The 1136271-nt window shown below is 43.0% G+C and overlaps 13 protein-coding genes and 2 long non-coding RNA genes across 41 annotated transcripts; 7 read left to right on the top strand and 8 right to left on the bottom strand.

The window, feature by feature from the left end:
- Positions 1–4468: 4468 nt before the first annotated feature.
- Positions 4469–15113, bottom strand: LOC128147494 (lipase member M-like). The gene is made up of 10 exons (XM_052800109.1): positions 14985–15113; positions 11850–11939; positions 11113–11278; positions 9565–9763; positions 9198–9307; positions 8661–8797; positions 8079–8219; positions 6818–6889; positions 6004–6069; positions 4469–5661 (listed from the first exon to the last, which is right to left on the bottom strand). The coding sequence occupies exons 2-10, from the start codon at positions 11931–11933 to the stop codon at positions 5428–5430; spliced, it is 1209 nt and encodes a 402-aa protein (XP_052656069.1). The 5' UTR covers positions 11934–11939; positions 14985–15113; the 3' UTR covers positions 4469–5427.
- Positions 15114–29972: 14859 nt separating this feature from the next.
- LOC128147229 (lysosomal acid lipase/cholesteryl ester hydrolase-like) lies at positions 29973–33349 on the bottom strand. The gene is made up of 2 exons (XM_052799643.1): positions 32874–33349; positions 29973–30813 (listed from the first exon to the last, which is right to left on the bottom strand). The coding sequence occupies exons 1-2, from the start codon at positions 32901–32903 to the stop codon at positions 30592–30594; spliced, it is 252 nt and encodes an 83-aa protein (XP_052655603.1). The 5' UTR covers positions 32904–33349; the 3' UTR covers positions 29973–30591.
- A 2554-nt stretch (positions 33350–35903) lies between these two features.
- Positions 35904–117463, top strand: RNLS (renalase, FAD dependent amine oxidase). Of its 3 annotated transcripts, none has more exons than XM_052799502.1 (7): positions 35949–36083; positions 36177–36282; positions 37360–37502; positions 38725–38886; positions 94824–94997; positions 110982–111157; positions 117168–117463. In XM_052799502.1, exons 1-7 carry the CDS (start codon positions 35972–35974, stop codon positions 117318–117320), a joined length of 1026 nt encoding a protein of 341 aa, XP_052655462.1. In that variant the 5' UTR covers positions 35949–35971; the 3' UTR covers positions 117321–117463. The 3 variants fall into 3 exon arrangements, with proteins under 3 accessions (XP_052655464.1, XP_052655462.1, XP_052655463.1); XM_052799503.1 differs by having other exon boundaries at positions 35950–36083; positions 38728–38886; XM_052799504.1 differs by lacking the exons at positions 94824–94997; positions 110982–111157; positions 117168–117463 and adding an exon at positions 90396–92006 and having other exon boundaries at positions 35904–36083.
- Positions 117464–141591: 24128 nt separating this feature from the next.
- LOC128146846 (uncharacterized) lies at positions 141592–150582 on the bottom strand. The gene is made up of 4 exons (XR_008236858.1): positions 146196–150582; positions 144676–144789; positions 144431–144565; positions 141592–141829 (listed from the first exon to the last, which is right to left on the bottom strand). It is a non-coding gene; the product is annotated as an uncharacterized LOC128146846 (long non-coding RNA).
- Positions 150583–190451: 39869 nt separating this feature from the next.
- On the bottom strand, positions 190452–240033 carry PTEN (phosphatase and tensin homolog). Its single transcript, XM_052798698.1, has 9 exons — positions 239879–240033; positions 223829–223913; positions 220351–220395; positions 215177–215220; positions 211531–211769; positions 205979–206120; positions 203527–203693; positions 195078–195302; positions 190452–194061 (listed from the first exon to the last, which is right to left on the bottom strand). Exons 1-9 carry the CDS (start codon positions 239955–239957, stop codon positions 193876–193878), a joined length of 1212 nt encoding a protein of 403 aa, XP_052654658.1. The 5' UTR covers positions 239958–240033; the 3' UTR covers positions 190452–193875.
- A 625-nt stretch (positions 240034–240658) lies between these two features.
- Positions 240659–246552, top strand: LOC128147357 (basic proline-rich protein-like). The gene is made up of 3 exons (XM_052799836.1): positions 240659–241234; positions 243532–243588; positions 245365–246552. Exons 1-3 carry the CDS (start codon positions 240659–240661, stop codon positions 245416–245418), a joined length of 687 nt encoding a protein of 228 aa, XP_052655796.1. The 3' UTR covers positions 245419–246552.
- A 1040-nt stretch (positions 246553–247592) lies between these two features.
- ATAD1 (ATPase family AAA domain containing 1) lies at positions 247593–267387 on the top strand. 2 transcript variants are annotated; one of them, XM_052798700.1, is made up of 10 exons: positions 247593–247683; positions 250035–250210; positions 251884–251982; positions 252266–252386; positions 254031–254231; positions 255384–255490; positions 258432–258521; positions 260622–260672; positions 263665–263801; positions 264355–267387. In XM_052798700.1, the coding sequence occupies exons 2-10, from the start codon at positions 250049–250051 to the stop codon at positions 264473–264475; spliced, it is 1089 nt and encodes a 362-aa protein (XP_052654660.1). In that variant the 5' UTR covers positions 247593–247683; positions 250035–250048; the 3' UTR covers positions 264476–267387. The 2 variants fall into 2 exon arrangements, with proteins under 2 accessions (XP_052654660.1, XP_052654659.1); XM_052798699.1 differs by lacking the exon at positions 247593–247683 and adding an exon at positions 248289–248449.
- Positions 267388–270221: 2834 nt separating this feature from the next.
- PAPSS2 (3'-phosphoadenosine 5'-phosphosulfate synthase 2) lies at positions 270222–298543 on the bottom strand. Of its 4 annotated transcripts, XM_052798697.1 has the most exons (14): positions 298441–298461; positions 297983–298066; positions 288029–288163; positions 282502–282607; positions 280082–280317; positions 279212–279350; positions 278832–278950; positions 278601–278714; positions 278045–278156; positions 274433–274638; positions 273287–273422; positions 272205–272473; positions 271230–271459; positions 270222–270727 (listed from the first exon to the last, which is right to left on the bottom strand). In XM_052798697.1, exons 1-14 carry the CDS (start codon positions 298459–298461, stop codon positions 270586–270588), a joined length of 2049 nt encoding a protein of 682 aa, XP_052654657.1. In that variant the 3' UTR covers positions 270222–270585. The 4 variants fall into 4 exon arrangements, with proteins under 4 accessions (XP_052654657.1, XP_052654654.1, XP_052654653.1 ...); XM_052798694.1 differs by lacking the exon at positions 288029–288163; XM_052798693.1 differs by lacking the exon at positions 297983–298066.
- Positions 290772–297423, bottom strand: LOC128146843 (uncharacterized). Its single transcript, XR_008236857.1, has 2 exons — positions 296852–297423; positions 290772–296591 (listed from the first exon to the last, which is right to left on the bottom strand). It is a non-coding gene; the product is annotated as an uncharacterized LOC128146843 (long non-coding RNA).
- A 17770-nt stretch (positions 298544–316313) lies between the features above and the next one.
- Positions 316314–338391, bottom strand: MINPP1 (multiple inositol-polyphosphate phosphatase 1). Its single transcript, XM_052799433.1, has 5 exons — positions 337749–338391; positions 337308–337496; positions 336282–336379; positions 334384–334517; positions 316314–320204 (listed from the first exon to the last, which is right to left on the bottom strand). Exons 1-5 carry the CDS (start codon positions 338311–338313, stop codon positions 319805–319807), a joined length of 1386 nt encoding a protein of 461 aa, XP_052655393.1. The 5' UTR covers positions 338314–338391; the 3' UTR covers positions 316314–319804.
- Positions 338392–371283: 32892 nt separating this feature from the next.
- SGMS1 (sphingomyelin synthase 1) lies at positions 371284–480371 on the top strand. Of its 11 annotated transcripts, XM_052799380.1 has the most exons (9): positions 374773–374928; positions 410510–410626; positions 445508–445815; positions 452769–452900; positions 467428–468270; positions 473595–473712; positions 476990–477143; positions 477884–478050; positions 479978–480371. In XM_052799380.1, the coding sequence occupies exons 5-9, from the start codon at positions 467648–467650 to the stop codon at positions 480155–480157; spliced, it is 1242 nt and encodes a 413-aa protein (XP_052655340.1). In that variant the 5' UTR covers positions 374773–374928; positions 410510–410626; positions 445508–445815; positions 452769–452900; positions 467428–467647; the 3' UTR covers positions 480158–480371. The 11 variants fall into 11 exon arrangements, with proteins under 11 accessions (XP_052655339.1, XP_052655340.1, XP_052655337.1 ...); XM_052799379.1 differs by lacking the exons at positions 374773–374928; positions 452769–452900 and adding an exon at positions 371284–371370; XM_052799377.1 differs by lacking the exon at positions 452769–452900.
- Positions 480372–482590: 2219 nt separating this feature from the next.
- Positions 482591–516099, top strand: LOC128147112 (putative neutral ceramidase C). 2 transcript variants are annotated; one of them, XM_052799363.1, is made up of 24 exons: positions 482633–482717; positions 483537–484137; positions 493106–493301; positions 493403–493499; positions 495218–495354; positions 497183–497262; positions 497671–497820; positions 498405–498581; positions 498985–499112; positions 499731–499808; positions 500863–500983; positions 502450–502575; positions 502966–503052; positions 504508–504612; positions 504746–504827; positions 505325–505440; positions 507553–507647; positions 508313–508352; positions 509149–509244; positions 510107–510202; positions 510842–510991; positions 511761–511820; positions 512521–512609; positions 515910–516099. In XM_052799363.1, the coding sequence occupies exons 5-24, from the start codon at positions 495228–495230 to the stop codon at positions 516097–516099; spliced, it is 2193 nt and encodes a 730-aa protein (XP_052655323.1). In that variant the 5' UTR covers positions 482633–482717; positions 483537–484137; positions 493106–493301; positions 493403–493499; positions 495218–495227. The 2 variants fall into 2 exon arrangements, with proteins under 2 accessions (XP_052655324.1, XP_052655323.1); XM_052799364.1 differs by lacking the exon at positions 483537–484137 and having other exon boundaries at positions 482591–482717.
- A 5963-nt stretch (positions 516100–522062) lies between these two features.
- A1CF (APOBEC1 complementation factor) lies at positions 522063–551024 on the bottom strand. 3 transcript variants are annotated; one of them, XM_052799376.1, is made up of 12 exons: positions 550925–551024; positions 544283–544426; positions 541430–541564; positions 541123–541253; positions 539416–539654; positions 536070–536234; positions 532557–532654; positions 531395–531665; positions 529672–529880; positions 527225–527361; positions 526440–526583; positions 522063–524102 (listed from the first exon to the last, which is right to left on the bottom strand). In XM_052799376.1, exons 2-12 carry the CDS (start codon positions 544379–544381, stop codon positions 524087–524089), a joined length of 1644 nt encoding a protein of 547 aa, XP_052655336.1. In that variant the 5' UTR covers positions 544382–544426; positions 550925–551024; the 3' UTR covers positions 522063–524086. The 3 variants fall into 3 exon arrangements, with proteins under 3 accessions (XP_052655336.1, XP_052655334.1, XP_052655335.1); XM_052799374.1 differs by having other exon boundaries at positions 526450–526583; XM_052799375.1 differs by having other exon boundaries at positions 526450–526583; positions 529672–529856.
- A 33830-nt stretch (positions 551025–584854) lies between these two features.
- PRKG1 (protein kinase cGMP-dependent 1) lies at positions 584855–1119171 on the top strand. 8 transcript variants are annotated; one of them, XM_052799366.1, is made up of 18 exons: positions 584855–585581; positions 652165–652331; positions 783351–783464; positions 910478–910583; positions 949397–949460; positions 988788–988865; positions 993927–994021; positions 1036185–1036250; positions 1044618–1044692; positions 1084629–1084725; positions 1098986–1099125; positions 1103260–1103349; positions 1105653–1105794; positions 1108009–1108172; positions 1109107–1109229; positions 1109313–1109375; positions 1110379–1110445; positions 1114991–1119171. In XM_052799366.1, exons 1-18 carry the CDS (start codon positions 585316–585318, stop codon positions 1115087–1115089), a joined length of 2016 nt encoding a protein of 671 aa, XP_052655326.1. In that variant the 5' UTR covers positions 584855–585315; the 3' UTR covers positions 1115090–1119171. The 8 variants fall into 8 exon arrangements, with proteins under 8 accessions (XP_052655326.1, XP_052655325.1, XP_052655327.1 ...); XM_052799365.1 differs by lacking the exon at positions 584855–585581 and adding an exon at positions 619321–619828; XM_052799367.1 differs by lacking the exons at positions 584855–585581; positions 652165–652331; positions 783351–783464; ... (2 more) ...; positions 988788–988865; positions 993927–994021 and adding an exon at positions 1033339–1033456.
- A 2464-nt stretch (positions 1119172–1121635) lies between these two features.
- Positions 1121636–1123512, top strand: DKK1 (dickkopf WNT signaling pathway inhibitor 1). Its single transcript, XM_052799554.1, has 4 exons — positions 1121636–1121841; positions 1121944–1122100; positions 1122210–1122320; positions 1122556–1123512. The coding sequence occupies exons 1-4, from the start codon at positions 1121650–1121652 to the stop codon at positions 1122804–1122806; spliced, it is 711 nt and encodes a 236-aa protein (XP_052655514.1). The 5' UTR covers positions 1121636–1121649; the 3' UTR covers positions 1122807–1123512.
- Positions 1123513–1136271: the final 12759 nt, after the last annotated feature.

Raw genomic sequence — 1136271 nt, 5'->3', positions numbered from 1 at the left:
GCTGCATCCTACTGCTGTCCTTCTGTTAACAGGTGCAGGTCTTCTGCTGATGAGTCACCTTCTCTGTGGTGCATCAGGGTGCAAGCAACACATTCCTCAGCGCTCACCAGTTTGATTGGTGTTAATCATGTTCTTGGCTATCAATGCATACCATTCCTCTAACTCCTGCTCTAGCATTTCTCCTGGTGCTTTCACGCATGTACAATCTGCCAGACTGTATGCCCAGGATGCTGGTTGTTACCTTCTATCTGTTGCCTCTTGACAAGCACAAGGGTAAGCCAGTCACAAGCTGGGAGATGCTTAACTAGCTGTCATCTGGTCTTGGCATCCTGAACTGGGAAAGAGAGTATCGTTCTGATTTTAGCAATAAGAGAACATCAAGTCTTGTGTAATTCCTGCCAGATAAGCATGATTCTCTTGCAGTAACCTTGGAGAACCTTGCAAAAGTAAAGAACCTGATAAGGAAAGCAGTGCTTATCTGGTTGTACCTCTGCTAGTTTAAAGCCCCTCAGCTAGGCTGGGATATGTCCAGCATCTCTGATTACACATTTAGTAGGGATTTTGCTCACGCTAGAATTGCATAGTAAAGCCTGATGAAACAACAAATTCTTTTCACAACACCTTGCTAGAATTGTTCATGCAATCATTTTATTCACAGTGGTGAAACTGAATTAACAAAAGCGTAAATGTTCCTAAATGTTGACTGTGAAATAACTGAGATGTGGTCACCAGTGGTTTGTCTCAGCTAATTCTTCCCATTTCTTTGTTTAGAAGACCCCAGAACAACCCTGAACTTCTTGTATGTCTCTGATCTCTCTTCATTGTACAATAGGCTTTAAAGAGTATTTTAAAGCTAAAAGAGTTTGGTTTGTTCATGAGCAGACCTGGGCCAACTTCAGCAAACTTTCTCAATAAAGAAATACTAACAACTTTCAAATTTGGTATCATAGTGCTCTTGGGCTTTTTTCCAATATATTAGAGAAAAGCTGATTGGGCTCAGCTTAGCCGATGCCCTGGTCAAGTCTATCAGAGACCTTCAGGGAGCAGTAACATGTCCCACGTGACATAGTCCAGGAATGGAGACCAACACAGGCTTGTGAAGAGCGCTGGAGGTAGTTATATCTGATCATGATTTTGGCTAACAGTAACTTTCCATGGCCTTATAGCATTCCCATCAGCCTAAAGTACCAATATACGAAAATATAAGTCTCAAAGACCAGTTACTGGGTCTCTCTTCCAAGCATTCATCTAGAATTGCAAAAGAAAATTTGGAAATAACACAGAAATTGCTCATAGTTCCTGAAACAAGAAAGCCACATGTCCTCAGCTGAATAAAACTCTGGATCTACTCAGCAATGCCAGTGACTGCTGGAAACTGTTGTCAGGCTTGCTGTTAAGGATCAAAAAACCATGAAAAGGCAGTATACCATCTGACATCACTTGATGAAACCTTATCCTAGATTAACCCTGGTACAAATCAGTTTCTAAGTAACAGCATAGGCCAGTACGTTGCTTAAAGGAGACACCAAAGCAATCCTAGGATTACGTACAAAAACGCAACTTCACTTTAAGCATGTGCCTGTGCATAATCCTCAAGGGGGAAGAACACTGTAGAAGACATGCTCACCACCTCTCCAGTGTGGACACAGCCTGGAGCTGACCATACAATCCAGTGTTCATGCATGTGCTGCCTTTTTTTGCATTGATCCTGATGATGATAGAAAATTATAGGTCAGCAAATATGGTGCAACTACTGTATTTTGAACAGGATGTGACACAGTTTTAAGCCCTTCTGGCCTTCTGTGCCATATGCAAGCAGGTCAAGAATGGCTTTGCATAAGCGCATCTGGAAGAAAATGAAGTAGGTGGCTGAATGACCAACATGCTCCACACATGTAGGCATATGACTGAGGTTGGTTTGCTCATGCATGGAGAATAAAAAGGGAGCACTGCTGTGCCATGAGTACATTCACTGGGGTGGTGAAGGCCTCGTGAGGTGTTGTGAAGCCTAAGGGCAAGAGATTGAGTTGATCTGGACCCTGACATCATGGGCTGATGTCGCAGCCTGACCTTGGACCTGTGCCACCACCGTGGACCTGCCTGATGACTTTTTACTTGCCTGACAGAGTTGAAACATGCAAGTACTCCAGTCCTGGCAAGATTGACACAGTTTGACATGTAACTCAAACCGTTTATTGATCAAGGCAATCCCAGATGACAGAACATCAAAATATTTATGCTACAAGCACCTTGATTATTTACCATTCTGTTTGCTTCCAAAATGCATTGCTTGAACCGTTGTTGGTCCTTTAACAGGATGGGAAGCAAATACCAGTGCCACAGGTAGCAGAGCACTTCCAGAACCTGATTTAGAGAGAACTTCACCAAAACACTCCATCTTGGGAGACTGCCAGTGAATGAAGATAATGCAATACAAGCATTGCAGAAATGGCAGAGATGTTATAACCTGAACAGAAAGAGAAGAGACTAAACCCTGCAATTCTTATAAATTTTCAGATGTAAAAAGTTAGTACTTTTTAAGCAAACATAAAAAAGTTCTTGCAAGCTTTTCAGAAGTCTGTTGGGCAAACGTCTTGCCAACCTTTGTGTGTTTATTTGCAAAGACAGATAAGTCTTCCTCCATTGATATCTATGGCATGAACACAGTGCAGTCTGTGAGAATGCTGCTTCAGGGCAGAGCCCTGCAGTAAATAACTAAATGTATTGGGTTTGTGTGGCAAGGTTTTTGTAGCCGGGGGGGCTACAGGGATGGCTTCCATGAGAAGCTGCTGGAAGCTTCCCCTATGTCTGACAGAGCCAATACCAGCTGGCTCCAAGACGGACCCACTGCCGGCCAAGGCCGAGCCAATCAGCGATAGTGGTAGCGCCTTTATGATAACATATTTAAGAAGGAAAAAAGCTGCGGGGGCACACAGAAATGGCAGCCAGAGAGAGGAGTGAGAATACGTGAGAGCAACAACTCTGCAGACCCCCAGGTCAGTGAGGAAGGAGGGAAGGAGGTGCTCCAGGCACCGGAGAAGAGATTCCCCTGCAGCCCGTGGTGAAGACCATGGTGAGGCAGGCTGTCCCCCTGCAGTCCATGGAGGTCCACAGTGGAGCAGATATCCACCTGCAGCCCGTGGAGGACCCCACGCTGGAGCAGGTGGGTGCCCGGAGGACGCTGTGACCCCGTGGGAAGCCTGTGCTGGAGCAGGCTCCTGACAGGACCTGCAGATCTGTGGTGAGAGGAGCCCATGGAGCAGGTTTTCTGGCAGGACTTGTGACCCTGTGGGGGACCCACGCTGGAGCAGTGTGCTCCTGAAGGACTGCACGCCGTGGAAGGGACCCATGCTGGAGCAGTTCACGAAGAACTGCAGCCCGTGGGAAGGACCCACGTTGGAGAAGTTCGTGGATGATTGTCTCGCATGGGAGGGACCCCACGCTGGGGCAGGGGAAGAGTGTGAGGAGTCGTCCCCCTGAGAAGGATGAAGCGGCAGAAATAACGTGTGATGAACTGACCGTAAACCCCATTCCCCGTCTCCCTGTGCTGCTGGGGGGGTAGGTAGAGAATCCAGGAGCGAAGTTGTGCCCGGGAAGAAGGGAGGGGTGGAGGAAAGGTGCTTTGAGATTTGGTTTTATTTCTCATTACCCTACTCTGGTTGATTTGTAATAAATTGAGTTAATTTTCCCCAAGCTGAGTCTGTTTTGCCTGTGATGGTAATTGGTGAGTGATCTCTCCTGTCCTTATCTCGACTCACGAGCCCTTTGTTATATTTTCTCTCCCCTGTCCAGCTGAGGAGGGGGAGTGATGGAATGGCTTTGGTGGGCACCTGGCATCCACCCAGGGTCAACCCACCACACACACAGAAAAAGATGTAATTACAAATATACTGAGGTAGCTAATCACTGTTGCTCAAGATAGATTATATCTAACCTATAGCCTAATTCTTACACCCCGAGATTACCTCACCCAATCCTGTTTTCTTCTGTGCTTAATTCTAGCTGTAAGGATGGAAAGTGAAACACCTTTACAGCTGGTCCCCTTTGATGGTAACTCAAACAGAGCCCACTGCAGTTGTCCTACAAGGATGTGCACCAAAAGACACCTGGATGAAAGTGTGCTGCTAAGACCCACACTTTGCCTCTGGAGAGCAGCTGTGCTGGGCTCGGTACCCCTCCTCACCCCCCAACCTGCCCTCTTTGACCCACCTCTTCCCCGCAGGGCACAGGGTGGGGAATGCTAGTTGCATCGTGGGCAGTGGGCATCTGCCAGCTTTACAAGCTACTGAAAGTTATCGCTGAGCAGGGGGAGTGTTGGACAAGAAGCTCTCCCTCACCTGCAAGTGGCAAGAGGTCCGTGCTGAAAACCCCCATACTCCTCTGGAGGTTTAAGGCAGTCCAACCACACAGAGACCAGTGGACCCTATCTTACTTTATTATTATTATTACTATTACTATTACTATTACTATTATTATTATTATTACATCTTTGTGGAAACAGAGTCTTATCCTTTGCCCTGCTTGCTCCTAGGCATATTTTAAGAACATAGCTACACAAACAGGCAAATTCACCATTCCTCCCCTAATCAATATATTTTTAAGGAGTGTAATCCAGAAGCTGAAAACAGAGTTAGACTCCTTACTGGCTTCCACCAGACTCTTCTTCTCTCTCCCACATAAGGAAAACAAAAAGCATTTCCTGAGAGTCGGCAAAAGGTGACCTTTCCAGCTGGGTTTGTGCGTTGGGAATATTGCTTAAAATAGTGCAAAATGGTGTTTCCTGGTAGAACTTATTGAAAACCCTTTTGTGTACAAGCAAGGCTGGTGTTATCCAAATCAACATGAATTTGAGAAAAATGTTCCTTACATTAGGCTCCTTCTGTCTGTAAAGTAAAGCAATGAATGTCAGGATGTTGGGATTCTTGGCGTGGAAGAGTCACCAGAGGGTGGGTAAAGCTACACCGGCAGGATTCATTGCTCGACCCACCATGTGGTGCCATCCAAGCACATCTACTCTTGTGAAACACCAGCATCTAGGATGGAGCTGAGCTGCTATCCAGGTGTTTGCAGCTGGGAACCCAAGCATAAGGAGGCCAGAGCCCTCAACGGCGACCAGGAGCCAAATTCCACTGAAGTTGCTTGTTGGTGGAAACCCACGTGAGTGAGGCACCTGGGAGACTCAGGGTCCAAGGGCCATGCCCAACTTCTGCAAGGACCTTAACTTATTTAACTTAAATCCTACATGCTTTCCTGATCATTGGATTGGCTCGTTTTCCTCACTTGCCAGAGTAATAACAATCCCAATGAAGTGTAGCAGTTTAATGAGCCTTTTCCCCCTCTTCTTTTCTTCACTTTTTTTTTTTTTCCAAATAAAAGAAGGCCCAGAAGTCAAACGAGAAACCAACAATTACTGCCACTGGTCCAACTCTAGGCGCTCTTCTCCATCAGTTCAAGAATTTCTTTGTACACTTGTTCGTACGCTTGCATACCCCAAAGGAAATCAAAGTGGATGAATTCGGGAATGTACTTTTTGTATGCCACATTGGTTATACGAGAAAGTGTGATGTTTACATCTTCGGGGACTGAAATCCAGTCCTTGCCACCATACCATGCAGCAAGCGGGGCTTTCATATTTTCCAGCTCATAGAAGGGAGGTGTGGTCTGGAAGACAAATAGTGTGGCTTGAGGAAGGAAAGCCTGGGAGGTCACGGGCAAGTCAAATTTCAAAGTATTCCTGATTGCTGCTTGGAATTTCTTCCCTATCACCAGAGATCCTGACTATGTCTTGGGCTCCTGCGCTTTTCACTAGAGGGTCAAAAAGTCATCACTGAATGACACCACAGACCTCTTTTTTGTAAGGAAGGTACAAACCTATAAGGTAAATTCCACAAATCCCATAAAATTCAGTCTCAGTCACTGCTCAGTCACATATTTTCATTACCATTTTCTTTTTTCTTTTTTTTTCTTTTTTAAAACTGACAGATGAGAATGGATTTCTCTTACCTGGTTGTAATGAAGCATGTTGTCACTGCTGTAATCATAATATTTGAATTCCCCTGTTTGATAGAGCTGGAAAAGGAGAGCTGTGTTTATTATCCATGCATTAGAGGGGACCATAAGAAAGATAAAAGAGGTGACCACGGAACTGCACTGCTCCCTCCTACCACCAAGGCTCAGGGATGCTATTTGTAATGTGTGATATTGTCTTTTGGGAGGAGAGCTCAACCCCCAGGAAGGTCTCAGCATGGCCTGCAAGATCGCCTGACATTGCTCACATCTTTCATCCCTCCTCTCTTGGGTGGCTGGTGAGCTGCAGAACGTAGATGGCTGGAAGCTGAGGCCCCAGTAACCCACAGTGCACCTAGTGTACGACCAAGAGCTAGCCTCAAAGACGACACAAATCAGACCTTTGGGCAAGTTTCCTTTGTCTTTCATGGTCAATGTCTACAACAGAAGGATATGAGTCTGTGCATGTTTTCAGTGATTAGTTGTTGTATGATTAGTTGTCTCTACTAACCCTCAGCTCTTAACCTTTACTCTAGCAACTCCTGTGCTGGTTTATTACCAGTTTTTGCTTCCATCTCCATCTCCTACCAGCTCCAAAGACTCTTGGTCATCTTTTGTTGAAAGTCATGGCCAAAAGAACTGCATCTGCACCAGTGTTTCATGCCAATTTCCCCCTTTCTCTCTACTATAGCTCTGCAGGGAAAGCAACGGAGGATTATATCCAAACACTGAGAAGAGGTCCTCGGCAGCTGAGAGAAGAGAACATGGGTCCTGGTTGCACGTGATCTTATTCTGCAGCTGGAAATATTACCTGGCGCCAATGTAACAAGTTTTTTAGGGATGTTGAATCAGGGTAGCGGGACAGGTAGACATCTATGCGGCTCTGCAAGAAACCATTGGAGACATTTATTCTCTGCATGGAGGGAAATCCCATTAGAAATAAAACTGATCCTGTTCAGTAGCCACACAAGTCTTTCACTCACACAGGCTGGCTGGAGCTTGTATTTGTACAAGCTGCTTCGTCTTAACTCTGTGAAGGCACAGCTCAGCCATACACACTGCTGACTTCAACGGTGTGTGAACATGCACCGCAGACAGCAGCATGAAGGGTGCTGTAGAGCTCCCTTCAGTAAGCCAAGCAATTCCCATGGGATGCTGGGTCATGTTATGAATCTATGTAGTTTTCAAACCAAAGTAAAACTCCATATCTTGTGCTCAGGATCCTTTTGCAAAGACTATGTGCAACTCATCACAGTAGCTCTACATGTTGTTTCTAATGCATTTCCTCCTTGGAATATTAAGAAATTACACCAACACTTTCCTTGAGAAACAGTGGCCCAGCTCTAACTCCATCTATGATCAAGGACCTGTCTCCAATTTTACTCACGAGTGGTTTGTGGCAGGATCTGGACCTTGAAATCTTGGCCGTCCCCAGGAAAATAGTCCTTCCCTGTGAAAGCAGGGCATCCCTGGGACCACCCAGCTCACCTGGACATGTCCCCAAGCAACCTACTGTAGCTGTAGTGTTGGCCCTGGTGGCAGTTGGGTTGGGCTGGAAATCCCCATCTGGTGCCTCCAGCCTGACTTTTTCTATGACTGTGTTCAGTGCAGTGGAGCACAGGGAAAGGCTCTGATTTGGGGATAAATACATTCTAAGGGATAGTAGGCTGAAGAGTCTGAGGCCCCACCTCTCCTAGCAGCGGATTGAAGGCGAGTTCATTCCGTAAGAGCCCATCTTGTTATTAAAACACACGTGAAATTACAAATCACTTAGTGAAAGAGAAACCCTGGGAGCCCCTGGAGCACGGAATTAATTTCTTCGCTCTCCCTTTGATGTCATCCCTGCTGGGGAGACAACATGCCCAGTGGACGCGTGACCTTGTGTGCACTCTGGCCTTCCCTCTGGTGCCAATGCAAGAGCATTGTGATGGCCAACACAACAGCCAGATTGCAAAATGCTGACGCAATAGCCAGATTTTTCGATGAATCAAAGATGCAAAAGGCCAGGTGACAACTCGGGCTCAAACAATGAGAAACTGAATGACTTAAAAGGTAAGCTGGAATGTACATACCACATTTAAGCTGTTGGTAAACCCACCAGGCAAGCAAAGGGCCAAGGAACAAAAGCTTTTAAAGATGGGGTAGCTGCACAGACTGGAAATCACTTGCCGCAAGATACCCTTATCAAAGACCACTGTATGTCCTAAAATGAGCTGTGAAAGTCAAAGGCATTGATCAGTGTGGTTCACATTCCTCTTTTGCCTCCAGACGCTGCCTACCTCTCTGCTCACCCCTGAAAGTTGATGTCTTCCTTGCCACAGCTTTGCTGTGCTTTGTAATTTTGGCTTTTCAGAAATGCCCATGGCCCTGGAAGAGCCCTGATCTTCCTAGAAGAGGTTTCTCCTAGGAGGACAGTCCCCAAAACAATATCTAGAAATAGCTCTTCTCTGAATGGGCTGGACAGGAGGATGCTTTATACTGTTTAATGCCCCACAGACTCAAGAGTGTAGGCACAAACGTACCTGCTCAATGCAAAGGGCACACAGAGGGCAGGGAAATGGAAGTCATGTGCAAGCACTGCATGTCTCAGGTGATGATACCTTCCCATTCCCTCCTTCCCCTTCACACCAGATAAGCATGTGGTGAGGACGTACCTTAACCAGCGCCTCGGGAAGGTCAAACAGCCTTACCAAGGGTGACTTTATATTTGAGTTTGTGGTGACAGGAGCCAAGGCAAAAAACATCTTGATTTTACGATCCAGCTCCGGAATGGACGAAAACGCAATGAAACCTGCGGGAGGAAGAAGGAAGCTCCCAGGAGTGTGTGCCCATCCAAAGGACCCTTGGAGGTGGCTCTAGCAGGTTGGTGACTTGACCTGAAGCCTTTGCTGCTGATGCATTTCAGCTCCCAGACTGACTGCTCAGCCCAGCTGCAGCTCTCACAAGCCCTTATTGGGGCTCTGGCAGCAGTGGGAGCAGTACCAAAAGCCATTGCAGCAACTGGTTTTGGGCTGTCACTGCTCAAAACTGTTCTCTTAAAGTAAATGGGGATATTTACCTGCTCTTTTCCCTTCATTGTTTGGACGTGCCCACACGCTACTCTCCCTGTCCAGGCTCTCAGGAGAATACTCCCAAACCGGAGGTGCACAGCTAACATAACTCTGACAGTGGTCTGATCTCCTCCTAAGTACCTGTGGTGGTGCCTTGAGAGTAAGCCACATAGTATAACTGCTCCTGTCCAGTTTTCTGCAGAATATAGTTGATTGTTGCTGGAAGGTCATACATGGCCATCTCATGAAAGCTGCAATAGAGACGGGCACATGACAAAATTATTGTTGCTGACCTTGAGAGTGATGGGCAGGACACAGCAAGTAGTGCCACGACCATTTGGGGAGTGGGCAAGGGCTCTGGCAGGTATGGGCATCCCTATGGCGTCTTGGTGGTGTTGTTTATGCCCACTGGCAGATGGTGCGACTGTTAGCAGTGCTGCTCCTCCAGCCTATGGACACTGCTGAGGGTACCAGGTACCTGCCCACCCTTCAGTTTCACAGAAAATACCTGTAAGCTGAGTATTCCTGATGGTGAAACTCAAACTCTTTGTGTTTTCGTGACCAGCTGTTCCCCCGGCTGTTTCCAATCCAGACGTCATAGCCGGCATCGGCGAGGATGAAACCCAGGCTGCTGTTGGGCAAGTTGGTAACCCAGATGCTTCCCTCTAACACCAGGCCATGCTGCAGTAGGACCACAGACTTTGGAGCTGAAGAAAGAAGAAGATGAAAGAAGAGTTATTTTCTTTGACTACTAACAAAATTGACTGTTCACATCCAGGTATCACTTTGGCAGCAACCCCCTGGGTAAGTGACTCCAGTGCAGGGAGATAGTCACCTATGTCCTCAACCTCTTTGGAGAGGTTTTTTTGAAGTAAGCTCTTTGGTCATCCCAGGGCAGAGAAAATTAATACAGTGAAGCTGAAAAATAAGGTTAGACTCTGCACTGAATGGAGCTTGGTAAATCATGCTCCCAGGAAGAAAGAAACCAAGCCCATGTCTGTCTGGACAGTGACTGTGCCCTTTGCGTGGAGACTGCCCTCCTCACAGTGCCTTTTGTTTGGCTCAGGTACTCTGTGTCTGAAAACCCAGCGGTACCTCTAAGTACCTCCCATGGCACGGCAACACCATGCTGCCCCATTGCAAGAGACATGGGTACTGGAGGGGTCAATAGCATCTCCTCCACCCACTTTAAGCCATATGGGCAAGTCTTAGCTCCCCAGAACTTAAGATCTTTTTTACAAAGGACCAGGAAGCCTGAAGCACTGTAGGAAGAGAGTGGAAGAGAGGTTATGGAAAGGTTTAGTTTGGAAACGACCTCTGAAGGTCTCTGCTCCAATCCCCTGCTCAAAGCAGGTCCATCTTCACAGCCACAACAGGGTCATTGCAAGGATATCTGAATTCATATGGTAGGGTGACCACAGGTTGCAGCATGAAAAAGTTGAAATAAAAGTGACTTTCCTTTTTTTTTTTTTTTTCCCCTTTGTCTTTTCTTTTTTCTGTTGGTTTTTAGACCCTCAATATAAGACTCATATTTCCACCCTGGGCAGTTGAGGACAAAGTGTCCTGAATGGAAATCCGTCTTTTTACACTTATTTACCATGTTCATATGCCAGTCCTCCTGCTTCTCAGGAGAGGGACACCCTGCCAAGAATGGGGCATCACCCTCTCCGCTTTGAAACAGTGGTTCAAGTGAAGAACAGAAAGCAGCTGAAATGGTGAGATGGCATTGGATTGGATACAGGGGGGTTTTTTGCTGACAAATGGCTTTTCACTGCTCCACTGGCTGGCTTTGAGCTGGAGTAAAACCTGGGGCAAGATTTCTCTGTCCCATTCATTCTCCTTATCTTTTCCTTCCTCTTTGGAGCAGATCCTCTCAGAACAAGAATGTCAGCATGGTTGGCACCTGCATTTCTTCTGCTCCCGAGGCTAATCCTACAGGGAATGTTGTCTCCTTGAGGACCCAGCCCATGACGAGGCAGCCCTGGCCATGGCCGACTCCAGCCCAACAAAAGCTCTCTAGGTCCCTGGACCAGGTAGATCTTCTCATGGCACTTACAGGGGCAGAACATGCTGCAGCCCTGTGCCTCTGCTTCGTGGGAGGTGCTCATGCTTCTTGGGTTGTCTTTGCCATGAGGAATCCTCTGCATGGTGAGGTAATAGCCATCGTCTGTCACCACTTCATGCTCCTCGTAGGGGTACCCATGGTAGTGGATGATTTCACCCTGTGGGAAGGGAAGGACAGCGTGGGACAGGTCCCCAGGGAGGTGGGGGTCTCCATCCCGGTGGGTGTCAGAAAGACTAGCTAGGCAAAGCCAACAGTGGCTGCCCTGAGCAGGTGGTGGTGACTCCTGCTGTCAGTGGGAGGGTGGAGTAGGGACCTCCCAATGTCCCTTCCACCAATGCTGTGGTGATGTCATGACTTCAGCTAAAATTTTTGGCAGGTGTGAGTTTCCCTCACTCCCTGAGCAGGTCTGGTAAAGAAAGACCCATTGTCACTTTTCATGTTGCAATCAACGTTTGTGAAGAGTGGGGCAGCAATAACAGTAAAGCTCCAAGCCTGAGGCAGCTGCGTTGACCAAACCGGTCAATTTGGACTGAACTGCCCCATAAATGTCTGTCATAAATCTCTGTGTACCTAAGCACAGGGAGACGAAAGCTCTAATAAAACCCTGGTACCAAACCCTGGTGAAGATAAGATACACTCACAGAGACCATGGGTCCTGCCCAGACTATGGCAGCATAGGTAGCCTGCATGCCCAATCAGGAAAAGACAGGAGAGAAGTCAGGACTTACAACATCCATGGACACCTCAGGGCTCGCATCTGACTTTTCACTGAGGCACATTAAGTAAGCAATGGTTATGAACAGCCACATCATGGTGCCCTGCAAAACATTGTCAACATGATGAGTGTGAGAGACATTGATGGAACTGACAGAGAAGCCAGGGATTGCACACACTTCTCTTGGCCTGCATGACACTTCTGTTAGTACATCAATCTGACCACTCAACAGGTGAAATAATTATAAATTTGAAATCCTCTAATTGGTTCTAGAAATTGCTCATTTTCCTGATCTTGAACAATGCCACAGTCCAAACTCCATTAGATTTTAATCACACATTCTCCATTAGATCCTTGTATTCAGAAAAATACATGTGTATGTATACAGCTATACCCTCCCAGGCAAATCAGGTCTTCAAGGGGATGATTATTGTATTGGGTTTGTGTGGCCAGGTTTTGGTAGTGGGAGGGCTACAGGGGTGGCTTCTGTGAGAAGCTGCTAGAAGCTTCCCGTGTGTCCAACAGAGCCAGTGCCAGCCGGCTCCAAGACAGACCCACCGCTGGCCAACGCCGAGCCCATCGGCGATGGTGGTAGCACCTCTGGGATAACGCATTTAAGAAGGGAAAAAAAAGTTGCTGCAGCACAGAAACTGCAGCCAGAGAGAGGAGTGAGAACATGTAAGAGAAACAACCCTGCAGACACCCAGGTCAGTGAAGAAGGAGGGGAAGGAGGTGCTCCAGGCACCAGGACAGAGATTCCCCTGCGGCCCGTGGTGAAGACCATGGTGAGGCAGGCTGTCCCCCTGCAGCCCATGGAGGTCCATGGTGGAGCAGATATCCACCTGCAACCCGTGGAGGACCCCATGCCAGAGCAGGTGGGTGCCTGAAGGAGGCTGTGACCCCGTGGGAAGCCCGCACTGGAGCAGGCTCCTGGCACGACCTGCAGATCTGTGGAGAGAGGACCCCACGCTGGAGCAAGTTTTCTGGCAGGACTTGTGACCCTGTGGGGGACCCACGCTGGAGCAGTGTGCTCCTGAAGGACTGCACGCCGTGGAAGGGACCCATGCTGGAGCAGTTCACGAAGAACTGCAGCCCGTGGGAAGGACCCACGCTGGAGAAGTTTGTGGAGGAGGGGAGGAGTGTGAGGAGTCCTGCCCGTGAAGAGGAAGGAATGGCAGAGACAACGTGTCTGAGACAACTGACCCCAACCCCCATTCCCTGTCCCTGCCCCTGTGCGCCACTGGTGGGGAGGAGGTGGAGAAATCAGGAGTGCAGTTGAGCCTGGGAAGGAGGGAGGGGTGGGGGCAAGGTGTTTTAAGATTTGGTTTTTATTTCTCATCATCCTACTCTGATTTGATCAGTAACAAATTAAGTTCATTTTCCCTCAGTTGAGTCTGTTTTGCCCATGATGGTAATTGGTAAATGATCTGATCTCTCCCTGTCCTTAATCTCGACCCACAAGCTTTTTGTTATATTTTCTCTCCCCTGTCCAGCTGAGGTGGGGGAGTGATAGAGTGGCTTTGGTGGGCACCTGGCGTCCACCCACCACAATTATAGCATATTCATTTAAGACAGTGGCTTGGATGGTCAGAAGAATAGATTATTTGGTTGAACTGGTAACTGAACCAATCTGGAGTAAACCACCCAATTTTAAGTTGCAGGACCATGGAGGGTTTTGTTCTTAATATGAAATGAAATAATGTGATTTGGTTGGGCTCTCCTTATGGCTGAAAGAGACCCTGGGACACACCTGAGCTGTTTTTGCAAACCGGAGTGAAATACTGTCCCAGGAGACTCGCTGTTCTTCCTGGGAAGGATTTTGAAGTATCTGTTCTGGTGTGTTCCTACCACAAACCATCTTACTATCATTTTATTTGTTAGAGACAACAAATCTGCAACAGAAATACTGCCTCAGCTCTTGTGTGTCATGCTTAAATAGTTAAATTGTGTGGAGCCCACAGCAAGGAGCCCTGCCAAATCCTGCCGAATGCATGTGCCTGTGCTGGGCTGTGTGGGAAGCAGCGACCATGGCTGGATGCCAGCTCCAGGTATCTTGCATCCACCTCATTGCTTCCCTGCAAAATATCTTCCTGGGGAAAGGAGAACTGCAAGCATGTTTCTGTCATTTCCCAGCTAACCATCATCCTTTCTCTCTTGTGCTGGAGGAACCCGCTTCCCATGCTGCAGGAGGTGGTTTTGCAGCTGGGGAGAAGGCCATCTGCTCCCTCTGCTGTCCCTGGAGCAGATACGTGGAGTATCATACAGGCACAGCTGCTCTGCTGGAAGGGACCTTGGGACACCCTTTGTCCACCCTCCTGCTCACAGCATGAGGTCAGGGTGGCTGTGGCTTGGCTCAGCAGAACCCTGAGGCCTCCCCCCACCCAGAGCAGTGACACCCCACCTCCTGTGGCTGCTTCCCACTCTGGGGAAGGAAGGGTTTCCCACCTCCATCCTGACCCCCCCCGGGGCTACAATTCGGGGCTGAGACCCCTCCGTTGCATTGCCTGTCGTTGCTGACATCCCTGCTGTGCAGCAGGGCTCTCCTTCCCTAGGGGAAGGTGTTTGAGGGATCATTCCCGGGATGGTCCTGAGGAGCATGTGGGTCTCTGGGATGCATGGGCAGAGGTGGGAGACACAGCGAGGGTGGCAGCCACGTGCACTCACCACAGCCCTTCTGCAGCTGCCTGGCCCCAGGAGACTCTGGTCTCATTACTTTTAAGACAGCCTTTCAGAAAAGCAAGGAGAGACAGAAAGCATTTTTGAGGTGTAACGTCACGAGAATAGCATGCAAATTCAAGGGAAGAGCCTTGCCCGGGATGGCCCTTTCCTCCTAACAGCCAACCTGCTAAAATATTCCTTCTGTGAAGGATCCCTGAGCTCATCAGACCGTGAGAGCTCATGGTCACCTCCGAGAGGTGCAGCAGCGTGAAACCTCTTCCACCAGCAGCACGGTCCTGACCCCCGAGTGTTCCCACCGCCCCTCCTGTGAGCAGAAACAATTTCCTTCCGACCTGGGACTCCCAGGGAAGCTCCGCCGTCCTATCCATGGGGCTCTTCAACTACCTACGGCTCTCCTCTGCTGTCCCCAGAGACGGCCCCTTGCTGGCAGCCTGTGCAAAGGCAGAGGCACCCAAGGAGGAAGGATTACCTGTTGTGGTCCGGTGGCTGCAGCAGAAGAGGTGTGGGTGCCTTTCTTCCTGATGTCCACCAAGCAGGAGGTCCTCACTGCCTGAGCATGCTGCTCTCACTCACCACACATTGGGCTATTATTCCTTCTGCTCTGTGCATTTGGGAGCGTCACGGGTTGCCACTCCCTCTAATTCTTTCTCCTGTGAACAGGTGATTTACCCGAGGGCTCAAGTCTGCTCTGAAAGGAGACACCCATCCTACCCAGGCTCACTTGGGAATATTTTTGTGGCACTACGGAAGAGTTGAGAGCTGTAACAAATTGGTTATTTCCACTTGATATGGCACAGCTTCATCTGACGTCACCCATGGCCTCTGTGAACTGGAGGACATGCAGCCTCTGGACCAGTGTCCACCTGCCCTGGGGCTGGCATTGGTGCCCGGGGCTGGCGTGGGTACATGGAGCTCAGCAGGGTGCATGGGGCTGGTGTTGGTGCTCAGGGTGCTGCGGGGTGCCTGGGGCACAGCAGGGTGCATGGCGCCAGCCTAGCTCATCCCAGCAAGCTCCTGTGGGGAACCCACCCAGCTCTGTTTGGCTCTTCTTGTTGCCTCCCAGTGTGTAACAAGCCACTGCCCGGAAATGCAAAACCTCCCAGTCCCCATAATGACTGCTGGGGGTGCTCTTTAAAAAATAAGAAATCCATCCCCAGGGAGGGAAGAAGGTCTCAGCAGCCATTGCGTGCAGCTTTGGTGGGAGGACGTGTCTTTTCTTACTGAGCACAAAGGTTGCCCATCTGGACCACAGTTAAGAGGTGACTTTCTCTGCTGGGTGTCTGCACCCACTCAATTTTCAGTTACCTCCATCTGATCAATTATCTCTGTGCGCTTATCACAGACCTCGTTAGGTGTTTTTTGCCCATCCTGTACTTCTCCCAGGGAGAAGAGACTTCACCTCTTCCCAGCTGGCAATGCCTTTGGTCAGCCACTGCCCAGTGGCTGAGGAGATCCCTGCAGGGACGGCGAGAGGTGGTGTGGGCTGTGGGTGTTATTTTTGGCAGCGCTGCCTTCGAGGATGCCTCTCCACTCCTTGCCAATGTGCCCATGCGCTGGCATGCTGCAGTGACCCAATGCTGGCTCTGCACGCTGTGGGCACCTGTCGCCTCTCCTGGTGTCAATACTTGCCAGGTCTGGCCGAGCTGCTCTTGCTGAAATGCAAACATGCATTCTTTGGAAAGCCTAAATAATTCCACCTCGATTTGAAGCTGTAATGACTGGTCTTTACTGAAGACTAGCTGGAGGCAGTGCCAGACGGCCTTGCAGCCTGGCTCACCCTTGTGTGAGCAGTGACTCAGACCTGAGTCTGCTTTTTCCCCTGCAGGGAGAGGAGGAAAGGTGGAAAACCAGGATCAAATATGCCAAGGCAGGAAATCACTCCCCTTTCCTCCCAGCATATATTAACGCCAACATAACTTGCCTGCCTTTTGGGGACAGGACATCAGAGAGGCTCCTGGTGGAGCTACGGCCGCTCCTGGTTCTTGCATCAAGTCTGGGGCCACGTTATTTCCCCTATTGAGTCTGATGGCTAGAGAGCAGAGCAGGAAATGAGCCTTCAGCAAGGTGTTCCCAGAGATTTCCAGCACGCAGACCATGACACAGCTCTTGCTGTGGGATGGAGACTCTCCAGAGAGGACACAGCACATCTGCTGAGGCTTTGTGCACCACTGGGATGCAGATGTTTCTCCTCCCTCCCCCATCCCCTCACACCTCTCTCCACCAGTCCCAGCCAGCACCTCGCTATTGCCAGTGCTGCAGCCCCAGAGATAGTCCCCAGGTCTCCCACAGCACCGGGCTGGGAGGCCCCCGGAATGACTTCATTTCAGGGTGAATTACTACATGGTCTATTAAGGCATGAGCAAATCAGGAAAAACAGCCACAATCAGATCTTGAAGCATCAGCATTTTCTTGCTGGCAGGCTTATCTGCCATCTGCCAAAAGGAGATCTGTGCACACTGCAGCTGATGGGACATCTGGACCGCGTTGGCATCCCCAGCCAGGCAGAGGGTTGCAGAAGGGCTTTATGTCAGGCAGCTGCAAGCTCAGCCCAGCGTCTGGCCGTGAATGGGGAAGGGCCACAGCATGCAGTGCATACCAAGTATCAGCTAGCAAGGGAGATGTGGCTCAGCACCACAGCAGAATCGAGGCTTCCAGGCTTGAAAGTGAAGGTCATTACTGGAGAAACAATATATTTCTCTTATCTAAAAGCAATTAAAAAAATCCATCTACAAAATCGGGATAAAAATTAAGAATTCTGAGCTTAAAAGCCAAGCTTATTCCATAGGTTTTAAAAGTTATTTTATTTTCCTCTTGTAATGACGAACACCCACTGAAGGGGAGAGAGAGAGGAGGGGGTTACTCGAAAGCAACCACAAGGTGAACCATTGCATTGCTTTCTCATCAGTGCTGCTGTTAGTACTGGATCCCGACAGGACCAGTGTGACTACGGTGTGAGTCACAGGAGTCAATGTCCACCACATATGGGTTTTATCTGCCCATAGTGCCGGGGATGCAGTTTCTGTCTGGCTGTGAACCAATGAACCAGAGCACTCAGGGTTCAAGGAAACATCTGAAGATGTTGCTGACTACCAGCCTGCATGATAGCACAGGATAACGAGGGAGCTTTGGACTTGCTTGAGTTTTGAAATGGATTTTCGAGAGATTTAACATTTGTACATTTTTAATTTTCTTAGAGTTTTTCAAATTTTTGAAAGTTTTTGTTGCCTTTTGAAACTGGGTTGGAATGCAATTTTTTGAAAGACACATGACCTTCAGGGAAACACCTGTAGCCAGATGCAATTTGTTTTGGTTAAAGCCAGGTCACATCGGACGCCAGAGCAGTGCAATTGCAACAGATGCTGGAGCAGTGTGAGAAGCACCAGCAGCGGTGGCAGCATGGGGACCACCCGGGAAAAAGCAGTGTCCTCTGCTTCTCCTGAGCTTCTAGACCTGGTAGAAACAATGCAGCCACACAGACAGACCTCCTGTTCAAGCATGCGACCACTCAGGTTTCCAGCTGTGGCATGTATGAAGGGATATTCCTAGAGGTGGAAAGTGATTGCACGCAAGCCTGTGGGATGCGTGACCAGATTGAACTGCTCTGCTTGGTGGCCGAGCTGCAGGAGGAGGTGGGCAGACTGAGGTGTGTTCAAGAGTCTGAGAGGGAGACCGATCAATGGAGCCATACTCTGCCATTGCTGATGCATAGAAGACAGTGGCCGCTATGGAGGCAGGTCCAGGATCTGCTTTGTGCCACAAGGAAGGCAGCATCACAAGGGATAAGGAGGAGTGGAAGGAGGTTACAGCACAGAGTGGTAAGAGAAACCCTTCCTTAGCCTCCAAGATACCCTCACAGAACAGGTACAAGGCCCTGAGTATGGTAGATGAGATAGAGGAGGAACCTGCGCAAGCAGTCTTACCAGGGTCAGAGAGACCAACCCTTGTAACGAAATCTTCATTAAGACCAGCACCAAGAAGAAACAATGGCGAGTTATGGTCATTGGTGATTCCCTCCTGTGTGGAATGGAAGCACCCATTTGCAGGCCGGACCCTCTTTTCAGGGAAGTTTGCTGCCTTCCTGGGGCCTGAATTAGAGACATCACCACAAGACTGAAGACCCTAGTACAACCTTCGGACTACTATCTGTTCCTGCTCTTCATTCAATGCTAGTGGGAATACTTACACTGCTCCTGGGAGCACAGAGGGCTCAGGAGTGCATCTGAAATGCTTGCACACCAACACATGCAGTATGAGAAACAAACAGGATGAACTCAAAGCATTAGTCAGTTCCCAGATCTATGATACCATTGGTATTATTGAGACTTGGTGGAATGAGTCCCATGCCTGGAGTGCTGGGGTGGAGGGCTACAGGCTGTTCAGGAGAGGTGGGCAGCGCAGGTGAGGTGGAGGTGTTGCACTATATGTAAGGGAGAGGTTTGATGGTACAGCCCTTACCGTTAGCGATGATGTGGCTGAGACCCTTTGAGTGAGGATTAGGGGAATGGAAAACAAAGCTGATGTTGTAGTGGGTATCTACTACTGATCACCCAGCTGGTATGTAAGCACTGATGAGTTATTCTCTAGGCAATTAAGAGAAATTTCTGCATAGGTAGCCCTTGTCCTTATGGGAGATTTCAACTTCCCAGACATCAGCTGGGAATACCATACTGCTGTGACAAGCAGGTCTTGAAAATCATTGAAGTTTGTAGGAGATAAGTTCTTGTCACAAGTACTCAGGGAGCCAACTAGGAAAGGTACCCTCCTAGACTTGCTATTTGTGAATAGAGAAGGACTTGCGGGGCATGTGATGGTAGGTAGCTGTCTTGGCCACAGTGATTATGAAATGGTTGAGTATAAAATTGTCAGTGTAGTTAGAAAAAAGGACAGCAGAGTTGCTACCCTGGATTTTGAGAGAGCAAACATTAAGCTATTCAGGGAGGTACTTAGCAGCATCCCCTGGGAACTCTGCTTTTGAGGGCTCAGGAGTCCACAAGTGGTGGTCAGTTTTTAAGAAACAAGTGCTGGTCAGTTTTTAAGAAACACCTTTTAGAAGCACAGAGGCAGGCAATTCCACTGTGTCGAAAGTCAAGCAAGGGGGGGCAGAAGACCAGCCTGGCTGAATAGGGAACTCCTCTTGGGGCTCCAGAGGAAAAAGGAATTGTACAACCTCTGGAAGCGAGGTCAGGCTTCATAGGAAGATTACAGAGCTGTGGTTCATATATGCAGGGAGAAGACATGAGAGGCCAAAGCTCAATTAGAGTTGAAACTGGCCAGTGTTTTGTGAGACAACAAGGAGGGCTCTTTTAAGTACATTAATAGCAAGAAGAGGTCTAAAGAAAACATTGAACCGATACTTGTTGAAGATGGTCATCTGACTAATAGTGATGAAGAAAAAGCAGAGGTGCTCAATGCTTCTTTTGCCTCAGTCTTTAATAATACTGATAGTCCTTGGGCTGCCTGGTTCCCTGAGTTGAAGGACCATGAGTGTGGGAACAGTAATTTTCCATTTGTGAGCACTGAAATTGTCAGGGACCAGCTGCATCAGCTGAATGTTCACAAGTCCATGGGGTCTGATGGGATTAATCCCAGAGTACTGAAGGAGCTAGTGGATGTTATGGCAGGACCCCCTCTTGATCACCTATCAAAGGTCTTGGGAGTCTGGGGAGGTCCCTGCTGGCTGGAAGCTAGCCAACATTATTCCAGTCTACAAGAAGGGCATGAGGGAAGACTCAGGGAACTACATACCTGTGAGTCTAACCTCCTGGAAAAATTATGGAGAAGATTATAGTGGGTGCTATTGGAAGGCATTTAAATAATAATGCAATCATCAGGCACAGTCAACATGGGTTCACAAAGGGAAAGTCCTGTTCAACTAATTTGATATCCTTCTATGATAAGGTCACTTGCCTCGTGGATGAAGGGAAGGTGGTGGATGTATTTTTCTGGATTTTAGTAAGGCTTTCGATACTGTCCCTCATAGCATGCTTCTGGACAAGTTGTCCAACTGTGGGATGGGCAGGTTCACAGGGCACTGGGTGAAGAACTGGCTGAAGGGCAGAGCTCCAAGGGTTGTAGTGAATGGGGCTACATCTGGCTGGCGATCAGTCACCAGCAGTGCTCCTCAGGGCTCGATTCTAGGGCCAGTTCCATTCAATACATTTATCAGTGACCTGGATACAGGAGTTGAATGCACCATTAGCAAGTTTGCTGATGGTACCAAACGGGGAAGTGCTGTTGACTCCCTTGAGGGACAGGAGGCCTTGCAGAGGAATCTGGATAGATTGGAGTACTGGGCAATCATCAATGGGATGAAATTTAACAAGTCAAAATGCTGGATCCTGCACCTAGGACAGAGTAAGGCCAGGCACAAGTATAAGTGGGGAGAGGAGTGGCTGGAGGGCAAGCCCTGCAGAAGGGATCTGGGGTGCTGGTTGGCAGCAGGCTCAGCAGGAGCCAGCAGTGTGCCCTGGAAGCCAAGAGGGCAAACCGCATCCTGGGGTGCATCAAACACAGCATGACCAGCTGGTCAAGAGGGGATTATCCCACTGTATTCGGTGTTGGTGCAGCCTTATCTTGAGTACTGTGTGCAGTTCTGGGCCCCACCATTTAAGAAGGATGTGAAGGTCCTTGAAAGACTCCAGAGGAGGGCAACAAAACTGGTGGCAGGGCTGGAAGGCATGTCATGTCAGGAGTGGCTGAAGACACTGGGTTTGTCTAGTTTGGAGGAAAGGAGGCTGAGGCGCGACCTCATTGCTCTGTACAGCTTTCTGAGGAGGGGAAGTGGAGAGAGAGGTGCTGAGCTCTTCTCCTTGGGATCCAGGGACAGGATGAGTGGAAATGGCTCAAAGCTGCATCAGGGGAGGTTCAGACTTGACATGAGGAAGCATTTCTTTACTGAGAGGGTGGTCAAACACTGGAACAGGCTTCCTAGAGAGGTGGTTGACGCCCCAAGCCTGTCAGTGTTTAAGAGGCATTTGGACAATGCCCTTAATGGTATGCTTTAACTTTTGGTCAGCCCTGAAGTGGACATGTCATCAGTTGGACTAGATGGTTGTTGTAGGTCCCTTGCAACTGAAATTGTTTACATCAATTCAACAGCAATGTTTACAAAGCCTCCTGCTCCTGGAGGGGCTTCTTGTGGAGATGTCAGCACTTCTGGGAAGACCCTGGGGTGGGTGCACAGCCGCGGGGGGCCATGGTCACTGCATCCCAGTGACTCTGCCCTCCCCTCTCTGCAGTCCCCCATCCCCTTGGTGCCATGGCTCTCCTCTGAGGAGACTGCCTGCCCGAAGCCACTTTAATCTCGTGTACTCTTTCCTAAATTTCTTGGTGCTATCTGCTCTTCAGCTAGCTGCTCTCTGGTCATGTAAGCACAGATATCTTGGACTGATTGTTGTCCATGGGACGGTGCTCTCTGAAGGAAAAGGGAAAGCCTGGGCAGCAGAAGGTGCTGTGAAAGCACTGGTGAGGGAGATGACCTCCTGCCCAAACCCTCATGGAAAGTGTAGCGTTTGGGTATATTTAGAAAAACCTCCCATGGTCGTCCACCTCTCCTTGAGTATGAGGTGCCACCTCATGAAGGAGTTCTGCAGCCTGGATGCGGCCACGCAGGGCAGGAGCTCTGTTGGGATGGAGCCCTCTCTGCTGGGAAGATGGGAAAGCGCAGTCTGGCTGGGTCCAGCCCTCTCACCATCCGTGTTATGAACTGTAATGCTACCGGCTGTGTTTGTGCTGCTTCGGCTGGGCAAGAGGTGTGTTTTCATTGCATTCGTTATAATGCATTGATAAGTCATGCTGTTATTTCGGGCCCTCAACAACCTGCTGCAGCTGTGAAGTTGGCTCTGATGGGGGCCGAGGTTGGACCACTGACCCCAGAGGCTTCTGCCCTGGTTGACTTTGCATTTCTTTGCTCTGCAGTTGTGGAGGAGCAGGAAGGGGAGAAATAAGCCCCCTCCACAAGTCCTCCATGGTTTTCAGCTGGTTATAAAGCTTATTGGTATTCCTTCTGATGCAGAGCAGGTGAGGTGTTTCTTCTTGTGTGGGCATCTGTGCTGTTGAGTTTAATTTAGCAAAAAACTTGAGCCCAGGTTTTTCTGGTTTGTCAGTAGGACAGTGCAAAGACGGAAAAAAACCCCAACCCCCAAACCCCAGGGCACCTCTGTCTCCAGTTTGCTTTCCTCCTTTGTAACTAGGGGGAGAAGCATGGTTTTGTGCAGTCTGCGCTGAGCTCCATTGCTACCTTATCATTTTACTGCTTACATGACTAACCCGCTCCCTCCACCTGAAGCTATTTTGCAAACCACCGCAGGTCAGCAGGTCTCTCATTACTACTCATGTGCTCATGGACCCATTTTGGGCTTTTGCCCATATTGTGGTTTGACCTCTTTAATTATTTAGAATTAATGTCGTGGTTTAACCCCAGCCAGCAACTAAGCACCACGCAGCCGCTCACTCACTCCCCGCCCCGACCCAGTGGGATGGGGGAGAAAATCGGGAAAAGAAGTAAAACTCGTGGGTTGAGATAAGAACGGTTTAATAGAACAGAAAAGAAGAAACTGATAATGATAATGATAACACTAATAAAATGACAACAGTAATAATAAAAGGATTGGAATGTACAAATGATGTGCAGTGCAGTTGCTCACCACCCCGCCGATCGACACCCAGCTAGTCCCCGAGCGGCGATTCCCCCCACCCCACTCCCCCCAGTTTATATACTAGATGTGACATCACATGGTATGGAATACCCCTTTGGCCAGTTTGGGTCAGCTGCCCTGGCTGTGTCCTGGGCCAAGTTCTTGTGCCCCTCCAGCTTTCTTGCTGGCTGGGCTTGAGAAGCTGAAAAATCTTTGACTTTAGACTAAACACTACTGAGCAACAACTGAAAACATCAGTGTTATCAACATTCTTCGCATACTGAACTCAAAACATAGCACCATACCAGCTACTAGGAAGACAGTTAACTCTATCCCAGCTAAAACCAGGACAATTAAAAATACAGGGCAAGGGTGTATTTCTTCCCACATGGGTCCTAATCATCAAATGTATGGACAGCTGTCAAAAACAGTGGGCAGCTCATGATCCAGATGAAGAGGTAAAAATACCAGGGAATATATTGGCCTCACAACAGATTACTATAGATTCATGTGTGAGTTACTAGTTAGGAGACAGATCTAGGGGATTGAGGAGTTCTTAACCTGTGCACTAGCAGCCCTGCTCAACAGACCTTCCAGGCTGATTAATTTACTGCTGGAACGAGCAAACCCCAATCCATCATTAATACAGAGGAGACAAAACATTATCTACAGTCAATATTGATGGCAATTTCCCTCCAGTCCTCACCGTGCTTGACGACACAACCATTTTTGCTTTGGGAAAATATCTCCACAGCAGTCGTGGTTTTGTGGGATGTGCAGGGGAGTATGTATCCCTCAGGTGCTACTGAAGCTACCTCCATCTCAAGGGGAAGCTCTTCACCATCACTTGACATGTTATTGTGATGGACATCTCATTTGCCTGAACAAAGATTTCACTTATCTTTTAACTGGTGTGATTTTAAAGGGATTTACACTCAGGCTCTTGTCTGCAGATGGACCTGTCTTCAGACCACCACCTGTTTTACCCAGTTTTGCCCAAGCCCAGCTCTTCTTTTGTGGCAAAACGATTCTGTGGCACAAGACACATCTCATTATTTCAGAGTGCTGGGTGCTCATGAGAAGAGCAGTATCTTCCTCAGTTTCTCCATCAATCTACTTTGACCAATTACAAATACTGAAGCCTCTAAGGGCTCCTTGGGTGAACGTTCCAAAGCATGGTTCATTTCTTTTTCTTGCCCAAAATGTTTCCAGGGAAAGTTTATTGCATCTATATGCAATAAGGTACAGTAAGGAAATGCTGCCTCAGTCCATATACTTTAAATTAACTGGCAACCAAGACTTGCCCTAGTGGCTATATCTGAGAAGAGGTGATTTACCTGTGCACTCATATCTCTAAAGTACTTGCTGTTAAGGGAGGTAAGGAAAAAACATTGGCCATAAAGTCAGAGATTTCCAGGCCTTCCCAAAAAGGCTAGTTTTCCAGGCCATGAGAAATTTGGGGGGATATAGAAATCACAGCAGCAATGGGATGGATTACCAGTTTCCCTCCTCATTTCTCTCCTTCCTCCAGCTGTTGTCTGGTTCTTCCCAATATATCTTGTCAATACTGGGACATCATTTTCCAGACACTTTTTTTTTCCCCCAACTTCTTTGGTGTTTCTGAATAAGAAAGTGGAAATACAAATGTATTTAACACCTGCAAATATCTGCTTTCTCAAGTGCATGTTCTGTCTATGGTAAAAATGAATAAATCAAAAAATAGCCAGGTACCACTTCTGTTCACAGCTGTTAAAAAAAAATCAGAAGTGAAATCCTAGAGACTGGAACAATCCCTGGTGAAGGAGCAGAAGGCTGGGAACTGGTCAGAAGACTTAAGGGAAGACACAAGTAGAGGAGAAGTAAGAGGAAATATTAACTGTGAAATTCGTGTTGTGCCTGGCATGATCCCCTTGTCTGAATCGTGATACCCCTGACATCCTCCAGTGGCAGAAAGAAACCAAAAGGGCTGAGGTTTGACATCTCATAACACTCATGATTTTCTCTCTCCCCTGGCAGTCTTCAGACCTCAATGCTGCCTTTTGCCTTCTGGCTGTTTCATTCCTGACATGGATATATTTTCAGTGCACAAAAGGCGGAGTGGGCACAAGATCATCTTTGTTCCTCTTTAATTTCTGGTTTGGTTATGCCGTCACCTTTGGCTAAAACACATGTTTAGCACTAGGAATTTTGTTTCTGAAAATACGTGCCTCTATGTTGCCTTTTGCATGAAACCACTGAATTACCTGCTGCGTGCCCTCAGAGAGGGTGTGATGGCCTCACGCTGCCTGGCCCTGGGGCTCCTTCTCCATCCGTCACGGTGTCCTCATCTCAGCAATGACAGCACCCTGCCCCGTGGCCTGTGGCTGCGCCCTGGGAGGCACCATGCCTGCTGGTCCAGGTGCCACTCATCACCAAAACAGTTTAACGAAGAGGGTGTTGGCTGTTAAACCCGCTGGCGCGCGAACAAGATCAACTGGTTTGTGTAAGATTTCACAGCCTGTCTTAATCCCTGTGTGTGTCTTGGGTCAGAGCTGGTGGCTCCTGGGAGGAGGAGGACAGCAAGAGGTAGTTTTGCTTCTGCTCCCCGAGGAGATGCCAAGAGGACAACCTGGGCAGGCTCTGGGGACATGACACGGTGTTTAACATGGAAGCAGACTACTGTTTTCCCAAACCTTTGTTGGAGGCATTGCAGGGTGGAACAAGTGGCAGCACTTGTGGGTTAAGACCAAGATGGGTGTCCTTTGGTGATAGGGCTAGCGTGACCTGTCCTCCAGGATGACTGATGGGGAAGCAAGTGGCAAAGAGCAACCCAAGGACCCAAGCTCACCGGGCACCTCCAGGCACTGGAAAGCTGCCCCCGGCATCCATCCATTTTCTCCTTGTTGGGCAGAGAGAAAGGGAGACCTGTGGGGCCAGGACGATTGGGCCAGGACCACCCTGACCACCCCACCAGCTGGCATTGACAAGAGACCTGTGCTGAGACTGTCCCTCTGATAACACTCATGGCTCTCTCCCTCTGCCTTCGCAGCCCTTCACAACCCTCTACTGCTCCCCGGGGGACCTCAGGATTTCAGCTGGTGCTGCAGCAGCTCGGCTCCTCCTCAGGCTGGCCAGCTGGGACTTGCTCTTCCAGGAGCTTGCAAGCCCTGTGGCAAAAGCCTCTTTGACATCCTTTTATTTAGGGACACGTGTTCATCTGTCAGCCAAGAGACAATCTGCAGACTCAGCAGGTGGTGGAGTCTGGCATGCAGCCTTGTCAGCTTCAATTATCCTTTCCCACCAAACCAGCACGCAATAACAGAGGTCTTCTCTTCCCATAGAGTGATGGCCTCACGGCAGTGCTGATTTACACCAAGGACCAGGTTGCCATCCCAGTGGTCCCAGCAAGGGACAGCAGACCAGACTGGGCAGCTGGTGAGGAACAGGGTTGCAGCCTTCGGGGTGTCCTGAAGTCCATCACAGCAGCAGTGGTGAGAAGAGGTCCTGGGGTCTGTGGTCCAGCCATGGCCCCATCTAGCTGAGACGGGACTACCCAACTGCCAGGCAGCATCTGGGTAAAAGCACTGATGGAAAAACAGCATCAGTGTGTAGAAAAATCACCTCAGGCTGGTAATTAGCACATTCATGATTTCTGGTCTGTGCTGTGTTTCCCAGCTCCCTGGGTGTCCACCACGCACAGCCCACTGGGAGCAGAGGCAGGGGACACCACGGGCCCAGGCGAGCTGGGGCATCCCCGACTCCTGGCTGAGGGGCTGCGCCTGGGGGTCTCTGGTCCCCTCTGTAGAGCTGCTGCCCCCGGGGAAGGATTTGGGGTTTGTTCATTTACTTATTTATTTATATACACCTGCTGTGTCCAGCCACATGCCATGTGACTCATCTGCAAACATCTCCTGCTGCTGGGAGCTGATTTATTTTCATTTCAGTGAGGATTTGGGTCACGGCTTTGTTTCAGGGTTTTAAAAGAGAAAGAAAATGTTTAGGCACAACAAAGGAGACAAAGCAATCAGGGAAAAGCCCTTTAGTACCTATGGCAAAATACCAAGTGAAGCTGCATTTTTTTGCTTTGGGCAAATTGTTTCTGTAGAACTGGAGAGAGAATAAAAAAAAAAAAAAAGATGTGTTTAAACAGGATTAACTTAAGCAAGAATTTGTACTACAGAAAGATGCTTAGAGACTTTCTTAAAGTTAGAAAAGCAAACAATTGCCTAATCCGATAATCTGATCATCTGATAAAATTTACAAGTCTTTTTTTTAGAAGAGACAAAACTGTTTACTGGAAACAGACTGTCTTGAACAAACTGAAAAACCTGATTAGATAAAGAGCATTACCTCAAAAGACAATGTTACAGAAAGCTTCTTGGAATGAGGCAGAAGCAGAAGCAATGTATTTAGGAAGAAAATGGGGTGGGAGGTGTGTGTGAAGAATTAAATCATTAATTAATGATGACAACGTGGCTTCATGATATACCAGGAAACTGTAATGAATGCAAGCTTCTCTTCATAAATAACTTTCATTAAATTTTCCTTTCTGCTTGCTGACTTTGTTCTTCAAAGAAAGGCTTAGGACAGGACCTATGAAGAAAGCAGCAGAGGAACAAACACAGAGCATCACCACTGTGCCATGGTGAGCTCTTGTGTTTTCACTAGGAGTCGCTCCGTGAAGCTTCTCACTGAAGGATGCTGCAGATGCCAAAAGTTTACATGGATTGATAAAGCAAGTTGGCAAAGACTTGCAATACCCATCATGGAGCATTCAATAGTATCACGGCTGGCTTGGGAGGATGGGAGATTTTTTGCAGGAAGAGTCCTGACTGACTTGTTCTGCTCTACTGGAGGCACGCTATGGGGTAAGATGAGTGTTTCAGCTGGCCCAAGAGTAGCATCCTACAGTGGTCAGCAAGGACGTCCAGCATCAGAGAGGAATCACTGCCATTCAATTCTACCAAGCAAATTCTAGTAACAAATTCTGTTATAAAAAATAACCCACAACAGCATTTGGAAGGACTGTTCTCCACTCAAAATTGTTTCCCCCCATCTCTCATCAATCTACTTTGCCTTTCATGGCTACTTCTAGGTGATGCAGATCTTCCAGGAAATTTTAAAGGAAGCATGACAGACTGAAAATTTGGCAGTACCCCAGTGCACAACATTGAGTAATTTCTCCTTGAAACGTTGCTTCACCTCACAACTAGATTCTTCCTCCCTGAAACACGCTGATTCTTCTGATGATCACATCATTAACATCAAGTTTTTCTGATGAGACTCAGAATTTTGACTGGCAGAAACAAGGATGTTGTTATAAAATAACTGTTCTTCCTTCAGGCTAAAGAAAAAGTTGTCAACACACCATGGCATCTCTGAGATCACCGCTTTTTCTGTAAATGCCGTGGTGCAAGAGATGCTGAATGGTGCAGCACATGGGGCTTTCCACCCATTCAGTTGGTCTACAGACGCATGTTGAACTGAAGGAAGAAGTGAGACCTCCTAACCACTCAGGGTAAATGAAATGGCCAGATCTGCAAGTGCAACCAAAAATAATACAGCTCACATACATTCCAAAAGGAACTGGCTTGAACAAAAGTCAGAAAGAAATTTTCAAGTTCCCCTGAAAGGGAACTACAACCTTCCTCAAGGAGCTTTCCACACCATGACAGACCCTCTTCTCTCTCTTGTTCAGGTGAAATGCATGCAAAGACCTGCAATCTATCATAAGAGGTGCTGTACTGGGGGTGATCAGCTAGGTTGAAGAGTGATGTCTTTCTGCATTGAAGGTTTAAAAACATTTCCTATACTACAGCACAGAAAAAATAGCTATTTTTAAACAACAGCTAGTCAACATGCTACCGGCAGCTAGAGAGCATTCTGGTGCTGCATGGGATGAGCAGGCTTCTTTCTCATGGCAGAAAGCAGATGGGCCTGTTTAAGACAAGGAATAACTCTGTGACCTGTTTTCCTTTGGTCCACATGCCCTGGTTAGTCTAAAATATTGCTGAAAATGGGAAAAATAGTTGTCCCCATGTTTAACATTGAAATTCAAGCCAACTCTTCTTCTGTTTCTAACTAAAGGTCAATGTACAGAGTTGGGTTTTAGAGAGGATCTGCATATTTTGTTTCATGTGAACTCAGGTATAATGGTTCAGTCTCTATTTTCCTTGTATGTAGGAAGCCTGGGATGAAGAAACATCTTCTCATATGCTTGCCCATGCAAAGAAGTGCTGCTGTAGTTTTGTTCAGAGCAAATGCTCAGAACCTGGCAAGATGTAACACAATTTGTCCCAAACCTGTAAAGACACAAATATGTAGACGTCTTACTTCTTAAAGTAGCCAGACTTCATCTTATTTCTTTGTGAAGTACTGGTATTGATAATAATATTCAGCCAAACGTAGACTGAACCCTCTGTGGTTGGCAGCTACCTGCATACCTGGTCTGCTGCATAAATGATGCACTAACAGGGATGATGTTTGCAGCACTGCTTGGTCACGTGTATAAATATTGGATTTGAAGAAAGCACTTTATTCAGAAAACATGCAACACAAAATGAATGACTCAATCGTATTGCCAAAATGTCTCAGCTAAACCCTAAGACGTAGGCAGTTCATACATTCCCTGAGCCCCTTTTTTATTTGAATTTTGCACATTGCATATCAGACTCACATGCTAGACTCTCTTTCTTGTAATTCCTTTTCAGGATTTATTTCTTTCTCAATTCTTCCTTTTTGGTGTCTCAGTTGTTGAAAGAAAAAAGATGCATTAAAAATGTGATTAATTTCAATTTTTATTGAATTTCAAAACCACTAGTACTGTATTTCCCCTAAGGAGATGTATTTTTGCTGTGGTTTTTCACCACAGACCTGTTAGATCTCTTTCTGATCCACATTGGTAGTTTTAAAGGGCCACGGGTAACAGTGCCAGCTCTGAGACAGCAACAGTGAATTTTGTGTCCCTGATGAAGCTAGGAATCAACTGAGTTACAAGGGGATCCAGACCCCCAGGTCTCAGAGGAATTGCAGGCACTTTAAAGCTGACCACATGGGAAAGGTTACACAGGATCCATTGTGTCTCAGAGAACAGATCACTATGATATTAGTCTAAACAAAATGTCTGAAACCCCAGTTTCCTCATCTATGTTTCCTGTACTTTGCAAATAAACATAGCTGATATAAGAAAAAAGAGGGGAAAAAAACCCAAAACAAACCAGAAAAAAAAGATTAAAAAAAAGGAGGAAAAAAGGAAAAAGAAAGGAAATGAAGTGCCAGTCAGGAATAGCATAAAGACTCCTCTCCCCACCCCACCTATGCTCTAGTTAAAAGCAGAACATTTTAATCAACTACATTCAGATGACAAATTTCAAAATCCTTTAAAGATAGCATTAATCTTACATAATATTAAAAAACCGACCATATCAAAATAAAAAAACGTATCAGATCAAAACAGCAGCTTTACAGATGCTTCTTCACCATGTCGACGATTTCTTGGTACAAAACCTTGGTTGCATCGAGCCCTGGTAGGAAATCCAGGTGGTTCCACCGGGGAATCACCTTGTAGTGGACCTGGGTGAGCAGGAGGGCAATGTCCCAGGGACCAGCCAGGCAGTCCACTCCACCACTCCAGATGGCCATCGGCACTTTCATGTCCTTCATGCTGTAGAGTGGCAGACCGATCTGAAGGGATGGAAAACCAGGGGTTTACAAAGAAGAGCCATTGCTGCAATGCAATAAAATACATGTCGTGCGAGAGCAAGTGCTATTCTTTGGGAATTAAGAAAAAAACCCCAAACCTGGAAAGGTTTTCTTCTAGAAAGAAGTTTTATTAAAAGACGCTGTGTGGTTTGTGGTTACACTTCATGCAAGCACTAGCCTTTCCTTCAGCTTTGTAAGAGCATGAAAGTGTTTGGAAGCAAGTTCTTGAAAATAAGACACATCTGGAGGGTTGCTTTAGCTCAACACCATGAGGACTTGCCGTGAGGTGATTTGTCAGCATCATATCTCCTTACCTGCAGTGTAATTATTCCAGTAAAAAGCATGCCACTTTCTGAACAATTTGATTTTTCTTGCTTAAGGAAGAAAGAAGCTTTTCTTCTATGTCTCTGGTACTCTTCTTGCCATAGAACAAGAATTGCCCAAGCTCCCAAGGGATGTAAAGTTAACTGCTCACCATTCAGCTTGCGATGTTAGGTCTGGGTGGCAGAAGGGCTTAGCACCTTGCTTTCCATCATGGCTAGACAATTTACAACCAGCATGGAGACTTCAGTTTTATAGGTTTGTGGTGGGTTGACCCTGGCTGGATGCCAGGTGCCCACCAAAGCCGTTCTATCACTCCCCCTCCTCAGCTGGACAGGGGAGAAAAAATATAACAAAGAGCTTGTGGGTCGAGATAAGGACAGGAGAGATCACTCACCAATTACCGTCACGGGCAAAACAGACTCAGTTTGGGGAAAATTAACTCAATTTATTACCAATCAACCAGAGTAGGGTAATGAGAAATAAAACCAAATCTCAAAGCACCTTCCCTCCACCCCTCCCTTCTTCCCGGGCACAACTTCACTCCCGGATTCTCTACCAACCCCCCAGTGGCACAGGGGGACGGGGAATGGGGTTTACGGTCAGTTCATCACACGTTATTTTCTGCTGCTTCATCCTCCTCAGGGGCAGGACTCCTCACACTCTTCCCCTGCTCCAGCATGGGGTCCCACCCACGGGAGACAGTCCTCCACAAACTTCTCCAACGTGGGTCCAACCCATGGGCTGCAGTTCTTCACGAACTGCTCCAGCATGGGTCCCTTCCACAGGCTGCAGTCCTTCAGGCACAGACTGCTCCAGCGCAGGATCACAAGTCCTGCCAGAAAACCTGCTTCGTGGGCTCCTCTCTTCACAGGTCCACAGGTCCTGCCAGGAGCCTGCTCCAGCGCGGGGTTCCCACGGGGTCACAGCCTCCTTCGGGAACCCACCAGCTCCGGTGTGGGGTCCTCCCCGGGCTGGAGGTGGATATCTGCTCCACCGTGGACCTCCCTGGGCTGCAGGGGGACAGCCTGCCTCACCATGGTCTTCCCCATGGGCTGCAGGGGAATCTCTGCTCCGGCACCTGGAGCATCTCCTCCCGCTCCTTCTTCACTGACCTTGGTGTCCGCAGGGTTGTTTCTCTTACATGTTCTCTCTCCTCTCTCTGGCTGCTATTGCTGTGCCCCCTGCAACTTTTTTTCCTTCTTAAAAATGTTATCACAGAGGCGTTACCAGTATCGCTGATTGGCTCGGCCTTGGCTGGCGGCGGGTCCATCTTAGAGCCGGCTGGTATGGGCTCTCTCGAACACAGGGGAAGCTTCCAGCAGCTTCTTACAGAAGCCACCCCTGTAACCCCCCCCCCTGCCTGCTACCAAAACCTTGCCACACAAAGCCAGTACAAGGTTTCAGATAGTAACTGGTCACGCAGCCATTATTGTTGCTTTTCTGTGTCAGATTATGGACTCTAACAAAAACACTGGATAAATGGAAAGCCTCTAATACTTTATTCCATTTTGAAAGTATTTGTAAAATAGAGTTTAGAATAGAAAATACTGTTGTTCTAAGTGGAGGTCCTGCTGACTTGCTACTTGCATGCCCGATTTGTGAAGAGAGGACAATCAATTCAAAGGAATGACACCAGACTAATGCAAGCAAGCATGAATGGGAACAGAACATGTAAGTGAAAGGGGATACCACGACCGTGGCCATTAGAAGGAGCTTACCTGTCTATAGCGAAGACTCTTATACATCATAAGCTCTCAGTGCACCACTTAGAGCTCCCTGCAGCAAATTCAGAAACAAAATGGTCTAAATCAAATCATAGTTCTGTGGGAGTGCAATCAGTTTAAAAGAGGAAACTCAAGAGTTGGTTTTCATCATTGAACTGGCAAGATTTTTCAACTGTATCTCACAGATCTGCCATAGTCCCAGTATAACTAATAATTGTCATTAATTTGGATAAATGAACAGAGATTATGTTTGTATGGTTTGTGGTTAACACCAGGATGGGAGGAAATGAAAATGTTCTAGAAAATGGGATTAGAACTCAAAATATTCCTTGTAGACTGAAGAATTGGCCGGAAATTATACAATAAAAGATGTGTTGGTTGGAAGGAGCCTCTGAATATCTCTAGTCTAACTGAAGCGGGACTATCAGCAATACAAGGTCAGGGTGGCCATGGCTTGGCCCCACCAGGACCTGAACGCTCCCCCAGGATGGAGACCCCCCCAACTCCCTGGGGACCTGTCCCAGAGCTGCTCCCCACTCTGGGGGAAGAAGGATTGCCCACCTCCAACCTGATCACCCTGGGCTGTAATTTGATCTCATTACCCCTAGTTTTGCCCTTTGTCACTCACCAGATAACCTGAAGTCCAGTAAAGAATCTTATAAAAAATTATACATAGAAAAGAAAAACTGGTGGACATATACAGTACGAGGACTAACACTGCTGAGCAACAGCACTTCAAAAAATGGAGTGAGTGTTCTTGCTACAAAACCGAGAAAGTTGTTCTGGGGTCTCTGAGCAGGAGTGCCACACTAGGAAGAAGATGTGCTCTGCATACAGCCTGTGGCACACACTCCAGAGAAGATGCATGAACTGGTGAGGATCCAGGACAGATCAAGAAGAGGTTATTTCATAGAATCATAGAATAGTTTGGGGTGGAAGAGACCTTTAAAGCTCATGTAGTCCAACCCCCCTGCAATGATAAGGGACATCTTCAACTAGATCAGGTTGCTCAGAGCCCCATCCAACCTGACTTTGAACGTTTCCAGGGATGGGGCATCTACCACCTCTCTGGGCAGCCTGTGCCAGTGTTTCACCGCCCTCATTGTAAAAAATTTCTTCCTTATATCTAGCCTGAATCTACCCTCTTCTAGTTTAAAACTGTTACTCCTTGTCCTACCACTACATGGATTTGAATCCATGTTCTACAAAGAAACGCACATTTAGCCTAGGGAAGAGAGGACGAGGACAGCACAGCACAATTTCAGTGTCAGAGGGGCTCTGGTAGTGATTGTTCTCCATGCCCACAGTGGGAAGAAGGAGAAATAATCAGCTTAATTGGTAATAAGCTTCACTGGGTGCTGTCCAGGAGAATCTCTGCTGCAGCTTGACAGCTAATGGCACTTGGGCTGCAGGGCGAGACTGGACCTAGTCTGCAATAAGACCCCTGAAATGTGCCTGCTGTGGATGGAGGGTCCTCAGCTCCAAATGTTCCTCTTTGCAGATCCACTCCCTTGGGGCCACTCTACTTGATGATGTACTGGCAGCTTAAGAAGCTGCCGAGCATTTTATGAAGGGGTGAAGACAAAACCAATGAAGATACCACTGATGGGTTGCAGCAGCCAACACAAGAGACTGACCACAAAGGACCATTAAAATACTCCGTACTCTGTTTTGCAGAGGGAAGTAGCCGGGAAGGTTTACCTGCAACCAGTGGATTACATTTTGTACTGAGGTCCCCGCCAGGGACCGTGCCGCCTACGCATCTACTCGGTCCTGAAAGGAAACGAGCACATTGCACAACAGGTTTTACCTGACAAAACAGGGCAGCCAAGGCTTTGTCCTTCAGAAGGACACGGAGGGCCCTCTGCAGATTTATTCCTACATGCCGTATTTACGTTCTTCCAGTTCAATCCGAAGAGCATAGACAGGACGCTCTTGCAGGTCTTCAAGCAGGCACAAAATTTGGAAAGGACCAGCTCACCCAAGGCAGTGTGTGGAAGAACTCTTTGGTGCGAGACGTCTCCTCTCAAATTGCAAATTGCAGGCCAATACTCCACACTGGCCTTTCTGCACGGCGGTTCCTGTGCTGCTGTGCCCACATCCACCTCAGCTTCCCGCTCACCAGCCCTCCGGCACCTGCATCCCTCGGGGCTGGCGCTGACAGACGAGTGAGGGGCCACTGGGAGCCTCCTGCAATTTGGGGAGGAGGAGGAGAGCCAAGGGCAGCCCGGGGTGCTGCAGGCTGGGGACTGGCTGGCTGGGAGCCCTGGCTGTGGTGGGGCCATATGGGCCCCGAGCAGGAGGGACATGGGCAGAGTGGGGCGAGATGGGCAGAGGCCACTCAGGTGGCCACAGGCTGGGGGACCCCCTGACCCAGGGTGCCTGTGGGTGTGCGGGAGGGGGCGTGTGTGCGCATGGGTGTGCGAGCACAGGTGTGCATGCAGGGGTGGCTGCGCACACGTCTGTGTGTGCAGGGGTGGGTGCGCATGCGCGCATCTGTGTGTGCCAAGGGCGTGTGCGTGTACAGGTGACTGTGTAGGGGGGTGTGTGTCTGCAAGGGTGTGTGCGTGTGCACGGGTGTGCATGCAGGTGGGTGTGTGTGCAGGGGCGTGCGTGCACAGGTGTACATGCAGGGGTGTGTGTGTGCGTGCACGTGTGCATGCAGGGGGGTGTGCCCGCATGCATGCGCAAGGGTACGCGTGCGCAGGGGTACACGTGTGCAGGAGGGTGCGTGCACGAGGGTGTGCACAGGTGTACGTGCAGGGTTGCTTGCGTGCACGGGTGTCCATGCAGGGGGAGCACGTGCACGCACGCGCGTGCGCAGGGCTGCATGTGTGCGCGTGTCTGCGCATGCGTGCGTGTGCACAGGTCGGTGTGCGGGGGGCGGTGCGTGCGCGGGGGGTGCGTGCAGGGGAGGCGTGTGTGCACGCACGGGCGCGCAGGGCAGTGCGCGTGCACGCCCGCGTGGGTGTAGGCGTGGCTGCACGCCCGCCCCGCGTGTCCGCACCGCCCGGGGGCGGGGCGGAGCGCCGCCCCTCCGGGGGGGCGTGGCTGCGCGGGGGTGCCCGCCCCGGAGCGGGGCAGGGCGGGCCATGGCGCGGGTGCTGGTGGTGGGCGCGGGGCTGACGGGCAGCGTGTGCGCGGCGCTGCTGCGGGGGTCGGCGCTGGGCCGCATCGCCGTCTGGGACAAGGCGCGCGGCGCAGGTGGGCTCGGCGCGCGGGGCGGGGCGCGGCGCGGGGCGGGGCGGGGCGCGGCGCGGGGCGCGGCGCGCGGGTCTCTGACCGGCTGTCGCGCAGGTGGCCGTATGAGCACGAGCCGCAGCGCGCGGGACGCCGCCTGCATCGCCGACCTGGGCGCGCAGTACATCACCCTCGAGACGGAGGGCGCGGAGCCGCGCCGCAGGTAAGCCCCGCCCCGCCCCGCCCCACGCGCGGGCGGCCCGAGGGGAGGTGCCGCAGGGGGGAACGCCGTCGCTGCCGCCTGGGTGAGGGGCGGCCGGGCCGGTCGCGCCGTGCTGGGGCCGGTCTTTGGCCCCGGCCCTCCCGCGGCCTGCCCCACCACCGGCCCCTGCCTCGGTCTTCCCGCCCGTCTCTGCCGCCTCGGGTGGGAAGGGAGGGGCAAGGCAGGTGGTGGTCCGCGGGGTCGGGGCGGGTTCGGTGGCCAAGCGGCCTGCCCTGCCCTGCCCACAGGCGTCGCGGCTCGACGCTTTTCACCCGTGGTGCAAATCAGCCCACGGTAGGAAACGTGGGCAGGTGCGTCCCTGCTGCTTAAATCCACAGAGACCTCTTCTTTCAAGAGCTAACAGGCTTCAGAGTCGCCTAAATGCTATGCGGGTACCAGGAAAGCTAGGTATGAAGGAAAAAGTGTGAGGTGCCTTGTCTTTGTGGGGATGTGACGTCTGTGCCCTGAAGAATAGCGGTGGCTGACTGCAGGGACAGGGGTGGATCGCGTTGGTGGGGCCTGCTTGGTACGCAGGATGGTTTGCTGTAGTCTGGGGAGGGGGATGGTGATGTAACAGCGATGTAAAAATGCGAAATTTTTGTGGAAATCGGGGAAAAGGCAGGTGTGTTTCAGGCATCTGCATCCAGTTGCTGGAACTTTCCTGCACTGCATGATGGTAATGCTGTTTGTACTGATATTCAGAGCTTTAAGTAACTGTCATGTATGTTCCTGCCACAGTTAGTCCTGAAACCTTCAGGTCAAACTGCTAACAGTTTCTGTTATGGGCACGGTAGGTAGCCTTGGTCTCATGTAAAAGGCCAGCCCCCAATATAATAGCAAGGTAGTTTGTCATTTGATAGCTGTGGTTCCTGGTTGGGCATAGCCTGGCTTGAAACACAGGTTGTATGAGGTCGTTAAAAACTGTTCTCTAAATTCGAAAGTTAGGCCGGTCTTAACTTTAATTGTGAAAAATAATAACAGCTGCCGTTGGTTTTCTTGCAATGTATTTTCATCTCTGTGTCATTTGCTACTTTTAAGCTTCTATGAGGAACTTCTGTCTCATGGCATCTTGAAACCGCTGACTGCACCCATTGAAGGAATGGTAGTGAAAGAAGGCTCATGCAATTACGTGGCACCCCAGGGCATGTCCTCGGTTGTCAAGTATTACTTGAAACAGTCAGGTAATTTTTTAAATGCCTTTGTATGAAATGAAAAGTTTTAATGATTGTGTTTTTGATGGCATTCTTCAACTGTCTTTCAAATTTAAATCTCCAATGAGAATGTTCAAGTTCCTTGTTTGTTTATGTATGTCTTGAAGCTGCTTAGATGGATAAACATGTCTGCGAGCTCTATAAATTTCCAAGTCCTGCAAGCACTTCACTGACTTCAGCTGCACTGCTGGCGTATAAGAATCTGTATAAAATATAACATCTGTAGGATCAGGGGCCAAGCTTATATTTATGCTGTTGGCTTTAGCATATGAAAGTTGGACCTAACACAATTAGGACAGAGATAATTTAGTGGGAGTGAGATCATGGTTGAGAAGAGATTTGAGTTGCAACTTGAATGAAGTGAGTGTTCGGGTGTTTTTTCACAAGTGTGTATTTAAGTTAACTGTGCTGTTTAAATGAGCAACTGGGAACACAGTAGTGAGCTACATCCTGTGTTTCGAAGAAATGAGTGCTTATGCAGTATGTGAGCCTACTGTGTTGAAAGTGCTTTAGAAGAGACTGAAGGAGAAGATCATGTGCTAGCTTAAACTGTGTAACTACTGCATTAGATGTAATGTGGCAGAACCACTTGTACAGTTTAGTGACTAATTTAACTCTGGTTTGAAAAATGTTAGCTTTATGAACAGTCAAGCTTTGCTCCTTTCATGTGATTGGTTTTGTCTTTTTTTTTTTTTAATTAGCCTTTTTTTAGACCCTAATCTTGCAAATAACTAACTACATTCCTGTCTTCTGATATATGAGAGATGTTAACAGGGGCAACGCTCTCTTTTTCAGCTCCTGGGGGTGTGATTTGATTGCTTACCCTATGCTGCCTCCTGTGCTCATCAGATTTCACTCTGAATTGGTTCAGCTCACCAAAGCCACAATCAACTAACCTGACAAAGAGAGCAGCTGGTAGTTTTGCATCTGTTTACTGAGCCGAATCATGTCAGAGAGGAGTGAGATGAATACCAGCCCTAGCACATGGGAGTGATGGGATCTTTTCAGCTGATGAGGATCCCCTCTTTTAATGTCATATGCTGGCTGTTAAATTGATTTGACCTAATTTGTGAAGCTTTGCCCTAAGACTGTCTGTGTGCTTTGCTCGTTGCAAGTCATCCAGTTACTAAAGGAAACTACTCTGCATTTTTTCTGTGGAATTCACTTGCATGTATTAACTTCTTTTTCCAAGCAGGTGCAGATGTCTTCTATGAACAGCATGTAACTTGCATCTCTCTCCGAGATGGGAAATGGGAAGTCTCTGGGAAAATGGGACCGCCGGAACAGTTTGATGTAGTTGTTCTCACAATGCCTGTACCACAAATTCTTCAGCTGCAAGGTGACATTGTAAACAGTAAGTTCATACCTCAGAACTGCAGGTATCTAGGTTAAAATGGCAATTGAGCATCTTGTATAGCAAAGAAACACTCAACCATCTGAGCTGTCTGTTAATTTCCACCAGAATAGGGTGAATCTGAAAATGATAGGAGGTAGGTAATTTTGAGGCTGTATGTGTGGTGCATGAACAGTAATACCTTGATAGCAGAAATATCTAAATAGGTGAGTCAATTTTTAATCTGATCTTTAATTTTTTGCTGACTTCTAAAACAGGGCTTGTCTTTCTGTAACTTGAAAATAGTTATTGAATGGGACAAGAGCCTCAGCTGGTCCCCGCATGGTGGTTTCCTTGTTGCTATCTCTTTGTTGACACATCATGCTGATTTTCAGTGCTGCCCTTGGTATGTCTGCAGTAGGGATGACCCAGAGAGTATGACTTGAATAACAACTGTGCTGTGGGGAGAATCCCTAGGGCATTTCAGTGAGCCTCAAATCGTATGAAATGTAGGGGAGGAAAAAGTCCAGATAAGAACTCTTTGGTCTCTAGTTTATAAGATGAAAGTCTCTCAGACTCTCCAGCTTGTTTGCTGTTTCTAGCTGCCCCCTGGGGGTTGTATTGCCCAAACATGAGTAAATCTCAATTATCCTTTGGTGATTTATTGGGGTGAATGTGTTAACAGTGCCATGGAGGCTTAGAAAGAGCAGCTCAGTGCTGCGAAAGAAGTGTAAGTTCAGCTCTGGACAAGTTTACTAGCTTAGGTGCATTGTCTCAGGTGTGAAGCTTCCAGGGCCAGCTTTTCTCTGAAGTCAGGCCGATGAATCCTGCTCACCCATGCTAGTACTGTGCACAGCCAGTGTTTGTCCACAGTGGGCTCCCAGCAGCATTGTTTCTGGGAGGGCTGGTTAGCTGAGGTGCTGCCAAGCTTGTGAGCAGATTTGGTGTATTTGCCATGAGACTTGATCCTTGCGGAACAGCCACTGTGAGGATTTACAGGGCAGAGATCTTGATGCAGCTCTACAGGAGGTGGCTCTGAGGGCTGATGCTGAGCAGAAGCCAGGAAATCCAGCCAGGCCTGTGCTGACCCTGGCAGAGCCATTTGAATTGCGCTGGGCTGTGGATTTATCACCTCAGCTGCAGTGTTGTACCAAAGACATGCTGCATCTGGCTAATAACCTCTCTTTGAACGCAGCATGCTGGCAGCAGTGCAAGGGCATCCACGTGGCTCGAGTAATTTCTGGTCAGACAGGGCTTGTTGCCTCTCTGCTGCCAGCTCCTGAAGTAGACACTTTAAAATTTGTGGGTTTTCTGCTCTCTGGTTTGTACAAAAACCACCAGTGCTTGAAAGATGAAGAGCTGACTTTAACACTTGGCTCCTTGTGCTCTGCTGTATCTTGGATTTTAATATGTGTGTTTATGTGAGTGTGATTTGGAAGCTGTCTGTTAAAAGATATCAGAGCAATAGATGGAGGTGGTCAGAGTGGGCTGGGCTGCTAGGGTCTGTCTGAAGTTGCTTCATAGTACCCAGGACCTGTATGAGGGAAAAGAAGAGGATGCGGGGCAGGTGGAAGGATAGTTGGCAGCAGGATGTTGAACTATAGCACAGTGTCTTAGGGTAGGAAAGGGAAGGTTGATGTCTGGTCATGGTAGAGAAGAGAAATATTTTCATTACAACCTCTTATTTTAAGCTTTGTGCCTAAAGAGATAAATATCCTGTAAGAACAGGACTTCTCTGCTATTCATTTTTTTTAAAGCTCTCTCATTTCCCCTGTCCCTTTACCATGGAAAGTAACGGTATCCCCACTGAATTTTCTTGGTTAGTGAGTGTGCTCTTTCACTTCATACTCTGAATCATGTGGGCAGGGTAAACGTATAGACATCCTTTTCAGAATTACGTATTTTCCTTTTAATAGCCACATGTGTACTGTTCTGCTATATAAAGATGTGATAAACTAATGTTAAAAACAGTGACTGGTCACTAACTGAAGCATGGCTTTGCAAGCATTAGAAAGTAAGAGGAATGTGATGTATAACAACTACAATGGGTTGGGCTGTTCCCCTGTCTGCAAGGAGAGACATCATCTCGGTTTTTTGTTAGGCTTATTATGACAACATAACATGGAATATTGCTGGGAGATGTTTGCAGTCATGGATGACTCTCAAGCTACTTCAGTTCAGCTCAGCTCAGCTCACAGCAGATGGGAAGCCAGCCTTAACAGCCCAAACAGTACAAGCATGTGGGGACAGGCATAACGAGGTGACTGTTTGATTGCTCAGTGGTGTCATTACTGGGGTAAATGATTGTGGGGGTAGGCTTGGCCCATCCTGTCCTTTCTAATGGTGGTCGATAGTGAGTATCCTGGGAACAGAAGAAAAGTAGAGGTAGTGTGTAGTGCTGTTTTCTCAGAGTCTTCCCAAGGTTCCTGTAGTCTGCATCCTCAATCAGAGTTGATGTCTTTGCAAATTGTTTTTCTTGGGGTAGTTAAATCCTTTCATGTCCAAAAAGTGGGCAGGTCCCCTTCAGAAGATGTACTTAAGGTGAACGGTTCATTTCACTTGCTCTTGGAGTGCCAAAACTGTCAGATGCTTTCCATAACATCCTTTTCTTAATCTTCTGTAGAACTGCAGGATTAACTTTTACCTGAGGGAACCCAACAAGTTTTGTTTTCTCCTCCCCATTTTTCTTCCTCTCTCTGCCTGTATCCCATGTGAGACTGGCTTCTAGATTTCTAGCCAATTGTTAATTCTTCATCTCTGGCAACAGGGCTGACTCCTCATACCCTGGAGTTCCTTAGCATTGGAGCTGTTGGCTTCTTTACTACTGTTTCTTTAGGTTAAGAAGTGAGGGGAAAATTGGTGAGGAGAATGTAAGGAAGGTGTTTCAGAGCCTGAATAGGGTGTAGATTTCAGATCCTTTTTGACTTACAGAGAGGGTCAGGGTACGTCACTGTATCTCTAAATCTCAACCTTATATTGATTGCATGTCAAAGAGCTGAGTTTTGCAGACAGAGAATGGGGGTTTCCTGGATCCACCTCTCGGGATTTAAGATGCAATTTCGTGTTAAGCTTAAGGTAGTTAACTGTGGACAGCTGCTGAAGGGAATAGTCATCCCTTCCCTTCCACACTGACGCTGTCCTGCTTTTGCCCCCTCTGTCAGCCCTTGTGAGTGGCTACCACACTGGGAGTCATATCTGCTCCCCGTTTTGACCCAAAACTGACTCTGATGGTGCAAATGAACATGTTAGTTTTCACTTGGCTATGCAAGCTCGTCTGACTTGTTGAGTGACTGCCTGGTCACTGGTGTTAGCCTGCACGTATGCTGAGGCTGCTTCCTTACCTGTAAAGCAGTGCAGTCATCTGTATGCTCTGGTCTTCCAAATCCAGAGACAAAATTTGGTGATTCTAATGGAAAACATTCCTGGTGTACAAACTAGCAATTCCAGCTGCTCCTGGAAGGGGAGGTTCCTGCTCCTTGTTGCAAACTTCCCCCTCCTTGTGACTCAGGGTGGGAGGAATAATTTTGCTGCTGTGCTCATGCTGCAGCTGAAATGAGGGATGCGCAGAGCTGGAGGAAGGGGAGGGCTTTCTCCTTCTACCAACAGCAGCCTGTGTGGCCAGCTCAAAGGTCATATGTAACTACTCTGAGACTGCAAGCAAGGGGCTTGAAGTGGGGGGGGGCAGGATTTAGGGGTACAGCTACCTTAATTGCTGATCTTGAAGGCCTTTATTACATAGAAGACAGACATTGAACCTAAATGAAAGATGTGGCTTGGCGCCTTGTGGTAATATTAATCTCAGTCGCTGTTGTGATTTGTGATGAGCAGCATCAATGGAACGAGCTTTGGCCATTTCCCCAACAGCCCTGTTTTTGACTGTAACTAGCCTTTACTGCATGCCCTCCTTTGCTTCAGTGTATCATCCCTACTTTGACAGCTCCTTAATCAGAGACAGCTAGTTTAAAGTTCTTCCATATCCTCCATAATTTTCCTCCACTTTTCCTATCTGAGGTTGCTCTCTGAGATGCCTTTTCACATCAGTTTTACTGCACGCTGGAGATTGAACTGCTAACTGTGGACCCGTGCCACGTTCCATTTTAGCCACTTAGGTATAATTGGATCTATCAGTTCAAAGCCAAATGAAGTTTTAAAAGGATTTTGATGAGGGTTTGTTAGTGTTAATGTATAGATAAAGGCTGTAAAATAAGTGAAGGTGCAAAGGAACAGCTGTGTGGAGTAGGTGATGCTTTGATCCATTAGCAAATATTGGAATTAGTGTTTGATATTTGTGTGTAAAAGAACCTGAGTTGGAGAGTTCAAATGACTAGCCAGAAGTGGTAATTCACTCCTTGCAGGAATTCACCATTTTCTTCTTTGAGCCTCGTGATTGACTCTGTCACATCTGTACTTTCCCCTTGCTTGAGAATCTTTAACTGTCTGAATATTGTATTTTTAAGCAGTGGTCCCATAGATGATTGCTGTAAACATGCAGTATGTTTCTTTAATAACAAAACAGTTTGGACACCTATGCCCATGTTTTCAGAGACATCTCCTGAAATTTAGGCTTCTAGATTTGTAGTTTGGTTCTTCAACAAAAGCATCCTGCACATGGGTGTGGTGCGAGTTCCTTTTCATTGCAGAACTGGTGTGTGTGCCTACACTGGACTATGTGAATGGCCAGCACATGGCAATCGAGTTAGCTTAATGTGGGTGCCTTTGGGTCCAGTGGCTGATCTGCTCTTCGATTTGCAAATGTTAACTTGTATCTTTATTTCGATGTCTTTAGGACATCTTTATTTGGACACCTTTAATATCCTGTTGCAGAAAGCAAATGAGATGAGGCTTATCAATTTGAAACAGACCAAAATTTTACCTTCATGAGATGACTTACTAGTTCTTGGGTTTGTGTTTTGGCTTTAAGAATGAAGACTGCTGACAGGGGAAATCACAGCCTACTTGAGCAAGGTCTTCTTTGGCCTCCCAAGTCTTTTGAAATAATTTTCATTTATTTATATGATACTCAGAGAATTAAGGTTTTGAAATAATGACCCTCCCAAATTTTATGTTCAGTGGCAAAGTTTCTGTTTTAATACTTAAAGCTCTGCAGACTAAAGCTTTTGTTAGGCTGATTTATTAGTTTGTGTCTTTTTCCTGTTCTTCAACCTTTTAGATGAGCCAGAAGATGATGTCATTGTGAAGCTGTATACATTTATATGTATGTATATATACACACACATGTGTATGTCTGTATTTCCACATATAAAGTATTTTGTTCTGTTTACTTGTATTCTTTTGTTTGGTTTGTTTGTATTTGTTGAATTTGCCAGCATTTATCAATTCAAAGGGAGCAGGGAAGGAAGTGGCTTGCCTGTGGCCAATCTTTTTAGATTTATTCATCTTAATTTTCAACCTTTATTCATTCCTTCTGCAGCTATCATGCACAAATAGACTTATCAGTTGCATATTTAGCAACAGCAGAGACAGAAGTAGTAATAATGCTGCTGGAAGTCATAAGCTTTGAAATAAACTAGTAAAGTTGTTGAATTAGTAGTCTGTGAAGCAGGCATTCTTAGGGCTCTTTGATCCTAGTATCTGATGAAATTACTCTTTGCTGATTTGATTTGGTTGATTTCCATCCAGAAATTGTGCGTGTCCTGTGTTTACTTGAAGTTACAGTAGAATTACCAAACAGAATTAATCAAAAGAAAAAAAATCTTTTTGCAGTGTCTTCATTTTTCCCCTGCTTTCCTTTCTTTACATAACACACAGTATGTGAAGAGTTAGTAACTTTCTAAGCTTTTCAGGTAGCTGAGTAGTAGTATTGGTTTGAGGCACAAGGGGAAAAGGGTTGGCTCCTTGCAACATGTTTGTAACAGCAATAGGTGGCAGCAATCAAATGATGTTTAGGACATTCAGCTTGAATAACTAAATTAAATTTAGTGCACTTACTTATATTTGGGCTTTACATATTTTGGTAGTAAATATTGTGGCTGTGCAGAAGGTAGTAGGAAAATGAATAGATGTTTCTGAGTTTTGTAATGTAAATTCTGTGTCAGAAAAGGAATAAATTTGCTTAAAAGCAGGATCTTTGCAAATGAAAGGACTAGATTTTGCAAATGTTCATCATCTAATAGTATTTCAGACATGCTTGGACTGTTACATTGGCTGCTGATGTTAGAAAAATCCTAGATTTATATACCAGATTCCATATGATCCCTAAGCAACATAGTCCTTTTCTGTGCATTTTTAAATCAGATTGACAAACTCTTTTATCGGTTCTGTTTTTAGTAAGACATTTGGCAACATGGAAATTAAGGATTGCAACAATTTACATTAGTTTTTATCTGTGTGTTCAGAATGTTTTCATTAGGTTGCTTTACTTGGAATTTAAAATTACAGTTCCGCATGTTTAATCCGCTAATAAAACGCAATGGCTTGGCTTTTGTTTCAAGCCTGACCTATTTTTTTTTTTCCATCTGTGTGAATGTCCCACATGTTTTAAATAATACAAGCTCATGAGAAGATACAAGTAAAATATGACTGTATTTACATAGGGAGGCTTTATAATGTGAATTAGGAAAGCACAACTCTGACAATTTTTCATGAGTCCCAAGTTCTTGCTGAGTTTAGTTTTGGATAGCATGACTATAAACTCTGAATTTTGTAGTTGCAGTTCCAAGCAATCTTAGCAGGGCTTATCCAGGCTTTGAGTTTGCTCTCATTACCTAACATATCTAAAATGTCTCGTGTAAACACGTACACTGATTTGTTAGTTACTTATCAGACCTTAGACGCTGAGGTCACACCGTGCAAATATTTGTGCTTTCTGGAAGTACAAGTAGTTACTAGTTTTGCATGAGACTAGCTGTTGATATTAATGTGCTTTAAAAACCTGTCACTCCTTTGTCATGGAAGCATCCTAGTACTCAGTGAGGTTGTGATAGCAGAAGAATGTGTGTTAGTAAAATTGGGCCATACATTCTGATAGAAGTGCTAGAGGCTGTTGTCTGGATTATCAGTGCCGCAGCAGAAACGCGGGGTGTCTTACTCTGTAGTGAAACCCTCTGTCCTTGCCCGTGGGAGAGCTGTTTGCATGATGCAGCGGGACAGAATACAGCTCCCCTTAGCTGTCACCTAAGAGTTACGATGAGCTGTTCTCTCTTTCACTTCTGACTGTGAATTTCACCTGTGATTCAGTGAATGGCATCCTGTCCCTACCTCACTGCTAGTGTCAGCTCCACCTCTTACCTTCCACTGCAGCGTTTTTGTACCGTCCTATGGGGTTGTTTTCGCTTGGTCAAGGAGTTGGATTAGCTCGTGGAATGGTCTGACAAGCATGAGAAAGTAGGCAGAAAGGAGACTACACATCTGGGAGCAGAGGAGGGTCTAAGGAGGAGCAGCACACACTTGTCTGTTCAGCTACCACTGAAACCACTACGCCAGCCTTTAAAGCAGGCAAAGTTCTTCCGTGTTCTCTGCCTTCTGCAGCTCAGGTGCAGCCTCCCTTCTTAGGGATTACTTTTTAAAAAAAGGCTACTGGGGCTGGAATTGCACATCAAGAAAAAAAAATAAATCAAAGTAGGCCATGTGTATTCTTAAGGGTGTGTTTGACTTAGGTGTTTCTTTATATCCAGAGTGCTTATAATGGACTTGTTCTGCAGTTATTAGTTGAACACATTGAAAGCCTGTTAAAAGTCAAATAGGCTACCATACTGGTTCCAGTGACCCTGTTCATCTGAGAAGTGTGAGGATTAAAGCCGATGTGTGTGAGCATGAGAGGTTTGAAAAGGAGAATGAAATAGAATATATATTAGATAAAGGGCTGCTTTGCATTTTATTGTTGTCAGGCAACACTGCCTGCCTTTGGTAGAAAGCTGAAACTTTGATTTGACAGATCTCGGAGTAAAACAGAAGAAGAAAAGTAAGATACAGTGCTGGAAGAGGAAAGTATGTTGCCTTTTGTCTTCAGACTTGGAGGGAGTGGGGCAGCTGCTTCCCACTCCAGGGGAACTCGCATTAGATCCTTTGGCCAGATCAGGATGACAGCTCTTAAACAGAAACCCTCCAGAGGGGGTCTCACTCTCTCACAGCATCTCTTTTTAGTGCCTGGTAACGTTGCAGAAACATTTCTTCCAGCAGTCTCTATTACTTGTTCTACCCTACCTCCAGCAAGTCAGCACAACTGTCTGTGGGACCACAATAATGCAGTGTCGTTGTCCCCCCTGCCCCCCCAAAAGGCAGGGGAGTTATTTTTAGCAGGATCAGTGGTGTGATATTCGGTTCACCATGTGGCCCACAGACTTGCTGGCACATTATGCACTTTCAGCAAGGGTAGGAGAGCAGCACAGGGCCTGTGCAGGTGATTGAACTGTATGAGCAAAGAAATGCTCATGAATCTGTGGTTTGAATTCTAAGCTTAGGTTTCCTGTGTAGTCCCAGGAGAGATTCAGAGCACCTGCATGTTAAACTGGCAGCAGATTGTGCTGATTTAGCTAAACTGGTTTTAAAAAAAGTTACTTCTGACATGTAAGACAGTGGTGGTTTTGTGTGTTGACACATTTAATTCAGCCTGATCTAGCTATCTGTAGTTACTGTAGCCTGGACATGCTTCTCTTCCTGTCCCTACTGCCTATGCTGGTTGGCAGAGTGCTTCAATACCAGGGGGCTTGATCACAGAACTTTATTTAATGCTTATTTAGCCTCCTTATGTCATGCCAGTAGTGCATCTCAAAATAGAGAATGCGACCCCAGGAATATCAGGTCAGCTAAACATAAGCCCATGTGTGTATGCACATTAGGTTTTTTTCTAAATAATAAAGGTGATGGTATTTGAACACAGGACATACTTGGAACAGAACAAATAAATGCTCTAAAATTTGTTTATCTCAACAATAAACACAGATACCTCTCAGTTTTTCCCAACAGCAGACCGTCTTTGGTACTGTCCAGGGATTGTGTTTAGATAGAGAAATCTTTCCAAAGCTGCTCTTTGCCATGAGCCTAAAAGGGGGCGGGGGGGGGGGGGGAAGTTCCCTGCCAAAAAATGTGACCGAACTGAGCAATTCTGAAACTTCTTTATTTGTGTCTCGTGGGACATGTGTTTAACGAGCTGATGGTTTCTGTGTTGTAAGAAGCTTGGATGTGCTACTAAGAACTTATTCTTCAGTAAGTCTAGTTAAGGCATTTATATCAGACTTGAATTTTTAGATCCTGAATCTAAAATGGCTTTGATGGTTGAATTTGGGAAACAATAATAATGTACATCTCACTTCTTGCTTTGAGAAAAATCCTTTTTTTTTTTTTTTTTTTAAAGTTTTGCTCTTTTTTTTTTTGGGCGGGTGGGGGAAACGCATTTATAAAGCTTTCCCTCCTTTCCTGTTGCCACACCTGCTCAGCATACTTGGGAGAGAAATGTGTGAAGGTGACTATAGGCTGACTTTGACTTTATAGGCTTCGTTTTGATCTGAAATCTACAACTCAAACTATGGCTTTTATGGAGCTGAAAGCCTTTGAAAAGTCTGGTGCAGGTTTGCAAGCAGTCTTAACATTTAATTGCTTGCTTTGGGATTTTTTTTTTTCTTTAATTAGTGCTGCAATCAAATAGGCAGGCAGAAGTCTTCACTGGAGCACGTTTTTTTAATGCTGTGCGCATTTTAGTATGTTCTCGTAGGTTAGGCAGTGCCTTTAGACTGGATGGGTTTTCATGGATTTCTAGGGGTTTTTTAATAGTCACTGGCCACTCACACCACTGTAATTGATCATTCTTTATAAAGATTATCTTTACCTCCCATGGATACATCTGCAAACTTTTAAGTTATTTTTGCAGTCCACATCTGGATTAGAGCAGGAAAAAAATATTAATTTTAAACTTAATGAGATTTTGGCTCCATTGAGTCAAACATAAAATTTGCATTGAGGTTGCAGTCAGCTTTTCACACTTGACATCGTAATTTCTAAGAATGTATGGTATGCTCTTGTATTAAAAAACCCTCAGGAATAACTTACCATCAGACACTTTTTGTAGAAACTAAGTTCTGTTCCTTTTCCTGTGCCATCAGGTGAGATGATGTAGATGGTAGAGATTTTTATTTTGCAGAAGTGTTGCAATGCACATTGTCAGCCTTAAAGGTATCAGATGGGTCAGCTCACTGATGCGGCTGAAAACTAACACTAGGAGAAAAATCCCACAACTGAAGAGGTTTGTGTTTGTGTCAGCAGGTTGGTCTGGTTTAGTCTGTGGCTGTGTGGGCTCTAGAGCTGAGCAAACCTGAGAGAGATGTGAACCCCCTCTCTGTGTAGAAATTTGCAGATGGGTCAGTTGGAGCTGACTGTGAAACTTAGGATACAGGTAAGTTTCCTCTGTCTCCTCTCTTTCTGCCTGTTCTCTGTTCCTTACCAGATTAAAACCTGGCTCAGTTCTTTAATCCTCTTCCCTACATGGCCAGCAGGCAGCTGTGTCAACCCAACTGAAATTAGGTTGTGGGGGTGTAGCAATAGAAAAGACCAGACAGCACTGGCAGTGGCTTATGTGTCAGAGAAGGAGAGAACAGTGGCCTTTTTCTTCTGTAATTTCCATCTAGAATATTATCATATCCTGTTAACATTTTAGTTGTATGGTGTTTTGGATTTACCTGCATTGCCTTAGAAGCCTGCATTTACAGTTGGTTGCCTTGCTCTTCCTTAGGATTTGAATTCACTGCTAAATCCACCTTCCCAGAGATACTCAAAGCACTGTGTGGGTCTCCTGTGACTCTATTCTTTAAATAAAATAAAAAAAAAAAAAAAGCCCCTGATAAGCTTTGTCCTGTGACTAGTGTAGTTCTCGCCTCGTTTCAAGACAGAATCTGGCTTTGTAACCCAGTATTTCAGAAGTTACTGCTAACAGTGCTTTCTTCAGGTTTACTGTTATTTCCAGTATTTTGTAATATGAGTTGTCTTTAAGAGTTGGTTAATGTTGGTGGTATGTTTGATAGAATGAGCTGTTCCAAGACTTGTAATCATAAGACCCACTCTGCTGTTCTGACCCACACAAGTTTCCCCCAGAGCTAGCAGATGACCGTGGGTGCTCACCTGACTTGTGCCTAGATCAGATGACCGGGAGTGGAGGTTGAAGTCTGTGCAAATGAGTGTGCTCTGTCAAATAGCATGCCTGGAGGTAAGGTCCTGCGTTTGTCATGTACCGTAACAGTTTGTTTGAAAACCGTAAATATTGTCTGAGCTTTATAATAAGAGTCACATGTGAGACTTCCCAAAGATCTTTGGGTCTTGAGTTCATTTATCTGAATTTGTTTTCTTCGGCAGCTGTTTTAGTATCTGCTATCAGTTCTTCATCTAGTGATGTTTTGAGGGGTTGAGAATGTTTTCACATGTGGTTTGCAGAACAACTTTAAATACTGCTTCACTTTTTTTTTTAATATTTTTTAAATTCCTATCATTTGTAATGGCTGGACTACCTAATAAAAGTATAGCAGTTGAATGTAGTAAACTTCAGACATCTCCTCTTTGCCCCAAAGTTGTTTTGGGCTTTGCTTTTGCTCCTTATTTTATTGACCAAGTACTGAAATTTTATCTTTGAAATGATGTTATCTCGCTCCAGATGAGAAGTCCTCAAGTATGTAAAACTTGATGGACCGAAGATTTAAACACTAGTTAGTAGCTTATTAGCAGTTGTCAGGTGGGTGATTGTTAGTGTTTGGATCTCACTGGTCAGGATTTGCTGTTAGGGTGATCAGGGTGGGCTTGAATGTTGGCTATGTTTCAGGAAGTGCTATGTGCATAGTTGTTTTCCCATTGCAGTACTGTCCAACAGGGTAAGCAGGCAGTCTCACAGTCCCAAAGCGTATTTAATTTAGGAAATCAAATAGGCTAGGTCAGAAATGAAGGTGTGATTGGTTGACTTTGTCTTCGTTGACGAAGCACCCTATGTTAGAGCAATGGACTCAGTTGCTACAAATTAGTAAAAATGTAAAGAACGTCTTGCCTTATTTAAAGGGATTAAAGCTATCCTTTCACTTGATTTATTTGAAAGAACAAAGGACATGCAAATAAGGCTTTCCAGAGGCAGTCCTGTTGCACCAGTAGCCTCCAAGTCTATTCCCAAAAGTAACACTTTAAAAATACAACTGGACTGAAATGTGGCTGATTGGTGCTCCTCTGTAAAGGCAGGTATGAGAAGGTAAGTGTATACCTCTACATAAAGAAGGATTTATTGATCTCTTCTCATTGGATTTAGACTTTAGGGAGAACAGGGTAGCTGCCTACAGAAATTTAGGAAAGTAAACTTTATTAAATGAACTATGTGCAGACAGCAAGTGGTTTAAGTGTCTTGCAGACTGTTAAGTGACTGCAGAACAGGAAAGTGGTGTACGACTTTTGTAAAGCATAAAAGAAATAGATTTGCTGGCTGTTTGCATATACTTATCTCACCAGCACACGTTGGAACACTGATCAAAACCCCTTTCATCTATTCTGAATTAAGGCATGCTTGTTGCAAAAGTAAGCTTGAAACCAACATTTGCATTTTATAATGTATATTATGCTCAAAGACAACTTAGAAGCAGGCAAAAGAAATGAACTTTGAAATGATCACTTGTTTCCAAATACCTGAACCACTTTTAGAATTTATGCTCAACTTGATTGAAAAGTTGGTCATTTCCATAAGATTGAAGCTCTTGCTTAGACAATTCTATTTTCTACTCTGAAGAAAATGCCATGTAATTCCTACTGGAACAAGGAAAGTTGCCTCAAATTTGGGTTTTGAATATTTTTAGTTTATCTGCAAAGGATCATTGGAAGAATTAAATACTGACTGAAATGAAATTCCTAGGGCCTCAGTGTCCTTTCCCATACTTGAATTTCAGCTCGTGTAATTTACCAAGTAAATCCCTGCTTAAACTTTAGAAATACAAATTTCTGGTAACTTTTAATATTTTGTATGTCAGTATTCCTTTGCATTTACAGGAGGTTATCATCTCTTCGTGGTATAGTGTGGAATCTTAAACTTTTAAAAGTTTATCTCATGTTCAAGAGAGTGTGAGAATTTGTCTCCTGGGTATAAAAATTGACATTTCTTCATCTCTATATTGTTAGCAGTTTATAGGGTGCTAGCACTTCCCAAACATTTTCATAAGTCATCACATAAGAGATACCTTTAGATGTCAGTGTAAGTCTGTTTGCATCATGCTTGTGCTGCAGGACCCTGGCAAGATTAGCATCTGTAAGGTTGGAAGAAGGGAGACTGATAAATTACATATCTGTGACGCTGTCAAAACGCTTCCAGGAGGGCATTCTAGTCTTAATTTGTGTACTGCTTAAAATGCTGTGAAAGGTCATAATTTTGGCAAGTAAAAGAGGTAGCACTTTTTAAATGTCAACTCAAGGTTTTTGCCCCTTTGTTCTTTAGAAGTACGTGTGGTTTTTCTAGCTCTCTCCTGATGATAACAGTCACAATGCCATGTTTTCTGCTTCGGATACTGTGGAAGAAGTAGAAACACCATCAGATATTTGGAAAATAAATGTAATTGTAATATATCAGTTCTTTTTTTTTTTTTTTTTAAACCCTTAGGAGGTGGTAAAATTTGGTGGTAGTCCCATGAGGAAGAAGTCTGACAGTTCCTTGTGAACAGCTTCACTTCGAGGTTAGTTAGGGAAAATGGTTAGCTTTCACGTCTTGTAGGTGCTCAAAAACGTTGTGGTAGCCTGGGGTTTTGGAACCAATCTAAGTGAGATTTTTCGGATGGCTTGCTGGCCTGAATTGGGGTTTATATAGATACTAGTTTTAAGGGTTTGGGCTTTGTATTTTTTTAAGCCCTCATAAATCTTCTTGCAGTGAAACTGTGCTGCTGATATGTGTATGTTTATAGGCAATGAGATACATACTTACTTGGTTTCTTTTAAACTAGTGTTTGTTCTTTTCTGTCATGTTACCTTTAGCCATAAATGTTATCTCCTTACTTTTTTTTTTTTTTTGTGTCACTCTGGCGGTACTTGTATTTTGCTGTGAAGTCAAATGTCAAGATACTAGGTATTACAACAGTTTGTGGCGTTTAAGTTCAATTTTCAGTGAGTACCTGCATTTTCTTTTTTAATGGGATTTGCAAGGCAGATGAGTCTGGGCAGCATTTTATGAGATAAGTATTTCTGCCTCTTTTTTTTTTTTTGTCATATTTAGCTATTGGAGTTGATAGTCACCATTGATAGTTGAAAAAGGCATAAACAATTTCCCAAGAAACGGTTTGTTGTGGCAGGAGGGGAGAGTTTGGCTTTTGAATGCAGCATTTGGTATGATGTACTAATGGCAAGGAGTCTTTTTTCTTTTTTTTTTTTTTTCTATTCCATCTGGTATTTTTTTTCATCCTCTGGTAGGTTGCAGCTGATCTGTCAATAACTTTCAAGGAACCAATTTTTTTTTTTTTTTTCACTGTGTTACATTTTGAGCATTAATATTTTATAGCAGTGGCTTACCTTCTTACAAGTAAAAAAAGAGACTGGGGAACCAGGTTTTTAAGTTGTATACTTGACTATGTCTAAAATTGTGTGCATAATATGCATGCTCTAATTTATGAAAGTTGGATAAATTATGGCAGAGAGAAGCCATTTGCAATCAGGTACAGTTTTCTTAATTTATCTGTGCTTTCAGAACACGTGCTGTGCATACTTGGTTGCATGTCTAAATCCTTTGGAAAGTCTGAGATGAGAGACAGGATGCAAAATGAAAGAATGTGTGATAAAACAAAAGAAATAAAACAGATAAGACATCCAGAACATGTGATACAGTTGAAGCCACATGAAACAACGTACTGATTGTGGGTGAAGTGTTACAAATGTATGCAGCTTTCTTTTTTTGTGTTTTTTTTTTTTGTTTTAGCCATTTCATGCTCTTCTCTGTTAGTGATTATATTTTAGGTATATCTGAATACCAGGCAAGGAAGTTGCTTAAAAAACAAGCAAAAAACTCTATTATTAATGGAACAGTAGTCTAACAACAAGTGTTGTCGGAACACGGACCTGCAAACTCCATAGTGTGAATGTGGTTTGTATGCCAGTGCCGTTTTCAGCTTTGAGGAGAGCTTAACTTCTCTTTATCAGTATCTCAACCTGTGCAAATGGAGGTTAATGCTTACCACACAGATAAACACTGAGGATAAGAAGGTTTGATTAGGACTCGATTTTGAGACAAGAAGGCCTGTCTGGTGCTTTTCCGCTCTCTAGCTCTGCAAACAAGCTCAGTTATAGATGGTAAAGAACATGGAGATGTAGCATAACATTTAGGAAAGTATACAGCGTTTGCTAAATAATTTGTATTAATCTACAGAAGCACTTTCCCCTATATAATGCTGTGACTGTTGTCAGATTCTCTGAGGTATTTTCTGCTATCCTTCTCACACATTTGAATAAGCTAACTTTTTAGGCTTGCTGATTTGCTTTCCCAATGTTAATTTTTCCATCATTACAGAACTGCAGCATTTAGAAAGTGTTGCTTTTGTTGTTGCCCCTTTTATTAAGGTCAACCTTAATAGCAAGTGAGATACAAAAAGATAGGAGAAAAATACCATGATGGTAACACATAGTCAGCTTTCTATGTCTGCACTTTACCTAATACTAGCCAAGGAAAGAAAACTGCTCGTGGTAGAGATCACTGCATAAGTCAGAACTGGAAATAAAATAGATTCATATTACACTGAGAGGAGTTATGGCACTTCCCCTTTGGTATGTTTTAGATCACTAAAAGAAGTCATGAAACGAGAGAAATGAGGTATCTTTGTTCACCATGTTCTGTGTTAGTCTTCCTTTGTCACCAAAGCACATTATTTTAAAAGAAAATAAGGAAGGAAAAAGAAGAACATGGTTTCAGTAAAAGAAACTATTACCATGGCATGTCAGAGGCATATTTTACAAAATGTTACAGTGAGTTGACAAAATGGCTTGTTTGGTTTAGTAGCTTTTCTGAGGAGTGCTACACAGTGTGTCATTAAAGTTTTTACCCGGTAGGTCAAACTACAGAACTTTCTAACCAACTCTAGATTAAATCTGTTATTAATTCAGTTATTTTTGTTAGCACAGTGGATTGATGCTTTTTTTTCCTCATCATCATGAGGTATGTGCTCTGAAAATCGTTGAAGTATTAGACAAACACTAAAACATCAGACATCTATCGCAGGTACCAGTTAACACCAATTCACAACTGTTTAAAGTGAGAAGAGAAGAAACAGAATCATATCATTCTTGTTAAAATGAAGTGTCTTTTGCATTCACCCTGCAGAACAACTAGAGAAATTATTCTGTTATTTATCAGTTTCTCTGCAAATCTTAATGTACATGTGTGTGCAGGCTCTCACTCCTGCATTGAGGTCTACCCCAGCACTTCCTTCAGCGTGCAGCAAAAGCGGAGAGATGAAAATTTCTTCTAAGAGCATATGGTTGTATTTATAATGTGTTTCACAACTGTGACATTCATAGACAGGGCTTACTTGTGTACTACACTCCCACTCATTCACTCTGCAAGCAAGCAAAAACTTCTGATATGTGCACTCACGTTTTTAAGAAAGACAAAAAAAGTGCATGGAAGTAGGTGGAGCTTTATTTTATCAAACTGAGGATAAACATTACTTCACTAAGATAAAGAAAATTAACTTTTATACAGTAGAACAAACATATACTTCTTAACTGAAAGTATGCTTCTTTGCATGATAGCAGGTAATTTCTGTATGTAGAATAATGCTGTCTTTCCATCAGAAAATTCACTGATGATTGACGGTATGGGAATGCTTGGAGAAGAAGGGACAGTGACAGAAACTAGTCCAAACACAGATATTGTGGTGTGTGCATGAACAGAAAAATCTGTCCTTAAACGAACATATTGCTTGCTTGTTTTTTCAACTACACAATGTTTAACTTAAAAATGCTAATAAACTACAGCCTCTTGGTCTGATCACATCCAAGTGATTAACAGCATCTCTTGGTACTGTTAAAACAAGTTGTTTGTTTTTTTTTTTTTTTAAATTGATGATTTAAAAACTATTTGTTCATGTTCCCCTTTCAGCCTTCTTTAACATTTACGTCTGTGACAGATACGATATAAAAAGGGAAGTACAAATATTTCAAATATAGATGTTAGTCTTAAACCTGCTGGCATTTTCTTATGGTGACTGTTAAACAGTGTTGGATCATAGTGGTAGCACAGACTTTATCATGTACCCCTGTGCTTCTCAGAGTGTTCTTTGTATTTTAATTTATAAATACAGGTATTTGCAGATTCATTAAATGCAAATAAAAAATTGAATGCTATCAGCTATGACCATCTTGCTAATCTTTTTTTCTACAAATTTCTATTTTTCCATTGACTGCTTCTCCATGCTTACAGGAAAACTAGAGTCTTGTCCTGGTCTCGTCAGCTCATGTGGAACAGGGTCATGATTTACTGTCTCTATAAAGCTGAGGACTTTCTGTGGTATGTCCCCATGAAAACAAATGGAACTACGGTCACATTCCAGACAGCAGATTTTTGCCAATTCCTATGCAATATGGACTTTATTTCTAAAGGAAGACAAAAGCCTTTGTTCTGCTGAGTCACACTCCAGAACAATAGACAGCTACAGAAAAGTTGGTACACTTTGTTTCTAGTTCCAGTTTTGACTTTGAAGTTCTCCCCTGTTCTTGCTTCTCTCTTTTTTGTCTTTTTTTTTTTAATGCTAGAGTTGCAATATGATCTAGCATGCACGTTCCTGCACGTAGTTTCTGTGAGCTCTGTTATTATAGTTCTCCCTTTCAGTTGCAGCAATCCTATTGACTGTCACCAGTCTGCAGGTTTTGTCTACTTCACATAAAGCTGCTTTATGAAAGAGGGAAGTGGAAGACAATGATCAGCTTTCATGAGTCCAGAGCATATCATCTCCCAAGGTGATGAGTAATAATAAATTGTTATTTCTGAGGTGCCTAATTTACTGTTTGATTGCTTTGAAATGCAGCTGACAACTCGTTGAAACATATTTGAGGGATGCAGGTTTACAGCCAGTAGGGCGTTATGGTAATAACAGGATGTGATCCATGAAAAGGCTGTATAACATAGATGTTATAATATGCCTGGAGCCATCATGAGCAAATACCATTTGAATATTTTGCAATACTGCTAAAAATTAATTGTGATATTGCCTAGCATTAAAGCTAGTGAAAATGGCAGTAGATCAGAAAAGTGTATAAATGTGGTTTTGTGAAAAGGGACAGAAATGAAAGAAGGGGAAAAAGAAGGGCTCTGTGGGTGTCACCTTGCTTTTACACCAAATAACAGTGGGATAGGAGGACCTGCCATCTGTTAAAAGCTGTGGATTCCAAACTTTGGTTTTAGAGAGCATAGTGCTGACTGATGCTAGCAACAGGATCACAGGCTTATGTGAAATTTGTGTGGTGCTGTGATCAGTTAAATCCTTCTCCCTTACAGAGTAACAGGGCTGGTAGTGTGGAGAAAGTGCGCCTGCTGAATCTCTTGAAATGGGGGGAGGGAGGGGAAGGAAACCCATAGCAAAATAAAACCCTAGATTAAGTTTTACACTCAGATGCTTAATCGAATGTCTGCATGAAGTAGAGCAGATTGCAAATTATTCCCAGGGGAGATTTTAATGGGGTCTTGAAGGCTTTATCAATTTCTTTTTGAAACTTCTGGCACCTCACCTTTTGTTACAGTCACTGCTTGCAGCTTTATAATATTGTATGTGTAGCTCTAGGAAGATCTATACTTTGAGAGTTTTTTCCCCCCTTAACATCATTAGTGGGTTTAATAAGAATTATTGCTAGCTTTCCACAATACTGATGGGCTAAGCTGATTTAAGCTCTTTGAATCAAAAGACAAGGGGTGTTTTGGACTGCATTAAAGAATTGAGATGTATGTTCACGTGGGAAGGTATTGTGAGCCTCACCCTTATATTTCAAGGCCAGGTTGGAGGGGGCTTTGAGCAACCTGATCTGGAGGATGATGTCCCTGCCCATGTCAGGGGTGTTGGAACTAAATGATCGTTAAGGTCCCTTCCAACCCAAACCATTCTATGCTCTTTTTGTCACTTCTTCACACTTTATAATATGTCCTTCACTGAAAAGGTGCACTGCAAGGTTTGGTACCTGTTTAGCTGCAATTTAGGTATATGTATTTGTTTTACTCAAAAATTAATTTTAAGTTGAGTTGCCTTAATTGTACAGGGAATGTTTGAGATCAAGTAGGTAGGAGACAACACTGACTGGGTAACTATGAATTCCTGGGTTTAGGTAATTATCTTGGGAGCTTTTGTAAATGAAAAAAAAATAATACAAAATTCAGGAACTGTCCACACACAAAAAAAAAGTCCCAACAGAAAGAAAAAGAGGAAATAAAATGTGGAATCTCTGAACTCGGGAATAGAAGGAAGAAGTGAGAAGCAGTCAGCAGAAGAAATGCTGGTTATTAAAATGGATGGAAAATTTGAGCATCTGAAAAAACACAGAAAGATTCACCAGAATGTGCTGGATATTTACATGAACATGCAGTAATGCATGCCTTCTCAGAACCATGATAAAGCAGGAGTAAGAGACTCCTGGAAAAGTATATAGAAAAATTAAATTTACTTTTAAAATAGTACTGTTGCAAATTAATCATCAGCAAAGAAAGAGGATGCTGGATCCGACAGTTTGTTCAGCTCATCCTGGTCAAAGTTGATAGCAGAATTTCCACTGATGCTTTTATCATGACTAGATTTTGCCTTGGTTGCGTTCTTCAACCATATTGAGTATGGAAGGATGGCTTTGCCTCTCTATCCAAGAAAGCCAAAAAATGAAGGAAATTAGTTTTGCAGAGCTACTGAGAATAGTAAGGGGATAAATAAATCCAGCTGAAGATGAGGGATGAAAAAAGATGTTGATTTTTTCTTAGGAAACAAGTGGCTAAATTATAGTCCAGAGGCTGTGTCCTCCCATTCAGATTCAGATGTGATTGAGGCTCTCAGTGCTGTTTACAGGAGTCATACACCTCTCACTATGGAGAGTATGTCTGAAATCCCCAGGCTGCCTTGAAGAACTTGGTTGTGTTTGCTACAGGCAGAACACTAGCAAAATTGAAACCAAACCTGAATGTTGCCAGTGTAACATCCTGCCTATGGAGGCACAGCTGTATTTCAGTCAAACAATTTGAAAGAAAAGGTAGTGGATGCCCAGGTAGTAAAAGGATGTTAGCAAAGAGGAAGATGAGGCATCTTTTCTACATTAGTCTTGCAGAAGAGAAAAATAATTACTATCAACTGTCATCTCTTTTTTTTTTTCCCCCAAACTGTTACTTGATTAACATAATAAAGTTACAGTCAGAGCAATTGCTCTCAATTAGTACTTAGTTTGCCAATTACAGCTTCTATTTCAGACTTGATAAAGGCAGGCAAGGTTAGTGAGCCTGAAAGTATGTCTGTTTTTTCTATGCTGTATCTGCTGAACTAATAGAGGGTATAACTTCTCTCAACAGCGTGTGCCAAACTTATACCCTTAAATGATCAAAGGGACAGCGACACAGTTATTTAAGATACCTTCATGTCTAAGAAGATTTAGCACTTTCTATTTCTTGGCACAGTTTTAAATCTTCCCTAAAAAGACACTTCAGAGTAAATAAAAAAGCTAATTTAGTAGCCCTGACAAAACTGGTACAAAAGATGACACAGCTGTGAACTGATTTTGAAAAATCCCTTAAAAAAGAAAATGTACACACCGTAATTCTGAATATTTACTAGAAAGAGCAGGTCCCTTCTGTCTTTTTCCATATGAAAACTCCTAATGTGACAGCTGCTGCTGATTGGCCTTTTTGTTTTTCACATCAGTGAGGGAAGAACTCCCCATCCACTTTATAATCTCAGCCTCTGTCCTCAGTGCCTCCTAGATTTCCAGTGCAGCCTTACCCCAGGGAAGACTGACTAAAACACCCCAGCAGGATGTCCATCTTCTTGCTTTTATGGAGTACTATGGTTGACTGAGACCTCTCAGGCTCATGAAGCTACCCTGGGGACTCATCCAGATGTCAGTCTGTCTGTCTTGGGCACCGCTCTAGTCAGGTCTAAAGTAGAGCCCTGCAAAATTGAGCCACCTACATTTCCTCCAGGAGTAGTCTACCGCTGGGTGGTTGTGGTTGTTAAAGCACCCTCCTTTCCAGGGTTATTTTGATGCTGTCAGTGCTGAGCAACCATGACTTGATGTTTGCAAAATGGTCTGGGATTTTCACCTGCTCTTCTGTCTGCTCCTGGCAATGTTGGAAGCACTGTGTGGCACTTGACAGGTCTTGCCACCGTGTCATGACACTTGTTCTGCTGATCTTCCTTTCTGCCACCGTTGCCTTGCCACCAAGAGATGGGGTCCCCATGTACTCTAGGTTGTCTCTTGCAAAACAGAGTAAGAGAAGATGCATCTTCTGCACTTAGGTTTCCATCAAGATACAGAGAGATGACACTGTTCTTCCTTCAGCCTGGCCTTGGCATTTTCAGTCACAGGACTTGTTTTTTCTCTCCATGCAGAACCCATTTCACCTTACTTTCAGTAAAGCGTTTTGTGTCTCTGGCAGCTTTTACACCACCACCACCAGAGGAAGGCAAATAGTAATTCCATGGCTAGAAAGTTTAATCAACTTTTGCTACTAACGCTTTGTTGCTCAGTGTCAAAGTTAGGATTCTCTGTGCTGAATGTGTTTCTCCTAAATGCTAGCTTGTAGCAAAACTACTTTCTATTTCCAGTTAAGTAGTCTCCAGCACCAGTCTTTCAACTTGACCACGGTGCTTTTGCCTCTGTGCTAGGACTCCTTATGTGCCTCACTCAACCAGCCGTACTTCTGATTGTACACACTCTGTGACTTCCAGAAGTGGTATTCTTTGTCTCAGTTATTATTTGCCTTCACAGTACATGATTGGCAGAAACCTACAGGATTTAATCAGAATTTTAAAATACCTCATTTGACTGGGTTGACACTTTCTACAGAGGAAAGGTTTGTTGTTGTTCTATAAATAGTTGTTTTTCCAATGTGAACCTGGAACCAAGATCTTTCAGTCAAATAGGCCTGAAGTAAAATTCTGCAAAATCTGAGGGACTAAAATTTTTTACTAGTACAATACCTACTGTTTAGTGAAATGCTTCTGCCAAGATACTGCCAGTAGCACTTATCTGTCCCCAACAGCAAACAAAAAGTGGAGGCGGAAGAGTGAAATAAAAACATATATATTGTTCAGTCAAGATAGATTAATAGTGTTACACGCAAGCCACACTTCCTTGTTGGTTATATCAGTTCTTTGTATTTTTGTATGATCTAAAAATGTCTTTCCTTGCTTTTTTTCCGTTTGGGGAAATCAGAGTGAGTGTTCCCTTTCTGTGGGAACAGTTGGTACAAAAATGCTTCATTTTGATATGTAAAAATGTTCATTTCAGGGTGGTGCAAATACTGCTTTCTCTGGCTGTACTAAGTTTTAGCACTTTATGAGAATTTTTCAAATGTGGTGATATTTTATGCTGTAGAAAACAGTGATCTCTAAGGAAGCATTAAATCAAATGGCTCACTGAGGTTTGGAGTACCTGAAAAACTTTGCTGAATTTTGCACAGTGGCTGCTATAACAAGTACCTTTAGGAAATGAAAGGTTTTGCTCTTCACTTGTTACGTCTACTGTCTGCGTATAAAATGAAGCTGTGCATACAGGTGTCTGCAGGATGAGTCCCAGGTGGTTTACCAGATGTTTCTGCTTAAATAGGAGCTGCATTTCTGAAAGGGGCAGTGCTCTTGAAGGCTGTTGTGCTGACTAACAGCTTTTACTGCTCTCAGCTTCATAATTTTCATAGTTTGTTGAGAAAATGAACTGCATAGCCTCCAGACTGCTTCCTTAGACTCTCAGTTGCTGTTGTACAAGGATATTCTGTTTTCATCAACATGTGAAACAAAATATTAAGCATCACGTGAGTCAGTGATGGATTTGTGTATGGACATTAACATTACCAGAATTCAGGGAAGGAAAAAGCAGGTAGGTTGGTGAGCAGGGTACAATGAATATACTTTGGCTTTGTTACATCAGTTTCATCAACACTGCAGTAAAATGAAGAGGCGTGGCTATGGTATTACTCTTCATGAGAAATCTGAGATCCTTTCTCATCTTAAAATGTTGTCCAATGTGATTACACTCTTCTGCTACCTTTTGCACGTAAATGTACAGCAGGGGTTGGGGGGAGGGAGAACATCCAGTAAATGTAAACCTATATTGATCTATAGGGCCCGACAGCTCCAGTAGCCTTTGTAGGAGACATATAATGGTTGGAAAGAATCCCACATTTCTGACAACAGAAGCCCCACTCCTATAGCACAAGCAGTTTGGCTGTGCTGCTGGTGCTGAGAGACTCCTGGGGGGGGCTAAAACATGACCATTAATAGCCAAAAGCTCTTGGAGAATGTCAGTAATGCAGTACAAAGCCTAGCTGGAAGTGTGCTCCCTACATTTTAACTGTTGCCCAAGCTGGCTGCTGTCTCACTTTTGCGAGTCTGTGGTACATCACAGAACAACTCCAGAAAAGTGGGTTGGATCCTGTTGCACAAAAGAACTGTATGTTTCAGCTCTCTGGGTTGCTACTCTGTAGGTAGTTTGCTTTCTGGTGTGTCTGAGCGGCAGAGAAAGAAGTCATGTCCATGTGGAGGAGTGAAGCATTGATTCTCCTGTATGAAGCCAGACTTTGTTCTGCATCCCAGGCACTTGCCAAGCTTTCATGCCTCTCTTATTCCCAGTGCCATGCCTTGCTTCTGGGTGATGTTTGAAAGTCCTTTCACTGTATCCTACTTCTGCCATGAGAAATGTGATGGGAGAATTGACAGGAAGCAGGGAGAAGTTCAGTGAAATAAGCATGATGGGAATATGGGATATGGAGCATGGTAGCATCAGCAGTGTGGGAACATGGATGTGTGGAACAAGGAGACCATGGGAGGAGACCACAAAGAGAGGGACAAAAGCTCTGAGTTAGAAGGCCTTTGTCCTGCTTAGAGAGCACTATCTCATCTAGAGCACAAAGCTGAAGCTGGTATCCTTGATGATGTATCCCAGGCTGTGGCTCATCCTGGAGCATCCTGAGATGTTACAAAAATCAGTGAAAATGACAGCTGATACCCAGTCATTGTGAGCCCGTGTTAATTATTGGTCAAGTCAGAAAGGCAATAGCAGAAGGCATGTGGACTTTTGGAAACAGGAGCCATGGAGATGTAAGAAAATTAGGGAGATTAAATTCAGCGTCTTTAATGCAGAAGGCTCCAAAGCATAGATGCAAGATGAGATCCTTGCTGATGGAGTTAGTGTGGACTTGTGTTGACCTCCACGATGCAGCTAGATATGGGCTCTGATTTCACATACAATTCTGCACTTTCTCAGGATGCTTTCTAATAATGTAGGAAGTAAACCAGTACTGCACAGATGTGGTAAACGTGTTTTCATAATAAATAGTTATGTGTAATCTGACCAGCCCTAAACTTTAAATGTTTTTACAAATGCACACTAATTAATTGTTCATTACCCGTTGAGGTTTACACTGGATTGTACTTCAAAAACTCTAGTGCATTTTATAGCATGTATCTTCTCTTTACAGATGTCTGATGGTTGTGATCCTTTGTGAGATGTGCTTTAGTTGCAGTGCACCTAAAACATCTTCTCATAAAAACTAAAGAATTAGTTGTAAAACTTGCACTCTGAACACAGGACAAAACTGCCAGGTAGGAAGTTTTTCATGGGGCCAGTCATTAAATTGGAGTTTTAATACTCTGAACACTGTAGAGAGAATATTTTACTAGAATGCTTGTAGTGGATGAAACCTTCTGCTGAGTTCTCACCAATAACTTTTTTTTTTTTTTTTTTTAATATAGGAACCCTGGTAATTCAGACGCTTCTAATTAGGCCTCATATCTCTGGTTCTATTTTTGGAAGGCAGTTGGCTAGCTGACAGTAAGTGGGCATAATTATGCCAGGTGACCGTTGGCAATGATTTTGATGTCAGCAGTTTCAGTTACTGAGGCTACAAATCGTGAGTCATCAATTGTATTAGGATTAGAAATCTTGTGCAAGATTTGGAGATGTTCGCTAGGTGATTTGTAACTTCCTCTAAGTGTGTTTAGAACAATGAAGAGAATATTGCATGTTCTTCATATGCACAAGCATAATGGGGGGGATTAAGCATCCTGGAAGCGAGAGCAAAAACAAATTTCTGGTTCATTTTTTCTGGCTTATTCTTGTTTCAGGGATCATTTGCAGGTACTTGTGTCCAGGCAGTAGTATGTTTGGGTTTAATGTCCAGATCAGGTAGCTGATGTGACAGTTCTTACGCAGCACAGGAAGGGAGAAATACCCCAGCAGTCTTTATTTATGAGCATGGGAGTGGACACCTCTGGTGTCTGTCAACCTTTTCAGACATTCCTTGGTAAGAGTTGTGCAGTTCTGCAATCTAGATGGAAAGCTGCCCACAAAGGTTTGCTATTTAGCTGTTGGAAACCACAATAACAGAGCATTAGGAATGACGGCTGCAAAATGGAGCATACTGTCCATTTCAGAGAGAACCTCAGTTTCATATCTATCTGCTTTTGCACAAAGTGATCTGATCCAGTTTAGCAGACTCCTGTAAGCCGTTTCTCTCACAGCACCTAAGCCCTGATGACTGTATGTGCAAAGACTTGGAGAAAGTGGTTAAGCCTGGTTGATTTGTACTAGCTTCAGGGATGCTTTAGGTTTGCACAGTTTCAAAAGAGTATATATATTGAATGTGTGTGTCACGTATGTACATGTTGTATGTATGTACAGACATTGTGTGTGTGTGTATACACACGTACACAAATGCACATAATGCTTTGTGTATGATATTCTTAAAAAATGTAAGGTTCACTGGTTTTTGGTGAATTTCCCAAGGCCGCCTAGGTGTTCATGTGGTGTTTGAGAATTGCATGTTATCACAGGTTTACAGTTTTGAATGGAAACATCTGGAATGTCAATAGTTTCTCAGAGGCTGTCCCTGAAGTGATTCCTCACTAGTCATGGTACATAGCATACTTTCTTCTTTTTCCTTTCCTATTAAGCTAGAAGGTAACAAGGAGGAGTTCAGGTTTGTGGCAGCCAAATTAGAGCAAGTCAGGACTCTGCCTGATAAACCAAAATCTATTCTGCAGAGTTTTGTTATTTTAATTTGCATGGTGTTATTTTTCATAATTAATGAGGAATAGCAAGGGGAAATCCTATATACTCTCTGATAAATTGAGTTCTGCCAATCCCCAAACATGGAGCATGCTAGAAGTGATTTTTTTTTTTTTTAATTTTTTTTTTCCTTCATGTTTTGATGTGGGAACTAATGCTACTTTTTTGCAGTTGGGGCTTGGAATGTCTTTAGCCCTCAAATGAGATGAGCTGTTTTGGCTAGGGTGTTTTGATTTTTTCTGTTCAGCAGATCAGATAGATACCAAGTGGCTATTGCTTATCGCTTGCAGACCATTTTAAGTAAGTCCTGCCTTAAGATCCACCCTTATTACAATGAGCAACACTAGTGACTTTTGCTGTGTAGCACAAGAACAATGAGAGGGGAGAATCTGGCTCAGTATTTTGAAGGTGAGGTCTACCTGTGGCTTTAGTTTTCACTGGGGCTTTGTTTTCATTCTTTTAATCAATTTGGTAAGACACAGCTGTAGGCTAAACCATATGTGATTATAGCAAGCTTCAACTCAGGTAATTTTGAACAGACTGCCTGAAATTTTGGAGTGAATCCAGTGTGACTGGATAAACAATACCAGATCACATCAGATCAGATCACATCAGCATGGAGGTTTCATTTTAGAAGCAGCTAACCACAGTACATATATCAGCATCAGATTTATTCATGCAGCCTTTAAATATGGGCCTGTTTGGGCAAGTAATGAGAACTTTGAACTGCCTTACTGTTCCCTCCATCATGTGTACACAACTTGATATTAACTTGAAAATTGTCGGTGATGTACGTGATCTTTCAGATGAAACATTGCCAGCTGGAGCACTCAGTCTGATGGTGCCAAAGCTGAGGTGCAGCAATGTTATCTGTGAGTGCAGGCCTTAAACTTAATTTTCAGTTGATGATAGTACCATGGGTTGCATGCAAAGAACTGTTTAAGGGAAGCCTGTGGTATTTCACATAGCCTGAATCACCTTCCTAGTTGTCAGGTTTCGTGCTTTTGTAGTCTTGTTCACAGTCAGTTTGAAAACTGTCTTAAATCCCTCCCCTTTAAATGAAAAGGAATTCTGTAAGTCTTCATATTTGTCTTACTGGTTAGTATGAATGCATGAAATATTTGAGACTTTTTTCCCTCCTGATATCCTCCATGTGAATGTACAATTTACAAATCGGGGGGCAGATTGACTCCTTTCTCACGTTTAAGCCCAGTGCAAGTTTTTATAAAAACCTTAAAATCAGATTCTTAATGTAATTTACAGCTCTTGAAATGCTTTTAGATACCTTTTGTATTTCATAACAACTAGTAGAAGGTAACCTGCTTTAGTTTGGAGAGTTGTTGAATTAAAACTCTAGGCAGGTATTCTCTATAGTGTGAAAATAGGGGGGCATGTGAAAATACTTGATTGCCAGGACCATTCAAACCAATTAACTAGAAAACGCATGCATCCACCATGTTTTAAGTGAGTAGTAAAGTTGTGGCCTCCAGACGACAGTGAGGCTGGCAGTTTGACTTGACAGACAGCTTCTCTGTCTGGCAAACATCCTGGAGCTGCTGGAGGCTGGGGCTTGTTCAGACAGATCTTTGCAGGCTTGTCGGGCTGAAATGGCTGTTGGAGGGGACTGAGACATCCTTGAGCATCTGCGCAGGAGGCTAGTGGTGGCAGGGACTTGCCAGAATAAGTAGACACACTAGTTTCATGGCTGGCTCTGTGCTGCTCTGAGGGCTGTCACCAGCTAAAAGTTAAACAATAAAGTGGCAGAGAAGGCACATTTAGGTTCAGGTACAGATTAGGTGCCTTAGAAGTGATAATCCCTGTAACTTCAGCTGGTGAAATGAAGGATGCAACACAGAGTTTTAAGAGGTTCTCCTGCTGCCACAGGTAACTGTGTATCTTACAGAGGCAACACTGGGTATTTCTCTGAATGGTTTTATAAAATTCAGCAGTTATTTTGTTTTCTTTGTGGATTTAGTAACTTTGATTTGGAAGCTGGTAACTGTATCAGTTTAAAATTAGTGAGCTGTCTTTGTAACCTCATTCATTAGAGGTACTTAGTTCAACTAGGAGCATGTTCCCCCTGCTGTGGAGTTGGATTTTTTTTTTTTTTTTTTTTTTTGGCCTTTTCCATCTCAGTGACTCTGGTCATCCATAGAAGGTACTGCTGTAGCTGGATATGTGCCCAAGTCATAGAGCTGTGAGTGTGCTCCCGGAGATGGGACAAAAGTGTGCACCAGGGAAACTAAAATTAGCTTCTACTTTTTCTCGTTTGCTTCTGTGATGGAGGCCCGGATGAAGTGATGTGTTGTGTTTTGGTGGTCCTTTTCCTTTGCAAATGTAGGGGAAAGAGTTTTGTTAGGCTTCCTCCTCCAGTGAAAAATTCAGCCACCTACCTATAGGGAGGGCTTTAGTGGGTCAGCTTCTAGGGGCTACGCAAGAGATGCAGCTGCACAAGGTGGGTGAGGCCACCAGCAAGTTTGTGCTGTGGAGGTTTTCTCAAATATCCCAGAAACGTGAAGTCTGTGAGACAGAGGGACAAAATGAGCCCTGACCCGGTGACCAGCTGAGTTTCCCCTGGGAGGTTGTTCAACATTTTAGCATAGCCTGTTGGTGGAATCCCCCTCCAGAGCCTTTCCCTAGTCCTACAATCTGACAACAAAAAAATTCCCTTTCCAGTCGGGCTTCCAGGAAGCTGGGGATAGCAGGACCACCCCTGCATTGTGCACAGGGCCAGGCCCTCTCTGGCTGAGCTGAGTCCTGGGTTTCGGAGGTGCAAATAACCACACTTCTCTCCGTGGGCTGACGACACTGCATGGTTTTCATGTTGACATGCTCCCCACATACAGCACTCTGGAGGAAATGTGGTAGGGGTGATGCTGACATTTTTACTTCCTTTCCTTACTTAACGAACTGGATTTATTTTAAACAGGGTTTTAGGGTGGTTAAACAGCTACATTTGCACTTCTCCGTTTTGAGGAGTTATTAATTTTTTCAAAACTGTGGAATTTCTAATTTAACGTGAACAGAGCTGATGAGCCTTAAATCTACTGCAGGGACCATGGAAATTTGCTAAATGCATTGTGACTTAACCACAAAGCAGTCAGACTGTTTCTGTTTCTCTTGTGCTAACTGGAGTGAGAGAAAATAATTATGTAGAATTTAAGCTACAGTAGAGTAATTATTTTCATTTTCCTTTTCTGAGACACAGATACGTGTTTTGGGGAGTGATTTGCATAATTTTTGTTTTTAGTTTCTTTTGGTTATGGTGGAGGAAGTTAGTAGTTTATGGGAATCCCAGGCTGAGTGAGTAAAGGGTGGGAATTGTCTGGTTACAAAGCTGCATGGGGCTTAAATCTGTTGTGCAGAAAAAGACATGGGACATCATAAAATTCAACTTGGATTATTATTCCAGTCTGCTAAGCTATTGCTCTGAGGACTCAGCAGTAATAAACTCATAATGTGTGTTTTTGGTTAGTTAAAAATGTATGTGACTTTTTGAACTTTTAAATAACATGCACACATGCTAGACAAGTCTTTGCTGTCATATCACAATCTGACCTCATTGAGCTATTTATTGTTTGTCTGGCTGTGAATATGCTCTTTATGTGTGTATAGTTCTTTCATGTTAATTTTAAAGGAGCTCCCACTCATAAGTTCATGAAGTACAGACATTAACGGATTAAAAGAATGACTGTCTGTCCAGAATACTGCTGTGTTGCCTTCCAGAAAATCTTAAAGTAATTATACATATAACTCTTCTGGAATGAAAATTGGCCACTTGATATTTAATAAACAGAGATCTGCTTATCATATAAAAAGTGGGAGACTGCTGATTTCAGAGCAGTACTGAGTGTTTTCGTTTATACTCAAAAGATAAGTTGCCCAAGATTTGGGATTAGATTTTTTTCATACAGTTTTTATCTAGGCTGTGAAATGTACTCTTAAAATGTTCCTTAATAGTTCTTTTCTGGAGCCCCATTGGATAAACATAAGCAAATGTTTAGTTTTGTCTGTTTTTACAAATGACTTTGATCATTTCACTGTTCCTGCAGTTTTCCACTGAGCTAACTTCATATCAGTTAAATTTCTTTCTAATTACAGACATTGTTTTCAAAGAAACATGCACGATAAGAGCACCTTTTGTCTGTTGATCATGTGGAGAATTAGAGAGAGACTAGGGTGCTCCTGAAAAAATCCATTCTTGGGCCAGGTAGATTTATTATTTATTATAAAAAATCTACCCAAGCTTTTGGCAGACCTGGCCCCTGCTTTGCCCAGTGTGAAGTGTGTTGAAATCATGAACAGCACAGCAGTGTCAGGCAGGTAGAAGAGCCGCTTGACCACCTCCACTCTGGCAAATCCACAAAGAATTAAAAGTGATCAGAAGCAAGCTGGAGCCAGTTAAATGCTGAACATAGAGACCATGCTCAGACATGTTTATTTTTCAGTACTGTCCCCATTTTACATGCCAGAACTTGTAAGTGGGACAAAGAGACCTGGTATGATCTTAAATATGATGTCACTAAACCCAGGCATGAATAAATATGTATTTCACTCCCAGGCTTTGGGGAGGAAACCAATGAATGGAAAATGAAAATCTAGTGGCTGGCTGAGGAGCAGGCCATCTTTACTCATTCCAAACAAGCAGAATTACTGCATTTTCTCAGTAAATCTTAATTGTTTGATCCTTGTTATGTGCCTCTTGCTGTGTCATCTGATGAATGCCGTGAATTAAATATAGTACATTCATTTAAACCACCCACAAACAGTCTTTCCTCCCTATCTTGTCCCAGCCAGCTTTAAAAATAAGTGCTATGTGCTTTTATTTACCACATCCTGCACCACATGACACTTCCAAGGATGGAACCAAGGAGAGTACATAGCAGTGCCATTCCGTGATTCAAAATTAGATTACAGATTAGAAAGCCCAGAGGGACCACTATGACCAGATAAAACAGTCATCTGCAGGCCATAAGACTTTTTTAATTGGGGCCAATCTAGAAACATCCAATCTTAGTATAAACACTTTCAGTGATGGATGATCCAAATGGTGCTTGGTATGTTTTAGTGGGGTTTGCTCTGGCTTGTGATTTTTCAGCTTTTGGGAAGAGCAAGGGTCTTCATTCCTTTCCTTTGATTGATTTATTTCTCCCTTTATGTCATGCCTTGAAATGAGTTTAGATTTAGCTAGCCATTAGATCTTACTAGACGTGTGTCTGCCAAAGTGAAAAGTCCTCTATCAAATGTTTGTTTCCCATACTTACGCAATCCCAGTGGGATTAAGTTATTCCTTGGCCTTCTCTTTGTGGGCTGGATAGAGCATAGTCTGCGAGCTTTTCATTAGCAGACATGGTTTTCAGTCCTGTGCCTTCATATATTCCTAAACAGGGCTCCTTGCATGTGCTAGCACTGCATTTCTTTCACTGAATAAACCTGAATGTCAAGGCATACTTTATATGACTGGTTTTCTTGTCGCAAATTATCTGGTGTCATGCATACTCCTAACGCTTTGGGGGGAAGACTAAATACAGAATGAAGTTGGCAATGGGGACATTTGCTGATGCCCAGGTGGCATTTGCAAAAATTGAGGTGAGACCATGCCTGCATTTTACCCTGGAAAAACCACAAAAACCACTTAAAAACTGACTGTGTCCAGGGACACTGTCTATTAAGACAACCTTCAGCATCCTCCTCAAAGCAGTCTGCTTGCACAGTTGACGGTGTTAGTTAAACCTGGAGGCAAAAGCCCCTTTTTCTCAGTCTTCCCCTGCAGTTTTGTAGCAGCCTTGAGGATGTGGCCAGAATCACTGGTGTGGTGATGCAGTGATCTTCCCACAGTTTCCCTAGGGACAGACAAGTTCTTTTGCAATTAACATAATTGACTGGGAAAGAATCCTGTTTGCCTTAGGATAAGGAACTGTGGGATTAAACCGAGACACATGGTGCACATGCCGAAATGAAGGCTGTAGTAAGATGGGAGGCACTGTGCTCTGGGAACATTCCTGCTTGGGATGGGCACACTGAATGTGTTTTACATGAGGACTCTGAATTTCTTTGATAGAAGGATACTGAGGTTATTTTTGCATTTATCAGACTCTATCCATCTTGATCCATTTCATCAGTGTATCACAAATTCCTGTCATAAAACATCGTTTTTCTAAAAGCCTCGATTTTTCTAATGAGCAGATGATTCTCTGATTCACTTTGGGTAAAACTTGGGCTCTGAAGCCATTGGCAAAATCTCCCGTGACTTCAGTGAGGCCAGGACTTCACCCTTTATGAAAATTTAATAAGACAGAAATATTGTTGACATGGGAGCATAATTCTTTGTGATCTACGCAGCAGATTTGAGCCAAAGTTGAATTAAATCTCAGACCTGAAAGTCTGGTTTAAAGGTCCTTTTTCATTTCCCAGACAACAGCTATTCCTTGGTCTGTTGTATGAGATGTATGCACATTAGTGATTTCAAACCGCTGCTGGTGACATTAGCTGCTGTTTCATCTCTGTCGTTTCTGTCAAGTGCTCCATGGGCTGTGCAGCAGGATATACAAGTGATCTCATTCAGAGGACTTTATCGACAGTGCCATTTGAAACGGTGGGCTGAAATAAAAGCACTTAATGCAGAGGTCAGCGAGTGCCTGATGTTCTTTACAGAATCCATTTGTTGTATAAGCAGCTCTACTGTTGTGGCGCCTACTTTAATTAAGGCTCTGACAGTATTTCCATAATAAACCATATTTTAAAAGGGTTTATTACTCAACTGCAAAATCCACTGCAGGCTGAGACTTGGACTAGGAAAGCTTCAACCTTAGAGTGTTTTCTTAACTTAAAAAGCTTTTTTTTTTTTTTTTTTTTTTTTTTTGAAAGTATGGCTGCAAAGAAATCTTTCTTCAATCGTATAGGTAAAATCTTTATTTATAAAAAGAAGAGTTTTCAGTCTTATAAACAATGTGTATTTAAGTGGCTGGTATTGACTATGTTGCTTAGGATATTTTTAACCATGAGATATCCATTATGGTCATTCTGTAATTTGATGTAATTTGAATACTGAAGTATCTTTTATTGTTTGTGCAATGGCATAAGAAGCCTCATTTAGGACTGGGACCTTATGTGCTAGATTGATTTCAAACACCAGAAGAGAGAGTTCCTGCACTTTAATACCCTTCCCATAAATCACAACAGAACAAGGGTAGGAAGGGGCATGTGTTAATGCCAAGCAAATGAGCATGGAGGTAAATGGCAACTTTTACACATGTTTAGGATACACTTGCTCTGCTTTGTTTTTAGCCAAAGGTGTAAGTAGGAAAAGTAGAATAACATGTAATAAGGCAGGTGCATTATGTATGAACTAACAGAGCAGACCATCTGTTAAGGTCCAGGACATGATTTTTGGAAAGAATTGCTTCCAGATAACTGGACAGTTTTTCTTTGTTTTGTTGTGTTGTTTGGTTTTGGTTTTGGGTTTTTTTTCTGACTTCTGGTTACTCAAGTGAGAAAATACCGGATCAGTTTCCTGCAGAAGAGACTGAGCTGTAATTGATTTTTCCTTCAGCAACTCCTTGTTCAGAGATTCTTGTAGGACAAGAACCTGTGCCAGTAGGTTTTCAGCAGAATGCTCTGAAATATAACAAGGTTTTCCTGGGGTTTTTATTCCTCCAAAAGAAGTTTCCTATTTTGGGTTGTCTGTTTAAATTGAAAAGCACTGCTGTTATTTACTGTTAATGTGATAACATTTAGCTGCTTATTCTGGATTATATTTAAACATACATGAGTTGTGATCTCGGGAAGAGATGTAATACTCTGCGAAGCCTGGACCACTCACTTAAGGGGTTTCTGTTGCCTTTGTGACAAGTCCAAGTTCCACAGGAGGAAGGGATTTGTTGAAAATAAGTCGTTTCCAATCCTAGTGATTGAAAGTGAACCTTCTGAACAGTAGCCTGAAGATCTAGTGGCAATTTTATTCAGCTTTAAGTGTGTTAATTGAAGACCTTTTGAATCTTTGTTCCTTACTAAATATGAATTAATGATGATGCAACACATAACAAAAGGGCAGAGTTAAACATTGCCCAGGAAATGATCAGTGTCGTCTTTTCCAGTGAAGTGGTGCTTATTGCCACGGTTACTTTGCAACCTAGATGTTTTTTCAGTAAACAGTTCGGCCCAGATAGACTTCCCATGGGAATCGATGGGATTTTTTTCTGTGAATCAACAGAAAATCTGGTTTTGGTCCCAAATTCGTAGTGCTTGATCAAGACCTTGGTCTTTTTAAAAATGTAATTCTGCTTCACAGAAGATCTTTTTTTTTAATCTGCCAGCGTAATTCTACTATTATTCTTTACATTGGTTTTTTTTCCTGTCATGAGTTTGTTGGGGGCTCAGGGGGTCGTGCGGGCTGCAAAAGTTTTTTCTCTGGCAGTTTTTGGCAGAGAGCTTTGGTTATATCATACAGCTATTCAGAAATAGAAATACTGGTTTTGCAACTATCATGATAGTATTTTTCATGTGGTTACAGTGGTATCAGTGTTAGTCTGCCACATATGGTGGGTTTGGTTTGTTTTTTAAATCCAGAGTTAGAGAGTCGCCTTAAATTCTAAGCTGCTTTGACCATATCTAAAAAATTAATTTTATACTTTGTATAACTAGTGAAAGAAGTTTAAAATATGAAAAAAACAAATAACTCAGAAGGCAAACAGAGCCCTACGCTTACTTTCAAAGCCTGACCCGGGAGCTGGAGATGCTGAAGTCTGATGAAGCTTATATAGCAACATAATGCTTCACACAGCAGAGACAGTTGCCTTTACTACCTTTCTGCGTGAGCATTCGTGCCTAAGAATCGAAGGTAATTTGTACGGCTTTGTGTTTCACGGATGCCTTTGGCTGACATTCAGCTCTCCTGCAGCAGATGGCAGTGCTACCAGTGCTTTGTGTGCACGGCTGTACGCTGGTGGAGGGACAGATCCTGCGTCCTGCTTTCCGAGCTCAGATGCCTGGCTGCTTGTGGGCTCCCGTCTTGCCCTTAGCCACTCATCCAAGTCGCAAGTGGTAAGGCAGAAGGGCTGTGTGAATCAGTCCTGGGAGGAAGAGAGAAACGCGCTGTCTGGGGTACGTGGCTGCAGTAATGCCAGAGGGCCATGCTGAAGTAAGGAGCAGTGCCACAAGAGGTAGAGGCCAATTGCTGTTCACCTCTTTTCTTCACAGCCTGAGGCTTGTTCCTGGCACATTTTCCTACCAAGCAGGCAACCTGGGATACACTTGAGTCGGGATTTTTTGTGGGGGTTTTCTTTCAGATTAAAGGTATTTTATCCCCTATTCCCCTTGTCCCCCCATGAAGTTTGTATAAAACTCAAGATTTCTTTTTAAACTAAGGCTCCACTGCCAAAATGGGAAGTTTCCTTGGCCTGCCCATTCCTTAAGAATTATTCACTACTGCCAGACAGTTACTCTCTTGAAATGAGAGGCTGTTTGATAGCTGTTCTTGACAGCTGTTTTGTTAAATAACAGCAGCTATTTTATCTGTATGGCCTTGCGTCTAAGTTAGTAATTGAGTACTGTGTTTCCTCTGTCAGACTGCATACAAATGAAGAACCAGAATCACTGAGACATATAATAAAGTATCACTTTTCTATCTTAGATACAAGGTCACTTGTTATATGTGGGGAAGTCATGTTTTGATCTTGACTTACATGAGTCATATGGGCTGATGCAGTAGGGCGAGGGGGAGAGGGAGCATCACCCGTTCCTTCAGAGCTCCTGTTTAAGGTGTGGTTGTAAAGGCCAGTGCAGCAAGCTCATCTGTGCTCCTCATCTGAGTTCCTTTTCCTTACGAGAGCATAGCCTATATGCTCCCAGTGCATAAATCAACCAAGCCTTTGGAAGGAAAGCCAAACTTTGGATGCTTGCCCTCCCATAATTTATTCCCCGCTTTGCTGAGAAGTGGGTTATGCCTAGGTGAGCAAGCATGAAATTGTTTCAAACTCATTGAAATATGTGGATTGATATCAGAGGATAGAGTTTGCACAGGTCTCACGAATTGCTTAACTTTTGAAAAGATCGAGCAGATCATTCGATCAGTGTCTATTTGCTGGTATGTCACAGGCCATCACCTTTCATCCAGATACCTTCTGTAATAAGCCCAGTAACGTAGATGACAATTAAGCATACTTAGGTTTCCTTCTGGCACTTCAGTAGAGAAATTCATTCTAGGTTTGCAGAAACCATCAAAGATGAAGCACCTGTTAGTTAACCAACTGTGCTTTTGAAAACTTTTCTTTCTAGTTGCTGGCTCTTGAAGTGTTTTTCTGGGGCTGGCTGCAGATCCTCCTAGTGACGTGAATTCTCTGTCTAGAGAAGTGCTGAGCTTCTTTAATTATCCCAGCTCTCAGACATCTTTTTCTTCCAGATCCTTTTTAAGATCAAAATTGGACACAGCATTTCAGTGTGCATCTGATAAGTGTTGTACACAAATTTAAGCTTCCCTCTTACTTGCTACTCTAGCTTCCTGCATGGTGATACAGATCATGCATGACTGCCCACTCAGACAGACTTTGTGCCATTAGCAAATTTCATTGCCATTAATTTTTCAGCAATTAAATTGTTTGTATACTTTTAAGCTTCTTACCAGTCTCTGCAGAGACCCGCTAGAAATACCCACTGACAGCTGCTCCTTGAGACCTGTCAACCCACTAGTTCCTAACCCATTTAGCATGTGCTTTATCATGATAGTATGATGTTCTCTTTTAAGCATTATGCCATACAGGGCTAAGTTGTATACCTCAAAAAGATTCATGTATTGCCTGTATGTACTTACTTTAATCAACCAAATGGGCAGTCCCTCTGAAGAGACATTAGATTTGTTCAGGAAGACCTATTTTGGAGTCATATTGTCATTAATTCTGTCATTTTTAAGTGAGCTCCCCATCAGATTTCACTCACTAGGCTTGGGGACTGATAGCAGCTTTTTTCCCCTACCTGAGTCACTTCTGTTTGTCCTTTTGGCACAATATTCAAACCCTTCCACAACTCTGATTTCCCTAGAATTCCAGGATATGTTAAAAATGTCTATCAAAGAGGCCACAGGGAGATCAGCCAGCTGTTTTAGTACTTTTGAGTGGAAACTCTATTATTTGTTGCTAGTCAAGTCTTTATAAATAGTAACAGCTTTCTCAGTACTGTATTTCTGTATTTGAAGATGCTTTGTCATCCATCCTTATGTGATACAAGTTCTCTTCCTTTTGTTCTATATTCGGACAATAATACAAATGAACATTTCTGCATTCATTGTATTTTTAGTGTATTTTACCATTGCATCTACTGGTGGGCCTGAATCATTATTCAGGTTTATTTGTTTATTATCTTAGCCTTTCAGTTTGCTTTCTGAAAATGTAGAATGGACTCAAAACTTGTTTGGGACTGGTAGTGGTGCTGCACGTTCAATTATAGAATATAATAATTTTTTAAGGTACTTTATGGTAGAGATCTGTTCCGGCATGGTTTTGCAGTTCAGAAGAGTAAATCACAAATCACATAGCATATTTGGGAGAAGAAAAGCAGCTCCCTAGATTATTATTTTCAGCAGTTACAGTGGAAATCTTTAAAGAGTTTTTTAAGTTCTGACAATGTCTCCTAGAGCCTGAGGTATTCCCTGTTGGCGGGGTGGGGGGGTGGGTGGAAATTTTAATTTATATTTGGCAACCGAATGCTAAGTTAGTAATCTTTAAAAAATTTAAAAATACTTAAAAACTTAAACTGGAAACTGTCTTAGCTTTATTAAAGTGTTGGTAACTGCAGACTGCAGTTTTCCTATAAAGTTTACATCAGTAAGCAGAGACATTTAATTTGTTAAGAGTCATTAGTTTTAACCCTGAACTGTAAAGATGGTTGATAGGAGTCATCCAGCATAAAGCCCCATAAACTTATTTCCCATTTGAGCTCTAAAATGTGGAGCAACGCACGCAAAAGCTGTCTGTAGAACATAGCTGGGGAAGCAGAGCAATCCTCAACAGACATACTGGTGTTAGCAGTAGCAGCATGGGCTGCTGTGGTCCACTGAGAGCATGATGTCTAGTTTTCTGCAGTTGCAGGCAACCGTGCATTAAATGTTGAGTCCACTGTGGTCAGCTGAACTTGTCTGAGTTATGTGAGACATTTTAAAAGCAAAGATTGTGGTTTTTTAGACTAAGTTAACTGCAGAAGCAAAATAAATTCCAACCATCTTTTTTCTTAAGGAACCAGTGACATCCGTGAACCTCACTTAAATGTCTCCATTTGGATGGACTCCTGTTGGTAACAATCTCAGCAGCGTCCAACAAACGATTTATTCCACCAGCACATCTTTTGTGTTCCTTATTTCAACATTAAATATTTGCTTAAATTGTAGTGTGAAAACATCAGGAACTGAAGGGCCTGCCTATTTATGTGGCTAAGGTCTGGACCTGAAGAAAGTACACAGACCCTCAAACTGGCATGTGCTGCAAAACACTGGACAGCTGAAGGAGAAAATAGAAAAATTATTTTAGTATAAGCAATATCTCCAAAACCTACATTACCCATAGTGAAGGTACCAGAATATGGTCAAGGCTTTCAGACATTTAGCACCAGTCAAGGCAACTTTAATTCTTAAACCACATAATCGAAAATAAAGTACCCTGCCAATTCAGTAAAAGGATTCATCCCATTGTCTCTTCTAAATTTAGGGAGACAGAACATCTGCCATGGAAATGCACAAAAGTGGCTGTTAATCTCGGTTGTGAGCCTTCGTTCTGGTCTGCCTCTCTCTTAACTTCAGTTCTATGTTTTCCCCATTTAGTTCGCATTTCTCTTGATTCATCCTTCACTTTCTTTTTGAAAAATGGTTTTCCGTAAACTTCTTTGTAGATCTGTTACCTCTGCTATTTTCCATTGTCTTTTCCTCTTGCCCTATTGCCTTGTATTTCATGTTGTCTTTCTTCTGTACATACCGCTCGTACATTGATTCTCATCTGCCCTTCTGCTTATCTCCTTGCATTTCTTTATTCAGTCCTGGTTTCTTCCCTTTTCTCTCCTTCATATCCCTTTCTATCCACTGCATCAGATTCTTCCGTTTGCAGTGCTGGAATACATCGGAAATGATGTTTTCCCCTCTCCCCTGCCCTTTTAGTTACTGAAATATGCACATAAGAATTCAAATACGCTTCTAAAAATAGTAAAAGGATAAAATTGTTTGTTTCAGCTTTTCAGTCTTTGCTTTTTTAGAACTTCTGGGAGGAAAGCCCCATAAAGTCTGTAACTAATTCAGCTGCAGGGAAAAAAATAAAAGCAAAATAAAAACCAGAAAGAAATATAGCCACAACCTATTTGATTAAAAAAAAAAAAAAAAGGCAAATCTCATGTGTGCTTTACCTATGGACAGTGTCAGTATGGCATGTGTAATTCTAAGTGGCATTTTATATCCTGGGTCTTTTTGCTTATGTGAGGGGGATTATTATGTATTTCACAGTTTTGGTGGTTGATATTAAAGCTAATGTAACTTGGTGTGAGATTAAAAGAAAATGGTTTATCTGGGGCATATTTAGAGAAGATGAGAGTCATGTAAATTCTGAAAGATGTGGTGGATGAGAATTTCTTGCTGCAGGAAACGTCTGTCCAGGCAGGTAGTTGCGAAGTCCTGGCATTTCCCGTTATCCAATAGACTGTTCTTCCCCAGCCAGTGGATTTGCTTTATCTTTCAAGACTGCTTAGATATTTCTCAAAAGAAAATAAATTGATTTGAATTTTTTTTTTACATTTTATACATGATATTGTGAATATTAAACTTTAAATTCTATCCAAATTTGGATCTGTAGATGTTCATGACATGATTATAAAGATCATCAGCCCTGTGATGCTCCAGTATTATGTTGCTTTATCTCAGGATATGAATTCCTGAAACTGCATGTCCCAAATTCTGTTGAACTAATTATTACAGTGCAGACAGCTTCTAAAAATAAACTTTCCTATTAGATATTATGTTTTATAATAAATCTGCTCTGCAGAAAAGTTTTTATTTTCCTCTTGAAGTAATGAAGTTTATGGTTTTATTTCCTTCCCCACAACCCCCTGAAATACTGATAAGGCAGGCAGGTGCATTTACTGACTGCTTTTAGAAAGTATTTGGGGTGAATTAAAGGCTTCATGAAAATCCTGTGAAACAAGGAGCAATTAGATGTGATTAGGCAAAAGGCTGATAATCAGAAAGCTAGTAGTGCTAGGTAGTGTAGGCCCTGGTAGGAGCATTGTGTTTACACATGCCCATTTGTGGTGGATTGCATTTAGCAAGTATTTGTTTTCCCTGGTAATGAGGTGAGAAACAAGTGTCTTTGCCTTGTGTCATCTCTCTGAATGTCTCTCACTTTCTACCTTATGTCTTGCTGTCTTCCCTTGAAACCTATTGCATCTTCCTACTGCTTATCTTATAGGTAAGTGTATTGACAAACCAAGCACAGTTCTCTGTCTTGTCTTAGTGGAATACAAGCCCATCCTCTGAAATAATTTGTATGCCTTTGAAAACATCAACTTGAAAGCCTCATTGGGAGTTTAAATTACGTTTAAATGTATTCAGTGTTTAAGCTTGTGATGAGAAGCTTTCTCCCAACATTAGAAAATCACAGACTTCTTCCAAATATAATTTAGTACTTTTTCTGCAAATATTTGTGTGTATTTGTCATGAATTTTCTAGCACCTCGATACTGGCATGTGTCTGTGCCAGTGCCATGCCTCCACTTCTCACTGGTAGCTTTCAGATCATGATCCTTTTGCCTTTTAATTAGTGGACGCTTTCCTCAGCATAGGGTGACATGAACAGTAGGATTTGATATTTCTTGGGTTTTCAGCTCACCAATCCAAGGGAGAGGACAGAACTCTATCAAATGGGGAAAACCATCTCCTTGCAGCAGCTCTGCCTCTCCTGAGTGGTTTCAGGACTCATCATACTAAGACTGACTTCAGAATCCCTTTTCACTTTGGGATTTGTTCTATGCTGCTTTTTGTTTGCTGCTTTGCTTTAATGCTGGTCCCAGCTTTGCGATGGTGGAAGCAGAATAGATTAGGCAGCTGATTCCTATCCCCTCCATAAGGGAATCATTCTTTGCAGGTTTTAAAAAAAAACAAAAAAACCTAAATGATATTCATATCCATGTACGTGTTTGACTGTACCATCATGGCTTCCATCTCTTAGAGAAGCCAGGTGTCCAACTTACTTCAAGGTATTGCAAAATCAGTAAATACAGTGCAGTTCACATTTCTTCAGTGAAGTGACCACACAAGGTCAGTGTGATTGGAGATGTGCCTAGGCATGCGTCAGGAGAGTAATTTTGGGAGAACACCATTCTCGCTAGGTCCAGCACTCTCTAAGAGATGTATCAGTATGCAGTGAGGTCCTCATCAATAGGTCTGGGTTTACTGCAGTAGAAGAGAGTGGAAATTAGCAGAGCTGTTAGATGACCCATCTGAGGATGATAAAATACCAAGGCAACGTCAGGTCAAACTAATGAACTGAAGAGAAGCAGCTTGGAAACATTTAAGCTAAATTATGTGGCAGATAGAAATTCATGGTCATTAATAATGTTAAAAAAGGGAGACTGTTTATGATGAATTGAGAAAACAAAACTTAATATTGAGAATTAATGGTAGAATAGATGTCCAAAAATTCCCTACAGATGTGTAAGGTCATTTAGTTCCCCAGTAACCATTTTTCTTAAATAGTTAAAGCAGCAGACAGATCTTCCGGTATTCAACACAATCTTTCCTTACCAGTAAAAAATGTATGGAAACTATAGCTGTGCTATCACAGGAGGAGGGGATTAATTACTGTTTTAGCATTAGAAAGCCTGTATATAAAAAGGTTATGTGACTTGCCCAAGGCCATGTCGCAGGTCAGTGTCAAAGACAAGAAGGTAGACCAGAACTGGCCACTCGGGCTCCTGTTCAGATTTCATTAGGCCAAGCTCCTTCTATTTGTGTTTTTCTTACCTGGAAAATGCATGGAAATACAAGGTATTACTAAACTTGCAGTACCAAAGTAATGGCTGGCAAAAGTGCTAATGGTGGGCTGGGATGTGCTCAGAGCTGACATTGGGTCTTCCTTGTGACAGAAAGCCAGGTAAGTGTTAGCAGAAGGGATGGGGAGGGAGAGACTTCTCGTTCTCTAGTATTTTTCTCTTGATTGTGTGGTTGTGTAGTTGGCCTGCTCGAGTAAGATGCAAGTTGATTGGAACATCTTCTGTATGTATTCTTCTAGTCGTTTCCAAAATTCGTGTCAGCACGATGCTTCCAACGCTTGCCACCTCTACCATGATCCACCAGCTCCATTCAGATACTGTTTTAAGTGAATACAGACACCACTCCCTATAACATGTTCTATTTCTCTTCACAGAGGGCAGTTGTTTCTTCTGTCCCCCTTTCATTTTGTGGTTGGAAGCGTAAATATGCAAAGTGTTTGAATAAAACAATCCTAACTTCATATATCTGATGCAGAGACCTGATCTGACCAACTTTGGTGAGAGCTTGAGATCTGATGAAAATACAAGCTCATCTCTCCCTAGGACTGTGAAAGAAAACTGAATGTTAAACATTAAATAGAGAATAGAAAAGGGGGCTATCATGATGCTGCTAGATACATCCTTGGTGTGCCCGCAACTTCAATATTGCATGCAGATGTGTTTTCATCATTCAAAAAGCTTCAGATGCCCACAGGGCTGGATGGCCAAAGGCATGGAGTGGCTTCTCGGCAAGGGATGACTAAATAGCCTGGGATTCTTCAGCCTGGAAGAGACAGCTGCATTGTATTAGCAGTCTCTGGATGTATAAACTGCTCTTCCAGCACAAGAACTGGAAAGCCCAATAAAGCTGTTCAGACTGATTCAGAAAATGAAAAGAGGAGAGGTCTGAATAGAGGTAATACTGAAACTTACTAACAAGTCTGGCCTGAATGGGGGGGAAAAAATCCCCTAAAAATCACCCCAAGGGGGTTCTTGTAAAAGCTGAATACAATTCTTGCATCTTTTTGATGTTCACAGTTCTATCCTGTATTCTTTCCTTTTGTGTCCTCCTGGTAATGAGCTAGACAAGCTCGTCTACTTTAAAAGTAGAGGAAAATATGTTAATTTTTTTGTCTTAAGTGGAAATTTCCAGTGGCCAGCTGAATCCTTCCTCAATAATTGATGCCTGAAAGCATTTTCTCTAGTACTTACTTAAATTGAAATATCTTTGTTGTCCATTATTGTAAAGCTGCATTTTGATTCTGAGTGTGCATTACCACTGTCTGGTATTGCATTACAGGTATTGACTTGAGTTTAGTAATAGGGAAGTGTTGCAAGGAGTCAGTCTGTACTGAGACCGTGCAGATAAGCCTCCAGTTGCTGCGCTTTGGCTTTGCGTGCCATTAGGGTCTTCCACCATAGTCAGTGGGGAGCTGCAGCCCAGAAGCCAGAAACATCAGGCAGATCTAATTCAATTTATTTATGTGTTTATTCTGTCCAAGTCAAAACACAGAGCAGTAAGCCAACATCTATCTTTGTTGCCTTGAAAAGCTTTTAATGCTATTTCAGCACCTAGTGTCATACTTAAAGAAAATAAATCCTCTCAATTTTATTATTCAGCTCAACGCTGTGTACAGTAGATGCATAAGTTATTTGCTAAATGTTTTATGATGACGATTATGTAAGTAATGAGCTTTTAACATTTTGGCACCAGAGAGTAACAGAACTGTGTGTAGTACTTTATAACTTGGTGTAGGAAGGAAACCCTTCTACGTCCTCCGTAATGACATGGCACAGCAGGAAGATGAATCTGGATTAATTTGCAAATTAATCTAGAGGAAATGTGACAATGAGCTTTATTTATTTTTTAGCTAAACTTTTCCAAGTCTCTTAGCTCAAAGATGAGATCTTAAATCTCTACAGAGGTTTCTGAATAAAATCAGATTTTCTCAAAGATGTCTTCAGCTTCTGTTGACTTCAATGCCAGTCACAGAAACTAGCTGGCTTTGCAAGAATAAGACATAATAAATGTTGCTCTGCCTATAGTACGGAAACTATATTTGCAGTTGTGCTAGTTAGAGTTATATGATGGCATGTCATATATATATTCTATGTCATTACCTATAAATGACTACAAAGTAGAAACTGGAGTGTACATGTGTATTGTATTTTTTTTTTATTTGGACTTTATTGACTAATTTCTTGGGGTTCTTTGTAAGTGGCTCTGATTTCCAAGCATGTCCAAAATCTGGAAAATCCTGGGTATCTTTGTTCCCTGCTGGAAGGAGTCAGTCTGTCCTGGTGGCTCCACAGAGGTATTTATTTCTGCTACCTCCCTGGCAAAACTGGAAGAAATTTCCCAGCTAAAATATGGGCATTTTGAACCATTACAAGACTGGTTTTCTTTCCCCAGGTGGGTGGTGATGTAACTGTAGGAAGAGTTTGAATTGTGAAAAATCAGTTATTGTCTTCTCCTTTAGTTTTACTTGCTTATAAATGTCATATCCTGTTCTTCTCAGGGTGGAAGCTTAGCAGAGGTTCATATTTTAAACTAAGATGTCATTACTTTTGAATCAAAACCATAGATACAATAAACCACAGTGAGAGGCATTTCCATGGTGTGTTGTGTGTCAGCATCACATATGCTGCAGGTTCATGAGGCTAAAATGCTGTGTGCCATCATTGTACACATCTTCAGGTGCTGCATTGCTTCTGATAGCATCACTGAGGAAATGACTGGATTTTTGGTTAAGAGTCAGCTTCTGCACTCACAACCCAGTCTTCCAAATAATGAATTTGAAAAGTTGTTTTCCCCATTAATACAAATACAAAAATTGTGAAGCTAATATCAACATATGCATTAAATCCACCTGCAGATTGGACACTGAGCATAGAGGCTGAAGAGAACAGCATGGAGCTCCTCAGATGTGTGTAATACAGGATACAGGTTAAGAATAAGCTACAGAATTGGGGAAGGAGGATAGAGGTTTGTTAAATTTAAAAATTGAATTATATATGAAAAGTAACAAAAAAGATTATTGCTTTGGATCAGGGATTATTTTGGTTAAAAGTATGACCTGAGCATATAAGTGGGTATAACGGGGATCAATTTAAAGGGAGAGAAAGGAAAGATAATTTTGCAGCATGCTCCTATACCAATCTCCTACAACAAAACCACACGATCTATGCCAGTTTGGGCTGGAGGAGGCAGGCACCGGGCTTGGCCTTTGGGATGGTGCCAGGGTGCACGCACCCGAATGCATCAGCTCTCAGAGCAGTACAGTCTTTTCTGTACTGCTAAGTGAATGCTAGTGCAGCAGCTGCCACATGGTCCAGTGTTTGGCAAAGATCCCATGGAGCGTCTCCCCTGGTTCCTCATCCCTCCTCTTTTCTCACCTGCCGTTCTTCCAGGAGACAGAAGCTGGTGGTATTCTGCCCTTGTGCCAGCTTTGTCCCCAGTTCTAGAAATGGTGCAGTTTCATTTCTCTGTTGATAGCAAAAGTTGACCCGAATGCAACGTACAGTGCTGTAGAAGATTAATGTAAATGTTTCTTGTGAAAATTGATGGAGGTTTTAGTTTAATAGTGAGTGAATTGCTAATCACCTTATCGAGAGTAGCTAGTGGACAGGTATTCAAGCTTAGTTCTCAAAATCATAAACTTCATAAAAAAAATCACTTGTACTGTCTTTTTTTCCCAGCCTCTTTTTTTCCACTTCATCGTCTACATTTCTAAATGTGTTTTTCCTTCATGTGCCACAAACTTTAGATAAAGAAGCTTTATGTCAGTCAGGACCGCAGTGATTTGAAGTAATTATTTAAGCTGTTACAGACATTGCATACACGCAGCAGTGAGCATTGCGTTGGATCCAAAAAGGATTATTCAAACAAAAGCTGAGCATAATAAGAAAATGAGAAGTATATTGCAACACATAACTACATTTAGTGAGTATTTCAATGCAGATATAGGCATGGCTGCATTTAACTGTTATGCTGCCTTTTTAAAAAAATCTTAAGCTGTTTCATGAGGAAGCTGAAGTTAAAAATGAAGCCTTTCTCATAACCTCTGCTCCCTCCTACGCAAAGGCAGAAGCAGGAACAGCCTGCATCTTGAAACGGTCAGCACGGTGGCAGAGGGCCAGTGTCATGGCGCAGTGTCAGCCTTGATGACTGTGTAGAGGAGGATTGCCTGAAAAGTCTGTCCTTTGTCACAACTCAGCTAGAGAGTTCAGGGCAGTGGCTTCTTGCTCTGGGGAGCAGGAGGAACAGTCTCCTCAAGCCTCTCGAGGAAGAAGAGGTTTCCATCCAAGGAGGCTTTGCTGTGCGAAGGTTATGATAATGTGCCATCCTGAATAATTCATCTCCTGAACAGAGCTATGGCAGCACTCTGTCAGCTGTGACAATAAACTGTATCTCCAGGTACTTAGCTGAGCTGCCTATTCTGCTGGGTGAGCATCTTATTAAAATCTCTTAACTTGATACCTCTGCTAAAAATATCTCCGTTGCTGTTTAACCACAGAGTTTCCTTTTTAACTTTTAAAATACTGGTGATCACTAGCCACTGACAAATACTGTGTCACTGACAGCATCTGACTGACACATTTAGATTTGCTGTCAGCGTATCACTAAGATGCTGCAAATAAAATCTTAAGCAAAGCAGTCTAAGGAAATAAAACCTTTTGGGTGATAGCGTCAGTAGCAGGGTTATTGAGGGCATAGCTGTGAGAGAAACGTATGGTCACAGAAATAAAGTATGGAAAAAATGAAGAAGGTGGAGAGAAACCTACCTAGTCAAAGGCTGAGTTGAGTACTAGGGGATTACAGGGGCGCTTGTGCACCAGCTTATCCATGTGCTGGAAAATAAGCAACACCTCCTAACATCCTTCATAAATTTGTCAGGTTTTCTTACATCCATATGCCTGACAAAATTTTCTAGAAGGTGGGAGAATAAGAGGAAACAGGCAGAATGTTTTATTTCTCTTTGTGCCATCCCACGGCAGGTGGGGACGGGGAGTTGGGCAGGATGGGTTTTGTTTCCAGAAGAGGAAGCTACGGTCCTGAAAACTGGGGGGTGACTGGGCAGTGACAAAAGATAGCTGGCTTCCTCCTAGGATGCATGGGCATCTCGCTGTCCAGCCTTGATGCTGAGCCTTTCAATAGATGAAAGGGATATTTTCTTTCCAAATATGTCAAAGCAGGAGCTGGTACTGAGGCACTGGGTAAGCCACGGTCACCAGCAAAGCTTCAGCTGAAGTTTTTACTTGCTAAAACTCAAGCGGGGAGGAATAGAGGGTAACTGTAGAAGCACCTTTTCCCTCCTGTAGTCCTTGGGGATGGATATGGGGGACTGTTTCATCCCTTGATACAAACCACAGTATCCTTCAGAGTATTTTCATTTTTCCGGATTTCTTACAGCCCCAGCAGGACTGTTGTGCTTAGCAGAAACCACTAGTCCAATCAGATGCACTTGTGTCAGACCTGCTTGCTAGGAATGACTTAAGAAAGTGCTGAAAGCAGGCCCACAAGGAGCAGGAGTTACACTGAATTTGGGAGGATACTCTGGAAAAGTCAAAAAGCTCAAGCTAGGCTCTAATGCTATTCCCACCAAAGCTAAAGCTGTCAGATTATTAGAAGAATAAGGAGTTTCCAGTAAAAGAAGTTAAGATTAAAAAGAGCAATCTTTTCCAGAAGAAAAAACTGTAAGTCCAGCATCCTCATACGTTGCCGCTTTAATAGCACTATCATTCCTTAAAACTACTGCTGTAGGTTTTTTTCTTACTGCTTTGGTGGCTGGTAGTGTCTAGATGTCTCTAGATTTAGTTACCCTGGTTATACCTAGTAAGTGATTTTGAATATATCAGGCAATAGCTGTGTGCGATAAAACACAAGCTGTATCTGGCTGGCTGTTGTCTTCTCTGAAGCTGCTAGTTGTCAGGATGCAACATCCTCTGTGCTGCCCAGCAAGACTGGACGGTGAAACAAAATAAGAGTGTTTTCCCTCTCATCCCTGAAGTCTTTCAAACCAGCATCTCAATTTGTTTACCCAAGTTTGCCCACACATCCTTATGTGCATGCAAGAGCTGGATACAAGCATCCCAGCTGAGCTCTAAAATCACGTGGTGACTTGATAAGGGAGATAAGTATCCACAAGCTTTTAGAAGTACTGAATTAGGAATAGCAAAACTTTCCAAAACAAGTATTATTTTAAATGCATCTCACATTGCAGCATCTGCTTTTCCCTGCAGTTGTGAACATGCTTTCTCCCTGTCCCCAGCAGCTGTGACCTACAGTGACAGGTACATAGGACTTTGTGTGAAGTTACGGGTAACCTAACTACTGTTTCAGTTACCAGACTGACCTGAATCCTTTACTAACCCATCAGTTCTCTTGCCCATCTCTGCTTGCTCAAAACTGCAGTTGCAAGTCCAGTCCTTGCTGGAGCCTCTGACAACTGCCACAAGCTGGTGGTGAATGATCTGGGTGCTATCTAGCTCCTGCAGTGCCTTCCTGCAGGTAAAGGTGCATATTGCAATCCTCTCCCTTACTTGCTGGCAAATGACTAAACATCCAGGACTAAACCTTGATCGTCCTACTCGGTTCTTGGCCATCAGAGCAGCTGGGTTTATTTTTGCTTCCCTGGCCTCTGTGATGGTAGGCTGGGCTCAGTCCTGGACTCCTGAATGGTGTAGTGCCTGTGCTCCCAGCCTGCCAGCTGAAACCTTGGCTTTCCTCTCTCTTGCTGGCCCTAATGGGATCTCTGGGTCCTCTCCTTCCCACAACATGAGTGAGGCAGTGAGGTGACATTAAATACTGGAACAGCAGATAAAAGGCCGTTACTATATTTATTGAGTGTTACAGATAAGCAATCCACTCTGCTGTCAGTGTCTAGAGAAACAGCAAATAAAGTATACATGCCCCTTGCTTTGATGTGATGAAATCTCCAGAGGACATTTACTTCAGTGGCATTTGCAGTGCAGCTGTAGCTGAGTTTTTCAGTGGAAAATGTAAGATATTCATGTCTTTATGCACTGCTTTAAAAATATCGCTATGGCTGATTCTTGTATGCTGGATGATTCTGTGGTCTGAAAGCTGGTTTTTTTCCCAAAATGTTATTAAAATCATCTTAACCGTTTTTGTTGGAAGGGGAAAAATTAATAGTTATTTTGTGGTTTCATATACAACATTAAAACAACAGTCTGGTTTTCATTTAAACCAATAAAAGTATGGAAATTCAAAATGAAGCTTCTCTTCATGTCCTTAGATCAACTTGTTGGCCTTGCTAAAACGCATAATGGATGAAGCAGGGGAAAAACCTCAGTCTTACAACTCGCAGCATTGTTTTCGCATACAGTTCAGCTTTTTTGTTGCTGGATTTCAAACTTGACGTCACTTTATTGCCTGTCTTCTCAGGCTGTAAAAACTTCCTCAGTTTTGTAAATTTGCAGCAGTTTAGAATCCAATGAACCACAGACATTATTTTTAAAAAACATAAGCAATAATTAAGCAAATTGGTTAGCAAACATACATCAGTGATTGAATTAATACACTTTTTAATTTTGAACTATAAACCTGACTGTTTGGGACAATGAGTATTAGTCATTTCTTGTTTATGGTATGGTCAGAAAGAGACCAGAGGCACTGGCACAGCTGCAGCACGGGAAACCCCGTCCGGCCCCAAGGAAACAGCCCGTCCCTGTGCGAGCAGGGCGTCCTGGGACAGGGCCCTGAGCAGTGGGGGATCCCCATCCCTGGGGATGGCTCGACTCGCCGGGACTCGGCCCTCAGCTACCTGCTGCAGCTGCCTCAAGCCTGAACCTGTCCGTGAGTCCAATGCGCTTGCGTGTGGTGTGGCTAGCATCGCAGTGCTGCCCCTCTGTTTTCACCCTGCAGGTTCCTTTCCAGCTCTGCCCTCCCCCCAAGGACAGGGCAGGACTGAATCTGGAGAAACTCCTCAACGTTGCTGGGGTTCACTTCTCGCCGGTGAGCAGCCTGCCACTGTCCCCGAAACACCTGCAAGCACTGGGCAGTATAACCGGGTGTCCTTAGCCTATGTGTTATTCCATCTCCCCAAGGCTTTGAAAAGCGAAGCTGTTCCTTCCCTCGTTGCTGTGAACGAGCCATCCTAGGTGTTTACAGCTCTTTGATCTGTTAAGTCACAGCTCCGTCACTTCTGGCTGGTGCCCACACCCTCAAAGCTGCCTGCCCTCCCTCTTCTCCCCTCTCCTGGGAGGGAGGTTGCTCAGCTGGGCTCGTTGCCTGCCTTCATCTGCTTTCCCCAGCATCCCCTGGCCAAGCTCCATGTGTGTGTGTATACTTAAAGCTGATAAAATTGTAACTTATCTTTGATTACCACACTGCTGTTCAGCATCCGTCCCCAATGACCCCTAACACCTTCTGGAACTTTATAGCTTGTGAGGACAGGTCCATAAAGCGATGTTAAGTCTTAAACGAGGTACTTCAGAGCCAAGTGGCTGGCTCGGCTTTGGCAACACTTAACGTTGTGAAGGTTGTACCTGCTGAAGCACTCCATGGAATAAACCATTTGCCTGAGCAAATTTAAACCCCCTGGTCCCTTCCCTGCAGCAGACCACATGTGCTGCGAAGCAGAGGCAGGGTACGGGCTTAGGCGGCTTGGCGCCTACAGCCCCCAAGCTGGGCAGTTCATTTCTATCTCAGACACATTCCCACAGCACAGAGGTTTCTGCATGCTGAGCTTTGCCGGGGGAATTTGCTTCACAGGCTGGAGGAGGTCTTGTTTATTTTTTTTTTCCCAAGGGGAAATGAGTTGTCTAAGTAACCTGGACAAAGAGTAGTGTTTTAGATGAGACGTTACAGCTTCACATTTATTTTCTTGTTTATAGGACTTTTATATTCTTTCGAAGCACAGCAAGAATGTGTAAGAATTGTGATTATTTATCATAGCTGTAAGAAGCGGGCCTGCTGGTGATGGACATCTCAAAACCCAGCTGTACAGAGCCCTCACCTGAAAGGGGATGGGGGATTTCTGGACAAGATCTGTCCCCTCTGCCATGTGGCATGTGCTTAGCAGCAGCTCTGTTCCCTGTCTGGGCTCTTGCGGTCTGCCAGGAGGAACTGGGACAAGCACTGCTGAAATCGCTAACATCGCCATTCCGACTTGGCAGTAAAGAGCCCCCAAGACATTTCCCGGATGCTGGCACCATGTGCCTGCACTGTTAAATTCACGGCTTGAGCGGGAAGTTAGCACAGGCCAGGGAACATTTCCAGTGGGACGGGATGTGCGAGGTCCTCTCGTGCTGGCATTCTTTCCTCCGGGGCAGTCGTCCAGCCTGCTCTGCGTCCCTGCTTAATCCACTCCCTTCCCCTCCTCATCGCAGGCTTTGTCAAGCAGTGGTGCCACGCCATGAAATCTTCTGGTCCTGGGGGCTGCAGAAGCTGGAGAGAAGCTGTGGAAGAGGGGAAGAATGGAGGAGGAAGGAGATGGCAGCCTACAGGAGACTCGCGGAGCTGGGGTAGTCCTGCCAGTGCCCTGGTCAACGCAAAATCTTTGAATGGCATGAAAAGCTGGGATGAAAGCCAGCACCTCGCCACAGGCCGGGGTGGCCGCCCTGCCAGGCTGCTCTGGAGGTTTGGCATGGAGCCCTGTGCACCCAGGAGCCCTGGGCCCCAGGGGAGCAGCCTGGCCCGGAGGAAGGCAGAGCGAGCCTGGGCAGGGTGCTTTGCACACTGTGGCTTTCGGAACGGGCTGGCCGGGTGGCACACACACAGACAGGGGGTCTGTACCACGTCTGGAGTCCTGGGATGAGATGAGAGCCACCAGTTCCTCAGCTGGGACATGCTCAGGGTGAAGCAAGAAGAAATGACCTTGAAGAGCAGCTCTTGCAACCACCACTCTCTGGTTTTCTCTGGAGCATGTACGAGGTTGTTCTTCCATAGAGAGCATGTATGTGTGCTGCAGAAGCCCGTTCAAGGCAGTAGCATACCAACAGCATTCTCCATGCTAAACTGTTAATGGGTCTTGGTCACAGACCAGTGGTATAACAAATGGGAACCCTACCATCCCACAACTTACATGGAGGCAGCTTTGCCAAGGGAAGGTGACAGCAGAGGTTGAGGAGTCTTTGACCCAAGGCTTAGAGGAGTTCCTGAGGTCCATGGATCCTCCTTGGAAAGATCTAGGTGCAGGGGTGAGGTGAGAGGCAGCTTGGCCCCCTCAACACCTTCTCAGAGGGGACATGGGACTGGAGAGGGAAGGGGAGCTTCTTCAAACCCCATTGTGCTCAGCCAGTCCTACCCTCCTGGGCAGGCCTATCCTATGGCTTCCTCTGTCAGGCAGCTCCACCACTGCCACCCCTAGTGCCAGACACCTTATTTCTCTTCCTTTCCTCTCCCGAGCTTTCATGGTCGATCAGTGTTTCTTTCTGCCCCCTGCATTTCTCTGTTCCCCAGCATATTTATGTTAAAATTTGTACAGGTTTTTCTTCAGGGCTTTTCAAGGTTTATTTCTGATGGCATTTGAGATGGAATCTGACTTGTGATCCTCTGGTGTGCTGGTGATTAGGTAAGGCTGGTGTGGGTGTGGAGGTCATGGTGGAGTGGGGGAGACCAGCCAGGAACCTCGGTTAGGAGAGCACTCTGTACGTGAGGTCACTGTTTCAGGGGAGGAGACAGAAAGCAGCCTCTGAAATCAGTCGTCTTCATGACATGCAGAGTGTTGTGGTTTAACCCCAGCCAGCAACTAAGCACCACGCAGCTGCTCACTCACTCCCCGCCCCGACCCAGTGGGATGGGGGAGAAAATCGGGAAAAGAAGTAAAACTCGTGGGTTGAGATAAGAACGGTTTAATAGAACAGAAAAGAAGAAACTGATAATGATAATGATAACACTAATAAAATGACAACAGTAATAATAAAAGGATTGGAATGTACAAATGATGTGCAGTGCAGTTGCTCACCACCCCGCCGATCGACACCCAGCTAGTCCCCGAGCGGCGATTCCCCCCACCCCACTCCCCCCAGTTTATATACTAGATGTGACATCACATGGTATGGAATACCCCTTTGGCCAGTTTGGGTCAGCTGCCCTGGCTGTGTCCTGGGCCAAGTTCTTGTGCCCCTCCAGCTTTCTTGCTGGCTGGGCTTGAGAAGCTGAAAAATCTTTGACTTTAGACTAAACACTACTGAGCAACAACTGAAAACATCAGTGTTATCAACGTTCTTCGCATACTGAACTCAAAACATAGCACCATACCAGCTACTAGGAAGACAATTAACTCTATCCCAGCTGAAACCACGACAAGAGGAATAGAGTAGAGAGACATCATGGAAAAAATACGCAACTAGAGAAACAATGGGATGGGGCAGATACCTGTGAGTAGCATGGTGGGTTTTCAGGTGAGAGATTGTGACTGCAGACCATGCATCCTCCCGTAGAAGGCACCTGTCTGTGAAGAATGGAGTCGATATCTTTGGTGAACCTTCCCTGGTGGTTCACTAAGGCTTCTGAGATATAGTAGGCTTCATGGCTTTACTTATTGAGTCTCTCACAGGACACTGAATAGGGACATGAATTGTGCCCCTGTACATTTTGGGAGGCCGCATGGAAACGTTGCCAGAATGGACCAGTCATGTCAAGGAGTTTGGACTTGGCACCTGTAGACTTGCACAGCTGAAATGGTCACCCACAGGTTGGTAAGAGGTATGGTGACACCAGCCCTCCCCTTCACCAGGATTGGCTCAGGAATCACACTCTCCCCTGCTCAATGTCCTCTGCATGTAAATAGACTCCAAACACAGGCAGCCTTGATGCTGTTTGAGAAGGGAGTGTGCCAGTAGCTGTGGTGGGAATGGACATTGATGCAGACCAGTGGTATGTAGGCTTTACAGGTTTAGTGGCAGTTGTTGCAAGGACTTCTCAGCACAACCGAATGTGCTCTCAAGCATGCATCCTGCTGGAAAACACTCTGCCAGTGCTACTGGACTCCTGCCCCTGGCCAGCACTGTGTGACTCAGGAGTGCATGCATCTTGGCACCATGCACGGAGGTTTGATTTATAGCCCTGGTTCCTAGAGTTTAGCCTTGGCACAGCAGTGAATATCAGTTCCCAGGGAGAGAGTGTGTGTTGGTGGACTGATTGTGTGATGAAGCCATCCTGGTTGCAAGTTCTGAGGAGCAGCATTAGTCATGACAGCAAGGTCAGTCATGCCAACGTTCTTCTTTCAAGCACATTAATTGCAGTCACATGGAGGTGGCTTTGGCATGGTTAAGGTATGCAGAATCACCCAGTCCCACCAACTCCAGCTGGAGGCACCAGGATGGGGGTCTCCACCCTAACACTTCTTCCAGCAGGTCCAACACCGCAGCTGCAGCAAGTTGTTTGGGGCTGTGTCCAGGTGAGTCGGGGCAGTCCCCGGGAATGGAGTCCCCCTTTAGTGGACCACATTAGTGACCCTGCACAGGGGTTGTTGTCTCCCTTGTACTGGGGGGCACAACAAACTGCACAGTATGTCCAGACGTGGCCTCACTTGAGGGGGGCAATACCTTCCCTTGACGTGCTGGATGCTCTCACACCAGGCTGGTTGGCCTTCATTGCTGTGACTGCTGGCCAGCTTGGTACACACGAGTCTGCAGATGCCTCTCACCTACAAAGCCTTGCGTGGAGAGCTGCCCCCTCCAGCCCATCCCAGCCTGCCCCACACATGGGGCTGGTCTGTCCTGGTGCAGGACTTCTGCTGAAGTCCTTCTGAAGATACCACTCAGCACCTGGCCTGCTCCCTGTGGGAAGTGCCATGGTGGATAGCGACATCAGCTGCTCCTTTCTTCATACAAGATGTTCATCATGGCAGCTGAATTTTGCATAAAATGAAGCACTTTGGTTGGTGTTCTTTTACCTCTCAATATCAAATCTCCAAACAAGCCCAACAGAGTGTGCAGTTTCACATACAAGTGGGAGACTGCTGTGATTTTGTCTTTGCATGTCCTGCTCCAGCTCACAGAAGCATTGGCCGTCCATTCAGTAGTAGGAAGAGAGACGTGATGGCTAACTCCACAATTAGTCAGACTGTTGTATTTCTCTTTGGCATGAAATAAAATAGTATTTGAATGCACAGTGGGGCTAATGCTACTTTGTGCAGCTTTTTATGAAGATTATAAAATTGAGGCAAAAAGCAGATCTTACTGTAATTAGAAGATAGAAGAGTTGATCGTAGCGAGGAATGGATTAATACTTGCTCTGAAATTTTCTAAACTGCTTTAAAATACCTTCAGCTGAAGGAGCTGAACCCTTTTGTGTGCTGAAGTGCAGAGGTTTCTTCATCCATTTGAATTGCAACATGGAAGTTGCAGGGCTATTTTCCCCAGAGATTCAGGAGTCCCTGTGTTCGTTTTGTTGATATGTGAAGTCATTTGGGTTTTTGCAGAGTCATACAATCATTTACTTGATGTGCTAGAGGCAACCCAAACCTCTTATTCCCATTTATTCACCCTTTGAGAAAACATTTGGAAAAAAGTCACCTGTCATTGAAGTTCCAAGTCAGAGGCAACTAGCAGAAAACTGGGAGATAAACCACCAACAGATGGGGGAGGGTTACGTGTGAAGGATGTACTCTACATAATGTGCCATTAAAACTTCATGAAGAGGTGTCCCAGAAAAAATATTACAAAGCACTAGGCTTAATATTAAATTCTTAGGTTTAGCGGTCTGGTCATTTTCAGGAAGGAATAATCAGCTTAACCACAGCATTCACATATTTAATGTTCTGAGAGAAGAGGGATTGTCTGATTTTTCTTTTTTTTTTTTTTCCACAGTAATTAATGAAAGTCAAAAGCAGCAACTGGAATCTGCGAGTTACTCCTCCCGCTACGCTCTGGGACTTTTTTATGAAGCCGGTACACAGATTGATGTCCCTTGGGCTGCACAGTACATCACCGATAATCCCTGCATACGCTTCATCTCCATCGATAATAAGAAACGCAATATAGGTCAGTGCTCCCATTATTTCCCTTAAACACAGTGACAATAGAGGGTGTAGGTCATGAGAAATGCTGTTTAATTGAGTGTTGCTATTCTGAACAGAGCAAGTATTTAACTCCAAGCTGCAGCGGATAGCATTTAATGTCACATTTGGCCTGTAATAAAATACACAATGAAAGTGGGAAGGTCCTCAGAAAATCACCACCCAGCACATGGTTTACGTTACTGCATTTATGAAACCAGTGTCAGGGGATTTGAGACATCAAAATGTTGCTATTCCAAGAAAGAGCTGGAGTTCCTTTGTTTAATCATTGATTCATACACATGCCAATTTATCTCCCATCATCCATTACTTTACAACTCCTGTTCTTTCCACTAAGCATGCTTGGAAGTAGTAATGAGTTATATAATTGAGGCTGTTCTAGTCTAATTCAGAGTTAGCCAGTGTGCTTTTATAATCATGGAAAATTCTTTAAATGGCTGCACATAGTATGGCTGCTTGGTAAAGCCTGGAGAATGTCCCATAAGGCAGACGTTTCTCATCTGTTTCTGGAAGATGGCAGTCGAGTAAGTATATGTTTTATTTATTAAATTTATTTCATATACTAAGAGTGTGTTGGCGTAGAATAGCTCAAGAAAAACCGCTAGCATTTGAGTTTAATCAAGTTCATTAGGAGCTGAAAACACTTCCTAATTCTGTTACTTGCTCACATTGTGACGATGACCACGTTTAACCACATCTGTGAAGTGGGGGTAAAAACCTACCCACCTTTGTGGTGACCTACAAAGCACTGTGACTCACTGTCAGAGAATAAGGAAGGATTTTCATAAGCAGCTGCTGCCTAATACGTAATTATTAAGTATTACCAAATTTGCTGCACTAAAACATGTTCAGATTTAGACCTGGGAGACTTCTGTTTCTAGTCTTCCTTGTTCAGTCGGGATTCATTGCTTCCTGCCTGCAGTCTGCAGACATTAGTGACGTTAGTACCTGCTGGGCAGGGCATTGAAAACCTTGCCTGTCACCCTTACATCTACACACCACCACCATGCTAGAAAACAGCCGTAAGGTTGGGCATGTCTTCCCTCTCTTACACTGTAAACATGCAATTTAATGTAATAAGCTATCACAAGGGAGTGTCACAGTATAACAGTGGCAGTGGTGGCCACGACCTCTGAAGATCTCTGCTCCAGCTCCCACTCCCAGCAGGCTGTGCTAACATAAGGTCAGGGCAGCCGTGCCTTGTCTAGCTGAGGTTTTAAAAAAAACCAGGATGGAGATCCCCCACATCACTGGTGACCTGTCCCAGGGCTGCACCTCCACTGGGGTAAGAAGTGTTTCTTTATCTGCAGTCTGAACTTCCCGAGGCTCAGCCTGAGGATGTTGCCTCCTGTTCCATTGTCTGCCTCTACCAATAAAAGTCACGGTCATTCAGGTTGGAAGGGACCACTGGAGGCTGGCTGGTCCTACCCCACACAAGGTTTGAATTTAGATCCAGCTGCAAAGTTAGATCATGTTGCTCAAGGCCCTAATGTGGTGTGATTTGCCACCTTTGCACTTCTGGCTTATATTCAATAGTGGATCCACCATAACCAGCAGGATCTTTTCAGAAAGGTCTGTTGCTCAGCCAAAGTGATGCATGGGATTGTCCTGTGTCAGACACGGGACCTTGCACTCCTCATTGTTGTGGTGATAGTACAGTTCAAGTCAGCTCTTCCAAATATGCCCTTCTTTGCACCAAAGCCAACTGGGTAGCAATGGCTCTTGAAGTGCTTCCAGAAACAGCAGTTTATGCTGGGAGCAAAGGAGTTGGAGAGATGAATCAACTCACCACTGTAGAAGCCCAATTTTGTTATTTGTCCTAAGAATTTAGCCTGTTGGCCTGAAAATAGGGAAAATAAAACAAAAGAATGGCTGAACTGGCCAAAACAAAGATGCATCCACCCTGATATGCTTCCTCCAGCAGGGACCAATAATGAATATGTAAAAAAAAGAGTGTAAGGAAAGCCAAATACAGAGTGGTGGTTTTTTTTCTCTGGCATTGTCTCCTTGTTACTGACAATGTGCAGCTGGAGATTTTCTTGTATCTAAGATTATATCACCATCGTTGTGTTTAATGGTAAGTACTTGATAGTTAATAGCACCTACTGGTATTGTCCATCCCATTTGCCTGATCTAGCTGTGCAGAAGAGGACACAGCCCAAGGGAGAAGTTCACCCATCCTTTCCTCACCTGTTTGCATATGTGGTCTCAAAGCACCAGCACTGAGAACAACAAATATGGAATTATAATGGAATTATCAAATAGCTAAGTATAGTGTCTTTGCTGTCTCCAAATGCAATTTAACCAGATAGTAAGCATATTATTTGGGGCATATTATTAACAAATACATAGAAATTACCAGAACATCAGTGTTGACACATACCTTTCTCACTGAAATTTCCCTCGTATTGTGGAAGAGATCTCTTTATATGAGCAAATTTTTCCAAGAAGAACAAATTGTGTACCTTCATAGGGCTGGAACAAGCTGGGGGCCAGCAAGTGAAGATGATTTGTCTCTGGTAGGGCCCTCCTTGTGACATATAAACAATCAACCAGCCGCCTTGACTGTGCTGTCTTTCCTGGTGAACTTGCATTTTGCAGATTTGCACTTTGTTCCAGGAAAAGTAGTACTAGGGAGAGAGCAGTACGTGTTAGCTGGAGCAGTATTTGTGGCTGCAAGCGCTCAAGCTGAGCACAGGAGTGTTGGAAAGCATGCCTGCATCATGTTCAGTAATGCTGACGTACAGAAGCATAAAAATCAAAAGTGGTCACCAAGCGATTCACTTTTCTTCAAACACATGCACAGCTCTGCTGATAATAGAGACACACACACACATACATAAAGACAACATGGGCAAGGGGGGCTGAAATTTATTTATGTATAGGGAGTACTGCAGCCAAACCACTTGAATATAAAGTTCCTTTGTTTGTTTTAGCACATATGCAAGTATTTTGCACTTGTATTTTTCCTTCCGTGCTTCTGACTGACCTCCAGAACATTTCAATGGGAGGCACGGCAGCACCTCACTGTCCCTTGTTTGCTGTTTTTTTGTGGTGCCAATGCTGATGTTTTAACACCATGCTCCACTCACTCATCGTTCTTCCCATTTGTTATGGATTTGTGTGGTGTGGGGGTTTTTTGGTAGCAGGGGAGGGGCCGCAGGGGTGGCTCCTGTGAGAAGCTGCTAGAAACTTCCCCGGCTCCAAGTTGGACCCGCCGCTGGCCCAGGCCGACCCAGTCAGTGATGGCAGTAGCGCCTCTGGGAGAACAGATTTAAGAAGGGGAACCAGTAGTGAGTAGGGGAATTGGAATGTGAGAGGAACCCCTCTGCAGATACCAGGGTCAGTGAGGAAGGAGGGGGAGGAGGTGCGCCGGAGGAGGGGATGCCCTGCAGCCCGTGGTGAGACGGCAGGCTGTGTCCCCCCCCTGCATCCCATGGAGGGGAGCGGGGGAGTGGAGGCCCCCGAAGATGGCCGGGACTCCATGGGAAAGCCCGCACTGGAGCAGTTTGTGACTGAAGATCGGCCTGTGGAAAGGACCCACGCCAAGGAAGTTTGTGAGGACCTGCAGCCCACGGAAAGGACTCACGTTGGAGAAGTTCATGGAGGACTGTCTCCCGTGGGAGGGACCCCATGGGGGAGCAGGGGATGAGTGAGGAGTCCTCCCCCTGAGGAGGAAGGAGTGGCAGAGACCAGGTATGAGGGACTGACCCCATCCCCTGTTCCCCTGCGCTGCTGGGGGGAGGAGGTGGAGAGAACTAGGAGTGGAGTTGAGCTGGGAAGGAGGGAGGGGTGGGGGGAAGCTGTTCTAAGGTTTGGTTTTACTTCCTAATGTCGTTGTTTTGTTTTGATTTGTAGTAAATTAAATTGATTTTGTTTCTTCCCCAAGTTGAGGCTGTCTTTTGCCCGTGACCGTAAGTGGTGAGTGATCCCTCACTGTCCTTGTCTCAACCCATGAGCCTGCCTTTATATCTTCTCCTCATCCCACCGTGGCCAGGGGCGGGGAGTGAGCGAGTGGCTGCGTGATGCTTTGTTACCAGCTGGGCTGAAACCACAACACCATTCTTATATTCTTTAACCTTGATTGATCATGATTCATCTGAAGAAGATGCTGGTGGCAATGAAAAAGTAAGCGTTCAGAGAGAGAAAGCAGAAATGCTCAGGCTAAGATTTATATTGGGTCCCCTGGGTGAAGCAGCTGAGATCTTTCAGGACAGCCATCCTTCTGAAAAAGCCATCACCTTCCCCAGTTGATGCCTGAGTGGTCCCACTTCCACTGTTCCTCCTCTATGCCATCCATATACACTGTCTCCATATATTCAGTAGTGTGTTATTTCTCAAGTGCCTGCATGCATCCCTCCTTCTGTTGCATTAAACTTAAGAGGGAAAATTGCTTTGCTGCTCATCAGATGTGGCTGCAATGCTTATCAGAAGTACAGCCTCAACAGACAGAGGAGTATGGCTGCAGTTCTCTAGACATAAGTAAAAGTGACTAATGGATCAGACACGAACAGAAATTGGATTTTTCTGGTGTTTCTACACCTATTTTGATGTATCCACAATTAGTGTAGGTTTATCTAACCCTTGTTACCACCTCAAATGGTTTTAGTAAACAGCATTGAACTACAGAGATCCAAAGGAAATAACTAGCTTTCTGCTAAGGGACTCTTTGCTAAACACATTATTACACAAAAAATAGCTACATCTATATAACGTCTGCCTAAAAGCAAGTAGTCTAGCACTCACTATGAAAGTCCAAACTGTCTTTTTTGTTTGTATGAGATGTGGTAATCCCTGCTTTGACTCATTTAGTAAAGCAGAGATGTAAAACTCTCTTTCTTATGCAGGTTTCACATTTTAGCAGTGAAATACCTGAAACAGTCTCGTTGTTATAATTATACAATAGGATGGGTTTGTTAGCAGAGCTGGTGAGTTGCAGTCTGTAATTCTCCAGGAATCTCAACCTTTGCTTGCTCTCAGAGCCACTCACTTCCCTAAGGATCGCTTGTGCCTTGCTGTGTTGTGATGAGCTGCAGTGCTCTGAATTGCTGCTTGTTGCATGGCACTTGCAAACTCATGAAGCCTCTCCTTGCTAGGAGATACGGCAGCATCCCCTCTCTTTTTGTTTTCTCCTTAATTGCTTTATGCAGACTGCTCAAGTGTTGCTGGGTCTTCAAACATTTATAGTGTAATGATGTTCTTTAATTCATAAGTTTGCATTCAACATAACTTTCATCAGCATGTCCCCTGGACTTCTGTAATGGAGAACAAGCCAGGTGACCATGCCATCTTTCTGGCAGTCCAGGTGGGTGAGACAGAACAGCAGGACTTCTCAGAGTTTTGTCTTTGTTTACACTGCTAGAGAGGAATACAGTCTTCTGCGATGGGCTAACCCTCACTGCGATGGGGAGGAGGTAGCGAGCTTGACCCATGCATGGCTGAGCCTGCTGGGGAAGGCACCGGCACCCAGGGAGTCCCTGGCAGCTCTTCTCTGTAGCACAATGTGTTACCATTAGTTGGCTTCAGCCTAGACACAGCCTAGTTCCTTATCAATAACTACAGGTGACATCTGTTTTCTTCCCGATTTATGTGGAAGAATCAATAATAAAGCTGTTTGTGATACTGCCGTTACCAATGTAATCTGGAGCACAATGAGCCTCCGAGAAGGAAGGCTTTTTGCTGCAGCTGAGGATCTCAGCTGCTGTTCATAAAATCACATGTCTGTCCGCAGAGGTGATGCGCTTGAACATTACATAAGGAAGAGCCTACAAGAAGTGTATGTTGAATTCCCTGTGCGGTATGTGTGAATATTAAATATTTGTGTGATTGGCTGCCTTAAACACCCCATCAATATTTATAACTGGTCGGGGGGACAGTGGGAATTCTTCAGTATAAATTATTTTAAACCTCATTTCTGTAATACCGCAGTCTTTGCATCTCTTTGCATTCTGGAGGACTAAAGAGAGATGACATAAAAATGGAAGCGGTTCCATTCTTTTACTTCAGGATTGCGAGGTTATATAATCTAAAGGGAGGTGTCGTCTTACAGGTTTTCAGGATCAGTGTAATTCTTGAGTATCCTTTTTAATTTTAAAGTACAGATTTCTTTATCTTCTCAGTACCGAAATAAGAATTTTTAGGAAGATCGAAGAGTTAAAGAGTTATTTAGGTTTTTGCCTCATTACATGGCCAATTGCTTTGTAATCCCCTGCCTGCCCTGCCTGCCTTTTAGAAAACTAATCAGAAACTGTCTGTAAGGCTAATGAAATGCTGAATTTCTGAATATAAAAAAGTTAGCGCTGTTCTTTACATGGACTTTTCCAAAATGTGCCTTGTGAGGTAGAGAAGATTTTATTCCAGGGAGAATACGGGACCTTACAAACCACAGGAACTTCTGAGGATAAATCGGGAAGCTCGCTAACCCTTTTGCTAAATAGCAGCATGGTGCTTTGAAAGCGAACCTCCATCTCTCTTGCTCATTTGCTAGGTGTGGTGAGGTTAATCGCTGTTCTGTTTTTCATTTTAGATACAGTTTTATGAGGCCTGCATGTTGACTTCTCTTTTGGCAGCCTGCTGATCCCTCCCAGGGAGCAGAGATACTGTTCCAGCCTGTCTGGAGGTGTCCAGCTTCTCTGCTGCCCTCTGCACTGACCCAGCAGCATTTCCTTTACAGCCTAGCTGCAAGGGTTTGTGTGGTGTGGCAGCGATGAAGCCCTTTCCCTTCCCCTCATGCTACCCACGACCAGAATGGGTTTTGCTATGCAAAACCCATCTCCCCCGTAAGATTAAAAAATCCTGAGGGGCAGGAAGCAACTACGTGTTGTTTTTTATTGGTATCTGTTCTGACTCCAGGTTTTGGGCAGGAACACAAGAAAAATACTTGACACTGTTCCTCTAGGAAGGAAGAAAATGTTCCTGTGGAAGATGTGTGCCTATTACATCTGTATATAGGTCTCTTCGAGAGACTAGGTTGTAACCCTAGGATCAATCCCCTAGGAAGGAGAGACATGGTGTCCGTGCCCACGCTGGAAGGGTTCCCAGCCATTCAGCTGAGCACTCAAACAGGAGTACAATCTGCCTTTGAAGCTGGCCCCTGTTTTGAGCAGGAGGTTGGACTAGAGACCTACAGAGGTCCCTCCCTACATAAGTCCTGTGACTCTGAGGCAGACAATGTTCTGGTGAGTATTTACTGAACACACTAATAAATTAACTGGAAAGTGAGTCCAACCAAGCCCCCTTGGTGAAAACAGGCAATTCTTCAAGCTTTGTCCACTGTCCAGCAAGTTTTAAAGTCAGCCCAGCTGAACCAGTAAAAATTTTCAATCCTTTTTGTGGACCTTTTGTGGATGTATCTACGGAGCCTGCAAACTGATCTACAGGCCTTGGCTACTTACTTTTGTACCTTTTTTAAAGTAGATCTCATTCTCCCAAGGATCGGTGGCTTTGCAGAGCCTGTGAGCCACAGGGCACTTCCAGGGCATGCTGATTGCAGCCCGTGCTGCCTCATGCTTCTCCACAAATGTGTGTGTCTTAGACCAGCGCAACCACTTCTAAGGTCAAGGCTGATCAGCCTCTCTGAAACCCTGTCCTTGGCACCTCGGTGGACACTGTGTCCCTTGCAGTACGAGGTTTCATTTTTCAAAGCCTTTCAGCTGAGCAACTGGAAGACATGCTCCATGGTGGCCCTCAGACATGATTATGTCTCCTAGAATATTATTGTTTGGACAAATCCAGTTGGCTTCTGCTTTCTCAGGGATAGTAGGAGTAGCTATAGCTGCTTCTCTTCATTTTTGCCAAGTGTCCCCTGCTAGCCTCATGGGAAGTGTCAAAGGGCAGATGGGTCCTTCTTAGGGTACCTTCTCCTATTAGTATAGTCCTAAGAGCACTGTGCTCTGTCCCCTTCTGGCACCTTGAAATCCATGTTACCAGCCAGTTCCTCCCCTTCCACAGTACTTTTCAACCTGTCACATTCCCAGAACATGATAAGATACCATCCTGACCATTTGCCAAATAAATCCTATGACTTTCAGGCTCTGATGGTGTTCTTCCTGCTAAGGAAACTTCAGGCCCCTGTGCATCCCAGGGATCGTAGCTAATCTCTAAAATGTCTCTTGAATTTAGGGACTCTGAACCCTGACCTTGGCATAGATTCACCAGAGAAAATTAGCTTTTGCATTTTGCAAGGGAGAAGATTTTGGTGGACCGATAATCCACTGTGGGCTTTCTCTGAGAAGTTATGTTTTGTTTTATTGAAGTGTTTGTCCTTTAGTGATCTCTCTGTCCCCTTCCTTCCCTGAGACTGATGGTAAGGAGGATGTGGCCACCACAGGAGCTGACTTTACACCCTTAATATTTCTGAGAACTTCCCAGGGCAGAAGGAGGTCCCTGGGGGAGGACTTGGCACCACGGGCTGTTCATATTGTCACTGTCCTGCAGTAGAGAGTGCATGGAGGTATGCACCCATAAATCTTTTTATCCCACCGTAATAGTGACAGCTACACTTCTAGACCAAGCAGCTTTGCTGAGCAGCTTCACCCAGGACACCATGCTCTTCCGTCTTACCATTCCACACTAAATGTGTTATTCAAAGCTAGGAGCCACCTTTCTGATGCCAGATGCTCTTGAGCTGCAAGCCACTGTGCTGGGGAAGCGGCCCTGGGCTCTGTTCTCTGTGCTCTTCTCCAGAGCGTCTTTTATTAGGCCCATCCTTTTTCTGGAAGATAATACTCCTAACAGGCTTAATCCTGCATAAATTCTCACTGTCAGCAGTCTGTCCTTCTCTTTCTTTACACAGCCTGTGTGTGATTCCTCCAGCTGGGAATTAATGACGAGTGTTGAGACAGTCCTAAAACGTTAAGAAGCTGATGGCCGCCTTCTCCTGCTCACAATCCAAACACCTTTCCCCTCATTCCCAGGTTGTAGGTCAAGATCCAGTTTCCCCAGAGTGTTGTTCAACATGGGGAGACTTTGCTAGTCCTTAGTTTGGTTATCACTGGCTGAAGCGCAGTGTATGCTAAGCTCTAATTGCTTTCATGCTTTCTGTCCTTGACACCCCTTCTGGATAGCTGATGTGTCCTCTACCTGTGACAGCTTGTACTTCACGCTACTCAGTGTTGGAGGTCTTCCTCGTCTGTTTTCATGGTGTGATGGGTTAACCCTGGCTGGATACCATGTGTGTGTGGTATCACACACAGCCTGTGTGTGATTCCTCCAGCTGGGAATTAATGACGAGTGTTGAGACAGTCCTAAAACGTTAAGAAGCTGATGGCCGCCTTCTCCTGCTCACAATCCAAACACCTTTCCCCTCATTCCCAGGTTGTGGAATTGGATTTGGATACCATTTGGATACCACCCGCTACCAAAACCTTGCCACACAAAACCAATACACATGGGCTTATACAAACCTACCAGGTTCCAGCTGGAGGCAGTGGGGTGGGGGTCTCTGGTCTGACCCTGCTCCCAGCAGAGCAAACATCACAGCTACAGCAGGTATCCAGGCGAGTCAGGGCAGTCCCCAAGGATGGAGACCTCCCACCACTCAGGGCCCCATCCTGGGGATGCCCCACTCACACGGGAAGGGGCTGTAACCTCATGTCCAGTTGGGATTTTCTCTCATTGCAGTTGTGTCCATTGGCTCTTGTCCTGTTGCTTTGAACTTCTAAGAAAAGTCTGGCTCTGTCATCTCTGTCACCTTCCCTTTAGGATGTGGAAGATGCAGTTAGATCCTCACTTTTCAATTCTCCACTTAATTCTGCATTTATTTAATCTCCTGTCTTTTCAATTAATCCATTTTCCTTTTCCATGTACATGGTTTCAGACTTGCTAAGAGGGGAAGACACTGCTGATCAGACTGCCAGTGCAGCCAGACTTTGGTCTGAAGTGCTTCAGCACCTCCCATAAGGTCTTTGTGGACTAGACTTGTCTGTGGGGGACTGGTGGAACTTCATACTTTGACTTTGAGACAAAAAAACTGGGATTTGTTCATCTCTACTACTCTGCTGCTGAGCCTTGCAGGCTGCTCAGAATGGCTGCATGTAGACAGTGGTGGTGGCCAAGACATTCCAAGGAGGGTGGCCGTGTTAAATCTGGGACCCATATCAGAGTCTGGCTCTGTCCCTCTTCCCATCCCCATGAGCCAGCCGCTCCACAGTCTGCAGGGTCCACACAGCCCCAGCCGCTGCTGCCGGGCCAGGCAGGGAGGTAGCGGCTCCTGCAACACCTTCCCTGTCACAGACTGGACGCGGAGCTGGAGGGGGCAATATGCCAAAGATCACGCAGATCTTTTCTGTTTACATGTAAGCAAAATGAGTCTTGAAAGGAATGTGTTTATCCTCACATTCATCACTTTGCTTCTACTATCTGCCTGTGTCAGTCCTGTGCGATGCAGCAGAGCAAAGGAAATTAACAGTAAATGGAGGAAAACAATAGAGAAGTGTGATGGGTTAACCCTGGCTGGACGCCAGGTGCCCACCAGAGCTGTTCTATCACTCCCCCTCCTTCTCAACTGGATAGGGGAGAGAAAATATAACAAAGAGCTTGTGGGTCGAGATAAGGATAGGAGAGATCACTCACCAATTACCGTCATGGGCAAAACAGACTCAGTTTGGGGAAAAATTAACTTGATTTATTACAAATCAACCGGAGTAGGGTAATGAGAAATAAAACCAAATCTCAGAACACCTTCCCTCCACCCCTCCCTTCTTCCCGGGCACAACTTCACTCCCGGATTCTCTACCACCCCCCCCCAGCGGCACAGGGGGACGGGGATGGGGTTTACGGTCAGTTCATCACACGTTATTTTCTGCCGCTTCATCCTCCTCAGGGGGAGGACTCATCACACTCTTCCCCTGCTCCAGCGTGGGGTCCCACCCACGGGAGACAGTCCTCCACGAACTTCTCCAACGTGGGTCCTTCCCACGGGCTGCAGTTCTTCACGAACTGCTCCAGCATGGGTCCTTTCCACGGTGTGCAGTCCTTCAGGCACAGACTGCTCCAGCGTGAGCCCCCCACGGGGTCACAAGTCCTGCCAGAAAACCTGCTCCGTGGGCTCCTCTCTCCACAGATCCGCAGGTCCTGCCAGGAGCCTGCTCCAGCGCGGGGTTCCCACGGGGTCACAGCCTCCTTCGGGAACCCACCTGCTCCGGCGTGGGGTCCTCCACGGGCTGCAGGTGGATATCTGCTCCACCGTGGACCTCCATGGACTGCAGGGGGACAGCCTGCCTCACCATGGTCTTCACCACGGGCTGCAGGGGAATCTCTGCTCCGGCGCCTGGAGCATCTCCTCCCCCTCCTTCTTCACTGACCTTGGTGTCCGTAGGGTTGTTTCTCTTACATGTTCTCACTCCTCTCTCCGGCTGCCGAAATACCGCCGTCCCAACTTTTTTTCCTTCTTAAAAATGTTATCACAGAGGCGTTACCACTATCGCTGATTGGCTCGGCCTTGGCCGGCGGCGGGTCCGTCTTAGAGCCGGCTGGTATGGGCTCTCTCGAACACAGGGGAAGCTTCCAGCAGCTTCTTACAGAAGCCACCCCTGTAACCCCCCCCCGCCTCCAAAACCTTGCCACACAAAACCAATACAAGAAGCGAAGGAAACCTGTAGTTACAGTATTGCATCTTCCATATGCCGTGGGGAAGAGAAGAGTCTGAACCTCAGGCACAAACCGCATCTGCCAAGCCTCCATCACTGTACGAGATGATGCTGGCGCTTCCCTCCCTGGACACAGCCTCAACAGGGTCTCTGCACAAGCCACTTTCCTCCTGGTGCGAGTTAATGGAGTCACACTGGAGGGGACAGGGGGCAGGTACCCAGCCCCTGCAGCCAATGTTGCCACTGTGGCGATGCAGCATGGGCTGGATGGAGGAAGGGGAGGTGGGTGCAAGCTTGCTGCTCATAGGTGTTCAGTGGGGTCCCTCAGCAACTGTGGATGCCGAGGACACTGCCAATGCTGGCAGAGCGCCTTCTTGCTCATTAAGTAGGTATAAGCTGCAGCCAACTCTGCTGTCTCATTCTAGCTCTGATCTGACCAGTGTCTTATGCCTTCCACTGCATCAACTGATTGGATTAATTGCCATCCAGCTGGGATGGGGGGGGGAGAATTGGGAGCAGATGAAAGCTTTTATGCTGCTTCCATTCACCCTCAGATCATTACCCCTCGCATTGCCGAGTGTTCCCGGGCTTGCCACATCTCCCATGCTACTTTGTCATCTGCTAGCATGGCCACGGATGGCTTGCATCCTTGCCACAAATAAAGGAAATTAAAATCTCATGAGAAGCCCTGCCAGAAGCCTTCGTTTCTAAGCTAGCTGTTGCAGCCTGATCTAAACGTGTTGGGAGGAAAATGATGGTTTTACTCCTGCGACGGCTGAACAGTCGTTCATACCCAGTGCCTCAAGGCTGAGATACCCCCACTGCTTTCAGGGAAAAATCTATTTTAAACTCCTCTCTTAGGCAGTACTTTTGCAGAAGAAAGAAAAGGGCTTCAGGCTAAACTTGATCCTCGCAGGCTGCATATTGCAGTACTGGAAGGCTGTGACTCAGTGGCCTCTGGAAGCTCTCCAAGCTATCAGTAGCTCAAAGGAGGAATTAAAAACTCAACTAACTGCCTGTTTTCCTGAAACTTGTTTTGTACATGCTATGGAAGAGATGAGAGATTTGAAAGAAGGTGGCCCTGTCCAAGAATCATTGGCTATAAAAAGTCACAGCAAGCAATGGATATTTATTTTATTAAAATGCTTAGACATCCTTTAATGAGCCTTTTTGCCAAGTTTATGTGGAAGAATTTGCCAAAATACCATGTACACTATAATAAATCCCAAGGTACCTAATAGGCTTCCCCACTTGGTACTCTGTCCCTGACAGTCTCTCTGTAGGGACGTCAGAATACCTGTTTTCTCCCCCAAAATGGGAAGCAGAGACTGAATAGCATTTATGACGTTTTTCCAGACAGTTGGAAAAGCTGATGTGAGTAGAGTTATGTCCTGTGCTAGCCTGTAAAACCAGGCTTGGGGGTGGCAGGAGGAATCTCAGGAAGATGTGTCTGAGGCTGGATGTTAGACTCAGGCAATCAGTTCATCACAGCTCAGGGAAGAAGGTGGCCCCTTTGGCTGAGCCTCTGCTTCTAGACAAGAGTGGTCCTTGTTTCACTCTACAGTCTTAGTCCCCAGATCTGCCTTGCCCTCATCCCAAATCCATGTTGGGTGGATATCTTCGACCTGTCCATCCCTGATAGCTAAGGCTTACTTTCAAGCCCAAGACACAAAAAAGCAAAATGAGCACCTCAGATTAAAATAGGAAACAAACTCAAAGTTTCTGGACACTTCAGGAAATCACCCAGGAAAAGAGCTCTAGTATTTGCTGAAAACAGAGCTCGCGAGACCAGCACAGGGAGTGAAGTGAGTGATCTTCTGCTCTTAGGAGTGCCTTACTTGGAAAAGGAGAACTTTAAGAGAAGGCAGCACCATGGCTCGGTGCCTTCACATATGGCCTTTCGGGGTGTATTCCTGATCACAACCAGGAAACATTTTCCCACCCTTTTTGCCACATTTTCCCAGTTCTCAAGAGCAAGGCTTGACTGAGCTGGCCCATCCAAGAAAGAGACTCAACGGATCCTTCCAACTGACGTTAAAGCCATTGCTTTCATGCTTGCTCTGGGTGCTAGGACTTGGTACTGCTGCACCTCAGTAGTGTATTCTGAAGTGATCAGCCCAGGACAGAAAGCTTATATCAGAGAAAGACATTTTGTTTGCCTTTGGAAAGCTGGAATTTGTCATCTTCTTAAAGAGGATCTCGAGCTGGACATCTCTTCAGTGACACAGCAGAGATAAATATTTCTATCAAGCTTGGTACCTAACAGTCAGAAGTGGTCAGAAAGTGTTCAGCTGCCTCTTTGTGGTTTCGGTGGTCATAAAATGCTCATTTGCTGAAACGAAAATATTTTTCTAGGAATATGCTAATTCAAACAAAGGTTTAGCCAGAAGAGGCTTTCTGCTTCCAAAAGAGGGAATTTCTGGTTAATGCAGCGAGAGGGAATCGCTTAATTTAATGACCAGCTCGGTGAGTTTGAGCTCCCAGCTGAAATATAGCAGAACCCAGGTTGTGTCCTTGCTCCAGCAAATGCATCCTACTCATTCAAAGCAGAACAGCCCCAGCAGGAATGACTCACACAAGGATCTGCTGGGTCCTCATCGTGCCTTGGCACAGGGAAGTCACTGAGCCTGAAAAACCCCTATTCTAGGCAAATTCTCTGGCTGCTGGTTGTTGGCTGTCCAGACCAAGTCTGTAAGGTGACAGCTCAATATGCTGGCGGGGACGGAAGTCCCTTGCTGTAGAGAACCTACTACCAACCCCAGCCATAATGAAGCTTGGCCATTTCCAAGTCTGCTGGGATGAACATCAGCTCTTGAGCTGCCTTCAGTTCCTCCCCTGGCACTGCAGCCTGGTTGATTTTTAAGGGACAAACTCTTTTTTTGAGTTTTACTCACTTGCACGTATTTGCCCGAGGACAGAAGTTATATTGAAGGTTCACACTCCCCAAAACATGCATGTAGACAACTGCACATCGATTTCCTGGCAGTTGCTAGAGCAGCAAAATTTAAGTTGAGTTCTCTTGTGCAGGCCAAAAGAAAGTGCTGATTTCTCGAGGTAACCTGGCCTGGCTTCTGTTCCCCTTCTCCCCCTCCATAAATGTGAAGTATTGGTTTTATTCTAGCCTTTCAACTATGTAAATACTGTTGCATGGCTAATATGCAACAAATTATAGAGGGAGCAGAAGTTTTCCACAGTAATGCAACAAACACTCTTCTTTTTTTGTCCTTTGCCTTAAAAATAATTTTTATCTCGTGATGATTTCATGTTCAAGTCTTTCGTATTTCTGTGTTGCAGAGATTGTCCCCTTAAGGGGACATGCGTTTCAAACGCTCAGGGGAGGAATAATATAAATTAGCCTGATATAGGTGGGTAAGCAAATTGGCTGTGGTAACCCGGCTGCCTGCACTTCTCCAGCTGTTCAGACAGAGGAGGTGGCTTGCTGGCAGAGCCGTGCCGTTGGTGCAGTGGCTTGCGTATGTCGGGCTTGTGGTGGCTGCGACTGCGGTTTGTTTGGTTTACATCTGGTATGCACTGTTGCTCTCAGAAGGTCTTCATGTGCCTTCGGCCATAAGCGGAGTGCCGAGCCCCTGGAGACCGATCCCTGCGAGCAGCGGCAGAGTCATTCCATTTCCAACAATAACCTTCCATCAAAAAATAAAGGTGCATCATCCCATACCTTAATCTTACCACGTGGTTAGGTGAGCTTCAGCCTTTGGTAAAGGGTTTCCCCTTTACCGTTGCCAGTGATAACATGAGTCCCAGCTGCAAATGTAGCCCTTTGGGAAGCCTCACCTCCACAACCACCACCCAAGCAAGATCTTGCAGGTGGGTGGCTGTGACCACATGCTTCCGAGTGCCCTGCAGTTGTAGGGGCACTAATTGTTACTATTTGTAGACCTGGCTAGAAAAATTCTGCAAAGCAGTTTTACATGTTTCTTCTTGTTGTTCTCTTTTGCCAGTTTGTGGCAATTGGCAGGTGGTTGCCTTCCTTGCAGAGCCTGTCGAAATGTCTGGAAGGAAAAAGGGGAAGAGTTTGCTTCCAGTGTATTCCCTGCTCCTTCCAGCTGCTACTTATGGGATGTGGGAATGCCTTGAGGTTCCTCTAGAAGACGTATGTGGAGCTAGGGTTATTGCAATGCGAAAACCATCACAAATTTTGCAAAAAGACTGGACTTCTTCACTGTGCTTCTTGTAAACAACTTGTGTTGTTATTCCTTCTGTTTTTTTCCAGCTGGAAGAACAGGGTGGTGCCACAGATATTTTCATTCTTATTGACTCCTAGGCTAGAGGCACAATTGTCAGCATGCAGGGAAGGCAAGTATTAATGAGTAATGTTTCAAAAGCATCTCTCTCTATTTCAGAGTCTCCTGAAATTGGGCCCTCTGTTGTAGTTCACACAACTGTGACGTTTGGAAGTGAGCACCTGGATTCAGACCCTGCAGAGGTGCAGCAGTTAATTCTCAATCACCTGGAGAGAATTGTGCCATCCCTACCTAAACCAGCCAGCATCAAGTGTCAGAAGTGGAGATACTCTCAGGTACTCTGTGGTGGGATTAGTCAGCTGGGAGGATGCTGCTGGGGCAATGCCGTAGTACAGGCTTGCGGTGTATCGCAAGAAACAGGACATAATACGACCCAGTGGTTTTCATGCTCGGGGAGCAAGAGGAAAGGAGATAGTTGCTCAATATCCATAATATATTCCTCCACGTAGCCATGAGCAGCATCCAAGGCTGGCCAACAACAGTCAGATCATTTCTAGTCATCTTTTTACATAGTGGACCTGGCTCAGTGATAAGTTATGCAGCACTCCTGGTAAGTACAGACTGGAGCAGTGCACAGGAAGGAAGTAAATCCCACATACTTCAGTGGGTTTTTCACTGGTATTTAAAAATATGACTCAATCTATCTCTTCTATATCCAAAAGTATGTGATATTATTAGCAAAATTCCCACCTTACCACAGAGTAGCAGAAGTCCTTGCATTCAGACGTACTAATTGTTGTTATTTGATTTGGCCCAGTTCAATTTAACAGTATGTTATGCAAAAAATATTTTAAAGTAAACTACCTAAGGGTAATAATAGCAAAATGTGTATATTTTACAGACTTCTTTTAAAAATCCAAGGAAATTGTTGGCAATTTCCTAAAGTATTGGAGTGTATCTACATGTTTACCCAAAGCCTCTTAAGTTAAATTACATTGGTGAAATTGACTGTGGAAGTTGATGCAAAATATTTACTTAAAGCAGTCCCCTAAAAATTTTTCCTTTTATGAAGTCTGGAAAAGTTACGGTAGATGACTGTTGTGAAGTCTGCTCATACCCCTTGATCTGCATCCAATTTAGGAACCTGGTCTCATTAGCACAAAGTTTATTTTTCTGCGAGTTAGGTATTGGTAGTTTGCAAATCACTTCCCAGTGCATAGTATTTGTTCTCAGTTGTCATATAAAAATGACCTTAACATAGGTTTTAATGTTTCAGATGACTCATGCAAAAATTATGGTATGTTTTATATGTTCCTCTTTATCAGATTTTTTTTGATAGTAACAGTATCTCTATACAGTTGTCACTGTTAAGGCATCCTTTTCTGGTTGTGACTTCTGGTCTTTTCTTCTGCATTATCTGTTACCTTTCTGCTTCAAATTGCTTGCAAGCACAAGAGCTGCAGGTGGTAGGGAGGAGGATTGGATCTATCTGCAATAGACAGACACTTGGTAGACCAGCTCTGGAAAACGCTCCCAAAACAAAGTAAGAAGTATTTTTAAACAGAATTAATACACCCTAGAATCATAGAATCATGTAGGTTGGAAAAGACCTTTAAGATCATGGAGTCCAACCATTAACATAGCACTACCAAGTCCACCACTAAACCATGTCCCTAAGCACCACATCTACACGTCTTTTAAATACCTGCGGGAATGGTGACTCCACCACTTCCCTGGGCAGCCTGTTCCAATGCTTGACAACTCTTTAGGTGACAAAATTTTTCCTGATAGCCAATCTAAACCTCCCCTGGCACAACCTGAGGCCATTTCCTCTTGTCCTATTGCTTTTTACTTGGGAGAAGAGACCAACACTCACTTTTCAGGTAGTTGTAGAGAGCGATAAGGTCTCCCCTGAGCCTCCTTTTCTCCAAGCTAAACAACCCCACTTCCCTCAGCCGCTCCTTATAAGGCTTGTGCTCTAGACCCTTCATCAGCTTTGTTGCCCTTCTCTGGACACGCTCCAGCAGCTCAATGTCTTTCCTGTAGTGAGGGGCCCAAAACTGAACACAGTACTCAAGGCGCGGCCTCACCAGTGCCACGTACAGGGGGATGATCACTTCCCTAGTCCTGCTGGCCACGCTACTGCTGATACAAGCCAGGATGCTATTGGCCTTCTTGGCCACCTGGGCACACTGCTGGCCAATATTCAGCTGGCTGTCAACCAACAGCCCCAGCCCCTTTTCCACTGAGGCAGCTTTCCAGCCACTCTTCCCCAAGCCTGTAGTGTTGCATGGGGTTGTTGTGACCCAAGTGCAGGACCCAGCGCTTGGCCTTGTTGAATCTCATACAATTGGCCTCGGCCCATTGATCCAGCCTGTCCAGATCCGTCTGTAGAGCCTTCCTACCCTCCAGCAGATCAATACTCCCTCCCAACTTGGTGTCATCTGCAAACTTACTGAGGGTGCACTTGATCCCCTCGTCCAGATCATTGATAAAGATATTAAAGAGAACTGGCCCCAAAACTGAGCCCTGGGGAACACCACTTGTGACTGGCCGCCAACTGGATTTAACTCTATTCACCACAACTCTTTGGGCCCAGCCAGCCAGCCAGTTTTTTACCCAGCGAAGAGTACGCCCGTCCAAGCCAGGAGCAGCCAGTTTCTCCAGGAGAATGCTGTGGGAAACGGCGTCAAAGGCTTTACTAAAGTCCAGGTAGAAAACATCCACAGCCTTTCCCTCATCCACTAAGTGGGGTTCACCTTGTCATAGAAGGAGATCATGCATAGATACTACTGCTGTCACAGAGCTCTATCATAAAATTTGTCAAATTCAGCTACTTTGTTTATGTGTGCAAGGAAAGGGCTTAATATGCCTTTTCCTTGGACTACTCACACTTTTAGCATAGTGTCAAAGGTACATATAAGCATATGCATCATATATAGCCCATTCTGATTTATTTCACCATGAAAACATGGATAAAGGAAAAGACAAGAACGGCAGTTAATTTCTTACTGCTGAATACAAAAAAAAGTCTCAATTGCATTCTACCAAACAACTATGCTTTTTGAATCCTGGCAAAATTATGGCCACACAGGATTTATTATAACCTTGTACCTATTGCTTCATCTTTTAGAGGTAGCTGCAACAGTGACTGTAGGAATGAACTCTTACTTTCCCCAAATACGTTAAAATTGTTGTCTTCCTAAATCACTAGGTGTGTGTCCTGTTTCCCCTATTTAAAAATTACATGCAGACATCATACTGCTGGATGATGCTCTACTGTTTTCTCAAACCACTGTACAATTTACAGCTCTTCCCGCTTTCTTCCCCTGCCTCTGTTGCCTGCTATTGACCATGCTGCTACTAACCAAAACCACTGACTTCAGCAGCTGCTTGTGCTTTATGGCTGTGTCACAGGAGGAATTATGACCATTCTTTAATTCGGTGGATGAATGTCAGTATGTCATAGATTGCAAATAAGTCAGTGTAGGTCAGATCTGTTATCTCAATAAAGAAATCTTTATTGCCACCCTATAAAATAATCACTACCTAAATTAAATATCTGGGACAGAGCTCCCTCTTTCTCTTAAAGCTATCTTTACTTTCAATTATGGTAAGCTGTTGCCACAGAAGCAAAGGGAACTGATAAGATGGGTGCATCTTTCCCCTGACTCTTTTAGACAGGATTTATCCTACTTGTTAATTAAATCCGGCTGTAACGTCCTTCACATGGCCAAACACAATCCTGAGATTAAAATGCAGACATTACAATTATCCATGGCAGATGAGGGATTAGGACTTTCAAACTTCTACTGACACTGCTTAGCAGCACAGCTGCAATTCTGGATCCCCTGCTTTAATTACGATAAGACACTATTAGCATTCAGAGCCAACAGCTTCCCAACCTATCATGTCCCTTTGACAGAGTCACTTTATATGTATAAGGGATACTGGGAAAACACAGGATCATAGAAATTAGACCTCTTCAGAGGGAACCTCAGCAGGACCTATTCAGGTCTCTAGTCCAACCTGTTGCTCAAAGCAGAACTATCACCAGCACTAGGTGACCTTGACCATGGCTTTGTCTAGCTGAGTCTTGAAGTCTTCGAGGATGGAGATCTAACAGTCTGTGCCATACAGCCAAGGGTAATTTGGAATTTATGTTGGACAACACCTTCAGAAGAACATGAAAAAGGGGCAGGATCATTCCTTTCCCCAGTCGCTATGTCTAGAGTAAGAGCTGTTACTGCATTGAGCGCACAATCTTGCCACACAGGTGAAAAGATGCAGGCTGAGATGTGAAAATATTGATCCTGTGATCAGTATGATGACCTAGAAGCTGTTTGGTACAGCCAGCATGAAATAAGCACTAGGTAGTCAAGAAGGAAGGACACTCAAAAAGCCTTTTTCTGCTAAACCTTTTTTCATTGTTTATGCTCAGTGACCTCAATCTGTAAGAAAAATTTAAGAATAAATTAAGTACTGACCTAAAACTAGTCTGAGAAAGATGATCTCTGGCTGGATTTACCATACATGCCTAGACTCTTCTGTTAAGTTGAATGATGGAGAACGGGTCACAACCGGCTACAAATTCATTTCAGGTAATTACCTCCTGTAAAGAGATGCTAATATGCCAGTATCACAAAATGCAACCAGTAACATAAATGTGGGTGTTTTGCAGCTGATCTGTGCTTGGAAATGGCAGATAACGGCACAGCAGTGGCTAGCTAAGTGTACATTTGAATCAGTGGAAAAATCCCCTGAACTGAACTAGATGGTTTGGACTTTAGGTCTTGTTCACTGAAGCTGACAGTCGCATGATGGGATACAGTAATGGTTTACTGCACAGGAATTCAAAACATATCTTTGGACCAAAAGATATGTTTGAATCCAAGACATATCTTTGGACCGAAGGCAAAAAGTCAAGAAAGGATTGAAAGAAAGCTGTACTCTGTATCATGCTTTATCATCTCTATGGTTTGATCTCTGTTGCTGGTCTACTGCTGTGCTTCTGCTCTTTTTTTTTTCTCTCTCTCTCTGGCTTGCTAGATACTTTTTCCTCTTTTTCAACACTTCATCCTTATGGTTCTTGTTTTGTCATTCCTTTTCTCAGACTATTTCTTCCCACCTTCCTCCTCCAATCACTTCATCATCAAGCTGCCCTACATCTTCTTATCTTTTTTGTCCCTTCTGCCTGAGCCTGCCTTGCCCTCACATTTACCTTTTGGCCAGTGCTGCTGCTGCCTTATCTCCATTCTGAGATTCACTGATGCTGCTCTGGGATGCACTGATTTAGTACAACATGGACACTCAGCCTTTGTACGTAGGTTTGAAACAGTCAACGACATGTGACACAGCCAAGCATGGTAAAAACACAAATGCCATGTGCTTTTACTCTGCTGTTTGACACACTTTGGTGTTTGTCATAAAGTACAATACTGAAAAGAGGTCTTGTTCTCCCCGTGAGTTCCAGGTGGCTTCAGGTTAATAGGTACTGGCCAAAGCAAAGTCCATTCACTTTTAGAAATGTTACACAGAACTGCTCAAGAGCTGCCACTCCACAGATACAAGTTTAATTGAGGGTATAGTGCCAGGAAAATTATATTTAAAATGAATACAATGCATACATTGAGAATGACATTAAATATTTATCAAAGCAACCTTATTCAGAACTTGTCCCATGCTGCTTACAGAGAAAACATTGATTGTATCTCTAGCTGTGTCTAAAAATTGTTGTGCTACTCGGATGAAAAAGGAGACCAGCATAGCAGAGCTGGAGACAGGGTGGGTTGTGCCAAGGCTGTATGTACACTTGCACAGCAGCATGAAGCATGGGCAGGTCATCATGACAGTTGTTACTCTGAAGTCCACCTCACTTCCCATCCAGGAAGGTCACCTGGTCAACCCAGTCGTGTTGCAGGCTCTCTTGAAAACGGCAGGCTCCCTTTCCTTTGTTGAAGAGTTACATATCTGGGGTTTTTTGCAAGCCCACTTTTGCTGATGTGAGATCATGTATCTTCATACCTTTTGGCTTAGAATTCTCCATGCCTCATCTATCCAGGGTCAGGCAATTCATTTCTGCTGAGACGGATAGAGAATAAGACAGGATGGGGCTGTAAAGTTTCTAAACTTCCACATACAGGAAAGCTTTATTCTAATTGTATAACTCCATAAGATAAATATTTGCTATGGTACTTTGATCATTAATGCTTGGATGTATGATCTGGGACGGGAGGGGTGCTTCGTATGAAGGCATGTTTCTCAGGAATATGGACCTTTCTGGTGTGAAATTCAGGTAAATAAAATACTTTCTTTTCCATCTCCCTGTATGCTTTTCTTTTTCAGGTTACAAAAGCTGTGCCAAATTGTCTGGGGCAAATGATTCTTCATACTCAACCTCTCCTGATCTGTGGAGGCGATGGATTTACTTTTTCCAACTTCAGTGGCTGCATAGATTCTGCTATGAGTCTTGCAGAGGCTGTGAAGTCTCATTTATAGCAATTTCAAAGTCGGCTGCTAAACTTAGTCTAGATTTATGATGAATTTTACTATGATGGACTGAATTCTAGTTTAGTGTTAACATCACTGGCCTCTGTCTTGCAAAAATAAATAAAGAAAGACCTATTGGTGTGCTGTAATAATTATTGGGATGGAATTGAATTGAATTTTCAAGGATCTGTGCTGTGAGTGTTACTTTGCTTGAAGTAAAGCTTTTTCTGGCTCTAGTCAGAGGCGCACTGAGCTCCAGCAGTCTTGCCAGGTCTCCTGATACTTTTACAGCCCATGAAAATTATGTCAAGGAGAGGAGCCTGACTTGAAGCAGCACAAAACCCTGTGGAGCTGCAGAGTTTACTCCTTCTCTGAGCATTTGGAGCCCTGCAAGTAACAGAAGAAACACGGACAATTGATCCCAGAGCTTTCATACATACATGTGGTCATTTCTTCTGGTGCAGATCAGCCCTGGTCATGGTTATTGTGTTGGCCATGGGGAATCAGTGATGGGGCATACCTTGCTATGCTTCTCAAGTTGGACGGCCTATGAAGGGTCTAACCATATTGACTCAAGGTCTAACTGTGTCTTCAGGCATGGACAACTTTTAAGTGAGGGATAGTAGTTGTCTGCCGACCATCGTTCTTAGCCCACAGTTTTCTGGAGCCCCAGTTGCAGATTGCTGGAAGAGCTCATTTAAGAACTTGATGACATTACTGGCAATGATGTGCCACTGAAACATGGTATCTGTCCTGGCTGCGGTCTAAGCAGCATCAGCCCAGCTGTGCTCATAAAAGAAAGAATTGAGAGAAGGTGAAAGAGAAGGTGTGCGTGTTTCTAGCGCTCTCATAGCAATAGGGGTGCTATCCCAAAGTCATCTTGGGAATAAACATTGACATCTGGGCTGTAACATGAGTTTAACACAGTAAAGCGGACTGACCAGGAAAGTGGACGCACTTAAAATAGTTCACTATTTACCACATTAGTTCACATTTACAACATCACTGGTGCATCACGGCTCTCTGCTGGTCCAGGGTCCCCTGAACAAGGAGTAGTCCTTTTCTCCTTCCAGGTGGTGGAGGAATTGGGGTAGGAGCAGCCAATACGGAAGGTGGTTTAGCTGCTTTGCCTGGCAAATGCCAAGAGGAAGGAGGAAAGAGAATTTCACTAAGCGTGGTCTGTGGCAGTGTGTTAATAAGAAAACTGTGCTGACATTTCAGGTTTAGGGTTACATCACCACCACCATAAAAACTCATTTAAAGTAAACAGCCAGTCTGAAAGTTAGGTGAGTTCTAGACAGCTCTGTACTTTATTTTGGCAAAACAGGTGTAGAAATAGAGGGACAGGTCCAGGGAACGATATAAATACACGTGTGAGTGAATGAACAAGGAATTTGATTTGAAATACTAAAAAAACAAACAGCAAGTATAATTGTGTAGAAAATACTACCTGTCACAGTTTCAAGTAGTCCTAAGCTACTAAACTGTGTTTCTGTGAAGTCAATTTTGAAATTACTGAGAAATTAACTAAGAAATCATTTATTTATTCTAAATTTGATTTTAGCTTGCCCTTCCTCTTAAATCACGTATCACAAGTTTAGTACCTCTCTCTACTACAGCACTAAAAATAACAAAATGCTATTTTCAGCAGACAGAATTTTAACCATTAGAGAAGTACAATTCAGCCTTTTTTTCTTACAACCCTGTATTTCACAAAAATCCGACATCTTGTATTCACAGCAACTGAACACTGTAATTTATTGCTGCATTTGACTATTTTTAATGCAGTATTTTAAGTGATGCTAAGAACTTTAAAACTTAAGTTAATTTTAAAAACATCTTTGAAGGATATTTCATGATACCATGCGGTTTTATTGATTTTTTTCTTCTTTCCATGAAGTCCTCGAGTTTAAAACTAGATGTTGTTATTGTGTATGAACCAACCAGCTCCAAACCATCAGGTTTCAATCACTGTGTGTTGTGCAGAAACGGGGAAGATTGGTGGTCATGTATGTGCACAAATCTTTTACAAAGGCATGCGGTCTCCTATCTTCCACGGATCAAGGTAGCCATGAAGAGCCACATGGCCATGCAATAAATCTAATCTGGTGAGGCATTTAGTATTGGCTTGATTTAGCATGAGCTCAAAAGCAACCAAAGTCCCAGCTGAAATAAGGTTTTATGTTGCAGTGTTGGAAAACCTTAATCAAAGAGCCGTACCCTGTGGAGGATGGCATATGAAAGCAACCAAGCCCCATTTTTCATACATGCTCCTCAGCTTCCATCCAGGCCTGGCCATCCTGCGGGAGCCGGCCCTCAAGGGAGTAACATGCTAAACCATACAAGAGGATTTTCTGCTGGGTTATCGGTTCCTCTGGAACATGTCACCATGGCAGGCGGGTCAATCATTGCTGGACCTGTGGTGGGGGTTTCTGGGGGACACATCCCACCAGTCTGCCTTCATCCAAGCTCTGCCTTAGTGCACAGGGAAGGATGTGGGTCCTTTTAGTGCAGGGGTGAAGGAGTAGGCTGTAACTTCAAGGGATCTTTCCAGACTCTTCACTTGTGCTGTTTTCCTCATCTTCACTCTGCTTTCTGCTCCTTTCTTCAAAGATGGATTTTTGCATTAAAACATGCTAAAATTTGCACTTCTTTCCCTTTCTTTCAATTTTGAATGGGAGCAAGCCAAACCACTAAAAATCCAAATAGAGATCAATACTGAAAGCGTGTGACATGCAGAAAACTGAAAATGAGGCATCTTTGACTTAACGCTGTGTCGTTCCTTTCGCCACCTCTCAAGCAGGCGTGCTCCAAAGAGGAGTGATGCTCTCGCAGGGGCCTTGTATCAGCAGCAGCTTTCAGTACCACAAGTGACAGATAAGCAGAGATGTCTCTGACCCCATCCTTTCAGCAATCTTACAGCTTTGGTCATTATGAGACCTCAAAATACCCGATAATAAGCAAATCACAGATTCAGAGATTTTCGAATCATGAGATTTTTGATTCAGAGGTTTTCAAGCATGCATCACAGTGAGTCTCAAATTGCTCCCATCCTTCCCCATACCATGACATTCTATGAAAACCCCTCTTTCCTATAGCTTCCTTCCAAATTAAGACTTAAACAAAAAAACCTTGTTTTTTTAAGGTGGAGTAGGAAAGTTCATGGACACGTTCCTCTGGACGTGCTCCAGGCAGCAGGCACTTAAGGATCTCTGTGGTGATATCTCATTTTCTAGATGTGGGCAGGGAGACGATGGTATTAACTTTCCCACGCAAGGCGGGTAACGAGTGGTGATATTTCAAAGAGGCCACTGTATCCAAAAGGATGGCAACAGAAGAGACTTGTCTGGTTGATTTCCTGGGCTTTTCCCTGGATGGACGTAATTTTTGATTAACTCACAGATCCATCAATTACAGCCACTATCTCCTTGTTCCCAGACAAGGTTGAAAGCTGTGTCTAATCTCCTATATGTCACAAGCCACAGCTAATGCCCAAAGTTGAATTAAAGCATTTCAGCTCTCAGATGACAATGTTATTGTCTTCCTCATCACAAGGAAAGACGGAGCCATAAATGCTCAAAGCCTTTTAACTCACCGTTGTGTTAACTTCCACACAGTGAACTTCACTTTGCAGGGCTGGCCCAAAGCATCTAGTGCAGTCACTGCTTTTACAATATATGCAGCTGCACAAGATGCATTTTGCTGATCTCTGAGCGTTTGACTGTACCTTTAGGTCTCTAACAGCAATCCTTTTGTGTTAGTTACTGTCCCACCAGCAGCTGGCATCAGCTGCATGTTTCACCAGGAAAGATTTTATATTATTGGCCAAATAGCAGACTAGGTGTTGGCAGGAGGGCTTGTTAGACACAACTACACCTTGACATCTCCTGCTAACAGAAGCGTTGTGAGACCTGTGGCTCAGCCAGGTGTGATCCAGCCAACATTTGCCTCCGTAGCACCATGCAAGGCAATTTTCACATCACAACTGTCGCATGGTCCTCAATCAAATGCATCTGAGAAAGCCAAGCATGCTGTACTGAGCCGTCGGACCCCGTACTATGCCACCCCTTCCCCTCACAGACCGCCCTTGGTGACCTTTGCAGCCCTTTCTTCCTTCTTCTAGGAGGTGCCTGAACTGAGCACCATGTGCATCCACGTGCTGTTCTTGCAGAGGTGTTTTTGGAGGTAGTACCAACTGAAATCTTGGGCTTGGGCAAGGAGATGTTTGGTGCTTTTCCACCCAGCAAGTGGGACATGTGGCACACTGTCTGTGCTGTTGCCACCATGTCCTGGGTACTAAGCTGAACCTGTTCTATCCCAAGGCATGACAAATTTTGGAGGAGGCCCTGGCAGAGATGGGCTTGAAGTCATGGCACACCCTCTCCTCCTGAGGGACATCCCTCTGGCATGGCGTTAGGGCCCTGTAGGCTAGGATCTGAACCGGCTGGTTCTCTACCTGCTCCTGGCATCTGACCCTGCTTGCAGATCCCTGAGATGGAATAGAAGTGCTGTGAAGTGGATAAAAGCTTTTTAGACACCAAATGTCATAGGAAGGCACAGGACTCTGGGGGGGAGCCCATCAGAATCACAAAGCCTGACTCCCAAAAGTGCTATTAATGACGTTCTTAAAGAGCTCTCATTACCCCCAGTTTTACATCTACAGCCCCCAACAAGGGCAGATCTGCTTGTCTTGTGTCCCAAGGGCTTCAGAGACCTCTCCTTTCCCAAGATGAAGAAGATGTTGGGAGCAGATGCTCATCACCTGAGCTGCGGTGCTTTGGGGCAAAATGTTCAGCTCTAGGTGAGCTCCAGGGTGAGAAGCTGTGGCCATGTACGGTAGCCCAAGCCCATATGCACCTTCCCAGCTGAAAGCCAGGACTCTGCCGTGTCCAGCGGACATGTCCCCATGTCATGCTTGCTGCGGGGGGGCAACCCCTCCCCAACCCCTCCATCCACACCAGGGCTGCATCTGCCCCTATGCCAGGCTGCAGAGAGGATGTCTTGTTATGACCCTGCCTGCATGGAGCATATTGTGGCTGTTAGTTGGAATAACTCTCCCAGATCTGCACACCTCTTGGTGGGTTTAGTGCAGTAGGTAGGAATTTAGCCCATTTCTAAAAAGAGCTAGGAAGAGAAGACAGGCTCACATCGATTCACAAACCACAGGTCTCCAAGGATCTGGGCCGTATTTTTGTGCAAGCATATGAAAATAAATTAAGAGGTTATTTTAGTTTGTTTTGTTTTATTTTGTTTTGTTTTAATTTTTAAAAGGCAGCTGCAGATGGGAGGTGCTGCCCAGCTGAAAATACATGGTGGATTTCCATAGCTGTGAAACATCCCTGCAGCCAAAGCCACTGGAGCAAGACCTGGTGTCCCAGAGGCCAGGATTTGCAAGACATCTTGCTGCCCTTGGAGTGTGCCAGCATCGTCACATTTGGCTCTTCTAGAGGGCACGTGTGACTGAGAAGGAAGGTGTGGAGGTCTCTGGCCCGACCCTACTCCCAGCAGGACCAATGCCACAGCTACAGCAGGTTGCTCGGGGCTATGTCTGGGCAAGTTGGGCCATCCCCATCCTCCACTGTGACTGCACTTCTTAATGGAGGGAAAACATTGTGTACAGCACCACCTTAAAAGCAGACATCGCTGAGCAGCAGCACCAATGTGGCATACAATACTGACAGATGAGTTCCTCTTTGAAATAATGCACAGAAAAGGAACCTGACCCCGCGCCGCCCAAATTGTGCAGTACAGTCGTGTCTGGGTCATCGCTCCTGACCTCAGCTGCAGACCGAGCCCTGGCACTGAAGGGCTTTATGAATGCCTGGGCAAACGCAGCATTTGCTTGGCTGCTCCGTGCTGCAAAATTCAATGTAACGTACTCCAAATGGCTGGTGACATGCCATTATGAGGCTGGCACTGGGATCAGGCACCCGAGCACTCTCGGGGGGGACAAGGGCACTCTCTGTGCTGCCCAGCAAGCACCTTGAGCCGCTGCGCAGAGATTTCCCTGGGGCTGGAGCCGGTTTTGCCTCTAATCCACACTCTGGCTCGGATGTGCCGTCTGTAAGCCGCTTTGCGTGGCAGAGCTGAAGCCCTGAAACCCTGAAGCCTTCTGCTGCCACTCAGCCCATCTCACCACACCACCTCGCTCCATTAGCCTCCTTCAGACTTTTGCTTAATTCTCACATTCAGGTGGCACCTTCAAGATCAGCCAGCGACGACACCACCATGGTGCTGCAAAGCATGGCTGGCACTTGCAGCCGCTGTAGCAGAAGCAGCCCCACACACCAGTGAAACAGCCCTTGCCAAGGAGGAGTAAGAGTGACTGGCATTCTTTTCAGGAAGAGTCGAGCAAAGTTTCTTGTCTAGAGGTGAATGAATGGAAACAGGTGAGAAATAACCCCAGGAGAGCTATTGCTGAATTACAAGTGGAGAGATTTAGCGTTAAGCAAAGGGTGCAGGGCAGATTGCTGTTGTCTTGGAGGTTGTGGTGCTGAAACCCACACCTTGAAAAGCCTCGTGATTCTTGTAATTCCCCAATTTTCATCACATAACAGCTGAGCATCACTATAACCAGGTGCTTCAGGCATCATCCCAGCAGGGGAAAAAAAACCCCAGGTCCTTGTGCACCATGCCCAGCAGGGGAAAAAAATCCCCAGGTCCTTGTGCACCATGCTGTGTGTGGCTGTCACCCTTCTCTCTGATTGCTCCGAAAATCTGGGGAGGGGGTTTTAATGCAAGGGGGTTTAATGCAAGCCAGGGCCACATGGGTGAGCACAAAGCTGCCGCTTCACCCCAGCCAAGCCCTGACATGCCTGCGCGGTCCCCGGCTGTGGGAAAATGAGCCCATTCCCCACCGCCCCTGCCGCCTGACCGCTCAGCCGGTCACAAGGATGCTGCGGTAAACCACAGCTCAGCTTGAAATTATCTTTTCGGCACAGGGTTCCTGTCGAGCTGAATGGCACCTCCTCCCTCACCTGTGCCAGTGCCGAAATGTCCTTCCTTTCTCAGCACTATCATCTGCTCAGATCTCTCCTCCAGGATGATCACACATGTCAAGATCTTTAAAGCGAAGCACGCCCTGCTGCAAGGAACGAGGTCTCATTTCCCCTGGCTTTTTGCAGGGCATGGAAGCGATGTTCACACCGTGCACAGATTTGGCCATCCTCTGCCTTTTTCAGCCCAGACTGGAGGGGGGGGGAAGTGGTGGCCAGTAAGGCACCGCTCAATGCTGGAATATAGGTCAGCCTCTGTCCGGGCAGCTGCTTTCCTTGCCCAGAGCAGAGAGAAGGGGATGAGCTGGCAGGGGAGGAGGGGCTCAGCCACTCTCCTTTGCCACCTTTTCAGGGCACAGAAAATCTCAGCTCAGCACCTCAAAGCTTAATGAAACACAGCCGGCGTTCCGTTTGCAGCCCCTGAGCTGTGAGCATGCATGTGGCCATTCCCCATCAGGAGAGAAATGGAGTCTCGGAAACGCTCGGGTACAAAGAGATTTTTGTTCTCAAGCTGCTCACAAATGTGTTGTAGCAATAGCCGTTGGCTGTGCATGATTGTTGCTCTTTATAGGGCGATGCCGGAGCAATTCTGGTCTAAAACCCAGTCTATCAGCACCCTGCACCCTGGTCACTTTGGATTTGCTGTCTCCCTTAGTGTACCTGCGCAGTGCAAATCCCACTGTCCTTTCATTTAAAAGGCAGTTTTGGAGACCAGCTTGGGAATGTGAACCACAAACACAGTAGGATTGGAGCAAGTATAAATAAAATCCTTAACATATCACAGTCCAGTGTTTAAGGCAGTCCCCTGGCCCTTGCCAAAGGACTTGCCAAAGGATTTCTGAGCAGGACACAACAGCTCTGGGTTAGGGAGAAAACTGGGTTTTCCGCCCTAAACACGGCTGCAGATGGTTTCTGGCTGTTTTACCGTATGAAAGAGCTTGTCATATTTGTACCCCCAGAACCGTGTGCTGGAAATGGGAAGCGAAACAGCAAATGAAAGGGACCCATCTGCTCCTTTGGTGCTCTGCAAGGGGGAGCTGACCCCCTTTGCATGACAGATGCTCATGAGGAGGCTACAAGGGGTTGTTAGAGGTCAGCTCCCACCCCCAAGGACCATGTGCTCTGCTTCCCATGCGTCCCCACTACGGCAAGGGACACAGGTGCCATTTGCTGACTCCCTCCTTGGGTATCCACTGTCCCGATTTGAGGCAGAGCAACCTGACATCATCCTGGCAGAGCCACGCCAATGCCTCCAGCAGCCCAGGTCTTTTCTGGCATCAGTGACAGCACCTTGAGGAGGCTGTCCCCCCTCCTCCCTCTGCACCACCCAGAGCCACCGGGTCAGGACCGGGGATGCTCCCTCCCAGGGACAGGAGAGCAAGGCAGCTCCTCACAGAAAAGGAAAGGTGCCCATAAGAGGACACAGTTCTGCATTTGCAGAGCTGTGGGATCATTTTCCCACCACTGGTCGCCATCGGCACATCCAGTGTGCCCTGGAGGACTCCGATGGGCTGGGCAGGCTCAGAGCCCACAGGCTGATCTCCCCCCATGGAGAAGCCACGCAGCTCTCACTGGAGCAAGGGCTTGAGGAAGAGATCCATGGACTTTTCATGCCATGCTGGTGAAAGAAAAAACAGCAGGCAAGCTTCCCAGACACTGTGAAAGGCAGTATGTTTCAGTATGTGCAGGACATTTGGTGAGCGGAGCTATCCCAAAGAAAGATGCGGTTTCAGGCCACAGTGATGCGAGAGAAGGAAGCTGCAGAGAAGCCCCTGACACTTCATCCTCTCCTCTTGTGGCTGTCAGGAAGGGTCATGCACAAGGTGTTCATGGACCCAGCAGCAGTGCTCACCTTGCAGACCTGCTCAGCAAGAGCTGGTTGGCATCGCTGCGTGCTGGGAGCACTGCAGAGCTCAGAAAGGGGCCATGGAAAAGTCATGCTGCTCTGTGCACGTTTCGGATGTGTCGGCTTCCTCCAACATCCCTCCAGTACTGTTGAAATACCACCTCAGAGACCAAGACCCCATGGCACAAGCCGTCAGACCTCTCTGATGAGGAGATTAGAGGTCAGTCTGCTCCAAGCTCAGTGCTGCTGGGTAGGCAAAGGCTGCTAACCATTAGCTAGCTCAAAGCAAAGCTGGGTTGCTTTCCATCTGCTCACCAGGGGTGGCCAGTGCCTTGCCAGCCAGGTTCCGCTTGCAAACAAGGATGTTGCATGCCAGCAACTTGCAGAAGCTGTTGGAAAGCGTGGCAATGGACAGTGAGCATGAACAAGCAGCTGGACCAATGTCTCCTGTGGTGTGTTGGCAAGGAGAGGGCCTAGAAGCTCACTGTGTCTGAGATCATTTCAGGATGGGAATGGGAAACAAGGATAAGATGAGTTTAAAGGTGGTGTGTGGTAGAGACTTCCAGGGCCCTGGTGGTGGTGGGTGGGGGTCAGGGTGTACAAAGAGAGGCTGGGGGAGCTCAGCTTGCTTAGCCGGAGACAAGGAGGTGAAGGAGGATCCAACAACATCTCCCCCTGCCCAAAGGTGTCCCAAGGCTGGACTCTGCTCAAAGGGGCACAGCAAGGGCCCCAGAGGCACTGGCATGGCTGCAGCACGGGAAACCCTGTCCGGCCCCAAGGAACAGCCCGTCCCCATGCGAGCAGGGCATCCTGGGACTGCCCTGCTCACAGTTTCTTGGCCACCTGAGTTGACTTCACCCAGAGAAGAAGATATTTGGTGGGGGCTGGGATTAACTCTCTCTCCATGGAGGATCACTGCATGGAGCACATTTGTGAGAATAAAGGAAGCCTCTAGCAGGAGATGTAACCCCTTGCCCTGTTCATTGAGAAATTTGGACCAGGCAGCAGATTTCCATCAAATGCTTCCATGCATGTGCATCCTTGCAGACCCATGGGATAAAAGCTAGAGCTGGTCTTTGATAAACCCCCATTATTAACCTTCTGATCTGGGATGAATGTTTCTGTGGGTGTGAAATGCTCCTGAGTTTTTCCATTAGTGCTAAGCTCGCAGGTGGGACTCATGCTGAGCAAGCAGCTTAGCTCCAGAGAGAGGAATTGGTTGGGCAGGGAAAATTTCAGGAATAATCCAGGCACCAGCCACATGGACAAGCAGTGCATGGTCGTGTACAGAAGGAGACACAATTTGCTCTTGTTGTTGCTGGCATTGCATTACCATGACTAGAGAGCAAGGTGAAACCAGATGGGCCACGTCCTGCAAAGCCTGTGGAGGTGGATGCATGCTCCCTGGAAACACCAGGACCTGAACCTGCCTTTTCCCAGTCACTGGCATGTTGCTGGAGCATGGCTGCAGGAAAAGCAGAGACACAGGGTTTGTTACTGCAATTATTACAAATTACAAGGGCCAGGGTCAGCTTTTGGGCAGAATCTGGTCATGCTGAATTAGAGGGAACCACACCAGGCTAAAATCAATGTTGCAGTGAGGGACTGCATTCATCTCTTCCTCTGAACAAACAAATAGCATAGGCAAAGATCAACCAGTTAAAGTGGTTTTGCTGGCAATTGTAGGAATGTACTTTTCTTAGCTCAAATCTACCTCAAAATACCTAGGTGAAGTCTTCTCGTGGGACTTGTTCTTCTCCTTTTGCCCTTCTTGCCTGCAAGTATTTTTGAACTTGGTCAGTAAGGGGATGATCTATTTCTGTATGGATAATTTTTTAAAAAATACATGATTTGTTGCTTTTGATTTTCCCTGGAGGTCATAACTGTAGATGAAAATCCTGAGCCATATTCACTGATGCAATGTACACACAGAGGACTTCATGTGGGGCTGCTCTATTTGGCCTTGGTCCAACTAGTCATTTTTGAAGGAATGTGCTATACAACTCCTAAACTTGTGAGAAAAATGGAGACAGGACACTGTATGGCAGATTTTCTGCATGCATCTGTGAGCACAGGCGTTTAACTCGGTGTTAAAGAAATTCCTGCTTCCAGGGAGTGACCAGAGGATTAATTTTGGCTCTTACTCGCTCACTTACTTTATTCTTTGAATAATGAAATTAGTTGTTCCATAGTCTTTTGAAGGGCTGAGCTTAGCCTTCTTGCAGAACAATACACGCTGTGCTCTCAATGTGAGTGCACTTATGGTGAACTTTGAGCTACACATCTGCTATAAAGAAGTAACTCTCATTCCCAGTTGGCCATTGCTAGCAAAAGATTCAGGCTCCATCTACACTTCAACATAGTTTTGTTTGCTGCATGTAAGCCTGACATGCAGAGTAGATGGGTAGAAACTATTTGCAAACCTTGTTAAAACTGGGTGAATGAGAGCTGGAGATAAGCCCTGCAGAAGGTGAGCACACGACTAATCTGCAGCCCATTACCACCAAAGCCCCTTAAATCTGCGCATTAACTTCCCAGCTGTGCTGGGAGGCTGCATGAGGAATTTCCTCAGGATGCTTTTGGTTGGTGTTTCCGAACCAAAACGTGCACTCTGGGCTGATTATAGATGATTTATGGGAAAGCCAGTCCTGTAGGCTTCCCTTGGGATGCCAGACCTGCACACTTGCTTAACACTCTGCACTGCTGGGGATGAAGGATGCCCAGGATGGGGTGGGGGGAGGGTATTTTCACCTCCCTACAGTAACGTCTCCAAACACCAACAGAAGAGTGAGGACATGTAGGGCTGGGAAAGCCTGTAGGCATTTTGCTACATTGCAAAGAGCTGCAGAAGGGAAATTTGGGGTCTAATCCTGCTGCGTGTGAATTGTTCCTAATCTCACTCTTAGACCCAGGATCACAGGATGAAACCCTTTGCAGGGAGTGGTGCAATGAAAATAACCTCCCCAACACTCCCTGTAAGGATGCGACTATTGTAAAAATTAACCCACCCCTACACACTGCGGATGAGCCGGACCACTAGTTGCATCCATCGCTTTGACTCCCCTGTGCTCAGGCTGCGGTTTGGAGGGCTGCTCAGAGCATCCCGACCCACGGCACGGGTTCTGCCCCACTGGGTGCTGGCAGTGTGGGTGGTGGAGCCCCTGCAAAATCACACAACCTACAGCTGCATGTGGGATGGCCAGCCCAGAGCCAGAGGTGATGGAGGAGAGAGAGCTCTCCCCTTTGATTTCCTTTATTACAGCAGTTTGTCTAATCCCTCCTCAGTGGCAGTCACATTGACAGATGGCTGCACGGGCTGCTGAAGTAAAACCACGGGAGCAGTGTCACCTCTCAGGCACAGCTGAGGCTTCAGATGCTGCATTTCTTCCCTTCATTGGTGGTTAAAAAAGGAGGAAAAGACACTGACACCATGGAAAGGCACAATATGGCATCCGGATGCATTGGCCAATGTGTAAGGTGGGCAAGGTGGCTACAGGGGCAGTCCCACACTCAGCAAGGGCACCCTACTGGATGGGAGTCAGTCTCCTAAGCAGTAGAAAGGAGCTGTGTTGGTGGGGGGCAAAGTTGTATTTCCAGTAGTTTGTCTGTGCCCAAAGCCCCTTATCTTTATAAACCAGGAAAGGTAGGTCAAGGGTGTAGGAGGGAGAAACGGCAAAAGCAGAAGGCGATTTGTGTGGTGGCAACTCACTGGAGACCCTAGTTCCCAAATGGACATGCTGTTTGTTAATTATCATAGGCAGCATTGATGGCATCATTTAAAACCACCACCAATCTTGTACACCTGATGGCAAAGCCAGAGGAGTGGCACATTGTGGGTGCATAGTGCCATAGAAGGGTATGCATGGCAGAGCCAGTGCAACTTGTCCTCACACTAATTGGCGTGGCATTTTTTTGGCTTGTACATATATTCGGTAGCTCCCTTCCCCTCCTTCTGGAGAAATGAAATACCACCCAGTCTGGCAGGGTAAGGCCATCTGAAAATACACCAGAAAAGTGATTGTCATCAAGCAAGCAGATCCCACTTAACATGTTTCTGCAGGGCAATTCATGTAGACAGTGCACATAGGCATGGAGAGAAGACTACACAGCAAAAATCCTTCAACCTACAGATACCATGCCTGTGAGTTTAAAAACCTTTTTCCAGACATCTTGGTTGCTCATGTGTGTGGAGCTGAGGCTTTCCTTTTGGAAGCCAGGTGCATTATACTCTTCATGTTATCCATCGGTGGATGAAATTGAACGCCCTGCTCCAGCCCAGAGGTCTCTCAGGAGGCATATGTGCAACACTCACAAAGGTGCTATTACTAAATGCTGTGTGCTATTATTATTACTATTATTCCTACTACTAGTAGTAGTAATAATAGTGGAATAATCGCTATTAATAATAGCATCATGGCCTGTGCGTCAGTGTGGTTGACTCAAGAGATGGATGATCAACAGCCATCAAAACAGCTAACATTGGTGTGTCCTCTGATGGGTTTTCAGTGAGGGCCTTATGTACACACCTTTAGCATCACCAGGGAGATGTGTTTGTTTGGGATGATTCGGCTCACCTGAAGCAGCCCAGCTCATAACCCAGTAGGCTTCTACCATATGAAGCTTCACAAGATGTGCCTGGTGCTGCCCTAGGGCAGCCCAGCCCACGGTCTGGGCAGGTGCTGGAAGGGCCCCATCGTGGTGGTGGAACGACATCCTGGGCTGTGTGAGAGGGTGGGGGGGACCTTGCCAATGCCCCATAGAGTCTGCCTACAGCACCCATCCCAGGAAGAGACAAGAGGAACCTGAGATGAGGTGAAGCCTTCCCTGATGGCTTTGCTCGTCTAAGCCCACCATGGAGAAACAAGAAAGGTTGAAACCTTCCCTACCCTGCTGAACAAGGCTCCTGCTGGCCCATATGCCTGTCAGGTTACATGTGTTGCAGAGGTCCTTTGTTTGGAGCAGCGTGGTTGCACTTGGGTGGGATCTATCTGCAGGCTTAACCACAAGCTTTTCCATGGTAGCTGCACTGTCAGGTGAAATGTTTACAACCAAAAGAAAGGGAGCATCTTCAATAGCTAGGATAATAGAAAGCCCTCCAGTATCCTCAGTAGTCTGGGGGTAGTTCTTCAGAAAGAGCCAGTGACTCCTTCAGTGCCAAGCAGCACTCAGAAGTAAGTGCCACCCACATCCTCCAGCCACTAGGAGATCTGTGGTTTTTGCTTTGGTTTTAGGCAAGATCAGATGTTTATTTCAGTAAACTAATTCCTTAGAAGACAATGTTATTTGCTATCTTCTCCCTCTTGACTTGTGGTTCCCAGTCCTATGTGCTGCTCTGAGCTGATGACCAAACACTGCCCTACCTCTGAAACAAGTCACTTTGCTTCTCTCTGACCTCAAATCCACCAGCTGATGTGCATGCAGAGGGCACGTAGCCACAGTGACTTGGACACCCAGAGTGGTCCAGCTCTCAGAGTTTATACCTAAATGTGAATTTTGCCTTGAATGGCACTTCTCTGACCCAAGCCAGTTACTGTCAGCATATCAAGTGCTCTATAAATTAGCCATTTGGGGAGTGTGTTGAAATTACAGAGTTAGTTATGCTAAGCCATAGCCATGATAATTAGCTATGCTAAGGTAAGCTGAGATGTTTCAAGTCAAGCAGGACTATTAGATCATATGGTTTCTCACACCATCTCATTAAGTTTGACAAGAAAACAGACAAATTGTTTCTTTTCCTCCTTCTTTGCTTTTAGGGTTGCTGTTGGCTGTGGATCAGGCAGGCATTTTGTCCAGTATAGAGACTGTCTCATCAGAAATCTTTTTCTCTTCACAAGCCTCATTTTTTTACCCTCATCTCAATTGCTCTTCTTTGTGCGGGTGGCACCTCCATCCACATCAACATCCATCAACACCTGTGGTGGGAGGTATTGTGCACAAAACGAGGTCTTCTTTCCAAAACCGGTTCATGACCACGTACTTCTGATCCAAGGACCTAAATTTGACCTTGCTGAGTGGAAGTCACAGTGAAGAAAGCAGAAACATAGGGTTTGCTGCAGAGTGCCAGAAGGAGCCATCAGTTTAGTCCTCCAAAATCATGGGCCATTATATTTCCCCCAGTTATTGCAAGATGAGCAGCTTGCATTCATCCCAGAGAGGCTGCCAGGCTTGACCTGAGGATGTCAAGAAATGGTAAAACTAGGACTTCATTCAGTTACCTGCTTCAGTGCTTGATTCACTCCTTGGTCTTTTTTCTAACGTGACTGTGCAGCTTGAACCACCAGCACTTGACAGGCCTTTTTTCGTTGCCCTAAAGAGCCCATTGGTATACAATAATTCCCTCTTTAACACATGGCAAGGAAACTGCTTCATAATCTTCTTTTGAGAAGCAAAGTAGGCCAACCATCCTGACCCTTTCCTTTTCAGCCTGGATCATTACAGAGATGCTGGACATGGCAGCAGGGTCCTGTAATCCCCTGGGCGTTCATGAAGGCGTGCACCCCCTGCTCTGTGGGACTCGGTTCCATGCACAAAGTCAGGAGATGCAGCACAGGCCCCTAAGGGGAGAGACCTGAGTTTGAAGGTCAGGATCTGAAGGGGTCCAGGATCTGAGCTGCTCCAAGTTGAAGCAAAGCGACCAGGTGGGTCTTTTTCTCTAGTGGAAAAACCGCTGGAGATTGCTGCCATGGAAAAGCGGAGTTATCGCCAAACACAGAAATGTTTCCTGATCTGTTTACTAATATTTGGTGCTCCTTTCTGGATGGTGTTCAAACTGAAATCCAACCACACACATCAGAAACTTCCTGCCCTCCTTCCCACCCTCCAATCCTGCACCGGGGAGAAAATCAGGGGTGGGAAGAGCTGGTGAGAGGCGAAGAGGGAACAGGGTTGCTATTCTCATCTTGCAGGAGGGGGCCAGGGCCGGACTCTGCTCAGAGGGGCACAGCGAGAGTCCAGAGGCATTTCTCTGTGTGCAACAGTCCCTGGTGCTCTCATGGGTCCAAGGGCGAGCAGTGGCCGGGTTGTGGCAGGAGGGCATGAACAGGCTTTGCTTGCCCAACCCCTTGGGCCACCTAAGCCTGCGCTGGGCTGGTTCTTAATGGAAAATAAATAGGATATTACAATTGTCTCATTATTATAGGGATGTTTACAGCTGTCTCAGCCTGTGGGGGAGGGACGGGAGAGCCAGCCAGTTTGCAACTACTGAAAGGTCAGCGCGGCGCATGCGGCTACCATAACCCTTCGACTATATCGGGCATTGAATTGTCTACTTAATTAGTCATCCCCAGTTCAGATTTAAGAACATTAAACTGAGACATGCATATTATTCTTTGCTAATAGCAGTCATTGTACTGAAAACAGGGCTTTTTGCACAGTCTGCAAAGACATTCACTTTTGTTGCAGGTTCTTTGGTGTTTGAGGTTTCTTTGGACTAGTTGTGAATTATTAACATTATCCTATGTGGTTACAAAGCAATGGAATCCAGGGCTTTACTTCCCTGCTCTGTAAGAAATCACAGAAACAACCAGAAGCACCAACTGCTGCTCTGCATCCAGTGTGGCTGTATTTGATTGCACATCTGGAAGAAAACACATCTCCAACAAAACCATCAAGGTGAGATGAATTCTGCCCAGTCTCAGCTCAGGCATAATTAAATACCTACAAACAGCACCTCGAAACACATAGCTGGGCTTGTTGAGTCTGGCCATGGGGAGACTGGGGGGGGTGTCTGAGAGCAGCCCCTGGCTGTGATATGGGCAGGGCTGGAGGAGAGGCACCCCAAGGCAGAGCAGCCATGCTGTGGCCGCCCGGACCTAGTGCTGGTGCCCAGGGTTTGGACTAGAGACCCACCGAGGTCCTCTCCACCAAGAGAGAAATAGATGGTTGTCAGATAATCTCTCTGAGTTTGCACATGGGCTTTCTCTAAAAATAAACCAAATAATTGAAAAAAAAAAAATCCGTACTTTCCCCAGGAGCAAGGTGGGAAAGTTAATAGCAAAGCCAAATAGGACGCCAAGCTCCAGTTACATAAAACTTCTGACTTTCTGAACACACACTTGGCCCAAATTAGGCAGAAAAGACAAACCTGGTGATTTTCTTTGCTTTGCTTAATTCTTTATTTTTTTTTTTTTTAAAGTAGAAATCCTGCAATCTTTCCTTTCTGAAGCCCTGCAGCACAGTGTGAAATATACACCGCAAGACCCCTCAAGGCTGTTGCCTGCAGTGGTGGGTACCTTGACTGTCCACCCTGCAGAAGTCAAGACCTCATTTCCCAACCATTGCCCTAGCTCGTTCTCTGGCCTCTCTGATCACTGATTGCCTTGGTTTCTCTCCAAACCTGAGGAGTGGTATCCCTCTCACCCACTGGGATCCCAGGGGGTGGAGGGGATTTGGGGGTGTCTAGTGGAAACCTGCCTGCCTGGATTTCTGAGAAGCCACTCATTGCGCCAGTACAAGATCCATTGAGATCTTCTCCTCTCTGAAAATTGTTTCAAGTTAATCAGATTGCAATTTTAAAATTATTTTTTCATGGAAAAATCTTCCATTGGAAAATTTCTGATCAGTCCTAAATAACACCCTGAAACCGAACTGCACTAATACGGTCTCTGTTTGATCCGAAGGGAGAAAAGCAGGCCAGGGCATCCCGCCCCTGCCTTGTGACCTGCACCCCATGCTGTGACCTGCCTCTGGAGCAGTTGGGTCATTTTGGGGGATATCTTTATATCACCTCCGCTTTGGGTTTTTTCCTTTCTCATTGCCGATGACACTTCAGCAAATGCTTCCAGCTTAAACCAGAGCTTGTGTTGGATCAAAACAGTTTTGCATGTCAGAAATAGTCCCTTGCAGCCTGAAAAGGCAACTGTAAAAAATATGTGGAATAAACTTAAGGGGGCATCAACTCAGAAAGAGGTGCATGTGCAGCGGGGGAAAGAGTCAGCCTTCACAGTGACTCTTTAAAAGCCAATATTGATTATTTCATCTCAAAAAGAAAAAGAGCAGAGGGGGCTTGCTCTTCCAATGCCACGGGTGGAAATCAATGGCTTTGACTCAATCAAAACAAGGGCTTTTATCAGACAGCTTGCAGAGATCACAGGGCATCTCTGTATTTGGGGCACAGCCCTTGAGTGCTGCAGATACAGGTGGTGTATCAGATGCTAGGGCATCTCTCATTTCAGCCAAGGGAGGGGTGGATCACACAGGAGGTGACCATCGGGAGGAGCTTGCAGCATTGTGCATTGAAGATGTCCCTACTAGGAGATCTGTGTAATGCCACTTGGATGAGATGCTTTTGGAGAGGCCACTCTGAGGCTGGAGCAAGAACCCAAGTTGCTTCTTGTTCATCCCACTTCAGTTTTTTACCACTATACCCCCTTTTAGGACCAGTTAGTCTAGAGGATGAAGATTCATAGGGACTGGACTCTCCATGGGTGGTGCTGACAGATGAGCTCTCAGCTTCCAAACTTCACCTTCTGCAAACCTTTTTTCTCATTCCAGCATTAGAAGCGGCTGTTTATTGTAGGAAAACTGTGAAGTATTGCAAACATTGCTGTCTTGGGATGGCAGAAAATTAAACAAGTCCCACGGCACAGACTTAAACTGTAAACTGGGAAGTGCTGCCTGAGATCAAAAAGTGGACCACCACAACTGGCCAGCACAAGGACGGTGGCTTGCTCAGTGTTTTAACAAGCGCTTTGCACTTACTTACATGCTGAAGGATCTGAACTTAAAGCCAGGGTTTCTTCAGTGCAACTTCCAGAGACAGCTCTCTGCCCCATAAGATTTCTCATACAAGCTGAAAGCTGGCTTTGCAGAGAGCACTGTCTTTGTCTTGCAGATATAGTTGCCACTCTTGTGCGGACACCAGTAATTTGGGCTGTCATCTTGCAAACTTATGTACATGTGCAGTTTAGGTAAGTTTTTGAAGAGTAGCAGACATGTGAGTCTCTCAAGAATCCAGACCTTGGGGTTTTCTGTTTTGTTTTTAAGATTGAAATTTAAAATACTTTTTGATTAGGTCAAGAGTTAGCCTTCAGTCATGCCAAGAGCTTTCTAGTTTGGAGAAATACTTTACAGGTACGAGAACGTTCTAATTTGCCCCTCCTAACAAGGCATTCATAGACTCACTTTGATCTGGCAAGAAGGACATCCTTCTCTAAGACTTGGCTTGTTGCACAGATCTGCATTACAATCATCATTCAGCTACTATGACCAAAACACTCTGAGCTGGGCTTGGTGGGAGGGTTTGGTGGGTTGCAGAAATGCACAGCAAACACAGCAAGTTCAGATGGGAGGCCAAGAACCCACTCCTAGATTGAAGCTGAGCCCCTCCATGAAATTGAAATAAATAGCATAAGAGGCACCAAAACCCAATGGGGATCCTCCAGAATGAAGCTATTTGGAAAGCTCTCCTTGCACCTTCTGTTTTGCAGTGTTAGAGAGGCCCTCTGGTCATTAGCTAGGATGTGTCCTTGGTGTATCTGCCAGTGTTACCTTGCCTTAAGAGCTGGTAGGTGACAGCATCAGAAACATGAAGAGCTGCTGGGGCCTGGCCAAGTTTTCAGATGAAGACACCCAACTATGTAAGTACCTGCAAGGTACCTTCACAGGCTGCCCAGAAACTTCACTGCCCATTTACACGCCTAAAAGGAGCTGCTGGCTCCAGGGCTCATCTGAAAACCTGACCTGAATGATGGTCAGGAGGGAAGATGCCTGTCTCAAGTTCACTTTAGCTCAAGTCTATACCACTGGGCAGATCCGTGCTAATCAAACCCATCTCTGCCTGCAAGATGAGCAAAGAAAGAGCAACATTTTGCAAGGGAGAAGCATTGCTCCACTGGCATCAATACTTCTAGTGCAGCTGCCAGTTTCAACGGCTTTAGGTCTCTGGTTTAATAACTTACAGCTCACTGTGTGCATCTCATGTTCTTGTTTATTCCAGGCTGAAATCAGCATTAAGTTGCTACAGAATTTGTTTACTTTGCTGTTGTCAATAGAAACTAAAGGTCAAATAATCAGAACTGAGCCTGTGGATATAACTCAGTATCTGTTTATATTTTTGCTGACAAGTATTAATAAAAAATATTTGTTTGGCCAAGGAGGCTCCATGGAGCAAACAAAGGTGGCCATGTAGTTGAAAAATGGAGAAAAATAAGCCAAGCCTCCCCCCAGCAGAAAGCACAGGGACTAGGGAGGCTGTCACCAGTGGTCCTACATGGAACAAAACCAGGGCTCTTGGAGAAAACCATGATTCCTTGCAAGAGCCACTCTTCCTCCTCACTAACCTCCAAGAGATGGCTCCAATGCTGAGAGGAGCAACCTGTAGTGAAGATGAGCCTCGCACTGCCTTGGAGAGCTCTGGCTGGATCTGACCAGGAAGCACCATCCATGAAGATGGCATGAAGAGCAGCTGTAATGTCCATGCTGTGACCTGGAAGCTGTGCCCCATGGTAGCCCAGAGGTGGCAGGTGCAGATGGGGCAGCAGACTTGTTCAACCCACCCTTAAGCCTCATGTTCACTGCTGGTAAAGAACAAGTCAGTTGGAGGAGACCTGGATGTGCCTGCTTTCCTGTCACCACACCTCCCCACATCAGGAGAAAAGCACAAGGCTGGTGCTTCTGGGGCTCAGCCTGCACCCCTGGAAGCAGAATTTGGCTTGGCAGGGAAGCCTCGTGTGGCTTCATAGTCACAGTCACCTGGTAAATCCTTCTACAATGAACTAGAAGCCACTGTGTATTTTCTTCCACAGCTCCCAACGCTGCAAGGCTGAGGCATCTATTGCAACAGGATGGAATCATACAATCATAGAATGGGTTGGGTTGGAAGGGACCTTAAAGATCACCTAGTTCCACCCCCCCTTGCCATGGGCAGGGACACCTTCCACTAGACCAGGTTGCTCAAAGCCCCATCCAACCTGGTCTTGAACACTTCCAGGGATGGGGCAGCCTCAATTTCTGTGGGCAATGCATTCCAGTGCCTCACCACCCTCACAGTGAAGAACTTCTTCCTTACATCTAACCTAAAGCTACCCTCTTTCAGTTTAAAACCGTTACTCCTTGTCCTGACACTACACTCCCTGATAAAGAATCCTTCCCCGTCTTTCCTGTAGGCCCCCTTAAAGTACTGGGAGGTTGCTATAAGGTCTCCTCAGAGCCTTCTCTTCTCTATGCTGAATGACCCCAACTCTCTCAGCCTGTCTTCATAGCAGAAGTTCATCAGCCCTCTGAATCACCTCCCTCAACCTGCTGGCCACACTTCTTTTGATGCAGCCCAGGGTACAGTTGGCTTTCTGGACTGCAAATGCACATTGCCGGGTCACGTTGAGCTTTTCGTCAACCAACACCCCCAAGTCCTTCTCCGCAGAGCTGCTCTCAATCCATTCTCCACCCAGCCTGTATTTGTGCTTGGGGTTGCCCTGACCCATGTGCAGGACCTTGCACTTGGCCTTGCTGAACTTCATGATATTTGCTCGGGCCCACCTCTCAAGCCTGTCAAGGTCCCTCTGGATGGCAACCCTTCCCTCCACCATGTCGACCGCACCACACAGCTTGGTGTCGTTGGGGAACTTGCTGAGGGTGCACTTGATCCCACTGTCCGTGACACTGACAAAGAAGTTAAATAGCACCGGTCCCAGTACTGACCCCTGAGGAACACCACTTGTCACTGGTCTCCACCAGGACATGGAGCCATTGGCTGCAACTCTTTGAGTGCAACCATCCAGCCAATTCCTTATGCACCGAGTGGTCCATCCATCAAATCCATGTCTCTCCAACTTAGAGACAAGGATGTCATGCAGGACAGTGACAAATGCTTTGCACAAGTCCAGGTAGATGACTTCATTTGCTTTTCCCTTATCCACCAATGCTGTAACCTCATTGTAGAAGGCCACAAAATTAGTCAGGCACAATCATCAGCCATGTTGGCTGTCACCAATCACCTCCTTATTTTCCATGAGCTTGTGTTGGAAATGTGGAAGATCACACAAAACTAGCACTACTTAGAATGGCTCTAAGTATTTCAAGATGTATTGGCTTTGTGTGGCAAGGTTTTGGTAGCGGGGGGGATTACAGGGGTGGCTTCTGTAAGAAGCTGCTGGAAGCTTCCCCTGTGTTCAACAGAGCCAATACCAGCCGGCTCTGAGACGGACCCGCCCCTGGCCAAGGCCGAGCCAATCAGCAATAGTGGTAACGCCTCTGTGATAACATTTTTAAGAAGGAAAAAGTTGGGATGGACAAAAACGGCAGCCGGAGAGAGGAGTGAGAACATGTAAGAGAAACAACCCTGCGGACACCAAGGTCAGTGAAGAATGAGGGGGAGGAGATGCTCCAGGTGCCAGAGCAGAGATTCCCCTGCAGCCCGTGGTGAAGACCATGGTGAGGCAGGCTGTCCCCCTGCAGTCCATGGAGGTCCACGGTGGAGCAGATATCCACCTGCAGCCCGTGGAGGACCCCACGCCGGAGCAGGTGGGTTCCCGAAGGAGGCTGTGACCCCATGGGAACCCCGCGCTGGAGCAGGCTCCTGGCTGGACCTGTGGATCTGTGGAGAGAGGAGCCCACGAAGCAGGTTTTCTGGCAGGACTTGTGACCCCATGGGGGACCCACGCTGGAGCAGTGCGCTCCTGAAGGACTGCACGCCGTGGAAAGGACCCATGCTGGAGTAGTTCATGAAGAACTGCAGCCCGTGGGAAGGACCCACGTTGGAGAAGTTCGTGGAGGACTGTCTCCTGTGGGAGGGACCCCACGCTGGAGCAGGGGAAGAGTGTGATGAGTCCTCCCCCTGAGGAGGATGAAGCGGCAGAAATAACGTGTGATGAACTGACCGTAAACCCCATTCCCCGTCTCCCTGTGCCACTGGGGGGGTTGGTAGAGAATCCGGGAGTGAAGTTGTGCCCGGGAAGAAGGGAGGGGTGGAGGGAAGGTGTTCTGAGATTTGGTTTTATTTCTCATTACCCTACTCTGGTTGATTTGTAATAAATTGAGTTAATTTTCCCCAAACTGAGTCTGTTTTGCCCGTGACGGTAATTGGTGAGTGATCTCTCCTATCCTTATCTCGACCCACAAGCTCTTTGTTATATTTTCTCTCCCCTGTCCAGCTGAGAAGGAGGGGGAGTGATAGAACGGCTTTGGTGGGCACCTGGCGTCCAGCCAGGGTTAACCCATCACACAAGATTATAAGATTCCCAACTAGATAGGTACACAGGGAAAAGACAAGCTAAAAACACACTGAGGAAAAAATTTCTGTGCAATTAGAGCAATTTAAACTTAGTGGTTTTCCACTATTTTACCCCACTGGAACTGTACCTCATCGATGAGGTTGCAGTGCTGAGCTTTGGCTACTCAGGCACAGTGGAGAGCTGGATCTCACTTCTCTGGATCAAGGTTTCCTAGCCTTGCAGAGCTGAACAGACACCCCTGTGTATCCTCTGAGTGTAAGATCTCTTAGAGAGGTGTTTCTAATATTCTTGGGCTTGACCAGCAACCAATACTCTTGGGTTTGACCTTTGCAGTGAGGCAGTGAGAAGTTTCTAGCTGCAAGCGTTCACACCATTGGGGCAACAGCAGTCCAGTTCCTCCAGGACAGGACTATCACTTTTTCCCACCTCCCACCAACAAATACATGTCCTTTTCATTTATTACCCCTCTTCTTTGGGGAAGAAGTAGAGGCAGGAGAGGAAAAAGCATCTATAGAGTCAAAAGAGGATTTCACTTAGAAGTTTGAGCCCTCTCACTCTACCTTGTCCCATCTCTGCCAGACCATGCCCCATGCCCCAAACACTCTGCACCGAAGCCTCTTCCTTCCTTGGATGAGTTGGATTAGAAAAGAGAGGCTCTGTTGTTATGGAAGAGTCTTTGTAATGCTTGGGTAATAACTAACACCACTGTATCATCAATAACTAAAGCCCACTTGTCTCTTTACAGTGAAGCACCGAGATTGTTTTGTTGAGTCTTCATTAGTATCTGCCATGAGCAAACCAGTATGTCTAAAACAAGGAATCATGCAAAACTGGAATGAAACTTCCATCAAGTTGGGAAAAAAAGAGCAGCAAGGTTTCATTTTTAAGTTATCTGCTCAGTAGCTCTTGTGGGTTCAAAGGGGGCAAAGCTTCAAGATACTTCAATAGCATTACATGACTTCCGATTCGTTAGCATGGGGCTGTGAGTAATTCCGAAACCCTCACCTCTGAAATAGAGCCAAATGGCAGCAAGTGAATCACCCAGAAGACTGAGACCCTTTTCTGCTGGCAAAATAAGCCGCGAACACATTGCAAATTGCACACGTTTCTTTGCTTATTCAGCATTTTGGTGCAAGCAGCTTTTATCTTGTCAATATTGCTTACCAATTCAGTTCATGAATGATTGGATTGTGAGATATCCTGTAGTTCTTTTAGTCAGAAACCTAATAACACAAGCTTTCTGAAACAGAATGCATTTTTACACTTTCACACAAGTTTGGGGTTTTTATTTTTCCATCCTTCAATTTCTGAACTCCGGGCTTCATCATTAAATGTTTAGCTTGAATCAGGATGTAAAGCAGAAATCACTCATGCACGAAGCCTTGCTCATTACATCCGTCTTCACAAGGGAACGTCTCTTTGATTTCCTGTGTCAGAAGAACACAAAAATCGCTGTATTGGTGCAAATCCACTAAACCCAAGATCCTGTCTTGAACTCTGGCCAAAAACCTGGGGAAGAGAGTAAGAATAAGAAAAACATGCAGGGAAATTTCACCTGGGTGCTCTCACAGCTTCTGGTACTTTGCTGCTCAGGGATTTTATGAAATAGGTCATTTTGGAACCAATCAGTACCCTTGAATGAACTCATTCATGAACTTGTTCATCACCCTTTTAAACTCACAAAACCTCCTCACGTCCCCAAAACCATGCACCAGGGGACCACCCTGTGGGGGAAACGTGTCCTGAAAGCAACACTCCCCTCTTGTCCAACCTGAACCAACCTCCAGCTGAAGTTAGTGCCATCTGATACACTCTAATTTTTTATGGCAGGAGAGGCCATTCCTGATCTTTCATTCTCCCCAAAGCCTTTGCAGCTCTGTTGTATCCCTTCTGAGGTGGGAAGACTAAAACTGCACCCAGCATCCAAGACACAGGAGCATGGTGGATTTGTGCTGCAGCATCATGATGCTCTCTTTTCCTTTCCTAGTAATTCCCTATGGTCTTTTGGCTTTTTTGATGCTCCTGAGCAATGGACTGGTGCTTTTATGGGACCATCCATCAAAACATTGGGATCTTATTCTGGAGTGCTCATCATCAGCCAAAGCCCATCATCTCATATGTGGCATTTGGGTTATTTTCCCTTTGTGCATCACTTTGCACCCAGTTAGTGAATCTGCAGTTCTTCACTGTTGTCCCTCAGCTTTACGATTCTGCAAAACACAGCAGCATCAGCAAAATTCCTCTTTTCCAAGTTGCAAACAAATGTGTTGAAAAGCCTGGATTTCAGTAATGGGGAGTTTCCTATGCTGCAACTTGTGCTGATGCCTCTGGGCTCTCACTGTGTCCCTCTGAGCAGAGTCTGGCCCCAAATACCAAATCTCTTTAGCAATACCTACATCCTCACTGAGCTACATCCTCACTGACACCAGGGGCTTCTGGTGTCCCCAGGCACAGCATGGTCTTTCCACACCTAGGGGTGGAAATGGGAATGGGGCACCTCCAACTGTCTTTCGAACATTGCCTAAGTTTTGAGGAATGAGCCTGGAGCTCCAAAAATCTGCAATTACAAGGAAATCATTTAGTTTGCCTTTTCACAGAGGCAGCAAGCCAGGGTTCTACCCTAGTTAATGAGCTAAAATACAAATAAGGTAAATATCCTCATTTGTGTAGGATTCCTTCTATTTTACATCAGGGGCAGTTTGGTCTCCATCCCTCAGACAGCTATAAACCTGTTAAGACTAAAATAACTGAGGTAGCATCAATCCGGGGAGATTAAGCCAGTATTTTATAGCTAGTGTGCTGAAGCAGATATGTCCTTGTATCCAATATTGGACAGTGAGATATTTGTGGTAGCGTCTCTGGGTTTAACCACTCTATTATTGTGCTTTTCTGGAAGCATGCCTGGGAAGATGCTGAAGTTCAGCAAATGGAAACTGAAATCCTAGTACTTTTTCATTTATTAGCCACTGCTCCATGCTCAAGAAAAGGCATTTTTGCAAAGACCCTTTTTGAAAACCCAAGAAAAAGCAAACCAACACAGGAAAAACCTGTTCAGCTTGAGCTCTGCTCAAATCTTTGAGGTCCCAGGAGGTCCTGACATCTTCAGCAGCTTCATCATGGATTCACCTGCCTCTTCTGGCAAGAGGGCTGCCAGTCATGTGTGCCAGCCCAGGAAACCTTCTTCCCTTCAGTGGGGCTCCCATTCATTTTGTGACATCCTCTTTCCCCAGCCATGAAGTCTTGCCTCCAGTCCCACTTGCCCTGCCATGGGAGGAGGAGGAAGGATTCAGCCCAGCTGCCCCTACTTCAAAGGGCTGTTACAGGGAATTCTTAATTAACCTTACACCCCACTTAAATGTAAACCAACGTGAAAGCGCCAAGGCTGTTCCCTGTTGAGGGATAGCTGGTTTGCATAAGAAATTGTTTCTTTTTCATGTATGGACATATGGGTTGCGTTAACATTTTGGTACATGGCAAGAAGTGGATGAACGTTTCTTTCTAGTGCCTCCTTCAACTGGTGCCAACATTGAGGATCATTTCTATGGGTCTGCTGGCTTCAATGGGGACTAGTCATAGGTTTCATAGGGCAAGTCGGAGACATTGGGCCAGTGCACTTCACGGATGTGAATTTTGCACTCCCTTGCTGCCATGGGAGCACCCACCCAGGGACCGCTGGCTTGCCTGGGATTTAGCCATGGGGACGTGCTGGGAGGCCAGCCCTGGGGGGTGGGGGCATGCATCTGGAAATGGGCACAAGGCTGCAGCAGGACCTGACTCTTCTTCAGCCTGTGGATTGGACCTCCTCATCAGGACATTTTAATTACTTTCTTCCAAGTAATGTCACTTACCCTGATGCTTATGTTATTTATAAGTGAGCACTAATTCAATGATAACCATGGATTCCTACAGTGGGCACCACTCTGTGAAATGATTTAAAGAGAAGAAAGCATTGTCTGAAACACTGGCCTAAATAAATCTGCAAAGTTACATACATATATATTATTTCTTTAAAAGTTGCAGAAGCTGTTTTAGCTGTCCAGAAATTCTGATCTTATGGCAGATGTGGACTGAGTCTGAGATGAGAATTTACTGTCACACATGCTTTCTTACCAGGTCTTCGCTGGAAGATGCACAATACACTGCCTATCCTGCAGAGCGACTCCATCGTCTACATTGCGTATCAGAACAATTCAAGCATGACCATACTGTAGCTCAAGGTAAGGACGCTTCGTGCAGGGACCAATACTAGGTAAAATAAATTTAGAAAATGCATACAAGAATACTTTTTTAAATTTTAAAATGTAATTAAATTCACATTTAAAAAAAGAAAAAACAAAGGTTGTCTTCTTATTTACCTCTGGACTTTTGAGGGTCTATGGTTTGACCCGTTCCAAGTCTTTTGCAGCCAGCAGGAAGAGAGAGTCCATAAGCAGGATCCAAGAGGCTTTTATGTTTTACCAATTTTGTCACTGTATCAAACAACAAAGTGTTTGTAAGTTGCAATTTACAAGGAAGATGTTTCCAAGATGTCTGAAGGTGAAATGCATCAAGGGGAGTTATTGTTCCTATATCTCCCAACACTTGTTAATTCTCTCGTCTTCTGCTGTTTGAAATACTGTTATTTTGTTAAACAAACAAACCCCAAAACACACACATACACAAAAAAACCAACCCCTCCCCCAAACCTTTCCATCTCTCATATCTCTATGATCCAACACCCCAGCTGGTCCCATGCCATTGTCCTTAAGCACTACAGTGCTGCACAGTGTGGCTGTGTGGATGGGTGGGAGGATGTTCCTGCCCAGGAGGTAGGAGCTGACCCCTACCCAGACAGAGCTCACCTTGCCTGCCTACCTAAAAAAAAAAAAAAAAAAAACAAAAAAAAAACCACAAAGAAACCCAGTGCTGTGCCTAAGGGTGAGGGAAGAACAACACTGGAGCTAGAAAACTCTTCCCCTGTGCTGGAGCAACTCTGTCCTATGCCATCTTTCACTTGGGCTGGTTTCCACCCAGGTCTCCATGGACAGAAGCTACAGCAAAAGTCCTCACCACAATATACCTTGTGTGAGCAGCAAGAAGTTAGTTTGTAGCCCCAACCTGCATGTCCTTCTGTTTGTCTCTTGAGGAAAGTTTCTAGGAGAATTGCAAAGGAGTATAAAAAAAAGTGAAAGTTATCTTTGAAGAAATGTGCAGAAGAACAAATAGTCTTATTTTTCAGACTGCTTACCAAAACATTTCATAGGAAGTACAAAGGATGTGAATTTCAAGATTAAAGAAGAGAATAGAATTTGCTGAACAAACTGATTGAGGAAAGGACCTAAACTGATATTAGCTTACCTAAGACTAAACAGAAAACCTCCCTTTGTGTCCATAATACATCTCCCAAAGCTTGTATAAAAGCCATACAGGAATAAAAAAACTATTAAGCCAGTAACTTAACAAGATTTCTGTGTCAATCTACACCTAGGAAGATTATGACTATGCATCTTACATTTCCACTCCATCTTTCTGTGTCATAGGAAGGGATGTATTCATACCTGCATGATGTTTTCACACACACACTACAGGTTTTGGGGAATTAGCCCAGGAAATTTCTCACCATGTTGCCTTATGTCAAGTAAGCTTTAATGGGAGCACCAGGATTTGAGGACCTTTGAGAAACTGGTGTCTAGAGGATTTTCCTGAGGACAAGTAGACTTGGTCTCAATTTTAAGACATCAACGCCATTATCTCTCAGACGAAGAGTCATCCTTTCATGGGAACTGGTGATTGCTCCTGTGACCTCTTATCAATCTCACAAGAATGAGATGAAGAAGATAGTGAGCATTGCCCAGTTGCTCCAAATGCCTCAGTCTTGCATGGTCCTGCCACTCACCAGCCATCCAGGTAAGGAAGTGGTAGGATCCTGTATTCAAGATAGTTACAGCCTGTTGCCATCATCTCCAGGACACCCATGAGCCTGCAGGCAAGCCAGATGGGAACATGAACAGTCAGCAGGTCAAGAGCCAGCAATGACACTGATGGGCATAGCTGGTGGCCAGGCGTAAATCAGTCCTGCAAACTCAGGAGCACAAAACAGTCTCTCATGCACAAGCTGCACCTCAAGGACCACAGGGACAACACAAACTTGCAGATATTGAGTATGACCTGCAGCACTGCCACCATGAAAGGGAGGCAGGAGATCTGTGGCAAACAGCCGTAGAGGCAAAAAAACAGGGAAGGAAGGGTTAGAAACATTGCTTCCCTCTGTGGCATTACAGGAGATGCCAATTTTACACAGGCTGTCCTGAATGTCCCTTGAAGAACAGGAGATTTTGTTCACCCTTGATCCAAACAGACATGGAAGATGCCCCTTTTGCAGTAAGCAGATATCTGCATCTCCTTGGGAAGTCCATCAGACCACATCCATGGGAACTGACAAAGGTGGGCAGCCCTCAGGAACGAGGGCAAAATCCTCTCCACCAAAGTCAGGTACCAAAACCAGGTGGAAAAAAAACATGAAGGCAGTAACATACTTCACTCCCAGCCTTTGATGCCTGTGGTGGGTTGACCCTGGCTGGATGTCAGGTGCCTACCAAAGCTGCTCTATCACTCCCCCACTCAGCTGGACAGGGGAGAGAAAATATAACAAAAGGCTCATGGGTCGAGATAAGGACAGGAGAGATCATTCACCAGTTATGAATTTTGCCACTTCATGGGCAAAACAGACTCGACTTGGGGAAATTAGTTTAATTTATTGCCAATCAAATCAGAGTAGGATAATGAGAAAATAAAAACTAAATTGTAAAACACCTTCCCCCCCACCCTCCCTTCTTCCTGGGCTTAACTTTACTCCTGATTTTCTCCAACTCCTCCTCACCAGCAGTGCAGGGGAATGGGTAATGGGGGTTGTGGACAGTTCATCGCATGTTGTCTCTGCTGCTCCTTCCTCTTCAGGGGGAGGACTCCTCACACTCTTCCCCTGCTCCACCATGGGGTCCCTCCCACGGGAGACAGTCCTCCACGAACTTCTCCAATGTGGGTCCTTCCCACAGGCTGCAGTCCTTCAGGCACAGACTGCTCCAGCATGGGTCCCCTGTGGGGTCACAGGTCCTGCCAGCAAACCTGCTGCAGCATGGGCTCCTCTCTCCACGGGTCCACAGGTCCTGCCAGGAGCCTGCTCCAGTGTGGGCTTCCCATGGGGTCACAGCCTCCTTTGGGCATCCCTCTGCTCCAGCGTGGGGTCCTCCCCGGGCTGCAGGTGGATATCTGCTCCACCGTGGACCTCCCTGGGCTGCCGGGGGACAGCCTGCCTCACCATGGTCTTCACCACGGGCTGCAGGGGAATCTCTGCTCCGGTGCCTGGAGCATCTCCTCCCTCTCCTTCTTCACTGACCTGGGTGTCTGCAGGGCTGTTTCTCTTACATGTCCTCACTCCTCTCTCTGGCTGCAGTTTCTGTGCTGCAGCAACTTTTTTTTCCCTTCTTAAATACGTTATCTCAGAGGCACTACCACCGTCACTGATGGGCTCGGCCTTGGCCAGCAGCGGGTCTGTCTTAGAGCCGGCTGGTATTGGCTCTGTTGGACACAGGGGAAGCTTCCAGCAGCTTCTCACAGAAGCCACCCCTGTAGCCCCCCTGCTACCAAAACCTGGCCACGCAACCCAAGACAGTGCCCCACCAAGCAGCCTCACCAGTGCCAGAAGCAGAGACAGGGGAAGGTGAATGCCCTATTCCAACCCACCAGTGCAAATCAGGAGGGCAGTGCTGAGATAGTGCTGGAGGAGCTTGGCAGAGCTAACTCCATCATAACCCACACTCAAACAGAAACCCTAAGCCAACAGGTGCAGAAGGTGCCATCATCTTCCAGGACTTCACCGCAGGTTTGGACAGACAGATAGGTACCAAGGAGGACTTCTTTGTACTTAAAAAAAAATAGCCTGTGGTGAGACTCTATGGCAGGTCCTGGAGATTCTGGCTTTACAGGACCCTTCAGAGACAAATGCACCAATGCTGCAAGGTACAGCCACACCAGAAGTTTCCAGAAGGGGTCCAAGGCCCCATGGTCATAACCTGCTCGAGGGTAGGAGGACGCCTTCACCAGCTGCTTGAGCAAGAACACCCAAAGCTCAGGTCTTACGCTTCATCCAAAATTTGCAGAACAGGCAGCAGCAGGATCTCTCAAGTCCCCTGCAAGGCAGTAGCCAAGACAGGGTCAGAAGTTGATACATCATGCACAAGAACAGCACAAAGTCTTTGGGGAGGGCAGAAGAGTGAGCTCAGCAGAGAAAGGCACTGCTCAGCATGGAGGACCATGCGGCAGAGCATCCTGACTCAACAAGGGCAGAGAGGACCTGCAACCATGGAGATGGCTTTGTTGTCTTCACTCCACCCAGTAAGCAGGCAGAGAGGGGCTGACTGCAGCCATTGCCGATGGAGCAAGGGAAAAGAGTCCAGCTTTGCCTGGCTGTGCGCAAGGATGCTCTGGTGAGATCGCCCGTGAAGCATCTCTTTGGCAAGACTTCCTTGCTCTTTAAGTATGACAGACGGGGGCTGCTGTGAACTTCTATAATACAAAGTCTAAACAACATTTCAACCTTTCTGCTATTTAGCATGGCCCTTATTGCATAATAAACTAGAGGCAGGGATAATGCATGACCAACATAGGTCAATGAGGCAGGGAAATGTAGAAAAGTTTCTGGCACAGATGCTCAGCTGCTATGCATTGACATAAAACTATTGACTCCTGTTGAGCCCTGAAGATTCACACAGAGCAGTGCTTCAGCCTCCTACACGCAACCACTTGTTTTTTATTCTTTCAACAAGATTTTTTTTGCACAAAATGAAAACAGAGTTGGACCCACAACATTTGAAGTTCAATGACAGGAGTTCAGACATTACCTCCATGCAAAGAAACATCCCTTAATGCTTGTTTTAATGTCAAGGATCCCCCTGGCAGGTAGATGTTCCTTCCACTGCAGCCCAGAGGAAGGCACTCATTTAAAAATTAATAGTTTTGCTTCTATTATGCCATTATCCCACAAATTCTTGCATTTTATTGGCTGAGGGCTCTGCATCACACCTTGGGTTGCCTGCAGTGCTTTGCAGGTTGTGGTTTGTTCTGTTCCTGTGCTAACAGGGCTGAAAAGAGCAGAACCTCCCCATAGCTGCCTCTTTCTCTCTGTGAAAACTATTTCTTTAATCAGACTGATTATCAAAATCGAGGTCATGACGCAGGTATGTTTGAGAAACTATTTTGTGTGATTGGGGGTGGGGAAAAGAAAAATCAGGGCTTGCTAGATCAGCAAGCTGTGACCTTGCCTCCAAGGTGAGCAGGCCACAGAAAGAAATTAGGTCTATCGCACAATGTTAAGCAGAAGACTGCTCCATTTAGGCAAGAAAAATGACTATGTAAAACTAAAACAATGAGTAATGGAAACTAAACTTAAAGTTTATGGGTTCCCATGCTTCATGAAATACATATGTGGGGGGATAACAGTTTGCGAGAATGAAGAAAACTTTCTATCACCTGCTACTTACTGTAGTGGATTTTCAATATCAATTATTAATACACGACTTGAAGTCAGCAGGCTCAGGTCCAGTTTCCCCAGCAGCCTGCAGAGACTGGTGGAGCTCTCCACCCAGCTGACAGCTGCCTCCCAGCTGCCCCGCTGGCATTGCAGAAGCTGATGCCATTTTGCAGCCTGACACCATCAGTGGTGGGGTTTTTTTATAGTTTCGAGATGGATCTTACAGATTGGACCTCTCGCCAGTTTACTCTGCAGTCCATACATCCAATGTCAGTACCTGTTTTCTTCCCCTCAGTTTTCTTCAGCCGATGCTAAACAGGTCTCTGACGCATTAAAACAAGAACCCCCTTGGCTTATGGCCATGTAGTCTTCCTGACAGGGATTTTTGGCTTCCCTATATTCCCTTTAGATGTGGCATTTGTGCTTTGAGACATGCAAAGGATCAGGACAGGCACTGTGGTGTTGGTGGGGACAGTGCCCACATTCAGTTTCTATTAGGCCATTTTTAATGACAAAAAAAATTCCTTTTAAATGTTTCCAGAGTAGAAACCAGACCTATCACTACTGAAAACAGGATAATATTCAACACTTCACCAACTCAGATAAGCAATGTGAAAAAGAATTTAATGGATATTTTGAACTGGATCATTGAAATGGGCAAATGGACCACTTCCAACAGTGAAGGGAATAGGATAGTCTTGACAAAACCAGACTGTCCACCTTTACACCAAACAGCAGAAATGCAACATGGGTAAAAGAGTTGTTTTTACAACAGTGGCATCCCATCGTTGTATGCAGCAATAAGAGAGCAGAAATGACACAGAAGATGGGAATTTGTCATGGCTTTTGCTGGCTGGGCTGATGCACCTTGCTCTTCAATGATGGAGAAGGATAAAACAGGGGGTTGATCACCTCATGACATAATTTATCTGTAACCATAGCGATCACACCAGTCAAAGTCACACAGATACCTTGGACCTGACCCATTAGTAGATTTGCTGAGAAATGGTGAAGGTTGGCAACACCTAGGTCACAGGATTAAGACAACCCTGGTTTGTGCCATAAATCTCTCTCCCTGGGTGCAACTGGGCCTTTCCTTGGGAAAACAAAAGTGCCCTTCCTTTTAGCTGATGGCAATGGCATCTCCAGTTGTAGCTTAAATCCACTTTTGCAGGCAAAGTCTCAGTGCTCCCAGCAAGACAATTACCTAGCACGGACCTCCAGGATCTTCTTCCACCCTAAGCTGGAAGGGAGAATTAATACAGATACACCAACAAGATTCATCCTTTCATCCCTGTGCTTTTGCTTCCCTCCTGTCAGCAAAATGACACATTTTCCTGTGATTTCTAGAGCAGGTGAAACATGAGAAGACATATATGGACCTGGACACGTGTCCACACGCCTGATGCAGTGAGCTTCACTCCAGCCAGCAGAGTTGATGTTAACATTGATGACATGTTTCCAGCTGTTGGTCTGTTTTTATTCTTCTATCAGTCACTTTTAATAAAAAGCTGAGCCTTTTTTCTCTCTTACAGAATCTGTGAATGCCTCATATGGTCAAGAAACTGAGATTATTCATAACCATAAACACTATGTATAATTTTTGCTTGTTATAACTGCGTCCACACGCTGGTACTCTGTGTGCCCATGGAAATTAGGCACTCTCCTCTTTCCAGCCTCTCCAAGAACCTCAGCACTGTGACTCACAATGAAAAAAAAAAAAAAAAAGAATGGAAAGAATGCAAAGCAAATGCATACAGCTCCTAGTATTTTATTTGTCCTGGATCTCATGAAAGGGAATCAGAGCTTTGATACTGAAAACAACAGAGGTCTTATAATGATGCTGAAGTGTTATTTTTTGCTTGAGCAACATTGAGATTTTTCTGTTCCTCCTCTTCCTTCCAGCAAGCAGTAGTCTCTGCATTGGTCCAAGCAACAGTTGTCTCATGTGGGAGGAGCCCCGAAAGCCAAACAAGTGAAGGTAGAAATGAAGGCCAAAGATAAAGGCTTCTTTGGAAACAAAAGAAGTCTTTCTCCAGATTTCAGCGCTCAATATTTCGCAAGAGCTAAAACCACAAGAGGCAGGTTGGTTTCAGCAAGGGTGTGTTCACAAATAGTCCAAACACATACATCTCTGAAAGTATAGCTATTCCCATTGGCACCTCTCCATTGCTGTCAGGAAGCAGTGAGCTTAGCCTACACACACAAAAAGGGTCTCAAAGTTTAGCCCTAGCAGACAGCTTGTGCTCTCTTGCCAAAACTCTGGCAGGCAGCCCTTTCCTGCAAGCTAGAGCTAACTTCAAAACTGACATCACACCTACTGTGGGGAAGAGCTCCCTATGCAAACCCTCATCGCCGAGTTTGCACATGCAGCTGAACTCCAAGGGGATTATTGCCTGATTTATTGTGGTTACCCAACCCGTATGGTAAGTATCCACTGGGTGAGGGACAGAAGAGTCTATCTGGTCTTCCCCTGAATTCAGGGACGATTGCTCATGGTGATATAGAGTCAAACTTACAGCCATGCTCTGAGGAAGCTTTAGGAAGGTAGAAAGGATCAGTTTTCATTCACTGAAGTCAAAGCACACAAAGAGAGGAGGAGGAGGAGGAATCCTTAGTGGGGAAAGATGGTTGGAGGAAGGTGAGGAGATGTTCTCATTTTTTCCCAACTGAAAAAGTCTTCTTGTGTCTCTGTCAAGTTGAGTGCCTTCTTCCCACTACCCCTCCACTAAACCTTTCTACAAACTGGATGTTCAGCAGGATAAACAAGCAGTAAATGCAGTTAATGGGGAAGAAGGCTCTGACTGATATTCAGAGAACCAAACCGCAGCTGGTTCTCTTCTGCCAGGGAAAGCAAGCAGAGGTTGCTGTGTTTGGGATGTGAATTTTGCAGTAGTTGAGGTCTTTAGCTTTTGCCTTTTTCAAAGCACCATGTGAAATGCTTCCACTGTGATTTAAGATCCAGTACTCATGATGGCACTGGCAATTTTTTCTCCCAGCCCAGACTACTTAGTGTCAGGGTCCCACCTGTGCTCGCTTTGACTCAAGGCCACCTCCAATCCTTTCTCCTGTACCTCAGCATCTCCTACCCAGAAATCTGGAGACACTAGTGTGAAGGCCCCGGAAACATGAGAGAAAAAGCAAGTTGCAACAGTAGACCTCAAGCCCACAGTCTGTTCCTCTCTTTAATACCATCTCAGACTTACTTACACAGAGTAAATACTGAGCAAGGCACTCTCTGGGACTAAATCTGTAGTCAAATGAAAGGAACTAGCCTGCCTGATAACTGATAACATAGCATGCCATGCTTCCAAAGAAAGAGCAGTCAATGGCCACTTGGCTGAAGCACAGGTCAGGATCTTCTCTGTTCTTCAAAAGAGGGGGAAAAAAAGTTTTGAGACCTCAATGTAAACTACAAACCACACACTGGGCATAGCATGGGGACAAAACTGCTGGTCTGAAAAATCATATCAATCTCATTGCCTTGGATGTGTCCTTGGATGTCAAGCTGTGGCTCCCAAGTTTCACAAGGCCCTAGGAGAGGTCATACTCAAATGTTGCTTGTGAGTTTGGGGTGTTTTGGTTTTATTTTTAACCTCTTGGGCAGGAAAGAGGCAGTACCTGGAGACCAGCAGAGATATATGCATGATTCCTTCAAACCAGCTTGGAACTTGAGAAGCAAAACAGATGAACACCAGCTCCCCATTCAGGGAGGCCCAAAGAAAGGAGAGGGGCCAGGGGCTGGTCAGACGTAAGTGAAGCACCTGTAAGGATATGCTTAAGCTGGACATGCTTAAAACAAAAACAGAGAAAAGCAAACAAGTCCAGAAGCAATTATCAACTGCAACTCATGAAGCACGGCAGCTAACATTATGTCTGTTAGGCAGAGCAAAGGGAGGAATCAAAAGGGGTTTCTGAGAACCACAAATCAGAAGACAAGCAAGACTTAGCCCGTTTCAAAACACAGCGTCTTTCTCCACAACTTGATTGGCTGAAACACTAACTAGACAGGCAGAAACCACAATTATCTGGAAGTGCTTGAAATCTCACTTGTGATAAACGGTAAATTTGAGAGACAACACTAAGTTTCTGTGCAGCTAACCACATTTAGCGTGGCTGGCAAACACCAAAGCTCAGGCATGCACAAGTGAGATGCCAGCCTGAGAGCTCATCACAGCTGTTGCGCGGGGCATTGCTGAAAAAGTACAGAGAGATTTGCATGACTATAACCAGAAGCCTACCCTGCCCACAGGGTGAAAAAGATTTCACCTCCTGAGCTGCAGGCAGCGCTTGGGGAGCAAGGCTCCATTGCAGGAAGGGGAAATTCTCTTCTGCTTCCAAGAAAAATCAAGCAATCAAATGCACATGCATTTCATGGATGTCTTTTTGCTGGTAGGCCTGGAGCTAGTAAGTGGTGGCATAATGAAATGTGTATCTTTGCATTAGGTGAGTTGTGTATTGATTCTGTGGAGCAGGAATGGAGGTGGCAGAAAGATTGCTGAGGATAATCTTCTACCAAACTGCTGAGGGCTTGGAGCACCCAACCTGCAAGTTGATGAGAGGAAGGTGGGATTGTTGGGTATGGCCACAGGGAGTCTGGGGAGGTGTGAGAATAGCCCCCAACCATAGCATGGCCAGGAACAGAGAAGAGGCACCCAGAGAAGGGAGCAGGTCCTCAGGGAGGAGAGGGGGAGGATCCTCATTCCCCTTGCATGAACTTTGGTGCATGCACTGACAAACTAAAAAGCTAAACTGAATTTTGATTTTTGTTTTACAGCACAATGCTTTGAAACAAAGCAAGAGTAATGCCCTTATGTTTCAGGAAAGCAGTACTGTTGACCTGGAAATCTCTTTGCTAAGCTTTTCTCAACAACAGAGAGTATTTTCCCAGATTCAATTTTTCCACGGTTTCTGTGGTCTTTTATACCCACATCATTCATATCAAGATTCAAGATTCTGCCCTGTTTTTCTCAAGTCTTCCACATGTTCATTCTCAAGTGTGCTTACAATGAGAAACCTGACATTAAAAGTGAACTTGAAGACCTCCACCTGTGCATGCTCTCACTGGTTGGATATTCAGCACCCACCGTAAAAGAGAGCCTCCTCTCTAAGTCTTATGTACATGGAAGGACTGTGCACACTGGTGTGCTAAGGGACCAACGTAGGGCTTAGCATAAGTACATACGTTTTTGTCTCTTGGCATAATGGTACCTAGACTAACTTCTTCCCAGCTAATCAAAAATTACATGCACAGGTATTCAGACAACATGACATGATTTGCAAACGCCCCTGTTGTCTCCTACCAGGTAGGGACCCAGATTCTCTCATTACGGTGCCCTTTTGCTTCATGCAAAGATCACGATGGACTGCAAGTCACATCTGTTGTATCACTAGATTGTCACCTGTGAGTGAGTCTAGACTAGAACCAGTCTTATGCCAGACACAACCTCCATGGAAAAACATGTACTAGAAAAGTGGGATGCCATGTTAGGAAGCTGGAAGAAGTTCACCACCAAAATCTGAAGCCCATATGATCCTCCCCAACAGATGAGTGTGCTTTTCCTCTACTAGTACTGCCAGAGTTCAAGGCAAGGGTGGGCTTTGCTTTCCTGTCAAGAGCAACTCCCTTGGGAAAAAACAGATGTTGTGTGGTCTTTACTCCAGACATGCCAAACCATGAACTGCTGATTCTTCATTACAGGTGTAACATATTGGCACAAATCCCTGGTGCAGGTATGCTACTAATTCATCAGCTCCAGCAAAATTCCCAAGCATCAGCAGTCTGTTGATAGGGAATCTTGGATCAAATAGTCCAAATCTAGAAATTAAATGAAGGTTGGAAAAAAAAAAAAATCTCTGTGGATACAATACAGGCTAGTGCACAAGGGGAGTTTGGCACTGACATGGAGTTACTCAGCTCTTAGCATGTGCGTTGATTTGTCAAGCTGTGTTTGCTAATGGAAACTTGTGGCTCCATCCCTTACTTTCAGGTCCCAAACTTCCAAATATTTGATAACACAGACATTTGAAAGGCAGTACTTGTGGTTTGCTTTTTCTTCCCGTTCCTTTTCTTTTTTAAAACAAGAATTCTCTAAATAAGTAAGCTGCATTAATCTTTGAGAACCACCACCCGCTACCAAAAGGAAAAAAAAAAAAGGTTGATGGGCAGGAAAGCACCCAATGCTTTTTCTCTGTGACCTCCACCTGAGACCTGCAGACAAGCCCCTCCTGATATTCAGTCCTCTCACCACTGGTCACAGGATCAGCTCGCAGAGTCAGTGCCCACATCTCAGAAGCAAATTCGGATGGCTGGACGATCTGTGCAGCAAGACTGCAGTAACAGACTTCCCAGTAAAGTCAACATGCATTTCTCTTGTTGCTTTCAGCCAAATTGGGATGTCTCCCAAAATCTTTCCTCTGAGCATGCTAATTTAAGGGGCATTGGCCCTGCCACTGGTGGCAGGCCTCTTGCTCAGGTTAGGAAGCAAATTTTGTGAAGGAGGACTGGGTCTGTTTTGGAAAAGAAAAATATTACCCTGGCACATTTATGTTTTTGCCAGTGGTAGCAGATGTCATTGCAGAAAAGAAACATGAGGTATGGGGCAGGGCCAGGGGTGTGGGGAGCAAGTAGGAACCTGGCTCTGGCATCCAAAGAGAAAGGGATTCCCCAGGGAGAGGGTGATGCTTCATGAAGGCTGCTTGTACTTTTTGCACTCTGGCATCTTTGAGGCAAAAGCACTAAAGGCTGTAGGTTTAACCAACACAGGACCACAAGAGAATAGGCAATGAAGCCAACTCAAGGATGCCTACAGACATAAGGGCCATGCTGTTCTCTACTGAGCCAGGAGACCAGGAGGAAGAGATCACATTCACATACATCAAGTTAAAGTTTGACTTCCAAGGAGACCCAAGAAGATAGAGCTTGAGTTCTTCAAAGCAGCTCTTCTCCCAGCCCTGCCAAGTGTGAGATCTGGGCATGGGGCAAAAAGCCTCTATCCTGCTTTTCCTGCGCACTATCCCAAGCTCCACCTCCAACGGCTCCTCTGAGTTTTCTCCAAACCTGGGCACATTTCTACCCATCTGCCACCCTTCTCACTGAAAAAGAGCTCCCCAGGAAGATGCAGAAGAATAAAACAATAGCTGCAGTTCGAACCTGTATGCTTATCATGCCTTCAGCAGCAGTCACTACCAGGTACTTATTACTGAAGAACAGCGTAAGCACATAGCTATACATCCCCAGAAAGCTCTACCAGGCTCCAGCAGTTTGGAGCTCAGGTCCTTCACCAAATTAGAGGTGTTATCAATATAATTAGCCATTTTTCCATGCAGACTTCTCTTCCATGAATGTATTCCCAGCTGATCTGTCTTCTGTGGTTGCATCTCCTCTCTTTTTGAGCCCATGGGAACTGTCAGCACCTTCGGCATCTTCTGGCAGAGACCTCCACAGATTTACTCCAAGCACCATCTCCGTGGGTGATGCCCAAGACTGACTGGACATGGTATCCAGACATGACGTCCCTGGCACTGAATAGAGGGGATAACAACATCCTTTGATCTCCTGCCCCTGCTGCGCCTAAGGTAGCCCAGGGTGTGATTTGCCACCTTCGCAGTGAGAGCACACCTTGGGTCATATTCAACGCAGCATCTGCTGTAACCCTGGGTCCTTTCCAGGAGAGCTGCTCAGCCAGTTGGTTTCCAGCCTGGATCTATGCAATGGGGTTTTCCCACCCGCAGTGCAGGACTTTGCATGTCTTGCTGCTGAGCTTCAGGAAGTTTCTGTTGGCTGAATCCTCAAGTTTCTCGAGGTCCCTCTGGACCAACGCTCTGCTCTTCAGCACATCAGCCACTCCCCCTAGTTCTGCATTGTCCGCAAAGTTGCTGAGGGTGCACTCTGTGCAAGGGCATGCGTGGGAGGTAGGGGGAAAAGGCACAGGGAACAAGGAAGGGCCAGGGGATATTCAACAGCAAAATTTTACAGTAGAAAAAATGAGAAGTCTGGGTAATGTTCCCCAATGTGGCTGAAAGGGAAGGAAGCAGCATCAGGCATTGCAAACTGAACGGATGAAAGCAGAGTGGTGCACAGACAGGTCCAGAGCACCATGAAGGCTTGTAACAAGGGCTTGGGGATCCTGCTGGGCACCCCCCATCAGCTGTACATATGAGCAAAGCTACCAGCTCTGCATAAACGGCAGCAGACAAGACACATGTACCAACACACTCACCCCAGAGCAGGAGGCTGTGCATCTGAATCATCCCTCCTGCCATTTCTTAGGGGTTTCAACGGGAGAAATGCTTATGCTGGTCTTTGAATCTCAGTAGTTTACACCCATGATTCTGCCAGGTGGCATGCAACAGTGCTATACTGGAATGGTGTCTGCTGTATGCTGTGTACAAGGCTGTCAGCAGCCATAATCAGACACAGTGTACTCAAGAAAAGCTTCTGAACATCAGCCAAGCAGGATTTATTCCAAGCTCCTCATGCACCATTTGTAACCCTTCAATATACACCACTGCTAGAAAAAGTAGTTCGCTCGCTCTGAACCAAAAATGGAAAGGATTAACACATTTTTTATCCCCCAAAGGAAACACAAGACTGTTTTACCTTTGGAAAATGGGCTTCAGTCACTGGCTGCTTCCTAGGGGATTACATGGCATGCCTTGCCCAGTTTCAAGAAGTCCTTACAAGATTTTTTTGGTAGAAATCCCCATGCTAGCAGCAGAAGTTCTAATGGGAATCCAAGCAATCTAGGAGTTTCCCAAACCCAGAGAGATGGCATAGCAATCCTACCCCCCAGAGCTTTCAAGAGGTAACGCTCTTTCAGAAAAAGTAATGTTGGTATGCTTCTTATTTGGCTTGGCCCCTTCATGGCTCCCAAAAGAAGGGCTGCTAGCAAAGCAGCAGTGCAACAACTGGAGATCACTGTGAAGACCCTGGAGATGCAGCTGGCACAGGGCATTGGACCAATGTGGCCCCTGCTCCCAAGGGGGTTTCCAGGGCTCATTTCCTTGCTTCTTCTTCACCTGTGCTTTTTATGCCACTCCAGAACAGCAGCTCCCAAGGTTAGGGTGAGGTTGGGAGCCTGATCAAAGTTCAATGGCAGAAGTGACCTTTGCAACCAGAAGTGAGGTTGCAAGTCCAACAGCAAAACCAGGAATGGGGCAGGCAATTAATACTTTTTCCCTTTCCATAGCTTTCCATAGCTCTCTGTCCCACAGCTTTTGCTGGGTTTTTTTTTTAAAGATCAGCTGTTTCAAAACGTAACAAAGAAGAACTCTTCCCCTGTTTAAAAGCCATCTATGCACCACCTCGAGTGCAGAAAGTTGAAATTTGGCAGGGAAACTGAGAGAAGTTCCTTGGAGTAGCTTTCTGTGAAAGATTTGGGACCTCAAAGTTACATACCAAGGTTTCATAGCACATTTTGTACCTATTTTATTTTAATACTCCCATAAACAAACTGCTCAAGAAGACTTCTCGGCACATATCGGGCCAATTTAACCATGTGTTAAGAGACCTAAGGCTTGTGAATGTGGGCACCGTTCAGGCAGAGAAACTCGAGCTTGCCAAATCTCTCTGGAAAACATTGTGGCCATACACAAGTATCTGCTCCAAAAAAGCTTGCACCAACATTTTATGTCTCACATCCACGGTCATACCAACAGGAGCAGACACAACTTGTAATTCTCATAAGCAGAAAATACTCAGAAAAGAAGATCTAACCAATAGTCCTCAGAGATCCCAATGGCTCAGGTGTGCTTTCAACTATGAAGAAAAGAGGGTCTGGGGTCTTTTCTGCTTTGGGTTGTGTTTGGGGTTGGGGGTTTTTTTGCTGGTTTTATGGTTGCCTGTAGATCTTGCATAATCGAAAATAGAACTGTAAATTCATCATCTGCTTTGTTCTGTGCAAGTAATTCACTCGGCTCTATTCACAGCTCAACCTCATCCTGCAGTGAAACTCACATGCTTTGGTTTGTTACACCAGCATAGCCTAATTCCAGAGATCACAAAAATAATATTCCAAGTTTAATCCCAAAGAAAGGATTACTAGGGATCAAATCCATTATTTCACAATAAATCCCTTTTATGTCTTTTTTTTTTTTTCCCATCAGTGATCAAAGCAAGTGGATTTCAGCTCTAAAACACTGCTGCTATACAGCAGAAGAGATCCTTGCTGAAGGCAGAGGGCTCAACATTTACTTTCATTTTTTGCACAGTATCAAAGGAGATTTATTTTTTCCCCCTTGCCAAAAATAAAATCTGGTCTAGACTCTCAGCTGCAGCTGAGAGCACTGGGAGAGAAAGTAGCTGCAGCTCATTTTTGCAGCTTCCTAATCTTGTAGGACAGTTTCTAATGTTCTCAGTTGTCCGCAGCCCACCACCACTGTTTCTTCGTTTGAGAGTCTGAACCAAAGAGCCAAGCTCCAGCTTCAGCAAGGGGAGATTCAGATGCCACCAAAGGGGGTTTTTTCTTCTAAATACAAGGCCAGACTCAGCTCACCAATTCCAGCTTTTTTCTTCACTGATATTCCCGTAGTTTGCTGTATGAAGCTAAGCAGATGATACAAGAGTCTTTAGCATCCCACCATCCAGGGATAGGACATGGCAGCTCTAATCCCTTGCATGCATGTTTTCCATACAACATGGACAGAGTCACCAACCACAGAGTACTAGACCTGCTGGCCTTACTGGAGGGAACAACGATGCGAACGTGGACAGAGGCAGCCACCTGCTCCCTCTGAACCACATCTTATGGAAGACACAAATGGAAACAAAACTGGTGTCAGCCTTGACTGCGTGCTATGTATAAATAGTACCAACTGGACTGGCAAAACAGATTGTGCATCAGCATTACTGTGAAGTCAGTATGGTTTTTTTATGGTTCCTCTGCTAACCGGACCATATTTTTAGTCCTAATCTCAATCTGTTTGAATTAGCTCTGCTAAAGCGAACAGAATGATACAGGTCAGATCAATTATTATGAAAAATTCAATTATGATAGTGCCATATGTGGCACTATAAAAAGAATGCAGCTGTACATATGGCTGACGAAAGCAACAGCAGTTAACGGCACAAATGTCTATGAAACTGTGATGTCCTTTAGTCCTTCAACGCTTTCTACATGGGATACGTTGAGAGCAGGAAAAGTGCCTACACTTGTCCTTTTCAAAAAACTGCACCAGATTTCAAATGTCCCTCTCCACCACCCTCCAAAAAAACAAGAATCAACTCCTCATGGAGATTGCATGGAGCACTGAGAGTTTCTTTTAGGAGGTGGAGTTGATCTTGCTTGTGTCACAAAAATTTCCACCAAAAATGAACAAAAGTCAGATTTGCCCAACATTTCTTAAAACAAAAGATCTTCCTGGTTTCCCTGCAGATGCTTGTGACTATGAGCTCTAAGTCCTTATGCCTGAGCAGTCCTTTAATCATGAGTGACAGAGCACCTTGCATGGGCTAAGTCGAATGTGCAGGTCAAGTCAAATATGCATCATCATGTGCAGGGCTGTGACTTGAACATATGAGCACACAACCTAAGGAGAGGAATGCTGCACGTGTTGGAGATTCATCCCTTTTCCCAGGAATGGGGGCAAATTTCTGCTCATCTCAGAAGCAGCATTGAAGCAAAGCCTGCTGAGTAATGCATAAGTTCTGAAAAATCCAACAAAATTGAAAACTTCCCACTGCATTCTGTGGTGTCACAGGAAGCAGGCCTTTAAAAAAAAAAAACTGGGAAGAGGAGGAAGACCTTACTGTGCCCTGGTAAAGAGGAGATCTGGCCAAGCTTGTGCCACCAGCCTCCTGGCTCCCCTTTGTGCTTTCATCACCTACAGCAGCGATCTCCAAAGTGGAGATGCGCAAGATGATCCATTGGGTTGCAGGAAGAAATATTAGAATTTCAGTAGCACATGTATATCATTTATAAATAAGTATATACACATACATGGGAGGTGCGTGCTCAAAAATTTTTTGCAGATAGGGGTGCATGATCAAAAAAGTTTGGAGACCACAGACCCAGAGGAATCCCCACTCCTGGCAGCAGTTTCAGCCCAAAAGCTCAGGAAAAGCAGCTGCTACAGCAGTGCCCGCTGCCATCCCTGCAAAGCTGAGGGAAGGGAAGGCCAGGGTGAGACCGTCCATCACCTCCTGCATGAGAGAGGAAGCGCAACTAGGACTCATCACAACAGTGAAACCAGCTATGCAAAGCGCTGTCCTGGTTACAGAGGAAACCAGCCAGGGAAACAACACCAAAATAAAACCCCAAACCCAAGAGAAAATGCATTTTCTTCACCCTCCATTCTCCATGGAGATGGTTCTAGTCATAGTCATAGCAGGAGGAGGTAAGCTGCTTCTAGGAAGAAATACCGTGTCCCAGCGTTCCCTTTCAGCCTGTAATGAAATAGGAAGGAAGCAACCAGGACTAGAACATGAAGCAAAAGCCTCTGAGAAGTTGCCATCAACTCAACACAGAGAAAAAAAAAAGCCCTCAATGGATTGACCAGTGGTCAGAAATACATCCGAAGGATGCTCTTCCACGTCAAACTGCACTGGTACACTCCTTCTGCACAAGCTTCCAGATGGTCCGTCTTTTTAGCCCTTCCTTTATTTTAAGCAGACAGCCTGAGGCACAGCAGGACCGTATCATTGCTTTATTTTAGAGCAGAGAAAATAAAAGTTCTCCTAGCAAAAAGAAAATATTTTTCTAAAAATAAAAACCCCCCAAATTTCTCAGATTTCCTTTTATTCTTCTTATTCTTCCCCAGACAAACATATACTTTTTAGAGAGCACAGCTCAGCAGAGATTTAAAGGAGCCTCTTGATGGTTGATAGTCCCTGTATTGCAGTCCCTGATTCACAGATTAATTTTTTTTTTCAAGTCTAAATCATGCACTCCATGCTGGACAACTTCAAGTGCAACAGAACAAAGCCTATACATTATAAATCTATTTCTTAAACAGTTTTCAACGTTTTTCAAAAAGGAACCTGTTAAAATGATTTCACACTCTCTTTCGGTAAAAAAAAACATTAATTTGTCAGGGTCTGCTATGGAACCAATTGACTTCAGGAGGCAAACCTTAAATCTTGATAATTATGTACTGCTTATGTGTGATACTAGAGCAAGTCTTAATAGTAAGGGAAAAACCCAGCCTTACATCTCCAGGGGTTTCAGGGCTATGAATTGAACAAGTTGCTTTTTCTGACACCATGTTCTGAAAAAGGAGGGGAAAATAATCAAGAGCATGCACATGCAGTAGGAATCAAAATGCTTTTTACCCTTTCTCTTTTCCTCTTTTGAAAAGTTGCTTGACAGGACATCTGCAGAAGGGAGGGGAAGATCTCCCAAAGATTCCATGCTCCTGATCTTGGCCGTGACCATGGTGTGACTCTATCGTGTGCTAGGGCTCCAAGGCACATCTCCCACCAAAAATATATGGCTTAAGCAGATACCCAAGAAGTCCTTCTGCTCACATGATTAAAAAAGCTGTTGGTTTAGGAACCTGACAGCAGGCCTGTTCACATCTGATCACCCTTTGTGCTCGGCCTGTTGTTGAGAGCTCACCCCTGGAAGATGCTAAGGGAGCAATCTGAGTCAATCAGAAACAGAAAGCCACTCAGTCTCAAAAAAACGCTTGGATACGAGTCAAACAATACAAGTTTTGAAAATTATTTTAGATTAAATTCTTCCTCAGGACATGAGGAAGGGTGAAAGCTTGGCCCCTCTGAGGCCAAGACCAAAACTCCTGCAGACCTCAGCAGGACCTGGCTCCCACCCAAAGCAAACTTTTCAAGTCTCAGTCAAGCTCTTCAGCTGCAGACATTAATTTCTATTATTTTTGTAGCCTTTTCGTCTCACCAAAGGGATTCTTCCACAGTGGCCATCCAAGAGCCGTTGACAAGATGGAAGAAATTTAATTTGCAATTGAAAAAGAAGTCTATAAATTTTTTTCCAATTAAAAACAGTATGTCTGTAACACAGTCTCCAAGCGCATTGGTGTCAATCTGGCCAGTGGAGGAGTCCCACATAGCTCAAACCCTTCAGGGACTGGGATTATGCTCTGTTCTATTTCTGTGTAGCACCTAACCCTACAGGACCCTGCATCTGCAATGGGAGCCTTCCAGGGACCATGGTAAAAGCAATTATAAATACAAGCATTTTGATTTTAGCCTTATTAACTTTCCTTCTGCCAGCATTGTTTGTCATTCCCAGCAGACCGAAAACATTTTTTCCTCATGGGGAAGAGCACTGTGACAATGATGTTGAAGCACTCTCTGGTTTTACATTTGGAACAACAGTAACAAGTAAAACATGAACTCTCAGTTTTACAACAACTTTTGTAACTTCTGATGATTTGTTTTAAAGCCTCTGCTCCTGAAACCAGTAGTTAGACCAGCCTCAATTCTTGCTGTCAGAAGGAAACATCTCGTCCACATGGTCACAGGGTACGGCTCAAAAACACGACCCCGAGCATGTCAAAAAGCTGGAAAAGAACAGCCCATGCTGGACTAGTTTTGTTCTTTGATATCACTGTGGGCCAGCCAGGTCATCACGTGGCTGGCAGTGATGAACACCCATCACATACCAGCTCCATGGCACCCAACCACAAGAGCAGAAGTGACCACAGTGTCTGCCAGAGGAAAGGTTGGGACAAATTCACCCAAGAAATCAGCAACACCAATAACCATAACAAATGCCTATTCCCTTTGCTCCTTATGTTAAAACATCAAGAAACTTTGCCACAAGAAGATTTTCCCCCCTCAGTGGCACAGGTTCAGACCTCAACTCTCTACTGATACCCAGAAATTTTCACCATATGCCTGCAATTATGAAATCATTCTCACCAACAAGAAACACAATACACTTTGAAGGAAAGAAAATAAACTAGGTCTTGTTTCTACCTTCATCTACTCTCCACACGCTCTAACATTTTTATGCAACTGGAACAGGGACACGCCCTTCTCATTTCTATATGCCAAGTTGGTTAGCTGCCACGTTATTAGAGCCCACAAATCTCTGACTTCGTCCAAGGAAGGAAGTCAGGCTCCAGCTCCAAGCTGCATTGAACTTGCTCAAACATGCATATTTCAAGCGCTGCCTTCTCCCACAGCCCAAAGGACATTGCAACACCATCCAGATAGAGCCTTAGTGTAACATGCCAAAGCGGTTGCTTACATTAAGGTTAGGTCCAAGCCACTAAAGGCAAATGTGAATTTTAGACCTCAAGAAATGGAGGGCTACTTGAACCTCTGGCACCTCCAAAGCTTTGGCCCCAGGACTCAGGGGAACCTCGAGCTTTCGTGTAATTTTCTTCGCTCGTGTTTTTCAAGTGCACACATAGATTGCCCAGTATTCCTGACCCATCACATAAAGTAATTCCACCAATGTCTTAAGCCTTTGTCTCATCTGTTGTAGCACCCATGTGATTACAACCATGCTTATGTGTCTGGGCTGGTGGCAAGGAGTAAGGGCTGAAAATTGTATCTGATACCAAACGTGCATCATTTTGGCATTTCTTGAATCCATCCACCCTTTCCAATTGCACCAGGGCAGGAGAATGGGCAAACTGCACTTCTGAAACAAGATGGAAATAATACTAACAACTACAGGAACCACAGCCAGCTCTTCTGAAGCTCTTCCGGTCCTCCCAAAGAGATATGGGCAACAGAGGACAGGGCAAGCTTGAAGGTAGGGCTCCCATAGACCTAAATAAGTTCCTGTAGAAGCAGCTGTAGCACGGCCTGGATGCACAAGCTTAATTCTAGTTTTGGAGGAGTTTTCACAGCAGTCTGGCACATTAAATAAAGTCTTTGGTTGCATTCAAACACATATCAGGAAAAGTCCAGCTTGCTGGATGTGTTGGTCATCTTGGCTTTCACAAGTTTAGAAGAACTCCTGAGAATATTTTGCTGTAAGGCTAAGCTTTGCCAGAGGGAGAACTTCATAGGCAAATGACTCCTCCATCACCCTTGAAGAACCAGTCCACAGAGTCATGTAAGATTTCTCCTTCCTCTCTCTCTCTCTTCACCTCAGATCAACCCCTTGTAAGAAGTCTTAAATATCTGTACGTAATTTGTGGCACCTACGCCACACATGTAGCCACCTGAAGGGAGCACCACTGGAGCCAAGCTTTATGCTGCAGGAAGGACGCAGTGTTCCCTCAGCTGCACGTTTCGCTCCCTCAGCAGCTGCTGTAAAAGCTATTCTTTCTGCGATGGACACCAAAGGAAGTTGAAAAAAAAAATTTATCAAACAAAAAGAAAAGGGGGGGTGTTAAAAATTAATAAATGTACCAAATAAATATGGAGGTTTTGTAGAGCTGATTAGCTCAAAGCTGATTTCCCTGGGACCAAAGCCCAGCTTCTATCACCACCCAACCACATCCAGACCAAATCCTGAAAATTCCTATTCTTCACCCAGAAGGAAAATGGGCATCTCCCCCTGATCTCTAAGTAACACGCTTTCCTTTCTAGCTATTTAGGTCCTTTGCAATTTAAACACCTTCCTCAAGTTAGCAGCAGTTCAGAAGCAGGTGATATCTGTGATGTCCTAAAAGCCAGATGTCCTGATGCACACTTGCACAGGACCACAAAATGAGCTTGAGAAATGACAGCAATATGAAAACACTAGATAGCATCAGCAAGAGGTGGGTTTTCTTTGCAGGGAGCAGTCTTTTTCTCCCGCCCCCCAAAAAAGTTGAAAGTATGAGAACTGGGAGAATACATGGCTTATTTATGAAACCCTTGTGGTGAGGAGCAGTTCATAAATCTCCGTACTAGCCAGGAGACCAGCCTATCTGCAGGAATAAGGGCCCAGAAGACCTGTGTGGTTAGAGCATGGCCACAGGCTAACAAACTCTCACACCAAAACAACTCACTGAATTCTTGTAAGAAGTCCCACCATGCTGGAAATAATACACGCCTTTTCTTAGCAAGCCTACTATTTCAGGTTCTTTTGAAGATTTTTCACAACAAAATGTTGCTCCTGGAAAAGTTTAGGTTTATTAAAACTGAAGCTTTTCATGAAGCTTGTAGGAATAAGCAGTAGCCTGGTACTTAGAAGCCTTCTGGGAGGTTACATAGACTTAAATTCCCACTATAATTCAGCTCAGGAACTTGAACCTATATTTTCCATCTTTGGCTTACTACCTGATCTGGGATATAACTCTCTCCTCTTGTGTCCAGCCTGAGATCCCCCTTCCTGAGGCTTGTGGTTACATCTGGCAAGGTAACATGACCTGGTGGTTGAGACATTCCCTTTGAGAGATTTGCACGTTGTGAGGGCTCTGACCACCACCAACAACCGCAGAGCAGAAGTTCCCAAACCCTTTTCGCTGGTGATCCTACTTCCAGTTTCACTTCCAAGCTTGTGACCCCACTTCCACAATCCCTTAGGCTCTGCTATCATCTGCAAATTGCCATCAATCCCGCCAGGCTGTGAATCTTCTGCGTGGAAAACCACTTAACACCAAATTGTTTTCTCACTGGTCATCTTGCTGTTTCAGGGCACATTTTTCCCTGGTGTTGGAGAAGCTTTACCCACCACCAGTAATTTGTTCTCACCCAACCCAGGTTATAAATTGTGTTTCTGATTCCACCACTGAACCTTTGCGTTGTTTCTCATTGTGACATTTACTCATCATGCAGCAAACACAGCATTGCACCTTGAACATCCTAAGTGAAGGTCTGACGAGCTCTTATTTCCACATTTTTTGGCCAGGGCACAAATTTTGTTTCAGAGCTGTTCTGTTTTGTGGTTTCAGATAAGGTTTTCAGCATGCTACATACGCAGGCAACACTCACAATGTTCTCTAAGCAAAGTACTGATACTGAACCATCTTTGATGTATTATTGCAAATTTAGGATGACAATTCATCACAATTCAGTGTTCAGGGGTCATTCCAGAACATCACATGGTTTTCTAAAGATGAGGCAATGACAGCGTGTGTGACCGTATGGTAGATACAAGCCTGCTTGTAGCATTGCAAGACTTAGTTATAGCAGCTTTGCTTACTGAAAAGGACGACTCTTGCAAGTCAGTGCTTCTCTTTGAGGAAAGCTGTATCTGTACAACTATTAGATACAGAAGCCACTAAAGTCCCTGTAACTCTCTCATCACTGCACACAGTTTCAACACCTCACTAGATTGCAATCTTAACCCATCTCACCTCATATCTTTATATGCATCTATTCTTTTGAGATTGCAATAGCCAAAAAGCAATGAATTGCATGCTCTAAATAACACCTCAGATATGTGTGTTTAATCTGGAAATAATTTTGCTCTTACAGTGTGCAGGAACTGTAACTGTCTAAAAATGAGTTAGGTCCACAGTGGAGCATCTGCTCTGCTCCCTGGATTACAGAAGATTCAGTAGGAAACTACACTGTCAGCCTTGTAGCAGATGGTGACAGCATCGTTCAAATAGCCTCTCTCTCCATATGTTGCCCAAGACAATGCAACATCAGGTCTCCATAAGAAGAACAATTGATGCTCCTCCCCATGCTAACTCTGGAGTAGAGGCTGCCCTGCCTGGCGGCTCTCTGTAGTTCCCACCTTGCGTTCGTAGTGGCCTAGACAACAGGGCATTTCTTCTTCTCCTAAATCCACAGGCAAATGATATTTCCCCTACCATTTGCTAATCTCACTTGGACAGGCAACAGCAACTTCCAGCCTGGGAGCCCCGAGATGGACTCGGGTGACCTCCCCATCAGCAGGAGTCTGCTCCTGCCGAAGAACCAGGGCAGCCATGGCATTTTCTAGCCAGGCAGCGAAGGGGGACAAAGATCCCCCTTGGTCTCTGGATGACCTGTGCCAGGACTCTGAGGTCTGTGCCCACCTTTTTCCCTTCTCTGTGGACAACTCGAGGTCTCCAGGTGAGCTGAGCATCTGCTCGACTGGGTGCTGTGGCTCTGTAGCTGTTCGCCCTTTTCACCAAGAGGTGGAAGCAGAGCCCCCTTACCCTCCAGCATACGGGTCTTGCACTAAAACCCCACATTTATTAGCTCAAAATTAGGGTATCCCCACTTATATGCAATTACAAGTAATGTCTGTCTCAAGTCAAAATGCTCAGACAAGACTCTTCAGATCCTGATGTCTGCATAGACAATGCTGAGACAATCCCTTAGTGCTGGCGTATGTGATACTCCAACACATCAAAAAATAAGCAGTTCAGCACCATTGCTGCAGTCATCATCTCCCAAGACCCAACAGCTCAGCTGGTTGCATGGGGGAGATCACTTGTGCAAATGCATAACTTGGCCCTGTTGCAGAGCCTAGCCTTGAGATCTTGCAGCATGAGGAGCTGGGAGAGGCGGGAGCAATGCTGGGAGCTGGAGGACTAGATCCCTGCATAGGGAGTAGATCCCCGGGGGATTAGATCCCTGCTCCTGCACACAGGAGCAAGGACAGTCATGCCCTGGAAAATGCTAGCTGCAAATTAAAAATCAAAACCAGCAATGCTTTTACAGGATGCAACGCATTCTTTATTTGCACCCTCCAAACAATGAAACCCTTATACTGAAATCACGGGTACGCAGCAAGATTATTCCCTGAGTATTATTAAAAATATAAAGCTAATCATTACTTTTTTTCTAATACGGCATGTGATAAGTGATCTTGAAATGAGCACTTGGCTACCACAGGTATTTATCTTTGGTATTTAGACAATGCTGATCACCCAAATGAAACAAGTGAATTCAATAATCAAAAGCAGAGCAGACCTGGCTCTTATCTGTGCAGCCTGGCTTCTTGTCATTGCTTCACATTTTCTCTCGAAGTGCTTTGTTTAACCCCCTTCGACTCCCCCCCCCCAGCCAATTCCCACGCTATACAGTGCTGTTTTTCAGAGCTTTTATCATCTGTCAGAGGAAGAGTGTGGGTCTGTTTTACTCAGCCTAGGAATTAAAAGCACGCTATTACTATAGATCTGCACGCATGGTGGAGGCTGCAAAGCACAATTTAAAAGAAAAAAAACCTAGAAGCCAAAGTTACCACTGAACATTCAAGTTGCAAAAGTTTCAGTTATGCAAGCACACATTTCCTGGGTGTGAACATCTGACACACAGTAGATGAGGTGGAGAAGGAAGTTAATAAATGAGCACAACCAGCACAGTTGGAAAGTAAGTGGATTTGAAACTTTCTAAATAAAATCAGTCATTCAAACCTCTGTGCTTTGAGTCAGTCCGCACGCAGTACCTCGACTTTGCAGCTGTGCACAAACGCTTGCCATCACCTCTGGAAGACAGACCAAAAAAAAAGAGGCATATGCAGGTTTCCTGGGTTTTGTGGAAGAGAAATACGTATTGCAGGGAGGATTTCCTTACACCTATTTCAAAATACTGTGCCTGTTACCTTAAAAAGAAGAAAAAAAAAAATACCATTTACTCTTCCCTTGAAAGAAAACCCTGGGCTACTTTCTGTGCCCCAGTCTCCATGGGGCCCTACACTGGACTCACTCCAGTTTGTAGATGCCTCTCTTGTACTGTGGACACCAAACCATTCCCGGCATCCAGATTTGCATCCCCAGTGCTGAGCAGAGAGAATTATGCCTTCCTCAGACCTGCTGCCTGCGGTTTGGCCAGCGCAGCCCTGGACAGGACTGACCTTCACTGCTGCCTCTGCACCAGCTTACCACCCCTTGGGACCCCAGGTCCCCTTCAGCATCACTCTCCTTCCACCAGCTCCCCATCCCTTTTTTCCATTCAATACCCCCATATGGATCCCATGCCTCAAATTTGTCATATGAGCATATTCCATCTTTGCCATGTCTCCTCTAGGTTATCCAGATCATCACAGCGTGTCTTCATGAAGTGGCATCAGCTTTTCCTCTAAAGACAAAATCTTTTTGGAAGCATCTCAGTTGGGTTTAGACCTGCTAGCCTCCTGGACAGCAAGTCCAGTCTGCACCCTCCATGCCAAAACCAAACAAGAGGGCTGAGTCGCTCTAGATTTTAGCAAGCAAGGAAATAATTCTGCAGCCAGCCTATGATTTAGTAAAAATTTTCTGCATATTTTGGGTATTTTTCTGTATGCTTTCTGCTCTTCACTGCTTTTCATCCCGTCATGACTAAATTTGAAAGGCAAACCCTTACCTTCCCCCAAATTCCATCTGTGAGAAAATTTTTCAGAAGTCTGTTGAATCAAGTAGCAAACCACACTGATGTTTCAAGTGTCTCAATTTGGTCCCCGTTATCAAATCCAGAAGAAAACCCCACAGACCTCCATGGCCAAACTCACTCAAGAAAAACTGAAAACAAACCAAGCAATAGGAACTCCACCTCCAAAAATAACCACGTCTATCATTAGTGGTTTGGTTGCTCTTAGGGAATCACGGTTCAACAAGGTCATACTCTTGTCACTCTACAAGCAGGATTTGATTTTTCAAAGGGACACCAGGTTTAAGCAAGACTTTCAGACTCTTTATGGAATATAAACCACAAATTTAAGCAGTGACAGTTGTGCTTCTTGGTTTACTACCTCGGGGCCTTAAGCACTGCATAGGAAAGAGTGATCTTCCCTGTGTGAGTGTGGCATCCCTGGGACAGGTCCCCAAGCAGTGGGGGATCTCCATCCTCAGGGATGCCCCGACTCACCTGGACATGGCCACCAGCAACCTGCTGTAGCTACAGTGTTGGTCCAAGAGTGCCTCCCTACCCAAAGTTTTCCATCATTAAACTTTATCCAGGCAGATGTCATGGCAGATCCTGTTTTTTTTTTTCTCAGAACAGTCATCAAGGTCTTGATCTACCCAGAAAATACCTATTCAGCATCCATTTAAAGTTGATGTGCGAGTGGGACTTTAGCCTAAACAACCACCATTTGGAAGTTCAACTGAGGCCATCCATCCCACCACACGGGCTTTTTTGTTTTAAATCCCCATCATCAGTGCTGATTTACAGTCCCAGAAGCGATGGCCTAGCACGCCTCTGCCATCTACGACATCGCTCCCTCCGTAGGTGGCAAGGAGGCAGCTGGACACCAGGGTTTGTCATGCAAGAGGTTTCTCAAGGGGTTTTCAGCAGCTGAGGTGGTACCTGCAAGACAGCGGAGAGCTGCAGCCCCTGCTTTAGTCCCCACCATGCTGCAACCTCAGCCTGCAATGCCGAGGCCACTAGCAGATGTTTGATCCTGGCGTCCCTGCTTCCTTTTTTTCCCTTTTTTTTCTTTTCAAGAATAGCATTTGCTTGGCTTGGTCCCAAGGCTGTTATTCAGCTCCACAGCCAGCCTCAGCAGTGGCAGCAGACAAAACAGGCAGCTTCAGTAGGATTTACCCAAATTCTGCATAACTTGGCTTTTCTGAGCTCTATCTTAATTTTATTTATGTGCAACCTCTAATTTACATGACCACTTCCATAAAGTTGGGTTTTTTTTTTTTATTCGTCCTTCTAAAATAACCCTTTGTCAGAGCGAGGTAAAAAAGAAGCCATAACAACAACTACCGGTGCAAGGATGCGGGAACAAGTCATGTATTGGGACAGGGAGCCTGAGCAGCAGCTGAGGACCCGCAGCCATTGTGTGACGCAGGGCTGGACGCAGCCTGGCCAACCCCAGCACTGTGACCAAACGGCACTTCTGCTGCAGGACCAGGGCCAGTGCTGGAAAAAAGCTCATCAGCATGAAAATTCATAAACACATGACAACAACACTGGCAAAGGCTTTTCCCCCACAAAGCAGCACAGAAGTGTAACGCAAAAACCACCAAAATTTTTAATATAAAAAAAAAAAATAAAAAATAGCAAGTAACACATGGCAAAGAATCAACTCAGGCCAGAACCTTGCTATGGGAATCACAGCCTCTGGTTATTTTCAATTAGAGGGATGTCCAGCCTCACCAGCCAGTTTTAATCCCATTAATGCATTCCATGTACATGTTTAGATGTCTCCCATTCAGTCTGTCTTGCAGGACAGATATAATACCTTTATGGGAGCCAAACATCTCTCATCTGTGTGAGATTCAATGTTTAAAACTTGCCAGCTGTGAGCAGAAAAGGCTGGACTAGGTGTTTTCCCACGATTGCCCACCAAGCAGTATTAATTCCATTATCCCCCCTCACTGCTGCCAGGGCTTAGGTCAACCTGCATCTTTGCAATGGCTTGAGTTGTCTTCCTGCAGCCTCTCTGGAAGCTGCCACTATCTCAATAGCAGGGTTTGGTAGCTCTCAGAGCTCCTCAGGCTTCTTCAAAGCTGTCAGAAGCTACTTATCCAAAAGCCAAAGGCATTATTGTGGCTGGTTTTCATTCAAATAGTGACATGGGAGGGCATTAGTGTTTGCCCACCATGCCTCTCGCCTACTAGCACAGGGTCCCAAGGGAAATTTTTTTGACTTTGAGAACCTCTAACACCTTCTAAGGTCTAACCTAAACCATTTAACCTCATCCACTGTGAACTAACTCTACCCACCTGAGGGCTCAGGTCTCCTGATAGTGACATTGGCAGCAGGAAAGGGAGACAGTGGCATTCATCTTCTCCTTTTAATCCCACTAGCCCAAAATTTCTTATTTACTTTTACTTCCTTGCCAGTTTTGAACAACTCCTAACATCTCATTGGCATCCATGGGTGTCTGTTTGCCATTTCCATCTCTTGCAGACTGTTTCAAGGCTTGGTTTGGTTTCCATTTGGAATGGCAGTCAAGCTGCCTTGACTTCCCCTCTATGCCAACCTGGCTTTTTTGCCAATGCAGCGTTCCTTACCAGGTTACAGGCTTTGGAGCGTCTGGTAAAACATCCTCAAGCAATCCCCCATAAACTGGGACCAAACAGCAGCTAATTCCTACACTGATGCCCAGTTTCATTTTGTGTTGAGCTGACGTTTAATAAATTTCATTTGCACCGGGAGACTTTCCGAGGTGGAATTACCATCTATAATGTTTAGCAATTCCAAGAATATTTTATAATTCTGACAGCCTGCATCACCCTCAAGCCTGCCATGGTAAACACGCTCTTCCCTTTCCCTCTGTTGCACATGGCAATTTAGGCAGTCAGGGAGGTTTTGTGTTTGTTCTCTAGTGTGAGCCAAACACTATTATCCCTTTTTTTTTCCTGGAAAGACATTGACCTGCAGGCATTCAAGAGGATTTTTCCCCTCCCTCTCCACATTTTCAGCAGCTTGGTGACAGACACCATTTGCAGGAGGAAGGAACCTGGAGGCCAAGTGCCTTTCTAAGTAGGTCTTCGAAATCAGCAGTCTGACATCCCAGGACAGCCATCCTACCTGATTTCAGTAATGCCATTTGCAAGCAGAAGCTAGCAGCATTAGTACAAAGTAAGCTCACAGCTGGCATGGCATTAGGTAAGGGTTGGACTAGAGACCCCCAGATGGCTCTTCTGACATAAATTATTCTCTGATCCTAAGTCCCATCCTCTCTCCTCCATCAGATACTTCACCAGATTATTCCTCCATGTTCTTAGGTGCTTCAGGTTTGCCTCCACATCATGATGCTGTGCTACATGGAGGCATGGCTTCCTCTTATTCTCCTCTTTTGGAAATAGTCTAATGCAGCTGCATCCTGCATTAAACCAACCAAACATGTCCGTTCAATAAGAGAGCAGCTGAAGTCCCACAAACCCAGGCTCCCCTCGGTACATCACTTCCCTTCTTTGATGGGCTGTCTTCCCCATGAGACAGCGTATCCTCACCTACACATTCATCTTGTAGCAACGGACAATGTGCTGACATCTTGGTAGTGTTGGCACTCAAGGACAGGGAACTATAAGATGCTGATATAGCTGCTGCATCCCTCCCACCCCATGGGTCTCGCACAGGGCTCAGCTGTGGATGACGAGAAAAGCAGCAACGACTGACAGCATCTCTGCTTTAGGGAGAGTCAGGAGTTGATAGCCCCAAGCAGGAGAAAGGGGTACACCTCAGCCAGGGCTGCCCATGGGCAGTGTCCGTGAACCCACACCCCTCCAGCCCTCACAGGGAGCATGCGAGGGCTCCTTGCTAATTTAAAAAACATTTGAATACAACTGGTTTTCTAGAGATTTAAAGGGTCACAGATCTGCGACACCAGGTAAAAAAATATTTTTAAAGGTGCAAGAGATCATTTATGTAAAAAACACCACAGTTACACTTTAACAACTTCCCTTTCTTTCCAGAAAGACAAGTAAGTGTTTCACGAACTGTAACAGGCATTAGTTTTCCATGGCAGGAGAAACCAGTGAAGATTCCTGCAAAATACAAATAGCACAACAAATAGAATTAATAATTAATAGTAATAAATAGCAAGTTCAAAGATTGCAGAAGCAGCAGTGGTGACTTTTACCAAGTGATCAGCTACAAGGTATTTCATCTTCTTGCTCTTTTCCCACCATACCCTGTAGTGCATTGCCTGGAGCCCATCCAGCTGCAGTCATTCGTAGCAGGCTCCGTTGACTCTTGCAAGAAAAGCACTGATTTTCACCCCCAAAAGCAGCATCTGTTCCAAGAGTAGCCCTCTATCAGACAGCATAGAAAGATATCACATTCCTCCCCAAAACCTTGCCTAATCATCCATTTGGTTACTGCATCTAACCAAATAGATGGTTCACGAACACTTTATTTCCAAAATGTAATTAACACCAGCCCCACACCCTGGCTTCAGCACACTTTAGATTAGGTGCAAGTATTTATGGCTTCAGGAATAACTGCGGTCTGCATCCAGCAAACAGACAGGGAGATCTTCCAGGGGGCTTTGCACAGCAATGAGAGTGCTCCAGGAAAGCAAAAGTCACTGCTAAGTGACTTTTAGTGCTACGGCTGCTGAAGCAAAATGGGGGGAAATTAAGGAGAGAACTGGATTTACAGTCAGAGATGAAGGGGCATTAAGTTATATTCAAAGGGGCAGTGGCTGAAAGGCAATCCCAACTTCAGAGTGAGCAAAAGAGTTCCCAAGATGCCTAACAGGGCAATGAGTCCGTGCTGCTTACATGCCCGCACACCCCCACACAGCCCGATGCTTCGAGACGACAATCCCATTCAGTGCGCGCTTTCAGGTTGGGGAAGGAAATTGCTGTTAATCAATGGCAGCAAAGGCGCGGGCTGGAGGCCAGGAGAGGAGAGTCACTAATGGGCAAAGCAGATGTTGCTCGAGTCATTGCAGAAGGCAGGTGGGCCCGGGGCCAAGGGTTAGCAGAAGCGATGCTGATTCAAGCAGAGAAAGCAGAGGCACTCGGGAGGTGCAACGGGGCTTTGGTGGGACTTGTCCTCCAGCTTTGCCTTGGGACACACATCCAGAAGAAACACGCCGAGGCTGCTTGTCCTCCCCAGAGATGAACACACACTTGGGTCCTGTGCATCACTAGTTCGGCAAAGCCAGGTCCTCCCGCTGCTGTTAATTGGACTAACCAGCAGAGCCCCACAGATTTGCAGCCTCTGCTGACCTGCCCCTATGTTTACAGCTCAGCCCTGGCTGGACGTTTTCCTAAAAGCTCACACAAAGCCAAAAGAGGAAGAGCAAAGTGTAATGAAAAAGCCCAGATATCTCCCCCCCGCCATGATTAAGCTAGTCATCGCTTTCAGTCCTATTGTGTGACCAATATGTGTTTCCCCCTATTTTAGGTACGCATGCATTAAGCTAAGAGAGGTAGGTTGCAGGTATGCAAGCTGGAACATGCCCCCCACACACACCTTTTTCTTAGTTGTATTTATTTTACTCTCCACAGCCACCAAAATCACACTTTTTTTTTTTTAACTCTATACCTAGACATCGACCTCGCTTAAGATCAACCCAACATAGACAGAATATGACCAAGGGAACCGTGAGTAAGAGCAGTGCCAGAGCTTTGCTTGGGCTGGAGCTGCTCCGAGTCTGAACTCCCACACCAGGGTAAAACTCTACCTCCGAGCAATCGCTGTTCTAGGAAAAGGTGCAGCCCTTTCCATTATGTTTACAACAAAGACTGTCACGCTGCCCAGAAGGATGCAGTCATAGCGGGAAGCCGCCTTGTAGGGCAGAAGGGCTGCCCTGGCACTTTTTGCCTAAGGCTGCTTCTCCAGCCTTAACACTGCGTTCCCATTCCACCTTAAAACCATGGGAGGGGAAGAAGCACAACAGAGAGGCAATATGAGGATTTGCACATGCACATCAAATAATACACATGGTTTCTCCACTTCTTCCTTATTGTGTGACATGGAGATGGGCTTCAATGAATAAGACTAAGAGTAGGACTTGATGTGTAGCGTGCAACTGCAAAGCATCACTCATTCAATCGAAATTACAGCAAACGTAACAAAAATCAAGTCATAAGATTAAAGATCAGTCAAAACACAAGAAAGAAAGATAAAAGTTACAGCTACAGCAAGGAAAAACTTAAGAAGAGTCAATTTTTTTTTCCGTGACAGAGCATTTTGCTCAAATCCAACCATTAATCATTGCAGTAAAAGATTTCAATTCATGTTTGCCAGCAAGCATGAGGGTTCTCCTCCAAGAGGGTGGACCAACAGGGTAAAAACCTGTGCTTTTGGGCTATACAGAGGTTCTCCACCAAGAAGAGACAGCTCAAACTTCTTCACTGCAATAATTTAATTTTAAAATATCCAGGGAAGTCATTTAAATGCAAACAAGCCATGGAAAATGTTAGCCTGCTGGAGAACTTGGGAGAAAGACAACTGAAAACAGAAGTGAGAGGGAAATTTTAGACTGTGGCTGCAACGCCACAGCATCAAGGGTTTGGGGTTTTTTTATTATTATTACTTTTAAAAAAATTACAAAAAGCAGCAGTCCAATGAGGTTTGACCATTTTATTTTCCCAAGTCCCCATGCAAGCAAGTTTGGGCTCTTAGGAAAGAACCGGCTGCGGCTGTGACACACAGAGGCATTTTGGTAGGGCCAACACAGACTCTCAGGAGCATGCACTAAACCACACTAGCTCTTACTGTTTGAGCTGTCTCTGAAGCAGCTGTTAAAACACACTGTAAGATATCAAAGCAGCTCTAATTAACTTCCTGCTTTAGTACTACTTCAAAGTATTTCAGAGAGATCTCAAACCAGAGTTTTTGCAGGGCAGTTTCTAAAGGAAAGCAGTTTGGGGCTCATTCATCACTGACTCCAAACACATTTGAGATTCTCCAGTTGCTGTTTTTGTTTAAAAAGCAGGTAAAAAAGACAACATCCATAAAACACTTCTAACACATGTCATCACCTATCACAGGAGAAGGAACCAGCAAAAAGTCAAGTCAGTCAAATCCTACTCTAAGCCATCACCTAGAAGTGGACAAGCCAGTCTGGTCCTTCCTAGTAACGTTAACTTTGGTGTCTAACTCCATTTTACCTGCAAAGGTTAAAGCTGTGTAAGTGCACATGCAATTTAGGGTTTGCAATGTAAACAGGCTTCTTGGCTCTGGGTCTGGCCATGGGGATGCCACCGGCATCTGCGAGCAGCTCCCAAGCACAGCATGGGCAGGGATGGAGGGGATGGATGGGGCCAAACCCTTCCTGGAAGCAACAGGTGATATGAGGGGCTGCAGTCCCAGATCACCGTCCACAGGTCCAGGCTGGACATGAGGAAACACGTCTTCACCTAGAGACCACCACCCACAGAGCTGCACACAACCAACCTTTTGATCAATAACCCACAATAAGAACAAACTGTTGACCATTTTGGAAGCATGCAACACACCTCTGTCACTTCCAAGTGGGTCACCTCTCCCGGTGAAACCCCACAGGCTGGGTGGGAGGGCACAAGGAGCCCCACCACCAGCCAACACCACCAGGAACTGCAGCAATGGCTGGAGCCACCTCCAGCCTTGAGCTGCCACCCCAAAATGGCTTTTCTTGGTATAAGCCCCGTTGCTGGCCCTTTGCTTACCCAGGGCTTCCTCAAGGTCCTGAATGACACTGGGTTTTGATCTACCATGTACCTTATTTTTTTCAGCCTTAAGACATATGCTTCTGTGTTTATTTACCCATTTGTTTTGATCTTTTTTCTGGTCAAAGGGATATTTTCCCACATATCCAAGTCTGCCTCCACTCCAACACACCAGGATCTCCACAATCATCCACTTAATGACGCATTTTCTTAGCCTTAAACTGCAAGTAGAGCATTAATAGCTTCCTCATGTATCTGCCTGAAGCTTATTCGTGAAGCCTCGCTCCATCCCCATTACACACTATTAAGACCTACACACACATGAACCCTTGCCATGCTTTGTTTAAAACTTTTTTTTTCCCAGAAAAAAAAAAGTTGTCATGGCCAAAAATAGAACATTTTTCCGCTCTGAAGAACAAGCAGCATTCCTGGGAATTCAGACAAATAGTGTTGGTCAGAAGATGTTTAACAGACACCAGCACAGCCTGCAACATCCCAAAGCTGCTCCGATGTCCTCTGATGCAGGAAAGCGCTCAGTATCCCTCTTCCACCCACTATGCAGAATAAAACCAAAAGTGATGAGCCTGTTTCCACATCTTGCTCCATGAGAAAGTGTTGCTGCTCTCCAGAGGGACTTTTTAAAAAAATTTTTTTAAAAGAGGAAATGTCTCCTGAATAAAATCTGATGCCATTTAGATCACAAGCCTTACCCTGCCATCACTATGCACAATAATCAACACTGATATTTTTAGCGAGGTCTACATTTTTAATTTCCTATTAGAAAGCATGCAGTATTTCACATGACTGTATGCATAAAAGTTACGTATAATAGTGATTATATATATAATAGTGAATAAAATTATATATAATTGTGAAACCATGTTCAACTGAAGAAAAGTTTGTACAGAGGAGAAATTCAAGGAAATTTTCAGGGAGCTTAATACCTAATTTGATCATTGTAGATCCCTTCCAACTGAAAATACTCTAATTCTAATTAGTCACAAATCACCAAATTTTAATTTCACCAGGAGATGGTCTCAATTTAATTGATTCTGTTTAGCAACATGGGTTTTGGTTACACCAAGACAAACAGGGAGCTCCATTTTCAAAGACACCTGGAGTATTTGGGGAGCCTTCAGGCTCTTTTCTGAGAGTGAAAGGAATGGCAAATCCTGAGTTTCACTGACCTTCAGCTATGCTTAAATCCCCAATTACCTTGAAACAGACTTGGACACTTGGAAGTTTTACTGGTGACTTCATTTATCAAATACAGGTCAGAAAACCTGAGCCAGCAGCACATAGCATGCTGACAACTAAATGATTTGCATGCAGAGCTAAAACACTGAGGTCCTTCGACAGCGCATCACGAACAAATGGCACAAATAACATGTCTTTGAGAAAGCAAAAGCTTTCTTGACAGCTGGGTAGGTAAATGAACACAACCGTCTAACCGAGGCCAGGCAGGGCATATTTGAGAGGTCCCTGCTGCCCAGTTTTAATCGCTGTCACATCCCCAGAGAGCAATCAGGTATGGCAAACCAGCACCCTTTAACATGAGACCTTGATGTTGGTCAAGCAGACATGCATGGATAAGCCCCTGTGATTTCAAGCAGCATCAGCTCTCTTCTGGCCACTTTGTTCAGTTTAATTCCTGGATAATCTACCGCATCAGCTTCCAGCTCTTTGGCTGTGGAGACATTGCTCTGTCTGCCTGCACAGCCTGGTCCCTCCTCATATGAACAGAATTTGGAATAAAAACAGTATTAGTAGCCCTCTGTCCAGGGTTTTTTGGAGCTGAAAATACCCTCTTGATCTATTTACAGGGGGGGAAATAAAAATTTCCTATTCTACTAAATAGACTTATGGGCAGATTTTGCAGCACAACCTGGAAGCTCATTGCTATTAAATTGAATAGGTGAGAAGCCTTTCCAGCCCATGATGGGTTTTTTTGTTGTAAAAAAAATCACCAACTTGGCAACATTTTTCATGGGAAAACATCCTTTCAAACGGGTGACCTGCTGTGCAAGCAGTGGGACCTACGACAGCGTGTCATGGGGAGAGGAGGGCAGGAGTAGAGGAAGAGGTCTGCAGCAGTCAGAGCACTGCACCAGGCTACAAAGGAAAAACATCAGGTTTCAGTCTTGATTACACTCAACACAAGACCAAGAGCTGAACCCAAGGCACCAGCATCCCCATCCCACGGCACACAGGATACTCCACCCGTAGCATCCACAAGATGCCAAAACCCGAAAACACCTCATGTTTTCCTCTATTGTCCCAATATAGAAAAAGGCTGGGTATTTTTAGTCCTTTAATTTTTCATGGGAGTGGAAAAACATCAGATCTCAGCCCTGTGAGCAATTCTGACAGCCTGGAGGAAGAAGATCCCACCTAGATAAGGTGGCAACCATCTCCTGCTGTTTTGACCCATACCCAACCCCTGATGGAGCTGCGAGAAAGGTATTTCCATCTGTGGGGCATACAAGTGTTAGGTTATTCCACATTTAATTCAAAAAGCCAAAAAATCCCTGCGCAACCACGGGCAAAGCCCAAACACAAGTCTGGTGCAAAGCTGATGGGTTTTAGACTTTGCCATTCCCTGCGCTTCAGGTGAGTGCCAGGGATGTGATGGCAAAGACACTTGCCTGTCAGATGAAAAAAAAATTCAGTTCAGGCCCCTTATTTAGGATCTAACTCAATAAAATAATAATAATTATGTGTTACCAGGAATCTAGCTAAATCAGAAAGGAAGGAAAAGCTGCAAGGAGGAAGACAAGAAAGTCAAGAGGAAACCACCCCTTGGGAGATCAGCACCTCGTAGCAGCAGGAGTTGAAAGTGGTTTTGTTATTCAGCCTCTGCTGCCGCGCCAAGAAGGACAAACCCTGCGCTGAACAGCCATGTCCACAGAGGAGAAAGCAGGCTGTTGGCATTTACTCTGGATTTATGATTCACTATGGATCAGCACGTGGTTTACACTGGTTGAGATCCACAGGTGCTGGATACTGCCGCAAGCTTTGGTAGAGGCTCCTGCGATAAAAGCCCTTAGATGAAAGCCAGATGTCTGCCACCTCCAGGCTGAAATGGTCCAATATCAGCATATTTTGTATTGGAAAAAAAAAAACCCAAACCTTTAGAAAGATGCTATAGCTCAACCTGAGTATACAGCTCCAACTGAGGGAGTCTGAGACGGTCAGATCACAGGATTACACTTGTTTTTTCCAACACTAAAGAGGTAAGTATCAACATAAGGAAAGCAAGAGCAGCAGCTAGTGCATACATCGCACAAAGCGGCTCTACTTTTATTTATTTCTGCAATGAAGGAGGGAGAAAGGCTAAAGGAAAACAGACTTTCTGAGATCGCAGCTATTCTGCAGCAGGCCTGCAACCCGCGCCGAGCATGGTGGGTCTGATGCACCGCGCACTGCGGCAGAAATCAGAGCAGGGACCACATCAGCTTGCAGTGAAAGACCACAGATAAGATAAAAAGTCAACTTTCAGCAGCAAATGGAACAAAAAAACCAAGCTTGCAGCCCTGGCAAGACCGAAGTGCCCGGAGGCTGTAGCTGGGTGATGCTCGTGCACACCATGTCTGCAAGGGCGCCAGGCACCTGTAGGGACACGGAGCAGCCAAGAGGCTGCGAAATCCCCACTGGGGCTTTGATTGAGCCCTGACAGCTGAGAGCAGAGCACAACCACCACCCTTATTTAAGTGTGCATTGGGGAGACAACCCTGCAGGGGTGATTAACCCTTTCCCAGCTGCCTGCACAGTGCCGAAGCAGCACACTGGTAGGAGGGCAGCAACACCCAATGGCCCCAAGCAAGCAAGAGCTTACTGGGAATAAAAGCCTGGGTCATCTCACAAATGCAGCAAAGAGGGGGAAAACAGGTGAGGACCAACTCTCATGTGAGATAAAAAAGCAGTATTAGCCATAAGCACTGCTAAACCAGCTCATTAATTTAAAACGCTTATTCAAGAGCAACTGTCTCCTGATTAAACTACTTAATGGGTGTCAATTAAAAAAAAGGAAACACGTGCTTGAGATAAAAACTGCTGACTTTGATCTTACAATTTTAAATTCAACACTCAGACCAGACAGAAAAAGCATTTTAGCAATAATACCGCATCGCCTGCGTTGGTAAGCAGCCGGGACACATGCAACAGCCCACAGACCTATGGCAACTGCACACGCAGGACTTCTGCCACGTAAACCCCCCAGGGAAAGCCATCCACGCCCATCTCTCCACCAAACTGTCACTAGTCCATCACTAACTACACCCCCCACAAGTCACAAAGGGGATGATGCAAAACTGCATGATCTCTTGCAAAATGCAAACGCTGCACAGGTCCAGTGGTCACAGCTGCACGTTAAGTGACAAGGTGAAATACAGTCGCTGGGCAAATTGCTCCTAAAAGGATGCTTTTGCCATGGCATAAAACTTTGGAGATGTCTTTCTTCTGGAAGTATTGTGTGAAGTTCAGACTAGAAGTCTTCAGCCTGGAGAAGAGATGTCTTTGCCAAAGATGTACAAAATGGCAAGTAGCACAGAAAGGAGGAGGAAGGACTAGACTTCCACTGTCTCTTCCAACACAAGGACTAGGAGCGAGCAACTGAAGTTAAGCAGATGTTTCCTCACTTCACCCAAAAGGTCACAGGACCTGTGAAACCCCTTGCCCAAAGATGCAGTGGATGCAAAGACTTTATACATCAAGTTGAGGGGAAACCGGACCTGTGCTTTGAAGATGAATACATCAAAGGTTGCTAAATAGACAAAACCACTTCGGGCTCAGGAAGTCCCTGGCCACCAACTGTTTTTGGTTATGGGCCAGTCTCGTATGTGCATACCCTGTTCTTACTCATCCCTGAACAGTCATCTCCAGCCACAGAGGCAGGACACCCATTTTCAATAAGCCAGAAACCCAAATGGTTGTATGGTTACACAGATGTACATTCAAAACTGTTATTCTTATATTTTAAGGCTTTACAGCAAGATGCTGAGCTAAACAAAAACAAAACCCCAAACCAACCATCCAAAGCAAGTAGTGGGCAATGGGCCATTCGATTCTTGTATTTCAGGTTTTCCTTTAGATATTCAGTTATGTGGGCATTCAGCATCCTTTATCTCCCTTCCACCTCCTCGTCCAGACACCTCACCTTGCCTCTGCCACTCCTCTTGCCTTCCCATTGTCCCTGCAGTTAAACCAGGCTTGCTTTGTCTGAAGGAATTCAACTTTTTGGAAAAGTCAGAAGGCATTAATCAAACACGCTATTATGCAACTATTTCCATCATCAAGTTACATCTGGTCCCTAAGGTCTCTTAATTCTTCATTAAGAAAGTGCTCCATGTGGAAAGAGGCAAGAGAGGAACTGGACACCACTTCACAAGCTTTGCTGTACATGAATATGCACGATTTGAAATAAATCGCCCCAGCCCCACAAACAGATGTGCAAACGAGCCAAACACCAATGGTTTTGTCAAAAGGAAGCGACAAGTAGCAGCAGGTCCACTTCTGCCATGAGTCATCTTACTAGCAGTGTTATGGAGAGAAATCACCCAAAGCTACAGGTATCAAGCAAGAACGGAGCATCAAACCGAAAGCACCAGAGAAATAGCTGACCCGTTGACTACCGTTCTGGGTCTGAAACCGTGCAAGACCAAACCAGCTCCTACGCAACTGCTGCAGGAAACAGGCTGATTTATAAAAAGTTCAGCTATAGACATGCACCAGATGAACTGGGCACAGCGTTTCATCTGAAAAAAGGTCATGAACTTTGTTAGTAAAATGCACTCCTCAAAAGGTAGACAAGTATCGAAGTGAGAACACCAGGCTCAACCACTAATACGTCAAAACCATACCCTGAACTTCTTAACGCTAACAGGTAATTTGATTTTGGAAAATACTTCTTGGCCAGCTCATGCCACAGCATCTAGATGAAGGTGCAGTTACTGGTACAGGGTCCCAAACTGCTCTCAGAAGAATGTCTTATGCTTAATAGATCCCAAACTAATTTCCTTTCCCAGCCGTGTTGCTTTACACAGCCCCTCCTTGGCCAATGAAAGTGGGTCCAGTGCACACCCACCTCCTTGCACTGCACCTTCCCACCTCCTTGGCAAGACCCAGCTGTGAGCACCAAATGGAACAACCACCACAGGGAGCACGTATGCACAAGACTGCATCCACCCATCCATCTCCTGGTGTTGTGAAATGTGTCAAATCCTTAACAAACGAGCCCTACCTCCCCAGAGGTGCCGGAAGTCGTGCTCTTGCACTGCTCTGAACCAAAGTAATCAAAATTTCCTACTCCAAAGTTTTTTTGCTATGAGGACAGGGAATAAGAGGGACAAAGGTGAGCAAGGAGGGAAAATCTCTGCAAAGTACGCAACCAGCACAAGCAACCCCAGCTAAGCTCAAGACCACATGTTGGGACCTTCACCAAAGACACAAATGCACAGAACCCAACTTCTCACGGTGCTGCAATCTTGCTGTCATCCACAAGAACAGCAGAGGAGCCAGGCAAATTAACTGCAGAGAAGTTGATCTTGTTGACAGTGGCTGGCATCCCCAATTTCAGTCCTTCACAGCAAAGCAGTGAGATTCTGCCTCCCCCTGCTTGGTTAATGTAGCAACTGGGCACCATGGGGCAACATTAATAACAGGCTGGCATAAAGTAATTCATACTTCCACCACCAGCATCAAATCGCCTTCCAGATATTGGTCAAGAGACGCTCTGCCAAAGCTAAGATTTTTATCAAACAGGTATCCTATGTGAACATAAAAGTTTGGCAGATCTTATCTTATTCCCCTAAATAAGATCTCCAGATCTTACTCACCTGGAATTTAAGTTTGCCAGACAGAGCTTCAGAGATGAAGGCAGCAAAGCTTGCTCCTTGCAGCATCTTCCTTCTTTGCTTCAACCTGCAGGGGAAGGCAAGGGCAAACCCCTGGAGTGCTGCAGCACAGACCCAACCAGAAAAGGATACCTTGGGTGCCATCCCTTCACCTGCTTCAAGATAGTATGAGACAAGAAGCTGGCAACCAGCAAACAGCCTCTGATGGGCAGAGAGACCTCGGATGGACTCGAAGTGGGAGACTCTTCACAGAACTTAGGAAGAAAGCAGGAGTCAGAGGAATGGTTCACAGCACCTTATCTCCCAGTCCCAAAGCTTGCTGCCTCCAGCACAAGGAGCAGAAGTGAAGGAGAAGCAGCAATGTTGGAGGCAAAATCCCTGTGACAAAACCAGTACAGGGTGTGCCATTCTAAGGAGCAAGCCTTCATCAGGGAACTACAGAGCCACCTCAGGGACCCAAGATCTGCATCGCCAACTGCTAAACAAGAACAGCAGATACCTCCCAAGGAATGTGTTTGCACAAGGTGAACCAGCACAAGAGATGCTCAGGGTTGACCTGGCAGCACCAGTCACAGGGTATCTTTTCAGTGCACTCAAGCAACAAGATTCAGAGCTTAAGCTCTTGTTGAAGGCTTGGGAAATGGCCATCATTCTGGGCCGCGGAGGAGCCTCCAGAGCATGAAGAGATGTCGGAGTGCCACTGGTGAGAGTACGAAACTCTCGCAAGGAGCACACGGTTCAAAAGGAGGCCTTTGAAGAAGACATGAGAAGCCAAATGGTGAGAGAAAGCTAGCAGCACGTCAAGAAGTAATCAAGCAGCAAAATACTTTCCACTCAAGGAAAGCAACCTGTATGACACCAAGTGTCACCCCTCTGTACTCAACAGGAAGAGGTGAGGACATCATCCTGGAGACACTTGCAAGAAGCAGCTTTCCAGGTTCATAAAGCAGGGCACAAATACACAAGCTGTGAGCTTGGGTTCTCGTACAGAGCTTTTCCTTCCTTTATACACAAAAGAGCTAAGTTGAGAGCCAAGAGGATGGACAACCCTCTGGGGTTAAAATAATCCCAACCTGGTGGAAGCACCTCCATCCTCTTCTGCTTCTTATTATTACTCTGTATTTCTCGGTTTAGTGGTTCCCACCTGCTTCCAGCCCTTTCCTCTTCCAATGGGGCTACAGTTTATCCAAGATACCATCAGGCCCTCAGCCCCCTCCATCTCAGCTGCAAGCTGGTTTGCCCCAGTAGCCCATCAGTAAGTCAGATCTGAGCAATGCTGAACCTTCAGATGGTCAAAAGTCATGGACCAGAGCCACTTTACTGTGTATCTGGATTTCAAGAAGCCTTGTGAAAAAGCCACGTCCTTCCCAAGTGCTAATATTCACAGAAGGGAAATAACTCTCCTTTTCACTTGCGAGTGGATGTTATCAGTCTACTTTTACTGCTGCGTGATCTCTGCAGAGCTCTTTGCCATCCTCCCATGTGAATGCCAACATTTTTGTAAGCTGGTTGCAGTCCTACCTACACAGTCTATAGCTGTCAGCCATCCTGTTTCCATAGTTTCAAAGACCTTTAAAGCAAATGATCCCAAGTCAACCTCTCAAAGTCATTTCCCACCTAAACTCAGCCCTCCAGATGCCTGTCAGAGACCTCTCATCAGCTGTTTATACCATCTTTGCAAAACCTCAGCAAATTTGTCTAAACATGTGCCATCACACCTTTTCTCACAAGTTCCATGCCTCCACCCACGAGGTTTCTCTCTCTCATTACCAAATCCTGCTTCACATCAATGACTTTGCCTTCTTATCCTTGAAACTCATTAATTTCCATTTGAAACGTTCATTCATGCACATATTTCCATTACAGAATCCTTCCGATTTTCTTCTGCCATTTTCCTTCTACCACAAAAACATTATGGAGGATGGGCACCCCTGATATCTGCCCAGCCCACTTAAATTTCTTCATCCAGCATTTCCCATCTGCTTTCAGGCCTTTCATCTTCAAAACTCCACATAATCCCAATACTATCGCTAGTTTGTCAAAGGCCAAAAAAAGTAGAGTCTTAAGCAGACTGAATTATACAACAGGTATTTGAAAGTACAAACTTCAGCCTCTAAATATATCATCTTTTATCAACTTAATACTCTTACATGAACAGGCTCTGAAGCAGGAAAAGGATGCCGCATGAAGGTAAAGTGCCACCTATTTTCACCATGTAGAATTAGCTATGGGACACAAGGTAAGTTATCAAGCACAAGAGTCTTAAAAAAAAAAAAACCAAACCAAAACCCAAACAAAAAACCCCCACTAAAACTCTCTTCTACTTTGCCATAGCCAGTATAACCCATACAGAAACATTCGCAGCTGGAAAACATAGCCCAACAGTTAATTAACAAGTTTTTTTGTGCAGGTTGCTCATCACAAGTCAAGTACATGCGCTCATCGTTCCCATTAGGCTGAATAAACACATGCAGGTTCGTACAGCACATCAGCAGCTCAATGAGGCAAACACATTTGCTGAACTTGCACAACCCTAACATTTTTTGGAGCAATTCTTTTAAGAAAAGCAACTTAAAAACATTTCTCCTTGCCATGCCTTCAGACTAAAGCTTTGTATAAAAAAAAAAAAAAAAAAAGAAAAAAAGACAAAATAAGAAACAGGCAAAAAGAATTACCTGTCCTACATTGCGACAAAGATACCAGTGGCTAGAAAGTTCGAAGGCAGAGAAGAAAAGCAGAAAATGGGAAGAAACACACAGAAAAATAATGAAACACCATAAAAAAAGCCCAACCAGAAAAAGCCTCAAAGCACAGGGAGCGAGAGATACCACAAAGGCAAAAAAAACAAGTAGGGGTTTTTATTCTAGTAGACACATCAGTTCAAAATAAATGGATTTTCTCGTCTGCCCAGCACAAGACACTTTCAATTGTACGAAAAAAGGACTAGAACTACCAAGGATAGACATGGAAAGAGGGGGGTTTGAGAAGAATAAGGTTGAGAAGAAACCAAAGCAGCAGAAGTAGCAAGCAATTCATATTATGTTTTTGAGAAGACATCTTCCAAAAATGGAGCCAGCTCATTGACCTGCCCTCCCTTTTTATCAATAGTGTCAATCTGCAGGGCTGGTTTGTTGGGCTTTTTTTTTTTGGTGCACCCCTCGCAGGGGTCCAACTGCACCTGGCTGTGCCTCCCCGCTCCTGCTGCACCCAGAACACAGACACCGTCACCTCCCTGTGGCACCGGGCCAGTGATCACAGCAGCGCATCACCTTAGGGAATCTGGTTAGACTAATATAGAAGCATCGTCACTAGCGGATGTCATCACTCATTTCATAACCAAAATGCCAACCAACTGCAAAAAAAAAAAAAAAAAAAGTGTTTTAAAAGAGTCTGCTACCAGCATAACTCCTTCTTAAAAGAGCGTAATTTATAACTCTGGTTGCATTTTTAAAAAGATGCAATTAATTATTAACAATCACTCCATGGCTGTCTAAAAAGAGACCCGCATAAATTCAGTTGCTGTTTGCTGCCGACACCAGAGGTAGCAAAAGCTCACCAGGGCACCTGCACTGAAGCTTTCAGCAGGAGAGGTGGTCAGAGGAGGAGACAGAAACTGCAGGTGCAGGGATGGAGCACATGGGAGTGTCCCCCATACAGGCACCCAGCACGATCCTGGGAAGTGCAATTATCACGTTAGTCACCAGAGCAATCACATGCTTAGCTGTAAATGGAAAAAATGAACATTTTTTATGGAAGCAGCTTTTAGCTGCTAAGGACTGGAGCATGGGACTTTTAGTCAACAGGACAAGAATGTAAGTCAAATACAATACTCTATCCACATTGCAACAGCACTTTTCACCTGTCTTCAGACTAGAATCCCTTCGTATATACAGATCTCTATATTTATAGAAGCTACTCAACATATTGAACACCGTCCAGACTACTTTCCTTAAAGCTTCCCAGCCTTCCTTTCTACACCTTCCCACTCCACTTTCATTTTCTGGATGAAACAAGCTTACCCAAAAAAAAGAACATGTATTAACAGATTGGGTACTACAACCTGCTGTTTTATTAAAATGGTGGAAAGCCCTTAACTGTGTCATTCACCTGAAAGGGCCAGACACAGCTGGCAAACACTCCACCCCCATAAAGCACCAAAACTACTTTCTTCTCCTCTTACCACCAAAGAGCAGAACAGGCCACGGCACCCAACCTCTACTTGATACGCACACTCTTTGGAGATGCTCAGCCAGATGCGATATGGGGCTGACATTAACACCAGCAGGAAGGAAGGAGGAATAACAAGAGCTACCTAAAGTAACCCGGTTCAGCATCCCTGGGACTCACGGGGTGCAGAACAGCGCCCGGGTTCCTTGCCATCACTAGAAACACAGAGGCTATCAGTCTCTCTTTCCTAGAGGCTCGAAGGGTAACCCTATCACAAACTGAGACCACCACGTATGCTTCAAATAAAGTGCTGGTTTAAAGTCCAGTTTGAAAACAGATGAGCAACAAGAATAGAAGAAACCCCAAACCACATACTCAATACGCTTTCCCACTTTCCACTGGGGAAAAACACATCTCATTGCCGATTTAAAGCTACTTTAGGAAAAGACTTCCCAGGTTTGACTCGCGTCTCATTTTGCTGGAGATGTACTGGTCAACATTAAAAATTTTGCACTTTGCAAAGAGTTCTCTTACTTGGAGACTAAAAATGGTTTAGTTCCCCAGGAAAGCGGTCCTGCATCTCACCATGACAGTATCACGGTAAAAGGTTTGATCTCCCTGCAGACAATCTGCACTTCCAATGCCTACACCTGTTTAAAGCTTCTGAACATAAAAGGGTTTTAAGCTGCAGTTCCCTTAAAATCCCTTGACACAAAAGGAGCATCCTTTGCTCTAACGATCATGCTCAAAATTTCATGGCTTACAAGCAAAATATTTTAACTGACCGTTTCCATACTCAAAATACTTCAATAAAACACCCACACAGTGACAAGAATGAGACTTTAATCAGTTTTAAGTGGAGTTTTAACACTAAGAGATAAAGGGTTGTTAAACACAATAACAAACGGACATCTGATTTCTATGAGGCATTACCTGTACATGTCATACTTGGTTTTTGTGTATTCTCAGTGCATAGCATTACACACAGAGCCACTGTTGCACAGCACAATAGTATTTGAGAGGCTGAATCAGAGTAAGGCTGCTTAACAGACTGATTTTTTTTTTTTCTTTTAGTATCTATATATATATATGCTATATGAAAACAGACTGAAAATTTGAACTGGCAGAGAAAGGCAGCTCTGCCAAACACTGCAGTTGGAGCCCCTTTTAGTGCACAGTTCCACCCCATCCATCTGCATGCATGACACTTTCTAACAGTATTTAAAAGGTAAACGAGGCACTTCGTGGCAACCACAGGCATCGTTAACATATTGCACACATTTGCTATGACTAAACATGGAACTTGCACACTAGCATCCTATTTTTTTTAATTTTTTTTCTTTTTTTTTGAAAGCTGAAACATTTGATGCTGCATGTAAACTCCACTTCAGTTTACAATGTGTGCCACAGGAACGAATCCGGACGCTATTTATACAACTGCCGTTTAATAGCTGTGGCAAATATTTTGAGTGGGGCTACCAATGACTAGGGGATGCTTCAGGGCCTAACAGTAAGCTCTTACCGAAGTGATGCCTTCAAGTAGTTTCAGACATGTAAGCTGTTGCACATCCAAAAAGGTTTAAGCATACAGTCCAGAAACTCAAGGAAAGATTACCTACAGAATGCAGTTCAAGCTAATTATGAATACTGTCATAAATAAAGTTTTAATAAGGACTCAAAAACCTTTCAGTCATAGTAATTCTTGTCAACTTCTATGGGGGTCGTAACTGAAATAAAGTATAGGAGAGTATGTATAATATATATTTATATATATAATATATATATATATATATAATGCCATTTTTCCATTTCCAATGACTACACCATAAAATGTAAGCAAGGCTTCTCAAAGACATTGAAACATTCAAAAAAAATCAAAACCCTCATTCCAACCTTCACATTCCAAAGGAAAAATAACAGTGCAAAAGCCCATCGCATCATGATTTCCAATCCGGCCCTCAGCGTTACATACCAGAACCGCACCAATCCAATTTTTATTATCCAAAGTGGGACACGCAGCAGTGTCAATATCCGAATACTTTTAAAACATGAACATTTTTGTTTATTAGCCAACACAACTCTCAACTGTTAAAACACAGACAAGGTGAAACATGATTCGAAGGGTAAGAGTTAAACGTCACATCCCAAGGTAACCAACTCCTGCTCATCAATAACAGTGGAAATAATGAGCACTGGAACCAGCAATCTTGATCCATTAAGCTATTAAAGTCTAATTAAACCTATAAGTCAGAAAGTATTTATCAGCTTTGTTAGAAGTTAGAATCATGAATCTGATGAGCAAAACTGACCAACAGATACCGGGGGGAAAAAAAAAAAAAAAAAAAAAAGCACTTTATACCTTCGTTTACCAATAATAACTACTGGAAGTCCTGCCTTGTCTCATTCAAATTCTTACCATTAATGCTGCTGTACAGGGCCCTTACAGATTCCATACACAGCTGTTATCTAGGCAAGAACACAGCTAATGAACTTCAATGTCAGCACCAATAAGTTAATTAAAAGGGGGGAGGTGTATTACATCCTAAAAAAAGTATCAATTTGGGGACAGCTATTCATGGCATACTTTAGAGAGAACAATTTTGTCAGCTACTTCACATTTGTATGCAACAGTAGTTGTACTCTTAAGTCATCTGCAGTCTGGGCATGTCAATTATATACCAAAAGTGAATCTCAAGCCCAACTCCTGGCTATATCCCTACGAACAAATAATACAACACTGCCAGTTTAGAAATTTAATTTGTCGGGTGGTTTGGTTTTTTGGGTTTTTGGTTTTGTTTTGGTTTTTTTTTTTCAGTAGCAAACAATATATTTGGGACATGCTCTGCTTTTTAAAAGTACACATCTTCATATACACACAGCGTTGAGAATTTACTGCAACACTGGTTTCCTCTATATCATGGGTAATGTCTGTTTTTAAAACATCATAGGTACTGAGTATTCAAGTAAAACTCCCTAACAGTTAATGACATTTTTTAAAAAAGTGTGCAAAACTGCAAAACTCATTGTAATAGAATGTGTAAGGTCAAAGGGGTGGAACAGCTGACAGAGGTTTGATTGAATAAATGCATCATAAATCTTCAAAACAAACACTAACCTGGAGAATCTCCAATTGAAATTTCCTGTGCACCATTACAAAATATTTTTATATTAATGAGAAAAAAGCTTGCAAGGCAGCATATGAAGTATTCACAGCAGGAATATGATTGAAAAACTAATAATACAAATGTAAGATGTTGACTGATGTATGCACTAATAGCATCTGACTTTTAGCACTGGCCTTGATTACACAGGAGATGGAGCAGCCATTACAATTCAGAAAAAAAAATTAATATATCATTGTCAAATTTTGTAACAATTTGTTTCAAGCCCATATTTTAGTTGATAGCCTCCACATTTGTATGGTTAAGTCATTGTTGCTGTGTTTCCTTTCTGTGACCCCAGTAATTTTTCTCCCTTCATTTGCGGGTCTTTAGGATGTTGTGAAGGTTCATTCCTGTACCCCTATACAGAATCACTCCCTCTAGCTGCCTTTTCTAGCACCATTACACTTAAAAAAATAAAATGCACAAACAACAAGCAGTGACAGCGGCGACTCTTCAATTGTCCAGGATGAATTACAGTAGCATGCTAAAGAAAGGTGCATGTAAATAGCCGGATATGGTACACAGGCCAAGCTCCAGCAGACTATATATTCCTTTCTGAGCATTACTTTCCATCCCCCATTCAAAATACATGCATTAGAATGTAGTAAAACCTTCTAGAAACATCTCTTAGCCAACTGCAGACTTTTCTGTTGCCACACAAGTGCAAAAAAAGGGGCAGGATGTGAACCTGTATATTTCTGAAACTTCGTTTGGTGACAGAACACAAAAGGAAAAATTCCTACGTATACACATTAGGTCTGTCTCCACTTTTATAAAACTGGAATAAAATGGGAAAGTGCCATGTTTATAGTTCCTAATTGAAGTTTTAATGTCCTTTTGACACAAAAAGGTATATACATATCAGACCTACGTAACCTTTTTTTTTCCCAACTGGACAAGTGTCAAACCCTGTAGATTTATAGGGCAAAACAAGATTGGTCAGGAAAGAATTGTTCCTATAATTGGTAATCTGACACTATGTCTTTTTGCCATTTAAAAAGGTCCTTTTTTCAGTTTATTCAAGTTTGTCACTCTTCGTGGTTGTTTTTTTTTGTGTGGTTTTTTTATCTCCGATAAAAAAAATATTCAGACTTTTGTAATCTGCGTATGCTGATCTTCATCAAAAGGTTCATTCTCTGGATCAGAGTCAGTGGTGTCAGAGTATCTATAATGATCAGGTTCATTGTCACTAACATCTGGTGTTACAGAAGTTGAACTGCTAGCCTCTGGATTTGATGGCTCTTCTACTGTTTTTGTGAAAAATAGCTTCACCTGGGAAAGGAAAAAACAACATTTAAAAAGGGAACCTGGACTTTAACTGAGCACAGGTAACAACGCAATTTTTAACAGCATGGCTCCTTTCACTACACTGAATCACACGAGTGCTCCTCTCTCTACTCTGGAGAGAAGGAAATAAAAAGCGAGCTCTTCTGAGGTTAGCCAGCCTCTCCCTACCACCTCTGACAAAATGAAGAACTGGCAAAGCAGCAGGTTTTTCAAGCCCAGCTGAAGGAGTTCTGCATATCTGCACCAACCACTGGTACTCTTGAGTTACAGCAGCAGGATGCACCACTGTGGCAGGCCATGACACACTAAGCTTTTCAACCGTCTTACCTTCTAGACCTCTGCGAGCATAAAGAGAGATTGTAATAAGAGTGCACAGGAATGAACAAAAGACTATTACTGGTGACTCGTGTGTGTGTGTGTGTGTGTGTGTGTGTGTGTGTTAAAAGTCTGATCCAAGCAACATTCCAACAAGCAACTATGACCATTACCTTCAAACAAGCACTGCTGGGGTCTAACTGATACTTATGAGAAAATTAGAAAACAGTGAAATTCTCAAAAATGCCTTTTTCATTTTTAAAAACAGTACTGGCAATGGCTCATATTCCTCAAAGCTAAACCTACAGGTTAAGGTATTTCCGTCAAGCAGGCACCTCTGCACACCAATTCCAGAATTACTGTGTAAAGCTCAGAGCTCATGGCAATGCAGCTGGTAGAGGAAAGATGCTACCTGCGTCTCTGAGTCTCCTACTACACATCTCTAATGGCTTTGATAAATACCTATAACAACCCTAAGCCTTTACTCAGTCTCTCAACATCTATTGACTTCCCAAAAAGCAGATAAACTTACAAGGTTAGAAGCTATTGCTAAGTGGCAATACTAATACATTAATTCAATTTCTACATAGACAGCAGTTTCAAAAGGTTCCTCCATAAGGCAAGACAGACAAATCAGATAACGTCATGCAGCTTTTCAGCTTTGTTTACACATAATATATACTGACCTTGAAGTTTGGAGAGAAATATCTGTTGGCTTTGTCTTTATTTGCTTTGTCTAGATCGTTTTTTGTTAATGTAAGGATTAAATATTCCTTATCATTATCTGAGCGCTCTGTACTGAAAATACCATCAAGTTCCTGATCTGCAACTAGACTTCCGTTTTCTACTTTGTCTGAATTTTCATCCAGTCCTATGAAGAATGTATTTACCCAAAAGTGAAACATTTTGTCCTGGGGAAGGAAGAACACAAAGAACAAGCTTGCTTTAGTATTCACTAGTGGCACATTAATTAGACTAATATCATCATCTGGTCAAGACCAAATTGGTAATATCAGACAAAACTTGTTTGGATAACAGTACATCATTGATTACATTGCATGCAAAGTCATTTTCACCAATTGTCCTAGACAATACGCAAAAATCTGCATTAATCAAACTCATTTTTAACCAATTAAGCTTTCAGAAGTCACTCCTTATCAAAAGTTGGTTTTAAAACAATCTATCATACCTACAAATAAAGCAGATGACAATAAATTAAACAAGTGTTAAACTTGTAATCACAAGGCATAGAGATTTTTTTGCTCGTACCTTGCCAAGCAGTAGCCAAACCCAACAGACAACCTGTGCAAACCAGCTTAGCTAAGTAGTATTTATCAATAGAGAACATCCTCCCCCATAGCTTCCTGCATAACAGAATGCTTTGTTTTTATACAGAAATAGCTTTAATTGAACAAAACCACCCTACAAATACAGGACTCCTATTGCAGTGGATTCATTACTGCTTCATGGAGATGGTTTCTACCAGTCAGATGTTTGCTGGTACTAAGAGCAAGTCAGACTCTGAAAGTGTCTGCTGTCCTTCTACTCAACAGGAAGTTTTTAATGAGAAGATGAGGCACTGACAGTTTAAGTATATTCAACTTAAGCAGAACTTGACAGACGACCATCAACAGCTGCAAAGGTGCAAGTTAGATTATCCACTATAACACTGCAACAGGTATACCTGCATAAAGAGGCAAAATACAAATGTATCAGTGATTTTAAAAAGTCACTGGAAAACTAGCTGGTATCAGCCAGTATATTACATGCTTCTTATGACTAGCAGGGTCATTGTGAGTGTCTATTTCCATATGTGCTACTGAACAAGCAGCAACATTTTGCTCTTGGCCAGACAATCCCTGAAAATGGCATGCCCAGGAACTTCACCTTTAAGCTCTCAGCTAAACAGCTCCATACCATGTGCTGAATGCTCTTGTTTTAGTTTTCCATCACTTGCCACACTTTTATCAGTCAAGAGTTGATGTTTCTAAGATCAACTACCATTAGGAGGCTGGTCCTGACTAGCACATTAAGCAGTTCTCCATCTGAAACTGAGCTACATGTACTTCCTCTTTACAAATGAAACCTTCTGTTTTACTCTGATTTGAGTTCTCAGGCAAAAGATCCAAAGTGCAAATGGCCAGCCTTCCCACAATAGTTAGTATTTCTGCATTTTTGTTAAAGCTGCAAGGGTGACAAAGCTAGCACATACCAGAATCTAACATTCCTTGGTACTATACAGGACCAGTAAACAAACCAACTCCTTCTGAGCTAATTTACATATTTTGGTTTACCAGAGAGATCTAATTCCAATTTCTTATTGGAAAACCCAGGTCCTGCCCCATCTTCCTAGCTATTCACCTCTGCTGGTAAGTGAGGGAGGAATCAGAGGTGGAACAGAAGTGGTTCTAGTGTGTATCATATGAGCATGCCTCCCTGCTGCAGGCAATTTGGCACCAGCAAAATATCACAACATTTTCTGGGGCCAACAAGAAGGGGGCAGGGAAGAGCTGGACTACTGCTTAACTTACATTCTTCTTCCTCACAAATTAATAAAAACACATACACACACAAATACTTGGAATTCAGAAGTGTCTGATGAAAGAACTTCTACCTGCCTTCTCTACCAAAGGTCAGTAGATCCATTTTCAGTATTTTAGGTAAAGCATACAAAAATACTTCCAGCTTGTGTGCATTTCTGCAAGAACTTAAGAGACCTCTAGCCTGTAAGGAAGTGCAACGGCAAAGACAGAAGTTAAATAATTCAGTCAGAAACACTTCTGGTAGTTAAGAAGTTATCCACTTCAATGTATGCCTCTCCAGTACCTTTGGGAATCAAGTTAATCTACCAAATTAACATGCGGTAATTACAGTTGTCTTGGGAGACTAACAGATGTTTGCCACTGCCACCAAGTCCCTTCAAGCCATCACATCTATGAAGAAGCCTTGTTGGAGCCCATCCATGCAAGGCAGCAGTCAGCAGGTTCTTGCCAGGCCTAAACTGCTCAATACACTTAGCACCCTCTTCTTCTTCACTAAAACTACCTCAGAAACAGTCTTAAAAACACCCACCCCTGGATCTGGAAGTACAGGATGGACATCCTGGGCAAGAAGGTTTATTCTGCTGTAATGCTCCAACGAGTCATCAGTCTGCCTGCTGATGTCTCATGAAGAAAGTGGCAGTAGGCAAAATCCCCAAGAAGACATCTTCAGGGTCACCTGGTCCAGGCTCCTCCTATGCTCACATGATGAGTCCCTCAAAAGATACATAGTCCTCCAAGGAGATGAGACGGCTACTCCTGCTCAAACCAAAAGACCAGTTCAGGTCAAAACAGAAACAACCAATGGCATCAGCTTTCCAGCTGCAGAACAAGAGCGCTTTGGAGTCCAGGTGCCACCTGCAATAAAGAGCAGGAAAAGGCAAGCCTGAGCTGATGTTTCCAGCACCCAACAGCTCTGTAAGCAGGTGGATATACCACCTGCAGTCTCACAACTGGTGAAGAGGCCATCCTTCCAGTGAGGATTTAGAGAAGAAAGCGCCTTTCCACACCATGACCACAGTTAAGGGACATCCCACGTCTTGTAGTTGGGGTAATGGTACCACTACATTTCATCCTTCTTCAGGACCACAACGCAGAAGCAGCAATGCACTTTGGTGCTGGTCCTCAGTGCCACACATGACACCAGCAGTGAGGTCAGCAGAAGAGAGGACAAAGCTGTTGAACACGCTGCAGCAGATGGATGAAAAATAGCCTATATCAATAGTGCTGAAGCAGCTCTGGAGGAAAGCAGTGCCAAAGCAAACAAGGCCACTGGATGTAAACCAATGCCAGCAGAAGCAGGAGGCATGGTCTTGTCACGCCTCACCTTAAACTTCATCAGGTGGAGCAGAACCAGGAAGGATTTACTTGGCACTTAAGGGCCTGCCTGAACAAGCAACTGCGAGGACTCAGCTTTACTGATAGAATCTGGAGAAGACAAGACAGACAACAAACTTCTCACTAGACATCTTTTACTCTGTTTTCCTCGGGATAAATTTGCAGAGGTCTTCAGGGACTCAAACTAAACAATAAAACTTGGCTGAGCTGGTCATTTATCCTTTTATCTCCCTCCAGCTTTTCAAAGCATCAAGTTATTTTCCTTCCTTTCCCACTATACTAACTTAATTAGCTTAATAAACTAAGTTCATGGGTACTGGAACACGGCACGGCCACTCAAATTGAGGGAAGACTTGGTCATGTTTTTTGGAATTGGCTCTTAAGGTTGGTAACTGTGTCAGTGCTTTCACTGAAAAACAAAACTCATTATCTAAAGTGAGGATTCAGCCAGCTTCAGCTAAAGCATCAAGCTCCAAGATATTTCATGGGAGACAATGAAGAAAGTTGATGTAATATGGGCCAAAGACAGCAATTTTAAAAATCAAGGCATGAACTGAACTTGGGCTTTATATAGCAAATCAGAATACCAGATCAAGTGCTCACAGGAACACAATTTAATGAATAGGCTTCTGAAAACAAGTATTAGCTAGAGGCTTTTTTTGAATGTGTCTTGCTTCACTTCCAGTTACATCACAGGCATCTGCCTTAAAAAAAAAAAAAAAATCACAGATATATTTCTTCCCATAACCAAATCTGTATCATAAAATCTACGGTAGAGTATCAGACACTTGAGACAGAAGATGATTTAATCACACTATTTTGACATACAATACTTATCCCTACCTTGTGCAGTTTTTCAGTTCTCAGACTGACAGAAAAATATACCTCACTCTAGAGCCAATATCTGCCTCTAACTGCAAACTGAGATCCAAATCCAAGATCATTTAAGGCATCAGCTAGGAGCTCCCATATCCTCCTGAGAGTTTAATTTTGTGGAGAAATCTACAGGCGCTTATAATCACTTTGCAGCACCAGCTAAGGGTTTTGGAGATGCTATCCAGCAATCAGAAGATGGAGACCATGTTTCAACTTGTTCCATGCTGGCCTCACAGCCTTCCTGTAGTCACGGCTGACGGTACCTCTTGTACCATTTTCAAATCAACGATTAAAGTCTTTTGACACTTCCAGAGTTCATTCTTCAGTGTTTGCTAAACAGCGATCACCCAAAGTTCTCTTGAACTGTGTAGCAAAACTTATCTATACAGACTCAAAAGATGAAATGGCATACCCAACAGCTGAAACAGTGCTGTCAGCCCTGCCTACGCTACAGTCTGGGTATAGAACAGCAGTGACTTACAAAAAAACTCACACCACCATTTCCCTCTCGTCTGTACTGGGAGGACTCCTGAATAAGGTTTCCTTTACCCCCAGGCTCTGCAGGGAGAAGATTATGAGAGCTTCTGTATTATTTTTAAACAGACTCTCATTGAACCAAGGGATATAAGGATACTCTGTTTAAGATTATCATGTCAACATCAGTAACTGGAAGAAAAAGGCTTCACACAGATACATGGAAGTGCAAACCTAGAGAGACTACAGCAGCAGTCTGAGATGGAAGAATAACCAAGCTACAAGTCAGAGAAACAAAAAAACATGCTCAGCCCCGACCCACCCTCCCAACCAAATTACTAACTTCTATCCATCAAAAATTTATACATAATAACTGTACTCAAGCCTCAAACCATTTTGTTCTCATATCAGCATGCATTTCATTCTTGAAAGGAAGCAGCCACATCATACTGAAGAAACGGTCCAAGAATAAAATAAACAACTTTATTAGACAAGAAAAGACCAAAAGCTGTGGACTTACTAACTGATGCCAGGTGGAACAGATTATGGAAGAGCTGAAACAGGGTAACTTTCTCAAAGCAGTTACCCTCTTACCAACATCTTCTCACTAGCACCAATAATCCTTTGGCTGAGGCCAGCTCTCACTAGCCACCAAATTTGCTTAAATTAAGTTTTGCCATTAAAAACCCCATGACACTTGACTGCTTTAAATTTCACATTGACACTGCAATGCTACATGCTTAAAGTCATTTGGTCATTCAAGTTTGTTTTGTTTCATGCACAATAATTTTATCCAAGAAGAGCTTGATCAAAGTTAAGGAGGACCCTCCATACTAGAGAGCTCTGCTACTGTTCTTCAGAGAATTAAGAAATTTGAAAGCAAGTACAGGTGAGCAAATCTGGAGCACTTAGCTGAGATCAGTGGTATCAAACACCAAACCAGACCCAGGAGGAGGACACAGAAGTTTCCTTTATCTCCAGAGATGAGACATGGCCATTCTCCAGCCTGAGGCCCAGAATGGACAGAGAATTACACTTTTAATTAATGTTGTTAGTTTTCTGATTAGGTTTCTTATGGAAAGTTAAAATGCAGATTGGCAGATATATGACGCCTTTTAACTGTGTGCAAGAAAACTTGTTTAGCAGCTACCTATAAACCTGCTAACAGAAAACCTTGGAAGAGCAAGCAGCAGTGACAGGCAACAGACCTGTAATTCCAGCTTTCATAAACACACGTGAATAAACCAGAATCTCTGAAAGGTAAGATCCTGTTACTCCTAACTACGCTGTTCCTCATTAATTAGATGATCATTGCATAGAGGTGATCTTCTCCAAAATGCAACAAGTCTCCACAGTGGAAGGCCCTCTCTTTTGGGGTTTTGAGTAAAAACTGCATAGAGTCAGTTTATCTAGAAAAGGAACAGGCACAGATGTGAAACACTTGTACAGAGAAATGTGTTCAACTTTGTGCCAAGGTAGGTTTTCTGCCACAAATATTCACCTTTGCCCTATTCCCATCTTAGACACTTTACATAACAAGTTGTCAAAAGAACCACGTGGAAGGATCTCCTCTACTGCCAAAGCACACGTCAGAGATGGAATATTTCACTGATTCTCAATATGAAGACCTCAGCGGTGGTTTCGTAAAAGAGACTAACATACTTACATCTGAGAGGATCCATGGACCCAGTCCCATATGCCCTCCATTCATGTCTGCATTTACAGTAGAGCTAACAGAGGTGGTCTTACCACAACTGTGTAACACCATATACCTACTTTCTTTTGCCCTCCATTCTTACACAAGGCTGAGGGCAGTTAGATACCAGATTCAACAAATCTTTGAGGCAGATTATCAAGGTAGTTTCTTTACAAAAGACCTCCATCTCGTGAAGGGACAGCTTCTATCTCTCAGAAAAGCTTGCAGATGTGGAAAGAAGAGCTTTCACCATCTCAGCATTTCTTGGCCCTAGCAGTCCAAAAACACCAAGAAAAGGAGCATCTCTGCACTATCTGTAATCCACAGAACCTGAAGAGTTAAGGGTACTTCTTAAGAATAGACAAAAAAGAAAAAAAAAAAATCAACCAGCTACTCAGAAACTACAAAGAGATTCTTAAGAAATGAAACCATGGCTGATATGACACTCTGAAATGAAACCACAGCATAGTAACATGTTTGCTGTGTTTCTGTAGACAATTTTACACACTCCTGAAGACTGAATTTATGCTTCAGAAATTGTATGTGATAATGAGGAGCTCTAGTTTATGCTGTCACTGGATCTCAGTGCTCTCTATAGAGGTAAAACAAATACAGGAGTTCATTCCTGGTGCTACAGAGCCAAGATCCAGCATCTGAGCTGAGCACTAATGTTTCAGGGGCTTACTTGGGGAGGGACAGCGCAGCACAATGCTTCCTACAAAGTCCATTCACAATCCATGTGTTACTGAAGATGGTAAGGAAACAACAGATTCACAGTTAAGCTAGGACAGAGACCAGATAAAACAGGACCTTGTCTCAGATGTTTGGGTTTTCTTTCATCTCCTCCCTGCATCCCTCATGTCTAGTCCACAGTACTTATCTGTGTGCTCCTTTAAAAGTCTATTCGCAAAACTGGCTCCTGTGCATTGCAGTTTTAAACATCAGTAATTTTAATGTTGACTTAAAGCAGAATTTCTACTTTTAAAATGCTTTGTTTTGCAGTTCTCTGTATTGCATATAGCCACACTGACCAAGTAAAACATCTCATGACAAAAGGCAGAAGAAAATATTCCCATTAAGAATCCATTTAAAAATTTTGCAGACATCAGTGCATAGCAAACAACAGAACATGACATTTCCAGCTAGCGAAATTACACCATTAAACAATACCCTGTAACTGAACAAGCCCACAAAATAGCATGCATGTGTATTTAGACACATATCTAGTAGGTACAACCTGCATGCACAATTATAAGAGACTGTTATCTCATCATTTATGCTTGTCTCCCAGTCCACTCTTATTTTCATGCTTTGCCTGTACACAGGATTCACTCAGTGATGCTCTTAAGTTTTATAACATCCATTAAATAGTGAGCAACTATCCATAAAGAATTTTAAGTAGTAAATTCTTTACTCCAGAACATGGTTTAGTGGGCATGGATGATGGTTGGACTCGACGATCTTGAAGGTCTCTTCCAACCTAAATGATTCTATACAAAGGTAGCCTTTAATCAACATGGTCTCACCCTCACCTTTCACTTTGGTAGATGCAAACTAGCTCCACAAACACCAGAATTAATGAAACCCAGTGATGAGACATTCATCTTTAAGAACCTGTTGACTTTGGTGTCAAAACAAGTTCTAGATTAATTTTTTCCACAATTGAGACACTAATAAAATTCTCACTTCCGAGTGAATTCTCTAAATGTCTACTGTCAAGGCATTGCAGCTGGGAATCAAGAGATAGCTGAATAGATTGCAGAGATACTTTCAGAAAGTGCGTAGGAACTCAATTATCTCAGAAATTCAACCAAATTTGACAGATGGGTAGACATCGGCCAACAGCACACAGACAGGATCTTCTGTGCTTGCTCAAACCTTAGGAAAATTTAGTGAAGAAAACAGCTGGAGTTAACTTGCTCAGTATGCAAGGCTATTTTTAGCATAAGAATGTTTCTTCCTCAATTAGATTACTCACTACTACCCAAACAACTGCAATACATATCCAGTATAATTTTTATCCAACCTTTGTACCAATCTCACCAACTCTCAAAATATCCAGCTTTCATTTTGTGGTAGATTCTCTCCTTGGGAAAACTAGACATCAAAGAATTAAATACTGTGATTACACATCACTGAAGAATAACCAATATCGCAGCCCTGCATCAGCATTGGCTCAACAACATTTTCCAGAAAAGCGAGAAAACCAACCTTTTTCAACATCTTGTTCTGTTTGTGGAAAAATTCCACTTTGATATCACCGCATACCGGTAACGGTTGAGGGAATTCAAAGTACATATACTTGTCTTCACGTCTTGAGGGTCCTGAAGGGGAGGTGAATATCTTTACCTTTAGCTGGTACACCACAAACTGAGGATCTGCATGGCAAAACAGAGTGTCACTTCGTAAGAAATGCCTTGAAGTGTCAAAAAGCACAATATTAGTATCAGAATCACAATCATGAGCTATGATATTTTGAAAGTTAAATAAGTATCTATTAAAAGTTAAGTACAGCAGGGCATCAAACTTTGCTAGATTACTGGAAACAACCTAACAGATTTCTGTCCTTTGTAGCAATACTCTCAGGCAACCATAGGGTTCCTAGAAAGTTGCTGTTTCTCTTTAATATAATAAGAAACGACTGTATGAAGTGACAACTTCTTGACTTTTCCTTGCATATTGCCTCTCATCTCTATTATATGGACGTAACTGAGAAGTTTTATTCTCTCTCTTCTTTGAATTGCAGAGTGGGCAGTCATGTCAGCACAAACTGATTTCTACACTCACACAAACAGAACTGTTATACAAACAAAAACAAGGACAAAATTTAACATTAATACACAAACCAACCAGCACCGACAGACTATACAGACACAGACCGTAAGTATATCCTGTAAATCACCATCACCGAAAAACTGCCAGCTATGGCGTAACTTTCCAAATTAAATCTGCAGGGTTAACAACTGAAGTTATAAGGGTTTTTTGGTGCAGCCTAAGCAGATTTTCTTTGGAAATTGCCAGACACCAGCATGAAAGCCAGAAATATTAAATGAAACTTATTTGAAGAGGTCTTTCTGCAGTTGCTCCTGATTTCTGTTAGAATCAGATGCAGACTGCTCTCTAGACAATACACACTGAACCATACCTTGCCGTAGAGTCCGTAGCCACCCTGAAACCACCCCTGCAGAGTTCTGGAAGTCCCTGCAGGGCATACCCACACTATCTCGCTGAATGGCCTAGCTATAAAACTGCTACTTATCTCCCTCAAATCCTCAGAGCCATGAAATCCTGTCATCCCTTCGTTTTGCCCCAGAGGCATGACTCTGCTTGGTCAGTGACTTTAAAACAGAAGGAAGATAGCAAGGAAGTCAGATTTATCTGGCAAATTTGGTAAAATTACTACCATCGCAGTAGATAACACGACTAAGAAATAACACAGACCATTGGTTTCACACTCTGAATAATCACTGAAAACTCCAGAGAAACATAAAATATTGTGGTACACAAAGAAGCTGAAGTTGATAGTTACTCTATCTTCTCAGGTGCTTAGCAAATCTTTTGTTTATGCCAACATCCTATTGTGAAAATAGCATGCTAACAGCCTGGTACGGACAAACGAGTTAATGCTCACGTGAGCAATTCATACTTGCAGCTTGATTTCGCAAGTACAGCACAGTTTATCCAAAACATTAAATAAGTGGTAGTTGCAGAAATCTGTAACCTCCACACTTCTACCCTAGAGGCAGAGGTTTTTTGGCAGAGGCTCCTCCCTTCCTCCTCCTCCTGTAAATACAGCTAGCCTGACAAGTAGCTAGCCCGACAAGTTGCTTGGTTGCTTCTTATGTGCATTACATGTTCAGGTACTGTCTTACAACAATATTAATAGTGCAGTTTTAATCAAAGCCACAGGAGGCACTGGAATTAATTACACACTGCAGTAATCCCCATAGCAAAACCATTAGAAAGACTTTTTCCACTAACAAAAAATGAACACACCACACTAGGCAGTTACTGCCCTGTACCGCAGCCCACAGAAGGGCAGAAGTGAATTTGTATTTATACTTCAAAGTTTCAAGGAATCTGCTGTTCCTTACTAACACACTGTGTATCAGCAAACCAGATTAATCATTTACAGGTGTATTAATACTTTACAAGCCTTCATACAAAGAAAAGTTTATTCCAGAGTGAATTAGATATTTACCCAGTTGAACCGATTTTTTTTTTTTTAAACATCATGGGAAGAATGATGTTGCTGTATTTGAAGCCAACACGCCATTAAGCAAATGTTTTTCAGCAATTCATGTTTCCCAAGAGTTGCTATATTAAAAAAAAAAAAAAGGCTTTTTATAAAAGGAGCAAATATCCAAATATATATATATACGGCATCACTTATCTTCAAACCATCAAATACTTCCCAATTTAAAACTGTAGTGAAACAACCATATGAGTCCTTCACAGACCTCAAGTTACTACATCTGGGAGGATGCTAGCAAATAGACCACACTAACCCAGCGGATTTTGGAACGTGAAGTGTTTAAGTATGATCTCCTCAATCAAGGTGTGCATAACAGAACGGTAACCATCACATAACCAAACCACGTTCAAAGGCCGCTGTGTTTCTTTATGAGAGCTAACGGAGGTGAACGGGGTGCTGGGTACTTACTGCAAGTTCCGCTGCTGAACATGGGAATTGTTTCAAACATCATCTTGTGAAACAGCAGTGCCACTGGTCTGTAATCCAGGTGATTCTTTAACAGGTAGCTATAGTAGTACACGTAGCGTCTCTGACTGGGAATTGTCACTCCCTAAACAGAGGGAAAACAAATGTCAAAAATCAAGACCATTTATTAGCATCACTAAGAGAGCTCCTGCCCATTACCTCAGAATATAACTAAAGGCAAACAAACCACGAATGAAAAGGTAGCTAGAGCACCTGGAATAAACGATCGTGATTTATGCTGAGTATACCTCAGCAGCTACACTGGAGACCGGCACACAGAGTAAACCATCTAAGCTGGGTGTATCTAGAAAGCAGGGGATTGCTGCACTGCTTCCTACACTGTACAGAAACCCAGCCATGCAGGTTTTTGGTACAGTAACTTGTGACAACCCGCAACAATTTCTTCATTGTGGACCATCCTGGGCACCTTAAGGACTAGCAAAGACATAATCCACCTCCAAACCATTCCCAAAACAGCCTCTGTATGCATTCCCCTTTTCCCTAGACACGTGTCCACATCTCTTGTACTTGTCCTGCTGAGCGTTTAAGAGGAAGCTGTTTGCATGCGTTATCTAACACCAGGCAATTAACCGACCAGTCCCCAGCACGGAACAAGCAGGACACTGGTTTTCCATTACTTTAGTATGTATCTCCAAACATCCATCCCAAGCAATGAGGCAAAGAATGCAAATTTTTTCCATATCTTAAAAACAAACACCTCAGACACTCCGAGGGTCATGTAAAAGACGCTTTCGAGCTGCTGCTTTTTTTTGGGCTGGGGAGTTAAGCAGGTGGTGCCTTGAACTTACTCTAATTTTTAAGCACCAATACAAGAATTACATTTTGACAGCAGTTTTAAGTCAAAAGATTCTAATTTTGTTTGCCAATATCACTGTACTCAAGACTGACACTACCTTCTATTAAAAAATGCCCTTCTGAAATGTTTTCACAAAAACCAGAAGTGGAAAGCTTCATTAATACAGGCCAAAGAGCCCAAACTGTTAAATGAAGGACTCCTCACAGTCGAACTGCAACTCTGAAGTAAACACTTGCTTTGAGAACATATAACTAAAGAACATTATTATTACTGATTTTAAATCAACTTAAACTTCAAGTGAGGGAATAGTTTTAAAGCTCTTAGAGCTAACATTTTTAAGCAAAAGTGATAAAGATGAAAAATAATTTAATTTCCTAGAAAATGCATGACACAGTTTATAACAATCCATACGATATACTTGCAACAGCATCAGTATGTAAACTTTCATATTAAAACTATATGTGAAATTGCGATAAACAGGTTTTCACAGAAGAGTCTATGAGCATTTTGGTTACAAAACCTGGAACACAGTATTTTCTATAAACTGTTCTAATACCTGCTTCACCTTACAACAGCCATAAGCTAAGAGTGGCCACAGCACTTTTAATTTAGCAAGCACATGAAAATATTCACTTCCTGCCATTATTTTTGAAAAGTGTTGATAATTATGTCACCTTACCACTTCAGCTGTTTCTAAATTACACAAAAGACTTTTCCCTACAGCACTTCTACAATGATCTTCTTAAGCAGCCTTGTACACTGACCACGGTTTTGGTTCAGATGTCATCTCAGTAGTTAACACACCCACTCCTTAAGGGAGCTTTAAAGTTTGCTTTCCTGGGATCTGAGCTTCATGACTAAGAAAACACCAACCTCAGAGCAAACCATCAGTAATTTGCCAATGCTGCCAATCAGAAGAAAACCATGCAGGTAAGGAAAACACATCCTTCTCTGCTCATAGCTTTTTCATGCTGTAAAGGATGTGCCCCATGGAGAAACCCCAGCACACCTTATCAGGACAACCAGGGCTGGGACCAGAATGAAGGGAACACAGTCACTTTTGTGGCTATGTAAAGTGATACTCAATCTCAAAGCAAAACCAGTTCTCAGCCAAGGTGGCAGTTTTATCCCTCCAGCCAGAGATTTCTACTCCCCGGAGACACAGCCTTTACCCTGAGATCCTAAGAACCAGCCACACTGAAGCAGAACAGAAAGTCCTCCATTTTCCAAATGTCTGATTTCAAAGCAGAACACTTTCATAACAAGCTAATATACAGGGAGGTGCAATCAATCCCCACTTTTACTCAAGAAGAATAAAGAACAAGGAGGCAGTTTAAGTACTTTCTCCTCAAGAAGCTTACATTGCCCATCTATCACCATCATCGTTTTTTAAATGGACATTAGATAAGCTTCTCTAGTGTCTATGCCAGAGTTTCACAGGGCACTGTGAAGCTACTGAGCTGTGTAGACATCACAAAAACTGTCAGGTGCTGCTCCTGGTTCTCCTCTCAATATAGCACAGGCAGTATTATGAAGAACAAACATTTTTGGAAGCAATATTCCCACATTCACTTTAATAACATGCCCTACTGTGAGAGTGAAGCTAAGGCTGCAACCTCAGACTAGGCTTATGTCATCTGGTTTAGCAGAGGTTGTCACCTGAGTACATCGAAGAAACAGGCATCACAACTGATCAGCTCTGACACATAAGACATTGGATATCTACCCTGCTCAAAGAGTCATTCTGAGACTTCCTCACACAAAATAATTGGTTTCCATTTCCTGTTCAGTTACACCACTATTAGGAGCATTTCCTAAAAATACAACAGTATGACGGTCAAAGAATGTTCCTGAATGGATAATCTCCAGCTCAAGCACTTCAATAGCTGTTCCCAGCTGATACCTATCCACTGAGTAGACTATGCTTCCTTCCAAGTCTAATCCTCACCATAAAACCCTTCAAGGCAGAAACAGGAATCAATAAAGACCTTCTCCAGCTGTATGAAGGTAAGTTGTCAGTCTTCATCATCACAGTAGTATTTCAGTGTGCATCTTAAGGGAAAAGGGGGTGATAAGCTAACCATTTCAAACACTGGAAGCAGCAGCTTTTTTAGAAGACTTTTTTGGGGGGTTTACTTCTCCCCCAGCTCTGAAAACAGGCTGGACAATTACAGTTCTTTATCCAATTTCAGATAATTTCTGTTGGTTCAGAGAGAAAATAGAAATCAGTCCTGTTCTACTACAGTGGTGGTGACTGATAGACACAACCATTTAGCCAATACTTTCTAATCTTCATTTCCTTCTTCTGAAAAAGTTCCCACCACTAGGATGAGTTACGGAAGACAAAAGAGGGAGCATACAGAGGGGAAAAAAAACCCAGACCAACAGGTTTTGGTCAGAGAGAGACTTTTAGACTCAGTTCTGCAATGTCTTATTCCCCACTACCTTTTCCAGGATGACACTACATTAACAGACTATCTAGCAACTGTCAGCCTCATCTACAACTCTCACTTAATGTTGCAAAGGCCTCCATGAAGCTTCTTCTCCCAGCAGGCACTTGTGAAAAGCTTGCTACAGAAGTACTCAAAGTTGTTCTCTTGACCAATTGGTCATACTTCCTCTGGCAATTAGACTCACACTTCCTGCTGGCATGGACTAAACCCTCTGAAGAATCACTCTGCCATGCACATTAGTGGCAACAGCGATTTTAGCTATACTATTCTGAGCAGCTATATACAAAGTGCGCCCCTTGTGCTTACTTTAAAAGAAAAAACTTCGGTACCTAATTAAAACCAGTTTCCTTCATCATACACATGTTGGTCCAGCAACAAAAACAAAACAAAACAACAACAAAAAAAGGCATTTTCCCGTCTCTAGGTCCTAACAGCTCTTTGGATGCCTCAATTACTTTGAGTTCAGGAATTCAATTATATAAAGGTGTGGTGAAGGGTCAGATCAGAAAGCAGCACTTGACATATAACACTGAAATATGGGCCACAAGGAAAGAAAACACTCCTAGAACCTGCACTAGAATACCTGTTTATAAACACTACTTTAAGGATTATGTGAATCACATGCTGCCCACTGTCCACATAAAGATAACCATGCTCAAGTGGTGCTGGGGGAAAAAAAAAACCAAACCAAAACCAACTCTTCAGTAGAGACATCAAAAACCAAAACAAAGTTGCTGGTTACAGGCAATATTTACACTGAAGCTAAACAAGGCTCTCACTATTCCTGTTTATGAAGTTCTCCGTTACCTCAAACATGCCTGGGGTACCGATGAACACCTAACTGACCTTACCCTCAACACACTAACGTGCAGAAATACTACCCTCTTCTAACAGAAGGGAAACTCAGGTACAACATGCTTCACCCTCTATTTGTTAAGTTTTGTAGTTTTCATGATATTTTATCTGGCTCTTTAGATAATCTTTATCAGCAGGAATAATCTACACTGTTTATTCATCACACAGTTCATTCCTATTCACTATCATGCACTCTTACCAAAAGCCACAAAGTTTTGATGGGAAACCTTGACACTGTCTCCGCATTAGTATTATATCACAACTATCTTCTCAGCAGTTACATGGAATAACAGCTCCATCTTGTAAAGAGAGCGAACTGAGAAGTTATTTGCTCCTTCCAATGAATTAACAGCCAAATTCTAGAATTCCTTATGTGACACTTCTGCTCTCATGAGCCTTGAAACATGAAGCTCTGCTTATTAGAGGTGTACACACTGTGAAATTAATACTTCATGCAAATATTACAGGAACACAGAGAGCTCTGTAGTTGTGTAGGCTGAAACTGGCCTGCCAAGATGATCCCCCTGGGCTGCTCTACTAACATACACAAGGAAATGATGGAAGATGAGCAGGGAAGCCTGCTGAAGTGACCTTGCAAGTCATACCTTATTATATTTGGAGAAGATTTCAAATAAGGAGGTTAAATTCCCATTAATGAGGCATAACCATGCCAGAAAGGTCCAACATACAGTTACTGCTAAGTCTGTCTGTACCACTGACAAGGTCTTAACAGAAAGCTCTTGTAGCCATGAACATCATTTCTCTGAAATGAGATCCTCCCATTTCTCCTCAGGAGAAGTATAAGAAACTAAATGGCAGCACCTCATGAAGCAGGCTCCAAGGCAGCCAATGTCTGGGCTTAACTACCCTTTTATTGAAAAGGGGCATCCAACAACAGACTCTTCCAGTAGGGATATTCAACTGCAACATGCACTGTAATGACTATGCATCTCCAAACACCACCACAGAAGTTAAGAGAACCTGAGGAGATGAACAACTCATCCATTCAGGCAAAACAAGCTAGAATAATCCTCTTATTTGGGCTGAAAATGCTGAACTCATCAACCGCCTATTTGATGCAACACACAGCAGAATGCTATTTAAAAGGCTATTTAAAATAAACTGTCCAGATCTTCTTGAACAAGAGATGGAAAAACCAGATTGTTTTAGTGTTGTGACTAATTGCTAGTGCTGCTTAGGCAAGCTTTTTCATTTAGAACAACTGCACTGATCCAATAATGTTAAAGCAAAATCAAACCAGATATCACAACTGATGGAAAGTATTTCTTAAAGGGCTTGACTATTCAAATCGACCTCAAGCCGGAAAAGCATGTACAGGTAGGAGAACAGAAGAACAGAAAATAGCTCACCTTCTTGTCTCTGGTCCTTACTTCCCCATAGAAATCTAGGGCTTCTTGAGCCTTTAAAAACTTGCCTCGATGCAACAAATATGCACATATCATTACACCAGTTCGTCCCTTTCCAGCTTTACAGTGGATTGCTGCAACATGATTGTCATCTTCACTTAGCCATTGGTCAAGATCTTCACAAAAAGGTTTGATAAGCTCTAGCTGTGGTGGGTTATGGTCTTCAAAAGGGTACTGTGCAACTGCAATGAGAAGTAATTTATCAAAATCTCAAAAGGAAATCACAGCAAGCTCAACTAGACAGGTCAACTTTGTGACAAGCATGCAAAAAATTAACTTTCTAAATAAACCCCCCTGTGTTTCATATAGATAGGTAAATTTTTTATTCCAATACTATTCAGCAATGTACTGTATATTATATGCATTGCAGACATTTCTCTAGTAATACATAAGCAAGCATCCTGCTACATGAAGAGACTATTTCACACCGCTACTGAAATGAGTGGCACAGACTCTGTATCTTAAATCACAAATTTTCTAGAATTTAAGAGTGCATTGGCACAAAGAATAACCTTGTGAAAACCCATTAGTCTAGCAATAATTAGACTACCTGCTGAGAGAAAACAGGGCCAGACTGCAGTCACTGACCAGACAATAGGAATTTTGCTGAAAAATTCTGAGCACAGTTGGGTCTACATTGGGAACAAACTCTCAGAATTTGCTCAAAGGGGTTTTGAAATAAAACCCTGCGATTTCCATATTAAAAAATGGTAATCGAAAAAGAAATGTCATGTAAGGCACTTGCAATACTTCTAGGTTTTAAAGTCAAACCCCTGAACGAAGTTGTCCTTTTTCTTACATGAATATAAACACGCACACAAACACTTTTTTCCATCTAGAGATGGAAAGAATTTCAAGCGAGCATGCAGGAAATGAAAGAAAACTCAAGAGAGCAAAAAATACACAATAAGCAGAGACAAGCACCCAAACCTCTAACACCTCAGATAAGATGACAGACAATGCCATGCTAACTGGCAGAATTACATAGGGCTGTACTAGTTTCGTCAGGAGAACAGGACTTTATAAAGTGCACCCCAATTCTTGATCGACAGACTTTTTATCTTACAAATACAACTCTGCTTCACTTAAAAATTCTCAGCTAGAAACAAACACCATCTCCTTTTCTGGTCTAAAAATGAATACATTTCATTTTTTGGCAAGTGTTTGTATTCGTTTCGTAAGTACTACCCCCTTGTCACACACAAGACTCCTTTTGATGAATCCCCAAGGACTTAAAGAGCAGAAGTAAGGGATGAAGTTATGGAACAGCTAAATTACTGGAGCATAAGTCCAAAGCCTTTCAGAGGGACCTGCAAGGACAGTTTATTCACTCACAGGACAGACCGCCCACTTAATCTCCCAGAAGACCAAATAGGGAAGCCTGAAAAACTGAATAATCTTTGCTAAAGCAGCAGCAAAGGTTAACGAATATGAACACACACTAATAAATTCTTCCACATGGAAGATCCAAAGACTCCCCAAATGATCGTTTTATGTGAACTTAGAGATGTCACTGTTTGCAGCAGATGTAAATGAAAGGATTTATTTAGAAACCCCTAAGAAAAGAAGCTGTTAGGAGATGCTGCGAATTTGTCCATACAACTTTGAGTCTATCTTAACTACATCCAGTAAGGTTCCCCTGAAAAGGAGAGACAAAGTAGTCCTGAAAAATCCCAAGTAGCAACAGCATGCTGAAGATGCTCTCCAAGATTTGGGATCAAAGGTAAACCTTGGAGTATTTTCTTCAAAGATGGAATGAGGAGCAGATTAAATGGGTGCCCTGTGATGGTGCAAAGGGATTAAGAATCAGAAAGCAACCTTAGGAAACATTAAGCTGTATAATCTCGAGCAGGTCCATGGGAGCGTGCAGATCCTCCACAGATTTTGGTTCCTAACACTGGAGCACACAGCATGGAGAACTGTTCTGATTACTCTCTCCAAGCTCAGGGACATTACAAGAAAAATCTCTCAGCACACAAAGGAGGAGAAAAAAAAAAAAAAAGAAAAAAAAAAGAAAAAAAAAAAGGAAAGCCTGTGGCAAAGCAGAAGGCAATTTCCAGCATAGAAGTACTTCGGAAACTGCAAAAAACCCTAGACAGAAAGCTAGCGTCCAAAGAAGATGAAGAGTTTTCAACATTTGGTTTTGAATTTGATGCAAGAGCATCCAAGTTGAATAATGAACTACTACGGCGTTTCATGCTAAGTGTACAAATAAGAAGTTCCCTTTGAAATTAATTCACTTCAAAAGATTTTAGAGTAGAACTGTTGTTCCTCTGCTAAGGAAAGTCCTGAGTCACCAATTTGGTTATCTAAGGTAACTAATTTGGGGATGAAAAGAAAAAAATGCAACATGTAACTCCCTACAACAGTGTTGGTTTATGCAGAGGAGCTGTGAAAGGTGCTGTCACAAACAACATTTTGGATTAGGATTAACAGTGAAGGCACCTGAGCACCCCCGTTATGAAAAGCATAAATTAAAGCAAGCATATGTTCCGGACATATTAGAAGCACGTCCTTTTCATTTACGCCTTTTCTCCTCTTACCCAAAGTATAGCTCAAGCAGATCTTAAAATACTTTTTTTCTGGCTTGTATGTATTGAGTGAGGTTTCAGAACACTGTCATTCAACATCGTAAGAGGAAATCAGAAGTGAAGATGACTTCAACATGACAATTTCAGTCCTTCTATATTCACACATTAAAGCAGCCAATTACATTTTGGTCATGTTCTAAACACCCTCTTTATAACTAGAAGGATGGTTTAAGATAATAATAACAATAAAAAAAAAAAAGAAGTTGAGCCCTTGCTATGATGTAGTATTAGCCAGTAAGGTCAAAATGCATTCATCTCCTACAATTACGTACACACAAGGACTCCTTATCTACCCAGCATTCTGAAGCATTGCATGAAGAGGAACTACAAGCTCCACTACTGTGCACAGAGATGTTTCTCTGCACAAAGAATAAAGGTAAATCTGTATTTATTACCTGGCGAGTTAATACTGACAAAACAGGTACATCACTTTCCACTCACCAAGGATCTGATCAAAAGGAACCCCTAAAAGTTTCCCCATTAGTTCTGGTAGCTCTGCAAAGTGTCTAAGAACCAAATCATCTCAAAGAGGCACCACATGGGAATTAATTTTTTTTTTTTTAAAGCAACTGTAGGTTTGTTCCAAATCTTCAAAAACTTGTTTTATATGAATACTGACACTGGCTTAAGTGTTCTCCATTTTTATTCCAAGTGACACTTCTGCATAAAAATCAGACTTCTCTAAGTTTCACATCTAAATTCTACAATAAGTTTGCACACTGAATTGAACAGAAACTTTTATATAACCCATTCCGCAAAAATTTTTGCAACAGTAGACTTCTGATTGCCTTATTAAATCTTGATCTAGTTAACTATCAGGAACATACTTTATTGAAAGCAGCAAGAATATAGCAAGTTTCTCCAATGACTCGAAGCAATCTGACATTCATTCCCTGTGCCCAAATCTCCTACATTACTATTCATCAGCTCCTCCTTTATACCTTCATTCAGAAACACTGAAATTTAAAGAGAACACATACTAGGCAGTAAAAACATACCTCTGCAGTTAAATTTGGCGGTGTCATAATGTCTTTCAGCACATCTAAAAAAGAAAAATAGACAAGGGTTCAAGAAACATGGGAAAATCATGTATACCCATCATGTTTATGATTTAAAACTATAGCTAGAGCTTACATACTGAAAAACTGTTTTGTTGCAGATGTATAAAGCTGCTCACTAAAATATCAGTTATTTTACTGAAAAACAATGACTTACCCTATGGTAATTGTAGTCCATCAGCATGTTTTAGTCAGTGTGATTCTCAATGGAGACATTCACGCAAGTAATGCAATACACTATTACTTTTTAACACTGCAGTATTAACAGCTCCAGCCGCTTGAGCAGCTTTATGCTCCCACAGAAACACATAAAGAGCAGACAGCTATGACCTTCATCCAACTGACTCTGAACTCAAAACACATGTCAAGATGCCTCAACAACAACATGGGTGCTAGGGGTGATGGGGACCACAAGGACATTTCAAGGACCCTCAGCTAGCGCAACCGAAGCAAGCATTCTTCCTCCAATTACAGGACCACAAGACGACCACCACAGGCAACTGAAAGCACCACTGAATATTATAATGGAGAAGACTTGTATCAAGCAGAGATTGTGATACTGCTCTCCAACTTGGCATTTGTTCTTGAAATTAGGTGAACTCAAAAAACCCAAAAGGCCAGTCAGCCAATTTTCCCCTCACAGACTCTGGAAAATGACACATTTCTGAAGACTCTGGAGTTGCACCAATGTCCCTCTCGCCTCTCTGCAAGAGATCCACTCCAGCTAGCTAGTAGCACAGCAAACCACAGTGTATTAGTCTTGCAGGATGACTTGCCTAGGGACAAACATCAGTAACCAGATATAAACAATTCAATCAGTAGGGCTCCAATACAGCCAAAATGGCATGCTGTAAGGGAACAAGCTAGATGAGATGTTGGGGGTGAGGGGCAAGAAGGCAAGAAGTGGATGCCCTCCATAACTTTCCTTGGAGTTGCTCTCTGCAGGCAAAATGATGTGCCCCTACACAATGCAAGTGAAAATGCGGTTCAGAAAGGAAAATGAGAACAATCCTGCCCGAAACAACAGGACTCCAGGTTGAAACACAACAATTTGGAGTCATTTCAGTTGACAAAACACATCTAGATCTTGTGTTCTGATTATAACCTGTACTCTTCATAGGGTTCAAATACCCACACCAGTTTCAGGACTGGTATGAATTTACCTTTTCTTAATAGGTATGTTATGACTGCAGCCTTTGGAGCCAAATGGAGCTTACTTGACACTTTCAGACAAGCAAACTTTTAGGCTCCTATTTGTTATGACTGTTGCACGTAACTGGAGCCTCGCATGTGCTGCACTGACCTTTGTCCACGAGACTCATACACCAGGGACAGAGGCAGGTCTGCTGGGGCTGCACATGCACTCAGCACTTCCCTTTCTCTGAGTTCTAGAGCCTTCTCAACTCTAGCCTCTGCTAGGGAAAAGTCTGGCAGTTTTTACAGCTCTGATCACATTGCTGACACTTTCTCTGGGTCAGAAGTGATATGGCACAGGTTAACCTGCCAGATGGGACTCAAAAAACCATTATCTGCACTTGAGCCTTTGAGAAGAAAGGTTAGACACAGTAAGTCCACTCAAGATGGAGTCACCACACCTGGAGCAGCTGTCAGCCATGCCAGACAAAGCCTGTTACAAGCTAGTCGGCATCTGAACTTTGGAAGCTGAGCCTGCTAGGAACCAAAACAGCTAACACAAAGCATCTTATCCAAAAAAGTCTCCTTGTTCCTTTAAAGAAACATCTGGTTCAAAGGGGTAGTAAGAGATGAAAGTCTTTAAAAATTTTTTTTTTATGTTTTGAAAACCCACATATGGGAAAAAAAGCCCTCAAATTTTGAAGTTTGACAGAGTATCAAGTAGAACACCATAAGGGATAAAAAATAGTTTTGTTGATACCAAGGATAGAAACTGAGCACAGAACATAGCCATGTCACTCTTTATGCCCTCTAATGGGAGCTGTACACAACAAATGCAGAGCTCCAGACACGGCTGTACAAAATACACTGCCATTTCATTACACAAAACACATAGGTATCTGCAGCAGAGAACCCACCAACACAAACTTTGGGGGATGCTTCCATTGCTTAGCATTTCAAATGCATTTGGGGGTTTTTAAATACTATTAGACTTGTAATACAGTCAGATCTCCAGATGAAACCTGAACATTTTCTTGGATTTTGGGGGGTGGGGATTGGGTTGGCATGGTTCTTGCAGTCTTCCTTATGCTTAAAGCGAGTTTAAAGCAACCCAGATCCTACATGCTGCCAGCCTGGCACCTTTCTGATCATAACCGTGATCCCACTGAGGACAGGACTATAGGCTACCAAAAATATGGCAGCCCATACCAAAGCCCAACCCCATGTACACAGAGGTACAGAAAGTATGCACATAAAATCCACATTTATCATTACAGCTCCTTCCTTTAACTATCTGTCTGTATGACAGATAAAAGAAATATACTGGAGAAGATGGAGATTATTACAATAGGGGAGGTAACAATTTGAAGTTAGGAGATGAAAGTAGAAGAACATGTTAAAATAAAGAATACTGAAGAAATAGCAAAGGGTTAAAGGAACACATGAGAAAACCAACACAAACAAGAAACAAAATGAAACTGATTGCTCAAGCATTCACTGGCAAGTTAAAAGCCAAGATGCAAGGATGAGGCATAGCTGACATCATTTAACCATCAGTTCAGAAAATTCTCTCTAAATCCTTTTAAATAAAACTGCTCAATACACACATTATCACCAACTTCAAATAACAGCTACCTTAAGGAAACTCAAACCCCATGACAGTGTTTGAAGTAATTCTGAATATAATCACATAACTCCTCTGAACTCCCAACTCCTTCTTTGAAACACAGACAATAGGTTGATTATTTACAAAGGATCAGCTTAATCTAAAGAGACACTGTTCTCGGAAATACCTGAAGACTGCAATTTCTTCCCAGCTCATGACCAAACATTGCAACAATTCACCTAGTGGCATTTATGTACTTAACGTGTGTATAAATTTTGCCTGCATAGAGATAACCTGGGCTCTCTAGCCAGAGATGTACAGTTTAAAAGCTATGCTTTCCAAGCTGTGCAGTAATCACTTGAATCTTCATTTGCAATTGATCCATGTTTTGGGGAAGAAGAAAACCTGCACAATTTAAAAGGATGTTTTACTCTGCAGAAGTTTTCATCTGAGGGTGAATATAGTGATTTTAGGAAGTTTCACTTTCGGTTTTTTTGAAGTTGGCAACAAGGAAAATCGATGGGGGGTTCTTGCACCAAAAACTGAAAAGTTGAAATTTTTATGTGAAGAACTTAAAGACAAAAACCTTTGGCACACCTGGACAAGTTCTTTCTACAGTTGAAAACACGTGTATCAGCAACGTAAATGTCAAAAGCATTTGTCCCATCACAGCTCTTCTCACTTAAAAACTTTAAAGTTGTTCCTGCGTAGGGTTGGGGGATTGGTTTTTGCTTTTTTCTAAAGTAAAATGAGGTTGCTAGCACACAGCGAAGTGGAAACTTTTCAAGCACCACCTCCCTGAGGAGCTACTTGCTAAGATGCACAGAAGTCTTACTAAACTCTTACTGTCTGACCAACCCTATAAGTTTACACACAGCATTACACTATTGTTTTTACCTGTCACCTCTCAAGCCAATTTGAAACAAGTTCAGTATCAGGCGGCTCAGCAAACCCTGATCTTGTAAGTGATACCAGAGCCACACTTCACAGAAGCTGACAGCTGAACTCAGCCCAAAGAAGCAGGAAGAAATTAAGTTTTATCTGTCCTGTTCTGCTTTGCTCCCCAAACCAAGCAGAGGCTGTCAGGAGGCTTCGGGGAGGGTCTAATAAAACCACAGTAGTTAGATTTTACATGATACAAATCTCTGGCACTGAGCTCCCGACTTCAAAGGAAGATATCCAGAAAGTTACCCCTTAGGGAGCTGCACCTACATGCAGAAGGAGCTATCAGCTATTCTAGGAAGCACTGTCCTTTCCACCCATAATTATTAAAAGGCTAACGTTCTGGAGAGCTTCTACACTGGAGAAAATAATTTTGTTACTGAACTGTATGAAAAGTGTCCAATGAGTTTATTTTAATGCATATTTTATTTGCATATCTTTTTCTGTCCTATCCTACCCCAGGCTTTACAGACAACTTCAATAGCCAGTATACAACTTCTCAGCTTCTAATATCACTTTGCTCCAACATCAGGAAACAGAGTTGCTTGATGCACAATCCTTCAGCTAATTTAGAGGCATATTTAAATACTTACTTTTAATGACCAACAGATTACCATGTAATGCATTGCCTGGATTTCCATACTACAGTAATTTTTCCATTAATTGCAGATATTTATAAACTTATTCATTTTTTATAAAAATAAAGCCTTAACAGCTCAGAGAATCAATAAATATTCAACTTAGATTTCAGGGGAAAAAATGAGGGGTAGGAAAACCACGACCTACTCTTCAGCATCAGCTGACATCACCAAATCATTTATATAAATGAAATTAACCTAAGTTAACATATAAAGATGACCAAGGAACAACAACAACAACAAAAATCCCTTCTGTAACAAGAACAGCTTTCTGCATAACTAAATTTTCAGAGGAAAACATTACACTTACAAAAGGGAGAAACCATCACATTACCAATTGCTGCAATAGATTTTTCAAAGTAATAAACAGGGACAGTCAAGAAGAGTGAGGAAGCAAACAGAACCTGGGTACCTATACAGTTCAATTAAAAAAAAAAAGAAAAAAAACAGGAAAATACTCATTTGGCAAATTCTTCACTGCAGACATTAATACATTAGCAGAAAGCCTGCTGTGAATTAGTTTTCACTTTTTAATCACATGGTAGAAGCTCCAGATGGGCTAGATGCCAAGTCATTTAAAAGCATTCAAGTAATAGGAATACACACCAGCATTTCACTTAACCTCACTCAGCTCCACTAAATGAAGTAACAGTGCTCTCAATCAGGCTTAATTGTTGTAAGAAACATGCAAAACATCTCTAGCTCTGCTTCAGTACAGCAACAAACCACTTTCACTCATAAGCTATTTTTAGAACTCATTATTTTGGAAAATACATCTATAAGAGTATACTTACAGATTGTATATCTTGTAATGGTTTTTATGCTTTGAATCCAAAAACCTTAAGTAGAAAAAAAAAAAAGGCATGTATTAATACACATTGCAATAATGTTGACCTTAATTTGCAGCATCATTAAAGCACCATCCAGCATGTGCAGTTCTGCATTCCAAGTCCCAGCTGGCCCTGCAGTGCCTCAAAGTCAAAGAGGCAGCGTGTTGCAAACCTCACTCATACAAATAATCCAGTCATATGAGTAAGACTACTTATGCAACTGAGGAGACCAAGATCTGATCTGCAACTGAAATATTTATTGTATGGACCAATCTGCACTGATGTCTAAGATACCTGTACATCAATATATTAAGCTAAGGAAGGGTTGTTTCTTTTTAAAACAGAAAGCATTGATTACATAAGGTATCTGTAAACACTTACTTCCAATTTAATCATCTACACAAAATGTTTTGCCACAGTGGTAATTCCAATGAAAAAAAAGCAGTCAAAATAACTTCCATATTCCAGTTATAACAGCCAGAATAATTTATTTTAACTCCAGGTTTTTAAAATGGCCATTATTTGCCACTGAAGTCTGAGGACAGTGCCCAATGACATTCTGGGTTCAGAAAAGAAGAGGAAGACCACTATACTATTTCATTTTCATGCTCACTTTGTAACAAAAACTTCCCATACAAGCCTCAGAGAGCCAAACTGCAAACATGATTCATCAAAATTGCCATGATTATATATGATGTGTCACCTGGCAATGTTCAAGAAGAAATAACATACAAATGTTTACACTTAACATCATCAACAGTGTGTATCTGCACATCAGCCAGAAGGAATTTAATTAGCCATGACAGAACATGCTGTTCAAATTGAAAAGAAACACTAGCTGCTAAAATCCTGGAAAGCTCAAGCAAAAACAAGCTCTGGTTATCGGTCATAATATTCCAGAAGAACCTAGAAGAACTCTGTGGTTAAACCAATGTGTTAAAATAAGAACAGATGTGAACGCTCCTTGTGCAGCATTGAGTACAAGATTCCAATTTCATCGGCAAAAATATTTCATGACTCCCACTGGCGTCCCTGTTGGCAGACTTTGAGAGATTAAAGAAGATGGTGGACATGGCGATTTGTTTCAGGAGATGTCCCCGCTTATTTAAAACACACTGGAGAGCAAGGATAGCTGACTCCGCTTCTGCCAGTAATATCCACAAAGCTGAGTATAAGCTTTCACGGAAGTATTTTTCTAAGGACAAAATTCCATCCAAAACCTCTCAAAGCCTCAGTCGCAGGAGACAGCCAGCAGTCCAGGTCATACTTCTCATACAGTATTAGCATTAAATTTGTCAGGATACCAGATATTCAGAAAAAGCTCACTGGCGTATCCTGGCTCAATACCAATTGCTCCAGAGCTCAAACACATTGAACTTCTGCATAAAAGGCTCTTGGAAAAAAATTCCACAATAAAAAGACGACAGGAGCAGATGAGGACTTGCTGATTGCAACATGCAGAATGCTGCATGATCACATTTTGTGCATTATTCTCGTTTAAAAATAGGGGGCAACAAATATAACGCTACTTTAGCATCCAGTTCCCTACAGCCAGTTTATCTGCATCTGTCCATATCCTAATTTGGTTGATTACACTTTTAGGTGATCACTACTCCTTTTGATCAGAGTGTTTATGGACAACTTAATAATTATATAGTCACTCCCCTTCAAAAGCCTAATTTACACATATCTACATACTTAACCTATAAAATATATTTTCCTTCATACAGGAGCAACTGAAATCAATGCTGTGAATGGAAGAGGGCCTTCAAAGACTACTGCCTATTACTATTGATTTGGATTATTCCCATGTCATTTATTCCAAGTCCAGACTTTGCCCATTACAATTTCCAAAGGTGGAGTCCATCAGGGACCACATATTTCAAGTAGCAGATGTAATGCCCACATCAACTTAATGAAAAGGTGGCTCTGACTGCTGGTAAAGAAAGATTTGAGTTTGTGGGGGAGCCCGTAACTGTCCCAAAAGGACAGCAAAAGCTTTTTCTTGTGTGCAAGCTGTGTGCAATGATACGATTAGAAAACACAACTTCACGCCTCTGTTAATTCTAGCAGAGACATACACACTCTGCAAGAGTATTTACAGATTGGTATGCTGAACCTCACTGATAGGACCAGCTCTGGAAAAGTGATTTCTCACTACCACGTGACAGAACAAGGTCGCTTCAGCAAGCCTGGTCAAATCCAGCCTCTGACATTTTCAGTACTATTTGTGGATAGCGAGCTTCGTCACAATGGTTAAATATGCAAAAACAAAACCCCCTTGAACTCATCTGAAGCTAAGCACAGCTGTGCAGGGAAGTCGCTACCTCCAGACGACTGATTCTCAGTTGAGGGTTACAATTCCTCCCAGTGTGGGAACTGAGGAGCTGTCTCAACTCACTTCTGTACAAACCTGGATGCAAACAATTACCAGTGACATTCAAGCAGCGCTAATTCTGCCTGCCAGTGATTATGAGAAACTTCTGTGGCATCTCTAGCCTGGGAGCAGCACCTTCTTGTCCAGATATACCTACTTCTAACTTCACTGCATAACCATGCCCCTTACTGCATTATAGCCCCATCCCCAAACATCAAGTCTCTTGGAGAGCTACTGAACTTCTGACCTCAGATGCCCAAGATCTCAAAAGCACCATGCATGACTTAAAAAAATCAGAACTCGGGATCCTAAAAACATTAACATTTGGCAGCTTCTGCCAAGTATTCAGTTTTTAATGCAACCTCTCACACTACATTCTCCAGGCAGGGTTTTGACTAAACAAATTACAACGATGCTCCTGAAACACCAAGTACACCTCCCCCAGTTGTATCCAGCAGTTCAGAGTAGATAACTTTATTTGATGTTAAAAATGACAACCTGTAGGTTTTTTTACGAAATGTGCTATAAAGCATCACCAGCAATAATGAATTTTAGCTGATTTTTCTCCTCATCTGCAATTATTGAACACAGCCAGATGTAAAAGCCTTTTGATTTACTACTTTAAATCAAAATTAACTTATCAAGCACTTCATTTATTGATTGAAGAAAGGATATGGACAAACATATTCTGAAATGCCATCAGCTGAGGAAACTCTCAGCACTGTGAGTAGAGGCATGGACTGACATCTTTCTAAAAGCAAAGAACCTCCTTTTACTCCAACGCAATTTACTGAAGTCAATTTTTCACACTATAAAGCAGAATACATGCATTTGAGATCAACCCAGAACAGCAGTCTGGTCTAAAATTCCCGAAAATATCATTTTCGTTGTTTCCAACATTTTTCAGAAAAGCTAATACGGCAACATCCACAAGATGCAAAATCTTGCATCTTGAATTCTATGAGTCAGAACACGCATCCTTTCCTTAGCAGAACATAAATGAGTGCAGAAAAGGATACTTAAGATTTACAAGAATAAGTTAAGGAAAAGAAAATAAAGCCTTACCTTACTACATCATCAATGTTGTTCCGGTATACTCCTTCAAGCCTCTCCGCAGGAAAACCCATAGCAATTATGTTTGGATAAATATCTGAATATGCAAGTTATGGAAACATTTGTAAAGGATGCGAAGTTTCTACAATAGCATTAAATGGACATTAATCAAATGTTTAACTCTACCAAAGTCAGAGCAACAACTCCAACCGACTCCCATATGCTAACAATTCAGCTTTATATATGCAGTAATAAGGGATCTTTTCCAAAAAGAGCTGAGAAAAAGATGGGGGGGGGGGGGGGAGAAGGCAGGGAAATCCGGAGAGAAACTTTTGAAAACACAGTACTTTGACCACAGCCACTATAACAGAAATTTTCTTACATGTCAAACAGGTAACTTATTAGAAGTCTATGCTATTGGACAGCTGTTGGTTAACATCCATTAGGAAGGCAATCCACTAGAAAAGCAAGAGTCAAGTAATCCACTTCTATTGTACATCATCTCCCTAGTATCACATAGATGCTACATACTGGTCTTGTCTACAGTTTGAGTGGCATATTAAATTCAATGGGAAACTATTAAAATAGTCTTGTGTGACTAAGCTGCAAGATGTTCCAAATTAAAACCCATGTCCAAGTCCCCAGCGATGCCAGAATAGGTATACCATGCAAAACAGCAGAACAAACAAAAAAGTGCATTTCAGGCATGTAAGCCCTGGCAAGGCTACAGAAACACTAATGTTTTTATCACTTCCCATGATTTCTACATAACAGACCACTATAGCAGCTGCTACGGCAGCTTTGAATGCCTAAATGTAAGATATTGTAATAGATGGGAACATACAGATGTGAAAAGATTATGTATCTTGTTTATTAAAAAAACAATTCCCCACTTCTGGAAAAATATTCTAGTTTCTTATTCTGAACTACCTGTAATTCACTTGCCAAAAGCAACCTGAGATAAAGAACTTAGGAAAAATACCTCTTAGCAAAAACAAATTAGCACTAAGGAAAAAGGCCAAATAGGAAAATTGTAAGTTTACATCTAGAGCCGATGTAAAAAATTCACAACAAATTGCTAGAAAATTACTGGTATTTATTTTCCTGGTGGTGTAATGATATACGGATTATTTTTCTTTTTAAACAGAACTCAAGAAAAGAAAGTACTCCCAAGGTTTAAACATTATTAGAAATGATAATGTAGTGAAGAAGCTTCACTGAAAAGCAAAACAGAAATGAAACTAGCAGCTCGAAAACAGACCATACCCTACCACATTACCATACTCCTCCTCAAACTAATTTTAGAAGGAATAAGAACAAAGCATGGTATGGTTGAAGTGGGTCCTGCTTTAAACAAGGGGGCTGAAACATGTGGTTTCTAGACGTCCCTTTCAACCTAAATTATTCCACAATTGTAAGAATCACTTTTATTTTTATGGTTAAAATACAACAAAGCTCCAAAGAGTAATCATCAGAATGGAAGACATTGTAGCAGCTTCCAAGATACTAATATTCCAGTTACTTGTACACAAAGAAAAGCCTGAAGTAGGATACAAACTACTTTACTCCATCCTTGCAGGATTCCCACAAGCCTAAGTACTCACATGGAACCAGCATGGACAAAGTTCTGCATTTACACAGTTAACTAGAAGACTTAAGAAAAACATGAAGAACTGAATACACGGAAATAATGTTTTCTACTCTCAAAAAAAGTATTAGCATTTACTATGTTTAAATCCAAGTATTAATAGATATTGGTTTGCTTGGACTATCCAAAAGATGATTTATGCAGACAATGAGAAAAATATGAAAGCTTTTGAGAAATCCAAATAAATATCTATAGCTGCCTTAAATACAGACACTGAAAGGAGTTCGTGTCTGGTTTCCAATTTATTCTGCACTTGCACAAACCGTAAAAAAAGCTTATCTTGAAAAAAAAAAAAGTTGCCTAACTTTCAGAGCTTGTCATAACTTCAGATACTATCAAATCACATAAATCAAACTTTGAACTTCACTCAATGTATTTTACTCCGCAAGCAGTCCACACCTCTTTAACTAACAAAAGGCACTATATAATTAGCAATGTATTTACTATTTTATCAGTTACTACTTGCCATAAGCAAAAGAAACTGGTTATAAATCACGTGCACCTGCTGTAAGCCTGTTAATAGTGAATTTCCTTTCACCTAGCACAATCCATCACTCCATCCTTGTTCCTGATTTTAACCTGATTTCTACCTACTGCTAGTTCTAGCATTTATACTCAAAAGCACCTCCTTTTGTGTCCTGCTCTGAGCAGCAGGGCTATATGAATTACCATAGCAAAATAATCCAGTATATTAGCCTGCTTTCCACAGCATTTCTCCATAGAAGACAAGCATTCATGTTAGCAACAGGGGTAAAATAAATTCATTCTGACATATCACATCAAAATAAAACTCAGTTTCAACTACAGTATCACCCGTGAGACAGATGCCCAAACTTCACCAAATTACCACGTAACTTTGCAAATTTCTATTTGCAATCGTGAGCTTTACTACACATCTTTTTCACACGTTTCAGCCTGCAGTTTATGTTCAGATGCTTTTCTTCTGCTGTTGGCTTTTCCTCTCCAAGAGGCTAAGAAACAAGATACTTTCCAGGATTCCCAGCTGGTGCAAGATGGAAGCGAAGCAGACAGACACCCCAAGTGAAGGGAACAGAACATCTTAACAGCAGCGTTTCCAGTTTGCAGGCTCACAGACTTGTCCAAACACCAAAGCCTCAAAACACGCAGGCAGAGAGAGATAAAAATTTCCAAAATAATGGGGGCAGTCTCACGCTTTCGGAAAGTGCAATCCCCTTTTGGCTCCCGCATCTCATGTGACCGCTCTCCCCTCCCTTGCTCCTCAAGGGCAATGCATGAGCAGTACATGCACAGCTCGCATGCATTTCTTCTTTTAAATAGGAGCAAACCAGCAGAATTGAATGCTTAAGCTTAACCCGTGCATCATTACAGGTGCATTTTTAAACCCAGAGCTGGTATTGCAAAAAGTGTTCCACAATATGCCAGTAAGCAAAAAAATGGAAAAAGACTTCAAAGGGCTGGGGGGGGGGGGGGGGGGGGGAGCAGGGAGTATGAATCAATTTACTCATGCTGATTTAATAAAAGTGGTGTATGCTCTGGGGTTTTGCATCCTGATAGCACAAAAACTGAAGTGTTGCTGAAAAACAAATATTCAACAGTAAGCCTGGGAGGGGGGGAGGCTGTTTTCAGAAAAACATGATTGTTGTTTTAAACAGGCAAGACAATTTCTCCCCCACCTAAATATAATCGTCCTGAAGTACCTTACTTATTATCTCAAAGTACTAGACTGGAATGCAATTCACACGCCACTGCTGACTCACTCTCCTGTCTGCAACAGACCTGGTGTTAAAGGACACCAGCCCCAGCAAGCAAACGACACCCTTCCACAGCACCCGTGTGAGGCGGCAGGCTTCACCTGCTCCAAACGAAAGCAAGCAACAACTATGACAAACGCATTCATATTGCTGGTGAAGATTATTTATGTCTTTTTCATATATGCTCCTGACAAGCATGCTGAAGAAGCACATTGCTTTGAAACTTTTGTTGGTTCAAGCAACTGAAGAACGCCTTTTGCTTTAAGGAGCAACGTAAGATGGAAGAACAGAGTGGAAGTGCTGTTGCTGTTTGTACAGATGATCTAAATCTCTGAGCAGAAATAGCAGTTTCATCACTTAATTGAAAAAGCTGCCATGAAAACCAAGCTCTTTCACCCTTTCCTCTCCTGCAAAAAGATGTCCCAAGATCTGCAGCAAGTGAAGGGGATGGTTGTTACAGCATTGGTACTAGCTTGCTTTTTCCCTGATGCTGGGGAACGAAACAGTCCTCCTCAGGGACAGCCTGTGATCACTGCATGGAAGGGTACAGAGCCGAGCCAGTTAAGGGAGCAACTGTCCACTGAGCATCATCTTCAGCAAGTTCTTTTATCACCAGCCGTGCTCAACAGCTCAGACACCACTTTTCACACCTCAGTTAATTTAACAATGATTTCCAAAGCTGAAATTAAGATATTTGCTACCAAGACAAGATTTCTTACAAAGGAGCTTGGAAGCTGGGCTTACATTCAAAGCAAGAATTCTGAGTCATCATGAAATTGGTGATGATACTGATAATTTTAGAAATCTGGAAGAACTGATGACTTAAAACACGCAACCAGTTCATTATCGATTCCAAGCTTTTTTTTTTTTTAGACAGGCAAATGAAAATGGAAAAAGCCTCAGCCATTTATTGAGGCAGTTCTACAACACAGGTAAAACAAAGTTAACCAAACTGTCATAACTACCAAAATTTGAAATGGGCTTTCTAAAAAAACATAAAATAAACCCTGCCACGTTTTGCCAAGGTAGCTCTTCCCTAAGAAACCCATTCTCAGAAATGGTTTCAACAGTTTTTAAAGCACTCATTCCTTTCTCAATCTTGTAAACGTGGAGGCTGGGATTTTAGTTAGCAATTACAATACAAAAAAATACAAGACACTCGTGATACACAGCAGCAAAACTCTAAAATGCCATCCTCTACTCAAATTCATACTTCTTACTAACTACCAAACTTCAGCTTTCAAATGAACGAAGACAACACTACTCTATACCCAAGGAACCTTAAAATGAAAGCAACCAATCATTTGCTAAGTTACCAAATGCCACAATGAAAAAGCAATGCTTTGTCTGTACTGAAGACATACCAAAGCAAATAATCCATACGCCACTTCAGAAACACCTCTGCTCTAATGCTGTTCATAGACTTAACAAAACACTGTTCTTAAAGCCTGAAATCATTCCCACATGCTAAAGACGACAGTCTTTCCAGTTGCTATGAGAAAAATCCTGTATCATTATGCAAATCAGCAGTTATAATCATTTTCAAAAATAGCTGTCTATATATTTACATCATGCCAAGATCAAATTAAAGAATATGCAGTATACACTTTAAATTTTACATACATACAGATATAAACACAAATTACTCATGTTGGTCCTATAACTGATTCTGCTCACAAATTCAGCTTTTTTCCTAATAATGGAAGGTGGCCAAAAAAAGCATACCAAAATATTTACCAATTCTTAAGTTCTTAAACAGCCACAAGAAAGCTGCAAAAATATACAGCTTAGTCTTTCTTGCAATGATCAACATTCTCAATTAATATCTAGAACGTGAGTCACTAGAATTTCTAAGTAATTTTATGAAGTCCTGTTTCAAACAAAGTATTTAATCCCTTATCCTCGCTCTGCTCATGAAGGCAGCTATAACTGAAAAACAGAAAGCAAATGACCTAATCTTCCTATTTTATAAGCATGCTAGAGCATGCAGTGCTTAAGAATTTACATATAGCTTTACTTTTTAAACCCAATACTGACAACAGATTTTAAATCAAAATGCAAATAAAAAACAACTTTAAAACTATTAGCCCTTTACAACCAAAGGCTTCAGGAAGACCTACCAGGCATTAGACTTCATCTTTCTTTAAAAAGGAAATTTAAAACAAGCTGAGTGCGCCTGAAGCTGTGAATGATGGTCACTGTTCAAGTCATGCTTTGGAGCTAAAAAACTTACTGCAAATCCTGAACCTGACACCTTCAAACAAAAGGACAACAGTCCATTTTTCCTGACCCTCAGTTTCCAGCTTCCGAATATGAATCTTACTTAAAGAACAGATTTAAATTGGTGACTCTATTGCCTGAAAAAAGCTTCACAACTGCCAGGAATGCAAATTTTCACTTCCAGTTCAGGCAAGCAAGGCATGTACTTGCTTTAATCTGCTCCTAAACAGCCCACTCCTCATTCACGTGCAAGCTGCTGCCAGTTTTGCTCCACTATGCATCACCCATCACCCTCCCGGCTGCGGAGAGCCACAGTGCAAAGGAAACCAGCCTCTAGTATTGGGTGGCCAAGCTGTCAACTGCTAAGTCCCATTTGATAGTGACACTGAAGAGCAGAGAAACAACGTGACTTTGAAGTCTCCGAAAGTTGCTTTGTTGTCTCAATTTGTCTGCAATTTTGAGGAACTCTTGACTTCAGTAACCATGTAACGTGGTCTAGCAGCGCATCTGGCCCTACCAGCTATGAAATGTTAGCGTGCTAACCTCAAGCCCTTTAACTCCAGCTTAAACAAAACCATATAGCAACAGCAAGAAAAAAAGAACTCTTCTTGCTGTTCAACAGCTTGACAGCCTGAAGCTACAGGGGGAGTGTTACGAGAAGTGTCCACACTCCATCCTCAAACAGATTTAAGAGTCCTGACAAATGGCCAAGCTCTTATTAGTGCCATTTTCTTGACAGCATCCCTAAAAAAAAGACATAGGAAAATATACCCAGCCAAATCTAGAAAAGTTTCCTAGAATGTATACTGTTTAGCCTGTACACATGCATACCTTTTGTTGGGCTTTTTTTAAATAGGTGGCATTTTCATTAGCCAGCATGAAACGCAAAATAAGTTTACTATTTTTCTATGAGTCTGGATAATCAGGAAGTATAGAGGAAATGAACAGGAAGAAAGTTCTTCAGAGCAAAGGAGGATTCCTTGTAGCCAGCCAGCTGCACTTGCCAACTCTACCATCTGTGCCTTAAAGAACAAGAAAAGAGACCAACTCAGATGTGGCTGAAACATTTTATGATTTAGAAGAAATGCATTTAACCCCTTAATGCTCAGTATTTCAACTACAACCCTTTTTTTTCCTTCCCTTTTTTTTTTATTTTTTAATCTTTCAGCTTGTAATTTAAATGCAGCAACCTAGACAAGGAGCAACAAAACTGCAGCTCCTTCGTTTCCAGGAGGCAAACCTGTCCAGATGAGGTCATGGGGCTGACAACAGGTCTGGAGAGGAACTCAAATTCCAGCAGTGCCAAGAAATATATCAGAAGATGCTTGAAGATGATACTGCCAGGTTGTCTCGGGAACCAGCTATATCCTCAACTCACTTCCATCCCATAGCAGGGCTGTTGGACCTGCTTACTATATTGCACTTGGGAAGTATTCCCAAAGCAAGAGTCTCTCCCTTCAGCTGTGAGGTGTATGAAATGTGTCCTGCAGCTCTAAGCCATATGGAGGCTTTGCTGAACAGCTAATAGGGTCAAGAAGATTGGAAAAAACCCACACATAATCTACATAATAAGCAGGCAGCATTTTTTTTTTTTTTTTGCAAAACATGGTATCAACCTCATAAACCTCACAGCATAAATACAAAAAATGGTAAAAGAGAAGCATGAAAGAAGATGACATCTTCTCTATAGAAGAGCTTGTTCTGAGAAATACTGAGAAAAAGATGCCTTAAACTTCCATTTCAACATAGTTTGGAATCACAAATAAAGATAGGAAAGCATGCAGATAGTAAAGGAAACATGAGCTTGTTCTGAAGAGCTGCAAATCCCTCTAAAATAGCTGATGATACTATAGGACACAAAAAAAGCTACCCTTCCCATTAAGAAAAAGCCAAGACCAAACAGGAGCATAACAAATGATGCAACGGCACACTATATTATTCATATAAAATTTGATAGAAAGAACTCTTCAGCTTAGGAGTCAAAGATTGGGCCTCAACTCCTTACTCAACTTCAAGTCCAGGTCTACAACACTGAACAAAACCCTACAATCCCAACAAGTTACTAGATGTGAAAACGTGCAGAGGTCCCGTTAAGAAGGCTTTTTGTTTCTGCTCACGCTTTAGAAGTCACATCCCATCTTACCATGCCTACCCTGGCATCCCAACTAGTTGCAGCAACACACAGCAGCCCGAGGCCAAGAGTACGTGCAAGGCTGAGCAGCTGTCCTCAAGGTAATGTGTCTGCCGAGTGGATCTTCTCAGTAGGAGGCAACGTATATGAGAAGCTTGACTGTCACATCTCAGTCCGAGATCCCTGAAGTGACAAATTTACCTATTTTAACCCACAAACCAAATTCAACATGAATGCTTTCAAGGCAGAGTACAGGACCTCCCTGGTACGTGTTCTCAGCACACTACCACACTTTGCAGGATCTCCTTTAAAGAAGCACCAGTGTGTACTTAAGCATATCCTAACCTCAAACACCCACAGAAAAATACAAGAATTTTATTCATTAAAAAGAAGTCAGCACATAGAATCACTACTTTGATATTTACTGACAGGAAGTGAAAAATGGCTCAGTCTCAACTTTCTGCAAGTCTGAAAGGACATCCAAAACTTTCAGAGACAAGAGAATTTCAAATAGCTATCAGGCTGCAGGACAAATGTCACACTAAAAAGCTTTATAAAACTACTACTTTATAAGCTACAAAAACTAGGATTTGTATGAATTTATCAAACCTTAATTTGGGGGTGGGGGGTTGGTGATCCAAGAGAAGATAAAGGCAGCAAAACAAGACATCAGGCCATCCTAATAAACCATTTCTCAACAACAAGCCCGGACTAGATAATGTTAAATTTCATTCTAATGAGATCCAGCGTTTTCCTCCTCTAAATGTTAGTACAAAAAGAGGACACTACTTCTCTAACTCACCCACACAAGAAATTAAAGAATAGAAAATACACAACTACCTCAATTCTAGCCAGATATATATCCAGACAATGCAATGAATTAAGCAGAGGCTTCTTAAGAAAATTAATCATGCAATTATAAGCTATTATACTACAGCTCCACAAAGGCAAAATTAAGTTTATAAAGACATTTCTTAAGCTCTTCACTACAAAATACTGGATATTAAGCAGTTTTTATGCACTGGTGCATGTTGGGGCTGTGAAGCTGGGACTTCATCTTTAAAGGGAACAATGCCAGCTTTTGCAATAGTCATCATCCCAAACACAGACAAGTTGAGTTTAATTTTTTAGCTGCACAGTCAATTACCATTTGAATCACAGAGCCCACTACTTTAGCTATGTTGCCTAAAAATCATTATCAAGATAACCTAGATTTATGCAGCATGATACATGGCCTAACTGCACAATTATTTACCTCCATTCTACAAAACTTCCTTTTTTTCAGGGCCTCACAGGCGAGATGGTAAATGAGGCAGATGACAACAGGAGCAAAGAAGATGCGAACTTGAATTAGAAACTGGAACAAGGGTTTGTTTACATCTGAAATATCAGTCTGGGACTAAGACACATTCAAAAACCAACAGCAATCTCTGAACCCAAAGTAGAGTCAACCACCCACAAAGCATTCGTGTTTCAGGAGAGATCCTGCTCTACAAGGCCACTTATGAATGTTCCCATATTTTCAAATAAATTCCCTTCTTACTGTCCGGAAATCACCATGCCAATAACTCACACAAATGCACAAATGCGCACAGCTTTAATCCCAAAAACCTTCACGGAAGTGCCAAATCAAAGCAGCCTACAACTACCCTAGTGTTTTAAGATGAGGCATCAGAAATACCCAGCAATCACCACTCACAACTCCAGGCTATATCCCATTCACCCCCCTCTAAAAGCTATGCAATAATTAACCTTCAATATCTAACCTACATTAGGCACAGTAAATGAATACAAATCACATGTAGCTCCAAGTTCCAGATTACTTGCTGGGTACTCGCACTAGAAAGGAGGTGGGCTTTAAAAGGGAGTTAGCTATGACTAATGACAGCAACTTTGGTCTGTAACATAATAAAGGGATTTGACAGCTCAACTACCTATTCCCTCCCTTTTCTCCCAGTTTGTCTGAACACAACTATTGTCCCTTAAATCATTATACAAGAACCATTTTCTTGTTTAAACACGTTGTAAGGGAAGACTCTAGGCTAAGGTACCAGGGGTATAATTTGTCAGCTTATGCAGTATTAATGTGGCAACAACATTAATCCATTAAAAATATAATTTCATTTAAGAAACTATTCAGAGATTCACAACTGGCAAAAGCAAATTGGTAGACAAAAACTTTATAAATAAAATTTCAAGTTTGTAGTTATTAGATTCTGAAGTTTAGTTTTGGCATGGCTTTACCTTTTCTAACACAGGGGTTTTTAACATAATGTGTTAATAAAACACATTCTTTCAGTCACATTATTACTGAACAAATTATATCAATTGCTTCCACAACAAAGAGGATTTAGGTGTCCAAATCATCCTCCAAGGAAGAAAACAGAAAGTACAGTCACCTCTCTTCTGAGAGAAACTTAGAAAATTCTGTACTCCTCTACACAGTGTTTTAGCACATCATTTAGCAAATACTAGCTTTCTCTCCAGCAGCCACTGTACTTCAAAACATTTTGGTAATAAAAAAGAGAGTTCTTAAATGAGATGCTTTAAGTGTGGCGCTGGATAGCACAGGAAAACCTCAGTTTTGTCCCAAAGAAATCTGCTAATCACCAGTCTAGCAGCCATCAAGAGCCAACTAATCTTTCCGCATGTGTTATACTGCAGCAATAATAGCCATTTCAAGCGTTGCATAAGCTCCACACTCAAGGCCATATCCTTTCCCTAAATATGCCGTAACCGTGTGTCATGAAGTCAGTGGAAGTCACATGTAATTATCTTGAGGACAGAAAGGCCTTCCTGACTAGCACAAGTTCCTAGAAAGATGCACTTTCAGAATTCATCAACCTTCTTCAATACACAAGTTGGACCCAGTGTTGATGCATGGCCAACCAATTACACCAAGAGGTAAACAAAGAGCTTAACAGGTGGGATTTTCAGAAGTCCTCAAAACAGACCTAACCAACCTCACCAAAGTCACTGACCAGCCTCAACAAAGATAATTTCTCAAGGGCCTCAAGTGCCAACGCCTCATCAGTCTTATTGTAAGAGATAATGAAGATGAACTTGGATTTTTCCTTAAAAAAGAAATGCTCAAAACCAGACCTACTAAAGCTTACACTTTATTCAGCATTACCCTCTTAATGTTTAGTGGCAAAGCTTTGGATGTTCTGAAAATTACACACACTTAACCAAGCTTACAAAGAGATTTCAATGAAGATTAGCTTCAGTTTTGTTTTTTCCAAAAGGTCACCGCATAAGAAAATTTTATAAAGTGTCCACATTAGCTGTACTCCTTTCTTTCCCCACCTTGAAAAGAACACACAGCCATCACTTCAACAGCAGAGCGACATGAAACCAAGAATCGGTTTGCAGCTTTTGTCGATTTAAAAGTGTGCACAGGCAGTTATTTTTTAACTTCATGTTTAGCTTGTGCAAACAGTCTCCAGCAACACTGCACATTGATTAAAAATTTCTGATGATGCAAGATCAAGTAGTTCATTAGGAAGCCTGCACTACATTTAAGCAAGCACAAAGAGATGAGCTGTAATTTGTCAAGCATCTTTTAAGTCTCTTTCCGAGCAACTGCAGTCAAAAAGCAGGGCCGAAAGGAGCTGGGGTTACTTTGAATGGATGCAGCGAGGGTTGCACAACGGAACACTTGCTTGAATGGTGGGGATTTTGTGCGTAGGCTTCAGCTGTCAAACAACGCTATCCACAAATATGCACGTACTATGGCAATATGTCAAAGGGGTTTTTTTTAGGTTGTGTGGAAAAGTGAGTGATCCAGCATGTCTCTAACCCCAGAAGAGAAAATGCATGAACACACTTGCATCTATCACCACCTTGCTTTCTCCATCTGGACAATTCAAAAAGCTTTATCCTTGGTAAGTGCCTAAAGACCAATTTTCCCAGGATCAAATACATCCTACAGCAAGCAGGTTAACTGAATCAAACTCTGAGAAGTCCCCAGCCAGCACCGTTTTACTGCTGTCTATTCAAACAGACTTCTTAGATGAATTCAGAGCAAAACTGGCACTAATCTTCTTGTCCAAAGCCCAAGATCGTCCCAGGCTCCAGAAGCAAAACGAGTCTGTCAGGCTCTTAACGCTGCTAACATAGTTTACTCTGGAACAAAGAAATACTTTTCCACCAACAAAATGCATTGCCAGTCAGTTTCTCATAGTTTCTTCTAAACCCTTACTGCACTTGCATGCAAGAAAAACTTGTTACAAAACATCTAACAAACTTCAATTTTAAAATGAAACCAAATATTTTAAACAAATGGCATTTCCAACTCGGGCTGTATTTTTAAATGCGGTATGTACCTCATGCCACTAATTCATTTTTTTCCTGGAAGGTGAGCCATTTTGAGTGAAGTCACATAATTTAAAATTTCATTAAAAATGCAAAGAGCTTTAGGACTGCAAATAGCATAAAGCAGTATGATATTCTAAGAAGCTTCCACTCACAATTTTTGCGTTCTCTGCCTTTCACTACATGAGACAAACTACATGTGAAATGTGTAAATAAACTGCACCCAACATCTACTCTTTACTGAATATTGCTGCAGTTTATACGACTATGTAGGTCACAAACTACACACGCTTCAAGTAAGCATCAGGGTAGGCATGCTCTACCCTATGCCCAGGCTAGATGGCCATTTTCATGCATAACAGAAGGCCTGGAAATATGAGACAAAGTTTAAGCAAAGCTATAATGGGCACAAGAAGCAGTTACAAGATTTTTTTTCCACTTTAGTCTCAAATAGTTAAGCCACTTGCTAAACTCAGTTACGCGTGGATCTCTTAAGACACAGGCAATCAATGCAATGTACAAGACTTGAGTGCAAGCATTCGCTCTTCACTGTTCCCTGCAGTAAAATGGTCAACAACCAAGCCGCACCATTTCAGAAACACCAAAGACTACAGTGCCTCAGAAAATATACTGGTCATTGCATCATAAAGAAATGCAGCCATCTTAGAAGACAGCCATTAATCCAAACTTTCCTTCTCACCCATTTGCACCAAAAGGTATCCAGTATCACAGAAATGAAATAGCAACCCAAATAAATCAGGAATAAATACAATATCTGAAATAAAGTATCAAAAAGCTGATTTAATGTCTCCACCTTTAAAACTTTTTCCTCTTCTAATTTCAATTTTTTTTTCCAAGAGGTGCATAAAAAGACTGCTCAGAGAGAAAAGAACATTTGATTAGATAAGTAATGTCAGTATGTTTTTTAAAGACATTTGTTTTTTAATTAACACATAGGACTATTCTGTGTATGTAAAGCTACTGATTTTGAGAAGTCACTATTTCCCTTTCCTAAAACCCTACATTATCCACACAAGCAGAATTCTTAACCAACTCATCAGGAACTGGGAGTCCCAAGCACAATGTACCGTACCATACATACAACAGTGGCAGTTTTAAAAAGATTTGACAGAGCCCAACAGGAGAGGAAAAAAAAAAAAAAAAAAAAAAAAAAAGAGGTCCTCAAAGGGGACTTTGACACTCCAGCACCTAACCCAGCCTGCCTTTTGGCACTCAGGTGTTCCCTGCAGTGCCTTGGGAGAATCAGCCACAACCAAAATATAAAGACTGCAAGTCTTTGTCCACCTGGGACACTGAGACACAAACCCTCCCTCAAAGATGGGTAGAAGAAAAGACAGACCACAGAATATAGGCTGCAAATCAGGCACCTCACCTGGATTCACTGTAGATTCATTTTATTCCCACTGAGCTATCCAACTCGCGTCAGTCTTCCTCTTCTAGCTTGACAGAAGCAGCTACCCTGAAATAACCAGTAATCTGTAACAGAGGACACTCCTACAGATATGGGTGCGCAGGGAAGCAAAGCTAACCAACAGCAGAAATGCAGATGGTAGCTTGTTTCGTTTTTGAAATTTTAAGCTCCAGCACACGGTGAGAAGTACCTTTGAGAACTTAAACCCTGGTCCTGCTACCATGCACCACATGCCTTCCCAAACAGCTTGCTTAAGTTTCGAGTTTTCTCTTTCTTCATCTCACATCGCATGGTAGGAGAGCTAACTCCCAGCTCAGCCCTCTGTCTACGCGTGTAAGAAATACATAGGTCATTTTCCAGCTACAAGGTATGATGAGCAACAATTCCATGAAAGCCCTGCAAAAAGAACAACTCCAAGAAGCCTGCACAAAGTGATAAAAAAATTAAACTTTCACTTCTACAGCAATGTCAACCTTCAAGCAAAGCTATTATACTGTACAGGCAGCAGTCTTCATTCATTAATTACCTGTTCAAAATGTGCAGCTATGAAAAAAAGACTGAGTATAAGCTTCTTCCAAAGATATTTTTGCAATCATGAAAAAAAACACCTTTTCCATAAATTTCATTACAGAACTGCAGCTAGGTACTCCATTTAGAAAAACTAGCCTAAGCCCAGTGTTCAGTGGCCTACTTCTAATGCAAAATTCTAAGAATAAAATTAATGAGACAAAAAAGTAAAAAATAAGCAATAAACTCTATTTGGCATATCATTAGCAACCTTGAGCAGGAAAATCCAGGTTCAACATTCACCAATCTTCCTGCCTGGAGCTGGTGACTAGCTAAAAAGATCTGTTTGGGTCAAAAAAATCTCTCCCTACCACTGGCACATCTGGGCAAAGATATCCAAAATACCAACCTCTCCAACTGCGAAGCCAAAACCTCATTGTTTTGGCACCACTTAACACTTTTCACAACCCCAAAGTTCCCGACAAACCCATCACTCAGAGAATAAAAAAATCTAACTCAGATTTCTGTCATTAAGTCAGCAGTAAGTGCTGCGCTGGCCTATGTCAGCATTACAGCTGCCCTAGTTGTAGGCCAACAAAATGACCAAGCGCAATCATTTAAAAATGCAAGTCTAAAATTATATTTTCTCACTACCACGAGCAGAATGCAGGAATTATGTACTAGAGCTGCTGTTTTTTAACTAAAAGCTCAGCAGCCACCTGCTAAAGTCAAGAACCTTTCAGGCCATTTGAAAGCCACCAAAATTTTAGGCCAAGGCTCAGTGCAACAGGACAAGATCTGCGTAATTACAGCTGTAACCAGTTTTGATCCTGCCCAAGAACTGCATTTATTTGTAGCGCTTGCTATGACACAAGCATAATTGCTCTAAAACCCAATAAATTTCACCCTGGTCTTGTTGCAGAACAGAAAGCGCTCTCTCTATAGGAGTAAGTCTAGCTCTGAATACTACTGTCAATATCTATTTTTCCTAGGGCAGTTCCAACTTTTAAGTGAGGTTCTTGCTCCAAAACCTCTCAAACACAGTAATGGTCTTTCTCCACCACCAAGAAAGACCATGCCCACAGCACAGCCCCTACATACCATTAACTCTGCAAGGCTTTTGAAGCTAAACATCTGCCTGCTGCTGCTACAGCACATCTGTTCGAAAGGCCACCAAAACTATACACTAGCAATGCCTCTCTATGGTTTGAGTCCTTATTCATAATTGCATACTAATTCCATATTCCAGAATTACAATCCTCCTTGCCGAGATCCAATGCACTCCCGCCTGTAACACATCCTCGTGTTTACTGTATCCAAGATTATGCCTAAGCGCAGTTCCCGCATTGCATTCGGAAAAAAGAGGTGGTTTTTAATTTGGAAGAAGCGATTGCCACCTCTTGTCATCGAGACCCTTGCTGCATCGTACGGCAGCCAAGCACAAGCTCTGCCTTACTGACTGTATGACAATCAAGGCAGAGGACAGAGGCTTCGCCTCTCCTGCCGCGCAGACTGAAGCAACCCGGGTAAAGTGATGGGCCTGCTGTGATTATATTTGCTATTCAAGATGAGTTACTAAATCAGAAGGAAAAAAAAAAAAAAGAAGTGCTGTGGACGTGAGTCACGGCAGGACAGGCGTATTTGCTATGTGAGCCGAAAAATCAACACAGCCAGAGATAAGCAGCTGACCCACGTTGCTCCAGAGCGGGCAGGGGCTTCCCGGGTCGGGTTGGGGGTTGGGGGACACGGACGGACAGACACAGCACCTCCGCGACCCGGGGGTGGCAGCAGGCAGGCCCGCTGCAATCGCCGAGGAGCGCTAACGTTAATCCTCGCCATCGCGGAGCTCCCGTTAATCCGCCCGGCTGCCGGGTCCCGGCTCGGCGGCCGCCCGGACAAAAGGAGGCCGAGGTGGCGGCGGGGGAGGGCGCGGCGGCCCGGGCGAGTCCCGGCGGCAGCCGCCGGCCTCCCGGCGGAGCGGCACCGGGAAGCGCGTTAGGTAACCGCCGCGCAGGTCTGATGCAATAGCTGTACGTGCAGCGCCCGGTGCCGGGCCACGTCCCCGGCGGGAGGATACAGGTCAGGTCCAGGTCGAAGCCATCCTCTTGGTATCGCCTTTTGTTCCTGCTGACGATCTCTTTGATGATGGCGGTCATGTCTGGCAGCCGGGGGCCGCTCCGGGACAGCGCGCAGGGGCCGGGAGGCGGCGGCGGCGGCGGCGGGGCGCGGGGCCGGGAGGCGGCGGCGGGCCGGCGGCCGGCGGGCGGCCCCGGGCGCGGGGCCTGCTGCGCCGGCGGCTCAGCCCCAGGCGGGCCCACCTCCCCCCGCGGCGGCGGCGGCGGCTCCCGGCGGCGGCGGCGGCTGCCCCCTCCTCCTCCTCCTCCTGCCGCCGCTGCGCCGAGCGGGGCGGGAGCAGCGGCGGCGGCGGCCGAGCAGAGAGGGTCCGGAGCCGGGCCGAGTCCCTGAGGGTGCCGCCGCCGCCGCCGTCTTTGAGGCGAGCGAGGCGGAGGCGGAGAGAACAGCTCTCCGGCGCTCCGGGCCCCAGCAATGGTGACAGCGGCGCGGGGCACCCCCCCGGCCCGGCCCCGCTCCGCCCCGCTCCGCTCCGCTCCCCGCCCGGGGCGGCGGCGGCAGCGGCGGCGGTAGCGGCGGCGGGCCCGGAGCCGCGCGGTGGGGCCGCGGCGCCGGGCGGGCGGGCGGGCGGGCGGGCGGGCGCGCGCTCCGCGGCGGGGCGGCAGCAGCGGCGGCGGCGGCGGCGGCGGCTCCTCAGGGCGTGCGGGCCGGCGGCGCGGCCTGGCTCATCCCCCCCCGGCCTGCTCCGCGCCCAGCAGCGCCGCGCCAGCGCTAGACTCCCATCATGGCTGCAGCTTCCGAGAGGGGAGGCAGCGCCGCCCCGCCCCCTCCGCCACCTCCGCCGCCCCGAGAAAGTAGTCCCCCGCGAACCGGCGAGCTGCCGGCCCCTGCCGCCGACCCGCCGCCTCTCTCACCCCCGCCCGCCACCCCGCCCTCCTCTCGCCGCGCCGCACCCCCGCGCTCCCGCCGCCCCGCGGGGGCGAGGAGGCGGCGGGCGGAGGGATACGAGCGGCGCGGGGAGACGCCGCCGACCGCCGCCGCCGCGCCGAGCGGCGGTGCTGCGCCGATCACGTGGGCGGCCCGCTGCGCTCGCGGTGGCCCCTCCCCCCGCGGGCGGAAGTGGCCGGGCCGGGCCGGCCCGGGCGGTGAGGAGCGGAGCGGGGCCGGGCCCCGCCGCCACCGGGCCGGCCGGCCCGCCCGCATCGCCCGAGCCCCGAGGGGAACGGGAACGGAGCCCGTTCCTGCCCTTTGCCCTCCCGCGGCCTGCCGGCGCTCGGGGCCCGCGGCGGGCGGGAGGACGGGGCTTTCTTCAACCACCCCCCACCCCCCTCTTCCCCCGCCAGGTCGCCCTGTAGCGCGGGTGGGTGCCACAGCGGCTGCCCCCCGCCCCCGGTGAGGTTCCTGGGCCTGGCAGGGGCCCTGCGCTTATGTAACCGGTAGGGGGGTTGGGTACGTAAAGGACACGGTGTGGCTCCGAGCCCCGCAGGGAAGGGGCGGGGGGTGTCAGCCCATCGCCAGGGGCCTCATCCTCCCCCCTCCGCCCCGGCGCCACCGTTGTGCGGTTTAGCGTAAAGCTGAGTGAGTCGGGCTGGCTGGGAGCCGCTGCCCTCCCTTCGCCCGCCGCGGTACGTGAGCACCTACTGCCCCCTGCAGCCGCCCGGGCCCGGGGGGGGGGGGGACGCTACCTGCTGCCCTCGGTGCCTGCCGGGGCCACCGGCAACCGAGCACGGGGGTAGGGACGTGGAAGTGGGCCCCTGGGTCACGCCGGGCTGTCTCACCGGTCGTGGCCGTCCCGTTTTCGTGGAGTTTTCTGTCCCACTCCTTCCCCCATTGATCACGATTATCCTGATAGGGGGGAAAAGCCTTGTCTCTAGATCTCCAAATCAGCCTTTAAATTCCTTTAAAGCTTCAGCAAATAAATCCCATTGTACAAGGTTCTTCATGCTTTATGCTGAAAACTCCTGTAAGTCTTTGGGAATTGCCGGTGTTAATGATTTGCAGGAAAACGACCATCAGGTAGCCCATCGCAGCCTGAGCTTCTGAATATGAACTCTGGCTGCAGTCTCAGTTACCAGTTTCCATCTTTCTCATAGTTTGGTAGGGTATGTTTGGGGGCAGGGACGGGAGGGTTGTGTGATTTTTTCCTTTTGAGTGCAGATAGGTGAAATACTAGCCTATTGAGGTAACACAAAACAAAATTTTAAGGCAGCTTGGAATGTATGACTTCTTAAAGCATCAGGAATGGAATCTGCTGGAGATCAGCATCTGCCCCAACTGCTAAAGGATCAGGAGAGAGCTTGCTGGATAATACATTTGAAGAAACGGGGTTACCAGATAAAATAAATTGGTAAATCTGCCTTCCTCAAAAATAATACCTTCATGTCGTTCTGTTGTTGGGCAGTACGTAATGTGAGGAGTAGCCCATGGAGGTCAAAAATAACATACCTTCAAAGGAAGCCTATTTAAAGGGAGCGAGAAGGCCGTTGTTTGTTTTACAAAGGGGTGATGGACATCTCCAAAAATCCGCAAGGGACAGAAGCAAAAGGAAAATGAAACCACTTCCTATACAAGTAGAAAAGAGACACCATGGAAAGGACCAGCCTGACGGGAAGAGGAGAACCCGTGCACCCCTTTTTCCCTTCTCTCCATGAAAAGCAGATGACATAAACCAGGCAGGTGTCTCCCTAAAGAACAGATCCTGGGTTTAATTCCTAAGTCCACCTCAGATGTTTTTGAGGCTGGCAGGGAAAGACACCTTGCCAAAGAGACTTTGTATCTTGCTAGACCCATCAGACCACAGTAAAGATGGCCCTTGCAGGAACACGAGCAGGAAATCTCTCCATGGTTTGCTTAGTAATTGCATTACCCAGGGAATGGCTGTCAGGTACGTTTGAGCAGGGCAACTTGGAGAAAAGTAGCACTTGCTTATATATTGATTGGATGCTATGGGAAATTGGTTAAGTCTCGCAAGTAGGAAAAAATGGGTAAAACATAGTACTCTGTGTGTATGAGAAGATTTATTAAATATCAATTTTTGCATATATAAATTAGGCAATATTTCACAAAACTTTCCTTTTCCTTTCTGAGGAACAGCAAAAAGGAATTCAAAAGTGCTCGATAAAATCAGTGTCTTGTTCGATCTTTAAACAGCTTTTAAGAGAGGTGCTGAAGTCCGGCTGCAGATGGCTGGAGCAGGAAGAGGAATGGGAGGGTGAAATGCTACGCTTTGCCTTTAAGGGCTCAAAATAAACTAGAACATAAGGTGGAGGGATTTCCTGGGTTGCTGCAGCCTTCAGCCTTTGCAAATGCTATATTACATAATTCCTTTTATAAATGTATCAAGTTTCATCTTAAGATCTTTTGCCACCATTATTCCCACCGGGAAGCTGTTCCCAGAACCTTCTTCTGATTTTCCTGCTAAATATATTTGTGACTGGTTTGCCTCCATTTATTCTTGTGCCAGCATTGGCCTTAAATAGCTTCTACTCCATAACCTTTATCCTTTTTACCCTTTGTGGGCTTACAGGCAGAAATGTCCTTCTTAGCCGACGTCTGACTATGCTAAGCCAGCTGAGCTCCCCTAACTTTCCACTCTCCCTCGTCTCAGCAGTGACTTTCTGCTCCAGTTTCATTATTATTTATTTCTCTTTGATATAGGTGACCAGAATGGCATGCAGTGGTCCTAAGGGTATCTTGCCAGCACCAAGGATGATGGTATTAATCCCTTCCAAACTCTGCTAGGAACTTTGCTCCCAAGACCTCTCAGGGCCTTGTTTTCGTGATCACATTGGCAGCTCATAGTTGTTTTGGGACCAACTTGTGTGTGTGCAGTGAGATCATACTGTTACTTTCCCAAACTTCAAATGTGTGAAATGACGCCATGAAACCTACTTTTAGGTCCTGGGCTGGGAGGTTTTCCATACATGGATGGGCAGATGGGTTATCCAATACAGATATGGCTAGCAAATCAAGACCATCTTTGAAAACATTTCTGAAAGTCCTCAAGTCCCACGTCTGGCCCTTTCTTTCTAACATCCGACTACGTATATGTCACTAGGAAGTTGATACAGCTTAATTGAAAGTCCTTTTGCTAGATTCCCAATTCCAAGTCAGACCGAGGCTAAAAAGCAGTCTGAGCAATACATATCTATCCGTGAGCATTGCGTCAGCAAGGCCTGAGACAGATTTTCATCACACCATGCAGCGATGATCTTTGTAACAACAACCACTGCTGAAATCTCACAATCCAACCTCTGCGGGACTATGCCAGCAATTGGTAGGATAAGGAAAGAGAACGTAATTATGCCACCGTTAATATTCATGCTGTGCCTCCATCTTCAACTCTGCGTACAGTTGAGGGCCCACTTTAAAAAGTTAGCTAGAAGTCTATAAAATCTTAAGTTATGGAAGAGGTTGGACAGGGACTGTTCACTTTGTCATTTCTTCAATATAAAATGTTGGGGTTCCAGATGAAACTAGCTGGCGACAGGTTCAAAACAATAAAGAGGGGTAGGTAGTGTTGTGGCATGAAGTTAAATTGTGGGACTCAGCTACAAAGCGCCACAGGTGCCCAAAGTTTTTAAGGAGAGAGTAGACAAATTCATTTAAAAAATGGCTGTAAAATACAACACATTCTCTGACTCAGGAAGTCTTTGATCTGCGAGCTGGTGAAGCTTGGAAGAGTCTTCTGGGAAAAAAACACTACATGCTTTTGCCCAGTTATGAAGCTGTTCCTAGGCATCCCCTTTCCTCCAGCTTGTTCTTTACTTTCCCATCTCTCATTTTGTTCTTTCCATACACTTTGCCTTGCTTTCTATTTATCTCATTTCATCCCTATTCCCTTTCTTTGTGTTCTGTTGTTCCCTGTGTCTTGCAAACCCCCTTCCTACCTCCAACCACCACAGACCCTTCTGATTTTAATATACCACTCCTTTCCCGTCTTGCTCCTGTTCACATCACTGGCAAAGCTTGGGTCAGCCTGCACTGACTGGAGAATGAAGTTCACCAAAAGTAACATGTTTCATAGCAAACCACTCAGCAGTCAAAAGCAAAACAGTACATATGCCCTGCAGCTTGCATCTTGCCTTCTCTGATGAGTTTTCCAACTACACTAGGTCCTTTCAGTGACGTGCTAGTCCTGTATTTGAGAGCTACAGCCTCCTAGAGTCCAACCGAGTCATCCATACATTTGATTTGAAATTTTTCAATTGGGGGGAAAATTTGCAATCTCATTTTTCAATATTAATCAAAAAAAAAAAAAATCCCCCAAATGTTCTCTTTTTCCACAGCTGCAAAACCAAAATTGATAAACAAGTATGCCAAATGAGTTTTAACTCCCGTTACCACTTTCTAGATCTGTCCTTAAGCAGGAAGCACACTCCTTGATCCAAAGTAGCCAAGACACACCAAGCACTTGCGGACAGCAGCTGCCACAAAGACCTTTTTTCTTTCAAGTATAAACCCATGATTTCCGGTACCTTCCTCTTTCAGATGGATACTTTTACTAGAAGATACGAATGGAAAACTAAGGCCCGATTCACGTGAACACTGGAAAGGAACAGTCAGTCAGCAGTAGCCTGGTTGTGTCTCCTGGCTCCTGTGGCTCCTGATCAACCTGGTGCATGGACAGCACAAGCGACGGCAAAGCGACACCTCGCCATGGCCAGGTCTGTGCAAACGGGGAAAGCTCCAGCCGTACCAGTGGGATGGAGACTTCATGGAGACCTCTGTAGGATCAGCTTCTAGAAGGAGTTAAGTCCTACGTCAAGCCTTCGGCAACATAAAGGTTTTGAGACTCTGTATTTAGGAAAGCAGGATGAATTTGGTGTTTCTTACCACTTTTAAGAAATGTTTGTTCAAGAAATTAAAATCTTTTCATATTTTGAGAAATTAGGAACCAATCCAAGGTACGCATTCTGCACAACATAAACCGGAAGCTTCAACCTGACCCTGGTCGGCTTCTGAAAAATTGCATTGCTCAAAATTTTTTTAAGTGTTTTTCAGCAGAGGATTTCTTTCAAAGGTTACCGCCACAGGTGTCAAATAGCAGTGACAAAATGTACGTTTCGAGCTTTTATTACTTGTGTGTGTGCGTTTGCATTTCTCCTTAATTGCAGCAAACCAGATGTCACTTTTTTAAGATTGGGAAAAAAACCAGAAGGGTCCTAAATATTTTCCTACAGTAATGGTAACTGGAACACAATAGTGTTTTCCTAGTGCGCGAAACGCAGACAGTGAAAGGATTGATTATCCTTTTTCTGTTCAAAAGGAGTGATTGCAAGAATGAGTATAAGCCTCAAATTAATAGCAAAAGTTGTCAGCATCACTGATTAGTTTATTTTTAAAACATCAAAGGGAAACTTAATGTATTCTACATAGATTGGGGAAAAAAAATTCTCTAGAAGATTAGAATTTATTTATTGTCAAAGACTGGAGGAGGAGCAGAAAAGGAAGGCCTTCTGTAGATCAGTAGGTGCATTTAGACATTGATACCTTTATTTTCTGATTAAATACACTTTTCATTTGGAAGAGCTGTGACACACAGAAAAGGGAAATACTGATTCGTCTATACTGATGAAGAAGCAAAAGTTATTTCAAAACTTCTGGGTTTTTTTTAATGTTTTGGATCGGGGCGAGGGCGTGGTGTATATTAATCCAATAAATGGAACCGAACCAAAACTGCTGGAACAGTACTTTGGTAAAATCACAACCACTTTGAGAAGGTATTTTTTTGCATGTGGATTTGATGACGGAAACACCACGCACCACCGATGCGGTGACGGATGGATGACATCCCAGCCAGGTCACTGGAGAGCGTGCCTGGGTTTCGGCATGAGCCAGCTTAGCTGCGGGAAGGAAATTTGGCGTCACGTTCTCTACCTGAGGCGGCACTGGTGGAGAAATGGCGGAGCAGAAGCAGCGGATCTGCTCCGCAGGTTCTCGTCTGCATTAGCCACCAGGAGTTTCAGTAGACTCCTCAGCGGGTGAAGCACCTGCGTTCCTGTGTGAGGGATGACGTTTAAAAATAACCCGTAGTACGCGTTGTATAAAAAGCTAACTGCTCTTGACAAACGAGTTACGATCCCCAGTGAGCAGGCTGAATTTTGTTAGGGAGCCCGTGGACAATGTACGAACTGCAGGTAAGAACAAGATGACGTGACAAGGGACTCTCTCAGGAGCAAAGCTAGGTGTGAAGGGCTTCAGAACTTTGGTGGCATTGACCCCGGAGCAGAAAGGTTGAAGAGAAGTTGCACAAACTTTGGATTAATTGCACTTATGCTGGAGATCCCCTTATTTTAACCTTTTTCTGGCCATTTTTCTGTTACTGTACATGGGGAGAGCGAGTTTACTGTCTTCATTACAAGCTGCAATGGGAATACTATTGCGTCAGTATCTTTTGGTAAACTGCTGATAAATTCTTAAATTTCGATGATTTTCATTCCGGCAGACGCCTGTAGCAGCCCAAAGCTGCCACATTCTGCGTGTTCCACGCTTGAGCTATCAGGCTCTGAAACGCCGCTGCTTCCGAGAGGGGACGGAGCGTGTTCATTAGGAGGCGGGTGCCGAGGCAGGCTGGGCTCGGGGCAGGGCCAGGTCCGGGGCCGGCGGGGAGCGCGGCTCCTTCTCCGGCGGGCTGAGGGCCGGGGCCGGAACCTTGGTGCGGGGCGGCGGGAGCCGGCCGGAGCGGGGAAGCGCGGGACGCGCCGCCGCCGAGCCCGGGCCCGCGCTGCCGCCGCTTTCGCTTTCCTCCACTCGCCCGCCGCCGCGCCGCGACCCGCCGGCCGTGCGTCCGAGAGACCTGCCCGAGGGGTGAGTAACCCGGCGGGAAAGCGAGGGGCCGCCCGCCGGCCGCTTCCCGCCGCTGCGCCGGCACCTGCCGGGCAGCGGGAAGGTCACGGGCGGCGGGTCCGGCCCGGCCCTCTGCGGTGCCGCCTTCGCCTCACCGCGCCGCCATGGCCGGCCCCCGGGCGGCCGCCGCGTCCTCGGCGGGGCCGGGGACCCACGAGGCCTGCTCCTGCCTTCGCCGGGGCCCAGCGGGCGGCCCGGGAGGCCAAGCGGGACGGCGCGACCCGGTGCCGGCACGGCTGGGCTCAGCAGGCCGGCCCTGCCCCTTCCCTTCTGTCAGCTCCGGCCTCCCCCCCCCCCGCCCCGGACCGCGGCTGAGGCGGTCGGTCTCGGGGGCCCGGTCGGGAACCGGCCCCGTCCTCTGGGCCGCTGCGCCGGTCGGGGCGGGGGCGGGGGGTCGGGGGGGCGCAGAGCCGAGTCCTTGACCGGGAATCGTTCGCTCTTGCCCGAGGGCTCGGGGAAGGACGAGGGTTCCCCACCCGAAACTGAACTTTTTCTCTAGCCGCGCTGTGGGAGCAGAAGGGGAACCAGCACCGCTTCTCCTTTTGGTTTCTTTTTAATTGCTGGAAGCGTCGGGGTGCAGCCAGGCAGAGCTAAACCAAAACGCGCTGGTAGCCCCACGGACCCAGAATTTGCTGTTCAGTTACCTGTCCTTCTCCTTATCTCGGCGATCTGCCCAGAAAATAAATGCTAAAACTCGTGCGGGGGAAGCAGAACTTCATGTAGAAAGGTTGCGCTTAAAATTCTTCCCTGTTAAAGCTTCTTCTTACATTTGGTATTCAGGGCAAGGGTTGCATAAGAAGTGGGGTTTTTTCACTGGCTTTTGGGGCTTTTTTGGAAGCTTTTTTTCCTTGTTCGCTGAATATTTAGTGGGTGTCGTTGATGGTTGGACTTGATGATCTTGAAGGTCTTTTTCAACCTAAATGATTCTATGATTCTATGATACATAGCCCTTTTGTTTTAATAAATCAAGCTTAGGACAGCATGCAGAATCTTCGCGTGCTGTATTACTTGCTTAGATGCCTAAGCAGGCAAATTTTAGTTGATTTCCAAGCAGGTATGCACAGCAACAGCCTTGATTCTTAAATTTCTAAACAGAGAATGGAGAGTTAAAAAATCCAAAACTGTTTTAGTGATCCACACTGGAACATAGCAGTGAGCCGTTGATGTCTTTTGGTAAACGTATCACAGTACTTCTCCTAATTCCAGTCTGCCGAATCCTTGTAAACAGAATCTGTGGTATGGCGTTGCCTTGAGTTGAATAAGGGGTCGACAGAATGCGACCGGTAGCCAAGCGAGGGGGAATTCAAGGATATCTTGGCTGTAGGTAGTCTGGCTTTTCCCTGGCTGACAGCTCAGTTTGGAGACCAGCCAGGGAGCGTTGGAAGCTGCCAAAGGAATTGCCACTGATTTTGCCCTTGCAGCAGGAAAATCGGGCAGTGAACAAGGAGAGCTTTGGGGGTTCTCAAGCGGAAACCCCACCAGTTGAGGAGAAAGTAGATTGGGGAAGGAGGACCCCGATTTTATAAGTAATTTTTCAACGTTTTAGGAAGGGTTTTTTTCCTCTCTGCAGCACACTTCCTTAACTTGAAGGTGCTGTACTTTCTGGGTTTGGCTCGTATAGCAGCCAGCCTTTTCCCTTGGTAGCTGTGTGCCACATCCAGCATTTTCAGTTTTCCAGGGATATTAATAACTCAAAATATATTCTGCTAGGTGCAGGCTCCAGCTCTTAACCTCGTTTTATTCAAATACAAGTCGTTGAATGCTCCCTAATGTGGCAATTGGGTGCCTTTCCTTTAAACTTCCTCTTGGGGAGAAGAAATCCCTGTTTAAATAATGTAGTTAACTTTGTCTCCATGGCTTAGCATTCTTGGGTCAATAACAGTCACAAAACACCAGCCTTAATGGAAATGTAAACTTGGCACTGAAATAAAGTAGTCTTTATTACTTTGGCTATTCTATAGCTGAAAGGAATGCAGATTTCTCGAGGCAACAGTGAAATCAGGACCTTTTTGCATGCAGTCAATCAAGAAGGAAGGCCTCAAGTTATTGCTGCTGTTTTTTCTCTGTTTACTGAAACTGAAAATGAAACTGTCGTTATAGTCAGTGCCGTGCTTTTTAATCTTATGTGCTTTTATATGTTGGGGTCATGCTATTGTTGAGATATTTCATTATAACTTCATGGTAAGCTTTATGCCCACAGTGTGCATGGGAAATAGTTTTTATAAAATGGCGCTTAAATACAAGGCAGATATTTTGTCAGCTTTAATTTTCTTTCTTTCTTTCTGTTCCTCCCTGCACTTTTTTACACTTAGTGTTGAACGGCAAAATGGTCCATGCTGAAGCATTTTCACGTCCCCTGAGCCGGAATGAAGTGGTCGGATTAATTTTTCGTTTAACCATATTTGGTGCTGTAACATATTTTACCATTAAATGGATGGTTGATGCCATTGATCCGACCAGAAAGCAAAAAGTAGAAGCTCAGAAACAGGTAGGATTTTATTCATAAATATTTCTGTGAAATGCTGTCTGGTTCATTACTGTTCATATGGAGAAGTCTGCTAATTGAAAACTGGACTTGCAATAACCAACAAAAGAATCAACAAAAGCATGTGGAATAATCAAAAAAACTAGAATTATTTTTTAGTAAATCTCAGGATCTAGGCTGTTAGTGTTTTCAGTGCTTACATTTTATAACAAGTTAAAATCTCTACCTTGAAGTGGTGGAAAAACTGTTGAATTGGAGCACGATGTTGTCTCTAATTACCTGCAAGTATGTGGTCCTAGTGCCGTTTCTGCTTCTGACAATTTTGCTAAGCAGCAGTTGCATTAAATAATGCTCTCTTCAGTCTCTTTGTTGCTTTTTCATACCTTGAGCAGAAATAACGTAATTCTGTGCTGCTTTTTGGCAACTTAATGGCAGAGGCAGGGACTGTAGTTACTCATGACAGAGAGGAACACTGCTGTCCAGTTGCCTTTTTAAGAATAGCTTGCACTTTGTCCCTCTCCCTGTGTTCCCCTCCCCACCTCCAGTAGCAGTCAAAATGTCCTTGAAAGGGGAGAAGAAAAAGTGAAAAGCCTTATTGCTTAAGTTGAACTAGAATGATTCATGGCGGTTAATGCTCTGGGGAAAGATTTAGGTACGTTTCAGAACCAAGTGTTAAATGTTTCCTTTGGAAAGTATTGAAGGAAATGTTGCAACTTTTTTTTGTTTTCTGGCTGACGCAAATTTCATGGATTCAAACAGCAGTTTTGAGCAACCTAATTCTGTTTTGGGTGGGTTTTCTTTTTTAATGAAATCTTTAGTTAAAAAATTGGCTCCACTTTAAAAATCAGCTTTCACAATCTGTGCTAGTGCCAGCTATTATATAAGAGGTTGCAATATCCCAAAAGCATGTCAGACTTAACTGCAAGTTTGAGTATAAAGAGAAGCTGAATTGTGAAAGCATGTTGACACAACAAATGACTTTTCCTTTTAAATTGGAAAAAAGAAAACATTGAATACATAGAAAAAATTGACTCACTTCTGTGAATTATCTTTTTTCTTTTTTTTTTTTTTTACAAATATATTAATCTCTCCTTGATACAGTGCTGTGGAGGTTTGGGGGGGCATGCTTTTTATAATAACACAATTATATCTCCCATTAAAGTCCATGTGCAGTATTTGCAGGGTTGTGAGTGAAGATAATTAAGCATGTGAAAGAACTCTAGAGTTCTAGTTAATAACAAGTTTCGGGATTTTCATCTGAAAGTTTTTAAGTGTAACATACCTGTATTAGTTTAGAAAACTCCTGTAGACATTATGGAAATGATTTTGTACAGAGGTTACCTGTGTGTCTGCAAACCTGTACTGAGCAGCAAACTCCGTGTTTTAATGTTTATTTTGGTTGCTTTTCAGGTCATAATGTATGACTCGTGGATTTGGGGGTGGGAGGACTGGTGTGATGCTTATTTGTTGGGAACTGAGACATACGACTTTCACTCAAGTGACAACAAGTCATTAGGAAACAGCAGAACCTTCTACTTCAGAAAGATTTAACTTCTTTTCACATGTGACTTAAGGAGCAGCTTTTCAGACTCCAAATAGCAGTTCTTGAAAAACTAATTTTTGACTTAAGTATTCAATTTCTTTCTCTGATTTTCTTGGCATTTTATTTCCCCCAGGCTGAAAAACTAATGAAGCAAATTGGAGTGAAAAATGTCAAGCTTACTGAATACGAAATGAGTATTGCTGCACATCTTGTAGACCCACTTAGCATGCATGTAAGAAACTGTTTTCCACGTTACTCCGATAAAAGCACTTCAGACATGAAAGATCTTGATTTTTGGCTTTGGATTACATTATTTGTCATATATATGTATCTGTGGAAATACATAGAAAATATTTCTGTAATTTAAAACTAAAATTGCATCATTGAGAGCGGAGGTTTTTTTAATCACTTGTCTTTTTTTTTTTTTTGAGGCCTTGCGCTACTTTTAAACTTGTGGATATTTTTTGTTGGCAGGGACTATGGTGATCATTTCTAATAATGTGTTTCCATATTAGGTAACCTGGAGTGATATTGCAGGCTTAGATGATGTTATTACAGATTTGAAAGATACTGTCATTTTGCCCATCAAGAAGAAGTACTTGTTTGAGAATTCCAGGCTCTTACAGCCACCAAAAGGTAGGAAGGAAATGTTACAGATTTATGTGTTGGTATTTAAAAAAAAAAAAAAAGTTACCATTACCCAGAAAGGAAAGAGGAAGTCGGTTGCCAGTCCGAAGTGCAACCATTAGGACTGATGCCAGGGAAAACCCTCAGGTTTTTTCTCTTCTCTTGCCGTGAAATCAAGTTCTAGTGCATAAGTTTCGTCTTAATAATGAAGCGATAATTGCTTTTCAGTTATTGATGTTACATTTTGGTGCACTGATCCATGTAACCTGCATTTTTAACTGCCTACACTGTCAATTTTTTTTCTTTTTATACCCCATCTTGTCCTTTGGCAGAGGTGAGCTATAACTCTGCTGTACAGCTTTGTATGCAACCTTGGTTAATATTTCTACGGTGTCACAGAAACATAAGTCATAAACATGAGACGTCAATGTAAGCTAATCTTGCAGTCATCTCTCTGTTCTAGTCCTAGAAATTCTGGTGATTCAAAAAGACAGAGATCCCATTTTTATTCTGGAGATCTCTTGATTTTCTCTGGAGTCGAGTCGCACAGTGTTGAGGCAGTAAGGAAACCGGTGGGTGACAAATTAACTTTCCAGCAGTAAAGCAGAAGTTGGACTCTCTCTGCTGGAGTGCTTACAGCCATATTTGCTGTATGTTACTGCAGACAAGCAGAATTTGAACCTAAAATGTTGGACAAAATGCCAAAGTTTATCTTTACTGCTCTGATCCCTGGAATATTGTCTTCTGAAAGTTCTCTGAAAATTATTAATTACTGCCTGTATCTGTGACCATCTCAGTTTCGTGTCCTAAGTGATGGAAAATGAAGCGCTTTTGTAACTGGTCTAGTTTTTCCAGGCTACTTTCTGGTTAAGTCACAAATTGAAACTGTCTGGAAAATTACTTTAATGTCATGATCTAATAAGCTGAAGGAAAGAATTATTTTTTATTTATCTTTTGAAAGTGGACTTTCCATATAGGGCAAGCTCCCCAGTTTTATTAGTGGCTTGCATAATGTGTTAATAGGAAGTCATTGCTTCAGAGTAGTTATGTTTGCGGTTGTCAGTGACATAAACAGAAAAAAACCCCTAGTAATTCTCTGTGTTTCAGGCTTGTTTGACTTAATTTTTTTTCTTTAAATTGTTTTCTTTACAACTATGTTAGAAAAACACTACTGTGAATTCTTTCACTATGACAAGTTTAAAAATAATATGAAATGTCATATTTAATTGGGAGTAATTTGTTTAAAATGTTTGTGGGCTCTTTTTTTTTTTTTTTTTTTTTCTCTACCCCGTCTGTGCTAAGTTTTATTAGGAGGGCTGAAACTGGCCATAAACAAGGCCTGTCAAATACTTACAGGAAATAAAGGTTACATAAAAGTAAAACCCTTTTTATAGTCACAGTAATAGAAGTAATCTTTCAGACAAATGTCTCCCTTCAATTTCATCATACCTGGTTTTAGATATTCTTAGCTTTAATTTTATAATAAGGATATCTTACATAACTCTGTATTTGATTTGATGGAACACTGTGTAACTTGATTTCTTATCTTTTAAAACTTGGATAAAATACACGCCTGGACACTATCAGGTCTGTCATACCAAAGCATGTTTTCTGTACAGCGACCGGAGAGCATTAACACCATTACTTTTGCAGGAGTACTTCTCTATGGTCCTCCTGGTTGTGGCAAAACGCTGATCGCCAAAGCTACAGCAAAGGAAGCAGGTTGTCGATTTATCAATCTCCAGCCTTCAACACTGACGGACAAATGGTATGGAGAGTCTCAAAAACTGGCTGCTGCTGTCTTCTCCCTTGCTATAAAGCTCCAACCGTCCATCATTTTTATTGATGAAATAGGTAAAAATCTATCCTTTTTTGTAAGTAACTATAGCAGAGTGACATTAAACTGTAGGTTCAAGTTGATGGGTATATTGATCTACTGTCATCTTTTCCTTAAAAAGAGTGATAATGGAACAAGGTTTAGCAATATAAATAGTATTGTAAAGTAATGGTGGCAAACTAGGAAAACCAGTGTATTTCTTCCTCGTGTTAGTGGAGGAAATTACAAGTAGAACAAGTTGCTGCTTATTTTTGGTTGGGCTAAGGTGGTCCATGAGGAAAGCTTTTCTTCTGTCAAGGGAACTCCTTATTCAGGAAACCCATCACCAAATACACTTCCAACGCTTCTGCCGTGAGGGCGCATAATGGAAAAGAAAATACGGGTTTAGGAGAGCTCAGGAATAATAGTTTAATAAGGCTGAAGAAGTAGGAGGGGAGGTTCAGCTAGGAAGGCAGCAAAGGTGCCAGTTGTTCGGTGCATCTGGACTTGTCACATTAGTGTTTAAGTCCCTGTGAACTTGAGCAGGTCAGTTTAAACTTGCTTGTTGTCTTGTAGCACTGGTGCTTCTTAGAGCGAGTTGTATGTTTTGCAGAAACAGAGCTGACAAAGCTTTTGCTCTTTCCACAGTTTAGGTTTATGAATGGGCTACGTTCTCAAGATGCTTTTTATCCTTTTCTATGGGTGCAAAAAATGTGGTGTTTTTCTAGATGTTGGAAATTCTGTAGGCAATCACTAGCAGAGTTAGAGCTCTGCGTAACGAAGTGTATAGCCTACTTTACGTTAGTCCTGCAGCTTGCTGTTCTCCTGTGCTTTGGTGTCTTCTAGCTTGCCAGACTCTGAATGCTTCCATCTCTGCATGAGAAATTAAGGTGAAAGTTACACTTTCAATGAATTCAGGAAAGTGAAAAATTGGAGCATGAGATTTGGGACAGTCTCATGTGATAGGTACATATTCATGTAATGTAATTTAAAAGATGTGCTTAAAAGTATGGTGAGATTCTGCCTTCCTATTCTTCATTGTAAGAAATACTTTTCATCTGTTGAAAATGTTTATTAAAAAGAGTATTTACAAGATAGAGAATAGCACAAGTCTGCACGTGAGGAATCAAACAGCATAGTTTCTATGGCAGGCTTGAAAGTAAACTGCTATACTGAATCCCTTGATACAGATTCCTTCTTACGAAGTCGATCAAGTTCTGACCATGAAGCTACAGCTATGATGAAAGCTCAGTTCATGAGTCTGTGGGATGGACTGGACACCGATTATAACTGCCAAGTAAGTACAAAGGATGACAAGAAAAGTAATGTGATTCTTCCCTTGGTTATTGTGCATTGAGCCGTTTGGGAAGAGTAGCAGATTGCATGTAGTAATAATTGCCAAAAGAATTTCTTTACCTGTCAGTGATTACCAGTATATTATGGGAATGGGATGAGTTGTAATAATAGATCATTTTTCTTCTTGAGAAGACTGTTTTTGTAAGTATTTTGGTTTTAGTTAAGAGGTGTTATTTTCAGAAGCGTCTTAAGACTCAGTAATATAGCTGTATAGTTTGAGCTGCCAAAATTGGGAATTTTTAAACTGTTCTGAAAAATGTTTTGTCAGCAATGTTTTCTCCAGATGAAGTGAATCTCTGATTTCAGGAAAGATATTGAAAGATCTGAGTATTCATCCCAGTTGCAGGTTGGTTGGCTTGTTTCCAGAAAAGCATTGGACTAGCATAAGACAAACACTAGACTCTGGAGTTAATCTGAAAGGGTAGAGAAGTTGATGCTATCAAAAGACAAATTCTGTTAAATGGAGCCATGCTTTCATCCCATTATTCCTGTAAGCTTCTGTCCCCCTCCCATAATCTCAACAGAAATATTGTATTTTGGAGAGGAAAAAAAAATACAAAAGCTGCTGGTGCTGTAAAAACAAACAAACAAACAAAAATATTTATGAAATAAATTACTCAAATGTAGCATAGACAAAAGCCTGCTTGGCGTGTTTCTGAACTTTCACCTGGAGGAATCTTTTTAAGGCCTTCGAAAAGGATGGGTTTTTTTCTTCAATTTTAAAATTTTCAGCCTTTTTAATCTGTATTATTTTTGTGAATGAGTTCCAATGCTCTGACCTCCGTTAACTCTTTGTAAAATCTGCTTTTCCTCCTCTCTCAAGCTTGTGCTAAAGATTTTTTTCAGTTGATTTTTTTAAAAACTGATTAGAACACAGTGAATATATGTACTGAGGAGCTTTAAAGCAGAGCGTTTGCTTACCATTAATGAGAGGCCAATGTTATGAACACTTTAACTGGAAGCTAATGTGATCTTGCAAGCACACATTTCTTCTGGTGTTTGAATGTATTATCTTTTTTCCCAATATACTGACAACTTCTTGGAGCAAGTCAAATTGTTCATTCTCTGCAGTAAGACAACGCTCTTAGCCATCTCTCGCATTCAGCATGCAGTGCCTGAACACGTCACTCCTGTCCTTTACTCGTACGCCTCTGCAGGGTAGGGGGCCACTGAAGGAAAATGCAATGCAAACAATTGGCTGGGGACACTGCAGGGGTTGATTCAGGTTTCTGGGGAGTTTTTCAGCGGGAGTGTTTTGTTTCAATACCTTACTTCAGGCTCCTCCCTGAGATGTCATTGCAATTCAGGAAGTCTTCTTTAAGCAATGGTTTTGACATTTGCATTGTCTCAGTTTTTGACAGCCAGCTTGCTGGGCTCTTTCGTTAATTACAAATGTTTACTTGGGAGCTTTGGGTTGCTTGTCTGATTCTTGCCAAACAAATTTCCTTTGAATAAGGATTAAATTTGGCTTTTGTTACGGTAACAAAAATTCCAAACGCTAGGAGGAAATTGTAAGTAAGTGTTGTGATGAATGTTATTTGTTCCCGTGTTGACTGCACCTGAAAAGCATGTTCAGCTTTGGGCTAAACCTGCCAAGGATACAGTCTTGAATCTGGCAGGAACTTGGGGCACAGTGCCTGGAAAAGAGAGCTGTGCTGCTTGAAGGGACAGTTCAAGTCTGGAAGCCCCATACAGCCGCATTTGTGCCTTGTGGGGGTCCCACATTCACAGAACCTGCAGACAGAGCCAGTTTTAGGAAGGCTTCTCAGCTCCAGGGACGCAGAGGGGCAACGCTTTGGGTCCAACGTTGGGCCTTGATGCAGATCCTGGGGAAGTACAGCATGGGTACGGTGATGCCTCTTTGCAAGAGGCAGCTCAGCCAAACATTAGCTTGTGTTTGGCACGCAGGCAAGCGCAAAGCACTTGCATGCATAATGCTTTCTAGAAAGTGAAGACTGCTGGAGCCCTGGCGAAAAATGCACCTTTTGGCTTTTTCTGAGCGTAGCAATTTGCCACCGTGTAATTAAGCCTCTAGGTGGCAGGGTGACTCTGCTCCGGGACATGCAACCAGCCTGGCCAGGGGCTGCTGCAGAACAGGGACCCCAGCCAAAAGACCAGAAGCATGTCAGGAAACCTTATTGATATGAGATTAATTTCCCCGGCGTTTTCCACTTTCGTGACTGGGTATTTACAATGTACATAACTTACAATAACAAATGAGAAAACAAGGCTGATGTGAATGGGAAGTAAATTTGTTCTTAAACTAATAACTGGAATGCAGTCAAATGAGGTAAATACTCTCCTTGTATTGAACTTGGCTTGTACACATCTAATGCACTGCTGTTACAGTATGCCAGTGCGTATAGGTTCTTACTGACTTTTAATGCTTTTTTTTTAATGCTTAAAAAAAAGAAGCAACATTTTAGTGCATGCAAAAGCTGCCAGGTTGGTCATCCTGGTGAACTGATTGCCTTTCTTTTTTCAACACGGCACAGAACTGCCACATTTCTTAATACCTTATCAAAATGTCTCCTTTCAAGTTCCTTCCAGACCACCAAGAACTAAAGAGACATCGCCAGGACTTATAAGCAGAAGTTTTGGGCTACTGCTTAGAGTTTGAACTTTCAAATTGGGCTCAGAAGGCTTCAGACTAATGTAAAAATCTCCACCCAGCTGGTAATCTGTGGCACCAATGCTCTCTTAAGCTGCCTGTTTAAATCCAGTTGCTGAAATGGGTACCAAGAAACCTTATGTAACTTCTTTAAATGTCGATTTTCTTGATAAGTGTGGAAGAATCACATGTTTGGTTTTGAAACTCCAGTACGGCGATGTTTTCAAAAGCTGGTTTCAGGCTGACTGTTTTTTTCTGTTGGTGTATACAGGTAATAGTGATGGGAGCCACCAACCGTCCTCAGGATCTTGACTCTGCAATCATGAGAAGAATGCCAACCCGGTTTCACATCAACCAACCTGTAAGTTGCGCCAGGTTTGCCTGAACAGTGTGCCTAGTAGCTGAGCTGCAGGCAGGTGCCTTATCAGCCAGGAAATGTACGTTTCAGGGTTTGGTTTTGGTTGGTTGTTTTTTTTTTTCCCAAAGAAATACTGTATTATTTTGATCTGGGTTTAGTTTTTTAGAAGCACATATAGAACTTTGCTTTTTAAGGTGAAGTTGCTCACAGAAATCTTGATTCTTTGGGTCTTTTATCTGAAACAACTCCATGTGCTCTGAGAGCTTCCCACCCATTTTCTTCATCTGTAAGAATGGAGTGGCTTAGACACCACGCTCTGGAAAGAGCTTAGTTTTAACTTGAAAACAATCACAAAAAGCACAGAAGCAACTGCACACACTTGCCTACAGGGAGAGTGGCACACAGGTCAGATATATCAAGAAGCAGGTCTCGATACATGTTTTCAAGGAGAGAAGAGGGAATGAGATCTGCATACCAAAGCCCACATTCTTCTCAAGCCTTTACACAGTCAGGTGCTGCAAGCAATCTGGAAAACTGTTTTTATTCCACTTAAGATTTATGCCAAACATGCAGAGTTTGGTCTTTATCAGTTATGCTAGCCATCACAAGGTTACCCTTCCTATACATTTTGCTATTGCCGTCTTTTTCAAGGCATTTTAGTCACGTCTGAACACTTAGTGATATCACAAGACATTTTTGTATCAATATTATAAATAGTTCAGTTGTGGTTGTCAGTATTCCATTCTGGCTACGGAAATACCCTTCATTATTCATTTTTTGCAGAAACTTAGAGACAGAACTGGAGGAGTAAAACTCCTATTATTGTGCAAGAGAGTAGTTATGTTCCCAGACCCATCGTGTTTGAACTGGCTTTCACTCCTTGTGGGCGGATACTTTTTGAAACAAAGCATTTATAACCTAGTAACTGCTTTTCTGCAATGCCTGCTCATAGGGTTTCATACACCTCACTCATCTTCAAGTTTTCCTTGAATTAGTAAGGGGCAAGGATGTGTATTTTAGTACTTTATCATGTCTTTCTATCAAGAACTGTCGTTAGAAGGGTGAATTATCCGCAGGTAACAGCGCCTCAGGATATTACAGGGGTTGGCTCCCTCTCCCAGGATCAGAATTACAATAGGAGGTGTCATTTAGGGCACAGACACGTAATTTTCCTTATCCTGCTACAGCCATATCATCAACTTACTGCTTGTCTCTTGTTCTTGTCTGCGGTACTTTGCGATACAACCAAGATTGGCTACAACTCTTTTATTGAGGGCCAAGATAATTTTTGTGTGCTGTGGATTAGAAGTGTGCACAGGTAGTATCGCTGTAGAGTAGCTAAAGCCTTGCAGATTTTATAACTAAGTTTGAGATTAAGGTGCCCAAAATTGCTCATAAGAAATTATCTGCAAGGCAGGGGGAAATGGAAGTAGTATTTTTTGAGACAGAGTATGAACTGTTCAGAGTATCTATGGGGTAGCTTTTTCCCTTTTTAACAATGAAAGTGAGTTTAGGACAAATTTGGTTTTGGGAGACACAAAAAAGAGTCTCTGCTGCCTGTGTTTTACCATGCTATTAAGGATATGCTCACTACTTAACTGTTTCTTTCAGTAGCCTCATCACAGTATGTTATATTGCTTAACATTTCCCAAGCATCATCTGTAGAATTAAATTTTTTTTTTTTTTTTTTTTTTTAAGCAGAACAGTTTATCCTCTTCATCTGATTTAGCAAAGTGTTGAAAGCATCCCTTAGATCTAGAGAGTCTGCCCTCCGTTAAAGATGGTGGGAAATCTTTGGAGACAGCTGCTTTCACTTAGGGCAAAGTAAGACTAAATGTCAGTGCATTTTCCCTTTCCGTGTAGTTAGTGTAAATGTATATGCTCAAATGTTTAGTTTCATGTGCTCCTGTAGTCAGAGTAGATCTCATTTTGCCGAGTGATTTGCCGTCAGATAGGTTTCCTTAGCACGTTATCACACCTCATGTTTGAGGGATCAGCTTGTGTCACTGAATTGTGACTGAAAGCCCACACTGTGCAAAATCGAGATAGGTGTTACATATGTTTATTTTTGCACTCTAGTAACTTTAAACTCTTTTGTTTAAGGCTCTGAAACAACGAGAAGCAATCCTGAAGCTAATTTTGAAAAATGAAAATGTAAGTAGACTTCTTTTAATGGTTAATTTGCTCTATTACTGTTGTCATGAGTGCAAGCTCTGGAGTTGTAGAAAACATGTTTTATAATTGACTGTCTTGGAGTAAGGTAGAGATTATCTACCAGGGTGTTTCTGATTATAACTTAGGAATCTTTCGTGGTTTTAGGTGTGGCGTTAAATTAAAGCAGTAAGTTGCGTACTGCTTCAAGCATGAGCCTCAGTCAGGGCAGCAGTCTTGGCTTTTGTGGTGAATCACCACCTCCGAGGAAAATTACTTAATTTCTTTGTCTCCATTTTCTTGTTATATAACAAGATAATATATTTATCTCTAAAGATGCTGAAGTTGAATCATATTTGGAAATCACTTTGATCAGTGAAAAAAATTTCAAGACATCATGAAGCAGGGAGAAGAGATACTGATTTTTTTTAACTCTGTACAGTCTGTTGGCTCAAGCCAAGAAAGTAGGAATGATATTTTTTGACAGTGCTGCTTTTTGCACTTTGATCCCTACTTCGTATTTCCTTTAGAGGAAAGCTACTATCGATATTGTTACTAATATTATATGGTGTTTGTGCCACCATCTGCATTCCAAGATGAGGGGAAGGAGTAGCTGTGAGCACATCTGGTACTGTGTCTGTTAGCAGGATATGGGACCTGTGTTATCAGAGGTTCCTGCCAAATGTAGTCTGCAGCACTGTTTTGTCTTGAAGTTAATATTGCAAAGTGTCTCTTGATTGAGGTCTATCCTAATAAATATCATTTGTTAGTAAAACCAGCTTACATTTTTTAAGAGGCCTAAAAATCACAGCTCATCACTGCAAATGGCTGAGATATTGGGGAGGATACTTTGCAAATGGTCATTTGGGATTGTTTATATAGGATTAGGGTATAGGTTGGCTTTTTTGCAAAGTACTAGACATAGGTGTGAAAACAGAACTGATATGAAATGCCAAAGGAGCTGTGGAGGAAGAGCTGACCTATTTGCAGAAAATCTCAAACAAACTAAAACGTCTCTTGCGAGTGGTGATTTCAGACTTCAGACTTTCAGATTTCTTTTCAAGAGCTGTTAGGGAGATGTGCCAAATAATAGACCTTTATCCAGGCTCCCTGAATATCTGCAGCCACCCAGCCCTCACATGCAAGTGGACTCTGTCTCCTTTGCCTCGGCACCTGGGCCTGGGAGTTGCAGCACCTTGGCCTTAAGGCCTTCAGCAGAAACATAAATTGGCTCCTGATTATGGACCTGAAAGAACACAAGGTATATCAAGCATCTGGCAGTGAATCACAGCCACATAAATAACATTTTTCGGGGGGTGTGGGGTGGTGGGAAATCAGCCTGTATTGGTTATCCTGTAGGAGGAGGAATTGGATCTCTCAAGCCCAGCTTATTTCCAGCCAGGGTGACAAAATTCCTGGCAGTCCTTCACATGACAGGTGTAGTCATGCCCTCTGTTTTCCCTGCCTGTCTTAAAATCTTATTTCTTCTTTCTCACTTGAAGGGAAATCCTTGTTAATGCCTGCTATACAACATGCTCATTTTCTATTTGTTCAGCTGTGCTGCTCCATTCAATTCTTGATGGCCTTCAGCCCCACATTGAGCAAACACATTGCAGATCCACAGCTGACTGCTACTGGCTTTGGTATTTCTGTGCAGGATGATGCTTTAAAGCAAAGCACTTCAAGACAGCCAGGCTGTAGTGTCTGTAGGAGGCACTTTGGTGTAAGTCAGCAGCTACTTTTGCCTTAATTTCTGTGCCTGGGGAGCCAGATGGCTCGCTCCAAACCCAAACCAGAGCACTGCAAGCTGAGTCATAGGTCAGGAGCTGGGGCTCAAGTACAAGCTCAAGAGACAAGCCAACAGGACAGTATCACTGTAACCCTTGTCCTTCAAGAAAAGTGGGAGGAATGGTGGGAATTGGAAGGGTGCTCAGTGGATGTCAGTGCATTCTTGGGTTATCCTGGGGAGTGCACAGGTTGAAGGGGTAGCGGGAAGCAGCAAAGATTACACTTGGGGCTTTGCCTTCATCACCACAGAATAGTTTCCCTCTTAGAAGAAGTCATCCCATAATTCCAGCCTTTTACTAGACTAGTTTGGCTTTAACCTTTTGAAAAGGAAATACTGATGCATTGGAAAATATGCTGAAAGGGGCTATTATCAGAGATTCTGTAAACAGACTGAAAAAACATGGGGTCTCGGCTGGAAAGAGTTCAGTCTGATCCAGTGCACGGAGTTAGACATTTTATTTTGCCTCCAAGTTCCCCATTTTGTGGTTGTATAAAGTAGGAGCAGTTGTTCAGTAACTCCACAGACAACTGAGTTGCTGCGATAGTGAACGACTGTTTTTCAACTTCTTATTCTTATTCTGCACTGAAAGGTGGCAACAACAAAACATAAATGTGACAGGAACTTTTTCCAGCCTTGCTGTGTTACTGGTCAAAAGATATGGTCATGAAAACAAAATGCACTCTTTCAAATAATGTCAAAAAAGTGCTGTGGCTGTGAAAGGAGACCCGCTGGGTAGTGTTCATTGTCTATAGATAAGATAGCACGTAGGGTCTGATCGAGCCTTTTACCAAAAAATGCAGTGTTGTTGCAGGAAACATGTTTGGGCATTTGGGAAAACTGGTCATTATTTCTGTGATCCAGTTTTTGCCATCCAGTAGGCTTCCAAAATGGCGCAGGAGCTTCGTCAGTAACAGAATATACCAATATGATGGTGTGCTTTCGGTTGCCTGTTCTTTTTTCTTAATCAGCTACAGAGTTTTATGAGATGAAGCATCAGTTTTATTTAATTAAATGAACTACTTGGAGGGTTCGAAGTGTAAGTTAATAATTTTCTTTTAGTTCTCAAAAGAAGTTAAGGCTGAAAAAGATCTTCTTAGGGCAGGTAAAAATACTTGGAGGTGTCTGTTTCTTGTCCTTGGTGAACAAAGTAAATAACTTCAGAGTTTTCATGCGCTGACTTTTTTTTTTTTTTTTTTTTTTTGACAGGTGGACAGGCATGTAGATCTCCTAGAAGTTGCTAAAGAGACCGATGGCTTCTCGGGCAGTGATCTGAAAGAAATGTGCCGGGATGCAGCACTCCTCTGTGTCAGGGAATATGTTAATTCTGCCTGTGAAGAAGAGACGTATGTGTCTTTATTCTGTCTGTTACGATAGCTGAAGAGCAACTGTGAATGCTCCTGGTGCTACACACTGTCCCAATTATTAGTTTGAATTTTCTGATTTGAATTGCGAATTTATAGAGGTTTAAAAAACCTTGCTGTGATTAACAGAAAGCAGGAGGTTCTCTTTTTCTTGACAAGTTGCCACTATACAACAAAAAAAGCCAAACAAGTAAGTTATCTTTATTCATTTTGACTATGAAAATAAGACTGTTTGTTCCAAGGTGTCAAGCTTGAGGTGGCCTGTGCCAGCAAGTGGTATTACCGCACTGTATTTACCAGGCTTACATGCTGGTAACGCTCTTGCACGCATGTAACTCCACTTGCTGTGATGTTCCTCTGATGATATCCCATACTTGCTGGTAATATATGCACGGACAGGGGCGTGTTTCCAGTGTAATGCTGGATCCATGTCAGAGCTGCTATTGTCAGTGATTGCTTCTCGTTGTTTGAATAGCTGTTACACAGCACCTGAATCATTATCTTGCTTTTTTTCCTTTCTCTCTTTCTTTTAAAGCCGTGACGAAGATGAAATTCGGCCTGTGCAGCAACAGGATCTCCACAGGGCGATTGAGAAGATGAGAAAATCAAAGGATGCCACACTGCAGAATGTTTTGATGCATGTTAGTTTAGATTAAGACAAAAGAGTGTGTTTGCAGTTTCTGATGTGATTTAGTTTGACTTCTGTAATCAGTTAGCAAAAACAATGTCAGGGGGTGGGAGCGGGGATGTTCCTTGAATAAGGGAGTTCTGTTTCTGGAATTGTTTTTATACAACAAATTCTAAGTTATTGAAATTCTATCATGCACAACTAGAAGTGTAACAATAGATCATGAAGTGGAACAATTATAGCCCAGACCAAGAGCAACTGCCTGTGTTTTGTCCCATACTCGATACACTGTGTAGCCTTAAAGCAGGTTCTGAGGTGGTGTGTGGGTTCAGCGCGTCACCGGTGTGGAGGGAAGACGATCCATTACCAGTTTGTGTATATATGTATGAGCGTGTGTGTATGTATTAAATGTATATATCCACACCTTTTTTTTATATATAGACATAATCTGTAGATAACTTGAGTATGGAAAATCTTTTCTACTTACTGAATCAAACCAAATCAGAAGATGTATAGATTAAAGATTCGTCGATACTCAATTCACACTTGTTACTTCCTTTTAGCAGCAAATACGAAGATAGAAATTCTGCTTCTAGAATAACTTTCAGGCAAAATTTGAAATGTTACTGACTTTTCTTTCACATGACCACTTGAAATCTGGTGCCATTTAGTAAAGATAGTAAACTGCTGTAAAAATGTTTGAATACTTTTCATTTTGTATGAATTCTGCTTTTTGAGGCTTTTTAAACAAATGCTGGTTTTATTTTTATTTTTCCCTTGATGTGAGTAATTAGAGTAGAATCTTAACTGGTCTTTCATAAAGCCCCACATATTATAAGCTCTCTGAAATTGTGGCTTTCTGATCTATTATGCATTGTAACGAGGACTTGCTGCTATTTAACCTCCTCTGAAGACCCACTTCTGCACCGTGGCATTGTACCATGAAGTGTCATGCGCATAGCTCTGAGGTGCGGGGTGAGGGGGGTCGTTTTGTGATGTTTTGCTCTGTCATGTGCTCTGATCTGCAAAATTGAAGAGAAGAGAATGGGTTTTAGGTTTATAAATGTGACTTGGTAATGTTCTGCTGTACTTGCTGGTAACAGTTTTAGTAAATTCATGTAACGTTACGTGGTGATAAAGGCAAAGGGTTAAAAAATGTAAGTGGCAACAGTGTTTTGGTAAAGTTATTGTCAGTAGGTTTTCAAGAACTTGATTTTTCTTCATACAATATTATGAATTATGCACTAATTAAACACAAATACATAATCGGAATTGTTCAAACCCCTGGGGTGGTATGCTGTGTCACAGCTCTGCTAGCTATTGAGGGAAGGCAAGCACTGAAAATGAGATAACGATGTAAAATGAAATGCACTGCAAAGTAAACCAAAGAAGACAGCTGGAGGTGGCCATCAGAGAGTATCAGGTGCTGGTGCCAATTTCTGTTAAGCGCAGCTTTCTCATTGCTGTCCCTTTGTCTGGCATGCTGGTTGTGTAATGCAGCAGCTGGGTTTGACCTGATTTAATCTCCTTGGGTACCAAACATGGGGAGGTTTTTTAATAATTTAATAATTGCTTTGCTTTTTGATATGGGGGTAAAAGGTCTATGGTAAATTCATGTTGCTCTAACACAAGGATGTAGGACATTAGGCATGCCAGAAGTACTGGGCTGTGGAAATCTAAAAAGTCTGGGGTGTGTGGAATGCTAATCCCACTAGGCACGTTAGGAAGTGATGTAAGCCAGCGCTAGCTCTGGGAGAGCCCGAGTTCAAGCACTAGCCTTAAAATTAAACATGCAAATTGTGCTACTTTTATCGGAAGCTGGTTTCTCAGGAGGTTTGAATTATGTGTGTGCCTGATGCAGGTCTCCAGCTATTCAGTTTGTTTTCAGTGCCTGCTCTGACTCCAACGTTCTTCCAGCCCCTCACGGTAGCTGTTACACCTGAGAAAGGCCAGGCTGGTGCAATAATGCAGCTTGTCCTGCGCTGCCTCCTTTTTTTTCAAGGTGCTTCCTACTTAGTGAAGACCTCGTGTGGGCAGCCGAAGAATGCCATCTTAATAATTGGCTTTAATAGAGTGAGTGCAAAGTGTGTTCTCGAGCAAATTTAAATGTCAAACTGAGCACACAGGAATAGGAACAAACCCTTCACTGTTTGCAGATGCCGGGGGCATCCTCTAGTCACTCCGGTTTGGGTGTTTCTCCAAAAGCCTGGCTGTTTGCATGCTGGCTGGATCTTGCCTTTACCTTGTGCCTGTAATGCATTGCTGCGGGTTTCAGGGACTGATTTGCAGAGGTGCAAGAGGTTATTTGTAATTGCCCCTGAGGGCAGTTCCCACAGCTGGAGTGCGATTTCCACTTTTCCAAGGACTTTTCCATACTTGCCTGGTCCTGCTGCTGCTGCTTTGGGAGTCCTTGTCAAAGCGCAGATCCTCCTGGCAGCTTGCTCAAAAGGTGGGGAAGCGGCAGGGTTTGTCACGCAGGAACATGGCCGCTTTCATTCCACGGTCTCCAGGGGCTTGGTCCACGCTCCTCACCGTTTGATCCTGCCTCTCCTTAGAGCAGGGACAAGCCTAACCCCTGTCCTGCAGCTCGAGGGCCAGTTGCTCAAACCGAGCATTGTTTCACAGGCACGGGCTGAGGCTGATCTAGTCTCCAGCACGGAGCTCTGAGTTGTAATGCAAAGTGTCATGTGAAACAGGTCTTTCTTGGGGGTTTAAAGGTGGAATCCGCTGGCAGGAAGAGGTGTAGACATTCCCAGCAGGCAAATAATGTGCTCAGGACCTGTTCAGCTGTAGCGGTCAGCAGCAGACACTGTGTACAGTACAGACTGTACCTAAATTGTCCCTGGGCTGTATCTTGCCAGTCTGATACTGCAGTGCAAACAGAAATCTTTGGAGTAGTCTTAAGTAACAGGTAAATACATGTGGTGTTTGTTTGCTCTGTGTCTTTGTTGATTTGTTGTCTGTAACCTTTGCCAGTGTGTCCATGTTTGAATTCTGTAAATACAGCTTTTTTTTTTTTTTTTTTTTGGAGCCTGGCTTGGGCAAGGGCATCTTTTCCCTGCCTGGTGCTTGGGAAGCCCAGGATGTGGCAGCTAGGCAGCCGAGGGTGAAACCCAGGGTGCTGCGTGGGACGGCTCTGGGTGAGCAGGGTGCCTGGAGCCCCGGCAAGATGAGCAGAGGGCACAGCTAGGGCAGGCGCAGGCCAGTGGCCATGGGCCTTCGGCTCCATTGAACAGAGGCTGGCAGGGCTTGCAAGCTCTGCCTTTGTCAGTCCCAAAGCAAGGAAGCATAGGCTGTGGTGCTCTCCGAGACCCCCCCAGCCCCTTTCCAGCAGGTCTTGTGGGGAAGGGACTGAGTGATGCAGCATCATCCCTTATTTCTGCAGGGTTTTAGCAGCTAAAAGGTGCCCAGAAGACAGCGCAGTCACAATGTTTGAGTGTGACTTGTTCAACACTACACAGTCCAGATGGCAAAAAAGGTAAATTAGATGAGGTTTCTGAAAGGACACAGGCTCTGTGGTCAGCCTCGCTGCTCGCTGGCCCAGCCCTCGCCCCACCCCAGGCACTGAGGGTGCAAGGCTGGAACCGGGCAGGGGCTCCCACTGCTACAGACCTGTCACAGCACCAGATGAACCACGTGGTTGTAATTCCGCCCCCCCAAAAATTACAAAGTGAGAATTAGTTACATGTATAAATATTTATTTGTACTAAAAGTGAGTGTTTTGTAGCAGAGTATCAAGTTCAGAATATATTAAATCATGAGATGCATCAGCTGAGGTACAAATTCCAGTCTCATGTCTTTAATAAATACACTATAAAAAAACTAGTCCACATACTCTAGGTTTATCAGAGGTAATCAGTACACTACACTATTTGAAAAGGATAATAATACAAAACATTTGTGTTTTGCTGTAACCATTTGGATTTACTGCGGGGGGGTTTTTAGCCTTTTGATTATTTTAAGAGGAGCTGCGACAGCACTATTTCACTACTTAAAAATGACAAATATTGCAATTTGCAAAATTTGAGTATTGCTTTTGTCTTCCAGGTCCCTGCCAGAGGGCCTGAGTGTAAAAGGCACTGGTGCTACTTCCATGGGCGTTGCAGCATTTTTCTTGAGGTATAATACAGCTTTGGGCTCTTTGCTCGGGATACTTAAAAAAAAAAAAAAAATACAAAAAACCCCCTAAACCAGCTGACAAATGAAAAAACCTTTTTGCAAAAATATTCCCAATCGCACACGTAGTGTCGGACCCTGTACCATGGACACAGCAAAACAGGTTTTAGCTTGCGAATGTAGCTCACTATCCTAAGTTACAAGCGGAAGCACGATTGTTTTTACTGAGCGTAGATCCATCTGTAATTAAAACTGAAGTACAAGAAGAGGAGAATGCTATTTCCATTTCATTTGAAACACATTCTGACCGGTCCTCGGGCGTCTACTAAAAAAAGACGAGTACAAAAAGATCATCAGTTCAGGTTATTGCAATAACTAACAAGTGCATAGCTGTCTTCCCCCCCCCCCCCAAACCTCACACCAGCACAGTGGGGCCGCAGGATCAGCCCTTTCCTTGGGAAAGCCTCCTCTGACCACAGGCAGGATGCCGAGGCACAGGCAGGGGCAGGCAGGCAGCTGAGGGGCTCCCAGCCACACAGGGCATTGCGCTCAAACCTCAACCACCCCCGAGACATGCACTGGTCCCGGTGGGACGTGCTCCGGGTGAGACGCGGATGGGAACAGGGAGAGCTTCGGTGTTCAGTCACGCCACTCAGCCCCGTCAGAGGTCACCACAAGAGCTGCGAGTCAGCAGAAAAGCCTCACATCACGCACAGCGGCAAAGTCCACTTCAGGGAGGAAAAAAAAGAAGGCAAGGTCTGCAGTAACTTTCCACCAGCCAGAGCCGAGAGCAGCTCTTGGCTCGGCACCATCGCCCCTCACACAGCAGCACCCCACGTGGCTGGGGGGGGACCCAAGAACTTTTCTGTCATCCTCTGGCTGTCCCCCAGCTGGAGCCAGCATCACCATCCCGCAGATAAAAAGTAAAATCAGGTCACCTATACCCACACAGGGCTACGGGTATGGATGAAGGCAAGTGCTTGAGCCATCTCTCACCTGGTTTACCAGGTACAGCCGCTCAGATCCACCTCACACCATGATTTTGCTGTTTTGCCTTTAATTCACCTTTTGGATGGGAGGAGCGTGGGCAGAGGAAAGGGGGATCCGATCCTGGCAGGTGGAAGGATACCCACGAAAGCATGTAAACAGCATGCCCAGTTTTAGCTTGCTGCCCTGAGCTTTCTCAGAGATCTCCTGGACTTTACAGTGCCTCCCAGGACAGCTTCCCCGGCCCATGGGCCCACCAGGCTGGGAGCTCAGGGATCACCACAGCAGAGTCCCCACAGAAAGCTGAACTCAGAGCACCAATAATGCTCAGCCCAGGTTTTGTTTTGACCAGAGAGGTCAAGCAGGAGGAAGCAAGGAAGAACAGTAAGCAATTGTCTTGGCCACAAGGAACTGGTGATAGTCAAGGCTGATTAAAAAAAAAATCCTTTTAAAAAAAGGGCATTAAAAAAAATCCCGCTGTTAGCAAAAATTGTCAAAGGCACAACCTGGAGGGCAGTGACTGGATCCAAGCATTGAGTGCCCGTTTCCCCCTCCCACCTTGGCAGCAGCAACTGCTCCTCTCTTCAGCAGCTGCTCCTGCCTCTTTGGGCAGTGCTGGGCGAGGGGTAGTGGAAAGGCACTTCTTCATTTTTGCTCCACGCAGGGGACAGACATGTTTTTATTCTGGTGCTGAGGTCCCAGCTCTGCACTGGGGGCTGGTGCATGGCCCTGGTGGCACCAGAACGATGCAGCTGGCCCATCCAGGGGCTGTGCTCAGCTTCCTGCAGCCGCGCTCAGCTGGGAATGAAGGGCCCGCTGCCCTTCCCTTCCAGCTCCACTGGGACGCTTCCAGCAGCTTCAAGGGGAGAAGGACCAGGCTCAAAGTATTTCTGATTAGTAAAATACTCTCTGACCCAGGTAGGAAAATCCTACAGTCAGAGCATTGGAAATGCCACGCAACTGATCTGTGTCATAGGGAATCAATCAATCATTGCTCACTCTTAATACAAGTATTTCTAGGGAGGAGGAGTAGTGTTAATTATTTTTTTCCAGCGACTGGTAGTACTCGGTTAGGACTTTCCAAGCTTTGGGGGCCATGAAGCCGTCTGGTGGATTTTCACCTTCACGAGCAAGCTTCCTCATGCGTGTTCCCGAGATGAAGTCAAAATCGTTGTGCCTGCGCAAAACAGAGACAGGGGTGAAATCAGCACAACCGGCCCGAGTTGTCCCCAGCACAGCTGCTCTGCCGTGCCAAGTGTGTGGTTGGAAACCTCCCGGCACCGGTGGCACGCACCAGCAGCACCCGCCTGCGGCTTCACACCTGGGTTTACAGTCAGTAGCAATGGGGTTCCTCTTTCGAGAGGAGCTGGAGTTGTACATAACATGCTTCTCCAGCTGCCAGAGGCTGTATTTCTACTGCCACTTAGTCCCCAAACTGTTTCTCATCCTCCCTGGTGGCTACAAAGGCACATCTTTAGCTTCATGTGACCTATCCTTGACACGGTGTCAGCTTTTGGAGGGGGCAGTGGGTGGCTTTCACAGGTTCTTCCCCCATTTCTCTCCTCAAGAGGAACACCAACTGCTTTTCCCTCTCCCCTGGCAATCCGCAAGCCAGACACGATCGCAAACCGCATGAGCTGTGTAGGCTGAAGAAATGGTGACGCTGCTGCCTGTGTTACCTTCTTGGGTCATAAAAATCCATTGCCCTTTTCAATTTATTGTAAGCAGCCACCCGGAAGGGGATGATTTCCACCGAGGTCAGGCCCGGCGCCATGCTGAGGACCTTCCCTCCCTGCGTGGGCTCGTAGAGGTCCTTCTTGGTCTCGGGGTGAGGCATGCCTGCAGGGTCGCGCCCCACGATGTAGAAATTGGCCCCGGCAATCATGCGAGCTCGGCAGTGCCACTGCACCTGCAAAGGAGAGACACAAGGAGCACTGGCTGAGGGCTGAGCAGCAACTGAGCCGCCCACCCTAGGCTGCAAAACAGATCCTGGTGATCCACATGCAGGAAGGAAGGAAGGAAGGAAGGAGACACGTCAGCAGCCTTGCTGCAGTTTCTCACAGCAATCAGGCCGCTCAGACTCGTCTTCCACTGATGGACCTGATGCAACATCATGGTTCTCCTAAGGACATGTATTTCAAGGGAAACACTGGGGATGGGAACTGGTCTTGTTCCAATTTGGCAGCAGAGGTAGTGGTTTGCTTTTTGAACATGCAAAGACAGTGCCCACTAGCCATTGAGCCCCGCACAGGCAAAGGCTGCCCACGCATCCCTCTCCTTCCTCCTCCAGGGGAGGTTCAGTGTCTACCGCTTTCATCCCACCGATTTAGGGACAGAAGGGAAGCCACTGGGAGAAAACAAATGAGTGTTTCTGCCCAACAGAGAAAAAGGTCACAGCGGTGACGTTTGTTTCTAGCCCCCTTCTCCCCAGCTTTCCACACAGCCTGTGAAAGCACGGGAGCCCACGGAGCCGAGCTCTGCTGGGAGACAGCTGCTGTAGCAAGCTGCAGGCAAACCATGGTGGGAGCTAGTAGCGATGGAATGGCTACCAACTCCCCCGTGGCTTTCTGGAGCTGCGTGGGCAAGCTGGCAGCAGGCATCCCCACGGACAGGCTTCATGCCTTGTCGTGGTGAGCAGCTAACACCTACGTTACCTCTGTGGGGCCAGCATAGAGCATGGGAGAGGGGAAGATGGCAACGACGGTCGACTTGGGGTCCAGGACTTGCTCCTCCAGCACCGCTGCGTGCTGCTTCATCCGCCACTCCAGCGGGACATCGTCATCTTTGGTCCATCCTCCCAGGGGGTGCAGGAGAAGCACAGGGTTTTTGTAACCCCTCTCCAGAAGCTGGCGCCGCGTGTCCTGCATGAGCAGGGCGTGCCCGTTGTGGACGGGGTTGCGCAGCTGAAATGCAAAGACCGCATCTAAAAGGGAAAGATTCAGAGGGTCACAGGCTTGCGCTGACCATCAGACCCTGCAGCTTCATTTACACACTATACATTTCAGCACGGTCATAAGATATGTACTTTGTTAGATCTGTGTCCTATCTTCATGTGAGTGAGGCCTTAAATACCTTAGATGAGTGTTTCATACATGCACAGTGTCTCTTCATCACTCTGCCAAGTTTATTTGCACCGCACATCCTTCCTTTGGGGCCAATTTCAGTCCTATCAGTTCTCCTACAATGTTTTTACACGCCACTGGACACCTCCACCGAGTTCCCTGACTTCTTAAGTGACCTGCCACCTCTCCAAGCTACATGCCACCATCAGGAAGGCCAACGCTCTCTCCCCAAAGTGAAGGTAGGTGTCTGACGCCTGCCAGCCTGCAGGGATAGACACCTGGGAGAAGACACCTGAGCGTGAAGGTCAAGCACATCAGCGCAGGGCTTTAAATGCCTGGGGTGCAGAAAGAGAGGCTCTGACCTGCCAGGGAGGACACAAAAAGGACACTCAGACACTCAACACTTTCCAGTCCCATGCTTGGAGAGGCCTATTGAGGACGAAGCCCATCACAAGCACCGTCCTTAACCAAGGAGACCCTGCGCCACTTTTTGTGCCATGCCCTGTGCCCCTCTTACTGCTCACCCCACCTGAATAGTCCCATTTTGGGAGCACAGAGAAGCAGTTTGGCAAGTGCTGTGAGCTTGAAAGCAAGTAATCACAGATCACACAAATCTCCCAATGCCACGTAGGGCAAGAAGAGCCATGTCACTGGTGCTAACCCAGGGCACCCACCAGCATTCATTTCTCTGAACTTCTGCTTGAGAGCAAGCGGTGTCAGGCGGTACTGGTCCAGCCCGTCATTCCATTTGATCTTCTCCAGCACGAGGAGGTCTCCACCAACCAGCCAGTCTCCGCTCTCCATCACCATCTGTGAATTATGCACACATGCATTACAGAGGGGACAGCAAAATATCTCCTCTTCCCTCTCCCAGTCTCCTTTGAAAAGTGTTAGGCTTGACTCCCCTTGCAGCGTGATCTTCCCTTCTTGTTCAGCACACTGTAGGTGGACAACATTCTTACAGGGACCACGTGAACTGAACATTGTGAGCAGTGCAACCCCATAAGGTGAGGCATCAGTAACCAAGGCCCTACCACTGCACCCATCTGGGTGCTGGACTCCTCTCTCTGACAGCCAGGGGTCTGCAAGTTATGGCATAAGACCTTCCTCCACCTCACTCTTTGCTCTCTCCTCCTGGGAATATGCAGGAGGAATAAGCCTGTTGCAAGGTGAGCAACTGCTGCTGCACAATTAAAAGAGGTATTTTAAGGTAGGGGAAAAGAATTAACACAGCTTTAGCTTTTTTAAGCAGACAGCTCAAGTCACTCGGTGTAACCTGGAACTCTCCCTTTCTAAGGGATGATGTTCTTTGTACTGCCAGAGAGTAAATGGGAAGAGATAAGCTGTAAAAATATAACACCCTTGTTGGCTGCCTGTACAAAACAGCCAAATTGAGGAGTAAAACACAGCTAAAAGGAGCATGAGTCAGCGATCTGCAGCATTCATGTTTGGCAGCATCACTGAGACCGTTACACCCCAAGCGCCAGAAAACTTTGAGGGCTAAGTTGGTGGTCGTGTAGGCACACCGGTGAAGATGAGTGAATGAAAGGAGCAGCTCCTCAGCAGCATGCTCATTTTCCCTTTCACCTCGTGCTTGTTATCTGATGCTCCTGTTAAGCAGCAAGCGCAGCATTAACTCACAAGCCTAAAAATTCAGTCCTGCCTGCTTGGGACACAATGGTTCCCAGTGAGAAGCTGGCATTGGAGAGCAGATAGGACACCCACAGCCCTCGAAACCTTGGAAAGGTTCAGTTCTCCTGCCCCTGCCCGCATTTCCCATCCTGGCCAGGCTTCCCAGAGCAGCAAGCGGACAAACCTACTTTGACATGCGGGTGCTTCGCGCAGGTGGTGCCCCAGACACGGGCGCATCGCTCCTCCTTCCTGTGCTCGAAGTACTCGGGGCTCTTCAGGACTGCCACCCTCTGTCCCGCGTAGCTGAGTGCCAGCGCCTCGCAGCCCTCCAGCTGCTCCTTGTCCTCCGTGGAGATCGGCAGCACAATGGGGATGCTCAGGTTGACAACACCGTCTGGCAAGAGAGAGGGACGATTTTAACGTCCTCCAGCCTTGGGCGCTGGTCTTGGGCACCGAGTAAACAGAGGTTTTCAGAGGCACACATTCTCCCTTTGGAGAGCCAAATTTTGCAGGACTAGCTCAGGGATTCACCATCAGCCATGTAAATTTATTCACTGCCCCTTTTTTTTCTGCACTGTTAACAAATAGCGACATTAGTGGAATGCAAAAGCTCCTCATCTTTGGGCCAGAGATGTCTCAAAGACACCTGGAGCATTTCATTACTTTCTGGACTCTTTATCTCCCTGGAAAGATTGGTTCTTCTCCAGTTAGCTTGTAAAGTCTCTTCGAAAAATTTAAACATACTTGGAAAATGCAACCCTGGATATAACCCCTACCTGGCTCCCTGCCAGGAGAACAACCTCTACTAAGATGGCTCCAGCTTGGTGTTCCCTGGGACACGTCATTCCCTGCACATCTCCTGAACTGCCTCTTCCAACAGGGAAAACACTGTCACACTTTGCTTTGTTTTTTTCTAGATATCTCTATACTGTTACTCCTCCTCCTTTTTATCTCTGCAGAGTCCATTTTTAATCTATCTTCTCTGTGTATACAGCAAGCCTACATTTGCACATGTAGCTTCTAATTTCAGTGTTGTCCCTAAATACCTAGAAGTCACATTGGTTTTATCCCCACTCCCTCAGTTTCCCAGTCCTCCACTAAGGTCCTCCCATTTCTCCTTGGATATCCCGGTATTAATATAGAAGAATCAGTCTCTCCCATGAGTTTCCATTCACAAACATGAACGAACAAATCACTGATTCAATTTGTTCTGATCTGACTGAAATAATTTTGGATCCTTGAGAGTCTTAATTTGAGGATTTTGACTATGATGTAATTTTTTTAAAATCTTTATTAAAATGTTTACATTTACTTTTAATTCACAACTAGGTATCATTCATCTGCCAGATAGCAATTTTCAAGCACCTCCATGAATAATCATAGTCACATGGGATCCAATCAATATCAACTTCATACATTTAAATTACATTAACCAGTGATCAGTCAATAAAGTCAGCACGGAAAAAGCTGAATTATGAAAACAACAAATGATGCTGAAGCTGAGGATCTCCATGCTCCACTTCCAAATGCTAGATGCAGAGTTTAAAAAAAAAAAAAAATCACTCCAGCAAAGGTAATTACAAAATTACATGACTGGGATTTTTGTGAAGACTGGTCAGCAGGACATGGCCTGTGTCATGCCTCTTCGGAACCGGCTGAATCATAAACAGGCCGTGGTTGTGTCTAGTCTTAATAATTTTCTTTTTTTTGCTAAATCTCAAAAAATCACTTTACAGCAAAAAAATCTAAATTGAAGTAATTTCTGTACAATTGAAGAACAGTTATATACATACCAGCTACAGAGCAATTCCTTCCTGGGAGAATACAAAACACAATTAAGGTAATTAACACTCACGGGCACCAGTCACAGTAGCCATTTCAAGAACCAAAGCCACTCATTTAAAACCTCCAGCAAGCACTGCGTAACCACAAGCCTCCAACGGTGCTGCTCCAGCCCCTCTCCAGCGTCCACCCATCCAACATGGGTCTCACTGGCCAGGAGCGATGTCCAACACCTATGCTTTCACTGTCACCCAGTCCTGACAGAGGCACGCGTCGCTGGTGTGGAGGGAAGAGTGTTGGAGACTCTGCGGCACTCCTGCTGCCCTACAACATGCAGATCCACCTTTCTTCCTGGTGGCCATCATGCCCCCAAACAAAGCACCCCATTCACCCAACTGTTGGGAGCATCAAGGTGGGATTTACTGCTCAAAGTCTGAGCGAGAGGAGCACTAACTTGCACAAGTCCACCAAAACAGTTGCAGCCCTTTCAGGCACAGCTGGAGCTGCCAAAACCACCACCCCCACCCCAGGGCAAAAGGACTGGACCAATGACTCTGGAAAGACCAGCCTCAAACTTCTCTTTGGCAATGCGCACCCCAGCCTCGGCACCATGAGATGGAAACCCTGCACCGTTTCCTAAAGCTCAGCCAAGCAAACCAGGGATGTTCTCCTTCCTGCCCAGATGTCACCCTGCAGGCCTAACCATGGAGATGTTGAGTTTGGAGACCTCCGTGGAGACAAGGTGGACCGGGGACTGATGTTGATGCCCTCTACTACAAAGACCTTGCTCTGGAGAGTTCATCCTCCCCAAAAGCCAGTGTCCTGGGCTTTGTCCCTGACCCTGCGGAGCTCTACAAATCCTGAACATATGCCCATGGACCCCAGAGGAGCTGTGCTCAGTGATGCCAACAGGTTGGGGGGGGGGCACCCCAAAAACAGATGCCAAGACGAGCCTCTGGTGCAAAGTGCAGAGCTCTGGAGCAACACAGTCATTACAGGGCGCCTCTGTGACCTCATCAGGCACAACAGGCAGCTCAAAGACCACAGATCGGGGTCTGATAACAAGGACATGTGCTTTTGAACCCTGTTTGCAGACTAGGTGGGAGGTAAAAGGCTATGACATGTCTGAAAGCAGAAGTCCCCACACAGACACTCCTTCGGTCCAAAGCGAGCAGTCCCGAGCTTTGCATCTGCTGCACGGTGCCCAAAGCCTCGTAACAGCAGCAAGTCACTGCCCCGTGCAACCACTGGATCCTCTAGAAGGAGGGCAAGACTCAAAGGGACTCGCTCACCAAGATCCCAAATCCCTGAGGCCAGAGATCACTATCAGGTCTACAAAACCCAAAGTGAGTGCCCTGTCTGCCTGTAAAGTCACAGCGACAGCATCTACAGGTGGGAAACAGGACAGAAATATCTACTGCCCCAGTCTCAGCTGTAGACAATCACTGCCTGAACACTCTTTGCCTTTTCCAGGGTTGAAGCACCTCTAACATACTGCTAATTAATAGGTAAATCTGATTTATTTCAAGTTACGGTAATGGATAAGCAGGAAAACAGGGGAGAAAAAAAAAGTGAAATCAGGCACTGCTCCCGTTTCCAAGGAACAGCTGCCTTCTCCTCCCACCTCAAATTAAGCCTGGCAGCCTCCCTGCTTACTTGGCTTTGGGTTGCATCTTTATTTACCCTGGTATCACTGAACATGAAAAGAGCTACACAATGGCTCCCAAAATGTTTGATCGGCACTGTGCGAGATGTCAAAGCTGTGTGCCAGGGTGCCAGCCACAGCACAGTGAACTTTGTCACCTTTTGTACCCTTTGGTGTGTTTTGGAGGACAGCTTCCTGGCCTCTGCGGTCCTTTACGAGCCCTCGCATTTAACAGGCGAGAGTAAAGGAGGAGAACACCACAGCCAGGCATTAAGCTTTTCTGTACGGCTGCCTGCTGAGACACCGTGGGGTAAGCATCACATCCCACAGCGGCTTGCCAGCCAGCGTTGACACAAAGCGTGGGGATTCGTACCATTCAGCAGGGTGCCAAAATGGATCACTTGCAAGTACTCTGCCTCGCGCATGAAGCCGGTCAGCGGAGTGGCCCAGCCTTCACTCAGCACCTGCACCCACTGCAGATCCAGCTGCAAAACAAACCCAAACGGCACTCCTGTCACCAGGTCATGCTCAGAGGTTGCTTTTCCTTCCCTTCTGCTGCAAGAGCACTCTCATTTGTTTTGCTTCAAATATAGGACGTTCATAAAGCGGGAGAAAGCCATGGGGGGGGGGTGGTTTGGGTTTTTTTTTAAGTCAGACTCATGTACTTTCATAGCACAACTGCTTGCGGGGCTGTACTAACACAACGAAGGAGACTGACAGCCCTGGCTTGCTACAGCACAGGGTGGAGACACGGCAGAAAATGGCTGAGGATCAGGACCACACTTCAGCTCACCATAAACCACAGCCACAAAAGGACACAGCCATCTGAGGAACAAAGCCCCCTCTAGCAACACCCTTGTTGAAGCTTCTACCCTTCGAACAGCTAAATAATGATTGAATCACAGCACAGCATCCGTGCATGACGATACCTTAGTGATCTCGATGGATGGCAGCATCTCTGCTTCAGCTTGGACACTATTGAGTTTATTTTCAGGTACAAACAGCTCAAGAACATCCTTAATTGAGCCATGGGGCACGATGTTCTGAAAGACAGAGAGCAATTGTAAATAACACGCCATTTTTTAAGGGAACACCAAAAAGTCAATATCCGAAAGCAGATTTACAAAGCTGCCAGTGGCGGTAGTGTAAAAATGACCTACTTGTGTCTGGAGGAGCTCCACAACCTGCTGAATACATTCAGATACTGATGCAACATTCGTTTTCAACACTAGTTCAGGAGATTCGGGCTTCTCGTACTCTGAGTCAATCCCTGTGAATCCTACAGACAATTAAACCCAAACTAGATTTATTTAATGTAATACTTGGTGCTCTAGAGCCAACAACGCTGTACAAACAACCAGCAAGCATTCAACCATACTGGGTACAAGTGACACTTGTAACAGCAAGATTAGGAAAGCAGGATACTCTTGTGCACTACAAAGAGCCTCTAGTAACCTACCTCTACGTGCAGAGCTGCAACAACAGAGCTATCCAATGCTTTGGAAATCAAAACGCAAAATAAGAGCTCACTCTTCCATACCTTTGATCTCTCCAGCTCTTGCCTTTTTGTACAGGCCCTTCACATCTCTGCTTTCACAAATATTTAGAGGAGCATCTACAAAGATCTCAAAGAAAGGAAGTCCAGCTGCCTCGTGAATTTTCCGCGCATTTTGACGATCCTGTTAGAAGAAAGACGGGAAAAACATATGTGTCTGAATTGCAGCAAGCACTTTCCTCCTACATGATGTGTGCTGGAACTCGACACAGGTAAATTAGTCTCTGGTATAGATTTATTAAATTTACACTAATTCTAATAAGGGGTTTTCATCTCCCTTCCCCCTTTTTCTTTAAATATAATTTAAAAGATCTACAACTTTGACCTGTTTTCAGCTTTTTCTGTCTGAAACATCAAGAAGATCTCTTCGTTAAGCAGGACAGCAGAACTTTAGAATGTGAATAATTATCTGCCCTGTGTCAAAAAAAGGAACTGCTTGCATCGGCTTGATAACAGCAGCTACTTGGTATTCTCCGGAAGGATAAAAACACAATCAATACTTCTTCCAACAGAGCAGTGATAGCACTATGACAGGCTATTGTTTCTATACCTCTTTTCTGCCTCCTACCAAGTTAATAGTAGGAGCCTCTGTAGGGAGATTTTAAAATTCTCTTCGCTTTTAATCAATTTGTAACATTGAATATATTCGAAGAGGTCACGTCAAACTGCCCTCCAGAAATTTGTCCTGATCGCATGTAGTTCTGTGTATTGGTGGTGTCTTACAAAAGAACAGAGAAGTTAAAAGGAGCATCTGATGGCATATATAGGAAGTCCTCCACGTAAATCTCTTCCCTAAGAACAATCGTGAGATCAAGGCTGCCCAGAAAAGAGCAAAATATGGTGCAGTGAGTTTACCTTTGCGAAAGGAGAAATGAAACTAGTTATGCAGACGAGCCCAGCATCAGCAAACAGCCTGGCCACCTCTGCGATGCGGCGGATGTTCTCCTCGCGGTCCCCAGCCGAGAAACCCAGGTTTTTATTCAAGCCATGCCGAACATTATCACCGTCCAGGGAATAGCAAGGGATGCCATGAGAGACCAAGTACTCTTCCAGAGCAAAACCAATGGTTGTCTTGCCAGCTCCAGAAAGGCCTATTGCAGACAGAAAAGTGAGGTTCAGGATTGAGGTCAAAAGACTGAAAATGACAGTGTAATGCAATACCTCCTGGGACATGGGCAACGAAAATCCTTCTGTCTGAAGTTGCTTTAGGAAGGCATGAGGTAGGGAAGTTGGATTCATCTTTTTAGAGCCCTGGTGAACCCATCTTATTGAAGGGGTGGCATTAATGCCATGAGAAAAGCTGCTATATCCCAACATCTGGAGGGGTTCAACCCAGCAGTGTTGCAAAAGTACCTCTTGCTAGGCCATGGTGGGACAAACAGGTACCAGTCAGCAGGGGAAGCTTGAAAGGACGCTGTTGCCTGCAAGTCTCTCAGCATCTTCCTCTTCCTCCTCCTGTTCCCCCTATGAACAGCTGACAGCTCTCCCAGGCTGAACCCAAGGAGACATTCTTGCTGCAACTGTGTGGGGTGGGGACAGGCTCCAGCAGCTGCAATTGCCCCTCTGCATCCACGGACACCTCCTTCTGCAGGAGCAGCACCCACAGATCCGTGCGAGCAGGAGCAGGATGGTTGTGTAGACAAGCAGCACATCTTCAGCTGCCCACGTCTCCTGGAGTCATCAGCCAGAAAGACAACAATCCAAAACAAGGTGGCTACTTCCCATCCCAGCTCCATCCACTTGCACAAAAAGCACTCGCTATTGGCTCTGTCAGAAAGCAGCAAGTGCACATGGAGAACCAAACTCCTCCTTTCCCTTGGGTGGGGATCCATGCGTTGAAATCTCCTTGAGATGGAAGAGGACCTTGACTTAGGAGAGATAACACCTCCAAACACCACACCTGTCTCAAGAAACACCTAGGCTTGGAAAATCTCCTATGGAGATAGCATCATCTGCTCACCTGTTTTTATACCCTTTGCATAACATCTACTATTGAGCACCCATGGAGACAAGACCCTGGGCGAGGTGGACTTTTGGTCTGCTGCAGAACAGCCATGTTTGTGCTGGAGAGGAAACCTGGCTGGACAGAGATGAATCCTGCTGGCTGTGCCTTCGGTTTCTGTAGTACAACAGACTAACTGATAGCTCTCCTGAGCTGGCAATGTAGGGCATTCAAATGCCCTTCCATTTAATCCATATAGTCCATGCAATAACATGCCCTTCCATATAGTCTCTTAAAATTAAATTAAAAAAAGTTAGGAGACCACTGTCTATTTCAAAGAATAATCATCAGCCAGAGAAACTCAAACCTTTCAGATGCAAGATTTTTGAGTGATATTCAAAAAAAAAAGGAAATTGGATTTTTGGCTTCAGAAATTATATTAAAGCAGATCAGGTGTTGGCCACCTTTTTGAAATTGAAGAAGAGAACAAAACAGAAATGTGTTTTAATCCAACATCTAGCACGCAAGCTGTTATGAAGGCAAATCAGAAGGGCTTTACAAACCTTTCCAAGTACATCTTTCAACATCTTCTGCCAGTCACAGAAAATACCAATATTTAACAAGCAAAGAAACAACTGGACAAGTGGCAAAAGATAGAGTTGTGTAAATATTAGTGGAGCAAAATAAACGCAGTTGTCATTTCTAGCAGCCTCTAATCCCCAAACAATGAGTTTATCTTTCAAAGCAGAAGAGCAGGGCAACACATCAGAAAGCGTACGAAATGAGAAATAACACAAGAAACCCACAATGGCTATGCAAGGAATTGCTTCCAGTGCGACTCGCTTTCTGGGAGTATTTATTCTTCAGACAAGACGACTGCCTTGTTGTGCTGCTCATGAGGTCACTTTAAACACAGTAAACCTAGGTATCCCAATAAACTTCACACTGACCCAGAATGAACACATCCGCATGCCATTTTGGACAACCCTGGGCACGTTTCACTGGCAAGGACTGGCTGGATTTGAGCCAAGGCTTCTTCAGCCATGCACATGAGAACAAGCGTGACCCTCAGGGCTTCTGACCTGTTCAGGAGGCCGATAACAGCTGTGGAATTCATAAAAACATTAGTTATGGGTAGCAGCTGCCAGGAAGAATATCTTGCTGCGCCAGCACCGCATGTTGGTGTTTCCCACGTGTAAATGTTTTGCAATTCCCAGTTCACAAGGAACGCTGACATTTCCTGCAGATCCCAAATCCCCACCTCTGAGCCATACTTATGTATGCAAGTGGGTTTCACATGTGAAGCCACGCTTTCACACCCAGACGAAAATACCTGTTAGCCAAACCGTGCAGCCTCGAAATCCACCCCTGGTACCGACAACTTGTCCTCTCTTACTCCTGCTGACGTGATGGGCTTGGTAAACCACATTGGTTGATCCCTGATGAAAACAAAGCAAAACAAAATGCTCCTGTTACCTCATTGCTCTCCGTACAAAAGAAAATCTCTGCTGGGACTAATATAAGGGAGAGAAACGCAAATTCATTAAAAATCTGCATGAGCCATTGCAGCGGACTTGGTACAAAAGGGAAAACAGTGAAGAAAATAGTTGCCTTTGGCATAAGTTGGATTTCTGTCCGAGCAGCAGACTCATTTTTTGAAGACAGTATTTGCCTCTGCTCAAAGCCCTTCTGGTGGCAATGCCTTTGCATCCGCCGCTGCCGGCAGTGGCAGAAGGTGACTTGCTTTGCTGCAGGAGTGCTGCCGGGTGACTGATACACCCGCAGGCAGGCTGGGGAGGACACGGAGTCCACGTAGAGATACAGGCAGCACACTCCCTGCTTCTTTGGCATTTTAAAATACAGCCAGACACGCCTATTATTTTAATTACGCTTGCAAAACAAAAGCAACTTAAGGTGCTAATTTACTTGCCATGTTTAACATAACACGGCTGCTAAGAATTGCAGCTGGGGCAAGAAACGGCAATGTAGCAGGGCTGAGCTGAGCGAGACTGGGACCCAGCCAGGGAAGACGGTGGGATGGGAGGCAGAGAAAACAACACCCAATATGTATGCATGCACTTCCCAGTGCAAAGAAGGGACCAGTACGATGCCAAGCTGGAGGCCTGAATTTTAGTGCTTCCTAACATCGACCTGCTGCAGCAGGGCAGCCCCAGCATCTGGGATGCAGCCTAAACAGCCTGTCTGTGCCATGCAGCTCCGGCAATGGTACTTTGACAAAGACTTTTTGCACATAAAATATCTACAAGACCTTATTAATTATGAGGATTGTTTCCAATCAAGGCAGCCAAAGGAAAAGTCTCGAGAGGGAGAGAGGATATAAATATTTTCTCCCTAGCCGGATTCTTCATGACTGTAGGTTTATCCATTTCGTATCATCAGTACAAGAGCAGGTCTAGGCTTTCCCATGATTTACATCTCGCTATATAAATATTTCTACATTTGAAGTCACAGCAGGGAAGTGATTATCTTTCATGTGTCCAAGAAAAAAATTTTGACAAGAAAAAAAAAAAGAGGAATGGGAGAGACAATAAAGTAAAAGGTCACTCTTAAACATGTCAGCAAAATAGCCTGATTTTTTTTCCCCCCTCTGCTTGCTGGCCCATTAACACTTTAACATGATCCAGCAAAGGCATAAGCATTCATTGGAGACTTGGTATTTTGTATGCAACAGAGGGCTCTGCCTGCACAGAAATCTGAGTGAAAATTATTCCATAGCAGAAGAGAAAAAATACCCTCCTCTCCTCACTTGTTTTTATTATCTTTCAGAGGCCAGCATCCCAGCAGAGACCAATCTCCCACCACAGTGATTTATAACTATACTCGGAATTTCATGTCCATTTTCAATTCAATTTTAGTGAAAGGCTCCAAAATTAGCCTCTTTACACCTGCAAATTTGCCATCTGCAATTGCTTGTGGGCACACTGAACAGCTACCCCACTACAGAACATTTTAATTTACTGCTAAGAATAGCTGTGTACAAAATAGTCATAATAATGGTCACAGATCTCGCCTCCAAGGTTAACTCTCGGCAAGCCTCAACGTCGGCACCGTGGCTGTCAGACTGCACTGGAAGAAGCTCTGGGAGGGAGAAGCAATTGCTCCAGAGCTGGCCCAAGGTGACTGATTCCCACCCCGTGCCACCACCGTACGACTTGATGGGAAGTCCCAGGCTAAAAAGGTTTTCAGGGCTGTTGTCTCAACCACCTCCAGCGACGCACCTTCTTGCTCCAGGACTCTCACTTCCAATTTTCATTGCCACAGCCACCAGAGCAGGTCCCCAACATCGCTTCCCCCTTCCACATTTGTTTCAAAGGATAAAATCAACTATTTGGGGGTTGGAGTGTAGTGGACAGGCAAGACGCTGTCTGAAACACAGCCTGGGTACCACAGCAAAACAAAAACAAAAAACCAAAACCTCCTTAGACCTGACCCTGAAAAAGTGAGTGAGCCCAACACATCCTGGTGACTCAGAAAACAAAAGATAAGTAGATCAAGATTTGGTTTTTGTGGGTTTTGGGCTTTTTTTTTACAGGGGGTTGTCAAAAGTCTGTATGAACAGACAGCACCACCATGGTTTAATTTTCACCCATCCCCAGAGTTTCAGGCTTCAGCAGCGAGACTAAATGAGCACACACACAAGATCCAGCTGACAAAAATAATCCCTTCTCCCAAGACACACTGGTGTGTTTCTGCTGTGTTTACTCCTGGTTGAGCTCTGGCACTGCTCTGAAATTGTGTCGCGTGGCCAAGGACCCTCAGCAAAGCACAAGTGCCCAAACTCACCTTCCGAGCAGCTTGCCACCACTCAGCCCTGCAGCAAAACCTCCCCTGCTGCAGCATAGCGCCTGCCCAGTGATTAAACACTCCTCAAGTGTAGCATTCCAAAAAACATAAAGCAGGTATTTTGCAATTTGTTTGCAAACCACAACAGACAAGACCAATATTTCTGTGTGGAGAAATGAACCTGCATGCTTCAAATCTCTGTTTCATGCCCTCTGCATCAGTAGGAACTCCAGCCGCACACTTGCTTTTGCAAACTGTTGATCTGCTGGATCTGTCCTGTAGGAGATGAACTATGATAAAGTCCGTGCCTCGGGAAGATGCAGGAACTAACACATTCCTATGTGGCTGATGTAACGAGATTGTTATGTTAAAAGTACATGTTGCTGTGCTGTAAATCTGCAGTGTGCATGCATCTCAGAGCTTTTATTTTGCACGCTGCCATCTTTTGGAGCTTGGGAGAGCAGCACTGGGGGCATTTTTGCAAATCAGCAACACTCTCAGACCTCTCCTACCTGCCGCGAGGTCCAGACAGTACCAAATCCCTCTGATTTTTCTGCTATGTTAATAATCTTGCTGGTGAACTCTTTCTAACCCTGGGCAAGTGCCTGCCACACACTGACTCAAGTTCTTGTTGCCAGCTACACCAAAAGTAAAAAAAGACAGAGAGAAACACGAGCACGCAGCAGATGGCTGGGCTGGCAGCTTGCTTGGCCAGAAACGGGCTGTTCAGCAGGAAACACCGACTTCCCACCTAATCATCCGCTAGCTGGGTCATAGCTTGGGAAGCCAGAGCTGAAGCATGATCAAATGGAGCGAGGGCACCACCAAAAAGAAGCATCAGTGGCCCAAGAGCAAACCCTGGAGAGATTTCATCTACAAACATCAGCATCCTCTGCTCTGAGAGCTACCATTGCTCAATTCATGGTGTCTGAAAAAGTAACCTCAGCTCTTCCTTAAGTATTTGGCCCTGAAAGGGAACAGCTGTGCTTGCCCACATAAATCGAAGGTTGCATGTGACCACCCACAGGAGAGGTGTTATCAGGGAGCATCTTCTCTCATCTGATAGCTAAATGCACGATGTCTGGGGGACCTCTCCCAACCATTGCTGACATTTGTTAGGAGCAGAACCACTGCACGATTAATAGAAAATGCACTAGATGAACAACATTTAGGGTTGTCCCAATGACTTACATGGATGATTTGCCATCTTCCACTAGAAATTCAAGTATGTATAAACTCTGGTCCTTAGGATGCAAGGCAGCATCTCCTCCTGCCCCCACCTACCCATTTCTTTAGCCAGCATCTCCATGGCTGCATAACGAATGGGACCAGGGCGAGAACCAAGTGTGAGTGCCACGTGCCACAGCCAAGGAGTGGAAACAAAGGAGGAGAGACAGGAGCTGAGCTGGGAGCTGAGTGGGACATTCAAGAGATCCCCTAAGCGCATACAACATCCTCAGGCCAACCCCTGCTCAGCCATCCACAGAAGGGAGAGCTCTCCAATGTCGCAGGAGGAAAGATTTGAAAGATTTCATTAGAAAGCAGTGCTGGTCATTGCAAAGGCTGGTAAGGTCTAAACCAACATCCTTATTGCACCCTTAAATCCCCTCTGCCGCTGCAGGAGTACCTCTGCCTGCTGTAGCTGGCACAGGCAGGGCACTGGAAGCTGTCCAAGAGCCACAGCTCATGGCAGGCTGCAGCAACACCCGGCTCCAGAGAGGGACTCCCTCCTGAAAACACAGCTCAGATCAGCCCAAGAAAAAAGCCAGCGGACAAATGCTCTCGTAGCACAGTGCTGTTAAGGGCATGTTAGTCACAGGTCTGGCTCATTTAGCAGAAGGGTCAGCCTCACACGAACACAATTAGCATCCAGCTGGCAGCACTCACAGCCCTGGGGAAACCCTGACCCAGCAGCGAGGGTAGAGTCAGGACTCCCCCAGCTGCATTTTTATTTATAGGGCTATCTCACATAATTTGGAATATGATTCATTTTTTTTCCCAGTCAAGCATTTAATACACACCCTATTTTGGTACTGTAGCTTGGACATCTCTCCAGGAGAAAAAAAAAGAAAAAAAAAAAAAAAAAGAGGCTTTCAAAATGTTTTCAGCTGATCATATTTGCAAATGGTAAAACAGGCTTTTAAAATGATAAAATGATCAAGCAAGCTTTCCAGTTTGAAGTCAAACACTTGCTTAAGCCTTTGGAGACTGATGTAACTTATTTTTTAAAATCCCCTCCCAAATCCTGCCATCTTGCTGGAAAAAAACCCAAACAAACCAGATCTTTTGTCGTATCAGTTGAATTTGATGCATAAAAATTAAGTTTATGGGACTTTTCCTTAAAAAATTATTTTCTTCTACCAGGGCAACTCCCACAGCTGCTGTTGCAAATGGGCAAGCTGGCATAATGGAGAAGATAAAGTGTCCGTCACCAACAAGGGGGAAAAACCTTCTGTAAGAGTCATTTGCTGCAGAAAAGCAAAACTATTACACTCAAAAGAAAAGCAGGAAGAGAAGAAAGAGGGGGGTTTTGCTTGTGGAAGCAAAGATTCGATTACGATCATATTGAAGAACAATGGAGAAACCTCAGAGTCTCTGAAGTCCTCATGTGGCTCTTGTAACCCTAAACCTATAGCCTTTTCCCAAACTTGAGTTTGATTCATTTAAGGGACTAAGGTGGTAAATGCCTCAAAATCAGCTCCATTCTTTCCCAGGGAAAAACCCCACCAAGACGGAGTTACCCTGGAAATTTTGCCCATTTCGCCTCCCAGGATTCCACCGTCACGACGCAGAGCCTGGCTCGCAGGTCTAGACGGGGAAGTGGGACTTCTCAAGCACCCGACGCATTACTGCACCGCCTGCCTTCCTGCTTCCCGTACCATCATCCGCCCTCTTTCCTGCACGTGGGACTCGTCTCCTCTCCCACCACCCGTACATGAGAAGAAATAATGTTATGTTTTCTTTTTAGACTTAGCTGAGTAATACAGAATACAGTGATGTGTCACCAAAAACCCTGCAGAGGTTTCGGGGCTGGGGTTGCCAGCATTCCCTCGCACCAGGCACGATGCTGAACTGGACTCCCTTTCTTCATTCAGCGCTCTGAATAAACCACAGCAGACCTCAGTCGCTCCTTGGCACCCTCCGCCTTTGACGCTTGTTCCTTTTGGCACCGCTACCTTGGCCCCTGTCCCCTGCCAGGAACGCAACACAGAAGATCTTAAGAAGACCAGCAGAGACATCCCAGTTACCCAAAACAAGCAGTCTTTCAGCTTGGAGACAGACGGTTGGAGATGCCAAACATTGCTAACACATGAGGTTTTCAAACTGGTGTTAGCTAAAGTGTTTTTTTCTTAACCCGCAGGAATTTTTGAGGTCTTAGCAAGACCTTATTTTTGATTGCAGCTAAAATATTTTTCTCTTGGTATAAATTTGCATGTATTGGGTTGCCGCAATCAAATTTTATACAACTCTGGCAAAAAAAAAAAAATCAACAACAAAACCAGGCTCATGTTCCAGTCACCTTGCAAATCAGATGCTCATTTCTAGACTGTGTGACTTCAAATCAGCAGGTTGGGCATTAAAATCTACCTCTCTGAAGGCACCCAAATCAGGCGTTTCTTCATCTCTGAATTACATGATGTCACTGCTCTAATTTCCTCAACACAGGAAAACCAGCGAGTCATCCTGCGCTCCTACATTTGAGACAAATTTGCAATGCCAGGACAGATGTTATAAAAACAATCTTCCCATCTTCATTCCAGAAATCACAAGGGACAGCTGCATGGGCAACAAATATTTGACAAACACAGCATCTTGTCAGCCACTGACAAAAATAACAATTTAAACAAGAAATCCTTCCATGGTTGCCCTATTTTTTATATTCAGAGCAGTTCTGCTAAATTACCTCCCCTAAATGAAATCGTTTCAGCAGTTCAGCTCATGTTCATTTTGCAAACAATAGGTTTGACATTGCAAAAGGAGAACTGCTTTGCTCTGATGCCTGGGGTCTGTTACAAGGCTGCTCTGGATCACGCCAAGACCGCAGGACCACTGACAATGCAAAAACCGGTTATCTTGCAAAAAGAGGGAACAGAAATTATGTTATTGCTGCAGCACGGATAAGTTTTGGGATTGAACACCCACAGAAAGCGATCAAGCACGTCTATTTAGCCTCTGAGAAAACCAAAAAGAAGGGAATTATGCAATGAGAAGGTAGGTGACTAGTTAAAAAACAAAGAGATGGTGTAGGCCTGTGACCTCCACCAGTGCACAGAGCCGTGACTGACAGCCAGCTGAGCTGCTTTGCACAGTGCAATGGCACCTGCCTGAGAAATGCTGCACCAAAACAGAGCAGCACACCACTGCTCCCCTACCAGGAATGACTACCCAGTACACACAGCCATGCTTCTGTATCTTCTTTTGGAGAAAAATATCAGGTTACGGAAATGGTAAACTGAGTATCAGTCCTTCAGCTTCCAGGGACAAGAGGAAAGGAGGACAAGGGTACATATTTTGACTATGCATTAACTTCAGTATCAAAAAAGCTTCAAGGTAGGAATTGTATTTACATGTAATCATTTTTTTTTCTTGAATACAAGATTTAGGAATTTAATTAATAGGTTGTGGCTCTCTATCGTAAATAAGCCACTGTACATGTCCCATCTCTTACTGTGACAAGCTAAGACACCCTTAAAACAAGCAAGGCAGCCAGGACTCCTGCACCAAATACCATGCAAAGAAAAACTTGCAGTACAGTGTCAGGAGATTGTCAGCTGAGCTAATTTTGTTGGGTTGCAAGATACAATCAAAACCACAAGCTCTGCTGTTCAGAGATGCCACGTGGGACCAGCTTACCCAGAGGGTCCTCCAGCGAACGCCAGGAGCCAACGTGTCAGAGTGATATCCCACTTCATCAAAACCATTCCTTTTGAGAGCTCCAGAAATTAGTTCAACAAACCAGGACCATCATTAACTTACCTTTAAAAGCTGAACTAGCATTGCTCTAACACAAAACACAGTGAGCCACATTCAGCAGTTCTGTGTCCCTATTAACTCAGTTTGCAATAGGTTTTCAAACTTGGAGGCCAACATCTAACTATGGCCATGAGCATGCAGGTGGGACACCAGGTCCATCTTCTGCTAAGAAAGCTGAATCTCCTTCCACCCTCCAAGCTAGCACAGGTTGAACTGAGCCCATCTTGGCTCTAAACAATATGGAGACAAGATACCTGTTTTTAACATGCTGTCGTGGTTTCAGCCCAGCCCGTAACAAAGGACCACGCAGCCGCTCGCTCACTCCTCCCGCCGCCCTCCGGTGGGATAGGGAGGAGAATCAGAAAGGAGAAAAGAAAAAAAACGCGGAACCTCGAGGGTTGAGATAAGGGCAGTTTACTGGGACAACACAAAAAAAAGTTACAACAACAACAACGGTACTAATGAAAGAATATACAAAACGAGTGATGCACAGTGCAACTGCTCACCACCCGGAACCCGACGCTCCGCCACCGAAAGTCGAGAGAGCTCCCCCCGGCCCGCTCCCCATTTATATACTGAGCATGATGTCACATGGTATGGAATAGCTCCTTGGCTAGTTCAGGTCGGCTGTCCCGGCTGTGCCCCCCCTCCCAGGTTCCTGTGAAAATTAACTCTATCCCAGCTGAACCGAGGACACATGCCCATGATATCCCTCTCAGGAAAGAAATCCTTTACCTTTCGAGAAGCTCTAGCGGTTTCACAAACAGTGGGAGCTACAGAGGATCTGCATTTCAAGCAGCTTCATCAGGTTTTAAAATATATATATTTCTGTAAAAGAACTAATCCTCTTGTATCACTTCTCCTCTACAGGACATCGTGGCAGCCTGCTGAAAGAATAAAGCTGGACACAAGCCCAGGCTGGTGGGGGTTTAGCATCACAGCCTCTCCGTGCCTCACTTGGTATCCAGGATGGACACGCAGTCTTGAACCTGGCGTCTTGAACCCCATGCACTTGACTTTGCAATGGTCAATGGTTGCCAGCAGGCGACAGGAGATGTCTCTCCACCTCAGCGATTTTTTTTAAGGTTTGCAAAGTGCAAAAGCAGCAGCAGGAAGGACTGTGGGGGAAACTCGGCCAGAACCACCACAGAGGACACGGTTAAACAGGGGAACTCTGCTGAGCAGGCCAAAAGTTCACTTGGCTGGAAAAAATCATTAAGATGAATTCATGGAAGGAAAGTTTATCAGGGACTATCAGGAAGAAAGGCACAGCCTCTGGTATCTCAAGTTGTAAATAAATGGAAGCTCGGACAATGCCCTGTGGCATCCCAGCCATAGACTCTTCCCTAGCCCCCACTCTCGGCTGCTGCTGGAAATTACAGAGGGGGGCAAACAGACCTTCCCCTCACTCAGTACCTCCTCAGTCCCCTCGCTAATTCTGTTGGCTGAAGGCAGGGTTGTTTTCAGTCATACCGTTGAACATGCCACCCTACACAACAAGCTGCATGAGAAAAGTCTAAGTTGAGGACTCAAGTTCAGAGATGCCAGGATGAAGGTTTCCTGCCCCATCTACCTGCGCATCTGACCCTATAAGCTGCAGGACAGGCTTTTAATTACATGAGTGCACATGGGGCTACCTAGACCCTTGCCTAAGTCAGCACCAAGAATGTTGTACTCTTCTTGAACAAGTGACTATTCAGCATTTCCCTCACCCTTCCCCAAACCAGGTGTAAGCACAGGTCTTAATCATTACACACTACTCAAAGGCTGGTTGAAGGACAGTTACACATTTTCCTTGGGGATTATTATTACTTGGTCCCTCAAAAGTTCATGCAAACTCCCAGTATTTCTCTGAGAGGGTGGCATCATCCCCGATTTTACAGCCACAGAAGAGTAGCAGAGAGCAAGGCAAACAGCAGATGAAGACTTGAGCTCCCACAATATTTAAGCCTTATAAAAATGACGCGTTTGAAGAGCAGCTCCACTGGACTTCAGGCGGCACCTCCAAGAGCTTGATGCTCCTCACATCCATCCTCATGGCCTCAGACCAGTTTTGCAAAGATGGGGGCAGATGCAGTGAGTTGCCCCAGCCATGGTTGAGGTGACTCGTCCAGCATCATGCCCAGGGTCCCTGGCAGACGCAAGCACGCAACTCAGCACCCTGCAGCAGTAGTCACCTCCTCTAAAATGAAGGGTTTTTTCCCTCTTCCCACAGCCACTGGCAACACAAACAAATGATCTTCCCATCAGAAAGGCTGGGCAGGCCTAAAAAATGACCTCCCGCCCGACACATATTTTTGCACCACAATGGAGAGCTGAAAAACGGTTTGATATCAAAGAAAACGTTTTGTTCTGCCAGAGGCCGCAGAGACCTCAAGGTCAGAAAGTCTTGGAAATGTAGGTACAAATGGTGGTTTTCCAAAGATGCACAAAAAAGCTCATCTCAACAAACTACAGTGCTGCATCTAAAGAGAAGCCACATTGAAAAAAACAAAATTACGTAAACCGGCTCCTTTCTCAAGCTCTGCTCTCCAAACAGGCCAACACATTTTGGTACCCACTCAGTAGATAAAACTTTCGACACATACGCTTGTAACCGAGCCAAGCTGCAAGTAAATGAAAAAGGACAGCTCTGCGAGGGACGGGAGGCAGTGCTAGCAATGAGCTACCAGCCCTACAGGCAAGATCCTAAATTCCCAGCGTCCCATTTCGTGACGCACATCCACACCAAATGCCTTGACCAAGCTTTTTTTTGCATCCCTCCTGTTGTTAATGATACACTCCAAGTAAATTTTCACTTAGAAATTATTAAGCTGCGAGACCATTAGGGAACTATTTCTCACTTCCTACAGCTGTGATTCAGAGCCAGATCAGAGATAATCATTAGCCAGCCTGCTCACAATAATAGTAAATTAATAAACAGCAACCTGAATTACACGGCATTTCTCTTAATGGACTTTTAAGATACCAAAGTGTATGAGCACTGTGACCAAAGTACAAGTTCAAGGCAGGAGCATACCATTGGGAGCATTAATACAGGCCGTGCACACTGCTTATCTTTTGTGGGTGCGTACAGCTGCAAGTTTATCTAAAACACCTGGTTTCACATAGGCAAGGGCTTTTCATTTTTAAAGGCTATTTAAAGACACCCTCCAGGATCAACATCAGCCCAGCAAAAAAAAAAAAAAAAAAAAAAAAGCAAGTATGCCAGTACTTCTCTTGAAAGTACTTTCTTGAAGCCTTTAGAAAAACAAAATCCTCATGGCCTAAATCTAAGCTGCAGCTGCAGTGCACATGTCTTGGTAGCATGGGGTCTTCAAAACCATTCACTGTCTTGCCTAAAACCACTTGTAGGGGCTACCCAAGGAGAGCATGGATGGAAACCTATGCCTGAGTTATGGGTTTTGGCATGGATTTGTAGTTGGCCAAGACTTAATCAGTGCAACCTGAAAACCTGACAAGGCTGGAGTCTGTATTTATCCAGGAGTCCAGCAGCAGGACAGGAAACAACGTGCTGACTCAAAGCGCTTCAAATCAAGAGCTGGAGAAATTACAGTCAGGTTTAGGTGCCCTGGCCACCACCCCAGATGGCACCACCATGCTGACTGCCACCAGCAGCAGCAGTGCTCAGCTGCGCTCCTCCAAACGAGGCCGCTGGGAGATGAAGAGATATCCTGAAGAGCCACTAGTCCTGTTGGGAAAGCAAAAGATTAACCTCCAAGCACATCCGCAGGGATCAGGCCTGACCTACCTGCCTCTCCCCTTGGAGGCAAGGGGTGTTCAGGCAGCAACCACCCACCCCAGGAGAAAAACCCTTCCAGTTTTCCACTTGCATGCCCTTCTGCAGCCCTGGAAGATGCTCTGTCCATGCAGCCTCCTGGAGAACACACCCTGCTGCTCCTGCTGCCACGGCACTACCAGGGGACACCAGACAAGCCTTTCTGCACTTGGAGAAAGTCCACCAAGGTCCCCAGCTTGCAGCTTCTGGGGCTGGACCACACCAAGCTGATTATTTCATTCTCCATCCCCTGGAGCAGTCAGCCTGCCTGAACCACGGAAAGAAAGAGGCATTCATGTTTAGGAGCCTGCAACTTTTTCTGACTTTTCTTCCCTGAAAATCCCCAAATTGAATATCCCTGCTCTTACAGAGCAGAGTATGGTTAATAAACATGGGTCTGGCACACCGGCAGCCCTGTAAAACAGCACAAGTGAATGAAACAGCAAGGTGCGGGCAACAGACTGGAAAGGTAACTTTTTAATACCAAAGGACTTCAAAAGAAATAGGGAGAAGGGGAGAGAGCTAAAGGAAACAACAGAAGTTGAAGTAACAGTGTATTGAGATAGTTAATCTGCTGACCTTTCCGTGATCTTTGAAGAAAAGAAATAGAAAGCAAAAAAAGTGATAGAAAATAAGCCAAGAAATACTAAGCACACAATGAGCAACTAGAAAACAATCACTTTTTACTGTCAAGGTGCAATGAGTTAGGCACTGTGTTTCACAAAATAAATCACATCTGTAAACCCAAGACTTCTGAATCACTGGATGAAACATCAGAAACAGTCTTGAGTAATTCAACCCAGACCAAGCCACGCTAATTCCCTGAAATCAGGGCTCTGCTGCCTGCTGCACTGTCATCTGTGCAAGTTGTCACTGTGATAAGCTACCCAGAACTGCTTTGAACATCAACATCCTTAAAGATGTTTTGGTCTTTATGTTCAAGGCAATAATAAAGAATAAGCATGCGATGAGATGAATGCATGGTTTAGGGTTTTTTTTAATAAACTTTTTATTCTACATTGCTTTGCAATTAAACTGATGAAGCTATACATATGTTACTGCACAGCCTGTGATATCACTCAGTCCATCTGAACTCTGCCCTGTGGCTGCAGTTTTTTCAACATGATAATAGTTTTCAGGCAAAGAAACTTAGCTTCTTCATATTTTCCTCAGGGCTGTCATCTGATCTTCTGGGTTTTTTCCTTCTCTTTAAATAAATAATAAACCCCCCCCCTAAATTATTTTTACATGTTAATTTATCTTTAAATAAGACCACATAATTTGCAGCTGTGCATCTAAGCCCTACACAAGCAAAACTGAACTATCAGAAGTTAAGCTTTGTGATCCACTGGGCTATGGAAACAGCATCCTGGTGAAAGCGAGGGATGCCGCATGCCATGCCATTCAGCTTCCTGGAGACACTCTTAGAAGACCAGACAGATGACAAAGCTGTAACACACTGAAAAAGGCAGTTTCAGTACTGGGCTTTTGTTCTCCCCTAAGCACCTGTAAGGACATCCAAAGAGAAACTCACTGAAAGCAGCCAGTGAGAATGACACCCGCCCGCTGACAGGCGCAGGACTCTGGCAGCCGGCTCTGAACACCTCCCATGTTGAGCTGCATTTTCCACACACCCACAGGGACATGCAAGCCATGCCGCCAGTCACCCCGGCGAGGTGCCAGCCCTTCCAGGGCAGGGCCATGCCCGTGGGTTTGGGCTCCATGGCAAGCTGTTTCCCTGGAGCACACTGTGCCATCTGTATCCTCCTCATTATGAAAACACTGCTCGGCGGGGAGAGGTAACGAGGTGCGGAAATACCCGCAACACCGCAGGTGTAGGGAGAACAAGCTGCTATTTCGACGGCTAAAAGAACCACTCAGCCCTGAATGCTGCGCTGTGCAAGAGCCCACACAATAAACAAGGGCAGTCCCACAGCTCCATGCTACTCGCTGCAATTACTTTATGGTGTACTTCCTCCCGAGAGCAGGATTTCGCCACTGGGGCACACAGGAGGCCTGTGTAAGGAACATTAAGTCTTTAAGGTCATCATTAAAGACCGTTCTTCTCCCCCAAAAGTCAGTCCTGAAACTGGTCAGAAATAAATGCTTCCTGTCAATGAGGTCTGTGAACAGAAGGACACTGCCTGGCATGTAGAGGACTTCATGCCTCTTGCAATGTCATGAGCAGAAACGAAGAGAGCGTTTCCATACTAACCAGCCAAAGAGAGATTCCTGTGCACCAAGTCTTGGATCTTCAGCAGAATTAAGGTGCCTTGGTCATTTTTAAGGACAACATGTGCAGAAGTAAAAAAACTAAAGTTTTCTTCTTTGTACCTCACCGTAAGCTTCTATTAATAAATGGGTGTGCAATTAAAACATCTTCAAACTAGCCTCAAACTCCAGAGGGCATTCAGGCTGAATTTAGGTTTTAAATCCTGGGCTTATAATTAGTCAATTTCCAAAATGAGAAGCATAGTCAAATAACACAGCCAGTCCATCTCACAACAGCTAGCACTTACTGCCCCTTTCAAAAGCTGACAGCTAATCAACATCACCTGCAAAACCCATTTTTGACATACTCTCGGACAGTGAATAATGCTGGAAACATTCAGCCTCACAAAACCTTGTCAGTGGGAGAAAGATTATCACATCACCCACACTGTGAAGAAGTGGTAAAACCTGAGATTTTATTAGTAATAAGGATTTTTATGAGTAATAAGAAGTCGTGTTACCGGGAGAATGAAAAACAGGGATTAATTAAAGGGTAAAAGAAGGACGAGCTGCTGTACTAATAGGGATCTCAGTAGGACAAATTAGTCTGTGCATCCCATCTTCATTTTCTAATGGAACCGTCTCAGCTGTTGCAGCTATAAGAGATGTCGTGAAAAATTCACCACTATATTAAAAGTCCTCTGAGCTACAGCGTTTAGGCTGGTAGTTGCAGGAGCACATTGTGCTGTTGCCTGCTCCTTCATTAGGCAAAATTTCTGATACATTGCCGATGCCTCAACCCTCCTGAACCTCACTGTGTAATTCTGCTGAGACTGAACGCAATTGTCTGTGTGCATATGCAAATAACTGTGCTGATCAAGGGACTCCTATCAAAGTGAAATGCCTCATCCCGTACCTTTGATATCAACCTGAGATGGCTGGAACCGAGGAGCCGCTGAGACCGTATTAGGAGCAAGACCTTCATCTACGCTCTGTGCAACGCATCTCCCTGGCAATAGACCAGGAGGGTCATTAATGGGATATCATTGCTGTTTCATCATAATTACCAAAACCTGGTGTAATTAGTGAAATCATGCCTTTTCTCATTCTATCACATACCTGGCAGATAAGCACATGAAAATACGCCTACAACTGTCAAGCAGATAGCATCTGTTTTGACAGTCACGGTACAAAGGTCAGCCATAATCTTGCTATAAAGGTCATTTTTCCAGCCCAGGGTGGAGGCAAAGGAAAGGGATTATTCTGGAAGTTCAGTAATGCCTCTCTCCTGTCACAGCAATAAACAAAACTCCCATACATGGCTCACATCTTGCACCTCCCCTCCCTGAAATAATCCCTAAACCACACGTTTTCACGTTTCCAAGAGCACCCTGCTGCACAGGCGCCCTTTGTTACGCGTGGTTTTGGTTGCATTCCTATCCGGACAGATTACCAGTGTGTTCAAAATGCATTAAATCCATCTGAAAAATTTACGACAAGGTAAAAAAAAAATAATAATCAACCAGCAAAAGCAGCCCAAAAGACTTACATCAAGAGCTCTTATGGTTCTGATTTAAAACCTGGAAGACGTATGCGCAGCCAGAGGGACCCAGATCTCACATCCCAAATCCAAGAACTAAGGGAGGGCAGCTGGCAAGCGGAAAACAATTTCTGGCTGTGGCTGCGATTTGCAATTTTAATTTCTAACTGAATTATGCTCTGGCTATTTTTCCTTGCTGTGTGTTTTATTTTTTTAAAAAACTGGCTCTGCAGCAATGCTGAAAGCCAATGGCTGGTGGTGACAGCTGTGTCACCAGCTTCTCCCCCCCTTGGGGTGGGACCTGGGCAGAGGAAACCCGAAAAGCCGAAAAGAGTGAGGCAGTGGCTCAGCCTTCTCGCCGACTCGACCTTCGGCCTCGCCTGGGCAGCCGCTCTCTGTGAGGATCAGCGTGGCAAGCACCAAAGCCGGCAGCTTTCGGCACAGCCGTGCGGGGCACGTGCAGGACAGCATATTTGCCGAACGCCAGCAGAGGGATGCGTGACTAACCTGCGGGACAGCCGGGCCCTCGCCCAGGTGCCTTGCAGGGCGTGCGAGCTCGCCCACCACGCCTTTGCACCAACATGGACCGACCTGCAGCGAGAGCATTCATCCTCAGCACCCAGCCCCGTAACGTGACGGTTCTAATGTCCTTCTGCGAGGCGATGGGTGCACTCAAAAGGAAAACTCCGGGTCCCGTCCCGGCGTTGAGCAGAAGGCGCCCACCAGCCGCCGACGGGACCCGCGGGGCTCGATCCCCTGAGCCGAGGGAGCCCGGGGAGCCCACGTCCCCCCAGCGCCGCCCGCCTCGGAGCCAGCCCCGACGCCCCCGGGGAAAGCGGCGACGCCGGGGATTTAGGGAGAGGGTTTCCTCAGTAAGCTGGACGTGCCCCGCGGCCTCTCTCAGCCCCAGCCGGCCTCGGCGCTCCCCCCCCCCCCCGCCCGCCGGCCCCGCGGCGCGGCCCTACCGTCTGCTGCCGGCTCGACATGGTGACGGGCGGCGGGGCCGGGCCGAGCCGGGCCGGGGCTATAAAGGCTCCCGCGACACGTAGCGCGTCCCTGAGCCGGCCCCTCTCGCCCTGCGCCCGCCCCCGCCTCCTCCTCCTCCGCCCCGGCCCGCAGCGAGGGGAGGCCGGCAACCCCCGGGCGGGGAAGCGGGACCGGGGAGGGAGGGAGGGACGCCCCGGCCCGGCGAGGGGGCTCTGAGGTAAAGGGCCGCAGGGTGGGGGAGCGTCATGGGGATGCGGGGTCCGGCTCCCCCGAAGGACGAGTCACCGCTCGCCACCGAGGGGATAACACGCAACGACAAAGCCTCCCAGCGCGAGGATGCCAATCTGAAATTCCCTTAAAATTAACGACTTGGGGCTGAGGAGTTTGGGCTCAGCTATGGCACCCTGCCTGCGGCCACAGAGCCGAGAGGCAGGCTGGCTTCCTGCCGTCAGGGCAGGGAGGGGGGGAAAGGCCATCATCCAGGTAAGGATGGGTCCTGCTCCCGGCCAGGAACCGCACCTGCGTTCAAGGAGAGAGGTGGGAGGAACAGGATCCCACACAAAACAGGTCGAAAAAAAATCACCTCCCAAGGATAACAACGGTGCCTGAAAACAAGCAGCACTGTAGGCTGGCCCCCGGCCATTTGGCCAAAATGCCAAGAAGGCTAGAAAGAAACACAGAGGAGTCTACTGGTACATAAAGCTTAGCAGGTGAGGAGAACAGAAGCCCATGCCTGACAGCTTTGTCCAAAATTGTCAGTTTTCCACTGTTGGAAAAGCTCAAATCCCAGAACACTGCTGAACCAGAGGATGGGCAACATCCTGGTGGAGGGAAACCACGCTACATCCTTGGGATGGCCTGTGAGCCAGTGTCAAAGGAAGAAACATTCCCAATGGATGTATAATTCTGCACCTGGGGATGCATGGCCCAATCCAGCACGGCACTTGCCCTCTGACCACTTTCTCCTAATCCCTACCCATCCATGAGTCCAGCCCAGGACTGTGAGGAGAGCTAAGGACAACTATGGACAGTGCTGCCTCTCCTCTAGAAGGAGATAACTCACTTCTAATCATGCCCAGAAGAGCAAGCACTCTCTCTCGGTCCAACATGCAGAGCCTGCTTTGGGCATGGGAGTCACGGGCATCTCCTGATACCTGTTCACCACACAGTCACCAGCAGCCATGCATGTCCTTCACCGTAAAAATACTCCTGTTTCATCTCTATCCTTCATTCTGGCAGAGTTTAAAATGCTGGTGCTCTGCTGGTTCCTTTTGATGGAAAAGAAAAAAGATGGTGGGATTTTGCAAAGCTCCCTAAGTGGGAGAAGGACCCTTAAAACAGAAAATGGGAAACCCCAAGGGAGAGATGAAAGGAGAGACAGTGGAATAAGCGGGGTTCCTCAAATGAGGTCTTGCTGGAAGAGGACCAGGGCCCAGCATGGGGAAGGAGGAGCAGGGACAACTTGGAGGTGAAGGAGTGGGGCTGGAAGGAGGCAAGCAGCACCTGTTCAACCAACTCCTGAAGCCAGGCAGCTATCACAGTGCTATTAGTTCAGTGCTATTAGTTCAGCTATCAGATGAACCAATCCCCAGTGTAATTCCAGTTAAAGCCACGGTATTACATTTGGGATTAACTCAGCTGAATAATACCAGGGTAACTTTTTAGCATCTCTCATTTCGTGCCTTTCCTTAGATTGGTTTTTCGATTGTCCAGCTGCAGACATTAAGTTCCTGCTGTAAAAACAGTATAGCATGGTTGGAAGAACAGGCAAACAAGCCTGAACACATTATCCATTGGAAAAGCACATCCTGGTACACGGAACCTTTCCACAACCATTGCCTAGCCAGGACACAGGCTACACCTCGTCCCCTGGAGGACATCACGAAAAGGACACGTTAAATGACTGAAAGTCTGTGGGTGCGCAGCAAAATGGCATGAGCTGCTCAGCTTTCCCACAAGGAAGGTGGCATCCAAGTATTATCCAAGGCTGCTTAGCCTGTTTAGCTGCTGCTCAGAAGCGACTCTGGGTGCTCTGATTTGTGCACAGCATAGAGTCAGCATCTCATCTTTTATTTGCACACAGATTTGAGTAAATTTCTTAACATGAGAGCTTCAGAACTGATCAAACCAATATTGACCTGGCAGGAAAAGTATGTAAAATCTTGGGGAAAATACAGATGATTACAGATTAATCATAGTTGTCATTGTACTTGTGGCTCTGCTCTACAGGAGCATAGAAGAGCCTGTTATTATCTCTGATGAGTTAATTATGCATCTTAATTTCTGTAAGTATTATTTTTAGGTGGTTTTTTTATTTAATTGGATAAAAACATTTAATATTCTCCTTCTGCAGGGTGAATTTTAAATTCACATCTTTACACCTTTACCATGTATAACTTTCCTTTGTGTACCTTCAGTAAAGAAAAAGGGTTGAAAACATGCCCACCAGACCAAAGCAAGCAGGGAAATACATTTAGTGAAGAGGAGCAGCAAGAAGTGGTCTGTGTAAAACAAAAGGCAGAAAGAGGGGCTTCTGTAACCACAGACTACTATAAACCATTCTGGCCTGATACACAACTAGTTCCAGTGACGATATTTTTGAAGGAAAAATAGTTCCTTCTCATTAGAAGTGAACAGTAGAAAGGTCAGTGGAAAGAGAGAAAACTTGTGTTACTACGTAACAGAAGAAAATAGCACTGAGAGCATGTAACACCTCTGTGTTTCCCCTAGATATCTATCAGTGAGACGGAAAACGAGTCAACGTTATCTCCATTTGTTGCATCATTCTTCACATATTACTTCATCAAACTGATCTCCCTTCTAGGAATTAAATTGCTCATAACGTGCCTGAGAATTTGAAAAAATAAGAAACATTTTGTGTATAAAAGATCAAGGTTTATTTCTCCCCTATTTTCCCAAGAACAATGCAGAAAGTGCTATGAAATTCTGTAACATTAACTTCTAATAATTATATATATATGGCTATTGCCTCAAGTTTTAATTTGTGTGTGCTTTTCAAGGAAGTAATTGATGAAACAGAATCAGAAATTAAGCAAAAAATAAAAAAATCTAGTTGCTTACCTCAAGAGACACGCAAATCAGTGACACTCAATTAATTTTCATTAAAGAACTTCTCAGGCTATTTAACAAGCTGTAAGAGCTTCAGCCTACCGCAGCTGGAGAAAGCAGCAGCACTACAGCAAAGCAGGCAGGGGGTCAAAATCTCTCCAGATGGAAGAAAAGGGCACTTGAGCAGCCTCCCTGCTTGGTAAAAAGCAGCTTCAGGAATGATTTGGCAACTTTCTGGCCCTATTACATATGCTAAAGCATTACAGGAAATATTTTTATTTGCAGGTATTCTCACTCTGCTTACAGGATCAGTTCCTCTCCTTACTGGGAGGGCTGGAAGAAAGTTATGCCCCATGTGTCTGCCCTTGTGCACACAGAACGGGGATTATTCAGCACTCCCTTGGGAAGTCTGTATTGCCCTGACACCCCAATCTCAGAGAGGCAGTAAATCTCTAGACAAAAAGGTCTCTTAAGAGCCCATTGTGCAATGTACTGTTACAGTAACAGGACCCACAGAGAGCAAAATCTATACATAACTCCACCAAACAGGCCCGGTGAGCAGCTGCTCGTGAGACATTTGCTACAGCCATCTTCCCAGTTCAAAATCCACCACAGCACCTTCTTAATCAAAATTCCTATCCAAGCATAACTCAAGAAATTACCCCAAAGTGCCACGACTCACATGAATGCTTGCAAGCCAGGCACGACCACTGGTTTCCTCAATACCCACCTCGACATGCCTAGTGTAACAAGTTCCCCAACAATGAAATGTCACTTGCATCCCCCTGCCCACCTGCAAGGTGGCAGAGGTGGAAATTAAAACAGGCCACATCCTTTTTGCTCATCAGATGGTATCAACCCCAGAAGTACTACAGCCTTTGGGGAAGTGTCATGGAAGGAGAGGAGTGTCCCTTGCAGTGTTCTCCCACATGAAAGATATAAAGGGGTAAAGGTCACCGTTCCTGATTTTGCACAACTGTGTACTCTTAAATCCTTGCACAAATTCCCATACCTTGCTGACATCTAGCTGGAAAAGCATTGCCCAAATTAACATCACAGCCTCAGGAGAAGAGCCTAAAGATCAGCTGCAATGTTACTAGTGACACCATTCCCTCTGCAGCTCCTGCCTGCTCTGCATCGTATGTTTGGCAAAGCAGGAGCAAAGGGTGGAGGAAGCAGGAAGGATGGCCAAGCTTGAATCTGTGTGCCATGGAAGCCAAGCTCTTCCACGTGCCAGGGCTATGCTAGCCAGATGAGCAATCCTCCCTGCACTCAAACTACTCCACTACTAGACTGTCTCTGCTCTATTTGCTTTCCTAGCATCAGGGAACCTGCAGATAAAGGCTTCAGCTTCAGTGCCTTGCTTAGTTTTTGAAGTGACAAAGTTGTCATCTTCAGCACCGTTTCTTCTCAGCTTCTCCAGCTTTGCCGCCACAGCATTACTCTGCAAGTTCACTCACCACCTGCAAGCAGTGAGGAAGTGATCCTACAGAGGATAAACAGCCTAAAGACAGCTCTCAGGAGGGAGCCCACAGGGGAAATCAGTGGAGAAACACCTAAGACAGACAGACCCAGGCTGAGCAGCTTTTGGTCGTATGCAGACAACAAAGTCCCAGGAGAGGTTGTCACCCCAGTTAACGGAGCATCCTTCAGTCACCAGGAGTCTAACAAATTCTGCTCATCAAATACCGAATACATTAAGATTGGTACCTTTGAAAATTAATTATTCCACAAATTAACATATCTAATACCTTTGGCATCAGCCCACAAAGATACCAGCTCTGCTACTGAACTGCCCCAACAATCAGTTCCAGCTTATCTACCTCACCTTTCACCCATGGCTTTTCACAAAGTTTTCAATCCTATGTATAAGTCAACTCTGGATCTGCAGCCCTAAGACTTCACTCATGAGATATCAAATCAAAAATAAACTACAAAACCAAAGCAAAGCACAGCATATTGGAAGCACCAGAGATACAGGCTAGTAGGGCACTAGCTGCTGGCATAAGCAATTAGGCTTTTTAATGAGAGCAGGAAACATTATTTTTTCCTCTCCTTGTTCTATAATTCAAACACGTGGGATCATCCTCACAACTCTTAGAAAGCTGTTGGAGATAAACAAAAGCTCCAGAAGCATCAAAAATCAGCCACAGACCTCCAGCGTTGGCAATACCCTCTGCTGTTGGGGACTGCTACAGCCAGCCAGAAACTGTAAGTTCAAAACCAGTTTGCCAAGATTTCACAATGGGATAAACGAGTCCAAGCCAGGAACAAGTTTTGCACCTACATGGGTCTTTGCATCTTTAAAGCATCATTCAGAAGTCTGGAAAACAAAACACTGCTCTCATTTTAGAACAAAGAGGGGAGGGAGAAGAGAAGAATATCATAGCAATCAGTGTCTTCTAATCATTGAAGCAGGAGATATGTTAAACTTCAGCTTAAGCACTCAAACATCTTTGCATCCTTCCATAGCTCACCAGCAGATAGCAGAACAAGGGTGAAAAGAGAGCTTTAAACAAGCTGCTATCTTCACAACTATCTCCTCCTCTAAGGACAATTTAACAGCTGCCTTCTGTGCTTCGTGCAATTCCCACTGATGGGCACATGCACTGACCTCTATCCACCTACCCACTTCTCATATTGCTTCAGAGCTCCCTTTAAACAACCCAGATCTGGGATTTCCAGGTTGTTTTTTTTTAGTCACTGTGCCTCAGTGACACAGTCACTAATGCTCACCATCAGGCAATTACTTTCCTACACACCCTCCAGTCTGTAACTGACAGTTCTGAAGGTTCCCAGTGCAACTGGTCCAGCCATTGGGATGGCATCCCCACACAGCAAGCCGATATGTATCAAATCTCCATAATCATTAGGGAAATGGTAATAATGAAAAGTGTACAATCACACAGCTGCTTCTTTCACTCTCCTTTTTAGAGCAGGTACAGACATTTGCCTTGTCCTCCAAGCACCGCTCAACACCCAGATCTCTAAACTAAGTTCTGACAGGGGTCCTTAATTTTTCTCACTCACCTCTTCATTCTTATTTCTCTTTTTCCTTACTCATACTTCTCTTTTTTTTTTTTTTTTTTCCTTTCCCTGTCTTTAAAAACCTACAGTGTCTTAGAGATTTCTCTGCCAGCCCTGCAGAGGCCAGAGCAATCTCAGCTCCCTTTTGCAGACAGACCACACGCTCTCCTTGCATTTGTATGCCACAGCTACAAGAGCAACAATGGGTGATGCAACCAGGACAGCAAAGGATTTCACTCCAAGGAGCAGACAATTCAAAGTGCATTACAAACCCAAGCTATCACCCAGCCAGGGCAGATGTGAGGCTCCAAACAACAATCCAAATGGCTCAATGTCCCAGTGAGGACGCTGGGCTCTGTATGTGCAGCTTCACCTAGGGAGCTAGCACTGAGATGTTCAAGCAATGGCTGCTTTCACAGCAGAGGAGCTGGTGTTCATCTCCGGATGCAGACATGCAGGTTGAGGCTTTGAAGACACAACACTGAGATGGTGCAGGTGATGGAGCAAAGAGCTATTGGGCAAAAGCCCTTTCAGTTCTCATTCAGCATTTATCTGCTGGCACTGCCTCATCTTTAGGTTGGATCTCAGCAAGAAAAGTATAAAATATATATCTACCAGGGCTTGGACGATACTCTACGGGGAAAGGAGTATTTGTCAGGAAAATGGCAGCAGAAATAGCCAGCAATTTCTGTCTGACTTACCACAGCTAGTCAGGGCAGCCTGCAGATCCAAACACGGACGAGCTCAGCCAAGGCAAGCCTTTGATGCTACAGTTTGCTCTACTCATGAAAGTGTGCTGTTTTCTTTGCACTCACCTTGAACGATGAATGAGGAACAATCAACTTTACAAATCTCTTTGGAAGCAAGGCAAGGATTCTTATCATTTTCATACGATCATAGAATGGTTTGGGTTGGAAGGGACCTTAAAGATCACCTAGTTCCAACCTCCCTGCCATGGGCAGGGACACCTTCCACTAGACCAGGTTGCTCAAAGCCCCATCCAACCTGGCCTTGAACACTTCCAGGGATGGGGCAGCCACAACCTCTCTGGGCAACCTGTTCCAGTACCTCACCACCCTCACAGTGAAGAACTTCCTTACATCTAACCTAAAGCTACCCTCTTTCAGTTTAAACCCACTGCCCCTTGTCCTATCACTACATGCCCTTGTAAAAAGTCCCTCCCCATCTTTCCTGTAGGCTCCCCTTAGGTACTGGAAGGCTGCTATAAGGTCTCCTCAGAGCCTTCTCTTCTCTACGCTGAATGACCCCAACTCTCTCAGCCTGTCTTCATAGCAGAAGTTCATCAGCCCTCTGATCATCTTCATGGCCTTCCTCTGGACTTGCTTCAACAGGTCCATGTCCTTCTTATGCTGGGGGCCCCAGACCTGAATGCAGTACTCCAGGTGGGGTCTCATGAGAGCAGAGTAGAGGGGGACAATCGCCTCCCTCAACCTGCTGGCCACACTTCTTTTGATGCAGCCCAGGGTACAGTTGGCTTTCTGGACTGCAAATGCACATTGCCGGGTCATGTTGAGCTTTTCGTCAACCAACACCCCCAAGTCCTTCTCCGCAGAGCTGCTCTCAATCCATTCTCCACCCAGCCTGTATTTGTGCTTGGGGTTGCCCTGACCCATGTGCAGGACCTTGCACTTGGCCTTGCTGAACTTCATGATATTTGCTCGGGCCCACCTCTCAAGCCTGTCAAGGTCCCTCTGGATGGCAACCCTTCCCTCCACCATGTCGACCGCACCACACAGCTTGGTGTCGTTGGGGAACTTGCTGAGGGTGCACTTGATCCCACTGTCCGTGACACTGACAAAGAAGTTAAATAGCACCGGTCCCAGTACTGACCCCTGAGGAACACCACTTGTCACTGGTCTCCACTGGGACACGGAGCTGTTGGCCGCAACTCTTTGAGTGCGACCATCCAGCCAATTCCTTATGCACCGAGTGGTCCATCCATCAAATCCATGTCTCTCCAACTTAGAGACAAGGATGTCATGCAGGACAGTGTCAAACGCTTTGCACAAGTCCAGGTAGATGACATCATTTGCTCTTCCCTTATCCACCAACGCTGTAACCCCATCGTAGAAGGCCACAAAATTTGTCAGGCACAATTTGCCCTTACTGCAGCCATGTTGGCTGTCACCAATCACCTCCTTATTTTCCATGTGCCTTAGCATAGTTTCCAGGATGATCTGCTCTATGATCTTGCCAGGCACAGAGGTGAGACTGACTGTCCTGTGGTTCCCAGGTCTTCCTTTTTTTCCTTCTTAAAAATGGGGGTTATGTTTCCCCTTTTCCAGTCAGTGGGAACTTCCTCAGACTGCCACACTTCTCAGATATGATGGATAGCAGCTTAGCCACTTCATCCACCAGTTCCCTCAGGAACCACAGATGCATCTCATCAGGTCCCATGGACTTGTGCACCTTCAGGTTCCTTAGATGGTCTCAAACCCGATCTTCTCCTACAGTGGGCAGTTCTTCATTCTCCCAGTCCCCGCCTTTGCCTTCTGCAACTTGGGCCATGTGGCTGGAGCACTTGCCAGTGAAGACTGAGGCAAAAATGTCATTGAGTACCTCAGCCTTCTCTGTGTCCCGGGTAACCAGGTCTTCCACTTCCTTCCAGAGAGGGCCCACATTTTCCCTAGTCTTCCTTTTATCACTGACGTACCTATCAAAGCTTTTCTTGTTGCCCTTGACATCCCTGGCCAGATTTAATTCTATCGGGGCTTTAGCTTTCCTAACCCGATCCCTACTTGGACAATTTCTCTGTATTCCCCCCAGGCTACCTGTCCTTGCTTCCACCCTCTGTAGGCTTCCTTTTTGTGTTTGAGTTTGTCCAGGAGCTCCTTGTTCATCCATGCAGGCCTCCTGGTGTTTTTGCCCGACTTCCTCTTCGTTGGGATGCATCACTCCTGAACTTGGAGGAGGTGATCCTTGAATATTAACCAGCTTTCTTGGGCCCCTCTTCCCTCTGGGGCTTTATCCCATGGTACTCTATCAAGCAGATCCCTGAAAAGGCCAAAGTCTGCTCTCCTGAAGTCCAGGGCAGTGAGCTTGCTGTGCACCCTCCTTGCTGCCCTAAGGATCTCGAACTCCACCATTTCATGGTCACTGCAGCCACGGCTGCCCTTGAGCTTCACATTCCCCACCAGCCCCTCCTTGTTGGTGAGAACAAGGTCCAGCATAGCTCCTCTCCTCATTGGCTCCTCCATCACTTGGAGAAGGAAGCTGTCATCAACGCACTCCAGGAACCTCCTGGATTGCTTATGGCGTGCCATGTTGTCCCTCCAACAGATATCAGGGTGGCTGAAGTCCCCCATGAGGACCAGGGCTTGTGAACATGAGGCTGCTCCTATCTGTCTATAGAGGGTGCGTCATATTGCAGTAAAGATATGTATTTATTGTGTGTAATTTTCTGCTATAGATCCATTGCCTTTGCCCTATGTGATTTCTTTTCCCTATCACAGACTTTGGCCTGTATCCCTACCTTGTCCCCTTTACAATACTGGAATAAAGATCTCTGTTCCCAAAATTACCCAAAGGCTCATTTTCACAGACTCACTTTCCCTACAGACTGCTGTAATCTGGGAACTCGGGCGAGGAGATTAAGCACCACATATGTCTTCTTCCAAAAGCAGGTTAGCACAGAGAAAGGCATAAGATAGCCAGCCTGGTATCTTTGTAGATAAAACTCTCACCAAAGCAGTCACGATCGAAGGAGAGTCAACAGAGGTTAAGGAAGGGCCAAGGAAACCTAGCCTTTCTAGGGACAGGCAGTGTTACAGCTGGGCAAGCACAGGCAGGTAGCAAAGTCAGCTCCTATCACAGCATTTTGAAGTCTAAGTTCATCCTAATCCTTTTACAAAGACACCAGCACTGCACAAGAGCAGCTCCCACCCATCACTCCCTCCGTCTCCAGACTCCAGGCAGTTACGAACGTGAGGTCTCCAGCACCAAGCACTTTTTCAGCCAGCACAGTGAACAACCCCATGGTATTCACTGGCTTTGTTGTTTGCCCATTTTCATCTGTCTTTACTCCTGTGCAAGGACAGATGATTTAAGATCTACAATACACTACTGAATTTTAGCACTTTTTTTCCCGTGCCATTTCCTAGTGTAATTTGTTACACAGGTTACCAGGCAAGCTATCTAACTAAGACAGATGTATGCTGCCACCAACTAAGATAAATAGCCATTCCTACAGGGAACCATGTTAAGGAAAACTTTTGCGAGACTTCAGGTTTGGTGAACTTTATCTCAAGTTTGTAATTTTTAGAATAATGCAGAGAAGTCTTTTTAACATTCTCCTAGAACAGCCATCCTTAATTATAGGTGATAAGCTTTAAAACATCAGGGTGTCATTATTTAGTAGTTGTGAAATGTATCGGGTGCTTTATCCAAACACACTGAATTTCTACACAATAAGTAGTGTCCTTGAAAATGCATATTGCATATAAGGAAAAAACAGAAAATAATGTTTCTTTTCTCAGCCATTTCTTTCAAGTCACTAAGAAAATGCCCAAGCCCATGCTGCCAATTGTGTGCCAGGAGTCCCTTGGCAAAGGAACAGCAAGTGATACCTCCTCCCATGAGCGTGAAACATCAACTGAATCACTGGCACAAAGGAGAAACAAGCAAAAAGCAATGAGAACAAGCACATCTGGAGCACTTGTAACCCAGTGGAGTTGACCAAACAACCATGTTGCTCCTGGCAGCTGTCACTGGCAGTTGTCACGAGGGAGAAGAGACATACTGAACATCTTATTTTGTAGTGGCTGGGCCCAGAAGAACCAACATTCTGCCAGGACATTTCATAAAGGGCTGTGGGTACGTCTCGACACACGACTGTCCGTTAGCTCACCCCATGTCCAGCTGGAAGGCAGATGAGACTAGCAGTTCGGAGGTTCACATCAGCTCAATTCCCTAAACAGAGCATACTTGGGTAGTGGAAGGCCCTGCATTTATAAGTCTTGGATGGCATCAGACTGAGCATGTACCTCCTCAAGGTGTGCTTCAGTGATCTGCTCTCCCTCCCTCACAGTCCACCTTTAAAAAGCCATTAAAAGTTAGAAGGATACAGTGCACTGAACCAAAGCAACAACTATAAGGCATGTTCTGCTTGCTGAAAAGAAACCAAGAGACTTGACTGAACAGCAGCTTTCCTGCTTTGAGAGTCCAGTCCTACTCAGGCTTCAGCAGAGCACTTCACCTGGAGTTACTCTGCTGACCCAGACACTCAACCCGTTGTCAGTATAAAAAAGGGAGATGGAGAAAGACCAAAGTTTTGTTTATTTGTTCACCCTGCTTTGTTGCAATAATGTGACCTATACTGCTTTCCCCGTTTTTCCACCCAGGTTTCCACAGGCATCTGTGGAGACATTGGCTCAGACTTCAGCCCATCTCCATCTGAGGCAATGGGAAGTAGTGCAGAACACAGTGGATATTTCCATTCTCCTCCTACAAAAAAGCCATCCTCTGCTCAGCTTTTATGAAGCATCTACATCCATTTAGCCACCCTCGCATTATGCTTCCCCGACTTGAAGGAAAACCTTCTCTCCCACCCCCCCGCCTCCAGTAACCTTCTCTCACCCCAAGTCCAACATCATGCACAGCCACTGGACTTCCACAGCAAGCCAGCTGAGGTCTTTTTGTGCTGGCCTTGAGCTCCCGTTTTACGTCATCGTCAGAGAAAACTGAGTTTGGGGCACTGGGGGCACCTGGCAGCAAACAGGTAACCTAGTCAGTCAGACTGAGCTGCTTGGGAAGAACCTCAGGATGTAAAGAAAAGCCTCTTTCTCAAAATGGGTTAACAGCCCTTTAACTTTCAGCAGGATCAAATGTCAGTTGACATTCATGCTACAGCAAACTAAGTGGCCCCAATAACCATGACACAGTTAAAAACAACCTGAAAGCTCTCCATTGTCATATGGGATGGAAATGATTTCTCATTTACCATGAAAGCTGTCTCCTCCTGTTTAGCTTTCTGATCCAAAGGCTGCACGTGAGACCTAAAGAAGGAGGTCACATGAGCCTCTGCAGTTAATTTTGTCTTGCCTCATTCAGCTGGAAGCCTGTGGCTCAAAGCACCACCTCCAGATTTGGCTTTTACACCCATCACGAGCCCCATGCCGAAAGCTGGTTTGAATCAGCAGATGCAGCACCTTCTGGAAAAAAAAACAAAAAACCAACCAAAACCCAAACAAACTAAAAAGGACTTATCAAGAACCCATTTGATTTACCACCTTTCCTGTCTGACCAGGGACATAGGGCACATTGGCACAGAACAGTCAGGCCATGTCACACTGGGAGTGACATTCACCACCAATCTTGCATGGTGAGGTTTTACAAGAAGAAAGCACGGAGACGGAGAAAGGGGAGATCTGCTGCAGGGCAACACAGGAGTATCCATCTCACCTGACCTCAGCCCCAGAAGAAGAAAGGCAAAGGGGGAACCTTCTGATATTAGCTGTTGAGGCACTGGATAAGCAACCCCTGGAGAGCTTAGCTGTAAACCCAAACATCCAGAATCCTGGTGGATTCAGGGCAGAGCCTGCATTCCCTACAGAAGACAGACATGCCATTCTTTGCCACACAAAGGCCTAAGAGGGCTGAAGAACAGCCCAATAATTCTGGGTTATGTGAAATGAAATCTGAACCCCAAAGGCTTTCCTGCAAAGCCAAGCCACAGCAGGACTTTGCATATGCTTCATGCTTGAGAGGACTGGAAGCACGGGGCCCCAGGCATTGGCTTTTATACAGCAGTACTGGATCATAAGAGCAGTGGACGTGCAGGCAAAGAGAGAAATCCAGAATATAATTAGTAACACTCTTCATAATATAAACAAATTTGTTATATGCAAATCCAGGCACAAGAAATTACCTGTGACGCCTAGGGAAAACGTTCTGTAGCAGAAGATGGGAGCGAGAGCACAAAACCTCCACGGTGCCGCAGAAAACACCCCTCAACCAACCAAATATAAAAACCTCACTTGCATAATGATTAACCTTCCCAAGAGGGAAGGGAGGGGAAATCTCACTGCAAGCGAGCCATCTGTAAGACCTCATCTGGAAAACTAAGTATAATTGAGGTCATTTATGTTGAGAAGAACTGAAGTGAAACAAGAGCCAGTACACAGAAGAAATAAGTCAGGTGAGAAGGAGAATCATGAGGAGACATTAAAAGGGATCGACTTAGCAGATCTGGCAAAGTACAGACTGAAATGAGATGTAAGTGGCATCTCCAAATGTACCAGGAAGGTCGATGAGCATATGTTGGAAGACAGAACCAGGACACAAAGGCCAAGTATAAAGTTATAGGCTGGAAACCAAAAGACAAAGTTTTCGAATCTCTCTTTTGGCAGATACACCAGGAACTGGGTGGGTTAGGGTTTGGGGTTTTTTAAAATCAATAGGTGGATATGGTTGTGAAAGACATTCTGTAAAACAGTGGCTGCAGAGGACACGTGACAGCCTACGGTATCTCCTCCCCTGCAGCATCAGGACAATTGTGGGTTGTCCCTTAGAACAGCACATTGTCCATCTGACTAAAAGTCATCATTCATTTCTGTAAGTTGAGCAGTAATGCTTCACATGCATTAAATAAAATACACCTAATTACAAGCATTAAAATAAATAAGCACAATGGAGTGGTCAGAGAGGATTAAGAGCCATCTCCCTATGCTTTGGCCAGAACTATCTGGCCAAACTATCTCCTCTGTAAGAGGAGACAGTGACTACAGATACGCTGCTTGACTTTAATTTCCAGAAAAATACCAGAACAACGATCAAACTCTTTGTAGGCATGGAGAAGCCAGCACTGAGATGAGTAATAGCTTGCAACAGCTGCCCAGTTTTGCTCTACAGCAGAAGTGAAATCCAGGGATGCCAGACTATGACAAGGGCTAGAAAAGCCCTGGGCTGTTGTTTCAGATGACATGGCTAGTGATGCCTACACCCACAAAAGGCAAAGGAAGCACAGATAAAGAACTTGGAAAACCTGACATAGAGGATAGTTCACCATCCAGCTAGAAAAAGGTATCCAGCAGAGTCCTACCAAGGTCAGATCTGAGTCCAGCACTGTTCAATACCTGTTCAATATATGGAGAATGAGGGAAAAATAGGTGCATACTGAATTTGCAGCTGGCACCACATAGCAGATGCACTGAACAATAGATGAGAATAACAAATGCCCTTGACAAACCATCAGCAGGATAAAGGATGCCATAGAGGGCAGGAGAATGGAGTAGAGAACCTCTCAAAAACTCTTTTCTACCTTATTTTCCTATGCTGCCATGCTTTGAAGCTGTGCAACTGACTGTATAAAAATATTCCCTCTACCATTCACCTCTCATTAAATTTATTCTAGTGAACCAATTATTCATTAAAAATTACCATGATTACAAATGCAAGATATTGTAAATTCATAAACATTAGAAAACAAAATTGTTCCAATTTTTACAGGTATTTTTACACAACCACAATACTCCGAGAACAGTAAATAGCCTCTAATAGCAAGAAGGAGGAATACATTATGCATGGAGGACAGTGTTTTCTTTGAGAAACAACCATAGAACATTGGTTGCTGATAGTTTTAAATACTGTCAGGAGTGAGATGGAGGTACCAGTGAAGAGCTCCACACACAATGGCCTGATGCTCACCATCTATCAAGGGAAGAAATGGGATGCTATTCGGTGTGGGGGAGGCGTGAAATAAAAATCTAGAAAACTTAACAAGAATTATCATTTCACCCCTTTTCACATCAATGGTGCACCCTCACTTGAATACTGTGGGCAGGTCTGGTCCAGTAAATGTATTTATAGGCAGGGTAAAACCAACCCAGAGATAAAAGTAGCAATGATAACAATTAGAAGAACAGAATGATTTCAGCACAAGGAACAAATAAGCAAGATTGGTCTCTCCCATCTGGGGAAAAGAAAACACAAGCTGCAATAGTAGGATGAAAAGAGATCAAGTGTTTAACTCCTCTCCCAATAAAAACGCTCCAAGGAATCAAACCAACTGCTGGTGTTCAGGAAAACACAACACTGAAACAAGATCTCTATCACACAAAATGACTGAACTGCTCCAGAATACATGCCAAGCTTTAGCATTTGCATATGGTAACTAATTCTGCTAACTGAGTATGTCAGAAAGCTATTACTGTTTTTAATCACAGCTCCTAGAAACGTGGCTGAATTTCCAGTCTAGCAGGTGGGAACCTGAAACCCTAGAAGATTATACATGGTTTTGGTATCTTAATTTTAGATACATTTCACTCCTTCTCAAATGACACAAAAGGAGCTGGACCTTCATAAAGCCTACAGCTGTGCTCCAGCATCCACCACATCCCATTGCAAGGCAACATCTAAGGCTTTGGGTTTGGAAAGCAACAGAAAAGCCATGTAGGAGAGAAACTGATTAAGAGCTATATATAAAGCTAAACGCAAACCCATTTTCCTTAACTCAAGAAAATCCTGTAGCCACAAATGGCCGGTAATAAGGAGCGTGTGGGGAAATATTTGCTTTATCCCTACACATTTGCTTAGGTACCACATCCTACCAAAAGCCAGAGGTCACCAGGCTAAAGGACCTTCAGCCTGATCCAACCTGGTGGGTCTTTCTGGGGTGCATACTTTGCTTCCCAGGATCAGGTGGGCACCTTCTGTTTCTGTATCAGGTTCAGGATTTGTTATCCCATCCAGTGAAGCGTTTGAGAGCTACAGGTCAGTAGTGTGAAAAGTCTGCAGAGCTTTTCTGACTCCTAAATAATAATAATAATAATCATCATCATCATCATCATCAATTCAGCTAGCTCCTTCCATCCTAGTCCTTCAACAATAATCTCTTCCCTGAACACCAATTCTTTGTTTTTGTTAATTAAACACAGTAAGGTGTGCTCAAACCTTTCAACAGAATGTCAGAATAACAATGCTTGCTTTAAACCCTTTTTCAAAGGAATTGTTTAAAAAAACCCAAATCTACCAACATAAGACCACGTGCTGTCAGCCTGAACGTCCCTGCCTCCTCTGTCTTGATTTTAAGTAAAAATGTCTCTTTAAAGTATTGAACTAAGTTGGAAAAAAAGCCATAAATGCAGGTTAATCTACTTATAATCTTCATTTTCCACTTCTGGAAGCAAACAAGGGAGGGGAAAAAAAGCCTTTACAAACATCTACCTGTATCAGGTCTGGAAGCAGAACCTAGCTCTGGCCTGACATATACTTCACAGTCAATGAAAACCCTCTTCAAAAACTTTGTCAACATCAGAAACAAAGCCATTTAGAAAGAGTTTTCTATTTACTGGACCACAAATCCTGAGAAATCAGGCAGAAAAAACAGCACTCAAAAGCTGAACTGGATACACAGGAGTTGCTGAGTCTTCATGATGAAGATGAAGGTGGCAGCATATCAAAGACAAAACACACCCACACACCCATCGGTTGAAACAACACAAAACACAGACCAGGACTTTCAAAAACAAAGAAACCCACTACACCATGCACAAATCAAAGCATGGCCTCACCATCACATGACAACATGGGTGACAAGCGCAGCTGGCCTCAAGACAACAAATTCATAGGAGGAGGAAGGGTGGGGAAAAAAAAATATTCTCCCCAGAAACCTTAAAGTTATGAACTCTCCATGGATCACCCAGTCCTGGCACCATGCTTTGGTGGGCTTACCAATGTTTACTCTTTGCATTTGTATATAATTCTTCTTTTGATGGTCCCTAACTGTCTATCCTTCAAAGACTGTGGAGGACACTAGACACCTTCATTCCAGTCCAGTAAGGTCAGTTCTTAGGATGGACAGGTTTGAAATGACTGACAATCAGGAGAAATAGTCTGTAACTTAAAAGCCCAAGAAAGCAAGAATTTAACAATTCAAAGATAAACCATTACTTCTCCCATACCAGCAACTGCAAACTAACATCTGATAATACTAACTTCCTTTTGAAAAGTTAGACAACTAACAAAATGACCATTTAATATATTATACATCCAAAAAAGGAGAGGGGGAAGGGGAATGGTGGTGATCATGTTCTACCCCTAGAAGGTTATACAGTTTTGGTATCTTAATTTGAGACATTTCACTCCTTTTCCTATGACTATACAGTTCGGGGTTTTTTTGTTTGTTTTAAACAAAACAGCATCAATTGTTTTCTATTTCAAACTGTCTTAAATACTTCCAAAAATGAAGAGACAGCCCTTGATCAAAAATTATGCCATTCCAGCCACAGCACACTTACAAAAGCGCTGCATCCTCAGCACATGAGGATGCTGCAGGCAAGACTTAATTTTTATGTACAGGTAATCAGAGAATTAACAAACTAAGTAGCTAATGGATACTCAATAACAAGCATCTATTGCTAAATACCTACAAGAAATGACAGGTTAGAAAGTACTGCATGATGTATGTTTCTAATTCTTTATCAAATCAACAGTGTCAATCTCTTACTGAGAGAGTGATAATGTTTAGAAAAATAATACTGCAGCAGATTCCAGACTGCTCAAAAACATGTATGTAACCCTCAGTACACTTCAAAATGCAGGACGTTTCCAGACATTTTGCATACTATAGTTTTATCTGCAAAAACCTGGTCAGGAAGCTATCACTGTTTTTAAAACCAGGGCTGCTGGAAATGAGAGTAAATTTTTCCACATGAAAATGCATGTAAAAACCTAATTAAGGCATTTTGTATCAATCACCAAGCAATCTGACAACTTAAAATAATCAGAGACACCGGTGTAAGTAATAGTAACCTACCAAATGTATTTTGAAGCAGAACACAGCCATTATACTAAAGATCATGTCATTATTACTGCTTATAAAAACAGAGATGAGGAAAGTGCAGTTTTATTTCACAGCACTAAAAATCCAAAACAAGTTCTCAAAATTCATCCAGTTAGTACCATATTATTACAAATTCACATTGCTTCCAGCAATTTGACAGCTCGGTGCTCACCAGAATTACAGCAGCAGTACTTACTAGGAGGAAAAATGAATCTGCCAGAATGATGAGTTAAGCTTTAGGCATTTAACAAAATAGAACACATTTCAAACATATTTAAGGCTAGCATCCACAAACACTTTTGGTATTTTTCATCAGTGAAAGCTTCCAGTTTGAGAAAGGTTGCAAACAAAGTCCTCAACGGATGACTGAGATGAGGCGTTTTGTCCAAAGCCACATGAAGGAAGAGAAAGCATTATTTTTCTTGCAGGATTTTTTCAGGAGCTGGTAATCTGCAATGCCATGAGATATGGCAGCTTGTTCAAACACTGCTCACTGAGCTAGTGCCCAACTTTACGGAAATACTTTGATCCATTTTAGTTTTCCTTTTTAGTATATAAACAAATTTATATATTTACTAGATAAAAGGATCACACTGAAGTCACCTCTCTAATGGTAAGAATCAGTCACATGAACAAGTGCCTAGAATATTTACATGTTCAAACACTTCTATTGCTACAATTGTGCAAAGTTTCCACATCCAGCCTCTAATTCTGCCAAAGGAGTGAGTCAGCGTATCCTTTATATACAGATTAGAAACCAAATAGCACATTTTCCTTTTCAGTTAATTGCTGACAGCCATTGAAGATATATCTGTTATTCTGGAGGTATGATGGACCTGTACTCCAAGGCAAAATAGGAAACAGCCTCTGAATAGTCATCCTTGAAGCCCTTCACACAGAATTTAAGCATACAATCAACTTGGTAATGCAGAAGCAAACGATGCTTCACTGTAAAAGCAATTTTTTGGTTCCTCCACCTCATCTGACACAGGATCAAAAAAGCAGTCAAGTGCAACGTATTCCTCCTCTATACGGAAGAAGGATGTATCTTTTAACAAACACAGTGTCTTAAAATCAGTCTCACTGAACTGACAACAGAAATCCTCCATTCATCCCCAATAGTCAGGCTTTCATCCCTTCTGTTCAAATCATGAATCATCACAGGATTACTGACTCACAGAAAAAAAAATATTTGTTCAAAGGTACATTTTCTCACTCTTCTATCTGCTATTTACCAAACTTAACTGCCTTTAAACAAAGGTTCATTTCTTTGTAGCTTGCCTCAAATGTTGCAATAAAGTTCCTACCAGGCACCCGTCACAGTAATTATGATCAGTTGACTTAGTCTCAAGGTAGGATCATGTAAAAAAAGGAGAAATGCAAAGCTCATACAGCAGTAAAAGTCATATGCTGGGGCTGACAATTATCCTGACCTATATTCCTACATTTGTTTCAGCATCAATATTCCTCGCTAACAATTTCAGCAGTTTTAGAAAAAGAGCTGCAGAGCTAACACAGGCAAGTATTTCACCAGGATGTTAATGCTGAAATATCCACCAGTTTTAATTAGTATCTTCAGCGATCAGAACCTTTGTCAACACAGAAATCAGTGCACTAACAAAACAGGGCCTTATATCCCAACGTAGGGAAAAGCCCTTAACTTGGAGTACAACAGTAAAAACCAGGTTTTCAGTTGCTCCATAACTTAGATATGTAAACCTTAAGTGTTTGGTTTTTTTTTTAATACGCCTTGTATAAAAGTGACAGAAGCCTAAGTCCTCAAGAAAAATTTTAAAAATTATACACCAAGTTTAACTCCTCAACATTGAGCCAGTTTGGCTTTCTCTTTCCTGTTTTTGTTTTTGCAGCAGTTAAGTTCCCAGTTCTGAAGATGAGCCTACAAAAAGAAGACAGCCTGCAGCAAAGGAGGGTATAAATGTTTATAGCACACCTGATACCCTGTGGTACCCACTCAAACCAATTTTTCACCCCCTCCTCAGTAAACACAGCAAACTACGCCTCACTTTATGGGGTGAGCTCTGGAACACTCATTATAGGGTGTGAGTATACAGTTCAAGAGCTACCAGCACCATAAATCCACACCCTCATTTGCTTTGGGGCAACTTGTTCATACAGCCATTCCCTTCTTGGGGATGAAGGAATTTTTATCTGACTGCATTTCAGACATTTCTGGACAATTACCTTCATTTTTCCTTTTTCTGCCACACTGCAGAGCTCTAAAATATTTCCCAACATTCAGTAGCGAGTGAACCTACTTCAAGTGCAGCTGCTTTAAAAGATCATCAGTACTTGTATGCAATTAGTTTCTTTAAAAGCAGCTTCATTTCAAGAACAAGGTGGCACGTTGAATGTATAAGGCCTACATACGTGATACCACGTTTGGTGCGTAAAGCTGGCAGATGTCAAGTCTCAACCAGATACTTTTTATAGTCCAAAACCTGCCAGGATTTAGGATTAGCAACAATCACATTTCAAGCAGGAGGCTGGACTGGAGACCTCCAGAGGTCCCTTCCAACCAGAGCTGCTAGGAAAACTGTCAGCTCCCAGACAGGGCCAAGATGTTCAGAGCCACAGTAGAGCCTAACCTGAATGCCCCAGCCCAAACATTTAACACAAGAAATTGATGGTGTCAAGTGAAAGGACACACCAGATTACCTAGAGAACAACTGCTGCATCTCCCAGAGCACCTTAAAAGACTAACTACTTCCCACTCCCTCACTTTTTTTTTTTTTTTTTAAACTTCTTTTTAAAGGTAATTTACTTACCCTGGAGGCTAACTTGCTATGCAGGATGGATTGATGATGACTAAGACTTTTAAGTCCTGGACCCTTTTCAGGTAGATAATACATGCAGGAACACTACAACTCCTTCTGCTTTAAATGCCCAAGAAAAAGATGTTGCCATGCTGCTGTCCAGGAAGAAGTTGGGCAGCTGTGGAGAAGGACTATGTACCCTCTCCCTCCTAGAAGCTCAGGAAAAGGAACAAAAAAGCTCACAGGTTTGAATTATTTCATGCCTGCCACAGGAAAAAAGTAGCTAGCAAAACAGGCAGTGCAAAGCAATACTGAATCAGTCCAACCACCTTCAGCTCTGATAAAACAGGAGTTGCCCCAGCTCTTAAATCCATCTACAGCACATTTGTAAGACGAGTGACCAATGAAATTACTTATTCATACATATAAACAATACAGGTACGCTTCATCTTGTATCACGTATTTGTTACAAATGCTCAGCAATGTCCCTGTTACAGCATTTGTAATTCTCCTTATGTAATAAACAAACAGTGCATTGAGCTGAGACAACCCATCAAATCTGCAAGTTTAGAAAGTCAACACAGCAGCAGCAACCATCAAAAGTGCTTGTTCACAATATCTGTCAAATAGAACCGAGATCAATTTGCAGAACACCCACTCCACTTCATTCCCTCAAAGTTCATCAATACCAGTAATATTAACTTTCGGTAATTCACACTCTTCTCTGAAGTGGCAGTTTTCCAGGATGTCCTTGTAATAGTCCTTGAGGTCTGCATAAGTAGAGATAGTTTCATTCGAGTGATGAAACGGCATCAGTTTTTCATTCAGCAGCATCTGCACTTGATACTCTTCTTTAGAGGTTTTCACTTGATCACAGTGGTAAAGCACAAATACCAAGTTGGCTGCATAAGGCACAATCCGTCCACTGCGAAATTTCCGATGCGTTTGTCTGACATAGTTGTTTGCCTTGAGAGGCTCATCATCTTTGAAGAAACCCATAAGGGCAAGCAGTGGCTGAAGGGTCTCTGCATGTCCAACTTGTACAATCAAAGGTGAAGAAATGGGTTTTGAACTAAAAAAAGAAAAAAACACAAAGGATGAGCAAGAGCCTGTGCTTTAAAACAAACATACCAACATATTGCACAGCTGTCAGCAACGAAGGCTTAAGAAATAGACTTTGAACTTGTTTTACTCCAATACTCGATAAAAACCTGTTTGGAAATTTCAGTATATTACAGACTTTTTTTAAAGCACCCAAGCTTCCTAAATTTTGTCCCAACTGAAGGTATTGGCTCTTACATAAAATGTAAGAAGTTGTAATAAATGTAGTTAGGCTACAGCTAAAGTCTAATATAAATACGGTAAACAAAAGCAAGAGACAGATTAATAGTATGCATCCATATAGTCAGTACAACTCTCCAACTCTGTGTGAACCTAGTCACTTGTGCTCTTCCCAGGTATGGAAAGATCCAGTGACCATGCTACAGTTAATATACGGGTTTTGGATTAAATATAAGATCTTTCAACAGCACTGCGCCCTCCCATCAGGAATTTGAGAGAAGGGCAGCAAACCACCAAGCCAGCTGCAAGGCTTTGTTAACATACAAACCAAGTCAAGCCCTTCACCGGATGTGACAGAGTCCCCTTCCACTGTCAGCACATGGGAAGGCTCGAGGATGTCACAGTAACTCATCATTTCTGTTAACACAGATCTGTTGCAAATACATATAGCCATTCCCCCATCATGGGCTGTTTGGAAAAACTCCCTGAGACTTTTTTTTTTCCTTTTAACCAAATAAATTTTTACTACAAGTTTCACAAATTTGCTTTACTACAAACCTACGGCTATAATATAACAGCTTTTCCCAGGATGCTGAGCTGCATTTAAATAGGATTGATTAGAGTCATTAATTTTTTTTTTTTGGTTGTTCCCTGGCAGACACAAAAAGTACCTGAATGACAAAGCATAATGAACTATTAAGTGAGATCATCCAGGACACAATCCACTTCACAAAGACCAATGATTTATTATTAAAACGTACCCTTTTTCTTTAGCTATTCAAATGACAGATTTTTTTTTAAGTCTTCTTAATAAGCTTCTGCCTAAATTAATGCAAGGTGCAGTGAAGACATGCCCCCACATTATCATCATTTTAGACCTGGAAAGTTTTGAAGTTTTCAGCATTAGTTTTGCTAGATTCGAGGATCAAAAACCTTTTCTGACTACTGTAGTAAAGGATAAGTGACAATTCAGTTTCAAGATGAAAATTAAGTCTAAGTACAAACTTACTGGCACATTAAGAAACTACAGTAAACCTCTACTACCCTCTGACCTAGCTACAACCACATGATTGCCTACACAAGCAAATTGATTTAACTGCAAACTGCTTCCCTCCCTGGCACACCACCACCAGTGCAGGATTTCAAGGAGTGTTTCCTGCCTACCTCTACGACCACCAATGCTTTTAACTGCATGTCATGCCAGAATAAGAATCATAATTTGATAGCAAAATACTGCCTTCCCCCCCCATAATATGGTTCAGCTGTTTGGAAGGTACATCACATTTACCAAAGTTTAGTGTGAAGACAGCAATTCAGTCAGAGGAAAACAGTTGTCCCTCCACAATTTATTAGCCCAAATTATAAGCAGGACTACTGCTATTACTAATTCTTGAGAATACTAACTAGTCAAAAAGAAGATTACACTCCCTCAGCACACAGGCCAGCAAATTAAGCCACTGATTCATACCACAAAGCAAGCCTAAAATGAAGACAGTTTGTGCAACAAAAGGTTACACATTGGTCAACCAAAGGAAAGATAAGAGCTGGCTTGGTGCACGAGAAACCATCAGCCAAGGTGAAAACCTGCCCCTTGCTCCAGAGAAGGATGATGTCTTTTTGGGACCATCTCCAAGTGGCACTCAGAAGCCCAGGTCAATTGTTCTAGCAGATGTAAATACACATTTAGCTTTCATGAGACAAGAGGTGGTGTCTGGCCACACTCTAGCTGCCAGTAAAGTCCACCCACAGATAAGGCACATCTTGATTGGCCTGAAAAGGAGGCGTTTCTTCTGCTCCAACCTAAATTCTGAAGCAACTGAAAAATGGTTAACTGGGGGACTTGCCTGTAGATTCAAACTTTGATCAGATAAGCCTTGATCAGATAAGCCAGAATTCAGTACAGACACAGGATTGGCTCTGTACTACTGGCTCCATACAGCCATGGTGTTCGTGCAGTCTGAAACACACCTTGCACCGTCCTGCTCCCTGGTGAGCCTGCAGATCTTCTGACTATACTCCTTAGACATGTATGCACATACATGCACATACTCTCCCCTTAGCCAAAACATTGCTTTAAAAAAAAAAAAAAAAGTCAGAAACCTGCCTCCCTGTTTCCTGTTCCAAAGAAGCATTAAAACCCCAGGGGGGTTCTGTATGGAAGACAGTACGTTTTTTTCCACCCACGCCTTTGCTGCACCAAGAGGTATACATTCACTATAGACCCTCTTCCAGCTCCTCCAACATCAGTGGTTCTGCTTACATTTCTCCCCTTGTTATTTATGACCCCTTCCCCCATTTTAAAATTGTAAAGCTTTTGGATCCTTCGACTCCTTTCTCTTCCCTTTCCGTAAATCCATGCTGCACCTATGATGCTCTGTTTTCTTAATTCACGACATCTAATACCTTTTCTAGTTCGCTTACAGAAGTTGGAGATACTTCCAGACAACTATAACAACTTACTGTTCAGGAGTTGAGTTTTGAGGTTATCTCAGACCCTATCTGACATACGATTACAAGATCATTTTTACCATGCAGATTACTTCACATATCTGCAATTTCCAAGCCCAGTTAGTCTCACACGGTCCTTTTACAATCCTCATAGTAGAAACAATTTATCTTATTTATCTTGAATAAAAGTGCTGCATTTGCAATGCCACTTCACTTCTTACCTCTTCTTCCCTCGTCATTTACAACATGCTGAGAAGCCCTGATCCTTGCAGATCTATCTCCACTAGAGACCTGCCTCTGCTAGGAAAAATCAGTCAGCTAACCCTACCCTCCATTTACTGTACTTTTACTCTTTTTTTTTTTTTTTTTTTTTTTAACCTATGTAAGGACCTTCCCTCTTAACCCTGGCTGCTTGATTTCTTTTGATAAGGAAACCTGTTGAAAGATGTTTGGAAATCATGACTGTGTCTCCCAGATCACCCTATTTGTACGCTTGCTGATCTCTCCCAAGAGCTCCAAAAAGTATGTTTTCCTTTCAAAGAGCCATACTGACACTACTCTGGTATATCATATTCATCAAGGTGCTTATCAATGCTAGTCTCAATCATTATTTCTACTAGACTGGCCTGTAATTCTCATTCTCTCCTGGAGCTGCTTTTTTCATTTTTCCTTTATTTGATGATTTGTTTTAAAATCATCACACCTGCCAGCCCCCACAAGCTTCTTGGCTGAAACCAACATGTACCAGCTGTTATTTCAGCTATTTCATTCAAGTTCTTCTAGCACTCCTGGGGGAGTATCACCTAGCTGTCGCACATTTTCATTTTTTCCCAGCTGCATGCGCTTATACACATGCCTGCTTCCAAACATGGTGGTCTGTATTTTATAGTTCACTAAGCAAGGAAGCTAGTAATGTAAATATGCTGCTGGATCTTCCAAAACAAGTGTTACATAGTCATCATTCACTCCACAGGGAGGGATTTCACATATCTAGTCCACCCCCAAAAAAAGGTTTCAGAGCTGCTAAGAAAAAAAAAATTAACATTCTGGCGATCAGTGCTGGCTTTAAGCAAGGTTTGGCTTTAGTTTCCTGATGATGTTAGCAGGAATTTTAACATGGAAGTAAATCACAAAAAATATGGTTAACAACTTAGTTAAAAAAACCAGCAAGACATACATTTCCAAAACAGCAAACAAATTATAGCATATACACATATACACACACAGAAGATTTAAAGAACAAGGAAAGAAAATCTAATTAAAAGAAAAGAAGGAATAAACAAGGCACTCATTCACACTGTAACTTGAGTTATTTCACCTGCTTTAGTCTCATGAAATCCTCATGCTGACAGGCCAAACCACCTTGGGAGACAAAATAAACCTCTCCCCCTCACAGCTATCCCACCGTATTATTTTAATGAGGATTAAAATTGTTTCCTTATACAATACAATCCTGAGTTTTCAATAGCCTCTTTAACGCAGTATACTTGGTTTCTCACGGGTGCTGGATATCTGATTTCCAAGACTACTCAAGCACTCCCTGTTCAGTCTCTGGGGTCATGACTCCAGTTCACATGTGGTTTCATATCATCTAATAACGACAATAAAAATCACCAGCAAGGTTAAACAGCGACAGTAATATTTTTAATTATGGGGAAATCGCAAAAGATTGCCTCTTCAGACCGTGTACGCAGGCAAAGGTTACTACTGCCCCGATATTTCTGATAAAGACAGGAGCGCAAAGCACAATCAACAAAATACTGATAAATTCAGAACAGTAGCACAGGCTAATAAAATATTAAACAGAAGCCCTGAAGTTTCCACACTCAATCTTCTTTACAATCGATCAATGACTCAGAATCACATGGAAGCATCAAAGTTCTCAACATTGTACTCTGGCAACTGCTAATGATATTTCAATTCACTTTTTTCCTCCCTTTTATTTAGTAGTAAATGACTTGGGAAAGCACACTGAGTGGCGGTGGGAGGGAATCTCAATTCCAACTTTAAAGGGAGATGAAGAGACTGTGCATAGAACTTTGCCATAAAATATTAAGAGCTTGTCTGAAAGTGATTGCTGGCGATTGGTTTTGTATTCACTTTATGGGGCACTTACAAATGAGAAGAAGTGGCTGTCACTAGGCGGAACATGAGCAGGGTTCATTGAAGAGATGTGTCAGCTTCAGCTACTGAACTGCCCACGCTGTAACCTTCTAAGTAAATCTGACCACAAATGAAAATGAAGAAGTTACCGAACAATTCACTAGCATAACCCCAAAAGCTAAGTCTCACCATGGGGAAAAAAAGGCACTGTGGAGAAGCACAGACATGGGATTTATCATTCAGGCAAATTCTAGTTCTCCTTAATGTCAGTAGTTTCGAGTTAACCCTGAAACTTCTGCATCAGCTCACCCATCCTCAACAGCAGATAGTTCCTACTCTTCCTAGGACTACTGATATATCACTTTAGATATAGAAGAAATGAACTTTCTTTTAACCAAAGTTTATTTTCCTAAGCACCAACGTGGCTTTCAGCTAGAGATAACCCAAACCCCATGAAATAGTGGGATAAGAAGAAACATTTCCTACAGCAAAGCCTAACTGGCCAACCTTCAAACCTCATGTAAAAATCCTTCTAACAACTTCAAAGGTGGTAAGTTTTAATAACTGTTAAACAAGCAAGCTTAGACTATATTATTTCCTTTTTCTCCCCAATAAGAAAGCCAGGACAAAGGACTCAAAAACATCTGTTTTCAGCCATGGGATGAATTCTCCATCCCTCCCACCTCCCCCTGTGATTTATTTCTGGAAAAAACAGCTGTAGGAACCCTAAATCTACAGGGAAACAGCAGAGATCAGGGAATGCAGTGGCAGTGGTAGGACTCAGAGGGCAGCAGAAATACTTAACAGTCATGTTGCTCAGAGTGTTATCACCCATGGAAAGAAGGAAAAAAAAAAAAAATTCTGTCAAACAGTATTAAGTCCTCATGTGTCAAAACTTCCACCTTAAATAGTAGAACAGAAGACAGCTGTGCTCATTCATTTCCAGAATCAGTACGAACACAACAAAACGCCACCACAAATACTGACAAGATAAAAATTTTCTTCTTTTCCAACAAGGACATACATGAGCTCACTCATGATGAAGGCAAATTTGAAAAGCTGACACGATTACACAAAACTCATTTAAAACCCTGATTAAAAGGCAACAGGTCTTATCTAGTCCCGCAAAAGTTAATCACCCAAAGCTAACTAGGCTTCACCGCATTTCACTTCTGAGCTTCTGCAGTTTCAAAGGCTCTTTTCTGAATGATCCCACCTCTAACGTTCTTACGGACCTCAGAGATTAAATGCATTACCGCAGCAGCATCGTGCTCATGCTAAATGTTGAACCATCATGACGAGCCAAAACCAAATCAAGAGGGTCATGCCACTTGTCAAACCCTTCCTGCCTGAGGTGAATACTGGTTAGATCAGTTCACTTGTGTGTTAGTTGCCTAGGTATTGTTTTGCTTCTTTTTTTAATTCCTTAAATAAAAGGATATGACTATAAATGTTGCTGAGATACCTTTCAGAGCAATCAAGTATTAGGTAATTAATGTGAGATTAAGTACATTCTGGGAGGTTTGAAAGGCACAAGCAACACTTTAAAGATCTAGTTCTAGGCAGAGAGATGAAAAGACACATTCCCAGGGGAGGTCCCCTGGACTGCCCAGGTATCTGAGAGAAGTCAGCAAACACACACACTTCAGAAATTCAGACACAGGGATGCTGCTGAATGTGCTACAAGGATCTATGGAGAATTTCACGTCTCTACCTGGTTTCCCCAAAAGCACCCTTTAATCATTTCAGAAGCCCCACCTTTGAAAGATGGAGCTACCAAAACCAGCCATACAATATGATACAAAGCTGCTGTTTGAGACATTTACAGGTTATTAGCAAAAGTCATCCCATTTCTCTAATTTTCTGGAAATGAAATCAAGACCTGCATATTTTTCAGGTGTAAACTGTGTGGTCTATTGAACTGTACAGCTGGCAGGTTGTTCTGTGAAAACATGAACAGCTTATTACAGGGATCAGTTTACCCATCACACGCACACCACCTGTTCTCCTCTCTGAACAGATATACTGAAGTCAGGCAATTTTTTTTTTTTTGGTAACTTATACATCACTATGTATTTAGCAGATGAGGTGACAAGCACCTAGTCCAGAAGCTTTCATCACAGGCTCTCCCAGTACCCCAAAGAGCCAGGGGACACAGTGGGGACACCACTGAAGGAGCCCCATACAAAGCCACACAGAGTCACCCACACCTCCATACCATCTGAGAAAGGGACCCACTGGGGAGCACAGTACCAACACTACTGACCTGGCTCTGCAAGAGCCACTTCATACCTCAAACTAAGCCCATGTAGTATGCATCTGGCTACAAACTGCCCTGCACTTCAAATAATGTAAATTACATGTCTACATGTCATAGCCCTGGTTCTCCTTTGGAGCTGCTCTGCTACTGTGTGGGTGATCAGACACACTGATTTACAACTCCCACCAAGAGACACAGGACATCCTGAACCTGCTGACGCACCCAGAGAGCCAAGAACCTGCACTGTGCAAATGTTGGATCCCAGCAGCAAACAAGAAGTTTTATTAAAAGAAATGACTTAATTCAGATCTGAGCAAAAGGGGTTTTTTAAATCCAATTATGTAATTTCTACTGCATACGTGGAAGCTTTTTGCTCTGTTCCCTTTGTACATACAATAAAAAGATAGTTTTGAACAGTTATTTGGTTTTAGATCATATATTGAATTCTTTTGTACTGAGTCATGGGTTTGAAAGGAGTGATTGAGGCACAGTAGTAAATGACTACAGAAAGGTTATCAATTGCATTGTGAACTGACCTGCAAAGAGGAAGGCAAATGACATGAAACAATAAAAGCTACGAATACTTTGGCAAGTTAAGCTGTTTACCTTATGGCTTAGCCTGGTATAACTACAAAGATCACCTTCACTTGATCTTGAACTACATTCAAATTCAAGTAAGTCTTTTTTTTAAATACCTTGAACCTGCTTACTCTCAGAGGAAACTACCAAATATTTTGCAATGTGCATGTGCAGCTAGGTTAGCTTTTTCAATCATTAGCCACATACTTTAAATATTGAGATGGCTGCACAAAGCATACCTCCCAATTTCCAGAGCCTTATGGTAATCCAGTCGGACAGTACAAGTAATAACAGGTATTTCATATTCTCCTTCACAAGCAAGAAAGGCAGACTTGTTAAATATTTGAAGCTAGAAGCAAAAAAGTATAAGACAGCTTTAATGAACAGCTGATATCCTTAATGTGTGCCACAACCAATTTTCAAATCCACCCGTGCCCCAGTGTGTAGCTGTTAAGGTGGGGGTTTTTTAATAAGATTAGAGCTTCCTATTGCATTAACTACCAAAATACACGGATTTCTCACCCACATACAGAGCTCCTGTTAGCAGAACAGCACTCCCAGATCACAGATATAAGGCTTACCTGGGCATCTCACAGCTGAAAGGCAATGCACATCTTTATCCCTTCTACGTACAGTTTTCCTACAGATCCATACCCTACACTGCAGCACAGGGGCTTCCCCCTGCAACCATAGTGTTTCCCCTTTCTCCTCCCAAGTTCAGTGTGCCAAGTCTCCCAACAAGGCAAGAAGCCAGCGAGCAATGGGGTTGAGCTGGCAGTCCCAACAGTTCCATGCAACACACAGACCAGATACGCCTCTTGAGGAGTGATGGGGGCCCATCAAGTCTCAGGTTATTCCTACCATCAGCACCATGCTGGAGGCAGGGGGGGAGGAAAAAAAAAAAAAAATCATAATAGATTTTGGTCACTAGCTGTAGCCCACATATGAGCCCCAAAGAACTCAATGCTTCCTCTGAGGTAAGGTGATACTCATTGATTGCTCCTCTACATCCTGATGTAGAAGTGTCTCTAAATACCACAGCTTTGGGAAATTGGACACTTTCTAACTGTTTAAACAAATGCTGACTGGTAAGAGCAGCCTTTCAAGGATTTTTCCATTGCAGCACAACTGCAAGTGAACATGCATGCATGTATGACTACCTGGCAGTTTTACCAATATAATGAAGAGCAGGGGCACTTTCATTAAGGCCTAGGCTCCAGTGGGGGGAAAACCCAACAGTTTAGTGAAGAGTATTTCCCCATTAGCTTCTTTGCCACACAGCTGCATAGCCTGACTCTGTATTTTCTATCCCCAACAGGAACACCTGGCAAAAATGCAATTCTTGCATCTTCACAAAAATAAAGTGCTTTATGGACCAAGACAACTGCCCAAGTATGCCATTTCAGTACAACAAACCACCTGGTTTAATTTTACATTCAGCTCTTGTGATACAATTTGTTCTTGGTAATTAAGAAAATTGCTATGGAAGACAGAGTCCTGGCCCTCAACCTCTCCTTAGAAATGTGACCATGACATTTCCTTACAGACTGGTAAGAAGGTATGGAGGAATGTGGTCCTGAAAGGCCCACTGTGACTGTCGTAAGGTCTCAAGGAACAGATGCTTTCCACTGAAGAAATAACCTTTATTAGACACTTATACTTTATTGCTATCAAGGGTGCAAAAGAATAAGGTCCATGCACAGGTGTGCTAACAGTAGGTGGTCACTAATACAACTATCAATAGATTCAACATCAGACCCAAGTTCCTGAATAGATATTCCAACATGTTTCCACCAGCTGTCTGGATTGGGACAGTTGACAAGAGCAATCATATAGTGAAAATCCCTCTCACAGCCTTCAAAACCATCTTGCTGTACAGCAAGATCTACACAGAAGAGACTATTGCTAGTTTAAACAAAGAATTCTATTGGAATTCATATGATGAAAGATCCTAAAAATGCCTGAAACTTTTTCACTGCAAATTGAAGGTAGGACTAATTAGCAATAGGTATTTATTACCATCTTCATCATTTTCTTAAGGACAGACTGATCAGCGGAAGATATTTTCCCCAGAAGAAAGAAAAGTGAGATTTAACAAGGCAACTAATAAGGCAACTAAGTTCAGTGAGCAATCGGGTTGCAAGGTCAAGAATCACTTCATGGAAGAAACAGGGTTAAAAAGAGAAACCTTGCTTTTTATTGTAATTCAGCTGTAACTGGGAATGAAAACAGGACAAAGCTATTGAATATAAATACTTGAAGTATGCTACAAAAATGCAGCATTGCCAACACTGTTCTCCACTGCCAAGCCTGGAGCAGAACAGATAATCCAGATCCCTCAGCTTCTTGCTGGAATAGAAATGCTCCCCTTTCTACTTTTGGATAGCCCAATCTAAGCTTTCCAGAAAGAAAGGAGAACTTGAAGCAAAGAGAATGCCCTGGAATTAAATTTGTTGTTCTTAAATTTTTAAAGCAACCAGCCAGTTACAAATCAATGTTAAACATTGCTAAATTGAAACAACATTCCACTAAGAGACATTTCATCATCACAAAGGTTCATTTTCTGAGTAACGAACTGCTGCAAAACTATTTAACCTGTTGCCCTGAAGTTGCACAATACCATAAAAAAAAGACACTCGTGCACACATATGCACAACCAAACATTTTCTACTGTTATTAACACAGGCACTGGTTGGGGTTTTTTTTTGGTACGGTTTCTTGTTTTCATTTGTACTCTCATATTGCCATGGAATCTGGGGTAGGTCTCTCTCCCTAGATAAAAAAGCATTAGCTGCACCTCTACTTTCTAGATCAGCAGAGACACAAGCTGTTCCAATACATCGGCAGTGGCAGATTTCCACATATTCTTAAATGCACCGGGTTACCCGATTCAGATTACACTCAAGTCTTCAGTGCTTCAAGACTGCCACCTTACGTTGTGGGATGGAGTGACATGCTCCTTTTGTGCAAGGCAATGCACTTCGGAAGCTTCCAGTTCCCATTTAGGATGATGCAGACTAAACAGACTGCTCACCCAGCTTTGAATTTTGCAAGATTTTTAGGGTCCTGATCCTTTACACTCACTACCTGCTTCCCTCTATGGTGGCAATACAACGCAAGAACCCCAGAGACTGCAGCTGAACTTCTGCAGCCAAAGCTGAAAGACAGGATGAAGTTATCTCGGTCCTTCAGTGCTCTGCCTCGGGCGCCTGCTCTTCCCCAAGGAGCCTGCTCCACCTTGTAACTTAGTGACTGCTTGTCTAGCTCTCAGCAAATCAGAAGCAGAGATAAAGATTTTTTTCAACTACGGCTTTTTTTTTTAATTATTATTAAACTTACAGGGGTATCATACACAGTTGAGACACACAGCTGCAACTAGTGCATATAATTTAAGGACTGGAAGGCTGTCACTGTTCAAAGAGTAAATTACACTAAAAGGAAACAAAATTGATCACTCTCCTTACATGAGACAAGCTACATTTAGAAGTTATTTTTCAGATTTCAGAAGGACAGAAGGGTCTTAAGGGCCTTGCTTGTCTGTTTTTCTGTTAACCTGCACTTCTTCCTGATCTTCTCATTCCCAGTTCTTACTTTGTTCATAGAGACAGACACAGCACATGACAGAGGCAATCACAGCAGCATGCTTGGCAATCTGTTTACAGTCACATGTTAATGATCTGTGCCCTAATGTATTTTTCACTTAGCTCTCTAGTAAGATGAAGAAAGCATGGAGTGAAGAAGTTTATTTAAACTGTGATCTAGCATAACCACTGCTTTGACTCCACCACTACCAAAACCAGAGGTATCACCGACTCCCACACAAGCCTTAGATTTCCAGACACCAGAGCAATCATTTGACAGCACAATTTCTTAAGCCAGCTTGGCTGTAGAGGGGTCACTGTCACCAGTTTCCTTCAGCCCACATTTACATTCACAGCAGCTCCTCCCCAAAGTCAAACTTCTCATGTTTGCAACTGCCAAGTTTTAACCCGTTCATGGCAAAATGAACAGAGATGTCTCCTTTAAGCTGGCTGGTGCACAGCACAGGTATGATTCAGAAAGGCCCCTGACCACCACTGCCTTGCAAGGCGGCAGTCCTGTATGCTCCCATCCTCGGCTTTCACTTCCAATCCTGTACAGCCCCCTTCCCTGAGCTCACACAATCATTAGAGCAGGACCAAGGCACCAATCCGGGTGCAAGTGTTGGGAAAGTCTACATACATGTACATATCAAAGGCAAATTTTCAATGCATTTACCTTCTTGCATACTAAGCCGACACTCTTAAAAACAGACACATCAATCTGATTTTCCAGGTGAATCCCAAAAGTAATTAAGATAAATAGTACTTGTACTGTTTACCTAGCGATAACTCCCCTTCAGATGAAAGAAACCCTGTCATGTATTAAACATGACCTCAACATTCCTGTGTCACTCAGAGCTCCAGTAATGAGCACAGGGTCTCTACATCACACACTAAAGGACAGCAAAAAAGCCAACTGACTGTTTGAGAATTATGCTTCAACTGACTTAACGCACAGTTCTTCTACCACTGTTAATGTCCAGCTTGAATCCCCAGTCAGCATGCTCTTAAAGGAACAAAACTTCTTTGCTGTCTTCTCTAAACCAGTCAACTTTATGGATCATTCCTTCACCCAAAATGTGAATGCTACTTCTAATTTCAGTCTGCCAACTAGAAGGAAAAAAAGAAAAAAGGTCTTCCAACAGGTTATCATGTAAAAAATACATATAGCCAGCCTCACATATCCATGACTCAGGCTCTTCTTTCTGAAAGAGCAAAGCCATTATCATCATTCTGCTGGGTGTTAGGTAGATCTTTAATACATTGAATATAGAAATAAAAGTCCTGAGGATGCTAGGAATGCAAGAACATCCACCACATGTAACTAATGTTTACCTATCAACACCAAAGCTGAATTTGCTGGTTGTAAATTAAAGTTACTTATAAATTGGTTTCTATTAAGTATTTGACAGCACAATATTTATACAATCTTACAATCATATCCTTGATATTGTGTACTTTTACAAACATCTCCACACTCACCTGCTGAGGTATTAGTTCATGTGACTGATCACTAACTATGAATTTGTAATTCCTCAGTTTGCATGAGGAACATGGACACAGGTTGTAAATTCTAATATGAATATACTGCATTTAAGCCTAAAGCAGCCCTAAAAAAAAAAAAAAAAAAGGCATTACCAGCACATGAAAGCAAATGCAGGTAATTCTGTGACACAAACATCCCAACCTGTAACTGAAGCCTTTGTTTTCTCCACACCACAACAAATCCCAGTTTTGTTCCTATTTTATTTCTGTCCATCATACTGATCCACATGAGAGAAGATCAACACCAAACAGATACTGAATCACAACTGCTGACTGATTCCAGCTCATAGGCGTAACACACAAAAATAGCACAGGTGTCTCATCTCTAATTTTTAATGAAGTATAGGGATGGTTATACCCATGACACTACAAAAGCAGTTTTGAGGACTGCACGACTCAGCGGATGGAGTACCACTACTATTGTTCTTCCACTAACACAAAACGACTCTTATTAAATCATGGCAACAGACAGAAGACAAACCACTTTCAGACCACCATCCTTTGAAGACACCTGGTTATCGTATCTTCAAGTCTACTAACAGTTACTTGTAAGGCCTAATATCTTCCTACAGCTAGTGTTGTTCCCAAACTACAGCTTTGGTGTAAAAGAATAAGGATGGCAAACTAAATATCCTAGACAGAGTTCTCGGACTGGCCGGCTGAACTATGGACTTTGGATTCATGCAACACATCAAGGCATTTACAATGATTTCAGGACAGAAGTGTCTTTCTCCTGTTCTTGCAGGGCACCGAGTATATTGCCTGAAGTCTGCCCTTCCCTAGTTACAACGAAGTGGGTTTGTTACAAGGCTGGTTTTCTGTTACAGCTCCAGCCTCTTGGACCCTGCGACAGCCTGTTCTGGTCTAGAATCACTAAGTGTTTGGATTGATCTGTAATAATTATTTTTCCATAATTACATTTCAACACCTTTAATCTGAACAGAAAGCTTTAATAATGCAGGAGACTCAAATCAAACACATGCAGAAAGAAAGACTGCCTCACTGAAGTGCTTAAGTAACCAGATAACAAAACATATCATGGGGATGCTTTCAACCCACAGTCTTCCATTTTCACCACAAATGATTTTAACAAGGACATTTTAAACAAAAATCTCATTGTTTTAACTCAATGGCCTCTTCTCAAACTGCAGGAAGAGAACATCATTCTCAGACACAGCACCCTGGCTGTCCCTTGAAGGTCTGTGTGGATCAGTAAGTTAGAAGATGGAAATATATTAGCTGGGCACAAAAGCATCAACAGAATAAAAAAAAAAATTCTTTACATTAATACTACTCTATTAAAAATTTTATTCTCTCCATTAAAATTCTCCTAGCTCAAACTCCCCTAACATTGTTTTGTTTGGAAGTAAAGTACTTAACTGCTATTCACATTAAATCCAGCTCGGGATTGACCACAGAAAGCTTGTAGCCAAAGCACAAAAGCCTTTATTTACCTTTTGCTCTCTTCCACCGCTTTGTCCAAATGCTGGAAGATATCTTGGAATAAAATGCAGCTGGAGCGACTATTGATGTCATAGCCATATCCTCTCTTCCAGTATTGCTTCAGGTCATTCAGGTATTCCAGTACCTAAAGTTACAGAGTTCACAAGTTTTTATTATTGCACTAACGGAAAATAAAAACCCCATGACCTGGAGCAATGATGCTACCAGACACTGCATGAAATAAACAATTCTTTGACACACACACACAAAAAAAACCCAACCCCAAAAGTCAAGGCTCCAGTTGAAACCACTTCAGCATAAAACCAGACACAACAGATCAGACTAAAGGGCCGCCAAATTCAGCATCCTGTCTCTGATCACGCTCACAGTCAGGCCTAGGGAAGACAGCAGGCACGCTTCTCCAGACTCTAGTAGTTTTCAGCCCAGGGCTTTGAGCCCTAAGGTGGGTTTTCCACAATTTAATAGACTTCAGTGGATTCTCTCCCACAATAACCCAATTTCCCCTTTGAACATACCAAGTTTTAGCCTTAATAGTAGCTGGAGCTTGGCTACATACTGTGTTAAAAACCCAGTCTGTTGTGAACCTGCCTGCTGCTAGATTCATTTGGTAGCCATTAGGTACTGCACCTGACAAGACAATCACTATCCACCACTTTTTTTAGCATTTGTCATTTTGCTTTATGAAGGTCAAAGATCCTTAGCTTAGTTAATCATTCTTCAGATGGAAGCAATCCCGTATTCTTTAACTGAGTTTGTCTATTTCTACATTCTAGAGACATGCACACAGCTCAAAAACACAGAACTGTGCCTTGGATTAATGTAAGGTCACACGATGCTCTCCTTGTTCTCTGTTCCTTTGCTTACAATTCCTAGCATTAAAGTTGTTTTTTTAAATTTTTGTTCATTAATTTTACTGTAGCCGAGCCAACATTTTCACGGATCAATACCATCAAAATTTCATTTCACAGTGGCACAATGGATCTGAGAGGGCCACCTCATATGAAGTTTCAACTTCTTACCACATACACATCGCTTCACAGTGAACACCACTTGCTGCTGTACTGCTGTGTGATTCACCCTCACAGGGTCCCCCTGCAAAGCCTCTCAAACACCCCGTATGCTTACTATCCCAAGTAACTCCATATAATCAGGAAGCTTTCCCACCTCACTGCTAAGTTATTGACAAATATATTGAACAACACAGGTCTCAGAAGTCCATGATGATCCTACTCTTCTTTGAGAGGAGAGCATTTACTCCTAACTCCATTCCCTACCCTTTAGCGAACCAGCTATCTATGTAGAGGTCTCCCCTCTTTCCCAGGGGTGCTAAGTTTCCTTAAGAGCCTTGGGGGGGGCTTACTGAACATCAAAGGCTACATAAGGCACTTTTTGAAAGAAGAGGAACCAACATAAAACACATTTATCTGGGTGCTACTAGTTTTATTAACAGGCATTAGGTTTAGAGATCTGAGAGTCCCCAAAACCACCAAAGTCCCCCAAAAGACTCTTGGAGAACCTAGAAGACCTCATTTGACGTCCTCTGGAATCACAGCATTTTACCATATGATTACCATATGCAAAACAAAGCTGTCCAGAGCATTTCTGATGTTACAGAAATAAAAGCATTATATGAATTAAGCACAATAGGAAAAGACAATTTTAATCAGGACAAATCAAGACTGCACCAGTACTTAAGCCTGAATAAAGAAGGGTATTTCAGTCTTGCCGCTTGATTAATTCAGAGCTCTTTGGAGACCAAAGAAGTGCTTCATTACGTTGAAGAATAAGGGGCGCAGGGCTTACCACTTCTGACTGTGCAAAGAGTTATACCTGAACACTAAGGCATCTTTTGAAGGCTACTCAAATCTCTCTCCCATTTAGCACGTACCTTAGCATCTTCTTCACTGAAGAGTGAACACCATGGGGAGGTCACATTTTTTATAGCCAACTCGTATGAGCAGGTGAGAAAAGCCACTTGAACAAGATCTGCAATAAGTCCAACAAACAAGCAAAAGATAAACCACTGCTACACAAGTAGCAACTTTCTCTCAACTTGCCTCTAAAAAAGTGAAATGTAATTGCAATTTAGCAATGCAAGCAATGTAATCCAATAAATAATCACCAGCCCAAAGGCCAAGCACCAAAAAAAAGCAGTTTTCAACAGAACTATTTTGCAGAATCCAAATTTCTGACTGCACGCTTTTCACATTACATTGCCATGAGGGGGAAAACAAGAGCATTTCACATCAAACATTGCACGTCTTCTGATGTACATGCTATAGGTGTCAACTGCCAGTGCATCCTCATCACCACAAAGAACAGAAGAGTCAATGCAGGGAAGGTGTGTCTGTTCAACACAGACCATTCTTTGACTACCACTACTCACCCTCCACATTAGCGGCCGAGTTTGAACAGCAGCGTGCTGCAACTTTGGGATTGTGGCTTTAGGGACATGCTGGAAACAACAGCAACACCTATTGCGGGTGGCTCTCCCACCACTTGACCACACAGGGAAACCGAGCACTTCTATTCTGGACAAGTGAAGTTACAACACAGACATACAGGTCCACCTTTTCCTGAGGTTATTTGTACGTATGAATTGTAACAGGTTGTACAAAAGCTACACCTGCTCGACAAAGCAGAATTAAAAGAATAACACTGACATCCCTCTAAAGAAAGGTGAAGTTGATTTAATCTACAAGAAAGATATTTTCAAACGTCTTTTTCTTCTGACCACTAACAAGCATTTGTTACTGCAACACCAATGTAAGTTTACAGCCTCATACATTTAATTAGAGACTGTGTCTCCAATTTACAGCATATTTTAAATTACCTACTCTGCATAACTACACATCTTGGAAGTTGTTCTCAGCCAGGCTGGGAGCCGAAGCCACCTGCAACAGGCATTCATTACCTGCATTTAGCTCCTCCACCGGCAAACACAAGGCACTCGCCACCTTCTCCAAGACCTTCCTCATCTCTGGCCCCTCTTTGAAGGCATTCACCTGGCACATCGCCGTGTCGTTTTCTTCCACCAAGGCTACAAACTTGGCGCAGTAATCAAAAAACCGCATCAAGGAATCATTAACTTCAACCTCCACCTCTGAAAGCAAACGCAGGCTTCAAGGACACAGTCAGGGGAAGCGCCGCCGTCCCTAGGGGTACCGGGACCCGGTCACCCAGCCACCCTCCCGGGGACAGTGTGTGCGTCCCCCCCCAGCGGTGTCCCTACGGCGGCGGGGGGACGCGGAGTGCAGGGTCGCCCTCAGCCTGGGGATGGGGGATGCGGGACTGGCCTCACGGCTTCCCTCAGCCCCTCACGGAGGGCGGGGGCGGGTGAGTGGTCCGGGCTTACCGTCGCTGCCGAGGCTGAGGGAAGGCCCGAGTCCGCGGCGGAACGCAGCGCTGCTCTGCAGGCAGCGGTGCTTGGAGCTGCTAGCTAGCTCCAGGCGGCGGCGGGCGGCGAAGAGAGCGGGGAAGCGGGCGGCCAAGCGGCGGGCCAGGTGCTCCATGTCGCGCCGGCCCTGCGGCGCTAGCCGCCCGTCCAGGCTCTCCTCGTACCACATCTGCCAGGCGGCCAGGTCGGCGGCGGCGGGGCAGGCTGCTGCCGCGGCGGCAGGGCGGCGGAGGAGGCGGGCGTGCAGCTCGCCCAGGCGGCGGATCTGCCCGGCCGTGGGGTAGCGGGTGCCGTGGCGGAGCACGGCGCGGAGCTGCAGGGGCGCGCAGGCGGCGGGCAGCCGCGACCCGGCCGCGGCGGGACCCAGGGACAGCGGGTCCCCCACCAGGTGCGGGTTCACCTCCTCGTAGCGGGATTTGGTGCCGAAGTAGCCGTTCAACCCCGCGCTCGCCATCGCTAGCAGCAGCGGCAGGAGGAGGAAGGCGGCGGAGGGGAGTGCGGCGCCCGCCCGGCGCGACGCCATGGCGGCAGCTGCGCGGATCCCGCAGGAAGAGGCGGAGCGAAGCCGCTTCCTCTCGACTTCCACTCGCCTCGGGGGCCGTGTGTCAACCCGCGCGACTTGTAGCCAGACGAGGCGGCCGCCCCGGGGGAGGCGGAGGCCCTGAGGGGAGCCTGTGGGGCGGCTCCCCTCAGGGCCTCCGCCTCCCCCCCCCCCCCTCGGCTCCCCCGGGGCGGCAGCTCCCCTCAGGCCAGGCTACCCCTCTCAGGAAGGACTATCTCACCTCAGGGCTGCGCCCGTGTTTAAAAACCCCGCCTTTTTGACCCATTTACGCCTCCTCACGACAATAAAGCCCCCCCCCGATTCTTGTCCCCTCCTTGGGCCTGCCTCGGGTGGGCACCTGCCAGACGAGGGGGTAGCCCCGGGTGAGGCGGCAGCTCCCCTCAGCTTGGGCTCTCTCCCATCAGGACTAAACCCACGTGGGAAAAAAAAATGGCTTTTCAACCCAATTATGTCCCCTCACGATGCTGAGGACCCTGATCCTCATCCCTACCTTGTGCCTGCTCTGGCAGGGCTTGGCCTCCAACGTGGGCTGCATCGTCCATCACACCAGCCGATGCATTGGGCAAGTGAAGCTAAGAAGGGGCTTTCAAGGACATTTTTGGCTCTTTTTGCGCAAAAGCTGTTGAATTCCACTCAAAAGTACAGGCAGTGTTGCTGTGAGGGGGATTGTGGGTAGCTGCTGCTGGGGTTGGCACCGCAGGTCAGGGGCAGTGCGGGGCATCAGGGTTTTTTAACACGGCTTATGCATTCCCAGCAGGAGCAGGTTCAGGTGGAAATATGCAGCTATGGAAAAGTCGAACAAGTGGGACTGTGAAGTTTGCAGCCTGGGGCACATCCAGCCAGGAGCCGTGAACAGAGAGCCACCGGTACCAGTTATAATCCTCACATCCTGCTGGCATCACTGGCAGCACGGTGTGACAGCATTGTAATGACCTATCCAGAAAAGCTTAGAAAAGCTTAGAAAAGCAAAGTATAAAAAGAGGCATCCTGTGGAAAAGCCACTGACGCATTGGGTTATGAAACAGCTTGGGCAAAAGCATAAGCAAAACATCCGCCAAGTGCATAAGCCCAACATGCCCAGTGCTGATGATACCCCTTTTCAAGAAAACTCTTGCTACTAAATAGGTATCAGCTTGTAGCTAAGGAAACTGAGTTATTTGTAGGGAAGCAAGGCTTGAGGTTAACAAAAACATTTCACGTCTCAGGAAAAGGGCTTAGCTTTTGGCCCACAGCATGTCCTTGGGAGACCTATGTTTTACACACAGAAAGATCAGGTACTTTACTCCCTGCCTACACAGTCAGACTATTGCCTATACAGTTGAGAATTTTCACTGAATAAATACTTTTTCATGTTATATTTAGTCAACTAGTGAAATTCTGTTGGAAAGTATGTATCTCACCTCTCTCCCACCTCAACAATAACCAAAACAAAGTGTTAAGGCAATGATATGCTAAGGCTCAAACAGTTAGGGTAGGCAAAACCTTTAAAGCAGGAGAGAAAGGGGAAAGAAAAGTATAGCATTAAGTAAGTGTTTTACAGCTTCTGGGCGAAGTTATGGGCTCTCTGTGTTAAACCAGAGTGGTGTGACTTTTAGCTATCTCCCAGTGATACTGTGCAGGGCTACTTACCATGTTTCCTGGTAGCTTTGGGAAAGGAAATAGTACAGTATGCAAATTAAATTATCTTGTTGAAGGCTTTGGCTCAACCCTCTGTAGTGTGAAAGGTTACATCTTACCAAGCATAATAGAGACTTTTAGGGTATATAACAAAAATTGTTGACAGTGAGGATTTTGTTCTGTATGTTTCATAGAGATGCAACTAATCAGGGGTTGGATTTGTGACCTGTCATAAGTTTGGACAAAGGTCCAGGAGTCAACTGTGGTGAATAATTAGAAGTAATTTATTAAGCAAGCAGTAAATAGGCAAAAGAGCGCTGGGCGGCCGGGGAGCCACTGCTCTACCTACGGCTCGCAACCCCCCTTCCCGTAGCCACAGTTCTTATAGTCCTCTATTTCCGGTATCTGTGTCATTTTCGGTATACGTATCTTCCTTAGTGTACTCCGTGTCTGCGCCGATCTGTTGCTAGGGGGGTCTTTTTCTGCCTCCTGGTGATTGCTGGGATGAAGGCCCCCAAGGCTTCCTCCTGCGACTGCCCTGTGCCCCTCACTTGACACATGCGTGTTTTATTACCTTTTGTATAAACACAAGGCTTGCACAAACATTGTTTACATTACCAGTTATCTGTAGTTAATGCAAGACTCCCTCCTTCCTGTTTTAAGGCCGACATCTGGGGTTTTTTTTGTTTGTTTTTTTTTTACTAACATGAGCAAGATTTGATTAACAAACGCTTATCTATTATCACAATCCCCCCTCTTTCTTTTTCCCATTTTGTTCATCAAATCGTCTCACTGTTTCTTTTGCTCTTTCTAAAATAGGGGCTTCTTCAATTTGCAATTCGCCCTCTCTAAGTTGTTCATATTGACTTCTAATTAGCATCAACTGTGCTGCTTCCAACCTCCCCTTAACTATGGTGATTAATCTATTAAAAATGCATGGTCCAAAAGTAAGTCCTAAAACTAACAAAATGAGTGGCCCAGCTATCGTTGATAATAAGGTGGTGAGCCAAGGGGAGTGATTAAACCACGATTCATACCAACTTTGTTGCATTTCTCTTTCTTTTTTCCTTTTTTCTAATCCCTCCCGGAGTTTAGTCATGGTGTCGTGAACCACCCCTGTGTGATCTGCATACACACAACATTCTTCTCGAAGAGCAGCACACAACCCCCCTTGTTGTAAAAACATTAGGTCTAGTTCTCGTCTATTTTGTAGGACCACTTCAGATAATGACCTTAATGAGGACTCTAGAGCACTAATAGATTTTTCAGTCTTTACTAAGTCTTTGTCTACAGCTACCCTCAAGGCTCGGAATTTCTGATCTTGTTGGATCAGTGAGGCAATACCAGTTCCTGTTCCAGCTGCCCCTGCAGCCATTAACAGGCCTATAGTTAACGCCGTAAAAGGCTCTCTTTTTTGTAAGTGATGTTCCCGTACAGTGTGGTAATCGTATACAAAGCTCTCTGGATGGTAAATTATCTTGGGGACGATTATCACTTGTATGCAGTACTCATCTCTTTCATTAAACACTTTTAGAGATAAACAAGGGGTAATTCCAGTTTTAGAACAAATCCATTTAGTATTTCTTGCGGGTATCAGCCAGTCTGCTGGAGGTTTCCCTTTTAGTGAGGTTTTGACTCCACATAAGTGATCTTTTTCTAATGGGATTTTTCCCAGGCATCTACCCTTTCCGGAGACTTGGGATAAAGTTATTCCCTGCTTTTGTCCCATTTCTTTTCCCCATAGGCATTGGGCAGGGTTTGAACCATTGATTCTTTTAAATTTAAAGGTCACTCCCATGGTTTCATAAAATGGGGGTTTGATGCCATAGCAGAGCCAGCAATGTTCAGTTAGATTTGGATTAGTGGCATTGAGCACTTGGTAGCTTGCTTGAACAAGCTTCCACAATGAATTATCTTCAATTTTCTCTTGCGGTTCATTCTCCGGAATAGAGGCGACATTAATTACCCCTGTGGCAGCATTATCCTTTAATTCCTTTAATTCTTTTGTCTCCTTTTCTCCTGCAAGTACTGAGTTGGGGTCGACTCTTATGGGATCATTTGGTAAAACTTCTTTCCTGATTAAGATCAGACCCCCTTTATCAGTTCCTGTTTCCCAATATCGCATTCCCCAGGTTCTACCTACTATCCACCCAGGATCTGAAGGGTTGGATACATTTATATATATGTATTCACAACTCCCAAGCCAATAGCCGATTGTCGCACCAGCAGAGTCGCGTTGAGGTGGCGTGCATCCAGGGGGCCCCCAACCTACTGTTATATGAGGATCCTTGCCTCCCCCTGGTTGCCAATCTGAGGCGACAGTTTCACATCCCCAATAAGCACAGTAATATTCATTCGGATAGTTACAGTATCCTTTCCCAGGGTTTGAATTGGGACAAAAATAAAATCCCAGACTGGGGTGGCATGGTTTTCTGGGGACTAATTGACAGAGAGTGGGAGTAAAACTTGGGGCTCCTGGCGTAGTTATGATTTGGATATTTTGTTGGTCCTCCCACCTGCTTAGAGTCCATTTATAGGGTTGATGTGCGTATTTGTGTTCCCCTTGAGAATTTCCCAGATACAATAGCAGCAATAAAAATACCAAAATGCGTCGGGATTGTGGAGTATGCTTTTGGCCAATTGTATTCAATGGATTTGATATCTGTGGTGAAGTGTATGCCGTGTTGTTGCCATTTGGGTCGGAATAACGGCTGTAATCACCAGGGGATGTTAAGCTTTTAGCCTGAGAGTCTGGGCTAACATCGAGGCAATTCATCCAATGCTCTTGTACCATCCCATTCTTTGGGCTCTCGGTTTCTCTTCCCCACCTTTTTACTCCTCTGCCTCGCCCGTCTACTCGGTTGCTTCGAGCAACGGGGTGTGCCATCTTCTCTGCAGCAGGGGTATTCTTCAGGGGTTCTTGTACCGATTTTTTTTTTTTTTTTTTTTTTTAACTCCTGGTGAGTCGCACGTATTCCCTTTAAGGCTTCACGGCAACACACTTGAGTAATTTCAACTATATAAGGAATGGGTTCATTGGGATAGTAACAATATTTTTCAGGATTTATACCTAAGCTAAAGATTTCCCACCACTCTCTGGACCACTCTTTTAGTTGTCCTGTCGAGACTTTTACTTGTAAGGCCAATTCAGTTAAATTCCTCTCCTTTTCCCAGCACTCTCCATACACCTCTCTCGGGGGCTCCCCTTTATGGCAATGGGTCCACCACTGTTCCCGACACACTTTGTAAGCATAGTATACAAAAGGGTAACGGTTACAGTCAGGGTTCACACAAGTAATAACTATATCATCAGTGCATGTGTAGTCCAGACCGACTCACGGTCTCACTTATATTGTTTACCCATACAGCAGTTACGTTCTGGTTCATTTGTGTCCTTTTCTCAGGGTGATTTTTAAATCGCCAGGTTGACTTGTCACCTTCCAAGAGGGGTCTGTGATGGGTCCCTTCACTCGGCTAGCGTGGGTCCATCCTCGTTCAGCTGTTCGGACGGCAGTCTCTGTAGTAAGTAAAACAAGAAACGGACCCTCCCAGCGAGGAGTCAAGGATGATTCTTTCCAGGTTTTTATAAGTACTTTGTCTCCGGGTTTTATGGAGTGTATTGAAATGTCCAAAGGGGGTCTTTGAACCACCATTCCCTTTTTCCTAAGTTCTTCTCTCCTTCCCATTAATTGTACAATATACTCCTGTAAATAACCGTCTTCAATTCTAGGATGATCTATAGGGAATTCCAAGTCATAGGGCATCCCATATAGCATTTCGAAAGGAGAGATTCCGATACCTGTTCTAGGTTGGGTCCGTATGTTTAGTAATGCTAACGGTAGGCATTTAACCCAAGATGTTTTCGTTTCTAGCATGAGTTTGGTTAATTGTTTTTTTATTTCCCCATTCATTCTCTCAACCCTTCCAGAGCTTTGAGGGTGCCATGGAGTGTGGTATTCCCATTTAGTTCCCATTGGTGCTAACGCTTCTCTGACTACTCGCGAGACAAAATGTGGCCCTCTGTCTGAGTCTATTACTTCTACATTCCTGTACCGAGGGATAATATGTTCTAACAATATTTTTACTACATTGTGTGCTGTGGCTCGAGCAGTCAGGAAGGCCTCCACGTAGTGTGTTAAGTGATCAATTATTACCAACAAATACTTATATCTACCAACTTTGGGTAATTCTGTGAAATCTACTTGAATCTTTGCAAAGGGTCTCTGGGTCATCTTTCGACCCCCTGCAATTCTTTCATGGATTTGTTGTTTATTTACTCGTTGACATGTTAAACAGTCACCTACGATTCTTTTAGCTATATTATAGACTCCAATACATATGTATTTGGTGGCAAACTGATCCACTAAAGCTTGTACTCCCCAATGAGTCATTTGGTGAAATCCCTTCATCACCTTCCATGCCAGGAGCTTAGGTAGCACCTCCCTCCCATCAGGCAGTTCCCATTTGTCTTCCTTCTCATTAATCCCCATTTGGGTCAACTTTATCTTTTCCTGATCTGTAAACCTTAATTCTTGCTGGTTCTTAGGGTGGGGGTCACTCTGTTTACTAACTTTAACTGGCAACAAAGCTGCCCGCTTTGCCTCTTCATCTGCTAAATTATTCCCCCTTATCTTGGATGTTAATCCTCGTTGATGACCCTTCACATGTACTACAGCTATATTCTCAGGTCCCCTCAAGGCTTGGAGGGTCTGTATAATCAGAGATTCATGGATTAGTCCCTTTCCTTGAGAGTTTATAAGCCCCCTTTCTTCCCATATTTTTCCAAACGTATGTATTACTCCAAAGGCATACTTCGAGTCTGTGTATATTGTCCCTATTTTTCCTTTCAGGTACTTAAGGGCTCGCAAGACTGCATATAACTCGCAAGTCTGGGCTGACCAGCTGGGACTTAAGGATCCTGACTCCAGAACCCCCAAGGTTTTTCCATTAATTATTGCATACCCTGATTTTCGTTTTCCTTCCATTACCCGAGAGGATCCATCCACAAACAGTTTTTCTCCCTCCCCTAGTTCTTCTTCTTCCAGGTCAGGCTTGATTTTAGTCTGCTCTTCTATACTACGGAGGCAGTCGTGGCTTAATTCTTCGCTGGGTTCCCCATATAGGAATTGAGCAGGGTTTTGAAGGCTAGTTGTTTCAATTTCTAGTTTGGGCGAACAGATCAATATGCCTTCATATTTTAAAAGCTTAGCATCCATTATCCATTTGTCCGCCTTCTGCTGCAGTACCCCTCGAATATTATGGGGGGATGATACTTTTAATTCCCCTCCAAAGGTAACTTTGTTAGCTTCTTCCACTAAGAGAGCCACCGCCACTACTGCTTGGAGACACGTTGGCCATCCCCTGCTCACAGGATCTAATAGTTTGGAGATATATCCCACTGGTTTCTTTTTTCCCCGCCCATTCCTGAGTTAGCACCCCAAAGGCAGTTCCTTCTTCTGTACTGACAAACAAGTAGAAAGGTCTTTTTACATCAGGTAAACTTAATACTGGGGCATTTATCAAATCAGTTTTAAGAGCCTCTAACTTATTTTCATCCTCTTGAGTCCATTTTAAGAGGCCTTCTTTGGTTAATTTCTGGTATAAAAATTTAACCTTCTTACTAAAATTTTCGATCCATTGCCTGCAATAGCCCAATAGGCCCAGAAGTTGTCTGATTTGTCTTTTGCTTTTGGGGGCTCTTAAGGATAAAATACCATTTATTCGATCGGGGTCTAGTTTCTTGCTACCCTTACTAAGCCAATGCCCTAAGTACTTGACCTCTTCTTCCACAAACTGCAGTTTTGACTTGGATACTTTTAATCCCTGTAGACTAAGAAAGTTTAGTAACTTAATGCTTTCCTTCCTGACTATCTCCTCATCGTTTCCAGCTAACAACAGGTCATCTACATATTGTACCAAGGTTACCCCTTTGCCCAAGTCATAATTCTTTAAAATTTGCTCTAGGGCCTGACCAAACAAATTGGGAGATTCGGTAAAACCTTGGGGTAATATGGTCCAGCGTAATTGTTGTTTTCTAAAAGTATCAGGGTCTTCCCATTCAAAGGCGAAGTAATCTCTGCATTCCTCCTTAAGAGGACAGGCCCAAAAGGCATCCTTAAGGTCTATTACACTGTACCATTGATTTTCAGGATTCAGTTGACTAAGCAGGGTGTGGGGGTTTGCTACCACGGGAAATCTGGTGACTGTTCTTTTATTTATTTCCCGTAAGTCATGGACCAATCTGTAGCTCCCATCAGGCTTCTTTACAGGGAGAATTGGGGTATTAAAGGGAGACATACAAGGTTCTAGTAATCCTTTACTGATTAATCTCTCTATTTCAGATTTAAGTCCCCTTTTCCCTTCTTGTGACAATGGGTACTGTTTTATTCTCACAGGTACTTCAGGGTTCTGAATAGTAACCTCGAAGGGTTCAATATCTAATTTTCCCACCGTCTCTGGAGTGTACCAGACTTCGGGGTTAATCTTTTCTTCATCGGTCACAGTAAGGGGGCACAATCTTATTTTTATTTCTTTATCTTTTACTTCTAGGTTAATTCCCAATTCCACAATCATATCCCTCCCCAATAGATTATATTCTGCTTCGGGAACTAACAAAAATGATCCAACCCCATATTTGCATTTTGATTCAATCATTACATCTTGTATGACAGGAACCTTGAAGGGTTCACCTTTTGCTCCTATCACATTAACTCTTTCGGGAGATATTTTACATCCTCTAGGTAAAGTTTGTACCGTAGATCTTTCAGCTCCGGAATCCACTAGGAACTCCACTTCTTGTTGCTGAGGACCCACTTTTAAAGTTATCAAGGGCTCTGTTCCTTTTGGGGTCCTCAGCACATAGAGCCCCTGACCCCGCTAATCCTCATTAAAAATCTTTTCATCCTCTATCCTCCTTCTACAATCTCGCTTCATGTGTCCTCTCTTTTTACAATAGAAACATTCCACGTCCCTTGTGTCTTTCACGGTCTTTCTTTCAGATAGTTGCACAGGGGTCCTTTTAGATCTATCTCTTGGACCTCCCCCCTGGCTTCTCATGGCTGCAAAAGCTCCCTTTTGCCCTTCCCTCACTGCTGCTACCAAAATCCTTGTTTGTCTCTTTTGTGTTTCTTCCTCCCTTCTTACATAAACCTTCTGAGCTTCTCGGAGCAGCTCATCTAATCCCCTCTCTTGCCAATCTTCCATCTTTTCTAATTTCTTTCTAATGTCCATCCAAGATTTTGCCACAAACTGGGTCTTTAATAATGCTTGACCCACAGGAGTTGCAGGGTCCACTCCTGAATATAACTGGAGACTCCTTCTTAATCGCTCTAGCCAATCAGTAGGAGTCTCATCCTTCTTTTGTTGTTCACTAAAGGCTTTATTGATATTCTGACCTTTAGGGACCGATTCTTTAATTCCTTGAATAATAATTGCACGGAGATCAGCCATATTAGCTCGGTGCTCAGGATTCTGATTATCCCAATTGGGTCTTTGATTAGGCCACTTTTGGTCTGCTGCCGGGCCCGCCTGATGTTGCTGGTCCCATATTCTTGTCCCAGCTCTCCGAATCATGTCCCGCTCTTCTAATGTGAATAATATTCCTAAAATTGCCTGTATTTCATCCCAGGTATAAATGTTGGGCCCCAAAAATTGGTCTAATCTTTCGGCTACTCTGAGGGGATCTTCTAACAGATTTCCCATCTCTTTCTTAAATTCCCGGACATCTCCGGTGTTTAGTGGGACTGAAACGTAGCCGGCTCCCGGTACTCCAGCCTGACCCCCACCCCCAGGGACAAGGACTTCTCGGAGGGGAAATAACTTTTCTTCCCTAGCTTTACTCCTTGTGATCCTTGTGGAAGGGGCCTGAGGAGTCCGAGGGGCATGGGAAGAATTTCGGCTCCCCATGTCCGAATCGGAATCCCCTGGGTCGTCCTGACCCTCGGCAGCGAGAGGGTTGGGGGGTGAATCAGGCGGCTGAGGAGCATAAGGAGGGGGCCACCCGTAAGCATCATTTTCAGGGCATGACTTCCCTCGCTTCTTTTCCTTTAAGACAAGTATAGATACCGTCTCATCCCCTTGCGGTACCCATAAAGCGGCATATCTTCTTTCCTCAGGGTTAGGGGGTCCTTTATCATTTACCCATAAGTTCAGTTGTTGACATACCCAATCCTCAGAAGACCCAAAGACTGGCCATATTATATGGGGATCCTTAAGGGGTTTCCCTCCCCAAACTTCTATACAATAGTATACCATTTTCTCCTTACTTTTATTTCGCCTTCGTGGGGAATCATTCCAATATTCAAGCATTAACCCCAGCGGACTATCCGGGGGAATATCCGGCAGTTTCTTCTGGCTGCCACCCATGGGATTAGAGGGTTTGCTCTTCCTCTGTCCCATCTTCCGGAGTGTTTACTCACACACACACACACACCGCTCCCCTTGGTCGTGACTCGCTCCCTCGCGGGCTACGAGAACTGCACTACTGGAGGGTCCGCACTCACTTGGCCTCCCCGAGACCTCTCAGCCGTTACACTCCGGGATACCCAACCCCAACCAAGTGGATTACCGCAAAATACGAAAATACTTACTCACTCCAGAGTCTTCACTTGGTCTTCGTGCACAAAAATTATGGGGTTCTGCAGTTTCTTTTGCCTATTTACCGAATTTGGAGGGGTTCAGGCATCCAGGTCTCGACACGGGAGATTCTCACTCTGGGGCCATCCGGAGATGGGGCGCCTCCCCAGCGTGTGAGTCCCGAGTCGCAGTTGCCTGGATCCGAGTCACGGCACCAAAATTGTCATAAGTTTGGACAAAGGTCCAGGAGTCGACTGTGGTGAATAATTAGAAGTAATTTATTAAGCAAGCGGTAAATAGGCAAAAGAGCGCTGGGCGGCCGGGGAGCCACTGCTCTACCTACGGCTCGCAACCCCCCTTCCCGTAGCCACAGTTCTTATAGTCCTCTATTTCCGGTATCTGTGTCATTTTCGGTATACGTATCTTCCTTAGTGTACTCCGTGTCTGCGCCGATCTGTTGCTAGGGGGGTCTTTTTCTGCCTCCTGGCTTCCTTGGTGTACCCTGCATCTGTGCCGATCTGTTGCTAGGGGGGTCTTTTTCTGCCTCCTGGTGATTGCTGGGATGAAGGCCCCCAAGGCTTCCTCCTGCGACTGCCCTGTGCCCCTCACTTGACACATGCGTGTTTTATTACCTTTTATAGGCCCCAAGTCTTCCTCCTGTGACCACCCTGGGCCCCTCACTTGACACATACATGTTTTATTACCTTTTGTATAAACACAAGGCTTGCACAAACATTGTTTACATTACCAGTTATCTGTAGTTAATGCAAGACTCCCTCCTTCCTGTTTTAAGGCCGACATCTGGGGGTTTTTTTGTTTTTTTTTTTACTAACATGAGCAAGATTTGATTAACAAACGCTTATCTATTATCACAGACCTATTAATGCCTAGCAGCAAATATGTCAGCGGTCAACAACTTCATCTCACTTGAGAGGTAACGCACTCAGTTCTGTTGGGGCTTCTGTTTCAGCCATGTCTCGGTCACAGCACAAACTACTTGACTGTTTCTGTTGCCATTTGTGGCCTATTCATTGGAGCCTTGCACAGCATGCTGCTTTTCCTGCGCTGGGATCTCGAGGCAGTTTTAAGTAAGTAGCAAACAAGGACAGTGCTGAGAGGCAGACAGGTTTGGTACTTGTAACCTAAGTTAAATTTCTGTCTCCTGAGTTCAGAAGTATTTGAAATGGTAACTTCAGGAAAGAGGAGCAAAATCTGATTCTCTATCAGGACACAAAAGATCGTTTTGAACGAACACATAAAAATCTAACAGTATATTTCCAGTTCTGCACAGGATATGCCCAGTTTCTAGACTTTTATTTCGTATTTAAAATATTTGAAGGAGTGTTTTCATGCACAAGGTGATTTTACACCAGTATTCTTCATACCAGTTTCTATCATTGCATGTATCATCAAGACCCTACTGCTGTCTTTAAGCTACACTAAAGGATCTGAAAGAAGGGGGAACAATCTCATGGTGATTCAGAAGACGTCTCCCCAGTGGAGACATGGAACACCCACTGTGCCTCATTTTAATTGCTAGCACATTAAGCAGATAAACAAACTCTTAATGATTGCATATGCATTTCAGAGGTGGTGGAGCTGTGCTGGAAAGGGCTCAGGTTTAACATGGAAAATACAAGTTTGTGCAAGAAGGTGAGGCTAATAACTAGTTATTGTTTAAACAAAAGGATGCTGTCTACTATGAAACAGTGGTAATTCAGAATCAGTGAGACAAACAAAATTGTTTTGATCATTTGTCTAGTACAGCTTTTTTAGATGTAAATGGTTCCTCAAAAATGATTCCTGGGAGCTTTCCAATTTTACATAGCTGGACTAAATTTGTAAGTAAGCATTTCAAGACCAGTGCAGAGAAGTAATTTGGATTTCAGTTTGACAAGAAGTCCAGAGAGGAAAAATGCAAATGCTCCATCATCATTTCATATGATCTTTAGTTTATATTAGGCATATCTAACCACAAATCATTTCTAGCATATCATCTTAGAAAATCAGCATGAAACTACCTACAGTGCAGTTTTCAGAAAATACTGTCTTAGGTTGTTTTGAAACCTATTGAGGGTATTTTATAAAATACCAAGAAAAATATGAATTCCATCTTCCACATAATTAATCACTGTAACAAATCTGTAATTGGTTTTAGTAGGAAAATGCATATTACAGCAGTGTGCACATAAGCTTATGCATGTGAGACAGCAAAAGAGAACTCATAGAATTTTTCAATAGAGATTATAAATCTTCAGATTTTCAAAATGTGAATTTAAAAGGTAATTAAATAAAACTGATTTGTGATAGCAGTTTCCATTCCAGAAAGGGAATTCTATGTCCTGAATTGTCATGTGAAGACAGTTGCCCCCCACCGTGATCCCTTACTTGCTCCTATCACATCACATTAAATTGTCACATCCTATCATATCGCATTAGATTGTTCAGTTATGTATTTTGGGTGGCTTTCACAAGATTTTTTCTATGTATCTATAAAGACGGGGAAAAATGTTATCAGTAAAATTCTGTGAGGAGTCACCCCTAATTATTTCCTCTTCTTAGTATGTTTTTGAAAACATTAAGAGAAAGACCTGCTTTTATAACAAGTTTCATATTTGATGGGGTGTAAGTCCATAGAGGCCTTTGTGGCTTCTGGTCACATAGGGAATTTTGGAGTGCTGCTTTCTGCTGAAAATGTTGCATTATCCAAATGGTTGCACGTGAAGCTGGGCTCTTTTCAGGACTTCTGTGCAGGGTGTTTGTCACCTTCAGCAATAAAGAAAGACCACATGACTCAGATGCCTAGCGCCTACACAGCCTAAGTTGAGGTATGTGAACATCATTGCTCAGATAGCTCCATGATGTGTCAGAGACAAACAGGCCAAGTGAGTTAGAAATTGGGCAGGTACCAACCTGCCTGATGCCACTTCATCAAGTGCAGCCTCTGGGTCTGAAAATACCACTTTTCCTCCATCAAAGCTTGTCCTCACATAGAGCATTATCTTCTCTCTGGAGAACAGCTCCAGTTCATACCCCAAAACTCAGGACAAAGCATTTACATAGCAGCCAAGTTGCCATTTTCACCCTCCACAAGTATTGCGATGTCCTTTTTTAGTCCTTGTATCTTTTTTACATTTAAATCAGAAGCCCCCCAAAATTACAAACTTGCCTGCTTCAAATGCAACCATATCAAATTGTTCTCTCTTTTGTTTCCTTTATCTTTTTCATTTCTTTCCATCTTCAAGTATGGTGATGCTGGGGATGGTTAATTCATAAGTCACATTTACATTCTCTAGCATTTTTTTTGTTCTCTTACAGTGCAGTCAAACCAGTTTCAAACAACTGTCCTGAATATTTTCCTTATTTCTGCTTCTTCTATGGATTTTACTTAGACATGCATCAATTTCCAAACCAAGCTATATTCAAAATGCAACTGAGAAAGTCAGTGCGCTAACCTCTTCTGAAAACACCTTTTTTTCTTATAATGCCTTCCTGTTCCTCAGTGCTTTGATGGCCTGTAATTGCCATTAATGGCGATATATTTCTTTAGCAGTCAAAGGGCAGAGAAAACATATTTTAGTATGTCCCCAGCTGAGTCTATGTTATTAGCTGGTCTTTCCAGGAGCAAAGAAACGGCTCCCATTGCCAGTCTGAGCATTCAGATAATTCAAATACTACAGAATTCACTGCCTGCATCTGTAGAGGTAAGGAACAGTTCTAGGTTTCAGCTCTCCATATAGCACTTTGAAAACCAATGATATTAATTACATGGTCCAGGAAGGAAAAAGTGTTGGCCTCTAATTTTGTGTTCTGCTTGCTTTCTCATGCAACCTGTCCTTTCATTTTCTTTACTTTCAAGGAACAGATCTCCAAGCAAGGTTCTCTTCCTGCTGGCTGGTAGCCATTCCCTATTATCTGATGGCCAGCCATGGTTTTAGGAGAAGAAATATGAGAAGTTGTTGTCAGCCTTTGAGCTTCACAGTCTCAAAGTAACAGGGAAGTAAGAAACGGGGGAGTGGTGCTATTTGGACACCCTGGCCTCACCATTGGGCGTCATTTTCAGAATAAGGTTTGCATAGCTTCAGGAGAGGTAGCTCAGACCAGAAAGCTATCCTCTATTCATTTGGTATTTAGTTATTTTCCATAAGTAAGTGAATTTCAACTTTTGAAGGCAGAAAGCAAACCCAACAAGATCCAAAGGCAGTGCATGCTCCAGACCACCCAATTCTATCTTATTCAACCGGACGAACCCTGCAGAGATGCTGCCACTGGCTTTTGGCAGCAGTGGAGGGGCTGCAGGCTGGCACTGGGCTCTAGGCTGGCACTAGGCTTAGCCTAGCCAAGGCGCAGATTGCAGCCCAGGTATGAAGATCTACATGAGATGTGACACTGTTCTGGCTCTTGGCCTGGGCAGGAGGCATGGGGCAGGGTAGATGTGAGCTGATGGTGAGTTTGATCTGGCATAAGGAGGGTCAGAAAGGTGAGGTGGTGTGGTGGAGACTCAGAGGAGGTGGAGGGTGCAGGCTTGGAGCAACTCAGCTTGATTTTGGTCCATGCCTTCACACTTGGAGATGATGCACCAGTACATTAGCTTTGGGAGTTTCTTGTGCACTGTGTAACATCAATGATAACTGAGCTGGTTTTATTTCTCCCATGAGGAGGGTGACCCTCTTCCCTGTGAACTTCACTGGCTGACATGCAGCTGCTTCTGTTTGTGCTCAGCAAGAAAAGCTGAGTTTCTGCTGCTGCTCAGTGAGATGGTGGCATCCAGAAACCCAGGCTGTTGATCCTCTGTCAGTTGGCATCACGTCTCTGCTCTCCAGTGCAAAGCCATGTCAGCAGAGTGGTGCTCACTTTGGATGCATGTTTTTGTACCCTAGGTGCAAAATCGCTTTAATCTGGGGGCCCTGCCAGATCCTCCCTGCTTCCCTTTGAATTGTAGACTCTTCAGAGGCACTTTCTGTTCTTTTGGGGGGTCCTTTGTCTTCTGTGCATGTGAGCAGGGAGCAGAAACACATTTGTCGCTCATCTGGAAAGCGATGGTGTTTTCCTTAGCTGATGCCACATTTTGGTTAGCAATCGGAGAACTGGAAAAGGAATGACATATGTGCTGATAATTACTGCTTTCCACAGAAAGGGTTGAGTTCAGATCTCATCCATTCTATCCTAATGGAGAGAGAGACACCATCTTCTAGTACTTTTGGTTGCTATCTGACTTGCATGTCATTCCAGTTTGGGACTTGCAGCACTGTGACTTGTCAACAGTTGTCAGCGGGAGGTCTATGACTGGGCTGCTTGGTCTGGAGATCACCTTTCCAGTCCCTCCCTCCCATTGCGAAGGGTGGCTACTTCAAAGCTGCTCAATGTGATCTCCTTGAGGTTGGGGTCAAAGTCTTTTCCCAGCCTCCCTGGGCCTGCTTTTCCATCTGGCTAGTTTGTTTAAATGGCTTGTAATTAGGGCAGAGCCACTGCCTGCTTGCAGATGGGAAAGGCCATCCTTGACCTCAATTAACCCTAAGTACAACTACATCTCCATAACTGTGCTTGTATCTCTGTTCCTGTGGCCTTTCGCCACTCTGCTGCTTCAGTTAGCCACCCAGTGCTTGGGATATCAGTCCCGTTTGGTCACATATGGGGAACACAGCGCTCTCAGAAACGCTGAGTGCTATAATGTGCTCTCCCTTCTGGCATGATACTGTTTAAATGGCTTGATCAGCGTGGCTATGTCATAATGAGGCTGTGTGTCACATGGCTTGTTCTCCCAGAAAATGTAGAAACCTTTGAGGATCGTAAGTGGTTTGACCTCTCTGCAAGCAGAGTTTCTGGTCTTGCAGTGTGGCTTCACCCTGTGTGGGCAACTCCATCAGCATGACAACCCCATAATTAAGTGGCTTGTATTTCTGGAGCATGTCAAGCTCTTCCAGTTATTGAGTATCATGATCCCACACAGCAAATACACTCAGGCTGTGGAATGGCTTGGAGTTTGAAAAACTCAGAGATTAATTCAGAAACCCTCAAAATCCAGCCAAACTGGGTTTTCCAAGAGTAAAAATAAGTAATAACAGTTTCTTTTTCCACATAAGTAAGAGGAGGAGAGAAACTACCCAATGTGGATGTGTGCTCTATATATGGAAAAGGTAAATTTCTGGGTTGTATTTTCACCAAATAGAAGGCAGAAAAAAAGCTCAAAGATTGTAACATGCTCAAGCCAGGGGACTAATTAGAATAGTGAATCATGAAAGAATTGGCAAGTGTGATAATTAATCCCATGGCAACCTTTTTTTAATGGTCCTGTCAGACTGGGTTTGGGCTTGGATGGCCAAAAGAAGGCCATAATAATGAAGTTTGCTGACAGCACAAAGCTGGACAGTGACCAAGTACAGAGAACAACCAGTCAGAGATGGGCTGAAATTTAACAGTGAAAAATTGTGCTCTTGTAGCAAATGGCAGGGATTTCTACTGCAAACTCATCAGCTCAAAATAACAAAGGAAGAGAAAGGCTTGAACAGACCAGCTGATCTCCAGGCAACTGTGAGCTATGCATGTGGCATAGCCACGTAATGGCAGATATGAATTTAAGTCAGGTCAGAAGAGACATTATCTGTAGAGACAGGGAAAGATTAACACTACCCACCGTGGGTATTGCTGCAAGCGCATCTGGGAAGCTGCATACCAGTGCTGGCCATCCACAGTCACATTCGCCCAAGTGCAGCAGTTGCACAGAAGCACTGCTGGGGTGGTGCATGTCTTACCAGAGGACACGCAGATGTGTGCAAACTGGACACAAGTGAATGTGGGCTGGATGTTAGGAGGTTTCTAATCTGGAAAGGGCAGCTTTGGGAACAGCCTTCCAGCAGTAAAAGTAAATGACCTAGCTGACCTCAAGATAAATTTACCGAGCTCAGTGAGAGGAATGAGGTGGTTTACCTGCCTCTGATGGCAGATACTGAGTTCAGATGGATGGTGCCATCCATCCCTGCATGAAAAGACGGATGGAAAAGCTCTGAAAGAGCTTCAGAAAAATTCAGTGTCAGGAGTTGGTGTGAAATTAATCCAGCTGTACCATGCTGCATTCAAAGACACATTTTGTTAAATCATTCAGGATGAAGAACTGGAAATGGGGGCAGTTTGCCAATTTATTCAGCAGATGTACAGTCACAGCTGGTCAGCAGCTTTCTAAAATTACAAGACAGACTTTCTTCATGATCAAGCCACCTTTTTAATAGATTCAGTAAATAAAATGTTGTCCAGTAACATTTCTCCCAATCCTAAGGCAGTAAATTATCCTTATGATCCTGCTTTTGAATTCCTTCTGCATTTTCTATTGCTGTTCATAAATTTTCTTTTCTTTAAAAAAGTGTTTCTCACCCACATTATCATTAGAAAAACCTAGGCCACATTGACTTTTATCTGCCAAAAGATGTAAGAGGCTGTTTTACAGATATTTTTAGGGCCTCCAAGAAGTTTGGAGGCAATTTAAGTTCCATTCAAAATTTCTTTCTTATCTGGACCAGTTAAGTTTGTCACTTTTTTTTCCCATGGGAGGTAACAACTCACTTCTGGCTCAGTTTTATTCTCTGTGTGCTCTTCATTGCCCTATTTTGTGAAGCTTAGCTTTCTTCTCATCTAGATTTGAGAGATGGTGAGGCATTAGGAAGCCCGAGAGGGGATTGTACTTCCCAATATCCTCACACAAGAGGAGAAGCAAATATCAAGAATTAACTCCTAGATCCCTTCAGCACTAAAATGAAGACAGATGCTTGTTCTGTCCTCACCAAAGTCTGCAGCCATGTCAAAAGTACATCATGGTTAAGGTAGCAAGGGCAGTCCATACCAGTTGTCGATAAATCTCACACTCAGACTGACTGCAAATCTGTTTTCCACGTTCACAGTTTGTTTAGGTTTAGCTCTTGCGTATTTAGCCATTTTCATATTTTCCAGGCAGCGTGGGTTGCAAACAAACCATATAATCCATGTATGCTTTTGGAAACATTTTGCTCCACCCAAAACCAGGCTGAGACTGATGGCAAACAGAGCTTTGCAGAGGAAAGATGCTGATTTGCTTTGCAGCTTTGCCAAGAGCTCAGCTGATCCTGTCTGCATTTCAGAGCACAGATTTCAATAACGGGAATGAACCCGCGCGTCAGTCATCAGGGTCTTTCTTTTAGCACCGTTAGCAGTTGCAACACAAAATGAGAATGAACAGAAAGAGGCATTCAGCTGGGGTTAGCTGAGTCTTAATCTTTTGTCTAGAAAATCCTTAACTTCCCCATTGAAGTCTGTGGTAACAAATTAAAAACCTTTGTCTGCTTGCCCCTCGAAATCAGTTTGTGTCAGTAACGCTTTTTGCTTGGATAAAGGAAAAGGGAGTTGTAGGTTGGATTTACCATTCATTAACGTAAATTCATTTACTCTTCTTTATACAGGGTTGAAAAGTGCTGCACAGTACAATAGTGGTGCCCATGGCATGGGCCTAGAGAGAGGAAGGGTAGAGAAATGGTGCTAACATGTCCTGCTTCAGGAATGCCTTTTAAGTCTTGTGCTGAAAGCGAAGGGCTATGAAAATCATCTTATTTTCTTTATATGTGTGTGAAGAAACCACTCAAACTCAAAAGAAAAACAAGAATTAATCTAGAGTATGCTTGGGACATTTTACCCCTCTTCAGGTTCCTGGCTGTTTGCAGAGTCTGTTACACAGAGGTCAGAGCCAAACCTTTCTTGGCAGCAACAGGCGATGCAAGGGGCCTTGGCCCCAGATTGCAGCCCATGTGGTTCAGGCTGGATGCGGGGAAGCACACCTTCCCCTGGAGCAGGGAGCAGCCCTGGGACAGGTCCCCAGGAAGGCAGGGGGTCTCCATCCTGGGGGGGGGTGTCAGAGAAACTCCTGAAACAGCCCATGAAAGAGGGACCAGTGCAACCCCACCTGTAAGAGAAGGGAAAGCTTCTTTTGAAATGAAACAGAACAGGGTAAGTTTTTCTTTGTTGTTATTGACGTGGTTGAGGAAACAAATCTTTCTGAATGCTCTTGTACAGAAACCAGCTGTACGTGGGGGAGTGCTGCTTGATAACATGGTCAAACTTGAGCATTTTTCTTCTTGCTTTCTTTGGGGGATTATGAGGTCTGCTGTGGTTTTGTTGAAGGCAGTGAGCTGGTCCATTCAGGAGGCTTGAATTCAGGCTTCAGAGTTTCATAAGCAGCAGGGTCTCATTTTTAAATCACTGCTTTTATGACTGGGGAAATAGTGCTGTGCAGAGCGGGAGTTCTTACTTCTTTTGGCTTCCTTGACATTTACCTTGATTGAATGTCTGTGTTTCCTCCACTCATGTCAGGATAAAATCTTTTCTTTTTGGCAGATTTCCCTTGTTGGAATTCACTTTTGCATTTGATATGTCAATGGCGCATGGCTGCATATTGATTTTGTAAAACCTTTTACTTAAAATGTCAGGATAATAATTTACTTTGCTTCAATGCTTGTCATCGGATCCCCTTTTGCTCAGGCACTGACCTTTAGATGTGGATGTGAAATGAGCCTTATTGAAATCTGGCTAGATCTGATCTCTAGCACTAGTTGTATAAGGTGTTAGTACCAAACCCATCATTTGGGAAATTTCAGTACCTTTACTCCATAACATGATGTTACAGATGTTCACTACATTAACACATATGCCTTTGAGGGGCGGAAAATGTCCTTCAATAGACCCACAACCTGTGACTGTCAAATAAATTCTCTTGTGAACTGATTTAGTATAAAAGGGAGTCTTATAACCATTTATCATATTGAAAGGAATTCTTTAATTTTTAGGAAAAACAGTCACCTACAATCATCATTCAGTAATTTAAAATGCCAGTTGCTTTCCTTTCTGACACAGAAAATACATGTCTATGTGTGCGGTAAAGATACTTAATAATCACATGCTGCATTAACAGGATAGGAAAATTAATCCCATCCAATGTAAAAGTATAAATATCATTACCTGAATCAAGATGAACGTGACATTCCTGGTGAGTAAGTCTATTTTGGGGAAATCATGGGGTTGGAATAAGATTAAAATAAAAAAAAAGGTGACACTTGGATCTTGTTGCTAACTGTAATATATTCCCTCTTCCATGAAAAGGTTGCAGCTTGTTCCTTTCATAAATACTCTGGTTTAGCTTCCCTATAATTTTGGCCTGAGAAATTCCAGCTAAACTTTGAGGTTGAAGCAGACTGTCTCACTACAAACAGACATTGCCTGTTTTTGCAGAGCAAGTTTACAAAACACGCTCATTTGAAATGATGGCTTGTGCCATCCTTACATCACCCCTCAACTCCAAAACTACCTTTACACTTTTCACAAGGTAAAAATCAGTTGGTTGTACTTAGCCAAACCTGTTGTTTACCTCGTGGAAAATTTTAAAAGTCAATCTGCTCCCTCTGTTGTCAGTGTATTTTTACTCTGATTTAAGTAGACACAGAACAAAATACTTGTGGTCTGTGTGTTTAAAGATCCCACCCAGGGTTTTCTGGTCATACCAAAGCTGTTGATGGCAGCCTGAATATCCTTTTGTAGCTTCTGTAGCCATTATAAGTCTTCCTGCTAATGAACAAGTATTTTCTTATGAGTTGTTTATTTAATAAGGAGAAATGATGGTTGCATTTGAAACCATGACATTATTATGATTTTAAGCCCCTACGTATTTTGCACAAGAAAAACATGCTTTGCAAAAGCTTTCATTATGCCAGCCAGGGTTGCAGGTTTCCTCTTGGATAATTTGGCAATGTTGATAGGTTTTCTTTTCCCAGATGAAAGCACTCTGTGTTTGACTCCTGAGCGTATATTGGCATTTGGCTCCTGAAGCAGCCGTGAGCAAGGCAGGCAGAGTCAAGTACCCCATTAAAGTACCTGTGGTCTGAACAAGGGCTAATTCATTACCAAGAATAACTTTGAACTGACACAGAAAGTCAGTGCTTCTTCTTGGTGTAGGAAAGCCAACTAATTCTTCCAAGACCTTAGAGCACATTATTTTTAGCTGAAAATAATCACGGGCTGTTAAACACAAAGAGAACCTGTGAGAAGCCCTGCGGCACCGAGCATGGCACCGGGAAAGTCTCGCTGCAGCAGTTTTGTGCTCCGTATGCACTGGTGGAGATCTATGGGACTTCACATCTGACCCCATATGGCCATTCCTATATGAACTACTTGTGCTTGTGTCACCCAGAGAAGATGAATAGTCCTTTATAAATACCCCAATTTAGAAACAAACAAACAAAAAGAGGTATTTCTTGAGGCAGAAAGGAGACATTAGGAGTCAGCAAAATTGCTTCACTTTGCTCTCCATGGAGATGGCTGTTGTGCCTGTATCCAGCTCTAGTCTCTAAAGGGAGGAGGAAGGGATCTATTCTAAGCTGTTTTCTAAAGGTTATATAGGAGGTTTGTGTGAGAGCCCAGAAATAGCTGAGGGCAGCTAGATCCATGATGACAGCCGGTACTGAAGTTCTTGTACTCGAACTGAAGGCAAAGCAGACCAACCCTGAAAAATGTGTGGTCATCGCCAGAAGAAAGATCATAGTTATGGGCCACTTTTTTCAAGGAGATGAGCTAAGACTGAACTGGGTGAGTCAGCTGAGAGGGAGCATCGTGACTAGGAGACCTCGCAGGAGTGCCCTGCCAGACATGAACCCAATGATCTTCCTAAATCAACAATTTCAGGACAAATTACAGTTAAAGACATTTATCTCGAGGTGTCTTCAATCTCTCCAATGGTAAAGAGCAGCTCCAGGGCACAGAGGGCAACCAGCATGATGGGAGCTGTACCCTTGGAGCCTGGCTGTGATTGGAGCATCAGGCGGAGAAGGATACAGGGACCATCTCAGACAACATCCAAGAAAGGCTTCAAGTGGCAGCAAAAGGAAAGAAATGGCATGTCGAGCTCCCAGCGAGGCTTCCTATCCGGGGCAAAGAAGACATGCAGTTTTATTTGTACCTAGTTTGGAAGGAATTTTTTGCCATGGTGAACTTGGCTCTCTGAGTTACAGCCCTTTGCTGCTCTCAGCCACACTTCTTGCAGAACAGCTCCCAGGGCATGGAGATACTAAAGCTGTTGACATCTCAGGATCAGTGGGTTTTAAAATATGCCAGAGAAGTGCCTTTAAAAGGGAACAAACCCAGTGCATCATATATAAGCAGAAAGACGCAGTGTTCTCCAACAGAAAGGAATGTGTCCTTGGCTTCATTTGCTGATGCCAAGCAGGTCAGGGCCTGGAGCACCCAGCCCCCAGTGAGATGGGAGGTGACTCCTGCTGCAAGCAGGAGGTGGAGTAGGGACTTCAAGAGGTCCAGCACTGTGGTGACACTGTGATCCTATGAAAGAGACAGCTTCATGCATGATTCTGGTCCAAATCTTGAATAATCTAGAATGAACTGTTTGATCCTTGGATATTTTGCAGGGATATGAGCAATCCTGCCCTGACTGCAGCACATGGCCCGAAGTAATATATCTTTGCAGAGGATAAACACTAATGATACTGTTGCAAACATCAGATCAAGAATACTCTGTGGTAACAGCTGCTCAAGCAGGACTTGCTGCAAATTTAAGCTTGTGACATTGTGGATTGGGGATGGGGAAGGTTAGCAGGGACAGCAGTGTCCCTGGTCTCAGTTACAGCCCTGGGAGTGTTCCCTCCCTTGCCCTTGTGGCTGGTTTCTGTTGCCCTACGAGATGTCACTATTTCTACAGCTTGGTAAAAGAAGATGTGCACATGTTAATCTAGGCTGTCCCTGGGATTGGGCACAACCCTGTAACAGCATGGCCAAGCCCTCCTATTTCCCCAGCCGGAGTTTTGTCAAATTAGGCAGAAGACCCATGCATTTTCACCTGGGGCTTTAGCTTCTGGTCTCAGTGCAAAGATGCTTGCACTTCATCAAGCTCCATCGACAGGAGCAGGAAGCCAAGCAAGCGCAAAGGGCAGCCTGCGTTCCTCCCGTTGCGAGATCGGGGCAAAGATATGCAGCTCAGGGCCAGCCTTACAGGATGCAAACCCACCTTTTCTGTCCTTGACTTGGGGAGAAGGAGAAGGGTTCAACAAATCAGAGGCAGGATTTGGCCCACTGATGTTTTTGCATATAGTAGGTAGCAGGTCTTAGGTGGAGAAAAATGTTCTTTAATCAGCATCTTTTACTTTATTGCAATTAACTGTTATGCTAATACAGTCTTGCTGATTAAAGACCCTAAGCTTCCCTCTAATAGTCCTGAATTACTGCTAGGATAATGACATTTCCATTTCTAAAAGTCCTGTGCATGCCATCCAAATCACATCTGTATTCATGTACATACCCAATATGAATTATTCTCGCAACATTTACATCAAACATCCTTCCTGCATCAAAAATGCCATGCCACACTCAGTTAAAAACAGCTCTCCTGTGTTTTAGCACTCAACTTAATACTATTATTATTAGCCTTGTGTTATTACTGCTGTATATTTAAGTGGGCGTCAAAGGATGTTTGCAACACTTGGTGTACAAGGCTGAGCTCTGAGGGACGTGGGACAGTGGGTGATGCCAGATGAGCTATTCGCTGGTGCTTATTAATCGTGCCCAATACATCCTTATTGCACTAAGGGTGCACATACAGTAGTGATCATGCCCAATACATCCTTATTGCACTAAGGGTGCACATACAGTAGTGATATCACACCCAGTGACGGTGAAGAACGGAAATCAAATTACTGCTGTGGAGATAATTGCTTCTAGCCAGTGATGGAGGTGCGACTGGAGTGTGTCACGACAGCAATGTCACTGTAAAAGTGAGTGCAGCAAAGAAAATGATTGCCAGGAGGTCTGACAGTGAAGCCGCTGCACCGGTGTGGCATTTGGTGCAGCTGTGTGACAGTCCCCAGCTCCGAATCTGTCCCTCAGCCAGCGGTGTAGCACTGATGTGCACAGCCCATCTCACGAGAGGCGTTTAAGCCACTCACAGCTTGTTTTAGGACAGGGTTGATGTGTTGACCTGAGCTGTAGATGACCTCTCGTGATGCCATCCCCACGATCTGCATTTTTACCCAAAAACTCAGCGCAGCCTCTCACTGTGCTGGCTGCCAGGTTACCTGGGTGTTGCAGCACCTTTCAGGAGCAAGCCCATGCCTTGGCCAACTCGAGGGGCTTCAGACTTAATTTTGTTCCAGCTGTCTCATTCCAAATCAAGACCAAAAATTTTTTTCTATGATTTATGATGTATTAAATGTTAAAAAGATGGTGGCTGTTATTAATGAAATTGAAGTCTTTCCTAGCTGTAAGTTACCATAAAATTGGATCTGAGCTAATGTAATTTCAAGGAAACATAATATGCTGTGATCTTAGATACCAGCAAGAGGCCAAACATGTTACATATCCTCTTTTACGGTCTTCACAATATTAGTCCAATTTGCAGAACAAACACATTCAACCCTCAGCCCTTGTGCTGTGACCCATGAATAATACTGCTAATAGGATTGACATGTCTGACCGGCATGCCAGGACAAAACTCCTGTTGAATTTGATGGGAGGTCCTCCACTTCCCACGTTCCTCCCTCAAAACCTCTGCCATCGTCTCCTCTGGAAGGCACTCACAGCCCAAGTGACAGAGGTCCAAGCCTCAGTAATATCTGTAGGACAAATGTGCTTAGTGGTTGCCTTTTCTTTCTTTAGCAGAGGCATAAACAACATTTTTTTACACTGATAAATTTTGTAGCCACCCTGAACGGGTTAGTGTCTCTCCCACGGCAGTAGCAAGGCAGTTATATGATTCTGAGTTTTATATGGATTATATGATTTTTCCAGTCCTCTTCAAGTAATGTATGCTAGCTCCACCTGGATTTTGGTTGTAAATCAAGTTACCAAAATTTGCCATCAAAATGAGAATCTTAGCATCAGCTTCTCTCCTCACTTCCTCACTTCTCCCTTGCATAAAGGCAGCATCAGATCATTGTATCTTGAGGCAGTTACAGTAAAAACTATTAGCACTGAGGCTGGAATAATGTTTGATACTCATCCTCACATGGAGAACCTGGTGCCCTATAGATTTCTCTAACTTTATATATTTATTAGTTGGTAAGAGGACGTCCATCTGTCTTATGAGAAGATCCAGTGTTTCACTGAAAGGTATATAGGGAACCAGGCAGAGATTTATTCTGTTTAAATCGTGTCATTAATTTCCCTGGCCTGCGGCATGACAGCAGCAGTTCTGGGAAGGGAGCTCTGGAGATCCCCAGTCCAGAGCAAGACTATTGCCCACACTCGATCAGGACAATCATAATATCTTTATTATTATTCTTATTATAGTAAAGGGAGGCTTGATTTATAGACCTTATTCTTATTTGAGGAATAGAGCTCGCATGGTGACATAGGACACAAGTCACTAAGCAGCTTTAGGCAGCTAGTTGAACACTAAAATAAATGATAACTACTAAATCCACTTAGTACAGGCTTATGCTGACGTTAGTCCTGTTATCAGAGCTGCATTCACTAGGAACAGGAATTAGTTTTTAAAATACAGATCTTTTTCTTCCTTTAGACTAGCTTGAAAGGCAAGTGCTGCCCCTACAGGGAGAACTGAGAAAATCCAGTTTGAGAAAGAAACCTGTGCCCTCCCTGGGTGCCAGCACCACAGGAGGACAAAATCCCCAAACCATTTGGAAATTGCAATTCCCCAAATCATGTGAGGTGAAGGATTAATACAGGGTGCAACCAGAAAAAGCCTCCAGGATCTGATTCTGGGACTGAGCAGGAAGGAGAGCTGTCGCTATGTGACCGCAACATCTCTGGGCTCAGCAGAAAACCACACAAGAGCTTGACTAGGAGCCTCCAGATATCATTTTGCTCCTGCTCCCTGAACGCCATGGAGGTGACATGGTCCGGAGCTCAGTGGCCCAGCACAGGTGGACAGCCCTGTACCTGTGCACAGTTTCACTCCAGACAGGTTTTTCTGGGTTTCCAAATGAAGTGTCTTGAAGATGATCTGGAGGCATCATCCTGTTTTTCAACTCGACACAGGGTGGATGGCAGGTTAAGGGGGGGACCACGCCCTTCTGCTCCACACTGGGGAGGCCCCATCTGGGTACTGGGATCAGTTTGGGGTTCCAAGGGATCTCCAAAGCAGAGCAAGCCTGGGGACACCTTGGCAGTGGTGGGTGTGGGCCAGGACATACAAGGAGATGCTGGAGAAGCTGGGCTTACTCAGCTGGAGACAAGGAGGCAAAGATCCAACAGTATCTTCTCCTGCCCAAAGGGGTCCCGGAGATGCTGGGGCTGGTCTCTGCTTGGAGGGGCACAGCGAGGGCCCCAGAACCACCAGCACAGCTGCAGCACGGGAAACCCCATGCGGCCCCAAGGAAACAGCCTGTCCCTGTGCAAGAGGTGGGGGATCCCCATCCCTGGGGATGCCCTGACTGACTTGGACATGGAGGCCAGTGACCTGCTGCAGCTGTGGTGTTGGCCCTGCTGGGAGCGAGTTTGGGCCAGAGACCCCCACCCCAGGGTACCTCCAGCCTGTGATGGCACATCTGGCCCCATGGTGGGACATTAGTTTCAAGGTGACCATCTCCAGGACTTGCTGGAGAGCGCAGAGCTCCATGCTGGCTGGGAGCTACTCCTAGCAGATGGATCCAGGGAATTACTGAATGACTATAGTAGCATCTGTGAAGCTCCCAGTCCCCATTTGTCTTCCTTCAACATAACTGTTACACTGCTTTGCCCCCAGAAATCTGCCTCTTCCCAGCCTCTGCCATGCTGCAAATTCAGCCCTGAGCACTTGCAAAGCCATTTCCTCCTGTTCTCTCACAATTTTAGTATGCTGCTCTGAGAATAAACCTGCTGGCAAAGTGAATAGAAGGACCATCCACAAGGTGGATATCCAATCTTCTCCTCTTTTGAAAGCTGGGAGCTAATCAGGGCTCCCCAAGTCACTGCAAAGACACAGCTGTGCGACTGCCCCTGTGATATCCCACCTCGGTGCTGCTGATTTCACAGAGCAAGGTTTTCTTCTTCTTCTAACTCCTGCCCACAGCCTGGTTGAGGTAACTGAGTTTTAACCATTCTGTAATTAATGCCTCTTAGGCTACTACAGAGCCCTGTGCTGCCAGACCTGCCTGAGCACGCAGGCACCGTCTGCAGGGAGGAGGATGTGATGGTGCCGGCTTGGAATGGGTCGGCTCCAGTCCGGGCTCAGCTGAGCCCCACTAGTGTGTGTGTGTATGGAAAAGCACAATTCACCCTTTTGGGGATAAGCATAGGTTTTACAAGGAAATGAGCAAGCAGAGACATGCAGCACAGCAACGATTCAAATCCACTTTATTTACAGTTAAGAGTTTCAAAGCAAATCAGATCAAAACTCCTACCACAGCCTGCAAGAGCACAGAGATAATGTCCCTGTCAAGCTGCTGTCGTAACGCTGCTGTATCTGTCTCCTTGTATCGCTCGCTACCCTCCTACACAGAGAGGGTAGGACAGTTTTCTCCATCAGCCACACTCCTCCTTTTCAACTCAGCGAGAAGGATGAAAAGCACATGCCAGCACCAGCATTAAAATCTTCCCAGCGAAAAGCACGGCTAAAACAATTCGCTCCATAAACAGGCGCTGGGAACTGTTCTGGTGAGGAGTGACGCACAACGTGGGAAAGCATTGCGGGTTTCGACAAGCCTTGTTGGGAGCAGGTGCTTGCTCCTTGAAAGAGGAGTCAGCACAGAGCACTGGAGCCAAAGATGATGGAGAAAAGGAGGTGAGGGATATGAAAAGCCTGGGAGCTGCCATTCTCAGGAAAAACACCGCTGCCTGAAAAGAAAACACCTTCTTTTTTACCTAACAAAAGCAGCAAACCCTGTTAGCAGCAATGGAAATAGGGAGGAGAATAACCTCCTATGGTTGTCATGCTGTGGCATGGGGGGTCCCCTTGGGATGCCGGTGAGAAACGTGCCACTGGCTGAAGGGGCTGTGAGCGGCAATATCCACAGTGGGAGACATGGTACCATCAGCTTCATCCCACTCTCAGCCCCACGGCTACTCATGGTCTCCCACCTACGTCTGCGTGGCGGCAAGTCTGAGCTGCAGCTTTTATTCGCCAGCCATTTTTACGGGATCCCCTGTCACCCCTTTCATTATCCGATGGGAAATGCCTAGCATGGCACTAAAAGAAATGTACAGATCCACTACAGGGATGAAATGGTGGTGCCATGGGCTCTCCTATTTCTGCTCCTGAAGCCCATGGACACGTCCAGTCTCCAGGACCTGGGGAGAGCAGTGGCCCAGTCCAGCCGGGACACTTCACTTCCACATGGGATGCTCTAGGCAAGCCAATGACAGCCTGTGCCAAGCACAGCTGGCCTCTGGAAAACTCCACGGGTCCTCTCTTGGTAACTGTTGGCTTGTCATCTCATTTGAATTGTCTTTTCTTCCTTTTCCCGTCTTTCACGCCTCTTTCGTTTTTCTTTCTTCCTCTATTTAAATGGGGAAATGGTTGCTATTGCCCTGCCTCTGTTAAGCGTTTCTCCCTTTCTTTCAAATTTTGACGCATTTCCTCCCAAAGACACATGCTGTTTTAATCAGGAGCAATCAGCGATTAAAACCAGATTAATTAAAGAAATGAGTTTACATATTTTTCTAATGATCTGAAACAAACAGGAGGAAAACTCTATAATCTTGCATTTATAATGCTGTTTGTCTGCAACAGATCACCGGATAATATCGCTGATCTGAGAAGATGACGCCATCTCACCATTAATCACTTGCTTGAATAATAAAATAGCTGAATCGGAATCTACTGCATCCTTTGGAAATAGGTATTTTGGTCTCTTTTACCATTTATATAGCAGTTAAGAGCCCTGCTCTGCAGTTTCTTAAAACCATAGCATGTGAATGCAATGTGCCCTTTGCTTGACTCCATTAATGATGTATTTAATTCTTATTTTTCACTCTGCTGCCGCTACTGTTGTCCTTAACACCACTTGCCACCATCAGGGGACAGGGACAATGCCCTGTGGGGCCGCGATGCGCTGTACAAATTTAGAGCAACAACAGCTCCTGCCATTTCTATTTCTAATGCTTTTAAAAACATCATGGTCAGTGCAACCCCATCGAACTTCAGGGTTAGTATAAAGTCACTGAATAAATGATGTCATACGGTGTCAAAATGATACTAAAATGAGATCACAAAGGCACTGAGTTGCTGATGCCATTTAATGTTAAATGGTATCATGGATAAAGCCACTAAATAAATGATGCAACCTACGTGAATTCTGCAACTTACATAAGTGATGCCACCTGATGTGATGTCATAAATGCTGTCAGTGAGTAATTGACATCATATGGTATCAAGCGATGTTGTAAATGAAGTGGCTGGGTAAATGGTCATTGCTGTACTGAAAGACATACCTATGGTGAGTGCGGTAAGATGAAGAAGGTTATTGAAATTTTATTTAAGTTAGTTTAACATCAGTTCATTAATAAAGTATTAGTGTGCTAATAGTAAATGTATTACATCTAAATAAAAATATCTCTTCAAATTGAGTATCATTAACTTATTAATTATTGATCAATGCCTAATGATTATTAATGATTGTGATCTATTAGCATTTTACTGTTGATTCATTCATGTGTACATCGATTTTGATTAATCAATTTAATCTAAGCACCAGCAGGAGAAACCCCCAGCTGAGTGGAGCTGTGGGTCATCCCCTCCCACTCCCACAAGGGCATCTCTGTCCCACAGGGAGCCCCCTGAAATAATGTTATCTGGTGCCTGCACACGCTCTCAGTGTCTTCCCCACCCTCAGCAGTTGGGGACTGGTTGTAGCCCGGCAGGAAAGGTTGTTTTCAGGAACACAAGTGGCTCAGCAGGATTAAGCCCAGGCAGCAGCCTGGGACAGCTATTTCTAAGCCTCTCGGATGGCCCTTTGTCATTCCAACAGGGAGGTCAGGCTCCCTGGGAATCAATTTGCACAGCCTTCAGGTTCATATTATTTGCTGGAAAATGCCCATACTAGGGGAACAACCCCAGAAAGGGGGAATTTATTATACGATTACCCTGGGGGAAGTGTCAGCGACATTAATCCTATTATAGCATTAGTAGGATGGGGTTGCAAGAAATGATAGTCAGGGAGAAAACAGCGCCCTGCCAAAGAGCAGGAAGCCCCATTAGGAACATCCCTGTCTTGATAGCATTGCACAAGGGGAGAAAATATATATAATGTGACAGAGATTGTCAAGTACCCCACAGGCTCCACTGTCCCAAGGAGGACACACCGGCACTCCCAACAAGCCTTTTCGTTCCCTGGCGTGGCTGAGTGGGTGCTCGGCACTTGCTGCCATGGTGAAGCTTGGCATTGCTTCCAGCAAGTCCCCTCTACCATCAGCTTGCCTGTTTTCCAAGGAGAAAGGAGGCAGGGAGAAGTGAGCTGGCCCAATTCTCTATTCCTAAACCCTTCCTGGTGTAACCATGCTCATGCAAGCCAGCCTTCCAAAGCTTTGGTAAGAATCAGATTTTAAGCCTGGTCAACTTGGGGAAAAAACAGAACTGAGCAGCTGGTATTAAATCTACTTGCAAATAAATCCCTCCTCAGGGATCAGAGAATTGAAGCCATCAATGCCTGGGTTGTCTTCAGCAACAAAGCCCCCAAAAGATGAAGCGACTGAATTAAAAACAAGGTCGTGGCAACAAGAGTGAGGGGGAAGAAAGGAACTGCCTGGAAGGGGGCAGGGAGGGAGAGTCATTTGCAAGCTGTGCTGGTGATACCTGTGAGGTTTGGCCTCTCTGAAAACTCCTTGTTTAAGGCAGTATTTTGTTAGCTCAGAAGGTTTACAAGGTGCTTTCTTGCTCTACGGGAGAAGATCAAGGAGTTCTGGCTCAGCTCTGTCCTCAGATTCTGGTCCTGTCCATTCACCTGGAGAAAAACTCCTCTGCCTGCATGACTGGCCCAGCACTGCCAGAAAGTTGGGTGACTCAACACAGCACCTGCATTTCTCACTCATTTCCATGATGACTTCCAAGAGATGTCAAACAAAGAGTCGTAAAATAGTGGCCAATACAATGCTCAGACTCTGGCTTCCTATTCAGATGAAAAAGATGCATTTATATTTAGCCCATGAGTGCTGCACACAGACAACCAGGTAAAAAACAGATTGCAAATCATTTGCATGGGAGAAACGTCAAGTGAAATCTTGTGCTGGATTTCCCCAGCACCCTTCTCCTAAGCCACCCTCTTCCATCTGCATTTCCCCTCCTAACTACTAAGTGGTTTGCACAGGGCGAAAGCTGTTGCCTGGATCCTGAGGTCAAACAAAACTTGTTCCTTATTCATCAGCACTGATGAAAAAGTGTGAAGAGCTGCAGGTCATGGCAGATCTCAAAATGTAATTTTCACACTGGCCCTAAATTTGAGAGAATTTTCCCTCTGAATGGCTAAACTACATTTTAAGAAACTGCAGTATTTGGTAATCCTTTACAGAGGACTAGGACACTATTGTGTTTCACCTGTCCCAATGCATAAATTACTATTTATCCAAGCTTAATTTTGATTTTGCTTGGGTAATGTCTGCAATCACTCATTGATTAGGATAAGTCATGAGGGTTTTTTTTAGATTTCTATATGTTTACGTGCCAAGATCAGCAAAAACTGTCTCTTGCTTGATGTTACTGTGACATACTGGCACATTCAGTCCCTCCCATGTGTGTTTTCATCCTCCTACTGCCTGGGAGAGGCATAGCTGGATGCGGTGAGGCTCTGCTATCTCCACGATCTGCTGGCTAGCAACCACCTTGGAGAGATAACAAATGCCTGAAATACAGGAAAAGTTTTAATCAGACCTTTCAGATCTTCCCACGCTGGGGAACAGACCCGCAGGAAACCAGGCTCAGCACCCATGGGTATCCCCACTGCCTCTGCGGGCACTGCAAAATGCTTTTGACCTTTTTGGGTACAAAAAACCCCAACTTTTTTGTATTAGCAAGGCATGATTTGTGAAGTGCGAGGTTGGAAATAGGATGTGAGGTGTTTGTGTTCATGAAACTAAATGTTACCTTTTTTCTACCTGGAGAAGGTGACATCCAGATGTTGCTCCCAAGCTAAATTGTCCTGAGATTTCATTTTAACTAAGATTTTATTAATAACGGCTGACATCTCATGTCTCCAGAGCTCTTGATGTTACGACGAAGGTGAACAGAAGGCCAACGGCCAGGAACGGCCCCTGGAAAGTGAAATAAAAGCAGATGTCGGAGTTTGCTCCAACACCGCACCCTCTGGTCTTGCACCTCTCAGAGCAGGATCACATTTTCCCTGTGGAAAGGGGATGGTTTCCCATGCCGCCAGGGAGCGTGGCCTCACCTCCTGAAGATGAGGCTGTGCCTGGCCCAACTCTGTCAGGATGCCAGCCAGATTTAGTATTAGAACTTCTCACACCCTGCTACACCTCATCTGCTTGGAGTAAGTTATGCTGATGCCGGATTTTAATTTTTTTTTTTTGCTACATGTACTCAGAAAGCTCCAAGGCAGCTTGTTTTAAGGAAAAACAGTGGTTTTCACAGCGAGGAGTCCCAGACTTTAACAAGCAGCGGGGGGGGATAAATCCCCCTGGAAGTACGTTTTTTGGCAGCACCGTTCCCTGACAGACCACCGGCCCCAACCCCTGCCCGCCGCGCACAAGATGGCGGCGCGGGAATGACACGGCGCTCACGTGACGCACGGTGCCGCCCGCTCCGCCCGCCGCCGCCGCCGCACGGGATACGGGGCCGCCGCCGCCGCCGCCGCCGCCACCGCCCAGGGGATCCGCCCGCCCGGCGGCCGCGTCGACCCGACCCGCCGCGGGGCTCCGCGCCGCACGGTGAGCAGTGAGCCGCACCGCCGCCGCCGGGCGGTGGGGCCGGGCGCAGGCCCGGGGGTGGCGGCGGCGGCGGCGGCAGCGGCGGGACGGGGCGGTTGGTGACAGCGAAGACGGGGCCGCCGCCGCCCGAGGCGGGGCCGTGTAGCGGCGGGGCCGGGCCGCGGCTCGGGGATCCCGGCCCCTCAGCCAGGCGGCGGCCCCCGGACGATCCGCGGGGGGTGTCTGGGCCCCCTGGGGGAGCTCTGGTCCCCTCGGCTCGAGGGTATCTGGGCTCCTCGGCTCCGGGGGGACCGGGGAGGCTGCGGTCCCCTCAGCCCTGGGGAGCTCTGGTCCCCTCAGCTCCGGGGGCTGCAGTTCCCTCAGCCCCGGGACCCAGGAGGGGCTCCGGTCCCCTCAGCCCGGTGCCTGGTCGGGTCTGTTCCCCTCCTCCCCGGGGTGTCTGACTGGGGGGTCCATTCCCCCCTGCCCCAGGGTGTCTGGGGGGCGTGTGGTCCCCTCTGCTCAGGTGGGACCGTGGGAGTGAGCCCAGTCCCCTCAGCCCTGGTGGGGCCTTAGGACCCCCCTCAGGCCAGGCCTAGGCCCCCCCTCAGCCCAGGGGTTGCCTGGTCCCCTCAGCTGGCTGGGGTGTGAAGGCAGGCAGCTTGCCACTCTAAAAGAAGCTGGAGGTGTCTGCCGTGAGCGGGGAGGAGAGAAGATCTGTCCCATCCTGACGACTTCGAGGGCTGTAGCGTTGGCGTTAGGGCTGCGCCGCCTCCCTGGGTCTGAGGTTTGCTGGGTGACAGCAGCTGGAGGGTCTTGGAGATGAAGAGGCTGCAAGGCAGAACTGGGGATAAGAAGTAGAGGCCTCACCATCATCAGCACCCTGGCAGGCAGGTGTGCTCCCTGTTTGCTTGTGAGATTGCTTGCTGATTGACAGGCTGGATTATTTGGATTTTTTTGGGTGTATAGTGCATGTGCTGTCTTTTTACTGTGTTCCTGCTGGAGGCCCTGTTTTGATCAAGGTTTCTAATTTATTCTGTCTTGTGTGAAAACCTCATTAAAGAAGGCCTTGGTGCCTTGAGGCACTGTAAATATGCAAGGCAAGGATGGAAAGAGAGAGAAAAGAGTATTATTTGTAAAAAATGGGAGCTCTGCCATATTGACATGGTGCTGATGAAGCTTTCTGATGGAGGCAGCCTCTCTTAGCAGAGCTGGAAGTGGGATGTCGATGAACATCCTTGTGTCACTTTGGCTGATGGCAGCATTGGTGCATCGCGGTGTGACAACAGGTTTTGTAGCGATTCCTTCAGACTCCGTTCTGTCACGTCAGGTCTGTGTGGATGAAAATGATTTCTGTTGGTTTTCATGCCTGTTTGTGAACCAGTACAAAATACAGATGTGATGCCTGACAATTGAAGTCAGTGGAAGCTCTGCTGTTGATCTTGGTGGGTTTGGGCTTGGCTACGTTTATTTGTTTGGGGAGTGGATGTTGCATTGGAGTAATGTGCACTTCTGTTTTATTTCATGTAGTATTTTGGTGGGCATTGGAATTGATTCAGCTTTGTGAAGTTGTTTAGAGTTTGGAAAGGGAACGCAATCGGACTTGGTTGGTGGCAGACAAAAGATAAAGGCTACTTTTACAATAAAGGTAATAAACCCCCTTTAAATCCAGAGAGATTGCCTTGATTTTCTGGGTTTGTCGATGTGGAGCAGAATTAAATTTAGCTCAGATGCCTTTAAACTGTGTTTGTGATCTGTGCAACAGACTCTGATTCCCAGATCATTTATCGTGCTTATTCCGTCTTTCACATATCAACCTAGAGACAGCGTGTCTCCACATATTTAATTAGTTTTTAATGAAAACTTGCGACACTTCTAAATTTAATAAATCGAAGTATGCGGATCATTTTCAGGACTTGGAGGTATTAATGAATACTATTCGACTACTCAGAGGTAACGGTATCCTTAAAAGGCAGTGGCTTGTTAACAGCACCTTCTGTATACCTGTTCTCCATGTATATCATTGCTTCTCTCAACACTTGTCAAGCTTGAATAGGTGCTGCTTTTAATTAAATAATTATTGAGTTCTCTTGAACTGAACGTGTGGAGGAAGAGCACATGCGCTATGGGTGATGGCAACTTAAAAATTCTTCCTGTCTTCTGGTTGCTGCTGCTCTGCATTGTTCAGTGTTGGTTAATTGGTGTGCTAAATATGGGTGGCCTGGGACTTAGATTTAATAGCAATTTCAGTTTGGCCGTAAGGAATGGTTGCCGAATTTAAAGCTTTTTAATTGGGGCAACAGAACATCCCATAAAAAATGCTCACACAAAAATAATCCAGACCCTTCTCCAGCATGTCAGGAAGGGCCTGTTCAGAGTAAAAAAAAAAAAAAAAAAAAAAAAAAATCTGTATAGCACCATCAAAAAACAAAGTAGGAGACTTGCACATGACCATAAACGCTGGTTTTGTTGAATGTGACATGAGATCCTTCTGTCACGGTGTGGTTCACAGAGAATTGTGTTGGGCAGGAAGGATTTTTAAGGCTTCACAGCGAGGTAAGTCCAAACTGTTCTTTGCTGAAATAGAGCAGAGCACCTGAATGCTATTTCAGTCATAATTCAAGTGCAACACATCAAACTCAACTGTACCTGGAAGAAATGCTCTGAAGTAGAGGTGAGCTTAAAATGAGCTCAAAACCCTGAGTTTTGAGAGGTTTTTTAGAATCTGAGGGTCATGAACTGAGCTCCCGTTTACTGTCAGTGTTTTCTGAAGGATTTTGGTGTCATCAGAGGCTTTTTGCACCCAGGACAGCAGCACGCAGATAGGGGCAGGCAGCCCTCTGAAGGCTGATGTTCTGCACTACTCTTGTGCTGTGGATTGGAAACTTTGGCTTTTAATACAGCTTGAATTCCCAAAGTGTGTAGCATCATTCAAGTTAATTATTAAGTCTTTCCCTTGCCCAAAAGGCTGAGGGAAATGCAGAAGACTGAAGAAAGCATGAAACCTACTGGCTTTTGGAGACACTTTCATCCCAAATATATTTTATGCATTTGAAAATGTACTTAGCAGAGGCAGTGTTTGGTGTGGGTTACTTGGGCTTGTTTTTTGTTAATAAAAAGAACATTCATCCCAGTGAGCTACTAAGTGTAACCAGTTTCCCTGTGCTGCCTGTAGTTCATTAATGTAAGTGAGTATTTAAATATCTTTAAAATGTTTGTATTGTTTCTGGTCTTATCAAACATGTTAATGTAGTTGAGGGGAAAAAAAAAAAAAAATCCTTGAAAGTACCGCCCGAGCTTTGTTCTGATAGCTCTTGATCAAGAGCTGTTAAGAGAAAAGAAAGTCTAATTTAGGAGACTATAACATGTCTCTTAAAGAAATGCAGCTTTTAAAATGTAGTTATTGCTATTGCTGGTCTTTACGGTTCACTCATCCAAATCAGAGGAGCAAGACTTGTGTGGAGTAGAACATGTCCTGTTGATGCTTCCTTCATCAGCTTGTGCAGTGCTGCTCTGGTATCCAATTACACATCTGTATTCAAAGAAAAACACTTTATTGTGAAAGCATCTTCACTAACGGTAGGTTTTGCTTGTGCTAATTTGCTTAGATTTAAACAAACAAAAGAAATCTCCCTCTGCTTAACCATGATTCTAAAGCTTTTTTTCTCTCTCAGACTTCCCAGCATGGTCTGCCTTCTGTCTCCCTGATTTTGAAGCTCTTTGGAGGTAGCTTGCTTTATTTAAATGGAGTTAAGGTGAAGCATATTGCCACTTGGAAAAAAGACTTAAAGGAATCCCTGAAGTCCAGTAGCTTTGGGTTTTTCTAATGCAGGAAGCCTAGCTGTGTGAAAACTGGCAGCTTTCTTGCCAAGTTGGGTGAGGCGCAGGCATGCAACGGTGAGGTAGGGTAGCAGAATTCCTCAGGTGTGCTTGCTGGGCTGGCTTCTTGAGGTGCAGTGTTGCATCCTTATTAGCTGGCTGGGACAGGGCTTGGAAAATTTAGCGCTCCTGTGAGCATCAGTTGGTGTGGGTCTGGGAAATGGTGGTGAGTGGGGCTGCGTTGCCTAAGCCTTCCTCAGGAAAAGAGGTAGGAGGAAACAGAAGTAAAAACAGCAGAAGAGGTTGTAATTCCTGTCTTAAGAACTGAAACAACCTTACATTACATATATTGCCCCAAAACCCAGCAGTTTGGAAGGAGATCTTGCTGAATAGAGCAGCCGCTTTTCTTCTTTGCTCTCATATTATGTGCAGCTGTTAGCTGTGTGGTGTATCTGGAGAGGAGAACTTTTGCAGCCTTGGTTTAAGAAGGATTTTTAATAGCTGTCATCTCTTCCTGTCCGACACAGCCTACACCTTTAATTTCCTTGACTGAAAAAGAGCATCGCATTTTGGAGTGTCTTACAATTTTCCTTGCTGGTCCATTAGTGTATTGGCTTAGCTTCGTGTGTGTTGAATGCCATTAAATGTCACTTGCAGATTTAATGTTGGGAGCACTGAGATTTGTGCTAATTGAATTTGAAGTCTTATACTTGAATTTGTTAAAATGGCAAATTCAGACAACTGAAATGCTTTAATGGGAGAGAGTATAACCATTTGCAAATTTGCTCTTGCAAGTGAATCTAAGAGTGCATTTGTGTAGATGCAAGGGGAGACCGTGAGCGGACAGATCAGGCTTCAATGGGGCTTTACTATCTCTTTTTTTATTACTATGTCGTGACAGCTGGCAAAATCCAGTATTTTCAAAGTCTTCATGCTTGACATCTGTTCAGGATCATTGTTGACGCTAACTTAACCTTAAATAATTGTATAAGAATGGTAGTGAATATGGAGTGTTTCAGTTCAAATTAAATTTCTCCTTTTTCCTGCAGCCATTGTTTTAGGTACTAATGGAGAAGGGGTAATCATTTGGGCTGTTGGTTTCTAAACTGTATTATGCTTTCTTCAGTTGTCTGTAGGTCTGACTTGTGGGTTTTTTATGCATGAAATAATACCTTTTGCACCTGAAAGGTTTGTTGGTTTTGGGTGGGTTTTTGGCTGTTTTTGTTTTTTGTAGAGGACAGTCTGCACAAAACCTCTGGCATTTAACAATTAAGTTCAGCAAAATAACCAAGGATTAAATAGACACAGAAACAGCTCTCACCACCTACAGGAGACCCTACTGCTGTGCTTTTCGCAAGGTAGAGAGAAAGACATTACCCTTGATTGGAAAGCAGTCATAAAGATTGTTACTAGGCTTTCCTAGCAGTATAAATCTGTGCCTCCCTAGAGAGCACAATGCTTTTAAGAAGTTTTTCTTGAAACACTTCCATTAAATCTCTTGATACCACGCTTTGACCTTCTGCCACTGAGCTGGCGTTTCATATGGGCTTCTGGCATGAGCTCTCCTGCCACTTTCAAGTAAAAATTTACCAGGCATTGAAAAGTTTGACTCCACAGTCCTCAGCACAGTGCCAAGCTATAAAAGCCCTATTTGTACACAGAATGGATTTTTGCTTGCTAGGAACGCTTGGGTAGTGGTTCAATAACTGCATAGGAATGGCTTTGAATCTACATACTGATGAAACAGCTCCATCTAAATTGAGCTATAGTGTCTCTTCTGCTCTGAAGTCTGCATTTTGTCTTCCTTGTGCCCCTGCTCTTCTGCATAGAGTTTTATGTAGTCAGATTATATTGCTCTGGAAAACTTTGTCATGGAGGTTAATTTAAAACTATTTGAAAGGCTTAAAAATTATTCCTGCTGTTACGATGGTGAAAAAGACCTTGAAAGTGCCTTGAGGGCGATTGCTGCAAAAATACCTGCTTGGCTATGTGAATGGCATATGGTTCCCAGAGCGCGCTCACCATTCACTGATGAACTCCAAGGAGGCCACCTTCAGTGCAAGCACTGTTAGCCAGCTTGGCTAGTGATGGTGTGTCAGGGCTCAAGGTCCACTTGCTTTAAATGGGAGTGAAAATCTAGCGCCAACAGGTGAGTCAGGCAGTGGGGAGGTCGGGGTGAGCTTTGCTGCTTACAGAGGGTGGGCAAAGAATATAAAGTGCCAATGGGCTGTGGATTTTGAGTGTCTGGGTAATAAATTTTTAGGCTAATAGTTAAGTGAACAAGACTTAGAGGAAGGAAGAGGACCATACGTGTTCTTCTCAAAATGCTGAAGTTGGCTGTTTGGGGGGCAGGGTGCTGAGCAGAGGCAGCGTGGGGGTAGGTGATGTTCAAAGCAGCACTGTGAACAAAGCAAGAACGGAGAGAAAAGGGTGAATGCAAGCATATGAAGGTCCCTACTAAATGACTTAATAGAACATGTTGTTCTGTTTCCACCAGTACTTTTGGGATGCCAAGATAGGCATTTAATGGAAACAGGATTTTATGAAGACTCGCAGTGCTAGGAGAAGCTCGTGTTTGCCAAAAGCAATACTCAGTAATGGGCTACGGTTTCTTATCTACTCTTCATGCAACAGTGCAAAAGCCTTATTTCACAGTAATGAGCAATCATCTGCAAATTAACAAAATGACTTGTCAGATATTGCCTTTGTTTTATGTGTGTGCAATTTCCTATTTCAGTTTTTCTCCCTTTTGAAATGTAAAGAGATGGTCTATCAAAGGACATTTTAAAAACAAAAACAGGGCCCAAAGCACGTTTATCAGAAGTGGATTATTTGCATTCTGTTACTTTGTTCAGAATTTCTTTGGGAATTCTTGCAAGAAAATGGGTATCTATGCTGAGAAGACACACACTTGTCTCCAAGTATCTACAATGTTTTTGAGAGGGAATGCCAGAGTTCAACTGAGAGTTCAATATGTGTAAGTGGCTATGAGAATATTTGTAGAGATGACAATTACAGACAAATTTATATTACCTCCTGCTCGGAGCAAGACTAACCTCAAAGGTACGTCAGGTTTTTCAGGACGCAGTTGGGTTTTGAAAATCTCTAAGGAAGGAGATCTGTTGAGATCTGTTGCTGTAAGAACCTAATGTGGGCTTTGGGGAGAGGGGTCCCACCTGGTGCGTAGAGACAGTTCATCCTGCAAGCTTTATTCAGTGTCAAGGTGGGATGGGAGTGGAGGAGAGGGAAGAACTTGAGATACGGATGATATTTAAGATACAGGTGTACCAGATTTGTGCAACAGAAAAGGCTGTTAGCTGTTTTCTTCTCTGCGCCTATCCAGCTGAGCTGATGTTCTCAGTGAACTACCAGTTACGCTGTAAAGATCTTAACTTCTGAATAGCGCTGCTTAACTCACAGTTCATCGTGGCACAAGTGAATTGACCGGCATCGTTTTATAACTGCCTACAGGGAGCTTTCCTTGGCCATTTTATTGAGTGACTGCCAATCTTTAAAATCCTTTTATGATTCTTCCCATTAGACTTCTTTGCTAATATTGCCCAAAGTACTTACGAGGTTAAAAATAGAATGTTTGCATTAACTTTGTAATCCCTCTCACACTGGTAATAGTGCTTTAATACTGTCCATTTGTAGTTGGATATGAGCAAATATTTAAAATAATTGTACATTCTACAAAAATGTTTGTCAGCTTCATAGATTGTTTTGTATTTTATTCGTTAATGATCTGGGAATCTTGTTTCCATGTTCGGGACTTCCTTTTTGGTCTTTTCATGGTTGTAGCCTGAAAGCAGACTATATACTAGAAATCATGGGGAATTGCTCTACTCCTTCAAGTGGTTCCATTGTAATAGCTATGTGTTGAAATTCAGCCTGCAAGATGTGATGCCATGCTATTAAATTAACTACTTGTGTTTATTTGCAGATTGGTTAATAACCCGGTCAGTGTTTGGCCCTTCTGCTATAAGCTTCACAAAAATTGTGAAGTGGATAATGCTTTGCCTGCCTCCATCTAGCTGCGCTTTTCAGCACGTGTTACAGTGCGTGATCTTTGTATTCATGCAAAGATATCCTGACACCATTGAGAATGAGGCTATACATGCGTTCCTGTTACATGCAGCTGTGGGGACACCAAAGCACCAACCTTTTCAAGGTGAAGGTTCCACAGTCTGGTCTCGCTGCCTGTGCAGAACTCATCATAGCAGATTAAAAAGCCAAAACAGCTTGGTAATTATGAAAATCCAAGTCATATTTGAGTTTGTTTACCTGATTTCAAGAAAAATGAATCTATAGTTTGTCTAGACTGCTTAATAAATATAATTAATAAACTATATCTGAACAGTTTAAAGCACAAGTAACTTTGGAAAGGCAATTTTTACACTGTGTGAGAAAGTTTCATTTTTCTTGTGACCTGTGTTGAGGTGAAGCCTTTATATCCTTCATAGGTAAGGTGCTACTGCTTTTAATTGCCTTGTGTTTCCAGCTGTGTTGTACATAGTTGGACCTTACAGGGTGAAGTGATTTCAAGGTAGCTGGATGTACAAACGTACAATCCAATAAATACACCTTACCCCTTTTTGAACATCAGAAAAAGTAGCTGCACCTCATAGTCTTGGTTACTCAGACATAGTTGGGGCACACAGTTCAGTCCCATCTCTTGGGTAAGTTCCTGCATAACATTATCATTAAGACTTTGAATAATTGCATGGTGTTTAATGTGCCTGCAAATGATAACAAGGATGGCATGCTACTTTCTAAAGAAGCCTAGCTGATTTATTACCAGTTTTCATTTAAGTAGCAATGGAAATCTTTTTGTTGTGTTCAGCGTGCGGACCAACTCTAAATATTCACTGGAGATGAACTGCTTGAATTTCCTAGAGTGAGGGAGACTGGTTTTCACTGGTGCATTACTCTCTGAGCTGGTGGTTGCAGTGGCAGGGTGGCTTGTGGCAGGTGGAGGCTTCCCACCCTGGGACCCAGGTGAGGTGTGAATGCCTTGGAGCTGTAGGCTCCCGATCCCTATCACTAAATCCCTGCTTTTAGGTTGAGAGGCTGCAGATTCAATTCCCAGAGAAACCAAAGGTTCAGATACATCTGTTCAAAGTGAGCTTCCTGGGCTGATTTAATTAATGGCTGTCATAGAGCTGATTTCCTCCTCCACCCTCTCTTTGTCTGCCCAGTTTTGCAGTGTTCAAGGGTGCCCCAGGGGGTTTTGGAGAAACGCGTTGTGGTTTACCTAGTGGAGTAGGACCTTATCAAGAGGGGAATAGCAACACAGTGAATGTCAGCACGTGGGATCGTGCCCACGTTTTCTGCCCTTACTAGCGTGGTAGTAACCAACTTTTCTTCCAGGTCTGTGTCATGCAAAATACTAATGGCAATCTCTGCGCCACTGAAGTGGAATAACTTCTGCAGTGACTGTCAACCGTGTCAACAAACTTTCTTTGTGACTGATGTGTTGTTGGGGTTTTTTTTGTTTTTTTGTTTTTTTTTTTTTAAAAAACACACCATGAGAGGCAATTGTGGGTCTGTAGTAAACTAAACTGAAGTGGGTATTGCTTTTGTAAGAGGTGGCAACTAAAGCACTTGCTGGTGGTGAATAGCCAATGCAATGACAGGACCTGTGAAGACAGCTGGAAATGCTCAAACTTGCTTGTTTCCCAGTACTTTCCTGAATTAGGATAGTTGGGATAGAGCCCGTTGCAGCCTTAAATGCTTGCAGGGTGTGTTTTAATGTAACTCTGGTATAATAGACTATGCTGTGTTCATTTAGTGCAACCCGCTGCTATCAGAAACACGCACTCAAGTGCCATTGTGTCTCTTTGCCTGGGCTTGGTGGGTTTTGGGGTGCTGGAGCATGCTTTAGTGCAGCATGGTGTGGGACTGTGAGATCTTTTCCCTCTGGGGTGAGAGTCCCTCTGCCCAGTGCAGTCTTGTCCCTTGCTCCCCCAGCAGACACGCAGTGACTTCTGTGAGCTGGGGCACAGCCTTGGTGTTCTGGCACTGTTTCTCCCTCCAGCAGAAGGGGTTGAAGCGAGCAGAGATGCCATGAATGGGAAATCCCTGGGAAAGGATCTGGTGGCAGGGGAGGAAGAAGAGGAGCAATGGCAGAGGGCACAGGCAAGATGCCACTGGGGTATTTGTGGTGCCTGATCTTACTAGATACAATTAAGATATTGGTGCTGTAGCAGCCTTGACTAGTCCATCCTCTAGGAAGGGATTTCAGCACTTACAAAGCCAGTTCTCAGTATTCTAGGTAAAGTGTGTGTGTGTGAATATATGCTTGCCTTTAGTGTGTATCCTAGACACAAAGAAGTATGAAGTTGGAAGTATGATTTAGGGTGAGAGCTTGCAGGCACAAGGGGTTCGGATGTGCAGCTTTGTATAGCTCTTGCATCCTTTTGTCTTTGCTCTTAATGTTGCTAATAGTCACTAAAAGAGACAACACAAACTTCAGCTAGAAGGAAGGAAAAGTCCATTTTTTCCACAGACACTCTAACGTGAAATGTCTGAAGTATTTGAAGAGCTGAACATGCTGATCTTTCTGTATTTATAGCTTTAAAAATGGGGGAAGAATTAAATAAAAAGAGGATTGGTCTCTATATGGGCTTCTCTGAAGGCAGTATTATCCTCTTCTAAATTTTAAGGATTTGTTTCCTTTCAAGGACTGCTTTAAAAGCATTTCCTTTTTTATAAAGCAGAGGTGAATTACTGTGTGGTCATTTATATGAAGTGACTTGCTGTATGCTTAATAATAACCCACATATTTTATTTGTGCTGTAGGGTTTTTTTTTTTTAAGAAATGAAGATCTCAAGGCAGTCCCTTAGACTACAGATTGTCTTGTAGAGGGCATGTTAGATTGTCTTGAACAAAGTACCTTTCTTTTTTTAATTGGTATTTTTATTGCTATGATTTACGTTCACAGGGTGAGGGCAGCACTGTTCCTCTGGTGGCTTAGCCAAGTGTTAACTGCAGGGAGGAGGAGAGCTATTCCCTTACCTGGAGACTTTCTTAGGTACTTACAAAGCTGCATACTTAACTTATTTCTCAAGTGCAAGTATTGATATGCAGTATATGTGCAGTAAAGCGGCACGTTTTTAAGCACAGCATTTAATAGAAGTATTCTCAGCATGACTTTGCAAATATTCCCAAATTAAACCTACCAGTTGTGGTACTTCTTATCATCAAAGTGAGTGGAGGTTTGTACAAGGCTCAGAAATGCAGCTAAAATCATACACTTTCAAATCACCTCTTAGAGCAGTCCTTCTGGCCTTCCTGGACTAGTGTTCTTGCCTTTCCTCTATGTCTTCCACCTCCTTGTGTCCGTTCTGACCTTCTCAAGGCTCTGTCATGTCCTGTGAGACCTCTGCTGCCACCACCTTGCCCCTGGGCTCATTAGAGGTCCCTGAAAGGTGGCTGTTACCTGAAGGGTAGAGGGAAGGAAACAGAAACCAGATCTCTGCAGCTACTTGTCATTAGAAAGAGTGCAGGGATGCGAGGGAGCCCCAGCTGAGTGCTTGGGGGAAAGTTGGACCCCACTGCCAGTCACAGAGGAGCATCTGCTGCTGTGGAAGGAGAGTTCCTTGGCTCCTGCTCGGAAAGGGTGAGTCTGGGCCCCACCTGGAGCACATGGTGTGGGTACGTACCACTGAGTCCTGCCTTGCTGCTGGGGACCCTGTGCTTCGTTTGGGGCTTCTGATAAGGTGAGAAGGGAAGGGCAGCCTGGTATTTAAATAACAGCTGCCTTTGCTAGATCAGTCACCAGGTTTGTGTGTGTTGTTTATATACTCAAAATGTAGGAATATTGTTCTGGCAGGTGTTGTCAAACTCATTCTCTTTTCATGCTCACATGCAAATAATTTGCTAGGAATTTAAGGGAGGGGATGAAAATGTTATTGTAGATTTTTTTCTAACAACGGGTAATAACATGCAGCCGATCTAGCATAAACTGAGGGCTGGTTTTTGAATGTGCTAAAGCAGGAACCAAAGCCTGGCTTGGTAAGGTCAGCACCAGAAATTTAGGGTCTGTGTTGATTTTTCCTTTGTATTACAGGTTATAGAGAATGTTTCCTTTTTTCCTTAAAGAAACTGCTTTTGCAACATGTGTCAATCCATCCTTAATCCTACTTAGAAAGACCCATGGCTATATCTGATGAGAGCAGAATCTGCTCGTGCTTTTGGGACTTCAGATACCCGTTTTGCAGCTACCAGCTCAGCAGTTAAGCCTATTACAGTAAACCCTTTAGTTGTGCCATCCAGGTTGTTTCTCACCCTTCCCCCAGTTAGGCCGCTCAGCAAACACGCCTCCAAGTGCAGGGTTGTGGGGGACATGGGAGGATGCTTTGCCACTGTTACTGTCCCTTCAAAGAACAACGAAAAAACAGTGTGCAGAGCTGCAAGGGAGACAAGGGAGGACCCTCATCCTGCTTGTTGCAAGTGTGCACGTTTGGATTTTCACCAAGCTGTCTGCGATGAGTCAGAATAAAACTTAACAAGCGAAGGCATCCCAGTTATGCTCCCACCCAGGTCATACGTGTCACTGTGTCGTGCTTGCTCTGCGAGAGATCAGCCTGCATATGTATATCCAGAAGTGCAACCAGAATCTCAATTTATGGGTTTCAAGGAGATCTGCATTTCCCAGCAAATGTATCTGTGAGGCTGGAGTCAGGGATAAGCATCCCTCGAGGGCAGGGCAGGGGAGGGAGAGCTGGCTGCAATTCCTGGCTGTGCTGGGCTGCCTTCCCTCCCTCCCTGCGGAGGGGATGGTCTCATTCCAGCAATTAAGGGGAATTAGCAGTTGCTCAGCAAGCCCCTTTGTAGGTGGCTTTTAGAGGGGTGGAACAGATTCCGGTTCCTGACGTCTGTCTAGTTTGGGGGCCTGTGGTTGGGGGGAGGTGGATCTAAAAACCGTGCTTTTGCCAGATCCGAGGCCAACCAGCTTGTCAAATCTGCTGTATAAAGGTTTCTTTTGCTGAGAAGTGGAATATGTTGTACAACTGATATTTCTAAAGACCTGGGTGCTGCTGGTGCATAAATTTCTTGCTTACATTGGGAACTGAAAGAGGGCAACTCCAAAAACAAATCTTGTAAAGCAGGACTGGTGGGTTAATGTGTTGGGCTGCTCAACAGAAATGGGCAGAAACAGGTATTTTCAAATGGGTTTGTTTAATGTTGTGATTTCAATGTTTCATGGTACCAGCGCTCTTTTTGGTATTCTGTTACTGTTACCCCTTTTGAACAAGGCATGGTGGGGTCTTCTGTGCATATGGGGAAAGGTCCTTTCTACTGACAGTGACTCCTTGCTTCCAAGCACAAGATTTCTCTGCAGCCCCAGCAGCACTTTTCCCTTTTGAGGAAGATGTAGCTCAAGTTTCCTCCCTCTTTTCTGTTATTTTTAAGAGAAAATATGCAGTTTTGTTTAGGTCAATTTTGCAAATACATTGGTGGAGCTCGGTTTTTCTCTTTTCTGCCAATTTAGTGTTTTTGCACCTTTCATAAATCATTTGATTAACTGTTAAAGCTGGAAGAGGTGGGTTGGTGTTTATAAAGTTAATGGAAAACTTGAGTAACAGCTGCATTATAGGAGATGGCCTCTCAAAAAGGGAAGTAGTGCAAAAGCCAGTAACCTTTTCCTCCTTGACAAACTTGTTTGGAAGAGATTATTAATCCATCACATCTGTGCAGATGCAGCTTTCAGACTCGCAGCTATTAGTATTTTTAACAGGGCTGTCCTGAAAGTGGATTCAATACCCAGTGTGCAGTAGACCAATCTCACACACTCAGGAGAGATACTGCTTTTTATTCAGGCCTGGGTGCTTGGTGGGCTTTCCACAAATCAAGCATGCCAGATTCATCAGGTGTGTCTTTTATATGGTACCAATTGCATATAATTTATTAAACTACTCCTACCTGGTACATATTCAGACTATCTAATGCATATGCATAGGATTATATAACCATGACACATCAGATGCCTTCTCTGCATTGCAGGGGTCTCAGGTGGTCTTCGGTGGTCATTTGGGGAGGTATCCCCTCCTCACTTGGACCCTAAGTTGCTCTGTGTGGGGTCAATGGTTCGTTTTCCTGCCAAGAGGGATGCACCATCAATCAGGAAGAATAGAAAGGATCAGAATGATCTTGGCTACTTCTCTAAGTATTATTAAAATTGTTTGAAGTTGAAAATTATTAACTTAATTTAAAACAGGATTTTCTGTATCAGACATCAACAGGAGCAGACCACAGCAGGGAATTTGCCCCTCTCTCTCCAATCCAGTACTTTCGTTTCTTCAGGGAACTTGCTTGTCTTTCAAAAGGAACAGTTTAGTAACTGGATGCGATATCAAAGTTTACCACAGAAACTGTCAGAAGGAGAAGGCAACGCAGGTCTTGCTGAAATACTAAAAACATAGTAAACCTCTTCATAGTAAAAGCATTGAGGTTGCATAGTGAAAATGGGGAGGTGATGAGGACTAACAGATGAAACACCGGGGAGAGTGAGTTGCTCGTGCAAGTCAAAACTAGGCTGGTCATACTTCTGGCTTTGGGGCCTGAGGCTTTTAAAATAATGTTGGCGATGGTGAGACTGTGACATGGGTGTTCTCCGTCCAGAAGAGCTGGCTGTGACTGTCAGCTCCACGGCTGTGCCTTCCCCAGTCCAGCGCGTTCGGTTTGTGCAGCGGAAGGACTATTGGATCTGTTCCTGGGTGCCTCCTCTTTGGAAGTGGTCAAAGTTAAATCAGAACCTTTATATATTTAAACTCAAAGTGTGTATTCGTTAGTTGCATTGGTGGCAATTCTCAGTATCGAACTGTGGCTTCTGGGAAAGACAGCCTGCTGCGGAATAGCCGAGGCTTTGTGAGGTGACAAATAGCTATGCAGGAACCTTGAAGTGCATCTCTCACAGTTCCTTTTGTAGTGCCCGCCCAGGTTTGTTTGTCCTAAAGGGCTTTGCGCTGCCCAAAGGCAGAGGCTTAGCAAACAGAGCCCTCTCAAAAGCAAACTCTGAAAGTGTATCTTTTTTTATAAGGAATTTCTAAATGAATACCTATCATCCTTTCCCCAAAGCCTGGGAGGTAACCATCTCTTACCATTTATTTAACTGCATAGGAGGGATGTTGCAGCAATGCACAAATGCTTTTCAATGCCCAGAAGAAACAAGATTAAAAAGCAATTACTGTAGCCTGGCAGGGGTGTGGTCCAGAAAATTTCTTTTCCAAGTTGGTGGCTTTTAAGTCAAGACAGAGGTAAGTATATGAAACAAATTTCTGCTGCGAACTATGGGAACCTTTGAAAGTTGGACTAACTTTTGTGGCTGGAAGTTTAAAAATTTTTTTTTCACTTCCTTAGGACTCTTTTACTTTATTTATGGACACATTGTGCTGCCCTCTGTCGTGGTTTAACCCCAGCCAGCAACTAAGCACCACGCAGCCACTCACTCACCCCCCCCCCCCCCCAGTGGGATGGGGGAGAAAATCGGGAAAAAGAAGCAAAACCCACGGGTTGAGATAAGAACGGTTTAACAGAACAGAAAAGAAGAAACTAATAATGATAATGATAACACTAATAAAATGCCAACAGTAATAATGAAAGGATTGGAATGTACAAATGATGCGCAGTGCAATTGCCCACCACCCGCCGACCGACACCCAGCCAGTCCCCAAGCGGCGATTCCCCGCTCCCACTTCCCCGTTCCTATACTGGATGGGACGTCACATGGTATGGAATACCCCGTTGGCCAGTTTGGGTCAGCTGCCCTAGCTGTGTCCTGTGCCAACTTCTTGTGCCCCTCCAGCTTTCTCGCTGGCTGGGCATGAGAAGCTGAAAAATCCTTGACATTAGTCTAAACACTACTGAGCAACAACTGAAAACATCAGTGTTATCAACATTCTTCGCATACTGAACTCAAAACATAGCACTGTACCAGCTACCAGGAAGACAGTTAGCTCTATCCCAGCTGAAACTAGGACACCCTCCAACAGAGACGGCCCGTCAACTCCCCCCTCCCCCCTTGCAGCTCATCTGCCACTTGTTAATGTGTGTGTTAGGCCCACTTAAAAAGCACACTTACTGAGATTTAGGTATCATTTGCATCGGACTAGGGATGTATTGATTTTTAACACAGAGTGATTGTTGCCCATCAACCACTCTTACACACTGCTTTGTAGACTAATTAAAGCACCGCTGTCATTTTCCCAGGTATCATCTTGTAACTTAGCCTTTGACTTACAGTGAATTAGTCAAGTGCAAATCCAGTTTGAATTCATTGCTCTCAGTGCTTATATATATGTGCAGGTCTCTCTTCTGGCCACTGCAACAAAAGAATAAATGAATCTCTCTTCCCAGGAGACTCAAGTCAGTGTCGCAGGACAAAAAAGTTTCTGCCGAATTTGGTGTGCGGGGCATATGACAGCAAAGCCTCGCTGGGATTTTGAGGTCTGTGGCTCCTCTGAGCACGGCATATTGTCAGGAGGGTTGCTGCTGAACTGCTGTGTTTTACAGCCATATGGGAATAAACCACTTTAGCACACTGATAGCAGAGCCTCTGCTTGCTTTGCCTCTGGAGATCCAAGAAACAGGCACGGTTTGTGAAACCTGGGAGCAGGCTGCACCTCAGCTGGGTCACCGAGCTCCTCTGCAGACCCAGCCGTGGAATTTAATACTCCCAGAGGGCAAGTATGTATTGAATTACTGTGCCATTACCTGTATCACGCTGCTCTGGTGAACAGATCTGCCTTCCAGCTTCCTCCTTCCCATTGATAACTGTGGCACAAACAGAATTGGCAAAAAGGAACATGTAAGACCATTTTAGTGTCATCGTGTTGTCCTAAAAGCGGATTTGTTACCCAGTGTGCAATAGACCAATCTCACACACTCAGGAGAGATATTGCTTTTTATTCAGGCCTGGGTGCTTGGTGGGCTTTCCACAAATCAAGCACACCAGATTGATCAGGTGTGTCTTTTATATGATACCAATTGCATATAATTTATTAAACTACTCCTACCTAGTAAATATTAAGACCATCTAACTCATATTGATTCAAGAATCTAACTCAATAGCTTGATTAACTATTGAGTAGGTATTCTTTATTGGCAGCGCTGGGTGCACAGGGGATCGCTCCACCTATCGTGCACACTGTCAGGTCTAATTGTGCAGGTTAAGTACATGTTCTACATATATATTCGTTGTGTCTAATTGTGCAGGTTAAGTACATGTTCTACATACATATTCACTAGATTTCTGAGAAATGTTATACATATTCATTAGTTTTCTGGGAAACTACTAGCATATGCAAATGTCCTTTGCGCAGGTGCATTGAAGGTCTCTGGTGGTCTTCAGGAGTCCTCTGGTGGTCTTCCATAGTCTTCCTCACTTGTCCGCTGTTTGACCCTCCTCAGGTGATTCTGCACAGTATGGTCCTTTACATGTTTTGATACATCTTATCCTAAAGAATGCACGTTGGTCCCTAAAAAAATGCTTGTTAGTGCTCTTATTATCTAAGTTTTCATTAGTGATGTAAAACCATATGGCCAGTTTAAGCTAAATTACCTACAAGGACGAGAACAAAGGCAGGAGTTGTTATCTTTTCCGGCCCTATCTATTCAAGCAAGGCCTCTGCTTGTGCCTTCTCAACAAGATCGTAAATTCATCAAACAATTAAGTTTTGTGGTTGCTCATGGCTCCCTCTTGCTCATCACTCCCAAGTACCAGTCTCTGACAGGCTTAATCCTTGACAAACACCAGTCCTTGGTATGTAAAGTTACAGAGAGATAATCAAGACGAGCTAGATCATTAAATAATAAGCAGTTCGTTCTCTATATCACTATGCATAGGATTATATAACCACAACACATCAAATGCCTCCTCCACATGCGCAGGGGTCTCGGGTGGTCTTCGGTGGTCGTTTGGGGAGGTATCCCCTCCTCACTTTGACCGCTAAGTTGCTCTGTGTGGGGTCAATGGTTTGTTTTCCTGCCAAGAGGGATGCACCATCAATCAGGAAGAATAGAAAGGATCAGAATGATCTTGGCCACTTCTCTAGGTATTATTAAAATTGTTTGAAGTTGAAAATGATTAACTAAATTAATTTAAAACAGCATTTTCTATGCCTGACATCAGTCCTTCCCCCTTTGAGACTTATGATGTTATTTAATATCCATCTGTCGTGGTTTAACCCCAGCCAGCAACTAAGCACCATGCAGCTGCTCGCTCACTTCCCCCCACCCACTGGGATGGGGGAGAGAATCAGAAAAAGGTAAAACTCGTGGGTTGAGGTGAGAGTAGTTTAATAGAACAGAAAGGAAGAAACTAATAATGATAATAATAACAATAATAAAATGACAATTATAAAATGATTGGCATGTACAAAACAAGTGATGCACAATGCAATTGCTCACCACTTGCCAACCGATGCCCAGTTAGTTCCTGAGCAGCGATCCCCCAAGGCCAACTCCCCCCAGTTTATATAGTGGGCATGACATCACATGGTATGGAATATCCCTTTGGCCAGTTTGGGTCAGCTGTCCTGGCTGTGTCCCCTCCCAACTTCTTGTGCCCCTCCAGCCTTCTTGCTGGCTGGGCATGAGAAGCTGCAAAATCCTTGACTTAGTCTAAACACTACTTAGCAACAGGTGAAAACATCAGTGTGTTACCAACATTCTTCTCATACTGAATCCAAAACACAGCACTATACCAGCTACTAGAAAGAAAATTAACTCTATCCCAGCCAAAACCAGGACACCATCTTAAGTCTCACACCATTCCTTTATAAACTCTTGATCTACATAATGACATGCATTGTATCATACCACAAGTTACCAAAATCAGAACTACAAACAACAGCATAAACACAAAAAATTGTTTTAACCAACTTATATTTGGGAGCCATTAATTCAACCACAGAAAGTCCAGTTCTTCTTGTTCTGAAAAGTTAGAGGCCAATTCTTTCAATTGCTATATCTTTTTCTCTACAAATTGTGAATTATCAGAAAGATTAAAACAACACATTCCCTTAAATTCTTCACAACCATGACTGTGACTTAATAACAGATAATCTATAGCTGCTCAGTTCTCTAGGGTCGCCTCTCTAATCCAGGTCATTTCTGTTCCAAGAGCTGTCAGAGCTTGTGATGTATAATTAATGTCTTTGACCAGAGCACAAGCAATCCTTTTTAAGGTATGGTAATTCATGGCAACTCCTACTCCGGGTGTTAATATTGCTGCAGCTGTTACTTCACTTGAGCTATAAAGAGTAACTTGGGAGTCACAATCTTCAGGTAATTGATGAGTTGTTCTTTTTTGACTTTTCTCAGTTTTCAGATCTTCCTTGCTTAGGAGCAATGGAACTAATCTCCCAATTGAGCAAGGGCCTGCAGTGATGTTGGCTGGGACATAAGTATAGGCTAGTCACCTGCAAAGTAAAAACCATCCCAAAGGTAGCTGGGTGTGGGCCCAAGCATAACTTACATTTTCTGTTTCATTACATGCTGAAGGGGGTTGCAGTTGTGTTAGATTGTCACACTTTGAGGAACAATTCACAAAAGTAGCGCAATGTTTTGCAGGTAGAGTTCCTTATACTTTTACTCTCAGCATTCCCCTTTCTTTAATTTTAGTAGTTCTTCCCATATTGTACAAATTACTATATGTCATTTTAAATCCAAATACTCTTAACATAGTATAATTTTTCATTATTTCTAATGGGGTTGGGATCCCAATTAGGCAAGAACTATACATTTCCCCAACCGAACTTCCTGATCCTAAACAGAAGGTGGACATGTTTGTGACTTCTCTGGCCAAGAGTTCCTAAATATTATGATTTCTATTCCATTGTGGCAACAAAAAATGAGGATTATTATTCCTTACCCAAATTATCAAAATATTTACAATTAGTTACTTCATTATTGTTTCTGAAAAATATTATGCTGTAACTTAATGTTGGGTCTTCTTTAGTTTTAATTTCAAAGGTCCTTTTGGCATGGAATTCCACAGAGGGGATGGTATCTTCTTTATTGTAGTATAGTGGATCCAGGATTCAACTCCCTGGAGCTTCACTGCAGTGTTCGCAGTCAGTAGCACTTGATAGGGTCCTCTCCCCTCCTCCACAAGTGGTTCGTTGTTCCACGTCCGCAGATATACTGAGTCTCTAGGCTTGCAGGGGTGTATGGGTGAATCCAAAGGGACAGGAGCTTTAACCTGGATGTATCTATGGAGAGAGTTAATGACTTTGCCCAAAGATATTAAGTAATCCCCCAAGATCTGTTCTTTCAGGTGCATCTGACTATCTTTCCCTGTCAAGTTTTTAACACAAGGCCTTCCATGCAATATTTCAAATGGACTAATTTTCTCTTTTGTTCTAGGTGTTATTCTAATTCTAAGTAGTGCCAGACTTCAATCTGTGCAAGAAGTGCAAGACTTCAATCCATTTCACCTGAGTTTCCTGACATAATTTCCTAATTTGTTGCTTGATTGTTTGATTCATTCTTTATACTTTTCCAGTAGACTCTGGTCTCCATGGGGTGTGTAAATCCCATTTTATCTGTAAGAATTTAGAAATTTCCTGTATGACTTCTGCTACAAAATGGGGTCCTCCATCTGAAGAAAATCCTTCAGGAACTCCAAATCTAGGTATTATTTCTTTCAAAAGCACTTTTACCACTTCCCTGGCTTTGTTGGTGTGACACAGGAAAGCTTCTGGCCAACCTGAAAAGGTATCAACGATCACTAATAAATATTTATATCCCTTACACTTTGGTAGTTCAGAGAAATCAATCTGCCAGTAATTCCCAGGTATAAAACCTCTTCTTACCTCTCCTGGTAAGGGTCTTTTTTGAATTGTGGGATTATTCCTCAAACAGATTTCACATCCTTGTGTAATATCTTTGGCAATTTTCAGCATGTTAATGCCTATTGCATATATTCTCACCATTTCTATCAGGGCTTCAGCTCCCATACCATGTGTTCTTTTCATAAGTTCCCTCATTACTTGAGGGGTGACTATACATTGTCCATCTGGAGTTTTCTACCATCCTTCAAGAGTCTTAGTACACTTTAGAAACTCAGCCAATTTATCTTCTTTCTCTGTATATTCAGGGACATGAACATTAAAAGTTCTTTCAGGAGCTAAGGCTGCTACTTTTGTAAATAAAGCAGCCCTTTTTGCAGTCTTGTTGGCCTGTTGATTTCATTTGATTATATCAGTCTGTCCAGATTGGTGTGTTCTGCAATGTATCACTGCCATTGACTGCTTTGAGCAATCTCAAAATTTCTTTACTATATTTTATAGGATTTCCTTGTGATGATAATAATCCTCTCTCCTTCCAAATTGCACCATGTGCATGTATTATTCCAAAGGCATACTTCAAGTCGGTGTAGATAATTGGCCCGCTTTCCTTTGGAAATCTCCAAAGCTCGGGTTAATGCAATTAGTTCAGCCTTCTGAGCAGAAGTGTTCACTGGCAGTGACATTGCCTCTATCTCTTCTTCCAGAGTAATGACAGCATATCCAGCTTTCCGTTGCCCTTTGATGATGAAACTGCTTCCGTTGGTGAACAGTTCCCAGTCAGGATCTCGTAAGGGGAGATCTTTCAGGTCTGCATGGCTGGAATATACCTGCTCAATAGTTGGCAAGCAGTGGTGTCAATTCTTCTCCTTCGTGTAGGGGTAACACTGATGCTGGATTTAAGGCACTAGATACTTTCATTATTATGTCTTCTCATTCAAGCAGTATTGCTTGGTACTGTACCAATTCTGCTTGGGGAGAGCCAATGATGTCCTTTCTGTTCTAACACTGCTGTAGCAGCGTGCGGCACATAGACAGTAATTTTCTGTCCCAAGGTCAGCTTTTGTGTCTCCTATATCAACAATACTGAAGTTGCCACTACCCTTAGGCATCCTGGCCATCCAGAATTTATTTTATCTAGTTGTTTTGAAAAGTAAGCTACTGGCCTTTTCCAGCTTCCCAAAGTCTGCTCAAGTATTCCCAGCGCCTGATGTTCCCTTTCATGCACATTGTCCTGGTTTCAGCTGGGATATAGTTAACTGTCTTCCTAGTAGCTGGTACAGTGCTGTGTTTTGAGTTCAGTATGTGAAGAATGTTGATAACACTGATGCTTTCAGTTGTTGCTCAGTAGTGTTTAGACTAATGTCAAGGATTTTGCAGCTTCTCATGCCCAGCCAGTGAGAAAGCTGGAGGGGCACAAGAAGTTGGCACAGGACACAGCCAGGGCACCTGACCCAAACTGGCCAACGGTGTATTCCATACCATGTGACGTCCCATCCAGTATAGGAACGGGGAAGTGGGGGCAGGGATTCGCCGCTCGGGGACTGGCTGGGTGTCGGTCAGCGGGTGGTGAGCAATTGCACTGCACATCATTTGTACATTCCAATCCTTTCATTATTTCTGTTGTCATTTTATTAGTGTTATCATTATCATTATTAGTTTATTCTTTTTCTGTTCTATTAAACCGTTCTTATCTCAACCCACGGGTTTTGCTTCTTTTCCTGATTTTCTCCCCCATCCCACTGGGTGGGGGGGGAGTGAGTGAGCGGCTGCGTGGTGTTTAGTTGCTGGCTGGGGTTAAACCACGACACACATAGAGTTCAAAAGGCTTTGTCAGATTTGGAAGGCCTAAAGCTGGAGCACTCATGAGAGCAATTTTTATTGCATCAAACCCTTTTCGACAATCTGGAGTCCATTCTGATAGCTCTTCTGCCCCCTTAACGGCTTCATAGAGGGGTTTAGCCATTAATCTGAAATTAGGAATCCACAAGTGACACCATCCGGCCATTCCCAGAAATGATCTAAATTCTCTCTTTGAGCTAGGAGGTGCAATTTGACATATTGCTTCTTTTCTTTCGATTCCCAACTTCCTCTCCCCCTGGGATATCTCAAATCCTAAGTAAGTCACAGTTGTCTGAACGACCTGCACCTTTTTCTGTGACACTATATCCTGCTTGCCCCCAAAAGTTTAATAAACTTTTGGTTGATTTTTTGCATTCTTCAGCCGTGTCTGCTCCCTCCAGTATTTCATCTACGTACTGTAACAAGGTAATGTTAACTTCCTTACCTTGCCACTGCTCCAGTTTTTTCGCAAGTACGTTACCAAAAATTGTGGGGCTATTCTTGAATCCTTGGGGAAGCGCTGTCCAGCGTAACTGCATTTTCTGTCCTGTCATGGACTTTCCCATTCAAAAGCAAACAGCTTCTGACTTTGTTCTTCTACAGGAATGCAAAAGAAAGCATCCTTCAAGTCCAGGACTGTAAAATAAACATTAGAATCAATGATAGTAGTTAGCAAGGTATAAGGATTAGGTGGCACTGGATGGAAATCCACTACTATTTGGTTGATAGCTCTTAGATCTTGTATTAATCTATATTCCTGTGAATGTAGCTTTTTAACAGGTAGAATTGGAGTGTTACATTCTGACTGGCACTCCCTCAACAGTCTGTACTTGAGGAAGTTGTGTATGATAGGTTCCAATCCAACATGGGCTTCCAATTTCATAGGATACTGTTTTCGTCTTACCAGCTTAGCTCTTGTCTTCAATTCTATTTTTACTGGTTCAGCCAATTTAGCTCTTTCAGGTTTCTCAGTTGCCCATACGAAGGGAGTTACAGCATCTCGTATTTCCACAATGGAGTTGACTTTTCTTTGTCTTCTGCTGTCCCAAGTAATTCCTGTAACACGTATATCTGCACTGCCCAGGCATTATTTTGTGGAAAATGGACTCTTATTTTGTTTGCATCAAAAGTTTTTTGTGCCCCTAATTTATTCAACAGGTCCTTCCCAGTAGAGGTATCGGGCATTCTGGCATGTATAAAAAACTCATGTACAAACATCTTGTTACCAATTTTACACTCAGTCTGTTGGGAAAAGGGTCTAACCTCTCGTTTTCCTGTTGCATCACCAGCAGCCGTGGAATACTTACTCATAGGTCCTTTACAACTATTAATACTGAATAAGTTGCTCCTGTGTCAACTAAGAACTTAACTATATCATTCCCCATTTTAATTTCAACCAGCGGTTCAGCTGGGAGCTCTATCTTTTCAACCCCTGGTCCCTGTCAATCAGAGTCTTCATAAACGACTCCAATTAATTCCCCCAGTATAGGTATCACTACAGGAGTTGAAGTCTGATTAGAGTCTCTTTTTGGGCATTCATTCTTCCAATGTCCTTTTTCTTTACAAGTAGCACACTGGTCTTTATCTAGGCGGCTCCTAATTTCCAGATTTCTTCCCATTCCTCGGCTCTTCCCTTGTCCTTGTCCCCTTCTAAAACCTCGACCTCTACATGAGGTCTGAGCCTTGACAAAAGCAGCAGCCAATATTGCTGCTTTTTGCTTTCTATCCTTCAATTTTTCCTTTTAATTTTCTTTTTTCTCAACCTCCTCTCTATTATTATATATCTTATATGCAATTTCAATCAACTGGGATATTGTCATCCCAGACATTCCATCCACCTTCTGTAATTTCCTTTTTATATCAGGTGCTGATTGTCTTACAAACAGGGTGATAAAAGTCATTTTATTAGTTTCATCTTCAGGGTCTAAATCTGTCCGTTTCCTGGCCGCCTTGCATAATCGTTCATAAAAAGCAGATGGATCTTCTGTTTTACCTTGTACCACTTGATATAATATAGCGAGGTTTTTTGGTCTAGATATCCCATTCTTTATTCCGTACAGAATTAACTGGGGTATTGCTTAATCATTAACAACCCTATACTTGAATTCCCGTTCCAGTTGGGCTCCTGAATTGGCATAAACCAGTCAGGGCCATCTCTGCCATTCTGCCGTTCATTCTCCTCCCTTGCCTTTTCCATAACCGTTCTTTTTTCTGCTGGTGTAAACAAATTATTTAACAAAACTTGAATATTGTGCTAGTCTGGGTTATGGTTTTCAACAGTCATCCTAAAGGATCTATGCATTTTATCAGGGTTATCTCGATATGATCCTGAAGACTCTTTCCAATTCATTAAATCTGATGTTGTAAATGGTACTTTTACATATACCAGCATACTGTTTGGACCCACTGCTTGGTGAAGGGGGGCCTGAATTACGGGATCCTGTTGTGCTCAAGTTCTTCCTGCTATTGGCCTAAAAGCTTCACTACCCCTTTCGCTATTCCCCCCCCCCCCCCCCCCCGTAACATTTTCCTTATCTGGAGCTACTAATATCTGGATATCCTCCTCCTGTTCTTCCACTTTTAGGCACCTTTTCCCAATACCACAAGCAGAACAACACCTTGGTGCCTTCTTAATATCTTCCATCATCATCATTACATTTGAATCAGAAGTTAACAAATTACATTTTTTCCATATTTCATGATTGTTCCTTAACGAGAAAAACAAATCCAACATACAGCACCTCATCCTGTTTATCCAATCTTCTACAAAACAACATTAGTTATAAAATTGTATTATAGTTCAATGATCCCTTTTCTGGCCACTTTTCCCCATCATCCAATTAATATTTTGGCCACCACTGAGTACAGTACTCTGTCAGCTTCTTTTTTGTTAGGGGATCCTCTCCAAACTTGCCCCAACATCTTCAAATACAACCTAATGGGGAACAAGGAGTTTCTGCTGACTGCTGGGTGCCCGTATTTCTCCCCAGAAAGAATATTCTCAACCAAGATTTCATATACTGCAGTCATTGCTGTCAAACGTATATGATTAGCTCTTCCTATGCATGCAAATACTGTAATATCATATATTCCACTCATCACTGTCCAATGCATATGATATACCAATTGCACCAATTATACATCAAACTAGCAATATCTCTTTTAGCAGGTGTTGCACCGTTGTGTCGTTTACCCCCTCCAGCTGGGCAGAATACTCTTGGAGTCCCCAGTCAAAAGGTTGGTGCATGCTGGAGTCTGGAGAGCAGGGTCTCCCTGCTGATGGCTGGCAAGTCGATCTGGACAAGGCATCATGGCAGTCCCATCTGGGTCACCAGAAACTGTTGTCCTAAAAGCAGATTCATTACCCAGTGTGCAGTAGATCAACCTCACACACTCGGGAGAGATATTGCTTTTTATTCAGGCCTAGGTGCTCGGTGGACTCTCCACAAATCAAGCACACCAGATTCATCAGTTGCGCCTCTTTTATGTGGTACCAATTGCATATAATTTATTAAACTACTCCTACCTGGTACATATTCAGACTATCTAATGCATATGCATAGGATTATATAACCACAACACATCAAATGCCTCCTCCACATGCGCAGGGGTCTCGGGTGGTCTTCAGTGGTCGTTTGGGGAGGTATCCCCTCCTCACTTTGACCGCTAAGTTGCTCTGTATGGGGTCAATGGTTTGTTTTCCTGCCAAGAGGGATGCACCATCAATCAGGAAGAATAGAAAGGATCAGAATGATCTTGGCTACTTCTCTAGGTATTATTAAAATTGTTTGAAGTTGAAAATGATTAACTAACTTAATTTAAAACAGCATTTTCTATACCCAACATCAATAGCAGGTATGCTGTCTCACTTCAGCTCCACTTAACCCCTGACTTTAAGTGGGTATAAGAGATTTGTGAGATGTGCTTCATAAGTTTATAAAAGAAAAAGCCTCACTGTGAAAGAGGGGAGGAAGGAACTGCAGCAGAGCTTCAGGCTGTCAAAGGCTTTGCTTGTACTGTTGCGTGTGCATCCTTTTGTCACTAGCTGTCCGAGGTGAAAATTAGCTCTCTGTCAAGAGAAGCTGCATCAGGAAAAGGTGTGCTTGATACTGGCCAATTTTCTTCTTTTTCCTTAGCTTTGCTTTCCTCCCTTATGCAGAATTTGCTGCCCAAGTCTCACTGTGTAGCGCTCTTGCTTTGATGCATACCTGTGGTGTACATTTGCAGTGACGTGAGAAGAAAGTTCCTTAACTGTAGCGAGGCATCGTGTAAGAAGGGAGCAGGCCACTGCTGGAAGATGACTTTGTCCATGTACCTAAACACTGTGTGAGCTTAAAACAGGAGGTTATGTTCTGTGTTGCATGCTTCCGTACCTTTCTCTTTCTGACCTTTGGATTCTCCCCAGAGCTAAGTTTTGTTACTGCCTTTAGCTCATGTAACTTGTAGTTATAAAAGAGCTTCACTAACTTCTAAATTCTCATACCGGAGATTTCCTTGCTGAACTACCACTCAGGAGTCACCTGCTCAATAACCCCTGTGTCTTCCTCTTCCATACCCGACCCAGCTTGTTCAATCATATTGTTTCCCTATTAAGCAAGAGGCAAAAAAGCAGCATTTGATCTAGTTTGCAAGGGTGGTGGTAGGCTCTTTGTAAGCAGCTTGTGACTGCAGGGAAACCACGTGTGAAGGTGATATCAGTGTGACAGTATAAATCTTGCCCCTGTGACTCCAGAAATGCTGAATGTGAGCTGAAGGTGTAGATAATGTAACTAATGTGAAATGGAAATGTCCCATTCTTGGTGTTTCAAGTTTGTTTTCAGCTGTTGTGCCTGTGTCCATCCTTTCTTTCTCTGCTGCATCCGATGTTATAACCTAAAAATAAAATGTGTTGTGCAGAGGAATGAGAAACGAGATAGCATGACAGATTTCAGGTTTCATTACCATTGCACCGGTGTTTGCACTGTGCTGAGAGGCTTTCTTCTGGTCAGTGAAATCTGTCTAGGTCAGAGCAGTGCAGACAGTTCATCCTGAGACTGAGCTAATGCTCATCTGTTCTCTGGCCTGTAATTAATTCAGACCCCATATAAAAAAAAAAAACCAAAACAAATGGGAGATTGAAGAAGGCAAAAGGTCATTATAATTTCTCTGAGGTGAGCGTAACCCTTGTAAATCTCAATAGATTTATTTTCTATACTGCTATCTTCTGCAATGACTTGAAAAGGTCTCTTGGTGAGGCGGTGATGTACTGTTATGCCACTAATTTAAATCACTGACTGGGCACTGGCAATGGTTGTTTGGTCAGCATGTGGTAGACCGATGACTTAATTGGACTAACCCGGATAGCTGTGTCTTTTTAGAAGTGTTTGGAGAAGAATTTGAGTGGACAGGGAGGCTGAAGGTCGCTTTTATATTCCAACCTCTTTGTCTACTTTAGTATTGACATGTAAAGTCAATGGTACGAGGCAACTTTGCTTATTGCTCTTTGTACTGACTGGCAGCAAGGACTGAAATCTCTATGGCTGTTAGTTTGACACACTTGAAACCTTGCTACAGCACAGGTGCTGTTTGCATGTGTTTCAGAATTAGGTTTTCTCTCCCAGCAGGTTTGGAAAGCATGTGTCTTTGGAGAAAGAAGAGGAGAGATCTTATTTTTAAAGATTGCAGTGGTCTTGTGAAACCTGGAGGTGCTGTGTGATCCTTTTGGTATATGAGAAGCCTGCCTTTCTGCTCCTCCTGGGCTTTCAAAGGTGGAAGTACAGTTCTTCTTTTCCTTTTTTTTTGTTTTTTCTTTCTTAAACTAAGACTTGTAAATCTTGTGTGACTTGCTGCTTTTGTTATTCATACCTCAGGAAGTGCTGCAGATGGTTTTGTATGTTGCATTTGAGCAAACCAGCTAATTTTGGCACTTAATATGCCTGGTGTTAACTACTTTTCTCCCTGGTGTAAGAAAAAACTGCAAAGTGAAGTCTGGTTTTACTGTCATGTGGTGGTTGTGATGTGCTCTTCGTCTTGCAACTTTTTAAATACTAAGCAATAATGCACTCTTCCGCTTTTTAGAGCAAGACTGAAATTGTCTGTATTCTCACAGAAAAGCTGTGATTATTTCTGCAGGCTAGTGCCAAGGGGTCTCATGAGGGACTCATAATAAACTTGCTAGCTTTTGCTTAAACTCTTGAGCCTTGTCTAGTATTCTTAAATATAAGTGTTGCACAAGACTAGTCTTGAAAAACAGTCTTGTAGGGCTGAAGTTAACCTCACGGAGGGTAAGCACCAAGTTGACCAGAGTTTATTCCAGCTTACTTTCTTTGGGGTTTTTTTGGTATATTGGATTGTCTGGGTTTCACTACTTGGCAGTTCCTGTTTGTCTGAGGTCTCTGACCACACCAGGCAAATTCCAGCTTGTAAGGCAGTATGAGTAAGGCTGATGTGACGGTCCATGTGGGTTTTTTTTTTAGTACCTTACAAGGAAATGACTTATCAAACTGTAGGGCTTATTTTTGTGCACATACATTTTTGGTAATGTCAAAACTTGCTGGTTTATATTAAAAAACACTTTTTAGTGTTTTTTAATATAAAAATAGAAAAGTATGTAGTGTTACCTTGCTGTAAACCTGCATATAGTGAAGTTAACAGAGCAGGAAAACGTTTCTTTACCTTCCAGATCACTGTTTTAAAAGCTTAACTTTTTTTTTTTTCTGTTTATATTTGGTTAATTCTACATTTGTAATGTAGCTTGAGATAAGTCCATTGATTAATTAGGCAGTTTATGGAAGTGAGGAACTGGTGCAAAACATGCATGTGGTTGGGAATTCCCTGGCAGGGGCAAACAATGAAACCACAACCCAAGAAAAGCATGCACTTGGAGCTCTGGGATGGGGAGCCTGCAGAGCTAAATAAGGAAGCAGTACAGAAGAATGCACTAATCAAAAACTACTACAGAACCCATGTAGTGGGGCTGGAGATAACTGTCCCCTTGCCCCCTCTTCCCCCCCTAAGCTAGGTATCCTGGCCTTAGCAAGAGGGTACAGCACATCTGATTTAGCCTTTGCTGCTCTACTAAAACAAGGATCGGGAATCAAATATGTTGAGTGCATGTCTACAGCATGTCTTTAAATGAGAAGAGCTTTGCGCTCTGAGGAGATGCTTCTTTACTGTTTTTGAACAATAACATTCTTAATATTCCCGTCTTTCAGTTCTGTACCCCTGGGATAATTGAGTTCTGCTGAAGTGTGATTGTTCTTTGAAAATCTCCCCTGTCAACTGTCATGCTTTTGTCTCTGGTGACCGATGTGGTTAATTCCTCTTGTCTTAAATAACAGCCTAACTAACGTGCTTTGGGCAGAGTTTTACTTATGAGGTGGGTGTGACTACTGCAAGATTTAAGTGTAGTGGATGATCTGCTGGCTAGCTCTATTTCACTACCACAAGTTAAATTGGGGACCAGGCTGCAGGGAAACTCCCTTTACTTTTATAGTGGTTTTCCAGAGCCTGCTTACTGGGGAAGACCCCATAGGTTTTGGTTTGCCCTGCTGCACCATCAAGTTTTTCTACTGATTAATGCAATGATCTGCTCTGAACAAAGTGAACAAGAGTAAAATGGCACCCTTGCTTTGTCCTCTGCTTGTTCTCAACCTTGCTATAACAACCCTTTTTAGCATATTAATAAGAACATTACACTTGGCTTTTTGTTTGTAGTTTTGCTTTAGCAAAACAGCCTTTTATAGCTGTAAAGCCTTAAGGAAGAAAGTTTCTGGCAATATCTGCAGGAGTTGCAGTTCTTTACTGTGCAAATGCTGAAATCTATGTCTTGCTTTAATGTTTCTCGGAGCTAAAATATTTTTGGATAAACAAAGCATTTCACATACTGTATAAATCGCTTACAGGCAACCTTTACCCTCAGAGTGGAATGCAGCCATCGTGAATGCTGCAGTGTGAACAAGGACCTCTAACAAAGTTGAGGGCCAGGCGTGGGATGTAGTGGGGCAACGTGTCATATCTAAATGTTAATTTTGATTGGCATATCACACTCCAAGCCATTTATTGTATGAAAATCACTGGCATCTACAACCAGATTAATTTTTATTTATGGAATAGTTTACAGTAGTTTTTCTCCCCAAAATTGCCACTAAATATTGCTGTGATTGCTGTGTAGTAAGTAGGAGCAGCTAGAAATGTATTTGAGGAGTGCTGGCTTAACACTAGCCCAATCAGGTTCCACTGTAGAAAAATAGACCACAAGTAATGGCAGAAATGCATCGGTAAGTGGATCTGGTAGGTATGGTTTAGCACTGACTCTAGCAGATGTGCATTCTCCTGCTGTTAGCCATCAGCGTTGTCGTTTGTCATTCAGGCAGTGCCATGCTCAGCTCTGTCATCTGTTGGGATGGTTGCTGCTCTGTCTTTTTATTCTGTAAGCTGTCTAAATCGTAAAGGAAATATGAAGTATGTTGTTGACTTATGTTGAACGTTGCTAGCAGGCCAAAGTGATCAGCTTTTTGGTATATTGAGATACTTTGCTTTGCCAGAGATGATACCTCATGAAAGAATGTAAAAATCAGTTGTTCTGCCGCTTTTAGTGCTTGAAAATCTTAGTATGGCCTTTTAGGAATCATGGAGGAACCTATTGAGATACAATCTCTTTCTGTGTAATTTTTCTTGCAGAGGAAAGGCGCATTTCTGGTATTTGTTACTTTACGGTAAAGGTTTTCTAAAACATCTCCCACGTGTTATTACATGGGGAAGAGTGTTCTCAACCTGTGGATTGTAACCTGGCTTCTGTTTACGAGAGAGCGCCAAGGGAGGAAACCCGACAGCCTGTGACAACTGAAAAGTTAGGTAGTAGTGTAAACATACCTGCTTGAATCTGTAAGTAGACTGGAAGCCAGAAACAAGGATTTCTTTCCACCCCGTCTGTGTGGGAGATGGGATGCGGCAGTGACTGGAATCCCAAGGAGTGGGCAGTGGCACGTAGACTCCCCTCTCCGCACAGCGACGGACCTGTCAGACTCCTTGCCAGATAATGTAATCGACACAAAGAGTTTAAATAGGATCAAGTTGGGGCAGGGGCGGGGGGAAGCTGAGGAAGTATTTGGATGAGAGATTCCCAGAGGGTTACTAAATACAGGCTCAGGAAACTCCTGGAGCTGAAAAGTAGTCAGAGCCTCAGACAGAGCCTTGTCTGACACCGGGCATGGTGTTTAGCTGCCCTTACACGTTGATTCAACTGATGTAGCAGAACAGCTTTGCGGGTTTGGGGGTTTTTATTGTTGCATGGGGATGTTGTGAAAATAAAAGCTTGAAACTTGGGGTGACTGAATTTGAGGGTTGTAATAGTGGAGGCAAATGCCAAACTTTTAGTTGTGTGACGGCAGCACAGAAAGGAATCTCTGTGAAAAGTAGTCACTGATCTCGGGTATGCTGGCTTCAGCCTGGAGGTGCTGCGGGAACGATACCTTCCGTTTTTCCATTTTACAGCCTTTCTTTGATCAAGTTTTCCTGGGCAGTAAGGTGAATTGAAAAGGAGGTTAAAATGGGATAGCTGCCCAAGCATTGCATACGTGGCAGTGTTTGCTGTTCTGCTATCAGTATAATTATCTTGCAAATCTTCTGTTTAGAAGAGACCCACATATAAAGTATTGAATGATATTTTAAGAGCTTAAAGAGGCTTAAAGAAGCCTCCTTTATAAATTTCAATGTTGCTAACAGCATGTTTTTGTATACTCAAAGGATCTTTAAGTGCTGCAATAACACAGGGAAAGCTGCTTAGGCACATTTTGAGTGTATTTACCAGATGAGCAGAGAATGTGTGTAGGTTTTTTTTTTTGTTTTTTCCACTTCAGTGGAGGTCTTGGTGTGCTTCATGAAGCAGGTTGTTTTTAGCTTACTTGCAAAGCTTGAGCAACGAACATAAAACTTGACAGCAGGTCTTTCCAGCTGTCCTGCTAAGTACCCATTGACCTCCCTGCCCAGGAGAACTGTTGGCATCCACTGATACTTATGGAATTTGATGCACTCCACGCAACACACTGTGTGTCCTCAGAGGAGCAGCGAGGCCAGGGTGAGCTGCTGTGTGCCTGTGCCTGTGTGCCTGTGCAGGGTGGCTGACAAGGAGACATTCAGTCACCAGCGGAGGATCGTATTCCAGGAGCAAATCTGAACTAACGCTCTTAACCCTGCTGAAGTGGAAAAAACACACAACAGATCGGGTTTTGTGCCCTGCTTATTTGCCTTAATCTCTCCAGACTGCACAGTCTGTAAATGACCCTGTCTCTCAGTTCTGCCCATCCTCCCTTTGAGATCTGTATGTAAGCATGTCAGCGACCATCCTGGTCTCCTCTTCTTCCCATGCCATCATCACCACTACTCTGCAGGAACCATGTTCCAACTAGTGAAGTCTCATACACGTAGTAATTGTTCTCGTGTTAAAAGCTGAAAAATATTAAGTATGAGAAATACAATTTCTCAACTCTCTGGTCAATGATGGGTGCAACGCATTTTGCCAAACCAGTTATTGTGATTTCTCTCTTTGTAATAGCTTTGTATCAGCTATTACTTTTTAAAGATGCTTGCAAAAGTGGAGTATGTCTAAGGGCCTGTTCTTTCAAAGCACTTGCAAAGTGGAAAGAGCTGAGTTTAAACTGCTGTGGTTTTTTTCCGAGTCAGTAGGTAACTTGACAGACAAGCTTCTGGGTATGAACTCATGTATTTAAATACAGTGTGAATTCTGATGCTTGATGTTGCTTGCAGGTTGAGGTGAACCACTTCTGTCTCCATCCCCTTAGCAGAAGCATGTAGACCGTGCTTGTCATGGAGTCCTCTGCTTTCATCCCATTCTCCTCCAGCTCCTGTAAAGCCAGAATAGGTACCAGTCAATGGCAAATGATCCATGGGGTGCCAAACACCAGTTTGGTTGGCAGAAATAAGCAGTATAATAAGCAATTTGAAGTAGTTCCTATTGGTGGCAGAATACAGGGAACTTCGTTTGTGTAATTGTCTGTTCCAAGAGCAGCAGCGAGGGCCTTAACTCCGACCTGCATTCCTTATCGCTAACATGTTTGCATAATGAACTCACAAGGTATGTTGTATGAAAGGTCATGGCTGAAGGGGAGGCTTGTCATTTCCTAGTCACTTTTCGGGAAGAGGCATGTGACCTTTTATGAGTAGGTTTACTGATCACAAGTTGAGGGAGCCCTTGGTGGTTTTGCCAGTAAGCAAAGAGCGTGTGTTTCAGAAGCAAATGCTGCAGCAGACAGCATTGCATTCAAAAAGATGTTAGAACAGTATACCTTGAGATGATTATCAAAGCTGAGACTTTCAAGAAAGTCCTTCTAATAGATACATGTGTATACGTATGTATGCACTAAGTGGACTGCTAGTGGGAGCTGTGTGTAATGGAAACCTCCTTCCAAATATCAATCCAGAAAATACGATCTGTCTAAATAATAAGACCTTGGCTTTTTATAACCTGGGGAAATTATCTAGATAGGTCCAACTGCAAATATCCTGAAAATGACCTAACTATGAGTTAGTTGCAGTGTGCATTTCATTTTATTAATGTTTTCTAACCTAGTAATAACTTGCTTTTTAGAATTAACTTATCTTAGCTTTTTATCTTCAAAGTATTTTCAGGTGAATCTGGGAAATTTTGAGTATCTCACCCTGTAGGAACAGTTGAAAATATCAGTATGTACCAAGTTGCTTCTCAATGTCCTGGCATCCATCTGGTGTAAAGATTTCCAAGTGTCTCTGGGGCAGTTGGCATCCTAAGTGGTAAGGAGACTCATAGCAATGTTGGGGCCAGATTTGTGGAGAGCAACGTGTCCTGTCAGGTGTTTTTTGGAAGGCTGAACAACAAGAAGGTGGGGAGGAGGTCTGAGAAGGGGAATGATTATTTTGGGAACAGGGAGAGAGACTGTCTTCTGTTAATGGGATTGCTATTTGTTGTGTAGTCGTGTGTTAGACCTCCTATGACATGACCTAAAAATAAATCCAGACAACAGGCAAAGGGGGTTTTGGATCTCGTTGTTTCTTACTGGAAGCGAATTCCCCCTTTGTTATATCTCCCCCTCTCTCTGCTGTAGATATTTAGTAAGAGACCTCAAAAGTTTGTCGTTTTAAATGGTGCTCATGCAGTCTTTTTTTCCCCACACTTCTAAAAATTGTACTTCACCTTATTTACAGCATAAAATGGAAATCAAGACTTGGTGGTGTATTGGCTGACTTTGTACAGGCTAGTGCGGAAAGTACACAGATGTCTTAGATGTGAGGCTGAGCACAGTTGTGTACTTCTGTGCTAAAAGTGCAAATTTTAATAGTGAAGAAAGCATGCTTGCTGCAAACAGTATCTTTCATTTGTCCCTGAAGTCTTTTGAGCTTTCTCCACTCAGTTTTGTTCCCAGTCCCCCGTTCAGGTCACTGGGACGCTGGAAGAACTAAACAAAGGTAATCCCATGAATAAACCTTGCTAATTCACAAAATTATGTTGCTGTCAGTTGTGATAACAACAGTTCTCTCAGGGCTTTGAGACACTACGAATGAGTTTGCAGCATGCTACCTGTTTTGCTACCATCTTTCCATTCAAGAAAGATGAAGGGGATGTTTCTGGGCTGCCTCCCTTAGTGCTTCACCAAGCACTGATGAAAAATGTGGTGTGTCTGCAGGGGGGATTTATCTCTAAATCTTCCTAAAATGGAAATGGGAGCTAAAAATAGTCTACTCTCTTACAATTAAAGACAAAAATGTAAAATGGAAGTTACCCTAAAATATAATAGCAAAAGCTGGGGGGGAGTTGTATTTAGATAATGGTTCCCTACTGCAGATCTGTCTACATAAAACAAATGATCATTCTTTTCTTAAATATGCTTTCACTGGGAGTGAGCTCTACATTACATTAGCTGTATGATTTTATTGTCTCTGAAGGAAGAGTGCAGAGGCAAACAACTGTAGATTAGGAGCAATTTGCAAAATAGTCCAGTGATTAGCATGCCTTTGGAGATGTTTTCTGTGTAAGAACTGCATCACAAATTTTACTGGCTTCCTATGTTCAAAGAATTAACTGTGAGGAGGATTAAAATGACGTCTTAGACATTGGCTAAACATTCTCTTACAATCCCTTACGTTGTCTTTAAATCAATTAATTTGACTTCTTTAATCCACAAGCATACTGGGTTGGCAAACTCGTGCAAGTGATCTATTTGGGCTGAATTTCTCCAGTGTATTTTAAGGACTACTTTAGTGTGTCTGGCAAACGAGAAGCAAACAAGCCAGTGAAATGTGGAAATACGCCTGCATTCCTGTGCTAGGGTGTAAAATGAAAATGCTGCTCTAATCACTGAGGTGCCTTTTCTAAGTAGTAGTTGGCAGCTGGTTAATCCAGCCTTTGCAGACAGTCCTGATCCTTGCTGTTTATGTTGGGTAAGAAAGTAAGACAACAGCTTTGCTCCTTTTGCAATAGTGCTGCTTGCATGTATGTGTTAAGTGGGAAGGAAAAGAGGAAGAGGAGAATCCTCAACTCCAAAGCTTCATGTCTGTGCTTTGCAGGCACAGCTGATGTTCAGCACAAGGAAACATTTTTACTTCTGTAAAGTCTCGAAAAGTGGCCCTCAGTACTTAGAACACTTACTCTCCTAAATCATGTGGACGGTTGGTTCACTTATAATTCTGCATGGATAATAAGGATGGTAGCATTCATCTACAAAACATTGGAATATTAATAAAATAAATTATTTGCTCTTTCTGGAAATCCTGCAGGTTTCTGCAAGCTGTAATCAATTTAAATGCATTAGTCAGAGGTGCAGCTTCAACTCTAAGCCTGTCCTAAGCTCGAGGCTGTGCTGGTTACAATTTATTAGATCAGGTGTTGTAAAGTAGTGCATATATTCTGAATAAGCTAGCAATGCTCTAGAAGGTGTTTGGGTGCTATTGACAATGACTGGTAGTTCTTAGCCATCTTGTATGGAGAACAAGACTGGCAAGTAACTTCAGACATTAATCTTCACAGCATCAAAACCATCAGAATTTCTTCTCAGCTGGTGCTTCTGCATTAAAGAAATGCTGCAGATGTTAGAGCAAGTGGTATCACAGACAGAGCTGAACGTTGTCACGTTATATGCTAAAATAGAAGTGGGTTTCTCTCGTGCTGTTATGGTTCACTATTGCTTAGGAACTCCAGAAGCTGAACTACTTCCATAAAGATATTAACATGCAGTTTAAGGAAAGCGGGCCCTGAACTTGGCAGCCTGTACCCCAGCAGAGCAGAAGCCACCGCTGTGCAAACAGAAGGGGCTTCCTCTGGGGGAAGGAGCAGAGGATGGAGGAGTTTGGCATACAGGCTAATCAACTGAGGTAAGATAGACCTTTTATTTTCTGAAAAGTGTGTAACAAATGTTATAGTTTTTAAAAAAATACAATGAAGGGCTGTGTGTGCCACAAGAAAAAGACAAATGAGGTCTAATCAAACCTTGCCATACAGTTCTGCTATCAGTGAAACTTTGGTAATAAATGAAGCTAACTGTTGGTGTGAATTGCTTCTACTTTATTCTAACTGGCTCAGAAATAATACCGTATGTGGCAGAAAATATGTCCTTACAGGGTCTGTATGGCTTTATACCGGAGAGTAAGAGGCTACAGCTAGTATCAAGCATCTTGGGAGTTCTTGTGGTGTTCAGCAGCACATGCTGATTCATTACTTGCTCATCGAAAATGTCTGTTTACGTTTGAGTGCCTGTTTATGCTCCATCATCTCTTGGATCGAGGGGGAACCGTCCTTCCTGGAAGAGCGGGTACCCAGAGTTTGGAGCTTTCCCTCCAGATGCAGGGAGGGGTATGGCAGGCTGGCTTTCTCGTGGTTAATGCTGGTGCCACTCTCAGCAGATGGGCGGCTTTTTGGGCTTCATAAAACTTGGCAGATGAGTGAGCGCCTGTGAACAGAGAGTGTTTGGGATGTGTTTGGGAGGGTGGCTGTTCTTACGAGATAAGAGTGCAGTTACTCATGGAAACAGGGCCTTCCTCCTTACTGAAGATGTGCTGGTGGGTGTTCATGGGATAGATAACTTCTCTTACATTTTGTGAACATTAGCTCTTATTACTACAATCCTACAGCAAACAAGGCAGGATAGCAAGGCTTTTACTGAGCAGCTCCGCTGCTGGCGGTGTACCATGGTTCTATCTGGATGAACAAAAGCCATTTGACTTCCACCTGTTACAGAGGGGAGTCTTCTGGCTGCTGGAGGCTGGGCTGGTGGGTGCTCAGGGTAGGTGTTTGGAGGGGGGGGCTGATGGCACCCTCCCCAAAGCACTTTGATGGATTAATCTTGAAGATGAGGCAAGAATGCAGTGTAAAACCCAGAAGTGAATTTCCAACTAATCCTAAACGTAGCTAAAAAGGAGTCCGAGAAAGCAGAATTGCCATGCTGCAGGCTGCTTGCTTCCTGGCAGTCCGTTATTTGGGTTTGGTTCTGCTTCAGCAAGCAGAATATGACCCCCCACCCCCGCCCCAGTATTTGAATCGGGATGTATGAATCGTAGACTTCTAACTAATGTGAATGGAGCAGGAAGGCCATCTTGTTTTCCCTTATCTGAAAGTTTAATTGAAATAGCCCTGCAGAACCCCGTGCGAGAGGGGGCTGGTTCTCTTCCGAATCTCCCCCGGGGTGTTGTCTCCCTTGAAAGCTGGGGGAGGTTGGATGAAGAGTGTGTTAGCTTCCCAGCCGTGGGGCTGAGTGGTTTGTCTACTGCTGCTGACTCTTTGGCTGTGCAAAAGTTAGGTAACAGGGATGGAGAGAAGCCTGTTAGCTGGGTGCTGCCACTTGAGGATTTTGGTCACATGCATTTTGATTTTTACATTTTGTTTTGCTTCGGTGCAAGTGCTTCCTCTCTCTCGTAAATGATCTTGGTTATCTTGAAGACTAGCAGAAAAGGCTTTCAGCTTTCCTCCTTTGCTCCCCCTGCATCAGCTTATTTATCAGCAAAACCTGTTATCTTGTGTGATGCCTGGTTCAGAGCCTGGGTGACTTTACCAGCTCCCTTCAGAGAAAATTTTGAGATTTGTTTATTTAGTTTATGCTCCAAGTGGCAATGTGTATCCCAAGAGTTGTTCTGCCTGATTGCTCTTTTGTTAAAGAAAAGGTGCTCTGGGTATCACTGGAACTGAATATGACTTTCAAGAGTGAAACACTGAGATTCCCGTGATGTTGGGAGCAGACAGCTTGTGGTCTATGGTGCCCTTGGGCCAAATCAGGTGGTCAGTGACCCATTTCTGGCAGCTCCATTTCCCACATTGTTCTGGGGGTGGCAGTCTCATCCAAACCACTCTTTCCTGGTACAGGCTGGGAGGAAAATGAGTGTATGCCCAAGATAAGCTCCTGCAGGAAGGCTGGTCCATGTGGGGAGTAGCGGATCTGGTCTCCGTGGGATGCCACAAAGTGCATGAAGAAGCACTCCAGGCCTTCTTCAGATCCAATGAAAGCTGCTTATAGGCCTCTTTGGACGCAGTAATCTTCTCTCTTTCTGTGCCCTTTGGGAAATACTATTTTTAAAATGCAGCTGTCCATGTTAGCACGGTCTTTACTGTATATCCCAGCTTTTGGTAGACCTTGACGTCATCTTCACATTGTAATAACTCCTGATATTTTAATAGAAGGCTTGCTGTTAGCTCTGCTTCTTAATATGTAATTATTTTTATTTGGTGGTTTGTTTTTTCTTTTAGTGACTCTTACGACTACGTGAGAAGCAGCCAGCAGCAGGTCTTCTGAGCTTTGATTCTCATTCATAGTGAGCTTCTAACCCGATGAATCAAGTGCTCTGGGTAGAAAAGCAATTGCAGGTAAGTAAATGAATTTTGCATTTTCAAGCATTTGTGTTTTTGGAGTGGTGTGTTTTTTCAATACTTTGTTTACTGTAAACTGATATTAAATGTGAGCTGAATTTGGGTAAGTTCTTCGTTTGGACTTGCATGGGCAGTTACCCATTTTGCTTTGGATTAATGATTTTTTGCGCATGTGCCAATGGCAGTGTTCAGCACTGGCAGCAGTCAGTGTCCCCACTTGTGTATTTGCATCGTCTGACTTGCTGTCCTACAGCTGCGTGGCACTGTTTCTTTTGGCACCTGTACTGGCTGCTTTCTTTAAGTGAGGCTTTCATTTAAAATCATGGCTTAGTAGAGACTGTGATGATTCCCTCCATTTTCTGTTAGCTTAGACGTTGCTTGTGCCAGCCTGGCACTCTCTTCATTCAAGAAAAAAAAATTATACAAACAGTCTAACTCCAGTACTAAATTGTTTAATCTTAGGAAAAGGCAACTGAAAGATCACTTAGATCGGTTCCTTTTTCCTGCTTCCAGGTAAGGATAACTAAGAGCAAAACTTGAGAAGATGCAGGTTGTGTATAAATGCTCCAAAAACCCTATTTAAAAGGAAATCTTTGCCCTTCTGGCTGTTGAAACTGGAGTGATACATTGGGTAGACAACCAGACTGGTGGCTGGAATACCTGGTTTCTGTTTCCAGTTCTGGCTTTGATGTAGATGAATGACCTGCAAAGAGAAAATAAATGGGGTGTATACCCTTTCTTGCTGCTTGTAGTTATGTTTTTGTCTTTTAATAATCCTTTGAAGCTGTGCGAGGATTTGCCGAAAGGCATCTTTTAAGATTTTTGTGGTTCTGTTGGGTTTGATCTGTGCTGGAAAGCTCCATGACTGATTTAGGAGCTAAAGGGGGAGGTGTCATAAGAATCAGAAAATAAAAGTGGAGCCATTGGGCATAGAGATTTTGAGAAAGAGTGTTTTTTAAAACTGTTACTTGTTTGTGTGTAACCTGAGTGACTAGCACATTGAATGAACCAAGTCTTTTGTGCCTTCTATTCCTTAGTTGGGAAAGTGCTGCCTTTTTCTCAAAATGTTCTTGAATATTAGTGAGACTGAACTGGCTGATTCTGAGAGGCTGTGGTGAGGGACAGAGCAGAAAAGCAGCTTTCAGTTGTGATTCTTCCTAATGCAGTTGTAATTCTTCCTGTGGATGCCTCGAGCAAATTTGGTTTTGGGAAAGTTGGTTTTAGCCCCTCTCCTACATATGTCACAGTACTGCATGCCTCTAAATCTCAAGTGTTGTACAATTAAGATGTTGAGTAGCGCTTCCAGAGATACTATAAGAAATACCATCAGTGATCAGAAATAATGAGAAAAATACTGTGACTAAACATCAGTGCTGCTGAAATTGAGGGAACTGATTTTTTTGTGTGTTGCACATAAGGTGAATCGTTATGAGCAGGTTTTAATTTTGCAGTTGCTGCTTTCTGAAAGCTGGCATCTATGTGATATTTGTTCTGGACAAACCGTAATATCTAGACTTGTTTTCATCAGTCATGAGAAATTCCTGCTTTCCCCACCCTCCTTCAACTATATAAATATTAAGGGTGGAAGACACTTTTACTAGATGCCAGAAGCTCGTGTCACTGTATTGATTCAACTTTTGTTTCCCACAGGCGTTATGAATAATGTAGTAATCTATTACTTAAAGTTTAATGCAGATTTAATAGGGGTTGAACATCAACAGGTACAGTGCAAGAGGCGCAAGGCTGCTTTGTTCCATGCTAAATGAAAAAGTTTCAAACCAAACACTGTTGGGCATGTTGCATACCTTGTTATTTATGTGAAGATATTACTTGCAGGTGCCTTGGTATCTGGGACCCCTGTATTTTTTGTGTATTTGTCTCAATATATGGCAATGTGCTTTACAAACTTGTGGGGTCACAAGGCACATGGATGACTCATTGCTGCAATCTAGGGATCTAATACAGTGGAATATCAAGATACTGCTGTCTTTTCAATGGCTTTTTTTTTTTTCTTTTTTTCTTTTTCTTTCTTGGTATGAGTATTATTTTTTTAAACGAAGGGAAAACATCCCTTTCTCCACTTGTTAGCTTTGCAGAACTTGAGCCTTAAAATAATCCAGGAAGCCTTTTGTTATGTAAATACACGCATCCTTCAGCTTGGCACTGTATGTGCTTGATATAGCTGCTTGCTGAATTCTCTTTTAAATTTAAGCTTCAGTGGCTTCGAAGGAGAAACCTGACATTACTTTTATATAGCACTTAATGGTTCTGACCATGGCAGCTCTCTGGACTCGGAGAGCAAAGCAAACGCCCTGATTGCTGTATGATGACAATGTAACAGTGACTAAAGCAGACAGTGCAGTCGTAAAGCAGTGGTTTATGGCTGGAACTCAATTTCTGTGTATCATAATGATTTTTCTTTAAGCTTGTTACCGCTAGGGATGCTTATACCTATCAAATTTAACTCCATGGAACAGAGCCTCAGTGTATGCGGTAGCTTTTAAAAATATTTTTGCCTAAGTTGCTTGTTCAGAAACAAATATGTGTATGAATGGAGCAAGGGCTTGGAATGGTTAAAATTAAATTCCAGTGCAGACTACTTGGTAGTTTAACAGGCACTGAGATTTGCAGCCATCAGATTTCCCAATCAAATGGGCAACAGTTGGCTGGAGCAGCTGTTTAAAAAGAAAAAAAAAATCAACAAAAAAAAAGCACCAACAAAAACCCACCACCTTGTGAAATGTCAAATGTGTGGGAGATAATCTCCATTAAAAGCAGTGACTGGTTTCTGGGTGTTGTCTTGTACGCTTAAAAGCACATTTGGGGAAATTTATTAATCATGTATGTAACTGAATGTTAATTTAGAGTTTTTCTGTACCCTGAGTGTAGGACATGAGTTCATTGTGACATTGACTTTTTAAGTAATACCTTTGCTGCTAGGAATGCCCAAGCTTAAGTTGCTGATGGCTGAAGAGGTGACATGGCAGCTAAAGCCCAGGATCTGCTGTGTAAGCACTGCCTTTATTCACCTTTTGCACACAATAGGCAACAGCTTTTACAGCAACACCCAGCCGACCTGCTGCTGGTTTTACCCTCGTTCTCTGGGAAAGCGTGGACATCGTTCTCAGCTCCCGTTTGATTCCCCTACTAACCTTCCCCCTGACTTTTTCCCAATGCACATGAGCTGCATGCATCGAAACTATCTCATAGAAGTGGGAATGGCAAGTGGATGTTGCAGGATCTGCCTAGGTGGTTGTGGTTTTGGTTTTGGTACAAGCACAAAGTCCACAGGTTGTGTTTTAAAAGTAAGGAGGATGAAGAGTGAATCCATGCAGTCCCCTGGGAGTGCCTGAATCCAGTCTATGGTCTGATGTGCTGCTGCTGCCTGCTGCCATGTTAATGGAGCAATTGTGTACCAAGAGAGGAGTGAGGAGTCCAAGGAGAGAAGCAATGGCATAACATCTTGGGCACTTACCCAAACCTGAAGATTTAATGGAATTTTGGAGCAGATATTGTATGTTGCCTGTGCTCAGTTTGTTTGGATCGATCAGATTTGACTTTGGTAGATTTCCGAGCCATTGCTGCTTATTAAATAGCTTGGCTGGTTCTTGGTAAGCGAGTAGCGTAAAGCAGGTTGCTGTCAATAGTTTCATTCTTGTCTCCTAATTCATTTGCCCTCAAACACATAGCTGCTCCCCTGTTTCTTGGAAAAGGCAAAGGATGTGCTGGGAGGAAATGGCTGCAGTTAATGAAAATAGGCCATACCTGCTGCTGATTAATTCTTAATCCAAAGAGGGAATCTTCCTTTTCTGGATTTGTTTGTCAACTGAATTAGCAAATGACTGTTCCTTTGTCCTGAGGCTGGCTCTGACTTACTTTGAGATTGATTCATAGGTTATGGACCCAAGTAATAGGATTTCCCATAAGGGTGTGCTCACCAATTCTTGCATGTTTTCAAAGAGAAAATGGGTTTTCTGTCTTGCTTTGCATCCTATTTGCTTGTGCTCCTTTTTGCTTTGGCTTAATTTTTGCTAGTTGGCTCTCGTGTACATGAGGTTTCAGTTGGGATTTGATGGCTAATGCCATCCCAGCTCCTTTCACGTGTCACATCATCTGCCCGAGACATCTGGGGATGGGACAGGGCACCTAGCAAATACCAAAACAACTGGCATGCTCTAGTTGGGTTCAAGTGCTTGAAGAGTGAATGTAAATACATTTAGTTTCTACCTGAAAGGCAGTTACTGCTTTAAAGTACAGCACAGCTCTTTTGCAACTCTTTTCGCTTCCTTTGAAGGCTGAGCAGCTGACGTTGAACTCTGGGCTGCTGTGCCGGGGTAGCTCTTAGCATGCAGTTAAAACATCAACTATTATGTTGAAGTGCAAATGTTATTTTGTGCTGAAGTCATGCTGGAGATGGTTCAAAATGTCATGTTTATTTGGATTCACGAGGGGAATGCCATCTTGCTGATCTGTAATCTTGCTTTGCTCTCTGGTTTATATCTGGTTTCTTTGCATTCAGCAAACCTGTATTCAAATGGTGCTGAAGCATTTAATGAATCTGGGCATCCTCTTCGTCTGCAGCCCAGGAGACATAGACTGTGATGGTGACACTTCTGGTTTTTGTGCCTTTTGGGAAGCTGCATTATTAATCGGTTGTTTTCCCCCAACTTCAGTCGCTAGATGGATCCAACAGGCTATGTTGCCATGTTGAATTAGACCCTATTAAATAGCTCTCTCTTATTGGATAAGTATTGACTAGTTTGTTCATTATTTTAATGACAGACGTAGTTGTTTAAAATTACTCCATGGTTTTGGAGTTTTATTATTCCACAGATGATTGGAATTCTTGCACAAGATGCTTTGTTTCAGTTAATTCGTTAAATGTTTTGCTCTGTTCTCATAGATTTGTTTTCAAGATCCATTGAAACAAAAAGGTTTTTTTTTTCCTGGCCTGTGCTCCCCCTTCCTCTGCTGTCCCCATTTCCAGTGAATAGTTGAAAGGCTGTCAGCAACTGTTTTGACAGATTTCCATGTACTACTTAGGAAGACAAAATGTTACATCTAATACATTTTGCTCCATGGTGATAAATAGGTTGCAAACGGTGGGTAGAATATTTGGTATTAAAATGCTGAGGGATCTTGTAGTCCCAGCGGAGGATGTCTGCTGTGTCACCAGAGTCCTCTGTGACTGTCCCAACTGTTCAAATCATGTGTGCTTCCAAGCTACATCTAGGCAGACTTAAATATCATCTTGTCTGGAGCATGCTTCTACCTTTAGGTTCCTCCCTGCCCTTTTCTGCATCATGGAGCTTCATTGCAGCCATCTCCAGACCTGAACGCATCGCTAAATTCCCCAAGCTTTACTAATAGTTTCTTGGAAAACTCATGTAAATATAGCCTTAGGAGCTCCCTGAGCTATACGGCACATCTTGAAAGGTGAGTGGCAGAAAAGGTAAGGAACACGCTTTGCACAAATGCTGTTTTTATTATTAGGATACGTTGACTGTGCTTACAAGGTTGCTTCAGATGTTTCATGAATGCTGCTGCCGATCCAAATTAACTGATGCCCTCCTCAGCCTGATGCAGCTACTTGTGTCAGCCCCCTGCCAAAGATTTGGAAGTTTACGTCTGACAGCATAACTGCCCTGCAATAGTACTGGTTTGTCAAACTCTGTCTACTCCAAAAATAATAATCTTGCATGAAAAGCATTTAAATGAAGCCAGCAGCAGATGCAAAATTGAGCACTGTAGATAAGACAGAGGTAGACTAACAGGTCCGGGCATAGCAGTCAACATGGACAACATGCAATACTCCTGAAATCAGTTGTAGCACTCAACTTGCACTTCCTCTTGATGTTTTGTTTTGTTTTGTTTTACCCCCCTATGTTTTAGTCTTTTGTGAAGCTTCTCCAGGAAGGCAGCTGAACACCAAGAATGCAAAGGCACTGACTCCAGTTTTGCAGTGCTCTACAGTTCTTGCTGATCCTGTTTAAAGTCCCCAGATAGTTGATCTGGGAAACCTGCTGCTAAATGGATGATCTAATTCCTAGTGAATGCTGTGATCATAAATATTACCCTATATCACAGAAATTATTTGAAAACTGGTGTGTATTCCTCAAGCTGTCAGTTGTCTTTCAGCATCCTCGTTGTGCTCTTTCATCTTTAAATGCTTGTGCTGAAGCTCAAATAAACTTAGCTGTCAGCAGTTATAGGATGCCTCTTCTCATCTCCAGCTGCTCCTTAATCATAGCCATACGTGGCAGTTTAAAAGCTGTTTACAAAGGAGATAAGGCAAGTAGCTATGCTGTAGCTGCCATTTCTCTAAATGATTTTTCTCATACTCCAGTAATATTCAGCACGAGGTTGTGTTTGTGCTTTGTGAGGATGTCAGCTTGCTCAAAGCGAACACGAGCTCTCTGCTCTTAACCCCTAAGGTCTATAGAAGCAGAAGGACAGCTCTGTCCTTAAATCGGTGCTAGGTCTGAAGCATCACCTACCGGTTAGGTGTCAGATTTTTAGCAAGGTGGTAACATCATCGAGCCAAGGCTGGATTCTCTAAGTGCACTGACTTGGTCTGGTTTAGAGCAATGGTTGCACAGGTAAATTGCACACAGTATCCTAAGATACTTAATCACAAATATTATAATCACAAAATTGCAAGTGGTGCATGAAAATACACTGATTTCATGTCCATCCCTCTCAAGATTTTCCCAAAGCATTCTGTCAAGAAGGGTTTTATAATGAATAGATGGCTCATTTGTCAAATTTTAATAACTTGTCTATGGTGAATGCTATGTTAAAAGTATGAAATAAAGGAGTATACCACAAGGATAAAGAGCTTAAAAATGTTTTGACTCTTACTGGGCTACATTCTGTAGGATTTAGTTTTACAGAATATATATAAGGCAGTATTTTAGGTCTTATTTACACAGCTGAAGCAGCCAGTATGAAAGTGAGCTAATTTCTGTGTGTAGGGGGAAATATGTTGTGTACTCAGCTTCACAACTCAAATGCACCACTGTTTGCACACAGAATTGCCTAGCCAAAAGTGAAGGGGGCAACAGCAGATAGTCACTACTTGTATTTCTCCACTGTAAAGCAGTGCCTTCGTTAGGAAACTTTATTCTGACCCTCTTTCCCCTGTGCAATGAGTATTGTTAACTACTGGTCCAGGCTCAAATCAAAACTTTAGCTCTTAAGTTAATGGTATCTGGGGTTGTAATCTTAAACTTCCAGGGAAACCAAATCAGATCATTTGGGTTGCTGTTGCAACTTGTTAATTCAAGAGCTCTGCTGTTGATTGTCTTATGACAGTGTGATGCCTGCAGCCCTGTGAATTGAGCAGTCTTAAATCGGCATAGTTTGGGTGCTCTGTAGTTTGGCATGGTGTATGCTTGTCCTAAAAATGGTGTTTCATGAGAAGTGCTTCCCTCTGAGCATGGAGAGGTACCACTGCTGGCTTGGGACCGGAGCCGTCAGCCTGTTGCTCCTGTAACGTTATGTACCACATGTGTTGGGGTTAAGGTAAGGAAAGGGAGCTCCTCTCTGCAGTTTCTAGCACAATGGTCAGTTTTCTGCAAATTTGTCCCCTCTGGAGGGGAAAAACAAGCACAGTAAGGTTTTACTGGATTTTCAGTCGTCGTCTTGAGTCTCTGCAATGGCAGCAGGAGGCCCAGAGGCTGAGATGACAATGTGAGTTGAGCTGAGCTTGGAACAGAAAGAGGGCACAGGAGGAATTCAGGATAAGGCAGAGTTTCAAGGGGGAGTAGAGGGTGAGTGACAATGCAGTAACACCCTGCCATCCACGGCAGGCTTTTCTGTCTGTTGCTTTGGAGAACCATTGCGCATCATTTAATACCCACTTTGGCAAACTGTCTTAATACTCTTTTCCTGTCCCTCACCGTTGTTTGGCTTGATTTGACCTGGATGAGAAGCAGGCATTGGAGAAAGATGGTGCTGAGAGCCAAAATCTTACTATTCAGAAAGATGCAGCACGAACGCTTGCACTGGAAGATATACGTTAGGTATCAGTGGAACAGCCGAGACCTTTCAGGGTGGCGATCCAGTTGGTGAACAGTTGGACAAGGTTACGCAGGTGTTGCAAGATTTGATACCTTGTTGTAAGGAGATCTACCTGTCAAAATCTCATGCCAGTGGCCATGTGTCTCTGTTAAAGAGTGCATACTGGGTGGGCAGGAGGGTTTCCCTGTACAGTGTGAAAACTGGATGGAGAAGTGGTCTAGAGAGGAGTGGCTTACTGGAAAAAGAAGGGAACAGAGCATCCAACAACCTGAATGCCTGAGGAGTAGCCTCTGGCAAAGGAGTGCTGTTTCACAGACCATGTTCATATAATTTGAATTTTACAAGTGAGAACTCTTTTGAAACCTGAAATTCCAGGTGGAGTACCCAAGAAAGTCTGTTCCTGGTCCTGTTGATTCTCTTTCTTCTCAAGGTGGCGTGCTAGATGCTCACTTGAGTGAAAGCCCAGTTATCATCAAAAGCAAAATTAATCCATCCTTCCTGTCTATTCCAATCAGCATCCAAAACTGTGTAGTAGGATTACCTGGCAGGTTGTCCCAAGGAAGAGCTTTATTTTTACCCCACAGCCTTACAAGGTGTAAGTCTAAAGCCTTAGAAGATCATTTCTTTAAGTAAACTTATATAAACAGCAAATTTTCATCTGCACCCTGCTGCTTCTTGCTTTTGCAAGATGCATCGTCCCTGCAAAAGTCATGCTAGTTCTGAAGTTCTTTCTTTGTGCATTTGTAATCCCATTGTTTGTCAGTAAAATGCCTGCCTAAGGACTTTTTAATGTTTCTGCACTGATTCTTTAGTTTTAGCTGGAAAATTCTTATATTCAGCCAGTATCTGCTTCTGTGTGGTAATTTGGGGTGGAGTGAAAATGGACACTTTAAAGCAAATCTGTATTGCCATCCTGTGTTGGGAGGAGTTTGAGGTGCTGAAAACTGGGCAAAAACCTGCATACCGGGCAGGAGTTTCAGGATACAGCTCAGCCCCTTGGTGTATGGTGATTATTAATGACACAAAAGGTGTTCGGTACTCTGTTTCCACATGAAAAGAGGAAATGAGCATGTGTCGAGCATAGGTGAGGTAAGGAATCTGGTATGCAGTTCAAGGTCAATGAAGCTGTAAAGCAGCAATTGGTTACTAATAAAAAAGCAGGTTTTTTTCTGTGTGCCTCAGTAGAGGTCATTTTGCTGGTACTGCATCAGGAAATAATAAATACAGGTGACCAAAGTAAGTGTGTGTGTATGTGCGTGTGTGTATATATATATATTTTTTTTTTTTTACAAAGCACAAGCAGCTTGAGATGCACGTTCTACTTGTTTTATATGGAGCCTGTGGGCTCTGAATTCAGGCTTGCCAGCTCTGAACATGAGATCCATGCTCCCTTCTCCCTGCTGCTGCCTTCCTCCCTGCTCTTTTGGCTTCAGCACCTGCTTTTGCCCTTTCTCTTCCAGGGCTTGCTTGAGCTGCCAGCAGACCTGTCGCATGTCTGCAAGCCTGAGCAGCAATGCAGAGTAGGGGTCAACGATATGTGTGAGGAGGGGGGGATGCCGATCTGATTCTCTGAGCAGGAAAGAGGGGCTGGGGTGCCCATTGGGTTGGGGCACTTTGCAAAAACATGGAGAACCCTGGGTTGGGACATATAAAAGAAATACGTGGTTCCCAAGCTGTGCCTGGGCGGCAGAGGGTGAGCGCTTTAGCAGAGGGAAGCAAGAGGACGGAGGAAGGCTTCTTCATGCACAGACAGGGATACGATTAATGCCTTGCTCTGCTTGAAATTAAGTTTTGTAAACAGCTGTTGTGAGAGATTAAGAGATTACTGCACTTTGCAGGCGCTTTCCTGTCTCTGAAACCTAATGCTTGTTTGTGCAGCACTGGCATGATGCAAAAACATTAGTTTCAGGTTTTGTTCTGCTCTTGGGAGGCTTTTTTTTCCCTGAATTTACTGAAAATAGCTGTAAAGTTAAAGCAGTAAATGAATGAATGTTATTAGTGAAGGGGTAGAGAACAAAACAACAACAAAAAAAACCCAAACAAAAAAACCCCTCTTTCTCCATGATTCCCTGTGTCTTGAATGCCAGCTGGTCCTCCATCTCCAAAAAGAAAAAGGTTCAGCAAAAGGTGATGAAAGTAATCAAAGCCATGGAGCAGCTGTTGTATAAAAGGAGGTAAATAGACTTTGACTCTTCAGCATGGAGAAGAAATGATTGTGAGCGGAGGAAGCGAGAAGAGGAATGTTATGCAAAGCGTGAGCAGAGGATGACTGTACTGAGGCCCTCCTCATTCAAAAAAATAGTGTCAAATAAAACAAGGAAGCAACAAGCTTATAACAAGGGAAAGTTTTTCTTTCAGTGGTGCACAGTTATGCCGTGGCATTCCCTGCTGCAGGATATTGCTGAAAGGTTAGAGGTTCAAAGGAGGCTGGATAAAACCTCGTCATGGCTATTAAAGACAGTATCTGCTGGCTCAGGGAACAGTTATTAAAGTAATGTTTTGAAGAAGGTAACACCATCTGTGTTAAACTTGCTGCAGAAATGTGAAACTTCTTTTTGTAAGTTGGTAATAAATAATGCTTAGCTGTTTTCAAATGCCGTCTCATATAGATGTGTGCTAACGCAGGGGCTACAAGTTGGAGTAGCAGATTAAATGTGGGATTTCTTGGCTTCTGTATTATTTCATATTTTTGGTAGCTAATGGGAAACAGGGCCACAGTAGCAAATGATTCAGGTGATAAAAATTGGTGTTTAAGAGCAGATTATAGCAGCAGTTGTCTTGGATAATTTGCTGTGTTACTTTACCAAAGTTTTGCAATTTGGAGCTAATAGGAGAGTACTAATAGCTAGGTAGGTTGGAGTGGCAGCTTGCCAGGTGGTGTCTAGGGTAATGATCAGGTTACTGCGATGCATTGGAGACAGACCGGCTTCAGTATTTCCCTGCAAGCTCGATTTTCAGCGTGACATAATGTTTGGGTAGAGCTGAAACTCTGGGATTACACCATGGAAGTCACTGGGGCGGCTTGGAGGGTGAAGGCTTCTTTTACAGCGTATATTGCTTTTTACTACAGAGAGGTGGTTTGCTTGGCTGGCATATGAAAGGACCAAATTTCCCTGGAGATTTTGGCTCTTGGCAGCATGTGGGTGTTATGAGGCTTTGAGAGCTGGAGGAGGATGGAGGTGGAATAATGTCCTTTGAATCAGAGCTGTTTTGACATGCTAGAAAGAAATTGCCAGCTATAAAGGGGGGGGGATCAGACATTGAACCACTCTACAATTTTGTGCAAAGAAAGACTTGGAGCAGGAGGTGTTTAAAAATTTATACTGGACTGAGTGGGGTGAAAATCAAAGTATAGTAAGCATGTGGTGGGGTCAGCTCACATGCTGTGCATGCATATGGCAGCTTTGCAGCAGCACGCTGCTAAACAGTGATACCTTGAAAATTAAAAGAGAGTCTTGGTTCAGTGGGCTCCATCCCAAGGCGTGGATTTGGTGATCTGTGTGATAACTTTGAGAGTAAATTCAAAGTGATTTATGCATCTTCTGATCTCTCTTGAACTCTGACTGCTTGTGTCTATTGCTGTGAGGTGGCTGCTTTGGTATTTATGAGCAAGGTGGAAACTACTGACCTGCTTTGCTTCCTCTGAAAGGCAAGTGATAGTTCTTACTGAAGATGGCAAGGGCAGTATTTCTGAATGTGCTTGGACTAAATTTACGGTAAGGAACCAAAAAGCGTAGATGGTGACTGTTGGAAGGGAAAGCATGTATTTATTGCACAGTGGCAATAGGCTTATAGACAGTTTGGTTTATAGACAAATATTGTTTGCCTGTATTTCTGTAGCCATAAGCAGTTAGCAAATTGGATTTAAAAGCCTAAACTTTGCTATAATCTAGAGACCTTTTTACTTTTTTTTTTCTATCCCATCTGCTGAGTTCTTGACTCACGGCTGAGATGTCACGTGGCACCAAGAGAGCCAAGAGAAGTGACGCATCTTGGTATCCCATGGTAACTCTCCCTTTCCTTCATTTTTAGCTCGTTTGCTTTGCTACCAGATAGAATAACCTGACTGTGGGATTAGACTTGCTTTGCTCCTAAGTAAGTGAAGGTTAGGTTGCAGGGTTTTCAGTCTCTAAAATTATTTGCACACGGTAACCCAAACTGTCCTTTAAAAAAACCCCAAACAACACAACAAAACACAAGCAAACAACTCCCACTCCAAAACAAAACCAACACCCCCACCACACACAGAAAACTAGAAGCTCCCCACTCTAACTTCTCAACATGCAGGAAGTATCGGTTGGGGCTTTTACTCTTTGTTTGCCATTCAGAATATTGAAGCTCGTCTGAGAAGTTTTTGCAAACCACAGGTAGACACCCTGCAAGCACCTCTTGGTCTCAGAGGTAAAATTCTCACCAAAGCTAAATTTGCAATTCCGGTCTTACAATTCACACAGTTGCTGCTGGAAACTTGTTAGGTGATGTTTTCTTTTTTTCTTCCTCCCCACCCCCCACCGGTTGTTTTTTAACCTCTGATTGTTATATGCAGTTACTAGCTGCATCTTAATTAGAAATATCTGACATACCTCCCAAGAAAAGCTCATGGTTTTGCTTTCAGATATGCTGATATTCCTAATATGCCTACATATCCACTGCTAACTTTATTGTATTAAAACATCAGTGGTATGATTTGGTTAGCCTGAAACTCAAGGCTGCAAATACAGTAGCTCCTCACCTAATTTAAACAGTAGGTATAGTCTTTGCAGTTGTATGTGAGAGACCTTGAACCTCTTCTTGCACACTGTTTCTGAACCCTTCCAGGCCCGTTTTCTAAGTGCCTTAAAGCACAGCTAGTACAAATCCTACTAAAGCAATGTAAGTCTGGCTAAACTTTGCCCTGCCAATTTGATTTTTGCTTTAGGGGAGGGAACAGCTTTCAGAAACCCAGTTTATTCTTGGGGAAAAAAAAAGGGTGGTTGTGAGCACATGTAGTTCATGTGTGCTAGAGGAGACTGTGCTGAAGTTTTGCAGTGTGGCAGGATTTGCATTTGCTGTTGCCACAGCACAAGTGAGTTTACGGCTTTTCAGTTCCCTTAGCAGAGGGACGGAGCAGGAGTTTTCAGAGTTAAGGTACCACTGCATGGAGATGACTCATTTTGGTGTGTCCAACCGATTTTGAATTGGTTCTTGAATGAAAGAGAATGCTACCATGGTGTTTCTGTGCTGGGAGGCATAGAGATGTAGTCTTGAGCTATTTTGGCTTCCTGGATTTGGGGCAGTTGATCTGCATGATGTGTGCTCTTAACAGGCTGCTAAGCTGTCATCTGGTATACAACATAGGTACAGGCACCTGGATATTTGGAAGTATTGCAAGACTTCTCTGGTATGCACGGACACTGTCTTCTGTAGTTGTGCCGAAGCAGGGTATGTATGTCTGTTTGCTCTGAACAGGTATTTAGTACAAAGCACTGTTCTTATTGTAATGGGACTGAATTGCCTTCTGTTCGATTTTTAGTTACATGCAGTCCAAGCGTGCTAACGTGAGCTGTGGGTTTGCATCAGGAGTGCTGCATGGCGAAATCCAAACAATAGGCTGCTTGTGGCAACTGAAAGTGGTGGGGGAGAAAAATCCCTCTTCTGTAATTGCCAGAAAAAAAGCAAGCCTGTTTGCAGCAGGAATCAGCAAGAGTTTATTAAGTCATACTTTACTTTCCCCCCCTACATTTTCTGCACAGGTTATGATGATTTAAGCATAAATTGCTTAGGCAGAAAAAGCAGTTGGCCTGTCTTTTAGTTACTGATTGCAGTAGCTTTGACGTAGCGGTATGAAGAAATGCTATACTTTTCTGAGGATGACAGTGTATGCGAGAACGATTTTGTTTTGAGAGTGCATTTGTGCACGTCTGTGAGTGTATCTTCCAAGCAAACTCCTTTACAAAAGGCTTCTAACAAAAAAGGTAAAATTAAGGATTCATTCAGTAGAACCTGCTGGTGGTAGATTTTTAGCCCAGACAGTACCAAAAAATAGTGTATATGCTTTTTGGTGCTTTTTTTGTTCTCTCGTTTGGATAATACTGTTAACCTTGCAAATGCTAGTTGGAAGCAGAGAGAGTTCAGGAGCCCTTCCCAAACAGGCCAGGCTTTCATGATGGTAGGGGAGAAGTCGTGCTAAAGAAAAAGATCTGAGCTTGCAGTGTGCTGAAGAAATAAAAAGCAGCGTAATACAGGTATGATGTGTCAAGCTGCTGTAATGCAAATGTTATTAAGCGTATGCAGCTGGTGACTGTGTTGGAAACAAAAAGAAGTGTCAAAAGAAAGGTGAGGAGTTTAAAGTCCACAATAAAAGATTATTAAAACAAATAATAACAAGTTTGCCTTTCAGGACAAAAAATCGTACCTATGTTCAGAGGCAGGTGGGTTAACCTCCTTTGAAGATGGGAATATTTGTGTGGACATGGGTTCTGTGTCAGAGGGCAGCTACACTGTAACCAGATTTTTGCCATTTTAATAATTTTAAGTAAGTGTGCAGTATTTAATAGGTAGATAATTGAATTATACATTCATGTAGCTGAGATTAAAAACTATCAGCTACCTTGCAAGGCAAGCTGCTTCTTTTTCCCAATGAAAGCCTGATGTGTCTGTGCCTTTCACCTACAGTATTTCCTGCTGCTCACGCTTATCAGCCATGTTTCATAAGTTGCCTGTGATTGCTTTTACACGCTAAACTGCTGACTTTTAGTCTATCTTGAAAATGAAATGGTTAACAATAAGCTATTTCCTGTATATTATCTTATGCAAAATACTACTACACCACTGCTAAAAAGTCTTAGGCCTGTTGTACAGAAACAAGTCACTCACCTGAGGAAACCGGAGATTGCAGTGTTAGAAAAGTTGGAGCTGGGGAGAGGAGGACTGTGATATGTGGCATATTCAATTAATACAGGATTCTTAAATTTAAATGAGGAACTGAATCTGAAATGTTGTGAGCAGGTGGCACTTTTTCCCCCCAACGAATAGCTGTAACTTGTCATGTAGGTAGCTTTTAACTGGTGTTGCCTCTAAAGACCGAGGCTCATTTAAAGATTTTATTATTGCACTTCATTGCTACCGTTGAGTTTTTTAATTACTATGTGAGAAAGTGCGTTTGTATTGATGATGTACTTAAGTTTTTGCTGTGTTGTGAAGGTCTTTGTCTGCTGTAGCTTTTTATTTTTGGAGCTATGGGTATGTAGGTTTCTGGTTTAAAAAAAACCAAGGGGGGGGGGGGAACCCTCAAACCAAACTGTGTCCTCAGTAACCAAACTACAGCTCTGACACAGAGGGAGGACAAGGTCTTACACCAGCACAGATAAGGAATGAGATCTCTAGGTGCTGTGCTCAGCCTCTGCTAACATCCTCTCTCCAGGGAGAATTGCCATGGTCTCTTCCCTTGTTTAGGAAATACTGTGTCAGAGGGAGACCCCCAGAGCAGAGGGGTCAGCTCTGTCAGCCCCAACATCAGTATCTTGTGAGATGGCTTCCCATGGTGCCACTGTGGGTGCTGGGAGCAGCTGTGAAATTGGGAATAGTGCACATTGCCTTTGGGTTTCGAGATGTCCAAGTCACGGGTACCACTGTGTCCTATCATCTTGTCCTGTAGATCTGCCTCTGATTATGTGTGTGTTGTCACTGTAGTTGATTCTAGCTACAAAATGGCTGTGTAGAGATCCCATAAGGATCTGTAGGTTCCTATATTTCTTATACTGTCCCTGTGCCCTGTTCAAGGCCTCAAAGGTATCCAGGGAAGAGATGGTGCAGGGCACCTGGATTAGAAAGGCAGAGGGATGCCGGTCACCTTTTGGAGTAGTGAGATGAGGAGAGGACTTCTTTGGACCCAGACAGGCAGGGTTGATTTCCCCAGAGAACAGTCCCTTTTCTGAGCCATAGGTCAAGGAGAAAGGCATCATCTGCTGTTGCTTTGCCTTCACACGCACCCTGCAGACTTGCAATAGGGGAATTTAGCTTTCATTTTACAAGGAAATGCCTGTTCACATCGCAGGTAGAACAAAACAAGTAGCAGCTAGTATAACAGGCAGCATATCTGGCTCAAATTGAAGAGTCTGTTGGCTTCAGAAAGTATAGAAAGATGCATCATTCAGCTTCTGGGACTCCATCAGTCTGTGGTGAGCTTGTAGGTTGGAGAGGGAAGCTAAATTAAGGACGTGTTTCTTACTTGGACTGGTGATAATTTGGAAGAAGAGAGAAGACTGTAGGCTATAGTACAGCCAAGAGTGCCAGAATTGTGAGACCCAGAAGTACTGCTCCTCACTGCTTTTTTTGGACATGGTTGGCCAAGGAATAAGGATAGGTGCTGACATGGTCAGAATTACTGGGGAAGCCTTTTGGCAACAGCATGGTACTATCTTCAAGTGAAGTTCATCCTTGCAGGCAGCTGCATGCCCCAGGGACTGGCAAATTTGTTTTGTTTTCTGTTGGCCTCGTAACTATCCAGAACACGCCCCTAGGGTGTATGGGTTGCACCTAAGGAATTACCTTTATGGGAAGGAAAATAAAGAAGAACACATCTGCTCTCCAGTAGATCTGCATCTGTGCTTTTACTTGGAGATCTTGGACTAGTTCTAGTCCACGGTATAACCTCATGTACCACTGTGGTGAGCATCTGCAGGTAATACCAGCTGCAGAAAGAATCTGTCCTGAAGCTGCTGCTATGAACATTGGGTAGTCTGGTCTGCACAGGATAGGGCTTGAGCAATTGCCTCTGTTAAGGTCTTTATGGTCTGTTCTGCTGGTAGAAGTGGAAGGAGTAGGCCTGGGTAGGAAAATTATTGTTGAACCATGACAGTGTATCTGGTTTTGATGCATGAAGATGCAATTAAGGCTTGAGGAGAAGTTTTTTGAACACTTCTTGAGAGTTTGGATGGATGAAACAGCTCTGCAGGGACTGATGGAGCCCATATGAGCCTGGAGAAAAGCTTATACAGAGTGTATTGCTGTGGGGTAATCCTCTCTATTCCTAGAGTCCCACACCCTTCAACATGGAAAGGCAAAGAAATAGGGGTTTCTGCTTTCCATTATGGATTATAATACTGCTGAAGTATTTGTATTGGAAACTGTTATTTCCCATGGGAATCCATGTCTCTGTCCTTTCCAAGAGGCTTGCTTTCTTGCACAGTCCAGTCTGACATTGTGGTGTAATTTAATGCTTTCAGTACAAGAAGTTGATTTAAGGGGGGAAAAAAAAAAAAAAATCCCTGGGTCTCAGAATTAGTTTTGAAATAGCACAGCCAGGAGAGAATTCCTATGTGGATTATTTGGTCTCTTGGGTTTTGGTCTTTTTTTTTAATTGGCCCTAAAAATGTCCAGAGGTTAAAATTAGAATGGCAACTGCTAATAAACATTTACCAGTGAATTTTCTGCAGTCAGCTTTCATTTAGCACCGAAAGCCCTGGAAAGCCATGGTCCATTTTTGGATGCTGAAGACAAACTGAGTAAGCACAGCTTCTCAGCATGGCACTGGGGAGGGCACCAGATCTTGTTAGGTTTTTGCTCCTTCTTTTACTGTTTTGATATGCATGGTGGCTGTGGAAACTTGAATTTTCCTTTACTTAGTGGTATAGCAAATACGGTCTTCCGCTATATTAATGAATAGTCATGCTCTTAACAGCAAGAGCAACTAAGCATTGCAGTGACTTACAGAGGCTGATGGCGAACATCTTGATATTGCAAGCAATTCATAAATAACGTAGGTCTTTTCTGCCAAAATCTTCTCGAGTTTATAACATCGTTAATCACAGGAAGTCCTGTGGCCTTTCTTACCCAGGAGAAAAAGCTACTGTGTCTGTCTTAGTCATGCTGTCCAGTTGCACAGTGTATTTAAGGAAGTAACGCCATAATTTTTGTAACTAGATGAATGATCCAAAACTATAACGAGGTTCCTGTTGGGTGAGTCTATAATGAAAAGGCTGGCCATGCTATGTTGGTTTTATGTTGTTCATCATTCATGTTGGTATAAATATGTTCCCTGGGCATGAGTTTATGCTTTTCTGATTCAGGACCACTCAGAAAATACATGTGGGGGGACAGGTTGTAGCTGCCTCAGCTGGAGCCTGGATATCACATATCTGCTTCTTTGGGGCAGGATGGAGTCCTGGCTTCCTCTTGGCTGCTATACTGTTTCCATATATACCTCTCTCTCTCTTTGTGTGTGTGTATGCACTTACGGTTTTGGTTTTTTCCTCTGATACCCATGATACTCCTGAAACTTCAGAAAAATGTTCATGATTCTGCTAGCAACAACAGCCCAGGCTGCTTTGATGGGTGGATCTCACAAACCAGTAATGTGCTGGATATCCCAGTATCCCTGTTTGTTTTGCAGAGCGGCTGCTGTGTCTGAATGCCAGATGCAGTCTGCTGGGGTCTCACAGCTTGAATGTGACTCTTGTAGAAGAGCCACTCTATTACTGTGGAAGGCAACTGGCTTTGCAAGCAGGTTAGCATGTACAAAAGCTTTCTGGCTGGACCCAAGTGTCTGCTTTTACTAGTAAATAGCCCTGAAACCTGCTGCACAGTACTGCTTAGAAATAATCTGAGCTACTCTTTACCTAAATAGAGTGTCAAGAGTATTAAAAAGATGAAACACAAATGTAGAGGCTTGGTGTTACCAGCCTTCAGGCAAGAAAATATGGTTCTGTTCATTAAAGCAGCTCATGGCAGTATTACATAAAAATGGCAGTCCCTCTCTGAGGCTTCTCTCCATTGACTACAGCCTAAATTGGATGGCTTCCTAGTGGTGGTGGCCGCTAATAGTGAGATTAAGTGGCAGATTAATTGACTGGGTGTAACCGAGAGCGGTTTGGTTATGGAGAACAACCTATCTTCAGTTTTTCCCAGGGGAGATGGAGTTTGGGGGTGCTGCCATTCCAGCTCCTTTCATGAGAACCAAAATCCCTAATTTAACTAAACACCAGTGCCAATGCACATTGTAAAGGCAGAGTTGCTAATGCTTTTATGGCAGTGAGGAGATGAGTTAGGCTGTAATTAGCAGCCTCTCTTTTCCCTTCCAAGTCCAGAGAGAATTCTGTAGTTACTTCTGTGTTCAGTTGGTTCTGCGTTACCGGTTTTAATTCAGTATGAAACAGTAGCTTATACCACCCAAGAGAAAAGTACCATATAAATGGGGTTTCCTGTGTGCTAAGAGTGCTGCAGGTGTGAAGAAACTAACTCCTTAGCCTCACTAGGATGAGTTGCTTTGATGTTTTGAGATGCTGGTCTAATTTTCATATTCACAGCTGCGGGATTTTTAAAGACAAAACTGTAGGTGGGCTGAGAATCTGAGCCCCTGTTAAGACCAGGAGATCAGTGCTATCTCTTTGTGCATCTATTGCGTTTACTAAAATCTAGCTTGGCAGCTACAAATGGAACAGTCTGTAAAAACCTTCCCTAGCTCCAGTATGAAATACGGTATTGCTTAGAGTGATAGACCCTACCAGAAAATGTACTTTTGACCAAGCTTCAGAGCTAGCCCAGGTTGGAGCAGGGGCTAGACTGGCTGACCCCCAGAAGTCCCTTGCAACCTGGGGCGCTCTGTGGGTCTCAGCATGGGACTTGATGACACAAGGCTAACGTTGAAAAAAACCCATGGCAAGAAGCCAGAATTGTGGATGGCCTTCAAATCCCTGTGAACAAACGCAGCGAGTCAGTTTAAAATAGTAGTGTTATCTTTTTTTTGCTGGGTGAAGAGACCGCAAGTGCTCTGGCCACAAATGTGACAGCTGTCATGGTAGATCTCAGCTGTGCTCTCTTCTCCCTTCTCAGCCCCCAGCGTGCTCGCTCTATTTGCAAAGAGAGGAAAAGGAGGAGGAGGTGTGCTAAACTGAGAACCAGTCAAGACAAATGCGCTAATGGTTGGATAGAAACATGTTTTATCTTGAGCTTTTGTACAAAAACCTGAATTCCACATGGAGACTTCCCTGTTCCTGAACTTCTTTTTAGGGTGAAATCTTAGTAGATAGGATCAGCCTTGTACGCCCCTCTGTTAATGATGACCCCCACTGGCCTCTTTTTGCCAGACTACCTCCAGCTGTGGGAACAGGGAATGTTGGAGATCTAAAGAAATTACAACTTTAATTTATCTCTTGGCCTTAAAATCAAAATTGTTCGGACTTCTGTTCTCTTACACCAGCAAGAAGTAAATATCTGCCAAGTCAATGAAGATTTTAGCTAGTAAACCTAGAGGGTATCCATGTCTGACTCTTCTTGCTTTGTTATAAAAGAGGAGAGTCATCCTCTGGTTTTTAGAGGTGACACAAAGCATTTGTAGACCTAAGGGGTTTTTAAAAGCATTCATCAAAAAGCTGATGTTAAAGGGGGGGGGGGGGGCAAAACTTGAGGGATATGGAGACTGTAAGAAAGCTTTAAGGAATCTGATGGTACCAGGCAGTCTGATGAAACACCTCCTGACTGGTCTGTTAAAGTTCCCAGTCTCTGACCCCTGTGTCACATTGAGAAAGCAGAATTTGAGCCAAACCATAGCAAAGGCGAGCTAGCAAGTACTGGAAACTGAATCTCAAACTCAAGAGTAAGGTATGGCATGTGTTAGTTGTCTCTTGCTGAGGTGGCGTGTGATCTGTCAACACTGTGACATTGCGGGTTTCTGCCATGGGTGGTTCCTTAGACAGGACTGAGATGCTTCTTCTGAATACTTGTGTTTATCATAAATGATATCTTGGGTGCGCAAATGAACTGGCAAAATGATCACAGAATCACAGGCTGGTTGAGGTTGGCAGGGACCTCTGGAGGTCATCTTGTCCAGCACGCCCTCGTCAAGCAGGGTCACCTAGAGCTGATTGCCCAGGACCATGTCCAGTTGGGTTTTGAATATCTCCAAGGGTGGAGGCTCCAAAACCTCTCTGGGCAACTTGGTGCAGTGTTCAACCACCCTCACAGTAAAACAGTTTTTTCTTATGGTCTGATGTGTTTCAGTTTGTGCCATCTTGTCCTGTCACTGGGCACTACTGAGAAGAGCCTGGCTCCTTCCTCTTTGCACCCTCCCTTCAGGCATTTGTATACATTGATTAAAATCCCCCCTGAGCCTTGTCTTCTCCCAGTTGAATAGTCCCAGCTCTCTCAGCCTTTCCTCACAGGAGAGATGCTCCAGTCCCTTAGTCATCTTAGTGGCCCTTTGCCAGACTCTCTCCGGTATGTCCATGTCTCTTGCGCTGAGGAGTGCAGAACTGGACCCAGTGCTTCAGGTGTGTTCTCACCAGTGCTGAGCAGATGGGAAGGATCACCTCCCTTTACCTGCTGGCAACACTCCTCCTAATTCCAGCCCAGGATGCTGGTGGCCTCCTTTGCTGTGAGGGTGCATTGCTGGCTCATGGTAGCTTGTTGATATCCAGAAACACAGGTCCTTCTTTGAGAGCTGCTTTCCAGTCTGTCAACCCCCAGCCTGTACTGGTGCTTGGGGTCATTCTTCCCCAGGTGAAGGACTTTGCCTTTCCTTTGTTTGAACACCATGAGGTTCCTGTCTGCCCTTTGCTCCAGCCTGTCAAAGTTCATCCAAGTGGCAATGCTACCGTCTGGTGTATTGGCCACTCCTCCCAGTTTTGCATCATCAGCAAACTTGCTGAGGGTACACTCTGCACATCATCCAGGTCATTAATGAAGAGGTTAAACAATATTGGCTCTCATACCAACCCACAGGTAGACCACTCGTGTCTGACCTCCAGCTGGACTTTGTGCCACTGATCACAACCCTCTGAGCTTCGCCACTCAGCCAGTTTTCAGTCCACCTCCCTGCCCACTTGTCTAGTCCATACTTTGCCAGCTTGTCTGATGATGTTGTAAAGGACAGTATTTAAAGTCTTACTAAAGTCAAGACAGACAATATCCTCTGCACTCCTCTCATCCACCAAGCCAGTTGTTTCATCACAGAAGGAGGTCAGGCTGGTGAAGCGTGATTTTCCTCCTTCATAAATCCATGTTGACTACTCCTGATCACCCTCTTGTCTTTCATATGATGGGAAATGGTTTCCAGAATTAACTGCTCTTTCCCAGGGATGAAGTGAGGCTGACTGACCTGTAGTTCCCCAGATCCATTTCCTTGCCCTTCTTGAAGGCAGGAGTAACATTTGCTTTCTTCCAGTCATCAGGAACCTCTCCCAATTGCCATGACTGTTCAGAGAAATAAAGTGTGGCCTCGCAATGACATCAGCCGGCTCCCTCAGCACTCGTGGGTCCATCCCGTCTGGTCCCATGGACTGGTGTATATCCAGTCTACTGTTCCCTAACCCGATCGTCTTCTACTAAGGGTAAGTCTTCTTTGCTCTGGACTTCCCCTGTGGTCTCAGGGGCCTGCAGTTCCTGAAGGTCAGTCTTACAGTTGCCCTTCATATCCCTCGCCAGATTCAACTCCAGATGGGCTTTGGCTCTCTTAACCCCATCCCTGTGTGATCAGTGTTCCCAGATTCATCCTGGGTCACCTGCCCCAGCTGCTGCACTTTGTTTGCACTTGGGTTTGGTCAGGAGCTCTTTGCTCCTTTGTGTAGGTCTCCTGCCACCTCAGCTTGATTACCCGCTTGTTGGGATGGACCATTCTTCAGCTTGGAGGAGGTGTTCCTTTAATATCAATGAGCTCTTCTGGACCCCTCTTATCTCCAAGGCTGTATCCCATGGGATTCTTCGAGCACATCCCTGAGATGTCAAAGTCTGTTCTCCTGAAGTCCAGGGCTGTGATGCAGCTTTTTCCCTAGCTCCTTCCTCTCAGGGTCCTGAACTCCACCATCTCATGGTCACTGCAGCCAGGGCTGCTCTGACCTTCGCATCCCTGACCAGTTCTTTCTTGTTTGTAAGTATGAGGTCCAGCAGAGCACGTCTCCTTGTTGGCTCCTTGATCACCTGTGTTAGGAAATTGTCATCAGTGCACTCCAGAAATCTCCTCAATTGCTTCTGCCATGCTGTGTTGTCCCTCAGCAGATACCAGGGTGGTGAAAGTCCCCCAAGAGCACCTGTCCTGCCCTTCATAAAGAGCCAGTGTGCATCCAGATGCTTATCCAGTCATGTGAGTTATCCCACCCCTTCTCCATGATCGCAGAGATTGTAGCCCTGCAAGTGCAGGCAGACCTCCTGCCTGTTCCCCATGCTGCACAGTGGTGTATGGGCCCTACAGAGAGGCACCCAAGGGTGCAGAGTTCCCAGAAATGGTATGAGAGCTTTCCCCATAATGCCCTGCAGGTGCTTCTATAAATGCATACACACCTCCAGGTGTGTGAGGGAAGGTGGCTTTCCTGAAGTTTAGTTGGACATGCAAAAGTGTGTGTGAGCTGCCAGGATGGCAGTCTTTGCCGAGCAGAAATAGTACGTCTTCTGACAAAAGCCAGGAATATGTGAGAAACTCTCTATTATTGGATGGGTGCAGTATTTATTTTGGATCATTCAACCTGGCTTTAGTGTCTGAGTCAACACTGTGCATGTGGCTTTAGAAAAATAAATATTTCTTCTTATATTCTCCCCTACTTACGTCTTTCCTAATGTAACTGAGTATCTACAGAAGGGCTGTATTTCTTTCTCCTTCTCCTCTGGCATGTGTCTATATATATACACCCTGTGACGCTGCAAGAGTGTTTGCTTTGGAAGAAATCTCTTCATCTGAGCCAAACCAATACCAAATACACAAGATAAAGCATTCCTTTCTTCTCCTCTCAGTGAGAAGGGGGGTCTGAAGAGTGATTGAAAATTACTGCTTGGGAAGGACAGGAAGCTTGTGAAGGTAAATGGCCTTTTCTGTTTAACTAATCCAGTAACAAACACCCCCACAAAACTGTGAACTTTTAATTATAGGATTGTATTGGGGGATGAAGGTGTTAAAACACTAGGGTGGTATTTTAGAAAGGACCTGTGAAACAAGTTGATGAATGCCTTTAGGTTTGAGGACAATGGTTCTTTAACAAGCCAGCAAGACTGTCTCATCAGCTGCTTGCATGCACAGCATCAGTGCTCAGGGATTGCTTGTCCCTCCCTCACAGCCATTTGAGAGGTGCTGCAGCAAACTTAAAATTTTACAGTGATTTGCATAGGTGATGCAGAGAGGCTTTTTCTCCCCCCCCCCATTGTTATTGCACTATGGAAGTGATTTCATGATAGTAAAACTGAATTTCAATTCATTTTTGGCTTTCTAAGCAATTCAGAGCTCTGGCTTCTCAAAAACTGCTCAAGACTTTCCATTTTTATTGTGCTCAGTCTAAATCTAAAATAATGAATTTGGATGAAAATTTTATAAAAGTGTAGATTGAATAGTCTATATTGTGCTTGTAGGATAGTTTGCAAAATAAGACTGTATACTTTTGGTTTAAGGACAGGTTTTCTGTATTTGAGCACTGTATTTTTTCAGAAATGCCAATCACCAAGCAAATCTAACAGTACTGCATAAATAAACAGGGCAAGAAAGCAAGTCCACCTCTCTGGAAAGCTCAAGTATTTACCTTTACCCTTTTGTAGTCCCTATTCAGAATTGCATTTTTGTGATCTGTATTTGCAGGGATAAAACCTCTCATAGTGATTTTTATGAAACACAATGTTTAACAGTCAGTGGAAGGTCTGCGGAAATACTATTCTGGATTAGTCCTCTTTGGTGTGGATGGGGAAGAAACTAATCTCTTCTTATTCTGGGAAATCGTAGTGCGCAGCACAATAATATCCAAGTAATGTCATCCTTCCGGAGTAGTTAAGAAAGGTCTTTAAAAAGAAATGGGCAGTTCCTTTGACTCAAGATTCTGAAAGCACAGGAAGGATGGTGGTGTCCACAGTTTGATATATACACATCTACCCCACCCAGCTTGCACAGAATCAGCTCCAGTTATTTCTGAGTTTGGCTAATCCACCGAGAATAACCAAGAGGCAGCAGGGTATCAAGCAGAATGATTCCCCTCATCTATGCTTTGATCATACGGGGACTTGCAGGATCAATACTGAATTCAGAGTGGCTTGAAAAGATGTACATAGTCTTTCTGTTGTGATTGGTGTCAACAACAGAAATGCAAGTGTGAACACGGTAGAGTGCCAGCCAAAAAACATTTGATGAATGCCAGGGGAAAGGTATTTGGCCATGGCTTGATTTAGCAATTGCTGCTCTGTGTATGCTACAGCATAGTATATTTACAGCGTAAATATACTTTTAGGGTTTTTTAGTATTGAGAGAACTCCTAGTAGTTTCTCTAGTAAGGCTATATATATAGGCTGTGGACATATCCTTGGTCATTAAAACTAACCATATCAATAGGAAGTGAGTTGAAATGAAATCTGCTACTTACTTGCAAATCAAATCTATGCGTGTTCATCCTTCTAAAGTACATAACTCCTGAAGAGATTTAGAACTTGATATGCATCAAGCCTCATCTGATGTGGATGGATATTGCACTTAAGCAGAACTCAAAATGTGCTGGAAAATACAGGCTTCAGCTTCTGTCTGGTGTGCAAAATGCCTTTTGTGGTCAAAGCTGCTGAGACTTGGCTTGGGTGGGAGCAGGATGAAGTTCCCTCAGGTCCCTGTTCAAATTAATGTTCAGCATTGTAGTCAAAGGCACAAATTCAGGTGCTTGTAGGAAAGCATACATGCAAGAAATATCATGAATTGGGATTTTAGTAAATACTGAATTTTGGGGGGGATATGTGTGCTAGGAAGCAGAGTTTTAGTGGTCGTGGTGGAAGGACCAGGCTGTCATTTTTAATGCTGACACAGGACTGATGCTTGTACTTCCTATAGGAATAAACTGGACTAGAAGAAATGACTGCCCAGTCTGCAAGTGTGTTCATCAGAGGGAAAACCCATAAATGAATCAAAGGTCCCATCTTTAAACAAGCAGATGGAAGCAGAAGATAGTGCTGGTGTTTTGTAATTTTGATGTAACAGAATCTCTTAATATTTTCCGTGTTTGCACCTTGCCATATTTTGCGTCCTGTGGTCGTACCCTTTGCTTCTGCAGCCCAAGTGACGCTTTTTACAGGAAGCATTATACGCTTGCCTTGTAGGACAGCCAAGCCTCCTGGGCCTGGAGCACAAAGCCTGAGCTAAGCAGTGAGCACTTTGGTCTTTGTCCTTTCTTGTTTCTCATATGCATCACAGCAGTCAAAGTTATAAAAACAAGGTCTAACAGGCCAGTGCCTGAAAATAGGGACTGGGAACATTTTTATCACACTTTGGTAATTGGTAGAGGTACAAGTACAGTTAGATTTTGAGTTATACCAAAACCAGCCAGTGCCTGTGGTGGCATGGATGTACGTTCCTCGTTTTTTGGGTGGAGCGTAAGGGGGCATATAAACACACTTCCCCAGTAAGCCCTTTGATACTTTAGTGATTAATGGCTCAGGCTTCCTGAGTGTCATTTCTTCTTCTTTACTGCTTTGAATTCATCTGGTCATCGTTTGAACCCAGGTAACTTTGTGGCACTCACCGTGTGCTGTGAGTGGAAGTCATGAGAAGAGGGTGTGTGTTGTGATGATGGGATTGTATGGCTCACCTGTGTGTGAAGCAGTGATAACACCAGCTGCACCGACACAGGATATTGGGAATACAACACCCTGTGGTCCTCACAAATAGCACTTTATCGCTTCTGTTGTGTTGTTCCCTTTGCCCTTGAGATGGAGGAAGTGGATATTTGAAGCCCTAATTTGCAGTATTAAGCCACATCATGCTTATTAATGAGTAAAGTATTGGATAGGTGGCTATGTCTCAGTCAGTGCCATTTAACCTGTGAATATTTACTTTCAGTTACATAGGAGAAAAAGGGAGCCTGAAGCAGTGATTAATCAATAACTGTCTTGTGTTGCATCTTCAGAGTCTTTGAGTGGTGTATACATTGTTCTGGGTCTGCTACCTGGGTACAAGAGAGAAGATGCTCATTGCATGAACAGCAGGTGTAGGTCATGTGTTTGGGATAATTAACCATCCTGCTGAGGCGCCGCAAAAATATATTGCAAATTAAGGAGTTGGATTTCTCTCTGGTTTGCTTCTGTGCGACTCTTCCAGTGTGCAAACAAATACTCAGGATGTGGAGACTGGGTTAGTTTATCTTTAACAGGAAAAAGCCCCCTCCACACCCAGGAGCCGTGTTGTTGACCTCTAGCACGAAACATGATCACGTATTAACTCTCACTTCGGTTTCTGGGTTTTGGCTAGTGGGTTTTTTTGGGTTTTTTTTGGGTTTTTTTTTGTTTTTTAAGATGCTAATTTTGCTTATATTGGAAAGCGTTGGGTCCTTTTAGGTCTTTCAAATTAATAAGAAACTCCTTTGAAGAGCAAGAGAGAGCATCAGCACAGCATGAATTTGGTATTTGCAGAAGGGTTGTGTGCTGCTGCTGAAAGAGGAAATCGGAGGAAATAGCCAAGTCTCTCATTCACGTCTCTGCCCCTCCTTGGGGTAGAGATCAACATTAGTACGATTTCAAACCTCACTGTTTTAACACAGGGATTACTGGGCAGGCCTACAAGCAGGCAGTACCATGGGTTAATGAAATACGCATTCAGTATAAACTCTTCTTTTTTCTGAAAGGAAAAGCATTTGCCTTGCAGTGCTCTGCATAAGCCCAAGTATGGACATTTTGGCTCTGTTTACGCATGATAAATTAGTGACTTGCTATATCCAGCCAGCCATACTTAAAACAAGCAAGGGTATTTTCCTGAAAGGTTCTTGATTGCTCCTTGGATGATGGCAGCAGCTGGCACCCAACCTTATGTGCCATGTTTCTGGATAAGGCCAAGTAGATCTGTCAAAAGCTTTAAGGAAGCCAGAGCACCTGATACGTGCCAAACTACTGGTATACAAAACCAGCAGCGTTGTAGCAAGATCTGGGGCAAATAAAAAAGAAATTAATTCTTTGCTGGAAAAAATCAATGGTGCTACCAGTCAGTGTCCCATTTACAGTATCTGGTGAGGAAACAATCTGTTGGAGGCCTTCGGGTTGAAATTTTGGGGTTGGAAGAAATACAACCAAATTGATGTTCTGAGGCGGTGACTTCTTTAGCCAGAGGATTTTGACACACCTGGGTAATGAGACTTCTCAGAGGAAAAAATAAGTGGATCAGAGAATAGGAGTGGCACTTCACGAGCTGGGAGTGCTGTACCTGGATGCGGGATGCAGTCATGTGTGATAAAACCCTGCCGTGTGAAAAATGTCCTTCTAGTTGAGATAGTGAGTTTGAAAAGGGTGTCTTGTTTCTATTTTTCTCTTTTATGGAAAGCTTCACTCTCCTAGGTTAAAATGTGACTGCAGTGGTATTAAACACTTGCTTTGAACTGGGTATCTGATTGCACATCTCCTGTATGAAAGTGAACTGCAGTAACACAGTGTGCCACCTCTTTTTTCTCTATTCTCGCCTCTGGAGAGGTGCTGGGTGTTAGACTCTGCAGAGTAACCCCAGCTTCTAATGGCAGAGCTGCTGTTGAGAAAATCCGTGTGTTTCTCCAATGATCTAAAGGGCAACCGTGGCATTTAACCAGGAACAGCAGAAGGATGTACACACCCTGCAGCCCAGGGAAACACACAGGATGAGCAAAATGACCAATTTTGTCCGTTTACATAGATGACGTCAGTTAGACGAGAACTCCAGAGATTTAAGCTGCTTGCATGGCTTGAACAACACGACTGGTGTGGAGGCTCACTTCATCGGCAGCAAAAGGTCCCGTGTCCTGGCAGACCTCCAGGATGCGTGGGGATCCCACTGGCGTTTCTGCCAACCATTTTACAGGTTTCAGTCACAGCAAGTGCACAGGGATGCACATGTGTGTGTGTGATCCCACAGAGCTGTTGCAACATGGGAGTCCTGTGACTATGCACGGGGTCAGATGCAGAAGGAGAGTGAACTGGGAGCAGCCCAGGAACAGGTCTGCCAGCCAAAGCATTGGGGGGTTGCAAAACTGATGCGAGGTCAAAGTACAAACACGTGTTCAAATATAACAACAGAGCATATTTCTTAATTCGCTTCTGAAGGAGGAGCAGGGGATGTTTTCAGCTGAGTTTCCCAAAAGACACTGGTTTGCTACCAGGTTGTGTGATCATTCTCTTAGCAAGCGATTTAAAATACACTTTCGTTCTTGCATGCATGCTCAAGCAAGCAATGCTGAAATTAGCTCCTTTGTTGGAGAAGAGATTTTTGTTCATGTAACTTGGCTCAACTTAAAAGCAGGTTGAGCTTTTTATAGGAAAAGAAAGAGAAGAGTGGTTTCCTCCGGACATGACTCCATGAGTCACACGTTACATGACACAGCATTCCTCTCTGGAAACTTAATTGCTGGAGCTGATGAGTGCATCAGTACTCCGGAACCACCCTTTGTGTTTGATACACCTAAATACTTAACCTGGCATTTCTGGAAATTATTTTAATAAATACTTCATAGATTTTAAACTCAACCTTCTAATGTTTCTAGAACATATCAGAACCCCATTAAAGTAAATTTAATGACATTTTTTCAGTTTCAAAAGCAACTGTCCATTCTTAACAGCCTTGCACGTAAGAAGTTGTAATGGCTGTTAATGCTGTAATACAGATTGTTATATTATATTATATTATATATGTAATAATAAAGTGTTGTGCTTTAACCACAGCCAGCAGCTAAGCACCACACAGCCACTTGCTCACTCCCCCACCCGAGTGGGATGGGGGAGAGAATTAAACTCATGGGTTGATATAAAGACAGTTTAATAGGACAGAAAGGAAGAAAATAATAATAATAACAACAACAATAATAATAATAATAAAATGTTGATATAATAATAATAATAATAATAATAATAATAATAATAATAATAATAATAGAATTGGAATATACAAAACAAGCGATGCACAATGCAATTGCTCACTGCTCACATGCCCAGTTAGTTCCCGAGCAGCAATCTGCACCCACCCCCACCCCCCCACTCCCCCCAGTTTATATACTGGGCATGATGTCACATGGTATGGAATACCCCTTTGGCCAGTTTGGGTCAGCTGTCCTGGCTGTGTCCCCTCCCAACTTCTTGTGCCCCACCAGCCTTCTTGCTGGCTGGGCATGAGAAGCTGAAAAATCCTTGACTTAGTCTAAACACTACTTAGCAACAATTGAAAACATCAGTGTGTTACCAGCATGCTTCTCATACTGAATCCAAAACACAGCACTATACCAGCTACTAGAAAGAAAATTAACTCTATCCCAGCCAAAACCAGGACATAAAGTTTCAGGTTATTTCTCAATAGGAAAGGTGATAGATTGGGGGCAGGGAGGGGCCACTGTGCCTTTTTTTTTTTTTTTTTTTTTTGCTACTGACCTGTTCAAAATCATGTGTTACATCAAATGGGAAGATACACATTTGCTGGTTGAAAACCCTCAGAAGACAGGGTGGAGCAATGGTGGCCAGCACAGGTTTGTTTTAGCAATAAGCATTTTTGCATCTTTAATACAAAGTGCTTCATTTCTGGATCATAAAGCAGATGTGCTGAAAGGTCTCTGCCAAAGCTGTTCAAAACTCAGCCATGTCCTCAATTTTGTGTTTTCTTTACAAAGACATCTCGGCTTAAGAAAAGTTGTTAAAAAAACCCAGCTTGGAGCTGGAAGAAATAACAAGCTTGATATAAATAATAAGCAACAGGATTTGTTGCATTCACAGCATCTCTGGAGAGATATGCGTTACAGATTGCACAATGAGTTTGGTATAAACTAGGTCACTTGTTTTGGGGGGTGAAAGTGCTGAAAGAGTAATAAGCAGCAATTTTAGAGTGGCATGGGTTGTTCAGCGTATTGTGATACTAATGCTAAGTAGAGGGTTTGATGCTTATAGCAAACAGTGATTCAGTGCAATAGCTAATGCTTCCTTTCAAATGAGCAGGTAGTCATATTGTAGTTAAGACCAAATAGTTTCGCTCTGAAGAGAACGGGTTATATATATTTTGAATAATTAAAAAAAAATTTGTCCTCGAGCTGTTATTGAACGTGGTGTTTTAAAGTGTTTTGAAGCAAATGGAGGTCAGAGTAGCTTTTTTACACTCCTGTAGCACATTTTTTTCTGATATATCGGTAACCAGAATCAGGTTACTTGAAGGAAAAAAAGACAAAAAGAAAAAAAAAATGTTTAAAAGATTTTTGGGATATGTGTGGTGGATGTATGGATTTATATTGCTCCTGTAAAGCAATACGAACATATCCTCACTGGTGGGTGTTGATCACAGAAGTCAGTCATCAGTCTTTGAACTGGTACCCACTTTTGTGCTGGTAGTGGTCTTTGGTAGCCAGCAAGCCATGTGCCTCCCTGCTGGGTCTTGTAAAAATGCTTCCTGAGAAGGCAAGCATGTAGTTCCTTCATTAAAGCCTTGCATTGGAAGGAGAACTGCTTACTAACTTAAGGAGAGAAAAATGCATCGCTTTAAAAATTGTTGCCTATTTTATGATGTCTCTTGCTCCAGAGATGGGAGAAGGTAAAATTACTCTGTGTCTATCAGTTGCTTTTAAACTGTGTTTTTATTTATTTCTTCTTTTCTCCGAGTCAGGCTTCTTTCCTCTTTTTACACCAAAACTTTTTTACATCTCTGTGCTTTTTGTTTCTCAGCCATGCCCGCAGCTCTGTTGGAGGTAGCGTCGTAGCTGTTTTCTCATCTGTGTTGCAGTGCTTGGGACTTGGGGTTGAGTTTGCTTGGTGGTGTGAATGAGTAGGTTTTTTTTACTTGCACTAGACTTTACTTCCCACCTTCAGTGCGGGATTTCATCGGCTAATATGTAGTTTCTTTACTGATGGGCAAGGGAGAAGGTGACTCAATATAACCTGCTGACTCTGACTTTTTTTGATGGTTAGGCAGATTTAAGCTGTCAAGGCGAGGAAGACCTCTCCCCAGCAAGGCTTTTGGCAGGATGTTCTCTTGCCCATGCATGTGGTGCTTGAATTACGGAGAAACGTTACTGTTGAAGCTCAGTAGTAGGTATTTCTCTTAAGTGCCAGCAGTCAACCTCAAATCTAGTGTTGTGTCACATAGCTCATGTCCTGATCAGGAAAGAAGGAAACAGGTCAACACTCGGTGGCCGTCTCTATTCTTCAGGCGTTTTTATGGTGATAGTCATCCTCATATTGAAGCATGATTTGGGAAGGTGGAGATGAAGCAGAGCAACAGCCACTTAACTGAGAGCAGTACTCCCAGATGTTCAGTCCTATAGAAAGAAAATGATGTAATCTGTTCAGGCTGTCCTCCGTTTTAGCCCTTAGGCTAAATATGTCCTGGCCAAAATGTGTGGGATTAAAAAAAAACCCTTTGCAAGTACTTTGGAAGAGTTCATTAAGTATGTTTCTTTTTACTTGTTTAGGACTTTACAGGGTATTAAGTTGTATCTGTCTGGACACATGCAATATTTAAATGTATAATGTTTAAACACGTTGAAAAGGTGTTCCCAAACCTCACTTTTAATTACTTGTAATACTCGTCAAACTGTTGTCTCTTGTCCCTTCTGGCCCCACCTCACTTGTGGGAAAACAGGGCTGGCTTCGTTACATGCCTTGAGGTCGCTGAACCCATGCAGTCGTGGACCATTGGGGAAAAGAATTGCAAAGATAAGATCTGCTGGAGTAATAAAAGAGCGTTTTTGTAAAATATGAACACATTTATTGTCAGAAGTGAGTTATTAAGTTGGCCTCTGTCCTCACCAGGTAACTTCTGCTGTCCCATGAGGTGTGTAATGGCCCAAAGTAGACATGAGTGTTATGTACATAACAAGGAATCCACGGCCTGTAGTGTGTCTTCTAATTAATCCTTCAATTCCTCATATATATGCTCAATGGGAGGAATTTACTGAATTGGTACTGATTGAATTACATCTAAGAAATCTTTAGGTAATGAGTAATTACCAGTTCTACTCCAGAATCCCTCCTAGAAAGTGGAGTGAGGTTGGGCAGATGCATCTGTTGAGTGTTACGGAGCTCAATGACTAAAAGGCTGCTGGAAAAAAGGCACAGGGAGCTCACTAGTGGCTCATCCACCCTTCCCATCTTTCCTCAGATTTTAAATAAAATGGACTGAGTTGGACTTGTACTTCCAGCAGGCTGGAGAGTCAGCTTAACTGTTAAAATCCTTCCTAAAAGAGCTATGAAAAAGGAAATCTGATGGTTGGTTCACTTGAGCCAGGGTCTGCCAGCTCCCATGTTAATGATGATCTGCAGGAAAAGGAGAATGAGCCTTTGTGTTTTTTAATTCTTAAATTAGGGGAAAAAGCTATTTGCAAAAGGCACAAGTTGGACCATTTAGGCAAAGTGCTTTTTTTTCTTGATCTTTAAAACAAAAGACTTTTTAAAATTAATTAAAGGCAGGGAAATTGGCTGGGCTCACTGGCACAACAAGAGGGTCACTGTGTTCTCCTTGAATTGATGCTTGCAGACATACAACTTGATGTTCAGAGTCCTTCATTGAAACCTTCTCCTGACCCCTCTCCTCACCAGTATTTAAAGGTTACTGACAAACCCATGGACTTTTCTGGCTTCTGGACTTGGTGGAGGAGCTGATTGTGAACGTGTTGTTGCATTTGATTCCTGGCTGTCTACACATGTTAGGAGCAAGGATTGGTGGGCCATGTATCTATTAAAAAAAACCCAAACCAACTACTCCTTTAAAACACTTGCTTTCTGTATAACAAGATGAGTATGGAAGGATTTCTCTGTGCGGCTTCTGAAAATACTTCTACACTGTATTTCTTCGATGTGGCTCTGCAGATTCCTCGGTATTACTGGCAACAGGCTTCCTCTCTTGGGATGGAGTTCAGAAAACCTGATGCTGCTATTTGTTAATGCTGGTGTCTGGTTTTTTTTGGTTTTTTTTTGTTGTTTTTTCCACATTATTTTGTCTGTGGAGTGGAAGCAGGCCATTTCATACACCTCTGACTTTACTCCTGGACAGTATCTCTTTTGCTTACAGCAGCCAGTGGACTGCATAGAGTCCTTGCTCTCATGTAAGCTGCTGGAATACACTCTGCCAGCGCTGCTCATCGCATCAGTCTCTCCAACATGTGGCTTCAGTCTGCTTTGTATTGTGGTTTTGTACTCAATGACACGGACTTCCCCACTGTCCTGAGGCGAGCAGCCAGTAGACGTCCTCCACTCCCTCTCACACTCACCAGGGATGCTTTACACCTTCCTTTCCTGCTCATTTTTGCCACCCCCTGTATTTGTGTGCAGGAGGTACTAGCTTCCTCAGTCCTATGTGTGTCCAGTCCTTGGTGTGCCTTTTGGGATAAAGGCTGGATGCGTGCCCTAGGGGTCCGGTGATGCTGCCTGCCCAGGGACTCTGCTGCTGGTGGCAGTGGTAGGATGTAGCCAAAAACTTTATTGAAAAGTTGGGGAATTTGTTGTTTTGCTTTGTTTTAGTGTGGTGAAATATGACTTTTTTTGTTGTGGAGTTTTTTGGGTTTTTTTTTAGGGGAGGACTTAACTTCTGGTATTTATATATATTGGAAAAAATGAATCCTTCCTCCCAGCACTGACTCTTTCAGCTTTGCAGTGTCATCTTGAGTCTTTCAACCGTAATACTAATGCAAGGCTTTGCTTTGGGTTACTTGCACACATTAAGAATCAGTAGACCTGAATTTATACAATAATTTTACTTCCCCCCGTTTTAGCCGTTATTTCACTGGTAGGAAACTGCAGCCCTCCGGCCAGGCTGGAGCTCCTGTCCCTCCTCCTCCTCCTCCTCCTCCTCCTCCTCCTCCTCCTCCTCCTCCTCCTCCTTCTCCTCTCACCCACTGCTGATGCATTCGTCGCAGCAAGACAGCGTGGCCAGGGAGGGAGCGGCAGTGGTGGCAGGCGAGCGTTCGCTTCGTTGCCTCGGGTGCACCACTCACCTCTTGTGCTTTTCCTTTCCAGGCACTTCCAGCACGGGGCTGGCAAGCCGAGGGGAGAGGAGCACTGGCGAAGCCCGGCATGACGCTGCCGGCATGGGGAAATTGAGAGGCAACTTTTAATTTGAAGGAAGTTCAGCTCACGAAGGAGGTGCTGCCGAGATCCTCGGGTCCGGGAGTTGCTCTGCCGAAGCAGCAGAGGGATTGTAAAACGTTTCAGCTTGCAGAGGCCTTGCTGCTGTCTCCCTCTTCTCTTGCCATAAGCGTCGTGTCTGGCTGGCAGCTGGGAAGAGGAAAAGTTGGCTGCTGTTATCTGCCACCTGATTTCCATGAGTGAGTAGCTCTCCGGCTCTGGATGATCCCATTTTAGTTAAAAGGCGTGTTCGACCGCTGGTGAAGGGCCAGGGGCTGTGTTTTGGAAGCGAGCAGAAGGACTCTGATACAATAAGATCTAAAATATGGCTTTTGGGTTTGTTTTTTTTTTTTTAAAGGTGGCACTCAAGCTTGTGGTTAGTCTCTTGTTTCTTGGTTCCTTGTTTGGTTTTGTCGTCCCCCCCCCAAATAAAAGCCAGCTAGGCTGCCAGCAACTGGGGCAGCAATTATCCAGACGGTGAGTACCCCTGTCTTGTACCCCTGAATTGAGTCCAGGGTCTGGTGTGTTTCTATGAAACAGGTTCATCTCTCGCCATGGTCAGACATTGAGGCATGGTGGAGTTTTTCTGTGGTTTCTAGGTTTGGAGATTTTGTTTTCAACACCCCAATACAAGGTAATCAGAGTTACGCAGCATGGCAGCAGCGCTTGCTCGCACACACTAAAAATCAGGGACAAGCTGCTGTCCCTTTTGCCATCCTGGGCACCTCTCCCCACTCCTAGCCCCCTCCTTAATTACTGCCAAATATCCCCAGCGCAACTGCAGTGAGTGTTCATATGAAACAGTAAGAGCAAGAATGTATTTTAGACTTTATGTGAGTTTTTTTAGCAGCTGCACTAGGAAGAGGCAGTGCCATGCAACTGTGCTGCTCCTTGTGTGTCACAGTGTCACCCGCCGCCCAAAAACGTGAATGCTTCGGTTGTAGAGGAGGGTGGCCCTGGGTGTGTAGAGGAATACAGTGAGTCATGGGGAAACCACAGAAATCCTCTCAGTGAGCTGAAGGCACTTCAGAAGGAAGAATACAACTATCCATAAGCTGTGTCTTAGATACGCAGCTGAGTCTTTCCATGGTATGTGATCCTATTTGTGTGTTTCTGGCATAGCCACCTTTTCTTCTCACCATAAACCTCTTTTGAAGTGCGTGTTTTAATCTGGATGCTTTCCTATAGATTTATATACAATATTTTTTACTCGACTTTTGGGGAAGAAACTGAAAAACCTGTGCCTGCAGTAGCTCATCTCTGTGTGTGTGTATTTTTAGATATATATATTTGTGTATATATACACACATATACACACAGAAAAGCTAATGCAGGCATTGGGTTTTAGTCTGTGTGTGTATATATGTGCACGATTGTATATATAAAAAAAGGTTTTTTAAGCAGGATTGTATATATAAAAAAATTTTTTTTAAAGCAGGATGGGGTAAGCAAGCTTAGAGGAGCATTAATTTCTTCCTGTCTTGTCAAGTAATACCATGCCTACTTCATTTTTGAGTTGATTTGGTTATGCAGCCAAAGGCAGGAAAGCAGACCATAACAGAACACACTCTTATCAAATACCTGCTTACAGCACTGTCAGGTAAATCATTAACACATGGTCCCAGTGCTTGTAAAAGCTGCTAAAGAGGTTTTTCACTCCTGAAACTCCCTTTTTCCAGGAGGTAAGCAGTGAAGTTACTTGCAGGTCTTGGTTTCCTGTGTGGGTGGGTGCGGCTGTCGTGCTTTCTGTACTGGTTAATAAAGTGATGTAGTCCAGTGGATTAAGCATGGGAGAGGACCTCCTCCCCATGCACAAAGAATAAAGCACTTTCCTAAGAGAGTAGCTCAAACTAAAGCAGAGGGGGAAAACACAGCATGCCAGGCTGCTTGGTGGGATCAGCTCGTGCATTGCTGCCGTGCTGGAGGAACTGTACTTGGATAATGCTTTTATTTCACGTGCTCTGAAGCAGTTTTGGTGGTGGGAATCAGTATTTCAACTCTTCATCAAAGTAACTTGAGGCCAGGATGAGTTTTGCAGAAAACGGCGACTAAGACGTGTGGTTATCCACAAAACGGCAAGAGCAGCATGGTTTTCTGAGCTGTTGCTGGTGCATGTAGTGGGGAACAGGTTCTGAGACCTACCTACCACCTGGGCTGTGTGTGGATACGGGCCATTGTGTTCATGGTGGGGTTTCTCTCCCCTGGCCAGTGCAGCAGCGTGACAATTGCTGAATCACATAAGTTTCTGCCACTTACCTACCTGTAAATACTGTAACTCATTAACGAAACAATTTTAAATGGTTTTATGACTGATGGGCTGCTTTGCTCAGCAGCTTTGTTTCTGGGGATTCTGTGCTTTGAATCTGTTTGAGCTGGGAAGATTTGCTGTGGGCCTTGCTGTGCTTAAATCCACACCAGATTTCAGTTTTGCCTGACTTTTGTTTCTGTAGGCATGTAAGAAATGGATTTCTCTGACACATTTGATACTTATAATCTGTACAGTCCTGTCTGCATTTATTTAAGTTTTGATCAATCATGTTTGCAATAAGCCTATTTTGTGGAAGTACCTTGAGGTATAGAAAATACGTAGCATATGAAAACTTGTTATATGGAGAACAGCAAAAGTAGCCTCATTGGTGATGTTTATAGCTGTTGCTTGAACAAAAGAAAAAGGGCTTAGCTCAAGAAGGGCTTAAGCTATTCTGGTTGCCCACATCCAAGAGCATGACTCAAAACTTCCAGCTAAACTCTTAAGCTCCCTGAATCGGCATTGGAGTTGTGCCTTACCCTCCCCAAGCTGTGTCCATTTTAGGTGCCAAGCTCTCAGCCAAGCTGTCTTAGGCCAAAGGTCTGCCCTGGTCCTATAAGGAGATTTTCAGTTTTCTCCCTGGAGGTGCCTGGTCCTAAGACGACCTTCAAGAGCACAGCTCAGAAACCTGGACCTCACTTTAAAAAAAAACCCCAAACCCAAAAGCCTTCTTTGTGCTGTTCCACATGGCTCAATGCCTTGCACAACCTGTGCTCTGCGTCCCCAGGTTTCCATCCGCCTGTGAAGGCTCAAAACTGCTCTTGCTGCTCAGGAAAGTGCCCTTTTTGCTTGGCTAACTTTACAGGGTGGCTGCACATATATCTTTTTAAAGCTGAGCTTTTTAAAGCTGTTCTACCATGTGAGGAGAGAATTCAGGGTTTGCCGTGTGTCTGTGTTACACCGAATTCCAAGTGCCTGAAGGAGGAGATAACCAAACCTGGAGGAGAAGAATCCAAACCTTTCCCCAAGAGATGCGAGTTTGTCGAAGGAGGTCTCTGTACTGGGGACATCCCAGCAAGCACTCTCCTGTGCTATATCAAACAGTAATGCTGGCTTGCAGAAGGCAGGAGTGGTCCCTCCATCTCTGTCCTGGGAAAGCTGGCCTGAGCAGCTAAGTGCAGAAGCAGGTCCATGCTCTAAATCTCTCTCTCTTCGGAGTTTTTAGGGACAAGAGGTGCTGGTTGGGATCTCAGCCAGTTTACGTGAGCCAGGAGGCCAGGAGAGCAGCAGTCCTTTGGACAAGCGGATTGCTACGCTCAGTAAGAGAGCTGCTGTGGCCATGGAGGACAGGGAAGACAGCCCTGTTCCCTCTCGGCTACCTTGAGCCGTGGGTGCAGGGGGGCGTCTGAGAGTGTCTGTGCTGCCCCTTGTGCACTGGCTGCCAGCCTGCGGATGACTTTTTGCCAGGAAAATTGGCCTGATGGAGCACTCGGTTGTCTCCAGCTGCTTTCTGCAGCTGTCTGCATGGCAGAGAAGGTGGGGGAAATGACTCTGGTTAAAAATAGAAAGACAGATTAGGAAACTTGAGGCATGGTTTCAACACAGAGCCGAGCTGCTCTTACAACTCGCTGCTGCCACCGAAAGGGGAAGGACTTGCTTGTGCTTGTGTGACTGCGCAGCCAGCTGGTTCAGCAGCTCAGCTCAGCAGAAAACCAGGAAAAGAGGAGTTTTTGCGCCATGCAATCGCCCAAGCGCAAGCGAGGAGGGTGGGGATACAAGGCAGGAGGGAGGGGATGCCTCTGAGAAAAGACTTGGTAAACTCTGCTGGCACAGGTAACCCAAGTTCAGGTGCGCAGAGGCTGGAGCTGAATTCAGGTGAGCAGCTTGAACGCTTTGCGTCGGTAACGTCAGCTCTCCTGTGTGCTCAGGTCGGGTTTAAAATTGCAACTACAGCACGCATGCTGCTGCTGCTTCTAGCTGGGGCTGAGCTAATTCAGGTTAGTCTACCCAAGTTAAAAGCAAAGCCTTAAGGAGATTTACTTTGCTGTTTGAGTCATTCATGTTCTGATAGTTTATGGGGACAGTTTGAGTAGCTGGAAAAAAACATGTAAAAAGTACTGGGGCCTTAATTTCACTTACTAAATGTAAATGTCTTGCTTGGTTATAATATTACGCTCTTTTATAAGAGACTTTATTTTGCAGTAAGCATGTGAAGTGTCAGGAGAAAGGTAGTCAACAGACAAGCCAAGGGTAAATATATGGTGTGCTTTGTAAGTGGCAAGCTTTTTAAGCATTGCTTTTAGGAAGTGGCTGTTATACAGTGTGTTGTCAGCAACTCTTCACTTGGTGTTTATCACTATTCCTTGTGGTTATCACTGGTCCTTGTAACTTTGGATATATTTTCTGTTGCCTTTCCTAAAATAAGGGCAAAAGCCAGTTAAGGAAACCCGTTATTTTCTTTGCTGAAAAGTTTCTTTCCTGATGCTTTTTTTGTCTTTGTTTTTGGGGGCTTGGTGTTTTTTTGTTTGCCCCCCCCCTTTTTTTTTTGTGGGCAGTCTTCAGAACAGTGTGATTTTTCAAGCTGCTGCTTCGTTCAGATGAGCTCCTGTTGTAGCACTCCCAGCCACATGTCGATAACCAGTGAACCATCCTGTTCAGTGCCAAATGAAGAAGGAGATATCCAGGGGCATTTCAGCTATCCTGGATATCCATCCTAGATGGATCCTAAAAACCAGCAAGCATGCTGTACCAAGTATTCCCTGCACAGGATGTGGTGGAGGGAGGGCAGCAGTTAGTTCAACGTAACTAAATAATGTTTAGCTATATAATATTTAGTTCAGAAAACCTGTAACATAACACTTTCCCTGGGCAAATGACTTGAAGACAAACAGCATTTATTCTGTTCAAGAGGCTGTAGATACAAGCATATCCAGAGCTTGGTGGAAGTTGGTATTGAGTCAATTTTTACCTCTTGATTTGTGAAACTGGAATTATTCTGTGTTTTTAAAAGTGGATTTAAGAATTGAAGTTACTCTTTCAGCCTCTGGACAAGAAACCTGAAGATAAGCAGCTGGTTTTACTCAACGTTTCAAAATGCTTCAGGATGCTTTGTCCCTTGTTACTGGGCTGCTTTTCATAAACGGGTAAAAACTCATTGGTCCCAGTGATACACATAATACTGTTTTCTTGTAAATTTAAAACATCACTTTAGCAGTCAAGCAGATTTTTCACTAGTAAGAATGCTGACACTGTTATACTTCAGTAATTTTTAAAAAACGTGAAGTTGAACCCAGTTAAATCCAATTTATTTATATTGGGGAAGCTGATGCTTTGGGATTGGTGAGTATTAAGCATCAAGGATGAGGAGGATTTAGTAGAAAGACCACCACCTGGTTAGGTTCGGTGCAGCTTTGATTTCAGTTTCTTAGTCTTCCCAGCTCTCTGGGGTTTTTCCTTATTATTTCTAACTCCTTTTGTGTTTTGAAATTTTCTCTTTTAATCTCAGCCATGTGCTTTTCTTTGGGGACATTGGTTTGTCTGTTCTAAACTAGTCACACTGTACCTAAATCCGCAGTGAAATCCTGGCATTATTCAGTCCTCCACAGTGCGTTGCATGTTATACTTAGGTTAGAACAGCAAAGATCTGACCTGGGCAAGCCTCAAGAAACTTTATTTTGCGTTAGTATAGTTGCAGAGAGAAAATGGAGAGATGCTTCAGGTGGCAATGGTATCTCTAGTCCTGTTAAACTTGAAGCTATGAAAAGCAAATAATATATTGCAAAAGCAAAATGAGAGATGAAAGCAACTTTCTGCTGTGTTAGAGTTTCTTTGTCTTCATGGTTCTTGCAGTTTCAGAAAACATAAACAGTGCAACTTTTTGCTAGGTGACTGGATTTTAGAGAAATGAAGAAGCTCTTCTAGGGGACTGGGTTTTAGAGAAATGACGAAGCTCTTCTAGGGAGGTTAGAGTAAACCCTCATAACCCAGGAGAACAGTTTTCCCCTGTTTTGATTTCTGAGCTACTAAACTCAGATAAACAACCCTCTCCCAAAACATAAGTATTTTTAAATTATAAAAAGATCTTTCCTGTATAACAAAAATATAACTGTCTAACAAAGGGACTATTTGCAAACATTTTTCCTGTACGCGGTGGCCTGGCTTTTGCAACTTGTGAGGCAAAGGAGGAAAAGAATTGATCCAATAATTCAGGGTTACTTAAGCTAAAAGCACTCAGTTACTGAATTAAATTTATCTGGGAGAAAAGTAACACAGGCTCAGACTTTTGTTAATGTTTAATGTTCTGTAACGGTCTTCCCAGGCATAATTGAGCCATCAGCACAGGAGCGATCCCGTCAGAGGAGTTTATTTTGAGTGATTACAGAGCCGCTGTGGCTTTCATTTCAGTGCAGCCTGAGCTAATTGATGAACGGGGCCGTAATTTATTTACAGTTCTCGGGATCCTTTCAGACTCATTCTCCTTCTTTTAAAAACCTGTGGAAGGGAAGGCGGCCGAGGAGGCTGCTGGGGCTCACTGGGCTGCTGGCGCTGCTGCCCGTCTGTCACAAAGTTGTCTAAAATACTCTGCTCTCTTGTTTTGGGTGATGGTTTTGTACTGCCCTGGTTTTAGCAGCCTCTCCATTTTCTTCTAAGCCTGTTGACCTTTAATCTGGAGTGTGTGCCGCATGGCTAGGGAGGGTCTGACATGCAGGGCTGAAACAAGCTGCGGAGGATGGGGGAGAGGAGAAAGGAAAGAATGGACACTACTGATGATGAAAAGAAAAATAAGGAAGAAAAAAGCTAGAGGGCATGAACATTCACACTGTTTTTTGTCTAGGTCTCAGTTTGGGATGAATACTACTGATTTTTCTTACTCATTTTTTTTTTTCTTCTTCCTGATTTTGCTAGATTCCAGCATTATACAGTTTGTCTCCTACAGCTTGCTCTACTGATGAATCACGGGTCTGTATCAATAAATCCAGCTTTATGCAGAGCTTTGAAACAGGGAGAACTCCAGTCTATAAGTACTTTTCAAAATAGGTAAGCAGAAGTGATTTTATACTCAGAAATCTCTTGGGTATGAAGATGACTTTCAGGTCTGTTGAACCTCTGAATAATCAGGGGAGGAGGCAGTTGCAAGCTGATTTTGGGTTTTCCCTGTGCTTGGGGCAGACCTATTTTTGGAGCTTCAGCAGGGATCTGTTGAGCTTTATAGTCCTGTATGGTAGGAAAGAGTAGTGTGGAGTCCCTTAAAAGACCTGAGCACCACTGTCTCGGAGCTTCGCATGTCCTCTCCTGTCCTGAAGAAGTCACTTGTACAGCTAAGCACAGTCTTCATCCTGAACTTGTTCATCTGGCTGCAAGTTAAAGCCCACCTCAAGTCCACTTTGTAAATACAAGTAGTAGAAAGGTAGTCTGAAAATATTTTAGACCACATACCTAATTTTCAAGGTGAAAGGGGGTTTTGAACTAGATACATAGTTTTCACGACTGAACTTTGAAGTACCAGCTGCCAGTTGTTTGAAAGCTGCTGTGCCTTTCGAATCAAGTTTTGCAAATATGAGAAAGGAAAGGTGTTGTGCATTGTAATCATGAGCACTGCAACAGTATTATTTATCAGTCAACTGCCTGAAATAAAAAATATTAAGAAAAAGGAGATGGCAGTGATTAGGGGAAGGTCTTCCATACGTAGCTATTATTCTTCCCCAGGGAAATTTGCCAGAGCAATACTTCTAACTGCTAATACTTGACGTTGTAAAGACATTGTGTTTGCACTCACGTGCATGACGAAGTGCTGGAAAACAGATACAGCAACAAGTTTCAATAGGGCGATTCATAACTACTGTCATATCTTCAGGCAGCTTTGCAGAGAAATCTGACAGAAGGATCGTTTAAGCCATTCTGGCTTAATTACCACACTGGTGACTGTCCTGCCATCCCATTGCAAGTTTAATATTTGGTGGAGAACCACACCAAAATCACCTGATGTTTGTCTTGAGGTTTGATTCTGCCTTTTACCCGTTTGGTCTGACTAAATAATACATGAACCAAAGCAGTTTCTGCAATTTCTAGGCAGTGTGGATCACGATGGCGAATATAAATGCAACACTTGTTAATGTAAAATGTCCTTGCTTGCTAACTGACCCTGAATTTTCTGCCCTCCATTAGGTGACATAAGTCCTGTTGTTGTCAGTGATTTATGCAGCATCTACAATAACAGGGTCTGTTGCTTATGGAAGTGCATGCATTTATATTTTACAACTCTGCCTGCCCTTCATATTTTATTTACTGAAGAGTGTAAGGAAATTGGTTACTTGGCAAAAACTGGCTTTTAGAGAACTAAGGAAATGCAAGCTTCGTGATTTTTTGGGTTGACGCTGTGTTTGTGTTGCTTCCCTCCCTGGTGGCTGTACCACTCTTTCTCAGGATCTTTCTAAATACTCATCCTTCCTCATTACTCCTCCAGAAAGTGAGGAGAGCCTTCAGCCCTGCTGTTGACAACCCAGCAGATCACATCATGCCCTCTGGGGAGGGCAAGAAATCCCCGTAACAGATAGGAATGCGATATCCTTGTGCTGTCCTATGGCCGCTGGCTTTTCTGGTCTGAGGTCAGCAGTTTTCCCCTAAAATCATAATTCACATGATGCCCTGTGTGGCATGTCTTGCATTTCAGCTGGGATGACACAGGCTGTGTTACCCATGTGTACATGCTGCAGCTGGACGAGGCTGGTTCGTGTGCCAGCCGTTCCGTTTGCCTGTACTTGATGGGAGATGCTGTTTTACTCCTGGGCTGTTGCTGTGAGGTCAGGCTTTTGTAATTTGGCTGCCGAAGGCCGATTCAGACCAGCACAAGTTTGTCTCAGGATCAAATTAAATCAAGTTCCTACATTGTTTCACTAACAACAGGAAATAAAACCTATAATAAGACACTTTTTTTCAGTGCTGTTGTGGTCCCATGTAAGGTGAGCTGCATATTTCATCAGAATTTCTGCCATGGTACTTTTCTCCCCTCACCCACATTAAATATTTATGAATGTAGGTATTTTCAGACCTAATGAAAAGGTTTTGGAGTGCCTAAGGACAGATAATAATATACTTGCTTTTAAAAGCAATTTTCATGTGTATTTATGTTCTGTGCAATCTCTGGTAATGCAGCCCCACCCTCACCCCCACAAAAACCACCCCCCCAAAAAAAACCCAAAAAACAAACAACAAACCCCAAATGAAAATTACTGTGACTGTTTAATATCTTTGGTATGAACACTTCGTGGTACTTGATCTTATCATTTCCAAAATAGTACTTTTTTTCCCGTCAGTAGTCACTTCAACAGCTCTGTATTGCTTGCAGGAGAAGCACTGGCATTATCAGAGGACTGATGGTGAATTTTCATGATCTTTCTATGTGGAAGATTATTTTTTTTATGGCCTCTTATTAAAATGCCATATTTTATCAGGTATAGACGATCTTGAAGATGTTCTTAGGATTTACCTAAAAGATGCGTGTCAGAGCATGGCTCAAGGATAGTCCTGTAGAGCGAGTCTGACCATGGGATGGGTAGGTAAAGCAGCAGCTATGTCAAGTTGGCCCCTATTTGTTTTGTGCTCTTAAAATACTCTGTTTACTAATGTATTTAGGAGGTGTATATACTTTTCCCAGGCCTTGAAGGAGTGCTGTGTATTTATGGAGCCTGTCACTAGGTGGCTGGATGGGGTTTTACTGGTGTCCTGCTCTCAAGGGCTCCTCATCAGATGAGTTTCTGCAGTACTGTAACATCCTAACCCCTCCGCTGCTTGGATGAGCCCCTGCACATTAAAAACATTAGCATAATTGTTATTCCCTTGTTTTGTTCGCTTGCACAGGTACGCAGCAGGGATATTGCATCCTGCTGGACACGTCTAGAGAGTGTATCTTCTGAATATCTACCTATGGGAAGGGCTTATTCCCAGCAAGCCTTTTGCATCTTGCTGCTGAAGGTTGATTTAAGGGAGTATTGTGCTCTCCTGCGTGGCTGCTGCTTCGTTACCTATTTTGCCATTCATCTTTTAGCTTCAGCCTCAGCAGCTTTTTCCAACTGTGCTCCACTTCTCTTGTGATCTCCCATCCTTTCCCACCAGTCAGCAGAGCCGTGCCTTCGTGGCTGACACCAGTCCATCTGGGAGAGGGGAGCTTCGCTCTGCTCAGTGAGGCAGGTCATAGTTCGGCTATTTTTGAGCTGCACCTCATGGGTGTTACTGCCTTGCTTTCGTTAATACCTTGCTAATCTGGGCTTCATCCATCTGCTTGCAGAAATCTATGGCATCCACATGACCGCAGATTTAAATCCTTCCTCCTCTCTCTCCCTCTCATGTCCTTCCCTGCAATTTATTTGGGTTGCTCTTTCTGTGGCTTGAAGGAGAATAGTGCCGCTGGGTTTCTGCAGTTCTCTTGCTGCTGTAAACGAGCAGGGCTTGTCCTCCTTACTGGATGTTAACCTATTTGTGTAACAGGAGCTATGAAGCCCAGTCTTGGTTTTGCAGGCAAGCAGCTCAGTGATCCTTTTGGAGCGACAGGCATCCCTTAATTGATTAAATGGTTAATTCATGTGTCTATTTTCTGGGAAGAAATGCTGATTTTACACCCCCCCCCCCCCCCCCCCCGAGTGGACGCAGCTTTTCAATTTCTAAACCAACTGAAATTATCTGAGCAATTTGATTTGTTTGCTGCAAGCAGCATGTGAATGGTTCACTGCAGGGAGGTACAGTTGTTACGTGCTCGATAAAGCATACGTGCTGTGATGTAGTCCATGGACACTTACGTTGGGGTGGATCGTGGAAATGACATTACGTCTAGTGCTGTGCTACAAGCCATTAACACCTCCCACCTAACGTACAATTTAATGATAGGAAACACAGTTTTTCAGGAGTGCATCATACAGTTTGTAGTGTACAGCTCGGTTTGCCTTCTTTTGGTTAAAAGAAAATGTTTAGACTAGTAAGCAAAGTTTGCTAGGGGCTGTGTGCTCATGCTAGCAGCTGGACAATCATGCGCTGGTGATAGCAGGCTGGGTCTGATCCCTCCAACCCTTCTGTGGCAGGAGAAGAGGTATTGCATGAAAAAGGCACCTGATTTAAAGTATTTTAAATTATTTCTGGTTGTGAAGTGTGAACAAACTGCTGACTGAGCTTTGCACTCAGTTTTGAGTTGCTTTGCAGCAGTTATATGGGCTGTGGGTAGATAGTGGATGATAGCGTTCCCCGGGTGGAGGAGTTTGTGAGCTGAAATACTTTTTTCATTAAATACTATTTTTAAATGTAGCTTAATGTCCATGACATGAATGCAAGCTAGTCATACTTACCCAGTACCTCAAGCTGAGATTCTCTTGTTTGGCTGGAATTACAGATTACTTTTTGAACTGATTTAATTGACGAGTTAAAAACCTACCAGTTCAGTGTGTGAATCTGTTACACAGTCGTCCAGTCTTTTGTGTTCAGTGTGCCAGATAGTGGAGTCACTACCTGCAGAAGAAAGGATGGCTGAGAACCACCCTGCCTGAGATACTCCCTGGGATCATAACCAGAGTTGCTGGGTGGCTAATGGACAGCTCCATAAAGATGTTAGGACAACATGACGCAGGCACATCTCCAATACCTCAAGTGTGTCACTAGAGAAAAAATTCAGAGGTAATTGGATGTCTGCAGGAGGAACTTACTTCTGAGGGTTTCAGTCAGTTATTGAAATATTCATAATTTCCAGAACAGTTAGATAGCAAGATACAAGTTTCTTATCTTTGCTTATCTCTCCTTATTTGTGAATGTAGTTAATCATAACTTTAAGCTGAGATGAGTATTTAAAATATAAAGTATTTTTCAGACTTTGAACACACTATTAACGATTTCAAGTGATTCTACTTGTGGTCTTGGAAATTGTTTGACTGATACCTCACAGTTGCCATCACTGTCAGTGTCAAAGCAAGTGTGTTTTCAATGTTGTTTTGTGCTCTTAAAATATCTGGCAATTAAAAATGTTAGGAACCCTTAATGTTTTGAGGAGGACATTTGTGCTTACCTGTTCTTTGGGTTCAATGCCGAATTGTTGCCAGAAGCAAGATTTAAGTAGGATTTGCTGGTGTCACAGGATAATCAACGGGAGGGATGGCACGTCTGACATAGATCGGGAGCAGCTGAGTGTGAATAGTCGATGGCATTAAGGTCTGGAGTCCGATACAGAGATAAAGCTACTTTTCAGCGCTGGGGGAGGAATATCTTGGGTTTCTGAAGTCCCAGTTCTGAAATTTGGAGCTTGTTGCAGCATCAAAGTGTCACATTTGGTGGCAGGAGCAGCAGTCCTGAAACACCAAGCAACAATCATGAAATCATCTATAAAAGGCAAAAAAATTAGGGACCCTTAGAGAGGGGGAACAGAGCTGGTCTGAATTGCCGTCCCTTTCTGGCACTCATGCTTTCGAAGAAGGAGATGCCGGATGGCTGGACTGGGGAGGGGAGAGGATTTGTCTCTCCAGCCACACTGGATTTTGCTGAATGAACGCAAGCATGTTTTTGCCATCAAGCCGAACACTGACAGTGGCAGATTTCCACTGCAAACAGCGAGATTTGGCATCCATGCGAGTGGCGGCGAAGAGAGTAAAGAAGGTGGCTGAAGTTTGGCAAGTGAGCTGAGAGATATTTTTCTTGCTTGTAGCGTTAACTACAAAAGAAAGATGCCAGGGCAGTTCATCTGAATTTTCAGTAGATCTGGCTCTAGTAAGACGAGTTCCCATCGTGCAGATTGTACACCCATAACTCCTTGGCAAAAATGCCTTCTTTTTTTTTTTTTTTTTTTTTTTTTTTAATTTTTCTAGCCTTTCCTGGGTTTCTGGTTGTTCTAGACCAACTGTGCAGTGAATCTTCCTCTCCTTCGTAGAGAAATAAGTCTTCCAGATCTGGAAATATGGAAATATGTAAATATCTGGAAATATGTAAATATTTGATTTATCATACAACTCTGAACAGGTATTGCTGGAAAGAGGAGGATATGTGTTAAAAAATTGGGTTAGTAGGACTATTTATATCAGAAATAATCTTGAATATTTGTGGTGTTCTGTCTTTCAGACCAGGGATCAGTATGTGTTATATGAAACTAAATTAATAAAGACAAACCCAGGTATTGTTTTGTTTTACAAGGGTAATAGCATTGAAAATTATGTTGATGGTGTGCCTTTTGGGTGGGTTTATAAATGGTAACAGCTGAAATGCAGAGAACAGCATCTTGCATGATGATTAGGTTTTTGTATTTCAACTCTTGAGGCTTGGAGTCTTTTTGATCTGGATCTGATGTGCTGGGCTTCAAAAGTAGGATATTTTAAATAAAATATTTATATTTCTAATGAAATATGGAAGCATTGTTTTAGGCTGGGATTCTAAGCATGTAGACTTAGTTTTCTTTTGCTTTGGTTGTAACTCTGAGAAGGGCAGTTTGGAGGAAGCAACTGTTGTGGTCCGAATGCTGTCGTATTAATACAAGTCCAGTAGCAAACCCAAATATTAAAAAAAATGACAATTAATTGATTTAAGTCTTCAGTGAGGCTCTGGTTTCACTGTGGTTTCTGCCACCTTTCTTTTTCCCAATCTGCATGGCTGGTTTGGCAAAACATGCTGGAGTATGCATTTTAGAGCCGTTACCATCAGTCACAAGACTGTCCTCAAGTTTCCTTAGGCAAAACTTCCCTTTCAGTTCTGATAAATTTTTTAATTTTTTTTTTTAAATTCTTGCTGCTACTTAGATTCACAGAGGGTCACCACAAATCTGACTTTCTAACAATAAATGGCTTTTAGGTATCCAACATAGGTTAAAAAAACCCCCAACACACCAAAAAAATACAAAACACTTACCCTTGGTTAACTGAGTTAAAATACAGAGCATATCGCAAACTTTTAGTGTCTCCTTATTTTCTTGTTTCCGTCCTTCTGCCCTACCCCATCCTCTCCCCATTTCTATGCCTTGTAGGGGAAAACCACTTTTTCTGCTTTTTTCAGTGTTTCATTTGTTTTCCTTCAGAGGTCTTCTGTTGTTTGGATATAAATATAAGGAAGTTTTGATAGTTTCAAGAGGAAGGCACGTATTGTTTTGTGCTCTTTAGTAATGGAGTTAGCTCAGAGGTTGCACGAGGACACGGGCCTCTATTTCCAGCTCTGCCCTATCTCTGGCTAACCCAGATCCCGAGGCATAACACAGACGTGTTCATCTGTGTTGGAGACGATGGCTAGAGCTTGATGCCGCCCGAGCGCAGAGCCCAGAAACACTTGGGATTGCTTCGGTCCAGAAACCAGATGTGCAAGGTTTGAGCGCAGTGCGTGTCGTGGTGTCCATGGGGGTTTCTGTCTGTATATAGCAAAGAAGCGACTGATGGGGTGGGCGGGTTGAGTCCTGCTGCAGAAGTCTTTGCTGAAGAATTAAAGATCCTAGTGTTGAAGCAGATTGCCCATGTGTAAGGATTTGTGATGGTCCATTAATATTTTTATGCACCCCTTTGCGGGTGGAGGGCTGAAATAGTACAAACCCACTTTCTCTCAAAGATAATATTCTCAGGAGTTATAGTTGTGTGTTTGTTATCCCCCCCCCCCCCCCGTGCAAATTAACTTTGTGGTGTTAATTCTATCTCTCTTGCACAGATCTAAAAAGCATTTGGGGCAGGGAGCTGGAAGTTGGGTTTCTTATTGCAGCTGTTCAAAAATAAGCTAATATACATCCCACTTCTGTTGCAGGTGTTGCATTACTTTAGGATTTAGACATTAGGATTGTGGTATGTAGTACAAAATGAGATGTGTGCTTGGGTTATCCCTGCCATAGGCAGAAAGTCCATAGCTGTTCCTGCGGGTGCCAGCTGGGGCTGTGGTCCTGGTGCCTGGCTCTCCCTCCTGCGTTTGAGGAGACTTTTCAGTCTGAGATAGTTGCTTGTAACTTAAACTAAAGGCAGGACCTGCCCTCCCCACCCTATTCTTTCCACCCCCGGATCACTCGAAGCAGGATTTCCGTAGTGTCAAAACAAAAGCTCTGCTTAGCAAGTGCACCCACGATGAGTTTGCTGGTGAGGTGAAGACTTCTCCTGAGGGTTTGCTGGTTTCCATAACTGCTTCCAAGCCCAAGAAGAAGAAGGGGAAGGAAGAAAGTTGAGCAAAGAGATGTAGTGCTTTGAAGAAGCAAAGGGATGAGGCTTCATCAGGTTTGGAGGGAAAAGGTGTCTCTATCACCTAGCACAGAACGTGTGTGTGTATATACCTATATGCATACATGCATGCAGTAATAGATGATACGTTTTTGTAGCAGAGATTCCCTAGCGGTGTTTCCCACCTGAAGATGAGCTGTTTGGTTATTCAGATTCGATTAAGTACTTTCATTTTAAAATCCTTGCCACTGAAGTCTGGGCTGTTATACTGAGATCTCTGCCTGTAAGTGGATTTTCATGTCTTATTTTTTTGTTAAATTAGGATAGGAAATATACGGGGGGTGTGTGTCTTTTTTCTAGAGAGTAATTTAGAAAAAAGGGGCTGCTTGGGGATTTATGTAGTATGCAGGCAGGTTTTTTCTCTCTCTGAAGCTGCGTAAGTAGCTATTCAGGGTACATGGGCGTTGCTTCACATATTGATCCCAGGCTCTCTTTTCGTAGTAGTAATTCTGCTTGCTCTGACTTTGTGTCCACGGGACAATGTTTTCCACCTAGGACCGACCTTGGAAACCTATCTCGGAGCTCCGTGAAACTTGTGAGCCCATCTGTGCCTCAATTTTGTACTTACAGATATTTTGTATTTGCATATGTTTGTATTTACAGGACAAAACTAGCTTTATTGTTTTAAAATGCCAAAAGTATCTTGCTCGGTAGTGGTGCAGCCTCTTGCAAGGGGCGATCTCTGGTTTGGAGGCACGGCTGTCCTGGAGGGAGGGAAGCAATTCAGAGCATTGCTTGAGAGCTCGTTAGTGATATCCAGCACGGACTTTGTGGCAGGCGCCTTTTTGTTGCAAATTGGTGTGCAGAGGTGCTTTGCAAGTACAGGTCGTCCAGTTATTGAGGTGTCGGAGAATTATTGTGTAGTGATGATTAAATGCCTGTAGAGGAGGTGACTGTAAGCAGTGACTCAGACCCTGCTGTTAGGAACAGTTTGTTTTGTGCTGCAAAAATGCAGGATGAGAGCTCCCAGCTTTCATCTGGAGTATTCGGTCTCTGTGTAACTTCTGCTCACCGGGGTGGGGTGGGGGATTCATTTGTGCGTTGGTTTCTAAAGCATTAAAACTTTAATCCTCACAGCAGTTGTTTTTCTCCTGCTTACGTGTGTGCACACATAATCAGTGTGCATCTCAGCGTTTGCTTTCCAAGGGAGAAAATGTCACTATTTTGTCTTCAAACTGTGCTTAGCCCTGGACCTTGCTCATTTTAACACTATTTTTTACTAATGGTTTTATCATCTCAACTTTTCTGGGGTGTTTGGGAAGGATGCTCGGTGTTGGAACTGAAACACACCCACTGCCTCTGAAAGGACTTGAAAATCGCCTTGGCTCCTGGTGAGGAACTTGTCGTGGTTTCTGAAATGGCTGGTTACTTTCCTGATTTCTATAGTGACTGTTGCCTTGGCAGCAAAGGTCCTCGCTTAGAGAATAAAAGCACTGTACAAACATGAGGAAGGCATGATTTGATTTGGGAAGGCTTAGGTTTTCTTTGGTCAGGTTTTAGAGTGCTTTAGGAGGATGATGAACAAGCTGGTTTCGGGGGTCTTTTTTTGCTGTTTTAGGTGGATGTGGTTTTGTCTCATCAGTGTTAATTGTGAGACGTAATGCTTTCTGCTTGCAAGTTTAGAGGTAATAGGGAACAGCATGTTAACCTGTAAGCCAGCTCTGGGGTTGTGGAGGGAGCTTACTGCTCCATGGACCCTGCAGCCATCCCAGACAAAGTCTTGTGCCGCCTGCCCAAGGATGTCTGTCGCTCACTCAGCGGTGAGCCCGTGCACTTTGAAACAAAATCTGAAACAGTGACGTCCAATGTGAGTGCTTAGTTGTCCTCCAAGCAGACCTAGAGATAGAAAACTGGAGAGTTTTCTGCACCTTGGCTGCCACGTCGGGTGTGGAGGTGTAGCAAGCTGATGATTTTATTGCTGATTATCTTGTCCTTTAACCAGAGGTGGATGCTGCCACATTCGGTCCTTAAGCCCAACTGCATCTCTGCAAAGCGATGCAAAAGAGAGCGGATCTTGATATGCAGGGTTATGTAGTGTGCTCTCAAATACTTGTTTAACCCACTGGGGTGGCCGTGGTCATAGTATTACAACCCTCATACAGGCAGATTGAAGTGGTGGTGGGAAATACTCCCTGTCAGGAAAGCGGAAAAAAGGGTCTGAAAGTTTTAAGTTAGCACTTTCATGTTTGCTGGGAACAGGGGAAAAAAGGTTGTGTAAACACAAGGAGGTGGGGACTGGAGCCCTTGCTGAAGTTATTTCGTACTGCTCAGTCTTGTGGTGTGGGTATTTTGAGATACTGGTTTTACGCGGCATCATTATCATAGTGCAATTGGTATTATTATGATAATCACATTGTTATTTATAATTCATTATCAGATACAGGCTCCTTAATGAAGGAGATTTGCTGCAGATGGAGGGAGCGTTTTAGTTGCCTGGGCCAGGCTAACAGCCTGTATCAGAGCTGGGGAGGCTTGGGTGTGTGCCTGTCCCCCTGCCCGTCCCCATGCCTTGCTGGGGCAGTGGGACCAAGCTAAGTCAGTGGATGTGGCCTGGCAGCTGTGGATGCCCATCCCCACCTTCTGTCTTCAGCTTTTGTGGACAGGATAAGACCATTTGTGGAAGCAAGGGGGTCAGCGAGGGCTGTTAGTCTCCCATATAATTTCTGCAAACTTCACCCGATGAAGCTTTCATGAACACACGATAGAAAACAAGGTATTTTAAATATGACAAACTGGAAGGTGTTAGTAAAGAAGCTTTTTTGCTTAACCCTCCCCCATTAGACAGGCTGTGAAATGGAGGTTTGAATGATAGGTGTTCGTTAGAAATTTTAGTTGTTTTTTCTCATTGTAACTCTCAACAGAAACGACTCCATGGCCTGCGTCCTTGGCAGAGTATTATGCTTCCTCTAAGCCTTCCTCCCGTGAGTATCAGTTACTCTGCTTTTACAAAAGATGCCCCATAGTGATTTACACGCTGGTGGTGTGATAGGAGCAGGCTGGGATTGCACCTGGCCGGCACTGTGCTCGTGCTCCCAGAAATGTCATCCATGGGGACTGAAGCTTTCTGCTCAGTAGCTTCTTGGTCCTTGGTGAACCCCATGCCATCGTTGTCCACGAGATGGGGTGAAAGTTTGTGCCTCTGTGTGAGATGAGATTTCTCATTTTTAAAACCAACAAAGACTCTTAGGAGATATATTTATATTTTAAATTCCATAAAGACACAAAAATTGGAGTCAAGCAATCTTTATTCTTCTGTATGGTACCCTTAATAGCATTACTGATGGTGAGTTTAAAGCACGAGCAAGTTTCTGAATTGATTGTAGTTTTTAGCAATATTGCCAAACCCTGCAGTTTTACTGCAAGACACACACATTTGCTGTTTCTCATAACACTACCAGGCCAGGTATCATGGGGTTACACCAGCATATTATGACTTTTGTGCCAGTATCAGAGTAATATTTGCAGCTGGCAACAGATTTTTGTTCTTCTAGGCTCCACAGAGAGCTCATCTTAAAACCTACTAGTGTAGCTGTGGCAGGGGGAGATGTATATGCATGGTAAATAAGGAGATGTAATTTGAAGGTTGGCTACAGGCTTCTGAACAGTGATGAATGCAGCCCTTTGCACTGTGTCTTTGGGATCCTGAATCCTTGAGCACGCAGGAGGCTTGCGGTATGTTGTCAGGGGCTGGACAGAAAGGCTGGTATGTTGGGAGGATAACAGTTAAGGGTCCACTTTCCTCCTTTCTGAGTGGTTTGGGAAACTGTGATTCAGTCACTCCAGTGTTTAAAATTGAAAAGGTTTAATACCGCCCCACTTCATGTACACAGAGTGCTCTGACAACCCCAACTTCATGCTGAATTTGTAAAGCAAAACTTGGAGAGGCAGCTGATGTAGCTGTTAAATGGCATGGGAAAATGAGGTCCTGCTGCAGACTAAGAGCCCAGGTGTTGTTACAGGATTAAAAAATAAATAACTTAGGCTTTGTCAAGATTGTTAAGGTGCTACCCTTGGAAACAACAAGCCAGCAGAGAAGTCTGTTAGCATTAGTTGTGAATTTGATGCTGTGCAGTTTCTGGTGCTGCATCTCGTGGATTTTGACCCTAGGACAAGTGTGAAAGTGTGTGTTGCATTTTCCTTCACATAGACACCGATTCCTTGAGTTGTGAATTACTGGTGCATCACTTGAGACTGAAATATTGTGGACATCAAAAAGGCAATGGTGTTTCCATCTCCTTGGTCTGCAGTGAGTGAGTCGAGCCAGAGGTGTTAGTAAGCAAGGTAGCTCAAGGCTGACATTGCCCTTAATGCACAGACTGAGGCCAAACGGGGAGCTGGAGGCAAAACATCTTCCCATAACTGCTGGTGACACCAAGTCTCCCTGGCATGGAGTAAGGATGCAAGGTTCCTGCTTGAGCTTTGTGCTGCGGCTGGTGCCAGACCCAGGATTTCAGGTGCCCTGTGATAACCTGACTACAGTGAGTACAGCGGAGACCAGTGTGGTGGAGAGCGAAGCTGCTCTCCTTCTGTCAAAGTCTTGTAGGAGTTTCTAATGTGGGTTAACATGCGTTATTCAATCCATCCTTTTTTTCCATGTTCAGAGCTGTGTAACTAAATACTGATTTGCTAAACACAACTTGAATAATGAAGTGATCTGTGGCTAAAAGCCTTCCTCAGTACATATAATCCCACTGAAAAAAGAAAGAAAATAGAGCTGTATCCTCTCTTCCGCTGTTTTAAAACAGCACAGATATTCATAAGGGGGAATATTAATCTTCATCCCTGTTTGTTCCACGGATTGAAACATGTTCACATGCATGGCGTGCCCAGCAAGTGAGAAGTGGTGTACGCAAAGTACTGCCAGTCCTTCATCCAAAGCTTTTTCTTTTCTTAATCACCAGACCTGGTTCATTCCACAGAGAAACAGATTAAAAACTGCACCTTGTGTTTCTTGCTCAGTTTAGAGGTAACAGGTCAAAAAATATACGTATGTGCAGCATGGTCAGGTTTTCCGTAGGAGTATAGCTCTGTATCTGTTTTGTACCACTTCTACTCAAATCGTGCCAGTAGTGTAGATTATTTTGGTTTTCCTCAGTGACAACTTTGCTCCCTGCGATGAGACACAAACATCTGGTAGCTTGTAAGAGGCTAAAAATAGTCTTTAAGCTGATAAAGGCATGATATGACTTTTGAAAATACAAGGTGTTTTTTCCCCATGGTGTTACTTTCTTTAGGTCACTTTGTGTTTACGATATTACAGCCTCCTGCAGGAGACACTTGGTCCGTGGGCTGGCAGGCTGGAGACAGGGGTTCTCATTGTTTTCCTCTCTTTGCTCTGGGGAGGACCATTTTTTCTTTGTTCGTTGAATAAACATTGCAAACCTGGGAATTTGCTTGTGGCATTCACTGCCACATGATCACGTGTGCCTTGTGCTGAGGATTTTGCTGCTCTTGTCTCAAAAATGCAGGAAGAGGTTCCAGCAAGCAACATCTGTTTTCCTGTAATTTTTGTATTGGAAGTGATCAGCTTTTCTAAGCTAAGCTATTTTTGTAATTAATTGGGTGTAGAAATTTGTTACCTAGTTCCTTTTTTTTTTTTTTTTGAAGTTTTGCTTTCATTTTTCTACTGGTTCCTTTTTTAGCTGATGACAAACATTTATTTGAATTGGAGCAGTATACCATGGAAACCAGAGAATTTACCTTGAAAAGCTACTAAACATGTGCTAGACTCCTGCAAGCCTAAATGCTTTGGTTTATTTTCAGGCTAACCTGTTTGGGCATTGATTTTCCTGCTGGTGCTTTTGGTCCAGAGAGTATAACCTTGCTTATCTATGTCATTTTTTTTTTGTGTTGCTGATCTCTAGAAAAGCATTTTTTGTGGTACATTAGGTATTTTTGCCATGCAGATCAAAATCCAGGCTTCCTATTCAATAACTAGGTGCAACACATTGCATTAAGATACCAGTCTGTAAGGGGGAGAGAAGGTTTGTGACATGAGTAACACTAAACATTTGCTCTGTAGATCCTTAAATCCATTAGTATTATGATTTTAAGAGGAGTTTGGGTACTGGTTATGGACCAGAGCTGCATAGTAATAGAAAATTTAACAAATATAGAGCAGGAAGGAGTCCTTCCCACAGCTGCGAAGTGGTGTTCATAACACAAAACTGTTAAAGCTCTTGAGAAATCAGTAGCAAGCTCGGAAAGGACAGTGCTGTGTATACAAGGCCAGAGCTCAAATCAGTTAGTCTTTTCCATGCCAGAGTCTAGCTATTGTTTAGCAGTAATTTTGTTTTCAAACATGAATTGCAAACTATTGGTAAATGCTGTCCTAATGACTGGTTTGGGGTTTTTCTCCTCCCCAGAAAGAAGAATGCCAACACGAAAATGAAGTGAACCATTTCCTATATTTGCCACAGCACCTGGATGCTCATATCGGATGGACAGAGACAGGGACTTGCCTCTCACCAAACTGCTTCCTCGGACAAGATGAAGCCAAGGAGGAGCTTTCTGACACGCTGGAGTCGCAGTGACTGCTGCCCAGTTTAAAATTGATGTCAGACTGTGCCCCAGCTGCCTGGCAAGATGAAAGAAGTGGTGTCGTGGTCACCCGAGGAGGTGACGAATTGGCTAACGGAAAATGCTGTGCCGGAGTATTGTGAGCCATTGAAGAGCTTCACGGGGCAGGATTTGATCAACCTCACGGAGGAGGATTTTAAGAAGACGCCTCTCTCCCGGGTGTCTTCCGACAGTGGACAGCGGCTATTGCACATGATTGAAACTTTAAAAATGGCTCACCACATCGAGGCTCACAAAAACGGGCATGTCAACGGGCACATCTGTGTCAGCATGAGCAACACCACGCGTGAGAATGGCTTTAGCAGTAAAATGAAGCTGAATGGGATGCCAAATGGTTATAAGAAGGAGATGATAAGGATCCCCATGCCAGAGCCAGAGCGCTCACAGTATCCTATGGAATGGGGCAAGACTTTCCTGGCTTTTATTTATGCACTTTTTTGTTTCATCTTTACCACAGTGACTATCTCAGTTGTTCATGAACGAGTGCCTCCCAAGGAGGTGCAGCCTCCCCTACCAGATGCATTTTTTGATCGCTTTGATCGGGTGCAATGGGCTTTTTCTATTTGTGAAATCAACGGCATGATCCTTGTAGGACTGTGGTTTATTCAGTGGCTGCTCTTAAAATACAAGTAAGTAAAACCTTTTGAAAACCGGGTGCTAGGGTATACTTCCGACAGATTTTGGAGGTCAGATACTGGTTTACATCCAAATAAAATGAAGCTTCTTGTGATCTTTCTGATTTTGGTTTCCCGAACTGAAAGATACCATGTCATAGGCAAACTGCAGTTTGTGTGGGCTGCTTGCACAAAAGGGAAAAGTTCAGTCCAACTGCTAACTAAGAAACTAAGAAATAGCCTTGGTCTTGTTTGCCTGCACAATTAACTTGAGCCCTTTTCGTGTGTGAAAAGCCATGAATTGGATGTAATGATGTTCTTAACTCAGTTGACTGTCCTGTCTGTTTAGAGGGAGCCCAGCTCACACTGTTGTGAACACAGCTGCAAACCAACTTGGGATCGGTTTAGTGTCTCTGTAGTTTGCCTGATGTAAAGACCTACCCTAAGATTGCACCTACACAGTGTTGCATGAAAAAGTGTTGAAGTACCTTTTCTGCTTGACATTAGATGGGACAGGTAATGTCAAACACAAAGCATGTCAAAAGCTAATCATAAAATATGCAAAAGCATAGATGTGCAATGAATTTGCAAGGTCTTAGTGGTTGTCTGCCTTCTTGTTCATGCTGGTCAGAATTGCAAGGGTGAAGTTGCCTGTCAATGGAAGTAACCTACTGCTTACCCTCGACAGAGTGCGTGCAGATTGAGGGTATTTATACTGCCGTAAATCCACACCTTCGGCTGCCTTACCACGAGTGTCTGATAGAAATCCTTGTGCTGCCATGGCTGTGAATGAAGAGTTCAAAGTCAAGTGGCTTTAAGCAGTATGAGGTGGCATATCGCCTTTCCTTTCAAAAACCAGGCACAAGAATGTCCCCATAGCTGACCAGCCCAAAGAGGGTCTCCTCTTCTCCTCTGCTAATACAACATCTCATTCTTTACCTGTTCACTGACTCTTTTTTGTGACTCCTATGTAGGAAACTGAGGAAAGAACATAATTTGGGCCCCACCATGTGAAATACAAGATCCTTCAGTTCACAGGACTTTGTAATGACCTTAGAATTACAGATTTCCCTTTTTAAAAGAAATAAAAAGAGAGACCAATGGATCACTCACCCTTATAATGGAGAAAAACTTTAAAACTTAAATGTAAACATGTGGTTCACCAGCTTCATAAGGTACAGGTGGCTTGAAAAGAGAGAATTGCTAAGCTGGGGCAGGATGCCCTTGTGCAACACAGCTGTGGATTTCCATAGGAATGTGACAAATGTTTAAGTAATCCACAAGACTGAGATGATGGTTTATTCATCTTTTCTACTGTTTTATACTGTGTAATATATTTTATCAGGTGAAATTTTAAAACCGTTGTACACTTTTACAGAGGTGGCATTCCTTAAAGGAAGGTTTCTAGAATGGTTAATTTATTGTTATTATAGGACTGTAAAAAACTGTGCAATTGCTTGGTTTTTTGTTTTGTTTTGTTTTGTTTTTTAAATGTGCACATATGTACAAGAGGAAGGATTTACCCCAGCTTGGCCTCTTGTTTTGTTTATGGCTGTAAGCTTCAGTATCACTCTTACATTGGTAGCTGCAGCGCTACCAACTGCACTCCAGCTCCGCTCCCCACTGCTCCAGCTGCCTGTGGTGAACGTGGGGGACCATTAACTTTCTTGGGGTCTCTGAATGTAACTGTTATTCGAAACCAAGGGAAGCACCAATAGAAGGTGACATGGGATTGCTCTCAAGAATGGGTTGTCAGGTTAATAGGGCCACATGAGGGATCAAACACCCTGTGATGGAGCTGAGCAGAGTCTTTAGATTAAGAACAGCAGAGGCCATAAGGTCCTTGGAGATTTCGAAGCAGTGAGACATGGTTGACTTGATGATAAAGTATGTTGATATCATTGATAGATGTGAAGATTCCCCCCTACCCCATCCCCATTTGCCTTGATGTGTTTGTTTTTACTTGCTTTAGAAGGGCTCTTTCTGTTGTTAGGGGAAGGTGTCAGGGAGGTGCAGAGCTTTCCATTCCCAATATCAAACCTGGAATAGCTGGTCAGCGCTGGTCAGTGTGCATACTGGTCACATAATGCTTCTTTTATCCTTCTTTCTTCTAAAAGTCTTCTTTTATGTCAATGAGCAAAGGTATCAAAGTCCAAGAGGCCCAAGCTGTTGGTAAGCAGCAGAAAGGGAAGAACGGGAGAGGTGCGCATGGGAACAGGAGTCCAGTGAGGTCGCTTTATCTGGAGGACCTCATTCTCGTGGCTTTGGATGGTGAACCGCTAAGTGCTGTAAAAAGAACTGAATCACTTTTGTGGTGTGGGTTATCACCTCCCTTTAAAACTTAAATCAAGAATGAAGAGAGGGAATTAAGCCAGCTAGACCTTCCTCACTTCTCTGACCTCTGATGGTGTCAGGGATAGCCATTGCCATACATCTTCAACATCTGAAGATAAGACGTGAATCCAGGTGATTGCTGGGCAGGTTGAGACCTGGTTCCTCTCCTACTCAGAGATATCATTTACAGGTGTCTCCAAGTGCAAGCTCAGGGTCACCTGTGAACCAGCAGCATTGTTATCCATGAGCTGAATTGCAGCCAGTGGCTGGGCTGAACCTTTGACCGAAGGAGGCAGCTCCATAGTTCCAGACTTCTTGAGACATTTTTCTTTGCCAAGCAGTGAAATTCCTATTGCTTATCCTACCAGATCCATTATTTGCCAATAACCTGATTTCATCCAAGCTGAGCCTGCTGTTCTCCCAAGCAGTGAAGGACAATAAAGATATGTCATTCATGATACTGCTCACTCAGGTCTTCCTTGTTTAGTCCAGGGATTGCATGATGATGTTGAATAGGACCTACGTGTCTTCTTTGTTGGACTGCAAAGTCAGGGCCAAAATGAAAGAGGGTGTTGGGTGTGTCTATCCAGCTGACCACAGTGCAGGGCTTCCCTTGGGCCCTGTTACCGCTTTCTTGCCTGAATATTAATTTTACCTTCAGGTAGAGACTGGAGTTTCTGGGTGGCTTCAGGGCAAGGCACTAGATTTGGTGTGAGGAAATCGGTGACAGCTTTCTTTGAACATCCATACAGAATACTGTCTATGGCATTGGGTTGGGTTGGTTTCTCACCAGAAAGCAGGAGCAAGGTGGGTGTGCAGGTCTTGGCTGGGGACTCTGGGCTGCCCAAGCCTTTTTCCGCAGACACCACGGGGAACTTGAGGAGTCCAGGCGAGCTGCTGAGGCAGAATTAACTTCTCTGGGAAGCATTCCCAGATGTTTTGCGAGAAGTACAAGGCTGGTTTTTGGCCATGCGGGACATCTGATTCAGCCTGCATGCTCATGGGACTGAAAAAGCAGCACACTCCCTACCCACATTAGGTGAGGTCTGGATAATTGTAATAAAAGTTGTCTTGGCCAGTAATAAGCTTAGAGGTTGTACTTGCTAGCTGGCTCATAATCACACATGCACACACACAAATCCTTTTGAGAAGGGAAAATATGAGGCATTTTACATTTTTTTTGTATTACAGTACAGAGCACTTTGACACAAACTTTCCTAAGCTAAAATAAGCTAAATCCAGCTAAATTAAGTAGGTTTGTGGGTAGTTTTAATTAAAAAAAAAGTTCAGTGTTTGATAAAACACTGCCACTTCTTTGGTCTCTTGAAATACAGTGCTGCTCAGTCTTTAATCCCCAACCCCCCTGTTTGTCTTTATACCAGGTTATAAAGAAAAGCAAGTTCGTGTCTGGTTTTAAAAGCGAGGCACAAGTGTGAGATCTTTATTGGATCACCCTTCCGAGAAGAAAATTCCCCATACAAAATGCAGAGGAAAACCACTGCCCAAATGGCATGGTGCCTTCCACTCTTAAATTTCAGTCCATGGAGCTACATTAATAAAGTATAATTTTTAACTCCCAGCTTTGTCCATGTTTACACCAGGAGGGGGAAGAAAAAATATGAAATACTGTGTTTCAATAGCAGTGAGCCCTCGAGTGCAAAATGCATTTACACTGTAATAGTTGAAGCTTTTCTGATAAATTAAGACACGCAGTTGTTATTGATCTGGCACTGCAGTCATAATCCTCGAGAGTGGAGCACGACAGTTTAATAACTCTGCCAAAAGCTATTAAAAATAAAAAAGATGGCCAATTTTGAGCTTTGAAAGAGCCTGGCTTGATAGAAATACTGTTTTTTAAAAAGTGAATGCTTCAAAATAGCAACAAATGAATGCCAGAACTTGCAGCTTGTGTTGTAACCCTTGTATTCCCCAAACGATCATAATTGTAAACAACAATGGTTTAAAATCAACTGAAACCAACAGGGTCTGTAACCAGCAGAGGACGCAAATGGTTGATGTGGTTAAGGTCACGAACTAGTGTAACTGGATTTGCCCTTGATTTTTTGTAACACTGGCAGTGATTTCTCTTTGCTGAACTCTGTGTGAGCTCAGACAGAGATTGCTCCTGTGCTGGTGGATGTGCCAGAAGGGGTTTAATTGTCATAGCTCTTTCCTTGTGATGTTATTAGCTGGTACGTAACAGTGAAACTCAGCGGGCCAGTTTTGGTGCTGGCTGTCACCCCTGAGTCGAAGCTGCAGCTCTTTACCCTGGGTGCCCTTGCTGGTTTTGCAGAACTGCATCACGGTACCCCAAAATTGCATCTGCCCTCTCCGTGTATGTCAGCTACTTGCTGGCAGCCCTCAATGAATAAATCTCTTTGCAGCTATGGCTGCTTGCCTTGAGAGTGGCTTCCCGTGAAAACACCCTGTCCTGTAGCCAACACAGCTCTAAATTTGTATTTTGGAGGTTTTGTTGCTCATGTGAATTGCTTCCTCTTTAATGCTGCTTGGAAAAGATGTGTTCTTGCTTGTTTGGGTCATACAAGCTATTTCTTCTCAAGCAGCCCTTTGTAATTACTAAATCTGTGTGTCAGCCAAAATAAATTTACTCCTTTTCATCTTAGAATGAAAATATTGTAACTTTATCCCCTGCCTTGAATAGAAAATTAGTGACTGCTCAAAGCTAATGGAGGGGTGTGGGGCATGAAATCCCTTTTAATGTCTTCAACACTAAATCTGCACAGGTTTTTGTATTCTAATCCTTGTATTTCCTGTAGTGACCTTCATGCGTAATGTAAGTTGAGTTGCTCTTTTTCTGACCTGTAAAGCATGGGAATATTTGTAAAGTAGTTCAGTATTCTCAGGTGTAAGCTGATACTGTCACAAGGTTCAAAAGCATTGAGAAGAGAACAGTTGGTAGTTTATTTTATTTACCTTTGCATGTTTTGTTTGCATTGAGTGACCACCTTATTTTTTTCTTTTTTTTTTTTCTTTTTTTCTTCTAGGTCTATAATTAGCAGAAGATTTTTCTGTATAGTTGGCACACTATACCTGTATCGGTGTATTACAATGTATGTGACTACACTCCCAGTACCTGGCATGCATTTCAAGTGTTCTCCAAAGGTAAATTTCTTCTGGCTGCTTTTCCATATTTTAATCTGTATTTTTTCCCCTTGTCCTGCTGTTACCAAAACTGTCAGCAACACTTTCTCAGTAATTGTTTCTAATTTGAAAATACCAGTTTGGCATGATGGGGATGTCCTGCAGATCATTGGCTTCCCTCTTGGTGAAGGTGTTGACGGTTGCTGTGGGGCAGTGCAGGCATTCCCACCCTTTTCGAAGCACTAATCTATGCAATTTCTGTAGCATTTTCAACTGATTTGCACGATCAGCATTTTTCTATCTCCACTGAAGCAGTTGAAGGTGTGCAACTTGCGGAGATGCCATATGTGACTCATTTATTTCTAAACACTTCAGGGTGTCAAATCCAAGTATGATTTGTGTTTGAAAATGGCCTAAAGAGACTTTTCTAAGGCTGCTGAAACTGTCTGCTTTGCAACCGTTTATCCCTGCATATGCTTTTGCAATTGTGTTAGCGCAAGGACTTGCCACCTCCTCCCCAATTTAGCACTGACTCCTGTTTGTTATGCTGAGGAATAAAATGGGCTTGCGAAAGCCATGGCTGAAACCAAGCTACTGAAACAGAGGTCCTTAGGCAAGACCTTTGTAGTCAGCCTTGAAGGGTGATTTGCGTGCTTGGGATGGAGGTGGGACAGGGCTGGTGGTGTTGCATCCATCTCATATCACACAAGCATTGGTGTAAGTGTGGTCCTTACTGCAACGTGCTGTTTGTGTTAGGGAAATGCAGTCTAATACAGACCAGATTTCTGTGGTAGGGAACAAGGTACATATATTGGACACTAGTGCTCTTTCTCCACAGTGGTTCATCTCTGTGCCCCTCCTGGGGTTGTTTGTGCTGTAGCTTGATTTAAGCAGGAAAAAAAGGGGGGGAAAAGTAATTTCTGTGAAATGTCTACTGCATGCACAGTTCAATGACTTTGTGTGCATAGCCATAAGTTAGATGACAGGTAGTAAAATCACTGATTTACAGGTAGTAAAATCCTGATTCGACTTGGTACACATGCTGTCGTTGTTTCAGTGAGGATTGCTGGTGTGTACAAACAAAGCCAAAACGCTTTGGGTCCTCAGGGGAATAAAGCCAACGAATGTACTATACCAGTTGTTTGACAAGGCAGAGCGTTTGCCAAGCCACATGTGGCTTTTTGAGGGACCGAGGTCTTTTGTAAAGAGAAGCGAGTGGGAGAGGAGACAGCATTGTATTTGATCAGTCAGCCATTATGAAATTAAAAAAGAAAGAACACAGGTATTTATGGGCTGAAGTGAGTAAATCTGCCGGTTTGGGAAATTTACAGCGTTGGCAAGTCCGTCTCATTACTCAAGTAAAGACAAGCCTATGTTGTGCTCTTCTATTGTCCCGATAAGACTAAGGATTAGCTGGGCTTTCTTGAAAGCTATAAATATACTGGTGGGAAAACAATAACCTCTCAACACCTTGTTGAGTTATATATGATTATGAAGAGTGGGCTTTGGGGAGCATTTTAATGTTTTCTAAGGAACTCTTGCAGGAAGTGTTTAATTGCTGCAAAGACCCTGTTTAAATCTGTCAGAAATTAATAATTTCCAGTTCTTAAAGCAAGACCGAACTTTAAAATAAAAGAAAAACATGCCAATAATATATAACCTCCCATTGGGTCCCAAAGGTGCTCAGTATGTTGTGGTTGTGCTTGTCATACAGCATACATTTTCTTTGTGTATTTAACATTTGGGCTTGTTTTAGAGCTGGGAGCAGCAAAAATAAAGTCTTAGGACAGTGCCAGCTGCCCTTCGGTCTCCTGGGAGAAGGGAGAGGGGTGTCCTCACCAGAAAGGACTTGGTTTATTTTGATTTGGTTTTCCTAAGGCAAATGGAAGTTTTTTCAGAAACTCCCTCTGAACCAGAATCATGGTTTGGAGATGGGTCAGAGCAAATCCTTCAGGTGTGGGGTAGCATTCCTGTTGCTCATGTGGATTGTGTGAGTTAAAGCCACTGCAGAAGTTTGGCACCGTGCTCTGACAAACACCATATATGTTTCTTTTGGAATGTGAAGTGGAAAGAAATGATTTTGAAGACTTTCCAAGGCAGGGCAGTAGGAGGCCTTAGAGTTTGGAGTGAGATACTTACTTCTGTGTGTTGAGTCTGGGTTTTGGCAGCTGGACGTACAGCTTGGGCAGTTCATCCTGTTTTCTGTTGGATTATCATCTGTAGGGGCTGCGCTGTTATGAACAAGATGAATTAAGCTTGGTTTATTTTACAGTGCATTGCCTCTTGAACAGAAGGAAAAACAGATGTTTAGAGAACATGACAAAATTCTAGCTATAGCTGGAAATATTTTTAATTCCTTTTTATTGGCAAAGCTGGATTTTTGGGAAAGTATTACAGAAGTCTTAGGTTTTCCAAGAGTCGTTACTCTGAACCTGTTTGTATATATGTGAGGTTCATATATGTATGTACACACACCCATTGCATATCTCAGCACAAGAATATAATGAATAAAAGGAGATCTGAACCCATTAGCTCTGCCTGAAGGTTCCCATTAAAAATCATTTTCCTGCACGGCCACGAACATTAGCAAAGGCTGCCAACAAGACCTGGGAGAAAGATTACACCTTTACGTGGTAGCAGCATTAAGTACTTATAAATAACATAGAAAACAATTTTTGCTCACCTTCCTGTTTTACCATAAGTGTAGCACTGAGTGTAGCCACTGACAGGAGTTTAACAACTTTTGGACCAGTTTTTCGCTTTGGTATTATACTGAAAAGATGGCATGTTTTTCATTGCAACTGGAAGTGACCTGGTGTAAAGGGTTTTTACACACATACATACACAAATATGTGTGTAAATAAAATTGCCTTTTTTCCATGCCTTTTCAGTCTATATTGTGAGCGTAGGAAAAAAACTGTAGTCCTTTGGGATATTTTATTTATAGAAAATTGTAATAATTTCCTTGATTCTTTATACATTGAATGCTTCAAATAAAATAGTATTTTAGACAAATGGATGGAGGTGCATATGCCTGTGCTCACATGAACACTAGGTATAATAGATGCAAAGCATCAATAAAAAAAATTAAACTCATGTCTCATTTCCAGTCTTTTTCCCTCTAGAATTGTACTGCTAGCTTTTGGAAGAGGCTGTGGATTTACTGATTAATCTTGTGTATCAAAGGAAAAAGAGAAAATAAGTGAAAGACAAAGTTGCTGGCTAACACCATTGCTTTAAACTCTGAAAGGTTAGCGCTGATATTTTGCTGTGCTTTTGTGTTTTACTCTTCCACCAGCTTTTTGGAGACTGGGAATCTCATCTGCGAAGGATAATGAAGCTGATTGCTGGCGGAGGATTGTCCATCACAGGATCCCACAACATGTGCGGCGACTATCTGTACAGCGGTCACACTGTCATATTAACTCTTACATACTTATTTATCAAAGAGTGTAAGTTCATTACTGTTCATGTGGAATTTCCTGTTGTATAATTCCTTGCTAATTGAAGAATTATTGTTGTGCTGATCGGTAAATACAATTCAAGTAAAAATGCACATTTTTTCCATTAAATAAAAATAATAGAACTTCAAAGACATAGGGCTTACTGAAAAAGAAAAATTTGGAGCCAAAATAAAACACTTCACTGTGTAGATGTCTGAGTTAAGCATTTTATTTTAAAAAAAATTTGTTTAGAATCTAACTGAAACCTTCATTGCACCTGGCCTGATGGATGGTATTTCAACTATATGTCTCCTAGTCTAGGGAGAGGTGAATGCCATGCTACATGCAAGGTTGCTCATTTTGCAAGAATCAGGCCTTAGTGTATGCATTTATCTTTTATGAAAGGCAAGAGGAATGGATTGCCATCTATTTAGAATCAATATTGAAATACAAATCAGTTAATTTTACTGACCGGGGTATATTATATCATTATGTATTGGGCCTGTTTCTCAAAGATTTCATAGCTTTTCTATTTTCCAAGGATCTGATTAACCCAAGTACAATTTTAAGTTACACCTTAAGAGAACGATACTTATTTTGTGATCTCAGCATTCCTGCTCTTAATCTTAACGCAGGCATTGCACTACCCACCCAGGATTGCAGTCCGCGTCCTCTGCTAATTACAGCAATAGTCTTGTGCGCTGATGACGTTACGCTTTGAAATAATCACTGCTTGTGCTTCTTTCCAGATTCCCCACGGCGACTCTGGTGGTATCACTGGCTTTGCTGGGCACTCAGCATGGTTGGGATGTTCTGCATCCTCCTTGCTCATGACCACTACACTGTGGACGTGGTGGTGGCTTACTACATCACTACAAGACTTTTCTGGTGGTATCATACAATGGCCAACCAGCAAGTGAGTTTCTCCCAGTCTTTGGATCCACATGGCTCTGCTTACTGTAGTGTGATGGTGGGCAAATATCCACACTTTGCCTTGAGCCTTTCTGCAGGAGTAGGAGTGGACTCACCTGTGCCTTGTTGATAATCCCTCTCTCCCTCCCCCTCGCATTGGGTTTGCAGGAAAGAAAGAGGTGTCATCAGTTGGGTTCATCTTGCGTCTTGACTGCAAAAATACCTGAAGGTATACCCGCAGGCAGGCAGGCCTCTCTGCTTCTGCTGTGTAACCTCAGTTTTTGAAATCCGTCTGAATTCTGGGCCACTTTGCCAGTTTTGTGATAGCAAAGCAAACCGTTTAGATGTGGAGCGGGTTTTTTGCCTTGGGGTTTTTTTGTATTCTGTGGCTTGTGCCCTTTAGTTAGATGACAGGTCTCTTGACGAATAGTATGAGGCCTCACTAAAAATGAACCAGTTTTTCAAAGTGTTTCCAAGTGGCTGTAAGTTCCCCTAGCCAAGGGAAATGTTTTCCTTTTGGACGATAGTGCAGCAGAATAAGGCCTGTGTCTGGGAAGGCATGAAAAACAGGGTGATGAGGGAAATACTGAGAACAAGGAGCTGCTTAGGAGGAGACACAGCACTTCATGGGAGAGAGCAAAGCATGGTTTGTAATACTCAACCAGAGAGCAGTGGTAAATGATTCAAAGGTCAAACGAAGAAGTCTAAATGAGGTCTCATGTCATTCTTACTGTTCTTACATTCCTGCCAGTGAACTAGATCAATAAGAGATGAGCTTACAATGCTGAGGAATGCGAGAGAAAATGTGCAAGTCTGTTATCCATGGGAAAGACCTAATGAGTTAAGAGAAACTTACTCTTAGATCTGTAACAGCAAATTGGTGTCCAAATATTTTCTGTACAACGTGGAGAAAGATATTTTGCTTATCTGTTGCATATGACTCCAGTTAATTATGTTTAAGAAAGACCTAGTATGATGATAGGAAATTAGTTAATATTGTGATGGTACAGATTTTTAGATCATATCAAGGTCTTCTAGCTACCATGTCATATTATTCCAGTGATTTTGATGCTACTTGAAGTGATACACCACAGTCAAGCCCTGTGGTACATTTTTACCACCAAATACCTAATTGCATTGTCCTTCCTGGTGCTGCTGCATGTGCAGAGGGCTGTGGCTTGTATCTGACCTTAAAAGCAAAAGCTAGAGTGAATTTATTTTACATGTGAGTTTATGACATGGAAAGAAAGCTTAACATACAAACCCCGTGCTTGCACTTCCTGGTGGGCTGATAGAATGCTTCCCTGCTCTGGCACTGAAAACGTGCAGCAGGGTAGTTGGATAATTCCCTTGGTGCCTGCCCACTCCTTGTGTCTCAGCTGTGGCTTGCTCATGGCTGGGAGAAGCCAAAGTGGGGGTGGGGGCAGTTTGAGAGCATGTGGAGGGCAGGGCAGGGTTCATTACCTCCTCCGGATGGGTTGAGGCATGCTTTGCTCATTGCTCCGTAGGCACACAGCTGGGCTCCAAAGCAATTCTTGAGCTATAGGTAATTTCAAAGATACTTATGGAAACAGCTGTGCTTTGGGTTGGGTTTTTTCATTCCCAAAGGAGAGGAGAGACTGATCTTTTGGGCCTTTCATTCTTTTCCTGTGGGACCATTGAACAGCTGAGGTCTTGGAAACGAGGGTGAGCCTCACTTAGGAGCAATGTTTGGGGGGGGGGGTGGTGGCTATGGAAAAGTAGCTTGGCTCCTCTTGATCTTTGTCCATGCAGATCTGTTTGGGAGGTGTTTCTAGATATCGAGAGTTTTTTGGAAGCAGCTGTAAGCAAGATGCCACTGATGAACAGTAGCAAACGATGTGCAATGAAGTCATGCGAGTAAGTGATGTGCTCTTTCATAATTCTCTTTTTTTCTGATTATCTTTGTGCAGGTGCTAAAAGAAGCTTCCCAAACTAACCTCCTTGCAAGGGTCTGGTGGTACAAGCCCTTCCAGTACTTTGAAAAGAATGTCCAAGGAATTGTACCTCGCTCCTACCACTGGCCCTTCCCCTGGCCGGTGCTGCACCGGAGCAGGCAGGTGAAATACAGCCGCCTGGTGAATGACACATAACAGCGTGTCGACGGACAAAATGGGGGGGAAAGGACCTGTCCCAAGTGCTAAGAACTCCGTACGAGAAGATGCCATAAAAAAAATCAACCCCTCCCTAACCCTTTCTTTTAACAGTTCCCTTGACTTAACCTATTCAGTTACCTGGTAAGCACTGTGATCTTTTTTTCTCTCCAAAGGATCTGCGTTGGACAACAATAAAGAAAATTTAACTTATCATGCACTGTTATACATTTCTTGTTAATAGATTTGGGATTTACATTTACCCATCACCATGTTCCTTTGTATATGATGCGACAGCATAAATGAAAGCTTTTATATCATAAGTTCTGGTCTTTCCAGTCACATCTGGGAATAAAGCATATTATTTTCTTGGGAAAACATACTTTTCATATCTCTTGCCCCAAAGATTGGGCTGTAAGCCATTTTCTAGCAAATGACTATATGAAGGTTTCTAAATACCTGCCTTGGGTAAAATCGAGAAATCTTTCTACCTGTTGCACCGTGCTACAAATAAGATGATAGACACAGAAAGGTTTGGTAATCTTGATTTTGTAGAATCTGCAGTGACTGTGTCAAAAAGTGCAAAAAAAAAAGAAAAAAAAAACCAGAAAAAAAAGAAGAAAAAAAGTTGTAAAGTGATTTTCTAAGTATTTCCTAACTTTATTTTTCAAAATGTGTATGAAAATTAAATTTAAAAAGATTTTTACATGTCAGAGAATAGAGAGTTAAAATTTAAAGAAAATGCTTCTTGGGAGAGAGAGATTTGTCTATGTTTCTAGTGCCTTTCTTGTCTTGATTGTATGGTCAGTAGGCAGTCTTAAATGTTTTTATTTAAAATAAAGTATTCCATGAAAGCAGAATTATATATACTGTATAATTACTAATTTTTGCATTTATAGCTAAATTAAACTGGAAATTTGCTTATAATGTTGAAATTGCCATGTGTAGGGAGAAAAAACCAAATAAAAAGGGTCCGATCTTGCTCACACATTGTGGGCAGGTCAAACTAAGAGGTATCACTTTATTGTCTACTTGGTAGCTGTATTTTAAAAAGAAAAACAGCCATGAATTCCTGTTTTTTAAGAATTTTACAAATGATCACTGAGTGAACTACGAATGGTTTTTCCATCCCGTATTGAAATGTTGTTGAAAAACAACAAAGATAATCTATTTCTTTAAAATACTTGTGCAGAAACTGCATGTAATTATAAGTTTCACTCCTACCATACATACTGTATGTTTGGGGAAGTATTCTATCCTAAACTTGCCAATGTGCAGAACAGAATAGTTTTTTTAAAGAAAGAAGAAGAGAAAATATATATATAAATATATATATATATCCATTCTGTATTTTACGTGAAGCAGAGTTATCTTCTGTAGGGTTTTTGTGTATTCACAAGGTGATATTTGTATTGTAAAACAACAATGGTGAAGGAAAATAAAAAGGCTTTTGAAAAATGTAGTTTTCTTTATCTTTTTAATATTAAGTTTAAATTTAAAGCTGGGTTTATTCTTCCAAACCTTGCCTTTAATTTTATGTGTTATTGCACTATAGGCCATCAAATTTGGACTGTATGGAAACTGCATTGATTTTGAATTGCTGTTCACGTTGGGCAAAACAGTGCCTTATCTGAAATAAATGGCTATGCAATAGATTCTGATCATGCGGGAGCTGGGAGCGGATGGGAGAAGCCTTCCTGGGAGCCATCACCAGGGCTTGAAAAATCTACCCCAAAACTGCTGGGACGGAGCTCATTGCAGGGTAAACATCCATGACCCCGGGATCTAGCAGTCCTGTCACTTAAACAACACCAAAAAAAAAAAAAAAAAGTGAAGTTTCTGTAAGTACGTGGTGGTGAAAGTGTCATTTCTTTCTTATTTTCCTTTTTTTGGGGTGATGGTTTAGCTCTACTTCGGTGCCCTGTTCCTCAGCCTTGGCCAAAAACTTCCTTGAAGAATTGATGGGGTGTTACTTCTGCTGCTTTGCCTCGCTGTTGCTTGAGATGCTTAACCAGACTAACCCGTTTCTTATCAGTTCTCTTTCTCCCTGGGAGGGAGGGGATTTCTTCACGCCCCATGCTTCTTGGCAAAACCCTCTGCAACAGCATTTGCAGAGCTGTCTGTGAAATTTAGGGATCAGCTCTGCATGCTTTACCTTCAATTCACGGTATTATCTTTGCAATTACGTGGTCAAAAGTCAATTTTTAAAAAAGGCAAACCCACCCCGAGATGATTGCTTGAGAGAATTCACGCTCCCAGACGTAAATGAACGAGTAGATTTTTCAAGACCCGGCATCACGCACATCAAAACCATTGACATAAGTAAATGTATGGATATATGCACATGACATTAAATGGAATCTGCTGAATTCTGCATTGTAGTGTCTGACTTACTGCATGGATCTTGCTAAACATGGTTTCATTTTTTTCACAGCAGAGCTGTGCTTTGGTAAAGCATGCTGTCTGGAGAAATAAGTCTGGGCAAGCAGGGACATGGAGCTCAGCAGTGTGGTGTTGCTCTCGGTGCTGCCTAGCCTGGAGGAGGGGACGAAGGGAATAGGTATGGGACAAAATTGTTGTGCATCAGTGTTAACTCCAGACTGTGGCGCTTGCGGTGCCTTGTTGTTCTCCTTCCCTGTGAGTATCTGCTCGGCAGCACCAGCTTTTTAAGGCGGGTGATGGCTTGTGATGGCGCTAACGCTGCGGGGATCGGTGCGTGGAGTGCAGCTGCTCATTGTTTAGCATTACGTTAATGATTGGGCATCCCAAATTTCCCACCATCGAGCACTTCAGCTCTATTTACCCCAAACCACTCAGGTGTGGTACATGTGCAGTGATTCTTCAGACTTTGCTTTCTGGAGAAGCGTAGCCAAGGGGTGATGGTGGTCTGCTGGAGACTTTAAACACCCACGCTTGCCTTTTGAACTTTGTATTTCTGGAGTGAGATCCTCAGGCAACTTGCAGGGGCAATCCTGTTCCCAATTAGAGGCTGAACCACCACGTATGTTGTCCTCTTGCCCTGGGGCACTGGTGCATGGGGGCACTGGTGCATGGGTGCACTGTGTGCATCTACCTTGGGTAGTGAAGCTTGTGCTGCTTAGGCGCATGTGGACCTTTACCATTGATGCCCATCAGAGAGGTGAGCACAGTAAACTTGTACCAGTGTGGAGCAAGAAGTCAGTAAAAGAGCTAAAATCCAGTGTTGTGCTGCCTTGAGCGAAACAAATGGAGCTAATGGCTCTTCCCACGTTGTGCCAGTAAAACCATCTTGTCTTGACTTGTAGCTGAGCATTGACTGGTTTAGTTTGAGGGCGTCTGTAGGAGGACAGACAGGAGCCTGGTTTGTGTGTGGAGGGGTAAACCTTAACATGTTGTCCAGTGCAGATGCCAGGAGGCTGAAATTTGAAAGAGGGATCTCCACCAGAAAAGGCTGGAAAAGGACAGCTGAAGGTGGAGAAGGACCTGGCAATTGTCTGAGTCCTGGACAAACAGAAATGAAGATCTTTGCCAGGAGAGTGGACTTTGATGTTGCTGAGATCCATCTCAATTTAGCTTTTAGTCCTTCCAGGTGGGCAAAGTTTTAAGACCCTTAAAATACAGCAACAGGAGGTTTTTGAGGAGCACAAGCCAAGCAAGGGCAATGATCCCTTTGCTTTTCTGTACTCTGAAAAGAGCAATTAACCCCCATCAACCTCTCCCCTCCTGCTTTTATTCAGGGGGCAGCTCCATGTATTGCCCATTGGCTTATCTTCTGGTGCTGGAGTATCAGAGTGCTCCCAAAGAGAAGCCACCACGAGTTCCTGTTTTGGCAACGTTTCCCATCCAATTCAGCAGATATTGGCAGCAAATATTTGCTGGAAGGATTTATGGCTTCTTTTTGACCATTTGATAAGGACTCCTTCCACAGCCAGCAACCAAAACAGAGAAGAACCCTTTGTGTCATGCAGCATGGTGTTCCCATGCATCTCCCCTGTAACTTCGTAGGAATACACATCTTCCTTGTAGAAAATTAACGTCGATATTCCAGCAATGGTGCATCCTCTTAATGTCATTTCTGCCGCTGTTATCCAAGTGCACTGTAGGCTTGGCAGGGCATGCTGGTGAGCACAAGGATTTGGCCACAACACCCTCTGCACATCCATTCTGCAGCTTGTTTAAATAAATAAGCACATCTCTAGCAAGGTTTGGGAGCGGGTGGGAATCCTCCAACTTGACTGCAGATGTTTCAGCAGCAGCATCTTGGCTCCGGTGGTTACTCTTGCTGGCAGAGGGTTGGCATCTAGGCATGGGTGGCCATAGAGCAGCCTACCTTGTTCATTTTCTGCCCAATTTTTGCCCAGAAAAAGCCAGTGGGAGTTAGCTGGGCAAGGATCTGCACAATTCTGCATTGCTGTTTTTCAATTTCCAGGCCCAGGGGGTAAGGTTTTCCCAATCTTGTGCCAGAGCTCTTCTGCTTTGCACGTGCTGCTTAGCTCTTCCTCAGAGCGGTGCTTTCCCCATGCTCTCCCGCGTCCCAGCTAAGTGCCGTGCCATGCCGTGCCTGTGGGGCTGCTGCTGTGCGTGTTTCAGCAAAACATCCATCCAGGGCCTGGAAACGACTCTGATAAATGCTGTTTAGGGTGCAAATGAAGATGTTGTTGTCACCAAGGTGTTTGTTTTCCAACAAATGCTTCCAAATGCGTCCAGCCACCTTGTGATCTTGTTGCAGGTTGGTGAAGGGGGAAAGGGGAAATGGGTTAGCTTGAGGGAATGTGCTTTGGCCAGGAGATGATGGGCTGAAGCCAAACTTGGCTGCTGTAGGGTTTCTTCTGATGTCTCCTGTACTCCTAAGCACTGGAAGTGCTGCCAGCTTAGACTTAGAAATCTTTTAATCAATTTTGCTCTCAAAAGACCTCTGTCAAAACAAGGAGATCTCCCTTGATCACCCCTCTCTGATGATGGGAACAATCCCCCTGGGGTAGTGCCATGGGGTCTGGCAGCTTTGGAGTTGTTCCCATCCCCTTTAACATGATTGGGACAACTTGTTGCAAGAGCTTTCCCACAGGGTACCTTCACACCCTGGAAAGGTCATAGCATCCTAGAATGATTTGGGTTGGAAGGGACCTTAAAGATCATCTAGTTCCAACCCCCCTGCCATGGGCAGGGACACCTTCCACTAGACCAGGTTGCTCAAAGCCCCATCCAACCTGGCCTCAAACACTTCCAGGGATGGAGCATCCACAGCCTCTCTGGGCAACCTGTTCCAGTGCCTCACCACCCTCACAGTGAAGAACTTCTTCCTTACATCTAACCTAAATCTACCCTCTTTCAGTTTAAAACCATTACCCCTTGTCCTATCACTACACTCCCCATTAAGGAGTCCCTCCCCATCTTTCCCGTAGGCCCCCTTTAGGTACTGGAAGGCTGCTATAAGGTCTCCCCAGAGCCTTCTCTTCTCCAGGCTGAACAACCCCAACTCTCTCAGCCTGTCCTCATAGGAGAGGTGCTCCAGCCCTCTGATCATCTTTGTGGTCCTCCTCTGGACTCGCTCCAACAGGTCCATGTCCTTCTTATGTTGGGGGCCCCAGAGCTGAATGCAGTACTCCAGGTGGGGTCAAAGCAATTAATCCAAGCCCCGCTTGCACCCATGTAATGCTTTAATGCATCTCCTTCCCCAGGCTTTTACAAAGCAGCTGCAGAGCCGAAGGGTCTCTCCTTTGGACCCATTTATGATGCTCTGGGTGACTTTTGGCCAATGTACTCCCTAATCCAACTAATAATCCCTTCTGCTCAGGCTTCACTACTGGTTGCCTGTGGCCATGGCATATGCCAATCAGCATAGCATTATCATAGCCGCTGATTTTCATTTTCCCTGCCAGACAAGTTATTTGAGCGACCCTTTGTTTCGAGTTAATTTTGGTTCATCTCAGCTTCTTGCAGGTGGAGCAGGTAAGGCACGATGAGTCTGAGCTGTGAGGCTGCGTGCAGAACAGGGATTTTTAGTTGCTGCCTGGCAGGGTGGTTTTGGCTCAGGCAGCCCTCTGCAAGGGGAGCGAGCCTTGGCTCTCCCTCTGAGGTGACTTTTTTTCCCTTTCCACTTAATATTTTATAGGCTTAAATGAAAGCGGAGTGGGCAAGGAGCTCAGGATGTTATCTGTTTCTCTGCACTGATGTCTCCCCCTTGGCTAGAAGATGCAGCTCTCTACCTTCCAGCAGTGAGAGATATTCTTGTTTATTATTTTTTAGCCCTTCAATGTACTTCCACACATTGCATGCATTTTGACAGAGTGATTGAAACGTACCTTCCCATTTCATCTGGCAGCCAGATTACTTTTTTTTTTTTTGTTAAATCCACAATTACCTTTTAGGTAGAGATTTTGATACTTGCTCCAGTACCCTCCTTGTTGGGTTTGTGCTGCTGTTCAGGGAAATGAAAATGTGGCACTTTTGTACATCTGTTCCTTTCTACCCCCTGTTCATCCCATGGAAGGGATGACTTGCCTGTGCCTTGTCACGCAACCTTTTCATTACATCATTCTGCATTTTAGCTCGTGGGGAACCTCAGCCAGACTAGGGAGGTAGCAAGGGGGATGCTTCAGTTTTGCAAGCAGTAATGTTACGTATGAGATGGGGAACACCTGTTTGGCCTTTTGCTGCTGCTTCAGATGATTGATGGCAAAATATTTTCCATTTGTGGTGAAGCTTTAACTCATTTGCATTTAATCTGTGGATATATTTAAGGCACGTGATCTGGGGAATTTTGGGGTGTTCTCATGTCGGAACATCAATCGAGTATTAGACAGCAGCAAAAAATCGCCAGGACTTGGTTGTCCAGAAGGGCAGGAGGGTCCTTGCTCATACCACATCCCAGGACAACATTTCGATAATGTTTGGCAGATGTCCCTTCAGTTCAGCTATCACTCAGTGATCTGCGCATGACTTTTGAGTTCAGAAACTGTAATCGTTCCAGTTTGGCTACCTTTGCAAAAGCCCTTGTTCCTGGTCAGCCTGCCCTTCCTAAACTTCCCGTGCGTGATCCCAGTCATGTTGTCCAGCAGGAAAGCCACCATTTACCACCGCAAATAGGTCTGATCCCGCTCCCAGGAGCAGCTTTCAGCTACGCCATGGACCCGTGGTGTTTCCACAACACGGTGTGCTGTCTCCCGATAAGCTGTAAGTACCTAAATGCCATGTCCTGCAGAGCTGTTAGTGTCTGTCCTGGAAAATACCTTCACCCCCTCAACTAGCTATTTAGCACATGTGCAAGGACAGGTGTGTGAGGTCCTCAAGGGATGCCAGGTAGCCCAGTGCTGGGACTGCAGTGGTTTTTGTTGTGCAGCTCTTCATGGGCCTCCTCTTCTGGTTTTCTGTCCCTTTAGCATCACTTTTGTCCTCCTCTTGCTTCCCCATTGAAGTTTTAGATTTCACCTGTACCCACAGAAAGGGGTCCTGAGCTTAAGTGATGTATTTAGAGCTGGCTTGAGCCATGTTCCCATGTGTTACTCAAGCCCAAGCTCAGACAGCTCTTGTGAGCAGGCAAGAGGCATGTCCACAGCTGAAGCTCCTGTTGAACCCTATGGGACAAGATCTCCCAGCTCGGGGGTGGCGGGCAGGTAAAGTCATTACCAGAAGAACTGGAGGTTTCACGAAGCGATTGAAGGCAGCTGCACTAATACCCCCCTGGACAGGCAACCTGTCCACCACGTTCAAGTTTTCCAAAGAAATACTTGAGGAGCTTTAAGCCCAGCTTACACCTGAATCGCTGCATTGGCCACTGGAGGCAGAAGATGCTCCAGAAGGAAATCACTGCATGTCCCAGGTGTTGGGCAACCAACTGGAGAGTTTGAGAGAGATCTTGTGCTACCACTTGGTGCTTCTGGGTCAGTCTGTGTGCCATCCTGGTTGTGGGGCTGTACCTGAGCATGACCATCATGTCCGTGATTTCAGCCCTTCACCCAATGGAGCGACCTGCTGCTGCTTGGAGCAGGCATGTGAGCCTTTTGACCAGGAAAGGTGGGGAAGAAAATCCGCGTGGTGCTGCCTGGATCACCCTGCAGTGTGTCCTTGCCAAAGCCTGAGCAGCTTTTCGCTGACATCTCTGTGCAGAAACATTATCTCCTGCTATCAGGATCCTCCTGCGTCCATGTAGAAAGGACTTTGGCCATTCTTTATTAAATAAACAACATTATCTAAGAGGCCTCATAATTGCTCTCCCCTCCTCACACCCAGGATCCCAGGTCTTGGGTCTGTACAAGCAACATGCCCATGTTGAGACAGTGGTTGTTTCAATTTTCTGCTCAGGGACTGGCCATGGTTTAGCAAATAGGCTTGAATCAAGGTTTCCATCCTCTAAGTGACAAGGTCTGTGACATGCCTGACCTCACTGGAGAACTGCTCATGGCTACAGGGTATCTGCCATGGCTTCCCAGGAAAAAAAAGATTTGCCCCCAGAAAAACGCAGGGTTGATGCAGCCGGTTTCAGTGGCTGCAGAAATCCAGCCAGACTTTCTGCTTTTGTAGATGGCGGCACAAAATGTTCCAGTGTAATAAAGAAAAGCCTAGGCAATGCAGTGCTTTTTTTTTTTTTTTTTAAAAGGAAATGTCAGTCTCTTCATTACCCATCCACCCTTTTGATACTCCCCAGCAGAGGCAAACAAAAATTCAGCTACGTTACACAGCAGATCTGTTCTCTTCCCAGCTCTGTGTATGCAGCAAGTTATACCAGCTGGTGGGTCTCTTCTGGACTCCTTTTTTAATGAGTTTCATTAACAGCAAGACAGCAGAATTGGTGTGAATCTCCAGGAGGTCCTTTTGAAGACATTCAAGAACCCCACACCTCATCCAGTGGACAAAGGTGTACGAGGCAGCTGCATTTTGCAAGCACAAAGCAGCAGTTGTTTCACCCCAAACATGGGGCTGGACTTGCTGGTAGAAAATTAAGTTTTAATTATAATGCAAATGATCGTGTGTTTTGGCTTTAGGCCATTCATGCGGAGATGTCTCCAGTCTGTCAACGGAAACTCAGTTGGGCGTGGAAAAATGGGATTGTTGGGTTGCTGTCCAAGTGACAACGAGCCACATCAGAAAAGCAAAGATCCTTTAAAGAAGGATTTTGTTCTCCTGCCTCAGTGAAGGCAGTCATTCCTTTAACCTTCACTGCTTAAAGCATTGCTTTTATTTACTATTTTTAACAGATGAAGTTTTTTCTGCTTATTTGGCTCAGGTAGGACATGGCGAACACCGCCCTATTCCTGTTGGGGACAAATTGCCTCCCATTGCAATTTCATCCTGCATTTCTGGCTGGCCCCTGGAAACCTCGCACATCTCTGCGGGTTAGCCAAAAATGGTTGTTGCGGGGAGCATTGCGGCTTTGGATGAATGTCTACCGCGTGCCAAATTCAGGTGAAGTCACTCTGAGCCTCCATTTGGAAGGAGCTCAGACAAGAGCAAGTATTAAAGCTAGAACAAACAGCACTGTGAGACCATGTGAAGGACTGTGAAAACGAGAGAGGAGGAAGAGAAAAACAGCCAGATTTTAGGCTATTTCCCTTGAGTGGAGTAGGCAACAGTGAAGCGCTGCTGATGGAGCGTTACATCCTTCCCCTCCGCAGTTTGTGGGAAAGCTGATGCTATGATAAATTCAGGGTCAAAATGAGGACTGAGAGAGAAGGAAGAAAAGCAAAGGGACAGAACAGATGACTAAGTACTCTGTTTATTTAGTCTCTTCTGTGACCTGCTTAAATTTGAGTTTTCCGTGAGAAGAGTACCTGGAAGGCCAAGGGCAGGTGGGAAGTCCTCTGTGTCACGCGTTTACCTTCCCTCTGTGTCTCTTTGGCAATTTTCCCCATCGCCTTTCCTGCACATTAACGTTGGAAGACCAGAATGGAGGGACTCAGTTTCAGAAGGTTCATGGAGAAGATCATGGTCTCCTATGCATTTATAAGGGAAGAGTTTGGTTTTATATGGTCCCAGCTTTGATGGCTTGCATGAAGTGAGCTCTGAGAGACCAGGAAATGCTGGTTTTGTGCAGGCTGGTTTTAAAGTGAAATGTAGATGCTGGAGGAAAGGGTCAGTTCTCTGAAATGATCCGGTCTTGCTCTGGAGGGGTAAGAAACTAAAAATTGAGGAGCAGAAAGGGAAGGAAATGCTTCATTGGTTTACATTTTAAAGCAAATTTGATTTTTTTTTTTCCCCCCCTAAAGAATCGTATATAGAGGTGGTTTGAATCATCATTCTTAATGATTTGGAAGCACAACCTTCACTACATAAGGAAATATACATTTGCAAATCTATGTTTGCTGGGTTTTCTTCTCTCAGCTTTGCCTTATTGCTTCAGTGGATCCATTAATCATGAGTGGTTTTAAAAGTTTTTCTTTTTTGATTAAGGGTACATTAACAAAGTTTTTTTAACTTTCCAAGTGTATGAAATGTCTTTAAGAAAGGAAAAATAGCATCATTTTATCCTCTGAGATCTCTTTTTACCTACAAAGTTGTTCCAAACCCATCTTGTTTAATCCACTGAGTGAGAGGATCCACAGTCTCCTGTATGCTCCTTGTCAAATATTTTCAAGTAATTAAAACCTGGTACCTTGTCTCATATGAGAAATCAAGAGCATCCGTCAGGAGAAGTTTCCATCAGTCCGTTGGGTGGTGGCGTCAAACCAAGTAGGTTTGCAAGGGCTTTGCTGGCTTGTCTCAAAGTGCTCTGCAGCATTTGTGCTATGTTGAGAATGAAAATTCCGTGCTGTTTGCAGTTACTGGATGTGTCTGGGAAGGGTACAAATTGGTATCATGTGATAACAGTGATGGGTAGAAGCCATTTTTCAGTAGGATAAATATTATAAATATCACTTTCTTTAGTCTCATTTAGCACAAAATGAGAAGGGGAAGAAGTTGGAGGATTCTTGGTCTTGGGAAAGAGGATGATCTGTGGGAAACCTTTCATCTTATGACAAGGTAACTTCACATGTTACCACATGATACCAGCCTGGACTGATGTGTAAGGCCAGGCTGCCCAGGCATTGCCGGACAAGGGCCTCACAAAGGAAATAATTTTCCTGGTTCTGCATGCATTTGACATGTGTGCCCGCTTTCAAATCCCATGTTTTCTGCCACCCCCAACACAAAGCATAATTTCAGGGATGTCCTGATCCCTCCAACCATGACTACTGTTGCTTCCCTGGTTTCCTTCCAGCCTGGTTGTGCAGAGTTGCTGATCTTGACCATCAGTGGTTAATGAACAGGTTCGTGAGCATCCTGCCCCTGACAGGACAGCTTTTGCATGGGGGTTTTATTTTTTGGGCTAGGTGCTCCAGTGTGGCTGCTCTGGGGCAAGCATTGTGCCTCCAGTGGGACCACAGTCCTTCCTCATGGTGGTTGTGCTGGTGACCTGTCTGATGTGGTGGACATGAGGTGCAGAAAACAGCAGGGAGAGTTTCTTCTGAGAAGTGCTGGAAACATTTGCAGGACTTCTCTTTTGAGCCAATTTGTCGTTGTTTCTCACTACTGGCAGTGGCTCTGAGGTGCTCCAGGGTACCTGTTGCACTGCCATGTGATGACCGATGTGTGCTCAATAAACACTTTCCTGGCCACCGTCTTGGTAATCCACCTTCTCTGGAGGCACTAAGTTGCATTTCCACAGGCAGGAAGGAGTTCAGAGGGATTTATCAAGCCCTTAGCACTTCAGCTGAGGTCTTTGCAGCCCAGAAAGTCCCTTTTCTGTACCAAAAAGCTTGCTGCTTCTGCAGTCCTGAGCCAGGGTGGGTGGATATGGTCTTGCCATGTGGGGGAAATGGGGAGCTGTGTGTCCCCATAACCTCATTGAGCAGTCTTTTTAAAAGGAAAGCATTTAAGGTATTCCCCAAAACGTGTTTTGAGCTGCTATCAAACTTTCTTTTCCTCCTCCACCCCCAGCAACAGCTGGGTTGTCCTTTCTGTAGTTACAGAGCCACAGTGAGGTCTCTTCCTCAGTTCGTTGCTTTTCATGGGGTGAGACTGGCAGGACACACCATCATTACACCAACTCCTTAGAACTCAATTTCTAAAACTCCTTAGAACTCAATTTTCAAGTTTTCATAATGATCTAGCAAATATACTACCTTCAAGAAGAGCTCTTGCTCTTCCTGCCAATGCACAACCTACTCCTGGCTCATCTGTGTTCCAGGACCTTTCCCCTGACAGCAGAGTGATTGACTGCTCATGGTTTTGTCAAAGGAGGCTCTTCAGTTACCTCCAAGACCAGTGCACAATTTGGGACAACCTTGAGACCAAAGCAGGGTGTTCCCAACAGCACAGAGGTGGCCAGGGATATCTGTCAGCCCACATGGCAAAGCAGGTTGTTTCTCCACTGATGGCAGGAGCAAGTGCATTCCTTTGGTATTGCAGCGAGGAGATAACATATCAGTAAATCTTGCTTCTCCCCACCAGCCAGTCCAAAAATCACTGAGTCAAAAGGTGGTTGAACTTTGACTGAACATGACCTTGCAGTGATGACTCAGATTGCATGTGCTCGGTGCTAGCTGGAATATTAACCCTTGGATTCGGGTGCATGAAAGAAACGGTGATGAAAGAGGAAAACTGAACCTCCTGAGATGTTTGCCTGTTGGAAGCTCAGTGGGAGAGAAAATGTCAGAGGTGGTCCCAGCCTTAAATTCCCATCAAAACACATGGGTGCTGGGGGAAGCAAAAGGGTATTGCTCATGGGGTCTTTCATCCCCCCTGCCAGCAAGGGCAACCAGCCGCTCTCTGAGGGATGTGATGGGTCCCATCATGTTTGGGAAGAGCAAACTGTCAAAAGCCTTCAGATAAAGCATGCTTTAGCAGCTGGTGAATTTATGCATGTTGCAACCTATCTGGGACTCAAAAAGAAAACAGATAGAAAAAGCTGGTTTTTAAAAAATAAATTTTTTAGCAAGTAAAAATACATTAATAAAATGTATTTTACACTTAAAATACAATCCTGTATTCAAGTTCTTCTAGTAGAGTTTGGAAATCCTGAGGACTGATCTTCCATGGGGATTAAGAGTCACGGCCAGATGGGAAGCAGCAGCCATCCCACAGGCTGGTCAAGCTGTGATGAAGCAAAGAGGAGGGAAAAAGTCCTGTTCCCAAATTCGTCATGCACCAGAGCTGATCAGTGCAATCCCGGAAAGGTTATTTTAGAGAGGTAAGCACTGTTCGTAACTTAAAATAAATGCACTGGGAAGAAAAACTATCATCTCCTTGTGCGGTAAAATTTATTGATTGGTTTCTTCTTATCTTGCACAGTGCTTGACTCACAGGGCTATAACAGCAATAATTTTCAAGCTGAACTTTTCAGCTGGGAGGCGTTCCTCTAGACGCTGGGACACGCAAGGGTTCTCAGGTAGGTTTGCATGAGATTTCACTAGGATTTCATAGGACTAATGTTTGCTTCTTTTAGTATCACTTCAGCAGTTTAATCAGTTGGAAGAAGAAAACTAATTGCATATCGTGCAGATGTGTTTAAGGCTGGTGCTGTGGTGTCAATTATCTGGACAGGTTGCAGTGCCGTGCAGCTGGCTGCCAATGCCACGCTTGGAGAATAAAAAGGGGAGGAAGGAAACCCATAATATTAGATTTGTTGCCACTAGGAGATTTGCTAGGTGAAATTCAGCAATGATTGTGACTGCTGTAGCTTAACCATGGCAAAAGAAGCTGATAAGAAAGGTCACCTATAGCAAGTCTGGGTGACCACTTCGCTCTCTGGTGATGTTGTTTCTCGTTGCAACTTTTCCAAGACCATAAATGCTTGTTTCAGCGGTTATTTTTTGCAGGTTCATTGTTTCCAGGGCATATCACCTCTGGGGAAGAGCCTGCAGGCATGAGCTTTACCAAGCCCTATGCCAGACCCACCGTAAGGCAAATGGTACCTCCAGGAAAATTAGAGGCTCTGCCTCACTCTTCCCTTTCTAATTGCACATCCATCCTTTCCGATCTCCACTCCTGCAGCAGTCGGGCCCCAGCTGGGCCAATGCCACAGCTGCAGCAGGCTGCTTGGAGCTGTGCCCGGGTGAGTCAGAGGCATCCCCAAGGACTGAGACCCCCCACTGCACTAAACAAGGAACCAGTCTTTCGGGGCAGATACATGGTTTGTTCACAGGCAGAGAAATGGGATCTGAAGTAAGTTTGGTCTACTAACACATCTAAGGACACTTGGAAATGTCCAAAGCTATTTTAATGGCTTATTTCTACCTTGTATGGATGCTTAGCAGAAGGGCAAAAGGCTCATCTTTGCTACAAGTGCCACTTCCCACTGGGCAAGACTGGAGCCCTTGATGCGAGTCTCAGGTGTCAGAGCAGGACAAATCAGAAGTCACCAGAGCTTTTATCAGAGGGGGAAATAGCATATTTTCCCATAGCCATATTTTGAATAATTTTTCTTGTTAATCTTTAACCCAAAATAAACCTCTGACCAAGGAGGAAGAACAGTATTCAAAAAGCCAACCCAAAGAGTTCTGCATATGATGAAGAAAGCCAGCATCTATACATGGGGTCTTATCTTGGAAAGCTGTCACAACCACTAGTTTTTCTAGCCAGGAGAGAACTGCACTTGGACATGCCATGGGGTGTGCTTTTCTCGCACTGAGTTTCCTAAATTGACCTTTATTATGGCGACAATATTGTTTTCTGATGTGCTCTGAGCGCGTGAGCAGCTGAAAAGCTGTGAGGCTTCAGGCCACAGCATCTCCCTCAGCCGCTCAGTGAACGTAGGATCTGGTGGAAGATTATGGGGTTTATTTAAAAGATTTCTTCAAAAGGGCAAACAAAGTGTCCAGGGAAATGTGAGATCAGTAATTCGGTAGCTCACTCTGTCTTATTGGGCCTTGTGAGGGGGAGTGATTGCTGCTCACAGGAGATAGATTTTTGCTGTCTTAAGCAGATTAAAAAATAAATCTCCACTTCGCATCCTTATCATTGCTGCTGCCTGCTCTGACACTGGGGCAGGGGAAACAAACCATCACCAGTGTCTTTGAGGGTGCAATGTGCTGCTCTGGGTGGGACGTGCCCGACATCGGGGCTGTCCCGTCTGCCTTGCCCACGGGCTCATTTCTGCTTTCACAGTGCCCCCACCATGTGCGGGAAGAGGTCCAAGTGCTCCTTCTCCCGCCTGGAGGTGATCCTCATCGTTTGCCTGGTGTTGATGATAGCGGTGACCGTGGTGCTCCTCGTCCTCCACTTTCTCACCAAAGAGAGCAACGGTAAGTTGAACTATTATTTCACTCCTGCCATTGCACCCTGCCCGAGTGTGTGTCCAGTGCAGTAGTTTAAATTAAAGCAATACAGGTAGAGGGCCACTGGGCTACTGCTGAGCCTTCATAATCTTCTCTGCACATGGTCCTCTTGCACAGCCGTGGCATGGTGCTGTTGCTGGCCTCTGCGATAGGAGCGTGGTGGTCAAACCCAACACAAGCATCTCTCAGGGCATGGATGCACAGCCTCAGGTCCGGTGGGTGAAGCTGGCTGCAGGGATCCAAAAAACCTTCCTTCTGTCTCTCTACCTGGTGGAGGGGGTCCTGAGAGCCCCTCGCTCCTGGCACCGCACCAAGGGGCTTCACAGCTGTTGCAATCCTGTAACAGCCCATTTACGCCTCCAGCCCCATCACCAGGCATGGGGCAGGTGGGTGTTGGGAGCTGCCCAAAGTTAATGCTCAATTCACTTCTAATGTACCCCATGCTTGTCCTCTGGAGAGATAAAATCTCATGGGGAAAGAAAACATTTTGAAGCTTTGGGTATTTCCATATGACAGGAGGCCTTTCCCAGAGCCAGGGGTCTCCCCTGCCCTGGACAGGGCATCACCCAACATGTCAGCAATGGGACCTTCCAGTTTCTAGATTTTGATCTTGAATTGGCTGTAGTTCACTCTTTCTTCATGTTTTTTAGGTTGTAACATGTAAGAGTTTTGCACAAGCAATTCTTCTCTGTGTTGTAGCTCTTGGAGGAGGAGGTGGAGGAATGGTAGTTTTAATGGGTAGCCCCGTTCACACATGCCATTTTAAATGAGAGAAATGCCCTGTGGTCAGTCTGTGGCCAGTGTGAGTGTTTCACTTCTCCTCTGTTTTAAGTGACAGCCTAGGAAAGGCCAGACTGGGAAGACCAAGCATCCCCTTATCCTGATGCCTTGCCTCCAGTGGCAGTGGCTGGCTGGGAAGACTGTGAGAACAGATTAAGCACATAGAAATATTTTCCCACAGTGTTATCTCAGCCTCCAGTGATTTGTTGCTCTGGGATTTCCTGAGATGCAGACAACTTTTTTTTTTTTTTTTTTAATTTAATAGCCCTCAATAGCTTTTCTTCCATGAGTTTGTCCAGGCGCTTCGTTCATCCTGTAGAAGGATGGCTTCATGATGGCTGGGATGAGACATGACCTCCTTCAGGAGTCCTTTTCCTCACTGCTTGCCTGAAGGTCATTGCCCAGAGCCACTATTCCCTTCTTTGAGCTTCTGCTGGCTCTGCTGTGATTTTTTTCAGACCAGAGCACCAGCAGTGGACATGGGATGCATTGGAGGCACCAGGGCAATATATGGACGTGCCCCTTTTTCTTCTCTAGTCCTTTCCTGGTAGCTCCTGACATGCCATCCCCTTTTTGTCATTGCTGCTGAGCTGATTTTTTTGCGTGAAAACAGCTCTTACACCCTCAGATCTATTTCCTGCATGGTAGAGGTGGCCTTGGAGAGCTTAATCGATGAAGCTAGGCTTGTTTCCCCCTCACTGTGAATCACAACACATTTGACAAAGTCCAGTGACCCCATCTTGTGAGCTCCCTCTGCAGTTCTTCATGCCTGGTCCACCCTTTACCACCCCAAATGCCTTAACAGCCTCAGCACACTTTGACCACATTGACAGCCCATTGGAAACCCAAGCAGACAGTACCAGCTGGATCCCGTTGTCCATGGGCCTGATGAGTCCTCTGGGGATGTTAAGCAGGTTTCATGCATGCAATCTCTTTAAAAAGGTTGGATTGCCTCTTCTGTCCCTGATTCTGCTTGCTCATGTGTCCACTAATCTATTATTTTTTCTTATTATAGATCCCAGTGAAGTAACAGCAAACTACTTACTGGGCGTGGGTCGAGCTGACTGCACGGGACCTGTGGCAGAAGTTCCTCTGGTAAGTTGGGGAAACTGAACACAGGGTTGGTGAAATACTGATTTTCATAATCTATGAGTATTTTTTGCAGGAATTCTGGTTTAGAGGCTCTGCCTTGCCAAATGGTTGCCGTCTTCAAATGTTAGGTGAAATTCTTTGAGGCATTGAGCAACCTGGTCTAGTGGAAGGCGTCCCTGCCCATGGCAGGGGGCATTGGAACTAGATGATCTTTAAGGTCCCTTCCAACCCAAACCATTCTGTGATCCAATGATTCTTGCAATCACAGGGCAAGATAGTTGCAACTCTGAGTTTTCATATATTGAAAGAGCCCTCTGACCTTCTGGCAAATCTACTTAGAAAAATACACATAAATGAGCACCTCGCTCAATATTTTGGCTGCGTGGGCTTGATGGAGCTCTTCCCTTCCAGATGGGATATGCCAACCCGGAGCAGGTGGGCAGCGGGCTTCTCATGCGCCTCTACAGTCGAGCCTTCATCGTGGCAGACCTTGATGACTCCAGGCGAGTAGTGTTTGTCAGCGCTGACATAGGAATGGTGTCTCAGAGACTGAGGCTGGAGGTGCGTGGCTGGAAACGAACGAGTTGCACAGTTTGGGCTGTCGCTCGTATTAGCATTAAGGATGTAGTTATTCCTAAATAATATCAAGCACAGCAGCACATTGGTCATTTGCTTTGGGATCTCCTTGCAGCACGATCTTGGAGAGACATCATGTCTCTGCTGAAGAAGAGCTTTCAATTCCTCAGCAAATGAGGATGGACTTTGACCATGCTTTTCTTAGTGGAAAAATTGTCACGAATACATTTGAATCACAAATACATTATTATGGTGCCTGTGTGATGTTGGGTCTCCAGCACCACAGAGGAGGGAGGGAGATGCCAGAGAACTGGGGACTCCTTGGATGATCTGGGTTTCACTGCATGTTGGCCATAGAGGTCCTCACTTAACAGATTTTTATTATTTTAAGGCTCTTGCCAAGTCAACAGCTGTAACCTACTTGTTGTGACCCCAGTATGGGAGTATCAGGCAGAAAGAGAAGAGTGAGGAGGAAGATGAATGGTTGGGTTTTTTTGTAAGAGCTGATACATATCTCCTAGCCTTTGGGTGTGAAAATGGTTTTTTTAGGACCACCTCTTTTCTCTTAGGTGCTCAAGAAACTGAAGAGCAAGTACGGCGAGCTGTACCGACAGGACAACATCATCCTCAGCGGCACTCACACACACTCAGGCCCTGGTGGCTACTTCCAGTACACCCTCTTCTGGATCACTAGCAAAGGGCTAATCAGACCATCCCTCAATGCTATCGTGAATGGCATTGTAAAGGTTGGTGTTGTCCAGTCTGTTGACACAAGAGCCCATAAACACAGAAAAGGTGGAGGGAGATATGTTTGTGACTAACGGAGCTCTTGCTGTGATGTTTGCGGTATCACCTCCGAATGTCGCAGCCTTCAAACACAGTTGGAGGTGGATTTATGCTTAGCAGTGAAATCAGATCAAAAACCAGAAGCCTTGAAGTTTTTAGAAAGCGACAGTTGTGGGTAGTTTTAAAATACTATAATAATTTTCTGGAATTTTAGACTACTTACTTAAGAAAAAAAGAAAAAGCCCCCAAATTCCCAAGAAAGGGTGGGGAAACAGGCAAGGAGGGAAAGAAAGAGTTTTTCCAGATAATCTCACATATACCTTACATGCATGGACTAATATTCCCTGTCTTCCTGCTTTTCAGAGCATTGATATAGCACATCAGAACATGAAGAGAGGAAGGCTTTTTATAAACAGAGGCACTGTAGAAAACAGCCAGATCAACCGAAGCCCTTTCTCCTATCTTGAGAATCCAGCATCCGAACGAAGCAGGTAAAAGCCCCTCAAGTGGGACAGAAACAGAGCCCCGCAGAGGACCCTTCGGTTGGGACCATGACCCAACCATCTGGCAGCTGGTGCTTCTGGTCATTCGTGGGATAGTTGAAAATGTAGAGCCAAGACCATGGCAGAATGACACTGTTGCCTACCTGGGTGCTTGGGTGTGTGCATCCCCAAAAATTAGCTGCAAGAGTGGGCTTGAAAGTTGTGGTTGCCCCCTCCAACCATGTGAGGCATTGGTCAAGGATATGAACTTATGCTTTGTTTAAAAAAAAAAGAGAGAGAGAGAAAAAAAAGTCTTTAGTAGACATCAGCATTTGAGTCAGATGGCATTAAAGTGCCATCCTTGGTGCATGAATTTGTACTCGGAGAGAGGTCTTCTCTCCACCCCCTGGAGAAGCAGCATCTGAGGTCAGCAACAACCATAACTCTAACCTTACCTTCACAGCTATTTTCAGATGCTCTTCTAAGGTCTCACTGTGCTCTGGTAATTTCTGTAATAACCTCTTCATTTTCTTGCTCAACCTAGTGGAGATTTAACGTGTCTGAGCAACGCAGAGCGTGACCACAGCTCTGGTCCTAATGGGTTTTCCCCACTTCATTTTCATCCAGGTATTCATCCAACACGGATAAAGAAATGGTGATGCTCAAGATGGTAGATGAGAATGGACAGGAGCTAGGCCTTATCAGGTACCAACCACTGAAGTAACATGTTTTTCTCCAAATCCTCATAAACCACAGTTCTGTAGCAGTTCTGTCTTTCTGCACAAGCTCTCCTTCCCAAAACTGACCCTTGACCATAGAGCATTACTCCCAGCTAGTCACCAGAGGGTCTCTGAGAGAAGAGTAGGTGAGAATCCATGAGTGCATAAACCAGATCAGTGTCCCTCATCTGCTCTGGGAGATACAGCAGCACCTGGCCCACCTACAGCTGGGCACATCTGGCACGACTCAAAGGCACCTGGGGAAGATGACTGTAGCTGGTTCTCCCTTGTAGGGGTGCAGAAAAATCCCCTCTGGGGCTCTTGCTGTGCCCCTCCAAGCAGATTCTGACCCTGGCATCTCCAGGACCCTTTGGGCTCCTTTTCTCTTGGTTATTTCTTTAAGACCCCATGTTTCATGGGAAGCGTGCCATTTCTGCAGGCAGCATGCACGATGCCCATCCTACCAACAGATCTGTGGGGCAGCGTTTGGCCACGCAAAGTTCAGACCTCAAGGCCAGGCAAACAAAGTAACATGCAGTAACAAAGCCATAATAGCGTTTTCCTCATTTGGAAGTCACAAGCAAGAGTCTGACTGTGTTAAGAGGAAGAGGAGCATTTTCTTTTTTGTAAGAGTGAAAGTGTTCCTTTTTTTCCTTTTTTACATTGTTGACATAATTTCTTTGAAGCAAGAAAATAAAAATCCCTCCAAAATATAAGTCTCTGAACTTAGAAAAGAGCCAGTTCAGGTCTCAAATAGCTCTTGGTGGCCCTGATAATTATGGTGCCAAATTCTTGTGGCCTCACGACCTGGACCATCATAGCCATGAGCCCTCCTGGTCAGGAAGGGAAAGGATGGTAATAACTCTGCCCTCGTTAATCCATCCCTATGTAATCCATCCCTAGGTACAACAGTCTGCGTTTGTATTCTCCCAAAGAAAATTCCCATAAGTCAATTGCAAATATATAGATTGAACAAGTCAATTGCCAATATATAGATTGAACAATGCATTTCCTGTGTGTGTCTTCTGACACCTGTTCAGCTGGTTTGCTGTGCACCCGGTCAGCATGAACAACACAAACCACCTTGTGAACAGCGACAACGTGGGCTACGCATCTTACTTGTTCGAACAGGAGAAGAACAAGGGGATGCTTCCTGGAGAGGTGAGTGTTTTCAGACTACTGAAAATAGTGGGGAAAAAGGTGTTGCAACAGGGAGGGGGCAGTTGGTGCTTTCTATGGGCCAAAGCAAGTTCTTTCAAAGAGTGAAATAAGACAGCAGGTTAAACACAGAAAAAGAAGGACAAAGATGAACGCTTTGATTTATTTACTTTCTTCCTCTAGAGAAGAGAAATTGCAAGGTGTACTCTTGACTTTCCAAACTAGTAATCAGTGGCATTTATTTAGACTTTAGGAATAGACCAAATTTATTTTGATTCGACTATTGGAAATACTAGAAAGACATGTGTGGGATACTTGATCCAAAGGGATCAAGATATTGCATCTGCAGTGTGGCATCAAGTCTGTGGTCAGCCCCACTTCTTTCTTATGGCTTCCAGCCAGTTCTGCCTTCTGGTTTTCATTTATCCAGAATATTTGCCATCCTCAGAGTGCAAACACAGCTCCTTTAAAAAGCATCATTCCCCCTGAAATGTAAATATGGACATGAACCCATCTCACAGACACTTTGAGTCATGAGCCATTTAAGAGGGTGTCCTGTGTGTATCATCTCCAGCATGTACCTTGAAACAGTTGTCCAATTCCTATTCTAACACTCTGGGCAGAGGAGCACGTGCAGTTCATACCAAAGATGGAAACTAAAGGAAGTCTACCTAATTCCTGCTTGCAAATGTTTCTTTTTATAGTGGATTATCTAAAAGCTTTTAACAAGACTCAATTCTCGTTCACAGTTATGGGTGCAAGTCAGTGCAAGTTGACATGCACACAAAGCTAAGAAGTGTTTGCAGGATTCAACATTTAGCTGTATGGTCTGCTGGGCACATTGTGTCTAGCAGTCTAACAAGAAAATGGCTTAAGAGATGATAATATATCAAACTATCTGGTGTTGACACATCCTATCTCTTAAAGAGCGGGGAAAAAAAGAAAGTATCTGTGAGAGCTGATTTCAGCTGACACTCAGTGTGTAACCAGCCTTGCTTCTAACGAGTACTGTTTGATGTTAACTCCTGCAGTCAGATCCAATAGCTCTCACCCTGTAAATCAGTCATGGTGCAAGCCTGGCAGAAAAAAAATCCTGTGCAAGGTGCTACAATGATCCATTAACATCTGATCAGTAACACGAGAAACTGGGGACATGGGGGAAAAGCTGCCGCTGAGATGGAAGAGGTAGATGAAGAAACCCTGTCTGGATACCAAAACGATGTGAAGGTCCCCCTGAAATAGCAGTTGCATCCTGTGTGTCGTATTCTCCCTTGCTCTTCCTGTCCCTAACCTTTGGGACACTCCTAAATCCCCATTCCAGTCCTCCCAGTCACTTCAGAAATGTTTACCAGCATCACATGCTCATTAGCTGGCTGTAATGTCAGCCTTGACTGCAGGGAAAGCTGCAGGTGATGTTTGCAATCACTGCAAGGCACTAAAATCCATCTGACCATGTCTGGTTTTGGCAGGGCTCTTTTGTTGCCGCCTTTGCATCCTCCAACTTGGGAGATGTGTCGCCCAACACCAAAGGCCCGTTCTGCATAAACACGGGGGAGTCATGCAATAACCCACATAGCACCTGTCCCGTGGGAGGGGTAAGTATGTCTTACCTGATCTACATTAACTTCTGATAAGGAGAAAACTTGGAGTGGAGCAGCAAATACAGGGCCATGTGGTGGACCATTGTGAATGAAGAGGATGTAAAAAAAAAAAAAAAAATCACCTCTTTATGGACTATTCTGGATACCTTTTTCAGGAACTTACTGTGTCTTGTCCTTATACACCGTTTTCTGGTCATTCAGCCCAAACTTAAATTTATCTTGCTGCAAAGGTTAGTGTAGTAACCCAGTGCCCAAATTTGGGATGGCTAGCAAGAAGCAATTAGTTCCCACAGCATGACAATCACTTGTGAACTCATCCACTTTGCAGTGCCACATGTTCTCCATATTAACTGATCACTAGCATTTAAACAAATTTCTTAACAGGCAAAGATGTGCATGGCCATGGGGCCCGGTAATGACATGTTTGACAGTACAAGAATTATAGGGCAAAATATCTACTTGAAAGCAAAGGTAAGTGATATTTTGCTTTACGAATGTGCGTGAATGCTGTTATTACAGGAATGCATGTTCATTTAAGCAACTTTCTTGCACCTGTTTTTGTGAATGTTTGTAGATTTAAATTACTCTAAAGTCCATAGTTATATGCTTAAGGAAAAGTTTCCTGATTATTCAGAAAGCATACACTTTTATTTAAATACATCATTGTGGGTGTTACAATTTGAAAATGTTGGTTTGGGCTTTTAATCTCAATATTCCTTATTGGTATATAATGTGGATGTTGCCTCTTATAATCTCCCCCTCCCTCTCATGCACGTGTCATGATGGGAAAAATCACTGGTGTTGAAGACTCCTAGAAGAGCTCAGAGGCACCATCACATACCACTTGTTGGCCAACTCTAGCATCACACTCCCAAACTAACGCAAATGTGAGTTAAAATGTGCCAGTTTAAACATCCACGAAAGAAACTCATCTTGCCCCGCTTGACTTTGCATTTACTCAGCCGGTATCCTCCACCCCATAGGCTCCCTTACGTCGTCTGTGTCACTGGGCTCAAAAATCACCGGAATTTACCAGTTCCCTTTCTGCAGCTTCGTGTAATGTGAGAGTAGTCAGTAAGAGGACATTTTTTGGCACTGTTTCAGGGAGAGCAGCTTGTAGGAACTGGGACAGGTCCAGCAAAGGAATAAGAGCAGAAGGCTTGATGGTGGCGGTTTCCTTTCAATCACCATTTCAGATGCTTGCCCTGAAGTCACTCCACGCTGATCATGACTTGCAAGTGAAAGATTGTCCCAGTCAGAGAGGCCCGGTGTGTGTATCAAATGGCGAGGGAAAACATTGCTGTCATTTTTAACGCTGCAGACTCTTGGCCTTCAAAGGCAGTGTCCTCTATTCCTTCCTGCAGTTACAGGAATGTTACTAAACCTGTATAACTTCTGGCAATACTTTCTGTGTACCAACTCGAGGCATGTGTGCCAGAAAACCATTCACTGAAGAGCTGAATGGCTTAGCTGTCAGCTGTATAGTAAATGCGTGGTAAAGTCCATGTGATTTGAAGCAATGAATGCAACAAAGTGCATCTTTCTCATAGAAAACATTTCTTCTGGTTGGTCTAAGTTGTGAGAAGTGCCAAAAGGTTGCAACTAGGAGAAAGAAGTTGCCATCCTCATGGAACAGGTGCATATTTCAGCTGTAAAAAGAGAGGCACACACAAAACTGCTGACCACAGAGCATCCTCCCTATGTTACTTGACACAGGGAGAACTTGCAGGACTTGGGCCATGCAGGATGTAGAGACGGGGTGATAGAAACAAAGGAGCTTGGGAAATACACTCTTGCTTTAACATCTGGAAGAGGTCACTGGAAGGTGTCAACAGAATGAAGAAATAGTTCATATAGCTGAATCTCAGAAGAGCTGGGTTCCTGATTTCTTCTTCCTCAAGGATTTCCACCTTGTGTATCCCTTAGGACCTGTATGAAAAAGCTTACCAGGAGGTCACAGGACCCCTCAGCTCAGCTCACCAGTGGGTGAACATGAGTGATGTCTCGGTGGAGCTCAATGCCACACACACGGTAAGAGCAGGAACTCCCGGGATGCTGGCATAAGGAAGGAAGAAATGTTATATTCTCACAGCAGGACGTGGCACGCTGCGGGGAACTGGTTTTAAAATATCACTTTTTCATTTTTTTCCCCCTTCTGATTAAGGTTAAAACATGTAAACCAGCCTTAGGACACAGCTTTGCTGCAGGGACTATTGATGGAGTGGGGGCTTTCAACTTCACACAAGGTAATTTAGGGAGCAGATGTCAATATGGCTTCGTACAAACGGGGAGGACATGGGCATCCCCCAAATAGATTCAAACCCCCCGAGACATTTAAGAACATCAACAGCTCGTTGAACCACAGTCTCCAAAGGGATGTTTTTTAGGAAGGTGTGATCTTACAGCCCCCTCGCAAGTTTGTCTGTGTTCGTCAGAAATCTTCTGGAGAAGGATATGACCATGATCTGAAGGAAGGAGAGCGCTGGATGGGGACTGGGGAAAAGAAAGTGCTGGTTTTGGGGCAATCTTTCTCATTTGTTCTCATTATCCAAAGGCTGCCAAGATGGAGCTCAGCTGGGTTAAAGCCAGGCTTTTTAAACCACCCAGAAAAGGGAGGTAGTCAGAATCCACTGAGAAATGTCCTATCCCACGTAAGCAGGGAGGGGGTAATAAATGAGTTTTCTGTCCAATAGCTGCTGGGGCAGCTGAAGGAACAGCACGTAAAAGATGTTTCCCCTTCAAGGCTCAGTAGAAGGGAACCCATTTTGGGATGAAATCCGGGACCAGCTGCTGGGAGAGCCCTCCAATGAGACAAAAGCCTGCCACAAACCCAAGCCAATCCTCTTTAGCACCGGAGAGGTAAGGATGCACTGGTGTGTGCCCTGGGAAGTGCAGAGATTGCTGATCTGGGCTAGGTTTTGGTAGGGTGCTATAGATGATGTATGTGCCAGCCCATTTGGTGCAGAACAGTGCAGCAGAGAGAGCTGCAAGGGCTTTGAAGGCATGAAAATAGAAAACAAGAAAAAGTGTTGACATTAGTTTGCATCAGAATGAGAGAGGTGGAAGATTTCCTCTTGCAGAGCGTCTTGTCCTTATATCCCAGGAGGAGGGACCAGATCTGTTGCTCTCATTAGGGTCAAAAAGCCCATGTGAAGATCCACCCTGGCCTAATTCTCTGCCTGTGAAACAGCCCTGAGCAGGATACACAGGGAAAATGCATGAGGTCAGGGAAAGTCAACAGTGCGTGGAGCTCAGCGTTGCCTCCTGGCAATCTCTGGCTTCAGGACATCCTCTGCTGGTGCTCAGATCTTAATAGCTCTGGGTGGATTTTTCTTCCATCCTACCATTGGTTTCCTACCTTAATCCATGAGAGGACCTTTCCTTCTGTCATGTGACAGACTAGTCCATGCAAAATGAAGTAACTCATCATGGTGCCTTTTGGAAGCTCTGGGGACTGTATCAACATACCCACCTTCTCAGTGTTGTCTTCAAACGTTTCTACCGGGCTTTGACTTCCTCTGGAAACGTTCTGTTGACTTCTCTGCTTTTTTGTCATGTTTATGCAAGTGTCTGATAATTCTGTGAGCTGTAACATTGGCTGATGCGACTTACTCATCTACAGGTAGAGTCACACCAGGCTCAGGCTGGAGGTACCCTGGGGTGGGGTTCTCTAGCACGACCCCGGTCCCAGCAGGACCAACACTGCAGCTACAGCAGGTTGCTCAGGGCCATGTCCAGAAGACGTGGGGCAGTCAGCAAGGATGGAGATCCCCCGCTGCTGGTCCCCATCCCAGGGATGCCCCACTCACACAGGGAAGGGTTATTTTTTTAGGGCCAGCCTCTTCAGAACTGCTGCCCCGTTGGTCCCAGCCTGTCCTCATGCTCGGGGCTACTCTGTCCTGGGCAGGACTTGGTGTTTGTTCTTACTGAACTCTCCCAAAATCCCAGTTAAAACTTTAAAAGAAAATAGATGCCCCATTTTCCACCTGTTGTTCCCTTGGCATTAAGGCAAAGGCACTGTAGTGGAGTGGGATCATGTCCAGGGTCCTTTAGAGCACTTAGAGGATGCCATCTGGATGAGGCAATTCATTGTTATTCCTTTCATGAGTCTCTTTAAAAGCTTTCCTAGCGTTGCTTTGTGTTCAATCAGCTGCTCACCTCATCTTTTATAAAAAGAGGTCCCAGCAGGCCTCCTGCTTCTGATGTGCTTCACAAGGTTTTGTCATTCATGTTTTGCCCCCAGTAAATTGCTCCTCAAAGTTCTTTTTGGCTTGCTGGAGTGGGATTTTGCATTTCATTTGCTGGAGCCATGCCACGCTTGAGCTCTTGTTGTTCTTAATTTCCTTTTAACAGGCTTCTTCATAGATAATTTTTTTTTTTTTTTAAGATGAAATGCTGCTGTAGCATGTGTTTTGGCTGCTGCAATGGTGCTGCATCCGAGTATGGTGTGGTCCCTGCTAAGGGGCAGTTTGAAGCCAGGGCTAGGTCAAGGGTTCCCTGAACATCACCCTCTGGGTTACTTAGAAACTCTCCCTCTGCATCACAACTGACAGTGCATTTGCTCAGCTAACAAAGACGTAACTCTTATTTCCTTCCCATCACCATCGGGCTCTCCGATTTCACTCATTCACTTTTGGTCTCCTGGACAGATGATCAACCTTATTGATCCTAACTCTATCCTTTTCCCATGCAGGTGAGAGGTTTCTAGGTGCTACCCTGACCTTATTTACCCACCTTGCTTTACCCCTCTGGCAACTCCTTTTTTTTTGCCGTACCCATAGTATTCACATGTACCTTATCTGTCTGCTACGGTCAGACAACTTGCTGTACATGTGGAGAAACTACATTGTCATGTGCCTGTCTACAAAGTAAACTTACTTGTCTGATTTATGATGGTAGGAAGGAAAACACTTCAGCTATCTTTTTTTGCTACTACCCTACAACAGTTATATCCACTTTTTTTCACCTCAGATGACTCGGCCTCACCCATGGCACCCTGACATTGTGGATGTTCAGATTGCTGCCATTGGATCACTGGCAATCATTGCTGTTCCCGGAGAGTTCACGTATGTGTTTCTTTGGTCTTGTTCTATGTATTGCAGCCAGCAGCATTTCATTCAAACCACCTGCGATACTTCTGCCTGCAGGTAGAAAGAGTGTGTAGGCTAAAAAATGTTCCAAATATATGATAGCTGTGCAGGCACTACACATAGATGTCCACTGCATGTACTTTCTTGTATACTGTCTCCTCTGGTTACCTGGCGTTTCCCATTTTCTTCTCTGTTCTGTAAACTAGCCATGGGAATGAATGAGATGCAAACAAGCTTCCTAAATAATTTTAACTGTTCATTGCAAAATGCAGTTTCAATGAAACGAAAGGAACTTGTTAACTTTGATTTTTTTTCACACCACAAACACCGTAATGATGAATTACGCTGACTGTTGATGGTACAATGGTGAAAACCTGAATAGGATAATGATTTATTTCTAGCACCTTTTTCCTACCCCACCCTAGCCTGGGGTGCCTCCAGCCTCACCCTGGCTGTGATGACACACATGAAATGTTTTGAGGTGTTTTGGTTGAGCTCATCACAGAGAAGCCTTAAGAGATGCTGAGCAGCACTGCAAATGCTATGTGAATTTCTGGTGGTGTGCTGCATGTCCAGCCAGGGATTCTTGCTTTAGCTCCCTGCATTTCTGGAGACTGACATTGTTCCCTTAATGCCCCTAGGACCATGTCTGGACGCAGGCTACGGGAAGCTGTTAAAAGAGTAAGTTACTGAGGAAGGTTTCTTCAGAGTGCAGCATACGTGGAACTTCATGTTTCTTGACCCTTCTGGTTTTTTCCTTGTGTCCTCCCACCTGGATCCATGGGTCTCATGTCTTACAGATGTTTCCTTCTCACAATTGTTTCAGACACATTTTGCATGTGCTTACTGACATGCAGGAGAAATGAATATCCTCCCAAAAAGAAGCAAACCAATCGAGTTTCAATTCATTAAGCCAGCACAAGCTAATTCAACTGGGATCCAGGCATAATAGATGCTAGCAAGGAGTCTCTGGGGTGGAGGGGTTTAGCTCCTTAGTCCCTACCAGGATTTTGCAACATGAGAACAACTGGAAAAAAATGGCAAATATCTTTTTTCCATTTTCCTGATTGATCCCATTCTCAGCTGCAGCCTGAATGCTATCTTAATCTCAGACACCATGTCCACAACTCACTGAGCCTATCTCACATAGTTGTATCACCAATTTTTTTAGGAGTATACAGACATCGGCTTCAAAACAAACCCCTAAATTTATTGAATTTACCAGAGTATGAGGTAATTTCTCCTATTTTTCTTTGGGAAGTGAATATGAGATGTTAACAAAGACAAATTACACTTGTAGGGTTGCATTCCCTGAACATTCAGCCCCCTCCCCACCGTAACTTTGTATTCTGTCTGGGTAAAAAAAATCTAAACAACCCCCCTCCAAAACCACCACCACCACAACAATAACAACAACAACAACATAACTGTTCATTAAGCAGTTGTTAGAAGATAAGTGATTTATTTCCTTTCTTAGGAATTTGATTCTCATGGTACACCAAGAATGGATGTCGTAATTGCAGGTCTGTGCAATGTCTACACCCACTACATTACCACCTATGAAGAATACCAGGTAAATGTTAAAATTGCGGGTTGAACATGTTTAACTGAGTTCAGTTATGGCTCTATGGGATGATAATTCATGTGAAATTATGTATGGTTAGAGTACTTCTCCTTTGCCACAAAAAGCAGAAGAATCTGTGGCAGAAATCAGGAGACCTCCTTGTTTATTCTGGCCTAGAGGACATGGTCCAAGGGCCAATGTGGTTTCCTGACCATAGCTAGAGAGTACGTATGGATGCTTTTATGTGAAATGGGCAGACATACTGAAAGGAGCTCCTGTGAGTTCATGTCAGGTTTAGTAATCTCCTGATGACTTGGATGAATTAGAAATTATCTTCATAAAGTGGCAAAATTGCCAGAAGAAAGATTTGGAGTTGTAGGGTTGTAAGGTGAACATGAATTGCAGTGCCATGTTACTGTGGAAAAGACTGCAATATAGCTTGCCAGTTTTAAGGGTCCACACAAGGCATGGTAGATACTGTGCTTTGAGGAAGATTTGGACTGTTGGATGGACTCCTTGGATTTAGAAACCCTAAACTGAGAGAGAGGGTTGGAAGAACTGGGGTTGTCCAACCCAAAAAGTTGGAGAAGAGACGACCTACATCATAAGCCTTTAAAAGAGTAAAAGAGCTGTGATAATTGGAAGAGTGGCAACTGGTCCTCCCTGTTTATGATGGCTCGGAGAATGAAGAGTAACCTGAAATTGCAGCAGGAATACTTAGGCAAGTTGTTGGGCTGTCTCCTTAGCAGTAAGGGAGTAAATAAACCCCCTGCAGATATAGTGCTGATCTTGTCTTGGCACAGTAAGATGAGCTGTAGAAACTGCTCAAGAGTCCTTGAAACCCTCCTTTTCCAAATTTGTCCTTTGCTAGGTTCAACGATATGAGGCTGCATCGACTATTTATGGGCCACACACCCTTTCTGCTTACATTCAACTGTACAGAGGACTCGCAAGGGCTATTGCTACGGTAATTAAAATTTTCTATATGCCACACGCTGCCAGAGACATTTAAATCCTGTAAAGCCTGGTTATGGCTGTATTTGTTCCTCAGTGAAGTTGCGTGATTGCTACCCTCTCTTTTCTCATAAGAAACTGCTTTGAGGAATTCTCATGTGGTATGAAAATAATTCCTGTAATGGTGTCTTGTACCACTTGAGAAATTCTGGGGGTTTTTCAGTTCAAAGTTTAGGAAATAGATACCTCCAACCATTCAGCATGGCCTGAAGTTGCTGCTTTTCTACCAAGAGGAAGAAAAATCTGTTAAATTTCTGCCGTACAGGGCAATGTTTATTACCATTGTATCTGTGGACCATGTGAATGTGCAGGACCAGTCGGCAGGCACTGCCTCCTGAATTCGTGGGGTATTCTGGCGGGTGATTTGGGGGACCTCAGCAACAGGGCAGCAGGTGTCCTGTGGGGATTGCTCCTGCATGCAGAGCACAGATGAAGATCCTCTTGTTTGTTTTTATGCTCACTTTATTGCCCTTGTTCTTGAAATCTATCTAAGCAATGGACTTGGATAAAGAGCCGCAGCAGTGGTATGAGTCGTCAGGGATATACTGGTTATCTATATGTATGTATAATGAGCACATCTTCCCTCTCCCAGAATACAGTTCAGGATTTGCCACGTGGTCCAGAGCCCCCAGTTTTCAATATAGGTAACATGACCTTGCTGCCTCCTCTCACTGCCGATCGCATGCCGGTGAATAAGACTTTTGGGGATGTGCTACAAGAAGTGAGACAACAGTATCGAGCGGTGAGAGCTTCAAGGATTTGCTAAAACCTGTTTAGGAAATCATCTTTAAGTTCTTACCCTTCATCCAAAAAAGTCTGTGTTTTCTAAAGAAAGGGTTGTGGTTGCTCTTAGTGGGCATGGTTGAAAAGGCAGAGACAGAGCGTTTTCATGCCAATGTCATTGTACTGAATGTGATTAAAATGGGTGAATGAAGGGGAAAATAAAAGCCCTTTAGTCAACATGAAGAAGATTTCCCCTTCTGCTTCAACATAAAATAACAGTTGATTATTAAATAGGCAAATATTGTACAGTGATTTCTTTACAAGCAGAAATCAGGTCAACTTTGATGCTTCTAGTATGGAATTTAAATGAAATAAAAATGTCAGAAAGTGTTCAGTTTTCAATGCTCAAAATTTAGATAAGGTGTTCAGAGCAAGGATTTTTGTCTCATTGCTGTCTCCAGCAGTAAGGTAGGAAGAAGGCAGGGAGACATTCTTAAAAATCTCACCTATTTCCCTCCCTCTTTAACACATAAATCTTATGTACTATGGTGGAGTTTATCCAGCAAGCAGGACAAGTAGAATGGCAAGGCACAGAATACCAGTTCACAGTCTAAATTGTCCATTGCTATTGCACCAAGTGAAATTATAAATGATTTAAAACAAAAACAACCCCCCCCCCCCAAAACCCCAACCAAACCACTAAAAAACCTATATGGCATCTTCAAAGGATGTTCTTAATGTGCAATATGCTGCTCAGTCTTTAATATAAATCTTAATTTCCCCCACAGAGAGAAGTTGCTGAAGTAACTTTTGTAGGTGCGAACCCCAGGAACTCTGCAGAGAATGCGGTAAATATGACACAACACTGCAACTGGGGATGTTCAGAATTAGTGAATATTTAGTTACTGCCTCTGCCTAATGCATTTTAATCTGTGATGTTCAGGTTTCAGAAGGAGTAAGATTGTGTGCCTCCAGTGCTTTTTTTCTTTGCTGGGAGTTCAGAAGAAGATAGTTTCTCCCTTCAGCATGCTTTGGGAATTCACACCACCAGAATGCTTTTGGGCAAAGTCCTTAATTTGGTCAGATACGGACCATTCATGATCTCTTCAAACTATTGAAATCAAAGGCACCCATGTCATGCATTAGGCCAGACACTCTTTCTTCGTTGGTATCCAGCACCATCCGGTCATAGAAATCAGGGTCTCTAGTCTCTATCTTATCAGCCCGGTGCATTATTTTAATAAAACAAAAAAAAAATTAGAGAAGTACTTAATTCATCCCATCACTCATCTTGCATAGACATTGATAGCAAATACCTCACCTGTCCATTCTCTTTTTAATGATCAAGTTCTTTACTCATTCTCTGCATCATTTATTAGCTTAAATTTGTGCTTTGGCAGTGAAATACAAGCATTTTTGCTAGTAATTACCGCATTTCCCAGTAAAGCAAACAGAAGCATAGTCCCTTCTCCAGTTTAAAGTGACACAGAAAAGTAGGGGCATGACTGTCCCTTAAGCGTCTGGCTAACTCTGTTATTGTTATTCCAGACTGAACACAACTTCCTGACGGTGGAGAGATACACCAGCACTTCAGACAGCTGGCACGTGGTATGGAACGATGCCTCCTGGGACACCAGGTAGGTGCCCTGACCAGATTTCACTGTTCCACAGCCTCCATGGAGTAATTCGAATTTAACCTGAAGGGCTTCATTTCAGAGCTCCCAACCATAGATTGGTCTTGCCCCTGCAGGTGATGCTCTCTGGGGATGGATCTGTCCATATTTGGGTGGTTAACTTGTCAAGACCGCAACAATCGGTCTTCCCCTTGGGTCTAGCTTCTGCAATGAAGGCTTATAAGTTTGGGAAAGGTAGAAGGAAGAGCAAGAATTACAGAAGGTTCGTGGTCCAACTTGTTCAGAGCCTACATCCATCTATCTGCCATACTGTGCTGATGAATAGGATACCAAATAGAAAATATGAGAGGTTCACCTCAGTGGGGTTTTCATAGGGAAAAACTGGCCAGCCTTGCTGTGCATCATAAAGTAGAAACAGTCAACAATTTTAAAAAGTTTGCAAGAAAGCAAAGTTAAGGTTAGAAATGTCAGTCTTGAGGAAAAATATCCACTAAGCGGCAAACCTGCTGTCACCTTTCAGAGCTACACCAGAAGTCAGCACACGGAATACGAATACCAAAGGCATCTTTTGTCAAACCATTCGATTTCAAGTTACTCCCCTGTTTGAATAAAACCAGACATTTTCCCACCTGCATCTGCAACCTATCTGTGAGAAATCGGACCCCGAAAAACGCCCCTCTTGGGGTCTTCTGACCTTGCAACGTCCCGGTGCAAACACGTAACATCCGAGGTCACAGAGGCAAAGTTCTGGACAGCTTGGCTTCATTGGGAAAGTGTTCCTCTGGATTTATGATGAGCATTTGGTAGGGCATAATTGTCTCTGCCAAAGTGCAGCCAGCTGCTCTCTAAACCTAATCCTACTAGCCAGGACTGCGGCTGTCCCAGGGTGGGAGATGTATTCCTACCTGCACTTGGAGCTCTGCATTTCTAAGAGCTTGCCCTCTGTTTAACGCTTGCACTATGTTACCTTGTCACTCTCACTGATGTCACCCTGTCCAGTCAAGTTCCCTAACTGAGTAAGGTAAATGATGGCATTTTATCACCCGTATATGAAGCCCTGCCTTCTTCCCTCCTCTTCCAAAAACCCAACAGATTTCCCAAAATCTTGGGCAGGAACACTGAAAATATTTAATAACATGTCGCTCGAGAAGACAAAAAACATATAAAAGTGCAAAACTTGAAGAAAGTGCTGCCATGATGCTGGAAAGAAGGGAATCTAGACATCTTATTTTCCTTCCTGAGAAAGGTCAGACTTTGGATCTCTGAATGATTCTTAAATACTTCTGCTGATAAGGAAGAGGAGCTGTTTGGCTTTTTCCTGCCTAAAAGGGCTGGCCAGAAGGCAGACCAACACAGACAGTAATGTCTCCCTTCCTGGTGCCTCAGGAAAGTACCAAACACCACAAGAAAGGGGAAATGGTTCTGTTAAGGTGAAAAGGAGTCACTTTGTTAACCTTGAAATGTCAGTAATTAAGGCAATGGGGCCAGGGAGCCTCAAACTTTTTTCCTAGATATTAGTGGAGCCAGACTGTGGTTTTTTTAGTACAGGGAAAACTAAGGTTTGATACCATTGAATGTGCTGACATTGTAATAGGAGAGTAGCAGAAGGGAATCCACTGTTTGTTAACTTAGTGTTGCAAAGTGTTAAATAGCTTATAGCTGCATTTGTAAAATGCATATTTTCAGGCACTAAAAGGTATGATGGTTTACCTAAAGGAGGTGCAGCTTTCGGGGAAGGAGATAGCTGTTTTCTGCTCTTTATCCTGCACTCACCACTGCAGCAGGGACAAACTCAGTGCAGACTTGCCGTTTTGCTGGATGCTGTCTTGGTGTTTGCAGTAGAGAAGTGTTTGGCCCCACCCTGCATCTGCCATGGGGGCAGAAATTGCTTTCTTGGGACTGTTTAGGAGGAGGGGCTGAGCTACAGGCAGGAATTTGCCTGGCCCTGCCTTTGGCAAACAGCCAACAGAGATAAGACATGGTTAAATCCCCATGAGCTCATCTGTGAGAAGCCTCTTCCCAGGTGGCATCTCAGCTACGTTCCAGTTCCCAGATCCCAGAGGGGTGGTCCTGGTTCACAGAGCCTGGAGCGCAGGATGGGGAGGAGGCTGGGTGGTGGCATAGATCTGTCACAGCAGCATTTTTAGGTCACAGCATTACAGCCAGGCTCAGGCTGCAGGTCTCTGGTCCAACCCAGCTCCCAACAGGACCAACATCGCAGCTATAGCAGGTTGCCTGGGGCCATGTCCAGGTGAGTCAGGGTGATCCCCAAGGATGGAGATCCCCCACCACTTTGGGCCTTGTGCTGTCACCTCGCTGTCATCTCCCAAGACAACATTGTCTTTGTCCCAAGCCAAGCCAGTGCAATCCACAGCCAAAACCTTGGACAAGAGCAACCAGGCGGATACTTGGGCCCTGTGTCAGCCTGTGGTCTCTGTTTACCAAACCAAATTTCCCCATCATTCACTGTTTTTCACCCAGTCATGTCTATAAATATTTATTTCAATCTCAGTAAGAGACTGGCATGGGGAAACTTTTTATTACAATTGCCAATGAATCAACGTATTTTGTTCATCTGCCTCCTGTCGTTAAAGCCCTGAAATGGAGGTGCTATCTCAGGAGGGCTTGATAAGTCTCATGTCTGGCCTGGATACAATTAGGGTGATATCCAGCAGTACCTCTCACTGACAGTATCAAAAGAAGAGCAGGTTAATCTTCTTAATCTCCCCAAGAAGTTCTCCATCATGGCCAGCTGAAAAATCCCTCGCCCCCAGATGATGTGTGGCTGGCTGTAGAGTTCTAAGGTTGAGCAGAAGTGGGTTTGCATAAGGAGTCTGCAAAGAAAATAGGAATCTGATGTGGAAGTAGGTGCCAGAATCCCTGAGCTCGATTGCGATAGATTTTGCTTGTGACCCTCAATATATTCATCCTCTTGGTTCAGCATTTACTCTACGCAGGAAAGACTAAGTTGGCAAATATTGCTCGCAGATGTAATGTTGTATGGGGTTATGATATGGAGTTGGGAATGTAAGAACACGTTGGTAGAAATATTCTTCATCTGCTAAAAGGATCATTGACTTGCTTTTCCATGTTTCCAGATATTTTTCAGGCCTGCCAGGTTTTGGGTTGGCTTGTTGGTTGCTGCTCTGATAACGTAAATATATGAGGAAAGGATAAAAGAAGTTCTTAAACTATACTTCACTGGAGTGCATTCATCTCATTCCACTTAGTGAGCTCTTGGGATATTAAAACAAATGAAAAGTGGATTTTCTTGCTGAATGCAGTTTTTGGTTTGTCTGCTAGGTTTTACTGGACCAAAGGATCATTTGGTCAGAGCAACGTGACTATTGAATGGCACATCCCTCGTGACACAGAGCCAGGCGTCTACAGGATACGGTACTTCGGGCACTACAAGAAAAAACTGTCTAACAATCGCGCTGTCTTTATTCCATTTGAAGGCACATCTTCAGTGTTTGAAATCACAACTCTGTAGGTGATCTCGTTCATTAAAGGCATTGTTTCCTTTGTGCAGTAGATTTGGTATCTGCGATGTTCACAATGCATGCCTGGGAGGTTTTTTGTGGCATACGTGACTCTATACAACATTGCTGTCCCTCAAGTGCTGCTCGTCATCCTTTGCTGTGCAAAGCTTGACTTCCTGCAAAGTTTTGACTTTTACCTGCAATTCAGTCTCGCTAGTCCATCGTATTCTCATTCAAGCAGTTCCCATCCTGGCCAGATCTTGTTGCAGTTGATTCTTATTGTAGTAGAAGAGGTAACTGTTTTTCTTTAGTCATTAAACAAGTGCTTATTGATTGTGAATAGGCTCTCTCAGAGAGAATTAGTGCATATTGGGAGCTAATCCAGATCATAAAATAGTCCATAAAATTGAGCCAAGTCCATAAAACTGGAAAGAGCTGCTGAATGCACAAGTCATCAGAAGAGAAGACTCCTCAATCATGCTTGAAGTGCAAAGCTGACCTCTTAGGATGGTAAAGGGATAAGTAGGATAGATACTCATCAGAAAGGTTGGAATATCATTTCATTTAATCATTCTGGTTTAGGGCATTTGGAGGATTCATTCTCTGACTTAAAAGCCACCATAGACTACAGGTGGTGGTGGGGCAACAGTGTCATATGAAGTGAATTGCGCATAGTTCTCCATAAATCAGTGGGCTTGGTTTCACAGGTGCCTGATGAGAGTGGCTGTATGGGGCCCTACCTCAGAGGTGTAGAATAAGGAAAGGAAGGTCAGACACTCACAAAATAAAATATTGAAGCTGTTGGCGGTTTTTTCCTGCTAGACTGTGTTACTCTCTTTCACAAATGTCACTTTTGAACGGACCAGTGTGCCAGGTGGGCTCAGTGCTGCCCACCATGTGTGAGTTTGCATCATTTCAAGGGGATGCTGGGCAAGTTTTTGGAAGAGAAGCCCTCTGAAAGCTCTCAAATAATTACAAGTGGCCCAAGAAACTACAGTGGGTTGGAGGCCACCCAGTCCCTGGAAGGACTACATATGTTTGCTATGATTTTATGACCTGAAGACATTATGCATCTGTGACACGGTCCAGAGGCAGGATGCTGGGTGAGAAAGACTTTAAGGCTGACTTTGTTCACTCTTGTTGTCCTTGTGTTAAGCTCCTGCCCAGCCCTCTGACTACAGCAAAGGGCAGCAGATGGCATTATATCCTCTAAATATCACTTTGGGACACATCAAAAAGATCAAAAATAAGGATGCTTACATGTCCCAGAGGTTGTTTCAATAGGAGGGTGTCATGGGAGGACACTGGCATTACACCAGGGGCCATATGCAGGATGGGGATTTTAGGAGGGACCTGTTGGTGAGGGAGAACCTGCAGCTGCTAGCAAAAGGTGACTCATGTCTAACCAGAGAAGGGTTGCATTTCATTGTGGTAAGTTTATATTTTGGGTACTGCAGATGGAAATCAGTAAGAATTGAACTTATGAATTAAAGATGTGGGTGAGGCAGCTCTGAACAGACTTCAGCCTGCTTCATTTTAGCATCAGGAAGGACACAAGGTGAGCAGGCTCTGGCTGGATGAAGGGCTGCCCAGAGCCAATGGCCAAAGCCTGAATCACCTACAGGTATGTCACCAGGAGGGCTCGTGGTGCCCCTCCAACCCATGTAAAAGATCAGTGGAGGTTTTCATCAAAGCACAGAATGCAGATACTATTGAAGGGGCAGAAGGACAGTCCCAAAACCCGTTGGCTGAAAGGGTTTCAACACAGAAAGGTTGAGGATCAACCAGGAAGGTAGAGAATCTTCTCCTGGGGGGTTTCAGAAGCTGGCTGGACAAAGCCATGATCACCTTGACCCAGTGCTGGTGGCAGGTCCCTCCTGAGGTGCCTCTCACCAGTGTTGCCATGGGGTGCCGTAAGCAGGGATGGCTCCGTAGTCCCCAAGTCTCTTCCAGCCTCTGTAAATAGTAGATCCAGAGGCCATGGGGAGAAGAAAATATGCCTTTCAGATCTGGATTTAGGATTCTCGTAGTGTCTTACAGCTAAACAATTGTAAATGTTTAATAAGCTCCAACAGTGTGTACCAATTTTGTATGCAATCTCTTTAATTCTTCAGAGAATCATCAGTCAGATAATTTTGCCTCTCTTTAAAACCAGTAGGAGAGAATGAATTATTCATTTTAAACCAGCTGCAATCAGTCTCAGAGATCCCCATCCGGAGGAGCTCAAAGCAATCGCAATATTGAGTCAGGAAAGAGTAAGCTTTGGAAGAACAACACTGGGAATCAAATCCCTGAAGATGATCTTAATGTCCTTCCCTAATAACTCACCCACCTGGCCTGTCCACCCTGCTCTCGCCAGCAAAAATCACTCTGATGGCAGTGGTGGCATCTGTGGGATGTGGGCAGCAGCAGAGGATGCTGCTCCAGCATCCCACTGTGCCACAGGACAGGCTTGGTCAGTGCAGCAATGCTCAAATTGCAAAATGATCCAGAAAGTTTCTTGCTAAGTTTTTGCCACTTTGCTCATGTTTTCATGTGGGACCATGCATGGTGAAACACATTGCAGCCCCTTAAAGGAGGGTCAGATCATCTTTATGAAACACAGGAACTGCTTCCTGGTCTGAAAATGGTGCTGCCTGATGAATCCCGGTATAACAATCACTCTCTCTCTACTTGCTGTTTTCCTTACGCTGTATAAACTAGAATAAATAGCACGGGAGTGCTCCTGTTTTCCTAGAAGAAATACATTGGGGAAAAAGGAAATAGAGATTCATTTTTTTCTCAGGCAACACTGAGATGTTTTAGTTGATTTTTTCAGATAATTTTGTTTGTATTATTGCATTACACTAACCATGGATTTTTTAAAGTAGTGCTTGTACTGAACATGTTTACACAAGCAAAATTGAATTGCCCAGTTAAAATGCTCATGGGTAAGATTGACCCTCTAAAACATGAGCATCTGACCCCAAAAGCGAGTTTTTAGGAAGCTGGTGTTCCTCATGGGAGAAGAGGTGTTGAGAGCCAGAACTAGAGTATCTGGAGAGTCCCACCAGTGCCCCAGAGCAGGTCCCCTTGTGAAACACCTTGTAGCAGGCTTATTTATTTATGTAACCAGTGGGCACAGGCTTTTTGAAGTTTTGGGGGAGTTTTTTTGGAACTTTTTGTAATTTTTTGTGTCTAGAAAATTCAGCAGCTCTGAGTGCCGCAGTGTGAGAAAGGCTGTTGAGAGAAGACCTTTGTTTTATTTGCTCTTTAATAGCATTGTGGCTGTCATCTACTGTTGGCATACAGTGACAAACAGCCCTTCCTTCCCTCCTCCTACCTGCACGCCGTTTTGGGGTGCTGTGCTTGAATCCAGCAGCCACTAGGTGCCAGTGCCGTTTTACACAAGAACAAGCTTGCTGCTGAACAGAGCCAAAGCCTAGAAAAATTCTTCAGGAATTTGGGCAACTTGCCAGTTGTTAAATATAGCATTACTCATCACAGTTGCTCTTCCCTCTCTCGGGCTTCTCTCCTTCAATGTATAGCCATTTGTGTCTTGCCTACATGCTTGGGAGGCGAGCAAACCTCCACCTTTTTGCTTTTATCGTGGGACATAAACTAGTATGAACTTGAGAAACTTGTGTCCACAGGATGAGCCGCCTCGCAGAGCTCCTTTGCAAAACTTGACCATGCTGCAACTTTCCTCCTGCACAACATCTTATCCCTCCCGAATTTACCAACAGTATTTGGAGCTGCAGAAGAGATGCTAAATTAGGATCTGACCTGAGGCACTGAGGGGAAAGGAGAGAATCTTTCTGCTGTCTCCGGGCTTTGATATAGGCTTTTAGGACCTGTCTGATCCTGTGGTTATCTGGTGCTGTTTGCATGCATCCCACAAAGGATATTTGTGTGCAACCTACCTACAGGTCCACCAGCAGCTATCTGCTTTTTAAGATCTTCACAACTGGGGCTGCATATGCATGAGGTGGGTCTGGGGACCGGGGAACGTCACTCTCCCAGTGTTTCCATTAACCAGCCCTAAATCTGGACATGCACAGTCCCCATCTCCTGCAGGTAGCCAGAGCCAGGTCAGGACAAGTCTCTGGGCATGGAGAGGAGTTTGAGATGGCGGGGAATCTCCAGGGAGAGAGCAGCCCACCCCAAGCACCGCGCAAAGGAGAGGGGTTAGTGGGTAGGGGCTGTCTAAGTCCCCCACTAGCACTTAACAAAGGGCAGCTGAGAATTGCCATTTTAGCTGAGACCAAGGTTTTGGGGGGACACAATAATTTCCAGCCCTTGAAAGAAAGGAGCATCCCCTGCGAGTGCCATGAGCAGCACCAGGGACAGGCTGACCTCCAGGCAGCTAGTGACCAGCAGTGTTTTGTGGTCCCTGACTGGAATGTCACCCTTCAAAGGGGTTGTTTGTTTTTGTTTTATTTTTCCCAAAAAAGGGAAATCCACCTAGGTATGTGATGGGGAGATGAGATGGTCTATGGGAGATTTAGCTGGGCTAGTGGGAAAAGGAAGCCATGCAAGCTCAAAGATAAAGCAACTCCCCTTGAAAGTCACCGAAGACCTTGTCCCATGGACTTCTAAAGGGGGTTTCAGTGGAACATGGGAGAGAGTTTCTGGGTGGAATGTTTCAGGGTCTATCCAGCTCCAAAAGTGGAGTTGTTGTGTAATCCTTAGACATGTTTTATTCTCACTTTGCACCTCAGATGTGAGGCCTGTGCTCTAGAGACCTCCAGGAAAGGGCTGGCTGGAAGAAGGGAGAAGGAAAATGCAGGGTGTTTTACCTCCTGCCCTGCAAGCAGCCAAATGTGTGGCCATCTGCTGATTTTTCTGGGCCATTGATCTCATCACTTACAGCTCCAACATGTCTTGGACATGTTTGTGGAGGATGGATATGGTTTTTGGCTTTGTCTTGCTATCCACTGGGAACCCACATCTTTACAAATGGGAAATAATGTTTTTTAAGTAGGGTTGTGGGTTTGAGATTTCTTGAAAAATCATTCTTGCTCTCCAAAATTGATCAGCCAGCTGCTGCTGAGCAAAGGGAATCTCAGTTCTCTGAGAGGTGAAACGTTAAAGCACAAAAGCTAATTCTACCATTGCCCTGATTTCAAAGGAAACAAAAGCAGGACATCAGGAAAAGCTAATGAGGTAAAATAATAGAGCTGGCAGAGCTGCTGTTCTTGCTAAAGCCCAGAATACAGCTGACCTCTTTGTAAGTCTGTAAGAACAATGTCAAGCTATTTTGGCAAAATCTCTTTTGGCTTAGTAGGGAGGCCTTTGGTTGAGTGCTGTGTGCTATCAGTAGCAAGGTACCAGAACTTCCACCTATTTCTTGGGCTCAGGATCTCTCTGGAAAGGTGCAAACCCAGAACCCTGTGTACTGGGTGTGAAAGCAGGAATTGCTATTGCTCAGTCATTTAACTGTGATGGTCTTCCAAGTAACAGGTCCTCATCTTCTTAAAATGACCAGGACTGTAGCTGATTTATGTATTGGTGACCTGGCAACAGGCTCTTCCCAAGGTGGAACCAATCTTTCACAGCCCTAAATCATATAGCACTCCATCTACCCCCTTATTTTTGCACATTGCTCTCTTGCTATTGGTATCGCGCCCGAGACATCAAGGATCAGGTGAAGAACAAAGGTATTACCACTGTAATAAATTTATAGCAAAAGTGATTCCTGCAGCATTGACAAATAAAAAAATATTGGCCAAAGAGGTGGCGGAAAAAAACCCTAACCCCTTGATTTTTTACTTAAAAGTGCAGATGCATAACAACACTGATTTTCTGCTGCGTATGCATTCCAAGTGTCACCAAAGTGCATGTTGAAAACACTCTCGTCATTGCTGAGCAGCTTGTGACCTTGCCTGTCTGACCTCAAATCAATCCCTACAGAGCAAAGTGTGCTCTTATTTACCATGCACAGGATGACCCTTTCAGATGAAACTTGGGGTATAAAAGGACTGAGGCATGTATGTTGGTTTAAAAAGTTTTAATGATATTTCAAAGTCCAGTTAATGTCCTTGGATTACTCTAGAATTACAGACTTGCTTCACAGAATTTAATCCCAGTTATAGTTTCCTTGTCACAGATGATTGAGATGCCATTTTCACTTCATTCTGATTAAACATACATGATTGTCCTCCAATAAATGGATAGTGTGATTCTTCACTACACTTCATAGTGTTAAAACTCTATACAAATATTGTACTACGCGTACAAAAATAAGTGCTTCATGCACACACTTTTAATACTGCTTCTTGCCCTTTTCTTTGACATCTTTCTGAACTTACATAAATAGCTGAAAAAGCAGACTAAAGCTACTGAACATGGAAAGCGAGAAACACTTTCTGCCAACAGGAGTCTTTTAGAGAGAGACAGACACGCATGGATATGTTACTCGTTGGCAAACACGATTTAAAAGACATAGACAGAAGAGAAAATAAAGCCATGATACCCATAACACTCTTGGTTATTTCACCCTCTGTGAACAGGTTTGTTGTTTTCTGCAAAGCTAAGCGTGCTGAACAGCAACTATAGAGGGCTTGTAATACCTTTAAGATCACCCTAATGAGCTACTTTATAAATAGAAGGGGTCTGATAGGACCACAAACTATACAGTATATGTGTTTTTGTTCCATTCCCAGTGAAATCGAGTCAGATGAAGTGTGAGAATAGAAAATAGCTCCTGGTAGTCAACACCTTGTCACAGACCATTGTGCCTTGTACAGCTTTGGGGATGCACGGGAAAAGCTCCACTTAAAACAGCTTGTGTGATGCCACATTACATCACCTAAACCAGATGAAAAATCTGGGGCCAGATCTGTTGGAATTAATGGGCATCATCAGCCAGCTGGTAAACTCTCTCCCCAAAAAGGGGTTTTTTTGATCCTAGACTGAGCAGATTCAAATTTTCTTAGTGTGCATATACAAGGTTCCCTGTATATAATTTTATTCCTGTAGAGGTGCCTGTTATTACTGGGCCACTGCTGTGAGCTCTTTTGCTCTAATTAAGTAGAGAACTAGCCCTAATGAAGAGCACTTTTCTGGTCAACCTTAATAGTCCTAAAAGTTTTCCTATCTTTCACTGAATGTGCCATTTGATGGGAGGTTGCTAAAAATATGCTGTTATTTGCTGTTTTGTGACTTGTAGGTATGGCCGGGAAGTAGCAAAGAGGGAAAACTGCTGAATGCTTGCCTCCTGCTTTAAAAATCAAATCAGCGCTCAAGAACATGCAAACTAGCCTGTTAGGCTGGGTGGACATGTTTATGATAAATGTCTTTTTTCTTTGGCTGTGCCAGAATAAATTTAAAAGTTGCTTGAGATGCCTGAACACATCCCCGCAGCACTGGAGGCTGTAAGATGCAAACTGGAGACCTCCGCGGGGCAAAAGGACAACCTTTCATTTTATCCGCTGCTCTGCCTGGCTTGAGAAATTTGGGGATGAACGGAGGAGAACTCCTGATGCACAGAGGGGCTTGCTGGAGACACCCCAGCCTTCCCGAGTCCCATGTCACAATGTCCACAGGACCAACTGTTTTCAGCACAGGTTGTTGCTTGTAAACACACAACAGTGTGTATGTATATATACACATGTATATATACACACCTGAGAACCATTCATTTTCTGGGCTGAGATTTTGCTTTCTAGTGTGAAAATCTGATTTTGAGTGATTTTTTTTTTCCTCCTCCCCCCCCCAATATTCTGTTATGAAACTAAAGAACTACAAGAATGAAACTCCGACTAAAAATCTAACTTTAGGCGACAGATTAGTTTAAAATCATGAGGGTGTAAGAATTACCAGACTGAGATATTTTTTTTTCTGCCTGTGCTCAATTTAAGGGAACTCGATTAAAGACAGGATTAATACGCTCCGTAGCCATCACTGCGTGCAGCGACTGCGAAGGCCGGGTAGGCTTCATAGGCTGCGTATGTTGCTAAATCTTGCCCCATAGTCACCGCTTGCTTGAGCTGAGTGGCTGTGACGGTCGCGGCTGCGTTAGCAATGGTATATCCTGCAGGGGAAAAGAGGGGAAAAATGCAGATTAATGAAAAGAAGTTCAAAACTCACCATCGCCTGATAGTTTTTGATGGGAAGACTTTGCTGTCGATGGGAATGACATAGGGAGTAATGAGTTTGTTAATGGGAATAATCTAATTAAATTAAATAGGTAATTTCTGGCATGTTTTTTCTCCATGTTAAAGGTAATAAAAAAAGCTGGAAAATTAATGCATTTTTCTCACCCATTATTTGTTAAACATGCTGCTTGAAAAATGCCCCTCTCTGTTGAATATTTTTTCCTTATGCTTCGATTATTTCTGAGCTAAGAGGGTGTTAATAGTGCTCTGTACACACCCTCCCACACATGACATGAGGAGGGCAAGAAAATGAAGTAATATAGGGGAAATCTGGGCAGGTTTCATAAAGTATGGCTCTGATACCCTTCACAATCAAAATAGATGCAATTCAGGACAGCCACACTAGAGAGGAGGGAAAGTCCCTCTATGCAATATCAGGGAGAAAATATTTAGTAAACTGGATTTTTTTTCCCATCAGTTTCTAATGGAAAATGTGGTTTCAACACTTTAAAATTTTCCATGGGAAAATGTTAGCTTTGCTGATTTAAAATGAATCACTGGGAAAACAAACATCGTTTGGGGCTCATTTGCCTGAAAGCAGGGTATAGCAGCTTGTCAACCAGACCACAATATTTTGCTGTGAAAGAATTAAGAATTAAGAGAAAGCCCAAATTTGGGAATAGCAGCTGGGTTACCCATTGGCTCTGCTGGACCAGGCTCTACTGCCAAACTAGATCTCCCAGGGTCCAAAATCTCCAAACAACTAGCTGGGCAATGGGATCAAATCAAGGTCAGTCAAAGCCAAGGGCCTCTCAGTGGGGGGGAGTGGAGATATTGGGCAAGACTGAGAGCACATTGCCTCATTGAAGGTGTTACCTTAGGGGAAAACATGAAAAATTCACTATAATTTGAGTATTGTGGCCACTCAAAGTATCTTCCTTGCATCAGCAAAGTGAGGTGCAACATTTCAACTAGGAATTGGGAAATCTGACATTTAAAACATATCTGCCACCATCATAAGAGAAATTATGAGCATGGCTACCTGGGCATGGCCTGAGCTGAGCTGGGCTGGGCTGGGCTTCAGCAAGCCCTGATCAAGGACCAGTGTGTGTTGCAAGCAGAAACTTTAATGTATGTCAATTTGTTGAGTTTCCAAGACAAATAAATAAGGGTGGATGAAAGAAAAAGGAGAGATTATAATTAAGCAGTAAGTGGAGACTGGATTCAATAAAGAGCCCATTTGGTTTCCACGCTGCGGAAGCCTGCACAAACCCAGACAAATTGATTTTTCTGTGGCTTTTGCGGACTCCTGTGGCAGGAAGCCGGATGGATTTTTTTTTTTTTTTTTTTTAAATCCATACTTGAGACACTCCAAACAACTCAGTAGTACTGACTAATGCATTCCTCATGTGCAGTTTGGCACATGTTGCTCCCACTACATCAGAAAAACCGTCATGCTGGAGAGCACAGTAAATGTAATGCCTGCGAGCTGGATTCCTGCTCCCAGCCTGTGTTTTTCATGACTTGCCAAGCTGTTTTGGGCAGTTGCAAGAGCTGTTGAGTATGAATTCCCAAACTGGAAAAAAAACCTTCCAGTGGGGGTGTGAGAGTTGGGATGGGATCCTAACTTTCACAGTTGCGTCATTTCTTTGACAGATGAAATCAAAAGTGTTGGTTCAAAAGGAGCTGGGGGTGGATGTGTGGACTGTGAATCAATCAACCGTGCATCTTGGTGGTGAGGAAGATCTACTCCATCCTGGGTGGCATTGGCCAGGCTGCAGCCAGCAGATCCAGGGAGGGGACTCATCCCAGATGTGGCACTGGGGACTCCATTTCTGGATCCTGCCTCCTATCTGGGGCTCCCAGTTGAAGGGAGGCATCCACAGACTGGAAGGAGTGGAGTGGAGGTGCGTACTTGGGATGCCCTGAGCAGCGGGGGATCCCCATCCTTGGACACTGCCCCAAGCAACCTGCGGTATCTGCGGCATTGACCCTACTGGGAGCAGGGTTGGACCGGAGACCCCCCTACCCTGGTGCCTCCAGCCTGAGTTGCTCTATGGTGTGTACACTGTAATTTGGGTAGTCCTGATACAGAGATAAATTACTATATAGGCAATAAAGATATCATACACATAAGTAACATGAGTCAATGTAGAGGCGTGTGGGGGAGCACAGCCAGGTCTGTCCTCAGTGGCCAAAAACGGGTTTATTCTTGACATCCACAAGAAAGCAGCAGGAAAAATAATATTCCAGAAGACCTTTGCTGTACAGACCTTCCCATACCTGGAAAAGCTGGTGCTGCAGGAGCCACCTCTGCTCCCTCCATGGGAATCCCCAGCGTCTGAAGGGTGTATTCTGCTGCGTAGGTTTTGGCTTCATCGATATAGGCACTGAGCTTGGGTGGTGTGAAGGGATGTCTGTGAGTACAGCAAAATGTTAGCTTGGGTTTTTTTTCTCTAGGACTTTCCTGCAAGATGTTTTGATCCACTCATAGATGGCATCATCCCACATATCAAATGGAAACACTGGTTTACTATGCTGATGCATTAACAAAAGTACTCTCCTCATAATAATCTGGTTTGTTTGCTGAGTTTATCAGCCCCGGGTCTCATTTTGGACACAACATCCTTTCAGAGCATGTTGTGCATTTTCAGTCCAAAAGAAAGCCTGCTGCAGTCTGGGTTTTTCTTTAAAATACACAGCAAACAATGTTTTAGGTCAGAAATGTCTAGAATCATATTTGGAGCTGAATTATTAGCATGTTCCTTCAAGCTGCTTTTTTTTTCCCACAAGAGCTAGCGTATGCTTTATTTTTGTGCTGAAAAGCACCCTTTTGCCTGATTATTTCTGACTTTCTGTAATCTTTGCACCACCAGAGAGAGAGCACCAAGTGTGGCAGACATCACTATCAGTCCATTTTAGTTTGTGGATATTTTTCTCCCTAATATATATAAAGGAAATAGAGATCTGTGCAATTGTATTTTGAGGAGACATGCTAGATAAAATACCATTAAAAAAAAAAATCCAAACCCCCAGAAAACTGCAAATAGTTACGTACATGGTGGGGTTCTGGCTGGCGAGGGCAGGGATGGTGATTTTGTATAGGAAGAGCTGTCTTTGGTCTTGGCCAATTGCAGAGTGGAGCTGGTAAACAGGCTGTCCCCAGTTGTTTTTCTGGCAGATTTCTTCTAAGATCTGGAAGGCAGAAAAGGGATTTTTGCTTGGGTTAATTGGTGTGCAGTGGCCTTCTCACCCAGCTCCAGCCCCTGCACTGGTCAACTTCCTTCCCTGCAATGGGTTTTCAGGGGTGTCGTGGCAGCTTCCTCAAGGCTTAGCAAAAAAAAAAAAAAGGCAGACAGGATACTACATTCACCTTGAAGTATAAGATTCATCTATATGTTTTATACTTTAAAAATCCATTTAATTCCTGAAGTTAATTATTACCCCATTAAATCAGATATCTTTGTCCTTTTGCTGATTAGCTGTTTTATTCTGTTATTGGTGTGGTTTTCTTTCAGTTCTTCCCAGACACTCTATCTATGCACTTTTCTTTAACAGTGCTAAAACACTAGGGTTGCATTCATCTTCACTGCTCTGTTGCCTCCCTGGCTTAGTGGGTTACAGTGCATGAAAAGTCCAAATAATCTTCTTTAAAAAAAAAAAAAAGAAAGAAGAAAAAAGGCTGTGTCTCCATCCAATTAATTATACAGGCTTCAATAGGCGATTTCTGTTTCTAGTTTGAAAGAGAAATGCTGAACCATGTTGCCCCCAGTCTTAGCACAGCTTATTCCATGGTAATTGGGAATTGCTGTCCAGAAACACTCTTGCTTTGGCTTTGTATTTCTTTTTTTTTTTAAGAAAAAAAAAAAAAAAGAAATACCACTGGGTATGTGCTGTCCCAAATGGGTTTGAACACAGCATGGTGTGCCCGTGCCTCCCTGTGAGTGGTGCTCGGACCAGTTATGTCTTTCAAGTAGCTCCACCAGACCTGACACTCAGCTGAGAAGATGTTGTTGAGTCTTGGGGCTTTGTAACGTTGGCCATGCTGCCAGCTGGGTCGGACTGGAGACCCTGGGTGCCTACAATCTGTGTCTTTCTGTGGTCTACCTTATTTAAAATTTACACTTAATTTTATTTAAAATTAAAATGTAAATTTTAAATGTCACTACTGCTTTTAATTTTGTAATCGTAACTGCAACTGATGTTTAGCACTTTGTTGTGTAAATAAACTAGTTCATTACATTTCTTGACTATGGCAACACTTGTTCCCTGCTGTCCCAATGTCTTTATATGAATGTTGGTTTTATAGTCTTACATGAACATTTAAATCCTCAATAAGGCAGACCTGCTTATTAACACTGAGAATGTCAGCTAGGCAGTGGGAACGAAATCCATCATTCAAAGATGCTGTTGAAATGGTCTCAGTGCAGTGGATGGGAGCAGCTGACCAAGTTGACAGGTATTAATGAGGCTGTCCTATTAACGAGGCTGTTGTGAAGCAAGATGTAGTTGTTTAAGACCTGCTGTTGTGAAATAGTAGCAGTGGGGGGATTAGGGAGCTCAGCTGTCGGGAAAATGTGCCCCAAAAACCTAGTGTTGCAAGTGCCTGGTGCTGTTAATGCACTATTTGAAATACATGGGCGTTTGGCATGGCTGGGAAGAGGAAAAAATGAATTTTACCTGCCCTAAGGCAGTGCAGCACTGCGCAGGCTATTTCACCCCTCTTATATGCTGATAAAATAGAGTAAGGGGACTGTGAAATTTTGCTGGGGGGAAAAAACTCACTTTCCAGTTTTCTGGGAGAGAAAAGGATGTTTTCAAAGACTGGATGCTGTGGCAATTGAAGAGTTAATAGGCAAAGATGTGCTTCAAAATTCAGGGTTAAGTTAGTTTTTCATGTTGCTTTGGATAATACAAGGGGAAAGGAGTTGCCGTAAGAGCCGGACCTTCACAAACTCAGGGAATTTGTTCTGGGTTTGTTCTCCTCAACCCTCATCCATCCATCTGGATCCCAGTCCTGCACACACAACCACATCAAAAGCCTCCCTGAGCAACCAGAGTTTCTGCGCTGGGCTGGGTGGTGCAGGCGGTCAACACCTCTTTCCACATAAATGATTTTAAAATGTACATTATTTCTTTATATATGTGCATTTGTTCCTTGGTGAAGCTCCAAGTGATGCATCCTGTTTATCAAACCCATTTTGGGTGAGAATTTCTTTACCCTCAGTGCTTTTAGGAAGCGACAGCCATAGCTGAATTTCTTACACCCGTGCGTGTTTATGAAAACTCTCCTCCAAGGGAGAGTGGACGCCGTGCTCCAGCGAGGCGGGTACGTATTGCAAGATGCAGCTAGTTGTATTTTATTTTTTTAATGTCTTTTGAGATGCAAGAATGGATTTAGTTATCAGTTCCCAGTGCAAATTCAAGCAGGGGGCCATTTTCCCAAAAGCATTTTGGGCAAAGACCACCTCTGGCCGGGATTTGACTCTTTTTTCGTACACATACCTGAGGAGCGAGTTTGATCCCTTGGGGCTTTAGTGTGACGTGGTTCATCGGTGTGAGCTCCATTCCTGGCAAGAGGTCGTAGAGTTTATCGTCTCCCCTCTTTTCTCCTTTGAGCTGGTATCCGCGCCCCAGGCCCGTGTATGCCAGGTAGCCACGACCTCCCAGTCCTCTAACTCCCGCAGCCCCTACAGGTACATTCATGTAAATTTCTAGGAATGTAAGAAGGCATTAAACTGAATCAAATCACCGGAAAAATTACCCTGATTCTTGCTGAAATGGAAAAGTTAGCCCCACTTGCCGGGTTTGGGAAGAAGATGGGCAGAAGTCCCCCATAACCTGCTGCTGGGATAACCCAGGCTTCACATTGACACTCTTTCTTTTTGGGCTCGTATGCTTGGACAGGTGAGTTTTTTCGGGGGGGGGAGCCTTGCTTCTTTCTGACCCAGTTTTCATCTCCTCTGGACAGTTTTGATTTCGTGACACCTTTCTACCCAGATTTGTAGTTGAAAGGCAGAGAGGGGACAACTGATATCACTTGCTACACACTAGTGTAATTTCACTTTCTTGAAGAATTCAGAGTTTATACAATCCCTTGCTTATATAAACGAAAATCCTTTTTTTTTTTTCCTCCATTTCACTTCCATTTTTCCTTGGGGAGCCCTACTTGGGTGTCTGGGGAGACTGTAAGGCAAGAGAGGCCTGGTGGGTTATCACATCTGCACCTTTCCCAATGCAACCTTCATAGAAGTGGGTTTCACCTGTGCAGGCAAAAACATGGGGGTGCAGCAAGGGAAATTCCTGTTCCCCTGTCCCCTCCCTTGGGAAGGGGGAAAAATTGGCTGGCATAGTCCTTGCCAGCCCTATTGGGGTGCTACGCGAGGTCCCAGCCTGCTGTGGGACCTGGCCACGGGCTTGGGGACACAAGCTGACTGCCACAGGCATCATCTTTGGAAGGAAGATCAAATGGGCAGGTTTGGTTTGGGGTTTTTTTTGCTAGCCCCCAAGCTTACTTCTGCACTTACCAAACGATATCTGCAATGATATTTAATTTGGGGGTACCTGAGTGTGGGATTTGATTTTATCCCAGGTGCGGTCACCTGAGATCAAAGGCAGAGCCCCAGCAGCTTTCAGAAATACTCCGTGTTTTCATAAACTGCTTATTATTAGGTTAATGATCCCCCCAAAAAGGAGTCCATCTCCCAGAGCACACAGTTAACGGCTTTCTTGATTTCAGTGCTGGTTCCCTACCCTACATCAGGGCAATGTGACCTCCTTGGGAAACTCCGTGGCTTTGGGTCAGAAAACACCAGGACTGGTAAAACTTTCCCCGTGACCTTCAAAGCAAAGAGGAAACACTGCAGAGAGCTGACTGAGGGAGTTGGCTTTGAAGTGGGGAAAGGAAAATTGTTTTATTTGGTCTTCCTTGCTGGGGCAAAACCAGGAGGATTCATGGTTTATTTACACTGGATGAAGGGCAATCTGGAAGCTCTTTCAGGCTTGCTCTGGGGAAATGGTTACTTTTTCATGCCCTGCTTAGTCTGCTGGAAGATCACTGCGCCTTTGGGAAGGACAGAACCTAAAACCCTGTGTTTTCCATCCGTGACTGAAAGGAGTCCAGCATCCAGGGAAAAGCCAACACCCTCAACATGAGTCTAGGGAGCAGCCACCCAAGCCCTGGAGGAGATATTTTGCTAGAGCTGAAGATTGGTGTGACGGGAGTTACCTCGGATGGACGGGGGCCGGATGATGCTCCTGTTGCTGAGCCCCTTCGTGGCAGGGAAGTGGAGGTTGGGGATAGCCGTGTAGGCTTGGGGTGCATAGAAAACCGGGGCGCCCAGGTAGGTGGTGGCGGGGTCGTACACATGTCCGAAGGCGTAGGTGTATTCTCCTTGCAGCATGGTACCTCTGCCACCTGTGCCCCGGGTGTATCTGACGTAGTTGTCTTTGTCAACGGGTTTGGCTAACGTCACCTCGATTGGGGACCCATCCAGCACCTTTATGCCCGGGTGGTGGGGAGAGAGCATGGGAGAAGCAGAAGTGTAAGTATCCAAAGTACATGGGGATTATCCTGCCTAAGGAGGCCCACATGGTTTGCTAATGCGATGCAAAGAGGGAGAAAACCACCCCAAAAAACCAAAATCTCCCTCCCACAGGTGGAAGCAGGCACTGGCTGGGTGAAGGTTTAACGCGTTGACAGCACCCAGCCCTGACCCCAGGCAGGAGAGGCTCCTTAACTGAATTAGCACAGTTGTGAAGCCTTCAAAAGGCTTCACTTCCCTTGCAAATTAGCATGTAAGTCAGTGAGATTATATGTGCTCCTATGGAGAACAGCAGTAGCACTAAAAATAGGAGTGGGGTTAACACCTCTTTGGGAACAGCTCTTGCATTACGGTTGTGTGAATTACATGCAGTGCAAGAAGTACTAAATACAGCAACCTCCTTGCAAATCCGCATCTGAATTTGGAGCAGATGTTTTGGGTTGACCTTGTTTGTCCCAGTTTGCCATTCACATGCTGTCCTGTGAGTGTTTTTGTTGGCAGATATGGAACAAGGATGTGAGCGTGAGCCAAGGGAACCCGTAACCCCTCGTTTGCTAGTCCTTGTTTCAGCTTTGCTCTGCTTTTTTTTTTTCTGAGCAGTGAACTACAGTCTGAGCTGGGCAAACATTTAGCAAAAATGCGAGGAGCAAGAAGCCAAATTGAACAGTTCGTGTACACCAGAGCTGCTGAAAAATGAATTCAGGAGTATAAAAGCAGCCTGCAAAGAGAACATAGGGCTAACACCTTCAGGAAGTTTTTGTAACTAATAAACCAGGCAGCTTTGTTTCAGCTGTGTATAATATACTGCACATAAGCCCCACGAATTAGTATTTACAGCAGCTTTACCTTCCCATTCAAGGCTTTCATAGCTTCCACCGCATATTCTCTTTTATTAAAGTGCACAAAGGCGTAGTCTCTAATTTTCTTTACTCTCTCTACCGCACCTGCAGAAAATGTTGGAATATTAGTTGGAAATGGGTATTAGTTGGAAAATACAGATCTGAAAGAGCAACTGTGTTGGGTTATGAGCCCTTGGAGAGCAAGGGCTGACCAGTGTCTTCTTACCTCTTAGGATGTATATGCCATGGGAAAGTAAATATATAATGGTTGTAGTATTTCAAGGCAAACTAGAAGTATTTGGGGTCAGACACTAGTAAGTTTCCCATTAAACTGGAGTGGTTTTCTCCTGTCCAAAATGTTCTGTTGGACACTTCCTTTGGTCTTGTGTCTCCCTTCTGTGACAGACCACCAAGACCGGGTGGCTGAACAGGACATGCAACAGCCCAGGATTTGGTGAGCTACAGGTTAATGTCACCATGTGATCGCCATCTCCATGGTTTCGTACATGCGTCATACACATTACTCAGACGCAGCTTCAGGAGGCTCTTCTCTTAACCATTGACTCAGGATGTTGAACAAGAATAAGCACCTAGTCCTGCCAAGGACAGAGCAGTCCCGAGCATGGGGATGGCCTGGGACTGAGGGGCAGCAGGTCTGTCCCTAAGAAACAGCCTTTCCCATGTGAGTTGGGGCAGCCCTGGGACGGGGCCCAAGGTGGTGAGGGATCCCCATCCCCAGGGATGCCCCAATTCGCCCGGACACAGCCCCAGTCAGCCTTCTGCAGCACTGGCCCTGCTGGGAGCAGGGTTGGGCTAGAGACTCCCACCTTGGTGCCTCCAGCCTGAGTCTTTCTTACACCTCTGTGATTACCCAAAATAATTCAAATGTAAATGGCTTCTTGTTCTTCTCTTTATGTTCATCCTCTACAGCTTTCCCTTTCCCTTGTTAGCTGCTCTGCTGCCGGGAACTTCTTGGCACTGAGATACTCAGGACTAAGAAGTTTGTCTCCAAAATAACCACACCGGTCCTATTCCCCACAGTCACAAGCTTTAGACATATGCCTTTTCTTCTCTAATTGTTCATCTTCCCCTCTCCTGTGGGTTGGGAAGCACAGTTGTCAACCAGCCCAGCCACTGAAACTATAACACCCCCAAACATATCCTTTGGAAATATGGCTAAGGGATGCTGAATGACTCTTCTGTTGACTTCTTACCCTTTAAAGCTGAACAGGTGCACAAGGAAGTGTCATATTGCCACAAAAAAAAGCACTTACTTAAATAACTGCAGGAGAAAATATATTTCTTTGCAGTTCAGGGGGAGTCATTAGGAGCTCCAGCAGGCTAAGTGAAGTCTCTCCCAGCCTATAACCTGAGCAGCCTGCACATCTCCACAATGACACCGGAATGGTAAATAACACTTTGTGTCCTTCTGGGATCAGAGGGTGATTTTCCAAGCCTGAAGTTATGGGAGTTATATGCTGACGCCTTGTTTACAAATCACGGCTTTAATGAACTCTCTGTGTTTTGAAAATCCCCTTTCCTCCTCCTGGAGAGCATTCTGTGTTACTGATCCTCGTCTGGGCCAAAAATTGTGCTCTTCCCTGCTTCTGCCTCTGCTGAGGCAAAGCAATGTGATAACCACCCTCGGGTCATCTCCACAGAGAGACCATTCGTGTGATGTTACAGGGGGAATATTGTCCCCTTCAGTACATTTGGAAAGCATGACCTTACTGCTGGAAACTTTGCCAGGGATGAGGATTTTTGCAAAATCAAGGGCAGGGCTTTTCAGTGAGACAAGTGATGCATATCTCTACAGAATTCATCAGGCACAGAATTTGGCACAGATTTAAGGGGTGATACTTGTAGTATATTGCAACTTGAGATGCATAAGCAGCATTCCTGGTAGTGTCTATGGAGCCTGTAGCCATGTGGTAATTGCTCTGTCATGGGGATCGTAACTCCTTTGGTTAGGAACATTTTTTATTGGGTGACTTGTTATTGTCAAAACAGCTTCTTAATGCTCTGGATCAAATGTACACTTCAGGCAAGCAGTACTGAAATGTGGCACAATGAATAAGGCAAATAACCAAGGGGGGGAAGTGAATCATGTCAGACTCTTGCTGAGTGTTTGATTGTAATCTCACTATAACTTAAACTGCATTTACTCTCCCCAAAGCTCAGGTTTTGCTGCTCTGATGCACACTTTTTTGAAAGCATGGCATTGCTTTAAAAAAGGCACTCCTGATTTTATCCACAATAAATAAAGCTGTCAATTTAAAAAAATAAAAAGAATTTCCAGCATGAGAAGTAAAATGATAAAGTGATGAAAGGAAAATTAAAGACGATAGAGATCTTCTATTGTTGTACTAGAAAACTTGTCTTAGCAGCAAAGCAGATGACTATTACCAAAGTGTTAGATGGGCATAAATGTGTTTCTGGGGAGTGTGAACAGTTCAACATTCAGGAGCAAAACTGGGTAAATAAAGGAGGAAACGGTTAAGAGAGTGGGATGGTACATATTTAATTCACGGGTAAAATGGGATCTCTAACAGTTTGATGGTGGCTAGAAGTATTAGCCAGAAACATTAAAAGGACAGAAAAGACTCATAAAGAAACCTCATAAAGACCTTTGCATTGCAGCCTAGTACAAAAAAGAAATGTATAGAGCAGAAATGAAAAGTTAGTGAAGGAAAAATTAAGGTCTGTAGTGTATTTTACAAAATTAATAGAAGGAAGTTAACAGTAATGAGATGAAAGGCGATTTCACATTGCCAAGCATAAGTTACTAATGCCTAATGGACTGTGTGGCTTGGAGAGCTGCAGAAATGGGTTATTTTTACTTTGTTGTTTTGGGGTGGAATTTCCTAAAGCTGGAGCAACTCAGAAGTAAAATCTCCTTTGAAAGCCAGCAGGATTTTTATTCCCAACAAATCTACTTGCTTTTTGAAAAATCTCACCTAAGTGCATGTAATATATGCCACAAAGAAATGCTGTCATATTCTGTGTTAAATGATAAGCACTGATTATTCACAAATTTACAGAAGAATGTGGGGGGTTTTGTACAAAAATGATAGAATTCAGAATTCAGATAGATTAGATAAAAAGCCTTTTTATTAAATCACTCTATTTCTGTCATCATCCTTTGCCATAGAAGAAGAATGCTGAAATTACCCAGCTATTTCACCAACTCTCTCTTTTTAAGAAAGACTGAAATGATTCAAAATCATTTTTATGACATGGGCATCCCCATGCAGCATTTTGGATCTCTTCCAGTTGCCAATCATTCTAAAAAGGTTAGTATTGTTGTTAGCTGGAAATTAAGCAGCCCTTAATGGGATGGCATGATGTGCATGTTGGGTGGGAGCCTTCAGCCTAATGATGATTATTGTGGCATTACACATGAACATTTTACAGCGGAAAACCAGTTATTTTTATCTCTTTGACATTTTATGAACGGAGAAATATTTCCATTTGCAGTAGCAGTACTTATTTAGGAGCTACCGTGTCAATGGGTTCCTACCTGGTTTGATGTTGTTGAACTCCTTTTCTATGGTCTCTTCAGTGGTCGAGAGCATGAGGTTCCTCACATAGAGAATTTTTACCGATGACATGGTGTCTTCGTCCACCTCCACTTCTGGTTCTGCCCAGTCAACGGCAATAGGGTGTCCCCACAGCTGGATCCTTCCTTTAAAGGATTTGGCGTGGTCAGTGTGGTCAGACAGGCTTTGGTTCCTCTCACTTCTGCTCAGAGACTATTTCACATGCATAATGAACAGCAGAACAGGCCAATTCTACAAAAGGGACCAAAAGAAGCCTTTCTAGCTCAAAGCACAGCTGCTTTGTTAATTCATTTCCAAAAGCAAATGGTCACACTTTGAGCATGCTCCCGCTAATACCTTAGATGCCTGCAGAAATGCAGCGTCCAGAATTAAAGAAGTGAAAATATGGCATGATTCACTAACGTCTGCGTTCCCTGGAGTGCTCTCTAAAGGGAAATATTTTAATGAACTTCTAAAAATCCCTCTTGGCTGCGAAAGTTTCATTCCCTAGATAATAGGAAAGGGATCCAGAAGTCCCAGCTGGATGAAATGAAGGAGTAAAAGCAAGGATGCCTCTGTGTGCAAGTATTTGAAGTCGTATGGTCCTTGCTGGGTGAAGTTGCGACAGAAGTAGCAGAAAGGAGGGACACAAAAAGTAACGAGGCACAAAACAGGGTGTGGGTGTCTGCTACTGAGGGGCAGAGAATAAAAAGAGCAAATAAAGAGGTAGTTAAAGGTGATGTTGTCACCATGTTATCACACTGAGGTCCATAAGCATTTGCATTGAGTCACCTAATCTGTTAAGTAATTGATTAGTCAATTAGTGATGTTTAATATGTAATGAAAACCGACTGCCACAGACTTGTCTCAAAGCTGTGGGAATCAGTGACAAGCAGCAGGACACTGGGTAAGGAAGAGAGACCTCTACATAGTGGTGTTTTTTTCACCTCCTGTCTTCTCCAGACAGCAATGGTATCTCTTTGCTCCTCTTTTTATTCCCTGTCCCTTCTGCACATCTTGCAAGGAGATCTTCCTCCCTTTACTCTTCAGGAGTGGTTGAAATCTGGCCACCCACTAATATCCAGAGCCCCAAATTTCATGTGCTCTACTTGTGGCCCACTTTTTCTCTGGCAATTTTAATCAGCCCAGCAACTAGCTCTTTGGATGTACAGTAGGGACCATTTTCTGTCTTCGCAGCATGGTAAGTGCTAGATATTCCTTCCAAATAATGAAATAAAATGTCTGCCTCTTCTGCAAATGTCCCCCAAAGAGTAAGTGAGTCTTTCTGTGTTTTTTCTTTCTTTCTCTCTCATCTTTATGACATGAAGATTGGGTCCTCCCAGGCCTTAATTGTGCTAAAACCTGGAAGAAACATGAGGATGCCTATGCTGGTAGAGGGAAAATGAGAATCCTGCAAAATATTTTTGGAGAGATCTAAGAAAAGGCATTCTATCTCGCATCTCCACTTGGATAACCTGTCTAAGATGGGATAGGAGCTCCAAAATAGAGAAAATTAGAGGGAGAGGGTAGAATTTGGAGACCTGTTTTTCTTACTGGAAGTGAAAATTAACAAACTAAACGGAAAGAGGCTGCTTCCTGCTAGGAAGGCTCATGAATGAGCTGGGATTTGTGGAGCAAGGTTGGGCTGATGTTCAGGTTTCAGCACTGCCCAATCTGACTCAGGCTGTTAGTGACCAGAAATAGAGAGATGACTGCTAATGGCAGCCAGTTGAAATGAAAGGCCGTATGCCCCTTTCTGAATTGCCATTTTCTGTTCAATAGTGAAAATAATGACCTGGTTGACTCGCAGCAAGGAGCTAAGCTTGGTGCCTGCACTAGCCTCTTGCTAAAACCCAGTCTTCCTCCACCCTCTTGTTTAACCAGGACACAATTTTCATAAAAAGCTTCTTCCTTTTTGAGCATTTCTGTCTGTTCTACAAAGCTCCCTCAAAGAACAGCGAGGTTCAGAGTAAAGGAAGTGTCTTGATAATGATATTCAATGTCACATTCATCCAATGCATCAGCTGGAGACACATTCAGTTCTGGTTTGAAACTTTTTTCAAGTTCCTCCCGTATGTTTGCAACATCAGAAGACTCTGGCTCCTGATCACGCCTTTGAAATTCCCCAAACTGTTTATCGAGATGTCCCCAAATTGGAAATCACTAGTGCGTTGCACATGTCTGTTCAGGACTATGTGCTTGCTCCAGCTGTCTCACTGTCTTTCCTCAGGATTTCAAGTGGTCTGCTCCCTCAAGGCTGCCATCGGCAGCTGTGGGTGTGCCTGCTCCTTCCTTCATTCTCAATATAGAAACCATGGAAAAGTTGTGCTGAAGCACAGACCAGCTGAATGTGCTCCCACAATCAGGGAGATGCTAAACTGATGCAGAAAATGCAAAATAAAAGGAAAAATAGTCAATGTGAGATATCCCACAATAGCTAAGCGTATTCAGCATTTGAAATCATGCTCATTTTTTTTACAATAAGAAAAAAGGATTTAAACTACTCAGGATGTTTCATGGGCTGTTGTATAGAAAGAGTGAAAGAAGGCTGATGCATTATGAACAAGTCTCAAACCAGAAGGTTTATTGGATTCTTTCACTAGCAAGTGAGCTGGATTCGACAAAGCAGTGCATGAGCTGCTGAGCATAAGAAAGCATAAGAAAATGGTGAAATCACTGCAAATGCACTTAATGTTAAGCAACTCCTTATCTAACACCTACCAAACCTCTCTCTGCTTCACAATGGTCTTGAATATCCCCCAGCACTAAATTGCATAGACTTATTTTTTATATTGTTTAAATCCTAAAACAATTCCTCATTCAAAGTTTTCTTCCCACAAGGAAAATATACATTTTCAGGAGCATCCTCAAGATTGAATATGTTCTTGGATGCTTTCCTGAGTGATTCTCTCTGAGAGGCCATGACTGAGGCTGTATTTTATATATAACCCAAGATAACCACAGGATAATACATATCCTACAACACAGCTGTATGTATACACACTGCTAAATCCACCTAGCTATATTTTTAATAAATTCAAGCTCCTTAATGAAGAGCATGGATAATGAGCATGGTGCTACATCAGGATCTGTAGTGAATTGCCCACCCTGCACCCCAGAGCCAGGGTGACTCCATCAGCCAGCCATGGTGTACTGGGGTCCCTCCTTGCTCTGAGCGTCCCTAGCAGCTGAGAGGAGAAAACCTGGCAGCATTCACTTCCTTGGGTACCTGGGCCCTCTGGAGAGTTCAGTCTCACCGCAGTGCAATGTGTATATAAGTGACCCCGAGATGAAGCTATCCCTACCACCCTCACCATCTGTACTAACCTGGGATCAATTTTCTCCTGGCCATGGCTGCTGCCCGATGGTTTTCGTATTCCACAAAAGCAAAACCCCGGTTTTTGGTTTTATCAGCTGCACTAGGATAGACAATGACATCCACAACTCCGTCCGTGACTTTCTTCATCTCTGCTAAAATTTCCTCCCTCTTCTTCGTTTTGGGGATCCCTCCCACAAACAGGCGGCAGTTGTCCACACTGGCACAGACTCCGAGGAGACGCCTGTTCCTGAGTATAAACAACATTGCTGGTTTGTCAGGAGTCAGGATCAGTTATCAAAGAGAGGAAAAAATTAAAATAAACCCCCCCTCTTGTCCCAAAACACAAGGTCAAACACAAGGCCTCCTGCTCCTGCGGCATATGCTTTTTGGGATATTCAAGCAGTCTTGCTCAATGCAAAAGCTAACATGAAGGGTGCCACTCTGCTAAATTTGACATCAAAGTAAGGCAGCACAGTTGAAATGAAGGATTTGAGATCAGGCAGAAACCAAAGCCAAATTTTGCTTTTGCTTCCTGGGATTCTCCCTTTTGCTATTTGTGAAAACAGCTGCTACCAGGCAACTGTACCTACCATGCATGGTCACAGCAGTGACTCTTGTGTTGCCACCAGTATAAGCCAGGATTTGTTGTGTTCACCAGTGACTTGTAGCTTCCCAGTCACCATTGGGCCTCATGACTGAAGTTTTAGGGAAAGAAAATGAGTTGTCATGGAGACACACCATTTGGGGGCTTACTCATGTTAATTGTTGTGCAGACCCCAAAGTAAAAATTTCCTTACAAGCACTTTGCTTGCCTCTTCGTGGTTCAAGTACCTCTTGCAGGTCTTGAGAAGTTAAAAACTTCTTTACAGGAGTCTTTGGAACAAGGGAAGTAAGAGGAGGAGGTGGAGGTGGATGAAGCCTGATCTTTAAGACCTTCCAGCCTCTGATACAAACCACCTTTCCAGGCCCTCCCTGTGTTCCTTGTGACCTGCTTATCCTTAGGGTTGCTAGTAAACCAATTCACAACCCATCTCTTTTTTTATTAAAAAAAAAAAAAAAAAAAGCCATAAAATTGCCAGAATGGTTTATCTCAAAATGCTTCTAAGCAAAGGCATCTACTCATCCCACTTTGAACTGGAAAAAAACATTAAGTGTGGTTGGAATCAAAACAAAACATATTGATGGGCCCATATGTTGTTGATTTCTGGGTGTTTTGTTCCCCATTTTTAGTCACAAACATGAGGGCTTTTTCTGTTCCTATCTATTAGGAAATGTTCCTGTTTTGCCGATTGGTTTCCATGCTACTTCACCGTTTTTTGCAATTGGTCTGTCTCCCAGAATGTATCTGCAGTATAGGTCACGAGAGAGACTGTGAATAGGAATAAATCAACAAAAAACAGCCCAGAGGGGAACATGAAATAAACAGCAATGGTTAGGCAAAAGTTAATTTGATCCAAAGCAAAATATTTTTTCCAATGTTCTGGTAGATTTTTTTTTTTTTTTGGAAGGAAGAAATTTCCTGCAAAAGGTTTTGGCTCTGCCTTTGTACTATGGCATAAAGCAATGACTGCACAGGGAGGCAAGAGGTGATTTCCTCTTAAAGCTTAGGTATCTAAATAACTTTCCTCCAGGCTGCAAGGAAAAATATGTTTTACATAATAAAATAGATTAATACATATGATGTAAAGTTGTTGTGATAGTGTTGCCATGCTTACCTAATTTCATAATTATTGAGTTGCTTTATTGCATTCCTTGCTTCCTGTTTATTTGAGAAGGTCACAAAGGCATAGCCCCTGTTGTTGCCATTAAAGTCCATCATCATTCTCATTTCATAGATTTTGCCAATCTGCAAATAGAAAGAAAAAGGGTTGTCAGCAAGGTGGGAGGTGTTTAAACAAGACCAGATGCTTCCTTGACTATATCATGTCAGAGCTCCACCAGTAGTTGGGCCGAAATCATCTCCAAATGCAGCTTTGATCATCACTAACCTCTGCAATACAACTACCTGCCATAAAGTCTTACTTTTTCACACAGTGGTATAAGTTCATCTTCAAAGAGGTCTCGGGGCAGTTTCCCAATAAAGATCTCACACCCCCTCTCTGGCGGAGGGCCATCCCAGCCGGGTGGTGGGCCTCCATATTTCCTCTGCCCATTTTCCTGTCATAGAAAAAAATAAAAGAATGGTTTAGAGATATATTTTAAATGTGGATGTAACCAACCCCTTCCTGGGGAATGACACTTTAGACACACTCCATTACCAGTGGGCTGGAGACAGACGCCCTCCTTCCCTTCAAGGAGCAACTCTCTGCAGACCTATCAGAGATAACATAGTGTGCATTGGCTGTCCCACTGCCATAACTGTAGTGAAAGGCTTTGATAACCCAGTTAGTATGCTGGTGATGTACTGGAGAAGGCTCTGGTTTGTACTAGCTGAGTTTTGCTAAGGAACATGCATCAGTGTATGCTCTGCAACTCAATTGCTACTTCAGATGTCCAAGATGGAGACAGTGAAATACCTCCTTGGAAAATGTAGGTCTTCTTGGCTATGGGAGGTGAATCTCTGTGGACTGTGTGTTGGTTGTGGACTGCATAATATAACACTTGCAAAATTTATAACTTGTCATGATTCTTCATCCAATCATAAATATTTATTAGCAATGATATTGCTTCTTATTTTAGTAATCAGTGGAGAGCTTACTAGTCTACAGACCAAAGAAAGGATACTGGAGGGATCGTGTTTGAAGGCAGAAGGACTTTCCAAAAGCAGAAGGCATCTGGACTTCAGAAAGTGCTAACATAGGGGGAAAACTGCTTTCTTCCTTTCTTCCTTTCTTCCTTTTCTTTTTTCTCCATCCCTCTCTTTCTTTCTTTTCCTTCCTTTCTTCCTTCCTTTCTTCCTTCTGCCTCCTTCGTTTCTTTCCTTACCTCTCCCTCTCCTGTCCTGCAGCGATGCCCTGCTCCCAGAGGAGCTGGGACTCTGGTCATTTTTTTATATTTGGCTGCCTGATAATTTCTGTAGTTATTTCCCACTCTGGGATTATTCCAGGCAAGTGAATGCCTGTATGGCTGACTTAAGAGGAAAGCCTAAAGCACGTAAGCAAACAGGGATCCTTGCAGGAAAATAAGAATATACCACAAGCTCTTTCAGTTTTCCTGAGCCTATAACAGCCCCTGAATGATCCCTGGTCATTCCTGTTTTGCAAATGTTTTCAGCACAGTAATGGAGTCATGGGGATATTTGTTTTTATGAATTATTTCTTATAGCAGCTCTAACAGGAAGACCATGATGTTTCAGGCTATTTTTCTGCCCCCAGTTTGGCTGAACTGAGCATGTTGCTGGCGTGGGATTTTTCTGTCTCTCAAGCTATTTGTTAGGTGAAGACAAAAAGTGATAGTTGAGTTTTGTGTTGTTGCGGTCATCTGTGATCTTCACTGGTGTGTCAGCTGGAGGAATGCTGAGCTCTTCAACAATGGTCTGAAAATGGTTAGAGGAGTCTTACTGTCCCAGTTTAATCCAACCAAAAGGCAATCAAACAGTTCTTTTTAAAAATTTTTTTAATGTCTGTGGGAGCTGGTGTGTGAGGAGGCACAGCAAGAAATAAAGTCTTCCATCAATCTGCAGTGGCTTCGTTTGTGGCTTGAAGGCAGCATCTCAACAAACTCATCTTGACAAGGTGTCTGGAGGGAAGAAGGACTTTATCATCCACTTCACAAAGATGAGTGACCCTGGTGTGCATTGAGGAAGAAGGTGTTTGACTGCATCAATAGATAGGTTGGAAGAAAAGCCCAAAGAGATGTGGAAAAGGAAATTAGGAGGGGAAAAAAAAAAAAAAAGAAAGACAAAATAGTAAGCTTGGAATGGAAAAGGTAGGAAGAAAGAAGACGGGGGGGGGGCAGGGCTAGGAGTTGAAATCTGTGGTTTAGGAATCAGCCATAGCCAGATGTAACAGTATGAAAAACTGAAGACCAGGATAAAGAAAGCCACAGTAAATGTAAGACATAGAGAAGTTATTTATCTTCTGGGTCAGGTACAGCAGAAAGCCTCCTCAAGGGCAACAAACCCAGCTGCCGGTCTGGTCCTGGGGTGCACACAGGATTAAGGGCTATAGGAGAATGCTTTTTCCCAGGAGTCTCAGTTTTTGCTTTGGGCTGTTGTGCCCTCTAGTGCTATGCAACGCAAGGCAAAGTTCAAGGCAGCCACCTGCCTAAAATTCAGTGTTTTCACTTATTTCTTCCAGGATGCAAGGTCGGCCATATTAGTCCCCAATGTGTTCAAAAAATTAGCTTGTTTTGGTCATGCTAACTGAGAAAGACTTCTTCAGATGGCTTTTGAAGGACATGCCCGGTCTCCACCTGCCCTAACCAGAGGAGGCTTTGGACTTGGAGACCTTAAAGACTAAACTGGGAGCAAACCTTTGGTGTTTGGGCAGGTGAGGCACCTGCCTCACATGCACTTGTACAAAAGGCAGATCTGGTGGTGATGTGCTGGACTTCCTATGGCCAGCTCTGGACCTACACTCTTCTGAAACTTTAAGTGGGTTTTCTTTACTATGCTACTACCACTGCAGCCATGGCTTTGAGACGGCAATCCCAACCTTTCCCAACATTTAGCAGTGCTTGGGGTTTTTTTCCACCCTTATCATAATTTGGCATTGGGCAAAGAATTCCTGGAGGAATAAGATCCTGCTTCATAAAAGACAGCATCTATTACATGTAGTTATGTGCAGCAGGTACACTAGAGAAAAACAAAGAGAAGAAGAATGAGCAAGGAGCATTTCGTGCATCCAGATTCACTGCTCAAGCCCCCGATGCAACACATTGCTTTAGGATTAAGGCAGACACTGCATACAAAAGGACGTGACCATGAGTTCCTACCTGGATCAAATTATATCCTGTTCGCTGAATTAACGCACGGAGGGCGGCTTCTTTCTGTGTGCCGGTCAATCCATCCCCGGATTTGTGATTTGATTCCATTGTGAGTGATTATCAGCAAAAAATCAGGTTAATTAGGGTTGCTCACTGCAATCAAATTTAAGATAAATTAAATAAATTAATATGGCTAGGAGGAGAAAGTCTACCCTCCTGAGAAAGTTAACAGGATCGTTCTTCCTAAATCAGTTATTTTGAGATAAAATCAAAACAAAACACCACAGACCATGGGGAAAAAAAAATATCCCCCTCATGTTGCATGAAAATAAATAGCATTTAAACCCACCGTCAGATTTTGGACAGCACTCCAGTGAGACGCAGAGGGATATTGTAACATATCAGTGTACATGTCTTAGGAGGGAAGCACATTTAAGATGCCTAATCCTGCACTGAGTACGTGACAATGAGTCGTTCATGCCATTGCATCCTGTTGATGCTGGGAAGTGAACCTTGTACAAGCCATGTCCAGGACTTTATGAGAAACAAGACCTAGCTCCAGATTTGCCTTGTTTTTAAAAATCAAGAACATGGGAGAACTTCAGATCTGTATCTAGGTTCAGGGCTGGAACAACCTTGGGTTCAGATGTTTTGATGCAGAGGTGTAGTTTTAGGTTATATCTAATTAAAGATTTGTTTTAAGTTTTGGTTTGGGGTTGAAAACACCATAAAGCTGAAATCTGAATCTGAATTAGGTTACACACTGACAAAGGGGCATTTATAAGATGGACACACAACCTATAATTTTAGGCTGCCCCATTTTTTCTGCATGCTGAGCACTGAGCTTGTGCAAAACCCATTTGTATGAGCCAAGCATAGAAACAGGGTCTGCAGGTGCAACGTTGAGCATGAGAACCTCTGATGATGGGCAGATGCTGAACACCAGCAAGAGCAAAAGCACCAAAAAAGTTGCCTCCTTGGGTCCTCGTAGCCAGGGCATGTGCTGTGAGCTGGTAGGACCAAGAACTTTACAGTAGGAAATCACTAAATCATGCCATCCAAAATGATTGTTACTGCCTTAAGCTGCTTTCAGTTGGACAAAGTTGGAGGCAATGAGAGGCAATAACTCCCAGGCTTGCTTGGAGAGCAAACAGGGCCAAAAGGGGCTGGGGAGGGTGTACTGGAGATGAAGGGGACAGGGCACCCCAGGACCCCCATGGCATGGGGACGGGGAAGGGCATGGGATGGTGGTGGAGATGCTGGGCAGGGAAGAAGGGAAATGGAGAGGAGCAGAGGCAGGGTGACAGAAAGGTGAAAGGATGATGGATTGCTGTGGCTGCACCCTGAGCTAATGCCAAATTTGGGGGAGAGGACCCTAAACAATCCCCCTGTGCAGCAGGTCTCTTGGTGCACATAACATGAGCATTGCATGTAAAGAAATGCAGGTAAAGAAGTGCAACATATCTGGCTATGACAGATTGTCTGAGCATGCCAAGATGCTATGGAAATAACAGAAAAATCCTTTTCCAATAAGCAGCTGTGTAACACCAAGATCTTTTATTAGCACATGCCACTTTTGGGGTTCATTGCGGGTAGAGCTAAGGTTTGAGGCTGGCCACTTCACTTTTGGACATTACCTGCTCTGTGCTCCTATACCTTTGTATCCTGGGAGACTTAAACAGGTGCTTTAAATTTAAATAGTTGGATTATTCTCAGCATGAAAAATGGGGCACAAGCCCAGATGTTTGGGGGATCTCAGCTTTGTGTGACTTGGGCTCTGCCACACTGAGGTCCACAGACCGCAACTTAAATACTTGGAAATAGAGACATCTTTGCAATGCAAGATTTTGGAGCTATTTATTGCTGAGATTTGTGAGACCCTTCTGTTTTTTGGGGGGTTTTTTTGCTGTGCTCCCAGGTTCTCCGTTGTTTTAATTACTACCAAAGTGCAGGGGCTGGGACATGGACTGTCCAATGCAATAGCTCTCTCCTGCCTCTAATTCCAAAACGAATGTTTTCTGCAGGAACTGGAGCCTGATTATTGTTTTGTTTTGCCCTTGCTGAGGGCAGCAGCAAAACCCCGTCAATGCTTGTGGTTTCTGTGCCTGCCTATACCTCCAGAGCTGGGGTTCAGCATGGCATAGGGCAGGATTAGCACACTGCTGTGCAAAAACGAGTCGGATGCTTTCCCAGGCTGCTTAAGAAGGAAAAAGTGGTCATTCAAAAAAACCCAATTAAAATCCAAATTGGTTTTGCATCCTCCCGTGCCTGGGCAGAGACACCCTATATGCACCCTATGGAGGAAAGCTCTGGTGTACTGCAAATTTGGCCCCTTATATTTTGCTTTTGCTGCATGCCGGTTCCATCAGGGGTTTGAGCAATCAAAGTAAAGCACTTGGTGCAAATTTGCACAGTGCTCCATGAGTCTCTGTTAGCTCTTATATCTGGATTTGAGGCCATCCTCGTGTACCTGAAGGCTGAGACAGAGGTGGGGACGAAAAGGGACAGCAGCACTATGAGATATCTCTAATATTCACCGCCTCAGACTTCACCATTTTTTTTCTTCTCTATCAGGTATATCAGTGCTGCAGTGACCTGCTTCCCGACAGAGAGGCTGCCCTGGGTATCAGAGCGCAGAAGCAGGCCCATCGCTCCACGCCAGCACCGGCTCCTCTCCGTGCCGGGAAAGCGGCTGGACTGCAGCCAGGCAAACCTCGGCAGCTTTCCAGAGCAGCTGAGGTTTCCAGTCTGTCCCCAGCCACGACCTAGATAGATGATTAGTGTAAGAGCCTTTTTTTATTCTCCCTCCCTGCAAATTGCACTATTTCATGCTGCACTTCCCTACAGGCTGGGTGTCTCAGCAGCTGCTGCTGTGAATGCATTTGCATGCAGAGCCTTAAATACCATATGTCTCTGTACCTCTCCTCCGGGGAGGAGTAATTTCCAGTAACATCTCACTCCAGGTGGTGGTTTCATGCTGAGCGGTGAGCACAAGCCACAGGGCTGGGGGATGGATGGGAATAGAGTATCTCCCTGGCTGATGCATTTACAGCAGGAGCAATATCCCTCTTCAGCTTCTGCCTTACTAGATAAGACCAGGCGAGCTCCTCTGGCCTCTTCTTGTAAGGCATCCTGCAAATTTTTTAGGCTCTAGACCAGCATGTCTAGACATTGGTGTACTCCAGAACATGCTCAAGCAATCCCTTAGGAATAAGGGAGCAAGAGCATTCAAGGTTGCACAAGGTATTTATCACAGCCGCTGCGAAATCCGGTGTTGGAGACTTCCATGCATTTTTTGAAAGTGCCAGAAAAATCGGTTGCCGTGCTTTCAGGGTGTGTGTTAATGATGATCTGGCCTTAATCTGTGCCCAGTGCTTCCACACGCTGCTGCCTTCGAAGAAAGCCCAGCCGGCCGCAAGGAAACAGCCCTTCCCCGTGTGAGCGGTGGAGGATCCCCATCCCCAAGGATGCCCCAACTTGCCTGGACCACAGCCCTCAGCAGCCTGCTGCAGCTGTGGCATTGGTCCTGCTGGGACCGGGGTCCGGCTGGAGACCCCCGCCCCAGGGTACCTCCAGCCCGAGTTATTCTGCAAGTCTCCATTCCTGACTCAGGAGGAGCATTGGAGGCCGGGGCTGGACAACACTGCACACTCAAGGGCTTGGACGCGCATGTGGATGACCCAACGCACCACCCAGGTCCAGTTTTGTAGCACCACTCTTAGAAATGAGGTCCCTCCTACTAATTACCAGCCCAAAGTCATTCACAGCTAATTTATAAGCCTTGTTACTCGAGAGCTTTCCTCCATCAGTTGGGTTTCCCTGGGGTGGAAACAGAAATCATACCTCTCTTTTTTAAGAGGTATAAATCCCAACACAACAAGTCCCAAACACAGTAAAACAGGCTTTCCAGCCTCCAGTTTTCCAAGCACCTCTTCAGTCCCCGCTTCTCTCCTACCTCCCTTGGCCTGGGGACATCTAAACACCTTTTTGGACAGGGCACTTTCCCACCAAGGGTCCATATCCATCAGTGCATCCAGACTATTTCCAGGGTACAAGTCGTGGTGGGATGTTTTATTTCTGAAACTGGTGGGATTTCAGCACTTTCCCCTTATTCCAGGCATCAGCCTCAGTCCTTGCAGTGGTGCCAGCGTGCTGGGCTATTTTTTTTAATCATTAAGGGTAAGGGAGGAGAGCTGCTGTCATGGGACCTGGGGAAACATGATTACTTTCTCTCCTTCTTTGTTCCCTGGGCCATTAATCAATTAGCAAATCCACCCTGGCGGGGGGTGTGGGGTGTGTGTGGAACAACAACTCCAACAACTCCCCTTCCATGGCTGCTGTTGGAAAGTGTGAGTGACTGCAGCAAATTAAGGCAGTGTTTTTAGCACTATTTAAAAAAAAAAAAAAAATCCAACCACACTTAATAGAAATAATTGTTCTGGAATTCAACAATTTCAGGGGTTTGACCCTTAGATGGCTTGCTGTTAATAATGACCATTATGCTAAAAAGAAAAGAAAAAAAAAGGGAGGAGGTTGCATTTTATTCAGATGTTTATATTGAAATTAGGACCTTCGGAGGTGCAAACTGTCCAGGTGCGTTTCCTATTTCATCCTCATTTTTGACCAAATTTTTAACAATACAACCAAGTTATCATGGTCACAGAATCAAGAACCCTGCACCATTAGAAAAGGAAGGTACTGCTTTTATCTTAAATCAGAGCATCACTTCATTTGATTTTCCTCTCTCCATTGAATGCTCTCATTCATTTTAGGTTTCTATTAAAGCTCTAAAATGCCAAGGCAAGAAAAGGTACTTTTATACCCCATATCAACAAGAAACAAACTTACTATAATACTGCTTCACCTCTCCATTACTACTTCTACACATGGTTTCCTTGCCAGCTACTGCAGGCAGATCCTATGGCTTTGCTCTATCCAGCCAGGAGCAAGATGAATACAGAAGCTTTTACTCAAAAAAAGTAGATTTTACTTCGCTTTTGGGTTATTTGCTTGGAAAAGCGGGAATCCGTTTCCCCATTCAAGGGATGTCATCAGTGGTGGGGATTGTTGTTGAGAGGAGGAAAGGTGGGGTTTGTGGCCAGACCCTACTCTCTTCCCCCACTGCTTTTGCACCCTGAGCCTGCCCCTTCACAGCCTTTTCAGGGAAACCTGGTTACTGTTTCTATAAACGAGATAACGAAACCGTGTTTATCCTGCACAGATCAATACAACTTCATGTTTAAATGTGTTAAGCCACTTGGACACGTTTAATGAAGGCCGTTTTGCACTGGTACCCCCCCTGGTGCAACTGCTCCTCATGAAGAATAACCACCTTTGAAAAGACTGGATAAGTATATTCAGTCTTTACCCTTAATAACCCAAATAAGTGGTTACTAGAGAAACTATTTTCCTTCAGGTTATTAGCTTGTTTTTCAAGGTTTTGGGTTTTTTGTCCTCCCTCCAGGCTCCAAGCAATATATATATTTTTTTATATATACATATATATATATATATATATAACACAAAGCATTCTTCATATTCTTGCTAAAGACAGACACTTGAAGCTTCACAAGCTGCCACTAGCCCTTTGCTGGGGTGAGACATGCTGTGGGACGGAGTCTGATGGAGCAATGAGGCATGAGGCTTTAGTCCCTTTGCTTTCCAGGGCACAGGGCTTTTTCCCAGTTCAGGTGGTCCCACGGCAAGTGGGAACTCATAGGTATTTGCAGGAAAGTGGGAAAAATTTGGAGTCATGGAAAAGCACCGCACGCTTTGCAGCACACGAGCCTTGGGAAAATATTTCCTGTATGAACCGACAAATTTTTTGCTCAGCTTCTTTTGCTGGGGAAGTGGCTCCTCTCTTCCAAATACCTTTCCTCTTGCATACAGCTTTTTCAACATGCCCCAAAAAGCCCTTTCTGAGGATGAAGGGCACCTGATGATGAGCCCAGCCTCTTTCCCCCCATTTTATTTGCAGCATCACGTGCCGGATGCTTTGAAGCCAACCTCACTCCTATGCCTGCTCCCACCCGAGCCTCCTATCTCACCAAGGGAAAATAGCTTAAGAGAAGCATTATGTATTGGGCAGAAAGCCTGCTAGTTTGAAAAGATTAGGGAAAATTAAGATTTTTTTAGGATCAGTGATTGCCTTTGAAATGGAGACGGACCTTCTGCAAAGAGAAAGAGGAATAAGAAGTCGGCTGGAAAGATCTCTAATGATTAGCCCTAGGAAGTTGCGCTTTAACAAATCGAGACCGAGTTATCCCAGGGAAAATCCCTCCTCCCCCCTCCACCTCACCTGGCTTTGCTTTTCTGGCAACCGCCAGCGATCAGTGGGGGGAAAGCAGTAAAAAAAGCTCCCTGAGGAGCCCTTTTCTCCCTACCTTGCTCATCAAAAAATCAAGGCGAGCGGTGTGGACCTGTGCCAGTGCACAGGTCCAGCTGTGCGGTGCAGGGGGGTCCCGCCCCACCCTGGTTCAGCCCCACCAGTGTCGGGCAGCACCTGAGGTGTGCATTTGATGGTGAGGCACCATTGGGGGAGGAGGGAGGGTCCCTGGAGCTGCTCCTTCCCCATCCCTGCCAAAAGCCCCGTTTCACAGGGGACCCAGTCCCTGTGCCCCAAACCTTGGGGTAGGATCAGTGGCTGCATACCTGAGCAATTTTGGAGATCACCGCCCGGGAAAAAGGTCTCCTTGATTATGGAGAGTTTGCGACGTGTCACTCCGGTTATTCCCTAATCATCATATCAAACTCCAAAGGTTCAGCAGCCCCAGGGCTGGTTTACAGTCCCTGTGGGTTAAACGTTAACCCGCCCTATCTCCCGGCTCCCTGCAGGCCTTTGACCAGATAGCTGGGTCACCACCACTCCGACAGCACCTACCCAGGTCCATTTTTTGTTGTAAATAAATGCAAAGGACTGAAGTCAGATCACTGCTTAAGGGCTGGCCCTGCGCTACTGTTTTGACGCCAGTTCTTTCGCTCCGTGCTGAAGGCTTTCCCAGCTGATCCATCCCTGTTGCCACTGCTGCCCGCAGCAGAGATGCTGGGAGAAGGGACACAGCCTTGTGCCAGTCCTGGCTTCAACAGGAGGTTTTGGCTTGCTGGAGGAAGATGGCAGGAGCAATAAATCCCACTTGCTGGTGGCCTAAATGCATGTAGCCTGCAAACTGCGGGTTTCCAGGAATTGCTATGAAAACATCATCCGAGCAAAGACTAAATACTCTTGCAGCGAGGAAAGACAATGCAGGTGTTGGGGAGGGTTTGTTGCACCTAGAAAAGGCTGCAAATAAATTCAGCAGCCACAAATCTCTGCAATGGGTGGCTTCCAGGTGTGGCAACCTCTGAGCATCCAGATATTGTGGTCCTCGGGGTATCATGCCACATCTGTTGATGCAACAGCTGAATTGAATGTTTGCCTCTGCTAAAATCCTTCTGGACCCTTACAGTAATAAAATGGGTACTGTGGCGGTTTGACAGAGTAATTTCTCATATGATGTGCAAGTTTAGTATCCCAGCATAAGGATCCATTCCTGCAATTGCATCCTGCTGTGGCTCTCTCTCACCTCAATGCTGGACCATGACTATACCACAGCCTGTAGGTTTGCCAGTCCTAAAGCTGACCCCCACTAGCAGCCTTTGTCTACACTGATGCTCAACTGCATTTAAGGCAGTCTCAGGCTTTGTTTCAAGGCATGTTAAATGAAGCATTTACGATTAGGTGTTGCTGACGCTTCAGGTTTGGAAAAGTGCCATACTGGTGTTTGCTCAGCTTTAAAAGCATTAGGTATTCCTGTGCGGTAGGTAGATAACGGGGGCCTTGCTCCCTCAACGCAAGCAGCATTTTGCTCCTCGCTCAGCGCAACCGCTGTCTCACCGAGGCGCTGCTGTGTTTCACCCATTTCTTGGCCCAGAAATGTGATTGCTCCCAAGAAAATGTCTGCCCTCTGGTATCCACCTTTTTGCTGAATTCAGGGGTTCAAAGGCAGATTTTGGATCATATTACAAAAAAAACCAAACAACAAACAGTTACGACCACCTGCCACTGGGCACAGTACCCAGAGAGGGTTTGGGGTCTGCTGCTTCTCCTGACCTCCTGGGCAGAGCTTGGGAGTGATGGGTAGATATAACAGTCAGATATAATGGTCACACATCAAGGCGACCAGCTCTGGCACAGGCACATTCCACAGCGGAGCGGGGGAATTGCGGTGTACGGGGAGGGTCTCCTGAGCCAGGGAAACCCCAGGGGAGCACGGAGACCCTCCAGGAGCCGACAGCTCTCAGGATGGAGAGTGGCTGATGAGGCGTGGGTGGGGGCAGAAGTAATGGCGGCCACCCCCGGCTCCCACCAAGGGCAGCCCGCAGGAGTGCTGGTGACCAGAAGCGCGGCCAACAGGGCGGGCAAGCAGGGCGCAGCGTGGCGGCCAGGGCGAGGTGGCAGCAGTTGGCGCGGCAGGAGGCGGCGAGAAGGCCGCGTAACATCAGGGAGGCTGAGAAGGAGTTTGATAGCTGGTTCCAAGAGCAGTCGGTGGTGGACCCACACCCCACAACCAAACAGCCAAAAACTTCCCCCGCTGGCACACACAGAAGGGCAGTTGGCCAATAACGCAGAAGAATGGAAGCTTGCAATGGCAAGGACCTGCAGGAGGAAGAGACTTCCCCTGAAGCCTGAGGTGCCCTTGCAGAACTGCTTCACCTCTGCAAATTAAAGAGGAAAGGCCTGTCACACCAGCAGAGGTGCTGGAGCTGAGTAAGGCAGCCCGAACTGCTCCCCATATAACAACCAGCGCAACTAAGAAAAGGCGATGGGTGGTAGTAGTAGGCGACTCTCTTCCAAGAGGTACGGAGGCACCCATCCGCCCACCTGACGCACTCTCTAGAGAGGTGTGCTGCTTACTGGGGGCTCGTACCAGGGATGTCACCGAGAGACTACCAAGCCTCATACAGCCCACTGACTATTATCCGCTGCTGTTACTTCATGTGGGCACCAGTGATACAGCTGGGAGCAGTCCGGTGAGTACCAAGAAGGATTACAGAGCCTTGGGAGCGGTGGTAAGGGACTCTGGAGCACAGGCATTTTTTTCATCAATCCTCCCAGTCAAATGGAAGGGGTTTGAAAAGGCCAGTCGAATCTGGCAAATCAACAAATTGTTATGGTGCCACAGCCAGCGTTTTGGCTACTTAGACCGTGGGACTTGCTTTGAGGAAACCTGGTCTACTGGGGGCTGATGGGGTCCATCTGTCAGAAGAGCATCTTCAGTCATAGGCTTGCCAAGCTGGTGAAGAGGGCTTTAAACTAAAGTTGCCGGGCAAGGGGAACCTCAATCCATCCCACTCCTACTAGTTTGATGCCAGTGCCAGCCATAGATGCCCAGAGCCTGGAGAGGGATCACAGGTCAGCAGGAGAGCACCTGAAGAGCAGCACAAAGGAATTCCGGCCACTCTAGCCAGTAAGTCAGCTTCATCAGGGGCCCAACTTCAATGCCTCTATGCAAACGCCCATAGCATGGGTAATAAACAAGAGGAGTTAGACATGTGTGCACTCCTGCAGGGCTATGATCTTATTGGCATCATGGAGACGTGGTGGGATGGCTTCTATGACTGGAGTGTTGGAATGGAAAGATACAGGCTCTTTAGGAAGGACAGGCAGGGGGTGTCACCCTCTATGTCAATGACCAGCTGGAGTGCATGGAGCTCTGCCTGGGGATGGATGAGGAGCCAACTGAGAGCTTATGGGTCAGGATTACAGGGAGGGCAGGGACAGGTGACTTTATGGTGGGGGTCTGCCACAGGCCAGCCAACCAGGAAGACCAAGCAGATGAGGCCCCCTATAGACAGATAGGAGCAGCCTCCTGTTCACAAGCCCTGGTCCTCATGGGGACTTCAACACCCTGATGTCTGTTTGAGGGACAACACAGTGGGGCATAAGCAATCCAGGAGGTTCCTGGAATGCGTTGATGATAACTTCCTTTTCCAAGTGATGGAGGAGCCAACGAGGAGAGGTACTGTGCTGGGCCTTGTTCTCACCAACAAGGAGGGGCTGGTGGGGAATGTGAATCTCAAGAGCAGCCTTGGTTGCAGTGACCATGAAATGGTGGAGTTCAAGATCCTTAGGGCAGCAAGGAAAGCGCACAGCAAGCTCGCTGCCCTGGACTTCAGGAGGGCAGACTTTGGCCTCTTCAGGGATCTGCTTGATAGAGTACCATGGGATAAAGCCCCAGAGGGAAGAGGGGCCCAAGAAAGCTGGTTGATATTCAAGGATCACCTCCTCCAAGTTCAGGAGCGATGCATCCCAACGAAGAGGAAGTCGGGCAAAAACACCAGGAGGCCTGCATGGATGAACAAGGAGCTCCTGGACAAACTCAGACACAAAAAGGAAGCCTACTGAGGGTGGAAGCAAGGACAGGTAGTCTGGGAGGAATAGAGAGTGTAGTGATAGGATGAAGGGTAATGGTTTTAAACTGAAAGAGGGTAGATTTAGGTTAGATATTAGGAAAAAATTCTTTACTGTGAGGGTGGTGAGGCACTGGAACATGTTGCCTAGAGATGTTGTGGCTGCCCCATCCGTGGAAGTGTTCAAGGACAGGTTGGATGGAGCATTAAGCAACCTGGTCTAGTGAAAGGTGTCCCTGCCCATGGCAGGGCCAGTTGGAACTAGATGATCTTTAAGGTCCCTTCCAACCCAAACCATTCTATGATCCTATGAACACTGGATTTTTTCCCTATCAAAGGGATTTTTCTGTCTTTAGTGTGCCATCCCATCTCATCTGTCATAAGGAATTGGTAAGATTTGATCATTGGTGACATTAGATTTCAGACTCAATGCCAGTGTGCCACTGAGCACCTCAGACTCCACAGGGAAATTATTTGAAGTAATTCACGCATCAAATAAATGTCACTGCCCTGAAACTGTGACAGTGGGACAACCAAATCAGCCCCCCAAAATGAAGTGTCATGCATCTTCATGTGACCATCACTAAAAAGGAGTCATGAAAAAGTGTCTCTCAGGGGGAGAGAGCAATGTGAGATGTTACCTGAGCGTGGGCAACAGAGGAGTCCGATGATACGTGAGCAAGACTGGAAAGTCTTGCTGGGGAGGAAAAGTTATCTGCTTGTTAGATGAAATGCAGGTGGCCAGTGGGGTTAGATATGTAAATAGAAGAGTTTGGGATGGAAAGCCAGTCACTAAACCCCATTTTGTGGTAGAAACTGGCTGTCCTTTCACTGGATTGACCCACAGGCGTGGGGGAAGCATGACAACACATATGGGCATGGGGGACCCACGGAAAACCATTCAGATGCCAAAGGAATTGGGATTTTAGCATAATTTTTTGGAAGGCCCTCAGGTTGCACAGGAACAGCAGCTGTGATGCTTTTCTTCTCTGTCTTCCTGTCTCTGGGGCAGATTTTGCTCAGAAGAGGAAAAGTGATCAAAAGAGGAGACGTGATCTGTATTTATGTTTCCTTGAAAGCCTCTCAAAGAGGCATAGTCGAGGAGGCCCAAGAGCTGTAAGACATAATCGTTTCCTTTTCCATAATCACGCCAGCAGCGGGTTGCCTGTTCGAGGGTTTCCCTCAGCTTGTCAGGTGGGGTTAGGGAAAAGCACTTCCAGCTCAAGAAAAATGATACTTGAGTGGATGTTGCCCCTTCGTGTTAATTACTTACTGCCACAAAAACCCTAAAGTGGGCCCAATCCTCCAGCTTCCCCTGGAAGTGCTGCAAGAAATTTCCTGGGATGCCTGGGATGCCCCAGGATTTCCTGGGGTTAATGGCAAATCTCCATCTCAGCTGTGACAAATCCTGCTGGCTGTGGCTGGGGATCAGTAGCTGTCCATTAGCATAGTCATGAAGCCATTAGAAACATCTGTGATTTCAGAAGGAGCAGGGTGCCCTGCCCAGGACCTCTTGGGGGGTCACTTCTCAGTCTCCCCTTGCTCAGGTTTTAAAGTAGGGAAGGTTTTGATTTAGGTGCCATAGGTGGAATTTTGGGTTTTTTGATCATGGGGAGGCTTACACAGCACCAGGCTTGCTAGCGACAGATGAGCCTGGGGGCAGCGTGCCGATGTTAGGGGTGGATTCGATGACACAGCTCAAATGCATCCATGCCAACGCATGCAGCATGGGCAATAAACAGCAGGAACTGGAAGCCATTGTGCAGCAGGATAGATATGACTTAGTCGCCATCACGGAAACATGGTGGGATGACTCCCATGACTGGAGTGCTGCAATGGATGGCTACAAGCTCTTCAGAAGGGACAGGCAAGGTAGAAGAGGTGGTGGGGTGGCTCTCTATGTTAGGGAATGTTTTGACTGTACAGAGCTACACGATTGTGATGACAAGATGGAGTGCTTATGGGTGAGGATGAGAGGGAAAGCCAATAAGACAGATATTGTGCTGGGAGTCTGTTATAGACTGCCTGACCAGGTTGAAGAGACGGATGAATCGTTCTACAAGCGGCTGGCAGTAGTCTCAGAATCGTGTGCCCTTGTCCTTGTGGGGGACTTTAACTTTCCAGACATCTGCTGGAAATACAACACAGCAGTGAGTAAACAATCTAGGAGGTTCCTGGAGTGTGTGGAAGATAACTTCTTGACACAGCTGGTGGGTGAGCCAACCAAGGGAGGAGCCTTGCTAAATCTGTTGTTTACGAACAGGGAAGGATTGGTGGGAGGTGTGATGGTCGGAGGCCGTCTTGGGCTTAGTGACCATGAGATGATAGAATTTTCAATTCTTGGTGAGGCAAAGAAGGTGGTCAGCAAAACCACCACTATGGACTTCCGGAGGGCAAACTTTGGCCTCTTCAAGGCACTGGTTGAGAGAGTCCCTTGGGAGACAGTCCTGAAGGGCAAAGGGGTCCAGGAGGGATGGACATTCTTTAAAAAGGAAATCTCAATGGCTCAGGACCAGGCTATTCCCATGTGCTGCAAGTTGAACCGCCAAGGATAATGACCGGCCTGGCTGAATGGGGAGCTTTTGCTAGGACTTAAGAAAAAAAGGAGAGTTTATCATCTCTGGAGGAAAGGGCGGGCAACTTGGGAGGAGTACAGGGATCTTGTTAGATCATACAGAGAGAAAATTAGAAAGGCAAAAGCTCAGCTAGAACTAAATCTGGCCACTATCGTAAGGGACAACAAAAAATGTTTTTACAAATATGTTAACAGTGAAAAGAATCCCAAGGAGAATATCTACCCTTTAATGGATACAGAAGGGAACGTAGCAACCAGCGATGAGGAAAAGGCCGAGGTACTTAATGCCTTCTTTGCCTCAGTCTTTAATAGTGAGTCCAGTCATCCTCAGGGTACTCTACCCCATGAGCTGGAAGGTAACGATGAAGAGCATAACATACCCCCCTTAATCCAGGAGGAATTAGTTAGGGACTTGCTACGCCGTCTGGACACTCACAAATCTATGGGACCTGATGGGATCCATCCAAGAGTACTGAGGGAACTGGCAGAGGTCCTTGCCAAGCCACTCTTTATCATCTATCAGCGTTCCTGGTCAACAGGGGAGGTCCCAGAGGACTGGAGGCTTGCCAATGTGACACCCATTTATAAGAAGGGTCGGAGGGAGGATCCGCGGAACTACGGGCCTGTCAGCCTGACCTCGGTACTGGGGAAGATTATGGAACGGTTTGTCTTGAAAGCACTCACATGGCAACTCCAGGATAAGAGGGGGATCAGGCCCAGTCAGCATGGGTTTACGAAAGGCAGGTCCTGCTTGACCAACCTGATCTCCTTCTATGACCAGGTGACCCGCCTAGCGGATGAGGGAAAGGCTGTCGATGTTATTTTCCTAGACTTCAGCAAGGCCTTTGACACTGTCTCTCATGGCATACTCCTTGAGGAGCTGGCGTCTCGTGGCCTGGATAAGTGTACTCTTCACTGGGTGAAAAACTGGCTGGATGGCCGAGCCCAGAGGGTAGTGGTGAATGGGGTGAAATCCAGTTGGCGGCGGGTCACAAGTGGTGTTCCCCACGGCTCAGTGTTGGGCCCCGTTCTGTTTAATATCTTTACTGATGATTTGGATGAGGGGATTGAGTGCACCCTCAGCAAGTTTGCAGATGACACCAAGTTGGGAGGCAGGGTCGATCTGCTTGAGGGTAGGGAGGCTCTACAAAGAGATCTGGACAGGCTGGATCGATGGGCTGAGGCCAATCGTATGAAGTTCAACAAGGCCAAGTGCCAGGTCCTGCACTTTGGTCACAGCAACCCCATGCAGTGCTACAGGCTTGGGGAAGAGTGGCTGGAAAGCCGCCCAGCAGAGAAAGACCTGGGGGTGCTGGTTGACAGCCGGCTGAATATGAGCCAGCAGTGTGCCCAGGTGGCCAAGAAGGCCAATCGCATCCTAGCCTGTATCAGGAACAGTGTGGCCAGCAGGAGCAGGGAGGTGGTTGTTCCCCTGTACTCGGCACTGGTGAGGCCGCACCTCGAGTACTGTGTTCAGTTTTGGGCCCCTCACTACAGGAAAGACATTGAGCTGCTAGAGCGTGTCCAGAGAAGGGCAACCAAGTTGGTGAGGGGCCTTGAGCACAAGTCTTATGAGGAGCGGCTGAGGGATCTGGGGTTGTTCAGTCTAGAAAAGAGGAGGCTGAGGGGAGACCTTATTGCTCTCTACGACTACCTGAAAGGGGGTTGTAGTGAGGTGGGTGTTGGTCTCTTCTGTCAGGTGTCTGGAGATAGGACAAGAGGAAATGGCCTCAAGTTGAGGCAAGGGAGATTTAGGTTAGATATTAGGAAAAATTTTTTTACTGAGAGGGTTGTCAGGTATTGGAATAGGCTGTCCAGGGAAGTGGTTGATTCACCATCCCTGGAGGTATTCAAAAAGCGAGTGGACAGGGTACTCCAGGGCATGGTTTAGGGGGTATGGTTAATGGTTGGACTCGATGATCTTGAAGGTCTTTTCCAACCAAAATGATTCTATGATTCTATGATTCCTTGAGCATTGCTGGGGAGGCTCAGGGGAGAAGGGGGTGGAAACTCAGGAGGACACGGTTTTGGAAACCACCAGTGCTAGGGACATTGTCCATGTCCATTAGGAATGGTGTGACATGCCACAGTGGGCAGATGTTCCTAGGCTCCACATTGCCCCAAACTCACATGCATTTCAATGGGTTACTTGGCTTGGGCAGCTTATATAGCGCACAAAGAGACTTTGCAAGAAGGATAGGCACAGCTTAAAAAGTCTAAAGCGGGTATTTACTGGTTAATACCTGTGCTGATTAGCTGAGACTTGGGAGCTTCTAGGCCTGGCGGTAAGGTGTTCACCACCCCCAACTGGACACCCAAGGAGAGTCTGCTGGCTGCTCATCGGCCAGGTGGGGAAGGTTCACCTTCGGGCCTGTCATCAGCCAGGTGGGGAGGGCTCACCTCCATCATGCCTGGGAAGGGGACCTCAGCAATCTTTCCAGTGCCCTGATTGTCCCCTTAGCTTTCTGTATTGGAGCTTTTTCCTCTGAACCCTTGAGCTGGGAGTGGGTCCATCTCAACCACATCTCTTCTTTTACCTTCCTTAGCTCATGTGACTCTCCTTGACAGTTTTCTCAGGTGTTTTAACCAAGGCTGTGCAGCTGGGCTGGATCTGCAAAAGGCCCTGGAGCCCATGGAGCTGGGCCCATAGGAGCTAAGCTACAGGTGAGACTAAGCAAGTTCTCACTGGAGAGCCAGCTGCAGCAGATTTGAGAGAACTGGCTGCCAAGTGGTGAGAAGATAAAGGGCCAGAGCCAGCCCAAGGACATACTTGTTTTAATATGGAGAGAGGGACTTGTGCAGAGGATGTCTGCTCTACAGTGGAAAGGAAAGGAAAATAGAGGCTCTCCCAAGGTAATGGGGAGTTTTTGGGGGAAGGTAGAGGGTTATGGATGCGAATGTGCTTTCTAAAAGACTGATCTGGCTTTGGGTGCTGGGGTGGTGAAGGAGCCTGGGGCAGGAGCCTCTGTGCATCCCCATGTCTGAAGATGTGGGATGGTGCTGGAGACTGCTCCATAAGTCCTTGTTCCCAGAAGCTCTGTGTGTTTTTCACATAACCCAGTAAGGTATGTAAGACCTTTGCTGGGGGCTGGGCATTAAGAAACACAAGACCTCATCTTAACTTTTGTTGTGTGGAGCTGTGATCTATGATATAAGATCTGCCTTCTCAAGCTTTGAAAAACCATAAAATTGTGATGAGGTTGAGTGTTAATAGCTCAGCTGTAATGTAGATATGTCTGTGATGCCAACACCCCTCCTTTGCTTGGTAGTGTTGAAAGCATCTCCTGAGTCCTCTGTTCTGCTTGGTGGGGACACCTGGGTTAGGCTGACCATGCTGTGCCACAGGTGTGTGGACACCTGTGTGCAGTGGCCCTCTGGTTAGTGGCATGTCCACTGTAGGGGGATGGTCTGCTGGAAAAGGAGGAAGAAATGGACTACTGCTAGAAGGACTTTGAATTTTCCCAAGTGGGCTATAGATTCAGTAGGGCGCATATGTTATTAACGAGGGTTACATATGTGTGTCTATACTAAGAGCCATGAGTTACAGATTGTATTCAACACCATTACAACTCACTGTAGCTATATAAACATTGTTATTCTCCCTTTCTGGAGAATAAATCTGCATACTGTGATGCTACTGTGGTCTATAATTATAAACAATTCAATTTAAGTCTTAATGGTTTTAAAAAAAACAATCCTGTGTTCCAGCAGCCTGCAGCATACCCTGCTAGAGAATTGTTTCTAGGCTGCGAAGGAATTTATAGTGGAGCAAATAGCCTGCGTATATGTATATTTCTACAAGCACACACATATATATGAAAACCACTTGGTCCCCATTCCAAAACTGATATCAGGTGAAAAACAAACTCTTTTTAAAAATTGTCATGAATGGGGTTTCTGCATCCCCATCCTGTGGGCTGGGGACTCTCTAGCCTCTTGTGTTGCCACTTTTCTCTTGTCATGGCTGAGATGTTTGGGGTTTGATCGTGCCACACAGAAGCAGCAGCCATTTGCCACTTGTACATGTTGTGCCTAGAGGGCATTGAATTGTGCCGGTGCCAAAGAAAATAGAATAAATTATAAATGTTTTGTGTGTCTGTGGCTTCAAGATAAACCTGTGGTCATAAGTACTCCTTTGATTTACGATAGTTGGATATGGGCTGTGTTTGTGTAAGGCTAATGTTTCAATATTGATCAAATATTGACACTATGCTGGTCCATAAATGTTCTCCTATTCCTCCGCTTGCAAGCCTGATGTCTTTTTTTAACGTGGGGCATGAGCCTGCTGCAATTACAACTTCTGCAGTCTCGTGGGTTTCCTGCAAGTGCTACTGATGGGGATCACGAGGGAGAAAGTATAAATAATAGTTTTGTAATTTCATCCTTGTTCCCCGTGCCAGCCTGAATAATCATAATGCAGAAGCTGAGTCCTGTATGTGAGTGCAGGTAACTCTGTAACATCAAGCACATTGCAAAAAAAAGTGATTTAAAACAGGAGCTGGTGGCAACACTGGTTATGAAAATGGTTTTGTCTCCTTGTTATGAGTAGTGCATTTTAATTCTGTACCTGCTGGTGTGGCTTTCCCTTTGGCAAATAATTCTTCAAAAGATGTCATTAGACCTAAATGCTTGGGAAGTTAATTGAAAGTTATGTTCAGCTATTTTTAGTTATACTGAAAATTTCCCAACCTGCTTTCTGACTTCACCCTGCCCCCTTTCTGTTCATGTGGCTTCTGGATACTAATAGTATGACCTCTACTTGGTCTTGGAAAAAGACAGGTTTATCATGGGCCTAATAATACCATGTACTTTAGAAGTAAGTAATAAAAGGTAATGATTTTTTTTTTCATAAAATAAAGGCCTCCTAATTAAGTAGGAGGATATGAAGGCAAACCATGAAGTCATAGGTCTTAAGATTTATGTAATGTAGGTTAAAAAAAATTAATTCCTTTCTGCAAAATATTATGGGTAAGTTGTCCTTCATGCAAAAATAAAGATGGCTAGTTCATTATTCTCAATGGTCATGGCTGTCACGAAATGGAAGGAAACAATATTTATTTGAAAAGAAAACTTCTGAATACATGCTTCACAGACAAAATAGAAGAGCTGTGACTATGAAAATGAAGATCTGGGTGAGTATTTCCATACCATGGAAGCATAAGTATAGTTAAAATCTGGTTTTTACTTTTTGGATCTTTTTCCCCTGTTCCTCCCATAGTAAGCAGACATTAAAATTATTTCATGCAGACATGGCTTTCTCTAAGCTTTGACTTCCCAACCAGCTCTTATTTCACCTTTAAGTATGTTTTAAAGTAATGGGATGTTCTAATAGTAATGGCTGACATTAAACATAAGTGAAAAGTAATAATTGGGTTTACTGTATAAATCATGGACAGTAAGTAATCTAATGCTGTTAGGACTTGTTAAAATAATATACTTAAAACTCTCTCCCAGCTGAAACCAAAGCTCACAAAACAAATAATTAAACTCAAAGGCCAGAAGCAGTTATTTTGCAGCACCTTTTTGTGGCTTATGTGTGTGCAGGAGAAAAGTTTCCCTTGTTTCTGTGTGGGTTTTTTTTGTTTCAGGACAAATAAGAAGTGACATGGAAAAGACAGGACTTGCACAGTTATTTGTCTATTTGTTTTGGAAGGACACCCTGCACAAGGTTGCATGAACTCAACATGCTGCAGCCTGCATGGGTACTTAGAGCATATAACCTGTTTTTAATACAGGAGAGAGAGCTTTTTGCAGCTCTGGAGGGATCCTGAAGCACTGGTTGAAACAAAGCTGTTCAACAGCACGTGGACCTCAGTGCTCAGGCTCTAATACAGGTGTAACTTCAGGATCCTGGTAGCTTCCTCAAGGGCTTGTCTTAGGGCAAAGGCTCAAATGAGGGGAAACCACCCAAATGGCACAATGTAGCTTGAAATGGCTGTTGCCAGGTGTTACAAACCAAAGTGAAGAAATGTGGTTTGTTGGTGTGTCTAAGAGAGGAGAACGGAAAGCATAAATTTATCCGTGTGGCTATAAACCCTCCTAAGGAAAAAGGCATTTCTAGGGAAAAATAATATGCTGTTGAATGAGTTTTTTGTTCTGTTGGGAGCAAGAGATTTGTCATTAAATATCGCAGCTATCTCCTAGTCCTCCCATGAGCCTGTGTGATGGAGTACATCCCCTTCAGGCACAAACCAGCAGGAATTAGCTGGGAGATGAGGAGTTGGCAATATTAACATCAATCCAAAATCCTACCTGATAAGGGAAAGTTGGTGGTGAAAGGGAACTCTCCCTATGGTTGGGTGCAGGTGTAAAGACGACAGGATCAATGCCACTGTTCTAGATTTTTGGAGGGGGCAAATAGTGAACTATGCACATTAAATACAGGAGGTAGGAGAAGTGGTATTGCTCTTGGGACATAAGGCCATTGATAAGAGAAATGGTAACAATTTGCATGAACTACTAGGCAAGTCTAGGTAGGAGAGATGGGGGGAATAAGGTTTGGAGGCATTTTATATTTACTTGTGTATATATGTTTTTAAAAAATAAGAAGACATTGGTGGATCTTGGAGACTTGACTTCTGCTGGGAGACCAAGGAGGAAAAAGATTTTTCTAAGTAGCAGGTTGGCACTTGTACGCCAGACCTAACCTCTAAGCTGAGTCTTTTGCCTCTTCTGAGCTTTGGCCACCTGGGGAGGCAAGAGCAAATAGTTTGGGATGCTGGGTTTTTTTCCATGTGGCTTTTGCTTTTTTCCACTTGTGTTTTTCTTCAAAGACAATTTCATAACTGCTGTGTCAGCCTGGTGGATGCAGGCATGTGGAATGTTTCCCAATTCACTCTTAAAATGGTAGTCATGTTTCCATGACTCATTGTACCTCTCTAATGTGTAATAATTTTCTTCTAAAAAGCATTTCTGTAGCACATTGAATTAAGGTGTGCTTTATTATGTTGTAGTATTGTAGAAAAGCAATTGGGACATTTTGATATCATTAAGGTATGAAGTACAAAAGTTTGTAAAACAGGTACAGAACTGTTACCAGCAATTCAGGAATGACATCATGGCTGTGATAGGCTTTGTTGTTCTGACTTAGGCTTTGTAAGTCCCTGGTTTATTAATTCATTGAGAAATAGAGGGAAAGTGCCCTGTTCAGATTGTGGAGGGAGGGGAAGAACAAACAGTGGGAAGCATATTTAACCTCACAGCATGTTGTACCAGGAGGGGTCAGTGTGGCCCAGCTATTTCTCTGCAGAAGGAGCAAAATTATTTGCTTGGGTATGTATTTGATAATGCCTATTAAACTAGAAGTGAGCCTAATCCAAGCACCAAGGTAAATGCCAGTCCATTAATTAGCCAGCGGGATAGAGAAGCAAGTAAGAAATGGAGAAATTGAGTTTTCTTTGCACTGACATTGCTGTTGTGCTGCTGGTTTGCGTTTTTCCAAGTGCCCAAGATTGTTCTTTTAGTTTTGTTTTTCCTCTCTGGGACTACCTGAAAAGTTACATCTGGTGCACAAAAAAAAAAAAGAAAACCCAGCAGGTGAAACTGTGCATCTATTATTATTTGGCAAATTTCTTGTGGGGCTCTTGCAGTGCAGTTGTGGGCAGCCTTGTGCTGGACAGATAGGATGCTCTTCCTTGCATGAAGAGCCTGTTGCCTCCTTTCCCTCTTCTGTCACTGACTTTTCTTGTGGCAGGAAAAAAAGAATCAAGGTTGACTTTGGCTGCTCTTACTCAAGCAGAGGTGCCATGGAGTAGATCAGGACTGTATGGTCTTTCCCTTGCTGTGGGTCAACAGCCTGTACCAAATCCCCTTAGGGATGAAAGAGGAGGGAGAGAAAAAAAAAAGTGTATGAGAAGAACTGCAAAATGAAGTAAAAAAAAAAAAAGTTCCTGTGACCTGAAGGATATGAGAAGTAACAAGTGGGTGCTGAGTATTAGTGAGAAAGGAAAGCCCAGAGCTGCAAATGGGTGATCAACTCCTCAAGCTCTGTAGGTACAGGAAAAATGACTCACCTATACAAATTGGAGAGATGCCAAACTGTGTGTTAAGTGCTACTCTGAACCCATTGTCCCACTAAATATGGACATTTTGGTGGTGGAGACTTAGATACCTACCTCTGGTCCAGCAGCCTTAAAGTGCTGAGAACCAGAATTAGTGCTGGCCAATAAATATATTTCTTAAAATATTTCTCCAAGTCTTGTTCTTATCTCTTTCCTCTTCTTCTTTCCCTCAGTGGTTTGTCAGGTGGTCTGTTTTCTGGTGCATTGGTTTTGATTATGGGAGGTCTTGAGCCTGAAGAAGTAGGGTCCTCCTGGCAGAGGCTGGCATAGAGTTGGCTTGTTGGGTACAAGACCTTGTTGGAGCCTGGGTCAGAAGCGGGAAGTCTTGTTTCTTCTTTGGGAGGTTACAAAAAGTAGCTCAGGTCCAAATCAGGAGGCTTGGCCCCTCTGCCTGGTCTAAATGTAAACTTCCCTGAGGGCTTGGGTTTGGATCCAGCCAGCAAAATCACGGTGGTGGTGTTCAGCGGGGCTGCCAAGCTGTCCCTGAGTTCAGGTGGGTGGCTGGGCTGGTCCTCCACTTTAGGCCAAATTGGAACAAAACAGGGTCTGTGATGCAAGGTAGCAGTGTTTATTTTTGGATGTGTGACTGCTAACCACTAACAGAGTAAATATTTAATATAATAGAATGGAAAAATAGACTAATCTGAGTAGTTTAAGCAGGCCTGTGTCACTTCAATGTAGGTGTAAGGGGTATTTTCTGTGTCCTTCGAAGCATTTATTTTATTTCATTATTTTTAAATTAATTTGGGACCCTGTTAGCTTTTGGAGTGTTGCAGTTTGCTTTGCTGTTTAAAAAGAGTCTACTGGCTGATAGCCTGCCAGCACCATCCCTGAAGCTGCCCTCCATAATGATGTATGGGAAATATGTTCATTTTGAAGTGGTGTTTTTAAACAAACCCTTTTCAGCTGTGGCCAAGTTTAAACCTTCAAATGTTTCCATGCCTAGAGAAATGGTGTTTCTCTAAAATAAATAAAAACTGACAACACCGTGCCAGATTCTATTCCTACCATTTTGTCTAAGCTGTAACCAAGAAACAGGAATCAAGGTTAGCTCTGCTTTAAGTTCACTGTAAATATAAAACAACAGTTTACTGTTATGAGCTGCAGTTGGCGAGTGGCACAAAGCTGTGGAGATCTAAGAACAGTTTTGGGTTTGTGGGGTTTTCCATATCAGCCTCTGAGGCTGGTAAATTTGGTGAGGTCTAATGTGTAGGTCTGAATCCATGCCCCCCAAATGTAGCTGTTAATTGAAAGCTTGGCTCCTCCCTAGCAGAAAGTAACTTTTCAGCTCTGTTTTTTCATAACACCTCTGGCCCTGAGAACTATTTATCTCCTGGAGATAAATGCTGGATGATCCTATGGGCAGGAGCATCCAGCTGGAGTAAGAGGGTGGAGTGATGCAGGGGGAAAGCAGAGAAGCTCTTGTGAAGGTGGTGTTGGATACCTCTTCTCCTTTTTGCAGTGGTTTTAGGTGATGCAGGCTCCTTCCTCCACCACAGCACTTGCCATCGTTTCAGATTCCTGTGGTGGAGGGGATGGTGCAGGAGCCCAGGGTAGGTATGGTCTTGCTAGAAAAACTAAAATATATAAAAAATGACATCCACCTTACAAGTTTTCATGGCTACTTCCCTTCTGGTCGCTCTTGTTGTAAGCCTCCCCTGAAGTTTTGACGTTTCTTTGAGAAAGTTTCAGCTTTTGCAAATTGTCATTTTTCCAATGGGAAAGTGGCTTATCAGGCAGCTCCAGACTAGCTTTATGCTGGAGCTGTTGTAAAAGAAATGTCCACCCTTCCTGGCAAACCTTGCTAGCAACATTTGTGATGTACTGCTTTTTCCCCCCCCTTTGAAAGCAGCCAAACTGTCACAAAACTTTTTGCAGCTGGAAATTGCTGGAGTCTTTCTAGTGCTCAGTAACAAATTAACATTTTGAGATAATGCATAGCCCTGGGTATTGGTTAGAAATGACATGTTCCGGATATTTTAATTACTAATTCGTATGTCTGGGAAAAAAATGTTCAGATTGCAACTGAGCAATATATGTATAAATGCTGATTGTAAACAAATATTCTCCCTGGGACCACAAATTTTTGGCAGCTTACCAAAAAAAGTGAGGTTTAAATGGGAATACATTCAGCTACTCTAGAAAGCAATCAAAGTATCTCTGATATTTTGGGAAGGGATGGGGCATCACTGCCCCACCCCCTCCCCCTGCCCTGGAAGTGGGCAGACCTTTCCTTATGTTGGAGTCCAACAAGGTTTCAGAGTTGAGAAGCAATAGCATCCAAAGGGACCTCTGGATGTGACAGGAGCCAACTGTTGCTTGGAGCAAACTTGAGGTTTTGTCCCATTCATGGCCCATATGAGTCAATTCTGTTCTGAAAAGGTCATGAATGGATCAAAGCAGCATGTACTTAGGCTGTTTGGTTTCTTCTCTAACCTTGCCAGAGATTTCTTGTTGCTGAAGCATTGGGTCTTTGAACAGGGGTGCTGTGTTTCCTGGTGAGGGTGATTGGTCCCACAGTCCCTATGGGATTGCTCGAGTAACCCTTTAAATGGATTGTGGGTGGAAATATAAAATGTGTGTGATGATGCTCTGTTCAACAGCAAATTTTTTAAAATCTGAAAATATCAACAGTAATTGATGCATAGTCATAAAAATGAGTATTAGCTTGAAGTTTAGGAGTACTTACTTGTAAGAGATTTCAGAGAAAAAACTTTATTCTATAAAAAAAAAAAAAGGGCTGGGAGAGTAAGGATTTTTCTTTCTAGAAAAAGAGATGGGGTAGGCCAAGACCTCAAGTCCCCCAAATATTCTAATACATAGGGAGGAGCAAAATGTCCTGTCCCTGGTAGGTGGGGAAAATAAGTCTTTGGTTGTCTTGTGTAATCTACAGCAGAGATTGACATAATTTCTCCTGCATAGATAATTAAGTGCTGGGGTGGGTTTCTGAAAGCAGTTGTGGAGTCTCCGTCACTGCCATGTCCCTTGGACATCTACTGACATCAGACAGGGTGGTCCAAGGATAAATGGTTCCCAGCTTCCATTAAGGTGGTGAATGGGGCCATGCAGCTCAACCTCTGAGCACCTGCAAGGAGAAGGGTGCCTGGACCACTTCTGTGAATGTCTGGGCTTTGCTGAGGCTCTTCAGGAATAGATGGAGTGAAACCTGGGCTTTTCACAAGGTTGGGAAGCCCTGGAGACCACTTTTGGAGGTGCTTTCTGGACCTATGTTTTGATTTCCAATGGAGTTACCAAAAAGCTGGTTAACCTAACTGGACCTGGACTAGCCCATAAATTGTTAGACCCTTTCTGGATCAGCAACCAGAAAAGTTTGCTCTAATTCTGAATAATTTCCAGCACATCTCTGCTTCAAAACAGTCACCGAACAGGGTCTTGAGTACTCATGTGCATGGGCCCTTGCTGCAATAAGCGAAATAACTTTACGTTTCAGGTATGGTTAGGGTCAACTCCACTGATTTCATCCCAAAGTGTACTAGGATTTGCTGCTGCTCCAGGTGATGCATGTAGGTTTTTATAGGGTGTTAGTTCAGAGCCAAGGCAGCCAGCAGCATGCTAGCCACTCTTCTGCTTTACTCATCATCAGAAGAATTCAGCTCACTTTCACTTGCAAAGCCTTGCCCTCGAGGACAGAGCTGGGTGGAAAACTTTGCTTTCTGGTTCAGCCAGCAAACAAAAAATGTGTACTTTTGGTCAACTGGAATAATTGTGTATGTTTTATTTTTTCCCCTCCCCTGGTGGAATGAAGAAACCTGAAATTCCTTTTGGGTTTACTCAACTCTTGGGACTGTTTCAAGATAAAACATTGCATTTTTAAAAATATCTTTTTGAAAAGAGGTTAATCAATTTTAGTCAATACGGAATGATTATATTTTTCTCTTTTCCTTGTTTTGTCTCCTTGTCAAGAAGGTCTTCATGGCATGTTGTGGTGGCCTAATTTAATTTTTTTAATGGAATGTTTCTGTATGTCAAGCAGGAAACATTACTGAGGTTTTTTGAAGGAGAGGAAACCTGATTTCTGACAAATGAATGCTACCTCTAAAGATTTTGCTGCTCTAACTGCACTATCACCAGTCGAAGAAGAACCACAGACTGACTTGTGGAAGGAGACCGTCAAATCTGAGCTGAAAATGGCTGTGAATTCAGAGCTCAAGTGCTGTAGTTTCATTTTCGTCATGTTCTCAGAATCAATTGGGTTTGATTTTGTTGGGTTTTTATCTTTCCTTGGTAACATCACTGTTGCCTCTCACAGGTGAGAAATGTCACAAAAGTCACTGTAAAGGGGTAAATATCTTCTGCTTGTGCTCCTTGTGATGGGTGGATGGCCTGACCTGAATTTCTGCTCTGTCATTAAATTCACCTGCATTTTCCTATGGAATAGCTTCTTAGCAGTATGAATTAGCTTGTCTAGGTGTTATCGCTGGCAGTAACAGGCAGGGGTGGGCAGCACACTTTATATCCATGAGACAACCGAACACACTGTCTAACTCTTCTACAGGCCATAATGCACCAGCCTTGTAACTACCCCACAGTTACTGAAACCTTCTAGAGAAAGATGCTGGTACAAAAATCCTACCAGTATATTCAAAATTAATGTTACTATAAAACTATATTTAACACAGTTGTGGGAACAATTTCAATATTTTTATTCATCTAGTAACTGTAAAAATCATGGGGAAGGTTAGGAGCTTACTTTTCATAGTATACGTGATCACTTTTGAAGGCCTTTTCAGTGTAAATGGAAGTATAGCGTGTACATTTATTGTAACCTCAGATCCATCTAAAGTGTCTAAAAGTTCAATTTTTTAAGAAGTGCCAATCTTGTAAGAATTTAGTGGATTCCCTGGGATGTGGTTCCTTGCAAGTCCTCAGAAACTGTTGATTATCTGTGGTGCAGCATTGCCACAGGTTTGACCTCTATTTTTTTTTTCCACTAGCTTTTTTTTCCTCTGGGCACTTTGAGCTTTGCAGAGCCAACCCCCCACCTTGCAAAGGGAATGTGTTTCCCTTTGGGTCTGGCTCTTCATTCCTCTTGCTCAACAAACCCTTTTTCTTTTTTTATTACCTTTTCTGGAATGAACAAGTAATTATACTCCAGAAATAGCACAAATTTTTTTTTAATATGTAAGCAGGCTCATTCAGTTTATATCGGATGAAATTTTTATGCTGTTGAATATGAATCATATATATAAGACAGAGCACAGAAGATAAATGTGTTTATCTTGAAATTGCAGAAGGTTCCCTGGGTTTCTAAAAGTGGTCTTGCAGGAATGTCCTGAATAATAAAACGGGAAAAATATTCAAGGTATTCAGTAACTCTACCTGGTATTTATCAGTATTGAAACTCTGATTCAGTTCTCATCCCTGACTGAATAGTTGGACCATGCTACGTTTACCACTAGGTTGGCTCATCTCAGGTCTTATGGAGATGCAACCAGACTTTAATCCAGGCAAAAAAAAAAGTCATTATATTAATTATGGAAATAGGAAATGCACACAGCAAAACATCACTGGTTACCAGGCTGTAATGGGCCGTGCTAGGTAAGGCTACTGCTCACTCTTCTGAAATTACCCACTTTTAGCTGCCTATAAACTTGCCAGGCTTAGACCAGATGTCTTCTACTTAGCCTTAGATGGAGTTATTCTCTGGAAGGATTTGATTTGAGAGGGGTTGGAAAAAAAAGCTAGAGAGAAGCAATCTCGTCCACTGTCAGCTGTGCTGATTACACTTCTGTCCAGGAGCTGCGCAGCATCTCTTGGCATTGAAACAAGCTGGACACAGAGGTGGTGGCCAATTCTTTAAAGTTTACAGGCTGCACCACCAAATCTCCCAGGATGCTGTAACTTGACTGACTTTGATGCATTCAGCAATTTGTGTTTCCTACTATCTTGTCCTGGAAGCTCCTCTCCCAAGTTTTTTTAAGTTTTGCTGGGGCAGAGATATATAAGATATGCTCAATGTCCTACTGCTGGATGGGGATGAACAAGCTGGTTTTAAGATGCTGCTGTAGATAGTGGAAGAGTATGAACCTGTCTGGAAAGAGTGAAGCTTTGTGATACTTCTCAATTGCGGGGAAGCCAAGAAGGCAGGAAAGCTCCTAAGCAGGACACGAGGGCTTTGAGATTTTTTTTTTTTTGAGTTAGAGAGATGGTTTGGAGGTGTCTTCTGATTAAGTACTCCAAAGCTGGGAAGAGACAGTGAGAAGTTCATTACTTAAACATGGAAGAAACTGCAAAAATTTGCCCAATTGAAGGACTAGGTGAGAATAGCTCAGCCTGTTTTCTCCATCAAAATTTGCAATTCCCTTCCCAGGGTGAATCTGGGAGAAAAAGGACCCCAGTAACTTGCAGGGGCAGAGCAAAAGCAAAAAGTACCAGGGTCTGGCTGCAAGGCACAGAGGTGTGTTTGCAGGAGGCAGCACCTGTGGTGCATAGAGCAGGAGCAAGCCCAGATCAAAGCAAAGTCTAACTTTACCTGGAGTTGCTACATTTTGCAAAGAGTTAAAGTCAAAGCGTGCATACAGGACAGTGTATACCTGTAAGGAAGCAAAGTCTATATGTTCTGCATAGAGTAGAAAAAAATTAGTAGCCTGCTGTGGAGAGAATACATAGCAATAGTTGTTCCTCTTGAGACTTGCTCCAGGACAGCCACCTTGCAGGACAGGACACACCTGGATGGTGACTGGGACTCCTGTGGCTTGGCCATGGGATGCTGATGGGCACATTCTTCTCAAATCGGAAGTTACAGTAAAGAGTTTAGAGTGGGAGTGCATGAGTTGAATGCAGTAGATGCATCATACAGTGCAAGTCAGTTGTAATACAAAATCCTGCAAAGATCATGATTTTTCAGAGATGCAGCAGAGAGCGTGTTGGATACTTATATCTCATGAAAATGTGAGTGCAGCAGTGCTGGCAAGACTATGATTACATTAACTGTTTGGCACTATGCAAACGCACTTTGATTTTTACCTAAATGAGGGTATTTTAGATGTTGGAAGAACTTCAGCTGCGTGTAAATGACTTCTGAAAAAAAATGAGGCTGTACTAAACATCTAAGATGCAGCATTTCAGGTGACTTAAATCTGGAAATTCTTCTGCAGAAAGATATTACAAGCATCAACCTAAAAATCCTGACTAGGCTGAGGACTTCTCAGACTTCTTTAATGCAGGTACCATTTAGAGTAGCACATCCCCTCCTTGTGTGACCACAGTGTAAGTAGAATTATTGTAATGGGGATCTTGCATGTGGGTGATAAGTCCCTTCTGTCAAATGCTTACTTTTATGGCTAGTGGGAAATTTCAGTGTGAAAAGGAATTTCATAGGGTCTTTTTAAGGTAGATGCAGAATATAGCTCAGCATGTGCATCTTCAAGCATCGGTTCACTCAGAGTGTTTTTTCCCATGCTTCAAACTGATATGTGATAGAACTTGTTATGATGTATGGAAAAAAAAAGTATTTTTTTTTAAGTGGCAAAAGTCTAGTGACAATAGGAAAAATGTCTGCCAAAGGCCTGAAGTCAGTTTGAAGTCTGCTTTGTGGATCTCACTGTTTTTAATGAGTCCTGACTTCAGTGGAGAGGAGGATGAAGAGGTTTTATACCCAGCCTTGAGCGGTCATCGAAGGTTGGTTGTAAAACCCCTTCCCAGGTGAGTTGCCACAAGCTTTTCTGGTGCCTGCAGGGCTGGGTTCAGCTAGGTGTACCAGGCTTTAGGACTGGCAAGAGGCTGTTTTGCCTGAAGGACTGAGCCTGGAAAGGGGGGGGGGGCGGGGAGATTTCTAAAATAACACAGCTGGTTCCATCACTTTGCTATTTTTTTCTCAATAGATGCATAAACACAACTTTATCTGGATGGTAAACAGTGACTCTGAATGGCAATTCTCCCCTGTCCTTTTACTGTGAAAAATGGACAGTGTTGTCTCTTAGCTGATGAATAAGGTGGTTCATGGGAGCAAAGCATGCTTATCTAGCTGTTTTCAGGCTCTAATATGGGAAGTAGGTGATGCATAAAATGCTCAAATGAAGAACAAATTGACCAGAGGAAAAATATTAATTTATACTCAAAAAAAGCATCTGGTTTTGTTGGTTTTGCTCACTGCACTGGTCTATACTACAGATGCTCCCTTGGTGTTAGGTACCTCTTGCTGAACTTGTGTTTTCATCTTTAACAAAGTATAAAAAGGTCATAAATACAGCTTTGGACTTCAGGTTAAAAAAAAAAAACACACCCCAAAAACCCCAGAAAATATTGCTTCTAAAGACAGTTTGTGACAACTATATACTCTCACTACATGCAAGATGTTTCAGTAGTAATTTCAGTAGCATCAATAACTCTTCTCACTTTTCACTTAATATTTGCTAGGAAAAAAAATAATTCCCCAACTGTAGTGTATCCCTGATCCATTTGTACCTAACGAGGTGAACCTTCACTAATTTGTTTGACCTGCTTTACCTGAAATATATAAGATTTTGTTGCTACAGTCAATGTTGACTGAACTTCTAGGTTGTACTTTGTAGTGCCTTTGCAAATCTGTGGGGCTTTTAATTATTTCTCCCCCCAAGACAGTATGAACATTTGTGGTAAGCAGTGCATGGTGTTATTTCTTAGTCAAAAAGTATTTAATCATAAAAAAAAGCCTGTTTCTAAGGAAGATTTGATGAAAACTTGTGTTGGAAGAGTTTGCAGGCAGCTAAGGATCTTTCTTCTTTAAACAGTTTCTCTGGTCAGTAGCTTCCAAAAGCAAAGGGCATAGAAGCTGAATGTACAGTTGCCTGGGATTTTAAAATGAAGAAGTATTTAGAAAGCAGAGAGTCCTTAAGGGAAACAAGGTAAAAATAGCTGCAAAACAAGGCAAAACTGAAGTGGAAAGGAACATTGATATTCAGTATATTAATTTCTCACAGTCAGACACTGATGTTAACAGCTCTGCTGGGAAATTACATTATTATTGTTAAAATGCTGTGGAAATCCAAATAAAGACCAGGAAGCTACAGGATGTTCTCTGAGAATGCAAGCTTTGCTGAAAGAAAATAAAATAAACAGTTAATCTCAAACACCTGAATATTGATGTAAAGATGTAAAAGTTAAAAGGCTTCACAAAGCAGCATGTGACAGGGATGTTACAGGGTGTGAATTGCCCTCAAAGTCAAATATTCTCAGTGTGCAAAGTAGTTGAAGCTCATATGGTGTCCTAGAAAAGCAGGTTACGAGCCAAGTAATAGAAGAATAACAACAATAATAAGTAATGGAGTTAATGACTGAATTGTCCAGGAGTTGGGCTGCGGTAGCAAAGTGAGGAATGGGGGCTGTTTCTGGAGTCTAAAAATAGCTTCATTGATGGATGAAGAGTCCCATGGAAGAACATCCCTGGGACAGAGCCCTGAGTGGTGGGGGATTCCCATCCTTGGGGACTGCCCTGATGCACCCGGACACTGCCCTGAGCAACCAGGGTCAGGCTGGAGACCCCCACCCCAGTGCCTCCAGCTGGACCCTGATGGGATTGCTTGGGAATGCAGGTGATGCCAAGCCAGGGCAACTGCATGCATTGCCACTTCATGAAAGCAGCTCTTCATGGGGTTTTTAAAGGCAGAATAGCCCAATGCAAGAGTCATTGGTGGGAAAATAAACATGGAGTTCAAGGCTGTGCTTGGAGGTCATTGCCTCCCCTACAGTCATCGCTTGACATTTATATACAGATCCTGTAGACCCATTTTTGGCATGGGACCAGCTCATGTTTGGTGTTACTGCTGCAGAATGTTTCCTTTATAGCAAAACAGGCAATGGTCATTTTCCACCCACTTTGTCACCTTCCTAATTTTAAAGAGCCATTTTTGCCATCTCAAGTGAGTTTCTTGCTGTTTACGTTTGAGTCGTCATCTCTAGTGCTATGTTCGAAGGCAAGAGATTAGTAGGCCTCAGGAAGGAAAAGATGGATTATACCTCAAAGTAGACTTTCACAAATACCCCCAGCCATAGTGCAGCCTGTTTTTGGAGCCAATCAAATATAAACATGGAGGGTGCTCAGGAAGAGCAGCCTTTTGTGGTCAGGCCTGGTGTCATCTTCCCAAGATAACTGTCGGTTGTCACGCTAAGGACACTGGTTTTATTTTGGCACTTGAACATGATCGTAAGGAGCAGAAACCTTTTTAGATCTGTCAGATGAGATGCTGAGCATTTTACAGAAATGATTCTGTCTCCAAATAGACTGTCAGTGGCTCGATGTATTTGTGGTTGGCCAGGTGGCTGTCAGCAGCTGTGTTGTGCTGCTGGACATTGCCCTCTGACACTGATGTTATTAGGCACGATACAGTGTGCAGAGCAGAAAGGATGAAGGTGCTTTGTTCCGTGACTGCCAATGGTCTGCAGTGTATTGGGAAATGTTAAACCTGGGCTTAGTGCTTTGGAAAATGAAGCTGTGGATGCGAGGGCTGTGATGCACCTTGTCAGCCCCAAGGGACTTCGGAGCAGAGCTCTGCTCTGTGTCCTGTGGACTTGGGTTTGGAAACCTCTTCTGCACCTCTTGCATTGCAGCCCATGGCATGGCCACCTTGTGTTATAAGGTACTGAAAAGTCTTTAGTTTCTCTATCAAGTTGCTTCTCATGCTGTTTGGCTAATGTTGCCTACATTTGACAGTATCAGTACTGCCATTAGGTAGTGACAGATTTGGCCATGTAAGGGGACATCCTCTTCCAGATCTCCAATCCCTTTCCCTACCTCAAGTTCTTGTTCTTAGGTCCTGATCCCCCAATTTCTCCCAATCCTATGTGGGAATAAATATGATAAAAAAGCAGTGAGGTGTACCCATTCTTGAGATGGAGATGCCCTGACTTGCCAGGACATAGCCATGAGCAACCTGCTGTAGCTGCAACATTGACCCTGTTGGGAGTGGGGTTGGGCCCAGGCCAGCAACCTCGGTGCCTCCAACCTGAGCCTGCTGTGGTTGTAAGACTGCATGCCTGTACCAACTTCCCTGAAAAGACCCTAAAACCTTCAGGGGAGTCCATGTCTCTTGGGTGACATACTAGTGGAATTAAGAAAATGGTTTAGGGGCGATAGGTGGACCTCAGGCAATCTTCAGTCATCTACATGCTGGCAAACAAAGAAGCCTCTGACTGTTGTAATTTATGACCTGTTGTTTTCTTGACTTCAGAGGTTTTGCTTTTAAGAGTCCCAAGCATATTGAACTTGAATATATTTCTAGTCCATATCAACAGTACTTCAGAAAGGAGACAAAAATTAGTGAATCTTTCTGTGGTGATGGTTGGGCAATGAAGGGCTCTCACCTAGAAGCAAATAGGAGTATTTTGCTCATCTTGAGAGCACCACCATGCAGCAAAAGGAGATGGAAACATTTATGATCTGGAACTGTATTTTTTCTGCAAAAGCATGGAAGGTGGGAACCAACCACCTGGTTGGTTCAAGAGAAATGAAGGATCGAGTCATTGCTCGACATGGTAACACGTTTCAGGAAGTCAGAAGACTTTGGTCAGTTCTGTTGTTTCCCATCAGGAACCTTGGAGCAGCTATTTTATCAAGAACTTAACTTTACTGTGTGTCTTTCCCCCTCTGTCTCAGAAGAATGAAGCGTTGGGATTTAATATTCGGTATTAAATATTTTCCACATGTCAGAACCCCATTTCACAGCAGTAATGCCATTCACAGGCCATGTTCTTCATGCTGGGGAGATGTAACTACCAAGTATGGCAGCTCATTTTTGGAGAGGATTACTTTTAACTTTTTTTTTTTTGACAGAGAAGCAAGTGATTGAGCAGGCTGTTTCATTCCTGTGGTTTTGCAAGAACAAGAAAGTGCTGTGATGGGGTTTTCTAGCAGAAAAATGTATATTCTTGGGCTTGAATTCCTACAATTCCTGAAGTTGTTCTCCTTCGCTTGCCACGTGGTAACCCCCCATGTGTGTGCTAGCTCTGGCTTTGCCAAGATTTGGTTGATAAATGTGCTGGGTTTTGCGTGTCTTTGACAACATTTCTCAACAAGCTTTGTTCCTCCTCCTGTGCGTGGTCTCTTAGTGCTTTTCTGAGACATACTGGTCCAATTTCTTCCTTCTGCCTTTGAAGAAATCGGGGTATGTTTCAGATGTACCTACTGCCATTCCAGGTGAGGGTTGCAGCAGAGCCGAAATGCTCTGGAGGATGAGTTTTCTTGAAAGGTGAAGGGATTTTTATTATTGATTTACAATTACTTTTAATTTTTTAATTATATATTTTAAAAAAATCTTTAGAGAAAAGACACTTAGTTCAGAAAAGCCTGTGCCTAAATTTGTAATAAGATTAAGTGACTGAAGATGATAAAAAAGGAAGTTATTACGTGGCAATCTTTTGTTTAAAAGGTGAGGGAGGGATACAAGTCTGGCAGAAAGTGACTTTTTTTTGAGTTATGACAAAGGTCTCAATTTTTCTGCATGTTCAACACTTTGCAAAAATTACCACGTGCAGAATGGGAGTGAGGATACAGCCTTAAAAACTACAAACACAGAAAGGGAAACTCTTCTGGGATAGTATAGAGAAAAAAACAAACCAGCAGGAATTCAGCCATAGATGTTCAGTGTCTAAATTTGGATGCTGTATTTTTGTAGCCCCAACAGATCTTCCTTGTGCAGTTTAACTTTTTTTTTACCCTCTCGGTATTAAAAGAAAAGTGCTCCTTGCAGTGTACATACTGGCAAAAATGTATTGGGTCACTGTGGGATGGTGAAGGAGGGGGAAATGAGACAGCTGTACCTCAGGGCTGCCTGCAGAATGAAAGGGAGCATGTCTGAGAGCATGTGCAGTCCTGCAAATGCCTACGGATGGGAGAGTTAATATTATCTATATAATAATATGCCAAAACCCACGTGGGGCCTGGGGGATCGGACTGGATAAAACTAGAATGAAATCCTCACTGTCCTTGGAGTTGCTGGAGATTTCCCCACCCCCCCCAGCCTCTGATGCTGTTGAGCAGTCGCTGTGAGAGCTTGGCAATAAAAGCATGTATGTGATGATACCAATGTATCCAAACAAATTTTTTTTGGCTTCCTATTTTTCCTTAAGGAAAATTACATCCTGCTTGTGACATTCTGAAGATGATTTTAATTTATATTAATACAAGATGAAATTAAAGCTATGGGACTGTATACTAAGCAGTGTCATAAGCAACGATGAGAAAACGTGCCAAAAAGCAAGAGGAAAAGAATACAAGGAGATATTTCCAGGTTATCATGGCAAGAAATATATTTGATGTGGGACATCGCTATACTTCTGTGAGCTAATGGAATTTTGTAAGCCAAAATCCTAGGTATCTGATCAGAATAGTTCTCTCCAACTCATGCTGTCTGTAATGTCATTTTGCTGGAAGTTTTGATGGGTTGTAATTTAATAGCGGGGCAGGGTGGGGGGGTGTAAATTCAATCCAGTTCTACAAAAATGTTTGGGCAGCATCGCTGGATGCTTTTTGTGATCCAAAGGAGAAATGTATTTCTTGCACGCTTTAGTACCTGCAGGGCTTAGGGCTGTAAGACACACAGCAGATACATCCTCACGCCCTGCTTTCTGCCCAAAGCCAACTCAAAGGCGCTTTTTGAAGGTGTTCAGCCAGCAAGAAAGACTGTAAGAAGCTCTGCAAGGAGCTCAGCAGGCAGGCCGCTCTGTAGCATCAGCTGCTAGGGCATTGAGAAGGCTGATTTAAAAAAAAAAAAAAAATATTAATTTTGCATTTCCCCATGCAAAGAAATACTGTGTTTAGATGCTTTCTACTTCCTATTTGGGGAGTTACTGCATGGTGAAAAGGCTTCATAGCTGTTAGTAAATTAGTCGCTGAGGAGGTGACACAGTTTATTAAATTACCTGGTGAAACAGGGACTAAAATGACGTTTACTGAAGATGGAAACAGCACAAAATTAATCCTTCCTCTTTGTGATCTTAAAATGCCCTCCCATAGCAAATTATCTTGTGTGTGATAAGAAAAATGATTAAAAAGGAAAATCTGGAAGAAGGCAAAGAGTGCCTGAGCTCCATCCAAATTCAATTAGCACTTGATCTGGTACCACCCTCCTCTTGGCATTGCAGCTATTCCCAAGGGGTGATTTACCAAATAAAGTTGAAAGGTGAAGGGAGAACAGGGTTGGGAGATGCTGTGATGATGTGACTGATGACCAGCAAGGGCCACCAGCATCACATCTGGGACTTGGGGCACCGTGTACCATAGGACATGTGGCCGCATCTTCTCTTGCACTTTACCCATGTGTCTGAAGAGAGACCCTCTAGGCAGACATACGTGGAATATCTGCTGCCCTTTAAAACAAAAATACCCTTGATGGATTCTTTAACCACTGCCTTTATTAATGCTGTTCCTCTAGAAATCAAGTGTAAACCCCTCTACATGTCATAAACTCCTACCTAGTGCTCCATCTGTGTCATCTGGTCCACAAGATAGCTGCATCCCTTAGGAAGCTGCCGCAAAAATGTAGCTGAGGTTAAGGGCGGGGGGGGATGGAATGTGTTTAGACTTTTCTCACTGTTTAAATAGATCATAAATACTGATTTTTAATTTTTTAAATTTTTTTAACATGTGGGAATTACTGGCTTCATATGGCTCCTCCAAAGCACACAGAGCTGTGACCTCAAGTCCACTCTATTGCAGCAGAGGCTCTCTGCTTGCAAAAGCGAGTTTAAAAGAGAAATGGTGGGGGCTGTACAGGCGGAATAAAAGCCAGGGTATTGATTTTATAAAAATCCAGCATCACCTTTGATACTCTGTTAAAGTTACACTAAGGGATAGCTGGCACGGCTTCCAGTGGGATAATTACAGCCCCAGTCTGAGTAATGTCTGCATGTTTCAGGCTTGCAAAGTGATCTCCTTTTATTAGAAGGAGCTTGAATGAGAAATGAAGGCGCTGATCCTTCCTGGGTTCGATAGCTGGCATATTTTACATAACTACTTTCTGTAAACTATTTTCTATAGTGCTTCATAACAGAAAAGTTGCTGGAAGCCAAGAAAATAAGCTCTGGCAGTGCTGGCCAAAGCCAACAGGGTTACTTCCAGCAGCGTATTGCATTTTGCCTCCTCTGTATGTGCGAAGTTGTCATGGTGGATGTTCACCCACAGTTGAGAGTTAGTCACGGGAATGGGGGCACTTGCTGCTTCAGGATCCTCTGGGACCAGTGTAGCTGGCAAAATGCTGCCCTTCCTTATAGATGGTATCATGCTCTTTCCTTGGATAAACTATAATCCCTCAGGGTATCACTGGTTGGACTCGAAAGTTGTGTTTAAAAAAAAAAAAGTGCTAATAAAAGGCACCACCAATTAGGTGGTTGTAAAACTCTGCCAACTCTTGTAGGAGCTACCCGGGTTACAACCAGTTTTTTGCCCCCATCCTTACCACTGGCAATAGCTACAACTGTCCCTATCTTAAAAGCAAAATATTAATACCAGGGGCTACCCAGAATAAATGGGACTGGCTGCTATTTTCTGCAGCTGCCTGGTGAATTTTCAGGAAAGGTGGGGCAGGTATGTCACCTTCCCCTCCCAGGAAGAAGATGGGGTAATGCTGAAGCCTCTTGTTGCTGCGAGGTCTGTGGCTGTGTTGCTCCAAACCCACTTGCCCTGAAGGGTTTCTAGTTAGGAGCTGCCTCACTCCATGCCTGGTTTCTCATATATATATATGGGATGTCTGGAGGACTTAAGAGGGTTGAAGCCAATTAAGACGTCTGGCCCTACTCAGCACCTTAATTCTTGCTGTTGCTTCATTGCAGGCTGCGTTTTATCTTGGTGCTTTCAAAAAGATGCTCGTCTTCAGATAAAACCACACTTGATTTAGGCTAAATCCAGATACCACACCAGACATGTTCCTGGAAGGGTTGATGGATGCTGAGGGTGACTTTGGCTTGATGTAGGGACCGACTGGAGGCTGCGATTTCACAGGCTTGCTCTGTGGGTAACTCTTATTTGGGCTTCCCCAGGAGCTGACCTTGAAGCTGCAGCAGTTGCTGGTTGTAAAATTGGTAACACTCCTTGGTGACTTGCTGTGGCTGTCAGTAAGCTCACGGATTCAACTCAATGTCTGTTCTTAGTAGCATGTACATATTATATATATATATATATATAGCCCTTAATCTAGATCCAAAGTAGATGACTGAGTGTGTTTTCCCTTCTGTGATTCCCAAGCAACCAAAGCCAGATGGGATATTAATAAAGATCACATGCTAGACTACTCACATACTTAAAACCGAGGTTGCATGGATGAGAAGGCAGGTTGGGACCTGCTTCTGCTGTCTCCTGCTCCAAAGATTTTATTTCTTTTAAGTAAAAACTCCATCTATCAAAAGAGAGAGTCACAGGCAGTGTCTGTACTTGGGGGTCCAGTAATGTAGCCGTGAAGACTGGAGAGGCTGTCAGTGTGTGGTGGCTGTCGTGGTTTAACCCCAGCCAGCAGCTAAGCACCATGCAGCCACTCACTCACTTCCCCCCACCCAGTGGGATGGGGGAGAGAATTGGGGTGGGGGGGGAAGGTACAACTCATGGGTTGAGATAAGAACAGTTTAACAGAACAGAAAGGAAGAAACTAATAGTGATAACAACAATAATAAAATTACAATAATAATAATAAAAGGATTGGAATATATAAAACAAGTGATGTACAATGCAATCGCTCACCACCTGCTGACTGATGCCCAGTTAGTTCCCAAGCTTTCCCCCCCGGCCCCTCCCCCCAGTTTATGTACTGGGCATGGCATCACACAGTATGGCATAGCCCTCTGGCCAGTTTGGGTCAGCTGTCCTGGCTGTGTCCCCTCCCAGCTTCTTGTGCCCTTCCAGCCTTCTTGCTGGCTGGGCGTGAGAAGCTGCAAAATCCTTGACAGTATAAACACTACTTAGCAACAACTGAAAACATCAGTGTGTTATCAACATTATTCTCATACTGAATCCAAAACACAGCACTATACTAGCTACTAGAAAGAAAATTAACACTATCTCAGCCAAAACCAGGACAATGGTGATGACAAGATCTTAGCCATTGTTTTAACTCACAGTAAATATATAATTATACTTAATTCACAGTATGTTTGGAGTTTTCTCTTTGTGCTGCTGGCCCCTAGGACTGCAAAATGACTCAATCCCCAAAGTGCTGTTACTGGGGTAGAAACATGGAATTGCACAGTTCCAATAAAAAAAGAGCATTTAGCTGGTTTTTCAAAACCTCTTTGGGGAAAGTTGCATCCTTCTTCTGGTGCACATGTGATCATTGTAGGACAAAAATGCAAGAATTACATTTGGGAACTGCCTTGTGGCTCCTACTTGTTGGAGGTCCCTGCTGTTCTGTTGCCCTCCCTCTGCTTTCCTTGGTCAGGAAAGAAAGAGGGCTGGGGAACAGCAGCAGTGTGGCCAATATGAGTGCTAAACACCTCTCCTTGCTCTCCAAATATACTTGAGCCAAGTATATTTGGGGTTTGGGTTTTTTTACATGGATTCTGGTTTTCTGGCGATGCTTCCAGGTTGGTCTTGGCAATTATTGATGTGTGCCTTGGCAATTATTGAAGTGTGAAGTTATTTCTGAAGTTATTAGATGCTGAAATTCTCCAGGAGTCCCATACCTTGGGGACTGGGGCTTTCAGCAAGACCAGGGACCGTGGGAGGGACCTTCCCTGCCACGTTGGAGGAGCATCGCACACCCTGCATCCTGCTGTCACACGCAGGTCATCTTGACGTTCCTGGGGACTGAGGACTACCTCCACCTCAAATTAAAACCATATTATGACTGTACACTAATCTGGTACAAAGCACTTGTACGTTGCTTGGTTATCATCTCTCTTTAAATTGTGGTTATTTCAGTATTTATCCTGGTTCCTGTTTTCTGCGTGGAGGCCAAAACTTATAGGCAATCCTTGAATATGGATAATGAGGAGTGAGTTTTAAAACATAATCCTGAAAAAGCCTGGTTTGATATTGGTGAAATCTGACTGCTCAATTATGTGTTTTATAAGGAAATTATGTATTTTCCTGGTGCGTTTCTTTCTCTAGTTTCCCGGCAGCAATCACTTTCAAAAAGGCCCTGAGGAGTGCAGGGACGGTGTTCCTGTTTTCCTAAATGAAGCATTTGTTTTAAGAAACAAGATTTTAACAGGGGAATATATCATGAAGGTGCTGAGCATCAGTGCGTGGCCGAGCTCCTGCCTGCCCCTCCTCAGCATCACCCCTTCCCTTTGGGAGCAGTGTGTGGAGGGTCTGTCCGTCTGTCTAAATCTTTGCCCCACACTGTACGATGGTTTCCTACACGAGATGGCGCTCTTTGCCTTTCAATAAAGCAAAGTGCAATTATTAATATTTTTTTAATTCTCTCTCTCCCCCCCCCCCCCCGCCGTGCTTGCCCCCCTCAGCCCTGCCTGACCCCTTGGTCCCACGGATGCACCTGGGCTGAGGATGGGAACCAGGAGCAGTTCTAATCCCAGAGGTTTCCAACGACACATGAAAGGCTGGAGGGACAGATAGAAAAGTGTGTGAAAACACCCCACCACCTCCAACTCATTAAAAGAGAGGCTGCTAATTGATTTTTCCACCTTAATTTAAGACTTCTGTGATACAGCCTTGTCCTCGAAGCCCAGCTCAGATGCTTTGCCCTGTCCTTGCCCTGCCCTAGCAGGCCTGTGTGTCCCAAACCCAGGGGACAAGACCCCACGGCTGCCCCAGGTTGGGGTGTGGGCCCTGGGGGGTTCCTGGGCTCCTTTTGAGCTCGAGGCCTGGCTGTGGGCTGGGCCAGGCCCCCCTTTTTTGCCTGCAATAGGGGGTTCCTGCTCTTCCTTCCTGGAAGCGAGGGTGGCTTGGGAGGGAAATGTGATAGGGGAACTGATGGTGCCCTTTGCCAGCTGGCATTAAAAATTCATGTGTGTGATGGGCTCTTCCAAATAAGTCCAGGAAGGGTGAGTTCCTGCCTCCTGGGACCTGCTGGCAAGCACTGGGGCTGCCTGCCCTTCCCAGCCCCCAGCCAGCATCCCCCCTGGGGGACCAGGTACCACCAGGACCCCAGCGTCTGTGTGCCTGGTGCTGGGGCTCCGCTCCCTCAGCGGCACGGGGTGCAGACCATCTATGCATGCTGGGATGAGGGGTACCTCCTGTGTGGGGGAAATTGGGTGTCCCATAGGCTGATGGGGGTGGCTGGTATGTGTTGTGGGGTGACCTAGAGGGCAGGGATGTGGGGCACCTGGAGGAGGGTGGGGAACAGGGAGCCCTGGCGGGAAGGGATGTGGAGCCCTTGATGGGTGGGATGTGGGGTGCCCCAGCAGGGAGGTAGGTAGGATGTCCTGGCAGGGAGAGATGGAGGGTGGCACGTAGGGTGCCCTGGCAAGGACAGAGGTCGGGTGCTCCAGGGAGGGGGGGTACCTGAGAGGGATTGGGGTGCTGAGGAGGGGAGCAATGAGGGGTAAGGCAGCAGCGTGGGATGTGGGGTGACCCGGAGGGGGGAGGAATAGATGCTGAGCTCCCGGGAGGGAGGGCGGGGCCGGGGGCGGCTCCACGTGGCTCATTAGCAGAAGGCAATTTAATATTTATGAATTGCTCTTGTTTGAATCCCAAGTCTTCGGCTCCAGTTACAAGGAGCTGCGTCACCCTCCGATCACATGGTAATTGTTGCTATTTCCAGGATCCCAGCCTCGCAGAGTAGCACAAAAGCTCTTTCCCCTTTTCTTGTCTTTTTTTTTCCCTTTTTTTCTTCTTTTCCCTCCCCTTTTCCCTTCTTTCTTTCTCTTTTTAAGGGTGGGTTGTTCCCCCCCCCCGCCCTCCCTCCTGGTTTCCCGCTCACCGGCTGCCGGCGGAGCGCCGGGCAGCGTTTGGGGATGCCGGGGCCGCTGCCCTGACCCGGGGCGGGCAGGAGCCGCCGCCGCCGCCCCCCCACCCCAAACCCGCCCCACTCCCGGGGAGCGGATCCGGCCGCTGCTCTCGATGAGATCTGCCCGCCCCGACCCGGGACCGGCTCGGCGCTAGCACCCACGGAGGGGGGGGTGTGCCCCCCAAAATGACCGAGCTGGAAGGAGACTTCACTAAGCTGCTGCTGCTGAAGGAGGAGCGGATCAAGGAGCTGGAGCGGCGCTTGGGGGAGAAGGACGAGGAGATCCAGGAACTGCGCCGGCGGCTGCACAAATGCCAGTCCGTGCTGCCGGCCCCCAGCCCGCACATCGGGCCCCGCACCACCCGCGCTCAGGGCATCTCGGCCGAGCCGCAGACCTACCGCTCCTTCCACGACCTCCGCCAGGCTTTCCGCAAGTTCACCAAGGCCGAAAGGTAGGGACGGGCAACCCCCCCAGAACCCCTTCCCGAGTCGGGTGGCCGGGAGGGAGGCGGTGGGACTCCGCATCCCCCCACAACACCCCCCCCCCCCCCCCGACCCGCTTCGGGTCCCCGGAGAAGTGGCATTGATCGTGCCCGGGGGGGGCTGGAGGAAGCGCCGGGTGCATTAGGGGCTCTCAGCCGCCGGGAAGGAGCCCTGCGGGGGATCGGATAACCCATTACCGGCGCCCCCCCCCCCTTCCCTTCCCTTCCCTTCCCTTCCCCGCTCCGGCTCCCCGGGGGAAGGAGGCGGAGGGGGGGCGGCGGCGGCGCCTCCCCCGGTCCTTGGGAAAAAGTTTGCAGCAGAGCCGGGGAAGTTGTTTGGCCACTGCCTGAGAGCCAGCCCGGGCGGGCAGCCCCCCCCCCCCGTCCCTTCCCCGGGGCAGGTGCTGCCCCCCCCGTTCCTGACCCCATCCTCCTAACGCGCTCGCCCAAAATTAAAGCCCACACTCCTCCACCCGTGGGCTTTGCACCGGTGCTTTGCCTCTGGTTAGCCCCCTGTGCCGGTGTCAGGCACCCACGGAGAGGGTTGGTATTTTGGGGGGGGGGTCTGCATCACTCAATCTGGGGGCTCAGGCAGTTCCAAGTGCACGACTCTCTTGCCTTAATACACCGTGTGAAAACGGGGGAGCGCGGTGCTGCTCCAGTCCCCGGGGGGATCCCAAGTGTGACGGGGAAGTTGCTGTGGGAGCCGGTGAGTTCGGTGGGACTGCAGCACGCGGGACCCAACGTCACCCTCCTTTCGGCAGACACCGTCGCCAGCCCTCGCCAAGTAAGAGACGGTCTGATTTCTTCCATGCATAGCAATTTATTTCAGCAAAATCATTCCTGACAATATTTCTCATAGTCAGGTGTATTTGGGTGTGGATCCACACAGTTCTCCTCAATCTTCTCACAAAATGTACCTTGCTGTCACCCAGACCGAACTCCTGCCCTTTCCTCCACAGTTGTCCCCTGCCCTTTATTAACGAGACTATTACTTGTTTAAAGATAAACCAGGAACACTTGGCTTTGGGCTTTTTAAAAAACTATTATTATTTTTCCTGACTCTACGGGGGGATTTAATAAAACAAATCGCTATGCCCAGGGAGGTGCATGACTGCCGGCCACGCAAGCAGAGCATGTCAGTCCATCCTTCGCCAGGTTAGTGCATCCCTTTGCACACCCTGCCCAAAGCTGAGACTGCATACTGCAGCCAGAGAAGAAACCCAGGTCCAACTTTTTCCTTTGCCATTGCTTTTTTTGAAGGCTGTGATCGTCCCAAGCCTCGACTACCGCAGGGAAAGGTGACAGCAGCCTGGCACCTGTGGTAATGGCAGGGACGCTGGTGCCCACCCCTGTGTAATAGCTCATTTAGAAATTATTCAACCTGCTTACAGCTCTAGCAAGGTTTAATCCTCACCTGAGACTTTCCCCTGCTGTTCCCAGCTTGGTCTGGCAGGCCGGCACCAGAAAACGCTGCGTCTGGGTGATGTTGTGAAGGTCATTTGCCCTGTCCTGCAGCGTTCCCATCACCCAGAGATGTTGTTTCAGCGTGCAGGGAAAACTCTCGGTGGGGCTTGTGGGCATTTTCCATCACCCTCCGGGCTGGCACTTTGTCTTCCGGCATCTTCCCATACCTCGGTCTCGCTCATGGTAGCCATGACAATGGTAACCAAGCCAGTTTGGGATTGCTTTCAGGTTTTAATTAAGGTCTGCTTAATTCTTCTCTCTTCTCATCGCTGGAAGAGCAATGGGCAGCTGCACGGTGTATGGAACATGCTGCACCCGCAACCTGCCTTTTTTTCCCCTTATTGCCCCCAGATTAATACCAACCAGTGGGTTAAATAAACGTGTGTTTTCTCTGGTGGCGTCTCGCCCGTCAATGCGGTTCCAGGTTGCTGCTACGGCATCCTGGGCACTGGGGGCAAAGGGCTTTGCTGCAGTCGGTCTCTGCCAAGAGGATGATGATGTTTCCCAGTTTTTGATGCCGACCGGAGGTGCAAGTGGGTGTCTGGTGCCAGCTCTCTTTAATGTCTCTGTGGGTTTCTCTGGCCTTTGCATCTAAAAACTGCTGACAGCGTTTTGGCCTATTTATTTATGGGGGTAACTTATAGACATGTAACAGTCTCCTGCCTGTGTTTTAGCAACAGCAGCTGGTAGCATCATCTAAACTGTTCATTCCACAAGTTTTCAGGTCCCTGAGAGGCTGGGACACAGGTAAAGCCTCTTTTGTAAAACCCAGAGACAACTTCCATACCATAAACCCCCCAATATGATGTTTAGACCTGTTTGGTTTGTGCGTTGATTTCAAATTAATGCTGGTAGAAACATTTTTATCCAGGTCCGAGATCAACCTTCAAATGCTTTTTCATCTCTGAGGATAAAGAAATAGCTATCGACTATGTAATTAATTTTATTTAGGGCAAGCATGTCTGTAATATACACTGACATTTAAAACTCTCAAGAAGTTGAAACTAGTAAACGGGATGATAGAAACTCAAGAACTAGTTAAATCCCAGCTGAAAGCAAAAAATAGAGTTTGTCTCTGGCAATACATTATGCCTCTTGTAACCCATCCCTGTAATGTGTAGCAGGGTCAAAGTTGTAAAGACTTGCAAAGACCCAAAGAAAGGGCTGTGAAAACAGAAAGGTATTGAAAGACATGTTATCTTTTGTCTGGAAGTGTGGGGTTTATGCCATTATTTCTTCTAATAACTTAGTTGTATAGATTTTAATGGAAGAAAGCATTTCTGCATAGATGGTCAGGTGTATAGATATAAATCAGATTTTCTTTCAAAATAGTCAGGACGCTGCCACTTTCTATGTCTGTTTTTCAAGATATAATTCTTCCCTGTTGTTTTCTTGATCTGTTCCTGCTAGTGGAGATTTGTGTTGAGGAAAGAGACGCACTTCTTGTAAATGATTTGTTAATTTATGTTCGTTCAGTGAGTTTTTATTCACTTGTACCTAAACCCAGTAAGCGTTTTGGATCACACATGGATTCGATGCTGTCTGATGCAGTATCTGGCAGTTGCTTATTGCAATACAAAGAATGAAAAACAATTCGTTGTTGTTTTTTTTCTAGCACGGTAAGAGCCATCCGCGGCGTGACTGGATGATACAGCAATCGAGGCCCTTTGCTAATGCCTCGGAAAGCGGTTCCTAGGAAGTGATCCCCAGTTGCTAAGCAAAGGCCCTGCCACGGCGCGAGCGCTGTAAATGATAAATGATGCAAAAAGTAAATGCCAAGGTGTACTCAAAGCACTTGGCTAGGACTAACAGCCAGATAACGGCCGCCGGGATTTTCAAAACTGCCTCATTCCTGCAGTGAGGTGCTTTTTGAAAACTCAAGGGGTGCTAATCTGCAGGTTTTCAGCATCCGAAGATGCTTTGTGCCATGTGAACGATCAATGTGAGCCATAATCCCTGTCTTTTAAATCATCCTCTTGGTAAATTTCAGCAACTGCATTCTTTAATTCAGAGGTGCAATACCTAATTCCAGCTTAATCCTGTTTATTGGGGTCGACAAGCTGTATTTGAACTATGGTGACGCTAAATTACTTTGGAAACAGTTAAATGTTTTGAAACAGCGACTAAATCTTTGCTGGTATTAATGTGCCAGAGCCACGACTGAAAGGCAGTCACGGCCTTACAAGCAATTACATTTTCTGTGTGTGATTATATCCTCAACTTTGCAAATTTGGTTTGGACCATCCTGTCTCTGTGTTTTTCCGCATCAGTTTGTATCTGGCACAGTGCTATAGATTCAGTCTCAGCATCATTTAAGAGAAGTGATGGCTTTCCCCACCCTGTTCCCAATAACTTACCCACCCTTCCTCACTGCACCAGCTAACTTTGTCCGCAATTTTTTAACGGGATTGCCCCTCTTTTACTTTATTTTGGGAAGGATTTGCCACAAGATGGCAGTGGGGTCTAACATTTAAGGCGAGGTATTGGGGTGTATTGTAGTTTCAGCTTCCCAGCCCTGGCCCAGTCATCCTGCAGATGGTTTTTCAGATGAAATCCCAGCATGAATCTATCATTTTCCCCAATTCCACCTTGTCTGAGGTGTTAGGGGTGTTGTGCTGGGAGCTGTTCACCCGTGGTGTTTAAACTCAGTATTAAAGGCTTCAGGTGGTTTATATGGTATCGTGGATGGAGGATCGGAGTGGATGCTCTCAACTTTATATAGCTCCTGGCTCCAACGCCTGCGATAAGCTGGTGTTTGATGATGGCAGGATCAACCCATCTCATGGCTGCCAAAGTTGGGTTTTGGGTACCGCTCAGGCCAGGACTGACCACACAGAGGGTAAAAACCAGGCAATGCAGGAGCTTTCTAGTCCAAAACTCAAGGCCAGGTCATCCTTAAAGCTGGACCGGGCTGCTTGGGTTGCACCAGCCTAAAGCAAAGGGATCCCCTGCATGATCTTCTGCTTCTCTAACACTTATCCCTCCCCATAACTCTGTTTTGGCTTACAGCTCACGTGCTGTGGCTATCTCCATCACCCCCGGAGCTGGGGAGGGCTGGTCTGTTGATGGCTTCACCCATGCTTTGTTCCAACCACCCCGAGCACGGCAGGAGAGAGTTTCTCCCTCCTTGGGGCAGCCGGGGCTGTGTCCTTCCTCCCCCAGCCCTCTTTCTGGGAACTCAGCTCCCAGCCGGGTGGCTGAGTTGCATTAATTTAGACATGATCTCATCATCTGCCAGCCGCTAAAGCAATATCGATCCTGCATTTGGCCTCCATGTGAATAACAACCCAACTGCTTCCCTGGTACCTGTAACCACCGTCCCTCGAGGCCTTGGGAGGCTGGAAAATGAGCATCTGCTTTATTTTTTTACTATTGGGGGGCAAATACATAAACTGCTGCAAATGTGTAACACTTCAGTTAAGCTAAGGACAGCCTTTGAGTTAAGGGAAGGACATTTTGGGACCACAACTCATCTAATATTTGATACTGCTAAGCAGTTATGCCTTAAATAGTTTAAACAGGCAGGTTTTGCTATTTCCGAGTCCTCTGTGTGTCTGCTATTTCTCTTCAGCAATATCTCTGTAAGAATCAGCATCACTTTCCAAAGCTCAGAGGAAGGGTATGGGGGACCACAGTAATTTTGACATTAGTTACTACCCTAAAAAATGCCTCTGTTCCCTCATTTACGCATCACTGATTGGCTCCCATTTGCTCCTGGCGCCCTGTGACAGTACATTCCTTGGATGCTTTGTCCCTGGGCAATTGACACCAAAGATCGCAAGGATTTTATTAGGTTCAGTTATATTGACATAGGAGGAATTAATGCTGCTCATGTTGCTTGTAGTGTCAGTAGTGTGTCGCTGACCCAAAGAGAGGAAAGTATGAAGGAGGGAAGTTTGACCAGGTGTTATTTAACTTTGGGGAGAGCCAGAAAATATTGTAAAGGGAGCGACTGAAATGGGAGCTGGACTCTTTGCTTGGTCAATCTCCTTTCAAATTATTTGGATGCAGCAACTCAGTCTATGGCATGAAGCAGTGAAGGATATTGAGTGAAGTTTTGGAGACAAGCAAGTTGCTGCACACCGTAGGACGAGGTATGGCATGGGTCATTGGGTCCCTTGAGAGGGCTGAGGTCAGTAAAATAAGCAGAAGGATTTGAGAGAGGAACAAACGGTTATGGTTGATCGATTGAAACCATTTCCCTTCTTTTAATTTTTAATGGGCTGAAGTTACCGCTCCCCCCCCTCCCCAGGCATTGCTTTCCTTTGGCTCACAGGAGACCTGAAAAGTGAGCTGCAACGCAGGGAAATCACGCTCCAGAAGGGCATTGGATGGCACCTCTCTGCCGGCTATGGCTAGGCGTCCGTCTGTCTGTCACCAGCAGCCCTGGCGACCGACAACGCCTTTTCCATCATATCTGGCACTTCCTTGCGGGCAGAACAGCATCACCGCTACAGCAGCACAGCAAAAGCAGCTAAATTGAGCTTTGCCTTCCGCCTCCTGCAAAAATAATATCAAAGATGTATTTATCTATAAATGTAAAAAAATTAGATTATTTTATATGATCCCTGGCTCTTGTGAAAAAGGGCGGGTGAGATGGCAGAACTAAAAGTTTTCCAGGTGGTTTTTAATGAAAACTTGAAATATTTAGCTTCACTATTTATTGCTTGGTTTTGCACCGAGGAAAGCCTACAACACTGTGACACGACATCCCAGACCTGGCTGTCACCATCACAGCTAACAGCTCGTGCATCACCTGCTGGGTCTCAGCACGCTGGTACTGACACCATGCTGGGCAGGGGGTGACTACCTGGTCCCCGGGGGCAGGATCAGGCCTGGGACGGGCAGGGGATGAGCTGCCACTGCCCGTCCCCAGCTGACGCAGAGTTGTTCCCAGCGGCGTCATTGCAAATTCTTCCTTCTGCCTATTTTTAAATGCTTCAAGTCATGAGGCTTTTGGTGCCTCCCTTGGGGGACTAAACCGCAGGCAGACAGATTTTCAGGCAGCTGCCAGATTACCGTATAACGCACCTTCTGCTTGCCCAGAGCTCACCTGCTTTGGTTACGAATCCCTGAAAATGGGATTAAATGTAAGCTTTAAACCTATAGCTGTGCTCCCAGGCAAGGTCATGATAAACTGCTTTTCTCTCTCAGATCTTTGACATGAGTTTATTTTTAAAAAAGAATATGAAAGGGAGACAGGATCTAGCAAATGCGTTGCGTTATTTTTTCGCAGCAGCTTGCAGACTTTGCTTAGTTTGGAGGAGAAATAGGGTCCCGTGTCTCACTTGCCGCTGCATTTTTAAAAGCAGCATGTAGATGTGGGCATATATGGTATCGTAAACTGCTTGGCCACAGTCGCTCTTTATTTAGCTGCTTTTTAGTCACAGCAAGTGTCATTTTTGTCAGAACTGTACCATGGAAAAGGTAATTCTCTAGCGAAAATCCCCCAGGCGGTGAAGTGTATCAAGTAAAATGAGATAGAAAGGACTAAGATAAGACTGCGAGTCCCTCTTTGCAGCTTTATTAATGAGAAACTTTGGGGAAAAAGCCTTCCCAAGTTATCCATTTGGTTGCCTGTGGAGTTGATGCAGGTCCTGGAAAATATCTAACAGAGATTGGCAAAGGGCTTCTTAAAGAGCTTTACCCTCTGCCATGACCTCCCGCCTGGAAAAGATGAGGACTGCTGGTTTTTTTATAGGGTTTTTCTACGTTTTGCTCATGGATGTTCTTTGAGCATATTTGTTCCATTAGTAATAAACCCCTGTAGTCACAAAGGAAGCATATGTTCATGAAGGAGATGCTAAAAAAGCTGGAGGGAGGAAGGCTGAGCTCAGGACCGCACACATGGTAGCAGGAGCTAAGATGCTCCGGACCGAACTGCAGGGATCTGCAAGCACAAATGGTGATGCTTATATTTTTGGATCAAATTCACGTCTGGGGCAAAGCCCAAGCTTTGTGCAAAAAGGGAGGGGGAGCAACCTCTCCAGTAGTGGAACCAAATCTCTTGGCTGTGTCCAGTGGGGTATTGAGAGGTGGAAAGAGCAGGTGGTGATCAAGTACCTGAGTAAGAAAGGGACTTTGTGAGTCAGTGCCCAAACCTGTCCTGCTGATGCTGTGTCTTGTGGGCTCTTCATCCTCAGGGACTGCCCCAACTCGCCTGCACACAGGCCTGAGCAACCTGCTGTAGCTGTAATGTTGGCTGTGCCGAGAGCACACCAGAGACCCTCCAAACCAAATCTTTCTGGGGTTCCCGAGATGCCAGTGGCTTAGTGCTCCTGAGTGATGAGCTCTTTGAAGTCAAATCTGCCAGGAAGGTGGTTGTGGCTGTGCCCAGACCTCATAGCAAGAAGGTCAACCAAAGCTTTGGTGGTTTGGGAGAGCAGAGATGCCATGCAGCCAGGGAGGGACAATCCTGGATTCGGCTCAGGCTTGAGTGCCATCCTGGCGAGCCTGTGACCAGGACTAGGTCTGCTGTCCCCCACTAACCTCCTGCTTCGCTGCCTCCAGCAGCTTCAGTTTTGATTGCTGCTCGATGATTAGATTAATGAGATCTGCTTTGTTATCAAATGGCTTTCTCTCTTCTCAGGTAGAAGTTTGAATAAATCCCCAAAAACTTGTGTCAAGGGAAAATGTTTCACTGTAGCATATATGAACTGATTTAAACAATGTCGGGCTAAATAAAAATGCTCATTTGAATCCTTCTCTGCTGTTGAGCCTAGCTGATAAAGACACCTGTTTGTTTTGCAGGCGCCTTTGGCAATGCACTCCAACGCATTCGATTCCAGTGTAACAGAGCAGGTATAACTTTTCATTTAGTTTAAATGTCAGTTAGAACAGGAAATTACATATAGGCCTAAAACACAGCTGATGGCTTTCCTGAAAGACGATGAGCTGTGAAGGACGAGTCAAAGCAGCTTCATGTTGCTTTTCCCCTCCCAAGAGATGCTGCTGTATCTCTGAAAGAGTGAGGGTCCATTAAAATTGTCCATTAAAGATGTGAGGAGCATGGTATACTGTTATATACACTGGAGCAGGACTGCCTGCTCTCTCCAGGGCTTGGAAACCTTTCTATATTTACAGGGAGAATATAGCAAGTGGAGCTTTAATAGAGGCATCTCATGGATAGCACATACTGGTACAGCAGCAGGTGCATGTGATATTAAAGTCTTCCTGACCTGTGGTGACGTACAATTTGAGAGACGGTAGAAAAACAAAAGCTGAAGATCTAACTAAACATAAAGAAGGTTTTGCCTCCTGTTTGACTTAAATAGGTTTTATTTTGCGCTCCTTTGGCATTGGCTTTCTTGGTGCATTTGTCGTTTTGAGACTTATTGGTATGTAGAAGGGGGTAAAACATACACCTGTGATTTCCTTGTAGCAGTAAATGAAAATCTGCATGTGATATTGTCAGTATTTAATTTCTTAAACTCGTTAATGCTTTGTATCCTGAGGATTGGCCCAAGAGCCATGCTCTGTATTATTTATCCTGTGGCATCTGAAAGTGGGAAGGATAACTGGGGATAATTTCTTGAGCACGTAGTGTGCTGAGATCCCCCCAAAATATACCCAAATCCTCTGAGTGGCTTAACGTGCATGCCAAAATTGGGGTGTATAGTAGATGTCTTTGGAGTAATTATTAAGCTAAAATGCAACTTCAATAACTGGAATCAGTGGGTGTAGCAGCAAGGGGTTCCTTAAGAAACACATTCTGAACGGTGGCTTCCAGCCGGGCTGTTTTTAATGGTTGGAAGGCATGTCAGAAGCAACTATGGCGCAGAGAAAGATGCAACGAGAGATATTTTGCTTTGAATAAGGCTGGTGGGGAGTTGCTACACTTAAAAATTTATCTTAAAAAAAAAAAAAAAAGATAGAAGGAGTAAATACATCAAATTTCCCCTCTTGTTAAAGTCCATGGTTTTCCTGAAAGGCAAAAGAAATTAAAACTGTGCGCTGGGGGGACTATTGTGGAAATACAGCAAGCACAGAAAAGTTAGATTTGATGTAATTTGGAAAGGCGGCACTGTGAAAAGCCGTGGAGGAGCAAAGAGCTCTCAGATGCAAGAGGCTTGGGTGGGTAGCTCTGCTTTATAAAATTGCTCTGCAATTATTAGAGGGTAGTTTTGTCCCGCGTCTGTAGGAACGTGCCCAGCATTTTGGGGCTGCCATGGACTTTAGTAAGGCTTGGTGGGAAGAAAACCTTTTATTTTTGCTGTCAGCAGGAAGCGGCTCCCAGCTGGGTTGGGATTGTTACTGCAGTCACAAGCAGAAGGAAACACAGACTGCAGCGTGGCAGAGAGTATTTTTGGTAAAATAACTGAAAAGTTGCTTTAGTCTGGCAGACACAGGGGAAAATGTTGTCAATAACAAGGCTCTGTCTCTAAGGGTACTCCGAGGCATTTTTGCTTTTCATCTCCCAGCACTTATCACTGGAGGGCAGTGGTGTCTGAGAAGATGACTGGAGGAAGAAAACCACAGATAAAGAACACGGCATAGCTCCTGGGCGACTAATACAACACATGCTCGAGACATTGAGCGTGTCATTGAGGATTAGAGTAAGGATTTTATTATTTAAGGGTACTTTTTTGTCTTGCATTACTTTAAAGTCACGTCTTGTAGCTGGGCAATGTTGGGTATGTTGTTCCGGTCCCCATCACTGCACCATGCAACACCGCGCTGACCATATTGATGGTGCTGCGGAGGATGGATTGCAATGCACCCCTCTGCTTTGGTTTCCCTGCCTGGACACTCAGAGGGCTCATGTGGCCCAACGACATGAAAATAAGAAAAATGAAGCAATTTGTTAAATTTGTGTAACTTGGATAGAAGGCGATAAGCGTGGGCAAGTGGGATGAGCTTGCCTTGATGAGCCGCTGGAAGAGCAGCAAGAGCAGCGAGCTGTACTTTGGCATCCTGAAATGAGCTGGACATGGGATGTCTCCAACCCACCCACATCCATTCAATGAAAGCGTTTCCTGGTACAGCCCTGAAGCTGGCCAGACCAGGGGCCACCCAAGTATGAAGAAAGCAGAGACAACCTGGACATTTCTGTCCAACAGCTTCATTTCTGCATGCAAAGTCTGAGCTTGTTCACTGTGGTCAAGGGAGGAGAAGATGCTATCTTGGGGTAATTTGGCTGTGTGTATTCAGCATGGACCATATCTACAGGTTTCATCTTGGCAGTGTGCAGTGAGCACTGGGATGTTTCGCTTTTCCGTGGGCTCTTTTAAACCTTGTAGTGCAGGTGATATATGTTGGGGTAACCCCAGCCTTAACCTTCAGAAACCAGGGCCACAAATGTCTCTTCACCGCTTGCAGCACCTCTGCAGAGGCAGAAGAAGCATGGAAATCACTTGCTGCACAGATCTGGCTTGTTTTCTGTTGCCACCTTGTGCAACTGTTTCCCCCCTTCTTTCTGCCAATCCTTTCCTATTCTGCTCACACGGAGGTGGTCCCTGAAGATCTGCAAGATGATGGAGTCTCCACCATTAGCAGCTCTACCAGTGTCATAGAGAAGGACCGAGAAGGTGGATGAAGACCAGTATTTACACACCGTTGCAGACGGTAGCTTGGCTGGTTTTAGATGATGGTCAGAGGGCAACGAGAAGTGTTGCTGTGTTGTTTTTTGTTTTTTTTTTTTTTACTATAGAAAACAGAAATAGAGCCGAGGCAAGCGTGACAGTTTGGCTTTCTCAGTAAGGGGCTGAGCTCCGGGCAGCTGAGCCCAGCAGACTCAGTACACCTGTATTTTGGGGGTGCTGCTTGCTGGGTGTGGCTCAGCCTCTGGTTAGGAAAATAATGAGCTATCTCATTAAGTCAGAGCTGAAATCAGTCTCATTTTTGGCTACAGGCAAAACTTGAAAAGCCAATTCAAGTGAAATCCATGGGGAGCCAGGCATTATGATACCTGTATGAGAACTTCTGTGAGGATGGCTGGCCATATAATGGGCATTTGAAAACAACCAAACAGCAGTGTATTTTCCTCCCCCGCCCCCCTTTTTTTACTCTCCCATTGTCTTTTATTAAAAAAAAACAGAAGTCATCCTATACTTATCCAGAGACAATTTTAAATTTTCCTAAAAGAAGAGACTATTTTCCTATTCCTCAAATACCAAATTACTTTGGAAGGAAGAGAAAAAAAAATCTTGGACTTAAATTAAAAGTCTACTTTTTTTTTTTTTTTAATTTTCCTGTAAAGATAATATTGGGCAAGATTTACCCGCAGAATTGCGCCCTATAGACACAAGCAGTTTACTAACCCACTTGTCTCTGTTTATGTTTCTTTCGAGACAAGAACTGGGTGTCAAGCAATAGCATGAGATCTTTCCTTTACTAACATGTATTGGTTTATTTTGCAATTTGATCACTGATAGAATAAAGTTGTTTAGAAGAGGATAATGGGACAGTTACGTTCTCAAAAATAAGTATCTCCTGTTTTAAGAGTCTCACCAAGGTCTTAATATTTACCATGCAGAAATGCATTTTCCTTTGCTGTGGCATTCACCCTCTAGCTAGGAGCTGCAGCTGTGTGCAGAGCAAAAGAGCTCTTCTTTGCAACATGGTATTTGGTCCCAGCTACTGTAACCTACAATTAAGGAATTTTGTTCCCAAGCCAGTATTGGAGCTCCTGAAAAAGTCCCCAGGAATAACCAGCTTTCTGCTGAATTGGACTTGACTGCTTACTTGGCCCATTACCCTCCACGCAGCTTGAATGGCTCTTATGTTATCAAATTCAATTTTCCCGCAAAGCGGTTTGTCCGTGTAGGCTGTGTATTTACTGTGTTGATTGGGGGCAAATGGTGGGAAAATACCATTTATTTATTTATTTATTAAATGCAGCATAACAGTATTAACATTTTGATGCTAAACACAGGGAATCTTGGTGGTGATGCACATTTTGTCTCTCTGGAGACAAGGGACAAACCTTGAGCACTTCAAGAAATGAGAAGTCTGAGGGTGGCAGATGGCAACTAGCCAGGACTCACTTTGGTGTAGAAAAGAAGAAACAAGGAATAATCAAGCTCAGTGAAAGTGGGGAAAAAATACATTTTATGACGCTCGGGTACATGGTTTGCTTAACCAGACATGATTTATGTGAATGTTTCCACCACAATGAGGAGCAGGATGGAAGATGCTACAGTCTTGGAGAAATGGATCATTCCTTTTTGCTGCGTCTGCTTTTAGGTCACTGAATTTAGCTTTGCAAACAGGAAAAACTTGGATAAGTGCAATAGTACCAGGTTACAGAGGATCTCCAGATCCATAAAAAGGACCCACCAGGAGGATGGGTGTGAAGACAGAGCTGTAGAGCTTGTGCAAAGGGAGAGCAGCAGCAGTGGTGGAGCACAGCAGCGATATGTGTGGGTAACGGAAGAGGATGGGGAATAAATACATGTACAATGATTGGATTCATTATGGCAAGTGTCAATAATCATAGAATAGAATCATAGAATCATTTCGGTTGGAAAAGACCTTCAAGATCATGGTATATACATATGGGCAGTGGCTTGATGACTTAGTAAATGGGCAAGATGACTTGTTTCTTTCAGTAAATAGGAAAGCATCATCTTATTAAAAAATAATACATTGGTGTCAGGAAAGGAATTGAAATGAGGATGAGGCTCAGACCATAAATAAGGACAAACAAAGGCCGTTCGTTGATGCAGCACAGCAAGACACAATTTCCATTTCAGATTAAATCTTCCATTTGACCTGGTGATATGACGGACGGATGGGGATGTGGCACTCAGCTGGAGGCTGGTGTTTGACTGGGGGTACAGGGAGGTTTAGGTTTACCCTTTTTACAAAGTCTTGTGGCCGGTTCTGATGGCATTTCAGCCTGAATGGAAGGGAAAAAAAATCCCAAGATCAGCTTCCATAGGGAAAATTTTCATAGAACACCACCACAGGTGCTAGAGTGTTTTTTGTCAGTAGATTTGAAAGTGCTTTCCTTTGGAAGTGAGTCTCTTTGCCCTCATTTTGCACATGGGAAACATGAAGAACTTACCCAGGGTGAGTGTACTAGCTAGTAGCAGGGTCAGGAGGAGACCTGAGGTATCAACCGCATTTATGGCCATCGCTCAAAAATGGAGCATTCCCCCTGCCAGCTGGAAAAGCTGCATTTGCTCCATTTTGCCTCCTTTTTGTGTTTCCTTCTGCTAGCAACAGTGCATAGATTGCACGGGGATTGCAATCTTACTGGTATTGCACAGTAAGCTTAAAATCACCATCTGTTTCAAGTCTTTCCACGTAATTTCTGATGCCCAGTTCTCCTTGCATTTGGATATTCGCAGGGTGACATCTATTCACGTATAAGCCCAGAAAAAAGGCTCCATCTTGCTCTCTGGGTTCTGCAGAGGGGAGATGCATCCCCTGTCACAGCTCACACCCCGGCGCAGCAAGGAGTCGCTTCTTCGGGGAGCAGATTGTGTGAACGCCTGGGTAGACGATACACGGGCCACCTTCTTGGCAACTTTATTTCTGTCTTAAGCTGCCTCTGTAGCTCAGAAAAGGACTATTGAATAGTAAAAAAAAAAAAAAAAAATCAAAACAGCATAAAAGGTTTTTGTTTGGAGTTTTTTTTTCCCCCATTGATTTTTCACGCTATTTTACGAGATCTGTGTCAAGGTAAAGAGTGAAATCTATATGTTCCCTTTCATTGCATAACATGTGGCTGGGGCTTTAAAATGGTGGTTTGGCAGTCAGGCTGTCCCTGCCAGGAGCACGTTTCTTGCTTTGACCTGCAGTTTTATTATCAGATGCCTGATTCAGGGAAAGGACTGGATTGCCTTTTTGGAAATGCAGAGCAGATTGATTGGTCTCCCTTGCAGAAACCCTGACGTTTTGCATCTTCCCTTTCCTGCGTAATTCAGTCCTGGTGGAGCAGAGAGGGTTGAAGCAAAATTGAAATTTGTCCCTCCCCTCCATGGCATTAAAATAATAATTAAAGAAAAAAAAATTCAAAGCGAATGTTTTATCTTCTGGTGGGGAGTCACTTGTGGCAGCTTCAACCAGAGGCTCGTTCCTGTTGGGAGGAGATAATGGAAAAAATGGGTTGAGCTGGTGTGAGTGCTATGGATATGAAATTTCTCACTCCATCAAACCATATGTTTTGGGGCAGAAGGGCAAAAATGCGTGGGAAAGGGAAGTGGAAATGGTGTCACAGGTCAACTGAAGGCCAGTTTTACGGAAGTTTTGGTGCCTGATTAAATCTTTTCTGACTCTGTGCAGTTAAATCTATCCTAAAGCATCGGTGAACATAATCAGCTCATTGCAGAGACTATTTGCATCCAGAAGATGTTGAATCACTTGTGTCTCTCCCACCCAGCTCCTTCTGCTGCAGCTTATTGTTAATTGTTAACTCTTGCACCTTTTTGACTGGGTTGACCCATAACCCGTAGTTGCTACTCTGATATCAGAGAGCAGGTACAACTGATCTCCCTCTTTCACATTGGGTTGGTTGACTTCTGTATCGGGGAGGCTTCTTCTTTTTCATTCTGTTGCTAAACATTAAGTGGCTAAAAATCAACTCTCTTTAAAAGGCTTTAAATAGAATGTGAAAATACAGGGGAAAAAATTCATATGAATATATTGGTTAGTTGTCCACTGAAATTGTGTCACTAATCTCCCCAACTAGTGTTTCTTTGATCGCTCTTGCCCAAGCAAGCATGTGAAACAGTCCATTTGAGCTTCCCTCCCCGCTCCCCCCCCCCCCCCCCCCAATGACTATTCTGCTGACCCCATTCTGGGTCTGTGATTCATTAGGAACTGGAAGCAGCAGTTATTTGCGTGGGCGTTGGATTTACTCATCATGCAATCATTTTCACAGTGTGAGGCATAATACGGAGCTGATAAAGTCCGTACATCTGTATTCTGCGCGCATGTCCGGGCTGAAAAGCCTGCAGGATGTTGGGCTGACAGCATTTGTAAACTCAGTGCGTAACCTTGTTTTAGAGAAAGAGACTTTACAATTACATTTATATCCACTTTTGAGCCCTTTTAGCATGCCCGAAAGATGTCAGATGGCAGAAGAACGAATGAAAATTACTTTAGTTTTCATAAGTGGGTATCTTATAAGGTCAGCAAGGCCGGCTGTGCTTATCTAGCCTGATTTGCAGGAGATGGGCCATTAGCCTTTTTGGAGGTTTTGTTTTCAGTAGTATATTTCTGTCTTAAAAAAAAAAAATTAAAAAATAAAAAAATAAAAAAATCTTCCAATTGTGGTTTAAAAATTTGCTGGTGACTGGGAAAGCACCATGGTCCCTTGCAAACTGTTGAAAAGATTAATTGCCCTAATTGCTCTGCCTTAAATATTTGTTCCACATTTCAAGCCTGAATTCGTCCAACTTCATGGTCCTGCTGTTAAATCCTGCCTTCACTGTTTGCTGGATTAGCCATCCATTCTCACGCTTCTTTTCCGACAGTAGCTCATTGCTTTTAACCTCCCCTCTGCTGAGATAAAAAACCCTGGAGGTGGAGACACGCTCAACGAGCTCAAGTTTGTAAGTCAGCCAGTTTACAGCAGCCTAATTATGTTACATGGCTGCAAATGCTTTTTCAACCCAATTTGCAGGCGGTTTAATAAAACTCGCTAAGTTTGTTTCATGAGATCTGTTTTCCATAGAGCCATGTAGATTGGCATTCGTTATATTGCCTTAATTTCTTCAGCAATTAAATTGAGAATCACACATCCCAAAGGATGTCCAGGATTGATGTCAAGCTGCCACAATTATCTGTGCAATTCCATTTACCTGCTAAAAACCTTCGTGGAGTGCTTGCTTTCCTTTGGCTCTCCAAAATGTTTTTCTTAGTATTTCAGAACTTGCTGAAGATCATCAGCAGAGAAAATTTAATGGCCCTTTGGTCCACCTTTTTTTGAAAATTTGAAAAGCCAGTGTACAAAGACCTGATCCGCTCTGTTTTCTAATATTTTAGCTGTCCCTAACACATTCCACTCTGTGTTTTATCTGTTAAGACACTGACCCGTAAGATCATTTTTTTCCAGGGACTTGCCCGATAATGATATTTTGCCTTCCTAAGGAAACTGTGACCATTGAGTTTACCATCCCAATCATGCAACTCTTCCTGCCTCCTTCAATTAATGTGAATTAAGTGGTATTTGGACAATTCTAGTGTTTATAGCCAGGCTGTGCTGCTGATGGGCAGGAGACTTTTCTTTCTAGCCATAGCGTCTTGGCAAAGCTGTGCTAACACTTCGATTTTATTATACAGAGGCCCTCCTTTCTTTCTCCTTTTATTTTAACACCTTTCATCTTAGTCTAAGGTGTCTGGTCCTGAAAGCAGAGGTGGTCTTTCACTTGGAAACCATCAGGATTGCCACAGCTCTCTTGCAACAGATGGACTCAGGGTGGTTGAAGACATCTTCATTGCTCTAGAGATGGGGCTACTGCTGGTATATCCTATGTAGCTCCTGACATGCTAACCCATATATGTATACATAATATATGTAGCTCCTATATATATACTTGTACATGCTATGTAAGTCTTTAGGTATGTTATTTGCAGCTGCCATGCTGAGAACATGAGGATGATTTCAAGCTTGTGTGATTTTTTTCTGTTCCTCTTCTCTCTGGTGGTCCCATCAGAAGTGTTTCTCTCCCCAGCCTGTATCGTAAGAGGCGGTTTTAAGTAATGGGTTTGAGGGAACAGCAGAAGCTGCTTGAGCCTAATACTCTGCTAATGAAACTATTGAGGTAATGATTTCCCAGTGTGGAGGAAACATTTTCCTCTGACATTATCTTGGTCTAGCCTTCAGACCCATGCAATGATAATGGGATAATTATGACCCAATTTTATGTGCTTAGACATTCCTTTCATTATGGACAAATGTTCCCGAAGAAGTGAAATGTCATCCTATTACTGGCTGATCTTTAAAACCTTTAGGTGGTCTCTTATTTTTGCCTTTACAAATATAGTTTCCACTCGTATACATTCAAAGATGTATTCAGTGTAAAGTAATTACTGTGTTTATCAGCATGATAAAGCAGGCCTGGCACACTAAAATAAATGGCAGTTTACTGATCTTTAACCAATAAAAGCATCCAGGAGGTTAAACAAAGACTTTTCTTTTTAAGTGTACTTCTCATTTAAGAGCACTGAAGGAATATTCAGGCTTGAAATGAGAAATAATGTAGGTTCATTTGGGACTTGCATCGTTGGCATCTCTGAAATAAGATCAATCACCGGTTCCAGCTTGGGGGGCTTCGGTGGATTTGCCTTTTGAGAAGCAGTGGGGTGAGAAGAAGAAATTCAGGACAGCTTATGTGACATGTTGTTTGGTGGAGGTGAACGCCGGCCATGTTTCCTATGGACCTGTGTTGCATTCCCCAGCAGAGAGGAGGTGAAGGTACTGGTTTGGCCAGGGAGCAATGGTGTACGGCACCACAGGAAAGGACCTGGCAGCCCGTCACTGATGGGAGACGTTAAGTGAAACGGGATGTTTGCAGACTGCAAAGTATATGTGCTTTTTTAACAGGTAATTAAATGGCATGTGTTCACATGGATGTTCTTTATAGGCTTGGAGATTTGCAGCTACTGGCCTCATGAAATTGTAACACCCCTTCCAAGTTATTGCATGGCCACAACTGACAAACAGAAAGAGGAGAGCAAAAATCCTAAATTAAAAAATCCCAGTGACCAAAAGTATATGTGGAAAAGGGGCAGTATTTCAGCTCATGAAGGCTTCAGAAGCATATCTCTAGTCATAAAAATACCAAGTCTAAGCTGAAAATAGTGGCTAAGCAGGAGCTTTTGCTTTCAAACTGCAATATAGCCCAGTATACTAAGAATCTAGCTTTGCAAGCAAATGAGAAAACTGAAGTTGTGTTTGACTTGTGGCACCACTTAGTGCCAGGAGATGGACAGAGAGCCTCAAATGATGGGGAGGAGGGAAGAAAATGGTTACTGTGTGTTTCTCCGTATTGATAGCTTTCTTGGATGCACCTTGAAATGGAGTCTGAGCTCTGAAAACCCAAATGATGCCTGACCCAACAGTAAAAGGTCTATTAAAACCAGGATACTTGTTCTGCCTTTTCACACAGCCAATATTTCCTAATATTTTCATTGCTTTTTAGCTCAGATAGCTTGGCAGAGTAGTTGGCGGTGCAAGGAAAAAAGGGTTTGGTACCACTGTGCGGGAGAGCCAGGGATGGATTGGGTCTGGACAGAGCATTAATTTAAATCAGATTTAAGGCTGGGCTTGAATAGATGGATGCTATGCCATCTCCTTCCTGGCCACAAAGTCTTATGGGAGGAAGAGGATACATGGAAGAAAAGAGCATGTATAAGTGTATCATATGCAGCAATATTCATAAACATCAGGTATGAAGTGTAGCGATGTTATCCACGAGGTCTTCGGTCACTGTGGAGGATGAGGGCATCGTGTACGTTAAGGGCTGCCAGCCTAGGTTGTAGTCTTAGCACTGGCTTAACACCTCTGATAAGGTATGTAACGCTGCTGAACAAGATCAGTCTAGGGTAACACTGAATATTGAAACCATAACGTGTTATCTCCCTTTGGTTGTAAATCCCATCAAAAAGTTGATTGTGGCCCCAAAATGCCTGGTTTTCCAGCACATCCCCTGCTGCCGTGGTTATTTAATCCAGTGGGGAGGGGTTGACATGTGTCTTGCAGAAGGTGAGAGGGGGTAGGTGATGTGGGTGCTGTCACCGAACCCTCTCTCTATGCATGTGCAGAACGGGCGACCAATGGGGAGAGGCTGCATGAGGCTCTGGGTACCCACCACGCAATGGTAGCGGATGGGAGCGTTTTGAAACACCTGAGGTTACCAGGCAGTCCTTTATTGCTGGAGATTAAACACACACAGATTATTTCAGCGTTATCTTCCATGTGACAGGAAATGTTCAATGATTGAGGCAATGACAGACCCATGTCTCATAGCCTTGACTTCAGGTTACACATCCCCAAAGACCCCAGTGAAGGAGATGAAAATGCAGAGAACGACCCTTAGCTTAATGCTGGGAAGTGGTTAAAAACAGTCAAAAAATACAATGCTTCCGTTGCCGGGGAATGGAGAGAGGTCATTGCAGAGGGAAAAGCTGGAGGGCTGCACAGACCCCAAGCTTTCCTGGGAATGAAAAAACGCTTTCAGGTCTGTGTCCCCACCCTCTGCTCTTGTAAAAGGACTCATAGACCAGAAATCTTTAAACAGATGGTTTGAATAAGGTAAAGTACATAGCCAGCGGTGCCCTCAGGTACATCTGGGTAACCACACCGCCCTCTGAGGAGCTCCACAGATGCAACCAGAGGTTGCATTGGCCCGGGGGACCAGGTGAAGTTGAAAGGCTGCACTGTTCACACACTGGTATTTTTATTGGTTAAACCCTGGGGAAGGATTCCTGGGTGAAAGCTGTCAAATCCCCAAAAACAACTGTTAGGTGGGGAGAAGCGTCTCCTGTATGCTGGCAGACATGGTCTGGCTGTGCAAAATATTTTTCTGTCGGCACGGCTCTTTGCAGTGGCTGTAAATGGAGGAGAGGTTGGATGGCTGCAATGTCCTCCACCCCAGCAATGGCAGCAAGCGACCCTGAGATGGAGAGCAAGAGGGAAGATTTGTGAATAAATGTATTTGGGCAGGAAAAAGCTGGCTGGTTTGGGGCTTTTATAACATAAATCTGCTCAGCTGGGGTAGTGATGGGCACCTCAAAGCTCACTGGCGGAGTAGAGGAGAAGGTGGCTGAGGTGGCACTGCTTACCTTGAGTTGCAGGTGGAGATGTATGTGATCTACCACTTTGCCTGGGAGTTTGTTCCCGTGGTTATTTGCACTTTGTGTTCAAAATAGGTGCCTCATTTTTCATTTGAATATACCTGTCTTCCAGTTCTTATAACGCCTTTCCCTGCTACTCCAAAAATGCCATGTAATACTGAGCGCTTTGCATTATAGTGTCTATATAATGTAATGAAATTTCTCTTAATCTTTGTTTTTTCTGTAAGCTAAACAAATCAGTGCCTTTCTGTCCTTGATAAAGTTATTTTTTTCAGCTCTGGTTTTTGCTTGCCTTCTTCAGCACCATCTCCAGCTGCTCAGTATCCTTTCCCACAGTGGGGATATTAGCACTCTGAAAAAGCAGTTTAGCCTTAGCTACCAGTAGATACATGTTGGTTTTGGTCTCTAGTTGGTACTTCTCCATATAGTTAGTTGTTTCCTACTTACACACTGGTCATAACTTCACCTTCTGGGTTCACATGGAGCCACTTCATCGAGGCCCCCACTGAAGCAAAGGATGAAGGTGGAGAGGTTCTTCCTGGCAGGAGGAGATTACCCTGGCTTTTTTGGCAGCTTGCAGAGGGCAGCCGGTGGGATGGTGCACAGATAAAGCTGTGGGTGGGTGATGTTCAACATAAACCCCCCTTTCTTGGATGTTCTGATGACCATTTTGTAGCTGTATGGTCTTTCCCTAGCTAGAAACCACCACTTCGATTACTGGAAGAGAAAATTCTTGCAAAGATTACGGGGGAAGGATGTCTGCTGACTTGCAGTCTTGCCCTTTAAAATGTATTGTATTGACTAGCAAAAAGAAAAAAGTGCTTAGTAGGGAGATATGGTTTTTTCAGTTTCCTTTGAACTTGCTGGCATTGTCTATAAATCAAGTGCTGGATGTAGGGAGATTTAATGCATGATGCTTTTGGTGGCTAAATGCAACCTTTCCCATTTTCCTCCTGTAATCTTTGGGATAAAGCACAGGCACAACAGTGGAGCCGGCCCTCATGGGGCAGCACTTGGCTTTGTCTGCCAAGTCTAATAACTGGCATTGACTCTGAACAACTCCTTTGAAAGGGCTATAAGGTGTAAATAATTAATACCTGTTAAATTATTCAAGCTGGAAATATAGTACATGAATTCAGCAAGCTGACCAGGGTACGAATGAGTAATTATGTTAATTAACCCATGCAGCTAGCAGGAGCTGCAATTAGTTCATGTTTTAGGCTACTCTGTGGTTTTTAGGAACAGAAATGAGCTAAAAATAAATAGAAATAAACTAAAGCTACAGTTAAAAAATATGGGTTAAATGATGTGGTTTGAATGATCAACAGACAAACTGCATTCAAATTTTTATGTTCTAATGGCCCTTCTTTCCTTCAGGGGGGAAACAGGTACATTTTTTTAAAGCTTTAATCACTGCTCTCTGCAAGAAGATGTTTCTGAAAACTGTTAGTAGCGTGATGCAAGAAGTTATCCTCTAGATACTCTGCTCCAGTCTCTGTACATTTCTACCATTTCTTTCTTATGTGTTGCTAAAAAAGTAGAGGGTTAGGGGGAAAATATCAATTAAAGTAATATATATTTTTAAACCCATTAGCATAATGGAAAAAGTCCTAATAACGATGTACAAATTGAAGGTCTAGATTTGCAAACACGTAACGTGCCATTCAGTGGGCAGTAAAACCTGAATGTACAGTAAAAGGCTTTTCCAGTAAAAAGAAAAAAAGCGTTTAGTAGTTACAAAGCAAAAATATTGCATTAATTCAAATCTTTGAGTTCAACTAATTAGCGTTAACAGAGATTTTAGGACTGGAAAAGGTCATTGTCTAAATGCTCTGTCTGCATTACTCTCTCGGGTGGATGAATAACACCTAGCCTCAGGAAAACAGGTCTTTTTTCCAAAATGTTGGAACTGGTTGCATTGTAGACAGATAATTCATTTACACTATAGGCCTTCATATGGAAATACACACTCTCTGACTCTTCCTACTTATTAATATAAGTGCATATATTCAGATTTGGTTCTCTTTTTGTGTGGTTTTTATTTTCCCTAAAGGCATCATGCTGAAAACATGTCTAAGATTCCTTATTTACATGAGAAGGCATCTGCCATCCTGATTCCTCGAAGGACATTTCAGTAAGTCTGTTTGGGTCTAAAGGAAAATCTCTTGGAGGATTCCCGTTTTCCTCCCGCTCTTGTTTTGTTAATAAGCATTGATTTTTGCTGTGAAGGTAATTCTTAGTATTGAATTTAAATGGATGCAGTTTGTTATGAAATTGAAAGAACCCTGTTAAAATGGGTTAATGAGACAGAAATTTAAGAAATGCTTTTGATTTCCCAAGATGAAATGGAAAGGCTTGGCATTTACCTCTGCTCTGAGCTTTCCATCAAGGAATTACCCAGGTGAAGTGAATTCTCCACTGAAAATCTCAAAGCCTGCTTCAGGTCTAATGGTTTTGGTGAAACTTTTTAATAGGGTGTATCAATATGTAGATGTTAGTTGTGTATTTGAGGTAATTGCAAATAATGTGTCTTAATAAAAGTAAGAGAAGAAGCCATAGGTGCGAAATAGACTCGTTTCCATCAATGAATGCGTAAGAACATTATTTGAGAAGAGGATTGTGTTGCAAAGTGGAGATGTTTGGTGCAGTTCTTGTCCATACAGGTTTATGGAGATGCTTTAATACTTCCTGAGATTTCAAATCCAGCTCAGGCTGTAGCAGCCTGTGAACAAGAAATGACTATGGTGTATTGGTTGTTGCTTATGCCTTTGAAAGAGCACAGATTGCAGAATTTTGCTCATTCACAGGCTGGATATCAGACATAGCATTCACATCTCCAATTTCATCTCCTGGTAGATATATGGTGGCTTATTTCATATAGATATCACAAATATATTTTGTGGTTTAGCCTCAAAATCATGCCTCTTTCTTCCAGCATCATTTGGGCTAATAAAAAGTGCTCTCTACAATGTAAGCTGGGACATGCTTTAACTTGTTCTCAGCTAGACCCTGGACTGTCCTTGTTTTGCCACCAAAGAATCGGGTACTGTACCATTTCAGCCCGAGGATAAATTTATTTCCCTGAATGTCCTAATCTGTTTGGGTTTGATTTGCCTTTTAAAAACATTATTTACCCCATCTCCTCAGTGTCGCCTGCAAAAATATATAGAAGTTGGAGGGGAAAAAAACATCTATTTAAATTTTCCATTCTAGTGGGGTCCTGTATTGATTCTTTCCGCATAATCAAGACATCTGTGCTGAGCATTTGCTGTTCTGCTGCCCGATCAATACCAACTCCATCTGGAAATTACATTAATGTTTTTTAAATAAGAGTTTGCTTGCAAATTTTAACTTTATCTGTTCCTCTGAGGAGTTTGGGAAGTGGGGTTTTTTTAAGGTGATGGATTAATTGCAATTGCAGTGATGTATGTGTTTATGTGTGGTGGTATTAGCATGAGCTGTTTTAATTTAATTGACTTTTCTGAGAGTTTACAAGGGGATATAATTGGAAAGTAAAAAGAGAGATTTTTAGGTTTATGTGTCCTGACTTCTATGTGCATGCTCGGGGTTGTTGCACATTATCATAGTCACAGCACATACCAGGTGTTGAGCTAAGAGCCAGGAATTGGTGTGAATCAATGATTTAATGTCTACTACTGAATCAAATAATTGATTCAAACTTTCAACAAATCTATCTATTTTTTGCATCTCTTTAGGGGGAACATATACAGGTGTGGTAAAGAAAACCCACCTAAAATGTGGTGTCTGGTCTGCTGGAACTTGTGGGTAGAGTTGTTATATCTCTGAAGTAATTTGCTTATCAAGTAAACTGAATATTAAGAAGAAAGAAGGCTGTGAGTTTGGCTACTATAAGGGATATATAAAGAGACAGTACTGTGGTTTTATAAATGCCCACTTTTATACAAATATGCCCCTTAATGTGCCACATGTTCAATTCTTTAGAGTTGTAGTAGGTAACTCGAGAAAAGCTTGCAATATTAATTCTACCCTCATGCTGAGAAATAGAATATATTAATATATCAGTGGGAACTAAAGCTGAGTTTGAGCAATCCTCTTGACCCCCCGTTATCTTTTTTTTTTTTTTTAATGCATGCATATTTTTGTTTCTATATTGCCTTTTGATTGAGTATTGGGGGGGGGGCTGATGTTTTGTTGGGGTTTTTGTGGTGATTCAACAAGTATTTGGTGTGAAGGTTCGCAGCCATGCACCTCAAGCTGGGAGAGCAGGGCAGTAGAGGGCGGCATTACCCCTTGTGTTTTGTGTTTTCTCCTCCTAAAAGAAATGAGAATTAAAAAGCAGGGGAAAAAATGAAGAATGCGGAGAATGCTGTGCCTACCAGAGCTGCAGGCCATGTAAGGGAACAGAGCGGGGCCAAACACCCACCACGTGGGGAGGTTGCTCAGGGCACTTCACCCTACGTCATGCGCAAATCGTGAGCTGGAAACAGTTGTTTTGCTGATAGTTGTGGCTTTTAAGCAAAAAAGAAAAAGGAAAAGAGTAGATTTAACAACAACAACAACAAAACCCACAACAAATTGACGTTTCTGTATCTGTAAAGGAGCAGGGGGATTTTTGAAGCGGGTTGTGAATTTGCATTCTTGTTCCAGGGAGCAGAAGTATAAAATAGGTTGCCTTCCTGTGTGCCACAGTGCAGGTTTTTATGCTGCGTATCAATGTTGATCCTTCCTATTCTAACTTGAGACCCTTTCACAGCATGTCAGATGCTTTGAAGATGAGTTTGTATACTAAGCTTTGTGTATATGGATTGCATAAATAAGCGTATGAACAAATTACCCTGTTGTTTGGGCCAAGCCGCTCAAGTAAAAGCATAGATGATAAAGCTTCAACAGAAATAGTTCTTGAAGAGAAGCAGCCTATAAAAGGTCAATACCAACCTAGAAATCTTTCTTCACAGAGAAGCAGACCCAAAGTGCTTGTTGCTTTTGCAGCACTATCACTTCCAAAGGATTTTTCCTTCTAGATTTGAGGAAGCTCCCATGACTCGGTATCATAATTCCCCAGCAGTGAAAATTGTGCTGTTCTCCACCCAGGTGAAAGATTAGGAGGTGGTGGGGATGATGTGCAGGGGCAAACCTTCCCAGCATGTTTTATGGTGGGGAAGAGTTGCATAGGTGAACTTTCCCAGCATGTTTCAATGCATGTTTTAATACTATGCAATGGAGAGGAGTCGGGGTCAGAGCAAAACCAGCTGCAGATGGAGCTGGAGTCAGTAAAGGCACCACAGCCCCGGGTTCACACGGGCCAACTTGCCTGCGGCTGCTGAGGAGGTGCGGTTACACGTCCTCCTCCAAGACAGGGTAGTGGCCATGCGGTGAGAGTGAGGAGACAGCCCTGCACCTTACCCAGGGGTTTAGCTGCTGATTTGAAGGAGAAATTGTGCAAAGGTGAGAATAAAAGTGCTGCCTGTCCCCTGATTCACACAACACAGCAGGGCAGTCAGTTGAAATTTGTTGGCAATGCTTAGGAAATCAGGCGAACACTGGCATCTAATGCTCTGATGAGTAGAGCAATCAGTTCGAGCAAACGCTGACAAAGACAAAACTGTGAGCATAAACATTTTTACACGCTCAGAGAGCCAAACCTGATGAAGTTTCCCCAAGCATAAGTAAGAAATAGCTGTAGAAGTCAGTGGAGCGCTGTAAAACCTTTGTGAAACCCAATGTGAGCCCCTGTTTGCAGATTGTGCCTGGATGATTCATGGATATTTCCTTGGTACCTTAACGAGTTGGGTCCTCTGTGGGATGCAGCCATTTATTCCGAGCCTTAAATGATCATGGGTATCAACTCTTGAGTACGTACCTTTTCTGGAAATGTTTGCTGCGAGGAAGGGTTTAATGTTGCTAGAATTGTGGACATGAACACTTCTAGATACTTAAATGAAAGTCTGGTACTTCAGTAAAATATTTGTAGCTGCTCAGGACGTGCAGATGTCAGACAAAGACTTCAGAACAAATTCTCGCACAAATCTGTTTCTAAAAAGGCAGGCAACTTTCAGTGCAATTTACCTTTATCTTTAAGAAACACCAGTCTGTTGTCCAGGCATGTAAAACAAAGATTTAAAATCTATGGTTTGTGCTTATTGTTATAAATACCTGAAACATTCAAATAATAATTTTTAATAAGCAGGGGAATTAATCTGATTACATAAAGAGACAGTGCATTTGTTCTCAATGCATTCATCATAAAATAATGATAACGCAGTAGTTATTTTCATACTGGTGGTAGCAGAATACGTGTTTATTTCTAATCCAATTTCAAATATAAATTAATTGTTTTGAAGGTTGGATAAATCAGCCCAACAGACCAAGGCAATTATGGTAGATGAGTGGTGCATTACTGGGAAGGAGAGATAAGAAACACTGCGGGGTCCAAAAGGGCAATGAGAGGGAGCACCCGGAATTGCAAACGCTTGGGGCTGGCAAGCGGTTTGCTGCCATAAAACCCGGGAAGTTAAGAAATGGCATCAAGCAGCTTCAAAGTCAGGCTGTAGAAATGAGCTGCTATTAATTAAAATAATCTGGGGGGAAAACAAGTCTCTTGCTGTTCATACCTTCCTGAGTACTTGGCTTTCCACCTCTTGCAACCAGAGAACCATGACTAAAAAAATCAGCAAGTTGCGGAAGGCAACGGAAGTTGGAGAAAGGAAAAGATGTAACTGCGTGGTAACAGCTGATGAGTTTAGCTGTGTTTGTGTGGCGTTTTAAAAGTATACCATGAAGAATTGCAGGCTGGCTCACAGGACAAACCTTACTTTTGGTCAACCCAAGTTTTTACCAGTGTACTGCTGAATACCGATGCAAGAATCACTACTCCAAAATGTGCCCCTAGAAGCTGTTGTTGCTAGTTAGAGTCCCACACAAGGACAAATGAAGAGATGATCTCACAGGGAAAAGGTTAGTAGGAGCAGATAAAGTCAGAAACAAACGCAAAAAGCTGGGATTTGACCTCAGATGTCCTGATACCCGTTGAGTTCCTGATTGCCTGGACCATGTAACGCGGTAAGGTCAGATCTATATTCTACCCAAGTGCTTTTCCTAAGCAATGCAATACAGAGGTGACATGCAGCATGTGTTAGGCAGCTGTAGGGTTTCTGGCTGTGTCAATGGCTTTGTAAGGGTCTTGCCTCTGAAAAGTGAGGTTTGGGAAACTTTTGGTAGCCTGTGTGTCTTGATCGTTCAATGACTGAATGAATTGCAGAGCTCTTCAGCATTAGGATGTTGTTGCTGTTGTGTGATCAGGCTGGGTTGTTTTCATCCTCGGGCAGTAACCCCACACCATTTGGTGCGTGGGCTGGGTGACGGATGAGCCTCTGAGCTCTCCCACCCCTTCGCTGTGACACTGACATGTCATACAGTGGGAGGAGGAATGTATGTTGAATAGTGAAAATAAAATGGTTACTGAGCATGGGCTGTCCTGAGCAGTTAAACTCTGGTTGATAAGAAGTGCAAGGAAGCTGGCTGGCCTGGCGATCCCGGCTCTGTCTCCATGAAAATCACTGGCCTCAGATCCAACATGTGGCTCCCACCTTCCTTCAAACATTTCAGCTTCTCCCAATCTCACGGATACCTCTATGAGAGCCAGAATGAATCTGTTTTTCCAACTACGTCAACTGAATTGATGTTTTCTACAAACTTCACCTCCGTTATAACCTGTATTTCATGGCTCCAAGACTAGATCTACATCCCTACATTTAGTTTAATTGGTCCCTGGGTTTATTTGCCAGTAGCTTAAGGCTGAAAGCAAAAGAAAACTACATTTCCAGGGCTCTCCTTGTCTAAATGCTGCTTTTGCTCTACATAGTTAGTGCCCTGGGACTGCTGAGAAAAGCAGGGGCATAGTCAGTGTCTAATTGTAGTAACTGCAAAACAGCACTACGTATTTATGTTGGCAGTTTTCAGAACAAGTTGCTGCTTAACATGAGCCTAAAGAGACTTCTTAAGGCAGCTGAATCATTTTGAAGCTGCCTCTGGCTTAATCCAGCCCATAGGAAGATGTGTCTAAGCTCTGCTCATGTCTGACCTTTCTGGGCAGTCCAGCCCTTTCTGGCAGGTGGGAAAAAATCAACAAGTCACTTGAGGTGTGTATGGAGAGGAGGGATGGGATCAGGGATGATAATTCCCACGCCTGACCTGCCTGGAGATCTGCTGCTATTTGCAGCTCCTATCTAGGGGTGTGCAGAAAATGAGTTTACTCTTTCCTGGAGAAAGCCCAGCCCCAAAGATTTCATTTAGGCTGAGGACAGGAGAAGGTGCTGCCAGGAAGCCTGTAGCATCCCCTCCCACCCTGTAGGGACTCATGAGCAGCTGAACTAGCACTGAAGCGAAGGGACGCGGAGACCCACTGTTACCACATGCAACCATCTGATGGGGTGAGCTGTTGAAAATCCAACTTTCCATGTGATCATGGGAGAAAAAGCCTGGCTTAGAAAGACATCTTTCAACTTAAGTTTGTCAGATGCTTTTTGGAGGGCAGAGGATCTGTAGTTTCTATAGATACGTAAGCAGGGCTGGTGTGAATAGGGTCTTGTAGTGGGGAAAAGAAGTCAGAGGGACAGTTTTGGTTGCCCTAATGGAAGGAAAAAGCTTTGAAGGGCTTGTTGAATGTGTATTCAGCTTCTGGATGTTGAGAATAATTTATTGTGCTATTTTTATGTAAAACTCGTGTTCCTCCCACAAAGATGACTGATACCCTTCTCTGTTTCAGCTCTGCAGCCCACCCAGCAGGAACCACAGGTACAGGCTATCCTTCAGCCTGGAAAAACAACGAGGGAAGGGTTATCTCTTACCTTGCCAGTGCGTTAGGTCCTTCATGCCATCTATTTTTTCCGGACAAAGGGCCCACGAAGGAGAACAGGAAACTTGCATCTTAAATCAGATTCTGACACACGCGTCTGTGCACAGGAGGGGAGGAGGGCTTGAAACCACCATGTTACATGGGTAATTCTGTGCTATTATACACTCATAATGTCTCATCCTTTTGCCTTGCATGACACAAATATTCATTTTTGTGTTATTATGTATGCCCCTAATGTGATACAAAAAGCTAAGCATGCTACCAATTGCAGTACAGCACACTATTTTTTTTTTCTTGTCTCTGCAGTGAGCATTTTTTTGTAACATTCATAATAGGTCTTGGGGTATATTTTTTCTCGTGCACTCTACTCCAAATGATCCTCGTCCTGGGAGGATTTCCTAGGGCAGGCTGGAGAGGTTGCATGCTCTTCACAAGAGCTACTTCTCAGTGTTTCTTACTGATAATGGAAAGAATCTACATACTAAAGGAAAAGCCTCGAGATAATCCAGTTGAGATGTTGATTTGACTTCCAGTACTCAGGAATCAATGGGGTTTAAAAGACAGCACTTCCTGCAAGACTGCCCAACCCTGGATTTGGAGGCTCCAGAAAGGACCAAAATAAGGAGGGCTGTCCGATGTCATGAGAAAATAGGGCTTATTTTTGGAGAGGGACGGGGCTGAATCACTCCCCAAATACTGCCAGTTCCTGCTCCTTGGTCTTAGTGAGGCTACTTTGACACAGTAGTTCCAGCCTCATCCCCATCCTTGGGGGCTGAATTATTTTCTAGCGGTCCTCTGCAAATCCGTAGGGCACCGTGGCCCCAGAAGGAGCTACTGGAGGCACTCTGTTTGGGGCAAGAGGCAAAAAGAATGGCCAAATGTGCACTAGGGGGAGGAGTCAGATGTGTTCATGTTTCAGTATGTGGCACTGCTTCCTCTTCCTCAGGGACTGGGGTGAATTTTGGGTGCATGGTGGAACAGCAGGTAGCATCCCACCGATGAGACCTGTTGAGTCTCAGGGGTGAACTGCACCTTGAGTTGATTATAGCATGCTTTTTGCAAGAGTTCAGCTCACGTACGTGCTGCTTCCTTCTAGATCTTCCTGTATTTTTAGCCCTTCCTTCTTCACATCGTGAAGGTGTTGCTGTGAATATGCACGTAGGGAATGCATTCGGCTTTGCAAGTGGCTGTGTGCCAGCAGCAGGTAGAGTCCCATAGGTCACACACCTTCCCAAATCTGCACAAAGCCCCGACCGGCAGAGAAATACATTGCAAAATCCAAGTGATTCAACTTTCTACTGCAGGCAGATCTGCTCCCATAGATATTTTGGGAAAAGAGTAAGGAGTGCATTGGATTGGATTAGGCAGCGGAAAAAAAAATGCTTCCAGGAGGAGGAAAATGTTTATGTATGTACTTAGTGATGCATCTCCAGCTTCTCCGCCTGCGCGTCCTGGCTGGCTGTAGCAAGGTGACATTTGCCTGTCAGTGATCCTGCTTGCTACCTGAGCTTTGACTGGCGAGCCCAGGGAGACGTTTGCAGAATAGAGGGCTTTCAAATATGTTTTTAGCTTGGAAGATGGCAGCTGAGTGGGTGCATTTAGTGACAGATGATCCTTGAAAGGTTTAGAAGCAAAAGCTATTAAAACCTAGGAGCTGTGCAGAGAGGAAATATTATGAGTACCTCAGAGCCTGTTTGAAGAGAAGAAACATCCCTGTTTCATGTGATTCCCATCAGCAAGCCCCAGCGCGTGGTGTTTTGGGACAAAGATGCCATCTGCAGATGCTATTTTTTTTTTGCTTACTGCTTACTTGACATCCAGGCACAGTATCACAGTGGCCAGATCAGGAAAAGGCTTTGGGATGACCGTAGCCAAAGGCTCCCTTAACAAACTGCGAGCAGCTTCACCCCATCCTCCCGAAATGAAGCCAGTTGGTGGATTCCTGCCATTCTTCTCCTTAAAGCTGTTTCTTTCCGTTCACTGGATCAAGACGACAAAGCAGCTGCCCCGAGAGTCTGAGATTTTGTTTTATTGGGAACTTTAAGTTGAAAGGAATGGGATCAGAGGAATTCTTTTTATCGGAGTGGGGCAGTACCCTGGGATCCCTGAGATTACACATCAGCTGGTACCAGGAAAGCCTGAAGTATGAACCGCAGGGAGGAGATCTGCACTTGCCCGATGGTTTCTTTGGGAGAGCATGAATAGCCAAAAATAGGCAACTGCTGGCTGTCTGCCCGTGGCAGAACTTGGCTGTCAGGTTTTGAATGCCTTTGGGCTGCTTTGGCCTCATCCTTAAGTTGGGGAAGACCAGCCTTAGACTTGACAGCTGTTGATTACAGTCCCAAATCTAAAACTGAGCCACAAAATCTTTCTTTAGACCTCGTAGCTCTTATGAAAACCTGCTTCCTACCTGTAAATAAATATTTTCTCTAGATATACTCAGCTAAATTTCTTGCCAGTTTTATTTCCCATAATTTCTCATGGTTTTCTCTGGACCCTTTCTGATCTAGGTACTGTTGTCTCAGTCCCAGGCTGTGCACCTCTAATAGAAACCAAGTAATGTGACTTTACCGCTTGTCATCTAGAAATTATGTACACGTTTCCCCCCAGGGCTGTTACTCTTTTGAAGCCTGGTGGGCTTCAGTTAACCATATCACCATCTTCCTTGTCCAGAAGTTGGTACTGCTTCTGTAGGGAGGAAAACAGTAAAACTTTAAGCATGCCAGCTGAATGCTATTAAAATATTTTATTTATTATTGATTTCTAGTTTGTAGGCAGCAGGAGTGCATCTATTTAATGCCAGACTTCTTTAAAATGGAAATGTTAAGAAGATATTTGGTACTTTTGTTCCTAGTGAGTTATGCCAGACTGAAATCGAGGGAATATACAGTAAAAAATGCTGTCTGAACTTAAAGCGCATTGGCAACCCGTGAAAACAACCAGAGGACTTTGCTTTTGTGTCTGGCACATGCATCAAGGGGACTGAAAACTGAAGCGGTTTACATAACCCAATTTTTTTTTTCATGTGCATCTCAAAAAATGCAAGAGGTATCAAATACATTGAAGAACGTGCAAAAAGCCTCACGCTTACGAACGCTTTCAAAGAGCGTTAAGCAGGGAGCAGTTGTAATTCCTCATCTGTTCTTATTATTATTATTATTATTATTATTATTATTATGATTTAAATTTATTTTATAAAGACCATCTGCAGGTTGAAAGTTGGAACTTTGGACTCAGCCAAGCACCAGGATGTAACAGTAAAAAAACCCAAACCCAACCAAAAAAGCTCAATCCCGTAAACACGGTCTCTGTCCGGATGTCTCTCATTTCCAGGTAATGCCCAAATGGGAAGTCTAGGCACACTGCTAACAGCAGCTACAAACAAGTAGGTACCACCCACCTCCAAAAAACGTATCCATGGCTGCATCCTACCTCTCTTCTCCCCAAATCCAACTCCCAGAGAGGGAACTGAAGTAGCTGCTTCTGCTGCCCTGAAAACACTGGAGCACAAAACTGTGCCGGTGCCCCAGCACTGCAGAAGCTCTTGCAGGGTGCCTGTGCCTAGCTGGGTTGTGGGGGTTTTTACCCCCAGCTCCTCAAGACTATTCAATCTTATCGGGAAACCCCCAAACCAGCTATTTTCTTGCGCACAGATCCCTCTTTCTGCCCTGGAGGGCCAAGCCCGGAGCCGTGTTGTCATGGCGTACATGGCTGTCCCTTCTGCGCCTGGCAAACGCAGGCAAGACAAAAGAAAACAGAGCCATTTGGCACCGAGGGCTCAGCCGACACGGCTCATTTATTTTATTTTGTTATTTTTGTGCTGCAGACCCGTGGACCATTATCACATAGGTAGAACTGGCGTGTTGCATTTTGTCGGCATGCAGACAATCCTAGTGCATGAGGCATCGCGCTCGCACACTGGGAAAATCCTACCGTGTTCGCTACGGCAGAAACTAGCTCATGCTTTCATGTGGGTATTGGGGCTACACAAAAAGTCTATTTCCCCTATTTTAAGTTAGGGTTTTTTTAGTGCTCTAAGTTCCATATGCCCTGCCTCCAGGCTTTTCCAGTGCGGACATACTTGACCGATATTCACGTTTAAATCTGGGTTTTTGGAGCCCAAAGCTTGCTGAGACTGAGGGGGAGCCATGCCAGGCACTGGCTTGTGCTTTCACTCAGTGAAGAGAACAAAAATTGGCTATTAAAAAAAAAAAAGAGTAAACGGGAGGTAAGCCGGGCAAGTTCTGTAGGGAGAAAGTAGCACCCGTGACTGGAGCAGAGGGTGGGAAGGGAGAGGACCAGGGGACACCCCGAAAGCGGGACGGAGAGGGCAGGTTTGCGCAGCCATCTCCCAGGGTTGGGACCTGTTTGATGGCCTCCTCCTGCAAAAGGACGGCAGCGGGGAGGGCTCGGCACAGGCTCCCGCAGCCCGGGCGGGGAGCCGCCGGCCAGCCCCCTCCCCGCATCCCCCCGCCGGGCGACCCCGCGGGGCTGTGGGCGGTGCGGGGAGCCGGCGGGGCCGGGAAGGAGGGAGCGGGGAGTGCATGTGCATCCTCGCAGGCGCCCCTGCCTCCCTCCCCGCCGCCTTCCCTCCCCCTCCTGTGTGTGTGTGTGTGTGTCTCCCGCTCCCTCTCCAGCCTAGCCTGACGCAGGCGGATCGAAATCGCCCCTAACAACCCGGCTCCGGAGAGCGGTGCCGGCGGCAGGGGTCCGGCTGCGGCGGGGCCCCGGCGGGCAGCGGGGCCGCGCCGGGCCGGGCCGGCGGAGGAGAAGTTGGCCCAAGTGCGGGGAGGCGGCGGGCGGCCCGGGGGGGAAAGTTGCCGGGAGAGGTGAGGGGCGAGCGAGGCGGCAGGACCATGGGCACTTTGCGGGATTTACAGTACGCGCTGCAGGAGAAGATCGAGGAGCTGCGGCAGCGGGATGCGCTCATCGACGAGCTGGAGTTGGAGTTGGACCAGAAGGACGAACTGATCCAGAAGCTGCAGAACGAGCTGGACAAGTATCGCTCCGTGATCCGGCCCGCCACCCAGCAGGCGCAGCAGCAGAGCGCCGGCACCTTGCAGGGGGAGCAGAGGACCAAGCGGCAGGCGATCTCGGCCGAGCCCACCGCCTTTGACATCCAGGATCTCAGCCACGTCACCCTCCCCTTCTACCCCAAGAGCCCACAGTAAGCAGGGGGTTCACCCCGGGTACCCACCGCCCGCGGGGGGAGCGGAGCGCTCCGTGCCTCCTCGTCTCTCCATCCCCCTCGCCGCCTTCTCCCCTCGCTGCCTGCGGGGCAGCCGCCGGACGCCTCTTCCCCTCCATCCCCCGTCCTCGCTGCTGCCGCCCGCCGGGGAGGGACCGGGGGGGGGGGGCGCGGAGCGGAGCCGAGCCCCGAAGCGCGGCCGCCCCGGGTGCCGCCCGCCCCCGCACCCTCCCGGGTGGCCCCGCGGTCCGCGGGGTGGGAAAGTTGCGAGCTCCGGGCTTGGGGGCTTGGGGGGGGTGGGGGGTGAGGAGTGAGCCCCGAGGTGGGCGGGCGGGGGGGGGGGAGCGCGGCTCCTTTCGCACCCAGTACCCGCCCCCCCCCCCCCCCCCCATCCTGCCGGGGGAGGCACGGCGGCGAGCTCGGGCAGGGGCGGGCTGCCGCCGGGGGAGTCTCTGCTGCCGGCGGGTTGAATCGGAGCGCATCGCTGTCTCGGGGGTTTTACCTCTGCGGGAGGGGACGGGAGAAACTCGGGGGGTCTCTCCGCTCCGGGGAGGAGCGGCGTCCTGCAGGGAGCGATTCACAGCCGGGCGGGCAGGGAAACTTGGAGCCCGGCGGGGTGCAGTGCCCGGGGCTCCAGCAGCCTTCTCGCCACCCTGCCCGGCCGCCCTTGCCCGGCGGGTGCTGGTGTTTTGGGCGGGGGGGTGGCAGGGCAGTGGCAGAGACTCGTTGCAGTGTCCTGGTCCGGTGGAGGGTGTGCGGGCGGGGCGGCGGGAAGGGAAAGTTGCAGGGAACCTCAGCTCCCAGCACGCCCGGGAGATGCTCTGCCCGGGTTTCACACTTGCCGCAGACTAGGCAAATTACAGCGATTTAATGGAGAAAACGGAGACCTCGCAGGAGCGGGATCACTCCCTCCCCTTAGTATCTTTTCCTGGCCAATAAATCGCAATGCATTTGGTTCAGCACTCCTTAAGGGGAAAAAAAAAGAGGAGAAGAAGAGATGATCCACTGCCGAAGCGCCTGGCTTCATGTGCAAGCACAGTGGAGGGCGGCAGGGGCCGGCCCGGGGCTCGCCTCCCCCTGCCTGCTGCTGCCGGGTCGTGCCCCTCGGCGGGCGGCAACCGGGCCTCGACCTCTCCGTCGCCGCTGCCGGTCGGTGGACAAATCCGCCTCCCCTTTGCAGCCGACATCTTCCTCGCCGATTTAAACGGGAGCGCTGGAGTCGTGGAGGATCGTTCGAGCCATCCTGGTAGTTGGGGTTGCTCTTGTTTGGGGTGGGCTTTGGGATGCAGGTCACCCCCCCCCCCCCCAGTCGCTTGTTAGGGCACATGGCGGACGGGGTCCTCGGCCTCTCGACGCTGCGTTGCTCCAGCGAGGCCCCTCCGGAGCCCCATGCGGGACTTCAGCCCCACATGGGTGCTGGTTTACCCCCGGGCCGGGGCAGGTGCTGCAAAGCGAGGTGGGGCAGCTGCGACGGACGATGCCCAAGTGCTCCCCATTGCCCTGACTGGGGATGTCAGAGCCGGAGCTGCCTGCCCGCCGCCGGGACTCGATCTTCTCCTCCGGCGAGGTTACGGGCAGGGGCCGAGGCCGGGCGGTGCCGCTGGCCCTTCCCGCCGCCATGGCGGGGCCCCGCCGTCTCCTGGCAACCGCCGCGCCGGGGACGCCTGCCCGGGAGGGCGGCCGCCGTTGGGCCGGCTCCGCCGTCGCCTCGGGACCCTCGGCCGGGCCCGGCCGCTGTGTGGCGGCGGCGCGGCGGCTCGCCTGCCTGCCTGCCTGCTCTGCTCCGCTCCGCTCTGCTCCGCTCCGCCCCCCCCCCCCCCCCCCCCCTTTCCCGCCGCCTTTTCTCCACAGATATTTTGCCCTTTTAAGGCGAAAGGCCGTGGCTCCGGATTCAAAAGGGCGGCGGGGAGAAACTGTGGTGGACCAAAAGAAAAAAAACCCCAACCCCCAAACCCCCCCCGACCCCCCCCAAACCAAACAAAACCCACCCCAAAAGTGGAGACCGGGCTCTGTCAGGCGGGGGGCGGGGGCTGCTCACCCGCAAGCGCTGAGGCGCGGGCAGGAGGGTGGGTCAGTGCAAGCTGTGGTGTGGCTGGTAAACGTCTAAGGTGGGGTAAGGCAGCCCGGAGGCATTAATTTCCTCAGTTAAGCTGTAGGACAGAGTATCGCATCCAAAAATACTTATTTTTCTGTCAGAGCCATACGTGCATTTACCCCTTGGTGCCCCCGAAGTGCAACTCGAGCCCCCCCAGAGCTCAGGGAAGGACTTCAGGTATCAGCAGAACAAGCCTGGAGCCTCTGCCGTAAATATGTAGGAAGCCTAACGAAGCCTTGAATTAATGTTTTCCAGCTTGAATTTTAATTGCTCATTGTGCAAATGCCTTGCCATAGTCTCATGTGGGGCGTAACATGCCACCTGCCTGAGGGAGTATTTCATATTGACCTTCCATGGTCAATATTCTTAATACTATCTACAATATTTAAGTCAACTTGCAGCTTCAGACCTTAATCACAGAGGTGGAAAAGAGACGCGTGCTCAGCTTCAGGAGCATACGTTGCTCTAAGAAGCGTTCGCTCTTCTGTTTGAGCCGTCATGTTATGGTAATGAGAAGTCCTCAAAGCCTCATGCCCAAGGATGGACACTTACTGAGGCGACATGATGTCTTCTGGTGATAGACGGTCATCTTGGGTGCTTGCCTAAATCCGTAACTGCACTGATAAGCACTTTTAATTTGAGCATCCCAATGGAAAAGAAGACACGGCTACCTAAACAAAGGAAAACATGAGCCGTGTATTTTGCTTACCTGTAGTTCTCATGATTAAAATACAGTCCAGATCGCCTGCTCTGTTAGTGGTGGATGTACCTGGGAGACTGAGTGAGGAAGCACAACTGGTTTAGTTTATTTGGGATCATTAATACCTAGATTTTGATTTTTCTTATGCTTTTCTATGTGCAGTTGCAAACATGGCTTACATAGTGCTTGTGTGTGGTTGCGGGGAGGTCCTTGTCTTGATTAATCAAACATGACACAATCTTGATGACATTTTGATGTTCAAGATAACCTTTTGTGGTGGTACCGGAGGTTAAGGTGGAGAGGACCTGGAAGCAGAACAGGAACTACCGAAATACACAAAGAAGGGTTGACTTTTTTGCCCCATTCATGCCAAACCTCAGTGACTCTTCCAACCTTTGGTTCTGACAAGCCACCAAAGTATCAGCCTGTTTTCCAGCATTATACAGAAGTAGGAGCACCAAGAGGACACACTGAAAACCTTCAGTTGTTTGGTAGAGTGTGTTTTTTTTGCAGTTAAGTGGTGCTGGGTCTCTCCTCCTGATCTGGTAGAGCACCTAAGGCGGACGGAGATTGGTAGGATCAGTAGTAGTAGCAAGTCTGTTAGAAAGGAGGAGGAGTGATCATGAGGGCGATGGTAGACTTCTGATACCTGTGGGTCTGACTCTGTGGTTAAGTGTCTATGGAAGCTGCTGTGATTCCATGTAGAAGATTCTGGGTTATAAAATGGTTAAACTCCAAATGGCTTTTAAGTGTGAAATTGAATTTAATTGCCTCATATGGAAAAAATGCCATTAAATTTCCTGCAAGATCTTACCTTGCACACGAACCCCACCATTTAAGATGCATATAGTTTAAAAAAATACGTGTTCCAGAGCGTTAGGAGTTTTAGTTGCTGTTGCAGGCTTAGGCTTATTTTGCATCTAAACTTCTTTCTTTTTTTAAATGTGAAATGGGACTTTGTGGGTTCACATGACTTTATAGCTAAAATCTGTGCAGAGACACATCCTGGCATTTTCTTCCAAGTTACGAGACCAGTGAGAGAAGTCAGGCATTGGCATCTTTATCAGTCTTTGTATTCAAGTAACTAGAAGCCAGTTTTCTAAAATAAGTGGCTTTTTCTTTCTCCCCCCAAAGGAAATAACTTGCAAGAAGTGACTAGAGTAAGTGGGCACAGACTGTGGAGAAAGCTGGATGGTTTTCCATGGTAGAAAAATGTCGTGACAAATCCTTATCCTCTCTTCATCTTCTAAAATTGCTGCTCTGTTTGTTTTTCCACACCTTTGACCTCTTGCAGGATATATCGTGGCTGCTAACAGCCTGTCTGCATGAAAAGAATACTGTGAGACCAAGTTCGTACCAACTGTTAGTCCAATTAAGATTTTACAGAGCTGCAGACCAAAGAATAGCCTTTTTAACTAGGAAGCTGTAACTCTCATCTCTTCGCTTTCGTTATGTTGTGCTTGCCATGGGAAAATACCCAGGACTTCAATTTTAAAAGGCTGTTTCGTTTGGTGATTGGCAACAGCTGTATGCTTTTTTGGAAGACTGTGTAAGCAGCATGTTTTGTTTTCCAGAAGGGGAAAAAAAAAAGTAGAAGCAGAGTGTAAAACAAAGCGGAGAGCTAGTGAGTGTGAAGAAATGTATACGGCCCGAACTTCTCTCATCAGAGGTGGTGTAGTCCTGTCATTAACTGAGATAATGGCAAAATGCTGTGTCATTTATAGAAAATGTTGAGTGAGGTGAAAAATAACTTGTTTTTGTGAGTTAACAGACTTAGGAATGCTTTGAATGTAAAGTTGGGGGATCTGCCAAAACCCCAGAGATTCGTTTTTGCGGGGAGGAGCAGCCTGTGAGTCGTATTTAAAAGTTCTGGTTAAAAAAAAGAAAAAAAATACTTGGTTGTATAGCCTTAGGGAAAGTACAATATACATACAAGAGATTTAACAAAATCCCTTCAACAGCTAAATTGGTTCTTTGAAGGCAAATGTGCACATCTTCTGTGGACTAGAGGCATATTTTTAAGTGCTCATAATAGTAATAAAACCTCCAGAAATATATGAAGTATTTCATATTTAGAGTGCATAAAATTATGTGCTGGTATTTGTAAATGGTATGTATGCTGCGGTACCCAGCAGCCGATCATTAATTAAAATGTTCAAACTATAGTTCTAAAAAACTCAAAATGACCAAAACCCCCAATCTCTTTTCTTAAACCCCATGCTTTCCTCTTTCTAAAATCATTTGGAGGATGGTTGCAACGTAATTTAACTACTAGAAACTGATGGTTGAGATGACTGAGGGACCTGTAATCAGGAACTGAGACACCCTCCTGCAGTGATTGCTTCCTGAAATATGGGACAGGAGCTGTGAAATCAGATGAGGGATGGTGGCCTCTTAAGTCCTGTTACTTTCTGGTTTTGGTGTCACGCTGCAGAAAACACCATATCAAAAGCAGTCAGCAGCGATAGATGTAGTGGTGCATCCTTAAATTTTTTTTTCGGTATCAAGATGTAATTCAGTATGATGTGTCCGGCAACCAATTTAAATGCATTTATCATTTGTTTGAGAGTAATTAACTGCTGTGGTTGCTTTTATGTGCTATGCGATATAATGTTGAATCCATCTGAATGTAGTTTGACATTGTTCTGAAAAGTAATTTACATGCCTGGAAAGAGGTGCTAATTCTTTATTAAACGCTGACATCCATTAATGTCAGTGGGGTTTTTTGGTATGCAGGATTTAGGGGGTTAGGACTTTGCTGATATGTGTCGAGTGGTGATGGGGCAGTGTCTCTGCACTGGTAGGAGGTTTGTGAGAAAGGATGCCGTGCCCAACAGTATGAGACATGGCCAAGAGCATTGCCTTGGGGAATGATCTCCCTTAGGCTCCGCTGACTGGCTTTCCACTTGTCTCGGCGTCTGTCAAGGGGGCAGATCAACTTTTCTCCTGCCGTTCTAGCAGTGTGGTGCCACTCAAACCCCATCGTGGTTTTTGTGTTTGGCTTCAGCTGGCTGATTTGCGTGGACAAGCTCTTGGACGCTGTGAAGGACAGCCTGCTCCTGTAGCAAGTGCTGCTGAATCCAGATATGTAGGACTTGTTGCCTACCCAGCAGCCCAGTCCTAAAGTTCTCTCATCTCTACGGCTGGCCAAGGCAGCTTGGCAGAGTTGCCTTGTGAGCCGTCTCCTCTTTTGACTCCCCAAACACCCAACTTGCTCCACTTCTGTTTGCGCAGAAGGGCTGAGAGCAGAGCCTCCTTGCGCTTCGCAGGGATGAGGTTTTATTGTGAAGGATGATACGCTTCCTGACAGAAGTTTTAACATGCACCGTGTCAAGGATAGTGAGGAATGCAAGTCAGTCAAATGTTATTTTACCCTGTTTTGACAGGTCTGGCTTAGCAGTGATGGTGGTGGTGGATGGGGCTTTCCTTTACGCAAGAAGCACACGTATGACTCGCCTTGGAGTCTGTCCTGCTTAATGTGTTGTGAAGTGGCAAGCCTGAGATTGCTGGTAGTTTGGCTCTTTCTTTGTATAATTCAGCCTTTTGAGGCTTTGGTTACTAGTGGTGGTAAGGAATAACTGTTGTATTTAGTTATTATGCAGAGGACAAAGGTTTTTCTCCATTGGCAAGTAGTGTTCTGGGTCATCTCTGAAGTACACTTGTTTAGTCAGGTAATGTTTATGCTGAATGTAAACTCTAAGGACCAGAAGTGTGTTACTCAAAGGAAGGTAAAAAACAATTCACCGGACAAAGCTATTAAAGCCACATACTTGTTTTGTCATTTTCTCTCTGATTCTTGCTTTGATGAGTGACAGCAAGATTAAACATTGCTGCAGTTTCAATTTTTAGTTCTGCTTAGTGGCAATAAGCAAGACATACTTCTCTGAATTTCTGCTGCTTTCGGATATTAATTTTAGGGGTTTAGTGTACACTATCTTTTAAATCAAAGTAGTTCTGTTCAGAAACGATATTGAAATCTTTATGGTGGTTATATGCAAAACAAAACTATTCAGCAAGTAAATTAGTTTTAAGCAAGCTAATAGCACTTAAATGAAGGCGGTCATTAACATAGAAACTATTTTCTTTAATTGTAATACATCTCCATAAATTCATTTTCTATAGAATTCACTTTTTTCCTCTTACCTGTATTACTGGGTGAATGCTGTAGGTGGATGGTTTTAAAGTAAAGTACATCAACAGAAAACGAGGTCCCAGACCATGTCTTTCCAGACTCTCTGTGAAAGTAGTCCTGAGCTTTAGTAGCCTGTGTTCCTAAACACAGCATGCATCTTACATGTCTGAAATGAATCAACCCCCCCCCCGCCTGCTGATCAGAGCGCTGATACTGAGCAAAAATGTATGTAGTAGCACCAAATTTACACTAGAAAGCTGCTCACAGCAACCTGTGTTGCAGACTCACTGGGAAGGCAAGTGGACTCTATGCCTTTACTAAACACTGTCTCACTGACCACCAGGTGCAAAACAGGAGTCAAGGGGGAAAAATTGCTCCTTTAGAGAGTTAAAAAGGACACCGTGACTTGATATGTGCCTATTCATTTGGTTATCCTGCTTGGGATACTGTGGATGCTGTGGGATGCGAAGATTTCAGAAGTCAGTGAATATGAACCTTACCTTAAGGTAAGGTGTCCTGGAGAGCTGTGCTTTTTGAAGTGGAGATGGTGGTGGTTTAAATGCCACTTGCTGTCATAAATGATACTCCTTACTGCCTGTGCTGCTGGTATTGCTTCTCTTTTGGTTTTCATGGTGCCAAAATACTTGCATTTGTAGCAGGCTAAAGGATAAATACTTGTATAAGTGTTTTTCATCTGTTGTTTCACCATTTCTAAGGGGTACGTTGATTCAAAGAAACTAACTCAATAGTTTGATTAACTATTAAGTAGGTATTCTTTATTGGCAGCGCTGGATGCACGGGGGATCGTTCCACCTATCGTGCACGCCGTTGGGCCTAATTGTGCAGGTTACATGTTCTACATACATATTCACTAGATTTCCGAGAAATGTTATACATATTCATTAGTTTTCTGGGAAACTATTAGCATATGCAAATGTCCTTTACACAGGCGCATTGAAGGTCTCTGGTGGTCTTCAGGAGTCCTCTGGTGGTCTTCCATAGTCTTCCTCACTTGTCCGCTATTTGACCCTCCTCAGGTGATTCTGCGCAGTATGGTCCTTTACATGTTTTGATACCTCAGTGTTTGTTAGTGCTCCTATTATCTAAGTTTTCATTAGTAGTTTAGAACCATATGGCTAGTTTAAGCTAAATTATCTACAAGGACGAGAACAAAGGCAGTTGTTATCTTTTCCGGCCCTGTCTATTCAAGCAAGGCCTCTACTTGTGCCTTCTTAACAAGATCGTAAGTTCATCAAACATTTAATTAAGTTTTGTGATCGCTCATGGTTCCTTCTTGCTCATCACTCCCAAGTGCCAGTCTCTGGCAGGCTTAATCCTTGACAAACACCAGTCCTTGGTATGTAAAGTTACAGAGAGACAATCATTAAGCAATAAGCAGTTCGTTCTCTATATCAACGTGCAGGCAGAGAAGTCCCTGACATTCATGTTTTGTGTAGCTTGTCTTTGTTTTGAAGGGCTGATAGAACAGGAAAAAACAAAAGTGTTTGCTACATTGGAGCCTAAAACAACGCAAGTAATTCCTTTCTTCTTCTCTCAACATCTGCAGAAAGTGGTTTGGTTGCAAGTGCGCATGTTGCTTGGATATGTACTGTGTATACTGACATCCTAAACGTCTGAAATGGTATTAAGGTCTTTTAGAAACAGTGGTAAAGCACCTGACTGAAAGGGTTTGTGTCATGGAGATAGCTACAGTGTACTTGTGAAACGGCGAGTACAGGACTTGCATTTTGCAGTGCTCATGCAGTCACTGGTTTCCTTGGAAACTAGTGCCTGAGCACGTATAGCCAAAGTTGAACACTGGTGCCTGGTTTCAAAGTAGAAAATGGGCTCCCAGACCTTAAAATTGCAAAGGATTGGGATATTTGGACTGTACTTGGTGCTTGTTTGTTAGCAGCAATCTTGAAGTAGGATATCACTGAAAAAAAGCCCCTTATCATACTGCAATGCTTTTCCTGCCTGGAGCTGTGTTTCTTTCTCCAGAATTCCCTTTTTTGATTTGGTTTGTGAGCATATTTATTGGAGGTGTTTCCTGTTAAACACACAAACTGTGTCAGGAAAGCTGTGGACTGGCTCTGTGACATGGGCTTGAAGTGGATTAAAAAACTATCCAGCCAGGCCAGCTCATTTTGTTCACTTATTTAGTATTCTGTGAGGTGGTGATTGTGGGTGATCTGAACAAATAGGAGAAACCATAATGTAGCTGTCTAGGCTGACCGAAAATGAAACTTGAGTCTTGTAAATATATGCATACTTTTTGTTAAATGTGGTATCTCAAGTTCAAGAGAAATATATATAATGACAATTGTGTATGTGCACATATGTACTTATCCACATGTATGGGAGTATTGCATTAACACAAATATACTATGAGATGGATTTTATTAGGATAGAAAACAATCATGCTTTAATATCGGTGGGGTATATGGAATGTTTTCAGGTATCAGTTGGGCTCTGGGAATGTTGAAGTGCTGTTGACTTCTGCAGTTTAGCAGCCACAGAGTATTATTCAGATTCAGGAGCAAAGGAGTGAATAACTGGTGACATGGATGTGATGAAAATCTAAAGCCATTGCTCCCTGCCCCCAGTGTAAGTGGGTCCCTGGGATCTGTCAGTGCTTGTTACTATTTAAACTGCCTATTTGATGTCAATTGTGTGCAGAGATCCACCGGGTGAGGGGAATTCATTGGTGCTCTTGTAGTCCACAGGCTAAATGAGCAAAATAACTTTCTTGGTGGGTAACATTTCTGATGAATAGAAGATATCAATTGCCATATGACTCAGGCAACAGCACATCAAGGCAATAGCCAAGCACTTAACAAAGGTGTAGATAAAGGAAATGTGATGCAAATAATGGCATTCAGCTATAGGTTTATGCTTTTTGGAAACAACAGCTGTCTTAGTAGCTATAGAGATGCTTTGAAAATCGTGATTCTTAAAAACCTGAGAAATTCCTTTAGGTGAAATGGAAGATCTGGCATTTGCCTTTCTGAGTTGGAAATATGTGTGCAGTGGAGTTAGTGTCCACCTCTTTGCCTTGAAGTTTCAGTATTGCTTAAATTAGTGAAAATCTATAAGGGGTTACACATGAGATTTAACGGTGGCTAAACTTGATCACACAGAGGACATACTCGTCTTTAGGCAGCTACTGTGTTTTGTAGTTTGATATACATATTTAATGAATGGAACAGCGAAATTATTTTGACACCTGATAAATGACACGCAGTCTTCAGCAGGGCTGTTCGACATAGCTGTCATCGAGACCACAGCTGCAATAACAGCAGCTCACTTCCACTGTCTTTGGCTAGGCAGCTGGATCCTGCTCCAGAGGCTGCAGAGAGGTGTGGAGCGAACGGCAGCAAGGACTTGGGGAAGAGGCTGGAAGAGGCAAAGGAGGCAGTAGGGTTTCTTTGCTCTCTCTTCCTGCTTTAAGAATTGAGGGAGGAAAAACTGAGCGTTCAAGCATTGTGGAAGAGGGGGCTGTGGAGGGGAAAGGAAATGATACTTCCTTTCCAGTTTTCTGCAGTGACCTGCAGCTGGATACGAATCTGCAAGGTGGGATTGTACAATGAGGGAATATTGCGATTTGCAGTTGCTGTGGGCTGAATTCATTGCATCCGTTCCCTTCATCTCCACTTCCAGGTTCCCGCCGGGGTCCTCTGCGTGTCTTCTCTGTCCCCTTTGTGGCATGTGCTCTGGCATTGTGTTCCCAGAGCCCTCTGCCTTCACGCCACTGTCTTTTCTGCCCACCATGGCAGGGCAGACTGCTCTTCCCAGGAAAGGCCTCACCATCCTCTTCTTCCTTATCTTCTGAGCCTTTGTTTACTTCCCTGGGTCTCTGGTTCCTTCTCCTCCTTCTTCCGCCCAAGATTTTTCTCTCTTCCTATGGATGCTTGCCCTTCTCTTCCCTCTTAACCCCAAAGCTCTTCCTTCTACAAAGCTGTCCCATCTGATAGGGTCCAAACTTTACATCTCCCTAAAAAACCTGCCTTGTTTCCTCTATACATCAGGACGCAGAGAACCTCCAGTGGCTGTAGCACAAGATACCACGGGAGGCTTGATTTTCCTGACAATCCAGCTTTTCTAGTGTGCCAGTTTGTATAAAAACAGTCGACTTGTGACTGATAAGATGTGACATCCCGTGGGCCTCCTGTTATGGGCAAACAGCAATTCTATCACATCAGCTGCCTGCACCTTGCTCAGCTCAGCCGAAAGACAGATAATGCATGTCCCCTGCCCTAAAGAACTGGCTCCAAAAAGGACACAAAGCAAGAGAGCATCTGGTGTTGGGGTGTTTAGTGGTAATGGCTTTGAGTTGTATTGACAAAACATCATGGCGCACGCCGTGCGATGGCTGAGTGTCATCCTGCAGCGACTCAATATGTCTTTGTGCGCTGCTTGATGAAGTGCTGCTCCAGCTCCAGGAGGCTGCGTTTTAGCATTTATTATTACTTGACCTTATTACAGTGCTGCCTATGGACCAAATAACAGCAGCGTCTCAGCTGGTGGGGAGTGTACAGACAAAAGAGTGGGCTAAATCTTAGTTAGAAATGTGTGTGTATATACCTTCATGCATAACTTGTGTCTGAGAGCTCGAATGGTGCTATTTACCTAAACTTGCTAGGTATTTAAAAACTAGTTGGAGTGTGTGTGTGTGTGTATATATATATATATATAAGGTTTTTTCCTTACACATCTTTACACATTTAAATCCTGTTAACACAGCAATTGTACAAAGGGGAGAACACATCTCCTACTCATCAGATACTTGATTGCTTTCTGTTTTCCCAGTAGAAGCCTAGCTCTGCGAGGCACAGGAGAGAAATGAAGCGTGGAGAGGCGATGGCTTTTCTCTATTAGCAGTATACCCAAACACAGATGTACTCAGATACCATGATAATGAGTACGTTGGGAGAAATTAAGGCAGGCAGATACTCTGGTTTTACTTGATGTTACCTTGGTTCAGGGTATTGCTCAAAGGAAGACACAGCCTCTGACTCGCCACTTGAAATTAGACTTGTTGCTGCGGGAAGGTAATTGAAGTTTCACGATGCTTCTGCTTGGAGAAGGGACACAGGTGGTGCAACTCTCTTATTTTGCTGCTTTTTAACTGACTCTGAGAAGGTATCTTAGAGTCGCAGCTTGCCTTGGCAGGAAGAGCTCATGTGGCCTTTTTTTGGCAGCAGCGCAGTGATCTGTTGCGGGGTGGATATTGTATTGCGGCCCAGCAGTCTTTCATTAGAGGAGTCCCAAGGGAACGCTAACTATCTGTCTTATTTCCCTCCATTCATTTGCTAGATTTATTAATGTGCCTGCAGGAGGGCATGCACCGCCAAGGAGTGTTTTCTGCAGGCATGGCAAGCCTGAATACCAGAGCGCATTAGGCAGTAATTGTGAATGCAGGTATGTTATGTGTGCCACCGCTGTTTGTTAGGGATTAGGCACTGGGGAAAATGACATTTGGCTCTGTATGATGGTGGACCTGACCTCTGCTCCTGTCGTGCAGAAAGCAGCTGCTCAACCTTCTGCTTTGCAAGTGTTGTTATTTTCTCATCAACCATCGTGGCAGGTACTTCAAGAGCATGTGTTGTCCATGACTAGGAACAAATTATCACTTCCCTCTTAAATCTCCAACTTTTTTTTTCCTTTGGACTTTGTACAAGGATGACTGTTACCGTTATTTAGGTAGGCAAAGTAAGTCCAGAAGGGACATCATCAAGCAAATCTCAGCTTTTTGATTTTGTGGCATTACTCTTGCACAGACAGAACAGGTAGGTTAATTTTTTTTTTTTTATTTGAAACCCAAAAAGAGCTCAAATAGGAAACCACTAGCCTGATACTTAGAGCATTGCTTAGGATGTATAAACCTGGGTTAAGACATTATCCCAGTATTTGCAGGTACAAATGGAAAAGCTTCCATAGAGACTGAGGCTGCCCCATCAGATTAGTGGGGACGAACGCATGGGGGACCTGACTGAAATTGGGCAGAGCCAGGGACATGAGTCCATGTCACTCAAATTTTACCTCTGGAGCACAGTGGCTCTTTTCTCTGTCCTTGTTTTGACTGGAAGTTCCATCTGTGAGCTATACAGGACTCTTTCAATTGCAGGTTTAATCAAAATGAACCTGTTTTCACTTGGTTTTTCAACTTTTTCCATGAGAAAAGATTCTTGATGCGGTCTGTGACGAGCAAATGTTATAAATTGGAGCCACATTATTTGATTAAGCTAACTGGATTTAGTGGCCACAAAAATTTTGGCTGTGGGGCTAGTACTGAAGGCGGCTACCATTTAAATACAGCCAAACAATCTTCCAGAGCATTGTGGCAGAGTTGTTAAATTGATGCAAAATTTATGAATATGTAGCAGACAAGATGTAAAGCTTCATGAACTGGCACCCTGTTTGCATGGTATAGGATCTGGAAGTGTAAGTTAGGACAACCTGACTTAGGCACTGAAGTAAAGCAGATGTCTTAAGGACGGTCAAGACGGCTATGTAAAATGTGGATGCTTGCATAATGTACCAAGAAGGTAGGATCTTTACAGGTATTTAAGTTCTAATGTATGCTGGAGCAGCCTTCTGAGGCTTAGATGCTAGCTCCTGAATAGTGCCTGAAGTTTAAAAAAAATTACATATTGCGCTTGCATAGTTGGAAGCCTTCAGCTCCATTACCTATTCTGATTTTGTTGGTCAGCAGTTGAAATATTTTTTGACTTTGTTCATACTGGAGAAATTATATATCATGGGGAGATAATATTCCACGCATTTTCCAAGCTTCTTAATGGAATTTTTATCAATTCAGTTGAAGAATATGATGCACAAAAGAGCTAACCTGATGTCATATTGGTTGTTCTGTAGCTCCTTCAGGGTTGCCTTGGCTCTCTGTTTGACTTCCCAGTACAAAATGTGAGAGGTGAGAGGGGCCATCACACCCTAAATCACAAGTGTCTGCAGCCTGACATTCAAATCCCTCAGGTCACCAATTGACAGGCAAGACAGAACTGAAGGCTGCCAAGTCCTGAGCATGGAGCCTGAACATCCCCCATTGATGCTTCAGGTCCACCGCTGGCAGACTAGCAGCGCTACGCCTCTCTCTTACGCTGCTGTACAGGTTTTCTCCTTTCCACTAACATCATCTGCTTGTTTTAAACCTTTCTTGTGCTCTGCACGTTTTCGGAAGACCTAAAAGTCTGGGTTTTTTATCTATTTGTGTTGGCAATCTTGAGATTGCTCAGACACAGCCATTCAGTGCCTTGATACCATTTTCTCTGGATTGCTTTGTAGACTCAAGTGCAGTTTCCTGTAGTACGTATGTTGAGAATAAAAGACAGCTACCTCAGAAAATTAGCATGAAAGCATTGGAGAAAAAATTGTAGAGTATGGGCTTCTTTTGAGTAAAAAGCTATCTTTTTTGTTGCTCATGGCCTATGCTTTTTAAAAAGTATCTGTTGTGCAGGGAGGGATTCTGAGAAGTTAAATCACTTGTCTATTTGTGCACTCAAGAGGTAAATCAGATGCTGCATTGACAGAGATTTGTCTGTATGATTAAACTTCAGCAGGCAAGGTTTGATTTAAGTGGTTATGGAAAAAAAAATAATTCTGTGTAGCCCTAATCCTAATGTATGGTAATTTTCATCACAGAAAACCTTTTCCTCCACATACTACAGGTGTCCAGGTAAGCAGTCCTATTATAAAAGAAAAAAAAGGCAAAAACACTCTGGAGGGTTATAATGCTTTTTAAACAAGAATCTCAAAGTGCCGAAACTTATTTTTGTTTACTATCAGAAAAGGCTTTTCTTAGAAGCAGCCTCCATTCTGAATGCAGTTGGTTGAAACCTGTCTTTTAGTGGCAGCTGTGTTGTGTTGAATGAAATAACTAATCAACCTGTGGCCTATCTTGAATAGCAGCCTCCTGATGAGTCCTCTTTGATTATTAGAGGCTTGGTTCACAGCCAGGCATAGCTGAGCAGAGCTCCTTCATGTAAGGCTAAGGTTAAGAGCTCATCCTTACTGCTGGTGCTTTAGCTGGAAACTTAATATTTATACCCAAGACTCAGGTGAGTGGTCATGGTCACTTAACGGCAGAGATTTGTTCTGGGGAACAAAAGCAAATTCCCCATCAGAGATTGTAATAAAATGGTGATGCTACAGCTGGTTCCTTACAGCCTCTAAATATAGACAAAATAGCATGTAGTAGAGAAAAATGTTGCTGAGTTAACTGGGCTATATTTAGGTGCCCAATAAACAGATTTCTGCTTTTGACCCTCCCCCTCACACCCTCAAAACCGCTTTTTATACTGTCTGCAAATGTCTTGGCTGTTCGTGGCTTCTGTTCTTTGCAAAAAGAGTAATTCTGAGTGGTAGGGAAAGGACATCTGTCACAGCTAAAATAAAAAAAGGCAAGCTCTTAGGCACACAGTCTCTGTGTCCAGACTTGTTCTCTGTCCTCAGCCCTTTGTTAGCACTACATCCATAGGCTGTTTTAGGTACAGAACAGTTAGTGTTTTAAAAAACCCAAACCCTAACCCACTCCAAAACTCTTCTCCGTGACCAAAGCCTTATTGATACATATAAGAAGTATGAGCTAAAAAGCAAGCATCTTCCCTTATATGATGTATTTTTACATCACATTTTTATCTTGCAGCAGGCTCTTTTCCTGGCACTACTGTTGGTACTAATTGTACAGTTAGCCCTTTATTCATGTCTGCATAAATTTAATTCTTTTTTAAAGGAAGCAAATAGCGTAGTTGTCTTGCCAGAACAGATTTGGAGAGGGAGTCTGCAGATATGCAACAATCCTCTTCTGCGTTTGACAAGGAGGATTTCATCTGCCCACATAAAGTGCTTCTTGCAACCTCAAGGGTCGCCAGAGTGCAGTATGAAGTTAGTTTATTCCTTTATTTTTTCCTTTTCAGACATACTTGTGCTGTTCATATGTTTTTGCCTCCTAATTTACAAGAAGTTGGGCAGCTTGGGGTACCCAGTGTTGTACCTGAGGAGGAGAGAATTATGTCCAGCACAAGCTTTGGTCTGCCCCCATCATTGCAGGCTTTGATCTATCTGGCTTTCAGTGCTGATTAACCAGCATTTGTAAAGTCTTAATTTTTATATCCCAGAGAATATGTTAACTATAATTCCTTTGTAAGCATGAGCACTTGGTGATTAGAAATTAGGTTTCATTCCTAATTAAAGAGCAAACTACAAGGCATAGTCTTTAACAAAAACAGGACACTTAAAATTCTGGTGCTCTCATTTAAGGGGCATTGATTTTCAGAGGCAGAGAAGCTTTCCCCAAGTTTCCACCTAAATAACAAAACTTAATACAGATATAGGTTAATGACAGATTTATTTAAGGTTTTCTTTTCCTATTAACCTGAGAGTAAATCACACAACAATCTTTAAAATTGGATTTATGTCTGTTAGAGATATGCCAAGAGTGTGAAGAGCTGACAGTTTTGAATAGTTAAAATTCAGACTAGAAACATTTTGTATGTTTGTTTGTTTTGTTTTTTTTTTTTCCTCTGGTCTAAAAGCTATGTGGAACCCAGCTTGATTCTTGGAAGGTATAGCTGGTCACTTGGGATTTCTGCTGCTTAACTTCCAGCTGGCTGTGCTGGGCATATCTGTCCAAAAAAATGAAATTAAGAGCACCTGCAAGTAGTAATTCTGCCTGGCACTTCTTTGTTCTCCTTGACCTCTCTTGCCTTTACAGACTTCTCTGAACTGCTTGGGGGAGAAATATGACAACTGTAAAACTGAAACTAGGGGAGATACCTTCCTCAGCTGCATTTTTGATTGCACTCATGTTCTTTGATGTTGGTTCGATGGCACAGGACAGCCCTCAGCTCTCAGGCATTCACTGGACCTTAGAGGCCGTGGTAGGAGAATATCAAAGATGAAGTGTCATCAGGAATTCAGTTTCCCAGCCAGGTTCAGTTGAGGAATTTCTTATGTATTGTGGTTTCAACGCAAGTCACAGCGTTTAACTGTAAATGCTGTAACTGGGTTTGGTTTAGATGGGATTTCTATGTTTGCTCATTCACTTGCTGCCTTCCTCAGAGTCCTGAATGGGCTTTTTGCGGTGCTAGCATCTCCATACGTACTATTAGCTGTGTAATTTGAGTGGTATCATGCACAGGCCTCTCTGCATTTTACTGTGGCATAATCATCAGTATGATCATAAAACCTGTTTATTTTTAAATTGTTGTTCACTGGATAAAGGTTAAAAAATGTCTAGCTGGTTCTAACAAAACTGAGGAAGATGTGAGCATTGTCAGCTTCCTATGTTGTTGAATCCTTGTCTGACCTCCTCCATAATTTGTGTGAAAGTATCAATCATTGGGGCATTATTCCAGTACGGGAAGATGGCAGAGGTATGGCTGAAGGCAATGATTTTGTCCCAGGGACCCAGATTAAGCATGTTAAACCCTGTTTAACCCCTTTGCTGGTTTTGGCAGTTTATTTCCTTGCCCACAAGATAATGCAAGGCTTTCTTCTTGCTTGACAGCCAAGCAGGATTTATAGCTGTGGCTTACCCAAACAACCTGTAAAAATGTTATAGAGTGTTTAAAAAGTAATATTTGTTATAATTCAAGTGAAGAACAAATAACACTTGTATTCCTGTTCTCCTCAGTGTACACAAAATTGCATACATACCTTAACTCAGATTGGAGGGGGAAAGACATTATTCTGAGAATTTTTTTTCTCTCTCTCTGAAAGGGGCTGTCTAAATAAAATATTCTGTTTTAATAAGACAGAGATGTTAGGGCTCCACAGACTGCATACAATTTACTTGACCTTTATAAATAGAACAGCATTGTATCTCTATGGCAAAAAAACCCCCCTGAAAGTAGCATGCAGATTTATTAACCACCATATATAGGAATTGTTATATATTATTCCTTGAGCAGAAAGGCATATTATCCGAGTAGGATTTGGACAGAATAGCACCATATATACCAGCTCTGTCAGATCGCTGCCAAAAAAAAATGCAGATACATATGCATAAAACCAGCAGATGAAAACTGACTGTTGTATTCCTAAGGTCTCTTGCCTTGGATTTGAGCAAGAGTACTTGTATGAGTTACAGTATGGTAGGAAAGAAATGCTGTGATTTGTTGAGCACCTTGTGAAGTCAATGCCGCCAACTACTGAAATCATACGCTGTAGAGAAACAAAAACACGGGAAGCCAAATCTTAATGTTGCTTTTAGCATCTGTTTAGGAACATTACACCTAGTATTTTAGAGAGCTTTTGTCTTAAGTGACACCAGGGTTAAAGATGATTAAATAGCTGGTAGCTTTATTATTGTAATAGAGGGGGAAAACTGACACAAGCAAGCAAAACTAAATAGTTACTTTAGCTGGAAGAGATGGATGCCTGTTCTCAGTGTTTTGTAGTGGGGAAACTCAGGAGTTTTCATTTCTAGAGTGAATCTGTCTCATAGGGACACAGGTAAAATTAAAGTGTGTTTCCAAAGATCTATTTGTGTATCAGAGCTAGCTAAAAATGTTTTAAGAGGGCAGAGGTATTTCATTTAAGATAGGTGAATCTTGCACAACCCAGTGGGTGACCTACACAGAGTGTACGTAAGGGTAAATAAACTGAAGTCCATTGAAAATAAAGGAAGTTTCAAACTTGCTGTAAAGGCAGATGTACAACGAAGTGCATAGAAATTGGCTGCTATTTCTTAGTATTGTCACCAAGTTTTCCTTTAGCTCTGGCTGCTGTTGTTGTTTGCTAGCTGAGAGGAGATAATAGGCTGAATTTAGATTTAAAAGAAAAATACTTAAAGATCTGCTATTTGCTCACTGACTTCAAAGGTTTGTATGTTTTTGTTCCATAAACTCACTAAAGGGAGGTGTTTTTTCAGGAGTTTCAGTGCCAGTTACTTTCATTGTTCATTGGTTTCACACACACTTGGGCTTATCTTTGTAATCATGTTCTGCTTGTGAATATATGGTATGTTAGCATATATGCAAAGAGCTTGTATCTGCTTTTGACTTTGAAGCAAAGAACTGTCTCAGCATCTTTAAAATGCACTTAAATGTCTTTTAAGTAACACTCTTAAGTCTGTCGGGGTTAAACTGCATCTGAAATTGTTTCAGCTCCCTCCAGTAGTTCCTTTTTCCTATACCAAAATAACTCAGCTCCTTGGCACTCACATTTTCTCCATCTCTTGTTAGCTCTTTCTGTGTATTCCTTCATGTAAATATTTCCTAAATGCAGCCTGCGGAGCGTGGATCAAACACAAAATGTGGAAGAGTTGTAGTGGTGCTTTTCAGAAAGTGAACAAAACTGCATTGCTAGTCCTGTAAAATATTTGGGACAGAGGAAGCAAACTGTTTCCCTAGAGAGCCATGTGTGCCATATCAGAACGACCACTGTTTCCGTCTCATTGTGATACACTGATTTACTGTTCTGCTTTTTTCTGTGTGGTTTTTTTCCCCCTTCTCCACCAAATCTGATGCAAGTACCTCTGCTACTTCCTCCTTTCCTATTCTTCCACGTTAAACCCTCAGGGTCCTTCTGGCTCCTTGCAGCCCCATTTCCAAGCCGTCTGTGTCTTCCTTCAGACTTTTGCCTCCTGGCCTGGGGCTCGGCTTTCTGTTCTTCTGTTGCAGGCTGCAGTTTCTGGTTTGCTTTTGCTGCTGTTTGCTTGCTCGACTGCCTGGTGGAAGCAGGCAAGTAGTAAGGGGCAGGAACTTGCAGACGGAGCAGGAGGGGAGAAACTATTTGGGAAGATGGTGGAAGGAAAGAGAAAACAAAATGATGGTGCGATGCACTAGGAATTTCAAGTAAGGTACTCAGGCAAAAAAGGAAGATGATCCAGAGTTTTGTAATGGGAGCAAGCATTTCTGAGTTTGAAGGTGGTGTGGGAAGACGATGAGACATAAGGGTCATGGGAAGTTGGAGAGTAAGTACAAGATACTAACGCAAGGAAAAGAAAATAATCATAAAAGTACATTAGGCATGTGAGCAAACTTATTTTTCTGCTCAAATGATGCAGATAAAGGTAACTCAATTCTGTGCCCTCTTCTGGCTTATCTGTTCTGTCACAGTTCTCGGCCTCAAGACCTGTTTCTTCTCTCCAGTGCCCCCATTTAGATCCTTCCGGTGAACCAAAGATTTTTTGCCGAGGACCTGGACAGCAGACTGGCAGGACTTTTTTATTCTAAATTATGGAGAGCAAGGGTGTTGGTAACTGCCCATAGCTATAGCATATGTTGTAGTAGGTGCTCTTAAATCAGTACACAGCAAACAGTTTGATCTGACACACGTCACACATTAGAAATATTTTGGGAGAAACGTATGTGACTGAGTTCTTGTTAGCACTCTTGCAGCATTGTTGAAGTATGGGATACTGGTGGCTAAGTGGTGTCTTCAGTTGGATTTCAGCTGTTGCAACAAATCCTAGATCCAGGGCATCATTTGTAACGGTGGGTTGGTTTTCCAGGCCCTACCACGTGAGGTTGTGTAAGGTGACCATCCCAGAGGCTTGAAGATTAAAGATACAATCCTTCCTAAAGCTTTTGAAGCTGTCTTGCATTCTTCTCAGTGGAATTTGAGTAATCTTCATCTTTTCTCTATCGTGTGATTCCTTGCGCTTTCAAGTCCTCATTGCTGTATGCATTCATGGATTTACCTACTGGCAAATCAGTATGTGTCTTGTCTCCTTTTCCATTATGCTTGTATAATCCCATCCCATGTTCACCCATAGTCTTTGCATTTGCCATGGTTAAAAGGGAATTCTCCACATTCCCTGATGCGAGAGTGACAAGCTGCAGGTACATTTCACACACCCTGTCTCTGAGAAAGGAGCCTTGTTCACTGTCTGCAGAGCCTGTCCTGTGATGGCAAATACGTATGCTTCCCATCACTTGTGTCTCAACAGAATGAATCCTAAGTATTCCTGTCTTATTAAAGGAATGGCTCTCTTGGCTTGCTGAAGGAGGCAGAATAGCAATCTGCTTAATGCACGTTGCTGTCTGTCCTCAAGAAACAAGCAGTGCTCTTGTTTCTCGTTGAAATGGTCCTGTTTGTAAAGAGGAGAGCACTCCCTTGGGAAAACCTTGACATCTCCCATGCTGGAACTATGGCTTACTAGGCTGTAACACTGGTAGGTTACAACTGCTCATAGGGGCAGGTTGCCTTACTGAATGATCTCCAAAACTTGCTCAGCAGGATTATTTCCCTGGTGAGCATGCCGTTCCTCAGCTTTACCTGGGCAGTATGCGTTTGTGTTGCTGCATCCTTCTTTTACTTCCGTATTTCATCCATTCCCATTAACGTTCTCTGAAGACAAGTGATGCTGTGAAATGCGAGGTTACTAGTATGCTGCTTGTCGAAAAGTACCCTCCCATTTGCAAGAAATATGACATTTCCCTTTCAGTATCCTTTGGGGCTGAAATTCCTGAAAGCATTCAGCTCCTCTGGAGGACAGTTACTTTGATCAAAAAAGGGCTGTTTCCTAAAGTCCTTAAAAGCTTTTCATCTTTTCCTTGCCTTCCATCTGAATTTGGTGCCCTTCTTCTGATGTCATAATTGTCACTATTAATCTTCAAAACAATTCTTTTAAGTTCTTTCTGACTTGTGTTTATTTGTGGCTGGATGGGGTGGAATAGGTTGCAGGTATCCCTAGAGTTTTTCTTGTATAGTTCATGGGAATTAGGGAAATTTCTCAGAATCTTCAGCACATCTCCTCTTGCCTCTTGTAGATTGTTCTTTACTAGGTAGTCTGAGACTTTGTGAACACTTTGCCCTGAGGCTGCAACTTTCCAAGCTTGGGGTCATGTTGGCTTTTTTGTGAGAAGACTGCTTCTCTGGAAGTGGTCGCCTTGTGCTGCTCTCATGCCTGCTTTGTAGCTGGGCATCCTTGCTGTGGCTGTTGGACCACAGTCCCACTCCCAGTGCCCCTCTGTGAGGACGATGCTAAAGCCTGTGTCCTTCTGCTTCAGAGTTACTGTACCTTTTTTTGGTTACAGCCAAAGGCAGCATCGCAAGCCTGGGATTCTTAGTAGCCTTCCTAAAACAAGATTAGCAAGAGCATTTCTGAACGAAAAAGCATTTTATTTGAGGCAGTTGCTGTCGGGATATTCTTCAAAGCTCAGCAGGATAGTGACAGTCAATGCCCATGCAGCAGAAATGTGAATTAGAAGATAATGTTTTGAATGTGGCACTCTCTCCCTGATTTGGCTTTGAAGGGAACGAAACTGTCAGTGGTATTGCCCTGCTACAAGTCCCAGCCTCCCTGCTTTTCCACAGACACCTTATGAGCTTCCTGCTGCTGTTCTTTCTCCATTTAAACATTATCAAGCTGTATGGTTGTTTAGAGTTCATATTGTCTGCCAAAAGGTGCTTGCCCTGCTGTAATCTGGTTTATTGCAGACTAGACAGAGCCTGCATGATGGTGCCCCCACAACTCTGCTCAGGCTTGCTGTATCCTAGAGTGACCCTTCTGTAAGTAGGTACATCAGCAGTGCTTGCCTTTAAATCCCCACGGGCTGCTCCTTGGCTCTTGGTGGGGGAGGGGGTATGTTATTTAAATAATCCCATATATCTTTCAAATATTTATGTCTCAAAGCATGGCTGCTAACCTCAGTCCTTTTACTGACTTGTAAAGCAGGAAGAAATATTTCTCCCTAAAATACCTCAGAGTATTTATTGAAAAGACTAAGGCTCCAAGCGCTTGTCTGCATTCTGCTGTTGTACTCCTATGGCATTTAAGCTGGGGGCTTCTCCAGACAGCTCAAAAGCAAAAGAGCTGAAGCAACTTTCCTAGTGACAGTAACATCCATCAGAAGTGTTAGGTGAATCAGAGTAAGTGATGTTAAATCTCTGTCACTTCCCCCCCTCCCCATACATCACATTTTCTGTGAAACCCCATCCTAAACTTCCACTGGAAGCAGTTATATATTTATGCTGTCGTGACCGCATTCACTTTTGATTTTCTTATGCCAGGGAGGAGCAAAGTGCTTTTGCAGAGCACATTCATTTCGCCTGGACAACAGTGCATTTAGAAAAGCTTGCGACGTGTTAATAGCCTCTAATCCAAGAGTCGAGAATGAGCTGTCTCTGCTCAGAGGATCTCTAATTGGATTTCTGCATCTATTTAAATTAGGTTATCATCCACTTGGCAGATTTCCTGCTTATTCCACCAGGGCGAAGGCCATCTCCGTAGCGGCTATCAGTAACTTTCTTCTCCAGGGCATCTGAATGCAATTCTCTGTCCACATGTTCATTTATCACTATGAAGCCACGCAGACCTCAAAATATGCTAATAAACTTGAGGGAACTGTTTTAGTTGCCATTTAGCTAGACTCCTCATACCTGCCTCCAGTCAGAGTTCACTATGTGAAGCTGCCAAGAGTGGAAGCGTACGTGGATAATTGTTTGATTGATGGAGGAAACTCTTGCCTTTAAAGTAGGTGGTTCTTTACAAGATGCATCGTTGTGACCTTCAAGATGTGTTGTCTGGATCTCTGCAACTCAGTCTTGCTAACTCAACTGCTCCTGGAGGAGTTTGGATTGTTTTTGGATCACTTGGAGTTGCGACATATGGATACATATGCTTTCTCTGCTATTTTTGTTGGTGCAAAAAGTCTCCAGCTCAGTCATGCTGGATGTGAGCACCAAAACAGCTAGATGCACTGGGATAACACCCCTCAAAAGACCATTTTTGGGGGGGCAAGGATCTCTGAGAGACACCCCATTCCTCCTTCACCATGATCTTGCCATGTGTTTTCACAGCTACAATTAGCTGTCCAAAGCTTCTACTATTTCCTTCAGGTAATCAAGTAGATGCTTGATCCTGTTTGGAGGTATTGGTAGTGGTTTCTCAAAATGAAGCTTATGTGGGAGTTCCTCGGAGGTATCAGATATTTCAGAAGTAGACAAATTGTGTTGGCAAGAGCTGACTTTTTTTTTTATGGAGCCTGCCAATGTTTCCAGTATCTAAACCTGGATTTTTGTAGGATGCAAAATACTAGCCTAGAAAAGGGTGGTAAATTAAGATCTGTGGGGTGAGACGCATTGAAATGCAAGAGTTAACCAACTCTTGCCTACAGTATTTTTATACTAACAACTGTTTTCAGCATAGGTGAAAGGAGATTTAAAATTTTTTTTCTTAAATTATTTTGCTTTTTAAATGTCGAATGCCAAAATATGATATAATGAACAGCAGTGTAAATGAACTGCATGTTTTACTGATATATTTAGAAATCCTAAGTGGAGCTATCTGATCGACGTGTTCTCTACAGAGCAACTTGATTCTGCAACTGTAAGTTGTATTTAAGTACAAGAAAAATGACAATGGGGGGTTATTTTCCTTTTGTACAGGTTTAGATCAGGGCACAGTTACTTTTCCCTGTTGCTTGTCTCTTTAATCAAAATGTTAGTTTAAAAAAATTTTAGCGTACTCTTCTGAGGAACATATTCTTCTTTCCAACTATGCAGTAACAGTCTTGGCTGAAGATGCTTAAGATCCTACTCAGAAATTTCCTCTTGCGACTTGAAGATACGTTGTGGGAAAGGCAAGCACTGTAAAGAAAATCCACAAGTATATTTAAGGGCCTTCATGTTATTCAGTCCTGGACTTGAATCCTACTCTTAGTCCCAGTTAATGAGGCAAGAATAGCTCTCTGGAGTTATATTTAGAATTCCGTTTAAGAAACATTCAAAGTGGTCTTTATCCATAGCCAAAACAAACAGCTAATGTAGAGTTATCAACTATTAATGGCATTACAGTCCAAACAAAACCCAGATTTTACCAAAAGGTCTGGGCTTTTCTGTACTGTGCTGCTCCTAGCATTAAGTTGTAAAAGAAGATCTATTTGTTTGCTTGCAGGCTTCAGTATTTAAAGACGTTATCCAGTATTATGCACTCCAGAAAGTGACAGGTCCTATTGCATTGCTGTTGTGCAGAAAGTATATACTGCCCTATGCTGCGGATGTTTGTTAGTGCCTTTAATGAAAAACCTCCTGGAGCAGTCGGGGAGGACCCTCCACCTTTCTGTGATTGACTTGGCACAAATAATTTTTCTAACAACATAAACATTTTGGTTGCAAAACCAGCTTTCCTGAGGGCTATGGGCTTCAAGTTGGTAGTAGACGGATCAAATAATGATCTCGGAAAGTTCTACTTTCTGCCTCTATTTCTTACGTAGGAACCTAAGAGATCAATATGTAACACAACCTGTTGAGAAGGGATGAGTGCAAGGAAGAGATTTCGACTGCTGTCTCTTGTTGACAGTCATTTTGATAGCACTACAGGCTTTATGATTTTTGGCTGTTATTTTTGAACCTCTGTATGTTTGGCCAGGCCACATTATTCATAAATAGAGCCAAGAAGATAAAAGTATGCAGATAAATACATGTAGGATCTATAGGCCACTTGGTGGATTGAATAATTTTATAGTAAGCAATAGCAATTTTTTTAGTAAGGCTTCTGTATCTATATATTTACTGCTTTTTAGAAGGGGGGGGCTTTTCCATGTGGAAGGGAGCATCTCTATAGAGAACTTTTAACACACCTTACTCAAATTATTTAACTTGTCCTTTCGTGATGTGCCTGTCCTCAGTGATTAAACATACATCCTTCCATCAGGGATTTTCTTTAGTTTTGTTGGTTAAAGAGATAGAAAGGTTCATAATTGGTAACTCCAGGGTTTTGGTGTTAACTAGACTGGGAGCTGAAATGCTGAGGTCCTATTCCAGAGCAGCGTGTGAGTTTATGTTCTAGTCTTACGTACTCTTTTATGTACACAAGGGCTAGAAACATAGTTAAAAGCTCTGTGAACGTGGGGTTTGAACAAAGAGCTTCCCCAAACCTGCTAGAAACTTGCGGCCTTTGCTTTTTATGTTACTTGGAATGGATGCCGCCTTATGACATGGAGGTATGTCTAAGTACAACTTAAAAAAAAAATCTGTTTAACAATTTTTCCAGTGTATTCGTATCCTGCTGAATCGTTTCTGGAAATCTGGAGCAGGCGTAATACTTGGCCATGTTTTCTCTTTTTAAAGAAGTATTTTTTTTTCCATGGCCACATTTTATAGAAGTAAACACTTTTAAACATTTCACGGTGTGGATTTGAAACAGATGGTTGTTGTAGGGATTGTCTGGACTCTTGTATAGCTCGTTATATTCTGGGTCAGAGGCCGCAGATTTTTTTCTATGTTTCTTATCTACTGAAATCAGCTTAATTCCTTGTGGAGGGATATGGATATGGAAACTCCCCCCAAAAAGTAGTGCTTGGGCATGAGTTTCTACAAATACGCTTGATAGGTTTAGTTGGTGGATAGATGTAAAGGATTTAATTTAACGTGTATTTAATTTGGTTTTTTACACCAATGATGAAACAGCACAAAAAAGATGCCACTGGTTGTAGTAGCTTTGAGCAAGGTTTATCTTATTAGTAAATAAGGACTTCTCATCTCCCAGGGAGCTGCAGTTTACTGCTTTAAGCTTCAGCCCTGGCAGTGAGCTCTGTCTCTCTGCTTGGTCAAATTCCTGTAGATGTTTCCCTCCTAAATATGGGGCTTTAGGTCATTAGTAGTAGTTGGCAGACTCCTGATGGGGGAGGCTCTAGTAAAAATAGTCATCCCCCCTGTCACCCCCCCCCCTTAGGATTGGCATAAAATTTCATATTGAAAGCTTTAAATAAAAGTTTGGAGAGAGGAACAGCTAAAGAAAAGGTCTTGTGTATTTTTTTAATTCTTCTTGACTATTAATACAAAATGTACTTTTTCTTTCCCTTCTTTGAGACATCTTCCAGCCTGTCTGCCTAGCACATTGCTTTTCATTTTTCTTTCTGGTAATTTAAAATGGTTTTGGTACATAGCTGTGGTGGTATACTTGTGAACACCATAAAATTCAGATCTGCTTCCAGCTGCTCTGTGTCAGTGTTGTCTAAATTGAACTCTTAATTTCTTTTATTCTTCTTGATCCACCTCTGTTTAATCAACTCTTGCCAGCAGTAGATTACCTGGAGAATGATACCTGTGTAGCTACTGCTGCTCCCTTTGAACCTCAGGTTCCTGCAAACTCCTTTGCAAACTGATGCTATACCATCACAGTTGTGTCGAGGACGGCTTTGCATTTCTGTAAGCATCCCTAGATGTATATGGCAGTAGTGTTTCCACCTGCACTTAAATTCTTCCCTTCCTTAAACTCAGCAAGTGGCTTTTCCGATGTTGAAATAAGACCTTTTGGGACAAAGATTAACTTTTTGTTCTAATATTTATCGTATGTGCCTGAAGGTACAAATCTAGCATAGATAATGTGGGTTTTTTGCTGTGGGTGAAGAGCCTGAGATGACTATTCGTTGCTCTTTGCAAAATGTAAATTACTGTCAGGTTAACAACAGGCTGTAATACAGGGTTTGGTATTTTACTATGTATGTTGCAAACCCCTGTAGCATTCACTTTGCTTCTTATCTAGGGCTGCATAACATCTCACTTTGTCTTTTCACATCTGCTACAAACCAAAATTTTTATCTTCTGCCTTCATGCTTGTTTGAGTAGCCAGCGGATGTTAGCAGCAGGGTTTTGAGCAAAATGCTCGGCCAAATTCTGCATTTTATGGCCACTGCAATAAGGCAAACCTTTAATACAAGCCTTTTCCAGTACAGCTGAAACACGGCTTCTGTGCAGAGCCCCTCTCTGCTGAGACAGAAGAAGTGGCTGAATTTTTTTCCAGGCATTTTGCTGATCCCAGGCTGGCTTGTTGGGGGGGTTGGTGGCTGGCTCTGATCTGGCTGGAGGACCGGAGCAGCCCCCAGTATAGGATTAGGAAGTGTGTGAATTGACACGTTTATATCCTCTGTTCTGAGAGGCATTTGCAACCAGGCATAGAGGTTTTTACATGTTAAGTGTATTTTTAGCAAACTTCTTAAGGTGCTTTTTGCATGACTTTTGCAAATTAGAGTGCAATTAGCTTGTTCCTACTGTTGCCTTATTAATTACCTTGGCGGACTTAAACTGACTGGGGAAGGAGGTATTGCAGAGGATTGTCCCATTGTGCTTTTTTTCTTTTTTTTTTTTTTCCCCTGTTTTAAACTGTTCATCAAGTCTCCATCACATTTGATCATTAATGTTTCAGAAAAATAGTGATGGCTTAGTGCCAGGTTCCTACCTCTGGAGAGTAAAGATGACAATAACTACTTTCTACTCTGAATGATGGTCTGCATTAGGAGCCATTCACTTCAGCGCTAAGTAAATATTCATGAAAATGCCCCCTTCTTAAAACAGCGTCATTTGGAAATAGTTCCCCTACAAATACTGTAGTTTATTTTGTTTGCAGATTGTTTTCTATTAGAAACTTCAATCAGAAAATACAGAATGAATACTATTTGAAAATAAGAGGTAAGGAAACAGCAGTATCTGTTTAAACCACTTGCAATAGCAGAAGTGAGTTTTTGACCATTTTAAATACCTTTTTGTATTACTAGGTAGATTGTATTCACATGTCTGGGATAGATGCTGTTTTAAAATACTAATGATGATGATTAAAGAATGGCGTGGTTTAGAAAAGCATTTGTAATGACATAATTGTGAACTATGAATTTATATGCTTTGAGTTTCATTTCATATAAAAATAAATATAAAAGAAAAAACCCAACCTATTTACCTGAAGTTGCATCTGTGAATTATATTGAAAGAAAACTCTGTAATAAAATAATGCAGAAGTTGTTGAAGGCCTGGCCTGTGCAAGTATGTGGGAATGGTAATCTACATTGCATGAATAATTTTTTTGAATTATTAGAGTGACAAATATTCTTTTATTAGAGTTAGTCTTATTGTAGCTATGACAATGTATTTTTAGTATCAACTAATTTTCAAATATGTCAAACTAAGCTTTTTATTTACATTTTTTTAAAGGTGGTTGGAATACTTCCTGATGAAAAGGTTTGTAGCTTACAAACTATGAAGCGTGGTTTAGTCTGATGTGAATACACTCATAAATACACAGTTGGGTCACAAGATCCTTGTTCCTACAGCCAGCACTGTTTATGGGCAGCTGGAGGTGCTTTTCTCTCATGCTTTGCTCTTTGTATTTGAAGTCTCATTTTAACTAGTCATCCTTAAATAATAATATCTATTTTGGTTACATTCAAGAGTGACTGAGTTATTATCCAGACCATTCTATGGAGATACCTAATTTTAAGATGCTTAGATGTGGCAGAGATGAAACTGCGTTATTGATGTCCCGGCCGGCGTGTTTTTCCTCTTGATGGATGTATTTCATATTGTCATTAAAAGGGTTTGAATTACTTGGTGGGCATCGGAGCTTTAATTTCTCTGATATTTCTATGTTGAAGGGCAGAGGCTGTGAATCAGGTGGTTCAGATGTACTCTTAGACTGTAATGATACTATTAAGCTCATAAATTCCCTAAGTTTCATAGAATCGTAGAATCACAGAATGGTTTGGGTTGGAAGGGACCTTAAAGATCATCTAGTTCCAACGCCCCTGCCATGGGCAGGGACACCTTCCACTAGACCAGGTTGCTCAAAGCCCCATCCAACCTGGCCTCAAACACTTCGAGGGATGGGGCAGCCACAACCTCTCTGGGCAACCTGTTCCAGTGCCTCACCACCCTCACAGTGAAGAACTTCTTCCTTACATCTAACCTAAATCTACCCTCTTTCAGTTTAAAACCATTACCCCTTGTCCTATCACTACACTCCCCGTTAAAGAGTCCCTCCCCATCTTTCCCGTAGGCCCCCTTTAGGTACTGGAAGGCTGCTATAAGGTCTCCCCAGAGCCTTCTCTTCTCCAGGCTGAACGACCCCAACTCTCTCAGCCTGTCTTCGTAGGAGAGGTTTGTCAGCCCTCTGATCATGTTTGTGGCCCTCCTCTGGACTCGCTCCAACAGGTCCATGTCCTTCTTATGTTGGGGGCCCCAGAGCTGAGTGCAGTACTCCAGGTGGGGTCTCCAGAGTAGAGGGGACAATCGCCTCCCTCAACCTGCTGGCCACACTTCTTTTGATGCAGCCCAGGGTGCAGTTGGCTTTCTGGACTGCAAACACACATTGCCGGGTCATGTTGAGCTTTTCGTCAACCAACACCCCCAAGTCCTTCTCTGCTGGGCTGCTCTCCTAAGTTCATTCATGTTGTGTATGTTTTGCTGCTTCTCCCCAAACCAGACTTCTAGTGGATTTTCCTAGCCCCTGTGCTGCTCCTTTGCTGTTGTTTAGGCCAAGTTTCCTGGTTCCTTTTCAAATCCTTCCCTGTGCTCGATTCTGACAAGAAAAGCATTGGTTTTTGCTGAGGGCCTCTAAATTAACGGGGGAGGTCTGACTTGAACCACATCTGAATTCCCTCCAGTCTCTTGCAGGTATTCTTACAAACACTCCACTTGAAAGGCTGATTTTATTTTATCAAGGCGAAAGCCTCATTTTGAGCATTGGAATGAAATAAATGGCTGAAATTGTAATGCTAGTTGATATGCGAAAGCTTTTATTGTGCTTTCTTCTTTGACAGGCAGTTTGAGTAATGCTAATAATTAGTGCCTTTGTTAGGAGGATTTGGGGGACTTGTGGGGGTGGCTAAGACCGAAAGAGCAGTATTGAGTCAAGGCATAGCATAGAAAGCGTAGTCTCGCTGTAGCACAGGAGGAGGGAATAAGGAAATCGTGTTATCTGTCATCTGGTCAATGCTACAAATTACCAGCTTCTTGCATTACTGAAAGTAAGAAGTAAAACAGATGTAGGTTTTTCTGGTGGTTTTTACTTGCATGCACAAGGAATTGGGGTGACAGTATGTGAAGTCAAATGAAATTTCTGAAGAGCAAATGGGTTTTGTAGCAGTCTGAGTCCGTGTCGTCTTGCAGATGGTACTTGAAAAGTCTGGTCTGCTTCCCATCCTGCGCTTCAGCTGGGTCAATACTGATGGACTCTGATGTAAAGCAGCATGTTTTGTTGAAATAACCTCATAACTACCAAAAGCATAAAAAGCATCTTAAATGTTAACGAATTGAATCTGTGCTGCATATAACCTTGGGTTATACTTTAAAAGGACTATAGCACAGGCATAATATCTCCAAGGCTGTCTGGCTGGTTTTGGATTTCTGAAGTCCCAGTTTGACTCCTTTTCAAGAAGACATGATCCATTAATGTATCTTTCTTTGAAAATGTTTCATATTCATATTTCGAAAAGGTAAAACACTTTTGAATGCATAAGCTCTGCAGGTAGCTGCCATCTGCCTGGGCTATGTTCACATTAGCAAATAGTTCAGCCCACAGAAGTGAAGCTGCAGAGTGAGAAATAAAGGGCCGAGGACCTGGTGTCCAGCCTGTAGGTGTTTTAGGGGCTTTAGTTTTGGTCTACGTCTAGATTTAGCATTCTCAGTTGTTCATTTGCACAAGTTGGTTTAGGAGTTTTTTGCAAAATGTCATAACATGGGGGTTACGCTGCAGTAGCAGATGGATGAAGTTGAACTTGACAGTCTGAAGGGAAGATGGGAGGGTTTACCTGAGTGTGACTCACTGTGTAGTGAGCACTTTAGTTGTAAGAACTGAAAGAATCTCAGGAAAATCAGGAAAAACACATCAGTGGTTTTGTTGCACGTTTTCTGTCATAACATGACAGTGGCAGAGGCACTTGTAGAGATAGCAGGTTGTATTACATACCCATTTGGGTAGTCTCACAAAGAATGCATGAACTTTGAGTTCTGAAATCTGTATCTTCAGAAACAACTCCTTCCTTACTCGACTTTGCAAACTGGCTACTAAGAACTCCAGACTTCCAAACTGATGGCATGCCAAACCAAAACTGCATGTATAATGCTATGCACACTAATATAACTTCAGAGTTTTCCATTTAGTCATCAAAGAAATGAATTAGTGGTGGTGTTACTCCTATAACAGTGGTGACTCCCCTAGTGCATGTGACGGCCTTGGTATTTGATTAATACTCAAAGAATCAGTGCAGTATTGTGCTTTTCTGTGCTCTAGTTTGTATAAATTAATAGAAAATATAATAAACTAAGTTAAAAATCCTTTAACTTCATGTTTGTATTTCCTTTCAGTTTTGTATATGGAAGATATTTCAAGTAGCTATGTTATTCTTTTGTATTATTATAGCTGTGAAACTTTTAGCTAAAAGAAGATCTTGCAATCACATGAAATCTATTTTTATTTCAATACTTGATGTATCTAAAACTTACTTACAAAAAATAATTACAAGTTAACATTTCTGTAATTTGTTTTACTTCTCTGCAGATGGACTTTATCAGATTTTTAGGGAAGATATTGAAACTTTTTGCCAAGGAAATACTCATTGGGGCACCGTGCGGTTGTGCTAAAGTTCACATGCTATTAATGAGCTCAGCTGATGGACACTGGTATAAATCTTGTATTTTTTTTGCCACAGGTCCAAGGAGCTAATAAAGGAAGCGATCCTTGACAATGACTTCATGAAGAATCTGGAACTGTCTCAGATCCAGGAGATTGTGGATTGTATGTATCCCGTGGAATATGGCAAAGACAGCTGCATCATCAAGGAAGGAGATGTGGGTTCCCTGGTGTATGTCATGGAAGGTACAGTTTAAAAAGCTAGTATTTATTTCCTTTTTTCAACACAGACAGAGACAAAAACTTTATTTCATGGGAAAAATAATTTCAAAGAAAGAGGTTAAAGATGTTTAAATATGGTTGTTGAAAAATTGTGTGGACTACTTTTGCCAGGAAAATTTCTGACTAGTGTGCCTCCCTATATAAAGAAAGAGGGTGAAAGCTGTTAACCTTGCACTGAGATCTGTTGGAATAAACCTCCACTAAATATAGTTCTTTGGCTTTGAGGCAATATCAATGGTTTGCTATTTAAATTAGGAACTTAACAGAAAGAATGGTGTTATGGTAATGGGAAATGACTGTAAAGCAAGGAGAATACGGTCATAGCTGGCTACCTGATAGGGCATTGTGGGGACAAGCTTATAAATGTTGATAAAGCACATGGGGGTCTCTGCAGAAGCAATACATTGTGTAATAGAAAATGGTATTTTTCTGTCCTGTGCACAAAATAAGTGTAGCATCTGCAGTTTATCACATCTGATTTGTCACAGTATGTGTTGTGGCAGGGTTTTGTTTTCTTGGTGGAACATGGGAGCAGTGGATATTCTGCTGTTCTTGGGAGCCGTCAGGTTTCTGAAAATTTTTGAATGGGATCAGTGTTGCCAGTGCTGTGTTTCTCCAAAATGTCAGCTATTTGCATTTTGTATCTTACTCTTTCCAAGTTCTCTAACTCTTCACATGTCAAATTGGGCACATTTTATATATATGTTTTCTTTTTAAAGGAAGTGTATGTTCATCTGTAGGAGTTACTAAGCTTGATCAAATCTCGTGTCCATCTACTACAGCGTCCCTCTTCTGAGAGTGACTGATAATGAGTTCTGAGACAAATGTCACTGTTTTAATTCAGCTAACGCAACAAGCAAATTCTCAGTTTGATTTGGTACAATGCAAATGGATAGATGCTTATTAAATTCTTCTTGCTCCTTACCAGAGCCATCTGGTAGACTTGCAAGCATTTTGGCCAGATAACACCTAAGGGGAATGGAGGTTTCTTGCTTGCCCATATCTTTTGAGCAAATATGGGAAAACTACAAGTTACGTGTAAGTTGTGTGTTTATATGTACGTGTACATGGCACAAATTCATTTCTTATATTGTTCTTTTAAACAAAAATATTTTCAAGGCAGTAAGCCATCCTTTAAACATTGTTTCCTCCCAAACTCTTAATGCTGTATAGTTGCAAATGCTCTTCACTAGTTTCCCAAAACAGCTTTAATGTTCTGTCCTTTTAAGGTTAAGTCCTTTCTCAAGGCACAGGTTTAATTCCTTCAGCTTTTATTATTTTTAAATTTTGCACATTCAAATGGTATTTTGCATTATGAAGTGGTTGGTGGGGGATGCCAAAGCAAATTACGTGTTTCCAGCCCCAGCTGGAAGGATTTAGGTCTTTCAATCCTCCACTTGCATACGGAGACTACTTTGATGAGGTGCAGGATCTGTTCTATCAATAATAAAAAACTGCTTTAAAATAATATTTTAATAGTAATTTTTTTCATAGTAAAAAGTGTGGAGATTTTTTACAGCACAGCTCTGTGCTTGCTTCCTGAAACACCACCACATCAGAGGCATGCTCACAGTATTTTTGCTGCATGGCTGGTTTTGGAGTTGTGTTCAATGTTATCCCTTGAAAAACCCCATAACAACAGGACACCGTCAAAATCAGCATATACTTATCTCCTGCCCAGCCTCTTCACATTCTTTGGAGAGGATTTTGGGGGGATTTATGGGTAGAACTGTTTCCACCACGGTTTGGAGTATTGAACATGGCTTGGTACTCAGATGACCCTTTATTTGATACATCTGGTGATGATGTGCTATTACTGTCCCTTCCTTGAATTTACCAGATGTTTCTAATTCTTGGCCCAAACTCTATCCCTGAATTCTTGATTCTTGTCTTCTAAAACAAATGTGTGTCAAAGACAACTTTTGTGTCTTTTGGGCAGTTTAGCTTATCCTTGCTCTTCTGGCAGCCCTCTATGTATGAGGGCATGACTTGGCTCTCCCCCAGTCTTTGGTTCGTCTTGTAACTTAATTTAAGATTATTTAGATAGCTCTGTAAATATGCGTAATGCTTTACAAATAAAATTATGAAGAGTTTATAGTCTGTGTTTAGACATAATGCAATGAGTGATGGTAAAGTAATGGAAATGGAAGAAGACATTATCAAATGGGTTGGATTATGGTTATGAGAACAGGCTTGCTAGCTTATTTTGGCTTATCATTCTGTGTCCTCTCCATTATTACCCCCCCCACCCCGCCAATGCCCTCTAACTATATTGTTTACAAAACTCTACTGGAGAAACCCATCTTTGTGAGTATTACTGAGAGGTAGTTTCTTTTCTCAAAAATCAAATAAACGCTGCAAGTGTTTCTTCCATTAATTCCTCTTTCTTTCCATACTTGGACTTATAGCTGTGATTAATATGAATAAAAATTACTCATGTAGAGCATTTGATAACCAATATTCTTATGCTTGTTTATAATTTATGATTCAGCATTTAGATAGAGCCTCTTACCAGAAGTCTGAGTTATATATTGGTGATGTTTCCTTAGACTAATTTTAAATAATAATTTAAGTAAGATGGATTTGAAAACATCCATCATTTTCACTGTTACTTTCTGTGTTCTCGTTTATCAGGGTAAAGCAGTAGTTAGTGTCTGTTTTAATTTTCCCCTCTAGACACAAGGACTCTACTAGTCCTGGTGAGACCTTTATAATTATGATCATTGAGTATTTTGGTTCTTTACCACGGATGTTAAAATTCGTAGGTATGTGAGGCTTGCTGAGCTCAATGAATCTTAAAAGGCTGGATAATGATGAGTGTTGACCTCCAAACTCTTTCTTTTTCACTATGGCTTGATGATGCTTTCTGAAGGCAATTCCAAGTTTGCTATGTTCCTTGGGTGGGAGTGGCTGTAGCATTGTACCTCAGCAAAGAGTCAGAAAAAGGCTTGACTCCACTTTTCCATGTTCTCTTTGGTTCTAGCAGAAAGGTAATTTCATGCTGTCCAATATTGTGTTTACATGTGCAGTCATCTTTATTCCTGCATTTGCTCAACCCTACCCACACTAGTAGGCTTGACTCTTTCCTCTCCAGTCATGTGCTACCATGCATGTGATGACTGAGTAAAACCTTTGTATTCTTTGTCCTATTATTCCATGTTTTACATCAGATTTCCTGCCCTGTATTTTTTTTTTGTTATCAGGAGTGAGAGCAGCAATGCTATAAACAGGTTGGACTCTAGAGATGAAAAGTTGGTTAATACAGTGAAGCTTGAGAAAAGACTGAGGTTATTGAAAACATGAGAAGACAATCTTTCATACATTCTATTATTCAACCTATTATGTGTCAAACTTCAAACCTGGGCAGGGAGAAGTGAAACACAGTACAGAAAAATAGGAGGATACTGTAAATTGTGATTTAGATGGGGAGAGGAGGAAGCTGAGGGAAAGGTCTTGGAGTAGAAATGGTGAGGTACTATCAGGGAAATCAAAATGAGTTGCTGAGCTCAAAGGGAAGATGTTTTCTCTATCTGCAGCATGCTGGGTAGAGGCAAGTGTTGAGTTTGAAAGGTAGGAGTGTGCCTCTGGCATGTGCTGTGGTTTAGCTGGATGTTTGTTTGTCAGTCCCAAGAGGAGGGAGATACCTGTCAGATTGAGGAGCTCTCAATATAAACACCCTCTGGCCTGAACATGCACTGATCTGGGACCTCGCTTTTAAGGGTGTTTGCATAGGATAGCTCTTAAATTGTGCAAGGCTAAGGGAGATGTGTGGTTAGTCTCACCCTTTAAACCCAGAACTGCTAATATGTTCAATCACCTCTAAAAGAGGAGGCTGCCTCAGTCCTGGTAGACTTCCCTCTCCTGTGTGTGCATCTGGACTTTTTGGACTGGCGCTGCATTTCTTGAATCCAAAAAGTTTTATGCAAAGAGTTTGGGTTGTTGTGTTTTTGGTTTGGGGTTTTTTTTTTTTTGTATGGTTTGTGGTTTTTTGTTTTTTTTTTTTTAAGCTTTATTTTTTAATTTTTTTCTTTTTTATTTAGGTAGGATTTAACTGGAAACTTGCCTGGTTTTCTGGTGGGCTTCTGCCTGGGCTTTCATAAGATACAGACCTGAGGAGCTACAGAATGAGAGTTGTGCTTGTTGGAGATCCCTTCTGGGTCCCTGTCTCCAGGACAGCCTTGCTGCACTGAGGCAGACAGGGTCCTAGGCGTGAACACCCAAGAATTGCTGTTTCTACCAGGTCTGAAGCCTTGGAAATACTGGTTTGGGCTGAACTTGGGCTCTTGTTCCTCTTTGGGCCAGTAGTGAGAAAACAGCTATAAGCCAGGAGCTGAAACTGAAATTTCTCAGCAAGCAGAATCCCAATTTAGGGCTGCTTTGCTTTTAATAAGTTTAATAAGCTTTTTTTTTGTTTTGGGTTGACTCTAGCCATAGTCTGTGTCTTGCTGGCCAGATTTCTACCTCCAGGAAAATAAGGGCCCCCAGTTCACCTGCTTCAGACTTCCAGGACTACTGCTGGCCCCACCATATCCAAGTCTTTAAAACACTTTATTTGTCTAGCTTCATCCTGGCTGTACCGTTACTTAGTTTAGTCCTCTGGGGTAACTGAGTCTGATGGATTTGTGGCACAGACCACCTTTGAAATGCCTTATGTGTTAAATGCGGATAGTCAAGGATACGTTTGTTCAGTTAATAAAATTCATTAAGTTGATGCCAATGTATTTATTCCAGAGAGGAGGGAAACCCTAATAGGAGGCACCCCCAGTGAGGCACAACAACCTGAAGGGCTCCATAAAAGGCACTATTAGACAGGTGCCAGGGTGGGAGAGAAAGTAGCATCGCAATCGGAGCCCAATGAAGAGAGATCTCTTTATGGCTTTATACCTTACCTGACCTCAGGCAGGTTTTTGCTCTTTACAGACTGTTCTTTGCATTTTAAATGTTTGTCTGTTCCTTAGTAGTGGTGCTGTCATCAGGTATCTTTGTGATCATTAAATAGTAACACAAACTAGGTCCTATGCCTGTGAAAGACTTCTCAGGGCAGAGACCTCAATTAGGGTGTGGAGAGCCATTGGATTTGGGTGGTACCAGCAACCTGTGTTTCCTGAGTAGCATTTTGTACAAGTTAAGTGTTTCTCCTCCCCTCCAAAGTTTTCTCTTAAGCCCTAGGGGAAGGAAGCTGGTTCTTATGGACTCTTGAGGCAAATGGCATGTGTCCATTTGTCTTTGGTGGCTCATGAACTACAGAAGAAGGATTTATATGAAGTAGCAAGGTGCTAACTGGTATTTCATCAGGTTCTGAAATGGTTTGGGGCAGGGAACACCCCTTAATTACCCTGTGTTCATTAAGTAGCAAGAAGACCCCACAACTTTTGCATATTAACTGAATTGGCTAAGGAGATGCCCTTAATCTCTATCAACACCAAAAAATTTCCCTTATAGCTGTGCTTTGAAGGTGGAAGTTAACTTATTTGTGATACAAGCAAGTATTCATTAGGGGCTGAAATAACTGGAAGCATTAAACATGACTGACTACCTACAGCAACAGTATTCCTCCAGGCTGATGAGACTGGTAGTGAAAAGGGGGATAAGTGATGCTGTACTTATACATCTGAACTAGTCTATACTGGCACTCTTGACTCTGCAAGTAAAACAATTTTGAGAATAAAATAAACTTATCAGAAATACTACCTTTCTTATGAGAAAGGATGTTGCTCTAAGAGTGGTTCAGCAGATAGTTTGTCTTAAAATTGAAGTTACTTTTAGAGCCAAAAAAGGTTCTTGCTGGTTAATCGTATTCTGCCTCTAAAATTAGTCTACCACCTCCAGGTTTTTTTTAAGGAAAAAACCCAAACATTTTCCAAGTTCTAGTTTTGCAGGTTTGCATTTGTTGACCTCTTTGTCATTATGCCTTCTTTGGGCATAACATTTCTAAAATTTTCTGAAACCACTTAAAAATGTGAAAAACTGGAAAGATCTCTTTCAGAGAGATACATCTAGATCTGTACTGTGTTGACAGGTTTGAGTTATGTGTGGGTGTTACCTCACACTAATGAGGATAAATGTGATATCCCACATCTGAAACCAAATGTTTCCTCTTGTGCTCCCTCTCTGTCTGAACCTGTCAACTGCAGTATGTCAAATTTGATGGTTGCATTATGAAAGGAAAATATGTCAGCAGAGCTGTAGATAAATCAGGTGACAAAGTTCAAGTTTTAGCGTCTCATGTGAATAGCAGTCATGCTGTTATAAACAGATGTTCTAATTTTTTTAGAAACTATATTAATAGGTGTAAGGAGTCCTCGTTTTATGTTTGTTGCTATTCCTATAAAGTATGGAAGAAATAATACAGTGAGCCGGGGGGAAGAGGAAGGTTAAAATACTTGGATTAACTATTCTGTCACTCACGATTTTGTATTGGCAGTAGGTGCTGTAACATCCTCCCTGACTGTTTGTCCTTCTGCAAATAAATATTGAGGTTGCACCTCTGCACCACATCTTGAGAACTTGAGTGGAGAAAAATAGCTCTGCCTATGGGCAGACCATATGGGCTCCTACTTCTATAGGCACGAAAAGGGAAGAAGCAGCTTTTTAAGAACCCATGTTGAGAAACAGCCTACACTTCCCCCAGCCCTTGTTTTAGTAGTTTCCCTCTCTTCTTAAATTTCATTTTATTTTTGTCTTCAGTCATGGAGATTCGCCTTTTATTTTTAAGGGAGACTTTGTTTCTTGCTTCATTCTTGGTAGCTTCACCAAAGCAATGAAGTGTCTAATTGTGACTTCCCATGGGAATGTGGCTTTTTGGCAGTCAGAGGTGGCTTTTTGGCAGTCAGAGATGTCTTGGGAAGGAACGTATTCCTAGAAACTGCAGAATTTGCCAGAACATCAAGCTTGGTGTTGAGAAGGGAGGACAAAGTCTCTGTAGCCATTTGAACTACAGATAGAAATGCAAGAAGCCATAGAAGACCTCCCATCAGAGGCAGCAGAGTTGCCTGGTCTCAGATGGGTAAAATCCTCAAAGTAACTCCTCAGTCTCTGGGGATTTTTTGCTGTTGAATCAAAACCAAAGCAGGCATAATAGATACTATCTGTGTTCCTCAAGACATCAGCTTGCTGCCTCCTGCGGGTTATCACAGCCTTTGCCCAAGTTTTGTGACACCGTAAGATTTTATCATCAATATGTTGGCCAATGCACTTATACTTGTTCTCACTTCTGAAGGTGTGCTGGAGTGCATCAGCCTTTTCTCTCCTGTTTGCTTTTTTCCTAACAGTGCAGTTATGTGGGTTTTTTTTCCCCTAACTGGACAGTGATCACTGCAGACTGTTGAATGCTATGTGCGGTCATCCACAAATGCTGCATTCAATCTGCCTTTGTGTCACTCTCCCTCTGACCCCTCTTTTGTCTCTTTATGGACTACTCTCATAAGGATCTGATTTAATAGAATGTAATTGCTCTTCTAGCCCTAGGGTCTTCTGAGTCAGTTCCTTCTTAGAGAAAGGATTAGGTAGGACTGATTCTTCTAAATGAAAGAGAAGTGGAGAACAGAGACCCATTTTGGATTTAAGTAGGCTAAATAACTTTGTTCCCAAGTACAAGTCCAGAATAGCAAAATGGGGGCAGTAGTAGTGCCACCTCAGTAGAGAGAGTGCATCATGTCTCTTGACCTGCACCACGTTTATTTTTATATTGCTGTACACTGCACTTGCGAGAGGTCCCTTAATTTATTACAGCCTGCTACTATTGTCATTGCAAAGTCCAAATGCACAAGCTTCTCCTTGTTGGTATTCACCAACACCGATGGTGATCATCATTCATCTCAAAGAAAACCATATTGAGGGGTTTGTTGGTGTTTTTTTTCCCCCAGCTTTGGTGAAAAGATGCTGGCTGGAAGAAACTTTATAAACTCTTTAGTCTGTTTTTAATCTGTTTAGTCTCTGGGGCTAAGAGTGAATATGCAGTTTCTGGTTCAGTCAATTAAATCCAGAGATGTTGGCTGAACTCCGCATCTGCCGGGGCGTTTCGGGTGAGTCTCATGCTCTGAGATTGTACCCGGAGAGACTGAGTTGAGCCTGTGCAGGTAGGGATTTGCCTGGCTGCGTAGTGCGTTTTGTCACGTATGGCCCAATAGTATCCTTGCTAGACTTCCTCCAGATTGGTGGTTCTTCAGACCACCATGAAGTTCCTGCCTTTTTGGTGGAGGACCAGACAGTTTTGAGTGCTCTTCCCCAATATAGTTCTGATATTGTAGCTAGGTCCTCTGGTATATGTTCCCACCTTTCTGAATCTCCCAAGGACGCTCGGGAAGGTAATAATAGCTGCATCCGTTGCAATCAGGGCTTTTCTAACACAGTTGGGGCAATTCTGCTTCAAAGTCTTATTCTGCCTTTCAGTATGAGTGTTTTGGGCCCTACCTGAGTTTCCAAACCTCTTCTCGAGGGGTTTGGATCTGCCTTCCCAAGCAAATGTCAGAAAATAGCATCTCATTGCACAGGTGTTAAATGGCTCTTGAGATTGGAGAGCATTTACTCAGTGTCCATAAGGAGCACCGTGTAGGAAGGAATCCATTAGACATTTATGGCAAAGTGGGATTTTCTGCACAGCATGCCAACAAATCACTAGCCTCTGAAGAACCTGCCTTTCACAGGAGTTGCCGTTAGTTTTGTGAAAATGTACTGTGCCAGGAGTTTCTTCTTTGCAGTCCTCTGTTTAATGTTTTCAGCTGTTTTTTGCCTTTTTTTTTTTTCTTTATCCTGCTATTGTAGAGTTGGGCAGGAGTCGGATCAGGATTATTCCTGTGGTCAGAGATACTGTTCCTCGCTGGAATCCTGCAGCCTTCATGGGTTTCCCATCTGAGTCTTTTGTTTTCCCATGGAGATAAGTAGTTTAGTGGTCGTTGCTCCTCTGGGAAATTTTCAATCACTCATCAATAATCCCTCCCTCCATGTCCCATGTCCAGCGCTAAGACCATTACATATCAGGGCAAGACCATTTTCTAAGGCTCGCTGGGCTTAAGAGGTTCTCAAGGATTGATGTTTTCATTCCAAAGATTACCACGCTGCAGATCAGAGTTTAAGAGGATGTGCTGGAGAAGGCAAGGGCAGAAATATCAAGTGTCATTCCAGGTGTGCAAGACATCTCAGTAGCTGCTTGTTGGGAACTGGCCTCTCATGGAGACACTGTTTTTGTTGGGCTTGAAGACTGTCCCTTGGGTGATGCAGTGGCATTAAAAGAGTGTTCCTGGAGCTCCTTATCCTACAAATGTGCATAAGGGCCAAAGGAGCAAGGGAGGTTACCAACCAGGTTCCTTAAAATATGCTGTCAATATGTGTTTTCACATCTGGCACTGCATCCCCTCCATCTCACAAGTCCTGCGGAAGAGTTTGTAGGGCAGAGGAGTGAAGGGTTGAGATCTCAAAACATTTCTGGTTGCTTCTTTTTCATTACACATTCACCTTTGGGTTGGTATATCACTTGAGGATTTCTGTGGAGTTTAGCTCACCTCCTTTGGAGAAGATCAGGTTTGTTTCTAACCCTTAGTTGTTGCTCTGAGACTGTTTTATGTCTAGCCTGAATATTTGCAAGAAACTTGGTAATATTACTTTGAGACCTGCTTACCTTTAAGGTAACAATTTTATTATTTTTGGCATTGTTTAGTAATCGTACTTTTATATCACTTGCCTATAATTCCAGTCATGCCCCTGACTAGGCATGAGATGAAAAAAGACAACTTAATACATATGTTTGTATCCACTGTGTCTTGATCTACTTGGAAATACTCAGAGCATCTCACTGTAGTTTCTTAAGTGGTATTAATGCCCCGAGAGTGTACCTAGGAATTGGCAGCATAAGAACAATAAAAAGACTTCCATGATTCGGAAGTCACATGCTTTTTATCGATACAGCGTGAAAACTTGATGTGCTAAAAAAATCACTGGAACTTATGCACTGAATCAAAGAAGCAACTGTACTTTCGCTGCAGCAGCCTGGGTCTCCATCTAAATCTACTTCAGCATTTAACCCAGGGCTTCATGCATCTTCATAGGTTTTTGTGAACTGTAAAAGTTACAAAATCTCTCAGTATAAAGTTGGAGTAGAAACCTGTTTGTTAATCTTTGGGGATTTTTTTAACTATCGCTTACAGAAATTGGGCGTTATTCCAGCTGCTTCCTTTTGGAGTTACTATGATTTATAGTAAAATTTGATTTTTCTCCCTCCTTTTTTTTTTTCTTCTGGAAGTCAAAACTGTGGTTATTTATTGGTTATAAAAATCCATAAGTATTTCTCACTAAGTATTTTTACATAAATAGGTAAAGTGTGGACTTATCTGTGTGGCTGCAGTATTGAGAAGGCTTGGGTTTGTGATACTGAGGCCCAGCCTGCGTGAGCACTGTTACAAGTGTTTGTTTCTGTATTTTTCCAAATTTTTATCAACTTAAAACCTGTTTATAGCAGTCTTCCAGGATATGATAAACTGAATGTTCAGGTGCTGTGTTGGTTTATTGTGTCGGTGTTAGAGCACCTCGTGTATGGCCTGTCTCTTAGAAAAATTGAGTTGCACGCTGTTGTTTTCATACAAATCTTCCACTGCTACCATCTAGTTATTTTAATTTTACAGTGTCTTAATAATTAACTCTTAGAAGAGTAGTTATCTACTCATACAGTGATGGAGAAGTAAATATTTATTGTACTTATTTCATAAAATGTTCATGAGATGAAATAGGATACGAAATTATGATGATCACAGTGGCAGTGTTTTATAGGCAGTGATTGTGCTCATGAGAGATATAATTTGGTATTTGTTCTGTATAAAGTAATTCTTTTTAAAGCTGCAGAACTAAATCTTAGCACTTTAAATGCAATAAGAACACTAGAGGTATATAAACATAGTACGGTAATACTGGTGCAACATATTATGGGAGATATTCTTACTTACCCTTTCTCCTAAAAATAGCTCCAACCAAACTGCAAATTGGTATGTGGTTTTTGTAATAACTCATATGAACTTAATAGGCTTTACTAGCAAGATTGCTGAATCGAAGCAAAACAGACTTTACAGAAGGAAAGATGATAGAGTTTTATATGGGTAGTGGGAACATTCATTGTCACCTGAGCCGGGACTTAGGAAAGAAAGCCTGTATAAATCTCACAGGTGTTAGAATATGAGCTTGCAAAGCAGAATGCAGTTGAGCGTTTTCAGAGGGGAGTAATGTGATGCTGTCTGTGACCACTGTCCTGGCACCTGCCCCTCTGGCTGAGATGCCCTGTGGGGTGAGTAAATAACCTGTAGCCCTCCTGTGCTGATCTTAGATACTGACCTCTTTTTAAAGAACAAACAAACAAACAAAGCCCCAAACCCTATATAATTTATGTTAGGAATGACAAGAGGGTGTATGTGTATTCTAAGGATATTATTTGATTAAATAATTCCTTTTCAGTAATGAAAACCTAACCTCTGGTTAGTCTAAGCCAATATTTGGTAGGGGGGGAGGAGAAAATGCAATCAAAGCTGGGAGCTAATGACTTCAGACCTATCAAATATAATTTCTTGTAGCTATCTAAAGAATAATCATCATCATCATCATCATCACCAACCAACTGAAGTTTCTCAAGGTATCGCCATACTCTGATCAGTGGAGAGGAGGGACTGTACAGTATGTAATGCCTTGATACGAATGCTGCCAAGCACCTGAATAGCTGAGTCTCATATCCCTGTCCTCGTTCAAGTCCTGCTGTCAGCACAAGCTTCCCCTTCAGATTTGGATGAGAGAGGACTGCTGGCAGGTTCTTAAGCAATGCTGTAAAAGTTTTAGTGTCAAGATGACCTGAAAATATTTTCATTTTCAAAATGAATGCCCAGCTTTCTTTGGGATCTGCTCATATTCACAGGGACTTATTACTCTTGCCATTTCGTTCATTGTTATCTTGGCTTCTCTGAATCTAAAGTTCCTGGTCTCTTTGCAGTGTAGTATTGAACAATGCTGCAGCAGATTTAGCAAAAGCTCTAGTCTTCATTGCTAGGGAGGGGTATTCAGAGTTTATCAAATAGATACATGGTTCTGTAAATGCATTCGTACAACCTCGTTCATCTGCAGGCAGCCAAATATTCATCTTCCCCTCTTCAGGGAAGAAAATGCAGAGGTGTAACCTCTTTAAAAAGATTTGCGCTGTAGAGGAAACATAATGAATGTATATCTTTTCCTCACATAAGCTCATAGTTGATGTGCTGTTTGTTATTGTATTTCTCAGCAGTTATGCAAAGACTGCTTTGTTGTTAAGGGGGTTTTATTTACAAAATAAATGGGTGAGGGAAAGCCTCATTCATTTTATTAATAGCAGCTGAAAAGGGAGGCACAAATGTCTGTCTTGTCTCCCCCACCATTCCATGACTCCCTTTTATTGAAACTCCCACAACCGAAATGTAAAAGAAAAGGACTTTTCATCATATAGTATACATGAAGGCGCCTGGATTTTGACCTTTGTTTCTGCCCATTAAAATACATGGTTATATAATTTAGTCTATGTATGAAGATAGAAAGACACTGTTAGCAATCCAAACTCTTATTAAAGTAACAGTAGAGACAAAGTGTTCCCTTTTGTTAGGCTTGATTCGCTTTGGATTGCTTGTTTACTTTGAAAGCTGATGTACAAAAAAATAATCGAACCATGCGAGCCTGTACCCTTTCTTACTGCTTAGGTTGTACAAAGAGAGCTCAAAATAAACAGTTTGAGGAAGGGGAAGGAAGGAAAGTCTTCCTGCTTCTTGTTTAAACTGGAAAGTCAGGTCACTTCTACCTTGTAAGATTTTACTTTTTTTCAATCTGTAGTGGAAAATGAGAGGGTGAAAACAGGAAAATTGAGAAAGAAAGGGACTTCCAGTCCATAGACATCCAAGGTCTTTAGTACTCTGATTGGAAAGTGCACCATACAAATCAGTTGAAATGGAGACGAAGAAGTTGTTTTAAGCCATCTTGGTGACCCCCTGCTTGATGGGGTGCCGACTCAGCTTCTCGAACCCAATCTCCGGTTTATATTCAGCACGTGCAGTATGATCACTGAGTGCTCAAGACCACTTCTCAGAAGGGCAAAGCATTGCAAACACCACTGCTTTTAGCTCTCTAGTGATGCCAGTTGTTCTGGGTTTGATTTGAGTGGTGACTTAGTCATCGCTATTTCATGCAGCAATGGGTGACATGGGGAAATCCAATAGCAATTCCTCTTGGTAAGACACACAGGCAAAATTTCTGTATATATCCACGTTCCTTAAACACTTCACCTTGGCTGAACATCTCTTTGCCCCAAGGGAAATTCAGGTGAGATTTCATCTCTCTCCTCCTAGCAGTGGGGAAAATCCCATGGATTTGTATGGCCAAGGCTCTCTGCAGACCAGAAGTTTGACAGGGAGTGTACTGGCTTTGTGTGGCAAGGTTTTGGTAGGGGGGGGGTTACAGGGGTGGCTTCTGTAAGAAGCTGCTGGAAGCTTCCTCTGTGTTCAAGAGAGCCCATACCAGCCAGCTCTAAAATGGACCCGCCGCTGGCCAAGGCCGAGCCAATCAGCGGTAGTGGTAACGCCTCTGTGATAACATTTTTAAGAAGGAAAAAAGTTGGGACAGACAGTAATCGGCAGCCGGAGAGAGGAGTGAGAACATGTAAGAGAAACAACCCTGCGGACACCAAGGTCAGTGAAGAAGGAGGGGGAGGAGATGCTCCAGCTGCCAGAGCAGAGATTCCCCTGCAGCCCGTGGGGAAGACCATGGTGAGGCAGGCTGTCCCCCTGCAGTCCATGGAGGTCCACGGTGGAGCAGATATCCACCTGCAGCCCGTGGAGGACCCCACGCCGGAGCAGGTGGGTTCCCGAAGGAGGCTGTGACCCCGTGGGAACCCCACGCTGGAGCAGGCTCCTGGCTGGACCTGCGGATCTGTGGAGAGAGGAGCCCACGGAGCAGGTTTTCTGGCAGGACTTGTGACCCCGTGGGGGACCCACGCTGGAGCAGTCTGTGCCTGAAGGACTGCACACCGTGGAAGGGACCCATGCTGGAGCAGTTCGTGAAGAACTGCAGCCTGTGGGAAGGACCCACGTTGGAGAAGTTCATGGAGGACTGTCTCCTGTGGGTGGGACCCCACGCTGGAGCAGGGGAAGGGTGTGATGAGTCCTCCCCCTGAGGAGGATGAAGCGGCAGAAAATAACGTGTGATGAACTGACCGTAAACCGCATCCTCGTCCCCCTGTGCCGCTGGGGGGTTGGTAGAGAATCCGGGAGTGAAGTTGTGCCCGGGAAGAAGGGAGGGGTGGAGGGAAGGTGTTCTGAGATTTGGTTTTATTTCTCATTACCCTACTCTGGTTGATTGGTAATAAATTGAGTTAATTTTTCCCCAAACTGAGTCTGTTTTGCCCGTGACGGTAATTGGTGAGTGATGTCCCCTATCCTTATCTTGACCGACAAGCTCTTTGTTATATTTTCTCTCCCCTGTCCAGCTGAGAAGGAGGGGGAGTGATAGAACGGCTTTGGTGGGCACCTGGCGTTCAGCCAGGGTTAACCCATCACAGGGAGAAATCTGAGAATAAGTAAAAAAAAAAAGGTATTAAAGCCAGGGAGTTGGGGAGATTTTTTGATTGCATTCTTCAGCAAAGTTTTCTTATTTTTCTTTTGGTTTAATATGCTGGTGCTGATTTCAAGCTTCTGTGTAGCCCTCGCAAATGAGTTTTGAGGAAAAATGAGGATTTTGCTCTTAGGAAACAAATCTTTAAGATATCAAATGTCAGATCAATGTTTGCACTGTATTCTTCTAAAATAATGGAAATGACAGCGTATCCCAGCAGCTGCTATTCCTAGCACATCTAGGCACAGATGATAATTAAATGTAATCTGAATATGTAGGAATTTAAGATTGAAGAACTAATAAAAATAAGATGTTTGCCATCCTTGCGCTAAATATTTTTATAACCTCCTGGTTCTGACTGGAAACAGCTATTTTGTGAAACGACTAGAACATGAAATAACACTGGCCAGGCTTTCTCATATTATAAATAAAAGCAGCAGCTGAGGTTTGAGATGATGCAGATCTCGAAAAGCAATAATCCTGTTGTAGTTATGCAGTCGCATCCACCAAGGACTGTTTATCAATGCTGAAACCATAAAAACTCTTATCTTGAAGTAGGAGGAAACTTGAAGATATTTTCTGGCTGGATTGTGGGATTTGTTTTTCTTCTGGTAATGATGTATAACTTCACAGGCTTCTTAAAGTTAATTGTATTTTGTGTTGCCTGTTCTTCATCTGCTTCCACCTCTTTTCTGTCATTGGTCTTGGGGGAGGATGGAGAGGTCCAGGAGCTTGTAAGGAAGCTTTGTTCATAACTAGGTGAAATATTACTTAAATTAGCTTTTTCAGGGTTTTCAGCCCAAAACATTTGTGTTCTTTTGCCATGTTCTCTTGTGGCCGTTGTTTCCATTGGAAAAGTGAAGTCAAATTATAATATTGATAAAAGATCTTCAGTGAGAAATAAAGAACTGTCTGTGGCAAAGCCCTTCTAAATTCACCAGTGCAAAATGGTGAATAAGTTGTGAATTTTAGTGCAGACATCCCTGGGAAAATATTCCTCAGGATCACGGGGTGATTTTTGCCCCTAAATCTGGTAGTTTTCCAATGATCCATTGAGGTTTGTAGTAATCCATGGGGCAGATGCTTTACAGTGTCTGAAAAACTGTTAGGTCCCAGTATAGACTTTTATTAGAGCCAAGTGGTCAACGTGCCCTAAAATGACGACTATCTCCAGAGATCTCCTTTAAACACTGGTTTTCTGTGTTAAAATTTGTACTGAACTAAATCCATGGAAGATTTTTTAACAAGGGAATGTGTTTGTTCCCAGTTGGTACAAGATAAGAATAGAAGGAGGTGTCCTTAGTAATGTTCATCTGGAAGGAACAACTGGACCTCATGCATGATGAATGAAAAGAAAGGAAGTTTATTTTCTGCTTTTCATCAGCAGCTCCTGCTTGTTATCATTTGTCAGCTATCTCCAGTACATTGTTTTCCTTCTTGGAAAAAACAAGCCTTTTTCACAGACCCCACTTAGTTGAAAATATTTAACACTGCAGAACTAATCTTGCTCATAACTGCTGCTCGGAGGATAATTTATTTCCTAGTCTTGTGCTCCATTTGCTGAACAGGTCATGACTGTTGGGGAATTGAAGCATTTGCGTTTCGTTAGGTGCTTTTGGTGGTTGTTGGGAACACTGAAGCACTGGGGGGTGCTGAGATGTCCCAGCAGGTTCCTGTGCTGCTTTGCCCCTTTAAATTTTAATGGTAATCTCAGTTTTCTATCTTACTTTTGCAAAATGAACGTGTCTTATTTAACTATCAAAATGAGCAGGGCTGTGTTTTGTTGGCAGAAACATGTTGGGGAGGAGATTGGGGAATCAAAGAGCCAAGTATGTATCCTCAGTCACTTCTATTTTTTTCAGAAGTTTGGAGAATTTGGGACCTCGGAGTACATAATTGGTAGCATCTATTCCTGATATCGGGGAAACCGTAGCGTCTGTCTTTTCTGGTTTGTAACTGTGTGCGCCAGACCAGCAGGATCAAAAGGACAGATGATGGGTCAGAGCCCCTTGGCCCGGTGTGGAGAAACTAAGGCTTCTGCCATGGTAGCACAAGGGCTTGGGGGGATTATCCCTAGGGCTTGCTTTCTTCTGCAGGTGGTGATAGTTGTCACCAGAAGGTTTTTTGCCAGATCTTTCTGAAAGTTTGCCACTGATCTTTTTGGGTTCTGATTCTGAACAGTCTCTGTCACTGGATCATCTGCAAGAAAAACCTAAAAATCCCTGTCTTACTAATCTTTTTGAAGGTAATATGAAGCTACTTATCACTCTTACTTCTCACTAGATTATTTGTTTCTCAGTACTGTAGTCGAGCGATTATCATATGTTAGCATTCAGAGCCAGGTCCTTGGGTGATATAAACCGGCACAGTCCCATCTGTCGGTGAGCTGCCGTCTCCATGCTCTAGGAATCTGGTCCCATTCTTTTAATGTTTTTATTTACCGTAGTAAGATGATCAGTAAGTTAAACCTTTCCTTAATGTTTTGCCTTCAAACAACGCAGCTTAAAAAGAGAACGAAAACTTCTGCCAAAGCAAAACAAAAAATGCTCATAGTAAATGAAAGCTAATGGGAGTAAATGTACTGTAGAATAGTATACTTATATGTGAACTTTCACAGATGATATTTTGATGCTAATCAGGCCAAGTCAGTAAGAAGTAGAAAGGATTTATTAAGTTAAGCAGCAAGATAAATGACATTCCTTAGGGTGACTAATGTCTAAACAGGTTAAGGGTTAAAAACTCTCACTGGGCTTTTGTTAACCCTAAGTAAGTGACAAGAATGATATGTTTTACAGTATAGTTTTAATTTTCTAATACCTACGAGTTAGAATTGGCACTCAGTAGACATTTTCCATAAATCTTGCATTGTATTGCCACGCACAGAAAAGAGATGCACTGAAGGCTTATTTCAGTATCTTGAGATTTGTTACATGCTGTATTCACAATATTATGCAGATCAGCTGTCAAACTGTGGTATATCTGAGTTAAGAATCGCTCTGATCCAAGAACAGAAATCAGTAAGTATTCACTCTAATATTCCAAATTAGTGATTTTTAAGAGCTCCATAAGGAGTAGAAAGTATCACCATTTATAAAAGCTTACCATAAACAACTTAATTCTGTTTCAGTGCTGTGGTTGTCATTAACATCAATGTTACGTTTTCTTATAGTCCTGTGTTTATTCAGGATGTTATTCCCCATAACCTCATTTTAAAGAGCTATTAGTGCGAGAGGAGCCCACTGGTGACCAGCAAGAAGCCTTGCAAATTTGATCCTCAATAAGTGCAATGTGCTTTAGCCTTGAGGCTTTCCCATAAATTTTGCATAGTTTCCTAAACCTGAAGAAATCCACCTTTAAAGTACAGAGAAATCAAAGTCCCACTTCCAGCCTTAGGTAGGGGACTTTGCCTCACTGACCCGTTTGGATAGCTCATGGTGAGGTAACAGGGATTTTCAAAATGCATGTCCAGGTGCATCTGTAGGGAAGGGCAGGAAATCTTTCCTGAGAATAAATTCCTGAAGTTGTTTATAAAGATTGAAAGACTAAGTTATGTAGAAAGCAAATAATTGTGAATGTGCCATTGTAAATCCATCAAAATAATCCCGTTAGTACAAAGGGTATCTAAATAAGAAAAAAAGTATGTAGAATTTACATTTCTCATATGAAGTCAACTCTAGGACAAATTTGCAAATAAATTTAATCCGGCAGTCTGGGAACAGAACTGTTCCAAGGTGCGCTGCAGTGAATTGAATTAAACCCACGCTATTATTCGATTAGCAAATGACTATTCCTAAATTACCCTCCTTTCCCTCTTGGAAGCAGCAGCATCTACAGCAGTGAATGCCAGTGGGTAGAGAGGCATTACTTCCTCTGAATGGCAGAGGAAGAATGAAGCCTGCTTGCCAGTGCTGGCTCTTTAGTTAGTAGTTTCTTCTCAGATATGCTTGGGGGGGACACTTGCAGTTTCGTTTCAGTAGGGGGTCATTGTGCTTCTAATTTTGCTGTTACAAAGTGGTAAAGGGAGCATATTTCCGTTTTGCTGTCAATTGATGAAGAGCTTTGTAGATTAAGATTAATGATTTCTTACCAGAAACCCCTCACTTCTGCAAATAAAATCAAGAAGGGAAGAAAACAACTACGCAAAGCTGTGGTAGTGACTTAAAAATTATCACAGAAGAGAAAATTTCATTACATAAACCAGGGCAGGCTAAAAAAGGCACAACCATAGCTCACTTGTCACTTCTAAAATTTATAACTAATACATGTGAATGCTGAATGTGTTGACTTTGTACATCTCGTGCTGGTGAAAGAGTTTTGTGCTGGCTGGCCAATAGTAGTGAGCTTCAGGATAAGACAGCAGTTTTTACTAAGTATGTTTTTTAGGTCATCTGCTTGCTTTACCAACAAAAATAAGCTTTGCCTATTTGCTCACCTAAGTTTTGTGAGCAGAGAAGCAGCTCAGTTCCACCCTGTCTTCCGCAGCCTCAGCAAAGCCATCAGCTGGTGTCCACTTACAGCTGAGTATTGCCAGTGATGGTCCCAAAGCTGGGGAAAATGCAGTGGTTTTTACTTTTTATGATCCCAGATCAAGTTTTACTTAATTTGGCATTAAGGAAAATAGTTTGGGGATGTGTAAACTGAGCACATTTACTATATCCAAGTCCTCAAGAATAAATATGGGAATGCTTACACTTCACAGTATATGCCCTAAGCAAAATGGGCTGTTTGTTTTCCTGAGCACCTGTTGGTATGAATTACGCTTTTTATATGTACAAGTAATGTCAGACACAAAATACATATATAGGAAGTGATTGGATGATTGAAAAGGTGAAGCTTGATGTCAGTAACTGCAAAGAAGCAGCTCTAGCGGATACACACAGTGATGGGATTTAAATTAGCTGGAGAGAAAGGTTGGAGTTGTCATTCCTGTGTGTCCTGGCTGTGCCTCCTTGCATCCAGTGGTAAGCAGAAAACCCCCAAAGAAACAGTGTATTTGGTTTTACTGAGAAAGGAGTTGAAAGTAACGCAAAAAACGTCAGCACAACATGGTATAGGATCTTGTTTTGTCCCCACGTCAACTGCTCTGTGCAATGCTCATCCCATATCAAAAAGGTACAGTGAAAGTTCAAAATGTTGTAGAGAAAAGGATGCTCGGAGGTATGGAGTAGTTTACAAAATGCTAGGAAAGAGGCAGTGAAAGAGCAAGGAGATGATCAAGATTAAAAATATTGTGGAGAAGGTGAATAGGGAATGAAAAAATGCCAGGGGTGAGGGGGGTTTCCACCATCCAAGAAATAGGAGGCATCATCAGACCTGAACAGGCAACAAGCTTCAACAGCAAAAATGCTTTTTTTTTTAGTGGTGAAAGTCATGCTAACAGGATATATAAATCCAGAAACATAAATGGGCTAAAAGGGGGATTAGGAATATCTAAGCAGAGCAGTTCCACTCTTCTGTTGCAACCCATCGTCTTTGTTTCATAGCGGAACAAAATCCCTCTGGGAGCAGGCTGCCTCTGCTGCAAGGAGGCAGCGCAGTAACGAAACAGCTAACGGGGGAACTGGGGATGCAATTCAGGCAGAAAGCGTTTGGTGCCAGGCATGCAATGAAAGCATTTACACCACTACCTGCTGTTCAAACCTAATAATACGAGAGAAATCAAAGTTTGCTATAGAAGTTGTAGCAATTCTGGGTGTTTTATGCTTAAGAAAACATCAGTCAAACTCTGTACACAAATTCACATAAGCAATTCTTTCAGAACGGTAGAAACACTTTGAAATTTAAGTATGAATATACCCTTAAGGGAATATGCATTCTGGAAAATTGTAATTTTATTAATTTGACTTAGTTATTTCCTTCTATGGCATTTGTTTTACTATCTTTGGTGTGTGCAGGGTATTTAGAATATATCATTGATGGCTTCTGAGACTGTATTGTTACTCATCAATGGATGTCCTTCCTGGTCACATAAAAATTTTCAAGTGTATGCTTCTGAAAAAGGCAATGCTTTAAGGACCAGAAGGGCAATGCATTTGATCTGCTCTTGGTGTGGATTAATAGCTACTATGTTTCTTTTGAAATAAGTGTTGTAGCAACATTTTCCCCCTATTTTTACCCGCTCTGGTTAAGCCTAATGATTATCACATAAACTTGACCAGAACAGGTTGGAAGCAGGTGTGAACTTAACTGTTCAACATCATAGCTTCGTATCAGGCTATAATGAGAAAAAAATTAGCTTTCCCAATGGCAGATGACTGCTAATGTGCTAAAATATTACTGCTGATCTCTCCAGACTGCTTTGAATTCTAACATCATTCTGTCATACAGTCAGGACTGAAAGCTATGAAAATGCCCTGGTTTTCCTAGTGATGCTGAAGTTCTCCATGTCATGAAAGTCAAACAGACTGGAATGAAAAAAAGAGTGAGCTGATTTTTCTAAAATCGCTCATTGCTACCATGTGTCACAGCTTCAGTAATTTGATTGGCAAGTTGTCTCACACTGGTGAAAGGACTGTTGCTTGCTGGAAGACCATGACTTTTATTTGCTTTACAGGTCAACCTAAATTAAATTCTTTGAGTGCTTAACATGCGTCAGCTCTGTGAATTGTGCCTTCCCTGTTCCAGATGGTGGATTTTGCATGAAGTTTTGCTGGGATGCTGACTTTACCCAGCATATCTTGGTGCTGCCTGGAGGAATGGACAACAGTTCCTCTTTCTTCAAAGCTTTCCATCACAGAAATAGAGTGAAAACTGTTCTTTGCTGGTAGGGAGAAAACAACTCCTAAACTTACAATCTGTGAAGAACTTACTTAAACTTTGACTGCTGGGTTGTTAATGAAAGAACATGATGGTTTAAGCAACATGCCTCAGCTTTCTCGTTGCTTACTCTGCTGTGGGAAAGGACGTAAAGGTGGAGCATCTGTCTGTGAAAGCCTTAAGTTGTCTAACAGAGAAACCGAGTGCTTTTTCCTCCAGTATGTATTGGAGAAGGCTAAAAGTCCCTATAGTATGGCGTCTGGAGACCTGCTTCTGCTGACTGAGTTTTTGCACTGTATTAAGAACATTTCCACCCCTTAGGCCCCACACATCCATGGGTGACTAATGACATAGTAAAAAAAGAAAAGGAAAGAACTAGGAAACAAGGGATCTTCTTGGTATTCAAAAATATAGACAGTGCACTTCTAATATGCTGTTGGACAGAAACAGTTCATGGCATTCTTTTTTCAGAAGTTTCATCCATCAGTGCATGATTCAGGTCTTGGGATTAGAACTTTGTTCCTTCTGAATTTAAAGGCCAATTACTGAAGAAGAAGTGCTCACATTTTGTCTTCTACATCATTCCCAGGAAATAGGAATTATTAGTTGTGGTAAGGTCAGCTGGAGGGACTCTGCAAATTAAAAACCTTGACAACGGAGTCATTATCAAGGCCACATGCTAAGTAAATTTGGATTTTCATTTGACTTGCACAGTACCTATGAAATGTGCCAACCTACTGTCCTGCAGCAAGTCACTCCCTTCTGGGTGGAGAGGCATTATTGTTTGGACAATTACACTTTGCTATCTTTTTGTATGGTCAGAACAGAGCAGTGGAGAGCTTCATTGCAATTCATCAACTTTTTAATCCTTAAAAAAAACCCCCAAACCCAAAAACCTCCAGACCATTTCAACATACCAAACAGCTAGCTGGGTGGGAGCAGTACTAACACTTTTTGCTCTTTGGCTAACTAGTCTTTTGTCTTTGAGGATATCCACTTTTTTCCACTACAGCCTTCCTGAACGACCTCCTATCTGTAAGTTTGCCATATAGTCCTTACTGCATGATTTTTCTTGATCTCATGTTATATTCCAAATTTCCTGGCGTGATGGAGATTTCCAGCAGGAGCTTGTAAAAGACTTTTCTCATATGGTAGCCAAAGTATTAAATGTAGAACTGAACTTTTTTTTAGCTGATAAAATTAATTCTTTAGTGAGAGATACTGATTTATATACCAAGCAATATCAGTGTTTGGCTTGATGTCTGACTTGGTGCTTTTTTAGTGTCCTTCATATTAAAGAGTGCATTAGCGGCACCATAAGGGCCAGACCCTCCAGGCTCCTTCCCCCAGTGCCTGTGCTGCAGGTGTTAAACTCAGCAGGTGTCTTGGGGAGCAGTTTGCAGCACCCACGAATCCGCAGGCAGTTGCCTTTGTGATGGGCTAAAAATTATGCTCCATAGCCCTGCTCTGCTCATGCTTTTCCTGCAAAAATTAACCGGGGTTTTTAGGCAGGGTACCCTGCCTATGAATTGGACCCGCTGCATTTAAATCTGCTTTCTGAGAGTGGTATTTGTACTACTGATGCAGACATAAGGTTTCTCTCACCTGAGGAGAGGTAGGTATTTTGTAGCAATAATAATTTTTTAGTTTACTTTGTAGTAAACTTTGGGCCACAGTTTTCAAACCTGAATGCCTGAATTGAGGTGCTTGAATATCTGCATAAGTGTTGTAGGGTTCCCGATACATCTTTCCAGCCTTATTCCCCACCACTAACCCTGCTACCCAGTTCATAGCAAGGACTCCCTGCATCACCCCTTCTTGTAATCTTGGCAATACACATCCTCCTCTGTACCCAGAGCCTCAAAACCACAGTGTATCCTAAACTACTGTTATTTTGAAGCCAGCTGGAGAGAGAGGAAAGGGACTTCAGGATCCATGACATGGCACTAAAACAGCATCTTGCACTTCCAAGTCCTACCCAGTTTTCCTGCCCTTGCCCAGTGGTATTTCCCAAAGTAAAACCTAATTCTTACAGCATGAGAGCAGCCAGATAATGTTGTTGACAAGTTTTAACAAAGATCTCGCAGGAGATTTTTTTAAATCCTTCCTATTTTCTTCCTTCTGTAATTGTAATCATTCCCCCCTTAGCTGTTGTTGCTACGCTGCCCTAAGAATCTGCATTTCAAGGCAATCTGAAACTGTCTTAATTTAAAGAACAACCTCAGCAAAAGCAATTCCATAGCCTAAAATGGGAACAGAGCTGAAGCAGCCGCCGGTATGTTCAGTGTATTAATCATGCCAATGAACAACTATTTAGGCTGCTATGTGAACCAGAGGAGTCCATTTTATAAGATGTGCAAAATTCTCCCATCATCTATCCAGCGCAGGTTAATAACCTCAAAAATGATTTTGTTTTGCAGCCAGCACAGCTAAGGCTTGCAGGAAGGGGAGGGGAGGGGAAGGTAATGCTGGCTTCAGAAAAAGGCAGCTTAAGTTTGTCTTTCAGAAGATATCGATTCTTGCACTGTGGGAGCCTGGAGAATGGTGTAATACCATGTGGGACATGTCTTCTGAATGAATGGGGAAAAACAAGATCGGTAAACAGGTAAAGCAATTGAGGAAAAATGGCAAATATGGACAGAAAGGGTCTTACTGAATACTGTAACTGAATGGCAGAATGGTGTTGGTAATAAAGTAATTTCACCTGCTTTGGTCTAAAAGGAAGGCAAGGCTTGTAGGAGGAGAAATTCCTTGTTAGATTGGCTGATACAGTTTGAAAAGGAGCTTGGGGTATGGAGTCTCTGGACAGCGTAGATGCCCAGTCTTAGCATCAGCCTGAGGATGAACAGGAAATATAATAAACATGCACAAAAGCATGCAAGTGAGTGAACAGTAGGCAGGATGAAGGAGTAAGACTCAGTGGCATGAGCAAGCCAATACTGCTTTGGCAAGCAAGTTGAAACTAAGTCTTCAAGGCCAAGTCCAACGTGATTCAGCAGAATAACGAGGGTGCCGTAATTCTGAGGGCTTACGTGCTGTAAATCTAGGGTCTTGCCAGCACCCAGAGACCAGTGTGCCCAGACAGCACAGAACTTTCCCAAAGAGTCCAGGGGATTATGTTTATCTTGAAAGGAACAAAACCAAACCTAATTGTCTTGGTTGGGAAAAGACATTTATTTTTAGAAGCAAACAGGTTTCATGCAGACAGTTGAATTAATACACTGAGGTTATAAGTATTCAAAGCATCTGTTCTGAGTGATCTGCAGACCAAGAATTAGACAATGGCACCCTTTGTGAATAATCCTGAGTGAATGTATATTAGGCAATTTCACAATCTTTTCATCAGTAATCCAGGTAAAAATAATCCAATTTGTTTTGATATACATTATTGACCAAACCCTACGGACGGACCAAGTGGCTGAAGAGTTTATTGTACTTTCAGGTTTCTTTTGCTTGGAAAGAAATCCCATTTTCTCCTGTGGACTTGCACTCCTTTATCTTGGCTTCCTTTTATGCATGACAGACCATATGCCAAGTCTTGTTTATAGCACATTTGGGTGCTGGTACACCCATCTGACAGTGTAAATCAGCTCTTCTCTAGAACAGGTGTCACAGGGAATGGCTGCCCTGAAACAGCATGCCTGCGCTCAGCAGGAGTTGCATAAAAGCCATGTACAGAAATAGGCCTCAGGCTTGTCATTCACCTCTGTTCACCTCTTTTTATTGCTTAGCCTAATCTGCTGTGACTGTAGGGCTGCGGTAGCTCTTGGTGCTCAATTTGCAGGTGAACAGGACCAAGGATGATGTGGCTGGCAAGATCTCGTGGGACTGCGAAGCCTTTCTCTATCCCGTTCCTCATGCCAATCCTTTGCATGAAATCTCTTTTCTTCTTTTCTTCAGTTTAGCCTGAGATGTGGGAAGGTGCTTCCACCTTGGTGACCCTCTCATCCCGCCCACCAGGCCTGCTGCGCAGTGTGATGGTGGTGGGCCACCTTGGCTTGTGCAGGTGCTGCTATGGGGACCTCAAGGGCACCTCCTGTGCATCTGTAACTTGGAGACTTGGCTGAAAGGTGGTCATGACCAGCGTGCTCCTCTCCTCTTGTGTAAAGGACAGCGTGTGTTCTTGCATGCAAGGAAACCGAGGCATCTTCCTTGTTTAATGCATTTCTCCTTCATTCTTCCTTCCCATTTCACTCCTGTCTCATGGAGCATGGGTTTCCACCTGCTGGGTCTCAGTGGGGGAGTAACTCCAGAGGAGATGTAGATCCCAGTTTTCTACAGCAAACAAGCAGATGACAGCATCTGCTTCACCTTTTGGATATACTAATCTATATCATAATTGGCGTTTCAAGAACTGGTGAGATCACTTAGCACCTGATTTATTTCTGATCCAGTCTTCCAGCCCCACGTCAGATGAATTACATTTGCCCACGGGGTCCCTTTTTCTTATTCTGAAAACACATTTGTTTCTGTCATTCATTTTCTGCTTCATATTTTTCAGTGGGTCAGGAAAAAACATTTCATTTAGAGGGAGAAGAAAAACAGGTGCAGAAAGGCATTTTCTTCCAGCTATTTGAAGGCGATACAGGAGATTGGCTTTGAAGATACTGGTAGGCTTAAAAATGCCTCCATCTTTCATGTGTAAGAAAGAAAACCTGTCTCTGACCTTTTAAGTACCTTTGTTTACTTTTTGGAGGGTGCTTTAAAGAAAAAGAAACAAAGATTTAAGAGGAGTTTGCTACTTAATGGGTAGATCAAGTAGCTGGTGAGGTGAGAATGTTGCTTTCTCAGCTAAAAATAAATCACACTATACACCATCCTTACACCTGAAAAGCTCTCAAAAGCAGCTACCAAAAAAATATGTATTGGTCATTGGTTGTTCTGGGACGTCTGATAACGTCACCTAATCATGACTGTGTCTTTTCAACCACAACAGCAACATCACCGCTGTGATTCATCCCATATTCTCTAACATTTCTGGCTAGCATTGAGATGGTTTGTTTCCTTCAGACATCAAGGTAATTTGTAGAGGTGTTTAATAGCTGATTCAGATTTGAGCTGGCAGCAATTTAATCCTTTCAGAAGATGTTCAGAATTGTTTGGTTTGTGCCCTTTCGAAAAAAAAAAAAACCCAAACAAAAACAACCCCCCAAAACTTGTGGCAAGCTGTAACCATAAGTTTATGAGTTCATGTTTTTAAGTGGATTTGTATATTGAATATGGTCTAGCAGAAAATCTGTGCTTTGCTTATGTGTGATGGAGATAAAGCATGCAGGCATTATTGGGCTGTTTATTATGGGTTTTTTTTCTGGAAGATGCTCATTTCCAGTTTTTCAGAAAACATGGGCTTCTCTTGCATATTAACTGAAGTATATTGGTTTTTTCCTGCAAGGAGGGAGGCTGGTGAGCTGTCTGCAGGTCTGGGGGGTAGTGATGGCAAAAGGCTGTACATCATCTTGGAGATCACTTTCGGTTGTAGGTCAGGGACAGAGGAAGCTGAGATAATGTTTACATAGTGAAATAATTTTCCCCTCTCTTCTGTATTGCCCTTAAATAGTCATGACTTTCAAAACATCATTTTTGATAAATACTTGCCTACTGAATATGACATGAGGAAACAAGGTCGACATGCCTGCCAAACAGAGCTTCCCAGAATCCCCCGAAAGGGAAGGAGCTCGAGTTTCCTAAATCACTTTGATGTGTATCCTCTATGGGGGATTTACTGCCTGGTGTGCTCGACAGCATTGCCGAGCCTCTCTGACCTCTGAGGAAGGTCAATGTGTCAGCACAGTTAAACATGTCAGTTGTAAAGCTCGCATTCTCTCCTGGTTGTGCTTCAGGATGTGTCTATTGCGATGGGTTGCTATCATCTTTTTACCAGATTGGTAGGGAATTCATGGAATTTGGAAGGAGGGGTGGCAGGAGTGGATTTGGGGAAAACAATACTGAGTACAGTCCGAAGTCATCAGACAGGGTATATTGGGTTCATCAGCAGTGTTGGTCAGCTGAAAAATGTTTGCTTTGCCAGGAATGAAATTCAAGTCTTTGTACAAGAGTGACACTCTGTTATCTTTTTGATTATGCCAGCTTTTATTTTAACCTCCCTCCTACTTCTCTGAGTTATCAGAAGTCTCGATGGAGCCAGGCATTACTTTGTCACCTGAAATTGTTCTGGGACACTTGAGCCAAGTGGTTTTGATGAACTGAAGGACAAGTGTGGATTTTGGATCATCTTCGCACTACTGTGAATAACACCTCCTGTCTTAAGTCATCTTATACTTCACGCTACATTTGTGAAACCTCAAAGTTTCCAAACTTTAAGGACGAGGTGTATGAGGAGCTATCTATCCTTCCTTCCTCCCATCCCTAGCGGCTCTTTCAGATGCAAGCTAATGCAGCCCCTAAACAAGCCAGCCGCTGGCTGGTGTTTACATGCAAGTGCAGCAGTTGTGGCTGGAAATTGGTATGTTCTTCACTTCTTGGAGCACTCAAGACAATGACCTCATCAAGCTTCAGGAGGATGAACGAGGCATTGTGAAAAGAGACGGAGCTGCTAGTCCAAAATTTCATCTTCACTCCCGAAGGACGCTCAGCAATGGTACTGATAACCCTGAAGCAGGGAAGAGCAGAAAACCAACCAGATGGAGAACTCCTGCAATGCAGAGGCATTATGCTGATGTAAATCTCACCAATTCAGACTTATTTTGTTTGAGAAAAATGATAGCTTGCCTTGCTAAATGTCGAAAGTGTTCACAGTGAGAGAGGTTTCGTGTAGAGGTGCACAGAAAATCTCTGTATAGGTGCACAGAAACAGTTTTGTAACTCAGATAAACCCCAAGAGAGTGAATGCGTGGCCTATGCCGTACGTTTCACCTTCATGCCAGGTGTCTGATGAAGCTTTATATTAAGTATTGGGCTGCTGATCATTTTGCAAAGCAGATTTATTGAAATTTCTGACATGATGTTTTGAACCAGGTTGCTCAGTTATTTGTCTGTTCTGACACCTCTTTTAATGATTTTTTTGTTGTAATTTGGTGTCCATGTGTTGAATTTCATTGTCTTTGCACCAAGCTGCTGGTATTTGCATTTGAATTGCTTTCCCAGATCTGTCCAAACTCTAATTTTCAATTTCACAATTCTTTTGCAGTTAGAGATAGTCAAATGAATAAAAGATGAAAAATTTGCTGGCTCTGTTTTTTTACCCTTACAAATACTGCATTTCTGAAAACTTTCAAAAGAATGGTTAGCTCTGTTTGTGCACCTTTATTTGTGCTCTTCAAATAACTGGAGAGTCTAGAAATGATGGTACAAGGCAGAAGGTAGTGGCTGATACTGAAGACAGCTGGGAGTACATAAGATAGATTATGAATTTTGGGGCAAAGATCACTCTTCTGTCTGCATATCTGCCTCTTGTACGGAAGCTGGGGTGTTGTGTTGCATAAAGGTCCGAGTCAAACAGCTTCTGTTTCTCGAGGATGTTTTAGAGGGTTCGAATGACACAAACTTTTTTTTCATTCAGTAATGATGCGGTCAAACTTGGAGGAAGAAAGCAAAGGGAGGATTTTGACAGTGCTGAGTACAAGCACACGCTACAGACTGCTCCAGCTTCATTCAGTAGCTAAGTGCACAAAGTAGGTATTTTAGTAATCTATAGGAGATGTGTTTGTTTAATTAGAGGAAACGAGACATAGGGTAAGAAAGCCAAAGTGAAAAATGAGGCTCTCTGTTGCCATCCGTATGTACTGCGTTTGTGCCCAGGCTTTGCCAGCTGCGTAGCACTGGGAATTTACAGGAAAGCAAGTTCAATGCATCAGTGAAAATTCAGCACAGCAGTCAGTAATTCAGGCTGGTTAAGTAATGGTAATGTGGTCTCAAATGACCAGAGTGGTTGTTTGGCGGGTTAGCTTTATTGATATGTCTCCCTAAATGCTCCCATTACTTCTTGTATTGTTTTCCTTCATTCAAAATAACTTGCCATTTAACTTCCTTAAGGAAATGTGTGCGTTGATTAAATAACCTCCTGCGTAAGTCCATCTTTTGCAGAGACTGGGGTTATCGATGTACATATCACAGTCTTATTCTTTTAAGTTAAGCTTTTTCAGAGGCTGCGTCTTCTCCCACCCTTTTGTTCTGCCGAGGCGATGCTTAGTAATTCACAGCAGCCCCCGCTAATTTAACAGGGGAGCATGATTGTGAATATCTAATAGCAACAGCTTCCAACAGAGTGACACTGGAGATAATACTGCCTCTTCTCTTTTCTCTTCTTTTTATTCATTTAATTTATGTAGGACAGATCTGTTGACCAGAAGAAAGCATGGCAATGAACAGAGAGAGACTGTGTATCCTGACTGGGTTTTTTAAAAAAGTTTTTAGATCATCAGGTTCTGATTTTCCCATTGTTATTTGTTGTTGCTATTTTTTTTTTCTTTAAAATTGGTTTCGTATCAGTAAATGTTGTTTATTTCTGCAAAGGATTAGCTTTTTTTATGGGCCCCGGACTTTTCGAAAGGTGTGCTTGTGTGCAGTACAGATGGAACATGCTCTCTTCACGTTGTATTTATCCATAGCACGTGCTGCTGGCTCATCTTCTGCGAGGCACCAGCATCACCCCAGGACCCTTTCTGCAGGGTGGCTTCCCAGCCTGGGTGGAGGCACGGGGTTATTGCTCCGGGGGAGCACGTCACTTAAAAGCATAGATTTCCCCCCTTTTTACCTCTCCATTTACCTTGTCCTTGAGAATTGAAGAGAACCTTGATCCACATCGAATGGTAGTTCCATTTTTGGTTTTCATCCTTCGGGTTTTTATTTTCCCCAGGAATAAAATGAATGCCCTTTGCCGCTGCAAATAGTTTTCTTTCTGAAATGAAAGCAAGCTCATTTGCCACAGGACCTAAAATCATTTCCCCACTAGTTCTAATTAAGCAGTGTTTGCACTTGAAATCAGGACTGTTTATATGAAATTAGTGTTTTCAATGTGATTAAAAAGCAAATAGTTGAATATAATCTCTGCAAACTAAGGAAAAAGAATAAAGTGGAATGGTTTAAACCAGCTTTGTTTACACTCCAGAGTTACTTTGTATGCATATTCACTGCTGGCTATACTTTTCCAAATCTAATTGCTCTTTTTCTGCTGAAGCAGCTGATAATCAGATTTACATGTTCAGTTTAAAGAAACAAAATGTTAAAAAAAAAAAAAATGCTCACTCCAACCTTTTTGTTTACTTTGTGTCCTTCCAAGTTTGAGCCCGAGGTCAAGAAGCAATAGGGCGAGGGTTGTGTGAGTAATAAGAGTTTGTGAAAACCTGCTTTCTCAACATGATATTGTCTCACTGTCTGTTTTAAGGACAGCTAAATGATTCCCACTTTTACTGAAATGCAGCCTGCTGCATGTGTCTCCAGCCCAAGAGAAGCTGAAGCGTGGTAGTTGTCTTATTGGGGTTAATGTTACAAGACCTTGCAAAGAAACTGTGCTAATTCTCCTAGTCCTTTTTTTTTTTCTTTTTTTCTTTCTTCCTGGAACAGGAAGAGCAACAGTTTGGTCTCTTGCAGGGTAAAAACCAGAGACATGTTGATCTCCTGCAGTTTACATTTTTGCTTGGCCGGGGAGCAGTGGAGAAGGATTCACAGATCTTGAGTGTTCGCTACATTCCTCTTCCCTCTTGTTTTTCAGCTCAGAAGAGCCTTTTGGCAAAGCACTGCCAGCATCCCAAGCCCCAGATCTGCAAATGAGCTTTCAGTGCTTTGTCAGAGGTAGATGGAGGCAATGAACTCAATGGCTCGAATGTTAGATTTGGGGTGGGATACTGAGCCACTGAATTACACATATATTATCTTAGATTTATTTATTAGTGTGTGTGGCGCGCTCTATCCTTTGGAGTGAGGGTCGTTGTTTGTGGAGGAGGCAAGGACAATCAGCTTGCCAGTACTTGAACTACTTGAGCGATATTGGTTACACCAGGGTTTTCTTGCTGAGAGTTCATTTTCATGGTAATCTGCATGAAAGGAGGTGCTTAATTCTCTCTCTTTGAAATCAATCTGCACTTGATGCCTTTTATTGGAAAAAGGAGAGCAGCGAGTAGTGGGAAGAGGGTATGGTTGCAGCGATAATATGAAGAGGGTGAACTTTTTTGGGAATTGGCAGATATTCTATTTTCTTCTTCAATTGAATAAAACAGAAGAGGCCCCTGCAAGATGCTGCAGGTTCCCCAGCAATTATTACAATAACAGTGACCATCCAGAAGCCGTAATGTTTCATAACAATAAATAATTAACTCCAGCAAATTAACTGAAATTCTCATTAATCAGAACAACAGGGAAGAAAAGTGTTATTTAATAATCCTGAAACCAAATTTTTCAGCATCCTTCCCGTGGGGGCACTTTCTGAATTTATTTGCTGCTTTATATTAAAGTCCTTTGTTTCCAAGAACTAAAGGAAAAGTTGTTTTCTTCTCTTGCTCACCCAGGGGTATATGTGCCAGTGCCTGAGGTCATCAGTTGCTCCTCTTCATGTCATCTCATTGAGACAAGTCTTTTTAAAAAAGATTTCCTTGCCTAAATTTTGACTGGACTAATTCGCTTCTCCTCAGGATGCCTCATGCCATGCCTTCTGACTGCTGAGCAAAATAAATTGCATGCGAGTGAGTATAGTTTACTGCAATATGCAGACAGCAACCAGAGACCTCAAATGCTGTTGGCATGTGCGGGATGTGCAGATGTAGCAGGGAAGTGCCTGGTTTTTGATGTCCTTGTGAAAGGTCTACCAACCACTGACGGTACGGTTCTGCTTCTTTATTAAAATAACTACTTCAGATTTACAAGTGGCATGGCTTTGTTTATTCTAATACTACAGTATGTGTGGAAGTAATGTAGGAGTAAGGAGTCATTAGTCCTGCAATGGTGGTGTTGCCATCTAGAAAGTGCTGGCATCCCTGATCTGGAGAGGCATCCAAAGTGCAAGAGATAGTCAAATGTGACTTCAGTCTCATCCTTTTCAGAAGCAAAACTGGGGAGGAGGGGAAGAAAATGCTGTTAAATTTCAGGGTTATAAGGGTTATATATTTTATATATATTTATGCCGATGCCTATAACCCCAAAGTTATATATATATATATATGGGTTATAATATATAACTTTGGGGTTATATGCACCGGCATGACCACTCTCAGGATGCAAACACTGACCACTGAAAAAAGATGACACAGCACATGGGTTGCAAGTATCAGGTTGTCTTAGCTGACAGAAGAGCCTGTTTATGGCAACAGATCTATGGACTTGCAGCCAGCAAGTCCATTTTTGTCATCTGTCTGTTTGCCATCGTGTTTTCCTTGCCTTGGCCTCTCTCGATAGATGGCTGCTAGGAAAGCCCCTTTTTGTTAGCAGCTGTCCCGCAGAAGGCACTTAAGATGGGAGAAGAGCATATATCAAACCCTAAACTTGCCGTCAGCCCCAGGGCACCAAGGGTAGCAGTTGAAATAGTTTTTTTCACATGCTATGGCTTGTTATTGTTTTTTTGTTTTTTGTTGTTTTTTTAGTGGTCAGGGCTGTTATTCGTGCCTGTTCTTCATTCAGCAGTAACGTGGGAATGCTGGGGTGTTGCCTTTGCTAAGGCAACATCCGAATGAAGCCTGTGTGGTTAGGGAGTCTCAAATTGCAGGTGATAAAAAGGAAGAGATAATAAAAAAGCAAATCTTTATAGAGCCACTTTCTTCAAAAATTATGGAAGGGTTGTGATGTGGACTGCAGAAAAACAAGCAAGAGGCAGGATTGGGTTGGGGTGGTCAAAGAAAACTTGAGAAAAGGCTGTACTAGAAAGATTAATGCTGCCCACAAAGGAGGGGACAGCAATGGGGAGATGTCTTTTGGGCAGGCAATGCCTAACTTGGATGGCTGCTCTGTAATTCCTGTGACCTCCTGGACTAAGCAGCCCAAGCGCCTGCCAAATGGATATTTCTCAGTGCTTTGAAACTTGTTTGAACAGGCGACAAGTATTTATTATGGGATTGATCTGGCAGTGCTCAGGCAGGAAAGGGTCTGCACTGGTTGCGGATTTGCAATCCATCTATTAGTGTATACGGGAAAAATGAGGAGGAGGACCTGGTGAGAAGCAGGCTGCTCCCCTGCTCCTTCTGCACATTGCAACTCTACTCCACAGCTCAGGCTTAATTTTTGTAGCACGGCTTCTTATTACCCTCCCATTAACCTGAATAATAAATTGCTAACAGGTAAAATAATACTGGGAAAAATGAGTCAGCTCTTCTATTAAAAAAATCACATGATTTGATTTACTTACTGCTTGAAGAAATGTTAGAGAAATTTGAATAAACTAAATGATTGTGGCAGTTGAGGTTATGATTGTGGCTGGATTGCACCAAATGGAGGTTTTAATTTTATTTCATTTCTACTTCCCTCTGGGTATTAAATTGTGCAAGAATTACGAGTTTTGCAAGTGGTGTTCTACTTTGGAATTTCCTTCATGTTTTTTTCTCTCTTGGAGGTCTGTTAATCTTTCCCCCCCCCCCCCCTTTTTTTTTTTTTTTCTCATTGGGTGGGCAAAGCTTTGAATGCAGGGCCTGGAAATTGTGTGTGCCTTCTATCCTGGGAGCAAGGCAGCCCTAGAGAAGAGGATGTCAGCATTGTACAGTGCCTTTTTTTTTTGCCCCTCCTTCTGTGTAAGGAGCATTATGTTGTGCTGTCAGAATTAAAGATCGCCTTTGTAGTCGGTGGAGTTGTTTACTTTTGGTTCGTACAGCACTTCTAGGAATAACTATTAAAATTTTCATTTTTTTCCCTCTACTGCTGTGTAGTAGGAAATCCATGAAACGCATGTTTCTGAGTGTCATCTGGAGAAAACTACTCTGTAGTATAAGATAATACAAGGCTGCTAAGGTGTTGGTTTCAGGGGAAAAATGGATCCTACCCTGGGCTTTATGCTTGTATCTTCCTGTGCGACAGTGGCTTCTTTTTGAGGCTGCATAGGTGTGCAGCCTGTGTTAGCCTCAGAGTGATTACAAAGGGCGCTTAATGAGTCTATGTCTGTTTGTAATGAACTTGAAAATAAAAATGGATTTTGTATTACAAAAAAAGTGAGGGGGTGCTGCTAATAGCATAAATGAAGAAACCATCACAGTATTTTTATTTGCTCTAAATTGCACTGTGAGAATAACACTGATGTTTTGAGAGATGATCATCTTCCAAATTAAGCCATGGGACCTCTCTCTCAACAGCGTATTTTGCAGTTGTAGAATCCACTTTACCGTGTCACCACAATGTACAGTTCCCAAACCGTGGGGGATAGATGTGACACCTCTAGACGAAAGATGCTTGGGCTGTGAGCACAGAGGTTAAGAAAACAAAGGGTAAGAGAACAGAGTAGTTCTGTTCCCTTCCGCTCCCTCCAGGCCCTGTATGAAGGGATTTGCATCGAAGCCTGGCTAGTTCATTCGGTAAGTGTATATTGCTGTTATGATAAATTTTAGCCTTGATTACTGCTTGACCTGGAGAACTTGCCTGTTTGTGGTGAGCTGGGGGGTTACACAAAACGCTCGAGACAGGATAGGAAATGTTTAATAGTCTTGAAAGCAGTAGAAGATTTTGCTCTTCCTCACTCTCTTCCTCCATCCACAAAGCGAGGTTTTGTCATGTCAAGGTCTGTAAAATAGCAGCCACAACAAATTGGTGAGTTCAGGTAGTCTGGAGGTCTGTAGACCTTGAGGGACTCGGGGATATGCAAGAGGCAGAAGACCATCTGCAAGATCTCTTACTGCTTCCAAGATAAGGCGGGACAGACTCAGTTGTTCAGCAGTGTTTGAGTTGTCTGTAGAGGGGAGGCTTCAAGTGTTTTGATTTTTATCCTGTAATGGTGTTGCAGTGTGCGTGGTGGTGGCTCCAGGGTAAGTGTTGTACCTCACTTTAAGCGTATGGCATGTGTCTGTGCATCAGCGAGGGCAAGTTTGGGCTTTCCTAGGCACAAGTAATTAATCTCGTGTCCCATGCATGAATCGGCGCAGCCCCTTTGCTTCTCAGCTCATTTGAAGTGGAAGTGGTAATGTTGTCTGGTTTGGGTTTTTTCTGGGTTGGGCTTGGCGCAGGCACCCTACCTCTTGTTTTAGCCCCATTATTAACCTCGTCTTTCTAATTGTTTAAATTACTGAGTTATTACTAGACTTCGGGAGCTTGACTTCATTTTTATTGACCTGACTTAGTCTAAGCCAGGCCCGAATCCACAGAGGATACGTTAAATATCAAACTTGGGGTCGTTCAGGAGTGAGCCTGTCTTTGCCTCCTGTTTGGATGGTCTGGCTCAGCCTGTCCTAAATCTGTTCCAGTTTGTATAAATATTTGTTATTGCCGTGGAGGAGGGAGACAGACCTCCCCTTCCACCCACTAAAATCCTCTGTCTCGCTAATATGTGTCACCTTCGACTCATTACTGTTGCTGTTGATCCCTGTTGGTTTTTCTGATATTTAAAAGCTAAGCCTGGGCAGAGTGACCTTCAGCCAGCAGCACGGCGTGGCCTAATCCTGCCCCTGCATGCTCAGCATCACTGATGTATGACTTTGCTTATGCTTTGCTTTCTACTTGCATTGAAAATAAGTCCGTAATTTGAATTTTCTTTTTCAAGTGATCCCTTTCAGGAAGAACCCTGCAAATTACAATTCTGAAAATTAGATGATCAGGTTTTTTAACAGCAGAGAATTACCTTTAAATCTGAAAGCCAATAAAATATATGGCCTCTGCTCTGGCCCTCACTTTTGGAGGGAAATGCATATGAACCTGCTGCTTTGCATTCCTCGTGTGAGTGGTATATTCACAGTGCATTTGCTTCGGGTTGTCTCACGCTTGTTTAAAGGATTGCAAAGAAACTTTTCTTAGTTGTGTGTTGCTAAACATCATGCTTTCAGTGATAAACTGCTTATTAAGAAAAACCCTAAACCTTAATCATTATTGTGAAATATTTTGAAAATGGTGGAAAAAGCTTACCTCAGGATCTATGCACGTATGTTTTTCTTTGTGCATTTAACAGTTTTAGCACTAAGTGATGTTAAAAATGACTTTTGGAAAACACTGAAATAAGGAGTAGGGTTTCGTATTGGGTCAGACAACTGTGCTCATTAAACATGAGCTCTGGTGCTGTGATGCTGTACTTCACGTGCTCAGTTATAAGAGAGTCAAAGAAAACTTCAAGACCAAAATTCTCATTTTTATGCTTGATGCCCTCTTTTCTAAAGAAAAAATACTGTAAGTACAGTATGCTAAAACACACAGCCAGTTTTTTTGTATGTTATTCTTGTGTAGGTCTCATTTCCAGCTAAATATGTTTATTCCAAGACATTAAGTATTTCCCAAGTGACTCTTGTTCTTAAAATACACTTAAGCAAAGATCAGTTTAGGCCCTCAAAGCACCATTTTAAAGGATAACATGACTATGCATTTTTCAGCTTGTCTTCTAAAATAAATTTGGAAGCCTCTCCAAGCAGATCATCTGCTTAACATGTGAAAATATGTCCCAAGGTTCCCCGAGGATTTTGACTAATGCATTTTCACTGAAACAGAGAGAAATTTTTGGCTGGGGCCACAGCTGATATAAATCAGCATAACTTCATTGGCTCCAGCCGAGCCTCCCAAATTTATACCAATTGAGGATCCAGGCTATATGGAGCAAATTATTTCACTGAATTGACTACTTTGTCAAAAAGATTAACCTGAAACATTTCTACCGTTTCAGAGCAAATATATGTTCATGGCAATGAAAAGGGTTTCATTCATCAGGACGTGATTAATGAGGGTTGGCAGTTTTTGATAGGAATCAGTATTTTTTTGTTACAGATCTGATACAGTTTAAGTTTTGCTGAGATACTTTATACGCACATTTCAGTAGCTGAAAACACTTAGAGTAACTAATTCCTTCAATTGTAGATTTCCTCTTTGAATTTATGAACAGGGAGATTTAACTTGAGCATTTTTATTTAGAGCACTGCAGGATAAATAAAAACAAGGTAATATATTTAAAAAGCAGTAGACCTACAGAATCAGTGAGGGAGCACTGTGAATACGAATAACCGGCGATGTTGTGGCAGCGTTTGCACAGGTACATAGTGCAGATCTAGGTGCCCTTTTAAAACATTCAGTTTTAAATAAACGCCATGCTGAACAATTTAACAGCGGTGCTGTTGTGCTACGTCTTCCAGAAGATGCATTGCCCTGAGTTTGAAAGTCTTTGAACCAAACACGTTGTTGGCATGTCCATGTAAAAGAGTATATGAGAAGAGAATGTGAATATCATTGAAATCAAAAACATTACAGTAAAAGAAATACATAATTTGAGTTAAGCAAATTAAATTCTTCAATTTCCTTTTCAGTTTTTAGGGCCATTTTTTTCCCTGTAATGTTTAATGTTTCTGAATGGGTTTAATTCAATAGTAAGTGGAGGGAGAATTGATTTCGCCTTCATTTATGTACCAGTAGTTGTTTGTTCATATGATTATTTCATGTGCTTTCTGGCATACCATATGTGCTGATGGAAGTCAACAATAAGTGTACTTTTTTTAGCAGTATAAAAAGCTTTGAGGAAATCTCAGCTATATCTCAGCCCATATAAAGGAATCACTTAAAGTTACCTTGAATGTACAGGTTAGAAATGTATATTTTCTGTTGGTAATTGAATTCCTCTTGCTCTATCTCCATTTACTAGCTAAAATAAGAGTATTTTTATTCCTGTTAGCTTGCATCAGTCCAGGCTTGATGCTGTCTTTGTCAAGCAGTAAGTGGGACGGTAATGGAGACACAGTTTGTGAAATGTCACCCTAGTGTAAACACATTGTTCTGATCCTTACGCAGAAGAACAGCCGACATATATGTTTTCTGTAGGCAAGGGGAGGCTGTCATATACTTCTAATAGTCAAAATTACTCAGGGAGAACAGTGTTTTAAATCCGGAGGAGTCCAAAACATACGGCACTATTTTCTCTGATTTGTAGGCAGGTCTGGTTTATCTTGACTAGTCGGCTGCAAACTGACCTGTGTGTCCTTCTGAATGTGATGCTATTGACTTCTGACCCATCGCTAAGCACTTAATATTCGATTGCTTCTTTTGTTGGCTTCTTAAATCTTGGCCCCTTTTACTTCTTTCCTTTCTCCTATTTTAAACTTTCGAAATCGCTGGGCTACTTCAGTTGGGTTGCAAGCTCAGAGTATGCCAGTGTGTTAAATGATGCTGCTCTAGGTGGTTTATGAAGATACTAACATTATGAAGGGAAGAGCTTCTGGGTATTTGTTTTACCTACAGACAAACAAAGTGCAGGTGAAATGCTGAGTGGTCTCAACCTCTGCTGAGAGCTGTAAAACATTCAACAGTTTACAAGCAAAGACCTTAATCAAGAAGCTGAGCTGATCTAGTTTCACTGCATAATGAAACTGGAAAGCACAGAGGATGAAGCAACATCCTTGCACAGAGGATGAAGTTTGAGATTCATGTCCCAAAAAAGGCACCAAACAAATTTCAGCACTAGAGTTTTGATTTGTTAAAGATTGTGTGAGGCTCTGGGAATTGTCCCTGCTTTAGACATTTAACATTCCTCTGAATATCATGGTAATGAAACTGGTAAAGTGCCTGTTTCAAGGCTACTTTTCTTCAGAAGGTCTAAACAAAAGTCACCATCTGCTACTAAATTACTGCAGAAAAACAAGCCTTCCTCTAATCTTGATTCCTCTCTAAGCCTTGAGGTCATTCTGGTAATTGCTGACATTGCCTGAGCTCATGTGTAAATTTTATATGACCATAATTTCAGCAAAAGTTCTCCAAAATCCCTTGTCATTAGAAATTGGGAAGGTGGTTAAGGGGAAGCTGTTGGATTTTAATCTTTCAGTGTGCTTAACAGTGGGGTCGCGGAGTCCTTTTGTGTAAGGAATTCAGTTTTAAAACATAAGTAGAGGAATAAACTGTTAATTTGGGAACAGGACTTCTCGGGCATCATCTGCGTCCAAGTGTTCGTGGTGGAGTTTATTATCATTTCCGTGAAGCTGCTCTGTGGTGCCTGGAGAAGGGCACTTTATTTAGATTTTGGTGATGTTAATCTGCTTAGCCCCTGCTTGTGCTTGTGAATATGGGCCATCCGGCACATTGAAGCCCGGCTTGGATATTCACATTATTTTTCAATATTTCTTTTTTTCTGCTGACCTTCTCAGGGCCTCTTTGAATGAAAAGTCAATTATCTCCCTTTCTGCAAGAAAATTAAGTGATTGTTTGCCTTAACTGGCAGAGGTTTGTAGCTGGCATTGAAAGCCTGCCTGACTCTGTTACCCGCTGCATGCATATTATTTTTGCTGCTTCTGTGCTGGAAAGCAACTGTGTAGCTGTCATCTAGTTATACTCCTACGTGCTTTTGTGAACTGCTGTGCCAGCTGCCAAACCCTGACTAGTAATTTTGATTGAATACTATTTACTTGGCATACGAATTGATACAGAAATAGGGCAGTGACTGAAGCCTCTAAAGCACGGGAACAATTTCCAAGGAGAGGTGTACGTAGCAGCCAGATGGGTGAAAGGAAAAGCTTTGTCCAGCGAGCAGTCTTCAGAAGGTAAAACAATAGGGTTTACACTATAAAAAAAATTTTGGATGAGTCTTTAAACTGTTTTACGAGCAAAACTCAATGCACACTTCCATAAGTCGTCATAGTTGCATATTCATAGCTAACAGAGCAGAGCAACTGTTGTGAGAAGCCTCCTGTTTTACGAGAGAAAAAGAAATAATTGCATATGAGACAGCTGTATACTACATGTCTAATATCACTGTCTGAAATACTGCAGGATGAATGCGGGAGGTGTGTTGGATGTAAGGAATATGACACGTGGTTTGCTCTTTTATAATGATGTTCATTAGCGCTGGAGAACGGGTAGAGACAACCCATGGGAATCTTAGAGCCATCCCTGTCTTGGGTGCGAATGCTGCTGTACCACAGGATATAGGAGAGGAAATAAACAGCGGCTTGGGGTAATGATAAAGTGCCTGCTGAGCTCCACTCACAGAAGAAAATCCACAGTAATTTAGAGGTCTTCCTTTTTTAAAGTTTAGATTCTGCATACATATTTCCTGTTCTAAGTTTTCTTTTTTCATATGTCACTTGACAGAATTAAGAGTGATTCAGAGTAACTGGTGAGTTTAGACTGAATTGAGCTTTAGGTAGATAGACAATAAACAATGATGGATTCCCTGCCCCCCCCCCCCCCCCCCCCCCCCCCGCTATAGTAGCTATGAGGTGTCTGTTACGCAAGACTACTGGGATAGCCTGAGAAAAGGCTATGACTTCTAACATGTCCAGTGTCCATCATCTACCCATTCTGGACAAGGGAAAAAGAAAAATGTCTTCTCCTTTATTCCTCTATCCCTAGCACTTATCCGGTCACCATGAGTGTACTAATTAGTTTAAAGCAAAATGAGGCTTAGCCAAGTAGAAGCAAGGTAAGCTGCTGCAGTGCACTTCCAGCCCCTGCTCCCTGGGCTCTTGCTCCAGGCACAACCAAAGCACTGATGATTGGAGAGGCTGTGGACTCTCCATCCTAGGAGTTTTCCAGGACGTGGCTGCTCAAAGCCAGCCAAAGAGAGGTGGGGCCAGGGACCAGTCGAGGTCCATGAACATGCTGATGATACTGTGGTGGTGGTCATTTCTGTAGTGCATCTGGTATCAGTGCCCTGTGGAGAGGGCAACTCTAAAAAGCCTTCCAGTGAGACTTCATGGATTTTTGTGTGTATGGACCATCTAGAAACCCATGTCTATAGCTTCTTTTTAGCTTTTCATTCTCAAAAGCTTTAAAAACTATTATGTGTTATTTTATATTTTTCCTTAGAGTGGAGGAGACTATGAGAGCGCTGTCTTATTTGGGTAGTTCTTAGGAACAGAAATGGTCTTGCAGAGAAATTGTTTTTACTAAATTATCCTGGGAAACACTCTGAGAGGCTTTTCCCAAGAGACCCACCAACCAACCATCTCCATTTTTCTGTTAATGTCAGTTCAGCTTTGGAACATGGTTGGTGTTCCTCCTGTGCAGAGTGACGTGTTTGTAATCAAGTTCCAGGCTATCTTGGTCTGAGAGGGACAGGGTAATGTCTGGCTTCCAAACCCACTATTTTTATAGAATCAGCAGTATACTTTGCAGAGCTGTTCCCAAGAGAAGAAGATATTCATCCTTAAGAAAAGCAAGCCCTTGTCAAGCATCACCTTGTGCAAAAAGGAGAGTTTTGGAGAAGTGAACAATTTTTCCACATCGGCTGATGTGGAGGGAGGTAGGCAAAGTCCTGGACTGCTGTCTTAGGAAACACCTGGCAGATGAAGGTCTGCATTTTCTGCTTTCTGCCCAAAATATTGCAGGTCTGGTCTCCTTTACAAGCCAGGCACAGTGATCCAAGCGAAGGCTGGGTGAAAGCTTGGTACCCATCACTGGTAAGGTCCCACATTGGGGAACACTATGGATACTGGATAACAGTATGAAAAGTAAATGTGGATGTATTGTATTTCAAGGTTTCTTGGGAACATATTCATGTGATACAGGAAAAAATTAGGTTGAGCAGGTTGGAAGTTTTTTCCATGTCTCATCTGTTGACATTTCTTCCAAAGTTTGGGTACTGCTAATATCAGTTGTTTCCTATGGGAAAAAATTGAAACAAAACATGCCTACTACATAAGAAAGAAAAATAAAGCACCCTCCTTATTTTTTACTTAATGTCTATGAAAATGATTAGTAAGTGAGTACAAAGCTCCAGAAAGTAAGCACTCTGAAGTCTCGAAAACGTAACTTAGCTGCAGGATGATTTACTAATTCAACATAGTAGTTTTCATGCCAGAAATCAAATATTCTACAGGAGTTTTGTCCCTGAACTGGATTTACTGAGCACAATGTATTAAAAAGCTCTAGTCCAAGCATTATCTCACCCTTGGAGAAAAAAGCCTTCTATTCTGACTCTGTGCCTCCAAGGACCCCTTGCTTCAGCTCATTTTTAAGGTCACTGATATTATTTCATTTGCATTCACAGTCAGAAATGCCATAAATTGTTTGATCAAAACCTTTCTTCTTTTTCAGTCTTCCCACTCATTTTATGTAATCTCAATTGGGTATTTTTGGAAAGCATGCCTGGCCTGCTGTGTCTTGGACTAAAATCATCTCACTATGGAAGTCTACAGAGATTTAGGGTCTCAAAAACCTGAACAGATACATCCAGTGCCCCTAGAGAACCAAGTAGAGTTTTGTGTATGGCATGTTGCTATTTATCCAAAGGTTACGAATTTTGATGCTAATTTTGTGTTGGTCTTGGAGAAAGGCATTTATGAATGTTTCTTGTTGATCTTCCTGTAAGCATTAATTTCACAGAAGAATGTGTGCTTTTGTGCAAACCTCGGAGACTAGGATTTAAATATGATTACTTAATAAATTGCTTTGCTGAACACTGCCTGAAATATTTTTTTAAAAAATTCGTTAGGAAAAAACTTCTCAGAGATATGCAGGTAGAACATAATTGCTAATAGAAAAGATCCCCTTTCTTCCCCTTGTTTTGTAGCCAAAAAGCCTCATCCTGAGACAAATCAATCACCACGAAATCCCCTCTAGAAAATAATAGAAATGCAATTTTAGAGAAAGAAAAAAGCGGAACAAAATTGCATAGCATTGCTACCAGCCAACACTGAAAATAATAGAAATCACACAAAGAAAATCAAATCCCTCCTTTCCAGAAAGGTATCACTAGCAGAAATACGTGCTGAATTGGAACTGAACTTCTCAGGTTTCTTGCTTATGCAAAAAAGGAATGGCTGTAGAGCCGGGTTACAATCCCCATGGATTGTAATATATTTAGGCACTTCTGGTGTTGCTTTTCTCCATGTGTATCTGAAAAGTGTGTCTTTGACGTTGCAATTGGGAAGCAATGGTTCATTCTCTCCCTTTTTGATGATTCAAGACTTTTCTCCAGTGGGAGCTGACTGAGAGTGAGCATTGCTTCTCCCCTGTCATCTCTCTCCATTTGCTGTATTCTTCCATTACTTGTTATTCCTAGTAGAGAGAAAAATCGCCATGGCCTTTTCACTGATAATAAAGGCATGTCTGCATATTCCAGAAGTGACAGCAATGGAAAAGATCCACACCAAAAGCTTACACCCAAATTTAGTATAATTATGAATTAAAGAGAATCTCCTGTTAAGGGAGCAAATGACTTTGAGCCAGTGATTTCTGGAAGCACCCGTAAATTTTCCATTCAAGATATCGGGCTTGTTTTACAACTTGTGAATGGAGCTTGGTTACCTTAGGCTGTCCTTTCACCATGAGGTGTCATAGGAAATATGACTGATCTGATTGCTAGAATTTAAATACCTCTTGTTTCTAGGTTAAACTCTAATAATAGCGCTATTTAAACAGGATTTCAAGATGGATGTCTCGGGTATCCTCCCCTCCTCTGATTTTATATAGAATTTTTTTCTGGCTTGTCCAGGGGGAGACTAGTTCTGCAGCATGAACTGAGAAAAATCTGGGAAGACATCTCTATGAAATGGGCATTTTAAAATATGATCCACTGGAAGTCTTTAAGCGTGCAGCTATTTAAAGTCATAGAATAGGCTGAATAAAAATTTCTACTTGCAAATTTCTTGGCTTAAAAAAATACAGCTTTTGCTAACTGTTTTGTAGACAATATTTTATTCTTGATTTCCCTCTTCAGTATTTATTTTTTTGGAAGAAAGGGTAGAATTTATTGTACCTGTGCCTTCACATTTATCTTGTCGAATTCTTTTGTTCTTAGTTCTTAAAGCTATTTGGTAGGCCATGTATTTCTAAAGCTTGCCTTCCTTCTTATATTACATATGCAAGAATTCTCAGTTTAGAAGGAGGACTGTATATGGGATATACTTACCAAAAGGAAAATAAACCCAAACTGAAAATCCTTGTATCCTGTTTGGCTCCAAAGCATACTTTCAAACTATGTTAGAAAATTTGAAGGTCTGGATCCAAGTTAAACACAGCAGTTACTCTATGAAATGACCGCTATACTGTGAATAATATACACATCCTGGGGTCACCTGGAGGACTATCCTTTGGTTTGCTGCTGTGGAGGAAAATTAATGACAGACAGATGTTTTACCCAAAGTACTTTTGTATCTGGTTCAAAAGCTAATTTTACATTGTTGCTTCTAGTTCCTCGAACCAACAGAAATGTGTTTCATATTGGTGCCAAAACTGGTTTCAAAGGCGCCAGTCAGCTCAACTCACAGAGATCAGATCACATATTGTTCATTGCCTTTGGCAATGACCTATAGACTTACCATAATATTTTTGATTGCGATGAAAGGATTTTCAGTATTTTTTATATAATCCACTCATAACCTCCCTTTTATGGGTGTATGAAATGATATTTTTTAAATAAATGTGCTGTGGGTTTTTTTTTGTTCACCAGCGGTACAGGTGACGTTGTTAGGCTTTCTCAAACTTGAGCTAAGGATATGAATAGAGAGAACTTGATTGTAAAGTTCCTGAGTCTTGTGCTGTAGAAATGAACAGAGAAAAAATGTAATGACTAATTAAAATCCCAATTCAGCACCTAAGCAGCACCATCAGTGGAAAGTCTTCCACCTGGGATTAACTTGCTGGGAGAAGATACAAGAGGTATAAACTAGCTGTTTTTGTAGCGATGGTTTTGAGGCTGCTAATGCAATCTTAAAACTTTAGTGCAAAATCAGTTATGAAGAAGAAAAGAAACAGGCACTGAGCAAGCAAAACATTATTACTTTAAAGCTATTTCATTATGTATTGATCGTGCAAAGTCTCTACTGTCATAATTTTCTTCCTGATACCCTGTTCAGATGAATATGGAGAAATCCAGGAAGATTCCCTCTGCCTAATCACTCTGTTCCTGTCGACGAGCTGAAATTTGCTAGATTAGATCAAGTATCGTATTTAGTACTACAGTGTAATTAAAGTACATGATTTTCAATTGAGTACTGTTGTATATTGTAGTATTTCCCCTCATTTGGTTAAATAACCAAAGAACCGTTACACCTTTATGTAGCTCATCATATGTTGTCAGGCAAACAATTATCTCATTTGCAAATGATACTGAATTTTGGGCTGCGGATGAGCTGGGCAGTATGTTACGTTATCCTCTCTCGGCACAGCCAGCGGCTCCTCTTCATGACCCGCGATGCAGAAAGTGCGACCACATGTTTATACCGATGGTGATGGTGTGGCTGGGGCCATTGTGGCACAAATTTTAAGGAGAAGACCAAGGCCAGTTTTATGATGCCTCTTGAGCTACTAAGGAGCTTAAATTGCTGTTCCCCTAAACCTGAAGGAAGGAGGGCTCAACAGAAGAGTTTTAATTTGTGCCCCATGTCTGCATGTCTTATGTTAACTAGCTTTATTTTTCCTGAATGTCCCCATGACGCTAATGTTTTTTTGACAGTGAGAGGAAGATTTAAGCAAGTATAACTGTATTTCTATCAAACTATCTGAGGATAGGGGAATCGATACAATTCAGGTAGGAGGTTGTATAGACTTCACCTGTTGCCTGGAAGTCTTAAAGTAAAGGAGAAGTGTTTTGGCATGTTATGTTCAGAGGTTAGCTTTGAGATCTCCTGCTTGCATTTTGGATTTGGCTCTTACTTTAATGGGAATCACTAATAAAAACTGATTTTACTAAGAAACTTAAAGCTATGTAACACAGGCTCAGGTTTTCATAAATGTCTGTTGATCTTTTAGATATCTGAAAAGGGAATTGATTATCAAAGGCGCTGTAGTGATCCTTTGAATACTAGATGTTTTTAAGAAGTCTTCTCCTGGGCATTTTCAGAAGGTGATACGTTGAAAGTCAGATGTTAATTTGGAAAGTCTTGGCAAGGTCCTGGCAGAAGCAGAACATGGTTAACCCAGTCCAGTGGGATAGCAGAGTACCTTGGGACTTGCATGTTTTTTTCTGATGCTTGATGGTTTTGAAGGCTTTTGGTATTTTATTCTAAATTCTAATACAATTGCTCTCTTCTAGCTTATTTTTTTTCAATTTCATGCCATGCTGAAATGTCTTGTTGGTTTAATAAATTGACTAAGCGCAGAAGAAAGCCCTGTTTGGATATTTATGTTATAATTTCTCTATGCTTGAGCAAACACTTGCTTCAGTCCAAAAATATGTGGTAATTGGCAAATATACTGAGAAATGTTATAGAAAAACAGTGTGTGTTTATTTGTGTGATAGATACGAATGTGTTTTGCGGTTCGCTGGTTCCTCATCATGTGCTTGTGTTGGTAGGAAATTATATCCTCTCATCTTATTAAAATAATTAAATACATTTGGCAAAAGGAACCGCTAGTTGAGTCTATACTGTGCACCTATTGATGTTTTTAATGTACCTTGCTGGTCATAAGAATGGTGCATTGAAAGTAAACAGGTAGAAATATTGTCTCTTTAGTGTCTTTTGCATTACATGTAGGTAATCTAAAGAGTTTGAAAACTCTGGTTTTCATTAGAAGGAAAACAAATTCCAATTTATTGAATCATTTTTGTTTGCAGGTTATGAAATAGCTTATTTGTTCAACCAAATACCAAGAGGCATTGGCATTCCTCACAACCCAAGATGTTAACTCTGCTCAGACATTGTTTTTGCTTACAGTCAGGAGAATAGAAGTTTGACAGGGAAATAATGTGCTTTAATGAGGTATTCATCACTTCTCCCCATTTTTCATCATTAAAACATCCATTTCAATTTAAAAATGGACCTGAAAAGTCATGAAATCTACCATGCAGAACAGATGGTTTTCATTGGAGAATGGAAGAAATTCAAGCTGTTCCTGAACAGCAGTTTTATGTATTTTAAGCAATTAACTGCTTTTCTGGAGGTATAATAGGTCAATTTCTTACTTTTTTAGATGGCAGAGGTTAGTTGCCCATAGCGATTAACTTCAAATTTTGTTTTTAAACCAGGTAAACAAAGTTCATATTTAAAATACTATGTTTGATTAAACAGAAGGTATACCTTTTCGATAGAGTTTGGGGTATGTAAGAAGGCTGTCTTGGAATTTTTGTGGTTTTATCCAGATACTTTCTGCGTTCTCAATGGAGAAAAGACACTTTTTTTTAATTAAAAAAAAATCCTTCTCTTAAAACCAGCAATTGAATTTTAGTATGGGATTTGTAGTTTCTAAAGTTCCTGGCTGCCTGCAGCCATCAGTCTTGAGCTGATTGGGGCATGAATGTGCACGATGCCTTCAATGTATAATGAGGATTTCTCTGGGATACAGTCCGTTGCTGGTTCCTTTCTGATGCCTGACCTGTCAATCTGAAAAAGAGTTTTCCCTTTGGCAGCTCTGGCAACAGGCAGCTCTGTCTGGTCTTTCCCACCTCTTTTTGGATATAATTTTGGTTGCTTCATCACCTGAAGCTTTCTCCTAACTAGTGAGGACTTCTTGAGACTCCTGTTCTCTTGTTGGCCACAGTCATAGTTCAGTTTTCTGTCCAAGTCTCCTGTTTCTCTGGATGAGATTCTCCTGCTGGTTTCTTACTGCTTCTTCTGGAGGTGGGAGGACTGGTTGTGATTACTCAGTCTTTCTCTAAGACTAGCTTTAATTAGTACATCGTTTATTTGTTGTGATGCTCATTGTGTTTGCATTTACCATATGGTTGGATTTGTCAGGAGCATGACTTGTGGGAGATGGTATATATATTGCTTTTCTTTTTATCTGTCTCTTACGACAAAGCATTTGAGGGTCATTAATGAGATTTCAGGAGATGAAATTCAGCCAGGCAGATTGCAGGAAATGGCTGGGCTGATCTGTCTGATCTGGACTGATGAATGGGTCTGAGAGCTGGAGGCATGAAGGCATCCTATCGTTCGTGCTTGGGGTCTGTCCCTCTGGTAAGGCTTGTTCAGGTGGGACTGATCCATACTACACATTGTAGGAAGTCTGAAGTTTGTAATGTCAACGTTTGCATAGCTCTCATAGCAAGGACTGCTTACCAAAGTTTATTTTTCATGGAATTGTAGCCTTCTGTTAGAAATGTGGCTGGTGTCAGTCATTTTCTTTGCTGCGGATTGGAGCTTTTAGAAGTGGAGATTCCCCTTTCTTTTTGCGTGCTTGCTGTGGTACAACGTGCACGATGGGAAACACTTTGCATTGCATTTTATTTGCCGAGATAATCCTTTCAGGAGTGTTCCCAAACTTATCTGTGAGCTTCCTAATAACATGCCTGGGATCTGTTGAGGACCTTTTAAATTTGTGAGATCTGGGGGCATACTCGTGCGCTCTTGCCACACTGCAACACTAGTTAACCTGATGTGTCAGTGAGACTGCGTCACCACAACCAAGGTGGGATTTGGCCCAAGATGGTTTTATGCAAGACAAAATCCTTTCTGTTTTGTGAGACCTACAGATCAGCTTCTAGCTTAGAAAGATTTAAGCCGTGGATGCTGTGGCCAGAGCGATTTAAAAGGTTCCAACTCTGGTTATTTTTGAATTGAAAATCTACAGAGGCACTTTATATTCCATGTTCATCAGCTCCCAGAAGATTAAATATGGTTTTGTAGTATTCCAGACAGTGTGACCCCGCTGGATTGTAAAATCCAGCTAGGGTGCAATATTTAACACAGCAATGCCTTCATTGCGGGCCAAGCATATTTTTCAATTTATAAATACTGGTGTTTTGTTCTCCCATTGTTTCTGCAGTATCAGCCGTGCTCCAGCCACGTTTGGGGAGCAGACGCGTAGCAGTAGCTAATAAAGAAAGTTGACTTGACATCTAACTCTTTCAATAGAGCCGAGGCAGCTCTCCGTGAAATCTGGAGACATGTTTCATTTGCATTTTTAGGCAAGGCTGGCATCTATTTAACCTATTAAAGCCAACTTTTCAAATGGTTTATTAGATTTCTGTTTTCTTCCAGCAGCGCTCCTGTCTGACAGGCTCCAAATCCAAGAGACTTCAAAGGATTTTTGCACAGTTCTGCCACCCCCTCCTGCAGCAATGCCTCCCCAGCACGGCTGCACTTATGAAAGCCCACAGCAGGGTGAGGACTGGGGACTTTGAAGGAGGCTGCTCCCCATGCTGCCCGTCCTGCTCCTCAAGACCCAAAACATTTCCATTGCTGCTTTTAGGATGGAGGCTTTAGGGGCAGGAGGGATTTAGTAATCTTGTTTGACAGAGATGTGTGAAGGCTGTTAGATTTGGGACAAAAGGGCTGTTTTTGCTTCGGACCTTATACTTGGTGCTGATCTACCATTTGATTAATAAAACTACAGATGGAGAAAACTGAGATCTGGGCATCCATGCTCTGAGCTGGATAAGCCAGTGCTGCCGCCGCAGTCTTCTGCTCTCACCACATGCTTGCTGAGACAGGAGAAGTTAATCTGATCCGTAATGGAGAAGGGAATTTTTGTCAAGCATAGAACTTTTCCATTCAAAACATGCCATTCAATACCAGTAGAAGTTGTACTTAAAATATAAGAATAAGCAGTTTAATAGGTTAATAAGTCTAAAAGTGCAGATTAGATGAGGTTTTGGTTGTGGTCCAGAGCTGTGGTAGCTGTACTGAATTAAAGTTAAAAACAATAAGGCGCGCTAACTGCAATAGAAGGTTTTATGGTGGTATTTGGTATCCCAGAGAACAAAATTGCAGTCCAAAGTTTTTTCCCATTGTATACAGAGAAATGTAAGTATTGGTTAAGTGTCAGATCAGACATTCCCATTCTGCTGGCAGTAGTAAGGAGCCCTTAAGTTACTACGGACTTCACTTCTGGTATAAACAATAGATCAGTAGTCAGAAAAAACTGTGTGGAGAGTGCTGCTAACTCTTAATGAAAATCAAATTCAGCTTCCCCTTGAATTTTCAACTTCCTGAATGTCAGTGAGGCTTATAAGCAAGAAAACAATAGATCAGTTCTCCAGTTTACATGTTGCTGGGATTATTTCAGGTGATTAGCTGAGAAGGTGACATTTCTTTGTTTTGCTTTGAGCATTTTGCTGCATTCCTGGACTGCAAATTATAGTCTGTGCAAGAAGAGCTACAGTTCCAAGAAGAGTTGAAAATACATCCCTGTTATAGAGGGACAAAGAATACTGTGCTTGCCTAATGCTGGAAAGCTTTAGTCTTTCCATGTTTTTCTCCTTCACCTTTTTGGGATGTGTCAGTGCGAGGCAGATGCTGCTCTTGGGACATGTCTCTATGGATAGTCCTGGAGAGTGATGTCAGACAGCGGTGGGTAAATATATTACTTTTGCGCAGGGAGTTTCCATTTCTGCATTTTCCCACAGGTTCTTCTCTACTAATAGTTGTTGTGTCCACAGACATTTGTTTGATTTTTGTTATTTATCAACTTGAATAGTTAATAAGCTGCACTCAGCTCCTGCAACACGGTGCCATGGAGTGACCAGGTAAGCGAGTTTTCCTCCTCACTGTACACACAGATTGGATGCGCTGGCAGAACATCTTAGCAATTGGTCATGACTCAAAATGAAATAAAAACCAAATCTAAAACACCCACAAAGAGGTGCCAGGTAAATGCTACATTCAGATTCGGTTTACTTTTAAAAAATTGCTCCAGGAGGATTAACAATATCCTGCGAACATTAGGCATAAGCGCCATAAAGAGGCAGGAATCTCACATAATTTCTGGATTTTTATTCTTATGCGAATAAGCCAATAGCCTTCTTAACTGAAATATTATACTGATACGTCAAATATCGATTTTCAAGCTTATGAAACAAAAGGCATCTGCACCTCTTGACTGCTGTAACCTTGCAAGTTTTGATAAACAGATGTAGAACAAATGCCACCAAAGAAAGCGCAAGCACTAAGCCTCCTTCTCAACTTACTACACTTACTCAAAATTTCCCAATATATTTCAGTTATATAAACATCATTTAAATAAATGAACTAGGTGGGCATATTTATTCCCCTAGTAGCTTCTTTGCAGTTGTTTTCAGTATTTTCACTTGTAAACCTAAAGCATTTCCACATTTTTCTTGCAAACTTAGAAAAATAACCAGGAATTCAGAAATCACCGGACTTGCAAAAAACACTTACTTTTTGAAGTTTAAAGATAACTAAATTATTCCCACAAGTGCGTTTTGTCAGCCAAGGGCCCATATTTAATACAGAGGCATTGAGCCTTGCTGGAGGCAGAGCAGCCCTCCATCTCTTTTCCACCCAAGTTTCTGGGTTGTACCCTCAAGGGATTGGATGTTCCTCCAAGGACTGGATTTTGCAGTGTCCCTCTTTGCCTCAGGATCTCAATCCCAAACTGCATTATTTAATGACCGGACATGGGCATTAAATCTCAAGACATTAAATACAGTTGCAGAAGTGTTTGTTTTGCTCATGTGTCTCATTGATTGCAGCAGAGGACACAAACCCTCAGGTGGGAGAAAGTCCATCCTGGTCAGTGTCACGGTTTTGTGGGCTCCTGGAGGTTATTGCCATAGCTCTCTGCTCCTTTCTAATTAAACATTCTGGCTGGCCAAAAACATTTCTAGACTCACTGAAGTGCTTCAAGCCTAAGGGGACTTGGGACAACAGGAGCTTTCATCTGTGAATAAGAAGGTTTGAAATAAGAGCTTGAAATTTAGGTAGGGAAATGGTGCTCTCTCTCTGCTCTGTGTTACGAGTACCAATGCCAGCAAGCAGCCTCAGACACACCAATACTGAGAGAAAATAAGGTGATTTTTTTTTTTTTCCCCATTTTCCAACCCGAACCTGGGACACAGTTCAGTCAGAGAGTTCACCAAAGATGAGGTAAAATCCAGTCTTCTCAGTGGAGTGAGAAGGACATTTCAAAGCAACAAGGGGTTTATTAAATCACCGATGTTTTGAAGGAACAGTGTTTATACATCCCCTATGAAATGATTTTGTCTAAATAAAAAAAAAAAAAGCCTTCGGACTTCTCTGGAAGGCCTCTAAAATGCTCATTGTGGGGCTTTGTGCCAGCTGCCCACAAGATGGCGCCCAGAGGGTTGGGAGCGGTGGGTCCTCTGCTTGCAACCCCCTGGGTGCCATCTTGGGGGGCAGGCGGCCATTAGCCACTGGCGAGCTGGTCACGTACCTGCCTCTCCTTTAAAGGGGTCCTGACCACCCGAGACAATCACAATGACATACTATGCAGAACAGTGACATGTCAGAGCACGTGGCCACAGCCTATAAAAGCCTGAGGCTGCGAGTCCCACCTGGCACTTGAAGCAGAGTTGTCGTTGCTGGAGGGTCCTGTCACCGCCTTGTGCTTTCTTTGAGGGCGGGGTGAGTTTTGTGTGTGCACGTTGAGCTTGAGTTACAGTGCGTTAAGGTGAAAGGGCTGCTCAATGAGAGACACCAAAATGAGCGTTTTGGAGGTCGCTGCTAAGAACACAATTTTTTCTCACAGCCATACTTTGGTTCAATGTTTCCTTGAACTGTGCCTTTCTACTGTTGTTTTAAATCAAGAGTGAACTCTTCTGGGTGGCACTGCAGTGCAAGATTAAAAAGTCAGTATTTGAAATTCATCTAAGCGTCCTTGCTATAAACACCTTCCTAATTAAACCATAGTCCTGGGAGGCCTAAAAGAAGGGCGGTGCTCTTTCACGATGGAAAAGCAACAGGCATAATACTTTATCGACAAACATAAGAGGTTTGGGTACCTGATGGCTGTTTCTGAGGAAGTGGTTTCCCTAGGCTGTCTCACCCTGGTGTGCCCTTTGCTGGAGGGCACCCAGAAACACTCACCAGCTGAGACTTCTCCCATTTCACATGCATTAACCCACAGAGAGTATGTAAGTGTTATAATAGAAAAGTAGAAAATGATAAAAAGTGTGGTTTATATATACCTGAAATTAGCCCTTTCCTCTGTGTTGTCATACTTGGCCTGAGAGGGTTATTTTCTGGCAGGGTCAGGTTTGGGTTTCCTCATTCAGGATACACCTGATGATTATTGAGTCTTCTGTGTGCAAACGAAAATCAAAAGCAGAGCCAAAGTCCCACACCTGCCCTTCCCTGTTGCGAATAACTTCAGTGAAGTACATTATTTGAGCTGTGTGGGGCGTGCCAGAGCATGTCAATGAAGCAGGGCCCAGGTTTGGCTGGTGTCTGATATCCTCAGCCATCCAGATATGCTGATTGCTCAAACAAAGCTCATTCTCCTGTCTGGGGAGATAATTGGATTGCCTTCCCTCTCCCTTCCCAGAGAACAGGACTTGTGATATGAATTTCCTCCATGCTTTGAAACAGTTTGGAGCTTTTCCATTATTAAAAAAAACCTGCAGAAGTATTGGTGCAATTTTGCAGACAGCCCTGCAACTCAAAGCATGTTTCTGGCCTTCCGAGACCATGGGTGACATTAATAAAACATGGCTTGGCATTTGGGTCCCCACTTTCCCCTTTTATTAGTTTCAGAGGGTTGGTTGCTGCAGTGTCTCACTGGAGAATCAGCAGGTCCTTTTGTGCTTTTGCTCATTACTGGGAGCCCATCGTTAAGATAGCACACATTGGGACAGGGTGATAGAAGCCTGGGAGCAGAACTTGTGCTTCAAAGTGAGCATCAGAGATCTCTAATTTTCAGTCCTTTTTTGCAAGGTATAGGAAAAGAGACCGACACACAAAATCTTGGTTTAACCCATTGTGGCAGTGAAATGCAGCAGCAGGCTCTAGGTTAGCATCCAATGTTGAAGGACCTGAGGGTGCTTTGGGCTTGATATCAAATATTTAGTTATCACTCCTGTTTGATCTACAGATGTGGGCTTCTGCAAGGTCACAGTCCTGTGTTTGGGCTGAGAAAATCTCTGTGCTGTTGGATCCTTTAACTTGGGAAGCTAAAGCCTTTTTTTTGCCAGCTTTTTCTGTAAGATAGAGCAGTCCAATGCAAACAATGGCCACATAGTTCAGTGCCCACCACCTCAAATTTTTAATGGGTCAACACCTGGTTTTAACTCTGAGAAACTCTGGTAAGCCTCATTCCTCCCAAGAGATTGTCCTGTGTACTCGTGTGTGTGCAAGCCAATCCCTTGGTTGGATTGCTTCCTTTAAATTGTTCGTGTCTCCTGTTTGCAGCTAAGCTGGAAGTAAAAACAGTGAACTGCTGTGAAAAAGGAATAAACTATTTGCACCTTAGCAAAAATTTAGGAATACAGGAAATCTTGCAAGAGAGCTTTTTCTCCTAGGATTTCCAGTCTGGTGTGTAGATCAAAAGAGCCTCGATACACACTTGCACTCTTGGAGGCTTATCTGTACAAAACTGAGCCTCTAAACCTGTTGAGATTTCCAAAACACTAGTTCATAGCAGATATTTATTGTCGTAAGGGGGGTGGGGGGGTGGGGGAATCCCCTGGAGTTCACTTGTAAGTGACTATTTTCCAAAAGAATTGTTCCACAGCTGAAAAAGTGGGGCACAAAAATGACTTCCACAGTAACACATTAATTCCTTGGTTTCTCCCATCTTTTTTTTAACCCCACAGAGACCTTATAAGCCAATTACATGCATATTTTTCCTTCCTTTAAAAGCTTTGTTAAAACCCGGAATAATGTAGAGCTTGGTAAGAGAATTGCACACTGGAGTTGACTACTGATTGTGAAAATGTGGCCACTTTTGCTTGTTACCTTTGAAAATGCACCGAGAGCAGCGAATAGCAAGTTGACTTTTGCCCTGCTGTATTCCCCATAAGTATATGATGGTCATAGATATCACTGTGCATTGGCTGACTTTAGGGTTAGGGGGCACAGCATATTTCTGTGCTGTAGTTTGTGAATGGCTCTTGGAAGCATGATGAATTCTAGACATTAACTGGCATAGCAGAATAGCTGCACTACAGCTTTCAGCTGATACGGATGTCCTTTGCTCTGTAGTCCCAGGATAATAGTGCAAATTCTTGTGGACTTTTGCATGTTGATGGGGGAGCTGCAATATGATCCCTCTACTCAGCTGTGGTCTGAAACACTGATTAAGTTATAAACTTTTAGAGGCAGGAAACTTAAAGGTGTTTAGATCTGATTTAGATTTCCCCTGGTGAATTCTCTGCCCTTGTGGCAAACCTGGCAGCCTTTATGTGGCATCCTTCAAGAGAAGCAGCTCCCTCTGCATGCAGATCTGCAGAGCAGAGCATTTGCTCCCCAGCTAGTGCATTTGATCCAAGCTGCTGGCGGGAACTGCGCATGTGAAATTCTTAATTTCCCTTCTACTCCCCAAGAAACAAGAACCAGAAGCAAAGACCAGGCCTTGGACTACTTCGGGATTTGAAGATATTAAACAGGATATGAATTTCACACAGGCTTTGCTGGAAGCCGGTAGAAAGTGAAACAGGAGTATTAAATGCTGTAGCTCAGCTCCTCTGTTTGGTGAACTCTGCTTTGTGTTTAAAATTACTCCCTAGAAACATGTTTGTATTTATGTATATTGGAGATGAAGACTTGAGGTCAATGTTTTAAAAATGTACAAATGGTTTGGGAGTGTGGAGGACTTTTTAAAATGTGATTATGTGTGCCAATCATCTTCAAGGGTGTTTAGGTTGGTAAACGGCAGCCCCTCATGGGGTTTGTCTCAGCTGCTAATGCCCAGAAAACATGTGAATCCTTTCTTGCTAGAGGACAGTGGTTTGCTTTTGCTATTAGTGCTGGCTCACTCGGGTTTTTTGTGTGATGAAGACTTCTCAGTGGTCAGCAAAGTGCAAGCTGAGTTGTTTTGAAATGTTTGAAGTTGGCTGCCTTGTGACCTTGCAAGATCTTGGATTACAACCCTGGGATGACTCAGGTCTTGGGGGCTTTCAGTACTCTCACGTAATGTGTATGATTAGGTTGGGTTTATCTTTCAAGATACAGCTAGCAGGACTAAGTACTCTGAGTTATTGGTAAAGCTTGTTCAGGCTCAAACCACTTGCTGGACGAGCCTCACTATTGGTGTGAGCGGTAGGTCTGTCTGAAATTTTGGCGATGGAGCTTAATATGTTTTATGCTTAATTGGTCTTTCTGCTCTTCAAAAGCTGTATGAGGCAACGCCAAGCTGAAAACTAGCGTAGGTATTTTAGTAGAGCAATAGGATTTATATCAAGTTTACTTGCATGAATATGCATGGTGTTTCTTAAAGAAGGATACTTCAGGTTGACCTAGACAGGTCCATCCCTTATTTGCTTGTAGAGGAAAAATGGAGAGGTTCTCAAATAAGTGTGTATAAGAAATACCTAGAAGTGCTGCAAGAACGGTAGATCGTGAAGTGAGCAAAGAGTGTTGAAGCAACCTTTCTTTTGAATAAGCTTAACATAAAACCAATGGCAAACAGCTCAGAAGCATGTATAATTGAATATTTGAAAGCTACATGGGGGCCATCCCTTGGAACAGATCTGGCTTTCTTATGATAAACCTTTGAAGGCTCATTAATGCACACTGGGTAAGAGTGGCCCAGGAGGAGCCTGTTTATGTGGATTCAGCTTTCAGTTACCATGAATATGTATTGTCATGAAGTCAGCTCTGTCGTGAGGTCCACCTGTAGGCAGCTCCCCAGAGATAACAGTCTGCTTGAATTATGCCTTTCTGTCTGTGCTCCATGGAGTTGCTGAGTACAGGAGTACTCCCTTGCCCAGATCTTGACATGGGAAAGAAAATGGAGCAGGTAGCTGCTGAAAGAGTAAAGAGTTTTTTTGTGCTGTTGTGCTTTTGTTGTCCATTTTTGCCATGACTTTCCTGTGGTGTTGCCACAGTGCTAATCTGTAGGGCTGAAATCTAGACATAGTATTCCTTTGCACATCAGGAGCTACATGGCTGGTTGAAGCCAAAGTTTGCAGTGCTGTTACTGCCTGGATTCAGTTCAGCTGTCCAATATATAAGTGAAGATGTGCACCACAAATTGTGTAACAGCTTCCCAATTTGGCACATGTCATCACTTCCCAAGCTCATTAAAGCAATTCTCTTAACTTAGCTTGAAATCTACCCAAATATATCGTGCCAGAAGGCTTTGTTTCTACACTTGGAAACCTTACCAGCACTGTAGAAGAAAAGCATGTCAGCTGAGCTAGCAACTGGTAACTGCAATAACAGCCTGTGCAGGTGCGGCTGGCAGCAGCATGGTGATGGCAGCTCCAGTGGTACTCCAGCTCAGCACCAGACAGTCTCTCATCATTGCCAGGTTACAGGTTTCCTGGAAAGGTGTACTGACTTTTTTGTTTCATGTGCTTCTTTTTTATTATAAAAGGTAGAGCCAAATGTCTCTTGACATGTAGATACTTGAAAGAACTGTAGCAAGGCAGAGCAGTTTTCTTTCTCTGATGTATGACCATACAGAAATTCAGTGGCTGCTGAGACTGTGCCTGCTAATTGTATGTAAAAGAACAATCTGTGTGGGTGTAGTTTCCAGGTCTTTGCATGCAGATGTGTTATTTCTCAGTTCAGCAAAGTAGAATAATAATTATGTCTGTAGCTGTTACGTGTCTCTGAAGAAGCCAGGTCACCAGCAATGCTCTCTAAGCATCAGATTGGAGCATGATATCAACTGACTTGTGTTGCTGTTGATTAGAGCAACATACTCCTGCAATACAACCTGTGCTATGTGTAGGAGATGACAACATGAATATTTAATTGTGCCTCTGTTAGCATCTATGTGGAAATGCATGTATATGAACACATAGGCTCTATAGTAGTGATAGCAGGGAATTGTGTTTCCTATTTCTCAAAGTATTTCTCTGCAGGAAATAGTTTATTGCAATGCAAATTGCCTTTCAGTTGATTCTTAGCCAAATCAATTTCTGAAGGGCATTTTGCTATTCTAACAGTCTCTAATACACATCCAGTATTAAAGGTTAAGAACTTGAGAAAAGCCTAGCAAAACTGAGACCAGAGCTCCATTACCAAGATATGCACCTTCTTACTGTACATTAAAAGCTCAAGTCCTAATGCCTTTGATTAAGGAGCTGTTTATGTGCATTTGTGATTTCCAGTAGATCAGGTTGTCATTAAATCAATTTTCTATTAATGTGTTTTAATTGTTAAGAAAAGCTAATTAGTAAGCTTTTGATTGTGTGTCAGACAATGCAGTAGCATCTTTTTTGGTATATGGAACTGCATCCCTGAGGATTCAAGGTTTACAATGTATGACATTGTTATAATTAGCATGTAATCCAGCTTTAAGATGTATTAAAGTATTCATTTGGAAAAAAAAACCCAAGCATTTTCTAGAGATTAAAACAATATTTTTTCCAGAGAGTGAGTGTCTGGAGGTCCAGAAAAAGGATTTATTTAGGGAAAAAAAAACCCCAAACCCCAAACCGAACACAACCCTCCTCCCCCACATAGCCTGCCTGAATATGAGGAATTGTATGTTTTACCTTTTATTTCCAACTCAGATACCCTGTCAAGAAGCTTGACTTCCATTACAAGAAGCGTAGGATGTACCAAACCCCATCTTTAATTTCTGTCTGCTGATGAGGGCAGGAATAAACAAAGCCAAAACTGCTTTGGTTCATGGAACAGGGCATCTCTCTCTCTCTGCAGGCTGATAAAACCACGGTAATTCAAGATACTATGGAACCTTTCCTTAGCATGCATTTTCCTTCCCAACAGAATTTGTGAAGATGCCTTGATTTTTGAGGCACTACATAGAAGGGTGCTGTCAATTGTAAGGAGTATTGGATGTAATGCTGAAACAGAGCTAATATTTAACTAAGTGAGCTCCCCAGACGCGTTCCTAGTGTCAGACCTGCCAAAGCTCATCCGCCTGAATGAGGCTTACCAATATTTTTTGGCCACTGGCAAGACCGTCTGTGGTTCACTCTATCAGCGAGGCACCTCACGAGCACGATGTGGGACTGTGGAACTGTGCACTGGGAGTAAAAACAGCCTTTTCTGAAATACTTCCTTTCTTTAAAGTGTTGGTGTGTAAAAATTTTGTGTGGAAATGTATTTGTGTTACAAAGCACAGACATATATACTTGGGCGCTGTTCTGCTTGCATTATGTGTTGATCGAATTGGTGGATTTTTACACACGGGACTGAAGAATTTTGGTCAGATAAAATATTGCAGCATAGTGGCACTTAAGAATGACCACAAGAAGCATTTCCAGGGATATAGTGTTCTCCTTTTCTCTTTTCTTTTAGTTGGGATTTTTTTTCTGTGTTCTTCAGTACAGCTCTGAATTCAGAGAGTTTTCTTGGTAATGGTCAATTTTAAAGTTCTGCTTGGGATGGTTTGCTCTGTGTTTTTGGACTAAAGCTGTTTTTTAAAGATGTTTTAAGAGAGTTAAGCATCCAGTCCCGAGGAAATTTAAGAGAGGAGATATATGCAAAGTTCATGTGAACCTAGAATTGTTAAGTGGTAGAATTGTAAAAAGAAATATTTACAGCTTGAGTTTGGGGCTAATTTAGTAGATTTTAGTAATGTTCAGATATAAATCTGCAGGTTGAAAGTAGCCAGTGCCTGGCTGAGGACTGGATTGAGCAGCAGTGGGAGCTTTGGGCAGGAGGACAGGGAGGAGGGAGCTATTTCTCTGGAAAAGCTCGCGGGGATAAGCTGCACATGAAACAGGGAAGACAAACCAGATAGGGCTGCTGAAATGGTGGTGAGGGTGGAGCAGGTGCCTGGGAGGGCCAGGGTGCTCTGCTAGTGAAGCAGTGATACATTTAAGGTTTATGAAATGTAAATTAAAGCTGTGGGTAAATAAGGTGGAGCATGTCAGTGCAGGAAGACTACCAGCAACAGGAGGATGGGGCTTTTAGGCAGAGTTTTGGTCAGGCTGTGGAAGGAGGGTCCTCCAGAATCTTTTCACCTCTCCTTCCCTTACAAAGTGCTCCCAGCAGTTTGAATTTATAGGGGGGTTTCAAAATAGGAAAGGGGCAGATGAACTGTTAGTACATATTCTTTAGATTATTGAAGTCACTAAGAATTCTTTATTCAGAAAAAAAAAGGAGGTGATAGGGCAGAAGTTAATAAATTTCAAATAAGAAAATGCAAAGAGCAATTTCAACAAGTGCAATCTCATTTAAGCAAGGCAGCTGGGCAGCCAAGGGAGAATCAAAGCTATATGTCCCTGCACATGTGCCAGAAACCCAAAGAATAGGGCAGTTGAACAGGCATGCCTGGTTTTCAGTGAGGACCTTGATGTATAAAAGGCCCCTCCAAGCTCAGTGACAGGTCATGGGCTAATAGGAGAGCTGGTGTTACACAGGACTGATAGAGTTAATTGCGTTGGGGGCAGAGTGGCACGGTAAAAAAGTATGTGAGTTATCTGTATCAGCAAGTCTCACTGACTTCTAGATTTTAAAAAAAAAAACAAACTCAGGACTCTCCGGTGAACCATTCAACCATTGCACGTTACAGTGGCTGTGATATGCTCAGTGAGATAGGAGCAGTTGTAGAGACAGAGAACAAAATAGTAGTGGGAGGTTTTATTACTCTCTGTGTACTCTGGGTAAATGTTGCATTAGGGACTAATCATAGTATAATAGAATAATATAGGTTGGAAAGGGACCTCTGGAGCTCTCTAGGCTGGAGACTGCTGCGCAAAACAGGGATGACATCCACATGAAGTCAGGTTGCTCCCAGCTCTGTTGAATTTTGAGTATCTCCAAGGAAAGGGATTGCTGGCAGGTTCCCTGAAGGATGGACCTTCCCTACTCTCTCTGGGTGGTCAGTGATGCCCTTCATGAGATCTCTGCTTAACCTTATGCTCTTCAGTGCGTTCATAAATGATCTGGAAAAAGGGGTGGGCAGGAGGTGAAGTTTGGTCAGATGGTGTAGTAAAAATGAAAGTCTGCAAGAGTCATGGTAGGATACCTGGCAACTGAAGTTTGATGTCAATCAGCACAAAATAGCATACGTGGAGCAAACCAACCTAACTATATGTACAACAGTAGCCTCTAAAGCAGCTTTGCCACAAAGAGAGGTTTTGGCATCACTGCGGATAATTTTGCAGAAACCCATCAATTTGATGTCTTCTTCCATCTGTATCAAAGCTGGACACATTTTATGATAGAGGAGAGGATGCTGCAGGATGCTTGCCTTGCCTGCTTGTGGGATGTGCTGCTGCTGCAGCATTTGGGCTTCACATAGACCCCGAAAGGCCAAGGCGCTGAGGGGGAGGAGATGGCATGTCCTGAGCTGGAAAGCATTGGGTCAGGGCATGCCGAGAGCTCAGTGGCACAGCTGAAGCCATGTAAATGTGATTTATGATGGTGTTGCTGAAGCACCTGGGGCTTTGAATACCAAACCTGAAACCGCACGAATGTTTGCAACAGCCTAGCAATTGCAATTGCAGGTCCCTATGGCATTCAAAGGGATGGCTTTTCGCAGGCACTGTGCTCTGTCTTTGACATTTTGTATTTACTAACAAGCGGCAAATTTTATACGTGCTTACTGAAGCTTTTCCAATGGATTTCCGTATTGTTTTCTGTTTTACTGAAACCTATTTTATAACAGCACCTGTAAGACCATTTTTTAAACATCTATTGAGGACGAAGGCTAAACTAGTTGTTTTGTCTTAAAATGAGTGCATTGCATGAATTTTATGTGGTATGAAAGTGAAATAGCCTTTTGAGCCTGAAAAGCTGTACCCTGTTAACCAAATTAGCTGTTTTAGAATTTTGTTTTGTAAAAACACCCACTTTGTGGGATCTAAAGCATCAGTATGTCCTTTTATCTGCCCTGCTGTAGTTCTGTAGGCTGTCTTCCGTAGTGAAGTTCTAAAATGCATGTAGGATGGATGGGAGTACAATTTGGGTTTTTCGGACTTGAAAAGCATTGAAGTTTTGCTTGCAGTTTTGAGGGGCTGGGCTTCATAACGCAGGTTGTGCCTGCTGGTCTTCTGCCTATATGGGAATAGTTAGTGATTTCTGAGAGCACGTTTTTCTCCCTGTGGAGGTACCTGAGCTCGGTTCCCAAGTTTGCCAATCAAGGCAGCTGCAGCAGTGTTTTAGTGTATTAAATTAAATTCATTTTGCTGCTGCTGGCTCAGGTCCTGTATTTCCACAGACTGCACTGCAGGAATCCAGCTCTGCAAACGCCACTTAAGGGGGACAGCAGAAAGCACGGTAATTACATGAATATGCTAAAAAAACATTTGGCTTGGCTATTTGCAACTTGCATTCTTGTTGCTGTCTCCTGTACCCTGCAAACAGATACTGCACGTGGCTATTTAAAAGCCAGCAAGCAGAAGTGCAACAGGTTTTGATGTTAACAGCTCATTAAAATTAAGAACAGTTCACCTGTTTCATATACTCCTGTTTTGCCTTCTGTCTGCAGGCTCCATTTCCCCTTCACCTTCCCCAGCAGCAGCTCTAACCTCTCTGTTCTTTGCCTTCCCATGAAGGCTCACTTTAAAAAAACAAATGCACAAGAAACCCCCTAGCACAGGATTTTGCCCTGTAACATTTTTTACTATGAAGGCTAACAGTTTCATTTTTACTTTAATTGACTCAGTGTTTGCAGAATCAAGATGTGTTTGACTGGGATTATTAGGCATAGGCTCAGTGCAACAGCATCCTGACTGAGTTTCCAGCACAGCAGAGTTGAGGAGCAAAGATCCCCAGGTTTTGATTTCTTTTTCAGGAGGAGTAATTGCGATCTGTGGACATCCCTTGCCAGACCTTTCTTGTCACTAACAGCAGAAGTAGTAATGAGAGGCTTATCTGTATGTTAGGTATACATATATATATATTTTAAATGCTTCTGTGAGTATCCTCTTGAGAGCTGGTGAAAGACATCTTAAAGCACAGGTGTAGCTGCTGCCAAACTGCAAAGTAGGCTTGTCAATTGGGCAACCATTTTGTGTGACTATGTTCAGTAAGAGCAAAATAATATTAAAAGGGTAACAGCAGTTATATCAATTAAATAACAAAATTTAAAATCTTCCAAATTCACAAAACTTACAAGTTGAATTAGACGTTTTAATGTTGTTTAGTAATTTTCATGGGAGTTCATGGTCAAATACTCTGACAGACAGAAGGATGCAAATTCTACTCTTTCAAATGTTGCACGGAAAACTTCCTTCCTTCTGAAAAGCTGCTGTTGTGGCTATGATATAACACTGTCTGAGTCTGCTTTGCTTGAGTGGTATTAGCACTGATGCACAAGTCCTAAAGCAGTAAGATGTACTTGCTAGTATTTAATATGCTTATAATATTGAAAGAGGTACAGTAGAAAAGGCTACCACAATCTGTAGAGCTCTCAGTCTTTTTCCATATAGTTTTAAGCCATATGTAAACATATGGTTTAGATATCGTTTCTTGTTGTATCTTAAATAAGATGTGGGGTAGAACAATCACGAACGTACTACAGAGACATGTATAAGCCTTTTTTCATTCAGGTGGTTTAAAAGAAAGGATACTGTGAAGAAAATGTCAGGTTAATTGCCATACATAATTGTATTATAGTAGAGCAAAGAATTGTAACAAGCCCATGAATTAAAGCTAACCATTTAGCTGGAGGAAGGTCTGATTTCTGTGATTTGTTGAATTAATTTAATTTAGTGTAAAATTTTATTCAACTTGTAAGAGCTCTTATATTCAGAAAACTTTCTTTGGTGGGGAATGTAAGAAAGACTGAGATATTTCCAGCTTAAACAATGGAGATGGTGATTTGTGTGCTGTTCAAAAAGAGCAGCTTGACAGCTTTTTAGTTGCAATAAAAGTAGATAAGATCCAGCTGGTACAGCTAATAATAGCAAATTTTTTAAGGAAGCCAACCCTATCTCTTTGTTTCACTAATGATCTATGCTGCTTAAATACAGTGAGGGGAATGAGCAAAAAGGGCACATGCTGCATATCTTTCCGATCTGCAGTCTCAGGCTGCAGTTCCCTAGCTGCAGAAGCTGGTCTGCTGGCTGCTGTACCACCACCCTCCTTGCTTGCCCATGTGTGGTCCTGCTCTCCTCTTTATGCCACCTCTTCCTCTCCTGAGATCCTTTTTAGGATCTTAAGAAGACTGAGACATTAACAGGAAAAAAACCCCAACCCCCGAACAACCAAAACAGGGCGTATCTTGACAAAACCAGAAATTACCCCAGGCTGAGGACAACGACATGTTTCAGGTCAAGCAAAGTTGTAGCTACTTCTCATGGTTTTCACATGCACAAATGTTTTATTATACCAAAACCCATGATGTGTTATGACATGGTTCAATATCATGGTGGTTTGTTGGTTTTTTTTTGGTTTGGTTTGGTGTCTTGTGTATGGGTTTAGTTTGTTTTTTTTTTCATTATTAGAGTTATGTCATGTAAAAAGAAAACATGGGGGTGGGAAAGGAGTGCTGTGCAGGGCTTGTGGGCTGGTCCAGCTATGTTGGTTCGTGCCAGTGGCAGGAGCTGCTGTTGATCATGAGCTTTCTCGTCTCTTCTGAGCTCTGGCTTTTGCAAGGTTTTGCAGGTGCTGCCTGTGCAGATGAGGAGCAGCTGTTAAACAGCAAAGCTAATTTTCATGTAGGAGAGCACAGAAATACTTTACAGTAACCAAAACGGAAGAGCAGAGCATAGGAAACAGTCCCTTTCATGGTGTTGTCTGAAGCATCATATCCTCTGGGATTGTCAAATAGTTGGACAGTTTTATTTTCCAGGTTTATGGGTTTCGGAGGACAGTTGACGCTTCCTTCACTCCCTTGAAGTATTTTGCAGAGCTTTCCAAAAACCCCCTAATCGTGTTGCTTTATGTTGACCCCGAGCTGTCGATGCCACTCACAGAAGCCACTGCTGTTCCTGCTGTCATGCACTGCCACTTCTGCATGCCCTGCCATGTTGGAGACCGATGGCTCTCTACGCCTTTCTGAAGGTTTTTCTTGGGTATCCCCTGTTCCTGGTTGCCTGACAGAGGGTTGTATGTGTTGACATGAAGAGCCGTGTACGCTCTGACCATGTCCCGTGCTTCCTGCAGGTACTGACGGTGGGCAGATTCTTGAAAATCTCAGTTGGTGATGGAGTCTCTCCATTTGACATCCTGCATCTTTTGCAGATGTGCAGTCAACCTACCTAATACCATGGCAGAGCTCTCTGGGAGCCAAGTGGCTGGCAACAAAGTTGCATTTGTATTGAAAATCGGGTTTTTTTGTCCACTTTAAATTTGGATACTCTTGAGTTTCGGAAATGCAGAGGCTGCCCCTTCTCTTCTTGCTGTGACTTTCCATCTTGCTGCTGCTTCTGGGTTGCATGGCTTGGGACAGGAGCCCCTCTGCCTTCTTAATGGTCTGCTTTGATGATACCACTTGACAGCCAGGTTTCAAAGACAGTCATTTTGCTATAGTGGACTTGGAGGGCTATTGAACTTTTTTATTTTGGGGACAAATTCTGGCAGAGGAGATGAGGAGTGGGACCTCCATCTCCTGACCATGGAGGTGGGTTCAGCTCAGCTATGAAGTTCATATTCCCTCTCTTTGGCAAGGTATCATCAGCCCAAATGAAGCCGTTGTGGCTTTGCCATCTGTTTATGCTAGGACAAGATTTATGCTACCTGTAAACTTCTTCAGACCTCAGCAAAGCTAAACAGCAGTGGAGAGAATCAGCTCTGTTTCATACCATCATGATGAAACACTGTTTTGTTGTGAGGAGATCCCATAATACCTACACTTGAAATTGTTGCCCTCTTGTGCCTTACGCTTTTACCCTCTCATATAGCTTTGGTACATTTGCGTTTTATGTGCTTTTGAATACGTTGGAGTAATAGAAGCATCAGTCACTTCCTGATATATTTCTCTCCTTGTCCCTGTGAAATGAAGAAGAAAATATTTGTATTCCCAGTAACATTTACTCCTTGTTGCTGAATTTGTGACAGTATCTTTCAAGGACCTGGTATTTTCACTCGATGAATATTTCTCTCTTTGTTTCAATTCTTCTTCCACTGTGTAATCTCTTTCTCCCTTTTGTGATGTCCTGCAGAACAGTCATGTCTCTCCTTTACTTAATCACTGTCTTTGCTTAAAAGCAACAACAACATCATCTCCTCTTTCAGCTTGTTTTTTTATTCTTTTTCCCCTTTTTCCTTTGTTCTCAGCTAAACTACCGCTTCCCTTGGTTCTTTTCTGTTTGTCCTTGACATTTGCTTTTCTTTCCTTTTAGTACTTCTCCCATTTGTGCTTGTTGGTGGCCAGTAACTCTTGGACCTGTACTGGAATACTTTGGGATAGTAAACAGATTTTTGCACCATGGCCATGCAAGTTGTCCATCTTCTCTGTGTCATAAGACTGGTCTGTTTGTTTTCAACCCCACTGTTTCTGGTTATGTCATAAAGTTGTGGTGCAATATGCTGCCCTTTTACTTGGTGTACATGATCCCAATTAATATGTTGCTGTTTCAAGGAAAATGTGTGTAGGTGCATCTTGCACTCCTATCCAGAGTTGCATGGTCTTTTCTTCACTTGCCATACTTAATTGACCTGTGTGTGAATTGTAACATTTACCTTACTGAAGCAATATTTATAATTTCTCTGCTGTTGCATAGGAAACTACCATATAATTTCACTTCCAAATGTCTTTGGTTGCACGTGTCTTTGATATACTGAAAGCCTTGGTGTTCTTTACTATGTTTTATTTTTAATGTTGAACACTTTGCCTTTAGGCGCTGGCTTGGTTGGTTAAAAGTCACTAGGCTGTGATGGCCTGCATTTTTGTATTTGAATGCACTATGAGGATACTTTGACATCTGAGTGAGTTATATTGGTATATTGGTTCTGCAGTGTAGTTAAAGCACTTAGTGAACAGTATCTCTGTAGACTATTTTAATTTTTTTTCATAATGAAAATAATGGAGCAGTTCTGCTAGTCTGAGACCTAGAGCACGGGGGGAGAAATTTGAGTCTATTGGTATTTTGGCCTTAACCATGCAAAAGTTTGACCAAAGAACATTGCACTGTTAAAAATCCATCATGCTCATATGGAGTTGAATGCTAATAAGGAAACAGTAAATGGCAAGATGCTAAAAGATAATGTTACTGCCTGGTAACAGTAATTTGCTTTAGGGAAGAAGAAAAACAGCAGCATAGAAAATTGCACAGTGGCTTTCGGCAGTGAAGGTTGCATGTGTTGAGAATTCTTCACACTGTGTTTAACACATGCTGAATGCTTATTTTAGGGGTGTTACACGCCTTTAACCTCAATTTTGATGTAAATAGAAACCTTACTTTGAAAATAACCATTAAAGGGCTTTTCCCCTTGCTGTTTTGTTTTACAGAAGGACCTAAACATTTTCATAATGCTAAGGAAAATAATAATAATAATTCTGAAAGAAGATCATGCAAGAAAGGGCAAACAGAAAACCACAGAGATGTGGAGGAGAATGGATTCCTTTTTACAGTGGCAATATCCAGGTTTCCCCATTGACCAGCAAGAGCAATAGATTTGGACAGTATTTTATAGGTAGGGCTACCTATGGCTTGGAACGCTTATTTCAAGTTTACTTAATTAAAGACTAAACAAATCAGTTTGAATAAGATTTACCCATGGTGGTACGTTTATCCCCTTCTTCGTATTTGCTTAATTTGTATTGTCTAAAGACAAAGTCCTTCTTCTAGCCTTGTTTCTCTCTTCTGCCCTCTCTTTGGTGAAGGAGGAGGTGCCTGGTGCTAACTTTCACTCCTTACCCTCTCTTTTCCCAAATGGAAGGGGAAGACAGTGCTGACTTGACCCTACTAAAACTGTAGTGATTGGGGCAAAATAACCCCTTTTTCCTCACCTTCCATCTATAGTAACATTTCTGCCCTTACCCCTTTGCTGGGACAGAGCCGACAGGATGATTTTAAGTCCACAGTGCAAAAGTTTTAGCTGAGCTAAGACAAGGCACTTGATGAGGACAAAATACAGAGGCTGATGTAATTTTAAATTTCAGCAGCATTGTTTCAGATGATGTGATCAACTGTCATGCTAAGTGTTTTGCAACATCAGGCACAGAGTCCCAAACCGTGCATGTGCTGTGTGGGAGTGTCCAGGAGAGCTAATCCCTGCAAAAAGGGGGTGAAGGATGAGTTACACCCCTGCAGGGATATTCTTGTCTGGATTTAAAGTCTTGCTGGCTCAGTTTAGCGTGACTCACCTGTAATATCAATGAAGCAAACAGCATGAAAGCTGTGCTGTTCTGAAGAAGAGCCTGTGCAGAGGCTCTAGGAGAAATAACTACTCAATATTAATCCAGATTAATTTTTCCAAATGTTTCCCTGTAGGAAACCATAGCTGGGGTTTGGGCCAAATCCCTGAAGTCTGTGTACTTCTGCAGCATGATTACTGAGAGCAGAGTATACTGGAAAAAAAACCCACTTTGCTGCGTCACTGATAGGCCTTTTTTTGCCCTTTAACTTGTCTGTCTCATTCAGCCAGACCTCACTTTAAGTTATCGAGCAAAGTATTTCAAACTGTAATTGCTGTGTAGGGATCAGAGGGTGGGGAGATTTTTTTCTGGAGTCAGGGCAGTTGAGATGAGTGGAGGAGCTTTTATATTCCTAGGGAGGCTGTGGCTCCTGAGCTCATCTGACTTCAGCTATGGATTAGTATCAGCAGGCTTTATAGTATGCTACAGGTTGTATTTTCTGAACGGCATCAAAGCAGATAGCATGGGATGTGAGGGGCGTGTGCGTGTTGACCGCGGTCCTTCAAAAGCAGGCAGATGTTTTTTGCTTCTTGGCCGTGCTGTTTTGTGTTAGTCCTCCGTAGCAGCCTTCTGGCACAGATGTTACATGAATTTTAGCGACATTGCATTGTATTTAATCGGGAGTTGTGCCAAAACCTTCTGTATGGCATATAGAGATGAACCAGTGAAAAAAAAGTTTTATGACACCTTAGCCTCAACCCTTCTGAATGCTTAGCATATATATATATATATGTGCACACACACACACACACACAAATATATACACCCCCCCAAACAAATTCTTCAGCGCTCTAATCTGAGCAGAAATGAGTTTGCTCTATTTTCAGCTCCTTGCTCAGGGGGTGTGTTTTGGCTGCTCTGTCAGGTGGAAGGGCTGATGGCACTGCTCGAAGCTGTGCCATTGTTTTTGGGTGGCACTTGCAGGTGGGAGCATGCTTCTTTCACTGGAAATCGTAACAGAAGTATTTTTCCCTGGTGCTGCTACTCTTGGTAACCTGACATGTTTTGATTCCAGTCTGGGTCTGATTTAGATGCCTCTTGCTCCAACTGTTAAGACACCATCTGTTAATAGGCTCTTCAGCACCCTTTTCCCTGCATGTTCTTGGCCTCTCCATGGCAGGATGAAGATGTTACCATCTGTCATCATGCCAGCTACTCTGTCACTCATTTGTGTTGCTTTGCTGGGTGGAGGAAACAGCTTTCCTATATCATGGGAAATCCATGTTCAGCAATGGGAGGAAGGAAAAGCTCATCTAAAAGATGCGTTTTCTATTGTCTGGGAATCTTATTTTTTTCATGGGCTTGCAAAATAAAAATTCATTGGGTAGTAATGATAGTGACTGCTGTTATAAAATGTTTATTTTAATCTTTTGCTTCATGTAGCCTCATCTTTGAAGAGAAACGAGCTGGTGTTATTCCTCTTGTCCCTTTGTCATTGTGTTACGGCATGGCTTTCTCACTCTTTCAGACTGCTCTGCTGCCCACCTGCTCTTCAAATATTGAATGTATTAGTTCAGGCACTTAAATATTGGGAAGACTTACAGGGATCCAAACTAGCTGTCGGATGCTAGGTACTTGTACAATAATTGCAAGCAGAAAAGAGGTTTAACTTGTGCCCGTGAAGCATTAATCATTTTGTGGATATATGGAGGGAACATAACTTGTCATCTTGTGTAACTTTGTACCCACCTACCTGCTTCAACACAGAGAAGATGAGGGATGTCAGGACTCTTGTCTAGAGTCTCTCTTGCTTCTTGCAAAAGTATTCACTTGCTTTGGCCTCTGTATTGTGCAGAGTTGCATCGTTGCCAGTGGCTGATTTACGTACATACACAAGCTATATACTACAGTGTTTGTGTGCATGCATACACTAACTTAGCTTAAAATCTCCTTGTCTGTTCCTTTCTTGCAGAAATTCTTGTGTTGTTTATAAATCTTGTTCACTGATATAATTTGGTGTAGCTCATGGGGGTGTGATATGTGGGAGGTGGGTGTTAGCCCCCCTACAATCCTTACATCACGCTGAACCTAGGATTTCTACTGAAAGTCTTGTCTTTCGTGGAGAACATCTGTTCTTTTCCAGTTTGCATATAACACTGCAGGTGACAAATACCATATGACATTGCCATGCAAAAATTCAGAGGTGTTTCAAGGAAAACATGCTTTAATCTGCCATTTTAGTGCTGCAAATTCACAGACAGGCAGAATTTTCTTTATTTTGCTGTGGGCTGCTTGTCCACCCTAAAGCAATGTTGCTGTGCTGTGTGAATGTGTCCTGGGACAGACCTTTACTGGGGAAGTCTTATCATTAAATTGGACTATACCAATCGGTTTGGTAGTGAGGACAGTCCTAGTTTGGTATTTGGCTGAGGACTGTACATGTAAGTTTAGATGTGTACGTGCATTGACATACAACTGTTCCTACAGAAACCCAGTGGAGGCTGCTATAGCTCTTGCCCTCTCTACTTGCTCCGGGAGGCCCTGGGAAGGACGAGTAGGTTCACTTGCCTGCACTTTGCTCTAGTGAGGGGTATGTTTAATGCAATTGTTGATATTAGGGGGTTTCTCTGCTCCCTCTAGGACTTAAGCCTCCTAGCAATGTCCCCATGCAGTGACATGTCAGGAGGCACTGCCAAGCTCCTCCTTATACATGCAACTGCCTCTCTCCAGCCTTCTCTGCTGGAAGCACCTGTTGGGTGGACTCTGGCATGAAATATTAATATTGTAATGCATTTTGATTAGTTCTGCTGCTTTGGAGTTGCTTGAAAACCTCTAAAGAGAAATGAAGAAGCTGCGTAAAACACATTCTGAATCCCGTGGTCTGAATAGTGTGGTTTTCATGTAATGTTGTCAGTTTTGGAGACTGCCTGCTTAATTTTTGAATAAGCAAACATGACTTTGCAAAGCTCATCTTTGCTGATGCTTTCCCATTCATTTTCCAGCAGAGGTTTGTATAGTCCTTCCCAGTCCCTTTCCCTGTTTCCCAAGGGAAGTCTGTGGGAGAGTACCCCTATCCACATTGGGCAGACAACAGCAGGGCTCTGGTTTTGGGATGTTTACTTCCACCTGTATTAAATACATTTATTCACCAAGGAAATTAAATAAGCCAATCCTTAGTCATAGAAAGGTATCTAAACATACAATGCATCACCAGGGAAAAAGTAATCAAATCTCCTGCCTGTACAATAATCAAGTGTTCGCACTGAAATATATCACTTTAGCAAGTCTGTTTGTCTGTGTTGTGCCAAGCAGTAGCACAGTAATGGATGTTTGAGGCAGATTAAAAAAGAAAAAAATTAAGCTCTTTGTATGAACTGGGTGAAGTGTTTATTCCATGGAAATCCAGAGAAAGCCTTCAGAAATGTTGATCTTACTTTGACACCAAATTTTCTGGTTTTGAATAGAAACAATAGCTTTTTTGTTACTTAGGAAAACAAAACAAAACCCTCCAGTAAAAAGTTGATTTTTTTTTTTAATAGTAGAAAATAGTAATCATTTCTACAGCTTTGCACACACCATCATGTGATGCTTTTTTTTTTTTAAACAAAAAATAAGGCAATGTCTTCATGGTTTTGTTGGCCTCCCAGGCAAAGACCCTTCTATGGCTCATGTATGATTAGCTGCACTTGTATTCACACCAGCTCTGTGTGGAAAGGCAAAGTTTGTGTTCCTTGTTATAATACTACTTTTGTCCATTTAAATGACTGATTAAATGACATAACATGAGAAGCATGACTTTTTGAAAAAGGTGTTGAAAAAGGAGCTAGAAAAACTAGTTTGCTTAAGCAGCGGTTGAGACAGGAGTTTAGGTGCTGTATTTGCCACTGGCGAGCATCAGTGTGTCTGCAGAGTGAGCACCATGCCTTCAGGCTTTCCTGACATCGCATTTTCAGAGGTGTTAAGTGGTTTGTGGTTGTAGACACCTTCTAGTTGCACATCTCAGAGGACCTGGGAGCCTTTTTCCCACTGGGTTTTTTTAAACCATCTGGCTTTCTAGTTCAGGATTGTTTTGTGGCTCAAGGCATCTCAGCTTCTAGTATACTTGAGGAAGGTAAGCCTACAAGGGATTGGAAGTGAAGGTCAAATACATACTAATTTCCCCCAGGTTCTGGAGAAAAAAAATAATTTTGCTTCCTTTTTCTTCCTGGAGGAGACTGGAAAGCAAATTGCATCATGCATGCAGGAGCTGGTTGCTTTTCTCTGTTGTTCAAAGGAGAGAAGGGTCCCAGTGAAGGGAGAGTGGTTTTTTGTCTCTGAACTATTGGGTCGAGGCTGTAGGGAGACTGTGGTCTCCTCCTGTTGGGGCCATCTGATGTGTCCCTACACTCCATGCTTGCTCATTCTTCATATTCCTCCTCCAAAGGTGGTCCAAGCTAGCAGAGAGAGGGGAGTGGAGAACCTAATGTTTCAGAGAAAATAAAAAATAGTTTTCTGGTACTCCTCATAATATCTACATGTGACTTTATCTTCTCCCTTCTGTTTTTTGCATTATTTACTGACTGCCCTCTGATATCCCCCCTGGACTTGCCATCCCATTTCAGACCTGTCAATTTGATCCTTTAAATTCAAGGGAATCAAAGGCAGCAAGCTTTACTCTATCCTTACTGTCAAAAAGAGATGCTATCGCAGATATTTCCTTGTGATGTTTAATCTGCATAAATGTACTTAGGCTTAATTTATCTCTGTTTTGTTTTTAGTAATATCTTTATGCTGTTGTGCCTACGCTCAAGGAAGCTGCTGTCATCTCAGCGTGTCTGTCCTACCACTGTCAATAACGTTCCTCTCAATCTGCATGCAGGAGATATTTGCAGTCATCCTGGTCCTTGAACATACGGCAATGAGATAGCTAAAGCGACACACTTCATTAGCAGCTGGTATTTGTTGATCCCTCTTAAACCATTCTCTAAAGTGTTTTTTCACTGTTTTGTTTTTGTCAGCAAAAAAGTACAGGGAGAAAAATCTTTTACTTTGCTAGTTCCCACTGGGTTGTCTCTGTTCTGTTTAATTAGTTGGGCAAGTGTGCAGGTTTTGGAAAATCACTTTTAAAGCAGAATGTGGCTCATTTTTGGCCACTGTGAATCCCCTGAGAAGATGTACTGTCAACCTGAGGCAGGGTTTGCATTGGATGTGTAAGAGTCCTCCAGATGATTTGGACATCATCTTTACTTGTTAAGATGTCACAATACATTGCTCAGGACTAAGGATGTCCTCCTGGCTGTAAACTTCTCTGTATGTATCTACCTCTCATGACATACATCTACCCCTTCCCTAAAAAGTTTGAGCGTTGTTGAAAGAGGATGACCAAAATGTCCAGTGTTCTCCACTCATATCTCTCCATCACCTGTGCTTACAGGGACATACTGAGAGAGTGCATGAATTCAGCATAAAACAAGCTATAAAAAGGACAAATTTCTGTTGTATAGTTGTAGAAAGTGCAGTTTCTGTAACAAAAATGACAGCTTTTACTCATAACTGCTCTCCTTTTTCAAGTAGTCCTGAGCACATGGGTAGCAAGAGTGGCAGAAATCTGTTGTTACATCACTCTTTCTGATCACCTAGATCCAGGAGAGAAAAATATTTTTCCATTTCTTCTTTTTGCTTTTGTTTTTAAATATTTTAGACAGGAATATTACATCCTTAGCTTCTGTCTGAAGGTAAGAAAAATAAACCTGAAGAGGAACATGAGGAGAATATGCTTTTTTTTGCTGTAAAATATTTTTGTAGCTCTGCCATTCCCTTTTTGAAAACTGAATAGATGACATGTACTGGGCCTGATAATGGCAATTCAGACAAAGCCTGCAGCTGAAGCAGGAGAAATCATTGCTTTTGTCCAGGGGATGCAGGAGCCGAGCATCCACTGAAGGTGTGCGAGGTGGTGGGCCAGTCTGAGAGCAGTTATTTGCCACAAATCCCCTGAAATCTAAGGAATTGTCCCCATTTATATCAGGCGAAGACCATGCCAACATCGCTGCAAGCTAGCGGAAAGGCTGCCTGCTTTTCCAGTGTTGCTTTTTCACATGCCTAAGATTGGTGTTTTTCAAAGCAAACAAAATCAAGTGAAAAGTAGGAGAGCTGAGCACTTGAAGAAAGTAGTCTTGAAGTTAAGGTTTGCATGCTGTTTTTCTTGCTACATCTATTCACATTTAGTTTGATGGATTATTTCTCTACTGGATGTTCAGATTTCTTTATTTAAAATAGTAGTCCTGTTTTAAACTTCAAATATATGTGCCAGACAGGCATCGGCATGTGTTTTTTACAAGAACGAGGCTATAGGTGAATTCAGTTATGATATACATAAAAAGAAATGACAGGCTGTTTAAAAATGAATCAGAATGTATAATTTATTAATGAGTTGAATCAGCAGTGTCTGTATGCAATATACTCTTAAATAGTATTTGGACTATAGATTTGTGTAAAACCATATATACTTCTATAATATACCCAGGAAAAGCACCTACAATGTGAAATTACTGTAGTTAGTTATACATTAACTACCTAATGCAACCATATAGATATTTGATCCTTTTGACAAAGGAAAATATTCTTTGTGAAATCATCTGGAGATGGAAACATATGGCATTTTCTATTCATTTGAGGTAAATGGATCATCCTCTTATTTCTACTTGAGCTTTTGTCATAGGCGCTGTGTAGCCTGGAAAAAAACAAACCCAGTCAGCTCAGATCCTTTCATTTTACAGAGCTGATTTTCTGAGGTGTTACTGCAAAGATTTTTTTTCTTCTTTTCATCTGTTCTCTTGAAAATCTGTGGTAGCTAAACCTTTGTCGTCTTTTCTGTTTGTCTGCAAATGAGAGTAACGCTGTTTTTTTGAAACTGTCTGAATTTCTTTCCCTGCACTTGTAGACAAAGAACCAAGAAAAGGCCAGATCTTGGCGAGAATTCAATCCGAAAAATAGCTACAATGCATAAATTGTTCCAAGATCAAAACCTCTCCATATCTATAAATAATAAACAACCAGGAAAGAAAGAGGTGTTTCTATAGGATCCTTAAGTATACTTAGGAAAGTTCTTGGCAAGTTTTCTAATATAATGCATCTTTTTTCCTAGCTTTAAATAAAGAAGTACATTTTACTTGCGTATTAGCAAATTTAGTGCCAAAATTGTACAAAAATGTGAAGAGAAACATGGTAACAGCTTTCAGTTTGTTGTAGATTCTTAATTCATATGATGTGAAGCCACAAATTCCATTGAACGTATATTTCTGGTAGAGACTTCCAAGGTAACTCACGTTTTTGATTCAATTAATGTACAATGAAGGCTGTTAAAGCTTTTCTAATATATATCTTGCAAAAAATGCACAAATACCTGTCTCACTTTAAACTGTATAATTGTAACATAACTAGGCAAAGTTGAGAAATTTGAGGTGTTTTTAAGCGTTGGCTCTCAAATTAAGAGTGAAACATCTCTCTTCCATGAACATGAGCTGGATGAAATAGTAGCAATCAGAAGGCCAGAAATATTATCGAGATGCCATGTGGAGGAAGCTGATCCAGTTTGTATCCAGAGGAAAGACGACACCTAGAAAGGTTGTAGTTGGCTATTGATAGCTAGAGATGCTGCTCATGTGGCTGCTTTTGTCAGACTTCCCAGATGTTCTCCAGGTGAACATTTTCACCATGTAATATTTTCATCCTAATAAATTATGTGCCCTTATTCCAAAGGTGCTCCATGTTCTGCGGAGGAGTGGGTGTGCAGATAAATACTTCTTGTACCTTGAAACCAGGTCTGGCTTGTATGGGTTCAAATAACTGGTGACTGTCCAGTTTTTCTGCCAAGGCTTTCAAATCCTTATAGCCCTGGTGCAGGAGTGGGTTGGTATGTACTGAGGGTGCTCGAAGCAGATCAGTGCAGGATTTTAAACCTTTTGCTGTATACAGGCTCTCCCAGAGATTGCTGTGATGACTGAGTGATGCGCTTGCCTTGAAAACCATAAGCTCTACAGTATTACTTTACTGTTTTTTGATAGGTTTGATTGTTTTGGGTTTTTTTTGTTCAATACCAAGCAACTGCTAGGTAAATGTCAAATTAATGCAAAAAATAGCTTTTGCTGAATGTTCCCTGTATAAACCAGATATGTACTGCTGTAGCTGTGTCCAGATCGTGTAGGTCCCATTTACCCTTTGGTGATGTTGGAGAGAAAGAGTCATTGGAGTGAATTTGCTGCCCACAGCAACCAGCTTTCAGTATTTTGGGTTTTGTCAGATTAATTCATTGTCTTAAACTCTGATGCTGTTTAATAGATTAATGTTAATTTCGTCTTAATAAAACAAACCACGCAATTTCCCAGTCAAGGCACAAGGATATTTGGCAAGTGCTTTCAGAGACCTCAAGCCTATCCTTCCCACATGTGGCTGTGGTGTTCCCATCATCAATGGTTTGCATACCATAAGTCAAGCCCCCCAAATGCATTTAATTATTTTAAAAGCACCATAAATCTTTTAATAGTTCATATGATTTTTTTTTAATCCTTTTTAAAGTGCCTTGATATAAAGGCATGCATACATGTGTGTCACTTTTAGCACCTCTAACGTTTAAAGTTGCTGTTGAGGTGTTTCTGTCCTCTGATGTAAGAAGCTACTTGGTGCATCCAGTGATCAGGAAATGCAGCCTCTGCATGGTTTTTGGACAGTTTTTGTGGGTTTTTTTGTGTCTTGTTTTGTTTGCTTTATCCCCCCTCTGTTTTCACCCAGAATAATATGAAAACATTACTAAAAAGTGCATTGGCACTTGTGATTAAAGTGGAGAAGAAGTCTATACTGGATTGCTGCCACCCTTGGAAAATTCTCCAGTGATTTGTTCTTAAGTTAATGGTGCTTTATGAGTTAAAAAAGAAATATAAAATCCAAACATGTCAACAAGGTCAATATGTTTCTAACAGAAAGGATCGATTTTGGTGAAATCTCATTTTCCAAACTCTCTCTGAGAGAGTACTGAGTACATACTTCCCCAAAGTTTCCTTCCTGCCGTGGCAGGGAGTTAGGGAGCTTTATTTTTAGCTGTGCTTGCAGTGTCTTTCCTCGGACAGCTTTTCTTTTCCTCTCTTTTATAGGGTGTCGTATTTCATGCAGTGTTTTGGTAAATCAGTTGAAACTGCTCCTGCTAGCAAGAGCATCTCCTATCTGTATCTGACGGGTTTCACACATGGCAGTGGGCGAGGGAATCACTACTGCGCTGAGTCGTAGATCTTGGTTTGACCAAGTCCCAGGCAAGGTAAGGTGGTGCTGCCTTGTTGGGACACTGAACATCTGTGAACTGTAAGAATCTTAATCTTTTCCCCCGTGAGACTTGCTAGACACAGATGGAAAGTTTTTGTATTACGGTTGTTGCTGCATTCGTTTCAAGACCATCAACCTTGGATATAATAAATAGTTTGGAGTAATCAATACAGTTTTCACTGGAAGAAGATAGTAGGGATGCATACTTGTTTTAATGATTTTTGGAACAGGAAGAGTGCAAGTGATCTAAAATAACGGCTTGTATTGACTTGCTATTGTTGAAATACTCTGTTTATGGGAGGTAAAGAGCATCAAAATTTGGATTCTTTGTTTTGACTCACTTTGCTTCAGTAGTATCGCATATTCAAAAGCAAGCCTCAAACTTCTATCATATAATTCTAGTATGCTGTTAAACATGAATTGAAATTATCAAATTAAAGCACTTTTTCTTCCTTGAAAAGAAGCATACTGACTGTATTGTTAAAATAAAAGCTTCTAATTTATTTTCTTGACAGAAAATTTGAAGCTTTCACTTTTTTCTTTTGATCTGAAGTTCATTTTCTCTGAGAATTTTTTCAGCTAATTACCTTTCTTTCTCCCCACACCACTGTTCATGAAAACCTGAGTCTGCCTTGCTGTCCTGGGGGAGAAATGTTGAATTTTGGAAATAAGCTTTCCATTTGTAAGGGCATAGTGTATCTTACCTGGGAAAGATGTAATCTTCTAGGGACTGTGGGGAGGGATGGAGGCAGAGGGCCCCAAGACGGGTCTTCCTTAGATGTTTCCATCAACAGCCATCTTTCAGGTCAGGGAGGTGTCAGTGTCACTGCAAGAAGATTTTGGTTTAACAAAACGAACTGATGATATAGGTGAGCTGGCTGCATGCAGGCTTTTTTTGGTTGAATTCTGTATATTCCGCAAGTTTCAGGGAGCAGGTGCTGTATTTTGAATAGCTCTTCAGGTGTTCACTAGGAGATAAATGGATAATAGAAGTAATATGTCTCAGTAGAAGAAGTCTACACCTTACTCAGATCCTGAGGAGCCTAATTTTCTTATCGGTTGCTTTTTTTCATTGTTTATTTGTTAACAGCATTCATTAAACTGTCATTTTTTAAAAGTGGCTTAGTGATACAAATTGAATGATCTAAATGCATGTATGAAACGGTGCCTGTAGCTAAAGGCTTGTGGAAGCACAGAAGCTAGAATTCAATAGGAAATAATATGTTTGGTAGAGTTTTTGCTATATATTTTAGAATTTAATGTAAAAGTTTCTGAAGGAAACTAACCATAACTTCCAGATCAACCCTGACAGTGTGAATAACCAGTTTTTCAAGGAGAAAATGAGAGCATTATTTTGGAACAATTGATACACGTGACCATGGAAGAAAGTATTTTTCTTTCCAGTTGTGTAAATAACGGGTAGTGAAACTTGAGTTTCCTTAGTTTTTTCACAGCTGTATCTTGGTGATCAATACTCTAGATGCTTTTTAGCTGGACCATATGAGGATCAGTATATCTGAATATTCTGTGAACTGAGAGAGAAATAAAGTGAATTTTCAATGGCGCTTTGTAACCATTACTAAAACTTTCATCACTCTTGAACGTTGTTTGTATTCTTCTGGGTGATCTATTGCAATTAGATGTTTTATTTCAGTGTAGAGCCCTATACTTGAGTTGCTGTTTGTATTTAGCGGGTAATCCAGATGGTAGAAGAGAAAGGTGCTGTAACCTGTCAGGAGGGGATTGGCATCTCCTCTTAAAAAAACCCCAAACCAAACCAAACAACCCCAAAACAAATAGTAAATGTTTTCCTACCTCCTCCTGTGGTTAAGCAGAGCATAGTTTCAGGTAGTGCTGAATCCAAAGTGTGTCAGACCTGTGGCGGTGAGTCCAAGTATGCCAAGTTATCACAACAACATCATTTCTTAATAAAACATAGCAGCAGAGCAAGGAGCACAATATTTCTTTTTAAACAAAACTATTCTTTATCTCCATGTTCTTCAAAGCTGGCATTTGATGGAGCATTACAGGAAAGTTGTCTGTTGCCAGTTTATCATTTGCCATCTGCACAAACACAAAAAGAAAACCCAAATTTGCCTCTCTGCACGAGAGGTGAAATCTTATGCAAGCAACAGATTCCGCAGAGTTTCACTTGTTCTTTTTATTTTTTTTTCCTTTGCTCAAAGAGGACATTTAGGAATTAATTGGAAGTCAAAATTTTTGCTGAGAGCTAAAACCTGATTGGATTCTTAATTATGATTCCCACCCCTCCCTTCATTTTGCTATTTAATGGCCCTCACTGCTTTTACCCATTACTGTTAAGTGGTTTTGAAAGGCGTCTTTTCCACCTTCATTAACAGAGATCATTTTGCTTGACTCGTAAGGTGTCTGTGATTTATTTTTAACAGCCTGTAATTTTGTGGGCACGAATTGGATTACCACTGTGTTTTTCTAACATCACTCTTGCTGGCTATTCTGTTGTGGTTGTATGATGGAAAACAGGCATAAAATACAAATATTCTCCTCTATTCATTTTCTTAAATCATTTGAGGGTTGTGCGGAAAGCAGGGGGCAGATCTGCCTTGGAAGTTTGATATCCAGTGAAATAATTCTTTCAGCTGGCTGGTGTCATCAAGGTGGAAACTATGGTCTCGCCTTTTGTCTCTGCTTTTTTTGTTTATCGTAGCCCTGCAAGAGTAAAGTCTCTGACAACTTGGATTTGTTCTGTTTGCACTGAGCATATTAGCAGGAGTGGGCTAATACAGTGAAGCAAGAATTGCAGGTGAGGTGAGGTGGTACATTAGTGGGGGCAAAATAGCTCAAATATTCTGTTGCTTCTGTGATTCATTTTCACAACCCGGTGAAAATGGATATCCAGCCTTTCCTGCCCTTGGCAAAAGCCAAGCCAGTAGTGTGCTCATCCCAAGATCCGATTCTTAACCATCATTTTGAAGCATTTTGTGTTTCACTGGGCTTTCCAAAACTTTCACTTATGCTTAGATATTCTGCTTCCTCCCTTATTCCTTCTGATTTTCTTTGGGAAGTCTTCATGCTAGCACTTGGCATAAGAGAAAGGACTACAGCTTTGTAGGTAGTAACACATAGAAACTGTTTCCAGATTGTTTGATACCACCAAAGCACTGCTGTTAATTTTAGTCCAAGTATGTTCCTTGTTAAACACCTCCTTTCTTCCGCTAAGGAGCACATAAATTGTTAGTTTATTGCAAAATAAGAATTTAAAATTACTTCTCAAGGTAAAGCTATGGAACAAAATCACATGCTGGTTTTACATAATGGGAATTATTCTGATTTACACTGCTGTGATTGAAATTAGGATCAAACATTGTTTTAAGTTCAGGGAGTAGAACTGAAAATGAGATGTCTGCTGCTACTGTGGCATTTTTTCAGTTGGTCAAATGCAGAGAGAAGTTTTTAATTCCACAGAGTCCTGAAAATACACTAAAATACCCACATGTTTTTGGGCCACCTCTTCACAAGAGCGCCTGAGCACATAAGAATTTATCTGGTTTTTACCTTTAAAATTTCACTTACACATGAAATACTGTGATGTTCCACCAAATAAAACTGATGTAAAGGTTTACATAAGACATCGGAGCTTTGCACTGTGACAAGCTACTCTCATTACAACTAAATGTCAGTCCAGATGCCTTGGTGAGCTTGAAATTTTGTTCCAGTTTGCTTTGCAGAAATTAAGCATAGATGAAGACACATTCTTCCTTTTAAAACCAGATAAATTCAGCTCTCTGAGGTGACCATTTCATTAATATCCAAGTCTTGAATCCTCTAATGAGTACTAGTGTGCTTAGTCCTGCTGGTTGGCCACAGCTTTGCCTTGTTTGCACAAAAGCACTGAAAACTTTTACTGCCAGTTCCTGCTAATGTATTTCTTTATCGACACACATAAGAAAAAGAAATCAGATAGTTTTCTCTTCCTGCATCTTTGGCAACTGTTGATGCAAACTGTGTACCCCTTCTGCGGTCAGGAATTGCTGGAGCAACTTTTTGCTTCCTTTGCCGTGGGAAACTTATTTTTCCCAAAGATGACTAGTGTGTTTTGGGCTTATGCCATATGGACATCCATCTGCAGGAGGTCCTGCTCATTTTCACTCCATGCAATAGCTACAGCATCCAGGGACATGAAAGGGGTTTTGGTTGCAAAGTCCTACAATAGCTGCAGTGTTAAAATACGTTTCTGGCTACAGAGTCAGCTGGCCCCAACCCTTGCTCAGAAGAGGTTGCAGCAGTCTCCTGGAGAACCTAAATAAAAACCTTATTGATTTACTGTAAAATAAACAAAGCAAATTCCAGAAATGCCCTTTAGTCCTATTTGTTTTTATTATAAAGCTTATTTAGGTATATACATAGCAGAGCTTATACAATTCATTTGCCAAAAAACCCCCACAACACAAACCTCTTGGAAAGCTTTCATGATTATGTGGCTGTCTTAGTGTAGGTGGAAAAAAGTCTGGACTTAAATACGTAATTAGTTAAAGAATAAATTATTATTTCTGGCAAGAGGTATACAACAGGCTTGTTATTTCAAGGTATCTTTCTTTTGAGAAAATGATGATGCTATTTTTAGTTGCTTTGGAGGAAATGCAACGATGAGTTTTGTTGGAAGTGTTTGGGTTTTTTTCCAGCCGCTCTTTCAAAGAGAGCAGGTATGGTCTGAGGCAGACATTTCAGTGTTAGCATTGGGGTTGGTTTGTAACAGCCACTGCTGCGTCTTAGCATTTTCCCTGGGTTTACTACAGCATAAATATCTTGTATAACATGGGGATGTTATGTAGACGCTTCGTTTCTTTATTTCCCCTTCTGCGAAAGGCCGCATGATGCTTGAAGACACTTTGCATTTGCTGTGAAGAAAAGTAATGGTTTCTAAATGCGTGTAGGTCTCACCAAGTAAGGCTTGGAAGCCATGCTGCTGGTAAAATTGAGTTAAGCATCTATTTCCCAAAAGTGTGAACTTTGCTTAAAGTGCTCTTCCTGCGCGCGCCCCCCCCCCCCCATTTTCTTTCTGTCGTAGTTGATACTGGAAATGATCACTATGTAATGTAATATAACCTCTCAGAGGTATTATACAGTGTCTTTGCTCTTCTGTGTATGTAGGTGTTTTGTATCTGTGCATACTCTTAAAGACTCCATTTCCATGTGGCTGACAAGTCTGCTGTGAATTGTTTGCAGACCACACCTGATTAAAATACAAGCAGTTTAGACTTACTAATCAGGATGATAGGGTGAACAATTTTGAGAGCACGATATCCCTTTCCTTCTCTTCTGAAGGCACTAGCTGGTTTACCTGCAGTATTCCGCTGTACTGCCTGTGTTCTCAGGTGTCTCCCGGGATTAAGCTGTGTGGGTGCTATTGATGCTCCTGGGAGCTGTGGAGGTAAATCAAACACAGCTCTTTGAAAGGAGGAAAAATGAAAAACTATTCTGTCTCTCAGCTGCACAGAGACCTTTTTTCTTTTCTGTTCCAGAAATAAAAAGGCGGTAACATAATAGCAAGAAAAGGGTCTCACTTTGATCTTCCTTTCCCCTCTCCCTGTTCTTACTGGCAGAAAGCAATCGTTGCAGAGTGATGCCACCTCCACAGCTTGTGCTCTACCTCTGTTTTGCAGGTGCACTTCTAAACCATGGGCTTCACAACTGTCACTTAAATTCATCTAAAGCTTGCGCTGCTCCCTGCTTCCTGTAGACCTCCCTTATCTTACAGAAGACCATCCCCCAAAGATTAAATTTAGGAATCTGCTCCCAAGCACTTGGGTGTGAGCCAGGTCACCGTAATAGAGTAAACGTATTTGAGACTCATGAGCTGAACAGGGCTGGCTGTAAAGTGCATGAGGTGGCACAGACGGAAACCCAAGAATTTGCAGGGTTTGACCCCAGTTTGGACTCTGTAGTGCTATAGACACTATAGAGCTGTGAGTTTGTTATTTTGGGTTTCTTGTAAGCTGTAGTAAGCACAGAGGAGAATTAACGTTAAGACACATAAGGACATCTCAAGGCAATGTCTTTAAGTCACTTCACAGTCTGAAATATGATATCCTGGCGAGGCAAAATAGCACTTTGTGTCAGTTTTCCAAATGTTCGGTATCAGAAAGATGCCAATATATTTTTGTCTATGAGGAGAGATAATTGTAGCACGTGAAAAGCATTTGATGGGAAATTTCAGCTTGAAGCACAGCAGAATACTTCATAAAAACAATAGGCAGGATAGACATTTTAAACTATTTTGTTTTCTTTGTTCTAAAACCCATTAGACAGCAAAGCTTCCCTTTTGAAAGATTTCCTTCTCCTACTCTTTTACCTTGTTAGGACCCCTACAAGAGCAAGAACACTTTTGCTGGTTTGAACATATGTGGCATGTTGCTGGTTAAGCTTGTAACAAAACTGTGTGGCAGCAGATGCAGTTTGCCCATGGTTGTGATGGTTGACTTCTTCACAGTGTCGAAAGGGTTTTGGTGCAGTGTGCTCTGGCCGGTCCATCACTAAAATGACAGTAATTAGGTCTGTAAAATAAGCTTAGCTCTTCTTTACAAGCCTGTGTTTTGGGGCAATTCAGTTCGGCCTTCCTGGCTATAGAGAAGTGTGTTATTCCTGTGTGTGGATGTCTAGGAGTCGAGGTGAATAGCTGTCTGCAGCCTGCAACTTCAATTACAGTGGCCTTAATTAGCAGTGCTACCCTGGGAGGGCTTTTTTTCCTACCTAGATCTTCTAAAGGAAACTGAGGAAGTTTTAATTTCTATGCAAAACTTTCTCTCACTTTTTTGGGCACCTGTGGCTGAGGAGGACATTTCTACAGACAGTATCTGCCGCTGGGGACAGTATTAGGCCCTAACAGCCACTAGCAGAAATGGAGTAGGAAATGCTGAACAGCTTTAGCAATTGCCAGTTCCGAATTGGCCAAGAGATGAGAGTTAACACGATCTATATTTCAAAAAATACCAGGGGACCTTTAATGAGACATTAAACTCTTCTCTCATCCTGCAAACAGCTCTTCCCAGCAGTGCTGCTGGTTCCCAGCTGCTGCTGGGGCAAATTCAAAGCGACAAATCCAATTTGCTGATTTACAAATACCATGCCCTGCAAAACATGAGATGTTTGGAAGGCTCCATCTCCTTAGCTCATGTGATGAATTGTATTTGTCAAATCTTTGGTTTGCAGTGGCTAGTATATGTAGAAGATAAATTGGCAGTGGGAAATACCAATACTCCCTCTGCAAAAAGCGTAATATTGCGCTATCTGGGTTATTTGTTGCGTTACCAAAATGTTTTGTAGGTAACTGATTTCAGCATAAAAAGCTGTGCTGTTTGAACCTGATGGGTTTCAGGTGAGGCTTTAAGTTACATTCAGCTTAGCAGCAACATCATTGTTCTTTCAAGCAGCGCTTGATGTGGAGGTTAGGGAGGCTTGCTTGTTCTTGCAGGCATCAGCATTAGCTGAAGGTTTTCATGGTAATGTCCAGGCTTCCCACTGTCCATTTATCTAAAATCTGATATAAAAGCACAAGGGAGAGACTGCCCATTTCTTACTCACGGGAGTGGATTTGGTTATCTTTAGTTTCCAAGCCTCTGGCGTGGCTGATTTAATGCCTTTCCAGCACTGCTGTAGGATGTCAGGAGAGATATAAGGGAAAAATGAATTTTTAATGGTACTTATGCTCTGGGAGGTACGTTGCAGGTGCCATCGTTCTTTTCTCCTTTTCTGTCACTCTTTGCCTTCATAATAATTTTCTTTGTTGGTGGATGGGACAGAATAGATGAGATATTTTCCCTCTGACCTGTACAGCTGAGGAGGAGTTTGTCACAGACCAAGTGCAATCTTTGGTGTGCTTGGCACATGCTGCAGGATCAAAGTATCATGGAGGAAATCCGCGATTTGACAGCACAACTTCTAAGAGAATGAGAATATAAAAGATAATAAACTTCTGTTGTTTGTGTCACATTTATCAGTTGATCTCTTTGTTTCTTTGCTAAGGTATCTTGTCACTGAATGCAGGGCACATCAAAGCCTGGGACAGACACTTGATAACCAAAACCAACAGTATTGTAGGCAGGTTTTTCCCCTCAATGTGATTCTTCCTCCCTGCCCCCCGCCCCCCGCCTTTTTAAAGAGCAAATGGATACCGTCAGTCACAATTTCATTTTAGATCACAATTAAAGTAGAATAATATAAAGCCTTCTGATGAAGCCTGGAGTGTTTGCTTCTTCTGGCTAGCTAAGAGTTAGGCATAACAATAAAATAGTGGCTGAAAACAGGTAAAAACTCCCAGCTGCAATAGAAGAAAACATGATGCATGGTCTTTGATTCACCTTCTCTAGCATACATGTGTTGCAAGGCAAAGTTCTTTGTGTTTACAATCCCTTCCAACAGCGATATGGAAATTTTGGAAGAAATCTGGCAAGTTACAAGTATTTCAAAGAAAACTTATGTATTCCTGCAGTATTGTTCTCACAGGATTCATTTTGATGAAATCTCGAGCCTTTAAATTTAGTGAACTGCCCAGGATTATTATATGCTTGGCATGAACCCGTCTCTAGTTTGTTTCTTCATTGAATCAAAACCCCCTGATAGATGTTCTTGCAAAAAGTGAAGGAGCAGGAAGCATGAAGGAAACATCATTTTGATCACCTGAACATGAGGCTTTCTGAATAGGCAGTGGGGTTTTGTGTGGTGTAAATGGTTGTGCCTAGGTTGTCATGTTTTAGGGAGGGGGAAAAGGAGGGCTTGTCCTACACGAGGTGAGCGAGGAAGGAAAGGAGGGAGGGGGAGAGCCGCCCGTGGCGTGAGCACCAAAATGCAAAACAAGGCTGAAGGTTCCTTTTAAGAATACCACTCCAGGAGTAATGTCTGATAATTTATGGGAATGTTTTACCCTTAAAATATATCAAATACATAAGGATAATTGCCTGGCACCACCTCAAAAAGAAGGGGTAGTTGAAGGCTTCTTCATGAGCCCCTGGAAAAAGCACTGAGCGAAATAACTTACTGAGTGTTGTAGAAGTTATTGCATAAAATTCAAGGAAGAAGAAAAGTGTTTGTTCTAAGTACTGGATAATCTACATAAAGCTTGTGAAGACTGTATGTATCCATGGGGAGGACAGGTAAAGCTCTCTGTCTTAATGATCTGATGGAGTAAATTAAAGGGAAGATTCTAGAAGATATCTGAAAAGGAGAGAGGTGGCTTGGGTGATGCTGAGCTTCTATGTGAGTATCTAGACCATTGGAAGAGTAGATCTGTAGTACTGAAATAATCACATGAAGAGCTGTTTTTTTCAACACGCTTGATGACAGTTTTTCCTTTCATATAACTTCCAAAAGCTTTTCCATGGAGGTTATCTACAGCAGAATGACAGTTCTGTTCTGACTTTCTGTGTAGTCCATGCTTAAATTAATAGTAGCCTGTTGACAGAACAGACATGTGACAGACACATTTTAAACCATTAATAACATCTGCTAAAGAGAAACATCTCTTCTGCATTAAATTTGCCTTAAATTCCTGCTGCTACACTACTGGTTGGTTGGTAGAGATGGGCTCCTTCATGAAGTCTAGATACGCTTTTGGTATACTTTAAAGTGTGAAAATAAGTGTGCTTGTAATTTTATTGTTTCCTGTTGTTTTTCTTGCATGTATAACATTAACATACAGTGGGTGTTTTGATTGCTCTGGTTTTAGCAGTTGAGCACTTTTTGCCATGACCTGCTGGGACGCTACTTTTTGTTCAGATTCCAACTGCTATGTTTCCTTTTAAAAACAGTTTGTTACCAGCATGTGATAAATAAGGAAGAACCTGCCAGTTTTTAGTATCTTCTCGCATTTTCTGCTCAAAGGTGACTGATATACTTTTCTTTCCTTATTTTCCCCCTTTTCTCCACTGTCCCTCGCTAAACTACTGTAATCCAGTTTTGGACTTTATTGAATCGTAGCATTTTGAGGAACTAGGTAAGCCAGATGTTGAGAGGTATACTTTGGGTTGCACTGTAAAGCTTACAGTTATCTGGGGAAAAAAGATCGCTGAGCTTCAGTGAATAATGGTTTTTTTTTGCTTTAATAGAGTAAAATTGCCTGGAAAATCTTTCGGTAAAGTGGCGCAAGGGAAGGCATAGTTCTTGGATAAAGAGCCTGTTTGGAGTTCTTCCTCACCTGTTTCGATTTTAGTATAAAACAGGATTCCTTGGTCCTCATGAAACATCTCAAACTTGTCTACTCTCCAGAGTGTAACGGCTCTAACAAATGAGTCTCATAAATTTCATTGCTGATGCAGTGTGTTCCTCACCTCTGGGTTTTAATATCTGCCATCTGTCGCTACGTTTTGCTCTGATTCCTCTTAAAAAAGAAAAAGGCAATAACCAAAAAGATCAGTGGCTTTTATTGTTATTAATCACATGTATTAAGTCCAACAGAAGAGAGGAGATGGCCTCTTGTTTACCTGCAGGAGCCCAACACCAAGCACCTTGCAGCAAGACAGCAGTCAGGTGAGAGAGTAACTATAGGACTTGTTTGCTCTCTAAGTTTTGGCATAAAATGCTATGTAAAGGCTACAGATTTTATTATTGTTGGCCAGACCTACTCTGTCGGGGGGAGAATAGTGCCAACGGGGGCAACGTATGGAGTCAACCCAACTCGTAACAGCAACAGGCAACGTGGCGTATATCTTATCATCTCACACGTGTGCATGCATACAGTGGTCTCTTAATATTCTGGCATATTAAGTAGAGTGAGGATAGGATTTTTTTTTTCTGTTGCAAACTCTGGCCAACATAGCCTATGTAATTCCCCCCTCCGGCTGTTTCCCTCAGGCATCTGGCACATGGCTACAGCAATAAATGGCAAAATACCTGCACCCCGTCCCTCCTTTAAATGCTAAAAATATAAAATAAGACACAAACGTATGTGAGAAGTGCTATAGCATAAATAGTTTATTAAGCAGATGGGCTCCTCTGACTCATCTGGCAGGGAGGAGTTGCGGTGCTTGTGTAGCTGATGTCCCTTTGCCGTTCGTACAAGGGGCGGGATATCAGCCTTGCGAGCAAGAGTGTACTAATCTCTGTCGTCGTGGGCATGTTGTGTTTTGCTGAGTTGTTTTCACTAGATAAGGAGAGAGTGTTTGTGTATATTCATATATATTTAAGGTAAAGAAAAAATAATCTTAAACAGTGTAGAAGTTGGAGGTACAACAGATGGCAATAGCTTTTTTGGGTCTTATTTTATGGCTCTTGCAAAATGGCTAATACAAACCCTTGTCAGCAGCTTATGCTGAGGGCATTTTCATGTAGGAGTGTTGCTGATATGCCCACAACTTGGAAGGAGACATTTCTCCTTAGCCTCCTTCCTCTGGCACTCTTTGCCAAGCTGGCTGTATGAGTTTGGGACATCAAGTGTGGGCCCAATTGTGGCATCTCTAGTTTGGTCCATCACGGTCTTACTACCTTACCCTTATGGGTAAGAAAGAGACAGCTGTTGTTTTCATGCTTGTGTTTGGATTTTATTTCTGTGGTAGCAGTGGGTGTTGGAAATAACTCCCTTGTTTTGAAGGTAACATCTCTTCCACGAGCAAATTAAGCCTCATCTCAAGGGCTCTTTATCTTTGTCACAGGGCAAGGTCCTGTCTTGATGACCTGCCCAGTAAGGCTGATGAATCATTTCAGTTCGAGCAGCATCTAAGGGATGTTACTGTATGTCTGCTGAACCCTTCTGCTTCAGCTGTAGTGAATATAACAGTCATTTATCCATGGCCGCTGACAGCCAGAAACCTGTGTGCCCCCTACTCCTGCGTGGTTTTTGCAGGCCACCATGCAGCTAATGAAGTGACAAAGAAGGAGGATGACGTGGCGGTAGCAGAAAATGTACTGCAGGTCAGATTGATTACAGCACGGGGAGTTTGTATGTGCCAGACTTGTGAGTATGACAGATGAAAAACAGCATTTCTCCTCGTGCTGCGGCTTGGGAGAAGGCACCACTGGGAGAAGAGTTTGGGGTGATGGGCACCTGGTAAAGTCCTCTCAGGACCGTTGGCTTTTCTCATTGCCAGCTTTGCTGGTTCCCTGGAGAAAAGGCTTGCTCAGATCCACCTGGGAGGAGAAACACTCTAGAAGAGGTCCCAGAGGAGGTGGATCCTGTGAGGGCTTGTAGCAAGAAAGGTTTTTATCTGGATTTTCTACTTGAGAGGTCCGACAAAATCTGCTGAGGATAATGCTTACTCAAAGCATTAATGAAGACAATCAGTGAGACTTTGGGCTTTGTAGCTGCTACTTCTTGTACGTCTGAGCTTTCTGCTTGGCAGCAGGGGGTGGATTGCCTTTAAACAGATGATCAGTCAACTTAAGTAGCCTCCTTGACAGTACCTTCATTATTTTTTGTCAGTCAAATCATATTCTGTTATTAAAAAGAAGAGTAGCAAGTGGTTTTGGAAAAACCTTTACTCACAGCTCCTATTTTCAAGAATTTCTTGTATGTTTTCTGCTTTAAACAGCAAATAATAGTTTCTATGGTTTGTTGTTGATGGTGGTCTAATACCTGTATTAGCGTCTGATATTTATTAGCCTGCTATCCTACGTTAATGGATGTATATTCTCTTTCCATTGGTTTTCCACAGATCTCCTATTAGCCCACATAAGAAGGTCATAAAGTTCTTCACTATAGCTATGTACTCATGAGTTTGTCAACTTGTGATGGATGGATGGAGATTCCTGCCTGTGAGGTGCTGTCCAGCTGCAAAGAGGGCAGGAATAAACACAGTGGAAGGGCTGTGGACATCAGAGCTGGTTTCCTTCAGACTGTGTCCTGTCAAGAGTGGAAGAATTTGTTTTATTTTCAGACAAGGATGCAGATTGGAGGGCAAAACTCAATTTTGACTTTTTTTTCTCTTTCCAGATAAGAATAGGGAGTAATGTGTACCTATTTGCTGTAGATATTAATGTAAAACTTCTGAGGCTGTCGTTCTCCCCAAGTGTGAATGTCTGCATTAGGTCAGATATGTAGTCTTGTGTTTCTTGTCCCCAGCCAGAGAGATGCCATCTTAGAGTGATGATATTCTGAGGTTGAGCCCCTTGATCTTCTGGTGTGCCCATCCCTTTGGTTTCCCCAAATACAGGAGGACCCTGCAGCCTTTTGGCAGTGGTAGGGCTGTGTTTGCACCCTCCGTGGCAAAAGGCAGGCCAGGGATATGGGGAAAGATTAGTCATGCAGGGACTCTCTCCTATAGAGATTTGCCATTTCATTCAGCCTCACCCAGTGGTAAATTAGCCTTAGGACAAGTTTAAGTTAGCAGGTATGTGATTTGGGGGACAGATGCAGGAGGAAAAATGACTGGAGGAACTCAAGAACCAAAATTAAAGTGGTATTCCAGTGAAGCAAGGAGGGGAATGCAGGCACCAGCATTTTTGTTTGCTTAGTGTAACTTTCTCATTTCCAATTTCACTTTAAGGATTTGTTGGCATTTTTCTCAAGCTTCACTGGCCTTTGGATTCAGTTGCACAAATCTCTGGCTGGCTCTTGCCATCCTTCCCTGCACTACCTGGCAGGTGGTGGGACGGGCTTTCTTTTGGAAAGCTTAAGTCAGTGTCCTGCCAAACCCCGCGCCTACCTCAGAGCATGAGGTCTTTGCTTGCTTACATCTTTGAAAGCTTGGTTTCGCTTAATGGCAAGGATTGGCACATTTATTTTCTTCAAGCTAAAGGACACTTACTGTGTTTTAAGAATGCTTTTTATAAATGCAAAGGACCGTGGTGCCAGCTGAAGAACACAAACATCAGTTTCTAGGTAAATTATTTCTGCTCCCTAAGTCTTCACAGTGGCCATTTGGCAGGCAATTAACCTTACAATAGAATACATGAGATAACTGGCATAGTGGGTGAGAATTGAAAATTGTGAAGATTTTTAAATTGCTTTTCAAATCAACGTCCCTGTTACCCTCTTCTGCAGTGGCTCCTCAGCTGTTGTCATATAGCAGCCAGTAAAGGGGATGCTTGACACCCCCCCCCCCCCAAAAAAGCCTTTGAGGTATGTGCCTCCTCCTTTTAAGACCCACACATTCAGGCAAAGAGGATCCCGTGCCGTATCAAAGCATGTAATGTGCCAGCTCTCATGGCTTGGCTGAAGAGACCTTCCTGCTGCAAGTAACACCCAGGGATTTTGGATTTCTTCCAATATAAGAGTGTGAAATGATGGGTTTGAAACAGTGGGTAATTTTTGACATACTTACCTACTGTTATTATATGCTTTAGAATACTTTTAGAGCAATTAGCTCCATTATCATTTGTAGGGATGAGTCATTCATGTAAAACACTGCTGGGAAAGAGCATGGGCTTTATATGTGGAACATGCTCTGTTTGTTGCTCTATCAGGGATCAGGATAGGAGCTGGGTAGTACCATGTAGATCTGATCTCTTCATTTTTGTCCAGTTGTTTCAAGTTTTGAGTTTTCTCTTTGCTCTATAGCATCCTTGTAAAGGAATGGGATTAGCAGAGAGGGATTTGTGTGCACCACATGCCCATAGCATCTTCAGTTGCTGCTGCCTTGATTATGTATTGCGTTGTGGTGTTGTGGTGGTGTTGTTTTTTGTTGTTTTTAAGTTGAGAAGCTGACAAGGTAGGCAGATCTGGGACTGGAAAACGTCTAATCTTGTTCTTGCATCCAGTCAAAAATTGGAGAGTCAACTTAACCTTAGAGATTTGGGTTTGAATCTGAATGCTTTCATTCTGAGGCTTGCAAAAATAAAAGATTTTTAGACGGGAGAGTCTGGTTCAAGCCCAATTTAAGTTCAAAGCGATGATTGGGAGTTGTGCATACTATAAAGTCCTGTGAATATAGGATGCATACATTTAATGAGGAGTGCTTTGACAACTTATTCTATATGTCTTAAAGGAATGTCAGCTATTTCTTGGTAACCTTTTTTGCCTAAGTTGTAAGTCTACTGAGTGCAACGTGTAGTATAGATGACAGTAATACCAAACTAGACAGATATTAAGGATACAAATGACTTATTGAAATGGTGACTTGAGAGCCCTTGTCAAAATGGCAAGTAACTTTCTAACATGGTCTTGGGTGAAGCTTGGGATATGGAAGATAAGATGGTCAATAAATTGCATTTCCATTGCTCGTGCTGTTTTTTCACTAGTTTAGCCTGTCTGCTACTGCTGGCCCGTGGCCCTGTGTAACTCTGAGTATACTCTGTGTCCATTAAAAGCCAGCGTTAGATCTAGCTGCAGAGTACGTGTGTCATGCTGGAGTGCTCTGGGTTTGCTTTCATTAGGGGTCCCTGTGGGACGGTGTTAAAGTCTTCAGTTCTTGTTGATCTAAATGCAGTATTTTCTGGAAGAGGTATTAAACAGGTGATGAATAAATCATGACATCAATAATGGAAGAGCTGTGCACTGAAATGAAAGGGTTTTGTCCAGCTACCTTGGAGGTTCAAAGGTGGTTGGCACCAGATTAATGAACTGATGAAGCCCAAGACATGTGAGAAGCTGCCTGTCTACTGGTAGGCTTAAGTTTGGATGAGACTTTGTTGAAGTTGGCAGTGGTAACACCAAATAGCATTGGGATGGGCTGGTGGTTGTCTGCAGCAAGATACCTGGAGGAACAATAGTGTCCAAGCCAGATTTGTTGGGAGCCATGGCTGAGGGGGTTTCGCTGGGGTCTGGATCAAAATGCAAGGGGTGAGATATTAAATTAGAGCTGGGAGCTGTGAAAGGCAGCAAAGAAATATGATGACCCAAGATAAAAATGGAAAAGTACTGAGCCTGCCCAAGGAAAAGGCAGCAAGAGCTTTTAGTTAAAATTGTGGCGGAAAGGGCTCTTAGAAATATGAGCAAAGCAAACTCGTAGTGCAGGGGAACAGGCATCGCTCCCATGCTGTTCTACCTTTATCCCTGGAAACAGTGGTTTATTCTTTGCGAACAAGCAGGATAATCAAAAGAAGACTTGATTGTTTATGATCAATATTTGAATGATATGCAGAAGCACAATGGTTTCTATATACAGGCTTACAATGACTGGTAGAGTTATTGCTTACTAGAAGAGGACTTTCAGAACAGAAGTAAAACTCTCAGTTCAACAGATAGCAGCAACACTAAGCAGGAGCCTGAGTCATAAATAAGGGGCTAGTTTTTATATGGTGTTTTGCATTTTCAAAACATTAAACCAATGAACACATTTTGGGAAGGGAGCTAGCATCAGCTTTTTTGTAAAGTGGTTAGCATGGCTGCTGGAAAGAGGATATATTATTCTGTTGTCTTTGTTTGTAGAGTCATGTGGCAGTGGTATGTGGTGTAATAGGTGTTTTTACTGTACCAGTGACAGTAAAATTTGGTTTTGAAGTGAAGAGTTTATTTTCTGGCTTCATTTCCCTAAGCTCTAGTACAGAAAACATAATTTTGTAGTCTCTCTTTAGTCCATGACCTTGTTCGGTGTGTGAAGCCCATCTGTATTTTGAGTAAATCTAGTCTTTCTAATGTGGCCTGCTTGAAATCAAAAGATCATTAAGACATACTGAGCATCACTTAAAATATTTTAGTTGATGTAGTCAGGTTAAAATGTTTGATATATCACCAGCTTTAGCTGTGTAGGAAAAAAAAGCTTAAAGGTGTTGCTCCTTTCAGCTTTGGCTGAATCTGTTGGTTTTAAAACATTGTGGTTATACTGGGTCGTACGTATTGCTGTGTAATGGGAACATCTGAAAAAGCCAGTGTTTGCTCTACAGTAATAAAAGAAGCTGGTGAGGAATTACTCCAGTCAGAGAAAGAATGAGTTATTTTCAGGTAATTTGAAGACTTCTTTAATTTTCTTTTCCCTTTACTTTATTATGCATTTTGAGGTTGGAGTACCCATTCCTGTTCAGAGTGCTAGGCATCACTGACACAGCTTTTGTGTGAAGTGTCAGGCTGCTGCGGTCCCCTCTAAAACACAGGAGTGACACAGTGGAGGGCTAATTTATCAGTACCAAAAAAAAAAAAAAAGTTGCTTTTGTCTTATTGTGTCTACCTGTTGCTTTCTAAGGCACATGTATTCATGGGCACTGCAGTGTTAACACTGGTTTCAAGCACAACATGGCAGATTGGTACTTAAAAGTCTTCAGAGACGAATATTTGAAATCTAAAGACCCATCAAAGCATCATCTTGTCACTGGAACAGTATGTTACAGTGTCATAAAGCACAAGGCGGTTGTATGAGCTTATTATTGTGGAATTCCCTTTTAGCCTTGTTTGAAGTGCATTGTGGTGGCAGTGTCTTCGTAGCCTTGATAGTCTGCAGAAATGCACAAGTGAAGGATTGTATGAAGAAAGTTGGAGCAGTGTGAGATCAGAGGATGTGTCTGCGAAAACCCAATGCGTTTCTGTGTACACGGTGCACGTAACTTCTCAGTGCAGAGAAGTTCATGCCATCCCTAGCAGGAAGCAACTGCAATTTGCATGCCACATTTCAGATGTCTTTATTGGGGGCATTATTGTCAGATACATTTATTCATCTGTTTAGATTGCTTTGATTTTACTTTGAAAATTGCTTCCTTATGTCTTCTTTTTGAGTGTTTTGGAAAGGTATCAGTCACCACCAGCAGTAAGAATGTTTGTTTAAGATGAAGAAAATAAATCAAGGAATTGCTAATGATGTGCTGAGTTAAAGCAGCTTTTATTAAAAAAAACCCCCAACTTACCCTGTTTGATCAACACATCAATATATCTATCAAATGAAATCCATTTGAAAGTTTAGCATTTTTATTTTCCACCTCTCTTCAAAGAACAAGGAAAGAAGGTAGGGTTGCTCTGAATGAAGCCCTTGCTGTATATCAGGTTGCTCCAGGTTGGCTTTATTGCTCATTTTTATAAAGAAAGAATATGGGTGCTTAAAAAATAGAATCGTAACAATGCAACTGCAGTGCAAAAAGATAAGCTTGAGAAATGCATTATATTCTTAGAAATAAACCCCTTTGTTGCTCTTTTCAGCATCTGGGTTAGCTTCTGCCTCTTAAGCTGGGCTCTCCATCTTTTATGTCATTTAGTCTAGAGGGAGGAGGGTGACACTGACCAAAAATGAATCCTTCCTATTCTGGGCTCCTCCAGTCTACAATCACCTGCTCTTCCTTACTCTCTGAAAAAAGTCCTTGTCCTGTGTGATTGGTTTTTCTGACAGCAAGCCTAGGCAAGGCAGGGGTGACCACATTTTTTTCCTCTTCCCCTCTCTGAAGTCTGTTGGTTAGCATTTTATTCTGTACTTTTGTATGTGCAGTCTTGGCTTCAGCCTGTGCGTGTCCTCTGTAGTGCTGTAAGAGTGCCTTGCTAGGACCTTGTGCATCTCGTCAGGAGAAGTATTATATGGGCTCCTTCCTGCTAGCTTCATGACCAATCTCATTTTCTGAGTTTTGTCCAAATATTGAGCAAGTTATTGTGGCTGAAGTTGAGACTGTGCTATTGAATTTGACCAACACTACCTCCATCCCTCGGACAGAGCTATGATTTTCCAGACTACCTCCTGCGGGCTCCGTCTACCCTTCCCTTTGCTAAATGCCTTGCAAGGTACCAGCAAATACAAGTTTCTTGACACTAAATCTCGCTGATTTTGGCAGGCTCACACACAGCAGACCTGGAGCTAGGCTATCTACAGTCACCACTTTCAACTTTTTTTGATTTGCAGGCACCTGAGTGTTTTCTATTAGAGGTGGAGAGCTTTTATTCTGACCTTAGTCTGCTGACAGCAGGCTTGCTTTTCTTGGTCACCTTCCAGTGAGTGATTCCCCAAGGAGCTGTGGACTGTGGAGCTACAAAATTGTATTCATTTTTGCGCTGTTCTACTGTCAGAGTAAACTTTTATCTGTCCCTTTATTTATGGCACCTGCCTCATACACTGAGCTTTCTCTCTTTACAAGTCTCATCAATCTCTGGAAGTACAATCATCCATTTTATCTCAGAGGACATGGTATCTCTCTTTAAAATTTATTTATTTATTTAATTATTTCCCTGGAAGAGATATAGGGCATCAGTATGTTTTTTACACAGGCGACCACCTTTGTTTCCCACCTGCTTCCACAGGGTCCTTCACCATAGCCATTAAATCTGGGTGGTCGTACTGAGACCAGTGAAAAACTGTGTATAAGACAGTATGGAAACAACTTAATGTAGAGAGAGCCTAGTGTAGCAAAGAGAGCGGTGGTTAGTAGAAAAACCTGTTTCAACGAAAAAAGCTTTTACTACCTGTGATCTTGTCATCTTCCCTGTTGGCTGGACCAGAGGCTCTATCCCACTGACTTCCCAGCCCTGCAAAACTGCAAATTAGGAGCAGGAAACACCAACCTTGGACAAATTTCCCAGACTTCTTATGTGGTAAATTTGCCCTTTCTCATACCGTGCTTTTAGCACCCGGCAGGGCAGTACATGGCAGGCTCATGGGAGCACTGGTCTTCAGCAGAAGGACCTGCTCCACCAGCTCCTATCTGCTGAAACTATCGAAAGAATAAGGAGCCACAATTTAAAATACCTCCTTTTAAAAGTAAAACTATTGGTTCTATTTGAGAAGGGGGAAAAAGACTTCTCAGGCTTTTGGGTTTGCATCTGCCAGTGCTGTCTGCTGGTAGTGGAATATGCTTGGATCAACTGAATTAGCAATTTTTATCAAATAACTTGAGCTTACTAATAAATTTCTTGAATGCACTGAAGAGTGACAAATAACCTTATAAAAGGAAAAGCTGGCTAGGTTTTCTTGACAGATACTGCGTCTTTTTGTGGGACTGTTTGTCACCAGCCAGAAGAAGAAATGTCAGGACTTGATTTGTGGGCACATCCCTACCTGAATTCCCACTGGTTTCATTACCACAGAAAAGCAAGAATGGGGGGGCATGTGAAAATATTGTTGCATGGTGCAGTGATCATCTAACTTAGCAAGCCTCAGGCAGTTAAAATGCTCACAGATTTCTTCAGGAAGATGAAAGATGTTTTCTTTAATTAGTGCTCATGGCTAGAGTCCTGATTTTGGGTCTGAGAAACGTGGAAATTTTCTGCTGGTCTCTTAGCTGTACGCTGCGCGAATTGATGTTAAAATGCAGCAAACACAATCCGTGCCCAATCTGGTTTAGTCCTTTGAAGATAAAAACAAAATGATGAACTGAAGGGGTTCAATTGGAGAAAACCATAAGCATGGTTTTGCTGGGATCCTACGTGTCCTCTGAAATTCTGATTCCTGGTGTGTCTGTTACTGAAATCTGGGTTTCCCTTTAGCATGTGGCTAAAGTACCATCTGCCCTTTAGGAGATAACCTTGCTTTGTTTTGTCATGGTATTTTTTAAAAGGACCAGTGAGAACTTCCTTGTGAAAGCAAAGCAGTCACGAGACTGATCCTGATGGTGCAACTGAGAGAGCAGAAGAATTTAGAGACCTCAGATCAGTTCTCCCTTGCACTGTGTTTCATCATGAACGTGCTTTATTTTGCCCACAGTCAGCATGGCTTCTCAAGAAGACTGGAAGGTCTTTGCCATGATGTTAGCTGCGGACAGTGAGGTGCTTGGGAGGATTTTTGAGCTCCCTTTTTCTAACGGGATTAGAAGCAATGGAGAGCAGTTCAGTGGAGGTTTTCTCTGCTAGCACAGGTACCAAAACAAGGACCACATTGTTCCAGTATCTTGATTTTTTTTTTCCCCTTGAGAACATAACTGTCAGTAATACGCCAAGCAGGATGCCAGAGTTTTGTTCATACCTATTCTTCTTCTTCCTTGTTGTGTGGGCAGAGAAGTTGGCTTTTGAAGCACCTTAGAAGTGGGGCTCCAATTGCTGCTGCAGTGGGAGTCATTGGTGTTCAGATAGGAATAAAGACAAAGACTCAACAAAAAGAGGGAGAGAAGGAAGTAAGGCTCAAATTCAAAGCGGGCTCAAACCACATATCCTTCTGTTCTGTTTCTCACAAATACCCATCACGATTTCATTTAGGAGAAGCCAAGGTAGGGACAATTTGTCTAGGCAAGGAATATTGTTAAACAAGTCAGTACGAGAGCACATATATGCTGTTTTCTACTTTACAAGTATGCAGTTTTTACGTGAGCTTTTTAAACATCACAAGTTCTTCTGTCTGAGCCACTTCGGGATGTTTGGCCAAGGTTTAGGTCTGCTGCTGTGTTCAGTTTCTTTCTGCCCTTGGCAGGAGACCTGTGTGAGGATTTTCAGAGTATTTAATACACAGTTTTTAAAATTGCAGTTATATCCGTGAATTACAGAGGACAGTCAGTCTTGTCACGTAGGGCAATTAATTGGGGAGTTGGGATGTGTAAAATATGATTAATACATAGTCTACTTTACAAAATTAAGGAGAAATATGAATAGTAAGGTTTGTTTATCAAAACTTCTTTCTTGTAATTGTATTTTGTAAGAAACTTATGCAAAATATCTATGCTTAGTTAGGAAACGAGCTGTGGTGCTCTGCAGTGGTATCTGTTGCACCCTTCTGAGCTCTAAGATGGCACCCAAAACCTTTCACCACTGGAGATGTGTGCAGAAATTTTGACATTACAGTAGGTGAAATACCACTTCAGGCAGCAAAATAAGTAACCAGCTATTAATGTCAGTTCTTCTTTTATGTATATTTTTGTTTGTATCTATTATAACATATGCTCTGAACACAAAATATTTACCTAGCTGGCAGTTTCTCCAAATTGGTCTTTGGAAAATTCTCCAAATGAGAAAACAACAAAAATGAAAAATACCTTTTAGCTTTCATGTTGACTAAAATATGCTTGATTGGCAAGTAGAAGTAGTATTTATTTGCCAGGGAAAAACATCTGAATCTATAAAGTTTATTGCTTTCTGCCAGTGTAAGTGCTTGTTTTGTAAAGCATGCAGTTTTATTTTAGTAACAACACAAACTTCTCAGGTGGAAAATATCTCTCAACTTTCAGAAATACTTTAAATTAATCTCAGCAAGTGATGGAAGACCTGTTGCCTTGTCACACCTGCCACTGGTGTATACCCAGTGTAACTCAGTGTGTGTGTACCCACTGCAGCCGGTAGCTTGGGCTCTTAACCAGCTCATCCCCTTAATATTCATTCTTCTCTGTGACTTGGTCTACTGCACTGAAAAGCATTGTGAGATTTGTACCCAAAAGATCTGGTGATGTAATTGGAGTGTTACAGTGTTGGTGAAACCTCTCACTGGAGTAGGCTGCGAACTGGAGAGGGTAATGCTGGGTCCTGATCCATATAGGCTCACTGCAAAGTAATAACTTGCTCAGTTCAGTAATTACTCTGCTTCACACTGGCACGCCCAACAGGAATTTTGGCAATGGAAAAATACAGTAAAATAACTAAAACATGAGGGCTTAGAATTCTTGTTTTGTATACAATGGTGCAAAACCAACCCCCACCCTAGTTAGGGGCTCCATGAACAGTACTTCTTCATTTTGCTTCTGTAAAGGATGTTGCCGTGCACCTTGAGCTGTGATTTTTAAGAATCTGCATTGGCAAGTTGGAAAAGATGAACCAGTAGTTGTGGTTGCTTAATGTGGCATTTAGATGTTGAGTGATCACACAATTTGTGTCGTCATCCCCCCCCCCCCCTTTTTTTTTTTTGCCATCAGCAAGAGCAGTTACACAGAATTAGTGATTGGTCAAAATGTAACTACCTGCTTCTCTCTATGTATCAGAGCTGCAGAACATTAGCATGAGTTGTTGTCAGATGAAACGGGCAGAACTCATGGTACTTGGAAATTGTTCTGTGTGAAGCAACTGCTTCTATCTCATATTGCTCCTCGTATTCCTACAGGCTTTCTTTCTAGGCGTAACTTCTGCCTTTCAGACTCATGTAAACAAAACAATTGTGTAAAATGTTCATTGTGGCTGATTTTTCTCTCTGTCATCTGAATTTGGCAAAGCTGAAATCTGTAGCAGGTATTGGAAAAAATCTCATCCTGATGCATCATCTCTTATTTCTGTTCGTTATGTTCACAGAGGTTTCAAGTCTGTTACAGACACACAATTTCCATCTTTGCATTTCAGTAGTAAGAGTTACATATCCAAAAAACTTGGTTCTTTCACCCTAAAGCAGAGGAAATGCTGTGCAGCTGTAACACTTTGTCAACCAGCAGCTGTTCATGCCTTTTTCCTCTTGGAAAATTAAGAGCTGGCATTTGCCACTGGCAGCTACATATGAGCAGCAGTGGAAGGTAAAGCAAAAAAAGAGCTCAAATGCAGTCGTAGCACTGTGTCAGTGGTTAAGTGTTGTCTCTGGGCAGGGTTCAAACATGGAAGAAGGGTCTGAATCTTTCCAATACCTTAATGCTACAGTGAACGTAGCTGCTATATTGAGGAATTGTGGTTCCCAGTTCTGCTGGCGTCAGCCACGGTGGTGGGACAGCCTCCTTCAATGTGTAGTCTGTTTTCAAAAGTCTTACGTGGTAAAGTATGAAGGTCCAAATAGATAAGGTTTCACAGTGCTCAGCTGTCATCTGGAAGGATTATGGGCTGCCTGGGCTTTGAATAGTGGCTCCTCCGGATCCTTGTGTGGGAGTTGGTCCTCTGCAGGGCTGTCACCCCCAGCTCTTCTCCTGACAGCTCAGCTCATCCTGCCTCATCAGGTGCTGGTGTCTCAGCAGCCTGTTTGTTATAAATGCTTTTGGATGGGAGGACATTTGCAAAGAGATCAATCTGCAAGCTAAACTTCATTTTTTTTTTCCCTGTTGTTCCCTGAATAAGAAAATGCAAAGCCTGTAGGGATCCTTTTCTTAAGAACAGCTTTTAACCAGGAAAACCCCAAACTATGCATGAATCTAACAATTACACTTTGGTTTTCGCCCCAGCACTAACAACTGGCTAAAAGCAGCATTTTCCTCCAGTCGTCTTGCAGGTCTATAGTATTGCATTAGCATTGGGGATCAGTTACTTTGTAAGTGTCAGCTAAGTCATGTCAAATTAGAATATGTGCCCTAATGACTACATTATATCAATGCTAATAAGGGGATACCTCAGAGCAGGCTTTTATAAAGTGCTACATTAACCTGCTGCCTTGTATGTGATTTGTAGTGGTCTGTGAAAGCAGGTACCTATGTAGCCACATGCTCTTTTCTGGTTTCCTTAATTCTCTTCTACCTCAGATTGTTTCTAGGAGTTGGAAACGGATCTCAGGATAACCAAAGAAATAGAGAGCTTGTCTTTGGATGGGAGTTTTAAGAGTTTGGCACTATTAACCTTAAAAAAGAAGAGTTGATGTGATTAGACCCATCATGTTAAGAGTAAGACACAATAAAAGCTAAATAAGCAAAAGGGTGCTGCTGGCTCAGGAATCGCCATCAGTTTGAAGTGGATACTCGAACAGATGTCTCATTACGAGAGCACGGTGGTTCAGGAAGAGTTGCAGTAAGATGCTGTCCTGGTTTTGGCTGGGATAGAGTTAATTGTCTTCCTAGTAGCTGGTGCAGTGCTATGTTTTGGGTTCAGTATGAGAATAATGTTGATAACACACTGATGTTTTTTAGTTGTTGCTCAGTAGTGTTTATACTAAGTCAAGGATTTTTCAGCTTCTCATGCCCAGCCAGCAAGAAGGCTGGAGGGGCACAAGAAGTTGGGAGGGGTCACAGCCAGGACAGCTGACCCAAACCGGCCAAAGTCACATTCCATACCATGTGATGTTATGCCCAGTATATAAACCGGGGGGAGTTGGCCTGGAGGGATCGCTGCTTAGGAACTACCTGGGCATTGGTCGGCGAGCGGTGAGCAATTGCTTTGTGTATCACTTGTTTTGTATATTCCAATCCTATTTTTATTATTATTGTCATTTTATTATTGTTATTATCATCATTAGTTTCTTCCTTCTGTTCTATTAAACTGTTCTTATCTCAACCCACGTGTTTTACTTTTTTTTCCAATTCTCTCCCCTGTCCCACTGGGTCGGGTGGGGAGTGAGTGAGTGGCTGTGTGGTGCTTAGTTCCTGGCTGGGGTTAAACCAAGACAGATGCAAAAGGAAAAAAAAATAAAATCAGTCTCAGTATGGTACTTGGTCAAGGCATAGAAAGGATGAAAATGCAGTGTGATAGCAGCGCACGGACTTGGTGTGCCTGAGTGATTCCATCCTGGGCCTGGGACAGAGAGCATCGCTGCTGACCCCAAAACTGTAGAAGGGATCTAGAGCTCAAAATGTGTGCTGCTGGCTGTATTTCTCCCAAACTTTGTCTTCAGTGGAAGGTTGGCGTAGCTGTTCCTTGTGACTGGGCAGAATTGGTCCAGGAGAGGGGACCTGGTCTCAGTTTTTGCTGTTGCACGTTCTAAGCATGCTATTGAAGATTGGTGCAGAGACGATTTGAAGTACAAATGCTACTTTGGGATGAGCCAAAGGGTTTGCCCACAATATTGCACTGTATGAGAAATTATAGCTGTGTAACATGCTGGGGGAGGGGCTGTCCTTCATTCTCTTGTATGCTTTTGAGCAAGGAAACTCCTTGTACTTTCTGGATGGTAGAATAGCAGTGTCTGATTTGTAGTTGTTCCCATTAACCTGTGGTTGGCTGGTTCTGAGTTTGTGTGAATATAGGACTGAGTTTTACTTTCTCAATTGCCTGTGAAAAGTAAATATTAAGTCCTTGTGCTCAATTAAATTAGCATAGCAAACTGTTAAAGGAGCACTACTAAAGTTGTGAAGTCAAACATAAAAATATTAGTGGCTCTTAGTTCTGGGGATCCTCACCTTCAGTGCAAATGTCCTCTACCATGTTACTACCTCTGGCCAATGCCGAGTTCCAGGATTGCTGTGTCCGAGTTTGACCCAAAAGGTCCAGGTTTCAGGTTGGGTTATGGGTTAGGATGCAAGTCTTGTGGCTTCCCAGCAGGACAGTTCCCCACCACAACTCCAGCCAAGGTGGGAGAGATGTGGCCTGAAATAGATCTGGCAAGACTATCGAACTCCTAGGTTTATCTTCCCAAATCTCCCTGTTGATCTCTGTCTACTCAGTCCCGGCCCACTGGGGCTTGTTGCTTATATCCGCAGCTTTCCACCCTTTCTCGTGGCAGGAGGGGGAAGTATCCTCAGCAGGGCTGAACAGTGCTTAACTCCTACCTGTCCCTGAGCAGATCCATCACCCCCCTTTCCTCGTGGATCTGACCCTCCTGAACATGGGACTCAGTTTCCAGTGGTTCCCCAGCTTCTGTGAACTGAATTGTTCTGGTCCTTCCTAGGCCTTTCTTCTAGGAGTTGTGCCCAAATGCTACAATGTCCCCAAAACTGAGATAACACATACTTACAGGTTATATGTCCAATCTGTGGGTTATATCTCTTAGGTGAACCGTAGAAAGCCCTAGCTACTGAGAAGTGAACGAAAAAACCTGTTCTGAGTCTCAGGAGAAAAAGCAGGCATGCTTTCCAGGACAACTATTCCAATAAGAAATGGGTTAAGTAAAAAGAATCAATTGTAGGTTAAAATTGTGCAGTACATTGTTCTGACAAATTCAGGTGCACTGAATAGCTACTTTTTGAGAGGTTATACAGGGACAAATTGTTTGTAAATAGTATGCAAATATGGCTCCTATGTTAATTTGCTACCCTGTCAGCAGCTTTGTGGCAATCCTCAGAAATTATTTGTAATAAATTGCTCTTAATTGGTTCCTAAATGTAAGGAAATCATCAGCCCTCACTTGCTGAGTATTTTAAGTCATAAATTAGGAGTGCAATAGTGATACAGATCTTGATTTTGTAATCCGTACATGTCCATGGAGTTTATGTTCAACACCAATAAAAGGTAGAAAAATTAGAGTGCTATGTGATCAAATTGAGCTCCTTTAAATGCATTGATATTAAAAAAAAATTGGCTGAGCAGCTCTATGATCAAGAGCAAAGCTTTCAAGACAAGTAAAACAAACCATACTGCAAACCGTGCATACTAGTCTGAAAATATTTGCAATTTTTCACCATCAGTGGGGTACATGTTCTTGATGCTGATCGTGAGTTTGTAGCTCTTGTTTTGTAATATAGTTTTAATTATCTTCCAAATTGCAGCGCAGCACTTTTTCTGTAAGTGTGTGTGTGGAAGATAAGAGTGGATGAAGTAAGAGCAGTAAATCTTCCATGACTTCCTTTCACTACCAAATTGCTCTGAAAAAGAGCAAATAGGAGGACTTGTAACAAAATCTTCCAGTGTTTGTCACGCAACAGGTTTAAAATTTCAATGCAAACTTACTTTTATTATTAAACCTTGTAGACAACTTCTTGCTTTGCCTTTTGCTCTTGGCTTTTGTCTATTCTTCCCTTAAATGGAATTAGATAGAAACATGTCTAGCTATTAATGGATGTAATTGCACAGAGTAAATAGCAACAGATTGTGGGAACAATGGAGCCTGTACCACTGAAATCTGTTTAGTGGTGCAATAAGGGGAGGCCTTTCTTCCTCTCTGCTCTGTGAGAAATAGGTATGAAACAGGTGCATGAAATTAAGTGTGTAATGAATGCTTAAAAGTTTTGCCTTTCATTATCATGCATTAAGCCTATAAAGGAAAACCTGAAATTCGGTATGTAGAATGAGGAAATTATTTCAGGTAAAAAGAGGTGATTTCAGTGTGAAGTAACTGTAGTTGTTCCAAGTTACTTATCTGCAAACCAGTGACATTTATTGTTAGAATATGCCAAAGATTGAGAGTCATATTTCAATTTCCATATTTCCTGAGACCTGCTGTACTTCGCTGTGTATCCCTGTTTTTTCAAGTTTCATCTGTCCAATGCTTATGCACATGAAACACTTAAAATGCAAAATGGAGAACAGAGCAAATTGGAGCCTCAGATCTCCTGAGGTGGGGTAGGATCCTTTAGCTCACAGTGAAATTTCTCCCATCAGTTCTACCTCCCAAACTGTGCCTCTAGAGAGAGGGAATAGAAGGATAGAGACAGAAAGATGCATTTCTTTGCAACCTGAAGTTAACCAAGTAAGGAAGATATAAAGGAATATTTTCTGCTTCTTTTCCCCCTCTGAAATGCAGGGATTCATTTATCATCTTATTTGTGTTAATTGGACACTTGAGCAGTTGTTTGCATATTCCTTTCTGTTGATCAACGTATCCAGCACAGTTTGCCAGGAGCCAGGGTTCACTGGACACCAGCTTGGAATCTGAGCATGAATGCACTGGTATATACTGTCATTTGTCTTGACAAAAGGAGCCAGGAATTAATGAATTAATTGATGGCAATGCTAGCTCACCACTGTCTGCAGTCCAAGGTTTGCTTTTACAGCTGCAGGGTTGCATGGGCGAGAGACCTGAATACATCCTGCCTTGGCTAGACTGGCTGTGCATATGACAGCAGGAATAAATTAATGTGTTCTCCATATATAGTAGCTCTTAAAGGCATTTGTCTTTCTGATGAAACACCTTCTGGACCCCTCGGGATTTAATGAATCCCTTTCTCCCATCTTAAAGTTTCCAAAATAAACCCCTTTGTGGGAACAGGCAGAGATGGAAGGAGAGGGCTCACATCTTAACCCCCTTTTCTGAGTAGAAGGGTGCAGGGAAGCAAAATCCTCTGTATTTCTCTGCAAAGAGCTTCCCTTCTCTGCAAACACCTGAAAAGCAGCCAGCAGGAGCAGCTATGTGAAGCTGTATGGGTGCTCCAGTCCTTCCTCCCATAAAGAAGCATGTGACCAGGCCTGTCTGCTGCTTTTGGGAATCAGACTCCTTTCTTTTTTTCTTGGAAAGGATTATTTACTGGTTTGAGGGCTCTGGCTGCAGGGGCGACATGCGGAAGCAATGGTATTGCCAGGCGTCACTTTTTGCCACATGTATTTGATGCACATCATTTCAAAGGGTGCTCTGTGTGGTTCTGGAGCTAGACTGGCTGGGGAGACAGCAGAATGGTATAACACTTAGGTTGTGTTTGATGTTAAAAATTAATAACTGCACTGGTTTGATCTTGGGCAGTGAAATTCAGAAGTGTCATTTTGACTATTAATGTTTGCTCTGTTTTCTAGTTTGAGAAGAGCATTTCTTCCTCCATCACTTCTCTATCTCTAGCCTATTCCAGAAGTTGCTGTGATGACAAAGCAATGCTGTGCCACCTTCTCCTCCCTGCTTTTCCTCTCCTCCTAAACTGGCACACAAACCCTGTTCATAAAACACAGAAAACATGTCTGTGACACTGAAAAAGGCAGTAAGCACTGAAAAAGTGCTTTTAAAGTTGTCTGTGTAAATTGACATTTAACATGCCGGAATACTTGGACTGGCATTTCTGTGGGTATGATTGAAGTTTGCATGTCTTGAGACTTGTGCTAGATAGACCATTCACACATGTTTATATATTTTATTTTTTCCTGGCATTTTTATTTACTTTTTTGAATTCTGCCATCTCAAGGTATCCAAAGTAATGTTTCCTCTCATACTAGCCTGCTTCAGTATCATCCAGTCACAAAAGTGGAAAAGTGTTCTGCTGAAATGTTAATTTGGGATTTAAAGTGTGCTGGAAATGGTGAATCCTACTCTAGTAACTTTGTTTCTAGTTTGTTTGGGAAGTCCTTATTTCCTTGTGTTTGCAGAGATTCATTAAAAAATAAAATGCATCAACAACAACACATAAAAATATGAAACCAAATGGCAAGCTGGCAAGCAAAGTGCCAGCAGAAAGGAGAAGGTATCTTCCCTTTCTTAAATGTGTAGCCCTCAAATATATAAGGCTCTGCCTAACTTTTGAATTCCCAAAGGTGCCTTAAAGTGCCTGATGGATAAATGCTGTCTCCAGAACATCAGCTCTCCCTCCCCTGAAAAGGGGGTCTAGCATGCAAGGCAAGATCCTGAAGCTGCACACAGTGTTACAGGGATGGGAAATGTATCCCAGACTTGGTCCTGAGCTGGATGCCTCCTGATGGTGGTACTTCCCCCCCCCCGACCCCGATGAAAGCCAGGCAAATGACTGCTGCCCTTGCATTCCTGACATGCAGCAAGTGAACAGCCCTGTGCCTCCACCCTGTCCCACCTGTGCTCTGTGGAGACAGGATCAGGGCCGGCAGCAAAAATGCTTGCAGATCTCAAGGTTGTATCTGCTAAATCCATGTTCTGCAATAGTGTTGCAAAAACTAAGTGTACTTTGGAATCTTTTGCTTTTAAAACACCAGGAGGAAGGCTTGAGGAATATGGAGGGAAAAAGAACGGGGAAGGGGATCAGGAATGCAAGAACATAGTTCGCCTTTTGGATAGGCCAAGATTTCGACATAAATCCTTGACGCTAAATCCCAGACCTTTGGTGCGTTCATGGGGCATCATATATCTGTTGCCATAGTCATCATTAACTGTTCCCAGGCTTTCAGCAAGGGATGAGGGAGGAGAATCCTATTGCTTTCTACTGTTGCCAAAGTGGCCATTGAGCAACATAATTAATGCATTCTCCTGCCGTACACCATGGGCGCTTGGATCGACAGGCTGTGGGATCTGCACGTTGTGAGAGCATTCTCCAGGTGACCCTTTCATTAATCCTAATCACTAAGATGGATTACATGCCAAGTAATAATTAACCAGTCTTCAGCCTAGGCAATATTACAGCTTCTTCAGCAGGAGGTAGGCAGCCAGCATCCTTCAAAGAGGTGTTTAGGCTCAGATAGCTGGAGGACCTTCGGGTAGTTCCCAGCACACTTAGGTCATCTGAAAAGTGGCAGTCTTGCAGGTGGGATTAAATAGTTTATTTAAAAGGTGTAAATCCCTCCTAAATCTCTGAACTGCTTGTGCCATGTGTTTTCTTGGTCGCAGCTGTGTTGTTGGCAGTGGGGAAAGCAGGAGGGAGGACAGAGAGGGGGGTCTTTAAGAGTAGCTAAAAGTGGTTTTGCTTTTGTCAGCCAGCTCTCTCTCCTTATTAATGGCTCAGCATGACATCGCTTATTCAGTTTCAGACCTCATGTTTCAGCTGGCAGCACAATGAACTACCTGCCTGCAATTCAGCTGGCGGTGATCCTGTCCTTATTGACAGCCAGAAAGTATGAGTAGGAGCCATTTAGGCTGGTATCCTGCACCAGGTGCAGAGTCATTGTGTCGTTTCACTGTGAAAAACATCAAAAAGGTATCTAATGTACCCCTTCACCTCTCCTGCACAGACACAGCAGCAGGCTTGAGGATGCTTTGGCAGTGGAGAGAAATGTCAACATGCTCTGCTCATGCACAGTCTTATGATCATCAGTGAGCAACTTCCTCAGTTTGGTCCTGCCATTTGGTTTGGCTCTGCTTTTCATACTCTGAGGTGTATCCTTGTCTGCAGATTTTTGGCAATGGGCTGCCTTATCAGTTGTGTGTAATTTCATTTGCTCGCTGAAGATGTCCATATCTTAGTTCTCCATCTCGGTGCCCATGTAGAGGGCTTCTCCTGTGGTTGGAGTACCACTTTCTGTAGCCATGTTGTCTGAAGAGGCACATCCGTATCAACCACTGTGATTTGATTGGGTCTTCTGGATGCCAGGTGTCATCCAGAGTTTGCAGCAAATGGCTTTGGTACTGCACTGCCTACGTCAGTATCCTCTTCTCCCTTTAGCCTGTCCTTTCTGGACTTCGGTAGCCTCCAGTGATATGGTGTTGTGGAGGCTGAATATTGCTGTGTCAAGTGATACACCCTTCTCATAGGATGTAGAGCAGGGAGGGCTCACTTGGCTTTAGGAGGCAGTGACATCTGCATTAGAGATGAATCCTTCGCTAATTAATATTGCAGAAGGTGAGTAGGGTTTCTACTTACTATTTGTTACAACCTGTTTTACCCAGCAGTTCTCAACTGTAGTTGCTTTGAGGCAGTTCTATATGTTTTATTTTATACAATCAAATTTGCAAAGGCTGAAGCTGAAAGATGGATCAACAATTTATCAACAATGGTATCGTTTTCTATTTCCAAAGGGTAAATCATGTTAGCAGAGATGGTGTTCAATGATGACATCATCAGGTGGAAAGGGCTTGCCCATCCAGAGCTTAAAAAATTGATTTTTAGGGAGCATGGCTTTCTCCCCTGGGTGAGTTTGGAGTATCCTCACTGTGTTTCTCTATAAGATAGGTTGCACAACTTCGATGACAAATACAATGCACTAGAGAAACCCATAATCATCATCTGTATTTATGGCTCTGCAGTGTTGTGCAAGATACAGTTTTCTATCCACTGGTGTTCAATATAACATTATATACTTGTTATTAAAAACCTCAAGAAGTGTCAGGGCAATTATAGGTTGTAGGAGGAAGGCAGCCACTCAGAGAAGAAGAAAGAAGCTTTATTCAAACTGCTCAATAGAAGAGAAATTAATATATCCTCTTGGGAAATAGATGGGAGTTCTTGAAAATACAATGATGTTCCTATGAATAGGAGTAAATAACCTCTCTCAGAGGAAAAATTGATGTAAAAGTTCAGAGTTCAGACCCTCTTTGCTTTTTCTCCTCCTTCTCTCATCTCCCTCTGTACTCACAGAGAAGTAAAAGAAAGCAAATGAGATTTGTGGGTGGTTCTGTGTTTCTTTTGCCTTTTTTTCAGAAGTTCTTGTTCATAACCTTTCCAGCTCTTTTGTGTATGTTCTTCCTCAACTAATGCTGTCTTCTGCAATTTTAATCTTCATCCACAGACTTCAGTCTAGCGTGAACTTTCTCTGACTTATACTGTTGTGTGTACTCACCCAGAGCTCTTGGCACTGGTGTGTCTGCTATATGTTAGGCCTTGATTCTTCCAAGTCTTCTGAATTTCACACCCAAAGCACTCTCTGAGCTCTGTTCATCATGTCCTTCCTCTTCCCCAGGAAGAAGTCCGGGCAACATATGGCCTTTGCAGCATGAGGGGCTGAGAGACACTTAAACTCTTTGGCAAACTGATGCAGATGAGCAAATGTGCTGCCTCGTGCTGAAACCTGGGCTGATAAAAGCTGCTGTTTTGCTTGCAGCGGAGGATAGAAGCAGTTTTGGAAGCAAGCAGAAGGCATCCCATCCACTGCTGTCTGAGTATAGATGCTTTAAAGTGCTGTTTCAAATGGCTATATGGGAAGATGACTCCATTTCATGTAATGCCTTCTAACAAATGCATCACCTGGCTTAGCTGAGATTTACAAGAAGTTTTGAATGGGGATGGGTAAAAAAGCCTAGGTGTGAGTGTTCGCATCCACACTGGGGAGAAAAGCCTGCAGCCTTTTAGCCTGCACAAATGAGAACAAAAATATTTGGTGCTGGCGATTACCCAGCAGAGCTCTTGGGTTTCGCTCCAGGAATGGCCCCAGGGGAAGGGGCTTTTTCCACACAGAAGGCTTCATGGGGAAATAAGTGGTGCGTCATTTGCATTTTAGTGAAATACAGGACAACTCCTTGGGATGTGTTGTTACAGTAAATGCTGCAGTATTCCAAACAAGCATACAGCTTCTTTGTGTGATGCAGGGAAGCATCAAATGTGGATATATAGGAGTTAGGAAGATTCTAGGCAGGAAGAAGTGTGAGGCCAAGCAGAGAAAAAGGGTTATAATTGCCATCCTGGTGGTGGTACTGAAAAAGAAGTGAATTGCCAATGTTTAGCATTAGGTGCTCATGCTTTGGGCTTCTGCATATTGAAATACCTGTTAGCATCTGCAGACTGTTGCCCTGGGGTGTGGACATAAAAGCAAGCATTTGCCATGTGAAAATAATTTCAAACATGCCAAGCCCTTTTCCCATCCAAAATCAAAACTCCTAGTCTGATTTTATTGGCTGATGCGCTAGTACTTGTGAAGTTTGGCTTTAATGTTTGGCCCTTATGCTTTTCATGTTCTATTCATTTGAATAGGAATACCAAAACTTGCTTCTGGCTTGCTGAGGAAAACTTGCTTCATTGCACCATGTAGCACAAAGCTGCTGACTGTGAGCTGAAAAATTGTTTGTAGGCAGATCATCAGATCTATCTGCTTCGCTTTCTGAAATTGCATGCCCAGAGAGAGCATTATCAGATTTTTTTTTCCCTCTTCCACAGTCAAGAGACTGGCGACATAACGCAGAAGCAAAATGGGACTTGCCAGTCTGTATTACCTCCATCAGTTAATGTCAGTGCGCTGATTCTTGCTTCTCTCTGATGTCTACAGACAGTAATAAATCACGTTTGACTGAGCCAAGTCAATGTGCTGGTTTGCAAACATGAAGTAGCATCTAATAAAAGTATGTATTTCAGATTTTTAAAGAGTAGACATTGGATTAACCTGGAGTAGTGCAAATTGCAGCTGCAGTGAGTGAACTGAAGCTTTGCTACTTGAAAGTTCAGTGTGTGCTTTATGTATGCAAAACTAATTAAAACTCAATTTGCTCATGTTTTCAGAAGAGACTTCAAATACATTTGACTGAGAAATCACATCCCTCTATATTACAAGGTGTTTCCAATCTTGTAATTTTCCCATTTGTCAACTTTGATTTTAAACAAGAGCTCGTACCGCAAAGCAATCCCTTTCTCTAGCAGTGATCACCCAGCAAGCCTCACAAGAATAAATAATTATTCTTACCTTGATATTTCAAGTGGATGGTACCCACTATTGTATAAAATGTCTCCAAACATCCTCACAGCCCTTTTAGGTTGTCTTGTCTATGGAGGAGGGGGAACATTGTCATGTTTGTACAACATGAGCAGCCCCTATTAGTCTGATCTCCAGCCCCTAGGATATCTATTCCCAGAAATGCTTCTACCCCCTACCCTAAGTTTTCTTTTCCAAAGTACGGTGTAGGTTTTATATATGCCCATTTGTTCCCATTCCTTGGTGTGGTTCAGAAATCCTCAGCCACCTTATGAGCTGATACATCTCTGACAACTGCAGAGGTGCATTCTACAGGGCAGGCTTTTCTGGTGCATGTTTTCCATAATGGTGTGGAACACCACACCAACAATGTTGGATTTTCTAGAGAAAAACAAAAGTGAAAAGCAGGTCTGGTAAAAATGAGATTGAAAGAAGGATTTCTAAGTGCTTACAGCTGGCCTGGTACATCTGCTGAAAAAAGGTCCACTCTGTTGGGCTTTCCCAAGACACCAGGCAGGAAGACTGGCCCTTCTTTTAAGAAAAGTGTAAGTCCGAGCTAGTTCTAGTCTTATTTTAGAAAGAAGAGCCTACACTTTACAAAAGCTAAGCTAGATGTGCCTATGCTCTAGTTTCTGTATATGAAAGTGTCTTTTGGACTCACATGCCGCTCTCGCCTGAACCTACCAAACACATAACTCTGCAATTTTAACAACTTTCATGACACCCTTTAGCAGTGTGCCTGTCTGCTGCTGTAGGAAAAAATGCTATATAATGTGAATATGCAGGTCTGCAAGAGGAGGGGTAGAAGAATGAAACATTTAGTTTAGATTAAGTCCCGGTTTCTTGCCTAAGGCCTGCCACCTTGATTCTTAGGTGATGATGTTTGATCGTCTAAACAAGTAGCTCCTGGATGATATATTTGCCTTTTCTCTGTCTCGGAATAACAACTCTATTTACATACTTAATTTCTCTCACTTTCTTCCTGCATTTTATTCTTTGAACCAAATGACCTCCTGAAGTTCATAGTGCATGTATTTTTTCCAAATTATTAACTCCTTAATGTTCTCCAAAACATCTCCCCTCTTCCCTTTCTCAGGTGTCAGCTGCCATCTGGAGCGAGGCGTCCATACATGGCCTTCAGAGAAACACAGCTCCATATTTTAGCTGATTTTTTCAGCCTCATAATCCTTCTACTGGCGGTGAGACTGCCTGATCTGCAGCAAGGAAATGCAGATGGTCCTTTCTGGCTGGCAGAGAATATGTTCAGCTCAGCCTTCGTTTTTCTTCGAGTTGTATGCAAACCATTTCTCCTTGTTGCGCTCTCTTTTGATTTTTCTGTAGTGATTTTATATCCCCTTGGAGAAAGCAGGGACAGGATTGAATTTAGCTGAGAGAAACAAAGAAAGTATAGCCCAGAACATCTCACTTTCCCAAAGCATCCCTGCTTTGCTTGCTATCATGTCTTTTCAGGCACAGGCAAGGCATAATGACTGTTTAATCCAACCTATATGTCTTGCATCCTTTCCCTGTTGCTCAGTGAACTCTTGATTTTTAGAGCTGTGCTTGTATACTGTAGAAGAAAACAGCCTGTGTCAGCTGAAAAGCTCTGGATAGCCATGGAGATTTGAGAGCTACGCTCATTTGCAGTATGAACAGAGAGTGAATTTGGGAAACAGTGCTGGGCAATACAAGAGCAAAATCTATTAAACAAATGGAAGTCATTATTAAGTAAGTGTCCTCTGCAAGTTTATTTTGAAACCTGAATCCTCCAGGCACGTGAGGGTCTCTGAGGAGTCAGAGGTTTGGTTGCTACTGACAGTTTTTTCGTATTCCTGGTGCACGTCTTGATTGTTCTGGATGGTTTATGACACACTTGACATTTTTTATAAAATTTGTGCTGACAGTGGTGCTATTTTCCCCTTTCTCCCTAGCAGAAAAAAGCTATAAACTGTCCTTCCTTCACCAACAAGGTGCTTTTGAGGTCTTAAATCAGAGTTAGGAGTCTTCTTAGTGCAAAGTAGACTAAATAACAGGCTAAAATAATTAAATAACAGGCATTCATCTCCCTGTGAGGCTGCAGTATAGAAACTGGAAGGGGAGCAGCTCACAAGTCCCCTCGCTGCACATTTCTTTCCCTGTTTACAGAGCTGAGAGGTGTTCAGGCTCATAGCAAAAAACCCTCTGCCAATCTCGATTTGCTCCAATAGCGTATTTCCCTACGTTGCATTACCAATGATAGCCTTTTTCTTGGATGTGTGCCTGACTGCAGCTCTCTCCTCCTGCTAACCTTGCTCTGTTCAGTGAATCAGATGGTTTTGTTTTCAGCAGATGTTTCTGCCTCAGATCAGTGGAGAGTCTCTAGATCATTTCTCTCCTTTCTGTAAAGTGATTGAATACCAGCCGGAGGTGTAGCAAGGATATTCTCACCTGCCAAGATTTAAAACAGCTCCATTCATTACTGTATTCACTCATACTCCTGGTGGAGAAGCTTTATGCGTAAAGCTTGAAGAGAACAGCATTACTGCTGTACGTGCCTCTCCTGGAGGCTGACGCTGATGTGGCATAAGGAGAAGTCCCACTGCCGTACCTGCAAGGATCTCATCTACTTGATAGGAGCCTGCTGTGACGCCAGCACAGTGTGCCCTGACAGATAAAAACAGATGAGTCTGTGGCATTAACGACCCGATCTCCTCGTCTCAAGGGTCTTGCTGCAGAGCATGACTTGGGGGAAGGCTGAGCATGTATCTGATAATTAGGAAGGGCTGGCAACCGGCTAAGAAGAGGAATGACACCAGTGTGTTGGTCAACTGATTTCCTAGTTTAGAAGCTTAAAGTAACTAATGAAAATTCTTCAGTTTGTTTTGAAGGTGGTTGGGAATCTAGCAGTGCCCTTCTTGGTGGAGAATAATTCTTGTGAAATGGAAAAGGATTTGTTTTCAGAAGAAATCATTCACTTTTTGCCTTAGGTGAAAAAAAAAAGAGTAAAATTTTGAAGTGCTTATTTTATCAGTAACACTTTGCTGTCAAAAACGTTACTAAGTTTTATTGACCAGCTATTCAAAAACTCTTGTGTCTGGACAAGAAATGAAAACACCAAAATGCTACTGGTTCTGTGTAACTCAGAAACCTGGGCTCATTGCACATGTCAGCTGAAAAAGCTGATTTACTCAAGACCTTTTCCTGCTTCATCCCAGTCACTCAACTGAGAACTTTGCTGGTTGGCTCAGGTTGTGGTCTGTGCTTTCTTTCCAGCTGCCAGGCCCGTGAAGGGGGCCATAGTTCAATCTCATCCTAGGTATTTATTTACCAGTAAAACATGGAAAATAGGTAAGAGAGGAGTTGTGCTTTGTGAACATGAGATCTGTAGTCATATATCTAGACTTACTGTTACTTGGCACCCGGAGCACTGTGTGATAAGGTGCCACATTTCCAAAGACAGTAACAATGGAAATACCAAGAATACTTACTTTTTTCCCTTCAGATGTGCATCTGTAATTTGTAACGGTAATAATATAATTTTACAGCCCTTTTAGCTCCTCTTCTTTTTTATAGATAGAGGAGGAAGATAGGATTGTAGGATCCTTTAGGTCAGAGGGGACCTCAGGAGGTCTCAAGTGCAGCTTTCTGCTCAAGCAAGCTCTGGGGTCAGACCAGTCAGCTTGGGGCTTTATCCAGTCTGGTGCTAAAAACCTCCAGGGTTAGAGCCTACACAAACATCACGTGCTCAGGCTGGAGTCCTTCATGTTACTTGCCACCAGTGGCCATCAAGCAGGTAGAGAGCTGCAGAGGCAAAGGGAAATGGCCCAAGGTGGCACCAGTCTCCCTCCTTGGCCAAGCAGTATGGGCTGGAAGGACCAAATAAGTAATCTCCAGATGTCCCCAGGTGGATTATCCATACATTTCTCTTTGTGTTATTTAACATTCATAGTAAAGAGTTGGGAGACGTAATGAAGCAGCACATGCCACATTGCTAATGAGGCAATGCACTTTAAAAGCATTATAGCATCGTAGCGCTTGAATGAATCCAGCTAAAACCCAGCTAAAAAAACTCCACGCCATTGTGGTACTGCTTGAAAGAGGTAAAGACTTTACTGGTTATTGCAGGATCTCTACCTTGAAACTTGATTCAGGTCTTGAGTATTTTTGGACTCAAGTCTTCTGCTAGCTGTAGGTAAAGAGTACATACCTCCTCTGTCTGGCACAGACCTCTGTCCTCTAATCTGCATCTTTATATGGGGCTCAGGGATTTGGACATTACCCATCCTTCAGCTACCTCTTCGTTAGGCCAGAAAACTTACAATTTGGGGACACTTCTTGTTTACCTAACTCTAACCAGGGCATGTGTGTTGTCTGGCTGATGTCAAGGTACATTTGAGCCCAGTGGGCCTTTTCACTTGCCCCATGGGGCATGTTTTAGCCCCACAAGGTGTCTTTCAAGGATGTGGCCAGTATCAGAGGCTGGAAGAGCTATTCAGGATTTCCCTTGAACAATTTTTTTCTTTCCAAAGTGTGATTTCTATTCAGAGCTACAGGTGTTTGGCAGTCAACTGAATTGTATGTTCTAAACAGTATTCAAGAGTGTATTTATATGTAGGTGTACACATGTATAATAGTGTAAAATACTATCAGTGTGTAAGTTTTTATCAATTTTAGTCTTTATTTTTCTGGATTTGCAACTTCTGTATGAAGTAGCTGTCTTAATTTTTTTTAAATGTATCTTCTTTTATTGTTGTCTTTCAAGCGCATGATTATCATGGGTAAAAAGGGAGATAAGGGAATGATGTTTTTGCTGTTCAAAAGGATGTCAACCTCTGGTTTTGTTCTGTTGTGTTTAATAAGAGATTGCAATGACTGCATGTCCTGATATCACTTACCACATCGCATACCAAGTCTGGTTTTCATTTTAATTAAAAGAATAAATTAAAGTTGACTGGTCACTTCTACTGTTTTATATGTGTTTATAAATATGTATATTTATATATATTTTTTTTTTGGCTAACATTTTGAAATACTTCAAAAATATTTTGAAAAGCCAGGAAATGAAAGCCAGAGCTCTAAAGAGCAAGGGATGAGGATTGCAACTAGAAAATAAATTTTGATGGCATAATCTAACAGCTGTTTAGGGCAGGTGAACAAAATATGTCTTTTCTCAGTTTATTCAGCAGAAAACATCTCAGTGTTTTAAGAGAGATGAAGTTAACAAAGTGTCTTAGAAGGCCTGAGAAAGAAAAATAAATCAGTGTTTCTTAGCTTTTGAAATATGTCAGTAACAAAAGTGTTGTTATGGAAACCCTGAAGATGAGTGTAAAGTTTCTTGTCTGTTGCTTTGTTTTTTTGAGAACTAAGTCTGTGCACTTTGGAGACACTCATAAACCAGAGATGCTGGTACTACCAGGAGCAGAGCCAGCCTCGGGGTCAGCACTCTCCACCTGTCTCCTTCATCTAACTCCCAGCCCAGCTGCCATGTTACAGACCTGCCTTCTTGATTCCTCCCCTCTTTATAAATCATAAAACTGGTTGCTTCCTATTTTGAAAGGTGGTGTGTCACTTATAAAAGAGTTTCAAAATACAGCTGGAGCCTGTTCACACTTCCCACCCTAACTCAGGGTTGCCTGAGGGGCTGCTGTGGCCCATTTTGCTAAAGATTGTGTGCACAGCTTGAAGAAACAAATTCAAGTGTGGATTTATCTGAAGGGATCCCTGAATACCCTGATGTGAAAGCGCCTGTACCCAAGAGCAAGGTGGTTCACGATGCATTCTCGCACCGTATGGGTTTGCTGTGAGCCAGGCTAATAAATTACTCATGGGCTGAATTTATCTTTTAAGTGCAATCTAGTTCTTGCAAACCTCCCATCACAGCAGAGTCCTGTACGTTATATCCATCAGCATATGTATGCACTGGTGGGTCGTGCTCACAAGAGGCTTTGAGCACCAAAAAGGGGCAATTTCCACTTGTGGCATTGCAGTCACAATTCCAGGTTAAGAGCTGCTTAGCCAAAATGGAAATTTGAGACAAACATTGCAGCTTGGCAAGGTGGACTGCGTCCTTCCACAAAATCACTTACTTGGGGGAAAAGCAATCTGTATTTGAGGTTGTTGGGTTTGTTTGCTTTTAAGATTGAAATGTATTATTTGTTGAGGTAAGACTGAGTCAAATTAGACAAGCAAACCCTATGTTCCCCCTAAAGTATTCAGGCTTTTCAATATTTTATCTAGGATAAATATGAAACTTATCTATTCTTTTTGATCACTTTTTTTTTTTCCATATATGGGTTTCAGAAGCAATGGGGTAACTGCGTATGAGGATGAACCAGCAACGTGACCTGTGTGTATCTTGCACTGGCTGCAGAAAAGTGTGTTCTTTTGAATTTCACCTTCACTGTTTTAATTCCTCAAAAATCAAACTCAAACTGAGCAATTCCCCAACATGTAAATCACAATTGAAATATTTCTTGGCACGCTTTGCTATCCACTAGAAAATTGAGAGTGCGGAATTAGCAGCTGCAAACCCTTTTATGTTGAAGTGCTTCTCTATGAGTGTCCTACAGCAGGTAACTATTGGTACAGTGGAGGGACAGTGAAGAATCCTTTAGTGTTTAAGGGAGGACTATGTTATATATATATATTTATGTATGTATGTATACCCTAAATATGCCTCTCTGCAGCAGTCTCCTCTCCCTGCCTCTCTTCACACTGTTCGGCTGTGCCTCGGTGCATTGCCTTCCAGCTCCATGGCTGCTCTTACCCCTGAAATCTGGCTAGCCAAGGGCTTGTGTGGTGGTGCTGCTCCACGACTGGAGCAATGGGTCTTGCTGCATCCCATGCCATATCTTGTCTATCAGCCTCAGCAGTCGTGGGCTTTGAGAGCAAGGATAAACAGATTTGTGCAAACCAAGACATATTGCTTTCGCAAATTATCCTGAACTGCATCAGGCAGGTTTTTTGTAATCCTTCAGCTGATCTTTGGGTGATAAGGTTTCTGTAGTCATGCAATCAATGTGGTCTATTCTTGCTGTTGTTACATGAGTAATGGCATAGTCTGCCACATTGAATCCTACTCAGGAGCCTCCATCTGCACCCCAGTCCATAATTTTTTGAAGATCTTCAGTGAATCAAGCAGACTTGTTGATTTTTTGGGAGGCTGTCCAGTTGAGCGGGAGAAACTAGAATCAGTGCAGTGTAGACAAGAAATTCATGCTAATCTTTAATGGTGCTGTGACAGACAAAAAGTGTCTGGTAATGAGTTGTGGCCAAGGGAAGAGGTTTATGGCCTTGCAAGGCACCTGTGTGACTCCATACTTTGTTAGCACTCTCTAAGCTGACTGTTACAAATCTGGCCCAGACAGACATTTCCTATGTGTGCTAACTGGCTTCTTGCTTCTTCCTTTTTTTTTTTAAATTTTTTTTAAACACCTGGATAATCTTCAGGAATGTTGTACATAAGACAAAATTTGATTTTACTTCAACTGTATTTTTTCATATTCTCTGTCTGCTCAATAGCTATCTCCTTGAGTCCTTGTTATCTTTGTTTGCCAACTCACACCCTATTTTAAGAGGTTTCTCTAGCAGCTTTTTTCACTGTCTTACAGATTTTAATGTAGTCTTAGAGCCTCATTGCAAACAAACTCGTACGGTGCTTGCCAATGCAAGTTGCAAAATCCTACATGCACACCTTTAGGCTGAAACCTTACATAAGAAGTAATTTAGAGTCACAGAATAATTGAGGTTGGAAGAGAGGTCATGTATCCATCCCCCTGAACATATATATTACAGTTGTAAAGATCTTGGAATTTAAACTTGGAAAGAGGGGATATATGTGTGTGTGTGCATATATATGTGTATATTTTTGAATGTTTTATATGGTTTTTGAGGATGTGCATCTCCACTTGGGAGTGGGTCCTCTAGGTTCCACCATTAACAAAATCCTTATAATAATAAAAATCATACTAACAGCAAAAAACCCCCCAAGTTTTAGATCCTCCCAGACTGAAGCCATGTGGCTGGAAGTGTAAGATATCCATTTAATTTGCTTTGGCTGCAGAGTTTACTTGTGAAGGTCATAAGAGAAGATAGTTGAGAATTAACATCTCTGCACAGGCAGAGTATTTCTTCTGGGATAATTCATTAGTAAGCCAGACAGTAACTATTTGCTTCTCCTTTCAAGGGTAATGTTAGCAGTGTGCGTTGCAAGAGGTTTGTTTCACATGGGGATGTTAAAGGTGGTTTAACCATAACCCGTAGAGGCACTTGAACTAAATCTGAAGTGATAAAACAGCATCAGTCCATCCCTTTTACTTCTCTGAAGGTGAAATCTTACTTTGAATTGCTTTGGGCAGATCTTTCATTCTGTTCGGCAGTCTCCAGCATGACTTTTTTTGTCCAACAACCTTGTTTGGTGCTTTATTTGTGCATGTCCACAGGCTACATTGCTGTGTGGTGTTGTCCAAGATGGGCTGACCTCTGGGACAGCTTTGACTGCTTCCTGAGTTCTCTTCCACCAACCAACTCAATACGTCTTTACCCTGGGTTATGTTCTTTCTGCCCTGCCACACTTTTATGTCTCTTGTTGTTCTGCATATTTATTCCCTACTCTGCTGGGTATGCCTTTTGCTCTTTATGCTTTGCTTCACTTTCCTGCCTTCCTCTCATCTAGGTTTTAGTGCCTACCTTTAAAGCCCAGAGAAAGTTTCTTTATCCTTTTTTCAGATGCTCTCAATCCTCCAAGCTCCTCTCTGCCCCTAGGCTGCTGTTACAGATTTTGGCAATCACCTTCTTTATTTCCATTCCGTATTTTTCGAAACGTTTTTGTAGACAGGGTAGAAACTCGGATGCAGATCTGCCATTATCTCCAGTAATCCTTTCTCTAGAGTAAGTCTTGATTGCAATCCAAGAAGTGTTACTGGTATTCACTGCTTCGGGCTGCTGAGATTGTACATGTTGATTCACACTCTCAAGCCCAGTTGCAAAACCATTTCTTAAAAGCAAATGTTAAAAAATAGTCATAGCATGTCATTTTTGAAAAGGCACAACAAAACTTCCCCCATGTTGCTGGCAGGTCCCAAGCAGCAAGGCAAGGTGGGGCAGCGTAGGTTGGTAGATACTTACTGGTTTTTGGACATCTCTTGTGGACATCTCAGCATGGGTTTCTGCTAATGTTGGAGAAGCTGGCATATGTCTTGTCTGCTTAACCCCAGACAAGGTTATCGGGTCAGGGAGCCCAACGACTCCCTCTTCTCCACTGCCCCAGAGCAGCTGGCGATATGCAGTCTTGGGGGAGACTGTCCCACTGGTTCATCAGATTCAGACTGTCTCTCCAAGAGTGTTTATAGGAGGTGAAATAAGTTTGTTCAACTGAAAAAGGGTTTACTGGAGCATACGAAGGGACTTGTCGTAGTTTCACTGGTTACGCCAGCAGGTTTGAGAGTTGTAACTCTTCATGTCTTGCTTCATTTCCCTTGCTCTCATTAGATTTTATCTAAAAAGCAAAAAGCTTACTTTCAGGCCTTTTATAAGTATGTTACACATGAGACTCCGCAGTGTTATTATTCTCAAGACTGACCAGGTGCTGAGCATTGTCAAGACCTGCTTTCAGTTCCCTGTCATTTGCAAAACTTTAAAAGGTTGAGCTTTAAACTTATGCTGCAGATGCCAGCTTAAAATGAAAGTGTTCTGGAAAATAATGTCAGAAGTTGTTTAGTCTTTTCCAGGGAGGCATCTAAGGAAAAATTATATTTTTCTCCATATTCAAAACACTCTTGCAACAATTTGCAATGTTGCCATGTTTTGGAACACAACTTAAAATTTGGCAAAATGTGTATTTTTTTTTTTTCTTTCCCCTTCTTCTGTCAAAACTTACTTACCCAAATTTGGGTAAGGGATAAACGTATCAGGACTTACAGTTCCCACACGTGCATGGGCTGAAAAGCAGCATGGGCTCGGGGCAAGCTCTGGCTTGGTGAGGGCAGGGGATGCTGGGGAAGTGATACTGGGGTGGGATGAGACATGGACCAAAGGGACTAAAACTGGTCTTTGCAGCTTCCTGGGAAAGCGATGGAAACTGGGACAGGGAAGGAAGCAGACTGCTGTTGGTAGGAGCCGCTAGGTTAGCTCAGCTGGCAAGATTTGGTTATAAAAAGCCTACTGTTGCTGATGACTAGCTGTAATGCCACATTGCCTTTTTGTAACTTGATAACCATTGACCTGGCAGTATTAATGACATCCTGTTAAAGCAGATTACAGGTGCACATCTCTGGACTTTGAAACAGCAGACTGGAAATCCCTCCTATTAGACAACTCCAGAACAAGCAAGGAGTGTAAGATCATCGCTTCAGTTTTAACCCCTGATTTTCTTATTTCTCTTCTTTCCCCCACCTTAAGTTTTATTGCTTTCTTTACATGGCCTGTGTTTGTGAGTAATTCATGGAGCTGTGAATTATGAAGCACACTGTCGTCAGTAAAGCCCTGGAGAAAATAAGTTTTCCAGAGAAGGAGACATTGGATAGCAGGGAAAGCCAAAGCAAGGCACTGCTTAAAGCTGCCAGCTGCTTTCAGGGACAACCTGTTTCCATTTTGCATGTGCCATAGGTGAATGCCAGTAAGGCTGAGGCCAGCTGGTTGTGAAAAGTTTGGGTTTAATAAAGTTCCCCATTTTCTGAGCTGAAACTATGATTTGCCAACATGCTGAATATTTGAAAGCTATATTTAAAGTTGGTGGAGTTGAGCTTTCAGAATACAAAGAGTATATTATATGATAAGTATTGTTAAAAGAAATCAAATTAAACTCAAGATTGAGTCTTTTCTATTGGACACTCCAAAGTGGGTGCTTCTGACCTAAATGCCCTTGTCATTGTGTTGATGGGATAACTCATGCATCATTTCAGGTGCAATTCTTGAAATATATGCAGTATTGTTCAGGAAAATGTACAGATCTGTAGTGATATTTCCTAAAGAAAACTAATTACAAATAATTATTGTTCTGTTTTCAGAGGAGAGCTTGAATAGCATCCAACAAATAAAGCTGCAGTCCAAGTGTGAAACAGCACGGGTGAAATAAAATATTGAATAGTCATTCATGAATTCTACACTGAATTGTGGGAATCCCCCTCCCACCCCTCCTGTCATTTTGGAGTTACATGATGAAATCTATATCCTAATGAACATGTGAGATCACGCTGAACTCTGCTTTGTTTTTTCCTAATTTCTGCAGTATAAAGTGTTTTTGTTTTTAAACCTTGCATGGAGGTGCAATGAATAATTAGTATCCTCCCAGGAGAACCTGCCTTTTTTTTTCCTAAGGGTCTAGGAACTGAAAAGGAACCAATAATGTGAATAATGATAAAACCGATTACTCTTATCCATGTCTCAAAGGCATTGCTGGGATATACAATTGAAAATAAAGAATTAGGCCTTCCAGATGTCTCCTGTTTATATTTAGGAGCAGAAATAGAGAAATACAAGCTAAAATGTCACTGTCCCCTTCCTAATGTTAAAGGCTTTACTGGACAACAGAAGAAAGTGTATGTTATTGAAACCTCATGCTGTATAGAAATGCACTTTGGATTCTTAGATATCCTATCAGATATTCTTTTATCTTTAAGAAACTAAGGGGCTGATTTGGGCTTATGAGTCATAGAAGACTTTGACTTGAAATACAAGTGGCTTTAGTGCCTCTAAGCTGGGAGGAGAAAGGGAGAGCTGGTAATGCACCACAAGAATTTTGCCCATTATATAAATTACACGCAGGCTGACAAATTCCTCAAGTCAACTTAATCTGTTTTCTTCTGTGTCCAGAAAGAGAAAATGACCATTTAATTATTGCGAGAAAAAATTATCCTACTAATTGAGAGAGTCACATTAGTGCAATTTAGTTTATCATTCGATTTATCTGAGGAACTTGGGTGCAGTTCAGCCAAAGATGTTATTTAATGTTTAATTGGATGGACCGAAAGTGACAAAGCACCAAATGTCCTCATCAAAACAAATATGGCCTGTGTGCTTTGCTGGTGTTATAATATAGGACAAAATTGATCTTGCTTTGTTCCTATGTGCTTCAATCATCTGTATTTTTACTTTTCTATGCTTACAATAACCCATATTTAACTTTGCATCCTAGGGAAGCTATACAGTAACTTGTAAGAGCAATAACTTGTCAGAGCAAATGCTGATAAGAGCATTTTCCATGTATAGACTATTTCCCAGGAACTATTTCCATCATTCCTGAAATGCAGCCTCAAGGTAAGAACCGTGCCCGCTGACAGCCATGGTTTTATTTTCACTGCATCGCCTGAGCACAGGATAGTGGTGCTGTGATCTGGGCGGATGCCACAAATGTGAGGCTGGGGAAGACTAGCTGAGAGCAATTCAGTGTCGGCCTATTTTAAGAAGGGCTTTAAGAAAAAAAAAAATCATGGATTTATTTTTAATATTGTTAATATTCATCATTAGGAAATGTAATACTCTACAGCCACCACAGTTAGGACAGAGTGGCTTGGGCACAACCCCATGAATAACGCAGACCATTATTGGTCTGTGTTTTGAAACAAACAAATATTAACAAATCTTAATCGGACTGACTCTGATGTCAACTAGCCACTTAGCAATTGAAGTTGCAACTACAATGTAATTAGCACAGAGAGTTTAATTTGCAAAAGCATGGCTCTGGCCAAGAGTCCCAAGGCTTGGGAAACGCATGGTAGGGACCAGGGCAGCAAGGGAAGCTGTTCCCTCGTGGATTTCATAGGAAAAGCTTCATTTCCCAAAGTCTTACTGCACCTCCCTGAAATCTTGCAAACCAACTCTGTTTTTCAAGCTGACTTGAGTTACAACCAAAAGCCATATGTATAAAACTGCAAAACTGGCTGTTCCAGAGCTGTCATGGAGCTGCCCTCAGTGGTGGGGTACAAGATCATCCTGGTGATTTGAGGCTGCTATAGTTTTATAACACACTTCTTTTTTCAAAGCAATGCTTTACTGGTAGCAGCTGGGACTTACTTGTAGCTGCCCAAGAGGAGCATCACGCTTACTACAAGGCTTCTGTTCATCATTCAGAGGAGTTGCATCCGTTGGAGTTGAACAGTGCATTTAAGCATGAGTAACAGTGCAAACAACATTCCGCGAACATATTAGGAGGCAGCAAGAATGGATGAATTTAGCTGCACCTACCACAAACAATTCTGTTTCCTCAGCTAATTTACAAGCTGCTAAGAAAAGTTGCGAGTTCTGGTTGACAAGTGAAAAAATAGATGGGAAAGATGGCAAAAGTGTTTGGCAATGCAGAAATTTTACGCCTTCCTGAATGGCATTTATATAAAAATCTGTGCAAAGGAATGAGGATAAGGCTTTACTGTCCAGGAGGATCACTGGGAAAAATAAATGCGGATAAAAGAGGAAGGTTGCTGGTCTTTGAATCCAAGGAATGAAGGTAGAAAATTCCCAGCATAAAAATTTATTTAGCCAAAGGTTGGATGTGATTCAAATAACAGAGCCTGGAAAAAGAACCAAAGAGCCTCCCATGTAATTGAGACTTCTGAGCGTCTGCCAAACCCCAAATATTTTGAGTTTATGCATGGCTAAACTGGCTTCTGGCAGCTGTTTCTACTGGGAGCAGGCTGGTGGCTTCTGGAGGTATTGTTCTCTTATGTATCCTCACACTGGTCACTTCCTCATATTTGTTGTGAGAAAGCCAAATGGATGGCACCCTTTGAGCTAAAGAATTGATTCATAAAACTTGCCTTGCTGAAAGTGTGCGTCAGAAACACCGACGTGATGTGGCAAAGGCCCATTTCACTGCTTGCAGGACCATTAATGAAGTGACTCATCAGTCAGATGATATCAGGGCATATTTTGTCCATGTAGGAATGGACAAGAATAGGGACTTGAGGTGAATCCAAAGTATAGCCACCAAAATACAGCTGCCAGCCTTTACTCTTGGTAAGTCCTCCATGCTAGTGAAGACAGATTTCTATTTTATTTTATTTTATTTTATTTTATTTTATTTTATTTTATTTTATTTTATTCTCTGTCCATATGAAAAAAACTTGCATTATTCCTCCATCAATATGGAATAGTTTCTTACAGCTGACAGAAAAATGCATAGTTTGGATGCAAGCTAAAGCTCCACAAAATCAGCTCAGCTGTAAATTAAATATAAATGTTAAATTCAGTAATGCTCAATATTTCAGCAGAAACACAGCATTTTCCAATCTTCTTGCCTCGAGTAAAGCATCACTTGCATTATTTAGTATTTGTCTTATGGAGATGTCAAAGGAAGTTGCAAATTTATCTCCATTAATTGATCAATATTGTATTTAATTTCTTTTGGTTTCTTTATGTGGTTGATATCTTGAAGAAAGCAATTTATTTCATACATGGAAAACTGCACTGCGTAGGCTGCCAGCTAGGAAAAGAGAATGGGTAAAATTCCTTCTGTTTATAGCTGTGTTAGACCCTTTATTTCCATAAGAGGTGAATTTGGCTCACGGTCTGGGGAGTTTATTGTTAGGTGTTTAATGTTCCAGATTGCTTAATTACACAACAGGAGAATGGGAGACTTTTTCCAGTACAATAAATTGTAATTAAGCAGCACATCTATTACTAAACCCTACTGAAAGAGAAGCAGCCTACCCATATCTCTTCTCTTGCTGTAGTGTCAAAGATGGAATACCTTCACCTTTCAATTCCAGCCTTCCTCAGGCTACTGTTCTGTTCAATCCTTCTCTTATGTACTTTGAAAAAAATAGATTTATTTTCTCCTGCAGCAGCTGAGTTTGTCTAATGAAGTCTTTTGCGGACTGTTTTGTGGCTTGGTAGAAGAATATAGCTGTCTGAGGAGGACCGGGGAGCTGCTTGGCTCTAGCATCAGAAGCATCGCAGAGCTCTGGAAGAGGGGAGAAGGAACAGCAGAGGTGGGCTTGGAGCCATAAAACACCTTCAGCCTTGTAGCTGGGGGTGGTGGACCAAGGCAAAGGTTACTCAAGTGGCTCCTTGTGCTCTGACCACCTCTCAAACCGGTCAGTTCATTCCTAAAGATCTCTTAGAGACTGCATTTGGCAGTGTCCAGAGGCTGCAAAGCTTGTGAGCAAGGAGCACCTCATCCTTGCTGGAAACCCCACAAGGGCAACCCCACGGCACCCCATTAAACACCAGGAGGGGCAGTGGAGAAAGGCAGCATACTTTAACCCAGAAACTTTAATTTGCATTACTTGTGGTGCAGAGGTGGACCAGGCTGCAGTGGGCTTTGTGCCCTGGGCTTAGCGTGGGGCAGAAACGGTGTCATCATGAGCTGTTGTTTGCAATAGTAATGCATCCTCAGTGCCAAGGCACTGCCTTTTGGTAGCGAGAAGGTCACTTGGGATTAACCGAGAGCTGTTTTGCACCCTGAGGGGAGAGCTGCCACTTGGTCACAAGGTGGGCATGTAAAATACAGCCTCTCTAAGGCATTGCTTGTGTTCCTATGAGTGAAACCTTTCCTTTCCGCTGTGGGTCTAGAGGAGGAGAGTCATTGTTGCTTTGCAGGAACAGAGGATGCTTTCATGTTCAAACTGGTTTAGGGAGGCTTTTCTGAAACGACGTAATTTCCATCATCGTCACATTCTTGCCTGTATCCACATATTTTGCTAGGAAGTCTTCTCTATGCTTTTTAAATTAGTATTTTAATTTCTTCACCAATATGCTTCTTCCATACTGGGGGAAGTGGTTGATGCAGTAAAAGGGTTGTGAAGACTGTAGTAACAATAATCTGTGCAACATCATGCTTTCCAACCCAGATCTCAAAGTCCTTTGCCAAAATCAGGCAGGAATTTGTCTTCAGGGTATGGCAATGAGAGCTCAGTTTTCTATATGTGAAAAGTAGGCTGTAAATTGATGGGAACTGAGCTAATATTTCTGTGTATTACTCCAGAGAGCTCTTTCCAGCCCCAAGGCACTCCTTTCCAGCATCATCTCTCCCTCATGGGAATTTTCATCTCGTCTTCCTCTCAATCCTTGGAGAGCATCTGTGAATGATGAAGCATTGACTTGTTATCATGTATGATCATGAGTGAACCACATGATTTTTTAATAGAGTGAGAAATGCTTCCCCCCCAAAAAAACCCCACTGAGCTGTAAGAGTCAGAACCCAGCTTCTTATTTTTAAGTCCTTATAAGAGAAAAAATGGAATATGGGAATATACGTAGCTTTCTTACAAAGATGAATGATCAGCATGGATTGCTTTGGGAAGCAGCAGATGACATCTTGAGCAGTGGGACAGATCTCAAAATGCTTTTGAATAATGTGATCTATTTGTGCATTACTGTTCAGATTTGGCTGTCTTTTCTCTGGAACTGGTTATGACTTCATGAGCTAAAAGTGAGGTAAACTCATTCCCTTTGCGGATATTTGCTGTAGAGCTTTTTGCAGAAATATCCCCATTTCAGCTCTGCTGAAACTCAGTTCTATTAAAAAAAAAAAAGTATTCTTCAAAATCATTTAGGAGTCTCTGAAGTGTGTGAGGCACCGTGAAAGTTTGATTTTGCTCATTGTTGAAATAAATATCTCTATATATGAACAAATGAATCAAGCATTTATAAAAAAAAAATGATAAAAATAAATTGACTTTTAAAGGGAAGTTAACCTATACAAGGAATGGGATTGGGGTCAATTTGAAGCTAATAATAAATCAGCAACCTCAGAATATAATTCTCAGGGTTATTTATTAGCCCCGAAGTATTATGTTGTGTATTTTAGTATTTCTGTCATTGCTTACTGTGTGAATATAGGTGAGTGCATACTTGGGAGACCTTTAATAGGTGCTAACTGTGCAGTATCAATGGCTAGTATTAATACTCAATGTGATGGATGCCATATCCTTATACTTTGTTTGCCTTTACACATTGCCATCCTATGTACTTCTACCTGCTGTGATGGGAGCTGCAGAACTGTGCACACCGCGACTGCCAGCCCACCGTAACTGGCCAGCGTCTCCCAAAGGAAATGGCATTTTCTCCTCCTCATATATAAAGTGTGTGTGTGTGTGTACATATATATATATACACACACACACACATGTACTTATATAAGTAATCAATTATAAGTATACTTGCTGCTTTACTAGTGATAGTTTTAGAGACTTGCTCTTGATATTGAAATATATACTTGCTTTCTGGTAGTAATTTCATAGTAGCATGTTATATATATATGCACAAACTTTTCTTATTAGTCATAACTTGTAATAAAGAAATTTTAATAAAAACAACCCTTCCCCCCCAAAACTCTCTGTGCTTCTGTATTACAGAATACACTGCTGCAATCTTGACACTCCCACAGGCCAGGTAACTTTTAGGTCATGATATTTATCAAACAATAACTTTTAGTTTCATAAATAACAAGATTTTTTTTAGAATGCAATTTTTTTAATGAGCACTAGATCTTGGGATGTATGGCACCAGACAGTGTAAGACCTCTCTCCCTCCAAAATACTTTGTGCATTTAAAGGCACCCTTTGAAGTTTGCCCTGCCTTAATACAACACCTTCTTCTATTCACCTCTACATACCGTTACCCTCTTTCTTTATTCTGCTATGGAAATATTTGATGTTTTCTGCTGAATTTGAATTAATCTTATTATGTGCCTAGTAGGGATATGGTGTCTAAACTTGTTTCAAAGTCCTCAAAGTTTGCTTTTTCTCATTGGTGTGGCATTTTGGTAGAGTAGCATGGCTAGGCTGGAGTCATTCTTGCTTTGCGGGATATCATGGGTATAGTGGTGTAGATTTACACACAGATACGTAGGGCTGACAGGACTGTATTTTAGAGCATGTATATTATGTAGGAGAAGTTTCTTTTTGTGATGGTGGTCTTGCTTTGTGGTGAGTACCTCTGGATTCCCTCTGCAGGAGGTAGGGTTGTATAATCTCTTATCAAATTAATTGGAGTTACTTATTTTTGCAAGCATTTGAGGCCCAGTTTGGTATCTAATGTACAAATGCAGATAGCCATAAGGCAGGTAAGAGCCTGTAAACACTGATCTTCCCTCTTGCCACGTATAGACCCACAGAGAGCAAGTCAGTGAGGCACTGCGGACTGGTGTAGCAGGATCCCTTAACATTCTGCTTCCCAAATTTGGATGAGAGGAGGCTTTTTAGTGACAGATAACATGTGAAATTCTCACTTTTCAGTCTTGCACTTTATTTGTTACAGCCTAAATGGTGGTTGTAGGTGTGATAACCCCGTGTTCCCCCCATGCTTCTTGTCATGGCATCACTTGTGTGTGCAAAAGGTGGTGGGACCATCTTCAATTCCTTCCCTTCTCCCAGCTCTTGTTCCTCAGATGTCCTTTGAAACTCCCAGACTGGCCCTGAGCTCTTTCTTTCCATTCAAGCTTTGCTTTTAAATCCCCCTTACATGTCTCCTCTCGGCACAGTATTGGTAAGCAGATAAAGCAGACTTGCTCACGTAAGATGAAATGTTCAAAAAGGAAAGGTACAGTGAGATGGGAATTAAATAATGGCCACAGGTCAAAGTAATTTTCCTTTGATAATAGCTGTGTTATTCATGGATGAGTGCTCTCAGGGATTAGTTTCTCAGTGAAAATGAGCAAAATTACTCCGTGGTTTTCATATGTGGTGTTAAAGACCTAAATCTTTTCCTTTTTTAATACAAAAATTGGAGAAAATTTCACCTGAAAGTGTAATACATGAAACAAAGTTCCCATTGAGCTTAGTGTACTAGTATTTCCTGACTGTACAGATAGCCCACTAAAAAACCTCAAGTGTTGAAAGCTTATATACACAACAGTTGGTTTTAACCTTTTTCTGAGTTTGTGTTCTCCTTCATAATACATTTAATTGGTTTTCAAGTTGTAGGGCTCTTGTGTTTTTATTCACAGTATAATCAAATACATTTTAAAACTTAAGTCTGAAAGAACTTAATTTCCCTTTAAAATAGTCTTTTTTTTTCTTTTTTTTTTTTTTCCCCCCTCACAGATGGGAAGGTTGAAGTGACAAAAGAAGGTGTGAAGCTGTGCACCATGGGACCTGGCAAAGTATTTGGGGAGTTAGCCATCCTCTACAATTGCACCCGAACAGCAACTGTCAAAAGTAAGATCATTTTTTTAACTTGGATGTTGAATGACTTGGGATATCATTGGGAAGTATGGTTCTTCTCATCTCTTCGGAGTTGCAGCCTCTGTTAGATGTTCCACTTTCTTAATTAAACTCTTTAGGGCATTGATTATAGTATTGAATTTAGCCACTGTGAGCAGGAAGAAGATGCAAAAGAAGTGCTTCACTGGATTCTTTTGCTCAGGTTTGTTTACATAGGGAACCTCCTACATTAACACAGCACGGTTGATGCTACCTTATGCAGAGGAGCCTGTAGCTAATACCATAGGTTTCCTTATGATTCCTGCTGAATTTCATGATATATATAGCTGTTCCTTAGAAGAGCAAGGGAAACTCAGTAAGTTAAGCTTATGTATTTTTTCAGGACAAGTTATTGTTTTCCCCCTAAACTGGCTAAACAAAAAACCTGGATGGCACTGATCCCCTACTCTTACATCTCCAGCACTTATCCTGTAATCTGGTTTATTTTATGAATGTTCTGGGCAAAAGCCTGGATTGCACAATAAGTAGAGGAAAAATCACATTGCTATGTGATAAAACATAAATGTGTTTTCATTTCAATTCAGATTAATAGTTGAGATTTGAGATATATGATATCACAGTCCTCCTTGATCTTGAGGATAAAAGTTTATGGTGACATCTTAAGCAGAGAGGTTTTATAGGTGATGATAAATAGTTCTGTGGCTTAAAGACACTGTAGGGGAAAAGTTAGAAGGGTACAGATGGGATAGAATAATACAAAGACAAACAAGTGGTACCAAAATAATGAGTCATGTGAGTCCCTGTTAAGAAGAAAGCCTTTTAGAAATACCTAATTTTGGTTCAAAAAGAGAGAGAGAGGAAAAGAACAAATGGGCAGGAATGACAAAATGGGAAAAGATAACTAGATTTTTTTGTGAAGAACATGGTGTTCTACATCATTCTGAAGAACTTGACTGGCGTACTCTATTTTCACGTGCACAAACCTTGCCTTTTTACAAGTATTTTTCATTGCAGGTAAATCCTTGGCTATGATATAGTCAGTTCATCAGTAGCACATTTCATGCTTCAGACTAATCCAAATTATTAGCAAGTGCTTTGGAGTAATCCCAAATGATGTAGCAATGTGCTAACTGTACAAGTCATGCCTAGCTTGATGGGGACAGCCCCAGCCCCAGAGACCTCCAGGCTACTTCAGACAGTGTGTTGGGCTGCTCTTTGATGAGATGCTTTATCTCCTTCCTCCTAGTCCACCAAGGAACCAACGGGAACATGGGTGCGAATGGTGGGAGGCACATGTTGATCCACCCTCTCCTCCCTATACCTTCCTGCCCCCTAGGCACATTTTCCATGTACAGCCTGTTTTTCTGACCCATTAAAGGTTTGGGGGATTGATGATGGCGATGAATTCAGATAAGCTGCAAGCTTATGTGATAAACACAGTTACAGAAAGTTGGAAGGAGCAGAGAAAGAGGGGAGATGGTCAAATCCTAGAAAAGGAAATGAGGGGATGAGTATTGCTTAGTTGCCCTTAGAAACGCAGAGCTAAAAGGCACCTGATCCTCTAGTACCACGAGCACTACATCATATAATCCTGCATAGTCACACTGTTCCTGTGTCCATTTTCAACCTGTTTGTACAAGTGACTCCAACAGGAAATAATACTGGCAGCAGTTTTTACTATCAGTTTTGCTGTTACTCACTTTTTCATGTACTAAGTCTCCCCTCTTGAGCAAACTTCCAGATTGCCACTTGGCACGTAGTTTTACCGAATCCTTTTTTCCTGGTTAAATTGGGGGCCGTAGTAAGGTCACTTCTACAACTGTCCTCAGAGATATCTTTCTTCAAGAAAGAGGTGTCTGCATTTGTTGTTATGGTCTCGTCCTTTCCCACCGGCATCATAAAATTATGATAATTACACACCTTCTTCTGCTGGCAGCTGTTGGGCATGTAATCTCATTTCCAATGCCAGCGAGTAACTTTTAGGTATTTTCTCTCTCATTATTGCATGAGTAAGTAGCAGTTGTGATTGTAATTGGCTTTATATCCTTTCAAGTGCGGTGGCACACAAGGTCACAGCTTGACTTTGGGGAACTGTTTCAGCTAGACCTAACTGAACAGAGGTCTTGGAGGTATGCAGATCAATTTAGGGCATATTATTGACTTAAATTGTTGCTGCTGCTGCTAATAAACAACTTCAAACATTTGTTTGTTCTTTTGGCTAAATGATAAATAAATGTCGTAAATCTCTAGAAAGACGAATGCTAGTAAATATTCCATTAAGTCTTATGATAACTTTGATCATTACAAGGTTTATTTCAGGAGAAATGAACAATTGATGATTGTAATGAGAATAGACACCCCATCAACATACATGCTGGGGATGGTGAAGATGTGTCAAGGGACATCATCCAACTTTCATTTAGAGAAACACTTTAAGTCAGGGCTTCCCAATTTTCACGAGATAGATTTCCATTACCGCCAGAGTGTCAGAAGTGTTTTTTTGATGTGCCTGCCAGTACTTCATTACAAAGATGTTAAGTATTTCTTTTTGAAAAATGAAGTTGCAGCAAAGACTGAATGAAGGATGCATTATGGTAGTGTGATGCTCAGTGTTGCCTTTGGGCCGTAATGATGCGTCTGCTGTGTTGACATCTCTTGCTGTAACTCGTTTGTATGTGTACTCTTGCTTTGGCTTTGTAAATAATAAAGTTTTTAGTGTCATTACTCACTGCATTAGTCTACATAGGCTCTTCCACTGGTGCTCGCTCTGTAGGAGATTGCAAACTTAAAGGGATAAATCACCTTAGGAAGGACTTGGTCTTTTAAAAATAATTTAGAAGACTTTAAAATTTAATTATTCTCATCTGACTCCTGTTTCAGTATGACCTCTTCAATAAGACAACGCAGGTCTTTGGAAAGCCTGTCCCAAGAGAATTGTTATAATATTTTTCCAATATTATTGCAGTCTTAAATAAAAGCAGGATAGAGTTTAACCAGGGCCTGTGAAGAAAGAGTGACCAAACCCTTGAGTGTTCAGAAGCACTGAGGAAGGTAGGGCCACATCTCATGACGTGTGGCCTCATCTTTAAGATAACTGCTTACAGTTTTTTTGACATCCGATTTTTTTGGTTATTCTGAAGCTTTTGCTTTACGTTTCCAGATATTACGGAAAGAATAATTGTTCTTTCTGGTGGAGACTGTTCAGTCTGATGCTCCAAGTATTGTCACTGTCATGGCTTTCTAAAGCGCTGGTGTTCACAAATCAGCTTCCATTACAGCGAAATCCAAATCAGCAGCTAATTTCTTCCTCTGTCTGTATTGATTATCCAGAGTTTCAGATGCCTACATGCAAAACTTGGTGCTACTTGCAATTTAAAGCAGAATCACAGACTTTCCTCCCTGATTCCAACAAATAATTAAATTCAGTGCATTTGAATAAGGAGAACTCCACTCATTATGGATAAATTATGTCACACCTAAAATGATGTCTCTAATCCCCCTGGGAGAGTGGTATTCTCCAAATACACCTGTTTACCTATATATCTCAAATTGTTATTGTCGTCTTTTTGAGGATGCTAGTTGAGTGTCTTAAAATAGTAAAGGCAGTAAGCTGTGTTTTCAGATCATTCAGAAATAACGTTGTTGACTCAGCGTGTGATCCAAATATTAAAAATAATGCTCGGTTTTGTTGTTGTTTTCATTTACCTCTGCTCTGGCTGGCTACTTTCTCCCTGTGAGTCACCACCACCTATATAGGTTAACAGGCTGAATGCTGGCATCCCTGAAAACTCTGCCTTGGTTGCCTGTTAGCACCAAGGCAAACATCGGCCCATGGGTGACTTGCTGTGATTAGGAGCCTGCTGCCCTTCTCTTCCTGTCCATGGGTATAGTATTAGTGCGGGAGTCCAGCGATGGTACGGGAGGCTGGACAAGGGATGTGGGGGTGCACCTTGGCTTTACCCAAGCCACCCAGCTCAATGTTAGACTCCATTAATTAGGAATATTTCCTGTACACCAAGAAAGGTTTTTGTCTTGCTCATTGCCAAGCAAACAGGATTTCCAAGTGTGTTATCGTAAGAGTCTGAAAGAAGCAAAAACGTATTAAAATTCAAATGTGGTTTTGCTTATTAGTAACATGGGTGGTAGATGGAACTATGAGATGTCCGAACCCCCCCCCCCCCCCAAAGACAAAAACCCCCACCCCAGTTGAATTCGGGTTGTATATAAAACTTTGTAATTCTTTATTTGATAACACAAAATATCTTTTTAGTAAGTCAAAATTTATCTGCTGTTAATATAGTGCAGTAGTTCTCATTCCTCTTAAAGAATAATCTCATGCGCAGAGTTAAGTAATATTTTTACAGAGCACTGATTTTGTAAAAGGAGTGGATTCTTCATGCACTAAGGATATTATATTTATTTGAGAGGTGGCCTTAGCATCTGAAATTATATTCTCTCGGGGGCAGAATTTAGATAAAAACTTCCCACAAAAACATCTCGATACAAGGCTGCCAGTTTCAGTAGAGTTATACTGAACACCAGTCCCATGTTTTTAGGAAAATATTATCAGCAAAAAAAAGAAAACACAAGCTGAAGTTGTTAAACTGTAAGTTATGTAAATATTTTTTCTGGTGAAACTAAGGTTGCCTCCTCAAAAGCCAGCACAAGAGTTGCTCAAGCTCCTCTGCTTATCACCAGTGCTAATTGTACAAAACTCGGTGCTGCACAGTGTGATTAAGGCAGTAGTTTATCAATTTATTGCCAAGCTTGGATGAGTTTGAATTTCCACCACTGTTTTTTTAATGGAGTCCTATGGAAATACTTCCCTAGCTTGCTAGCTGCAGCCCCAGAAGTTACCCTAACTTTACAAGGAGCTTGGTAATGTGGATAATTTGCAAGGAAAAATAAGGCAACAGTCAGTTGCCAATTAAAACTGCAGAGACTCATTAAAAGCCTTTGAGAAGGATGTTGCCTTCATATGTTCTCTTCTAACAGTTATGGGAGCTAGTGTAAAGTTTGCTCAGACCTTCTTAAAACAATCACATATGTTGGAAAGAAGTTGACATTAGATATTCAGCCATTTGATCAAAACATTTCTGATGTTACAGATATAAAACCCAGGTTGGCCAAGCCAGAGATGATCAGGTTACAGATCAGTCTGGTGTGCCTGCTAGGAGATAAATGGATATATCCTTGGAGAAAGTAATTTAAACCCTCCCTTTCACTGCCTATATTTTTCTCTGACCTTTACGGTTTTTGCCAGGTAACGTGACAAAGTCGAATTGGATTATTCCTCTAAGGGAAAGACAACAAGAGAAAATGATGTTGAGGACAATGGACAAGACATAGCAGAACTTTTTTTCCTCTCTTCTTGTTCAGTAGGCAGGAGCATCTTCAGTATGGCGTCTCCATGGCTCAGGAGACACAAGCATAGGGACGGGTGGTCCTAACCATGCAGCACAGGGCAGTGAAATTTTAACCGAGAGACAGTCTAATGAAAGAGAACATTCTGAGATGGGAAGAGCAAAATGAAAAATTGATACAACACCTGAGTTCATTGTGTACCTGAAATGTCAACAGGCTTGTCAAAGGCAAAAATAAGAGCTGGTTAAGGAAGCAGGGCAAAAAAGAGGAAATACTGAAGGATTCATCGTGGGGTGTATTGATACTTACTGGATTATTAGTTATTTTTAAATAGTAAGGAGTACCGTGGCATGATGCAGATGGGAATGACCCACCATGAAAAGTTTCAGTCCAAGGTTGGGCATGCTGTTGCGTCCTGCCTAGTGGCATGCAGGTAGCATCCACCTGACAGCCCTGGTGTGAAATTGTGTGTTGTCGTTCTTCCTCTACACATAAACTTTTCTGAGTGAAAATAAGAAGGTCCAGAAGCCAGGCTATCTACTTGATGGACAAATTCTGGTACAGTTTGGGGCATTTCAGGTGCTGCAGCTTGCTGTTGACTGTAGAAACCAGCCAAGGCAGCTTCTTCCTTTGAACTGCGTTTTTAATATGGAAATGGAAAAATGACTGAGCAAAAGAATATCAGTTTGGTTTTGGCTGTGGTTAAGTATCAAGTCAGTGCTTAAACTGTTTTCCTTCCAATATGGTGATTTTTTTTTTTAATCTTTATGCAGTTCTGGTGCCTCAAGATTCATGTCACCACATGAATTACGAGAGCTGTGGCAGCGCTAACATTTCCAAAGTGTAGCAGGTGGTGATCTGTACAAAAGCTTTAGGGTTATTGCTTATCCTGTCCTTTGTTTTGACTTACTATTTTCAATCATGTGAACTTCAGCTGGTTTCTAGCAGTGCAGCAAAGCTGAGAAAATATTGCAAGCCAGGTACAATAAAAAATAATTGGCAAAGAGCCATGTTTTCTAATGATGAGTGAGAATGATGCTGAGGGTCTTATGGAGAAAGCTGATTCAGGGAGCGATGAGGCTGTGGAGGAGCAGATATGGGGCTACTTGTTGATTTGTAAGCAGCACTTTGCTGCTTTGCATTTTCAAGAGGTTGTGAGCTTGCAGAACTGTGTTGCATATACTTTGTTTCTCCCATTTCTGTGTGTGACCTCCCCCCCCCCCCCCCCGCAACTGTGGACATACTGGCTTTTGATTATTATTTCAGGATTCTTTGGACAGGAGGGTTTGAACCTTACTGCTTCAGGAGTCTGAGGAACTCTATCCATTGAAACATCTCTTTGACTTGGGCTTTCACCACTGAAAAGTCTTTTTTTCTGAAAGCTACCAATCCTATCTGGGAAATAAATGCTTTCTGGTATACATGACATTTTCTACCCCTGGTAACACAGGAGGAGAGGTAGTGTCTTACTCTGACTTAAACACTATGACCCAAAATTTGAAAGTTTCATTTCTTGTTCTTTTTTTTGCCCCTTTCAGTGTTTCTAGCATGAAAGGTCTGAATGAAAGTCCCATATATCCAGTTCTTAAGAATCATAAGACTGAAATAAAAAATGACTTATAAATAAGGAAGGTGTAAGCTGTGGCAAGATTTTATTTGATTCTCTGAAGAAATATTTTATCTTTCCCATTTCATTAGATCAACATATTAATTTGAAGGCTACTGTGTTTCAGTTCCTGGGTTAGGAGCAACTGCAATTTGAGCTGAAAAAGTGAGGGATGGGTGTTGCTGCTATGTGGCTTGGCTGGGTTATAAGGCACTGGCCCTGCCTCCAGGAATTGTCAGTGTGGATTTTTCTTTCTTTGATTTGAGGTGTTAGTAAAAACAAGAAATCCCCAGTGCTTGCTTGCTGCTTCTTTAAATGCTCTTGTAGTTGGGGAGTTTGAGTTGCCTTTGTTCTTGAGAAAATCTGCCCTGTCTCTCAAAGTCTTTAATTAGTGCTTTTAATTAAAATAAACTGGGTTTTGTTTTTCCTTTTCTTTGGGGTTGGTTTGTTTGTTTTGTCATTAACAATACAGTTTGTTTAGTTTGCCTGCCCTTGGCATTGTCAGCATTTTGCTAGTCTTTTCAGGATGGAAAGCGTTGCAGTTTAGGGGCTCAGTTTTCTGTGGCGCGTTTGACTGGAATTGTTTTTTTTCTTTTTTTCTTTTTTTAAACGGAACATTTGTCTTTTTTTTTCCCTATTGAACTTATTCTAGATTAGCTTTGTCACAGTGCTTAGCCAGTACCCAGAGTTTTCCCCTTGATCTTTGTAGTTGGTTTAATATTGCTATTATCTTTATTGGCTCACCTGCAGATGCTTCGGAGGAGAGGCATCGATGTGAGCTGTCTTTTCTAATGAGCAGCGCTCATTAGATCAGAGAGGCAGAAAGCAGTGATGACTTTTGGTGCTGGCTGAGTCGTTTTGCTCTATGAAGACACTACAAGCTGTCTTGGAGGCAGGAATGGAAGGAAGATGCTGAAGCGTGGTTGATGGCTTGTATTGGGAGTCTATGAAAGATAACATTTCTGCAAAATTGAAGAGAAAGTTCTTCAGTACAGTATTTTGGTGTGCATGCCAGTGTGTTGGAAAGAGAGCAGGAAATGCAGCACCATCTGATGAATGTCTTAGTTTTCCTTTCTTTATGTAGATTATTTCCTAGTTAATTGCAGAATAGCTCAAAGGTTTTAGTCTTGTATTAGTCATTTTCTGTAACTCTTCCTTCAGCACCTACTTTAAGGCTTTAGAAAAGGTGTAATGAAACAGAGCCTGGAAAACTTGTGAATCATTTTAAGTTAAGAGATGTCCTTAGGAATGGGACTTGAAAGCTTGTTGCAGCTAAATTTGCAAATAGAGCACAGAGAAATCTTGAATGATAGTTTTATTTTATAATGAGGTTGAATACCTGGAGAAATAAAGGTCTGTAAAACTATTCAGCCCAGTAAAATTCTTGAAGAGCATTTGTCAAACACACCGGCAGGAGCAGCTCCTATAACACCTGGAGGTTTTTGGGCATCATGTGCAATTTTAAGACTGGTCTGCTACGTGGTAAAGCTGGAGCAGAGGGAGTGATTCAGACCAAATGTAGGTGTGTGTACTGCCAGGTACCCTGGCTGCCCTCTGGAGAGCCAGGTAGATCCTAAGCTGTATCTGCTCATCCCTGGATGATGTCTGCATTCATGTTCCTGCTGCAGAGAATAACTTTCCTCTCCTTCAGATACATGATGTTATGTAAAATTCAAGAGTATGAAAACATTTTCTTACAGGAAAAAGCTTTCAGTGTAAATCCACATTTAAAAACTGTATAGACGTTTGCCAGAGCTCAGAATAAAATATTTGTTGTGTCTGATAAAGAAGAAGTATGATTGTCATGCAGGGGAAATGAAGCACTTGAGTTGTTTTTAAATGCTCCTGAAAATAATGTTGTTGATATTTTTCATGTTGTTTTAATTGCAGAGTTGGATAATCTGAGAAACCATCACAGTTAAACACGTTTATAAGTAGATGATGACTTTCTCCATGCAACCCTTGAAAATGTAGTTAGTATTAAAAGCAGCTGTAAAATAATTACTTCACAAGAGCTTCCTTTTATCCCCTTTATTCTTGTCTCTGAAAATGTTACTGATGCATGAAATATGGCTAGAGCAATTTTGATAAATGAGATGACTGAACTTTGCTAATGGTAGTAAACCTTCGCGTTGAGCAGAATTTGATAAACAAGAGAATGCAATAGCAGTATTTGCCATTTATATTAATTTATGGGCTCAGCAATACATGGTCTTTTCTCAGATTAAAATGCAACAGGCTGCACAGGGTCTTGTTTTGACTCACCAATACATAAAAGTTTCTTCTTCTAGGCTATTTCCTGGTACTAATTGGGGAACAAAAAGCTGCCTGGTACTATGACAGAACTGATCAATATTTGTTTCAGAACCAAAGCAACCATCCACTTTTGTTCTGTATAGCCACTTTAGAACATGCTTGATGTAGTGAAATCACCCCATGCTGCCTTTCCTGGTGTCCATAAAAGCGTAGTTTTTAAAGGTATTTTTACCCTTCATAATTCAAGGTTGTTTTCTGAGTTACAGTGGATTCATTTTAAAGATTTGATTATACCTTTCCATATTGGTGGAGTTGTGCTTCCCTATATTTGAAGTCCCTCACTTTCAATAAACTTCCATTAAGGTAATCTTAAAACAAAACCTCCCAACAATAAGCTTAAATATGTAACTTGTAAGTAAAAGTCACTTCAATTTAGATTGCTTTCAGGCAAGCCACAGCATCATCATCTCCACTGACTGATGTGTTTGGTCCCTTCAGATCGTGCTGATCCTGCTGCCTCCACCCTCTCTGGTAGCAGTGGGCTTTGAATCTTCCCAACCCACAGGGAAGAGTAGTGGTTTTTTTCAATGTTAAACCTATCTGCTACAATTTTCGCTGATATTTTATGTTGGTTTTTTTTAATTATTATACCCCCCCCCCCCCCCGCCATGTAATATTGTGGGGTTTGGTGAAAACAGTTCTGCATTCATTTTATTCACCGCCCTGATGACACCAAGCCTTAGCCTTAGCCTTCTCCTCTCCAGATTGCAGATTGCCAACCTGTTCAGCCTTTCCTTGTAAGGCACCTGCTCCATCCCAGGAAAATGTTGTTACCTCCTGTGGACTTCCTGAAGCCACACTGGGTCCTCACTGAGTCAAACAGGCTCAGCATGGGGGATATGGGAGTGCCAAGGGGTTATTTAGCAGCAGATGATACCCTCCGTCTTGTTTGTGGTATGATGTTCAATATCTGTATCAGATTTTGGTGTCTGGTCTTGTTTAAGAAGACACAAGTGTTGTTAAAAACCTAGCTGTGGAAATAAACGGTGAGGTTTGCCTTTCTAGACTATTGAAGGAAAGGGGCTGAAAGGGGGACCGTGGGCTGTGTTGGTGGGAGCTGCGCAGCAAGGAGGGGACAGGAATGAACCTGGTGGTGGGGCACATGTGGGGGGGGAGCTGTGCCTGCGTGTGGTTCGATGAGGCTGCAGCCCCTGGTTCCGGCAGAGGATTTGTGCCCTGAGTGCAGTTCATCTTCTCCTGCCAGTGTGCTTTTATGTTGGGAGTTTCTGATGTCCAAGTCAGACTTCCAAAATCTAAGGAACATAAAACGCTGTCATTTGTAACCTTAACCTTACAAATAGGGAATCCAAAATTTCTTAGCATATAACACCTTTTAAAAATTTTACATTGTAGTTCTGTGAACTTGTGTTCAGTTCTACTAGCTATTAGTTCCTCTAAAAAAAAAAAAAAATTGCACTATTCCCGTTGTGCCTCCCAAATACTAGCAAGAAAGGAAAAAAAGAGTGAATTGGAAGGATTTTTTTTTTCTTGTATCAAAAGACTTTTTTTTTTCTTTCTTGACAAGTAAGAGATCAACAAAGAGTAATTGTATCGACTGTATTTTTGTATCTTTTAAAATATGCATGCTTATTTAGTCTTTAAAATTTGCCCTGAATGGTTTATGGTAAATTCTTTAAGTTCTGTAGGATTTCTGACTCTACTTGAAGCAACTGTAGAAGCGTACACAGTTTCCTACATTTTGTACATGTTAAAAAGTAAGGAAATATTTTAGTGTCAGGCTGCCTCAGGGTGGGCTACTAGTATAGCTTACACAAGAAAAATTGCAAATAAAAATACAGAAGGTTCTAGGGCCATTATAAAGGCGAGCAATACCCCTGGTACAATGCTTGCTCCTTGGGTAATGATGCCCTCAGTTTCTGGATGTGAACAGTCCTATTTACCTGGGTGTTTGCAGGAAAACAGTTTGTCTCCATAGACAATTAGCTTGAAATTAGCTTGAAACCTACTCTCATGCTTCTCTGGAAAGCTATTTAGCAGTAAGTTTTTCTCCTTTCCCCTTGCTCATCATGCTCTCTCACTAGCTCTACTTTTGAATCTCGAGCCAAGGCGCTTCATCGCTGTGCAAAAGATACTCTCCTTCCTGGGGCAGTGCCTCTGCAAAGCAGCATTAGCACGCAGCACAACATGAGTAGTAACATTTATTCTCTGCAGGGTTAAAGGTCATTGATAGATCTTCCCAGATGTTTAAAGAGCACATAAAGGATGCCCAAAGTACCTTTGTTGACAGACTGGCACTGTTGATTGTCCTGTATTGTTTTACAACGAGCAAAATGGAGACCAGGAGCGCATCCAAGTTCAGTCTGGAGATCCAGAGCTTTTAGTACCTGCACAACGAAGAAATGTGTGTGCGAACACCGAAACTAAAAGTATTCTTCTGTTAAACACTCCCCAAGTATAATGCTAATTACTGTTTCCTTGTTTTGCATGCTTTTTTAGCTATTGCATGACTCGGAATAAGTCAGGGCACCCCTCCCTGTAACAGTGTTGGATCAGTGGAGGGCATCTTCCTGTTGTATTTGTGGACATCCCTGGAGGAGTGGAGCTCTCGGTAGCAGGAGAGGGGACAGTGGGGAAAAGGGGCAGAAGAGCAGACAGCACATGTGGGATTACACAGGAGGGGATGGAGCGTGGCTTTTGTGGGAAATCAGGAGGGACTGTGGAATTTGTTGTGACTGACAAAGCTGCTGGAAGTTGCTGATGGGAATTAGGTGGCTCTTTCTGAAAGTGGTCTCCGCTCTCGTTTTTGTGACATGGGTATTTTCAGGGTAAGAGGTGTTGGTGTAGCAGATGGGTATGCCATGTGCTGTATTACGTGGTGTTTGAGGTTATATTTAATATAAGGAAAAACAAAATAGAGATGGAAGAAAACATGTCTATCTACTACACTGCTGACTTTGCTAGTTGGTTTTTTTTTCTGCTTTTCACCATCTGTGATTGCTGATCTACATTTAGGAATTGTGAATTCTTTCGAGCAGGGTCAGTATCCTCCTATACATCCCCATGCTTGTTTTTGCGGCTGATACCCAACTTCTCAGCATTTCTCAAAATAATCGTCTGGGCCAGCAGCGTGAAAATTATTTGCCACCTCCTATTCAGGGAGTATAAACTCCACAAAACTGAATTCTTGAACCAGCACTAATAAACAGCTAAGAACAGCTGCAAATCTTTTTTTGTTTCTTTTTCCTTTTAAGCTTTGCTAAATTTTCAGCTGGCTGATAGTAGTGGGCCATTAGTTCATCAAACGGAGAGACGACTAAGAGGAAAGCGTTCCCCTTCCCTGTGGCGGACATAAGGTAGAAGGTGTTTATGGAGATGGTGCCTAATGGTGCATTGGACAAAATGACAACCCCTGGTTATTTCTCCTGGATCTTGTGATCAACTCAGTCAGGGGTCTGATTACCAGAGTCTCAGCTTCAGGTTTGCACCTGGCTCACATGGCCTATATTCTCTGTGTCCTTTTAATGCCTGTGCATAAACATGCAGCTTGTCTTGGTTTAAAAAAGCTGTTCAATGTGAAGATACTGCTCTATATCGTTGTGGGGCCGCTTCCCAGGAAGCAGTCTCTAAAACAAATGCATAGCTACCATGGAGGCTGATTTTCCGAGCAGACCTTCCTCTGATCACCTTGGTGATGTATTCTGCAGGCATGAAGGTCCCTGTAAGGTATTTAAGGGCACAGACGTGGCTTAGCATGCGAGGGCTTCATCTCCCTCCGACTGCTGTCAGGGGTGAAACTCAAGTCTAAGGGAGCAAGAAGCAGCCCTCCAGTTGTGGATGTTTTGCAGACAATTTCTGTGTTGATAAAAAGAAATACGGTCATTATTTAGTGTTCAGTGCACCGTCTTTATTCTTGATATGTTTGCGTTGCTTTGATTGCCTTTGCACTTTCATAGCGGAGCTGTTCAGTATCTCGATTTCATGGACTTTGTTTGAGGTGGGATTTTTTTTTACATAGACCAAGCATTGTGGGAAAACATTCAAAGTTGAAAAAGGACTGGTTAGGGCAGCTAGAGCTGTATATTAGCAAACCTTCGTCTGCCATATCTTTGTATTACTGCTGTGATATGTCAATTTAAAGTAGCAATGAATGCTGCACATTAGTTAGTTCCTAAAGGAAGCAAAATTCTTAATAGGAGCTGAAAAATGCTACTGTATTTTTGGGGACTGTATATTGTCTCATCAAACTTACTGGCCTTTTTCACCTGCAGATACTCAGTGACAAAACAACTGAAATCTTCTCTACTATGTAAGTCTTCTAACCATAAATCCATTTGCTAGTGGCAACTCAGTTAAGTCAGGGAAAAAAATGGTAAAATTCCAGTTTGTTGTGATACTTTAGATGGAGTCTATAATGACCAGTATTTACTCAAGTTTGTGATGCTGTAAAGAAGGCTGTAATTTACTTGCACTTATCTGCTCTAAAGGTTTCTGGTAAAGATGGATTTCATATTATTTAAGTGCCAGTGTTTAAAAGCACTTGGATACCAAATAAATCAACAAAATGGCAGATAGGCTTTTTAATTAACAGAAAAAGCAACCAAACAAGTTCTCGGTATTGCAGGTCTGAAAAACTCATTACATTTCATGAATTGCATCTTCTCTCTGAATGTAATCTGAATGGGAGCACTTTTATTTGTCTTTAGACTGCAATAAAAACCATCCAGACAACAGACTCTTGACAACTGGATTCACTCCTCCTAAGTTATTTGCAAAAATCTTTAGTTCTGAATTTAAAAGTAATTAGTGTTTGAAATGGGTTTGGTGAAGGTCTGCTCTTTTCAGCCTCTGCCTGATGCCCAGTAGGAGGAAATGAGATTTAAATAGTGTCTTGTTTTTAATTAACCAGAGGAAAAAGGAGTGTGTGAAGAGGCTTGACCATATTTTGTTAATTCTTTGGTTTTTCAGGGTAGTCTGCAGCCTCTCTAAACAACATAAAGTGCAGGTGCCACCATAAAGCTGTCTTCTACTTTACTATGACATGTCCTGGACACCCTAAATTGTTGTTTTGATGGGAATTGAGTTGAACTCAAGACATGTGAAGCCAGCTGAGCAGCTCAGATAGCATTGAAAATTAAATGCAGAGATCTAAACAAGGAAAAATCCCTGCTAGCTTTGAAGAAGTAGAATTGTCTTTATTTCTTGTGTTTGTTTTTCAGCTCTCAGGTTACTCTGCCTGCCTTACCTGTAGTAGAGGGCAGGAGCAATGATTGATTAAAATCACACAGCACACCCAGCTCAGAGGCTGTCTTTTTAAACTTAGATTTTCTTTCATGGGCAAGGCAAAGGGAAGAGTTTCTTTGTGGCAGAGTATCAGTGTTGAAGAAGGCAGCATTTGGGAATTTACTGAAATCTGAAAGTAAGTCGTTTCTGGCATGCCAGGCCATTGAGCTGCGATGCTTGTAACACTGTCAGACACAGAGCCACTCAGAGCAAAACGTTATTTGCTTAAAGAGATCTCCTAGACAAAGCTCTCTAGAAATTACATCCTCAGTGGGTAAGCATGAAAATAACACTTGTGAAACCAAGTGATCTTACAGGAGTAATTTGAGCACCGCCAAAAAAGTCATGTGGAGTTACTCCAGTAATAGCAGGCTTTTTGTAAATGTGTTTATGAAAGTCTTTGGGAGAGGACCATGTTCCTAACAGTTTATACTAGAAGACAAGAAGAAAATCCAGTGAGGTAAGAGCAAATGGCAGTGAGTTCTCAAAGGACTAATGCTGGGAACTCAGTAGGAAGCCCAAAGCTTTGTGGATGGGCTCATCCTTAGATGAGACAGGAGCAAGCTGGAGGGAGGAGCGCTTGCGCGGTGGGGAGTCAGAGTGGGGGACAGGAGCTGCCTAGGAAGCGGGCTAAGTTGGCTGAGCTTGTCATTCTTGGATGTAAAAACACCTCGTGGCGGGTGCGTCAATGTTACCAGCCCCATTTCAGAGGGGCTGGGCTCTTGCCCAGATACACCTCTGAGTGTTGGCAGCAGAGACAGTGATGGGATGTGGCTCTCCTGCCTTCCTGGCCCATTCCCTCCTTGACAAGACACATTCTCCACTTAAAAACTGTTTAGTATCTGATTAGATCCCATATTCTTTCTTTGTCAAGTCTCTTGAACCACTTCAGAGTCCTTTTTTTTCTTTGAATTTCTTCTTTGCGTTTTTCCCTGTGCTTTTCTAGTCCTTCATCATTTTCACACACTTCTGTGATTCTTTTCACAGTCATTGCAAGAGATCCCAAATATAGATTTATTGTTGTCAGATACAGTCTGCAAAAGAGCAAAGTTTGCTTTGTTCTTTGTTTTTATAACAACCCTGCTCACAGATATCACACACGAGTTGATATCAAAGCCTGTCATGCCTTTTCATGCCCCGACAAATATAAACACCGACAGTTTTATAGGTGTTGAGCGGGAGCCACAGCAGCTGTGGATCGGTTTAGTGTTGCTGGAGCTACCAGTGATTGCAGCACCTGAGGATGTGCGGCATCACTCACAGACCACGCAAGTGCTCCTTGCACCGCACATCCTGACACAGTAACTAGACCCTGATTGGAATTGCAGAAAGATGCTTTTTGCTGAAAGTGGATAATTAGGAGATACCATAGTCCCACTTCTGTCTTTACTTCAGTGGTTTGTTGCTCAGCAAATGATGTATTTCTTGCTTGTACAATGACGGTGGAGTTGTGTGATGTCTCTCCATCCCTCTGCCCACAGCCACCTTCCAGTGTGCGTGTTTGTGTGTAGGTATTTAAAACATGTTCAGTAGTAGTCAGTGTTCAGCAGCTGGTATTAGGGACTCTCCTAGGTTGTGAAGCTGAGATGGGGGTATCAAACTGTTGGGGCAGGAATTCAGGTCTGGAAAGGAATATGAATAGTGGGAAACTCCATGCCTTGAAGGTAACCTTTTTTCAGGTTTTCTTTCTAGTTACCTCTTCTTACGGCTAGCTGTGCTGAACTTTATTTTGGCTATTCAGGTGAGGGATGAGTATCAGTTTGCCTTTTGCTGCCTCTCCAACCACTGATCCAAATTCAGAAAATTGTTGCCTCTATCATTTGTCCCTCTGTGCCCACTCAGGTATTTTAAAGCCTCCATGTATTTGCTTAGCTCTCTAAGTGGAAAGCAAATTTTGCCTAAAGTCTATTGATCTTATGTTGTATATATGCACACACTCATATATGCATATATATATATATAAAAATAAATTTTAAAAAAAAGATGCACACAAATGGCCACCATTTTGGCCAGGAGCCTTAGACAGCACCATAACGCAAAGTAAGAAAATCCCACTTTGTTCTTACAAGAGTAGGGAGCTGATTATCTCCCTTTTGCTGAGAGGAGATAAGCAAGAGGGACGTTTTATAGCCTCCATGTCTACGTGACATATTTGGTCCATAGGCTTATAAAAAGCTACCAATTGCTGAAAAACATCAATTGAGCTGGCCGCATCCATAGCCAGCGTGACTCATGGGCATCCAGAAAAGTGCATAGTGCTAAGAAAGAGGATAATAAAGCAGAACTTAAAGGTGTTTTAAAAGGATAAAGATATTCAAGTGATTGATCTAAACCAGTTTATTCTAATCCCTTGCTTTAAGCAGTTTGCACAGCAGCTATTTAGTGCCCTGTTTTCATTGCATCTTAACTGCTGCTTTTGAGGAGGCCTTGTTTGGTGCGCAGAGATCATTGCGCCATTACAAACCATTAGCTTGGTTTTTATGTCAACCTAAAAAGAACTTTATGGGGTTTTTTCCCATTTTCGATCACACAGGCACTTGTTGATTTGCAGTACAGTCGCTAACGTTTCTGACGCTGCCTGTGGCACACGCTGAGGTTAATACTCTCGTATTAAAACTTCTGTTGGCTAAAACACAAAGTATTCCTATGGGGATGTTGCATGCTTTCCTCTTCACCCTCGGTGATGGGCAGTCCTGACTTTCCACTTTAAAAAGTGCAATGCGGGTAGCTGATTATATTTAATGGAAGAGATTACGTAGCATTTTCTATTCCTTGCAGCAGGGAGGAGTTTACTTGTATGCCAGATACCAAAACCCACTGAAAATGATGCATACTACTAACATGGAGACCAGTAGGATGTGTAAGGCCACCTTTTGTTTACACTGCAGGTAATGACTCCCATTTCCCATTGTATGGGATAGTGAAAAGGTGTAGCTATAGGGGGAATTTGGGAAAATTTAGCTGAATTAGTGAAGCAGTTGAAGGCTGCCATGCTTTGGGTGTAAAAACTCTTTTGGAGAAACTAAAATGGTCTATCCGTGATGACCAGACATCTCTGTATTGGTCCTAGGCTTGTGTTGGTTGGAAAAGGACCTCAGCAAGTCTTCTCCAACCTCCTTCTTGAAGAGGGACTACCAGAGCAGCCATGGCTTTGTTTAGACAGGTCTTGAAACGTGGAAGGAGGGAGATCCCCCACCTCTCCGGTGCCCTGTCCCAGAGGGACACCCTCTTGGGGAATAAGTTTTCTTTCACGTCCAATTTGAACCTCCCAAACTCTGCATCTTCTAAGCGTTGTCCCTAAGTATGAAAGTTTGGTCACATCATCTTTGTAACTGCCTTCCCAGGCAGTGTAGAATCAGTTAGGGCTCATAGCGTTTGCTCGTGCTGTCTCCTTGGCAGGAGCAAGGCTCAAGGAGATGCAGCTATTTCTGCCCTGTCCACCTCCCATTACTCAGGTGCACACCTCTGTGTCCAGTGACACAGGAACTGAATTGGGAAGTAAACTGGGTTAAATATTAACTCCTCCCCCAACATGCAAAAAACCCCCCCCCTTACGTTATTTTTAACCTAAATGCACTTTTCAGTGCATTTTAACAGTGCACTTTTCACTGCAGCTGGATAAACAGTTTTGCTGGCAGGAGGGAAGGGGGAGTGCGTGGGAATGGGAAGTGTGGGAGAGGAGGAGTGCAATCAGGACTGCTCCAGGTAGCAGTGAAAAAAAAGTTAAAAGTGCATAAATCCTCTTTATTCTGTGTTACAATGTTTGGGTAAGATTTAACAGGCTTTAAAGTGCTCTCTTGCTTCGTAGCATGAGCTGTTGGAATATACCCTGAGCTGGCCCAGTTTATATAGGCAGAAGGTGAGGGCGTCAGGGGACCTACAGAGCTTATACTCAGTTGTACCATGTTTCACATAGGATGGCATTTTGTTTTATTTGAGAGAAAATAATTATACGTGGAGTGAAGCACAGAGTCTAAGAATGAGTTGAGATTTCTGCTTTGTCCTGGAAACGAGATGTGATATTGGATAAGCTCTCCTGTCCTTTAGTGTGGGTGTACGTAAAACTGGGATAATACAACTTTCAGAGATCTGCATCATTGCCTGAGATTGTAAGCTTTCTGGGGCAGGGCTGGTTTCTACGATACAGCCGGCACCAACCTTGTTTGGGGTTTCTAGGCTATATTCTTATGCAAATAATAATTATTTGTATGCAATTGCTGATGACAGCATATTATTGAACAAAAATCTTATGTAGCCTAGTGATGTGCCATTGAATCTCATTAGTATATTCTTTTTGTACACAGGACAATTATAATTGCATCATATAATTTAGTTACTGACAAATTTAGATCTTTCATATTGGCTATTGTCATCTTCATTTACTAAGAGAAGGGGTTTTTAACCGGCCATTAACTTCCCCTGGAAACTGTGGACACTGAAGTGTTAAGAAAGTTTACTAGCAATAATATGTAATCCAGTTAGATTGTAATTAGGTAGTTATACCTGTCCAATAGTGTTTGCACTTCCATATATTCATTACAAGGAAATGTATACAGTCCATTAGATGGAGGCTTTTAAAATACATTTTTAATGTGAAGTATTTTGAATCTTCAGAGGATCGAATTATATTACACTTCAAGCTTGATTTGGGACTTTTTTGCTGCTGTTCTACACTGTGCAAATATTTGACTGCTTCAAATTAATTACAAAAAGTTTATGATATTTGCTTAAGCATTGTTGCGTTTTTAATTGTTGCTTGACAAACATTGCAATGTCTAAAAAGACTTACTAATACCTGAGCATTATGAAGCAGTGGGAAAAAAGCTAACCTGGTTTTGGCTGCTGTTACTGTAGACTTTGTGGTTTAAAAGAAATCCTTCTTCCTTCCCTTCTGAGTAGATGATGATGATGATGAGGGTTGCATTCAACAGCTGGTATTCAATTCCTGCTTCATTGATGTAATAATCTTCCCTCAGTTATGGGCAAATAAAAGGTTACATCAGTATGTCAGCTACAGTAAGTGATGTTATCAAGAAACTGGGAGACTCCCAGGCTTTGCTGTGCCCTTGTTTCTTTCTGGCTCTTAAAGCAGCATGGAAGGACATCAGTGAAAGCATGTTTTTCTCTAATTGGCCCTATATGAATGTTTTTGCTCCCAGGATTCCCATAAATATTTGTCTGGAATTAGCTTGCAGGCATGGCTGGGATGGGATATACAGTATGCAGAGTGCATTACTATTGCAGCTTCTCCCAGGTAATGATAATCTATAGCCCCGGAGTGGCTGCAGTCATGCTAGCAAGTTGGGCTCTTCCTTCAGCTGGTTTCAGAGCACAGTATTTTGGCTGGAGAAAAGCATGGATGTGTTGCACTGTGTCCATAATGGGAGTATATAAAAAAATATGTGTAAAACTAAGCATCAAATCAAGAAGACTCATTACTACATTGCCCCTTGGTGTTGTTTCAATGCATGTGTTAAAGACTTTGACATTAGCATCTAGAAAATAGTTGTTTTATCTTTGCTGGGTTGGTGATGGGTGCTACTGAACCCCATACCCCTGTCGCATTCCCCTTTCCAAACACCCCAAATACATTCATGTGTCTATATCTCGTTGACGTATGTATCACAGTGATGTTGTGGTGTCAGTATATCACCCAGTAATACACTTCAACTGTTTCTGGTTTTGAGATGGCTGTAGCTTTTTTTTTTTTTCCATTTTGAAGCCTGTGAAATGGTTGAAAGGTTTTCAGAATATCCTTGACTTGCTGTAGTGATACACAGTGTGAAGGCAGTAAGGACAATCCTGAATTTAAGGGTAAAAAATACAGATCTGGAGATCTGGTTCAGCACTGGACCAGAGCTGAGTATATAAATCAGTTAAAAGATTAAGGCCCCAAATCCATTAAAGACTGCAAGGTTTTCTTTCACTTCACTTAAGATTATACCGTGAGTAATTTTTCTGCCATATTTACTCATCTCTAATAATAAATTTATAGCGATTTTATAATGAAAATTAATGTGCTAAGAATCTTTTTGAATTATGCTGGTCTTGAAAGAAAAGTCTTGAAAACAGATTGGTTTTGTGGTGCTGGCAGCCCAGCTCATACCAACAACTAGACAGGATTCATAAGAACTTTTTCTGCCAAAGCATTCTTATCTTTTATTAATAAAATAGAGCAAAAGCAGCTGAAAACGTTGCTTCCTTTTCAATAAATCAGAATACAAAAAGCAACATATTTATACTTAGATGCACGAACAAGTACTGCTGTATGTGAGCATGACTCTTGATTTGATTGTTGCCCTGGGTTTACATGGTGCATTAGAATTAACCTCAGTTTCCAGGGGAACTACAGCATCACAAATGTTGGGCAAGATTCGCCTCCAGCCTTGAACTGTCGGTGTATAACGCTCATTGCAGATTACAGTCTCACGGCGAAGCGTTTGACAAGCTAAGTGGTTTTCCTGAACTACCCTAACAGCTAAAGCAGACCATTTCCATTTGTAGTAATTTGCAGCTTTGTGTAGAATGATCTTGTGAATGAAGTGGGTATGATTTCATTTTAAACTCTGCTCTGTGGTTTCTGTAGTGTTGGATAAAGATTTAACAAATGCATGGTGTTTCGTGATTTGTCATCGCATCTTCTGTTATCCTACCCTGTTTCAATAGAAATGAGTAGGCTCAAATCTCTCCGTCTTCAAGATTGCATTTCAAAGTCGGTTGGGTTTTAAGGTAAGAAGGTGTTTTCATCCAGTTGTTGTATGTCTCTGCGTGAGAGTTGGAGCTTCCCTCTATGAAGAAAGGGGATTATATTTGAAAAAGTCCTTAGCTGGTAAAGGGCTGGGCCCAGTCCTCCTCTGTCATGAGCCACCATGTCCCTCCACGTGCTATGTGCCAGCACTAGAAGCGACTGATTCTTCTGTGCTGGGCAATTTGCCTGAAAATCCCTGAAATACCTCCCTGAATGAAGCTCCCTTGGCTCCAGTTGTAGCTGACCTGACAGTGTCATGGTTCATTGAGAGGATGATCAAGAGCATCCAGCAGGGATGTGAAAGTCCTGCCCAACAGTGTCTTCCTGGCCAGAAACCAGAGAGGTGGTAGAGATGCAGAAAATGTGCACTTTTTAATTCCTGCAGAGAAGGTTTATGGCTGAGATCAACCAGAAAGACTGTGAACAGTTTCCCAGATGTTGTAAGTTTTTTGGAGGGTAGAAGGTTTGGAGGAAACAATCTTACTTTTCCAACGTATTTTGCAAATTAAATCTTTCCTCAATGCGTTTGTTCTACATGCTGTGCTCCGAAAGAAGAAAAATAATGTTACGAAACCATGTTTAAAAGCAGTCCTTATTTGCTTTTAGTCTGATAGAGGGAAGGTGTTACCAGCTTTGTCCGCTAATATCAGTTTATCCTTGAACAGCATAGGAGCAGAACCTGGTAAAGAAATGATTCCTTGTGGAAAGAAATACTTATTTCCATATTGCTTCTTTTCTTGTGTTACAGTCTTAGTTAATTAACTGTGACGGATTTGTATGGGCGATTAACAGACAGATTCTGAATTCAGAATCTGTTTGATCTCAGCCGTCACATTAGAAGTGGAACAACATAAATGTGTTTTAATTACTATTGTAATTCTTACTGCAATGGAGTGTTACAGCTCTCCGGTGTGTTTGAAATGAAAATCTGACGCAGAGTAGTGCGAATCTTTCCAAACCAAAATGATCCAGGCTGTTTGAGATGTACCTTTCCACCAACCACCTTTTTTGCAAGCAGTGTTTTCTGGCTTTGATGAATGTAAGCCAAATAAAAAACAGCTGTTATTTTTACTTAACAAAGGAAGGGATGCAAATACTACAGTTCTGTATACATATTTTTTACTTAGTGTCCAGCTTTAGTATGACTTCCAGCAGAGCGACCTGCAGAGCAGGGAAGGTCACTGCATTTTCACAAGGCTTTTTTGAAGCTCACTGTTAGGCACAAATAATGCTCTGCTAAAATTTCCTTCTTTCTCTAATTCTTGAGTCCCCAGTGCTTTGGTGCTGGGACAGGAGCAGACATTAGTAGCTTAGGTAGCTTGTATTTGTATTGCCAACCTGGGAGTGCTGTGAGGTCCTCTGTTGGAAGTGCTTGTGAGCTGCTTCTCCATCTAAAAAGGGAAGGAAAACAAAACAAAAGGACTACCTGTGGGTCTCTCAGAGATTCTGGGTCTCTAAAAGATTCTGAGTCTGGAGAGGAGAAGGACCCAACATTAGTCTTTTCATCTTATCTCTGCTTTTGTGTCATCCATAGTTTGCTCTCTCTGGTCCTGACAGCCTCCTTTGATAAAGGTCTGTCCTCTTGCAGGGAAAAACGTTGAATGGCTCACATGCTGTTGGCGAGGTGTGATGCACGTGACCCTTCCTTCTCCTTGATAGCTCTTCTGTGACTGACCAACTTGTAAGTTCAGTGACGAGGAGAGCTCCCCATGATTCGCTGTGAGTGTGCTATTTGTAGAAGCCCTTCGTTACCCAAACACCATCAGTCCACTTCCAAATTATACACTGGCTTTAAAGAGCATCTCCATCCAGTCAGAACATTGCTGTTGTCATAGGTAGTACTAGAGACACTTGATAGAGGAGGGAAATAAGTTCTTTCCCTGTACTATAAAATACAGACATACTTGGGTACATCGATTTATGTAGCAGAACTGCATAAAGGCTATTTGAACTATTGCTTGGCTATGCAGTATTGGTAATGTTGGTGCAGCCAGGGCTGTCTGAGACCACTACTTCACTCAACATTTTCTAAAATTTTGAATTTTAGGACATAAAGGTTAACAACATGAAAAATCAGCCTCTCTGAGCCCTCCCATGGAAAATGGCCTGTCTAGAAGACCTTTTGCTGGATGAATTTTGTTATAATGTGGAGTTATTTCTCAGCTTCTCTAACTTCCTTTCCACCAAATATGTGTCAAGTTGCATATAATATGCCCTTACTATTGGAGAAATTAACCTTTATTAACCACTGCAGAGACTGTAACTGCTTAAAGACTAACGTGATAATTAAGACCACATCTTGGGCTAAGTTCGCTCCTACTCAAAGTCCATTAATTTTTATGACAATGATGAATTTCAGTGAAGTGGTAATTAGTTTTTCTCACTGTATGGAAAAACATTATGTGAAACACTGCTGTAAATTCAATCTTTCTGAGTCCAAAGGGCTAGAGGACATCCATACTCCTGAATAGTACTGCAGTTTGTTTAGCAAAAGTATCAATAGTGTGATTGCAGCTTTCTAACAATGCTATTATTTTAATGCCCTAAGACATGCATGTTTAATGAAAAAGCAAAGATACCACAAGCTGGAAGAAAGAGCACGGTTGGATATACTAACTCCTCCTATAGTTATACCAACACTGTAATTCTGAATTGCAGTGCTGAGCAAAATGGCTTGGGATAGATCAGTCTTTCCTTCTTGTATCACTGCCGAAGTTAATCCTGGCCACTTCTTAAATGTTTGTGCCTTAAATAACAAGGGCACATTCTCCAGGTGAAGCTCTAGGAAAAGATCCATGGGGAAAGGCTTGTTCAGGTTCTGTTTCTCTCTTTGTGAAACCTATGCTGAGTAGCATTAAAAGCTGATCATAATGTGCATGCAATTAATCATCTTGGGACGATGGATAATTGCAGAATACCTTTTGGTTTTGCATCGTTTTAAGCAACAACATTTCTTACCATTTCTTTTTACTACAGTTTCCAAGCCTGTGTAAAGTTTACGTTGTAAACAGAAGTGATGTGTGTTGGGGGAAAAAGTGTTTTAAAATATCTGGTGAGATGTACTGTGTGGGCAGGCAGTGGAAGAGTCTCAAAGCTCGCCACGGGCTTTAGCTCACACCAACAAGCATTTTTGCCTGCAATACATACAATTTAGCTAGTCACACCCTCTTCTGATTCATGCATCCTGCTGGCATGGGAATATTTCCTCTCCTCTAAAGCCGAATCATATCGGTGTGAGATGCTGGGGATGGCAGGCAGCTGTCTGATCTTCTGCAGCTCACCAAAGAGATATCTGGCCAGGACTCACCAAGGGGTTTTTTTTTCTCCCCAGATGTTGCATTTTCTATCACCTGCCTACAGCCTCGTCCCTGTGTTCTAATGGCTGGGACATGTTCTGCAGACTCTGGGGAGCTTGGAAATCTAACTAGAGCAGATACATTGGAGAGATATCCCATACTCTTTAATACTGCTTCTTGATTGCTGAGGCATGGAGAGCCCAGTGTTTATCAGGTCATGGGTAGTGAACTTTATGGACCAGATTTAACGTTAAAAGAATATGTTTCTGCAAAGATTCTGTTCAGGCAGAGGTTAAACCAGGGCAATTCTGGATTATATTTATCAGTGGAAATAATTCTTTGCACTTTGACTGTCTCAAGCATCTCACTGCGCTGTCTCCACCATGGGCTGGTGAATCCTTTCCTGCTGTCATAAGGGGGAGGCAGCCATTGCCTTCCACCTCTGCTTTGCAGGGAGGGAGAAATGAGGGGGGAAACAAGGCAAAGAGCTCTGTGCATCACCATTGAGCTCCCCCTGCCTGGCATATCTTGGTTTCTGGTTTGCATAGAAGAGTTGTCCCACCATTGACAGAGATGGGATCCTGAGCCACAGTGCGGTATTGCAGAAATCCTTCTCTCTGCCCATAGAGAAGTCTGGATTAATTTGCACACTGTTGCTGTCTTAACCTGACATGCTCAAATATGGAAGAATGCTGATAAGATCTTATAGACTGTATCTTGGCAAACAATGAGCTGATGGTCACTTTTTAAAACTCGTGCATTTATTTTACTGTGCAACAAGTCTGATTTCTATCAAGCAAAAGGCAAAGCTATATAAATAAGGTGCTTGAACTGGTGTCTGCCCATAGTGGTGGCGGTGGTAGGTCCTTCCTGGAGACTCCATCACAGACCATGTTCTCCCAGGGCCCGTTTTGTGTTTTCTTGGTTGTCTTGGTCTTATGCTGGGGTCAGAGTATGCACAATTATTGTTAATTCAACTTGCAGGGGAGAGAATCTAAATATGCACCCAGGTATTACTATTTTGGCTTGGGGAATTTATATTTTATGCAATTTTGTATTTTTTGTTGATACATATATATGTACATCTATCTATATATACACAGATTTATACAGGCTATAATGTAAGACCATACCTTTTTGCCAGTGCAGATCTGTTTTTTTAATTTTTCTGTTCCAATCTCAATTGCTTTTCTTAACTATCTGAAAATACTGTGCTTATAAAATGGATGTTTCAGTGGTCTGAAAATTGTCTGATCACAAAGCCAACACTCTCAATTCCCATGGAAATATTTTATTCTGTTCTTTAAACTGTTACTTACACACACTGAATGTTTATATGTAATAGAAATGCACTAAAATACTGAGAAAGGAACTGTAATCTGAGAGGCTTGCATAAAATACTGTGGTGGAGATTTTACTGTAGATTTGGTTAAAACCATTCCTTCCACTCACTTTGTTACTAAATGCTGCTTTTGCTAATTACTTTTTTGTTTTGAATATCTGCTTGAAACAGCTCCACAAAAGCAAATTTGTTGTGTTCATAATGCAAAATATACCACAACTGATTACACTGCATGAGTGCCATATATTTAGTGCTATATATTTAAAATATAATAAATCATCAGAATACAGATCAGAATTTGTTTATATGACTGCACATAGTACTTAATCCACAATTTTCATAAGATTATTTTATAGGTATGCCGACTTCCTGTTCTATAGCAGCATTTACTGGGGATTAGTACATATATTTATAATGAGTAATATATAATAAATTATAATTAATTTTAATTAAATGTTAGTATATAATAACTTGAGGAAATGTGCTCAAGTATAGCCCTCGTTGAAGTCTGATAATAAAACTTCCCAGTTAGAGTTATTTTGGTGTAGGATCTAAATGCACAGTGAGTAGAGTAATATCTGATCAAAGCTTGAAATGAAGAGTTAGAAATGGTAAAAGGCACCATCAGATATGACAGCTGGATCAGATAAGGTCAAGGAACAATATTACAGAAACAGAAACTGTATAGAAAGCAAATGAAATATCACTGAAGGAAGATTTAATGTGTTAAGTGTTTTGGTGTGCTGCCACACAAGAACTTTTTGCATGTCCCCTACAGCGATTGAAGGGAGTGCTTTTCTGGGTGAAGATTATTTGCTCCTACTTAACTACACAAGCAGAGGTAAACAGCCAGGAAAAACTGTATTTTGCACCTTTCAGAGTTAAAAAGTCTTTCTAGATTCTTGCCTGCTTATGCTGTAGACCTTTTGCTGTAGTTCATCTGACTCAAGTGGTGATGGGTTTTGGCTCAAGTTTACTGAAACCTTTCGGACTTCTGAAAACAAACATTGTTTGGTTTTATGTGACTGTGCCTTTATCCTTTGGTCTTTTCTTGCTAGTGACTACGTTATGTGTGTGTGTATATATATACATATATGATAAAAAGTGGTGCTGTGCTTGCACAGGGCTCAGAGAAATGGTAGGATCTCCATCGTTGGAGATACTAAAAACTGGACTCGCCAAAGCCCTGAGCAACATGGACTTGCTTTGGGGGGTGGGTGGCCAGGGACCACTGGAGGCGTTTTATGAATCTGATTCCATTCAATAAAATTAAATCAATGAAAAACATCTTCTAGTTTGATATCAGTGTGCACATACATTGGCTAACTTGTTTTCTCATTCTAAAATCTTGGCGATTCAAAAGAAAATATATTAAAGTACAAACACAATTGGTTACCATTTAATAAATGTGCTTGTGCCATGTATCTGCAGTAAAAGGCTCAGAGCATGAAGATGTGAGACCAAAAAAAGGAACGGAGATGATCATGTGAATGATTCCATTAATGGGAGAATTAATTTTCTCCATGCTTTATGTTAAGGTTGAAAACATGCCTTCTTAATATCTCAGCTTTCTCTGCATACATGCAAACTTGCATGCTTGGTTTGATGGCTTGCTTAAATTTTTAGTGTTTTTTTAGTATCTTTTAAAATTATTAAAGTGATTCATTTGGGGATGACAAACTAGATATTTTTAGCAACTGCTGGAATAACTGCTGTGAGCAGAATAGACTGCAGACAATGATGCATAATGGAGCAAGAACCCAGCCTGACTTTCAGACCCCAGAGTGATTTTGATGATTTTATGTTGCTAACAGATAAGCTGTAAAATGAGGCCAGTGAGATAGGGCTAACTTGGGAGCTCATGATACTAGTACAACAGATATTCTAGGGTTTGAGAGCTTGCCTGCCTTTATTTACTTATATCTATTACAGTTCATTTTAGCAGATTCTTTATTTGCCAGAGCATCTGGAGGCATGCGGCTGATTTTTCACATGGTGGAAAGTTCGGTTCATTTAGCCGGCTGGTTATTTTCTTGACTCTTATTATTGGTTTTATCTGTCCTCCTGTTAGAGGTGTATGTATGTGAAGGAAGGAATGGTCACTGGGCAACCTAGACCTGTAGTCACGTAACACAGCTCCTTCCCAAGAGACCAAGGAGTTAGGGAGAAAACAGGGTACGAGAACATTATTTTTGAAGCAGCCCTGAAGTATGTGCCTTTTTAGTACACAGCAGACAAGAAACTCAAATCCTGAGTAGGAGTGTGGCTCTGAAACACCTTTGGAGATCAGCATTCCCCCAATGAATTCTTGCAGTGAGACATATGGTCTCAGAGGGTCCAACACTGCCTGTTGCAGTCCCCAGTGCACTTACTGGCATGTATAGAAATGCCATTTATCAGCCACAGATAAGTATCTCCAGTGGGACATTACAGTAAAATTACCATAAACAAAAGATGGGATGGAGCAGAATTCTTGTTTGGAGTTCGTGTTGTCCTTGTGTCCCAGCTGAACGTTGCAGCTCTTTGCTCCCTGGCCACCCACGAGTTTCTCTGCAGCTACTGCCTTGTGTTCAGCCCCTTGTCTGTGCAGTGATTTCAGCTTCATCTCTCATGAAGTTTTCTTAGCCCAAGACAGTGGTGAGTGCTTGGGTCTCATGCTTGGCTCCAGTGATGATGTGGCCAGGTTATGGTCCTGGTGACCAGGACAGAAGGTCCACCACGGAGCACACTTGCCTTGCAGTGGAGAATCAGCTTCTTACTGAGTCATTGGACCGGATCCACTTGTGCTCTGTTGAAACCCATTAATGTCAATGATCCATGCCACTCCAAGCCATGGCGGTCTTTGGAAACCATGATCTTCCCATCAAATGTGTGTAGCAGAGGATTGAGATTTCTGGGAGACCTACCAGTAGATCTAGCATCTCACCTGTTGAAAAAGCCTAGCACGCCCTGTCCACCTACACATGATCACTTCAGTCCATGAACTCAAAGCCACTGGGAAAATAAGCCAAAATTTATATTCCTGTTCAGTACATCTTCAGTGGCCTTAGTTCACCTGACTTTTTTTCTTTTAATGGATGCTGTCATTTTGTACTTTAGCATTCTTAATCCTGCTCATTAAGTAGTTCATTAGTTGCACTGATCCCTCGGTTAATTTGTGCTACTCAAAAAAAGGTAATTGAATTTAACTTAACTTCACAACCCACCTCTAGATAGATAAAACCCGATGGTAATGTCTTGGTTTGCTTCTATTATTTTTTAATAGTTTTTATAATCAGACTGAGAATATTCTTCCATTGGCATGAGATTTAAAATATTGCTCACCCAAGTGAAATATTTTCAAATAGTGCAAATAAATGCAGTGGTAGAAAACAGGATGCTTTTAAAATAGGATGTTTTTGTTTTGGTTTGGTGCCTGTAGGCAGCTTGGGAAGATAAAGCATATATGGAATGTTTTTGATGTTCTGTCCCTATTTTGCTGAGAAATACGGTTGTATTTAGAGCTGTTCAAAACTTGGAAGGTATATGCAAGGGTTGTTAAACAGAACAAAACAAACAAACAAATCCAAAAAAGTTTCATTTGCAAAAGATTTTCAAATTTTCATCTTATTAATGAGGTTTTCTCACTTTTTGTGAGAAAACATACTCGTATACTCTTTTTGATATGTATAATGAAAATAAAATCCAGACAGATTCTTACAGCAAACCATCACTGTCATATATTGCAGTGTATAATCTATAGCCACGGGAGACAGAAGTGAAAGAAAAATATTCATAACAAGAAGAGAATTCCCTAAAATTTTTTGCAGCAATAATAAGCTTTGGAAATGCAGTAAGCCTTTGGTCAGGAGACTTTATATTGCTTAAACTATTTCTATTGCACACAGGTAACAATGGTTATGCGGAATTCTGATGTGTTACTGTGTTTTAGAAGATGCTGATAAATGAATGGATGTACTATGAATTAATGAACAGCTTTAACCTCTTGTTTGTCTTCTAAGTGAAGAGCCATCTTATTTGGGGGGAGAAGGCAAGAGAGGAGGAGAGCTTTCTGCCTTGGCATGCTTTAGGATACTGCAGCTTTGATTCTGTTGTGTTGTGCAGAGTTGTTTCACTAAGAACAACTATTAAAGTCACTTGCAAGCTGAATATTTGCAAATAATTTCAGCTTTAATAGCAGCTGGCTATTCAAATCCCTTATGAAGCTTCAGAAATCTCATTTAGAATATTTAGCATGTTATAATGTAGAACCATAGTGGAAATTCACATAATAGAAAATGAAATGTTGTATAATCCCTTCTACTATGATGAGTACCAAACCCCAAAGCCTAAAGCAGTCAAAATACCGATATGTGTTCCTTTTGCTATCTTACATATCAAATAACAGAAGTAATTTGTGTTTTATGTTGTAAAGGAGATGGATGAGAGGGTGGAAAGCCCCCAAAAGCTTTTGTTACTTAATACAAGTTTCAAAAACCGCTCCCAACTTTCTTTCCCCCTTCCACAGTCCGCAAATTGCTTTATGTGCAGTACTCCAGGGAATGGAAACCACTTGCAATCCTGAAGTTGAGGGTTCTGCTCCATCTGCATATAAAGGGAACTGATGATTTTTGTAGAAAAACTACAGCATGGGGATTTCCCACCTTTTCCAGATTTGACTCTATAAATTCACTGTTCTGAAAGAAAAAGTCTCGAAAAAGACTTTCACAATCATGCTACTTATTTTTAGGGAAAAACTGCCGTGTATCCTGTTGGAAGGCAGGGGTGGGGATGGGTCTTTGATTTCTCATTTCTCTGATTTCATTTATGTGAAAGGTGAATATTTTTTAAATGAAAGAAGTGCAATCGGAAAACTGATACGTATTTTTTGGAGCGAATATCTCCTGGGTGCCATTCACTCAAAATGCTGTGGACAAGCATGGATGAGTCAATCCCTTATGTCAAAGACGGGCTTTAAAATGGAAAGGCAACTTTGCCATGGGAATACTACCCTTGAAGGAAACGTCACTTTTTTCCTGTAAGGAAATAATTCAAAGAGAAAAAATGCATAATGCGCAGAGCAAACAATGCACCACTAGTTTACTACCTCTATGCCATTCTAGTAGTTATTTTGAAGAGCAATATTAATAAATCAAGATTTGCAGCAGGAAATAACAAGCTGAGATTATGTTTTTATTTGCAGTCATGTGTTTGTTCAAGAGAAGTAGTATTTGCAAAGAAATTGAATTCTATCATCGAACTTGCACAGCACATTTCATTTGTGGTGCTGGCAATGTTAGACTCCACTAGCAACAAGTGCTGCCTTTTTTCCCCTCTTTTGCTGTATGAGCAGCAAGTGACGGTCCCTGTGGGCAAGGAGCAGCAGGCAGCAGCCCGACGACTCGCTCTCTCCTCCTGCCAGCTTGCCGGCAGTCCCATACGTCACTGAGCACCTCAGCAGCTCTTGTACGAAGCTGAAGGGAGCAGGCTGGATGCCATATAATTGTGTAACTTGAATATAGGCAGGCTGTATTATTTTTTTTACCTGCTGTTTTGCCGAGTGATATTATTACGACCATAACGTTAAAGGAAAAAAAGGAATGATGGAAGTTATGGGATTGAAGAATTAGCATGAGAAAAACCTGTCTCCTCTTTTCTTTTTGATGGAAAGGCTTTTTTAGCGGTGCCTGCATGGAGGCAGCTCCTCTCCCTGTCAGTCTGTTTCAGTCACTGCTTACAATAGATGTAATACTTGTGCTTTTCCAAATGAAAATGAGCATAATTCACAGGGAGGTCTGGAGACTATTTTATTAGAAAGCATGTGAATAGGGTAATAGGGAATGGGAAGACATTGCTATTTATATTATTCACTATTTTCTTTTATTATTAAATGCTTTGTAACTCCATCTCCAAACTTCTCAACTGGTGTAATGAAATTAATTGGTTGCCTCTCTGAAAAAAGGCAGTGTTCATACATCATGGGTTTGACAGCTGTGATCGCAAATGCAAAGTGAATGCAGAAGTAATTTTGCTTTACATCACCAAGCAGGCTCTGAAAGCATAAGGTAAATGATGGATGTCAGAAATATCAGCAGTACCTGACTGCTATCAGGTTACATTTTTGTAAATATAACTGTCAGGTAGCAACTTCTACAGTGACACGTCCTGTATCTTCACATCAGCCTTTCCCGTTCCTGGCTGATTGCTGTTGTTGAGTAAAACCCACGGCTGGCTGACATGCCATTTGCCTTTAGCCCACAAACCATTTCTACATCAGAAGAGAGTGGGCGGCTCATGACATGACGTCCTCGTAGCTCCTCTCTTCCTTCTGCAGTGGGTGGTGGGCAGTAAATATCTTTGCTTTTCCCCCTGTGTGTTTCTGCACTTGCAATCCCTGCAAGCTTGACTTTGTGTATGGATAAAGAACAGTTGGGGCGGTGGATATTTTACTGCTTAATGTAAAGCCTTCTTTCTCATCAGCCTGGAGCCTGTAAACTGTAGCTGTTCTGCCTTTGACTTTATTTAATTAGTTCTTGGATTGTTTTCAGTATGATTTTGTTGAGTAGTCAAAGCTGTAGTATAACACATCTCGGAAATGCATTGCTGCTGGGAGAAGCAAGCCTGCTAATGTGTGTTTTCACACCCTTGGGTTGGCTTATCAAGGAGGGAAAATACTGGTTGGTTGATGACCCTGGTCCACATCCGAGTGTTGTGGTGAGAGTGATCGCTAGAGGAAAAAGGAATGAAGGTATCTGTGTGCTAAGCAGCATTAGAAAACGACTGTTGGGTTTTTCCCCCCTTAGTGCTGAAATAGGATACATTATGGAAACACAGCATGTCTGTGCAGAGGGGAAGTTTCGGAGTTGGGTACCACTTTTCTGATGGCAAGTTTCTTTGATTAGGTAACCTACATTGCAGTGAATATGGCATTGGCCTTCTTGGTATTGAAGTCATGCTGCTTTTTAGGTAGGCTAAGATCTATGGGGGCAGGTGGGAAAGGGATAGAGAAGCTTTTGCCGAACTTAATGCTTTTCCTGTGTTTTTAATATGAAATATAAGGCGGAAGATGCAAGTGCTTGGTGCGGGGAAATTAATGGTAAGTGGTATGTCTGGACTGTAAAACAGAGAAATTAAAAACCGTTATTATTTCCGTAAAGTTAACGCCACTGTACTGTTAACAGACAACACTAAAAAACCCACATTCACTAATTGTACTGAATGCCATAGGACAAGGGAGATGATTCATGGTGAAGTTTCTTGAAAGAGGCTCTGCAGAACAAACCAGCAATTGACAGGAGCCATCACAAGCAAGCTAGAGACTAAAAAGCTAATGGGCCAGATCATGAAGTCCTTAGAGATGGTGCCTATTTGCTTAAAGCACTTGGGATTCATACAAATGATGACTTGGTAATGGTGAAAAATGTCCTAGTAACAGGACCTTCCCCCAGTAGGCTAAAAATTGATGCGGGGCCCTACATCTCCAGTTACGTTGCTTGCAAGAGCTTTTGTGCCACATTGCAAAATATCCAGCGTTGCTTGTGAAAAGTTTGTCCTCCAGTGACAGTTTTTGCTATAGATTGTGGCCCTTTTTACCACTACACAGTGAGTTACTTGGGGTCATGTGGCAGCAGGTGTGGCAGTGTGTCTCTGGGGACACGTGGCAGGCATGCATCTTCTCCTCGAGTGCTGGCTCTGCATCACAGCTCTGCCTCTTCGTTGACTATGACCCATACCGATACTCAAGGAGTGGATGTGAGGAACACACCAAACAGCAATACTTCCAACCTAACCTGGGATGTGGGACCTTCACCCTCCAAAATATCTTCTGCCTTGTTTTCAGAGTGTATCCAGGCAAAATATATGTGATTTCCAGTTTGTCATAGCAGTCAAATAACTTTTGGCAGTGCTGTGGAGGCATCCAGCCTACCTTTCTCCACCAAAGCTTGCTGAGATGTCTAAGTTTGCTGCAGTTATGCTGCAGATTAAAATCCTTCTTTCCCCGCGCGCCACCCCCCACCCTGCCCCCCCGCCCCCTGGTCTTGTCCTCACGGGCAGCAAGAGCAAATGTAAAACCTTCAAAATGGCCAAAACCTTGTCTTTTTATCCTTCCTCTGTGAGCTGAGAGACAAAATCCAGCCTGGACCCTGTAATTAATGCCTCTTTGAGAGGGGAGGATGTGCTGCCAAGAGATGGCTCTTGAAAAAGGTGTAAAGACAGGTGGGACACAAATGATAAATACTGTTAAACCAGACCCAAAGGAAGAATTTAATCAGGTCCCCGATGGGTTTGGTTCCAAAGTAATATTTCATGGTCGCTTGTGGCTCATCAGGAACTGCCAAGTGCCATGAAAACAGGCTTTTTACATTATCGCATGCCTCTGGGACGTGTTTGGGGGGTCCTGATGCACACTCAGGGCTTGACAGCAAAGCCTGGGGGTCGTTTGCGGGGGAGCGAATTGCAGCTCATTCTGGCTAAGGGTGTAAAATACTACCACCAGGAAAGAGAAAGGGGCTTTAAAGAAGGAATTAAACAAAAATAAGTGAAGTAAACCAGAGAAGCATGTCTGCACATGTTTTGCTCTGAATTATCAACACCTGTCCTTCCAAGTGATTCATGAGGATCTCACACTGAATTTATTAAAAGAGTACAGCCTTGATCTTAAAATGCAGTTTCCAAAGGTTAGCACCTAGGAAATTGTTTCCTGGATTGTTCTTAAGTTGAATGATTATGTTATTATTAAATCAAACCACTTAATTAACTGATCAGATACAATGTGTTACTCTTTCCAGTAGTGTGATGGAAGTAGATGGCAGGTCTGCTGCCAAAAAAATAGGAAGAAACCTTCTCATTGATTATAGAAAAGATGTCAGTAAACTATTCCTGAATGTTTTGTTTTGTTTTTCATTTAAAAAAAAAAATATCTGTCTTGTTACTTCTGGCAGTGCATCTTATTTTCTAGGAGTGATTCCTCTCGTGCTTATATTAACAAATTAATTAGAGAGGAGAACCGTAAGACCCAGTGATGCAGCTTGTTGTAATTACGCTGAGGAGCTTAAAACATGCAAACCTCCCCAAATTAATTGCAAAGCTATTTCATATATGAGTAGCCAGAATTAATCATTAACCTAATCATTCCTTTTCCGACATTCTTTGTTAAAAATGAGTAATTTTAATTGGATAATGAGGTACCAGTACGACTCATGAATTGTACATTACCCAAGCTAATGGAAAAAAAGGGAGCTTATGCAAGTAGCATTACAGATGCTGTTACAAATGCCTCCACAGTGAACATTTTATTCTGATAAATTCTTAATTTATTTCCAGATGGCTTTTGAATTTCTAGAACATTTACTGTATGCTATCATTTTCCCATTTGATATTCTTGTTATCTAATTCTTGTGAGCTGTACGGGTGAGGCTCACACCCTTGGGCAAGACCCAGTCTCTGGTTCCAGGTTTCTCAGCCCTCCTTTGGGAATAAAAGAATATGAGCAATGGGTGCATGAGAGATTACTGGATTAGCAGATTAGCACCAAATACTGAGGTTGTGAGAGGATGGGAATAATTCAATTTCTCCGGAGGAAAGGAGTGCTCTAGCCTCAGAAGTCTAGAAATTATTGGAGGGATAGTTAGGAAAAAATACACAAGACTATTCTTTAAAAAGAGTTGTCAGATATCTCATCTTTTAAGAGCCTACTTTTCCCATAAAACAATTTTTTTTTTTTTTAAAGAAAGGATGGCAGTGTGAAAAATACTGAGCATGGTATTTCCTGTGCTGAAGGAGAATAATTTATAGAAATAAAGAAGCCTCCATAACATATTGATCATAATTGAAAATATATTTTATTTGCAAACAGGAACTGTACTGTACTGCCTGAAATGAGAACTTTCTTACCTCTGTCTTTGCTAAGAGGTTGCTGGATAACATACAACAAACCTACAGTGATGCAGCACCATTTGAATACCTTTCTCAGAGCTATAATATGACGAGAGCAAAATAACTGGGTAGGTAGGTGGCACTTCTCCTCTTTATCAAAGAGGAGGAGCAGAAGCTTTATGTATGAGCTGACTCTGAAGCCCCTCTCCTGCGCTGCTTTTCCCCAGCTCTCCATGCCCAACAGAGCTCCCCTTCCCATCCAGCTTTCCTCATACCAAATCCTTCCCTGTAGCAGCTGAGATCAGTGAAGTACAGGGTTATTGCTCTTGGCCTTGCCCGGACCTAACCCGAAATCTGCTTGTCCACTGATGCCAGCTGCCATGGTTCCTCCTTTCCTGCCCTGTGCTGCAGCATCACTTCGTCCATGTACCTGCTCCTGTACCTGCCTTTACCATGTCTCCTGCGCAGCTGCTCTCATCCACCTCTCCTGGCCTTGCCTCCCCTCCTAACTCCTGGTTACAGTAATTGCACTCTTTGAAGCTAATTAGAAATGAGTAAGTTAAGTGGGTAATTATTTCCCTGCATCGGGGTGCATGTAGGTTAAATGGGTGAGCAAGCTCTGCAAGGAAATTCCTTACATATCTGATAATTGAAGAGGGATATCGACTCTCTTAATAAGTTTCCAAATGGCTTTGTGTGATTTTTTTTTTTTTCAATATTAATTCATTTTTATAAAAGAACAGCCAAAATCCGTAGGATATCAGAATAGTTTGTGAGATTTAGGAGCTGGAATCTCATGGACTTATTAGGAGTTGAAGGGTTAAATGTATCTGTAGGGCTTGAAAAACAAACAGTATGCTGCTGTAGTTAATATCTGGTTTGGTTTGGATATTCTCACTAAGCATATTAAATAAGTGTTTTTATAATTGCAGTCCTTAACACACACTTTTTTTCTTTTGAAGGAGGGAAGGGAATATGGTAAGGAAACTTAGCTTGTCTCTTTATCTGCTTAAACTTACAGAGCTAATGAAATTAGGTTTTAATTGAAGTGGCTGGATCACTGACACGTTTGTGGGATTGGCTCTCAAAATTTCAGCATGATGAATCTGAAAAATGGTATTTTTTTAGTTGAAAGAGAGGTTTTCTAGGCTGCTTTGGCGTTTCTCAGAGTTTATGGCTACAGCAGTCATTCACACTCCTGTCAACTGGAGCACAAATGTGATGTGTGTCATTTTGGTGTATTTTAAGATGGTATTTTCTTTCTGTGTCTTTTTTTTTTTTCATCACACCCTCAGTGATGTAGTCCTCACAGTTTTGTCCTCTTTGTAAGAGCATCGCGCATATTATGCTTTGTGGCCTGCGACATAGGGGTTCAGATGTGTGGCACTGTGGCAGACATAGGTGTGCGACATTGCATTGTTGACCGCCTTGAGTGGGCAGAACAAATCAGCTAAATGTTGACCCCAGATTCCTATCGTTCACGTGTGCAAAATAAACACAACTAATGTGTCATGTGCTTTGTTATTTTATTTGCTTACAATGACATGATACCAAAACAGATCTGAACCCAAGAATTATCTGTGATCTGCTAGCGCTGCATCAGGGCTCTGCCCCGGTACTGAGGCTATTGATTCACCACTTCTGTAGCAGGAAGTTTGGGGACTTCTCTTTTGGACTATTGACTGCCTTTGCATCATCTCCAATCCTAATTAGAAACAGAGTCTGTGAATTAAATATTTCCCTAGTGTTTAATTAAATATTTGCCAGTGCCCATGAGCAAACTGTGAACCTGCTATGAGATAACATGCTTTTTCTCACCCAGTAAGACAGCGGTTGTATCTCAACAGAAAACCGTTCAGTATTTGGAACCTCCTGTTTTATAAGTGCATGGAAAATGTCTGTATTTTGCACAAACATATAAATGAGGTTGGTATGTGCAGGCCAATACTACCTCCTGACTCAGATCAATCAATTATGCTGGAAGGAAACCAGGTGGGAGGGGAGTCTTTATTCTTTCTGATGGTGGTAGGCACAGTGACAATGTGCATATGAGACCTCTCACTCCTAGAATAATATTATTCGTTTTCAATTTGAAGATAAAAGCAAGTGGGAATGGAGAAGTCTGCCGTTGACTCAGTGTCATCTCTCGGGTATCTTTGTCTCCATCCTCGGGATACCCTGCAATTCCCTCTTGTGCTACTATGCTGCAGTTCTCAGGAGCTTTGGGTTTCTGTTTTTTGTGGGGGTCTTTTTGGATCAGGTCTCCCAGAGGAAACAGGGAATTACAAATCCAGGCATTTCTCCCCCCAGGTGATAAGCTGAGTACTGAATAGGCTGGTGCTCCCTCAAAACCCCAAACCCTACCCATTTACTACTTCAAACCCTTACATACTTACTGCTTTGATGTTGTGCAACTTGGCTTTCCAGTTTTTTCTTTAGTAAGGTTATTGAATTATAACCACTGTTTTGCACACTTCTGTTATAATACCAGATGGCTTATTTTTTGATTAATTTCTGTAATTTTGCTCTCATTGCTCCTCACTGCTCTATTGCTACTGTATGACACTTTTTTGTTGTTATTAGTTTTGCAGAAAGAACAGTGGGGAGTAAATCCACAGCTTAGGAAGTTCAAAATAAACAAAAAAAAACCATAAAAGAAAAAAATTAAGTTACTAAAACTCAATGATATAATCTTTTTCATTAAAGGTCTATTTTCTAAATGTATTGCAGAAAATGCTTACTTTCCTGTTTCTACTCAGTCACTTCATGGGCCAAGCTCTGAGATATCAAATCTTTCAGAAATCCTCTCATTTATTATTTATTGTATGCCTGATTTGTGAATTGTATGGCTTTATGAGGAGCACGAGAAAGAATGGCTTATATAAATTATGAGATATGGAATGAAGGTAAACTAGCTTAATTTGTACGTTAATTCTTTGGACTGAGGGGACAGTGTATGGCAGCATGTCGTGGTTTAACCCCAGCCAGCAACTAAGCACCAGGCAGCTGCTCACTCAATTTCCACCCCCAGAATTGGGAGAGAATTGGGGGAAAAAAAAAATAAAACTCATGGGTTGAGATAAGAAGAGTTTAATAGAACAGAAACGAAGAAACTAATAGTGATAATAACAATAATAAAATGACAATAATAATAAAAAAAGGATTAGAATATACAAAACAAGTGATGCACAATGCAGTTGCTCACCACCTGCCGACTGATGCCCAGTTAGTTCCTGAGCAGCGATCTCCCCCAGGCCAACTCCCCCCGGTTTATATACTGGGCATGACATCACATGGTATGGAATATCCCTTTGGCCAGTTTGGGTCAGCTGTCCTGGCTTTGTCCCCCCCCAGCTTCTTGTGCCCCTCTAGCCTTCTTGCTGGCTGGGCATGAGAAGCTGAAAAATCCTTCACTTTACTTAGCAACAACTGAAAACATCAGTGTGTTATCAACATTATTGTCAAACTAAATCCAAAACACAGCACTATACCAGCTACTAGAAAGAAACCAGGACACAGCATAACCCCCAAGCTCAGCTGGTTTTATTTATGAACATGCATAGGGAAAGGCTGTAGTTGAAGTTTCTGTGTATTTTGTGCCCATTTTACTACCTGTCACCTCAGCTGAGGGTTTAATTGAGAAGTCATGGCATGCGCTGAAAGGCAGCGTATGTCTGGATGTAGAGACTCTGCTGCATGCACAGATGCCCACTCTTAGCTGGAATAGGAGTGGGTTATTTTGTAGTGTGGGAGGAAGACTCCTTGACCCAAATTGCTCTTTTTGTTTGTTTGTTTTGGGGGTGGCTCACAGGACTCGGGAATAGAGACAGCTGCAAGTTTTGTCTGGATTCATTTCATGCTACATCAGGTTGAGGTTTCCAAGTGTTGAAGGGGGATGTCCTTCAACATTAAAGTGGCAATAACGTTTTTCAGGTAGGAGAAGGCTTGGGCTTCATAATGCATTGTTTTGAAAGGGAATTTTGTATTTTGCACATACTATTCCCCTTTCTAATTATCAGGGGTAATAGATTATATAGGGGCCAGAACCTTGGTAACATTGCTGATGATTGAAGTGTTTGAAAAAGAGGGTCAAGATGTAAAAACCAAGGCATCTCCAGTTGTTTGCCTGTGGTGGTCTTTGCAGGGAGTCATGGCAAGTGCGTGGCTCTGGGTACCTGCCCAGCTTCAGTCTGGAAATCACTTTTGAAGTCTTTAGACAACACCACCAGAAAGGTGGAGAGATCGATCAATCTCAACAGTGTGAAGTTCTTCCAAGCTTTGTGAGAACAGGTTGGCAAAGGGAAGACAGAAACCCTCTAAGCCCCACATCAGAGAGAGAAGAGGTAATGTGCATTGCCATGTATTAGACGCTTGAGAATCCACATCTAGAGGTGATCCACCCAGAGTTGAGAAAAGCTTGGAGGGGATCATATGCATTACTACACATCACAGATTTCACCAAATCAAGCTTTATGGTGTTTGGAAAGGCAGCCTCAGTGAAATGCAGGCAAACAGCCCATCACTCGCAGGATACAAAGAGCTGGGAAGCCAACCTTCATTATTATGAAGCTGAGCTTATTTTTGCTTCTAAGATGCATGCTTTTAAGCTTTTCAGTGTCACTCAGAGCAAATGGAATAGAAATGCATTATTTTGAGTTTATTCTTCTAAAATAGAACAGGAGAACCCCGTTTCAATTCAAACTCCAGGAGCTCCCCTTTAAGGAAAAAAGAGAATTTTTTAAGTGGAGGATGTGCGAGGCGAGCAGTCTTACTCTGTGTGTGATGGACTGACCTATCTCATGTTGTAGGTAGGATTTATGATGGGCACACTACACATATGAAAAGGCCTTTACTTGTACAAGGTAAATTTTCTAGCAAGACATGGAGACCAGCCCTTTTCTCCTGCATACCTAAATGAATTCCCTAACCATTCCTGCTTTCTCTCTCAAATTTTAACTGGTTATAACTTACTTAGGAAAAAAAATGCCCCGTTTCTGAACTTTTCCAAACAGCTCAAGGGTGTAGTGACAACAAGCTGTTGCATCCCATCTTGCTGAAGGTAGATATTGGTGAGAAAATACAGAGCCAAATCTAGAAAAATTGCTGGAGTTAAGAGAAACACTTGAAAATGGATGGAGGGAACCTAGGTACCAGAAGTCTAAGGAATTTGATTTTAATTATGTCATTTCCCATCGGGGTTTTCTAAAGAAAGGCTAAAAATCGCAAAGTGGATAGAAATTTTCAGATGAATTTGTGATGTGAAATGCAGTCCTGAAAGGTGTGAAAAGGTGGATAATTTTTCAAAACTCACCTACTGAATCTGTAGCAGAGGTTGGAAGAGGTGGGAAAGGGTGATGATTTCTTTATGAAAGTGTGATCAGCATTTTCATTTTCCAGGTCAAATTAAAAATAGTGATAAAAGCTGCAGTATATCCTGTCAATTAGAAATTAGTGTTCGTTTAATATTTGCCTTTTGGAACAGCACACTGAAACCTCATCTGTTTGCAAAGTATGTTTGTTACACAAAACAAATGGCCTGCAATAGAAAGAACATTATCCTAAAAGTAAAAAAAAAAATCCACGTTAATCAGCTGCTGCTTTAAGGTCTTCTGGTGCTGTTCATTTTTCATAAAATTGCCTGAAGACTCTGTGGAAGATTTCCTGCTGTTGCTGAGGGTAAGGGCCAATTTTGTCTACCACAGTTTAAGAAAAATGCGAGCTAATTTTGGAGATTGACTCTCCATCCATACTTTTATATGATTTTTATGTAATTTTTTCAGTTCTTTTGTTTTCCTACCAGATTTCGCAAGTCACAGAGTTAAAGTTAGTAAAGGTTTTACATTTGCAAATCAAGATGACTTTGATGACCCCCATAGGACAACAGCTGGCTTTGAGGCAATATGAAGCAGAACAAAATGATCTTGGAAGAGCCAGGCATTGCTCAGTGGCAGTGACTGACTCACTTCTTCAGGTGTAAAACCATGTTTTATACCTGAAATCCACGTGGACCCCAGTTTTCATGAGTTATTTTCCCCATCTTCTTATTAGCTGGCCATGTGAGATGCCAGGCAGTTGGCATCAGCTGCTGCTGCTGTAAATGCTGGCCTTTGTTAAGAGTGGGACCATGTTTTGTCGCATTAATTTTATTGAAGAAGCCAGGGGGTCATGGCTTGGTGCCTAAGATTTACACAGGTCAGAAATCCAGACAAGCTTTGATGATTTCAGTATTTTTTATGCATCTCAGAGCAGCTATTTCAAAAGGTGATTTACGATTTATCCAAGATATGAACATGGTATCAGCAGCGTATTACTCCTCCGCCTATATATGCTGTAAGAGAACAATGTGTTAAATGTTATTCTTACAGTAGCACAGCTGCAAGGTGATGTTTCTGCAGACTCCCTGGTGTGGTCTTCTCGTAAAATTTGCAGTGGTGTTTGCGTGCTGACCTGAAAACAATATCCTTGGCTTTATCTTGGTCTCTCTCCTCTTCTCTCCTTGTCTGTTTCCATGTTGGAGTAGTGGGAGGTCATAAATAAGAGGGTAGGTGTCACCAGGAGCATTCCTGTTCCTTGGCATCGTATTTTCTCCAAATCACTGCTGATTGCTGTCATTTTTTCCCATCCTGATAGGCATGGCTGGAATCAGATAGCAGGTTTTGGTCTTCAGCTTTGCAGCATTTTCAATCCTGTTACTGGCTTTTTTTGATCACCAGCTGCAGACCAAAATTACTATTTTCTTTGTACCTCAGTAAGAGCTATTTTGGTATCTCCAAACATTTTTGCGTAGGGGATTGTTTGCTGGTAAAATGAACAAACACATTGCATTATAGCCACCATGCTACCTCTTTGGGTTGCTTTCCGTATTACAGCAATACTTTATCTCTGACAGCAATTAAGTGATACAGTGTAATTGTCGGCATGATAGGGTATATTATTCAACTTCAGCCTCTCTGTAGAGTCACTGGAGAGGTGGAGATGGCTAAAAGAGATGCTGTAAATCACCTCGTGGAGAAGCCTACTTCTCTCCTTCGGGATATATTATCCTTATGAGACGTCTTCAGCACCTATGGTCCAGCAGTGAATACCTCTGATAGTGCTCCAGCTGCTGAGCAGGCTTCAGAGGTTGAGCTCAAAATGTACGTTACTATAACTTGAAACCAACATGGTGTAGCGCAGCCTCCTTACATCCTAGCTCTGCATCCAGCCTCCGTGATGGTGATGAGCAATGCTTGAATACATCATTGCAAAGAGGTCTCTGAGTAGCTCCTGTGGCTCCATGTGTGAGTTTGTCTCCCATACAAGTTCAGCTTTGAAAAATTCAGAATATCATACTATGGCTGTATCATTACTCCTTTGTTCTCTATGTATTTTGGTGCCAAACTACAGACCTGGATATATTTTAACCGAGTGCATTGCACGTTTTACCCAGAAATCTAGTAGTCTTTAGTGAATCTCTTCATTTATGTATCCAAGTTTGTAAAGATACCTGTCTGCTGGCAGGAAGATTTTGCATGGTTTTATTTTAGTTGGGAACAGCTTTCCAAGCAATGATTCCTTACGAAGTCATAAAGGATGATCTCTTGGACTGAATATAAGCCTCTTAAGCTCTTCTCCTGGCTCTGTGCTGTATGCTTATGGTTGCCTTTGGCAAACCCCCTCCTTTCTGTGTTGTTTGGTTTTGATAAAGATGAGTTAATTTGTTACTGTTTGTACAGTACTTTAGTGACTTTAATTTTCATGCTTCCTAACTTCAGTAAAATGTGGGTTTATATTAATAGTATTAAGCTAAATTTGTCTCATTAAATCCAGCCTTTCTCTTGTTTTCCAAAAAATGATGCTGGTAACTGCAGCTTTATCTAATCACTGAGAGAGGACAATAATTGCTTCTGAAATTATACTTTTCCTCCTTTTAGTACCATTTTCTTCATGGTTTCTGGAAGAAATCCTTCCACTTCTCCACATAATACCCTTCTCTGGGTTTTGGGTTTGAGTTTGTTTTTTTTTTTTTTTGTGACTTGAAAATAACTATCACCTGGGCATGCACACAGGCAAATGTTTAATAGCCAGGATACAGAGTTGTTAACAATATTTCTGTATTACAAATAAATTTGGTGTACAAAAATGCAATTGGAACTGCAAAACCAGAGACCTCAGAAGTTTGAGAACACCTATTTATCGTACCTTTGACCACTTGCTTTTGATTTAGTCTTTAATTAAATTATTATATGTACTGTTTTTTTCAGACCTCTGGAGTAAGGCGGGAGACCCAAGAGAGAAGTCTTGTGCAGTCTAAGTGTGGTACCATGATCTGTATTCACCAAGGAATGAATGATGCATGTACATTTTGCCTTAAAGTAGCCCTCTGATTTTGCAATACTGTGCTTCTTAATGTAGGTTTTCTCTCACTACCCAAGTTTCGTAAAAAATCAAACCAGAATCAAAGCACAAATGCCATCATGTTGCATCAAATGAGCTTCATGAGCAGTTGGTCCACCAGATTGATTGGCTTCCGAATGGGTAGTTACTGACATACAGTGTTATCCAAGTAGCAGAAAGAGGAGATACATTTACAGGGGCTCTTATAATACTTCCTGAGAGCAAAAAGGTGAGGCACTTGGGAACTATTTGAGTGTAGGCTCTAGTGCATACAGATAATCCCATTCTACATGGAGCAGCCACTTTTGGTCCAGTCCACAAACCTTTCCCAGCTTTTTCATCATGGGGAATGCTTCTTCCAGCCGATGCAGATGAAATTGTTGTATTTTTCAGATGTCAAACTTCTAAGCCTGTACAAGAGTGTATCCCTGGTTTTCAAAGCTTACTACTGTAATTTGGGCAGAATTCCAGAGACAGGTATCTCAGAGAGGAAGCCTGCCTCTTGAAGATGCCAAGTCCTTGTGATAAAGTGTGAGCGTACCAAAACATTTAAAATAATTAATCTCTAGAATATGAGATGACAAATTAATTTTTCATTAATGATGGGAGTCCCATTGGCTAAAACCTTCCTAAAAAAAGATGACAGTGACCTTGCGTGAGGGAGAGCACAGCAATTTTAACACAGGGAAAAGCTGGGAAGTCCGCAGCTCATGTTTTCGATCATCTTGGGGTATTCACTCTAACCACCCCCCAAAATACTTAGAGAGGAAATACTGTCATCTTTGTATAAAATCAGTTAATCCAAATTTCTCCTGGCAAGGTTGTGAGCTGTGTTGCAGAGGCTCTGTTGTTTCTTGTGTTGATGTACATGGCACAGCAAGCATTACTTAAGTCTCTGGCTGCCTCTTTGAAAAATGCTGTGTTGATAGTGACAGAATGATAGCTCTGGAGCATAGATTGCACGGGGAAAAAATGGTACCAGTGCCTTTCTGGGAGATTGTTTTTATTAAATGCCCATTAAAGTCAAAGGTGAAGTTTCCTATTGATTTCTATGAGTCCTGGATCAATCACTGTAGTCACAATTGAGAGACACATTACCAGAAGAGCTCTGCTTTTAAGAGATGGCATTGAGGTTGTGGGGGAGATAATAAAAACGTTTGTTGTGATTAGAGAGAGGCAGAGAGAACTGAGTCTCCCAACAAAGTCATTGTCTTTATGGAGTGGGAATCGTTTCTGCATTTGGTGTTTGCCCAGCTTCTGGGAATTGGGATCTTTATGTGCTGCTGAATAAGTAAAAGCAGGCCTGTGCTGCTACATTCCCATTGTGCCACGCCACATGAGAACTAATTTGTTTGCCATGGGCAAAGTTTGAAAAGGCATTTTTTTAATGTTCACAGCAGTTTTTTCCAGCAATGCCACTTTGCCCACCCTGCGGTCGGAGGGCATGGTGGATGCACTCCCCCAAAGCTGGTGGCTCTTCTGCTTTAGCTGGGGCACACTCTCACCCCCTGCCTTTCTGTTGCAGATATAGCAGCCATCTGAAAAGGTGCTTGAGGCTGGCCAGCCATAATAAAGTGATTTCCAGTTTCAGCTCTTCTCATTCTTCACACTCCAGTGGACACAGAAAAGGGGCTGCAAAATCAGTCTGGTCCGATATGCTCCCAGTCTGGTTTTGTTTTTCATGGGCTGCTCCTGAAAGCCACAGAATTTGAGAGCTCTGTTTTCACATGTGCATCAGGCAGTAACATGTAGTTTTAGTGGGAAAATGGTGGTTTTCCATAAATGGGGCAAAGTGTACCTTTAAAGTGTGGTTTTGGTTTTTTTTTTAATCCATTAACTTTTTCAGAATCAGAGCCCAGTAATATACTAGAAATATTTTAAAGCACCTGCCTTTATTTTGTTCCCCATTACTACTACTTTCAAATGCTTGTGGCCATACATAAACAGCTCACGAGGATAATAAAAGGGATTACCTGTAAGAAAAGTGGGTATTGTAAGTATTAATAATTATGCTATCATCACAGCCTTTTCACACGTGAGCAAACTTTAAGAGAAAGTATATGCACAGAGCTAGTTAGCTTTCCAGTCATGTTCTGTATTGGTTATTATTATTTCTCTTACAGCGGGTATCTCAGCCCTTATCTCTGATTCTTCTATTACTGCAGTCTACAATAAAGTTATAATCTTGTGATTCTGCAGTCGAAGTCTGCAGTTAAGGGTAGGACAGTGGTGTTGCTAACTCTGTACTTGCTCTTCCCTGTGGAAGAATTAGAGGCAAAAAGGTATAGATTGATGGGCTAAGGAGCATCTTAAATCACTCCCATCTGTGGTTGTGAACAAAAAGGATGACACATGTATTTCTGCAAGGTGAGGGGGCAATATTGGAAGTCTGATTTGTTACTTTTGGTGTTCAGATGCATATTTAAAGGGTGTAGGGCTTTTCAGAAGAGTTTGTGGGGTTTTTTTGGAAAGTATTGCACAGTAAACTGGAACTTGAAGTACATAGGTCTGATACTTGCTATGTCACAGACTCCCCATTTAATTAAATCAGGAGTTCAGCTTTCCTGTTTGTTCGATCTCTGTCTATAAAACTGACACAAAAGATCTTGCAAAAGCAGCAGACGTGTGGGGTGAACATGGAGCAGGGCTCTGTCGGGCAGTAACAGGGACCGTGTCAGTGCCTGGCACATAGCTACATGGATGCAGTTGGGGGTTATTGTTTTGGGAGGCTGCCAAAGCCTGGGGACAATCACAAGCAAAATCAAGAGCAATGGTTATTTGAAAAGGTGTTGAGTCGGGTGAATGTGCAGTGGTTTCTTGTGACAGGTAGCAAGGGCATTTTTCTGATCTGAGCATCCACCTTGATGAATTTTGAAGACTTGAAGAAAATACTGGGAACATTATGGCTCCTTAAAAACGTACTGCAATAAGCCTTTTTATTGAGTGAATTTATGTAGTTTGATTGCAGTTGCCCATATAATTACCTTGAAGAAAGAACAGGGTATGTAAGAAATCTTTATTAAAAATATAGAGGAGTGAGATGATTTCCAGCTCCCCGGTTTTCAATTCCTAGGGAGTCTGCTAAGTGCCTTGATGCTTCATTGTAGCATAAAAATTTGTAGGTTTTAGCATTTAGCATTGCAGCACAGGCTCTGTTGAAATGACAGCATGATTTGTACTTCCTCCTAAATGAAAGTAGCAATTTATTCCTTGTGATAAGGGGAAAAAACAAACAAACCAGAAACAAAATAACAGAGTAAAGGCTGAAAATAGTCTTTTTATGAGTAACAGCCTTAAGTAGATGGACTTACCATAACAGGGTGTAATGCTTCACAGGCAGTTTTGTTCTGCAATTTTAACAGTATCAGTTTGGGCTGCAGTTGATTCAGCATCTGAAGGCCAAACTGGAAAGCTTCTCAAAGGAAACTAAAAAGGGGTGGGTGTGGAAAAGCTTAACACAATTACTTTTTGAGTAGTTCACAAGATTAATCCTTCAGAACCCTGTTTTAATGTTCAGCCGTATGGTTAGATTTAAAAGGCAGAAATAACATTTACCATCCCCTCTAAGCAATAAGAAAATCCTCACCTTGCCTTCATCCCAACATCCTTCTATAAGTGTGTATTTTTTTATGTCACCCATAGAGATGGTTATTTAAGCAGTTGTAGTTTTATGCTGCCTTCATTTGAAACTTATGCTAAATACTAGGTTTGGGGTACATATGATTATGGTTGCCCACGTGAGTCTCCTCCAACAGCAATAGCTGTTGTAAAACAGAGGGTCAGAAATTAAAGTCCTGGTGATACCACAGTGCTACGCTTCAGTAATTCACTGCATTTCACAGAACCAAGCTTGGGCACCTCAGAAGGTCCAGAATTGAATTCTCAGTGGTCATTTTTAGATGTTGTTGATGGTCAAGATAGTGTATGTGGTTATTGTGATTCTTGTCGTCGTCCATCTTTAAAGTCAAACAAGGATGTAAAATATCAGGGCAGCTGCCAGCCACTGAATAGGGAAAAGGAGGAGAAAATCCCCGCCAAGAGGAGTATTGATCAGATTGCTGCTTTTTTGTAACGACAGGTGAAGTCTCTCCCAGTTTATTTCTACCTAGAACAAGGATTTCATCCATTTCTTACTCACATGGTAACTCTTGTTACAAGGTAAATGATTTCTCTTAGGCATGGTAGGTAACCACAGCTGATTCCTTGCAGTTAGGTACCTAACAGATTTGGTTCCTGTTCTGTTACCAAAAAATACAGAAGCAGCATCCTATGAGCATATCCTTAGCAGTTTTCAAAATCTGTAAATGAGAGGATTTTGTTTAAGAAATTATGTTTGTAAATATGTTGCATATAAAGCAGTAAATTTCTAACCCCCACACTTGCTATAAATCTTAAAAGCCACTGTTTTCTCTATGGTGCAAGTAGGTGGTTTTGTATCATTAGAGAAAACTGCGTTGGCATCACCACTGGTCACTGATGTGGTCCATGTAAAATGTCTTTCTAGTTTCCCCAGTAGAGAGACCTAGTTACCCTATTCTCCAATTATATCAACACAATTTCACTTTTCCTCAGAAGCCAGCATTACAAATTCCTGTCTTTGTAGCATTCACAAGTCTGTCAGCTTATCCGAGCCTTTTACCCTCTTGATGGTGAAGTTGATTCCAGGAGATCTTTGGCGGTGGACAACTGGAGATGTTAAGACAAGCTATCCAAGATTAAAAAAATAAGCACATAAAAAAATCACCTGCCATGCTTATTTATCCCAGTTAAGCAGGTTGTGATGTCCATATGCCTAATAGAGCGATGTCTGGCCGTAAGACCTCATAAAACTTCCTGCAAAGTGGAAATGCCTAAAATGTCAGTGTACCAGCAAACACTGGCCGTCTTTATCTTGATTGAGAAATAATCTCCTCAAAGTCATACCTTCTAAAAATAAGTTTAAAAGTCTTGGCAGGCAATTAGTTTCTAATGCTCTTCTACTGATCTTTATTTTGATTTTTTTCAACTTTTTAGCTGTTGTCCTTAAGCATTGACTTCTTCAAGTACTGAACCAGTAGTTTGATTTTATAACATTTGAAAGTCTCCGATTCCTTGTATTGATGTATTTTGTTTTGTTTTTTTAAATAAGCTCCGACGTCAATCCAATATTCCACTGTGGCAAAGGGAGTGAGAGAAGTTGAGATATATGGAGTACCTCGAACAGGGCATCCTTGCAAAATCACAAGGCATAGTTGAAAACCCATCAAACTTAACAGGTCTCCTAATGTATCTTATCTGTTTGAGAGCTGGTCGTTTTGCTGGAAACGTGCATGTGAATTTTTCCTATTGGCATATCCCACCATTGCACTCAATTCAGCAGAAGATCCCCTGCACTGTGGTACTGTGGGACACTAACCTGCGTAAGAGACGATGTTGGCACCAGCAAGTCTGTGTTTTGTTCTAGCACCAGAAATGTTGATACGCAAGAGGAGTGAGTTCATGCAGACTTTTTCCTTCTGCTTTCTCTTACCTCCTGAATTCCCAACTTTCATTCCTCCCCTGCTCGATTGTCACCACACAGAGGGACCAAGATGGTGCCTGATGTCAAGCTGGGGGCATGTATCTCTCTGAGGGGGGGGTTCTGCATTCATCTTAATGAGCTGCATCCTCAAAACAACTTGTACCAGATGAACACCATTTGGCCAACTAGGAAGGTGTGTCATTCGGAGTTGTCCAGAGATTTGCAGGACATGGGGCTATGGACTACCCTGGGGAAGGGAGTGAATGCAACAGAGGTTGCTTAACAGCTGCAGAAACCATGCGGATGCATTTGGTCCTGTATTATTTCATGCACAAAGTGTCTTTGCGATATTAGCAGTATTAATTTGTATTTACGTAAAGCTTTAAAAAGGCATAACTGTAGACTGGGACACGTACTTGTGCCTGCTTTGTCAGGGCAGTAGGACTCTGAAACCACTTCAGAAAGATTGTTTTCATGAGAGTTGTCTAGAATAAATCACCTATCTTTAGATAGCCATCTAAAACTGTCATCAGTGTCAAACCTTTTATTTATAAAACCAGCATTCATTAATTTGATGATTTTCCAAGCTAACTAATTTTTCCAAGATTTTGCTTTCTTTTGCTGTAATTTCAAAACACCCATTGGTTATTACACCCCTGCTACTGGCTAACCCCATTTTAAAATCCCCCCTCGCTTTGATGTGCGTGTTAATATTTAGCAGAACAGAGGGAATGCACCAGGGATGAAAATTAATTTCTGGAATGCAAAGGAGAAGATACCAGGTGAAGTCACCGTGGTCTGGTAGTATTATACAGCACATAGTTAATGATCTGTCAGCATTTTCTTACGATTTCCTGATTTTAGTGAATTAACTGGTTTGCAAAATTAAGAATGGTTTCAGATGAAAGTAGCTGTTTGAAATTAAGACAAATATGGAATAAATATGCAAATAAGTTGCAACAGCTGGCTAGACCTTTGTGGGGACAGTTTAATGATGCTTAGAAATTCTTATGCATCTGGAAGAGGAGGTTTGGCAGACGGTATTGTTTAGGCTTTGGAAAGTATGCCTCTAAAATAGTGATTTTTTTTTTTTTTTTTTTTCCCCCCAGCTGAACCTAGAATGAAACATAATGTCTGATTAACAGAGCATAGTAAATTAGCAAAAGGATTTTGGAATAAGGAGTAAATACCGAATCCAGCTAGGCTAGGAAGTGAATACTGCATCCAAATAGGGAGTGTAGGAAGAGTTTTAAAGTTGAGCCACAATACTTGGTTACATTTCTGCATGCAAAGCAAGCCCTTAGCTCAGGGAAGTGCCACCTTTGAAGTTTAACAATCAGATTTAGTTAGAAATTCAGGTTTTCCTAGTCTATCATGTAACACTGCTCATGGTAATAAGATGGTGAGGAATTTAAGTATGTAGCCAAACAAAAAATGTTATTCATGGAGTTGCCAAAACTTCTTGTATCACCTATGCCCCCAAAGACCTTCCATCTCCAAATAATTCATTTGATTCTGATTAACCACAAGCCCTGAGAGCATTAGAAAACAAGGTGATGAACTATTTTAGTTTATAAGTGAATACTCTGTCAAGTCGTTAACATTATTTCAACATCTTTGTTCCTGGAAAATAGTATCCTGCTTCTTAGAGCTAGTAACAAAAAAATAACATTCACTCTGAAATACTAAAGATTACTTGTCATTTATAGGGAAAGAAATATGTGCAGTGGGACTTTTAATTTTCCTGTGATATTACCAAACTTCACCTCTTATTTGCTGGTTTTGGATCTCCCAGGGATTTGGTAAAATACACCTTTTCTGAGAACTGTGTGCAGTTTTTTAACTGAGCGCCACGTGAAATTTACTGATTCATTGGTTGAAGGAGTGTAATGCATATGAATGCATATTTGAAAATTCATGACCCTTTTGTGACAGAATTACAAATAATATGGTTCAGCTTTGTAGCTCTCAGTTATATGATAGACTAAAGGGTATTAATTGTAAAAATAGGTAAAAGAATATCTTCTTGTAAATAACTCATTGTTGTAAAAGAAGAGTATCTTCACCTGATTCACTGGTAATATTTATAACTTAACTAGTAGTGGAGTGTAATATAAAAATAATTTGAGATAAATGCTAAAATTGTAAATACATGTTTATGGTAATATTGCTGTTACATTTTAGATTGTCCATCTCTTGTCCCTGTGGAACAGTTTTTCCCTGTTATTCTTTCCTTTCTCTTTTTGGCAAACACAGGTGTTTTTAACCTTCTGGTTTTTGAATATAAAGCTTCCTTTTTGAGTGCCTTATCAGGCTGTACCATCCCTGCTTTCCAGAGATGGGTCTGGCTAATCTAAATCCTGTGTCGTAGTTTGGGCTACATTTCAGGTCAATACTTTTATTTTTCAGAGAAGAAAGGAAGGATTAAATGAAAGAGAAGTATGCAAATCTTTTTAACCATGGGAAAATGTGTTATTTTTAGGGCAGAAGTGAAATAACCGAGGAACAAGTTTTTCTCATTATCTCTGCAATGGCCTGTAGCTAAACAGTAGGGTCCTTTCTCCTGCTATCTCTTCCTCACCAGTAAGGAGACAGTCATGGACAGGCACATCACATTGCAGCCAGACCTCTGCCGGGGTCTGGAGCTCATGTCTACATCCTTAGGGGTCCTGTGCTTTGGTCCTGGAAAGCATATTTTAATACCAATTTGGACAAAAGCAGAGGAAATAATAACTTCAGAACAATTTCTTCTCACCTGTGCAAGTTGGGAATAGGAGCTGGTGGAAATACTGCTTCTGTTGGCCAGCTGTAAATCAGTTTTCTCCCCTACGGCCCAAATATTTTAATAAAAACTAATGTCAGTCCTCTTCAAATACTGCTGTGAATGGGCAATTTAACGGCAATCTCTGCACATGAGCTATCTTGCTGGATTTTTTTGCGATGGTGGAATATAAAAGGGATAAAATTTAAGTTTTCAACCTTTATGTATCAGTGTGCACATCCCCATCGCTACCAGGCTGTGTTGCCCATCTGCTCTCTGATTTCCAGCACTGGAGTGCTTCTACTCTGGCTTTGCTTGTCCCTTGCCCTCACCAGAAGTTCAAGCATCACTAGAGCTCTGTGTTGAAGCTCGCATTCAGGAATGAAGTGGCCTTAATCCTGAAGAGGATTAAGTTACAGTGCACCTAAAGCAATTTAAATCCTGGAGAAGAGCCATCGCAGGCGGATGTAGCGGTGCTTTATGTCCCTTGATTTAGCTGATGGATGAGTCTCCATGTGCCTGAGTGCTCCGAGTACCCTGCTCCTTGCAGTCTTTGCAGATAGACCTTCTCGTCTGATTTTTGCCGTCTTGGTTTGGTACAAGTTTCTCTGGCAAAGAGGCATTCTCCCTAGGGCTGTCTGCATGGGGTTTTTCCCCTCTCCTGAACACACTGATTAACCTCTGCACTTCGAAGTGCAATTTTCAGGTGGCAGATAAAAGCAACAGAAAGATGAGAGAGCCCTTGGGCTACTTAGAGGAAGACCCTTAGAGACAGAGGTGGCCTTTCATGCCGTGTACTGTGCCACAGTCATTTTGTTGTACCAGGAGTGTGAAATTTGAGATCGGGGGTGCCATGCCAGATGGGATCACATCAGAGCTCGAACAGTTAGAGAAGAAAAATCCACCTCCTGTTTATAAATCAGCTAGACATGGAGATATTTTACATGGGTTTTTTATCACCGAATGATAACACTTTATTTTCTTGAACAGTATTTGAAATGGCAAAGAAACCCATCCACTGCTTGGACCTAATTTTGATACAGAGGCAACGACCACTTATATCAACTTAATATAGACCTAAAGAAGTTACAGGTTTCTTTTTTTAATTTCATTTGGCAAAAGATGAATTGATTGTGACATTGGAAACGGTCACCCCAAATCTGTGCACCAAACCTCGGTGGATCTTACTTACAGTCAGGAGTTAAGCGGTATGTTGTATTGCATGCAGGTGGGCTTTGATCACCTTCCCCGATTTATGCAACCACACTGGCTGAACACCGTGCTCGAACACTGTGCACCTATCAATCCAGCATTTTTCCTTTTCCCAATGTGAACTTTCATAGAGAAAACAAATTACCAGCAGGAAATGTTTGTCACCACAGGATGACGCAAAGATGAGACGATCTGTCATGTCAGTTGACTTAATGCATGAGTGCCATCAACCTGCTCTGAGTGACGGGGCATTTACAAACAAACGATGCTGCCGAGGGAACATCGTAACTATCTGGTTTTGCATTAGGACATTATTTACATTCAAAATGACACAGAATGCTGTTGTGGTCCAAGGGACCGGGGAGAGCAAATGGGATGATGTGAATTCATTAAAAAGTGGCTCTGGCCAGAGCTGCAAGTGATTGATGAGCAATTAAGTGGCAGGGCTCCTGCAGTAGCCTGCAGCCTGCTGTGAATACTCAAGAGGACATCTATTTTGGTTTTCTCTGCTTATGGTGATAGAAATGGGTTATTTACCCTTCTGATGGTGTTTATCCAGAAGTAGCAATAAATAAGGATTGCTTATTTCAAGAAGCTGGTTAGGATGAGTTTGAGCAAAAAAATGTGTTGTCGCTGTTGAAGTCATTGTAGCAATTATTAATGCATTTCAGTCTGGATATTAGCATTATCCCCCTTTCTTCTTGACACTCTTTGGTGCTGCAGATAACTACTTTAAAGTGCCATTTCGTAACTTCTGTATCACTTGCCTCTGCTGCTTTTTGTCCCTTCAAACATCCGAGTGCACTTGAATGCAGCGGGAAGCCTGCGCCACAGAGAGCAGCGCCTTTCCCTCCGGTTTGAATTCAGAGGAACTGACACCAAAGTTAAGGGCTCTTTATGGCTGTACCACAAGCGCCAGCATGCTGCTACTTGGAGGAGATCGATAGCATGAATGTGCTGCTTGTGATTGTGCAAGAGAATAAATTTGAGAGCTAAATCCTCTGTTCATCCATCCCAATGACAGACCCACCTGCACACTTCCTCCTGCTGTTTTGCCAAAATAATTTAGCTCTCATCCTCCATGTTAATAGTTCTCTGTCTTTTGTTAATAGTTCACCTGTCTTTTGGGACTGCTGATGTTGATGAAAATAAGCATTGTGCCAGAGAGTTAACAGTAATCGAAGCTCCATGAGCTTGAATCGAGGAGCTGACCAAATTTTCACAAACTCCTAAACTGGTATCAATAGTGACAAGTAGCAAATCGGGCTGGCTGAGACTCCACACCCTAAAACTCGGCCTGGAATGATTGGAACATGCTGTCTTATGTTATTTCCCACATTTTTTAACAGTTTTAGAAATGCTTTGACAGTATTTGTAGTAAACTGGAGCTTGAAATGATTTGGACCGTGAGGAAGTTAAGTTAGTTTGTTTTTCCAAGTTGCTTTATTCCAACAAGTTTTTCTAGCAGTGCATTAGTAATGTTTTTCATTTACATGATGCTTTTCTGCTTCATCAAGTGCATTACTACCACTCTGATAATGCCTGCAGCACTCCTGTGTGTTTAAGATGTGCTAACATTTCAGTTTTAATCAAAGTAATAAAAAGCACAAAACCAAAGTGAGTTCTGTAGGACACAGATCAAGGCAGCAACAAAGCTGTCAGTACAATACTGGTGCCCGAGACTCGGACCATTGGTGTGCCGAAAGATTTGGAACCACCTGAATATGCTGTATGTTATATATGTGTGTTGGTTTTGAACCAATATACCTGGAGGTCCCTGTGTCTTTTTAGTTCATATCTGTGCCAAAATTATACTTAAAAGTAACTATATAAATACCCTGTTCAACTCAAGTTCGTTGTGAAGCCAGCAATAAGCCATGATAATGATTTGATACTTGGTACAGTGTAATGATTAAATAGCTGATCCTTTGATGTGAACGAAAAACTCAGTATGCAGTTTCCCAGAAGAAAATTTGCTGTTATAATAAATTCTGGAAAAATCCTTTCCACTTCCTAAGGTGAACCCACTGGCATGGATGGGCTCCTGTTGGCCCTGTAACTCAGGTGGATGTTTTCTGCAGGCATATACGTAAGCTCTCCTGCAAAATTCCCCCCAAACACACATTTATTTTATCAGTTTTGTAATATTTTCAGGGAAATAACATGTACGGTTCATTTTGTACCTATTAAATGTACTTCACAATACCAGCCATGAAGTATGCTCTTTTGTGATGCTGAGGAAGAACCTTGAATTCAAGAGCAGCAATGATGGTTTGCATTTAGGTTGCAAAAATGATGGAGAGAGAGCATTTTATGTTGATTTTAGGCAGAGGATGAGTGGACAACCTGTGCTGGGCAGGCATGCGCCCTCACAAACCGCAAGAAGACTATGGGATGGGGAGCACAGGATAGGCTGAGGCAAGGAGTATGGGTTATATGGGACATATAACGCTCCTACTGCCGGCACAGCCTCCTCCCTTCCCTCCCACCTCTCTTCAGATCCAGCCAGCAAAACCCAAACCTCCTCCAGCCGCTTGTCAGCTAATCCATTAAAAATAATGAGTGGGGAAACAGTGGTGTCAGAATAAAAACTGTGGCTCCACAGGAAAGGCAGGTATGTAAAGCCCCTGCGTTCCTCTCCGTTATGTCTTACAAATAACGAGCCACCAAGGGCAGGTCAGCAGTGGGGATAAGTGGGTAGTGTGTATTCAGAAATAGCACTTACAGCACTATTCTAACATCAGATCTCTCCAGCGCAGCTTGGCACCAGTTGATCCACTTGTTTGATGGGATACAACCAACAGGCGGACTCAGCCCTCCCTTTTGGCTCCTACAATAGCTGCTTTGTGTCATGGGTGCTATCTATACCAAAATCCTTTTGTGGAATCTAAAGTTCAGCAAAAAACAGATGTTGAAAGAGAGATTGAAATGCAAAATTTACTTTTTGGCTTCTGGAAAATGCAATGGAAAGCGTTTTGCTAAATGATTGCCAATCAGTTCTATGGCATTCCAATTTTTGCTTCAGGTTCTGCTGTGTTGAAAGAAAACCAAAATGTGGACTAAGAAGAGGTTGGGAATTCATAATCTTCAGGAACATTTTTCTTAAACACCAAAGAAATTTTCTAAACAATTGAGATTTTCTTCAGAGTTCAGGATAAAACATCATAACATAGAGTGAACACAAATTTTCCTGGACCCAAATCAGTTTTGTCTTTTCATTTCTCAAGTAATCACTAGGTTTTGGGTCAGTTCAAAGCAAAATTTCCCCCTAGTTATGTCTCAGCTGCCCTGCTGTAGATGGTGCAGCCTCCTTCCTTCCTTTGAGAATTTTTTTCAGACATCTAATGCTTCGTAATTTTTTTTCAAACCCTTTTGTTTAACACAGTCTTCTCTTCCAGCAATTCAACAGGAGCATTGCCAGCATTTTTATTTGGAGTTCTTGTTCACCTTGGGCTCCTCAATGTTTAGTTCATGTTAGTCTCTGCACAAAAAAGCAATTAAACAGCTCTTCCATCTTTCAGTATTTTCTGTAGTTCATACCTAACAGATTTCTGCTCTCCTCTCCTCTTTACCAGATTCACAAATCTATCCTTTTGCTCTCAGGCTGGTAAAATGCCTGTCCAGCTTTCGTTCGTCTCCTAGCTCCAGATCTTCTAGCAAGGTGCACAAGAACCTTGTGCACAAGAAGCTTTTGCTTCATCTCACCAGTCCCATGGTATTTCTTTTGGCTTCATTTTACCCTATTTCTTAGTCTCTTGCTTGATTTGAACATCTCCTGAATCCACAAAACACTTCTTAACTGCTACCTGCCAGCGTTTTATTTTTATTTTGCATAGCTCAAATACTCTTTATTGAACCAGCAGCCTGTTGGGTTTATTTTTTTCTTTACCGTAGCAGGTCTACTTCTTGTCCTTTCTTTCCAAAACAGTGACCAACATCAACAGAAGTGGTTTCCTAAAGTGTTCTGCTCTCCTAGTTTATTCCCTTTTTCTCTGGAATTGGTAAATACGTGATTTGCTTGTTACCCAGCTCTAGAGCCCTTTTACATTTACAAGTTTTCTGATGATTTTTAGTGCTATTCATGATCATATTGTTACATGCAAAAGACTTTCATAATTTCATAATTTACATGCTTTCCGTCAAGCAATTCTGAGACTTAAAGAGCTGAATAACTGGGTTTTTAATGGGCTATAGAAGCCAGCCTGCGTCCTTCCGGCTGTATGGCAGGCCAGTGGATTGCACCTTGCACTTTTTTCCCCCATCCTTTGGACTTTCTGGCCACAAAGTCTTTGTTACTGGTAAAATTGTTGCTGTAATAAACTCTTAGCATCATGAGAGTACTACGTGCAGCTTTCTCTATACCAAGGCCATTCAGCCCCTTCAGAGTGGGAGGCGACCAAGGTCTGCACCGAGCTACTTCCTAATGATGATACTGTTCTTAGAATATAGAGTGATCATGGCAGTAAGTAGTATTTATAGACATTTCTAGAGGGTAGTTTGAGGCAAAATTTTTTTTTTTCAAGGGGTAAAGAGCCTTTTCAAAAACAGGAAAGAGGGGGGCCTTTCGATACAGTATGTTTTTTCTCTATCATATATTCCCAGCATTTCTTTAAGGCTGGGAAAGAACGTTCATTTCTTTAGGTCAAGATCATCTCCATACCAGCCCAATGGCTTAGACACAGGATGTGACGTCTTGGACCCAAGTACTGCTTGTGACTTCTTTCATAAATTCTAAAAATACAGACCTACATTCCTTAATAAGTTTCCACAAAACTCCTCAAGGTTTATAATTTACTAGAAAGATTTAGAATTTTCTTCCAATTTCTTTAATGGCATAATGTTTGTTTCTGCAGTTGATCATTTTACTGTTTTCCAAGCATGATGCCTGTGACAGCTTAATATCTATAATACCAAAACACAGTGGAGGCGAAGGCAGCTTTTTAACGCGTCAGTATCATCAGAAGAATTGTTACTATTCACTATTTTAAATCAGCATTTAAGCATATTCCCTTACAGAGCAACAGCTTGCTAAGCACGCTTTATAGTATAAATGGATGTCATCCTTGTTAATGATCGGCGGCGTTGGCTGCTTCCGTGTAATTAAAAATACCATTGACTACAATAATATATGCAGTTGCTTGAACATTTGCATCTTTGTTGTTCAACCTAGAGTGGCTGAGGAGCCAATTAGTCATTGAGGAGACATGCAGCAAAACAGAAAATAATCACAGTAACATCCTGTTGTTGCATCGATTAACTTGTCAGCGTAACTCAAAGCAGCAATACAAATATTGCAGAACAGTGTCAAGACAATGAACATTTTGTGTTCGTCTGCAGTAACAGATGACATCCAGTTTTCTTTCCTTCTCCAAAAATGTACTTTTCATACCATTCCCTGGGAAAACTGGAGGAGGTGGAGAGCTCTGGTTTTTCTTCTTGGCATATTCTGGTCACCTTTACAGGTATTATCTATTATAAATTTAGACAGTGCTTTTGAGCTGGATTTACAGTGTCTGTTTCCATAATGATGAAAACTGCAGGTTTACCATGTCACCAAGCAGAGTCATGGAGGATAAGGTGGGGCTTGGGCAGCTCCTGATCTCATTTAGATTTCTTAAAATCACAGCAAATTAGGTCAGTCCCAATCATATTTCTTCTCTTCTGATACATTAAAAAAAAAAAAAATTGTTAAGGGGATAAGAGGAGAGCATCTGAAGGACAAGGAAGTCCAGTAAAGGAGGGATTTTTGCCTTTGGACAAGGACAGTGTCTGCTTTTGAAGTATATTAGTAAATCAGTGTAAGTATAGCATGGACTATATTCAGATACATTATATCTTTATTTGAACAAAGAAATCGTGGGGTTTTTTGTGGTTTATTTTGTTTTTTAAGAATGAGGTCATGTCCCTGATAAATGCTAAAGCCTGTGTCATTCTCCCTGCTTCCCTGGAAACTGTATGGCAGCAGTGATGAAAGGAGCACAGAGAGTTTGGTTGGTTTTTCTTATTCAATCAATTATTTTAGTATCTACAAGATATTAGCACCAAATCGCTATAGAAAACATTTTAGAGGAGGAAGCTCTACATCCTCCTTCTTCAATGATCAGTCTAGCAGTTAGTGTCAGAGAGGTAAGGATGGAGAGAATTGTGTTTTATCATGGCATCACATCAGATTATTTCACCATTTCCTTCTCCATCTGGCAAAAAGTTGGTCATCCTATGTGTAAGGTAAACCTACTAAGAGGGGATTGGCAGTATGTTTGCAAGGGTATTCTACATGCGCCTCTCCAATGTGCTTTTGTCCTGGACTTCCTTCAGGTAACCAGATAAAGTGATGGTGGATAAGCTCAGGGACTTGCTGCCACCCAGTTCACCCAAGACATATTGAGCACCCAGGGATGCTTTTGGTTGCTGTGTCATTAAGCCAGCTGAGCTAATTCTGCTTATTGAGTTTACTAGGATCTGCCGAAAGCAATTTTGTACAAAATGCAATCATATATACTCTACTTGATCTTTACCTGTAAGTAGGATCATGGAGCTATCTGTAAGTTGGATCATGAAGTTGGCTTTTAAAATAAGTTTAAAAAACCCCTTTGTGCTGTATCTTTCACCCATCGGTAATCTTTAATTTCATAGCAAATGACAGCAAGCTGGTTTCTTGTAGTGTTTAGGCTCTGTTTCTATAAGCATTTCAGCAAACCACTATGAGTTTATTAAATATAAAGTGCTGTGTCTTCAGGTACTCTCAAACAGCGTCTAGTGCCATATAACACTTGGCCATCGTGTTATAATCTGCAGTAAGGACCTATAGCCACATTTCCCCACTCCGGCACACTAAATTTCTTGTTTTCCCTTTCCCATCCAGCAATACTTTCTAATATTTTCTAGTGTACCTGAAGTGTTTCAACATCCTCTGCTTTTTATGGGAGCTGAGAATACACAAGTCTTCCAGGAGATGGCCCAGACCAAAACTGAATGTAGTAAACAGTAATTGAATCCCAATAAAATCTCTTAACTGCCGTAGCTTTCCAGTTAAGCCTCGGGAAGGGCTTCCCTCCTGTCACAGCATTTGATGATCTAAATGCAAGTGTTCTCGATTGCTTTAAAATATACATCAAGTGCTTTTAATGCGAATGGCCTCCTTTTTCATATATGGTGAAATTTTTTTTTTTGAGAAATAGAGAAAATGAAATGCCCAAATAGTAAAATCAACATATATTTGCCTCTGACCCTTTTAAACATATGAAAACGAACACTTTGGATATTGCAAAATTACCATAAATTTTAAAAAAGGTCCCACGTCAAGGAGTTCTTGAAATTTTGGGGTTTAAACTTGTGTGGAGTACCCTTGGTGGAAGTGATGCCTTAGCAGTAAGTCATCAGAAGGGCAGTACTGCTCTCCTGGGTTTTCTCAAATCTTTAAAATTAAAGGCCAGAGAACGCTGCCAGCACTCATAACCTGTAAAGACAGGTTTGTTAATGCTTTTTGAGCTGAGTAACAGTTGGGTTTGTTGGTTGTGTTAGTTTTTAATCCAGTTTTATAAAGAAGAAGGAAATGTGTCAGTAGCAGTTCTCATCAGCTGAACGTAATCAGCTGCAACAGAAATAACGGAGTTGCCCATGCGAAGGTTCACAAGGCAATTGGAGAGATGCGATGCAGAAGAGGGAATCCTCTGCTGGTACAAAAATCATCCATCTTAGTCTTGCATCAGTGTGTTCACTGTGCATCGGGTGGAGTTGGCTGGGACTGGGTCGAAAAGCAAGATACATGCATGTGAAAGACTTCAGGGTGGTCATCTCTAAATCTTCTTTCTCGGGAGGGGGTATTCCGTATGTAGTAAATACCTGTTAAGGTGCCCCTAAGGCCGAGTAAGCCATCTGAAGCACACATATTTATAAAGAAGTTCATAGCTGCTTGTTCAGTGCTGCTTCCCGGTCTGTGCCCGTGCGGATGCCTCCTGCCCTCCCGTTCAGCATCCAAGCCAGCACGGGTAGCCATGTGCAGCGACAAAACAGCTTTCTCTGAGGGATGTCACCCACCTAAAGCCAAGGTCCCCATCCTGTGGAGGACCATACAGACCTCGCTGCAGTTGCAGGGTCTGCTTTGGCAGCAGCTTCATGCTGGCAGATAGCTCCTGTATGAATGCCAGAGGTTTGTTCATTAGGTAATATTGCACAATCCCTGGTTTATTACTCGGAAGAGACAACGCAGTTGCTAGGGAAACCGGGTGGAAAACCAAATCTCATTTGCTTCATGTTTAGAATGAAAGCGCTCGCCTGACTGTCAGGATTAATATCTGTCCTGTAACTTTTCACCAATGCGGGTATTCTTGTTTCTCACTTAGGGGAAGGAAAGTCCATGTGGCTTTTGTCCCTGCCTGCCACCTAACAGAGTGGCTTTTCTTTAGAGCATCACAAAAATTAATATTATTTTGGCAAGCCTAAAGCCACGCTGCCTGATTTTCCCCTGATTGTACCAGGAAAACATATGTCTGGGAAAACATATATTCAGACTGAAGTTTTTCTACTATTTGGGGCATTTAGGGGCGTTCACAGAGTCTCCAATAATGTTTGAGCTATTTTCTGGCACTCAAAATACCATGCGATCTCCTCTTCAAACCCAGTCACCTGGTGGCACAAGGCTTGTGTGATTAATTGCTTGTGAGAATAGTTTAATTATACCCCCATCATATCTGAACAAAATTGGCCAAATGGTCACTGGATATTCGGGAGGGACAGAGGCAGGCCGTGTGCCTGCCTGGCTGGGATTCCTTTGAAAAAGAGACTGAAAATAGAATTTACATTTCAAAGAGCTAGAGGCAGTTGTGCTAATTTTAAAATTATCTATCAGTTCATGAAGTTAAATGGCCTTGTTTTGTTCTCACCTACAGACAGGCACACGGGCACTTTTGTGGAGTATGCTGATGCTTAGATACAAATGAAGACATGAAAATGCATTAGAAGAACTATATTTGGGAAAAAAAAAAAAGAAGAAAAAAATATGTGTAAAACCTTCCTTATTTCAGAACTGTCCATAAATGAAAACCCCGTACCCCAAAGCAGGCAGCAGGATGACATCCACATCCTGGAAACTTCTCTAGTTAAGACTAAACTTTTAATATGGATTCAGGTGAATTTGGGGGAAGGAGAAAGTGATGTTGCATAGATGCTACAAGTGTTGGGGGCTGGTCCTCGGCAGGCGTCATTAGCGGCGTGCTCTCAGTCGGGACAGTAGATGCTTCATTCGTATGAGTTACCCAGTTCCAGTGATAAATCTCTGCCATTGCGTTTTCTTACCCATCTGTATCAGCCGGACTGCCATGTTTATTTGTATTTCTGATTATTCCATAATCTTGGATTAAAAAGTAATTGTTGTTTGACAGGATTATGCTGCCAAGTGAGAAAAGGTTATTTTCTGCACTTTTTAAAACCAGAATACATAGGACTTCTGGGCACTATTATATTCTTTATGATGCAGTATTTCAGTGGTTTGGATGCTTTCTTTTAGGTTTCTGTATTTTTACAAAATGACTGCATTTTTATATCTTCTGCACACACACAACTGGACAAAATATGTTCACTGCCCTAGTTTTACCATAAATAAAGGTGGTATATTCTCAGTCCATTCAACACACTGGTGCTATGTGCTGGCATAAAGTTCTCTGCTGCCAGTACTGAATTATATTTATGCAGTATGCTAAGATTTAATTGTGATTGAGAAGTACTGTTGTCATCAGCAGTTCAAGCTCAACAAAGCAAATACCTAGAGAAGGTATGTTCCTTGATCCATTACATCTGGCTCTTAAAAATATTTCTTGTTTACTACTTTCCTGGTTCTCAAAATCTGGCAAAACCTGCTGTTTCTAAACACTGTGTGAAAATTAGTGGTATTATACAAATTGCATGGTGCATCTTGGATTAAGGCTGCATTTAGTAAAGCAAAATACTCATTATAACATTGTTCTCCATCAAAAATGTTGCTCCTGGCATCAAACTTTTTACAATCTCAATATCATAACTAGTTACGAGTCTTACAGCAGTGGTTAGGAGTTGGCGCAACAAGCATCCCCTTTCCTTGAGATCCACGGTTAACAGTCTAGCCCACAAATGAGTACCAAAAGTAATTGCTTCATTAAATCACTACGAATGTTGCTTGTTTTGCAAAAAGGCAAAACCTTTCCTTTTAATAAGAGAATATTATTATATTGGGGTGTTTATAAAAATGCAAAGGAAAAGACAAATCTTTAAAAGCAATTACTTTGAACGTTTTTGTTGCTATAACAACAAGATGCAGCTCTTGATGGGCTATCATTTCCTTAATGTTGTTAAAAAGTTTAGTTGCCATAACAACAGAATGCATTTTTATCTTCAGTAACTGATACTTTTGCTTTTTACCCGGTGCTTGTAGAAGCAGCCTGTATTGGGGGGTTTTGTGTATGAAATATTTAACATATATAAGTATGCACTAGGAAGTGGTTAGTGTTGTGCTACTGCAGTGGAGTACATAGGAGTGAACCCGTTTATCTCTGTATCTTCCTTTGTATGTTAAATTTGGCTTTTAATAACTGCTAGGAACACAGAAACTTCTTGGGGTCTTGGAGGAGAAAGGCTTTTATTCTTAGAGCTATTCAGTGTTACTTAATTGAACCTGTATCTGCCGGGCAGGGTGTGCTGTGGAGCACAAGTGGAGATGTAAGGCTGGAGGTCAATAGAGCTGATGTGCTAAACCAAGTGGTTATTGCATTTGAGTGTTTAGTTCTTGGCGCTTGCCTGCTGTCACGTCCCAATTTCTCAGGATGATGATTCAGGTTTGCTGATTCCCAGGTCAGGATTAAGGTGAAACAACACCAGGGATCCTTTAACTCACAGAACTCAACTTTTATTCACTCACAACAAGAATTGGCATGCTCACCACAAAAATTGGTATGCTCACAACAAAAATTGACATGAAACTATGTCAGTAAACTGTGTAACATGTACATCACCAAACATATACTACAGGCCTTGCTTATCTGGCAATCAGTTCAGGGAAGACAATAAGGAGATCCCTCCCATTGAGTCACAAGGTTCAGAGCAGACCCCCTCGCTTTCTAGACTCTTTCTCAGAGGAGAGCCCAGGGGCGGCTGGATCTACTCCTAGGCTCAGACTTGCTCAGCGGTTTATGTCTAAAGGGATGAGGTGTAGGGATTATGGAAAAGGGAAAGAGAGAGAGAGAAGAGAAAGATTTCACCGGTCCTGGGTCCAGTGTTGGTTCAGTCAGCTGAGGGGTCCGGTCAGCCGAGAGGTCCGGTTCCGATGGGCTTGCGCACCCGGGGCTTCAGTTTGTGTCCTTTTTATTATTCTTGCCCCTCCTTCAGGCGGGCATTAGGCTAATTAGATGTCATGAGCCGTTTGGGAGCCTTTGGGCTTGGGGGTCCTTTGGGGCGTAACTCCTCCTTCCCTGCATGGTGAGCTGTCCTGCTCAGCAGATCAGAACAGGATTATCAGAACAGGGAGCTGTGCACCCTCTGGCATGGCCTCCCCCTCCTGTTGCTGATCAATGGGTGCCGATCTGCTTCTTTCCACCTGGGGTTCCTTGCTAGGCAGAGTTCTGTGTTATGCAGAGTTAGTCACTAAGCAGAAGTTGCCCCACCACAATGTTTGAGACATTAACTCTTTCAGTCTCTCACATCTGCTCTCACAAAACCAAGGACTGTTGGCACTGCGACATTGTGTTGGAGTTTGCTAAATGGTCATCTTGGCCCTTTTTGAGCCTTTATAGAAAGGAAACCACTTTTCAGCTTAGTTTCCTGAATGTGTATATTACCCTTCAGAAGATGTCCACCTAAATTTGGTCGCTATTCAAGAAAATGTAAAATTATCAGAGTATTAATATATTTTCAAACCTACTTCTATTATTAGGTGTATTAGCTCTGTGTTTTATATACAGAAGAGACAACACATTTCGATATCAGTCTTTTTTCCATACCATATTGCTTCTGGCTATAAGGCCTCCTATTTGCTGAGATCTCCTATTTTGAAGTGATATCAATCCATACTACATTTGCAAGAAGTTATTTGCAAGGGGTAAAATGCCGGATTGGTAAATACTGCATTTTAAAGACCCACGTTTTCCTTTGGGAAATTACTTGCGTGTGGGCAAAGTGCCCGTATGGGTTGTGTGTACTTTAAAGAAGAGTTTAGATGATCACAGGTTAGTTCAGAATGAGAAAAGTGAAAAAGCAGATCCTGAGGAAACACTCAGTCCTGTAGAAAAAAACTGTGTTCGCGTCAGCATGTGACGGCTTTTTCCAGGCTATCCAGAGGAACCTGCAGCAAATAAATAAATAAATAAATAAATAAGATCAAGTAAATTATCTTTTCCAATTGCTTTTGTTAACTCCCCGATACAATGCTGCTGCTGCATCCTTGGCTTGGCCAGATTTTCTCATCGCTTTTGTGCCCCCTCCCCTCTCTCTGCCATTTCTCATTTTCAGGATACCGGATCAACCCAGGCCGCAGGATTGCCATAGCACACAGGGAAGGATGCTCAGGCTTTTGGCTTAACGGGCTGTCATATTTCATCACTGTTAGCTGGGAAATAGAAGAAGGGTATGGGATGAGGGTTGGAGCTGGGTGGTTTTTCCGGTGAGTAGGTGTCTTCGCTCATCCTGGAATTTCAGCCACTGAAAATCAGCTGGAATTTGAAATGACTACTGAGAAAATGAGATTCACCCCCAAAAAGTTGTTTAAAGAAATCTATATAAATTTATATGCATCTATTTGAGTAGTCCTGCTGTAAATGTTGAAGGTTGTACAGAGCACAGATATGTTGCATTGGCGTTGGGCTGAGCCTGCATGGGAGAGCCTGGGAGGAAATTTGGGCTGAACAGGGTGGAAATCCCCTCCGCATTTTCCCGTGGACATGGTACCTTTTCTGCTGCTTTTTTTTTCCTTCAGAATAGCAGAGGAGGAGAGTAATAATCCCCAAAGAGCCTGGCTTTATTCCTTTCCATTCCTCCTTACCCATTTTTCTCTTGGATGAGAAAGGAGGAGTTTGATTGCATCCGTATATGCCTAAAGAAGAAAAAAATAAATTGAAGATCTAAATGCATCCCTTCAACACCCAAGACTTTCTGACTGCCAAAAGGTTTCTGCAAATGCATTTTTGTTACAAATAAAACCCCTAACAAGTCTTTCAAAACCTCCTTGCTTCTCAAATTGAGATGCACGATGGTCCTGCGTGCAATTTAAACGTGCTGCCCAGAGCTTTTACTGCGGATTAGGAGGTAGGGAATGGTTAGGTCTGATCTGATAATTTTGGTTAAAGACCAACGAACCTTTAGTCTACATCTCTCTTCTGTGGCAGAATGGGGCAAACCTCCATAGCCTGCAGTTGTGTTTAACAAGTGCAAGTTTGGGAGAGTTGCTGTTGTATTAAATTTTCAGCTCAAAGGAGAGGCAGGTGCGGGACTGAGGAGGTAGACGTGTTAGCTTTGCTGCCCAGCGTCATTTGTATAAAGTCTAACTTTTGGAAATGACAGCAAAGAATATCTGTCTTTATGCTCTGGTTTTAATGAAGGTGTTTATACCAATAATCTAGTATTAGATTTCAGTCCTGATTTACCTTCCCAAAGTCAGCGTGTGCAAAACGGTGTGCTTTTGGAATAAAGGCGTGTAATTAGTGGTGAGAGATTAAAATAAAGGGAATTGCCCTTTCCCCAGCTCCAATTATAGTTTGCCAGGCAGCGTCTGGATTAAAAAAAAAACAACCCTGAACTGTTGTTGCTGATACTACTAATTTGCACTAATTTGCGGAGAGCCCCCGTTGCTGTTTGCCCTGTGCTTCCCCCCCGCCAGGCTCCTGTCCCCAGCAGAAGCAAAACTCAAGTGGTACAACTCAGGAGCAAAAAAGAGAATATTTTTGATCTGCACATACAAGCAGCAGAGGGATGAAAACAGGTTTCTGCAGCACGGATGCAGGGGTCTTGCCAAGTCCAGCCCTATTTTTAGCCAGTGGGGAGCATTTTAAAGAGAGATTTCAAGGAAGACAAGGAGGTAGCATAATTATTCTGTATCAGCCTGGGTAGCCCCAAAGAGAGAGCCTGCATGATTTAGATAACGCGCTCTTTGGTATTTCTGTGCTTTTCCAGCATGTGTATAACTGTTGTTTGGCTATGGAGCATGAAGAATGAATATAGCTATCTCTTATTACAAGCGTGATTATTTTTGATGCATTCAGGGAGAGCGAGGTGTGTCATACCCTCCAAGAATATAGCGATAGATGCCAGGAGGAGTAGTCCAATACCCCTTCTCATCCTCTCCTACAGCATAGAAGTATGAAAAGCTGGGAAATGAGACATGATGTAACCATTTTAAAATTAATATCTTTAATTACAAGATGCAATTTAAAAACACTGTGCTCATTAGTGTAGTGTTTATGATTAGTGCTTATTACCTAAACTTAATTGCCTCAACCTCCTCCATCTTTGTTCCTTTTTCCATTTTATTTCCTGGTAATTTAGTACATTGTTATGTTTTATTAAAGCAGTGATGGGATCTGAGGGAGAGATAAGATAGGATGAGCACATTTAAGTTGTCCAAAACCAAACCAGAATTTATCCTGAAACTAAATTTCCAAAGTCCCAGCTTTACCAAAATTTAACGCTACCTCTGTAAAGCAAGGAGGAGTGAGGTATGCAAGTAACTGCTTTCATCGAATCTCCTCTCCCTCTCAGGTGCGGGTTTTTAGATAGTGTTTTCTGCTATAAATTATACATAAAAATAGCAGAGCTCTCTATATTTGCAGCTGGATGTATTATGGGCTTCAGAAATTTTTTTTTGGCTCCATAAAGTTATCTTTAGCTGTATTGCAATTATGTTGCGGAGTCTGTTGCAGAGATTTACTGCGTAGTACAATTATTTTAGGCTTTCTTTTTTTATTATTTCCTCTCCAGCTAACCGTAGGAGCTGTTTACAAGAAAACAGTTTTTACCATGTAAATACTGCTACATTTTCTTGACAGTAAAATATTTTACTGATACATGTGGATTTTGTTGAATTGCAACCTGGCTGGTTCCCAGGTTGTTTAAAGAACATTTCCTTGTGGGGCAGTTCATTTGCAACATTTTTTTTCTGTAACTTGTTTTGATTGGTGAGATTAAGCATGATTATTTTCATCCAGCTCCCAACAACAAACCCACTGTCTCTGGTTTTTGTTTTCATTGTATCAGTCCATAATATAGGAGTAACTAAGTCATCCCATAGTCACAATTCTCATCTTCTCTCCCCTTCGTCATGATCCTAATAGCTGTTACATTCAATGCTAACATCTTTCATAGGGATGGAGTCGCATAGGGTAGTCACACTTGTTCCTTTGGGACTCTGTCGCATTTTTGATAAGCAGATGATAAAAATCTGGAATAAATGACATGGATATATAATTAAAGTCTTAAAGATCTAGAGTTTGAGCAAGAAAAGCCAGCCCAATGCTGTTTGCCCACAGTTGTTACATCGTGGCCTGCAGTGAAGCTGCAGGGCCCGGGGAATTGCAGATGAATAATGAAAAATTATCCGTGTTGTGGGTTTGAATAAATACAAAGTTATTTAGCACAGGTGTTCCTGCGATTATGATGTATTGATAAAACGTGCTGCTCAGGAGACCTGAGAAAGTTGCATTTCTACTAGTTTGGAGCGATGTTGGGTGTCGTGGTTTCAGCCCACCCGGCAACAAAGGACCAGGTGGCCCGCTCACTCATCCCCCCCAACTATGGTGGGATGAGGACAAAATATAAAGAAAAGCTCATGGATCGAGATAAGGAATGGGAGGGATCACTCTCCCCACTTAGGGTAACGGACAAAAGACAGGCTCAACTTGGGGAAGAAAGAAAATCAGTTTAATTTACTACCAGTCAAATCAAAACAAGGATAATGAGAAGTAAAACCAAATCGTAAAACACCTTCCCCCCTCCCTTCTTCCCAGGCACAGCTTCACTCCCGAATTCTCCACCTCCTCCCCACTAGCAGCACAGGGGGATGGGGAATGGAGGTTGGGGTCAGTTCGTCACACGTTGTGTCTGCCGCTCCTTCCTCCTCAGGGCGAAGACTCCTCACTCTTCCCCTGCTCCACTGTGGGGTCCCTCCCACGGGAGACAGTTCTCCATGAACTTCTCCAGAGTGGGGTGCCTCCGATGGGCTGCAGTCCTTCATAACTGCTCCAGTGTGGGTCCTTTTTGTGGGCTGCAGTCCTTCAGGAACACACTGCTCCAGCACAGGCTTCCCATGGGGTCACAGCCTCCTTCAGGCATCCCCCTGCTCTGGTGTGGGGTCCTCCACGGGCTGCAGGTGGATATCTGCTCCACCGTGGACCTCCATGGGCTGCAGGGGGACAGCCTGCCTCACCATGGTCTTCCCCACGGGCTGCAGGGGAATCTCTGCTCTGGCAGCTGGAGCACCTCCTCCCCCTCCTTCTTCACTGGCCATGCTGTCTGCATAGGTGTTTCGCATCCCACTCCCCTCTCCGCTGCAGGTTTTCCCTTCTTAAATATGTTCTCGCACTGTTGCTGATTGGGTTGGCCTTGGCCAGCCTTGGGTCCAACTTGGAGCCGAGGAAGCTTCTAGCAGCTTCTCACAGGAGCCACACCTGTAGCCCCTCACCCGCTACCAAAAACCCCGCCACACAACCCCAGAACATTAGAGTACAACACAGGGAGCCTTAATGCCAACCAGGACTGCCAAATCAAGCTTCACAAGGGTGGGTGGGTTGCTCTGGTCATGTTGAACAAAAGGTCATCTTTAAGTCTGTATTAGTTCTGTATGTTTTAAGGAATGTAGTACATTTTCCCTGGAAATTCTACATGGAGCAACTCAACACATAGCCATCTCCACTGTTTTTGTGCAAGCACAGCTGGGGTCATTGCTTCTGGAGAGCAGATTGGTTTCATTCCTGACCTGAAAGTACATTTTCCTGGGAAAATGTCTAGATATCCTTTACCAGGTATCACAGGATTCTCTGCGTAGATGCAAATATAATAGTAATAAAGAGCATTTGGTTTTTTTGAGTTAGAGTTTGGGGTATTTTTTATGTTTTCTAGGTACTTATATTGGATACATACTTATTGAAACAAGAAATTCTTACTTAGCCCTTGTTATTCAGAAAGAGAATGTTTTCTCATAAAAATGTGCTTGCTGATTAAAATACTTATGCTCTGTCATGGATAACTAAACAAAAAAATTCTAAGTATCTAAAATAGGAGAGTATCAATGATTTGCAAAGGAATTAGAGGAGGATGAAGGTGTTGCAGTGCAATATGCTGTAAAAGTGCTGCTAGTGAGAGTATGGGGAACATCTTACGGCATCTCCTCTGATTTCCCAGGTAACTTAGTCCAGGATTCAAGTACCAAAGCTTTTGAGGCTGTGCAAGGAGAAGGGTTGATGGCTTTCATTACTTAGCACGTATGTAACCCACTCCGATACCGTGAACTGCTTTATTCTCTCCTTTCCTATCTGCCACGTTGACTTTTCCCTGCATATCCAGTGCAGTCTTCCCATGCTAAAGATTAAACAGGCACTAACCTTGCAATTTATTTTGAATTAAAAAAAAAAGTCCATCCAAATGAAATAGCAAAAATGATCACCCATGGGATAATCCAGATCAGAAGAAACCTCAGGAGGTCTCTGGTCCAAGCTCCTCAAAGCAGGGCACTTCTGGTGTCAGACCAGGCTGCTCAGAGCTTCATCCAGTTGGGTCCTGGGAACCTCTGAGGATGGAGCACAGCCTCTCTGGTAACCTGCTGCACCTTGTTTCCACCCAAAAAGGCTTGTTATTTCCTCACCTAGAAGGCAGTCTGGCCATACCTCTGTAACTCTTTTGGGGTTGTTGATAGAGCTGGAACATTTGGGGAGAGACTGGATTTGAGGGGACTGACCTGCAGCAGCTTTCTCTTAAGGGCAGCTTAAAAAAGCGCTCTGGGAATTGCTCAACAGGCTTTGCCTGCTTTTATAATTGTCTTGCTGCACTTCAGTACTCATAAATTAAGATCTAAAAGCAAATGCTGTGTCAGCACATCAGTATTTACAACCACTTGAGATGGAGAATAGGGATGCAGAAAGGGAGGGTGTGATGGACAGGGTTGGGTTTATGTTTTTCTTTTTGGTAGCGGGAATTTTGTTCTGAGATGCAGTCCGTTTCTCCTGTAGTTGAGAAGATGTGCTTTTTGGTAATGCCAGCGTCCCATGCAAAGGTCAGTCCTCCAGGGAATGGTTTTCCATGATACACAGTTGATAACCTTTTGCCACTGTTGATTGTAGATCTGTACCAAGAATTAAGAAAGGACTGATGTTGTGTAAAAACCTCTTGCCCTGCAGTTGCTGTTTAATGTAGGGAAGTTTCAACTTTCTGAACAGAAAGAGAAGGTCAGTCTGAATGGAATGCCTTCTCCAGTGGTGCTTCCTTCTAAACAGGTGGAAGTGGAAAACAGTAAATTTTCTTTGCAGTATGAAAAACTTACACACAAATTTACCAATGCATCAAGATGCTGAACAGATAGTTTTATAATTAATATCACAGAAGCAATTTCTACTTTGTTTCATTCACTTTAGACAAAGATACTCAAAACATGCTGCTGTTCTGTGTGTTCAAGATATTTTACAACTCTTTTAAAGCTCCAGTTGGAGCTTAAGACAGCTTTCTATTTTAAACCAAACTGCATTTAATATGAATGCGTTGGCATGAATGTAAATAAGGGACAAGCAAAACATAAACTGTTTCTCCCTTTCTGGTGGTACGGCTGTGTATTCCTCTTCCAAGCTCTCGACTCCAAGCCTGAAGCTGTTTGTGTAGCTCTGCATCACCCTGTGTCCTCCACAGCTGAAGAAAGCAAAGGGATGGTGTTCTCAGCAGCAAATAATGTGCCCAGACCACAAAGTAGAAAATAAATGAATCCATGCAGAATTCATGGCAATTAAGATAAAATGCATATAAGCCGATTTGTTCCCTGCCACAGCAGATGAGATCATGTTGTTGTTGGCCAGAAATTACTAGTTTTAATGCAAATACTGGCAATGAAATTTTAAGCTCAAGCTTTCCTGTTTCATTATATACATTTATTTTTATTATTTTTTTTAATTCTGCTAGAAGTCATGAACAGTATGGTGTAGTAAAGGGTAGTAAAGTCCAAAGTGTTGACGTGATGTGGAGCACTTGCTGCTGGCTGGCCACAGGTGAGATTAGCTCCTGGGCTGATAAATAAAAGCGATAGTTTATGGTGTTCCCAGGGGGGTCTGAATAGCTTTGGTCTCAGATCTTAGGTAAAACAGGATCCAGACACTTGGAAACATCTTACTTACCATATAAAATTTTTTTATATTTGTGTCATTTAAAGCCTTCTTGATCAGCCATCTTCAGAAGTGACTTCTGAATCATCTTACAAAAATACAGCACCAGGAAAGAGAGTGGCAGTAAGGTTGTAACACATAATACTTCTTCCTATTGCAAGGATGCAGGCAAGCATAGGTAAAGCAGTGAACCAGTATCTGCTAATGGCGTCATTACAAAGAATGCACTGAAATACTTAATTTCCAAGAAAAATACTTCCTCCTATGTCATAGTAGGCAATGAGCTGCAGAGAGGTGGGACGAGGGACATCAACACATTCATTTATTTTCCAGCTAAAGGAACAGTAATGCTACACTGAACTTGAGTGGGAATATTAGCGAAAGTCCTGCCTGGATATTGTCTTTTTTATCCCTGAAAACATTATTTGGAAGTGGGAAAGAAAAAGAAATTTTTTAAATGGAGATTGAGGATGTACGCCTCCAGGATATGTATGAATATTCTATGTAACTGCTGCTTAGTGCAAGCTGGTCCAGAAGCAAAACTAAGTGTATGTAAGTCCCTCATGTACATATTCTGTTATTGGGGTAATTACTGGGAAATTACTGGTCAAGGGCCTCCTAGAGAATTGAACATATCAAACATGGGGTTTATTCTTCACAGCAGTGTAAACTAGCAGAACGAGAATAGCAAGAGGAAGGTCTGTGGGAGTTTTGTGGTGTAGGGAGATGTGAACGATAAAATAATGTTTTTGATGCCTTCATATGAGAAGGGGTGTTTCTATTACAGGAGTTTTGGAGAATTCATACTTGAAATGTTAAACACATCTCTCTCTCATCAAAGATTGCACCCTGTAATCAAAGAACAGCAAATACAGTACCTTGAATTAAGAAAGGTTTACCAAAAAATGATGAAGTAGCTCATGCTAGTAGTCTGAGATCAAAGGCGTGCAAAGCTTTAGAAGAAATTTTAGTGGAAATACTCATTGAAGACGCAGAGTTAAATACAGCCCAGTAACACGGCAGCTTCCTTTGAGAAGGTGGCCCATCCTGCTGTTGAAGGGAGATAGTAAATCTGACCCACCTGATCTGGAAGGTGTGGATTATTTATTACTATGAATTTCTGATAGAAAACCAAAGGCCCTTCCCAGGCTGATTGAAACAGATGCTTGTCAACATCTACACTTTCTGATAGCAGATTGTTAGCAGATGTTCATTTTTCCCCCACAATCATTAATTTTAATGAAAACAGTATAAAAACTTGAACATAAAGCATTGCTAGGTGCCATTAATTATTTAAAATAATTTCAGATGTCAGATTTCCAGTTACAGTTACTCGCAACTCCCTGATGATTCTGGAGTCATCGTGCTTGAAAAATAACCCATTTTGCATTTAATAATTCAATACCATCTACTTTGGTGCCTTTATATCAACTGTTAAGAGTGACATTTAACGCTCATTAGAGGGTTGTTGGATTTTTTTAATACTATATTATGCCAAGACTGCTGTACAGGAACATGTTGATTTTAATTGCATTTAGCTTTGGTTACAAAAAAAGTAAATAAATCACTAAGAAAGGGTCAGATTGTTCCATTTGGCCTCAAGCTGTTTTTCTTTTAACAATAGATAATTTATTTGAGAATTTTGTTCTATGTATTGTATTAATTATAAAACAAATAATGCAAGTTAAAAATGAAGGCAAATTTGAACAGTCTTTGATGGATACAAAATATTTTCAGAGCAAATTTCAAAATTAAACTTTTTTTTTCTAAATATTGGAATTTACTGTGAAGAAATGACAGCAAGTCTTGCCCATCTCTAATGCGCTGGTATTATGGTGATACTGTATATTCCTTGAGCAAATGAAACCCCAGTGAAGGAAGATTCCTTAACTCTTCCGGAAATAGTGAAAGCACCCTATATTCCTGATCTAATGCTAAAATAGCTGGGTTTTTCTATAATGACATAACAAGAATCTTATAAAGCTCTATTCTGGTGCCAGACAGGTAACAAATCCCATATTGTACATAGAGAAAATAATGCCTATTGTCTTCTGTATGACTTTTTTCTATTCCCCTTCTCCCTCTCTCTCTATTTGGAAGAGCTGGGTCTTCCGAATAAATTGGATTTGGCCACATCGTTCCCATGCTAATCAATCTCCTGGCCTCCAAAAGAGTCTTGAAAGCTTGTTGACAACTCCTCCTAAACTATAAAAGCGAAGAGACTGCCCCAATACACTTTAGGGTTGAGAGACTGTAAAAGGGAAATGCTTCATCCATAGCTTTTAGATGTGCCAGAGCATTACTTGAACCCCAAAGACAGTTTTTATTAATCTGAGCACTCAGCCGGGAAGCTCCTTGCCAGCTAGCCCTATTAGTTCTTTCTGTATCAATCAATTGAATCCAATTCTGTCAACTGTATTGTTTCCCAAATACAAACATCCTTGGTGGGAGCGGTTTTTTGTGAGGTCTCCTGACTGAGCAAGCTGCTCCCTGATGCTCAATGTTGTGGTTGTGTATAACAAATATATGGAAGTGTTGGGCATATCCCAGAGTTAATCTGCTTTAAATTGATTTTGCTTGCAATCCTTGTATTCCTTAGGGACTTGTTAACATGTAACACTTTATTTTCTGTTCATTTGAGCTAGAACCTCAAATAATCTATGTATTTGGTGGAAAATGATGGCCTGTAGAGGACCTAAATTACCCTGTTGTTAGCAAGTGGGATAAATCTCCCACCTTTGTGAAGTCCTTTTTTTACCTAGGTGGCTTGTGGTGAAGATTCAGACCACACCGAAGTCCACAGACTGTGAATTAGGTGGATTTGGAGCAGATTAATTCATTCCTGTTCCAGCCTTGCTATTCTGGCCAGGTTGGAGCATCACTGTGGTGTCAACTCTGCAGTGACCAAATGGCCATCTCAGGTGTTTGGAAATGAACAGCCGAGAGTTTGAAGGGTCTTTCCCAAGCACAAAACCCCCATCTTAGAAGTCTTCTAGCAGCTATTGGAAAATCTAGTAGTGCTGCCTTTCCTGACAGAGGTGTTAAGAAGAAGGAGAAGGTGCAGATAGGCCATGTGTGGTTATGCTGAATCCCAACTACAAGCTGCTTCTGCCATCCAGATCCTGGTATCGTTTTAAAAATCCCCTTTCCTAACCCACCCTTCTTCTCTACCTGCAAAGGTGCCTCTTCAAATCAGGGCCAAAGATTTCCTGAGCCCAGCCTGACCATGCTTGGCCCCAGGGCAAAACTGGATTGATACTAGGGGTGAAGTGAGCCCAGTTGTTGCTAGTTGGGAATTTAAATGATTCTTGAAATCATTTTGCTGGGAAGAGCAGCCCAGGGCAGTGTACATGTGCTGGAGCAGTGCTGGCTCCTCTGGGACTGGGAGGAAACTTCCAATAAGTACAACTTGGGTTCAGCAGCAGTTGTACCTCTGATTTATTTCTATTTTTAGATATGTTCTTAGCAGGCAGGCAAAAGTGCTGCTGCAAAAATTAAGAAGGCAAAAGGATTTTTTTTTTTTTTTTTTTTTTTTTTTTGCTTAGAAAAGATTGTGTGTACTTCTGTATATCAGTATATGTATACTCTGTTTGGGGGTTTGTCGTGGTTTAACCCCAGCCAGCAACGAAGCACCAGGCAGCTGCTCACTCAATTCCCCACCCCCCCGCAGTGGGATGGGGGAGAGAATCAGGAAAAAAAAAAAGTCAAACTTGTGGATTGAGATAAGAACAATTTAATAGAACAGAAAGGAAGAAACTAATAGTGATAATAACAACAGTAATAGAATGACAATAATAATACAAGAATCGGAATATACAAAACAAGTGATGCACAATGCAATTGCTCACCACCTGCCAACTGATGCCCAGTTAGTTCCTGAGCAGCGATGCCCCCAGACCAACTCCCCCCAGTTTGTATACTGGGCATGACATCACATGGTGTGGGATACCCCTTTGGCCAGTTTGGGTCAGCTGTCCTGGCTGTGTCCCCTCCCAACTTCTTGTGCCCCTCCAGCCTTCTTGCTGGCTGGGCATGAGAAGCTGAAAAATCCTTGACTTAGTCTAAACACTACTTAGCAACAATTGAAAACATCAGTGTGTTATCAACATTCTTCTTTGAAATTGGCATTAGTACAAATACAGCCAAAGTGTATTTACCTTTAGTTTTTTCAGGGCTTAATATATTTGTACACTTTACAGGAAAGATTTGAACTAGTCCTGAATCTTTAGAAATTTATTATTTTCAGTGCAGGATTTTAATGAGTCAAGTTAGGTTAGTGCAGAAAGTTTCTAAAGACTTAATAACTGCAACCTTGCCAAGTAGTTAATACTTTTTAAATTTGTTTCACTTGTTTTGTGCTTTCTTTAACTCCAAAACCATTGTGTCTCAGACCCATTGGTGGTCACTGCCACCTCTGAACTGCCTGATGCTGTCATGTCCACAGGGATACCACTCTGCAGAGCCTGTGCTGCGAAGCAAAAGCCAGGACAGGGATTTCAATCCAAGGTGGAGGTTGCACACAGTATATGCCTTTTGCATTATGGTTGCTTTAGCATAATCACTTCAATATCTTTTACCTCCACATCTAACTGAGCATTACTAACGCAACATCTCTGCTTCACTGCTTCCCCCCTTGCAGTGGTGTTGTCTTTTAGAGGATGATAATGGAGCTCATTAGATGGCAAATAGAAGTCATTTGGGCAGATACTGTGCTAGGGTTGCATATAAAAATGTGCAGAATAAAGGTCTCTTCTGCTGATTCTCACTATTGTGGATTTACTCTTCTCTAGTACATGTATTTTTGTTCATTTGACATTTGTTAAAATGATAGCATAAGCCTGGGCTTGTATCTTCTTATCTTGATTCTTACGCACTTTTCTGTCTGTCTGTTGTAAATACATATTTTAAAAAATCCCAGCATATAAACATTTTTACATCAGTAGCTATATCCAGGCCATTTTCTCTCAGAAAAAAAATAGGGTGAATATGTATTTTCTCATACTCCCATGTTTTTGGATGTTGGCACCAGGGAGTTCTCTTGTTTTCGCAGAGCTGCCATCATCACATAAGAAAAGAATCATCACATCAGAAAAGAAAATCTTCAGATATACTTCTATAACCAAAGTTGATTAACACATTTTTGTCTTAAAACAATGTTGTGATGAAACAATGTGCTAGATAAAGCCTTGGCCTTGTAATTCCTTCTAAATTATTGATGTAAAATAGGATTTCGGTAAGATAACTCAGAGTAAATCATAAAATTTGCATGTTTGAAAACAGAAGCTGTCAGGATTATTCCCAAGCAATTTCCCTTTAGCAACTCTTGCTTCCAGCTGTGTCAAGCTCAGTGGTACGGTTTTGTCCTCTCTGCCTGGGAACGGTCGCTACTACAGCCTAAACCAAGTGTGTTCAACTCAACAGGGTGAGATGCTTTAATGGTGAAAGAAGTCAGAGAACATCTCAGCAACGCTATAATGAATCAGACCTCTGGGGAAGGGAATCCAGTCATTTCAGTGGCTACATGTCTGAGTTGTTTTTAGAAGACAGCAAATCCTTCAGGCTCCTGTTGAATATCAAAATACCATCATTCCCTGAAACAGTTTCCTGTAAAAGACTGTACAACAGTATCTTTCCTTCAGATATTGTCTCCATTAATTAGCTTGTTACATTGGTTTGGTATAAAACTTCTATTCAAACAACATTTTATAGATTTTACTGTCGATTTTTTGAAACCCTATAACCCAGCTTTTGAGCATCCCACTGGCTTTAGCTTCTGGACCGCCAAATACTGTTAAGATGGGGAGCAGAAATTTTGCATGGACTGTGAGATTTTTTGTGTGTATATAAATTTTGGAGAATCGCCTGTTTTTATTAGTTATTCTTTTGTACGGTTCTTACAGATTTGTATAGTTTCCTGGAGAACTTTGTGGTCACTCCTGAGTAATAGGAGAATTCATTAAAGAAAAGCAGTATATGCTGAAGTCATCCTTTAGAAATGGTTATCTGAAAACCAGAGTAATAAAAGGTATCTTGAGGAGCAGAAAGGGAAACTTAAGTTTCACTTACACGGTGCTGTTCTCCAGTAATGCACTTCCCTGTGATTTTTGCTGCAAGAAGCTATCTAAAACTGCAGAACAGATTATATCTGATGTTTGTTTAATAAGGTGATGATCAGAGCTGCTCCGCTAAGAAAGATTGAACGGAGTCGTCAACTGCTGCCCCTTGCTGATGGGACTAGTATCTTTATAATAAAAATTAAGCTATTGATCTTGTGGGGAGAGGTGCCAAATAGTATGCAAAGGCATTGGGCTGTAGCCTGTAACAAATAACATTTCCTGCTAGCGCTCAGGGTTTTGTTCTGCTCTGTTAAGAAGACTTCTTATTTCAATCAGTGTTGTCTTTTGATTTAAAAAGCAAAATAAGCTTTTGACTGAACCTAAATTATAAACTTAAGTTCTCAAATTCTGCTTCTAGATCATGTTGACCTTTTCCTCAAAAGACCCAAAGACTGTGGGTTCAGCAACTGTGGTTGGGTTTGGGTTTTGGGTATGCCATTGTTCTTGGCGGTTCCCCTCCAAAATAGGCTGAGCCAACCCCCGAGTCTTGCAATGCACTGCTGGACTCTGCAGGAAAGGGTGGACAGTTTATTTCACCAGAAACTTAAGGGGGATGACATCTGTATTTTTAAAAAAGGGTGTAAGATATGGCTGAGAAGCAGCAAATTTGTATGTAAAAACTATGTGTATTGTCAAATCATAGACTAATAGAACAGTCCCGGGTGAAAAGGACCTCAAAAGATCATCTGGTCCAGCCTTTCGTGGGAAAGGGAGCTGAATGAGGTTATTTTGCACCCTATCCAGTCATGTCTTGAAAACCTCCAGTGCTGGGGGACTCTCTCTCATCCATGGAGAGCTTGTTCCAGTGAATGATTGTTCTCACTGTAAAAAATATCTTTCTTGGGTCTCGATGCAACCTCTCCTGCTGCAACTTGTACCATTGCCCCTTGTGTTCTCCATGTGGCTCCTTGTGATGAGAGCGTCTCTATCATCTTTGTAGCCACCCTTTCAGTTCTGTAATACTGAGGTCCCCCTGAGCCTTCTCCAGCAAGAAGAGACCTAACTCCTTTAGTCTTTCCTCATAGGACAGGTTCTCCAACCCTTTGATCATGTCCGTGGCCCGCCTTTGGACCCTCTTCAGTCTGTCCATGTCTTGAATTGTGGGCACCAGAATTAGACACAGTACTCCAGGGGCGACCTGACAAGCGCCAAGTAGAGTGGGATGATCACATCTCATGTCTCTGCTAGTAATGTCCATGTGGATGCAGCCCCGGATCCGATCTGCCTTCCTTGTTGCAGCAGTGCACTGTTGACTTATGTTCAGGTTGTTGTCCCCCAGGCCCCCCGGGTCCCTCTCAGCAAGGCTGCTCCCCAGCCACACAGATCCCAGCCTGTACTGGGCTGTTGGGTTATGTCATCCCGGGTGCAGGACTTTGCACTTGGCTTTGTTAAACTTCATACAGTTCTTGCTTTCCCGTACTTCTAACCTGTCCCAGGTCTCTCTGTAAGATGGCTCCCTCTTCTGATGTGTCCACCTCACCACCAGGTTTAGTGTCATCAATAAACTCAGTGAGGGTGCTTTCAGTCCCATTTTATGAAGATGTTGAACAGAGTGGGGCCCAGTATCGATCCTTGGGGGACCACAAAGATCACTGAAGTCCAAATACCACTCTAACGAGCTTCTGATGGCCATGGATTGACTCTTGCTGCTGCAGGTTTGGTGTTGGGCTGTCATGTTTCCATGGTTCGTTTGTGCCTTCTTTGGGAAAAGTCCACAAAAGTGGCAATGCAGAATGAACCTTCGAGTTTTCCTCAAATGCATTTTTTGGAAGAAAGAAATGCCCTAAAGACAAGGTTTTGGATTCCTTGGTGGTTGCCAGGGGCAGGGGAACATGGGCACATTGTTAAATGAATGGCAGAATCGAGCTGTAAGTGAGACTGAGTCCTCTGCATTGCCTCAGGGTGGGGAAATGTCACTCCGATAACTTCTATGCCCTAAATATTATGTTTCTTTTGCTACCCATGAGGCAGATCTGATTGCTCTCCTTTTCACATCATGAGGAGATATGGATTTGATGTGTCAAACTGCATTTGACTTCCATCACAGGATCCCTGTGAAAGTCTCAATGCGACTCGGTGCCTGCCATTTGCACAGTGGGGTTTTTAAAATACTTTGGGAACCACGGACTCAAAAGACACACAGAGAAAGATCGGTGGGTGAGACGCTAATCTCAGGCAACTAAGCCAAAGCTTTGAGAAATTGAATTGTTGACCTGAAAAACATGCTCAGATTAAGAAATGTCAAGTTGGTATGATGCCCTAAAAGCAAAGGGATAGGAAAATTGAGGTATTTGGTGGTAGCACAAACAGAATGGCAACAGATTACTTTGGACTCCTTTTGATGTGTGCTGTCGGTGCGATATCAGAATATACGGGATGGGCATTGCTTGGATGAGATGTTGGGTGAAGAGCAGATAGATAGTTTTTGTGTTCATAGATGGCCTGAGAAATGATACACAGAAGGGTGCTCAAAAATCCCTTTATGATCTGTACAAGTGACAGGAAGGGGACAATGATGGACAAAATCGTATATTAACTTGAGTCAGGAAAATGTGAGTCATGAACATTTTGCATGGACGAATTTTGGAGTTACTCTTACAGGATTATACAGCTCAATGTGACCTATTCTTTTACTCTGTGGTGAATGAGACATTCGGTATTAGAGTGTTCAGGTTGTCGGAAGTGAATGAAGGAAACCATTTTGCATACTCTGTAGGCATTCATTTAAAAAATTCTTAAACAGAATTGAAATATATACACAGAACTAGAGAAAAGGGTGATACAGAATGAAAAAAAATATAGTTAACAAAGTGTAAAAATTCATTCTTAGTTTTGGTCATAACTTCAAATGCATAATAGGGGAAAACATAAAAAATTAATTACTTTATATTTCCTGATTTAGTTGGCTTTTAAACATGAATTTCTTCTTTAAAATGAAGATGAGTCCTATATATTCTATTTTTAATTATTATTTTGGTATTATTATTTTATAATAAATTATTTCTGTTGATATGATGTTACCTACAGATTTGAATTAAGCCCTATGCATATTATATTCAGAAATTGTCCCTTGGATAGTTCACAATCAATGACTTAGTACATTACAGACCAATTTCAGAAACAACACAAAGTTTAATAGTCGTAGCTCTTTTTTTTTTTTTTTTTTTTAATTACTGGTAACATAGCCTTTGTCAGTCCCAGAGATTAGAGGCTCTTTGGTTATGTCTAAGAAGTTGTTTTTCACTACCAGGAGGTAATATCTTGTCTGGATTTGCTTTAGACGTCGAAGCACAAGGCTGGACCTGTGCTCAGTCTTTAAATTTTTATAAGCCATGAAGCGATGATTTGACAGAGCCTGTATTTGTTTCAGTCTTTGCGATTGCCTTTTATTTGGAAAATACGCCAAGGTGGGGTAGGCAGTTCTGAGGTTTGAATGGACTGATTTGAGTGAGTGGGCTCAGCACAAATTTATCGTGGGTGTTTTAGGCTATAGGCAGAGCATGTGATCTGATTTAAAGGAGTTTGTGGTGCAATTGGATTACCAATCCCATTTAAACTAATAAAATCAGGAAAATTCAGAATTAAGGTGATTATTGAAATTGGTGGGTTTACCTTACCAGGAAAAAGCACAATTCATAGAGGGGGATGTGAGCCTTGAGCTGCTTTGCTTTGGGGAGTTTGTAAAAATGCCAATATTTCAGCATATATATATATATGTACACACACACATACACGCTGAATATATATTTATACTTATATATAAATATATACATGGGTTTTTAATACTGTATTTATATAAATATATAAATGTATATATATAGATACATAAATAAAATACATATTTTTATATGTTTTATATAGGATATATATTTCAGCTTACGTATATAAAACATATATTTAATTCTGTTGACTGATGCTTGTGGAAATCTGCTGGCTCTGCCAGTTTAGTAGCTGAGCATGAGGATGTCTATCCTTCGTACTGCAAACATTGGTAAATACTTGAGTAAAATGAATCCCAAAGGGTAACTGAAGTCTTTAGTTGGATTTAGTCCCTAAAGTACTCTCAATGTGTTGAGAAGTGTCCTTCTGGCATAATTGCAATCCCTCAGACATACATCAGTTTATCTCACCTGTTGGCAACAAAGGAAGTTTCTTTTTCTTCTTCTTCTTCTTTTTTTCCCCAAAATAGACATTTTAATAGAGAATCTACACTCTCACTTAGAAAATGTTAATTTAGAATAACACTACTACAAGAGAGTTTATGAGCTGTAAGAAATAAACTAGTGACATTAAGAAAAGTCAGATGAACTGCTTCACAAATATCATATCATTTAATTCTATTTCTATACATGTGAAATGAGAATTTCTCTAGATATGAATGGAGAGAAAATGCAGTGTACCAATTATTTGTAAAGCTCATGATATTAAGCACATTTTAAGACTGAAATGCAAGTAGTTATGTGGATACCAAAGGATAATATTGTTTATAGATAGAATAAGGTATTTGTGTTGTGATACTGATCACCAACTTAAGTTTATGTGTTTTCCAGTATGCCTATGATATGTTCTTAGCCATTCTCCAATCTTTGCTCTTTTAATTCCCCAATAAGGCACGTTTTGCCAGTTGATTGCCTTTTATATAAGTTGTAATATTCTTGCTTTGATCTTGTATCATGGCAGATGAAATCTAAGATACTATTCCTGGAAATCTAAAAACCCATGAAATTTAAATACTGTTTGTGTAACCAGCCACCTCTCCTTCTCACCAATTAAAGATCTTCCCAAGGCCTAAATCTTTATTAAAACAAAAGAACCCCACCCAAAGTCCAGTGTAATCAAGTCACGGTAAGCATCAGTTTTGCAATACCATACAGTTTTAACTCCGACACGAGAACCATGATTAACTTTAACACCATCCATTTGAGAATAGAAAAATTGCTCTGGTTTAAATGAAGGTACAACTTGGTCCAGTATTTTGGGAATCCCTCACTTTATAGATGCAGGTGGGTGGGTTTGCTTCCTTCCTGCCACTGTAAAGTCCTGCTGGTACGTTGTATATCCTAGCTGTGCTGCATTCTCACGGCCTCGGTTGTTAACCTGATTTCACTCTTCAGTGAAAATACACTCAAGCAGGAAAAGAATTGGATCTATAGATCACAAAGGATTGCCTTTAATACTTCATAAATCAAGTCTAAGGATGCTTGAACTCAGTATTTCTTAGCCATGGGAAACTTTCTGATGAGGTTGGAAGTGTCAGGTATCTATCCCCATGATTAAAACTGGTGCATATTACATACTAGACATGAGGAAATAATATAATTAAAAAACACACTGTACATAAGACCAGAATGGGGCCTTCCCAGAAGGAATGGAATGGAATGGAATGGAATGGAATGGAATGGAATGGAAGGAAGGAAATCTCTTTCCATTCAGAAGGAAAGAGATTATTTACTTTGTTTAATGCTTCCACCTTAATCCAGTGCCATGCAAACAAAACTCCAAGCTCTTCTAAAACAATTTAAATGGAAGCTAATTTAAACCCTCTAAAATGAAGCAATATAGTGTCATGATGGGCAAACATGGCTAATTACTTTTCAATAAATACGAGTGAAATCATCATCTCCAGTGCAGAGATAATTTTAGTCACAGCATGTTGACAGCATCGTTGAGACCCCATTAACATTGACAGCGAAGGCTTGTGCAATGTCAGGTCTTTTCCTACCTGGGAGACCTACTGCCCAAGCTTGGGTGACTTTTGGCAAGGCAGGGCAAAGAGAAAGCAGGACTGAATGTAAATTAATTTCATGATTATTACCTTACTGCAATGTAATGAAGTATGAATAGATGTTTTTGGAAGGAGAGATGAGCTTTTAAAGGTTGAACTGTAGTATAAACCATGTGCTATGCTCAGCAAATGTAGAATTTTTCTGAAGTTTTTAATGTTTTTTAATTATTATCTAATTCCAATCAGTTAAATATTTGCCTAAATTACTTGCCATTTTAAATCTCAGGTTCTCTTGGATTTCTCTGTCTGAAATTATATAGAGCTGAAAAATCAAGCACTGGTATCTAATGAGAAGCTCAGGGTTCCCTCTTGAGACCTGTAACTTTTGCCTTTAGAAAAGAGCTGAGCACTAGCATTTTTAATCATAAAATGAATCCTGTGCACATGCCCAACAAAGAATATTTATAATATTGACCACTCATGTTACAATATATTAAAACCTTCTGTATTAATTTGAGATTGTGTTTATTTTTGCTCCTAGTCACATTTCTGTCATGGAAGATTGTGCCAGCCTGTTGGATCAGCTGTAGATCTTGCTAATTGAGGAAGGCGTGGGGCAGGGGGAGGTGTATGTACGTACACATGTACCATACGTACATATATACCATCCATGGATACATATATATACACACATGGTATATACACACAGACATAGTAAGAATTCTGATAACTTGCCCTCACATTGACAGTGGCTGGATTCGTTAGGGTTGAGGCTGAGTATTCTCTACCTCAGCTGACTTCAGAAAGCTGACTTCAGCGATGTTCAAAACATCACTGGATTGTACCCTTGGTATGATCACTTTTTCCAAAGTTATTTATTTGATTTACTTTATCAGAGGAAGATTTTGGGAGAAATAAAACCTCTTAATTTTTACTTTTTTTTATTATTATTATTCAAACATAATATAGTAAAAATTTTTACTTTTTAGATCACCATTGCAGAATTTCTTCAGCTGTGAGTAAGATGAGTACAGGATAAGTTTGGTTTTGATGAATAGTGAAGTGTGGGTTGCTTTATAATAGTCATCAGTGCTTTCTGCCTATGTGCGGACTGACATACTTCTTTTTCAGTTTACAACTATTTCAGAAGTGCCTGTATTTTGCCTTGAAATACGAATAACATCAAAAAGTTGCTTGACAGTGAATGAATATCTTGGATATTTGTATGCTAATAATGAAGAATAAACAAGATATTGGAAGGCTGAGTATGTAATCAACATTATGACTTAATTAGACTACCGAGGCTTGCTGAGATAATTTACATTCCTGGAAAATTGATAGAGAAGGATGCAGGTTGTCGAGGAGAGGCGAGCCGAGGAAGGGCTGCCTTGTGAATTAAGGAGGGACAGACTTTCCAAATGTGAGAGCGTGTGATAATTGGATGATAATGAATAGATGCTGTCTACCACAGACTACTCAGAAAAGCAAGAGGAGGGAGTTCTCTTGCTAATAGTCAGTAAGGTCAGGGAATTTGTGGGTCATGTCTCAAGAAAGCAAAGCAAGGCAGAGGCATGAAAAAAATCCTCACTTGGTCTTTCCCAAATTTACCTCACTTACAAAAAGAGGAAGACGACACTGGGAAAGAGCCCAAGAGAATGAGATTACGGGGTCTCCGGTATCCTGTACTTCAGCAAGAAGTCATATCAAATGCAGAAACAACCTTGAAGTTTCACTGATGAGTATGAGCATGAGCACTTTGAGATGAATTTTGAGAATAACCAATGGTGTCCTGGAGTTTTTGGAGAAGAAACCTGCATCAGAAGCCATGGTAGTTGGCCTAGTTGTAGCTGAGTTGTCTCAAAAAAGCAGTGTCATGTCCCACAGTTGTTTTCCTATGATTTCAGTGTTTTGCAACTTCTTTTCCTTTGTTGAGAAAGGGAGAAAGTAATGGTAATGCAGTCTGTACTATGGATTAAACACTTAAGATGTGAGATTGGCTAAAGTGCTCAGCTCCCATTTTCAGAAGCACCAGACATTTAGGAACCAAAGCACCATTTAAAAAAAATCAATGGGAGTTTAGCTTCTTCTTTTATAATGAGCACTGGAAAATGAGACTTCGGTGCCTAAGTCAATTAGATGGATTTTAACATTTTCTTACAGGCTTTCTGAAATACTCAGCAAAGCTTTGAAAGCTGATTTAAATGCCTTAAGCAAAGTTTATGAGTTTGATGGTTGCTTCTGCTCATAATCAGTGTCATTCAGTAGGTAGCAGTCCTGTTTTGAATACAAACCACTATTGATGAGTAGCTTTTGGAGTGCAGGAGAAGGTGTTCTCATGTAAGCTTGGCGTCAAATTAAAAGAAAACTAAAGAAGCCCCACAGCTCTGTGTTCTCCTTATATCCCACTGCTCCCTTAGATACTGGCATGTCTAAAAGAACTGTTACTAAATGCTTCCCAAAGAAAGGGAATGACAAAAAAATGCAAATCATATGGTTTTAAGCTAAAATCCAGGTTGCAATTACTTTCAAACATTTCCATCTCCAGCGGTTCATAAATGGTATGTGAATATTGCTCATATTCAACACATCATTTTTACCTTGCTCTTTTGATGGAAGCATGAATTAATAAGCCTAACATGGCTCACTGAGTAATAAAATAGAGTCTTAAAAGTAGCAAAACTGTTCTACTCTGATGTTTTAGTCTTTGTTTTCATCTGAAGAGTCGTTATTTGTTGTCAACATTCATGAAAGACCTTTTAGCCTGTGCTGAGCCTTGGGGTCTTGGTACAAACGATGCAAATGAGGGATTTCTGTGGGAGAAGCTGTCAGGATATATTTCTTGTTCTGGGGTTAAATACTGTAGGCCTTTTGGATTTCAGGCTAGATTACAACTGACAGAGTTTGATGTCAATCCAAAAATATACTCAGTTCCTGGTGAAGAATAAGAAGTTTAAGACTTTACAGTAATTGAGTGATTTTTGATTGATTCCCAGATTAGACCATCATATACTACACTAGCTAAAAGTAGCGACATGGCCTCAGAGTCCACGTCCTATGTACGTTTAATAAAAGATTTGCATATTTGGCTGAATTAAAATTAGCTCAGGAAGAAATAGTTCAACTGCTGACAACAGAGCCTACAGGTAAATTTGTACAAATGGAGTTTTTTCTTTTAGATATTGTGCCACTTGTAGCATCTTCATCACCCACAACCTGCATAACCGCATATTTTTTTTTTATCTTGCTTCTTTGCACTGACAAAGGAAAGGGAGATGAGACATGCTGATGTTTGACAGCCCTTCAGTTTGAAGGCAGTTATTATTCCTATGTGACATTGCAACGTTGGCTATCAAAATTCCTTTCCTTACACATCCATCAGTGTTGGGTATTGCTTTGATTTGCTCATGGAAATTTTGACATCCTTGCTTAGCTGCATGAATAATAATCCAGAAAACAGAGCCTCTAGCTTTACAGACACGTTTTTTATATTTAAAATACATCTATATATATACACACACACATTTGTTACATTCGTAGATATCTAGCTAAGTCTATATGTAGATATGTATTTCTGTATAGAACAAGTATTTGTGTCCATATGTGATATGTCTATATATTGCTGTAGTTGTATCTGAAGCAATGCATGGACCTTTGTCCTTTCTGTCCCCATTGACTTTAGGAGTTAATAGATGAAATATTTCTCTTCTCCACAGGCAAATAATTCTTGAAAGAACTTATATGTTTCATTGTCCCACTGGTTTGGGTTTTCCATGTGGTATTTCAAGCAAATGTGATGAAGCCATCATTTATACATTTTATGTTACTGAAATTGCAGAATAGTATTAAATGTCAGCAGTAAAGTCTTTATTTTAGTATGCCACTGAAATATGTAAAAAGCCTTGACTTTTTCAAAACTTCAAAGCTCTAGCTTATTCTTATCTAGATTATTGTTGAACACAAACGAACTTTCACTTTGATTATCCTTTTATAAAATCAGATAAGATCAAATACAAAACATTTTGAGTAACTCTCAGGAAAAAAGCAAAACAAAAGAAACTACCAAAGTTGCCCCAAGAAGGCGGCTGTTCCCTTCTCAGAACATGGTTGATGTCTGGTATTGCAGCCAAAACACTAATGCTGGGCTAAGGCTTATTTTGCATTTACGCTTGATAGCAACCAGACCCCAGAAAACCCAAAACAAAAAAGCCGAACCCAACAAACCCACGAAAAAGCAACACGCATAAAAATTAATCAGGAATTAGTGCAGCAGCACTGAGGGCTGAAGTGGCTTTCTGGTAGAAAGTGGTTGGGTCCAGAGCTGGCTTCTAGGTAGACCGTGATCAACTGGGGGAAAGGTTTGATGGTGCGTAACTGCATGGGGCTGGTTTGGCACCGGAGAGTTTCCCTACGTGTCATGACCCAGACTGGACAGACCAGGGAGTCGTGTTTAATTCGAAATTCCCTTGGGCTAAATTAAGGTGAAACGACACCAAACGATCAGTTAAAGATTTTATTCATGACAGAAGCAAACGGAACTGGGGAGGCGTGGTATTAGGTGGCAGGTTTCTCACAACAGGAATTGGCATAAGACTACTTCTGTAAACCGTGTAACCATATACATCAATTCAGGGAATAAGGAGATCCCTCCCGTTGAGTCACAAGGTTCAGAGCAGACCCCCTTGCTTTCCAGACTCCTCCACAGAGCAGGGTCTAGGGGTGGCTGGATCTACTCTTAGTCTCAGACTTGGTCAATGGTTTATATCTTGGAACGGATGAGGTGTAGGGATTGTGGAAAAGGAAGAGGAAAGAGAGAAGAAGACAGAGAGAGAGAAAGGAAGAGAGAAAGATTTCACCGGTCCTGGGTCCAGCGTTGGTTCAGTCAGCCGAGGTGTCCAGTCAGCCGAGGGGTCCAGTTCTGGTGGGCTTGCGCACCCGGGTTTCAGTTGGTGTCCTTTTATCATCCTTGCCCCTCCTTTGGGCGGGCACCTGAACTCATCAGTTTAGAGCCTTTGGGCTTGGGGGTCATTTGTGGAGTAACTCCTTCTTCCCTGCAGACACGGCCATTGTTTGATCTTTGTATCAGAACAGGGAGCTGCGCACCCTCCAGCACGCCCTCCCCCTCCTGTTGCTGATGTCTGAGCTGATGGGCTTTTCACCTTGGTTCCTTGCTGTGCAGGGTTTGTCTTTAAGCAGAACTTGCCCCACCACAGTGTTTGAGACATTAACTCTTTCAGTCTCTCACACTACATCTGTGCCAACTCCCCTGCTCTGTGAAATCATGAACGTGTGCTTGGTTAAATTTGAGCTTGACTCCTCCAACCCATAAAGTTGTTTTCTTCGGTTGGTCAAGATGCTGTATTTTATCAATAAGGTTGGGATGGGTTTTCAGTTCCTCTCTGATGAGATGGTTTCCCAAGGTACAGAGTTAATACCGTTTTCTTTTTCTCATGGTATAAACTGCAGTTTCTTTATGGTTGCCCTGAACTTGTCATTAACATTCAAGGAGTAATGTGCAAACTCTTGAGGCATTCAGCTGGCCCAGAGACTTGGGAAGAAGTCAGCTGAACGGACTGGGTTTGCTAGCTGTAGCTCATCTGCAAAGCAATTACCATACCAGAAAGAGAAAATAAAGGTACAGAAATACGTACCACAGAGGGTACTACTGTATTTTGGGTATCGGGCAGATCCTGATGTGCTGCAGGCCAGCTGCGGTTGCGAAAAACCACACAAGACGTGTCTCAAGCTTGCGCTTATTGAGGAGTTTGGACTATGCTGCAGAAGAAGCAAGTCAATGAGCCAGGCAACAAGATGCCGTTGAGTCTGGGTGCCCTTCCAGCAAACAAACACAGTGTTCCCATTGGCTCTAGCATTGCTTTTCACTGTTAAAACTACCTGTGGTTTTCTTACCAGATAATAGCTGAAAAGAAGTGTTAAGGATTTAGCAGCTTTTATTTATTTATTCCTTTTCATCTCTTCCAATACTTTTTTTTTTTTTTTTTTTAGGTAGTTCTTGATGTTAAAGGTAGCCCACAGGGAAGAAGAAATGCTTTAATTGGCATTTGTGGTGGTCTTGATTTTCTTTCTGGCAAGGAGAAAGCTGCAGTTTTGTGTAGTTCAGGAAACGATATAGTGGAATGACTCTTTTTTCTGTTCTAGATAAACTCCAGTGAGTAGAGTTCTCTAGTGATGATATATTCGTGTCACCGTATCTTGACAAAAATGGCTCGTTTTCAGAGAAGGACTCATTTCCTTCTGTACAAGAATTAGGGGTTAAAAATCTGAATGCATTTAGCTAGCACAGATGGATTTCAACAGTTGACAGTGTCATGGCCATTCTGGCCTCAGCTGAATATAATTGAACTTACGTAAAAACTATGGTCATTTACTGTGCTTGTAACTGGCTGGAATATGATAACCACTAAAAAGGGCTTTTTAAAGATACTTTTGCTTGACATCCACAATGTCTTTATGTTGTATTACAAGGTGGAGACACCTTGAAAGGTTGAATGGAGACACTAAACTCCTATGCCAAGGGAGAGAAGCAGCAGCACATGCCATATGCAACAGGACCCAGTCTGCAAAAGGTAGATTCCTTTCAGATTTCCTCTGACTTTTTTGGAAAGCTATTTAAATGCTGGTTAAAATGTGGAAATCTGAGGATTACATAAGAGTGAGATGAGTAACGCCAGCAAGAACCAGCATTTGAGCAAATGGTGCTTTAACTCTTACGTGGGGTGTGACCGTTGGTGCATCCAGGGCATGACTTTGCCTAGTAATGGAGATTGTGGTGAAAACATGTTGTTCTCTTTATAGGCAGAAGGAGCACAAAGATTTTGGTTAAGACCATTGTGTTTTTTTCAGTGCTGTCCCAAAATTGAATTTTAGGAGGCAGGGTCAGCATGAACACCCGCTGGAACCCATCCACTGCCCCATGTCACCCACAGGCACAGGTTTGGTTTTCATAGACTTTTTTATGGACAACACCTCAGCCATCTCAGCGGGCATCTCCAGCAAGTGGTGTTTCTGAACTGCTCTGAAATGTTGAGAAAACAGAAATGTTTAACTGCACGCAAATTTTGTTACTCTTCACTTATATTTTGAACTTGGAGAGGTTCCAAGAAAAATGTGTATCTTATGTAGCATGTCTAAACTTTGTTCCATGTCTCCTGTTTGCATAGCCTAGTTAAAGACATGTAAGGTAGGGAATAAATATGGTAACTAAATATCTAAGGCATGAATGAGGTTGATGAATTTAATACTAAGGTTCTGTCCTGTAGCCAGTGTACTGGCAGAAATGTTTTCAAAAGCAGCTTTGTCAGGGAATAGGTGGTAAAAGCAAATCCCAGTTGATTTTTTTGAGGGCTTGTAGTTTCAATGTTAAATCCATGGTTAAAAATCTTGTTTGGATTTGTGTGAATGGCTGTTTATGTCCATGTAAAAATTACGGAAAAGGGAAAACAAGAGTAATAAGTCCTTATGTTGAAGGAAAAATAGGTGGGTCACAACTCCTCTCCCCATCTTCTATAACATTTTCCAGTTATGCCAATTAGTAACTTTTTCTAAAAAGTTTTTTCTAGCCAGCTGAGAAATGACTGAGAAGGAGCTGACATGTTCAAAGGATAAATGTATTTATTACAGCTTGGCTCTAACGAAGCATCCATTCACAACTGGACAGTTCTCTGGAAGTCTCATAGGTTTTTTTTGTTGTTTATTTATTTAATGAGCATAAGTGAAAAACGTTCCTGCAAAAATTACTTTAAATAAATGCTTTCCTAAAGAAGAAAGCAATTTGTCTACTATGCATTTTTTGTATGGCTAATTTTCAACATTTAGGACAAAAGATGATATAGGAAGAAGAAAATAGCTGTCTTCTCGAGATATAATTGTCAAGAAGGCTCCTAGCCAATGCTAAACATCCACCCATGTACAGCTTATTTTTTATTGTTAACTATATGAATTTTAAGGTTTCCCTACAGGCTTTGTAAGCCTAAAAGGGATGTTTAGAAATCTCACAGGATTGGCTGTGGGGTACCTTTTCGGGTCAGACCTGGCTGATAAACTCTGGAGATGATGCTGAGTTATCTCCTTCAGAGACTTGAGGTTTGGACTGAACCTTCCCTACATTTCTGTCCTCTGTCCTTTAACCTTTCCGTTCTTGAGTGGAAATGATTATTTTTTTGCCAGCTGTGAGAAATGCAACATTTGAAACACCCAGTTCTCCAAAGTTTTCACATATATGCAGTCTCTGGGGAAGGGGCTGTTGGTGGAAATACAGAATCGTAGTTTAAAAAATTGCATTGCTTTCCTGTTTCTAGAACTACTATTTTCTAATTGTCCATAGCTAAAACGTATCTTCATCGGTATATATCTTTAAACTGAGCATCCATGCAGTGATTATAAAATAAAAAAACAGCAACACCCCCCCCCCGCATTTCAGAGGATAATTTTAGACATCAGTAAAAGTCTTCAAAAGTCCAGCTGTCTTAATCTACTTAACATGAGCTAATGCCCTGAGTGCTGTTTGTATGCTCAAAATCATTCTCTCATCAGCAAAATTGCCTATCCATATTTTTTTAAGGTGTTTTCCTTAGTTAGTTTAAGGTGTTTGTGGAATCTTCTGATAAGCATTTCATATCAACTACAACTTCACATTTGTATTGTATGAATTAGCTTCTTCATACGCTGTCATTAATTAGTGCAATGGCATTTTGGACTCCTTTTGATCTCCACGAGAAGGTTCTTGCTGCTGAACTTAATAGCCGTAACTCCAGAGCTCTGCACTTCTTCAAACTTCTGCCAAAAAAAAAAATCATGAAAAACAACTGAAAAAACTCCATAAGAAGCAGGGAATTGATACTGCAGATGCTTGACAAGTTGTCCAAATGTGAGCATCCCCACTGTCCGTCTGAGCAAAGACAGTTACCCTGTGTGCCCTGCCACAGTTGGTCTGTAGATGGATACATCCTTCAGCAAATATCATATATTTGGAAGGCATTTATTGCTTCAATAGTGGGCAGGAGAAACTATTTCTGGCCAGTGATAAAAGATCTTGGAAGAGAGGATGCATTAACTCCAGATGGATCCAGTGCAATACAGAGTGCCCTTTTGAGGCTAAAAGAGCCTGGAATGAAGACTTATTTAATATATTTCTTTTTCCTTCTATTATGTGAAAGTCCTCCATCAGTAGAGAGTTTGTAGGGTGTGAAAACTCTTCATATCCTGTCTGATGCGAGGTGGCAGATAGCGCAGCTGAAGGTAGCATGGTAAAAAGTGTGAAGATTTTCTTTTTTTATTGCCATGTATTTATAAGAGGGTTCCTGGAAGTTTTAAATACTTGAAACGGGATGCCTTTTGTAGCTTTCCTTAAATCCGAGCTAGGAGCAATGGGGCAGGCTTCACCTGGATCTGCTTATTACTCATGACTACTAAGGGAAGCTTTTCTCAAGTACTTTACATGTCTTTATTCATTCTCAGAGTCATGTCCAAGTACACATGAACTGAGGAATTTATCCAGTTTGGCTTCAAGCAAGCATATTTCTGCCTTTTTCAAAGAAAAACACTGACCCACGTGCTTCCATGCAGCAAAACAACAGAAAATGAGCAGTACCTTTGGCATCTTTCACTGTTAGAGTTTAATGTGCCATTCGCCTTGGGTTTTGTGACCAAACCCCAATTTTCTAATGCAGGAATGCTGCTCGGGCATCACAGCATCCAGAGGCACCCACCATCTATTTTGGGGAAACGTCCACTGGCTATTTCACACCGAAGCAATAGGATGCTCTTGCCTGCCTTTTGCCGGTTGCGTTGCCTGGTTCTTGACTTGGGAGAGCTTTCAGATAAACTCCACATGGCTTTTCCATAAGGCGCATTTCTGGATGGCAGTGATTTGATGTGAGGTCTGTGCTGAGGGACTCTGACAGGCTCAAGTGGTTAGCATGCAATGGGGGAGAGCCCCCTCCCTGGCTTCCCCGGGGTCCAGCATGAGTACGCGATGATTTGACAGTAGTTTCAAGCTCAATTAACTTGAGGATGCAGTTAGTGCCTCTTTGGACTATATTCCAGCCTCTGAATTTTCTTCAGTCATTTAACTGACGGGCCCAGCCCAAGTCTCTGTCCCTGGTGGTAATGGAAGCTTTATTGCTAAGTCTTTCTCACTTGCTTTAATTTTAGCAGTGGATGTCATTAATATAAGAATTTATTTAAACAGAGACAATATAGGAATTCAAACTCCCATGTACATGTAGAAGTGATCAATGTGTACGGAATAGAATTAAGGAGTGACAGCATTCACGATACTGATGAAAGCTTTGACATCCCTGAATGGTATTACATTAGGTAGCATTTTAAATGTTATTTATTTATACAACATGTTAATGCTTCATATTCCTTATACAGCACTTGAAGGTCATTTTCTTCCCAGGCTGAATTATATATCTCTGGGTAGATCTTGCTCTCAGTCTGCATACTCAGTCAAAAAAGAAAGTTCATCTTGTCCCAGGAATGCTTGCTTAGCCCTCTCTACTCATGACTTAGTGTTATTACCAACATTATTTTTTGCAATAAAGACATAACTCTAATGTAGTTCAGCTAATTTGTAATACAAAAAATTGCCGTTAATGATATTCAGAACTGAAAATTCTTCAGCTGAAGAGGATATACATATTCAGCTCTGTTAGGTGTAGTGATGAGTTAGGCAAAATAATGCACAAGGTGGTAGGGAACATGATGCAAATACAAAACTTGTGTTTGCATCCAAGGTCCCTCTAATTATGCTGTAAAATGAAGGTTCACGCAAATTTCTATATTCTTAGCAAGCTGCAAGTAACTGTGATTGCTGTGTTTCTATCCAAGGAGGGAATTAATTGCTAGACTGAAATCCAGGCAAATCTTCTCATTCTCCTTTGCTTTCCTTCTTCACTTTCAGTGCAGAAGCTGACTTGTTTCATCACATGCGTTACACAAATGTACTGATCCATTAAACACTCAAAGACACACATTTAAATTAGCCATTCTTTATGTTGATATACAAACTAAAACCCACTCTGTTGATACGTCCTTGGCATACTGGACAGGTTCTTTCTTTTAAACTCTTACTGAATTTTTCATCTCAAGGTTGCGACCCGTGCTGCTGAAACTCTGCTGTCTAATGAGCCTGTTTTGATTAAAGAGAAGTTCAGCTTTATGATTTAGCAATGAATTGTTTTCCCCTTCTGGCGTTCATGACATTTCACCCAAAGCTGGCAGAAACGTGGCACAAATAAGTAGATTAATAATAAATCTGCCTCTCAAGACCCTTGTCTGATGAGAAGGTTGCACTGGATTTCAGCATCCTTAGACTTAAACTGGTGCCGAAACTGTGATCCTAAATTTTGTCTGGAAATGAGTTTAAAATTAACCTAATCTGGGATTTCACATCGTTTCTGGAGCTCATATTTAGGTATGCTTTTTCTTTTTTTTCTTCAATTAACATGATGCAAGCACAGAACTGTTTCTTTTCATAACATAAAATCATCGAGTTAATTTTAAATTATTTTTCTACCGCCATTAAGGAAAGGTGTTAGTTTTATGTTGACAGGCAATCGGTAGATGATACCTTGTGCTGTTTTACCATCTCATGGGCAGCTGCATAGTCCCATGGAGAGCCAGAGCTACTCTCTGTAGTCAACAGCAAAGTTTGCCAAAATAGGAATATGAAGGTTATTAAATGGGAAATACATTTTCATGCACAAACACCAGAAAAATACTTAACAAATGAATAGCACTTTTGCATTTTAAAATTTCGACATGTTCTTTTGCTAATAGTTTTTTTCTTTGTGAACTAATCTAGCCTATGAAACGAAACAGCATGTTAAAGATCATTTAGTCTATTTTGTTCCATTCCTTAGATAACTTGATATCTTTTGCTAAAAATAGAGCCCAGAAACATGAGAATTTGGGGTTTTCTCTTGTCTGGATGTGCTGTGGCTCCCAAGGAGACCAAAACCCAGGCATGCACTCCATCACTATCCGAAAGGTCGCCATGCCTATCTGATAATAGTGTTTTTATGGCTGGATCATAAAGTACTGCCAATTTAAGACAGTAATTTCTTCAGCATGTGATTTCAAGTCTTTCCCCATGGATTCACAAGGAAAAGGGAATACAAATTTAGTTTAGAAACTGTTATAGCTCAGGCAAGTGCTTCACCTCTTTGTAGGTGTAGGCAATGCTCTTTCTTTTAGTTGAAGATGAAATGATGTGAAACTCTCCTAGGAGCTGAGCGTCACTGTGGTGGGGATAAATAACCTTCTGTCACAAATTATAGTGTAGAGACTCTCCTAGTAAAAGCCCAGTATTGTGTTAGCAAGTCATAGCATCCATGATGGAGCAGCTGTTGGGTGTACAACCCTGGGATCCTATATACAGTGGGGATGTAGTGTGCTGTTGTTTGATCTCTGTATCAGAGATACAGAAGAACATCACGGGCTTCCCAGGACTAACCTCATTTATAAAAAAAAAAATTAAAAAAGAAAAGAAAACCAGCTCTGAGAGATAGGGGAAGGCCGTTCTTGGTTATTCAGGGTGGATAAACTGGGCTGAACTAACCTAAACTAGGGCACTGTTAAAGCTTTTTAGCCATGATGTGTGTTGTCAGAGTAATCAGGGACATCTGTTTTTCTCATGCTCTGATTACGATCTTATATTCTACAATTAGCAGCTTCTGTTTTTACAGATATGCAAGAATTTACTGGTTCCCTTAACAGGTTTTTGTTTTTAATAATTGTGTTTTATCTTATTGAGAAGCTGAAATAGTTACTGTGTAGCGATACTCGAGACCAAAGTTATTTCTAAGTCTTAACGTAGCAGAAAGCCAATAGCAATATAAGGTAGTATATATAATAATGCTGTTGTCGGACATTGAATCTGTCTAGCACCTGAATTTCCAACAACAGAGAGAAGAATATGCCCAAATACTGGTTTTGCCCCCTTGGCACTGTGATGACCCAAAATGGTGAACATGTTACCGTGATGGATCGCAGAAGGACATGCCCATCTTCACTTCTTGCTTCATTCAGCATCACCCAGGGCACTCGTTCTGTCACCCAAATCCTTCTGTGGCATGTTCATAGATGTTAATTATTTCTCCAGAGATGGGATATAAAAATGGCTTTAAATGTAGAAGCTTCTTCCTTGGAAGGTTCAATTGTACAAAAGACTATCAGCAAACAAAATGGAACCTAGCCTTGATGGTCCAGATCCTGTTTCTCTGTTAAAATAAGCATCCCCTCACCAGGGTCAGGATTCCACTGTGAAATTTTTGGCTTTGAAAAGCGGTAGGATTGTAATAAAATACAGTGAAAAACTAAACAGCAACTAGATTATACATAAAGTATAAAATCTATGATTAAGTTATACTGTAGGTTTATTATAAAATAATCAGCAGGTGTTTACTTTTTAGCACTGAATGTTTGAGTACTGATTACCACATTGTGAAATATATGGCAGGCCCATCAAATATTTGTCCTGCTGCATGTTACTTTTTGTTCTTTTTTTCTGTTCCCCAGATTTAATCATCTGAACGTATCAATGATGTGGATTATTTAAAATGGCATCTTGATACGGAACAGTGAAATAGCATTTGACTTTGCAGTAACTACTTTTAAATGTATGTTACGTAGTTATGTAGTAGGTACCTTTAAAATTATCTCCACAGGATGACAAATGCCTATGAAAAAAAGTCAGATATTGGGGATAAATAGCATTTCACTCAACAGTCGTAACTTGGCCAAGTCTTACTTGCTTCTCTGCTCTTGGAAAGAAGAAGCTAGTTTTAGACTAATATTTTGGCTCTCTGCTGCAAGCAGTGGTCTTGCTGGTAAATGCAAAACAATTCTGTGTCTCATCATCTTTAAGCTATTGCAGTCCATCAGTGGCACAACTGCTGAAGTTTATTAGAGGAAAAAAAACCAGCAAAATCTCTACTATCAGTAGTTTATTGTATATACTGGGCATTTTTACAGCATAACGATCCAAAAAACCCTGCTGGCAGCCCCCTGGAATAAGTACACTAACAGAAATAGGCTCCAGTGAAAGTTTGGCAGGTCCAAATGGAAATGCCCCAATCCAAACAGATTGATGGTCTCCTTTAGTATTTTGGGGGATGCTGTAATACTCTGGTTTTTTTCACTGTTGGCACATTGGCTCATAATCTGTGTGATCACAGCATTCAGCTGATCCATTGCTGAAAGAGCAGCAAGAAATGATGACTAAAACAATAGTGACAGATTTGTCTTTGACTCAGATTTGTAATGTCAGAAAACGCCTTTGCAGTCATGTAGAACATCTGGGAAGGATACAGAGAGGTTTCCTGCCTTCTTCACCTCTGCAGAGCTTTCCTCTGTTATTGCCATGGTTAATCCAGACTCTTCATACTTTTTTTTAATCAAAATGGAGTGTTTTGAGTTGTGAAGTGCGTTGTAAGCATCTTACAAAGATGTGTGACTGGGTGTTAAAAAGGAGAATGAAGGCAGAGGAAAGGAAAGCTCCATAGAAAATATAGCATTTCTATTTTTCTGTATAAGCTCATGGCCTCTGAGATGAGATTTATAATTTAGGAATGAGGTCTTAAGTTTGTGATATATTGTGCTGTGAAAATGTCGGCCCAGTGGTATCTCAAAAAAAGCCAAATTGAGCACTAGGAGAGAAAAAGAGAGCAGAGGTCGTTCTACCCCTATGTAAATCCATGGCTAGCATATATCCTGAATACTATGTACACTTCTGGTTCCCCATCTCAGAAAATCTCTAGTCAAACTGGAGAAGGCTGGAAGAAGAGTGAAAAGGGTAATAAAGGCATTTAACAGCTTCCATACAATAGAATACCAAATAAGCTTGCCACTCTTTCATCTAGAAAAGAGACAACAGAGCATTTATGAGTGAGGTCTGCAAGATCATGAGTAACATGAAGATCCAAGACAGATCAGTTGTCTACTTCTTCTTCCAGTACAGGAATTCAGGAGACGTGAATGAAGCTACTAGTAGGTAGCAGGTTCAAAAAACCAACAGCGTGGGAGGAGATGGACCTTTGGTCTAACCTCATGTGGCCATGACTGTGCTCATGTGAACGGTCTTCATCTGCCCAACTCGCCATCTGTAATGCTGGCTCAGCTTGCTGGCTCCACATTATTTGGGGGGCACAGGCTGCAAACTCCACGTTGGAGCTTTCCTGGAGAAATAGACCATTTGATTTTCAGGTGTTATAAAACAACCTAAACTAAATCAAATCTTGAAGCCTCTAACTAAATCAAATCTTGAAGCCTTCTTTGGACTGGGCTACAGAAAAGAGATTTGACTGTCTGCACCAGTTAACTAGATGAAAACTGGATTTTCTCTGTTTTTAGACCTAGTTGCTGCTTTTGGTGCTTTGCCTGAGCTGTGGCATTGAGGAATACTGTCCTACGAGAGCCTGAAGGCTATTGTAGGCATCCTCTCACTTGCTCCATGCATGCCGCTGTTATAAGGGCTCACTAAACACGAGTCCTTGTATTCCATCCCTGTAATGATGCCCTTTGGGAGGAATCGGCTGTGGTGCGGCAGCTGGCGTGAGCTGGAGTTCAGCTGACGGCTTATGGGTGTCGATACAGATGGGAATAGGGAAATTCTTATTAATTGGGATAATACCTAACGGCTGGCAGGTGTGCATGCATGTAAGTGGCAGAAATAATCTTTTAAAGCACCTGTGTGAAACTTAAGGATTTGAAGAGTAATTGAAAAGTGTAAAGCTGATTGCATGGGCTACACTTGCCCGATGCAGCAAGCTATCCTTCCCCTGCTCAGCCTTTTTGCTTGCCCTCAATTTACCAGATCGCACACATGATGACCTGAAGATTGCCCTCCTGTCCTAAGGTGTGAGAGGCCAGGAGTCTGCTTTGGGATAGACATTTGTAAGCTCTGCTTTGCTGTGGTTCTATACCTACTTTAAAAAAATGTAGTTAGAAGGAGCTTAATATGCCTCTGATATGGCTAATGAACCAGGTGTAGCTGGAAAGAAAGTTAAATTGAAGAAATGGAGGACAAGGAGCATGTTGAAAGATACTATAAGCCTTGAAACAAGCTTATTGAAATCAAAACCTTTGATGTGTTGGTGTGCACCAAAAATGGTGAGGCTTTTCCTCCCAAGAGATTGGAGTCCTATGTTAATGGTTGTAGCTGTAGAGGAACTGTGCTTCCACAGTCTAATTTTGGGAGAGGGTTAATCGAGATTAGATAAGAGCAACCCTATAAGAATGGATTTTGAACGTCCAAATGATCCACAGACCCAGCAATTTTCTAAAAGGATTCCAATAAAAGTCTTTTTTTCCACTTGCTGCTGTGGAGTACAAAGCTGCAAGCAGGTCGATACTAAACTGATGCAGAAATGGGTGTGATTGCTTGGGACGGCAGAACCACTGGCAGTCACCAAGGTTTGAGGCTGTCAGTGCTGCAAATGCAATGAACCATCCTAGCACTGCCGCTTAAATGAGAGCAGTCAAATTGCAACACTTTGCTTGAGTTTTAGAAGACTTCCAAAACGTTTATGTGAAGAGTTGGGTTGTAGTAAGGGAGCAGTTTCATGCTACGTATAGTTTAGCAGAGGCTGCTGCTAAAAAAATTTTCACCTCCCGTATCACATCCATGCACTTCTTTGTAGTAGGTCTTTGCCTATCTAAGAGTAGGTAGTCTTTGTAGTAGGTCTTTGCCTATCTTTGCCACTACTACCAAAGAGGCAGTATTAGATGCAGAAAATATTGGAAGAACAGTGTGATTTGGGAAGATAATTATGCCTTGCTCTGCTCTCTGAAATAACCCATCATCTAAATATTTTCTAAACAGGTTTCAGCAGAGCCAAGCACCTGACCTGAGCTTGCTCTACCTGGACCTGGAGCAATTCCTGATAATTAAGAAGGATATTAAAAGTTGTCTCCTAAATGTAAGCATTTGTGAAGTAGTAGGGACAGCCACATGGTCAGCAGTCCAGGCATCTGGGAGATTTAACTCCCTGGTGCTTGTTTGGGGTTAATCTTGGATTTCTGCACAATCGAGGCAAAAATGGGCTAAAATCTGTTCAAACGAGCAAATGCGTAATGTCACTGGTATTGATGCTGGGTAAAATAATGGGAACATTTCTACAAGATCCAGCTGATGAAGGATTAAAGGTTAGACCTATTTGCAAGGCCTTCAGTGTGTATTTATGGAAACGAGATTTGGCCAAACATGCCTGACTTCTTCCTCTGGGAAGATTTACATTTGTTGCAGCTCCAATGTGCTAAGGCTGGTTTAGGGTGTTTGGTTTGGTGCTGCTCATCACTTCGATTTCCAGCACTTTGCGCAAGGCACATGGAAACTAAGTGTTTCCTGATGAGAGAGCGTAATTAAGTTGGTTACTGGTGTGGGTCAGCTGCACGTATTTCTTAGTGATCTGAAAATAAATACCAAACGCTCCAGTGGTAACATTTGCAGGTGGCTGGAAGAGTATTGGGGTTTAGAGCATCCAAATAAGGATGAGGACGCAGCAGTCATGTTTGTCTCTCAAATCTGGTCAAACAGTTGTGATATACATGATACTGTAGTCCCTTATGGCCTTTTGCTCTTTTAATTGCAATTCACTTTATAGGAAAATTGGATTTACGGTAATCTGGTAACACAAACCACATTTAAATGCATGCTCTAGAACGAATGTTGAAGATCTGAAGCATGAGGCTGGTGGTCCCTCCTCTACAAACCTAACTTCTGTCAGGGGATTATTGGAAAGCATGAAAATTCACATTTTTGAAGGTAAGGAATTAGCTGCTTTTCTCAAAGAACTTTGGGTTTTTGCCTGAAAGGGCAACATCTTAATGATAAAAAAAAGAAAACCACCTACACCGTTCATCACTTTTTTATTGCTTGTCCATGAGGTGGGCAATGTTCATTTAATTTGACAGAATTACCTGTCCTCTATGGCACAGGGTTGCGTATGTTTTAAAACTAGTACAGGGGGAGGACTGAATGGATACATCTCAAATGAAATTATTTTCCCCCAAAGACATTGGTTTTTCCAAGCTTGGATATTTGTGCAATTGAAGCCACAATGACAAAGACCCCAGTAACTTGATCTGGGAGCTGTAGCTGATCCTACAAAGAAAAAATAGTATTTCCAAAGGATATTTTCTGGTTGCAGCTACGAGGGGAGAGGGGAAAGGTATCAGTATGCAGCGAGTGTCTGTAGAGCTTTGTACTGTAAAATACAAAAGAGCAACCATTCCTATACATTGGCCTGTCATTTAGTCTTGTGCTGCTCACAAGACTCAAGCTGCATTTGAGTTCGTATGCGTTCTTATCTGACCCTTTAGCTCGTTTATGTGCTAGATTTTTTTCTCTTAGGTATTTAATCATGTAAAACCCTTCAAAACTCTGCCACTTTCAAATCTTATGCTAGCATGCGAGCTATTTGAACTGCTGTCACGTAATTATTTTCGCTGGTTTTGGTTACATTTTAGTTTTCTTGCATTTTTGACTGGAGGATTTTAGTTGCCTAACAGTCATTTCGTAAGAATCACATGGAAAAACCTCTTTGTAAGGACGGTAATTTTTTCCCTTCTTTTCTAAATAAGAACCAAGAGTCCTTTCTATGTTGATGTTTTCAGCACTGCCGTTGATGCATGCTTCTCCGGCAGGCGCGCTCATCAACAAGAGGCCTCTTTGGATTAATGAATGTGATGTTAATCAGTGCCATGCCGCCCAAGTCTGTGGATGCCAGGACCGTGATGATACTCAGGGACAGGGAGGGACAAGAGCACAGCAGATACACAGCGCTGCTGGCATCCATCAGCTTCAGGGTACAGGCAGCTCGGTGATGTCCTGAGCCAGAAGAGGAGTCTGTAGTGGTTCAGCATCTCACACTGCTGTTCTCTTCTTCTAATTTTTGTTTTACAAACAACATATAGATTTGGCTCCTGTAGCCTGTGGCAGTGAACTCGTTGTCCTTTTCTTTTCTGTGTTCGGTTTAGTATCTGCTGTTTGTCATGTGGGAAGGTGCAGTGGTAAATTACCCAATATTCACCTTTTTACACCATTTCTTCTCTTACAGAGATCTGTTATGTCTACCCAACCCTACCACCTCTTTCCAGCCTTTTCTGAGCACATCAGAAGTAGGCTGTAGCTTCCTTCCAGCCTTCAGGAGTCCTGGAGCAGGTCCCTCATATAGGAGCCAGATGCTCCTAATTCTCCTGCCCTTCCCTTTTATGTGCTCCTTTGTCCTATGCTTTAGTCTCCTTGCAATGTGGGGATCAGGGCTGCGTGTGGGATTGAAGGTAGGGATCACAGTGGGTTTTTACAGCATCACAGCAAGATTTTCTTCTTGGTTCTCTCTTACTTTTACTGATAACTTTGTCTTTTTAACCACAGCTGAACACCAAGCTGGTAATTTAAGAGCCCGTTACACAGTGATTTCTGCACAGACATAATAATACTCTTGTCTATCTGTTGGTAAGGTCAGCTTTCCCCTTGTGCATTATTTTGCATCCATCGGCACTGAATCCAAGCCCAGTTTTATGTCTGGGTCATGCAGTGTCCATCAGCAGCTCCTCTTCAGCGTTTAACTCCAGCAAGTTTTACATGATCATCAAGCTTTACCCCCCTTTCCTTCACTCTCACCTTTCCCTTCTTTTTCAGAGCATGTTGGACAGCAGGAATCCACTACAGATCCCTGGATTCTTGTGCACTTTGTATCTTTTAACCCTCCTGCAGAAGAGGATATTCCCTTTTTTACCCTGCAACAGCTGAGTTTCTGTAAGAGCCTTTATTAAGAGGCCATGTCAAAAACGTACTTGAAATACACATTACAGTGAGGTCAACTCTGTCCACATGCTAAGTTTAAGGAACCAAGGGACTGACACCCTGCTCAGACACTCAGGAGAAGTTGTATTGTCTCCTCATATGTATTCATACCTACACCGTGTTGTAATTTTTAATGATTTGTCTGATACTAGAAATCAGACTGAGTGCTGTGAAATTTTCTTAAAGCCTCTGGGAGTCGTTTAAAAAGCTGCATCACATTTACCACCCTTTTTTTCCTTTATTGCAACGGCTGATCTAAGCAATGGGCTATGTGCTAAAATTATATCGACAGTTGGAACAGTGTGTGTTCATATATATTAAAGATGGCATGACCTGATCTAGGCAATTCCTTACCCTATCTATTTGCTGTAAATCTTTTCAGGTGACCCTTTAGTTTCTTTTTGCATGTGTCCTGTTCATAGTAAGACAACCAGGGAGCTCCCATAGCTCCTCTCGGCCGAACAGCGGGGTCTGGTCCTGATCCAGCTTTTCTGCTCTGACTTTGTCTGCTTTCCATGCTTGTTTTAAAACTTAGCATCATAGGTCCTACGGGTTCTCTGGAAAGCTTCCTACTTCTGATGTGCTTGGAAAAGGATTTACTAGCTACCTTCTGTCAGATGCTCCTCAGATATCTCTGTTGGGTACCACACTGTGGGCTTGCATTTCTCTTGCTAGATTCTATGCTATTCTCTATTTTTTCCTCATCCAGGTGCAATCACCATTTTTAAAGATTGTCTTTTTCCTTCTCATACTTTCTGCACTTTGCTGTTCAACCATTGCAGCTTTTTATTGCTTTATTTAAAGTCATTTTGGGGATAGCCATATTTCCTCCAAAACTGTCATGGTTGCAACGAGACAATTTTTAGGCCACCACTAATTTTTCTTTTCCCTTTTGGCTGCTCTCTTTCATTTCATTTTAACAAGTTTCCTCATTTCTGTGTTACTTTCTTTTTTGAGGCTAACCATGCGGTAGCAGTAGTTTTGATTTTGTGCTTTGGTGGGGATGCCAAATTTGAGCATCGGGTGACTTTTCAGCAGAAACCTTTGAAAGCAGACCTTTTGCAGTGGTCTGAGAATTGTTTTTCAACCAAGACTGCTTTAAGGAGACTTCAGTATTATTGAGACAGTTTTGATATTCGCTTGGTCAAAGAAGGATAACTGAGGTTGTCCAGTAATTCTGACTTTGCAGTTTCCCAGGTATTTTGTACTGTGCTACAAAGTCCTTTCCAACAAGTTTCTGAGATGCAGAGTATTTTCAGCTTAAAATAAGACATCACGATTCATGTATCTTAATTTACAGATTTTCAAGCACTTCTATAGAAAGTGTCTGCAGTTGATTCTAGTTCTGCTACCTGTTTTTGCACGGTTTGCTTAAATGCAGCTTTCTTTAAATGCTGATTCAAACTTGGATGTTACTACTGTTATATCTTTTTTTAGTCTATTGAGTTTTTAAGCCCCTCATGCCTAGGGAATGTGTAGTTCTGAAATGAATGTTTTTCTACTGCTGTAAGCTGTCCTTGTTCTTTGTTGTAGAAAACTTTCCAGTGAAATCTTAATTTTCTGGGCACTGTGGTCGCTATTTCTGGGAAGGAGACCTGATCTTCCGGTTAGAAGTCCGCAGAGAGAATGGCTGGAGTAGGAGCACAGATGCAGTCTGTCTTCTCAAGGGTTATTTTTTATAGCCTTTGATCAGCACAATTGCAGAAATTTGGCAAGCTGCGAGGCTTGGGGAGAAGAGTATTTGGCTTTTTTCTTGGCACAGGAATGGCTGAGGGTGCTTACTTGCTTTGCTTCCTGTCAGTCAAATAGTGCCTTAAGCCATTTTTTCAGAAGGATTGTGGAAGAGAAAGTGGGGAAAAAAAATTCAAGATCCAAATTAAAAGCAACTACTCAAAACTCCCAGACCTCAGTAAACGAACTGTAGCTGCCTTCAACTCTTTGCTGTTAAAGCTCTGTTAAAATAAGCCTGTTCTGAATCCCCATTTGAATACGTATTGAAGAACCATGTTTAATAAGCCTGCAAGCTCATCTCTGAAGAACACAAAAATACGCACTTTGCAAAGATTCAAAGTGATAAAAGTAAACATTAAGGATTAAATTCTCCCTGGCCAAAATCACTGAGGCCAGTAATGTACCTACCTTATTCTTTTGACAAAAACATGGTAAGGAATAACTGTGGAAGAATCAGTTGGCGTTGCAGTTATTGCTGTGGCTCTTGCTGTGTCTCATCTCAGTCTGATTTCTTTCTTCATTTCAGAGCTCGTGGATTTGCAGAAAACAATTTCTTTCTCATTAAAGGCCTAATTCAGTCAATTCTTGTTGCTTTTGATAGTGGGATCTGGCCCACAGGCCAAATGAATTGAATACGTGCAGTTGCGGGAAGCTGTAAGCACATAAATAATGCTGCTGAAATCTACTTGTGCCCTCTTAATGTATATATGCAAGTATGTGCTGCTTTGGATTTTGTCCAGCATGTTCCACATCTTGCAGAATCAAAATCTTAGGGCATAAATACATTACAATTCCCTGAATCAGAAGAAATATGTACTGCAAAGGTATTTGAAACACGGCTGTTACGGGAGGTTAAATGTGTAACACTAGATGTCATTTAATGTTAGTATAGAAAAACATATGGTAATGAATTTCAGGGTACAGGCAGGAAGAAATTACTGTTTCGATAAGGTTTGGCAGTTTGTTGGATTTGGTTGTTGGAGCACTTAAAGGAGGTGTGATGCCCTCTCTCTGTTTAGTAAGAAGTTCAAACTCCTGTTTATTAGGGGAGAAGTAGATACCTGGAATTACTCCAGCCTACTTAGCTGTATAGGCTGAACTGCTTGAATTGTTGGAAATGAACTGTAAAATGCCTTCCCTATGGATTAGGAGAGTAGCTGCTTCTTCAGCGTCCGCCTCCTCCTTCCTTCATCTTTCCTCTTGAAATCTGGGCAGATGCACTGCTGTGCACTGAGGCTCATAGGCTTGTCTGCATCACGTCTGCCACGATCTCTCCTAACTCTACCTGTCCCAAGTTTATCTTAAGTTGTCCTAAGGTTTATCTAAGTTTACCTTAAGTTATCCTAAAGGTTGATCTAAGTCTGGTTTTCCCTGTGATGACCACCTTTTCTTTTGCCCTTACTCCCTCACACCCTCTCCTTGCCAACTGCAAACAACCAAGTCCAGCTTTGATTCATGTTTTATACCTCCACGCTTGTTAGCTCACTCTTTTATGTCTTTTTTTCCTAATGGCTGAGCTCGCTGAGCTTGCTGCTGGCTCTTAAAACTAAAAAAATAAAAGAAATCCTGAACAGCAGCAATGACATTTAGTTAGCTCCGAAGTAGATGAGCAAACTTTCCAGGATAGGCAGCCTTCAGTGCGTTTTAACCTCATTTACTGCTTGCCTTTGGGATGCAACGTCAAGTGTTATGTGAATTATGAAAAATTGCTGCTGGCTGGGGACTGGAGAAATTTTAAAATAATTAATAAATGTTATTATAGAAAAAAAAAGGCTCTTTAAAATTCAGTCTTAAACATGATTTCTGATCACTAAAGTGCTTCAGTACAGCCAAGATGCCTGCTACCACAGTTAGTTTTAAGTTAGCAGCATTTTTCATCAAAGTCAAAATGATCTGTAATGATGGAATGATGCTTCTGCATATCAGCAAGGGATTTTTATTTGATGTATGTATTAATCAACAGCCATTGTAGCTATATGCCCCTTAATGACTTCAGTAAATGCATCGGAAACTTTTTTGATTTCAAACTGTCCCTTGCAGCATGTATTGAAAACCCACAAGTTTATCTAATGAAATACACAGTGTTATTTTCTTTTTGTATTATGTATTTAACGGCTTGGAAAATAGCTTCTCATGAATCACATTAAATATGCTGTCATCCAAAGAAAATGAATGTCTACCTCCACTCAGGCAAAAAGTTCTTGCCACCTAGATCAGATGGTTAGAGGAGCAAGATTTGGAGGCTCAGGAGAAGTGTTAATAATTTTCCCATATGCTGATGTGCTGCTACCTTTGAGTGAAGAATTGGGGTCCTCTCTTCCAGGCAGGCTGGTGGGTTTCCCAGCGATGGAAAGGGAGCCATTGCCATGTTGAGATGACAGTAGCGCCTTTTGATGTGTTGCAGACATAAAGCTGCAAAAGTACATGTGCTGCTGTGGAAAGGGGGGGTTAGCCTGCCCTGTCATTTTGGGGGGATTATTCTCCCAAATTAGGCAAAGAGAGAACTTGCCGCTTCTTTTTGTGTGCACCTTTGGCTGTGCACTCTGGGGCTGGTCCTTTTTTCCCAGCCCTGTGTGCACGTGAGTAGCGCAAGGCAGAAAACACACTGCAACAAATGTTGCCTTAATTTCTTCATGTCCTTCTTTCCTTCTGCAGAAAAATTCCTTATATTTAGCTTTTTGTGCTCTTTCTGCCAATAAGCAGCTGTACTTAAGCAGGCTTTATGCCCTTTGCCTTGCCAGTGGCTCGCTCTACCTCCAAGTTTGGTTCAGAGCAGTAGTCTGGTATTGAAGGGAGTCCCCTGCTCATCCCCACTCGCCGTATGTTGCTTTGCTGTGCAAAGCACTTTTGACATGTGCCAACTAGTTTTGTTTTGGTGGAGACTAACCTGCCAGAGCTCCCACCCACATGTGATCCAAGCGCTGGTGGATCTAGACCTGCTCCTGCAACCCTACGAGGTCCTCCCACGTTGACTTACGAAGTAGACACCCCGAAAAGGCTCTCAAGTGATGAAGAGTGCCTGCACCATCCCAAAGTGACTCTTGTGCTGTCTGAAAGGTGCCCTCCTATGCCTTTCTCCTGCTGCTCCTTCCTACGCCTTTCTCCTGGTGTGACATCCCTTCCCTTCCTTCACTCGTCTTCTCCACCTCCCCAGCCCTTCTTGAAAAACTTCTTTCTTTTTACTATTATCCCCTTTTCCTACCATTATCTCCTGCTGTGCCGCTATCTACCCTTCAGCCCTTGGATGGGCGGGTGGAGGGTTTGGCCCCTGAGGGCAGCAAGGGGGGACGGAGGTGACCTGGCTGTGGACCGTGGTGTCTGGAGGGTACATCACGTAGTTCTCACCTGTCTCACCATCAAGGGTTCAACTGTCTGACCTGAGTGTTTGAACCACATGCCTCGGTGCAGAGCAGGAGGAGGGTTTCTCCCCAAAAGGGAGGAAGGGCCAGGATAGATGCTGTCCTGTCACTTGGGGAAGGTGGAGGAGAAGAATTCTCTCTGCTCCATGTTAAATGCTACGTGGAGAGGCCAGCCATTGCTGTCTGTGCTTAGGAAAATATCAAGGCAGTAATGTTTTTGGAAGTTCTCAGGGTGCTTTAAGCCAATGTCATATCTTCTACCTCTTGCTTTCTCATCAGATGAATAACAAGACCTTGTTTTCAAAAGGCATAACGCTCAGTCCTTCTGTTTCATAAGTGATATTTTAAAATTGCCCTTTTCCATTTCCCTGCCAATGCTCTTCGGTATCTGATGTTATTGCTGCTGTTTGACTTTTGCTTTATTCAGACTGTGGTTGTCCGCTGGTTTCCAAATACAGAAGCAAGAAAAGTCCTTTCCCAGAGATCAGGTCATTTCAGGAAGACATAGACACAGAGACTGGAAAAACGAAGGAAACGGGCTAAATCACGACTGGATGTCAAATCTTACACAACATTAAAGCTATGTAGGAGCAGAAATATCATTAAATTATGTATGATGCATGGCAAAGGGTGGGGAGGGAATGGTAGTGGGCAGGGGAAGCTTTTGACGGTCACAGAGCCGGTTTACCCATCGTGTGGATAGCAAAACCCCTTCCGTGGAGGACCCATCAGTTGTACAGGCTATTTTTAATGCTTTAATCTGTGGGCTTTTTCGCTATAATCAGCATACTGTGGAAAGGGATAAAAGATTTACTGGAGAGGAAGCTGTCTGCTAATTGCTTGCACAGTTATCTTCATGCAGCTGGACTTGAAGCTACCATTTCTTTTTACTTGAGCCAGCAAACAACCAGCACATGGTGCTAATTTTTGATCCCCTTCGACCTATTTGGATTTCAAGCTATGCACCAAAGGGAAAAGGCTTTGCAGTCTGTTTCTGATTTCTCTGCCAGTGGGTTGTGCTCCCAGCGCTGCTTTGCTTGGGAGGAGAGATGCTGGAGATGCCTCCCCACCATCCCCGTGGTCTCGGAGGCAGCCGGTCACACTGGGGAGGCATAGGGTAATCTTGGTGTGAATAAACAAATGTAAAATGGCATTAGATGAAGGAGGATCAGCAGCAGGACCGGATCACAGTTATCTGCACACTCACCGGGAAGTCTGGATACAGGGAGGAAATAACACCCCAGAAAGATATTTTAAATCTGATTAATAGGTATCAGGTGCTATCATCTTGTTTTAATAGGGGATGCTTTGGGTAATAAAAGTGTGAATACTTGGGGCTGGGCTGTAATTCTTCCTAAAACCACTTTTTCTGAAGGAAGGGATCTAGCCTGCGATCCCTGCCTTGGCTAGAATTATGTGTTTATCAAGGAGGCAATGATTTGTTGAATAATTATACCTCAAAATATTAACTCTGGTGCTGAATTTAATTTAATACAGACTCCTGAATGTGATTGCTTGTTAAACCTTGTTAAAGTAAACGTGCTGTCAAAACAGACAAATGTTGAAGCAGCTCGAGCGAGAGAATTTTCTGACTCTTGCTAGAAACAACAGTGCATTTCAGCAGCCCTACCCAGCTTGCAGCAAAAATGTCCACTGTTTTGCTTTAGATGTTTTTAAGTGACTGGTTGTATATTTTACTTTTGCCAGCTATTCCACTAAGTAGAGCTAAACCTGGACAAAAACTACACAGAAATGTGACTTTCTCTTTGCTTTGCCAGCAGAAGCGAAGCTGCACTTAGATTTCTCATTCTCACAGGCATTGCACCAGCAAATGCCAGTGTTTGTTGTTGAATTAATGGCGCTATTAAAAGCTTACCAATATTTTAGACTATGCAATGATGTGTGAGCCAAAATAAAAAGCTCTAGCATCCCAGGATTTTCTCCCTACTGTCAGTGTAGTTGATCACAGCTTTTACCTACCGATGGTGCTTTGCCAGCATGAGTGAGGATGACCATCCTGGGTGCCCTGTGTTGTTCAGGTATTTGTCATCAGCAGATCCCTAATGTAAAGACGATGACCAGGGCAAGCATATACAATCATTCCCCTGTAATCATCTAAAAATTAAAATTTAGGGAAAAAAATGTAGAGGCAGACTGAATTACCTGGCTTGCACATCTCTCAAGGCACAGCCCCTGCTCTTTGAAAGCAGAAAGGTTCTCACACAGCCCTTGTTGAGTATTTTAGCTGTCTATGGATATGGAGGCTGTTGATAGCTAGTTTTGCATTAGCTTGTAGTGTTGCTCTATTTTTTTTCCCCCAGCCAAACGCTGTAGTTGGTGTGCTCTTGCCATGGCTCAGCACTTAACAGCTTGAAGGTGTCAGGATTAATGAGGGGGAGAAAGAAGTCGCAGCAACTGGAAGTACAGAAAAGATGTAAAGAATGAAAAGATGAGTATTTGAGTCATAGCTTAAACCTCAGGTGGAGAGTTAGAACAATATTATCTTGTTACATAATTCAGTTACTTCTATAGAGCATGACCAGACCCTTTTTTATCTCTAAGTGTTACGTATATTACACAAGTATCTGGCTTTGGGTCTTCTGCCCTTTTCCGTGGAGGTATCTCTGATATATCCTGTTACCTCAGATACCTACACCTCCTATGGATGGGGTCTCACTTGGGTTTTGAATTTGTTTGATAGATGAAGTCCCCCAAAACACAGCTTTTCCTTAGGGCAGAGACAGATAACCCTGAGGAATGGATGTGGCACATGGAGGCGTTAATCCAGCCTGTACTCTGCAAGCTACTCCATGTTATTTAAGCACAGCTAAACAATTAGAACAGATCTTTAATACCCAGTGCATAACACCACAGGGTTTATACATGGCTTAGATTGTCCAAAAGCAATATTGAGGAGGGAAAAAAAAGGTTTTTTTCAGTGTCATAACAGAAGTAGTTATTTTTCCAGGCAGGTCTGCAACTTGCCCCGTGGGGCTGGAGGTGAAGCTGTTTGTAGGAGGGGGTATATCTAAACTGGGGAAGTTCCTGGGTCATTGGGAAGAGTGTGCAGAGGTGGACACCCTGTCTCCTAGCTCAGGCACTTACAGGGAAATTGAAAGAATTATGGCTGGGATTACTTTTATAGGCGACGAGAGGCGATGAACAGCAGCAACAGAGGGGTTTAAGCCTGTCATTGGTGCTCTCATGGCATCCATAAAACACCCTTTAAAAAGCAAACGCAAAGTAAATAGATATAAGTGATAGCTGATGGGACAATTTCTAACAAGTGGGCTCACTGCAAGTAGTTTGTGCTCAAGAGAGAAAAATCTTGAGCTTTTGTGCGATGGGGTTTGTGCAAGACCCAGGAACTCATGTATTTTGACGCAGCAAAGCAAAAGCGTTTAATCCTTGTTACCTGAGATGGCAGGGAGCAGGTTGGGGATGGGTTATTTAACCATTGTGTTGGAAATACTGCTGTTGGGAAATAAGGAAATAGTTTTAAAATGTGGAATTATTGTAAAGTTCAGTTAGCAAACTGCCTGTTTTTAATCACAGAGAGAGAAGCTTTTGTGTTGTTGAGGTTTCTAGTTGCTTAATATTCCTAGTGCGCCTCCAAGATGCAGTTTAACTTTTCTGGATTTCTCAAAATATTGCTATTCAAGCTCATATCTGAAAGTTTAGCATTATTTGCAGATGGCAGCAATGGAGTAATTTTATACTACATTAAATTTCAGAATGGTATGCAGTATTTTGCTGAAAATATGTAGCTGAATATGGTGCAAGGTAACAAAATCTTCACTCCTGCTGCTGTACTTGGTCGAGTTTGTGCTCACTGAAGTTTATATGACTAGTGGTTAGAAACTGAGGTGAATTTTAATTTAAATGGGGAAAACCCAGGTTTTTTTCTGCTAACAACATAACAGAGAGTAATTAAAGGTCTGGTATAAAATAACATTTCAGGCTTGTAGTGAAAAGAGAGAGAAGGTCAAGGAGGAGGTGGCAATAGCGTTCAAAACATGTCACAGCTTTGTGGTGAAAATGTTATTTTCCTTACAGCCTCTGAAAGGTGGATAACTTGTCCGCCATCCCTTTTCCTCAGTGTCTTTTTCATGATGAAACAAATATCCCGGCTGGAGAAGGGGACCACCAGCCCTGGAGCCTTGTGCCTCCCGGGCAAGGGTTGTGCTCTGGCTCTGCCTTTCTCTTAGTTGGGAATGTGCAAATATCTCAGTGTTGCGATTATTTCCATTTTATAGTCTCCTGCCAGGGCCATTGCTGCATAGTGGATTATAGGGCTCAGCTGTCATCAATTTTACACTATTCACAGAATAATTTATTCCATCGCTTTGCTTAGTATTGAACAGTCCAAAAATTCATCCTTTGTTTACGTGCGTGTCCTTTTGCTTAGCAGAATACGATTACTACTAATTCTACTAATAGCATCATGTAAAAAAGAAATTCTTTACATTACTCTGCTTTCATACAGACAGCCGCGGTTTTGCTTTTCCTTTGTATTTCTATTTTTTGTGCCATCATTTCAGAGTACATTTGAAGTGTGCGTATCAAAAGGCCCAGTGAGCAGCTATGAGCTTCAGTAGCAAAATAAATTCAAGACACGCACTTGAACTGACTTGTATATAAGAGAAGTAAAAATATATGACAAAGACCCTTCCGTAAAAGCTACGAAGCAGCTCTGAAAACCACTGGTGTCATCCTCCTTTTGGAAACTACAGAGCCAAGTGTACAGAGACGCTGCTTTACAGATCCAGTTGTGTGATACATCCCAGGGGCGGCTGCATTAGAAGGGAAGATCCGGGAAACGTGAATGGGACCCTGGGGATCCCATTAGCTCCTGCAGCAAACTGTCCATTGGAGCTGCAATGAGTTTTTATGCATACCAGGGCTGAGAAAGTTAGCACAAGGATATTCTGGTACTTGTTACATAATGAAAAAAACCCCACTCATCTATTCCATACTGTGTGCCGCTTTAATTAGGCTTTTCAATCAATAAAAAGCATCTTGCCAGAAGGGTGTCCCTGGTCAATAAGTTACACCTCATGAAGGCATATATGGCACTTTTCTCGTTCTTATTGTTGTTATTCATGAATTAAAGCATCCCGCGGTGCAGAATTATAAGTGAGAGTGTCTGGCTGTGTAAATGGATTTCCACATGGTTTCATGCTGATCTTTGAATCAGCTTTGAATAAGCTTTATGGGAAGTTGGCCATAGGAGCTACTTTTGTAGCTAAATAGTCAAGTAGCACCTAGAGTTAGGGGGAAAAAACCCCAACAAAACAGTAAAATAATGGTTCGTTACTTTTTAGAAGGTATCATTAATTTTGCTGTATGTGAACAGCTCTTTAAAAAACTGTCTTCCTTACAAAACCATTCTTGATAATTCAGAGTGGAAAATGGATCTCTTGGACCTGTATGGTGTTGTCCTTTAGAAAAAAAACAGTCTGTGAAGCTGAAATTCCTCCTCATTTTAGGTCTTTTGTGGAGATCTGTTGTGAGGCTCAGTGAGAGACCCCGGAGTAAGGATGGAGGAGAGGACCTCATCACTTTGTGGCTTGCTGGGAAGTTAAACATTGAAATCATCTTTTTCCCCTTTTTCCATGACGGCTGGAGGTCTGGTGATTACTCTATAGAAAGAAGAGGATAACTTCCACCTGACTTTAGGTGTTAGCACTACCTTGGGTGGTAATGGAGCAATGAAAGAGCCAATGCTTATTTTTGAGGTGAAGAGATGGGCATGTCTACCAGAGAGTAGGTGAATTCAGGAGAGCTGAAGTCTTAGCAAAGCCTTCTACCAGCAGCGGCAGAGACACTTTCCTCTCTTCTTTTCCAGTGATATCAGTATATAGTGCTTTAGAGCTTTCACAAATGTTGTGAGGCATAATTATTGCTTATAAAGTACTTCAGATTTCTTTTTAGAAAAGGCATTACCTGTGCACTTCTTTTTATTATTTTAACAAGCAGACATTATCCTGCAGCCCCGTATCCTTAAAGCGATATTTTCTTTCAAATAGAGTATAAAATCTTTTTCATATTTTCCAGTCATTCCTAAAATACTCAGCCCCATTACAGTTTTCAAGCATAGCCTCTTTAGGATATCAACTGCTGGCTTTAATCATTCGTTTAAACCTTTAACGCATACGAATAATCAAACTAGTTCTAAACTTGTGCAGATCATCTTAAAAATTAACCCCAAGTTCTGCCCTGTAGGTTTGTGTTTTTGTGCCCGCTCGTTGTATTTCTTTTTTTTACTGACTAGCCGAGCCACTGTACTTCCCAAGATCATTTTTTAGGGTGAACGTGAAAACGTGTATATTTTTCAAATGAGAAGTATGAAAGAGGCTCTTTCAACAGAGGAATTGTCAAAGGGATGCTTGTCCAGCCTTGATGGCTTCAAGAAATGGAACAACATGAGGGACGTATTTGTACTGTCTTTACAGATCCTTCCATAAGGCTCTTGGTAGTGTTTGTGGTCAGACCCCAGGAGCCACAGGTATTGCCACCTGGGATTTTCCACTGCTTTTAGGCCCTTTTCTCTTTTTGCCCTAGTACCACAAAGTCACATGCAATTCTTCTGGCCCATTTTTGTTTGCTACCAGCAGAGCGATTCCTCCCTTCCCAAAATACAGACCCCTGGTGCCGGCCCACGTGTATTGCAGGAGACTGGTTTCCACACTGGGGAGTCTCTCTGAGATGCCTCATCTCTTTATTACTATTTTTTCTGTTGCTTTTTTAATCATCCCCCAAGCTGGCTTCTTCATTTATCAATGCCTTCCCTTCCAAATTAGGGCAGTATTAAGATACATCCGTTAATTGGGTACATTCAGTTTTCTTGTTCTTGGGGCTCCTTTAGGCAATGAGCTAGAACTGATTTGTAGGTCTCTTGAAAATGTGAATGTATTACTTTGCTCATTACTCTTAGACACAAGGTTTCTTGGTAATGCTTTTATGACCTTGGCATGCCAATGATGTGATGTGTCCCTAGCTGAATCTCACACCACCATGAGAGGTTTGGGTTGTTTTCTCCTATTCCTTTTGCAAATAGTTGGAGACATTTTACTTCAACACCTCTTGTGTTCATTGCATTAAATTAGTTGTTTGAGCAGCTAAATTTTAGGCTTCTGACCTGTCTTAGACCCTTGTTTGTTTTCCATTAATCTCACCTAATGCACATCACTCTCCCATCAAACTCAAAATGATACTTGAAAGTATTTTTTGTGGCTTTCAAATAGGTGTGAATAGATTCTTCCTAAACTGCTTTAAGGAACTGTTTCAGCTTTCATCTTTTATATGGATGTTGAATACTATAATGTATACAATTTCTTAAGTAGTTTGTGAGCTCTTGCTCATGCAAGGTAAGTTTAATTAAAAACCTAAGAAAACTGTATCATAGGAATGTCGGAAGAGTAGAACTGCATTTATACAGAAGGGATGAATAAGAGTTGACATAACAAAGGTTATGTAAAATAGCAGTTAGCTTAAAAAGAGCGTATTAGGACATCTAATTAGCAGGTTTTGTAGTATGGATGATGTGGATGTTTTGAAATCCAAGGAAAAAACCTGATACAATTAAAGACTTTCATAATGCTTGCTTAATCCTTGTCACAACTTCTCATTAAGGCCAAGAAGTTAAGAGTCTTCGGAAGAGGACTGAGGTATTTTGGGGGGGCAATAGAAAGATTGGGAATGACAATATATACCCTCAGCCAAACACTATGGGCCTTAAATTAATAAAAACACCCAGGCTGGGGTTATTCCAGAATAATTTATTAGGAGACATGTAGTTTTCTTTGAAACGTTGGGTGAAGGTGGTTGTTAGGGCAGAAGGTTGGACTACTTGGTTTACTCTTCCAGCAGGAGAAGTCCTGGGATCCTACATAGTATCTAATACAGATTATTGTACTTAGCACTGGCTGAGATAGATGTTGTCAGATCTTAAGTGTAGGGGTATTTTAGGTTGTAAGCCATTATTATGGAGGAGTAAGGATGAAATCCTCTCCATTGAAGTCAATCAGTGATTGGCTTGAAGCTTTACAAGGGCATCGAGGCTCGCACGAGTCGGCTAAACTCTGGTTGCCATTTCTTTATACATATTCATTCCTCTCCTGCTGCAATACAGGATTTTCACACGGGGGATTGCCCACAGGAAAAGAATCGAAGAGGCAAAACCTCCCTGGGGTAGACATGGCAGGAGCTTGGGGTAGGACCAGCTCTTCCTCTGAATCACGTGTATGAACAGTGGTGACAGCCAGCCCATAGCACAAATGGGAAAGGTGTCCCCTCAGTGTTCTTCAGATACCAAGTGCATCCCTTCCTGCAAAGACTAATAACAGCATAATATGGACAATGGGATGAATTGATCCTTTTTTAATTTTTATTTCAAGTAGACCATTTTGTTGACTCTGCAGAGCCCAGTCACTTCAGTGGGAGAAGGAGTCAGCCCATGTTCTCCAGCATAACCTACCAAAACCACAGTAAAATCAATAGTGAATTCTGTTAATTATAATTAAATAACAACAGTGTTATTCTATTTACTGGTTTCTTATTAAAGATGAACAAAAAGTGTGGTGGTCATAATTTCCACTGAGTCATTTCTACAGTACACCTGCAGTGTTTCATTTTGTTTGCCCCAGTTATTCCTAGATGTCTTCATCGCTAATGCTACTACCCCTAAAATTTGGTTCACTGACTTTTTAATACCGGAGTTGATTTTATTCTGGTGGAAAAGAACAGTTTGTTAATAACAATTTCCATCAGTTTCTTTTCTTAGTCATACCTGATCTTATCCAGGCATGTTTCATTCTTATGCAGAGTGTATACAGTTCCATGGGATATCCGGGGTCATCATAATTAATTGTAGTGAAAGCAGAGCTATCTGGAGAACTTTCACTGAGTCATGTCCTTCCTGCTTTGTTTCCTCCTCACATAGCCTGAATATATTATTAGTCACCACTGAGACCAGTGCTTAAACAGCAGCCAAAACCAGTTCTTTAAAAAGTAATACAATTCTGAGACTTGCCCATTAATCTGTTTTTGAATGTTTTATCCATTTAGTATTAAAAAATGCCCAGTTTTGTACATCTGCAGCAATCTTGATTCCAAAATGGGATTCAGGACCTGCTTGTACTTTGAGTACTATGAAAGTGCAAACGGTGTGTGGTTTTCAAAAGAAAAAGGGACTTACCTCTCGTGCAAAGCGAAAATTATCTTACCTGTATCTACACCACGTGTAGGTGAGCATCTGGCGTCACCTGCCAGGAGGCTCAGGAGATGAGTTAGAGGTGACATGCATGGGTGCAGCATCCTCCTGCGAGGTGTCTCACAATTGCTAGCTCTCTTTAATGACAAATAATCCCAGATACACATGCAAGAACATATCTTGCTGTGAACACTGGGGTGCAGTTGTGCCAAAGTGTTGAGGATTTCCTTGCCTCCCCTCCTCAGTGTAGGCACTGGGATGGCATCTGGTGCCAAGGGGGAAAGGCTGGGGTAGGTTGAGCATGGTGTTAAGTGCACCCTTCCGTGGCAAAACAGAGGCTCTTTTTTATTGAAAGATCATGCAAATCCAAATAAGAAATAAAATTTATTTATGGCCTGAAAAGAGCTCAAGTATTGAAGCAGTTGTTGCCTTTGAATAGCAGTTGCCTTCAGTCCTCCACATGAGCAATACCGCCCAGGAGCTTCTGCGCAATGGGGTTTTGTAATGCACGTAATATGGATGTTTTTGACGTCAGAATTCAAGTTAGTCAAGCTCAGGGAGGGAGATGGGAATAAAAAATATAAAAGATCACAGTAAAGATGAAATCTGGCTCTACGTACTTCAGGTCACAGTAATATGCTGATAATTTCAGGCACTCATAAAAGTGCATATTTGACCTCTGCTTTAAAGACCATTACCAAATGGGTAGTCCACAAAGAGGTAGAGAGAAATGATATAACCTCATCCTGCACCTATGCCACAGTGCAGAATTGCCACTGTGCGGACAAAAAAACCCCCCATTTGTAGCCCAGTACCACAAGAAAGACCATGGCTGGAGTGTCCTGCTGCCATCCTGACACCACACCCCAAAAATACACTGCACAGTATGAAGCACTGCTGTAGTGCTGGCATTGAGCATCCTTCCGCACCAAGCCCTGGGCATCCAAAATCATCCTGTTCTCCATCATTAGGATTAGTTCTAGGCCCACTGGAAGCTTTTTCCCTTTTTTTTTTTCCTTCTTAATTCTCCTTAATTCCTGTCCCGCACTCTGTGTGCCAGGAAAAGCCACAGCTCTGGCCTGAGAATGCAATAAAAATATTAATATTTTCTCCTGCTTCTGTGGGTATGTTTTCATTTTTTATTATGAAACATTGTTTTTAACAAAGTCTCATTTTAGGAACACATAGATATAAACCGTACTGGGAGAAAAAGCATAGTTAAATGTTTGTCTGTCTCTGCTTGAAGGCTGTGTCATTCCTTAGCCAAATGTAAAATTACTCCTTTGCACTGTATGAGGTGACAAAATCCCCCTAGGGAGTTACGGGAAAGGACCTATTGAGAAAACGGATAGCATCGGGAGGAAGTCATCATTATACCGGTGCCATCGTTGTTCGAAACTTGAAACATCTGAGAACAGAGAAATTCATTTTTGCTCCAGCTGTTAAATACATCCCCTCTGCATTGCTCCATGCCATATCCCAAAACAGAGTCTGCTGGGGCCTCATTCATGATTCACAGTGTGTCTGGTGGGGTAAAACAATTCAATGGGCTCCTTCTGTTTAGTTAAATGTGCTTTTCGTCATCATGATATACAATACACATGACAAAACACAAGTAACTGGAAATGACTGTGTTCTCCTCAACAGTAATTTGCACAATAATCCCTGCAAAATCAAACCCAAGTGGAAGGATGGTTCAATTTGAGTGGAAATTTTACATATCGTGGCTTCCAGAAAGGCCCTAAGGACATGAAAATGCCGCTGTTTTTTTGCCTGAGGCTTTCCTGGGCAGATGAACAGTTATTTGAATAAAATAGCCTAAAAGCAAAAGTGAGGTGATGAATTTTGGCTTACAGTGCAAGGTAATGAAAAGTTTCAGGTCCGATAATGCCGCCAGTGAGCGCTTGAGCTGAGGATGATTCACTCGGTGATCCTTGAAAAGCTTGGAAAGGCTTCACTGGGCACGTAAAAACTTGGAAAGGTGCTAAAGGATTGCAGGGCTGTGTGAGTATTGCATTTCATTTTGAAATAATACACCTATCTGGGCACTATTCTGGTGGTTGCTCTGATTTTAAGGATTTAAAGCATCTTTGAATGTTTTACTGATAAAGCTTTGCTGCCCTGGCTGTGGTTAAAAGGACGGTTTGTGATTGACCTGGCTTTGAAGAAAAGCAACCCGTGCTTAAAATCTGTGTTGGGAAGATGGTTTTCCAATAATGCTATGCAAAATGATGCTTGATTTTCAGGTGCGACTTAGCAGCTGTACCTGAAGGACGTCCCCAGCTATAATAACATATAATATATAATATTATATAACACATATAAATAATACTTAGTTGCTCTTTTGTAAACACTTTTTTTTCACTTAAAACTTTGCAGTTTCCTCCTCCTATTTCACTGCCTTTGCATGTGATGCTGGGAAAAGGAGTAGCTTGGGTCTGAGCCTAAAGTTCAGGATTTTCAGCTGCTGGGTCCACAAGAAGAAAAGAAGCAAAAGAGCAAAAGTTTTGTTCTTCAGCAGGCTGGGGACATGATGACAAGTATAAAAAACTAAGAGAATTAAGCCTTGGAGAGGATCAATAATGCATAGTCCCTATTATTTAGTGCAATAAATGGAGAAAATCCGAATTCTTTCTCTAATCTTTATGGAAATATGTCTTCTACCCCTACTGACACCAAAATAATACTGCATAACTGATAGCAGTATATACAGTAAAGACTAGATAAATAAAAATTGCAGTTTATAACACGGTGCTATGGTTTCAGAAGGAGACATATCAAAGCCAAAATGTTGCAAATCTCTTTTAAGAGTGCAAAGCTTACCAGGAGAAAGGTGGCCTTCTGGCCTTCCTCTCCTTGGCGCCATGTCCTGTGCCCATCTCCTGTCCCCGGCATCCCTGTGGCTCCGACATGGTGGTGCAAAGCACCGGGGTGGCCCTGCGGGGACTGTGGCTGCATGGGCCAGTGGTAAAATCCCAGCTAAAGACTGGCTGTGACCTAAAAATCTGCGTTTAGTTTTCCTCCTTTGCATCACCCTGAAATTGTGCCCTGCCTTGGACAGGGGGAAGACACTCAGAGAGGGTCTGAGCTGTTGAATCCATCAGGTTTGTGCTGCATCATGAAGGATATGCACATATCTTGGCAACCAGAGAATATACTTTATTTTGCCTTGTTTTATGTTCACAGACCTCCTGGCACACAAGTAAGCCAGTGAACATGGATAAACCAGCCAGGATGTAGCCCAAGCTTTGGGCTCTGTCAGGGACTGTATATCCCTGGGGATGTATTTTCACCTGTTTAAAATGGGATATATTTTCATAGCTTGCCTGGGTAAATGAATAAGAAGAAAACTTCTTTTTGGAAAAACTTCTTTTTGAAAAAGAAGTTTGAAATTGTTTATTGAAATTGTTTATTTGCTTAAATCTGTGCTTTTCATGTAGAGAGGGGTCCAACTCTGAAACAATTTAAATAATTTCAGTCAACTTGTTATCAAAAGTTCAATATTGACCATAATGAACACTTCAGATTTAAACTTTAATGATAGTATCTCCACCCCCATCTAGTTTTGACCCATGAAATCCCAATTCTTTTGCTTCAGCTCTCATTGCTCTTCCCTGTTTATCCAGGAGCATTTTGCTTTGGTTTCAGCCCTTGCACCGCACCACTTTTATCTGGAGTTTTAGATTCAGATGAATCTGTTTCTTAAAGGAGATCTTGCAGGAAGGCATAAGAAGCTGTGCCTTTGCTGAGGTTGATACAACCACTCAGTGCTTTAACTGTGTTTTTTCTAATTATCTAACGCCTTTGTTAGGAGCTCGTACCAAATCCTTGTTTTGATGGGATTGCTCATCTCTAACACGCAATTAAAATATTCTGCAGTGACTGCAGACTGCCCAGCATCGTCTGATACCCTCACCTGGAGAGCTGTGGCTTCTAAAAATGCAATGGTGATACCATATAAACAGTCATTTAGAGGTCCCAGTACTGGGCATCCCTATTGGTGTCTCAGAGTGAAGGAGGAGTGTTTATGACAAGTAAATATTTTATAATATACCTTAGTTTGTGAGCATGCATATTGCTGCCTTATACATTGCTACTTTTTTTGTGTGCCAGCCAAAATCTTGGTGGCTTCTAGGATGATCAGTGATTGGGTTATGTGCTGTTACAAAGATAAAATGAAACCCCAGCTATAACATTTTAGTATGAAAAAGTATAAAAGAGGCAATAAGCTTTAATTGTAGAATAACTCCAGTGTAGCTGCTTTGATTGCAGTATAATATTTTATATTATTGAGTAGACTTAGGAAACTCCCATCACAGATATATGTACACACATCTGTTTTCATAATGTTATTTATCATATTCCTTTATGTTTGTAGTTCTTGCAGTCAGAGAGTAAGATATTCTCCTGAAATCGTGCTTCACAGAAAATTTTACTTCCAACATCCAACACACGGTCTTTGCAGAGGGTCGGACAAGAAAATCTGAGTGTCACCTCTGTATCTGTTATTACTTGGTTATTCACAGCGGAATTAACTTTATGATATACATCCCATATACATTTTTTTCATCTCAAGGCACTCATAAATATATCTCTTTGAAGTTGTTAATGTTGTCAAATCTTACAGAATTCATACTGTTCCTTCAGTAACCTTCTAACACATTTACAGGAGATTTTAAGCATCATAGGAGATGAAGCTCACACCTGATTATAAGGGTCATATTGACATTTAAAGCTCTACTGTGATTAGCCATTATTAAAACATCTGTTTATCATTAGGCAGGATAAATGTGAATATAAAGTATAAGTAGTGATTATAATTAGTAATGCAGAAGTGCATTGTCTGCACTTAACTTTTCCTGAGCTGCATGGTCCTTGTTAGTTCAGTTAGCTATTACACACCTGTATGTATAATTGGAGGATATATAAAAAACCCCCATATAATAAAATATATATATTATATAATTATATTACATATACTACATATAAAATTATAAATAAGTATATATATAAGTATGTGTATGTATGTGATTTTATATATATATATTCACATATATATATAGTTGTATGTATATATAGAATCATAGAATCATAGAATCATTTCGGTTGGAAAAGACGTTCAAGATCATCGAGTCCAACCATTAACCATGCCCCCTAAACCATGCCCTGGAGTACCCTGTCCACTCGCTTTTTTAATACCTCCAGGGATGGTGACTCAACCACTTCCCTGGGCAGCCCATTCCAATGTTTGACAACCCTCTCAGTAAAAAAATTTTTCCTAATATCTAACCTAAATCTCCCTTGCCTCAACTTGAGGCCATTTCCTCTTGTCCTATCTCCAGACACCTGACAGAAGAGACCAACACCCTTGGGTTACTAGGGGGTACTTTCAGGAGAATGTGACTTGTTCTAGGCTTGTCAAGTAAACCTCTGGACCTGCGCTCCCATGAAGATTGCCAGCTGCGGAGATTTGTTTTAACAGAACAATTCCTAGTAGCAATAAATGGATCTTCATTTTGCCCAAGAGGTACTAAATTACATCTGCCATTTACCTAAGTGCATTAGGAGACCGACTGAGAACATGCCTAGCGCAGGCCATGCAGCAGCGACTCTTTCTGGTCTTTGGGGATTGATATCAAATATGATGTAGCGCTTCGTAAAGCATCTGGGGATCAGAGGAGAATGAGTAAATGTTTGCTACTTATCTGGCTCCATGGTACCCCTGTGGACCTCAGAGGTAGGTGTATCTTTGCAGCTGTATCTGAACCCGTTGCAGGAAGGAAAATGCACTGAGTACCTTCATCATTCACTATGTACATGAAAAATAAGAGTTAGCTGATTGCCATCAGCCACTGATTTAAGGCATAATGATGTATAGCCTATAAATGCATCTGACGGGCCAAGGATGGGGACTCTGCTGTTCAGAGGCCGTGCTCTTGAACGCTGTGATGGACCCTAACAGGAATTTGGTGCCAGGTGCCAATCGAACATGTCCGTTAAGGAGCAGCTGGCCAGGACTGAGACCGGGATGAAACCTTCACTTTTCAGAGCTATTTGTTTGCATAAGATGATGAATCCATTAAAATACATTGGTAAGCAGCAGCAGACAGAAATTTATAGGAAGGCTGCTCCATCTTTCAGAATTACATGAGACAATAGAAAAAAAAGGTGAATTGAAGTATTTGCTGTCTTCTGAGCTTACTCAGCTAGTGGCATCAGCTTAACAGTCATGCCTTTGCTACAAAGACTCTGAAAGAAATAGAGGTGAAAACTTGAATTTTACTCTAAAGGATGGCCGTACTTTGAAACTGATGAACTAATAAGATGTGTTTATGGTATGCATTCATGATAGGGCACTGGGATGCTGTTGGATATTTTAGTCCAAACAAACAAAACCAACCTGTATTTCATTCATTTATTTTCACATTCTCTACATGTTTTTTTAAAATACTGTATTACCAGTGGTTTTGCTATTCATGACTAAGCAAGTTGCCTTTTTACCTTGTGTGACAATCGTACATCACACTGAATACAAACCACCCTGAAATGGCCAGGCTGGCTAAAATCACCTACATTTGTTCACCTAGATAGAAAACACCTACTTTACAAGATAGTATTTTCCTCGTCTTAGTGAGTTTACTGGGATTTTTCTGAGTTTTTATTGACTTGATACCAATTCTCCTCATCATCAGGCATTACAGCAGGAGACTGTCCTTTTCAGTGAGTTGCACCCCCCCCCTTTATTAATATTAATTTCTTCCTCTAGGATAGAGCTCATCTAAAAATCAATTAAACCCCCTATTTTGCAGAAGACAGTAAAAAACCAGAAAAACAGAGATCCCATTCATATTAATTGTGTCTTCCACTCTGAAGAGAGTGAAAGACTAATTTTTTTTTACAGAAATCTCTCATACTATAGCTATAGGTCATTCTTTCCCATCAGTTTGGTTATAAAACTAAAAATGCTCAAAAAGGAATTTCCTAGTTCTGCAATTTGAGAAGAAAAATTTGAATTTGCACTTTGAAGGTTTTACATCCTGCAAATGCAGTTAGGGATAAAAACCTAACCATTAACCAGGGTGTCTGTGAACTAAAGGAGCAGCAAATAAAAGCAAAGTAATTTCTCGGATTTTTATTTACGAGAATATTTGTAAATATTTTGTTGAAAGTCATTTTGCTTATTTCTGTTTCCTGTAGTGAAATGGGATGTGGGGATGAAATTTATTGCAATTACTCTCTGAAAAAAAAATTAATACAAGTGCAGAGGTCTTTGGAGTAGTTTTGTTTAATTAAACTGTTTCTCTAAGGAGAAACTCTATTATAAACTGTATGTATGCAAGCATTTATAGTTAATGCTAATGTCTAAGCCACATCTGAGATGAAAATCTGGACTATTTGGGGCTCTGCGCATCCAATTCACATGATCCTGTTTTCTTTGAGCATCTGTACTTTATGCAATGGTAATCTGTTATGCTTGTTTTTACAACGGGACTTTGCTTCTGAAGTATATAATATAGCGTATGGTGTGTAACATTGAAGTCTTGGAATTTATCAGAGACCTGAAAACTAAAGTTGGAAAAAAATTACTCAAAAGCTCCAGAATCAGGAGGTGTTCAATTATTAGGATACAGCAGGAATTGGTTCTGGAAAATCTCTTGAGGTCAAGGAGAAATTTGTCATCTGCTTTGGGAGTAGGATGAAACCTTAATGAATTTTGCTGTCTTGGAAACAGGATAATGCGCAAAATATTTCCCCAAATCACTCGGTGTCATAGGCAATGTTATGTGCCAGGTTACGATGAACTGACCCGCTATTTCTTGCTTGCTTTCAGCCTGCATTGATTTTTTCTCATCGCACAGTTGCTTTTAGGTCATCTTTTCAAAAGCCCATGTACGACAGCTAAAGTTGAGGGTATTTCAGATCATTTCAGTGCATGCTCAGTCCATTGTCCAGCGGATGAGTTTTATGTTACTGTTTTGAAGTGTGTACCCATTTTCATGCTTTCTCATGAATGAATTCATTTTCCTCTGCAGTTCACAACAGGTTTTTCAAATTTTGACATTTTGCTAATTACATTTTCCCCTTGTCTTGTTTTTTCCAGCTCTCGTAAATGTGAAACTTTGGGCTATTGATCGGCAATGTTTTCAAACAATAATGATGAGGACAGGCCTCATCAAGCATACTGAGTATATGGAATTTTTAAAAAGGTATGACACTTGTTTACTTTATCAAAAAATACAGTGAAACTGCCGTCCTCATCTTTTGACTTTTTTGTGAGTGCAGTATTTGATTTGTTTCCTTCTCATCTGTTTTTTTTTTATTTGCTGTTTAACCATCTGTAAGCCGTATCCTCCAGCCAAAAGGAGGGTGAGCCCCAAGAGTAGTCTTGCTGCGGTTTAGTGTCATTCCCATTGTGAATTATTCATTGGCAAAGAGTCACACAGCCAAGGTGTAAGAGAATAAGCTTTAATATGAGTCATTTGAAGCGTACCTTATTAAAGAAAATACCCATTTAAAAAAAAACAACACACCACCCTCCCGAGGGAAAAATCTGGTTTGTAAACTGTTGTAGAAAGAAGCAAAGTGTGTTCTTGTGCTTCTAGAGGTAAAATGCAAGTTACTAGAAAAGGAAAAACTGTAGGTTGCAATAAAATACGGGTTAGAGGAGTAACAAGGAAGACATAAAGCCAAGTCTTTCACTCCTGAAATTTGTCTCTCTCAAACTTTCCTTCGGTTTGTGCTGCCATCTGAAACTGGAACAAATGCTCCTTACCAAAGCCATGTCTAGTATCCCAATAATTCAAGTGTGCCACAGCAGTGAGGAACAGGCTATGTTTCATGTCAGCAAAACAATCCCAAATAGATGCATAATGTCACTGAATCCTAGAGAAAAAAAATTACCCAGGCCAATGTGACGCTGTAAGTAATCCCATCTTTATGAAGGCTTCACTACAACAGACTTGTCCCAGCTCACAACATTCCCCAATGCATCATTTCCCCCCTGAACCAACAACCCTTTGCTGTGTAGAAGCAGTGCAAGGGGTAAAATTATACCCGAGAGACGATTTCTCTTGTTGGTGGATGGGGATGCGATCAAAATCCTTCAGAATTGGACTCCTTTCACCTCTCTGGAGGGGGAAGCTGGAACTGATTGCTTTCTTTTTTATTTTGGATTCGGCTACTTTTCAACATAGGGAAATGTTTTAGCAATTACTGCTTAATTTCCAGAAGTTGCTTCTTTTTTCAGAGAGAGGTTTTCAGGGAAGAGCACTGTAGTATGATCTAGAAGATCTTACAGTTTGCAAACTAGTGACCTGAGTAATGATACACCCCCTTAAAAAGAATGTTTTGGATGAAAAATTAATCCCACGCAGCCATATCAGATGACAGGTCTCCCTAAAATGGACATACTAATTTTTACCCTGCCATGTCACGTGCTTGATCTAGTTTTGTTTCTGACCTGCTTTTTTGTGTGTTTTCAAACATAAGACTTCTAAAATTGGGAAAACATGCACAGTACCTTCACTTGGACATTCAGTAACATAAACTCAAGGAGTAGCCTGTATTCATTCAACTTTAAATTAGTTTTTCTCCAGTTAGTATTGGAGGAAAACAGGACTTAGAAAAAACATAACAACAACAACAACAATAGCATCTATTATTTATAATATATTATATATATAAAAATAATACATAAATACATATACACTAACTAAATCTCTGTGATGATATTGATATTGTGGGGGAGCCACACAATAGGACTGTCAGACCGGGTGACCACAGTCCTGTGATCTCCAGGCAAGGCTTTAGGGATGGGGCAGGGCAAGTGGAGCCAGGAAGGTGATCCCATGGGACCATTACCCTGGGCATTACTGTGGCTGTACCACATCTCAGCCAGGATGATGGGTGAGGAATTACTTGAAGTTCAGGCATCATTAGCTGCTTCGAACTGGTAGCAGAGACCTACCCAACTCATATCACTGGTTCTTGGCTGGGTTGACATCCCACCTCCTTGCATCTCCTTATGGCCAGGAGTTTCACTTGTGATTATTTTCAGTCATGAATAAAAATAATAATAATAAAATAATGAAACTAAAATAATTGGCTAGGTAGCACGACCTCTGATGAGGACAAGGTGTTTCCCTGGAGAGGACCAGGAGCTCCATGGAGATGTTCTGCTGCTCAGAGATGACATGAAAGTGTAGTCATCAAAGTGTAGCTCTTTGCAGGTGTCTCAGTTTATGGTTATTAACAAGCAAACTCGTGAGAGAAAACAAAACCTGTTGCCATACTGAAAGGCTTTAAAAAATCATAAATTCAGACGTTAACAAGCGTTGGCCTTTCTTGTGTGCTGGTGAATGAAACCAAAAATGAATACAAGATCAGTTCTGGGGGTTAGAGCCTCTGGCTCTATTTCAAAGCAGAAACTGTGCACACATTAAGCTCTTAAGCTTTGAGCTTTAATAGAGATTTTCTAGAAGATTGTCAAGATTAATTTGGATGCAGGTTCCACAGAGCCTGCCCAGCTTTAATTTTAAAGCAAATAGTGTGAAGAAGAAACCAAGAAGCGTTCTCTCACACTGTGTCTGAGCTTCTTGGACACAGCCTATTACAGTGTGTCGAGCTGCATATTAATGCTCGTTAGAAAAGCCTAAGGCAAGCAAATATTTTTTTTCTTTAAATCTTATGCTTTGAACTTAGGAAAAGATTTCTTCCTACACAACAGTTGTAGCATGGGGCAGATCGCCGTAGGAAGGTCATTACAAAATGGTATTTACCCGTTGTGTCTTCCAGTTGTGCTCTGTGCATCAATAGCTATCTCAAGCTCAACATAAATTCCATTTATTTATTACATTAAATGCTCATTTTTAAGGATGCTTTCCTTCTAAATCTTTTTAAGGAAAAAATAGGTTCAATCTTGAAAACAGGGAGTATGTCAATTGACCTGATTCTGTGTTCTTTTTTTTTTTCTTTCCTAAGTAATAAGTGCCTGAAAATATGCTTGTTAAGAAATCAAGCAGAATAGAAACAAAGGTTTAAATGGTACGCGTTCACAGAAAAGTCAGTGGGGAAGGAAAGCATTATTTTCTGCTTGCAGTGCTCTAAAAAAGTTGCCCTGTCTAATCTTGTCATTAGTCACAGTAACTAAACAGTCATTCTCTTCAATAACATATTTTACCTACGAACAAAATACAATAGAAATGCAGCTTTTGGGGGTGAAATGAGAGTATCTCCTCATTCGTCTTGCTGAAAATAGGTGCAGTCTGAGCACTGGTGTCACCAGGGCTCCTTGTAGTCATTATCCGAAATACTACCCCTTCTGCCAGTGGTTTTGCCATGTTTTTCCACGGAAGGAACATATTGATGACACAGGTCAGCTACTGTTTTCTTAGTTTCACATTTTATGTCCAGAGCATATATAGTCCAGTCCTTTCTTCTGAACGCCGTAAGAAAACCATAAAAAGTACATTTCCTGGTCAAGAAATCCAGATCTACTTTGCCAATAGGTCCTGGGCCAGAAGGCTGTTTCCTGGTTTCCTCCAAGGAGTAGTAATATGTAGTTTTCATGGGCTTATAAAACTTGAGATAACTCTTCTGACTTACATAAATCAACTGCAATATACTGGACTAAGGAGCAAGTGAACATCCTCATAGTATTTATGAGGAACCAGTCCATGTATTGCTTTCTGTTGCTTGCAAAGTCAACGGATGATCCTTGAAGTGATCAAAAGATGGCCCCATTCCCTAGCAGCACCTGCTTCAAGTAAGGGATGGAAAATCCAGACAATTTTTTGATCTCTGTGTATATGCTGAATGACAAATCATAGCAGTGATTCCCTTTGAAACACAAATTTTAGGTAGCTCATTATGTGGCCAAATCAATGCTACATCAAGCTAGTTCGTAGTGCAGCTAACGGTAAAAAGTTAAAATGCAATGTTGTGCTGTCAATTTAGTAACTCCTTATGCTACAGGGTTTTCTTCTGAACACTTATTTAGTTTTTACCGAACTTAGTGCTTTCTGTATATCATTGAATATATTTGCCCTTATACAAGCAAGAAAGAGCATCATTCTGCAGTGGAGGTTACAGCTATGCTAAAATCAACTGTGCATCTCACTGAAATGTTCATTGTCACAACGTTAGAATGATTTCTTTCTCAAGTCTATACTAAAAATAATTCCATTTAAGCAAGATCAGAGTATTTCAGTTAAGAAAACAGCTATTTATAAAACAAATCTGTCCAGGAAATAAGAGATGGGAAAAAGCCTTATGCTGTGGAAAGTGTAATAATTTCCTGCTAAACCATAAAAGCCTAAAGACCAGAATGCCTTGGAAGAGTAAATATTGTATTTTTTTACAAAAAAACTTCCTAAATGTTCCATAAAAGAGGCCTCATGGTCTGGTCCACTGTGTAAACTCTGATTCATCCAAGACCCTGGAGCGCATCAGGAGAACACATGATGAATACTCCGTGTCACCTCGGAGGCAGGATCTAGCTTTAGAAATAGAAACTTAAAGGAAGTTCGCACATACACACACCAATTTGAATCTTACAGATAAAAAATCAGTAGCGCTAGTAGAAAGAAAATTAAAGTATCTTGTTAGCCCAACCTTTTAACTTAATGTTAATGTCAAAAACTTTGATCTGGCTGAAGAAATGCCTGTTCTTCAGCCTTTACCATTTTGTTGTAGCACTCTGGCTTGATCTTGAGTCTCATTGACAGTTTTATCTGATTCCAAATTGGCTTAAGTGGGAAGCTGTGATCTGGGCAGACATGACAGAAGTGAGCTGGTTATGTTTAAGAAATAGGAGTTTATGCACTTGCAGCTTATCTGCGTGGGGAATTAGGGTGGTAGAGTTTTTTGTGTGTAGCCACATACTTAATTGTGGCAACACGTACTGAAATTGGTCAATGTGAGTAGCGTGATGATTTTAGAGTTTTGCATTTCATGGAGTCATTTGTCAGTGAGAGGAAAGCAAATACAAAAATGTGTGTAGCTTTATTAAATGACTGTGTCTTGAAAGCCTGCCTGCAGTTTCACATGAAATGTTTCCTGAAGTGCATCTTTGGGTGAAATTATACTGGATGGAAGTCAGAGAGAAATTAAGAGAGTGAGGCAAAGGGAGGAGAGACTTTGGAAAAAGACGGTTGGAGATGGATGGTGAGTTGGTGGAGTATGTACGTTAAGATTGTTTCAGCTGACTAAATCTGCAAAACAGGTTTTGGCTTAAAAAAGACAACTTTTGTGGAGCACTGGAACATAAACAAAGTGAACAGAAGGGATAGCAGAGAAAGAAGAAAGGGAAAATTATTTCTATAAAGCAAATAAATGCATCTATTCTTAATGCAAAGCTAAATAAAAGAACAGATATACTGATTTAAACCAGGAGCCCATCTAGACCCGCATCCTTTTCATCCCAAGATGTTGCTCAAGACCAAAATGGAGAGGACCATCCCCGCTAGGATGGGTGTGCGGTCCAAGACTTCGAAGGCCAAGAGCGTCATCTTGAGGGGTGTTCACAACCACAGGGTCTGGCCATCACCGGCCTTTAGGATGTCCAAATTTTCAAAGAGAGTCCAAGGAGTGTCTCTAGGGGTAACAAGCTGGACTGTTAACATCATGATCAGGTTCTGTCTGACCTCAGAGACAACCAAGAATTCTGTCAAGTTACCCCACTTTTACTTTCACTGTTGCTGTCCAGGCTGACGAACACCATATCAAACACGCGATCCATGAACCGTGCTATTGATATGGTGACAAGAAAGCTTATGTCCAGATTGTGATCTGCTGGATGGAGCCAGAAAGGCTAGAAACATCCAAACAGCATCTCCCAAGAGCTATAGGTGAGATGACAAAACTTGAAAATCAGCTCACCTTCCTCTACCTTGCCCCATACTAACCATAATAAGAAGCCCAGGAAAGAGTAAAACCAGGGAGAGGTAATAGATACATAATTTGGCTGCTTTGCAGCTCAGCTGGCTTTCTGACTTCTGTCTGTGGAAAGCTCTGAATCGTTTCTTTCTTCTGAAGCATTCACGCATGACATTTTTCAGTCCTCTCTTTCCTGTTAGCATAACTCAAGAGAGGTGGATCGTATGCCACCTACAATTTTACTCCAGTTTGCAGAGCTGTCAAGTAGTATCTTCCTTTCTTTCTGAAGATGCACTGTTCCTTCTGTCACCTCACGCTGCATGAACCCCACAGGTCTGCTGAGAGAGGGAAGACTGAATGACTGATCTGCATTAGAGCACATCTATTACGTGGTAATTTTAGCTGGAAAGCATAAGTGGATGTAGTCTTTCCACACCACAAGGAGGGCCAGCTTTGAAGAGGGCACCTGGAAACTTTGGGGACTCTTTCAGAGCAGTCATCCACCTAGTTCATTCTTGGCTGAGGTCTACAGCCACCTTGAGTTCACAGTGAGGGTTAAAATTATCCTTTTTTCATAACTGTGAACAAAAAGGTAGGAAAGAGGGACTATCAAGCAGGCAGAAAATCAACTCAACTTTGAGCACAATTAGTGCAGGAAGGTTTAATGGTGTTATAGGACTCCTCACTGATCCTCAAAATGAAGAATTAATTCATACTTGTATGCAACAAAGAAACCCCTTCTATATACTGTCCCTTTCTCTTGTTTGGTTTTTTTTTTTAAGATGAGGTGGAAGTGCAGCTTAGCTCTTGACTCTCTGAAGGTCTCATTAAACTCACTGTGCCATGAGGAGCTACACCGAGTTATACCTGGAGCTTTAGTGGGGAAGGCTAAGATGACTTGAGAGGGTTTGCAAGACTGAAACTTTAGTTCTCGAAAGTCTGGGTAGACAAATCATGTGTTAAATCTTCTGCATTTTAGTTAGATAAATCATGTGTTACAGCTAGCATTGGGGAAAAGAGACATTTTAGAAAGCCACACATACCACCACTAGCTTTGTGTTTCTCAGCTTGGATTTCTCACTGTTAACGACAAACTGGAGTGCACAGAGCGCCACATCCCAGGCTGTAATTCATGCAAACTGCTGCGAATCTGTGCATGTGTCAACAGGGTGCAGCTAATGGGCTGCCAAGGATCACTGAGCCCTCCCAGGTAAAAGCAAGAGGGAGCAACAGTGGGTTGGAAACGGGCGGTCGGCCAAGGTGGACACGCCGGGGAAGAGCGTTAATGAGTTACCACAGCAGGGGAGGACCGTGGCAGCCTCTGGGATGCAAACCAGAGAGTAAATAAGATGTCAGGAAGCAAATTAGGGGTGGCCAAAAGGTAGAAAGAAGGAAAAGGCTGTTGTATTTCTGTGGGCAGGCATGGGAAGGATTCAGGCATGGGTTTATGTCAGAAGCTGAGTGTAGGGCTGCCGATGGTGAAGATACCCAAGGTGCCCACAGGAGAGCTCAGGAGGTCCTTGCACCTCCTGGGCTCATGCATAAAGTGTGAAGACAGCCTGTGATACAGGTTTTGTGGTATTTCAGTAGCCCTGCGTGGAAAAAAAGCCGTGTTTCGGCTTTGGAAATTGCACGAAATCTTGTCTGTCTGGTCGGTCTGTTTTTTGACCATATTGCTTTAAATTCAGTTTGTACTGGGGACACTTGCGGAAGTTTCTGTTTGCAGGCAGCTGAGCATGAGGAGGTGGTTTTACCACACCATGGTGCACAGACAGGCGCTGAAGCAGAACTGAAATGATGCACCACAGTATCAAACTGTCAATTTTCTTTTGCCCTTTAACAAGAAAAATTGTCTTTCTCATCTTTCAGTGGAGAAAAGGCTGGGTTAAGAGGTTTTTTTTAAGTATTTTAAAAATACTTTTTATAATGAATTATTTCAGTAGCCACAATCTAGCCTCTGTGATCCCTCGTGAATGCTGATAATGCATACAAAGGGGCTGGGGCAGATATTTTTTAAGGAATAGAAGTTTAATATTCACTAAGCATGTTTTAGTCTAAGGAAAATCTTTATTGGAGGCAATGCAGCACAAGAAAAAGGGAGGAGAAGTGAGAAGAAGACAAAAGTCTCGTGTGCTTCTTGATTCAAAGCATGAGAAAGGGGGAGGAATAATTGCAATTTTTTTTTACGTGGGAGCATTTCAATCAAGGCAGCTGCAGTAACCAGATTAAGTGCATTAAGGGGGTTGAAGACAGCCGCCCCTGGACTGCCTTGAAGATGGCATTGGTCTTGATGTCAGCTGTATTTGAAATGTAATTAATACAAATGCGAATAAGTCTATATCTCATTTTAATGTCATTGAATCTTAGACTCATAGAATGGTTTGGGTTGGAAGGGACCTTAAAGATTATCTAGTTCCAACCCCTCTGCCATGGGCAGGGACACCTTCCACTAGACCAGGTTGCTCAAAGCCCCATCCAACCTGGCCTCAAACACTTCCAGGGATGGAGCATCCACAGCGTCTCTGGGCAACCTGTTCCAGTGCCTCACCACCCTCACAGTGAAGAGCTTCTTCCTTACATCTAACCTAAATCTACCCTCTTTGCACAGACCTATTCCTTTGCACACTGAAGGGGGAATCGCAGCAGGTCTCGATGGGGTGTGCTATGATTTCCCTTTTGCCACTGCTGCCGATCTGCAATTTGGCAGTAAATAATTTACCCAAAGCAGGTGACAGACAGTGACTTTGCTCCTAACGTCCATCCATGGGGCAATTTAGGGCTTTGCAGAAATGATGGATTGATATGTCTAGTGGGAAACAGCCAGTTACAGGAACCAGGGGGTGCAAAAACGGAAACCACGGGCTGTGCGACGGAGGCCACAGGTGGTAGTGGTAATACAACGTATGCGAATGGTGAGGATTTTGAAGTGTTTGACTTTCTTTGCCCATTTATTTCATTCAACTCAAGAGTTTTCTTGGTGAGGTAAAATCTAATTTGCTGGTAGGATTGCTGTGCTACATGAGATAACATCTTTACATTTCAAAGGAGAACAAAGCCACATATGTCCTTTTTCCTCCACTAGTGACTCTATCAGTAAGGAAAAACACCTCCAAAGATGCACTCATGATCTCCATAAGCACAAGATCTTATTTGGGTTTAAATCACTGCCTTCTCCTTCTAGGTTATTTTATTGTAGTGGTTCCAAGTCAACGTCGTCCAGGTAAAATCTATTCTGCAGGTCCATGCATAGCCATTTGGGCTCTTCAAGCTTATTTGCATAGAAAGAAAAGGGAAAGACAATTCCGTCATTGCTAAATGTTAAAAGGTAATAGCGATGAAGCTTTGTAATGTTGCTTAGAAAGAAGGAGGGAAAGATCATGCATAAACCCTCACTGTTGCAGGGGTAAAACGCAAGAACAACAAAAAAATTCAGCTGGTTCAGCAATTCTGCCATCTAAGTTGGATGAGAGAAGTAATTTTTTTAAATGAGCAGAAAACCCCAAGAAGCAGTTTAAAACTAAAATTTCATGATTCAGATCAGTCAAAATACCCTTATTCATTATATGGCAAGCCTCACAAACCAGATGCTCTCAGGAAGACCGATGGAGTGTCTCTTTCTTTAGTTTAAGAAAAAACCTAATTTGAAACACTGTCCAACAGCAGCTCCAAAATGGTTTTATTGCTGTTTTCCCAGAATAAATGCAAGGATGGGCTGTACTTCTCTTTTGTAAAACTTGCTGAAGATAACCAGCCTAGGAGCCATGGGAAGCAAACTGGCAAGGGGGTCGGTGTCTGCAGGGAAGGCAGAGACGGAAAAAACTGAAGTCAAGCCAGAGTAAAGCCATGACTGTAAATGAATTGATCTGTTCTGTACAATCAATTAACAGAAGAGCTTTTGTTGGTGACATTTGGTACAAGTTCTTGCAGGTTTATATAAAAGCTGGAGCTCTAGGGATACTTGTATTTCTGGAGTGGTTTAGCCCCCGTCTTCAATATAGCTGCTGATTAATTGAGAAGGCAAGGTGATGTCAGGAATTAAATCTTGGACTTTTTCTCTTGGTTGTTAGCCTTTAAAAATAATGGTGTTATTTCTACTTTTTTAATTTCCAAATCCACCCCCCCCCCTTTTTTTTATTAGGGTGAATGCTGTCTTTTTTTATTTGTCATCGGTTATCATTTCTTCCTATGATGACAATCACATTTTACTTTTCAACACCCGTAGAGTGTGATCTCAGGTACAGATCAATCAACAGGACATAATTACTGGTAAACCAAGTGTTAGCGTGGTTTTATACTGATACAAACGGACCACAATTTGGTCCCCTGTTGTTGCAGTTGTGCTTCAGAGCCATTGGGGATGGTTACATCCAACATCCTGCTTGTTTGGAGAATGAAAACTCTTGTCAGTAATTTTGCGTCAGGTCAAAACCAATCCTGGCTTGCTGCCTATTAGTTGCTGTCATGATTCGGAGGACAGTGGCTTTTGAGGTCCAGAGCAAACCAGGCTGAGAAACGACTTAGACATTTGTGTTTTCTGCAGCAGCAAAGAAGTCAAGCTCTTCACAGCTCGATGCAGAACATTAGGCCTAACTGGAGAGTTATTAAGGTGTTAGGGTTTGTTTGAAGTAATTCATTCTTACCAAATTAACATTTTGTATTGTAATATTATGTGGATGTTTGTGACTGTATATACCAAGAAGATTGTTTTCCATTGCTTGCTGAAATGTAGTGATGAGTAGACTGATTAAGATTTGGGCTTTACACTGCAAATATTAAAGTAGCTGAAATTATTAGATATTAAGGTTATTTTACTCTGATCACATTATAGTGTGACTTAAAATTTAGGACTCTGGAAAGGTAGCATGATCTCCGAGTCAAGATCTGCAGTAGGTTAGCTACATCCTGGACAGCCTTGGATGTCTTTGTTGAGGTTTCCCTTACAAGGGATGACCTGAGGACACAGCCCAGAATAACTGGGCAAGACTTGTTAGGTTGTTATTTTGCAGATGCTATATGGCGATGATCTCTGGGCCTTTGATCTATCAACTATTTAAAATGCCCAGGTTAGTTGTTCATGCACTAGCTGTGGCAGAATAGACCTGAACAGTGATGCTTGGTATTAAAGCATTGAAGATGGATGAATCGCAAAAGATGAGACGTTTGGGAGGTTTTTCAGAGCATGGTTTATGCTTCACATTTATGTTTTGTTTCAAGATGACTAATGATGAGCAGCAGTTGTGACTTGTAGTGGATGATTAAGTACAGAGACATTCTGCAGAGCTGTAGAGAGATGGGAATAGGCAGTTTCTGATCTTGTAAAATAGAAGATAGACCCGACGTCATCGTGGGAACTAGAAGATAGCCCTGATACTTGACCAGTTTGGTGGCGTGCAGGTGAAGCAGTGTAGGGTGGCAGTTCAGCCCAACCTGAACCAAAAACACCCGTGGGCTCTCAGAGGTACTCAACTGTTCAAACAGCCCAGTTGGGGACAGTTCCAGTTTGGGACCCCATAACAAGAGTGGAAGAGAGAGAGAGAAGACAAAACAGCATTGAGATGAAATGTGGCACTTAGGAGATACTTAAGTCAACAGGCAGCCGCTGAAGCATACTGACATTAATGACTGTCTTTCAGGGTATCTAAAGAAGGGTGGTGGTGATGAAGTAGGCACTATAGAAAAGTGAAGTATAGACATGTGATAAAAGAAACAAAAGCATACGAGAAAAAATACAGAACTAAGAGTGCTAAGGGCCATGCAAGAGGAAAAAACTCATAGTCACTGTAATATTGGCCCCACTCTGGGTTGTAAGGTGTGGAAATGGTAATGCTGTCTAAAGAAAGAAAAATGAATTGGAAATGGTGGAAATACGCAGTAATCCAGCTGTTCAGTATGTTGATGATGAAATTCAAGAGCTATTAGAATTGGTTATTTTAAAATCAGCAAGTCTAGGTAGCTTTCATCAAATAATTATTTTAAGAGTTATTGAGGGTGGGGTTTTTGGTCATAAACACTGATTTTAATGAATCTTGCAACAGCTCAGAGCTTCCAGAAGTGGAAGGCAGAGTTTATGTCAGCTTGCTGTTGATTAAATGGGCTGTTATTGATCTTGGACAAAATATATAAGAACTGAAATGGCATTCAGATCGTAAAAGAAGATGACAGGATTGTGAGAAACAGTGGGCTTGTGAGAAGTAAGCCTTGGGAAGTTTTTTTCTGGTCTTTCTTTGTGGAAACAAAGCTGGATGATAAGTGTGGAAGCATTGACATTCTGTAATGAGACACCTGTGAGGAGCTTGACCTGGTATGAAGCAGCTGAAAGCTAGCTTAGAAAAGAGCTGGAGGGTCTGCATCAGTGGCTGGAAATGAAACTAATGCAATGCTAGGCCAAAAAAGATTGAAGAAGTCCTTGGACTGACAGTCAAAACCAGGACAGTTGCATGAGCTTGCATATGATGTGCTCTCTGCACCCGCAAGGTCTCACCCAACTCAGGTGTCCATAATTCAGGAGGGACACAGAGGTACATTGCATAGAGTTGATAGAAGAGCCATGGGAGTCAGTATGGGGGTTGGAAAAGATGCATGATGCTGAGGGACGCAAGGAGCTCAGTACATCTAGTCTAACCTAGAGAAGACAACAGAGTAACACGGTCACAGTTGATAGGAGTCTTTGCAGGGAAAAGTCTTTAATAAAAGCCTCTTAAAAAAAAGGAAGGAATGTGGCCAGAAGTTGAGTTAGGATAGCAATAAGTCTGGTGTTACGACAAAGATAATTCTTAACTATTGAAACAATATGAAAAAGATTATGATGGATTGTATCATTAATTTCAAAATCAAGTTTTAATATTTTTCTAAAAAGTGTGTTCTGCTTTAAGCAGTTAGTTCAAAAAGTCCTAAGTCCTGTGTTGCACCAGAAATCAGAGTACCTGGTTTATTATCTGACTTTTACAATTTACTAATCTCTTATTTCTGATTGAAAGGATACCCATTGAGAATGATGATGCAAGTATTGATACTAGTTTTAAAGTTTAGGAGGAATCACAGAAAACTCAGTCCTGTGGCCTGTGGCCTTCATCCAGGTGAAATGCAATAGTCTTCACTGCTTCAGGTATAAAACAATACTGATACAGTTTACTGGCAGTGTAGAAAGTAGCAAGGGGTGTGATGATCATCCATTTATTTCTCTTTTATGGCCACAGATGTTCCCATTTTGTCATGCTGTCTGTGTGCCCACACATAACATCTCTCACCAATGGTTTGAGCAGGGTGGCTGAATTGGGCTAAGAGTCCAGAGCTCCCATCCGAAGAGGTCAAAGCACTTCAGCTCCTTTTAAGTGATCAGTATCGGATTATTAATTTGTTAATCAATGGGTTGGAAATCAAAGGGGAAGCAGACCAAGGAGGTGGGTTTGCATCTGAGTGCTCTCAAGGTCTCAGCAAGGTAGACTCACCTTGCTGGGTGAAAAGCAAAGACAACATGACAGATTTGAAGTTCCAGGTCTGTTTCCTAACGTTTTCAAGGATAAGTTTCCCATTTCCCATGACCCATTTAACTCTTTTCCCTAATGGGCCCCAAATCTGGTTCTGGAGCCCTTGGTTAGTGTGCTGTGATTTGATAGTCACAGGCATTTCAGAGCTCGTCCTTGTGTCTGACGTTTCTCATAAAAAAACACTTACCCACCTATCCAACATGTTATCGCACCAGACAGTCCCTATTCTTGTGTCTATTTTCATGCTCAAATTACAAATAGATACCTACCAAAGCATCTGACAGTCTCCTGTCCTCAAAGGAATCATTCAGCGATGCTCAGGAGGATTTCAGCAGTGTCAGGTGTCTGCTTTAAAATATTTTGCTTTTTGACCAGGAAAAGTGAGACTGGCTGCCTTGGTGGCAGCCACTCTGAAATTTTTTATATACTGGTAGAAATGCAGTTGGAGGCTTCCAAACTTAAATTTCTTTTGCTCAGCTAATAAATACATATTAACATATATCAGCTCCTATGTGAAAAGAGGAGTATTATCTTTATTATTATTATTTTTCAGATGAGTGAGTAACCTGAGCATTTCTTGACAGGTTACAGGCTGAAGTTTAGCTTCTGTATCTTTTTCTTCCCCTCTTCTAAGAAGAAATGCCTGAATTTCACTGCAGTGTATTAGACCGCATATGGAAGCCCTCAGCTTGTTAGAAGACTTGGGAGTAAATAACATTTTTATGTGCCTTAAATTATTTAACAGATTTTCAATTACAATTGATTAAGCACCTTCATCTACAGACCAGGAGGAGTACTTTGATGATGCTGATAAATATTTTTGCCCAAATGAGGCAGCTTTAGAGATGCTTGCATGGGACTGAGCAGTCTATCAACCCACACCCTAAACCAATAGATTCTGAAAACTGGGCTGTAAGTAACAGCCTAGATGTTCTTCCTTAGTTATTCTGTATGCAACATGGCTTCCAGAAATCAGTGTCAGTCTGTTACTGCTTTTTCTGTTTTTGTCCAAAGATAGTTAAATAGGCAGTGGACCAGTCATGTTAAATGAATCCCAGTGGTTTTCACCGGTGGTGTTCTATTAACCGTGAAAGTCTGTGGCAGAGAAACACTCTTGCCAGTGCTTGTATGCAAGCGTTGAGTCTTGCTGGGGTCAATCATGCCTTTGGGTTATGTTTGCTGGTACTTTTTCTCCTTGCAAAACTGTTCATTGTCTTGAGTTGGTAATTGGAAAACCAGCTGAGGTCTCTGGTGAAAACAAAACTTTTAGAAAATTACTAATGGGCTCCAAGGAAACCATGCTTATCTGCGTGCAAATTGAAATGCTTAAAATATGTGCAATGTTAGGGAGAGAAAGTAGTAGAAAAAGTGCCTTTTCTTCCACAGCTGGTGGAAAAGTTTGAGTACAGACTAATTGCTAGAAGGATATCTTAGGCTTCATGTTTGAAAACTGTGTATCCAAACTGTCATTTGATCTTAATGAAAAATCTGAGTTTGCCTGCAAATATACAATGCCAAGCAAAGCATTTTGGCAAACCATTTATTTGATGAAAAATGCAGCTTTAGGGCTGAATAATTTGTTGATGGAATACTTCAGAAATAATAAAAGAAGTCTCTGCTTTCTCAGTGATGGATTCCTTGCATGTTGAAATGACTACAAGGATGAGGGCAGAGCAGCGGATGTCATTTGTTTGGGGTTTAGAAAGGCTTTTGACACTGTTGGCTGCAGCATTGTCATTTGGAAGCTGAGGACGAATGGGCTGAACGCATGGATGGTTAGATGGGTTGAAAGTTGGCAGGACTGTTGGGCTTGAAGAGAGGTAATTAACAGCTTTGATGTTTAGCTGGTGCCAGTGAAAAGCAGAGTATGGTGGGTGTTGATACTGGGGCAGATACTCCACATCTGCATTGACAGATGGTTCAACAGAGTAATCTTCAGCAAATGTGTGTCCAGGGATAAATTAGGGGAAAGGAGCTGTTGATGCCAAGCCAAAAAGTGGACCTTCATTTGAAAGAGACCTTGAGAAATTTGTCTGTTGGGTCAGAATCAACCTCATGAAACTCAACATGGAGTACAGGGTAGAGGTTTGTTCCTGGGGTGGAATAACCCCATGCATCGACAGAGGCTGGGGACTGACTGGATCAGAGGTCTATAGAAAAGGACCTGGGCCGTACAGTGGGGGCCAACTGAGTAGGAGCACAGCATCTTGTCATCATGAATAGTCCAGTAGGAAGAGAATAGCTGGCAGGTCAAGGCAAGCATTTAGTCCCTCTGCTCGGTGCTGGAGAAGCCACACCTGGAGCGATGTGTTTTGGACCCCAGATAAGCCTCTTAAGATTGACATGGGGGGGTTAAGAGAGGATTTAAGAGCAGTCTCCCACTACTGCAGGGGCAGTTTCAAAGGTATGGAGTCAAATTCTTCTTGGTACTGGCAAGTAATAGAACAAGGGGCACCGGCCATGAGTTGAGGTCTGGGAGGTTTGGGCTGGACAAGAGAGCAAATACCTTTTCTCGAAGGATGCTGCAGGTCAGGACAGGTCACCCAAGAGGTGGGGGGATCTCTGTCCTCAAGAGGTCAAAGTGTATGTTTGGTTGAGGATACTGTTGTGGAAGGATTTCAGGAGGAATCTCATGGGCCAGTTTTGGTTTTGTTGGTGCCTCTTTGTGTTTTGGTGTCACAGTTGGACAACTGGCACTAGGCAGAGTGGAATTAAATGCAATCTGGCAGCAACTGGATAGCCACGAATGAACGTAGAGCTGGTTCAAGATGAGTGGAAAAGCCTGCCCTTCTGCCATACCCAGTCGCAGAGGAGAGTGGTGGCAGAATACCAACATGGGTATGCTGGTTACTCAGCCAGTGTTGGGTAGACATCATAAATAGAAAATGCCACTTTCTTAGCAGGAATTGTACCCATCACCTTTGTTTTGCTTTCTAGTAGGCTCATGGTATGTAGTGGTTTTGCATCACCTTGCTGTCTTCCTTTTTCAGTCTCTCTTTTTTTATTGCAATAGTAAAAACTTCTAAATACCTTTGGCTTCAAAGTAGTGGCATGTGTTTCCTGTGATGTCACTTTTTAAATAAAGTCTGAAAATGTGAACTGTACTTCAAAAATTGACCGTTAAATAAATATAGGTGGGACTTTTGCAGTCAGTAGCATTGATGGGAAAAAAAATGGGGGGTTGTGTATGCCTGAGTAGTTAAAAACCTGATCTTTTTATTTCACGTTTAGATATTTATCAAGGCAAAATACCACAGCAAGAAGTAATACTTCACATGATGACCACCACATACAAGAAAAATAGGTCAGGCAGGATCAGCTTCATTTCCATGGCAACTGCTTAATCGCTAGTGGAAAAGGCTAACTTGATGCCTAAGTGCTGCTGCTTTACATTAGTTTCATTGCTGGGTCTTAAACGGGCTTATTTTTACAATGACCTGGTGGGCATTGAAATGGCAATAAACAGCAGTTACCTTTCTAATAGCCTGTGTGTAGTTTGACATCATATTTTAGGCTCTTTTATATATTTCTGCACACTTGGGGTTGTGGTTTGCCAACGCACGAGCTTTCAGCTGAAAGGTGCATGGGGATGTCCTCCTCCTGGCCATGGTGACAGCGCTGCAGCTTGGTGGGAATCTCAAGCTGTAGCTATTTGTAGTCATCCTGACTTAAGGACTGGGACATTTGTTGGGTGGTTTTTTCCTATTCCAGCTCCAATGTTAAAACTACATGACAAAATAGAAAACATGAAAGTCTAACTAACTGATGCACTTGAGGACGTCACAGTGGCAACAGGGCGTACATATACTTGAGTTTTATCCTTTTATTTGTTATGTCTAGAACTGAATGGACGTGATAACGTTCCTAAAACATAGCAGTGTGTGCAAGAAAGCTGTCTGAGGTTTCAAACTCTGTATTTAGCTACTGTGGAACAAATTTTTCATTTATTCCCAGAGTGGTTTTGATGAAGCTACAGAGAAGACCTTGGTGTGCAACTTCCACACACTTTGCATGAGTGAAACATGGAGTAATTTTATTATCAGACTTGTTAAATTGCTTTGACAAATACAAGTTGCCACTAACAGATTCTGATATGGTGGCAAGTCCTAAGCATCAAGACACAGACAGGAAAGTTGAGATCTGGAAAGGAAATGAAAACATGAGTAAAATGTCAAACTTTAGAGGGCAAATAGTAAATATTTAATGTTTGATGACTGTGTCTCAGCTGACTGTGTCCCTTACAGCAGGTCCCTGAACCTATGCCCATGTTTACACCATTCCCAAACCGTCAAAGTCATGCCTCAGGTTTGAGTGGAGATAGAAGACTTCTGATGACATTGGAATTTGGTTTGAAACATTCAGGCAGGAATTACAATGTCAGTAAGTAGTTAGCAGTGCATTAACTTGGAGTCCACTTTTTTATGAAGGATTCATTGAAGTTTAAATTTGCTGTAAAGCTGTTTAGTATTTACTAAGTGGTTTTGCAGTGCAAAGACACGGCATTTTGCTTGATGAAAACAGCCTCTGTCATTGCTGCTTTCTCCTGGCACCAGTTTTAGTAGTGCTTAGTAACATGGTGTTGGCTAAAAACATGCTTTGGCCTCTATTATAAAGGACGCTTTAGAAACACAGATCTAAAATGGATTGCCTGGTCTGAAAGATGTGCAGCCTGTATCAGAGCATTGGAAGTTAAATTGTGACGGCTGGGGAAGAGAGGAAAACTTAGGATAACTGGAGTTACACCCCATGGAGTAATGCAGTGCTTAGGTGGTGCTAGTTCTTCTTTTAAGAAATAAATGGTTGCAGGATAGGAGGAATATCAGCAACATCTTTGTCTGCCAGCTACAACCTTCCTCTAGCGGGGTCAGTAAAAAAGACGATGGCAAAAATCAAAGAAAGGTGTTATTTCTTCACATGATCCAATTGGCATTTATTTTCTGTAAATCGGAAAGATCCAATACAGGTTCACAAGTGGAGGCATTTTGGTAACTGTTACTTAAATACATTTAGACAGATTATGAAGAAGTGTGTTTCCTCTCTGCTGGAAAAGGCTGGCTGGTACTTTTGAAGAGAACCACAGTGAAAAAAAAACAAACCCCACCCATATGGTTTCGTAGACAAACTTGCATATCAAAGGCTTTAGCCTTCATTTCATCTTTCCTTATGGATGGCTGACAATTATCACACTGCCCAGCTAACCTAGCTGTGGATAAGAAACAGACTGATGGAAAAATGGAAATTGATGTGCCACTTGTCCCTGAAATCTTTTTTCTTTTTTTCTTTCTTTTTTTCCCGTGCCATTTGGTAAACCTTTGCAAAAAATGTATTTCAACAAGAACAAAGATTTCTTCAGGAGTCTGATTAGCTGTCACTTCAGTTAACTCTTAATAAACACAAAACCCTTCAGATGTACACGTTTGAATAAAAATCATGTAATCATGTTTTGCTGATTGGAAGTCCTCTGGGGATTAATACGTGTTGAAGTCTATGTTTGTTCAAGCAAAAATGAAATAGCATGCACTGGCTCTTAGGAGCTTTGAAATAAAATTAATTATTACTTCCTCTGCAAATTGGAACCATGCATATGGGAGCATAAAATGCATGAATTGGTCTAGATTTTAGTCTTTGTTAGTAATCTGGATGAAACAGTTGCTGACTGCAAGTAAACCATGTTGCTGAATACAAAACAAACCGTATTGAGATGAAGAATAGGGAGAGGGTCTTTGAATTCATCTTGTTGCAACGCATAACTCAGGAGCACATCTTGTACTCTGAACTGTATTAGAGTTTAAAGGCCAAATTAAGTAAAGAACCGGGCATGCTTCCAAACGAATAGCCCATTAAACTCCAACCCTCTGTTGGGTTGTCTGCTAGGAAGCGTGCAGTGAGGCCACCCTTTGATACTCTTTGGCAAGGAATAGCACATCTAATTTTGGCCTTGACATTACAAAAAGATGCTGTAGCGTCTGCTAGAGACGTGAAAGCAAGCTGCGTTGGAGATGAAGCCTCAGTGTAGAAAAAGCTGCTAGTTTGCTATTTGGGTGCAATTAGAGGTGTGAGTGAAATATTGTGATAATATTCATGGGATAACAACAGTGATTCATAAGGAAAAGAGATCCTTTCTGTATTTAGATTGTATCTCTGCAAAACGTTCAGGATGAAGGATGCTTAAATGTGTTATACTAATGCAATCCAATGGTGTTTATCCACTTTTATATCCCATATATTGCAATACTATACTTACTTGTCTCGCATACATACAGCTTGGCGAGCTCATCAGTAGCTAATTTGGCAGGTAGAAGAAGAAAATTGGCTTTAACAAATATTTGAAATAAATCTGAAGAATTTAGGCTCAATGAGGTGGCTTAGGGAGCTTTTACTCTTTCTTTGGTCCGTGGCAGGTTCTGCTCCTCCTCTTGATACCCAGACAAAACCCCTAGAACCACCCATGACTACCGATGGACCTAGCAGCAAAGGGAGTATGTCAGATATTTCCTGAATTAATTTTTTTCTGTTATTGAGTTTAACTTTCACATCTTTTAGTTATCTAGTACCTCTTAATTGTTATCACTGGGGTTATCACTGTGCTGCGATAGCAGTGGATTTCTGAGTTTCACCCAACAGGCTGCCTGAGAGCAGTGTGAGATTACCATCGTGGTCTGGACATGGGTTGTAGAGCGTGATGGGTGCTGATGGCTCATAAAGCTTGTCCCACTACCTGGTCAGCTGTTGGGGATATTTTCTGTATCTCTTTGTGATTTACATGGTTCCAAACATTGCATCTGTCCTCCGCGTGCTTCTCTCTCTCTGTCCTGTAACTTGGAACAAGGTGAGAAATATAATGAAGATAATGGTTTTTATTCTTCTCTTTAAATAACTCATGGTATGAAATTGGACATTGATCTTCAAAGGCAAGAAAAAATGTTTGCAATGTCTTTTGGCATGAACCAGTAGCCTTTACAAGGAAGAAACTCACTCCAAGGGGAATGCTTTGAAAGTGGTACTCATGCCTTTACTATTGTTTCAGCCCAAATCCATGCTTTTCTGAGTATTTGAGGTATTTTTAGCTTGTGATTGTCGAACGCTGCTTGTTTGGATGTACAGTGCAGCATACAGGTGTGCAAAGTCTGTGGTCTTGGATGTAGACTACATCCACCGATGTACAAAACTGGTTGAAGGAGGAGTGTGGGAAGTTGAGAAGTCAAGCAGATAAGACAGCAGTAGACTGAAGTGTCAGAAGTATTCATAGTTGCAAGAGAAACACTGTGTTGGTGCTGGTTTGAACATTGTGGTCCATTGTTACAGGGGTGATGTATTGTGATAATGTGAGAATAGGAAGGTTATTTGCACATTCAAATGTGAAGATGCTTTTCCAACAGGAAAACACATTGAATAGGGTAGGTTCTTGTTTTTATTGTGGTATGCTTGAAGGTTAGAAAAGGCCCTGCGTATGCTGTTCTCCAAGCACATCTTCATTCATCTCTCTGACTAGAGTACATTTTTTTAATCTGGTATTTGTTGTGTTTTGTATTAGCAAAGTACAAGAAAGATTAAGTACAAAGCCTTTAATGTGATTAGAAATAACTGTTTAGATGTGTATCTCATTTATTATTTGTAATTGTCTTGAGACTTGGCAATCTGCCTTATACATACAAATAGTAGTTTCCCTTCAGAATGGTTTAACATGCTGAAGTATGAAGATATAGAAAGTATTGATCTAAAGATAGGCGAGTATAATTAGCAGAAAATAAATTGTTACAGAAAGTAGCCATTGGCATTTATGACAGTAGATCTCTTTCAGAAGCTTTTGTGTAGTGTGAAATCCTGCCAGTAAAATTAACTTACTTGATCACTAAATTCCCACAGATTATAGGTTTGGTAAATTGATTATTTCGTCTTCCTCGCCCCTAATTCACGGTGTCTCTCTTTATGTCACGGTATGTGTGAAAATACTCTCTAAGTGATGTGAGCCAATTTTCTTGTGACTTTGCTCCTATTACATATGTAAAGACGGGAGTGCCTGGGGTAGAGGGATTTTAGTTCGTGAACTGACCAGAAAAAAAGAAAGGCTTTTTTAATGAACTACATTTTCCCCTTCATTGAATTGTGTTAAATTCATGTTAATTTCAAGAAAACAAAGAATCTGGCTCCTATTTGGGTCCTTCCAACAGAAGTGAAAAACTGAGTGTGAGTGTAGGAGCCTTCACCAAACTGGAGAGAAACAGAGGTCTACTCTTTCTTCAATCTGCTTTGAACCAAAACATACTGATTTGTATCGGATCGATCAAATTCTTTTCTCATTCTTGGGCTGACCTAAACATGCTCCTCAGGATAATGTCCTAACCATGGTGGTGTCAAATACTTGGGGTGGCCCATTCTCAATCTCTGCTGGCAAAGAGATTCCAAATGAAGAGACTCTCCAAGAGAAGTGCAGATGTTCACCAATGCTTGACCTTGATCTCAGGAGGCTCTCGCTTCCATGAGACCTTTTTTTTGCTGGCCAAGTAAGGCATTTTTCCTTGCCAGACAGAGCAGTTTCCCCAGGAAAGGCTGAGAATAGCCTGCCCAGCATACTTGGTGTTTCCTTGGTGCAGGTATTTTCCTGAGACCTTCAAAGCAAAACCATACAGCAAACTGTGGTAGCACCTAAGAATAGTTTTTGAAGGCCAAACCTGCATGACTCTGGTTTAATAAATATTGTATTTGGAGGAGCAAGTATTCTTGGCTTTCCTGACTGATTGTTAATGAATTTTAGTTAAAATGATGGTTTGGTCTTGGTTTTGGAATTACGGCTTTTGTTTGTTGTGTGCACTTTGAGGATCTGGGGAGAAGGTCCCTGCTCTGAAGGTTTTTCTGCCTCTTTAGAAGGTATCAGCTGCACCTTGATGCTGCTACTTAAAAGAGAAGTCCCCTATTAGTGTGGATTTTGGTCAGAAAATAATTACTCAGGGTGAGAAGATGAAGGTGCAGAGCAATGCCAGGCCAGGGATACAAACCACCTCCAGCAAACCTGCCTGCTGCTAGAGTGTGAACTGAGATATTCTACTAGGTTAAATCATTTCAAACTACTGTATTTAAATAACTCTACAAAGTATCTTAGGAATAACAAGCTATCAGCACCATAACAAAATGGAGCATAGAAAATCCTCAGTACTGAATTCCTGGAGGCATTTGCATTTGAATTAGGGCAGGCAGAGGAGGAAAACCCATCAGCCCGCACACACTTCGTGGTGCTGCCGATCCTGGGTTCTCAGCAAGGCTGCCAAATGCGATGGGGTGGAACGACTTGGGCTTGGCCTCGGGGCTGCAATAACTACAATCAGTCAATTCTGATGTGGGAAAAGGAGGCTGTACATAATATTTCATGCTTATGAAAAATAATCCATGTGAGCAAAAGACGGATTTTAATTTCTACATTTAGACCCAATTTTGAGAAGTCTCCTGGGAATCTTGAGAGGAGTTAATGACTCACAATGTGCTTAATTACCTGTTAATGTTACTTTGTGCTGAGCAGACAAAAAATCAGAGTTAAGCAGGCTGCCCTGAAAGGCTTAGTGTTTCTTTAGCTAAGATAAAAATTCAAGAGGGGGAAAAAAAAGTATTGTGATACAACAGCCAGTTGCTTGAGAAGATTGCCCAAGTCAAGAAAAATAGTTGGATTTTCTGAATGTTATTTCCATGCCCCATGCCATGAGGGCAGGCTGCCTTGAATCTTTCGGTGATTTGAATACAAATTCAGACATGAAAAAAAATCTAAATAGATTGATAGGAACCTAGAAGGTACATATGAACAGCATTTTAGAAGGGAAAAGACAAATGACAGCAGCTCCATTGGCCTAGTTTCACGGAGACAGCTGTCCACAGCAAACTCAGGGATGCGTTTCTGAACCTTAAATGAATGTTGAAGTTCTGTTCTGAGTGGGAATAGATTTAAAGTACCAGTAGTCTCCCCTTTGGAGTATATGTTCATCAGAAAAGTAGTCACACAGACAGTTTACCTGTCTGGATAGGATCACCTAACACAAAATGGTGTTTGGGGGGTTTTATTTCAGGGAACTAATTCTAATTTTACACAGGATCCACATTCTTCTTAATAATGGTACAAATCACATTTTTGAAGCAAGCCAAAGTGGACTTAGTCAAGTTACTAATGGGAGTGATTTTTCTTCAGTGACTTTAGAAAAGTTCAATAAATACTGCTATTTGAACACAGATCTATTAAATGTTTTTATGTCCAGTCAGAGACCAGTCTCGTTTTCCTGTATCTAGTACATTTGCGCATCGTAATGATCATTTTATGCCTTTGTCCTCTACTTGCATGGCATGAATTTTTAATGTGCAGGCAGAAGGTGACATTTTTATTTCTTTTATGAGCATCAGGAATGCATTTTAAATTCAATTATATACTGTCTCTGGAAATATCACACAAGTGACTTGCCAATAAATAAAACTCATAGATTACCAAAAACTAAGGAGGACCGTAATCACCAGAGTGACCTAAACTGTGGGAATTGAGCAGCATATTACTTGTGACTTCAAAAAATAAAAGGTAGTGCATATTAGGAAGAATAATTTAAACTTCATATAGACACCGATAAACCAGTGTAATTATTTCTGGAAGAAGATGAAAAGAGTTGCTACAGCTTAATGCAGACAAACTCACCGTGTGCCCCAGCAGTTCACAATGCAATTAGAAATAGGTATTTTAAAGTGTAGAGAAAATAGAAAGGGCATTACATACAATGAAAATGAGCTCAAAGAACAAGCTTGCAGGAGTTATGCTGTTGAATTGAACTACAGGTGAAGTCAAATCAGGCTTAGTGTCCTCAGAGGGATAGTAAAAATCCTTAACTTCTTAATAATTTAGACAATTACAGCTGACTTGGAGTGAATTAGTATTCTGTTAAACTGCTAACAAGGAGGCTAAGGAGGACCAGCTGGTTGAAGCACACTACAAATCAATAAGATACTGATTTTAACAAGAAATTCTAGACTGCTAGATATACAAAACTTTGAAGATGACTTTCAAAGCAAAGTGGAATATGTGTGTGCACAAACACACACATCCATATACACAGAATTTTTAATGCTTTGTGCTAGGGTGGAAAGATAAAAGGTGTTATTTAAAAAAATCAATTTGGCTTGATATTCGAACCAACTAACTAAAGTGTAAGCCCTTATCTAGAGTAGGTAAATACAGAAGAAATCAGCGTTTTCTTTCTGAGCATAGAATAACAGAGTAGTTCATGTTTGAAGGGTCCCTGGGATCATCTGGTCCAAACCTTCCTTCTAAACAGGAGGTGAGGTTCAGCTAATCAAACCAACATAGAGAAGTCTGAAGGGAGTAGATGTCCTGTCCAGCATGGCCTCTAGTCCACTGCAGTTGTAGGGAAGGGAGATGCTCAGCATGTCCTGGATCCTCTGTTGGAGGAAACCGGGCTTGCAATCCATGACCTGGATTTACAAGTCCAGACTAATGGGATTTACCCTTCCAAATGGCACCAGAAATCCAGGAGCTCTTGTTCCTCTGTGTTTTCAGATGACAGCTTAAACTGATGTTTCAATACATTTCCACCCTTCATAAGCAAACTGTTACCAGTGCAGTCTTCATGAGGTCCTGGATGTCTAAGGGACAACTGAAAAGTGACAGTCTCCCTAAGCCACTAAGATCCATTACAACTTCCATAGACATATGCCACCGAATTTTTATTAGGGGAAGGAAAAGGCATGTCTTTATAAGAAAATGTCCAATCTTGTCTTATAGGCTCCCAAATGAAGACGGCTCTGTCTCAGATAATGCCGTTCTAGTTCTTGCCTTATTGCTAGAAAATGGGAAATGAGATAAAAATCTCAGTTTATGTGATTTCTAATTCCACTGGACCTTGCCTTCCTTCACCTGTAAGATGATCTTCACCATCTGATCTTTCTCCCATGTAGGTAATAATTACTCTGAATCCATATCGAATGACAAATACATTATTCCAATGAATGTTAATGGAGCTTTTTTGGAGGAGGTTATCAGGGAGCACCTGGCTACCTTGTTTTAAGTCAATGCTTGCATGCTCGCTCTGATGCTGTGGCTGTGATCTGCATGCCTGTACCAAAAGTGAGTTATTGAATACTTACACTATTAAAGGGCATTTTGTGAGACGTTAATCACCTGAGAGGAGTAAATTGCCTCATCTGCAAACTTGAGGAATGATCATCAATAAAACAGAAATGACAGTGAACTAGAAATGGATTTATGGGTATTGCTTTCAACACCCTTTGCTCACTTCTTTTAACTATATTTTGATATCTGTCAAAGAGTGAGCTTTTAATCTAAAGTGTTTCCTTCTAAACATACATAATGGCATTTTTAATTAAGATGCCATGTTGACGCGGAAGTCACGGACACTGCACACAATCAATATGATCAAGCAGATGCCACTTTATTGCCAAGATAGCTCGGTTTATATGTTCATTCTAGTTACTGTTCGCGCATAAGCAAATTAGAGATTGGTTAGCATGAGCTGTCCACGCACCTAGTTACACCTAGTGATTGGTTATAACAACACTGTACACGCACATAAACATAAGGCATAATTGGTTGTATTAACTAAAACATGCGAAACTTGTCTCAGTCTAATTGGTCAAGATAAGCTGTGGAATTGAGGTTCTTTGCCAAGTTCCCTTTATCGTGGAATGCGCACCTGTGTTCTTCTAATTGGCATCTTTCTTTTTTTGTCTTCTTGTTTATTCTGTTCAAGGCCTTCTAAAGGCATTTGGAATGCTCTTACTACCGTTAGCTAAATATGTGTCCACAAGCAAAGCATGCTTGAAGTCTGCTGCCTACAAAACATCCTTGGCTCACAAATTGATCAATTCTATCGAGTCTGGATTATTCACTATGTGCCCATTACTTTCCAAGTATCCCACAAATCCCTCTTTTTGTTTTTGAACAATCCAGACTTTAGCCATTGCATTCTGTACCATCCTTCCTAAACAACTGAGTATACAAGGGATAATTAATAACAAGACTACTAATACTAACAAAGCAATTCCCAACATTTTTAACAGATCTCTTATCCATCCCATAATTCCCCAATGGGTAAACAGCCTGTCTAACCATCCTAAACCATCACTAACCTGCAGTTTTTGAACTTGGTCCTTCATTATTTGTACAGCTTTATGGACCGATTCAGAGTGATCAGATAAATTCATACAACACATTCCATCTAAATCTTCACAACCATGACCATGTGCTAGCAATAGAAAATCAATAGCAGCTCGATTCTGCAACATTGCATGCCGTCTTGCACCGCAAACTCAGCCCAGCAATCGATAGGTGCCAGCTTTACATGGGCGTCCCCATGGAGGCAACGATGGCCTTGCCGTACAGCAGCCCGATGCTCTTCGGAAAATCCCGGTATTTATACATTTGCAGAGGATCGGATTTAAGCGGGTGCCAAAATCCGCCTCGGTTGCAATATGGGGAGCCTATGATGCATACGCTCGCTGGCCAGGCGCGCTGCACGAGTCATAGCCATCCTGTCTACTGGTTCATGGGTTTTGTGATGCGGTTACAATGCACCGAGAATCTTGACCTGTTATGTTGGCCAAGGTGACCTACAAGATCTATGAACACAATTAATTAAACACAGTAAAAGGAACATTATACCTAATAAAATACAAGAATAAAAGAAACCCCGATTTTTAACAAAGATACAAACCAACTCCTAAGTCCCCATCCTGCAGCTAAATGCTGTAAGCCGAAATGACAGCTTTCTTAATTGCGTTAAAGCTCTTGCAGCTCCTTCTTGCCTCTGCAGTTCTGTTATCTTGTTTATTAATTGCTCCACTGTCCAAGTTCCTCATGTCCGTTGTTTTTCTGGTGGTTCAAAGTCCTTTCATACTGCAGCTGTCACGTACTCCGGCCCACTCATGCTAACTGCGGCCTACTTATGCTAACTCCAAATAATCAGGCTCAAAGAAATGTCCCCTATTTTCCATGAAATCTCCCACACCATGTGGCCTTGAATAAATCAATGTACAGTAAATAACCACATTTGCCTTTGTCAGCCAGCCTTAATCTTACCACGACAACCTTCTTTCTATGAGAAAAAAAAGCTGACTGGTATAAATTATATTTTTAAAATAATTTTTGATAGGGTACTAGACTGACTGTTTCATGAGGACAGGCTCTGTGTATAGCCAGGCTCACTGGATGCTGCCATGGGCAAAAAGGGGCAGCGTGGCGCATCCTGGGCTACAGGGCTCAGGGCAAAGATTCAACACCAAAAGTGAGTATGGCAACTTAATTCCTTTTAGATCCATCTCCCTTGTCCTTCACTGACATGCCTGTAGGCTAATTTCAGGGTCAGGTTTCCCTTCTGCTCACTTCATGTCTGCAACAGAAGTTCTCTAAGTATCACCCATGTTGGCTCAGGGAGTACCCACTAAAAATTCCCCAACACTCAAGTTTCAATATTGTCTTTATCACTCTTTTGAGACAGGACAAGTGGAAGGGGTTTAGCGGTTCAACCACAGGCAAACAATCCTTGAATATCAATGATCTCAGTCCCTGGTCAGCTCAGAAGGATTGATGTAGCGGTGTGCCTGTGGAGATTCCTTCTTGGGATACAGAGACATTTGTGTAACATGCTGATCTTTTGTAATCTGTTGATTAGCAATTAATTAAATAAATTGATAGAAGTTAATGAAGCTTTCATATTGCAGCAGAAGAAATAATGGAAAAGTAGGACATGCTGGATAGAGCAAAGTTAAACATCTGTTGCGATTCGAGTGGGGACAGATCCAATGTGTGTTGGATCCAATGCAAGATTTCCCGAGAGTTTCCCCTCTGGCATGAGAGCAGCCATTACATGGATCAACTGACCCATCGCTGGTTGGTCTTGCTGCTTACTGCTGGCCAGAAAGTTTCCCCCTTCTCCAAACCACATTGTACCTGTAATGCGTTGCACATTGCAGTACATCCTTGTGGCTGGGTCTGTGCTTACACTGATGCTCATCCAAACCCAAGATGCTCCAGTTTGAAGGTCATGTGGGTTGGGCACCGTCCTCCCGACAGGGACTTTGGGATGCGCCTGGGCATAGGGTTGCACCTGGTCTTAACAAAAATGTCTTCTAATCAAGAGTCTGGGAGCTGGTTTGAGGGTTGCAGACCCTAGATGGGCTGTTCTTTGAGCAAATGCAGAGGAAGCAATAAGCAAAGATTGTTTGACAGCAGCTGAATAGAGTTGTATTGAATAATTGAAATTGTCTTCCCAGCATGGTTTTTTTGTTTTGGTTTGGGTTTTTTTGTTACCCATTATATTGCTTGACTGTCTGTAATATTCCCAAGATTATGTTTTCTTAAACAATTGAATTTTCAAACCGTATTTCAAATCTGCCAAGCTTATTTGATTATTTCTCCAATACAATCTAAACCACTTGAAAATCCTCAACGTTTAATTCATTTTCAGCTGCTTTTTATTTTCAGCGCAAAAAAAAAAAAATGCTGCAGAGGCTTACTGTACATAGCAAATTTTGGAGTTCTGGGATGTAAGGGTTTTACTGAGGGGAGAAGAAAATCAACAACATGGTAAACTCAAAGATTATATCGTTCTTCTCCTTTCTTTAATTCAATAAGAGGACTGAGGCTTGTCCTGGAGAAAGAGAGGTGTACCAGCTATGGCTTTAGAGGCATTTTAAAGGTATTTAGTATGCTGGGCCTCCTAAAACATGTAGTATTACACGTTTCAAGTAGATCCAAACTCAACTCAGGCAAAGGTCCCTGTAACATCTATTAAAAAGGCATTCAGAGATAACAGAGCTCTTCTACAAAAAGACAGAGAGCAACAGCAGCAGCATTCCCAAGAGCATGAATAAAAGCCATTAGAAATAAGGAATTAAGACGAGCCACCATCTGTTAGCCTTCAGAGCTTCACAGAGGATAAATGTCCTGAATTACACCCCCCAATCAATAACGAGTGAGCTGTCCTTTCCGCTGCGACCAGCAAATGAGCGCACTGCCGAGAGAATGACTTCGCTTAAAATAGGAAGGGATTTGCTGTCTGTGTATTTTTGCCTTGGGCAAATCTTGAAGTCAGTGTTCCTCTTGTGTCTCCAACTGAGTAGTAATTATTCAACACTGCCCTGGGGCTGCGCAGGTCAGAAATTGGAAGGAAGGGGGTTTTTGCCCATCAATGTGTTGGGTTAGAATTACTGTATTAGGCTGGTTAGGATGTCCTGGAAGTCTTGCAGTATTTGCTGGTGTTACCAAAGGTTTGCACCAACACTACTTGTCTGTAGGATAGTCTCAAATGCCTCTATCAAGCACTCTGAGATGAATTTACATGGGGTCACTCTCATCATTTCATGCAAACATGCTTGTCCTAGGTTTCCACCGTGAAGAGGAACAAACTGTTCTGGACTCTGGTGCCTTTTTCGTAGCTTACTTCTCTGCAGAGGAGGTAACTAAGTCAATACCTGGAAGACTATTCTCGGTGATGATATACTGATTAAAAGTGCTTTTGGTTGGACTTGTCCCTCAGTAAATCATCTCAGATGCATCAATCCAGAGTGAGAAGTTCAAGACTACCCGCAAAGCCAGTTCTGCTGCGTTTTCCTGTGTCTGGCAATTGATGACACTGCCAGCCACAGCGTCACCCCTGCCAACTCACTACATAGGAATGTGTCGGGCAGGATTTCCATATGTTTTATCCTACGTTATTCATTTGCTTTAGTGCAAAAAGTCTTCTGACTCTTCTTGTAGTAATTAACAATTACAAAAAAAAGAAGATATTTAGATATTTCAATGCTTGCTTTGTGAATTGTGTAGTTTCAGTCAACATCTGTGTCGGGGACTAAGGTTTTTTTGAAAGTTCAATATTAGGGACCCAACTCTCACATCCCTTTGGTTTGGTGGGTGCTGAAAGAAATCACCTGGGAGAACATGAAACGCTTGTGATTCAGATGACCTTAAAAACATATACAGCTTATTTTTCTTTTGTATATATGTAATTATGGAGACAGAAAACTATAGTAATCTTTTTAATATGTTCATTTAATGGTGACGGTTAAAAGGAGGGAGGCTGGAAGCAGCATTACAACAGCAGTGAACATTGCAAAACAGGGTCTATGCTTTAGAAATAGTATTGTCAGTGTCTTCGTGAAAAAGATATGACAATTTGCTGTCAAGTGCAGTAGACATTTATTAGAGACAAAACGCCTGGTTTCAATTGGTTTTGAAGATGTTGTAAATACCCAGTTTGGAGGAATGGGACAAAACAGACTGTGCATGCAAATGCAACTTGTCACTTCTTTAAACTCTACTATGTCTTCAAAATACTGATCAGTGTTTAAAGATCTCTTTTGAGACACAGCATGAGAGTCAGTCGCAAATGTCTTTCATTTTCTAAGCACGGTATTCACATCTTGTGTGAGATAATCATTTTTGTTTGACTTTATTCTGGTGCTGCAGTGATGCATTTGTAGTTTCAGTCGACATGCAGAAGCAGAAATTGGGCTCAGTGCACCCACTCCAGGATTGTCCACAGAGGCTGAAGGGTGAGGGTTCATTTCCCATGATATCTCCCAGAGAATGGGGAGAAAATGCTGGAGAGAAACTCCTTGGCAGTAAGCTGTTTTGAAGAGGTAATAATTACATTGCAAGCCAAGGACAATTTAATTTTGGCTGTAGTGTGAATGCAGGATCATAGAAACGAAGCACACAGGATACAGGGCTGTGAGGCTTCTTGCGACAGCTATGATCTTTAATAACCTATATAATAATGTTGGAAAAGACGTGTGAGTTGGAAGGTACAGAAGCTTTCTTTTAGGACTATAGGTATAATTTAATTTGCAAATATGAAGAAATATCAATGGCTACAGCAGAAAAAATTGCATAGCATACTCAAATGGTAATAGCAGGTATAGGTTTCCTCCGTAGTCTGGCACAAGAGCAGCACTGCTAGGCAGTGTGAATCCTCTGTCTTGAGATGAGTGCTAAAACTGTGCCTGCTTAAAGTTTAGTGGTGTTTCCAAAGTAGTTGCTGCTGTTGAGCATTTATAGCTCTTTGGGAGCAATTGTCCTTCTAAAGATGAATAATCTTGAGTGAATGCATGTAAAATGGGTGAAGGGGTTTACACACCTACTAATTTCTCTCCCTCCTTCTCATCATGACAGCAACAATTTAATTTTTTTTAAAATTGTACAATCTCCCCAGTGACTGCAAAATGAGATGCAGTAGGAGGGCTGTCTCTGATAATGAACCCCTGTCAGGGAAAGACAGGGATTGACGGAAGCAAGGGAAAATAGCACTCCAGAGTACCTGAGCAGCCTATTGAACATAAACAGAGCCTGGACCAAAATAGGGTGTGCAACTGCATCCTTTTGTGATCGTTTCACATGCCGCATGTGCGTTCCTCACAGGGACATCAGAGGTTTGGCCTCATGATGTCAGCAGACCACTTCATCTGTTAGCATCATTATTATCCTTTCATCACGAGAGGAAAAAAATGCAACCCCTCGCACTTGCTTTACTTTAGTCTTTTGCTCATAAGGAAAAAGATCAGTTCATTTGCTTTCTGCATCTCTCCCATTTTCATACGTATAGCATCTCTTAGTATATAACCAGATGTCTGGGAGAAAAAAAATACACTACAGACCCCTTTCAGGAGTTTATTTACCAGAATAAGGTCTGTGCTATGAGTGGCAGAGCTTTAAAATTGTACCTATAACATTTTCACCCTCTCCGAGATTAACAATTGCAAATGATTTTAATGCTTTATGCATAATGCTTTAATGCAGACAAGTCATCTGCAGCACCAGCAGAGCAAATCTATTCTTTCTTCTTAAGAGTTGCATTGTATAAGCTGCTTTCAAGGCCAGACGTAAGAGTAATTAACGTGAGCGTGAGTAACTGTCACTCTCCATCTCCCTTTTTCCTTTGTCTCTAGTATTCTTTAAGCTAAGTAAAACGTGCAGGAAATTGCTTCAGGAAAACTAGCCTTGACTTGCCAATTACATTTGCAATAGGGTAAGGATTGAGTTTCTGGAGAACTAAATACACCTTTTCTGAACTTACTTTCTGCCACTTCTGTTGTGGTGGGTACTGTGTATGAAAAAACCCCAACAGTTTATCCTCCAAATAATACCTATTAATCTGACAGAAAAGAAGAATTGTATTTGGATGCAACAGTTTGCAACACAAAATGAATATACAACTCTCTCACTCCGCACACTTGCCTGTCTTGCACGCTGGCTCTTGCACAGAGGCATCCAGCAGCTGTGTTGGCCTCAGGTGCTACTTGCAGTTGTTCTCACTGTTCAGAAGAGGATTCCTGTCCTACCACCTCCCCAAAAATTTTTGCATTCTCTCCTCAGCAAGCTGATACATGGTCCAGTCACTGGATGATCTCAGCACTCTGGCATTGCCGGGCACTTCCGACACCGGATAATCCCCATGGCATCTCTGAGCACCCTGGGAGATAGTTTCGCTGAGGATCTGAAACTCAGCATGCAACTTGCTTACCAGGATGGAAGTGCATTTTTAAAACACTGGAATGAAATCCCACATATGGGACGATGGAAAACATAGAGGCAGGTCTTGCTTTGCGCTTCTGCTCTCTGCCTTCCTGGCTTGGGTTAGAGTTTATTCTGTAATCAGCATTTTTTTTGCTCTGTATGGTTGTATTAACATACATGACAGGGACAGGATCTGTCCCCTAAGATACAAATGTGGCATAGGAGGAATAGAGATTTTTTATTTTTTCCTTCTGAAACTTATCTTCTACAAGATCCCACTTTAACCGATACCAACCAGATGTCAGGACGGATGTTAACATGGGAAAGGTGGGACTACATGGGATTCTCTGATGCAACATGTCCCAGATTAAGAGAAGGCAAAGAGAAGACAACATGAAAGACTGCACATTAAATTTCTGTAAACTTTCAGGAATAAGGCTGCAGACATGTTTCTTAGTTCTTTTTTTTAAGGCCATGATCCCGACAGAGCCAGCAGTCCCTATCAGACAAAACTTGATGGCCAGTGGGCAGCTGTCTGTAGATAGCATTTCTAGCTTGAGTTGTTCAAAACGTCGGGTTTTGTGAGTATCCTAAATCAAGCGTCAGCTTCTGCTAGGTAAGATTTAGCCTCATTTCTTTCAGAGTGGAGAGACAGTGCTGTAGGGGCATCCGAAATGTTGTAAAGCAAGGACATTAGCATTTTTCAACCTTCATTCCAGTTGGGTGCGGAAAAAAAGAGTTTCAGGGAATGCAGACAGACTTCATTTCCTTTTACTGATCTGTTTTGATTTTTAAACTATGCTTACCCATCTGGCCCAAGGCAGAGAACAGCGACAACAACTGCATTTGTTAGGTGCCAACCAATAATAATAAAGGGTTTGTTTCAGAGTTAACCCACGAGGACCGTCTGCTGCCGACTGCGGAGCTGGATGAACACTTTCAATGAACATCCTTCAAAAGTTTGGGGAACACATCTTGAAATGCATTTAGAAAGTGAATAGCTGCTTTTGTGTTGGGGTGAAGAAAGAAGACAGCCAATGACCCTGCACAGTTTTCATGTGTGTCAGAAGACAAATGTTCTGTCAGAGTGCTAGCATTTCTGCCACTGAGTATTTTTTAGGGTAAAATCAACCCCTTGGGTTGCAGCCAGGATTATTTGGAAGCTCTTGCTGGTTTAGTACAAGAGTAATCCCATGGGATGAATCAAAAGGATGAATCGAAGTGTTGCTAATGGGGGATGTTGCTTCTACCTAAAGGTTGAGAGCAGCTCAGTGACTGCAGTTCACCAGGGATGGAAACCTGACCTTTCGCATTTCCTTCCACCACCTCTGACCTTTCATGCTTCCTTCCACTGCCTTCAGGTTGGGCGCATCTTTGCTTTTGTATCGGGACGGAGATTCAACATGGACATTTTGGCACAGCTGTTTTCCCCTATTTTGGCAGCCTCTCTTCAGCATGTTGAGCTCTCTGGGAAAATGTGCCGCTTTTTGAGCCAACCGGAATAGCTGCTCTGCCGTTCTTGCAAACAGCAAGCAATTCCCCATGGTGCCCTCACCACATGTATGGACTGTCATCACCTACAAAATATTCCATAGGTGAATAGCATGAAATATAGCCAGCAAAAAGTCACCTCTCCCTGCCAGCATGAGCAGCTCCTCCACCATTGCAGCTACTTCCCTTTTTGTGCTCAAAAGAGAGTCTAACAAAGCTTGGGGCAGGGAGACTGGAAAAGGTCAGAGGTTGCTCCTCATCCTGTTACCTGCGGTGGCAATCACACATCTTTTGTGATAAAGCATTGTGATGTTTGTGTATTGATTAAAAAAAAATATCGAGTTTATTGCTATTTGCTGTTAAAACTCAATTTCCTTAAGTTAGGGATCTGGTTTGCCTTGTTATGTGCTGCCTTTGTAGAGTGGCCTGGATCTTCATGTGGGTCTTGGATTGTACTTTTGCAAAGGGACCCTATAAAATAGGCATAAATAGTTCAGTAGAAATACTTTTTAACACCCATATCACCATAAATAACTTTGAGGAGCAAAGGGGGCTGCAAGTGAATAGAATGTCAGCTGTGAAAGCATCTCTATTCCATATCCAGCTTTATTCCATAACCTCATCACATAAGGATGGGGTTGCATTTTGACTAATCAGTGTTAGAGGCCTTAGGTAGGGTAGTGCTGATCACCGTTCAGCTGTTTGCTTCAGAGTGGAAATTGTAGCACAACTGGAGCTTCTTCTGCAATTAAGTGCTTTACCAGTTTCTCTCAAAATACGTTTAAAGGATTAGGCAGCAGAGAAAGCCCTAGTCATCATCTCTCTGGCCCAGGAGTGATCAAGGCATTCACTGAGGATGAACAAGATGGGGGCTTGATTCCCACCTTAACACGGGTATGTTGGAGTGCAGATGTTTCCCTTTCAGGGCAACTTCTCAACAGTATATTATTCAGCGCAGGTGAAGAAATTGCTCCTCATTATATGGAATAAGAAGCAGCTGGAGAAAGTCCACAGGAGGACTGGGTAACCAGACTTGTAGGAAACACAGCTTGCTAGGAAAGGCTAAGCAAGCTGCTAGTGCTTAGTGTACAACAGGTGTAGTTCCTGGGCAAAGTGGGAGATGGTTGTGGAGAAAAGTGGAATAAAATAAAGTCCTTCATGTGTGCTGCAGGTAGAAAGAAGAGTCATGAGTTTTAAACTTTGTTGAGAGACATCAACATTAGATACCAGAGTATCTTTTTTCCTAGCTGTAGCAACTGTTACTATCTAGAGTACATGACAAGGATGTTTTAAAATCTTCATTATTGATGGGTTTTAAGAAGCAGTTGGAGAAGAACTTGCCAGAGAAAGTCTGGGTTTACTTGATCCTGCTTTGTTAGGCACAGAGCAAGTAATTTCTTGACAAGGTGGAGCTGCATTTGCTGTGATTTCTTCTATCATAAATAATGAATACAGCTGAACTCAAGTGCTGAATGTTTTCTTTTGTATATTTTCAGACTTTTTCACAAATTTCACAAAATTGTAAAAAACAGAGTGTAATTTTTCTTACCTCTTGCTGTGCTGCAACATCTTCAAAGATTTCCTTTGAGTCTTCTGCTCCTATTTGTCTTCCTAGCATGCATTTTCCCACTTGCAGCAATTTGCAGCTCAGCTGTTTTCCTCTAAGCTCTCCCTTTAGAGCTGAGGCTCCATTTTCCTTTGAGTGCAAGTACCTGCATGGAAATAATCTCCAAAACATTGATTTTTGTACACAAATATTTGAATAATACAGGTGGATTTTGGAGGAAAGCAAGGATCTTTTTTATCAATCTGTTTAATGTTGTCATGGAGAGAGAGGGGGCATATTTTTATTGGCCTGGAGACTCAAGCTAAGAGTTCAGTACGGTCTTATACACTTGAGCATCTTTTCAAATCTTGCTGTTCTTTTCAAATCTTGTTCTTCTATCGGTGTTATCATTAGCTCTGTTGGCCTGAATCTGTAACATCTTTTAACAGGTCAATAAATGATTTCTCTCTGCTATTTTATAAAGGCATTTGTTCAGTACTGGCTTTTTTGGTACTAAAATGATGGGCGGTCCTGTAAGTCCTCTTCTTATGAGACTCAAATATAATTTGTCTGTATTGTCTTTTCTAGCTGTTTAGAATGATACTGGCCCATCATAAATCACCATAAATCTGTGATGCTAATTGTGTAATTCTGTGATGTGATGTAGTTGGAGTTCATTTTGTCAATGATTTTCCCATTATCTGCTCTAGTACTGTGTTAAAGTTGTGTTTATCTTGGGATATTAAGTAAAGAAGGAAAATTTCCTGAGTTCTGAGTAGTAAGATTTAGAATTTTTCAGAGCTCCTATGCTATTTCCCTGTTTCTCACACAATTGGTCTATAATAGATGTCTTCTGCTACCCTCCCTTAGATTGCACAGGCATAATTATCTGTAAAAAAAATATGCTGTGATGCATTCTCCCCCAATTTGGGAGTGTGATGGTGCAACCACAGTAAAATTTGTCCAGATGTCTGTGAGTATTATCTTCTCCCACAAGTTTATTCCTCATTTGGGAATGCTAGAGTTGGTATAATGAACTTTCATTTTATACTTCGGCCCAGAATTCATATAATTCCTTTTTAGTTGTTTCTGTTTGCTCTTGTTATATTGCAGACCCATGTGTTTCCAGTGAAAAAGAGTGCTTCCTAAGGAAAAAAATGAAAGATGTAGTTGAGAGCATGAACAATTGTGTTCTTCTACACTTAGTTGGCTGGTTCTGTCTTGTTATCATTTAATACATTCAGCTGAAGTTTTTTGGTGTGGGGTTTTTTGTTGTGTTTTTTTTTTTAAATATTGAAGGCTTCCAATCTTTCCAATTCCACTGCAGCATAGCATATGTTTAAGCTAATAAAAGCAAATTCTGCTTCAATTATGCTCACAAATTAAGTTCACCGGGCACTTCATGCTTGGCCCCAGACAAAATACTGGGTTTTGCTATCAAGCCCTCTGCAAGGTCTTCAGACCTCCCTTTGCTTTTGTGGGCTTTCTCTGTGTGCAGAAGCAGCCACCAAATTGTGCATCCAGAGTGTTTAGGGCTCGTGAACCATAGGTGGGGTGATTACCCCAAAGGCACATGCCAGGACTTGCTCTCCAGAGTTCAGGATTGCAAAAAAAGTATGGGTTTGGTTTGGGTTTTTTAGGCTCCAAAAACATGGAGCGTAACTTTTATGCAGTTATGTGATCCAAAGAAAGAAGTGAAACCTTGTGTGAAAGGAAAAGCATGATTTATTTTGGGTTATATTTACCTCTCAGCAGGAAACTCGTCCCAAGGGCTCCCTCCCTCCTCGCTTTGCACCTGATCATCAGTGTTCTTGAAATCAGAGCAACACGTTGGGGATCTCAATTTAATATTAAGAGCGTAGGACTATGTTTACACCGTGTAATGGAGCATGATAAAGCAACTCTTGAGCGACCTGTTCTTGGAAATAGCCTTGGAAGGGCTGTATCAGCTCAGTGCTAGGCTTGGGCTAATATTTCATCTAGATGCATTGCTAATTAGCCCACCAATGACAAGCTTTTTTAATTTAAAGCAGGTACAGTGCTGCTTTTCTGCCTCTGGAACGTACATTGTGTCTATGTGTTTAGTTTAGCATCACTTGGGAATATTGATGAACATCAAGTTTTTATGGAAAATGGAGAATGAGAGACCAAGGTATTGCAGAATGACAGACTGGTTGAGGTTGGGAGGGACCACTGGAGGTCATCTGGTCCAACCCCACTGTTCAAGCAGGGCTACCTAGAGCCGGTTGCCCCAGACAATATCCAGATGGCTTTTGAATAACTCCAAGGAGGGAGACTCCACAATCTCTCTGGGCAGGCTCTAAGGTTGTGGAGATACAGCTTCAAGGTCAGGGTAGTTGCAGGAGATTTGGAGACCCAACTTCATATCCCTCATCCTGCTCCAGACTGAATTAAATCTCAGTCCTGTGGACCCTGGGCCGGTGGGCTCTTTATTGTTGTATTGCCCTCTCACCACAACCAGCAGGTCAAGCCTGGCCTGGGAGACCTTTGCTGAGGGAGATGCTACCAAACAAGTGGAAAAGTTGCCTTTATGGCAAAAGAAAACAAACAAACTTGGATATAAAATTCCTGATGAAGACTTAAGTAATTCTTACAGTGGTTTGATGCTGGTTTGTTGCTGACCCTTTGTGGCTTCGTGCTCTGCATTTGTTACGTCTGTGTGTGGTTTCAGTCAATCTGTTACCTGTTGCTGGTTAGAGCTGATCTTTTCTGCCTATTTATTTATTTATTTATTTATTTCTACTGGGATGCAAGCAGACCAGGAAAAAATTTGTACTGTCATACATGTGACTGAACAGGTTTGCGGTGCAGATTAATTCCAGTAAGTCCTTAATTGATTCTTAGTTGATTACCAGTTTTATGAGTGGGTCTCCAGATGTTTACTGCAAGTGGTCTCCCATCATCACAAAATACATCTTGGCTGCTAGAAGAAGGTCAGATTTCCGTTATATATGCCACTTTTCTGGTGAATGCTTGTTCAGCCCCAGACGATGAGGGTGAAATACCTCTGGAAGATTGATGAGAGAAATGCAGCTAGATTTATGACCTATATAGAGGGATCCATTAATCGAGGTTTCTCTTGTATTGCAGTGTTCCCACATTCCAAAGCCTTCCTGAGGAGATACTTAGTAAGCTTGCAGATGTCCTTGAAGAGGTAAGTGCTTTTAATTTTGAGAGCTAATGAGTTCAGAGTCTGCGAGCCTTCTGGTGGCAATATCCAGGCTCTTTTTTCCAAAAGAACAACTTCACAATTTTGTTCCCAGTTATGGTTGACTGTTCCAGCACATTGAGATGATGAGAGGAGCTGTGTGAAAAATGAGTCCAGTTTTGAACAGGACTTATGTATTTTTAATTGTATTTCTGTCCAACTGCGGAGCAAAACAATCATTTCCTGCAGTGTGCAGAAGGGAAACCTTTTTCTCCAGCCCCTGGTTCAGTGGTGGAGAAGGGGGGGATGCAAAAATACTATTTCCTTTCAAATTTGATGGGACGCTTATGTTAGAGGGCAATATCATGCCTTAAAGGAGTTGTCACAGAAAAGCTGCTCCTGTGAGAGTTACAGCAGAGAGGGGTAATGTAATACGTGTTGAGATATTTGATGGTCCAGATGGAGTTGCACTTTGCCTACCTGGCTATAACTAGTATTTCATTAGTGTCAGGCTTTTAATGAGTCTTTATTTTAAAAAAACGAAAACCACAGACAAAACCCCAATAACAAAAAAACCCAACCAACAAAAAAAAAAACCCCAAACTAAAAAAACCTGCACCCTACCTCCCAAAAAAACACCCAACCCCCCAAAACAAACCAAAACCCTCAACCTTGCCCTGTAAGTGAACAAATAAAATGGATATAAAATATTTGAGTTTCATTGCAGGCAGTTTGTCCGCATAGTTTATTCACATAGCACTCTGTTCTGGGCCTGCAGAATTGCATGTGATTAAATATTACAGAAACTGTTAATAAAACATTTCAAAATGTAGCCCTGTATGATTTAACTGCAGGAAATCTCTGTGTACAGCAGTACTTTATTTCATTCATCGTTGGTTTTTCTCACACAAGCCTTGCCATCATGAGCAACCCTAATAAATAAGTTTATAGAAAAATGTTCATGTGTACCACGTCTGCCATTGATTTTAAGAAATGGTGCTGCTGACATTTGATTTTTTTTTTTCAGAGCATTGACAGGACATTGTTAGTTCTTCGCCTTTTTTATTTAGTATACAAATAAATTTTGTAATCCCAACAAATCAGTTGTTTGTCGTACAGAATAATTGCATATTTATAGATAAACTTTGTTTCCTTTACTAGAAAGTAAAGGAAGTACTGTTTTCCTTCCTAACCAGAAACAGAGAGTTTAATTTGCTTGGATTGCATAACCAGCGTTAAGCCCCTTATCAAGAGTTAAGGAAAAGAATAAAGTCAGTAAAAGTTTTCCAGGGACACCCGAAGTTTCATGGCAGGGGAAAAAAAATCATAACAAACATCAATGAAGAAATGAGGCACGAAAGCAGCATCTGCGGGGATAACGCTGTAACCTTAGGGTAGATATTATGGCAAGAGAGGCTGGTCATCCCAGTCTGTACTGGGATATGGCTCCCAATTTCCTACTTAAAATCACCCTTGTTATTCCCTCTGGATTAGTCTTTAATTTAACATACCATGTTTTGCATAAACTAAAAAATTACTCTACTATGTATTTAACAGTATCTAACCTATTGAAACTAAGCAGCAATAACTTTATCCTCTCTGTTGCTGTAACAAGGATTGGATGAAAATGACTGGTTTGGCACAGTTTGAGGCAGGGGGGGAAAAAATAATGTCATTCTTAATGTCAAGATTTTGTGCAGTTTTTCTTTTGATACAGTGCTGTGAATAATGCAACACTTCTGTCCTACAGTCTTTAAATAATTTCTAAAAACTGTTAACTAAAATCCAGAAGCAAGACAAAAAAGCTCGTTTAATTGCCTGTTATCCAATTCAAACTTGGAAATGGCATAAAGACAATGGGGAGGAAAAAAGGTCAGTGTTTTGATAAGATAATTTCATTTCTAGAATTGATGGAAATACTACAAGAAGTTCCTTGGAAAACTTGAGAGTTAACAAAACCTAGCGTAATTTCCTTTTTTCTTGCAGTGGCTTCTGACTTGCGAGAGATCACTCCCATCAATGAAATTGCTCATATTTTATATACATGAGAATAGAAACAAGTCTTTTGTGTTCAGTTTTAGCATGTTCAAACCCGAGCTACTGATATGCTGGTTTTGCCAAGCGATCTCCCAGGAATTAGCTTTCTAGGGCCATAATTTATCCTGTTTCCAGGCCCTTGTTCTGGGGATGGAGGTTTCTCCAGCTGTGGATCATTGCACTTGACACGAATCTCAGAGCAGCTTTAGGGTGCACCTATAGCCCCAGTCCCAGGATTTGGGAGTCACTACTAGACCCTGGCACAGCTTTTCCCAGCACCCGAACCTGACCCTTCTGTCTTCTTCCATTACATTTTTTTTTAATTAAATAATATTTCTCAACATTACATATTAATAAGCATCAATGTAATGTATAGCTGACTTTATTAACATCTCTCAAATCGTTGGGTAATGCCGCAGTGATTTTCACCGTGGTGGGAAGCCGAGCATCCCTTCCAGCACAGAGGTTGATTTAGTTTGGTTGTAATGCCATATCTGCTGCAACAGCACTGCCTGGCCCCTGATTTTATTGCACTGTTTATCCTTGTGCTTGCCAAACATAATGGGTGAGTCAACAAGTAATATGTTCCTGCGGCTCAAGACTTAATTTTTGTTTTACTTGGGGTTTGGTAGCTCAGTGTCGTAAGAAGATGAGGTTTATTTCTGCCTGTAGGACAGCCCTCTTGAAACATTTGCAATTGCTTGCCCAAAACCCATTTGATGCAAAGTTCCTGCGAGATTCATCCAAATTATGGGGTAGGGTGAGAAGAAAGATTTAAATTAGTGCATCTTGAGTCAAAATAAATGCACGGGTTTGTGGTCAGCTCAGCCTCTGCTTCACATAAACTAAGCTGTTGGCAGGGGGTGGCTGTTTGGGAGAGCAAGGGTTAATGGTGCTCCTGCTGTGCAAGGGGTGAAGGATGCAAATTCATCAGTCACTCTGTACAGGGAACAATTTTTATCTTTATTTTTCTGTAGAGTGGTGTGTATCATCCCACCTTTGCTGTGTGTCTAGGATGCTAGAGGGAACACATAGCACTGGAGTCCAGTAAAATTTCAATAAAATTTTCAGACTAGAATTAGTATTATCCCCAATGTTTTATTATTTTTTTCTTTCTTAGTGCCTGCTGTTTCATATTGAGTTGAAAAGCCCTTCTTGACTTTTCTCTGACTCTTCAAGCATCATGCCCTGGGCTGCTCCTTCCTAAAAAACCCTGTTGCCCAATATCTCTGGGCTCTGGTGTGCATCACAGCTCCGTTGCTTAACAGTGTTGAACCGGTGACAAAATAGTTTCACTGTACCGTATTTTGGTAAAGAAAATCAATGTGTTTATGTTTAAATATTGGAGGATTTACGTAGTTGGAAAAGATAACAGCTGCCAGGATGCTGCTTAAACATAGCTGTGTGCCTTACCCCCATGCGGGTGCTGCATATCTCAGATTAAATACCTGAACTGGTATTTATTGTATAAACATCTTTGCTGTGGATGAATGCAAATATCCTTTGGAAAACAGTAAAAGTGCCTTCTGGCACATTATTTTTATTCATAAAACATCTGAATAATTTTAGTTTCCTTGGGTGAAAGAGGGGAGTTTGTTTGCAAATTGAAAGACTTGCTGCAGACGATTAATAGCCAAGCTTAAAAGTCTTTTTTTTTTTTCTTCTGTAAACCTGAAAAGCTTTGTGAAAAAGCAAAAGCCTTGACCTTTCTTTCCCCACTTTTGAAGGCTTTGAAACAATTTACAGTTGTCTTTTCTGATTACAGACTTTCTGTTTTTCTTAGTTTAAAAAAAAAACTTTCTTTTCTCCGTCAGGCACCCTTAATATGTACCAGCTATATATCACAAAAATAAATGGATTTTTAGTAGTAAACAGTTCTTTTCTAAGAATATGTAGCCTTAGCGTTATGGCACTTCATTATAATGTGGGCAGTTTATAACAGAAGGGAATAAAGTATTGATTTATTTCTATTTTTTTAAGGCAACTAAAATGCTTCGAAACACCCATAGAATAACTTACAGCAACTGAGGTGCTGTCCACATATATGACATCACTGCCAACATTTAGGGTCCTGTCCCCTCTGGCAGCCCCCAAACTGGAAGGTAGCGAAGCGGCGTAGCTACCCTGATGGAAATTTGGGAGAAGAGGGAAGAGCATCTTCCCCACTTCGGGTCTCTGAGAGTTTTCACCTCTTTCTCATGGGAATGGGGAAACTAGTATCTATAAGGACTCGGACGTATTGTAAAAATCCCTCTGGGTCATGGCACTATTAATATTACCTGGACAACATGCGTCTGGTGTCTCACCCAGTGGTTATCTGGAAGGTACTAACGTTGCCAGTATTTTTAGTCTTTATGGATTAACTCCATTTGTTAAATGAAATTAAATCCTTAAGGGAGGAGGATGGTGAGTCAGTAAGAAGTGGATCAAATTGCCAGGAACTGCACCACAGGCAAGAGAATAAAAAAGGGGATTTATGGTCATGGAGGAGAAAAAACAAACAAAAACCCCAAAATGCCCAACCTCTAGTGTAATTTCTCAAGATGCGACTCCTCATGGTACAGATGCTTTGTCTCCCTATAGCATAGCAGAGTGCCTACAGGACATGCATTTGCCTGCTGTTAAGCACCTTTGCTTTGTCTTGATGATTAGGAGGGAGAAAAAAAATCAGACAAGCGGTACTTTGCTGATGGAGCAAAGTGGCATTTTTTTCCCCGCTGTGCTCCCAGTTGAAGCCTGGTGGCTTTTTTCGTGACGTTGTGTATATGGGAAGAAGTAGGACCCGCTGGAGATGTGTCTGGCGTGGCAGTAGGTGGACCTTCTCTCCTATCAGCGGCCTTCAGCTCTGACCATGTGCTTGCAAAGCTCTTCCAAGAGCTCAGCAGGAGGAAGGTAGTACTCCTGGCAGGAGAGTAGATGCTGAGAAAAGGGATACCAGTGGGGAGGCAGAAGGACAGCTGAGCTTGAGAAGGTGTTCGAAATGTCTGGAGGAGGAGGAGGGTCAGTCCAAGGTCTGCGTTCCCAGCGTGGCCAAGGAGGGGGATGAACTAGTAATGGGTATGGACAGTGCTCAGACACTCTGGCCTTGCATCTCTTTCTTTTTTCCTTCTTTCTTTTTTTTTCTTCTTTGGTGTAAAAAATAGGGATTTCTTTTCCATCTTGAGGTTGGTTCACTTCCTGGTAGTGTTTTTCCTCTTTCAAGGGTATCCTCTGTGTCATTCAAATGTAAAGCTTATCCTTGAAAGATTTATATCTCAAACGAGTAGTTCAGGTAACAATAAGTATAATTAAGGTTTCTTGATCTTGTCTCTTTTGAAACCATTTCCAGTCGCTCATGATTTTGATGACTTACCCATTTGATCTAAAATTATTCATTGCAGCTGCTGGCCTACAGGTGATTTTTCTTTTTTTTTTTTTTTCCCCATCTCAAACTACTAATCCCGTTTCAAAGAAGGAGATTGCTTTGCCTGTATGTCAGGGGTGGACTTGTTATCCACCTGAATATCTGTCCCAGCTCAGTTGAGTTATGTAGGGCTTTCAAGGTAGGGGAAAGGGGCAGGAATTCAGTAAGCCTGGGGGAGCTGGAGAAATAATCTGTGATTTAAAAGTTTTGTAGTTGTAAATACACAGAAGGGGGTTGAATTAAGGTTTCGTTGGCATTTTCGACTCTAGCATTTTCTAAATCCTGTGTACTTGATGTTCCTTTGTTGTTTGGGATTTAGCGTACTAATCCATGTAAGATGTTATATGTATGAATTGGAGCAGTTTGAGCGACAGAAAGCAACAAATGCAATTTCAATTTGGTTACCAAAATACTGGAGATTCTTTTTGCGTAGATAATGTCAAATCTAAACTACGTCAAATGGATTCTTCTTGTATGTTGTGTATCCAGAACTCCAGGTAGCTTTGCCATATATATATATATATATATATATATAAAAATGCTATATGTATGTAACTATATGTATTAAATATTATATAAGCAATATATAATAGATATTTAAATATAATATAAATATGACTAATTGCCCCAAATCAAGTATGCAAACCACTTCATTAACTAGTCCTAGATTTCCTTGCTGTAACTGTACAGTTTGGCTTGGGAGTGCGTTAGGGCCCCGGGACTGCCATTCCCCATGTCTCCCAGTGTGCATTTTGGAAATTATTTCACTAGAAGCATTGATACTTCCAAATTTTAATTTAATTTAAAGCATTATGGAGGTCCAAGGGCTAGTGATGTGCTTCCTCCAAACCCAGGCAGCTATGACTTGGCTACCTCATTGATCCCAATGCATATATAGTCATAGGCAAATGGCGCTGCCAAACTATTTGAGCAGTACAAGTGAAGAGAAATGTGTTAAATACCACAGGCAGATGATGCCAAGCCTGAGAACTGTGTTCTTGCAGCTCACTGGCTGCGTGCAAAGCACATCTTGGGAGTGTGATCTCAAAGTGCTGAAAGCATGGATCACAGCGCCTGTCTGCAGCCATTTCATTAAAGCTGCTGTAAATGTATGTGATGAGTGTTGCTCGCCGCTCTTTTTTTTTTCTTCTTTTTTTTTTCCCAATTAAAGAATGAATTTAATAAGGCACAAATGGTAAAAGAAAAACAAAATCCATCTTTGTTGCTAGTGGTGCTCCTTCCATCGCAGCTCCTGATGAAAAGCGGCTATCTTGGAGAGTTCATTGTGTAGTTCAGCTTCAAAAGCTGGCTTGGGCAGACCCGTCATGTTTTGTCAGCCTTCATGTGAAGATGCCAACCATCCTTCTTGCTCCACATTGTGAAATTAGTATGGATCAGAAATTCTTTGGATGCCTCTAATTAATGGAGTCTGAATACAATCCTCTTTTTATGCAGAATTGTGTGGCAACAGTGAATAGAACAGGAAAAATATGCAAAATTAATTAGCTTTCAATATAATTAGTAGGGTTTTTTTCTGCCTAAATAAGACTGAGGATCACTCTTTGGTAAAGGAAACCAAGTCTATGTAAACCTTTGCTGGTCCGTCCTGCAGGTAATTGTGAGAGACTGAAAGAGTTAATGTCTCAAACACTGTGGTGGGGCAAGTTCTGCTTAAAGACAAACCCTGCACAGCAAGGAACCAAGGTGAAAAGCCCATCAGCTCAGACATCAGCAACAGGAGGGGGAGGGCGTGCTGGAGGGTGTGCAGCTCCCTGTTCTGATACAAAGATCAAACAATGGCCATGTCTGCAGGGAAGGAGAAGTTACTCCACAAATGACCCCCAAGCTCAAAGGTTCACAAACTGTTCATTAACCTGATGAGTTCAGGTGCCCGCCCAAAGGAGGGGCAAGGATGATAAAAGGACACCAACTGAAACCCGGGTGCGCAAGCCCACCAGAACTGGACCCCTCGGCTGACTGGACACCTCGGCTGACTGAACCAACGCTGGACCCAGGACCGGTGAAATCTTTCTCTCTTCCTTTCTCTCTCTCTGTCTTCTCTCTTTCCTTTTCCTTTTCCACAATCCCTACACCTCATCCGTTCCAAGATATAAACCATTGACCAAGTCTGAGACTAAGAGTAGATCCAGCCACCCCTGGGCCCTTCTCTGAGGAGGAGTCTGGAAAGCAAGGGGGTCTGCTCTGAACCTCGTGACTCAACGGGAGGGATCTCCTTATTTCCTGAATTGATGTATATGGTTACACGGTTTACAGAAGTAGTCTTATGCCAATTCCTGTTGTGAGAAACCCTGCCACTTACTACCATACCTCCCCAGTTCCGTTTGCTTCTGTCATGAATAAAATCTTTAACTGATCGTTTGGTGTCGTTTCACCTTGATTTAGCCCGAGGGAATTTCAAATTAAACACGACTCCCTGGTCTGTCCAGTCTGGGTCGTGACAGTAACAGTAGGTTCTGCCTGGACCAAAGCTGATTGGCAGCAGGTACTGATCTGATTTAGAGGCACAAACTAGATTTGAGGGGGAATTAGAAATAGAGAAGAGTAAAATGTTTTGGTTAGGCGAAAAATTATTTTTATTTGATTATTTATCTTTCTTGATTAAAGGTAGCACTCTGCTGAGGTATATTTATTGAAGGAGCTATGGGGTATAGTTAGAGAAGTGCTGCCTATGGAGGCAACAAAACGGATTCAGTCACGATTGATTCAATCATATATGGACAAAAATTTAACTTGATTTGTACTTACATAAATTTTTCAAATGACATTCACGAAAACATAGCTTTGTTTTTGCAGGTGCTCCAGGAAAAAAGCTTTTTGGGTCTACAGCAAAAAAATAAAAGCACATTAGAAAATAAAATGCAGTTGGAAAAAATTACATGCAAGAGTACAATAAAGTTCCCAGTTGCAATGTCTAGAGCAATGGAATAGAACAGTATCCTCTTCTTACGTCATTGATAAACTTTTTCTGGCCTTTAAACCTATGGAATATGTGTAGCGTAGGAATATATGTATAGTGCGCGTATGCTGTATTTTCCACCACAAATCACAGCTGTTCAAAGAATTAAAAGCAATTTCTTCCAGTGTGAGAAACAAAGAGTGCTGATCTAATGGGAAAATATCTCTGCTTCTTTCAGTTTTTATCAGGGTACAAAATGCAGATGAATTAGCTAAATCTAATTTTAAAAGATACTGGGGAGAAAGAGAGAAGCGTGATTATTTCTCTGTAGATGATGATATGACTGTGTAGTGATGTTTACTCTAGAAGCTGCTCTAGCACTTGCATTGGGATAAAAGGTGTCACCTTAAGTTTTCCATTTGATTTTCTTTATTGTGGGCACTGACCATTCAAAGGCAATTACAAAGAAGCTCACGCTTAAGTTATCAGAGCAGAAGAAAGGAGTTAAATACTCCCTGGTCCCTGCAGATGCTTGTCAGGAACATTGTCATCCATGTGCGTATTATAATAGCCATCCTGATTGCTCTGTTTTGCAGTGGTAGAAATGAAGGAGGTGTTTCTTCACACAGCCGTTAATACATCTGCAAAACTTACTGTTAGAAGGTGATGCAGATGGAGAAAAGCTTTGTGGGTTGAAGAGGACACTTGGAGCATCCCCTGAGATTGTGAAATTGAGACCCTCAATGCACAAGCAGAGCTTATGGGCTCAGAGCAAGACTGACAAGGATCTAGCAAGCTCTTCATATAAGTAATGGAGAATTTATTAGAAAATTATTGCCTGATGAAGTAGCTTGCAAGCAAACTCAAAATTTATCAGGTGAATGGTTCGGTCTAACTAGAGCAGTCTTTTATTTGGATTTGGGGCTGTTAATTTCATTTGAAAGTGAGTTGAAGGACAACAGGACAAGTTGTCTGTTAAAAACAAAATTTGCAACCAAATTGAATAAGCCATTTAACTCTCCCATCCTACTAAAAAATGCATGTGATTATTTTGATGGTTTCCATGGCCACTCCATCCTAGCGGAAATGAAACCCAGAAAAACTAAATGAGACGATGCTGATACGGGGCACTATTTTTTTTTTTCTGTTTTTTTTTTTCTTCTACTTGTTTGGGATCTGGCACCCAAGGTGCATCCCACAGTGCTGCTTTTGTTTGGTGGGAGCAGGGCGGAAAGCTGCCTTTGGGCCAGGCAACGCTGGGTCTCTGCAAATAAAAATCAACCAAATAATGTCTTGTATGAATAATGGGGATGGAAAAATGGGAGGCAGGGTGGAATGGAAAATGGAAACTCATGAATATCCAAGATAAATGTGGCTGAATATTTATCTGGTTAATATGACCATGGTTGAGGAAAATAGAGTGCCACTGGTTAAAATCAAGGTGCTGGAAAGTCAAGGTGTAATCAAGTCCTTGACTGTTTGGCTCCTTTTTTCTCAATTATATTGCTTTTCTAGAAGAGTGTGTAATGCAGGAAATGCTGGAGCTATGTATACTGACAGAGCATATAGACTTGTTCAGAAAAATAGCATAGAAGGGTTTGTAAATAGGGAAAACTTTCTAAAAATACTGATATAGGCTTTAGTATAAAGATGGGATTATTAGGAATGTATGGGGAGATGGCAGTATCTCTGTCCTTTCCAAAATGTAGATATCATAATGAACATAGGGAAGAGGTTCAGCATCCATATGTCTAAGACTTTGAATGAGTTATACAGTATGTGGCTGGGGGGAGGGGGGGGCAGAAAAAAAACCCCAAACCCAGAAAACAACAACACCCCCCCCCCCCCCATGGTCAGGGGGAAACCTCACTTGAGCAAAGGTTGCTGAGTTTGGGTCCCTGCAGACCTTTGCTGAGATTTGGCTGGATTGTACAGGCAAAATATAAGACTTTTATTAAAAATAGCAGGATTTGTGCTGAGAAACTCCTCTGAATGCCAGTTTTCCTTTTCTAGTTTACTTGGGCTCCTTGCTGGTGGTAGGTAAGCTCTGGTTTGAACCATTGGTGTCAGTGGGAACTAGGCTTTGATTCCACCTTCAACAAACCTCCTACTAAAGCAAGGGATTACTTCTCCGCCTCATGGCAGAGGCAATTGAAGGCTCAGGCTGGTGCTACGGAGCAGAAGTGGGGAGAGGCGGTGGGGCAGGACCTCTCCCTTTGGCTTAGGCAGGTTGACGTGGATCGCAGCCTCTGCTCAGTGTAAAGGGCAGAGACTACTTAATGGTACTGATGAAACAATGATTAAAACCACTATATGCAAAGAAGTACCTTAGACCCTGGATGTGAATATTTTTGTGTACAACTAGGGTGATCCTTTAGTGCTGGAAGTAATTATCCTTTTTGTTTTTTTCATGTGTATCTCTAAAATAAATTACACTTGTGTTCTGCTTATCACAGGAAAGTTTTCTTTAGAAATAGCTTAATATTTCTACCTTGACAAGCCTTGGCAAAACATGTTAAAGGTTAGTCTTGAAATTCTTTAAGGCTTGTTCATCTTTCTTGGGCTCACTTTCTGCTTCATATCCCATCCCCGGGCCGTAAGGGACGTACAAGGTCTATGGACATTGGCATTGCAGGGTTTGCTGTGCCTCCAGTTTAGCAAGAAATACTCTCCTGTTCCTGATGCACCCCATTCCCTACCAAGGTCTTGGCTAAGTCCACCCCTGGCTTTTAAAACCTTAGCTGCTGCCCTTGCAGCTTTGCTGGGACAGGTCTTGTTTCATCCACCAACCCTGTGGGTCAGCTGGGTCTTTCTCTTGCCATTTCTCCACAAAATATCTATTGCCTTTTCTTCCTCGTCCCCTCCTTCATGTCATTTACCATCAACACCCTCTTTTCTCCAATAAAATCCCTGTAATGAACACATGTGAATCCATTTCCCTGACTTCCACCCGCTCAGCATGGATAACTGCTTCAGGTCTTCTCATGGTGGGACCTGTTGGGTGTTTGCAGTGGGTGCAGCCGATGAGCAATGCAGACCTGCTGGTCGCAGAGGGCTTCTGCCAAATATGCTTTGCAGTCAGGGAATTATGTTCTCTTTCTAACTGATTTTTATGAAATGAATTTTAAAACCTCTCAAGAAGTAACTTGCGTTTACACTGAAAATCCCAGTGGCTTCAGAGGGATCTTTTTCCGGAGGCTTTCCACGGGGAGCTGGATTCCTCTGGAGACAGTAGGAGTTTATTATTATTTAATTTACTGTCAGAAGTACTGCTGCCCTTTTCTCTGGGCTTATTTCCTGAACCACAAAGACGGGATCAGCGTTATTTTTTTTCCAGTGCAGACTATAAAATATACTGAAGTTAGGTCAAAGCACCCCAGCTGGAGAATTACATCTCTTACAGCCATCCGAAGCATGTGGATATATGTATTAATGTAAATCTCCACAAGAATCCTAAAGGCTACTCGGAAGGGTAGGAGTTTGGGGTTGGAAAGAGAGATTTTCTCAGCTGCTAACACAGCGCAGTAGCTTGCCATGCTGTTGTGGAGCCACCTGGAGAAGCCGCAGCCTGCTCATTAGCATCAAATATTAGCTATCCTGTCTGTTTAACAGCACGTAGCAATGAAGATGCAAAAGCCAATGCTGGAGCCTGAATTTTCAAGTGTGGTGTTTGTATTGTGATCATTTTTTCTTAGGTATCCTCCACAAGGGTTTTATAGTTGCCTGTTTTTCAGCTGCCTCTTGAGTAGCATTGTCCTTTCCAGCTTGTTATGCTGTTCTGCATTAGGCATCCCTCTCCTGTTAATAAACACCTCTCAGCCAGATCAGTGGGTAGAAGAAGCCACTCCAGCAAGGATGTGGTTGTCGTCAAGGCACATGGTGAAGGCAGCGTCATGGAACAGTTTTCAGCAGAACAGAAAAAAAATTGCCAAAACGCTGCTTTGAGCTCCAGTATTTTATTTTTATTATTTTCAGTAACAGTGGGTTGAGTGGACGCTAAAGCTTTCTGTGGTAAGTAGTTGGTAAGATGCTAGTTTATAGAGCTGCCACACTTGCCATCGCTGCTCTCAGGTTATGCAGGTTTTTCGGCATAAGTGTTTGCTCTTTGACAGGTTGGATTAAACCCAACTCTGGCCTATCTGGAATATATTTTTATGCTCTCTGTAAGCGGATTCTTCAGACAGTCTGTTACAGCTATAAAAGAAAGAAAAAAACCAAAACCACAAAAAACCCACAAAGCAAGTCATTAAATTATCTTTTTGTTGGTAATCTTAGATATTTTCCAGGGTTTCATAGATATGAAAAAAGGGATTTAAGTAAATCCGTAATTTATCATTTGCATTGGCAGATTTACAGACTCTCTTTTGGATACATGCGAGATGGATGTGAATTTTTTTTTTATAGCAGGTGGGACAACAGTGAGGTCACAGGGTGCAGCTCAGGAGATCCAAGTAAATATCTCCTCTGTGATCCAGCCATGTGCTTAATTTTCCCATATCCATTAGTTTACTATTTCCAAATTTAAGAGGCTTTGCAGCATACATTCAGGCAAAGCGCACGTGGATTCTGTTTTTCTATGCATTTTATTTGCTGCTTTTGCCTGCAGACAGGTCAGGGCCAATGGGTTGGTGGTTGCCCTTCACTTCTTATATTGAGCAAATACAATATATTCAATTCAAACTGAAATACAATTGAAATTTGTGCATTTGGCAGTTTCCACTGCAGCCGATGTGGCTCAGCTCAAGCCCCTCTCCCCAGCAGCACGCGGAGCCAAGGCTGCTGCTGTCTTTGGGACATGGGTGATGATGCCTCTGGGCCAAAAACACTGCTGGGATATTTCCCTTTCTATCTCAGTAAGTTTAAAATTGAACTAGAAAATCTAGATCAGACATTAGATAAGAAATACTCTTCTGAAAGTCCATTTGTCTCTAGTGACGTAAGTATCAGCAGCAAGATATGGCACCGTCTTGCTCCAGTGTGGTGGGCAGGGTACAGATTCGTATAGCAAATGATCCCTTTTATAATAATAATAATAGTGCTTTAACTACAGATTTTAAGATAAAACAAAGCTGTATATGTTAAAGAACTATATCTATGAGAAAAAAAACCCATGAACCTCTGTAACAGTTCTGGTTCCTCCTGCATCTGCCACCTATGCTCAGGACTAGCAGCCTGGTTTGCATGGAGCATCTCCAGGGCCTGATATCAACATTAAAAAGGAGTTTTTCTGACAGGCTGAGCTCTCTCAGCCACCTCATGATTTACCGGATGGATCTCCCTGTTGCTGAGGTACTTGCTCAGTGCCACGGCCTTGTGCAGGCGCAGGGGAGGAGGAGGCTGAGGGCTTGGCTTTGCTGTGCTGGCTTCACGGGGAGCCTGGAGGGAGAACGTGCGTGTGTCTGGTCTGCTGAGCATCACCTTCTGTGAGTTTATTTTAATAGCAGTTTCCAAAAATCCCTGACTTTAACCCACATACATATGTATATACATATATAGACTGATTTTGATGGCAGTGAAGCAAAGAAACAAAATCCAACCTTGTGCTTACCTGAAAATATTCTGTGATTTCTACTCTCTAGCCCTGAATGGTCTGAAGCAGAAAAAGTGAATTGTTTCTAATAAAGCTCCTTTTATCTGTGAGGCGCAGACAATGCACTTTTATCTGTAAAAGCAGAAAAATATAATTAGCAATTATATTAAAAAACAAATATTAATTAACTTGATGGGTTTTTTTCCTTTGATTCAAACTTTATTCCGCTGGTTTCTCCTATACCGTTGCCCACAGTGACACCTACTGGCATTTTGAACAAGCCTGGCTTGCAGGCTGTAGCCTCATGAGCAAGTGATTAATGAGGAAAAATGAAGAGAACAGTAAATGTGGTCGTGGAGACACCTGTGGCCACCCAAGGAATGGCCACCAAGCTTTGAATGCTGGCCCTCTGCTCTGCACTGGGGCATCAAGCTTTGAGTCTTCCTGCACCAGCTGAAGAAGACCCTCTAGCAATGGAGCCAGTCATTAAATCCCGGCTTTGTGCTAGGCAAAAGATCAAGCATTAAAATGGGGAAATATTCATCCCCTTGCCAAGCCTTAGTGGCTCCTCAAAATACACCCCAGCTGGCAGGTGTTTCTTTTTTCAGGGAGTTTATTTTCCTTGGGAAATGAACTTGCTCACACTCACTTGAGTAGCTTTCATTTTTGTGCCTGTGTATTATTAAACATTCAGTTAAGGTCTTGGGGATAGATTTGAACTAATTTCTTATTTCCTGCTATTGGTGCGGTATTTGCAGTATCTCCAAGTTGTAATAGTAGTAATTGAAAAGTGTCTTTGTGATAGCAGAAAGCTATTTCACCCTTAATCCATGAAATGGTAGGCGTTGGATATCTTGATAGATAACCACAAGACTAAGCCACTGGAGGAAGGGAGAAAGACATTAGAAATGGAGTTACTGATGTGGTAAAATTGAAATGGCCTTATTTCCATACTGCGCAGAATGCAGCAAAACACTATCTGAGATAAGTTTTCTTATTTACATTTTTAATACCTCATGGCTTTCTGTCCTCCTTAAGAGGGAATTTCCCATGGAGCTTCCCAAGGTGGAATTTCTTAGCACCATAGGGGTCAGATCCTGTCTGCCAGATGGGGCTCGCAAGGGACACGAGGCCAGAAGGAGTAATGGGTGATTGCAGGGCTACCTGCTGATACAAGAAATTTTATCAGCTACTAGGACAGACTGCTTGGTAATAACTAAGTCCTCCTCCCATGCCGCCTTTTGGTGGAAATGAGATGTTTTTCTGGAGCAGAAGCTTTTTTATTTGACTGTGTATGGTTTGTCAGGTTAGATGAAGGCGGTTTTGGTTTTGGCTTTGTGTGTTTCTGAGGATTAGCCAATTCAGATGATTCCTTCTGACCCTAAGAAGCTATGAAATTCAACAATGTGTTCCTAATCTTCAGAGCTTCCAGGGAGTTGAGCACAGCTTGGAACTTCTGCCTCTCATTTGAAGTCTTCAGGGATTATGGAAATAAGAGCATGGGACTGCGTTTGGGGATCATACACAAGTTTTTTGAGTATGTGGCTTCAGACCCTGTAGTAGTAGAATAGGGATGAAACTCATTGTCATAAGACACTGAAAACATTGTCACAAGAGACCACCGGAAGTTGTATAACTTGAAGCTTGGAGGTGAACCTCTTCGTAGAGCATTCTTGTAACAAATCTGTCTTTGGTACCTTTTTTGGAACATCCCCATAATAGATCTGTCTTTACCTTGAAGGAAGGGTTAGACTGGGACGGGCTCCATGACTTGCTGGTTCCTGGCAGATATCCTTGCCTATATTGCGGAGCTGAAGGTAGCACCAGTGCCGTGCCAGCTGGCATTGATAATGGGTATCTGGAATGAAATCAAGGTGTGGGCTTTCATCAAAAAAATCTCGTGATCAAAATGTATAGAAATTAAGTATGATAGCAGAGAAATTAGCCTCTAAAATGCATACTTGGACGAGAAAATGTGTATTTCTCCAAGAATTCAAAAGAAAATATAGAAGAGAGAGATGAATATCATTCTGGACTGTGCATAATGCAATACTGCCATAGTGTACAGCAAGGTGTGTTTAACCTCATCTTCCTGACCTTGGAGCGGAGTCCAGGTTCATATACTCTATGGTACAATTTTAAGCAGCCTAATAGCTATTTAGGCAACCTGAATTGCTGGCGTAGCCTGTAGCCTAAGGACGATATAGCACAAGGAATTGGGACTGACATAGTTTAATGCTGTGATGCCCTCTCCTTGGTTGCTTTGCCTCCTTCACTGGTGAGGGGTTTGGAAAGGTGATAGCAAAGCCTGGTCCTGTAGTACACGCCCACCAAGACCTCCAGGTGGGATTTACAGGTTTTCTTCACACCATTGAAAGGCAGCTCAGGTCACTCCTTCATTGCTTTCTATCAACTGGAAATACTAAAAATACTCAGACCTAACTTGCCAGCATGGCAGGAAAACTAATGCTATTCTCTTTTTAAAAAACAGAAGAGTTTTGCAAACATGAGGGACAGCGAAGAAGTTGGCTATTTTGTCTGAAAGCATTTTTTTACATAAGATTACTTGTAGTCGGATTTCAGAGGTGCATTGTGGACAAGAAGAAAACCCAGCTTTGCAATGGGTAAATGCTCATTGTCCCTGGTATTACACAGCAGATGGGAGGCAAAGGGTCAGAGCACACTGGATCAGGTTAGCATCTCCCCAAAGCTTCCTGCTAGATGCACTAAAGAGCACTTTGATCCCCTTCTCGAGTCATTTGATTCTCCATCAGCAGCAGGCAGCTTTGGTAGCAGATGCTTACCATCAGAAATGAAATATTAGCTGCTGTCATGCTGCCATATGCTCAGGGGCCGTAGCATGGACAGGCTGCTTCAGTCTTCACCCTTGAATTTCCCCCAATTGGGTCCCAGTGCACAGCTGGGATATCAGGAGGTCGCCTGACCTCAGCACAGCTCACTGCGTGTTTGGGTATACCCCAAAAGGGGGGAAAATCCCCCCCAAAAGCCAGCTATATGTTGGGAAGGGCTGAAACTCAGCTTCCTGCTTGGCCGCAGGCTTCTTGGGATCAACCAAGTCTGGCTTTGGTTCTTCACCTGAAAGTCATGGAAAACAGGCAAGAAGGGATTTCTTGCTGGAGATCTGTGTCCTTCAGATACCCTTCCTCCATTCAACGTTACACTTGTGCTGAAAAATAAGACTCTCAGTATCTCAAAATTAATATAAAATGAAAATAGCTGACTGTATTGGTAATTCAGAGAGAAGACAAGTGCAAAAAATAGCTCATTGCTGAGAAAACTTATGATACTGCTACAGTGGAAAATGCTGATGTCCTAAATGGGGGCATCAGTGGAACAGATGTGCTCTCTTCCTCCTGTGCCTTCTGATTTCTGTCCACCATAAGAGACCGGGAAACGTAAATATCATGGCTGCTACCAGCATGTAGTTTTACGCTATTCTTTTACCAGGGTGAAGGTTTTCCTTGGCTCTGTAGGAGTGGGGTTTATTAACTGTGACGACAGGCGATCCTGTCTCTGTTGCAATAAGACTCGACCCCGTGCTTGTCCGCTTGTAAATCCAAATTGTAATTTTCCAAATTCCTTGCAGAGAAAGCCACAAAAGATATAATTCTCTGTGCTTTGGCATTCAAAAAAACCCTAGTGAAGTAATCTCTGGATCGATGTGCTGTCCTTGCCCGGTAAGGAAAAAGTCAGCTGTCCCGTTAGCAGTGCTGCGTCTTGTGCCAAAAATCTGACCTAGATTACATTTCCCAGTGTCGGTCTGGTTTTCTTTTCAGGACCGATATTAAGATATACTCAAAAAAAGCTGTTTTAAAATGTAAAATAGATGTAGTCAGTCAAATATTTATATGTCTGGTCATTGCATGAGAGATTGATGAAGATGTTACTGTTGCAGGGTTAATTCTTGACATGCTTTATCTTTAGTAATCTAAACTTTTACCATGTTCTGTATTCATAATAGGTTTTTTTATTTTCTTACAGCTTCATGTTTCATTACTAGTTGTGCGAAAGCCTGGAATAAGTTGTAGGCAGTAGAAAGGTCCAGTAAAATTTTCTTTGTTCAACTTCATAGCAAGGTTCAAATTGACATGGCTGGAGTTGCATGAGCCTATTTTAACAGTAGTAAGTCTATATTAACAGTAATACTGAATTCTGTACTTAGGGGAGCATATTTTGCATTTCTGTATTAAAATATAGTTTTAATTTGGCAAGTTCTGTTGTCAAGAAGACAGTTGCAGCCCAGGTTACGGTGCATAGCTCAAGGCAACTTCTGTTTCCATTGAGAAAAGTTGTTAGTGCTATTTAAAATAATAGAGCTTTCAGGTTTTCCCATTTCATTGCACACTCAGAGTAGAAGTTCACTTGCTGCTTTAATAAATATATTTCAGGCAAACATTTTATCTTGGTTTCTTCAGTGTAATTCACTTCCAAAATTCCTTGTAATCCAGAGTGCTTGTTGGCAGACTGGGAGCGGAGTCTGCATTTGTATGCATGCAGGCTGATAAACTCTGCTTTTTTTTTCCTTTGTGCAGTTAATGAGAGAAATCAAGGGAAAACGAGAATATTTTCTAGCAACAGCCAAAATCCATGGAGGTATAAAAGGGGAGTATAAGCTGTGATAGTGTTTAATTCATCTGGTGCTGCAAGGCTTATGTGTTGGTTGTCACCTACACAAACCCCTGAAGTTGCCAAACTAGAAGCAACTGGTGAATTCTGACGTTTGAATTGGGCAAATTACCTGTTTCAGTAAAACTGTGTAGAGACTGGCTAAATCAAATGCTTTTCATAATTTTGCTTCCAGTAAAGTCAGTTTCTAGAGACAATTTAAAGAGCATTTGCATATGGCAAGGTAGAGTCTCCTCTTTGATTCAGACCACAAAAAGAAAATATATTTCATTACAGGTTACTTGAAGAGTGGCTGAATATAGTCAATTAATATGCTTTTTTTATTCCTCATGATAGATTAGTAAATTAGTTTGGATCTTCATGGCAATGCAAATAACTTGTCTGAATAAGCATACAAAATTTAGAGCAAATTAAGAAAAATATATGAAACAAATATGGTGATTTACTTTGTTTACTTCCAATTTCATTTTTGCAAGGAATTGATTGCCATTTTAATAGTTGTGGAACCGGTCTTTGGATTTACGGAGGGAAATTAGTGTTCCACATGCATTCTTCCATTATAAAGAGAAAAACAAATCAGAGCTATTCAGAAAAGGAGGAGAGAAAGGCAGCTACTTTTCTTGCATTTCAATGAAATCTAATTAAAAACCCGCATACTTAAGTTGCTTGCTATTGGAGAGACGCTTTATGGTGCAGTGACATAGTGTGATATTGTTTCTGGTTGTATTTCCTCAAAACAAAGCTGTCGAAGTTGATACGCTGTCATGTTGCTGAGGGAGACCTTTCAAACTTTGGATTTAAAAAACAAAGCACCTTTGCCTTCCCAAACAGTCTATTGAAATGAAGCAATATCTGAGTCACAGGAACATGTTAATGTTCAAAGTAGGCTGGAAATGTCATGGGGCTGGGGTTGTTCAAATAGAAATTTCAATCCTACAAAAGCTTATACTCAAAACTAAATGAGTGCAACTGGTCATGGGCATGCAAACTTTTGTCTCGTGTTAATACTTCCAATTTTCAACTGGCATTTTGATCTCTACCCCCCCCACCCCCGAGTCAGCATCAACTCCATGCAACTTGCTGTATAATTTTTTTTTTTTTTTTAATTTTACTTGGTTTTACTGTTTGCTAATTTTTAGTCAGGGTAACTGATTAATTACTTCTACTCTGCCTAGGTATCCTTTTTCTAATTACTTACTGCTCAGTTAATTCTCCCCATTTCACATCAATTATCTGTGAATCGGTTATTATTTTAGCTAGCAAGCAAAGTGTTGGTTTTTCTATCCCAATTCATTGACAGCTTGATTTGTAGCCTAATACCGCTATCAACTTTCACCCGACTAATTTGCTGTCTTGTTATCACCGTCATCTCTCATGGGAATAAATCCTCTTTTTTTCCATATTGGTTCCTCTCTCATCTTCCTGAGCAACCCTCTTTGCTACAGCTCTTCTCCCATTTCTCCTTAGCCTGTCCCAGTGTACTGCTCTCACCCACCCTGTATCATCTCTGTGCTCACTTAATCCTTGAACTACCTCGAGTTCTCCCTCTTCGTGTTTGAGGTTTGTCTTAACCTTTCACCCTCTTCATCCCCATCTGTATATCTTTTAACTTTTCAGCTTTTTCAGCATCCTCCCTCCATTTCTCATCCGTCTGAAATTCCTGTTTTTTCTCAGATCATCCTGCCCATTAATCTACTTTTATTTCTCTTTTCCTGTTTCTTTGCACTTAAGGAAATGAAGCTCTCCCCCACTGACACCACTTCTGCAGTTGATCTCTTCTGGTGGCCTCTCATGATACCAAATCAATGTGTGGTGGCAGGGCTGAGCTTCCTTCTCTGATCCCCTCATCCTTCCTTTTGCCCTTTTTCATCCCTCGAGCATCTTTACATGTGGTCTTTCTCCAAGAGCATCAGGATCTCCAGTCATCCTTTTCACCCACTGCCACCCACTTCATCTCCTCTTTCTCCTCTTACATTTTCATGTCAATCTTTGCTATGTATGTATGTGGATAGATGACGTGCTTCCAGTGGCCGCGCCTCCAAAAATTAGCACTTCTGAGCTTCTGCTATATTCCTACAAGTTTCCTTTACAAAAAGATGTTGGGCTGCAGGCACAGCTTGGGCATCTCCTGAACCTCTGCCCTATGTGCTCCTACTCAAGGAGGTTGTCATTGACCCGGAGTCGGGGGTGGGGGGAGGCAGGGACTATGTCAGGCTCAAGGGTCAGGACAGTGGTGGCCCCTGCACCAGCTGGTGACAGCATTTTACGACTCGAGCTGTTTTCCAGGCAGAAACAGAGAAACAGATGTTTGCCTCGGCACCGCGGAGAAAAAGTAGCTGAGAGGTGGTGGCCTCCCAGGCTGTTTGCAACTTAGGAAGCCTGATTGCTCTCCAAAAATGGTTGTCAGACTGCATTACAGTAACAGTGGGGATGGAATGAGAATTAAAATCTGGTTTCTAATGCCTTGTGTCTACTTTTAGAACAAATTAAGGCAGGAAATTTCTTTAGCAATAATGCATTAAACTAAATAATGCTTTTTTTAGATTCTCTTTCCTCCTCTTTCCCCCTTAAAAGTGCATGGTGCATTTAGGAATCAAAACAGTATCTCAGGTCCTCATTACAAAACTTAATGGACTCATCCAGTCCAAATCATCCTGACTCAGTCTTTAGATGTCTCATCATCTACTTGATATTCTGCAACATCCTTTTGTCGTAGAGGTGGCTGTATAAAAATCTTTGAAGCTCAACAAATCTTCATCTACACAGGACAGTTTCTACTATTCAGCCAATCCCGTGGGCATTCAAGAGTCCCTGAACATGCTCAGGTTTGCTCAAAACTGTTGGTTTTTCTTTTCCCAGGCTGGGAAAGAAACTTGAAGGTGACAGCAGGACTTGTGCCCTGGCTGAGAAATTTTTAGTCATGCTGGATCAGAAGGTTCCAGCAAAGGAGGAGTTAATCAAACCTTGTGATTATATGGGAGGGGACAGAGGAGCCTCCTTTCACCACAGGACTCTTCACAGCCTTTTGAGGAGTACAGAAGAGAGAAGAATCCCCGGCAGAAAATTGTTCATTTGAAAAAGGCATGGGGAGCACAGAAAAGGCATTTCCTCCTGTAACAGTGCCGCCCACTGCCTTGGGTGGTGAGGAGGATGCTCAGGAGTGGGACAAGGAAAGGGCCAAAAGCTCCTTCCATCTCATCTCATGCGTCTTCCCTTTTGAATGCAGGAACCTGAGCCAACATTTTCCAAATACGGTTCCTTATACATTGTATTGCCTTTTATGTATCCCTGAAAATTACACTTGATGAGCACTAGCTTGAAGTCCAGTGGAATCTAGAAGAAAAATGATAAAATCAGAGCTAAAAAGACAATGTTGTGTTTTTCGTGACTAGAAGATGATACTACTGAAGTTTATCCCTACTTCGTGCCCTTTTCTTTAGTATTGCTTGGTTTGGGGGACGACTTTGATGAGACGTGTTTGTTTAGCGTCAAACCTAATAAATCTTGTTTGAGTATGTATCTCACAAAAGTTACAAGTTTATCCACTATTTATCCACTGTTTATTACCGTGAGGAGAGTTGTGTTAAGGTTGGATGTTCTGGTATTAAGACCTTAACTTTTATGGTGTAAAAGGAAACTGAACTGACCAGCTGTGCACTCTGGGTCATGGAAATGCCAGAGCTGTGGTGCTGCCGCTTCTTTCCATGCGAGAAGTCAACCTTCAGGAAGCTCCTGAATGATCACAACTGTAATGTCGTATTTACAGGTCAATGCAGAAGCCTTGAATTCATGGTGAAAATTCAGCCTGTTTCACAGACCTCTGGTCAGCGTTGGATAAACCACAGTTTGGAGATTTGTCTTTTGCTCTAAACTGAGTACGTTGAGTTTCTGTCTTCCACAACTTCCATTTCTATAACCTTATTTCCATCACCTATCTTGCCTTGTCCCCAGCAGTGTTGGTGGGTACAGCCTGGTAGCACATATGGGAGAGGACTGGTACCAGCCCAATTCAGGGATGTATGTCTGTGGGACACTGAAATTGGAGGAGATTTTGAGAAAAAGGAAGAGAAGGAGGTTACCAGCCCCAGCTCCATCCCTACCCGTGTTGCATGCTCCCTCCCCGCTGGCTCTCTGTACAGCACGGTGAAATTTCAGATTCATGGAACAGTAGTGCCAAACCCCCAAAGAAACAACCAGGAAATTAAAGCAATCATTTAACCAAAGAACTTCAAATTAGGAACACTTACTGCATTTTTACATTTCAGAACCAGCAGTGGTCTGTTGTAGGACTGCTGTTATATTCATTTTGTTTTGTATCCAGTGGCGTAGGTGTAGGCTGTACTTGCTTTTGCTCCAATGAAATAATTATTGAATATATACCTCTTTGCTCCCATACATCCTGTTATATTCCTCTCACCTGGAGCAATCAATGTGACCAAGTTCTCAGAAGCACATATTGTATCTTGATATTAGGAGGTATGCCACCAACTTTTTTTTTTAGTCTAAGGAAAAGGCATTTCTTAGTATACCAGTTGCTCCTTGTTTGATCTGTAGCTTGTTTTATTATCAGATTCTTAACTACTTTCTCATGAGCATGCAAAGACAACCTCAGTCGAGGACAGATAAACCCCCTGTTTAGAGTGATTTGTATTATTCCATATGCTGGACCTGAGCATCCACACGCAAATAGTCCCTTTAGGTGCATTAAGACTATTACTGTTCAGGGGATGCTTTTGTGGGACTCAGAAGCGACCTGTAAACTGCAGAAGACACCACAATTAGAGAAGACACCCAGACTGTCCAAAACGTGCCCAGGAGCATGTTGTTTTCTCATTGCTGTCACAGTCAGAACACAGTAAGAAGCCACAGTGAACCAGTGCAGTACAAAATGTTCACCACAAGGCTTTACCAAGGTGACAGTCTCCTATAACTATTACAAAACAGCTTTGAATTTAAAATATATATTCAAATATCCAGTTTGAATTCAAATAGCTTGATTTTTAAGAAGGAAGAGTAAGTTTGTAATCCATGAGTGAGAAAAAGAAAAATCTCCTGCGGAAGACTGCAGCTCAGTTAGAGCCAGGTGAATCTGAAGATCAGGGTTTGCAACCCCAGGTTGCTGTAGAGTCATCTGCAGGTTTCCAGCTCAAGTTCACAACCATTTGGGATGATGGAGGTGTGCTAATAATGTACTAATTCCTGCTGTGATACCCGAAAATGGGCCAGTCTGTCTTGTCTTCCTTGTCTCCCAACATATGGTGGCAGGTGGACATGGGACAAGCTGCTGCACAGCATTCCCTGTCTGTTGGGTTTATCCTTCCTCATCTGCTTTCCCAACCCTGTCCTCCGTAATGATGTTGAATTAAAAGGCATGCGTTAACCCTCGCTTCCCATCAACTGTGTGTCTTTCTCTTTGTAATTTCCCACTTGCTTAACTTTAATTAAGCTGCTGTTTGGAGGGATATTGAGACATCTTGAGTGTCAAAAATCAGACCCACCTGCTGCACTTTGATTCACAGGATAAATAAGGGGAGGACCACAGTGTGATAATTTTGCCCTTCAGCTGTTTCAAGGAGCAGCATTTTTAGATAATTCATGGGAGTGTGACACATAGTAAAACCAGGGAAACAAAGTTTTATGATTCCTAAGGAATTCAATACAGAAGACCAACATTAACTTGCTTGGTTTTGCAGCGTTTTTCAGCAAACTAACTTTTTTTTTTTTTAAATTCTATTTTGTCAGCATTGCTGTTGTCATTTCAGACTTGAAAAAAAGTTTAAGGCAGAAAGTCCAGAAGAGAAACAAAAGTATTTTGAAGGCTGCTTATGTTTAGAGTTTTGCTGATGGTTCTGTGAATATTTTTTTTAAACCACCAGCAAAATAACATGTTTAGATGTATTTAAAAAAAAAAACCAAACAAACACCTTGGGGGAGATGGATTATACATTGAGCTCTGTCATCAAACCTGTGTTACCCTCAGTGGTTTATGTGCTGCAAACCTGGCTGCAGGGAGTAAAAGTCCTCATTTCAAAGACACCTTTGTGTTTCTGCTCCCCTGACATGACCTTTGGCAGGGTTTTGGCCTCTTGGTGCGACAGCTGACATGGGTTACGTAGCACTCCAAACACACAGTCTACTTTCCTCCCTTTTCCAAATGTTCTCAGTATAAACACAGCAGTCAAAGGCATCCAGCTGGAGGAAAAATGAGGTTTTCTGAAGTTTAACCATTGGGTTTGTCTCCAGCATCGAGGTTTCTCCATGAAGCCTGTGTCAACACTTGGTCAGGCTTTAAAAACTTCTCAGTCTTTGATGGTGGTCGCGAGCAGAAGCTCCAGGTGAAGTTGGCTACTGACAAAGAAAGGTCAGTGGACCAAAGCCTTCGCCCAAACATGGGTGTCTGAAGTTGCAAAGCTCCTGTTTTCTCTGCGGTGGGTGAGGTGTGCCTTAGAGTGCTGTGGAGGAGGACTTTGTCACAATGTGGTGGCACGCGAAGAGTGCTGAAAGCGGGGCAAGGCATCTGAAGCTCTTGTGGTTGGCACAGATGATGGTGGCACAAGGCTAGGTCCTGCACAGTGCCCAGCTATTGCGCATGCATCTGGCCACCCTTGCAGGGGTGTCCATCTGAGCTGCTCTGCTTTGGTTGTTCCCACTAAACAAAGATTTGGCTTTTTGGGTATAGTGTTGGGAAGTGAGAAAGCTGTTTTTTCCTCCCATTAGTGGAATACTGTGAGTTTATGAGCTGTGAGTCCTTTCTGTGCACAATGGAGGGTTGCGATGGAAACCTCTCTGGGAAGGATGAGGTACAGAAATTCAGATTTCAGACACCCGCACCTCGTTCTAGCCATGATGTCACCATTGCAAACAAAGAAGAAAAGAAGGAGAAAGCAAATGCAGTGTGTGGTGCTACACTTGTGTAATGGCTAGTGGTAGAAATTAAATGCACACAACTTTTCTGAGAGGGATGGTATTGGGTGATCGCTGAGAGCACCTGATCGGGTTTGTACATGTGCTCAGACAAGCCCATTTGTTTGGTCTTGTATCAGTGGGAGGTTTGGGTTGGTGAGGACTTGCAGTTTTGGTGTTGGGGAGCACAGTGACTTGAAAAAGCAGTTATTGTCAAAATTTGTTGTTGTAGCTAATGCCTCACTGTTTCTAATTTTGTCAATATTCAACGCAAGATTGGTCTCATAAAAATCCAATTACTTCTTAAGAGAGCTTTAATTACATGGGGTGTTTCTCCACTCAAGGCTGGGGCAGCACATTGGCATTCTACACGGGACAGAGGACTTCATAAAGCAGGATATTTGCTTTTTTTAGAGCATAATCTGACTTGATCATGGGGTGCTCTGCGCCTCTGCTAGTTCTGTAGGGTATGTTGAGCACATCAGGGAGGCTCATCAGTGTCTTACCCTATCAAGCCCACTGAGTATACATTTTTTTCCCCTTGGCACTAGGATTTTTTCTTAGCTTTAAGTAAAATTGGCAATAGAAGAAAGGGAGAAAAAAAGGTTTTTATAGAAGCTGCTATTACCGGGCAACATGGGGATCTCCAGGAGAGAGGCATTTGTTGTGCTGATGAGCCACATAGGAGGACTTTAAAGGGAGGAAGAGCTTCCAGGACTTGTGTTAATTTAGGTTGGAAAAGATACTTTGTGAAAGATTTAAGCTTCTCTGTATGCTGAGATTGATTTTAACCTAAACACATGAAGGCCATTTAGACAAAGAGCAGTACAGCATTGGATTAAAATCTGGCTGTGGTGTTGCATTGAAACTGGCCTTGTTTAGGGTTTGGTTTGGTTTTTTTAAACAACTTAATTTCAATTTTATATTTTTTCTAAGGGGAATTGATAGTTTGGTGGGACGGTAACAGTTAATAAAGGGCTCTGACTGTTTGATACCTAGATTTCAGTATGCTCGATGTACATTGGATATTCATTATATCTACATCTAGTTTGGACCCGCCAAACAGCTTTCATTTATACTTGAGTAACATTTTTCTAAGAAATCTGATTTCTGTTGTTTTACTCCAGTGCTGTAAATTTAGTATGTCTTTCCACTTCCAGCTATATTCTAGATGTGCTTAGGCTTTCACCCTAAGTATTAAAACCTGAAGTACTTGAAGATGATGGTAATGTTGATGGCAATGGAGAGCTTAAGGATGGGAGCAAGATGCAGTGTTCACTACCTGATCCCAGTTCAGATGTTGAAGTTCTTGCTCTTCCTAAAATCAAGATAAATTCAAGGCTTCTATTCTGTCTGCATTGTCTGAATTGCTTTTAAATCAAGGTGTTGGTTTATATGGGGGGGAGGCAGCAGTACTTACCAATCCATAGTGATCTAAGTTGATATATTTTACTTCACATTTGAAAGTGGCTGAGAGATTGCGTGGGTCTCCCATGCTTTCGGAGTAATACTTTATTTTCTGCTGATCTACCTGGCCAGCCACACAGGGAAGCAGAGCCAGTGACCACGTATCATAAATGGCTCATTTTGGAGATCTTGGGTTGGAGGTAAGTCAGAAATGAGACCTGACAGCCTCTTCCCATTGCTGCTTCCTAAAACAGGGCTGCACCAGGAGCCCAGACAAGTCACTGGTGTCACTGGGATGGCTCTTGGCTTGTCGATGGCCAGAAACCTTCATGCTAGTTTCACAGATCTAGCCTAGAAATTGTTTTAAATCTCTTTAGAGTTACATTCATTTCAAAAGCCATGTTTTGACTCCCTAATCTATCAAAAATGCTATTTAAACCCATTCTCTCCAGCCTTCCTAATGTTACATGATGTTATGTGATATAGAAACATGAAGGGAAAGAGTTGCCTGGATGGGCTGTAGCTCTCACAGGTGAGAGCTAGCCCTTTCCAATGTTATTTAGTTGAACTCAATGTGATCCCTTTAAGTTCTTAGTGAGAAAATGAGGATTATAAAGGAAAACAGATGATTACACAGGTCTGCTTGTTGCAAAAGTTTTCTAGTATGCTGTATTAGTTTGTAACAAACCAGTTACATTTTTAAAAAAAACCCAACAACTATTAGTTCAGCTCCTTAATTTTGTGTTAATCACAAAAAATATTTGAAAAAAAAAATCCCAGGTATTGTTGAAAATAAGGGTGCTCCTGATCCTGAAAACTCTTATTTGACACTGTACAATAGACCAGAAGCTGGCAGTTGTCTGAGGCAAGGATCCAAGAGTTAACAAGTTGGCATTATGCAGAATTTGCAAGGGGAAAAAAAAAGGAGTTACAGAGAAATAAAGGTTGAGGGTTCAGAGGATGGACTAGTCAGAGGTGCTGGAAATGCTCCGCCAACACTCTGCAGGCTTACAGCAGTTGAGAAATGCTCCAGGGACTTCGAAATACTAATTGGGCTGGCTCTCTAATTATTTTTTTGTTTTCCTTCCTCCTGTTGGGCTTGCCTTGGCATTGATGAAGTAAATTTAAGGGAAATTTGAGTTTATGTAATATGTACATGACTTTCTCTTGCTTATACATATTTCGGGTTTGTTTCCTATTAAAACATTTTGGTTAAGGACCTGTTCTTCTTTCCCTGAGAAAGCTATTAGAGCTTTCCCTTTTTTGTTTTTTTTTTTTTTTCCTGCCTGACACATTCTTTCTGTAAATATAACTGCGTGGCTTTGAGTTCAGAGTTAAGCTTCACTGGAAAGAATTGGAACCTTTATTTTACAAGTATTTAAATGCTTGTAGGAGTTAAGCTATGTATAGGACAGATACTGAAATCAGATCCATGAATATTAATGGAAGAATTAATTCTTTTTAAGGAAACCTTCAATCTTTAATTTTGGATGTTTTGCATGTGCCAAAAAAGAAGAAAAAACAAGACACTTTTTTTTTTTTAAATCCCCTATTTTTATTTTTTCCCTTATTTTCTTAGGAAGAAACCTCTTATTGGAGCAGTTAACTGTCCTATGATAAACACGTTTGGGTTGCAAGCCTGGCATGCACTCTGCATCCCCATGGACATCCCTGCATCGCTAAGGATGCAACCCCTTACTGGTTTAGACTGGTATTTTTTTTATATAGGAAAATGGGGTACTAAGGGACTGGGGGGTTATTCAAGAGGTGATAAAGCAGCTCTCACTCCGTAGAGAAGTACCTTAAGGGCCCAGTGTTACTTTATAAAACAACAGTCTAGTTAGCATGACAAATCCTCTAAATTTTGTAGCATTTATAATTCATCGAAGCTGAGCCTTTATCCCTGTCTGCCAAAGCTCATGAAATACACATTTGTGGCTTGCTGGTATATGAGTGTTCCCAGCAGTAATTTCTCGGCTTTATCACTGCTAGTTTTTTGACTGCCGACTTTCTCAGACTTTGATGCCAAACTGGGACCTCGATGCCTTAGTTATAACCTTTTATTTTCCCCCTGCACACACAAGACCCTTATAACTATTAGCTTTGCTGCCTGGTTATCTCGACCTTGGCAGGTTGTACAGCTGTATTTATGCAGCCCGCGTTTCTATTCGGGTTTTCTCGGTTTCATTTTTATGCTGGATTTCAGCTCCGGTTTTCTGCTGAGGAGAAGAAAATGTAAGAATAGTTAAGGTACTCTGGTCAACTCTTCCGGCTAGGAATTAATTTCTGTGTTTTGCTTTAATTTTCTTGTGGCCTGAAGGAGCTATGTCTTAAGAAGTATGCTCAAAAACCTATGTGATGCTTAGGTTTCAGTGAAATCTGTCTGAGATATTAAATTAGCTTTCATCACTGAACTTTGGTATTGCCTCTGAAAATACAGTATTCTGTCCAGAGTCCCCTTCTCTTGGGAGAAAAGTCTAAAACCAAAAAGATCCAAGTTCTAAGCCCAAATCTGGGTTGTTACACTAGTTGCATGATTTTTTTTATTCATTTGCGACAGCAAAGGTGGGATAGAAATATTTGTTACCTATTTTAAAGGCACTCTGGAAATTCTTTGACCAGAATAAAAAGGGCTTTGAAGCTAGAATTTAAGAAGATGCCAACAAATTGTTGTTCTCTCCATCAGAAGGATCCCCTTCAAGAGAGTCTGGCTTCCAACAGCTTGCTAGAGCTCAGCCATTGAATTGAATCTTGCAAATGCAAGTCCAGAAGAAGCAGTGAGGTCATTCTAAAGCTAGTAGAGACACACTGAACCCGCTTGCTTCACTGCTTTTCTTTTTTGTGATTTTAATTCAAATAGTATTCCTTTGCACGTGCCACCACACCATTGCAAAGCTGTAGGAATTCTTGATTTTCCTCATATTGTTCTTGCACTGGTTTTCTCTAGATGAAACCAAGCTTGTGTTGCTAAAATACAAATCAGCTATATCATGAATATGTGCAACATTTGCCAAAGCGCTTCTTTAGATAACTTTGTATAATGGCACCGTATGTACCTGAGAATGTACTGCTACCTTATACATGGCTGGCTAAAAGCAAGAGGCTTGTAATTATTTTTATTTGCACATGTAAGTGAGCACTTACGTGCTTTGCCTGCTTTGCACAGTGCTTTCAGTCTAAACAGACAGAAATAATTTGGTTAGAAGGGCGAAGCACACGGATGAGTTGATTTGCGTTAGAAAAGGAGGATTTAAGAGGAAGAGCATTGTTAGAGAATGGGGAAGGACAGGTTGATTCAAGCAAGAAGAATTGTGGTGTTGCCAGGTGGAATTAGCTGTGAAAGAAATGGGCTGAAATACATAAAGATGAAGATGTGGACCGCAGGAAGGGCATGGAGAGAGGTGCCAATGAGGAGGAGGTCAAGTGAAATGAAAGCTCTGTGCGATTGGGCACTCCAGCAAGGACTAGAGGAGTATAATTTGAATGTTGGAAGAAGGACTTGCAGTATTTTGAATGAGATTAGAGCCCAGGAAAAGAAAAATTATAGTAGGCAAGAGATGCTAAAGTAAGAGGCCCCTTCAAAACCTTTCAAAGCTCAGATTTGTTCTCCTTCCATTCCTTGAGTAGAATCCTGGGTTGGAAGGTTGGGAGCACTCATGGGTGGGGAATGGTTGGGAGGACTCATGGGTGGGAATCAGATACAGCAGCAGGACTGAGTCTCGGTGCTAGGCTGTTGGTGCAGTTGTAACTGGTGACTGAGACCAAGAAAGGGCCTTTTAGGATGAAGGTTTTGCCATGCTGAGTGTGTTATTTGGCCAGAAGTTGAGAGTCAGCTCTAAGGCAGTATCAGCTGAAAATTGCATAAAAGTCATATAAGCAGTAGCAGTTTAATATGTCTAATGAATATAGCTTGCCTGTACTAAAATTGGAAACCTTTTGACCCATATGTTCAATCATTACATTTTTGGGTGCCTACAAGATTCCACCTCAGAGGGTATGATCCCAACATCTTACAAAATCAGGCCCGTTCAAGGAGTCTCAACCTGGATGCTCAAAATGTGCATCCTCAAAATCTACTCTCCAGAAACACCCTATGTAAGAAGTAAAACTCCGTGAGTTTGTGTCCATGGTCTCCTCCAGGGTTTTTTTCCTTTTCCCACTCTGGCACGTAGAAATAGGAAAAATGCTGCAGTTTTTAGATCCATCAGAGCCCGTTCAGGATCTGGGCAACCCACAAATTAGTCTTCCTGACCCACCTTCCCTGGTCCCTTTTCTGAAAACTGACATGATAATATTCAGTATTTGTGATTCTGATAGAGAACTTTATTTTTTAATTTATTAATCTTCTGGAGAGTCTGAAGAGTATTGATTACTAACATACTGCTTTGACTTTCTGATTTGATTTACCCAGAATTTTTTTTAGGGTGGTGTCCTGGGTTCAGCTGGGATAGAGTTAATTTTTTACAGGAACCTGGGAGGCAGGGGGGCATAGCCGGGGCAGCCGACCTGAACTAGCCAAGGAGCTATTCCATACCATGTGACATCATGCTCAGTATATAAATGGGGAGCGGGCCGGGGGGAGGGGTCGGGACTTTCGGTGGCGGAGCATCGGGTTCCGGGTGGTGAGCAGTTGCACTGTGCATCACTCGTTTTGTATATTCTTTCATTAGTACCGTTGTTGTTGTTGTAACCTTTTTTTGTGTTGTCCCAGTAAACTGCCCTTGTCTCAACCCTCGAGGTTCCAGGTTTTTTTCCTTTTCTCTCCTCCGTCTCCTCCCTATCCCACCGGAGGGGGGCAGGAGGAGTGAGCGAGCGGCTGCGTGGTCCTTTGTTACCGGCTGGGCTGAAACCACGACAGTCCTTTTTGGCGCCCAATGTGGGGCAGGAAGGGTTGAGATAACGACAGATCTGGCCAGAGCGTGTTGAAACAAATTTGTCATACGCGTTTCTTATATTAGATAAATAGATGTTAGTCACAATGTTGATTCATTTGTTTACATGGTGGTGTTTTGTAAGTTCTTATATGCTCTATGTATTGCCTGGAGTTACGTTTCTCACCTCTGGGAGAGTGATTGGGATTATCATTTTGCTGTACTGGGCAATGTCGACTTGTGAAATGATGACATCACTGGTCATGAGGTTAAGCTGGTATCTGTATGAGGCAGTGATATAATTTCCATACTTCGGGCACCTTCTATCGGATTTTATTGGTAATTACACTCAATCCATGGGGAAGTTAGGGGGGGATACTTCCCACCGTCCATTCGCCTCCCTTCTCTCCTTCCAACTAATTACAACAGCTTTTGAGAATTTTGAATATCCTTGGGATGCGCAAGCCAGTGTGCTGTTAGTGCTATGCCTCCTGAATATGTTTCAGGTCTTGTTTAGGGCTACAAAAAGGCTCTTTAAGAGTACCACCCAGAGATCTGCCCCAAAGCTGGATATTCATGGGTGGCACGGCATGTGGGAGGATATGGGCAGGTATCTAGAGAACTTCTCACCTCCAGTGGCTTGGAAGTTCACTCCTGAACAACTACAGAACCCTCATGAAGTGGTAGAATATTTGAAAGAAAAATGCTGTGGCTATTCCAAAGATGTACAAGTCACTGCACTGTGCTGGGCCCTGGCCAGTATCTACCAAACACTGCTTGATATTAGGCAGCACCCTCAGGGGGAAAAGGGGGAAAAGATGGAAAACAGGACAACAGGCACCGTGACTACCCCAACCCCGACAACAGACACCGTGGCTACCTCAACCCTGACAACAGACACGGTGGCTACCCCAACCCCAACAACAGGCACCATGGCTACCCCTACCCCGGCAACAGGCACCGTGGCTACCCCAACCCCGGTGACAGATACTGCAGCTAAACCAGAGAACCAACCTGTGCCAGTATCAGTTGCCCCTGTACAGAAGAAGAAACACACAAAGAAATCAGTTCGCTTAGTGAGAGGTGAAGATGAACCAGGGTCATCACGAGAACAGGAGGAAGAGGCAGAACCTGAAATAATTACCCGATCTCTATCCCTGAGTGAGTTGCGTGACATGCGAAAAGATTTTAGCCGCCACCCAGGTGAGCACATTGTTACCTGGCTGCTCCGATACTGGGATAATGGGGCTAGTAGTGTGGAATTAGAGGGTAAGGAAGCCAAGCAGTTGGGATCTCTGTCTAGGGAAGGGGGCATCAACAAGGCGATTGGGAGAAAAACACAAGTCCTCAGCCTCTGGAGGCGACTTCTGTTAGGTGTAAAGGAAAGATACCCCTTCAAGGATGAAGTTACATGTCACCAAGGCAAGTGGACCACCATGGAGAGAGGTATCCAGTACCTGAGGGAATTAGCCGTGCTGGAGGTGATTTATAATGATCCAGAAAATGCGCAGTCACCCACAGATCCAGATGAAGTCCAATGCACACAACCGATGTGGCGGAAGTTTCTACGAAGTGCACCACCAACCTATGCCAACTCATTGGCAGTAATGTCCTGGAAAGAAGGCTATGGACAAACGGTGGATGAATTGGCTGTCCAGCTCCGGCAATACGAAGGAAGTCTCTCTTCCTCCCTACGGGCCTGTGTCTCAGCTGTAGAGGAATTGTCCCAAGAGTTCCAGCAATTCAAAGTGGATATGTCCTCCTCCCCACCTGTACAGGCCCGCATCGCAGCTATTGGGAGTAAGCACTCCTCTGCCCAAGAGAGAGGAGAGAGAAAGTACACACGACGGGCTAACCTGTGGTTTTACCTGCGTGACCATGGAGAGGACATGAGGAAGTGGGATGGAAAACCTACCTCAGTCCTGGATGTATGGGTACAGCAATTGCGAGAAAAAGCAACCAGAAAAGAGGATTCTTCTTGGAAAACTGCTGCTCCAGTTTCCCGTGAGCAGTCCCCCAGACACAGTAGATGGGCTGATCCCATTTCTGATCCTCTTGAAGGGACTTCTGATTCACGTGTGCGAAAAGCGAGTAACGGATATTCTAACCAGGATTAGAGGGGCCCTGCCTCCAGCCAGGTGGAGGAGAGGGACAACCAAGTCTACTGGACAGTGTGGATTCGATGGCCTGGCACATCAGACCCACAGGAATATAAGGCTCTAGTAGACACTGGTGCACAGTGCACCCTAATGCCATCAAGTTATAAAGGGGCAGAACCCATCTGTATCTCTCGTGTGACAGGGGGATCCCAAGAGCTAACCGTATTGGAAGCTGAAATGAGTCTAACCGGGAATGAGTGGCATAAACACCCCATTGCAACTGGCCCAGAGGCCCCGTGCATCCTTGGTATAGATTATCTCAGGAGGGGGTATTTCAAGGACCCAGAAGGGTACCATTGGGCCTTTGGTATAGCTGCATTGGAGACGGAGGAGATTGAACAGCTGTCTACCCTGCCTGGTCTCTCTCAAGACCCTTCGGTTGTGGGGTTGCTGAAGGTTGAAGAACAACACGTGCCAATTGCTACCACGACGGTGCACCGGCGGCAATATCGCACCAACCGAGACTCCCTGATCCCCATCCATAAGCTGATTTGCCAATTGGAGAGCCAAGGAGTGATCAGCAAGACTCACTCACCCTTTAATAGTCCCATATGGCCCGTGCGGAAATCTAATGGGGAATGGAGACTAACAGTAGATTATCGTGGGCTGAATGAAGTCACGCCACCGCTGAGCGCTGCTGTGCCAGATATGTTAGAGCTTCAGTATGAACTGGAATCAAAGGCAGCTAAGTGGTATGCCACAATTGACATTGCTAATGCATTTTTCTCCATTCCTTTGGCAGCGGAGTGCAGGCCACAGTTTGCTCTCAGTTGGACGGGTGTCCAGTACACCTGGAATCGACTGCCCCAGGGGTGGAAACACAGCCCCACTATTTGCCATGGACTGATCCAGGCTGCACTGGAAAAGGGTGAAGCTCCAGAGCACCTGCAATACATTGATGACATCATCGTATGGGGCAACACAGCAGAAGAAGTTTTTGAGAAAGGGAAGAAAATAATCCAAATCCTTTTGAAGGCTGGTTTTGCCATAAAAGAAAGTAAGGTCAAGGGACCTGCACAGGAGATCCAGTTCTTAGGAGTAAAATGGCAAGACGGGCGTCGTCAGATCCCTATGGGTGTGATCAACAAAATAGCAGCTATGTCCCCACCGACTAATAAAAAGGAAACACAAGCTTTCTTAGGTGTTGTGGGCTTTTGGAGAATGCATATTCCAAATTACAGTCAAATTGTAAGTCCTCTCTACCAAGTTACCCGGAAGAAGAACGATTTTAAATGGGGGCCTGAGCAACGACAAGCCTTTGAACAAATTAAGCGGGAGGTTGTTCATGCAGTAGCTCTTGGGCCAGTCCGGGCAGGACAAGATGTTAAAAATGTGCTCTATAGTGCAGCTGGGGAGAATGGCCCTACCTGGAGCCTCTGGCAGAAAGCACCTGGGGAGACCCGAGGCCGACCCCTGGGGTTTTGGAGTCGGGGATACAGAGGATCCGAGGCTCGCTATACTCCAACTGAAAAAGAGATATTGGCAGCATATGAAGGAGTTCGAGCTGCCTCAGAAGTGGTTGGTACTGAAACACAGCTCCTCTTAGCACCCCGACTGCCAGTGCTGGGCTGGATGTTCAAAGGGAAAGTCTCCTCTACACATCATGCAACTGATGCCACGTGGAGTGAGTGGGCTGCACTGATCACACAACGAGCTCGCATAGGAAACCCCAGTCGCCCAGGAATTGTGGAAGTGATCACAGACTGGCCAGAAGGCAAAGATTTTGGAATGTCGCCAGAGGAGGAGGTGACACGGGCTGAAGAGGCTCCGCTGTATAATAAACTGCCAGAAAATGAGAGGCAATATGCCCTGTTCACTGATGGGTCCTGTTGCATTGTGGGAAAACATCGGAGGTGGAAGGCTGCTGTATGGAGTCCTACACAACTAGTCGCAGAAACTGCTGAAGGAGAAGGTGAGTCGAGTCAGTTTGCAGAGGTGAAAGCCATCCAGCTAGCATTAGACATTGCTGAAAGAGAGAAGTGGCCAGTGCTCTATCTCTATACTGACTCATGGATGGTGGCAAATGCCCTATGGGGGTGGCTACAGCAATGGAAGAAGAGCAACTGGCAGCGCAGAGGTAAACCCATCTGGGCGGCCGCACTGTGGCAAGATATTGCTGTTCGGATAGAGAAGCTAGTGGTAAAAGTACGTCACGCAGATGCTCATGTACCCAAGAGTCGGGCCACTGAAGAACATCAAAACAACCAGCAGGCAGATCACGCCGCCAAGATTGAAGTGTCTCAGGTGGACCTGGACTGGCAACGTAGGGGTGAGCTATTTATGGCTCAGTGGGCCCATGATACTTCAGGCCATCAGGGAAGAGATGCAACATATAGATGGGCTCGTGATCGAGGGGTGGACTTGACCATGGACACTATCGCACAGGTTATCCATGAATGTGAAACATGTGCTGCAATTAAGCAAGCCAAGCGGCTAAAACCCCTGTCGTGTGGAGGGCGATGGCTGAAATATAAACAGTGGGAGGCCTGGCAGATTGACTATATCACACTCCCACGAACCCGCCAAGGCAAGTGCCATGTGCTTACAATGGTGGAAGCAACCACTGGATGGCTGGAAACATACCCTGTGTCCCACGCCACTGCCCAGAACACTATCCTGGGCCTTGAAGAGAAAGTTTTATGGCAACACGGCACCCCAGAAAGAATCGAGTCGGTCAACGGGACTCACTTCCGAAACAACCTCATAGACACCTGGGCCAAAGAGCATGGCATTGAGTGGGTATATCACATCCCTTATCACGCACCAGCCTCCGGAAAAATCGAACGATACAATGGACTGCTGAAAACTACATTGAGAGCAATGGGGGGTGGAACTTTCAAACATTGGGATACACATTTAACAAAAGCCACCTGGTTAGTTAATACTAGAGGATCCGCCAATTGGGGTGGCCCCGCCCAACCAAGACTTCCACATACTGTAGAAGGGGTTAAAGTCCCTGTAGTGCGCATGAGGAGTATGTTAGGAAAGACAGTCTGGATTAGTTCCCCCTCAAGCAGAGACAAACCCATCCAAGGGGTTGTTTTTGCTCAGGGACCTGGGTACACCTGGTGGGTGATGCAGAAGGATGGGGAAGTTCGATGTGTACCTCAGGGAGATTTGATTTTGGGAGAGAATAGCCAGTGAATTAGGCTGTATGATATTTAACTGCTAAATAACCTGCCAATGTATGTCATTGTAGCTATAGTGTCTATATGCCATATCAAGGGTATTACTGTAAGAATTACCCAAATGACTGAAGGATGGACTTTGAAACTGAGCCAAGTACAACAGTGATAGAACTTGAACTGGTGCCCAGCAATTTCCTCAAGATCAACCTCTTCGACCTGCAGGCCAAGAGTGTACCGGCCACAAGTTCCAGAGGCAGCATACAACAACCTAACACCTCACACCATCTCTCTTATCCTGAAGAACTGTTACAACAGATGGAGCCCCAAAGTCATGGACTAAATAAAATTGATGGACACATTGGAGGGATAGCCCATCGACTAAGGGAATACTATTTGTGTGTGTGGTGGGGGGGGGGGGGGTGTCCATATACATATATATATATATATAAGACAAGGAAAGTGGTAGTAGTTGATTGGAAAATGTAAGATCTGGGCATGATGTAGATGGTATAGAATAAGGGGTGGATAATGTCCTGGGTTCAGCTGGGATAGAGTTAATTTTTTACAGGAACCTGGGGGTGGGGGGGCATAGCCGGGGCAGCCGACCTGAACTAGCCAAGGAGCTATTCCATACCATGTGACATCATGCTCAGTATATAAATGGGGAGCGGGCCGGGGGGAGGGGTCGGGACTTTCGGTGGCGGAGCATCGGGTTCCGGGTGGTGAGCAGTTGCACTGTGCATCACTCGTTTTGTATATTCTTTCATTAGTACCGTTGTTGTTGTTGTAACCTTTTTTTGTGTTGTCCCAGTAAACTGCCCTTGTCTCAACCCTCGAGGTTCCAGGTTTTTTTCCTTTTCTCTCCTCCGTCTCCTCCCTATCCCACCGGAGGGGGGCAGGAGGAGTGAGCGAGCGGCTGCGTGGTCCTTTGTTACCGGCTGGGCTGAAACCACGACAGGTGGCATAAGCACCCACTGCCTAACTATATGTATTTTAAAGAACTAACCTAATTAATTCTGTATTATAGTTCCCTTAGATATACTTTCTTTTTTCTACGACAATTACTTTTCATTAATATCCCCATATGCCCAGTGCTCCCAAACCAAGGAGCTGTTTTTCTCAGACACATTTACATGACCCTTTACCTATTTATTTTCATGTTGGATTCTGTTACCAGTTTGTAAGTGGCACCAAAAAAGTTGAGTGTAGAGATAAATAAACAAACACAGGTCAGTAAAATACCCTTGACAGAAAACATCTCAAGCTTATCCAAAATCTAGGGTTCTGATTAATTCCTCTGTCTTAGCTCAAATCCATCCTTGCTGTTGTTTATACATACTTTGGGATTAAAAGATCTGGCCTGCTTTTGTGGGGCTTTGTGCTTTAGTGTAGCTTCAAACAACACCCGAGCCAGAGCACAGGGTGTTTTGGGGGAGGTTTTGTCACAAATCGGTGCTGGGGCACAGCAGACCTGACACCTGCAGCTCTCTGCGGGGGCTTGATTAAAAAAACCCAGCAGTCATTTGTCCAGTAGGAGATGTGGGTAGAGATGTTGGGTGGGAAGCTCTTAGCATTCCCCTGCCTGCGCTTGCTATTGAACTGATGTTTGTTGAATTTGCAGGGGGCAGAGCATCTCTGAAGAACATGCCAGTGGTTTGGGGGGGCTAAATATGAACGTAAAGTCTTTATTTAGAAAATATTGGCTTTTATTTTTTTGGTGATGTATAAATGCATATTGATTTTGATGGGGTAATACAGGGGATGAAGCTATCCTAGTAAGTTTAGATGCAAGCATTGATAAGCTGTGACACAAATTTAGCAAGGAATATTCCACAAAATAAGGCAAAAAGGATGGATTAAACTACTATAATAACAGGAGAAGAGCAAAAATTATTTGTTGAATAAAGCCCTTGTTAGCAAAGCTGGAAAAATACCAAAACCAACAAAAAAAAAAAAAAAGGAAAAGAACTATTTTTACAACAGACATACTCTTGAAGTTTAGTTCATGTACCGTATTCTCTGTTGAAAATTCCTCTGTCTGGTTTACTTAGTATAAATGGATTTAGGCTGTGAGGGTAATTCATCTGGGCAAAAACTGGCACTAGCACAGTAAGAAGAAAAATGGGCAAGCCATAAACAGTTCCATTTTAATTATTATATTCCTCCACACAGGACAATTTTCAAATCATGGCCAATGTCAAACTGGGATAAAATTGGTCCAGGATTATATTTCCATAAGCGTTATCTTGCAAAACTGCCAAACTATCTGCTGAATAACAGTCTCTGATTCTGTTTGTTCATCTTAATTTATTATATTTTTTTTTCTTACAGACGCACTATGAAAGTGGAGAGTATATTATACGACAAGGTGCTCGAGGGGACACTTTCTTTATAATCAGCAAAGGAAAGGTAAGTTGACACTCTTCAAAGGCAAGTGGGATGGTGGCAACGATGGTGATGATGAGCTCTCAAAATTCAGTGCCAGCCAGGACTTTCTCTCTCCCCTTCCCATGGCACAAATGTTGCAACACTTGACATTTAATTAAACTTCTTGGCGCTGTATCAGTAGAGAAGAGTGGCCTGAAGGGGAAAAAGTAGATCTCATGCTGTTTTACACACGTGCTCACAGTGAACACTTTGGGGTTGAAAACAATTGTCGGGTCTCTCAGTAAATGACCAAAAAGCTCAATTTTTTTTTTTTAACATTATACCCTACAATACTCAATGTTTTCTTTGCTAAGTATCCCTCTTACAGGGCTGATTTCCAGACTTCATTCCCATGGCTATCACTTCTCAGCTTCTCCAAATTAAATAACAGGAAGCCAGAGAAGTCTGAGCTCTCTCCTTGGGGAAGAAAAAAGGTCTAAGTTTCTGTTCCACTGCTCACAAGGAAAATATGCTTTTTGACCTCTTTTCCCATAAAATCCTGATGGGATTTTATAGAACAAGGTTTTTCCTTCCATTCAATTTTTTTTATTATTTTTTTAGCTGGCCTAATACTATTACACTTGAGAAACACTTGGCTTCTTTCCACATAGCAGGATGGAGGTATTCAAGGGAGCATACAGTGATTTCCCACTGCAGATGAGATGCGATACAGTGAAAATAAACATAAATGGATAAATATGCTTGGAAGTAGGCCAACCACAGCCTTCTGGTTCCTGGATCTGATGTTTGCACCAAGAAACATATTAATGCTGGCCTTGCATAATTAAGGGTAGCAAAAACCTCATGGCATCCATAGAGGAAAAGCGTGGGTGTTGTACACGCCGTTGGGTTCTCTCCCAAGGCAGCTGTCGGCTCTTGGGTACTAAAACTAGATTTTCACCGTCATCTTCCACTCTCTATCTCTGGGAGCCAATCTTCATCGGAGGAAAAAAATGGTCTTTTTCAGATGAATAAGATAGTCATGGACAAGAATCACAGAATAATAGAATCATTTAGGTTGGAAAAGACCTTCAAGATCATTGAGTCCAACCATCATCCATGCCCACTAAACCATGTTCTGGAGTACCTTGTCTACGTGCTTTTTGAATACCTCCAGGGATGGTGACTCAACCACTTCCCTGGACAGCCTATTCCAATACCTGACAACCCTTTCAGTAAAGAAGTTTTTCCTAATATCCAACCTAAACCTCCCCTGCTGCAACTTGAGGCCATTTCCTCTCGTCCTATCTCCAGCCACCTGACAGAAGAGACCAGCACCCACCTCACTACAACCCCCCTTCAGGTAGTTGTAGAGAGCGATAAGGTCTCCCCTCAGCCTCCTCTTCTCCAGACTAAACAGCCCCAGTTCCCTCAGCCGCTCCTCATAATACTTGTGCTCCAGGCCCCTCACCAACTTGGTTGCCCTTCTCTGGACACGTTCCAGCACCTCAATGTCTTTCCTGTAGTGAGGGGCCCAAAACTGAACACAGTACTCAAGGTGCGGCCTCACCAGTGCTGAATACAGGGGAACAATCACTTCCCTGCTCCTGCTGGCCACACTATTTCTGATACAGGCTAGGATGCCATTGGCCTTCTTGGCCACCTGGGCACACTGCTGGCTCATATTCAGCCGGCTGTCAACCAGCACCCCCAGGTCTTTCTCTGCCGGGCAGCTTTCCAGCCACTCTTCCCCAAGCCTATAGCACCGCATGGGGTTGCTGTGACCGAAGTGCAGGACCCGGCACTTGGCCTTGTTGAACCTCAAGCTTCTGAAATGAAGATAATCACAGACTGCAGAAATCCAAGTTTGGTGGTATTCCCTCATGCCTTTTCGCCTCCCTCCGCTCAGAAGTGAGATTTCCTCTTCTCCCAGAATAAGGACAACCATGATGCATGCTTCAAATCTTTTTTTTTTTTTCCCCTTTTTTAATGGGCAAAAATAACGGGAGGGTGTGCCTCCTTCCCCTGTTGAGTGTTTGAAGCCCTCCTTGCCACGTTGAGCAGCCTGTTGGCAACGATGCTTTTGCCCCACTTGGTCAGGTGTAACCCATCTCTTCCTAGCAGTCCTCAATCTCCAAAGAGAGTCCGTTGGTTGTGAAAACCAAATCCCTGTTGTTGACACCAGCTGGGCAATCAGTTGTTGACCTGCACTTCCTCAAGCCCTTACACCTCACCTGCATGATGGAGGAGAAAACCACCCATGCCCTTGGCCATTGCCCCAGAGCCCTGTAGTCCTGCTTGAGATCCTCCTTGGCTTTATCCCTGGGCTTTGCTACTTTATCTTACTACGACAGCTGGTGGCCAGAAAAAGGGAGCTAAATAAAACAACGCACATGGGCTTGCTGAGAAATTCCCAGACCCTCATCTGGATCCTCATGTTTTGACAGAAATTCCCACAGGGATGGTTAAATTCTGCCCAGTTTTCTCTTCCAAGCTTACTGATTTGCAAAAGAGGTATTAGTGACTGATAGCGTTAATTTTAACACCTGTATTGGGACAGAAGAGCTACACAATGGATGTAATAACTAACCCATGCTAAGGATGCAGCCCAGGATAGGAGAAATAAAGCCTCACCAGTGAAATATGGAATAAATAGCAATGAAATGTAGAATTAACAAATCACTGTATGCTGCTTGGGACATTCTGAAGCAGGGGCACATAATGTCCCATGTCACATGCTAAAACCTGACCCAGGCAGCTTAATAAGCCAGAAAAGATGCTGGCTGCAGCTCACGTACCTGGGACCTCACATGTACTTTCTGCATTCAGCAGCATTGCATGAGTGTTACCAGCGAGAGCTACTCATAAAAACTCTGCCTTGCCTTTTATGTCAGAGTGTCTGTAGTGACAGTCAAGTGAACAGAGAAGATTTTTTACACTTCTGAGCCCAGCACTTCTCTCAGAAATGCTTAGAAAGACTTGCGTTTTCTTTCAGCCCATTCTCCATGTATAGCTCTTTTAGGAGCAGAATCCTTTTTCCCTTTTTCTCCATCAGCAACATCCGCTGCACTTGATCCCACTCCTGAGCTCATTTAGTTTATTTATTTTAGCGTGTTTCCTCTAGTCCAAGTGAATAGAAATCAGAAGTGTGTTCAAAACACTCTGCATGCAGAAATCTGTTGAATAATACATCAGATGAAAACAGCTCGGTCCCTTCTGCTTGCTAAGTGCTGCTGCTCCATGCCTGCTCTGTACCTTGCCTTTACCTGGAGGCAGCATGTGCCATGCTGTGCCATTGTGCACCATTTTCCCTTTAAAAGCCATAGTGTGGCACCAATTTAATGCTGGTTCTTCATTGGTGCCGTGGCTATTCAAATAGCTCATCGCTTTGAACCGTATAGAAATCACGCTCCCATAATCCCTTAGCACTCATTGCTTAGGATGAGCGGAGGTCACGGAGAAAGAGCTTAAACCTGCATTAAAGTTCCCTTTGTTTGCCCAAGTTTTTTTTCATCAGCTACAAATGTTCCTGGCTTATCCATTACGCGTTCCCTACCCTCATCTGATCTTCGATGAGTCACTGCAAATGTTAAATGTAGCGTGATGTAGACTGAGCGCTCATTAATGACTCAAACCCACTGGGTTTACCATCCATAAAAGAGATGGGAGAAGGTGTGGGCCACAACTGTAAATTGAGTAGTGAAATTACAACTACAATGTCTCTAAATCCAAAAGGATGTGTCTGATGTCCCAGGTTTTGGCTTTGTGAATTTGCATATGCAAAAGCTCTGATTAAAGCTAAACAGCCGGAAAAGAAGCAGATGAGAGATTTTCTGGTGTATGCAAGCAAGGTACCTCCAGAGAGTTGCTCATCCCAATTAAATTTTGGACAACTCAAGCTTTGGAAATGCCTGTCCCTCCCCACTGACCATAGACAGAGACTGGACAACTAGATTTATAGGTGGTTAATGTTGGGAGAGGTGATCCCCACCATGCACTGATAGCAGAGGTTTGTATTTCACCTGCCTTCTCATACTGTAAGAGGTATGAGTTACCTCTGATAACAGCTGAAAAGGAAGAAATATTTCTCACAGAGGGGCATTACTTCAAGAACATTAATCTTTCATGGAGCCCTTTGCATCCTTGGTATGTCATGCCATCCTCAGCACCCAGAGGGATGTCATGGGCTTTGTCATTACATGGCAGCTGGGATTTATATCCCATACTGGCACAGAAAACCAGTGCCAAGGGTGTTCAGATGATCAATTACTATTTTTCTTCTGAAATTGTTTCAGAAAATAAACAGGGTGCCCTGGTGATAGGAAGTCATCACTCACAGATGTGGAGTCATCTTCCTGTTGTTGCAGTGCCAGCTTCTTCAACTTAGGCTTACACTAGGTTATACTACCCATGGTTTTACAGTGGGTAGAAAGTCTGCTTTCCATCAGCAGTAATTGCTTTTCTCTATCACTGCAAAAATAAAAAATTTAAAAATAAGATGGTATTTTCCTTTAAACTTCAGTGAAAATACTTGATTTTTGCTCCAGCTAGTTATCCCCTCCCTGAATTTGAGAGATAGTAAAAAGGAGAGGTTGCATCTTTCATCCTATAATGCTCCAAACTGTTTCATTTCAATTGTGTTCTAAATGTAGATTATTTTTGTTATTCCTTTCCCTTAAGTGAACTTAGCAATGCAAGGAATCATGCGGAACAAAGCTAACAGAAGCCTATGCCATGTGTCTGTCTCATACACAGAAAATATTTGGAACCTATTTCTGCTGCTGACTCTGTATGGGCAATGACTGTGCTTGTGCAGCCAACTGCATGTTTAGAGTTAAAACCTTCAAAAAACCACAAGTATTGTATTTTTGCAAGAGTAGTAGGGACCCTAGTGGAAAATAAATGCTCATTTTCTTGGATGGTTTGTTGGTGATGCTGAGGGAAGAGTGCAGGGCTCTGGAGAATTACATGGTTCCCAGAGGAGATATGGACTGGAGCTTTTCCTGAGAGATCGGGGAGATGACGAATCCCTCTCTGAACAAACAGGTTTTATGTGTTAATTAAAAGTTTTCTAAATGCTGGGGTGTTTTGGCTTTTCAACAGGTGAACGTTACTCGTGAAGACTCCCCCAGTGAAGATCCGGTCTTTCTCCGTACTCTAGGGAAGGGAGATTGGTTTGGAGAAAAAGCCCTTCAAGGGTAAGTGCCCCTTATGATGTAGCTCTTATGTTGAGATAATTTTTCAAGGGCTTTTGCAGCCTTCAGAGGGCTCTTGCAATTTGGAAAGAGTTTGGAAGTGGGTTTATGCTTTTGGAGCTGGGCATTGTCACTTGGTGTTAGCATGTTGCAAGGAAGCTGCACCTTAATGGGGAAACATGGTTTGTTCTGCAGCTGAGTGGCCAAATGTAGGTCTTCCTGTGTTTGTAGACATCAGAAAATAGTTTATCTTTGCACTATCTTCCCTGACTATGCATTTGAAGGTCAAAATGCTTGACGTTTTGCAACTCTGGAGTATTTTTCATGTATGGTAAGAGCATAATTGTGGTCTTGATGGGGTAAACGGCTGAAGGCAGGGCAGTGGTGGTGGTTTTTAAGTTGTTTTACTATGTATATATGATTTTGGAGAATTGTGTGTGAGTGACCTGTTTTTCTTTGGGGATGAACTAAAAGAAGAGAAACTGTAATCACATATTCAACAAGCGATTATTATAAAAATATGCTTTATTTCCATAGGGTGCAATAAGAATAGGAATAGTAAAACATGTGCTTTAGGCAGGAATCTGGGGCACCCATTCATCTGAATGGACAAACACTCATCCCATCCTGGGTATTTATCTGTGCATAAGAGCTATTGGGCTTCTCTGATGCTGTGGTACCGCGTTCAATCCCTCCTAAATCAGCCTTCTTCCCAAAAGAAGGCAGCAGAACATTTGAAGGCCAAATTTTGTGTCACTTCTTGGCAGCCAGGGAGATGTATCCAGCACAAAACTTGAGTCTTGCCGCTGCAAATCTATACTTTAATTATAAAATAATATGGTTATTAAATAAATGTCCTTATTTTGGTTACTTTTTTAATACTAAGATGGAGGTGGACTATAATTTTAAATTTCCCCCCACAAACACATAAAATAGAAACACTTTTTTCTTTATTTGTTTAGAGCCTCACAGAAACTTGACTCTTAGAGCTGGTATGTTTTTAAAACAACACCAAATATATCGTGGCATCCACTCTAATAGTGAGAGCAGGCAATAGTATGCCAAACAAAACCACCTTTTGAAGAAGACCCAATATGGGAAATAAAAGGGATTTCCTACCTTCCATTCCTAAAACAGTTCTAGTGACTCACAGCACCACCATGATGAGAATTTCTCAGCATTTCAAATACAGTATTTTGGCTAACTGGCTCAGACTGAGATTAGTTAATTTACAATAAATACTTGTCTGCATATATTTAAATATTCAATACATAACAACTTTAATCTTCTGAAACTAAACAGAAGCCTAATAATTGAGAGTGTGTTCTCAACATGCGAGGAAAGCATAATACTGACATATTTTTTTGCTAGGGAGTCGGCATACCTGAAGTACCATACCTTCCGGTTTGCTGATAGGCTTGGTAGTTCTGTAGCTAGATTTCAACTGAATAGTGTGAAAATACTGTAATGTAAAGCATCCAGCAGCTCAATAAATTGTTAATAAATTAATATATTTCAGGACTGTATAAGACATCACTGTTCAGTGACTTGGGAAGCCTTTAGGATGTTTCTACTACTGTAAAATACGGTTATGGCTGAGAGCTCAAGATGAAATTGAATTTTTAGTGTATTTTCTTTACTTTTTCATCTTTGACTCATTTTTCAAAACTTTACTGGGACTTGCTTAGCAATACTTAATTCCACGCTATTAAATCATATTGCGATTTCATATGTGTAGGACATAGTAACAACTAAAAGACATTCCGTCTCGACAATATAAAATAAGAGTTGCAGTGTCCATTCAGTGTAGTGCCGCACAGCAGGAGGAAAGATAACAAATATCTTCTAGTCCCTCACAAAAATATGTGTACTGACCTAGACATTGGGTGATGATATACATTATTCCATTTTCCACACTCGCAGCAGATGGTGCACATTATTTCACAGTATCCCATTGCACACCAGCAGGAACAAAACAAGTTGTGAAATGATCAGCCACATCATCTTACAGGAATACTCAAGGCTCCCAACTGTTACGCTGTTCTCTTACCTTCCTGGCTAATTGGCACCGAGATGGCAGATGTGTCATTTACGGTATAGCAATACATAATTTACAGTGTACTCACAATCAGTTATTTTTTGTGATGTTTTCTTAGTTGGAAAGAAAACATTTTATAAGGCTGTTTACAATAATTATTTCTATCAACAGGGAAATAACAATTCATGCAAATAAGCAAAGGAAAATACCTCAATGCGACTTTGTGGCTCACGTACAAAAAGTGACAAATAATTACACTGGGCTGCCTTGGTGGTATCACACAGCTGAATCCTTGCACGAGATCATCTGTCTGGACCACACCACATCCTCTTGCAGAGATGATGGTTTTGGAGCGGCCATCCATCTGTCTCATTGGATGGAAAACACAGTTTAGCCTGTGGCAGACAGTCTTACAGAGAACAATGGAGGAAGAAAAGAGGACGGAAAAGCAAATCTTGAGGAATATAAGAGAAGGCTCTTTCTCCTTCAGAAATTCTTTCCCATAGACCAACTCAAAAGAGGAACAGTTTGAGCCGTCACACATTATATATTACATCATACATTGCATTTAGATAGAGCTGTCGTTTTGGGTGCTGTGGGTTTCACCTGGGTTTGGGATCCAGGAGGAGCTCTGGACCATGGGGCAAAAGAGCAGTGGCACATGGCAGAGGGCTGATGTTCTGGAGTGGCCGCGATGGAGCCCACCTGGGTGAGCAGGAGAGGGATTTTGAAAGAAATATTCATAGTTCAGTTCATAACGCTTTGACCAAACTGGCCAACTCTCTTGGTCTGATAGCTGGGATTTTCTGGTGAGTACACTGGCTTTTAAAAGAGGGGATCCCTAAACACTCAGCAGCCTCAAGTCTCCTGGGTAGTAGCAAGAGAGGAAGAATTTAGGAGAGTAGCCAAGCTGAAGCTGAGACAGGGCTTGCCGTGGACTCCACAATAGATGTATATCTATTTTATGTATCTATGTATAAATATAAATGCTGGGAGTGCATTGTACTGAAAAAAGTAATGGAAATATGGATGCCACACTTCGATTTAAACTAACACAAACATATGAAAAGGTTTTAGCAAAGATGTTTTCCATATAGTAAGATGAAAACAACAGCTTGTTTTAAGGCTGTTTTACTGTGTTTCTAGGCTGTTGTCTTTGAGAGGAGCATTTTTAATGCAGTTACCAGAAGAGGTAGCTACTTCAGTATGGCTGGGGTGGACACTAGTGAGGCAAAACAGGGTTATAGAAACACAGTTTTATTTTGAAAGCCACTTAGTTTGCTTGTTTGTCCATGTGACCTGTCTTTGAAAATAATGAAATTACTTGTTTTTCACTTGGAGTTTATCATCTTCAATTGTGTTGATTTATAAATCCATGCGGGCATGTATTTGCGATGTAATTAAGCCAAAGCGAAACACATATTCTCTTGACTGCGAGCAGGGTAACAGCCAGCTTGAGGAGACAAGGATGTCTTGGTGACAGCTATGATTTGTTTTAGGGCATGGCAGGTGGAAAAAGTGTGGGAATTTGGGAAGCCTTCCTGCCTCAAGTGTCATGGCAGTCGGCTCGCGGATGGGACCGCCGGAGGAAGCTCCTGCTTGGTGCAGAGAGCCCCGGCCAAAGGATGGCCTCTCTGTTCATCCTTCTCATTTGTAAAGAATAAAATACAGATTTTTTTGTTTATTATTTTTTCAAAATGTGTTTGTGGTGCTTAGGGTGAAGAAGAAATTGTGGTCTTTGGGTCGTGCAGGAGGTGCTCTGCCATGGTGACAATTATAGTGATATTTGAGCTACTGTAGCAGATATATATAAATTTTTTGTTACCTTCACGATGATATGAAATTAAGTATGGTACTACCTGTCTCTCATGGGACATAACATATCTTCCTTTCAAGAAAATTCATACTATTTCCTGTTTATACCTCTGCCTCTGAAGGCTCCTATGTAGTTATTTTCCCAATGTTACAGCAACCGCCTCTCCTCTACCTCCCCAAAATCCCTAGGATATGTTTTGTGCGCTGATAATTTGCAGGAGCAGTAAAACAGTGTATATCTGTATGGGTAGGAATGTCAAATGACAATTTCCTTGCTGACCTTCCAAAAACTTTATACCATATTTCCCACTTAAAATACTGTGAATTGCTGTGACGGATGTTATCACCAGGCATCAGAAAAAAGTAGTAATGCACAGGGAAATATTAGTGACTCATTAAATCAGAATTGCAGCTGGCAATGTCAGAGCTTTATTTATTCATAAATTAATGTAGGAACTGAATATAATCTCAAAAACTTTTTAAAAGGTCTGGTAGTTGATGGCTGAGATGAGAATACGGCCTCAATAAATAGGACATTAGAGTATTGGCAATGATATCGATTTGTTTCTTTTTCTAATATATGGTTGTTTTCTCTTGCTGCAGCCAGGTTATGAGTCAGACTTCAGAATTAATCGTTTTTATTAAATCTCTATAAATGCTGCAAGAGGTGCTGGGGTCCTGCTCATGCTCCTCTTCTCCCTGCTCTAATTCCGAGTTTGCTTCTGTGTAGTTGCAATGATGCTACTGCTAAACTGACCTTTACATTACTCCTTTTCCCAGATAAGAACCTAAAAATGTGGTTTGTCATTAAAAACTTAAACGGGTTTCCAGGTTTTGGCAATTAAGTCCCCCACCTTGCTGCCCTGCTATCTTCTTTCTTGCCCTTGCTATCTTATTTCTTACCTGTTCTGTTTCTTTTTTCCCAGAAATTCTTTTCCCCTGCTGCTCACTAATAACTTTCAAAGGACTATAGAGATTTATTTACTAGGTTCAAATGCTGGGGGAATAAGACCGGTTCTCAGCAGTTAGAAAATAGCTAACTTGGTAGATGGTAAAACGGATTTGCATGCTGGTGTCTTCAAATATTTTTGATTTTGCAAGACCCACACACAGTGCCCCGTACACTTCACAGCCTCCTTGGCTGTCCTGGAAGGGAAGAGTGCAGGCTGGAGTGGCTTTTATTTTATTTTGTTTTAAATTTATTATTATTTTATTTTATTTTGTAAAATGGATGCTCCTGTTCAGACTGATCTTCACTCTCACAGTAAAACAGGGTATTCTGCACACTCCCTTGCTGTCAAACATTACCAATTTTTCCTTTTATTTTATGCGCACAAATTTCTGCTTATTACAAATCACCTGTTGGGAAATACCTAACAAGTTTTAATTTACTAAATACCCTGTCATTTCTCTCAGCCCTCACTATGCCTGAACAGTTGTGTCTAGAAAAGCTTTTTCAATGTCCTTGACTGAACTTCTCACTGAACGTAGAATCATGTTTCATCTTCATTGGACATGGTACATGTACATGTACATGGACATCTTCCTCATGGTACCATGCTTCCACTAAAACCTTACTATCTGCTGACGTATTAACCTAATTGTCTTGAATTTTCTTGGGAAAAGAGAATGGGATGGAGGATTGGAAATGTTTATTGCTCTGTCACATGGAGGTGGTCGCACAGGTATATACGTGGCAAACAGGAGTCTCATCTCAGGGTGGCATTATAAGAGAGAGAGAGATTTAAAAAAATATATATAAAAGATACATATAACCTATAGCATAATATAGTTTAATTTCAGTTTCTCCAGGGAGAAGTACTGCTCCTTCTGTTGCAATCAGCGTGCTTGGGAAAGACACATCCAACCACCCAAGACTGTTGGGGAAGGGTGTGGGGAGCAGCAAAATTACGGTGTAAGAAAGCAAATGGGATCTGTGATGGAAAAGGGATGGGAAAATGGGCTATGTCATCCTGGCTGGGACAATTATGGAAGGTTCCCACTTACAGTGATTTCTCTTGCCTACAGCCTTGGCACGAAGCTGTCCTTGCTCACCTGTCGCACTGGGGGTCACGATGCAGAGAGATTCACTATTCCCATTTCAGCCCAGTTAGGAACAGGGGAAAGAAGAAAAAGAAAGAAAAACCAGCCATAGGGTAGATATTCAGCTCAGGATAATGTAGTTTTCCAGCCAGGAGCCCCATGGAGATGAAGATGTACCCGTAGTGGTGGTGGTCATCATAAAATTGAAGCAATGCTTCAAATGTTGTGCAGAGAATGAGTCTAAAAACAACCTAAAAAGACCCTTTTTAACTTTGGCTACTAGGCAGGAGCAAGTTGGGAAGCACTTTTTATCACCCCTGTTGCTAAATAATGGGGCTTTTTTTAAGTCCAGGGTGTTTTGTAGCCTTTCTCCTGCCCGGCACCTGCAGTACTGTGTGTGTAGCTCATGGACCATGGGTGTGACACATGGCCTCCAAGGGCCAGCTGGAAGTTATTTCATCCATTACGTCAGATGCTTTTTACACTTCCTACAAGCATCAAGTGAACTTAAAAGGTATTTCAGCCGTTAGAGCTGTATTTGCCACCCTCTTTCCCTCCCTGGGTAGACCCCTGCCCATAAAGTCAGGCAAGACCTGGGAGGTGGGGGTGATGGCTGATGGATTTTGACCCATCACCTTGAGACGCAGGGAACACCAAAAGCTTTTAAAGGATTTGGAAAAGCTGTTGGCAAAGCCCTGAAACAAAACCCTCCCAGAGGCTTTGGAGGGTAAGAGCTCAAAAGCCCGGACAGCTGGAAGTGAGGAGGCAAAGTGACACCGAGATGGTGTCACCATATGGTTCCCTGCAGGGTTGGCTTGCTTTCTGCAGGCATCTGGTCCCTGCTTGGGTTGGGAGGGGTGGCCGGGTGGACCTTTGCTCTGACTGATCTCCTAAGAGCACACCACGGCAGTAATTAAACCCTACTAAAATGTCTCCCTGTCCAGGCTGGCTTCTGGCGTTTGAGTGCCCTGGTCTCAAAGCCCTTAGATAGGGCATCGCTCTAGCATAGATGCAGGTATTTTGAGATACTGCTGTTGCAAAGTAAATTATGAAATCTTCATCAGGCCCTTTGCGATTTGTTTAATTACATTATTGCAACCACGTATTGATTGCTGATGTAGTTGCTTCACTTTCTCCAAGCACACATTCTTCACGTTTTATTTCTTCATAAAACAAGCCAGTATTATGTTGGCTTGCGCAGGAGCTTGCAGCGAGCGTCTTCAGCTGATTGCCAAAAGCTCCTGATGCTCTGAGAAGTTCCCTGGCAGGGCAGAGGCTCCCAATTAAGGGCTCATCCAAAGCCTTTTCAAATGAGCTGGCAGGTTCACCCCAGTTGTTTTTAGGTGTGCTGTAGCTCACAAAAACATAGCTATGCCTTTGTCACCTAGCAAAAATACATCCAGGTTTTTTTTGAGCTGTGTTGACTTCAGCCACCCTGTACATATAGAAACGAGGGTGAAACGACCCAGAGGGACAGAGCAAGATGTGTTGGCTCTAACAGCATCCTGCCTGGCAGCGCTGTGTTGTGACTCCCAAGAAGGTTACCTTACACTTTTCCAACAGGAATGAATTGATATTGTTGATTCTTCTTGTCTTAAATAAGAATACAGAATGGATGACACCACATGAAACCAAAGGTCCATCTAGCCTGGTCTCCTGTCTTTTACAGCAACCAGAATGAATTGCCAAAGAACGTCCTGAACCAGAGCTGGTGGCTTTAATAATTTATAATCCTTGGTGGGTTGTTGATTTACTTTTCAAACATGTGCAAGCGGTTTTAAAATCCACGACCTTCTGTGGCAATTAGTTCCACATTTAAATGTTCAGGATGAGAAGAAATGCCGATTTTAATTTGGGGTTGGGTGTTGGTTGGTTTTTTTTTGGATGAGCCATCTGCTCCTCTTACGAGATGCCTCCAAGTTCTCAGATGTGCAGTTGACTTCTTGATTTGCAGAGAGCTCAGTAGTCTGTTGTCTGAGACTACAGACATGGCAACAAGCTATTTAATGTGAAGACAAATAATTTTTCTTCTATGTTTACAGTTTCTGGCATCTTAAATGACTTGGTAAGGTCTCTGGAACTCAGTCCTACTTTTTCTTTAATGAGAACCACACTTTTTATATAAAGATATTTGGAAGTAGAGCCAGCCGACTGCAATATCATTCTGCATTTTGACAAACAGCTGTTCAGTCAATAATTTGAGGGTTTTTTACTAATTTGTGTGCCGGTGATACAGAAAGCTGGTAACATCTTAGTTAAGCAGGTGTTGGTGAACCTTCCCAAAAAGCCGTGCAGCTTTTCCAGATTTCCTCTGCATGGCAAGTTACACAAGAACTACTCTTCCAGGCTTGAATAGGCAAAGGGTTTCTTTAGGACCAAAGTAATAGAGCAAGGAGAGCAATTTTAAAAAATCATACCCACAAAGGCTCCTTCAATGTCTGTGTTTAGATGATGACTTAAAAACCTCAAGTAGGGCTGGAGTTAAGCAGTGACATGATGAATCTGGGGTTTTCAGCTGCTTGATTTTCCCCATTGTTAAATATCTTGCTTCCAAATTTCTTGAATTTCAGGGCAATTGACTTGGAAATGAGATGCAGCTTTATTTTATAATAACGCTGAACAAAATCTTTTTTCAGACGAGTGACAGTAAACACCGCGTTAAGAAGGAAAAACAAATGATTATGTACTTAAGCAAGATCAGAGAACACCAGAATTGCAGTCTTTTGTGCCTTATCAATCTCCTGCCTCGTGCATTTTGAGCGGCCGCTTTGCATTTCACAAGCCTCTTTATATAAAATACATCATCATGAAAATACATCAGTTACTGAAGGAATATAGCCAATCATATTAATAGAAGGCTTGTGCACAAAATATGCCTTTTTAAAAATTTATTTTCTACCAGAAAAAGAAAACAAATATCTGGCTTTTTTTTTATCGAACAAAAAACTTCTTTTGGGAAAAATAGCTATTAGGAAACAATTAGCAGTAAATCCAAAATTTTACTACTCTTCTTCTAACAAAAAGTACATAAAGTTGCTCCAATTTCTACAGGGAAGTTATGCTCAGAGCCAACTTCATGACTCAAATGTAGTTAATAAATAATCAGGTTGTTTCGAGTCTTAAAGATAATAATCGTTAGTTTGTAAGAGCACAGCTTATTAATAGTTCTGGCTTTTTTACAACTGAATCATAGCCTGGGAACTAAAACTGTATATTTGCTTTCCTTTGAAGATGCAGTCCTGCAGAGCAAGCACAATATTCCTCCTGCTGAGTTTAAAATATATATTATAACATTGGGCAACAAGATTGTGCCAGATGGAGAAGAGCAGAATTACAGGGGTTTTATAGTTACGAATATATTTGCCTACGCTTACTGCAGTGAATGTCTCCAAGAATTTTTCTTATGTCTTTTTGCTTTAGCGTTATTTCAGAGCTTGAAAGAAACCCTGTTGCTGAAATAGGTAATGCATGGCAAATATCAGGGAGGTATTATATTGTTGCTTTTTATTAGATAACTAAGCTGTTAGAACACTATTCATATAAAAGTACATGTTCGTATTACAATGTTTTTAAACCAGCACATTTTGGGGGATGTATCCTCTTGTATGAACTGGGATGAGTGAAACCGGTTAGTGACAGAAATGATTGCAGGGTCAGATCTGGTAGTTCTTGCTTACTTAAAAATGTATAAACCTGAGATTGCAGTTTGTTTTCTCATTTGGAGGATGTGAAATAGCCTGGAAGGGCTGAAGACATCTTCTGGTCCTGGCTGAATCCTCCAAATTCTTCCCCTTTGCCTCTTTTTGTGTTTTTGTGCAGACAATACCTGTACTATGCAAAAGAAAAGAGAAAACAAAAAACCCCCACCTAACTTCTGTCCTGCAGCAACTTGCAGTATTTTGGGTTTTTTACATTCTTAAACAATAAGGCCTTTATGTCAACATGTTACTGTCAACAATAAATGTTGACAATTGAATCAAAACATTTTATCCTAAAATTTCAAAATTATGATGCTTTTGTCAAAATGCTGAAACACTGGTTTATGACAAATGTTTCTAGTTGGAAAAAAAAAAATCCATAATCCAAAAGAAACATGTTAATAGGGAGAGGAGAAAAAAATCCCTGTAGAAGACCTCCAGAGGAAATCACATGTTTTCTTGGGAAACTGCTTCCATCGAAATACTCTTGCTAGCTCTGTTCAGGTTTGAAAGCATTAAGTGGAACTGAAAAAATACAGCACCAAATTATAATTCTCTTGACTTCCTTAAAAAAACCAAACAACCCTCAAGATGCCTACCAGGGATGCAGAGGCAGAAGTATGAATTACTGCTGGGGATGCTGCATGTGAACTCACAGCCCGCCAGCTGCTCTGCGTAACTACCCGCGATGCAGACAAGATAATTCATGTTAGCTAACCCTCAGAGCAGGTTTACAACAATATGTAATCATAGGGGGGGAAAAAGAGCAAAAGATGCTTTACATTTATTGGGGGTTTTTTTGCCTAACTCCTGTATCATTTATGCAGCTATACACACATTTAAATGTACATCCTTGAGTGTCATCACATTTAATGGCATTAAAAAAACCAATGCCTGCTTATGGCACCTCCCGGGATGGCTGCTTTAATTTATAGACAAACTTACTACAGCATAATGTGATGTGGCTCCTCTTCAAATCTCCTCTTCTTTTTATACCCGGGATGGATTTGGTCTTGTGTGTCAGGCTTGTAACTCCATATAAAATAACTATCATTTATAAATTTTTCATTCGTAGAAAATTGAGGGTTTTTTCTGCAAGGATGCGTAGTAACCCGGCGTTGAGATGCAGTGCCTAGTCATACTGTGATCATTATAAGGCACCATCGTAATATGAAATACTTAATATTAAGCCTCGTGATTTAAAAATAGTAGAACGTCCCTTATAGAAGCATATTAAAATAATTCCACCTCTAAAAATATAGGATAATATATTTTCATGGCTTTCATTTTGCAAGCGGAGTAATTTAAATACAAAGGATAGGCCATTCAAATTAGTGATTTTAACACAATCACAATTTAGCCATAATATAGTAAATTAGGCCCCCATCCTTAGAAGAAGATGGGGGTGCAAGTTTGCATTTAGTACCCATTTCTAATAACCTGTTATTTTCTTAATCATGTTTTCATATTCAGTATTATGAACAACACATACTGACTTTTTGATTTAATTTATGTCATCCAGGTTATTCAGCAGGGGAAAAGGGTCTTCACCATTATAGACTTGCTATTTTGAAGATGACTTTTCTGTAACATGTCAACCTTCAAAAACCTAACTCCCTTTCTGAGCTCTCCCGCCTGTCAGGATACCAGCCCTGACATTCTTCAGCATCAGCCACTGGCTACAGGTTATCTCCTACGTGCAGCAAACCCAGAATCCTGATGACTTTGGTTTTGCTCATAGCAGGTTATGAGTTAAGAAGAGGAATATTTTGTAGCAACACTAAAACTAGATAAATTAGCACTTAAGGAAAGTTGGATGGATTGTGAAGTTCTGCAACACCATGAAATAATCAATGTCCCTTCTAATTTAGAGACTTTTTTCCCCGGAGAGCTGCATATCCCACCCAGTTTTGCTTAGGGGTCAGTAGTCTCTAGGTTTACAGGAACACCGTGACCCTTCAAGGGGTGATTCATCCTATGCTGAATCTCCTTTGCCATCTGTCCCCTCCGGAGCTGCCTGGGACATGCAGACAGCTGAGCTGGATGGGATCCCAGCTGCATGGAGGACAGCTGAATCCCACTCGGAGGCATCGACTTTATTTCCTTTGGGACTAAAAAAAGAAAAAGCCTCTGAGTGGCTGCATATAAGAAATACTACTAGTGGGAAGCCTAGTGATGAACATCTGTTCTCCAGATTTTATGTTGTGGCTGTCCAACCATTAAGTATCATAGTTAACCACCATGGACACGCTCAAAATTAAGGATGAAATATTTATAGGAATGGAGCTGGCTATTTGTCTGTATGAATGCCTATTTAATTCTATTTTGTTAGGAACTCTACAGTATTAAAAGACCATTTTAAGATCACCCTTTTCAAGTAATGCTCATTTAAATTGACAAGAAGACATCAAAAGAACAATGTCCACTTTTATGGCATTTAGTTTAAGAATCCGTTTGAGCCCAGAGTGTCCAATTTGGGGGTTTTTTGGTTTGTTGGCTTGGTTTGTCTGAGCAATGTGCTTGGTGATGGGCTAAAGTCTCTCTCTGTGGCAGAGCTATAACATCATTTGTACCCAAAAGACTTCACAGTTGTGTTTCCAAAGTCTGGAGCGAAGAACCTGAGGCCCTTACACAAAACTACAGCTTGTCCCCTGAGTGGTGGACCACCTCAAGGAGCACTCCTGCAAGTAATTGAACTTTTCACAACTCAGAGTCTTTGCTTCCAGTGCAGTCCCTTTCCCAGCTGAGAAAATGGAACAAAGTCTGGGGCTGCATGCCTGCCATATCGCTAGAAACTGGGGGCAGAAACAATGGCTTAAGCACCCGACTGTAAAGCTAGGCAAAAATGTTGCTACAATGAGAAATCCTCTTTTCTTTGTTGCTTTTTTTGGTTAAAGAAATGGCTCCTTTTCCTGGAGCATGTCAGGCACTAGCAGTTTTACATCCTGGAGATATTTTCTGTCGAAGAGCAAACCTAACACAGTTTGTTATAGGGGAGGATGGTGGGGAAGCAGCTGAAGAAGGCTGTGGAAAACCCGGTGTGTGATTATGCAGGTATTGTGTCCTGCAGTGGAAAAAAAAAAATTCAGACCACATGGACCAAACTGGCTAATAAACTCCAGAAAGACATCATGTCCGCATAGGCATTTAATGAATCCATTAACCATTGGGGACAGTAAACAAGTGCTGGCTGCACTAGCAGTTGGAGATGTGTTTGTGTGTCCTGTAAACTGGTGATGACAAATTAATTCCTAATCCAGGCATGAGCACAGCACGAGAAACTTACCTGGGCTGGTAACTCAGTAATATCTTCAGAGAGGTCAGATGCAGTGCTCACCCTTCATGAAAAAGGCTTTATTGTTGGAGCAGATGCACATTGGGGTTGGGCAAAGGGTGCAGGACCTCTAGACCAAGTCTCTTAAGGTTTGCTTTTCTCCTCCTTATCTTCCCTCCATAAGTACAAGGAGTTTTGTAGACTGTATACTATTCCTATACTGTATATATTTCTATTTCTTGACAGTAATCAGTCTATCAGGCCTCTGCTTTGAGTTTAACTATTATTAACATCCATTTTAAGTCTTAGAACAGATCTTTTCCCCATTTTAAGACTTGGCAGAGAGGCTGTTTATGCCAGGGATGGCAAATCAGACTTTGATGGCTCTGTTTTCAGTTATAGCCTCTGAACATGAAGTAAGTTGCATTCACTGTTGATGCAAATGATACAGTTAAACTTTTAAGTACTCGGCACATTAAAGCAAATACGTGTTGTCCCAGTGCGTCCCTGTCCCTGTGGGCTGTCACTGGGGCTCCAAAAGAGGAGCTGGAGCCAGCCTTGCCACTGGGATCTTGGAGAGCAGCTAGGCTGGCTGGAAATACTACCCTGAGCGTTTTCACATTTAAAAATAAATAGATTGTATTATCACTAAACAAAGTCAGGTCTTATTTTAGGCAAAGGCGCAATCTGAGCATAGCTTTTGCAAGACACAGCAGCGCTCCCATTACAGCATCGGGACTTCATGTGCAAAGCTCATGTTACCTTTATGCTTGACTCCCGTAACAAATGTCTGAAAGCTGATTTTTTGAAATGGTTTTCCTGTTAGGAGAATGTGTTATTTATTTGTAACATCGACAATGTGGATGTTCACCTAAGGTGCCTGTTTACTTAACATAAAAGATTGAGGTTGTTATATGTGGCATTATTTAGGAGTGCTCCTTATATGTGCATAATGAATTACTAGCATTTTGTTAGGCTGAACCATGTTATCACTGACCCTCAAAAACTTCATCTGGGACTCGAGCTTTCCATTTTTAAGTCAAATTTGACCGGGGAATGAACTATAGCTGTGCCAATTGTGTGGGACAGTGTGTGAACCGGTCCAACCCCATGGCTGGAATGGGAGCTGTGCTGGCAAGCTTCCCCCTAACCGTCATAGCTGGGATACTGCAAACCCTGTCAACAGGGCTTAAACAAAGGTTTATTATTGGAGCACTCTATAGCACCCTGGTAGACAATGTTTTTTCCAAAGAGACACCTTTGATGGATATGGGAGCCTTAGGCAGCTTTTTTCAATGCATCACGCTGCTGATGAACGAAGGTGAAAGAGGAGCCCAGCCTCAGCGCTGGGATTAACCTTTTGTTTCTAGGTCTTTACGGGATAGACTGGACCGTGCTGCCTTTTCCACAACTGAGTTATCTGCTTTATTAAAGCCTCGCCATCACATCGGCACCATTGATAGGCATCTGGTTGGTTGAGAGCCCATCCAGCCCCTCTTGTGGTCGCCGGGACCTCTCCTTTCCTTCCCGTGGCCCCCTCTTCCTGCGCCCAGCCCTGCAGCAGTTGATTCTTCACAGGTTTAAGGCTCCAAACCTCCTCTCTCTTTTTGTCCCTCTCTATATACACAAGGTCCTTATCCCCAGATCCACTTGCTCTTGTGCTGCCAAACTATGCTGGCAGAAACCCTGCAGCAGGCTGATTTCCTTAATTATGATTATTGTCTTCCCTGTTCTGCCATCTCTCTAACTAAACAACAGTCCCCCAGCTGTCTTTTCATTCCCTGACTATCATTCGTCAAGCTTGTGTCTCCTTTCTCTGCCCAATAGCTCGCTGCTTTTCTCTTTTCAAAGAGAAAATGGACAAGATAGAGTTCTCCTGACTTGGTGTCCCCCATCCCACCACAACTCTGTCCTCCTCCTTTGCTGCTGCAGATGCAAAAAAATTCTCACCTGGTGTCTTCTTGGAGTCATCTTCATGACCCCTGTTAACATATATCTTGTCTATAATCTGTATCTTCCTTTACTCTTTCCCTTAATTTCTTGCTCTCTCTGAGATCTTATCCCTCACCAGATCAGCACATTTTGATCTCCTCAGTTGCAGAGATATGAGCTGCTGCCCCGTGCCCCTCTCTTCTTACCACTGATACTATTTACTGTATTGAAAGCTGTTGGGATTTCTTGTCTTCCAGTATTACAACATCGTCAACTCATTATTTAAACTGGGAGGGACTTGCAGGGGGCATCAGGTACAACTCCATGCTCAAAACGAGTCTAATTAGAGCAGCTCGCTCAGGGCCATGTCCAAATGCATGTCCATGAGTTACCCTAAATGCATGGATTGTTTTTTTTCTTTTTCCTTTCCTTTCATCAGCTTTTGGTCTAGCAACTCAACTGTTGGTCTTTTAGTAAAGCCACTCTTAAGCATTCATTAAAAAAAAACAGGACCGGCAATCCATTTTTGTCCTTTTAGAGTTGTCACTGAAATTCAGAGGTGCCAACTATGGCCTTCTCTTGGCATCTCTCACTGTCTTCTTACTATATGTCGTGGAGAAGCTGTGTCTGTTCTTCAGCCTCTGTGCAGGGATCCGCAGGGGTTGTTTCCTCCTTCATGTCTTTTTCCTCTCTTCACTGGAACTTCAGCTCAATATCTCTGTCCTGATGTCTCACAGCTCATTTCTGGACTTGTCTACATCCAAACAGAAATCTCAGCCATTTCTTTGATACCTCCTAGAGACAACTGGCTGCCATTGTGCTTCCAATGAATTATGCAGACTTCTCACTGGTTTCTTCCTTCATGCACAGCAGTGCCATCCTGTCTGGGTTTCATGTCTCCAAGGTGCAAGGCATCTTCAGGCTTTTCACTAAAACCCCACCTCCAAGCTAGGTCAGATCTGTCAAGTTCTCTATATAGAAGGTCTCCCAGACACTTTCATATAGCGAAACCCTTCAGAGGTTTTATGGCCTTTTGTTACTCCAAAGATATTGTAAGACTGCTGCTCCAATTACTGTTATCCTAAATGATTGCTTTGACCAAGACCCATTTATTTGGGTCCTGACTCCTCTGCTTTCTTGCCTCAAACACCAACTCTTCATCTTTGCTTTCACGACTTAGCCCTATCCAACCTTTTCCCGTAGTCACTAGTGATTTTGGCATCCAATGCCCATTGATTACGCTTGTCTAAAAACTATCTTTGTGCTTCTTCCTGATTCCCCCCAGCCTGGGACAAGTGCCCTGTAAAGACCCACAAAGCTGGCCAGGCTTCAGTCCTCCTTCGAGCTTATCTTTACTACCATGCGTGTGAAATTGTTTCCCAGGATGTGCTAAGACCACCTCTTGTCATTCTGAGACATTGTATACAGCTTTCTTCTGTATGTTTTCTTCTGTTCCTCACCAGCCAGCCACTTTCTCTTGGCCTTGAACTGGAGTGTAGGTTTTGGTGCCGACATAATAAATTGCTCCTGCCATAGTTAGGAAATATACAGGTCTTCACCACTAGGCCCTCTAGAAAATGCTAATTTGCTGACAATAAATATATTTCCTGTATTTATTTCAGTAAATATGTGTGTTTGTCAGCGAGGTCTCTGCAGGCTTTTGCTGTTTGAAGTACAGAGTGATTGTGGCCAGTTTGCAGCTGTAAATGATGCTCTCAGGAGTTATGCCGCCAGTGCAACGCAAATCATCCCAAGCCCAACAGTATGAGAGGGGAGACCTTGAGCTGCATGCGTGGGATTGAACGCAGCCATTTTCAGAGGTTGAATTGTGTTTATATTCAATAAAAAGGGAAAAAGCTCATTTATAAGTACTAAGGCTGTGGCCAACCTTCATCTCATTTTAATCTTAGGTTTGTTCAGGCTGAAACAAATGTTACAGGTTTATATGGCAGAACTTCCCTAATGAAGCAATTTCATTTGGACTGCTAAAGGGGCTGGCAGAGATTTAAATTCATATAATTTTTATATTACTATCAAATTCAAATTTTTTTTCCCCCAGCCTCTGGGCTTTGTAAAATCAAGTTCTTGATTCCTGAAGTCTAAAGCTATAAAATACACATCTTTAAGGCACTTGCTAAATTCCATTATTGCCTCAATCATGTTATAATTAAATGAAAAAATGTTTTCAATTATAGAATTGAGAAGAAGCTGGAACATTTTAGAATAGTTTTTGCTGTGGTCTTATGAAGATGGTAATGGCTGTTACAGCAGGTTAATCATCATTTGTCCTAGGTGCTATTTTATTTTCCCATTCCATAGTGTAATTTTAGATATAAGATGTTTGGTAACTTTACAAAGAAGTTGTCTTAAACTGTGCAATAAAGTGAGTCTTGCACTTTTTTTTGTTTCAGAGACCACAAACTAGTGAAAAAGAAATAAACTTGGCAAGAGGGACTAAGCATCAAGTAAGGAGAGAGGGATGATGGTTTTGTTGACTTGACTTTGCTCTCTTGGGTCCAAATCCGCTTTATATTTTCCTAGTGTTTAATTTTTTTTAAATATTGCCTGTGCTGATGTCATAAAGAAGAAGTAGTTTTTTTCAATTTCTTCCAAATTAAGCCATCTATTCTCTTAGGTAACTTCAGTGTTGAGGTGACCAGCCCAAGTCAACTCTGAGTGAAGAATCAGTAACGTTGGCAAAAGCCCAATGATAATCTAGCTAAAAATCTACAAAAGGCATTACTGTAAGGATACCCTTAGTTTTAATTCTTATATGTCTTTTGCAACGCCTGAGTGACTTTTGCACCATGCTGTGGTAGAGGTGGTGACATGAAATATGTAGATGAGCTGCTACTGGTCCTGGATTATAAGCTTCAAAATAATTTTTAGTCTTCTACAGTTGAGTAGGTGGGGCCATATTTAACCCGGGAGGAAAAAAACCAAACCAAAACAAAACAAACTGAAATGAAGTCAGGAAGAGGGGAACATGTGTAAAGTTCCTTGCCAAGGAATTGCTTTTATAGGCTGAAGACATAACAGCTCCTTCATGCCAAACTGGTGTGCAACTTCAGACTAGAGCCAGCTCCTCCACAGACCTGATTGCAGAAGTGGTCAGGAGTGTCTTCTCATCTCTGCGCCGAAAGGACAGGATTAAGCAAGGTAAAACTCAATGGAAATATTTGGAAGTTAAAAGGAGCAGAGTCTATGCGTCGGTCCCTAAATAGCCTGGAAGGACTTTGCAGAAATTACATACAAGCTTTTATGCAAAAGCTGTAGAGTAAATCTTTCTTCCGTCAAATAACTGGGAGGTAATATGTGTTACCAACTGCGTCTGCTGGTGAAGGCTTCCCTGTGATTTTAATATCTTGACCTTGGACACTTTGAAATTTCCTCCGGTAATGGCTGAAACTTTGCAAAAGGAGATGGAATGAATTTTAAACTCAATATTATTCTGTTCTGAAGCCAGGTATTTCCAACATCTTACGTTACCATAGGTTAACGTAGTGCTTTTAAAGTGAAGATGACTTTAGTTGTTATTTTCTCTCCTATCTTGCATCTTAAATCCTCATCTAAAATTCTCTTAATGCTCTCTTCAAGCTTTCTCTGAATATATCTGCCTTAAGGAAAACTGAGAGGCGGCATAAAAAGGCATTTGGTTCTTGTTATTCAGGTGACCTGGAGTTTGTACCATGGTTTTTAGCAGTTCTTAGTGCCAGAGTGAAAGTATGTTTTAGTCTAGACCCTTATATTACACGATTCTTAAAAATTAGTTGAATTTACTGGAGGGGGTGGGGGAATCACATACAGGAGAGAGATGAAAATCAGATGAATGTTGGTTGAAAGGGAGCTCTGAAGGTCTCTGCTCTGACCTCCTTCTTGAAGCGGGACTGTCACAGATGCTGGAGCAAATTCATCATTGCCTTGTCCAGCCTAATCTTGAAAATCTCCAAGGATGGAGAGTCGGTCACCAGTCGACCTATTGCACTCCTGTAAGTTTTTCTTAAGTTTTCCATCACGTCCAACCTGAACCTCCTAAATGACAACTTGCGGCTGCTGCTTTAAAAAGATTCCTGGGGAAAAAATACCAACAGAAATAATTTAAACAAAACAGTCTGGCATTTAACAGGGATTATTGCAGCTATTTGCTTCAAAAAGCTATCAAGCCCAGTCATTATTGTAATGAAAATGGGAATATATGTAATCTGCATGGGTTTTATGGGGGTCCACAAGAGCAAAGGAGTTAATCCATATGCATCACAGTGTATTTTTTAATCTTGCATCATGTGTCCTTTCTGGACAGGTTCCTCGAGACTTAGAGAAAGACTTAAATGATTCAGCAGTTTGGGAGAGATCCCTCTACCTAGGAGAGTTGAAATCTTTTGAACGCTGGGAAAGTCTGAGTCTTTTGTGCTGTTGGTTTATTGCCCTGATGCTACAAAGAATTTAGGAAGGATTTAGATTTTAAACTAACCCCCAGCATGTGTCCTTGAGCAACATCTGATGTTTTTCGGATAAAGATATCGCCTCTCTAAGCAGGGCATCTCAGGGGAATGCAATCTCATTTAGAAAATGTTTTATCATTTAAAAAATGTTCACGAAAAGCTTGTAATAAAGTATCGTAGTTAACCTTATAGCCTTATTTTTCCTTTTTTTTCCTTTTATGGCTATAGAAGATATTTTTCCCATGTGGAGATTCCAGATTAAGGATAGTGAGAGAGTAGAAGGGAAGTATTTTAATTGTCAGGAGCTTTGATTTAGTAATGAGACACTGACACTGTTCCTCCCAGCACTCAGGAGAAGCATTGGACCGCTTCACAATTTGTACATCTTCTTTTTCTGTCTGGGCTCAAGGTGTTAGCAGTACCCAAGGCTTGAAGGGAGATGAGTCAACCACAGGAAAAGGGACTTTATTTCAGACCACTAAGCCCAACAACTTCGATAAATTTTATTGCTGATACTCCCCAACAGCTGCAGAAGTCCTCAGTTTACCTGCGATTTTGGCAGTAGTTTTGTTGGCAATATTTCCATACTCAAATGGCTATGGTGCTTCCAAATTCTTTGCATTTCATTGCCATACTTTCCAATATTAGTTCATCTCCTTTGCTTTTCTAACCGAGGAGATTATTTGAATATATATGATTAAGTTCGCTCTCATTTTTAAAAACACAAGGAGAAAGCAGTTATGTTTACTTGAAAAACATTGCTTGTGCAAAAACGGGCAAACCACCATGTTCAGGGCATTAGCCGACGTGCGTGTCAGTAACCATATGGGAATTCAGCTGGCTGGGTTTGTGTCCTTAAGAGCCCTGTGCCAACAGAGTGAGACTTGCCAGTCCCCAAACTCATTTAGGATGTTCAAAGTCAGCTGGGTTATCTCTGCACAGCACTGCTCTGCCACGTAGGCAAACCTTTACATTTCAGATTTAGCTAGGATAAAAAAAAATACACTTTCTCAGAGGTTGTTTTTCATGAACAGCAGATCTAACTTAATAATGTGAGACGTTAAAACTGTACCAAAGGATGGTATTTATTCATCTCGGTAGGCATAGTTTAGTGGATAATGTTATACGTGATCAAATCCACTATCCTGGATTTCATCATGGTCATTGGTATGTTTTCTGTCTCTTTCTTTCTTATGAGCGTGTAATGAGATTTATGAGAATAATATGGTTTTTTGTGTTCAAAGGAAGGAGCAGGAGCACAGTCTCATCCAATACTCTGACCACAAAGCGAGAAGCCCAGGTGATAGGAAGCACGTTATTGATGTGCACACAGTTTAAAATGAAGGTGACATGTTTGATGGTAGGCTTTGATAAGGCTTCACTAGAATTCATTTGCCAGTAGCATTGCAGACTTTTGCTAATTACTGCCCTGACTCTTTGCAAATGTTCCCTCCTGACATAATAGGTGGTGGTTTATGGCTTTTATATGGCACCATTTGCAGTGAGTCAGGTCCTGCTGGGGAATGATACGCACCAAGAGACATGGTTTAATTAGGGCACACTTTCATTAGTTTACTCATCTGCAATCAGGCAATAACTCGTCGCTTGCAGGTCACGTCATCTTTTTTCAGTCCCCTCACCGTTTCTAGTCCCAAGTGTCTCTTGCAGGAGCTGTAGGGACTAATGATAGGCAGGTCTTGGACATAGGTTTCTCAGCTTCTCGAATAATCAGAGTGCGAGTGGGCTTCACTGAGGATGTATACAGGGTGTATATATGCTCAGCGAAGGCTGAAGGACCTCAATTTTCTCCATGTCCTTCCTTGCCCAAGGAAATGCTGCTTATCCAATTTAAGCCTTCATGCCAGCTTTGTCCAATTTTGAAAGGAAAAAATCAAGGTACAGGTAGGTTCCTACACTCATTCCTAGAACAAAATACACAAAATCATTGGAAACGAGCTTTTGTTACTTTTGCAGATCATGAAGCATCACGTTTGCTACCCCAGGTCCAGAGGAGCATATGGAGGTGGTCACTGATGGCTTCAGTTTTGAGTTGTAGAGGCATCATGTGGCTGGTCCATAGGTGACTGTCTGTCCCAGTCACCCTTCTATAATATGGAACTGGAGAAGCAGCTTTTGCTTTGCTTTTCCAATTTTTATTTGAAAAATTAAAAGCTATTTTGTGCACGTCTTTTTCATGCCGTAGCCAGAACAAGAGAAGTGCAAGAGTTTGGTTTCTTCTCTGCTTCAGCAGGTCCTGTCTTTGTAAGCAATAGGTCTCTTCTGATGGCAATTTGGCCTGAATAACCTGTAAAGAATCAGACACGTAACAAATTCCTGTGATTTTGTTCAAATAAAATATTATACCAGTCTTCCTTGATTTAAAGAGCTTAAACAAGGAAAAACTAAACAGAAACCTCAAGTTCTTAATCTGATTGTTTAATTCTGTACAAGTTACTCAGAAGAGCATCTGTTTTCATTAGCTAGACTTTGATCTCAGATTTTATTCATGCTATTTAACAGGATGAAATTCTGCTCATTAATATGTTTTGAAAATTAATTGGTTTACTAATAATAGTTAGGACTTCATTTCCTCCAAACTCTTTGATTCTTTAACAAGGTTAAAATATCAATATATCCCAAAGTGAAGAAATTATTTCAGAGTTTGGGTTTTTTTCTATTCCCTATTTGTGTTTATCTCTAGTGACTTATTAAATAATATGCTAAAATGCAGCTGTCGAGTCCTTCATGAAGAAAATGGGTCAAAGACTGTTTCATGTGGCTCTGTATGCCAAATTCTGTTGCTGCTGCTCTGCAATTACTTTTCTGCAAGTAATCTTTGTGAAATTGTATGGTTTGCTACTTTTTATTTATTTTCAAAATATTTCATATGAACTTATTAGTGTTACTAATTTTTTAAGAAAAGTAAAAAGACTTAGAAAAGCAACAGTAACATGCATGTGTAGATATATAAACACAGTCATCTTAGTACATATGAAACAGTTTACACTGTTAAGAACTTACTAAAACATGACACCTGCTCAGTTCAACTGCAACGCTATTGATTTTGAGGAAATCTGTATGCAAATAAATAGTTTCCTCTTTACCTGTGCAAGTTTCTTGGTCTTTTGGCTTTGTTTAGGTTTGTATTATCTGATCAAGGCCGGTCGATAATGTACCTTATGCAGAGTAGGTCTGCAAGGCTCTAGTTTCTAGAACTCTTCTGATTTGCCCAAGATTTAATTGAATTGTCCTTGAATGTGATAATTAATATTTAATATATCTTAAAGACACCCTTGTCATCCACTGGCTGATTAAAATAGTAGTGTACTGTGTGTGGTAGGATATTAGTGCACTTTTTTTTTAATGAAAAAATTGGTCATTTCATACCTCTGGGTTGTTTCACATAGGGAATATTATTAATTACTTGCTAGTGAGACACTAGTTCATTACAATAATTCAGAATAAATTACAAGAATAATTGGTTTAAATCATTAATAGTTTTGGCAAGCGAGTAGGTATTAACATCCTGGTATCAGTGCTACATCACTCAGATTTTGCTTTAGTCTTTCATTTCATCCATACTAAACTTAAGCAACATTTTACCTACAAAAATATCAATATTAATTCCTACGGGCAGCAGTATTTGCTCTTCTCTGTCTTTCTGGTCTTCTGAAAACACTGTACTATATCATATAAATATTATTAAGTGATTTCTATGAGAGGCACTGGGCATGTTCCTGATGGAGTGGGTCCACTGGAAATGGTTTTCCCATCAGCAGAGGATGATTTCTAAGTGTTGTTGCCATCTCAGTAATGGGAAACACACTCCTGGAGGCCTGTCCACAGCTCTGACTGCTGTTGATGGACCCTGCTGCATCATGCATGGTGGAATACGGTGAAATTCGGCATCTTTGCCTAATGCTCTACCAGCTGCAAGACTGACAAGTGTTGCATGATAAATATGGGTCACTTAAGAAAAACCAGTGAGGCCCCAAAATGCTAATAGATTGGGATTGGCTTCTTCTTTGGGTCCCTCATGTCCCTTGTATTTTGTCTTTTAGTGTAAAATACACCTTTTTTTCCCACACTGGCTCTGTGCGATGATGGAAGAGCAGAAAAAAAGTGCAATAAATTGAAATTAAAACTGGTGAAGGTTTGAAAGGCGATAAAAAAGTTGGCATGAGTGGAAAGAGGGTGGGAAAAAAGAACTGTTGGAAGCACGAGTAGGGGAAGTCTTTATAACTGTTGCTATACAAAAAGAGTAAGGGACACTGCAGTCATGCCTGCACATGCAAAACACCCCAGAATTGTCATTTGCAGGACTTTTAAGACTTGGTAGTTCTAAATTTGCAAGTAAATTTTGTTGTAGAAGCTGCTTATAAGGCAGAGAGCTCCACTTTCACGCCATTGACTCCAGTTGCCTGCATGGGCCAAACTGGAATGTCACTCCTGTGGTGACTGCTTCCAAACAACCAAAAAAAAAAAAGCTCCTAAACGTATGTTTCTCTGATACTTTTATCAGTTTGACCCATAAACAATTGGTATATAATTAGCTCCAGAAGAAATTTGGGGTTAGAGGACTTATTTGCTTAGATAGAGGACTTTCACTTTTATCTGTCATGGTCAACATATTGCACAAGGTCTTTGTGGTTGTGACAAGAATTAAATACTGAAGGAGGAGGCAGCAACAGTGATTTCAGTAAAGACAAGTCTGGAGTGATGCTGCTTAGTAAGCATGCAAAAGCCTGCTATCATACCAATCTCCTTTTTAAAACATGTTAAAATGAGCATTTCTGGGAAGGAAATTAAAAGGTTTTAAATGAGTAAAGTTTTGTTCTTTAGGCTCACAAGGCAGGAAAATACACAGATTAATATTTCTGAAATCCTTGCGTAGATACAGGAAACGTTAACTTGTGTTTGTAGAAATTAAACTGGAAATATTTATGTCATATTTCTAAACAGGCAACATTTATATTTATTCTGAGACAAGATGATCTAGTCTAACTTGAATCCTTGTCACATAAGCTAATAATATGAAGAGCCCATTTCTGCCATTGGTCTATAGGATCGGAGTCTTACAGTCGTGATTTGTGGTGTTCGGTACTAAACGTAAACGCAAGAAAGGCATAAATCCCTGGATCTAGCACAGATTCATGCGGCCCTGATGGGGCTCGGTATGTAAAAATTAAAACGGTTGATAAAAATCTTGAAGACAGTGAATAGGAAATGAAAAAGCTTGGGAGGGAAGGAACCAGCTGTGCAGGAAGCACTGTCACCAAAGACCTGATGTCTCCATGAAAAATCACCTGTTAAGACTGAATTGCTGCCATTTCAATTTATTATTGCAATTCAAGTTATAATAGCAAATAGAACTGAGCTAGAAATGAAGTTTCACTTGTACCTTCTTGTGGTCTTCAGATAGGCTGTTAAGACCTCGGGGATCATTTGGTTGGACTGTCAGTAGAAGACCTGCTGTGGCCTCTCGGCCACTTGCACCTCCTTACGCCTTGTGTTCAACTCGCCCTTCAGAGCGAATTAGCAAAGGGATAGTCCTTGGCACGTACAGAGGCATGCTCGGCGGGATGTCTGCAAATCCAGCCGTGACAGGATAGGTGCAATTACACCATTTTAAACCAGATAAGCTTCCACGCACAACTTGGTAGCGAAGGATAAGGGAAGAGATATCCATCTCTTTCTCTTCCTCACCCTCAAAAGACTGCAACATGAAGGCTTTCAGCTAAACATGTGAATATCTGCAGCATATCTCCTCAGTGCATTCTTGCAGCTGTTGTGTTTTATTGGATTTCTCTTCCCAAGCAGATGTGTTCCCCAAGGGAGAACACAAAGTCGAGTTTCTCTGCCTAGTAAAAAGGCAGAGCAGACTCTATGTCAGGTAACAGCCTACAAGTACCTGACTTGCAAGGGTTTGCACCCCAACACTGCCAATAATCCCTCTGTTTCCCTGAAGCAATAAGAAAAGCTGATTAAAATTAATAAAGTGGGGAGGGGGTGCAAAGTATCTCATCCTGGCTGCGGGTGCTGCTGCTTTAGTAATTGATGTTTTGCACTTTCAAGTGTTAACACCTGGGTGAACAGCTGAGGTGAGGATACCACTTCTCGCAGGTGTACAGGCAGCCATCCCAAGTTCATCTGCCACCTTCCCTGGTGGTACCGGCTTTTGGAAACATTAGACTTTGGCTTGTATCTCACTCACTAACAAAGATGACTACAAAGGGCCAAAGGAAATTGTGTTCACATGGGTTTTGTTTGCTGTTAGTTGTGAATCTGGGTAAGTGCTATTTATCAGCAAATAATGTGGTGTTATTATCTTTATATATATATAAAGTACATAAAAATATCAGAAAATAATGTGGTATCATGCATCTTTAGCAAAGTGCTGCTAATACTTAGCTTTCTTATGCATTTAGTGAACACGTGGCTTTAATATGTGTCATAAAATAACGCTGAGGGACTCAAATCAAGTCTTTTAATAAGACAGCAGTGGTACCGAGATAAAAATTTGTTATAATTTCCACTGTTTAGTTAATTTGACTTTTTTGCAGAAACCAGGAAATAGTCTTACTTCTATTTTAGTACTGAAAGGTAAAGCAAAAACCTATTTTGTTACAGTTCCCTTTAGTCTTTTTCTGTGGGACCTAATAATTCTTACCAACTGGTTTTCTTCATCACTGTCTGTGTGTTTCTGCTATGGGTAAGTGAAACAGGGCTCAGCCTGTGATACTCATTTTAGAGTATGGCCCAGGGACTTGAAATCAATGCCAACCCCAGTTCGAACACATCGTCACATGCCAACATGTGCAAAGAATAGTGAACAAAAGCCATTAACAAATATTTTAGGTTTAACCTATTTGTTATAAGCACAAAATGATATAATGTTGTTTCATGGATTTTTTTCAAAAAAAAAAAAATTAGATATGTTTCAAAAAATGTCTTTGAATCAAAAAGTTTGATAAGCATTGACCTACGTGTGCCTTTATTTTGCCTACATAAGGCTAATGGGAATCCCGCCTTGAAATATGCATGTGAAATTTTAATAATCTGGGAAGACAGAAACTTTTAGATAAAAGTTTTAGATAAAACTTCGCTATGTCATGAATGCACCAGAATTTCACATCTTTAGAAAATTAATGGAGCAGAAATTGCATTCCCATAGAGACACTGACATCCCAAGAACACTTAGTGGTACTATTACTGCCCAGCAAGGAAGACCCATATTGTGAATATTAATATAAGAACATTTATAACAAAATGTAATTCTTGATTTCCAGATGGCTTTTACAGACTACTTAGACTGCTATATTCAAAAGCCATCTATATAATTCAGCTGTAGACCTCATTTCTGTAGATAAGATTTCTGGGCTTGCCAGTGCTCTGATCACTGCAGGTACGATGGAAGTTGTAGGTAGATGGGGGGGGGGGGGGGGAAGCAATATCCCATTCTCGATCATTGATGCAGAGTTTGTATTTTGTGGTTATAGAAGATGACATAGGCCATAATACAGTAAAACAGTACAAAGTAATCCTTGTCATAGTTGTTTTGTAAAGCTCTATGTGAGTTATGAAAAGTGATACCCATAAATTACCAGTATAGCTTATTTAAAATTCTGCTGCGGTTTGCTGGCATTTGAGCTAAATAATGATTGTAGGGAAGAAAGCCCAGGTAATCTTTCTGTTACTATTGAGTGATATAAAAAGGTTTCTTTTTGTTGTTCTGTAGATGTTATTACTAAACCAGTGGGGTTTAAGCAACTTGATATGACAAGAAACCATAAGCAAAGCCCCAGTGCTTTGTGTTAGACAATGTAAGGGTTTTTTTAATGGAATTTATGCCCAAATTCAGATCCTACCTAAACTTTCTCCCTTTCCAGCTCTGGATAGATAACGGTTTTCTTTATATATATTGAGGTAAAATGCAGTTCAATGTTAAATCGATTAAAAATGGTTGGAAGCCAACCTGCTTCAATGTCCTCAAACATTTTATTTAAGCTTTGACTCATCTTTCTTCATCAGCCAGACATTTTTTTAAAACCTTTTTATCCCTTATCAAATCTTAATAAGAGATTGCCCTTTTTAACACTTGGAGTAGTTTAGTGCAAACCCAGAGAGGCACTTCACTCCATCAGAGGAGGAGCTTGGAGTCACATTGGTTGCATCTGTGGGGCAAGTCACTCGGCTCTCAAAGTGTTAGAATTTATGGTTTCATTTCAGAGGAGGAGCTTGGAGTCACATTGGTTGCATCTGTGGGGCAAGTCACTCGGCTCTCAAAGTGTTAGAATTTATGGTTTCATTTCAGGTCCATTTATCATTTGAAATTCAAGTTTGAATTAGAAATACAATACATAGCAGGGCATGTCTGCCTCACCAAAACAGGTATGGTCTTAACTCAATTTATTCGGAGCCTTTTAATGTGCTAGGGCTGTTGCATGGGACTGTGGCGTGTGGAGGGTTTTGCTCCAGATGAAGCTGATGGTGGTCCAATAAATTGTACATGGACTGGAGGCCTGAGAAGCTGAAGAAGAACTACAGTTCTGCCATGCAATACCTTTGCACACTGGATGTGTGAAGGAAGGGGAGAACAAATTTGCACCTGCTCATACTTACTGATGTAAGTTCTTCTGCTATTTCCCGTGTTAAATGGCCTCATATTCAAACACGATGTTGGGATTCATCACAATTTGTTCTTAAATACCTGCTTGGCTGATATAAATTGTAAAAGAAGGAGAAAGTTTCTTGAAGGGTCATAATGGTTTTAAATTATGGCTATAATAATTACTTAGATTTTTATTGTGTGTCCCCTGGTGCTGGCTGCTGAATCTTCCACCTTGATATTCATGTATTTATCAGCGCGTGTCATATAAAATTGACATAAAATCGTACAAAACTAGCCCTCAAAGCAATAAAATCCATCGTGTCAGGGTGGTATATGTCCACCCAGAATAAGACCAGCCATTCCACAGTACAAAAGAGCTGGTATAACATCGTGCTGTTGAGGCCAGCGACTGTCGCTGCGATAAAATGCCTGTTGTTGGGGTTGTTCAGAGCAGTAGCAGTATTCATCAACACACTGCCGTCGGTAGGAGACGAGGCCAGGAATGAGGATCCGTCACTTTCCTCCTGGGAATATGCTAGGTGACAACCCTAATTGCTCTCTTAACGCTTCTATCATACTCCCAGCAGCATAATTTCCTGTAGGTCAGAGAAGCATCACCCTCACCAATGCCAGAAACTAATTTATTTCTTTCCATGTCCGTTCGATTCCTTGGGTAGGATTCTCGCAGCAACAGGTGAGAGCTGGTCACAGGCACTGTTTGTAATTCTCTTAAGACATGTCAGTTGTAAAACTTAATTTAAAGTTCCTTTTTTTTTTTCTTTTTAAAGAAAGTAATTTTTATCAGCATAATATACTTCTGGCAGTTGTGATATTCTCAGATAATAAATATGAGGGATTATTACTTTTATAAGGATGTGTTTATGAGTTCATTTTGATGCTTTTCTGCAGCTGGTGGATAGAGGAGAGTTATGGAGAGTCAAACATTGTATCTTGGATGCTTGCTCTGTGATTCTTTGCTTTGATTTGGCTTTACTGAGGAAATACATTCTGGAAAATGAGGTCTGCAAAATCCTGTGGTAGGGATGTGTCACATCCTATGTGTGCGATGTATAGTTTAAGACCAGTAATCTTTATTAGTTGAAGATTAGGCTCTTTTTCGAGTTTAAGCTCTATTTTCAATAGAGTGTTATTGGTTACTCTGGTACTTGTAATTTTATCTTTTTAAATCTAGTTTCTTTAACTTTAGAGACTGTAAACCAGATGTTTCATGTAATACTTAAATTGATGTTTTCCGAAATACTGTATGTCTTGTCCTCATCACAGGAGCATAGAGCCACTCAGGTCAGAAGGGACCTCTGGAGCTCCTCTGGTTCACTCTCTTCCTCCAAGCAGAGCCAGCTGTTGTCTTCTTCATTAAACTGTCTTGTGACTGAAGTGGGATCAGGTCTAGTAACTGTGAGATTTTTGTTTGGTTTTATTAAGTAAAACCTTGATTTTTTATTGTTTTTTTACTAAATGAAGAGTAGGCACTGGACGGGAGGTGGTGCTTATAGCTGGCCATGCTGTGACTGTAGGCCAAGATGAAGGTGAAGGAGTAGAAATTATTCCAAACAAAAGGTAATCAAAGCTTTGAAAACAAAGTAGATTCAGACTTAGGGAACCTCATTATCTCCATCCTCAAGCTCAGATAATTCTGCTTTCTGAAACTGGATGTGTGAATCTGTCAAGTCAAAAGTGCCATCATAGCTAGGAAGAACAAGAGGCATCAGAAGTGAGGGGGCCATCCAGGTGGCTACAAGCTAGAAAATGGCTATGTTATACAATCTCTAATTATCCTTCCCTTCCAAATTTGTTTCAGAGGCTTGAAGGCAAATGCTACACGTTGTGTCTGTGCAGGAGAACCCTATTTTTGGACAAGGGAACCATGGCAGGTATCATCTGTCTGGACTTGAACACACTGTTGTATGTGGCACCACATGCAGATGCAGAAATTAAACAGCAGGAGATGGATTTCTAGGAGACATTCAGAGGTGTATTCAGTGGGAACAGGACAACATTTGTACCCTTGTACAAAGCCCCAGTGAGATCTGGTCTGGAGTATTCCAAACCACTGAGGATGCTTATGTTCACGAAGGATGAATTCATGCTGGTCCAGGTACAGAGAAGCCAAGAGAACTTAAGACAAAAAGTTAGGAGACCTTGATTCGTTTAACTCCCTGAAATAAAATCTGAGAAGGTTTTGGAGTTGTGTATATAAAGGGGAAGAAAATAATTATTTTAACTTGAGGATGGCTTTGGTCCATTGATTTAGATTTAAGCTTGCAAGGAGTAGATTTAGACTGGGAAACAGAAAAAGGTAACTAACCACTAGAGAAACAAGTTCTGGAAGCATCTTCAAAGGCTATACTAACAAAACTGATTTTAATTTGAATCTGTAAGTTTGTGAAGGTTATTTTATGGCAAATCTGAAATAGCAGGAAAATGGACTTTGTCATCCATGAGATTCAGGAAATTCCCACCAGCTCCAGGTGATGTCCAGAACCAGAAACAAGGATCCCCCAGGAGGTGGTCCCGTTGCCCTCCAGCTGCAGAACTCATGGGAAGTCCAGCTGTGGTAGGACTCTGCCTTCAGCCCTGACTGCACAGACCCAGAAATCAAAAGTAGTTTAGAGTCCAAGTTCGAGGTGCAGTTCTGTGTGCTATTGGGGACCCCAAAAAATGGATATTTCTGCTTTTCTTGACAGTGAAGTCAGTATATTACCATCCCTTAACATAGCAAAGAGAGAGAAAGTGATCCCAAAATTAAAGATTTTATCTTTGAAAATCATGGAAATTTTCCACCAGAACATTGCAAGATAAAAAAATAAAATAACATAAAATTCATGATATGCCATACAAAACCTTTAGCATGAAGAAGAATGTTAAAAGGGAGTATTTAAAAGCAGTAGGATAATGTCTCTCATCTCAACTAAGTGACTGTGAAAATCAGAATGTAAATTATGGCCTAGATCCTGTTACAATAGAGAAGTATAGGTTTCTACAGACACACACAAAAAACCCAAGCCAGCTGGAGTTCAAGATATTTCCTGAAGGCAAAGGCAGCCACACCTGAGTTAATATAAGATGTAAGAAAGCCAAAACCATTATTCTTTCTCTGCGTTGGTGGGTGCTTGGGTATCGTGTTGTCTGCTTTTATAGGATGTGAGCGCGAATTCTCTAGGACACGTGGAGAGTCGGTACCAGCCACAAAGCTCCATATGTGTTTCTAGTGCAATTCAGCTTTCAGACATGGCCAAGCATTTCCTACTGAAATAGATTTAGAAAAATAAATACATCCACCTCCACAGTAATTACCATTAACTACATAAATGTAAAATGCCATGCAAATGAAGATGTGTGCTGCACAGCTGCTTCACCAGTAGAAGAGCGATGAAATACTCTGCATCACCATCCAGGGCGATGGCACGTTTTTCCACAAACTCAATTCTGGAGTGATTTTTAAATCTGCAGAGAAGTTGCAGTTATGAGTTGGATAGGACTGCCTGGAGTATCAGCACCTTTGGGCTTATATTTGGTTTAAGTTGTGATTTATTTTGTATTGTGGTTACTGAATGAAGACTGCAAATGCTGCCTTGAAAGGACTTTTCCCTGCTCATCTAGGCTCAGTGTAGGTGGAGCGTGAAATCTCTTCTGGGTTTTTCAGTGCTTCTCCAAAGTTTTTAGCTTCTCCTTGGGCTGCAGCAAATCGATTTTTCAGATTTTTCACTTTATTTTCTAAGACTGTATTATGCTGCTCTCCAGACATTACATAACTGGGTTTGGGGTTTTTCTTAGTAAATATATTAGTGGTGATAGAGCCATAATCAAGGGGGGTTTTAGCAATACTTCTTAAAATGTACTGCATCCTTCTTTTTTTACTAGTGAGGTTGTTCATTAAGGTCTATGAATACTTTCTAATGGACAAAAAATAGGTTTCTTGTGACGATGTCTTTCACAGGCAAAACATCTTTTGCTTTTTCGCTTCGGTTTAATGCATGTTTTAAGCAGTTATATTGTGCTGGTTTATATTAGAAATGCAGCCTTTCCATAGCTTGGCAGGTTTTGCGATTAGTCAGTGGTTGCTTAAATGGTGAAATCACGAGGGAGTGCAAACTGAGCATCTGCAAGATGGGGGGGATTTCTAATCCCACCTTCACACCTTCAACGGACAAGACAGAGATGAAGATTTGGCCACGCGTATTGTCTAGGCAAGCACAGATCTTTTAGGATGTGGTTATAGAGTCACCTTAAGCGACAGCGTATGGCTGTGTTTATGCCAGGGACTGGTCCTGAACTTCCCTGTTCCCTCTTAGCCACATGTTCCCACCACATCTCTTTCCACCAGTACCCCTACCCATTGGTGCTTTCCCTAGTAGAAGTGATTACTGGCCAAGGGGTGAGTTGCACTGATCTACCAGAAAACTAAGCCTGCCGAAAGTTTGATTTATCTTAGATAGGTTTAAGGTGATCAAAGAGCCAAAGTATAAAGTCTGCTCCATCACTCTGTGCACAGAAAGGAGAAGATAAGTCAGAATAAAATGAGCAGTTTTACATCTTTATTGATGATAAACTTTGCCCATAATTTTCCCTTCTGTGCTATTCCCACTGTAAAAGAACACACAGAATAAGAAATTGAGTACTCTGACTAAAATACGGCCCCATCAGCACTGCAGACCATGATGTTGCAGAGGAATGCTCTGGTTGGCTTTATGGGAATTAACCTGACCATCGGAGGAGTCAAGTGTGGCGGTGTGGAGCTCAGCGTGGGCTGATTTAGTCTCTGCAGCTCTTCTGCGTGCTGCTCATACCCACTCAAGCCAGCTGAAAGTTGACTCAGGTCTCTTCGTGCTGACAGTATAGAGCAGTGCTCAAATGAAAGCACGAGCTGGATGGAAAGCACAGGCTTGCAGAACCTCAGAAGAGATAACTGCATCAGCGGGAGGCTTTGGGAAGTTTGTGGAGGACACTGATTTCTCACGGGAGCCCTGCTAGCTAGTCTGGAAGCTATCAGTGAGACCTCGCTTAACGAGATGTGAGAAGGCTGCTGAAGAGAAAGCAGCAGCGAGCATCTCCAGCTCCCTTGCTGCACTCACATCAGCAGGCGCCAGTGTGGTCCTTCACATCATTAACTCTTGCTGTCCAGGATATTAATTTTTTTGTTCTGGTCCAAAATGAAGGGTTTGGGCACTATCTGCTCTTGCTTGTGGTGCTTTTGTTCCCGTTATTGGCATGACCTTTCATGTGGCAAATACAAGAAAGGGCTCTCTGTAATTAGCCAAGTGAAACCCATTGTGAGTGAAACTGAGGCCTGAGGTGGGTGCTGGTAACAGGGTGCTCCTGCACTCCCAGACACAAGGAGAGGGTGGCCTAGGTCCCGGGTCCACCCAGGGAGAACTGCCAGGAGCAGCAGGAGATGGGCAAAGACAGGGCTAGAAGCAAAGCTACAGCATCAGGCATGGTCCATCCAGGAGATGGGACACAAGCTATCTTGTAGAGCTATCTACTTGTAGATCCAAGGTCCATCCAAGACATCGGGCTAGAGACAAGTCTGCACCTACAACTGAGGGTCCCAGGCTGAGCTGAAATGGGGCTCCTAGACCATGGGCAGAAGATATTGGGTGAAGGTCCCAGTGAGGCTGCTCAGGGCAATTAAAATTTATTGGTACACTCAGGGCAATGACAAACTCTTTATTTTAGGAATATAAACTTAAGTCCTTAACATCAATGGCAGCAGTTGGGTAGTATGGAAGAAGGTCAAAGGATTTGTGGGGTAACAGAGGGATGCAATGAATTTGGCCTGCAGAAGTGAAGAAGAGATGGGTGGACCCGGAGGAGTCGGTAATATTGGGAGGAAGGTAAGATGGGCACAGTCACCAGGGTGGGGGCACTCGGATCCACTGGCACGGGCAGAGCATTGGCCATGGGAAGAGGTAGATAAGAGTATGGTGCAAACCACATGCCCTAGGTGGGATTGCAGTGACCTGAAGTATAGGGGAGTAGGAATATGGTACCCAGGAAGCTTGGTGGTGGAGGCTGGTAGTGTCAGCCAAGGACAAGTGGTAGTGAAAAAATAGCTCCCACAGCTTGTCATCTAGATCCTGCTGCTGGCATCCGTAAAGGAGAAGCCATAAACTCATTACAACTCCCCTTCCCTTCTTTGTAGTGCTTAGGAATTTAACAAGAGCATTGTTTAAATTATAGTTCTTCTTAAAAAAAAAAAGTAATGAATTCCCAATAAACCCTTAAAAATGTTCTCAACTGAAAGAATCTCTTATCATTTGCAGATAGGCCAGACATCCTTGCAATGAGACATGGTTTTAATAGACAAATGCATTGCTCATTGCTTCAGCATAACAAAGGGTATTTGTCCCAATGCTCTCATGCACAAAGAAGCTGAGCAAGAAAAAGAACGTAATAGTCATAGAAATACTTGAAGGGAGAAAAAAAATCTGGCTATGTGTGGACCTCAGCCTGTAAGAAGCTTCTTTGGATGCAGTCGTTTCCACTAATCTGACTGAAGACTCTTCTGTGTTAATGTAGGGCTTGGGCTATAAATATAGTGGTTACAGCTAGTAAGGCTGGCACGGTATCCAAGCGGCACAGTTAAGGGATAACCTGATCCCTGCCTCTGCAGCGATCATATGCGTGTGGCTTTATGAGCATGCCAACACAGTAAAGACGTTAGGCCAAATGGATGCAGCCTCGTTAATTCTTGAAGAGAAGCCAGCTCCAAGATCTGGTAGTGCTGAGGCTAATTGCTGCCTGTATAATCTAATGCACCTCGCTCGAGCTCCTTGTGCATTGGTTTACTCACCTGTAAAACACATTTACAGATATTATCATATACCTTAGCTGCTTCTGAGATTTGACTTTGACCACGTGAACCTCTTGCACGTGGTTTAAAATGACATTGCGTAAGCACAGTGTTGATATTGTTCATGTGTAATAGATGTATCGTGTTACTTTAACTCTCAGATCACAGTTTGATTTGATTTTAATATAGCTGTTTTCGTAAATAATGGCAAACTAGTAACTTCCCGCTCAGGGTGAGTGCTGGTGGGTTAAAGTAGTTGTGGCAGAGATCATAGATTATTTCCTGGGTAGTTTGCAATTATCAATTATGGATTAAATATGGTAAGAACATACCAAAAGTGTATAATAAAGTTAATAAAGAGTTATCTCTTTATTAATGCCGTGACCTGTGTGGTTCATAACCCTTTCATATTGTTGCAGCCACAATTACCTTGTAGCCAGGAGTTAGGGGAAGAACCTGATTATGCCTCACAGCAAGGGGAAAATCCTTATGCTGACTCTCAAAAGAATAGGCACCATCAGATTTATGCCAGCTCCGTGGTAATCAAGTGGTAGCAAGACCTTTCTTCTTTGCTTTCAGATCACGAGGGGCACATACTCTTTTCAGAATAGTTTTCAGCTGATACAACCCCCTCTAGGTTTCCTGAATCACTGGCAGCTTATGATCTTGTATATAAATGTGAAGGTGGCTAGCAGGGGCTGATTTTTACACCAGCTTTTAAAAATGCTGCAGAATTTCTCTGTGTTATTAATACTTTTTGCCCTCTGCATCTCCCCATTTGCTTCCAAGGGGCAGGACTGGGTTCCATATTATCATATTATATATGATAGTGCCTGTTACAGTGCTTCTGTTTTAATTAATACTATTTTCTGGCAATGTTTATCTGCATTACATCTATGGATATCAACATAGGTAGTCTGATAACGTAACACTTGTTAATTCAGCAGCATCACTGTGTCAGATCTGTAATCCAATAATAATAACAGCAGCCATCTCTTGCGTAGTTTCTTCTGTCTGTAGACCCAGGGGATGACACAGTAAGTAAAAGCATTTTTCTCATTGTAATGCAGGAATCAGATAGTGATATTTAGCAATATAGTGAAATACAGGAAATATTCGTATATATAGAAATACATTCCTATATAGGAATATAGTGAAATATAGGAATATAGGAATCAGATAGTGAAATGGCTTATTCAAGGCTGGGCTGTAGGCAGTGGCAAGGCAGACAAGGGAGCAGTCACAGTCCAGTGCAGTATTTCTAACAGTGGTTGTTTCCCCAAATATATATGAGGGTTGCAAAATTTATATATATATATATATATATATATATATATATATATTTCAGATTACAACATTTGCATTAATACCAAAATAAACTGTATTTTATGTAAACTGGGCTTGATTTTCTGTCATTCATGAAACTGAAAAGGAGAAGCCCTCCAGGTGTTTCCATTTTCATGAAGTAACATCCATCATTAATACGAAGCAGAAAATAATTGTCAGACTTCACACAGCATCCTGAAATGATCCCACCTCATCATGACTTGTTGGGAGAATTTTGAGTTAAAACTTGGCATAATCTTAGCAGCAGTTTTGGGATTCATTTGGGTTTCATTTGCTTTTAGAAGTGTCAGTACAGTAAGTCCGGAGCAGAATTTTTTTGACCAACAGAGTCTTGAAAGACCTGTTCATCATCTCTGAGTCCTTAACTTGGTAATTATTAAAATCAGTTATCAGGAAGGTCTCTTTTCTGTAAATCTATTGTGCAGTCCTTGCCAGGGCTTAACCCTTTCAGCTGGAGCCACTCAGAGTATAAAATGTTAGAAACAGTAAGTAAGTGCTAATGATAAGCTCACAAGACATAAAACAAATTATTAGAATGGGTTGGTACATTCTCTAGCCTATCTGGAGAGCCGTACAGTTTGCTTATATTGAATAAAAAACCTGTAAAAGAGTATTTTTAAACCATTTTGTCTGAACGAACTGAAATGTTGTTCTATGAGAAATGTTTCCTTTTCCCAGTAGCCGTATAGCCTAAATTGCACAGGATCGCAGGTGGCTGTGTGTGCATTTTGATACATGCCTTCAAATTGGAGTACCTTGAAGCAAAATCTCCTTCCTATCATACGTATTTCATTCCCTTTATAGAAGGTGCGGTTTTAATGCCTATGGGGATTTTCATAGGTTTTATTGAATGGCATAACTCTTTTCAAGTGAAGCTTTTTCAAGTTGCATGTTTTATTAGGTTTGCATTAAAATTTTTAGAAGTTTAGTAGACCACATTGTATTTATTAATTCCAGTAACGTATTTTTATAGTCAAAACCAATGGCAAATGGATGTTGTGTTCTCAGAAAGCTGAAGTGTTGGGAAACCAAACATCAGTCTATAAGGGGTGTTTTTCCCGTATGGAAATCAGTCAATAGATCCAGGTAACTGATACAGACCATGGCTTACACCATCAGTCATGACGGACCACATCACCATTCTGTAGGTCTGCATTGACTTGACTTCAGTGATGGCTACTGAGGAAAAGTAGGAAAGAGGGTGCAGGGTGGCACAAACTGTACCAGCTGAGGGTACCATAAAATAAACCCATATTTTTGCTTCCATGTGTGTTAGGTGGTCACATCATTTACAAGAACAGTCGTAATGTTTCAGATAAAACTTCCTACAGGTGACACCTGTCTTGATCAAACTGTGTTTCCTGGGAAGAGCTATGGCCATCCTATCTAAATGGGCTTGTAGATTGCCAAAGGGCTATTGGCTGCAGCAGTATCCCAAAATATATATTTAGCATTCTTTGGAGGTTTTATTTCTTTTTCTAAAAATGTTGATAACCCATTTTTCTTTGACCAAGTAACTGAAGGACCTTGACCAGCCACCAAGAGGAGATGGGTCAGTGTCTGGTCCTTGGTGGTTGCTCTGCAGAAGCTGCTGCTGCCTGGAGAGGTCTATAGTAGAAAGCTCAAGTCCCATGGAGCATCTGGAAATGAGTGTTTAGATCATTTAAACTTGAGAATTGTGTTAATGAGGGTTTTCAAAGAAAAGATGGAAAGAAAAAATGAGGTCTTCCCTGATGGGTTTTAAAAATTTGCCACAGGAAGACTATCCGGAGGTTCCCAATTTGCTGGTATTCAAGTTCTTTAATGCATTTTGCCGCTTTCTGCCACTGTAGACTTGACCTTGTTACAGTATTTTTAATAAGGTTGATTTAAAGTATTTAGAACAAGGCATGTCAGAAATAAGTGAAAGGAAAAAAATATGGGAAAAATCAGTTATTAACTTGAATTTAGTGGTAATAGCTCAAAACCCAGCATCTCTATCTCCCCTTATTACTTTGTTGGGTATTTTCTGATTACACCATGTCTTTCACATGGGAGACAAAAATTATCTTTATTGGGTATTCCGAGTAGTGGTACCCAAATTTGGCAATATTCTGGAAAACCAACCCTAGCTCTATCCTTTAAAGAGAGGGGTTTGCCTACCTAGAGACCTAAAAATGTCTCTACTATATTTTAGCTTGAAATCAATTTTGACTGACAAAATGCCAGTCCCGAGATGAGCAGAAGAGGCTCAGCTGTAAATGTGATACTTCCTGCAGCAGGGTACTCACACCTCATAATAAATGCTGTTTTGTGCCAGGAGGCTGCATCTGGGGGGGATCGATCCCAAAAGCTGGACAGACATCATGCCAAGGTTGCACCAGTTGCATCCATCTTCTGGGAAGGACGCAGAGCAGTGTTTGCTGGCAGTGTAACAGCAAGTTTCAAGCAAATAGAAGGGTATATTGTTAAATTAAATCATACAAATGTAGTTTCCATTATTTGAAGAATTATATCAGCATTATTAAGGGGTTAGGTGTGGTAGGAGCTATGAGAGCTGGTGTTGGAGCAGGACTTCGATGAGTTAGGTGATGTAGGAAGGTAAAAAAGCAAAAAGATGGGAATCACCTCAAAATTTTTAAACCTATGATAAATTTTTACAGCCTAAGGTAAAAGCAGGGAACAGAGGTTGATGTATGACCTTATCTCTGATTAAAGCTGCCTATATCTTTCATATTTGCATTTTCCAACACAGCTTTATAAATAGTGTGATCAATACACTTTTATCAGAAAAGTTCCTGGAAATGGTTAAAAAAAACATCATTCTTAAATTAAGTTGTTAGCAGCTTATCAGAAGCAAAATTGTTGAAACTTCACGAGTTATATGTGGTGAACTGGGCAACAAATTGTAATGAGAAAAAAAAAATATGCATTTCATCTCTTAAATAATGTACTCATGTTTATAGTGATGTGATAACATGCTTTGGGAGAGCTTTAGGAACGTGGATAACATTGCCATCTAATTCCACCATGGGGTTAAGGAGCTGAAGAGTGGCAGTACAAGGTCTCCTGCCCCAGTTTTTGGCACGTGCCCGGGGCAGGAGCTGTGCCCGCTTGTGTGCAGCCGTGTACCTCTTTGTGGCTCCAAAATACCCTCTGCTTGTGTTTCCCAATGATGCACCCTAGAAACTCCCCCCAGCAGCTGTGACCTTTCTCCAAGTCCCGAAGTTTGAAGCTGGAGGGGCTGTAAAATACCAGAGCTCACCCAGAGGACAAAATATAGTAACTGGCTGGAAGGAAGCAGGTGTTTTCCCAGGAGGAAATGGTGGAGGCAAACAGTAGCGATGGAGTATTCGGAGAGTGAAGGCAATTCCTCTGACGAAGAGTGCTGTTTCTCAGGGAGCAGCGATGAGTACTCCTGCGACGAAGTCCAGAAAGCGTCTGAGTCAGTGCTCGCAAGCAAGCCTTTCACATAATTCCTTGTGGCATTTGATGGTGTGCACTTGTAATAATGACTTGTTGCATTTAATGCCCTGCACTTCTAATAGCTACTTCAGCATTTAGTGCCGTGCACTTTTAGTAATTACTAGTTGCATTTAATGCCCTGTACTTCTAGTAATTACTTTTGCATTTAATGCTGTGCGCTTCTAGTAATTACTTGTTGCATTTAATGCCATGCACTTCAAATAATTACTTGTTGCATTTAATACCATGTGCTTTAGCTGGTGGCTGCCTGTCGAATTGTTACATTTTAAACCATGGACTGACAATTTGTTTTGCTTGAAGGTGACTGAGGTTAATTTGTAGATCAGTGGCATGGCCCTAGGTATGTGTGTCATTCTTAAGCCTATGTGAGGTGTTGGCAGTGTTTGGAAGTCTGAGTATGTCTTGTATTTGACAGCTGATGCACGTAAAGGTTTAACATATGTATGGAACTGAAAAGACATTGATTTTTTTCCTTCTGTTTTTAGAAATTTCATGAGATTTTTAATCCTGCTTGCAGCCTGATTGGTAAACACCCCCTAACACGAGAGCATGCAAGGTTTATAAACCCACTTACAATCGATTTAGACTGTGGAAATGGAAAGCTGCTTTCCCTTGTCAGTCCCTTCGTTCGGTATTTGCGGGACAAGGGTCCCGCAGCAGTGGCAGCGGGGGGGTTGTATGCAAGGATGTGGAGGATGGGTTTGGAGATACCCAAAGACAGTGATTTCTTGACTTAATACTTCATATGTGAGCCACTTTATCATCCATTAAAAACCCCTGTTTTTTCCCTGACTTACCAGTTATTTCTACTCGTGCAGAACATAAGGAAACCTCAGAATTGCGTGACTTTCTGCATTACAAAAACCCTGCCGTCCCTCTGGTTCGGGTGTTTGTGCAAAGTGAAATGCCCTTGAGGAAAGTGCCTTCATTCTACATTAATTTCATGCTGATTAAAAAGATGTATTAAGTACAAGATAGTGGAAACTGTAACAGTTACTTGTGTGTTTTAATCTCCAATGTTAAGGTTTATTTAGAATGTTTGAACTGAAGCCACCAATAGCTGTTTTACTTATCTGTAGTCATATAACTATAATATAGTAACTATAATCAGGTCTGTAACTATAAAGGTATAAACAGTCTTTTTGTGGCAGAAAGGCATCTGAGATAATGGGACAATATGTTAAGTTTTAACTGGAATTAATGAACCAAAAAGTTTGCATACTCATTTTAATGTATTAATATACTGTCAAAAGTTGGCTACAGCAACTTAATGGGATATTAAATATTATCATTCCTTATCTTCTCTATATTTACCAAAGTTTTAGAAGTTAATAGAGATAATTTTCTACTGCTATTTGGCTACTTCTTTCTACTTGCTTTAAATTATCCTGATTTTGTTTATCAGTATGGATAAATTAGCACCAATACCCACTTAATTTCATTGAAAATAGACTCAATGACAGCATTTGAATGTAGGCTTGAATGTTAATGTTTCTTTCATTGGTATTTCTGCTTGCTCTGTTTTAAAGATACTAAAGATAGCTCAAAAGTAATTAAAGTTAATTAAAGTTACCTTAAAGGGAGAGTGCATATTCCTGTATGAGTGCACATGCACCACCCTTTTTTTTTTACTATATTACTTCTTTAATACCTCCAATCTTTAAACAGCGGAACTGCTATTTCTAACAGCTTTTTTAAATCTCATTTTCTGCTTCAGTGGAAATGTACAGTGGTTTTCTAGTCTAAATGAATTAGGCGTGTTTAAAAGAGGTGGGTCTCTTTTGCCTGTAATCCACTTACCCTTCATACAGGGAAAAGTTTGGAGAGAATTTGAATAAAACAGCATCTCTGAATCCTGTACATTTGTTTGGCCAACACAGAAAATGCAACGGCATCTCTTAAACCCTGACGAAACACTGAATCGGTCTCATTAAAATAAATTAAATTCACATTTTATAGCTTGGACTGGCCACGGCCAAATTCGCAGTGGGGCAGTGAAAGGGAGAACACAAAGCATTTGGTAATGAAGATACAGAAAAAATTTGAAGTGCAATATTTTTAATTTCTGAAGAGCTGGTGAAAAGTACCAGCACAGTGTTTTATTGCCAGGACCTTTCAAAAGCTCCGTCCTAATTGTGTCCCTTTTGTAGGCACAATCCCAGCCTCCTCCGTGCTCAGATAGCAAATGCATAGCGAGTCCTATAGCCTACTGTATACATTGTACCTGCTTTGAGTAGCAGAGCTGACGTCCTACTTAACTAGATGCTTCATGTTTTGACACTGAGATACTAAGTAGGTTTTTGGGGAGAAGGACATAAGCAGAAGTCTAAATGTTCATAAATGAATCTATGCAAATAGCTAATATTTTGATAAAAGTGTTTCTATGCACAAACGTGCATAGTAAGAAATGAGTTTTTGCCTAAAACTGATGAAAAGCATGGGCTGATGCGTGGTTGGATGTCTTATTTACAAGGGTAGCCTGTTTCTTTCCTTCTGTTCATGTGTGGGTTTTAGCTTTTGTGTGCTTGAAGCCTGTACAGATGATGAGCATCAAATCAACATAGGGAAAAGCTGTGAAACCCAGAAATTTATTCTTGAAGTGCTTTAAGAATGCTGTATGTTTGGAAATAAAAAGATTGTCATGAAAATAATACAGCTTACTTAAGAAATATATTTTTTTCTTTCAGGGAAGATGTCAGAACAGCCAACGTCATTGCAGCTGAAGCGGTAACTTGTCTGGTCATAGACAGAGAGTAAGTACATAATTTTCCTGCCTTGGGGTGGGGTGTATCTCCAGTTCATACCTTTTACAGTTTTTAACTAGAGCCTTTGATCATTTTCTCCAGAGAGGTAATTTAATTTTTAGTAGTACAGTCACAGTATATGTGTGTCCTTGATGAAGGAGAGGGAGGGTCCCCCTAAATCAATAACATAAAACTCAGTAGTGACAAATGCAGACAATTAAGAAGCGCAGAAAGACAAAATGGAAATAAATGGGGAGATAGCATTACTGTGGAAAAGGATCCAGGCATTAAGGGTGGAACACAGATTGAGTTTGAGTTGGCAAAATGTCATGAAAGGCATTGTCATGAAAGGCATTGTCATTCTGGCAAATGTTAGAGCAAGATGTTATTCTAGTCCCTATGGGGATGGAGAGCCCTCGTCCAAAGGACGTAACCCTGCTTGAAGCTCTGCAGCTCAAAGGAGATAGAGGAGATCAGAAGAGTAAAATCACGTCTTACAGAGGGAGCTTGAAGGAATTGGGGGGGGTTAATCTAGAAAAGAAATGCCTGGGCTCCAGAAAACAGTGCTGCAAATTCAACTGCTCTCTACAATTGTTGGGAATGGGATTTAAAAAAATCAGCATCACCTTGAAAATTCAACATGAGTCTTGAGGTGGTTTTCCAGTTGTGAGAGCAGTGAAGTACTGGCATAGACCATCAAAACGTAGGGACAAAGCTTCCACAGGAATCCTTCCAAGGGAACGTACTATAGGTCTGTGAAACCACAAGAGACATAGATAGGATGAATGGGGATTGACTTTTCACTGCTTCCCCCAGTGCAAGAGCTCAAAGAAACCTGCAGGAGGGAGGTGAAAGCCAAAAGGAGGCAGCTTTTCACACAGGGATTGGTCACGGAGCTGCAGGAAAACAAGAGTTTGCAAGTGTTCAAAAGGAAAATAAATCCTTTGGACTTACTAAATATGTAGGACCTACCTCCGGGCTAGGAAGTTTTGGAGGTGCATAGGAGAGTACCAAGGCAAATATCACAAATGGTTGCTCTGTCCTTGAACTCCTCCCTGAGCACATTGTCTTGATGCAAGACACCATCAAAGGTTGGACACTGGGTTAGGAGTGACCTCTGAAGCGCTTCTTATATTCTGATGAGATATATGAGAGATGCTCAAGTATCTTGTAGGGATGATCTACATACACTCAATCCTACTTTAATACAAGTGTTTTGTATTCAGTTAGCCCTTGAGATTTCTTACAGTCCTTCATTTCTAGAAATCTAATGTTCTGTAATGGCTGAACTGGGGAATAATCCTAGGTCTTCTGATATGTTAGTTTGTTTATGATCAATTAAAAAAAAATATGGTCTATCCTTTGAAAACAGATGGTGAACTTCAGGACTGTCAGCCGAGTGGCTTGCTTTCACATACACAAGCAAGGTAGCCTGGTAGATAAAAGACACACTACCCCTTATCATTCTGTGGGGCAAAGAGAAGAAGAGTTGACATAATTAGATAATTTAGCAAGCATTAGTTCAGAAACATACAAAGCAACAAGTAATTTATGCATTTTTTCTGAACACTTCTGTAAGGGATATTTTTGTTTTGCACTGTAAGCATTAAAAAACCCCAAATAACTAGTAGTTGCAGAGTCAGTCATTCCTGATCATTTTACAGACTGTTTCTTTGCTTGTCTCTTGTGCCTTTTCCTCAGTATATAATGCCTTTGAAATAGTAAGAAAGTACAAGTTAAATTTAACTGAGGGAGCTGTAGTTAATCTATACCAGAGATTCTAGTAATGCTCTGCAATTAGTAGCAGTGTAATGCTATTTATAAGAATCCTATTTATAGTGCAAGAAAAGTAATGCTATTTATAGCACTATTTATAGTTCAAGGAAGGTTGTCCTGTGTCCTGACCAGTTCTGACTTTTTGTGATAGCTCTTCTCCTAGATGATTATTTTATAGGCATGCAAATAACTGTAGAAGCTAATTTTAATATCGAGAAAATCTACTAAGGCTTCTGTGAATTTGAAAAATTGTGCAGACACTGTTCTGTTAATGAGGAAAAATAGCATTTCTTTATATCCAGATACACAGAATATTACATTTGGTTTGTTACGGTGGTCATGGTAAATGTTCACATTGAGTTATACGCACGGTAGCAATGGAAACTGGAAGTCAGCTTTACCAACAGTTGGAAGCTGTTCTGCACAGAAGGAGGAGTGATGCATGTCATTAAGGTTGCCTCATAATTTCTATTACAAGACAAGCTCTTTGCTTAATCAAATGTAACTATTGAAGCAGCAATTTTCATGCTCTGTGTGTGTCTCGATCTGAAACATTTCAGCAAAATTGATATTGGAATTTCAAAGAACAAGTTATGGGAAAATATCGTTTTCTTAATGGTCAATCCATTTCCCTGAGAAACTGCAGAATTTCAGTCTTACTGACAGTAGGGGTTAATATTACCCATTGGCATTATCTTGCCATCAGGGTGACTCTCCCAGCTTCCTTGTAAGAGTCTTCCCAAGACATCAAAAGATTGTTCCACAACACCTGAGAGCCACACTGCCAATACAGCTGCCATACTCCCATGTAGTTACCACTTGAACTGTAAGAGTCACACCTTGGTATCACAGCAAGTTATTCCTAAGAGGGATGGAAGACTGGTCTCTGGATTTGGCAATATTATGAGCAATTGCAGGGCTGTTTTAGTTGCTGGAGGGTTTTGAGGGTAATAATACGGGAAGCTTTCTTTCTAGGCATCAGCCAGGCCACCAAGCAAGATCTGGGTGAGCTGGGTTTGAGATGGGACATTGCTTAAGCATGAAAAGATGAAATGGGTTGCCTAAAATAATTTCTGAAATTCAAAAATTACGTATTAAAATGGTACAGGGGTGAAGCAGTGACAGTTGTAAATACTATGAGGAAAGCCAAACTGTAGTCCATGGTGGGTCTTTAATTACCAAACTCTCATAATGTCAGTGCTGCCTTGCTTTTTAATTTCCTCGTGAAACAAGAAGGCCTTTACAGTCACAAAAACACCTCAAAGATGCCCAAGAAGTCATATAGCTATTTCTTGCAAATCTATGTAGACGTGCTTTGCAACAATGGATTTTCAGCATCCTTTTCTGATGTAGAAACAAGCAGAGTCGAGATATAACAAAGAAAACGACTGGCAGTGCAGCAAGCATTTGATGTGTCCCACAGACTTTAAGCCATTTTGTTCCCACTTGTCCTTGTCCTGAAAATATTTGTTACAAAGGACAACACTGACATTCTTTCTGTCTTGCACTTATCTTTTTTAAGTCCCTTCTTTTACCATAATGATGAATTTCAGTGGGATTTGGTCCTTAACGCTCCCTGGCTTCATCAGCAGTCTTCACCATGCAGGAGGTAAGATGAAGCTGATCATTCAGCTCCAACCAAGCTGTAGGAGAAATTTCAGCTGACTTTGCTAAGGTTTAACATCAGATTATGCCACCTTTCATTCCCATGTGAATGAATAAATGTTGCTCATGAACAACGCGCGAGTTGAACATCCTTTTCTCTAAGTTGGAGAGATATGGACTGTTTGGTGGGTAAGGAATTGGCTGGATGGTCGCATCTGGAGAGCAGTGGTTAATGGCTCAATGTCTGGATGGAGATCAGTGACAATTGGTGTCCCTCAGGGGTCTATGTTGGGACCAGTACTGTTTAGTATCTTCATCAGTGACATAGACTGTGGGATTGAGTGCACCCTCAGCAAATTTACAGACAACACCAAGTTGAGTGGTGCAGTTGACATGCCTGAGGGATGGGATGCCATGCAGAGGGACCTGGACAACCTTGAGAAATGGGCCCATGTGAACCTCATGAGGTTCAACAAGGCCACGTGCAAGGTCCTGCACCTGGGTCAGGGCAACCCCTGGTATCAGTACAGGCTGGGGGATGAAGAGATTGAGAGCAGCCTTGGGGGTACTGGCAGATGAAAAGCTGGACATGAGCCAACAATGTGCGTTCGCAGCCCAGAAAGCCAACCGTATCCTGAGCTGCATCAAAAGAAGTGTGACCAGCAAGCAGGTCGAGGGAGGTGATTCTCCCCCTCTACTCCGCTCTCGTGAGACCCACCTGCAGTACTGTGTCCAGCTCGGGTCCTCAGCACAGGAAAGACATGGAGCTGTTGGAGCGGGTCCAGAGGAGGGCCACAAAAATGATCAGATGGATGGAGCACCTCTCCTGTGAGGAAAGGCTGAGAGAGCTGGGGTTGTTCAGCCTGGAGAAGAGAAGGCTCCAGGGAGACCTTATTGTGGCCTTTCAGTACTTAAAGGGGGCTTATAAGAAAGACTGGGACAGACCTTTTAGTAGGGCCTGTAACGATAGGACAAGACACAATGGTTTTAAACTTAAAGAGGGTAGATTCAGACTAAATATAAGGAAGACATTTTTTACAGTGAGGGTGGTGAAACACTGGCACAGGTTGCCCAGAGAGGTGGTAGATGCCCCATCCCTGGAGGTGTTCAAGGTTGGGTTGGACGGGGCTCTGGGCAACCTATAGTGATACTGCAGTAATTCATCCTCTAGCAAGAACCTAATTGTGGGAGATGCATGATGTTGTTGCCTCCAAAGTGTTTCAAGCTTGGCCCTGTCGTGGCTCATGTTAGTGAATTTTCCCTGGAGAGGTTACTAGATTTGTTGCAGAAATACAGTTGGACTGATTGGGGAAAAGTTAACAATTATGATATGCTCAATTTGATGGATTGGTCCTCTAGGAAATTTTCTATAAAACGTCTTCTGATAAAAATTGTGTAGACACAAGTGGGACAACCTTGACCATCTGTTTTGTAAATCAATTTGAATAAACATGTACAGACACACTTTACTTGCAGCTACTTTGTCTGGAGACAAAACAGGAGGAAAAGGTTCAAAACCTGTTCCTAACATTTTGATTGTCATTGGCACCCTGAGAGAGAAGTTGGTGCAACTTTTTAAACTTTTTTTTTTTTATTACATGTACCTTTTGAACCTGAAAGAGTGTTTGAAAATGTTCATCAATTCTCCTGAACTATAAGAATATTTACACTGAAGTTGATTCAGGTTCATCTTTTATTTATATGTGATTTTTTTTTTCTTCCATATGATTTATTTATGTTAATAACAATATTTTGCTGGAGCACTGAGATGTACCAGGTGTAAATGTTGTGGGTGCTGGGAGTGCAAAATTGCCTAATGCAAATGTTAGAGAGGGGAGCTGAAGGATAAGAGCCACTAAAACTCAAGGCACAGCTGCTGCTGACAGAGGCCAGTAGTGCTACAAAAGTATGTGGTATTTGCAGATACTGAGTGCTAAATGCTGGTTTTTCTGTTCATTGTCTTCTTCAGTTACGCATATCAAGATGATACAGGTTATTTTAAGGAAACATTTTAAATACATCAGGTATTTTCAGATTTTTCACTTTGCATTTTACATTTTTGTCTGTACTTGAAAAGCTGATTTTGTTTTTTAGCGGGGATAGCTATGAGGTGTCAAGAAAAGTTACTGTATCAACCCTTTTGGCAATGGAAATTGGAGAAAAATAAAATAAAAACAGTATTATCCTAGCATGACTGACCCTATACAAGCTGAGCTGAACTCTTTCATTGGAGACTTTAGGTTTTGCTGCTTTACTGTTTTTCCCAGTTGGGGTGAAGTTTATCCATGGAGAAAATTGGTTATGAGGAGAGAATAGAAAAAAATGAAAAGAGAATACTATGCGAAGAAAAAAACGAGAAGTTTTCTGATTAAATTCTTGGTGAAGTTGTGACCAAGATGATACTTCAACAGTGTTGAGATAGGCAATAAAAAAGTAACTGAAGTGAGCTTCAGTATCTTGCTGAGTCCTAAGTCTTGCTTAAGATATTTTAATAAAAGCTTAAGGATATTAGACAAACTGTTGTTAGTTCTTTCAGTGACTTTTTCTGATTTGCCCATATAATGTTTCACTAGACAAAGATTTATTTGCATTGCCAAAAAAAATTTGGATGTTTAACCCTGCCACATTTTCCTAACCACATGAAAGCGAAACAAGCCTAGCTATTTTAGATTGCATTTTAAGCCTTAGGTCATGTCATATAGCATTCCAGGAGGATTACAGTATTACTGTGTCTCACTTAATGGTCTAAATATCTGTTTGTGGTGCAAGTGAGCATTAACATACACATCTTGCTTTGCTTTCACTGTCATCTCTCAAGAGTTTCACTTCATCCTATGGCACATCTTCAGCACAAGAAAGATAAACCTTGATGTGTTAAATGAGCTGAATTTGTTGTATTTTCACTGCTGGGTAAGGAATTTGGGGTTGAAAAGATACTCTGGTGATTAACACATCTTAATATTGAAAATTACAGCTTGCCTTGTTAAAAAACCCTAACACAATTTCCATGCAAGAGCAAAGGGCTCTTTGCCTTCTCTTCCTCATTAATGAGTTCCCATTGCTTTCCCCGTGCTGTGTAAATGATTCCCTAGATTGTGCCATTTAAAATATTACAAATTAAACAAAGTGGAAAACTCTAGGAATTTGTGTGGGCAGAGGATATTTCCAGAGCGGCAATGACTGTAATTACACAAAAGGCCCATTACAGCAGCTCTAGATCCAAACCAGTATAAATAACTCTCCCAGCTGTGAGCTCTTGCCTCATATTTATTACAATAATAGGTAAAATATGGCTTTTTCCAGCTGCTGTTCATAAAGCAAGATAATTAAGCCTCCTTTTGTTCTTCTGGAAGTCGTGTCCCTGCTTGCTGCGTGCACATGGGGTGCCTTGCTTAGGGTCAGGCATCTCCTGATGCAGCAGGAGACTTATGTACCCACTTAAGACCGTATGGCATGTGTAAGCTCCTTGGGCAAAGCACTGTCCAAACTGTTTTATTGCACTCAAGGCCAAAGGGAGTGCAAAGTCACCCTGGTTAACCTCATACATTGCAGGATATTGCATTTCCCAGAGCTGCCCTCCGCTCAACCCAAATACATTAGGTTGATGAATTTGGCTCATTGCTGTATTTTCACAAACAGCTGGGGTTTGGAGCTTTTTGGTCAGTAGGTTGTTCATCTGTGGCTCTTTATCCTACATAATGTCATGTGATCTGAAACCAAGGGATTTAGGGAGAAAAATGCAAACGATCTGCAAACTGTTACCTTTATTAACCTGCCCTGTATTTTCCTCACCTGCTGAATAGCATTAATTCTCTTTCATCCTAAAAGTCTTCCTTGAGAGAGGGCCATATTAAATATTCTGTTCTTATTCCTAAACTGGTAAATATGGTCCTAAATGGTGATTTTTTTTTTTCCAAATTTTTTCAACTCTTCAATTAAATTTTTTTTCAACTTCTTAATAGCCATTTCTGTTCTTTAGGTCTATGTTTAGTGCCTCAGGAGTGTCATGAACATATAGAAGCCAGAGGAACTGCAGGACTTTCATTTCTGAAGCTGTGACCCTAAGGCAGAGATTATTTAAGAGACTGTAGTTTGCAGCAGTTTGTCCTTTCAAATTAGCCTAGTTCTTTTCTAATTTTGCAAATGGTGCTTGCTTTCTTGAAAAAAAACCCTGTGTGATAGACATGCTGGGAATAATGGAAATGCATAGTAGGAGCTATGCTTTTCACCTGGAATATTTTCAGTTATAGGTATTAATTGATTTCAATTATTAAAATTACTAAAAATATTCCATTTCTACTTCTTATTTAGTCTCTGACACTGTGTAATATCACTACCAAAGACATAATGGTTGTATTTTTTTTTTTTTTTCCTCTGGAGTGTTGCTTGTTAGTTGATTAAATAGTCATTGGGTCCATTTGTTTGAGTCACTCATGATATAAAAAGATTTTCTAATTCTTTTTCCAATATGTCTATGCCCTTTGTATCTCCCCTGGGACAGAGAATGGTGTTAGGGGACTGCTCAAGCTACTCGCGGCTTGTATGGAAGACAGCTCAGCACCAAGTGTATCAGGCCCTCCTAACATTTCACCCCATCTTACTCCATTTAACCCAATTAAAGCCAAATTTCCTCTTAAATGTTATCAAGCAGTTCGGCTTATGACAATTTGTTTGCCTTTCTGCCCTCGCTTTCTTTTCCTTCTCTGCTTTTTTCTCCCCTCCCGCCCCCCCATTTTATTTCTCTCTGCTGTGTTTTTGGTCACTTTTTCTCTTAAGATGAGAAAGCTAAGGCATTGGTTATTGCATTTCCACCGCTTTTCCAGCATGTCTGAGGCTGTGTTTCCCAGCAGATGCTGGGCCCTGGCCCCGGTTTGGTTGGTCACGGCCATCCCCAGCATCAATGGATGGCTCCTGGTTGCTGCCAAAGAGCCACGTTGGCTTGCTCGACTCCCAAATGGAGACTCTTCCTCTAAAAATGCCCCTTTGTTTTTACAGCTCCTTCAAACATCTGATTGGTGGCCTAGATGACGTTTCCAATAAAGCCTATGAAGATGCAGAAGCAAAAGCAAAGTAAGTGTTGCTCGTTGTGTTCGGCATAAAGTCTTAACCTCATTTTTATTGATGGTACGTCACTGTAATTCAAAAACCTCCTGCTTTTTCTCAACACAATAGTATAAAACAGCTTAAAAAGTAGTGAATTAGGTGCTTACTCTGAATTTTCCTCTGGATGAATTTCCTTCTGTCTCCCTGGCTCTCTCCATAAACATGGGAGGACTGGAGGGAGATGGATCTCCTTAGGCCAGTGCCCAAAGCCAGGTGGTCCCAAGGTCTGTCTTAATCACAACATTTGATTCCTCAGAAATGTTGGATGTTCAAAAAATTCTCTTGAAATATTTTAAGGTGAGAAATTACAGATCTTGGAAAGCTCTAGTAGTGAAGGAGACTGTTGAATACGACTTGTTTCTTTAGAGAACTCTGATTTTTCTGAGACATTTTCACAAAGTCAAAATGTGTTCCGAGACAAAAAATGGGAAATCGAGTTTGTCATTTTTGAATGAATACTAGAGCTACCTTGATGTGAAGCAATATATTCATCTAAAGTCTTACTATAAATATACATTCCTTTCAGAAGTGAGCTGTAGTGTATTGTGATTTAAAAATATTTCAAAAAAAACCCTACTCTTCATTCATTTTTGATCTACAGTTTGTTTTTAATAGGAAAACTTTGTTCTGTCTGTACTTTGATTCTATACCAACAATAAAGCTTTTGAAGAGGAACATGTTCTGATTAGAGGGATACTGAATATAAGCCAATATTATTCAAAGGCAAAAGTTGTTTAAAAGAAAACTGAAGTTTCTCTACACAAAATTATTTTACTTTTCGTCTTATAAAATAATCTTACTTCTTTTCTGATTTTTTTATTACCACATTAAAGAAGCGGATAGGTGTTTTCTCAAAGTCAAATGCTCGGTGTGACTGTTAATCAGTGGTCTGCGGCTATCTAAATTTAAGATTGCTCTTAAGTTATACATAGTGACTTCTCATTAAACCAAAGGGGTTTGAAATAGTGTATAACAAAGGTATTTGGCACTTCTGTGGAGAGAAAATGAGAAGCCTTAATTAGTTAGTTGATTAAAAATAACTTTCTTTGTTTCAGAAAGTAAATACTGAATCCCAAGAAATTCAGTTTCTTGAACAAGACTTGCTAATATTGCAAAGTACCCACAAGTTAAGATAGTATTTTCTTTTTTATCATCTTTGAATGATACTTGAAATGCATTTTTAATGATGTTTAATTTATTTTAAGGTACTAGAAGGCACGCCAGGGTTGCATTTTAGTTTAGAATAGTATTTCCCTGCCCCAAATCAAACATGTAAGCTTTCTTCTTCAAATGCTGAAGTCCCCTAAAATTCTTGTTGACTTAATTAAAAAGGCAGGAGGCTATCAGCCTCTTCTACCACCCCAGAAAACCAGTATTTGGGGCACAGAGTGCAAAGTCAAATGGACACAGTGCTATAGCAGCAGAGAACTAGCTATTAGATATTATAGATAAATATATATTAGTATTATATATATTAGCTATTAGCACCAGCTGAAAACATGGCATTTTAATGCCAGTAGCAGCTTATGCAAAGCATTTTACAAAGTGTTGGAAAATTAACTTAAGCAGCTTCAGAGAGATGGTCCCAAGTATCCCAGGCATGTGCTATTATTATTTTAGATTTTTTTTTTTTTTTTAGTGTTACTATTTGGAATATACTGATTTCTGTCTGAACAAAAGGGAAGAAAACATTGGTAATGAAACTGGGGATTTTTTGTTTTGGTAATAACAAGATGTTGTTATCACAGAAACTTTTATAAGGTTACACCACAACCCATTAGCACCAAGCAAAATTTGCAAATAGGACTTGCCATTTCCCATTTCATAGTCTGTCTTTTCACATCTACGATTTTAAGCTCTATTATTAATAGAGTATCACATAGTAATTTATTATCACAGGAAACGTTTGTGTATGCAGATTGTATCGGAGGCTTTTTCAGGGTAGTTTTGTGAGTTTTAGGGAAGGGCTTTCAGGATCCCTTATGCGCTTTATAATGTGTTGGGGGAGGGGACGGCAGCTTTGGACCTGTTTTGAATAAACTCTTCATTTTGGGAACCAATGGGCTAATGTTGACCTTAACATTTTTGAGCTTTTATCTTCTTTCTTCTTCTTCTTCTTTTATAATGGCAAGTATTTCATCCCAACAGAAGGGCAAAGCAAAGGATTCTTGGTGATGGAGGAATTGTTCCCCCAAAGGAGGAATTGATTAATTTTGATAGCATCTTTTTTTATCTTAGAAGTCAGAGGCCTATGCTTGGGTCCTGTCATTCGAGACTGTAGGTGACAGTGACATTATTGCCCTTTGCATATTGACATTTTGACTTTGAAAAAGCAGAAGGGATCAGTGCTGTCTGCCTGGAGAAACATTCAAAAAAAGGAATGCTTTTTCAAAAGATACGGCATTTATTAGTCAAATACCATATTCACATTTGAAAAAAAAAAAAAGAATAGAAGAGGAAAAAAATGGCAAAGTTATGTGGAGACTAAAGCGAGATGCATTGTAAGCTGTTTCAGAAAGTTTTGTCACTCGAGAGTTACTGTTTCTATATCTCACAAGATAAAACTCCTCTGGGAGAAAAGTCTACTTGGCAGAAATTTTAACCTGGATTACTTTTTAAGCAGCTATTAATTAGCTCCAGCTAGTTGTCCTTCAAGGGCTTATCTTTTCCAAGGGGAGGTTTGTCAAAGGGAAGAACTTGAGACATCAAGCGCATTTGGGTTTGGTGAAGCTTCACACAACTCAAATCACATAAAAACTATTTTTTCCTCTTTTTTTGCATCCTTGTAGCTAGCATCTCATTTTCAGTGCTTGTATGGCAGGTGGCAAAAGGCCTTTGCATGGCCAGAAATTTTCTGTATACCCGTGTCTCACCATGTGTTGGGTGGATCAGGATGATCTATGCAAAGGCCAGATGTTCAGCAGATGTAACCATGCAGAGTAAATACAAAAGACATCGTTGTGAGACGTCATTATGGAGTGTCAGAGCCTACTTTTGGCTGGTGTGGTGGCCACATTCAGGGCCAAAATGTGAACAATTTAATATTTTCTTGTCAGTTGCTCATGGTTAAGAGATGGGAACTGAAATTGTATGTATAAAAATATATGCAAAATGGCAGCAAATATATTTTCGTATGAATCTACCCTATCAAGGTGATTATTGAATTCCTGTTAATTTGTAGGCTCCTGTTCAGCAAAAGCACAGGTTTAGACTACATCCAATGCAGGGTTCATGTTCCTAAAGCAGGACTTGGGCCATGGGCAGGAGTTCATTGCAGAAATGACTACCAAATTGATGGCATTGGTGGGATGTTTTTTTATCTCCATGCTGGAGCATGACTCTGGGGTCACAGAGCTGGTAGTCCCGGTGCAGACATGACTCAGAGGATGTTAGGCAGAAGTTACAGGGTCAGAAGATCTTTCCATGTATGCAACAGTCCTCCAGCTCTGAAAGGTCTGAACAACTTTTTGTTGAGTTTATCTCTTGGCAGCCTGGTGTTTTCCCAGCCAAGCCTTAAGATATGGTTAGGGTCCTCCTAGGACATGGGAAAATGTTCTAGCAATCAAACTGCTGTAGACAACTGACCTACAACTTTCTACCCTTGGGCATGATTTGAAGGAATGAGCAAGCTCTGCTCAGCTCTTGAAGGCAAAGAAAATACATACCACCATTCAGAAATAGTTCAGCTGAGCAGAGGGGCTTCCTGCACCACTAAATGAGGAGTCACAGGGGGACCGTGGCTTTAGGTATCTGCGTACTGGCCGTGATGGTTGTAGGTGTCTCTCTGTTCTGCATGGGCACCTTTGGATTGTGTCCTAAATGCCTGGCTCTTGGCCTGCGCAGGCAGCCAGACGCCCAACACAAGGCTATGTCAATGCTCCAGTGGGAAGGTGCCCAGGAGTCCCTGCCAAGCAGACCTCGAAGAAAGTTGTGTTTGTTCTTCAAGGGCTTTAGCTTTCCCTCAAGAAGACATTTCTCTGTCTAGGAAAGCAAGTGTGCACCTGGGCCACTGAAAGCAGTGGAATTCAGCAGAGTTGCTTATGTGCCCAAGCTGAGTCATCTTTGGTGCCACTTTGTGAGTTTCCTTAAAGTCAGGTGACTACAAAAATTGTGGCTTTCATCTAAACGGAAGACCCCCTTTTTTTATCCTCATGGTTACAGGGATTGTCTTTATAACATGAGCTTTAACCAGCTAATACCTATTTTGGAGACACTTTTCCCTGGTTTTTGCAAGCTTGGGATTGGCAGTTCTCCTTAACATCCATTCTTTGTGTTCAATCTCTTAAATTAGAAATCATCAACGTATCATCTGTGAGACTATATAATTAATATTCTACTCCTCGGATATATTCAGATGAGTTAATAAATTCATTGACTAATGAATATTAGAGTTACATCCTTACCAGAGAAAAGGTGAAGGGAGGAGGCAAACATTTAATTCAGTTCACTTTCTGAGAAAACGGGAGTTTCAGAAGAACAGTGCTCGTGTCCCAGTGTCAGGCCCAGCCGCGTTGGTATTTAGGGCATGAAGGAGATACGTAAATATAAGCAGGAGACCCATCTAAGTGCAGATTACTTCCAGATGGAGCCACTACTGCAGCTCTCATAAATCCAAGAGGAAACAGGTGGTTTCTACTGCAGTTGTTGGTGCCAAGTGAGGTGAGGGTTCAGTGAACACTGTTACCTGCAGGCACACAATCCTTTGTGCTGGCATCTTCCTCATCCAGGAACTCCTGAAGGTAATCACTGCGCACTACTTTAACTGCTAAGAAGGTCATCAGGTGAGGTCCCTTCTAGCTTGGTCCGACCTTTCCGTGACATGGCTGTAGCAAGGGAGAGCCTCTCCCGTGGCACAGAGACAAGGATAGCAACAAGGTGGCCCTCCCCACCAAGCTGGGAAAGCTGGCAGCTGCCTGGGCTTTGCCTGGCCAAGCAGAACCTATCCGCTCCGATGACCAGGGTCCCTGCGCTCCTTTTCTACTGTCACATCCAGAATTATCTGCTGATGTTGATCTCCTGTGGCAGTGGGGCTTGAAATTAATACCCTATTAAAGTCCAGACGCTGGTGCCTTCATGCTGTTGCTTCAGGCTCTCTGCAGACGTAGGCTATTTTGATTGCACTTTTTGCTTTTTTCTTTTTCATTCCAGCTGCGTTGCAGCCCTGGGGGAATACATCTTGGTACTCACAGCCAAACTTGTCTCCTTTTCATAGGACTCAAGGAGGCAGGGACTTTTGTGTAGGTATACGATACCTTTTCCTTTCCTAGCAGCTCTGGCCCCAAACACCTTTCATCTTTACTTGAGCTGTGTTTTAATACAGAGCTACATCCAAACCTTTTATTTTACTGGCCAGTCGTCATTTTTTTCCCTTTACACCACCTCTCACTACATTTATTCATAACAAAGCATCCTAGCAGTTCATTGACTTAGTTTTGGTACAGAGGGTGGTTATTAATATTTTTCAATTTTATATGCATACTTTGTACATACTTTTCCCCTTCCACCCTGGCTTTAAAGGTAAAATTGACTTTATTCCAATGAGAAAGGTACAGATATAGCTTTCTAGTTCGAGCAAGTAAGGTGGTACTGTGCCCTGTCTCATTTCCTTTCATTTGCTACTTACAAAATGGTACTAGGTACTGCAATACCTTTTAGCACTAGGTTTTTTGAAGATGCCAGTTTAGGAAAAGTTTTCGGCTCCCAGCCGTAAGCAAGTGCTTATGTGCGTGGCTAGACTAAAGCCTGCTGCTGATGTCTCCCACCAGCTGGTAGCTGGTGTGCAGATGCCATCTGCTGTTGAAGGCTTCCCCCGAGCTGTGTCCAAGTATCGCATTTTGCAAGATGAAATCCCCGTATCCCCCAGTCTATCTAGTTTCTGCCTTGCCAGTGTGTTTACAAAAGAAAGTATTTCCGCGTGTCCTGTGTGGCTCCTCGGTGCTGTTTCTTGGAGGGTCGCTGCTGGCACTACGTGTGTCTCCTTCCTGTACAGCCTTTTCTTTTGCTTCATGAGGTTGTCTTTGAGATTTATTTTAAGAGTTGAAGTTGTCTCTGGGAGTTGAAAGCTTATTGCACATGGATAGGTCTAAATATTAGTAAGTAGCACAGATCCAGAGGAATAGATGTGTAGAGAAAAAAACGTTGCTGTACAGACTATTTGCATTTCAGTGGGGTTTTGCTTTGGGCTACTTCAAGTCCGGTTCCCCGGACTCAATGTTAAACAGTGCTTGGGGCATGTAAATCAGCTTCTGAGGCATGTCTTCCAGTTTAGCGTCACCTGAGAGGAGCCAAGCTCTTGCACTCTTGTCCCATTCAGAGACGTGAGAAGGACCTGTCAGGGGACTTGCTTCAGAAACACACTCCTCATCTGGGCCAAGAGAAATTTTAATGTACCTTGTATATAAAGACTGCTCCTTATTGATAACCTGATCGCAGTGTTTGTCTGAAGGTGGTTGGCAGTGATCTGGTCACACGTGTTGGTGTGCCTGTAATTGTAGGTTATCTGCTGTTTGGTGCAAGTTCTGACCAGCCTCTCCGTAAATGTATTAAGGCTGGAGTTGGCCCTTCAGCTCCGAAAAACGGGCCATGGCACACAGCAGAAACTAGCTTATCTTCATGCAAACTCCTGTTTTGGTAAGCTGGGAAAGCTTTGCACATAGATGCTGTGTCTGCAAGCACACTGGTACATGGTGGTTTTGACATCCAGCCAGTTCGTGGATTTTGTGTGGATAACAAACAACCCTGTGTATTAGGAAAGGATGCTTTTTATTTCTTTATCTTGTTTTCTTTTGGTAATACAGATAAGATAAGAAAGATTTTAACCCCTGCCAAAAGGGAAATTTTCTGAGTTAAAAGTTCCAAAACGGGAGCTACCAATTAAAGAGAATGATTTAATTAAGGTCTGGGCTGCAGCTTTTGAAAACTTTGGCTGAAATAATTCACTGATGCACGGAGTGCGATTAGATTAGTAATTTTTCTGCAAGAGAAAATATTTTCTGGCTTACAGCATTAGGAAGGTCTGAGCAGCCTGAGAGCTGTAATAATTGGCTCCATCTCCCTCTGTGTCAATTGTTTTCTGAATTAGGGACCATATGGGAACTAGCTTTTGCTTTGGCTATCTGTGGTGCCAGACTTGGGGGGGAAACCTCATGGGATGTGCAAAAAGGGTGAACAAAGCTCATCAGTGCTATAAAAAGCAGAGGTTACAATCATTTCTTTTAAGCTGTGTAAATAATTAAAATAATTCTCCTAGCTGGTGAGTGCTGTGCAGAAATCATAACTGATCATTGATACCTCTTAAGTTTGTATAAGTTTAAATATCTGGCTGCTTAGAAAAACCAAGATTTTAGATGGCATTATTTGGCCTCTGGTATGCAAGAGCTTTTTTTCTTTCTGCTGGAGAATTTTGCTTATAATGGAGTTTAGCCTTAAATAATTTATAATTTCATCCTGAAGCCACTGGTGGTTTGTGTCCAAGTCTGGCTATCGGATTTTCCCAACTGCTGTAAGAAATAGGTGTTTACTTAGAAAATAAGATCTCAGAAATCATTTTATAAAGCAAGAGCCCATCAAGAGAGCATGCAGGGTGATATCCCTAAATGAAGGTAGTGGAGACTGCTAAATTGTGACTTTCTTTTTTGAAGGTGAATTGTTGTTTGCTTGCAGACTTGCATTACTTATGCAGAGATCTGCATCAGGTAGACTTTATGGCTGCTTTCCTCTGAGAAAATGCACTGTGTAATGGACTGCATCGCTCATAAGGGATATATTAAAATAGCTTTTAAGAACAGGTCATTTTTATTTAGGTAATAATCTATATGCTTTCCTCTTGCTAACTTGACCTTTTGATAGGATAATGGGCTGTGTCAGATGTCAGATGGAAGTGCTAGTGAAAAAAAAATCAGTGCCTTTGAAGCAGGCTGCTATTACAATATTTTACTGCATTTGTTTTATAGAATTAGGGCCCATACTGATGAAATAAAAGTGCAGTAGAAGGCTTTCTGACGATGATGAGTCTCATTCCAGAGGAAACAGAAAAATGTTGCGGTGAATGCATCTGTGTGCTTGGCAGTTCCAGTTGTATGCTGTAGCGCTCGGTGGAAACAGAGGTCTGTAGCATTAAAACATTTTTGCACAGTTTCTGGGTCTGTACATTTGGCATCCAGCACATTTTTGAACTGTCCTGAAGATTTATCTAAATAGCTTTGTAAGGATTACGCCACTGGAAGATGGGCTATTTCTGTCCCGCTTTCATCTTCTGACATAAATAAACAGAGAGGCACTTGAACAGAGTCAAATATATTATAAATAAAACAATAAAACTCAGTGATCCTTCTACTATAGCGAGCTACTGATTTTTGGAACTGCTGGAAATAGTTGTGGGATCATTTGTGGCTTTTCCAGCGCCAGAGCTGCCTGCTAGTCCGGTTGTCCTTGGTTGTACCTTACTAACTCCTATGAGATCCAACAGGAGTTGGGTCAGACCTCACTTTTATGTCCAAGTGTTGGTAAGGGAAAGGAAAGAAGGAAACGTAGAGCCAGTGAGAGCTGAAGGGCAAGTATGCGGGTGATGCTGGCACCCGGGGAAGGTCTGGGAGGAAGAGATTTGGGCTCCCGGAGGGAAGCACCAGGGGAGGAGGTGGGGGAGCACCATCTGTCTTGGCAGTGCTGGAAAAGGTGTTGCCAGTTAAAGAAGTTTCTTCCTGTTCACTCAAGAAACTTCCCAGGCTGGGATGTGATGAGAATAGCTCCAAAGTTCTGGAATGTTTGTGTATGCAGTTGTTCGAACAGCAGGGAGAGGGGAAAGAGCGGAGGGTGGAGGTCCATATTTCAAAGATGAGTGAATATTAATTGTTTTCCCTGTGAAAGTTAGTAAGCGTGGTACCCAAAAACTGCATAGCAAATTCAGTTGACCCCTGAACAGTAATTGTGTCAAATTCGAAGATGAAATTCAATCACCGAACTGTGAAATAGAAGAAATTTAATCCCACTGTAAGTGAAAGACTCAATGCAGCCTTAACCCCAAAGTTACTGCTGAAACCTCCATCCCACCAGCAGCTGCTGCACCGAAACAAACCTTTTTTCTTCTTTCCCTTCTTCCTTGTAAAGACTACTTAATCAGTTTTCCTGAAGGCTCAAATTAATTTCCATAGATAGCTTACAGGCTAAATGTGGTTCACATTAAACTGAGGATTTCTGCCCACATCTCATCCTTACCTGGTGAGCACGAGCAACATTGGACCACTGCAATATTGGCAGTGTGGTGCCACCTATATTGCCATCACTCAACTGCAAGACTCTCTTATTTTGATTTCTCTTAATTTTGCCAAATGTTAAGCACTAAATCAAAGGCAGGCCAAGAGGCACTGTAGAAGAAGAGCCAATGATACTGCCGAGATGGGTCTCTGCCTTCACTGCTGCCGGCAGCTGGCGGCAGGACCCACACAACGCAACGTTCGCCTGTTTGGGTGCAACGAGAAGGTGACAACCTGCCACTACAATAACTTACTCTGTAACATTGAGTAAAGGACGTTTATTTAAAAAAAACTGTTGCTTCCAATATTGTTGACAGATCCTAAGAAACTGCTGCCATGCGATAATATTATTATTTTTTCAATTTGCTTGTTTGCAGCACTTTGGGCATCCCAAACGCCACAGCTGGGCAGTGCACTTATTTATCCTGACTATGCTGTGCTCCACTTACATTGATTTGCCTTTGGTTGCATTTGCTATATTTTCTCAGTGCCTGAGTGAATACTCTATTAAGTGATTTGAGAAGCGCTGAGCTCTAAATCTTTAAATCATCTGAAAAAAAAAAAGAAAAAGGGAAAACTGTTCTCACCCCACAGCTTTTACGTAGGTATAGCAAGATAAAACATCAAAAATATAGGTAATGTGAAATTTTGAATATATGAGAAAGCTCAGTGTCTGTAAACCTTTAAAGAGAAGATCAAAGTCTGATCTTGCCCATTATATTAGACGTTAATGTAAAACTACCTGGAAGTTTATAATAGGGCTATTGTAATGAAATTTCTGACGTAAGTTAAAATGACCTCATTCATGGCTGTATTTAAAATTCATTTTAGTAATGGGAATGAAGTGTTTCTAGCTCTATCTGCTCTGTGTACCATCACATGCAGACATTTTTGCACTCTGTCTTTAATATCTCTTAGGTTTTCTTACTTCATTTTCAGGTGCGATTGTCGGGTTGCTCTACACAAGACATCAAATAACATAATTTTTTTATAGCAAAGCAAGGGATTAGTCTGATACAATGGAGCTCAAAAAGCATTTGTGGAATTGCAATTGCAGTTTGCTTGGCTATTGATGATCTACTGTGAATAACTGTGCTGCACCTCCACCCAAACCCATTGAAGCTACAGGTGCATGTTCAGATCCTTGTACCGAACTTGGAGTCTCGGATTAAATCACAAGCTTTGCCAGACTTTGGTGCATTTCCTAATCCGTTATGCTTTAAGAAGATGCTTTCTAACAAAGGTCTATTTCTCTACACTGAAGGCTGTTTCTGTACAGAAGTGATATCATTCATCTTGGATGGCAAAATGTAATTCTTATTGCTTGAAATTCTTTTAGGAGCCAGTAATCAGAAATGGGCTGGCAGCAGGCCAGTAAATGGCTGTGACTCTTTTAACATGCAGGGAAGTTGCCAGGGAGTCCCTACAGATGCTGGTTTTGGGGGGTGGGGGGGGGGGGGGGGAGCTAACTACTTGGCTGCTTTGAAACATTACCCATCTCCTTAAATTCCCCCGGCTTCCTACCTTGCCTTCTGATTTCATACACTTAGGGAAATGAATGCCTTAAGTTTAGCTTTGAAAGATGTTTTGCGATCTCATTATCAACCCCACTGCTTCCAAATAAGCTATTTTAATAACTATGCAATAGTTGAATTGTTATATTTTACATCTGGGTCAGATTCGGACATGAAAACGTTTGTTAAGAGTTGAGCATGTGCTTAGTGAAGGCATGACCTCCTGCTTGTGAAAAATAGCATATCAACAAGAAAATACAGCTCCAAAGTTCCCATCTCGGGGAAGCAAGAGCTGCATGGTATTACTGCTGTTTCAAATGCGCCCCTGCTAAGTATTGCAGCTGACATTTAAAAAAAAAGAAAGAATTACTTTCATCATTTATTGCTGCAGGCTTTGCAAAGGGTAAAGTCCTGCAAGACTGAGTGCTGGGAACAGCCTTCTCCTGGTCGTGGACCGCACTCAGCACCTCACAAAGTCCCCTCCAAAATTAAATATAATCGAATGCTTTTCGTCCAGTCAACTAAAATGAAACTCTGGTAACCTAAGCTTCCTTTGTGTGAACTTGTTAAATGCAGAAGCAAAATTAAGAGTATTTTCTCTTGTTTCTATATGTGTTTCAACCTCTCTATTGTTTTTTAAAGCAGGCAGATTTTTATGATTACCTTGTTATCCAGGACAGCTCTCATCTATTGCTCCTGGAAATGGAAAAAATATTCAGACTTCTCAGGAGAGAAATAGAAGGTGTAAAGGCTGGAAACAAGCAGTCCTGTACTTTCACTTTCCTAATGGGATGCATAAGGGTTGGTGATGGTTTTGGATGACAGCATACACAGAGGTAGGAGTCTCTTGAGTGAAGGGTCCTTTTAGAGTGAGTCTCTCTGAATGGCTTCAAGCATTTTGCAATATTGTTTGAACACGGATGGGGGAAAGAAATTCAAATGTTTGTTTGACCTGCAGCATCTCCTAAGCCATTGAATAGAGGAGCTGAACAGAAAAAAGCTGAGCTCTAGGTGTGCCAGGGGCCATATCGCGCAGGAAGTCAACAGGAGCCACTGATAATGAATTTCCCCTTTTGAGTCAGTGAATGTTGGATGTCACAGTTCGGCTTGGGAAAAAAAAAAAATCATACTCACCTGAGCTATTTTAATTTTTCCTAATTTTCCACAAGTTGTAGTGGATGGAAGTGCTCACTCCTCCTACTGCTGGGGCTCAGGAGGGGCTTATCTGTGTCACCCCTTTGGAGACTGCACAACAAGGGTGCTTAGAGATAAATGCTAATAGGATATTTGTATATGGGTGCTTGAAAGTGTCTTTAGAAAAAAATTACTACATTCACATCTATTCAATCATTTTTTGTTATGGACTTCTAAAAATTATTCAGAGCTTGAAATAATTTATAGTCGCATTACTATCTCTCTCCCATTTTCGGTGATCTTGTTACGATGTGAAGAATCCTACTATCATATAGGCAGTTCACCAGGGCAATCAAATTGATAATTTTCCTGAAGTCCTGCATCTTTCATAAACCCCTTTCACTAGATTTTTGAAGCTAGTTCTGTTAAAAAAAAAAAAAAAAATCCAGGAACACGTTCAAAACACATCAACTTCTTCAAAAGCATGAAGAAAGCATCTGGACTGGTCTTTACTCAGAAAACCATTTTTACAATGGAAGCGTTTTTTCAGAGAACTTCAATCTATATGCCAATATTAATTTAAAATTATAAAGTCCACCTTACAGGGTCCTAAACCCCCATGAAATTAGTGCTTGTTGCCCCATTCCCGCAACGCAAAGCTTCAGCATCAATAGATGAGAATTGATAGCAGTTTGGGGCGGTTGGGCGATTCAGGATCAGACCTGCAGACGAAGAGAAAGTATTTTGCTTGCTCTGAAAATGAATAATCTAGAAAACGACGTGATTTCAGAAAGTGGTATGAATACGTTAATAGTCAGCACTCAATGACTCCAGTCTTTAAAATATATATGCCCTGTATTTATTTGATAAGCTGTAGCGTTACCTGGCTTTTCCATTAGAAAGGGACCTGTACCCAGCACCTGTTTGTCATATTTATACATCTAATAAAACATAACAGTGCCAGCTTAGACCTGTTCATCTGTATTTCACGCTTTTGCTCTTTACTCTCAGTTTCTATGGGAACGTGGGCTGTTACAGCAATAGAGAATAAAGAAACGAAGAGACGTCTTCAAAAACATAACTCCATTTCTCTGCTGAATTGCCAGCGTGGTATACCAGGCACAAACATGCTTAGAGCCAAATAAACTGGGAAAGGAAAAATCAAGGCAAGTTAAAGGCGAGAAAGTTGATGGTAATTGAGTTTCCTCCTTCCAGAAACATCTTGATTGGGTGTTTTTATGCTTTTTGCTTTGAAAATGATGCTTAAAAGTTAGGTTTACATTTTCTGAGGAGGAGATAACAATTTGCATTGCTTGCCTTTATGGCTATTTTAGTGCAAAGTGCTCCACTGCAACTGAAAATAAAACAACACCCTTTCCTTTTGTGTCTTGGTTTAACCCGGCAGGCAGCTAAATGCCACACAGCCACTTGCTTGCTGCACCTCCCACAGTGGGATGGGGGAGAGAATTGGGGGGAAAAAAAAGTAAAATTCATGGGTTGAGATAAAGACAGTTTAGTAGGACAGAAAAGGAAGGGAAGATAATAGTAATAATAATAAAAGAATTAGAGTATACAAAACAAGTGATGCACAATGCAATTGCTCACTACACACTGACCGATGCCCAGTCAGTTCCCGAGCAGCAGCCCCAGGTCAGCTTTCCATACAATTTATGTACTGAGCATGATCATATGGTCTGAAATATCCCTTTGGTCCATTGGGTTCAGCTGTCCCAGCTGTGTCCCCTCCCAACTTCTTGTGCCCCCCAGCCTACTCACTAGTGGGGTGGGGTGAGAAGCTGAAAAGTCCTTGACTTACAGCAACAGCTAAAGCATCAGTGTGTTATCAACATTATTCTCATCCTAAATCCAAAACACAGCACTCTACTAGCTACTAGGAAGAAAACTAACTCTATCCTAGCTGAAATCAGGACATTTTGGTGGTATAGTTAACTACAGCTCATGAGTTGGAAATGTGATATTCATGTACAATTCCATAAATTTTGCAGGGAAACGTACTCTAGTTCATATATTACAGTATATCATTTAGTATCCACTGCTTCAGTATCTGTTGGTGAATCAAGGTGAGTAATGTAGATGAGCTGAAATAATTAGTAGGAAATAATTAGGAAAACCTCCTTAAGGACATTACTTGCAGTGCCATGGTGTGTATATGAATTCCTTACAAGATGTTTGCGTTTCAATCTGACTTGGAAGAATATAAATGTAATGCTTTGAATACAGAGTGTCTAAGGCCATGCTAAAAATGTAAAGGTAAATTTTACATCTTTCAACAGGTCTGGATTTAAAACCCAGTGGATTTGGCAAAGTTTGCAAGGATATACACAAAAAAAAAGGCTTTTGAAACAGTGGGGTTTGGTAGGGCTAATAGCAGTAAGACTTATAAGCAGTTCCTGAAACATATAATTCATTTGTTTTAACGTTCATGTGCGTCAAGGTGGATGTTCACAGCTGTGGTGCTGAATATCTAGAAATGTCTATCAGCAGCAAGATATTCCTCGCAGAATCAGCTGAAACAAGGGCACCCTTTGGGATGCTAAGTAGTATTATCCTTAGGCTGTTTTTTTCTCACAAATGCTTATTTTCACAGCCAAGCAGGCCTGTTCAAGACTATCTGGTCTATAGGCTCTCTCCAGAACCCGCATTTCTCTGCAGGTTGATGTGGCAATCACCTTGAGATAACCATGCTCTTGACAGATGGCTTTTCTTCTTGCTTCTGCCTTCCTTGAAGTTGGTTTGAGTTGGTATTACTGAGTTAGGGTTAGTAAGTTGTAGTGTGAGAGGAACTTGTGTGGCTTCCCCCATTCCCACTGTTTGGGTCTGGAAGGAACAGGGTAGCTAAAATCCTTTAACTTCTCAATAGTGTTGAACAGCACCATGAATAACCCTGGGCAAGTTGCTTTTCTCTGTCCTTTGGCGTCCTGCTGTGAAAAAACAGCACTTAAGATCTAATCCAAGGTACTACCTCAGAAATTGATACTATTATATTATCTCCATTGTCCCATGTTACAACTTCAGGGTATGTCTCAATGTCTATGCTTCCTGGTCACTTTGTTCTTGCAGTAAATTGATTTTAAAATTATCTTTAATGTTCAAAAAGGGAGTGGTGATCACTTGACCTTCTAACAGAGCATCTAGAAATAGTTTTTTAACTGTGCCAGGAAGTTGGTTTTGTGGGTCTTTCTCTGCAGGCATCTCTTTATAGTTGGTGTTATGCCCATATATATAGAATCATAGAATCATTTAGGTTGGAAAAGACCTTCAAGATCATTGAGTCCAACCATCATCCATGCCCACTAAACCATGTTCTGGAGTACCTTGTCTACATGCTTTTTGAATACCTCCAGCAATGGTGACTCAACCACTTCCCTGGACAGCCTATTCCAATACCTGACAACCCTCTCAGTAAAAAAATTTTTCCTAATATCTAACCTAAATCTCCCTTGCCGCAACTTGAGGCCATTTCCTCTCGTCCTATCACCAGCCACCTGACAGAAGAGACCAACACCCACCTCACTACAACCCCCCTTCAGGTAGTTGTAGTGAGCGATAAGGTCTCCCCTCAGCCTCCTCTTCTCCAGACTGAACAGCCCCAGTTCCCTCAGCCGCTCCTCATAATACTTGTGCTCCAGGCCCCTCACCAACTTGGTTGCCCTTCTCTGGACACGTTCCAGCACCTCAATGTCTTTCCTGTAGTGAGGGGCCCAAAACTGAACACAGTACTTGAGGTGCGGCCTCACCAGTGCCGAGTACAGGGGAACAACCACCTCCCTGCTCCTGCTGGCCACACTGTTCCTGATACAGGCTAGGATGCGGTTGGCCTTCTTGGCCACCTGGGCACACTGCTGGCTCATATTCAGCCGGCTGTCAACCAGCACCCCCAGGTCTTTCTCTGCCGGGCAGCTTTCCAGCCACTCTTCCCCAAGCCTGTAGCGCTGCATGGGGTTGCTGTGACCAAAGTGCAGGACCCGGCACTTGGCCTTGTTGAACTTCATACGATTGGCCTCAGCCCATCGATCCAGCCTGTCCACATCTCTCTGTAGAGCCTTCCTACCCTCAAGCAGATCGACCCTGCCTCCCAATTTGGTGTTGTCTGCAAACTTGCTGAGGGTGCACTCAATCCCCTCATCCAAATCATCAATAAAGATATTAAACAGAACGGGGCCCAACACTGAGCCCTGGGGAACACCACTTGTGACCCGCCGCCAACTGGATTTAACCCCATTCACCACAACCCCCTGGGCTCGTCCATCCAGCCAGTTTTTCACCCAGTGAAGAGTACACTTGTCCAAGCCGTGAGACACCAGCTTCTCATGGAGTATGCCATGAGAGACAGTGTCAAAGGCCTTGCTGAAGTCAAGGTAGATCACATCCACAGTCTTTCCCTCATCCACTAGGCGGGTCACCTGGTCATAGAAGGAGATCAGGTTGGTCAAGCAGGACCTGCCTTTCATAAACCCATGCTGACTGGGCCCGATCCCCTGCTTGTCCTGGACTTGCCACGTGAGTGCTCTCAAGACAAACCGTTCCATAATCTTCCCCGGTACCGAGGTCAGGCTGACAGGCCCGTAGTTCCCCGGATCCTCCCTCCGACCCTTCTTGTAAATGGGTGTCACATTGGCAAGCCTCCAGTCCTCTGGGACCTCCCCCATTGACCAGGATCACCGATAGATGATGAAGAGTGGCTTGGCAAGCACCTCCGCCAGTTCCCTCAGTACTCTTGGATGGATCCCATCTGGTCCCATAGATTTTTTGAGTGTCCAGATGGCGTAGTAGGTCACTAACTACTTCCTCCTGGATTAAGGGGGGGTATATTCTGCTCTTCATCCTCGCCTTCCAGCTCAGGGGGCGGAGTACCCTGAGGATAACTGGTCTCCCTATTAAAGACTGAGGCAAAGAAGGCATTAAGTATCTCAGCCTTTTCCTCATCTCTGGTGGCAACGTTCCCTTCTGTATCCATTAAAGGATAGATATTCTCCTTGGGATTCTTTTCACTGTTAACATATTCGTAAAAACATTTTTTGTTGTCCCTTACAATAGTGGCCAGATTTAGTTCTAGCTGAGCTTTTGCCTTTCTAATTTCCTCTCTGTATGATCTAACAAGATCCCTGTACTCCTTCCAAGTTGCCTGCCCTTATTCCAGAGATGATAAACTCCGTTTTTTCTTGACTCCTAGCAAAAGCTCCCTGTTCAGCCAGGCCAGTCATTTTCCTCGGCGGTTCAACTTGCAGCACATGGGAATAGCCTGGTCCTGAGCCATTGAGATTTCCTTTTTAAAGAATGTCCATCCCTCCTGGACCCCTTTGCCCTTCAGGACCATCTCCCAAGGGACTCGCTCAACCAGTGCCTTGAAGAGGCCAAAGTTTGCCCTCCGGAAGTCCATAGCGGTGGTTTTGCTAACCCCCTTCCTTGCCTGACCAAGAATTGAGAATTCTATCATTTCACGGTCGCTAAGCCCAAGATGGCCTCCAACCATCACACCTCCCACCAGTCCTTCCCTGTTTGTAAACAGTAGATCTAGCAAGGCTCCTCCCTTGGTTGGCTCACCTAGCAGCTGTGTCAGGAAGTTATCTTCCACACACTCCAAGAACCTCCTAGATTGTTTACTCTCTGCTGTGTTGTATTTCCAGCAGATGTCTGGAAAGTTGAAGTCCTCCACGAGAACAAGGGCACACGATTCTGAGACTACTGCCAGCCTCTTGTAGAACGATTCATCCGTCTCTTCAACCTGGTCAGGTGGTCTATAACGGACTCCCAGCACAATATCTGCCTTATCGGCCTTCCCTCTCATCCTCACCCATAAGCACTCCATCTTGTCATCACAATCGTGTAGCTCTGTACAGTCAAAACACTCCCTAAAATAGAGAGCCACCCCACCACCTCTTCTACCTTGCCTATCCCTTCTGAAGAGCCATCCATTGCAGCACTCCAGTCATGGGAGTCATCCCACCATGTTTCTATGGTGGCGACTAAGTCATATCTATCCTGCTGCACGATGGCTTCCAGCTCCTCCTGTTTATTGCCCATGCTGCATGCATTGGCATAGATGCATTTGAGCTGGCTTATCGAATCCACCCCTAACATTGGCATGCTGCCCCCAGGCTCATCTCTGGTGCACCTAGTTTTATCCCTTACCCCCTTCGAACCTAGTTTAAAGCCCTCTCTATAAGCCCCGCCATCTCACGAGCGAGGATTCTTTTCCCCCTTTGAGATAGCTGGATACCATCTGTCGCTAGTAAGCCTGGTGCCATGTAAACCTCCCCACGATCAAAAAACCCCAAATTCCACCAACGGCACCAGCCTCTGAGCCACATATTAACCAGGTGTGTTTTCCTGTTCCTTTCAGTATATTTCCCTGCCACTGAAGGGATTGAGGAAAACACTACCTGTGCTCCCGATCCTTCCACTAATCGCCCCAGTCCCCTGAAGTCCCTTTTTATTGCCTTTGGATTTCTCCCTGCAATCTCATCACTGCCAACCTGCACAACCAGCAATAGGTAATAATCAGAGGTCCGAACCAGACCAGGGAGTTCCCTGGTAATGTGTTTTACCCAGGCCCTGGGCAGGCAGCAGACTTCCCTGTGGGATGGGTCAGGTCTGCATATTGGGCCCTCTGTCCCCCTCAGAAGGGAGTCGCCTATGACAATTACCCTCCTTTTTCTTTTTTCAGAGGATCTGAGAATACGTGGGGCTGCCTGATTGAGCCTAGGCACCTCCCTAGATAGGGCTTCATCTACACACTGATCTTCAATGACCTGGTCCTCAAGTTCCAGAGCCCCATACCTGTTGCATAGGGGCAACTGGGAAGGTGAGGGAGACGGGAGGGGATTCGCCTGACTCCCTGAGCAGGGACCTGCATCCATTCCCCTCCGTCTCTTAGGTCCCCTCCTGCCTGGTGGCAAGAGGGCAGGGGAACCTCCGCTTCTTGTGGAGCCTCCATCTGCTGCCTCTGCCTCAGGGATGGCAGGGTGCGGGTCCACCAATCTATCTCCCTCTCACGCTCCCTGATACTCCTCAACCTTTCCGCTCCCTCCTTCAGTTCTGCCACCAGGCTGAGCAGATCATCCACCTGGTCACACCGCACACAAGAGGTGTCCCCGCTGCCCTCCGTCATCAGTGATAGACTCAGGCACTCCCCGCAGCCAGAGACCTGGACAGCTGCATGTTTACATGGGACCTCTGTCTGCGTTGCCATATTTTTCCTAACAATGGCTTTCCCCCGAGTGGCGACCATACCTGGGTCTCCCTCTGGGCCGACACCCACCACTTGAGTAGCCTTCTCCAGCTGGGAGGAGGAAGAGGGGGGGCTGCTCCCTACCCACGCGAACTGCCACGCCACGCCCTGGTGGCCGTTCCAATCTCCCGCAGTTGCCCCCGGCAGCGCCCACGCCGCGTCAGCCTCTCTCGCAAGAGCTGCCGGCTCCGGCCGGGTGCCTCCGCTCTTCCCCGGGGCGCCTGGGCCTCGGGAACCTCCTGGTCCGCCTCCATCCAGCGCTTAGCCGCCCACTTACCGTTGCCTCTGCTGGCCTCGCCGCTGACGGTTACGCCGCGTTTAAATCTACGTGCGTGTGTGTGTGTATACATATATATATATTAGCTGTCTGTTGGCCATGAAATTGCCTTTGCAGTTTCTACCAAAGGTGGGAGTACATGGGCCAAAGCCTTGTTCGAACTGAGTTTGGGGTTTTTTTGCAATGAGAGAAACTTAATTCTCCACTTCTCCTGGGCAAATCTGTGTCGCTTAATGCTGTTATTTCCCTGGATTATACAGGCATGACTTTCTGTTCCCTGCAGCCTTCTGAAACATCCTCAAAGTATCTTTTAATTGTTCCAAAAAAAAGAGAATAAATAAAATAGCAACTAGATTCCCTTCCCTTTTGCTTCGTAGGTAGTTTTCAGTTTTGTAGATGTTTGTCAGGGTAAGCAATGATGCAGCAGCCTTGGCCACCAGCTCTCCATTGGTCCTTCTGGTGCTGCACCTCCCCATGGTGGGAGAGTACTGAGGCTCATGGCAGTACCCTGTGGTCTCCAGAAAGTGGTCTCTTCCCACCTCCACTGAGGCTCTGGACCTTTCCAGTGGCCTACAGGTTGGAATGATGTTGACAACTTCATAAAGGTTTACTAAAGACGTAGCCCACTCAGTTAAAACAACTGGATTCGTTACAGAGTCTAGGTTTACCTTCCTCAAAACTGCCAGGATACCAAGTGAGCCTAAGAGGACCAGAAAGGTCTTTTGACTGGTGATGAGCTTTTAGGGCTTGCGGAGTTAGGGAAGAGTAGCTTGCTGGTATCTGCTGTGGACTAGGATATTTTGGGGGATCCCAGAGGGGCTGCACTGGGTTTAGAAGTCTTCCAGCTGGTACGATTGGGAAATCTGACCTACCACTTTTTAGCATCATAGCTCAGATCCATAGGAGGCAGAGAAGAGATGACTGTACGAAGAGGTTGACTGTGTAGTAGACATCAAGGACCCAGGCGGCAGATGTAGCCCTGTCATTGTGAGAGTTTCTGAAATGAGATCTGGACTCCGATTCAGACAGCAGGCAGCCTCTTGACCCCTGTGATAACCACAGGATCTCTGGTCCAGCCCCCGCAGGAAGAGCTGGAGGAGGAAAACTGCAATGATCTCAAACCTCTGCCCTTGATTTCAGAAAGGTTGCCTGCTGTGCACTGCTTGATTGTTTGATCTACTGGACACCCGACCTTTTGGTTTATGGGGGAAACATAATCCCTCCGGTTCATTGCTACTGACTCCCACACATATCCGAGCGTGGGATGCCGGAGCCTGGGGCTCCCTTGCTCCTTCCCAAGGCTGGGCAGCAGCAGGCAGAGCTGCATCTCTCCTGGTCTCCTCAGGCTTTTGGGTTTCCCCCATGCAACTTACAGTTGGAGTTGTCCTAAGTAGGCACCTAACGTCAGCCAGTGCTCATGGGGAGTATCCAAACAGTACCAGGATGCTTCCAAGCACAGACAAGCTGAAGGAGGCTACTCCAAATTGAAGGTGTCTTTGGCAAGCCTCTTACCCCTCAGTTCAGCCATAACGGGGAACTGCTGTAAAAACTAAGAATTAAATGAAAAATGTCACAGGAGAGATGGCCTGATGCTGCTGCAGCCCAGTGGTGTCAACAGCAATAGAGCATGAAACTACACATGTAAAGATGATGTAGTAGGTAACACCGAGCTGCCAGGACAAAGCCACGAGATTAAGTTAGGAATAATATCTGTTCAAGAAGATGCAGCTACCAAAAAGGCCCCCATTTTCTTTGCATTGGAGACTGAAAAAAGAAAAAATGAGTGGTGCATAGACCTGGTGTTTGAGAGCCAATATTTTTTGGTCTTAAGTGTCCGGGATCTCAAAGGAGCATCTGCAGCCAACATTTCACTGCTTTTTGGGATGGCAACCTGCACTGTGCTGCAGACAAAATAGAAAAGCTGCACAGTACATAGAGAAATCAAGAGAAATATAGGAGTAATATAGAGCATTAGAGCAGCTAAGCAGGAAACAAATAGCAGGGAAGGCAAGTGCAGAGAAGGCAGCATATTTCAACACAGCCACTCACTCAACACCAGCAGCTGCCGCTGGGTTTGGAGGCTCTGGGAGAAAAGCCTTTTTTCACAGCCATTAGGCTGAAATAGGCTTGTCCTTCCCTCTGTGAACCCAGAGGGGGTTGGCCCGTTTGGAGCCCTGGCAGCTTTGGAAATACAGTGACTGCTGTCAAAAGGGCTATTGCAGGTCTTGCATAGGCTTGCGTAGAAAGTTTTGAAACCCACTCTACTAGAAAATAAACAAACAAAACACGTATTTTTATACCATAATAAGATAAAACACTGCTACCTATTTAAAAAGCCAATTTTTATTTAGGTCTGCTGGATGCAGACATTCCTTATCCCCGTGTATCACTTAGAAATGAGTTTTGACCCTCCCTGGCTTGTCTGGCATTAATCAGGAGTTGGCAGCATTCAACGCTGAAGAGCTTGACAGTAAAATTTCACAAAATCACGCTTGTTTGGTGTGTAGCTGAGTTCAGGTCTTTTCTAATTCATTTTCAGACAAAGGGAAGCTAATTCAAAACCACCACTGCTAATTCCAGGAGAAGAAGGTGTCAGTTTGAAGTGACAGCATAGCCATTAGCAGAGGGAAAAATGCAGAAAGACGATCTTCATCAGAAATCATGTGTTGGGCTATATAGTTCTTCCCCAGAAGTCACTATTTACCTTTTGGTTAAGTATTATTTTATTACATTAAAAAATAAGTGTTATTGGGTCTCTCCATCCTCTTGGTGAGCAGCAGTTAGAATTTTGTTGTTTATTAAAGATGTTGAAAGAAGGAGGAGAAAAACCTACTTGTTAAAGGAAGTGCGTGATGCTCTTTGAGAATAGAAGTGGACTTTTGGACAGTTTTTGTGTATAGACTCACCACCGGGTGATATTGGAGAAGTGTTTGCAGTGCAAGAAATCCTTGCTGTGATCTAGGCTTTGTATCATATTGTCGAGTAGAGGGAATCATCCCTTTGTGACTGCTTAGGTTTTTGTTGGAAAAGTGTATCTTCATTTTACAGATAGGGTAACAGATACGGAGAGATTAAGCGAATTAACCAGAACTCAGAAAAACCAAGGCAGAACTGGAGCTGGCACCACCCTACTTTCTCCCATCTTCAGTCCTCAGATGTAAATGTAACTGGCAGAGAAGGAGACAGAGTGGAAAAAGCTTCACCTGCAGAATTATTTCCCGTTTAATGAGTTAACATAGGGTCATTATAGCAAATAGCAAGAAAATGTTGACATTTTTGGTTTCAGTTGTGAAAGAATTAGTCTGTAAAACTTAGGTACTTAAATGTGGAGAAGAGTTCCTTATAGCAGACCATGTTTAGCATTACCCCAGATATTAAGCAATTAGATAGTTCCAAAAAAAGAGATTTTGGTGAAGTAGTGTCTCCCTTCATTAAGTAAATCTTGAAAATGCCAAATTGTAGGCAGTTTTCAGGCCAGGGAGTCCCAGCTTGCTCCGTCATTAGTCTTGTAGAGGCATTTCCCTTTGACCAGCCCTATTGCCTTTCCCTGGGTGTTTCCCAGCAGTGCTCTGTCTGCGCCAGGGTGGACTGGAAGGACACGGGGGTACCGGGGGCTGTGGGTTTTTATAAAGGCAGGCTGGTTTCTGCTCCTTTCCTAGTAATCCCTGACATTCAGCCTGTTTTCTTGACCATGCCTGAGCACTGAGCTGATGCTTTCATGAGACTGTTACAAACTTGAGGGGGATTTTGGAGCCTGTCTTTTGACATTAGAAGTTTGGGTTATTTTTTCTATGTGTATTAGTTCATCTCTGTTTCATTTCATCTGAGACTTTATTGGCAAGTCACTGAATCTCCTAAGAACCTTCTACAGCTCTTCATGGTTCACCCTGGTTTTTCTGCTACTCTGAATAGCTTAATGTCAACAGAAAACCTCAGCGCTCTGCTGTTGAACCTTTATCCATATGAATTTTAAATCCATCAAACAGCACAGGTCCCAGCACAGCACCCCGCAGGATCACAGGTGATGGACCTCCACTCTCTGAAGCAGTTATTTCTCGATGAGAAGAGCTTTCTTTTGCCTCCTGGCAGCTTTGTGTCTTTAATTGCCTTTGCTGGGGAAACTTCTGAGCTGCCTTTTGGAAACCAAATAAACTCTGTCAAGCAGATCAACCTTATGTGTGACCCCCTCAGTAACTCCAATATGTCCCTTTATGGAAGACAGTATATCAGGGTTTTTTTCTAGTCTTGATGATAGTTTTCACTAATAAAGCTACAGATGATACAAGCCATAGCTCCCCATATCAGCTCTGCAAGCCTTTAAAAATATTTTTATTGCCTCCTTGGGAAACAGTGAGGATGTTAATCTGCTGGTCAGCACATACATACATACTTCCAATATATTTGTGCTACCTATAGCAGATTGAGGGAGGTGATTGCAGGTTGAGGGAGGTGATTCTACCCCTCTACTCTGCTGTCGTGAGACCCCACCTGGAGTACTGCGTTCAGCTCGGGGGGCCCCAACATAAGACAGACATGGAGCTGCTCAAGCAGGTCCAAAGGAGGGCCGTGAAGATGATCAGGGGGGCTGGAGCACCTCTGCTATGAGGTTAGGCTGAGACAGTTGGGGTTGTTCAGCCTGGAGAAGAGAAGGCTCCAGGGAGACCTTGTAGTAGCCTTCCAGTACCTAAAGGGGGCCTACAGGAAAGATGGAGAGGGACTCCTTAATGGGGAATGTAGTGATAGGGTGAGGGGTAATGGTTTTAAACTGAAAGAGGGTAGATTTAGATTAGATATTAGGAAGAAATTCTTTACTGTGAGGGTGGTGAGGCACTGGAACAGGTTGTCCAGAGAGGTTGTGGATGCCCCATCCCTGGCAGTGTTCAAGGCCAGGTTGGATGGGGCTTTGAGCAACCTGGTCTAGTGGAAAGTGTCTCTGCCCACGGCAGGGGGGGTGGAACTAGATGGTCCCTTCCAACCCAAACCATTCTGTGATCTAAGATCTATAGGAAAGGTAGGTGGGGAAAATAGGGGACCTTGGAGTGCTGCAGGTGGTGCAGGCAGCAGAGGCAAAGGGGCACTGGGAGGGGAGGTGTTGATATGGGCATAAACTGGGAATATTGTAGTTGTTTTATGAAAATAATGTTGTTGTTTTGAAAAAAATGGAACTGCTCATAAAAGCTGGATAGAAACCAAATTAAAGTCTGTAAGTGTGCAAGAATGTCTCCTGAAGGGAAGGCCTTCCTAAAGCTGTTTTAAACAGATGGGTGTGTGGCAATGAGCTGAAGGGTTGCCTGTTGAAACGTGGGATATTCCTGCCCTCCAGTGGAAGTATGGGAAAGTGCCTTTCAGAAGTTCTCTCAGCTGGAAAACGGATGGGAGCCCGCAAAGGGATGCTAAGAAACTTCCAGGAAACTCATGGCTTTTGATCTGGTGTCCCCTGAATTACCATTCGTGTTTCTCAGCAGAACCCCTTGGTCCTCTCTAGGTTCACCTGCCCATACGTGCTGGCACACCCATCATTACCTTTACTCAATTAAATTTTCCAAATCTGGGGCACTGAACCAAGTAGATGATGTGTAGCCAGTGACATTTCAGTGTTGCAGTATGGGAGCATAGCTCGGAGGTATATTTTGGGGAGCACTCAACCATGCAAGTCATGTTCAGTTCCTGGGATGCATGAGCCCTTCTCCAAAATCAGCTGAGTACATAGGAGGTGTGTTAGGAAATATTTTCCTCTATTAGAAGAGAGGTAAATGAGGTGTTAAACTGCTGTGATGTGAGGAGTTTTGAGCCTTCCAGCTTGCTTGTATTCCCAAAATGAGACAGCTTGCATCACTTTTCAAGCCAAGGAGTTATCTGCAGTAGAAAAACTTGGGGATTAGGGTGGTTTGTTTGGTTCCCCCCCTCCCCCCTCTAACTAGCATGTGATAGTATTCAAATGTTGACAAAGCACTTGGTAGTTTTCTCATGTGGTGAATTTAGGATTAGCATCAGTGAATAAGCGAGAACTACGCTTTTTCCTCATGTTAGCCGCCATGTGTTAAATAAATGTCTGATAAAAACTTCCTTTTATCTAGTCAAGACAAGTCATAAGATTGAACAGCTCATCTCTCACCATGTAGAACACAAACAGACTTCCAGATCAGGCACCAGCCACTGTGAAACACAATTCTGTTTTTTTTTAATGCTATTATACATTACAAGTAGGGGTCTTGAGTTTCTCAGTTTATTCCAGTTATATACAGATACGTCGGAAGTGCCAATATAGAAATGGCCTCACTACATCAAGATGTAGCTAACCCTATATCGTGTCTCTGACCGTGCCCAACAGCAAGTATCTATGAAGGAGAATGAGAGCAAAGAGATGCTTATTGATTTGTGATCCACCAGTATCCAGTGACTTGGGCCTCGGGGACTTCCTGCATATAGGTGCTGTCAATCTGTTTAGTAGCTCTTGGTGGTTTTTTTCTTTCCCCTGTTTCTGTTTAGCTGCTTTCTGTCGCATACCCAAGTTTTAGACCTTTGTCATCTCCTACCTGAGTTGTCTTTTTCCCAGGAAGAAACCCCTAACGCAGTCATTCCTGCAACAGAAACCAATCCAGAGCTGTGTTCCTTACCATCACACTTCTCGGTACCTTTTCCAATTCTACTCTGGAGGTTTTGAGATGGCGGGGGGGGGGGGGGGGGGCAGGTAAAGGCAGATGAATCAACCTATTACTGCATGTGTAAGATCAGGATTTTTTTTTCCCTGATGTTCATCACTGCATTTCTACAGAATTTCAAGGGAATGTATCATCTTGTCCCTTGGTATCCTTAAGCCTTGTGCAATTTTTCACCTGGGGCTTTTGTTTGCTATGGTTGGTGATCTAATATCCTTGACCAATGCTGTCATTTTACTTATCCCCCCCTTTTACAGATTATCTCTAAAGATGTTGAGCAGGAAAGATTTGAGCACTGTTGGCCTCCATCCATTAAGAAAACCAGCCATTTATTACTATCTGCTGTTTCCTATTTTTAACCTTTTTTTAATCAATGCAAAGACCTTTCCTCTTATCTTGGCAGCTTAGTTTCTCTAACAGCCTTTCAAACCTTGTCAAATGCCTTTTAGAAATCCAAGCCAACTATATCAACCAGATCTCTCCTGCCCATGTGCCTGTCAACTCCTTCAAAGAACTCCAGTAGATTTGTGAAGCCTGTTGGCTCTTCCCCAAAGAAGTCAGATTTATCCATGTGTCAACTACTTCTGTTAGGACAGATGTTGGCCTTAGTCAAGTACAGTGCTCTGGATCACATCAAAAAGCCACTTCCATCCCTCAGCGAGCAGAGCTGGTTACAAACCACAGTTAGTAGTTCACCTTAAGTTCAGGCAGAAGTGCTGGGTGAACACCATCTGGGCCTGGAGATGGGTTAACTTCCCTTTGGTCGACTTGGGTCCCCTACTGACGCTTCAATTGGAGGCAGTTACTCTGGTGATTCCCCTGGGAAGGAAGATTGCGGTGGGAGGATCTCCCCAAGATCTTCCATGTTGAACCCAGGGGTAAAAAGTGCACTGAGCTTTTCTCACATGGCTTTGTTCTTCTCAGTGTGCTCTTTCTAGAGCATGAGCCTCTGGAGACCTTACAGCCTATGGTCAGGCTCCTTGCTGCTGCTGTGATTGAGAAGGGTTTCTTATTTGTTTTTAAGCCTTTTGAAGTTGATACTTGCATTATTTTTTTTTGTCCTGCCTTATGGTGTTTTTCCTTTCAACCGAACAGGGTTTGATTCTTTTTTTTTTTTTTTTTTATCTGTTCTCCTTACTGATTTGTTTGAAACTGCTTCGTATTTGAAGATGCCTTCTTGCTTTTAATGTACTCTCATCCTGCTGTTCAGCCACACCAACTTCCTTTTGACCTGTCCTAGGTCCACATTTGATAGATGGTGTGTTTGCTATATGCTTCCAGATACCTACATGGTGCTGCTAAGATTTAATTCTCCTAATCAACTCTTTTAGCTACTCTTTGAATTCCCTATTGAATTTTTAAGTGCGAGAGTGATGCTTTTATTTTAAACCTCTTTTCAGACCTCCAGCCATGTTAAATCTCAACACATCATGGTTTCTGTTACAGGGAGATAGTTCAATGGTACTACTTTGAAATGGGTCATGCATATCATTCAGCATCAAGTCACAAGTTTTCTTTGTTCTTGGGCCACCTGATTAGCCATCTCCTAAAATAATTATTAATTGTGCCTAAAAATTTAGGCTTGACAGATAGTATATCTAGAGTTTGTTGTGCACTCATGCTGGGTGTCTTGTTATTGCTGGGGTCTGGTCAGAGCTCCTTCAGGAGATCACAGCCACTCTTGCCCAACTGATAAGCGGTCAGTAATCTCATCCTAATATTCTCCTTCCCTGTTTAGACTGGAATTTCTATCTACAGATGATCTGCGTGACTTGATAATTTGATTTGTTAACCTGATTTAACACATCAAATCACACTTTCCTTAGGACAGGCTACTTGGTGTAGCCTTCATGTTTCCAGTGTCTTCTGTGGCTGCTATTATGTCATCCCAGCAATGGTCATTTCATGCCTCCTATACATGTGTCACGCCATAGCCTTATTGAGAGCTAGACCTAGTTCTCCTGTTCTTCTTTCCTAGACCTTTCTTAGTTGTTTGTGGGGTGGTGCATGCACGGTTGCTTTGTTTTTTTCTATTTCTCCAGATTTTCTTTAAATTGGCCCTCCATTTTGATGCTTTTTCTTTACTTTTACCAGATACTGGCCTTCATTATTTGTGTAGAGTTGTTAAGCTCCACGGGAAACTTTCTGCTTCTGCCGAGTCTCTCCCACATGGAGCCAAAAGGACCTGCATGGCCCAAGACATTGATTTTGCTTTTGAAAGCGATACTCATACAAGAAAGCAAAATCTTAGCAGATAAGTCAAATTAAAAGCGGGTTTGACACAGGGTGATACCGGGATGGGGTTGGTTATGTGGAACCCAGTTTCACTGATCTCTTCCCACAGTTTCATCTGTCTGCCAGAATAAACAAGCGGAGCGAAAAACCTCGCTTTGTGTGCACACGTACTTGCTTTGTAAGGAAAAATCTGCTTCCTGCCTGCTCCCAATTTTTCGGTAGGATTTTATGTAATATTCCCCTCCTCCCCGCCTTCCCCTTATATGTCACCTTTTTTTTCAAAGTAAATTAGGATGAAACATGCCAGATGCAGCAACTTCCACCAGTAGTGCCAGCATGGCTGGAGCGCTCCGATGTTGGCCAAAGGAATAAAAGCTTGAGGGTTTTGCAGTAACTCTTTGGAAGGTTTAGTCCGGCAACCCCAGTGCAATTAATAGTTCTTGCTGCTGATCTGTGGGCATTCTGGGGGAGCCACTGGATTAAGAGAACATCATTCACCCATCTGCTACAGCAACATCTCCAGATCCTATCACATATGGGCCTACTTGAGAATTTGGAAGAGGCTGCAGGAAACATTGCAGAAATGTCTCTGGGCAGACCTTAGAGAAGGGACACAAGTTCACTTGAGGTAGACCTCTACTTCTTTAGCATCCATCAAGCTGGAAACCATCTAGCAAGTGATTTTTTCCTAGAGGATTAGGGCCACTTGAAAAAAGAAACGAGGGCAAAACATAGCGGCACACTGTTGTCTGAAACCCATGGGGCTTGAACAAATGTGCAATAAGTAGCGAACATGGTGAGTTGGACAAATAAGTATGTCTAACATCAGTGATATAGTGATCTGTTCTCCACGTTCTTTAAAAAAATCTTAAGAGAAGAAAACTGCAACCAAGTCTTTTCAATCTGAGCACTGCTGTTGCTGTGGTGAGCCTTTACTTATGCAAGCAACACAGTCCTGCATTAAGGCTGGAGGCAAAAGGGCCATTTAGTGTTTATGTGCTTAGATGAGCCAATTTGGGCTTCATGGGATCTAATTAGCAGTTTGCAATTAGATTGTGAGCTTTTGTAAAGTAGAAGAGCAACGAGCAGAACTAACTGTGATTTGACCAATTTCAAGCTGTAATTAGACTGAATTTTCCTTGAGATCACATCTCACTTTCCAAGGTTGCAACATGGCCATGGCTCTTCCCCAATGACTCCCAACAAGCTGCCTTAAAGTAACTTTGGTGTTCTTCTGTGGTACGTAGTGGCACCTTTGAACCAAGTTTGGTAGCTGGGATTTATTGACCTTACAGAGTCATTTGGAGTTTTAATGTGAAATGCTTTTTTCCTGAGTACTTGTCATAAGCATGGGGTTTCCTTGGTGTTTTCCAAAGGAAGAAATAAGGGATCTGTAGGTGTTTCCTCTGAAGTCAGTTGAGAAAGCTGAAAGGAAAAACCCTTGATGCCTTACCTTCCAAATATATTTTCTTGTCTACAGATCCAAACAGTTAAATTCAGAGCTAATTACAAGAATAGAGGGAAGTTAGTCAATTGTCTCCTTCCTTACCATAATACTTTTTTTTCCTTCTAAATTATTCAAGGTCAGTTAGCATCACCATGGGAGGTTTATTCTTCACTGATTTCGTATTACTTTAGAAGTTAGGGTGTGAGTGCTACAACAGAATTTGCTGTTGCCGAGTATACCCAAACTATAGCTGATTCAGCTGGTGAACATGGGGATTTAAACCCAGATTTTAATCTCAGTAGTGACCCATGGTTTAGGAAGAGTTATATAGGAATTAATACGCTATAGGCAAAAAGTCCCTGGCAAATCCAAACTGCATTTGACTCCAGCAGTGTCACCCTGCAGTGGGATGTTAGATGTTGTGCTGCAACCCAGCAACATAGATCTAATATTTTATTCTGAAAGGTTGCTTATTCATATTAGCATTAGCATGTGCAGAGAGAAATGTGCCAAGAAGGCCATTAAGGCATAATACTGCAGGGTGATGGCATAGCAAAGATAAAAAAGCCATCTGAAGTGCATTGCGCTCTCAGTTTATTCCCATCAGCCAAGCAGAAGAGCTTTCTCTTTGCAAGGCATATGTCTGAGAGTATGATAAATGTTTCTTTGCAATTTGATGCTTACCCCACACTTCTGTTGTAATAAGCACAGCTGTAGGGAAAAAAAGGCAAAAAAAAAAAAACCAAAACCCACCAAACCAAACCAACCAACCAACCAAAACCCAAGAAAAGCCCAGCAGCTTTCCTGGAAGTAGGGATGGGGTGGCCAGGACACGAAACTCTCAGTGGACTATAGTGAGCTAAAGCATAAAATAGCTACCTTTTATCTAGTTGGTGTAATATTTCAGCTGAACATCCTTTAAAAACTCACAGTATAACTCAAAAAAACCAGTACCACATACCTGCTGGCATTGAAACATGATGATACTGGGGTATGTGTGGAGGGAGGATAGTAAACCAGTATTTCTTCCACCCAGCAACTATGATAATACCATTGCCCAAGGAAAACTGGTGGGGATTTTTCTAATGAAAACGTTGAATTGTCAAGGAAGTGCTTTACAGAAATACATTATTTGAACATGAATTTATTTCATGTTTGGAAAAACATGAAATTTTGGGAAAAAAAGATGTTGATAAATAACATTTTAAAATTATCTTTCATTTTATATTTGATGTTATTTTCATTGAAATGAAATTAAGATGTCAAGGTCCGAGGGCAGCGTTTGAGGTGGCATGAAAAATCATTTACTTTTCCTTAGAATTTTGTTCAGCATGGAATTTCAGGTTGTACTCTTGCTGCCTGTCATGGAGTCAGAAAAAATTATTTGTGTTTTATTTTTCCACTGTCACCAATGAGTTTCCCACCCCAGTTAACCCAGCATACCATACACAATAGTGCTATCAGCAACTATTTTGGGTTCAATCCCTTACTGCTGAGCCAAGATAATAGAGATGCAATACAATGGCTACGAGGTAGTCTCTTTGGTCTCTAGCTAGCAACATCCAGAGTTAAAAAGACCAAAAAAAGAAAAAAAAGGGGTGGGGGAGAAACAAACCCCCTTCTTGAGCAATATCTTTTAATACTGTACAGAACAGGAAACACCACCAAGAGGAAGGAATACTCCACATCCTCCCTCTACCCCTTTTAATTAAAATTGATTAAAGTCTTGTTTTTGTAAATCTATTCTGCAGAGTATCGTTTGAACTATTTCAGGATGTTCTCAGCATTAGGCGTATTACAAAAGTGCAAATGTTATTCTAACCAAAGCTGAAACCTGGACTTCCCAAAGTAGGACCCTGAGAGTGTCCTGTTGGAAGCATCAGGCTGTTTCATTAGAAGTTGAAGGAGAAACACATGCATCTAGAAAATAAAATGCGCATTTCAGTGATGACCTCCCTTTGACTTTCAGTGAAAACCAGGGACCCTATTCCCTAAAAACCATCCTGATAACCTTGTGCTCTGTTGAAAGCACTCTGCTTCATACCAGTGTGGCATTATCAGCCCCTGGTCAGCTGGCATTTTATATTCCAGTTTGTTTGGTTCTTCCACCAAAATTTTGGCTTGTTTCTGGCACATGAGCATTCTGTTGCTGTGTAATAGTGGGGTGCAGGCAGTCAAAGTACACTCACGCTTACACAACACCTTTCTATCTGCTTGAATTGGAGAATAGAGGGTTGTTTTTGCTGAGCAGTTTGATTGTGAGCTTAGATACATGGGAGCAGTCGTGCATTTTAAAGGGAGTGATGCATTTCCCTGTGTTACAAGAGGAGACGATCCCACAGCAAACATCTGAAAAAAAGATGAAATTTGGATTTTAGGGGTTTTTTTCCTAATAAAGTTGCTCCCTGCACATGCTGTGTTCAGATAAGGTCCCACTGCAGTGCTCATACTGTTGCTAGATGGGATGTACTGAACCCAATAAGCTAAGTTGTTTAATAAGGTATTACCAATCTCTTGGCATGTTTAGGAGTTCAACAATATTAGCTTCGAAGTTAAGACTTTTTAAAGAGCCTGGATGATGAGAAGGTCTTTCTGAGCTGTTTTAACTGACTGTATTTGAGTGCCTTCAATTACATTTCTCAGTGAAATTGGTCTCCATGCAATAGCAAGTCTTCAAAGCCCCATAATTCAAACAAATCTTCTGTTTGCTTAACTACTGAAACAACTTACAAGGAGCACAGCTTATTATAACAGCATAATATCATGTTCACTTTGCCGAGTTCTAATTGAAAAGTAATATGCTTTTAAAATAGGGGGGGGAAATAATTTCTGTTAGTTTTTTAACTTTATGTTTTTAATTTCAGATCTCCTTCCCTTTCCAGAGGAAGTTAGAGATGCCATAGCTTTAATGTCTGTTTTAGCTGCCACTCAATTGTTCACTTTCTGTAAGAAAATCTAAACCAGGAGGTATGCAATTTCTCCTGATGTGAAAGTCGTTAAAGGCAAGTACACTGTGAGTTCAAGTGCTGGTGGATTCAGGAGAAATTCCCAGCCCCAACAACAGGAACCTGAAAAGAAAGACAGCCTTTCTTTTCGATGCAATGGTCCGTGCAGCTGTAGCTTTCAATTGCATCGTTGCCACTAGCACATTGCTTTTAAAAAACCAAATGAAATCTCTCTTGATTTGGATTTTCAGTTGAAGGTGTAAGATGTAGAAGGAAGTGGTAGCAGCTAAATCAGGAGTTAAAGCCACTGCACTGCTGACCTCAGAAGAATTGTCTGGAAGAAGGAGACCTGAAATAAGGAAAAGCTGGGTTATCAGTTATCATACTTTCTCCCTATATCTATCTATCTACAGATACATGTAGATAGATCAATATACACCTTTTACTTTTTCAGTGTTTGCAATTAGAAAAAATGGAAGAGTAGAAGATGAGTTTGATGTTCTCCTCCTCAGTCTTCCTTGGTGCAGGGCAGCAAATCCTTGTGCACAAGTAAATCCTCTCTAACAAGTCAAGATCTGTGGGTAACACCGTAGCACCCATCCCTTCCAGGAATGGGTTAGCATTAGGATAGCAAATACCAGGGAGAAATTATTTATAGGCATACTAACATGCCAACAGCCTGTTGTCTTTCTGAAAGGGCAGAAACCCCGTTTGGATTTAGGGCAATGGCATGTCAGTGCTGCCTGGTTAATACAACTCACAGCCAGGTGGGCAACAGCGACCTTACTGCTGATGGGAGATACCACAGTTGTCTTGTGCAGGTTCTTTTATCCAGCAGCTCGCTGTCAATATCAGTGTTTATCTGAAAGGGACATGTGGAAGTTAAAAGGTGCATTTGTGTGTCATGAGAGAGACAGACATCTGGTAACTGGAGGAAGAAACACAAAGCATAGGCATTTCCCATACAGAGGGACAGTATTTAGGAAATAGTTATTCTCTGCTATCACTGCCTGCTCTGCCTGAGTGTAATTTTGGGGCGAGCATCTCCCTTTCAGCCAATACAAGTCCATGGAGGCCTGAGAGTGCTCTTCACCTTGCAGGATCAGACTCTTAGAGAAGCCTGATGATCGGGTAACAGTCTTCCCCAACAGGGTTTTGGGCTCATACCCTTGGTTATTTTTTTTTGCTGCAATGGTTTGTCAAAGGACATGTCCCCCCCCAGAGTGTGCTGACCCAAATGGATTGGTACCTGGAGGGAATGCTAGATAAGAAGGGTTTTGCACGCGGGATGGGACCTCTGAGAGGATGAGTGGCAACGCATCATAAAGAAATACAGATTTGCTCTCAATGGCTCTCAAGAATTTGCTTTCAGGCATTCCCAGGCTCTGGATCTTGCTGGTTGTGTAAAATACACTCTCGCTGTGCCATGCATCTGTCTGTTGCCTGAATGTGGCTAATCTTCCGAGCCCCACTCAAACAGGGCATAGTTGAAGGTAAGGACCTCATGTGGACGTGACATGAGGTGCTTTTTATTTTGCTTTCGCCCATATGACCATTCACAGATTTCCCCTTGTCCAAAATCACTCAGAAATACGTGAACTTGAACTTTTCGGAGTCATTTGAGCAGGTGGGGAAGAGGGTTGGCCAGCGCGGAAGGGAAGGCATGGGAGCCCTACCATCATTTGCTGCATCTGCTCGTCCTTACATCGCTTTCAGATAGCAAAGCCTCCTCCTTACATGAATTTAATCCATGTGCTCTGCCACTTTTCATTCACGTTAGGAATTGCATCTGTCTTAACTCAATAGCATGAATCTAATCCAGAAAGCCTGCTGTAACTTCAGGGTACCAGGAAGGTGAACAGCAGCCAGGTGCCATGAGTAGACTAGACCCAGGTGGGTTATTTCACAAGGGCTAAAATATGTGTGTCAGCTGTATATCAAAAATAGTCACAAAATGGAAGATTTGGGGCAATTTTTGCTTGCATTTATCACAAACTCATTTTTTTAAAGTGCTGCATCAGTTGAAGCAGCATGATAAAAAGAAATTAGCTATATCTTAAGAATCTAGCTATATCTTAAGAACCATAAGGAGGTGGACTCTCTTCTTTAGTGGACACAGAAATACAGTTTCCTTTTGTGATGTATTTTTCCCCAACCCCACCTGTGGCTCTTAGGCTCATTTCATGTGTGTTTTCTTGCAGTCTGGGCCTGATCATCACCATCCAAGTATTGCAACTTGAAGTTATTCTAGTCTTTGCAGAGATTCAATATTTCTATCTGCAGAAGCACATTGCCTCAATGATGGGTGATACAGTGATCAGGCCAACTGACAAAACTGAATATAAGGCTGACAAAATAGCTGTTAAACAAGCAGGTGTCTGTCACTGAGGAAGGCTCCGAAATTCTGGTTTTATCCACCCAAAATGGTTACGTTTGCTCTTATCAGGGAATTTGTGGTTGGTTCCCATTTGGTTGCAATTTACATCTAGTTGGCAGCATGCAGGTGGAAAGAAGCCAAGTTTTCTATCACGATGACAGTTTGGTAACAGATGTCTAATGTTTCCCAACACATTTAGCTCATATGATAGGAATTGTGAGCTAGTTTAGTAAAGCTGAGCAGTTGGGTAGTTGCAAACCTTTGCCCCTTGCATTTTCTCATTTATCCTTTTTAGCTGCCTAGGTAAGATTTTTTTCTTTTTTTTTGTGTTCATAGTTTTGGGAGCAAAAGCTTGAAATATGTTTCAGAGTACTCATCGTCCTAGGAGGCAATCACTCATTTAAATGGTTGGAAACCTCCAGCAGTACAAGAAGCCATGTTTTCCTCTCCTGTTCTGCGTAACAGGCATTGCCCAAATGCTTGGGCTGTGGCTCCTGTGCTGCTGTTTCAAAGTAACGGGACATGTGGACGATGGTATTTACTCCTGATGTCCTTGATTATGCTGGTTTCTTGCATGTGATGTCTGTCCATGCGGAAGAGGAGGCTAAATCAAAGCATTTTAATTAGCAGCTCCTTAGGAGTATGTATTTTATGTGGAGGGAGAGAAAGAAGTGGTGGTCCCAAGCCCCAACTCTTCTGTAGGAGGGCACTGATACTCGTTAGGGCAAGATCATTATAGAAAGCCAGTCATTTGACTGAGATTTCAGTAGCTACCTCTGTCATTCAGATTTGCAAGAAACCTTGGAGAAGAGCTTGAGAGATTCTGCAGGATGCTCGTGTTTGTTTGACGTAGATCTGAAGATCTCCTCTTCTGTGCTGTTTTCTGATATCCCCTATGGAGAAGCTACCTCTCCTGTTAGCTACAGGAGTGGACTATAAGCTTGGTTTGGTAGGGTAGGTGACAAAACCCAGTTTCAATAAGCAAAAAAGTCCCATTAATAGTGCATTGGGAGTTGATACCTGGCCTCCCTCAAGCTCTTGTGAAAATCGCAGCCTTAATTTTAAAAGCTCTTGATTAAAGAACAGACTTTTTGTTGTTTCTCCCTATTTGGACCACACGTTCTCTGTATCTTTTGTTTTTGTGCACTTCCAGCAATGATTTTCTGGGCATTTTGGCCTGTGAAAGCTGGGGCAAGAAGCACAATTACCAAAGTATCCAGAGAAGGGCTCTTTCTTAATTATGTCTAATTCAACTATAGTCAGAAAACCCCAGAAATCTCAGCATAGAAAGTTTGAGCCTTGCATCTACGTAGCTCCAGAATGTCATGGAACATGGGTGTGATGCTGATCAGCATTCATGCCTCCAAGCTTGCCTGAGTTGTCTTCCCAATACACCTCTTCTCTATTAATTTAGGAACTTAAACCACCAACTCTTCCAGAGGTCAAAAAATCATTTTCTTGTTTGAAAAGTCTCAAAGCACCAGCGTACGGCTGTGTATTTAGAATATAACTGCCTTTCTCATTAGACTGCTACGTACCGGATGGGAAGAGGCTGTGGCATCTGCAAAGTGGTACCCAGAAGAAACACACCCTGACCTGGCACATGTATTTTTCCCACAGAGTGCCCACTTATTTCCACATTATCTTGCGCAAGTGTGGTCAAACTGTCTCTGCCATTCATCCCAGCTCTGTTATATTCCCAGGGAATATTCCAAGCATCCTCCCCAGTATCTTGAGTGTAGCAGATTTCTTCAGCCTGGTCCAGAATAGAACATTTTCCTACAGACACACCAACATTAAATTTTAAACTTCTTCTGTGTTTCTTTGCACTGCCTTCCCAAGGCCTTGAAAAGGTCCCTTTTCTTTTGGAGGTGATAAAATAAGATGTCACATAAGTTTTTCACTATAATTTTGTCAAGCGAGGAGCACACACTGCAAAACCTTGGGAGTTTCTGTTTACGGAGTGGCACGCTGAAATTAAGGAAGTTGGAGGACAGAAGCTGAATTCATATTCTAAATTTCAGGATGAGAATTATACCCCGATTTCTGATTTAGGAGATGGCTTGGGAATATGTGCATTTTGATATTTTTATATAAATGACTGAAGAGATTTATTCTTAAGTTTTGCAGGGCTGAAGTGTGTAACTCCTGTTAGTTTATAGGACTTTGACTTGAAAGTGGACTTTGACCTTTGTAGCTGGGAATAAAACAGAATTCAGATGTGACTCTTGTTACTAAGCATGTGAAGGGATTGCTTGATTGATTCTACACGTGTTTTGGTTTTGCTGTTTATTTTTGGAATTTCTTTTGGGTTTTGGATGCCTGTTGCACAGTATCTAGAAAACTGCATCCAATTTGTTTTATATGCTTCATTGCACTTGTATGTACTAACTACCCATAAGCAGTCTGTCAAAGAGAATTAGCCAAGAGATTTCAAAAAGCAATCTCAATAATGCTGCAAGCACATATTTTAAGCAAAATAATAAATGAACACATTTTTTTACTTTAAAAGCTATCAGCAGAGCTTTCAGCCTCTGCGACTCAACACACAAAATGATGAAGAAATTGGGACTGGAGCGGAAGATCCCATCTCCCATGAAACCAGGGGATTTTTGGAAGAATTGGTGGAATTTGCAGGGACTGGGACTAGCATCCTGCTTGCCTTGCCAGCACCGTGCCATGTCTTAACCTAGTTTTTGTCCTCTCACATTGCATGATGTGAACTATACATCTTTTTTGTAGGAATTGGCCGGCTTTCAGGATAAGAGGTATTATAGGGAAAAAACCATTTCCCCTCTCTGTTCCATATGTTTTTGGAGACCCTGACCCTTCTGACACACTGCTGTTTGGAATCTTTCATCCCCTGCTTGCTCAGCATTGAGAAATCCTCACCAGTTGCCCAGGGGAGAAGATGTGGTAGGTGGTCCCCTGCCTCCCTGGGAGCACAAGATGCCTTCCTTCTGCTCCCAAGCCTTGGGCAAAGGTAACGCAGGGCCTCTTGACCTGAAGTTTTGCATCCGTTGTTTGACTGTTGAAGGGAAATTTTCCATGCTGGGATTTCAACTTCCTAGCAATTATAAATCATTAAGGGTATTTAACTGGTCTATACATTTACATGAAAATTAGCCCCATCTCATTGCTCTGTCACCTCTAAGATGATGCTGTGATATAGAAGGGAACGTATAAATACGTCTTTCCTTTAGCAAAGGTTTTTTACTGACAGCTTTAGTATGCACCTCATGATGAGTCTAAAGCGATCAATAAGCTGCTGTGTCACACAAGGTTATCCCAAGTTCAGAGCAGGCTTGGTACTGATTGGTTTCCAAAATCGGATGCATGAGGCTGCTGTGGTCACAGGAGCAAGGTCACCGAGAGGATCTGGTGACAGTATAAATAATAAAGCAGAGCTTAAGTAATTTGTCAACAGCACCCCCAAGATAAAATTGCACTTTATTGCATTGGATTTGGGGCTTGATGATGTGACCTTTCACCTTTCTTGACACCTCTTTTTATTTTTCCCTTTTAACTTTGATTTTTTTTTTCTCCCCCAATGTCATTGCAGTTTTAAATAGACTAAAGAAGGTGGTTTGAAGGGAATAAGTCAGTAAATCAATTCCATCCCATTATTGAATTAGAGACAGGCGTGATGGACAAGGTACATTAAAAAGATAGACAGGTGGATACATATATATGATCATGGCCAACACTATGATGTTTTATCATTACGCTGTTGTTATTATGCAGAAATGAAGCATCCAGGTGAAATAGCAGACTATGGTCTGTTAATTGCAAGATATGATGGCTAAAATTAAGCACTGAAAACCAAGCCAACTCCCCCTTTACACCCTCCATGCCTCTCTCCATAATCCCGTCAATGCTCTTTTCCCATACAAGTCTGTGTCACCAGCAGCCAAAGGTTGTACACGCACGGGGACTTCTCAGGCAGCTGAATGTCAAACTATATTGAGTGGGTGGATCCTGTTCATCCATTTCCCCTCCAAGCCTTTCTAAAAATACCATAAACCTTGACAAGGAGCTATTTTAGAGGAATCGTATTCATGAGGATAGTCATGGGAAGCTTATTTTGGCAGGCTTGCATGTGTTCAATTTGCATGCTTCCTTAGTCAAGGGCTTGGTGAACTTGTGTTGCGAGCCAGTTGGACATGGGCTTAAGAGAGAGCATCTGGATTTTGGGACCTCCTGGGCTGGGACGTCTACTCCAAGTGAGTTTATAGGAGGAAAAGAAGTGAAGATATTCTTATAGGAATGTTGATATGTGACTGAAGTCATTCATTTCAGGCATTTGCACATCAGCCCGCAGCTTATCGGATCTGATTTCATAAAACCTGGCTGTGATTTCTCTCCAGGGACCTTAATGATCTTGCCACTTTCAATAAACATTTATAGAAACTACTGCCAGCCTGTGGATAAGAGAAACTCCTATGAGAGACTTTATCTTCCAAAAATACTTAAAGACACTAAAAAAAAACCACCCACAAGAAGATCAATAGAAAATGTCAAAATGTAGCATTTGCTGGGTAGCTGGAGCTGAATTGCAGTACCAGACATTTGTATTGTAGGCATGCAGTAGGTACGTTTGCTTTTGTCACTTGGAAAACTGTGCACATCGGAGCAATGCTATAATTGGGACCAGCAAAACGATGAATGTGAATAAAAGCAAACTGTAAGAGATAAGATGGAAATTAAGCAGGTAAAGGCTGTTCCACGCTCATGCCATTCGGGTATGGTATTGCGCAGTACTCATGTTTGCACCTCTAAGAAATTTCCATTTTTTCGCATAAAAAAATCCAGATACGAAGCCGAAGCTGCCTTCTTCGCCAACCTGAAACTGTCTGATTTCAACATCATTGACACCCTTGGAGTCGGAGGGTTTGGACGAGTTGAGCTGGTAGGTAACCTTTTCTTCTTTGAAGTTTGCGTGATATCCTAGAATATGTACTGTGTTACAAGTCTTTTAATTTTTCTTTGTTATTACACCCGAATAACTGGAAGAAAATTATGTGGTGGGATTACATATTTTCTAATGGTTGAAGAAAGCTGAATTACATTTCCTGGTAAATAAAAAGGTAGGAATTAATGCTTTGCAGTAACCAAGAAGAATTTATGTACTAGGTTGAGAGAGGAGCACACATCTTCTCTCTCCAAGTGGTCCTATGTTTATGGCATTGATCGCCTTTTAAAAACAAGCTGAAGAATTGTGTGGCTGTTGAGTGCTAAGATTGAAAGAGCAGTCTAAAATCTTATTTAACCAAAACTGGAGTAACAGTACGATGTCTTCTCTAAGCAGTTTCTAATTCAGGTCTAGAGATAGTGCTACTTGGTTATCATGCAAGCTGTACATTCAATGTCTGAACTATGACAACACTTCACAGAAAACTACTTATTTTTTGCAGAATTTTAGAGAAAGGACAATATCTGAGCTTGCTTTTTGCTCTGCTTGGATTTAGAGCTCTGTAGTCTTTATTAAAACAAGCCTGAGCGGGAGGAGACTGAAACAGCAGCCGTTGCATGACTCGTTTATAATATAAGTTTTTGTATTTACATGATAACAGAAAGAGGGATTTTAGTTTACGTCACAGTGCTGACCACTGAGGAGCTTCTGATACTGGACACCAGTACAGTATGTTAGGAACTCCTGTAAGTTAGGGGCAGAAAAAGGAACAGAGTTACTGCTGCCATCACAAACTTTGGGGAAGTCCCCACTCTGTAACCCTGTGGGAGCTAAGCGCACTCATAGTGCTGGGAATTGGAAAACCAGAAAAATGAAGTGTTTTGGTGATTAGTTGTGATGTAACGGATAAAATCTGTGTTAAAAGTGCAACTCGCTCTTCCATGTGATTTATTTCTGACTTTTCCTGTTTGGATGTATGTAAAATCATGCAGAGGAGAGCATGTCCATGAGAACAGTGGTCCGTTGGTGGGGTTTGGATTCATTATTTATTTACTTGTTTGTTTGATATTAGCAACTGTTGTTTTGGAAGAGAGTCACAGGAGCTCACCCGTAGCCTGGGAAGGCTCTCCTTTTCCCACTCCTTCTATAGTCATCTGCTGCTGAGGATGCTTTAGAGCAGGAGTTGAATTTACGTCACACTCAACCTCCCTTTTGAAGGCCCTTCACCCTCAGTTGACAACAGCATAAAGCTCAGGAGATTTGTCTCCTAAATTAACATCACCGCTTGCTTCTCTGCCGGAGGTGACCTGTAGTGAGGGACCCACCAGTTTGGGGCTTGTCTTGAATCTTGTGAAGGAGCTTATGAGGTTTGTTTTCATTATTAAGGCTTTTTTGACACATACTTTCAAGATGTTTGAAAACCTCAAGATGTTCCTGGGAAGGTGCATGACTTTGTTTTCATGAGGTATTGCTTATGGAACCCTCAAACCACACAGATATGGAAGCAAATCAGAGTGTTATTGATGGCCATGGGCCAGTCCTCTACCTCTAGCTGCTTACAGAGTTAATTTGGAAGCTTTAAGATACTGATGTCTTGAAATCTTAGCAAAGCGTGACACTTGGCCAGGTGTGAGGAAGAGCAGGAGTGGACATGTTCTGTCCCTTCAACATATCAGATCACAGTCAGGTAGAGATATTTAATTCTTAGGAGGTGTCCAAATCTCAGAAGCCTTCAAGAAGCCTTGGTGCCACCTACACAGTCACAGATGGGAGGAACGTTTCCATCACCTCATAGGGGTTTTCTTCAGCAGTGGGTTTAACACACTGCCCCTGCTCTCCTAAGCAGGGAAATGCTGGTTAAGGTCATTCTCTGTAGTTCTTAAATAATGCTGAATTACACATAGAAGGATAAAAGATATCTGAAAGTTCAGCTTAACACTCCGGATTTTATTATTTTTGTTATTAAAACAAGAAAATACACTTTTTGTCAAAACTGAGCCTAGAATTGCTACATCTTGCTTCATGATCTTCTATCTTCTCCATGAAAAATATGTTTTATAATTTAAGGCTAAAAAATTAACTAATGCAAAATGTGTCAGAGGAATTGACTCTTTTATTGCCTGAGTGTGTTACAGTAGCTCATAGCAGCATTGGAATTTGTTCCTGGAAAACATTCACATTTTTGCACTTTCCAAGAGTAAAATTGATCAAACAAAGTACATTGCAAGGAAGGGGATTTTTATAGCTTAACCTTGGCCACTGTGCGCAAGCCCTCCCAGGGTATCTCAGTACCCTTCAAGAGGGCAACTGGTGGTGTCTGGTTGGAAACTGGAATGTCTAGGGCTTAGTTTGGGTCTTGCTGGCCAAGAAGGAATAACGCTGCCATTGGTCTGCGTTTTAATTTCCAGATGTGGTTTGTATCAATATAGGCTGGTTTTCCAGACACCTCTGTGAATGCTGGCTGTTTGGAGAGGTCAGCCCTTCAATGCATTCATACACAAGTACATGGCTTTTAGGCGAGACAGCCTAAAATTTAAATTATTTTCAATTCTATGGAGATTACGTGTGGAAATATCTTTTTGTCTTGCTTTTCTAGGTAGTTTTATTTTTTATATGTCAAGAGACTTTTCCAACAGATTTGCATTGGTGTTGTACATCATTTGCTCAGGTTTTTGATGCCTCTTGCAACATGCCTTGTCCTTATGGATGCTGTTCTCCTTCATCCCCAACTGAACTATGTAATCAACTGTTATCCAGGCTTCTCTCAAGGGGAGAAACCAGCTGAGTAGTGGCTGTGCTATTTTAGATGGGGCTCAGCTCTGCCACTGGAACAAGAGCAAATAAAGACTTTTCATTTACAGCAGGACCTGTGTGATCCTCAGTATTTGAAAAGCAAACAGGCGGGTTGGAGAGACCACAGTCTGCCCAGGGCTGGCAGTGCCACATTCCTAGGACAACCCTCCCGCATTTCGGAGGGCTGCCAAGTAGATGCAAGCTGCTCTGGGACACGGCTTGCCCAGCCGGTGCCCTTAGCAAGGCAGAAAGAAAACAGTAGGAGTGACTTCTTGTTTTTTAATAGCACAGATTAGCAGATGCATCCACTATTTTTTGCAACTCAGCTTCTCAGTACTGTGCCAATTGAGCCTCTTCTGTGTTGGGATCCAGATGCCTCAATAATACGTTGGAGTAGGGAATGTCATCTCAGGTTCATGTCCCACGAAGCATCACTTTGCAGAGAGCAGGGATGCAGGTCAGGTGTCCTCAGCCTTCATAAATCATCTCTCCTGAACTTTATTGCTCTTGTCTTTGTTCTTTAATTTCATTTCAATTTAAGTCCTGTGTTTCTAATCATCTGCCCCAGGTCAGTTGTTTTGGATTTAAATCAAGATTATTTTAGACAGCTCTGAAATAAATGTATTGGAGTATCTGAACATAGGGGGTTAGAGTCATTATTGCTGTGAAATCAGTTCATGTAGGTGATGGCTGAGCACAGGTTTTACAGGCTGAGCACTAAAAATCATGTCCACGCCTCAACACATGCCTTTTTGTTATATTGATTTACACTGTTATCGCTTCCAACAATCACTCAGCAATGGGAGAAGGAGATTTTAAATCACTCTTCTTGTTATAAAATTGCAAAAATAATATATTTTCTCCACACCCCATCGCAAGCTTGATTGAGACTTGGTTTTAGCTACATCTTTGTTCACTTCTCGGGAGAGATACACCAGTGAAAACCTATAGACTTACCCGCTGTCCTTGCATGTATGCAAGCTTGGAGGGAGCTGTGCCTTCTGCACTCCTATGGGTAACATATGGCTTGGGACATGCTGAAGGCAGCAGGCAATAGGCTGATTAAGGACAGTCTCATTTTTTAGCCCTGCCTTGACAAAACATTTAATCATATCTTCTAACGTTCAGCAGTTTTGCGGAAGTCGGTGGCACTTAGAGCATGTATTTCAACCATAAGGTTATTAAACCTTGGACTGGAAGGGACCTAAAGAGGTTGTCATCAAGGCAGAGTCAAATATACCTAACCACTTCTGTCCAGTTTTCCCTAATTTGTTGTTGAAGTCTTTGGGGAAGGAGATTCCCAGGAAGGTTTTTCCTAATATTTAACAACTCCCTGCTGTAGCCTGTAGTAGGCTTGAAATACAAATACGTACAACCCTTAAGGTTGGGTTGTATGTATTTGAAGATCTGTAGTTGTTTAACACCAGCCAGCAATTAAGCACCACACAGCCGCTCACTCACTCCCCCTCCCACGCAGTGGGATAGGGGAGAGAATCGGAAGGAAAAAGGTAAAACTCGTGGGTTGAGATAAGAGCAGGTTAATAGAACAGAAAGGAAGAAACTAATGATGATAATAATAACAATAATAAAATGGCAGTAATAATCAAAATTTGGAATATACAAGCCAAGTGATGCACAACACAATTGCTCACCACTCGCCAACCAGTGCCCAGTTAGTTCCCGAGCAGCGATCCCCCCCAGGCCAACTCCCCCCAGTTTGTATACTGGGCATGACATCACATGGTATGGAATATCCCTTTGGCCAGTTTGGGTCAGCTGTCCTGGCTGTGTCCCCTCCCAACTTCTTGTGCCCCTCCAGCCTTCTTGCTGGCTGGGCATGAGAAGCTGAAAAATCCTTGACTTAGTCTAAACACTACTTAGCGACAACTGAAAACATTAGGGTGTTATCAACATTCTTCTCATACTAAATCCAAAACACAGCACTATACCAGCTACTAGAAAGAAAATTAAGTCTATCCCAGCCAAAACCAGGACAAGACCATCACCATGTGAACCTAAAGAACTCTTTTCTTTAAAAAAATAAATGTGCTTCTTTTGAGCTTTACATCTAATCCATGCTTTCTAGGCCTGTGATCCTTCTTGTTCCTCAGGCTCCAGCTGGCTGCTACCTCTTTGGAGCAATGCCCAAAGCAGACACGTTAGTCCCAACGTGGACCTTCCTCTGTTCAGGTAGAGCTGGACAACTAGGGGCAGCACTTTGCCATTACTAAATGGTGTCCCTTTTACTTCAAGTCATCGCTTCAATTTGTAAAAATCAGTTTGAATTCCCTTGCTCTTCTCAAAAGTGCTCCCGGCCCTTTCTGGTTTGATTTTAATAGGTGCAAAGTTAATAACATTCTTCTTATTTCATAATCCAAGCCATTAAAGAAAGTGTTTTGTGGTGCCATATACTAGACAGACCTCCTTGAAGTCCTTTTGGCTTGATGGTGGCCACTAAAACCTAAACTACTTTACAATATGGAGATTAATAAAGACATACACATAAAAACGAAGCCTTAGTTTCAGCCACGTTTTACTGAGGCTATACAAGACCTTTTTAAAATGGACAGTACAGCATTTTTCATTTTTATGTGTCTTTTAAGAGAAATCTGGCCACAGATTATGAAGCGCAATCAAATTTATTATAGCCTCTAGCCTGTTTTGTAAACAAAACCATTAGTGAATTAATTAGATGGTGAGGAAAAAACCCGCCATAATTGTGTTCCAATACACTGACGGATGCATAATTCAGATATATATTAGTGGAACTTTCCAATTGTATAGCTATCCTTTTGTTCCAGCTATTACGAAGCTTTTTATTCGAAAGATCAATCCTCTCTTTGAAATCTCTTAATTTTTATTTTTAATTGTCAGGAATCCTTTGGCCTCCTTCCTTTTGAAAGAATGGGTATTATGGGTGCCATCACCATGAGGAAACTGAGATGTAAGTGAGGGATCTGAAGATCAGGTACCTGAGTAAATCCCACATTCATCTGACAATGAAACTACTGCTGCGGAGCTGAGCAAAATGCTGGTTATAAACATTTGGCCCTTTTTAATTATATGCAGGATGCTTAATTTTAATGATACCGTCAGATGGGGCTGGACCACTGCAGAGCTATTTTTTCATTTTTCCTTTGATTTTTAATTCCTCATGGAATTAAATATATCCTTTGTAGATGGACACATATTGTCGGGGCTTGTCTGTTAACGGAAAGGATGTTGTCAAAGTTTGGAAGGACGAGATGCCGTCTGTAGCCCATCAAATATTGTCAGAGGCCAAATCAGGATATGAGCTGTCAAGCTGGAGGCTTGAGCTCCAGTTGGAGGCAGGAATAAGATGTAAAAGTAGGTGTTATATTGTGGACAAAGCCAAACTCAGGAGTGGGGCAGGATCATGTATGGGGTTGGAGAGTTTTGGTTCATCTGATATTTTCAAGAAACCACAGTAGTGAGTTTTTCCATTTGGTTTGCATATTTTAGCTATATAACCCTTCCTCTGCTATTTACTTTTTATTGGAATGATTTTATGCATGAAACAGTTTACACTCCTCACTGCTTCTTAGCCTTTTCCCTCTAGACATTTTTGAAAAATAATATTTACTTCTGGGCTTTATAGAAAGACACAAATTTTAATATATTTCCCAATGCCCTTGCTTATAAAAAACTTAGTTGTGCATGTTGTCGAGCATTGAATATTAATTTTCGGTACAAGGATCAAAACATAGAATTACAGGTTTTTAGCACAGTTGAGTATTTGATTAAGCAACTTTAATTGTTAAATAGCTGAGGTTTTCTAAGGACTGTGCATTTTTTAGTGTATACTTAGGTGTATTCATAGAGTCTAATTTTGCAATTTATTTTCCTGTAGAGTCCCATAGCAGTCAGATTGTGAGATGATATTTAGTGTTTTGCAACCAGTTGAATCTAGACTTTTTCAAAGAAAATAAGGTCACTGTCATGGACAGTTTCCATCCTGCTGCCCACTTGTAATTAATTCTTGATTCATCTTTCAAAATTTCAGCCTACAGTATATCTTAAAGACTTAATTTTTACTCTGTGATTTTTCTTTCCATCCTAGGCCTTTTTTTTTTAGTCTTGACTTATTTTCCAGCCTAACCCACTCCGGTCGCCGTGCCTGTTCACACGCAGCATGCAGCTAACCCAAAACTAACACGATGTTGAGCACAGGGTGGAAAGAATATAGTGAGAAGCACCGTGTAGCCTGTTTATAATTTGGATATGCAAACTACAGTTTCTCTCTAAGCCTTAGGTCAGGAGAGTGGCTGAATCTGGCCTTGAGGAGATGCGTAAAGTGCCTTCAAAACCCTAACGGAGAGATCTGCAATACCGAGCACTGCAGTAGGCTTCGAGGCATAAATATGAGCAAGATATTCCCTCTCTTGCCTAATAAAAAGAAACACTGACAAGAAAGCAAGTTATAAGGCAAAGAATATTATTACGGGGAAACCTGTTTCATCCTGGAAAAACATAAATAAATATATTACTAAAAGCATGCTGTATTCTCTTGTTGGGGGGGGAGAAGTTGTCACTTTGTTCGTGCAGCAGTTCAGCTGTTGGGATTAGGCGAGCTCAGCTTGCAAGTGCTGAGGTCAGCAACAGCTGCTGCTATTTTTGTTGGTTTGAATGCATCTAGCTGGGAAACAGTGGAAAATAAAGGACCTTGGACATAGTCAGCAAGCAAAAGCATTTGCACTTCAGTTCCCAAATGCTGCGGTTGAGCTGGTTATTATTTAATGTGATACAAAGATATTCATGTTTCATGATAGTACAGATTTCTGGCTCCCTTATATCCTAATAATATGCATATAGCAAAATGCACAGCTAGCAAAAGCCCTTTGGAAAAGCATCCTTGTCATTATAGAGGTGTTGCTGTGCCCACACAGGTAGTTCAACAGGAGATACGAGCAACAAGAAACTTGTCTGTGAGTCGTGGACACAAGAGTTCAAGAAAAGCTTCTGTCCAGCTCCTAAAAGCTCACTGTTACCATATGTTTAGGAAAAAGCCACATGTCCAGAGTAAATGAAATATTTTTTACTTGCACAAACTCTGCTCCCTGTGTGTACCCATTTACCTGGGAGCCCGGCCAGTTCCCTTGAAGATCAGCAGAAAAGGCTCCTGAGCAAGGTTTTTGTGAGCATGGTGTCCAGATGCTGTGAAAATTCACGTTCCAATACCTCCATTATATCAGTGAGAAGAAATCTGGAGATTTTTGAGTGGCAAACACCATTCCAGTTGTAACCTCTATGTAGCTGCCAAAATGAAGGAAGGATAAACTATAAATATAAATATGTGTTCAGCTCTGCTTTCATGCCCTTGGGTCTGTCACTCTTTCGTGGCTTCAGGGGTCTGCATAGGGTACCATAGTGGCAAATACTATCTGTAGCAGCTCCTTGAAGAAAAAAAAGTAATTGTAGGGCTTCTTGGAAAACCCACAGCCATGCAAGAGATGTAACCCACAGGCACATCTGGAGTAAATGGGAATTCAGAAAATCAGAAGTTCTTTGCTGTTTTCTCCTAGAAGAAGATCATGCAGGAATAGAAGACGACCAGGCGTGAGTGAGATAGATGCAGTTAAAATAGCATATCCTCAGGCTAGGTGCGGCAAGGTTCAGGCACCTCACTAGTCTTCACTGAAAATAAATCCTTCTTTGGGGGATTGTCCTACATTCTGGTAAATATTTATTAACATTTACAGTTTCTCAAGGTCAGCTTGCATTGTATCAGTTCAGCTCTCACTGCAGTTGCACGGAAATTGCTCACATTGCAGACTGTATATAATACACATATATGATTTATAGTAAATAAAGGCAGAGAAAGAGGAAGGGTAAGAAACATACAGATACACCCATTTACTCTTTTGTCCGTCAAGGTCTGGATTCTGTCTCATCAATATCCATTTTCCCAGAAAGTCTGAAAAAGCACTAAGGTGTAAAACCATATTTATTTGTACATGAATTATAGCCATGTTAAAAAAAAACACCTCAGGCCTCGAGTGCACTGTATGTTTTGGAAGTTGCAGAAGTTTATACACCATAAAGCCAAACAACACCTTTGGAGCGGTTCCAGCATTTTCATATAAGTAAAAGGAGAAGCCAGCTGAGGTCTAACGAAACAAGGACTTGGAAAAGCTAGAGAGGTTGGATCTCTTCTCTTTCTCTTGTCCTTCTCCTTCCTCTCCTCTCCATCTCTCCTTCTCCTCTTTTCTCTTCCTCTTCTCCCCTGTGTTTGCATCTTGTCCCAGTCTTGTAGCATTCCTCTTCTTCTCAACTCGCTACCAAGACATCTTCACCCCCTTCCTAATGGGCTTTTTAAAGTTTCTTTCTTGAAGCAGCATTATTTTCTCAATGCTGAAAAGTTAAAGGTAGTCCTGTGAATTCAACTTATTAGCAGGAAAATGAAGCCTGTTTCCCTGCTGCAGCCTCACGTCCTCTTCAAGGGAACTCCTCCTTGAATGTATTTTCAGATAGTGACCCATCTGTTTGGGTTCGCTCAGGGGTAGCTGTGTCATGGTGACTCAGGCTGCCAAAAACCCACCTGGTGACATGGGAACGGGGCACCACACTAAAGCACAGCCAAAGGCCATGACACCGGCTGGATGATGCTTCCCACACAACCACAAGGCACACAGGGAGAGGGCGGCCATGGGGCTGGCACAGAGGAAAGCTGCTTGCTTCAACTCGTGTCCACCCCGATGTTGTGGGGCTTCCTTGCTTCAGAGGTCCGGATGGGTGTCACACATGGGGGACAGGAGTAGCTGCCTCTTCAGGAGGTTGACAGTCGCTGTGAGCTCATGCAGTAGGAAGGGGCTAAAAGATGGAGGAGTATGACTCTTCCCATGTAGCCCTGTCCAGGTAATACCTGGCAGTTGAAGATGCAGCCACAGCTTCAAATGTGAGTGTGATACCCTATCACCGCAGTGCTTGGACCAGAATATTTTGCAAAATATATATATGTATATATATTTTATATTTATATTAGGTATGCATATAAACATATATGCAATATATATTTTATAAGTATTTTATATCTTTGTGCAAATAGATATATATGCAAAATAAAACCAACTATTTCTTATTCTATTTTGCTTCTACAGTTGGCTCGTTTAGTTATAAACAACATTTCTGCTGTTATTTTTGTCACTGAGATGCAGTTATTTCCTGGATGAGAATCCTGCAGAACAACCTAATCTAATTAATTTTACCTGTTCTCTCTCTGACTTTGTACGTCACCTCTTTAAGGTGGTGTTTGGACTTTATTTAACGATGCTTCCTGTTGCATTTTCTTGTGTTTTGGAGAGAAAATGTATTCCAGTTCTGCAACTGAAAGGGCTTATATCCTCCTCCAGAGGTTCATTTGTAACAGAGAAGGCAAAAGCTCAAGCAGATTCACAGGGAGGGAGTCTGACCAGGAGAGCATCAGTAGTAACTACAGCGTTACTGGGGTTCACTATTTTGGGGATTATTGCACTGCAGAATTGCAGCCATAGACCATGTGCCAGAGCTCAGTGATGAGAGGGACATAAAATGGAAAGCTGAAATGTGTGTATGAAGGTGGAGAGAAAGGGAAGGAGTATACTCAGTGCCATAAATTTTATTTCTAATTTTTCCCTGCCACTGGGCCTTTCAGCAGATAAGCGACTTTAATATTATTGTTGAATGTGGACATTTACAGTGGCCTTGATGTTTGCTCTTAGCATCAGTGCACTGAATCTCCAAGAGAGAGATAATTTTTGAGACTTTTGTGCTGATGAAAGGGCAATGACTGGGTAAGGTCAATGCAAGGAGAGAATTGAAAAAAGGAGGAGGGAAGGGACCAGAAATCCTTTTAACTTGCAGAAAAAAAGGTTGAGAGAGATGCAGGCTGGTGGTTACTCTGTGTCGATCCTCTTAGTGGCTCGGCTGCTTTTGGAGAAGAGCGATTGAAACCTAAGGCTCCGGGAGGTCTCCACCGAATCAATGGTCCCGGGACCTTTGAAATACAAGAAATTGCTTCCAAGTGAGTGAAAGCTGATCTCGTGAGCTGTGTAGCAAGGGTGGCTTCTTTGCAAACTGCGTTCCATGGAAAACTGCATGCTTTTCCCTTTTCTGAAGCATTTGGGAGATTTTCGTGGTGTGTTTCTTTGGGAGGCTGAGCGTACCCCCCACCTTCTGAGCCAAGAGTCAAAATCCTTATGGCTTCTGTGGCTCCCTGTGCTATTTTTCTCATTACAATTGGAGGGGAGGGTGTTCTTAGCAGCCCATTCTCATCTGCTCAATGTTAATCTTTCTATCTTTCTTTCTTTTTTTTTTTAATAAAAAGTCCAGATGACTCCTAGATTTTTTTTTCTACTTTTGAAATGAGATTGGGATTCAACATGGGGTGTTTTTTTCTATTAATGGTCATGAGCTTAATATTGAAAATTTCTGTTTGTAAGAATAATAGAAACAACCTGGAGTTGCCCAGCTTTGCATCATAAAAATAGTCCTCACAATTACCACATTTGGCAGGAATACCAAAGCAAGGGGAGGGCTCTAGGCATGTTGAAGAAGGAGGAGAAGTTTGCAGGGTTCATTTTCCAGGTGGACAACCAGGTGATCCAAAATGTAAGCCTTAGATTTTGTACCTTGGCAGCTTGTTTTGGTGCATCAGCACGTTTAATGCAAATTAATCCCCCCTCCCACTCAAACACTCTGTGTTATGAAGCATGACGGGAGTGGGAATGGATCTAAATTCTCTTGTGGCTTTAGGTCAAAGTCTTGCATTAGCTAATTGTAACCACCTGATTGTTCTATATTTAAACATCTGTGGCAGCGATAACATCATCAAACACCAAATAAAACCACAGCCTTCTGCTTCCTTATAGTAATTTCCTTTCCTGTACTTATTTTGAAGATGTGCAGGTGCATATAGGAAAGCAGGTTACTTCCCCAGACTCTCCATCATGTGCCCAGGCATCCCTGAAAAAACAGTAATTAATAAAAGGAATAGCCTTTTTAATGAAAGACACAAAAATTAGGTAGTCAGGATCCATGGTATTAAAATTATAATACCAGAAGGGCACATACTGGTATTTATTCACACTACCCTTTATTATAAAATATTGGAATTTATTCATCTGAGCCTTCACCAGGTGGTTGCATTTATTTTTAACACTGATGTCTAGTACAGATTAACATTAGGAAAATAGGAATTTATGTTTCAAGTAAGTTTAGAGTGCTAAATACCCTTTTTTTTCTTAATGTTTCCTGTCCAAATTGACCGAGGACTGTTCAGATTTGCTACTGGAGCTACTTTCTCAGTTCTACTGTTCATTTATTATTTGTCTGTGGACAGCCTAACCTTAAAAAATAAAAGCTGAGAGAAAACAAATCTGATCTGTAATATCTAATAGGGATTTGCACAGACTTTTGTTTGAAACAATTTGTGTGGCAGCTGATTGTGCTTGCCCATCACCAGATAGACAGGTCTGATGGGAAACCAAGCAATCTGGATTACCATCAAAAGCAAGAGGGATAAGTTCTCCAGAAGCATATGCTTAGTCATACCAAACCTTAATTTTTTCTTGCAAGTGTTGGTGAATTTTGCCTAGGCCAGATTTTACCCTAACTTTCACCATGTCTTCATTCCATGTGTGCCACCTCAGTCCTCTCCCTGCTCCCCTGAAACAGCCTGGTTTGATTTAGATGGGATAATACCAAATAATTTAGTTCAAACAGTTGAACTAATGTCCATATGCCATTTATTCAAAATGAAACAAAAAAAAAATCAAAAAAACCCCCAAACCCTAACCCTGAACCAAAAATGTTTTTATCACTTTCAGCCTGCCATAAATGCAGAATTTCTTTCTGCTTTGAGCTGTGGTCAAACCACACAGCAGAGGCAGCACCATGTAGCAACAGTTCAATAAATAACTGGGCAGCTCTACTGCATAGATGAGGAAAAATGTTTTTCTTTATTTTATGTGGATTGTTTAGGTCTTTGTACCCTGTCTCCCTGAAGATTAAACAGCAAACACAAGCTTCATGCAAAGATAATAATTATGAGTCTCAGTGTGAAATGCAGAATAGTGCCTTTGGAAAAAGAAAAGTTTCATGTGGGCTTGGAAATGCTTGAGGCTGCGGGGAAAATAAGAAGCCACAAATCTGGGGACTGAAACCCCAAATGGTTTTAAAACAGGTAGAGAAATATGCATACATAGATAGATACTGAAGAACTTAATGATGAAAACTTTGGCTGTAGATGGGCAGACTCTCATTTATTAGGGTTTATTTCTGAATCACTTGTAGTGTTGGAAATCTCTTTGACAGCTGAGAATCAGCCTTCTGAGTTTGATTTTCTTAAGCTGTATGTGTCTTTGTGGACATCAGAGTACCGGTTTGATTTCTGACAAAGTCGGGATGCTGAGGATACCATCCCTCCTTGCATTTTCCCTGTGACCTGGACCATTACATGAACAAAGCAGATGCAGAAGAAGCTGTTGGAGGTTATGGTATGCAGCTGGGGAAAAGTGTGGAAGGTGCCATGTCTCCTATCAGCCCACATTTCTGTTACCAAGAAAACAGAAAAATAGATGTTACATTAAACAAATTGCAATTGCATGAATGTTGTCTCCTAACCTAAAAGGCAAGCTGGATTTCTGATGGGGCTTGACGACAGACAAACCGCTTGTCTGCTGGCTGAAGCCAAATTCCTGCAAGAAAACCAAAATAGAAGTCGCCAAATGGCACCTCTTACTGTAAAGGGGGAAAAGCATTTAACTGGCAATATTATTGTGAGCAGGTGCTGGGGGAATTTAGCAAACTAAGAGGCCTGGCAGGTCAATGATGAGGTTCCTTTCTCATTTGGTGGTGACTAAGAGGGGATGGCCAAGATGGAAAGGGTGGCTGCCTTTCAGCTGTCTTTGGGATGGGTACCGGTCCCTCAGAGCAGGCTGGGGATGGCTCAGGGTTCAGAAGTTACCAGGGTTACGCCGGCGACCAAGCAAACAACTCCCTTCAACCTCATCTTGGGAAATCAGGCTAAAAATAGGTTGCTGAGGCTTAAGGTTAAAAGTAAAGACGTGACCAAGCAGTGCTGCTGAAAAGCCAGCTCTGCTTATCCTCTACAAACATCCAAGGACTGCACTTCCCTGCCAGAGCCAATGCATTTGTTACTGGCTATAGAAAAAGGCTTTGTGAAAGTTGTACATTAGCTAGCAATGCCTTCTGACCTGCAACTAACACTGACGGCTGGGTTTTCCCTAAAACACATGGAGTTTTAGAAATGGCTTTTCAATTTAGCAATAGGCCAAGTATTTAGAAATCTGGTTCAAAACAAAGTGAAACTGATGACTGAAGAGGTGAGAGAAAGTATTTCAAGGTAGGGTGGTGGGATCACTGGGTCCCCATGCAGTTGGACTGTCACAGCTTGGTGGGGACACACACCTGCTTCTAACTGGTGCGTTTGCCTGCTTTACCCCAGGTCCAGTTGAAAAGCGAAGAAACAAAAACGTTTGCCATGAAAATACTGAAGAAACGTCACATCGTGGACACGAGGCAGCAGGAGCACATCCGCTCAGAGAAGCAGATCATGCAGAGCGCGCACTCGGACTTCATCGTGAGGTACCGTCCCTCTGCCTTACGCGCTGCCGTGGGAGAGTGAAGCACAGCTGATCTCAGCATTTCATGAAACTACACAGGAATAATCCATCCATTGCTAGAAAAACCCTTGAGCCATAGCTTCCCTGCAAGGGACTGCAGACACAGTGCATGAAATAAGGTCTTCTCCAGGCCAATGTGAGATTGCTCTGCCCGGGGGGGACATCTGCCCAAGCCTAAACTAAACTCATGTCTTAACCGGTTTGTGTTGACCCTGTGCTGTGCTCACATGGCTTTGTGGCTCCTGAAGCAAGCGCACCCCCAGCCCGCAGCCTGGGCAGAGCTTGCCGATGCCGGCAGACGATGCTCCGTGTAAACGTGCACAGCGTGACTCGGCATCGCCCCTGCTCAAGGTTGATATTCCTCTTTTTTCTGAATTTCTGAATTTTCCTTCCCACAAAGGGAAGCTGGAAGGCAGGGTTTAATCTTTTGAGATCATGTGCTGCCATGTGAATACGAAGTTGTATCCAGTGCTTCTTTTTAGGGTGTATTAGATAAATCCAGTTCAGTGTCCCTTGACTCATCATGGGCAAATGTGCTAAAACCATACCTCTCCCCAAAACCTAAGCAGATGCAATTATTCAGTGAATAAAATCAGGTGCCAGGCATTTTTGCCTGTTTTAGCCCTAATGGCAAAGTTCTCTGACTCTTCAAGGACTGTGAGTATCTGTCAGCAGGAAACAGAAATGGTTCTTCATATGGCTTAAGTCAGGATAAGAGTGGTGGGTGGTGAGGACCTCTGGCAGGGCAATGGCAAAAATGGCAAAATACCTTCACCGAGCTGGAGGTATTTAAAAGGGCAGCCTCTCATCTAAGCAAAGGGTGCTTCATCCCACCCTCAAAGAGATGCCTGAAGCACTTGACTTTTGCCAGAGGAGATCAGCCCCGCTCCCAAAAATTGCTCCGGAGAGACATACTAACCCAGGGGTGAAACCAAACCCCTGTGATAAATGCAAAGGCAAGCGCCTGGCCAGGACGGCCACCCGTCAGTTGCTGAGGGGGTGTTTCCTTCCCAGGCTGATCCCTGGGATTCCCCCAGAGCCCGCGGCTTTACCTCTGATTCATGGGTGACAACTGCAGCCTGACACCCTACCCAGCTGCAGTTTCCTTCACGCTGTAATATTTGATTCACAAACACGCCCCTGTTACCTAAGCTAGAGCCAAATATACCTTGTGGGCTATTTCAGCCTATAGATTTATTTTCTGAAGCCTGAGCTGTCTCAGGATGGGGATGTAAAGGGAGGTGAAGTGTGGGGCCAGCCAAGCGTAGGGACATTTTGATACCATTTCCAGAAATACTCTCTCCTAAATAAAAAGCTTGAGCCTGCAAACATTTCTTAATGGAGCCACTGATATTCATAGCTAATAAAATAAATGCTTCTTCATTCCCACTTTTTATTCTTTCAGCCAGCAAGTGAAAAAAGCATGCGTTACCCATAGGTCTTTTCCTTCCATATCATGCAATAAATCCCATCCTTTATAGTAACAAGCCTCCATTAACTGTTTTTAATACCCCATGGAAATCCTGCACTGAGAAGGGACTTTCTAAGTCATAAAGTCCAACCTTTTGCTATTACATATGCCGCAGCTAGAAAATGCCTGGTTTATCAAACTCTGTGTCTGCTTTTCCCCCTCACTTCTCCTTTTGCACGTCCATGGGGATTTGAAGTTGTCTTATAGTTACTATCCTAAAATTATTCATAACCTGTTTATACCCTTTCTTGGGCCAGCTGCGATAATATTTTTCTGGGTGCTACAGGTAGAAATCTTATCACTTCGGTAGATTAATTGTGTTTTGAGACGTTGGGTGAAAGGTGGGTTTAAAATGATCTTGGAGCAAAGGACACAACCTCCGGGATATCAGAACAGGAAAGCCAAAATTCCCAAAGAACTCAATTATTTTCTTAATTCATCATGAAACTCTTTGTTAAAAATCTTTGAAGAATAGTTTGGTTTGATTATTAAAATGCATTAAACCAAGCAAAAGAAGCAGAAGTGTCCAAGTACAACTAAATAAAATTTACTCGTAGATAAGCTAAGAATCTCACAGAACAAAATGCTCTGGGTTTGGTAAAGGGCCAAACAAGTGTTGAGCAGTGGATGTCTGCACTGGATTTGCAAATATTTAGATGAATAAGAAAATGAATAAAAAATCAGTTCATATATTGTGACATTTCAAACTCATGATGGCTTGATCTACTGAAATAGTGCGGTTTGATCATGTATAAGCTTTTTGCTTCCATTACAGTTGATAAATAATATCTGATTTTTTTTTTCCCCCTGCACCTTTTAGGCCAGATTTAATGCGCATAACGTTTTCTGGAAAGCCATTTTTCAGCAGTGCTACCTTAGCTAGAGAAAGTAATGCCTTATTTCAGTAGCATTTAAACTACGGAGCAATTAAAAATATTTAGTTATGCATATTTTGGATTCTTGAATATGTAGGTTTTCTGTAAACCTTAAGGTAGATGAAATGTTTATTAAGATAAATTATGTTTAGTCCAACTGGCAAGAAATAGGATTTTTTTTGTTAAACCCATAAATTTTAACCATGTGAAATGGTCAGTAAGTTTGTTCCAACTTTTCCTGAGAAGCACATTGTAACTGAGATTTTAAATGTCAACATAGGTAATACTAGAGTAAGGAAAGATCTGAAACACTGGTTTGGTTTTTTTCCTTTTAATTTTGTTGTGGCTGCAAAGAGTACCTTTTAGCTACAGAATATTTCCAGGTAGATAAGCACCGAGCATATTCAGTACCCAAACTCCTGCCTACATCACAGCTGTGCCTGCTGGGATCTTTTTCTGTTAAACATGCCAAAAGTAGAGCGGGTAACTGCTGCTAAGCTGTGTGCTGGATGCTATGCAAACACAGACAGGAGACAAATGTTGTCTAGCATCGTGATGTGAAAGCGTATCGGAGCCAAGCTGTAGCTGCCGGGTTGTTTTGCCACGTACCTTAAGTTAATATTTAACTGAATGCCTTCCAAAGGAACCAAGTCCTGCTGTGTTTTCCCCCTGGTCCATCACACAGCTCCATAAAAGATAGTAATAACTGGATTTATCACTAGCTGGGAAGAGCTAGAATCTGCAAAACCACCTGTTTTAATTTATATCATGTGGTATCAGCCCTTTAGTTTTTAACTCTTGGAAACTCCCATGAATGCAGCAATTACACCATAACAGAATATCCCACAGCATCCCCTTTTGCTGTGGAGCTTGGATTTTTAAAATTAGTTTCTGAACAGTCCAGCTGCAAAGAAACCTTTTCAGTATCCACATAGAGCAGGCTTGTTCCTGCAGGCAACCTGAACCGATATATACCCACACATGTAACAAGAAGTACAAAAGTAGTTCAACATTAAAATTAAACAGCTAATACTGAATTCCCTTTTTTTATTTCCATAGTTTTATAGTTCCATTTGTTTAATATGTCATATTAAACACAGAGCATGGATTTTACTGCACAATTTAGATTGCACTTGAGAAGGAGGACGGGTTTATAAAGCCTGGCCATCTATCCCTTTAGGCAGTTTTTCCTCCACATTCAGTCACTGCAAGAGGAAGAGCAGTTTTAGATGCCTACACATCAGCAGGTTGTCTTTAAACTCTCCATATCAGGGGGTTTAAGGTCTGAAATGAAGCACAAATTGGGTGACACTCCTTTGAGATGATTAAATGGAGGGAAGACTGCAGATCTGCAGCCAGACTCTGTAGTGTGAAGAATAAGATAATATGGATGTTATAAAAAAATGGTAGGAAAACTTCTCTTTCAAGCACCTCTGGAAAGCCAAGTGTCAGGTTACGCCATTAGAAATGGCAGATTTTATATTTAGCACCCAGAGTAGTGATGACCTCTTCTTCTGAGGTCCATGATACACTTCACCACTCAGATGTCCATCTTGTTCTGCTGAAATATTTCCCACCCAAGAAGTGACATTGAAATGATTCTCCTTAAATGTAACACTAACTCTGAAAGATTCCCCTTGGTCTTGTGCTGCTTGCTGGGATGAAGTGCGTGGTCTGTGAGAAGTGGGAATGCTTGGTGCCTTCGCTTGTGTCATGGATTTATTCTGATTTTCTTGTTTGCCCACAACAGGCTTTACAGGACGTTCAAAGACAGCAAGTACCTATACATGCTGATGGAAGCCTGTCTGGGCGGAGAGCTCTGGACAATTCTCAGGGACAGGTGAGTTTTGAGAAACTATTATCTTAGAAAGTGGAGTATTTTCTAATATGCCACCAGATACCCAAAGGTCTTTATCTTTCATGGGCAAAATCTGGATCTTACCATGCTATGTTTGATTTAAGATCCCAGAAAGGTGAGGAGATATTTTTGTTCCTATGCAGTTGGCTAGAGACAAAGTGAATCCAGTCATAACTGAGAATAAAGACTGGTGTAGGTTGCGTCCAACATGTACAAGGCTTTATGTAAGTGGAGACTTATCCAGAGCTACTTTCTCACGGCCTCTCTGAAAAAATAGAGAAGGTAGTGATGGTAGCAATGGAAGTCATGTGATAAATTCCATCTACGACAAGTCTTTGACTGCCCTTTCCCTGTATCTTGATCTCTAAAGGGTACCCCTAAACAGCCAGCAGCATATTTTAATTTTAATTTAATTAATTAATTAATTAATTACCTTTTCGTTACCTAGAAAAACAACTTTTTACAACCACAGAAATTACAGCTGTGTCCTTGGTGCCCATGCTACCGTTTCTCAGGTTTGAGAGCCTGGCTGGAGGCTCAGGCACTTGATAGAGAAATGTGGGACTGTTTTAAGGGTGACAGAGACTTTGGGCACCACGGATGATGGCAGAGAATGACCCTGCAGGGTGTGACCAGGCATTGCAGGAGGTGCAATGTCAAGGCCAGACTTGCTGCATTCCTGTAAGACACGCTCTGGAGGTAGGGTCTTTCCAGTGTGGCACCTGTAGGCATTGCTGCCGTGGCCGTTTTAGACTCTAGACTTACAAACCAAGACCCTAAAGCAGCAGTGGCATTAGTGAGAGGTCACAGTTGCAAATGAAATCCATGGGAAAGTGCATTTTCAAGGTAAAAAATGCAGAATTCTTAAAAGTCATCTGAAAAATCACAATTTCCCATCTGAGAGAAAGGCCTGCTTTTTTCATCACAGTGTTTTCTCTGCTGCCCACCCTCTGTGACTGTGAATAGCAACATCCACCTCTATTGTGGAAGCACTGTGATAAATAATATCTATTAATATTTCTTAATATTTATGACACAGTCAGATATGATAGCAATGAGCAGGAGGAAATCAATAGTTCTACAGTGGCTTTTAGTCCAGATATCACATATTAAACGAGAGCTGCTCATCAAAGTGGGAAACAGGATCATGCATCAGATCCACACCCTGCAAGCAGCACAACACTGTTGGGACACAGAAGTGCTATGGAAAAAAATAGTTAGGAAAGCATGTAATTACATACTGTGCCATAATGCACAAGCAAATGTGGTCCTGGTATTTCCTGCCTCAGGAGGGTTTGACCTTGTAGCGTTCGGTTTTGGTTGTGGGTGTGTAGGTGGCAGGTAGATTGCATGGGTGTACGTGGGACCTGCACGTAATACGCCAGCGGACAGGAAAAGATGCAGTGAATTGTGTGTAACTATGTCGTGGGCTCATAATTGGAACATAATTTAATTAAATTTGGAAAGTGAAAGAAATGCATCAGAAAGATTGATCAGAAAGCAAAGATTAAATTCTTTTTTAATTACCTAGAATGTATTTTTTTTAATTCTTCCTTTTCCTAACAGCATGCCTTCTCCGGACCATTAAAATGAGAACCGTAGCAAAGTTAGCAGGTGCCGGGTTATATTTTTCATTGTCTTTGTCAGAGCCTGATAATTTCACCTTTAATTCTCTCGGCTTTAAATTGTGGTTCTGCTGCCACCTAGCTTAGACATGCTTCTGAGCTCAGCCAGCTCCCACCACGAGCTCCCGGCGAGCAGGGGGATATGGTTTGCTTCGGAAAAGGCTGAAACAAGGATCCAAAAGTGCGGTTTATGCTGCATTTGCAATTAACACTTCAAGTCCCAGCAACTGTAATTTTTCTGCCTTTTGTCTCCGTTATGAACACTAGTACGGGAGTTCCTGATCTCCAACAGCTCAAAATAGCTTTATCACCCAAAAGTCAAAGATTATAATTAAAAAATCACCTTTTAGTTAGAAGGTATTTGTAGATTTTACTTCTATGAGATGTAATTATAAAATAAAACTAAATATTTTTATATTAAATAAATAAAAATATTTTAGATTCGAATGTTTGATATGAAGGTGGATTGAAGGCAAAGACACTAACTTCAGAAATGGAAATGCAATTAAATCTATACGTAAAGGTGAGTTTAGCAACAGCCACTTTCCAGGTATTACAGTGATTCTACTGAACTGTGTAGATATTTTAACAGTAGGGTGAAGTCCAGTAAGGGAAGAGATCTAATCATTTTATCCCCTTTCCCTCTCTTATTTTACGTAGAGGTTCATTTGAGGATTCAACGACCAGGTTTTACACGGCATGTGTGGTCGAAGCTTTTGCCTACTTGCATTCCAAAGGGATCATTTATAGGGACCTCAAGCCAGAAAACCTCATTCTGGATCATCGAGGTTATGCCAAACTGGTGAGTGCCTGCAATATTTGGTTTGCCAAAAAAAGTCACCGCTACTACCAGACAACTGGTGTTCTAGGGGTAGAGGAGAACCCAGGATTAGCCATAGAGGGTCAGAAGCAAAGCCCACCCAGCCCAGGGTCCCGTCTCTGATGGTGGCCATCAGTAGACGCTGAGATGAGATCAGGGCAAGGGTGTCATCATCCACCACCGGGATGTTCTCCCAGCCTCCAGCAGGCTGAGGCTCAGGATACAGCTGAGCTGGGGAACACTAATTCTGGCTTGAAATTCAGATCTGTGGTCCTGAAGTGGAAATGTTTAGAGATAAGTGTCAAGAGAAATCCATCCAGCTGTTTTGGAGCTACTGAAAGACTAAAAAATAACTTGAAAAGAGGTGTCTTAAAATATTGGTGGGAGAGGAGGAGGACTTGCGTCTGTGGGCTTTATGGGCAACTGGTGAAACAAATTTTGCAAGCTGCTGTTCCTGTGTCAGGTCCTTATGTAAGCAATAAAGGAAGGAGTTCTTAATGGAAATATTAATCATGACCCTGTCATGGTAAGAAATTATTGTTATTAATTGCTGTGGACTGCGTTGCTGAACTGTGGCCAATACAGCTTCTTGCTTTAGGAGGGCCACTTGTGTTTTAGCACTGGTAACACACCTGACTGATCTGTGCAAACTCCTCTGGGACGACTGCGTAAGGCTCTGCCTGGAACTGCTCTTCCCAGAAAGTCGTGGTCCTTTTCAGTGCTGTCCCCCTGCAAGATCCACCTCCTCAAACCAGGTCGGCAGCGTATGCAAGACCTCCACCCCCCAAATTAGGGAGTTACTGATGGGTTTCACTGTACTGCTTTGTTCACTCATACTACTTTTTTGCCTCAAAAATCACTGTAGAGGTGCCCTGCATGTAAGGTACACCCCAAATGCCAGGTGAGACCATGGAGAGGGAGAGAGGAAAAGCAAGACTTCCCTTGGTGGGAGGTGCTGGAGGATGTGGGCACTTGGGAGGCCATCAGTGAAGGACAGGGCAATGCACTCCTAAAAAGACCTGTGTCCAAGAGGGGCTGATGCCCTCCCTGAGAGTCACGGCAGGGGCCAAGGTCTCTGCCTCTTGGCTTGGGGACTTCCAGGCCTTTGGGAAGGGAAACTCAGGAGTGGCATCAGCAGGTGGGAGCAGTTAAGTTCAGACCATCACCATCACGGACCTTTACAGCATCGTGGCAGCCACCATGTGTCACCATGACACAGCCTAATGAATGACATCAGAGTTTATCCTCCACAGCATTTCGCTAAGGCTGGGGTGTTCAGCGAGGTGTCAGATGATTGAGGAGCATTAGGTGCAGGACTGCCCTTCTCCCCACCCCAGGAGGACCTGGACCGGGGTTTGTGCTGGTCCCATCACCAACCCCCAGCTCGTTAGACATTCTGATCCCCCTGAACACATCCATGATAGCACAAGAAGTGTCCCAGATCTCTTGTGGGACTGTGACCACGTAGGACTTTTGCTCCTGACCATCTCAAGGTGTAGGAACATCTCACAGCCATCAAGGGACAGTAGAGTGTGCTGCAGACCACAGCTCTGGGCCAGGACAGCACCGACGCAGGGGAGAACAGAGGGGGTAGAGCTAAAAATACAGTAAGCCTATTAACCTGAGCTCTGCCTGGGCCCCAAAGGATAGCTTTGGTTCGCAGTATAATCTGATTTTCTGTGCTTGCTGGTGCCACAGGGGCACTGCTGTAGGGGCACGCTGAGGTTTGTGAGCCTGCCAGCACGTTGTAACAGCCTCAAGTAAATAGTTGTACTGCATCACTCTCTATACTGGGAGAGAAATCTGAACTTTTCAGTAGATGCCAAAATGGTCAGTGTTTAGCCTAAATAGTTCCTTGCTCAGGTAAAAGCTGGGAGTTTAAAAAAAAAAACAAAAGCAAAACAAATCAACCTCAGCTGTGAATGATACGATGTTATATCTCCCCAGAAACCCTCAGTGTTAGCATTTGTTCTTCTTCCCTCACGAGAATCTTCCTTTTTATATTACGAAGGATAAATTGGTGAAAAGGTCACTACGGTTGCCTGGTCCTGGAAAGACCCATGATGCTTTCGTTAGGAGAATATTCTCACAAGGAAACCTCCTTTCTGCTTTGCTTCACTTCAAGAGGAGCGGAGCACATGGCTGACATATTCCCTCTCGTGCTCTGCCCTGATGGTACTCTGCTCCTTTCCGCAGGTCGATTTTGGCTTTGCAAAGAAAATAGGATTTGGAAAGAAAACATGGACTTTTTGTGGAACCCCGGAGTACGTAGCCCCCGAGATCATCCTGAACAAAGGTCATGACATTTCGGCAGACTACTGGTCACTGGGAATCTTAATGTATGAACTCCTGACTGGCAGGTATGGGCATCGGGGCCGGCACCGCTGCTGAAAATAGATCCGAATATTTCTGCCGTTGTCACCCTGATTAGGCGAGGGACAGGTTCAGAGCTGGCGTGTGCTGTAGTGGCACAGCACTGTGCTGCTGAACCTAATAATTAGTTTTTCCACTTTAAGTCACAACTTCCATGCAGACTGCTCAAAGGGCAAGACATGAGCAAGCTTTTTAGGAAATGCTGTGAAATGACACCGAAAATTCCTTTTTGGTCCTGAATGAGCTGAACATGATGGAGAAAGGGAAAGGGTTTGCAATTCAACTGGAGAGGTGCAGTGACGGGCTGCCACACATCTGAAAAGGAGGAGGTAGACCTGACACTTGTGTCCCTATATCCATCCCTTCCCTTACTTAGTTTTGGATGTATATATTACTGCTCGTGTTGGCAGTAGCAGCTTCCTTGCACTTCCTCACCTCATCCCCCATCTCTCACTCCCATCATACCGGAGCTGGAAAAGGATCCATCATCTCAACCTGCTTATCCTTTGGGGCTAGACCCAAGCCCCTATTCTGTTAAACCAATGGAAACCTAATTAATCCCCACTGAAAGCATGTCACAACATCAGAGAATAAGCCAGCGAGCATTGCTCAGACCCTTGTTCCTTGGGCTGTTGGGACGTGGGCCATCATGGAAGTGAGAGGTTCAGCATGTGCTGCTGCAGAAAACATGACTTTACTCTTTGGTACTTCCCTCCAGCCAGCACCACTGACAGTATCAGAGCTCCTTGGCTGAGAAGTTATTAAGATCAGAGGAAGCAAAGCATTGCTAGTCATCATCTACCTTTTCTCATTTTAGTAGGGTACTATGTTTTCCTTTGGGTGGGTGGGGAGGTTTATCAATCTTCAATGCTATTTTAAAGACAAGCTTTTAATCTTTTTCTTTTCCTTTCCCCTCTGAAGTCCCCCTTTCTCAGGCCCAGACCCCATGAAGACCTATAACATCATATTAAGGGGAATAGACATGATTGAATTTCCAAAGAAGATTGCCAAAAATGCTGCTAATTTAATTAAAAAACTATGCAGGTAAGCGCATGAAATATAATCACCTTGATCTTATTTGCAAAGAAATTAGTTGTTCAGTAACCGATTTGTTACTCGTTTTATAGGGACAATCCATCAGAAAGATTAGGGAACTTGAAAAACGGAGTGAAAGATATCCAAAAGCACAAGTAAGTGTCTTCTCCACCATCTGTCAGATCCAACCCACAGAAACATGCATTTCAAGCACTTCAATTTTCAGCAAAAAATACTCTTCATGTGCTTTAGACTCTTAACTGAATTTCCATCAGATTCTTTTTTTCCCAGAGTTTTGGTATAGATGCTAGCCTTGCCTATGAGCAAAACACATTGCACAATGACCATTACACTTTAATTACTCTAACTGCAGAAGAGCATTTGGAAGCAATCCAACTTGGCCACTGCCTGCTTGGATTTTTTTGGTTTGCAGAATCACTTTCCAAGGTTTTCCTTGATTTCCCTTCCCCCCCGCCCAACACACTTTCTCTCTACCCGTGACATTAATTCATCATCCCTTTTGGTCTGATGGGAGAGAGTTGTTAAGTGATGTCACATAGGTTTTCAGACTGCTGGAGGGGAATAAGAACAAGTTAAGAGAGCCATCACAGAAGCAGGTTATCTCATCCATCCATGCTGGTGCTTCTCTTCTCCCATCCCCAAAGCAACAGAAATGGGTTGGATGGACATTTTGGGTGGACGGGTTGAAGACTCAGCCCAGGACTCGTCCACCCACCTAAGCTGCCGTAGCTTAAGCAAACCCGAGGTGCCCGAACCAGGAGGAGGATGTCCCTGTACATGCCCTTAGCTCCCTATCTCATACGAAGAAAGGACATTAGGGGTCTCATACGGGAGGGATCAACCCTATAGAAAGGAAAGAGCAGCTGCCAGGACACCTGCAGTGAGGAACGGTTTTCTTCTGAGCATTGGTAATTTGTACTCGCCATGGTATTATCACTGGGTTGCTACACATGCTTCATTTTCAGTCCCCCAAAACATACATAAAGGTGACAGGAAAAATTATTAAGGCTAATTGGACAGTTTGAAGAAGATGACTACGGGAGTTGAAACCCACTGTTTAAGCAATTTAAATTTAATTTTGTGCTACAGAGAGATTTTTGCCGTATGTCTTAACTTTCATTATTCCCTCCCTTCTAGATGGTTTGAAGGCTTTAACTGGGAAGGGTTACGAAAAGGGACACTGACGCCTCCTATAATACCAAGTGTAAGTTTTCCTACTTATTTTCTCCTTCCTGGCCAATAAGTTTCTTTTACATGAGCGTTGTGAGCTTTGGGCACTAATACACTGGAGTTAAGTGGAGACAGCATGTGCTTTATTTCTTCTGAAGATGCTTGAAGAAGTCATGTTAGAGACATTTCCAGCTACACTTGGTCTCCTGGCGGTCTCTTCCAGGGGAAGGCGGTTTGGGGAGGGCATGACTGCGATGAAATGCTCTTTGCAGCAGGAGATCGGGGCAGGATCATTCACTACTACACGTTTTTCTCTTCCTCACCTGCTCCACTTGTTTCTTCATCTACTTTTCACATTTCAGTGGCGAGCTGCCACTTTCACCCCTTCTCTCAGATGTGTCCTCTTTCTTTCTCCTTTATTCTTATTTCTTTTGATGAGGCAAGTGGGATTTGTATGCCATCTCCCTTTTCTTTTGCATTAACCTTTCTCTCTGTCTTTTCTTTTGTGCTTTTCGGTCTTTTTTTCCTGCATCCATGTCCTACATGAAAAGCCCTGTTACCGCCTAGTTTATGTTTAACTGGGAGCAGACGCGGAGGGACAGCTCGACTCATTTTTCCTTTGGAGCAAAGCTCTTCCTTTGATGTCTTTGTGAGCTCTTTACCCACAAAGCCTGCCACAAAGGGAAACCAAACAGGATTAGCTGATAGAAATTACCTTGGCCCCTTCTGTTCTGCAGCTTCCCCCCCTTGTTTCAACTTAATCCCTTTCTCTCCGTGCCTCTCCCGCGGGATCACCAAGAGAATGACATTAGCAATCGTGTTTAATTGCACCCCGTTGCTCTGTCCACCCATGGTCCTGCCCCTCCTGCAGCAGCGGCAGGCACGGCTCCAGGGCTAAGTCTGCCATCCCAAAGTTTTCTTAGCAGCTATGAAAGAGCAAGAGGGTTTTGCATACCCACTTTTTGCCCTGTGGGCTGCAGAAGTTACTGGCAGTTAGTGGGAGAAAGCAGGACTTTGCAAATATCTGCCTAAAGCAGGATGCCCAAAGAACATATAAATGTTTTATAAATCAAACCCGTGTTTTTTCTGTTAAGCTTCTTTTTAATGACTATTAATTTGTCAGCGGTACTGTTCACCACATTTCAAGTCAGACAATAAAGTCAAGTTTGCTCCCTTACATTCAGTTTTACAATTTGTGGTTTACCTGTGCAGGATGTCACTGTAGCCTGCAAATGCCCCAATATGTTTCTCTAATTGTTTTTAGTGGATTTGTAGTTTAGTAAGAGCATTTCCAGTACTGCTTTTACCCAATATACATATGGACCCTGCATGTCTAACCCTCAGATGGCACAACCAGCAGCAGTGACTTCAGTGGTACCTGCTCTCTATGGGCATGAATTGCTTCCTGACATCCCCAAGCTGGGATGTTGCTCCACCACCAGAAGTGGTCTCTGGTCCTTTGGCACTGCCTAGAGGAAGGCTGCTCTCCAGCCTGTTGTGCAGGAAATAATGTTTTCTTTGCTATTTCAGTTAGATCCAACACGGTAGGAGAAAAGGTTTGTGTGGTGTTATTTATTGGCATTGTCAAGGCTGTGTGTTTGTGGGACTAGTGGTGTCCTACCAGGGAACATGTCTGTGGTTGCTCCTGAGTGATCTGCTGTCACTCTTTTGGCCAGCACACCACCATCAAGGCTTTCCGAAGTAGAGAGGAGCATCCTTCCCTCTTCAGAGGAATCCTTCTTCCAGGACAACTCAATGTTAACAGCCATACGTTGCCCTAATCCCAATTCAATCACAGCTCATTCTTTCCTAGAGCTCTTAGGAGTAACATCTTCTCTAGACATACTCCCAAGATCCTCTCCAAAACCTGCCTCGATTAACTAGTGAATCTTGTCAATCCCAAAGCCGTCTGTCCCTCTCGGCCTTGTTTTCCACAAGTTTTTCAGTTGCTTTGGCAAAAGTCCCAACTGCCAATAAGAGCCATATGTGAAAAGGGACCCAAAATACATAGCTCTGGGGGAAGAAATCCATTTTTCCTTCAGTCAGTGCACCTCTTGTTGAGCCAGTAGGGCTAAACATAGAGACTAGCTTTCTTTTTTTTAAGAAAAAAGGCCTTCCCCAGCTCTTTAACCCTCATTAGCAGTTATGTGGTACTACCAGTGAGGCAATCGAAAGCTGCTCCTTAGCTCTTATTCCATGGGATTTTAGGAAAGATCTCCATTTACAGCCTGCTGCTAGGACATCACTTCAGGGAGCAGCTGAGCCTCAATACCACAGCTGAAATCTGTGGCAGTAGCTGTCCTTAAAAGCTTCTCCTGCCTTGACTTTTCCAAAGATGTGCTGTCTTGTATCACAGCTCTTGCCTTTGAGAATGACATGCAGAACTCTGCGCCATAATTCATCTCAAGCCCTTATGTTGGTAAGCAATCAGAAAGCTGACACTGATGTTTGCACTTTATCTTCTTGGACAGGAGATAATTCTAGAGTGTCCCTTCTTGGCTGGCGAGGCCATCAAGAGGGACGTTTGCTGCCATGTCTCTGACAGGGAAGGAATGCAGGCCACGTAGGTGACCTGGAGCTCAGAGCTGTGGGGAATCACAACAGCATTAGCATCACATAATGTCAATCAGCAAAGTAGCAACTCATCCAACCTTTTTTCTCCAAATCCTATTTCTTCTAAGAAAAAGAAAACCCTCTACATTTGAGGTGTTGGATGTACTCAGCCTTTTTATTTTGTCAGATGAACACACAAAAGGCAATCCATTTCCCAAAGTAGGACTTATTTCCCTTAAAGCCTCATCTAAGCAGAGCTCAAAAAAACGTGCCTGTGCTGCTAGGTTCTCCCAGAGTGGAGATCTGCAGAGGAGCCCCAGGGAGCTCCATAGATGCTTTCACGCAGTGCAGTCCACTTACACATTGTCCATCACTGCTGAGAGGCTTCCTAGGAAGACAGGCTGAGAAAGTTGGGGTTGTTCAGCCTGGAGAAGAGAAGGCTCTGGGGAGACCTTATAGCAGCCTTCCAGTACATAAAGGGGGCCTACAAGAAAGCCAGAGAGGGCCTCTTTATCATGGCAGGTAGTGATAGGACAAGGGGCAACAGCTTTAAACTGAAAGAGGGTAGATTTAGGTTAGATATTAGGAAGAAGTTCTTCACTTTGAGGGTGGTGAAGCACTGGAACAGGTTGCCCAGAGAGGCTATGGATGCTCCATCCCTGGAAGTGTTTGAGGCCAGGTTGGATGGGGCTTTGAGCAACCTGGTCTAGTGGAAGGTGTCCCTGCCCACGGTAGGGATGTTGGAACGAGATGATCTTTAAAGTCCCTTCCAACCCAAACCATGCTATGATCCTATGATTCTGCTCCCTCACATGGGGAGACCTCACATGGGGTGGGCTGAGAGAAACAGAGGGTTGTGGTCCAGCCCATGAGACTGTGGAGGAGGGCGAGTGTGGAGCACCCCAAGGGTGAGGAACCAAAGGGTGAAGGCTCTCCAACCCAACAGTGCCAGCACCAACAAAGTAAACAGATCCAGGTATACTCAAAAGAAATTAAATTACAGTATTCAGTACACAGTAAAGCATCTCATCACTCCGTAGTGCTCCACTAAGCTTTTACAGGGTTGTTGGTTTTTTTCAAAATGAGTTGGATATTCAAGAATCTTAATTTTCCCTGAGATGTTTCTGGCAGCAGGAAAATGCTGATGCAGCTGGGCAGCAAATAAATTTAGAGCTGAAGTTGGAGCTCTTGTTGATCAAATAGTCTTTTCCCAAGGTTTATAGCAGCATTCAGCATCAAATATGTCTCCTGGACTGTAGGCTGGCCTCTGGCTGTAGGTGGCTTTTCCACCAGCTGCACAAGTGAAACGGCTGAAAAAGGCAGCAAGTGTTTTCTGCCCAGCACTCCTATGGCAAGTGCAGTCCCCTCCAGCCTGCACTGGCTACTTGGGGTATGGCTTGAAGTACCGATTTTCTCTAGTAAGACACTGATTATTTTGGTCTGGAGAGCTGCTGGTCTGTTTCTGTATTGTTTCATTTTTTTAAATTGCGTTGAATGTGTCAGAGGCTCATTGTAAGAAAGTTTCAGGCACCGTTGTAAAGCAAAAAAATTAGAAATTATCTAGCTATGGTAGATTTTAAATGACATTATTTCCAAAAAAGAAACATACTTGGCCTTCATCCTCGGAAGATGGGTTTCTCTGGTAGGCTGCCTAAACTGAGCAATACTTGTCAGGAAACTTGAAGGTGGCAGGGTCCACCTCACAGCCTCAAACTCAGGATCCTGGAGCCATAAATTAGATATCTGGGCTTTGGGGAGGCCCAAGGCTTTTCTGCCAACCTTGTACCGATGGGTAGGACAGTTGCTCTTGAACTAGAGACCCCAGAGGGCCTGGATCATTAGAGTAGGAGGGCTGTGGGAAGTCCTCCTGAGATTCAGCAAAAAGTGTTGAATGCGGAACTTTTCTTCCTTGCTGCAGTTAGCAATGAATCCTCTTAAATGATCGCGGTTGTGAGATCAAGAGGAAGTGTCTGCAGGCATCCACTTTGATGACCGTCCCCTTCTTGTCACTCTCTTCTTTCCACAGGTTGCATCTCCAACAGACACAAGCAATTTTGACAGCTTCCCGGAGGACAGTGATGAACCACCCCCTGACGACAACTCAGGATGGGACATAGATTTTTAATGTATTTCTCTTACCTGCTTCTGCCTTGCTGAAGACAGCTTCCTGGGACATGGCTGCCAGCGAAACCGAAAGAATTGGGGAGGATTAGTGCTCGGGGTCACCATGATGCCTTGATTGATGCTGCTACAGTAACTACAGTGGCATTAGGACTTATTGCTTAGATGACAATAGCGCTCTTCATGTTTTATGTTCGAACTTAAAGTAGCAGTTGACATGGTGGTCCTGACACAAAGCCTTTCACTGGTAAAGAAATATGTTTTCTATCACTGCAACGATCTTGCTACGCTCTTAATTATAAAAGTCGAGAGATACATAGTGTAAGATGCACTTAATTCTAGCTGCAAGGTACTGGCTTTATCAGTAGGATCAATAGTAATTTATTAAGTGCTGTAGCTAAATACAGTGCAGGATTTGGGCTACTCCCACCCTCCAAACTCCATAGGTCTTCTACTGTAGGCCAGTGTAGGAGCAAAGGAGGACCACACGGTACTGGTCAAAGAGTTCATGTCAAAGCAGTGGTAAAATTTGTCCTTTTCCTTTCCAAGCAGTATTCATGACAAGACTGAATGTTACTTTTCCTCTTTATTTTTGAGATTTTTTTATTTTAGCCTGGTAAAACAAAAGCACAACTGCTCTAGATCCCCTTAAGGCAGATATGGGTTGCTTCTCTCATACAGCTGAGAACATACTGTAACACGATGTTTGGGTTTTTTTTTTCCTTTCCCTTGGTACAAATACATAACTGCATGAAAAAAACCAACCATAAAATTAATCCATTTTACATATAAAATAGTGCTTAAATAATGGTCCTGTAATAAAGTGACAGCAGCCCACTGGTCTTACTGGTTAGCTATTAGGCATAAAACTAAGCTTAACTTTTACCTTTTTAGAGCCTGAAGGGAAAACATAAGACCCATAATGTACTTTATAGGTGCTATGTACATCCCTCATCTGTGAATATACCTATTCAGTCAACCACCATTTCAGAAATATGTAGCAAGAGGCATCATTCTTCATCACGCTCTTAGATGATTTTACGTCTCTGTGTCTGCATCTCTTCCATGTTTAGTACAAAGCTAATTAAAATAAAAGGTGGTACTGGGCCAGTTTGCTGGCTCTGTTTGTAATATTGCCCATGAAAATGTAATCCTAATTACACCAGACTAAGGAGCTCCACAGGAAAATCAGTGGAATTAAATGGAAAATCGATATTGGATGTGGTTGTGCGAGGTCTCCGTGTCTCCAGTGCACCAGGTCCCCAGTGACCGTCTTTAAGGCACGGGAATGGCTAAAGCCAAGTCGGCTTGTACGGAAAAAGGAGCTGGGGAAAACAATATTAGCGTGTGTCCACTTTTCCCTCACTTCCACTGCTTTTCCTTTGCTTGAGTACAGTCTCTCCTGATTTATAGGACGTAACAGAGGAATCCTGTCCTGGATGCCTGTTTGTTGTGTATACATGGGACTAGAAGTTTATCCCATCATACCAACAAGAAACATCAGCTTTCAGACTCTGTAACAGACCCTGCCCCAAAAATTAGCAGATGCTGCCCCAGTTCATCTCAGAGCTGCCAAGAACTGTTGTATACGCTGGAAGGCGAAAGATCAACTTTTGCTGAAAAGTCATTCATATGACTTTTGCCTACATAGTACACAGAAAATATATGTTTTAGCAGTAAAAAATTATTTCCCCGATACTAAATCCCCACTCTTTCCCATGTTCCTAATGAAAGTGACTTAACAGAGCTTATGAAAAAGGTTTTTTCTCCCCTTCTTTGACAGCATTGACGATGTCTGCTGTTTGCCAGCAAACTAAAGGGCTCGGTCATCGCGACGCCTTTGAAAACCAGTCTGTGTCGCTAAATTTCCCTCCTCATTTTCTGAGGGAAAAGGGTGAGGCAACACTGTCAGCACAGTGACTTCAGGTTGTTTCCGCTATTCATTAATCATTAAAACCTTGTTTACCTTCAAAACCATAGGGAAAAGACAGTAATGACATCTCCCAGGAATTACTCATGTAGGGCAAATACACGCTCGCTTTTCAGCCTTTGTCTGAGGGATGGAAGACACTGAAAGCCGGTGCTGAGTACTAGGGCTAAAGTAATCACTAGGCATCTTAGCAGACAGGCTGCTGCCTAAAAGCCAGATTCTTTTCTCGCATCCCCCTGGTTTTTCACTCGACGATGCAGCGACATTGGAGGAGAAAACTTGCTGTCATTGGTAACTTTGTACAGAAGAATGTAGAGAGGAGTTTGTCCCAAAATGATGACATTTAGTAGCTGAGATGCAGTTGTCAGTCAAGGGGTTGCCAGGAGGAAAGGGTATCACAACAATTTTGGGGGGCAACCCAAGAACGTTACAGGAAGAAGGTTTTAAAATGGGCTGATGAGTTATTTTTCTTTCTTCCTATGCCTTTTTCCTTGTGCCAAGCACGGTAATTAATACCTGCAGCGTGCGGCATGTGCTGTACCGAATATAAGTTTATTTTGATATCAAACACTTCACTCAACTTTCATCGCCTTTCCTAAACATACTTTAAGCAACATACTTAGCATATATATATATGAAAAATGCCTTCATTTATAAGTAATATATTTGAGTTGCATTATATATATATATTCACAACAACGGATTGCCTCTGTGTTTCCACTTACTGTTCTTTCTTCTTTGTCTCTTTTTTTAACATATGGGATGACAGCATATTTACGTAAGGGGAAATCAGCTTCCGTATTTAAAACAAGTGTATTAAGATTGGTGTCATTAAGACGCAGACGATCCGTAGCTTCTCACAGTGCTGCATTATCCATAACAAATTCTTATTTAACAACAGGACCACAAGCAAATATTTATGTAAATAGGTATTTTCGTGTTGATATTTTGTGGTACACATGTAACTTTTTCTTTTAGAGTCCCATGGCATTATTACTTCATTTTCTTATTTGTAATGTAATGTTTTTAGATCAAGGTAGACTTGACTTAATGTCATAATTGTCAGTATTATTAAACTTTATGTCAACTGTACTGTTAACTCATCTGTCCCATAGTTTTAGAACATGATTAGCTATCTGGCATTGTTGCAAGTGCCTTAAATCCATGGCATCCTATTAAAAAAAAAAAAAAATTACAAATTTGGTGTTATGCTGCATGACAAAGACAAACACACCTCAAATTGTCGTCCTTTCTTAGCTTGCTGCGTTTTACAGTTCTTTCTGCTACCAATTTCTAAGCCTTTATTATATAATATTGATGAATTACAGAAATGATGAAGTCGTTCTCTTATTTCTGTTCAATGTACCAGAGCTGTGTATCTGTTAATGAGATACAGAGTCATTTCTGTGAAATGTATAAATGTTATGTGCGGGTCAAATTAATATATGACATCCTATCAGTCCGTAGACAGGTATTCCTGTTTTGCTAAGCTGTGCAGTTTCAACCCATCGTGCCGTCCAGCACCAACCTCCCGTCTTATACAAACCCCTTTAGAAATCTCCCACCCCGAAAAAAACGACGAGCAACCCGGTGTGCAACCCGACCTGCGTTTTTTTGACCCGAAACCCCCATGCAAAGGTGTAGCTCGTTTGCACCACTCAACAAAACAGGATCTGTGCTTCCCCCCGCCCCCAACTCCTTCTATATGCAACCCACCGCGGAGGCGAGCCCTCAGCGCTCCCACAGAGCTGAGCTGGAAAGCTGGAAGCTCCTCGTCCTCTGCAGCTCCCCGGTCGCGTAAACCAGCCGTAACGCTGAGACTTGGGCGGTTTTAGGGCTTTACCGGCAAAAGGGGAAATTTTGTTTGGAGTTGCCTATCGTCCCGAGTCCCAATTTATGCTGTTTTTACACAAGCCCCGTGTTTTATATTCTTGTTTTCTCCAGTTTTCTTCTTACATGAAAGAGGTTTTGTTTGTCAGACAAATGTCAGTCATCCACCAGTCATCGGCCGGTTGCACTCTTTTGATGTAGATTTAAGAACTTTTTTTCATAAACTTTAACCGCTTTTGTTTTGCTCTGTATTTTCCCTGCAGCTGTAATTGCCGAGTGCCTGTTGTATACTTTATAGAGTTGAAATAAAAATAATTACTTTTGAACGGTGTGTCAATGGCTTTCTTCCACAGCAGAAGCCAAGTTTGGGGGAGTTCTTCTGGTTAGTGATTAAATTGGGGGGTTTATTCTCATTTATGATGATATGTAGTAAGAGATAACTGAACAAAATGTATGGTACTTACAGATAGTCCGGCACCCAGATTTTCTGCAGGATGCAAAGGCAAATGGCCACAGTTACCTGTGGCTTCAGTGTTTATTTGAGCAGCAGCAGCATCCCGAGCAGCCCAGCCAAAGGGGTCCGAGGCCAACGGGGGTCCTGCTTCAAGCAGGGTTGGCACCGAGTGACCCCCACAGCTTGCTGCCAACCCAAATTATTCTGTGAACGTACTAAGCAATAAGCACATTTGCAGCACGTTTACCCTTCAGGGATCAAGAATTCGCTTTATATTTTGTTTGCTGCCAATATTAGCGAGTCCAGGGCATGCAGCTGGGAAGGGACCATATTTCCAACACGAGCTGTGTCATCCCTAGATGGGATGTGACTGCAAACACCCCCTGTGTCAAAAAAATGGTGTCCTTGTTGTCACTGTCCCTTATGAGAAATGCTAAGAGTGGTGGTGATGGAGGTGCAGCCATTAACGGCAGCACATGGGATGTCATGAAGACGTCACCCTGTATTCAGGATGCTGAGACTCTGCACGTCCCGATGGATTTAAGTACATCCCTGGGATACTGCTCAGCCCCCGTGTGACAGAACTGTCATCTTTAAATCTCAGCAAAGTCATCGTTAAGGGTGTACTTCCGTGCAATGTGGACACAGAGACAGATAAAAACCAGGGAAAGGAGCAAGAAAACATCCTCCTAGGAGGGAAATAAATTTGATGATAGCTGCCTAAGCAGGAGCTGGGAAACATCCCAAAATGATTTTGTAGGACGCAGCAATCACAGATACGAGTTACTAATACAATAAAAAGCCCAGGGTGACGTGGCCCTTACCTGAAACTGTGAGGGGAATACAGGGATTTCGGGGCAAGGCGTGGCCCTCATTCTTGCAGGCTAAAAATAGCAAGGCCCAGGTTTGCCTGACTGTGGCGGGGATGTCCGCTGGCTGCTGATTCAGCAGCACCGCTTCCGCCAGCACCTGCCTTAGGTGCTCGCCGAAACTTTCCCAGCCAATTATTAGCCCGGCTTGAGCCTCTTGGGCCTGAAATAGGTGATAGCAGCTCCCCGCAGAGCGACAGCCATACCCTCGCGCTGGAGCTGGGTGCGCGCTGCTGGGGTTTTAATTGCAGGAGGGTGATGGCTGAAATCACCCACCCCGACGGGAATAAATATTTGGGGTGGGGCGGGGCAGCCCTGCCGGGTTCAGGCTTTTTGCCTGTATGTTTTCTTTCAAACCCCGCTTTAAAAATAAAGTTAAATCAGGGCATTAGGCCGTTATCATGAAAACCCAATTTAATTAATTGGGGTTTGCTACTGCACTTGCACGACCTCCCGGGAGTGGGGGGCGGTGCTGCCCCGGCGCGGCCGCCAGGGGGCGCCGTCGTGCCGGCCGCGCCGCGCTGCCCCCGTGTAGGGGGGGCGGGACATGGGACCGGGGGGGGCCCGCGGCGCCCCGAGGGCGCCGGTGCAGGCACCGGGGGGGGGCGACCCCTTTGATCTCCCCGCATCAAAGGGCCCGGGAGGTCCCCCCACCAATGTTGCCTCCCCCCCATCCCGACGGAGCTGCTGCCCGGGCTAGGGTCAGGCGAGTGCGCGGGCAGGAGCGGAGGCGAGGGGGGGGCGGCGACGGACGCCGACGGGGGCTGCGGGCCAGGGTTCAGCCCCCCCCCCCCGCCGTGTCCCGTTCCCACCCCCACACCCCGGGCCGGTGGGATGGGGGTGTGCAGAGCGGCCCCCTCCCTTCCTGCAAAGCTGTGCTGGCGCCAGGAAGGGCGCGGGGGAGAGGGGGGGCGCAGACTTACAGCAGACCAAAGGAGCGACTCTGCCATCGAGGCGGGGGGGGGGGGCTTTCTGCACCCTACCATGGCTCCCAGCCACTGTGGGGGGGTTGCATGGGGCGAGCCCCCCCTCCCTCCTTTCCCCGTCCCCCCCCCCCCGTCGGGCGAGGCGGCGCGCCCGGCTGGAGACAGCGGCGACGTCGGGGCGTGCGGAGCATCTGGCCTGGAACCGGGGGGGGGGTCGGGGTTGGGGGAAGAGGTCTGCCCTCTCCGTTGCGAAACTCCCTCCCGGGCCGACGGCCAATGACGGAGCCCTCGGGGCGGGGTGGGGGGGGGTGGTTTTGGGGGCTCATCGGCACAACCACCCCCCCCCCTCCCCGGGGGCCCTTTGAAATCTCATCCGCCGTGCCCTCCTCCCCGAGGGGGCGGGCGCAGGAGGCAGCCCCCGGGGGTATAAAGGCGGCGGCGGGCAGCGCAGGTAGCTGCTGCTCGGGGGCCGCGGGAGCTGCTGCGCCGGCGGGACACCACCGGGGACGAGGGGCCGGGAGGGGACGGGCCAGGCCGGGCCGGGCCGGGACGAGGATGCGGGGGCTGGTGGCGGTGTTGGCGGCGCTGAGCTGCGCGGCCCCGGCGGGGCGGGCGGCGGCGCCCGCAGGCGCCCTCAGCTCCAACGCCATCAAGGGACCCCCCCCGGGGGGAGCGGCCGAGGCCAGCGCCGCCCCCGCCGCCCCCTTCGACGGCAGCAACAAGCCGCCGCCGGCCGCCACCCGGCAGGTAGGAGCGGGGATGCACCGGGGCGGGGGGTGACACACCGGGGATGGGGGGGAGGGTGGCAGCCCCGCTGACCCCCTCCGCCTCCTTTCTGCCCCCCCACAGCCTTTCCCCTGCGCCGAGGACGAGGACTGCGGCGCCGAGGAGTTTTGCGGGGGGGCGGCCCGCGGCGGGGGTGCCCCGCTCTGCCTCGCCTGCCGGCGACGCCGCAAGCGCTGCCTCCGCGACGCCATGTGCTGCCCCGGCACGACCTGCAGCAACGGTGAGGGGCGGCAGGGCTTGGGGGGGGGGCCGCCAGCCTGGGGGTGGCCGCGGGAGGGGGGTGTCGGGGTCCCACCCGTGACTGACAGCCGCCCTGCTGCCTCCTGCAGGGCTCTGCACCCCCCCGGAGCCTGTCCACGGAGCCGCCGAGATGGACGAGATGGGCACTGAAGCTCTGCCCCGACGGACGCCCGCTCCCGCCTGGCTCCCCACTGCCAAAGGTAAGGGGGATCCCCGGTGCTGTGACCCCACTGTCCCCTGTGGGGCTGCCCGCCCTGCCCCACTGGCACCCGTGGGGTCGGTCCAGCATGCCCACCCTGCCCCGCTGTCTCCCATGGGGTCAATCCGGGATGCCCACCCTGCCCCACTGTACCCCGTGGGGGATGCCCACCCTGCCTCACAGTCCCCCCGTGGGAGCATCCCGGGCTGAGCACACACCCCGCTGTCCCCACGCAGGTGAGGAGGGGGACTTCTGCCTGCGCTCGTCGGACTGCGCAGCCGGGCTCTGCTGCGCCCGTCACTTCTGGTCCAAAATCTGCAAGCCGGTGCTGCGGGAAGGGCAGGTGTGTACCCGGCACCGGCGGAAAGGCACCCACGGCCTGGAGATCTTCCAGCGGTGCCAGTGCGCCGAGGGGCTGGCGTGCCGCCTCCAGCGAGAGCACGGCCCCGCCGATGCCTCCCGCCTGCACACCTGCCAGCGGCACTGAGCATCGCCAGACGGACGGACTCCGGCCTCGCCGGAGCGGAAGGTTGTTTCTCAAGGGAACTACTTTTAAGTGACTAATTGCAGTACGTTACTGTGTTGTGAATACTCGAGCTGGCACTTAGCTGTACATAACGCCGGGACTTTTAATGACTTTTTTTTTTTTTCCGAGGGTGCTGCCTTGTGCTCTTCAAGCCATGACTGTGACTTTGTACACACTGGGTTTTTTTAAATCTAGGTCAAAAGGATGCGACCGTCTGTTTGCGAGCGAATAAACCATTCTTTAAAAATCAGCCTGAGCCGCCTGCGCATCCCTGCCTGCACGTCTCTGCCTGTGCGTGGCGGCTGTGGTCCCTCCCTGCCCCATGGGAGGGAAGATGCAGTCTGGGGTGGAAATGCCCAAAGGGGGGGGGGGCTCATCGGCAGCACCCCATGGGAAAGGCTGCTTGGTTATCACTGTTTATTCCGCTCCTTTTTAGGAATTACAGTGTGCCATGGTAGCCACTGGATACCCTCTGGCCACCAGACGCAGGGCCAAGGATGGGTGCTGGGGCTCTGGGAAGGGCAGGCGGCAGTGAAACACCCTCCTGCCTGGTTTTTCCACGGGTTGAGGAGGGAGTGAAGGATCACCAGAGGGGCTGTGCTAGACCGCGGCAACGGGTGCTGAGGAGCACAGTGATCTCAGCTGCTCCATCAGCGCAATCTTTGCTCCATGCACAATAAAGACTTATTTTTTACTTCATTTTGCAGCCTGTTACTATGAGTTTTCGCCCTTTCGGGATGGCTTGGAGGGAGGGAAAGCTGCAAGCATGCGTTTTTTTTTCCCCACCCCCCCTTTAGCTTCTAATACTGTCCACCTATTGCAAGTGGTTGTAAATAGGCGTGGAGCCAGAGTGGGGGCCACGTCGTGCAGCGTGGGGCTGGTGGGCAGCAAGTGCAGTGCCGGCAACTCTGTCCTGTGCCTACCTGGCAAGCTGCCCTTAGCCTCCCTGCAGTCTGAGGAAGGTGTTTGGGATGCAAAACCATGCTGGCGTCTTTGCTGTACAACTCAAAAGTGCTTTGTACCCAAAGTCCAAACCTGACTGCAAAGCAGCGCATCCCTGGGTGGTTCCAAGGGCACCGTGTCCCATTTGCAGGGATGCTCCAGTAGTGCCACATCTTGTTTTAAAACGCAACCTGCTCGCTAGTGTTTGGTGCCTCTAGCGTTAACACTGCCTATTTAGGGACCTCGGGGATTGCACCGGTACCTGGGATTACTGAATACAAACCCAAACTGCAGCGCTCTCAGGAGTCTGCAAGTACCAGCTGGTGCTGAACCAAGCCCCCAGCTACAGAAAAATGCAAAGGAGGGAGCACACAGCCCCACGTAGAGGGAAATGATTAAAAAAGGAGCCTTCCTTTTGCACGGGTGAGGGATCATCCCCAGCTTCCCTCCAGCTCTTTTCAAGGCTGGGGCTGGGTGGCAGCCAGGCAGGCTGAGAACAGCCAAAGCTGCCCCAAACCAGAGAATAAAACACTGACGCTCCTTAAACCACCTAAATGCACCGGGGCGTTTGTGCCCATCAAACTATTTGCAGCAACCAAGGAAAACTGCTATAGCCAGAGCAACTGCAGCCAGAGCTGCAGATGCCATAAGCTATTATCCACAGGTCACAGCGATGTTGCGCGGTGACATTGCTGGATGGCACGTGTTTTAAGTCTCACCATCCCAGGTCTGCGCTCTGGAAAAGCTTTTACAGGGGTTGCAGCATGAGCTGGGTGGGGTTTGAAGCAGCCCCTTGAAAGAGTTCATGACAAAGGCTTCAGTTTAGTGCTTTAATCGTTGTGCAAGGCTTCAAAAATTTTTTAAGAATACACGTTTTAAAATACTTTTTAAAAATAGGTACTTCAAAAAAAATTACTATTTCATAACATACTTAATAATAATAATGATTATGCCCAGTCATAGTCAATGGCACTAGAGCAATGAAGGTACCTGGCTATGAACAAAAGCATCAGTAACTATTTAGATTAGTTCAGATCTGACATTAACAATGGCATATTTTATCCCAGTACCTATAAAATAGTGTCATTAGGCTTAGATTTTTTTTTTCTCCATACAGTTGCAGCACTCTCTCCTTCCCACATAGACCAATACAGCTTTGACACCTTTGAAGGCAGTGCATTAAATACCAATTATGCATCTTTTTGGGTTAGACTCACATTATATCAAACCTTGCCCACTCGCAGGTGCGCTTGGGTGGACGTGGAGCTCAGCATCATTACACCCAGCTCCTTCCTTGCAAACACCTTTCAGCACCAGCATGGCCTTGCGGTGATACCCAGCACTCTTTGGCACTTCAGACACCTTAATAAAGTGATTATTTTGGTCTGAAAAACCTCGGGTACCATTTCTTGTCATAGTACCATATTCTCCATCCTTTTCTGTTTCAGGCAGTTTGGCCATCTCTGTACTTGTCGGTGCATTAACCAGAAATGACTTTATGCTTCTTATGCCTTGATATTCTTCACTTGCTCAGTCTGGAAAAAAAAAAAGAACATTTTTAGCAGCCCTTCTTAGGCAAGAGGAACAGCTCAAGCCAGCACTGACGCAAGGTGTAAGGGACTTCCAAAGCACAGGTTGCATCTGTCTCCTGTTGCCGATGCCCAGCAGGATGGATGCTAACACAGCAGATCTCTGGAATAATTAGTTTCATGGCTGGATTTCACAAAAGCAATGGTTTTGTGGGGTTTTTCCCCCCCTTTCGTTTTACCACAACCCAGTGTGCAGTCAGGATCTCTTCCCATTTCTGCCTCATTTGAACTTTCAGGGTTTGTTCTTCAAGTAGAGCGCCAAGAAATTGGATTTAGTAACATCCCTCAGGAAAAAAAAAAAAATTGTGACAATATGACCGCATGTCTGTTAAGACTTAAACCCCCACTTCTTTAAGGGAGAGATTTTCAGTCTTCCCTTGGCCCTGTGCATCATTCAGCCCCCAGAACCTGAACCCGTCTTAGGTCTTCAGCAGCCTGAGAAGTCAAAATAGTCATTTAGTGCCAACAGGAGCTCAGAAATGCGGATAAATAGTACCCGAGCCCTGACCTCTAAATGTGGTCACAGGGAGGCAGAAGCAAAAGCTGTCTGTGCCCCCAGTACAGGGGAGATGGGTGGGAGCATCGGGATGCCCCGAGGAATAAATAGGCAGCATCACCACAGTCCCTCCTGTATTCATACCCCCACCAGTGGATGCTCTGTATTTCAGAAATGTCTGAATTTACACTTGCAACCTCAAAAAAAAAAGGGGGGTGGGGGTGGTATGGGAAGTTGAACATATATTGATCAGACTTGGAAAAGAGGGGATGTGGCAAACCCTTGACTTTGAACTGGCTGGTGTGTCTGGATCTGGATCTCATGCTCTGATCCAGAGAAATGTGGAGAAAAATGTTATTTCAGCGCATGACAGACAATCCAGTAACGCCTGTAGTAAAAGGCATCTCAGTATGTCCTTCCCTGACCCATCTCCTCTCTAATGAAATTATTTCTAAAAAAAAAAAAAAAAAAAAAAAAAAAAAAAAAAGAAAGAAAAAAACCAAAACCCTATTCTAAGCAAAGAGTAAAGCTAATAGAAGAAGCAGGTTTTGGTGGGCGAGGAGGTTTAGCACCTCTTGTTTACTCACTCTTCCTGGTTACAGGGCTGGAAGAGCTAACAATAAAGCTCTGTAAAGTTAAATATTGTTATTTAACTTTATTATTAATGCTATTTAACCAGAGCATTGTAAAGCAGCCTCCCCTAATGACTGGTTGCTGGCAGCATATATAACCGTTCCCCTTAATTTCTCCTTCAAATGAAATCCTGTATCACACCCAGCCGGTGGAAGAGTGGCTTCAGCCCTGGCAGAGCGTAGAGAAGCACAATCCCATCGTCGCTGCTATATGGGCAGCACAGCCCTACGCAGAACACGAGGGTACAGCACGTGCCCTGCTCAGCCCTTAAACTGGGCGCCTTGCCCAGGTTAGCAGAGGTGTGGGAAAGGAGCTGGTGATACCCCTCCGAAGCTTTACCTTTCGAGGGTCTAAAGGAAGGCAGAGTAAAAAAAACCAGCACATAACTTGGTGGGGTTTGAGCCTCCGCAGTGGTAGGAGACTGTATTTAAGGGGTCTGCGTGGGCCGGATCGGTGCCTGCGGTCCACTCCTTCTCATACTCCTCCTGACAGCTACAACTGTGGTATTCCAGGTTTTACAGGTCTTATTCCCTTCGATATCCATTTATGGGCCAATTTGCTATTAATTTGCCTAATTATTGAATTTTTTTTGAAGCCCTTTCTGGACTCTTAACCACTGGCTTGTTGCATAACTTGCACCTCTGCCGCACTCGGCTAAAAAAAATAAAGCAACATTCCAGAACCCCATAGCCCTACCCCAGCCCTGAAATTACATGGGCTGTAAAAATGCAGATGGCTTCAATGATTTGAAGAGAAAATTGAATCACTCTTCCAACTATGCTATGGTGTTCCTGAGATGATTTTTCTGCACTGTGGATACAGATTTCAAGGAGATGCTTTCACAGAAACATCATCAAAAGCCCCTCTCCGCTGCACGGGGTGACAATATTGGCATAAAGGCATTAATCTTACAAGGGAAGAAGTGAGGAGGATGGGACACGGCACAGTTTTCACTGTGATTTCTGGTGAAATGAGTTTTCAGGGAAGCAAATACTATTTGCTTTTAATTTTCTTCCTAAGTTCTTTCAGAAATTAGTTTCACCCCAAGTGGTAGCACAAGAAATATCCCCCCCCCTTTTTTTTTAAAACTAAGCTTTAAAACAGATACTCACACTCCTCTTGCTTCCACCCATCCTCACATTGCATTTAACACTAAACTCCCATGCCACTAAAAACACTCATCTGAGGAACGAAACCCCTCTCTGTACTCATACAGTGCAAGAAAGGGTTACAAAAGTCCTTAAATCCACCCACAGGCATTAAGATGAGAAAAGTTCCTTTTTTTTTTTTTTTTTAAATACTCACCTCTCCTGACAGAGAGCAGAAAACTGCACATTTTGGCTCAGAAAGATGAAAGCCCCAAACAGAGAGAGCAGGTGAAAACCTTTATGGATGTAAGGTGATATAGAAAGCTTTGGGGTTTTTTTGTTTGTTTGTTTTCCTTGGGGGGCTGGATTTTTTTCTTGTGGGGAGTTAACCCACCTGCTGAAGCTGCTTTTTATCCTAAGTCTTTCAGCTGAGGCCTTGGTGAAGCAAACCTTGATCTCACTTGGGGTGGGAAGCAGAGCATCCAGGTGGTCCAGCTCCTCATCACCCCTTGCAGAGCATTAAAAGTATGGTTTCCCCCTTGCCTTGTGCTTCTTCAAACAAATACACTACATCCCTGCTAATCCTTTTTTTTTTTCCTCAAGTAGTTTTTTTTCCTCTTTTTTTTTTTCTTTCCCCCAGTGCCTGACTTGTGTCCTTAATTAACACCTTAAGGGGGGTGGTGGTGAGGATAACTGAGATACTTAAGGAGGGCACTTCTGGGCAGAGCTTCTAATTTACCTCTCAGTGAGGGAGGGGACCCATTAGCAGGTGATTTAAGTGAGTAATAAGGCCATCAGCATGCAAATGGCCGGAGCCCGATGAAAGGGTTGGCTGGGCCACAATAGGATGTTAACCTCCCCCCCCACCACCACCCCCCCCCCCGCCTTGAGCATCTGGCAGGGGTGTCCCCCACCTCTCCAAATCCCAGCTCTGCCTGGCTGCGGGGGTAAAGAGAAGCAGCTATAGATGAACGGATGGATATTGTGGGGTGGGCGAAGAGTCAGCCTGAGTTTTGCATAAGAAAGTGGGGCTTTGCCAGTCTAGGAGAAGCAGTTAAAGGAATCAACAAGGAGGTAGAGGAAGGTGATCCAGCTGATTGCAAAGACCTTGGTGAGGAGCCTCACCAAAGGGGTGAAGCTGCTGCTTGCTGGAGAAAACAAAGGGTTTTTTCCCCTCCTTTGAAATAACTGGGGAGCAAGCCATGGGAACAAATAGGTGATGCTTGTGGTGGAAGGAGGTGATGATTTCCTAGAAGGATGGGTGCTGGGAGTTGTGCTTTTCAGCTCTAATTATTATTTTTTATCTTTTAAGATTATTTTTTTTAATAGTAAGTCTGTAGGTCAAACAGAGTCAGAATAGCTAAATCTGGAAAAAAAAAAAAAAAGTAAAAGCCCAGTAGCAGACTAGGAAAATATTGTAGGACAATATGGCAATACCAAGTGACTCCAGAAGCATACCATACAGCAGAACTGTGAAAAATAAAGGGTAAGGAGGTGAGGGCATGCTCCCATACAAGAAAAGGTTTGGCAGCTCTTCTCAGCTGGAAAAGAGATGACTAGGAGAGGGTATGAGAGGTCTGTAAGGCAGTAAACAATGCTGAGGTGACGACTGAGTGGTTATTTTTGTTTCTTACAATGTAAGAAGGAGATGGACTGTTCAGCCAGCAGGTTTAAAACAAACCCAGCACACAGCCAAGTTGTGTAACTGGTGGCTACAAAATGAAAACTCATAAATTAAGTCACGTGGGGACAAGGTGATTTCATAGAAGACAGAGGTTTGGATGAGATTACTAGCTGAGGAAATCTCTAAATGCTGATTATTGGCAGTGGGAAAGATGATACTGTAAGCATTGGGGGGGTGGGTCTTATTTAATTGTTACTTTTGTTTGTTTTTCTTGAATACTGGCTCCTTAGGGCCCTGCTGTTGCCTCTTGGAGAATATGATCTAGGGCTGCAAGTATGTGGGTGTCAGACACACAGGGAAGCATTGGGCTATTTTTATTTATTTTTACTTTCAAATTAAACCTCCTCTAAAACACGTAATTGGTTCAAGATGCTGATTTTGAGAAGAATAAGTGATTGCACAAGAGCTCCATCACTGGAAGAGCAACCCTGGCAAGCCAGCAGTGACTCTGAGCCCTGCCTCACCCTCCATCCTGATGTCCTCGTTGAAATGACCTCCTGAAACTCCGGGCTGACATGAGCAGCGCATCCTCCATCCATATTTGTCGTGCCCAGTGAAGGACTTCTTGTAGCAGGTCAGGTTGTCTAACCACTTTTGCCTTAAGGTGGATGTGCTTTGAAAAAAACAAAATGAAATACATAATTTTACCATGTGCTACTTAATATTTCTGGGTTTTATGAGGTTGAATTAAAAATACGCTAATGCCATCATATATGACTAATGAACAGAAGGCCAAAGTGTGGAAGAACATGTTCAAAAATTGGTTCACTTTTTTTTTTCTTTCAGTCCTGAGAGCCAATTCACCACAGAAGAAAGTATTTTTATATAGTTTTGATCTTGCACCTTAATATTAATTCTCTATTTTCTGTTGATCCACAGGGGCTTTGTAGCTTTATAGCCAGTCTCAGGGGGTACAGGTAGCACTTCAAAATGACAACTTCTCGACTTGGTAAGAAGCCAGATAATCCTGGTCAGGTAGGACCTGGACTTCACACTGCTATTTCAGAATAATTGGATTCACACAAGGAACAGTAAATCAGAACTATAATTAATTTTAATGATTTAATTTATTTTACAGTGCACATTCAAGGAGCATCTCTGCATTGACATGTAGCAGAATGAGAATGGATGGTATAAAAGTTCCTGCGGTCCATTTTTTAGAAGTGTGAAGAGCCTCCCTTGACTCCTGCTCTAATGAAAAGCAGTTTTTTGCACTCTTCTGGTTTTGGCTGGGATAGAGTTGATTTTCTTCACAGTAGCTAGTATGAGGTTATGTTTTGGATTTGTGCTGAAAACAGTGTTGGTAACACAGGGATGTTTTTGTTAGTGCTGAGCAGCGCTTACACAGAGCCAAGGCCTTTTCTGCTGCTCACCCCACCCCACCAGTGAGCAGGCTGGGGGGGCACAAGGAGTTGGGAGGGGACACAGCTGGGACAGCTGACCCAAGGCATATCCCAGACCATATGACGTCATGCTCAGCACATAAAAGTGGGGGAAGAAGAATGAAGGGGGAGATGTTTGGAGTGATGGCATTGGTCTTCCCAAGTCACTGTTAGGCGTGCTGGAGCCCTGCTTTCCTGGAGATGGCTGAACACCTGCCTGCCCATGGGAAGTGGGGAATGAATTCCTTGTTCTGCTTTGCTTGCATGCGTGGCTTTTGCTTTCCCTATTAAACTGTCTTTATCTCAACCCATGAGTTTTCTCACGTCTACTCTTCTGATTCTCTCCCCCATCCCACTGCAGGAGAGTGAGCGAGCAGCTGCGTGGGGCTGAGTTGCCAGCTGGGGTTAAACCACGACATGCACCCGCTGCCAAGCTGAGGTCATCTTGTCTCCGGGAGGAGCTTGGGAAGGTTCATGCAAATGGCAGCTCTTTCTCAGCTTGTGAGAGCAGGCTGTGGTCCATGGGGTGTGTGTTGGGAAGTGAAGTGAAATGGTAATGGAGATGATTTCCATCACAAATGTCTGCCGGGGTCTCTGTGCTGTTCTTCCCTCTTTAACTTGTATATGAGCAGGTCTCTGCTGCTTTTAGGTGGCCCCAAACTGCTCATCCTCCCAAAGGACTGGCCTGTGCTGATCCTGCCCTATCATGGTGGCTTTGCTGTCCCAGACATCTCACGTTAGTGAGGCTTTAGCTGCCTTAGCCAGGAGGAATGCCTGACCATAAATGATCATCCGAGAAATGTAATTTCTTTTGGCTGCAGCCCAGCCTGTATAGGGGGATAAGTGATGGCCACAACAGCAGTGAGCCCAGATCTTTCCCCTATTTGGAGACTTGTTTCTTGCATACCATGACCCATGGGCTGCACTCCTGGAGCCATTTTCAGACAGTACTTTATTCCACTCCCATCCACAGGGACCACTTAATCTCATGGGCTCTTGAGCTTTCAGCCTAAACCCCAAATCCTTTGTGCAGAAATCTGCTTCTATGTGTAGCTTTTCAATTTTAAGACTGTCAGGGTTACAGGGTGTGTACTACTTTTGTTCAGGCATCTTTGCTGAGGAAATAGCCTAACCTCTCTGTCCCCAGGCTGGTTGGGGCCAACACCTTCATTCACGGGCAATGCTCCTACTCAAAATTATTCATGCAAGATGTTGTCTTGGCTGCCTCTCATCAAGACAAGGCACCGTTATGAGCAATATTGAAATATTTTGTCCCAGTGTGTGTTGGGGAGAGCTTCCAGCTCCTCCTTGATATGGAGTCCCTTTGGATGCAGATAGGCACTTTCTAGTCCACAAAACTTGGCCATGTGCCAGTGATCTACTCTACTTCCAGCAGAGTGATAAAGGGCTAATCCCATTCCTGAGCTGGATGCCCTTTGCCGGAGCAGTCTAATATTCTTTCCATCAGAAAGCCAGCAGTGCTTGTTGGTAGCAGCTGCTGTCAGCCTATTTGTCTCATCAACTAGAAAGCAGCAGGAATGCAAAAGGGAAGCCCTTGTGACCCAATTTATTGATGTATTTTAATCCTTGTTGTAGGCTTTTATATTCTCCCGGGAGCTCAGAAGCTGAGAACAGCACAAGTTCAATGTTGTCGAAAGCTGGCAGTGGCTGCAATGGTCCTACTGTGCTAAGTGGAGGCACTGGCAAGGAGAGGTGTGAAGAGTTCCTGGAGAAACCAATTTAGTATTGCCTGGGTTATTTATTTATGCCACTGCAAGCCAAAGTGATCAGTAAGGAGGGGAAACCCTTGCTTCAGTTCGTGTCATGTACATTGAAAATTTCTAAATATGAAGGTTTTCCAGAGTTGTAAATAACAGATATTTATTTTGGTTTAGATATCATGTTCCTAAAAAACATCATTTAATTGTTGGCCAAACATTGTATTGGTAAAAGAGACCTCCAGCTTCCATCTGACCCGTAAAGCTTGTTTGGATCCCTTTTTAAGCCCATCAAGGTTTTTCTGGACAACATGGGACAAGGAATCATCCCTGCACATAATTCTGGTGAGTTCCTTATTCTCCAGCAAAATATTCTGTTTCTGCCTCTGTGGACTTATTTGTATCATGTGGATTATAAATGCCTGTTGCATTTATACTGGAGTCTTCACGCTACCATAGCATTTTAAAATGCCACAACAGCAACCAGCTGGACAGAAGAATATTAGTGTTCTCCCTTGCAGATCTTCCAGGTTTCATTGCTTTTTAAAAGTTTACTGGGATGTTGAATATTGAGTTGCATGCTACCCTATAGGTTGCTATTTGACCTTTTGTTATTAAAGTTCATACAGTAATCATCAGTAAACTAGTGGCAAATGCTTCTAATGTTTGAAAGCTGTCTAGCGCCTGATTTTTGTGCTGTTGAGCAACCCCAGGTATGAGCTGCAGCCCTCATGTCTGTGTTTTTCCCATACTCGTCTGCTGCTTAACAGATCGTCTGTCTGCGTTGCTGAGCTTTGGTTCTGGGTTTGGGAAAAGGCCAGGCTCTGGCCTGTGAAGTTTCTGATGTTGCACGGGGTCCCATTGGCATGTCCTACGGGTGGTGCCATGTCCTGCAAGCTTGTGACATCCTGCCCACTGTGTTGATGTGAACGTGGCTGAGCAACACAAACATCATCCTTAGACTGGGGGAAACATCTTCCAGAAGTGTTTAAACACCACCTGGAGATGGGACCAGACCTGATGTCGTGTTCCTGATGGCGTTTTTCAGCTTTTGTTTTTAGGCAACTCTTCATTGTGTCAGAAATGCGATGGCCTAGAAAGCCAGACCCTTATTACCTGGGCATCTTGATCCTTTCTTAGATCTGACTGTGTCTTTAGCTGTGGATATAATTAAATACATAATTAGTAGGGCAAGAGCCTTTAAAAGCTGGAGTTTTCCTTGTTGTCATGTCTTAGTCCTGAACACCTCTTCCTATTAAGTAGCCTATTACTATTAAAGACCTTCACTGTCATTAAAATTTGAAGACCATTGCCTGCATCTGCCTGTTACAAAGTTAATGTGTTCTATGGGAGTGTTTAGGTAACTCAACAAGCCAGATTTCTTAGTTTATCCCTTAAATATTGTTGAGCCTCAGAACATCAGTTTGCATATATTTTGGTTTTTATTTCCTCCTTGTCAACATAATTTTAATAACTTTCAAGTCAATGCCATCTGAGGATTTCACATCTAACACTCTGCAACAAGATAAGGAGCAAGGGGTTGTGCTTCTTGATTTAGGCTGAAGTTCTGAGGCTTATCTTTGCAGGCTTGTATTTTAGGAAGGGTGCTGCTGGGCTTTGTTTAGTACTTTATATTTTTCAGAGCCACTGAGGTGGAATAAATCAGTGTGGGAGTTTTTTAAAAAAAAATTACAGCTTCTCACTGAAACAAACTCAAACCCCTTTAGTGGTGAGAAAGAGGAATGTATGCAAAATTCCTGAAAAAACCCCACTATTTTCCTCCCAATGTGACTTGGCGTGCATGCGAGCTATTCATCAGGCATATATAAAATAGAGATGAATAAGAAAAATCAGATATTACTTAGAACAAGCATAACACTGGATTTTGCTGGGGCTTTGCTTTTGTTTACTTCCTTGGGGTGTTTTAAGGAAACAAGCAGATTAGGTCACGACAAGCAGTCACTGTACAGACAGAGCTTTTTAAGGCACAGATCGGCCTCCCTATCTCCCTTCTTATCATTGCTAAAGCTAAGATGACTGATGTGGTATTTTGGCAGAGCCAGAGCTTCTGTTGCAACCTCTGGCTAAAAAACTTCTTAAAGCTCTTAAGCTCTCCATTGCTCATCATTCAGGCTGTGCATAACATTACGAATCTCTGCTGTGGTTCCCACATGGCTGCACCCTTATCCCCTGCTCTACCTCTTATAGTGCTGACCTGGTTGTCTCATTCGCAACCCAACGGCAGCTATTGTGTGGCTGTTCACCCACTGATTTACTGCTGATTGCTCTTGGCCCTCTTATGTCTGCTTGACAAGTTGCTGGATAGATCATTTTCTTCTCCTATTTTTGATGGGATTTGGTTCCATTGTCTTTCTGCTTTCTTTCCTTTCCATGCCTTCCTAGCCCTTTACTCATCCATCAAGCATAGACAAAAATGTCTTGGCTTTCAAGACATCCAACCTGATGTGGAGGTTGTCCCATCCCAATCCCATCGGTCCCCTCACCGTTTAGAGGCCAGACATTGAAAACTTCCAGCAAATAACCATTTCCTATGCCTCCCGTTGCTGGCAGCTACCCAGAAACTCCAATATGATAACTTTGCTGTCACAGAATTGTTCCTCAAATACCTGAGAGCTTACCCGAGCAAAAAAGGATGCATGCCCAATGGCAGATAGCATACAACGAGAGAGACAGAGCAGTCTAGACCTGAAGTGTACCACCCGCCCTTGTATATTTGGTAAAAAACAACTCTGCCTGCTGGATTTTATTTTTCTCACTGAGGTACACGTTGCTCTTAAATAAACATGATTATACCCTACGTGGAGCTGCAGCTTGGTCCAAACACTAAAAATAGCAGGCAGAAAGTAGAGACTTCAATTAGATGCATACTGCTCAACAATTTAACTTCTAATTGGCTTGTGGTTATTCCCCAACTAGGAACCAACCCTGTTGTGTTTAAAGGACTCAGAGTCTAGCAAAACAGGGACCTGAAACAAATTTTGTTTAAAGTGAAATGACCAAAAAAAGAGACCTATGTATTGCATGTCGAGGAACTCACATCTTTGTGTGCCATTTACCTTTAGCTTAGAGCTATTCTGCAGCTAGTCTCACCATTGTGGGTTTGACAGTTAGGTTCAGCTCCGCATCCTCTCCTCAACTCCATTTCTGTGGCCCCACAAAGTTTTTCTAACCTAATTTGGGTTAGATTTGTTTCCTGATTCAGCTTGTGGTGCAGTACTGCAGGACCAGTGGTCAGAGGCATCCCAAGAGCATCTTGATTTCTGTCCTCTGCTGCTGCAGTCCAAAAATCTATTTTCCTTTCAGCTAGCAACAGCAGAGCCCCTATCATCTTCAGTCCCTTAATTTTTATCTGCATTTATTTCTTCTTGTTGACTCAGCCTGGAAGCAGTCAAGCTCAGTGTGTGATTTGCCATGGCATCAAGAAGTGATACTCATGCCGAGCAAAACTCGTGCCATGTTTCAGCTGGTTGCACACACATGTAACACAAAGTGGCCTTCAACATCACAGGAGTCATTTGTCAGATGCTGGCAAGACCTGTTATTCTCAAAGCACATCAAGACAGGTGCAGAACGGGAGGAGGATGACAACAGGGCTCAGTTTTTGGCAGAATGGCAAAACCACGCCACTTCCCACAGCCCATTTTAGGTGAGCTTTGAGTTTAATTCTGCCCTGGCATATGGTGGCTTCAGAAGACAAAGCTTTTCCAAGGCTCTGGTGAGATAGAGAGGTGGATTTCAATGGTATACCAGCAAAAATTTGTAGAGCTGCCCACATGCCCAGCAAGAATACAGGAGCCTTTGCATCTGCCTGCAACCAGGGCATCACTCCTTTTCTCCCAGGACACAGGAACAGTCCTTTCCTGCCCTTATTTC

The sequence above is a fragment of the Harpia harpyja genome, chromosome 10 (assembly GCF_026419915.1).
Source record: "Harpia harpyja isolate bHarHar1 chromosome 10, bHarHar1 primary haplotype, whole genome shotgun sequence".
NCBI classification, from domain to species: domain Eukaryota; kingdom Metazoa; phylum Chordata; class Aves; order Accipitriformes; family Accipitridae; genus Harpia; species Harpia harpyja.
This window is presented reverse-complemented; position numbering and strand designations above follow the sequence as displayed.

Excerpts from the sequence above, each read along its gene's own strand:
- LOC128147229 (XM_052799643.1), bottom strand. The coding sequence starts at position 32,903 with ATGATGTATAAGAGTCTTCGCTATAGACAG. Across the intron at positions 30,814-32,873 it reads AGAGTCTTCGCTATAGACAG|ATCGGTCTGCCACTCTACAG; the intron begins GTAAGCTCCTTC and ends CCATCCCTTCAG.
- LOC128147494 (XM_052800109.1), bottom strand. The coding sequence starts at position 11,933 with ATGATGTGGCTGTTCATAACCATTGCTTACTTAATGTGCCTCAGTGAA. Across the intron at positions 8,798-9,197 it reads CTCTCAAGGCACCACCACAG|GTTTCATTGCGTTTTCGTCC; the intron begins GTACTTAGGAGG and ends TTCCTCCCGCAG. Across the intron at positions 6,890-8,078 it reads TTACCAACAGCTTAAATGTG|AGCCGCATAGATGTCTACCT; the intron begins GTATGTACATTC and ends GGTTTCTTGCAG.
- LOC128147357 (XM_052799836.1), top strand. The coding sequence starts at position 240,659 with ATGGCTGCAGCTTCCGAGAGGGGAGGCAGCGCCGCCCCGCCCCCTCCG. Across the intron at positions 241,235-243,531 it reads CAGGTCGCCCTGTAGCGCGG|GTGACCAGAATGGCATGCAG; the intron begins GTGGGTGCCACA and ends TCTTTGATATAG. Across the intron at positions 243,589-245,364 it reads TGCCAGCACCAAGGATGATG|ATGGATACTTTTACTAGAAG; the intron begins GTATTAATCCCT and ends TTCCTCTTTCAG.
- MINPP1 (XM_052799433.1), bottom strand. The coding sequence starts at position 338,313 with ATGGCGTCGCGCCGGGCGGGCGCCGCACTCCCCTCCGCCGCCTTCCTC. Across the intron at positions 337,497-337,748 it reads CCTCAGCCTCGGCAGCGACG|AGGTGGAGGTTGAAGTTAAT; the intron begins GTAAGCCCGGAC and ends GTTTGCTTTCAG. Across the intron at positions 320,205-334,383 it reads GCGGTGGAAGAGAGCAAAAG|TTCAAAACCCATTTCTTCAC; the intron begins GTAAATAAAGGC and ends TTCTTTTTTTAG.
- PTEN (XM_052798698.1), bottom strand. The coding sequence starts at position 239,957 with ATGACCGCCATCATCAAAGAGATCGTCAGCAGGAACAAAAGGCGATAC. Across the intron at positions 220,396-223,828 it reads AACATTGATGATGTAGTAAG|GTTTTTGGATTCAAAGCATA; the intron begins GTAAGGCTTTAT and ends TTTCTACTTAAG. Across the intron at positions 211,770-215,176 it reads CGCCAAATTTAACTGCAGAG|TTGCACAGTACCCTTTTGAA; the intron begins GTATGTTTTTAC and ends TTCTCATTGCAG.
- SGMS1 (XM_052799379.1), top strand. The coding sequence starts at position 467,648 with ATGAAAGAAGTGGTGTCGTGGTCACCCGAGGAGGTGACGAATTGGCTA. Across the intron at positions 468,271-473,594 it reads TGGCTGCTCTTAAAATACAA|GTCTATAATTAGCAGAAGAT; the intron begins GTAAGTAAAACC and ends TTTTTCTTCTAG. Across the intron at positions 473,713-476,989 it reads ATTTCAAGTGTTCTCCAAAG|CTTTTTGGAGACTGGGAATC; the intron begins GTAAATTTCTTC and ends CTCTTCCACCAG.
- LOC128147112 (XM_052799364.1), top strand. The coding sequence starts at position 495,228 with ATGTGCGGGAAGAGGTCCAAGTGCTCCTTCTCCCGCCTGGAGGTGATC. Across the intron at positions 508,353-509,148 it reads TACGGGAAGCTGTTAAAAGA|GAATTTGATTCTCATGGTAC; the intron begins GTAAGTTACTGA and ends TTCCTTTCTTAG. Across the intron at positions 511,821-512,520 it reads GGAACTCTGCAGAGAATGCG|ACTGAACACAACTTCCTGAC; the intron begins GTAAATATGACA and ends TTGTTATTCCAG.
- PRKG1 (XM_052799365.1), top strand. The coding sequence starts at position 619,518 with ATGGGCACTTTGCGGGATTTACAGTACGCGCTGCAGGAGAAGATCGAG. Across the intron at positions 1,044,693-1,084,628 it reads GATGCAGAAGCAAAAGCAAA|ATACGAAGCCGAAGCTGCCT; the intron begins GTAAGTGTTGCT and ends AAAAAAATCCAG. Across the intron at positions 1,109,376-1,110,378 it reads AAAGATATCCAAAAGCACAA|ATGGTTTGAAGGCTTTAACT; the intron begins GTAAGTGTCTTC and ends CCTCCCTTCTAG.
- ATAD1 (XM_052798700.1), top strand. The coding sequence starts at position 250,049 with ATGGTCCATGCTGAAGCATTTTCACGTCCCCTGAGCCGGAATGAAGTG. Across the intron at positions 250,211-251,883 it reads AAGTAGAAGCTCAGAAACAG|GCTGAAAAACTAATGAAGCA; the intron begins GTAGGATTTTAT and ends TATTTCCCCCAG. Across the intron at positions 263,802-264,354 it reads TCTGCCTGTGAAGAAGAGAC|CCGTGACGAAGATGAAATTC; the intron begins GTATGTGTCTTT and ends TTTCTTTTAAAG.
- A1CF (XM_052799374.1), bottom strand. The coding sequence starts at position 544,381 with ATGGAATCAAATCACAAATCCGGGGATGGATTGACCGGCACACAGAAA. Across the intron at positions 532,655-536,069 it reads GTTCAACAACATCAAACCAG|GTGCGGTAGAGAGAGTAAAG; the intron begins GTAGGAACCCAT and ends CATTTTCTGCAG. Across the intron at positions 524,103-526,449 it reads TGCAGCACCAGCTTTTCCAG|GATATACCATTGCTAACGCA; the intron begins GTATGGGAAGGT and ends TTTCCCCTGCAG.
- DKK1 (XM_052799554.1), top strand. The coding sequence starts at position 1,121,650 with ATGCGGGGGCTGGTGGCGGTGTTGGCGGCGCTGAGCTGCGCGGCCCCG. Across the intron at positions 1,122,101-1,122,209 it reads CGGCACGACCTGCAGCAACG|GGCTCTGCACCCCCCCGGAG; the intron begins GTGAGGGGCGGC and ends TGCCTCCTGCAG. Across the intron at positions 1,122,321-1,122,555 it reads CTGGCTCCCCACTGCCAAAG|GTGAGGAGGGGGACTTCTGC; the intron begins GTAAGGGGGATC and ends GTCCCCACGCAG.
- PAPSS2 (XM_052798697.1), bottom strand. The coding sequence starts at position 298,461 with ATGTCGAGCCGGCAGCAGACG. Across the intron at positions 288,164-297,982 it reads AGGGCCCGGCTGTCCCGCAG|GGGACAGGGGCCAAGGTAGC; the intron begins GTTAGTCACGCA and ends CGTTCCTGGCAG. Across the intron at positions 279,351-280,081 it reads TCATTTCTCCTTTCGCAAAG|GATCGTCAAAATGCGCGGAA; the intron begins GTAAACTCACTG and ends TTCTTCTAACAG.
- RNLS (XM_052799502.1), top strand. The coding sequence starts at position 35,972 with ATGGCGCGGGTGCTGGTGGTGGGCGCGGGGCTGACGGGCAGCGTGTGC. Across the intron at positions 36,283-37,359 it reads GGCGCGGAGCCGCGCCGCAG|CTTCTATGAGGAACTTCTGT; the intron begins GTAAGCCCCGCC and ends GCTACTTTTAAG. Across the intron at positions 37,503-38,724 it reads GTATTACTTGAAACAGTCAG|CAGGTGCAGATGTCTTCTAT; the intron begins GTAATTTTTTAA and ends TCTTTTTCCAAG.